This window comes from Molothrus aeneus, chromosome 7 (assembly GCF_037042795.1).
Source record: "Molothrus aeneus isolate 106 chromosome 7, BPBGC_Maene_1.0, whole genome shotgun sequence".
Taxonomy (NCBI): Eukaryota; Metazoa; Chordata; class Aves; order Passeriformes; family Icteridae; genus Molothrus; species Molothrus aeneus.
The window spans coordinates 3301686-4191047 of NC_089652.1; the positions used below are offsets into that span (position 1 = coordinate 3301686).

At 43.5% G+C, this 889362-nt stretch overlaps 6 protein-coding genes across 7 annotated transcripts; 3 read left to right on the forward strand and 3 right to left on the reverse strand.

Annotated features, from left to right (window-relative positions):
• The first annotated feature begins 151258 nt into the window (after nt 1-151258).
• On the forward strand, nt 151259-202978 carry FN1 (fibronectin 1). Its single transcript, XM_066553683.1, has 46 exons — nt 151259-151415; nt 151639-151767; nt 153236-153373; nt 155224-155355; nt 155474-155611; nt 157976-158134; nt 159542-159742; nt 160371-160550; nt 162013-162189; nt 163011-163163; nt 164969-165097; nt 166622-166765; nt 168545-168666; nt 169867-170044; nt 170171-170347; nt 171908-172036; nt 172154-172243; nt 172770-172964; nt 174293-174565; nt 177424-177690; nt 179252-179346; nt 179664-179832; nt 180087-180173; nt 180974-181165; nt 183457-183729; nt 184777-184959; nt 186224-186313; nt 186445-186714; nt 187086-187202; nt 187558-187722; nt 188306-188461; nt 189205-189318; nt 190970-191239; nt 193002-193189; nt 194251-194338; nt 194505-194681; nt 194908-194997; nt 195193-195372; nt 195912-196001; nt 196734-197182; nt 198297-198435; nt 199143-199307; nt 200363-200488; nt 201054-201160; nt 201661-201771; nt 202097-202978. Exons 1-46 carry the CDS (start codon nt 151259-151261, stop codon nt 202169-202171), a joined length of 7434 nt encoding a protein of 2477 aa, XP_066409780.1. The 3' UTR covers nt 202172-202978.
• A 3560-nt stretch (nt 202979-206538) lies between these two features.
• Nucleotides 206539-226870, reverse strand: ATIC (5-aminoimidazole-4-carboxamide ribonucleotide formyltransferase/IMP cyclohydrolase). The gene is made up of 16 exons (XM_066553855.1): nt 226766-226870; nt 226183-226309; nt 224964-225040; nt 223911-223977; nt 221526-221614; nt 220130-220281; nt 219851-220007; nt 218548-218673; nt 218346-218453; nt 217087-217172; nt 215894-215983; nt 214812-214940; nt 213454-213546; nt 208721-208903; nt 207315-207470; nt 206539-206828 (listed from the first exon to the last, which is right to left on the reverse strand). The coding sequence occupies exons 1-16, from the start codon at nt 226785-226787 to the stop codon at nt 206709-206711; spliced, it is 1782 nt and encodes a 593-aa protein (XP_066409952.1). The 5' UTR covers nt 226788-226870; the 3' UTR covers nt 206539-206708.
• A 24652-nt stretch (nt 226871-251522) lies between these two features.
• ABCA12 (ATP binding cassette subfamily A member 12) lies at nt 251523-331059 on the forward strand. Its single transcript, XM_066553296.1, has 54 exons — nt 251523-251591; nt 255451-255544; nt 267766-267913; nt 270164-270252; nt 271290-271399; nt 272118-272303; nt 273121-273299; nt 276187-276299; nt 277351-277447; nt 277576-281709; nt 282330-282445; nt 283069-283175; nt 284620-284873; nt 284984-285096; nt 285543-285667; nt 286491-286664; nt 287537-287701; nt 288724-288925; nt 289514-289653; nt 290194-290313; nt 291443-291533; nt 292871-293050; nt 293936-294242; nt 296424-296538; nt 297833-298162; nt 299005-299074; nt 299176-299310; nt 299960-300115; nt 300854-301031; nt 302505-302723; nt 303354-303550; nt 304163-304323; nt 305043-305267; nt 306052-306190; nt 307968-308220; nt 309821-309907; nt 310708-310801; nt 312269-312396; nt 313269-313356; nt 313817-313922; nt 317243-317297; nt 317977-318154; nt 320268-320383; nt 321118-321277; nt 322544-322812; nt 323836-324046; nt 325546-325655; nt 326201-326345; nt 326474-326608; nt 327396-327499; nt 327739-327831; nt 328279-328384; nt 329028-329165; nt 330339-331059. Exons 1-54 carry the CDS (start codon nt 251523-251525, stop codon nt 330456-330458), a joined length of 11934 nt encoding a protein of 3977 aa, XP_066409393.1. The 3' UTR covers nt 330459-331059.
• Nucleotides 331060-347005: 15946 nt separating this feature from the next.
• Nucleotides 347006-390141, forward strand: BARD1 (BRCA1 associated RING domain 1). Its single transcript, XM_066553721.1, has 11 exons — nt 347006-347160; nt 347263-347319; nt 351157-351302; nt 358213-359210; nt 367323-367403; nt 369645-369817; nt 376697-376805; nt 378311-378446; nt 379415-379507; nt 388592-388689; nt 389368-390141. The coding sequence occupies exons 1-11, from the start codon at nt 347006-347008 to the stop codon at nt 389695-389697; spliced, it is 2376 nt and encodes a 791-aa protein (XP_066409818.1). The 3' UTR covers nt 389698-390141.
• A 19122-nt stretch (nt 390142-409263) lies between these two features.
• Nucleotides 409264-455130, reverse strand: VWC2L (von Willebrand factor C domain containing 2 like). Of its 2 annotated transcripts, XR_010783969.1 has the most exons (5): nt 454670-455130; nt 452140-452606; nt 436013-436142; nt 429263-430342; nt 411153-411237 (listed from the first exon to the last, which is right to left on the reverse strand). XR_010783969.1 is itself a non-coding variant. In XM_066554036.1 (4 exons), the coding sequence occupies exons 2-4, from the start codon at nt 452548-452550 to the stop codon at nt 411089-411091; spliced, it is 690 nt and encodes a 229-aa protein (XP_066410133.1). In that variant the 5' UTR covers nt 452551-452606; nt 454670-455126; the 3' UTR covers nt 409264-411088. The 2 variants fall into 2 exon arrangements, 1 of the variants encoding a protein (XP_066410133.1); XM_066554036.1 differs by lacking the exon at nt 429263-430342 and having other exon boundaries at nt 409264-411237; nt 454670-455126.
• An 849-nt stretch (nt 455131-455979) lies between these two features.
• On the reverse strand, nt 455980-840032 carry SPAG16 (sperm associated antigen 16). Its single transcript, XM_066554035.1, has 16 exons — nt 839969-840032; nt 836688-836734; nt 836153-836251; nt 831699-831826; nt 826992-827129; nt 820396-820503; nt 819050-819167; nt 817420-817489; nt 812458-812609; nt 785927-786057; nt 663374-663517; nt 641711-641896; nt 610829-610955; nt 580194-580259; nt 561101-561227; nt 455980-456323 (listed from the first exon to the last, which is right to left on the reverse strand). The coding sequence occupies exons 1-16, from the start codon at nt 840012-840014 to the stop codon at nt 456142-456144; spliced, it is 1869 nt and encodes a 622-aa protein (XP_066410132.1). The 5' UTR covers nt 840015-840032; the 3' UTR covers nt 455980-456141.
• Between the last annotated feature and the right edge of the window lie 49330 nt (nt 840033-889362).

Sequence of the window (889362 nt, forward strand, 5' to 3'; positions counted from 1 at the left end):
AACTTAATAGGACAGGCTGCCCAAAAGGGACAATAATCAGTATTTCTAAGTGGGTTTAGTTGCTGAAGTAAGGTCCCAATGCTGGGAAAGCGCTGAGTTTCTGAGTGCAGCCACAAGGAGGAGCTGGAATTTGTTGGATGAGAGCAGAGCCGCTCCTTTCCACACTCGGGGAGGAGTAACCGGCTCAGAACTTCTGTTTATGGACCCATCACAACAGCAACAGAGAAAAACCTGTCAGTCCCAGCACTCAGCTAAAACTGGTCATGGGGTATCCTGAAAATATTGCACAACAGCCTTTGGTGAAGTAGAAGGATGCAGAGCTTTGGAAAATCTGCAACTTGAAAACTGATAGGAACCAGCAGAAATTGTTTCCATATAGATCCAAGCTCAGCTTGTTCATTCTGTCCACCTCCATAGGAAATGTCCTTGCATTCACTCGGGACAGGAGACCAATAAATTGTATTTCAATAAGCAAAATGCAGAGAGCAATTTGCCCTTTCTAAATTCCATAGAAAATACCAGGGAGATGCACAATGGTCCTGGAATTCCTGCCCTGACAGAGTAATTCCCTTCTTCACTAGAAGCAATTTGGGATTTGATGCACCACCACCATCCAGGCCTCCAGCTGCCATTCAGATGGGCTTGAGCCCCCACCTGATATTTGGGGAGACGTTTTGAGCATCCTACATGTCCCAGGTGCCACTGGGGAGCCAGACTCTGTTGGATTAAGTTCTTTTCTGACTTAGAGATGGAGCAGCTGACAGGGGTTTTAGAAACTTTTATTCTATTTTCAGTCTCATGAGAAGGGTGAGACAATACAGATGTTATAATTCACACCATCACAATCAGAACCTAACTGTTTTTCAATTACAGTACATTATAAGTGTTTCTTGGCCTATCACTTTAGCCACACCATACTGTAGATGCCTTAAAGCCAATCATCTAAAACTACCCCTCATGGGTCCCACTACAATGCACCTTTCACAGTTCTATTTCTCCAAAGTATCCAGGCTTATTTGCAAGGCCATCCTTTGAAACTTGTTTTTAGTTCCATTTCTCTCTCAAGGTCTGTCCTATTGCATGGCGTTTCTAAGTCAGCATTTCTTATCTCAAAGTTTGCATACAGATATGTGAGCCTTCTGTCAGGCTTTGAGAATTCTCTACAAATCCATTTCCCACAGGCATCCTGCATGTCCCAGGTGCCCCTGGGGAAGCCAAACCCTGCCCATGCCCAGGGAATGTTCCAGCAGCTGCCTGGGAAGTGCTGGCTGTAGGAGAGCCCAGCGAACAGCAGATGCCACTGTTCCCTCAGCATGGGAAAAATCCTGTTTACCATGCAGGGGAAATATTCCCAAGCTTTTCTTGCATGCATCAAGTCTCTGGAGCCTGCAAGAACAGGATTTCTGTTAAAGGTTGGGGTTTAGACATTCAGTAATGACACAGGCACTTTCCAGGAGATGGTGCCCAGCCCATCTCTCTTCCAGGGCCTCTGCTCCTGCTTGGAAGTGCCACTTGGCCTGAGGCTGACTACTGCAGGAATTAGCATCTTCACAAAGAACATTTATTTTTCTAAGTAGAGAGTGGGTATGGTATCCCTTCCTTCAATCACGAAAGGAAAAAGACCAAGAATTCTTTCAAATGAGTGATGTGAGAGGGTTTAAAGTACATCTGGGTTTACTTGGCTTTCAGATATTTTTCCTCCTCAATTTGACATTGCATTTAGCTAATATTTCATCAGAAGAGAAAGAAAGAAAAAAGCTACCTTTTTTTTTTTTTTTCATTTAGAAGCCATGGATATGCTTCACTTGGATTTCTTCTCCTAGAACCACAGGATGGTTTGGTTTAGAAGAGACCTTAAAGATGTTCTACCCCCTGCCATGGGCAGGGACACCTTCCACCATCCCAGGTTGCTCCAAGCCCTGTTCAACTTGACCTGGAACACTTCCAGGGATGGGGCAACCACAGCTTCTCTGGGCAAAATATTTTAACATTTTTGGGTCATGGGGAGCAGCACTGGAGAGTTCCCTTCCTCCAAATTAAAGCTAGGAAGTCAGGATAGTGTAATTAATAGAGACCAGCTAGAAAAAACCACAAAAAACCCCAGTTAACAGATTGTGCATATGCATGTGTGGTTTCTTCTTTGTATTCCAAGTTCTCCTAGGACATATATCCTGAATTCAGCAGGATGAGCAAAAGAAATACTGAAGTGTGGTGGAAATTCAGCTGTGAGATGTAAGCTGGGCAGAAGGTGGCAGTGCAGGTGTTTGGTAAAGGTTGGAGCAGCAGCAGGCACAGGAGATGGGATGCAGTGGCCTGGAAGGGGTCTGGCTTATCCGTTTTACTTGTTAGGGATGTAAATCACAGCCTAAGTTCTGATAAATAATGAGAATGGACACGGGAAAGAAAACTGTCATCTTTTAAATTTCAGCTGTAGGAAAAATTACCATTTCAAACTGCTCAGTTTCAATCATTTCCAACGTTAGAGATTCCAACACTTACACACTCTTCCTGGAGGGAAAGCATGTACTTTTCTGGTCTAATGAGGATCACTAACGTTGAGTGACTGGCCACAAAGAAGCTCTCCAGAAGCATTCCTTTGAAGACAAGCAACCATTTTTGTGTGGGGAGTCCTTGTTCTGCAAGTTGTGGATTATCAAAACCATTTCTTTGCCTTACAAATTGCAGACCTTGAGGACACATCCATCAGGAAGCTGTCCTTGCACAGGGGAGACCATGGAGAAATCTCTTAATAAAACCCTCAGGAAAGACTGGCAGAGCAAAAGCTTGGCTGCTTTGCCTGTCTTGTTTGGTCTGATAAAATGTGCTACAATTCTCTCTGTAAGCCTTGTCCTTAGTCTTGGGGAGAACAGAGGTTTTTCAGGGTGATAATAAATTTAAATGAATATTTTGTTGGACTTAGATTAGGAAAGGGAGGCACCATGGAGGCTGTGGGTGCCCTCCATAGGATCTCAGCAGCATTAGAATAAACAGATTTAGGCAGCCAGAGATATAAATAGATGAGACAGAGATGGAGATGATAGAGATAGATAGAGATGATAGAGAGAGATAGAGATAGAGATAGAGATAGAGATAGAGATAGAGATAGATATATAGAGATAGAGATGATAGAGATATAGAGATGACAGAGATGATATAGAGATGAGGAGATAGAGATAGAGATAGAGATAGAGATAGATAGAGATAGAGATAGAGATAGAGATAGATAGAGATATAGAGATAGAGATAGAGACAGAGATAGAGAGATAGAGATGACAGAGATGATATAGAGATAGAGATGAGGAGATGATAGAGATAGAGATAGAGATATAGAGATGAGGGGATAGAGATAGAGATAGAGATAGAGATAGAGATAGAGATAGAGATAGAGTAGAGATAGAGATAGAGATAGAGATAGAGATAGAGATGAGGTAGAGAGAGAGAGATAGAAATGATAGAGCCACATGGCTGGATGGGGCTTGGGGCAACCTGGGCCAGTGGGAGGTGTCCCTGCCCCATGGAAGGAGGTGGGCTTAGAGGCCCCTTCCCCCCAAACCATTCTGTGATCTCAAAGCAAAGGCAAGAGGGCAGCAAATGGAGGCCCAAGAGGCCCAGGCATGGCCCAAGGGAAGGGCAGAGCATTTATTTGGGGTGTGCAGAGGGTACAGCACTGGTGCCAGGATCTGTTGTGACGGTGCAGCATCATCTGGGTAGCAGCAGCAGGAGGAAATGTGTTTGTGCATGCCCCAACAGCCACCAGCAAAACTCCTGCCTGAGGAGAGTCACCAGCACGTCAGAAAGAAGAGAGATTTATGAAAGGATGTGTTACCAAAAGCTTCTCCTTCCCAGAGTGGCAGCTTTATATCTGCTAAACTGCTGGGATTCTTTCCACTGGCTTGAGCTGGGTTTGAGTCAGACTTTAGAGACACAAACACCAGAGCAAGTCCAGACACCACTGGAGTCATAAACAAACCTCCTGCCAGCTGCCCATCTACTCTTCTTCTGCATCAAAGTCACAAAAATAACAAATATGGTTCCTGAGAGGACTTTTTACAAGGGATGAGAGGATCTACCTGTACTTCCCTAAAGAACAAAAATAAAGCCCAACCCATTTCTCCCAGCCAAGGGATCATAAGGAAAATTCAGGCTGGAGGAGACCTCAGGAGGTTCTCTCAGGCAACCTCCTCCTTGCTTGAAACCATCTTCTCTCCCCTTTTGAAAATGGCATGAGAAACTTGTATGGAAAACATTGTTGGCATTCACAGTGTTTCATCTCTCCAAAGCAGTACTGGCTGGTACAAAGAGAATAAATTTCTTTTTTTGTTTGAATTAAGAGAAATAGAAGATCTGTGCAACCCATCTGGAGGGCAGGTTTGGAACGGATTAATCCCCCCATGAAACTGCTTTGATACCTGTTACTCAAGTGACCACAGGTAGCTTTAAATGTGCATTTTCCCATTCCTCCTTAGGTGAAGGAGCTGGAGGGAGGAGTGTTGGGAGCCTGGAGCCACCCAGGGCAGTTCAGCCAGCCTGGGACATGGCCAGAGGGGTGATGTGGTCAGCAGGGAGCCAGCAGCACCCACAGGGTCAGGGTGAGCCTGCTGGGGATGAAGGGGGAGGAAGGGAAGGGCTGGGTGTTATCTCAGTGATTGGGAGCTGGCCCAGGATTTGGAAACTCAGCTGCCATTCCCAGACATGCCCCATCTGCCTCTGCCCCCCAGATCACCTAAAAGCAGAATGGGGAGGTTGTGCCTCCTAGAACTGGTGGCAAAATGCTTTTCCTGTGTTGGAGGTATTGTCAAGGTCTTGATATTTCTGCATCTGTCTTCAAGTAAAGCTTTGTATCTCTAAAATGTTCACAATGCTATTATCCAAAAGACTCTGCTATAATACTTTCAAGATGTTTTGCTTCAATTTTGACTTTTCTTTCTTTTTTTTTTTCTTTATAATGCTCTCCAGCTTTTTAATATAAGCCAAATCAAGCATTGTTTCTATCCAGAAAATAGCATTTCAAATTTAGATCACAGCAGTGCTGAACCCATTGGGTTCTTTCTAAATTCAGGGGAATACCTATTCCCCCTAATAGTTTCAATTCTGATAAATCAGAATTTCCAGACAGAATAGCAGTCAGTTTAGTTTTAACTCCTAACCCTGCCCAATACCTAATTCTTTTTGTGATCTGCTTGGGGATGCACTAACACAGTGTGCTGCACAGCTGTCAGGAACATCCCAATCATTTTTCGAGGGAAAATTACATTTCAAAACAAAAGGGAAGGGCATGTTTTAATCATTTTGACTATGTTTAAATGAGATCACCAAGAGAGACTATAGCTCTGCATAGACATGTGCAGGCATGCCTGCAGGAATTTGGCTTGCCTGCAGTTTATCTGTCCCAATTAAAGGCAGATGCAGCTTTTTGCTTCCATGGACATTTATGAACTGGTAGATGTGCTAACAGGGAGAGAGCTCACACACAGCAACTGGCCCTGATCTAATCACACACATTCTTACAGTGCTGTTTGGCTCCAACTTGCCCAACTGCGGGAATATTTTCAGTTCTCCTTCCTACCTCCTTGGACAGGAATCACCCAAGTTTGATTAATCAGGCAGTTTGCAGTTTATGTCACTTCTCCCCAGACTGTGGCTAAAGAGGGGAATTACAGGATGGGCAAAGTGGGTTAGGCTCCAATTCTGCTTTGCAGATGAGAAGGAGCTTCCTTGGAGTACCTGCAAACTTACTGGGAATGCTGGTGAGTGGCTCAGAAAGCTTGGCAGGTACTGAAATCTGCCTCGTGCTCAGGTATCCAAGGAGTTCACTGGAGCTGAGCACCACCATTGCCACGCTGTAGGGCTGGGGATGCCCTGCTGAGGAGCACTTCAGGTACCTGCTGAAGCTGCCAGGCTGCAGCTCTGATGGAGTGGGGACAGCAGGAGACAGGGAGACCTGACCAGCTCCCCTCTTGGAACCCTGGTTGCTGAGAATTTTAGATTTTCTGTGCTGCCAGGCACTGACCCACAAGAGAACACTGCATTTGACCTGAGACCATGGAGAAGGCTTCCAAAATTGAATGATAGAACTGGGATTGTGGGTATGGAGTTTGAATAGAAGTGTGAAATATCACATGGTGGAAAACTTTGAGTTTAAGGTTTTAGAATATATATAAAGCTAGATGGAGGTTTTAGGGCAGTGGCTGATCCTTCTTCTTCTTCACCTTCTTCTCCTTCTTCTCCATGGGTGGTTTTGTGTAATTGGATAGAAAAGTCCACATTGTGGGGCATAGGTGGTTGGTTATTGGGTTAAAAGTAAAAATAATTTAGTTGTCATTTCCTAATTGGACAGCTTATCTTTAAAAGGCCTTGTAGAGAGAGAGATGGGGCTCCATTTTTCCTTTGTTAGAGAAGTACTATAGAAGTCACACTTTGTGAGACTGTAACATAGATAAGAACTAATAAACATCTGAGTCCCATCAAGAAATACCATCTCAAGCATTTAATCCCAACCCTGACAAAAAAGAAGCCAAGACTCTGCACTCCCCTGCAGCCCTGGTGTCACCCATGAGCCCAATCTGACCCAGACACTCAGAAGTCACTGTCAGCTCCTCTCAGCAGTTCTTGCTCTCAAGAAGAAGGACTAGCCTCTGCTTTAAAACTTCTGTCTTGCTCTCTACATATTACTATATCATAAAACCCCAAACTCTAAGTGTTCTACCTTGTAGTATTACACACTTCTAATCAAACTATACACTCGTAATCTCAGTGCTATTAATCAGTGTTGGAAATTTTCTCTATGGTTTCAGGTTAAATGTAGTGCTCTCCTGGGGGTCAGAGTCTGTGAGTACAGAAAGTCTAAAATTCCCAGCACACAGAACTCCAACACTTGAACAGCAGCAGTGTACAGAAAGCTCAGTTTCCAGAGGCAAACACCCAGCTCATGGATCCAGCCCCCTGGATGGGAGCCAGCACAAACCCCTCAGGCAGGCCTGGCAGACAAGCAGGATGTCTCAAGGTAAGCTCAGTGCAGTTTTTGTTCCTGTGCTCATAAATACTCCTTGCTAAAGCTGATTTCTCTATGAGCTATATTATCAAGAGTTTCAAGAAGTCTCACAGCAATGGCCATGCTTCACACCACTGCAGAGCATATGCAGGACCAGAGGGCCCTTTTCCACCCTCCCCAGCCCTTATTTTTCTTAACAATGACAATTTACATCACTACCCACCACCTCTTTTCAGATTCTTTCCTTACCTTTATTATTCTTATTTCATGTTATGTTTATATGTACTTTTTTTTTTACCTTTGAGCCTTCCCTTCCCCACCTCCCCACTTCCTAGTTTGCAATATTGTAAATTTGTATATTGTAAATCTGCAAGGTTTAAAAGCTGATGAGGTGGTAGGGGCTAACTGGGAACAGGACCTCCTGATGGCAGTGATTACCAGGCTTTTCCTCTATTTAGGAAAAGATGTAACCATGGAACTATGTGAGGTGACAGTCAGCAAACCTACAGCTCTGCTGTGAAATATGTGCACAGACGCAAGCACCAGCCTGTGACTGAGTCTCCCACACATCACCCTGTGCAGGAGAACTTGCTGGAAACAGCAAAGCTCTTCCCTTTTTTAATGATTCATGCAAATACAGCCACTGAATTGAGGGGAGAGAGCTTGAGGTTTGAATCTGGGGAGGCTGGTAGTCACTGTGCAGTTTCTAGATAAAAATAAACACATTTCCCAACACTGAAAAAGGATCATCCAGAAGAGATGAGTGGCCACTCCACCCAGCTTTTCATTCCTGTGTTTGCAGCTACTTTTAGAGATGCTATTCTCAATTTTTAAAATTTCTTTTAGATTAGAGACCAGTTGAACTTGCTGAACTGGATATAAAGGTAGGGGGAAAATGAAGATGAGTAAGGAGAGAGAGGGATGGCTGTGAAGTCCTGAGCATTTTGACATTGGGTTTTCCCTTGCTAAGCTAAAACTTGGAGAACCAGCACTGCAGAGTAATCCCTCCAAAGACACAAAAGGCCATAATGCCCCCATTTATTCTTACAGCCTTGCACAAAAGGGGTTTTATGTGCAGGGAGGATAATTGTGGGTAAGGAAGAGGTCAGCATGGATGATGGGACTAAGCTGTAAACACACCTCATTGAGGTAGTTTATCTTCCTGCTTTAAGTGCACCAAACACTATTTTTCACTTGGATTCCTTTATCCAACACCTCCCTGGTTCAGCAGGATGTGAGCCCACATGCCCCAGGCCAACAGAGCACCATCACTCATGGCAAGTCCACTCTTGAGACGCTTCTGCAGCTCCAAAGGTGGGTGAGCAGCAGCAGGTGGAAGGATGCCCAAACCTCCATGTGCCAGGGCTCCCAGGGTGCCATCCCATCCAGCTCCTTCCTGTCCTGCAGTGAGGATGAATAAGGTTAGGACACAGCCCTCAGTGGCTTGGGGAAGCTTTCCTGGTGACATCAACTCGCAGAGCAGAGCAGAGCAGAGGGTCCATGCCCTGGAGCTCCTCACATAAATCACCACAGCTCTGCTGAGTCCAGGTGTCCTGGGGCCTGGCCCCAAACACTGGGTTTGTACAACTCCTTCTGGCTGTCTTGGGATGATTTGTGCCATTTGAAGGTGCAGAAGTGACTCCATCCTGAGCCAGGGCCAGTGACCTGTTACTGGGGTTGGTATGTGATAAATGACAGCGAGGAGCGAAGGGCAGCTGCTCTGACTTTCACATATGTCTGCAGTAAACAAGGGGTGGAGGCAAACACACATTCTGCTATTTAACCTGCTATTAACTTTTCAGTTTGAATTTTCAGCACTCGTTACAGCCTTTTTTTAGAGTGATTTCCCACCCCAGGAAGAAGCAGATGTGATGTTTTCACAGGCTGCAAGTGCTTTGTGCTTGCTTTCCCCTGCATGGGTCGTTCAACTTGCCTTGGTTTGAAAAGCCAGGTGCCTGCTAAGGAGGGCAGGAACCTCTCTTGAAATGGAAAATGTAAACCCCCTCCCTCCAAACTGTTACAATTTTGAAATTAAGGGCAATTTTGAAATTAAGGGGCAAAGATATGGGAGTAGGAATAACTGTTCTTTGTTAGGAAAAATAAATAAAAATGCAGTAATACAAAACAACACTGCCAGAGTCAGAACAGGAGCTGACCCCCTGTGTGTCAGGGTGGTGGCACAGTCCCATTCCATGGGGGCTCAGCCCTCCTGCAGTGCCAGCTGTGGTTCTGCTGGAGCAGGGATCCTGCACAAGGGGGGAGTTTTCCTCTGAAGCTCCAGGGCTGCTGGAGATGGGCCTGGTGTCCCTCTGGGAATGCAGGGGAGAAGAAAGCTGCTCCTCTGGGAATGCAGGGGAGAAGAAAGCTGCTCCTCTGGGAATGCAGGGGAGAAGAAAGCTGCTCCTCTGGGAATGCAGGGGAGAAGAAAGCTGCTCCTCTGGGAATGCAGTGGGCAAAGGCTGCTGTGGTGTTCCCAGGGTCAGATTGTATCCAGGTAGGAATGCTTGGCTCCTCCCCTGGGCGGAGCATCTCCCAATGGGATGATGGAATTTGATCAGCCATGCAGGGACACTCAGTGGCCATGAACAGAAGAGATCTCCTGGAGGGAGGCTGGGTTGTGGAAGAGATAAAGAAAACTGCCCCACCTGGTTTTAACAGGTGGCCCAATTAAGGGAAGAGAACTGCCCCACCTCTAACAGATGGCAATAGAATACACAGCCCATTTGCAACCTAAAACACAGCTGGAGACCATCAATGGGTACAACCAGAGCAACTATTCCAGGTGAGGATTTTATTTAGTTTTAGTCTTCTTTAGGGCTTTCTTTAGTTTTAGGAGTGAAGGATGCCTTGCCAGGCAGAGGTGGGCATTCAGGCAACACAGTTTGATGGGGGAGCTGAAAAAAAAGTGTGACCCTGCATTTGCCCACTTTGGAGCACAGAAACCTCTCCAAAAATGACTCTGGGAGGAGGAGGGGGTAGCAGGCAGCTGTCTCCTTCTACCCTTACCAGAGGCACTAACCCCTCCTGAGCTGATATTATTCTCTATGAAATAGCCTATAAAAGATTAAATTCAAGCTATCTGTTTCTATTTGTATTCCTCCTGTGTACTCCTTTGAAGCATATTTTAATTCTCCCTTTTCCCCAGCCTCATATCAGCTGGTGGTGGTGGAAGGCATTTAAAGTTACAACCATAATCCCATGGGCCACCATGAAAGAAATTAGAAAAAAAAGAAGTAGGAAGAAACCCAAAAAGAAACCCCAGGTCTGCCTGATGCACGGCAATGCTTATATTTCAACTACAGAGAGCGAGGGGCCAGACTCAACAGAGTCTGAGACAGGGAAAGGAAGAATTATGTTGGAAAACCAGCCAGGGAATCCATAAAAGAGCAAGTGGTTGTAAATGGCTAACCCAGGTAAGGCAGTGGGCAGGTGGTGACTGTGCTTCCCATCAGAACTGAGCACCCAGCCTGACTTGTGAGAAACAACTGCTCACTTTGAAAATTCAAAAAGGCTTATTGAACCTCAACAAAAATACAACAAAAGGACTATAAAAGGAAAAATTCACAGTGCTGGGGACTGCCCCTCATGCACACCATGTGACTGGTTCATCTTCAAGATGGATGCTGTCTTTTATACCCCTGGGGTTGCATCAGCCAGTCCTGGCCCTCCCAAAGTCTGTCAGTCAGCTCTTCTTTGCCATTTATCAGTGGAAACTGCTTTCTTGTAACTGGATTGGAGGTCAGGTGTTGCCATGCCTCACCCCCAAGCACCAAGCTTTTCCATTCCCACCTGCCCCATGCAAGGGGCACATGTGCAGCCTTCTTTGTACCTGTCCTAGACAGCCCAGGCTGTCTGATGGCAACAATACAGGGGGGAAAGGGAACTATGGGGAGAACAGAGGACATCTAAACTACAATAACATCACTAAAGCTTTTCTTAATATTCACACAATAGTTATCTTTTAATTGTGAGAGCCAATCATCTCATTATCCATCTATAACAGGGTGACACTGCCTGAGGGTCTGACTCCTGCAGGGCCCTGGGTGATGGCATCCAAAAACCAGCACCGCTCTGGAAATGCAACTGCACAGAGCTGATGTAGGACAGGCAGCTTCCCAACACCATTTCCTTGCTCCAGACATGGGCAGTGGAGGATTTCTGTCCTAGCACCGCTGTTTGCCTCCTGCTGCTGCCAAGCCCCGCACCTGGGGGAGGCACAGGCTGCTCAGGCCGGGCAGGGAAGGATGAGGGAGGGATGAAGGAGGGATGAGAGAGCTCTCTGTGCTGCCCCCCCGGACACAGCCTCTCTGATAAGCAAACCTGTCTGAGTCCCAGGCTGACCTGGGCACGGCTCTCCATACAAATACACAAATCCAGGCTCCTGTGGGAGTTCTGGATGGGGCTGGGCAGGGATTTGTGCCATGGCCGAGGTGACATGGTCCAGCTGCCTTCCCCGGGGAGGCTGGGGGCAGATAAACAGCCCGACTGGCTCCTCGATTCTCTGATTAGCCAATGTTTTCCTGCGGGCTCTGTTCTCCACGTCTCATAAATCCCCTCGCTGCTTGGCCCCTGGGCAGCCCTGGGGGCTGTGAACACCCATGCCAGCGCTGCATCCTGTTCCCGGGCTAACAAGGGAGTGTTTCAAAAAGCTCTGAGCAGGGCGATGCCAAACCAGAAACCTCGCAGAGGATGTTGCAAGTCGGGCTTTGAAGGCTGGGTTTGTTTAGGGACATCAGGTTTCAGCTGGATCCACTGATACCGGACGTGCCAACGAGAAATCCCAAGTACCGGGCAAAACTGAGTAAGATTTTCAGGATTTGGGTACCTTTGGCTGAGCAGCACATAAACATCCTGGCCTCTCCTCAGCAGGGAGGGGAGGAGAAACCACTCTGCCCTGGGGGCTCTGTCTGGGTTAAATCAGAGCTCTCAGACTTCCCCAAGAAGCACAACCATCAGCACCTCTCCCTTCCCCGTGTGCCCAGCAATCACAAAGCAGCAGGGGCTCAGGATGGGCTGTGTGTGTTTGGAGAGTGCAGAGCAGAGCCTAGAGCTGAGCTGGGTCAGGTTCCACCGTGTTCCTACAGAGATGTCACTCAGGCTTACAGGAGTCACCAGGAGGGCTGTAAACACACAGTGCTGCTTCGTCTTTATAAAGGAATTAAATAGTGAGAAATCCTGCTTGAGAGCAAGGACAATGAGAGAATGGGATATAGCCTCCTGAATTTCCAAACTCTGCCTTGGATCTGATCGTATTAACAAGAGGGTTTCAAAAGGGGTTTAATTCTCTCTGTTCCTACCTGCCTCTGGCCATACTTTTCCAACAGAGATGGGACCAGAAGCCACTCCAAGTGGGAGATGCTTTCTTTCTGGTGTGCTGCTCTCAGTCAGGTCACATCACAAATCCTGGAAGCTGGATTGAACAACTTGATGCTTTTAGGAGATGCAGCAGATGCAGGCAGGCTTTTATCTTCCAGAGCCTCCAAATGGCTGGATGTGTATTTTATTTCAATGATCTCTCAATTGCTGGTGATTACATAGAGCAGGAGAACAGTCCCATTTGGACAACTCCTGCTTGGTCAAAGCCTATATTTAACCTCAATTCCTGTCTCCCTTTCCAGCACTCCATGATAAGGCTTATTTTCCAGCCAGTACCTGAACACCCAAAAGTCCTCAAGAAACGAACATTAGAGCTGGAAAGGATTCAACTCCCTGTGCCTGCCAGGAGCTGAGGGCAGCACTTGTAATTGCTGTGAGCTCCCTTTAGCCAGTGAATCACCATCTCTAGGAGTGGAAGCAGAGCACCAGCTCTGCCTGTGAAGGGTATCAGCTGCTAGTGGGCTCTGCAAACAGCTCCATTTAATCCCATCACCATCCATCTGCAGCTGTATTCCCCAAGTCACTCTTTGGGAGCTTGATGACCTTATAAAGCATGACTGGGTTTTGTTTAAAGAAACAAAACCAGCTGCCTGCAGGGTACTTTGATCCTAAACAGTATTTTTAAGTACTGAGGCTGGGTGAAGCTATGAAATAATCTGCTGGTGGGTCAAATCTCTTTTTGCAGGGACTCTCTCTGTCAAACAGCACACCTGATTTTCCTGCTCAGTGTCAAATATTTGCTGTCTGTCTGAGTAGAAAGGCTATTTCCCAGCAAGCCCAAATATCTGTCTTTGCAGTGGTGCATCCTTTCACTGCTCTCTATTCTCCCTCACACATGTGTACACACACTCAGCTGTCCAGAGGAGCCAGACACAGAGCCAAGGTGAAAAAGCAGTAATCAAAGTTGCACACAAAGCACAAAATGCCCCCAAATGCCATTACCTTCCAGGAAACAGTAAACCTTGAGATTCCAAATGACCCTTGGTGAGAGCGAGCCCAGCTCCATTAGGTTCAACAGGCTCTGTTACACTTCACTGAAGTAGGTCTTTTGGGGTTTATTTGAGGTTAACTGCCCAAATCCCTGGCTTGCAGAGCTCTTTATGTCCAAGATAACAAATGCAAAGGCAAATAGGAGCTAAGAAAGAAGCTGTGCCAGTGCCTGGTTCCCTGCTCTGGCTGCCTGTGTTTGCTGACAGCACAACTATGCAAAGCATTTGGCTCCACACACAGCGTGGCCGTCCTGCTTTTATTGCAGCAGTCCCAAAAATGGCCCATTTCTCTTCTGTTTGCTCTTGGGGGCTTTGCAGAGCAGCCAGGTAGGGATACCCACAGAGCAAACACGTCTCATCAGCACTTTTCCTTGACAAGGAGAGTGAATTATAAACAGGACCTTGCCACCCTAGGCACAAAAGCTGGGCTTTGTCTGCACCTGGAGGATGCTGCAGGGGGAAAAGCCAGGCACTGGTCAAACTGGGACAAAGCCTAATGCTGCAAGAGGCCAGAGCTGCTGCTACTGCCATAGAGCTGCCCCACAGGATGCTCCCAGAGCAAGGACAGTGGCAGAAGTGGCCATGTCACTGCTGCACCATGTGTAGTTTTACACCAGTGCCCAGCTCCAGGCACAGTAAATCCAGAAACAGATCAGCATCAGGCAAATGTCTCAGTGCCTGGCACCCCACACCACCTCTGTATCCTGCTGTTTTCTCATGCATGAGCAAGTCTGGTCTCTATTTGCAAGTGCAGCAATTAAGCTCATGTTCAAGTGTCTGTGTGACCCAGGACACAGAGCCATGAACCTCCCATGAAACATCAAACCTCTCTCTTTAACACATACTTATCTCATAGATAAAAATGCCAGATGAAGTGGGGGGAGGAAGAAGGAACTTGCCCTAAGGACTAGGAACTGGGAAGAAAGGATTTTATTAGTCATGTCCTCAGGGTTCAGCAGTGAAGCAGCTCTGATCTCAGAAGAATACACATGTTGGGGAAGCAGGAAGGAGGAGTTTGTTGGAGAGGGATGTCAGCACTCAGGGGATCTGATCGGTTTGTTTTGCTATGGGACAGCTTCTCCTGGGCTGGCACTCAGGCATCCCCTCCCTCCTGGGAGCTCTGCTCCCATATCAGCCACCAGCACAGGAATAACACAGGAGCAGCTGCTCACACACCCTGTCCTTTACTTCCATTTTCCAAGAGGCAAATTTCCATCCCACCCTGCGTAACCCCAGCCCTTCACTTTCACCCAGCAGTTCCACACCACAGGCTGTCATTTCACATCAAAGAGGAAGCTGGGACCGTGGTGACTGCTCCCAGGAAGCAGGATGGGAATTAACTGGATAAAGTCCAACAGGGATCAGTGAGAAGAGTAAGAAGACACGATTTATGTGGAAAGAGTGAAAGAATGAGGATTGTTTAGTCTAGAAGATGGATGATCATGACCTTAAGATTCACTCAGGACAGAGGAATGGATTAATCCTTTCCCAGAGGTTGTGGTGGATAGTAGAAGTAGTAAGAGAGAGGCTTAAACTGCATCAAGGAGGACTTTGGTTATATATTAAGGAATACTTTCATGCTTTCCCATGCTTGCTCTCCAGACTTACCTGTCTGGAGACAGAAGTCTTCCTCCCTGGATTTTTAAGAATGGGATTCATTGGTTATATAACACACACACACACACATATATATATAAAATAAATTTATTATATGATATTTAAAATTATAATATATAATAATAGATAAAATAATATACAATATTATTTATATAAAATTATATTATATATAATTTATATATTTTTATATATAATGGTTATATATAACACACACACATATATAAATATATAACCAATAAATTACTTATAACTATTATTGGTTATAAATATTGGTTTATTAACCAATAAAATTATTTATAACCATTTATTGGTTGATTTCCCCCAGTAGGGCCTAAGTCTCAGCCCCTCCCACCCCTTTTTTTAATTAATAGCACCAGTGCAACCCTCACTTGGAAGGAATCTCCTTGCTATGGAAGGAGTCTCCATGTGTGAAGGGGTTTGGTGATCACAGCCCATTATTATCTTGGGGCAAAACAGGGTCCTTTATGAGAAGAAAACACTCCCAATTCCCAGTTGTCTCAGGGGAGATGCTGTGGTGCCTCTCTAAAGAGAGAGCACAAAGCCTCAGCTAGATAAGGGCTCAAGCACCTGACACTTGAGGAACATCAACATCTCCCTGGAGAGCTCTGGGGAGGATCTAAACAGTGCTGCTGGTACCTGGGATTCCCAGCATTTTCCTTCTTTCTCTCTGTTTTGGGATCACCTGCCTTCACTGTCCTTGAGGCCTCTTCCAGCTATTACACTTCCAAGAGAAGCAGCTGCTCAGTGAGGATGAGGCAGGGAGCACCATCCCATTTACTCACTCCAAACAAACTCTCCTTCCCTGTAACCCCCAGAACCATGGGGAATGCAGAGCCACACTTGCTGGTCCTGCCCCTGCCAAAATTGCCTGAGTGATTACAGATAGCCAAGGGCCCTACTGGATTTTTCATATCAATTTATGATCACATCTACACCCCCCATGCCATACTAGCATTCCTAGGACTCTGAGGACCCTGCCACCTCTTGTTCTTCACCTAGCAGGCAAGGTCCAGTGGTTTGGGATAGCTTTTTCTTTGGCAAAGAGATTTTCCACCCCCCAGCACACCAGACACCCTCATTTCCTGCTCCTCCTGTTTTAACCACAGGTCACAAGCTGATGAACACAAATTCTGCCCAAGTCCCTGAGGCCTGGGAAGAGATGTGTTCTAGCAGGGACTCTATAAAATGAGCTCCTGATGGGAAACCCTGAAAAGATAAAGCTTTTGCAGGGTAAGCTCATGGGATCCTATTTAAAACAGAGGAGTTCACCATCCATTATTCCCCAGGGCACCCAGATCTAACTCAGGCTGCATTGGTTACTCATGGGCTGCAGAAGTTCTGGAAGCCACAAACCAACATTTTTCTGATTTGGGGCTGGTTCCTGGAGCCATGCACACAGAGGGAAAGACATAATGAGTGCTGCCCTTGTGCCTCAGCAGGAGATGTGCTATCTGAGGACTGCACAGGGACAGAGGAGCCTCTGTCCTCATCTGGGACAGAGGAGTTCCCAAGGGATGCTCTCATGGAGGGAAGGCAGCTGGGGAGAGATGGTGGGAAGGGAAGGAGGCAGAGGGGAGGGCAGAACAATAGTTATTTATCTTGATTTGAAAACCCAAAATTTCTAGTTTGTTTATCCTGCACTCTGTGGAGGGAGCACAGATTCCCAGAAAAAGTGTCTGGGAAAAAGAGGCTCCCATGTCCTTCAGCTGTTCAAAGAATAGGACTACAGTGTTTATTTGAATTAAAAACAAAAAAACCCCAAAAAAACTCAAACCAAAACAAAAAACTTAAAAAAGACCCCAACAACAACAAAACCCCCAAACAAACAAACAAAAAACCAAAAAAAACCAAAACCTCACCAACCAAAAAAAAAGCCCAACAAAAACCCCAAAAACAAAAAACAAAAACCAAAGCCAAGCAGCAGCCCCAGTCCTCATCCACACATTGATACTGGCACCACTTGTTTGGATCAGAGAATCACAGATGGTTTTGGGTTGGAAGGACCTTAAAGCCCATCCCATTCCACCCCCTGCCATGGGCAGGGACACCTTCCACCACCCCAGGGTGCACCAAGCCCTGTCCAACCTGGCCTTGGACACTCCCAGGGATGCAGGGGCAGCCACAGCTGCTCTGGGTCTCATCACCCTCACCACCCTTCAAGTCTCCCCTGGTCCCAGGGCAGGTCTGGGTCCCCCCATCTTTTACTCTCCACCATAAGATTTTGGAGGGAGGATGGCAAACCAATGAACAAGTACTTTAAGTGACAATCTCAGTGGTTCAATTCACATAAATCCACAATCTCAGTGTTAAAGGGGGAATCTCTCCTCAGCCACTCAATCACTTGCATGAATCTTTTCCCTTTTCAGAGCAGCTCACCCTGGTCCCCAGCCTGTCTCAGGAGCTGCCCACACTCTGAAGGTGAGACACACCAGGTGGTGAAAGCAAGGTGAAGGTGGTGAAAGGGAGAAGTCTATTAACATAAATCATACAAATGTTAGAATAAGATGTACAAAAAGGCACTGCATGTGTTTGTACTCATTACCAGTAATTCAGAACATAGAGCAGCCACCAGTCTGGATGAACAGCCCAACACCTCCTGCCATTAGACCCATCACAGAAGTCCAGAGGTAGCAGAATTAAATTTATTGCATTTTTCCTGGATAGGTTTTAGCCAAAGTAACAGCTTAACTCTTTGGTGTCCTGTAGCAGGCACTATGGAATATTGTACATCATTCTGATGTGGGAGCTAAATGAAAAAGAGCCTTTTTTTGGCTTAGACCTCAGACTGGAGAGGTTTGATCTGGCACTGCTTTTCAGTAGGACAGAGCTCACACTTGGCAGGAAAACACCTTTGAAATCAGACATATTGCAAGTGGAGCAGGAACCTTGCCTGCCATTCTTCATGAGCAGTTGTCTGGTACACCCAGCTCTCCTGGGGACAGCAGTATTTGGTCAAATTTTGGTTCTCAGCAGGGGCTAAGGGAAGGTTGGGAAATCACACACACCAAGAGGTACCAAAGGCTATTTTTACCCTGTCTGGGTTTACACCCATCCGTGTGGGTTTGTTGGTTTGGTGCATGAGCCAGTTCTCAGCTGGTTTGCTGACAAAAGCAAGGAACAACTCATTCTGAACGGAAACACCCTGATTTAAGACCATTAGTGATCGGTTTCTGAGATCTATTGCAAGAATAAAAATTGGCATTTCTTGTTTTGTGGAGAAAATACATTGACAATAAACTTATTTCAGTGTCATTAATGTCTTTATATACTTAGCCTCATAAATGAAGCTACTGAGAGAATTTCTGGAATGGAAAATGTTGTCAAGAAGAAAAGGAACATACTAAAATTTATCTGGTAGCCATCTCAAAGGAGACTAAAGTGGCCCAAAGATGCAGACACAGCCTTTGGGGCATTGGAGGCTCCCAGGCTGGGCTGGGGAATGTTGGTGGGTCAAGCCTTGGGTGCTTCCCCTCTGCAGCCAACACTGGTCACTTGAAGAGGAAGGATGCTGGGCAAAACAAACCTTTGCTCTGGACCACTTAGAGATGTGCCTACATTTGGTAAACAATGATGATTAGGCTGAACTTTTATTCCTTTCCTCTAAATTTTCCTGTTTCCCTTCTAATAAAGTAACCATTACAGAAATAGCCTTAGGATATAAACCACAAGGAGCAGCTTTGTCTTGTTTTCCAACAGCAAAACATGGAACAAAGCTTAAGAAAATTCTCTTGCTTTGCAATTCTGTGCATCTTTCAAAATGTTTCTCCCACTGCAAGCAGTCCTGAGGATTGACCACCAGTGCTTCCCAGCCCATGGAAGGGCTGCAACAAGCAGGATTTACCCCGTGACCTTCCCTTTCTTCCTACCTGCTCTCCCTGAGACCTACCACTGATTATCTACCTCCAGAAGATCCTGAGGAAGTGGAAGCTAAAAGCTTCTCCTTTGGGGAATTTTGGGCTTGTTGGACGTCTAAATGCTGAATATCTCACCCTCCTCTATCAGAGGCAGTTCACATCCTGCTGACTCGACCCTTCACACAGCAGTTCAAGCCAGAGACAGCCCTGACCACATCTAACAATGACAGCACAAATTCAAGATTGTGTACATACCCCCCCCCCCCCAGTTTCCATCCAGTGTGATTGATCAAATATTTGCTTTTCTCAAAGCAGATAACGTTTGTGAACTTACAATCTTCAGCCACAAAGCCTTATCCCCCTATGCTATTTATCTCCAGAGTACAAAGGCCAATTGATTTCTTCCATGACAGCCAGACCCAGGCTCTCAGCTTTCACCCCTGCTGCAGTTCCTGGTTTGAGGCTTTGTTTTGAACTCATTTGGAGAACAAGGGAGGATAATGGGGAGAAGAGGGTCAGTAAAGAATGGAAGTGTTTAGAGTTAACCAGTCATCCGAGTACAAAGAAATCATTCAGCCCCTCTCTGCACTGAGGGGCTCATTTAGCCCATGGCTCTTTAAGGCTCTCACACCAATTTCTGCTGCTCTGAGTGGAGCTTGGCACCTGCAAAGGGCAACTCCAGCCTTTAAATGAGTTAGAGAAACTACCCAGTGGCTAAACTACCCAGCCAAGGAGTGAAGGGATCCTGCCAGGTGCTCCACAGACCCTGAGACACAAATACAGTCATGGTGTCTCAGGATTAACTTCTGAACCTTGAACCACGAGGTCAAATTTCCATTTTCAATTGGGAATCAGAAGTGACGTGCTGGTCTGTGAGCCCCAAAGCACAGGAGGGGATAGCTGCAGATACTGGCAATAATAAGAAAAGCACAGCTTGGCACAGGGACAAGCTATCACTGCTTCTTAGCTTCCATCCCAAATCTCAGATGCAGGCCCACGGGGCCAGGGAGGCTGCTGGAAGTGATACCACAAGGATCTGCAGCCTTAGGATGACCCCGAGGAATGGAATCGCTTCAGGAAATGGAGCTATGAGAAAGAGATCCATTAAAAAATACAGTGGAAAAAATGCATCACTTGGCTTAGTTTTAGTTTTGAAAGTAGAGGAAAAGGCTTAAGTTTGAAAAGCCTCAAGTTTCTCACTCTTGCATTTTGTTCTTCTTAAGCCTTTGCTACAGAGGAAAGATCCTTTCTGCCCATGAACTTGTGGCTGTTGCCTGAACACATGGAAAGCTGATCCACTGCTGGTGGAGGTCTTGCTTGTTCTTCCAAAGGGCTTGAGGGCCAGGACTTAAACTCTGTGTTATATCTGGCTTTAAAATGCCAGGGAACTACTGCACGGGTTTCCTTGCTGCCCTTGTAACCCTTTCCACTCTTCAGCTGAGCTGCCTAGAAGGACAGTTGGACGTGTGGATTATGACAATCTCTTCTCCCTTTTAGCCTGTTTGAAATTGTCCTTTCTTGGGCACCATTGCTGGGAACAGAAGGAAAGAAATAAGGATTAATCCTTCCCAGGAGTGCCATGAGCAGGGGAGTTGTCAGAGGCAGGGTTGGACATGCAGAGGGCTGATTATAAAATCGGGTGGGCTGGAGGAGTTGGTAGAAGTTAGAAGGGAGAGAAGCAGCCTCCATATTCATTGACAGATGGGGAAACTCCTCTGGGAAAAGCAGCCTCTCATGACATTAAATTGGGCACTCTGAAGCTTTGGCTTCCCTCTTCAGGTTCAGCATACCCAGAACCTTCCTTTCCTCTCCCACATGCCCCTCTGCCTTTCCACCAAGCTTTGGAAGAGACTCCTTTAAATCACAGATCAAATCCAGGTTTCTCTTGCTTCAGAGAAAGCTGCCAGGGGAGAGGATACACAACTGGAGAGATGCTTTTTGTGTTTAGGACACACTGATGAGTCCTGTACCCACAGGAGATGTTCCTGAGCAGGTTTGCAGCTGATTTTCCCCACGACATCCATTTCTAGAGTTACTCACCATTGGAATAACAGCAAGAGTGAGCATTGTTGGAAGCTTCAGCCTTGGAGGATCATGGACTAACAAGATCCAAAAGCTCATTAAGACCTGCCTGGCACTGAGGGGCAGACACACCATTTCCTACTCAGCCCACTCAGTTTTTCCTTCTGTTCTCTCATTTAATCACAATAACCTCATCTGCATAGCAAAGATACAGGAGAAAACACCAAGCAAGAGCTACGTGCTGGAAGGAGAATATGAGAATCAGCTAAGAACAATAGCTTATGATAAAACTCTTCACTTTTCAGATGTCTTACCCAATTGTTTGAAAAGCATGGTGGAAAAGGAGACCTTTCATTGCTTCCCTCCCAAAAAATCCCTTTGTTTTGCAAAGGACACTGAAAATTCTGACTGTAGTTACTTGCTTAAATCAACATATAGCCAGAGAAAGGAAAAATCCCATTAATTTCAGTTTGCATCAGTTCAGAATGTGCCCCTCAAAGTTTTAGGGTCACTTAACCCTGCTTTAAGGAGCTCTGTACTTTGGGATCCCATTCACGTTATCACCATGAAATAACATATCTGGAATCTGGGTTGTTTACACATGACCTCAATAGCAAAGATAAATGAAGTGGGAACTGCCCACACCTCTTGCATATGGAAATCTGTGTTTAAAAACAAGAACACCCACACAGCTCATCGCCAGGAGATGAGTTTCTTGTTGTTTTGTGGTTGCATTCACAATAGAAACACTGTTCTGTGATAGAGCACTTTCAGCCTCAGGTCTTGTGATCCTCAGGAAACTTTTTATTTGCATGTCCAATCCCACTGAAGCCCAACAAGCCATGATCCAATGGATACTCACAGCTTATTGATTCACACTGAAGTTCTTGGTGACTCCCCTATCAGAACTATGCATCAAAGGTGGGGAATAGGAAGAACCTTGGCTTTAGAGGATATAAGAACCACCCTGTGTTGGATCCACATTGAATCAGTGACAGAAATAAGTGATGGTTTTCAATCAAACCCCCCTCACCCAGTTTTTCCATTTCACCTCCTCATTTGAAGAACTTTGTAGGAGCTGTCAAGCCCAGTCCTTGCATGAATTTTGTCAGCTGCACTCACACCAAGTCTAGAGGCCTCACACACAGGGCAGCCAGCCATGTCCTGCTGCCCAGGCCAGTGCCATTTCTGCTTCCACTTGGTCCAGGGTGGGACAAGCTGCTTTGTTTAGGGACCTGTCAGCACACAGAGCTGGTTGTCACAGCCTCCCACTGCCAGTAGCATCTGCTGGTGTGGGCCCTTACAGTCTCTGTAGGAACAGAAAGCATTTATCCTTCCTCATATTTTATAGGGGAAGCAAAATTGAGCAGGTTTACCCAGGAAATCTGTGATAATGAAGAAAAACTCAGGGCAACATGCCCTAAGTTTCTGCTATTCCTAAACCCTGGGTAAAGCCTACAAATCCCACATTAAAACAAGATTTTAAGAAGGATTTCATAAGTTATTTCTTCATTTGTGCTTGCAGTAGCACATGAGGAAACAAAAGGTCCAAGAGCCTCTTGGAAGCAGATGCTCACGTGCTTTCAGCTGTGCTCAGGCCAAGGTGCTCCGTGGAGCCCCAGGGGATAGATGCATTTCTCTGGAAGTTGGGCTGAAATTAATAATGTTTGACAACTGGGGTGGATAAAGGGAGTGCAGCCACGTCTCCTCCCCAGCCACTCAGAGAACACGAGGAGAAGGCCCATCCTCATTTCTGTGTCCAGACTCAGCCCTGCCCACAGCCACGTCCCTCCACAGGAGGAGGAAGGCAGTAAAATCACTGCTCACACTTGTCAACAGCCCTTCACACCCAGCTTTCCCCAGAGAGCAGCAAAGTGTTGCTTTCAGGAAGAAAAGCACATATTTTCCACAGTGATAAACAGGAGAGGTTCTCCCCTGGCAGAGGCTGGAACATTCCCCAGCACACACACACAGCTTTAGGGGGCCATGGCTGGTTGGGACAGCAGATCTGGGGCAGTGTCAGGCAGTGACCATCACTGGGAGTCCCTGTAAAACTCCTCACATCCCACACAAGCTACTGGAAAGCTTTCATTAGACACGAGGGGATGGGGGTGATGCCCTGTGAAGGCTGACCTAGAACAGAGGCTGGACAGAGTTAAAGAATAAAGCAGGGATTTATTAAAAGGCCTCAATGGATCCACCTTGGGCAGCACAAGAGCCCAGCCAGGGCTGCACCCCAGATGAACCAAAATGGTCACAAAATGGACAACCTCACTATAAAGTGAGGTCTCTCACTTTCATAAGTTCTGGGCTATTTGCATATTGGAGTTGTCCAATTGTAACTTTAGGTTATTCTTCTTGTTTTTCTCTCTTTATTCTGTCATTTGAGAAGCTGATACTTTTGATACTTTTTGGGCCTGAAATTTGGATCATTTGTCCTTGGTCCCCAGCTAGAGAAGGAATTGTTTTGTCTCCCTAGTCTGCAAAGAGAGCTCACCATCCCCTAATACAAAGCTCAGAACTACACACTAGAGCAGCACAGAGTCTGAAAAACAGAGAAGCTAAAACCTGAGGCATCAGGAGGGTGTGATTTTCACACTCTCCTGGCTGGGGAATAAGGATCTGCTCTCACCAGATGAGCCACCCAGCAGCCAATACAGCCCTGAGCAGTGTTTCTTTCCCCTGAGCCAAAGCACTGCCACCAGGGCCTGGGGCACAGCAGGAACACACACCGTGCTGCTGGTGTTAATATTCACTGCTGCCTCATGGCCTCAGGCCATTCCTCCAGAGCCAAGAGGGGGTGAGGGGGAGCAGGAAGAAGCTGCAGCTGAGAACAGGTATTGGGATCTGCTGTGCAGCTCCCAGGACTTGTACATCCAAGGCTCTCAGTCAAAGGTCGAGTCCACATTGACTCCTGGCAGCACAGACACCTCTGAGAGAGGACAGAGAGGTCACAACCTCTGCTCGAGTGGCTCAGTACATCTTCCAAGAGATCAGGGAGACAGCAGCAGGAAAACCAGCCCAAACAGACAGCTCAACTGCCCCAAATGCTCTTCCATCCCACACTCAGAGGTGAGTCAGTGGCCTTTGGACCTCTGGGGCTGTGGAGGCTCTCCAGAATGCTTTCAATTGCTTTGACCCTTCTGGCTTCCCTGATCCCAAACTCAGGCAGCAAAGCCAGCATTAGCATTTCATAGGGTGAGTTTAAAGCCAGGGTGAAGATGAAGAGATGCTGATATGGCTTGAGCTGCAAGTCAAGCAAACTGTAAGAAACTAAACAGAGTAGAGGAGTCTTTTTGTTTTGCAAATCATGGCAATCACCAGCTCTCCCTTACCTGCAAAACACATCTCAAGCTTGTGGAAAAGTATTAGGGAATGATCTCGTGTCACCAGCTGATGCTGGAGTAATCTCCTCACCTCTTGGGCCAAGCTGCAATCAGCTCTCCTGGGAGCAGTGTGCTTGGGGCCAGGAGCAGGAAGGAGGACTCACTCCTGCAGGAAGCTGACCCGGGCAGGATGGGCTGATAGCCACCTATCAGCAAGCTTTCCATTGCTAGCAGCTGGCAGAGTTTCAAATTTGCTTGGATTGCTGCTCTGCTGCCTCCTCACTATCCCAGACCTCCTCTGGAGCACCCTGTCAGTGCTGCCCTGCCAGGCACTGTCCCAGGGACAGCCCCCTCTCCAGTCCCACCCAAGCCCCTCTGGAGGGCTGCACACCCTGGAGCAGGGCTGCATCTGTCACTGGGAAGGAGGACCTCGCTCCTTGAGCTCCCTGTGGTCCCACCAAGGCCCACACGAATCACACACGGTGACAGGCAGCCACGTTTCACTCCTTCCAGCCTGACAATTCTTAGAGTGGATATGAAAAAAACCTCAAACCTTCAGGAAGAAAGGCCCAGTGGACATCTGTGCAAGCTCTGTCCAGATGTTTGTCAGAGCTGGCTGCTGGGGTGGGGTGTATTTGACATTTACATTTAACAAAATATCCAAAGAGCTGTGATTACAAAGGGCCAGGGGAGACACACTAGAAATGGGAAGGAAGGAGTTTTTCCTGTTTGCAGTGGATGGATTTGTCTGACACTTGGGCATAACAAATCCTTCAGAGACTGGCAGCAAGGGAGAAGGGAGCTCTGGTTTAGTCCATCACTCACAGCATTACAATCAGATCACACTTGGCCAGAGAGAAAAGAAAAAAAAAAACCCAAACTAAAACACACCTCCCAAACATACATCACAAAACTAAACATTTTGTCATTTTGTAAAAATAGAAGCTAAGGCCAGGAAAGAACTCCAAATAGTTCCACTTCAGAGACAGCAGGAGAAAGAAAGAGGAGAGGTTAATTTGGAGAATGGAAAGAGAAATTTTAATATCTACTTATCAGCCTGGACTTAAGGTAAATAGTTATCCTTGTATCATAATGAAGTTGACAAAGGCTGAAACAAAACCACAAACAAAGCCCAAGGCATCAGCCTGGAATAGCAGAAATCCCTGTGCTCAAGACCATGAGCTGCAGTCAGGCACTCCTGAGATCCCAGCTGCACCCAGAAGGGGCAGGGACATGGTGACAGACCTGATGGAAAGCTGATAAAGTCACATTTTTAAAAATAAACATCTGGACTGTCCTAGGCTGCCCAGCTCCCTGGTCAGAGTGCACACAGGTCAAATGCCCAACAACAGCCCGGACCAGCCAAGGATCAGTCCCTAAAACACCCAGAGCAATCTGCAATCACCAAGGCAGTTTTACCACTTCAGTACAGGAAACAACAGATTCATTTTCCCATTTGGATTTATGAGATTTCTATTCAGCTCAGGTGGGGGGAAGCATTTTTAATGTGCTGTGATAAAGGAATAAAGATGAGGCACTAAGAGATGCTGTGACACGTGGAATTGCTTCTCTATTCACTCAGCACTGGTCTTCTCTAGCCCAGGTTTGGTGAAGGGATGTGGTAGAGGGATTTATTCCTGCAAGTTTGCTTGGCTGTGCTGCACATCTCACCTACTGCTACTCCCAGGTAACAGAAATCTCATTCCAAGGCCAAACCATGGCACCTGATTGGGGCCATGTGCAGAGAGGACAGAGGCAAGAGCCCAGCATCCCAAGCTAAGCATTAAATTGTCTTCCCAGAAGGAGGACAGGCACTTCCAGGCAGGCTTGGCTTTTGTTTCTTCCCTGCTTGTCTACCAGGAGAATCTCCATCAAAAAAGTAGTTCTTTTTTATCTGAGGACATTTGAAGTGTCCTCTTTTAGCAGTTTGAAACATGCACATAAACTTTTCACCATGAACCTTGCACGGCCCCATCAGCAAGATCCCAGTAATTAATTAGACAAACCATTGATTTAGCCACCAAATCCGACCAAGCAATTGTCAAAAGTTTCAGGCAATGCACTGCAATTCCCAGCCCAGGATAACAGCGTGGCTCCTGGTGAGCAGGGCAGGCAGGGATCCAACCTTCCAGAGAAACAAGGCATCCTTTTGTGAACACAGCCCTCAGGGCTTCTCTTTGTCATCCAAGAGTAATTATTTTGCATATCTCAGCCTGGGTGAGCTTGAGGATTGCATTTCATTACATCCCAGGCACAGGTGTTATACCAGACTTTAAGGAGGATTTTTGATCCTGAAGGGGACAAGGAAAACTGGATATTGAGAGACTGTTAATAAAAATGCACCACTAGAAAGAACATTGTAGATAAAACAAATATCACCCCTTTAATTATTCATAGGCAGTAACTAATTCATGTTATTAACTAATTAATGACTCACTTCAAGGACAAGGGAAAATGGTCTGTTTATAGCTTAAAATGATGTTATTGCTGCTTAGAAAACAAAAACAAAACATCAGCTGAAGATCAAACAGCTCTGTCAAGTCCTGAATTTGGTTCCAGGAAATCCTGTGTTCTTCTCCCCAAGGAGCAGTGATTCACAGTTGTGTCTTGCTAAAGAGACTGAAGCTGGGTGCTCTCATTTGCTCCACTTTGACAAGTTTTTACATTTTTTTGGTCCAAATTTGCAGATTCCCAGAGCCAAAATAAGCTGCGGAGTGCGAGACAATAACAAAAATTTGAGATTTATTACAAGGTTAGTAATATTTTAGCACTTTGGAGACCTGGTAAAGAGCCAAGACGGCCTTCTCTTTGCTCTTTGCCAAGTATTGTAAGAAACAGAACAAAACAATATGGTGCCTGCCCTAGAACACTCACAGCCCAGCAAGCAGAGAGATGAAAAGTGCTCTAGGTCGTGGAAAAATTGTGACTTTCCCAGGAGACTGTGACAGTTCACAGAGTCCCACACATGGGCTTGGTGCAGCCAAGTTTGGGAGAAATGGAGGAAGATCTTGCAGACCTGCTGCACTTCTGTCTCCAGTAAAGACCCAAAAAGGTTTAGAAGTGTTTCAGCAGTCTCTTAGTGTGCCATAAATTGAAATGGTTGTGAAGAGCCACGTGTTTGGGTGCAGAGGGAGCCCAAGTTCAGGCTGCTCCTTGGCTGGAGCAGCAACACCGCAAACAAAATGAGCGTGTCATTTCCCAGGAAAGGCAGTGCTGAAAGAACTGCTTGCTGCTGCTCCAGGGGGAGGTGTGGGGGCAGAATTCCCAGCTGTCCAAACCTCTATGAGCTGGAAGAACTCTGCTGATCAGTTTGTGGGTGCTCAGGTTGTAAACCACAGTTCTGGCCCACTTTGGTTTTCTCCCAGTTTCTCACAAGAAGCCTTTCTGAGACAAGGCAGGAAATGCAGCTTCAATCAATCTTGTTGCCAATCCTCCTCCTTTCTGTCAGGATGTGAATTTTGTCACCAAGCTAAGCACAACCAGATGGGGACAACAGCCAAATAGGTCTATATAACATCACAAATCTCAACTACCACAGAAAAGAAAAAAATACCAAAAACCTCCTGACAAGCCTTCCCAAACTCCTCTAAACTCACTCACCCTCATTACTTCATTTGCACTAAGAGACAAATTGGTCTGTACTGAGCATCCTACAAGAAATACAACCCCTACCTTGAGATCCTGTGATTTCCAGGTCCTAATTAAGGGAAAATTCCAGGAAATGGAATTATAGTCCCAAAGAGCACATGTGAACACTTGCAACAGGGGTGTCAGTAGCTATGCTAGCACTTGACTCCCCAAAATGCTGTGGAGAGCATCACTTTCCTCTTTCCAGCTGAATTCATGGACTCACCACAATTCTAAGAGAACAAACCCACAACAGCCAAGTGGGCAAGCAACAGAATTAACAGCCTCCAACCATTATTAGAAAAAAATACATGAGGGATTTTTATTGGCAACAGCAGTCTTTAAAGACATTGATTATTCAGCCTTATCACACAACTGAGTATGACTAATTAGTATTTTTCATTACTTTCTCTGCATCACTTTGGATACAGCTTTTCTGTTAAGAGAAAAGCCCCTCAGCAGGGGGGTGTCTCACTTGAGCAGGGTAGAGAGGCAGAATCCCTCCTTTACCCTGCTGCCCACATTTCTTAAAATAGTATATTAAGTATTATTGTGTTTTTTCTCATGTTCTCTAGATGTTTTCAAAAAAAAAACCTCCCTAGCATTATTAATATTTGGTGGGATTAAGAATCCTCTGTCCCTTCCCACCATTTATCCACCCTGCTTCTTCCCAGCAGAGGTGCCTAAGGCCACCAAGTCAGCCCAGGAATTCCTGACCACCAAGGGGTTTGTTGTTCTGGAAACAGCAGTCAATGACTACAACAGACATGGAAGACCAGCCTGAAAGTAATGATGGATGCGAGGACACTGGACACACAACTTGGTTCTGAAAGTCTTTTCTCCTCTGAGCAAACCACATTCCAAAGATGCTCAGAGCACTTTCCACATTAGCTTGCACCACTGAGAACACAGAAAAAGGGGGGGGGGGGGGGGGGGGGAAAGAATCTTCCAAAGGGAAAAAATATCAGAGGCCTTGATTTGGCAACTCTTAGAACAGATTAGCCTTCATCTTGCAAACAAATCCCAAGTAAAAACATCAGTTCAACAGGAAAAAAAACCATTCCAAAATAGTATTGTTTAGGAAAAATAGCAATTGGATGTTTTAAGTTGTATTGTTTTCCACCAAGCTTTGAAATAGAAGTAGCTTTGAAACATTCACAATTCTCACCCAAACTCTTTTCAAGTCCTTTACAAGGGTAATTAGGGAGAATAACATTCAGGTCTGCCTTGCACATGGTTAGATATGTGTGCACTACAACACAACGTGGGCAGCTACAGATATTGGAGGGGTTTTTTCCAGGCATGATTTTTCTCTAGTCTTCCATCTATTCCCAATAGGATTAGAGGAGACCAAGCACCGCCTTCCACAAGCTATACCCTTTTGGATGTAGTTTCATTTAAAAAAAGAAAAAAATAAAAATTGGGAAATGACTGTCAAGGGAAATAATGCCAGGGGTGGAGGGTGGAGAAGAAGGGAATTGCCAAGAGGGCTGCAGTTTCCAGAGAGCAGAGCATGAGTCAGCAGAGTAATTTTTTTTTTTAAATATATATATTGCAAAGCACAGTGATGCCCTGAAGACCACAACAGATGAAACCTCTTTACTGTGTGTGTTTTATCAATCAGGCAGCAAGATCTCATTACTTCCTGACAGAGGAACTCCCTGCAAAAACAGCTGGGATGCTTTTTAAAAATCCACAAAAAAACCCCCACAACTTATTTATATTTTAAGAAGAGCTTGGGCAATCTTTGCCCTTGAAGGGCTTGCCAGTATGAGCAGCTTCTTGCACCTCCCTATATCTGATTTATCACCACAATATAAAGAACTTGCTTTTCTCTCTCCCTGACCTTGAGCTCTGTAGGAGTCCTCAAGGGCTCCTTTTATTTGCTCTTAAATCCTGCTGAAAACTTTCCCTTTTGGAAAACATGGCCATCTCCCAGTGGCTGGCTTTGGTTCCCACCTCCCACAGCAGCCAGCCCCTTTTACTGGTGTTTACTCCACTTCCTTGGCACTCACACCCCACTCCATGCCTATGGAGGAGCTGGGCCAGCTGCACCATCCCCAGCCACACAGCAGCTCTGCCTCCCTGGAGGCTGAAAGAGGCACTCAGAGCCCCAAAAGTGGTGGGAACACCTCAATCTCACCACTCAGACCCTCTGGGGGGTCAGGCCCAGGTGCTCCAAGACCCCTTAGCCCAGCAAACACCTCTGAGATCTCACACAACCTACCAAAAAGGCTTTTTGTTTTTTTTTTTTTCCCTTCTTAGAATAAAATTATAATTTCCAGTCCTTCATCCTTAGCAGCCTCATTGCACCACCCAAATGTCCAAGTAGGACATTGGCCGCTTGGTTACCAACAATTCAATGTGAGATCAAAGACTGGCAGACCCCTACAAGAAGGGTGGCAGGAAAAGCAAAACACCTGCTTATCACCAGAAGGAAAATCAAAACTGCAAAATGATGAGTACCTGCTATAAATGGAAGCTCCTAGAACATGTCAGTAATCCTCACGCTGTTGCTCATAGCTGTGCCACTGGGGACAGGCAGGATCCAGGGATTAGAGGGTGGCTCTCATCCCCTGAGAAGAGCTGCCTAAGTGCTGGTGGAGCAGAGGTGTTGGGGAATGCTGGTCCCAACACAGCTGAATCAATTCCCCAGTTAGCAGCCAGGGCAGGTGTCCTCAAACACATTCCTGCTCCTCCAGAGCACCTCAGACAGCATCTCAGGTGGGTTGTGTTTGGCCATTTACCTCCCCAGGACTGTCTCCAGCCCCTCCCTGCCTTCAGGGCTGGGTCAAGGCAATCACAGACACATGGTCCATAGCGATGGACAATTTTTGGGCAGTCAGGGCTGCTCCTTCACATCACAGGGATAGTTAGAGCTCTTCAGATACAACTGGACTTTCATCAAAGTGACCCCCAACTGTGACACTCTACAAAGGTGGCCATGTCTAGTCTGCAATTTCTGTAATTTCTCTGGAGCACCAAGAGAAGCTGCCACTCTACCCCTGCCAGGAGCCTTGGAGGAGCTGCTTTGTCCCAGGTTTTGCTCCTCAGTGTTGCCAACAAGAGGGTTATTGTTAGAAACAATAGAACTTTTAAATAATTTTAGTTAATGCCTTTAATGAACTTGTAAAGTATTTGTTTTAATTATTAATAATCAGTCTATATTAATTAAAATAGTGTGTTAGTCTTAAATTACTCTTAGCCAGCATTTAGCAAAGTTGTCATAAGCTACTTTTGGAGCTTGGGGAAAACTACTGAAACTGTGAGTTTTGATAAACTAACTCTTATGAGCTTCAGTGAACAAAGCCTGGGAGAAGAGAGGTGTATAAATTCAACAATCCAATTGTTGAAATTGGATACAAGGAGTCCAGAATTATGGACCACAAGGACATGTTGCAGAAACCAGAAGATAAAGAAAATACTAATAAAGAGTCACTATATGTGTGCTGGAAAGTCCCTGCTGGAGGAAAAAATACTAAAAATATGGAGTAATTAGCATGAGCAGTGAAAAATCAATAACCAATAGAGGACAGAATACTAATTAATGAATGATGTAATTTTGAACCAATGAACATAAATTTCTTTGTTTGCCAAAAATGTATAAATAAGTGGAAAAGTTTTGTATCAGTGTTTGTGTGGAGGCCAGAATTTTGTTGACCGCACACACAAACCTTGGCCAAGAATAAAGTAATGCCTGACTCACTAACACCACAAAGTCAGTGTTAGAAGGTTTTATTTATCCTGATTTCAGAGGATTGGGTGACATTATTGTGAGTGATAACCCAGGCAGGCTTTAGGATAAAGGGCTTGTTTTCCTGTCCCATCTGCATGAACACATGGAATTCTCAGGCAAGCATTTATTCTGAGGCAGGAGCTGGAGCAGCTCACCCAGCTTGGGCTGTGCCTTGCACGTCTCTGAGGATTCCTCCCCACGTCTGTGAAACATCAGAGCTTTCTGTTCAAGCACATGTGGGCTCCTGCCCAGCTCATCCTCTCTTCTCCTTCCTCTCTGAGTAGGGCCAAAGAATTTTCTGCTCTATTTCTACTGACTGAAATGGGTTTTGACCCCAGTGCTTTCAGACCTGGGGCCCTGAACGTGTGACTTCAGCACCTATTTGTGTGAAAGCAGGTTGTGGTGTCACAGTGAGGAGTGAAGAAGTCCAGCCTTGACCCAAAACCTATAGGGGCCAGTGGGAAGGCATTTGGGGGATGGTATTGGGCTGTGGGTGCCCAGTTCAGAGGTGAAAGCAGTGGGCTCAAAAGAAAGCAGTAGAGTGGTTCTGCTCTTGCCATTTGGCTGCTGGGTCCCTCTGTATTTCATCATTCTGCTTTCTTAAACATCTCCATCATGGTACAGGACCCTTTGAAACCTTTGGGTGGAGGGAATTAAGTGTCATTAAGTAAACCAGCTCAGAAATGGAGCCTTCTCAAATGAGCTGTGCCACCAAAATCAGTCACCAAGTAGCTGTGAGCTCTGAAAGGATTGGAAGTCAGGGTCAATTTGCAAACAGAGGGAACATCTCTTCCCTTAAACATCTCCATCGTGGTACAGGACCCTCTGAAACCTTTGGGTGGAGGGAGTTAAGAGCCATTAAATAAACCAGCTCAGAAATGGAGCCTTCTCAAAGGAGCTGTGCCACCAAAATCAGTCACCAAGTAGCTGTGAGCTCTGAAAGGATTGGGGAAAGTCGGGGTCGATTTGCAAACGGAGGGAACGGGAGGAAATCCGATGCATAAATAATCTGTCATGAACTCTTCACCCTCTGCTCTCCCTGCTGAAGCCTCCATGAGCTAATCAGCAGCTCTGCTCCTCAGTCAAGGCTGACAGTGTGTGTGCCTTCTGCGGTGTGATGTGATCGCCCCTAATTGATTTTGGCCACGGACTGGCTGTGCGTGCTGCATTGCTGGGAAGAGCAATAACTTGGACATGCAATCATCCTGGGCAGTGACCAAGACAAGTTGTTCTCCAACAATCACTGGATACCTTTCTCCCTGCAGCCTCAGTGCTCCAGCTTAGCTCATCCTTTGGGAGACTTTCCTCTGCTGCCTTAAAGCACCTGCTGACTGGAAATGAGGTTTCCTGGCCATTTAACCTTGGAGTTCAGGGCTTTGGATATTCGTGGTGAAATTTTGTATGAATTTTTCTTTGGAAAAGGTAAAAGGCTCTTTTAAAAGGACTAGAAAAATCTGTGTAAAATAGGGTGATATGTGGCAGATTTTGGAGGTCTGTAAGGACACAGCTGAGAACACTGTTCTGTGATGCTGTGATGCTGTGAACACTGATGTGGGTGACACACTACAAAAATAGCTGGAATCCTTGGAGAAAGACAGTTCTCTCCTCTGGTACTGTGTTTCATTAGTATTGCCACCCCATAACAGCCCCAAACATCTCCCTCATCATCAAATACTCTTCCATGTGGCCAGATCTTCTTTCAAGTTCTACTGCTTGCCTTGTTGGACATTCACAGTGAGACTGGTCACAAAAGACATTTCACTCACTGCTCTACAAACTACCATCCTCAGCTCATGGCATATGTTCACCCATCACCAGATTTTAGGATTTCTTAGGAAGAGTTCCCCACTAGGATCTCTGATGGGAGTTTAAACTGCTGGCCTGAGAACAAGGGTAGACAACCTTACCCAGTTTTTGTTTTGTAAATCAAAACTACTGGCTGGGCCCAGATTGAAATGAACCCAAAACTCATAGACCAGAAAAGGTGATTCCAACCAAGATGTGGATTGATTTATAAACCAGTCCACATTCTATACCTGCTCTGGGGGGTCTCATCCTGTAGCTGTGCCCTTAGCTTCTCACCACCTGCCTTTTAGCACAGGTTGCTTGCTGATTCCCAAAGGCTTTTCCATGCAAAATGCCCCTTTGGCTTAAAGTGACTTCACTAATGCACAAAAGGCTTTGGCTAAGAAGGACCAAGGGCAATTTGTGCTGAAAAAAGGGAGGATCAGCTTTAGGAGGGGCTGCTGTAGCAGGCCAAGCCACTCAGGTCTTCAGCTAGAAAAAAGATTTGAATGGACCCAATGGCAGCTAAAAATAGGGCAGAGGACAGGAAGTATCATGGGAACAGGTCCTTTGGAGGTCAGATTGAAGGTCCACCAAAGCCAGTGACCATAGGTAGGAAGAGGGGAGCCTGCAGGGATCCCTCCCTCCCTCCCTGTCCTACTCCTTGCAGCCACCTTGCAGCAGGTCAGGGACTGCCAGCAGCATGGATGAATGACTCTTCCCAAGCCTGAATCCTCTTCCATTTTCAGTGTCTGACAAGGGGTTTTGGTGTTATCTCCTCCATGCTGTGTGTGACTGAAAGCCCTCTCTCATCTCCCCTCAGGGCAGTCATTCCTTTACTTGTTTTCCTCTTCCATAGCTTTCTCTAGCTTCTTGAGGAAGATGAATAGGACTGCACACAGAATCCCAACCCCAGGGATTTATTTAATCACATAGAGTGTTTTCTGTGCTGTTCACTATTTGTCTGTGATAAGTCCTGCCTTTTGGTCTCTGGTGAGCACTAAGCTGATGTTTGTACAGGCTGATCCACAGTAAATTCTCTGGAGCAGTGATAACTGGGTGTGCTTGTGCCTGGGCTCCCTTTCTGCTGTGTGCTTTACCTTGCACTTGACAAAATCCAATCCCACCTGCCATTTTCCCAAATACCCCCCAACACCAGGACATCCTTCTACATCTCTTTGCAGTCAGCTTTAGCTCTAGATAATCCTCCTGAATGTTTGGAAAACACTTTTCTGTAAAACCTAAATATTTCCTCCTGTCCTTTGTTTGCTCATTATTATACATTTGTAATTGAGGTAAAATCTTTCCCTCCTGGGGAGGGGGCTTGTTAAAGCCTACTGACTCTGTCAGCCTTAGCTCAGGGTTGTTTGACACTTCAAATAGCTGTTATAGATTTGTGAAGTGTGATTTCTCCCTACAAATGCCAGACTAGCTCCTCCCCAGTCTATCAGTTTCAACCAAATGCCTACTAATTCCAACATTCCTGCCAGCCTGTCTGACAGACAGATCAGGATTCCTGGTCTGTGGGTCCCAGGAGGTGTTTTAAGAACTGGTGACATATTTACCACACTCCAAACTTCCAGCACAGAGATTGGTTTAAGCAAGAGGCTTCACACCACAGAGGTGGAGCAGTAGTTTCCTATCTAAGCAGCAGCAGAGCTTCTGGGAGAGCAGCAACTCTTTTAGCAAGTTATTGCTGTTGGTTCTCTTGGCTTGGTCTGGCCAAGGTTTCATGGGTTAATGAGCCATCAGACAGCAGGCAAGCTGGCTGCAGTCACATCTCAAAATGGGAGTTTAAGCTAGTGAGTTTTACTTCACAACAGAATTGGATGAAGAAGACACATTTATTCCAGCTTTCTGACAGGCAATAAACAATTCTGTTGCTCTAGTTGTAAATCACTGCCCTTGGCTCATGTGCTGTTCATATTCAGAGTAGCTGAAATTGCCCCAAAATATTATGGAATCACAGAATGGTTTGGGTTGGAAGGAAAAGCCCATCCCATTCCACCCCCTTCCATGGCAGGGACAACTCCCACTAGCCCAGGTTGCTCCCAGCCCTGTCCAGCCTGGCCTTGAACACTTCCAGGGATCCAGGGGCAGCCACAGCTGCTCTGGGCACCCTGTGCCAGGGCCTCAGCACCCTCACAGGGAAGGATGTGGGGGGGAAGGATATTCCTCCCCAATATCCCATCTAACCCTGCCCTCTGGCAGTGAGAAGATATTCCCCTTGTCCTGTCACTTCAGCCACTTGTCAAAAATCCCTCTACAGCTCCTTTAGGCACTGGAAGGGCTCTAAGGTGTCCCCAGAGCCTTCTCTTCTCCAGGTGAACACCCCCAGCTCTCCAGCCACCAAAGAACTTTCAGCCAAGGACAGGACAGGATGGGCAGAGGGTACAGGTGTTTTCCAAGGATGGGGGACCTGTGCACAAATCCTTGTCTTTGATGCAGGGCCTGGATTTCAGACTTACAACCTCAGTCACTCAGAGAAAATTGTGCTGTGGTAGGATAAGCTGGGTCTGAGGCTGTGGGGGTGAGAGGTTATAAAACTCTTGAACTGGACACGAGCTGAAAGAACTGCTGCCAGGTTAACTCCTAGAAAATCAGCCTCAGTCCAGAGGGCTGAACATGAATTGGTGTATAAGTTAAACCAAGTGCTGATGCAGCCTTTGCTGGAGCAGCACAGCCAGCCCTGCTGTACCACAGGCCAGGCTGACATTCCACCATCACTGACACTGCCATCACATCATTTGTTACCAACCCCTCTTGTCCTCCCTTCCTCTGCTTGTCACTTCAAGGGACAGGAGCTGCAGCAGCACAGCCTGCAGAGCCCTGCTTCCATCTGTCTGTCTCCCATTTCAGCATCCTCCTCTGAGGGCTGGCTCCTGCTCCCAGACACAAAGCACTGCCTCTTTGGGCTCTTACAGGGAAAAAGCATGAGAGAATTATCTAGTGCAGACTTTTTGGCAGGCTTTCTAAACCCTGCATTATAGTGTATATTTCTAGACAATGGCTTTGCCCTTTTGTGGTCATTTCAGAACAAACTGAGCTGCCTCCTTCAATATTTTGCTACCTCTGCAAACTTGCCTTAGACCAAACAGAGGTTTGGAGTGAATCAAAATTTGGTGGAATTATTTTAACATATGTGCAATAAACACTCCCCTTCTCTTTCTGCTTTGCTACTAACTCACATCACAGTTACTCCAGGATTTTGCTACAGAAAAACAGCATCAGACACAACAAATGGGAGGCACAAGTGGAGTCATGGCTGCTGCCTGTGTTTATGGGAGCTCTGCATCTATCCCACGCTTGGGTCTTTAAAACTCGAGCTGTACAAAAATGTCTGTAGTGAAACATGAAACCAAATGAGACTGACCCAGACTGGGATTTGGTTTTACATGGGAAAGTCAGGCAAAGTTCACCTAGAGAGTCGTGAAGGTTCATGAACCTTGGGAGTGAGCAAAGGTCCAGTTCTGAACAAGCCTAGACAAACCTTTTCCGGAAATTTTAAACAACTGGGCATTTGGGAACAGAGATCCTTTAAAATAAATACTTTTGATAGGAAATCCATTGGAGTGAAACCTGGTGGCTTCAACAGTGCTTAGCATTAATATGTTGAATGAACTGCAAGTTCAAACTCACACAGAGCCTGAGAAGTGTTAAATGAGTGGGAATGAACCTCCATGTTCCTGGGGCTCCAATTAAAAATGTGTCATTTGCAGCTCTAGATTGAAGGAGAAGCGTATTTTGCTTTATTGGATACATGCACTGTATCTGAAATATGGGTCTCTCTGGGTGGGACCTTCACAGAATCAAAGCATCTCCTCATTTTCTCCTGAAAAGCCTCTCAGAAATAATTTTTACTGTAAAATACCAGTCTGACCTTTCTGGACCTTCTTTTGGCCAGGCTCAGCAAAATACTTCAGAAACACCAATGCAATGTAACTGAGGGTTCCCTAATCACTACTGTTAACAGCTGAAAATCTGAAATATTTTTGGGGAACACATCCTTAGAGACAGGTTCTCTGACTATCAGTATTATGATACCATGAAATAAAACCCGGGAACTCACCAACATAACAGAGTTTCCCTGAGGTAAAGAAATATTCCAGCAACTTGACAGCAGTTAAGGATTTTGCTTTGGGTCACGACTCCAGCCTTTTTTTTCCAGATTTGGCCAGGAGAAATGGAAAAAGATTTACAGTACAGCTAAAGGCCAGACACCAAACCTCTTGACTTATCGTCTGGTATCTAATCTTTAAATTAGAAAGGAACTGAAGGCACGGCTTCAGAAGTTACTACTACTGGGTTCCTAAAGCTGGGGGAGGAAACACAATAATGGAGTTTTCAGAAGCCAGATGGATAATCCATAGTGTTATTAACATGTGGAACACAAGCTGGTCTGCAAGAGGCTCTGCTGTTCCTTTCCCTGGGGTCTGGGCAGCAGTGCTGGTGTTGCACAGATCTGAGCTCCAAACACGAGGCATGATGGTGGTCCTGGCCTCATGTCTGGCAGCAGCAGAGGGAAGAGGGTGCCAGGGGTTGGAGCTCTTTTGGTGATGAACCTGCTCTTGATACCCCTGGCTCCTGCCCTGCCTGCCATGCTCACTCCAGAGATGAATGGAGATGGGCAGGGCAGAGCAGGGAGCTCATCTGGCAGCTTAAAAACAGGCAGGAGGAAAACTTCCCAGCCAGCTTTTTCTTTGTTCAGCAGTAAGGAATAACCCTCATTCTCCCTAATAAAACTCCTCAGCCATCCTGTGATGGGCAAAGGAATAAGGATTAAGAGATGGAATGGTGGTGCACGTGCCATAAGCATCACTTCCATGTGAACTCGGCTGCCAGAGCACACATAATAAAGCTTCATTTCCTGGTGCTGTGCCCTGACTGGAGCACACTGCCCAGATCTTCCTCTTGCTCTCAGCTGAGAGCCAAGTCATTCTATAGGATTATTTTGTTAAGAGCAAAGCTACTTGATCTGAAGAGATTTAGCACCAGATTATGGCTACAGCTTTTTCCGGATCAGCGGCAGCAGGGGAAGAGGGCAGGAGCTGTCTGGTGATTTGAGTTGGATCCTGGAGCTTGGGAGACCCAGATTCAGTCCTTTCAGCAAGCTTCCCACACATCTGGAGATAAGATACCTCCTTCTGTTTGCACACTGAACCTCACACCTCTGCCATTGGGGAAAGCAGCTTTGGATAGAGCTGCTGACCTGGGGAGAATTCCTGGTTTTGATAGAGCTGCTGACTTGGGAAGAATTCCTGGTTTTCATTTCTCACAGAATCACAGAATGGTTTGTGTTGGAAGGGACCTTAAATCTCATCTCATTCCAAGCCCTGCCATGGACAAGGACACCTTCCACTATCCCAGGTTGCTCCTAGCCCTGTCCAAATTAGCCTTGAACACTTCCAGGGATGGGGCAAATTGCTGTCCTTTGTTTCATGAATTATTTAATGATAATGATTCTCCCCTGGACTCCTTAAATGTAATCTCTTTTTTTGCACATAAATATTCCCTTTAGATACAGACAGCTTTAACTTGCATAGGGAATGGGAATAGTCTTACAAATTTCATAGTGCCAGCTTCCCAAACGAGCCAGTTCCAGCCAGGATTATTACAACATCCTTTGGACTCTCACACTGTTGGAAAGTGTTACCTGAGTATTTCTAGCAAAACACATGAATGGACACGTGTCTAAAAGAGATTTGTATAGATGGGTGCACACACAGACAGGCTCTGCTCCTGAAAGCACTCTGTGACAACTTCTTCCTTGTAAAAAATGATTGTTGTTACCACACAACCGCTCTTGTGCCACACCTGCAGCTCTACAGGGAGAATGTTTATCTCAGGGCTCTCAGTTGGGTCAGCACCCACAAAATCATCACTGGTCCCACCATAAAGGCTTTCTGTAGAAAGTACAAGTCATTTTATAGAGAGAAAATCTTCCCAGAATTTTTGATTAGCTCTAAGGTAAGGGAAATCAGAGGTATGACACATCCCTTCCACCTCATAGGCTGGAATTGCACCTGGAGTCCCCATCCCATCCCATCCCATCCCATCCCATCCCATCCCATCCCATCCCATCCCATCCCATCCCATCTCATCCCATCCCATCCTATCCCATCCCATCCCATCCCATCTTCCCCAGTCTGTCTCTATTTCACACACCAAAGCCACATTTGGAATGTTACGCACCTGGAGCCAGCTGCAACTCCAAAAACAGAAGAGAAACCATAATCCTAAGTTCCACAGCCCAAAGCAGCCATCATGGGATGCTCTGAGTCTCTTCCAACTTCATAAAACAATGGCCAAACCTCCTTTGATTGCTCTGGGAGCAGGTTTTAGCTCTTTCTGAACCAATTAAATACTTCTTTCTCCAGGGCCATGCCTTAGTGTTAATTCTTTGGAAAACACTGGCAAAGCTATATCCCTCTGAGGACAAGAATGCACTGGGTAAGCTGTTGCCAAATCTGTTTCAATTTTTGTGTGTGTGGAACTATTAAGCAGTAACAGGGCTCATCACATGCTGGGGTACACATCTAACATGCCAAGCCTTGTGGCAGAGGGACAGAAAACATTTCAGCTCATGGGGGGCTCTCTGAATCTGCAGCCTGGTGCAACCCATGGACCAGCTCTGGGTCAGTCACCCTGCAGGGTTCTGTGGGCCTCGGTTTAGAAACCACAGGGCTACATCAGAAAAGTAACATAGTAATTTCACTCAGACTGGAAAAGAAAAAGTTAATTTAAATAAAACATAATGGAATATAAATGTAATTATAATTTTACCAACTGTGTCTCCTCTTACACAGCCCTAGCAGTTACTGGAAATACTGATTAACTTGAAAATGCAAAACAACTGCTCTTAGAATTGGATATTTTAGTGAATCTTCCTTCCCAGCTCCATGACGAATTCTTGGATGGCTAAGCAAGAAATCAGTACTGGGCACTGTTCACATTATGGGCAGAAACAAAGTCATGGTAACATGGAGTTGATTGTAAGCCTTGATTGATTAAAGGCACTGTATTAATTCCACAGATTCGCTAAGAGCTTGGGCCAAATGTTTACATTTGTACTGCTATTTATGGATCAGATGTTTATATTTCACTTACAGGTCAACTTCAGTGATGTAACGATGACCCCAGGCCTCTGGTGAAGGGCTGGCCAGGGAGAACCTCACAGGGTTTGACAACTTGAGAAACCTGGCACAAACATGGGCTCCTGAGATATGTGAGGAGGCAGAGGCTGGTGGTCCTGAGCCTCCACTGGCCCTTGGGAAAAGATGGGGCTGAAAAGGGGGTGCAGAGGCCACCACAGCAGCGCTCCCTGTCCCCTCTGTTGCACAAGTCATGACCTCTCTAGACTACAGGCAACACTGTGGAGATTGTGGGTATCATGTTGCTTAAAACTGGATGCTGAGGCAATTTATTGCTTTTCACAGAGGAAATGAGTACAAATTTGGCTGGGGACATAAATAAATATGAGATCATTTACTTGGTGCTGACTTACGTGATGAATGGTTTCTATTTAACCGTTTCCATCGCACGTTGTCCAAATCCTGGAAGCAGCGTCCTTCTTCTGGGATCAACAGGAGCTGTAGGTGCTCTGCTCCTCAAAACACCCACATTTCTCAGTGCCAAAACAAGCAGCATAAGCACCAGGCACTTCTCAACTCTCTCTTTCAGGATTTTGTCTTTGCAGCATTTGTTACAATTTTTTTTACTAAAAAATCAACCTGATCATTGCTAAAGCCCTGAGACATCATGACTTGTCCTTTCCAAACTTCCATTTTTCATACTTGGACTGAAATGGTCACAAGGTCTACATGTTTTGCACCAGATCTTTCTTTGTGCATCTATGTACTGAAAAAACCTTTAAAAGTAACATTTGGTACAACACATGGTAATGTGATTTTCAGTGTTTGAGATTCTGATTATTCAAAATTTCATCACAATGCCCAGATCCCAATATCCAGCCTTACATATGGAGTTCTGTTGGAATGGATCTGATTTTGGGGGCATGATAACAAAATATAGAATAGAGCTATAAATCAGAGTTTGCAGCACTGCAAGCACCAAGTTTGGCTTCTGCCATCAAAGCACTCCGAGAACAATAGAAGTCTGCATTGAAGTAGTTTGTGCTGTCAGATGGAGGGAAGATGTGGATGGTCCAGGGGAAGGAGGGAAGCTTGGAGCTGCCAGAGATTTTCTTTAACATAAATATGAACATAAATCTGTCCTTCCTGCCCCTGAAGACACATAGCCAACAACCTTTTGAGCAAGACACAACATCACAGGCCACAAAGGGAAAATTTCCAGCCCAAAGGACTATGCCCCAGGAGCAGCTGCAGCAATGATGTAAGCTGGAGGAAACGTGGTGGTTTAAAAGCTGTGGGCTTCTATGTTCTTAAGGTGAGATACATCATGGAATCAACCCCTGCAAGAGCATCTTGGGCTTAAGAGTGCTTCACTTGAAGCTTCAGTTCATCAAGCCATGTATCAAAGACCTGTGGAAGGCAGACTGGGGCTCAGTGGAGTGTTTTAAAGCTCCTTTGTAAAATCAGAGAATGGTTTGTGTTGGAAGAGACCTTAAAGGTCATTTAGTTCCAATCCCCTGCTCCAGACAATTCCTGTGGCCCTGGACAGGGAAGCTTTCATGTGAATGCCACCTGCCTCAGGTCCTGTGCACCCGGAACTTAAAACAGAACACCTTCCACTCTTGATCCAGGTCTTGGTGAACCTGCTTCCCATTCCAGTCCTGAATTTCTAAGAATAATTTCCACATTCTCTGACAGCAGCCAAGGGAATCACAGGCTATTCTTGCATTCCTCTGCAGGGTTTGTTCCACCAGCCTTTGAGAACTGATGTCCCCAGAGAAAACTCAGGTAAACCAGGCCAAGCAGAACATCCTACCTTGTTATCCTGTGGGGCTCTCCTGAGATCATCCTGTTCTGCACTGTGTTTTTTTGGCCCTGACTGCAGCCAACTTGATTTAGCCACCAAGAGCTGTGAGCTGTCTCCCCTGGGCTTGTAGGGCCATTGGGCTCTGGAGCACAATGTGTTCCTTGCAAGTGGATCTCCATGCAGACAGGCCTGAGAAGAAAAACAGACCAAGCCAGGGTTACTTCCCTCCTCCTAATGCCTGTCCATAGTTAGGTCTTTAAAAAAAATAAATGTTGTTGTTACAAGCACCTTGCTGACAACAAATCCTTTCTCATACATCCTTTTAGTGCTGGTGCCCAACCTCCAGCAATGTCAAATGGAAAGAGTAAGGTTTCAGGCTCTGTACCAAGAAATTCCTGTTTTCAAAAGGCCAGACACAACAGCTGGGAAATTTTTGGTTGTTGCTGCCTTGTGTCAGTTCTTGCCCATTCCTGGAGTGGGGTGTAATTTCTGAAGCCTAGCAGCATTTGAAGCAGGCTGAGCAATCTTTGAATAATATCTTGGCTGACATTTCCCAGAGGCAGGAGTGTGTACTAACACAGAGCTATAAGTGTGTTTTATGGCTGTCTATACACACACAGGCCTGCGAGGAGGAAAGGGGGGTAACTCAGCACGTCTGGCTTTCAAAGTGCTGATTCAGGAGACTGGAAACTACCCCCAAGTTGCTGTTCTAGCCAACCTTGCCCTGTTTTCATCCAAGATGAGTCTAGGGGAGCTGAGATGTCTGCTTAGGATGAGGGTCCAGCCCCAAAAGCAATGACTGCCAGCAGCACTGCCGGGCTGTAATTATGAACAGATTTGTTTTTGTGATATTCACATTCCCAATGCTCCCCCTGCCTTTCCCCCTCTCAGGGAGCTGTCTCCTCCTCCTCCTCACATACATGCTGAGCCCCTGTGGGGACATACATTTCCATGGGCAGCAGCAGTGGAAACCCATGTCAGCCCAGTCATCTCCCTACTCTCTTCAGCACCACATTTCCATTACAGCAGCAAGGGGTTTTTGTCCTCTCATGGGTGACTTCCCCCTTGGATCCTGTCAGGGGTGACAAAAAGGTGTCATTTTGTCTGGTTTCTCCAGTGTGGCTGCCCACACACATTCCCACAATCGTTTCTTCCCCCAGACTCTTTGGAGACACACATGTGCACAGAGGAGGAGGGAATCCCCTCCTTTCCAGGAAAGGCAAGGGAAGCTGGCTGAGCATTTAGCCCCAGAAATTTCAGCAAAGGAGGTGTGATCTGAACTGAGGACTTGAGACTAATCACACCAAGCTCTGAGTGTTTGATCAGTCCTTCTCTGCCCTCCAGTTTAGGTGAGCTGTTAGGGGGCTTTGTCCTGGGGTTTTCATCCCAAGCATGCTCTGTCCCAGCTGCACAAGCAGCATCAAGATGTGGAGTAGGAGAACACTTCAGAATCACCTCCTGATAAAATATCTGAGGCATTTTGAATCCACATCCATCTTTCCTGGCAAAGTCTTTGCATCTCAGATATTTTGCTTTCAGAAGTTCTTTGGGCCTGAGCCCAAGAAGGAACATCTTCTCCTCTTCCTCCCACCCACCTGAGCTGACAGATGCAGCTGGTGGGGACATTCCTTGCCCGTGGAATCTGGAAGGAGATCTGCAGCAAGTCACCAGTGCTGGATCTGCCTCTGTCCTGTGGGGATCAGGACTGTGCTGAGGAAAAGCAGATAGGGTTTCACACAATCCAAAGCACATGGACAGGAACTAAAGCTGCGTAAGCGCTTTTCTTTCCTGGGGAAATTTTCCAAATGTATGTTTCAAAGGAATGTGAAAATATCCCCCCTCCTTTCTTGCTTGCTTCCTAGAAGTCCAGCCTGATGTGGACAATCCCCTCAGACTCTGCTCCAAAAAGGATTTAAGGGCTGGGGAGGGGTAGGGATGACAAGGCTGGGAATTCATGGCCTGAGCAGCCAGTGCAGAGCAGGACCCTAGGAAAGGACTTAACAGTCATGGAAACCACTTAAGGTTAATCATACAGTGCTGCTGTGAGAAAACACACTCAGGCACTCAAATCCAGTGAAAATGGATGTGTTTGGGGTCATTTCCCTCTGATGTTTGTATCCTCCACAGACAATTCAGCTTTTTGGCCATCCCCTCCTCCTCCAGGAATGTCCATGCAAAAGGAAATTTCTCCATGGGAAGTAGTTTATTTAAAAGCCAATTTCCATGGGGGAGGGAAAAGCAAAGCCTTGATCAAACATTCTGACCAGCTGCTTTGTGCACATATTGGCTGCAGTGGCTGAGGGCTGCACAGGGCTGCTAAAGACAGAGCTCCAGGGGCATGAGGCATGGTCTGGGGTCCCCAGCACAGGAGAGATATGGACATGTTGGAGTGAGTCCAGACAAGGGCCATGAAGATCATCAGAAGGATAGAGCTGCTTTGCTTTGAGGAAAGGTTGGGAGAATTGGGATTGTTCACCCTGGACAAGAGAAGGATTTGGGGTGACCCAATTGTGGCCTTCCAGTGCCTGAAGGAGCTGACAAGAAATGTGAAGAGAGACAAATTGCAAGGGCCTGCAGTGACAGCACAAGGGGGAATGGCTTCCCACTGCCAGAGGGCAGGGTTAGATGGGATATTGGGAAAAAAATTCTTCCCTGTGAGGGTGGTGATGCCCTGGCACAGGGAGCCCAGAGAAGCTGTGGCTGCCCCTGGATCCCTGGAAGTGTCCAAGGCCAGGCTGGACAGGGTTTGGAGCACCCTGGGATAGTGGCAGGTGTCCCTGCCCATGAGAGATGACCTTTATGTCCCTTCCAACCCAGAGCACTGTGGGACTCCGTGAGAATGTTTGATGAGCAATGCCCAACCCTTCTGCAGGAGCTGAGCAGGGGAATCAGTCCAGAGCAGCTGTGGCTGCCCCTGGATCCCTGGAAGTGTCCAAGGCCAGGCTGGATAGGGTTTGGAGCACCCTGGAATAGTGGAAGGTGTCCCTGCCCATGGCAGATGAGTTTTAATGTCCCTTCCAACCCAGAGCACTGTGGGACTCTGTGAGAATGTTTGATGGGCAATGCCCAACCCTTCTGCAGGAGCTGAGCAGGGGAATCAGCTCTCCATGGGGATGGTGCCTCATGAACATGGAGCCATCCTGCCCTGCTGATGCCATGATGGCTGCTCCCACATCTTGCACCCTTCCCTTGCTCTGTGAGACACAGACCTGCTGTGCTGAAGTGGGTATGTCCATGTGCACTGACACGTGAGTGTGTACATGGATTAGCAGATTCCAGTGTCTCCCACTTGTCCCCAGGGGCTGAGCATGGCCCTTGTCCAGGGTGAGGGATGGGAAGCAGTCATCCCTTGGGAAATGACTGAAAACCCCATCTTTATCCCTGGCTTTGCACTACATATCCCCAACACTGAGCTGAGTCATTCCAGACAGGCTTATCAAAGATGATTTCCCCTTTAACTCCAAAAGCATTTGCTGGTTATAATTACTCTTCTCTTAAAAAAACCCCAAAAACCAAAACCAAAACCAAACAAAAACCCCAAGAAAAACTCCAACCCACTGAGAAAAAGTATCTTCCTCCAAGCACTGTACACATAAATTCCTGGAGAAGGAATGACAAACTCCAGGTGGGAGTTTCTGGTGGGTCACCACATTAGTTTGGAGACTTTTGTATTCTTGCAAATTGTCATGTAAAATGACATTGAATTTCTGCACAAAGTTCCAATTGTGGCCATTTTATTTCATATCTAGATTTAACCAGTAAACCTACAGATCAGCTTCCACAGAAGAAGAAGAGCTGTAGGTTTTTGCAGGAGGTTAAATTCCAAAATCCTTCCCAGTGTCCCAGTCTGTGTGTGACCGAAACAAGCACCAGAGGTGAAGAGAAGGAATTAAATGTTTGAGCTTTATTCCCAGGGAATGTCACTCAGCAGAGCTGCTTTGTGTATTTGTGTCTATTTACACCCACTGAGGATCTAAAATTACAGTTTAAGCAGGAAGCTAAACCTGGAGTTTTTAACTAGCAGCCTAAGCAGTTGAATGTAATGCCCAGGAGCAGGGGGGACTGTTCTGGTGCTAACTGGGAGGAGAGCTAGACTTGAGAAATTATAATAAAAGGCAATTTTCACCTTATTATCCACCTCAGGAAAACCAAGCCTTTTAAATATGCCTCAGGATAGAAGCCACAAAATGTTATTTAACATTGGAAAAGCCTTTCTGGGACTTACAGCAGCTTTTAGTCATTGAAAGGCAAAAATACATCCAGATCCTCTTTTTTTTTTTTTTTTTTCAGACAACTCCAGATTAGAAACTCCTGACACCAAACCTGCCAAAATTGTCCAGACTTGCTCAAAATCATGAACAGAAATGAACAGCAGTCCCAGAAATGGGAAAGGCCAGAAGCCACTAAGCAGGAATCTAATTTTGTAACCAGGAGCTTTCTTTGATCTCTTTTACAGGTAATGGGCAGACCTCAGGTTCAGCATCCCTTTGGGAGGGGTGAGAGAGGCATGAGCTGAGTGATCCTGCAGAATTCCTGGCGTGGGGGAACTGAGGTGGGCAGCTGTGCAACGACTTACTGATGTGCTGAGGGCCAGCAGAGCTCTGCAAAGGAAATCTGCCTCTCCCAGGGGCACACAAGTGCAGGAGCTGAGCTCCACATGGCCTGCAGGAAGGAACCTGAGCAGGAGCCAGGTGAAAGGGCTGACCTGTCATCAGCTCCCCCTCCCAGGGCAGAGCCAAAGGAGATGACAGGAGAGCTCCCAGCCCTCCCCATCCCTGCTGGCTGTGCCTGGGGCTGTGTCCCCTCTCAGCTCTGGAACCCATGGCCCAGCTATGCTGGCCACTGCTCCAAAGCTCAGGTGCAGGGGGAGCAGGTGAACACAGGATTCCTACAATCCCAGGGAAGGGAGCAGCTTCAGTTTGGAGGGAAAACAGCATGGAGTGAGCTGCAAGGTCCTGTCTCCAGCAACAGAGCTGCTTCCCACTCTAGCATCCAGGTTTTTAGCTGGAAACAGCCTTCCCTCTGCTACAGCTGTGCCCCTCCAAGCTCGTTCCAGAGGGATCTGGTAAGGATTTGTCTGTATCTGAGCTTAACACACAACCCTCTGGCACAGAGGGAAAAAGCTTCCTTCAGTAGCTCACAACCAGATTTCAGTGTCAGCTTAGTTATTATTCACAACAGCTCTGCCTGAAAATCTCTACAAACACAAGCAAAAGGTACCAGACTGTGGGGATGACCATGTCAACTTCCAGGATGAAGTTTCTGTCTGTCTCACCCTTTCTGGGAGAGGCTGAAACACCCCAGGACCCCTTTTCTCCCTGTGCTCCAACAGTGTGATCCTAAACCAGCCATGACCTGGTGCAATTCCCAGGAATGAGATTTCCTTTAATTCACAGGCTCTTGTCTTTGCCCTCTCAGCAGTGTCTGCAGCAGCTGAGTGCACTTCACAGCACAGCCTGATTCCTGAGGGATGCACAGAGTTCATAAATGCTCAATAGAGCTCCTTGAGCATGTTACAGACAGGAAAATTATACTGCTGCTGGGTGCTACCCATTGATTACTCATTTATTAAAACATTCCCCCCGCTTCCAACCACTTGTAAATAAAAGCCTTGCTATTAAAACTCAGCTCTCTTGAAAGCACAGAAGTGCACGGAGATGAAATCCCTTCCCAGACGTGGAGGTGACCTCTATTTACTATAAACATTATCCCACATTTAAATTTGGAAATGAAACAAGGGTGAGGCAAGGAGTCCTGATTCTGGTCAGAGCTTCCCTGCAGTCAGAGGTGAGCTCTGGTGCCAGGGCTTGCTCCAGCCCTCCTGCCTGCCTGCTTCCACAGGATCTTTGGATCACTCTGTACATGTTTCAGACTGGGTGGGGGAAAGGTTCCTTTGCACAGACATCTGATGAGGCTTACTCACAAGTGTTACTCACCAGCCACTTGCTTGTGGGCAAAGAGAAGTTCAAGCCCCATTCTTTGCTCAGACCCAAGAAACAGCCACAAATCACCTTAAAGCAAAAGGGTTGGGCTCAACTCAAGACCATGTACCCTGTGGTTTGTATGAAAAAACAACATCAGTTGGAAGGAATTTCTCTCAGCTGAAAGTCAGGAAAAACATTTATGCCACACAACCCCTCTGCAGCAGCACAAGGCTAAGCCAGGCCTCAGTGAAGTAAGATCCTGCATCCCAATCCCTTCATGTGTGTGCTTGCAATTCCCAGTCAGGCTCTTGCATCCCACACTGACAAAAGTGAACAAAAGCTGATGCTACCAACTTGATGTCTGAAGTGTTGGACCCCCCATTCCACAAGGGGGTCAAGAGGAAACTCAGCTTGCTGCAGTCTGAAGGTCCTTTCATGTGAAGAAATTTCATGTGCAGGTCCTGCTGGCTTTGGAAAACACCTGGTTCTAGACCCAGCTCAAAGCCCTGTCTATAAACGACCCCTGTGAATCCAAATCTGAAGCCTGATGGCACTGGTGTGGCATCAGCCTGTTCTCCTGAGCTGAGAGAAATGGAGTGAGGATCCATGGCACTGCTGTGGCATCAGCCTGTTCTCCTGAGCTGAGAGAAATGGAGTGAGGATCCATGGCACTGCTGTGGCATCAGCCTGTTCTCCTGAGCTGAGAGAAATGGAGTGAGGATCCATGGCACTGCTGTGGCATCAGCCTGTTCTCCTGAGCTGAGAGAAATGGAGTGAGGATCCAGGCAGCCTGCAGACTACAGGCTGTCCTTGTGACTGCCATGCCTCATCTTGCACAGCTTTTCCTTGAATCCAGCAGTATAAAGGGTTCAAAAACCCTTTATCAAATCAAAATATAGCTAAAATCACTAGTAATTAAAAAAATTAAAAGAAAGGGGAATATTATTTCACATATTCTTCCACCACTGCATAGACTCTGTTTCCTATTAAAGGCAACTGTGTGTAGTGTTTCCTTAAGATTCTGCTTCCTATTGTGTAATATGGAATGTTAAAAATCTCAATATCGCTTCAGAAGGTATTACAAACTCCAGAGAGTTTTCTATTCCCAAGAAATCTGTCCCAGTGGGAAGCTGGAATAGTTCCTGCAGAATTTACAGCAAATGCCTCAGACCCTATGTAATATTTATGGTGTCCTTCTCATCTTATCCAGGCTGGTTTGCTGCTCTGCTGCTGTGAAAGGAAAGCCTGTTTCAATGGTTCAGGGCTGTGACATTCACTTTGAAGGATATTGAAGTGGATACGACAGCCACAGGAAATGTTCCAGTCTCACTGAGGTACCTCTGAGAGGTATTCAGTCAAATGAGAATTCACTAATCTGATTCCCAGGAAAAAAAAATTTAAAAAAATCACTGTAACTTAATGAAGAAAGAGAAAGAAACGCGGCAGATGTGCATTCATGGCTTGCCAGATCTGGATTCTGTGGAAGCCAAGAGAAAAATTCCCATTCACTTTCATGGGAATAGGATTTTGACCCCAAAGGTCTTCCATTCAAACAGAATTATGATGCATTTTGAAACCTTGTGAGAATTAGGTGAGAATTGCATTAGAAAGAAACCACTGTGTGCTAGGATATATCTGCAAGGCCACAGCCCACAGATCCCACAGCCCTTCCTATAGAAACATAAATTGGGGCAGCAGAACAAGCCAGGTGGGGTCATCACTGCTTCAGTTACTGACAAAAGGGCAGAGGTGCCACCTCCAAACTGCTGCTCCACATCTCAAAGTGCCTGGGCTCTATCCACTGCAGAATAAATGTTTGCTCCAGAGCTGTTCCCACTTTGCTGCCTGTGGGAGAAATGAATGTACAGTGGCAATAGCTGTGTGTTCTAACCTGCCAGAAGAAGAGGAGATAAAGAAAGATGCTCCTTTGGGTTGAGCTTGGCACAAAATATAAATGACAAACAGATGATCAAACTGACAGAGAGGAGGTTTAGATGAGAGATTAGCAAGATATTGTTCCCTGTGAGGGTGGGGAGGCCCTGGCACACAGAAGCTGTGTGCAAGTGTCCAAGGCCAAGTTGGATGGGGCTTGGAGCACCCTGGGATAGTGGAAGGTGTCCCTGCCCATGGCCGGGGACGAGACTGGATAAGCTTTAAGGTCCTTTCCAACCCAAACCACTCTGTGATTCTCTGATTCCATGAGTGCATGCTGACAGCTCCTTTAGTGAATCCTTTTGCAGCCCTGCATCCCAACCTAAACTTTCAGAACTGGAGGTCAGAGCTCAAAGTCCATATTGAAGTCCCCAGACCAGACCATGATTCCCCTGTGCAAGGCACTCAGCAGCTTTCATTCATCCAGAGGGAAGATGATGGGTGCAGAGTACTTGTTAAATACAGGTATTTTCTGAGCAGTTGTTAAGCCTGTCACTGCAGACAGCTCGTCCCAGACTCCCAGACCTGCTGGAGGCATCAGTCAAGTTGAAAGTTAGGGAAATGGGATGTGACACCTGGATGAAAGGGATGACATGAACAAAGAAGGAGCCAGGGGCTAGAGCTGAGTCCTGGCTGTGCAATCTGCTGGATGGGACATCAGCTCTCCAAGGAGCCTGAGTCATTGCAAGGTGGTCTGAGCAAAGTCCTGGGAAACACTGCCAAGATCAACCTGTCCTGCTCTCTGTGGATGAGAGACACAACCCTACAGGGCAGCCCATGTCTCTTGCTGTCTCCACAAACAGAGAGGAGATTATGTGGGAAGGAGGAACCTGCATTAGCTGTGTCCTTGAGGGCAGATTATAGTTCAGGAGACAAACAGTCCTAGGAGTGAGGAACAGCAGGAGTGCTAAGCCTGCATGGTCATTTTTAGCCTCCTTTGCATATTCACACATACACAGGAAGAGAATTCATCGCACCAAATAAACCACAGCCCTGGCTTGGACGTGGACAAACAGTTCTGGATGACTGGAGGGTGATGTTGCAGTGAAAGGAATCAAAATTTTAGCATGATGTCTCAAGAGACATTTAGAGTGGAGAAGATGGGAAGCCCTTCACCCAGAGAGCACACTGATGGGAGATCCATGGGACAAGAAGAAATAGTAGCTGCTCCATATTGAAAAGCAGAGATGCTGAGGGGAGCAGTAAAAAGATTAAAGTCGGTGTCTGGTTTTATTTAACAACATCATTAATTCCTTGAGAATCAAGAGGAGTGAGTACATTCACATCTGAAATGACTTTGAGACACGCAGCCAACATCCCTGTTGCACTGAGCACTCAGAAATGTGAGGAGGAAACAGTGAAACAAGATTCAGTTCAGGATAGGGAATGCCAGGGAGGGAGAGTGATCCAAACTGCAGATATTCAGTGGAAGAAATACAATTTGAGAGCAGGGATTGGGGTGAAGGTTGTCCTCTGAGACATGGATTTATAAAACAGTAAGGCAAGACAGCTATAATAAATTGGATGTAGTCTCTGTGTGCATCAGAGAAGGAGCATCTCTGGCAAAGGGATCACTAGTGAGATTACAGGGCTATTACTGATGAAACCAAACTTAAATGGAAAAGAAGAAGAAAAGGCAGGCAAGAATAATAGGAATGATTAAGGGATGTGTGCATATAATTTTAAGGCTCATTGAAATAAATTTAGAAAACTCTTAAGAGAAGAAAAAAAATCACCTTTTACTTTAAAAACATTGATAAGCTCTCATTAGCAACTAAATATTGAGAAAAATGTGTTCAAAGCTCAGGATTTCATAAACCTAGTACAAGATGCAGATGAGGGAGAAGTCAACTAGTCTTCCTGTGAAATGGCAACAACCACAGTGCAGAGACACCACTCACCAAGGTACTGAAGACAAATATCAAATTCTGGTATCCAAAACGAGTCCCTAGCCAGGATAAATTCCTGTTTTCCTATCCCCTGGTTTGTAAGAGGGAATATGTGAATTTACTATTTGGGAGATATGGGAAAAAGCTGAATTTAAGGAGAAATGGCCTCTCTCTGCCTATGAGAGCTATTCCAGGCTTGTTTATATTTTCCTTTCCTTGGATGATTTCAAGTGAGTTTGCTGCTCATGGCTGTCGGCTGCAGTTGGAGCATGCAGTGAGAAGGAATTGATAAAAATGCCACTTGGGATTTCCATGCTAAATATCAGAGCACTCCCCTTGTGTTCAGCAGCCTGATTAGACCAGACAAAGCACTTGAAGAACAGAAGTCTAATGCAGGAAGCAAGTCTGTGTGGAAGGAGGCAAAGACAGGCCTGGTTCACATCACCAGCAAATCCTGCACCCCCAGGAATCCTGCATTTCTCCATGGAAGTGATACCTTAGGTTTTAAGCTTTGCTGTTCTGTTTTGGTGTGCAGCTTTTAGTTTTATATTAAGTGTTACTAGGATCTTTCCACAGGGTGGTGAAGACAAAACAATCCTATTCTAGCTGGAGACTCAAGGACAATCTCTCCAAACTTCAGGCCCAAAAGTGAGAAGAGGAGGGTGGGCAAGCAAGCAAGGAGGATGCAACTTCATAATTTGAAGCTATTAATCGGACAGTTAACCCCTGCATGCAAATGGACTAAAACTTATAAAAATGGGAGATCTCATGACCAAGCCTTCTTTTGCTTCCATCCTGGAGCCATCCAGGCAGAGGTGGGAGCTGGGCTGGGGTCTGGGCTCTCTGCAGGCAGCACGTGGTTGAGGCTGCTTGGACAACGCGGTGTATCCTATCTTTCCTGCACGATGGTAGGGGATTTCTTGTGGGACTAATGGCCTGATTGTTGGCCAGAGAGGGGCTGAATTGAGCACGCATTCCTCTCACACCTCATTACCGCCCCGCCACCCCGGCTGCCTCTGTTTGTTTAAGTGCAGCTCCTCAAGTCGGAGGATGCTCGTTAGGAGCCGGCTCTGATAAACACAGCACTTGTGCACTTGCCTAATTTGGTACCTCTGATGAGCCAGAACTTAATAAATGCAAACTGCTACCCAAATTACTTAGATTTGTTCCGTCATTTTCTGTCTTCCTCAGCATATTCTCTGGGCTGATCTCATGACATTCTCCTTCATGCCAGGTTTTTTTTTGTCTATCTGAACTTTCTTTTTCCACTAGAAGCCTCCAAGCTGGGCTCCTCTCAGGCACTTTGCATATATTATTTCACTGCTCCAGTGGAATGGTTCAAATTATAATTTTCCAGCTGAGATACAAAGACTAATTCATTCAAGACCACCTTTTTTTGTTTGTGTGTGTGACAGTGTGGATTTCTCTGTGGTCCTTGAGGAGATAAAATGCACCCAAAGTGCTCTGGGAAAACTGGGAGCAAGATAGAGAAAGCAAATCGTGGAGCAAAGTCATGTGCTATCAAGTGTATCCCATGCACTCTTTGGGGATGAGCTGATGGTGGGAGAGAGGACAAAGAAACCAGACACAGAAAATGCTGGTTGACAGATAAATCTGGGCTGAAACCCTCTGCTGATACTGATCAAATCAAATCCACAGCAGGAGTCCATACCAAGAAATTGGCTGCTAATTTTTATGGCTCAGCATCCAGCAGTGAGCTCCAGTGTTATATTAGGGAGCCCAGGAAGGGATGTGCATCCTTCTCCTTGCTCCTGCTCTGAGGAAGGCAGGAGATCCATCAGGAGCACTGCATGCACTTCTGGGCTCCCCAGCAGAGTCCAGAGGAGGTCACAGAAATGATCACAGGGATGGAGCACCTCTGCTATGAGGAAAGGCTGAGACAATTGGGAATAGTCAGCCTGGAAAAGGAAAAAGAGACCTCATTGTGGCCTTTCAACTCCTAAAGGGGGCCTGTAAGAGAAATGGACTTTTTAGCAGGGCCTCTTGCTCTGGGACAAAGGGGGTGGTTCTAAACTGAAGGAAGGTCGGTTTAGATTAGATGTAAGGAAAAAGTTTGTAACAATGTGGGTGCTGAGGCCCTGGCACAGGTTGCCCAGAGAAGCTGTGGCTGCCCCATCCCTGCAAGTGTCCAAGGTCAGGCTGGACAGAGCTCTCAGCAACCTGATTGAGTGTAAAATGTGCCTGCTCACTGCAGGGGGTGGGACTGAATGACCTTTGAAGGTCCCTTTCTACCCAAACTATTCTGGGATTTTGTGATCTCTGCTCTGGTGCTTGTGCCAGGGGCGATCTCACCTCCAGCTCTTGGGAACCAGGCTTAGGTGCCTCTGATGTTTCCTGGGATGGACAAATTGGGCAGGGAGGGCTGGTGACATGCCATGAGGCCTCTGGATGCAGCAGAGTGCGTCACCAGCTGAGTGTCAGCACGCAGGGTTTGCGGCTCCAGGGACTGCTCCATGGCTGTAATCCCAGAAAAGTCATTCAGGGCAACTGAGAAACGTGCCAGGTAGATGCCTAAAATGAAGATGGAAGTGTCTCTGATTGCCTTGGCCCCACATTGCTGCCCAGCCTGGGAGGACACCAGGGGGATCATCCATGAGAGCAGGATTGGCAAACAGAGGATCAGTGTGGGCAGTGGGATGTCACAAATGGGAAAGGCTGAATCCAGCTTTATTTCTACCATTCCATGGCCATAATCCTGATATTTGACAAGTAGCTCAAATTCACTTACAGTAATCTTATAAAGTAAATAGCTTTGATCCAATGTGTTTAATTTAAAGCACTTATGTTTTATTCTTTTGCTGTGAAGAACAGACTGTGCTTTCTTTAATAATGTCTAAGAAACAAAGGTTTCCAATCCCCACACAGAGCAAAATTCATACCAGCAATACAACTGTGAAAAGTGATTTCCTTGAGCCTGTTTTCATGCAGAAAAAACAATTCCTGTGCCTCAGGAATCAGTGTGGCCATGTATTGAAATGTAGTGCATCAAATAACTGTGTGAAAATTTGGAAAATTAACTCATGAATGATTTGTGAAGTTGAGAAATTGATAAGTGCTCAGTCACAGCAACAGTAAAGAGTTGATAAGATGATAAAAATCATGGATAATATATTAAGGGCCTCAGGGAAAAAAAAAAGAAAAAAGGAGAAAAAGAAGGAATTAGTTTGCAAAATATGATTGTTTTTGAAAATGTTTGCCTAGCAACAGCCCAACAAATGCTCCAAGTATGGCTGTATTTCATATTCTCACAGCAATACCACATCATGTTTCAACACAAGCCAGCCCTGAAATCCACCCTGGTGACCTCAGCTGCCCTGCTCTGGTGCTGGGGCATCTGGCAGCTCCCCCCCTTCCCGAGCCGTGGCCGACTGCAGCCCTGCTGGCCATGGCCGGGCACAGAGCACATCTGTTTCCTCCATCCTACGTTGCAACAACCTATTCCCTGCTTTCTGTCGCCTGGCACCATGGAAGAAACAACTTGATGTGTCAATTTCCCTGTCTGTGCCCCGCTGGCAGCGGGTGGTGCCCACCTCTGCCCACTCAGCTCTGCCTGACCTCACGTTCCCCACGCGCCTGAGCTGGAGGAGTCAAAGTCGGGTCAAGTTCTTGTGTTCCAAGCCCAGGCAAAATCTCTTCCTCACAGAGTTCTGTTCACTTTTCCATCATCTCACTCATGGCTTTGCTTTTCAGAGCAGACTTGAAAACTGAGTGTAACAGCAGAAACAAATCAGGGAGTTTCAACAAAGTCCAGTGAACTGCTAGGAAAGGAAAGGGGATGTTAAAGGAAAGGGAAAGGAGGAAAGGAAAGGGGAAAGGAAGGAAAGGAAGGGGGAAAGAAGGAAAGGAAGGGGGAAAAGAAGGAAAGGAAGGGGAAAGGAAGGAAAGGAAGAGGGGGAAGAAGGAAAGGAGAGGGAAGAGAAAGGAGAGGGGAAAGAAGGAAAGGGAAGGGGAAAGAAGGAAAGGAAGGGGAAAGAAGGAAAGGAAAGGGGGAAGAAGGAAAGGAAAGGGGAAGAAGGAAAGGAAAGGGGGAAGAAGGAAAGGAAAGGGGAAGAAGGAAAGGAAAGGGGGAAGAAGGAAAGGAAAGGGGGAAGAAGGAAAGGAAAGGGGAAAAGGAAAGGAAAGGGGGAAAGGAAGGAAAGGGGAAAGGAAAGGAAAGGGGAAAGGAAAGGAAAGGGAAAGAAAGGAAAGGGGAAAGGAAAGGGAAAAGGAAAGGAAAGGAAGAGGGGAAAGAAGGAAAGGAGAGGGGAAAGAAGGAAAGGAGAGGGAAAGAAGGAAAGGAGAGGGGAAAGAAGGAAAGGAGAGGGGAAGAAGGAAAGGAGAGGGGAAAGAAGGAAAGGAGAGGGGAAAGAAGGAAAGGAGAGGAAAGAAGGAAAGGAAAGGGGAAGAAGAAGGAAAGGAAAGGGGGAAGAAGGAAGGAAAGGGGGAAGAAGGAAAGGAAAGGGGGAAGAAGGAAAGGAAAGGGAAAGGAAGGGGAAGGAAGAAAGAGGAAAGGGAAAGGAAAGGAAAGGAAAGGGGAAAGGAAAGGAAAGGAAAGGAAAGGAAAGGAAAGGAAAGGAAAGAAAGGAAAGAAAGGAAAGGAAAGGAAAGGAAGGAAGGAAAGGAAAGGAAAGGAAAGGAAAGGAAAGGAAAGGAAAGGAAAGGAAAGGAAAGGAAAGGAAAGGAAAGGAAAGGAAAGGAAAGGAAAGGAAAGGAAAGGAAAGGAAAGGAAAGGGTGCCAACCTGTCAGAAATTCAGCCTGTCAAAATAAGGTTCAGATCCATTTGTGTCCCTGCTATCCCACAGAGCTCAGATGTGAGAACAGTTTTCAGCATAAATAGTGGCCATGCTGTGAGAAGCAGAAGTTGTGTACATGGAGGAAGGCTTGAGCTGGCACACGGCTCTCCTGAGTTCTGAGCCTGCTGTTGCCAGAGTTATACCACTATTTTCAAAAAGGAGGTGGATTTAGGTGCTCCTGTCTCTCAGCAATGGTATCTGTCCCTGAAGATGAGCTCAGGCTCCTGGATTGCCTGGTAAGCCCTGTCCTCAGAGGCAGCTGGGAGACCCTGGTGCAGTGGAGGCATTATCTGAGGAGAACAGAGCTCCTGCTGCACTCTGAGCTCCAAGTCAGCTGTGATCCAGAAGCCTCCATCCAAACACACCTCTCCTGTCTACTCTCTTGTCTCCTTGGCCAGCAGAGCAGCAGGTCTCATGGCAGGCAGCAGGGACAGCACAGCCTCACCACCCTAGAAAGGGACACGAGCACATTCTGTCTCCTGCCAACGTGGCTCTGGAGAGGAGACCTCTGCCAGAGGGATGAGGCAAACAGCCAGGCAGGTACAGCTTTAATCAGGTCTCCTTTTGAGGCAAAAAGCCTTCATTTCATCACTTGTGTCACTTTGCAGTTTGGGCAGGCTTTGAGCACAGGGTGGGCAGCAAACACAAGGCAGCTGCAGGTACCTGCTGAGCCTGGCAGCTCTCTGTACTCAGAGGTGCACCTGAAGGTGTGCTCCAGCTGGAGATCCTTTGCCAGTATAAATTTTGTCCCCAGCAGGAGGGCCAGGCAGAGCAATAAGATCAGCTAACCCTTAAAACACAGACAAAGCCCAGCCCAAGGCCACCCAGGAGCAATTTTGAAGTGAGAGCAGTTCAGCAGCTGTCCTTGGGTGGCTGCAAACTGCTTTTATGAGCCCACTTGCAGGAAGCAGGGACTGCACATCATCACCTCTGTTTTCCAGGTCCAGGTCCTGCAGGCCTGGGTTTCATGGTAACTGGAACCAGATCTTTGTTGTTGCATTTGTGTTGATTTAACACAATGACTTTTCTGTTAAAATTACCTATACTATATGAGGTAGAATTTATCCTGACATCCTGCTTTTATGTATGTCAGAACCCAGACAATTCCTATCACACCATAACATTTACCAACATGGAGTTCACCCAGCAGCATTTTTAGAACATTTCTGAGATAGAAAAATAACTTTACAGGGGATGACCTTGTTCTGCATCACACTGCCATCAGATTTTACCTACTGCTGGGAACCTCAGAACTGGAATCACAATTTTCACATCTCTGTCACAAATTGGATGCAGAGGGATCAGTGCACCAATGGCTCATCAGCTGCTGCCTGCAAAGCACACTGAGGCCCACAGAGGAAAGCATGGCAGTGACAAGTGTTATTTATTAGTCTCTGAGTTAATAACCCTTTATTTTGCAGCACATCTTTGACTTTGGTCATCACACCCTTCCCACCTCCTCATTCCAAACCACAGAGAGTTGCAATACAGAATACATCTGTTTCCTGTTTCAGAAATTGCAATTACACATTTACAACCAGCACCCTCAGCTGAGATTCAGAGGCAAGCAGTTGTATTTACAAGTAATGTGTGCTCCTGAACCTATCAGGCTCCTTTGTACTGCCTGCTGAAAATGCAGAATAGACAAATAGAGGAGAAAGAACATTGCTGTTATTTGGAGAGGTTCGCACCATCCTCTTTTTCTCTTACTGCTATTAAAATTAAATAGGTGTCGGGGATAATCTGCTATATTTAACAGAAATAAGTAATTGTAATGACACACAGGGAGAAAAGACAATTATTTAAATTGGTAATAAATGTTCCTTACTATCGAATCAGGATGACCCCCGTGGCAGGGAAGAATGATGAGGAGGACTCCATCTTATCAGAAGACTAATAACTACTTTATTAATTAGAATAATATAGTATTATTATACAATAGCATTATTATTATAATTTATTAACTATAATAATATAGTATAATAAAGTAATTATTATTAGTATAATAATTACATTATTATACTATATTATTCTATATTATATTACCCTATATTACATTACATCTAAACTGAATCTGCCAAGCACTCAACTCAACTGCCCAGAATCTCATGGCTGTCACCCACAGTCCTGACACACACACACACCTGGCCCTGGCAGGCCAAGGAAACAAAACACCATCACTTTGGGTAAACAATGTCCATATTGCATTCTACTTTTGCACAAATACAGGCACAACAAATGAGATAAGAATTGTGTTTTCTTTCTCTGAGGTTCGGAGAAGGTGAAACCCAGAAATATTCTTGGGAAGAATTGTGCCTTGCTTTTGTCTGTGAAGAGAAATGTGGTGACACTTTACTAAGATATTATTATTATTATTATTATTATTATTATTATTATTATTATTATTATTATTATTATTATTATTATTATTATTATTATTATTATTATTACTAGTCATGAGAACCTCCAGGCCAAGTAAGGGTATGTGCTGCCTTCACTACTTCACTGAAGCAAGGCCAGTGGGTAAAACCCAAAAGAAATCAGTGGTTAGAAGGCCCCTGTGCCTTGGCTACAGGCTCTATCACACAAGGACAGGTTCTGTGCCATGCAGCTCCTCAGGCCCCTCTGATGCTCTGGGACAAAGCCTGGCCAGACCACAATTTAGGCTTTCCATCACCTGCTGACATGTTGGATGCAGACTGGAAGCTCAGCCTCCTGCCATTCTGGTAGGCAGTGAGGCTGAGGGAATTGCATCCCTTTGACCACTCCTCTCTCTCTGCCTCCTCAAGTTAAACAGCTTGAGACTGATGGGCCCAGCCCTGTGCTCAGGGATAAACATTGGTGAAAGTATTTGCAGACACAGGACCATAATCTAGAGGCCAATGTTGATCCCAGATATCATTTTGTTTATGAGTGTCAGTCCTGGGGAATGACTGAAATCCCAAGGGAAAAGCCTGTGTTTCAAGATGCTTGCAACATCTTATCCCCCAGCCTGACTCAAGCCTGACTTGCCAGAGCAATCAGCATCTACAACAGAGCTAAAATCACATGCTGGTGTAGGATGGATACGTTTTGCGAGCAGAGTTGGGAGGTGGAAACATGCAGACCTGCAATAATGCTGGCACTTTGCAGGATGAGAATTTGCAAATGCTTTGGCCAGCTCTAGGTTCAGCCACACTGAAAGCTTGTGTGGACTGGCTGTGTAAGGAAAGAGAAAACAGCAAGACTCCTGCACAGGCCTGCTGCTGCTTGAACAAGGGAATCACCTGTCTCCTTGGCTCATTACTTGGCATATTCCCTTCTCCTTGCTAGTGAACCAAATGTAAATATCTTGATTGCTCATGAGCTCCGTGGTGTGTCAATCAGCTCTCTGCTACCAGCTCTTCCCTCTCCAGCTCTTTCCTTGAGCTCCTAAGTGCAAAATAACTTCCAAAATTCTCGTCCAAAAGAGTTGCTGCTGCCCAAATGTGGAATAGGAACCAAACCTCTGAACCTCAGGTGCACACAGTATATAAACCCTGCTTTTCGTACAGTGATACTATTTATAAACAATATAAGCTCTGACACCTTTTAGCTTGGAAAACAATGGCCTGGATTTTCAGGTTGGCTTAAACCTCAGCACACACATCAACACAAATGGCCAGCACACACAGCTTCCTGCCTGGGTCTGATCTCTTTAATTAGAGGGAATTTTAGGAGGCTCTTCCCAACCTCAGAGTCACAGTGCTGCAACACTGACAAGCCCATCAAGAGAACGGGCAGCTGGAGGGATTCCTCAGTTGCAGGAGCTCACCTGTTTTCTCTGGGCCAGCAGCAGAGTTTGGGAGCTCCAAAGCTGGCTTGGTGTGTTTACAGGGAGATCTGCTGCTCACACAATTTGCTGATGTTTCCCAGGCAGCTTTGCAGATATGACAGGGCTAAGGAGAGGCCCCTGGAGACCCAACTCCCCTACAAACAACACTGGTATCTGCAGTGTTGGTTAGTCTGAACCAGGCTGGGCAGGAGTGTTGATATGCTGGAGGGTAGGAGCTTGGACTACTCTGATTTTAAGTTCATTGCAAGAGGCCATAGCAGATTAGGGGGAAGAAAAGAGAAAGCATTGTTTTAGATCAGCATTAATTCCAAGAGAAGGAAGGGGGGAATCCTGATGTGCATTTTGTCTCCCACAATCAGGAAATGCTGCAGACATCTCCTCAGCATCATCTGCTGTCCTTATTTCTTCTCCGGGGTTGAGGCACACTGGAGACAAAAGATTTTGCAGCCCCAGCAGAAATGTTTGTGGAATGTTTATCTGATCAGCTAAAGCCTTTGAAGGCTTGCTTTGGTAAAGAGTTGTAACACTTCATCATTCAGATGCAACTGAAACACTTGGTGTCTCCTTTTTGCAAGAGAGGCTTTTTTTAGGGCAGCAAATTGGTGTTTTGTACCAACAGCAAGAGCTGGGATGAGGTCAGGGTACCACAGTTCATGGAATTATTTATTTTTCTGGACAAAGCTAGAGATGGGGTGACATGCTGTTTCATGTTTGTCAGACAAACTGCACTGCCCACCAAACAAGCAGTCCCTGAAAGGGAAAAGAGTCCCCAAAGCCCAGTTTTGATGCTAACTGTGCAGTGAGATGTAAGCTCCCTCCCTGTGCTCTGCAGGGAAGGAAAACCTGATGCTTGTTACTCCTTTCTGCATCACGAAGGAGACTGCACAAAAGGGAAAAAGCATCTCTGCTAAGAGTAAGACTACTGGCTTTTCAGCATGGAAAAAGTGATGGCAGACACACAGAAGCAGTTTGGGAAGAGCCAGATTATTGGCCTGCTCCACAGTTTGGGAGTAACCCCTGGGCAGTAACCCCTGGGCAGCCAGGCTCTGCTTTCTGCCCTATCCCATGTGATGGGGTGAAATTAAAGCAAACCTCATTATCATCTTTCAACACCACTTAGCACATCCCAATTTCGAGGCTACCAGAGAGAAATATGGAAGGGTTTTGGGGTCTCCAAGCTGGACAGTTACAGCTCACATGGAGCAGGGCTGTGTGGGTCTACACAGTCACGTTCTGTGGTCAGGGTAACATTTGCAACTGTGCTTCCTGGTGCTTTCTCCGCCTGGATTCCAGGTGTTTGTACAAACTTGGCTGCTTGATGCATTGCAAGGGACAAACACGGCTGATTTTCCATATGATGCCCAGCAGGGACACTCCTAAATGGCAGCTGCACTGAGCTCACCTTTCTGACCACTGCTCCAGCTGCTTTCAGCTCTCTCCCCAAGCTAAGTCGTTGATCACAACATTTCTGTGTGCCTGCAGGTGCTACATATTCATTCATGTCAGCTCAAAGACCACGAGCTCAGACGTATGTCAGGCTGAATTTCCAGCTTCAAGGGGAAAAACAAACCTCAGGGAGACTATAATGTGCCTGCTCCTACTTCTAACCACTTGGAAAATACCATTTTGTCACAGGACATCAGCTCACCATTCTGAGCTACAGCAAATTTGCTTTTAAAGCCCTCCAGTCCATTTTTATCCAGGACATGTGCCCTGTTCTGAGCTCAGCCTGGCAGTGGTGGGGCCATAGCAATACTTCAGCTTGAAGCCAGCCCCTTTTAAAGCTCAGTTCTGCAGAACAGGCTTAATCTAGGCTGGGTCCAGCCTAGTAGTTCCTGAACTGTCAGCAGAAAAATGCACACCATGCACATATAAGACTGATGGTGGGAAAGTCTCCCAAAAACAACTGATGATCCCTGTAACTTCCACTAGCAATAACTTGCTTCAGTGCAATTAATTCCTGTAAATCTCCTGATGATACCAGATATGTCCTACAGACGCTGCTGTAGTCTCCTCTAATCTTCAACTGCAGATAGAATTTTCTTTATAACTTTGTTATCTCTATGGGGAACATTGTCATTTCTGCTTTCTGACTTTCAGTGTCACAGAGTTGCTCTGAACCTTCTCCCAAGACTCTTTCCCCTCACTTTGCTTCTTTTCCCCTTCTTTTTAAAACATTTTAGGGTTTTAGTTGCATTGTTCCTGGCATTGCTTCATCTGTGCAACTTCTGTTACTGAAGCAAATGGGGCTGGAGCTTGAGCAATGCAAGTTCAGAGCAAGAAATGAGATAACTGAGGCAGGAATGAGACAAGGCAATGCCCTGCTCTTGCGAAAGAGAAATAGAAAATATAAATTTCTGAGGTTGCAAACAAGCCCTTTCTGCTGGATCAAACCACAGCATTACAGGCTGCAGCAAAGGATGGTTTCAACATTTTCAGGGCTGTGGTGTTTAGGATTAATTTAGGATATTTTGCTTTTGCCATGATTTGAAATCTTTCATACCCTCACAAGGCAAAGAGCAACAACTGTGTATTTTAATCTTTGCAGTTCCTCAAAGATATTGAAATGTTTGAAATCCACTCCACTCCACGGGATGCTTGAAAGTATTCCTTTAAAAGGAAATTATGGTTGAGATATCAATGTCAATACAGTGATAGCTCTGCTAAAATTCCACTAGCTACAAAGAAAATGTTTATTTATGTACCCTTCCACGATTCCTTGCATGTACTGAGCATTATAAATGTTTCCAGGAAAAATCACTGTTTATTTACAAGTTTTATTAGCACAGCACCACGTGACCTGATGTTAATGGGCTGGGGGGACTATAAAGAGGCAAAACCATTTTGCTTGGAGGAGAATAAAATATAAAGGGACAAAATAAGATTGAAATGATGAGCTGCAGCCCAGAGAAATGGAGGAATCTGCCCAAAGTCCCACAGACCCAGAAGATCCTACATTTGCACATTCTTGCTCTGACCTATGTCTGGGGTGAGCACCACAGATATTTCCTACGGAGAACTTTGGCCCCATTAGTTTAGATTTTAGAAAATCTCAGGCTATGCTAATTAATTTATTTATTTATTGCCTCTGTGCTATATACAGGATGAGGAGCCATTAAAATGAGCACAGCCTGCTCTAGGGTTATGTGTCTGCAGGGCCCATCAGATGTGCTGCATCGTTTTTCCTTGCAGCCATGATGCAGGAATTAATATTGGACTATGAACTTTCCAAATTCACTCACAGTCTGATCTCTGCTAAGCAGATCCCTACAGATAACTCTTTCTTCTTAAAAACCACATTCCAAGTTCCCTAATAAAAAAATGTACCAAGGTAAACCACAACCAATAATAATTTTTCTCTAACTTCTACCCAGTTTTATTTTGAATTTCTATATTGAATTTTAGACATCAGTTAATGCCACAAGTATGCTGACAGCTATCAGTATGATTCGCCATTTGACTTGAACTTTGAGTAAAAATTCTTTCTGTCCCATATCCGTGTGTTTTGATTATCTACAACATGGAGGAAAATTAAATGTTTCTACCCCTTTTCCACTGCTGTTTAGGTGAACATCCTAATATGTAACACAACTATGGAGAACCACAAGCAGTACTTGTGAGTGGGTGATTTTAACTCGAGTGAAACATCCTTTTCTTATCCATACCCCCTGCTGAATTCATTTTGGCTCAAACCATCCCCACGAGGCTTTGCTGTGTGGGGAGGCTGAAGTCAATCTCAGGCTAAAAGTGCAGTGGAAACTCACTCTGTGTTAAGGAACAGTTCAAAAAACTTTGGATTTTTGGCACCCACATTTCTAAGATCTCATGAGCTATCCCAGTCATGCTGGGGGAAAAAAAAAAGGAAGAAAAAAGAAGAAAGGAAAAAGTGTTTCTGATATTGCCAGTACTGCAGACCAAGCAGAAAATATTTTTTTTCTCGTATTTTTTTTCTTGGATGCTTTTTTTTTGAGAGAAAAGGCTGTTCTCTGTTGTTAGGAGCAGCAGAATATTTTTTCCCACTGTAGCACTACTCTGCTTTCCACAAAGCATCCTGATACAGCTACAGGTAGGATGAACCTCATCTTCCTCTGCAGGCATCTCTGCACTGGGAACATCCCCCACAGGATTAATGAACTTCTCCCAGCTTCCCTTGAGCACAAAAGATATTAATTTCTGGCAGTTAATGCCCATTTCTGGGGGAAACTGCCCATTTTCCCCTGCAGGGCACAGCCAGCCCCTGCCACTGAGGAACATGAGCCTGACAGCTTAGCAGGATATAAGGAAATTATGGATGACAATTATATCCAGAGTTATCTAAATCAAGCAGAGGCACTCAGGAAAGTTATAATGCATAATTCAGGTTGAAGCTGACCTTTAACTACTGCAGGCTGAAATCTTTTCCTGAAGCAGAATATCTTGAGAACTGGTTCATAAAGGGCTTTCTACACATTTCTCTGATGCCCTGAGCAACAACACACTCTGGTAAACAAGAAACCAGCTCCAGGAACTGTTGGCCTAATCTGGACTTGCAAGCCCTGATTGTTAAAAGTTTCAGGTGAATATTTGTGTGTAGTTTAGGAGAGAAAATGAAGGACAGATGCTGCTGAAGACTTAAAGGCAATCAGGATATCATTACCAGAGTTGTAGTCAAGTTAAGCTGTTACTATTCTCAGTTTTATTTGGATTTTACTTTAATCCCACAGAACCCAATAAAATATACCTTCTTGGAAAATATAATATGAAAGAATCCTATTGAAGCACCTGCTGTCCTTGCCAATAAGCTGTAAAAAAGGGAAAGACATTTGGAAACTAGTGTTCAGAGACTGGGCAGGAGGACTGGAAACTTTGCAGAGATGCTGCTGTTTTGTCCTGTTTATCTTCTTTCCCTCTTCTTGCTCATCTGGCCAGCAGTTAAGGAGAAGTATTTTGCCTCTTGTGAGTCACACTTACCAGAAACATTTTGCTTTGGGCATCTCCTTGTTGCCACAATCCTGGTCCCCCTTCTTTCTGTATTTCCCATTTGAATGGAAAGACACCGATTACTCTTTGGAAATATTACATGCTCTTGTATGAACAGCACTGCATTGGGCATGTCCAAATCTTTCCATTACAGCAATCCAGGAACAACTGCAAATAACATTTGTAATCAGAGTAGGACCCATAAGATGAGTCACTGATGTCTGAGAAGTTCCTGACTATGGCAATTCATGGGGAGGGGGTGGTTAAAGAGAGGGAGAAAAGGAAGTTTGGCTCTGATCCAGACTCATATCTGTGCTGGAAGAGCAGGAGAAATAATAAAACCTTTCCAAAAACACCACATGGGAAAACACCCATTGTTTGCTCCAATCTTTACTATCCTGTGGGGCAGAGCAGTAGACTCAGGAGAGGAACTCTCACCACGTACAATCAGCTGTTCAAGAGGTTTCTAAGAGGGTCAAAGATTATGCTTCCAGTGGAATGGGGTGGAAAAGGAAGTGAGTGGCCACATTGCCCTGTCTCTGCCCTGTCTCTGCCCTGCAGGACCCCCTTGAGCAGGGTGTGCCCTGCCTCCTGCTTTGGGTGCTGAAAACAGTGGAAAGTCCTTCAGCACTTCAAGATCCAGTGAATGACGTTCCCTTTGCAATTTGCAATCAGGGGAAAGGAGTTATCCACAGGCTTGGCCTGCACAGGAGGCTGTGAGAGCCCCAGTCCCACCTGATGGATGCCACAGGCCTTCACCAACCACCAGAGAAGAGGCACCAGCTTAGAGCTGGTGACAGCCACTGCCAAAATAGCCTTGTAAGCTTCCAAGCCTACTTCTGGCCTCTCCTGGATGCACGATGGACCGTGACATCCCTCTAGGCTGGCAACTCTTTCATTTCCAGGTTTTGGTTCTCAATAGGCAAAGTTCTCTGGTTTCTGGCTTTCCATGTCAAGAATTGCATTACAGTTGATGGGGACCCACCAAACAGCCATGTTGAGAATGGCCCCAAGCTACTTCTGATCCACCAGAACTGGTATGTTGTGAGGTATCCTGACTCTCTGAGAAGTTCTGAAATTCAGAGTGATTTCCTAGCTCAGGCATGGGTGAACCCTCAGCAGATAGCCCCAAAGTTTCTACAGTGTTCCTCACCATCCTTCCCAGTACTGCAAACTTAACTGAAGGCAAGCACATCCTCCTTGCTGTCTGCTCTTTGCCAGTGCTACTGCTGAGTGGATCCCAAAGTTTCCTGAGCAAGGAGCTCTTCCCTGTACTCAGCATGGCTCATTTTTTAACATGTGCAGGTGAAGGATGGTGTCCTGAGGGTCACCCACTCAGGGCTAGCAGAATATCTGGAACCACTGTGCATGGGGAAAGTATTAATAAGGGTCTCATGAATCCACATGACTCCACCCAACAACTCAGTGGGGTTATCCTTCCTTTCTTCAACTGCTGCCTCTGAGCTATGGTAACTGTTGGAAAGAGCTGGAGGTTTGGATCATAACCACTGCTTTTTGCAGCAGGGCATGTTGGAGGTTACAATAACATGGTACAAAACCAATCTTTTCCAGGATTTCTGATTCCAGTAGTAACTTGTCTCTCACCCTGACACGGGTCTTGCTGTTGTGCTGCCAGTGCTTCCACTGCTCAGATTGCTCAGCTGCTCCAGTCAGTTCCTAGAGCTTTCTGCCCCTCAGAAGCTTATCATAGTCCAGAGCCCAGCAGAAGATCCCTGCCCCAGAAGTTTTTCCTTTTTTTCTCTGTCTCATGCTGAATATCCATCCTCTGCCCCATGAAATTACTAAAGAAGGCATTCCTGTGTTATTCCTTTCCTGTCAGTGATCAGTTGAAGCCATGCAGATCTGTTCTCACCCTCATTTTAGTTTGTCTGTACCAGGACCTGAAGTTCAGACTTCTATTTAGACCTGACTCTGATATGTTTAACTTCATATTATATTTAACCCTCTGGGTTTCCTGAAGGAGTACAGATGAGAATTTTCAATTATGCATCTTTCCCAGCTGAGGTCAGGGGACCAATTCCTGCCCCTTTAAACACTGAGATAACCTTTCCAAGACAAACTCAGCACCCTGTACTGTGACACCCAGCTGAGGCCAGCCTTGGTTGGAGGGACAATAATTCTCACCCAGGCAGCATGGACACGTTTCTCTGCTAGAATAGGAAAAGTTTCTGTAACTCTTGTGGCCTCACACCTGGTTTGAGTGTAGGAGTCTGGCTTAAGTCCTGGAGTCAGGCCCTGGCCATCTTTGGTACAAATTTAAACCCAGCCTCTGGCTGCTGTAATTTATGCTAACAGTCAGGATGAATGCCAAGCCAACTCACGATGCAGGGATTCAAAAAGTGACTGAGAGTCACATTCTGTCCATTATTCTTCTAATGATGAGCCCATTGCTCAGATCTGAGCTGGGGAATGAATACCACCGGAAGGCAGCAGAAAGTGAAATCATCCGGAGTGCCTCATTGCTTACCTGTGGTTTCTGCAACAGCCCCACTGAGCATTCAGACCTTGGGGCAGAAATCTGTAAATTTGGCTGCTTCAGCTCCAACTGAAATCACTGCATGTAGGGAAATGTCTGCATCTACCCCAAGAAAAGACATGATGGGAAGGCATCCAGGGAATGTACTTGGTGCTAGAAGGCAAGTGTGTTAGAGTTCCCATGAATTAGCACAGCATTGTTTCCAGATAAAAAAAAAAACTAAAGTGGTTTGGGTTGCAAACCACAAGCACTTCTAGATTTCTTCAGTGCTCATCTTAAAGGTAAAAGTTTTCCATGGTTATTTGTCCATAGTTCACAATCTTTTGGTTAAACAAGCAACATTTACTTTTTTAGAAGTCTGGTTGTTTGGCCAAAGAGCTGGTAGGCCAGAGCACTTCTGATCAACTACACACGGTGCAAAGTTATCTGAATTATCACTGAAGGATCCTCAGCACAGGATGAAAACCAATATTCCACCTTAGCTCAGCAGATGATGGTTTGGGGAGGTGCAAGGAATATTGTAAGGCAAAAGGGAAATGGAGGGCATGAATTGCTGGGCTGTGGGCTGTTTATCAGCTCTTGTCTCACTTTTCTCATGCAGCTCTGTGGGAGGCATTTCTGTGGGACATGATAATAAAAGCTGGGATGTTTTTCCACCCTATTTTTTTCATGTTTTCTTTGATTTTGCTGTAGATCCCAGAGACCAGATGTCTCGTATTAAAGGAAGAGTCACTCTGCTTCTCTTTGGGGACATATTTGGGGAAGGAAGGGAGGAAGAGTTATTTCTTTTTGAAATGAGAGTTAAATTGACACACAGTGGATAAATGGCAGAGGCTAAGCATGCTGTTGATAGAAAAGATAACCCTGAACAGTGAGCCTGATCACCACAGAACCTGAAGATATTTTATTAAAATAACTTACAGAAGCTTCTTGGGCCATCTATAACTAGGAGTGACCTGACATTGTGAGTACCTTTGTCTCTCAGGGGATCCTCCCCATGTCCCCAGTGGGATAAGGATGTCAGGGATGACATAACTCCCTCCTTTGTGCAGCTGCCTCAGCTCTGACAGGAACAAATGATGGCAGCCTGCTGATGGCAGACACGTTAGTCATGCTCCCACTGTTAATTGGGCTTCTGCATCTGGCTGGCTTCATCTGCTACCCCTTGTAACACACTGACAGCATAAACCATCTCCTTGCCTAAGGAATTGCTATGCTTCACAAATTGAGACCCCAATCCTGCATTTGAGCTTCTCACCAATACTTTGTGTAAACGTCATCATTCTTGTAGGAGGCTGCACTCAATAAATCACTCCCTTGATGTTGCTTTGAGAATGGGATGTGGATGTCATTTATCTCCCCTGGACTGGAGAGCAGCTGGGCCACTGAGATCACTCCCCACAAATCCCAGAGAAGCCCAGCAGAGGTGCTTAGCCCAGTTAAAATCTGCAGCACATCCTTTCCACACTCACCACAACCTTAAGGCAGACCTAACAAAACAAGGCAGTGAGCCTGAAATGCCAAATCCCTCCCAAACTAGAATGTGTTACTGGAAGGGAGTGAGGGACCACAGGCATTTTGGTGTCCTGAGGTCCTGTGGTCCTTCAGAAGGAAACTCCAGCTCATTCCTGCCAACGCAAACTCAAGGGAGCAGGCGGCGGCGCCGCAGGGAAAGCAAGCAGAGAGCACTGCAGTGCTTCCAGCTCCAGATGTGCCCAACAGCTGGAGCACCACCAGGGTCCCTCAGCTCTGCCCAGCTCCCTGCAGTGTCCTCCATGCACCAGGAGTCCCAAGGGAGCTCATTTCTTCCATCTTTCCTAGAGGCATCCAGAGGCAGCTCCTCCGCTAGGATTTCTGGAGCTCCCTCTGGGAACATGGATTCACATGAGTCATTAAGCCCTGCCAGCAGGATGAGCATGAAAATGGATATTTTTAAAGGGTTTTTGTTGGCACTGCTTACCCAGTTAAATGCTTAGAACATAATTACTAAGGGGTAAAAAAAAGGATGTTTTCAGGGAAAAAAAAAGTACAACCCAAACAAAAAATACTTCACAGAACCCAAACAAACTACACACATTTCTGTAAATTATTTATGGTGGAATTGGCTGTTGGGCTCAAGTGAGTTACAAGGATCAGGTTGTCTATGCCCACAAAAGCAGGATCCTGCCCAGATGTTTAATTTTTAACTTAAGGGAAAGCAACAGAAAGAGCTGCTGTAGAGGACATTAAAACAGAAATGAAAATAGACCTGGTCAGGTATTATTCTCACAATATCTTTGTCATTAAAGGACAAAGTCAAAAGAATGCTTGATTTTTGCAGGTCTAATTTTTGCAAGTCGGATTTTTGCTTTCAGTCAATGCTAGAAAATCTGAACCATCTGGCCAAAAATTGTTCATTCATCCCATGCAAATATTTGAATTTTTTCTTTTTTTTCTTATGTTTTGACTAGATTGAATAAAAATATATCATAATTATAAGCAATAATTACCAAAAGTCACCACCAGCAAGTTAAAACTCTCATCCTCTCTCTTCCACTGAATTTTTCCCTCCTGCAATTTCAGTATGACCAGAATAAGTAGCCCAGCTTCCCAAAAGACTCGGATTATCCAGCTGCCTCTGCACTGACTCACAGGGAAGCTGTGGACAGCAGCTTGCAGACAATGCTTTCCATCTGTCCATAAAATCCCCCTCAGTGAGCATGGCAGAACTGTGCTGGTGCAGCACAGACACCTCACATGCTGTTCCTGCAAGGTGAGCTGCTCTCCCTGCATTTGGGAGTGCCCTTATCCCTCTGCCTGCTCCTCCAGCAGGGATCCTTCTCCCTCTGCATTACTGCATTACTCAGTCCCTTCCCTAGAGTGAGGAGACAGGAAAGATGGAGAGACACCATTTGCAAGGGCCTGGAGTCACAGGACAAGGAGGGAAAGGCTTCCCACTGCCAAAGAGCAGGTTTAGATGAGATATTGGGAGGGAATTCTTCCCTGTAAGGATGCTGAGGCCCTGGCACAGGGTGCCCAGAGAAGCTGTGGCTGTCCCTGGATCCCTGGCAGTGCCCAAGGCCAGGTTGGACAGGGCTTGGAGCCACCTGGGATAGTGGAAGGTGTCTCTGCCCATGGCAGGAGGTGGCACTGGATGATCTTTAATGTCCCTTCCAATCCAAACCATTCTGTGATTCTCTGATTCTGACCAGCTTAGCAAAGGTGATGACACAGTGATGGGCACTAAGGAAGGAGTTTGAGCCCCAGGTCCCACTGCTACTGTCCAGCTGGGAACCATCACTGCTTCATAACATAGAGAGAAATGCAGGTTCCTTGGATTTTGGCTCAGCCAGAGCCATTGGCTCCAGCTGACCACCTGAGTGATCCCACCAGAGCAACAGAAGGAATTGATTGGATTGAGAAAACAGCTATAATTAGAAATGGGTTAAAACAGATGAACAGACCTCATCACTTGTTTTTTGTTTGCTTTAGCAAAACCAATACCAAGAATGGTTTGGCTGCAGGCCTCATTTCTGAGCTCATAATATTCACGGGTGGATCTGGGAATAAGAGAAATGGTTTCTGTCAAAAGCTGTCAGCAGAGAAAGAGCAAACTATTCTCCATTTCAGCATGCTCCCACTTGTGTATAGCTGAACCCGCTCTGACCATCACCACATCTGTCACTGTGGCTTTGCAAATTCAGTGGCTGGATGAGCCTGTGAAGCTGCTTCTCTTCACTTCAGCAGCGGAGAATTCACTCTGAATTCAGCCTGGGACTCTACAGAAGGGGTCCTGCTCCTCAGCCAAAGATCATCAGCTCTGGAAAGTGTTTACAGAGTAGCCCAGTGCAAACTAGCACTGCAGACTGCTCAGGTGTCACCAAGGGGCTTTGGCCGTGCAGGAGGAAGTAATTTATAATCCAAAGGCAGTATTAATTCCCCCTCTGCCTCCCTCTCCTTCCTTCCCCTCATTTCTATGCAAATCCACATGTACATGAGTATCTGACTGAGTCAAGTGCCACCCAAAGGTAATGCTACCAAGTTCAAGGGTTTTATTTAAGCTGCAGCTAGGCAAGCCAACAATTGCATAAGCCCCTTTATTGTAGGAGCTCTGGCTGACATGGAATAAGACAGGTTTAAGTGCTATTACAGCTCCAGAATTTCTTATGGGTTCTACAGTCTGAAACTAATCCAGGAAAACACTTAACCAAAATTTATCTTCCACACCACAGACATCCATTGAGCTACATCTCCATCAACCCACTGCTTGACAAAGCATTAATTAGCAGAACCAGCCCTGATATTTTTGGTGTATTCACTTATATGGAAAAAACCTCCTCAGCTGTTTGCCATTTTACCATTCCAGCATCAAGGAAGGATGGAATGTTGTTATTAAATGTGCTTCCCTAGGCGCTATCACTCTCACACATTCCCACATCAGCTGCTTTTTAAAGTTCTTCATCTGAAAGGAAACATTAAAGCCTTACTGCAGGAACCAACCCTCATTTGTTGGTCCTGGAAGTACCAGGGTGTTGGAATTCAGGACATCCCTCTGGCTGTCCTGGATTGCCTGAGCCCCTGCCAGGGGGCTCAGAGACCTTGGCACAGAGCCCAAGATGCCTGTGACTTTGATTATGACCCATGGAAAAAATTACCAACCTTATATGAGGATCTGCAAGCCACGAAAGTCTAAGCAGAATAATAGTTTGTCATGGGGTGAAAAATAGATTTTTGGGGTTTTTAGAATGGGGGTTCAGGAGGCAAGATGGAGGAATCTGAGCGTGTCCAGTCTTTCTCCTTCTTCTTCTTGGCCTCCATCTTCTGCTGTGATGGTGGCACTTTTGGATTGGTTTAAGGTAGAAGCTCACTGTCTAACACAGGTGATAGGCATTGGGAAGTTATGGTAAATAATGTACACGTAGTTTTTAGTATAAAAAGATACCACCACACCAAGGGTGCCAGTGTGCCTCTGTCTGACCTGCTGAATGGACCTTGGCAGGCCAGAGAAGGAATTTTATAGATAAGAAACAATAAACAACCTTGAGATCAAGACCAGAATAGTTCTGACTCCTTCTTCAACAGCCAGGCTGGAAAAGAGACTTTCTGACACATCTCGGGGTCACTCTGAGCAGCAGAAGTCCCGAGACCAGGGACCTTTTTTGCAGCTATTGGAAGTACCAGCTCTGCTCCTCTGTCCCATTCACTCAGCAGAGCTGGGCCATTGATGTTTGCAGCTGCAATCCAGCCAGAGCCACGCTGAGTTTTACTAACAGAGCATCTGATCTAATACGTCTGAACTCCTCTGCTTGCTCAAGCAAAGCTACAAAGCCTTTGCTGTGATTCTGCCAGCTTTCATCAGCTACCTTGGTCAGGGCTGAACTCTTCCTGGATGGGAGTTTTCCAAGAAAAATGCAGGCAGCAGCCAGCCCTGCAGCACAGCGCCGGTGGGCACGGCGCTGCCGGAGCAGCCGGATTTCAGATGTGGTCATCGGCAGGCGTGGGCTCAGCACTGACTCAAAGGGAAGGATACCACCCCCTGAATCACCAGCACAGCTTCCTCCAAACCTGGAGCTCTCCTGGCCCTACATCACAAGAGGTTTCTGTCCCTTCTGACATTTTTTGTTTACTCTCTGTAATTTTCCACTATGCTAGACATCCATGGATTTTTCTCACTGGAGCAAGACAGACAGTGGCCCAGTCAGTTCACCTGGATTCTGATATGCCCAAGGCCTGGCATCCCACCACCAACCTCTTATGCCAGAACCCGGGGCTTTGCAGCCTGTTAAGGTGCAAATATTATTATTGAATATATTCAATATTCACTGAAAGTCTCATAAGGGAGATTGGTCCTACTGCCTCACCTTCTCTAGACCTCCAAGGTTAAGGAGAGAAAAAAAAAGAAGGAAAACAGGGAAAATGCAGAGGGAAAGGAACAAACCCACCATTCCTGCTACTGCTCTCCTCAGAAGCTGTGGCTGTCCAAGCAGCACTCACTACAGGCCCTGGTGCAGCAGGAGCTGTGCATCCAACACTGCACAAGACCAAAAGCAAGACCCCTTCCACCTGCACCCTCACAGGGATCTCAGACACAAATCAGTGCTTTCTCTGGGATTACTCCAAGCTCAGTGCCAAGGCTTTGCAGCTCTGCACTTGTGGGTGGCATGAGATGGCATCCATAGTTCATGATCATGGATAATGGATCTCCTGCTGCTCCCTGAGCTACAGAAACAACTTTCTAACTAAGAAATTTTTCTTCATCTCCAACCTGAACCTCCCCTGGCACAACTTGAAGCCATTCCCTCTCCTGCTGTCCCTGTTCCCTGGGAGCAGAGCCCGACCACCCCCCCCACCCCAGCTGTCCCCTCCTGTCAGGGAGTTGTGCCAGAGCCAGAAGGTTCCACCTGAGCCTCCTTTTCTCCAGGCTGAGCCCCTTTCCCAGCTCCCTCAGATGCTCCTGGGGCTCCAGACCCCTCCCTGGTTCCATTCCCTTCCCTGGACACACTCCAGCCCCTAAATGTCTTTCTTGTCATGAGAGGCCCAAAACTGGACAGAGGAATTGAGTGCCCAGCACAGGGGACAGGCACAGGGGATGGGCACTCCCTGGGCCTGTGGCCACACTGCGACCTTCCCCATGAACCAATTGACACTCAGTGACCAAGAGAAAGAGGAATATGAGACCTCTCTCTCATCATATTTCATCCTGAAAATGAAGGTACATGGGTAAAGGCTGCTTTTCCCTGTCCTGGGAAGAGACCTGCTATCTCTTTTGAGGTTGTGAGCTTTTTGTGGGCTGTTGTCAGGGAACCTGGGAGATGGGGAGGTCCTTATAATAAGGGAAAAATGTGCAAGATTCTATAAATCCAGAGTGAATCTGCATTCATTCATTGCACTCCCTGTGTTCTTTTCCATTAAATGCATGGATGCAATGGCCCAAGGGCCCCAAAAGCTGAGCAGCATTCAGAGAAGGTCCTGAAGGGGAATAAAATTCGTGCAGAATTTTATGAAGCTGGGATCAAAAAGCCCACACATCTTTCTGTACATGCCCTGAACCTCATCCTAATGTTCAAAGGAACAAACCCATCTCTTTTATCAATCTTATTTATCTGAGACTGATGCTTTCCCTGCTCTTACATTTAGAATAGAGGATCCAGTCTTTATTCCAGGACATGGTTTTGAGCTCAGAGTTGGTGGGCTTCTGGTGTCTGGGTATGTACTCAAGGCTGTGCAAATCCCTCCCACTCAGAGACCTCTTTAGCCAGACTGGTGCTGCTGTTCATGACTCAAGGCTGATTCACTGAGCCTCCTGCTCTGCTGATGCTGCAAGACCCTTTATGTGTGCCTTGATTCCCTCTTTGCTGCAAGAGAGGGGATGGAGTGGCACCAGGAAATGGCCAGTGTGGCATTCTCACTTGTGAACAAAGAGGAATAAATCAGGGAAGCATTTACAAAGGGAAAGGAACAATTAAATATGAAGGCACCTTAATAGAAAAGTTCCCAGCCTTGATAAGGACTCAAAAGAAAAGCAAACACAATGATTTTGAATCTGTTGATCTACCCTGTTATTACTGTTGGAAAACACTGTATCAGTAAAGGAAAAAGCAACAGTGCCAGCAGAGGCAAAGGAATGACAAAAACCAGTTGTCTAGAGGTAGGAAAAGGAGGAGAATTTCTTGTTGTGGAAATCTAGACTTCCCAAGAGAATTCCTCTGCTGAATTTAGTAGATCCTGTCACTAAATACCTTGTAAAGGAAAGCCTGCCTTTGCATATGTCTTTAGTTAGCTTAAAAGAACCCATGCTAGCAAACCTATTGTTTAGAACCCAATAGCAAACCTGTTGTTTCTCAAGCTGAGTCAAAATACTTTCTGGGAGGGAGTAGAAGCTCACTATAATGGTTTTAAGTAAAGGATCACCTGGTTAGGGAGGCAGCTGAACTATTCCCCTGCTGGAGAGCTCTCTACACCGAGGTCATATTTGATCAGCAACCATTTCCCTTTCATGCTGCTCTTACTAAATCTACTTACTGCAAGATGTGCTGCAGCCAACTTCTGTGTGCTCCAGCTCTTCCTCAGTTCAGCAAGAGCTTTGCTCAGGCCAGGGGAAATTTGTGGATTCAAATATTTTCCAAAGGTCAGAAAGGACCCATTTGCTTGTACACCTTCACCTCTTCCATCATCAAGACAGTGAACCTCTGTTATAACTGCTCTGTGGGTGGAAATAACTTTCTTTTCTACCTAAGCCACCACCCAGGCTCAATAGTTTGTGACTGACCTGGGACATGATTTTCAAGAACAAATACTTGAACTTAGGGATGAATGTGACCTGTGATTTTGCCAGAATGGGCAATATTGGAAGGCAGGTAATCTAGTCCAAACTCCCTGCTCAGGCAGGGAATGTTACTCAAGACTGTGTCCAGACAGCTTTTGAGTATCTCCTAAGAAGGAGACTACAATGTCTCCTTCAAACACATATTTAATCTCATGAGTGCAGAAAGAATGTGATAACATAATTCCTTTTCCCTGTTGTCACTCTGCAAAACCCACAGGTCATTCAGACTCAAATTCTTGCTTAAATTGGTAAGAAACTTTACTGATTTCACCTGGATTTTTTGAAGAGGAAGACTTCTGTATACAAGTATCAGCCTTATGGTCTTGTCCTTATACTCCATGCCTGCTCAGGTGGCATCAACCTGACAGGAAGAAAAATGCCCTCATTTTTCTCCACCAATGTCTTTTATTTGCTCCACCCAGTGAAAAGTGACCCAAGACATTTATTAGGCTAAGGCACTTGTTTGGTTTTCCTTGGTCATAAACTCCTGGGAATGGTCAGAAGCATTTCCTGTTATTTCACCAGGCTCCACACAGGTCTCCACAGAAATCCTGGAGAGAGGGAAGAAGAGAAGAGCCCAACTCCTGAAGTTCTTGGTGAGCCCTGGGGTGGACACACACACACACAAGCTCAGCCCCATGGAGATGGGAAGAGGAGCTCTGTGCTGGAGGAAGGAGCCTTGGCAGCTCCAGATTCTTCTGTGGCTCACATGGCCCTGCCAGCAGAGCTAAACCCTCTCAGAGAGATGGTGGGATAGGGAGCAATCTGGTGGCTAGTGGGAATATTGGCCTCCATGGCAAAGGAGCCCTCCCCTCCCTTTATTCCTTGTGTAAAACACAAAGATGTAGAAGCCAAGCAAGTATAAAGTTACTCATGGAAACACAAAATCACTGCTGGAAATGAGTAACACAGGTGAGGGGAACACTCAGACAGTCACAGCTGCACCCACAGATGCTCACAGTGCAAGAGAAGTGTGTCCAAATAACAGAGGCAGCTGCCTATAATCCCTGTGTGTTTCTTGCCTCCCTGAGGGCAGTACCATCCCTGTGCCAGGCATGGCAGAATCACATCCCATGGAAGGACTCCTGGGCTGGCAGCAGTCCCAAAACCACTTCCCTGGTGCTGATGGCATCTGGGCATCTTTCAAACTGTGTCGATTTATTCTCCTTGCAACCCTTTGAGGTGAGAAAACACTGGTGCCTGCACTTTGCGCAGGAAAATTCAGGCATTAAAAGGTCACCAAGTAGCTTTGTACATCCCAGACAAGCCACTGATGCAGGAGAGCTTCCTTCCTCTTTCACTGGGAACATTCTGCTCCAGCTGACCCAGGGGAAAAGGCTCCAGCCCTCTGCCACCCATCCAAGGGCTCTCTCCAGCATTAGAACGGTTATTTCCCAACAGCTCCAGACAAAATGACCCTGGCTTGGCTTTAGTGAATTCTTCTCTTCCCCACCCTGCCCCAGGTCATTCTGAGAATGGACTTCATGAGAAAAAGGAACTGAAACACCAAGATGTGGCTCTGGCTTTTGAACATGGTTTGGGGAATTTCTTAAGAATGCCTAAAGAATTAAAGGCATGCTGAAGCCAAGAGAGCTGCTCCAGTCATCCTTGGGAAGCACCAGGTCAGGCAGCCAAGCCCTGCTTCCACATCGTTTGTGCTCACAGATTTTGCATCAAAAAAATCTCAAAGACAACACAACTACAATACAAATTCACTTTCCTCCCCCTTCTCTGCTTCCCCTAGCAGGGCCTCCTGTTTCTTTTGCAGTTCTGATGGGACTTTGACTGGAGGCTCTGGTGCAGGCATTAGTAATCCTAGAGCCTCTGTATCCTACAGCAGGCAGGAGCTGGCAGGTAGGGAGAAGTTGTAAGGAAACTTTGCTAAAAGCCAGAGCACTGTTCTTGTGCAGAGCCCCAGCTTTTCAGACCTCCCCTCCTCTCCCTGCTGACACTGTCTGTACACAGCCATCTGTGTCAGGACAGCTGGGAGAACAGGCATTCATGTACACACAGGGAGACACTGCCAAAAAACTTCTGCAGAGTCACCAGATCAGCCTTGTGGCCAGATAGTCCATGAAGGAATAAATTCTGCATGTATTTCCCACCAGAGCATGACGCTAAATTCACCCCTTCCTAATTTTTTTTTTTTTTTGGTGTTTCAGCACCTTCTGCATCTGTTAAACAAAGTATCTTATAAGGACGCAGAAGTAAGAAGACTCATCAGTGTCCCTATAGCATAACTAGCTGCTGCTTAAAGAATTATATAATAACATGCAGGAAAACAAACCCTCACTTAAAATGAAAATTTTTCATAAAGCCCCTTTACTTTTGTTCAGTGGAAACTCATTTAAACTTGATTTATTGCACCTTGGAATTTAAAGCTTCAGATGAGATTAATGGGCTGTTTTTTGGTTACATCATCTTCATGGATTGTCAAGACAAGCCTACAGTGAATTCACAAAGGAAAGTTTGGTTACAGTACCCTGTTAAAACACTGGAGCAATTGCTGTTTCTAAGTAACTCAATTGGATAACATAACAGATAGGCTTCATGAGAATAAATATGGAATTTCCACTGTATTAGAACAGCGAGCTGTGGCCATGTTTTACATTACAGGAATAGGTCATATATTTTTAAATACATCAGACGTGACTCATTCTTCAGCCCACACTCTGATTGGCTGACAGAAAATATTTTTCCCCTTTTGGACTGTGTTTTTGGGGGATTTTGAGCTCTGTACTTACACTTTCTAGTGTGGTTAGGTTGGAAGTTGACAGTGATAGCAGAAAGGCTGGAAAAGGAGGATTTTCAAAGGCAGGAAAGACCATCCTGTACCCTGCTGCCATGATCTAAAGAAAGGCTGTAGGGACAAGCAGCACTCATAGAGCAAAGGGTTTATCTGTAATAGAGTAGCACCCTCAGGCTCCTTGGAATTCAGATCTAATGGGTTCAAATCCAGCAGCAAACCCGTCCTCCCACCCTGCAAGTGAAACAGCATTTTTCATTATTGCTGCTGGAAAAAAAGAAGGTTCATCTACAACCATGTCCAGCAACTCCAAATTTGACACATTTTCTGAGTATTCCTTAGGGAGAGAGTGTGATTTCCATCAGATAGAGTGACTTCCATCAGAGAGAGTATGATTTCCATCAGCGGATTTTCAAAGGCAAGAAAGACCATCCTGTACCCTGCTGCCATGATCTAAAGAAAGGCTGTAGGGACAAGCCACACTCATAGAGCAAAGGGTTTATCTATAATAGAGTAGCACCCTCAGACTCCTTGGAATTCAGATCTAATGGGTTCAAATCCAGCAGCAAACCTGTCCTCCCACCCTGCAAGTGAAACAGCATTTTTCATTGCTGCTGAAAACAAAAAGAAGGTTCATCCACAACCATGTCCAGCAACTCCAAATTTGACACGTTTTCTGAGGTTTCCTTGGGGAAAGAGTGTGATTTCCATCAGATATCCACATAAAGAAGAATGAAAACAACTCCAAATACCAGCTTCAGCCAGCAAAGCCTTAGGAGCAGATCACAAGTGGTACGTGGGGGCTCAAGCCCCCACCCAGAAGGGCTGGACAGAATTCCCCCTGCAAAGAGAAATTCCCAAGGAGCTACAGGACACCTTTAAGGTGGGAGCCTCCCCCCAGCTCTCCAGCAGGCTCCACGTGTTCTAACAGCTTGACAGGCTTCCAGGAATGCAGCCTGGAGCCAGTAAATAAAGGGCTTAGGCAATAGGAGATGCAAAGAGTGATACTGTTTGCTAACTTACATCCAACCCATAGAGATAGCCAAGCAATTGGATTTGGCTTCGTTTCCACACAATCTCCATCCCTGGGGGTATCTAGTTTAGAAAGCAAATTTCTTTACAATGAAATGGATTTGGCAGCCCTGCTGCAAATGAAGTTCATCTTGAGGGCAAAGAAAAAAAACCCACCACCACCCTCCCAACACGGCTAAGCAGTTACTGTGTAATTTATGTCAAATTATTGGTTGCTAGGAGGAATAGATCCAGATTTGCCTACATTTGCTATAGGAAAGGATTATAGATCTTTCATTCAGCCCATCAGAAGCATTATCAGAGCTGCTACTTAGTCTGCCAAATGTCTGATAAATGACCTTTTGGGGATTTGTCCTTAGAGGTTTCGTTTCTTTAACAGCCTTGTTTAAACCATGGTGAAGGACATGAACAGGCTGTAAGGCTGAGCCATACATGGAGCCTTTGGAAGACCAATAAAATCAGAATATTTGAGCTTATAAATATCTCAGATTCTCAAATCTCCAGAGGGGAAGTTGTGAGAAAGTGCAATAAAACCAGAAAAGTTGGTATTTCTCAAAGATACAAACTAAAGAGGGAAAAAAAAAAAAAAAAGAAAAAAGGAAATTAAACCAGACTTCAAAATACACAGTTTAATAGGAAAAAAAAAAGGTTTTAGATTTCTTTTGGGATTAATGGTGAACCAGCTTTACTACCTACCCTGCTATAAAGATCTTGTATTTAAGGAGGAGTTGGATTTAATCAAAAATTAGCAGCACTGCAATTTTGTTTACAATTTCACATCTACAGAAGTGCTCACACTTTGCTTGGTGTCAGGTTTGATCTGAAAGAATTGTAGGATCCTACCAAGTAAATGAAAGCCAGCTATCAACACAGGCTAGACTGTTCAAAATTATTAAATGTATATCCTTTCCCAAAAGGATGAATCTTTGTAGCACATGAGCAGCTGTTATATCCAGCTCTGATGTATTTTCTTTGCACACTGGAAGCACCCAGCAAAGCAGCACAGGGTAATTAAATAATTAAGCCTGAGACTAAAAGCCAGCACATTTATGGGCCTTAGTAGACATTTCTCAGGAGTTCACAGGGCTCACCATAAATTTACATGTTTGTTTAACTTAACTGGGACTATATGCTGGAGGAGGTTTTTCTTCTGCTTTTATAGATAATTTTTCTAATATAAGAAATTATAACTCATGCAAAAACAGCATGGTGCAGCACAGGTATCTGCAGCTGTGCTCTGGCACACGTGCTGGGACAGACAGAGATGAAACTGAGCTCCCCAGTGCCATTGGCCAAAGACATTTAGATTGTGGCCCATGCCTTGACCTGTGGTTTGCACAGCAGGAGCCCATGAGCCATGAGCACCAGGGCACGGGGGAGCCACAACAGGGTCCTTTTTCATGTCCTTGGTGGCCACCTGCTCCCTCCCACTAACTTGGGGCCAAGCTGTGCTCAGCCCAGAGGTGTTTATTGGTGCTTGCAATGGTCAGACTGAAGGTTGTGGCTCCAGCAGCTGAACAGACCCCATCAAATCACCAGTGGGAGGGGAGCTGGTCTTGACCCTGTGAATTTACCTTGGGGCCATGTATGACTGAGGATGAAACCTGTTTTAAAGCCAGGATAGAACAGTTAGAAGAGTTTGAAAAGTTGATATTCTATAACTTCAGCTCCCACAATCACCTGGTTCACCCTGCACTGGCCAACTCAGTTCCTCTTTAGAGCAAGTTACCCTCACCACTCCATGGTGCAAAGCGCAGTGGCATTGCTTTTGAATTAAAGCAAATGCATCCATCCACATACTCCATAAGAGTGGAAAATCAGTTTTATGGAGTGGAAATTCCCTTAGTCTTAGGGCCTTCTCAATGATCCAACCAACAGAGTAGGAGCTGAGAAATTCCAAAAGGGTTTGCATGTGCATTTTTCTGTCCAGCAGCTGAGGCAACTCCACCAGCCAGGTATAAAAGGTCACCTGCCCTCCCCTACAGGTGGGCTGCAGGACAATGTCCCATTGAGCAGCTGTAAGTTTGCTTTCAGGTAACCATTAACAGGAGCTCAATGCACAGACAAACAGCTCCTCTTGCCACCCACCCCTCCAGGTGCCACAGGGATGGACCCCAGCAATTTCTGCAATTACAGACCTGTGTGGAGCTGGAGAGTCCTTTACAATCCTTCCTTTGAACTTCCTTTTGCCCCGGTCCAGCCTTGCTCAGGAATTACTTAATACCCCCTAACCCCAGCCCTGTTTTCTTGTGGGAAGACAAAGTTGCACTTTGCATAATTCCTGAGCAGATTTTCCTTTGAGCTGGAAAAGCCCATGTATTTGAGTAAAAGATAATGGATGTATGGATGAAAGATGTACTTAGGACCAACAAATCTGGTGAACACATTGAATCAAGACCTTAACTGCCCTGTTCTGGGTGCTGATAATTTCTTTATGTGACTTTGGTGGTGTTCTTTGACAATAAACCCTGAAATTGTTTGTAAGTGCTTTGGTTTCCTGGAGCCTTCTGTCACATAATCTACTGATAGTGGAGGGTGTGTAAATAGAGTTGGGTAAAACTGGAGAATTTTTGACCAATTAGTTTGGTCAAGAAGAATGCAGCTAAGGCTGTAAATGGTTTAAACCCAAATCAGTGTCAAAATGAACAGGATGACACTGATTTGTCAGAATTTCTGGTCTTTGTGTGGTTAAAATAGATACTGTTAGCAGCAGTGAAAGAACCAGGTACTTTCATTGTACCTGTTCACAGCACCTGGGTGAAAGGCATTTTAAAAGTCCCTCAGAAAAATAATCTCTTTTCTATTCTATATGTTCTTCATGCTTCCCTGCTCATTTCATTGCAGGGAGGTTGGACTGGATGACCTTTGAATGTCCCTTTGAACCCAAACCATTCTATCATTCTTCAATGGCACCATGAATCACTGCCCAAAACACACTTTCTGTAACTTGCAAATGTTTATCCTCTAAATTACTGCAAATTAACTAATGGGAATGAAAACACAAGTAAAAAACCTTCATGGTAGCCCGTGACCGAGTCCTTGACAGCCTTCTCAGTGCACACACACGTGATTTGGTTATGTCATGTGTCCTGCTGTTTGCAAATATTCCATAGAAACCCAGACAACTGGGGGGCATGCATCACCTCAATACAAGTTCTGTTACAGGTCGGCAAAGGAAGAGGAGGGAATAGCCAACCTAAACAGCACAGGTAATTGATCTCACATTCTTCTGTTTATACACCCACTGCCCTGAAGGCACATTGTGAGTCCCTCCAGATTGCTCCAAACGTCATTTCTTTCCCGTGTTTCCTTAGAGACAGAGGTGAATCAGCCTGGAGAAAAGCAGCTGGAGTCAATAAAAATTCCAGAGGGATAACCTGGCCCCTCCACCTCTTTGCCTAAGACTTTCAGACAGGACTCTGCTTTCTCCTGTTACTTCAGTCTCAGGGGCTTCTGTTTTGAGGGAGGAATGCAACACCCTCTCATTAAACTGGAAGGATCTCTGGGGGGTTGCTCTACCCCTTTCAGCTGTTTCCCTGTTTTCTCATGCTGTGTTTACCCTCTGCTATCTGCTGGTAAGTGAATGGCTCAGGCACTCCTGTCTGCCTGGTCCTGCACCTCTGTCAATGCAGTCTGAACACCAGATAATTCATCTCCTCTGTCCCTCTGACACGGAGTTCTCAATCTCTTGGTGAGGCACTTAGGGACCAACGATTCCAGGTGTCATTTGCAGCCCACTGGATTGGAGGGAATCTCTCCCTGGGCTGGATCAGGACCAGGTGCAGCAGAGCTGAAGCATTATTCCACCTCCCAGCCTCCTCACCTTCAGCACATGTCCCCTCCAGCTGTACCTTGGAGGTTACTCAGGTGATAAAAGACAGTCCTGTTAAATCCTCTCCCTTCCAAGCTCATCACCTCTGCAGAGATGCTGTGCTTGGTGGAAATTGCCCCAAATCAGCAATGAAGTACATGAGATGCGGCCACCCTTGAAAGGCTTCATAAAACATTCATCTGGAAGCTGCATAGCTCCTGAACCTGTGGGGCTTTTTGTTAAATGCCACTCAAATTACTTAACTGCTTCATTTCATTCAAAAAGATGAGGAATAATCACAGAGGGGTCAAGACATGTAAATACAGTTAAAACAAAAAGAAACAGAACCCTGTAAAAGAAATGGTGTGTTTGTTATCATTTACTTCTGGGGTTAGAGTTAATAGAGAAATACTTTCAAATTGTCTCAGACAATTCTTTTAAATTGATTTCTTCCAGGCTTAAATCTGCATTTTACCTTTATCTCTTTTATGAACTTAAACACAATCTACAGCCCCACTTTTTTTGTTCTAAATTCTGTGCTTTGAAGCTGCTACCACACAGCTCCAGCCGTTGTGGGTGTATATTTTTAGCGTGTTAATGTGTAACAGGTTTCATTCATACGGCTCAATATATTCTGTAGCCTAACACTGCCAGAGTCAGATCTGCTGTGATCAGCAGAGGCTCCATTCAGGAAGAAGGAAACTCAGCCTCCTTGCCTCTCTCTTTCTGGGGAAAGTCTTTGAAATTCACAGCAGAGCAGAAAAAATGAGAAGTTCCCTCCTACTCCTTCCAATTTCAACAAGTTGCCCTTTTTTTTTTTTTTTTGTTTTTTCATTCATGAGCATAGAAGCTATTAATAAAATCCCTGAATGAGAGTGGTTACCCCCCAAAAGTGACACATACCTTAGGCTTTGCAAGCCAACATGACAACAGTCAAAACAGAAATCAGCCTCTCAATATCTCAACACATAACTCTGTCTGCACTTTAAAAAAATCCATCAGACTGCATCGTATCAGCTGCAGACAGATGAGTCACTAGAAAGCTTGAGACAAGCAGACCTAGAGTCACCTCCAGCCTGGAAAACACTTCCTGTCTTTAATGAAGAAGTGGAGGGCTCTGTCAGTGAAGCAGAACTCCTGGCAGGCAGATGCCCTGTGCCCCCCATCCCCTCCTGGGGAAAGAGGAACAGAGGGCAAAGAGGAGCAGTGGGGAAAGGGAGAATGAAGCTCTCTGCAGCTGGGACAGCAACAAGGTTTGCATGAGCAAAGGAACAGGAGAACAGCCCTCAAAGGGAAAATATGGCATGAGGCAGAGATGTTTTGGGTTGCAGAGCAGCAAAAGTTTTGGCTGGTTGGATTTCTTATTCCTGTCTCATCCGGCAAAGCTGGCATTTTGCTTTTCCTCTCCTGAAAGCACCTCTCCGTGGCAAGGTTTAGTGCCAGCAAGGAGTAGCATCTATCCAAGTGACCATGTGTGTCCCAGCAGGCAGTGCTGGAGGGATTGCAGCAAGACAGGCCATCTGTGTGGGGGCTCTCTGCCCTTAGCAGCTCCATCTGTGGCTGTAACGCCTTCTCTCTCCCCAGGCACTCTGGTAACAAACCAGCAAAAGCCCCAATTACCAGGTCATTCCCCTTTCCTGGGGCTGGAGACCTCCCAGGTGGGATTCACATCCCAGCTTTCCTAAGGCAGTGTGGGGCTGCCCTCAGCACAAATGGCTTGGGTTAAAACCTACTTCTCTCTTGACTCATCAGCTTTATTTACATGGTTCCTCTGTTGACAGACAAAATCTCCACCAGTCCTACCCTTCCAGATTTTTCAGGAGAAATGCAAACAAAATCTCTTCAGTCAAACTGCCCTTAGTTCTTATTAAAAGAAATCAGAAAAACAACTCCTGTCACTACCTCTGCTTGCACTTCTCAGACCCCTCTTGCAAGTTTTAAAGAGAAAAGGGGCTGCACAAGCTCAGACCTGTCCTTTGAGACTGTCAGACCCCAGAGCCAGTCAAGTTACCCCCTTTCCCTTTGGCAGCTGTGCCCTGCAGCACCGAGCCTGCCATGAGCAGCTTTCAGGGTGGAGCAGGTAGGGCACAGCTCCCAGCCCCTGGAAAAACATCCCTGAAAGTTTGGCTTGCTCCATGTCCAATAAATCCACACCCAGCAGGGAGCAGCAATCCAGGGAAACGAGTGCTCAGCCCAGGAGGGAGCAGGAGAGGGGTGGCTGGGCTGAGCCAGGGCAGTGTGGTGGGCATGGAGGAAATCAAGCACCTTTCTGCAGCCTGCTGAGCCCCTGGGACACGAGCTGTTTTGATAAACAACACAGCCAAGGCTGGTGCACACAGAGGCCTTGATCTGACCCTGTCCAAGTCTTTAGATGGCATCTGAAAAGTAAAGAATGAAAGGTTCCTGATCACCCAGAAATGAAGGGACAAGAGGAATAAAGTGCAAATGAGTAACAGTGAGGGATGGAGAAGAGAAATACTTGGAAATACTTCCTACTTGGAAAGAGTAGTACAGCATCCATTCCTCTCAATGGGATAAATTAAACACCTCAGCTCTGAGCAACCATAATGCTTGAAACCCAAATATTTATGAGCTCTGGCTTGCTCTTTCCTGCCCCTTTTATTTTCTTCTGATTAATGCCTTACCAAGAGTCAGCTGTGCTGGGCACAGTACAGGTCTACATCAGGATAAAGCTCCTGAACACTGCAGAGCTCAAAACAAGCCAAGAGGAGAGGAACATGCACCAATAAACTACAGAACATTTACAAGTTTTCCAGCCCTATGAAACTGGAAAGCATTTGTCTGGGAAAATACCTGCTCAGGTACTTTATGGTCAATGTGGCATTTTCTCAAACCTGATTGTTGGACCACAAACTATCCCCTAACAAAACAATTTCTAATAGGAAAAACCACAGCTTCCTCACCCTGTTTAGCTCCATGGGATAAAGCAGCCCAGATCCGTTTTCTTTATGGACATCTGTGATGTGTTTCACTTTTGAGGACAGGGTAAGTGGCCTGTTGCCATCATTTGAGTGGAGCTGGGGAGACTTCTCATTCCCAGAGAGGCTTCCCAACCACTGGCTAACTATTTTCCTGCCATATTCCAGCTGCTTGGGCTCTCAGCAGAGCTAGAAACAAAATTTCATGTGCATTCAAAGCACTCCACAGATAGCAGTTGAATTTCTAAGCATGTAAAGTAGAGTTATTAGTGTTTTGCCCTTGGCTGGAGGGATTTCCCCACAAAACCCTGAATGAGGAAGGAGGGGGGTATCCAGTGCTGTTCCCTTGGGGACACCTGGCCATGCAGCAGCACAACAGCTCTGGGTTACACTCTGCAAAAGATGGGGGAAAAGTTAATGCACATTATCTCCTATATGCACCACTGATTCTAAGGATCTCACTCTCCAACTGCTGAGTTCCAAAGAAAACAACATCCTTTTTATCCTGTGAAAAACATTACCTCAACAAATTGTGTTTAGCCATAATCTCCAAGTTTCTGGCAAAGAAGAAGAAGCAGGTGCTGATTTTTTTAATCCCTAGGTGAAAAAGAGAAAAGATTACCTGCCTTAACTCCATCCTTTGCTGCCCTTTGGAATTAAGACAGGGAATTATTTCTGCACAGCAAAGGACCAGCCCATCCAAAACAAGAGCAGGCACACACACACACCACCCAACACCTCATTTTACTAACACAAGTGCCTTGAGTGCTGTAATGGTCATCTCTCTGTAACTCCAACAGCCTCTGAAGAAAAACAATAGGCAGGAAGAGAGGCAGGGAACACAAATGGTGTAAAGTTTTAAGTGTGGATACAAGTGCTTTATTAAATATTGTCTGCCAAATGCTCTAATGCTGGAGGAACTTTGCCAAGCAGGAATTTGGCTCTCTGTGCTTCTTTGTCCATTTATTTGGTTTCTTTAAGCTTTATCCCAGCTCTCAATTTAAGGTATTCTGGATGCACAAGTAGGTCTAAGACCGTGATGCCCTTCTTAAATATTTATCAAGAAACTAACAGACTGGTCCTTTCTCAGGGAAACCCTTGAGCAGAATTTAACTTTTCAGTAAAGATACCAGTGCTCCACGTGATGGTTGCACTTATACCTGTGCTGAAGATTTTACAGATACTCTGCAAGTCCCAGCTTTGCTTTCTGACAATCATGAATATAAAGAACATTCCTTCATCCATTGACTGGTATTTACAGCAGCTGATTCTTTCCTTTCTTCAACTCAATCCACAACATCTCTTTGTTTGACTAGATAATAAGCTAGCAGCAAGTCCTGTTTGCTTAAAGCATCTTCAAAGAGTCTCAGAGCACACAGGCCCCAAACAAAGCTACTCTACACAATCCACTTGCCAGTTTACAAAACTGCAAAGCAAACCAGTGTTTTCTTGTTTTATTTGAGATAAAACTCATGTTGGGTACTTTGAACAGTGTATACAACAATACCTGATACCTTGGTTAAAACAAAACCACAGGTCAGAGTTGTCAGTGTGAGTAAAAGGAAGCTTTTAGTCTTTCTGCTCATCAGCTGCCCCATTTTGCCACTGGAGCTAAGGAGGATACTGAATGTATGAAGTCCTTAGAGTCCTTTTTATCCCTTCCATGCCAAAGCCTTTGGAATCCCCTCTCATTTTTCCTCCAAAGACATAAGAAGCAAGGCCACCACTCTGCTACAAGCCAGGCATGATTCTCATAAAGTGGTTTTCAACAGCAAATTTCAAGAAGCTGTAAAAATGCTCCAAGGTCACAAAGACCTTTCTAGAGCAGGAGGATCAATCACACACAGGTCAACAACACTGAGCATAACTGAAGGCTGGTATTTCCTATAATTAATAGCAAGTATTTAAGAATATAATTACCCCTCACCAACCAAGAGTGCAGAGTTGCACTTTTACATACTAAAGTTCAAGCAGCCAAGTCAGATGGACTGCTCCATCCCACCACCATCAAAATTTTAGCTACTAGCTTGTAAAACAAAAAGCAAAAACCATCAGGAGGTGGATGGGGATGATGTGCTGGGTTTGATTCACCCTGAGAAGACCTGACCAGCTCAATCATCCTGTGAGTGTGCCACCACCATAAATTCTAGGGTAGAGGCAGTGCCAGTGGTGCCCTGTGAGGTGTGGGAAGGTGCCCTAGTTTGAACCCTGTGCTTAAGGCAAACCAAAGCTAATTTATGGATGGGGGATGAAGCAAATGCTGCAATGCCTGGCTGCCCAGCCCACAGGCATGCCTCATTGCCAGCAGGATTTTGGGTGGCTGCTGAAGTCAGCCCAGGCTGGTCTCAGCAGCTACACCAGCTTAAACAGCTCCCACCTTTGCCTGTGTGCCATCAATCGTTCCCTCTGCTCTGACAGCCCACTTGACACCAGGGCTTGCCAGGACACAGCACTAGGGAACACATCAGGTTAGATTCACTTCTAGGATTATTTTATAGCCTGGAGCAGTTCACTCATCCAATTTACCTGCTGCCTTACCAAATGCATGCTAGGCACTGGGTCACAACAAGCAGGTGAAGGGAGGGGACACAAGGGATGCTTTAGGCTGCTATTGCTCCTGGGGAAGGAACAGTGGATCTACCCCTGGGATTTAGGAGCAGCTGCTGAGGATGTGGGAATCCTTTCTGGATTCAGGTGCCTTCAGCCTCTTCTGGGGCAATCTTCTTTGAACCAAGAAGAATCATAATTTGAACTGAGAAGAATCATACTTTGAACCAAAAAGAATCATACTTTGAACCAAAAAGAATCATACTTTGAACCAAAAAGAATCATACTTTGAACTAAGCAGTCACTAGCAGACAGACGCTCTTTCGTGCTGCTCAGTTAAGTTGTTCATAATTAAAATTTCAACCTTCCCTGTGCTAATGCCACTGTGCCAGCCTTCTAGATGCTCTTTTCCCTAAAATCCCACTAATTTGCCAGTATCATGCTGTTGATGAGTTGCTCAAAACAGAACACATGTTGCTAAGGGCCATAAACACAGGGCTGTTAGCTCCTTGTCTCAGAAGCTAGTGCTTGAGGGCACTGAGCCTACCATTTAATTAACAGCCAAAGGAGCTGGGAATTGCACGTGGCACAGGAGCAGCCAGTGTAGAAACACCATCTGTGCAGAGGAGTCAGAGAAGGGGATCTCTCATCCCTGCAGCCTGGGGAGCACAGAGGTGTCTGGATTAGATCTCCATGGCTGCCTTAGCACCACACTTGTAAATGCAAGGCTCGTGCCAGCACACAAACTGTTTGTGGTTTAAGGCTCCGAGGCAGCTCTAGGTAAGCCACAAATGTTTGTGTCCCAGAGCAGGCATTTCCAGGGTGCCCAGACAATCCAGAAGAATGCCTGTGATTGAGCTGTCAAGCAGATGCACAGACTCCTGTCTAGACACACAGAGCACACGTCAGGCCAGGGCAGGTGGATGGACAGGATGGGAACGTGGGTGGCAGCAGGAGGCTGAAGGGAGCAATGTTCCACAGCACAGCAGATGTCCCAGCTTTCCATCTGTCTAACCAGGGCCAGATGCCCTTGCAGGGATTACCTGGCACATGTCCTCCTTGGTCTTCCTTCAGGCCACATCCTGCCACAAGCCCGTGTGAGATTTGGTGTTTGCTGTCACGTTCAAGAGTGCAGCATCATAACCATCGGTGTCACATTCATATTTTCTGAAAAATCCCTTCGCCCAGGATTTTTCTCCTGGGAAGCTGAGAAGTCTCAGAGAAAAAGGAAAACAATAATTATCTCATTTCCTTCTCCTGTGTTTTGCTGCTTTGGAATGTGTTTGGAGATCATGTGTTTATCCAACAGGTGATTGTTTCATTGGATTCTGCTGTGAATTATTTTGACTCAATGGCCAATCAGGGCCAAAATATGTTGGTGTTCTGGAAGGAGTCAAGAGTTTTCATTATTATCTTTTTAGCCTTCTATAAGTATCCTTTCTGTATTCTTTAGTATACTATTCTTTAATATAATATAGTATCATAAAATAATAAATTAGCCTTCTGAGAACATGGAGCCAGATTCATCATTCCTTCCTGCCATGGGGCACCCCGCAAATGCAATACATGGGCACATCAGGACAAAAGTATTTGAACAGAGAAAGTAATTTGAGGGTAAATTCAGCTTTTGAACATTTGCTTGCAAATGATAACTCATTTTCTTGAAGGGAAGCAAGCCTATGTACACAATTCTCAAAAACTGGAGCCTCAGCCCTTTGTTGGAGATTCACCTCTTTGGGAACTCAAGTGGAATTAGCAATTGGACTGCAATGCACCTTTTCCTCTTGCCCCAGATTTAAGTGGGACAGATGATCCCAATCAATTCTAAAAGCTCAGACTGGGCAGATTTCAAACCACTGCTGAGCAGGATTCACCAGTCAAGATATAACTTAGCAACAAAACTTTCCTTCCAGCAAAGTATCCATACATCCAGCTGGACATGTGCCCAGACCACAGGGCTGTTCAAACAGCCTTGCTGGAGAATTCAGTGCCCCAGCAGTCAGTCTCCAAGCCAGAGTCTCCCAATAACTTGAACAATAAAATCTCTGCACCCAGTCACTAAAAGGAGGCAATGCTGTCAGTGACTGAAGGAAATGTCAAGTCCCTTGCTAGTTCAACAAGTAATTACATACCCTGTTTGTGAAAATGTTCCCTGCCAATGGAAACATCATTTTTAATAATTTTTAAGAGGCTGTTTTTTTAATAGCCACTCTATAAAGCAAGCTGGGAATAAATACCCATTAAAATCAGATCTAGACCTCAGTACTAAAGCAAAAAGCAAATGCAGTGGGTTTCACTTGGTAAACTTTCTCTCCCATGGTCCCAGGCCCCACAGAGCTGCCTCACTGTGCTGTGCTCTCTGCAATCCTTCCAGCAATTTCCCCATCTCCACTAAAACCCAAGCTGGACAGGCCAAGCTCTCCAGTGACATCAAATCACATGGCTTTGTACAAATTATCTGGATGCTTAGCCCTCAGTCCCCTTTCTTAATTTTTCCCCAGTCCCCTCCTGTCTCATTTCCCTCTGGAAGGAACACAAACCAGTCCTGAGACACAAACTGGATCAAACAGGTGTCACCCATCACAGCACTTTGGACACAACAGGCTGTGACAGAACCACAAAGAAGAAAAATGGTTGGGTTTTTTTTTTAAGGCACGTTTTTGCACTCATATCAAGCAAATCCCTAAGCATGAGCATTAAAATACAGCCTGCCCATGGGAATTCTATTTTAAATAAGGCTGATCATGTCCAGACAGAGCAGCAGAAACTTCTACCTTGCCACATGAGCTCTCCTGAGGTTGCTGCTGCCCACTTCCCTTGGGACACTGGCTCAAACTGGAAGCCAAAGGGACAAGCTAGTTAGATTATATAAACTTATTTTGCTAGTATAAAAATAAACAGAACTTGATTTTTTTTTCTGAAAGCACTTAAAGCAGACGTTGTTTTTTCAAGCCTTCCCAAGGTTTTTAAGGATGTTCCTCAAATTTTTAATGCAAATACCAGGAGTACATTTTGACTACCAGAAATGAAAAATATTTTGAAAAACAATTTTGCTGGAAGTTTTATAACTTAAAAAAAAAGTTGTCATATAAAAATACTTCACAGAAAAACTTTTCTGTGGAAAATTTTGTTTTTAAAAAGCCCATTGATTTTCACATAATTTTTTGGACTGCTGCTAAGAGGAGAAAAGCTGCTCCCATTCATAAAGAGGAATTTGGAGGCAGAAGTTTTGGGGGTCTGTGCAGGTAAGTGCATCTTCACCTTGGCTTTCAGTTCCACACAGCCTCATCTGCATTTCCTGACAAAGTAGTGAAGCCATAGCTGGAGTTTCCTCCTGTAAGCTACAACCTGTTGGTCAGGATGCTCCAGCCATCAGCTGAGCAGCAGGGCAGTGGCCAGTCCTGCATTTCCAGGGGTGCAGAGCTCCTGAAGGCTGGAAGGTCCTCTCCATGCACCTGGGACCCCAGGAAGAGTCATGGCTCTTTTGAAGTGTGATTACAGCTGTGCAAATAATTACATTTTGGTTCTCTGGCTGGACTTGAAAACATACTATTCTGTTTCAGATTTCAAAATTTTGAGTGCACCAAGAGATAGAAATCATCCGGCTCCCACCTGGGTCAAACAAAACATTGCATTTCCAGAAGGAAAGAGAGAAAATATCATATTAAATATGAATTGTTGGTCAGCAATGCTTCCCTCTGCCCACAGCAGCAATGAAACAGTTTTGAGGGGCTGGCAAATCAACACTGCAAATATAGAGCCCCTCCAGAAGGCACAAAGATTGTCACAGCATGGGTGAGACAGGCAGGAGGCACCACAGAGTGGCTGCAGGGCTCGTGCCAGCCTGGCACCTTGGCTTGTCCTTTTGTCCCAGCCCATGCAGAACTGGGCTCAGGGTGCAGAGGATCATGCCCAGGGCTCTGCCTCCTCTGGGATTGCTCTGTACTGCCCAAACTCCATCCACACACCGACTCCTCACAGCAGGCCCAAGCTGCAAAGTTGGTTCTTGACTGGATTTGCATTTGGCTCCTCTTCTCCTTTGCAGAAGGGGCTTGCAGAGGGGATTACTATCAAGTCCCCGAAGTTTGTGGAAAGGGAAAGGCCATGTAAATGCTAAACAGCAAAATATTAGATGCTAGAAGTCCAATGTCAGCAAGTCCAACAGTATTATGCCAAGGTGAGTGCTGATCCCAACCACACAGTATTCCCAAACACATTTGGAAAACAAAATTTGCTATTTATGCTTTTCCTGCTAGTATCATCTTAAAATAATCTAGAAACTAATTCTGACTTATTAAAATTAGTTTTCTATTAGCTCTTGTCTGCTCCCCAAAGGCTGAGGAAGCCACCAAGAGCACTGCCATCACTCACTGTGTGACCCCATATGAGACACCAGCTGGGACACACATGGAGCAGAGCAGCCAGTGCCCTGTGAGGCCTCAGGGCATGGATCTCCTTTTGGAGGAACCCCTCGTGCCAGAAGAGCCCCACAGGAGTCATCAGGAATCCATAGGACTGAGATTTTGTGGCCTGATCTGGGCTTACATAGGTGGGGTGGATGAAAGATGACAAATGACATTTCCTGCCCCAGCAAATGCCAGTTCTCATCCCTTGGGATTGTCACCTGAGCCTGGCTGGAGCAGCACAGCTCCTGCTGTTATCCTGAATATAAATCTGCTCTGAGCTCTCCTTCAAGTAGTTTGCATATAAAGTGAAACTGGCATACTTTGGCACATGAGAATGGATTTAATGAAGGCCTGGTTTAAAACTGCTTGGTGCTTGCCAAGAATATTTCACCAAATCTGAGCAGGCTCTGGGCCAGGCTCTTGCTGTTCCAGATGCATCAGGCTCTCTATTCTGAGAGCAGGGATGAGTCACCCAGACAAACTCCAGGCTCGGTGTGCAGGGTAGAGGAAACAGCCTGCTCCAGCATAAAGACACCGAGTCAGGGGGAGCCTGGGCATTGCTTCAGCAGCCTTGCATCTGCACCTGGGAGTGTTTGTATTCCCAGCATGCATTTCCCTAAAAATATCCCAGCTCTGCGATACCTTCTCCAATTCTCCCTCTGCCATCTCCTCTGGTTTTAGTTTGATGGTCAGAAGTCAAACTTCTCCTGTATTTTTCCACATTTCATAGCAGAGAATAATGCCAAAATCCCATCCAATGTTCTTCAGTCCCTGCAGACTCAAGTCCAACAGTGAGAATGAGATAGTTTAATTTGCTTTTTATTGGAATTAAAGCTGCCATATTATATTGAAAAGAACATTCCCTCTGTTAATTGTTAAATCAGATTCCTAACATAACATCGATTATGATTAACTGATAGTTACCTACAACAGAAGGAAAAAGTGACAACATAAAATCCCATAATAAAAATCTCCAGGCACCACTGTTTGGAGATTTGTGATTTAAGGTTTAAATTTGCCTTCCAACTCCTGGCTGCAGCAGAGGATTGAACAGAAATGATCTTGTATTCAACAGCTTTAACAAGGTGTGGGAAAAGGGCCTGAGATGAAGATGCTGGACTGGAGAAGACACAGGGTGGAGGATCAGTCACAGCAGAAAGGGAACCTGAGTTTGAAGATTGCTCGCACCCAGCCTAGCTCAGTCTGGAACTGAGGATAGAGAACCATGAAGACAATGTGCATGGAATGGGTCAGCTCCTCAGTTAATGCATGATGGTGCAGCAGTAAATCCTTTCAGAAAACAACTCAATCCTCCTTTGGGCAGCACTTGCCCTGATTTCCAAGGGCAGCAGCCCCCCGAGCCCCACTCCTGCACTGCAAGGCTCCTTTGCACTCTGTGGATTTCCAGCCTTACAAACTGAATGTGCCATAATCACAGCTTGCTACTGCAGCCTCTCCTTCACTCCTTGTGCTGATGCTCCAGGCAAAGTTTCACTGCAATGCACATATCCCCAAAAATGTGCCGTGGTTCTTGGAAGCCTAAATTTGAACTTCTAAACAGCATAACAAAAACAACTGAGAAGTAACTCAGTGCATCATCCATGGCATTTATTAATCTTAGATCACCCATGCTCACTGGCTGCTTTTCTGAGTAGCCATCAGCAGAGATTTATTTCCTTCCAAATGATTTCTCCCTTCTTGAGTCAGAAGGGACCTATGTGAAAAAGTCATCCTTTGGAAAAATACAGTAAAAGAAAAATCCTGTCCTAAATTGCTCCTTTTCAACACAGTCTACATTACAGTAGCTTGTAGCAGAATAACTCAAGAGACAAAGCTGCCTTTCTGCCACAGAAGAGGCTGAGAGAGACAGTTAACACTTAATGTTTACATCCTTCTCTAGACAGATGGTTGTTTTTCTTGCCCAACCAAATATGTATACCTGGCCTGTCTCCAGTGCCCCGGTGGTGCTGCTGTCATGATTTACCCTGTCTTCTGAAAAAAAAAGAGAAATGCCTGATGCTTTTCCTAACAAACCAGGCTAGACACTATTTCCCAAGTTCACCACTTGAGCAGTCACTGCTTACTCTCTGAAAATCCTGGAAATGCAATGACAGCAGCTGAGTACTCATTACCAGCCCTGTTGCTTCTTCTCATGGCTCAAATGCCTTCAGCATCAAAACTACTGCAGATTAATTTTCTGCAGCTCCTTTTGCTAAACAGGGTAAAGGTGTCAAGTGCCCATTTTTACAGCTTTCTCCATAAATCTGGTTTTTTCTGAGGGCTGAGAACTTTGCTAATGAAGAACTCCAGCAAGAGTTGGATCAGGCCTAGAGCAGCTATAAACATGAGACTTCCCTGCCTCTAACAAAACTTGTGAGCTCCTGGGCTTGGAATTTTACACTTTTCAATCCAAGCTCGTCAGAATCTATTTCTGGAAGCTTTCAAAAACATCCCAGGGAGCCTTTCTTGGACTTGCAATCGTACAATGTATCTTTACATCCAGCCACTGAGGAAGTGAAGGCAATAAATAAATCCATGAATTCTCCTTTTCTTCAGCCTGTCATTCATTTTTAAGTGCCTCAGACAGCAGAAGGTTATAACCACAATTAAGCTGGACTTCCCTGAACCAAGAGGTTGCAGCTCTGATTTTTATTATGGGTTGACTGAGCCATTTGTAAGGGATTTCACCTGCAAGCAGAAAACCTGCCAGCACCACAGCATGGCTGGGCTCATGTTCAGTCAAAGCACCAGGTCCATGAGTTTCCCTGGGCCCTGGGAGCACATCCTAAGCCCAGTCAAGTATAAAAAGGAGCCTTTCCAAACTCTTCATGGACTGAGTTAGGCAAAAATACTACCATTAAGGTTGCTCTTGCAACATCTCTTTTCCTTCACATTACTCACAGAGTTACTTGGCCTAAGCCATCTGTTCTTCTTCAGCTGAGGTTCATCACTGCCTTCCCAACAGCTTCCTTCCAAACTAGCAGTGATTACATGAACATAATTAAGACGCTATAATCCTCTTAAGTTTAATTAACACCTCTTAAAGTAATGGTTCCCCACCACAGATCCCAAATCAAGGGGAACTTCATTCAAGTACCCAAATGAGTTTGGGCTGGTCTCCAAAAAGCTGATCCATGCACAATATTATGTATTTGCACTGGAGAAAAATAAACTAAAGCTATGGCTAATGCAGGATTTTCCTAGGGAATCCCCTATGTCCTTTCTCCACCAGCACAAAGGATGAATCATCCGTAAAATGAGACAATATAGTACAGACACAGGAAGATTTTTTGAAGATGAATGGAGGGATGATATAAAAACTGCACAGATGAAATGAGTGTGTATTAGTCAGATATATTTACTTTTCACAGGCAGCCAATTTCACCTTACTGTCACATAAAAGCCTGGCAAGCTTTATGTGAAGAGTGGGGATGTGTAGCAAAGGAAAAATTGGCAGAACGTGCTCCTAAATTTAGTATTTATATTAAGTGGATCTATTTCAAAGAGTGATTTCTTTTTCAATTTTAAATTATTAATAAACACCACCAAAAGATCAAAAATCAGAACTTCAAATACTCTGAAATCAGGACTCCCACCTTCATTGCAAGAATGATCATGCAAGTGTTAGCAAGCAGTGGGATAAAAGGGGAGCTATATAATTGGGCCCGTTGGTTATATATAGAAAAAAAATGGTACATCAGTTCAGCCCTAAGACTGGACACTGAATTCCCAGAGAAATAAAAAACCAGTTGATATTTTTAGTGAAGAACACAGAAGATACTAAGAAGCATTCTCAGCTCCCCGCTGACAAAAGAACTAAAAGGAAACCTAAAATCTTTGAGTTTGGCTGCCTGGTTGTGCTTCTAGACCTAAAGAACAGACACTGAACATTTCAAAAGGCAGCATCTGTCTGGAACTCACACTGAACATTAGGAACAGGAATGCAGAATGGAAACAAAGATAAAGAAAGACATTCATTTGTACTGCCAGCAGAACACCAGAGTGTAACATATAACCTAGCAGGAGTGTACACCACAGCCAACAAGTGCTCTAAGTCCCTTTCCAGAGCCTTCATCCCTCCTTCTCCTTTTCCTCACAGCCCACAGAGGGATGGGAATACAGCAAAACTGGGAAGAATTCTGCAGGGATTAAGTCAAGCCACCTCTGCATTCACAGGAAGGAGACAATTTCAGGTGCCTCCAGCAAATCTTAGAGCGTGCAAGCTCTGGAGAGTGAGGGGATGAGATCCTTCAGGCTCTGCCACGGGAAGGATGTAGCACAGAGTGGCACCAGCCCTAGATAATGAAGCTGTGTTATGATGTGGTGCCTCTTGAAACAGTCCTCTGCTTTCTCACTGTGCATCAGCACATCCACTCCTTTCAGGTGTTTACACAACTATACCTATGTTGTTTGGCAGTTTCATGAAGATACCTTCATACTGTTAGTAAAACAGCAGAAAATTCCAGTCTTTCTGGATCTGAGCCATGGTTTTCTGCTGTCCCAGGAACCTCTGTGGACTTTTACCATTAAGCTTTAAACAGGAAGTGATAGGAAGTGGATGTAAATCCTTGGAGGTGAAGCTAAACCATTCCCATTAACCAGATATTGTCTTTTCCCCTCATCAAGACCTCTGGGGCCAACCCTTCCCCAATTTTCATAACAGCAGGAGTTTGGATTCATAGTTCATAACTCCCATTTATCCCTGAAACAGATTACAGAACTCAGGATTCAGGATCCCTGTGCACTGTGGGAACTCAGCACATCACTCCGGATGTCCGGAGTTACCGAGAGAACCCTTGGGGGGCTCGGAAATCCTGGAATGTTGCCAGGAGCCTCTGGTGGCTTGATTTTGATCCCTCTAGGGATGTGCCACCTCTTTGAGGACATGAGAGTCACTTGGGAGTGAATGGTGCAAGAATGATATATTTACAGGGTGAAATATAGATTTTAGGTTTTGGTACAGGGGGGTTATGGAGACAAGATGGAGGGATCAGGGCGTGTCTCATGCTTCTTCTTGTCATCCATTTTCTGTGGTGACGTTGGCACTTGGGGATTGGTCCATGGTGGAGGTGCACTTGCTAATATGGGTGAAAGGTATTGGGAAATAAAGGTAAATACGATGTACGTAGTTTTTAGTATAAAAAGATACGACTGCCCTGTGGGTGGTCAGAGTGCCCTTGGCTGCCTTGCTGGGCAGAAAGAAAATTCTGTAGATAAGAAATAATAAACAATCTGAAGACTGAACAACTGAAGAGTCCAGACTCGTCCTTTGAAGCGCGGGCCACCCCAGAAGCGCCCTACGCGTGTCTGGGCACAGACAGACAGCCGACCGGACGGTGCACATATTTAGGTTAAAGACTGTTAACTTCCAAGCACCAGCTGAGTTAAATAACCTCAGGCAGCTACTAGATGGGGACAAAGCGTGCACTGATGTACACACACCCTCTGTTAATCAGGATATCCCGAATGAGCTGCTGCTGCCTTGGTGACTGAGAGGGAGGAACTCAAGACCTCTTTTCCATCCCTGCTTCCATAGGAGGCATATCTCAGAAGTGTTGCACATCAGGATATCCTGATAGGCAGGAGGGAATATTTTTGGGCAAGAATCATAATTCTTTCCTGACTGCTAACATCTGTTTGCTAAAGCCTACAGAACTTCCCTGGAGTTTTGAGGTTTAAAAACATTGCTTGAAGATGACGTACTAAATATTATTAAAATGTGCCTCATAATCCACACCCAAAACCCCCCAAAGAACATTTCATATTTTCAGTCTTTGGTCAACAAAACTTTTTTGGACTGTTTTTAGCTCCTTAAATGATGGCTATTTAATTAAAAACCAGCCCATATACCAGTATGGAGAGGGAGCTAGACAGCCATAAACCCACAAGACCAACTTTGAACTAGGCTAGGATTGGAAAATAGTGGTTACATCCAACATCATCAGCTTCCTAGGAACTGGGATAACTTGCAAACACACTCACTGAGCCACTGGGTATGGTTAAACAAATGGCAGATGGATATTTCCCAATCTCAGACATCCTTGGAAGGCCTGCAATGGTGCAGCATTACTCCAGGAAACTGAAGTCACCATTCAGGAGCCTCATTCCTCTCTGGGCATGGCACAGCTGGGACTTGGAGCACTCTGCTGACCTTCTGCAGCCACCACTCCTCCTCCTCCTGGATGATATGCATTGACACTAATCTCCCACAGTTTTGGGCTGCATTGAGATTGCTGGGCTTTTTCTCACTCTTCCCTTTCCTCTAAAATCAATTCCATTCACATTTGTGATTTATGAAGCTTCTCCTTCACCATCCTTCATTTGCTTTGTGTCACTGAGTGACTGGCTCAGGTAGATGGATGAGACATTTTTAAGATCCCAGGGCAGAAACTCCCATGTCTGTAACCCCAGGAATTGGCAGAATGTGGTGAAGAGAGACCTTCACCAAGCAGCTAGAGAAAGGCACTCCTTTCTGCTGATAATACAGAGCATAAAATAAATAGATGTACACCACTATTTAAACATAGGTGACTTGGTTTTGGAAATTTTTTTGAAGATTCTACCTAGAAATTCAGCCTTTGATTTTTAAGTCATGAGTGACTACACCTGTCCTGTTGATCTCCTCCCTGCAGGTCATGCAGATAGAGTTCTCTCTTGTACCTCTCTCCAAGCTAAAACAATCAACACTTTCAGTCACCTCTTGCACAAAAGACATTCTGCACCCTTGATCTATTTTTGTCCTTCTCTCTATACTTTATTCTCTTTTTGAGTATCAAACAGCACACAAAGTCCTTCAGGTAATGATGTGCTGAGGATCTATACATGGCCACAAGTTTAGTTGATTGGGTTTTCTGTTTTGGTAGTTCTTAAAATCATTTGATCTGCTTCTCACCTCAGCTGAGTGGCTATTTTCATACAATCACCTATTGCACCTTTTACTGAGAAAGCTGGATTTCAAAACATTACTACTCACTAGGAGTTAGAGTTGCACATGGATGGTGAACTCCTAGGCTGGTCACATAGGGGGCACAGCCATATTGACCAAGGGGATATGGCAGTGTAAAGTGGCAGCTCTCTGAGCTCAGGAACCAACAGAGCATCCCAGCCTGACCTGTCACCTCAACACCTGCATATGCACACAGCTCTTACAATCTGACACCACCTCCACCAGCAAAAGACAGGGCAGGACTTCACCCTTTGGGCAGGCAACAGGCAAACATCAGCCTGGCCATAATGTGTTTATGTATGTATAAATACATATGTTTTTATAGGTACACGTACAGGGAGATTTTAATAAAGTCACTTTGAACTTTATTTTTAGCCCAGCTGAAAGCCACAGATGAAGAGGCCTGCTTTTTGGCAGGGATCCAGCTGTGCACATTTTCAGCATCTGGAATGCTAATGAGGCCAGCTCTATTTAAATGAGCTCCTTAGCACTGCTCGTGCCAGCTTCCCAAAACAGCAGCCAAAGAGCACTTAGCACAACGTGCTTCATAAAAGATGAAAGGGTGGCTCAAATACCTGTTTAAGCCTCGAGTGAAACCCCTTTCTCCAACAAAATCCAGGTTTTTTGACAAGCTATTTCTCATATTTGTTTCCCTTGGACCTATTGTGATCAAAACACATTGGATTGGATCAAATCAGCTCTGATGCTCCACGTGCAACTGACTGCACTGAAAAACTTCTCCCTTTAAAGGCTGCCCAGCCACCTCTGGGGTTCCTGTCCCCACTTTTCCACATCAGCAAGGAGAAATCACTTCCAACCAGAGCAGGAGGAGGAATTTGCCTTGCCTGGGCATGCACTGAGTGTTTGGAAGCTTCATCAGTGTAAAGCCTAGGGCCCAGCTTGCACAGGTCACCTTCTGTCTTTAGAGTTCTGAACAAGCCATGCTATCCCCAAGATATAAAAGTCTTCCAGGTACAAATTCATCTACTTCCCTCCTCCATATATCTGATACCTTTGACAACTTTGCTTTGGTTCAGGTTTATGCCAAGACCTGGCACTGGGCAATATTTCTTATTTATAGACAAATGAGGTAAGATTTTCTCAAATATGGCAGCCTGTGATAGGCTGAGTGCATTTGCTGTAATTGAACTCCAAAAAAGAGGCAGGAAAAGGTTCTCTCTTTTCTACCCAAAGTCAAGGCCATTTTACTAATGCCTTCCCCCCTCCATTTCCAATCAAGCTGACAGTAATTCATGGAGCTTCATGCCAGCACCAAGACAGCCATCAAACATGATAAGTATTAACTTTTTTAATGAAATCTACAAACTAGCTCTGTCTAGACAGGAAAGGATGAGTAATCAAGCTTGCCAATCAATCCAGCTGCATAGGTTTGTAAGGATATTTGTTTTAGTCAGCATTTCACTTCTCCCTGGCAAGTTCCACCTTCTGCTGATACTCCTAATATGCTCCAGTTTAATTTTCTCACCCCAGTCTCATAAGGCCTCTAACAAGAGGTGTCCCTTTACTTCCAACTGGCCATGCCTTCCAGCTTTGCACAGCTCCTGTTTCTCCTGGCCTAGAGAACAGAGAAAACTTTTTCATAAATGGTTAAAATCCAACCTGGTGACTTACCCTAATACAGGGGTCATCTCAGTCAAGTCAGCAGGGATCCCATGGGAGCATATTCTGCACATATGAGATCAGCCACTCCACCCAGTGCCACTAGTTGCTGTTCTTTTTAGTGTCACCTGATTTTTCAAAACTCAGCAGAAAGTATTAATATTCTCTGGAGGAGAGGGGAACCTCAGCCTTCAAAATCTTTATGAGAATATCCTGAGTTTGTTTAATCATGAGATTTTGATCTTTCCTTTGCTTTCCAATAGAAAAGTCAAAAGTTTTCGAGGCTGTTGAAGCCTTGAGATAATTGGTAACTTTAGGAATTTTAGGAGAGCTTAGGACTAACCACTGCTCTCAAGACACAGTGCAGAAGAGGTTTCAACCCATGGGGCCCTGTTTGTCATCAGCTGTTGTCACCTTATTGCAAAGCTCCCATACCTTCTCAGTGATTTCTCATGGGCATCTCCTCACAGCACTGACTCCTCCTTCTTCACAGCACAGCCAACAACTCCATCTCCCTCCTCACCCAGCTAACCCACTCTTTTATAGCACTCATCCTCATTGGACACAGCTGTGGCATGTTAAGGGCAGGCCTGTTCCTAATCTCTGGTGATTAGTACACCTGCAACTCCTCAGGTGTGAGATGACCTTCTGCACTATCTTTATTTTCTTACATTCTATCCCCCCATAATCAGCTGCTTACAGTCTCACCCATCTATTACCCTGAACCTGGGAGGTGACCCCATTTGTGGCCATTCCAGCTGGCTCCCTGCAGACACTTCCAGAGACATTGCTCTGAAAGGAGAAGGTCATGTTTCCAAGACTGCTAAAAAGAGTTCCCCAGATGAAAACACAACTTCCAACAGTTTTGGTTCCCCTAAGGGCACTGACTTGGAGTGAGTGGCCAGTTGGAAGAGCTGCTCAAAAAAACCATTGGGATTTTTTTCCCATATGTGTATAATGTAGAAGAGTACCTATGTAACATGGTAATATGGATAATGTGGTAAATTCTGAAGTGCTTCAGAATTTTTCTTCTATTATTTGTGGAACATGAGTATTCACTATCTTCAGATACTGGACAACAGCCCAAATTCCCAAAGTTTCACTACAACAGAGCCTTTGTCTGAGATCTCATCCCAAAGTTTATTATTGAGTGCTTGGTGCTGTCACTCAGAGGTGTCAGTCACTCAGCCAGGACATGAACACAACTCCTGATGGCAGAGGGAACTGTTTACAGCTCCTTCCCCTCTCACCACCAACCTGCCTCAGCAGAACCAAGAACAGCCACAAGCAAATTCTCACTTGCCAACCCACCTGTGGGTGGGCTTCAGCACAACATGTGATATTTCATTTTCCCGTGTCAGTGGTGGAACACTACATGTTTGTGTAGAAAGCAAGCAGCCAATAATCCATATTCTCCTTTTAGTTACTTTTGGATGAGTTGAACTTGTTAGAAGAGGGCTTTTGGCTCTGATAAGCAGAGGAAACAGAAAAGCCCAGCTTGGCCTTTACCTGAGATTTGCTTGTCTCAGTTGCAGTAGGTTTGAAACTCGTGAGTTTTTGGATAGCACAGGGGTTGGCTCCTGCAGCCATGGCAGGTTTAGGCTCAGCCCAAGTGGGATTCAAGATGAGAAGAGCTGGTAGAAATGAATGGCCAGATAAAAAGCTTTCTTTGGAGAGTTTCCAATACTGCCACCTATGCAAACTGAACTCTGGCACAAAATCTGGAAAAATAGTTGGCTTGGATTTGTCATGTTTCCCTTGTACTGTGGGAAGCCTGTAACCATAGGTGGTATTATTATCACCTCTGCTTTAAATATAATACCTAGCTCAGCTTAGTTTTGTCTACAGGGATAAATGCCAGCTTAAAATGTACATTTATACACCAAATTTCATCATAGGATCATGGAATGGTTTGGGTTGGAAGAAACCTTAAAGCCCATCCAGTTCCACCCCCTGCCATGAGCAGGAACACCTTCCACTATCCCTGGTGGCTCCAAACCCTGTCCAGCCTGGCCTTGGACACTTCCAGGGATCCAGGGACAGCCACAGCTGCTCTGGGCACCCTGTGCCAGTGCAAGGAGAAAATTGGATGTGAAGGATCCTATGCCATTTGTTACTTTGGGACACGAGCTGTATTAAGACAAGAGGGAAATTTCCAAGGTAACTTAAAAGGGCTTAAAGGACTTTGGGAATGGGACATGTGGCTCTCCAGGTTGTTGAACACATCAGGCATCTTCTTTTCCCATGGAAACAACAGAACAGGCAGTCATATGGAAAAGTACGTGAATGACTTCTGTCTGCATGACAGCATGGATAAACATGAAATTTAAAAAAACCCAAAGCGTTCAAACACAGCATTGGACAGCAAAGTCACTGTGCTGCCACTGCTGGCCCACCACTGTGGTATGAGAATGGGCCAGGGAGAGAAGAACACAAAGCCATCCTCCCCTCAACACTGCACATAAATACAATCAGCACTGTTAAGACAATAGCATGAGAACTCTGGAGAATGAAAGATGCCTTGAAGAGAGGCACAATTTCCAGCCCTTAAACAGCACATTTCAAAAGTGTATTTAAAATAGGCATTTCCTATTTCCACACAAGTCTAGCTCTGGAGTTTGATGAGTCTGGGACATGGGAAGTTGGAGGCTTTCAGTTCAGGCATATATTTAAATGCATTTTGAAGCTGTTGAAGAATCCTCTATTTCAGGTATTAATATAAATCAGATACTATTTATATAAAGAGGTCTGGTTCAAACACTCCCTCCCCAAGTTTAAATGTGAAAAACTGAACTCCAGCTTACACTACCAGCTCTTTGCATGGCACTGGCAGCATAAAAGGGATCTTCTCTGCAATCTTCCCCAAAATCATGCAGCAAGATCATTACATCATTAACCCTCAAAAGGGTTCATTACATCATTAAGCCTCAAAAGGTTCTTGGTTTCAACACATGCATGACAGTAATATACTGATAGGTTTTTACCAGGAATCTCAATTCCCCACAAAAAGACACCATAGACATCATGAAAGATCATTAAATATTCCCATCACCTTTCCAACAGCACAGTCATAGCCAACATTTTCATCCACACTGGGTTTGCATGTGCAGAACAAGACTCACTAGGTAGATTCTGGTGACTTGTGCAGATTTGTTAACACAGCATCCCTTGGTAAGTGGAGAAAGCAGCCAAAACACACCAGTAAATTATTTGCTAGGATTATATTAAAAAATACCAAGCCTTGCTGAATAATAAAAGAATACTAATGATTAATAGAAAAAGCAACCACAAATTAATGATTAGACAGGCAATCAAATCAACCACAAAATGGATCTGGTTCTAGATAAATCAAGTTATTTATCCATGATAGAAAAGACCCAGTGGATAAGCTTCTGGAGGTCAGCAGTTGGACCACCATGATTTCTTTTACACCAGCTGGCTAAAAGGTTATATATGAGAAAGCACCATTGGATTTCAGAGTAGGTGTCATTTTCTTTTAGACTGAATCAGGTCAGTAGCAGATATCTAAACACCCTAAAGGCTCTTGGGCACATGACCAAGTTAGGAGCTGCTCTAGGCACATTAAGATGCAGACTGACACTGATTAAAACTTTTGGGTTTTTTTTAAACTCTTAGTGAAAGTATGGTCAAATTTTTAAAGCATCTCAGAGACTTGGAGGATTAAGTGATTTGTATTACCTTCAATGTATTTTAGTCTCTCTCAGAAGATGCATAAAGAACAGAACACTTAGTTTAGCTCACTCATTTTCACTTTTCTTCCAAGCATGATTATTTTAGGATTGCCCATCTGGGCTAGCTTAAACTTCAGGGAATATTAGGCACAATTGTAGCTAAAAAAACTAAAACTTTGAATAAGTATGGTGTTGCATCTTTCTCTTGATCAGGACAAACACAGGATAAGAAAATGAGCAATTCCTGGCTAATGAGATCTGGTCACAACCCATACCTCAGAGCATTCCTAGTACATTATAGCTGATACACACAATTACTGAAAATATTTGCAAAAAAAGAAAGGAAACCAAGACTATTTCCATTTCCTGGCTCCTGTTTCACTCTCCAGGAGGAGCTGGTTATTTATCTGAGTTGCTGGTCATCAGGATTCATAGACATTTTACAGCTCCTTAGTGTGTAAAAAAACTTAACGAGATGTGAAACAGGTCAAGGATTTATCAACTGCTTATAGGGTAACCTTTCATCAGCCTCTCAACTTCACACCTTTTTTATATATATTATATATATTTATATTTGGCTTGCAGCAAAATAGGTCATGTTTAGTAAAGAGCACATTCTGAGTTCTGCCAAGTCAGTCATTGCACAGATTTCCACCCAAGCTGTTTCACTTGGGACAGGAGCTCAGTGAGGGGACAACTGTGCTGCTTGATGTAGATGGTGACTCCCTGTATGTCACTTATCTGATTTGCTTCTCCTGTGTTTTGCTCCTTTGGGATGTGTTTGGCGATTGTTTACCTACAGGTGATTGTTTCATTGGTTTCGGCTGTGAATTATTTTGACTCATTGGCCAATCAGGGCCAAGCTGTGTCCAGACTATGGAAGGAGTCACAAGTTTTCATTATTATCTTTTTAGCCTTCTGTAAGTATCCTTTCTGTATTCTTTAGTATAGTTTTGTATAGCCTTCTTTTACATAATATCATAAATTAGCCTTCTGAGAACATGGAGTCAGATTCATCATTCCTTCCTATGTCTGGAGGCAACCCAAATACAATACCTGTGTTCACTCCCTGAGGTTTCAGAATGTTCAGCTGGATGGGGGAAGAGAAGCAGCCCCACACTGCTGGCACTTTCCAGGCAGAGACATCAGAGGTTCAAAACCTACCGTGAAACTTCTTCAGCTCTATTAAAGTCGTTGTTGGATGATATTGAAGGGCAAGACTGACTCCAGCCCTATGCACCACCAGAAAAATAACGTGTTGGAACCTCCCAAGGTGCTTTGACATCCTCTGCAGGTTTCAGTGTCCCTTGTCTCTCAAGGCTGAGACTCTGGCTGTGCCCTACAGCATCACTCAGGCAGGGAGTGGTGGCAAAGGTTGTCCCTTTGGGCCCACACAAACAGAGCCACATCACTGCAGCACAGGGAGGAAATGTCTGGAGCTGGGAGGCTCCAGACACTGAGAGATGGGGCATTTCAGCACTGCCACTGCAGACAAGGCGTTCACAGCAGTCAACTACCGAGCGTGTGTATTTAAGGACTCAGTAAATAACTACTCAGGGGTTGGTTTTTTCAAACATACCAATGGTATTTTCATCAAAAGACCCTTTCTACAGAAATAGACGAAGGAGAAAATAAATATTTATTCGGAGTGTGTTTCAGGGAAGCGTCACTGGCTGGTGTTTTATGGTAAATGACTACGGTGTTCTGGGACAAACAGACCTGGCAGGCCAGACATACTGCTGTCCTTGAACTGGGACAGGTGCAGGAGGAATAGCCCGGGCCTTGTGTGCTCAGGCCCTGCTGAAAGAGAAGGGATTTTTCCATCCAGTCTGAGAATAGCACTTGAATGCCCAGAGTCACTAGAGCACATTGTCCCCCATCATTGTGACTCTCCCTTTGCCATCTCTTACTGAACCTTCCCAAAGAGGTATTGGAAGTGATGGGTTCGCCCTCACCTCCTCCAGAACTTCTGAGCTGCAGGGTCACACAAATATCCGGCTCTTCTTTTGAAATAAAAGCTGCAGACACATCTGTGCCTGCTACTCAGTTACATGTTCTAGGCCCCAACAGAATGACCTCTTAACAATATAGTCCAGAAAAGTTTCTGAAGAAGGAGAGTAAAGTTGTTCTGAGTAGGCCATAATCTTTTCATCTACAGAAGGTTCTTCCCTAGTTACTATTCCTATCTTCAGGCAGGAATTTAGGTGGTCTCTCTTTTAGGAACTTAGGAAATATCCTTCTAGCTCTGCAGTCAGCTGCTCTTAAGTCTGCCTGCAACATCAGATGCTGGGAAATGGCAGGAAAGGATGGATCCAGTTGAAGTAACACTCTGAAAGCTGTTCCTACCAGGACCTTTATCACAATTGCTCACACAGCCTGGAACAGTATTACTCTGAAGTGACTCATGTGATAGCATCTAGTCAGTAAGGCTGGGGCCTTTTGTACAGGGACACAAGGCCATGCTGTGCCTCTCCTGACAGCAGGGAGACACGCCACAACTGCTCCACATCCAGTGAGCAAGCAGAGACTCACTGCCAATGGTGCCAAAAGGGGCACTTGAACCAGCCAGCAACTCACTCTGTCTCAGGAAGGCACACAGCCAGCCAGCCTGGCACTTGCAGCAAGCTCTGGAGGCTGCAGTAATGCAAGGAACCCTCCACATACATATTTTTGGTTGATCACAACAGCCAAATTTTGAGTTGTGTGTTAGGACTGGAGACCAGACTCCTGCATTGTAACCCCCTGTATAAAACAGGGGCTCCAAGGAGGTCAGATACCTGTAGGAATGTGTATGCTCTGGAGCTCAACATGCTGTTTGTGACCCATCCATTTTGGAGGTCTAACCCTTTGCAGCTCCCTCTGGCACCCCAAGGACAGAGGCACTCTCTGTGTGGCTCAGCCCAAGCAGGTCACCTCATCCAGTGACAAGCACCTCATCCTGGTGGTGCCTCAGGTTTTGGATTTTATATTTTTCAGATTCTGTTCTGCTTTAGTCTGGGCTTCATATTAAGGGATGGAGAGCTCTCTTCACAGAGCAGGGAGACAGAACAATTCCTTCCCTAGCTGGGGACCAAGGACAACCGATTCAGATCTCAAGCCCAAGAACACAAACAATGGTGGACTGAAGAGAGAAAAACAGGAAGGATGGGACTTCATGGACTGGAGCTGTAATTGGACAATTAACTCCAATATGCAAATGGACCAGAACTTATAAAAGTGTGAGACCCTGTGACCTGTCGTCCATTTTTGTGGCCATTTTGGGCTGTGCTGCCCAAGGTGGATCTATTAAAGCCTCTTAATAAATCCCTACTTTATTTTTTAGCTCTGTCTAGTCTCTGTTCTAGGTCAGCCTTCACAAAGCATCACTGGAACAAGGCTCACAAGTTCCACTGGGGACTAATAAAAAACACTGATCCAAGGAAAACACACTAAGATGGGCCTGGCCTCCCAGTTTGGCTCATCTCACTTAACAGAGTGCTTGGTGAGTTACACAACTTCACTATGAAGGATCACAAATGTTTATATCCAACAGATTTCCCAGCACTGGCAGTTAAAAGATGGCAGGACTCCTTTGCTCTCTAAGTGTCCAGCAAATAATCATGCAAGCCTCTGCCAGCTGACCTTTTAAGGCAGATTTGGACAAAATTCCTCCAAACTGTCCATAATAGATTGTTATTTTACCAAGAAGCATCCTGAAATCACTTACATCAGTAAGAAAAAACCCCACAAGGCAGTGGGCATCAGATGTCAGCCTACTCATTCCATGATGGGATCTTTATAATGTATGCACAAGTCTCTCATAGCTGAGCTGAAGTCAGCTACTGCACAGTAGCATCTGCCCACAAGCCAGGTTTAAATCTAAACTAAATCTAAGTGGGAAACCAACTTGATTTGATCCTGGGATAGGTAAGAAGCTGGGTTATGCACTCAAGAGTAGCAGGGGCAAAAGAGATGTTCAGGTGGCAAACAAGACCAGCAGATCCTAATACCAGATTTTCTGAGGATAGAAGGTCACTACTGACTGTTTCATGTGCTGTACAACACAAAGCCTTCATCCCATGTTACACTTTGCCATGTGGTTCTTGCATTTACAAACTGCCCTGAATTAATGCACAAAATGGAGTTCGGGTTTCCCTGGGAAACAGAGCAAATCTGCTCAGAAGAGCATTTCTGGGAAATGTGGACAAACACTGGGCCAAAGCCTCTGCTGGCCCAACTCCACTGAAATCAGAGCAACAGCAGATAATTCAGCCATACATTCTTAGAGCGTCACTGCTCAAAAATCTCTCCCAGATGGGAACAAAGAAACAAACAAGAGATATTCTCATTAAGAAGAAATTAGAGAAATTTATTTAATCAGAGATAGAAACATTCAACTCCTACCTCTCACTATATCAAGAGTTTCCCAAATGACCATCCATTGACACTACAGAACCTCTGAACTTCAGAGGAACCACAAAAGAGAAACAAACAGAAATGAAAGGGAGGTGCTGTTAAGGGGAAAACAATAAATTGTTTTTCTCAAAGCTAATATTCCTTTTTAGGAGACCAAATTGATCATTGTTTCACTCAACACAGCAAACATAAGATCTATAAAAAAAGATTTTGAAAGCAAGTAGAAATTGCTTAATATTCTCAAACTGGCATAACTGAAAGAAACAAAACACTTTAAAATTAGTGCTGCCATTTAGAACACCACAATCCTTCAGTCAAAGGGCAACAAATAACCACATTAGTCCTGCTAATCTTTCTGATACCATCAAAAAGGAGGGCTTCAATTCATCTTCCCTGCCCCAGCAGCTCCCCTCCTTCCAGAGAAGGTGCTGTCATTCACAGGAAGGGAAGCAGGACATTCCTGCCACCACCATGGGTGTTTGCAAGAGTTGGCTCATGCCTCAAATGAGTGGTACCACAACTTTGTGGCTGATTTACACTTCTGTAATTAAATCACAATTCACCTCAGCGAGAAAGTGCATAATATTCAACCAGGTAAAATTTCCCCAAGACCTGTAAACTCTTCACACACCTGCCAAGTCCTGGAGTAAATGCTCACAGCATTTAGCGGAAACCAACCTGTCCCTTACCTCATGAAAATGGAGGAAGGAGAACAGAAAACATTCCAGCATCCACAAACCAGTGGACAGAGAAGTTTGTCTTCCCAAACCAGTGTCCACAAAACCTCCAGCACTCTGACAACATCCTCATTAAAGGAAGCTAATTCCCTGCCACTGGTACATGCTAAGGCAGGCCAGTAGCAACAAGAATTAGGATGCTTTAGCAGGTTTGAAATGGCCAAAAGATATGCTGAAGTGTTAATTTTTATGTTTGCTATATCACCAACACCCAGAATATTCTCTCCTGCAGAGCAATGCACCAGATGTGCTCAAACTGTGCATTGCTCCCATTAAAGAGCATCATCCCTGCATTTTGAGAGACATTAAACAGATCTGAGTGGATCTGAGGCTGGAGATGTCCTGAGGTATCTCAGATTCCAGGCTGCACAATGGCTTCTGGCTGCAGCCATCAGGTTTTGCTGGAAGACCCATGGATTATGACACCTCATCCTTCAAATGAGGGTGATCTTTCAAAGGAAAGGGCTCCAGACACACATGCAACTGGAAACAGAATGTCATCACAGGGAAGAGATGTAGGCTGAGAATATCCAGCCAAAAGATTTGAGCTCATTTCACCCTAAGTTCTGAATCCTTTGGTGCCTTTCAAAGCTTTTACAATACCAATGTTTTTGGTACTGATTGGGTTCTGGTTTTACTTTGTTTTTTCAGTGCCTGAATTCAGTTCCAGTTCGAGTATTACAGCTTTAAAAATTCCCCTTCAAGATACCACTAAATGTTGTCTCAAAAAAAAAGCTGACCTCTCAAAAAAATACAATAATAATAATAATAATAATAATAATAATAATAATAATAATAATAATAATAATGGTTCTATTAGCTATGTGGTACCTTAGCACTGCAACAGAGAGGAGCATTTGCCTTTCTGTAGTTCCAAGCAACACTTCCTTCCCCCTCTGTACTTGGTGGGACAGATTTCCCTTTCCTCCCTTTTGGGCACAGAATTGCTGCCATAGGAATTAATCACCAGAGTCTCATAGTGGTTATCAAGTTTATATATAAGTGATGATGGACCATGAACAGTTTCTAACACCTGCTATTCATTGTGTATTATTCTCCACCTTCTGATTTAATGAGCATTTGTGACAGCTCAGTCAGCTCCTGCTGAGACACTTGCACTGTCCCTCACTTTATCCATCAGCTCCTGTGAGGCAGCAAAGCAGCTGGACACAGAAAAATACCCACTTGTCAGTCCTTGCATTTCTCAAGTGTTATGTGAGGCTTCTTTATAAACCTTGGAGGTAATTAGAATTAGAGATTTGATTAATCTTTCAAATATGAGCTACATAAGCAGTTCACACTCTCTCTCTTGAAAATTAACCTTAAGTTCTTATTTTTCTATCAAGAAATATTTGGGAAGGAAAAGTAGGGCAATCTATTCTGCTGGAATTATGAGATTAAAAAAGTTTTATTTGTCCCTAAGATAGAAGAAAGAGCTATTAAAATAAAGCAAATATTCTTCAGGGCTAAGATTTTTACTGCTAAGTACATTTGTTCTTATCCCAGTTGTGGAAAACAACAACTTGCCTCTTCTAGCAAGCAGTGAAATTCCAGCAATAGAAGCCAAAAGAAGTGAATGAATTCAGCTAAGCCTGGCTCCCCAAAGCTGGTTTTGTTCCACATCTGTCTGGATTTCTCAAGGAAGCCTCTGACCCCACAGTACATCCAATACCATGCAATAGCTTCCTTCCCATTTGAAATTGGGAGCACTCATATTTGGACATAGGGTAACCAAGGTGAGATTGAATTCCTCACTTCAGAGTTAAGCTACCTGATGGCACCATTATGTATTTTTTTCAGTTTCAAAATACTACCTGCATCATCTACCACATAAGAAAATCACTTTCACCTGCTACAGAAGTTTTTACCCCTGAGAAGCAGCCTTCTATTTACAATACAGCTAGAACTGAGCACTAAATAAATTTATTTTCGTACTGTTCTCTTGGATAACTGGGATTTTTTTTAGAAATTTGTTTGTTTGTTTTGTTGTTACACGAAGTACACCTGCTCTGGAGAGATGTGTCAGGAAGTTTCACCCTGCTGAAGTCCTTTATTCTGACATTTGAACTGGAGATATCAAGATCTCCCAAGTAAGTTTTATTCCAAATCCATCTTACCTAGCAATCAAAGTCTGGAGGTTTTAGCTGTTTGTCTGCTTTTTCTGAAAGAGTAGAATTCAGCCCAAAACCAGAAAAATAAGAAGAGCTAAAATCCCAAGCTCATCTTTAGGCTGGTACTGCAGTCTGAGACATCTGACATTACTAAGAACAGTCAAGCTGAACTCCAACCTCTCAGCCACATCTTACCAAAACTGAAATCAAAAGTATTGAGAGGTGATGCCACTCTGGAAACTTCTCCCAAAAAAATGATCTGGTTTCAGAGACTCTAGCTCTGTCTTTAAAGTATTTTATTAATTTTTTTTCCTATTGATTGCTTTGACATATATGCTCCCAATACACATCTTGGGCACTCTGCAGTTGAGTTTTTTGGGGTTTTTTTGATAATTCTTAACCCAAGGGCTTTGCAAGCAGATGGGTAGAAAGAAACATGTTCCTGACAGCCAGATGAGATCATCCTGTGTCATGTGTGATCTCTCACCCTCCCAGATTCAGACAATACCCTATAGACTTTGAATGTATCCATGTGATGCAAGTGTGTATCACAACAGTTCTCAGAAATGGGGGAATCTGGAACATCTCCTCTTTTCTTGCACTCAAACTGTTCATATCTTGTTGAAAAAGGACATTGTGAGGAGAGACACGCTGCTCTGCAAGACAAGGGGGTAGGCAACAGCTGCATGGTATCCCTGCAAATCCAAACATTTAGGAACAGCTTAACCCAGAGAAAGTCATGGCTGTCAGTGCATTTTGAGATGCCAGACAGGAGCAAAGTCTCTGCCATCCTTCCTCAGCCTGTTTTATCAACACCTGGTGCAATCTGCTGTCAAAGATGAAGCTGCCAGTGCCAGGATGGTGTGGGACAGGTACAACCCAGCACTGCTCCTTTTCCATGCCCCAGGGCTGTTCAGCCCACCCTTGCACTGCCACAGCTTTCTCTGCATGAAGCACAGCTCAGCAGCCACTCTGCCAGCATCCACTGAAAAGGAATGCTAATTTCCTCTTTAATTCAGAGCTAAGCATCACCCAGGGATTTATTGGTACAGAAGTGCTGTAAATAAAGACTACATGCTCCAAATATGGCATAATTTTTCTACCATGAGTGCTGCAGAAAAAGGAGTCTTGCCTGTAATATATTGGTTAAATACATATAAACACCACAAATATTAATACAAGAAGTGTAGTGCAGAAGAGGACTTAGAGCCAGCTCAGGAGCACAGGGAGAGAACCCAGGGGTGTAGAGCCACCAAGCCACCCTCTTGAAGTTTGATTATTTAGTTATTAGTTAGGTGGACACTGCTTTGGACATGGCCCCAGGATGGAACTGAACTTCATATTTAGGAGAAGTCAAGTGTTTTTAAGAGCATTCAAAAAAATAATAAAAGCAGATGAGCATCCAGCACGAAACATTTCAACTATCCCCAGGTATGCACAGAAGCATCTTCACGTCTGATTAGCCTGGAAATCTAAAAATCTGATCTTCAGCTTCAACTGCAGCTTTTCCTCAGCTTGGACCATTTACAAAAACTCTCCCTAGTGGGGAATTCCCAGGTATCCTTCAAGCAGAAGATTACAGTTCACAGCTAAGTTGCTCCACATATGTTGAGTAATATTCAAAACTCACATTTAAAGAGTGATCAGATATCAGCAATTTGATTATTTGATAATTATACAGAGTTCTAGAACAGAGCTTGCTTCTGGGATTTAAGCACCTGATAAAAGAGACAGTGTATCATATCTAAAGAGAAACATTTGGAGATTGGGGAAGAAAAACAACAAGTTTAGGAATGGGACAAGGATGGCTTTCTGCAGAAAATCCAAGTGCTCAAGAGAAACACTGGCAGGCAGAAAGCAAGCAGAAATGTGTGGAACAGATGAAACTACGTGTGGATTTACCAGTCTCCTAAGATCATCCCTACTGGAAATTCACTGCTCATCTGCAAGAACAAGGGATTATTTGACCATAGCTGGATAGAAATCAAAACCCTCAGGAACATGGTCTAAAAAGCAGGACAACATCACTCTTGATATTTTTCTATTTTGCTCCTTACATAACAACAGTAGGAAGACTGGACCCACTGCGTCTTTGGATTTCTTATGGAATACACAGATTATTGTGCAAGTGTTTGGAGCTGGAGAAAAGCCTGTAACAGCTGGAATCCTATTGAATGACATTGGAAGGAACAGCCTGATCTATGAAATAAAGATGAGAAACAGCACAAGGTCTCAGAGAAGGGCACTGAAAGCTTGTGAGACACCACAAAAGCGATCTCAGGAGAGGTGCCCAGGTGAAGGTGCAGCCCTGGAAGCAGCAGGGTGGCAGGAGCTGGCTGGGTTTGAACAGGCAGCTCTAGGAGAGGCTGCCAGTGGTGTGGGCTTTGCCTTCCACCAGCAACTTTCTCACAGCTGCACGGGAAAATAAGAAAAACCCCAAATTTCACTTAAAATGTCTCTAGCTCTTTATGAGGATCATGCTTTTTTCCTAACAAAGACAAGCAGAATTTATGTACTTTTCTTCATAGCAAAGCAATAGCACAAGGCTTTACATAAGTGTTTAGATAAATGTTTGTTAGTCTTACAGTCATAAGTGATGACTAAACCCAGATGAGAAGTCTTGGCAGAGAGCAGCAGCCAGGATTGAAGGACTGTTTTACCAAAAAGACAATAATAAGCATTTTATGTATGCTTTAGTTCAGTGGATAAGGTATTCAGGGACATTTGAAATCTTAGTTCAGATCCCTGCTCTACTTTGCTGTGCCCAACACATTGGGCTCATCTGGAGGATTGTCAATTCTGATATTGATCTTGTTATAAGCTTCTAAAGCAGGACCGTAACTGAGGTGGTTTGGGATAAGCTTTTCATCAAAATATAGATGTTTGTGGTGAAGTTTTGTGCTGGGGAGGCTTTGCTCCAAAAATATAGTTTATCCCTCAGAAAAGAAAAAGAGTTGCCACATTGATCACCCAGGGGCTAGAAAATAAATCTGTGTAAAGGGTAAATTATCCATGAAATCAAATTATCTTCTAGATCATACAAATAGATCCCCTTTTCTATTTAAATCATTGCTTAAAAGTAGAAAATTATAGATATTTGACACACAGAGAAGTAACAAGAATAGCTGAGACCTGCATGGTTATGGATGCTGTGCCATAGTGCAGCAAGTCAGGACAGTTATTTTGATTTCTACTTTTCCAAAGTGTTCTTTTCAGGCAGGAAATCAATGATTTTCATAAGTGAAAAGCTGAAAAAAAGTTCTTCAAATGCTTCATTTTAGTTGCAAAACTGCATCCTACCTGATCTGAACAAAAACCAGGTGAATCCAGATTTCTGATTTGGAATGAATATTGTCATAAATCCATAGTGTCCATCACAGCATGTTTGGGGAAACAATTTACTGCTCTTACACATAATTTTGACAATGATTTCACAGCATTTTCTTGAAGATGCCCTCTCAGACCAAGTTTTCAGGGTTTTGTGTTTTTAAGGCTTTTGTTTTTTAAAATTCTAGGAATTTCAAAGCAGCAGGTATTTCCACATGAAAAATCCTCACTGTTGACTGCCAAAATCAAACACTGAATCCCACAAATGCCAGATAAAACCATGGATGCCACAACATTCCCTCCAAGCCTTTCCCACTGTCTAGTTGAAAAACCACAGCTTGCAGAGAAACTAAACACAGTGAGGCGGGTGTCTTATTTGAAGCCTGAAATGCACAGTAAAAAAAACCCTTTTACTTATGTTTATTTATAATGACATTGATCAGACCAGCATTGGGGATATGTATAAATTCCACATTATCATAGGTAAAATAGCATCCAAGATCAAATAATAAAACCTGGGATATGGTTTTGAACAAAGAGTTGATTTAAAGCTGCACAACTCCACAGCCACACCATTTTCTGAGGCACATATTAAATTCTACAAACCCAATTTGTCATTGTCTTAAAGTGCATGCTCTTAATTATGCTTCCGTTCAAAAAAAAACTCATTAGTGCTTTGTGAAATGTGTGCGTTGCAAATGGAAAAATTAGGGGAAAGAGACATTAAATGTAAGACCAAATAAAAGGTTTTCTCATGAATAGTTAAACTGACTGCATTTAGTTTGCTTTTCTGTTTGTGTGTTTTTCACTTAGCAACAAGGGGAAAAACAGCCTTTTAACCATAAGAAACCATAACTGTAAGAGCATAAAAATTGACATAGAAAATAGGTTACCTGAAACTACCTACAACAAATCACTTACACTGTTTAAGCTATAATTGAAGATATTCCTCTAACTTTGAAAGAACTCAGATTTGTGTAATGACAAACAAACATTTAGAATTGTATTTTAAAGACATTCTTCCCAGAAAGCTTTACATGTGGAACCCATTCAAATCCTAGGAAAACCCTGAGGACTTTTATTCAGTCTATTTCCAACTCAGTGAGATTATTCATTTATTTAAAATTAGTCACCAGTTTATGTATTTGCAGAAGTGAGTGTGCATGACAGATTTCTTACATCCCACTGAAATGCAGACATCTCTGCAGCAAGACAAAGCTGTTCACAAGCTCTACACCACAGAAGAAATAAAGCCATCAGCTTCGAGGAAGGCAGAACACAACAGCCTAAATTAAAACTTCACCAGGACTAGACTTTACATCATTTCCCTGGGCAAAAAGCACAACACAAGCTATTCAGCAATATGTTCACAAGTCAAAACTTTGCCTCTGCATCTCAGATGTGGTTTATCTTAATTTAGCAAACCCCAGAGGAGAGTGCCACTGATTTGAGTGCTATTAGCATCACCTGTATGGGATGAGATAGTGCACTGCAAAGCTGGGAACGTGCTCAAACATTTCCCAACCCAGGGGCTGCAGAATTTCTGAGCAGCTGGAGGAGGTAAGTTTTACTAAAGTACTAGCATACAGGGGACAGAAAAAAATACCGCTCTGAACCTGCTATCATGCTGTAAATCTCAGGCTGGGAATGATTGCCATGGCCTGTTAGGCAGGTCTCACACAGCCCTAAAGTCTCCCAACACCTCATCACAGACTGGTGTGATGAAAAGCTCCAAGGCAGTCCTGGGCTCTGCTTTCCACAAACATATTCCAAACAAATATTTGTTGGCAGTAAACCACCATGGAAAACATGCACACCTTTGCACCTTCCAGCATGGCCTGGAAATTAATGACCCATGAGTTGGCAGCGCACCTTCTTCCTTGAGGTTGGAAGAACTCAAGTAAACCACGATAGCAAAGTGCAAAACAGGGTTTTAACAAGAGACTTCCCAGAGCATGGAGATCTCCAGCAAATCCCTTTTTCTTAATCTCCTTTACTGTGTAACCAGCTGCTGTTTGGGAGCTTTCTGAAGAAGCTCTTATCAGGTGTGGGAAATCAAGGGTCAGAAAAAGAGCTGGGCCCTGCTTAAGCCTCTCCCAGGTTTTCTTTCCTCCATCACCGTGCTAATCTCAGCCTGAACATTGCCCACAGGTAAGAGCCAAGCCCCCCTGCAGTTAGGAGAACAAAAAGGCAAAGAAGATTATGATCTTGAAGCAAGGTGGAATTTGCTGCAGTGGCTTGAGGAGTCAGTATGGCTTTACAGGACCAGCCATATGATTTAGCTGACAGCAGGGATGGGGTTGTCCCTGCCCTTTTTGCTGTACAAACTTCAGCAGCTCTGGGAACCTTGCAGCATCACCAGGACTTCGGCTGCTCTTAAAAACCTTGACTGAGCAACACCTCAGGCTGCAAGCAAGTTGTGTACACCCAGCATTAAGCAGGTTCTCCAGCATTAAAGACATACCTGCAGGAACTGTTTGTAGAGCCAGAAGAGACCAGCAGGTGCAGCTGTACTGTCCCTGCTCCTGGGCAGCATCTTATCAACAAAGCACCTTTTTTGCAGGATTTGTGGAACAATAATTTCCTCCCACAGCCTATGGCAGCTTTGTGTAAGCAGTTCTGCATGCTGAGCTACACTATCAGTCTTGGAGGAGATGCATTACCACAGAAATATGTTTCCTTTTAGCAAACTCAGTGTCTCTTGTCCAATTTCAGAGTGGAAATAGCTGCTTTCATTCTGTATTTTCAGTTTGACTCCAGCCCACAATTAAACTGTGTGTAGATTTGAGCTGTACATGTTTATTGGAAGTGGCAGGCTCTGAAGGACTGGTGTGCCTCCAAATTTGGGAAATAACCACACCCACTGCATCCTGCCACATCCAGGGGACCTTGGAATCAAGTGTCACCAGCCCCTCTAACCTCAAGCAGCCTCACACTGTTTGGGCAAGCCCAGAACCATCAGTGGTACCTGTGAGGATCAAGGGGACATCAGCAGACAGGATCAACTGATCCAGAATGCTGGAGTTCACATTTCCTGGAGGGTTCTTGCTCAAAAAGCTGACTGCATCTTTGGCTTAGGTCAAACAACAGCCTGACACTGAGGATCCCTGCTGATGTCCTGCTGCCTGTGGTACACACACAGAGCACTGCTTTCAGTCCTTTTGGAAGCTACATCCATCTCATTCCCTCTACTGCACACTGGAAACAATCCCATCAGGGAGGAATTCAGGACAGGGAGGTAAAGAGGTAACAGCACGAGCACAGGGTCTGCAGGCTTCAGCCACAGTCTCTTTGGGGTTAATTTGTGACCTAGGGAATAGAAGGAATGGGATGAGTTGCAGACATCTTTTATGAAAAATCCTTTCTTTAGGATTTTTCCTCTTGAGAAGCTGAGGGGCCTCAAGAACAAAATATAAACATTGATTATTTGCTGCTGTGGAATGCAACAGGAACATTTTTGATTGGCCCATCTTGGATGTTTGTAATTAATAGCCAATCACAGTCCAGCTGGCTCGGACAGAGAGCCAAGCCACAAACTTTTGTTATCATTCTATTTTTAGCCAGCTTTCTGATGAAACCTTTTCTTCTATTCTTTTAGTATAATTTTAATGTAATATATATCATAAAATAATAAATCAGCCTTCTGAAACATGGAGTCAGATCTTCATCTCTTCCCTCATCCTAAGACCCCTGTGAAGGTCACAGGGATGTAAATCCTGGATGCCCTATGAAGGCATCAGCACTTGATGCAATGGAAAATGATACAAGGCTGCTTCATGAGTGCTGGGGCTTCCAGCACTCAGAGGTAGAAGAAAGCCTCAGATGCATTTAAATAAAGCCTTTTATGTTCTAAGTTTTAGAACAGATAAGTTTAGAACATTTACTTCTTAAATGTTCTAAATCCTGTGTTTAATTCTAAGCTTTGGTTTACAGGCCCAAATGTCTGAGAATTCCTTGCATTTTGAATTCCAACATCTCCCCCTTCTTTTTGCACCAAGAACACTCCTTTGGTGGCTTTGTCAATCATCTTTTTATGCATTGGAGCAAGCAAGGCACAGCCATAAGTACAACTACGATGACAAAGCTTTGCCTGCAGTAGGACTGAACAATTTATTTCAATGGGAATATAACTAAATTCATCCGTAAATTAGCTATAGTCTGAGGTTCTCACATAGCAAAGCCACAAGCAGTTTAAGAAAAAGGCCTGAGCAGAAAGTATTTTGTTTGGACAGACAGAGCACCAATATGACCCTACTGCTGCTGACTAAACCTTTTCATTACAAAACACAAGCTCAAGTACATGCAGGAGCAGGTTTTTAGCATGAAACATGGAACTCAAAAATCGACTGTGCACATGTATAGGAGATATTGGAGAGAGAACTGGCAGGATGACTCAGAGGTGGTTTGAAAAACACTTCCAGGACTTGCTTTTAACAAGGCTGACAACCTTCTGGTTTCTTAAATGATTGCATAGAGAGCTTTGAAGAAACAAAGAACACTGTAAAAACACATCACAGAGCTAAGTAAACACTCCACCCTAATAGGAAGTCTCTCCCCCCGCTCTGATCAGACATTTTTGTGTGTTTTCAAGGCTGAATTTCAGATCCAACCTCAGAAGTTCCATTCTAATGGCTATTGGACAAATCCCCAGTACCATGCAGTGAGGAACCTTATTCCAAGCAGTGTCGTCACAACAAAAATAAATTCAGTTCTCTGGCTTTATGTTGGGTTTCCTGAGTGACATATCTTGGTTGTAAGGTACACAGGAAAATTCAACTCAAGCTAGTTACAAACAACAACTTAAAAGCCATTAAAAACTCCAAACTGAAAACAAAGCTTCAAAAGTCAGCATCAGACTTACACTGATTTTAATCCTCAGGGGTTTGTGACAAACTCACACCAATACCATACATGAGAAGCTGCTTCTAAAGTCTGGTGCAAAATACATCAGTCTTAGAACAACTAGAGCATCCAACTCCCTCTTTATTTTGTATTAAAAGAAACATATGCATGATGTGCCATGCTTTTCTTCACTGAGATCCTCCTGGAATGCCAGTGAAGATTTTGGCCTTCATACTGTTGAACATTTCTTAGTGCTGCTCAAGCCCTTCTGCACATTTCTGCCTGGGATTGTGCCTACCACTCAATTCCACTGCCAGGCTTGCACCAGGTCTCAGGGCTCAATTCATGTCCAACCCCAGAGTTAACTGCTCTAAAGTGAGAGGGGAGGATCCACTTACAACTACAATAGCCAGAGATAGTTTTTCCCCAAAAAAGTGGTTAAGAAAAGATACTTTAGTACAATTAAGGGAAGATATTTTGGTACAATTACTACAGGGACAAAGAGCCATAGTCCCATAGCAGTCCTCAGATAACTTCCTCACCTCAAATATTTAGCCATGTCCAGAGCAGAATGTGAACCAAAACATTTGGACATCAAAAGAGTGCTGGATTGGAATGTTTTCTCCATTTGTGCATTTGGAATAGGCAAGATTACTTTTGGCTTGTTGAGTGTGAGAAAGTTCCTTTTCAACACTTTTCCAAGAGAAAATAGGAGCAAAACACACCTTCACGCAAGAAATATTTGCTTCCAGAACATTACGGCAGTTGTTGGTAGAGGCTGTGAAAAACTGGATGAGCATTAGTTCTCCTAAAAGCAAGATCAAACTTCAAATTTTCTGAAAAGGTCCATCCTCAATAATTGGTGCAATTGTTTTTTGTTCAATTGTTTTTCAGTTATTGTATGATCTCAGTACACATGCTTGAAAGTACAACCCTGAAGGCTTCAAAGACTGAAAAATTAGGAAGTGACTTTCCACTGGTTTAGCCACTGGGCCAGTATGAGCTGTCTGAACATTACCATAACAAACCACCATTACACCACTTAAAAATAATATTTGCCTACTGAAGTTGTCTGTTACAAAGTCATCAACTTTGAGCAGTTTAAAAAAGGCACTAAATTATAGGGTGGAAGTGCTTAAACAGAGTTTTATTTGCAGGGAATTTGCAGGACAGCTTTGCCTTTTTATCAGGAGCTGGCAGACAAGGATTTCACATGTTTTTAAGATCCTGGCCTGATCCAAACACTACCAAACTTTGCCATTTACTGACATTCAGTGCACTCAGACATTTACCTCTAATCTTGCAGGAGTAGTCCCATCAGCCCTGGTCCCAGTGGGACTGGTTTGTTTTGGTGACCCAAACACTCAGAGCCAGCCAAGTGCCATTAGTCTGGATGTGGGGAAACATCTTATTGCAGGACTGGCATCAGCACCTACTCCACCCTCCTGACAGCACCCAGAGCCAGGGCAAAATGAGGTAGGAAATGCTGTTTCTAGGCAAGTATCACTAGGAATGCATCCAATCTTATTTTCTCAGCCCAAACCCAAAGCTTTAGGGATGATTGGATGGACACTGACTTACAAAGCAAGATTTCTCAAGCGTGTTCCTGGGCCACCACATACCTTGTGATCTAGGACAAATTATCTTTGCTCCCTCTGCCTCAGAAGATTTCTTATCTACTTCGAGCTCCTTTGGAGAAGCCAAGGACAGGGAAGGAAGGATACAGCTCCTGGTTTATTCATAATGACCCAGAGGTACAGGATTCTTCTCACATTGTGACTAACACCAGTAAGATGTATAAATATTTCCCCCCCATTAAATCTGCAAAGCCCAACATCATCAAGAAAGCTTTAAGTGAAAAATGTAAAGTAAATTTCACTCCTCTCAGCATGTGCCAATCCCTGTGCATCACAGAACTCTCACATTAACTTGCCCAAAGAGGAAGAAGCCTTTCAGTGAAGGGAAGCAGAGAGCAGAGCTGGCCAAGGAGACAGACACATAGTACAGAATATTTTAAGTCAGGGAATTAACTCCTCAGTGCTGACTGCGGTATTTTGAGGGCAGCAGGAGGCTGGTTTGCAAGGCCAGGCTCTCACCTCTCCTGCCATGCTCCAGTGATGTGTCAGCAGGCTGATTTTTAGTCAACACAGCTGAAATGTTTCTTTTTTGCTGTCCCCACTCATGATGCTCTGGAGCAGAGTCACAGTCAGCTGCTCTGGGATGAGGCAACAGCCTCCAGCTCATCCTACAGCTGGAGAAGGGAGCAGTCACAGCTTCCCCTGGGGCATTCCCAACAGGTTGGAGAGCACAGCTCCTGGGACACAAATGGCACATGAGGAGAGGATGTGCTCAGCAATCATGGACAGCAACACCTGCTCAGCCTGGAGGTTTCTCTTCAAGTGCCTTCCCTTTCTGCTCACCTTTGTGGCTTCCCTCACAGGCAGACTTGGCTAAAAAAGCCCCCATGGGACCTCCTCCCTCCATAACCCCACTGGAGCAGCAACTTAAATCAATTCCTTCTATAGATGTGTTCTTGACCCAACTCTTAAATACACCCTCCCAGCTTCAGACACACAGGAGCTCAGCTGATTCCTGACCCTAGCATTGACACTTGGAATTGGCACACAGTCATTGATCCAGGAATTAATTCCTGGAAGTCACATTCTTGGAAGCAGATGTTTAACACAGGCTCGGCATTTCCCCTACCCTGCCATTCAAAGTTTCCTTCTGTGTGTTGAGCATGGTCAAAACTCCTAATTGGAGATTTCAATTTTACTGGAAACCTCCAAGTTAATTTTCATCCCAAATTAGAGAAGTTTTCTGTTTCAACAATTAAATGACCAACTCAGGAAAATGTCTACTGGAGAAAAAAAAATCATTCTATTTCAATAAAATCGAGGAGGTTTGTTCAAACAATGATGTTTTGAAGCTTGATAATACAGTAACTCAACATATTCCCAGTGAAAGCATTATTGTGAAAGGAAATCCTTCATCTTTGTTTGCTTACATGACAGAGCTACACCGATGCCAGCATTTTACCATCAAAGTTTTGGATTTGTTAAAATAAATTTGTTTTGTGTGGAAGCTTTCTGTCAGAAGGCTTCCTACCACGTGTGCTCTCCAGAGCTGTCAGCACAAGGCTCTGTGGGGCAGTGGGCTCTGGGAAGGGGAGTCAGGAGGTTTGCAGACAGGACTCCCAAAAATCAGCACCTCCCCACTGCTGAGAGACCATTGTTTGTGTGTCAATAAATGTTCAGCAGCACAAGCTTTGTATTCCTCACACTGACCCCAGCTCCCCACTTAGTACTTCAGCTCTGTTTTTGCATGGTTTCCTCACCTCGGTGATTTCTGATCAATAAACCAAGCAGAAAAAAATAACTCAAAGTTTATAAATACATCATTTATAAAGCTTCTCATCTCAAGTTTCTCCTAGCCCTGCCTCAGGGTGGTAATTATCCAGGCAACATCTCTACTGAAGACACCAACTTGCTGCCCTGCAGGCTTCAGCCAGGTAAGAAGAATGCTCTATGTATCCATAAATCATATTTCTATCCAGGCTTTTGAGAGAGATACATCACATTTAATAAATTGTTGCCTTTTGGTAACTTAGGACTAGAACGTTAAAATATTTATGTTCAAAGTGATGGCAGATACTGCTCTTCTACTCTTGTATTTATCATTAAATGCTTCAAAGAGGTAGATCTCAGATATATGCAAAGGAATTAACTGCACTGATAACTTTCCAATGAGTGGAAATTGTGTTTGTTCAAAAGTAGCCTTCATATTCCAGCTGCAGAATCAGCAAGTAAGCCAGAAAAAAAATATCAAAGCAAAAAACTAAAGAGATGGCCAAGAAAGAAGAAATAGATATAAGAGCAGTAATATTAAGATTGGGAGGATTCAACTAGTGGAAGGAAAACGAGGAGTATTGGGTCACAGTCTGCAGCTTTTCTGCCTCTGCCATGGGTGTGGTGCAAGGACAATGCATTTCAGCCACAGTTTGGAAAATGAGAAATCTTCTGCCTGGTTGTAAAGCCAGAGGCAGCTGTAGGGAGCAGGGATAATGTGTGGATGACCATGGCCCAATCTCCCAATGATCTCCTGATAGGGAGATTTTAGTTTGCCATCACTGCAGAAACAGCACAAGCTCCAATTCTGTTGTTCCAGCTACTGCCTGCACTCACAGCACTCCAAAACTGACTCTCAACACAGACTGGGCTCCCAGCTAGTTAAAAAAAGGAATAATACTGAATTCTACCAAGCTTGTAACCTCCCCAAGGTTCTGAACACCCCAAGGTGAGCTGAACACTGCTTTCAAAAGCTTGAAGCTGATAACCCACCCCACCACCTGGCAGCAGGTCAAAGAATACATTTCACCATGGGTGAAGCCCAAAGACACTGATGGCTGCAGCTGAGCACTGCACAAGCATCCAGAATTGCCTGGGCTGGAATAAAAGTACCAATATGGCATTTCAGCTTAAATGGGTGAAACTCAACATGACAATGGCTCACACTTCACTTCCTGCTGAGCCTTTAAGATCCAGCCTTGCCAGAGCTGTAGAAGTCAGGATCAAGGCAGGGTGAGGCCATAAATCTCCAGGAGGGATCCTAGAACTTCACAATACATAGAAGGTATTAGAATTGGTGATTTGGTTTATTTCTTGCCCAAAATCTATCAGTCTTGGGATAAATTTCCCACCAGCTTATATGACAACAACCACAGGCAAACACAACATCATAAACAGTCAGGAACTTGGACAAGACTGCAGCACAGCTCCTTGCTCACAGATAACCCAGATGGGAATAACCCAGCTCATCTCTAAGAAATTATTTACAAATACTGCCCATCATCTATTTAATTTTACCAGATATAGCTCCCCAAAATGCAATGAACAACAAGAATGAGAAGAAAGAGTGGTTTGCACTGGGACTTCACTCTGCCTGTTCCTCAGGCACCAAAAGCATACAAGATAGGTGGGCCTGTGAGTGGAAGACAGAAGAAATAGAGGATTCCTCAAAGCCTTAACTGCTCCAGCTGCTCTCTGTGCCACCCTCCACAAACAAGCCAGTCTTTGTCCCAGCCTGGACTTCTGTGCTTTGCTCAAAAAGGGAAGTATCACTCTGTCTAGACCTCATAACAAAAGCACTTTCAGTGGTTTCTGCTGAAATATTAACACTTCTCCATATAAGAAAACCAGACTTTCACCATTTGCTTATGAGAACAAAGGACGGAGCTTAATTTTTTTTTTAACCACTAGAATTGGGATAGTTGACAAAATATGGTAAACTCCTATTTATACTCCACACTTGTGTTTCAAATAAACTTATTTCATTGTCATGAAGGCCACAAACTGAAAATTTTTTTTCATGACAAAGAAATAAACTTCATTTTTCTTATTTAATAACAACAAGTTTTCAAGCACCATGAGAAATAACTCCATTACCTTGGCTAGGGAAAAGGCAAGGAAAAACCCCCCAATATTTATAAAGCTCTTTGTCAAGAACATCATGGGCAATGCTTCTGGTGAATCAGTATCTCCATGGTCAATCATTGACCATCCATTTGCTCATTTCCCACACACAAGGACATGCTGTCTTCAAGCTTCTGTACTATGAATGGGCTCAGCTTCTCCAAATGAAAACATGGAGAGATGATTCTGAATTCCTGTATTTATACAGCCTTTTTGGCTCTTTTGCACATCAGCACCAAGAATAGCTGTCTTACCTCCAGAACTCATGGAACGACACTGAAAAAGCCCATAAAGACTACCCAAAACTTGATGAAAGGCATTACCTGCTAAAAGCTTTGAGGCTGCTCTCTCTGCTCAGTCACAGAACTGTAGCTGAGCACTTGCTGGTATCAAATGTAAGTTCATGCACAGGAAGGCACTAAAAGAGAGCACAGGAAAAAAACCACCATTAAAGCACTTTCATAATTAGCCTTCACAGGGGTTTTTAGCCAGTCTCACACTTCAGAGGTACTCAAAGCAAGCAGGGCAAAAGGAGTCCAAGGGTTTATCCCAGTCCCCCCGGTTAGTACCGGCAGAAAACACAGGCAGCACTAAAGGCACCAAGAAATTCAATATTCTCTATTTAAAACATCCTCCTGGGCATAAAGGAGATTTAAACAGTGAGCTCAGCTCTCTTCAATACTTCTGAGTTTTTAAAGAGAGTGGTGCATAGCCAGAACAAAACAAAATAGACAGCATCTAAAAAAACCCCTTTCACACACAGACACAGCAGATTCTACAACACAAGTTGTTCTCCAGAAAAAGCTCACTGTGGGAAGTTTTTACACTTTTGAGCCTGGAGGAAGCTTCCTGAGAGTTTGATGAAGCAATAGAGAGCCTGGGAAAAGGGACACCATAGCCTATTTCAGGAATACCTTTTCCAAACCAGGACCCACAAAGAATTTTGCACCAACAAGGAGAGCACCTAGAGGAGATTCTCCCTTATAAAACAGCAGCTATATGGCTTCTCCTCCATTTAAAGGTTGTGAACAACAGCTACGTGGTGTTTACCGTGGAATCCACCTGGCGTCCTCCTCTCATCCCGTCCGGTTCCCACCCCAGTAATGAGCTCGCTAATGAGCTCGCTAATGAGCTAACTAGCGTCGGCTTTCTGCCGCAGCTGGGCACGAGCGCCGGGCTCCAGGCTTGACAGGAGCTGAGGTTAATTCATTTCTCCCTTCCTTTTCAAACAACGGAAATGGCCTAGTAAATTCAAAGCTTAATTTGGTTCAAATTTTGTTCAGTACACGCTAAAATTTTGTATTTCAGAGGCAAAGATTTAGTGCCTCTTGCACTGCTTTCCCTTTGGCTCTGCTAAGCTTCCTATTATGCACAGGGGTTTGTCCACCTAAGCCATGCCATGACAAAGATCAACATTTTCCATCAAAACTCTGCTTTGACCACATATTTCCAACCAGTTTTCCTTTACCCCAAACATATTAGAGGCAGCAGGAAGGGACTCACTGTTTCAAATCACACTCCTCACCCAATTTATTTTATCCTATTTAGCCATTTATTTCTAATTACACCCTTTAGAACCAGCAGTGTTCCTCTTATTAATATTACATTTGATTTTAATTATCCCTTATTTACAGGAAGGGCGTGGCCAAATAGAATTGTAATTTGTGAACTGACAACTCTCATTTGCAAAAGAAAACAGCTGTACAGCCAGATTTTTCACCATCCCCCTCACTAAGAAAAGCTGGAAAAGACAAATCCAGCAAGGAAAATGTACGACAAGGAGCTTTATTAGTTCTCCTGGACACTGCTATCACCCTTTGAGCAGCATCTCCAGCTCCCAGAGGGATGAACAGCAAAACTCTCCCTGTTTCAGTGGCACCAAGGTTGATTGGAAGGGAGCCACAGATGATATTTCCAGGTCAGTGCTCCAGGAGCATCCCACATCATCTGCTACACAGATGTGTCCAGATGTGGGGGTGGCAGCCTCCTGGAATGAGGCAGGCACATGTCAGAGGAAGGCAGCTCCCAGGCAGGGCAGGGTAGGATATGGCAGCAGACCCTCTGAGCTTGGGAATGCCAAGGAGCACCCTCACCTCCATCAGCAGCTTTATCATGAACCTTTTACATGTAGAGCATGTGTAAATTTTCTAGAATGTAAATTTATTAGGGTCAATAGATCATGGGAGATATAGAAAGGGATTTTTGTTAATCTGCAGACAAAAATACCAAAATGTGCCAAAGGAAGGCTGCACAGGGGCCCATCCCATGGCTGCACAGACAAAAGGGCTTTGAGAGGAAAATGTATCCACAGAGCTGCAGGAATGATTGCTTCCAGAAGAACGTAGGAAATCCTCACCCGAGGGAGGTCTGAGGCCACTGACTCATCTGGTGCAGGGCAAAATTAGTACTTCACAGTCATAAACCATTTAGGTTGGAAAAGACCTTGAAGATCATCAAGTCCAACCACTAACCCAGCAGCACTACACATCAGTGAAATTATGCTGATTTGCAGAAGCAGATAGTCTGTGTCTACTGAAGTTGCACAGACAACAGCATTTTCCCCCACAGTCTCCAAGAACTTGTGTGTCCCCCCTCAGACTGGTTGGTGGGTTTATTATTTTAGTAACACTCCCCACCACTCCATGGAGGAGAGTTGAAAGTTATCTTGGAAATATGCATTTACTCTCAGTTAGAATCAAAACATCAGAGGCTCTGCATCAGACCAACAGACACTCTGGAACCAAATTTGTCACAATTCTCACAGACAGTCCTTGCCAGTAATGCTATCAAAAATGTTACCATTTCTTGCTATTTTAATGGTTCTTTCAACATCTGGTTATTTTCCTAAACACCCTAATTTCTGCATAACATGGTAAAAGACTGGTCCTGTTGTTAAATTCCTGTTTCTATTTTAAAGATACATAATAAAGCTGGAATCTAATCTAACATCTTTAAAGATATCAGTTGGTAGGGAGGAAGAACAGGATTTTCTGAGCAAGCAATGTCCCAAGAGCAGGAGCATCAGGCTCAGAGGAGCATCAGGCTCAGGCTGATGTGGATCAGAGGGGATTTCTGGAAGTCAACCTGCCTCCCCTTCCATGGAGGGACAGCTTTGCTCAGGTTCTTAGAGGCCTCTTCTAGGCAGGGTTTAACATCTCTAAAGCCATTTCAGCTGTTGGAGGAAGCACAGAGACACCTCAGAGTAAATGCAGGGAGGCAGGAGAATAAGTCCATTGATGGGAAGGTATAGGGAAATGGATGGAATTATATCTAAAAAGCATTATGTTTTTCTATCAATCCTACCTAGAATAATGACCATGAAATTGTTTTCTGAGAGTTCACAGATTCATGGAGCTCCTGTGGCACGTCACCTCTGGATCTCCATACCATTATAACCCAGGATTCTCCAAAGACCTCTTCTGTGCCGTCAACACCTTTAATTTTACCATTCATCTCAATTTATTTGGCATTTTTCTTAACAGCTCAACTTCTAAAGAAACAGAGTGCTAGAACAATGTCGACTTTCATGGTGAAAAACCCCTGCTAGATTGTGGAGGAAAGCAGAACAGAGAACTTTACAGATTCCAAGGCCACAAGTCAAAAGCAGCCCCAATTAATTTTATTAGTTCAACACGCAGTGAAAGCTGGTTTGCTACCGAGCCACGTCGGATATGGGGATTCTCAATCATTTCCACATTAGTGCAGCTTTCATAACTTCTCTCTTGGGCACATTCAGGCTTACTCACACCTGAGCTCACACTTCAATCTTTCCTTTCAGTCACAAGATCTCTCTCCTACTCAACAATTTATTGCTGACTCTTACAGTGACAGAATTATCCTTGACATTTCTGCCCTTCTGGTGCAATGGGTTGGCTTTAGTCAGCGGGTTCAGAAGTTGAGGGAGAGGAAGATGATGATCACCTAAGGAAACAAAGTGTGGGTGACAGCTAAAAAGATCTCACAATCTGTAATCCAACCTCATCTTTTCTAGGGATGTGACTCCCTCTTGAAATGACTGCTTGCAAATAGCAAGACTCAAAGCAAGGCTGAGGCTGAGAGCAGAATTTATCACAAGGAGGCTCAAATGGGAAATTTGAGAGTTATTTTTTAGCATTATTGTATGGGTGCATAGACAGATAATGTTTCATCTTAGGAAGTGGGAGGCATGGGAAACATCTGCTGAGAGCAGACCACTTCTTTAATGTGTTAAATACAGGAATGCTATAAAGGCAGATCACCCCATGTACTATTGAATTAAAAAATAAATATTGCAAAGCTTTATATCCTGGTTTCCTGTTGCTCAAGAGACATTTGTGATGAGGTTTCCAAGGAAGCAGTGTTTCACAAGCAGCTATCTAATTCTAGCTGCTGTGTCATGTTATAGAACAAGACTTTCTTCAGAGTGTTGGACTCACCACCCATTTGTCTCAATGAAATTTCCTACAAATCTTCCTCTTTTTTATTCTCTCTGCTACCAATTCTGCACTTCATGTCTGGGTGAAGTTCCTCTACAAAGAATGAGGGGCCCTGTCTTTTTTATGATCACTTCTCTCTTTTTCTAATAAACACCTACTGCTATTAATCACTAGCTACCTAATTAAGCACTCTGCCTAATGTCCTATGGTTGGAAAGCAAAATGTTATTGCCTGGGTTTCTTTCCCTTCCAATGTGGAAAGTGTTTCACCTTTTGCAATTATTTTTGCCATATGAAAGGCAAATTCCCAAATCCTCATTCTCGGAAACTTCTAAGGGTCCAAAGCCATGAACAGAACATCTTGCTGCAGGAATTGGGGTAAATCTCCCCCATTTCAGACATATTGACTGGTTTTATACTTCTATCAATTCATCCATCATTTAATCCAATTAGGAGTCACTCCCTGGAGTTTTAAGATCTCCACTGTACTCATCTCCTCCTACCTCTCTGATCTTATGTTATCTTGATCCACCAGAGACTCAGTGTATTGCTTTCACTTGTAATTCTGCTCTGCCTAATTCACCCCAGTGGAGAATTGTTATTTCATTTGTGTGGGTCCATCTCTTCAGGATCCTTCCTCCTGAATCACTTCCTCTACAACAAACTCTTTTTTTTAAAATCAGGCTATGTAAGAGCTGATGGTAAAGCATTTTCCAACATGCTCTTAGAAAGACCCAAACAGCTGGGGGGAAAACAGTTGTAGGACAGTATTTCTGAGTGCAAGTTGCTTGTCAACAAGGACTCCACTTAAAAATCATGTTAATGGACCCACCCAACTTCATAAAGCCAGCTTTGGAGGCATTAAGGAGACCTTTGGTGGTCAAGACCAGCTGAATGTATTCCAGCCCCAGAGCACTGAGTAGGCTGTGTAAATGGCCTCTGAACTGCTAAATTACATGGCATTGTTTTTACTGAATGATTAAAACACTCCAACACCCACAAAGAACTTCCAAAACAGCTGAGCAAATGCTTTCAGAGGGTGTCACACTTTTTCCTTTCCATCTTTTAGACATGCTCTTTTCCACTTTTGTAACTGTTGTAGATAAAAAGTGGTCGGACAGATGTTTGGAGAAAGCAAAGAAAAGGGGTCACAGGCTGATTTTGCTTTAATTTTGCCAATTAAAGCAAAATCAGCCTGTTTGGAGCTGAAGATATGCTCCCAGTTTCTCTTCAAAAATAAATACAGATTCACGTGTCTTTATTTCAGTGAGCACAACCCAATCTCATTTTATAATGTCTTCTGAGCAGAATGAAGAGAAACGAGGCATCACCCAGAGAAGGAAAAGCAGAGAGGAAAGAATAATAGTGGAGTAGAAAGGCCAGAAATCCTTCTAAAAACAAAGCACATCATTAAAGGAGAAAAAAGCTCCATTAAACATAGTATCTGAGACAGTAGTGGTTTTTTACATCTTACGCTAGCGCCACGAGGCGTAAAATGATGATCGAGAATTCTAAAGCATGATGTTTTGTAAAACAAACTACAAGACAGTCCTTGCCTTGAAGTATTTACTGCTTCAGCATGGAAGGCAGGAGGCAGAGGAAAAGAAAATCCGTGCCTCAAAGAGTTGTAGGAGAGGGAATGGGAACAGCACACTTATTCCCCTGACACCAGTTAAATGTTCAGTGCAACAACTCCCTAGTCTGTTATTTTCCTTCAGGAAGAATAGATCTCAGCCACTTAAGAAGTGTTTTTAATTTAAAACTATTTTTACTTCAAAGCCTGAAGTGATATTTTGTAAACCCATCAGGCTGGTCTCTCACCAGTGACATTTTCCTATCAATAAGGAAAATAAGAAAGGCAGCAGGAAGGAATTCACAAGAGGCTACCCCAGGACACAGGGGTGGCCCAAGAAAGCTGCACTCCTGTGGTCACAGAGAGCAAGGTTTTCCAAAACCAGGAGGTGCACAGACAGGATTGCCAGCTGGGCTATCCTGAGGTGGGAATCAGTGTCATGGTGACACGACCTTGGTCACGCCACAACACAGTCACAGTTCTCAGCTGTCTTTCATCACCATTTACAAGCAGCCATCAGAGCAGGGTTTTCCATACTGGCATGTTCCTGGAAACCCTTGGCATTCCCACAGCACTGAAAACAGGGCTATGGAGGACACAGAGGACATTTTGGGAAAAAAACCTTCTGGTCTTCATCAGCTCCAACTGGTGCCCACCAGGACAGAGCTGAAAGTGCACTGGCACCAGCTGAACCTCTTGACACTGAATAGCAGACTTTGAAGAAATAGAAGTGAAGAGAATTTTGGTATCCACATGGCAAGCATAAAAATAACCCCTCTTTGTACCTAAAAGCAGCAACAATGCCCCGCTCTAACAACTGGGACCAACACTGAGTTGTGTCAACATATGACTCAGAAGAGGAGGAGGAGGAGGAGAAGATGGAAAAACAGGCCAAAGGAAGGCAAGGCTGCTGGAAGAAAAGCAAACAAAAAGCAGCAGAGAAAGCAGCTGTGTTCTGAAGGGAGCGTGTCTGACTGGGAAATCAGTTAAATTATGGGGAAATTCGCCTTCCATACTTCCTAATGCTCCCAACAAGCCTGCCTCACATTCTCAGAGGGGGCAGGGGAATGAAAAACATACTTGGGGTAATTAAGCAAACATGGGATGATTAAGAAGGTAAAGCTGCTCTCCCTTCGATCCAAGCCACCATTCCCAGCACCCCAGCTCAGAGCACATTCCATCCTTATTTTTCAAATCAGCCCACTCCTGAACTGCCAGCAGCTTCCCTAAGCAGGGAATACAGCAGGTTGTGCAAGCAAGAAGAACAGAAGCCCAACCATGCAGGAAATCAATCAGGAGCTGATAAACCCCATACAGGTATGGGATTTCAAGGGAAGCAGGCCCATTCCTACATGTTACAACTCCTGTTTAATAGAGCAGGGCAACAAATGCCAGAGATCTCACGTTTCCACCATTTGAAAGACCCTGAAAAAATAGGGACTGTTGCTTTTTTATGGTGGCCTTCCCAGAAGCAGCATTTAACAGATTCAGGGACATACCTGTGCAGAAAGTTAGCCCCAAGACATTGGAATTTCTTACGTGTCACCGAGGCTCAGTACAGACCTGTGTTTGAGGTAATAAACCAGCAATCTGACTTTCCAATCAGAGCAGACTCACATCCAAGGCATTTCAAAAGCCCGGCAATTTCAGCATTTATTTTCATTCCAAATCAAATGGGAATATTGCTTTTCAAGATTCTGATCAAAACAGAAGCGATCTGATTTTCATACCAGGTTTTAAAAGAAAATTTTCTTTAAAATTTTTTAATTAGCATAAATTTTTAAATCAGATTTTCTGCCTTTTTAGGGGTATTTGATATTATTAAAATGCTGGATCTGATTGTCTGGGGATTTTGTGGACATTTTGCTTACATTTCCAAAGTTCTGACTTTGAGGATACAGTACCTTCCAACAGCAAAATATTTCATAATGGCATTTGAGTCCCACAGATTCTCACCCAGGAGTGCACTCAACACCTTGGGTCATGAAAGAATTAGAAGTAATAGCTAATAAGTTAAGCAAAAAGAATACAGATTCCTAAGAGACACACAGGGCATTGCCCAGCACTTTTGATGTCACCTAATGACAAAGGCATAGGATAAAATCCACTAAGGAGGCAGGAAAAGTCAGTTTAAGGGGATCTTCCTGCTTCTCCCAGGAGGCACCACTCTACATCAACAGTATCTCATCATTAAAAACCCCATCCCATTTGCCACAATCGTAGGAGTGAAAGCCCACAGCCCTGGCTTAGTTTCAAATGGGATTTCTCCTGCTTCTAATTTCACTTGTGGTTTCAACCAGAAAAAGTTGCTGTTCCCCTCTTGTTCCTGTAAATGTTGCTCCACAGAGATGGATATGGTGGATATGCTGCTTCATTCTTCCTGATCCTACTTTCTCCTGAGTGATTATTTCCTTTGAATAAGTGTTTCCACTAAATAATTATTCTAGTGAATAATCAACCTCATGAATACATAAAGCACTTCAGGACCTTACAGGGGGGGACTGTGGAGCACTTTTCCCATCCCAACTGTGGAACAGCTGGAAGAGCTGTACCCTTGGCCTCTCTGCTGACCCCTTCATTTCCAGCCTCCTTCAGAGTTGCTTATGATAAGAACAAAGCTCTGTAAGAGACTTCTCATGAACAGTGAGGTCCTTGGTGCAAGCCTTTCTGAAGATTTCCACCCACTCTGTTTCAGGGAGAGTGGCTCCTCTGGAATCAATTAAATGACTCCCAACTGCACCAGCTAAAGACCTGCTCAGGTTATTCTCATTCCTGCCTCTTGCCCCAGCTCTGCAGCAGAGGAGCTCATGCCTCCACAAACACCCTTGATCATTGTCTCTGTGAAATCTGTCTCTGGCTGGTTTGCCCTGCTTTGTCTACACAACACGCTGGCTGCTGAAACATCAAGGTATTTGCATTACCAGGAAAGTCTTGGGTGTGAAAGGAAATTTTAATTTCCTCCTTAGCTGAGCACTTTACAATATGTGTTTTAATAAAACAGAGAGAGTCAAATTATTGCTTGTAAATGCCAATGTGCGGGAGAATTAATTAGGGCAGCAGCAGTCTGGCTGTGGAGCCTCTCTTGAGGGGTTCAGGACAGCCAGAGCATGGATTCCCTGAATAAATATCTCCTAAAATAAAATTGCAAGCTTATGCATTTAATCTTGATGCAAAAAATCACTGCTTTTGAAATCACACTCATGGTACACCAAGGGCCAAGTTTATCTCTGTTCCTGCAGTATCATCCATCAGCCCTGAAGGAAATGGTGATCCTGATATGAGGGAGGTGTGTCTGCCAATGTGTCTGTAACCTGGAGGAGATTACAAAATATTTTTTTATAGCTTCCAGTGAGAATAAATCTTGAGAGGTATTAGGCAAGATGGCATAATAGTCCTGCTAATCTTCTCCTCCAGAGATTGGGTTTCGGCCAGTACATAATGGTTTAGTCAAAATAACCCCCAAAAATGTAGAGGATAATCATCTGCTATGAGCTTAGATCCAATAAATACCCAGGGTGTTTAATTGTGCATCGTTTTACATGCTGTAATCCCTCCACCAACACCTCAGTGCAGCTCAAAATGCTGTCAGTCATCTTAAGCTTTTGCAAATCCTTCAGCTGACTGTAGGAGTGAGATACACTTTTTCTGTCTCTCAGAGGTCTGTAGAAATTCTGGCCCACCTGCCATAATTAAAAGTCGGGATACAAAATTAGGTGGAAGTGCAGGACGGTGTGACAGGCAGGATGAGTGCGGCTCCAGAGAAGGGAGTAGGAGTGAGCAGGATCTCATGCCCAAAGGTGGCTGGGGTGGGTCAGAGGATTGAGGATGCACCCCTGGAGGCATTTTGGGTGCATGAGAAGAGGCTGAGAGTGCCCAACAGGAGAAGGATCACCATATGGGACTCTAAAGTGAAGGGAAAACAACCCCCTCCTGATTCCTGCAAGTGAGTAAACAATTGCTGTCCCTACCTGCCTGCAGGCAAGGGGTTTTGGTGTGAGTCTGCTGTTCCAGGGACACAGCCTGTGAAGCTGTTCCAATGTGATTCAGCCCAGTTTGTTTTGAAAAGCCCCACAAATACACAGACACATGTACGGGAGGCACGTAAACTGCAGCTTGTGTTGGGAGCACAGTCGCTGGGTTTATACACTTCAGCCAGGAAGAAAGGAATTCTTGTTGAAACTTGTTCTGTCTGTTGCTCTGGATGTAAACTTCACATATTTTGTGGGATGCTACATCCACAGAGAGTAATCAGAATGCATGGGGGGAAAAAGGGAAACATTTGCACATAGTCCAATTTCCATTTCTGCTTTGCTGCTGCACATTATTAGCACGTTGAACAGAACTGCTAGTGCTCACTTACAAAGACTGTGAATTATTCACTCCTTTGATCTCTTTCAAAAATCAGGAGAAAGAAGAGATAGGGTAGGATAAGGATTGCATTAAGTATGATAGTGTTCAGAATTTCTTCACTCTTGAACGGTCTTTTTTCAGGGACAGACATATTAAAAATTTAAATTATTCCCATTAAAACATGGTTCCCTGGTACAGCTGTCAAGAATAAATAGAACATAACTAGGACATTTGTGCCTGGCCAAGAGTCACCAAAATTTCCAAGAATTCTCACGGAGAACTCTCAAGGAGAGTGTCAGAATCCCAAATGACCTTGACATCACCTCTGAATCAATAACTTGACATCTGATAGAGACAAGTGCAGAGTGCTCAGTGATAGAGGGAGCTTATGTGCTTCAGCAGCAGAACTCAGGCAAAGAATTAAGGGATAAGGAAAAGTTCAGACTATAGAAATCATTGAGATGCTGTTGCCAAAAATTAGAATTCTCACTGTAGGAAGGGAGAAAAGTGATAGAACAGTGTAGGCAAGACTCAGAGGCTGATTCCCATTCTCTGCCTGGGATGCCACTCCTGTTATTCTGAAGCCTTTCAACAAGATGTCTAGGGACAAATTGTAGAGTCTACAAGGGAGCAGTAGGAAAGGAATAAAAGATGATCAGATCTGAACATGAGTTTTATCTGGGGAAAGAAGGAAGGAAAGAAGGAAATAAAGGGAAGGGAAGACAATAAAAGAGAAAACAGGAAGAGAAAGAGAAAGAGAGAAAAAGAGAGAGAAAGAGAGCGAGAAAGAGAGAGAGAGGAAGGAAGGAAGGAAGGAAGGAAGGAAGGAAGGAAGGAAGGAAGGAAGGAAGGAAGGAAGGAAGGAAGGAAGGAAGGAAGGAAGGAAGGAAGGAAGGAAGGAAGGAAGGAAGGAAGGAAGGAAGGAAGGAAGGAAGGAAGGAAAGAAATCAAGATCTGTCACTCTGAGGCTGTGGGGGAACATCCACAAGGAGGATAATTTAGCACAATTTTTATCTTTAGTGGTTTAGGAAGAACTTTCTGCGGTTCCAAAGTGCAGCCCTGATTACAGAAGCAATCTCCTCCACAGGAGGTGCTCAAGTCCAGGTTAGAACAACATCTTCTGGACAACTTTACACCTCTGGTGTGTTCAAACCCCAGACTGGAGCATGGGAGTTTTTGGATGGTCTAACCTTACTTTCCAAGGAGCACAAGTACCTGCAGTAACCAGGTCTATGTGCAATTCCTTTCTGCAGTCCAGATTAATAGCTGAAGTCTTGAACTTTTAAGAAGTGAAGGAATTCTGCACCAGGCTTGAAAGTAGTCCAGATCTCAAACTTTGAGTCCCAACATGTTTGCTGTGAAAGTGAAGGTCAAAACACAGTGAAATTCGTGGGTTCAAGTTTTGTCTGTTGCAAAGGACTCACATCCATCCTTTCACCAGTGAAGCTGAACATATATAAAACTGGAGACAGAAATGATCGTTCTTGGAAAATAGTATGTTGTTTTTTGAAATGCAGAGGGGTTATTTTGGAGACTCATTTTTTCTTCTGTATTTGTTCCCAAGGGTGAGTTTTTATAAATCTAAATACACCCGAGACACTGAATGTTCTTTCTACCTTGAAAACAAACCAGTGTGAATTTTCATATACACAGACCCATCAGCAGAGCAGAGATCTGCATCTTTTCTTTCATTTGTTGTACATTATGTTACTTCCACTTACAACATCCAAAATAGGTGTATTTATAGTCCTTTGCAGAAAACAATCCTTGCATTGACATCTTTCCTCCCTGAGTCCCCTCAGTATTGTTTTCCAAGTGAGTATCAGGATACCTAGAAATTTTAATAGATATCAAACTGTTATAATATTTTTCATTTATTGCTAAAATTAGCTATCACTGAAGTTGAAGCATTTCTCTATTTTCTTCACATAAATGATACATTTAGTTTGTTCAACAGTAAGACTTTTTCCCTACAAAGATGGACCTGAAAACTGGTTTTCTCCCAGTTAACTTTCAGTTTTTCAAAGCAGAGAGCTGCCGAATTTTGCTGACTTGAAAAGGACTTAAAATTGAATTTGAAAAGAATTTCAAAACTTGAAAGGAGCATAGTTAGCATCATGTTATTCCATGTAGCACCTGACCCTAGAGGAAAGTGACCTGTGATTTTCAGAGATGCATTTACTTCAGAAAGGGCAGAGGCTTCTAGAAGTATCTGGCCACAAGTGAATTCCCGTGGAACACAGGGGGAACAGTTCTTGCAATCCAAGTACTTCAGTTCTTTAAAAAAAGGAACCATATTTCTTAATGCTGCAAGCTGGATAAGGGAATATCTGCACAATAATGGAGGTGTGCTCAAGGGAGGATTCCTGCAAGAATTGGACAGGGATGGCTGAAAATACAAAACACACAAGGAGTCAAGGTATTTCACCGTGGTGGTAGGAGAGATAATTAAGACAGAGGTGTGTAAGCCAAGGTTTGCCCATAAAAGCATTTGGTCTTTTAAACAAAATGAAAACAGGCTGTCACACCAGCATAAAAGATGGTTATTACTGTAGACATAATAGACCCTCTATAAATTCACTTTTTGTCTGGCTTGGCCCTCTGCCACAAACGTGTTGCAAACCACTAGAAGGATGCCTCATAGCCTTCATTGACACAGCATCCTAAATTTCTTTCTTAGAAAGTGTGCCTCCAAATTTCCATGTGCATGCTGCTGCTTTAATTCCTCTGGCCATTGAGACAGAAAACAATATTTTTCAGATGTTGTGTAGGTGCAGAGAGGTAAGTATACACTAGATTAGGAGAAATCCCACTTGTTCTCAGCAAAGTTTCTCCAAGATCTTGGATATTAGATCCAGGCCATATTAGAACCTGTCCACCAAAGCACCACAGAGCAATAACACCACAGTTGGCTGATAAAATTAACACCTTCTGCCTGTGTTACTGCCTCCTGCTCTGAGCCCACTGCAGCAAAAGGGAACATTTACTAAAAACGTCACAACCTTAATTTTAAAAGAGGTTTTGTGGTCCAATGTAGCAACAGTTTTATTTCAAGAAGCATCTGGACTTTATTAGATGCAAACACAGTTGGTAGACGTTGAGGAGGGGGAGAGATAAAAAATGTTCTCCCTGGAATATTTGAAACCAGAAGCATTCATCATGCACAGCATACCCTTATAATCTAACACAGGGCTTTAGGGTGATGGTGCAGTTCACTGCAAAGCTCTCGCTACTGCAGTGAGTTATTGTATTTATACTTCCATTGCCTCTGGCAACTTGCAAATGGTGACAGGTGAAAAGTTTCCTTTCTTCTTTGCAGGATTCAGCAGTTGCATGCAGCCTCATTCAGATTCCTTTGCAGCAGGAAAGACTGAAGAATGATTTCTGGTCCTTTCCAAACAGTTATGGACATTTGCTAAGCCTTTTCCCTACAAAAAACCCCTTTATACTTGGAAAGGCATCACTCACAGATGATGTTCGTGATGCTCTCCCTGGTTGTGGCTCCTCTGGCACCAGTTAAACAAGGCCATGTCTTCTAGGTCCCACTCAATAAACATTGTGTAATTTGTTCATTTAGACTGAATTTATATTTAGTAGACACATCAATACAAATTTGAGTATGAATCTAAATTTAAAATCCCCAGGTCACAACACCCCGAAGTTATACTTGGACTTAAAATCAATATCAAAAATCAGTTTTGTAAAGGAAGTTTCTTCTTTCAATAAGGCAAAACAAATCAGTGACTGATACCTAGTGTGGCATATGAACACCAGAAAGTGTTACCTTCCATGGAGGTGAATCTGGTTCAGTTTATTTATATTCTACCATTTAGGAGAGAATTTCACCTGCAAGGAGTTAAAGATATAAGGAGTCACCCTTCGCTGAGGCATGTCTGCAGTGTTCCTGTGCACTCATAGAAACAAATGGTGTGCACAGCACTGAACACACTATGGGGCATAGTTTTAAAATGAATTTTATCTCTGTATGACCCCTGATTTAAAGTGCTGTGACTTGCAAAATTTTTCCAAGTGTGCACCCCACCAGCAAGGCATTAAGTGTGCCTGGGATGCTGTGGCATATTCTGCCATCCCTAAAAAAAGGCAGTAATGTATGCAGCACCAATAAATAAACAGATCTCTGGAACAACTCAGTAGCACTGAAACCTGCTGTGTGGCACTCAGGACAGCCACAAATTAATCACTTTAAGATTGTCCTGAGGATGGATTAAGCTCAGGCCATTTCCTCTTTCCTCCTGCAGCTTGGCTGGAACCAGCAGTGTTGGAAGGCACATTTTGTGTATCTGAGAACCGGATCTAAAAAGCCATTTAGCACCACTCATGAAAGCTAACTAAGAGCATAAGTACACAAATATTAACTCATGAGGTCTCACTGATTCATGGGATCAACCTACACAGCTCTCCAGGGAGGGGCTTTGGCCAATATGCTTAAATCATGGGAGGGATTTCTAGATGCCAAAAGGATTAGGATGCTCCATTTTCATTAATAACTAGGCACTGTGCAAGGACCCACAATGTCTTTGAAAATTCTTCTCTATGTGTTTGTTCAGTATGAAATCATCTGGTGGGCTGCATCCTCCAGTGGGTGCATATCTGTTTGTTTCTTTTAAACAGCTTGACTGCTTCCAAGAGCAGGAATAAACTCTTAGAAATACCTAATCAGAGTATTCAGATCATAACCCATACAGCATTATGGGGTTTTATTTCCTGTTCTGTGTTGATTTTTAATTAACGTTGACATTTATATATAAAATACTTGGTTTTCAAAAGGCCAACTGGAAACCCTCTTGTGGATTACCTCATCCAAGCACAGATTTTTTTGGTGTGCATATTTGTAATTGTTTGAAGGTTTTCCAAGCATATCTTAAAGTCACACCACAGTTTTCCAACACACTTATGAGAACATTATAAGTGTATGAAACTTCAAAGAAAAAAAATTAATTTTACACAGTAATGGTGCTTAGAGTTTGTGATGGACACTGGATGTGGCAGGAATATTTAGGCCCACATCCTATGAAGGCTGACACACAAATTTAGGGATATAGCTGCAGTCCATGGATTTGGAGATGGGCATGGACAGTATGTATTGAGAGCAGTTTTGTGAGATTGCTCTGACCTGCTTCAAAATCAGATCCACTTTATGGTTTTGAGTTTGGCTTTTCTATAAAGAAGGAAGAATTTCTAATGGTCTTAAAGCATCAATCCTTCCCTGAGAGTTGAAACAAAAAGAAAAACATTAAACAGAAATTAGGAGACTGAGCCTGCTCCCAAAGAAACCAAGTTAAGAAAAGGTCTCATTTCAGTGGAACAAAGTCTAGTAGTAAAATTTCTGCCTTCCTCTTAAATATTAGTCTTCCTTTGCTTCTCTCCTCATGTGTCTGCCACAGCTCTCATCTCTCCAGTAGCTGTGATCTGCTGCCAAGATTTGCTCTACTCTCCCTGTAATTTATGACCCTGTCATGCAGTTTATTCATGCACACTTTCCCAGTGGCAAGGCTGAGGATACCAATGTACCTAAATGCTGCTCACAGAATGCAGGCAGCAGACAGACAAAGCACATGCCTGCCTTTATTCAGGTGAGGTAAATCAAATAGTGGAATAACTGCAGCAGGTAAAGCTCCACACTTTAATAGGTCTTAGCATGGTCAGAATGTGAGTCTTTCAGCTGCAAACCCTCGCAGATCTCCAAGCTGAGAGCCAACAACAGCAAGGAATTCAGTGCCTTGAGCTGCTCCTGGCCTGACAGTGCTCCCCCCAGCTGATCTGCCTCCCACTGGCAAAGTTTCCACCAGACGCTGTTTCTGCAGGAGCCAGGGGCATAAAGGACATGGCTGTATGGACTCAGGCACTGGGCCACCAAAATTTACTGTCTTTCAGTGAGATTCAGGCTCACAAGTCTCTGGGAGCTGGCCTGTCAGACAACCCTAGGTCATAAACACACGGGAGGTAGATGTCCTTAGGCTGGCCTGAGCCCCCTGCATTTCAGAGGGGCTTAAACAGCAGCATCCAGAGCCCAAAGCTCTGCCACAGAGCCATCTTACAGCAATGTTGGTAAAACACTACTGCTTTTTCTGTGATCCTTAGGATTCTGTTGTCTTAAAGATCTCTTTCCCATGCATGGATACTCCATCTTGCATAAAAAATGCTATCAAAGGTACGTGTTTCTCTTCCCCACTTTGACTTCCCTAAAAGAAATGTCTCAGTCTGTTTTATTTGATAGAGGAAAAAGAGTAATTTTTCAAATTTATATTTCAGGAGAATTTTTTTTTAACGAGTGAGACTTATACAGGCCCTTTGCAGCCTTCCGTTTCTATGTCCCTGTGCACCACTGAAACAAATTTTTAAAAAAAGGGAGAAGGAAGAGTTCATCGGGAGATAAATTCTTTGTGTAGCACTAATTTTCAATACTACAGATGACATTTTTAACTGTAAATTAATTGAAGAGACCTTCTGTCAAAACTTTCCCTTCATTTTCTGAGCACCTAATCTTCACTTTATACTAATGCACTCTGTGGAAAATGTGAATGTTGTTCCTGGAAAGTGAGCTACGACCTCTTTCCACATTGTATATAAATCTGGAGACTATAATCAGCTGCAGAAGCAATGTATATCTCCAGACTCTAAAGCTTCTACCTTCCCCTATAAATTTTTCAGACGTGGAATGGACAGCAAGTGGGTTTACACTAATCCTGCCAGATTAATACCCCAATCTGATGATACGTATTTAGGTAATGTTTACTTCAATTTCTGCATGACCTGGCTAAGCAAAAATGTGCCTCCAATAAATATAGCTGGCCTGGGACATATTCAATCAGTACAAACACCAGATGCATCCATCATCAAAAGCTTTGGGATATTTGTTTTTAGCATATGACCGAGATATGATGCATCTTTGAAACACTTCCACTTCACTTAATAATAATGTTCAGCTTTTTTGGTCTTGCCAGAAGCTATCCTGGACAACATAAAGAGAAAATTTCCTCTTCAGACAGTGTCAAACTTTTCAGGCTTTTTTTTTCCCTTTTAAAACAACATTTTTGCCCCCTCTGTTTCCATACCTATGGAAATGATAATGATTATTTTAGATCATCCTGCTAACAGGCTGAAATTCTGCACCTTTTGAGAAAAAGGTGAATTTTTTTGCTCAGTTCAAGGGGCTGGACTGGCAACTACCTTATTATAAGATAAGAGCTTTAGTTTTCCATCCATTACATGCCTAACTACCTGCCTGGGCCACTGTTCCCATGCCATTACAGGAAAAGCGTAGCCAAGAAAGTGTAGGCCAAACTATGAAGCCATCCCTCTGCCCAGCACTCAGAGGTGCTGGCTGGGCTTGAGAGGAGAATTCTGCAAGAGAAGAGATGTGTCTGAATCACCAGCTTTCCTGCAAAACACTTTGAAGCTTTAAATCAGTGTGTAAGTGTTTGGAAGTAGTAAAACAGATTCCTGGAATATGGGCATGGCTCCTTGTTCCAGGCAAACTGACTTGTTTTCACTTGTGATGTCCCAGTGGAAAACCTCTTGCAGCATCTCTAGCTGAGCCAATCCCTCACAAGGCAAGGCTGAATCCTATCAGTGATAAAGCTTCCATTTCCACACAAACTCCTTTAGTGGGGCTGTATCAGGGTAGATGGCAAAAAGAATCATGTAAAATGGCCCATGAAAACCATGTATATTTATTATTACTACAGTCATTCATCATCTCAAGAGTGAGGACACTGCAAGCTCTATAAATGCTGTCAGAAAGGCAAATGAAGTGAGTGACAGCTGTTGAAAAGCTCCAAATCTGCATGATTTCATGGATAGGGGGCTCACTACAGACTGAAAATACGAGCTCCAAGCCAGTCCAAGATGCAAAGAAGCCCCAAAACCAGAATCAAAAAACCTGGCCAGAATCAAAAAACATATGCAGACTATTGAGTGCCAGAAAAAAAATGTCTAACTCACTATAATCAGCAGTTGAAAGTAAAGAAGGAAGTCAAGGGATTAATGACAGAGCAGAAATTTTCTGAATCAGTATAGGAAGTCCTTTGCCATGAGGCCCAGCTTTCAACCAAAATAAATCCAAGCACAGCTGGAAGGTGACAGGAAGCCAGCCCAGAAGCAGTTAGGCAACGAGACATTAGGACTAAGGTAGTTCCTTTTCCCAGCTTGAGTCCCATTTAGAGGTTTCCAATGGAAGTGATGGGAGGAAAAAATCATTTAAATACTGATGTCTATAAAGAACCAAAACTGTCCCTTGGCAAAGCTCCCCAGAGAAGAATCATACCTGTAAGAAGCCCTGGCTTCAGACTAATTGTGAGTTAACAGATTGACACAGAATGAAACTCTAGCCTGCTTTATTACAATTTCTTGCTAGAAGCTCAGCCTCCACAGAGGGTTTGAATAAGTCAGAAGCAGCTATTCTGCCTTACTCTGGGCCTCTCTGGGCTGGATTCCCATCCACAGAAGAGAAAGAGTTGTGAAAGTCCCACAGGAGAAGTGACACTATTGCTGGGCCATAGAAACAGCCAAGTTAAAATAAATACATCAGAAACCAAGGAACATCTTGCTGGCCTGGACTACCGGAAGGCAGAGGGTGGAAAAGCAAGAAGAAGAAAGTGAGAATGAAGACAGGGAGAAGACTCAAGTTCTACCCCAGAAGCTGGAAAGTATAGAGTAGGAGGCCAATGAGAACTTCTGGGCAGGGCTGAAAAACAAGTGAAAGTGAGAGCTTCTCTCATCTCTGAGAATGCAGCCAAAAAATTAGATTATTTACAGTAAAAGAAGAAGAAGGAAACAAAAAAAATTAAAGAAAAACCCCTCAAAACTGGCAGCAAAGAACTAGCCACACTCTTGGCTCCATATAATGCTGGGTGGAAGGGGTAAGAAAGAGACAGGGGACAAACTGCAGCTTGGAGCCAAAACATTTCCCTTCTGCATGCTCCTGGCTTGGTTCAGCCCTTTGTGACTCTCAATTTCAACCCCTTATGCACTCCCCTATCATCATCATAATATGTGGCTGTTTGCTTGCTCAGTGTATTCAACTTCCTCAGAGCAAGCCAAGCTCAACCCAGCACTAGCATTTATTTCTGGATTTTAACCAGGCCTGCCTAAAACCAAACAAGACTCAGTGTGGTTTGCCATATTCACTGGGAGAGAATAAAAGGAATTGCACTCAAACACCAGGGTTTCTGGCCAAGTTCACCTCATGCTGCTGGTGGTGATATCACCGTTATTTCACTTTGCTTTAGTATTTTTAAAAGTGCTGTGGAAAAAGGGAGGGTTTCAGCTCTGTTTCAGCTTTGAGGGAGATGCAAGTGATCCTAACAAAATGGACATAACTGACTGTTGCCCTTTCATTAAAAGAAAAAAACCCTTTATTAGTCAAAAGTCAAATTATTGTTAGAAACCCGTAATGACTAAATAAAAACAGCCAACAGAATGTGAGCAGGGCAGACATCAGGGAGATGGAACAGCCCCTGAGACAAAATAGTTCCAACTCTGCCTAAAATAACATTTTTCAAGAGCTGGCCCCACTGTGCTTGGTGTGGGACATCAAGCCAGGTCCCACAGTCCCAATCAGCGATGCTCGTGACGCATCCTGAAACAGCAACTCAGAGTTCCAGAGCTGTCCTGAGGGTTCCCAGAGCTGCTGCAGAACTCCTGAAACAGCAACTCAGAGTTCCAGAGCTGTCCTGAGGGTTCCCAAAGGTGCTGCAAAACTCCTGAAACAGCAACTCAGAGTTCCAGAGCTGTCCTGAGGGTTCCCAAAGGTGCTGCAGAACTCCCTGTAGGGGCATCAGGATGGGGTATCCAAAGTATTTAGGGCAGCACAGGTAGGATTCAGGCATCTGAGAAAGTCTCTGCCAAACATTTCAAATGTGATGAAGAACAGGTTTTCAGCTTTTTGTAGCTGGTGCTGCCCATCTGGAAACTTCACCAGGGAATGAGGGACTGTCCCATGCCACTTGCCTGCAAATTCCCATTGTCGTGGGTCTAACGAGAGTTCTGATTTTTGTTGATGTTTTGGCAACAGGAAGCATGTCAGGATCTCAGGTTCTGTTCTTAAATCTCTAGTATGTGATGTAAACACCTGATTGAAAGTTGGGAAAACAAACAAACAACCTGAAAGCCCCAGGAGAACTCCTCCACCAGGGAAAGAATGGAAATCTCTTCCCCCTTGCCCTCCAAAGCTGCTCCCCTGATTTTGCAGGGAGTGGCTTACAAGGGTTAAAAGTCTGGGGCTGACAGTGCTGCAGACTCTAATGCAAAACAAGAGCTGTGGCTGCAAACTTCTCATCACTGGCAAACTACAACAATTTGGGTAGACCAAACTATATCTCCTAATCCACGGACAGCTAGAGAAAGGAAATGCATTTTTCTGTGTTGATGACACCAAACAATTCGTTGGGAAGGACTAGGGAGGAGGGAGAAGAGAAGGAATTTCCATTGATAGTGCCAGAGATGCAGTTAATGTCCTGTCAGAGAGCATTTATACGCGATGAAATTCATTCCTGTGCTGAGTCCCTGAAGCTGCAGCTAATGGGCAGAAGGAATGGATTTCATTTCAAGAGCCCTGTTCCGGATTCCTGGACGAGACACTCAGCAGTGAATGAAGCACTGTGCAGCACAGCCTCAGCAGCCTTGAAGTGAATTTTGCTGTGACCTAACGAAAACCACAGACTTGAAATTGTGATGATTCAGAAATTTTCAGCTCGCAACAGGGGTTCTTGCAAAATATTTGGGAACTGCAGGAAGCGTTTAATGGTCTCCCTGTGTCAAGGAGAGGAATCCTGACCTTTTCTCTTCATGGTTCCTGTTCCTTATAAGCAATAATTTTAGAAGGATATAATTAAGCCCAAGTGGCCTTTTTTTCTAAGGTTGCTTATACAATAACAAATGACTTGGATTGGTCCTTTATGTACTGATTCATCCTCTCTTTGCTGTTGGAATGTGCTGAAGAATGGCTACAGGGACAGACCATGCTCCCAGTCACACGTGTGGCTCCCCACACACAAGTGTGTGCAGTAAAGGAAATCAAGTGGAGAGGTTTATCTGCAGAGCAATTCAATGGAGCAACAAAAGTCAGGAGAACCTTATAAGGGTATGTGCCTTTCCTAGCCAAGAGTCAAAAAGGTAGGATTTCAGTAGGGAAAAAAAATTTGCATAGACCAAGAACATGAATCAGAATACCAATGGCTAAAGCAGAGGTTTGGGACATTCCTAATCCTTATTTGGATGCAGAACCCATGAACGGTTGGTTTATAAATTCAAACTGATGTCATCTGAAGGAAGACTTCAGGTGAATTTTCCTTTCATTTCCTGTTAGCTTGAGGGACAAACTGACAGAGGGACGGACAAAGGAGCTACATCCCTTTCCTGAAATAAATAAGAGACATCTCACAAAGTTTAACAGCATGCAGTATAATAATTAGTACATGCTTGTATTGTAATTACTGTCAGAGATTCCTTTAAAAAAGAAACCAAGCTGTTCCAAGCAATTTTGAAATACTACTTGTAAGACTATTTCTGCTGGCTTGTAAATGATGGCTATGCAAGAAACTAATTTGAGCATCACTGGAAATTATAATTTTGTTTTATGTGCTTCCAGTAATGTTTTCTCAAACAAGGATCTTATATTTGTCCCTGTATTTGTGTAACTAATTCTGTGGAAAGCATTAGCACAGTCACACGCTTGCTGACACTGTCTTTTCTCATTCAAATTTCAGACAAACAATTTTCAGTTTGTGTAAGTACTTATACTGCCCTTGAAGACCTAAGTGCAGTGCAAAATTACATGAACTGGACTTAAAGTAGACAGAAATGAAGTCAATGTCAATAATTCAACCTTCATGGGAACTATACCTGATACATGAACCTTTTATTGCCACTTGCAAATTGCTAAAAGCAGATATTTCTTCCTCATGTTTGCTTATTCCACTACATCCTGTTCCTTAGGTAGTTAGCTCTTACATTTAGCAGATTTCCCTGAGCAAATTTTATATATCATAATCCTGCTGTCCTTGAAGGCTTCTCATAACCCTTTCCTTTTCCATGCCAATTGAGCTCAATTAGCAGCTTGTATCAGCAGCAGGGTCTGTTCACACATTCATTGGCTCTATACTCAGTAAGTGGAAAAATGATCTCAAATTGCCTCCTTATTGCATGTATGGATGGAAACTCCTCTTTTCCACTGATTTCTACTCAGTAATTCTTCCTTAGGAGCAAGCTAGGTAAAGTACATCCAATGCTCAAACAGCAGCAATTTCTGACTATGTGCTTTTCACCTGGCTTTGATCAGAGAATTCCAGATATAAGGTGGAATGTGAGATGGAATTTGAGGATGACACATCATATCTTAGGTCTGGGAAAAGCAGGAACACTTTCTGAGAGCGGGTTCTCATTTCAAGAAACTGGATATTTGCTGGTTTATCATGCTGTGTCCCGCTTCAAAAGCTAATACTCTCCCTTGCTGTGGCCACCTTAGTTCTGTGAATATTATGTGGGATAATGTGTGTCTGGTGACTCAAAAAAAATAGATAAATTTAAAAAAGGCAGTGCAGTGGATCTAAAAATAAAAATTAGGAAAGGTGGGAATTAGCTCACCACAGCTCACCTCAATTGCCAGGTCAGATTTCAATTTCCAGTAAGTTTTCAGCAGAGTAGCTTGTGTAAAGGTATCTGTGGGCAATCCTCACACAGGGGAAAGGAAATTTCCTTGAAAACAGATACCTGACATCACAAGTATGTGTTTTCCTGGAAGGGGGCATGCACTGGATCAGTACTCTGCCTGCTGCCATAGCCTTCATCCCAGCAGTGATGTTACTGCTGGCATGTCAGTAAAGAGAACACAGTGGGCTTGCAGGAAGTGGAACCAGAGTGTGGGGCTCAACATGCTGAAGAACTCTTATGGAAAACTGTGGATGTGCACCTTAGAGATGTCTGGAAACACTGCAGGCTTCTTCACACTCAGCTTTGTCTGAAGAGTTGCTTTTATACATTGGGAACTGCAGCAGACTTTTTAGATTAACAATCCCTTTGCCAAGACAAAATAAGTGTGAGAAGCATGAAACACAACCTTCCTGTATGGTCTGAGCTTGGGTGCTGGTCCAGGCACTGTACCAGAATGGGGCATGCACTGTGCTTTGTTCACTGGCAGCCTGAGAGCCACACTTACTGTACACACTCTCTGCTTTGCAGTGTTCCTTCAAACCAGGGAAAAGAACCCCTCCCCAGAGCAGCAGAGATGCCCATGGGAAGAAGACAGATGGAAGAGGTTGACAAAATTCATGTACATCAAGGTTACATTAGGGCATCACATTGAAGAACCCTTCTATTTAATAAAGGCTCAACACCTAGTATTTCTTTCTTTTTTTTTTTTTCTTTTTTTCTCAGAGTTGATTTTGGACAGCAAGAAATAAAGTCAGACAAAGAGGGTGTTAAATTTATTTTGAATGGCATGCAATGACACAGATTTTTCCAAGCGAGGTGTGAAAGCTTTTAACCTTGAGTTCCCAGCAGTAGATAAAACATCACTAAGAGTTGCTATTTCCAACCCATATGTTACACCTCACCTTCTCCCCTGTGCAGAACATTACTCCTCCTGAACGGAGCAGTATCCGCTTACAGGCAGCGCTGCTCCACGGGAAAAAAAAAAAGAAAAGTTTGCCTCTCCCTTCAAAAAAAGCCATTTTGTTCAGCCAGATGTTCTACAAAATGGCACGGCCGCTGTGCTTGAGGGGGGCCGGGCCTCCCACCCCGGCGGGGCTCGGCGGGGCGGTGGCGGCCCCCGCCCGGCCCCCGGCGGCGCCGAGGCCAATGGGCGCTGGGGCGGCGGCGGCCGCCTCCTCCCGCCCAGCCCGCCCTATATAGCGCCCGGCAGCGGCGCCGTGCCGTCCGTCGGGCTGTCCGTGCCGAGCCGTGCCGAGCCCAGCCGTGCCAGGATGCCGGGCCGCACCGTGTGGCGGCTGGCGCTGCTCGCCCTCTGCCTGGGGGCCGCGGCGGCGGGGGGACATCGCCGCGGGGCCGGCGGCAAGAGCCGGCGGCAGGCGCAGACCCAAACCACCTCGCTGCCGCAGGGCACCGCCGCGCAGGGAAAGCGTGAGTACCGCCCGCGGGCAGGGCAGGGGCAGGGCACGGCAGCGCCGGTGGCCCCGGGGCGCTTTGTCTGATCCCCCAGCTCGCCCGTAGCCGTCCCTCGGCTCGGCGGACCCGCACACGTGTGCGCCCCGCGCCCTTTCCCTCCCGGCTGCTGCCCTCGGTAACGCCGAACTTTGCTTTCTCTACCCCCTCTGCGTCCCCGTTCCTCCTCCTCTCCCCCCAGAGACCTGCTATGACAATGGACGGTACTATCAGATAAACCAGCAGTGGGAGCGCACTTACCTGGGGAACACTCTGGTCTGTACCTGCTACGGTGGGAGCCGAGGGTTCAACTGCGAGAGCAAGCCCGAACGTAAGTTTGGTGGCCCCTTTTGTCTGCGTCGAGACCCCAGCGCGGCTTTTGGTGCCGAGTAAGCCAAGCCTTGTACGAGTTAGGGCTGGCAGCCCAGGCTTTCCACTGAAGTTTGGTACTTAGGGTCAGTAATGGGATCTACACTCAATTACACTGAAGATCTGGCTTGGGATTTTTAAGAAATGCTTTTCATTAGCGATGGGCCTGCCACCAGAACCCTGAGCCAAACATCACTCATCTCTCTGGAGGATTGGATCTAAACATTAATTTTGGAGCCAACCTCTTCTTTATAATGAACTGAACTGACTCCTGGACTCGCATTGGGAAGTTCAAATCTGGAGTCACTTTGCAGCTCTGGCTCTGCTCTGTTTGATTGCTTCACCCCAACTTTTCATAGCTGTGCAGTGTCGTCAGCTTGTTTAAAAATATTTCAACTTACAACTTTCCACAGCCTCCCGGCCGTGCTGTGAGCTTTCTATAATTGAGTGTAAAATGAGATTGTTTAGTCTGTGCAGAAAAAGTTTAGGGAACAGAAAGAAGTTTAAATGTGAGGTCTGCTGGAGGATGAGTCTCTCCAGGATTCGGTGTAGTTCAGTTTATCAGATGCAATCTATCTGTATTTATTGGTCTGAAGCCACTGGTTAGCCATAATTCCTTTATGTTGCTCTGGAGATAGAAGAGATGAAAAGCTGGTTCCTGGCTGATAGTGTTCATGTAAGACAGATGTGAGCATCTCAGCCATCTGTTCTGCATGGTTTGTGTGCTGCCTGCCTCACGACTGGAGTATTTTGAGGAATACTCTGTCCCCTTACTCCATAAAAGAGGCTTCAATCTACTTTTTTTTCCCCTGCAGAGATTCCCAAGTTTTAAGTTTAGAAGTCCAGTAGGAAGTTTTCCTTATGCCACAATGAACTTTATCTGCCCAGCAGTGTAGAAAGTTGTTCTGCTTCACATCTTGAGTCTGGTGGCAGCACTGATGTTCTGTAATCACTCACCTGTGCATCAGTGTGAGCAATACAAAATTAGTGAACTTTGCTGTTGACTTTGGTGGGACTGCTGCAGAATTTGGGATTAATCTACTCAGTTTTTGCTAAGTCAGATCGAGGAGGATTAGCATGACAAAGCACACAGTTTCCAGGGGTTGTTTGCTCCCTCCTGTTGGCTTCAAACAGCTGGGATTGATGCTTTCAGGCATGCCTGCCATGTGCAACTTTTAGTTCCCTGAGGGAGGGAAAAAGAGGTTATTGAGGTTGTTGAGCATCATGGGGGCCTTGAGGGGGCAAATTTCACCCAACTTCCTCTCTGCTCTTTCATCCCATGAGGAAAGAGGAGACTGATAGGTATTCTTCCCCAGGATAAAAGGAGTATCTGTGTGAGGAGGCAAGGAATGTGTTTCTGTTGACTGTGCATGTTACTGGTGTGGTTACATGAAGCTGATTATTTTATTATATTTTTTTCTCCCTCATAGCTGAAGAGACCTGCTTTGACAAATACACTGGATCCACTTACCGGGTTGGGGAGACCTATGAGCGCCCCAAGGACTCCATGATCTGGGACTGTACTTGCATTGGAGCTGGACGTGGGAGAATCAGCTGCACCATTGCCAGTATGTAACTAAGAGCCTCTTCCTAGAGCTATTGTTCCTTAGAGTCATATTTTCCAGAGCAATTTACACACTATTCCCAGTGCCTGTTAGCTACAGTTGCATGGGGTTTAATCCAAAGCCCACTAAAGCTTTAAAATTAAAAGTCCTTGTCCTGTGTACATTTGCACAACCAAACTCCTCTTTTATTTAAGAGGTCAAGTGCTATGTGAGAAAGCATCGGCCAAAAATTACTGTTAGTGTCCAGCCATACAGGCTAGTAACTTATTATGTACTAGAGTGTGTTACATCTTCAGAGGTGCAAGTATAAAAGTAGTTTTTTGACTGGAGAAAAAGTCTGCTTTGCAGCTGGTGGGTCAAAATAACACAGTCAGCATTAATGGGACTACTCAGAATAAATGATAATAAATGAATGCTACCTGAGAGCCAGTCCTTCATCCTCCAAAAATGTCATCAACACTTGTCTCTAAGGGAGCTGGGATTTGATATCCAGACAGCAGCTTAACATGTTTCTGCAACTCCTTTTTCACTAGCCTGACCCATACTTTCCTCTTGCTCTTCCCTCTCTTCCCTTGGTCCTTTCTCCCCAGCTCCTGTTTCACATCTCTGTCTGGAAATCCTTTCCTTATTGAGTCACTGAATTGTTCACAATTTCCCCTTAGTTCATAATTGGACTTTCTGTGAGCCCAGAGGAAGATTGCTGTGTGTCAGGATTTTTAGACTGAGGTTTCAAAGTCTCTGAGGTACCTTTTGAGAAAAGTCTTGCTGTTAAAAGTATCCAGTTTCTTGTTTAAGACAAACATGCAGACCCTAGTAGTGTTGCCACAGAGGACTCGGAAACCAGCCATCATTGTAGCATGGGAAAAAAATAACGCATTAAACCTAACAAGTAAAGCTGGAACCCTTCTGAATTTAATGGCACTTTATTGGGCAGGGATGATAAGTGTTGTAAGAAAAAGAGTCAGTAAGGAAATTGCGAGTGTAAGAGCAGCCTTGTTTCCTCATCATCAGCCTGGTTTAGAGCTCACTGGAGAGTCTCACTGACTGCAACTGGCTTTGAATCAATCTTCAGAGCTCTGAGATTCCTTGCTTTCACAAATGAGCCCACAAAACATTTTACTGGCTCTTAATGGGATGTGGGTGTTTTTTTTTCTTTTTTTTCTTTTTTCTTGGATTCTTCCAAAGAAACAAACCCAGTGTTTGCAAACTGCCCTGCACCGTGCTGCCCTCCCTCAGCCTGGGCTGCCTCAGAGCTGTGGGGCACTGCTGGGCAGGAATCTGCCTTTCCAGGGCAGGCTTTCCAAACCTCAAAAGGGGTTTGATTTCCCACTAGGCTGTCACAAAAGAGGTCTGATTTCCCACTCGGCTGTCACACCAAGCACCACATGCTGTCCTGGCTACCATGTCCCTCATGAATGGCCACAGAGAAGCCCAAGTGGCGCTGCCTCAAACAAGATGGAGGCAAACCCTCTCTTGCCAGCCCTCAGCCTGAGGGCAGTGTCTGAGGGAGAAACAGGGCCTGAGGGAGAAACAGGGCCTCATCATTCCCTGGCATTCCCTTTTCACCAGCCAGGCTTTGCCTGGGGTTTGGAACATGGAGAAGTTACCTGAGGGAAGAGGACAGGGCATGGGAAGTGCAGAAAATAGTGGGCTCCCTCAGAAAATGGCGGGAAATGTGGAGCGCCATTTTACAGGCCGATGTCCCCCCTCATTCTCCTCAGTGTCCCTCCTCCTTCTTGCTGCCCCTTACCCCAGCTGACCCCCTTTGCCCCTTGCCAGATGGCCCTTACCTTGTCACCACCATGCCGTCCCTGGTGTGTCCCTCACCTCATCTTCCCCGTGTGCCACCACAGATCGCTGCCATGAGGGCGGCCAGTCCTACAAGATCGGCGATACATGGCGCCGGCCCCACGAAACGGGCGGCTACATGCTGGAGTGTGTGTGCCTGGGCAACGGCAAGGGCGAGTGGACCTGCAAGCCTGTGGGTGAGTGGCTGCTCCTTCCTTCTCCCTCAGAGTGTGTGGGCCCTTTCTCCTTGTCCTCCCTGAGGTGTCCCCGTGTGGGAATGCCCTGGGCGGGCTCTGATCCGCTTTCCCCTCACAGCCGAGCGATGCTACGACAACACAGCCGGGACCTCCTATGTGGTGGGAGAGACCTGGGAGAAGCCTTACCAGGGCTGGATGATGGTGGACTGCACCTGCCTCGGTGAGGGCAGCGGCCGCATCACCTGCACCTCCAGAAGTAAGTGCCAGCCTACGCTTTATTTAGCTTACTTATTTTTTTATTTTCCTGCTTATTTTCCTGGGAAAGGAAAGTTATTCCTTTGCCTGCCCTGTGCAAGTACCAGTAGTTTGAGAGGGACGGGCGTCCCCTGAGGAATGGCGGGAAGTAGATGAGGGGAGAGAGGCCTGTGGTGGTGCCTTGGTCACCATTTGCAGTCTGGGAACACTCCCCAGAGCTGGTCATCGGTGCTGGGACAAGGCTGCCTGCATTATTTGGGGATTTAATCTCATGGAGAGAGAAAGGTGTAAGGAATCTTTATGTCAGCTGAGCCACAGCCAGGCATCTCCCAGGAAATCAGGGAAATGGCTTGGCCTGCAAAATGGCAGAGCATTTAGCCCAGGATGTCCATTTCTGGGCTTTCAAGGAGCCTTCTGAGGGACAATTGAGTAGTTTTTAAGTAAAATACCCTTTCCAACAGCAGGATCTGCAAGATTAAAATATTTTCTTACTTCTTTCTCTCTATTACTATTTAATTTATTTGTTAGCTAAACCAGGGTTTGTTTTGCCTTCTCTGTCATCTCACCTATCACTTTTCCCACCCCATTTCTCGCTCCAGCAGCACAGGTGATTTTTTAGAAAAAGTTTTTGCATCATTGTGGGAGATTACCGTAAAGACTCTATTTTATTTGTATTTGCAGAGCAAACAGGACTTTTAAAACCCAAAATCTTGCTTGTTTATTGACCTTCTGTTCCAGTCCTGTTAGCTCTACCAAAGACATTACTTCTGTCTCGGGTTTACACCAGTTGCCTCAAGAAAATGTAACTTTGTACCTTACACCTTGGTTATGCAAGGTTTGAGAAACTCTTCTGTAGCCTTTCAATTGCCTCATATTCAGTTGCCTTGGGGCACACAAATAATGGATTTTTGCTGATATAAACAGCAGCCTTGATGATATAAGCAGCAGTAAAGAATAAGACATTAAGGAGGGTTGAGATGAAAATGGAAGATCTGGAGAGAGCTGGTCAAGAAATAAGCTATAAAAATCAACCCAGCCTTGACAATATTAAGTCTGTTAAAGACATGTGGGGAAAAATCATTAGCTGTCAAATGGGAATGAATAAAACAGAATGTGTTGTTTGTGAATTTTGGAGGACTTATTACTACTAATAAAATGCATTTGGCAGTAGCTTTCTTTCCATCACTCAGGTCTGTGCAGTTGTATGATGGGGGAAATTGCAGTATAAGGAGCTGTTCATTTTTCATTTTGTTTTCCAATTACATTTGAATAGAGAAATTCAAATTTATGTCTATAAAATGATACCTCTAGCCCACATAATGGCATTACTCTTCAAGTGTGTGCTGCTGTTATATATCTTTTATGGCCAGCATTTTCCAGAATCACAGCTGGTTGCTTCAGTGACATTTCAGCTTTTCATTGAGAAGTGTGTCCATTAGACACATTTTTTTCACATTTGCAAAACTGCATGAAGAATACCTCACCAATTTACCATACTTCTGGCAAATGCCCAATTTCTGGTCATTCTAGCAGTGTGAATCAGTAACGTTTTCTACATTCACATTCTGTCCCATGTGCTCTCTCAGTGGCAATCTGGCTTAATGCGTCTGTCCTTCCACAGTTCTTCATAAATCCGTGTTCATTGATCTGTGATTATATTTGAGCCACTGTATCAAGTTTCCCTTGAATAGGAAGGTAAAATGTTGTAATGGTAGACAAACTAGTTAATCCATGTGGATCTGGCATCCAGACAAAAGTAGTTTGTTGTGCTGTCCTTTGAACCCATTTGCTCAATTCACTGGGGGCTGTGGGTTATTAAAGAGATTTAGAAAGTCTGGTACTCCTGGTATTACTTGAGCAGCTTGTATTAACTCCTCTGCAGCTTCATGAAGGCTTCTTTTGAAAGAAATGGGATTTTACATGTTGACCTCAAACAGGTTTTAGTCCCTTCCAGATGAGAGAGAACCCTGAACTTGAAATGTGCCCTGTGTATAGTATGAAATGACCAAGCTGTAAAGACTCCTGTTTTTTTCTAAAAAGACAAAAAAGGGTCATTAAAACAAGATAAGCTTTAAAGGTGTGTGCTGGACAGGATGGGTTTAGAATGGCTTTAAAAAGTAGCTCATTTTGACAATGGCTGCAATGTGAAAGCACAGTTCTGGAAGTGAATGGAAATCTTTCAGGATTTTGGGATGCTCTCAGCCTGTGCAGTTTAGTGCATGTAGGAATTGCAGTAGTGGGCTCTAGAAAGTGATGTGGACCTTTAATTCAGGCTTTAGTGGATGAGCTTGTTTGGTAGAGTTGGTGGTGGAGTGGTGGAAGCTGCCCAGTGCAGGCCCAGCTGAGAGTCCTGTTCCTCACACAGATCGCTGCAATGACCACGACACCAAGACTTCCTACAGAATTGGAGACACCTGGAGCAAGAAGGACAACCGTGGCAACTTGCTGCAGTGTGTCTGCACTGGGAATGGCAGGGGAGAATGGAAGTGTGAGAGGCACACGGCCCTGCACACCACCAGCACTGGTAAGTGGCACATCATGTCATGGAGCATAGGGAAGGGGAAGAGGAATGGCTTGTTTTGACATGTCAGGGCTTGGAGTTGAGTTGTTCCATCCTCATTCAAGTATTTTGTAGTCTTGTCTGTTAAAGATCAGCAGCAAAGAGGGCCAGAGTTCAGAAGATGCTCCTTGTTAGTGCGTGTGAAGATAAGATTAATTGGTACCTTGTTTCCATGCAGAAGTGGGGCTGGCACATACAGATGGGATTGCCTGCACAATCACAGGGCAGTAAATCACATCCAGGGCCCTGCATCCACAGGAACTCTTTTTCTTGGGAGCATGGCACTCCAAGTTAATGTTTGAACTTTATGTATTCCCCTCAGGGTAACTTTTTAAAAATGTCCTTTATTTAAACCTCACTGAGACCATCTGGTTTCTTTGACATGATAAATACACCTACTAATGGCTGAGCTTTAAAAACCTAAAAATGTCAAGGAATGTATACAATGCTGTTTAGTATCTGTACATGAGATAGCTTGTAATTTTGGTATGAAATATTGCCTAGTTTACGGGTAGCATATTTTTTCTGCCCAAGGTTTACCTCTTCAGCTCCTAAATTCTTTTTTCTGTCATTTTAAGGATCTAGGTTTCTTATCAGTGAGTGCAATGTAGAACTTCTGTTTTCCTGCAGTGCCTGCACTAAATTTTTCTTGGTAAATGACCTTTAACAGTTTGGTACCATCAGGTTAACTTAAAACTCTCAGAAGGTCTAAACTTCAAAATGAGTAACACTTCAAGGATGACAGTATTTTCAAGGGTTTCCATTATTACTTCCCCTACTTCAGCAGAGCTGGGGGTTCCTGTGGGAATCATTAGGAAAAATTCATATGATGTAGACAAAAATAAGCCTCTTTGTCTCTCTGTATTATTTCAAATGGTAATGTGCTAAAAACTTTGATTCAAAGTTTAAAAATTGCTGAGTAAAAGAACACATTTTGAATTTATTCTTCTTGTTTCTCAATGAAAAATTCAAAATTAATCTTTTTTGCCTTACCTCCCTACTCCCTTGGTAATTTTTATTCTCTTGTCACTGATCTTGATTTTTCTATTCTACATTTCCTTCAACTAATTTTTTTTCCCTAAAAAAATTGTTTTCTAAACAATTGTATGAAAAAAGACTTTCTAAATGCTTTCTAAAGCCACTCTACAGGGTTGGCAGCCAGAGGCTGTCATTAGCAGAGAGGGGGAGTTGTTCTTCTAATTTTGAAATTTGCAAAGTGGAATAATTAAGCCGCGTCTCGGGAAGCTTAAGAGTGTCGTGCCTTCCATCTGCTGGAGTGCCTGAGGTTTTATTATCTCAGCACTTAATGGCAGCCTTCTGTTGCTGAGCTTTGAGTGCCACATGTCCCTTCTGTGCCCCGTTGTGCTGCAGGCTCTGGCTCCCCCAGCATCACGAACGTGCAGACGGCGCTGTACCAGCCCCAGCCGCAGCAGCCCCAGCCCCAGCCCTACGGGCAGTGCATCACCGACAACGGCGTCGTCTACTCCGTGGGCATGCAGTGGCTCAAGACACAGGGCAGCCAGCAGATGCTGTGCACCTGCCTGGGCAATGGAGTCAGCTGCCAGGAGATAGGTATGAGCTGATGTGAGGTCTCTAAGACTGTCCTGTGGCTTAATTTCCAAGTAGAACCCTTGGTGTGCATGTCAGAAGTATCCTCTGACAAAGATGTACTGGAGAAAGGTGCAAGGTGGCAAAGAAATCGTTTGGTTGTTTGAAGCCTGGTTGTTTAGGGCAGGAATGTTTCCCAGTGAGCTGTATATAACCTTCTGAGGAGGAAACAGAGCCCTTGGGGAGCAGCATTGTTCATGTGTGTGTCAGAAGTATCCTCTCAAGAAAACATACTGGAGAAAGGTGCAAGGTGGGGATGAAATGTTTTGGTTATTTGAAGCCTTGTTGTTTAGGGCAGGAATGTTTCCCAGTGAGCTATTTATAACTTGGTGTGGGGAAACAGCGCCCTTGGGGAGCAGCATTAATAACTTCATTCAAATGGAGCTGCAATAATATATGTTTGGAAAAGAATGTGGAGGAATGCCACAGCTATGGAGCTGTCTCTTGGTGTGTATTGGCTCGGCTCCTTGGCAGTCAGTGTGGGTTCCCAGCAGCCAACAGCTTGGCCTGGAGGGACTGTTGCTGTTTTAGAGCCCTGAAATTTGTGAATTGCTTTACACTGCAGTCTAATGCTGTGATTGTCTTTCTGAAGCCGTGACCCAAACGTACGGTGGCAATTCTGATGGAGAGCCCTGTGTGCTGCCCTTCACCTATGATGGAAGGACCTTCTATTCCTGCACCACCGAAGGGCGCACGGACGGGCACTTCTGGTGCAGCACCACTTCCAACTTCGAGCAGGACAGGAGATACTCCTTCTGTACCGAGCAGAACGGTGAGCTCCAATCACAGGGCCTGCACATGCATGTCACTCTGGTGGAGGGATGGAGGAGGGAGCAGAGGACACAGGAACAGGCTGCCTGACCAATTCCAGCAGTCTGGAAGGACTCAAGGCAGCAAGGCAGTGCTGTGAATCGAGGGTTGCCCGCTGACAGAGCGCTTGTATGCTCTTGGTGTTTTTGGAGGGTGCTGCAGATGCCCCTTGGAGTCCTGTTCTCTGAGCTGACCTTAGAATGGGAGTACCTGGTCATGGAGCTTTGGCCCAAAGGATGCTTATGTTTGGCTTTGCTTGGGTTAATTGCTTCAAGCAATGTCCATATTAGGCTGCAAAGAGGAGGATGTCCATGGAATACAGTTTGTGCAGTCCTGTCACTCCCTCCATCCTGGCTGTCTAGCCAGGCTGCCATATATAGCAGTGCTCTTCATGTGATTTGTGGTCGCCGATCAGGAGCTGGGGCATGACTAAGGCAGCAGCATTGCCTCTTGTCTGTGGATGGTGAGTGTTCACAGCACAGATCTGTCTACCTATGTGGTTGCACTTCCTGGAGTGCCTGTCAGACACTGCCATGGAGTAGTGTCCAGGCAGCTTCTTGGGATCTGACCTTGTGTGGAAAGAATATTTCTTTTTCCCACATGAAAATACTGCTTCTTACACTGCATAGACACTTTCTTTAAAATTCTGTTCTACTTTGGTTGTTTTTTCCTGATAAAAGTCAAGCCTTTTTCTGCAGCACTTATGATACTTTATTTTTGCAAAAAGAAACTGACACCCAAAGAAACCACCCAAACACTGTCCCTGTTCATGTACCTGTTCATGTTTTAGAGAGGCTTCTTGTGGTACACTGTGGAAAAGAAATGTGATATAGAAAAATCTCAGTAAATGTCTTGTTGTTCTCTAATATTTGTAAAGCAGAGTTGCTCAAGAGGTGATTAGTTCAGGTAGATTATTACAGCCCTCTTTCCACTGCTGCTTGCAAAACATGAAGCTTCCAGCCTGCAGAGAGGTTTTGACTTGTCCTGTTGTACATAACTGAGCTGTAACCCTTTCCTGAGGGTGAAGGCTTCCTTAGAGCTGAGGGGCACCATTGGGAAATGGCTTCAGAGATAATGCAGGTATGCTGGGAGCTGTGAGTTTATTTCATTCCCTAGGCCTTGGGAGAAGGCTTTGCAAAGCTACTTCCCAAGCACAGTAAGCTTTGGTTTTCCCTGTTTCCTGGGAATTCCCATGGCTGGCTCTGCAGCTCATTCCAGAGCAAAGCTTGAACTGAGCTGACCTCATGCAAAGCTTATGTTTCCACATCTGAATTAATTAAAGCCAAGAAAAGAGGCCTGTGGACTATATACAGGGCACACATGGGAAAAAGTAGTGCGAGTGCTTTGTTTTCCAAGCTCTTCCATGCATGCTAAGAGAGAGTGCAGGCTGAATTTGCATCTGTTCCCTTCATTTTTTTGTACAGTTTTGGTCCAGACACGGGGTGGCAATTCCAATGGTGCTCTGTGCCACTTCCCCTTCCTGTACAACAACCGCAACTACACCGACTGCACTTCCGAGGGACGGAGGGACAACATGAAGTGGTGTGGAACCACAGAGAACTACGATGCTGACCAGAAGTTTGGCTTCTGCCCCATGGCTGGTAAGGCTGAGAGCCATAAAGGGCTCATGGAGCACCTGGTTCTTTGAGCTGGAAAGTGAAGATCTCTGTTGTTGGTCAGATATTGATGACTTCTAATGAGTCTCAGCCCAAAGCCCTTTAAGGCATTTCTGAAGTTTTCTTTTGTCCTTTTTTTCCCCACTGACCACCTCTAGCAGAGATTTAGCAGTGCCAGGAGAAGTCAATTTTCATGACTTCTTTGCTACAAGCCAGTGGTAGGCATGCTCTTCAGCTGGTGTGAGTCCCTGATACTCCATGATACTAGTTAGTTTATTTTTCTTTTTTTTAATTAAACTATTTCTTTACTCCTCCATACTCTGTCACAAGTAATAGTTGTCAGTAGAGGTTATTTTTGTCAAATCTTCTGGTGAATTTAACTTACTTTTTTGTTGTGAGACTTGCTGGAGTTTACTGTTAATTTTTTTCTTGTCTTTCATCCACTTCTTCAGATAATGTTGGGTGCTTGGAGTTTTTCCTATAAGTTTCTCTGATACTCCCTGTAATTCTGATTTTGAGTCCTTCTACAAAGTTAAGAATAGAACCAGTTCATAAACTAATCCTTAATTTTGCACAGGATTTTGCAACAGTAGGTACTTCTACAGCTGAAAACTTCAGAAGTTTATACCATCAGATCTGCTGGTGTAGATCTGCTGGAGAACCTAAATTTGAGTGTGTGCCTAAAATTTCCTTGTTGAGATGCAGAAACCACTACCTGGTATGAAGGGGCATTGCAAATGGTCTCAGTCCTCAAAATCTTGTAAATTCTGGCCTCATAAATATCCTCTTGCTTTCTTCTCACCCAGCCCATGAAGAAATCTGCACAACCAACGATGGTGTCATGTACCGTGTTGGGGACCAGTGGGATAAGCAGCATGACATGGGCCACATGATGAGATGTACTTGTGTAGGAAATGGCCGTGGAGAATGGACCTGCATTGCCTATTCACAGCTCAGAGGTACTGAATTTCATGTTGGCATCACCACCTCACTCAAAGTGGGAGGTGGGAGAAGTTGGTATTCTTTTCTGTCATTGTGGGCTCGAGCCCACACTCAAGAACTGTTGTTTACTCCTTGGAGTAGTAAGGGGATTAGAGGAGCTGTGAAGTTCTTGTCTTGTTTATGTGCTGGAAAAGTATATTCCAGCCTTTACAGGCTCTGAAGCAGAAGCAAACCTTAATTGTCTTGATTGTGGTATCCCTCCCTCCTTTTGTCTAGTTTTAGGAATTGGCAGCACTGTGATTTTACATGGAGCTCCGTATAGGCACCTCCCCACCTCAAGAACAGACAAAACTCCAGACTACTCTGAAGTTTGAAAGCAGAGCTGTTGTGTTTTATTGTTCTGCAGTGAAATTTTCAATTCCTTTGTGCTGGATTAGCCTTTTGCTGGCTAATCTATATGAAAGGCTGGCAGGAAAGCATGGAGATTACTCTTATTTATTTACTCATTTGTGTGAGCGGTCCAAGTGGAGAAGTACTTAAGCAATACCAAAAAAAGAAGACTTAAAAGGACAGACATTTGATCATCCTACAGCTAGCTCACAGCATTGGCTTCATGTCTGGAAAAGGCAGGGGGGTTGCTGTCAAGAGGCCAAGAAAGGACTCTTTTAACACCACTGCTGAAGTGGGATATAATTTATAGGGAAAGGCTTGCTCAAGGGCCTTGGAAGGGGTTTTTTAAATGTGTTCCCTTCAGCCTGAAAGGCACTGCTCAAAATTCTGGGCTGTGCATGTCCTGTTTCCACTTACACAGCTAGTTCTCTGCAGTTCCATTCTGGAGTTGAAGTGGTCTTTCTTGCTGAGGAGAGGGTAGAGATACTTTGCTTTTTCAAAAGGCAAAGGTTATCTGAGTAGAGCTGTTTAAACACAGCAGCCAGACCTTGGCGCCTGCAGGAGAGTTTGAGCACTCCTTGGTTTATCCAGATGCTGTGCCCATGGTGTGGGAAAATATCATGGGGAATAAAATCATGGGAATCATGGACTCACTTCCCCAAGGACAGCTGGTCCAGGATTGACTCCAGACCTGAACTTGGGTCTCTTGGGTCCCACTTAACAAAACAACTTGCTTCTGGGCTTGTTTTCATGTTTATTTTGTCTTTCTGCTCCTTGCTGTGATTAGACTGGCTTTAGGAATTCTGGGCCAGATCCCAGATGGACATTGGACCTAACAGTGATACCATGGTACTACAGCATGGGGTCTGGTTACTGTGTTATGAGGGAAGAGTAGGCACCAGCAGCATCTTCTGTGTGTAAAATATCAGCCTCTACCTTCAAATTACTACAGAGGGTAGCAGAGATACCCAGCAGAATAACATCATGAGGATGGCTGTACTTCTTCATTGTATCTTAAATTTGGAACAGCCCTTTTCTCCTTGTGTAGTTGCAGTGGTTTGAGGCTGAGGAGTTTCAGCTGAGATGTTCCTCAGAGGAGATGGTCGGAGTGTGGTGGTTTAGAGTTTTGTTCACACGTGGAATATGTCTAAATGAACAAAGAGGCAGTTCTGTAGCTGGATTGTGTCCTACAGACCTCTTTTCTGCAACTGTTTCTTATTTGTACAGTGCTGATAGATGAACTCAGGAGCAGGGCTGTGTGTGCAGCACTGTGAAGGTCACAGAGTACAGAAAGGAAAGCTCCTCTCTGCCTTGGGTGGAGCTGGTCATGGTCAGTCTGTGTGCTGATCCAGCAAGGGAATGATGTTCCAGGCAGAAGGGTTCTGTCTCAATGCTTAGACCCATTGCTGATGATCTCTACTCTCTTCCCCAGACCAGTGCATTGTGGATGGCATCACCTACGACGTGAACCAGACCTTCCACAAGCGCCACGATGAGGGGCACATGCTGAACTGCACCTGCTTTGGCCAGGGCCGGGGCAGATGGAAGTGTGATCCTGTTGGTGAGTCACTGGCTGTCCCCCCTTGCCAGACACACTTTGTGCCTCTGTACAAACTGGCTGTGGTATGGACAAACTGGTGTGGGAGTTTGGGCCCAGTCTTTGTCCACTTTCTGTCCTGAATTGTACAAAAGCAAAACTAGAAGCAACACTGCATTTGCTGGAGGGTAAGTGAGAGGACATTGGTTAATTTAAGGACATATGCCTGGGTTATCACACCTGCCACAGGAGAACCACGACTGTGGCAAGCATATGGTGTAAAATGTAGCAGCTGGTGGTAGCAGGGCAGTTAGCCTCAGGCTGTGGTCATTTGGCTGGATTCTGGTACCTCAGCTGTCAGCTTAGCAGGGCTCTCAGCCTGAACACTGATAAAACATGCAGCTGGGCCCTGATGCTAGGATCAGTTTTCTTGCCTTTCTCTATCCTAAAATCTTTCAAAGTTTTCTCCCTGAACTGAGGAAGGGGCACCAGATATATATTAACTTACCTTGGACTGAATTGATTTTTTGGCTGCCCTTTGTTCTAGCAAAGAGAGAAAGCTCAGGATGAGAACACATGTTAATAGTGCTCTGGAGGTTACCTAAAACCATCATGGTTCTCTGCAGGAAGGAGATTTCATGTCTTCTTCCTCCCTCCCCTTCTCTAGCAAACCTTGATTGGAAGATAAGACCTGGCTGTTTGATTTGCAGTTGCTAAGTCCAAGAGAGCTTCAAACTATTGCCAAGAAAATCTATTGACAATTGCTAGTTGTGAAGCTCTGCTTTATTAAGAGTAGTATCTGTACGTGTTTACTCAAGGAACATAGATTGTAAAGCTCCTGAAAATTACTAGTTTGAAGAAGGGGGTGGGGGGATGATTTCAGCTATCTGTATAAGTGCAATTAAAGTTTTAATTTTGTTGGCTCTCTCTAAACAAAGCTCTTATTTATCCAAGCAAACATAATGCTGGTTCTCACTGAAAATTTCTGTGGAGCCAGGCATACATGCAGTTGTTAGGGTAGAAAGTGTACTGAAGTGCTGTACTGTGCTGTATTTACCCTAATTCAGCTGATTTAAGGATCTGATCTGTTCCCCTTTGGTTTATACAATGGTAAATCTGGAAAGATTCTACTGAAAATAAAAACATTCTGGGGACTAGTAAAGCGTAAATGAATTCTGAAGGCAGGAGGAATTTTTGGCTTAGATCTCCTTGAGAGCAGCATGGTTTAGCTTTGGATGAGAGATGAAGTCAATTGGCCAGGGCAGAATTGAGGTCCAGAGTGGATGAAATTCTTTCTAGAAGGAACACCCCACTGAAATGCATCACAGCTGAATTAGCCCCCTAATACCCAACTTAAGACATGCAGTGCTATATTAAGAACCTTGATTTGAGACTCTAATTCTATTGCCACTTTATGTGCCTATATTTTCAGTGCTGCATTTCTTTGTGCAAAAAGGGGGGACTTTCTTTGCTTTTGGGACTTTTTTGTAGATAACCCACTGTGGTTTCAGTAACACCCAGTGTGAACTGTCCCTCTTGTGCCTCCAGACCAATGCCAGGACTCAGAAACGCGCACGTTCTACCAGATTGGAGACTCCTGGGAGAAGTATGTGCATGGGGTCAGATACCAGTGCTACTGCTATGGGCGTGGGATTGGAGAGTGGCATTGCCAACCTCTGCAGACCTACCCAGGTAAGAAACACAACAGAAAATGATCTCACCTGCTGAGTGAGACCTGAGGAAGAGCAGCTTCGCACCCCTCACCTGGTCAGGTTTCTGTACCTAATGCATTTTGGTTTCCTTTTAAAGCAGAACAGGTTCTCCCTATCCCTTGGCAGACACAAGCAGTGGTCAGGGGGTGATAAAGAGGGGCTCAGGCTGTTTGCAGCTATTCCTAAGGCCAGGGTTAGTTCAGAGAATGACTCTCAGTGCACACAACAGCTTGGGTTTATATTGCCTCCTGGTATTTAGTGATATCACACGTGTGATCTTCAGCTTATATTTCCTGAAACTCACATGTGTGATTCTTCCTTTTCCACTCATTGCAGAAGCAAAATCCATCATGGAACAAAATGTTTTTCCCGTTCAGTGCCCCAAAGACCTTAAATATTTGAACTCTTGTTTGTCCAGGCAATTCCAGGAACTCTATAGGAATGGGCAATGCCTGTTTGTTGGTTGTTCAGCTTCAGTTCCCTGAACAGAACATGAGGGGAACTTCTCTACTTTCCTGTTCAAGGTTGCAACTGCCACTGTCTTAATCTGAATAAGATGAAGTATTAAGGCTTGCTGAGCTTCATTTACTCCTGTTGGACTGCTTAAACAAACATCTCCCTGAGCTATGTGAAATATGCATGCCTCCAGCCTGGAGACCAGGCTTGGGGCTGCTTTAGACACAAGAGTGACTGAAAATGTGTAAATAAACCAAATCTAATGTTTCTGAATGTAGGTTTGGGGTTAGGTGAGCTTTGAAATTTTCTGCCTGTGGGCACAAATTTGTTTTTCTAGAAATCCTGTTAAATGGGGAACAGTTATATGTTACATGGTTGTCCAAATAAATTATTATTAGAAATGTTGGGAATGGGGTGAGGGTGCAGCTATTTAATGGCTTAAACACTTTTTTGCAGATTCCAGGGATCTCTTTGCTGAGATTTTCTGAGAACTAACATGAGGACAGTGCTGCTGAGTGTTCAGTGACACCTCCCCAGTGAGCCCAGGTTCTCTGAAAAGAGAACCATAGGATCATAAAACCTGTCCTTCTCAATTGGAGAGCTTGTTGGAGGAAATAGGCCTGAGCTGACCTAGCTGCATGCAATCAATAGTCCTAAGCATTAGAGCACTGCAGAACTTGTCATTTTCATTGGTTCATGGGCCTCTTTTGTCTCAAGACTTCCACCTACCCTTCTGGTGGGGTTTGTGTGCAGAAGAAAAGTCTCACTTATCTGTGGAGTCCTCTGCAGAGTCAGGAAAATTCAGTGTTTCAAATGAACTGATTAAGAAATTTAGTACAATAGTAGAAGATTAGTGTCTATTTTCATGGTATATTCAGTGTCAGACCAGAAATTTTCCCTCACCATGCTGCATGATTAGACCTGGATTTGGCAGATGGTTTTTATCAGCTTCCCTGCTCCATTTCAGAAGATATTAGTGAAGAAAACAGTTATTTGCTGAGAAGTTCCCCCTGTCTCTTTGAACAGCAAGGCTTTGCTTTGCAGACTTTTTCTGTACTAGACCTCTCCCATTTTCCATTTGATTGGTAGCTTACAGGAAATGGACCTAGAGGAGTGCACATTAGCTTCCCCACAGTATTTATTCTTACTCACTGGTTTTCTAGGTAGCAGTGAAGGATAGAAAGACAATAGAACTGATTTCCCATGTATAGAAATACCATGCCAGCCATGCAGCTTTCTTGCTTTTTGATGACTCCATAACATCCTCAGCAAGTTAAAACCAGCAACTCTTTTTTTTTTTCAGGCTCAACTGGACCTGTTCAGGTGATCATCACAGAGAGTACCAATCAGCCAAACTCCCACCCCATCCAGTGGAATGCTCCTGAACGATCTCACATCACCCAGTACATCCTGCGCTGGAGACCTGTGAGTGCCACATCTGTCATAATTTGTTCCTCAAGAGAACTTTATTTGGCTTTTTCTGGTGTCTGAAAGAAGTGGCTGACACAACTTCAGCAAACTTGAGTTGCTTATTCAGTGTCTTTGGCCTCTTGAGGTCAACAGCTACTCTTGAGCATCAAGGAGAGCCAATGCTATATAAACACTTAATGTTTTCTTGCCCAAATTTCACTGGTTGCTGTGTTTATAAAGTATTTTATTAAACAAAGCACTAGTACAGCAAGCAGACAAGTTTATATCCTTAGGAATGTAAATCCTTGTGGAAGCTTCTTCATCCAAAGAAACGCTGTTTTAGTAATATGTGCATATCCAGAGACTACCAGGATACATTTTATTCTGTTAATGTGGAGGCAAAAATGACTAAGATATGAAGTCATAAACAGCTTGTGTAGGATTAAATAAACACTCACTCCCATCTTCTCCAACATCTAAACCCAAACTGGTTAACCACAGCTCATTGGCTGGTTCCTCTGTGAGGAATGATTTGGTTTAACCAATGCAGATGAGCTGTCTTCCAGCTCCCCTGAGTACAGCTTCACAAAAGACCACTTAATGATTAAGAGCATTAGTACCTCAATGCTGCCTGTTATTAAGAGAACAATAAAGGCCCTGATCCAAAGGCACTCAAGTCTTTTTACTGATTTCAGTGTATCTTGGATGAAGGCCTGAATGAAATGGACTTTAAAGCACTGGAGTACAAACCTCAGAGGATGGAGCATTATTTTAAAGCTTCCCATAGAGTTCAAACACAGGGTAGAAGGAAAGAACCTCTCTGTATATTGTTTTCAGATGATGGCTTAGAGTGTTATTATGAACAGGCTTCAAAAGTATCTTTTCCAGCCACTACTTCATGCTTTGCTGTGCTTTTGGTGAAGGAATGAGTTGAATTTATAACAAATAATGCTCCTTTTAAAGGGTAAAGTTCACAGCTAGGTTGTTTTTAGTTTACCCCTGTAAAACCTAATAACTCAATGCCATTGGTCCTGCTTCTTGGCATACTTTTCTCATCTCCTTTGACTTGATTCTGTCTGTGCACTAAAGGCATTCAAGTCACACCTGTGTTTGAATATCACAGTGAGTAGTAACCACACAGTAGGTTAGGACAGTAGATTGCCCTGCCTGCAGCCTAGGGAGTCTCTCACTATCTGAGTGTCCTTTTTCTTGCAGAAAAACTCAGGCAGGCAGTGGAAGGAAGCCACCATCCCTGGCCACAGGAACTCGTACACCATCTCAGGCCTGAAGCCTGGTGTGATTTATGAGGGACAGCTCATCAGTGTCCAGCAGTACGGCCACAAAGAAGTCACCCGCTTTGATTTCACCACAACTAGCACCACAGCAGTGACAAGTGAGCTGAGCAGGGGGGCATCCAGGAAAACCTGATCTCCTTCACCCACATCCTTGCTTTGTGCATCCCACTTAACACAAAAGTGTAGTGATGTTTAATGCAACCTCTCTCTCCTCTCTCTGGTAGGCAACACTGTTTCAGGAGAGACAACTCTTCTTCCTCCCGTGGTTGCTACTTCAGAATCCGTCACTGAAATCACATCCAACAGCTTTGTTGTCTCCTGGGTTTCTGCTTCTGACACCGTTTCTGGATTCCGTGTTGAGTACGAGCTGAGCGAGGAGGGTGATGAGCCCCAGTACCTTGGTGAGACAATGCTGTGTGTGCCAGGGCAAAGCACTGCTCACAGTCAGGGCACCACTGCTCTGTGGCACTCAGTAGAGCTGGTGTGAACATCACAGTGAGCACCTCCCTGTCTTTCAGTAGGATTCAGTTAGGATGTGAGAGTGGCAAGAGCAGCTTGGATTAAAAACTCAGTTCCTTGTCTTTTCTCCATTAATAGCTGTAAGAGAACAAGGCAAGCAAATAGTAATATCCCCTCAGAATACTGTCCCAGAATTCTGCAGAGGAAAACTGCCTGAGCCAGGAGTGGTGGATGAGTAATAACTCTGAGTAGATATAATTATTCTTTTCATCCCCATGAATCTTTGCTCCATTTCTTTTGCTCAGTTTTTTTTTTTTTTTCATTTTGCAATCATGTAAAGTTACTGGCTTCCACAGCATCCTAAAATGAGCAGCAGTTCAGATGAGAAGAGAACCAAATCCGTTTTTTTGAACCTGCCTCCTGGCTAATTTCCTTTGGCATACCTTTGTCCTTCCATCAGAATGGACAGAGAGAACTCCTTCCCAAATGCCCTCTCTTGGCTGCTTGTTACCTCATGGATATCTCATGTTCCAGTCTGCTCTGTCAGTTATTTTGTTTGGATCAGATCTTCCTCATCTTTGATAATGTGGCAATTTAGCTGAGCTGGGAAGCTGGTTTAAAGGCACTGGACTCAGACACAGGAATTGAAACTGGTTTTCTAACATTTACTGTAGAGCCCATGGCACCACTACATGTAATTTCATTTTAATTTTTTTCCTGTCTAAACAGTGGTAATAGCAATACCTCACCCTCAAGCGTTTGAAGTTATAATAGTTATTGGACATGAGTATGGTAGAAGAACATGACAAAAAGAACAGCAATCTCCTGACCTAATAATTCTCCCTGGACTGTTGCTCCCCTGAACTCACAGGCTTGGACACTGAGCAGAAGTGGCTCTTGTGGAGACTGCCAGGACTGTCACCACCTTTCTTTCTGCCCAGACAGCTGAGCTGAGCTGTGAAGCAGCTCCTGAGCTTGTCTGTCAGACAAGAGGTTTACAGGCAGATTGAAAGGCAATTCCTAGTTTCCCCTAAGATGCTTGGCTTCAGTCTGGTCAGCAAGGAGCTGCTTCTTGGGGAGTTTTCTACATCTGGCACGTAGGTGGACATCTGGGAGAAGGGAAAAAGAAGTTCACCAGCCCTCATAATGTCATTCTTCTCACTCATGAGTCAGTGTTTCCACATAACCTACTCATGTGAAAGTTTTTCCATATATTTCTGTACTGAAAGTTCAACAGTCAGGGTATGAAATGAGTGTTCAGCTGAGATGGTTGTGCAGGGGGCTGCTGCTCAAGGTGCCCTGCAATATCCCTTGGTTGCTGGTCCCAACTCTCCACACAACTCTTCTGAGGTGAGCCAAACACAGTGCAGAGAAACTGCTGTTTTATTGCTGGAAGACTGTGCTTCAGCCCAGATTAGAACAGGCTTCTCAATTATTGAATTTGGAGAGAAAGCAAGAAGATGGAATTGTTAAACCAAACTTTTCTCTCCTGCCTTCCTCAGATCTTCCAAGCACAGCCACTTCTGTCAACATCCCTGACTTGCTTCCTGGTCGCAAGTACATTGTTAATGTCTACCAGATTTCTGAAGAGGGAGAGCAGAATCTCATCCTGTCTACTTCACAGACTACAGGTATGTGTGCTTGGCTGTTGCTGCACTTTGAAAGCTGTTGCTGCTGTTTGCTCAAGATTTTTTTGTTACCTCTGACCCTCACACTTGCTGTCCTCCTGTATTTATTGTCTTAAACAGCTCCTGATGCACCACCTGACCACACAGTGGAAAGTGTGGATGACACATCCATTGTCATCAGCTGGAGCAGACCACAGGCTCCAATCACAGGTTTGTCCTGCTGCAGTGCCCTTATTCTGCATTATTGGTAGAACCTAAAATATAGGTGAAAAGGAAAATATAACTCTGGGACAAAGGTAGTGGAAGATTCTGCCTGATCAGAGAGAGACCAGCTGGAAAGCACATGGGTAGTTCAGCATTTCCTTGGCTTCAGTGGCTGAACCAAGCGATGCAGAAGGCTGGATGTAAAACAATTCCTTCTGGATTTATGTTAAATAAAAACAAGCCCTTATATTTGTATCTGTCATCCAGACCCATCCCATAGTGAGCATGAGAACAGTTCAGGCCTAAATCCACATGTCAGACCTCAGAGAGCTCCTAACCCAGGTCAGACTGTGCTTTGGAAGGTGGTGTGAGTGTGTGGTCTGTAGGTGAGACGTGAGCACAGGCCACAGGTCCTGCTGAAGTTCAGGACTATTTTTATCAAAGCTCAGCAGGGAGATCAGCTCAGCCCTCATTTCTAGCATTCTTTGTGCTTGCTGCTTGTGCTGAGGATTCCATATTTCTCTTGCTTCAGGCTACAGGATTGTCTACGTTCCCTCTGTGGAAGGCAGCAGTACAGAGCTCAACCTGCCCGACACTGCCACCTCTGTGACACTCAGTGACCTGATGCCGGGGGTTCAGTACAACATCAGCATCTATGCTGTGGAAGAAAACCAGGAGAGCACTCCTGTCTTCATCCAGCAGGAAACCACTGGGGTCCCACGCACAGGTAATGCTCATCTTCTGGGGTTCAGTCACTGAGGTTTCTGCTGCTAGCTAAGGGAGTGCTTAAATGAACTCAGTTATGCTTTTGTGGGCTCGAATTGTAAGTTTCACTGGTATTGAAGTTCTGGAGTAAAATCATACTTACTGACACAGTCAAAACACCACTCTGCATCAACAGGGTTGTAATTCCCAGAGATTGGGCTGCAGGCAGGTCTTGCATTGTCTGCAGAAGAGACCTCAGTTTCCCAAGTTATCTTAGGGGAATTCTGCTAAGAAATCCTCTGAAGTGCCTGGTGTATCATTTTGACCGAACACTTGGCTTGTGATGTTCAGGGTTATGTATCAGACACCACAACACAATGTTCAAACTGTTCACCTGACTTTTCCCTCTGCCTTCCAGTCCTACCCATTATTTTCCTTTGCAATCAGTGGGGATGGGAGATTGCTCAGCATTGACTGATGTGCCAAAACACCATAAGATCTAAATTTGAGGCACTCAGTATTTAAAAAACTTCTGGTTTCGGGGTTCTTTAAGTATCCAGTTGGACTGAATAACCAAATCAAAAGAAGGGATAGTGAAAGAATTGGGATTTGATGTGGTAAGCAGTGGAATTTCATGGTCCTGCAAGTTGCAAGCATGTGTTTGCAAATGGGAATTTACCAGGAATGAACTCAGCTCAATGACTTTATGGTTTGGCTTCTTCATCTTCCAAAAATGTGCACTGGTTAACCTTAGGACAGTATCAGTCCTAGTCTCAAGAAACTTAATTTAAACACAGGAATTCAAGGGTGCAGTACTGTGGCCCAGCACTGAGGGAACTGCATTTTGCATTTGACTGCAGTAAGGCCAGATCAGCCCCTGTACTTGTTTAATTATAAAAGATGGATTTCAAGTTAATCACAGACACTCAGAACATGCTGTGGGTTTTGAAAACCCTCCTTTTAATTTTAGAAGGAGGTTACTGTTTCCAACCCCCAGAGTACTTTGTTTCCCCTCAGGCTTTGTTTCTGCATATACTTGAAGTTCTGTAGCATATTGCATCTGGTCTTTCAGTTCTTTCTGTCACAGCAAAGGTACCTTCTGAAGACATAATATACTTTAAAGTAGATAATGATGTTTAGAATTGTAGTCTGCTTGAATATTGTCTGGGAATGTGTATAGGCATGTTTACAGTGAGGTTACCTTGACTTTTTAATTTGGTAAATATTCTTGGCCTAGGTAATATTCATCGTTCAAGGAAAATTCACTTTTACTTTCCTTCCATGGAAACCAATAACTTCTCCTCCTGCTAAAGACTCCCTCTGACAACTATTGTACCCCTGTGCTTTCAGATGAAGTGCCTTCTCCCAGAGACCTGCAGTTTGTGGAGGTTTCTGACATCAAGATCACCATCATGTGGACCCCTCCCCAGAGCCAAGTGTCCGGCTATCGGGTGGAGGTGATCCCTGTCAACCGGCCCGGCCAGCACGGCCAGAGGCTGCCCATCACCAGGAGCTCCTTTGCTGAAGTCATTGACCTGATCCCAGGAACAACCTATCTCTTCAAGATCTTTGCTGTAAACCAGGGCAGGGAGAGCAAACCTTTGACTGGAGAGCAAACCACCAGTAAGTGTCTTTTCTCTCTGCTTTTTTTCAGCCTTTTGAAGCGTGGATTTTTCTGTCACTTGGAGAAATGTATAAACAGAGCACTTGAAGTGCAACAGTTCTAGCCCAGGAGGTATCCCATCAGTAGGATGACAGGGCTGGGAATTCATTCATTCTAACAATGATCTCTTCAGCAGATTTATCCTCCTCCAGGGCTTTCCAATGGGAGTTCAAGTCTCATGGCACTTTAAAACAATTTTGTATGGCTGGAATTCAACTTTTTTATTACTGACTGAGAATTGATGGACCCTGCAGTTCTTTTACAGCACAGATCACAGCCTGTGACTTTTATAATTTTTTTTTTCTTTTGCTGGTACCTTAGGGCAGATTTCAGTATGACTTAGAAGGCTTGCTGAGGTTCCTCTGAAAATCCCCATCTCCCTTCTGACAGCTCCATACCTACCTGGCTCCCCTGGCAGCAGTAGCAGTTGTGCCTGCTCATGCAGAATCCCTCAGAACCTGATTGCTAATGATCTAGTGGCAGTGCAGCACCTCACCAGTGTGAGGGGAAATGCACTGTCAGGCACTTTTTTTGCTTTGCAGCAGTGCAGAGAAGAGAGAGAGGAGCAATGGCTGGGTAAGATGTAGGTTTTCAGATGGAAGAGTAAGAGTTTTATCTGGGTGGTTATCTCTGTTTTTGACCCAAGAGGAGGAGATCAGATGGAACATGGGAGATAGTTGGTTTGATCAGGTCCTGTTTATTGGGCAATAGAAGGGTGAGTGGGTATTTGTGTGCATCTGCTGCTCTTCTAATACTTTTCAGTAAATAAGAGCAATTTCTGAGAACCCAGCCTGACTCTTAGTAATATGAGAGGGAAGGAAAGGAAATGGGATAATCTGTGAATATAACCATGCTCTTTGAGGAATATCCTTACTTCCATCCATAAAGTTATGAGCAATGAATAGTGCCTGTCCCTTGACTGTGCAGGGAGAATGGGATCCTTATGTCCATCCTTTGCCATAGGTGTCTAATTTGAGCCCAGCACAGATGGTGTGAGCACCCTCCCTCCTCTTTCAAGTGAGGCTTTCAAAAGCAAGGATGCGACTTAGGAATCTGAGCCCTTTTGGAAGCATTTAGAACAAGAAGGGCTCAGTTCCCAGCCAGATCTGTAATTTTCTGTGGTTGTTTTGAGGAGCCTAGGCTAGGTGTAGGGTTCCTCTGAAACTGCACAGAGAGGTGTGTACATAGGAGTATAGACATTTAATTCAGACAGCACAGTCACAAATGTCTGGAATCATTTTCCATAAGCTGTGATCATCTGCTTAACTGCTTGGCCTAAACCACATTGCAGAAACTATTCACATAAATTGCATCCTGTAATCGAAAGTCCTGGGAAACAGAAATCATTCAGGGTTCCCAAGGAAAACCCTGCAGCAAAAGTCTCTTCCCACGGTGTAAATGTGATTCTCTTTTTGGCCTTCCGTTAAAAAGCAGTCTACAAATAAACTCTGAGTGTGTGTGTGGCTTTTTAATCTTTCCCTTTTTCCTCTGCTATGGGGAGAGGAAGTGATAGAAGCCTAATAGAGCTGGCAAATTAAATTGTGCAGAAAGGAACTGACTTTAGGCTACACATTTTAGGAAGATAGAGTCTTTATCAGATGAGACTTGGCCCAGATCTAAGTAGCAGCAAGGGATAAAGTTGACTTTCAGCCTGTGGGTTGGAGATGGGCTTAAGCCAGGTTACACTCATCCTTTTTGAGTTCTCCCCAGTTGTTTCCAGTGGTGGAAGAAGGAAGACCTCACTTCCTTTTTCCTCCCTCCTCAAAAATGGAGAAAACAACTGGGGAGAAAACAAAAAGGCGAAAAGCATCTTCCTGCTGAATCACTGGGAGAGTGATGAAAACATTAAATTTTTTTGCCAAAATATTACTTCTCCAGGAGGAGAAAAAAACGTTTGCCAGCAAAAAAGAGCATTGATGAAACCTCACTGCTATTAAGTTCAATATATGGTTAGAATATAGAAAAAGTGGGGAGACTTGCCATGTGAACATTGTGAACTCTTTGCTGCAGCCAGTGCTACCCTGCCTGCTCTGGGGGCAAATTCCCCTGCAGAGCCTCACCTTGCCTCAGCTCAAGGCAGTGACATCTCTACCAGTCACTGTGGCTCCAGTGAAGGAGCTGTGCTGCCTCAGCCTCTTGTTTATGGAGTTATCTGGGTTATCAGCTTCAGCAGATTCCCAGGGGCACTGATAAAAAGGGGAGGAAGCCTGGTAAGAGCTGTTCCCTGAGTCCCAGGGGAGAGATGAGCATGCTTGGAATTGTTGGATGGTCGGTTCCATGGTGTGAATATTTTTAAGTAGATCTAGGAACTGGTTTTCTGCAGAAAGTCGCTGACTACTACTTATTTTGACATTCAAATGACAAAGTAGAGGTGGTTTATTTTGGGAAGGGATTTTGAGAGGACTGGGCAAGGATTTCAAAGAATAAATCTTTTTCATGGAAAAGGACTAAAATTAGGTTTCCGTGCTTACACTGACAAGTCTAAACCAAGCTGGTTTTTAAAAAATGCTCAGTGCTCATGAGAAACTGTTGAAATTCCTGAGTGTGTTGGGGTCAGCCTTTAGGCTGCCTTCCCCATGGGATGCAGAGATGGCAGCGACCCAAATCAGTGCAGCCTGGAGCGCTCAGGTCTGCCTGTCTCGGTGTATTAATGGATGGCGCTGGGGCGTGGATGCAGAAGTGAAATAACTTCCCACCTTCTCTCCTCCCTTCTGTTGCCCTCCCACAATACATCAGGAATACAGGCCATGGTTTGGAAGTGGGGGTGAGGTGGAGATTCAGCTGGGAAGCTGATGGGTGTTCTGCTTTACCTCCCCAGAGCTCGACGCCCCCACCAACCTGCGGTTCGTCAACACCACGGAGCACTCGGTGCTGGTGATGTGGACGCGGCCCCGCGCCATCATCACGGGCTACAGGCTGACAGCAGGGCCCACCAGGGGAGGGCAGCCCCGCACCTACAACGTGGGACCCTCTGCCACCAAGTACCTCCTGAGGAACCTGCAGCCTGGCACCGAGTACACCGTGTACCTGGTGGCCGTGAAAGGCGACCAGCAGAGCAACAGAGAGACTGGCGTCTTCACCACTTGTGAGTGAGACACACACATGTGTCACATACTCCTCTTGTACCTTGCCCTTCTTCAAAACTTGTGCTGAAAGTGCCTATTGTGAGTTGATCTACAGGGGCAGCCTTTTGAAGTAGCATTCCAGCAGAACAGCTTGGGAAAAATGCTCCTTGTTGTTCTTTCTGAACTCATTGGCAGGAAAAAGCTATTTGCATCAAAAAGCTTTTAGTAAAATATATTTCAGCTTTTCCTGATGATTAAAAACGAGAGGGAGAACTTTACTATTGCTACCTTACTTTTTGCTTAGCTGGATGTCAGAGAAATTAAATTTTACTTGATCTTCCTAATTGCTTGGTTTTGGCATGACAAATGAAGGAAAGAATACAAACCCCTTTAAAATGGGCAAGGAATAATTAGTCTGGTACTTACATAAAGCTGAAAGCAGTCATTTCTCAAGCTCAGCCATACCATCTGAGGCAGCTCAACTGCAGTTACCCAAACTGACACAAACATTGTATTCTGTGGGGTTTTTTTTTTGCATTTCAGTCATCTCTCTTTGTGATGCTGGTTTGGAAGAAATACTAAGCAGATTTTGGAAGGAAAGGAAGTTCTGTAACAACCCCCACACACTTCTAAAAAGAGCAAATAGATCCAGTATTTAAATAATGATGATGCCATCATATAAACTAGCAAAAGTCAAAGCCACCCAAGCCCAGAACCACATCCTCTTTTCAGAAGAGAATGTGGTTTCTTTTAGAACAATGTGAAACTAAAATAAGGGCTCAAACTTTCAATCAGAGTACCATTGTTGACATTGGCAAGGTGCTTTTTGCTGACAGTCTTATCTATAAATATTCCTCAAGTAGAATGTGATTTGATATCTTAGATTTAATATTGCCTTCAAGTTCTGGCTTGTCTGAATGTAACCAGTCCAGTTTGAGACTGTAGATTTGATTAACCAAGCCTCTTCATTAATGACATTACTAACAAGGCCATTTCAGATTAAACTCAGTGTTGTTATTTAGGCTGATCTGGCATGCAAAAAGGCTTTGGCTTCTGTGTGATGCTTCTGACAGATGTCAGTGAGACCACAGATGCCTCAGACTGACGTTGGCTCCTTTCTGCTGACTTCACAAGATGTTGGTGAGGGATGAGATGGTCCTTGCTGGGACAGCTGGATGACAGACAGGGGTGTGGTATTCTGCTGGTTGGAAGGCATTTAGTGGGTGAATTAAAAAAAACAGCTGAGTTTTGAGGAACACTTTAAATATCATGCCAAAAAACAGGATTCCCAGATTCCTGAAGGTGGATGCATAGAGGATCATGCATCCACTTGAGTATTTGTTTGCCTCAGGAATAAAAGCTCTGGCTGTGATTAGACCACTTGCATACTGTGTCTGTCAAGCCCAGCAGCAGACAAAAATCATCTGTCAGATCCCTCCCAAATAACTGGATTTTTAGAAGTGATCTAGTTCAGCACTCATTTCATACCTCTGACTATTTGTGCTGCTGTAGGTCAGGTTTTCAAACTCTTTGGAGCCATCACAGCAGGTAGACTTGAACTCTGGTCAATTCACTCCACAGATCAGCCTGCTGGCTCTGTTCCTCCTTTTAACACAGAAGTGACTGAGACCTCTATTGTCATCACCTGGACACCTGCCCCAAGGATTGGTTTCAAGGTAGGAGGAGCAAAGTCCTGTGTTGGATTTTCTTCTTGCTTCACTGTGGTGGGGAGGGCAGATGGAAGCCATTTCCTATGGTGGTGAAGATGGCAGCACAAAGGGGAGAGGTGCAAAGGGCCTATTGCTCACAGGGAGCAGGTTTAGGTGACAGAGGTCAGTGCAGACATGGCGTTTCGTGTCAAGTGGGACATCTAGACCACAAGTTACAGGAGTAACATCTGGAGTTCAGCATGAGGGCCCCTAGTGCTGCTGTTGGATGGTCAGTCAGGGTACTGACAGCTTGTGACTGAAAAGCAAACCCCTGTGCCCTGCAGCTGGGAGTGCGCCCGAGCCAGGGCGGGGAGGCTCCCCGCGAGGTGATCTCCGACTCCGGCAGCATCGTCATCTCCGGGCTCACCCCCGGCGTGGAGTACACCTACAGCCTGACAGTGCTGATGGATGGCCAGGAGAGAGAGACCCCCATCATCAGGAGAGTCACTACACGTATGGCACCTGCTCCTCCTCCTTCTTCCACTCCTTTCTGGGAGGCAGTTCTGGTCTTTCCTCCCTGTCGTGAGCTGGTTTTTCTTTTTGGTGCATAGGTGACAGCAGCACTGGCTCATGCAATGCAGGGTCACAGCTTTAAGGGAGTATTTCTGGCTAATTCAAAGGTTGAGGATATTGTGGGGAGAGGGGTGCTGAGGCAGCCAGCATGATTCTCAGTGCCATCAGTGACCCATTTGTCTGAACACTTGCAGCACTGGCCCCACCGACCAGACTGCGCCTGAGGTCCAATCCTGACACTGGCATCCTGATAGTCTCTTGGGAGAGAAGCACATCTCCAGGTAACCATGTGAACTCACTCTGTGCTCAAACCTCCCCTTGGAGCAGAATGCTAACTAACACTTCTTCTGTGGTGCCCTGCAGTTTGGTGGGAAATTAGCTGTTGATGAATTTAAAGGAAAATGTACGCGTTTCTAGATATATTTAAAGATATACTTCACAGCTGTGAATTATTGCCGTAGGACTCTTAATGATTTACATTCTATATAAAATGCTGTTTTGGAGCATGAATGTGTTAGAATATTTCAGCTGTTTTAAGGATTTGAAGGGTTTCTTTAAGTAATCTCCAGTGGTTGAAAAATGGTCTGAGGGAAGGAAAGCAGAATGGACCACGAAGATTTGTGGAAGTGACAAATGGAAAGTGAAAGTTCTGACCATGTTCAGGATGAACTCTTCTCCCACAATAGCTGATGGGAGCTGCACAATTGACTCCCATAAAAAGTGGATTGAAAGTTTACAAAAACCTGTATTGGTAGCTGAATCTTTTTCTGACAGAGTCCTGAGAGAAGTTCCTCTCAAAACTCCTCTGAGATTTTCAAGAGTTTGGTGAGGTCTCAAAGAGAGAGACCTCAGTTTGGTGAGGTCTCAAAGGGAGCAGAAATGCCATGAGGGTGGCATGGCTAGCTCCTGGGAAGCTCAATTAGGGGTGCTTGACAAAGCAGCTTCTTTCTTTCCTGCTGGGCCCAGGGTGGCAAAATCACTTATAAAATGTCACATGTTTGCTTCAGCTGTCACACTGAGGACTGATGTAAGCAATCCAGAATCCATGAGGAGACTCCTGACACTGGCCTCTGTATTTCAGGCATCACTGGGTACCGTGTGACCACTGCTCCCACAGATGGGCAGCAGGGCTCTACCCTGGAGGAGGTGGTGGGTGCAGATCAGACCACCTGCACCTTTGAGAACCTCAACCCTGGTGTGGAGTACAACGTCAGTGTCTACTCTGTCAAGGATGACCAGGAGAGTGTGCCCATCTCAGAAACCATCACACCAGGTAACCAGAGCATGAGCAGCAATTTCAGCTGCCCAAGCTCAAATGGCTGAGCCTGAGAGCTCTATAGTGCAGAACTTGTATTAGTCTGCTAGTAGAGGGCTTAGACTTCACATTTAGTCTCAAGAAGCAGAACAGCCACGTTCCAGCCTGTGACAGAGCTTCTTACACCCATGTACTTCTCTGCATGGGGGAGCCTGTGTTGTGCTTCACAGGCTGGTGGTCAGCCCATGGATCTGCTGTGTCAGTACTGAGCTGGGCAGCAGCAGCAGCAGGAATTTAATTTAGCCCTGAAGTGCTGGTGGCAACAGGAAGTAGGTGAGCAGAGGTATGAGTGGAAAGCAAGCACAGGAGAAATTCTGGCAGCACTGGTGGCAGAAGATCACTTGAGCACAATGGAGAGGAAAGCCAAGATGGAATGGTCCATCACTGTAGCACTTGAGGCACAGTGTGGAGTGTGCCACCTCACATGACATCTGTGGGGACTGCAGAAACTGCCTTTGTAGCCACAGTAGCAAAATTTATATGCATTTCCCCAAATGGTTGCATTTAGTTTTCCTTTGTGAAGGCTTTGTTTGTTTTTGTTTCTGCTCTGAGATGATGCCAGCTACTGTGTTTGCTTGCTCTTGTAACACTGCTTTAAAATTTCTGTGCTTCACTGAAGTGCTGTGTGCTCCCTGGGGTGAACTAATACTGTGATGCTGCATAGTCATGCAGGAATAGCTTTAGCCCTTCACCATCTTCTGGTGAGGGAAAGCTAAGAATGTATGTGTCTGGCTTTTACAACTCTTTAAAGGTGATATGGTACATGCATTCCATGTGGGTAAACAATTATTTTACAGAAAACTAGCCCCTTTTTTGGCACCTATTCTGTAAAATAAGTGTCTTCCAAGAAGGAGATCAAAATAGAACAAAACCACTATTATTAAAACAATATCTCTGTCCCTTAATTTCTTTTCAAACTAACTTGTAATGAACAGAATGGACACAGAGTCTTGAATCTTTGACTCACTGATGTCTGATCCTGAGTGAGGAAGAGCATCCATTAGTTCCCACTGGTTTCAGGATCACCCTGATAAAGTTACACAGCCAAATCTTGTGGCTTAAGTCAATACCAGTTTATTGACTTGAACAACTGAAGGTTTGGCCACTGTCAATTAAACATGGCATCTAAAGTTCCCCATTCCCTGCCCAATTCTGCTGGTCCTAACATGCAGGAAATGAGCTCCTTTGCTAATGGAATAATATCAGTAGGGAAAACAGTCACAGCTGGGCTTATTTTCCCTACAAAAATTTAGGCAGCATCTTAAAGGTCATTAAAGGGCATTCTCATGCAGGGGCTAAAACTTGAGATTTTGAACCAGTTTAGCCACATATGTCAGGCTCTTGGGCACATCATATGCTGGGCATAACCTCTGGATTCGGGGATGTTGTCACTCTGACAAAATTAGTACCATCTAAAGGTCATTTTTAACCATTTCCATGTTTCCAAGGGAGTGTTCTGTTACTTGCTGTTTCACATCATCTGTTTTTAGCACATATATTGCAGCAGTTAGTTGGTAAGTAGAACTTGAGGAATTCTGGGCCAGGTCCTCAAGCCATTGCAGGGATTTGAGGCTTTTTTCCCAAGTGCAGTGTAAATAGTTCAGACAGTGGATGATCTACCCTGGAAGTTTGTGGAGGTTCTCAGCAGCTTGAGGGTCTGATTTAACCTCTTCAAGTGAGTTGATATTTTTATGATCCCAGTGATAAAAGATCCACCATTTGAACAAAGCAAGAATTGTAGAGGGTCAATCAACAGAGTAGTTGTTTTATTTAAACTTTGCTCTCTTGTCATTTACCTGTAGAAAGAAAAAAGGGCTGTGTTTTTTCTGCTTCTGTTTTTGTCAGAAAATGATGGGTCTTTGTGGCTCATCATTGCTCAGAGTAAATTTGTTGCAAGTTAAGTGCCTCTTGTTGAGCTCTTTGAAAATTTTATGTCTAAAGAGAACTGGGGTTTCAGCTTCTGAGGGAATTGGGGTTTCAGCTTCTGTCTGCCCAGGGAAGCAGCTGGAGACTGCACTGAAGGGTAAATCTAAGAAAACAAAAGGAAAACAACAATAGCAAAAACACAACAAAAACCACCCCACCAAAATCCATCCTTTTCCCCCGAACCTCAACAGAAATTGTGCATATCACCGCAATTGCTTCAAGTTCTGTCAATGTTAATAGTGATGAACACTGCTTTTTTCTCCCTTGTCTTTCTTTTGCCTCCGTGTGTCTCTGCCTCTCCCATTTGCTCTTTACCTCATTAGAGGTGCCCCAGCTCACTGACCTAAGCTTTGTTGACATAACTGACTCGAGCATCGGCCTGAGGTGGACCCCGTTAAATGCCTCCACCATTATTGGGTACCGCATCACAGTAGTTGCAGCAGGAGAAAGTGTCCCTATTTTTGAAGATTTTGTGGACTCCTCAGTAGGATACTACACAGTGACAGGCTTGGAGCCGGGCATTGATTACGACATCAGTGTAATCACACTCATTAATGGCGGAGAGAGCGCCCCTACCACTCTGACACAGCAAACGGGTGAATTTTGAAAACTTCTGTGTTTCGTGACGTGGACGGTGTCACCGGCTGTCACTGGCTGTCGGGGTGCTGGGGCTTTGTCCAAAGAGGAATTGAGCCCCTTGCTGCAGGGAAGCCAGGCAGACCGAGCTGGCTCCTTTCCCCATGTGGCAGCTGGGGATGGATATGGTGCTGCTCCTTTTTGAATTGGAGGCATTTTAATACCATGAATGACTGCAGACTTGCCAGGCTCATTCACCTTCTGCTGTTCAGATTTCCAGGATCCAGTTGGAATCAAGAGCCTGAAACATGAGCTGTGTGTTTGCCAGACTTTAAAACTGTGATTCCTCAAAATAGGAGTGCTGGAGGGTGGAGCAGATCACTAGACACCCTCCAGCCTTGACAGCTGTTTGAGCTTCCAGCAGCCCATTTCCATGGTGGCCCTACTCTTTCCACAATGCCCCAAAGGATGCAGATGGACACCACTCCCTGAGTACATGCCAGTGACAGCCATGCCACACCGTCAGGGGTTTCTATAGTGCATGAGCTGAAGGAGAGCTGGAAACTGGTTCTTGCATGAAATCCTGTTGGGTTTGAAAGTCCTGAGGCTGTAAATCCTTCGACATGAGTAGAAGTAGAGTCATAGGAAATTAGTGATATACCCTCTCCTTTCCTGTGTGTGCATGTATGGATTCTAGATGAGATTACTTTTCCATCTGTAGCTGCTGTATGGCAACTTTAAACCTCTCTTGGCACCACATCTGTAATACAAAATCCAGCTGCTAAAAGCACATTGGTGAAACTTGCTACCTTGTTTTTAAATTAGCCCCACGGGGTACATTTAACATATCAGGAATTGCCAAGAGGTTAAAGCAGCCTGACAGCAGTGCAGACACATTTTTCTCTTAACTGTAGTAGAACCAAATGTAGTTTAGAAGTCTGTTTGCATGAGTCTGATGCCGTAGTCAGTTGTGCATGAGATACTTTCTCTGGTGGTTGATTCCCTGAACAGACCCCTTGATCAGTATGAGTCTGAGAGCTGAGGTGGGTTTGTTCTTTGCTGTGTAGCTGTGCCTCCTCCCACTGACCTGCGCTTCACTAACGTGGGGCCTGACACCATGAGGGTGACTTGGACTGCCCCGACCTCCATCGTGCTGAGCGGATTCCTGGTGCGCTACTCCCCTGCCAAGAAGGAGGAAGATGTTGCAGAGGTGACAGTCTCACCCTCAGACAACATGGTCATCCTAACAAGTAAGTGGGTTACCTGCATAAATCAAACAAACATGAGAAGCCCTCCTCATAAAATCATAAGGTTACTAAGAGAAAAGACCTCCAAGGTCTTTGAGTCATCAACCCTGCACCACCATGTTCATCACCAAGTGCCAATCCACACACACCACCTGAACCACTTCCAGAGATGGTGACTCCACTCCTGACCAACATTTCAGGGAAGAATTTTTTCCTGATATCCAACTTCAGTCTCCCCTAGTGCAGCTTGAGGTCTTGTTTTTTCTTGTTACCTGGGAGAAAAGACTGACCCCCACCTTGCTACAGGTTGTAGAGGATGAGAAGGTCCATGTAGCACAAGATGAGGCAAAAAAAATGTTTGAGTGTGGCTGGCCAAGTTCTCAGTTGATGTAAAGTGATGTTGCAAGCAGCCTCATAGAAACTCACACCAAATGGGATTTGGCCTCTAGCTTTACCCAAGTTAAAGCCAAACCACAGGCAAGTTTTTTCCTATCAATCCAAGGACAGTGATGAATCAGGCTGTGAGGCAATTGCATTGATTTGCAGCCTGGTTAGGTATTAACAGTAAATACGTGTTGTTCGCCTGGTTTGCCAGTAATGTCAAGGACTTGCAGGGCAGAGGTTCAGGAGAGGATCAGAATATGCAAAAAGGCCATTGCTCCTTTGATACTTTGTATGCTCAGACCAGAAGGCACATCCTGTTTTGGAACCTTACAGGACATGGCAGCAAAATTTGGGCATTTTCCAAAAGCTGACATTAATTTTTGGGGCAAAAGCTGTGTTATATTTATAGTTGGGGTTGTGTTTTTTTTTTTTAATCTAAGAATCCAGTTGGTTGAGAGACAAGACCTGTTTTCAGAATAAAAAACTGAATCTAGAGCTTGTCTGACTTAGAGCAGCTGTGTTGGAAATCTTTGGCCCTATTTCAGCTTATATCAGCTAAAGCTTTGGCCTGGTGCATAGATAAACTAGTAGATGACTAGAATGGACCCTGTAAAAAGGTAATTGCTTCTAGTCAATCTCCACAAACTGATGAAGCAATGAGATAGGATATCATGCTCGTTGTGGCTAAAGCACTGCAAGGAACCATGATGCCACAAAAATAACTGATTTAAACTTTTGATTGTCCTGGAGGCCCAGATTTTCCATCAAGCAAAACTTGATTGTCTCCTAAGAAACACAGTTAAAATTGTGTAGTGTAGGTTGATTAACTTCTTGATGTTAGCAAAGAAACATTAGCCCAAATTGCTGTTCTTCAACTCCACAGACCTGCTCCCTGGCACTGAATATCTGGTGAGAGTCTACAGCGTTTCTGAGCAGCACGAGAGCGCACCTTTGTACGGCGTCCAGAAAACAGGTACTTGGATGCACATGTGGTTAATGCCAGCCTTTAAGAATTCATTAGTGGGACTTAATTACTTTTTTTTTTCCTGTGATGATGCCAAGCAGTTTGATTGAGCTCACCCTTGTGTCTCTTGAAACACCCAGGCCTGGATTCCCCCACTGGCCTGGACTTCTCGGATATAACGGCGAACTCCTTCACGGTGCACTGGATCGCTCCCCGTGCCACCATCACGGGCTACAGGATCCGCTACCAGCCCGAGCAGGGCGGGGGCCGGCCCAAGGAGGAGAGGGTGCCCCCCTCCAGGAACTCCATCACCCTCACCAACCTGCTGCCAGGCACCGAGTACGTGGTCAGCATCATCGCTGTCAACGGCAGGGAGGAGAGCCTGCCCTTGGTTGGCCAGCAGACAACAGGTGAGGCTTCAGGGAGTGCTGCATTTGGGGTGTCTTCTAGCAAAGTCATTGCTGTTCATCCACATCTCCCCTGCCAGCTTCACTCATGAGGAAATGCCTGTGTTCTGAGGTAGGGCTTGATTTAGGACAAGGTGGGAGGACCCATGCTGCTTTCAGATGTTTCTAGGGCCAGCAGAATTGTTTTCATTAAATCCAGTCCAATGCCATATGGTTTTAACCAGATACATCTCTTTGGAGAGGAGTGTGCCCTGAGCCAAAGGACAGACAGCTGAGTAGCAGAGGAGCATGGTATAAGTAGAGTATGTAGCTGATGTACAACTGTGTTTAAATTCCTTCTCTTTAAATTCCTTCTCAATTCCCTGTTTTTCTAGTGTCTGATGTTCCAAGGGACCTGGAAGTCACCCCTACCAGCCCAACCAGCCTCAAGATTTCCTGGGATGCTCCTGCAGTGACAGTCAGATACTACAGGATCACTTATGGTGAAACAGGTGAGGGCAGGCTGCTACAGCTGGTCACAGCCCAGAAACTCTGTTCTGAGGCCATTAGAAAGCAAACAGCAAAGGCACCTTGGGCTGTAGCAGACACATAGGTGCCTTTTTAAAAAAAAAAAAACCAAATCATATTTTGTCTGCCTAAAAAGAGTATCAGAGTATTCCAGTAATTTTAGAAATGGTTCTATGTATGTGTTTCGTTCTTTTCCTCAAAACAATTCTGACCCAACAACCACTGAAATCAACAGGGTCCTGTCTTCAGCTTGATGCATGTAGGACTGTCCTGGTTTTTGTAGAGATTTTAAATGTATGCTTTACAGGTTAATCACATTTCTTAACCTACTCTTGCTAGGTGGAAGCAGCCCAGTACAGGAGTTCACAGTGCCTGGCACAGTGTCCACTGCCACCATCACTGGCATCAAGCCTGGCGTTGAATACACCATCACTGTGTATGCTGTGACTGGCCGTGGAGACAGCCCTGCCAGCAGCAAGCCAGTCACTGTCACCTACAGGACAGGTGAGACATGATTAAACCAAACAAGGCAAAAACCCCACAGCTTTGCGTTGGCTTTTCCCCATAAATGTGTATTGCTGATTCCTGGGGTTTTTTTAGAAGCCATGAGCTGTAGGGCCATCAGTTTGTGGAGCTGTGTAGCTTGGTGGTACAGAAGGGGTCTGTGGCCCTGGAGAAGGATAACCCTATGAAGTCCAGAGGGGGATAAAAGCAGTGCTCAACTGCTCACTGCAGAGTGGAAATCCTGTTGGGCTCTCATAATGTGGGGTCACTGCTGGCTTAACTCCAGTGCTTCACTGTCAGATTGTGATCCTGAGGAGTCTTGCCATTTTTTTTCTAATGCCAAGACTGTTGTCTCACTCCTGATTTGGATATAGCTGAATCCTACTCCTGCTGTAGCTACAGATAAAGGCATTAAGTAGCCTTTAAAACAACAAAAATCCTCAGCTAACATTGATATGAAATATACTCACCCACACATCATGGTTCAGGTTTTTTTGCTCTGGATAAAATTCAGCCAGGACACAAAAGTGGAGGGAGGGTTTCCTCTACCAACATACTGAGAAAAATTATTTTTGTTGCCCAGAAATAGACACACCATCCCAGATGCAAGTCACTGATGTCCAGGACAACAGTATCAGCATCAGATGGCTCCCTTCAACATCCCCAGTCACAGGGTATCGGGTGACTGCTAATCCCAAGAATGGACATGGGCCCTCAAAAACAAAAAATGTCCCTGCAGGTAAGAGTCATGTCATCCTTCCCTGGATCTGTAAGGAGTGCAAGATGTGACCACTAAAATCCTGCTGCTGGTTGTACCTTTTTTTTTTTCCTTTTTTTATCTTGCTGATTTTCAGCTCTGTCTCATCCAGGACAGATGACCTCAGGCAGGTTTTTGTCCCAAAAGCTTCGTATTTCTTTGACACTCTTGTACTGCAGAAGTTTGTTCTTGGCAGTGTGCATAAAAAGCACCTGCATTTCAAAGAAATACCATTGGATTTTCTAGCATCCAGCAAAACTTGCTCTGAAATCCTTCTGGAAGTCACATAACATGACCCTTGGCCACAGCATGGGTTCAGTCACGTACACTACAGGTTTGTAGTGTAGTACCCATGGAACCTGCCAGGTCAGCTCTCAGGAAAACTGCATGTTGTGGGATCAGCAGAGCACTTGGGGATGTTGTGATGCAGCTGAGCTGGTGGTCAGTCTTATCCTAAAAAATGATGAAAGCTGGTCTCCCTGTACCTTGTTCTACCCACTGTGCTAACCTGTCCTTTCAGCTGTGGAGCCTTGGAGCAGGTACAAATGGCAGTTGTGCTCTGCCAGAGAAGCATGATGCAATTTAAAGGCAAATTTCATTTGTCAGTCCCACCTTGTTTTAATAACATGTATTCATGGTATGGCTTAGACAGGCCATTCATTCAAGGCTACTTTGAGGCCAGCTTTGTGCTGTTCTTTCTGACTGACAGTGTTCTTTCCTGCCAGATCAAACTCAAGTCACTATTGAAGGTCTGCAGCCCACAGTGGAGTACTTGGTCAGTGTCTATGCTCAGAATCAGAACGGGGAGAGCCAGCCCTTGGTTCAGACAGCTGTCACCAGTACGTATTTCACTTCATGGCAACAAACACGTGTTTTCTATTGATCTCTGAACCTACCACCACATTCCCAGGGGAAACAAAAGCCAGGGGCCTGGTCTCCAGGAGAGAGTGAGGTGGTCTGCCCTGTGAGAAGTACCATGCACCTAAGCTGCAGATGCTGGCAAAAATGCAGTCCCTCTGCCTCAAACACTGCCAAAATGCAATTTCCCACTCCCTCAAAGTGCTGCGCTTCTTATTTTCTTTCACTAAAGCTACAAAAGCCTTTTGGGGTTTCCATCAACCAATTGGGTTTGCCATCAACCAATCAGTGGATAAAATGTGCCAAGATCTCCCTTGTGTGGAGCTAGGTGGCAAAGGTGATTGCTGTTAAGGGATTGGACTGGGCTTGGGAGCACTTGCCCTGTATAAGGGAGTAAGGGAAACCACATGGGTTATACTTGGGATGAAGCACTGCAAAAAAAATAAAATTCCAGGACTGAGGTGCTGTGTAGAAAGCAGCAGTCCTGCTCAGGTCACAGGGGGGACAGAAGACCTTGTAACTCAGGGCTATGTTTGAGCTAAAGTGCTCCATATCCCTCTGGGGTAGGGATTTGTGTGATTCTTACTTCCCTCCTCAAACTTGTATTCAAAACCATGACTCAACCCCAAACACTGCAGACAGCAGGAGCTTCTCCAGAGTTTTGCAGAGATGAGTGAAGAATCCACATTCAAACCAACAAAATCCTGGACAAAAATCACCTTTGCCAACTAGAAAATGCAGAAAAATGAGGACTAATACAACATGGCAAATTAAAAAGATGGAGCTTTCTAGAAAAGCATGGGTTTGATCCAATATAAAAATCACATGCTAGATCCTCCCATTTTGTGTAGCACGTGGGTGTATTCCTGTGATAGCCACTCCAGGAGGAGCAAGGCTCACTTCCCCTGCTCTGAGCTCCCACCTTGCCAGGAAATCCTGTGAATTGGTTTAACTGGGAGGTGTGCATATCATCCAGTTTCACCTGTGGACATTCCCTGTGCACTCAATACAAAGCTGAAAAGTTTGTTTCTAACTGATTCTACAATATGCTGAGTAATTTTGCTTTCTTGATGAGTATGTTAATTGGATATTAATTTATGAAAGAAAATAGTGGGATGGATTCTCCTTGGACTGGCACTTAGCACAGCAGCTCCCAGTAGTGAACAGCAAGTGCAGCATGAACCCAAACTTACAGAGCCAGGTGGGTTCTCTGGCTGCCTTTGGCACCAGCAACCATTTACATGGCAGAAATGGGTCTTAGCACTCCCATTTCTTTTTTTTCCTTGTCCCCTTTTAAGGTAGCTTAATGCTACCGGAGTTGTGTGAAAGGGGTTTTGGTGTCAAGGGGACTCAAAAATAGGGGAGAACTGGTGTCCTGGCTGCTTTGAAGGTGGCAATGCAGGTCCTTTTGGTTTCAGCAAAGCCAAGATCGCTTTCCTGCTGCCTGGCACCTGCAAACTTGGGCTTAGGGATGTAAGCATGTGTGCAAGGTGCAGCACAGAGGAGAATCCAGTGCCCCCCTTGCCACACCAGACTGAAAACCGCTTTGCATGTAATCGAAATGCTTTTTATTTTCCTCACCCACAACCTGCTTTTTATCACTTAACCTCTTACCGTTAATTTGCCTAACAGACATTGACCGCCCTAAAGGACTAACATTCACTGAGGTGGATGTTGATTCCATCAAAATTGCTTGGGAAAGCCCTCAGGGGCAAGTCACCAGGTACAGGGTGACCTACTCAAGCCCTGAGGATGGAATCCATGAGCTATTGCCGGCCCCAGGGGGCGAAGAAGACACTGCTGAGCTGCATGGCCTCAGGCCAGGTTCTGAGTACACTATCAATATCGTTGCCATTTACGATGACATGGAGAGCCTGCCCCTCACTGGGACCCAGTCCACAGGTACAGCTCCCACCACCCCCAGCAGGCCATGGCAGCAGTGGGTTCTGCCCCGAGGGGTAAAGTGTGCTTCCATGTGCAACTGGTGCTCCAAGTGGGGCAGCCCAGGGGATGGGATTGCTCCTGAGGGATGGCTTAGCTGGGGCCAGAGAGCTGCCTGGAGCAGAGTCAGCCTGCATACACATCAGGGAAGGCAGGCAAGAGAGCAGGATTGCACAAGCAGACCCTAGAGAAAGGAGGGAGGGGTGTCAAGTGGTTTTGTGTCTCTGGTCACAGAGCCTGATCCATGGTGAGTGCTCTCACAATGCTCTTGTCTTGCCTTCAAGGTATGTGACACCTCAAAGCACAGGTAGTGACCAATAAGAGAGATGAGGGCAGCTTTCATGGCTCAGGGACTTTGCTGTTGGAGCCAAAGATCAGCAGGAAGGGCTGGCAGATTGCTGAACCCTCAGGTGTCATAGAGCCTGCAGATCCCTCACTGGCACTGCCCTAGGAACCGCAGCCCACTGCATGCCCACACCCTGCACCTCATCACCTCCACAGGAGAGTCCCTTCTGTGCCAGGCTGATCCAGCTGCAGTTCCATGCATTGAAAATTCCTTGATGGGAAAGGAAAATTACTGCAAGGAATTAGCTTAACGTTGCTTCCAGCAATATGGAATCCATTGCAAGCTTCCAGCACTACCAGATGTGACTTTATTACAAAGACAGGTAGCACCTGTGTAATAAAGGTCTCCCATTCATTTGTGGCTGAAAAGTTGGCACTTTAATTCCAGAGGTAGAATGAATTCTGTGGGTCCTAGTGTATGGATTTGCTGTGCTAAACTGAGGCAAAGTGATGTAATGATGGAACAGCTGGCTGACTACCTGCCAGAAATGCAAATATAATACTTTTTCAAACCCACCCTCCGTGGTTTACCTTTTGAGAGCTGTTCAAAAGTGGATCTGAAGTCATTCAAGACTTTCCATTGACTCTCATGGCATTTAGATTGAGCTCTGAGCTAAGCCAGAAGGAAGAATTATCCTGTATTTCCACTTTGTAAAACTGGAAAGCATTGATAGCAATGTGCCATAGTGGGCACTATGCTAAGGTGTATCTTTGCTCTGTTTACAGCCCCAGGCTTACCAACAGTAAGGCAAGAGACTGTTTCAATGGACATTCCTTTTTTTAGGCAGGAATTTGTTTGTAAGGATAGTGGATGTGTTTGCTCCTGAACAGGCTCTTGTGTGATGAGCCTCATGGCCACCACAGCTCTGCTTTTCCATTGCCTTGCTCGCTGTGTAAGTGGCTGTAAAATGCTTCCCCTCTCCATTTGCAGTATTTTTATATCTTCTCTGCAATTCCTGAGCCTGCTTCCTACTTACTTTTGTAAATCATCCATGGTATTTTGGAAATGAACAGACTGGGGCAAGTGGAGCAGGACGAAACCGTGAGCTGTGTGATGAAAAGCAGAGACTGGTAGAATAATTAAAACAGGCTGGCCTGCTAGAGATTTAATCACCTTCCCAAGCCTTTACCTTACATCACAGCAAGTGTCATTGCTCACTTAACTCCAGGATTGAAGCATTGATATCTCCTTATTTCTGCTGAAAAGTGTTTCTGTAGATTTGAACAACACATCCTCTCCCACGGTGTTTTATTGCCTGTGTTTGCACAAGGCTTTCCACTTTTCTGGCCTAAACCTGGCTCATGTTCAGGAGACAATACTGTCTTACCCAACTGTCTTTTTTTTAAAGTAACCACGTGCCTGTCTGGATTTTTGCAGCAATTCCACCTCCAACAAACCTGAGGTTTACTCAGGTAACTCCCACCAGTCTCACCATCAACTGGAATGCGCCCAATGTTCGCCTCACTGGCTACAGAGTCAGAGTGAACCCCAAAGAAAAGACTGGTCCTATGAAAGAAATCAACCTTTCTCCAGACAGCACATCTGCAGTTGTGTCTGGCTTGATGGTAACTTTTTTCTTTGTGTTGTGGGAAGGAGATTTTTTGAAGAAATTTCAGATTCCTGTGTCAGGAGCTTCAGGTGGAGTAGATCATTTCAGCTCCTGAGGGTCTGGCTCTGAAGCTCATGGCAAGTCAGCCTGCAGCTACTCAGCACTGTAGTTTTTTTAAAAGGCAATTAATTGGCTTGCTGAAGCTGCATTCTACCCCCTTCCTCATCTAGCACAGAGAGACTGGATGCCTAATCAAATGCAAATTACCAGGTTCACAATCAAAAGTAACCCAGCAAAATGCTTTTACTCATCTTTCACAAAAGAGGTCAGAAAGTGATCTGATGCAGAGATTTCAAGCTGTGATATAGGAGCTCTGGCAGTCTATTGCCTATTTTTAAGACATCTGCAAAATATACATTAAAAATACAAGTCTTTTGTGACTTAGGCTTAAATTTGCTTTATAGCCATCTTCTCCACTGGAAGCATTTCAGGAGTTCCTGAACTGGAGAAGGCTGAAAATAACTGCTTTTATGGTTCCTGTGATCTTAAAAAGCTACTGATCTGTTTTTAAGGAGTTTTATGAATAATTTTCAAAAATGAGCCTTAAAAAACATTCTAATCTAAGTGGACCCATAGTCTGATGCAGCCAAGGACAAACCCCCCCCCATGCTGTTACATTCACAGTTATCTTTTATTCACATTAATTTATTCTTTATCATAGCAAATGGCATCCATTAACCCTGGGAAAAATAGGAGGGAAATTAGAGTTCCTCTGAAGAATCAGCTTTAAAGCACAGATTCTAAAATGAGGGGTGATAAATAAGCTTCTTGCAGGATTTCTTGTGCTCCTGAGTGTGCACATGTGCACAGTGTGTCAGGGTCCATGCCTACTCTTTTATTCCAGCTGGGAATAATAAGAATTATCCCATCAGTCCTTCCCCAGTTTATTTTAAGGTTTCATATTTCAGTGAGTGGTGACTGTGAAATGTGGCTCCACCAAACACTGACTGAGGGCTGGAACATTTCCCCCCCTGTGCTGGGTCCTTCTCTTAACATGCACAACTCTGTCCATTCTAGGTAGCAACCAAGTATGAAGTGAGTGTGTATGCCCTGAAGGACTCCCTGACCAGCAGACCAGCCCAGGGGGTGGTCACAACCCTTGAAAGTAAGTGATGACCCTCTCCAGATGACCACTTAGAGCTGTGTGGGTGCAGAGGAGCTGTGCCCAAAGTTGGGGCTCTGTCCAAAGTTCCATCCCAGGCTGCACCAACCCTTGCCTGGTAAGATTGCCAGTCCCCCCTGTACTGACAGGACCCTTGCCTTGTGTGCAGATGTGAGTCCCCCTCGCAGGCCCCGGGTGACAGATGTCACTGAGACCACCATCACCATTACCTGGAGGACCAAGACCGAGACCATCACTGGCTTCCTGGTGGAAGCTGTCCCTGCAGGTGGCCAGAACCCCATTCAGAGGACCATCAGCCCTGAGCTCAGGAGTTACACCATCACTGGTAAGTAAGGGCTTCTGCAGCTCCTGGCTAGTATCAGAAAGTACACTGGGTTCTTGTTTTGGAATTGAATATCCTCGTTGAGAAATACTACAGGAACAAAAGGTGGGAAAAAGTATCTGAAGCATCAAGACTAGGCTCCAAGAAGAGGTTATTGAAAGACCTTCTGATGGCCATCTTAGGTGGCTTCCTCTCCTTAGCTAACATTTGTGTTTTATCTTCATTTTAGGCTTGCAGCCTGGCACTGACTACAAGATCTACCTGTACACTCTGAACGAGAACGCACGCAGCTCCCCGGTGGTACTGGATGCCTCCACTGGTAATGACCTTTCTGCTCATCTTAGCACACAGCAATCACATATGGCCAATTAGGAGTTGTCTGTATCTGATCTTGTCTAAAATACCATTTAATATTCCCTGGCAATGGGTTTGAGAAGGGTGTCAAGCAGCTCAGGTGAAGAATATGCTGGTCTTTTCTGTATTTGATGATTTAAACCCTTTTGTTTCCACCCAGCTATCGATGCTCCTTCTAACCTGCGCTTCCTCACAACCACGAGCACCTCCCTGCTGGCCACCTGGCAGCCCCCCCGAGCCAAGATCACGGGCTACATCATCAAATATGAGAAACCTGGCTCACCTGTCAAGGAGGTGCTGCCTCAGCCCCGGCCCGGCACCACTGAGGCGACCATTACTGGTAACTCTGTTCTGTCTGGGAGCTCTTCACCTGAAACACTTGAATTTTGAGAGAGGGAGGGGGAAGGCCTAATTATAAAATGCAATTATGATTGGTGATTAGCTAATAGGTAGAAAATTGTGTTCCTTTATTGTGGTTTCCGGTACTAGAGAGTGGTCCTGTAAGCACACCTGTCCTACAAACACATTGCACCTCACTGATCAGAACAACCACACATTTGAACAGTCTGGTGCTTGTTTCCACTGTCAGCACAATTGTTGTCCTTCCAAGGAAGAAAAGCCCCTGATTCTGGCACCCACCAGTCACATGTGCTAAAGATTCCTTCTGTTTGGGTCCATGATCCCAGCTGATGTGGTCAGACTGCAAACTTGCTCTGAGGAACAGGAGGCTGAACTCTGCACTGTCCTGAAAACCTCAGGAGTGAAATGCACATACCCAATACTGTAGCCATCCCCACCTCCCATCCTGCCTTAGTTCTCACACATAATCATAAAGAAAAGCAACTCCGAAGTCTAAAATTGTCCTTCCTTCCTCCCTAGGTTTGGAACCTGGCACTGAATACATCATCTACATCATTGCTGTGAAGAACAGTCAGAAGAGTGAACCACTGGTTGGCAGAAAAAGGACAGGTAAAACAAAGCTCTGGATTGTTGTGTGCCAACAGGAGAGAGCTTTCACAGTGTGAAAGACATTGAAAGACACTTGTGGAGGACTGAAATAATGATGTTTTTAAAAACATCCTGTTCACACACACCTTTTCTTTGAGTCACATAGGCTTTGTAAGGAGGTTTTCCTTTCTAAGGATACAGGAGGTACACTTCTAAATTTATATTAATAACACTTACCTGTGTTTGAACACTAGCAACAGAACAGTGTGCTTGATGCTGAATTCTTGCTTGGGTACCTAATGGATAATTAAATCAGTGTCTAACACTTGATTGCTTCAAATGCAGAATCCACTCAATTTGTTCCTTGTTGCATTCCTCTTACTTTGCAACTTTCACAGTACAAGACTGACCTATAGCAAGCAAAATACCAGCTGGACCTCCAAATACGATCAAGGAGCCAGTTTCTTCCTGCTCACCAGTGATTCCTCTTAAAATGATAACCTGGAACTATCTCTTGCAATCATTCCTTCTCAGGTTGAGCAGTGGTGGTGGGTTGCAGTGTTCAGAAGTGTCGCTCAGCTGTATGAAAATTTCACACCAACACACTTAGGTGTGAAAGATGCAGAGAGGGAAATTACCTTTACTATCAGGGCAGAGTCATAAAAAGTGTAATGGCTAATATTTGATGCTTGGAGTGGTGTAATGCAGCTTTTTTGTTGCTTTGCTTGACGGCCTCCAACCTTTCTTTGCCAGATGAGCTCCCCACACTGATCAGCAGACCACACCCCAACCAGCCCGACATCCTGGACGTGCCTTCCATTGACGAGGGGACCCCTTACCTCACCAACAACAGGTACGACAATGGCAATGGGATCCAACTTCCAGGCTCCTCTGGGCACCCTCAGACGGTGGGACACCAGGGCCAGCAAATCTTCTTTGAGGAGCACGGCTACCGGCGGCCCGGGCCCACCACAGCCACTCCCCTCAGGCCGGGCTCCAGGCTGCCCAGCGTGGATGAGGCCATCGAGGTGCCCGGCTACCAGGTGCCCATCGTGGTGGAGCCCTCGTACCCGCACAGGCCCCGGCGCAACGACAGCCAGGAGGCCCTGTCCCACACCACCATCTCCTGGAGGCCCCTGCTGGAGAGCTCCGAGTACATCATCTCCTGCCAGCCCGTCAGCCAGGATGAGGACACGCTGCAGGTAACGGGCTGTCTCAGAGCAGAGGTGGTGACACTTTACCTGGGGCTCTTGGGGCAACAGTGCCTTTGCTGTGCTAAGGGGTGTCAGAACCCAAGAAATTCCTCTGACTGCCCTGGAGGACTTAAGACCCTGCCAGGAGACCTTGGCCCAAGACCCCTGTGCCTTTGATCTTGACCCAAAAAATTACTGACCTTATATGAGGATTTACAAGCCACGGAAGTTTAAGTAGAATGATAGTGAATTTATCACAGGGTGAAAAATAGATTTTTTTGGGGTTTTTAGAATGGGGGTTCAGGAGGCAAGATAGACTGGACATGCCCAGATTCCTCCTTCTCCTTCTTCTTGGCCTCCATTTTCTCCTGTGATGGCGGCACTTCTGGATTGGTTTAAGGTAGAAGCTCACTGTCTGACATAGGTGATAGGCATTGGGAAGTTACGGTAAATAATGTACACGTAGTTTTTAGTATAAAAAGATAACACCAGCGTGCCTCAACCTGACCTGCCAGACAGACCTGGAGAAAAGAATTTTATAGATAAGAAACAATAAACAACCTTAAGAAGGAGAACAGAAGAATTCTGACTCCTCCTTTGACTGCCAGGCTGGGAAATGAGGCTTGTACAGATCTCAGAGTCACTGACCAGCAGAGATTCTGAGAAAGGGAGTGGCAGGAATTAGCCTAAAGAATCTGTCTAACATGTAGCTGAGACCAGAGTGGATGAAAGCCTCCTCATCTCCTTTATAGAAAAGGCTACAGGATAAAACTGCGAAACCAGAAAACTTGGAAATGCTGACAGCAGTGATGTTTCACCAGGGAAGGGGGCAGCAAGCTGAGTGGGAGTTTCAGAGATTGAGGTGCTGCTTCTCCAAGCTACAGCACTTTTCCTAGAAGTCTCCCTTGGTTTCCTCGAAATGGCAAAAGTAACCCCTCATGATCCATAGTCCAGAGTAGCTCTGCCTAACTTGATATTATCTGAAGTTCTCAGAGTATCTAAGGGCTCCATCATGGTACAGAGCATAGGGGTCATCCTAAACACCCTGCCTTTCCTGTGAGAGAGGTAACACCTACAGGGTGTTACCATCTTTCTGGTGACCTGGCATTGTCTCTTGTTGCAGTTCAGGGTTCCTGGCACTTCCTCTAGTGCCACGCTCAAGGGTCTCACAAGAGGGGCCACCTACAACATCATAGTGGAAGCTCTAAAGGACCACCGGAGACAGAAGGTGCTGGAGGAGATGGTCACAGTTGGCAATACTGGTAAGGAACAGCCTTAGGGAGCCTGGCTGGACCTGTGCAGCCCCTGCCTCATTCCCCTTACTCAAGGTCACCTGCCTGGTGCCCAAGCTTGACAACAGTTCAGAAAGGAAACTTCTGACAAGGACAGTTCATAGCAGGACACTGGGACAAGTGATTTGTGAGGTTCTGGACCATCAGCTCCTGACCCTGATCATCACCCCCTGAACTGGTGGCTGTAAAGCACCCACCAGCCAAGGCACACTCCTAAGGTGACCACTCTGCCCAGCTACAGGGTCTGCTCTTCTTCTCCCACCCCCTGCCATGACACAGAACCTGCAGCACCCCAAAAAGGTGCACATGCAGCTACCAACCCCCTGCTGTTCCTCAGCATCTTACAGCACATTTTCTCCTGAAGACAGGCAAGAATCAAGTTGTTCCTCACCAGCAGCAAATGCAGAAACTCACACTTGCTTGAAACTTGGGAAATCAAAATGAAAATAGCCTTCATGTCAGGTTTTTTATCATTCAACTGCTCTGACACATGCAAATGGAAAATAAATCACAGGGAGCTGGGCTGCTGACAACCATCAAGTATATGTCCATGGGGTAACTCCATTACTGCCAGGATATTACAAGAAGAAAAACGTGTGTGTTCACTGAAAATCAGTCTGTCTGTCAGCAGCTCCCATTGCTGTGTGTGATGCCTGTTTCTCCTCTTTCTGTTGCAGTGTCTGAAGGATTAAACCAGCCAGCTGAGGACACCTGCTTTGATACTTACACTGGCTCCTTCTATTCCATTGGCGAGGAATGGGAGCGCTTATCTGAAACTGGCTTTAAGCTCTGGTGCCAGTGTTTGGGCTTTGGCAGTGGCCATTTCAGATGTGACTCTTCTAGTGAGTAGCTTGCTGTTAACCATCCCCATCCCCACTCTCCCCCAGCAGCAGTGCCATGTTTGACAGACTCAGCCTGGTCCAAACATGATGCAAATGAAGGCAGGATCTTAAACCAAAGCGATGTTTTGCATCGTGAGAAGTGATGGAAAACTTTGGTTACCTCTGAGCTTTGCAGCTAATCTAGAATTGCCGTCAGCAACAATCAGTATTGTATTGATAAGAGATACTTTACCTTGCCAGACATGTCTAGCTAATATGGGAAAGTGTGGATTTCAGTGAGTGTTACAGCCAGTGCTGGTATTACAATAAATCTGGTTTGCGTTGCAGGCAGCCTTTGCAAAGCAGCTTGCAAAACCAGTTTTCTAACTAATTTTTCTAACACTTCTGCCCAGGGCATTAAGTTTTATTCTTTGCAGAACTGTGTGGTTTACATGGAAAAAAAAAATCCATCTTGACACAAGGGAATGGAACAAAAGTCTGTCATTGAGCAGTTTAACACAACACATACCCAGCTAATTGAAATTAGACTTTTAAATTGTGGAATAAGCTCAGCAGAGAGAGTATTTCTGCAATTTGCATAGATTCAGAGGAGTCTATGTAGAGACACTTAATTTTACAGGAAAAGATGCTTATTTTACAGGATTAATATTTATATTTCAGTATTTGATACACATGGCTTGTCCATGGTGTCTTGTAAGATTGTGGTAAATTTTATGCTGGGTATTTGCACAAAAAAGAGCATTTAAATATTTTTCTCTCCTTTCCTACCCCACATCTATTAAATTCCTTTTCATTTCTTTTCATCTCCTGTGAACCAAACCTCCTCTCTCCACTCTTTGTCACATCCTACTTTTTCCCCAAGAGCCTCTACACATTTTCCAGAGCTGAAACAGCCTTCAGCAGTTAAAAACTGCAGGAGCTGAACCCATTTCCTCCTTGGGACTTAGATGAGCTGAGAAGATTCTTTCTCCTGCCTTTCCTGAGACAATGCCACGCTCTTTTCCTCCTGCTGCCTGTGGGATAACTCCTGATTCTTGTTCCCCTGCCTTCTCCAGAGTGGTGCCATGACAATGGAGTTAACTACAAGATTGGGGAGAAGTGGGACAGGCAAGGGGAGAATGGCCAGATGATGAGCTGCACCTGCCTTGGGAATGGAAAAGGAGAATTCAAGTGTGAACCTCGTAAGTGTCTTTGCTGTTAGTCTGAGCTCTCCTTCAGCAGGTCTCAGCATCCCAGCTCTGTCCTGCCAGGGGGACAAGCAGACTGTCAGTGTGCCTGGTTCAGGCTGAACTGGTGACAGCTTCAGTCTGTTCTCACAGGAGATGGAGGCATAAATCTCACATTCCTGGGCTTGAAAAGAAGAAAACCTTTAGTTAGCTCAGGTCACAGCACACTGAGCACCTGTGTGCCTCTGGCCCTGGAGCTGCACACCAGGGACGTGTCTCTGTCTCAGAGGGGTGGATTGCCCCAGCTGGACATTCCTGCTGGGCCTGCTGCCTCAGGCTCCTCTGGCCTTCACACTGTCACTCAAACTGCATTGCTCATGTCAGGAGAATACCCCCTGCTGTAGGTTAAGTGTCTGGAGAGCTGTGAACATGTCTGATGTTCCCCTGCCAGGTAGGGAGCCTCTGCTCAGACAAGGGGAGCACACTTCCCCAGGGGCTCCCTGCTGATCACCAGGCTGCTTTGGGAATGCTTAAAGCCCAGCCCAGGCCCTGCAGCTGAGCTCTGCCTGTGCCCTCACAGATGAGACCACGTGCTATGACGATGGGAAGATGTACCACGTTGGGGAGCAGTGGCAGAAGGAATACTTTGGGGCCATCTGCTCCTGCACTTGCTATGGAGGACAGCAGGTAAGCAGCAGGGAGGTGTGATGTTGGACACAGGGGAGGCTGTGCTGGGCTGCACTTACCAGACTGCTGGGTTTCAGGCCATGCAAGGGCCCAAACAAGGAGAAAAGTAATTAGGAGAGCTGCAGTACTTGCATTGGTGCCTGTCTGGTGTAACACAGGAGCAGCCTCACTGGTGCTGGTGGCTCTAGCCTCATGTATGAATGATCATGGATTAATGGCTTTAAGCTGAAGGAGAGTAGATGTAGATTGGATATCAGGAAGAAATTCTTCCCTCTGGGGGTGCTGGGGCCCTGGCACAGGGTGCCCAGAGCAGCTGTGGCTGTCCCTGAATCCCTGGAAGTGTCCAGGGCCAGGTTGGATGGGGCTTGGAGCAGCCTGGGCTAGTGGAAGGTGTCTCTGCTCTCAGCAGGGGAGTGGAATGGGATGAGCTTTAGGGACTGGATTCTGAGCCCTGGCAGCTCCTTGGCCAGGCCACTGACAGTCTCGTTGTGTCCCCACAGGGCTGGCGCTGTGACAACTGCCGCAGGCCCAGCGTGGAGGTGGCTCCCGAGGGCTCTGCTGGCCACACCTACACCCAGTTCACACAGAGGTACCACCAGGCCACCAACACTGTGAGTACAGCTTTCCTTCTCTGCCCCTTCATGCTGCTGTGAGGCTGGCACAGGTGGCGGGGTGGCTGCAGGGCTGCAGCAGCTGCGGGTTGGTGCTCCCTTGGTAGTGCATGGCAGCCCCCAGGACACACACACCTGCTTGAGCTCATCCCCACACACACATGGGCAGTGCCACAGTCCCACAGGGCCTCGATGCATGCTCTGAGGCAGTAGTGCATGGAGTGGTTTCCAGCTGTGTGCTTTGTGCTGGGGAATGGCCCCAGCAGCTCCCAGCACAAAGCACACCCAGGACAGAGCTCTAACTGATTTCCTTCCCTCCCGACAGAACGTCAACTGCCCCATTGAGTGTTTCATGCCCCTAGATGTACAGGCAGACACACAACATCCACGGGGAAAGTAACATCCAGCGAGACTGCTTGCGGCCATGGCAACAGACAAACCAAAGTGTAAACCCCTATGTGCCACGAGTACCATCCAAACTGGAGTGATGCTAGCAAAAAAGTGCATCTAGTGACAATGGCTCCCTGCTCTGGAGCCATTTTCCCAGCTTAAGCTCAACTCACAGCTTCTCCAAGCGCCACTCTTGGAGTGTTTCAGACTTTTCTCATGATTGATAGCGATTGTCTTGGTTTTGCTCAAAGGGTTGAATTCCAGTCAATATTTTCAAATTTAAAGAGGGCAAGGAAAAAAGAAAAGGAGGGGAGGAGGGGGAGAGGTTCTAAATCACAAATTTGGTGGGGGATCAAAATACTGATGGGGAGGGTGGGTGCAGAAATTCAAGGATCCCGTGCTATGCAAGAACATTTGAGTACAGCAATACTGAGGTTTAGGGATAGGAAAGTCCACCAAACACTTCTGCTTTCACATAAGCGTGCAGCCAGCAATAAGATAGGAACAGCAAATCCAATCACTGTGATATTTAAAATATGCACAGTCCTAATTCTTTCTTGATGATCCTAGTATTTTTCTAGCTGTATCTTTGTATCTCATACTGTTATTTATCAGTTTTGTTCCCCTGACCTTCCAAGTGTTTTTATATGGGAATAAAATGTATGGAAGACACTTAGTATGCAGATGACAAAAGAGGAATTTGGTGTAATTATGATCAGTGATTATTTTTATACTGTAAGTGCCAAAGCTTTACTACTGTGGAAGAGGAAAAAAAAAAACCAACTCTTTTAATAAAAAGATTTACAAACCAGACAAATAGTTTAAGTGATTCTCTTTGCTGCCGTGGAATTTAGGATGAAGATGATTATTCTCTGCTGGATTATTCTGAGGTGGATAATTCTGAGCGGGATGATTCAGAGCTGGAGTAACACAAGATGGAGCAAACATCCCCAAGAAGAGTGGAGTAAACCTGGAGAGAATATTGCTAGAGCAGTTTGTTAAAGAAAGGCTTCCAGCTGCACCCCTGCCCCCGTAGAGCACAGACAGTGGTAGGTATGGCACGGGCAGGAGGCACAGGCTTGCTTTGGGGCAACAGGGGAAGGGAGGGAAAGGCAAACAGCCCCTGCTTTGCACATGAACTGAGCTAGAGCTGGTTCCATAGCTAGCATTCAATAAGCTTCCCGTGGCTGAGGTGCCAGAATTAGTGAGACGGTCCAAACCTGTGAATTTCAATGTGTCCAAAGCTTCAAAACCCAGCAGGAGACAGGTACCAGCTGTGGGTCTAAGCCTGGCTGTTACAGGCACAGGCCCCTTTCTTGTCTCCTGTGCTTCTACCTCATGGCGGGGAGGGAGGTAACAAAATGCTCCTCACAACCCTTTGGATGAGAGTGAGCCAAGCCAGCAGTGAGTCCCTTTGCTTGCTCTGCCAGGACCTGTCCAGCCTTTGCAAATGCCAGGCCAGGTCCTGTCAGGATTGCTGAGCCCCCTCCCCTGGGCTGCACACGCACTGTACTGCTCCAGGCACCGGCATTCTCTGCACCCAATAAAGCATCACATGAAAACTCCATTTGGCTTCTTGGCATGTGGCAGCTGCCAGCAGGGATTGCTACCTACAGAGCTCCCCAAACCTCTGTAAAGAGCAGGATGATTGCAGCAGCAGTCAATTCTACCTCACCAGTGCTCCAAAGCCAAACACGTCCCTAAAAATCCTGAGAACTAAAACTGGCCTAGACAGAGACACAGAGGAGTCATTTCCTATTAAACCAGATTGGTTTTCCCAAGGGAGGGCTACAGCTTTTGGACCAGAGAACAACTCTGCAATGATCCTTTCACTTTGTCACCAAATAATTCACCAACACACTGAAGGGAGTCAGAGCCCACCTCCTCTTTTCTGCCACATCTCTTGTAGCAGCAGCAAACACCTCCCCTGCCCACAGGGAGCATTTCAAGATAAAATCATTTAAACAGCACTTTCCCCCAAGCTCCCTGTAGAGGTTTGTCTGTGCCTTAAAGCACATGGTGCTCACAGCTATGCCAAGCCCTGCAGAATTTAAGCTCTTGGCAGTTCATTTCCAGAACAGGAGTCACATCTCCACAGGGCTTGTCTGCTCAGCTTTGGGTAGAGCCCAGGAACAACCAGAGTCAGGGCTCTCTACTCCAGGGCAAAGTGCCTTGGTGGTTGCAGAAGAAAATAAAACCCCTGTTACTGGCTGCCAGGGCCCAGAATGATTCCTCTCTGCTCACATCCACATTTTGGGAGCCACTGTCACCTGTGGCACCTTGTCCTGCCAGGGGTAAGGTGCCAGAGGTGACAGTGCAAATCCCAGCCTGGCAGCAGCTGCTCCTCAGGACACAGCAGCTGAAGGGACATTCCCTACATTCCCTTCCCTCCGGGAAATGACACCAAGCAGAGCTCACAGTGTGCTGTTAATCCCTGCCAACATCCAAGGCAGAAGCAGATCAGGAGGCTTCAGGAGGGACACCTTGAGACCACCACAGCCCTTTCCTACAACCACTCCCACAGCTTCAGGGGAAGCTTCCTTCAGGGGGAAGGTGCCAGGCTGGTTGGAGTTGTCACTGCAGCCCAGGGGAGCAGCCATCCCCAGAGACATTCCTGTGAAGTCACCTCACACCTGGAACCAGACCAGAGATTTTTATCAACCTGTATCCACTCACCTGAGGCAGCATCGTCAAGAGCTCTGGTTTGGGACATTAAACAATCCAATTTTCCCCCTCTGACAACTCCTGCCTGTCCTTTAACCTTACCACAGGCGCAGCAGGAGGCAAAACCATCCCTCTGCAGGTGCTGAGATGTTGTGTACAAGTCATGCAAGAGAAGGGAGCAGGCAGGTCCTACAGAGCTATCAGCTGAGGCAGACATTTCCTATCTCCTGCAGATCTCAGCTGAAGATCAGTACCTATTAACTGCCCTCAGTAAAACAAACAGTGCCCCAAGGACAGCAAACAAGGATCAGGGGAATCCACAGAACAGGAGCTGCCAGGTTCTCACTGCCAGCCTCTGTTTCAGCCACTGCTGCAGAAGATGCAGGTAAAGAATGGATAGAGGAATTCCCAGGAGAACCTCACAGCAGGGTCTGTGCCAGCTGCAGCCACAACAGCAGGACACAGAAGACATGTAAGGAACATTGTGGACTCACCTCTGTGGAAGAGTCCCCAACCCCAACTTTTAAAGTAAAACTCCAAGCAATGATAATTTACTGGAAGCAACAGCACAGAGAACAGTCAGAGGCCAGGGTTGGGGTTAGCACAGCAAAGGGGCCAGCCAGGAAGAAATGGACATTTTTTAGTTTGGATTGCAGTCTTAATCTGTGCCAAAAAAGTAGAATGCTCTCTACCCTGTCCTGTCTCATCCAGTCACTTGGCAATGATCCATTGTAGAGATCAGAAATGACAAAATGATCCATTGCAGAGATCAGAAAAGAGAGGACTCTGCTCCCTTTCAGGCTGGAGCAAGGGCAGATGGAGTAACAGTGTTAAACAGTGTGTGGATTATGGTACCTTAAATAACTCACCTGGGAAGTGTCTCTGCTCTGCTCCATTTGAACCAGTCTGGTTCAGACAATCAGGTAAAACAAAAGCCATGGCCACAGTCACAGCCAGTGAGCAGCACATCCTCAGATTTCCCCTGTCCCAGGTCCATCTCCCACCTGGACAGCCCTGCTTGAGCCAAGGGCACACGTGCATACTCCCTGCTCTGCACCAGCTGAGAGCTGAGCCCACAGAAGTGTTCATTGAAAATCTCTGGGCTGCTCCTGGGCAAAACTGAACAGATTTTATGGAATGGAACCAAAAAAGAGAAAATCCCTTTGGAACAGGTGCAGTGATTGCCAGCAAAAATGTGTCTGGGCTCATCCTGCACTTCTCTCACTGTGCTCCACATTTTCACTCTGCTTTTTCCCAGAGTTAAATTCAAATCTGCTTAATGCAAACTGCAGGCAGCAGAGAAAGGAAGTGTCTCCAGACACTTCACCGCTTCCAGCCTGTGAACTCTGCTTCCAGTATGGGGACTATGGGGACAGGCCTGTCAATGGGTCTGCCTTGGAGAAAGCACTGCCAAAGCACAGAGTGCAGGGCAGGATTCAGAGCACCAAACCCCAGAGTGCCTCGTGCAAAGGAGCTGCTCCCTCTCCTCCCAGGGAAGAGCATAATGGATTAGAAGTACCTGCTGATCCAAAAAAACCCCACCAACCCAACTTAGGTCAGTTCCATGAGAAGCTGAGCAGAAGCCAGGCTTTCACATAATTCCCCAGGCCAGCTGTTGAATTCGTAGAGTCTAGACCATAAAACCTACCTCAAAAATAAACCTTTTTCCTGAGGACACAGAACTTGGGTGACAGGGACCACACAGACAGCAGGTAGCTAACAACTGTATGTTTATTTGCAAAAGATACGGATTTTCTACACTGGAAGCCAACTTGTACCTCTTCCTTCTCCCTGAACATGGGGAAAGGCTTCTTGCCAGGCTGCAGGAGCCTCCCAGTGACAGCAGTGCCACGTGGCTGCTGGTGAGGCTGTGCCCAGAGGGCTCAGTGGTGGAACAGACGGAGATTGGTGTGGATGAGGGTGATCCCCAGCTCGTTGCAGGCCTCGATCACGACGTCGTCGGCAGCCGAGCCCGACGGGGCGGCAATGAACTGCACTCCACTCTGCACACACAGGGAGCAGGGCAAAGATCAGAGGGTGGAAACACAAAATCCCCCTCAGGAGGAGCTGGCAGTCCCAATCCTTCATCCACATCCCACTGAACAAAGCCTTCCAGTCCCAGAGATGCTCCTTAAGGGAGCAGGAAGTTCCCTCTGCTGCTCAGAGAGAACCTAAAATGGTTCCTCTGGAAGCGACAGGTCTTGGCTTGATATTCCTAAACAGTTTAATAAACTTTAATCCTCTATTCATCCCAATCAACAAACTGAGCAATGACTGGATAATTACTGTCCATGTGAGAGCTGTGAGCACCAGGAACATCCTTCCCAGGATCTGCTATCCTAGTGCAGGGATTTTGCTCAGCAGTGCACACAGAATGAAAAGGACAAGCTTGGGCTGCACAGCCATTCCCCTGGAGCCAACCCCAGCTTCCTAGAGCCACCCCAGCCCCCTGGAGCCAACCCAGCCCCCTGGCCCTGGCACAGCCTTACCCGCTTGGCTCTGTCGACGTTATCCCTAAAAGGGAAGAAGGCATCGGAGCTGAGGGACACAGCAGAGAGCTTGGCAATCCACTGCTTCTTCTCTGCTTCTGTCAGCTGCTTGGGCACCTCTTCAAACAGGGCCTGCCACTTCACCAGGTCCTCATCCTGCAGGCACGAGAAGCCAGCTCAGCCCCAGAGCACACAGCTCCCCCCCTGTTCCCTGCCAGGGGGATGAGTGATGGCCTCCCTCTGATCCCAGGATTTCTGCTCCATGACTCTGCTGCTGGGAACTTCATATCACAGGGTTTAAACACATTACCACCATCAGTTATTTCTGCATCCTTTTAACTCCTTCCCTCTCCTCACCACAGGACCTGAGGGATTCCTTCTCTCCCTCCTGAATTCCAAGATGCTCTGCCTGCAGTGTGCTGCTCCATGAATGCCAGCAGGCATCTGGTAGATGACTTAACAGCAGCTCAGTTTATGATTCACCTTCTGAAACAGCAACTGATCCAGTTCTTACCCCTTTAAACAAGCAACTGCTCACAAGGTGATTCACAAGGTCCCTAATCCAGCTCTTGGCTTTTGATACTTAAAAAGGACATAGTATTTTGTGGTATCACTATGGCCCGTAACGGGAAGGTCAGAATCTGGATTCTGAGAATCCAAAGTGCCACACAAACAAACAGCTCTGTGTGAGGAGGAGCCACGGACAGGCCAGGGAGAACTGGAACATCAGCTGGAGCTTTAACCCATCCTCACTGCTGGGAAGAAGCAGGAGGTGAAGCCAAGGTGCTCAGTGAGGCACAGGGCAGGCTGTGGGTGCAGTAAATGACCTTGGGGGATGGGTCACCACCCTGTGCCCAGGATGCAGTAAATGACCTTGGGGGATGGATCACCACATGGGCCCGGGATGCAGTAAATGACCTTGGGGGATGGATCACCACCCTGGGCCTGGGATGCAGTAAATGACCTTGGGGGATGGATCACCACCCTGTGCCTGGGATGCAGTAAATGACCTTGGGGGATGGATCACCACCCTGGGCCCGGGATGCAGTAAATGACCTTGGGGGATGGATCACCACCCTGGGCCTGGGATGCAGTAAATGACCTTGGGGGATGGATCACCACCCTGGGCCCGGGATGCAGTAAATGACCTTGGGGGATGGATCACCACCCTGGGCCCAGGATGCAGTAAATGACCTTGGGGGATGGATCACCACCCTGGGCCTGGGATGCAGTAAATGACCTTGGGGGATGGATCACCACCCTGGGCCCAGGATGCAGTAAATGACCTTGGGGGATGGGTCACCACCCTGGGCCCAGGATGCCCCAGCCCTGGAGTCACCCATTCCAACCCACAGCAGGTACAACCCGCACAAGGGCTGGCGTGGCAGGAGCTGTGCTGCCCTCACCTCTCCGATGGTGTCGGTGACGTACTGGTCGATGGCGTTGGAGATCTCGGCCCTCTTGACGCCGGCCTTGAACCTCATGGCCAGCACGCGCGGGTGGTGCCGCAGCCACCAGTTGTTGGCCTTGTCCCCGGCCAGGCGCGTGCAGTGGATGCGGGACTGCTGCCCCGCGCCGATCCCGATCACCTGCAGCACAGCACGCACAGGTCAGAGCCACAGCTGCAGCTGCCCCGAGCGGGGAAGGTGTAGGTGATGAGTGGGGGAATGCCTGCGTTCCTGATCCTGTGAGTTGGTTACAGGGCCAGCTGTCGGCACCGCTAACTTCTCCAGCTCTTTGGAGCTGACAGTCACGCTCATGTTCAAATATCACAAACACTGATGTGCTTTCACCCTTCTAAATAACACAGCCCCAGCCATCAGAGTCAAAGCTTTAACCTCAGGAGAGTGACACAATTATGGCTTCCTGCCTCTTCTGGTCAGAATGTTAATGCCTGAGCCCAGGTCACACAAACACCATCATCTCTCTGCTGAGTTAGGCACACACAGCTTAACCACATCAGCTGAGAGGTGCAGTTTGTGTGGCAAGGCTGCTAAGGAAGTAAACCCACTGCTCACTCAGGAATGCTGGTCAGTGGCACTATTACATCCATGGATTCTCAAGGCCCTGGAGGTACCACACTTCTCCTGTGCTGCCATCTGCCAGAATCCAGGCTTTTTGAAATGGCTGCTGCTAACCCTATTTAACAGCACTTGTGCTTGATCTCTGACAGATAAGCAAAATCTACACAGTGGTTTTATCTCAAGGAAGCTGCTATGAAAATACAGCACTGGCTCAACTCCTGCAGCCAGACATCCTCACCAGGGATGTCAGACCTTCTGTCCATCCTGTGGGTCCTGCTTCCTATGGAGAACTCCTGCCATTCCACTCTGGAGATCTGACAGGAAACAAGTCTCTCCCATCATTTCCTGCTCAGCCACAGCTGAGCTGTTCCCCAGACTGTTCTCCAGGGACAGTGCTGAGGCTTGAGGTGCTGGCCAGTGCCTCAGAGTTCCCAGCTCAGCCTGGGACAGATGGTAAAGCCATAAGCTGCAGGCTGCCCTCAAAGGAATGACTCATTTGTCTTCCCATTCATCAAGACACTGACTTCACCTCTTACCAGAACCATAAAACATTCTGCTGGATCCTGTTCCCCCAAGGAGCAAATGAAAGGCTTGGGAGGCTTGGGCTGCTATCAGATATATCTGCTCAGCCATAACTGAAGTCACCAGTGTGTAATAAACCCACAGGGACATTGGTGGTACCACAAACACTGAACAGACACAAAGTTCCTTACAGTTCAGTGGCACCTTGCCCCTGACAAATGCTGCTGATGTCCAACCTCTGCTCTCAACCCACCCACTTCCACTTCCAAGGGACCCTGGAGCCAAAGGAGCTCGAGAGCAGCTGCACACAGGTGTGTTCTCACTTCCACAGAGGTTCATCCTCCCTCCCTGCACCAAGGAGAGAGCTGGCCCTGTCCCACAGCCCACCAGGAACTGCTGCTCAGCCCTGCAGAGTGGGACCAGCAAGGCCAGCCTAAGGCAGGCGTTTTTAGTTGGGCTGCAGATGCTGGAGCGTAGCCCAGACTGACTGCTGCTAGCAGGGGCCAAAATACCATGAAACATCCCCAGGTGTCTAAGGCTTGGGATGTCCTGTGTCCTTTCCCAGCCAGAATTGTGTCTCAGTCTTCATCAGGTCCTTGTGAGCTGTGCCTGGCACTGCTGTGATGGAATGAGCAGGAATAACTGCTGCTACCTGTCAGCATCCCAGAACCTTTCTAAAAGAGCATTTTCCTTTCCTCTGTGAACCACTCAAAGTATCTCACTTTTTTTGTGACCTAAATTTTATCAAGAGATCAGTAACTAAATTTTGGCTTGTATTCAACAACTCCAAAATGGCAGAGACTTTGTACTTCAGTTGATCAAAGGGATGCAGCCTGTAAATTCCTCACAAGCATCCCCACATCTGCAGAGGTTTTTATCTGTAACACTGGTTCAAGCCATTGTTTTGCCTTTTTTAAAAGCACAGGTTTTGATGGAACACTGCTGGGGAAGATTTCCTCAATCCAGCCTGGAATTTCTGGTCTAAAGAAGAGAAATCAGTAGGTTTTAGCTTTTCTGCTTAATAACACAACCTCTATACTTGTACCTGCATCTCCCCTCACACTGGCCTGTACCTATTCCCTGCCTTTTTCACTTTATAAAATCCTTCTTCCTACACCTCATCACTCCCTGCCCCACATGGTGCCCTTCCCCCTCACAAAAGCACAGCCAAAACCTCAAAATCCTCCACTAAGGAGCCATTCCCCCCCTTTCCTACACAAAAATTAATTATGTTTCTTTCAGAGCCTAATCTCCTGGGAATCCAAAAGTGCTTAAGCAGAGCCTATTAAGTGTGAGCAGTGAAAGGAGACAGCAGCACAGGGTGAGTAGAAAAAAAAATAAATCTATCACTTAATAGAAAAAAGATTGGGTGAAAATTAAGAATTACTTGACTAGAAACACTTTGGTTCATAGGAGAATCAAACACACTCCACAGCTGGAATGCTGTGCAACAGCACAGAGTGGATGAGATGGATAATGCCCAAAGGATTCTTGCAAAATGATCCAGGCTGGTCTGGGTTTACTCAGACTTACCCTGGATAATGAATGAAAACAAAAACCCTAAAGACACTTGGAAATATAAAAATCTAATAAAGGACTTGACCATTGGGAAGACAAACAAAACAGGGAAGTCACTGGGAAAGCATAAGGTAAATTACCAGGTTTGTTTAATGCTAGTGTACAGAGAATAAAGGAAGAATAACTTTAAATTGCTAATTCAAAACATGATGGTGTCATCAAAGCAAGTGTAAATCAACGTGGTACAAGCTGAAAGGCAGCCAGAACAAGTGCAAGTGTTTATTGCAATTAGTGGCAGCTGGCTTCCTGCACATGAAGTGACACTCAGCTCCAGAAATGCTTCCCACTCCACACTTGGCTGCAATGTACTAACACAGCTACCTTGCTGGAGGGGCTGATGTCTCATACACCAGAGTTTTCCAAGGCATCCCCATTTCTTAGGGATGCTGTGAGGCTGAAATAGCTCCTGGAAAACCAAAAGCAATGGGACTGAAAGCAAGCTGGACCTCCCAGGCTTGGCTCATGTAGCCCAAACCAGGCCCTGGAGGAGCAGATGAAGAGCAGCAATGTGGAAGGTGCTTTCCACATGAAAATCTGCAAGCCCCCTCTGCAGCCCAGCCAGCTGAATCTCTGCCTGCCCAGGGATTCCCTGTCCCTGCTCCCTTCCATATGGTACATCCATTACCACACATCCTCTGGTGCAGCTGCAGCACCAGACTTGCAAAAGCACTGGGGAAATTGGAAATTGCTGCTGTGATGAGGGGAAATGAGCAAAGACAGGGACACCTTTGTTCTGGGGCTATGAGATCTAACACTGCTGAGTGCAGAGAATCATTTAAAAGTGAAAAAGAAGAAACCCAACATAAAGCAGAATAAAAGACAAATGCTGGATCTCCAGAGACATCTTCTGAGGAACCACAGAGCACAGGACCCCAGGAAGTCCTGTGAACCAGCACTGCAGCCTTTTCAGGCTGTACCAACAGCCTGACAAACACACATCAGTGCCAGTGCAGGGAGAGCACTGCAGCTCAGTCTCAGTCTCTACCTGTAGGCTTCACTCTTTCATCCATTTTGCTGATTTATGATGTACCAAAGCTCAAAAAGATTCTGTGTATTTTTCTTCTGTACTAATCCAGGCCTACTGAAAAACTTCCATGGAGAGCAAAGAGCCAGCTAAACAGCACCATTACAAGAATGATCTGCTGGGTAACAATACAACTTTCAATACCTTTACACCAATTTTTAGAGAAATTATTTAGGCTGAACACCTGGTGATGACTTGGAAAGAACTGACTTTTTTTTAAATTCAAGATTCAAACTGAAAGAGGAGAAGGTTAGGTTAGGTATTAGAAAGAAATTCTTCCCTGTGAGGGTGGGGAGGCTCTGGCACAGGCTGACCAGAGAAGCTGTGGCTGCCCCATTCCTATAAATGTTCCAGGCCAAGCTGGATAGGGCTTGGAGCAACCTGGGACAGTGGAAGGTGTCCATGCCTGTGGCAGGGGGTGGAATGGGATGAGCTTTAAGGTCCTTTCTAGCCCAAAACCACTGTGTGACCATATGATTCATAATCTCAATTACACATTTGATAATGCCCCTATAAATTCCAACATCCATCATCAGCTTTTTAAAAAAACACAATCAGGGAGAACAGAAGATTTTTATTACCCCAGAGGGATGAAAAGAAGAAAGCACATACCATCTTTCTAAGGAAAAAGTGAAAACAAAGAAGCATTTGGGCAGTCAGAACCCAGCTGAGAAACCTACTGGGAAACCTACTGTATGGCTCTACATAGGTTACAACACTCCCTGAGAAAAATGATGTGAAAGAAGAGAGTAGCCAGAAAGAAATGACTTAAAGCCACAGTGCAGAAGCCCAAAAGAGCTTTTCCAACCCCACCAACAAAAGAGCCAGCCCTGCCATGACCATGAAAAAACAGCAGCAAGGTTTTGAAGCAGCTTCTTGAGAAGCAACTGTTCTGCACAGGGCAGCTGCTCTGGCCCTGCTCAGCAGCTCCCCAGGTGCAGGAGGGTTTTCCTGTGGGCAGGGGGTGGGGAAGCCCTGCTGCAGCTCCTACCTGGCCATCCTTGGCGTAGCAGACCGAGTTGGACTGGGTGTACTTGACAGCGATGCTGGCCACGATCAGGTCCCGCACAGCGGCCTCGGGCAGCTGGAACAGAGCACCCCTGTCAGCAAGCCCTGACAGCCCAGCCAGCACAGCCACTGAACCACACCCAGGGAAAACAAGGCAGCTAGGAACACCCTGATTTGGTCAATTACCAGCTAATTTTGTTTGGATTAAAACTCAAATGTGATTGGTCTTCCAATTCTCAGGGTAAGACTCAATCTCAGTGGGTTCCATCACTTTCATGGACATATTTTATGAAAAATCTTTTCATTAAGATCTTTTCTCTTGAGAAGCTGAGAAGCTTCAGATTCTCCATGTTTTGCTGCTTTGGAATGTGATCTGGAGAATTGTTTACCCAGCATGTGAATTGTTTTTACTTGATGACCTATGACAGCCACCTGTGTTGAGGCTGTGAGCAGTCACAAGATTTTATTATCATTCTATTCTTTCTATTCTTTTCAAGCCTTCTGATGAAATTCTTTCTTCTATTTCTTTAGTACAGTTTTGATATATATTTTTCTTTTAATATAATATGTATCATAAAAAAATAATCAGCCATCTGAAACACGGAGTCAAGATTCTCATCTCTTCCCTTGTCCTGAGACCCCTGTGAACACCACCACACATCACTGGCCTTCAGCCTGAAAACTACTCTGCATTTATTGTCATCAGATGTGCTCACAGGCAGAAAACAGGACCACAACAATTAGAACAGCTCTCAAAATCTGTATTATTTTTAAGTTCCATTCCTAATTTAGGAAAGCGATTTTTATTACCTCAATATCTGAACTTGCTTCTGAGCCCATGACTAATTGTGTGCTCATTAATGTCTGATCTCATTCTCATTAAAAAAAACAGAGACAAAGAAATCACTGAGAACTTTCTGGTGATGTGGGCTCTAATTGCTGAGCAATTGCAGCCAGGCCAGAGTTTGGCACAAAAGGGTGAGGTAAACAATGAGTCAGGAGCTGTGACGGATCCTTAGCACATGGCTGTCTCACCATAAAAAATTGCACATGGTAGCTTCTTGTTTACAAAGAGTATTTACAAATATTGTGGTAGCCTGAGATAATGGGAAAAGTCCAGCTCCTCTTATTTATCCAAGGAATCAAAACAAAGGAAAGCTATCTTGATTTACTCAAGTATATTAGGTCCAGAAAGTCTGCCGCATTGTTTACTAAGAGCCAGTTAAACCTCATTAAAATAATTTAGGAGCTCTTGAAATTGCCCAGTGGTAAATTCCCTGATGAAGGCACAGCAGCTCATTCACTGCACGTGTCTTTAAGCTGATTTATCCCCTCACTCACGTTTTTGTTCTTGGTGACAATGTTCTTGAACAGCGAGCGGTCGATGACCGCGTTGTTCCTCTTCTGCATCAGGTTCAGGCCATAGAGGGTCCGGACCTCCAGGTCATCGGGCTCGTAGTGGGGATCCATCTGAAGGCCAAAGGCAGCCCAATAAAGCACTTTTACACCAAAACCTACACTCTCCCAGTCTTCACACCAAGGGGAAAAACATGCACATGCACACAGAGCCTTCCAGAGGAAGGCAGGAGTATTTGGAGCTGCTTCCTACATGCCTCAAGCTACAACTCCCAGCCCTCTGTGGCATCCAAGAACAGTGAATGTGATTCTTTCCAGAGCTGCACTCCTGGGGCACATCTCCATCCCAGCTGGAAGCACAATTATTAATTTACACCAGCCCAGGGATCAGGTTAACTGGAGCTGTGACACTGCACTCTGGTGCACCCATGCATGGCCTTACTCAGAATTTTGGGAGCCCTAGCTGAGGTTTCAGACAGGAAACAACCCAGACTAAGGTGACCAGCTCTAAATAGGAGGGTGCACATGCTTTATGTGGTTTTCCTAATCCACTGAAATGTTTCAGACCAACTTTCCTTAGCATTGCTCTGCCTTCAGCCCTGAAGATACAGGCTTCACCAATGACCTCATCCTTGAGAAGTTAATTGAATTCCAGGAGGTAATCAGTTGCCAAGACTGTCTGCAATTCCATTCCTTCTTGCCTGAAGCTCCTGAGCCATCTTCTCCAACTCCCCTGACAGCTATGCTACAATTGCAACCTCAGCTAAGGCTTGGATTTTGTTTTTGTGATGCTATAGTGAAGTTCTCTGCTCATTTGTCTCTCAGAGGCAGCAGAAATAGGACCTGACAGCAATCTGTGATCCATGAGTCATGTTCACCAAATGTGGGTGATTTTGGAGTCCCAACAATCACTGCAGGAACCAGGAAGGCAACCTGACACTGACTGGAGCACAGAATATTAATACTGCTTGACAAGCATGCTGGCTGCAGCATGTGAAGCTGCATCATCTAAGGCCCAAAGTGTCTGTGCTTCCAGCTTCATCCCTGGCTGGAGCAGGGGTACAAACCTGGAGGACACAGTAAGCACCATTCTTCTTTTTGGAAAGGATTTTGAGAGCTTCTTCCTCATAGCCAGGAGCCACCACGCCATCAGACACCTGCAACACAGAGATTTCAGCTTCCACAGGGGAAGAAATCAAACAGGGGCTAAGCTAAAGCTGCACCAGCCATTTCCTGTACTGAAGACACACCTCTCTTGGGGTCTGTGTGTATCCTACAACAGCAAAAGCACTGTTACAGTATGGGCTTAGGTGCTGGAAACACAAAGCAGCAGAGCACTGTGAGCTCTTGGCAAAGTTAGTAAAAAATACCTCACATCCCTCTAATCAGAATGGAGCTAATAATTAATATCCTTGACAGCTTGACCATGACATTCCACTTCTCAGCCCTAACAGTAAACGTGGCTTAAAATCCAATAAATCCTTATTTCAAGGGTGTCACTCCTGAGGAGGCAAAAACCCTGGAAAAAGAGCTGTTAAGAGCATGGAAACTGAGAGTTTACATTCATCAGTGCCATGAAGCAACACACAACTTGCACATTTGTGCCTTACAGTGTGGGTGAGGTTTTTTTCATTTTCAGCAGCACTGTACCAAAAGTTCCCCTCACAAACCAGCTGAATACGCTCTTTCATTTGTTTGGCATCATAAAATCACAGAATGGTTTGGTTTGGAAAAGGCCACCTCACTCCATCCTCCTGTTGTGGACAAGGACTAGGGCAGGCTGCTCCAAACCTAAAAGATTCTGTGATTCTAAGGAAAAAGCACAGCCTGGGAAGTGGCTGAGCTGCATGTAAGTGGCAGGTAGCAACCTATTTCCAAATTCCTGCCTTGGGCAAGGGGCTGGCCATCAGCATTCCAGCCCTTCTTTTCTGCCCTGACAGCTGCTCAGCCAGACATTTGTGACAGCTTAAGCAGGGCTTCTTTCCAGAGGTTTGCAATCATCTCCTGGAAAGCAGCATTGCCAGCTCTGCTGTTTCACAGGCTCCAGCACACAGCCAGGTGATAATTGGTAGGGAAAAAAACAAACATCAAAAGACTGGTGTAAATTCTGCACTCCAGCTCAGAGGATGACACAAATGGCCCAGTAAAATTCCTCCTGGTAAAATGGGTCAATTTCCAGCAAAAAGGCTGTCACAAAGCAATGGCTGCATCTGAAATGATTCTCCTGGATAGCCTGGAATGATGTGCTGCTGTCACTGACCTCTCTGGAGATGATCTTGGCAGTAGCCACATCACAGACATCAGACAGGGCAATGAAGTCACCAAAGGAGGACATCCGATCAGCACCTGAAAAATCCTCATTTTATTCATTTGTCAAACTTCAGCACCTGACAAAGAAAACTCTCCACTCCTACAGTCCAGTCAATTGCTGTGAGAACTAAGAATTTAATCCCACAGCAAAAATAACCAAAAAAAGAGGCCATAAAAGCAACAAGGATGAAAAATCCTACCTCAAACACATGGACCTTTATATATTCCCATAGTTCAGATATTCTTCCTTCTTCACTGCCTCTGTCAAAGCTCTAACTCTGTAATGACTACCTCCAGCTGTACCCTTGGTGGCAGGAGGACAAGGAGAGGCAAGGATCACACAGAAAGATTTTAGATGGGAGACAGTTGGAAAAAGAGGAAAGCTTTTAGATGGCTATGCTCCCACCTGGCTTTTCCTGCAAGAAAGCAGATCCAGAAATGTGGCAAATTTTTTCTTCTTCTGTTTTAAAATAAGTATTTTCTATTTAATGGCATAGCTAAGGTGAAATCAACTCCCATCACAAATGCTCCACTACTCAGCAAGGTCACTTCTTCTGTCCCTGCCATTCTAAGGGTTTATTTTTCTAGCAATCATGCAATGGTTTTGTGAGAGCAACATTCAAAGGTGGTCTGTGAAAAATGAACCCAAGCCAACGTGCTCCTTATCAAGTCTGCCTTGTTTTTTGTAATCTCTGCAGAGTTTCTAGGAATGCCATGGAAAATGAGAGACATAGCAAAGTATCTCAGCTAAACAAATGAAGCTGGTTTTGTTTACTTTTTTTAGCTTTTTATGGTGAGCTCTGCAGTACAAAAGCATTTTAAAAAACCCATCAAATACTAGACAGAAACATCTCTACTCAAGTTAAATATTCCTGAGCAGCCCAATGTTGAGTGTGCTACCAGCACTGCTGTTTATCCAGGTCCTTTAGCCAAAGCCCCATATATATACATACATATGTGTGTGTATGTACAAATTCAAATTTAAAAATACATCTTCTTACAGGTCTTTTATCTTTACCAAGGAACAGAATCTAAAGTGCTTTGAAACTGTATACAAGGGCTGCTCTCTTGGAAAGCAACTTCTGATAGGCAGTCAGGAAGACCCTTATGGAGAAAGCCCCTCTGGAGAAGGAGTGTGGTGCACAGGGAGGAGCAGGGCAAGAGCTGAGGATGCTGCTCAGGTTTGCTGTGCTTCTTTGGAACCCTCACCTCTGCTGCGGGCGTAGGCAGAGGCCAGGGGCGTCAGGCTCTTGTGCAAGTCGTGCACCATGCACACTTGGGCCTCCTCCTCGCTGAGCGGAACTCCAACAGCAGCACCTAGTGGGAAACACGAGCCAGGGCACTCGGGCTGCCCGTGCCTGCCCCAGGGCCTGCCCACACGGCCGGGGGCGGGGAGCGGGGCCCAGCCTACCTGCGGGGCTGACGTGCTTGAAGGAGGCGGCGGCCGGGATGCCCAGCGCCTGCTTGAGCTCCTTCACCAGCTGCCAGGCGTTGAGGGCATCGCAGAGGTTGATGAAGCCCGGGGAGCCATTCACCACTGCAAACACAGCACATGGACACGTGTTAGAGCAGGCAAAGGCCTCTCCCCAGAGCCTGGAGAGCCAGCACAAAGGGTTTCCCCAGAGAGCACTCAAATCACTACAATCTGTTCTTGTTCAATGACCCTGGCTCCTCAGCAACTGGTGGAGTGCCCAGAAATCCACACCAAGAGTAAAGGCCATTTAAAAGTCTGCTCTCAAAACGTTTTGCTCTGGCCCTGAGAGAAGAACTGCTTGTACTGACATGGCAGCACTGTGAGCATTTCAGGAGACTGGAGGACAAAAGATCATCTCAACAATAATCCAGATTCAGGAGGAGTGAGCATAGCATTGCTCTGCTGCCATACTAGGAGGCAGGCTTGCAAGCAAATCAACCTCTCCAGTGCAGGAATGGAAAAGCTTCCTAAGAGGTCTCAGAGCTGAAATGGGGAAAATGCTGCAACACAAATCTTCCCTGCTTTTTCAGCAGGACAATCCTGCACACATTGAAAGCAGTTTCAAGAACAAAAGTAGCCAGACTTTCCTTCCAAAACAGGGTTTTCCCTCACTACAACAATGCTGTGGCAAGTGGCACATCCTTGTAAAATGGCACAGAGATACACCAGACCTGTCCCAAATTTTCAAGTGGAACGAGTATTCTACAAACCCAAGGTAATAACCCCTCTGCTCAAATCCATCAAAGAAAGAAAGACCAAAAAAAGAACAAAACAAATTCAAACCAGAGAAAAACAGCTTGGTTTCTAGGCAGAGTAAATAGTGACACCAAAAAAAAATTGGGGAAGATAATAAACAAAGAAATTTGCAAGTAGAAAAGCATCTTAAAAGGATAATGAGGTAATGAGGTTTTCCTTTGCAAAATCTGGATCTAATGTCATGTAGAAAGTACACTACCATAAATCTGTTCAAAACATCTTGGACACACAATCCTACTGCAACAGAGAACAGGGAGCTACAATTGATCTTGTGGGGCTCAACAAAGCAGCTTTCCTGTCCCATACAGCTCAACTTTGAACTGCCAAGTTAGTGCCACTCAGTAATAAAGCAGCTGTGATGACACTGCTGGCCATCCCCTGGAATAAGGTACAAGATGGTGTTTCAGTTTCCAAGGCCTGTCCAAGCACCTCCACTCCCAGCTCTCCCAGAGCTCCCTCCAGGCCAGCAGAGGCCAGGCCTCACCTGTCAGGGGCAGTTTGGGGCTCGTGGTGTAGAGCTGTGCAGGACTCTGGTGAGGATTCATGCCGTACCTCAGGGGCAGCTGCGACACCCCCTTGCTGTACTCCTTCCTGAAGTAGTCAGAGATGGCTGCATCATACTGAGCAGTGTGGGTGAAGGCCTGGGGACACAAATGGGGACACCTGTCAACTCAGAAACATCGCCTTACAGAGGATTTGGTGTTTAAAGGGGTAAAGAATCTCTTTGTACATGAGCCCTTCAGGGCAGGAAAGCGTGACCAACCTTGAGTGCCAGCAGCCGCCGGGTTTCCATGGCAGTGTCTTTGTCCCTGGAGGCTGCCATCTCTTTAGCTACAGCAGCATAGTCTGCAGGGTCACACAGGACTGTCACACGGGCGTGGTTCTTGGCAGCTGCCCGAAGCAAGGCCACTCCCCCTGCAAGAGAGGGGCACGGCATGGAGCACTTCCCTCCTGGACACAGCACCATCAGCAGGTGAGGCCAGGCAGGGACAGGAAGGGACGTGCACCATGGCTCCTCTGTGCCAGATGAATGTGTCCCCTCCCTCCAGCACAGAGAGGGGTGAGAGTGCTCTTCAGAATGCTCAAAGCTGGTGGGTTTGACTCAACACTGACTGGGCTTGGCAGACCCAGAATGTGGGCTGTGATGAGCAACTGGGGCAAGAAAAAGAAGATGGCTGTCCCCACACATGGCTTAACCACCCTCCTCTGCACACTGGGTCTGCAGAAAGATTTGCTTCCACGCTGCCACACAACAGAGGCTCCCAAATGTCTCTGCAAATAATAATGAATCTTGCCCAGGTCCTCTGTGTGAGATAAAATGCCACGCTTCTCCCTGCGGTCTGAGTGCATTGCTATTGCAACTCTTTAAATCATACCAGATACTAGGCTGCTGCAAAGGAAAAGTAGAGGCTGGCATTGCTTCATGCAGAGCAAGTATTACTCCATAAAACATTTAATAGAGAGCTCTGCTGGGCATCATTTGGACTAAACTACTGCAAGAAAATCCAATCCCAACCCCAGCACAAGGCACAGAACTGTGCCTGTGCTGTTCACAGGCTGCCAAGCAGAGATGCTGCAGTGAAGGCACAGCAAGCCTTTGGGGTTCATAACTAGCAGCAGGAGAAAACATGCTAATGTCCAAAGCAGGTGTCCATGCTTCCCAGCTCAGGTCCTGAGCACTCTCCCACATACTCAGACCAACCCCTTCCCTTCTAATGGCTTCCTGCAGTGAAGTTCTCACTCATCCTCAGAGCACTTCCAGTGGCTCAGCTCTGCTCTCCAAAGCTCATGTTTTTTTAAATTTCTATTGCACTGTCAGGCTGTAAAAGAGGTTTAGTCTGCTCCCCATGTTTCAGCAGGAAGCATGGTCCACCTGGCCTTTCCTAGCACAGCCCTCAGGCTCCTCCTTTAGGGCAGTGCATGGCTTGCCCCCCATGCAGCATGCCTTGCCAGCCTGTTATGGACACTTTAACTGCTCAAAAGCAATGAGGCTTACCCAACTATGCCTTCAGCCTGCTCCTTGCAGCTCCTGAGCAGACTCCCTTTACAGGTATGCAAAAACACCAAACAAAAAGACAAGAGCTGAGACCACTCAGAGTTCAGAAGCATAGTCTGTCTGGAAAGCAGACTTTCCCTTCTTTACTGTCCCTTCAACTTACCAATATCAATCTTTTCCACTGCATCCTGTACAGTCACACCAGGAGAAGACACGGTCTTCACAAAGGGGTACAGGTTGCACACTACAACTCTGAGAATTGAGGGGGGAAAACTGGGTTACTCAGCAAGAAATACAAGTGCCAAACTGGGCTTGGCAAGCACAAGATATCACCAGTGATTACATGGTCTTGTCTCTCAGATCAGGGACCAGCATAAAATGCTGTGGCCAAGAGTGATGCTCAGCCCAAGGGCAAGTGATAGTACAGTGCATTGTAACATTCAACTGAACTCTGTGTATCAAACAATGTCAGAGCCACAGCTTGCAGCAACCAGATTGAAGGAGGAGCTTTTTTAAATACATGTGCCTGAATATAAACATTTAGTTATTCTGGTGCCCAACCTGAGCCATTTCAAAGGACTTCAAAATGAGCTCTCAGCAATACTGAAAATGGGCATCCACCAATTCTCCAAAGAGTGTAAGCACCCAAGAAAGATCCACTGCAAACAAAGTACAATCTAATTTTCCACAACATTTCCAAGAGCAGAAAATGACCTACATGTCACCTTCTGGACTTTTAAAATACCAACAATATATGAAACCTGAGTGTGCAGCCCAAATGCCATAAAGCTTCTGTAGCACATGAAAGTGGGGGAGAAAATCGACTTTTCCCTCTCAAGCTAAGACTGGACCTTACTGGAATTAGTTTTTCCATCTGATCTAGAAGCAGGTCTGTATTCCAGCAAGCATGATGTAATAACTTGCCTGTCCCATCCTACCAGAGCCACAGGAACTGCACTGAGACGAGGGATTTGTTCTGACCTTCACAAGCAGGGTTTTTAAGCCAAGAGAATTAATTTACTCTCTTGATCTGAGCACATGAAGGTACAGAACTCCAAGGCGTGCTCAGCATGGCACAGAACTGCTTTGATGAGCACCCTTGTGTCCAACTCATAATATTCCTTTGTTCCCACTCCCTGTGAACTCCAGCAGAAGGGATGATAAGCTTCCAGTATGGCGGGAACTCCCCGTGTCTCTAAATTTCCTACAATGTCTTTTATTGCCGCTTGTGTTTCTGATGCCCCCTTCCCCCTGTTCCATTCGTGCTCCTGACCTGTTGCAAACCATCAGGAACCTGTGGACTTGAACACTGCTAACGCTTTTATTTGTGCAAACCAAGACAATCAATATCAGGCTTTCCTTCACTGACTTGGATATGTAAATTTTATGCAACTATGCAAAGGCAGTCCTGCTGAGGATCAGCTACTTCTGCTTTTTGCAAGAGAACCTGAATCCAAATTACCAGTCTGGATGCAAGTGCACCATAAGTCACTGATGTAAGGGCACGTTATTCCCCCTGTAATTCAGCAGAGCCTGCTTTAATATGCAGCATGCTCTGAAGAGCCACCACTGCTGAGCCCTCTAAGAGGATTCCTGCCGTTTTAAATTTCAGGTTTTCAAATTCAGCCCAGAAATTCATCCATCAGTTTCTGAAAGTAATTTTAAAACTCCAGATGCATTCTGGCCCACAGTCGTACTGTACCTCCCACCCTGGCTACACCTACAATTTGCTATGTCCAACTCAGCCATTTGCTTCTGAACCAGGAGCTACTCCCTGATGTACAACTGGTTATTCACAAGCAGTAGTTGGATGTTAACGCCACTTAGTTACATACAGCCCCCAGCTGCTCTGCGTGACTGAACTAAGTAAACACATTCTAACAAAAACTGAAAAAAAACCCCTAAACTTTGCTACATTAGTGCACAAACTTTGTTACTTCAGCTTCTGGATGCAGTTCACTTGCTCCCAAGATGGCTCTCAAAGTTGAAGTTTTCTGTCTCTTATCTGTGTGTTTTCTGTCTGAACAAACGCAGTGTTCCTGACCCATTTTCCGTGTCTATTCTTTATTTATGTGTTGAAACTCAGTAAACATTATGCAAATATCAAAGGGTATATTTACTAAGCAAGCATTTCAAAATCAGGAATTGCCATCTGATCAGACACGTGGAACCAACCTGAGGGAAGATGAGCCAGCTTCAAAAGTACTGAACTCAACTCTGCAGCACGTGTAACATGGCCCTACACTGACTGAGTGTAACGTGTCAGATTTCCCAGGGAACCAGCAGGAATTCAGACCTCTGAGTTCCCTGTGGACCACAAGATAACTTTCTTGTTTCAGCTTTCTCTTACTACAAGTGGAGAAGATGATCCTGTAGAAAATTATGTTTTTAAATACACAGCACATCCTGCCAGGGTAAAGAAAGGAGACTGCAGATCTGCTGGTGTGCAGAGGTCACAATTCCTACTGCTCCCCTTCCTTGGTGTTGACTGGGCTCTGCTGTTGATTTTTGGTTACTGATGGATTGCATCACATCCCCCAACATTTACCTTACAAGGCTGAAATCCTGTTTCTTCATATCAGCATTATCTTCTGGAATATTGCGAGCCAAGATGCCTGGTTGCAAAAAACAATGCATCTTCATTAAAAAAATAACTAAATAATAACCACCAGGTTTTTAATGCAACATCTCCCTTCACACTGTGCTTTTGTCCTGAGCCTTTCTAGCTTAACTTTTTCATTTTAGTTCAGACAGCACCTTCAGCCCCTGCTCTTTTATTCCACTTTACAGTCTTTGGCTGTTCAAATTTCATGCTAACAGGTGGAATGATAAATCTTAGAGTACTCCAAATACTGAGCAGCAACCTCAACAATGTACTTTCTAAGCATTCAGTTGCTACCCTTCAAACACTGAAACCATCATGAATGACTTCAGGAGAGAGAAAAAGGGCATCTGCCCCATGAGGCAAGGGAAGCAAGAGAGGATGAGCAGTGCAGGTGGCTGATGGGGTCTAGAACTCAGAGAAACATGAGGGTGACAGGCTGGCACAGTGTGAGGAGCAGCAGTCCTGCGTTCAGGGTCACAGGAGATTGTCTCCAGCCCTCAGTACAATGGGCAACAGGTTCCACTTGAGGTACCTCAAGCACAGCAACAGGAGAGGGAAGAGCAGATGGATTAATGTGCAGGCAGAGCAGATATCAGAGATCCTCCCTGCTGAAGAGGAGTCAGAGAATATCAGAGCATGCAGGAATCACCCCTAAAGCTCACACTGCTGTGTTCCTTGTGCTGCACACCAGACTCACACACAGTTAAACTGTGTGCAGCTGACTCTGCAGAGGCATTTACAGAGAAGCTCTGTTACGTATAGCCCCAGGGAGAGAGCTCTGCTAACTGTAGAGATGCCAGCATTGCAACAAGGAGCTAATTCAGCCTCTCACCCTGCACCTCTCCACCCCGTGGCTTTTCACCTCTTCTGCTCCTGGAGCAAATCTGTTCCTGTTACTTGGTTCTTCCACACAACCCTTAAAAAGGCATCTGTCACCTCCCCTTCCCACCCTCCCTGCCCTCTTTTAGAGTGAAAGATGCATTAGCAGAAACTTACCAGCATGGACTGCAGGATGAAGGGTTTTCACACGCCCACCCAGCATCTCAGGGAAGCCTGTCAGGTCTGAGACATCTCTGCCCAAGAAGAAAACAGCACATGTGCCATTCTGACTTTATCTGGAGGCTGAATGACCCAAACCAAAGAAAATGTATAGATTTCACTACAAAAGCCCCCTATGGCAAAGGGTCAACAACTGCTTTTCCCATGGATGGAAATGGAGTTCATGGCTCACACCCAACTAAGCAGTACAGCTATTTCTTGAACACACTGGAATCACCAAGATAAGCAAACCCCAAATCAGAATGGTTTACAGAGAAAATGGAAGGCCATGTGGAGGTGCTCTTCCTTCCAGCTGAGTTTCACCACTCCTTGTGAATGTTTAGGGTGGTAATAACAATAATGAGGGAAGAGGAAATGTCAGCATGCTTTGCTCCAGGCGTCACTGACAGCACAGCCAAGGAAATAAGTTGGAGAGACACAACCAAGGGCTGGGTAACAGTGAGCTCTGGAGGTGATGTAGATTTGTGCTGATGTGTCCCAGATGCCAACCACTGTGTTCACAGGGAGCAAAAACAAGGGAACCAAATAATTGACTTTTTTTTCATCACTGCACTAAACCCCATTTTTATTTGGCCAGAACTGTTTTGTTTGGTTTTTTTTTTTAATCACAGCATGGAAGAAACCAGAACAAATTTCCCCAGAATCATGGGCTAAAACAGCCAGTGACCGTACATGACCTTTTTCCAAGGGTGGATGTGCAACACAGAGCCTTTAGGCTCTGTCTTCATTAAGTGAATTGTGCTGGGAAAATTATTTGTGACCAGTGAACTCCAGTGAGCTTCAACACATTCTTAACACATCAGTGCTGTCCCAGGACCAGCTTTCACCTGGCTGTGAGGAGCAGCACTCAGGGCAGATCATGAACATCAAGATAACTGATTGTCCCATGGAAATAAAGTTGGCTCAAGGCACACAAGGAATCCCAACAAAAAGCTCCTCACAGTTATCTGCCTCAGCCAACAGATACGTAGACACAAAGGTTCTGAAGCTTGCTTTGGGGCAGGGTTTTCTTTTTTTTTTGGTTGTTGTTGTTTTGGAAGGGAAGACTTCTTTCAAACCAGTTTTCACTCATCTTTGTTCACAGAGAAAACAATTTAAGCAGCCTCAGGGCCTAAAAGAGCATTTTTGGCGGTGATGTACAGGGGAGTGTGTGTACCTGACCGGCAAGCCAGCATCCCTCAGGGACTTGGCCGTTCCTCCGGAGGCAATTAAACCCAGGCCGAGCGCGTTCAGGCTCTTCGCAAACTCCACCAGGTTGGTCTTGTCAGAGACGCTGAGTAAAGCTGGCAGGCGGGAAGAGCACGAGTGGTTGAGTTTTAACGGAGGAACAGAGAAAACGGCAGGATTAAGCCAGTAAAGCTTTTACAAGTTAGGTAGTTTAATGTTTACACGGTGCCAGGTGCCTGGGGAGGGGAAGGGGAGCAGCACCAGAGCCTCGCGGTTCCCCTCAGGGGAAGAAGCCGCCCCTCAGGGAGGCCACGGCCGCAGAGTGCGGGCCCGATGGCCTCAGCGCCTTCCCTTCGCCGAGCCGTGCACCGGGAACGAGGGACGGCCGGCCCGGGGACACCAACAAACACCGCCTGCCCGCCCTCGGCACCCCGCGCGGGAAGCAGCGCTGAGGCGCCTTCCGGGGCCGCGCTGCCGAGCCCAGCCGAGCCGGCGGCCATTGCGGCGGCGGCAGGGCACCCCCCACACCCCTCAGGGACACCCTCCCGCGGCCATCGCCCGCCCCGCGTTACCGAGCTGCTGCCGCGCGGCCATGGCGCCGTCGGTGGGTGCAGGAGGGCGCGGAGGAAAGGAAAGGACGAGCGGCGGCGGCCCGGCGGGATTTGGGCTCACGGGGGCGGGAGGCGGAGGGGGCGGCCCGGGCGGGGCGGGGAATGGAGGGAGGCGGCGGTGGCGGGGTCGGGTGGCGGGCGTGTGTGTTTTGGGACACACGCGTGTCCTGGGGGTGAGGCGCCCTGGAGGGTGAGGATGTTCCGTGGTCTTGTGTGGGCCACGTGTGGGCAAGCGGGTGTTCCCGCTGCACATGTGCTCAGGGCGTGTGTGTGCACGACATGAGACACACAGACACTCGTATATCTGCGTGCATTGACACGGGTGCACCGCCCCCACACAGAGGTACTTGTATGTATGTGCACACACACACACACACATACAGAATGTTCGGTGCTGGGAAACCCAGCTTGGTACACAGGTGAGGCAATCCCTCTTCACAGTGGAAGGTGATGCAGTAAGGACCATTAATTTTCTCCAGGAGTGCTGACAGGAGTTTCATCTATGGAAAGTCCTCTCGCAGAGCTTCCACACGGGCAGAGGCAAAACACTCGTTTGCCAAGTCTGAGGTAAAAAATCATTTGCAAATAGCAAAATGATGCTTTTCTGTCTTTATTTCCTATTTGTCTCCCTAAGGGGAGCTTTTTTCCCCTCAGTGGGCCTCCAAGTTTCCTGATACTCCTTGCAAAGGAGCTTTGTTTGTTTTCCCTGTGGTTCACAGGTGACACTGACTGAACATGTTGGCTTTATCTGGTTAAAATCTCTGCTGTGCCCTGTACACTCCTGCAGGGTTTAGCTGCAGCACTGGGACAGCAGTGCTCTGCACATAGAGAGCTCTGCAGTTAATTTGCAGCACAAGCCCTGGCCCCACCTGGTAATATTGAGTGGGGAATTATGTCAGCACGGGCAGGCCCCCAAGGCATCCCTGCCTACTTCTGTCACATTTTCATCGGCCACAGAGGGGTTCACTGCACACCTACAGCTCCCAGAGCATTCAGGCTGCACTAGGCTCTCCACTCACATTACAAAAGAAGGGATAAATGGGAATTTTTAGCTCTTGCAGGCAAAAAGGTGGGAGGTACAAGGCAAAGTGCAGCTGGAAGGCCCAGACACTTGGCTGTTGTGATTTGTGAGTCTCTGGGCTTGGGCAGTATTGTCTGTGTGAGGAAGAGTCAAGACAGAAATACCAAATATACTGAGTAAACCCAGTGTGTGTATTACTCTCAGTAGCAGCTAGTGACAAGCAGCAATAAATTACTGCTCGGAGGGTGGCTGGGGCCAAATGAAAATATACTGTTAAGTAAAATATACTGTTAAGAGCACTATCATTATGAAAATACACACCTTGGAGAGAATAAAAGTTGTGCACAGAGTACAGCTGAGGCAGGCTTTGGTGATGATAAATGTATGGGCAAATGAACAATTTGACAGAGCACTGCATTTTTATCCAACATTGGAGAGTAACTGAATTCCAGCAGGGTGCCTGGTGGCCCTGTCAGCCTGTGCACGAGGACAGGGACACTGCTGCCTTCAGACAAACAGTGGGAGGGACATTATCAGGGTCAATAATGGCATTGGCTCCATTGCCTGTCCAGCAGTTCGTTGTCCCTTGGCACCTGAGATGAGGTTTCTGTTTGGGCAGGAGTGGCAGGGGGTGGTTTGGGCTTAATCCCTGTCCCAGCACAGGAAGGACACTTCAGAGCAGGTCACCAATATGATTGAGGGATGGAGCACCTCTGCTGTGAGGAAAGGCTGGGACAATTGGGATCCTTTGTTCTGGGGAAGAAGAGGATTGGGGATGACCTAATTGTGGCCTTCCAGTGCTAAGGAGCTGACAAGAAAGGTGGAGACTCTTTACAAGGGCCAGGAGTGACAGGACAATGGGAGATGGGGTCAAAGTGAAAGAGAGCAGGGTTAGATTGGACATTGGGAAAAAATTCTTCCCTGTGAGGGTGGTGATGCCCTGGCACAGGCTGCCCACGGAAGCTGTGGCTGCCCCTGGATCCCTGGAAGTGTCCAAGGCCAGGTTGGATGCAAGCTGGAATAGTGGAAGATGTCCCTGCCAATAGCAAGGGGTTAGAACTGGATGATCTTTAAGGTCCCTTCCAACCCAAACCATTCTGTGATTCTGCATCTAAGAAGGGTCATTCTGGCTGTGTGCTGAAGGGGTGTCTGGATTTGGATGTGATTGATATCTCCTGGTTTGGGGATGGCTTTGCAGGGAAATCAGACAGTCTGCCTCCCCAGAGGTTTAGTTTTGCTTTATAGAGCTTAATTTTAATTGGTTTTGGTGATGTTTAAAGGATATTCAAATATCCTGTGCTCTGCTCATGTCCCATCATTTATTCAATAGGAATGAGGTCTCATTGGAGCTTTTTCCTGGTGTTTTAAAGCATTACAGAAGCTCATCCTGAGCCAAGAATGCAGTAACATCATATTGGAAATAATGGCAAGAGGTAAATGCTAGAATTACAAATACCACATTAAGGTTATTTCTAAATCATACTAGGGCCTACATCCAAGAAAGAAAAATCAGCCTTAATAAGCACTGTGCTCTGCTGTGTTAGTAAGGAGAAGTAAAAAGAGGTTGAAGCTGAATAGAGGCATACAAAAGGAATGGTGTTGCTGGTGTTAGGACAATACCCTAGATTCCCTTCTCTTTAGGCTGTAGGGAGCAAGTGATGCTTTTTAGCTTGGCTCTGAGTCTCTGTTTTCTATTGTTGGGGTTTTTTTCATGTAGCAGACCAAGAAGGGTGTAGATAAACAGGTCAGTTTGGCTGTTGGTTAGTTTGTTAGGCAAGGAAGCAAACACAGCAGGGTTCTGCAGCTGCCTGCCGCTGCCTGTGGGCCAGCAGAGGGTGGGCTGGGCCTGCCAGTGGACAAGGAAAACCCAGCCAAAAAGGAGGATTCCATTCAAAGTGCATTTCTGTGGCTGGCCTGGCTTGGGGCTTCAGAGGTGAAGCGTCATGAGTGGTGAGCATTACACCAGTGGTCTGATCTGGATCTGTCCTAGCCCAGGGAAGGTCTCTCAACATCACAAGGCTGCTTTGGAAAAACATGTTATTGTGGGCATCTGTGCCTGTGTGAACACAGTCCTCAGCTTTGAAATTCCCCATCGTGCCAAGCTTAACTTCCTTAACCAGGCCCTGCTTTCATTTACATCCCTCCCCACGCCTTTCCTCAACAACTAGCCTGTGCTGTGCTCTGTGGTGCCCTCCAACAAAGGCTGTGCTATTCAGCATGATGTAAGACAAACACACCTCGGTGCTGCTCAAAATCCTCTTTTCTTCCCTTGCCACAAGGGGAAGCAAGGAATTGTTCTGATATCTGTTATCTCCCTTGAGGATGCTGTTTGCCAGGCACTGGGCCTCAGTTTCTCCCATCTCCCAGAGACCACAATCTTGCAAGCACTTATCTATGCCCCTTACTGAGTATTATGGGATTGCTTACTGCTAAAGTCTCCTGGAGGCTTCACTGTCCTGTGTCAGATGCTGCACAACAGTAGAGGTGAGAGTGGGATTGAATCCAGGCTGCTTCTCAAGGGTTACTGCTGCATGCAGACTTTTGGTTTGTCTGCCTTTTGCTCTCAGGGTTCATGAGAACTTCAGGGTAAAATCTTCTTGGTGTATTCCAGGAGAAGAAGAGCTGCTAAGTATTGCTCTGCTGAGCCTTGTTCAAGAGCTGCATCACACAGCCTGTGCCTCTCGCTGTGGGTTAACTCTGGGGTAGCTCCAGCACTGAGCTGATGAACAGGCTGGCCAGGAGTGTTCCACAATAACAGAGAGGCTCAAGAGCCCTGATGCATTTGGAGTTTCTTTTTCAGCCCTTATCAGCTCGGAGCAGCTTTTGTTTCACTGTGCTCCTCGGAGGTCCCGGTTAAATCACATCCGTGCCGTGCCGGCTGTCGGCTGTCGTTGTAAATCCCTGCTCAGGGTCCCATGGAGCTGCTGAGGTGACAGGAGCCTTTAGCTGAAGTTCAGACACACCAAAGAGCTCTGCACATTCAGTTTGACCTGGGCTGTGAAGGGTACATCCCCTCTTCACTCACCAACACCAGTGGTTGCTTTTCCCAAACCTGTGATATCAATGCCTGATGCTTTTCCTGCAAAAGAACCATTTCATTTTCCTTGTAATAGAATAAATATTGCAGATTTCAGCCTGAGTTATTCTCCTAATGCTGTGGGTTTATGAATGAGACCCAAAGGTGCATAAACTGAAGGACGATTTATTTTCTGAACACTTCCATTCCTTTCCTCCCAGAGGCTGGTTCCTATCCAAGCATAGAAGGAAAAATAATACCAAAAAAAAAAAAGAAAAAAGAAATAGTTTCTCTTGTTGGCAACTCAGTGCCTACTCTATGATCTGAACCCCACATACAGGCTGTCAGGCTGTGGGCGAACAGGTCTGTTTGCAATTGCAAATATGGGGTTTGCAGCATAAAAAAAATCCCATCCACTTTGAGGTTCCTTGCCTTGTCAGGCTGTTTGTCTGAAAGGAAGAATTCCCAGAGGAAAGGAAAGAAGAGGAAATATTTTATTTGGGTGCTTTTGCCGTAGGTGCAAAGAAATAACTTTATCCACAAATAACAGGCTGCTTTACCTTTTCACAGCACCATGGAATCCCAGAATGGTTTGGGTTGGAAGGGACCTCAAACTCATCTCATTCCACCCCCTGCCCTGGGCAGGGACACCTTCCATTATCCCAGGCTGCTCCAAGCCCTGTCCAGCCTGGCCTTGGACACTTCCAGGGATGCAGCCACAGCTTCTGTGGGAAATTGAAATCACTGATTCATCGGTGTCTCCCTTGCCCCCAGCTCTTTGGACACCAGTGTTTGTGTCCCTGGGTGAGAGGGCTGCTGCCGGGAGAGCTGTCCTGCCGCGAGATCTGTCCTGCCGGGAGATCTGTCCTGCTTGATCCTGCCGGGATGCTGCCAAATGTGCAGGGAACCGGCTCCCACTAGAGCGCGCTAGGACAGTTAAAATGGAGCTGGTTTTCCGCTGGCATCGAGGTGGAACCATCGAAGATCCTATGTAAGGAACGGCACTTCTGGTTTTCAGCAGGGATTTTGGCCGAGTTCCCCATCTTTTGAGTACATTTCCCTGGATGAGTGTGCAGCAAAGCCAGCTGTGTAGCTGCCTTAGAGCACTGAGGTATGGGCTGGGACAAGTGCTGGCAAAAACCTGTTGGAAAGCCCTGGCCTGGACAGAGGGCAGGGAGAAGCTTTGTCCTCAAGGCTGTCTCGTGCCACAGTCCCTTTGTTTGCTGCTCTGTAAGGCAGAGGAAGTGGAAATCTGTGCAGTACTTGGACATGGACAGGAGACCACCTCGAAGTCCCCTTGTTCTGCTGTTGTCATTTGTGCATTTTGAAGCTACCCCTAACAAACTTGCCCATCTTCACAGGAGAATTTCCTGCCTCCACCCAGGCCCTTGGACCCCTGTCTGCTACCCTGGTTTGCTTCATGTTTACTTAATTAGCCAGCTGGAGCATAATTCCTTTCATGATCCACGGTCTAATACATAAAGATGACAGTGACATGAATCTTGGCTTAGGTTTCAATTTGCATGTTAATTCACTGTGGTTCCCCAGATAGCTGGAATTTGCTCCAACAGGATCTGGGAGATGATGAAATGGGCGGGTGTGCTCTCCTGGGACAGCCTGGAGCGATAGGTGACATAGTTTTACTGTCCACCAGGCACCATCTCTGCTAGATCTCCAGCAAAAAACAAAGCAAAAATCCTAAATGAGGAACTTTCTTAGTACAGAATCAAACAGAGTCATGGCTCTGGTAGTTGAGAAGCATCTGGAAAGCAGTGAAGCTGGATTAGGAAGGAACAGAGTGATTTTACGTAGCAACCCAGCCCCAGTCATCACTTATCTAGAGAAGAGGGAGACTCCAGGCAGGGAGAAAACAGTGATTTCCCTGAGTGGCAGACAAGCCTGTGTTGGCTGTGAAGGGTTTAGGCACAAACCCCATCACTCCATGGGACTCATCTTTCTGTGTGACATCCAGGAGCTGGCTTGCAGGGAAGGAAATGCTGCGAGCCTGTCCTCAGTTCCAGCACTCTGGGGCACCACAGGAGCCTGACAGCAAACACAGGCAGAGCTGCCATTTTCCTGAAATGCCTGAAAAAGCAGCACCTTGCCAAAAGTGGCACGAGCTCTCTGGGATAGACAGCCATAGGTGGTTATTTATCTGTTCCATTAGAGCTGACTGAGATCCAGGCCCTGGAGAGCCGGGATCCAGGATGAAAACAGGGCTTGCCGCAAGACCCTGTGAGCTGAATAGAAATCATGGCTAAACAGGAGGATGGGAAGAGAGACAGAGTTGTGGGAAGAGGCATGGGCAGCATCACACAGCAGGCAGTGCCACAGCCAGCGAGGCTTGGAGCAGTCTCTAGCTGGCAGATGGATTTAGTTGCAGCAAATCATCCATTTTCAGATTTTGCTGATTTTACACAGTCTAATTTTAATAACAGAAGCAAAGAGTGAGACATTTTTTCAGAAATCACTTGTTCCTTTCCTTTCCTTTGTTTTTCCTCCCAAGTAACTGCACCAGGTATTTGTATTTTGGCCTTAGAAACATGAATAACATTTTAATGAAGAATTGTGGGGACAAAAAATTGAAAAGAAATGTTGTCTCTTCTCTGTGTTCAAAACCCAATGGCTTTGGATTCTCCAGGAGTCTCTTGTGTTTTCTGAAAACTCTGTTATCTTGTATGTCCTGCATTCATAATCTGTTGTGCTTCCTTCTTTCTGTTCTGACCTTCCTAGCTCAGAGTCTCAAGTCACAACAGGACAAATTCTGGCTTTTCAAAATCATCTTCCTGATGCTTTATGGCTAGAAAAAGAAGCCTTAAATCAAGCCTTTTCATTTTTCACCTCAAACAAAGCCAAGTTTCTCAGCTTTTCATTAAAACCAAGTATCTGAAGTTGTTCAGGAGGCCTTAAAATGAACATTTCCACGTTCTAGAATAAACACTGTCATTTTCCAGATACTGCTTTTCAGGAAAGCAGGATTTAATCATGTAGCTTCTGTTCCATTAACTAGATTCCATTAATATTTTGAGCTAGCTTAGTACAGCTGTTTGGGAATTGGAAAATGCAAGGTTATGATAAGCCAGTGCAAATTCAGTGAGGGGTGTTGGTGTTTGCCTGCATGAAACAGTGTCTGGGGGAAAAGCCTGTTCACAGCTGAAATCTCTTGGTGCAAAGCCCTGGGCAGGACTGAGTTCCATCAATCCTGGGCACAGAGCACCCGTGTTCATGTGGCAAATCCACCTGGAAGCAGCAGGGAGCCTTCAGGATGGGGAGGACAAACACCACCCCTCATTAGGCAGAGCTGAGGCAGGTACTAATTATACTAATTAACCTGGAGCTGCAGTGGTGCTGCTCATGCCTCGTGTCCTGATGGTTCCTGACTCTCTTGGGGCAAGGGCAGGATCAGCCTTGTCTCTGCTTGTGGTGCAGCTTTTCTCCACCTTTTCCATGCATTTCAGGCATGGAAACTGTGTCCCTGTGCCCATCTGTGCTCAGTGGCTCTGGAGCCACTGGAGCTTTAATTGAGTGGAGCTGTTTTCCTGAGCTAAATTAGCAGACACATGGGGGTGACAATTTGGGTCCTGTATGAGTTTGGTGGTAAAAACTGAGCCTGGGACTCAGGCCAAGGCAGCAGGGCCAGAGGGAATTTAATGGGTCTTCCTGCAAAACACAGCTACACACTTTCAATTGACTTTCTTCAATTTGTCTAACTAATGTCTTCTCCAGCCCTGCTTTTTAATTTGTGATACTATCATCAATCACATAATTATGACCTCATCTCATTCTCTGTTAAGACTTGGGTGACAAATAAGGACAGGGTCACACTTCAGTTTGTGTTGCTGTGTTTTATTGCCTAGATGAAAAGAAGCAAACATGCTGGGGACAGAATTCCCAAAACATAAAATTCTGCTGACAATATGCAACATTTAGCTATTTCTGGAGAGCTGGAAAGCAGGACTTTTTGGTTGGTTGGTTGGTTTTATTTACCCTGTTTTCCACATAAATACACACCTTGCCAGAGCTGGGAACAGACTCCTTTTAACTCATCTCAGGAGCACACATCAGCATCATAACAAACACATGGGGAGAAGAACTATTTCTCCAGGAAAGAGGCAGCTTAATCCAGTGGGTCAGATAAAAATCCTTCAAATAGAATATGGGAAGTTCTTTTATAGATTGACCACTGCAAGGGACTGAAACCCCAGTGTTAGGCAGCCTCAAATTCCACTGATGCCATAAGCCATGGCAAGCAGCACACTGAGAGTAGGAATTAATTAATTAATCACATGATTGAATCATGTAAAAGGGTTTTTACTCCTGAATTAATGTTAGAGATTTGGGTTTAAAGTTATGGTTAATTCTTCACATCCTGTATTTTTGTTCAGCTTTGACATTTCCTTGCCAAAACCTCCCTTTGCTGACCCACTGTTCATAATTTTACTTGGTTATCAGCATCATCCCATCTGGAAAGAGGCTGGTTCTGTTCTTCACAGACATTTTAGCCTAAAGAGATCCTCTTCTAAGCATCTTGGGAAGACCCTGAATGCTGAATTCCATGGGGTTCCTTGGATTCCCAAGGGGGGATAAACCACAAGGCTGTGGGAAGTCTGGTGTTTGAAATCTGATCTGTGGCTCTGTTGCAGACACTTGGAGCAGACTCTACCCTTGCACAACAGAAGTAAACCATGAAGGTTGAAAACTAGAAGAGAAACATTTACAATGTATGGAGTGTTTTTATAAACCCATCCATTTTCAAGCCACCTTCACAGTTTCCTGAGCCTAACTTGTAAATTAGGAATGTTTGGGGTAGGCAGTACCACACAAACAATATCCACTTCCAACCCATGTGCATTCACAAGCTTCTCACTGTTTCTCCTGCAGATGATGCCATGCAATACTCTTCGTAATGGTTTGATGGCGTAATGCTCAGCCAGTTTGAGCTGTGCCATGCCATGCAGCAGTTTTACTGCTCACCTCTTGTATTCACACTTGGTAGCTGAAATACTGCAGCCCTCTGAACTTGCTTTCCTGTTTCCCCCTGATTTTCACTCATGCTCAGATTAGCACTTAGTCATCTTTACAGTCCTTGCCTTTGCTTGTGTTCTCTACAGCATGACCAAAATTTCTTAGCACAGGATTTTTATGAGCTCCTGCCCTCACTAAAAAAGGGCCAACTTGTCTTGGGAAGTTTCCCCCATCAGTTTTGACGTCTCCTGCAGCTTGCCATTCCTTAGCATTAATTTCTATCGCTTCCCCCGATTTCCCTGGAAGAAATTCTGATTAGGCAATAAGTGCTGGGCTATCCATCATCTCCTGCCAGTCACAAGTCACAGGGTTCTTCTCAGCCCCATCGTTCTTAATCAAGCCGAGAGTGCCACGGGTAACAGAGCTAAAGACCCGATTTCCGTGGCCATCCCCTGGGATCCTGTGTGAGCATGGCTGTAAGGCAGAGCCATTGTCAGAGCCCTGTAACACAGCCCTGCAGCACAGCCGATTAAACCCCTGCAGAGCTCGGAGGGCTTCACAAAAGTCCTGTCAGTCAGCTTGCATTTGATTTCAGGTCTGATTTTCATTTGTTTACAGGATCGCCCATTATGTGTAGAGTGTTTGCTAAACACTGAAGAATAATGGTCCTGTCCCAGGTAGCTGACAGCAGAAGGGCTGACAAAGGGAAGGAAGGCAGTAAAAGAGGTAATTTATGTATGAATCATGCTTCGCAGCCAGCTGTGCTGATAAAAAATGGCCACTTTTATGGGAAGGCTGGAAAAGAGCAACGAAATTACCTTTCTGAAAGAAAACCAACCCAAACCAAACAAAATATTTGGACCGGCAGTTTGATTAAAGGTGACTTATTGCCAACAGCAAGGGGAATGGAGTCTTGGGGAGGCATTTGGGTTTATCAGGGAAAGATGTTTCTGGCACAGACACCTGCACCTAAAACAATATGGAGACAGCAGCAGGAGGTCCTGCCTAGGACACAGAAAAACCTGATTAGGAGGCAGGAAAACAGAGGATACCAAGTGTGAGAGATGAGAATTGAGTGGAGTGGAGTCGGGAGGGGGGAGCAGTCGCTGAGACAGGGGAGGAAATCATTGGATGTGGTGTTTGTGAGGTCCCCAGGACGAGGTGAGAGATGAGAATTTGACTCCATGTTCTCTGAAGGCTGATTTTTTATTTTATGATATTATATTAAAATAAATGCTATACTAAAACTATACTAAAGAAAAAGAAAGGAGACATCAGAAGGCCAAACAAGAATGATAATGAAAACTTGTGACTGACTCCTCAGTCTGACCCAGCTGATGGTGATTCGTCATTAATTAATAACAGTTCACATGGAACCAATCAAAGATGCACCTGTTGGTAAATGATCTCCAGACCACATTCCCAAGCAATCAGATAATTATTGCTTTCATTCTTTTCTGAGGCTTCCCAGGAGAAAAAATCCTGGCAAAGGGATTTTTCATAAAATATCATGGTGACAATTGGAGGCACTTTTTCAGCAAATTGCTGAACTGTCCTGTATCCACCTAATGCACAGAGCTCTGCAGGAAGATTTGTGTTGTCATCCAGCCATGTGACTGGGGGCCTGACTTTGCTCCACTTAGAGGCAATGACAGACTCCTATTGATTCATGGGAACCATAGAGATCAAAGCAAACTTGCTGTGGCAACTGGCTAATTCAATAAAAGCATTGATTTTTCCAACTGGACAATTAGAGAGCATGAATGCAGTGTAGCTGATTTCTATCTCTGAATTAATGTAACAAATGATCATTGATTCAAGTGAGAGGAAACTGTACCCCAAAGGAAAGGAGCTTCCATAGTAAAAATCCCCCAGCCTATGTGGGCTGGTCTTTAATGTGCCAGAGACAGAGCTGGTTATGATTCTGTGTCTCTCTTGGTTAGCACACTTAGGAGTGAGTTGACTGTCACCTCACAGAGCAGCCAAGGTAAAGGCAGACACACAGGGCCAGGGAGAGCCCTGGAAAGGTGATGCAGGAGACCATGGAGTTCCAAACAGGTAGTGGGAGCACCTCATAGCATCACTTCAGATGAATGGCTCTAGTTTTGCCCTGGGTTTGAGATGGAATCATGACATGGTTTGAGTTGGAAGGGACCTTAAAGATCATCCAGTTGCACCCCCTGCCATGGGCAGGGACATCTTCCAGTCTCCCAGGCTGCTCCAAGCCCTGTCCAACCTGGCCTTGGACAGGGATGAGGCAGCCACAGCTTCTCTGGGCAACCCTCACCACCCTCACAGGGGAGAATTTCTTCCTAACATCTGATCTAAGCCTACTCTCTGTCAGTGGGAAGCCATTCCTCCTTGTCCAGTCACTCCAGGCCCTTGTAAATAATCTCTTCATTTTTGTTGTCAGCTCCTTCAGGCACTGGAAGGCTCCAATTAAGTCACCCCAAAGCCTTCTCCTGTCCAGGATGAACAATCCCAATTCTCCCAGCCTTTCCCCACAGCAGAGGTTCTCCATCCCTCAGTCATGTTGGTGCTTCCTCTGGACTGGCTCAAATATCTCCACATCCTTCCTGTGCTGGGCCCCCAGGGGCTGGAGGCAGCTCTAGAGGTGAGGTCTCACCACATTGGAGCACACAGCTCTCCACAGTGGGGAAGATACTTTGAGCACCCCCTCAAAGCCTTAAAAGAGGAACTTTACTTAAACCACATGCAGTAGCTGTGAACTGGCCCCAAGATTTTCGGGGCTGCTGGGTATTTGCAAACCTAAATTATGGCTCATAGGTTATGGTTACTTTAGCTTATGGCTTAAGATATTGCTGCCCTGGCTCAGGAGTCAGTGTTCCAGGCAGTGTGAGGGTTTCTGTAGGAAACTGGTGTGTGCCACGTGTCCATTGTCAGAACCCAGGACATTCCTCTGGCTGCCCTGGAGGACTCGAGACCCTGGCAGAGGGTTCAGAGACTTTGGCATGGAGTGAAAGACACCTGTGCCTTCAATTTTAACCCACAGAAACAATTACCTGCTTTGTGTGAGGATTTACAAGCCACAAGAGTTTGAGTAAAATATTAGTAAATTGATCACAGGGTGAAAATGTAGAATTTTGAAGATTTAGAATGAAAGTTCAAAAGGCAAAATAGAAAAATCTAAGCACGTCCTGTCTTTCTTCTTCTTCTTCTTCTTCTTCTTCTTCTTCTTCTTCTTCTTCTTCTTCTTCTTCTTCTCCTCCATCCTCTGCTTTGATGGTGACACTTCTAAATTGGTTTAAGGTGGAGACAAACTGTCTAACATAAGTGATAGGTATTGGAAAATTATTGTAAATAAAGTACATGTAGCTTTTAGTAGAAAAAGGTAACACCTCTCCGAGGGCGGTCAGTATGCCTGGACAGACCTCAGCAGGTCCGAAAAAGAATATATTAAATAAGAGAAAATAAACAACCCTGAGAACCAAAGCCAAAGAATCCCAACTTCTTCTTCCAGTGCAGGGCTGGGAAAAAAACTTTTTAATACCTCAAAAGGCATTTCAGCAACAACAAACCCAAGAGTCCATTTGCAAACCCCCTTTGCTGTTGAGATTCGTTCTAATGGTGTTGAAGCATCTTGAACTCGCTGCACCATGGAAACCCCCCAGCCTAGGCTGAGCAGCCCCAGCTGCTGCCCAGGCCTCCCCCAGGGCTGACCCTGATGCAGCAGGGCACACACCCCAGTGTGCCCAGCCCCTGGCTGCTGGCTGTGTGCGAGGTGCCACGGGTGTGCTGCAGTGCTGGCACGGGGCTGTTCCCTGCCGGGTGTCACCGGGGCAGGACAGGCAGTGACATTTTAACAGCTGCCGTGTTTGCGTCAGTGCCTGTGAGGCAGGGCCCTGACCTGGGGGATGTTTCACCTTGGTCCCTGGGCTTTGACGTGGATGGGCCATCCCAGCAGCCCTGACCTGCCAGAGACACCTCCTCTGTGGTGGTGTTTGTAGGGGTTTTAGGATGAGGGAAGGGATGAGGATCTGACTCTATGTTTCAGAAGGCTGATTTATTGTTTTATGATATATGTTACATTAAAACTATACTAAAAGAATAGAAGGAAGGATTTCATCAGAAGGCTGGCTAAGAATAGAAAAGAATGATAACAAAGGCTTGTGACTGACTGAGACAGTCCGGACAGCTGGACTGTGATTGGCCATTAATTAGAAACAACCACATGAGACCAATCACAGATCCACCTGTTGCATTCCACAGCAGCAGATAACCATTGGTTACATTTTGTTCCTGAGGCCTCTCAGCTTCTCAGGAGAAAAAATCCCAAGGAAAGGATTTTTCATAAAACCTGTCTGTGACACTGACCTGCCAGAGACAACACCTCCTCTCCTCTCCCCACTGCTTCTGCTCTGGGTGCTTTTTTTGTTCCATTTCTAATGGCCTGTACCTGCAATAGAGATGTTCTGAGAGGGCCCAGCAGACACAGTGCACCTCCTGCCCTTCCTCACAGCAGCAGCAGTGAGGAGGTGTGATAAGAGTTGTGGAGCATTAATGGAGCAGGATGTTCAGGGCTGGAGGGGAGGAGGGATATTTCCATCAAAGCTAAGCTGCTTTACAGCACAGCCTGCTAGGAAGTGCTGGTTAGAAAAACGTGTCTATTAAAAGGTCAGGTGTGGTCCTGAGTTCTGGGCTGACACTTGCACAAGCTGGTAAATGATACATAATGAATGCCTTATTAGATTAATTTTGTCTATTTGGGGTCGCTGTGAACAGCCCAGTAGAAAATAGTAGGTTTCTCAGAGGCTGCCAAATGCTGGTTGTTATTATTTCTGCAGATAATACTGAATCTGTAACTTGTTTGAGAGCAGCTTATGCAATATTTGGTGATCAGATTTGGAGCATTAACTGGATAGCTCAACTACTTCGTGTGCTTCTCTTCACTAACCACGGGAGTGTAACTCTTAGAATCAGATTTCCCATGTGCAACAATCAGAGGGACAGCCACAATTAAAGTTTCACTACCCCAAACCACTCAAAAATTGAGGTGGCCTCTCTGATTACCATGTCTTTTTACAGTCTATGGTTTTCAGCTTTTCTTTTCAGTTGTGAGAGCTGAAAATTAATCTTTTGCTTCAAGTAAGGGAGTACTCTCACTTATATCCCAGATGCCAGCACCAGAAACACCAGGGAGAAAAATGAAATATCTGAGAGCATAAAACTGCAAATGTACTTTCAGAATACAGCACAGGATTTGCTCCCAGTAAACTGTCAGAGCTCCTGCTGGTAGTGGAGAGTGCTTGCTGAAAAACAACGTGAAAGGTGCCAGACTTATTTAAAAATTCACAGACACATTTTCATACTCAGAATTCTCTCCCAGTGTAGTAAGAGAGCTGCACTCCTGGAATGGCTGGTAGCTGTCATGGAAGCTTTTTTTTCCTAGCAAAAGGTACAGAGGCAACAGTAGCACAGGCAAGAGAGCTTTGATGCAGAATGTTCAAAAGCCTGATTTCTATTTCCTCTCCAAAGAGAAGCCCTCCAGAAACCTTCCTTAACCTCTTCCAGGTATGAAATAGCCCAGGATGGGCTTTGGTGCTCTTCTATGTAAGATTCTTCCATGTCCTCCCTACAGGCATCTTGCCAAACAGCCAAGGAAGAGCTGCTAGCACTGCTTTCTTCTGTGGATGGATTTTGATTATTAATAACTTGGTGAGGATGAATGGAACTAGTTCACATCTTGTCAAAGCAGCACAAGCAGGATGCTGCTTTTATGAGACTTGCCACTGCCACTGCCCCTTCCTCCTCCGGATCATCCCTTTCGTGTGCCTGAGCAGCACTGAGGTGACTGCCTGCTTCATTAAGAGCTGCTGCAGCACAGGAACCAGCTCAGGAAGTGGTTTACAAACAGCAAAGAGGAAACTCAGAGGCAGAGTGAAAAACAGGGGAAGAAAGAGCCAAATGCAGTTTTAAGTTGAATTTCCATGACCTTCCAAGCAGGCATTCCAGTATGAGTACATTAAATTCATGTATTTCTCAACAGCAAGGGCTGTTTAGCAATAAAGACCTTTAGCACTGAAAGAGGCTCAAAACAAATCTTTGCAGCCAGCAATAAAACACAAGGAGTGCCATGCTGAACATCACTGGGTCGCATAGCTTGTTAAGGCAAGAGGCTGGAGGCTTATTTGTGCAATCCCTGCAAGAAATGTTGTCCTGTGACACACTCACTGTCAGAGATAACTGCCTTGGAGATTAAAAAAGAAAAAAATTTAATGTAGCCCTTCCAATGCAGTGCTGTAGCCACACTAAAGGAAAATGTGCACACCCACAGACAGAACATGAAAGCTTTTTGAAACTTGAACCAAACTGCATTTGGAATTGGGTTCAGAGCTGTTGATTGTTGTCTGTGGAAAAAAAAAAAAATAACTGCAAGAGATGCTTGCTGTGCATCCTCTGAACAACCTGATCTAGGGAAGTGGGGAAGTGGTCCCCACCCTTGGCAGGGACTTAGACTGAAGGATCTTTAAGATTCCTTCCAACCCAGGCCATCCTATGATTCTGTGATTCTAGAAATTGAGAAAAAAAACGTCTCAAAGCCAATGCATAATACAGGGTCTTGTCTGGAAGTTCCAAGCATATAGTCCAGGCAAAAGGCAGTGTGGGATTTTCACATTTTCTCCTGTAAAAAAGGAGATGTTTGACTCCCCAGCTTTCCTGAGACCTGAATAATGAAATAGTTCTAAGCAGTGTTTATAGGAAGGTTTGACTTTGGTGGTGCTTTGGATTGCACCTGCAGCATGCCAAGAGCCTTCCTGCCATCCAGGAGAGGCCTCTGGCTCCCACAGCCTGGTGCCCCATCCTGCAGGGATTTTTTCCACAGGCTTTTCTTCCTGTTTGTGGGGAGCTGTTCCACTTTTCAGTTGTCTTGTGGAGATAAGCATGTGTATAAATGATTGTACAAGTGGGTTATTTAAACTTTGGGTTATGTAAGGGCTATACATTTTAAGATGGTTTCTACCAGGTATTTTGCAGGCAGATTTGAGTTTGCTCTGCTCATACTCCAAGGAAAACTGAGGAAATGTGGAAATTTGTCTGTGGTTAGCTGACACACCATTCCAGCTCAGCTCATAGTGAACTCCAAGCATTGCAGCCCCAGCTCTGTATGCCTTTAAGAATCAAAGCAAATATAGAAATTCTTCAAGATTCAAGGCAAGGTGATGCTGAAACCCTCTGTGCTCTCACACCACAGTGTGTAGATATGTGTGTGTGTATGGGAGTTAATCCATCTTCTTATGTGCAGGAGAGTTTTTTTCCCCAAATCTCTTTTTTTCCCAAAGTCTCTCTCCCTTCCCAAACCCACTGTTTAACCAATGCTTGATAAGGATGTTTTAAATTATTGTTTTCATCAGCTTTCCCATGGAATTTAAGATAACTTCACTGTCACAAAATAACCAGTTGTATCCAAGTGGTATTAACATAGGGGACTGGGGGAGAGTCCATAAGTACCAGTGGTGTAGGAGCCCAGTGTTTTACATTTACATTTACATCCTGCCTGTCTCCAAGTGATGAGCTCCTGGGCAGCCTTTGTGCCCAAAATAATCTGAAAATAGTCCTGCAGCACAGAATTGCTTGCAGTATTTTGTCCCATTGCTAGCCCACCCTTGTTTCAAATTAATCTGTGTCTAATTTTCCTCATGTAAATGCAGGAGATAAATTGTTGATTCTACAATAGCTGGATTAGTCAAATGAAGATCGTGTCTGGGTGTCATGGAGTCCCCAATTTTCTGTTCATGGGCTGAGAGGAAAAATGTTTCCAAAAGGAGACAATCATCTGTTTGCTGATTTCTGCTATTACTTGTTATGTTATTTGTGCACCTCAGGTCTCTTCACCCAAGTCAAACAGCCTGAACTGGTGAGGAGGTTCATGCCTTGCTGTGTCATCTCCCTGGTGTGAATATTACATCCACATTTATCCTTTGGTTTAGCTTCTAGGAAGAAGTTATATCCCAGATAAATACACAATCCCATCAGCAGTTCTTAATATTGTCTTTCAGCTGTCAGGATGGCAGAACTGAGCCTTGCTCAGCCACTTCTAGTGAGATACAGGCATACAACTATCACAGTCTGTCCTGGAATTAGTTTTGGAAAGGCAGGCATCAGTTAGCTCCTTCCCAGGGGTTTACATGGATTAGTGTCTACAGAGGGCACCCTCTTCCATGGCATTTTTTCCTCAAGCACACATCTGATGCTGCTTCTGTTTTCTTGGAGGCAATGAATGTTGCTTCCAGTGCATCATCAAGTGTCTCATTATTAAATAATTAGAAAAGGTTTTTTAGAAGCATTTTGACTGTAAAGAGCACCAATTACTGCTGTTACCACTACCTTCTGGCAATGCAGAGGAAGACACTGGTGAATCTTCCTTTGATCTTTGTTGAAACAAGCTGGAGAAAATGGGCAGACCTTTGGACTCTAAATAATGATGCTATCCATAAATAATAAAGCTCTTTGAGGCCCTTTGAAAACAGACTGTAACTTCCTGCCCAAAGGTGCTCATCTTCACCCACAGGCACAGTGTCTGTCCTGTGCTGTCTTATCACTGGTCCTGCTGCTTACCTTTCTGATTGTGGTAGTTGTAATGGCATCCAAAAGGACACTCATCCTTTGGCACGGGTTTGAGGAGTAATTTATAAGGGGTTTTTATAAAGTAAAAGCTTTTCTGGACAGAAAATTTTGGGGGGCAAGGAAAAGAAACCAAAAGGTTACAAAAAATGTCACTTTTTGGAGATTTTCAGACATCCAGATTGGCCATGAGGGGAACTCTGGCCAGAAGCTGCAAAACCCAGGAAGATATTTGGGATATCTTGGACTGCAGACCAAGGAATCCAGAATACAGTGACCAAAGAACCTTGCTAATAATCAGAGGGATCTGCCAGGCCTGCCAGACAGGCAGAGGTCCTGGAGTTGTGGCTGTAGACAACTTGCCTTTCAGCTTTCCAGTGCCCATGGAGTGGGACCAGCACAAAGAGGACCTGTCTGACCTGCTGAGGAGGTCCTGCATGGTGCATCACTCTGTGCCCACCAAGCATGGCTTGGTTTGGGTGTGATTGACCATCTGTGGCTATCCAGAAGCTGCTGGACTGGCTGTGTAAATCCATCCAGCAGCACTGGAGTTTAATTTCTCCTCTTTCTCTGTTCCATGCCCAGGATAACTTCCATGTGACAGCAAAGTCCCAGTATCAACTCAAGATTTCATTTCTCTTTGAAAAAATGAAACTACAGCATGAATCAACTCTCTGAGGTGTAAATCTAGATGCTTGGGCATCCAGGGATGTGCATCTCCCAGGACACCTCCCAAGGTAAGGACACATCATGGAAGCCCCAGTGAGGGCGTGCAGGTGGCAGGGTGTGCAAGTGAGGCCCGGGTGGGTGGCAGCACATCTTCCAGCCCATCCTCCAGCCCCTCCCAAGGTGCTGCCTCTCCCAGCACGAGTCCCACACCTGCTCCCCAGCTCTCCAGGGATCAGCCTGTGTGCCCTGTGCTCAGGCACACATGGGCTTTGACATGCAGGCCACAAGCTCAGGGCATGCCTTATAATGAGCCCTTCTCTGTGCACTGCACTTCCTGAAGGACCTGGCTGATTCCTCCCAGGAAAGGTGCCTGCTGCTACAGTCATTAGGGAAAGGAGGGGTGAGCACTCTCTTCCAGGCTGATTGCAGAGCCACCTTCCTTCCTTGCCCATCCAGTGAAGATTGCCCATCTCCACCCTGGGAGTGAGAGAATCAAACCCTCTTTTGGGACAGCTGCCTTTTATCAATGACCTAAGAGATCTTTAACCTTTCCTTTGCTGGGAGTGAAGGAGCTCTCAGAAATATTCTGTAGGTAAGCAGCCCTTCTGTGCTCCTCCATCACTGTGGTGCTTGTGAGGGATTATTACAACACCTATTTTTCTCTACAGCAAGCAAGTTCCCAGCTCCAGGAGGCTGACAGGCCTTGTGTAACTTGTCATTACTCATCAGCACTCCCTATGCTCGTTTAGATCCCAGGGTGTGGTTTTAATTAGCTGATTTTGTAATAACACCCAGGTGACTTGGTGATGGATAGTCACCCTAGAAACCTATTAAGCAGGAGTGTGGTGGCTGCATATCCTTAGAGTATGCTCTCAGATTGCTGTTTGCTTCTAGATTTTGAGCTTGTGGGGTTGCCTGTCAGCCCTTCCCCATAGCTTCCAAGGCTGTTGGTGGATAAATCCCACAGAAATGATCTGTAGGTTCTTCACTACAAAATGTGCAGCCTTCACTGAAGTGTGCAACCAGGTAGTAGAGAAAGAATATGGTAAGTGCCTGGGCAGGAAGTCCTGTGCTTGTTTTAGAGAGCCCATGTGAGAAGGAACATGTGTGAATGCACTCCAGCTATGGGGGGAATAAATACTGCTCACAACTCAGTTGCTAAATCTGAGCAAGCCTTTAAGTAGGTGTTTTATTATCCCATAATATAATAAAAAATAATGTTTTTTCCTGTATTTTGCATGATTATGTATATATTGGGTCAAATAACTGCATTATGGAATGTAGAAAAAAGCCTTTACTAAATCCACATGGCTGAGGATTTAGCTTCCTTTGATGTGCAAATATTGTTAATTTTTAATTTGATACTATTTTAATCTTTCAGGAAATATGGTTCCCTTGCATACAGAACAGCCCACCCATGATACAGCTGTTGTCCCAAGCACATCCTGCCTCTGTTTCCTTATCCTTACAGTCTGTTCCTAGGCCTCTTAACTTGGAAGCTGTTTTGTTGGTGTTTTTTTGGGCAGCTTTGCTGACACTTTGGCTTGGAAAGCACAAGTTGTGCCCAGCCTTGGAAATACCAATTGTTCTTCACAAAGTCAAATCTATTTTTCACTGTGACCTTGCTTTGGCCTTGTTATCAGCCTTGCCATGAATAGTGTGATGCCTAATTAGTCCATCTGTCAGCTGTCCAGGCCCACGTGATGGGACAGGAGCATTGCTGGCAGATTGGAAACCAGCTGAAAGCACAAAGAATGATAAATGAGAAATGTCAGGATTTGGGCACTGGCATCAGATCTGGGTTTAACATTGTTAAAGATCTGAAGGAAGGGTTAAAGGACATCCTAAGAAAACTCCCATATCACCCACTTGCTCCAGCCTTGGGATTCTGTGGGTTTGTGCAGACTGGGAGTTGGGCCCTGGCCCCAAGAATAAGGCTTTTGAGAAAGAGTTTGAATGAATCAGGCCCACCCATAACTGTGTGAGCACAACAAACCCCAAGTTAGTGGCTTCACTGCATACTCTGGAGAGCTGTACATTGCTGAGCAGGAATAGAGTGGGGGTGGCTCTGTTGCTGTACCAGGGAGAGACTAAACTGGGGTTGTTGGTGCCTGCCAGGATCTCCCAGCAGCTGCTGCCTTTCACTGCTCATGTTGTGCCCACAAGTCTTTGCTGACTAACTTCTGATCCTGATCCAGGCTTGCGTGTCGATGGGATCACAGGAGTTTGTAACCACTGGAAAAGGGGCAGTGTGGAGCCTGCAAGCAGCCCTGTGGCAAGGTAGGGGTGTGTGTGTGTGTGTGTGTGTGTGGGAGCCTCACAAATCCAGCCCTCAGTGCTGGGTGTGGTGGGAAATGATTCATGCACCTGTAGGTTTGCTAGGACCAGATGTGGCTGAAGGTGACCTTGGGAGCAAAGGAGTAGGGTGAAAGACTGGCTGGGAACAGGGCACCGTGGCTTTAAAACCAAAAGTTGCATTTTCCTGCCTTTTCCTAAATCTGCTCCAGCAGAACATTGTTGACCTAAGAGGAAAAACCCCAATGGTGAGCTCTTCTGCAAATCCTGTCCCAAATGTTTCAGCTTGTCATGCCTCTAATTCATTTGCAGGAAGCTTGGACTTAGGCTAAAATAAAATTTATTTTTGTGCTTATCTGCTCTGCTATCAGAATATCTCAAAGCTCTACTTGGTCTGGGGGCTTGTTCCTGGAAACAAGGCTGCCTTGCAGGAATAAGGAGCTAATATCCAAGAACTTTGAGCCAAAAATCAGCTGCACAGTTCTCCTTGACCTCTTTAGAGCAGGCCCTGTGTGATACAATCCTTGTATTGATGACAGTGACAGACCATCTGAGGGAAAAGTGCTTCCAGGAGGGGCTGCTTTGCAAATACATTTTAATAGGGGGGGGGAAAAAATCACCAATAAATAGTGGGAATGTGTTTGGTGGCAGAGTGGGACCATAGTGGTGCCATATCACCTGCAGTTTCATAGGGACTGAAAACAGTGCTGCCCATTGAATTTTTTGGAGTTTTCTGAATGTTTTTTAAAAATGCTGAGTGAGCATCTCTCTCAAAACCATGTCTTGTGCCTGAACTGAGGTATCCAGGAAATGTGTTGGAATTTGCATTTCCAGGCTCCTGCCATGCCATTGGAAGGAATTAAGAGCAATTCCCAGAGAGTGTGTGCAGCCTGTCCTGGGGAATGCCATGGGCTGCTCAACAAAATCCTTTTTTTACCATTTCTCAAGGGATGTTCCAGTTTTGTCTTACACCACTGCAGCATCATCCAGTGCTGTGCACTGTGTTGCCTAATCCTGGCAAATCCTCAGGCAACTGCTGCTCCACCTGTGAGGGAGGCAGGGCTTTAAATTGGTTATAGACTTTTAAATGTTACCTTCCTTGGTGTGCTGCAAGGGCATGTGATGTTAGAATCGTGGAATTGGTGAGGTTGCAAAAGATTTCAAAATCCAAACATCCATGCAGCCACCACTGTGTTCACCTCAGAACCACATCCCAGGGATAGAGGCTGGCACTGACTTCAAGGGGCACTGTCAGGTTTGATCCCCTTGTATTTCACAGCCAAGCCAGGAGTGTTCATGAGCACACTGCTGCATTTTGTGGTGCTGCCGTGTGGACCTGTCATTTTGGCCAAGAAACCAGTGAAATATGAATGATAAGTGTGGCCATTTTTCTCATTCCCCTGCTGTGTTAGGGCTGGAGAGAGCCCCCAGCACCCTCTGAGTGACCCTGTGCAGCAGCTCCTCCACAGCACTTTGCTCTCTGTTCATGGATCCCTGCCTTGCTGCTGCCTCTCAGCAGCCAGCCCTGGCACGTTGCACCTGTAAAGACATGTCCTGCAAGAATGTTTCCAGCATCTGGCAGATCACTCACTCGTGGGCTTTATTCTGTCTTGCATCACTTGCAAGATTTCATTTCTCATAGAAGTAACTGGGAACACTTGGGAAGCACAAATGCGTTCATTGCTGCTGAAATAAAAACTCCTCTATTTGACAAAGCATCCCAAGGAAAGATCTGGCTCTGTGGGGTGATTCTTCCTGCCCTGGAAGCTGCAGCCCCTGCAGGGTGATGTGAGCTGCAGTACAGGGGATGAATCATGGCTCTAATCATTTGCATTGGATAAAAATCACAGTTCAGAGCTCCCCTGAGAGCTTCCACAGCTCCATGGGCACAGAAACAGATGCTGCTTTTCTTCTCAGTGATCTGAACCACCCCTCAGTGGGTTTGCCCTTCAGCCCAGAAGAGTCCTGGTTGTTCAACCAGAGGAATAAACCAACTGAGGATGTATTAGGAGAGGGAAGAATTTGGCTTTTCCCTCCTTTCCCCCTCTGGCTGTTTGCACATTGGCACACTGGGACATGTTCCTGCTCTGGTCACTTTGTCCACAGCTTCCTGTGCCATCTGCAGGAATTATTAAGTACAGGAATTAAAAAGCAGAAGAGTATAATGGTTTAATAAAGTCCTCATCCTGTCTTCTGGAATGGGAATGCTGTGGTGTTTGGGGAGATGAATGCAGGTGCTCTGAGAGCCAACTGACATTGAGTTATTCTGATTTTACAGTGATGATCTTGAACAAATTATCCTTTGGGTACTTCCCAAGGGGAATGTTTGTTGACTCAATTCACAAAGGAAGTAAGGATGTGCATTTGCTTGGGAAAATTATTATCCAAATCATAGTGCTCTTTTGAAACAGTTGTTTGACTGAATACCAAAAAGAAGCAATCAGACACTTGCCTTAGAAGACCTTGGCAAGGCAGTGAATGGTGAAATTATAAATTTCTTCTCTCTTACCCCTCAGAGCCGAATTATCTATATTTGGATTTCTTTTTTCAGCCCCAGAGAGGAAGTGAATGAAGTTTGCAATGTGTTTGGACCAAATGCAGTGAATCCAGCTGTGCTTCCTATGTGGAGTTGAACTAAAACAGTGCCCCAAGGAGCAGTGATTGTTCTCAGCTCCCAGACCCAAATGAGATCCCTCTCCCTCCTAAGGATATTTGGTAGAGAAATAAAAAGGAAATGTAGAGCTGGAAGGTTAGACATTTAGGTTTCTTCCCATTGCTATTAAAACTATATCAGGGAAGCCTTTTAGGTTAATTTTAGCTCCAGCTTCACTCCCACTGCTGGAATGTCCAATCTATTTAGGCTGAAGGTATGTGGGGCAGGGACTGTTCTGGATCTGTTGCCATTCCCACCTTTGCAGTGCTTCCTCACCAATCCAGAGAAGCTATTTCCTTTCACTAACTACCACATCTCTCTCATCCTCTTGGTGCTTTCAGCAACCCTTGGATCAAAATTCCTCTGCTGCCACTTCCACTCCGGTCCCTGGGTGGAGTTTGGCAAGGACTCCAAGATGGTTTTCATTTTTGAGGCCTGAAGTTAGTTTGTGGCTGAGAGAAATGCCATGGACAGGAATGTTTATGGATGTCTTTTGTGGAATATGCTGAGAACAGTGGTATGTGGATATGTGATTTTGTGGATATGTTGAGAACATTGTTTACAAGCTCTTCAAGGATGGTCTCAGTGTTAGCACACACCCAAGGGGGACCACAGCTCTTCCAGTTGACCAGAGCCCATCAGACAAATCCATATTTCAGATTTATGCTGCTCCTTTTGTGCAATGAGCAGATCCCTGTGCTGTCATTGCTTTCCACTGTACCTGCCTCTTTCCTCTCATCTTTGGCTGTTCTTTTTAGGTACCACTACCTTGGGAAATTCAATTATTAGTTGAATAATGAGTATTAAAGCCACACTAATGCTCTGAAATCTTGTGAAATCTGACCCATTCTCAGGGGACTTGGTGTGTTTCATGGAAACCAGTCAGTGAGAACCCTAGCACTTGGTTTCCTGGAGGAAAGGGAAGATGCAGGAAGCCAAGCAGTTGGATCAGTCCCTGAGATGCAGGCTGTGGCTGTGGATGCTTTCTCCCCAGGCATTCCCTGTGAACTCAGGGAAGTCAGACTGGCCTGGCAAGTGGCCTAAGTCTGCTGCTGCTGATGACACCTCTCCAGCAGAAGCGGTGTGTGGGCAGACAGGGAGTTTCATCATGGGGAGGAGGAGGAGGCATGCATCACCTTTTGTTTAAGCAGAAGCATCTTTTTGGAATGCTATCCATTTTATCTGTGAGGGCTTGGACAGGGAGCATCCAGGAGAGGCTGGATATTGTAATTAACACAAGTGGAGGCAGGCTGCTGCATCTGCCCGCCCGCCCAGAGAGGAAGAACCTGTTGAATTTGCTAGGAGCTATTGCTGTGAGGACAAGAGCCACAGTTCCTGGGAGTACAGCAGCCACAAGTGGATGGAGTAGCTGCTTCAGAGCTATGCTGTGGGGAAGAGGCAGAGGCCTGGATTTTGGACACTGGTTGCCCTTTTGGGTTAGAGCCTCCACTTTTGCCTCCTAAGCGTGGGGAGGAGGAACCCGCAGCCCCCTCGCTCTCGACTGGGTGAGCCAAGCATGGCTGCACTCTCCCAGCACCTCAGGATCCTGCTCTGGAAGAACTGGCTGAGTGTCAAGAGGCAGCTGGTGAGTGTGGGAACAGAGGAGTGCAGGAGGGAGAACCTGGAAACACCAGGAGCTGAGGAGCAAGGGGGACCCTGCAGAGAGGGAGGTTGGGCTGGTAGAATGGGAAGGTGGTGGTAGAAGCAGAAGGAAGGGAATGGCACAGAAGTGAAGATGTCTTGTGTGAAGTCAGGAAGTGAAGATGGGTCTTGTGTAAAGCTCAGGAGTCCAGACTGAGTACCATGGATGCCTCTCTTGTTCTCTCATGACAATGTCTGTGCAAGCAAAACCATGCACAGACTTGTGGGCAGACCTGAGTTAGGGCTGCAGTTCTGTACCTGCTGCCATGTGAGCAGACCCTGTGCCTGGTGCACAGCCTCTGAGGAACCCCTGGGATTTGGGGGTGATGGGGCTGCCCTTACACAGAGCCATTTGTAAAGGATGGATAACAAAAAAGTAGCTCAGATGATACTTTTGTTATCCAAGAGAGATGCTGGTAGGACAGGTTTCCAGTGCAGTCCAGTGTGCTGCAAACCAAACAGCCCAATGATGTTTCTGTCTGAAAGATAAACCACTGCCAGCAATATCCAGAGAGGGATCTGAGCTGCAGCAGCATCAGGGAGCACACATTCCTTTGGGAGGTATTGTGTGGCCAGGCAGAGTAGTTGTGTCCCAGTCCAGTTTTGGTCCAGCTGTGTGTGGCATTTTCAGCAGAAGCCTGGGCAGTTCAGGGGGCTGCACCATAACCTGTGCTCCAGAAACCCAAATGTGGTGGGGTTTAAACTTGCCCTGGTGGAATGGAGACCTTGGCAGGCACAGGAAGCGCTGGCCAAAGAGAAATGTCCATGGAGGGTGTGATATGAGGGTGAAGTGAAAGGCCTTGTATGACTGTGTGCTTCTGCAAGGTCTGTTCCAGCCTACCCTGCCCTATCTCCTGGTTGTGGAGCCTGATTCAGAGAGGTGCTGGGTGCCTCTGACTCCTGTGTGAATATGCTGTGTGCCTCAGAGCCTTCTTCACTGCTGCAAAAGAGACCTTTCCTGAGATGCAGAAGAATCCCCATAAATTACCTCTAATTTCTCAAGAGAAATTGTAACAGCCTCGTTAAAAGCAGAAGGCTTGGGTCCCTTTTAGCTCTTGTGTACCCTGAGTAAATGCCACCTAAGCCCTACCTGTGCTTCTGACCACTGTCTGACTTACTGTAATTCTGGTTTCCTGTGGAGTTGAAATATCAACTCTGTAGAACTGAAATGTCAATTAAAATAAAAATCTGGCCGCTGCTGACTATTTTAAGGCAGGCATGCCTTGCAACCCTCCTTCATTTCCCTCTCTTGCTCCAAATTAGGGAGCTTGCTCGGGCTGAGGAGGGTGTGAGGAGGTAAACTCAGATCTTTTTGGGAGCAAAGTTAGGCCTGAGTGCCAAAGGGAACTGGAGATATTGGTGCCTCTTGTGTCTTGCCCTTCATTAGTTAAACAGAGGCAGAAGGGGAGAGAAAATGTGCACTCAACCAGAGATCCTAAGTAAGCTCTGAGAGATTAAATCAACTTTTAGCAGTGAAATAATCCAGCAACTAAGAGATTATGCAACCTACATCACAGTTCTTCATGTCCCAAGAGCCAGATTGAGGTTGGTTGTGGTTCCATTGGAGTCAACATGTTCCACCTGCAAACAGTTTGGCCAGGGTGGTTGTCTTGTTTTTGTTTATTAGAAATGCCTGGGACAGTGGGAATGCTGTGATGTTGCAACTGATGTGCCCAGCTACTATTAAATCCAATTAAGTCACAGGACAGAGATACTGAGAGAAGACATGTCTGGAAAGTGGGGAGTGTAAGCTCAGAATGGGGAGGGACAATGATTTTCCTGAGTAGGAGCAATCAGTATTCATTTATTGTCCCAAGAATGTGACAGATGTCCAGCCCTCCCTTTAGGCAGCTTCTGACTAATATCAGTTTCTGTGCTGTTACCCCATAATTTTACTTTAGCCTGTGTGGTGCTAAACAAGGAGGACACATTAATAATACCATTTGCATGAGAATTAATCACAGTTAAACTGCATGTTTGGGGACTGATTATAGGGAAGGCATCTGATATAAAAAAATTACTAAAATATGTCAGTGCCACTGATGGATCTTGTTACAGGTTGGCAGTGTATACATAAAAAGCAGGAAGGGTATTGTCTTTCTAAGCTAAAATGTGGCTGAATGCTAAAATTATAGGAGCACCCTCTGAAGGGGTGTGTGGGGAGGTGCCTTGTGGTTTGATATCTGTCACTTACCTATTTTGGGGCATGAATTTGCTGCTGCTTTCAAGCCTGAGTCACCTCATCAGGGACGATAGGGATGGAGTTGCTGTAGAGCAACCACCTTTAAGCTGAATTGCTCTCCAGGATTTGTTTGTCTGTCTGTTTGGCTTTATGTTCCAGTGAATGTTACAGGAAATGAAAACATGGTTATGGGCTTGGAATTACTTTGGAAAAACAGCTTTGGGTAGGATGTACTGATCTGAAAAAAAAATAGCAACGCAACGATGAAAAATGGGATTATTTTGAAGAAAGACATCTTTGCAGTTCCAAAAATGGACATGAAGGTAGAACAGCAATTTTGTAGCACAGAGTAGTTTCAATTTAACTGCTGATGGATGGAAAACTCTTAATCTAGTAAACATGGGAGCCAGCTCTCTGCTAGTGCAAAAGCAAGGGATTATTTGAATAATTACAATTTCCTAGCTCACAGAACTCCAAGGTTTGTATTTTAAGATTTTGGGCATCCTCCCTAGATTGGTTTACTAGACTAGATGATTAATTCTAGAATTCTAAATGATTAATTTACTAGACTAGATGATTAATTCTAGTGTTTTCTTAATTCTTGTCCATTGAAAGGTGCAACCCTCATGTCAGAGGCAAGAGTTCTATACATATTGATGTACATTAGGGCAATATTACATTATTTCTCTTCCACCTTAAGTTAGATATGTGGAAGAAATTCTTCCCTGTGAGGGTGGGGAGGCCCTGGCACAGATTGCCCAGAGAAGCTGTGGCTGCCCCATCCCTGGCAGTGTCCAGTGCCAGGTTGGATGGGTTTGGGGCACCCTGGGAGAGTGGAAGGTGTCCCTGCCCATGGCAGGGAGTGGGACTGTGTCAGCTTTAAGGTTCCTTTAGCCAAAACCATTCTGGGAATCATCTTAGCTCATGTGTATGGACTGCTACAGTCTGGAGATGGAAAGGTACCAGGGATTTGGGATGCTGGGGTCAGAAGTTCTTATAAGAGGTTTGTTTTTTTTTTTGATGATGGATGTTCAGATGTGTGTTCTGTAGGCTGGTTGCACAACTCCATAAATCCCTTCCTCTACCATGCTTGAGCTCCACATCTTGTGAATGACCACTGTGCAAATCCTTTCTTCCAGCTCTACCATGAGGATCCACTACTTGTGAAAAACAGCTAAATTTTTGGGGGAAAACTGCTGTAGGCTTGTCAAACACTAATTTTGGGGTGTAGGTCAGTTGAAGTCCTATTTGTCCATCATTTCACTGAAAGTGAAACCAAGCTTTCACACTGCAGCTCCTTTATCTTCTGGTTGGTGCTTCCCAGCATGCCTTTACTGTGACATAGCAGTGTCTCAAAGCTGGGTAAACACAGTCCCCCATAATTATCAGCCAAACTGAAACCTTGTGCTGCTCTCAGCCTTGTTATTTGCTCTTAAAATCTTCGCTAGTTTTTCTTCCTGAATAGATAATGCTTGGATTTTAATTGTATGCATGCCAAGACAGGTGTGATTTACAATGCACCTCATAACTCACTTAGGGCACTGCTTGTACATTCCAGACAGGCTCTGGGTGACATCAATGCCACAAACATAACCGATTTCTTTTCATTGCTCTTTTATAGGTATGGTCGTTTGTTTTAATTTCCTGGCCCGTGGTTGTTTTCATAATCTTGGCCATTATCCGTCTCAAATTCCCTCCAGAGCCACAGCAAAACTGTAAGTAACTGGTTTGTTTTTATGTCTGTGGGGTTTAGTTCTCATTTCAGTGACTGATGTGTTCATTTGATGTGTTTTGTTACTTTTACAAATTTGGCTCCATGTAGTTTCCAGTGGAGATTTCCTGGGATGCATCATGCTGTAAATAAAATGTGTGTGCTCCTCTGAGGTTGTTTTTGCTCATGTGTTTTGTTTTTTTTTTTCCAAATTAGCTTTATAATTAGAAAACAACCTTAAAGAACTGTCTCATCAAGAGTTATTTGGATACTGCAATATAATTTTCCAGGATAAACTGAAGGAGAAGAGGCAAACTGGGGGAGGGCTTACTCAGTTAAATGAGTGAGGGCAGAGGCTGCAAGTGTGATTATGCAGGTGAGGTGGCAAACACAAGAGGTTTTACCTTGTGCATGCCACAGGCAAAATGTGCACTTTAAAGTATCTCACTGCTAAGGCTCAGCTGAAGAGTGATAACTTGCTTGGCTCCTGGGACCTGATGGTGCATGTGAGCCCCTTGTGATGAAAACAGCAGCTCCCTGGGTGGCTCAGGAATTGTTGGGGGTCAAATGGGTGACAGTTTGCACAAGCTGGTTTTGCTTGCAAGCCTTGCTCCTTGGGTCAGGAAGTGTCCACCTCAGAGCAGGGATGCACTTGGGTCTGCTCTAAAGCACTTCTGCTGATCAGTGAGTCCTCACCACCATCCAGAAGCATGTCCCAGCCCTGAGCACATTTGTTCATGAAGTAGAGTAAACCAGGAAGGAGTTCATCCAGCTGGGAGCTTTATCTTTGAATTGAATCAAATGATAAAGCCTTAGAATGGTTTGGCTTGGAAGGGACCTTAAAGCACCTGGTTGATAGCAGAGACACCATCCTGGGTGACCCATGTGGGGCTGCCATGGGCCTGCAGGAGCAGAGCCCTGACATGGGCAAGGCTGGGGGTTTGTATTTGGGGCAGGAGGACAGGAGACAGCAGAGGAGACAAGCCCTGGCAGCAGAGGAGACAAGCAGTTGGCTCCCAGTGTTTGTAGCTGTCCCATGTGTGAGATGTGGCTGGGAGGGATCTGCCTCTGAACACTGGAATGTTCACCCTGGTGTGATTCTCTGGTTAGAAACTCCATGTTCCTCTGTGAGGTGTAAGACAGGAGCACACTGTGACAAGTATCAGACATGCAATTAGGATAGTCCTCTTGCAGAGAGCTTACAGCCTAATCCCATTGAAGCATTGTGTACCTCCTTCCGTAGGCAGGGATGTAGGCAAGTTCTTCCTGAAAGTATTCTTCAATGGGAAAGGACATTCTTGAAGTGTTGGGATCATTTTTGAACCCCAAGTGCATCTGCTGTCAGCAGAAGACCTCTTTAGGCGTGTTATATATTCCAAATTCTCCCAGATTCCCTGGAACAAGCTGGAGCAGGCAAGACAGGACACGTTGTACTTTGTGAAAACCCTGGATTTTGCCAAGTGTGGAAATGGCAGACCTCCCATGCTGCCCCACCAGTTGTACTTCCTGTCCCCAATAAATCAGATAAGTTGGATGTCAAAGGAGCCATCTGGATGGGGAAGTATTTATTCTTTTATTTGACATGGTTATTAGTTTGAATCTATATTTATTTGGAGCATTTTTGCTCTGGATGATCACATCTCTGCCTTAATGAATTAACAGCAATAATCTTATGAACTGCAAGTAGCACCAGCAGTTGTGCTTTGCAGGAAAGGGGAAAGTTGGGCAGTGTCTTTGGATGAGATTAATTGTGGAGATTAATTTTATTTTAGTACAAGTCTCAGTAAGTGTGTGAGTAGGCATCTGTCTCTCTTAGAAGTGGATGATAGGAACTCTCAATTGCAAGAGAGGTTTTTTGCTGGAAAATAATGGTTTTGGTGTATTCTTGTGATCCAGATGTTCAGACACCATCTAAGAATCCTGAGGGAATAGAGAAGGATGCTAACCAGAGCCAGTTTCTGCTGCTATTATAGTTAAATAAGAACAGTTGCTTGACAATTACACTTTTTTTTTTTTTGACAACTGGAAAAAATGCATCAAACTTTTTGCTTGAAAAGCAAAAGATAAATCACTTGGGAACTTTCCTTTTTGATAGAAAAGCAGGCGTGGGTGGACACATGTAGGAAAACTATTATAGGAGGGGATTTTATTCATTTTATTCATAAAATTCACCTTATGCTGAGTTCCAGTGCCTGCCTTAAGACAGAATCGTTAAGTAGTGACAAGAAATTGTTTCCAGTTCTGCTGTCAAGAGATTATTGCAGGTAGACAAAAGTCAGGAAGCACAGAATCAATGGCACAGAGATGGAATAAGCTACTCAGATGCTGAGGTTTGGAGCCTTAGAGATAACCCCACAGAAAATCCCGCTCTGTGCTTATCTTGTGTATTCAGGGCCACAGAAATATCATGAAATCTATTAATTTTATTTCAATTAAAACAGTTCAAATTGAAGACAGTAATTTCTTCTGAAGGGCAGCTAATACACATTGAATAGATGGAGGATTATGTAGAGAAATTACCTGGCAAATATCAGTGAAGGGTGAACAAATGGCAAGGGTTTCCTGCAGGAGCAAGTTGCTTGTGCTGAATTATATTGTGTAGCACTTAATGCAAAGGGAGCTTGTGCCAGGCTGAGCTTCAGAGGGAAATGACATGCCAAATAAATGTCATCACTCAAGAGCAGCTCACAGGAGAACTAAGAACTGAGGAAAACAAGGAGCTGAGGTCTGATAAATAATTTTCTTCACAACTAAAGTATCTTGTACCTAGGAGGTAAAAAAACCCCTATCTCTCGTCTTTATTCAGGGATTCTGTTTGATGATGTGTTTCCAGGTCAGCAGAGATTGTTGTCAGGAGAAGTGAAAAAGAGATTTCACTGTCTGCATACCCAGTTTCTGTGATGATCCCAGAGTCTTACAAACAAAATCCCCATCCAATTTACTACTCACATTGCAGTTGTGACTTCTGATCCTTTTATTCCAGCCTTTGTCTTTGCTAGGAGACGTTGGGATGTGTCTGTGTAGAATAGGAAACTCTGGACTGGAAGCCTGCAGGTGAAAGCCACCGGGTTTGATGGTATCACCCAGACTTTTGTGCCTGTATCACCTGTTTTCTAGAGCAGGGACACAAATGCCTTCCCATCCTCCAGGTTTTAGCAAGGTATGGGAATTGTGTACGAGATACAATCTGTCCCTCAGGGCTCAGCCCACTCAGTCTGCAGAGGAGCCCAATTACGCTCCTTGCTTTAACAAGCTGTCGCACCCTGTCACACCCTCCCCGCCCGATTCCTTCCTTTCCTGCTGGCCTCCTCTCCCCTGCTGTCAGTAGTTGAAGCTCGTCAGTATTCCCGGTAGGAGCTCTCTTGGGTGTGGTTACAGAACTCTGCTCAGAACCTTGGGCTGTGGGGAGGATGTGGGACAAACCTCACCCTTGTTAGACCCTGGGTCAGCTCCTATGGCACTCCCAGGGCTGTCAAACCCGTGCCTCATTCACAGACAGTTCTTCTTCATGGAAGGTAGCTGTGCTCTTGGCTCTGCTCTTAAATCCACCAAATTCTGCCAGGGAATTCCTTGGCAGAACTTTTCCCAGTGAAGCACTTTCTACCCTTCACCTCTGCCCAGAATTTCCCCCCAGATTTCCCCAGCGTTGTGGAGATGGCTGCGAGGGTGCATTGCATTCACTCAGAGATGTTTGTCAGAGACTCAGCAGCAGAGTCCTCCACGAGGCTGCTCTTTGCAGCCAATATTCTGGGGGAATATCATCAGAATTGGTCAGTACCAGCACCAGCTTAGAGCCAGAGCTGTGTGGCACAGCACTGTGGAGGAACAGACTCTGCTCTCATTCTTGTCTTCAGTGCTCCTGAGAAGGAGAGAAGGAAGGGAGGATAGGGAGAAGGGAGAAGGAAGGCCCAGGATAGGCTCTGCCTCTGAGCTGCATCCCATTCAGTCTTGCTGTGATGGTTAGCTAGGATTTGAACAGGTCCAGAACCAGCTGGAAAAGTCAGAACAGGCCCCTGAGCAGAGCTCTCTGATGCCTTAGAAGGTATCTCACTTGGAGGTGAGAAAACTCAGAAAATATGCTGTACTTGATAGGAATTTTCCTCTTAGTTGGAGGCACCTGTATTCATCTCTTTTCCCAATAATGTGGAAAAATTAATAGGTTCCCATGCTAATTACAGGGAGTTGGGATGATGGCTCAGCTGCACAGGCCACTCCATTCATTTGGATAAGTCATGGATATTTATGCAAGTCATAATCCACCCCCAGGGTTCAGCCTATTCTGCACACAGACAAGCACACAGCAGACTGCAGGCTCTCCTTCACCACTTGCCTGTGGTGGAGCAGCCCCACTCCTTGTGTTCCTTTACACTGCTTCATTTTCCTCCCCTTCTTTTCTGTCACTTTCCCCCCTTTTCTGCACATCAGATTTTTTTTATCTGATGGAGTCTGCACTGATTAGGAAAATACCTCACCAAGTGCCTGGTTATGGCATGAATGTTTTGTTTCATTCTGTTGTGCTAGGGAGCAGCCTGCCATATAACCCTCTGTTTCATTAAACCAGAGCTGAAGGGGGTATGAATTATATTAATTAACCCCACATTTGCTGGAATAGACATCTGCACTGATCTCCTTGCATGCAGAAGCAGTGCCCAGCCACACAGTTCTTTGTCTTCCCCTTGGCTTGGGGATCAACTGCATAAAGACAGCGCTGTGATGTTTGTAATGCCTCCCTTGTCATAAATCTCCACACTTCCTTTTCTTTCCACAGACTCTTCTGCCTTCTGGGGTGTGACTGAAGGATGTTCAGGGTTGGAGCTGAGAACTCCTGACTGTGATTTTTCCTTCCTCATTGAAGCAGGGCCTTGGGGTGATCATTTAATTCTAATTGACTTCTTGAAACATCTCAGTTCAGGTGCTGGGATCTAAAAGGGCAGAGGTATTTTTCCAAAGGTGCTGAGCAGCTTGGCTTAGACTGAAATTAGCAGCTGTTGATGCCTGTGTTTCTGGAAAAGAGGTCGCTTTTGGTTAAAGAACCCAAACCTGGGCTCTGGAGGCACTCAGCATTGAAAGATGTTGGTTGGGTAAACATAGTTTTTGTGCAGGTCTTTTTGCAAGAGTCTAGATATGGATTTAAGCTTTTAGGTTCCAATTTCTTGCTGGGAGATGTCCTCTCTTCTTAGGTCCTGTTTGGGTAGGACTCATACAGACAAGATCAGCCTGGCTGTGTTACAAGACCAGGTTAGCCTTGTCTGCATTAAATATTGCTTTACAAGAGCCCTCTAGGAAAAGGGCTTGTGTGCACCTACTGCTTTCTCCTGGTGTGTTTGTGATTCAGGCAGTGCAGCATCCCTTCCTAGCACTGTGAGCCTCCTCAGCTCTGCCCCGTGGTGCAGACAGCAGCTCTGTCATTTCCCCACCTTGCCCTGAGTTTGCAATACCTCTTTGAAGGCTTCCAGGTTCCTCCTCCTCTCCTTTGCTCCTGCCTTTGGTGTGGAGGCTCTTTCTCCTCCCTTTACACCTGCTGCTCTTTGGCTCCTTTGTGATTTTTATGCTCTCTGCTCTTTATGATCAGTCCATGAACCCGATGTGATCAGATTGCAGTGCAGATTTTTAATTTATTAAATAAGGAGGTGGAAGTGGAAGGTCTGTGGTTGAGCAAAACCAGCTTGCCCAGTCTTAATAAGCATGGCAGTGGATTCTGTCTGCTCTGGGCTGGTCTTATTGCAGAGCCTGAGGTGCTTGGGGGAAGAATTGGGCAACAAAATGAAATATTTCTTCTGTGGAGGCCACAGAGGGAGGGAGGAGCGTGGCTGTGAGGTGTCTGCTGCTTTGATTGCAGTGTCCTAGGCAGGCAGCTGAGGACATCATGAAAAAACAAGGGTCCTGTTGCTGTAAAGATAAAAAAATGCAAGGCTTTAAATCTCACCCAGCCACACTGGGTGTCCAGGGGGCTTGGATGGATTTATCTGGGGTCCTGCTGTGCTTTCATTTCAAAAATCAGGAGATGCAAAAGGAGGCTGTAGTGAAGTGGGGATCAGTCTGTTCTGCCATGTCTCAAGTGAAAAGATGAGAGGAAATGGCCTTAAATTGTGCCAGGAGAGGGTCAGATTAGATATTAGAAAAAAAATTGCACTGAAATGTCACAGCAATAGAAGTGCCAGGACAATTAAATATTCTGTTTTAATAGGTAAGGCATAAGCCAACTGGGTATTCATGTATAAAAAGTGTCCTGCTTAAAAGTTAATCTCATCCCATAGATTTGATGATTTGGTTTAGTTTTTGGAGAGAGATTCAAAGTCCTAGCATTAGCATAAAGCTTTGTACAATAAAAAAATAAAAATAGGCAGCTTCAGTTGTTACTGATAAATAGATGTGAACAAAGCTGGAAATGGAAAGTTGCATGTGGTTGAGGGGAACAGGATCTTTGTCGTATCATGAAACAGGCACTTTTGTCTTTTTGGCTGTTGAAAAAAGCAGAAATTAAAATTTAAAGTGAAGCTGTGTGACAATGAGAAAGACTAGAAGGAAAGGCAGGAGGTTGTGTGTGCACAAACACAGCAAAACATTTGGCATAGAAAGTTGGGAGGAGGTGACCAGAGCAGGGCATATTCTCACTGGGAGTTGTTGTGACTCTTGAGATAAATATGGATCCCAGCTGATAAACAGTTTGGGGTCTTTTTACTGCTCAGGGGGGAGGTTTAAGAGAGTGTGTAGGAACACAGCACAGAGTGTTCCCTCCACTACAAAAATCCTGAAAGTTTTAAGCTTGCTTCAGCCAGGAGCTGAAGGGGTTTGATCCTTGTGATCATTTTAGTAGCTGCTGACAATTCTATTTTTGTGAATTTGTCTAATTCTTTTGAAATCAATGTCTTACCATGGCAGTAAGTTCTAGAACATTTTGATATTTGTTACAAAAAATGTGTTTTCAGTCCTGTTTGCTGGTTATGTCCTGATCTATGTTTTGAGGGGTGACCATTTTTCACCCTTTTACTCACTGATTCCTAACTTTATTCATTTCTTTATCAAACCACTTTTTGGCTACCTTTTCCCTAGCTGAAAAGTCCCAGTTATGATGTTGCCTTGTATGATTTGGCAATGATTGAATGCATTTCCAATTAAACACAATACTTTCTAATGAAACCATTGGCTCATTAGTGCCTCCAATTCACCAGAGCTGAGATTTGTATGGATTTTTTATGAACTATGGGAGGAATCTGGAAGGACTTAGAGCATAGGTAGTGTCAGTGTGTGTGAATTTTGCTAAGGCAAGAGAAGCTTTTTATGCCCAAGTAGTGGTGATACAACCCTAAACTAGAGGTGGGTAGAAACCAGAAAAACTCAGCTGGGGGCTGCTGTGGTCATGGTGCTGTGCCTCTGATTTGCTGAATTCCTGGCTGGATCAGCAAATGGCTGGACTCAGCTATAATGCAAATACCACAAACCTCAGTGCAGTGGAAGCAGCAAAATCAATGTGGCAACGTGAAACATGGTCCATTTAGGTTGAAACATTTGGGTCAGTTTCAATTAATCTTCTAGACCATAGTGAAATAGTCATTTTCATCCCTCTTGTATGACATTTAGAACCACCCTGACATTTCTCATTGGTATTATACCAAGCACCTTTACCTGAAGAAAACAAAATGTTTTGCTCGTGTTGAAGGGAAGTGTGCTGGAATTTACAACATTCAGAAAAATGGGAGAAATTAATTTTCTTTTTTTGTTCTGAATGAGAGCAAATGGGGAAAATCCAGAATTACCAGTGGCATGCATGCATTAATTGGTATCTTATGTTTGTTGTTACTGCTCTGCATGCCTTGTTTCTTTCCAGCTCTTGGAGATGTGGCTGGCCTGGTTAGATGCTACTGAACAGGGAGAACCAGCCCATGCAGCTCTGAGCCCTTGGCCTCCTCTGCCCCTTGGGATGCTTCTTTCCTTCAGTTTCTGAGCAATTCTTTCAGTGGGGTTAGGAAATCAAAACTCTCTGTCTGAACACACAGTAAAAGCCTCAGCACTTGGGATTCTGCTGCTGGCAGACCCAAAGTCAGCCTTTGCTAACAGGATACAGATCTGGGCTTGGATTTTGGTTGCAGAGGTGTCAATTTGGCCAGAAATATGAGAGGGTGATCTCTCAGCTCAGACATGTGGCAGCAGGGGGTGCAGTGATCTCTCCCCCTTGGCTCATGGGCACTGCTAGTGGGACCCTTCAAGGGAAATTGGAGTTTTAGCAAATTAGGAGGTTTAAAGCTAAAGGTAGTGGGGAGATTGAAAAAAAAAATTTGTTATGTGTTGTGGATCTGCTCTAGTGTATGATGTGGGATCATAAAGCTGAGGCTTGGATATGGCATTGCCATAGGTTTGAGTGGGAGAAGGAGCTGCCTGTGGAAAACAAAGGAATTCCCAACAGTAGAAATACTGCAAAAGTCTCTAGTGGGGGTGTTACACTTCAGACTGGGAAACTATCACTGTGGAAAGACTGTCCATTAAAATTTACAGAGCAGGTACAACTCTCCTTGTGTCACATTTGCTAGCTGGTGCTTATGTTGAGCACTGGTGTCACTGGTGTGCTGGATAAACCTCAGCCAAGGCAGGGACAGGTCAGCATGGAGATCTCCTGGAGCAGCTTCCTCCCTGGCCAATCATGCAGGGGTTACAGGGCCAGCAGGGAATTCATCTGGCCCTGGGAATTTGGCTCTGCAATAAGACCAGCCCAGAGCAGACAGAATCCACTTCCATGCTTATTAAGACTGGGCAAGCTGGTTTTGCTCAACCACAGACCTTCCACTTCCACTTCCACCTCCTTATTTAATAAATTAAAAATCAGCACTGCAATGTGATCACATCGGGTTCATGGACTGATCAGGGAGAACAGAAAGAGCAGAGAGCATAAAAATCACAAAGGAGCCAAAGAGCAGCAGGTGTAGAGGGAGGAGAAAGAACCTCCACACCAAAGACTGGAGCAAAGGAGAGGAGGAGGAACCTGGAAGCCTTCAAAGAGGTATTGCAAACTCGGGGCAAGATTGGGGATTCATCTGGGTGGGCAGGACAGCCCCTGTGGCTCTGTGGGGTCACATCTCCTCACCACCAGCAAGGGGATGGAGGGCAGGAGCATGGAGAGCAATAATCTCACGGCTCATCTTGGCATCAGTGAATTCCTTCTTTGCAGGATGCAGGGCTGGAAACCAGCTTGGGTCCAGCTCACATCACATGGGAATCTGGCCCAGACATTTTTGATTTTTCTGTGTCATGGTCTTTCTCAAAAATCTTCCTTATTTCTCTAACTGCTGTCAGAGCCCAGGCCTCTTCCAGAGGAGTCCTCCCTGACATTGCCACTGCTCCTGTGCCAAGAGCATAGTGGGGTGACACTGGTTTGTGACTCAGGGATGGATCAGGTCCCATGGCTGCATCCAGCTGCCAGCAAATGCTCAGCATCTGCTGAGCGTTGGCAGAGCCTCACCGAGTGCCTCAACCTCATGAGCCAACAATGTCCTCACAGGTATTGTGCCACCACCACCAGTGGCAGCACTTCCAAACTTCAGGTCACAAATTCCTGGCTCTTTATATCTGGGGCTGCTGTTTCAAAAGAGAAGAAAGAATCTTTTGTATGATACCATTGCTGTGTTCTGATGCTGAACACTTCACTGTGATAGAGCAGCTGATTGTTTAATTGCCCACTTAGTTCAAAGTGTGCCACCTTTCAGTCCAATTCTTTGAGTCCAATTAGGGTTGTATCACCACTACTTGGGCATGAAAAAAATTCTCTTGCCTTCAAAATCCACACACTGACACTGCCTATGCTCTAAGTCCTTCCAAATTCCTCCCATAGTTCATAATTCTAGAATTTGTTATTGCTATACTTGTACCTCAAGGAAGAGTCTTCCTCTGATCTGGATACATCATGATCTCTTGCTTTATCACCTCTGTAAACATCTGGCATGTCTCTGGAGAAGACCAGTGCTCCCCAGACCCATCCTTGTGTTCTCCTTTCAGCCTTCCCCTGAGGAGTTACACAGCTTTGGCTGCTCCTGGTCTGCTAAGAGACATGAGCTGTGTGGGTGTTGGTAGGTGTGGAGGGCAGTGAAGGGTGCAGCTCCTACACATCCTTGTGGCTGTGCCCTCCATCCCAGTCCCCATGGCTTCCAGCGTCTTTGAAGCTTCATCTTGGTAGGGACAGTGATCCAGTGAGGTCTGTGGTGTGCATTTTTGGATTGGTGTGCAAGTCAATGTCCTGCATGGCAATGAGGGTGTGGGAGATGAGAAGGAAGATGAGAGGAAAGTGCCCATGTGTGCAGAACGCCAGGCAGGGTTGTAATTGGTGATCCCAAAGGGCAAACACTGCAGACACAGCAGGGATATTCACACAAGGATGCTTCCAGATTAAAGTGCCCTGCTCTAAGGTTTCCCACATGGGCAGCAGATTAATTACCCTGCAACACCTTTAGAGTGGTGGATGCTTGGTCCTGCGGCCCCAACACCAGAAGTTCTGCCTGGAGGGATAAGGGAGCTCTTTTGCTGCCCTTGGTGCTCTGAGGTTCCTGGGAGATGGTTCAGCCTAACTCCTGAGGGAGGGAGGGGTGTAATTCCTCAGGTGGCTTGAGGGATGCAAGGGAGTGTTGGGGGAAGCTTCCCAGAGCAGGGAGCCTTCTCCTCTGGCAGCTATCCATGTCCTTTAATTTTCTCTTGTACTCCTAACTCTCCACTGAGGTGTACACCACCATCAAAGGGGTGCCTGTATCTCTGCAGGTCTCAGGGGCCTCTGTGCTGGTTGCTGTTTTGGCCAAAGCAAGAGGATCTCCTGTGCTAAACCATGAACTCTTGTGTTCTGACCCAAAAATGCAGTGACCAACTGTGCTGAGGAAAGCTCAGGAAAATCCAGTTTCCATCAAGGAGACCAACAGCCCTGGAATCCACCTACTCCTGCTAAGCCCTCTGGGAGCATCTGGGGTTTGACCACTGCTATAATGAGTAGATGTTGTACCAATGCAGTGCTGTGTCCTTGTTGGAGGGGTGAGAGATAAAGCCGTGCCTGAGTGAGAGTCTCAGGTCATCTTTGAAGACTAAAGAGCAAGGTAATCAATTACCACAAGCCTGCCCGCAGGCCTTCAGCAAATCTGGCTCCCTTCCATAGCAGAAATAATAGCAATGTCCTTTGCCAGGTAATTTTCCAAATGATTATTTTAAATAATATGTTGCTGTGATCCAGCAAAAGAGTGTGGAGATTTATGAGAGCGTTTGTCTGCGAGAGGAAGAGCAGCCGTGAACTCTGCGGGCTGGCAGCGAGCAGCACGGGGCAAGAGGCACATCAAACACTCCCCGAGTGTCTCATTGCTCAGGTCCACTCTGTGTCTGGAAAAATGGAGACAGGGACACACATCTCATCCCTCAGCACTGGCTGCCAGCATCCCAGGTCACCAGGCAGATGGTGCTGGAGCTGCTCTGAGCTGGGAGGACACACTGGGGATGGTGGTGATGGATTGCTCCTCTGCCTTCCCAGGACAGCTCTGCTCAAAAGGCAAAGGATGCTTGTTGGTCCTGGATCCATTGCCCCTTCCTGTGGTAAAAGCTGAGACAAAGGCTTGTTTTAACAGCAGCAGTGGGTGCAGTGTTTGGCAATACATTTTATTTCCTGGCTTGGAAATGAAGATTGTGGTGTTGTGTAGAAAGCAATCCAACAAGTCTTGGAGAGCATGTTCTCATGGGTGCTTCAGGTTACTCTGGCCACGTGCCTGCTTTCACTTTATTTTATTTTTTAAAGGCAGAATTAGGATACCTTAATCTAAGGGGGTTTTTTGTCATTTCTTGCCTGTTGTTGGATTTGGGAGAGAAGGGAGGACATGTGCAGTTGTTTCAGGATCAACAGGTATCCTGTGAACAAATAGTTTGGCTCTTCTTCCTATTAACTGGGACCCTGAGCAACTGGGTCTAGTGGGACATGTCCCTGCCCATGGCAGGCATGTTGGAACTGGACAACCTTCAAGATTTCTTCCAAGCCAAACCATGCTATGATTAAATAGCCTGTGATGACTTTGTCAGTGTTGAGGAGGTGCTTGTAGTGGGATTTGGCAGATGATACTGCCAGGGTGGAGTCAGTGAAAGGAGCCTCAGTGAAACTGAGACTCTGTCCTGTTGTTTAGGAAGGGAAAACAGCACATCCTGACAGAAACATATGGCCAAAAAATGCATGTCCTCATCATCATAATGGCATTTTCTCTCTCTTTTTCCCTCCAGGTTACCTTGCACCCCGAAACCTTCCCAGTGCAGGCTTCTTCCCGTTCCTGCAGACGGTGCTGTGTGATTCTGATGCCAGGTGTAAGGGCACACCATACACACCAGAAGATCTGCTGCCAAGACTTAATGACATCTCACCCCTCAGACTGTAAGGGAATCTGGATATTTCCTGGTGTTAGGAGGTGTAAAACAAAGCCTGTCTTGAGGGGGAGGGAGCATCCATGCATGTCTGCGTGTATGTACAAATTCATCCACAACAGATGTACCTCAGCTACCTGTTCTAACAGATGTCTGGCACTTAGAAAAGAGAATATCAGCTGCAACTGGACACTTCAGAAAAAAATCACATTAGACATAGATCTTAGGAATGTGTCCACTGATTCAGGCTGGAATCTTCTGCTGAAGGGAATTTTACTCCCTGAGAAAAACTCTTCAGCTCACCCAGACCAAAGCAAAGGAACATGTTTTTGCATGGCTGTGGGTCAGATCTGTGATAAGACTTGCCCCCAGAGCAGCCCAGAATGTTGATCTGCCACTGAGAGGGATCAGCTCAGGATGCTTTGGCTGGAAGTTTGGATGTTAGTTCTGGAGCAACTGCTCTTTGAGCATGTCCTCCAGGTGCCAGCCAGAACAGGTGTCCTCTCTGCAGGCCATCAAACATGTTAGGAAACACATGAAAATGCAGAAACAATTTTTGCCCGCAAAAGCACAGAGATTTGCAGCATGGAGCTGGCTGGGCATGTTTTGTTGGAATGTCCATTTGCTGAAATGGAAATGTTCAGTGGGATCATTTCAACTTCTTGATGTTCCAGTTGAAGTGAAGTAGGATTTGCCTTGAGGCTTGCCAGCCAGGGTGGTTTCTACATCCTGGCTGCCCAGTTCTGACAGACCCCTGGGGAACATGCCATGCTGAGGCCTGGCTGGTTCATGGAGAGCTAAAAATCTGGGCATCTCACAATGGCCCTGGTTACTCATCTTTGCTTTTAGGTGAGAGGCTGCTCCATAGTCAGAGTCTCAAAATCCCCCTTGGCCAGAGGTTGGGATTCTGAAGAACTAAAATGGGCCCCACCATCAGGCAGTCCTGGGGTTGGTGGCTCCTTAAGGATCCTCCTTAGTGCAGAGGGAGTAATTTCCTAGGCCAATTCAGTGGTCAGAATCTTTCCATGGGTGGGAAGGATGACTAAGGATGTGGGCAACTGAAGTTGCACAAGGTGAATCCTAATTAATTTCAAGGTCATGCAGCAGAAGAGAGGAGGGAAGGCAAAGCCACATGGAGACTGGATGCCTGGATTCACAGCTCTGTTCCTCAGTGTCATTGTTTTTCCCTGAGCATGTTAAACAATGGCTCATTTGGGGTATTGAAATGAAGAAATGGGAGCTTCTAGTGCCAAAGCTGGAGGTCTTCCATGGGTTTGAATAGCTACAAATCCTCCTTGCTTTCTGCTTTTGGCTTCTGAAAAGCTGTTTAGGAAATAAGTGTTTTTTCCTGCCAAATGAAAACCAAAGGATTTGGCCAGATTTTATATCAAGAGCATGAGTTATTACCAAGCATCTTGACCACTCTTGATCCTTGAGATTGTGTGTGGGGAGTATCATTATAGATACGTGGCCATACCTCCCATGCATGGTCAGGTCAGCCTTGCTGTGTTCTACAAAGAAAAATGCCAACTATGAAGTAGCCACAGCAAAACTAGCAGGATGCAGCAGAGTCTAAAACCTCAGGAAAAGATTCCTTGGGAAGGGGGAGGCTCCAGATGAATAGGTGGAGCTCTGCCTCAGGGGTGCTGGATCCCCATTGGGGAGTTTTTCACAAAGTGTTTGAGCTGTGGCCCTTCACTACCCGGATCTATTGTTTTGTAATATTCAGCTAATCCAGGCTGTTTTTCTCCTCTCCCATTGTGCAACTCACTGAAGCTCTTGTTAAGCTGTTTTATAACTTGCCCTAAAACTATGTATAACCAGAGGTCAGCAGAGAAAATGGGCAAGGTTCTCCCCTTTGATTCTGTTTCTTAGAGGCATTTACCAAGGTGTGCATGGTAAGGTTGCTTGAAATTTCCCTTAATAAAAGGAAACCAAGTCCAAAAACCAAGCTCAGCAATCTTTTCTCCTGTAGTGGAATGTTTGGGAAGGAGTGGAATGTTAAGGTCTTGTTGTCTGGAAGGATTTCTTGGTAAGGCCATACACTTTATAGCCATGGAGTTCTGGACTTTTGCTTGCCCAAGATACGTGCCAGGCCTTCAGAAGGAACCAGGCTTTTGCATAATCCAGATTTCAACACACCTGCCATGAAATCCAGTTAAAGCAGTAAGTTAATTATAAGAAATTCTGGCAGTTGTTACAGTTGTCTCTTCTTCTTTTTTTTTTTTTTCCTTTTTTCTTCTTTTCTTTTTCCCCCCAGCAAGCACAGGAGCTCATCCAGTGTAGCCAAGGACAGGCCGCCATCACCATGGAGTGCAGAGGTTCCTGAAAGCAGGAATGCTTCACTGGGTAGGTCACTCACTGCTCCAGGAAGAAGTTCTGCTCTTTGAAGGCTGATCTTTTGAAGATCTCTGGACAGAGCTGCAGTTCTTAGAGCGCTGCTGAAATGATTTATGTGTTTCATAGAGGCACGTGACAATGGCCCTGACATTAGTGTAAATTCTTGGGGACAAGTACAAGTAGCTGTAGAGAAGACTTTGAAATTTGGCCAAGAAACCAGGATTAAATGGTTGTGTTTCCCAGGAGCAATGCAAGATCACAGACTGATTGGACATTAATTAGAGACCTGGCTATTTATGGAATATTGCCCTTTTACTACCCACAAATTCTCCATAAACAGCTTATGATTTTTTTTTCAAATGGGTTTTTATCCACAGTTATCCAGCAAATAAGTTGTCTTCTGTGCCAGAGTGGATATTTATTGTTGGTGATGTTCTCCTCTGATGTGATTCTCTTTCCTGAAGGAACTTTCACTCTGAAAGTTTCCATAAAATCATTACAATTATTATTTGTTGATGGTAATGGCTGGTGCAATCTGCAAGCCATCATGATGGATAGTCCTTTCTGCAGGGAGCTCACGATGAAATGAATGATTACAGATTTGCATTTGCCTGTTCTGCTCCAGCCGTTCACTGTTCCAATTAGCATTCCTGCCAGCACCCTCTGTGGTGCACAGACAGAAAAAGGCAGAATGCAAAAGGGACCAAGTGCAGAGGCGTGGGGAGGGGAAAAGCAAATCAATGAACAGTTATGGGAACTATTGACTCATGCTGATGGTCAGGGAGGAACTCAGTTCTACATTTTATTTAAAAATAAAATTTAAAATGATAGGTCGTGGCCCCATATAACAAGTTACAGTGTCATCCAGAATTTCATTATATCAGAAAAAGCCCTAAAATACTTACAGGTTGCCATTGGCTGTACCTTTGGAGACAGTTTGATAATGCACCCAAAGCTGTAGGTAGCTGTCCTGTGTCCTGATTTTATGTAGCAAAGAGGTTTGAAAAGCCATAAGTAAAATACAGTGTTTCAAACTGTTATTGCAGCATTTGGGGATTTGGTATCTCATGGAGAGAAAAACCTTCAGAATGTTTCATCACCATCCAACTTGACTTCCAGCAACCACACGCTCAACAAGATCTTCAATTTTGGGAAGGTAAGTCTGTATTTGCATAATAGCTGAGTATGAACATTTATGTATTCTCATATTTAAGGAATTAGAAGCTCAAAGTACCAAGACACAGCTTTTATTGCTTTAGGATTTCCCCTATTATGTGAATGAGCTTTATTTTAGAAACACAGTGATTGTGGGTGGATTTTTAAGCTTTGTGGTGAGTTTTTTGTCCTCTAGGCAGAAACCAGGGAAACCTTGAGACATAATATCATGAAATACAAAATATATATAAATACTCTGAGATACTTTGTTCAGAACTTGTGTGAGTTAAGATGTTTGCAGTATATTTTCTCTCTTATGAAATTAAAGATACAATGTCACAAGCTTTGACATTCAAATATTTATTTACTCGTGCTAGTCCTGCAGTGGTATCAGAGGCACTGTGTGTTTATTGTATAGGTATTTAATATTTATAGAATCTATTGCTTTGTAATAGAAATTTGTTACAATGCAGTGGACACTGCTTTTGTGGTTTGGTGTCCAGGCCTACAAACACTTAAGCACACATTCCTCTTTGTAATAGATGAGGAATTTGAAGGGTTTTAGTGAAACCATTCAGCTGTTAGAATTCTGTCTACGCTGTAACCACAATGCTTTTCATTTACTGCTATCCCTTAGAAAAAGTCTCATCACTGTGTTTAGCACCATCCCAAACACGATATTGCTTTACAGCCACCCTGAATGTTTGCTGTTCTTTCAGAGGCAGCCCCAACACTCCACTGCAGGGAACCTCAGGGCCCTGCTGTGCCAGCTCCTGTCGCGGTACCTGGCACATCCCGGTGCCTCGGGAGGGAGCATGGCAGCCAACATCCACCACACCTTCTGCTTCACCAACTCCTCGCTTCTGGAGTCCTTTGCCCAGGAGTTCAGGACCCAGCTCTCCCAGGTGAGTGCCTGGGACCTTCCCTGGGGGCTGCAGCTGGGAGCTGTGGCAGTTCAGACAGGTCAGGCAGGGTTTGGAGCCACAACACAGCCCCTCGTGGGCAGGAGTTGCTCATCTCTGTACTCAAGTGCAAGTTGGGCACAGTGAGGATGAGTGAATTCTTGTGCATAGGGTTAGCCCAGAGACCTTGGAAAGCCAAGGGTCATCCACTATCAGCTCATGGCTACTAAGGGTTCTCACCACATCTGGGCCTTGCTTCTCTTTGTTTGCCCCACTGTAGTGGCAGGTCAATAGAACAGCATGAGGATGTGGTGTAAATAAGAATGTTTAAACCTTGGGACGGCAATAAATTTGTGTATTACCTCAGCAGTATAACTTCATCCAGTTACCCCTGCATCTGATCCAACAATTCATGATTGAAGCAGTACATGTCTTTGGGAAAGCAATATAATTAAAGCAAATGAATCCTTTAAAGATAAAGCCTTCTTTTTTTTTTTTTCTTTGCCAAGGTTAGAATTGATATTAATTTTCTTCTATTCCTAGTCTTTGGACTCTTTAGGATATTGTGAATCGTAGGGCTTGTCTGAACAGAGAATTTATTGTACAACCTGGGGTGTGAAGGTAAAACACAGTCACACTCTCAGTTATTACCTGTCCTTTGAATGTATTGTTTTGCAGACTTGCATGCAAGTGCAGTGCCAGCTGAAAAACATAGAAGTACCCCCCAGCAGCAAGGCTTCTGGTTATTGAATAATTTCTTGTGATTATTAAATAATTTCTTCTGGTTCTTAAATAATTTCTTACATTTTTGTTTGTTAAGGTGCAGCACAACCCAGAGTACCAGGAGACTTTTGTCAATGAAATGGTCTCATTTCTGACACTCATCTCCCAAGTGCAGAATGACACCTCCCTGTGGCACCTGCTTTTGCTGGCCCCAGATGTGTTTCAGGACAACATGCAGCTGCAAGACATCATTGATTTCCTTCAGAATCCAAGCAGGTAAAACAGAGAAAATGGCAGGAGAAGCATTGAAAGCTGCTGGGTTTGTGTGCTGACCTCTAAGGGCATCACCTCTCCTCTTGAAAGAAAGGTGTTACCTTAAAAGCATGATTTGTTTGGGGGATGATGCAGCTCCATGCTAATGCATCTCTAAAGGTGTCTGTGCACTGTGAGCAGTGTGTTGTTTTTCAGTGACTCTTGTGTCATTCTTTTAATGGGAACTTGATATAAACTCTTGAGTTTTCTCCCAGCCTGCTTAGAGGCACTGTCATGCCCTTGTGCAGATAGAAAAGCTGGTGAGTTACAGGCACTGCCTTTGGTGGAAGAAAAACCCTCCTGGCTGGATAAAGAAAGCAGCCAGCTGCTTCTTTGCAGAAAAGCACAGAGCCAAGTTCAGCTTGCTTTGGAACACCTCAAGCACTTGTAGGGGAGCCATAATGTTTTTTAAAACTGATTTCCTAATCTACTGCTGGGTTAATCTTTCAAGGCTGGTCCCAAGAAAGCAGAGAAGAGAGGGAGCCTGGTTTTCTACCATATGGGCTTTAACACATCTGACTTGAAGGAAGTACCAGTTATGTACTTGCTCAGTGGTTATATGAAAAACAGAGCTGGCTTAACTGCATTATTTAACTGTACTGAAATATTTGATGCAGTTTGCACCTAGGGCAAGACAAATTTCTAAAATGGGCTTAGCCTTGAAATCCTTTTCCTGGGCTGTAGTTTGGCTAAACCCTCCCTGATCTCCAGAAGACACAAGTTACTCAAGATTAAGGGACTGTGTTCCAAGTCATCTTCTGGATGTGTGACTGACCCTGCTATAAAATATTCTGGATGGTCCAGTTGTTACAGTACATGGAGGACACCAAGAAACTGAGTGTCTTCAGACTGACTGCTTTTTGTTTTTATCTTGCATACCTGAGCAATTGGGTTAAGATGCCAAAAGAAGTTGTAGAAGCTTTGGCACTTTGATTGCACCCAGGCTTAGAGGGACTCACTTTTGATCACTGGTGTGTTGCTGAGGCACTTAGAAACCTGTACATTTCATATCAAGGTGATTTTCCATGCTGCATTGTGAGACCCATGTGTAAGCTGTAATGTACTTATCCTTAAAGGAGTCAGCAGCAGTGTGGCAAGAATTGTAATTTTATTCAGAAGCATTTTGTTCATGCTGCTGTTTCAGTCACAGAATTATTACATTTGGTTGCATTTACTGGCTTGCAGAACCCAACCTGAGAACCAGCCCTGTTGGAGTGCCCAGGGAGAATTAATATTTACTGTGCTGCTCTGCTTTGCTCTCCAGCTGCAGAGCTGGGGGAGGTTATCATAGGCACAACAAAGAGGCACATAGAATTTCATCACCAGAACTGTGCAGTGCTTTTATGCCTGGCATCTGGCACTGTAAATGCATGAGTAAAGAGTTATTGCAAAGAGATTGCACAAATAGTACTTTTAATGATGCTTACAAAAGCACATCTTAGCGAGCCTGCCCACGTCTCTTACTCAGGCAGGACTGAACTCCTAAAAAAGTGCTGTACAGAGAGGTTTTTTTGGTGGTTGAAATATGAAGGTATAGAAGAAAAGAACTTTTGCTCATTGTTACATCTGTATGAACCGAGTGATAAACACCACCAGTGTGAAACAGTAACTTCCAAGTCATGAATCCTATAGAAAGTTTAGCAGCAAATTTTATTACCCACAAAAACCTGGTTTGCAGACTGATTTCACAAAAGTTCCTGTTTCTTGCTGTAAGATAGTTTTTCAGCTAAGCATATAAGCTGAGCTTTTTCTCCACAGCCAAAGTCTGCAGAAACCCTGCAAGACTGAAATAAAAGGGCAGCAACAACACTTGTTTCCATGTTTGCTGCCTTCTGATCTGTGTGATGTGCATCCATTTTTGGCAAGTCTGTGCCTGCCTCTTCCTTAGCTCTGCCATTGCTCAGCTAAATATGTCATTTATAACTGGGTTTCTTCCCCTCTAAGACTCTTACAAGCACATCTGCAGAATGAAAATGATGAGCACCAAGCCCAGGAAGCCTGCATGGAGACATTATGTTAAATTAGGACAGAAGAGATCCCTGGTGCTCTGCTCTCAGTAGCAGCCTGTTCCCACAGATCAGTATGCATTTATTCATGCCACTGAGATCTTTGTGTATCACCTGCAGAACTTGAGGCAGGTGAGAGAGAGACAGAGATGGTGCATTTCAGTGACCCCACAGCTACAGTAAAGGCTGCTCTTTATACAGGAGAAGAAGGGACTAATAATCACAGTGAAGTTTTCAGTAACCTGCACACCTGAGCAGGCAGTCCTTTAAATTAGTTCCTCTGTGGTACAATATGCCTGATTATCAGCTTGTTCCTTCCTATGACTGGAAAACATTCCTTGCTTCCCTGGCAGCCTGGCTATTACAGCATGAAAGAGGAAAGAAGGAGAATTGGAAATGGCAGCAGTTATTTGTGATCACTTCTTCCTTCCACAGATGTTTTCCCCCCTGGGATCCCTGCTCTCCCTGGTGCCTTGTCTCCTTGGTTCTTGGGTTTTTTTAGGAGAAAATTCCCCTGCAGCAGTGAATCACATGGCTGGTGTGTTACCTGGGTGTTTCCTGAGACCTGCTGGCTGGATTTTAGTGGCCTGTAGATTTTACATAACTCTGAAAAAGTGCACCTAATGGGTGCCACACGTGTGTTTGTGCTAATACACCACCATGGCTTTCCCACCAAAGCCCCTGGTGTTTGTATCTTGTGCATGATCAAACAAATCATTAAAAATAGGGGTGATGTCTTGTCTGTCAGACATTTCAAGAATGATAGATTGTATTCCAGCTGTTTCCTATTAGAGCATATAAACCTGTAACCACAATTTATTTTCTTTTTTTCCCCCCTCCTTCAGTGTTGTGCTGGGAGCTCAGAATGTCTCTGCATCTCTGGTGAGCGATGATAGATTCAAAACTGTTCAGAATGAGGTTACAGATTCTCCACTTTCCCTGAACTGCTTGGAGCAAGGTAAGACTCCTCCTCTGAGTCATATCTCTGCTGAAAACCTGTGGTGCTGAGGAGAAGCAAACTACAGGCTAATAAGTAACCATACAGATTGCACACTGTTCAGGGCTCAGCATAATGGGTTCTTCCTTCAGCTTTTTACAAATGTGAATAAAATGCCTCATTTCAAATGGAAAAGTAAAAAAGGCTTGGGTTTGTCAGTAGACAATGAATTAACATGAGTTTGCAGGCTCAGTGGAAATGGGGAGCAGTAATGTTTCACTTTGATTTGCTTTTTTTGGGGGGTGATGTCAAAATCTGCCTCTGGTTGTAGACTCTAACTCAGCTTGGTGCAGCAAGGCAGGGGCTGCACAATGAGCTGTTTACATCCACACGAGCCATTCCTTCAAATCCCTGTCCCTTCCAGCAGAGATATCCCCCTCTAACTGGGGATCTGGGAACAGGCAAGGGAAAGGAACTAAATGCTACAAGGGACAGATGGGGATTGCTGTCCCTTCTCTACTTGTTTTGTGGAGATTGTGGGAGTTAAGGTGGGTAACAAGAAAGATGAGGTGTGCAAGAAGGGAAGACATGCAAAGTGGCTGATGAGAGGATTGGACACATGGGGATATCAAGATGAGTGTAAATGGCTGTGGGAGACATGAATGATGCTGCAGACAGAGCTTATGTGTGAGCTGTAAAAAAGCAACCCTAAATGAAGGGAAAGAAACCATAATAAATACTTGGCCACCTTACTCTGCATTACTGACAGCAAAGTGCTCCTGAAGCAGGAGGAGACCTCTGTTAGCATCCAGATCACAGCAGCATTGAATTGTTCCTGCATGATTTCAGCACAGAAAGTCACTTCTAGGATGCCATCCTCACTTCCCTTGAAAGGCCAGGAAGAGTTACACCCCAAAAGAACACTCAGATTTGTAACCAGGATATTGTGGCTTGTGGTAGGAGCCTGACTTCATATGTGCATGTTATCCTGAATAGATTTGCCATTATAGCACCTCTCAGATTCCAGAATTACATGATCTTTACTAATATTCCCTTCACATTTTTGTTGTAGATAAAGAAAGAAATTGGGTGACCAGATCTATTTGTAATTCCTTTGTTCACTGGAAAGACAATCACACTTCAGTATCTGAATTGGAGGAAGTTCTAAGGTGAGACATTAGCTAAAGGGATATTACTAACAGTGTAATTCAAATCTATGATCTTTGCTCTAAATCACCTTACATTTCCACTTGCATTGATTTCATATTCACTAAAACACTTTTTTGTTCCCCTCCAGAAAAATAAAGTCACCAGAGATTGGTGGAAAGCATTCCAAGAGGTCCATTAATTCAGATGATTTAGAAGCCATACAAAAGCATCTACATCGTTTAAAAGGCTTTGAGGAAAAAATGAATAGAAGTGAATTAAAAAGCTTAAATCTATTCAGAAATTTGAAGAATGAAACATTACAGAAATTGTATGCATTTCTTGAACTGGGAATGAATCCACACCATGATTATAAATTAAAGGAACCATATAATAAGGAAATAATTGATGAAATCTATAACTTCACATCACTGCAATTACAGAGTGACTTTAATGGGACTTCCATTTTCAATACAATGACCCAGTGGAAAGAAATTCAGAGGGCTTTAAAATTAGCTACAATGCTTTGGAATCCAGCTCTCCTAAGTAATTCCAATTTTAGTACATTGAAAACTAAGGATGCTCTCAAAATGTTGCTCTCCACAAGCATGCCATCACTTCTGGAAGGTCTCAGAGACCGTTTGAGTGGATTGCAAGAAATCCCATCTGTGTTTTCTGATGATCTGCTCGAGCCTGAGTCCTACAGAAACTTCCCAGAGCAGCTCCTAGCTCTTGAGGAGATGTTTTTTAGAATGATGGGCACAAATGTAGGTTATCAGTACCTCCTGCTGCCTGTGTTCGAGCTGATGAGGGCTGTAGAGAAGTCCATGGGGGAGGCCTGGTGGGATGAGTTGAACGTCTACTGGCGCATTGGGGAGAAGCTGAGATCCATGAGGTGGAATAACACAGCCATCGTCGCCTATGGGCAGTTGTTGGAGGTGTTAAACAGCCATTTGCAAAAGCTGAATAATAAATCAAGTGGTGTCTTCAGTGAGGAGTTGGATCAGCTGTCAGAGTTCATAACAGCTGTGTTTAAAGAGTTTGGGGAAAGCTCTGGAGTAGCCAATATCTCACAAGTCACTCAAGCCATCCAGAAGACGTTGAACATCTTAAAAGACTTACAGCTGAATTATAATGTCAGTGCATTAAAATCTATAGATCTTTTCTTTAATTTTAACAATAAAACCTTGGAGAGCTTGTCTGAACTTCTGAGAACAGGAATGAAAATCCTTCATTATTCAAGTGCCAGTGAAGGTTCCAGTGAAGACATAATTAACCCCATCTATAATTTAACACATCTTCTACTGCAGGAGTTCAGCCAGTCTCCCTCACAGCACAATTCCTCACTACAGGCAAAAGTTTGGAAGTTCTTGCGATCAGCCTTGGATCCTTTCCTTGAGCCCAGCAGCAATGGCCATAGGACACTCCAGAACTGCTCCTTTGAGGATCTGCTTGACATAGGCCTTGAGGTGCTGTTTGAAAATGCCACTCTAAGGGACTCCTCAGCCAGGAGCCCCTGCAAGCCCCTCCTGGATTCCTTGGGCATGGAGGGTGGGACAGGCAGCAATGAGACCTTTCCCAGGCTGTTCCAGCTGGCCATAAGCAACCTGCAGCTGTCCCCAGAGTTTGCTGCTGCCTACAACAACAGCAGGGAGAGCTTTGCCAAGGAGCTGTCGTGCCTCACCCGAGCTCTGCGTTTGTCCCTGAGTTTCCTGTCCAAGTTAAACCTTGTCTCTGGGCTGGGAAACTCGTGGCTCCAGGAGAAGGTGAGAGCTCTGAGTGCAGCCACAGAGGGGCTGGTGCAGGGTGATGCCTCGTGCCCCATCCCAGCCCAGGATGTGGGTGATGCGTCCCCATCCCAGCTTCTGAACGTGCTCCTTCCTGGCCTGCTGAATGAAACAGTGCTGAGGTCCCTGAATTCCTCTGGCAGCTCAGCAGCCTGGGATGGGCTGCCTGTGTTTTCCCTCCTGTCAGCAGCTGCTTCCATGAAGAACAGCAGTCTCGATGAGCTGCTGCAGGTGGGCAGAGCTGCCTCCAGCCAGCCCGAGTGGGGACACTTCTCCCGGCTGTGGCACGCCACTGGCAGCCTGCTGACCTCCAAATGGAGCCTGACAAAAGTGGGTGAATATGTGGAGCTCCTGCAAATGATGAAGAAAGCTCTAATCCTTGTGGACTTTGGGGTAGCTCCTGGAAAAGCATTGGTGCATCAGATCTTTCAGAATTCTACTGAAGCAATGGAATCCTCAGATCTGAGTGATTTGTATAGTGCATTAAAACTCCTTTTCAGTTCAACTTCTGCCACAGACAACACACTGGACTTGGAAAGAATATTTCAAGAAATACTTCCTCTGTATGAAGGGGGTGGTGAAGGACTGTTCTACTCTAATCCCTATGGAAAAGAAAATCAAGATGTTCTGACTATGGCTGCAGTGATTTGGAATGAGATAATTTTAAACAGGACTCATTTTAATGCAGAGAATGCATGGGAGCTTGTCAAAATGCTTGCACTCGATGCAATCTCGCACGAAGACATTGAAAATTATCTCAGCACAAATGAAAAAGTGTCATCATTATTTTCTGACTTCTTGTTGACCCCTGAAATTTCTGAAAATTTTGCAGAACACCTTCTGTCCCTTGAGAAACTTCTTGGCGCCATGGCAAAGGTGAATACCAGTGATCATTATCTGCTGATCTCTTCTTTGTCTAAGCTAATGGAGAAGCTCCCTCCTGGAGGGCAGGAAAATGAACTTGATGCTTTCTGGCACATTGCTGAAGGTCTCCAGTCCTTGAACTGGAGTAATACAGACAATTTCACTACCCAGTTACTTCTAGACATGCTGCAAAATCTGCTAAATACACTGGAAAATTACTCCAGTCTTCCTTTCGGTGAGGAACTGAAGCAGCTGCTAAACTTTGCATCCTCCATCTTTGAGCTGTACGATGAAGAAGACTCCAGGGGAAACAACATCTCCATGTACTTGCAGGCCATGCAGAGAGGTATCTTAACTTTGAAAGGCTTGCAGAAGAGGTATAACATCAGTGAGCTTGAATCCCTCAGCCTGTTACTTGATTCTTACAGTAACTATACCCAGAGACTGATGGAAATGTGGGGAGCAGGAATGAAAGTTCTTCATGACACCAACTTAAACAAAACATTGGAGGAGAAAATGGACACTGTCTATAATTTCTCACGTTTGCTGCTGCAGGAGTTCAGCCAGTCTCCCTCACAGCACAATTCCTCACTACAGGCAAAAGTTTGGGAGTTCTTGCGATCAGCCTTGGATCCTTTCCTTGAGCCCAGCAGCAATGGCCATAGGACACTCCAGAACTGCTCCTTTGAGGATCTGCTTGACATAGGCCTTGAGGTGCTGTTTGAAAATGCCACTCTAAGGGACTCCTCAGCCAGGAGCCCCTGCAAGCCCCTCCTGGATTCCTTGGGCATGGAGGGTGGGACAGGCAGCAATGAGACCTTTCCCAGGCTGTTCCAGCTGGCCATAAGCAACCTGCAGCTGTCCCCAGAGTTTGCTGCTGCCTACAACAACAGCAGGGAGAGCTTTGCCAAGGAGCTGTCGTGCCTCACCCGAGCTCTGCGTTTGTCCCTGAGTTTCCTGTCCAAGTTAAACCTTGTCTCTGGGCTGGGAAACTCGTGGCTCCAGGAGAAGGTGAGAGCTCTGAGTGCAGCCACAGAGGGGCTGGTGCAGGGTGATGCCTCGTGCCCCATCCCAGCCCAGGATGTGGGTGATGTGTCCCCATCCCAGCTTCTGAACGTGCTCCTTCCTGGCCTGCTGAATGAAACAGTGCTGAGGTCCCTGAATTCCTCTGGCAGTGCCACAGGCTGGAATAACCTGACCACGCTCTCCAGTGTGGCACAGGATGAGCTCCACAACCTGCTGCAGAGGCTCCAGCAGAGCCCCACCATAGGCAGCTACTACACAAGTGTCTGGGGTGTGTTTGACAGCTTCCTCAGCACCAACAGGAACCCAGCTGCAGGAGCTCCCCTTGCAAGGCTGTTGGAAGCAGTGGCAAGTGACTCTGCCAGTGACCTGTCAGCTCTAGAAATCACAGAAGCCACCCTCTACATTCTCAACGGGCTGAACATCCCTGGCCTGCTAAATGAATTCAATATAAGTTCCAGCTCAGCTTCTCTCTCCAACAAAACCAGTTTTGACACTGTGATTGATATTGTTGCTCATCACTTCACTGTCGTGGCAGAAACCCTTTACAACAAGACTGTGCCTTGGACTCTGAGTGACCACACTCTGTCCCCAACCAGCTTGATCACACAGTGAGTTTGGGCTTTGGGTATTGTAATTCCATGCATGGGTTGTGACCACCATTCTCATTCCAGCATGAGAAGTATGGAATTTTCTTCCAGTGGAACAACCTAAGCCTGCAATCACTGTAATTCAGGACACAATGTATAATGTGGGTTAAATTGAAGCAGAGGAAACTTCTCCTTGAGCTGAAAGTACAGCTGAAAGTCAGACATACAAAAAATTTTGTGTGTTGGCACACGTATCAATGCACAGGAACAGAGTCCTGAAGGAGTCTCACCACCAGTGGTAGGCTCTTGGGAAAACCTTCCTTTTGTGGGATGACTCTCTAATTTTTGATCCTCAGTCTCCCTTAGGTGTGCCTTTCCATCTATGTAATGCATCCATCACATAGATGTGAACTTTTCAAGTGTGTTTTCTTATTTGGAGAGTAAATGACAGCTTTGGGAAATAACAGCAGAAAGAATTGATGGAATAAAACTGGGGGGGTACCCACTTAGGAGAGATGGCTTTCATCTGGAATTCTTATTTACTCTGCTGAGGAGCAGCATCCACAGATGACAGGTCGCTCACTAATACATACCTTGTTTTTGAAAGAGAAGCTGATTTAAATTCCTATCTTATTTTTCAGATTTCTGTTTTTAGAATTTCAAAACACCATCTTGCAGATGACAGCGAACAACAGCTATAACCCTTACCTGATGTGTTTAATAAATTCTGCAGAAGCTGAGGATGGGGAATTGACAGGTGATCATGATTTCATTAATGCTCAGGGGCCTCAGCTGCAATGTGTTTTGTCTAATGGTGGGAAGGAATGGTGCTGCATGGTTTTATCTGCTGGCAATTAACTGGAGCTGTGAGACCTGGGGAAGCCAGACTGGGATTTTATTTATGTCACATTGGGATTATGAGTTTCCATCCCAGTCTCTCCAGAAGGCACCTCTCTTCTTCTCAGTGTGATGACAGGTTGCTGACACTCAGACAAAGCAATCTTACAAATAGAAACCTCTTTCCCTTCACAGCTTTATGCAGCTGTAATATGACAGCAGTTATTTCTGAGAGCTAACATGGTGTTTCACATAGATACTCATCTTGTGTGCTTATTGTAACACCCAAGAGGTTTCACCTGTGTACTTATTACCAGGATGGGCTGGATTTCACTAGGAACAGAGCACCTACTTGAACTCAATCCCTTATAACCCAGATTACAATTTAGGCCTTGCTCTGTGATTTCAGAGGTCCTCAGCCATGGGAGTTTGGTGGAAAATAGCAATGCTCAGTTGGCCCCAGAATAAAAGTGCTGATATTCCCATCTGTGAAGTTTCTGGCATTTTTGTCTGGAGTAACTATTGTTTTTTTCCCCTGCACAGAAAACATCGCACTGCTTTTGAAGCGAATTCATCTGAAAAAGAACTCTTTTATGCAAAATAATACCTCTGAGAAACATTCATCCATACCAGAGCTCCTGAAGCTAAAAGTGAGTCTGCTTAAAATGCTGACTTGAAGGACATCCTGCAGTGATACATGAATGTGCAATGGTGGTTTTGAAAAACAGAATATGGAAAAAAGTTTTCTTAAGAGAACAGCTGATAAAAACTAGGACTAAAACTCTGTGTTCTGCATGCATGCTGCCTATATTTGAAGGTCAACTGTAAACTGGGTTGAGGAAGTTGTTCTTTTATCTGTCCCTACCAAGTGTACACCCATTTTTCAGAGAAGGTAGAGGTGTTCCTGTCCTCCCATGTGCTGGATAGGATGGCTCTGTTTTCCACCAGCTTTCCCAGGAGGATGAGCACTGCAGAGATGGCCAGTGGCAGCATATTCCTCAGTGCACCACTAGTTTTAAAATTCAGTATATTGAGACTTCCTGAAGCACCTTGCAGAGCTGCAATCATTCTAGGATGCCTCAGCTTCACTTGAGGAGGAGGTAGGGAGGAGTTCTGAAAGGCACAGATATAGGGATTAGATACCTCTGCCCTGCTGAAAATCCATGGAATTGTGCACTCCTAATTGGCAGTTAGCAGCATGACTAACTGGGTTACTGCATGAGGAGCTGTACCAACAGCAGTGTGGCTGGAGTCAAGTCCCCACATGCTCCTCTGGCCCCAGATGTCACACAACACCAGAATGGCTTCTGAGATGAAGCACCAGCATTGATTCATGGAGTTCCCTCACCAGCTTTGGGTTTGGCAGTGCCTCATTTGAATAAAATGCTTCTTCATGACTGCACTAATAGCATGCATGCACTTCAGTCTATTACTCCATATGAGAAACAGCATTTAAAAGTCCTTTTAAAAAAATACAGCAGTGTGCAATGTTGTTGCTGTGTAATATATCTGTAACAATAATATGATGAGCTTCAGTGTGACAGGTACTTAAGAGCATAAAGCTGGAAATAATTCTTCCCATAAGAGCCTGATAATGTAAATAATGATGTCAGACAAGAGGGAAGCCCATAATAGCAAAGGACTATAATTTTACACGGGTTGGCAGATGAGGAAGCTCTGACTTGTGGCCAAGTCCCTTTCCTGTGCTGCAGTAGATGACCAGGTGGTGTCTGAAAGGCTAAACCTGTTGTGCAAGGTAGATTTATTTGGTCTCTGAGAAGATTAATTAGTAAACAGGTAAGTCCAATGGAGTACTGCTGTCTTAAGTGTGTTGGCCAGGGGAAATGACATGTTAAGGTTTGCAAGGTTTCTTAGATCCAGCCAGGTCTGCCAGAAGCTCACACAATGATTGTCACAAGCTGTTCTATTGGAGACCTTTTGAATGAACTAAATCTATATATATATTTCAAAATCCTAGTCCTGAGGAGAGACAGAAAGGGACAGCTAGACTCTTTAAAGCTTGCCTTTTATAATTCTGTCATCTAACTGGTGTTTGTGCATTTTTCTTCCTTTTTTTCAAAATGTCCTTTGAAGATCTCTCGCCTCCGGGATCTGACAGCACTTCTGTGTGACTATGAGAGCTTTCAGTCCATCCAGCAGCTCTGCCACCTCCCTGAGGCTCCCTTTGGGGAGCTGTGTGAGCAGGGCCAGTCTCAGGAGCAGCTCCTTCGTGCTGCTGAGCTGAGCAGCCAGCTGGTGACCAGCGTGCTGAGTCACAGGAGGATCTCCCAGGAGCTCCAGAATGTCCTCATTGGGGATGCCACAGACATCCAGGCACAGATCAAGTGGTGAGGCTCTCTCTCTGAGCTAGACTGTTTTACTATTCTGTTTATGAAATGAGTTCTTGCCTTCTCTTTATATTCTCAGTTTTGTTTGTTGTTTTGTTTTTCCAATTCAGGCTCCAAGAAAACGTACCAGAAATTGCATTCTTTCAAGAGATTCCTCAGTATGTGGCTACTTTGAATTCCATGTTGAATGTCACTGAGAGTTTAACAGACTCCAGCAAGCAAGGTACTCTTCTGTATTTTTTACTGCACTGTATTTTCTTTACAGTGTTGGTAAACATCACCACTGTTACCACACTTGCTGCTGGGAATCCCAGAACTGCCCAGCTGCCAGGAAGAACTGGTATTAAAGAACTAACCATACACCATGACCTTGGGATCCTTTATCTGGGGTATTTCTAGAGCCTGCTCAAGACCACACAAGAAAGCACCAAGTCTTTCCATCTAAGCAAATTTTGCTGTCCTGAGATGTGATAACTTCAGCCCACAAACCAGACTGTAAAATGTAGGAAGTAATGACTGTCTGTCACAAGTTTTTTTTTTTTTTATTTTTTTCATATCAGCAGTGAGGTACCACACTCCCATACTCCACATAAAGTCTTCTCCATGTGCTTGAGATTTGCTGTGTGTCTGGAGAAAGCTGTAATACCAATTGTTCTTTGTTCATTCCAGAAAAGTTAAGAGACGTGTTTAAAAATGTGGACCAGCTCAAAGAGGACCTCAGAAACACAACAGGAATGTCCACAGCCAGCATTGATGCTCTTCTGGAAGCATGTTTCCCAGAAAACAGCAGTCAGGTAAGTTTGCTGTTATCCTTTAGGGAGGTCTTGCTGCTTTCTACTGCTCAGACCATTAAAACTTAGAATTTGTTAGTGAATGCAGCTGAGCAGGTCAGTGGGTGTGTGACAGCACAGATGACCCCACAGAGACAGACAGAGGATAGCAGAGCATGTTATGGGCTGGGATAGCCACCAGAAATGCAGCAGGAGCATCACTGTTGTCAGCCCAGCCACTGGAGACTGGGAGCCACATGGTCCCTTGGGCTGTGACCAGGAGCTGGGCAGCAGCCAGGCACTGCCTGGAGAGGGATGGCTCTGATCTGGAGCAGGGCACAACTCTCTGGGACACACTAATGGGGGCTGAGCAGGGTCTTCAGTCAGTCCTGGTCACTGAGAAGTTGTCCCAGTCCAGGTGGAAAAGTACATTTATAACCACAACGTGTGAGAGCGCTCAGGGTCCAAAAATACCCTCCCAGAATGAGAGATGAGCTCCCTTCCTCAGCCTCCTGCTCCTGCAAGCAGAGCTCCAGATGCTTTTCCCCTTCCCAGCCATCTTGTCTGGACTGGGCCCCAAAGAGTGTGCTCTCTTCCAAACTTCACATGCATCAGTCAATGAGAAATTGAAGCCACAAAAGCTTTTACTACTGTGCAAGCTGGGGAGTAAAACACAGTCCTTAGGATTTGTCCCTGGGAGCAGGAGTAATGGGCAGGCATTTTCTGGTTCTTGGGTGGTTGAAATATGGCTCTGTGGAAAGAACACCAGGCAGGCAAGATTAACTCAGGCATGGTGGAGTGTGCAGTGCACCCCTAACAATTCTCCTTTTCCTTTGTGCTCACCCAGCTCCTCTCTCAGGTGCTGCAGCTGGAGTCCTGCAGTGCCCATGCCACTGACCCACAGCTGCAAGTGGTGCTGCAGGAGCTGTGCAGCCTCCCTGTGCCAGAGAGGACTCGCAGGACCTACCTCCTTGGGGTCACCCTGCTCAGACACTTGGACATTTACAATTTCTTATACAAGGTTAGTGCTGGATTTTTGGAGTGCTTTCTGCACGCCCTGGCTGAAAGGTTATAAAATATCATTGCAGTGGCCAGAAGCTACACTGATTTACACAAGCCAAAGATCAGGCTTTGCTCATGCAGCAAGTTTTATTGCATATCCATGCTGTGACAGAGTGGATATAAATGAGAATCCCAGCTGGTGTAAAGCAGCAAACCTCATTTAAAGGCACTGGACCTACTCTAAATGCCTCCCTATCTGCTAGTATCCTTTATGTGCTGTCACAACCTCTTGAACACTCCCAGCTGACCCAAAAATGAGCTAAATTTTGATTCCTTGAAAAGGGAAGCCCTGGAAAAAGTCCTGTAAAATATCTTTTCCCTTTCTGTTTGGAACGACAAAGTTATTAAATGGTTCAAATTTCTCCTACCCCAGCTATAGGAACAGCATCTAAGAAAACATTCACAAAGAAGTGAATAGTGAGCGTGTATTTAAAAATGCAGGAGTGATCCTGGGCAAAAAAAAGTTGTTAAGTGACAATGCCAATGAATTTGGGCTCAGGTCAAAAGTCACTTGTAGTGTTTGACACGTGTACGTGAAATGAGAGATCTGATCATATCCCAGCCAGTACATGACACATGTTTCCCAACTGTAGGTGTTTGGAAACACACTGTTAGATTATGTAATGTTCAGGTGAATGGTTTGCAAAAGTGCTTGGGGATTTAGGAATACTAATCCCATTCATTTCCCATGGGACACCCACTCTGTAAAGCCTCCTTGCAGTTTTGAAAATCCACAGTGCTCATGTTTGAGTTAACACAATATGGGTGTGTGCATGCCTGTGCACGCAGATTCCTGCTCATCATAATTGATTTCCTTCCTGCCTCCTGCAGATGTTTTTCCCCAAGGAACTTCAGAAACCCATGGACAAGATGTTAGGCCTTCTGACAAAAATGAAATATTTCAGACACCAGGTTGAATCTGGCATTGATCCATTGCTACAAGCTATTCATTCCCTGAAAAAGCTCCGACAGTCCAGGAAAATGCCACTGACTAAGGTATGTGTAGTCTGCATGTGCTTTTGAGGCAAAATACCACTGAAATGGTTTCCACAGTAACTTCCTACCCTAGAAGCCACAGGTGCATTAAACCATAGGTTCTGTTCAAAGCAACAGTGTTCTGAGGAAAAGCTCTGTCAAACTTATCTCTGGAAGTGCTCAAGGCCAGGCTGGATGGGGCTTCTGGCAGGTGTCCCTGCCCATGGCAGGAGGTTGGAATGAGATGAGCTTTGTGCTCTCTTCCAACCCAATCCTTTCTGTGAGTCTCCATTGCCTTCCTGGGGGAGTTTTGATTTGGAGCCGTGGGACCATCAAGTGCTCATGAGTGGGGAGGAACACTTGGAGCAAGAATGTCTTAAAGGAGAGAGGATTTCCAGCAAAATACTGGAAGGATCAGCTGGTGAAAACAGCTGGAGGACTGCCCACTAAAGGCAAACCCACCAAAGTCAGCAGCAAAATCTGCCTTAGCTTTAGTGTGCATTAGATCACACCCAAAGCCTCAGACTGCCCAAAACATTCAGTACAGACCCATTACTGCTCTGACAGCTGCAGTAACTCCAGGGTGCTCTGCCTTCATCCAGTACAGTGCCCAATCCATCTCTGATCCGTAGTCCAGGAGAGCACAAGTGACAGGAATTGTTCCTGGTCATCATTCTGCCTGCACATTGCAGAGCCATGTGCAGCCATGGGCTGGATGGGGACAGTGCTGTGCACATCCATGTGACAAATGTGTGTTGTAACCCAGGTGTGTGAATGTCACCAGGCACACGTTATAGGGGATTTCTCTGCACACATTGTAGGCACTTCCCACATTGGCTGACATACCTGGAAATGTATGTGCCACATCTGTCATAACAAAAAAATGGATGATTTCCATGGGAAGTTCCTATTTTTGTAAATGCAAACCTCTCATAAGAAAGCAGTATAAAAATGTTCAGTCCTTTCCTTCTCATTCTGTTATTTCTCTCCAAGTGGGGTGCTTTCAGTGTGCAGGATTTATTTGTGTTTTGTCTTTTCTGCAGGCGTTATTTAAACCAAACAACTCTGGGATAACACATGGCACTTTTAAATCCATGTCAAAAGTCCTCTGCAACCAGGAAATCACACCCCTGTTTTTTGAGTCTTTGCTTCCAGACTTTGGAGACCCTGTAAGCAACAGTTCTCATGCAGAGGATGTCTATGTCCAAAAGCTGATGAGGAAATATGGAATTCCTCAGGATTCCAGTAAGTCTGGCTTTTCCCTAGGGCACAAACGTTTCAAAGCTGAACTCTGCTATTTCCAGACAGATCTAGTGCTGAGCTATTCTCCATATGTCTCTGAGGGCTGTAAGTGCTCATTATTTATGGTAGCTGAAGATCTGCACTGCCCTAATTATTGGTGGTTTATTGCCATAAATGTTCAAAGGGAAAACTGCCTGTGCAGCAGAGCAGTGCTTGACACTGCACTGTCTCCCATTTGTGGATGATCTGGTCCTAGGGCTCGACAGGTCACTGCTTTTTCTTGATGTGTAGTTTTTCTGACTGTACTGACATTATTAGCTCCTCTGAGTTCACAAAACTGCATTTAACCTTCAAGCAGATAATGTTGGCTCCAACAGAGAGACTCTTGTTGTCTTGAGTTCAGCAACAGGAGATCTTGGGGGTGGATTGCTTTTGTCAAGATGCATTAGATCACTCAGTGAAGAGGGCCCTGAAGTCATTCACTGGCCACAGCAATAAACTGGGCAGATGGGAGAAAAAACACACTGGCAGCTTTCTTGTGTCTGGTCTGTTTGTTCTCTGTGCAATTTGTTTGCTTTTCTCCCCTTGCAGCCCCCTTTTGCTTATCCTTTTACCTGGACCTGGTCAAGACCCCCACCGGAGCTTTGATTTGGTCCTTCTTAAAACCAATGGTGCTTGGGAAGATCCTTTTCACCCCAGATACCCCAGAAACTCGAGCAATCATGGGAAAGGTATGGCTCTGCTCCAGGACATCAGGATACACCCACTGCACAGGGCTGTAATTTATCTAGCACAGGCGTGTTTCCCTGGGAAGCAGAAGGCTTCTTTCTCACTGTTTGGAGTATTCATCAAATTATCTTTTCCTACTTGCCTTGCTGGCCATATGAGTCATCTTTTGTCTTTGGTTGAATCTTCCTTCCAGAAGCTGCTGTTGGTCTAATATTTATAGGACAATTGTTTAAGGCCTTCAGCTTATCAAGTTTCACCCCCATATTTGCAGCCAGTAGGAGAGATGTGTCTCCCAGGACAAATGCTGTAACCAGTGCTTGTTCACAGGCAGACCAGAGGCAGAAGGAAAGCAGACATTCAAGACATGCTCTAATGCATAAATACAGTGTGTTAAGGGGTATTTTGCCAAACAATGAGAGGATGCTAGGAAAATCCTAAGGAAAACAAATTTGGTCTCAGCTGTTTTATTGTTTTATTTAGTGGTTAAAATCTGTAAGGTAATGAATAAATTAATCCTTTTATGCTGTGGGCTTCTTTTGTAGTCAAATGCAACCCTGGAGCAGATGGCTGAGTTAGCCCTGAAGTCCCAGGAGTGGCTGGACCAGTCTCCTGTCATCCTGAATTCACTGACCAAGTTAAACCAGACAGTTCCAATGATCAAGGTATGACTTCCTACCTCCCCTCTGCCTCTTGCCAGGAGGGACCTGAGAGGATGGATTTGTCCACTGAAGTAAACTGGGGTTCCAGGGACATCTTGGGTCAGCTGGGGAGACCCCTCTCAGGGTGTTCTGGAGTTCACAGTTTCTGCCTGTTCCTTAACAGAGATGCTCCTGACTCACCTTTCCCTGCAAATTCTCTTTCTCAAATGAACTGTTTGTAATATGCTCCCTGACCCTGGCTGTGCTGGGGCCTGCTGGAGGGCTAAGATGAGCAGGGAATACTCTTCGGTTTGTAAATTAACTTTCTGCTTGATGGACTGATCCAGCCAGCCAAGACCAGGCAAGAAATGAATTTTTCAGAAAATGAAACAGTATCTATAATAAGCATGTGGTTCTGGGTACACACATAAGAGCTAGAAGATGTTTTGTACCTCAGTGAATGTAAATAAAATTTCTTTTTCCCCCTCCTAAGAAGCCTAGCCTTGCTTGGATACAGAAAGCAGTAGACTGTAATGTTACACACACTTGTTTCCCATTCTCTGTAGTAAAAATTGTCTCCTTTTCTTACAAAAATGAGATCCCTGGAAGCCAAAAGCATTAGCAGTTAATTTTAGGGGTTGGAATTCATTCTAATTTCCGTGGCAGCAAGAGAAAATCCAGAGTGGAATATGCAAAAGTGAAATGAAATGTTCTCTGCTGATTGCAGTCATTGGTGGAATATTGAAATACTCAGCCAAACAAAAACCTGTGCTGATCTCCAAGTGAAGTTTTGGTTGCCTATGCATTGTGCACTGGCTGTGTTCACAGGACTTAAAACAGACACAAGGGAAATTTACTTCTAGAATAACTAAAATCATCCATGATTTTTTTGATGGGACTCTAGTGCCTGGTGGAGACTCAGTGGGCATCTTTTCTTGACTCAAAGAAGCACTGACTTGGATTTAGGGAGCTTTCTATGCCATTCCCATTGCTGGCATTTCCCCATCGTGATGCAGAGTGAAGGGATTAGGGAGGGGGCAGTGCAAATACCCAGTGAAGGCAGCTGCTCTGTGGTAGTTTGGAATTACACAGTGAGTGAGCTCAAGAAGCTTCTGGTCAAACTGATGCTTTGTCTTTGTCTGCTTGTTGATAGAACGCCCTGCAGAATCCCTTTGTGCAGGTTTTTATCAAGCTGATGGTGGATTTGGACGCAGCTGAGCTCCTGAGTCAGATAAATGAGCTGGGTAAGTGTGTCCATGATGTGCTGCCCTCTTCCTTACTTGTACTTTAGATCTGGGAGCTCCAGGTTCAGCCAGCTGCAGCCATCCCATAGTCTGCTCTTCTCTGGCCCGCGTTGGAAGCTCCAGGGCAAGGCAATCCCAGCTGTGATGCAGAAATCTTCCAGGGAAAAGGCTCTTAGAGAGCAAAGTGCTGGTGTGGAGAGGTGTTTCTCCTGGGTGTTCGGGGGTGCAGGGACGGGAGCTTTGCCGCTGCGTGTGGCCACTGGAGGACACTGTTTAGCCGTAATTATGGCTTCAAATGAGCTACCTGGGACTGGGCTGGAAAATGTTGTGGAGAGCTCCCTTGCATCGCAGCGAGGTTCAGATCAGAACTTCTCCAGAGCAGAAGAGCCAGGGATCAGATAAATGTACCCAGGCTGATGGAGCCAGAGGCTTCAATGCAGGAGATGCTCTGCTGCAGTTTGGTGGGTCTGCAGTGCCCTCCAAGGTGACATTTGGTGCTGTGCACTGTGAGAATCACCAGTAACAGTGGTGGTGGTACATCCCCTGTGAGTGCACAGCATGGGGATCACAGTCCCTTCCTGCCAGCCTTGCTGTCCCTACCTGCTTTGGCAGTGAGTGGCCAGGCATGTCACCATAAATCTGAACTGTGCCAGCAAACCCAGCAGCAGCCCAGAGTGATTATGCTCTGTTGGAGTCATTTAAATGCAGTTGGTGATGACCCCTGTGTTATTCATGAGCAACAACTCCTGCCTTAACTCCCCATAAAGCCACGGAGCCTGCAGCAGCTGTTCCATATTAGTTACCTTGCATTATGCAGCCACCTTTGAAACCTGCCAGCAAACAGCAGCATCTTTATTAACTGCAGCATCAGGTTCAGTCCACACATCAGCACAGCACTCACAGCTCTGCCTTGATGTGCCTGGATAAAGCATGTCCTCCCCTGAGACACAGCAGCTCAAAAGGAGAGTTGATTACCTCCTAAACCAGAGGGTGTGGAAGGACTGGGGAGCACCACGTGCATGTCTAAAGCCCCAGCAGGTCAGTGGGGACTTCTGATTTGGGATGGCTGTCACATCCCATTGCTGGCATCCTCCCAAAGGCAAGCTCACGAGCATATTACAAATGATTAACATAAAAACTGGGTCAACAGCATGCCTCCATTGCATTGCTGAGTGCAGAAATGTATTTCACGCTGCATATTTAGCAGGATGGGTTCTGGTTTGTTTTCTTTCCTCCTTTCTGGTGTCATCAGCAGCGTGAAGGAGTGGAAAGATGGAGTGGGGTTTTTGCTGGGTGTAGTGATGCTGGAGGGATTGGTTGTGGGGGTTTTTTCCTAGATGATATCCGGCTGGAACTGCAGAACAACGCTGATGTTGTTGAGCAGCTGAACACTTTGGCTGTCCTGGCTGTGAACGTCTCCTCCTGCGTCTCCTTCAACCGCATCCGGCCAGTGCAGAACCTGGACGAGCTAGAAGCGGTGGCTAAGGAGCTCTTCCTGAAGAACGAGCTGTTTGCAAGTATGTGACAGTCCCAAATCCCCCTGACAGTTAAATTCTGCCTGACAGAGTGTGGGAATGCAGCATAAAATATTTGGTTTTTCACCAGCAACTGTTGTGGTCACAGCTCCCACCACGCTGCAGTTGATTTGGAGCAAGTGTGTGTGGGACCTGCACATTGAAACCTCCTTTTCATACCTCCTCTTCCCTTACACCTCCCCTGTCTCTGGTCAGCTGGTGATTTCTCTTGGTTAATTCTCAATTTGAATAAAATCCCACTGCCCCAAGGTGATCTTTGTGCAGCCATTTCCTTTCAAGCTGCTCTGGGAAAAGGTGCTTTTAATCAAGAAATGTATCACAGAATCATTCAGGTTGGAAAAGACCTTTAAGATCCTCGAGTCCAAATATGAGACAATTCAATTTATTAGAAGGTCATAAATCACTTGAGGTATTCCAGCCAAGCACCACAATGGTGTACTGGGTCTTCTAAGTCACACTTTTCACATTTGTGGGATTGGATTGTGGGATCAGACTGCAGAGAGGTGTGGAGGGAGCAGGAAATAGGAACTTATATTTGTATCATTAATACATCATAATATTTAAAGATTAGATCCACTCATAAATCCTGTGACCTGTTTGGTTTGATACTTCATAATTGAGGTGCAGATAGAAACTTCTGCTTCTCTTGGAACTTCAAACCCTGGTAATATTTGTCCTTTCCCATAGTAGCAGTTTTCTTCTCTGTTTATCCTCATTTCTATCACATGTTTTATATATGGAATAATCAGGAAAAATGTTCTGGCTAGAAAAATTTCTGTGAAGAAGCCCTGGTAAAAAAGAGGAGCTCCTACATATCTCTGTGTGCTGTCAACTCCAAAGGAAATCCTTTTCCCTTTCTTTTCCCAGGTATCATTTTCAAGCTGCCTTCAAGGCCTGGCCACTCAGTTGCTGGGGGCCTGTCCCTCCCTCCTGTGCTCAACTACACCATCAGGATGAGCAGCAGGATCACCCAAACCACCAACAGGATCCGCGAGCGCATCTGGACCGTGGGCCCGCACAACTCCACCTCCCAGAGCCAGATTTACAGCAGGGCCTTCATCTACATCCAGGACAGCATTGAAAGGGCCATCATTGAACTGCAGACTGGCAAGAAACCAGAGGAAATAGCTGTTCAGGTCCAGGCCATGCCCTACCCCTGCTACAACAAGGATATGTAAGTTTGGGTGGCTTTTGCCTTCATGTTTTGTGTCAACTCATCTTGTGTGAGTTTACCATTCCTTAATATCATACTCACATGGCATAAAAATAATTTATTTCTGTTCAGTTGGGTTTTTTTCTCAAGAAAATTCCCAAAAGAGGGAATTTTTGACTCTAAGATTGTCTGTTTAGTTTGCCTAATCTTTAGTTTTTGGTGCTCTTTTTATACCTGGATTGTGGTGGTAACTGTAGGTTTTCCAGCAGGTAAAACTCCCTGTCCCTGTTTTACTACACATAGTAGGGTTGAGAGTTGGCAGAACTTGGTTAAACATGAGTCTTGGCTTGTTCTGCAGGTGTTCACATGCAGACAATGCAGCAGAACTTAGAAAATAGATTTTTTTGGGGGGGGAAAAAAAGGGTGCCTAGGTTTATGAGCTTTACAGTGGCCAAACTGAGTGGAAAACCCACAGGGAAGGGATTTCAGTGTCCATCAGGGATCACTGGAGGATGTTCAGCAGAAGTATTGATAGATGTGAGGATCTCTGTGCCCTGACTGAGGGTCTCCCTTGGAGCAAAGGGATAGGCTGGACCTAGGAGCTTTTCCTACTGAAAAACCTCCTTGCCAACTGCGTGAACCAAAAGATTTTTTGGGAGCTATAAAATATCATTTAGGAGCCACAGCAGAGCTGTTCATCTCCTGTGTCAGCTGGCACTGAAGAGAGCTGGGCACCTATAACCCCTCCTCAGGACATGTGAGGTGCCCAGGAAGCAGGAAGGAAGCATCCAAACCCAATTCTGCAGCAAATCCTGGGTTATTGCTGAGAGAGAGTTTTGTGCAGGTGATTAACTTCCTGCTGGAAGCACTGACTCCAGTGTTCTCTGCTCCTTTTTGTTCTTGGCCTGCTGGGAAAACCACTTGCCTTTGGGTTTCCCTCTCCCCAGCCCAGGTTCAGAGGGATGTGTTTGCTCAATTATTAAAATACCTCAAGGCTTTGGATTTGCATCCAGCAGAAGTCATCACAAAATGCCTACTTATTGATTGTTATTGCACAGTTATCATCCTGGAGAGAAAAGGGGGGAGAATATGAATATATGTGTATATATATATATATATATATATATATATATATATATATATAAAGTGTGTGTGTGTATATATATATATATATATAATGTGTGTATATATATATATATAATATATATATATATTATATATATATAAATGTGTATATATATATATATAAAATGTGTGTATATATATATATATAAAATGCATATATATGTGTATATATATATATACACACACATATGCACACACATAGAGGTGTTGTGCTATGCTGAATTTTTAGGAGAGCCTTTCCTGGTTCTTTATAAATAAGACTTCATTTGCATGGAAGCATTTCTTAAAATGCTGGTTTATAGGAAATTTTCAGCTTTACAGGAAAAAAAAAGTTTGAAAACAAATGTAATGTTCATTTCTCACTGTTATTGTACAATTTTCCAGGAATAGCACTTGTTGTGGGTTTCAAACCAGGTTTAGAAATTAAGGAGGAAAACATAAGCCCTGCAGGTACAATGAAGGGGATCCCCTGCTATAAAAACTTGCTTTCCATGGCAAAAGGAGAAATTTATTTTTGGCCATTGTATTTGGGGATTTTTTTCCTTCACACATTTGGCACTGGAAGAAGGTTTTAACTAAAATGAGGAGCCAAGAAATGTGCCCTGGGTCTGCCAGTCCTGTGGGATGGTAGCACAGGCAACCTATAGGAAAGCACCCACATCCAAACTCCCAACACCAGCAAAAATATGACCTGATCATGGAATTTGGCCATGATATCTGGGAACAGAGCTGGGAATTATGTGATGTTTCCAAATGGAATGCAGCCCATCAGAGAGCCAGGAGATGCCACTGCCCATGGTGCTTCCTGCTCCTGCCAGTGGTGCTGCTGAGCAAGGAAATCCCTCTGCAACATTAAAAAAAAAATATTCTGAGCAGTCAGAAGTTTGATGAATAGAAAATCTAATGCAATGGCAAAGGAGTCTTTTTTTGGGTAATTATTAATTTTACTCCACATTTTGAAATATAAGCATGTCTTTTCCTGTGCCAGAGTATTGTTCTGAAAAATATATTCTTGTATAAAGCCTTAATCCCCAGAACATTTTGTATTCAGCTAAAGCTTGCTTTTGCCTTTTACAGGTTCTTAACCAGCGTGACCTACTCTCTTCCATTTGCTCTGATGGCTGCCTGGGTGCTGTTTATAGCTGATTTTGTTAAAACACTTGTTCAAGAGAAAGATCTGAGGCTTTATGAGGTATGGGGAAACTTTCTGGGGCGTGCAGAATTACAAACAGATTTTCCTTATTCGCAGTTAGTGTGTCTGATGTTCAATATTAAATGGAGCAAAACAAGCATTAAGGAAAATATTCCAGATACCTATTGTTTGACCTGCAGTGTGTGAATTCTGACATTATAACCAAGCTCAAAGCCATGGAAGTGCAGGGTGTTTGCCCTTCAAGTGGAGGGAATATTGCTTTGCAGTGCTGAACACAGGAAACATGGGCACCTCACAAAATTACAGGGTTTCTGAAGATTTAAAGCTCTCTAAAAATTGACTTTGAGTCATACCTACTGGGGACAAAGACATGAAAAGTGACTTATTTCCTATCCTTGAAGTTATTATACTTAATATTTCAGAAGGTGCTACATATTACATCAGCTCCTCTGAAATGAAGTTCTTCATTCAGGTTGCCTGTTGGAAAAGAAATGACATTGAGACATTGGGAATTTAGGAAATTAACTCAGGTTTTCAGTGTGATCACTGTCAACAGAGATGAATAGCAAAGAACTTTTGTCAAACTGAGCTTCAGCAAGCAACAAAAGCTTTGAGCAGATTTGTTTTTTATCCAACACCATGGAAACAAATACTGATTCACCAAAAACACTTCCAAGAAAGGACACTCTGACCTGTGATGAGATGGAAAATGAATGAACCCCGGTGTGTGCTCCCTGGCAGCCCCCTACTCTCATTTAGGCAACCATTTTCACTGTCTCTAAGGACCAGGGCATCACTAATCTTTTTAGCTGTGTAATAATCCACAAGAAAACACCAGCACATGTAGTTTCTTCTGGGTTTATCAATACAAATTTGCAGTTTTATGCAAGGGGAATTAATTATCAGCTAATATAAATGAATATTTTTTCCTTCTGACCATAGTAATTTAGCTGTTATTTTTTTGTCTTGAGGTTCTGTGAGAAAGGTCTGGTTTCAAAGATGTTTGAGAGCTTTTAGGCTTAAGCTACTGGATCAATTATTATTTTAAAAAACAACCAAAAGGCTTTAGAAAACTTACAAATCTAAGGCCAGAAGCTGCTTTGGAGCTTTTGGGCTAAGACATTTGGTCCTGGCAGGTCATGTCTGGGCTGTTCTTTTCCAACAGAGTGCTTTGCAAACCTTGGGCATTCCTGAAATGGGAGTGCATGGTTTGTCCCTGGATAGAACAAGCATGCTCTGGTTGCAGGCCCTGTCTAGAAGCTGGAAAAAGAAATAATTCTTCATTTCTCTGAAATGCCACTTGTGGTTGTTATTTTAACCTTCCTCTGTGCAGTACATGAAGATGATGGGTGTCAATGCCAGCAGCCATTTCATCGCCTGGTTCATCGAGTGCGCCATCTTCCTCCTGATTACCGTCACCTTCCTCATTGTTGTTCTGAAAGTGGGTGAGATCCTTCCCAAAACAGACACAGCACTCCTGTTCCTGTACCTGATGGACTACAGCCTGTCCATCATAGCCATGAGCTACTTCATCAGTGTTTTCTTCAACAACACCAACATCGCTGCCTTGGTGGGCAGCCTGGTCTACATCCTCACCTTCTTCCCCTTCATCGTGCTGCTCGTCATCGAGAACCACCTGAGCTTCTCTATCAAGAGCCTCCTGGTGAGTTCTGCTTCTCCATATTCCCAGACATTGTGTGGAGGCAGGGACCTCACAACATTCCAGCTCTTATTGTACCTTGTGCCTTTCTGAATTCCATCAGCGGGTGGTGACAGGCACGCTAGGAGAGTTGGCCATGGACCTTTTGAGGGACACCTGGAATTAGCTGTGTCCCTGACTGAAGGCACTCCTTGTGGAATTTTAGTGAGTTCCCACCTGCCAGCTGAATCACAGTTTGAGCTATGTATTTTCATTGCAAAGGAAAATGGGCTACTTCCACCCACTCTGAAAAACCAGGCTGTCTCAGTGAGGGGTTTGGGTAGCAGGGCTGGCTCTGCTCATTGCTGCCTCAGATCATCCTCTGGCTTCCTGTGTCTCAAATTCCTACACATGGGAGTAGATGTAAAGCCTTGTTTCTTACCAAGGGGCAGAATAGGTAGGTGTTAGGTTCCAGAAGCCAGACTCATCACCAGATTCAGGAAATGACATCTATTAATGCAAGTGGTAAAAGAATTAACCACATGGCTCCATGAGGTAATTCTCAAGCACTGCTGTATTTCAAAAGCCTAAAATAAAGCCCTTTATGAGGGAGGAAGCTGTGTCCAGGGTGTGGAAGCAAAAGAAAGTCAAGCTCCAAGGAGACATTTCAGCCTGTCACCAGGTAGCACTTCCCATCACAGGCCTGGTCCAGTGCTCCTTGTGACTGTTGGGGGAAAAAACAAACCCAACTCTCATTTTTCTGGCTATTGGAATAACCCAGTGAGGTACCTGATTGCTTGACTGACCTGACTTCTCGTTGAGACTAATTCAAATGTTTCTTGTTTTCAATTTTGTTTTTTCCCCAGAGTCTGTTGTCTCCAACTGCCTTCAGTTATGCAAGTCAATACATTGCTCGCTACGAGGCACAGGGCATAGGTGAGTTTGTGGCTGACAAAGCCAGGCTTTGAGCTCTCCTGGGGGTGGTATTTCACTGGCTGGGAGGGGTTCTGATTGTATTTCTCAATTCCTCTCTGCAGGACTGCAGTGGGACAACATGTACAAGTCCCCAATGATTGGAGACAACACTTCCTTTGGCTGGATGTGCTGGCTCATTCTGATAGACTCCTTCATTTACTTCATCCTGGGGTGGTACATAAGGAATGTTTTCCCAGGTAAGGGTGCAAAGCATTCTCTCTTTTGGAGAACAGTGAGCACAGAGCTGGCTGAGGCAGTGAGACAGTGCACACACACTGTCCCAGACCAAAGGGAGCACAACTTTGTGGATGTCTGAGCCTGTTAATGGCACTGACAGAGAGCTCAGCAAGGGAGAATTAGGGTTTCTCAGCCTGTCACTTGGCTAGGTGGGTCTCCTGAAGAAGCTGAAGCCAAGGACACAGGGAGGGTGGGACTGCAGTCTGGTGGGTGAGAGTGGAGCATGTTAGACTGCATTTGTCAGCTGAGTGATTTTGAGCTGTGTTACTTACATCATTTGGTTTCAAAAAGTAATTCCTGCCTTGGGCAAGAGCCAGTACATTTGTCTTTTGCTTTTCTTCCCCACCTAATGAAGCAGTCCACTAGCATATGGAAATCTACCCAGTGGAAAATATAAAGTTCTCCTGCCCTCCAGCTATGGAGTTACTCAGAATAACAAATTACTGAGTGCTTCCTATTGTGCCAATCAGAAAAAGTCTCTACAAAGTCCTGGTGGTGCATGAACATATCAAGAAATCTCTGTGAAGTTAATTTTTGCTATTTTGAGTGCACCCCAACAGTGGCACTCCCTGAGGAGCAGATAGCTGAATGAGACTCCTGTTCCTGCAGGTAGATATGGCATGGCTGCTCCCTGGTACTTCCCACTGCTTCCATCTTACTGGATTGAGTACAACAGCTACCTGCCCTTCTGGAATGAGAAACAAAGATGCCTGCTCTTCTCCAAGCTGATGTTAAGGAAAGAAGTCACCCTCCCCAACAAGATATGTATGTGGATACTAGAAGGGGTAGCAATAATAACTTATAGTTTGGGTAAACAAAGCCAAATTTGTAAAGGGGCACCATACTCAGAAAACAGCATTGATTGTTATTTTGAAGCACAGAAAATATTGAAAGCTGGTACTCACATGAATGGAGATCTGGCCAGCCCTTAAATTATATTTGTTCTTTCTGTTTGTTGTGAAGAGTCAAGTAGTGATTTTCACACTCATACTCACGTGTGTTGTAGTTGGGCAGTTATCTTCCATGCCTGTCTCTCTGTAGAAATACACTTTTGTCTGGGCAAGCAAATACAGGTTTCCACTTGGCAAAGGGCACGTGTTCTTTGCTTATCTCTTTAAATATTTAGCCTGTAGAATATTGAGATCACATATAAAAGCTTGCTGGTTCCACCTAACTGAAAATAACTCCATAGTTTTGCTTCATGTCCTCTAATTTTCTGTGCTTGTTTAGTATAAATAAAGTTAGGTGCTCTGAAACACCTAAATATGAGACCTTTTCAGAAGTGATTAATGCCTGTTGTCAGGAGTTATTAGAAACTTCAGAAATAAAAAGGAAAAATCCCAGAGAGTTCAAAATGATACACATCTGGTGGCATGTTCTCAATGCTCCTGGCTGAAAGGCGCCTGCCTCTGCTGTATTTTGGTTTGCTCTGAGATGAGAAAAGTAGCACAACACCTGCTGCACTGCAGTAGCTGTCCCTGACCCTTCTCTTTGTTGTCAAAGGTGCCCCCCACCCTCACGTGGAACCAGAGCCCACCGACCTCCCCTTGGGAGTCTCCCTCCATGGCATAACAAAGGTTTATGGATCCAAAGCTGCAGTGGACAACCTCAGCCTCAACTTCTATGAAGGGAATATCACTTCCCTGCTGGGACACAATGGAGCTGGGAAAACTACAACCATGTGTGTATCCTTTAAAGCAGCTCTTTTTTAGCCTGTGGGGTGTGGTTGGGTGAGCAAGAGGGCAAGTTGGGCTGTGCAGCAGTGGGAGACTAAGGAAGGTGCTTCACTAGGCCAAATCCCTCCTGTAGTTTCATCTTGGTCATGGATGACCTCAGGAGTGCCTTCATCTGTTAGAATTCTTTAGGTTCTAAAAGGTCCTTTTCTGCTTAGGAACATGCTTTTTAATCTGCTGAGATACCTGGGATACACAGCACAGCAGCTGTTCAGGTGTTTTGTTCCATGGCCTGGGGTTAGGTTGTTCTGGAACCCGTGGGGAGCTCATGCACACACCAAAGCTGAAGTGATGCTAGCAAGAAAACTTAATAAAGATACACTTCAGCTGTACAGAGTCACGTGTTGGCTGGGCTGGAATGGCAGGGGATTAATGCATTGGCCTTTCAGCCTTGCTGTTTATAAATTATTATTTGACTTGTTAGATAACAGTACTAAAACAGACCTGTAGAACTTGATTTCTCCACTGATATATATGTCCATATCTCTGAAAGGACCATGAAGCTGATAAATAGAAGCCTCAGAAGAGCCAAAATCAGTAAGACAGATGTGTGCTTCACCTCAGCTTATTATCAATTCACCTCATATTCTGTTTGCAAAATGTAGCAAAGGTGATGTGCAGAAAAGTATAAAACCTTCCTGAAACTTAGCAGAGGCTTCAAATCCTGAATAAGGTCACAAATTTCTGCCTTTAAATGATGGTTTAAAGTCCCAGGAGAGAAGAAAAACTCGGTGAAGGGTGGTCTGAGATGCATCTTCTCCCTTTAGTCCCTGCAGGACAGCACCAAAAATGAGCTGTAATGTGCAGGTAGTTATTCTGAGCAGAGGGAGTTTGACTCAGCTCCTGCTTGGTGGTGATTATTTGCTTGAAGTAGATGAAAGTGCTGCCACTGTGAGGTGTCTCATTGAGAAGTCCTCTCCCATTTCTCATGAATAATGGCAGTGAAATCAGGTCTGCATGCTCTGCTGGGATTAGTCAGATGAAAAGGTGGTTTTCAGTCTCAGCTGTGGTTACAATATGAGGGCCTGTGGGCACTCCAGGCAAACCTCAGAGAATAAGGAGTAACTGCATTCTGGGAATTCCCAGTAATTAAACTGGAAGTCAAGGGCATTCCTGAGTGTGTGGCATATGGGTCTGACCTAGGGAGAGGGAGGCTGCAGCAGGTAAAAGCCAAGGGGAGGAGTAGCCAGGGTGAGCTTGGAGCTTGGCCCTGCAATCCCACAGAGGGGAACAAGGGTGTTAATTTGCCTCTGCTCTGCCAGAGCATGGCACACAGTGGGCAGTGGTGTCTGGCTGGAAGGAGTGGGAGGGGGATACAAGAAAACCTTGGAAGTGGTGACAGCTCCAAAGCCACATGAAAAAAATTACCCATGGCTTCCTCCTTTTTCTAACTTCCCCTTTCTGTTTTTTTTTTCCTTCAGATCTATTTTGACTGGGTTGTTCCCTACATCATCAGGCACAATCTTTGTGTATGGCAAAGACATCAGGACTGACCAGGAGGTGATCAGGAAGAACATGGGGGTGTGCATGCAGCACAACGTGCTCTTCAACTACCTCACCACCAAGGAGCACCTGCTGCTCTATGGCTACATCAAAGTCCCTCACTGCAGCAAACAAGAGCTCTACCAAGAAGTGAAGAGGTATAAAAGTAGCAGGGGGTGGGAGAAGGGAGAGAGGACTGTCAAAATAGTTGTGTGGTGGTGCCACTGCCCCTGCAAAGCTCAAAATCATGGATTGGAGGTCGTGCTGCAGCTCCAGCTTAGGGTTCAAATGGTGCCTTGCTCTGACTAGAGGAATATATTGATACCTGTGCTGTAAGAAAACCATATCTCTTCTCAGGGGATTTACAGGCTGCTGCGGCAATTATTTGGAGATGAATTTATAGGCCTAAGGGGCTACTCCTTGCTGCTTTACAGTTTGCCCTGGGAAGAGATTTAATCAACCAGTCAGAAAGATGATGTTGGCTTTATTGGTTCTGCAGAGAAATGAAGCAGCCAGAACATCCCAGGGAGTTTGGATCTTGGTGTCTCAGTTGATGGGGTTGAGCCTTTAACCTTGACTTGTCAGATGAAAACTTTGAAAACATCTTCAGAAATGTTTTAAATGAAAATCCCAATGACTGAGCTGTGGGGTGACTCTACAATGTGACCACTCAGCAGAGCGGTCCATACTTGAGCAGGTTTTCATTTCCAGTTACAGTTTTTTCAGGTATTTTCAGATTCCCTGCTTGAAGGACAACTTTTGGGGGTTGTTTTCCCTCTGTTTTGCAGGACTTTGAAGGAGACTGGGCTGTACAGCCATCGTCACAAGCTGGCTGGCACCTTGTCAGGGGGGATGAAGAGGAAGTTATCCATAGCCATTGCTCTCCTGGGGGGATCCAGGGTGGTGATTCTGGATGAACCAACCACGGGCGTGGATCCGTGCTCCCGGAGGAGCATTTGGGAAATCATCTCCAAGAATAAGAAAGGTACTGTGATGAGAGGAGATGTTGCCCTCCAAAGAGGGACAAAGGTGATGTGTGTCACTTTACAAAGATGGTACCAGTGGATTTGAATTGTGGGTTTTGGAGGCCAGAGAGAGAAAAAAATTTGGGAGACTGGAATTTTGCAGTTCTGGAGGGTGCATCCTGGTTGGTTTCTGTAAATTCAGTGTCATTTAAAAAATAACTTCCCCATAGAACACAGCTTATGATACTGTAAAATTTGTCTCTCTTGTTTCCTTTCATCCAATTTCACTAATAATTACCCAAAAAATGCAGTTGATTTTCACCTGATACTCCGTGTTCCCTCATCCAGTGAGGCTTTCAGCTGTCTCACTGTTGAGATAAGGGCAGATCTGATCAGAATGTGATAAAATTGCTATAAACATTCATTGTGTTGGTTCAACAATGTGGACTTACTTGCCATGGGCTGATCCAGAGCAAGGGGAGGCTCTGGAACCCCTGCCACTATATTGATGATACCATTGTGTAGGGAAACACAGAAATTTTTGAGGAAGAAAAGAAAATAACCCAAATCCTTCTAAAATCCAGCTTTGCCATAAAACCAGGTGTCCATTCTGTGGTGACTGTGTTTTCCAGGCAGAACCATCATTCTCTCCACACATCACCTGGATGAAGCAGAAGTGCTGAGCGATCGGATCGCCTTCCTAGAGCATGGAGGGCTCAAATGTTGTGGCTCACCTTTCTACCTGAAGGAAACCTTTGGGGATGGCTACCACCTGACCCTCACCAAAAAGAAGGTTTGTGTCTGAGCTGGTCCTAGAGCTCCTGGCAGCTCTGTCTCCAAGGGAGTCATCAGGGATGCATGGGCAGGAGCTGAGTGATCTCCATGGCCTTGGGAAAACAGCAATGTCAGTGCTCTGCTTTGGTGAAAAAGAACAGGGTCTCCTTGAAGGTTAAAGGCAAGGGTGCAGAATGTGAGGAATAAAGCAGATGGAAAGAGCCCATCCATAGTCTCTGGCCTGGGGCAAAGTGTTCTGCTTGCAAGGAGCGGGGAATTCTGCTCTTGCTAGCATTTATTACAGTGCTGTTGGTAGCCCCAGCACACACAGGTACCATGAGAGACCAGCCCCTCTTCCAGACTGCTGGCACTGGAGACAGAGCAAATCAAAAAAGACCCTTGAGCAAGCCCCATTTTTCATGGGAAAAAGAGTGAGTTTGGGCTGGCAGCCATGTTCAGCTCTGTTGTACTACAAACTCTAGCACTGCAAAGTAGTTGATTCAGCCCAACCTGGTGAGGTTATGGATGGACCAAGATGTGAGACTGTCACACATCCCTTTTTCAAAGGCCAGAAACCCACTTTCATCTGCTTTTGATATTTATTCTGACATGTTGGATAGCTGGACTGAGATCACTGACCAGTTATGCTGTGGGACAGGATTTGGGCTACATCCTGCAGGAGGAAGGTTGACCTTGCAGCCTTCTCAGTGACCCCAGAGTGTTTTCCTCCTTTTTCAGAACATGATAGAGGAATGTGACACCGCAGCAGTGACCTCCTTGATCCAGTCCTATCTCCCAGAGGCTTATCTCAAGGAGGATATTGGTGGAGAGCTGGTGTATGTGCTTCCCCCCTTCAAGTCCACAGTGTCAGGGGCCTACCAGGCCCTTCTCAGAGCCCTGGACACCAGCTTGAATGATCTCCACCTGGGCTGCTATGGGATTTCCAACACAACTGTGGAAGAGGTATGAGCTCAGGAGCTGCTGGATTTGCTGGAATGTCATGGAGATTCATTTCACAGCACTGTGTGGCTCTGCTCTCTGGGCATGTTGGGAATTCCATGAGGGTTTCAGGCAGGGAGGAAGGGGTTACACTGAGGTACACATGAGTGTGTAGGTGCATCTATAAATCTATACATATACTAATACACTGTCTCACCTGGCTGTGACAGCCTTTTGATGTTTTCCCCAAAAAATGAGGCACTGGAGTTTGACTGAGGAGAGAGTAACACAGGCACCTTTCTGCCCATGGGAAATCTCTGGTCAAATAAACACATTTAATTGCATCAGAAATAAAAAGTAAATGATGAGCAGTGATGACCCATGTCTTGCAGAAGGGAAGGAGGGAGATTGTTATCTTCCTGCTCAGAATTCCTTGCTTTCTTTTAAGATGTTTTCCTAAGGCAGCAAGAATCAGTTGTACATCATGTCCCATGTGCCATGACTGCACACTGCCAGCATGGAGGCAGTGGGATTGTCAGGAGCTAGAGGGTGAATAATCCAGGGAAACCACTTTGAGTTTCCACTGCTGCAGCAGAACAGAGCCAGGAACTGACAAGGAGTTGTCAACAATTTTCTATGGAAAAAAAAGTTAATTTCTCTCACTGAGCACAAAGGGAATAGAAAGAGGATTATTGTACATAACTGCTGCACCAACTACAGCTACAAAGCAGGAGAGTGGATTCTGGTAATTGTTTTGGTAAATGGAGTCATTTGGACAAATTTTCCTTCATATTTTCTTGCTCTATAGGTGTTCCTCAATCTGACAAAAGAGCTGGTGAAGGACCAGCAAGAAGATGCTGTGCTGCCCCATCAGCTGCCTGGAGTCAGTGGTCACACTGGTGGTGACGAAATGTCTGTGAGCACAGACACCTTCACAGAAAGAGATGGTACTCAATCACCTACAGGGTTTATTCCAGATTTACTGCAGATGCAAACACTGACAGATGGACTGATTTGAGCTCCCTGTCCTCTTTCTTTGTTGAAAACCACATTTCACTCAGCCAGGAATCACAAAACTTATAAATCACTGGAAATACAGCACTCATCAGTCCTTTAGATCCCCTGCTTTGGAATAGTCTGAATCACAGAGTAAATTACTAAAGGGGTTTTGTTTGCATCTGCCTTCCTTTAAATTGATCCAGGTTTTAATCTAATCAATACAGCATGTGGGTGAAAGAGTAAATGTGTACCTCTGAAAGTAATTGTTGTAATAGATGCAGAGGATTATTTCCTTATAACTAGTAGAATTGGAAAGAAACTTAGTGGAAATCCTTTAGTCTGTTGGAAAAGCAGCACAGCTCTGAGCTGGGTCCTCCTTGCTGCTTTTTGCTGGGACCCACACATTGCAGTTTGGTAAAGGAGCCCACGGGAGCAGACAGTGGGGTAAATTCAGAAGAGACCCAAACTACAGCACTATCCCTGGGTGTCTGAGACCTCCTAAAGGTGGCCCAACCCAAAAATGAGACATACCCGGCTGCAAGGCTTTCTTGGGTTAGAAACACTGTTTTGTACTTATAAATACACTATTTATAGTCAGGAAGGCATCCAAGGGACAACACAGAGGTATTTTTGTCCTTCTCAAAGCTGACCTGCACTGCAAATGTTACTGTAAACAGTCACTCATGTAGAAAAGTGTTTTGTTTCACCCTTAAAAAAGGCTAAGAAGGATTTGCTTCATGGTGTATTATACAGGTTAATATTTCATAAAGAAGAATAGCTGGCACAGGATTTGGCTCTGCTTTTAGTATGCCACAAAACCTGTCCATAAAAGAGGCCCAGTGGCTTGTCCTTGTTTTCTTATTTCAGGTCTAATTCTATTACTTATTTTTCTGAGGACCTGCTTTTTAAACGATGAAAAATTTCAACTTGCAAATCTAAAAGAAAAATATGTTTCCTCTGTAAGCTGCAGCTGGGTAGGTAGGATGTAGATAACCTATCTCACCTGGAACCCTGTGTTCCTCTTGCAAGGTCTCACACTGAAGGTCACTACATGTACACATTTCACATTTAACAAAATACTGGTGTTACATGAGTTTATGACTGGAATCCTGTCCCACACCTGATCCTGTGTTTGCTCCACCTTGGTAGTTTGGATTTGCCATCTGTAAAACTGTGCAAGAAGCTAAATACCCTCCCAGAGTGCCCTACCCAATCACTTCCCTGCATTGCACAAATGCAGAGCCATGACCCAGTGCCATCCTTTGTGCCCAGACCAGCTCCTGATCAGGTCCCACCTACCCATCACTTCCCTGCATTTCACAAATGCAGAGCCATGACCCAGTGCCATCCTTTGTGCCCAGACCAGCTCCTGATCAGGTCCCATCTACCCATCACTTCCTTCCCTGCGTTTCACAAATGCAGAGCCATGACCCAGTGCCATCCTTTGTGCCCAGACCAGCTCCTGATCAGGTCCCACCTACCCATCACTTCCCTGCATTTCACAAATGCAGAGCCATGACCCAGTGCCATCCTTTGTGCCCAGACCAGCTGCTGATCAGGTCCCATCTACCCATCACTTCCTTCCCTGCATTGCACAAATGCAGAGCCATGACCCAGTGCCATCCTTTGTGCCCAGACCAGCTGCTGATCAGGTCCCACCTACCCATCACTTCCCTGCATTTCACAAATGCAGAGCCGTGACCCAGTGCCATCCTTTGTGCCCAGACCAGCTGCTGATCAGGTCCAAGAGCCTGCGGGGTTTGCCGCTGCTGCTGAAGAGAACCTCAGCGCTGTTCATCAAGAGGTTCCACCACACCCGGCGGGACGTGCGCGGCTTCATCGCCCAGGTCATCCTCCCCGTGCTCTTTGTGATGGCTGCCATGGGCCTGGGGACACTGAGGACCAAGGAGACCGAGTACCCTGAGCTGCCTCTGTCCCCCTCCCTGTATGGCACAGCTGACCAGGCGGACTTCTTTGGGTGAGTGCTGCTCCTTGGGGCCCAGTGATGCCTTGTGAAGGCTGACCTGGAACAGAGGCCAGACAGAGTTAAAGAATAAAGGAGGGATTTATTAAAAGGCCTCAATGGATCCACCTTGGGCAGCACAAGAGCCCAGCCAGGGCTGTACCCAAGATGGATCCCAAATGGTCACAAAATAGATGACCAGTCACGGGGTCTCTCACTTTTATAAGTTCTGGTCCATTTGCATATTGGAGTCAAATTACAGCTCCAGCCCATGAAGGCCCATCCTTCTGGTTTTTCTCTCTTTATTCCATATCGTTTATGCTCTTGGGCCTGAGATTTGGATCATTTGTCCTTGGTCCCCAGCTAGGAAAGGAATTGTTTTGTCTCCCTACTCTGTGAAGAGAGCTTACTATCCCTTAATATAAAGCTCAGTACTACACACTAAAGCAGCACAGAATCTGAAAAATATAAAAGCTAAAACCAGAGGCATCAGTTCAGAATGAGCTCTTCAGGGTTAGTTCTGAGCACAGCCAGTGTCCAGCACATAGGACACGTGGTTATGTTGTGCAGACAACACAGAGAAACCCTGTTCCCAAGGGATCTCTGAGGACATGGCTTGGCTCAGACCAGAAAGCTTCAGAAAAACAACCTGTCAATTGGATTTAACTATGAAATGTCTGAGGAATGTTCTTGGTGTTTCCCATTGGAGTCTTTCAGCCCCATAGCAGCCACAGAGTTTTTCTTAATGTATCCATATATGCTCCTCCTCCAGTGTGAAATGAGGTACCCACATCAGTTGCCTCCAACATTGCAATTCTGGGATCAAATTCTATCCCTCTTGTGAGCATTCCCCTCCTCTCTATTAGCACAGGATGTTCTTTCCTGGTCAGGCCCTGCTGGTCCAAGGCCCACAGACAATTGGAAGAGCATGTGCTTTTCCAGGGTTGTTGGGATGCCACCACTGAATGATTTCATTCTCCTTAAAAATCCTGTTACCAAAACAACTATAATTGGTATCATTTGGTTTTCATGCTGTGAACCTCCTTCCTTCTCAGCTCTAAGTCAGAATTACAGAATTTAGCTCTAAAGCCATCTGCTCTAGGTGTTCTTCCCAGGATTCCTCACACCTTTCCACTTCAGTCCTGCTAGATGGGGGAATGAGTCAGAATTGCATGTCTGAAACCTCTGTTCCTAATTTCTCTGCTTCTCCTTTTGGATTGTTGCTGGAGAGCTGGGGCAGAACCAAGGACAATCTTCTTGAATGGTCTGAACCAAGTGGATGTCACAGATGAGAGACCTGATTGATCCAGGGCTGCAAGCAGTGCCTGGAAATTGCAGTAGATTTTTTTTTTTTCCCATAAAGAGAAATTTGATTGTCCAAAAGTATCTTGCTTGGATCTAGAGGCAGCAAATCCCTGGAGTGGCTGAGGTGATGAGGGCTCCTTTTAAACCTGTGTGACTGTCCTCACGTACCGCATGTCCTTCAGCTCTACTTCCACAAATACTCAATTATTCAACATCTTAAATCCTGTTTCATTCAAACACACTTTTTACTCTGGTAGTGGAAATTCTTTGAACCTTCTCCTGTTTTCTGTTTTTCTTTGTTAATTCTTAGGAATTTTAACGAAACCACAGCTGCCTTAGTTTCTTCGATGCTGGCTTTCCCTGGGACGGATAACACGTGCATGAACGAAAGCAATTCGTAAGTACTTCTTGGGGTTTTTTTCCACTTAAACTCCAAACCTGCAAGAGAATTGGCATGACACTATTAGCCATTAGACCTTAATAACCATCTTTGATCATGGGCAGAATTCTCATGCATCGGACTCCTGCATTATTAGGAGTGATAGGGAAGCAGCTTTGGTGGTGGCAGGATGCCAGGAGGAAAATGAGCAATTCTCCTCTCTGGGAAGTGGTCCTTGCCGCCCCAATAATTCCAATTATAACATGAGCCCACACAGCAAGTCCTCAGCACAGTGTTTGGTACCTCTATCTAGAAGCTGTGCCATGAGGGCTGGTTTGTTTCGGGCTTTGCAGATAAATTCTCAGGATGGTAAAGTCCTGAGCAGATTTGAATGCTCGTGTAGGCAAATATTTACCCTGAGTGTTTGCAGTGACTGCCCAGGCAATACAGCCCATCACAGGAGTGCCCAGGGATTGCCACAACAATAGCCCTTATTTCTGGGCAGGTTTCAGATGCTTTTGGCCTCTGAGTGCCAATTCCTTGCACTGTCTACTGTAGGAATGAAGTGGTGCCTGGATTCCATCTGATAGCTGAGCGAATCCAGGCACAGGGAGCAGCAGGGAGGGCTCTCTGCCAAGGGGCACAGGAGGCAGCAGCAGGCTGGGGATTCCCTGAACCACCCAGAGCTGACAAGAAGCTCTGCTTTTCTGCTGGAGCTGCCCAACTGCCAGCCTTGGTGTCATTAAACATGACAGCAATTAGCTTCGTTTGCACACCTGAGCCCAGAGAGCCTCAGAGGAAAATGTGTTCCTTTTCAGGCAGTGTTTAACAGAGGACATGCTTGGCCAGTGGATTACCAGTGGAAACCAGAGAACTAAATATTCTGCCTGCAACTGTACAGATGGCATCCAGGTAACTTGGATAAACCCAAAAGTGAGGGGGCTTGGGGGATAATTGGGGGCCTTGTTTGCTGGGAGTGGTTTTTTGGGCTGGCGTGATGCTAAGGGAGACTCAGCCTTCCGAGTCCTCCTGTCTCTCTTTGGCCTTGTTGAACTTGCCAAAAAACCACTGTTTGCACCAGTAAGAGACAGCATCCTCAGAATATTCACATCCTAACATCCCTGCTTTGCTCCTCGTGGTGGGAAAAGGTTTAATGGTGGTTTTGAGTGTTGTGTGATTGTCCCTTTTGACAGAGGGGAGCATGTGTTCAAGAGGAAGACTTCATCTTATACAAACACTCTCAGTATATAAAATCACAGCTATTTTTGCTGCTTGCTCTTCAGAATTTAACTTTATGCAAAGTCTAGATCTGCTCCTTGTTCTAAAAATTAATTATTAATAATAATAATTTGCATTACAGTGGTACCTACAGAGCCAGATATGGGCACTGCTGGGATTTGCCTGCACATGGGGAAAAAAGCAGATCCTAGCCCAAGGATGTTACAATTTTACAGTTTAGTTTGGGGTTGAGCTCTCCTCCTTCCAGTGCTGCTCACCAGTCCTCAGCTTTTTGCCATAGCAAATAAACTCATGGCACCATGTGACGCCTTTTAACATAAAGGATGTACTTAGCTGAATGTTTCTAGTCATTCTTTAAAATGCAGCTATTTGGTGCAGTTTTCTGGACATACACCTAATTTCACATCATTAAAAGTATTGGCATAATTTCTCCAGCAAGTTGGGAAAATGTTCAAAGCTGATTCTCACCTCTAGCAGGCACAGGCAGGTGTTCCTCAGCATGGAGGAAGCTATTTTGTGTATTCAGATGAACAGATGCACAATGGGGGAGTCCAGGGCTTTTGTTATGGATGAGCTGAAGGAAGAAGCCAACATGCTGTCTGGGAGGGCACTTCAACCTCATGAAACACTGATGTGACTTTGGCCCTCAGCATGTTAAATTATATATTCAGGACTAATTCAAGGTTTCTCTGAAGCCCAGGAAAACATTTCCAGTGACTGACAGTAAAGCAGAAATGTAGAATGTAGCTGCTGAGAAATGGAAGTTGAGAGTTTGAGGCCACCACAGAGTTTTCTGCTCTGTGAGTTGTTTTGCCCTCTGCAGTTGTCTGTGCAGTCACTCTGCTAAGTGGGATCAGCCTTAATTCAGCCAAAATCTTCCTCCATAGCATGAAGCACATTTCAAGGTCTCACTGATGCCAGGAGAACTGAAGGGTAGATTGAAGCAGAGGTTGTTTTTCAGCACCTCCCTGAATGTGTTGGGGACAGTGTGCAGGGATATGTGCTGTGTGTTCCTGCACCCTGGCTTGGGAAGGAGCAGCCTCTGCAGGAATGCTGCCATGGCAGGCTCTCAGTCTTGTCCTAATGTGGTGATTTTTAGTTAAAACACAAACACTAAAGTTTTTCTTTGTCTCCCCTCAGACTTGTCCACAGACAAACTACACTCCCCCTCACAGGAGGACCTTCTCCACAAGGACCCTTTACAACGTGACAGGGCACAATGTGGAGAGCTACATCCTGGCAACCACCAAAGATTTCCTGCAGAAAAGGTACAAACCCCTCCCTCTGTGCTGAAAGGCACTGGGAGCAAGGCAGGACATCCCACATCCCCTCTGCATGAAGTGGTGGCAGGGCAGTGGGGGTTTAGAGTCTGCTGAAAGGAGCTGAAGTGTCCTGCAATCATGGATAAAATAAAAAAAAAAAGAAAAAAAAGAAAAAAAAAGAAAAAATAAAATAAAAAAGATAAAAAATAAAATAAAAAAGCTAAAGGCTCGTGCAAGTGCTGTGCTTGACACAGCAGATCATAGCCTGGGGATAACGTGTCAATCAGCTGGCATGTTGGGGCTGCATCTGCAGACAAGCCTTTGTATGAATCAAATCTTTAAAAAGAGGAAAATCTGACACAGTCTGTCATGAAGTAAACCCTGGGGAGAGATTTTCCTCCAGATTTGACTCTCTGAAGAGTCTCATTGAGAGCTTCACTTGGAGGAGTGCATCCATTCCAGTGAGAGCAGAGTCTGAGCATTTCCTTGTGCTGTGGGGTGTGTCTGAGCTCTCTGCCAGGCAGCTGCACAGCAGGGCTTGGGGCAGAGGTCACCTGCCACTAAAGCTGGCAAGAAATGTGTCCATCTGCCACTGATAAACTGAGCTGCTCATCTCCTGGGTCAGAAGCAGCATCTCAGCCCAGAGTGGCAGGCACACAGCTCAGGAGTCCACTGGGCTCCAGGATCTGCCTCAAAGGGAGCCTTTCAGCAGCTTTGTGACAAGGTTGCCAAGCTTCTGGGGGCGCTTTCCCCCAAAGAAAGGCTCCCAGGGGAGAGCTGGCTTGGCTCCACACTGGGATAAGTTGGCATGGCCCATCCAAGGCAATCAGAGCTTTGGGATGAGGGCAGCAATGCATTTCCCTCTGGTTTTCTTTCAGGTATGGTGGCTGGAGCTTTGGGCTGCCTTTGACACCAGATCTGCAGTTTGACATCAAGCCAGTGCCCCCCAACAGAACACTGACTAAGGTAACCAACCTCCACCTGCTCATCCTGGCATGGGAAGTGTGGGACTCAGGAGAAGGAACGTCAAGTTCATGGATATTCCAAAAAAAAAAGGCAAAACCCTCTGAAATCTGCAGCTTGACATGACAAAGATGACTTGCAGTTCATTTTCTTTCCTCTCCCCATTCTTCTAGATTGGTCTCACTTCTCTTGCTAGCAGAGGCAATTTTTCTACTGTCATAATTTTATTATACAGAGGTGAAAAGCTCAATTAGTAACACTTTTATCTCATGAGGGGATGTATGTACCATAACAAGGGCTGGCTGGTACATTCTGATATGCCCATTTCTCTGGTTCAGCTCAGTGAAAATGTTGTAAAGCACCAGGGCTAAAATATGAGGTGGTTTGCACAAGTGAAACAGGACAAACCAACATGTTGTCAGTAATAACTCCCAAACTGTTTCAATTTCTCAATTGTGTGCAGGTGTGGTACAATCCTGAGGGTTATCACAGCCTCCCAGCCTATCTCAACAGCTTGAACAACTTCATTCTTCGAGCCAACTTGCCAAAAAATGAGACTTCCAGATATGGTAAGTGTCCCTTTACAGGAGCAGATAACTTCTCCCCTTTGGAGGGATATCCTGCTTCTGCTGAAATCAATGATAACACTTACCTTGACTTCAGTGAGGCCTTTTCTTTATTCACTGTTCTGCAATTCCTTCCAAAACAGAATTCAAGAGCATGAATAAATCACAAAGTTCATTTGTCTTAGAGGCTCAGGGGAGCTGGACAGGGAGCCCCAGCTCCTACATAAAACACTTCATCTGAGACATGGCAGTGGTTGCTGATTGATTTATTGCCTCTCATGTGCCACTGCAAGGGCTCTCTCTGATAGGTGCCCATCAGTTATGCAGAGAAAAGCTCCTCTAGGTCATCTCCAGGGATGGGTTAGACAGGGAAATTTGAATATGTCACCCTTGTGTTGAGAGCAGCCCAGGGTGTGTGGGCATCTGAGGGAGAGATTAAAGGAGAAACAGAATTTTCAGCTGTGTTGTTCCTATGACACCTGACATACACAGATCCATTTGGGGTCCTTGTAGCTTCTCCTCCACACCACACTGCAGCCACCCAAATTCCTGCTGGTAAACCAGGGCACCTTGCCTTTCCCTTTGCAATTTAGCCCCTTTCAATGTGCAGTGTGGGCACAAACCTGTCTGCAGGTGTGTCTGCCTCCACAGGGTGCAGAGACAAGAGAGAGATTTATCTTGAAAAATCTTGCCCAGAGGTGTTTGGGCTCTGCTCTGCCAAGAGCAGCAATTGTGTGCAGAAACACCCTCCTGACTGACTTTCTTGGAGCAGCAGTGCCCTTCCAGCCACGTCCTGGCCAGGCCTAGCCCTGCTCACCTCAGAGGGCTGCTGTCCCTGCTGACACAGGGACAGGTGGCAGTGTCTCTTGGCTCACAGGACATGTCTGAATTGAGCTGTAATGGATCCAGGCACCTGGCCTGAAGCTTTGAGTGTGACACCCTAAATTCCAGCAGCAGCAGATGCTGATCACAAGTGGCCCCCAGTGCTTCCCAGTGAGACTGGGACTCCCTCCCAGCCAGGCTCAGCTCACAGGGAGTGACACCAGAGCCTTGTCCTGGCTGTCCCCTGTGGGGTTTGCAGTGTGCCCTCAGCTCACACATGACAGAGCTGCCAGAGAGGAGACCCCAGCCAGGCACTTCCAGCAGCAGCAACATCCCAGAGCAGCTGAATTATTGAGCAGTGAAGCTCCTTGTTCAGCCTCTCTATTCCCAACACATGCTGTGTTGGGAAAGAGCAAAGAGCAAAGGCAGGAAGCTCTTGTGAACAGCCAGAAAGTTTCACAGGGAAAGTTTTCTACCAGCAAAATAGCAATTCTCAGTTCTTTCAGGGGGAAAGAATAGCAGCAGGTATTTTTTTTTCCATCTATCCTGCTGCTTAGGTGTTTTTGGAAAGAAATGCTTAGTAGTAAATGACCAGACAGACAATTCTGTGCTTCCCACTCATCACCCAAGCCAGAGAAGGGGAGAAATAAAATGAGTGGATGAGGCTGGTTCCCCTGAGGTGGAGTAAATCCAGTCTGAGACACAGCTGAAGGCACGTTCTGTGGGGTATGCTCCTGGCAGCTCAATGGAGTTGTTGTTGTGACAAATAAATGATGGTTTAAGAGCCATTGAAATGGCCAGATAAAAGTGTGTTGTCACTTCAGCAGTCAGGAAGAGGTGCCAGTCCTGCTTTAGAGGTTTGACTTAGACTGGGTATATTTAAAAAAAATACATAAAAAGCTTTTTACCCTGTCACTAAGCAAGTCATAATAGCTTTTGACTTCTGTATATTGTGCTTTCTCTTCTCTCAATCCCAGCTAACAAAAAAGGAGGAAGCATTGAAATGGAAATTTTGACTTCTAGCCTAAGCTGCAGTAAAGGAAAATGGCTTTATAGTGAAGTATTAACAGATTAGACAGACAATATCTTTCTTTCTCTCTCTCCCTTTTGGAGAAGGGAAACATTTCCTGGCTGTTTGTATGGCTTTATCAGCAGTCCAGGATTTTAATCCCATTTCTCTCATTGATGACAAGACTGAGGTTTGGGCAGGATTTTTTATTTTTTCCTCCAAAATTAATTTCTAATTAAATCCTCCCTTTCAAATTCATTTGCTCAGTATGGCATTTGGTCAGCTAAACCCTCAGGCTCCTCCCTTCTGGTCCCCCCTGTCAGTGTGCCCATTCTTAGGGAAAATGACCAAGGATAATTCTTCATCACATCATTCCTAAGGTCTGCCACCTGGCTGTGAGGAGTTTAAATTCCACAGGTGGCGTGGTATAGAAAATCTCTGAATTTTAGAGCAGCTGGAAGTCCCCCAGCACTCCCTGAGGCATTTTCTTAGGTGTCAAAATATGAGTTGAGAGCCTCATTTTTAGGCACATAAACATGGGAGCCTTTCTTAGGCTCTGGAGTCTTAGGGACTGGGCTGCCATCCTGGTGGGGCCAAGGCAGAGACCTGCACTGGAGGCTGGGACTGGCCCACCAGAGCCCCTCCATGCTCTGCCTTTTGCTTTTGTAGGCACAAAATGCCTCCAGACATGGCAGAAGCACTGTGATGAACAATGCTAGTGGCTTCTGGGCTAGGAGAAGGAGTGCTGAAACCTCATCTGAAGATACCTGCACATAAGCAGAAAATTTCTCAGTTGAAGTTTGGGCCTGATACAAACCCATTTTAAAACATCATAGGGACTTATCAGTGTGATAATTAAATTTTTGCTAGTGACTTTGATCAAAACACTCTTTATTTTATTCTTTTTCCTAGCTTTTTAAGACAGAACAGTTCAGAATTAACTCAGTGCCACACTGGGGGCAAAAGTAGCTTACCTGGGTTTCTGCTCTCACCTCCAGAGATCCCATATGGAGAAACACATCTATCACAGGCAGGTAGCAGTTGTAGAGGAGGGCAGCAGGGAAGGACTTGTTGCTGGTGATAAAAGAACAAATGGAACAAGGTGGGATCAGCAGACAGCAGCTCTGAAGCAGAACACATCCATCAGTTTGGAAGGTGGCAGTGCTGAGGGGTCTGAGCTGGAATGCACAGCCCCACAGTGCCTGATTTGAGTGTGGGGAGGGAATGGGGCTGGCAGCCACACAGCTGGAGGAACAGGCCCAGGGTTTGAATTTCAGATCTGCTCTGCAGCCAAGTGAAATCCTAGGAAAAAGGAGGAGGCTCAAAATCCTGCCCAAGATCACACAGAGATGACAGAGCAGAAACACTTTTGATCTGCTTTTCTTCTCTTTTCTCTCAGTTTTCTATATTGTTATCAATAGCAGGAGCTGGTGAAGGAAGCTTTAATTTGGACACATTTTCAATTTCTTTTTTTCTTTTTTTCCTCCCATAGGTATTTTCCTATCAGCTCACCCATATCCTGGAGGACAGAGTCAAGAACAAGTAATGTAAGAAGATTCATTTGGCTGCTGCCTGAAATTTTTTAGCTTTAAAAGGAGCAAACCAGCTTATTGCAAACCATAAACCAGCCTAAATTACTGGATATCCTTCTCTAAGTGATGAAACTGTTCTCACTTGTGTTCATTCCCCCTATTCATGAATAGTGTCCTACTTGCCACCAGAGCTGGGGATTCCTGTGGGGGTTTTTTTGCAGGATCTCATGGAGATCTGGAAGTCACAGCTACAGCCTCACACTTTTGTGTGTTTGGGCATATAAATTAATAATAATAATAATAATAATAATGGCATTATTTTCCTTCTGGCCCTTCCACTCCAGCACTCCAGTTCAGTCCTGTGAGTCCCTTTTGCTGGAAATCATTGCCATCAGCACAGGGAGCAAAGAAAGGAGGAAATTCTCCTCTGTGAGGGTGGTGAGTGAGGCCATCCCTGGAAGTCTCCAAGGCCAAGTTGGACAGGCTTAGAGCAGCCTGGGGTAGTGGAACGTGTCCCTGCCCATGGCAGGGGGTGGAATGGGATAAGCTTTGAGGTCCCTTCCAGCCCCAAACCATTCCAGGATTATAAAAGATCTGTCCCAGAATCAGGACCTTATTCCTTCTGAGCCTCAACAGTGAGGGGAATCTGCCACTTTCACTCACCAAATTCATCTTTCTCTCCTTTTTTTCCTAGGCTCAACAGCTTACTGGACATCATAGTGTCCATGTCTGTTTTGGTGGGCTACTCCATCACCACAGCAAGCTTTGTGCTCTACATGGTCAAGGAGCACCAAACCAAAGCCAAGCAGCTGCAGCACATTTCAGGCATTGGGATGACAACCTACTGGGTGACCAACTTGGTTTATGATCTGGTAAATAATTCACATTCCTAAATGCACCAGGGGGAGCATTACACACCATGGGGGGAAAAAAAGTTCTTTATTTAAAGTTCTTCTTATTGCTACCAAGAGTGTTGTGTAGTAATTGTTCTCCAAGGCACCGGGGAGGATTAAATGTGAGCTGCAGCACTGGAGTCTGCCAAGCAAGACCTGCTCTCTGGAGTGTGTGTAAAACACCCAGCACATTTATATGGGAGCAGCAGGGAGCAGGCTGCAGCCTGATTTCCATCCCAGCACCCAGCTGCTGCTCTGACAGCTTGCAGGGCTGGATCTGCTGTCACTCAGGCTCCACACATCTGGGGTGAGGCTTTGGGGCTCGAGGCTACAGCCACTGCAGCCACTCTGGGATCCTACAGCAGCAGGCATCCCTCAGCTGACACAGCCCTGCTGGGCAAAACCCCACCTCTGGCTGGAATCCTGTCTGTGTTATAAAGTTTTTAAGCCAGGAAAAGCTACAAATGCAGCCTTGCAGGACCTGAGCAGTTCTTTTTCACAGTGCTGCGTGGATGTGCCTTGCTGAGCTCCCAGCACTATTCCCTGGCATAGGTGTGCCCTTGTTCCTCCTGAAGTTGTTTCCTCCTGGTGCAGAGGGTTCATGGCACTGTTGGAAAACATTGCTGGGCCAAGGGGAAAAATGTTTGGAGTGTCTGTAGGCTGAAGTGCTTTGTGTGTTCTGCATTCCCTGTGGTGCAGGTGTCAGACCCTCACACAGGGAATGGGCAGTGCAGCCAAGCTCAGCTGCTGAGCCTGGGCACTGCCAGCTGGGCTGCAGTGGTGACCAGCTCCACTTATCCAACACATTGCTGCTGCTGCAGATCTGCAAGTGCCAAAAATCCCAGTGATTCCATTGCTGCCCAAAACAGGAAATCCTCAAGGGCATTTGGGTGATTGACCCTCTTTGGTGCAGGGAGAACCAACAGCTGGAATCCCAAGGGGAATGTGAGCCACAAGTGCCTGCCTGGAGGGGCTGATGAGTGCAGGCAGCAGCACAGGATGCCCTGCCCTGCAGGAGGAATGGAAGGGATCCCAAAGCAGCAGCACAGGATGCCCTGCCCTGCAGGAGGAATGGAAGGGATCCCAAAGCAGCAGCACAGGATGCCCTGCCCTGCAGGAGGAATGGAAGGGATCCCAAAGCAGCAGCACAGGATGCCCTGCCCTGCAGGAGGAATGGGAGGGATCCCAAAGCAGCAGCACAGGATGCCCTGCCCTGCAGGAGGAATGGATGGGGTCCCAAAGCAGCAGCACAGGATCCCCTGCCCTTGCCCTGCAGGAGGAATGGAAGGGGTCCCAAAGCAGCAGCACAGGATGCCCTGCCCTGCAGGAGGAATGGAAGGGGTCCCAAAGCAGCAGCACAAGGATGCCCTGCCCTGCAGGAGGAATGGATGGGGTCCCAAAGCAGCAGCACAAGGATGCCCTGCCCTGCAGGAGGAATGGATGGGGTCCCAGGGCAGCGTGGCCCCAGCCTGGCTCGGCAGTGCACTGCAGGGAGGGTGGAGCCGCTCTGTGCCTGCCTGCCCGCTCCGGGCCCTCCCTCCAGCCCTGCATATTTGTAAATCAGCCTGTGGCAAAATCCCCGGAGCCCTTGCACAGTCGGTATTCAGCGGGCTGAAACTAATCCAGAGCTCTCGGCAACTTGATATTTCTCAGTGAATCCCTGCCAGTAAATTCTGCTAAATCCCAGAGCTGGGGAGGGGAGGGAGCTCTCCAGGCAGACTTTGGTAACTCTCTGGCTTGACTCAACCCTATAAAGACTAGATTTACAGGGCACAGTGAAGTGGTCTGACTGCAAGGCTAACAGAAAACCCAGAGGGGTATTTTTCATTCACAACCTTTTTTTTTTAAGGTACTTTCTGCCCACTCTCCTCAGTGCTGAGGCTTTGCCTATTCAAAGAGGCTTTGTGGGAATTCATCTGCAGTTCATCTTGGGGGAATTGAGAGCCCACCTGTGTTTGGTTTCCCTAGAAAAACCAAACCAAGCTGCATTTGTGGGACCAGATTCAGTCCTGGCATTGTTTCTGCTGTATGGTTGTAGGAAGGTGTTTCAGAACTGTTGTCCTAGTAACACTTTTTAAATATCATTTTGCAGGTACTTTTTATGGTCCCTACTGGACTCTCAGTAGGAGTTATTTCAGCCTTCCAGATCCCAGCTTTTTGCAACAACAGTAATTTAGTGGCAGTATTTCTTCTGCTGTTGCTCTTTGGGTAAGTGTGGAGCTTAGTTATTTAAATATCACTGCACAGGGTAAGGAACTGGCTCTTGCAGGCTGCTGCAGTTTGAGATCCAAGGGGGAATATGTGGGCTTTTCTCTTCAACTTGCCCTTCCCAAACAGTGACTGAGTTGCTCCTTCCAGGAGCAGGGATGTGAAGCATTGTTGTCATGCCTGCCTTATTCAAAGCAATCCCTATGTGAGGATATAGAAATCTCCAAGGTCCCAGAAACAGCCCAAGCTATATGCAAATGCTTGCTGACCTCTTGCAAAGTTCAAGAGCATTCTAATAGCAGAGAGCAAAATAAACAGCAGTAGCACAATTCTGGAAAACTTAGACTGGAATCCTCCAGGCCCAGTATCTCTGTTTTCAGGTGGGGTTCCATGTTCAAAGTACATCTCATAAACCTTTTCTCCAAATTCTAACAGACACAAAGGTGTTTTTCCTTTCTTTAAGCTCTATCATGTGGAAATGTAATTACATGCCAAAACAGAACTGTTGTGTTCCAACTCTGGGAGTGTTCAAAGCCAGGTTGGACAGGGCTTGGAGCAACCTGATCTAGTGGCAGGTGTCCCTGCCCATGGCAGGGGGTGGAACTGGATGGGCTTTAAGCTCTCTTCCAACTCAAACCATCCAATGATTCTGTGTTGTCTGATGTCTTCAGTGGTTTGTTTTCAAAGTAGCCTTTGAGTTGCCATGGTTTTCTCTGCTCTGTTGGTATTTATAGATATGCATCATTTTCCTGGATGTACCTGCTGGCTGGGCTTTTCAAGGAAACAGGGATGGCCTTCATTGTTTATGTCTGTGTCAACCTGTTCTTTGGCATCAACACCATTATCACGCACTCTGTTGTGTTCCTGCTCTCCCAGGAAAAGGCCACAGACCAGGTAGGTACTGACCCTGTGGTGACCCAGCAGGAGGCTTCCTTTGGGCTTGGTGGCTTTGATCAGGTCTGTAGCAGCTGGACACAGCCACAGGATTTCATGGGGCTCCCTACAGACAGGACACGAGTCACAAATGGATCTTGCTGGTCTGTAAATCTGCACCCCCAGCAGAGAAGGAAATGATGGTGACAGAGGGGAGAACATGAAAAGAGAGGGAGAAAACTGAGGACAGTTTATAACCACCCTGGTGATGGAAGATGGGGAGGGCAGGAGGTGGTGGAGATGCTTGATAAGAAGTTGTTGATGGACACTTCAAACCATTGCTGAGTTCTTGAGCGTGAGCTGTGGGGAGTGACAGCTGAATGTCACTGCTCTGAGTCTGACATGTGCTGCAGTTAACCCAGCACCAGCTGTCTGTCATTCCAGTCTGTAATGCAGTCATCTTCTCCCTGCAAGGATGAAAAACAACCCAGAGACAGTGATGATTCCCTAAAGTAAAGCCCTCTCTTAAAGTGAGATCTGCCTGAGAATGGCTGGGATAAAATGCACACCTTACACTTAGATTTCTTTTTTTCTGGAGAGCCATTACAATAGCTGGGTTGGATTTTTCTCTCTGTCTGGGCAGAGTTTGTTCAGCAACCCCTTGGATTTTAGGAATATGCAATTATGATCACCTTTCATCCTTCTGTGCCCTAGTGGCAGGGAGTCAGTTCTCTTCCATGCTAATTTAGTGCCTCTCCAGTTTGCTTTGTGCACTAATCCTTTCTTCTGCTAGAAATGTACCAGAGTTCTTTACTGTGAGACTGCACTGGGCTGTTCTGCTGTGAATTAGCTGGAAAAGCCCTTCTATGTCTAGAAAAGCCAAATCTTTTGTTTTATGGAGATGTTTGTCCAAGGAAAACAGCCAGGGCAGTGCTCCAGGGGAGCAGGCTGTGCTGGACAGATTAGGGGGGCACAGTGGCAGGACTCAGCTCTGGCTCCTGAGTGGGTTCAGGGTGCTGGAGCAGCAGCAGGGACCATGCTGGGAACTGGCTGCTGTTTACTATGGGTGATCACAACCTCAGAGCTGCCTGTTGACTTTTATGACCTTGTGCCTGTGAAACGAGCTGTCTGCAGAGCTCTTTGCTCTCAATTTATCTCTGCTGAGACACAGGCAAATCCCAATGTAATTGTTACACTTCAGTCCCACAGTAAAACCTATGAATTTATTCCATGAATAAAAGCTGTGACTGACTGTGCTGCTCTTTGTTTTTGTTTTTTTTTTTCCAGGGCTTGCATGATCTTGCTGAAAATTTAAGGCATGTGTTCCTCCTGTTCCCACAATTTTGCTTTGGCTATGGCTTGATTGAACTGTCTCAGGATCAGGCACTGCTGGGCTTCTTAAGAGCCTATGGAGTGGACTACCCTGACAAAACCTTTGAGCTGGACAAGACCACATCCAAGCTGCTGGCCATGTTCATCCAGGGCACTGTGTTCTTTGCTATTCGACTCACAGTGCATGACAGGATGGTCCAGAGAGTCTGGAACAAGGTCCTGGAGTAAGTAACATTTGGAGCCTAAGTCCTAAGTAACATCTGGAGCCTAAGTCCTAAGTTGTGACCGTGTTCACAGGGGTCCGAGGATGAGGGAAGAGACGAGGATCTGACTCCATGTTTCAGAAGGCTGATTTATTATTTTATGATATATATTATATTAAAACTATACTAAAAGAATAGAAGAAAGGATTTCATCAGAAGGCTAGCTAAGAATAGAAAAAGAAAAAATGATAACAAAGGCTTGTGGCTCAGACTCTCTGTCCGAGCCAGCTGGGCTGTGATTGGCCATTAATTAGAAACAACCCACATGGGCCAATCACAGACCCACCTGTTCCATTCCACAGCAGCAGATAATCATTGCTTACATTTTGTTCCTGAGGCCTCTCTGCTTCTCAGGAGAAAAAATCCTAAGGAAAGGATTTTCCATAAGAGATGTCTGTGACACTAAGTAACATCTGGAGCCTCACTGGGAACAGCCCCAGGCACAGCTCCATGGTCTCATTCTGGGCTCATGCACCATCCCTGGCAATTATGCAGCACATAATTTCCAGGACAATTTGTGAATGTGGAGTGAGTTTTCTCTCAGTTAATATTAGAATATTAACAAGCAGAGGTGTAGTTTACAGAGTGCCCTGGTAGTTGGTGCTGGCTGGCACTGCAGCCCTGGATTTGGGGCTTGGTGGGTGGATGCTCAGCTGTTGATGAGGGCAGTCATTCTACTGACAGCCTCCTGTTTGGCTCTCCCCATCTCCTCTGCCCTGGGTGCACATAGAGAGGAGTGAGAACATCCCTGTCACCTGCATTAGGAGCTGTCCACAAGGCAGGACCTGCTCCAGCCCAGAATATCTACTGAAAAAGAGGGGAAAAAACCAGGCAGGAAGAGAACACTGGGTGGAGCAAATACCAGGAGAGAATAGAAACTGTATATCTGAGTATTGTGTGCATGCCCTGGGGTCTCACAGGGAGGCTCCCTGGGATCTATCCCGGCTGGTACCGGAGGCTGAGTCCCTCTCTGCCCTGCCCCAGGTTCCTGTTTGACAGAGTCCATGGCAAAGCCTCCCTTCTGCCCCCTGTGGCCGTGGAGGATGGGGATGTCCAGGCAGAGAGGAGCCGGGTGGAGTCTGGCAAAGCTGATTTCGACGTGGTGCAGCTCCAGAACCTCACCAAGATCTACCACCTCCCTCACAAACGCATCACAGCAGTGAAGAACATCAGCCTTGGCATCCCTGCTGGGGAGGTGAGTGAGGGGAAAAGGCTGCAGGCACCTTCCCCTGTCACTGCCACCTTCTGTAATTGTTTGTTCTGCTCTGGTCTTTTCCTTTCTTTGCCTCATTTATTGATTCTTGGGGTTACAGCAGTGACAAAAGTCTCCTGGTGCATTTGGGACATCAAGTGACAGTTTAAAGGCCCTAGAAGGAGGGAAAGTGGATGGGGATTGATGGAGCTCTACATTCAGAGCAAAATGTCTGCATGCTCTGTTTGTACAGTACAGTCTTGGGGGGGGGGGTCACTGGGGATCACCAGGTGGTAAATGAAGACAGCAGAACATGTCCAGCTGGAATTATTCACCTGAACTGCATGGGAGGTGGTGAGTCAGGCTTATCTGCTTGTGTTTTCCCATCAGGGGAAGACAAATCACTCCAGCTGAACACACATTTTCATGAATCAGGACCTAAAATTAGCTCCAAAGAAAACAACATTCTTTGGTCATGTCAGTGCAGTTGCCTCCCTGAGAAATGAAAAGACAGGAGTACACAGAGCACCTCTGATATCCAGAGGAAACTGGAGACCAGATTGTACCTCACGCTGTGCACCTTGTGGGGAAGCTTGGAATTGATCCTTGGCACCTGGTTTATTTTAATTGCCTGGGTCCCACGGAGATGAAAGGACAGCATCCTCACATGGACATTGTGCTAGTCTTTATGGCTGAGGATGTTTTATAAGCCAGGACTGCCACTGAGGTCTCTGACTTCTAGCAAAATTCACCCTGATGCTGGTGGGATTCAGGGCACCATTCCCCACCTGTAAGCAGGAGCTGTGGCCCTGCACTGCAGACTGTGCACAGATCCTGTTCCTGTATGGACCAAGGTGGGGAAGAGCCATGGATTGCTGTGCATCCCCAGCACAGGAGGGCTTTCCCATCAGCTGGTCTGTACTAATGATGGCAAAATAACAGTAATTATCAGCACAAGGGAGATGGCTGATGCAACACACAACTGCCTATCTCCAACCTTAGCTATAAAATGTGGATTTTACCGTGACATGCTGGAACTACACTACAGGGAGACAATTCTTCATCTTATTAAGGTAGTGCTTTGGTGATACAATGTGACAAAACCATTGTGTTGATCAAGGTTTTAACCAGTGCCAAACCTCACTCACCCCATTCCCAGGAGCAGCTCTGTCCCTGTCAAGGGGAGGCTTGGCACAGATGAGCTGATGGGGATTTGGGCCTGAGCTCCTGCAGAAATGCAGCTCACAGTAAAAGGATTGACTCTACTGGAGACACATCCTTGGTTCTTCACCACATTAAACAAATGATGCTAATATAAGCTGGAGTATATTGCACCATAAACAACCTCCATTATAACACTGGCATGCTCTGAGTTCCTCTGGCAGTTCATCTTGCTCAAGGGGCTGGAAAAAGAAGGGCCAAGGTGCACTGAGCACCCATCTCAGAGCAATGTTTCTGCATTCCAAATACAGCATGTTTACATTTTGACTTTTCTTTCCCAGTGCTTTGGCTTGCTTGGTGTGAATGGAGCTGGAAAGACAACAATCTTTAAGATGCTGACAGGGGATATTGGAGCATCCAGCGGAAGGCTGCGGGTCCAGGATCACTCTGGGTACGGAAGATATGATTTCTGGGGAAGCAAATCAACCTGAGAGCAGTTTTTAAGGCTGGGTGGGAAAGGAAAAGAAATGTAAAAGCCTGAAATAAAACACTCAAACCAGAGCAAAAGTAAATAAACCAGGGAAATCATCCTTTGAATGTCACATCGTTGCTTCCTAGGGGTTTGCAATTTGCTGCTTAGAGGTGTTTGTTCCACTTCAGCCCATTGCAGATGGGATCAGGCTCAGATCCTCAGCAGTGTGATCCCACTTCTAAGCCAGACCTGGAGCCCAGCAGGGCTCACCTCAAAGCTTTCCTTACCAGGTGTAGGCTTGGTGGCAGCTGTGCTGGCAGTAACTGGAGAGCTACATACTGGACATGCAGCCTCTGCAGAACTGGGGGGCTGAAAGCTGGAGCTCTGCAGATCCACTGCATTTTCCTTCAAGGGTTGGGGAGGTGGGTAGGGAGTAGGAGAAAGGGATTTTCTCCCTCCTGTTTGATTCCAGAGCGCACTGGCAATTCAGTGAGGTTCCAGTGATGTGCCACCTCCTTCCACAGGTCCTTGAATGACATCAGTGAGGCCCACTGGTCACTCTTTGGCTACTGTCCTCAGGAGGATGCCTTGGATGACCTGCTGACCGTGGAGGAGCACATGTACTACTACGCTCGGCTGCACGGCATCCCAGAGGGGGACATCAAGGGAGTGAGTAACAAAGGCTTTGACTTGCAGCATTTCTGTCATTTGGAGCCTTTAAATCAGTCCTTCAGTAGATCCATGTGTGGTAATCCATGGGCTGGGCATGTTGTGGAAGCAGAACTCTTGTTCCCTAGGTTGTACTGCAGCTCCTGCACCGGCTGAACCTGATGGCCTACAAGGACAGAGTCACCTCTATGTGCAGCTATGGCACCAACAGGAAACTGTCAACTGCTCTGGCTCTCATTGGCAACCCATCCATTCTGCTGCTGGTGAGAAATGGGGTCTTGTTGAGAGGGAAGAGGAGCAGGTCCTTGGGCAGGCAGGAGAGCTTGGACAGTCTCACAAAACCTCCTCAGGCACAGCTTAAGGGACACTCCCCATGTGCCCATACTTGGCCTGACAACAGAAACCATCACAGGAAAGTTCAGATTCCAGCAAACAGTCATCTTTTCTTTGAGGGCATAAGAGAGTGGCAAGTCTTTCAGTTTCTCTGGCAGCATCTTCCAGAAGTCAAAATTAGACCAAAGTCAAAATTGCCAATTAAACTCTGCTCTGTCTTGTCTTTTATTTCTATCAACTTACCTGCACAGCCTTGCAAGAAAAGCAGCAGCCAAGGCTCCAAAACTGTAGGAGAGCAAAAGGGGCACTTTCCTCAGGATTAGAACATGACTGCTTTTCTAGGTTTGGCTTCCTGTCTTGTCTTTCACTCTGAATTTCTAGTTCTTCCATGGGCTTACCCCATTGGTAAAACCTACCTTTTTGTGCAGTTTTCCCACTTGCTGTGCACTCAATGTGTGCAGACCTCTGTGAGCAGGATTTCCAATATTAAGTTGGATACCTAGTGGAAATAATTATCCCTTATCCCAACTTCTATTGAGCCCAGCAGTGCTGCCTTTACTTCTGACCACCTGCCAGTTCTCCTGCTGCTTTGGGAGATAAAAAAAATCTCAATACAAATAGGAGGGGGGAATTCTCTCTATACTAAACTGCTGCCTGAGCCCAGGCTTGTTTACTTTTTGAGTGCAAATTTCCATCCAGTCCTGTCTTTCCCAACAGGATGAGCCAAGCTCTGGAATGGACCCAAACGCCAAACGCCACCTTTGGAAAATCATCAGTGAGGAAGTGCAGAACAAATGCTCAGTGATACTCACATCCCACAGGTAGGGCTGGGCTGCTCTGCCTCCCTTTTTGGGGTCAGCAGAAGTGTGGAGAGACCCATCCCTCCCTGGTCCTTGCACAGTTTCAGGGCACCAAGCTGTGACAGGTTTGGGGGTTTGTTGTGGCTGAATGTGGTGTCCACAGAGACCCACTTTAGGGAAGATCCATGGTGTTCTCCAGGTATTAACCATATTTTTATACTTTCTCAATGACTAACTAGAGTTTCTTTTTGGTTTGGCAGCATGGAGGAGTGTGAAGCCCTGTGTACCAGGCTGGCCATCATGGTGAATGGGAGTTTCCAGTGCATTGGCTCTTTGCAGCACATCAAGAGCAGGTCAGTAAAGTGAACCTATTTCACTTTCACTGAACAGCCTCTGGAGTTACTGACCTACAGCTCTGAGTGCTCCGAACATGAGACCTGTGTTATCAAAGCAATGACTTTTCCTGGTTCATGTCCCTCATACACTGCTGAAATTCTGTGTTAACTAATGCACTTTCTACTCCCTCACAGCCTGTCTTCCTAGAATGCGTCCCCCAAAGCATTTTGTTCACTGCTACAAATGAGAAATGTGTATTAGGGCTGAGCTTTGGTTTTATTAGTTATAACAATAGCTCAGCTTCTTACTAAGTTTCACTCCAGGTTAACAACCCTGACCCCATTCAAGCTGCACCATGCCTGGATTAGATTTCCCTAAAGAGGCTGTGCAGCACTCTCAAAGGAGTTTCTTCATCTGTTTTTCTCTTTTCTGCAGCGTTAATTGTGATTTTCTTTTCCCCCTAGATTTGGAAGAGGATTCACTGTGAAGATGCACTTAAACAGCAGCACAGTTTGCACTGAGAAGCTGACAGAGTTCATGAAGTCACACTTCCCAAATACATGCCTGAAGGTAAGCCAGGCAAATGCTTTCAGGAGAGGCTTTCAAAATCCCTTCAAAGTGACCAAGAAGATCCTTGCAAGGTGGACATCTTGTGTCATACTGTGCACATAGATCTGAGCTCTCAGAGCCACACTTGTCACTGCTTTCAGCTACATTTTCTGAGGGCTGGAGCACTCCAGTTCCTGGTGGCTGAAGTAACATCAGCCAAACAGCTGCAGTGACCCTGGAAGGCAGCTGTTAGGTGACCCTCTGCCTTGGGAATGCCCTTCCCACTGAAGCCTGGAATGGATGGAAAGCCCCTTTAGGTTCAGTGGGTAGAGATGCTTCCAGTACTTCCAGTAACTGAGTCATCGTAAAACCAGAGTAACTGAGTCACAAATCCCATCCATTGTCTGTAACCCAATCTCTGCATGGATCAAAACTGCACACCTGGAACTGCAAAATGCCATGGGCACCCTGCAGCTTCCAGCCTTGCAGTTTAGTTGTGCTCCCCCAGTCACAAACCCCACAAGAACTCCCAGTGGGGAAACACTGGTCACTCCTAGACAATAACATTCAGGAGACACCACAGCCCCTGCCCCTTCATCCTGCCATGGTCCAGCTGTTGGATCTGTTGGCTCTGGGCTTTGCCCCACCACTCCTGTCCCCACAGGATCAGCATTTCAAGATGGTGGAGTACCATGTCCCAGTCTCTGCAGGAGGGGTAGCGAATATATTTGATCTCCTGGAAGGCAACAAAGCAGCCTTCAACATCAGGCACTTCTCTGTGAGTCAGACAACGTTGGAGGAGGTAAGGAATTAAAATGTGAGGCCATCCATTTAAAACTGCTAACAGGGGAGCAGAATGATGGTTACACATAATGGACTGCTGCACACAATAGACTACAGTTTGAAAGGGATTTCCATCTATATTCCTCCTGGGGGTACTTTGTCAGCATTGCTGCCTCCAGGTACCTCTGCTGGTGCTAGGGAAACACACACAGGAAGCTGCCTGGAGCATAAAGGATCTATTCTTGCCTCTGTCACTGCTGATTTCAGGAGCCTCATGGGTGTGGGTGAAGGGCAGGACTATGAATCACCCCCAAGTCCAGAGCTAGGCTTTCCACCAGTACTGAAAATATGCTTAATTTCACTTTTCAAGTTGTAAGTTCACTTAGCATTACTCCAAACTTTAGGGTTCATTCCATTTTCCCTGGGAAGAACATTTCCAATGGCAACAAAATCTCATAGGGAGCACATCAGCTGAAGGGATTGCCAGAAGGACTATCCAGCAGAAATCACCCTGTTGAGCATCAGCACCTGGAATATTAGGTTTGTCCCAGACAGAGGAGCAGAGCTGCAGCCCTGCAGTGGCATGGACTGTGACACAGCAGTCTGGGAGGGGATTTCCTCAGTGCTGCTCCAGTAAGGGGTGGTGGCTATGAGAGAAACAGGCAGGCAAAGCACAGGAAGCCCCAGCTCAAATTTTGTGGGAGGACAGCTTGACTCTGTGAACGTGCAAATGTGATTGCAGGGAGTGTTCTGGTGAGAGTCCTTTCTGTATTCATTAGCTGCTGTTGAAAGGAAGGCTGTTACCTGTGATTTCACACACCTCTCTGTACACTCTGCAGTTGTGTGTGCACAGATGTCAATTACACAGGGACAGATGGGTTTATGAAGTAATCATGGGACTGTATTACAGTGTGATTGAAAGGAGCACTGCATGGGCAGTGCCTTGCTGGCTCCTGAGGAGCCTGAGCTGCAGGACAATGAGGTTCCATGCAGGAACATTTATGCACATCTATTTATTTACATGAGTCCACAGAAGCCCAACAATTTGCAATTCTCAAATTCAGCGTGAATCCATCCCTGAGTGAGCTCTCCAGGCTCACAGTCAAATGAACAGCCATGCCTTTTTTATATTCATTCATGTCATAAATTATTTATGCTGTCACACACTGACTGTTTTCCTTTAAACTTGCAGGTTTTCATCAACTTTGCTAAAGATCAAGCAGATCCTGATGGAGCGGACGTGGGTCCTGATGTGACGCTGGACAGCTCTGACACAAGTAGCCAGGCTAGCACCATAAGCTCCATTTATTGAAGGGATCCACCCACACGGGATCATAGAAGCTGGGAAAAAGACCTGACAGCCCCTCCAACCCTGTTTTAAGTGATTTTAGGGTGATGGGGATAAGCAGTCCCACTTTCTTAAAGTACTTTGTTTTATTGATACGCGCTTAATTAATGTCACTAGGAACGTGGTAGGTGTTTGAGACTGGCACTTGGTTACAAATCAAATTGGGCTTTCCACAGGTTCTTTCCCCTCCACCCCCAATTCTTGTTTTATGATCACTGTAATGGCTGTGAGGATTTAAACACCACCTGCTGCTTGTGGCTGTGATGGAGCAGAGGAGCTGTGGGCTGTGCAGGGTGTCTGACCACAAAGCAGCCCCAGAGCCACAGAGAAAAGCCCACCTCCTCTCCCTGCTCAGCAGCAGACTTCCTGGGTGAAAGTGGCTCAGTTTTGACAGGCTCCCCCTGGGGAAATGGGGCTCATGGCCTTGCCCCTGCTCACAGGGGGGTTGTGAGGATGCAGGTGTTAAATACTGACAGTGGCAAAGGCCACTGGTGGGGGCCACCTTTGGTAATGACACAGAGCTTCTCTGGTTATGTCAGCACAAATATAACTATTTTATAAGTTAGTGCTTCCAGTGGTTTTGGTTTGTTCCTGTAGCTTATTCCTGCTCTGTGTAACTCCTCGAGTGAGTCCTTGGGTCCCAGGCAGTTCTGGCTCTTGGTACCCAGTGGAAGATGATTCCCCAGGAGCCCCTTTCTCCTTCTGGCTGGAGTTCAGGGCTGCTCTGGAACAGCCAAGGAGTGGAACAGGGCAAGTCTGTTGGCTGAATTCTCTGACAAGAAGAAACTCTTTGCTTCATAAGATTGTATTTCCCTGAGCACAGCAGAAGCAAGGAGCACCCCCCTTGCTGATAAAGCCTCCATCTCCAGCAGCTTTGCCTCTCTGTGTCCTCTCCAGTGACCTTCCTCCTCAGCCCCACATGCTGGCTGCCCCCTGACTCTGGAGCTGTGTTTTCCCACATAATAAGGCATCATTAGCTCCTGCTTCAAAGACTCTGCCTGCTGGCTTGGAGGGAGTGCTCTGCCCACTTCTGAGAGCAGCCCCCAGCAGCTGAGTTCAGCACACCACCACACACACCCTGCTCTCTTCCCCCAGAATGATTAATAGATAGGGTAGTTTAATATGATTCTTTATTAGATGTATCAGCATAAGGCCCCAGAGACTCGGGTTTGGGTCAGGGCATTGATGTACCTTCAAGCACAAAATGAACTTCAACTCTGAGCTCAATAAACTTGCTGTTGCTGGTAAAACAGATTGCAGATAAAGCCTTACCTTGTGAGACCTGGGGTGGCCCATACAACTTACCTGGGTTCACCCACACAGTTCCAGCCAGGTGGTTTCTTTTTCCTTTTTTTTTTTCCCTTCCTCCAAACTAACTTGAGTCAAAGGAACCTTTGATGAAAGCTGCAATGACACATCCTTGTTACCCTGACCATGAGTTTGACTAGTTCAGCTCCTCTGTGATGCCAGGGTTTGCTGTGAGAATTGTGCAAGGAGTAGGCACTTTGTAAAACCCCAAACACCCTTGGTATTCAGTGGGATGCTGAAGTTCAAGGTTTAGCTGCTACAAGGAGGTCACGTCCTCTCCTTGGTCTTGGTGTAAACTTCTTACTGATAGTAGGAGGAGTTTTATTATGGATTGAAATTATTATAGAGCTTTGAATTATGCCTCAACCTGCTGACTGTAATTAAAACTGGGATTCAGCTTCTTTCCAGAATGCATTTGACACCTGCAGTTTATAAGTGACTGAAAAAGCTGCCCAGACATCCATTGTAGCTTCTATTATTATGTCTCCAGCTCTGCAAAAGCTCTTTTTTCTCATTTTCATTGCACATCTTACACAGATCACAGTATAAAATTAAGCTTTTCTCTAATGGAGGGCTTGTGCTCCCTGCAAAGGACTCAGAGCATGAATGCCAATGATTTAAATGCAGCCTTGTAATACCAATCAGAGTATTATTTTATTATGTCGATGTCTTTGCAACTGCCAGTGAAAGATGGATCTTCAGACTCTGTCCAGATGTATTTTACATGTAATTGAGGGAGACTGATACAAAACTATTCTTTTGTCCCTTTAGAGCCCACTAATCAAACAGGGAGAAAAAAAAAAAAAAAAAAGGAAGTGATTCATTGGAATACTTCAGCAAGTTGCAATTTAATTGTGTAAAATAGAGTTTTGAGGAGAAAAAAAGCCAAAAGCATCCTTTGAATTCCCACCCAATTCTGGCATTAATAGAAACATCTGCTCCGTGTGAAATGTGTCACGGCCATGATCTACAATCCCCGCTCTCACTCGCAGGTAAAAATAAACCATCTGCTCTTGCAATCAAGGCTGTGGGTATTGGTCCAAGCAAGGCAGAGTTTATATACTGGGGGAATTGAACTGAGGCCCGTGGAGAAGCAGCTACATCCGTTTGGGGGCTGGAAGCATCTGGCAGGGAGCTTGTATATAACGTCACCAGGGGCTGAATTACCATTCCTGCCGCTTTCCAAACATCCCCGTTCCCTGCAGAGCCTCAGATCCATCCTGTCCCTTTTGGAAGAAGGACATGTTCCAAGCTCAATTCGAGGCAAAGCTCTTGGAAGCCAGCACTCCTGCCTCTGACCATCAGCTCCATGCCTCCCATCACCTCCTTGTCTCCCTGAGAAGGTCCCAGGGGTGGCCAGGAATGTGGAGCACTGACTGAGAAACCATTGATGAGAATCTGAAAGGTTTTGAGCAGGGTCTACAGGACAGGGGTGTCATACTGGGTGCCCCCCACTGGCAGCCCTCTCTGAATCCCCTCAGACATTTTGGCTTTACATGACTCTGCTTCCCAAATGAGCCACCAAGCTGCCTCCTTCCTCTGGCCTGAGCAGGGAGCTGGGATTGCTTCGTACCACGGCACATCACCTCTCCAGGAGCCAGAGATGAGTGTGTCTTCCAGGGGAAACAAGCTTTTCATCTTCCTCCTTTAAAGCAGCGTCACCTCAGTCACCCCAATATCCCCCGAGGGGGCAGCAGTGCCAGGGCGAGCCCGCCCAGCGCGGTCACACAGCCCCGGGGCCTTAATTGGCACCGGCCTCATTTAAAATGCGTTTAACAGCAGGGACAGGCAGTGCAGTCGCTGAGCAGGGCCAGGGAGTCAAGGAGGAATTGCAGAATTGGTTGTGTGCATTGGCAGGCTGATTGAAGTCAGGTTTGTAATTGGAGTTGTGGACTTGGAGACAGTGATTCCAATCTCCATCGTGGCTCTCCTGCGTTTATCACTTTGTGCTGCCGATGGGAGCACGGTGCTCCTCCCTTAGCTCTGCTCTCGGGGCAAATGGCACTGAGGGCTGGTTTGGCAGGGTCAGAAAGGGTCTGGCAGGGCTGGGGAAAACTCTTCAGAGGAGCCAGTGTTAAGTAAAATATTGTAAATATAAATTCAAGGTCTCTAATAGGATCTTTTGGTCCTTTCATGAGAGCTGCAGGAGTGGTTTTGTTACTGGGTCAGTTCAGTAAACATGTTTACAGCTCAAACACATCCAGGTAAACAAAATTCAGTGACTGCTGGAGCTTAGGGGCTGGTGGTGCCCAAAGACCTGCAGCCTGTGAGGAGGCACTCCTGGGATCCAGAATCTGAGGGATCCATCCTCATAAAGGCTCATGATGGGGCTTAGCCTGTTGGAGGAACTTCAGCTTTCTTCCATTGCTACAGCTTCACTGAAGTTGCTGTGAGGCTTTTTGGCTTTTTACAAGCCAAAAAAATATCTGTCTCTTCAGTTAATAGTGGAAGGGTTATTTTGTGAGCTGGTGGAGAAAGAAAAATGGGTTTTGGATGGCAACAGCACATAGCATGATTTTACTCTTTTTTTTTTTTTTTTGTGGACAACAGCTGTGATCTTGCATAGCTCTAACAAAGTATCAACAGCATATTAAAAGTGAGCACAACAGAAAAGCAGCAGTGGGAAATGACAAAAAAATTGAATTCACCAGAATTATTATTCCATGGCAGTATTTAAAGAAAAAAATCACTCTAATTAATTTAGTTGTTCAGGGAGAGGATGGAAAGAAGGAAGATGGCACTGAAATAATAAGAAGAACATTAGTAAGGGGCACAGCCAGCTCTTGCTGTTGGCTCTGCTCCTCATGCTGCTCACATACACAGCACTGGGAAGGAGGAAGCACAATGGGGAGCAGAATGGTGAGTGCAGCCCATTTTGGGCTAGACCTGACTCCTCAAAATATCTGTAGAATGCACGAGATCACCCCAGGGAGTATCAGAGTTTTGGGGCTGGGGGCTGCCCCATGTCACAGTGCAATCCTGCAGCAGCTGGATGGTGGCACGTGCCAGAATGGAAGAGTCCCACTGGGATGAAGGACACAGATCCTTGTGCCTGCAACCCATGGAGCAACACTTGGAACCAGTTCTGTCTCCCAGGTGCTCATCCTGGGAGGTGCAGCCCCCACTCCACTGCTCATTGCTGCTGGAAGGCCCTTCTGGAAACAAGGAATCCACCAGGGAGAGCACTGAGAACACTGAGGGCCCTGTGCTGGGGGCGAGACAAGGACATGGCAGCGCTCCCATGTAAGGCTCAAAGCAGCAACCCCACCATCTCCCCAGCCTCAAGAGTCATGGAGGTGCTTTGTTTTAAGCAATGAGGCTTTCACTAGACCTGCAAGGTGGGTAGAAATGAAGCTTCTTTTGGAAAGAGTTCAGGTCTTCACTGGCAAAGAAAAAAAACAAAGGACAGCCACGGCAATTTATGGTAACGCACATGAGATGAAATCCAGGTGAAGACAGGGTCATGTTTGAGGCTCTTATCTCCATGAGCAGGTCAAGGGGAGCTCTCAGCCCTCTACTCTCCATGTCCTGGTTGTTAGGGGAAGGGTTTTTGCCCAGCCCTCTGCTTGAGTGTGCACTGCCTCTTTCCCAGCCAGACACAAACAAAGTGAAGCACATCCAGCCTGTGACAGGGAGGAGGAAGCAGGATGATCTGCCTCTCCATAACCAGACCCAGCTGGGTTATTCCTGCACAAGACAGCAATGAATCTAAGTTAAAATGATACCAACCAGATTGAAATGCAATTAAAGGAGTCCCCTTAGGGTTGTGCATCCAATTAGTGGCGTACCTTTAATTACACCAGTGCAGTTCCAAGCAGACACGTGCTGAGAGGGCCAGCAGCCCAGAGCTGAAGCCTGTCTGGTGACCCATATCCATGAGGTCCCAGGGGAAGTACATGAGGGTTTGCATTGCCAACAGTGGCCTGCTTCTCCCCTGGGAAAGGGCTCCCAGAGGAGAAACACAGGAACCTTTTCCAGCTTTGTAAAAGCAATTTTCTCCAACAGACAGTTGCTGGATAACAATTAAGATCCAGGTGCTTCTAAAAGGTAAGAGCTTTTCACACTTTTTTGTACATGACATTTCCCTCTTGCAGTGCCAGAATGTACCCTGCCTCCAGGAACTGTGAAAGTTAAAGCAACAGAGTTGACTTTATTAAGAAAACTCATTAAAAATTAGCAATGCAAACATCAGGAATTGCTAGAAACACTAGAGCACTTCTAGGTGTCCCTCAGCCATCTCTGTGGAGTTACATGAGGTAAAAGAAGTTTAACCTTGAGCATAATGCCATCCCCAAAGCAGCCAGCTGTGAGTCTGGAGTATGGTCCTTGCTCTGGAGCCTTAGCTGAAGTCCCTGTCAAAGCCTGCAGTCAGGCTGCTCTGGACAGCAGCAGGCTGTGCAACCACACCTTGCTCCCCCAGATTCTTATTTAAAATCCTGTCAAAGAGAGAAAATAAAGCTGAAGGAGACTCTCCTTTGCCCATTGTACCATGAAGCCTGAGGGCTGGCATGTGTTGATAACCCAGGTACCCCGTTTTAATGCAAACTCACATCACCTTGCACCACATGGAGCCCTGGGATCAATTCTGAGGGGTGCACGGAAGCAAATGCTTCATCCATCTTCACATACTCCTCCCCAGGTGTTTCTTTAAGTACCTTCAATGTCAGTAAAACAAGCAAAAGTTGAGAGCATAGCCTTAATCAGATTAACAATTATAACCATTCTCATCCATCACTGCAAAGCAGGTGCGGTGCTGCTGAATCTGTTCTGCTCCAGGGACCTGGGCAATCAGAGCCATACCTGATCAGCCAGGCAAGGGCAGCTCCAGGCTTGCCATAAAGAGGAGAGAGCTGTCAGGGCCTCTAGCTGCTCAGAGTGACCCTGAGAATGTTCAAAGTCTCTTTTCCCAGTCTGGCACTTGAAGAAGGAGTCAGGGCTCTTCATTTCTCTCTCTCAAGGTTGTTTATTGTATTTTATCTATAAAATTCTTTCTCCTGCCCTGCAGAGGCCTGCTCAGCAGGACAGTTCCAGGCACTCTGCCTGCCCCCAGGGCAGTTATGTCTTTATACTAAAAACTACATATACAATGTTTACAATTACTTTCCAATACCTATCACCTATGTTAGACAGTGAGCTTCTACTCTAAACCAATCTAAAAGTGCCAACATCACAGCAGAAGATGGAGGGCAAGAAGAAGAAGAAGGAGAAAGGCTGGACACGCCCAGATCCCTCCATCTTCCCCCTGAACCTCCATTCTAAAAAACCCCAAAATCTACTTTTTCACCTCATGATAAGTTCACTATCATTCTACTTAATTTGTCATGGCTTGCAGATCTTCATCTAAGGCTGGTAACTTGCTCCACGGGTCATAATGAAAACCACAGGCATTTTGGGCTCTGTGCCAGGGTCTCTGAGACCCCTGGCAGGGGTCTTGGCTGCTCAGGACAGCCAGAGGGATGTCCTGGGTCCTGACAGAGAGCCATTGCTCAGCCTGACTCCTTTATTCATTTTTTATGAGCCTCCAGAGGCTCCCCAGAAGTTACCAAAGCCTCTCTGAGGAGCACAGCAGCGCAAAGGGAGCAATCCCTCCTGGGCTGGTGCTCACTCTGCAATAACACCCTGTAAGAACATTCCAGAGCATGGGCAGTGAGGCCTCTCCTCCCGTCTGCCTTCTGCCATTCAGCATTTGACCATCCTCATCACAGACTCAGCAAGGGCCTTTCTCCCCCACAATCAGCTCTTTGCCACACATGGGTGGATGGCAGCAAAGGCAAAGCTGGGGTGTTGGTTATAAACCACCCTGGCTGCCTGTTTGAGGGACCCTCCTGCTCCTCAGGGCTGGGTTAGAAACTGGGTTGGGTGAAATCAGGCAGGATTAGGGAACACCATGCCATTGCAGCAGTGGGGACTTTCGCTGGGAGGATTTGGGCTGAAGACCAGGCAGTGTACAAGCATGTGCAAGCTTTAAAGGTCCTACAGCTAGGGCTGGGCCCCCAGATGCCTGCAGGGGATGGAGATGCTCCAGGAGGAATGGGATGGTTTGCTCCATGCCTGCTGCCCTGCCTTTCCTGACAGTGGAGGCAGCACAGCAGGGGGATGCAGCTTCAGACCGAGTTAATATTTCAACCATTCTGGGAATCCCATGTGCCAGAACCACATAATTCTGTCAGCCTGCAGGAAAATGTCATTCCTGGGTGAATGTCAGTGACCTGTGGGAGCAAGAAACCTTCACAGCTCCCGTGGAGAGTCTTGATGTTGTAAGGGGTCATTTTTCCACTGTGAATTTTTCCACCCCTGCATGGGGTGATTTCAGGCTTGAAATCAGCTCATATGTGATGCTAATAGAGTGCCCCTGTGAATAGTAGAGCACCACTTCTCCCAGCAAGTGAAATGGTAAAGGAAAGTGTCCCCTTCTGGACTGCTAAATTCCTGTATTATCTCACCAGCCTCATCCTGATAAATCAAAGCTGCTGTGTCCCACTTCCCTCCCAGCCCCTTTGGCATTCCTGGCTTGGGCTGTGTAAGGGAGCACTCCAGCCTGGGAGGTTATAAAGTCCTTGAAATCACCTTAGGATGTGGGAAGCTGTTTTCCCAGCCACCCAGGCTGTGACATGCAGAGGTGCTCAGCACCCACCTAGTGCAAACAGGAGGGTCTGTGCCAGAGCTTTCCCATCCCCATGGGCCTGCTTGCAGAGTGGGGCAGGAAAAAGGAGCCTGTGCAAAGGGTTTGGATGGTTCGGGGCTGGGGAATCCCAGCATGGGCCACTGTGGGCACAGGGTTGGGGATGTGCACTGGCTCTGGGAGGGCAGAGGAGCTCACAAACCATTCTGCTTCCCTCAGGTGGATCAAGAGGAGGGATTGCAGCAAAACTAGAGCACAGAAATAGGGGTTGTACTTGCAGCATGGTACATTTGAGTGGCAGACCCTGATAACCCAGAGGGGAGGGTGTGATGGTGTCATCCACTGTCACAGTTTGGCTCTCTTCCCTGCAGAGGCTGGAGAAGCCAGACCTGCTCCCAGGGGTTCCCAGAGGGAAACAGCCCCCGTGGCTCACAGGTCAGACCACTGTTTCTTCTGGAAGTTTATGGCAATCCTATTTGTGGATTAAAATGCAGCTGCCGAGGCTGCTGGCACAGGATTTACAACACGGCCTCAAAATACAGGAGAGAAGGAAAGCTGAACTCTCCTTTGATGTTTGCAAGTGTAAACTGCAGACCTGGGCTGAACGCACTGTAAATAAGGATCATTAATCATCAGCTAAGTGCCGTGCAGTCGCTGTTATTTACTATAACAACATAAATCACCAGGAGCCACTATCATGTTAATTTGGATTTAGTATGGATTAGTATGGAAAAAATAATATCCTCACCTATTTGCAGAATACATAACTTTACTTGTAAACACATACAGATGTGGCTTTTGTTCCTTGGTTGCCTCCAGGCAGGATGCAAGTCAGGAAAACGCTCTGGGAGCTCTCCACGTGAGGGATTGCCAACAGTTCAGGCCAAGCTGCAGCCCAACAAAATCTCTCTTGTGCTGACACAGTAAATCAGCACCGAGGGCAAAGCAAGACCAGGGCGTCTTGGACCTGTTCTGCCACCCCCAGCCCTCCCTCCAGCCCCAGTGCAGGGCACAGTGCTGGCACTTGCCAGCTGCTGCATTGCACCCATGGACCTCTGCAGTAACTCCACAGGTTTCCTTATTTTTTTATCTGCAGCTCAGCTCTGGCTTTCACATTTAAAAAGCACCAGGCATGGGTTTTGTGGGATGCTGGAGCCTGCTGCTCCTCCCTTTGGAAGGAAGGCTTAGCAGGGAAGGAGCATGTCATTTTAAATTAAGGGAGCATTACCCCCATACTTCATCTTCTCCAGAAATGCCATCTGCACTCCTTGCTGATTTATTATTTTTTCCCCCTGATTTGACTTCATTCAAGCTAAAAGGTGGGGCTGAGACACTCATGCACCAGAGCAAGGCTGGCAGGGCACCAACATGACAATACTTGGTGTTTTGGGTGTGGAGCTCATGCCAGATTGGCTCCATCCCTCTCCACAGATCATTTCTAAATGTGGTGGTGACACAGCTTCACTGCCCAGGGATCCTCAATCTTGGTGCTTGGGCACAGCATCTGTCTTTGCCCTCAAGCACTCAGGCAAAGTGGGGATGTCTTCTCTACCCCCCAAAATAACTTGAATTTTTTAAAGTGAGGCAGGTTCGTTGTTAAGAAACCACAGCACGTTTCTTCCCAAAGTCAGTCCAGCACTCACAGTCCTGGTTTCTGCTTTATCCTGGTGGAACTGGAGGTGCTGAGCCCTGACTGAAGGTGTGGAGATCCCTGACCAACCTCATGGAGGTCACCAGTGCTGCTTTAGCTGCAGGTTAGTCCTGATTAAGAAATAGGCCTTGATATCTGGGAAACAATTATGGTTTGCATTTTTAAAATGTAACTGGAAGGGAAATAAAACAAATTTTATTTTTTAGGGGGTGTCACAAAGATCTCCCTTAGGCTTGAAGCTGCAATGCTACTTTTAAAAACAGTCACAGGTGAAAAGAACAAAAGCAGTGTTGCACCTGCACTTTGACTCCACTGGGTCTAAAAATGCAAGTAATTGCCTTTAATGGTCTCTGTCATTTTTAACCTGTGTTCTGTGTGTGCCAGATGAACAGACATCAAACCAGGGTGAATCTCTCCAAGCGTTGAGCCAGAGCTGAGGTTTGCATAAATTAAAACGGGGTTAATTATAATAATTCTACTGCAATAGGGATAGTATAATAAGATTAATTAGAGGGGGACTAATAAGGGGGTTCAAGCCACAGCAGTACAAAAACTGCACCCAGGTTCTTCAGTGGTTTCCTTGGACTTGTGTCCCACTCAGCTCAAGGGCAATCCAACATCTAAAAGCTGCAGCAGAGCCTTGCCTGTGCTTTCCTCAGCATCCAGGCTCGCCTCGCTCCGACCATATGTCTGTCTCTGTCTGCTAGCAGCTTGCACCAAATATTTTCCTTTTTCATGGTGGCTGAGCAAACAAACACCATCTGTGGGGCTCACTGAGGGAAATCCTGGCCCCCTGGTGCCAAAGGGAAGGCAGCCACACGTGTCCATGGGGCTGACATTTCTGACGTCCACAGCCCCAGACAAGAACTTCTCTCTGCTCCTCAGCTCTGCCCATCCGCCCAGCTGAGTCAGGACCTGGCATCTCCCAGATTTAAATTCAGATTTTATTGAAGAAAGGCTGGGTCCCACCAAAGCAGACTGCCTAGCCTGACCCAGGTTAGTGGGACTGCCTTGGGGTGGTGGTAGGTGGAAGAGGACAAGAAGGCTGTTTTTGGGGTAACTCTGTCTTGGATGTACCCACCCTGCTGGGGGCTTTGGGCATTTTCCAGCCATGCTGAAGTCCCTCATATCCCAGCACTGATGGGGATTTTTGGTCTTGCTTGACCTGCTTAGAACCAGAGTTCTTGGAGGGCAGCTGATGTGGGATGCAAATTATTCCCTGTTCAGACTTTTTTCCTTTAGAAGTTAAAACTCTGGGGGGCACCACCGGGTAGGGAGGGTCTGTGCCATCTCTCCATGCACCCCAGCACTGGAGCAGGGGAGCATCAGCAATTATGCAGCAAAAGTGTGAACGTGGTCCCCAGCTGGGCACAGGGTTTTCTCATGCTTTGCTGCTCTCTGTTACTTGCCTTTCTGCAGGAAATCCCTTTTCTGGTCAAATCAGAAGGGTAATTTAAATTTTGTAAAACCCCCCACAGCTTTTGACCCACGTAAGCATTGACAGAGATCTCCTGCCAGGCAATGGGCAGGTGGAAATTACCTGTCACCTCTGGTGCTTTTCTGCAGTGCTGGGCCCAGAGCTTGTGCTCTGACCAAATCTTTTGTACAAGTGCCCTTTGGATTTAGCAATTCACATGGTGAAAGCAGAACCAATGAACCACAGGCTTCTCTGCTGCTGCCTTTAATTAAAAATGCCATGTCTAACACCAGCAGATGTTCCTGCTATCGAGACTTGAGGAATAATTTAATGCCGTGCAACGCAATGCTGACTGTGCTGCTTAGTCTGAAAGTGTAATAGACTTTATTATTATTATTATTATTATTATTATTATTATTATTATTATTATTATTATTATTTTGTTGGGGGATCAAATCCCTCAGTATTTGAAATCTTAAAACTTGGTGTCCCAATCAATTCCTGCACTGAACGATCTCAGCATGTCTGTCAAATGAGCACTGCAGCCCAGGATGCTTCTGCGACCACAGTGAGCTCACAGGGCTTTGGCCCCAGAGGGGTGGCCTGAGGAGCAAAGTAAGCCTGTTAAAGCCTGTGATTCAGATATTTGGGAAGAGAGGGAATTCAAAGATGAGGCTGCAGCTCCTCCAGTTTTTTCAGCAGTCTTCTGATGAAGAGGATCCATCCTGTTGCTTGCTGTGGGTGTGCAGCACGTCGAGCTGAGCACCCTTTCCTGGCAGGGTGCAGAGGTTTCAGGATGTGCTCTGTAATCAGGTGGATGAGAGCAGAGGGATCCCCTCTTCAGGGAGCTTTGGCTCTTTTAACCCCTAGGAAAACAACAGATTTACAAAACTCAATGGAACTGCTTCCCTCTGCTCCTTCCCGTTACACGATGCATCACATAATAATTGTATATTTGTTGAGAAACAGCTGGGAAGCTCCATAAATAAATAAAATATCAGGTAGCAGTGTATTTCCATAAAAAGGTCTTTACCAGATGGGCAATGCTTTGAAATGAAGCACGAGGTAGGTGAGGATTTTTTCCCTCCCTTGTCAGCCAGGGAGCTGAGCCATCCTTCAGCATGGCTTTGGCTCTGGAGCTCAGCATCGTTTGGAAATCCCATTTCCATTCCAGCACGGTGAGGATGAGCACTGCCTCAGCAGGGTGATGAGGATGCCTCAGCAGGGTGCAGAGCTGCTGATTCATGCATGCACCAAACGCTGCTGCCTCGCTATATCACACCACTGCTGAAACCCCTTCACTGGCTTTCTGTCATGCAACAAATTTATTTGAAAGTGTGTGGGCCCTTTACTGCCTGGAATGGCTTGACTTGTACTTTAAATACTGCATAAACCAAATTTAGAGATATATTTCTTGCTTCCCTCTGTTCCCCCCCATCACATTTTTTTGCTTCTGACTGTCCAATTGGTTGCAGTAATTCACTGCTGAAGAAGACATTTCTTAGATTTCCAAGAGCGCCAGCTCCTTAACCTTTATAAAATTAAGGAGAATGAATCATTCGTGACTTTTACATCTTTCTGGAACGCAAGTATTTGTTAGATGCAGGCTGCCCAGGGCAGTGCTTTGCCTCAGTTTAACTTAGTTGTAAATGTTTGTAAATTCCCACATAATGTCTCAGCACAATGGAAACTATTGCATCTGTGGATTTATTGAGAGAGGCACTAAACATATTTCAGCTGGAGGAAAGGAAGAGGAGGCACTTATCTGCTTTACTGTGCTATACAGTATATATAGGCATCTCATATTTTGTGAACATAAATGCCAGGTTGACTCAAGAGATCTGTGGATCAAGTGTTGTTTGTAACCTGCTCCAAATGCTTCAAACTGCCTTGAAGTTTCATCTCAGCTGTGAGGCCTTTTGCCATCTTTCAGGATCCCTGGTGCACAGGGAGATGCTGGGAGCTGAGATTTTGGAGCACAGGATGAACCAAGTAACAGGGAGTAGGTTAAGGTTAAGGTTTAGGTTGCACTTGGCAATTCTTCATTCTTAAGGGAAAAATGACAGGTTTATCTTATTTTCTTAAGCCTTATTCTTATTTTCTTAAGCCTTTTTCTTCTTATTATTTTCTTGAGCCTTATTCTTATTTTCTTACCTTATTTTCTTAAGGGACTTAAGTCCCCTGGCTTGCAGGGCTTGGGGACAAACTCCTCTTTGAGCAGCACACCCAGGGCACCTCTGCCTGCCCCTTTCCCTCTGCCAAGACAGGAAAGGAGGATGCTGTGCCCTGCAGCAGCTCACTGCACCCAGATGACAGCAGGAAACGTTCTCCAAAGTGCTGAGAGATTTCACAATTCCACATCCTGTGTGGAGCCTACTTCCCTGCACCTCTGGCTCATCTTAGTAAAAAAGATAAATATTTAGCCTTCTCTAAAGAAAGAAAAAAAAATAGGAAATTCACAATTTCAAGCCACAAAAGCAGAGGAGCGTGACTCTTGAAAACTGTAGAACCTCCCTCTTGGAAGACATTAATAACTTATTAAGAAATACTTTCAGCCCTGATTTAACACCCATTTAAGTAGAACTCCTTCTGTCTAGATAGGGTAAGGCTGGGACACCCCTCTGACGGCTGTTTTCTACGATTGTCACAAACCAAATTTTGCAGCCATGTCCTTTTATGATGAAGTTCCCTCAAAGAATAACTTGCTCGCTTTAATCACGTTTTCTCCGAGATTTATGGCTTGATGCTTATTCACTGGTGGAGCTTCTCCACGTGAAATGTCAGTAAGCCCGTTATAAATTGCTCCTGGCATTCCTGCTCTATCTTTTACTTGGCCAGGAGTATTTCTACCTGAAAGTGATAAATTCCTGCTATAACTACTTCATGTGCTCCAGTAATTACGCTGTAGAGGGATGGTGGGGGCTGCGTCTCTGTGCAGGTACCACCTAAAAAACATCAAGCTGCAAAAGTGGGAGATTGGGCTGTGGCTGGGGTGCTGCAAGACCCACAGACTGAGGGAAAAACCACCCTGGAAATCTGAAATAACTGACTGGTGAGGTATCTCTGCCTGATATTTATATTTATGCTGTGTTAGACATGTGAAAAACGCCAATCACTTGTTTTTAAAATTTTAAAAGTTTAATAGTAATAAAATGGTTATAAAAATAGTAATATAATTAGAGTAATAATAAGTTGGACAATTTGAATTAGGACAATATGAGACAATAGAAACAAAGATTTACAGTTAAGAGACAGTCCGGGTACCTTTTTCTGGGCAGCATAAGCCCGAAAAAGGACCCACGTTAACAGAGGATTAACCCTTAAAAGCAATAACCTGTTGCATATTCATACACCTTGTACATGATGCATAAATTCCATTCAAACACAGGACTCTCTCTGTGCAGTGTCAACTTCCTCCTCTTAATTCTGATGGTGTCTTCATACATGAGCGAGGCAGGAAGAAGTTTGTTTCTCCTGATAATGGGGCAATAAATTGTTTTTCTCTGAAAGATTTAGGTGTCCTGTGGCTGCTATCTCGCTGCAAGTCCTGTCTTTAAAAAAAGTATCCTACATAGCATAGTTTCTATTTTAACATTTTGTTATCACCTAAAACTATATTTAACACAATACTTAAGAAAATTAATACAGCATAACTTTCTAACAAAACACATATAATATCCATTTTAATATTTGCAGAAAGCCAATCATAAAATACACATTTTTCACAGACATATTTGTTATAGATACAGAGACACTGGGAAGACGTACATAGGAGCATCAGGTTTGGGTAGGAGCTCAATTTGGATGCTGTTGTGGTATCTAGATGGGCTGAGACCAACAGCATGAGGTTCAAGAAGGCCAAGTGTGTCCTGCACTTTGGCCAGGATAACCCCCTGCAGCTCCAGGCTGGGGCAGAGGGGCTGGAAAGCTGGGAAAGTGCCAGAGTCAGTGACTGAACATGAGCCCAGGTAGGCAAGAAGGCCAATGGCACCCGGGCTGTATCAGGAATAGTGCAGCCACGGGAGCAAGGAGATGATTCTTCCCCCGTGCTGGGCACTGGTGAGGCCACACCTCGGGTGTTGTGTCCAGCTCTGGGCACTTCAGGACACCACGGATGTCGAGGGGCTGGAGCAGGTCAGAAGGGCAGCGGAGCTGGGGAAGGGACTGGAGCACCGGGAGCAGCTGAGGGAGCTGGGAAGGGGCTCAGTCTGAGGCAAAGGAGGCTCAGGGGGGCCCTTGTGGCTCTGCACAGGTCCCGACAGGAGGGGACAGCCGGGGAGTCAGGCTGTGCCCCCAGGTGTGAAAAATGTGTATTTTATGATTGGCTTTTCGCAAATATTAAAATGAATATTATATGTGTTGTGTTAGAAAGTGATGCTGTATTAATTATCTTAGTAGCGTGTTAAATATAGTTTTAGGTTATAACAAAATGTTGAAATAGAAACTATGCTATGTAGGATACTTTTTTTTGAAAGAAAGGACTCGCACTGAGATAGCAGCCACAGGACATCTGAATCTTTCAGAGAAAGAGAATTTATTGCCCCATTATCAGAAGAAACGAACTTCTTCCCGCCTCGCTCAGCCATGAAGACTCTGTTAGACTTAAGAGGCAGAAGTTGACACTGCCCAGACAGAATCCTGTGTTTGAATGGAATTTATGCATCATGTACAAGGTGTATGCATATGCAACAGGCTGTTGCTTTTAAGGGTTAATCCTCTGTTAACGTGGGTCCTTTTTCGGGCTTATGCTGCCCAGAAAAAAGTACCCGGACATCTGCAACTCTTTGTTTTTATTGTCTCCTATTGTCCTAATTCAAATTGTTCAAATTATTATTACTCTAATTGTATTACTATTTTTATAACCACTTTATTACTATTAAACTTTTAAAATTTTAAAAACAAGTGATTGGCATTTTTCACACAGGGAACGGGGATGGGACATGAGGAAATGGCTTCGAGCTGCTTGAACTTGTATCGTCATTTGCCACTAAAGTTCGGAAGTTCAGACGCTCTGGGTTCTGCAATAGACTTAGAGACTTGTGCGGAGGCATTTCTGCCATTACCCTAAAGTTCAGAACTTTAAACTGTAACAAGCTCCCGCAGTTTGATGATCGTAGAGACAAAAAGACTGTCATGACTGTCGAGCTATTCTTTCAGACCTAGTCGTTCCTGAAGACATTAACAGCCTATTTTCTCTAATTACTGCAGACTCCCACCCATGGGGTCGCAGGTGAAAACATTAACACCCAATTTTCCTGCCACACCCTGACTGACCCCGTGCTCCTGGCTCTCCACCCCGAGTTTCGCCCTGCCCGCCATTTCCCCGGCGCTCCCCTCACGGGCGGCCCCGCCTCGCTCCCGGCGCGCGGGAAACGCTGAGGGCGGGCAGCGCGCGCGCGGCCCCCGCGCCTGCGCAGAAGGGGCGGGCGGGGGATTCGGAGCGGCGGCGGGAAACGCTGAGGGAAGGAAGGGCTCAGGTCGGAGCTGATGAGGGAACCGCTGTGAGGGAAGCGATGAGGGAGGCGCTGCGCGGACGCTCGGGCAACCAGCCGGCCCCAGGCAGCCCCCTCCGCCCTGCTGCCCCCTCCATGGCGCCGCCCGGGCACACCTGGTCCCACACCCGCGCCGCGCTGGGGCGGCTGGAGAAGTTACTGAGCTGCTCCCGCTGGTAATGGATGCCCTTCTTCCCCCTTCCCCCCCACCCTGTCTTCCTCCACGGCCCCTGCCGTGTGTGTTAAAAGTGCCGCGTTTCTCCTTGCTTTGCCCACAGCGCCGGTGTCCTGCGGGAGCCCGTGTCCCTGGGGCAGTGCGAACACGTCTTCTGCCTGTAAGTACCGGGGCCCGCCGCCGTGCTGTGGAGAAAGGACGGGGAGCGGGCGCCGCTGGGGCCTGCTGCTGCTCCCGGGGAGCTGAGGGGGAGAGGAGAGCGGCAGCTGCTGTTCCCCTGCGGGTCCCATGCCGGAGTGCTGGTTTAGGCTTCAGGATGCTGGCCAGGTGTGAAGGGAGTTTTCAGTGTGGTGGAGGGAATTGTCCCCTTGTAGTGAGGTAAAAATCCAAAACAACCTGCAGTTCGCATCACCCTCAACTCCTATCTCTTTCTCCTCACATTAAGAAAAAGAGCAGCTTGGGAAGGTGTTTCCTGTTTCCGAGGGGTTTTCCTCTGCCCCTGAGGGCTGGGTGGTGCTTGTTGTTGGTTTGGCCTTCTACCAAGACTTTGCTCCTTCAGTTCTGCCGCTGTTCTCACACGCATCCAAACGCGGTGGCATAGGCAGGCTTACCTCTGCTTAGAGTTGGTCAAATAATCTGAGTGCTTCAAAAAACTGAACTTAACTTAAAGTTAACTTTTAACTTAAACTGACTTTAATTAGAAGCGTTCTGCGAGCAAAGCGCTTCTGAGGTGGTGGTGGTTGCGTCGCCCGTCGTGGGACAACTCACTGCATTGTCAATACAGGCAGAGGCTGAAATGTTTGTGTCCCACAGCCGCCTTTGGGTGAGGTGGGGGAACCTTCTGGCCATCTTTGGGTGAGGTTGGAGAACCTTTTTGTGTGTCACTGCTCTTCATGGCATGCACGTGCAAGCACCGGGAGTTAAAAGGTCTGCTGTGTATCTTAATGAGTCTCTCTGCACAGCGCAGGTGTAAGCAGTCTGATAAAACCCTACCTTTGTTAGGGTGAAGAAGAAAGATACTGTCTAACCTCTACTTGTAAACCTGCTGATACTCAGCTTTATATCCTGTTATAGTCAGTATGTCAGTAAAAGCTGAAGAAACCCTCTCTCCCTCATGGATGTGTGTCCACTCTCTATCTTCAGCTCCACTTTTGTAATAGGAGTTTTCAGTGTTGAAGGCCTGAAAGGTAAAATACATGTAAAATATTTACTGGCTTTTTAAGGAGTAACTGATTATGGGACAGGTGCCCTCAGCATCTCTTCCCCCAGTATGCATGTACTAAAAGGCACACAGGTGATTTATTTCTCTCCACACACGTGTTCTTTCCCAGCTGATAGTGGCCACTAATTGCTGTAGAAGGTTCTTGAAGAGGGAGGGACCTTTTACAAGGGCACATAGGGACAGGATTAAGGGAATGGCTGCACGCTGAAAGAGAGCAGGTTTAGTTTGGATATTGGGAAGAAATTCTTCCCTTTGAGGGCAGAGAGGCACAGGGTGCCCAGAGAAGCTGTGGCTGCCCCCGGATCCCTGGGAAGTGTCCAAGGCCAGGCTGGACAGGGCTTGGAGCAGCCTGGGATAGTGGAAAGTCCCTGCCCATGGCAGGAGGTGGAATGAGATGGGCTTTAAGGTCCCTCCCAGCTGGAACCATTCTATGATTCTGCTGTTTGAAGGAATTATTTAAATTATTTATTTCATTGATATGATCTGCCTGCAGATCATTTTGTAAAATAACCCCCAGAAACTTGTAAAAAATTTTTATAAACATGAACATGTGGTTCAATAAATGTAATTGTTCAGCTGTTGGGCATCTAAGGCCTTGTGGTTTTATTTTGGATAACCCATGTGTATTCTAGGTGATAGATTTAAATCACCCACTGTTCATTAAAGTTTTGTGGGGTTTTTCAAGAAGAATTTTCCAAACATCAGGAGAACAATGCAGTTTGTATTGATGAGGCTGGAAAAATCAGCTAACGGGAGTTTTAAGCATTCATTAGCAGCTATTTCTTGCTCCAGAAAAAGGAGTTTATTTACTATTATCTGAGTTATTGTTGTGCCTGATCTTTTTGCTCTTGTATGCCTGACCTTTTAGCAGCAATTCCATCTGTCCTTTGATGACTGAGTCTTGGGCAGTGGCTGTTTTTTAAAATAAACCTAAGGAAATTCAGATTAATTTCTTTAGAAGCAAACTAGGTATTTTCAATAATAGTTACAGCTACTATGAACTATTCTCAAAACTAAATTACATAAAACCACAACATGTGTATTTGCCACACCTTTATAATCCCTCCAGTATGTCCAGGTTGCTGCTATTTCAGTTACAACTCAGCTGTTTGCCTGCATATTGTCCATTGATGTTTGACTATTGAAAGACAAATTTCCATTTGTAACCCTGGAGTAAAAATGAGTTAAATTCTATTGTAGCTGCAACTTTTAAAGAAGCACTCTCAAGTCTGCCTTTAGTTTTGTGACATTTACGCGATGTTAGGTTTACGTTCTGTTAAATGGAGGTTCTGTTACATTGAAGTTCTGCCGGGTTTAGGTTCTGTTAAGATTAATTTCTGTCAAGTTTGAGTCTTGAGAGCTGATTCTGGTTCACTGCTGAGGACAGGCTCTTTTTGTTTATTAACACACCTGGGGAGGATTGGGATGAATGGTTGGAGCTGGCTCCTGGAATCTGGAGTGGAAGATCTGAAAGGAACGTGCTGCAGTACTCAGGTCACACCTAAAACACCCGGTTCTCCCTCACCATGGGTTTGTCATGGACAGGGGAGTTTATCAAGAGCAGTTTCTGCAGTTTTGGTGGGGTAGCTGTGCTAGGTTCCCTGCAGTCATTACCAGCTGACTACAAAACCCCAACCAAACAGGTGATTAAGAGATGTTGTGGTATGAAGGTCATTCTGCATTTCCTTTGCAGTGCCATTTACAGGGGTGGGAAGCCTGAGGCCAGCTTCCCTAGAGAAGGACACCTGTTTGGCCCTTCCCTTTGCTCCCAAGGCATTTGTCAGATATCACCTAGGATATGTTGGAGCCAAGAGCTGTGCTTCAGTCTGCCAAACACAGCAGTGCCTCAGCCACAAGGGCCTCTCCCTGTTTAAAGCACAAAACACACCTAACAGCAATTTTTCCATGAGTAATGGTCAGGTAACTTACACCATTCAAATTGATTCAGTTTTGGTTGTGTGGAACTGTAACCTCTATTTAATAGGATAGATGGGAGGTGAGATGTAAGTGGCCCTTGAATGTTGCAGTTCAGGTGACAAATCATAAGGTCTTCTCACTGGCCTAATCAAAGAATAAAAGATTTTAGGCTGATTTGGGGAGAGTAGTATTAGTGAGTAAATCTGTGTCCCCACCTATCCCACCGTGATCATCTGATATAAATGCTGTGAAAGAGAGCAGTGATAAGATACTCTGAGCACCTGGAGATCCTCGTGGGACTTCATACAGAGAAATGTTCACACAGGTGAAAGTTCTTCACAGCAAGCAAGTCCCTCACCTCCCATCGATGCTATTTACATTAAGTTCTGCCTTGAACTTAACGTATGGAAAGAGAAACATGTTTGGGTTTGGAGAAATTGCTTCACCAAGAAGAATTTGCTTCACCAAGCAAATTTTAACTAGGAGAAAGTGGAAATTTTAGTTTACTATGGGTTGGCTTTTTGGCACTTGTTTAAAAATGGAAGGCTGCAGAATAGCAGGTGTAAAAGAATTTGTAGTTTTAACAGTGAAGCCTAAATGTTACCTGGAGTCAAACAGCAGTGGAGCATTTGAAAATTTGGGTCAGCTTGTGAGGCACTGTGTTTTTCATGATTGTCCTGACAAGGCTTGGGAAGTGGGTTGCTTAATTTTCTGTTTAGCTTGTCACTTGCCATGATAAATATGTGCTGTGTTTGTGACTACAGTGCCAAATAAGAGGTTGTGGCTGGGCTGTGAAACGGTTGATGGTGCTGCAGTGGATAACTTCCTCTGGATGATGGTGTTCCCTCTGCCTTGCAGGTCCTGTGTGGGTGACTGTGTTGGCACCGAGTGCCCCGTGTGCCACATGCCAGCCTGGGTGCAGGACGCACAGATCAACCGGCAGCTGGATAACATGATCCAGCTCTGCAGCAAGCTGCGGCAGCTCCTGAGCACCGACACCTCCGGTGAGACTCGCCCCCTGGCGGCTGCAGAGTCCAGGCCACCCCGTTTCACTTCCCGGCAAATGAGCCTTGCAGCCTTGCTTCAAATTCCAAGAGGCTGTTCCAAATCATGTTTGGAAAATGTGATTTGAAGAGAGCTGTCGGTGTGGATTGCTCGCTCTTTGAATCTGTTTTACTGAGCAATCCGCGTGAGCGGGTTAGTCCATAATTCATTAGAATCCGTTTGCCAGAATTAGACAAAAGTGGGAGAGGTTGCTGAGTCACGTGGCACAAAGCAGGGGCACAGGTTGTCATATCCTAGGGGAGCCCCAGAGTGTAAAGTTCCCCTATGAAAGAATTAATGCATGTCTTCTCCTGCCTCTGGCTTTCTGTGCACTGACTGAGTCGTGCCTGCTGTCCCAGTCATTTTCAGTTCAGGTTTTTGCACGTGGGAAAAATGATCGATGTTCTTTGCCTAAAAAGGGGGAAGAAGCAAGTCTTAACTCATTTGTTTTCTGGTCCCTAACAATCAGCTAATCTGCTGCAGTGAAGTTTTGTCCTTGCTGACTGCTAGGAGATTGCAGAGAACGTACTCTGGGGATGAATCTCTATGAAATTTTAGGTTGTTTGTCAAAGTGGGAAAAAGTGTAGTGAAATCAACATAGGTGATTGTGTGTTTCTTCTGCAAGCTCACAGAGGAGCATTTATGTAATACCAAGTTTTAGAAAACATTAATTTAGTTGTCAGATACAGAATAGGTAATTCTTCCTTCATTGTTGCTTCCTAATATGTTTGTCTAAGTTAAAGATTCCTTTTCTACGTGCAATCCCATCAGCACCTTCACTCATTTATGGAATATCTCTTTATTGACACCAAAATGGATTTTAAGTGATGAGGCTGGAAGCCTGTGTCCAGGTGTAAAGGAATACATTTTATATAGGTATAAAATCCTATGGTGATTAAATCTTCTGGAGCATAGAAAACAGATGATGGCTTAAATAGGATTTCAGGGAAACATTTTAAGTGATGAAGGCTTTTAAAAGCACACTTGGAAGAGAATCATTCTGTGAGGAACTGTTTGTGATGCTATAAATAAAGCATTTAAAATACAACATGGTAGCATTATTGATACTGTTTAGATGTTTTAGAGAGCTCTTAGAGATGGATTAACTCTTAAAAATTGGTCTGTTTAACTGTACTAAAAATTGAATAGTACATTTAATCCTATAGATCTTCTAAAATGAAGTGTGTGTGGTGTGGCTAGGCCACAGAACAAAATGAGGTTCTTTTTATCATCATCCCTTGTTCTGACTTAAAAGCAGACACAAAATAGAAGTTTACAAGAGTGTCTTATATGACATGATATGGGAGATGCCTTTCTGTCACTTGTAATCTTTGCAGTGTGCTAAGGATCAGCACAGTGGCCTTTTGGATGTGTGATACTGAGCTTAGGAGCAAATCCTCCCCAGCTGGTAATAGTTCACTGTCAGGAATGGCTTCAATTCCTAAGTAAATCAGCACACCTCTAAGAACAACCAATTACATACTGGAGAAAAAAAAAATATATATGGTTGAAAATCAGAGGATATTGTAGCTTTAGAGATTTTTGAGAGCAAATTCTTCAGGATGTTTTGTCCCTCTTCTCCAGCAAGTCCCTCACCTCCCATTGATGCTGGGAGTTACATTAAGTTCTGCCTTGAACTTAATGTATGGAAAGAGAAACATGTTTGGGTTTGGAGAATCATGGGTTCTCTTCTCTTGTTAAGGACTTGCTTTCATGTCCTTACAGCACTGCACTTCTGTCAACAATATTTCTTCTCTTTTGTGTTAGAAGGTCAGAAATTGTACTTCATGTTCCAGTAAAGGAAGTACACCGAAAAATCAATCTTGCAGTGCAGGAAAGGAAGAGAAGCAGTTGAAAAGAAGAATATTTCCATACATTTGTTTTATGTCCCTTTTGCATATTTGCTTGTTTTGAGACAGTTGTGGCTTCTCTTGAATCTTGTTGGAGATCCTTGTTGACACTGAAATTTCTAAGTGCATCCTACTAGTAATTTTTTTTGTCTCTGACAGAGCTAGTGCATGCAGTAAGTTGTGTGTTTTTCTTTTAAAAAATGCCATGGAACTGCTGTGACTGAAAAAGATAGGGTTAAGCTCACACTGAATATTTCAAATACAAAAATCTCTACCCTGAGGTTCCACAGTAGACGTGAGAGGGATCTTACTTTGTATTCCATTGGGACAAAAATAGCTTCTGCCAAGCAGCATGTGCTTTGTAAGGAGCAGCAGCAAATAATTCAGGAAGGACTGCACAAAACAGCTAATACTTCCCTTTTAAATTAGAGGGAAACACAGCCAATGACACTCCTGGGGTGACTGAAGATGAATTGACAAACAAACCTGAAACTGGCTGCAAAATGCAAATTATAAGTGGAAAATTCAAGCTATAGGTAGGAAATGCTGAGCCTCCAAATTAATTCACTTGTTGGAGGTTTTCTATGCTTAGTCCATGGAGAGGTGCCTGACGTTCTGGCTGCCCTGTGCTGTACCTTCCCAAGGGTAAAGGGAAGCTGCCTGGCAGGCCCCACAGGGAGGATGTCTGCACTCTAACCCTTTAGCTCTGGTGGTGCAGAGCCCAAGGCATCTTGGGAACAGTTGACATTGCTGGGATGAGGGGCTTCGTGGGTGGGTAATTCCTGAGCACCTGTGGAACCATGGGCATAGTGCACATAAAGCACTTGATTTGTTGATTTACAGTAATGATTTTGAAAGAGAAATTCTAAAGAATTTTCTGTGTAATGTTCTTTAAAAAGAAGGGATTGTTTTAAATTTTCTGAACCATCACCAAGCATTTATAGTTGATTTTACCTTGTTCTTTGTAGCAATCAGCTTCACTCTTATACATCAAACAGAAAGCCTTCCCCCCTCTTTTCCTGCAGAGCTACACCTTGCAGGAGTTGGTGCAAGCTTCCCAAGCTGGTGCTGCTGCTGGTGGACAGTCAGTGAGATCAAGCAGCCTTTATAGTATCATGAGTCTGTTTCACATTTACTGGGTGTGGAACTCCTGTTGTAACAGATTACATTGCATTTCATGGCTGCTGTGACATTTTTCATGACATCTAAAGATTAAGTTTTGAATTGCTGGAATTTCTCCCTTTCCCCTTTGGTGTTGAATACTTAACTTGTAAAATAATCACTCTTCAGTGAAGGCACTAATGTTGCACAGATGGTACCAAAGCTCTTCCCTTTGATTTTTAATAAGGGACTAGTTTGTCAAAGAGATTTCTCAACTTCTCTTCTGAAACCCATAATAGAGAATAATTTGAAAGGCACACAATGTGCATCATTATATTCCTTTGATGCAGATTAATGATAGCTAAACCACATTTTTCTAATTGCTCTTTTTTCCCCCCTGCACCAGCCTGCTATTGCACTGCAGCAGAACTTGGAGCTCTAGTTGCAAGGCACTGACCATCTCCTGGTATTTTTGTGTACTCTCAACCCTTTTAACACTTAAGAAATACAACTCTATTAAATGTCAGCATCGAGAATCTTGTGCTTATTATGTGCAAATAACTCTAAATTAGAAATAATTCTGTTGCCACATTGTGTATCTGAATGTTACATTTAATAGGTAATGGAGACTAAATTTACTGCATTTATTATAGGCTGATTCTAATACTGGTATTGTGGATGCTCTTTATGCTATTGCAGATGCTTAAAATCTAGAATTAGTAAGGAATGCTCTACTGATTGACCTTGTCTAAATGCCTCTCTGAAAATTTTTTTAGGACACTTATGTATTAAAAAGACAATTAAATCAAAATCATAATAGTAATTTTTTTCAGTACTGTTGAGATCCAAGCTCTGGCTTCAAACTCTGAGACAGCAGAGAATTCATTGGGATTGATTTTATTGTGAGCAATTTTCTCTGAAGGTACTTTAACTGACTGAACTTAGCTACCAGATAATACCCTCTTTATATAAATTAACATTTACTTATTAAATCATAACAACTTCCTTTCAGCTTCTTGGCTCTGCATCTCCCCTCTTTATTTCTCTCTCTCACAGCTCTGGGTCCATCAGAAGATTCTATTTTCAGGGAAGTAGATTGGCCATTTGTCCAAGTTGCTTGGGCTCCCTACCCTGTACACTTTGGAAATGGAGGAAGGGGTAGCAGAAAATGCAGTTTCCTGCCCTGGGTGTGCAAGGCTGGCCTCTGGATGCAGTGGATCTCCTTGTCAGGATATGGGCATCTTTTAATCATGTCCCCTGAGTGCCTCCCTGGTCTAGAACATGCAGCATACTCCATTACACCTCAGGTCATTGCAGGTGAGGAAGAGCACTCCTTGGGAAGTATTTATTTAGCATATTATTACATTTCCAGCAGGTTTTTAGTAACCTGCCTAGTAAATCCCTGCTGAGCACCCAGCAATGAGCAGATCAGTTCAGGAAGCCTCGTGGTGGATTTTCCACAGGCTTTCCTGCTACCAGAAGTGGTACAGCCAGTGTAAATGCTTCATTGTGTTCTGCTGCTTTAGATCATACTTCTGAAGGACAGTGCCTTTGATTGAATTTGTCACTTGGACTTTAAAGTCTTGCTGTGCTATACACATCAAAAAGAATTCTGGCCATCATAAAATTGTTGCACAAATTACTTCTGCAAGCTGATTTTATTATTTCTCTTTACTTGGGGATGACTGATACTTTGAGCAAGATAAATATTTGACAAGGGGATCTGCTAGTTTGTGTAAACACTGGCAAGATGAGAAAATAGTAACTTGTGGTTTATATTTTGCATCTGTTTGCAATCAAGCTCTTCCTTTTTTTAGATGTTATTGTAGGAATGAGATGGGATATGTTCTCAAGGCTAGCTAGTTCTGAGATTTCAGTCTCAATTTCAGTGCACCAAGCCCAGCCTCAGAGGAAAACCAAATAGCTGCAGTTCTGTACTTGATGATTATCTTTAGGTGCCTAAATGATTGATTAACTAGCCTCCAGCTGTATTCTTAATGACACTTTTGGTCTGATGCCTTACAAATTCCTCTAGCTGAATCTAACATGTAACAGATTTAATTCCAGGGGTAAGTAAGGTAATTGATATCAAGATGAAAGAAACATTGAACTTTGCAATATTGCTTTAAAAGACAACTGGGAATGCCTGTTTTAGTGTTGAATTACTAGCTGCACAGTTCTCTTTTAAGTGGAGTTTCTAAAGCACTTTTTTTGTGACTAAGGGATTGGAACCAGTGTGTTTGTTGCTGTGAGTTTATCCCAGCTTGCTCTGAAAAACTGGCTGTAGTTACTAACACCAAAAATAGAAGGTGTGGAGATAATAAATTAGCCAGAGAAACTTAATGCACTGAAGTGAAAGTGATAGATGGTTGCAGTGAGTGTCTGTCACTTCTAATAATTGAAACTTTATATGGCTTTTTTTAAGAATACTTAAAGCCCTCCCCTCCCTTCTAATCCTGGTCTTAGTGCTGCTTTAAAACAAAATTCATATTGGTTTTGTGTTTGATTGTTATAAATCACCGAGACTTTTGTGAGTGGTAGTCCCTGAAGTTTGAGGCAACAGGAAGAATGAGTTGTGCATTCACTTCGGAGGACTTGTCCAAATAACCTAAAATAACTCCAGTTCAGAATGAAGGAATTGGTAAAAAATCTGCTGTGGTTCTTTAGTGTCAAAAAACCTGTGAAATTAAATTAGTGTCTAACTTTGAGGTGACTTTATAGTCCTTAATTTATTCTTAGGCCATTGAAGACAGTATTTATGTGCTCAGTCCTTGTTCTCAGCTGTTATTTCATGTGCTGGGAGTACAGGATATTCCTGCATCATCCTGGCCATTGATTTGTAATGTGCTGTACAGTGTGATTTATAAAATTGCTCCACTGCATGTTTTTAAAGAAGTGTTTGAGATCATCAAAATGCTTAGCTTCCTTGAAGTTATTTACTTCCCAGGGGTAAAGGATCAAATGACAGGACACAATTGCTTACAGATTTTCTATATATATTCCTCTGGTTCATCTGCTATATCTGTGGAATCAGTCAAAATTTTTCAGGAATGTTTGACATTTTTATAAGGATATTGTTTTTGCTTGCTTACAGCTATTTTTCCTTTCCATCTTCAGATGAACTGTAATACCTGTTTAGAAAATTGTTTCTTTGCACTTTTGTGTATGCACATGCCTCTTTGTTAACCCTATTTCCAAGGAAAACTCAGTGAGAAAACCAACTTCTGTCCTTCTCTGACCTGGTCAGAACTCTGCTGTGCTGTGAACCCAGACTACTGAAGGAACTTCTCTGCCAGGATGCTCACTTGCCTGATGGATAGCTGTCACTGCTCTGGGATTGCTGAGCTCCAGAGTGCCATGTGGCTGGCCAGGGCTTTTAAAGTCACTCTATGTGCCTTCTCAGAGGGGTCACCTTGCCAGGGCTTTTAAAGTCACTCTATGTGTCTTAGAAGGGTGACCTTGCCAGGGCTTTTAAAGTCACTCTATGTGTCCTAAAAGGGTGACCTTGCCAGGGCTTTTAAAGTCACTGTATGTGTCCTAAAAGGATGACCTTGCCAGGGCTTTTAAAGTCACTCTATGTGCCTTCTCAGAAGGGTCACCTTGCCAAGGTTTTTAAAGTCACCACCTCTGCCTTCTCAGAAGGGTCACCTTGCCAGGGCTTTTGAAGTCACCACCTGTGCCTTCTCAGAAGGGCCACCTTGCCAGGGCTTTTAAAGTCACTCTATGTGTCCTAAAAGGGTGACCTTGCCAGGGCTTTTAAAGTCACCACCTGTGCCTTCTCAGAAGAAATGAAGGTGCTCATAGATTGTATTTAGTAACACTTCATCGATTCCTGCAGTTGTTGTTTATGATTTTTTTTGCTTTGTGAGGTTCTGAAGAGTACTCCATAATTATTTTTCCCCTTTCCTCATGCACTTAGATTCAGCAGAGGATACATCCACACCACCTGAGTCAGAGTTGGAAAAGAAGAGCAAGAAGGAGCAGATAAAAATGTGGTTCAGCCCAAGAAGCAGGAAGATTCGATGTGTTGTGAGCAGGAATCAGGCTGACACTAAAAGCAATGACCTTGGTCAAGACACATCTTCAGTTTATGATTTCTTCCCTTCCCCTCCTCATGAAAAGCCCTCTAAGCCAACAAAAAGACCAACTCGGAGACAGATTAAGAAGATGAAGAAGAAACATCTAGCAGACATTAACAAAGTGTGGAGCTTAGAGAAACCTGAGCAGCAAAAAGCTGAGAAGGCTCCCAAGGACAAGTGTGTGACCATCTGCAGTCAGCCAGTAGTGCTGTGCACTCAGGAAGCAGAGAGTCCTGAGGACAGACCTCAGCAGGAGTCTGTCAAGGAAGTTGACTCCAGCAGTAATAATAATACAGAGGATATGGAAGTTCTGCCCCAGGTAGAATCTCCAGAGAAGAAGGGTAACAGTGAGGCTGTGTGCTCTGCACGGGACAGCAAGGAAAACAACGGTGCTGCAGAGGCATTGCTGTCAATAGCCAGTGAAGTTACACCCTTGAAACGTGCAAGGGGGCACTCCAGACTTCAGGGGACTCCTCAGTCTAAAAGAGCAAGGAGAGGTGAGAGGGGCATTCCTGGGAAGGCAGGCAGGCAGGCTGATGGCTTAGAGGAGTCTCTGCAGGGCTCCCCCATCTCCCCAGCCACTGAACTGACACCAGTCCAGATTTCTTCCTCTGCACCCAAACTCACTGCCACTGGAATGAAGACAAGAAGATCTGCAGCCCTTCAAGCCATTAACAGTCCTTCACTTTCAGAATCTCCCTCTACCCCATCCACTTCCAAGAGTTGCAGCCAAGTAGCAACACCACTCAGTCCTTCTGTGGTGAAATCCCCTGGTGTCAACTCAATTGCCAGAAGAAATTACAAGGGAGAGACTTTGCTCCATGTTGCTTCCATCAAGGTAGGACCATTCATCTTCTAGTTCAGCTTTAGGCAGAGGTTTAAAAAGACAAGGTTGATTTAAAAATATTCTGGGAACCAGTTACTTCAGAACATCCTGTTTCAGGGAGGGAAATCTCATTCTAGGTTTATTGGGAAGTTTCCAACCTGATTCTCTGATTTCATAAAAAAATGACTCTTTGAATGATCAAAGATGGTTGTACTTGGAAACTCAAAGCATTACAGTGTCAGTTATACCTGTGATAGTTAGCTCAGCTTTAAGCAGAGGTTTAAAAATACAAGGTTGTTTTAAAAATATTCTGGGAACCAGTAACTTCAGAACATCCTATTTCAGGGAGGGAAATCTCATTTTGTGATCTTTTTCTTCTGGGTTTATTGGGAAATTTCTGACCTGATTCTCTGATTTCATGAAGAAATGACTGTTTGAATGATCAAAGATGGTTGTACTTGGAAACTCAAAGCATTACAGTGTCAGTTATACCTGTGATAGTTAGCTCAGCTTTAAGCAGAGGTTTAAAAAGACAAGATTGTTTTAAAAATATTCTGGAAACCAGTAACTTCAGAACATCCTATTTCAGGGAGGGAAATCTCATTTTGTGATCTTTTTCTTCTGCGTTTATTGGGAAGTTTCCGACCTGATTCTCTGATTGCATAAAGAAATGACTCTTTGAATGATCAAAGATGGTTGTACTTGGAAACTCAAAGCATTACAGTGTCAGTTATACCTGTGAGTTTTAGGAAGTGATAAGCATTTAAATGTTTTGGCCTTGCGTGGCAGGCAGCTGTCTCTGATTTGTCCCAAGGAGTTCAGGAAGTATTTCAGATCTCACTGAGTGACCTTGATCAGTTCAGTCTGAGCTGGTAGCTCAGCCAGGACAAGATCTGAGTTATGTACATGAAGATAACTCTGTGAAACATTGGTTAACATTATATAAGTGTTGAGATCCACCACCTGATGCAAGTGTGATTCCCTGTACTCTGAAGGGAAGGGACAGAGTTGGAGTGTTCTCAGTTTTATGTAAGCTCAATACTGTTCTTGGAATGACAGCTCTCACTCCTTCTGCTGCTCATATCTGAAGCAGTTCCTGGTGTGGTAGAACTTCATGGCTTTGCTCTCTGCAGGGGCTGTCCTTGCCCATTACTTTGTACAAGCTGGGTAAAACGTGTCCCACTCATCAGATGCTCTCATGGCAGCTCCCTCCCTTCTGAGAGGTCATTTCAAAGAGTTTGTGCTCTGGCAATTTAAATGTGCTTTGTGCTAAATCATATAATACAAGTGCTGTGTGATTAATAAACTGCATACACTGGAAGAATTGATTCCTCTATAAGCACCTGACATTTATACAGCACTTCTGTCTGGTGAGACAGGGGCTGTTCTTGATGAATAACTCTGTCCTCTTCCAAAGGTGTTCTAATAAGCCACTCCTGCTGCATGAGACCTTTTTAAATGGAAGTGTCAGCTGAGCTGAGTTCAAGCCTCATATTTGATGTCATTAATATGGAATTAGGGGGGGGAAAAAATGAAATGCTGTCCTCACAGGACTCAAGAGCTTTGAAGGAGAGGTCTCTTGTTACCTCTTGTCAAAGTCCTGCATATTCCTCTTTATTAAAACACTGTTTACAAATTAGCCTTCCCTGATTTTCTGGGAATTTGTAATGAATGCAGTCATGACTGACTGGTTCTGAAAAAAATGGATGTGCCCTGACAAGTTTTCACACAGGTATGGTTTCCAGCAATATGCCTGATGCTTCTTTAGAAAACACAGGTATTTCATCTAAGGAAACAGCATCCCTGCAGCTTGTTGAGGCTTGGAGTCCTGGCATATTTGTGACATGCCAGTAAGGTTTCATTGTAAAGCATTCTGATGCTAAATGAAAAATTAAGCAGTTCATGCTGTAGACAAAAAGGATGATAAACATGTTTTGATTATTGAAGTTCAGTGGTGTTGCTGGCACTCCTTACTGGCACTGGTACAGCCACAAAAAAGCTGACTTCCAGCTGGAGTGTGGGCAGTGGGATGGGCTTCTTCAGTCCTGTGTGTGAGTTCCTGTCACTGTTGTCTTTTGATGTTTGTAATTATTGAGCTAAAGTGGGAAATGGCTTCTGTTCCTCATTAGTTCTGCTGTGGTTTTTATCCAGAGCTCCATACTCATTGAGGTGCTCATTAGCAAAGGCTTGTGTAGCTAGGTAGGGCTGCAGGGTGATCCCAACGTTTGCTTTGAAAAGGAACTAAAAGAACACAAGGCAAGTGATCCCTTGGTTATGAGCTTTTAACTTGCAGGAGCCCTCTGTGAACTGATAAAAGTATTTTGTCAAACTGGTCTTGAAAATACCAGGCTTTATCCTCTCTGTGTATTTTCAGTGTGGGGTTTAGATTTGTTGGTTTGGGTTTGGTTGGTGTTTGGGGTTTTTTTCCCTTCTAGCTAGTTCTGAATTTTTTTTTCCTGAAAGAAGCATTTTTCTTCCAGTTTCATTTTATGGGCAATTTTTTTTTTCTTGTTGTTTTCACAGCCAGTAATGTTTTTCCATGTGCATAAAAGGAAACTGACTTGTAGCTACACCCTACCCCAAAGTAAAATTAAGTCGAATTCTCTGGGACTTCATTAGTTATAAAAACAAATCTGTATAATTTTCATTAGCTGTTAGGGTCTAATACCCAGAATTTAATTAAAGCTAATTGAATTATCCCTTTTTTTCTTATTTAAAAGAGATCATAAACAAGGTTAGCAGGCATGAAAACGAAGAGTGTTGTACTGTTTATAATGATTCTGAAGGATTGTCCCCATTTACTACTAGTAGTTATTTTTTTCACTGAAATCAAAATGGTTCTCAAAAAAGGTTCTAGTGTGGATGAACTTAATGTTGAGTTAAACTAATAAATGAAAATAAAAATGAAAATAAATGTGACTCTTCTTGTAGCAACCAGCAGTCACGTTTATCTTCATAGTCATTAAAGAGGCAAATCCAATTAGTTAAAATACAAAATGTGACCTATTCAACTCTGAATATTCTAAACTAATGGGAAATTGCCCCAGCACAACAGCCCTTCCACATGGGACTGTTTTTTACAGTAAGAGCAAATTGTTCCAGGACCAGCTCTTCCATGGCAATTAAATCACAGCATCACTCAAGGAGTCAGTGCTGCAGAGTCCTAAATCTGCTGTGGAGAGAGGAACCCCCTGTAGGGGGGTAGAATATAAGAAAAGAAAGGTAGTGTAGAAAATAATCTTACCCCTAAGGAGCTGCAGCTGGGTTAATGATCAGAAATTAGGAGCAGGCCTGACTTTTCCAGGCCACAGCTGTAAGCAGTGAGCAGAAGAGGGCTGTAAAAGAGTGGGGTGGCTGGGTGAGAAGGGAACTGGAGCCAGTGGCTGCTTTGTGAAGAAGAGAGAGTCAGTGCTCTGAGGAGCAGCTCAGGACAAAACACCAAGGGGGTATGGAACTTTAGTGATCAGGAGACAGCAGCGTGGAACCCCTGTGATGAGATAACAACAACCCCCCAGTGCCTGGGCTGCTCCTGCTTTGCTGAGGGAAGGGATGGGGCACATTGTGCCACTCAGGGACAGGGACAGTGAACTGCCACACAAGAGGGTGACAGGGGACCTTGGCAGCTGCCACACTGTTGCAAGGGCTGGATGGGAAATAGCTGGGAGAAGGCTTGTGGTGCTTCAAGTGAGGAGGAAATAAGGAGTTGTCCCTCCTCTGAGGAAAGAAGAATTTGCCTCTATGCAGAGCATCTGCTGAGTTTGCAGAGAGAGGTGGTGAGTTTGGACCAGTTTTAGTTATCTCCTGTTCCAGAAGCCCTTTAGTTTTCTCAGCTCATGACAGCTTTCCCTCCTTGCACTCTCAGGAGGGCTCCCAGAAAGCCTTCACCCATGGCTAGCCTGCTGTGCTGGACTCTTCATGGTGATTATAATTAACACAGTAAAATAACGAAGATAATTCCTTCTGAGCCTGGGAGAGTGCTCCTTTTATTGCTTTGTTACCAGTTAATGACACATCAGGAAGGAGAGCAGAGAAGATGGTGTGGTTGTGTGAGCTTGTGATGGCAAACATCAGGATGGCTTTTCAATCTTATTTTCAGGTGTCTGACCTAGTCAGCTGTGCACTTCCTTGCTTTTGGGGCTGAATCTGTGTGCCATGGTTGAGAGATGGATCACAGATGAGCATCTCCCTTCCTTTAAGGGAGGAGATCAAGGCAAATATAAAATAATGCCAAGGTTTCAAATGCAGGACTGGAGAATGTGGAAACTGGCCACAAGTCAAAGCAATCCATCTTCCCAAGTGCTGATTTGGAAACCTGGAAACAAATTACCATTTCTTTTTCAATAATGCTTGGTTGTCACTTGTCTTCTTTCTGAGGCTGGGTAACTTCCTGCATGTTTTCTCTTTATTAAAGGTTAAGCACAGCTTCTTGTATGTTTGTTATTAGGGAATGGTCTGCTGTGCAGGGAATCCATTTGGAGGATTTTGAGGTGAGAAACTTGCAGGTTCCTGGAAAGAGTTCACAATTCATAGAAGCTCTTTCATGCATATTTGTCCTCCTTGACCATTTATGAGTTGTAGATCATCTAGTTCCAGTTATGATAATCCATAGTTCCATTTATTATAACCATTTAACCATTTTATTATAACCATGATAATCTAGTTCTATTTATGATAATCCAGTTCCCTCCCAGCTCAAACAAGAAAATGGCATTGTGTTTAAAAGGGTGTCTTTTTGGTTCACTTGTTTGACCTAAAGATTGAAGTTGCTTGATTAAATTTGAAAGTAAAAGAAGAAATATTTGGTTGAAGGAGTGCAGCTTTTTAGCTTCACCTTCATGTACTGTCCAATTTGTTGGATCTCTCATTAACTGGTAGAATATATGTATGTTTTCATTTATTTAGTAATTTTACTTTTTGGTGACAAATACCTTGGTTAATGGCAGTTGTAAAGGGCAAAATGGGGAAAAACCCCAGTAAAATAGGACAAAAAGGACACTTGCAGTTCTTAACCATACGTATTAAATTCAGGACTTGAGGCAAAAGGAAAAAACGCCTCCAACAACCTTGTGTAAGCCAAGTAGAGATGGTTTTCTGCTCTTAGGGCAGCCGTGGCCGCAGGAAGTAAATTCCCCTTGGGAGGAGGAAGTGCTAAAGGCTGTCAAGGCTCCTGTGTCGGATGTGCTGCGGGCTCCGGCTCTGCCGACAGATGGCCCCAGTGCCTTTCGTGCTTCCCCGGCAGCTGCGGCGCCGAGGAGGAGCCAGGCCGTGCCTCTGCTGCCTTGGCACTACCGCCGAGCCTTGCTGTGAGCGTGAAACGTCCCGAGCCTTGTTTGTTCCGAATGGATAATTCTGCATGCTGCACTAGCTCCTGCCTTTTCAAGAGCTGGATGTAATCCTTCATTGAGAGTTAGATTTCAAAATAAACACATGCCTGTGAATTCTTAATGCTAGGAGCATTTTTCTACCTGCTGTTTGCCTTGTTCTCCTTTTCTCAACAAGAAGTGTCTCCACTTAACATTTCCCCTCTGCTAAGAGGGTCTCTCCTTGTGTCCCCTGGTTCTGGCTTCTTGCTGCAGCCTGGTGATTTTCCTGCTGCATCAAATATACTCAAGGAACTAAATGTGCCAAATTAATTTCAGCATTAGTCAAAGCACATCTTTATGCAGCATGTTGGAATTAGTCATTCCATACTAATAGGTGTAATTTCTTCTGCTCTCTTGTGGAGGGAAGACCTGGAATGGACAGATTTGTGTCTGGGATTTGCTCCTCTGCGCTCCTTACTCTTGTTTAAGAGTTTAGCAAAGCATTTATTAGCTTAGTGATGTTAGTAATTCCATCAATTTGGATAGAATTGTATTATTGTAAAAAATGCCAAGCTGCTTTTTTTAACTCTTTGATCACAGTTATTTGGCTTGACTTGTCATCTCAACCTGGTGTCAGCCTCTGGAAGATCCAGGCAAATGTCAGAGGCACCTGTGGTTGGATTTGATGATCTTGTAGGTCTTTTCCAACCAAAATGATTCTGTGCTTGTGGTTCTGCTTGCAGGAGGGACTTGATAACATGTCTGTTAATGATCTGCCACTTGAAATTTCCTCTTCTGCTTTTTTAAGCTAAGTGTTCACCTGATGGTGGCTGCCTGAAGAGCCTCTGAGGACACAAAAGGCACATTCTCCTGGCTCTGTTTGGTTAACATCTCTCTTGTAATCCTGACTGGCAGCCCCCATCCAGTCACTGCACAGCTCATGACAGCTTTCCCTCCTTGCTGTCACTCTCAGTGCTCCGTGCTGGTTGGAGGGAGCAGGTTCCATTTACAGATGACATGATGACAATATTTATCTTCTGGAAGCAGCAAAACAGCAATTTTCTAATTTTGACATGGGCCTGGATTTAAGTCAGGGTATGTTGTCAGTCCTGGTGTCCACACCAGCAGCATTTCCTTTGATGTTTTACAAATCAATGCTCACATAACTGATGTGAAAAGCTGTGATAGTATCTGATGCCCACACAAATTATTAGCTGTGCTTCCTGCTTTCAAGCAGTACTCCTGAAATGTCAAACCCTTTGCAGTACATGTTTGCAAACTGAACTTTAAATGATAAGCTCAGCTCTCGCTCATTATAGATAATTGTGTGTTCTCTGTGTCGGGAGGGATCTTAATGCTGAGCTGCCTCTGAATAACTGCTCAGGTTTGATCTATGTCTGTTACCTTGCAACCATAAAGAATATGCTGCTGCTACAATCCTTTAATTGCTTTGAAAGGTAACATTTTGCTGGGACATCCAGATTGTGAATATAATGCATGAAATTTATCTCTGATGTGTTAATTTGCTTGATGGTTGTAAAGCCAGCGAGTCTCAGCATTTATATTTCGGTGAGTTTTGAGTTTACAGTTGTTGCTTGCTGGATTTATTTTTGCAGAGCAGTCTGTCTTAATGTTTTTTCTAACTTGAAGAGTAAAGATTAAAGCTGTTTTGTTTTTTCAAAGAGTTTCTTGGTAACAGAATTGGATTAAGTTTGTTTTTATTGTATTTAAAGCTTAATATAATATTCTCTCAGCTTTTCCAAGGCTTGCTGTGAGTAGCACCTTGAAATTCCTTGACTTTCCACTACTTAAAGGCACTGAACTTGGTGTATATCATGGATTAAATTTCTGTCTTTCAGATCTTTTTTTATATTGTATATTGGGCCCTGGCAAGAGCTCCATACCAGTTTGTATATTAATAGTATCTTCATCTGGAATCTCAGTACCCCAGTCTAGGCAAAGTGTCTGCAGTTCTCTTGAAATGCTTTATTTTGCCTAAAATAATAAGAAGTTAGGCCTGCACTGCAGAGATCTCCTTGCCTCAGCTTCCACAGGCACCTTCTCCTCACCTATTTATAGCTGCATCTGGATATGCTCCAATCTTATTACCAGCTTTGCTTTTCAGGGTGTCAAAACCTCTGATTCTCTAATTCTGCCCTTTTGCTTGCTTTGCCTCATCTCTATTCAGCCTCTTTTCCTGAGGCTCTGCATCAGTTTCCACCCTTTCCACACCTCCTTGCTTACAGTGAAAGCTGAGTGTAGCATTTTTCCAAAAAGCAAATTAAAACTATTTTGGTAGATCACTGTCAGGGAAAGTGTCAATGAGATTCAACATAAAGTAGTAATTGCAGTGTTAAATAAAACTCTTTTCCTTTTGTGGAAAACCAATTTCTAGAAGCTTGTCAGGCTTATTAATTTATTTCACCTGTGTTTTCAGACAGTAACTTTGATTAACTTGAAAAAAAATGCATTCTGAAGGACGAGGAATTTCTCAATAAACGTTCCTGACTTTAATCCTTGCAGTTTGACTGTAGTGGACAGATTGCAATTTGTGCAAACTTTTCCATTTATTTTGAATTAACTCTGTTACATGCATAGTTTTTATCTAGAACTATGTATTTGTGTAAAATGTGTGGGTGGTTCTAAATGAACAGCAATGATTAACTGTGATCTCCAGGTCAGTTGAGCTTTTGTTATCCTGACAATATCTACATGGAAGGCTTATAATATAACATTTTTATTGCAGCTGAATTTATAATTGTGTTGTATCTCTGTATTTTCTTCATTACTTTTTCAGAACTCTGTTTTCTTTCCTGTGTAGGGTGACTTAGCAGCTGTGGAGGAGCTGCTGAAAAATGGGGCAGATCCCAATGTCAAAGATAATGCTGGCTGGACACCACTGGTGAGTGTTGAAGGCTTCTTTCTGTCAGCAGTCTTCTGATCACATTTCACTTCATCCCTCCTTTCCTCTCTGATATTTTAGTTCCCTTCACACACACTTAGGTGACAGAGAATTATGCAAAGTGAAGAAGTGATGATAAACAAGGTTAAAAGAATTCATCAGCAGCCACTGACCTGCCCAAGTGTCATTCTCCTTTGCTTGGGGTGTAGGGCAGGCCACGAAGTTGATCAGCTGGTGACTCTGCAAATGCAGACAGTACAGCTGGGCTAACTCAAAAATTATCAATTCAAAACAATGCTTGCATTTAATGGGTTCCTAATGTCCTCAGTGGTTTGGAAATATATCAAGTAGTGGAGTGAAAAAATTGCTCGATTGAATTACAGAAAATAAACAAAAGCTTCTCATCAACCATGACTTCTTCCTCTCCTGCAGAATACTCTTGGTAGCCTGGAATCTGGAGGGGTTTGTTCCCTGTGGTCTGACTTGCACACAGTTGGCCTTTGTTCAGTTCTTCTGGGGGCTTTTTGGCAGTGTTGGGCTGTCACAGACACATTTGATGAAAAATCTTTTTGCTAAGATCTTTTCTCTTATGAAGCTGAGAGGCCTCAGAAGAAACATGTAAACAATAATCTGCTGCTGTAGAATGCAACAGGTGCATCTTGGATTGCTCTCAGGTAGTTGTTTTTAATTAATGGCCAATCACAGTCCAGCTGGCTCGGATTGTCTGGTCAGTCACAAGATTTTATTTCCTCTTCCCCTTTCCTCTTCCCCTTTCCTCTTCCCCTTTCCTCTTCCCCTTTCCTCTTCCCCTTTCCTCTTCCCCTTTCCTCTTCCCCTTTCCTCTTCCCCTTTCCTCTTCCCCTTTCCTCTTCCCCTTTCCTCTTCCCCTTTCCTCTTCCCCTTTCCTCTTCCCCTTTCCTCTTCCCCTTTCCTCTTCCCCTTTCCTCTTCCCCTTTCCTCTTCCCCTTTCCTCTTCCCCTTTCCTCTTCCCCTTTCCTCTTCCCCTTTCCTCTTCTTTTGATGAAATCCTTTTCTTCTATTCTTTAGTATAGTTTTAGTATATAGTTTTCTTTTAATATAATATATATCATAAAATAATAAATCAGCCTTCTGAAACATGGAATCAAGATTCTCATCTCTTCCCTCATCCTAAGACCCCTGCAAACACCACCACATTTGGTGACCCCTAGGGAAGAACATTCCCCCATTGGGTTTCCCGGTCAATTCCCATGAGGAATCTGACACAGCACCTTTGTATCATCTTCCCTGCCCATCTGTGGAGTGCTGCCATGAGAGGAGTCCCCCTGTGGGTTCTGCTTCACCTGAGTCCCTGTCACAATCCGTCCTTACGAATGGGGTTCGTGATGGTTCGTTTGTTTGATCTCAGGGTGCCAAAACAACCGACATGGCACAGAGGATTTGCAGTAACAATCAAAACAAATGCACCTTTATTGAGTGACCACAGCAAAATGTGATAGAGGGATTAAGGGAGACAGAGAGAGAGAGAGAAAGGGGGATATAGCTACCAAACATAGAGATGGAGTTCTTTGGTCCAGTCCAGTCGAGGATCCGCCTGTTACATCAGGGAGATCTCAAAATCTCTAACTCAGAGGTTTTTATTATATAACTCTATTGGAAATGGTAGGGGGGGAAAACAGATACAATAAAGAATAGTTATAACAGGTAGTCAGTGTTCTCAGCAGAGCCATTGTCTTCTTGGTCCAGTGGTCACACCTGCAGGCAAACATCTGGCTTTGGTCAGCTTGCCTCCCCCACACACCTCCCTCGGGTTAGGGGTTTCAGTCCCAGTCCTTGGAAGGAGGAGAGGGGCCTTTTCACCTGGGGGTTCCATGTCTTGGTCTTTGATGGAGAGGCATCTTACATCTCAGTCTGTCTGTCACGGTGTTGTAAAACAGGTGAGGGTCTTCTGTGGGAGACCCCCTGAAACTCAGGAGAAGCCCAGCCAGGCTGAGAGGTAGGACAGCTTCCAAGGCTGTTGTTACAAAAAGCACACAGTGCCCTCTTCTTCTCATTGGTCTCAGTGCAGCATCCAGCAAACACACCTGTGAACAACAGCTTAGCACTGTGCTCAGGTCTCGAGCCCCGTGGCATGTGTAACTTTCTCCTACAGAGGAGACAGGAGGGGGCTTCTCTTCAGTGGTCCTCAAACGAGTATGGTGAGGCAGATGAGGGAAACTTGGGCCAGACTCTCACAGTCCCCCCTGTGGCTTTCCCCCGCAGCACGAGGCGTGTAACCACGGGCACACGGAGGTGGTGGAGCTGCTGCTGCAGCACCGGGCGCTGGTGAACACCACGGGCTACCAGAACGACTCGCCGCTGCACGACGCCGCCAGGAACGGCCACCTGGCCGTGGTGGAGCTGCTGCTGCTGCACGGCGCCTCCCGGCACGCCGTGTGAGTACAGCCAGAGCACTCCTGCCTTTAACCACGGCGGCAGCGCCCGCAGGGGATGGGAGTGAATGGGAAGCGCTGCTAGCGATAAATGTGCTTTGTGTGAAGTGAGGGGGTGGGTGTTAAGTGTGTGCTCTGCTCTGCGTACCAGGTGGGTGTTTCCTTTCCCTTTGGTTTTGTCCTAAGCTTTTCTGAGGATGCCTGAGTCATAGATAGCTGGAGTACTGGAGAGGAAAGTAACAACATATGCTCACCCTAATCTTACACTTTTCTGTTGGCATCTTGTTATAGCTGCTGTCAGCTCTGAGATGCTGAGCTAGATGAGTTTTGAACTGCTACAGCTGGTTTTTGTCTCTTTACTTTTACTACACTACTTGCTAGCAGAAGGCATTTTGCTCCAGTTTCTTCTGTTTTCACAAATGACACAGACACAGGCTGAGATTTGGGAATTTTCATTTTTGCCTTTCTGGATCAAAGCACTAATCCTTGGCACACCTTTTAATTAAAAAAAAAAAGCTAAGTAATATTTTCAGTTGACTCTTCTATACAGTTGTCTCCTGAAGATTTTGGCATTTGTGTATAGGAGGTGCTAAAGAATCTTTCAGTCTATGAGTAACACTGTTAGCATTCCAGTCACTAATATAATTTTAGGGGTTGTACTGTTGTGCCAGGGCCTGTGTGTATAAATTTGAGTCCAGTACAAGTTATCAATAGGGGGGTGTGTGTGTATAGAAACACAACAGGATGAAGTTTCTGTGGCAGCCACGTGAAGAAGCATAAACAAGTTCAGCTTAATCACTTCAGCTCTCAGCATTCACAGTCTTGAAGCTTACAGAATTAAGGTGCTTTGTGGAAGAGCAGAGGGGTTCTCATAAAGTCCTAATCTTGAATATATTAGAGTTTAGAAAACAAGACAAAGCCAAAACAAAGCAACAAGACTTTTGACTCAAGACTTCAGCATGAAAGAGTAGAACAAGGATCAGTTGTTCATCTTCACTTTGTTCTTGAGCAGCAAGGACTGGTGCACCTGGAGAAGCTTCAGAGATTTTCAAGCCCCTTGAATATGAGGAGCTGGTTTTGTGCCACACCACGTGTTTGTCTGGTGTTTGAAAGCACAGCCAGCAGCTTTGCTTTGAGATTGTGGCAGGGTTTCAGCTCTGCTGGCTTTGCACAGCCCAGGTTCCAAATGCCAGCCATGGACTCTGCAGGGCTCCTGTTAGCCTTGGTCTCTGCTGCATGTGCTCACACAAACAGAGGTCAAGCTGAACCTCTTTCAGCTCACCCTACATGAGCAAACATGACTCTGTTGAAGCAGCAGCTTTTTAATCAGGGAAGGGGAGATTTATGTAAACCTTAAGCCCTGCTTTAACTTTTCACTGAATGTAAATAACATTCAGTTAAAATCTCTTGAGAACAAATGTAGCTGCCATTAATCTTTGTGTGATTTGTCTGGCACAAATTCAGTTCTGTCCATCCTTCCTGGAATAACTGAGGCTTCCAGATCTTCTATAGGCTCTCTGGCTGAAATGCCACTGTGTGTGTTGCATGGAAGGGGCTTGGGGTTTCCCCTCCCCTATTTTTACACCCAGCATTAGAGCCACAGAGAAACAGATGTACAAGCCAAGTGTTCAGGCTTGCTCTGCTGACCTCCTCCAAACACTGTCAAGAAACAACAGAAACAAGAGCAGTGTGTCTGAGGCTCCTGAGAATGCCTCCTCCTCCCTTCCCTCCTGTGCCCCCATAGCTTCCAGCAGTGAATGGTGCTGTGATCTTCCCCTGGACCATGACTTTGCAAATCTCACAGGGTGTTTTGCAGTCTCTGCCAGTTGTGGTCCTAATTAAGCAGTGGCTGGATTTGGCTAGGTAAGTGGAACCTTCTTGCATCTAGAAGGTTCAGTTAATTCTTTTTTCCTAGTGGATGCAGGTATCCTTATAATGGAGTCACATCTGACAAGAAGCTTGTTTTTCTTCAGTGACTTTTTTTCCTAGATCTCTCAAAGCAGCTGGCCACAGTTCTGAAAACAGGAGATGAGAACAGGCTGATCACCTAAAATGGTGCAATTACAGTTCATTTCATTATGGCTAGTTATAATTGGTCTCTTTGTACTTAATGCTCACCTTCACATTATTATTTTAGGTTCTTTACAGTAGAAATCGAAGCAGTGATGAGTAGAGCTTGCATCTCCAAGGCTGATTTTCTTGAGGAGTGCCTTAACTTGAGAGGTGTGCAGTGTGTGAGCTAAGGCTACACCAAACCAATTTTGTCAAACGGATAAATTGGTCTAATTTTAGTTCACTTTGTTTTTCTCTTTGGTGTATAAAACCCTTTCTAGTCCTTCTGTAGGCTCTTCAGGCTCACAATGAATTAACTTTCAGCCAAGGAGAGGACTCTCCTTAATGTGGTGGGATAAAGTGATCCTTTATCTCACAGGAGCAGGGAGGAAAGTTTGATTAGTTCACTGTGGTTACGTAAGTGTTTTACTTTAGCTGAACTAAGTAAAATGTGAACATGACAAATGCATTCAAATGTTACTTGGGACACCATGAAATATATAGCATGAAACCTCACAGGAGTGACTGATGTCTTGCTGCTGTCTTAACAGTAGAATTAACTCAGTTTGGTGTCTTAATGTCCCTTGTGTGTTGAAGAGTTAATCTACTGGAACAAAAACAGAGCTTGCATCCAACAGCCTGCTTAGAGCAGTAGTTTGGAAATTTAGCATGCTACTCAGTTGTGCCAGGTGAAATTGATTTTAAAGGTGTGCAGTGATGACTGACAGCAGGTCCAAAGGCAGGTAAGACTCACTGGAGGGATGTAGGATTTATCTGAGAAACCTCAGTGGCTGAGGTACAGCCCTATCCAGAGAGCTGAGACTTTGCCATTTCAGATTTACATGTCAGATATTCACAAACCCATCCAGTGGGCACGTTCCAAGTGCCTTTCAGGCTGGGTTTTTCTCCTTTCATGTTAACTTGTAGTGCATTAAGAAATAGCTCTGTATAACAGGAAGCAGCCACATATCTTTTGGACCAAGCAAGAGCAGATGAGGGCTTCCTTTTTTGCCAGAAATTAATCCTGGGATTTCCTTATTCCTTGGCAAAATTTCTTTTTGGAAATCTCTGAGATTTAATAGTTGTGGCACTTCACTTGTCCACAACTTCACTGAAGTTTTCACTGACTGGGAGAGACACAAACTGCAAATGAAAAATATTATATGGACCAGTGGACCTATTAATTGTCCTACTGGTCCTGTTAATTTTTTTACGTTAATCTCCTACACATAACTAATTTTTATTTTTAGGGCTTTTTTCAACATGCTTGAATTCTTCTTTCTTTACTTCACAGCAAGCCAAGTGATTTGAAAAATTAGATCTGTGCATTTGCAATTTCACAGTACTTCCTAAATGCTTTCACTCAAATGGGCTGTCTTTGCAGTTCTTCATGCACAGTAAGTTTAGCATTAGCAGAAACTGTCATCCTGCTCTGCTTTTTTAGGTGTAGTGGTTGTGAGCCTGACTCTGAACAAACCTGTGGGAATGCTAAGGGGAAGATCATGGTCCTCAATTAGGAATGGCACAGGGACAAAAATGATTATAACCTGCAGTCATTCCAGGAGGCATTAGACCCATGGCACTGATACCATTTTGTCTCCTTATTCTGAGTCAAGAGAGTGCAGGTCTTTGCTGCCCAAGTGCAAGACAGTGTGTTGAAGTTCCTGCTGACAGTAGGTTAATTAAAATCCTGGCTCTGTTTGGATATCTCAGATCTTTCTGGTCTTTCTGGCTACACAGATGAAATTTTCTTCCCTCTGTCAGGTTCAGGAAAGGTTTCTATTTAGCACATTCTCAAAATCCAGGTGCTGCCTGGAGAGCCGGTCAGATTTCCACCTGGGAGTTACTGGGTAATGCACGGAGACCTGGCTGCAGGATTTCCATTCACTGCTGAGCTCTTCTGTGCTGCTGGGGCAAAACTTGGTTTGTGGAGCTGCTTAAAAGTCCTGATTACAAAGAATTACAGAGTATTATGTCATTTCATGGAAAGTCATACTCAGATTTGGGTGAGTTGCTCCTCACTGGGCTCCTCTTTGTTCTCAGCACAGCCATCCTACTCTTGGACTGGATTTGTTCCAGCTGTAACAGCCCCCTACTGATTATTCAGTACCTGGATGACTGGCTAACAGGAGGCTGCTTGCACCCAAGGGTACATCTGACACTGGGATGTTTAAAAACAACTTCCAGACAGGCCACCTGTCTTCTGGTAGAAAGAGGGATGCCTTGGGGACCTTGTATTCCAGCTTAGGCACCTCACTAATTTCTCTCCAGCAGAAGCCATTGTGTCTTCCTGCTGAATGTGGAACTCATCACGTGCACTGGACCCATTCCCAACAATCCCAGATTTGTAGGAGGAGCACACAGAGTTATTGGTATTTCTGAAAACACTGTTTGTGTGTTAGGGTGGCTGTAATTTGCATGTCTAGTTTGGTTTTGAATATTGGATAACAATTCATCTTAGAACAAGGTGGATGATATCCTTTGTTCAGGTGGGTTGGATAAAGATGGATGTGAGCACCATTTCCCTAAAGCTTCTGCTCCCCATTGCCCTGCCTTACTAAAAAAGTGCAAATGTACTTTTCATCCTTTCTCTTTGAAAAGTAAAATACAACACTATCCTACTTGAAAATCTGTTTTTAGGATGTGTTCCTTGTATTGGTTTTTATTATGTAAACCCTCTTTTCTCCTGTTTCAGCTACATTTTCACACTCTCTTCAAGCTCAACAATCTGTTTAGTTGCAAATATTATAAACTCTTAAACCATTTCTTGTGCTGGTGTTCCTTTTTCAGACCTCAGCTCCAAAGTTTGTCACAATTTAACTATGCCACCTTAACATGCAATAAATAGCCTTTAATTCTTCAATGCTGAATAATGATGGGACAGCATGTCACAATATTCTAGTAAGAAGCAACTAAAACAAGCTTAAAACTGTAGGAGAAAATTGTAAATGAATACAGAAGGAGGAGCAGGAGCTTGTATTTGTACAGTTCAATTGGCAAAAAATGTTCTGTATTTAAGTGGGGTGGTCTGTGTCTTTTTCTATGGTGAACATTGCTGAGGGGTTTTTTTCTGTGGTAAACATTGATGAGTTTTTTCCAACAGTCAAGAGCCTTACTGTGCCTTTGGAGGGAAAAGCACTCCCAAATCTGTGCTACTGGCATGCAGGGATTTCCTCCCTCTGCTTAGCTCACAGTGCAGGGTCAGCCAGCTAGTCTAAAGGTGATTTTTGGGGTGTTTGATATATATGTATATATTTCCCCCCTCTCTGGATGCATTGTTCAAAGGAGCTTTATCTTGCAGCAGTTTGAGTTGAATATTGGCCTTATTTAAGGAAAGGGCAAGAGCTACCCTGATGATGCATGACAAAGCAGGAACAGCATGACAATATTTAATGGGCTGCAACTCCCAGGCCTGGGCAGAGATTTAACCAATTATCTTTCAGTCTGCAGAGTTTGTATTATGCCTGCCCTGTGCTCATTAGTAGCACACAAGAGCTTGGGGTTGGTAATAGTGTAAAATACCATCCTGGACTCTTCTGTGGGGGATTTTTGTGGATTGTTGTTTTCCCCAGGGGCTGTGTTAGTGAGCAGGGCTACAGAAGGGTGCTAAGGTCAGACTTATCTTTCAGCTTAGCACTGGCCAAAGCCTCCTAGTTAAGTCAGAGTGGAGACTTAATAATTTGAGCTGCTCTTTGGGCTGGATTGGGTTATGGCCTTAGGTGGAATTCCCTGTAAAGCTTCCTGGATTCCTACTGCACAGAAATGTGTGGCCAAGAGAGAGCTCTTCAAAGCTGCAGTGGTCCTGTGACCTCTTCAAATGTTTCATTGTTTGATGACTAAGCTTGCCAGGTTTCAGACACTGAGTCAGGGCTTTGTTCTCATTACAAGCTTCCCCTCCATAACGAGCTCTTACCTTGCCTTTGGAGAGCCAGAGCTGTGTGAGGTGGGCAGAAGAGGATCAGCTGCAGCAGCCATTATTCTCACAAAGGGCAAAGCAAGCAGAATATTTCCCCAGAGTGCTGGCACAGGCTCCTGTTTGCTAATGGCAATGATACCTGTTCTGCAATTTCAGGCTTTCCTCCCCTCACTACTGTCCTGCAGCAGCAAAGTTGTATGAAGAAGAAATTGAAGCCATGGCTGAGTTTGATGTGTTTATAGCAATCACCTCTGTCTGAGGAGTGCTGAAAGAGGAAATCAGTCTGGAAGCACAACTGATAACTATGAGGTGCCACCTGCAATCAATAGCTTTGAACAAAATTGGCAAACCGACTAAAATCTGACTGAATTGGCTCTAATGTGTTCTGTGGAACAGCACACTGAGGGAAAATGAGATGCACGCTCAGATTTTGGAAGTGCAAGGGAGCTGTGGCTTCCAAGTAGGAAGCAGATAGCTTTTCCCATAAAAGCACTACCACATCAAGCTCCCATGTTTAATACACTATGGAGAGTCTTCTGACATGTCTTTTATGGCAAATGGATGAGCCAAAAATACATTTCTTGGTTCTATGACTGCAATGAAAGATTAAAGCTGAAATTTCTGGGTCTTGCAAATGATATCAAAGTGCATCTTGAGACAGTTTAACAGGGACTGTGGTTTATTTAACTGAACATTCTGCTCTGAGCATCCCTTACTCCTCAGCCGAATGCAACAGCTTGTAATTCAGTATCCATCTGTCTGGGATGCAATTCTTACTTGAAGCTTTGTGCTTTTAGCTGGAATTACATATTAATAAGAAAGTGGGAGGGAAAGCTACCCAGCTAATACGCCTGGTTAGTTAAGAATCAAGTCACATTTTATTTACTTAAACCCATCTGTGCTTGTTTTGCCAGTAATATATTTGGTCTGCGGCCTGTGGACTACGCAGAAAGCAAAAAGATGAAATCTCTGCTAATGTTACCAGTGAAGAATGAATCATTTTCACTTACCCAGCCCTCTGAGGTAAATGGCTGTGTGGGTTTGTTTTTGTGTTTTGCTTTTTAACAGAACAAGAAGCCATGAGTTCTTCCTTTAAATATTGAAGGCTCAGATGTAAGTACAGTACATCACCTCCTTTACAAGGAGATTTAAAATAGGCTGGGAAGCTGTCTTGGACAGTGTTTCTAGGATGTACGTGGAACACTGACAAGCTCTGAAGTTCTGTGTTATAGCTTTATGTGGGAAGACAAAAGATGTTTCTTGTCATGTGGTTCTATTACAGGAAAACGAGCCTGTGGTATTCCTCAAGTATCAGCGCTTGAACTTTGCTGTTGATGTTGTTTTTCTGCATATCTAAATTTGTTCTGCTTTCCAAACTGTCTGCAAACAGCAGCAGTCTTTGTTCCAGGTGCTTTTTGTGTGCCTTTAAAAGGCTGTTGCACTGTCATCCTTTGTCCAGCAGTGGAAATATCAACTCAGCAGCAGGAAATAGCTTTTGGGAGATTGTGCTGGGGTTTTTGTTTTTCTCCTCCTTTGGACAAAGACTTCCCAGGACTTGTAACCAGAATCAGGTACTCAGACCTAACAAATGGCTGCATTATGAAATGCTTTGTGCCTCCCAGTGGAGGAGAATGAAGCTGACCTGGCTGATATAAGCAGCCCATATCTACTCCAGCCTTTAGAGCCTGCAAAGATCCCTCCTCATTGAGGACACAGGGTGTACCCAGTGGCCAAAAGTAAACTGTTGCAGCTAAACCAGGACTAATGTGGCTGCTCCTTCCACCTGCAGCAGATGTAAGATGCAGCTCTTCTGTGCCAAACAAACCATTTTGGTATTTGCATTTGCTTTGGGGTGAGTGTGTGCCATGGGATAGCTGCTGGCTCACATGGATGCCTTGATGCAGAGCCTGAGTCTGTGGGCTAACTGGATCTCAAAGGTCTGTCTGTGCCATGGAATCTGGAGTATTTAGGAAAATCCAGGAGCTGAAGTATCCTACTGTATCAGCATAAAGCTCCTCTTACTTTGCATTAACACTACCCACATCTAAAATCCCACTGAAGCATTGGCTGCTTACAGGGTAAACTATTAGGGGCTTATACTAAAAGGAAATGCAGATATTAATTATATAGGTTACTCAATAATACTCTGTTAATACTTTGCTAAAAGTAGGAGGTTTTACTACTTAATTGGGATTTTTATTCTCTTTCAACACTGCCAGGCTGTTTACACAGTGTTCAACCAGCTCTATGTGTGCACCCCAGTGTCTTTAAAAAGCACCAAAGAGGGCAAGGGAGGAAAAACTGATCCATGTTTTGGTACCTTGCATAAGCTAAATGAAATATCTTTAATGTGAAGCTTTTTGCTGTGGAGCTGATTTGTTACATGGACATTTATTCTAGACCCTGTCCACTAAGCTTGCCATGAATTGTTTCAAAATGCTTATTCTTGAAAAAGAAAACTGTCCAGTAAGTTGCTTTCTTTATGTTCCCAAATATTGAGCTTATTGCAGAATTTCGTGTTCACATAGGTGCTGAGCTCCAGCCAGCCAAGAAATGGACCCCTTGGTATACTGGGGAGCAATCTTAGTGTGGAGCAGCAGAAATTGCTGAACAAATTAGCAGCAGTCCTGAAGGCCCAGAGGTGCACTGAATTTAACAGCAGAGGTATGGAGTCTTGTTGAAGTGTCTCTGTCCAAATAGAAGTAACTGCAGTCCTGCACTTTATGCTTTAAGGTACTACCTGCAAGAGGCTTTTTATCACTGCTGGGAAGGGCAGTTTCTGAAATCCCTGAGCTGTAGCTGCAGTGCAGTGATGGTTTGTTTTGCATGTAAACACATAGAAAGCTTGTCTGGCTATCAGGGCAGGAAGTTTCTGGGGGAGCCACAGTTTGGCAGTTTATTTTCTGTGTAAAATCCCAAAGTCTCCTCAGAGGCCTCTTCTCTTTACACCCCTTTTACCAACTTTAAGGTCTCTGCTTGTGAGACATCCTGTAAAGTTTTTACTCTCCAGAAGTGAGCCTTGAGTAAAGAGCATGGCATTGACTGAAAGTTCTCACATGCTGCCTGCCTTCAGATCTTGTTCTTCATTAAGATTGGTGAACCCAAATTATGGGGTTTGGTGGAGTTCTTTTTCCCCTCATTGAGGACAGGAATATTATCTTAATCCCTCCTGTGCTTGTGAGCAAAATGCTAAGGTAATTTCCCCCTTCCATCTTTCACTTCTGGATTACTATTCCAGAATGTTGAATGGAGTTCTGTTAGCTTTGTATTAAAGCAGTGAGATCCCTTAGTAAGATTCCTGTCAGAGTTAAATATAACTCTAAAAGGATTGGAAATAAAAAATGCTGTCCTATAAACTGGAGCCTCATCTGAAGATTTAAGTGTTAGTGTAGAACTATAAAACCATGAGTTCCCTTTTTCACAGCAAGTGTATGTTGAAACCCAGAAAATTTCTAATAGCTCTCCTACTAACTCAGATTATAGTCTCAAAAATCACCTCCTTGTGCTGGAAAGAGTGGCTGATAAATTATTATAGTCTGCTTATTCTTTAAATAATGATTGATTGCTTTTCAGCCAGGCATGGTTCTGATTTTTCTGTGCTTTTAGTTTTACTGATGTAATCTTTCTCCTAGTAACTCACCTTGTTATCCCTGATGTTCCAATGCCAACCACTGTCAAATGCATGATGGCTGTTCTGACTGGATGTTGGGTCCTCAAGTTTGAATGTAAGTATTAAATATGTGGCACTCCTTGGGGTTTTTAAGCAGAAATTGTAGATGGGATTCCAGAGAAACTTTCTTTTTTAACAAGTGTCCTAATATCAATGCCATCTTGACACAAAGTGCAAGGGATTGTTTTCAGTTCTCAGGAGAGACTAGCAATTTAATTGAGTATATTTGATTGAATATAACTACTACTTCCTAGGTAAGAGTGCATTTCATTGCTAGGTGTGTTGGATAGATCATAGCTAAGTATCAGTAGGGAGTGAATTTTTTCATTGCTACATTAAGACTGATTTGGAACATTATGCAAGATACCCTGGGAGAGAAGGAAGGGTTTTATTGAATTCCAGGATTTGTTATGAGCAGTTTGCATTGAAGTTGAGAGGAGACTTTGGTTTGTTTGGGATATGTGCTCAAGGCCTGTGGGAAGTGAGCTGATGTTTACATACAAGCTCAGATCTATTGGAGGTTGGAACTTCTATGCCAAGTTAGCATGCAAGTCATGTTTCAAGCAGTCTGTCATTTGTGTTTATACAGTGCATGCTTTTTCTTATAGCTGTTCTGTGGACTTAAACCCTAAATTTTGAGTTTAGTTATTTATTCTGATGTATTTCTTAGTATCTGCCTTCACAGTAGTTGCAAAACCCATCTTCTTCCCCTTGACCTTTATGACTAAGTCCCTTTAGCTAATAAGTACATTACAAATGAGTTAATTACCCATGGAAAACTTACAGATTTCATTCCAGTTTTCTACTGTGTGACTAAATGCCAGAACATAAGGATTCTTTAATGGCCTGGACACTAATGTTTATGAAAACACTGTGCAAAGCCTCAGAAGCTGCAAACTAAAGCACAGCATCAGGTTGGACACTGGACTCAGGGTGTTCATTTGGCTTCCAGACAGTTTGTTCCATGCTTTTTTTTTCCCCCCAAGACAGAAGACCCTATTTCTGTGTGAATCCCTTGGCAGGTTCTTGGCTTCACTCAGCCCAGAAGGTTTGCATACATTCTATCCTCTGTGCATCCTTTACTTCATTTCATCTTCCTGCTAGTCAGATGCTTAGAAAACTTCTGAATGGTAGGGAGATGTCATTAGTGAGACCTGAATTTAAATCTTTATGGAAGAACTTTCATATTTAGAAGTGATTGGGAAAAAAAAAAAAAAAGAAATAGTCCAGGGGTTATTCAGGGAATATTTTTATGGGTTTTTTTCACAGTTGAGTTTTATTTTATGCTGTTGGTACTGATTAATACAATCCTGCCTGCTAATGCTCCCAGCTTAGTAAGCAACATCCTACTTAAAAGCAAGTGATTCTCCTCCCTAGTGGGAAATGTTAGCAATAACTCATGGGGTCTGATGCAGCTAAGTGCCTATAATTAACAGCACCACTCCATCTGTTCCCACCAGTCTGTTATCAGTCTTCTTCAGAGTCATTACAAGTTAAAGATTGTTATAACAAATAATGGGACTCCTGCTGGTGGAACATTTGTCTAGGAAAAAGAGGTCCTTGCTTTTCCTTTTCATTTCCATTTATCGTGGCTTTTTGACTTCTATTTGGATAAGTTTCCTTAAATGTGATGCAAATAAACTTCCAAAAGTATGTGCATTTCCTGGTTATATAATAAATATAAGCTGTTGTTTATGGTTCACTGTTCTAAACTATTCACTTAAAGTGAATTCATGTTGAAAAAATTCACTAAAATATTTGAAAAAACAAAGCTCAGTGAAGCACTTAATGAAATGCTGACTATGCATAAGGGAATGTTTGAATTTTTTTTTACTACAAGGTAAGCTGCATTTGACTGCTATCCCTAAAATTATATTTATAGCCTACACATTATACCTCTTCTTAAAAAACATCAGAAGCTTGCAAAAACAGTATTTTATTTGAGAATCTCTTATGTTAACTCTTCTGTTACAGCAGGCTGTGAATCTTTGTCTCATAAACAGCAGTTTCCTTCTCTTGGTGACTCTGTGATACTCCTGTTTCCATGTGTCCATGCACACAGGTCCAGCATCCATTCATATTGGCAGAGAGGTAATGTGGAATTTTCCAGCAGAGTTTGAGCTGTTGGAGAGCCAAGTTTGAAGTATGTATCCCTAGTTTTGGGGTTACCTTTTGTCTTCAGGGAGGAGATTAGGAGGAAAGGATGTCACCACTGAGCATGATTAGATCTTCACAGAAGAACAATTTCATGTTACCAGTTGCTTTCCCACCTTTTCTGTATGTAGCACACTGTCAGCAGTGCATCCACTTGCAAGGCAGCACAGAACTGAATTGAGGCAGTGTTGCCACAGTGCTCCTTGGCCATAACTTTCACTGGTTTCATTATTTCATTGCCTTTATTATTTCTGGGATGGTAATAGGGCACAAAGTGGCCAGTCATTATCCTTCTGCAAGTGGGCTGAGACAAAGATTCAAGTAGCACTGGATTTCCTCTAAGCTTTATGTGGAGCACAGAACAGTGTAATTAAAACCAGCAGAAGTCTTTAATAGCTTTTCAGCTTGTTTTTTTTTTTTTCTTTAAGTTATTGTCATCTGTTAAAGCAGGGAATGAAAAATGATCTCAGTAATGATATGCATTGAAACAAGCTCGTGTCAGTCCTGGCAGTGAAGTGTCTGGCAGAATTCTAAGCATCTGATTGCTCATTCCTTCCCCTGCTTTGCTTACCTGAAAGCAGCAGCAATGATTTAGTTCTGATCATTAGAAGGAGGCAGAAAAAACTGCTTTTCCTGTAAGGACTCACAACAACAGGGAGTTGACTGGAAGAGCTAGAGGACTGCATGACTGACATTTCAAGGTGAAAACATCTTTCTGAATTTTCTATGCCCATCCTTGTTTAGGCTGGTAGAGCAGAGGAGTGCAAAGCTGCTTGAGCTGACTGCTCTTCAGGCTGGACTGTCTCTCTTTCATGCAAAAACATTTTTAGGTAACTGACTGATTCTCAGCAAAGCCCTCCCTCCTTGAAACACCCAAAACTTTTGATCACTGGAGCTTCATGCTCTTTTTGTACTTGGAAACTTCCTTCAGCAACCTCCTACAAAAGGACTCCTAGCTCTGAGAGGCTTTAGAACTCTCCCAAGTGCAGGTTCTGGTTGTATGGGGTGTGCAGCTGAGGGCAGTGCTTCAAACCAGCAGGGGCTGAACTTGTGCACTCCCTCAGTGCCTGCACCTGCTGGGAAGGAGCTCACAGTTTTACCCTGTGAAGCTGCTGGGGTTTGCAGAGGAGAAAATGGGAGTGAGAATATCTTCAGTGTGATGTCTGCAGAGATTGGAGGTGGGTTGGTTTGAAATAAAGTCTAGAAGAAAAGGAAACTTCGGTGTTTCCAAAGCTCCCTCTGTTCTGTGTCATCCAGGTACTGTTCTGTGTGATCCAGGTACTGTTCTGTGTCATCCAGGTACTCAGTTTGCCATATTTGTGGGGTCCTTTGTTCTAGCTGCCTTCTGGTTTGAAGAAAACATGGCATTAAGGAAGATGGTGATAGGAAATACAACCTCATTCATTAAAAAGCCTGTGATGGGATCCAGAGGAGGAACACCCCTGGGGGAATTTAAATTTAACCTGACCTGAGGAAGGGCTACCTCCATTCACTTTGATCACTCTAGAAAGCAGCTGTGACCAGCAGTGTTTCTTTCCAAAGAAGACAGGACACCTGGGGCTCCAAGTGAAGGAATAATTTTTAAATCACATGCTCCCAGCTGCTGGGAATGTTTCAGGACTTGCTAAGCACCTGTTCCATTGTGTTCAATCAATACCACCTGGATTCACTTGTAAGCTCCCATTCTTAAGCAGATGCACTTCAGTCTCTGCAGATCTTGTGTCGTTTGCATGTGATGAGAAAACAGGCTGCTCTTGTTTCACCGGTGAGATCTCTACCTCACTCCATGGAAATCTGCCTGTCTGAAGTCACTTTATGAGCATATAAGAGACTGTGTAAAAGTTCTTTGCTGTAGCAGAGGCCAATAATGGCTGTTTATGAAAACAAATTGAAGCCAGCCATGCCAAATTCCCCTAAAGCTTTCTCTCAGTCCAGATTTCTTCCTTTTCTTCTTCCTTTCTTCCTTTTCAATGCATATCATTACTGAGATCACCAGGCTTTACTCAATCTGCATGTAAGTTGTAAAACCTATTGCAGACTGAGCTAAGGAAGTATCAGGTGCACTCTCTATTAGATCTTGGATGTGTAGTATTTCATCTTCTTTGTTGCTATCATGTATTCCTAAATTACCTTTAGCTACTCTAAGAGATTTTTGGGACTAACCCCTGCTCTTTGCCTTATTAATGCAAATCCAACAAAACTCCAGTAAGGCTAATTGAGTTACTGAGAGATACCCTTGGGTATCTGTGGGTGATTACAACTTGTTCTTGGCAACCAGGTTTTTTTTGTACTTCATTCTCTTCAAATTGTTTTTGCTGATGCAGTTAGTTTCATTGCAAACCAATAAGACTTACATGAATAAGGATTAGAGGGCTCTGATCTTAAATTTTGCAAATAATGACTTCTTTTATTTCCAGTGCTAGCAGCTGCACTTGTATCAAAGGTCAATTAGAGTGGGCACCCTGTTAACCTGATTGCTCCTTAGATCTCAAAGGTGAGAAGGCAGGGGCAGCTGCTCAGTGAGGTAATCAGGATCAGTGTAAGTAGTGATGCTTTACTGATCTTGTTAGTCAGGGGAGAAAATGAGCAGTGCTCTGTGTGCCAAATGTGGTGGCACCAAGCTCAATGTGGATGCATTAAGCTAAAACTTCTTCCTGCCATGTTTTCTAGGGACTGTAGTGCAGGCTTGGGTTTTGCTAAAATTTGGTGCAAATGACCTTGTTTATACTAAAACTTGCAGCTGTGAAATCAGCTCTTTAAGAGGCTCTGGAGCTTGGGATGTTCTGTATTTCCAGGGCAGAGCTCTGCAGGACCCCTGTGCCCATGGGAGCTGTCCCCACAGTGGTGTTGGGTCAGGCCAGCTTTATCCACCAGGGCTTGCACACTGACCTTGGCACTGCAGGGCAGCTCTGCTCCATGAGGATTGAAATCCCACTTGCATTCACACAAGTCTTGCCCTTCCATGGGTGATGGATCCAGCTGCTGAGGTTAAACCTAAAGGGCCACTAACACCTTGCTGCAATCATCACCCTCTTCTCTCCAAGAACAGGGATAAACCTGAACAAACTCAAACTTAGATGGTCCACAGCTCCTACTGGCACTAGTGTTAGGGAATAAATCAAGAGTGGCTGAGACCCTGTGCAAGTTGAACGGTCTTATGTTAGACCAGAACAGATTAGATTTTTAGTCAGGCTTGCTGGTCAAGAGTGCACAGACTGTCAGTGTGTGGAGGAAAACAGCACAACCCTGATCTCTGCTTCCTCCTAAAATGACAGGTGTCTTCTCAAAGTCTAAGGTTCTCTTCCATTTTCAGAAACCTTCTTCAGGGCTGTCCTTTCCTTCTGAGATTCAGTCCTATTTTGAACGTTTTTTGCATAAGTATTCAAGGTGTCCATCTCAGTTTCAGAAGGGAGATGGCATCCTGGTCACTTTTGAAATTAGGATAATAGCAATTCTTTTTTTCAGTCCATTCATGTAACCAGTGCCCTGGCATCAGGTTCTCACTGGTGGCTTTTCAGTGTAGTGCTAAAGAAATGAGAGTCTGATCTCAGGAGTTTTGGGGAGTCAATTTAACCATGGTTTCTGTTTGAAATCAAAGGGACATTTTGACTTAAGTGATGTAAGGTCAAAAGAGCTTCTGGAAAAGTAGCAGACTGATCTACCTGTGAGTAAAGTATGGAGTTTTATCTCCTTTTATATGTCCTGATCAGGATGATACTGAATTGGACCATTAAAAGGGAACTGTCTTGTTATCCAGCCATTTATATATGTTAGCAGTATTAAAATTAATGCCTACTGAAAGAAAAGACCTGGCCTATACTGAATGGACTCAACTTAGCACTCAATTTTCACAGAAAATAAAATCTCTAGCAGTAAAAAAAAAACCCAGAAAACCAAACAAAAAACAACTGACTGGAAAGGTCTGCAATGTGCTGGAACCTTCTGTTTGCATCCCTACTCTCAAGTGTGAAATTGAGATATTATTGTTTTTAGCACAAGATCATCTTGTGGTTGGTCCAGCTGTCTCCTGGAAGAATGGTAAAACTTGTACATTGCTGCTGCTTCCAAGTGACACCATAACGCAGCCAGAGCTGCTTATTCTGTCTTTGAGAACCTCACTTGGACTACTGCATCCAACAGGGTTCACTGCTCCTGAAAATGATAATGGAGATTTAGAGATCTAGAAGCAAGTTTTGTGGGAGAGGGGGTAAAAAAGAACAGGAGAATCAATAACCTTTTGTTTAGACAAATTAATATGGAATTAGTTATAAAAACAGCTTGAGCCCTCTGTCATTTTATCTCAAATATGAGAACCAGGGCATGTTTCCCTTTTGTTTCTTTTTTTTTTTTTGTTCTGATATTTGACTTCCTTAGTTCTTTAATACAAACTCTGTAGCATGCAGGAGTCATTGAGGAGAAAGGAGCCACTTGGCAACAAATCAGTCTGAACAAACTCTGAGGTTTAAGGCCATACTGGTCTCCATCACTTGAGATTATTTTGATTTCCTTCTTCTAGTCAGGAATTCTTCCTCCATGGATAAATAATCCTTGACTGTTCCCCTCAGCGTTGTAAGCACCTTTCTCAAAACCTGTGACATCCATATGTCAGAGCAAGTTATCCTTCTAGATCTTGTATGAAAAAGATGTTCACTAATTGAAAATGTACTGTTTTTCCATCACCAAAAAAGAAAAACCCTGAGAGTTTTTTTTGCTCCATGAAAGGTGTGTGTGTGTAGATCTAGCTGTTGCCTCTTGAAATATTTATATCAAAGGAAAATACCTGGGCACTGAGAATTTATGCTCTTGGCTCTTTATGCTATGTGGAAAACACATCCTTTGTGTCACAACTATGTTAAGACACAGATCTGGCCTGTTTCTAGCTGGGAAAGGAAAGTTGCAATGAATGAGAATGCTGCTCATGCAGACACTTGGCTCTCTGCATGTCTCCGGTTTGTCCAGGTAACAGGTGTGTGCCTGGTGGCTCTTGTGGGCACAGGGAGAACAGGATGCAGGTGGATGAGTCTCTTGTGGCCCTCTTGGAGGATTGTAATTAGGTGTGACAAGGAACTCGGAGGCTTTCAGCTCCTCACAGGAGCTGGCAGTGTGAAATGGATGATGTGTGTAGGCAAGACAGACCTCACTGATTTTGCTTTCTGTGACCTCAGCTCTCCACTGACATTAGTCACTTCCCTGACTTCATTTGTTTTTTTTTTCCAGGCAAGCAGCAGTTCAAAAAGACATTGTAGTCTTTTGTATTCATTCAATCTTTTATTACTTTTGTATCCCATTTGCTTCATTTACTGATGCTGGCACTGGATGCTCAATTTGCGATGCACTTATTGTATAAAAACCTCATTTCTGTAGTGAAAGTCCTTGAAATTGAGCTTTTGATGGTGGATTGAAATAAAACATGCTCTTAATGAATGGACAGTTCCATTCTTAAGATTAGATGAGAGTTCTTCCTTTATGGTAAGTGGCACCCATTAGTATCTGTCTTTCCTTGGAGGGAAAGAACAGCAGTGTAAGTTAGAGGCACATTGACACAGGAAGTCTTGTTGAATTGTGGTGATTTAAAATAAATAAATAAAATGTGAAATAGCTTTTAGATTTATTTCTGAGTTATGAGTACTGAAATTAAGTTATCAGTATTCATTGCTGTTATCAATAATGAATATGTAAGTTGCCTTTCTGGAAAATCCATGACTAGGTTTGCCCTTCTAGTTCACGTTAATTTTCCTTGAAGGAATGAACAAGTGCAAATAATCAATCTGATACTTGTACAGGGAGGCAGATATTTGCTGCAATGTTCAGCCAGTTGTAATTTTCTGTAGGGGTTTATCTTTTTTGATGTAAGCACATTGAAGAACTTCTCCCTAAAATGTGAATTCCCGTTTCATTTTGTGAATTTGTATGAACTGACTGCAAATTACTGTGAGTTTCTTTCAAGATCTCTCCAGATTAGATATTCCTGTCCATTGGCTACTTACTGCCATGGCATCCAAGTGCCTTTGTCAGTGATATTTCTCTTCATAGCCTTGGGCTTTCTTCCTTTTTAGGGTCAACCCTCCACAGTTCTCTTTTGATTTGGTTCAGTTTATAGTTTTTATATACTGTGGCTTTCCTGTTTTCCCGGTGCAAAGAAGTTGCCTGAATTAGAAACACGGTGGAAGGAGTGAGGTGCTATAAAAGTTACAGCCTCAGCCACATTGTAAATCCTCGTGGAACCCTTTGCAAAATCAGCTTTGCAAACTTTTTCCTGGGTAATTCTTATTAGTGGCTGCAATGTACATGCAGGCAAAATGTTCCATCCTTGAATGGGTGACCACAGCAATTCCTCTCCCCGGAGTGAGGTCAGGCAGTACATTTTATGGACGTTAGCAATGCATTACCATCAGTGCTTTCTCCATTGGAAAAAATAACTGCTCTTAAAACAAGGTAAAAACATGTTGACTCTAAAAGACAATCTCATTATGCAGCAGTGCTAACAGAAACAAATGCCACTGTTAAACCCCAGATAAATCTCCAGTTTGTGCTGATCCTGGAGACCTTGAAATCCCATCTGATTTGTTATTTGAGGCCGTGGCTGCTCAGAAGCAGCTTTGTGCTTGCCTTGTAATTGCTCTTTATCAGGCAATTGTGTCCATTCCGTAACTGCGTGCTGGCTCCAGGCACTGCCTTCGAGCTCCCAGTGATCAGCAGTTTGACATTTGACATTAAGTGCTTGACCTTTAGAGGGTAAGAGGAAGAGCTAATAATTCCTGGTGTTTATAGCACTGATTTTAGTGTGATATTACTTCTCACCATCTCACTTGCATCTTTCAGGCGCTGTTGTAAATTTTTTCAGGTTTTAAAAGCAAATTGCTAAAGCAAACCAAATGTAATGTCTTGCATTGTAATAATTTTAGCTTAGTCCCTAAAATGACATGCAAGCCTCTCTTAAAGCCTGGGTTGTCTAATTTCTGCCTCCCTTATGTGGTTTTTGTAGGGGTACAGGCCTGTCTGCAGAGCTCAGCTCGAGAACAAGAGGAGGAGTACGAAGTGCAAGGTGGCCCCCGGCGCGGGCGGCTCAACCGGGAGCAGCTGGTGGGTTTTAGTGCTCCACACAGCCTGGATTAATGACCTGGGGCTGGGCAGCTCTGCCCTTTGCCACACACAGAGGTGCAGGAGATGTAAAATTTTAATGTGCTCTTGGACAGAAGATTTGATTATGTGCAAGGTGATCCAAAGAGCCGTGAACACCCATAAAGCTGTCATTTTTCTCCATTAGTGGAGATGTTGCTGTAACCTTGTCAGGGGAACACTGTGTTGCACTCTCTGTAGTATCACACCTGATGGGACAAGAAGTGATGTGCTCTGGTCTTCTCTGCTCAGCTTTAGAGCATAGTTCTGAAAAAAAAATGGTTTTATTACTATTTATTTCCATTTAAGGCCTTTTTTATATTTAACTGGGTTCACTCCTGGTTATTTGCTGGATTACACTGGAGGATTTACTAACTGCATTGTAACAGTAGCTGTAAACACTCCTAACTCACAGTTCAAACCCTGTTGTGCTGGAAAGTATTTAAACAGAAGCAAGAATTTACCACATAAACAAGCTTTTCTTGGTTGCATACTTACCCTGAGAACCTTGCATGTTAAGTTACTGTTCTGCTTATAAATTGTAGGGGTTTAGTATGCTCTGCTTTTTCCTTTCCACTTTTTTCCTCTCTGTTCAGTTGTCAAGTCCTGTATTCATGCTGGTTTCTTTTTTCTTCCACGCAGCTGCCTAAGTTATTTGATGGATGCTACTTCTATTTTTTGGGACCTTTCAAACAGCACAAGAAGAGTGACCTGCTGGAGCTGGTGAAGGCAGCAGGTGGCCAGGTGCTGGTTAGGCAGCCCAAACCAGACAGTGACGTGACACAGGCCATCAACACGGTGTCCTACCACGCAGAGCCCACCTCTGACCAGAGGCTCTGCACTCACTATGTCATCTATGACGTGGCTTCCAAGTTCCAGCCGGAGAAAATCCGGCAGGGCAAGGTGTGGATGGCCCCCTCCAGCTGGCTCATAGACTGTGTGATGTCATTTCAGCTCCTGCCTGTCAAGTGAATATCAAACAGCAGCAGCAAGGCTTTCAAATGGGCTGAGTCTTGGGCAGCTGGGATGCTCTGACAAGCTGCTGTGAAGCTGGGATTTCTGGTTTGGATTCAGGAGAGCTTTGAGCATTTAAGTGAGTTACTAAGGTGACTGATATGCTGAAATAAATGAACATACAATGGAGGAAAGGATTGAAAAATGTGCCTTGGCTTATTTAATATGCTTTATTTTTACGTTGAACTTAATAAATGCTTAATAAATAATCACTGACATTTCGTAACTGGGATTTTGCAAAATGAAACCTTTTGCTTTCTTGATTTGTACCAGCCCTTTGTAGGCAATTGAGCTTCACTCCATTTATGTTGTGTTTAACATCCATTGATAAGGATCTGCTGTAATTATCAAGATTTCCCAGGCCAGAAATTGTATTTTTTTAAAAAAAAAGACTCAATGCATTTGAACCCGTGCAGACATGTCAGGTGACATTTATTAATAAAACTTCTTAAAACTGAATTTTGCTGGAAATTCTTGGCATGGGATAAGTCTTGTGGAAATCAGAGTTAAATAAATGACCTGAATTCATCTGGAAGCAGACACTTTTGAGAACACTGTATTTAAATATCTTGGTCTAAAATTTACTTCTTTGTAAAAAGACTCATGCTTTACTCACTTCTGTCCTCATTCATGCTTGTAAACATGTAACTAGAATTCAGTTCTATTTTCTGAAAGCTTTTAAGCATTGAGATCCTTATTTAATTATTATAGTAAATATTTTTGTAAATTTAGATGGTTGCTCTCATGGCTACTTTAAAGAAAAAAAACAGTGATCACAAAAGAATTGCTTCACTTTGCACTGTTGTACCTAAACAGCTGGCTACACTGGATCAATCTTGGATTATTTCATATTTGTTACAGTATTTCTCATAATGGCTCCTAAGTTATTGTCAGAATCTTGTGCCCTCACTCTGTGCTCCCATGTAATGTTTTGTATCTTAGTCTGTGAATTTGTAATTGAGAAATGGTGTCTTGCAATAATACACAAGAAGAATGATGGTTGTGGGCTAGTACACGAGTTTTCTGTGTTTGTTTTTGTATTGTTTGTAATAATCAAACTTTTTTGTGTGCAGTAAGTTTGGAGCATGTGTTGCATGAGCTTGGCTGCAGAATAAGTGCATATCCCATACATATCTCAACAGGTAAATGAAAACACTTTTCTGTGAGCTCAGTACAGCTGTGAAGATGGTGTGTGATGCCAACAGCTGCTTTTGCAGAGGAGGAGAGCTGTTCTCTGTTTCCATTGCTGCTGGAGGCCCTGTGCCCTGTAGAACCATTAGAACTGTTCACTGCAGGTAGAACAGGTACAGTTTTCAATAGCATCTGCTAGATTTGAGTAGCTGCAGTATCTTATCACTGATGTTAGACTGAGTCATTGCTGTTCACTAAAAGCAGGGCTCATGAATAAGTGGAACAGCCCATGGGATTAATGGGGTTTGGGGTTTTGTGCAGATGAACACTGACAGAGAATGAGGTACCCAGTCAATACTGTGTGGGCTTGGGCATTTGTCTTAACAGTTATAGCACATTTTAATTTGGCATTTCATAGCACATCAATATACCTAATGCAGTGTTCTTTGCAAAAGTAGCAGTGAGTCTCTGCAAAATTCTTTAGAATGGAGCTTTTCTGCCCTATATCAGGAAGAAATTTGACTCATCAGTAATCCTGCTCTATGTTCTAAAGTGGAGGCAGCACTTTTACAGATTTCAAGAGCTGTTCCTTGGCAGATGCAAAGAAACTCAGTTGGGAAGTTGCCATGGATGTTTTGGGTTTTTTTAAGCCATGCTCTGAACCTCAGCCTTGTTCCCTTGAATACAGTTGTGTTACCAAGCAGTGTTTCTCTCCAGTTACATTAAGAATCACCCCATGTCACACTGAGGAGAGCCCCTTACCCCAGATTAACTCTGGCCCATCTGCTTCAGGTCTCTGCAGGAATTCAGAGTGTGATCAGCTTATGTACAGGTAGCCTTGAAGAGCCTCACAGTAGATTTGATGCCAGAGCTACAGCAGGTGCCAAACACTGCTGAATGGAGCACTGCAAGTACACAGAATTTAAGGTCAGTGACACAGTAATTACACAGTAATTTGCTCTTTCTCATTGTTGGAAACAAAGGGATAGCACTTGATAGAAGAGCCCTGTAGTAAGCATAGATCAAGTCCCTTCATCCATTGGGTGCAGTTTGGCTCCTGAAAGCAAGGCTCTGAACTCCTGAAGCAGGGTAAGGAGTGTGTAGGGATCATTTCTCACTGTCTCTTCTAGTCTAAAACCCAGGGTGCACTAAAGGACAGGACTAGGAAGCAGGCTGTAAATGGAAAAGGGATTTCAGGAAGTGGGAGAGACTTGTGGTCCTGATGGCCATAGTAGCTTGGCTTAGAAGCATTGAGTAAATGAGTTTATCAAAGAAAATCTGTATTAGAGGTTAATGAAGAACTTAAGCTGTAACATGAATTTATGTTGGTGTTCTGCTAACCTGCATATACTTAATGTGCACTCATGATTGGGGCATTTCACAGAAGCAGAGAATAGGTTGGAAGTGACCATAAAGATCATCTAGTGATCATTACCTCACCTGAACAGATGGAAGTTCAAGGCTTGCATTCAGGATTGTAGATATTTTTATTGATCTTGATCAAAACCACTGTGCATCACAGGATGGCTTGGGCTGGAGGGGACCCCAAAGCTCATCTCATCCCACCCCCTGCCATGGGCAGGGACACCTTCCACTGTGCCAGGCTGCTCCAAGCCCCAGTGTCCAATCTGGCCTTGGACACTTCCAGGGATCCAGGGGCAGCCACAGCTTCTCTGGGCAATCTGTGCCAGGTCCTGCCCACCCTCACAGGCAAGAAGTTCTTCCTCAGTTAATGATTTTCAAGCATCTTTTCTTGAAAATTATCTGCTCCTCTTAATTAATTAGTTGATCTGGCACATGTGATAACACCTTCAATAGCAGTGTCTGGGGTTCAGTGGCAACATCAGTTTAACACCCCTAATAGTTAACAGAAGATAACATTTTTAGTAAATACTATGAAATCTTTTTGAGAGTTGTTTCAATATTTCTGCAAATGGTTCAGGGAAACAACAGGCAACCAAGCAGAACCAAACAGCAGTAGCTGCTTTTGCTCTCAAATCAGAAATGGCTCACCTGGGAGGTGCTGTTCCTCTGTTTCTCACAGCCCTCTTGAAATGATAACAAGCATGGGAGTGTCCAAAGATACAGCTCTGGTAAAAAAGATGTCAGCAAGTGCTTCACCCAGCTGGCACCTACACAGCCTTTAGGGGGATAAAGCCCCTTTCTTGTGCTCTGTGCCAAGCTGTGAGCTGAGGTTGAACCTGACCCAGCATGGTTAGCCCTGATCAGCCTGGGCGAGGCTCACTGCAGGGAATTAATTCAAGGAAGGGAGTAATTCTAGGCAGGAGGTTGAAGCTGGTTCTATTTCCTCCACAGCTCTAGTGTCTAAAGACCAGACTTACTCTGGAGCAGTTATTTTGTGTGGCAGTCTTCCAGGAGGACTGCATCTTGGCTGCTGCAGTCTCTGCATTCTGCTCAGGACAAAGCTCATGGAAGCTGTGGCCTGGTGTAAAACTGCATGTTGGTGTGGGTTCTTTGGGGGAAGTGTATACACACAGGGATCCTCTGGTGCCCCTGCCTGTGCTTGCTGTGCTGCCTGCAGCTCCTGAAGGCTGGCTTGGCTGCCAGGGTGGCACAGGGAAGGCAAGCACCAGCTCCTCAGTGCCAGCCCTGCAGTGCTGACAGAGCTGCTGGGCAGGAGCACTTCTGGCCTGGCCTGTCCTTTGGCTGAGCTGCCAGCAAAGCCTGGGCAGCAGCATCTTGGCATCTTGTTGAGGACAAGTCTGTGAAACACAGCAGAACAAAGCTTTTCCTTTTTCCTCTTTAGGCTATTCTGTCCTTCAGTGCTGGAAGATCACCTGGAAATGGGGCAGATGTGATGTCACATTAATTGCTATTAATCAGTTTGGCCCCATGTCCTTTTTCTGCCTTGACTTTGATAGAAAGGTTTGAATCTTTGAATCTAAGGGGACTGCTTTGTGTTTAAAGAGCCAACAAAGCAGGCTTAAATGCCAGCTTAAAAACAACAGCAAGGGGTCTTTGGACAGCTGGATAGTACTGGCTTGGAAATGGGCAGCAGTGTCTCAGTGGAACAAATGAAGATTCAGTTGTTTTTAATAGCAGTGCAGCATGTTCTGTCTTTTCAGACTTGTTTGATTTAAATTAATGGTAGTTTAACTAGTGTTAAATTGCCCTTAAAAGCAGAAGAACATTTTGTGTGTAATCAGATGGAAGAAGGGGAGGAAGCCTCCCCACCTTTATTTATTTTTTTTTTTTCCCTTTTTTCCTACGGAGAAGATGCACTTTGTGTGCTTCAATTTAATTCCCGGCAGGAGGGCCGGGCTGATGAAGGAGCAGAGAGCCGTCAGCTCCCGCTGCGCGTGTGTAAGACCCCGCTGTCATTCCCTGCTCCGAGATGCCCAGGGCCGCGGGGAGGCGGCTCCCCAGGGCCCGTGGTGCAGCAGGGGTCGGCACTCGTGCCTCCAGCGGGGTGGGGACAGCTCTGCTGCGCGCCTGGGAGGAGCTACGGGGCAGCTCCGCCCTCGGCTGCCTTACAGAGCCTGCCCTGGATGTGCAGGGGTGTTCCGAGGCGGGAGGCTCCTTCCCTGAGAGGGGTGAGCTGCTCTCGGGGCTGTGCCTGCCCAGTGCCGCTCACTGCAGCAGGAGGGGCTCTGCCGGCAGGGCAGGGCTCCCCTTCTCAAGGCCTGCAGCAAAGCAGGTGCGCAGTGACAACAGGGTTAAAATAGGGATTAAAAACCAGAATGTGAAGCAGCAGCTAAGCTGGCTGTCTTGCTCAGCTTGCTGAACTGATAAAAATGTACTTATTTCTTCAGCTGGTGTGGGGCTGGGTTAATTTCCTGCTAGTTTAGCGAACTGCTAATTCTCAGACTCTTTGGTGGGGGAGCAGGTGGGAGGCTGCTGCTTCTGGGGGCTCAGTTGCAACAGAAGGCCTCTGAACTGAGGGTTTTACATTGCCATACACAGCTGTGTGCTTCCCAATCCCCTGACGGGGGTCCCAGTCTCTCTGCAGAGTTTGTGCTGGGTGCTGCTGGCAGCCTGACCAGGGAGATGGTTCTTCCTGCTCTGCTGCAAGTGTCAGCTTTCAACAGCTGGTGCCAGGAGAAACCCAGATCAGCTACAGTTTGGGTCTAGCTGAATTCATGGTCTAGCAAAACTTAATTCTGCAGCATAAAGGAGCTGAAGGAACATTTAAAAAAATTGTGAGCCTTTTAATTGAATTAAATATTAATATGGATAATGCAATCAATGCTTTATTGATTGCATTAGCCACAATAATGTTTAATTCAATAAGTCTGCAGTGCTGGATCTTTTTCTTCCTTTGTGCAGCAAGGGAAGGCCATATGCTCTGCCTGGCTGTGTCCCCCAGGCTTGTTTCAGGAGAGCAGGAGGTGATAGGATTGGGAGAGGGCAAAGGGGCCAGGCTGTGCTCTGGGTTGAACTCCTTCATGTGCCCTCAGGTTGGCTGTGTAAAGCCAGGGTCACTGGCATGGCTGGATTCAAACCAGCTACTCTTAGCAGCATGCATCTTTCCTAAAGCCCTCTTACAAACAATATTGTTATTAATGCCATTCTGCCCCTGACCCCCGTGTGCTTTGCTTCTGGAGCCCCTGCCCCGTGCAGTGCTTCATTCCTGCCCTCAGCAGTTGAGCACCAGCAGCTGTGTCTGTCAGAATGGGAAGATTTTCTACCCTAAGCTCACTAACGTGCTTCTGAAGAGGTGCCAGGTTCTGGTTTTAAACCCAGCCAAGCTTGAACAATTTTATCTGTGGTGGTAGGCAGAAGGCTTTTATTAAATTAAAGTCACAGTTTTGTTTAACTGCAAAATCAGAGGCAGATGTTCTCCCCAGCTCAGTCACTCACACTACAAGGTCTCTGGCCTCTGGTTCTCTGCTTGCTGTGTACCTGTTGCACAAGGTGTGGCAAAACCATCTGGGAAGAGCCTGGAATAAACATTGGGTGTTTTCCAGTGATGTCTTTCAGTGGCCTCTTTGAGTGCTTGATGAAAGCAGCCTTGACTCAGTAAGCAGGATGGAGGAACTGCCCATACAGAATTGGCAGCTGCTGCTGCAGTGTCTGGGGCTCAGAGTAGCCTGTCCCTCCCTAGGCTTGGGTCCTGGAAGCTGCACATGTGGTGTCCCAGCCATCAGCAGGACAGCAGGCTTGCCAAGGAGCTGGCTGGGTGTCTGTGCCACCCTGCACCCTGGGCCAGCCTGGGACACTCAGGCTTTTGCCAGTCTCTGGGGCCCCTGAGGAGATTCTCACCAACAGGCAGAGAAAGTTGGGGGGAGAAAAGGGTCAGGATTTGATTGGGTCTTGTTGCATTCCATTTATATTTATCAAATCCAAGGAAAAGCCCATAACCTTGCTTTGATTTCCTCCTTATAGGGCCCATGTGTTTCAGCAGGAAGCCTTATTAGTGTGCAGGGAATCTGGGTGCACAAAGGATGGGCACAGTGAGCTCAGCTGCTGTCAGCTATCCATCAGGACCAGGTTTGGACACAGTCTCATGTTTTCCCTTCATTTTGGGAGCATGCAGTCAGGTACTTTAGGCAGGATTTGGACTGAAAGACAGGCTGTGAATGCAAAATGCAGTAGAAGCTCCCAAATTCACACATAAATGAGTGAGTGAGTGATCAGGTGCAGCAACTCCTGCTGTGGTTGTTGCACACTATGATCCACAAGTTGGAAGGAGCCAGGAAAGGCTTTGGATCAGTGTCTGGATGGCACCACAGTGAGCTGTTAAGTTGGGGGTGGCACTTGCACTGCAGGCATGAGCAGTAATATTTGACCATGGTAGGTAAACACACCTGAGTGCAGCAGGGAGAGAGGCTCTAACCTGGCCTGGAGATGTGCTGCATAGTTCCACACTTCATTAGTGCCCATTAATCTAAGTGTTTCAACTCTCTTTGTGTATTATATATTCACTTCTGGTCTCATTCTCTCCCCTTTCTCTTCACATCACTGAAAGAAAAGCACTTAAGTCTTACCATTTCGAAGCAGAGCACACAGCAAGTGAAAAACCCCTCAAATAAAGGCATTAGAGGCTGTTCTGTCTCTTCATTGCCGTGGTCACTTTCACCTCTTCTGTTCCTTCTTCACTCTGTGTCCAGGCTGCTCCTGGTATTTCTTTCATCTTCAAAGAGATGATATTAAAGATAATTTTGTACCTGCTGGAGGAGGGAAATCACTGTTTTGGTGCTGCCCAGCCCAGCACAAGAACTTGGGAAGGAGCTTGTGTTGCACTGCCCATCAGCATTCGTGTGGCAATGGAAGAGGTTTTATACAGGGGCTTCAAGGCTCTGTTCTTGGCATGAGCAACAAAATTCCCCTGCTAAAGGGGCACTGCAAAGCTCACCTTGTGAATCCTCACCTCCCCAGAGCCTGTTTTGCAAAGTTTCTCTGCCCAAAGCAGATGGGAGAGCTCTCTTTGATCATCTTGCACTTGTAACCACCTTTGCATGGGTCCCTGCTGTGCCCACTCCAGAATTTTAGCCTCATTCCCTGCATCAGAGCAGTTCCACACTCTGCTTCCCAGGTGTTTCCCTCTAATGCATTTTGCATTAGCAGCTAGTATCAGGAAATCTAGTACCAAAAGGTTAATGTACATCCATTAGTCCTCTTCCCCCCTTCTTCTTTAGGTGCTAGTAGAAGACAACCAGTTTCATTAAATACATTAGGTCTGGAAAGGCTCTGGAAGCACTTGAAATTCTGTATGTGCAGAGCTCTGGGGCTGTTAATATTGTCCTGTCCAAGCACTGCAGGTAAAGTGGGATTTGTGGATGTTGAATGAAACCTTTCAGGTGTTTTCCAGTCTCCACAACCTTTCTCTTCCTCTTAAAAAGAGTTGGGGGTTTTGGAGACCTGCTCAGGATTACTTGCTTGGCATCTCCTCCTTCTGTGTGGTCTCTCAGCTATGGGCAGGGTAAAGGAGGAGGGATTTTAGGGAAGTTGGGATGGTTGTGTGGGCAGCTGAGCTGGCTTTGACAGCCAGACTATTCCTCCAGCTGCAGCAAGTGGTTTTCTCCTTCCTCTCCCTGAAGCTAGCATGACAATTTCTGTCCCACTAATTAGAGAAAAGCTGAACCCTGTGAGTATCTCATTGCATTCTCTGACCTGCATTTTAGACAAGGTCAAGCTATTTCAGTGAAAAAAAATCTATTACTCTAACAGTCCCAAGTGGCAAGTGGGAAGGCTGGAGGGGGGCTGTTTGTTTTGCCTCCTGATGTGTTTATGATTTGAGGAGTGTGCCACATGCTCTAACTGAAACCTTGTGTTTTAGCACAGCCGACCTTGGAAAGTCAGGAATTTGGGTGGTGCTGGTGCTGTAAGGCCTCCTGTCTCTGTGTGTGTTGGCTTTGCACAGCAAGGTTTTGGCAGCAGGAGAAGCTGCTGGAAGCCCCCACAGGAAGGAGTGGCAGGGACAGCCCAGCCTGTGATGCTCTGACCCTAACCCTGTCTCCCTTTGCCACTGGGGTAGAGGAGGTAGACCAAAAAAAAAAAAATCTGTATTTTTAGGTGAAATGGGGACATACAAAGCAGGGTGCATGAGCAGCAAGTTCAAACGCAGCAGAATTGTGGCCAAAAGAAAAGAAAAAAGTTCCCACGGGCTTTAATTTCACTTAATGAGAAACCATTCACAGTGTTCCATTTCTGATCCATATCTTTCCATTCCTATTCTAATGGTAATTATTGTAGCAGTTTATTAACAAAGAAATCATTTGATAGCTTTCACATGATCCCATACTTCAAGTATCTAACAACCTATTGATTCGATAGCTTGGCAGCCTTCCTGATTGAGGAGCTGGAGTTTGATTTTTTTAATCACTTTGATCGTCTCACATGCAAAGGATAATTATTTTTCTGGTTGAAACATGGGCTGGATTGCAGAATGATGGAATCTAAGCACGTCCTTGTGTAGGATCCCTGCTGCACCCACAGTCAGAGTGAGCAGTGTCTGTGCTTTTACAGAGGGCTGAGTTACTGCAACACACCTGCTCAGAGGTGATTGCAATATTTGTCACTACTGGGTGTAATGGTGCTGCCCAGAGAGCTGTGGATTCCCCATCCCTGGGAGTGTCCAAGGCCAGCTTGCATGAGGCTTGGAGCAACCTGGGGTAGGAGAAGGTGTCCCTGCCAATGGCAGGGGGTGGAACAAGACAGTCTTTAAGGTCTCTTTCAACCCAAACAATTCTGTGGTAATTCTTGAATGTCTTCATGGAGGGTTTTGTGTTTGCACCTGTGTGCCCTGCTCTGCTGAGCCCCATGTGCTGCATGGAACAGGTTTTGCAGTGGCATTTTGGCAGCCCTCCCTCGTGCTGCAGACTCATGGCACTGCTGGTTGATTCTCCTCCCCTGCTCTCACTTTCTCAAGGGGATTGGGGAAGTTTCCCTGGGCAGCAGTTCCCACTGGGACAGAAGACCAGGACCCTGCAGGAGCTCTTGGGGGCTGTGCAGTTTGTGAGGGGGGACTCTGCCAGAGCCCACAAGCCCAGAATTGTGGAGACAACCAGCAGGCAGTCTGCACTGTCCTGAGATGGCAGTTTGTGTTTCCACTGGGAGCAGTGTGTGGCATAGGCTGCTTGTGCACGTTGCTTTCATACTTTTTGAGAACTTCTATGAGATTGTTCTCAGTTTTATTGGAGGCCAGTGTGGGAACTGAGTTTCTGCTGTTTGATTGGGAAGCTTGCCTAGAATTGAGCAGTTAGACTTGGACCAAACAGCTTTTGTCACATCATGAGCCCTTCTGAAAGGAATGACGGGAACAAAATGGATGGAAGCAATTTGCTGGAAGTTTTCTCATGCAGGTTTGGAAAGAGCAGAAACATCTGAACCTTCATGAGGAAAACCTGCCACCTGTGTCCTCTCAGGGCATTCTATGCACAGGCCCCAGATGGGTCCCTGAACTGGTTGGTTAACAATTCATACACTTCTGGAACAGCCTGGATTGATCATGCATTGCCCAGGTGACCCTACACCCTGTTGGGAATAAGGTGCTGGGAGAACTTGAATTACATGTTGGTCATTTTCTCATCTCATATATCACAGACTGAAAGCTTTATGACTTCAGAGCTTACTGTATTAATTTTATGCATGAGTGCTTTATTTTTTGCCATATGAGATATATCACTGGCTTACTAGAGCAAAATATCATTAGACCTGGAGAAGGATTTGGTCACTTAAACTTTGTCACCAAGGATCATTGCCCACAGATTATGGAGGGCTGCACTGTGCCATTTCTCATGTGTTTATTAAGTGATTATAAATATCGAACTGCCTGCCTTCAGGGGACACTAGAGATCCGGGGCTGCAGCAACATTTCATTTAAAAGGTGGCACACACACAGTGATTTGTGCCTCAGCAGGGCCCATCCCAGGGTTTGCCTGCTGGGAAGGCAGAGGTCTGTTCCACCTGAAGGAGCTCTCCACTGTTTTTAGGGATTGCTCTCAGAGGTCCTTTCCAGCCAAAATGGTTCTGTGGTTGTGTTACTGTGCATTTTCTGACATCCTGCTGGCTGCCATTGAGGTCAGGATCCTGTGGCACCCAGGCTCCAGCCCATGCCTGAGCCCTCGAGTGAATCAAAGCACCCTTCAGCTGCTTTGGTTTCCTCCATCTCAGTTCAGGATGTCAGTCTTGGAAACACCACAAACCTTTCAGAAGTGCTGAGCCTACAGTGTTTATTGTTTCAATAATAACAAATGGAATTTTTATATGAACCCATAAAATGCAGCTGTTCACCCTGAACATTCCAACTCCTTCTGCACAAGCCATTTCCTGGCATCAGGTGATAGGACAAGGGGTGATGGCTTCAAACTGACCGAGGGCAGGTTTCGATTAGAGTCAGGAATAAATTCTTTTCTGGTGAGGGCCTGGCCACCTCCAGGTTGCCCACAGAAGCTGTGGCTGCCCCTGGATCCCTGGAAGTGTTCCTGGCCAGGCTGGCCAGGGCTTGGAGCAGCCTGGGATAGTGGAAGGTGTCCCTGCCCATGGCAGGGGGTGGGATGAGATGGGCTTTAAGGTCCAAGCTAAGCCATTCCATTTCCCAGAGTCTGAAGCTGTGCAGGACCATGGCTGCTCACCCCAGAGCTCTTCCACTCCTCAATCACCAAGACCAAAGAGCAGCTCCCATCTCCAGATTTTCCTTTCCATTTGCTGCCAAGACTGCCAGCAACCTGATCCCTTCAGTCAGGTTTTCCAAAGCACTGTGTTCCTCTTCAGTCACTGCAGTAGGTTTTATTTTCCACAGAAAATTAGCTTGTAAAGCATCTGCAAGAGAGCTGGTAAAGGCTGGGCCTGTTCTGGAAATGGATGCTTCTTTAGGTCCCTTCTTTTCATGTAAAATTTTATATTAAAATCCTTCCTGCTGGATAAAGCACAAGCTGGAATTGTAGCTGTTCTCCATTTTTGGATTTCCACTTATAACTGAACAACTCAGGCCCACCTTTGATTCAGTGATCCACAGAAGAAAAAACAAACCTACTGTCTGCCTCTTAAAAGTTAATTAATGCTTCTGTGATTCACTAATGAAAAAGACCAAGATGAGAAATAGGTGAGCAGTAAAGAGCTGCATAAATTCACCCACAAAGCTGACAGAAGCCTGCAGTTGTGTTCTGAGCCTGAGAACACCAAGAAACGGGGTTAAAATGATTTGTGACCAGGAGAAGGAAGAATTTCCTTCTGTTACATGACTGCATGTAACTTTTATTAGTTTGATGATGTACACAGGGACTATTTGTCTTGGAAATGGCTTTTTGGTTAACATTTCATTTTCCTCCCCAAAGTTAGCTCTCTTGCAGTGATAGGAAACACAGCTCCCTGCAATTTCCTAGCCCCCAACTTTATTAATGGCACTTGTTGTCATTGCAAATGATCTATTTCAGGCCAGGCCACAAAGCTCTTGTTTTGCAGGTGAGTGAGCCCTCTGCCCTTTATTGCACAGCATCTCCACAGCAGGGCAAGGCTGAAAAATTCCTTAATAAAAAATAGCAAGAATAAAACTCTTTATGGGTTGCATTGATAGTTTTGTATCAGCTGCTGCTCTTTAGGAATTGGAGTCTGTGCACTAATCTGATGTCACTAAATTGTCCTGGGATTTGGTGTGACCCATCCCAATATTGCCTTTCCAGCCTTTGGTATTGCCCAGTGCATCCAAATAACACCTGCAAAAGTACCAAGGTCACTCCTGCCTGCAAAAGGCACAGGTTTCCAGGGCTTGAGAGGTAATGCAGATGACCTGGCAGTGGATTAGATGCATTTATCACCAAATAGATATGAGAAAATCAGATGGAGAGATGGAGTGGCCTCTTGCCATGGGAATAGCTTCCTGTGAGGGATGGAGCTTTTAAGATCATGTCTTGGGAGTGGGGAGAGATTCCTGCTCCTGATGGTGCTGGATGTAGCATCTTCTCATGAGGCCAGTTTTTACCCCTGCATCTTCTCCAGGAACAAGTTCTGGTCCAAATTTCTGTTTGTTTGGAGGGAATGTGGCTCAGTTGTTTTCATGTTTCTTTTTTTTCACATTTTCTAACCTGTTTGGTTTCTCTTTTCTCTTCATAGGTAACAGAAAGGCTTTGGCTTCAAGGCTTCCCTCCAGCACTGGTGGCCCCTGCAAATGGAGGTAGCAGAATCTCTGCTGTGTGTTATGTTCTGTAGGTGTTTCTATTCTCAAAAGAGTGGTTTTAGTCTCAAATTTAAGGTCAAATGCCATGGTTGGGTAACACTACCGGGAGAGTGTGCCTGACAGAATGACAGAACAAGTCTGTGGTGGATGTGGGTGGATTTCTCAAAGCCTCTCTGTGCCCTGCTCGAGATTAGAGGTGCAACAGGCCAGCCCTGGGTAGAGACACTTCCCTTGCTGGGGTAACTCCTTCAGAGGATGCTTCAGTGGTCAGCAATTCAGGTGTGCATCCACCTAAACTTCTGTTTCTATGCTGACCTAACCTGCAGGATCTTGTCTCCTATCTGGGAATTTCTTATTTCTGCTCTTAACATGATTTCATAGAAACAAATTCCTGTATTTCTGCCAGAAGGCATCACACTCCTGGGTAGCATACAAACATGGGCAGTTTTGGCCTAGAAAATGATGGCTTTGGTTTGGGATCCACCTTCTCAAATCCAGAAGTATAGGGGGATAGAATATAAGAAAATAAAGGTAGTGTAGAAAGTAATCTTACCCCTAAGGAGCTGCAGCTGGGCCAATTATCAAAGATTAGGAGCAGGCCTGACTTTGCCAGGCCACAGCTGTAAGCAGTGAGCAGAAGAGGGCTGTAAAAGAGTGGGGTGGCTGGGTGAGAGGGGAACTGGAGTCAGTGCTCTGAGGAGCAGCTCAGGAGAAAACACCAAGAAGGGGAGGGTGAAACTTTAGTGATAAGGAGACAGCAGCATGGAACCCCTGTGATAAGATGATAACACAGAAGGATGCAGAGAGGTGGGACTGCAGATGGTGATTTGGTCCCCATGCTCCAGCTGGATGGAGACCAGCCTTGGATCTTCTCAGAAGCAGGCAGGGAACCCCCATGGTCTCATGGCACTTGTGCTGTGGTTTTAGGGATTGTCTTTCCCTGAGTGTCTCCTGCTCCCTTGCCTGAGGCACCTGCACCTCCTTCCATTTAATGTTTTTCAGCTGCTGACAAAAGCAGTGGGATTTAGGATGTCTTTTAGGAGAGCTTAAACATCCCCTGGAGCGTCCCTGCAGGATAACAACCACACTTTATTATCCAGGCACAGCTCCAATTGCTTTCCCTTCCTGCTGGGGGGCAGGGAGGGGCAGTGCTGTTTGTTTGGAAATGCAATTAGCCCAAGTGCTCGGGCCCCTGGCCAGCCAGGAGGATAACCTTGAATCCAGGGAAGTTAGGGGAAATTTAAAGCCATCTGCAGCTCCAATGGGTCCCCACACACCCCTTTGGCTCTCAGCTTCTATTCCTGACAATAAAGTGCCAGAAGATTCGCACTACAATGGGAAATTGCTTCTTTGGGTATCACAGTATCTTGACTTAGCAGTGCTTTAACCTTGGCCTCATGCTTCCTGTGGGGCCTGTTTGCTGGGCTGCACAAGTGCCCACAGCAGCCAGCAATGTATAGGATTTTTCATCTGAGGAAAATTAAACCCCAGAACCTTTACCATCCTCTCGATGCCAGACATGCTCTACCTGCATTAACTTGAGCTTAATGGACTGCAAAACGAGCCTTTCAGCCTGTATGGGAGTGGATTATTTGCAGCAGAGCAAGTTCCTCACATTTTTATCTCTTCCCTTTCCCGAAGCTTTTGTCCTTTGGAAAAAAAAAAAAAAACAGAGAGAGAAAAGGCAAACACAGCCAAATTGTAGGAAGAAAGTGGGGCCCTAGGAAGTCCAGAGAATTGTTTGGGCAAGGCAGAGGGTGCATCCACCAAGCCAGGTAAGTAATGAGAAGAGCAGTGACCATTGCTCCCTGTCTCTGAAACCAAACTGATGTTTGTTAGCCAAGATCTTGGTGGCAGTGTTGGGGATGGTGCAAACTCCCCAGGCCACACTTTTCAGCACACCAGCTGAACTCCTCACCCTGGCTTTATTGCAGCCTTTGCCAAAGTCCTCCAGGTAGGACCTGAGGCTGCAAAAGACAGAGCCTGCTGCTGGTGGGCTGCTCCTCTCTGCGGTGTGCACTCATCACCTCCCCTGTGGCACAAGGGGTGATGGTTTTACAGTTTATTCTGGATAGAAGGAAGATGGTTTTTGTGCTGAGGGTGGTCAGGCCCTGGCATGGGCTCTCCAGAGGTGGTGGCTGCTCCATCCCTGGACACATTCAAGGCCAGGTTGGATGGAGCTGTGAGCAACTTGGGCTAATGGGAGGTGTCCCTGCTCATTGCAGGGGGTTGGATTAGATGGACTTTAAAGGTCCCTTTCAAGCCAAACTATTCTGTGAGTCTGTGCTCATCACACATTGTTTGGAAAGGCAATTTAAAGCCTGGTGAGCTGCCTTTTTCACCTGCTTCCTTGGAGTTCTGCCTTCCAGATTCACAAGATTTTTTTTCCTGAACTCCATAGGCTTGGATTTGGCTGTTCCTCCAAACACAGAGCCAAGGCAGCACTGGAATCCCTGAAGAGACAATCCATGTGGGTAACAGGATATTCCCTGTGCAGACTGGGAGGGAGAATGGGCTGGTGGTTTCTCTTCAAGCTCTCATGGGTTATCACTGTCAAGACAAGCAGCATGGAACATTGTGTGTGTTTAATGACCAAAAGTACCTTCACTGTGTCCTTCCCAGTGCCAGATGCCTTACAGTCTAAATGAGGATCTTTAATAGAGGCATTAATTATTACTGAAACCCTGCTTTGTCCCACTGAAACAAGTCTAATAGCTCACACTTGCTCTGCCTCTCTCCTCCTTTCCCCAGATCCCCATCTCCTGTATCTGATGCCAGCATCAGGAAGGCTCCTTTCACCTGGCTGCTTGGGTCACCAGCATGGGGTGCTGTCCAGAAAAGGTCAGGCACAGCTCCAGGGCTGCTCCATGAGCTGAGGATTGGGAAGGATGCCCTGAAACTGTCAGAGAGAATCACTTGGGGCTGCTGTACCCACACCATTGCCTTCTGTTGTGGGAAGCCCAGTACCAAGAAAATATCAACTCCCAGCTCACAGGGATGCGGATAACTAATTGAAATAATTAATTAATTAAATGCAGATATCTCTTCCCTGTGAGGGTGCTGAGGCCCTGGCACAGGGTGCCCAGAGAAGCTGTGGCTGCCCCTGGATCCCTGGAAGTGCCCAAGGCCAGGCTGGACAGGGCTTGGAGCAGCTTGGGATAGTGGAAGGTGTCCCTGCCCATGGCAGGGGGTGGGATGGGATGATTTCTGAGGCCCCTTCCAACCCACAGCATTCCCTGATTCTATGAAATAGTGGCTCCAGGGGAGCCAGCACAGTCAGATGACATGAACTCCTGAGAAAGGAGAGGCTTTGTCTGTCTGGAGCAGCCATGGATAAGACCCAGCTGTCTGTCTGTCCAAAAGATGAGGGCATCTCTGCCCCCAGGGATGAGACCAGGCAGTGCTGGCTGGTGTGGAGGGATAAAGTGGAAGAGAATAGTGCAGAAGGTCATCTCACACCTGAGGAGTTGCAGGTGTACTAATCACCAGAGATTAGGAACAGGCCTGCCCTTAACATGCCACAGCTGTGTCCAATGAGGATGAGTGCTATAAAAGAGTGGGTAAGGAATAGGAACAGGCCTGCCCTTAACTGGGCACAGCTGTATCCAATGAGGATGAGTGCCATAAAAGAGTGGGTAAGGAATAGGAACAGGCCTGCCCTTAACTGGGCACAGCTGTATCCAATGAGGATGAGTGCCATAAAAGAGTGGGTAAGGAATAGGAACAGGCCTGCCCTTAACTGGGCACAGCTGTATCCAATGAGGATGAGTGCCATAAAAGAGTGGGTAAGGAATAGGAACAGGCCTGCCCTTAACTGGGCACAGCTGTGTCCAATGAGGATGAGTGCTATAAAAGAGCAGGTTGGCTGGGCAAGGAGGGAGATGGAGTTTGTTGGCTGTGCTGTGAGGAGCTGCCCACGAGAAATCACCAAGAAGGTATAGGAGCTTTGCAATAAGATGGCAACAGGCAGAGGCACCTTCTTGTTCTGTGCCACCCTAAAGGAGCCTGGCTTAGCTTTTGTGTTGGGGTCTGTCTTTCTTTCCAATTTCCTAGTGCTTTATTATCCCTTTGTCTGTGCCCAGAGAGGGCTGAGTGGGGGCATGAGCTGGCATCTTCTGAGAGCAGAGCTTTTTTAGGTACTGGGCTTAGTCATTGTAAAAAGATACTTTCTCTTAAAAAAAAAGGAAAAGTAATCTATCTGCAAGTAGAAATGGTATATTATGGTATATAATTTACCATATGGTATATTAGATGGCCCTTGAAAGGTTCCAACCCAAACCATTCTATGATCCTAAATATATAAATACAGGCAATTCCTTTCCATGCCTTCCATCCCCTGTGTTTTAAAAGCTAAGCTTCCACACCACAAGGAAGCTGGATTCTTGATAAATTTTTCATTTTCTCTATTGACTTGCTGTTGCAACCCCATGTCCTTTTGCTGTGTAAAGGGCATTCATTTGCTCTGTATCCACATGGGCCCTCTTTCCCCTTTAACAACCACCAAAGAGAAACACTTTATTGCTCTTGCTGTGCTGGAATCCTGGGATTTGCTCTTTGCTTTTACCTCTAGCAGAGCTGTGGCTGCACAGGGGTTGCTGCAGTGGTTCTGTTCTCCAGGGCATGGTCACCAGGGCACTCAGCTCAGTGTGTTCCACTGAAGCCACCGTGTGCTGCTGTCTCAGGAGCCCTGGCAGGATGGAGAGGACCCAAAGGTGGGGATTTTCCCAGCCTCAGCCTGGTTTGGAGTGTGCTTTGCAGCTTCCTGGGGGAGAAAGACATTGCCCTGCTGTGCTCCGGAGCTGAGTCATTCCCCCTGGGGTGTGCAGGAAATAATTCTGTAATTATAAAACAATCTTGACTAATGGCATATTAATGAGGACAGGGAAAGGTGATGCTCCTGGGATGGGCTTTTCCACTGCTAGGAGGAGGAGGAGGGAACTGTACACAGCTGCTGCATTTGGGGGGCAAAAATGGTATCACATCAGCAGGGTTTGGCTGTGAGAACCCTAAGGAAGGACTTTTCCTGACTCTGGGTCTGTTTCTTCTGCAAAATTCACTGTTGCTCCTGCTGAAGGTGTTGCCTCTGAGCTGTCCACTCTCTGACCTGCTCCTTTGCTCCAGTTGGAGTCTTGGCTCCCTGTTCCAGCCACATCTGCTAGGCTTTGTACCATTTCTATCTCCCCTCATTTTTCCAACCCATCAACTCTACCTTCCCCTACTTTCTGCCCTACCAAGCCCTCTGCTCTTCTTCACCCCTCAGCATCTTCCCTCACCTTTATCCACCTTCTCTCCTCCATCTGCCACAAATAAATACCTGATGTATTTTCAGGAGTGTCAGCCTGGGGGCACAGGGAGGATGGTGCCCCTGAGGGGGTTGTGCTCTCCCATCTGATAACATATGTACCAGGCACCTTTCCCTTCAGCTGGCAGCCCAAGATGAACCTTTCAACAAGATTAAAGAGATGGTATTAATTGCTATCGATCACGGGTCAGCAAATTAAATTGCATCTGCAACTGCATCTCTGAAAGGTCTAAATGAGAAGAGTAGTTAATGGCTCTGGCTGGCCCAGAGCTGTGATTAATTAAAGAAAGAAATGAACTACAACATAGAAAAAAAAAAAGAAAAAGGAAGAAGGTTGGGATGAGGATGACATTCTGTGGTGTATTTGGAGAGTGGCTGTTGGGAATTCAGTTCTTGTTCCACCCTGGCAATGGTTTTTGGGGCTCCTGGCACCCCAGTGCTGTGGGGACACTGCCCACCTGTGACTGGCAACTCTTCCACATTAACATTGGAAGGTTTCCTAGAAAATGATCAGTGCCCTTCCCTTCTCCCTGTGGTCCCAGAGCTGTGGGATCCCTCAGTGGGACTGTGTCTAACACTGCTGGATTTGGGGGAATCAGTTTCCCTTCTACAGCCTGAGCCATGGAGACCTTGCAGACACATCCACCATGGGACCTGCAGGGCTTTCCCTCCTGTGACCCAGAGCATGCTCCTGCTCCCTGTGTGGTGTCCTTGGGGTCAAGGGGTCCCCCTCCATCTGCTGCCTCTTCCCGTTTTTTTTTCCACAGTGCTGTGCAAGAGTGAAGGGAAAATCCTGAGCATTGCCCTGTTCCTTAGCAATGCCCCTGCTCTTGCCATGCCAATCAGCACTGCAGCATTCCCCTGGCAGCTGGGACAAAAGTACTCCTGGGTGTGGGAGTAAGGGTGCTACTGTGACTCCTTGGGAAATAATGAAGTAGCACAGCATGGAATGGAGATGGTGCCTAATTAATAATGAAGAAAATAATAATATGTGGCACGTATAGTGCTGTACTTGTTCCAAGCACTGTACAAACATTAACTACAGTAATTAAGCTGTAATTAATTAGAGTAACTACTAATCAGTGTAAATAATGATGCATCTGGAGGTACCAAAAGGAGTTTGTGAACTGAAAGCAAATTTCCATGTTCCGGAAATGGCATCAAATATAAAATGGCAGTAAAAGTAATAAAAAAGCAGATAGAGGTTGAAGTGAGAGCTGGGGATCTGTGTTGGTCCATGGCAGCTCCACAAATGGGAATCCTGGTTTGGCAAAGCAAAACTGGTTTAGTGGGTTACTGCTGAGACACTCCCTGAGCAACCCATCCCAGCCATGGCTGCTTCCAGGCTCCCCACCTGCTCTTCCCACCCCAGCTGCACTCACCAATATTGTGAAGAGGCAGGAACTGGAGCAAGGAGTGAGATGGGGAATTGGGAGCTTGAGGGGCTGATGAGCAGCAGAGTAAAATACACCACGAATATATAATTCTGGGGGTTTTTTGCTGGTTCACACACTTTATATTTAACAAAATAATTTTTTAATAATATAGTCTTTTACACATCAAATATTGTTTCTAGGACCCCTCCCTCCCATTTGTACAGATTTTTTTTTCTCACTAGTTTCAGGCACACTATTGTTTGTAAGTTTTGAGACTGGATAGTCATTGACAGGCAACAGCTTACAAAGAGATGTGGTGGTGATGATGTCTGGAATGGTACCAGCTTGGCCTGCAGGGAGCCAGTGCTCAGCCACAGGACAGCACTACTGTGCTAAGAGCTCCTCCCACCCCTGCCCTCCAGGAAAACACCAAAATGGGGAAGAAATGAAAGTATAAAGGCATTAGTGTGTATCAACTGAACCTGATGTGCTGATCTGCTTCGGTGAGGAGGCTGTGGGGAGGATTTGCTGCCATCACTGAGAGCAGCTGCTGGACTGGAGCCTGAACTGTGAACAAAAGGAGCAGCACCACCCCCATGGATGGCACTGAGCAAAAAGCAGGGAACCAAGCATGGACAGAGATGGGAAAGGCCCCTGTGCTCGCCTGGCCAGGCAGGCAGGGAGGTGACGTTGGTGGCTTTTCTTTCACAGTATCACCTGGGAGCTGCAGCCTGAGAAAGGAGGAGGTACCAGTGCTGGGGAGCCTGTGGGGACCCTTGGCTGCTGGGGACTCTGCTCCTGGCAGGCAGGCAGGCACAGAAAGCAGCTGCTTTCGAGGGACAGCCCTCACAGGAGCCCAGCCCTGCTGCTCCATGGCTTTGTCCCCAGCTGTGTGGATGCTCCCAGGGAGAGCCAGGGCAGCTCCCTCCCACTGCAGGAAAGGGTCTCACCTGCCAGCTGAGCCCGTTTAGTGCTGCCACAGCCATGGGACATTCCTGGAAACCTCCAGAGCGGGGTGATCCCATGTTTTAATTGTCACCTGCTGTCACTGAAGGCAATGAAACTCTGCCCTTGGCTCTGGTGAGAGCAGCCTGGGGATGGGACAAGGCAGGTGAGCAAGTGCTCAGGCCAGGAACCGGGGACAGACTGGGCCCTCTTCCCTCTACTCCACCACTGATGCCCCAGCCAGGCATCACACACAAACGAGCCAGGTACGATGTTGCTTTCATGGAGCACCTGGATGGCTCCCCCAGCCTGCCCGTGCAGCTGCTGTGGGCTCTGCTCCCATCAAGGTCACATTGACTGTGTAGGTGTCTTCAACTTTATTGTCCCCACTCAGTGGAGAAAGTGTAACACAGATACAGCTTTGTGTCATGGCTGTCCAGTCTATACCTGTGCATCTACCTCAGTCCTGCTGCAGGTTACATTCCAGTTGGGATTTTTTTAACCCCCCCATCCCTTGTAATTTCTACCACCCTCCTGTCCTTAGTGCCACCTGCACTTACAGACACAATCCAAATGCTCCACCTATTGCTCCACTCGTAGCTGTATTGTCCCGATGATCCCAGCTTAGGAAGAGACTTAAAAAAAAATAAATCACAATAGCAAAAAGCCTTCAATTAAATAACTGTGAAAAACCCCAGGATCCACACTGCAGAAAGTGAGAGCAGTGACTCCATCGGTGCCTCGGGCGTCTCCAGGCCAGGAAGGTGCATGGGCCGTTTTCCTGCTGTCCTGCCCTGCCAGCTCCAGTGACTCCCACAGCAGAGCAGGAACAGAGTGTGTACAGCAGGACAGGAGCTGCAGGGGCACGGGGACACCCTGCCCCACAGGGACCGAGCTCTGCTCACGTGCCACCCACACAGGGCTGGCAGGAGGCCGGACACGTGGGCAGCATCGAGGCCGTTCCTTCATCATCACCATCATCACCATCACTGTGAGCGGGCTGCTGGCCAGGGGCTGCTACAGAGCCTGCTTGCCCTGGCACTCGCGCTTGGAGCACTGTGCTGGCTTCCACCAGTCCCCGTTGTGGCAGTGGCAGATGTTGCAGTCGTCCACCTTCACCTCGATGCCTGCAGGAATGATGGTGGTGCCTGCAAAGCAGTTGGGACCTGTGGAAACACACGGGGAACAGGATAAATACTCTGTGTTTGGATGGAGCAGCGCTCTGCCCTAGGCCTGGGACAGGCAGGGACCCAAGGGGTTAATAGGATAAATACTCTGTGTTTGGATGGAGCAGTGCTCTGCCCTAGGCCTGGGACAGGCAGGGATCCATGGGGTTAACAGGATAAATTCTCTGTGTTTGGATGGAGCAGCGCTCTGCCCTAGGCCTGGGACAGGCAGGGACCCAAGGGGTTAATAGGATAAATACTCTGTGTTTGGATGGAGCAGTGCTCTGCCCTAGGCCTGGGACAGGCAGGGATCCATGGGGTTAACAGGATAAATACTCTGTGTTTGGATGGAGCAGTGCTCTGCCCTAGGCCTGGGACAGGCAGGGATCCATGGGGTTAACAGGATAAATTCTCTGTGTTTGGATGGAGCAGTGCTCTGCCCCAAGCCTGGGACAGGCAGGGATCCATGGGGTTAACAGGATAAATACTCTGTGTTTGGATGGAGCAGTGCTCTGCCCCAAGCCTGGGACAGGCAGGGATCCATGGGGTTAACAGGATAAATTCTCTGTGTTTGGATGGAGCAGTGCTCTGCCCCAAGCCTGGGACAGGCAGGGAGCCAGTGCCAGCCCCTTGCTGTGCTCTGGCCATGCCACCAGCACTGCTGATATCTGCAGCAGTGCTCCCACCTTGCTCAGTGCTCAGCCCTGGACCCACAGCAATCCCTTCTCATTTTTTGGTTGCACTCAGGCACTAAAAGGGAAGCTAAAGGCCTTGAAACTTTCCTCTCTGTTTCTGCACCCAGCCCCTAGAACAAATGGCATTGGCAGTCAGCTTTTTCTACTTGGCTTACCACTAATTTAGTACCTCTTTCTCCTTAAATTTTGGCTGCAGGATGGACAAGCATGAGGACACAGCCCAGCCTTCACTGCCCCAGTCTGGAAAGGCTGCAGGGACGAGAGCCAGTCCATCCCCTAGGGCCATTGGCAGCCATGCTCCAACACCAGGTAACCCCAAGGACCTCCACCAGCTTGGAGCTATTAACCAAAAATTATTTCTTGCATCACCTCTCAGATTAGCTTTCTGATAAAATCTTGGTTATTCTCCTCAAGGGTAATTCCTTTAATCTGCTTATTATTGCTTTGGATATTTTTTTTTTTATTCCTTATTATACAATATCAAAGCTGAGCAGCAAGTCAGCAAGGATCTTATTTCCCAGTCACAGAATGGCTGGGTTGGAAGGAATCTTAATGCCCTTTCCTCCTCCTCATAAAAGCCCCACAAATATCCACTGCCCATCTCTCCCTCTGCAAGATCTCTCCTCTTCCCCTCTTACTCCTCCACTGCTTAGTGCCAGGAATTAATGTCAGAGCCACACAAAAAATTCAAGGCAGTCACACTGGTGGCATGGGAGGAGCATAAACACATTTGAAAAGTGTTTTGTGGCTCGAGTGCTGCTCTGAAATGTCACCCCCTGACTGGCCACCAGTTTTAATCCATGCCTCCAGTGCATGAGGTGCATTCCAAAGGTGAGAGTGTGTACAGACATGGAATTACAGGCAAGTTGTTCCTTAAGACTTGGGCTTAAGGCTGGGAAAGGGAAATGGGGTCCCTTATGAGGCTGTAGCCAGCCCAGTGCCAGGGTGCCAGAGAGCTGTTTATGAGTGCCCTGGGTCAGGAAGGTGCTCCTCAGGACCCTTTGTTGAGGGTCCATGAGTCTGGCAGGGCTGGGCTTAACCAGACAATTCAGGGTGCCTGAGTGTTACTTGTGTTTCAACAGCCTCCTGCCTTCATTAGAGCCCCTTCAAACATGGCCTGCTCTGCACTCCCACTGAAAAACCCCTCCTTTTCATTGTAATGGAAACAAAACAGCTTCCTCTGGAGATTAGGGTGGCAAGGAAAGGGGAAGATCATCTTCCCTCTTGTTGCCCTGCCTGCTAAGCAACTCATTTGAGAGGCCAGTGCTGCCTCCACACTCACACATGTCCCCAGACACAGCTTTGTCTGGATTTCCAGCGCTGCCAGCCCGTTCTGGGGGCTGGGAGCAGATGGGAGGCTGGCACTGAGGGAGCCAGCAGGGTTTGCTCACTCACAGGTGAGTCAGCCTTGCCTCCCAGACAGGCTTTGGGGGCCCAACACCTCTCTCATGGGACTTTGGCACCTCAGTGGTACAGGGATCATGGTCAGCCAAGGGTGATGGCATTAGGACTGGCTGATGGGGTGCAGCCAACTGGGAAAAGGTTATTTTTCCTTCATCCTGCTTATCTGTCCATTCTTTGGCTGCTCTTCATCCTCCCAGCAGCCCCAGGTCTCCTCTCCCTCCTGAGCTTCTGCAGCAGCTCATACAGAAATAAAATAATTAATAAATACCATTCATTAATGCCCAAGGACAGGGAGGAGCAGAAAGCAGACACTGAAGAAAAGAGGAGATGGATGAGGGGGACCTGCACCTCTGAGGTCCCCACTGGAGAGGGATCCCTTACTCTGGGGACAGCAGCACAGCAACATCCCTCTCCCAGCCAGGGACATGGGGCAGCTCTGCAAATCTGTAATGAAACACTAATGATCTGCCCCTCTGTAATGAAACACTAATGATCTGCCCCTCTGTAATTAAACACTAATGATCTGCCCCTCTGATCTCTGTTGAGCCAGGAAGGACGTGGCAAACATCTCTGTGTCTAACAGAAGATCCTTGGGATACTGCCCCCATCCCAAAGGGGCTGGGTAGGGCACAGGGGGAAAAGGACAGCTCTGGTGGGTAAATCCCAGGGACTGCCAAAGCAGCCCCCACTTCAGCAGCACTGAGCATCCCTGGAGCTGCAGCCAGAGGCTGAACTGAGGGAAAAATCACAGCAATTTGGTTTGTTTTCTTTCTTCTTGGCTTTTAGCAAAATGGAGGAAAACATGACCCAGGGCTCTGCTGACATCTGTCCTCCTGTGGGACGTTCTGCCTCACTCCAGACAGACTTTAGTACTTTAATTTGGGCCAGCACTGCCACTGCTCTGGGCCTTTTCTTTCCCAGCACTCTCAAAATAGCCCCTTCTGCATTGCCTGAGTGAAATGGTTTCTTTTGCTCACCACAGTGAGCTGGACAGAGCTTTACTGCATTCTCCCTCTCCCACTGCTATCCCACATCCCTACAGCAACATGGATTTCTAACAGAAGGCAAAATTTCCACACTGCATGTGTGATAATTCAACTTAAATTCCCACTGCCTGAAATCCAGTTTTCCAGCACAATCACTACCAGCCAGCCTCTCCCCCTCTGCTTTTCTTTTCTCCCCCATTTAAACTTCTCCCACCTTCCCATGGAAAACTGGATCCTGTTTGTCCAAACTGGGATGCAGCGAGCATTGCACCCGCGGTGAAGGTGTGAGGATGAGGCACTCAGAGAGGGAGCCTGCACTGCTGGAATTCAGGTGCAAATGTGCCATGGCACAGAAAATGCTGCTTGGCAGGGGCATACGTCACCGGGGAATTTTCCAGAAACTTTGAGATTTACAGAGCTGGCAGCTACTGGTGGAGATAACCTCCAGCACCTGGGGATCTGCAAGGCTGTCCCGTGTGCCCTGGAGGGGCTGCAGCCCTTAAAGCCACAGCCAGAGCCCACAGCAAGAAATCAAGTCCTGTTTGTTTTCTTTTTTCCCTGTGCAGTAGAGCTCAACAGACTGTTTAAAATTCTCTAATATTTTTCCCTCCCAACATTTCAAAAGCTCATAGCCCCAACCCAGCACTGCTGAGCACTGGCCTGAGCTTTTCCCACTGTGACTGCTTGAAGGAACTGGATGAGACCAAGATCTGCCAAATCAATGCCAAAACAAACCCCCAAGGAATGACACAGAACAGCAGCATGGGTTTTTTTAATTATCATTCAAAGGAGGACACTGCTCAGAAATATTTGATGACATGTCAAGCACATCAGGTTACTTAGGATAATAGCAGCAGGAACAAGAAGCTGCTTTGGGCAAGGGCTCTTGTCCTGCTCTCAATAAAAGCATCTTAAACCACGACTGTGATGATAACAGGACACTAATCACCCTTTTCCTTGCTCAGGGAGACTGATGGGAGAAGTTTGCTGCTCCCACAGACAGTGTAATAGTGAGATTTGCTTTGCTTAACATAGTTAATACTCATAAAAGCCAGCAGCACTCCAGGCTGTTTGCTAGAACAGCTGTGAAGATTTTTATGGAGATGTATTAGGGACATTCAGATGCTGGTTTGATGGGAGAGATGTAAAAGAAAATCGTATTTGGTTTGTGGTTTGGGGGGAATGATGGAAAATTCTGCAACCATCTGCTGAAGATCAGGTACTTGGGTGATGACCCTGCTCCACTCCCTGTTCCAGAGGGGATTCAGGGTTCAGGCTCTCTCCAACACCATGAGCTGATGCCTTGGAGCCACTCAGTGCAGATCAGCAGGGTCCCCCCAGCTCCCTGGGACTCCTCAGATGGGTTTTACTGAACTCAGCAGCTCTGCCCGTGGCTCTCAGCAGCTCTGAATTTAGCTTTGTGTGTGCAGAGAAGCAATAAAAGGAAATCAAATGTTAATCAAACAGCAAGCACGGATCACTTCAGGCCAACTGTGATATTCAGATGTGCCCTGAATAGCATCTTGCCCCAGACAAAGCTCACAATCTCCACCAGAACTTCTCATTGTGCAACCTCCGATTCCAGCAAGAGCAGAAGCTTCCCCTCAGTAAAACATGTCTCCTGCCACTTTGAGAGCCTCCCCATCCCTTTAGGAAATATTAAAGCTGACTCCAGGAGAATGCAGCTGATTCAGTCAATGGATTCCATCAAGGAGAGAGAGGTGCTGATGGCTATGCTTATCTGCCCAGTTAAGACAGCTGCTAAACAGCAGCTCAATTCAGCAGCCATCCCTCAGGCTCCCAAGTGGTGTGCCCCACAAGTGAAGCTGCAAGGGGTAAGTGCAAAACTGTGGTGTTTCCTGACAGTGTTTAGGAATGGATACATCCTGGAACATCCCCCTGGACGCTCACTCAGCAGAATGAGGCTTAATGATTTTGCTTTTTGAGCTCAACCATGAACACAACTGGGCATGGGGCTTTGCTGCTGGCAGTGTGTTCTGCCTGGGGGAGGTGTTTCTACTGAGCATGGCCAAGTGTCCTCCCAGTGGGAAGGCAGATGTTCCTCTGCATGTCTCCACAAAACAGGCCTCTCCCAGCCTTCACCATGACCATCCCACATCACAAGCCATGCAGTCTCCAGCAGTGGTGTCTGGTGCTGAAACAACCCCTTGCAAAACAGGGACCAAGTGAGGATGACACTTGGAATCCACACAAGGATGCTCATGGATCTCTAACAGAAAGAGGAAAAACACAGCAGAATCCCCAGGCTCTGTCACAGAGGCAAGAAATTGCCTGTGCCTGCATCTTGGGGCCTTTTCCATGTCTGGGCTGAACTCTGTGCTCAGAAGGGAAGGAACATCATCTTGTTTTTAATGATGGCTGCCATTTCTGGAGGTGAACACTGCTCCTCTCTGCTGATCCTGCAGGATCTTTTCAAGTGTTCATTTAGCTCTGGCAATGCTATTTATGTGATCAGATTGCAAGAAAAGAGCTCAATTTGTGGCTTTAATTAAGGAGTTGGGGAGGGAAGAAGTCCTGTTTTCACTCTGTTATGGAGAGTGCCAGTCCCCCTCTCCCTGGGGAAAGGAGGAGGCAGCAGGAGAAGCAGGAGTGAGACATAAAGAAATCAGCTGGTGATGCTGAGCTCTGCCCTGCTGAAAATTAAATTTGGTGACACTCTGCAGGGGCAGCTGAGAACCCCACCCAAAGAAAACAACCCTTGACTTTCTTGTGTTAGAAGGAGGCCAGAGCTGGAGATCTGGCTCAGAGCATGGCTGAAGCCTGAGGGTGCGTTGGGAATGGGGCTGCCATGATCCCAGGATGTGGGGCAGTGAGTTCTCACCCCAGGAACCCCTGGCTCTGACCCACGTCTGCCCCTCCTCAGTGGTGGCAGGAGGGACAGCACTGTGCTGTGGCTCTGCCTGCTCCCTGCTCCTGCAGGTGATGGCCATGTCCTCCAGGCTGCAGAGGACACAGCTCCTCCCAGTACAAACACCAGGAGAAAAGAACCCCCTGGACTCCAAGTCCATCATCACCCAACCAGCCAACCTCCACAGAGACTCCTGCAGGGCTGCAGATGGGACTGCTTCAGGTCAGTGTCCCCATCCCCATCAGGTCTGGAAGCTGCTTCTCAGCCTGCTCACACTCTCAGGCAGCAGTGAGCTCTCCTGTGATGCACAGACTGCATCAATGCATCAGCTGCCCCCTCAATAAAATCTGTATGCTGCTCCATTTGCAGGAGGCACTAAGAACTGAATCTACCAACCCATGCCAGCCTGAGTGCCACAAATTAAACCTCCCTCCCTCCAGTGGGCCACTGGTGGCTCCAGCACCCTTCCAACCCCCTGCCATTTGAAAGCTCAGGAATTGCTCTGTTCCCCTTTTTTGGCTTGCTGTTGACATTTTAAAATACCGAAAGAAAGTCCTGGCCTCTGTCAGTTTAACCCCATTCCCCCTTGTCCTGTCACTCTGTGGCTCCCATCTCTGGTAACAAGTGTCTCTTCCTTGAGGTGACCCCAGGATGGAAAGTTCACTCTTCCCCTGCCACCCTGTCCAGCCACCCAGGGAGAGCTGGCTCTGGCTAACAGCTCCTGGAGTCATCTGGTGGTGCTTCCTAGATGTCCAGGAGCTTTCAGTCGTGTGCACCACTGCCCCAAAGAATTCCTCTCCTCTGAAGCTGATCTGCAGCTCTTTTCCATCCTTCCTGCATTTTCACTGCTCAGAAGTCAATATTAACAGCCCTTTGCAAGTACTGCCTATTTACAGGAGAGATTTTTCCAGCCACAATTCACATTACTGGGTGCCTGAAGATGCCTAAAAGTTATGTAATCTCTGCATTAAAAAATATATATATATCTGCAGTATGTTTGTCCAAATTAAATCCAAGTTGCTCACTCCAAGCCAGCCCTCCATCATTAGAAGGAATGCATTAAGAAGGCGAGGGGGAGGTGAAAAGCTCAGTTCAGGTCAATGAGAGCTGTTCCACTGACTTTTGCCAGCTATGCAGCCACACAATAAAGAAAATATAACACAGCAGCAGCTCCCAGCCAGCCCAGGGGGACAGGGACCTCCTGGAGGCCCCACATCCCCTCCTGGCTCTCTGCACACCGAGAGGGTCACATCATCCAGCTTTGCTCAGACAATCCCAAGTCTCTGCTGCCTTGGAGTTTAATGAATGCAGGGCCCCACTCGAGTTCCCTAAATTGTGAGCTGGCACCAGTGACAGAGACTGATTTAGGCCTTTGCACTGCAGTTAGAGAAATACTGATGGCTCCTTATCTGTCTTAATCAGCAGCAGCAAACAAATGAGGGACAGGGAGACATCCAGAAGGGAACACACGGCATTACTCCTCCTTATTGATAGCACAGTTACTTAATTTGATGTGGAGACATAACTTCAGGCATCACTAAGTAGTGGAGCAGGGCTGTTTTGGTGCAGGGAAGATCTATGGGTGCAATTTAAAATCCGTCCGTTTGGCAGCGGTGACGTCCATGGGCGCCCACACTGATCCCAGCTCTGCGGACAGCTGGACACCATCCCTCACCAAGACAAACGGGGACACTGTCCCTTCCACAGATAAAATGCAGCAGCTGGAAAGGGTGGAGCCCCACCCCACTCTTCACCTTCTGTGCTTGTGGGATGAGCTGGATAACAGGGAACCAAGCCAAGACTGAGCACAGAATCCCAGAATGGTCTGGGTAGGAAAGGACCTTAAAGCTCATCCACCTCCACCCTCTGCCATGGGCAGGGGTAACTTCTGCTGGACCAGGCTGCTCCAAGCCCCATCCAGCCTGTCCTTAGACACTTCCAGGGATGGAGCAGCCACAGCTTCCAGTGTCTGATGCCTTCTGGTCATGCCCATGCTGGGGCAGCAGAGCTCTGGGTCAGACCTTTGGCACAGCTCACTCTGGGAAGGCGGCGTGGAGATGGTGGAGCAAAGCTCATATCTGGGCACACCAAAGAAAATAATGCAAGCAGTACACTGCCCACTGCTTTAGATGATGGTATCTGCCTCCCTCCCCATATGGACATTTCCCCCAGTCCTGTGCACCCAGCCCCTCTGTTTCTGACCCCAAGGGCACCAAAATCAGAGCACGGAGGATATCCAAGTGCACTTTGAGCTCCCTGCAAAACCTGCAGCCCCAGTCTGCCCATTTGACTGGGTTTCTAACCCAGCTGTGGGTTAGGGACTGCTGGCCAGCAGGGTTAGGCATTACTGCAGTGGGAATAAACAGGTATCAAACTCATGACCCTTTATTCACTCTGCTGACTCATTCACCTGAACGGGGCAGCCTTGAAGTGACCTGGCTGGAGGAGCCAGCACGTGGATCAGCTCCCAGACAGCACAAGAGCAACTCCCAGTGCTTCAGACTCATCTGTAAATCCAGGGCTTTTCCCCCTCCTTTTAGTGTAAAATGCAGGTTGGTATTTTCAAAGTCACCTATGGGATTTACATACCAAATTCCTCTTCATTTTAAAAGGATCTGTGTCTGCAAATACCTTGATCAGCACTGAAAAATGGTAAAAAACCTGCAAAGGCAAAAGGCCCAGCATTGCATAGGCATGAACTGTGCATCCAAAGCAGATTTTCTGAACCACGTATTACTGTGCCCACTCTGGGTTGGAGGAGGGAAACTGTAACACCTCAAAGCCAGCAGTAACCACCTATTAAAGGAGAAATCTGTATTTATTTAATTTTGCTCAAATTTACTTGAGCAAACAAACAGGATTAGCTCTTAAAAATCTTTTTGTAGACAGCATAAAGTTTTGGGAAAATAGCATAGATTTCTTTTTTAAATACAGGTAGATTGTAATTGTGGGCAATGAAAGCTATTCTGAGGTAATTGTAACCTTTCAGGTAAGTAGCAGGCTTTCAAAAATTTATCTAAATGGGTACTTCCCAAAATGAATTCAAACAGCACTGAAGGTACATTCATTCTTTTAATGCTTCGAACATTAAAAGGTGAGGTGGGGTTTTTTTGAGCTGGTATCAAATAGATTAATTTAAAAGAAATTAATTAATAGAACTACCATTAAACTACTGCATCAGCTAACACTGTTACCCGTAAAATCAACAACCAAAGGGAGGAAAAGTTGGACCTTCCAGAGACTAAAGTTTTAAGTGAAGGAAGAAAATATATAAATGCATGCATAATGTGCTGTAGTGTTTGTGCTGCCTTCACCTCAGTGGCTCAGGTGCCAGGAGCATCCATGGAACAGGCTCAGGCCCAGGGACTGTGCCCTTGCAGCCAGTATTGCCCAAGACAGGAAGTGGGATGCAGAGAAGCAAACTCATCCAAGGATGCATGCTCACCCTGCAGTGCTCTGGGACACCAGGACACTGTCAGGGAGTAGCAGCAGCTCCCACAGGCAGCTGCAGCTTTTGGTCCCTGCAGGCGTGGGAGGACACCCTGATGTAGGGAGATAAGGGCCCAGATAGCCCCTGATGCCAAAGCACCAGGCCTGTGGAAGCCTGCCCAGGGATCTCCACTCAAAGACAAAGGTTAACAACAAAAGAATAACAAGCAGGACTTTTTCCCTGGGTCTTGTGAGATTTTAGCCAACTTATTCGCCTCTTGGTTGCGCTTTGTGTGAAAATATAATGATTTTTATGGGCCACTTTAACATTTTTATGTCTTTTTTTCTTCAGAAAAAAAAATCCACATTTGGTGTAAGAATTAAAACAGTATTTCATGCTTAACTGCAATCACAGATGATGTATGGAAGAGAGCTGGCTTCATGTCAACTCAATATAAAGCCAGAATTGAATCTAACTTGGTCACTACAGCTGTGCAATGTTTTATGGGGTGAAGGGAGATTTTCAGATCAGTCATAAATGAAATGGAAACTTTGGGCTCATTTTGTATCAAATAGGAGCAAAAAAATGTAGGGAAGAACCAGGATTGCTACACATTTGTCTGAGTTGTTCCTTTAGAGGTGGAGCGTGCTGCAAAGCCAGCCCAGCACCAGGCCATGCTGCAGTGGCCATCGGTGCCTGTTGGCACAAAGGCCCTGCCAGGACAGCGGGGCTTTCCTGAGCTGTGGGGACCACATGTGGGGAACACATGGCATCAGCCTCCAGCTCCTGTCTGGAAAACAGCAGCACTGCAGCCCAGATCCCTGTGGGATGGGGTCAACTGATGGAAAAATGCCCTCAGGCCTTTCTGCCATCATGGCATGAGTGTGATGCTTTGAGGGCACCAGCACAGTCCCACTTGTGTTTCTCACCTGGTGACAGATTTTTCTGATGGTGGTTTTAAATGTGGGGTTGTGTTACAGCCATTTCTTCCTGCTCTTGGCTTGTGTTTGAGTTGTTGGGTTTTCTGCTGCTGACTTTGAGCAGAACCCATCTCCTGCTGCCTTCACCACCATTCCCATCTCCCTGACCTCCACAGTCTCCACCACTATTCCCAGCTTTCTGGCCTCTGCGATGATGGACACAGAAATGATGGTCATGGGCAGGTAAGACCCATGTGAAAGGGGAATTTAATGGTAAAAATTAAAAGTCAGTCAGCAAAGGTTCCCCTTCCAGTCAAAGGATCAATCTTCTGGGGGGTGTTTAACAGTATCAGCCTTTGGATCTGCCTGTTTTCATCCCTATAAATTTAGGATGGGCTGCAGTGGCAAAGCTCCCATTTCTATGCAAATCCATACAAATGATTGATTACTTGTAGAAACAGAATAACCACAATGGCAGAAATAGCATTTCTTCGTTTATGTGGGGAAGTTAATTACTTGCCTGTGGCACAGGAAAGGAAAATCAGGAGAACATCTTCCCTGACCCCAACCATTAAGCCTGGTGGTAGAGAGACAGGACATGGCACTGCTGTGCCAAAATCTGCATCCTCTGAGGAAACAGGAGGGAATGGAAGGGGCGGGGCAGGATAGGTGGATGGTCTTGAGGACACACATGGGGAGACCAAAGCACTGCAAGGATGGGCACACCTTGGTCTGATGGACAGAAGAGACAAGCAGAGGTTGGTGCTTCTGGAATAAACAGGCCCCTCAACACTTCTGCTGGCACCTGCCCTGGTTTCTCCAGCAGCTGCAGAAGCTGCTGTAATCCATGTTTTGTCCCAGGTTTTGCCCTTCCTGTGCTGTTCCACTCCCTGAATTTAACGGTGTCCATGGCATTTCCAGGATGCTTTCAGATGGTTTAGAAAGAGTCCAGCTGGTGAGAGAAATAAAATGAGCAGTGCTGGTTTTGCATGGGAACAGCTGCATTTAATGAAATCACCCAGTGAAAAAAGGAAGGTCCTTTCCTTTGCTCATAACCCTGGGTGTCACCACAGATGGCATAACCACAGTGCACGAGGGCCTTTGCACTCTGCAGGGTGGTGTTGTGCTGATGTGCTGGGACAGGACAGCTGTTCTGTGAGGTAACAGCTGGCAATGATGAAAGGCTGTGAAAAAATGATGGTGCATACACGTGGTTCTGCATCCCTCCTGCCCAAAGCTCCCAAATGCTTTGTTACCCTCCTCTGCAGTCTGTTTTTATTAATTCCCAGATGAAATTCTTGCTCACACTCTGGTCTCAGTGGCACCACAGCATCTGAAACGCTCACAACCTGCTGTTCTCCCACCTTCCCCTGGGACAGGGAAGTGCACTGGGCAAACTGAGGCACAGAGGCAGTGGGGGCTCATGAGGGGATGCAGGTTATTCAAACTAAACCCAGCAGGAAAATGGATTTGACTTGCAGCAACAGGAAGCTTTGAGGCTGCCTTCTCAAGTGTGATGGGAATTGGTTCACCTTATTGGCAGAGGGAAGGAACTGTGGGACAGGCTGGCAAAGTGAGGGACAATGACATCCAGAAATTCCCCATTTCTGAGTGTTCCCACACTCTTCAGCTAGTATTCCTTGCCTTGTTTTTCCTGCATTTATTTTGTGCCTTAGGATTTTTTTTTAAAGCCAGAAGAGGGATTTAGACATTAGAACAGCTACTGACCTGATATGAGTTAATGATTTTATAAAACCCCTGAAAAATGCTTTACTTTAAAAGATTGATGTTTCCTATTGTATTTTTTCAATGCCAATTAATTACTTAATTCATTAGCAATGTAACACAGGAATAGTCTTTGAAAATCTGCTGCTTTGTGTAGATGCCTTTAATTATGGATAATTAAATACTGTGGAAGGACCTGATTATACCTCTGAGCATTTTCTAATCTGGAAAATGAAACACACTCCTGTACTCCTGAACACATAAAACAAAAGCTGAGCTCAACAGCCACAGGAAGTAAAAAAAGATGGGAAAACAAACACCCCAAAAGCCACAACCATTCCAAACCCTGCACCTAAGAGGGGGGGGATTCCTAGGGAGGCTTGAAGGCTTGGTGATGCCCTGACACAGGCTTGGACCCACACCCTGCCTTGTTGGGGTACAAGGGGGAGCCCAAGCGTGCTCAAGGTGGAGCTGCTGCAAACATGGGCCCAGTGAACACAACTGGAATCATACAAACTGGTCCCTGTTAGCACTTGCTAAAGCTGGGAACAGATTTCCAAATGGTCCCTTGTAACATATGGCAGCAGTAGCCAAAACTGCCACAAAGAGCAAAGCACTCTCCAAACATAACCACAGGTGACCTTGGAAGAGGAGAACCTGCAGAAGTTACTCTCTTGGTTTCTTTCTGTCTCAGAGTTTTAGCCCCAGAAGAAAGCCAGGGAAATGCTTGTTTTCAAGACAGCATTGCCCCAGAGCCTCCAAGACAGATCCCATCCCTGACTCTTCTTTGCATCCTTCCTCCCTGGGCCATGAAGTGATTGCCAAACCCAGAGAACAAACTCTCTTGTCTTTATTTGTTTCTCAGCTGGCAAATTTTTGGAGAAAACTTAGGACAGGTCTTGTGAAACGTTATAGGGGCAGGGTGACATGAGGGGCACAAATACATGTCTGGCACAGACTGAGCTGGAGACACTAAAAGAAGGAAAATGTCACCCCTAACATGGGGGCTGCCTGCCTGCCTGCCCTAAGTCAAAGCAGCAATGTGGCACACTGCTACTGCAGGGGATGGAACTGGATGATCTTTAAGGCCCTTTCCTGCCCAAACTCTTCTGTGATGATTTCTGGGTGCTGATGTGTGTGGGATGTTGCCCTGCCCCAGAGATCCCCTCCTGGGTGCACTGCCAAAATCCTTGACAGAGCAGCTGATTTCAGCTGAGAGATGCAGAAACTCAGCCACCATGGGGTGAAATGCACAAGGAGACACTGCAGCACATGGGACACATTGCTGGGCTGCAGTGCCCATGGCACCTGTCAGGATTCCTACTGGATGCTGCCAGGTGCCAGGCCTGCCAGCAGTGCCAGCCCCACTGCTGCTCCCACCTCAGCTGCTGGTGAAGTTTTGACATGATGAGCTTATGTGGGGGATTTTATGTAATTATTTTTGCCCAACAGATCAGTGGAAAACAGAAAGTCAATGATGTTTTGCTGACCCTCACAGCTGTGCCCTATTAATGCACACAGTGATGAGAACCATCGGGTTGGCCCCACCTTGGAGCCAACATTGAACAAGCCCATGCAGTCCCTGGCTTCCCACAGATTCCCTGTGCCAGCACCTCCTGTGCCAGGGCACGTTGTGTCTAGAAAGCCCAGACCTCAGTCAGGAGAACAAAAGGCACACATTTTCTTGATGCATCTTGAGCCTCACCTTCATGTCTGGCAATCCAGCAAGGTGAAGCTTTCACACAACCTCACTCTTCAACTGAGCCTTAGCAACAAGATAGTTTAATGTGCACATTTTGCCTGTGGCATGCACAACTTTTCATATTGACCAGGCTCATGTTTGCTTTGGAAGGCTGGTGCATCCATAGATGCATCCAGCCTGTTGGGCACAGCTTCTCCTGGCAGACTGATGGTACCTGTCAGCATCCCACAAGAACCTGTCAAGCACTGCTCTTAATTAGCTGATCCTCTCCCTCTCCCTCTCCTCTGTGGCTACTTTAACCCTTGGTTAGAAGAGGAGCTTGGGCACATGAAGCCAAGAGGAAGAGCACAGGCAGCACTCCCCTGAGAGGGAGAAAACAAGCACAGGAGAAGGGGCAGTGCACGCTACAAAAATGCTGTGCACACAACAGAGGAGTGAGGAAAGTCCTGGGTGTTCTTTGCTGGGGGCTTGTAATGCCTTCTGTGGAGGCCACTCCTGTCTCAGCAGCTCCCCTCTAGCCTTTGGATCCATAGATATGAGTTAGGCTAAATCTGTGAAGAAAAGTAGGTACCTGTATTTCAGGGGTTAACCCAGCTAGGAAACCCAAATAACCATTTGGGCAGGGCTGTCTCTCACGTCTGGGTGAAGCTGTCCAAGGAGGGGCTTATGCAGGCCCAGGAACTGGCCCTGATTAACTTTTTTGCATGTGAAACCTTCACTGTCCAGCTGTTAGGATGAATGAGAGAAGAGGAAGATCTCTAGCTGCACACAAAACCTGGATGTTTCCCTTGGAGAAAGGCAGCCAGGCTGGTTTACACCAGCCTCAGGGACTGGATCACAGCATATTTACTCTCTGGGGGGGCTTGATGTAGCCAAGACAAAAAGTGGTTTCTGTACAAAACCAGCAAATGTATCTAATTGTTACTGTCATGGGCAGGTTTTCATTCTTTAACACAGTTTCCAATTTAATTTCCAATTTAATAATTACAGTTTGATGCTGCCTGTAATAATACATTTCTTTTTTGTTTGGCACAGCTTAAAAAGTAACCGGAAATTCCCTCTTGCTGCTTTCCTTGTAGCACAGGCAGTTGTTGGAGGGGAGCAGTCACTGCCTGGGTGTTGTAGCCCTTTCTGTATGTGGTGAGAGCTTCCAGGGATCCAGAGGCAGCCACAGCTTCTCTGGGCACTCTGTGCCAGGCCTCACCACCCTCACAGGGAAGAATTTCTCCCAAAGGCCTAAACTCTGTCAGTGGGAAGCCATCCCCCCTTGTCCTGTCACTCCAGCCTTTTGTAAATAGTCCCTTTCCATTTTCCTTGTCAGCTTCCATCAATCCTGGACCTGGTTACTTACCCAGGTGAGAGGGAGAGCCAAGCAGGAAGGACATTTCCCATCAGACAGAGCTATTTCTCCTATTCTCTCCCACTCACCTGGGGAGGGAAAGTCAAAGGTGCCAACACTTTCAGCTTTCAGTAAAAACCAGAGCAGGCTGTCTGAAATAATAGGACAAAAAGCCCCTTTGTTTCTGTCTTTTCCATTGAAATATTCCAAAGTATAAAACAAAGATCTACATCTAAAACTACATCACCCCTTTTATCCTCCCAGATTTGAGGGAGTTTGTTCTGAAAGCATTAAATGGGGCATCTCATCACTTCCAGTTTTTCTCCCAAACCTTTCTAAGGTACAAACAGCGAGTTTGCTGTAATTGGCCCTTTTCCCAGGGAGGTTTCAGTGAGTCAGCATTTTCTGACCAACATATTCCCATCTTCTTCAAATACTTTCAGGCAGCTGCAGTGAAAAAAGTCAGAACTTTGACAGCCTGGGGAGAACTTTGTGTGCTCTTCTTCACACAGATCCACTGCTCCCAACAGATCCTTGGCCAGGACACCAGCACTCCTCTTTTTGGAGCATCAGCTCCTGCTCCATTTATTCTAACAGACTGCTTCCCTGCCAGCACTACCTGGGCACAAAACATTTGTAACTGGGACAGATTGTGCTTAGCTGATGTAAAATGAGTTACACCAGTTTGCATCAGTGGTGGTACTGGTCTGTAATGACTCCTTTTTCTTTGAACTCCTCAGTGAATTCCTTGAGGGAATTATGATTCCAGAAGTGGGCACAAGTGGAATATGGACATCCTGGAGTCCACCTCCCATTACAAAATGCTGATAGGGTCCCATGGCTGACTCCTCTATCCTTGAGCTGCATCAACACAGGCAGAGCTGCATAGAACTGACCCAGGCCAACCCCGCCAGCCCCAGCAAAGAAAGCAACATCCTCTCCTTGTTCCCACCAGGATTTTATTTGCTCATCACCAAGCCTAAGCTCTTCAGTCTTGGGCAGCAATTCAGATCAACACTGCAGAAAACACGACCAAGGAGAGCAAGAAAGGAAGCCCTGCACCAGCCAAGCTGTTTTGCAGCCTGTGCTGCAGGGCTGGAGCCAAGGGAGGCCTGGTGCTGCAGGAGCAGTGGTGCTGGGCCTGGTGCCCTGCGTTGACACTGAAGGCACCTGTGCAAAGGCAGAGCACGAAGCAAGGCAGCGGGGAGTGAGGGCTGCGGGAAGGAAATGGATGCTGACGCTGGTGGGCAGCAGAGCACCTCGCCCACCAGGGCGTTACGTGAGAGCTGGCACTGTCCCAGCCCCTCCCTGTCCTACAGGAACCTCCCACAGGCAGCACAGCTCCACCCACCCCTGTCACACAGCAGCAGCACCGCTGCCACCCACACACGGTGTCCTTGCACCCTCACCTGGCTGTGCTGCAAATTGAGGGTCCCTCTGGCAAACAGCTCCACCAAAACTGCACTTATTTTTGTTCTGCCCAGGTGAGGCTCTTCACCAGCAAATCAGGGAGAGAGATGAAGAGAAACACACCTTCAACCCAATTTTTAGTCTCTCCCGCCAAAGTGATGGGTGAGTTGGCAAGTGACAGGCTTGTGTATGGCCACACAGTAACAGCCAGGTTGAAATTACTGCCCTGCTGTCCTTCACCCAGCTGTGCCCTGTGGGATGGACAGAGGGCTGCCCTGGAATGCAGCACCCTGCCAAAGGAGAGGGGATGGAGATGTAGGAAAAGTGGAGAGAAGGAAAGGAAGCAGGAGGAGAAAACTTGTAAGCACCTTTCTTAATTCTAAGTGTTCTCAGACTTGCTTAGCTCTAATCTTTAATTCATATTTTCATTACAGTCTCTTTGCTCTGTAAAGTCTGCATTTCATGTAAAAGGAGCAGCTCAGACATAAATTATTTGAAATAAGTCAGCCCCTTCTTAAAGACCTCTACTCTACATATGTGTAGGCTCCAATAAAGAAGCATTAAACATTCATCAAATTAGAAATACATGAAGACAGTATCTGCCACTGTTCTCACACAGACATGCTTCACAATCCCAGCCTTCTAGAGCAGCCAAAGCAAACCCTCTCTAATCCTTTCAGAACCCTGACCATGCAAAACACCCCAGCCTCCTGCAGTGTGCCTCTGAGCCACCCAGAGGTATCAGCAGGTCAGATCCTCAGCTGGAGGAAATCAGAGTAAAAAATGCTGTGTTTTACACCAAGTGACACCGACACAGGATTTGGCTTTCAGCTTCTCTTGCAGCAAAATGGTTTACAGCAGTGTAATTGGGTCATAAAGAAAGTCACTTCTGGTATTTTAAAGTCACACCAAGAACCAGGTGGGCAACAGCAACACAATGCCTGCTTTAATTTCAGTACTGCCCAGGCTCCTTGTTGAGGTTCTGCAAAGGAACCTGGCTTCCCAACAGGAATCTAGGAACTCTTCCCTCCAAAAAACCCCTAACCCAGCCCTTCTCTACAAGACACAATCATGATGAGAGTGAACCTTCAACTACCACTCTCACAGCCCAGTGCACACAAACTTCAGCAACATCTCCCCAAGGGGGAACAATCATGATGAGCAAAAGCTTCTTCATAAATATTTCTGAGTTTGAAGAGTAATGCAGAGCAGGTAACGTGTTTCCCGCATCTGTGAGAGCTGAAAGAGAGCTTTGGAGCTGCTCCTGTCCCACAAATGGCTCCTCATGATCCTCCCTGACCCTTCTCTTCAGGGTGCCTGTAACATTCATCTGAACTCTGCTGTGGTGGAGGCACAGAGGCATGGTTAGGACCTGGGGTACCAATTCAGGCTAGCAGCTTTCAGCTCCTGCCTGGCCTTCAGCAGTCAGGCAGAGCCTTTTCCTGCCGTGTTTAATTTGTGAATTATCCCTTTCTTGCTTGCAGGGCAGAGGCAGAGAGCACAGAGGCTTGGGAAGCAGCAGGTGACCCGTGCAGGTGAACACACCAGGTTCAGGGGCTGCTGTCCTGCTGGCTCCAGGCTGCAGCTCCCTGGGAATGGAGCTCTTCCAGCAGCATCCCTGTCACTGCACAGCCCAGCAGCCCGGCTTTGTGTGAGCACTGAGCTGTGGGATGGACTTAATCACATTAAATGCTGCTCAGTTCAGGGCTTTTTTGTTCTCTAAAGGCTTTTCCTCTCCCTCGTCGCTCTCAGTCTCACTTCCTCTGAACCTTCACAAGGTGGCAGATTCAACTCAGCCCTCCCTGATGCTGTCTAACTAACATCAGGATGGCTAATTTTGGAGGTTTCAACTTTTCCAAAGCTTTTCACTGTTATAGAGGCCTCTTCCAACAACTGTGACCCATCTTGAGTCAGCTGGGCATTTGAGCATCTGGAGAATCCAAGTGCTGGAGATTTCCAAAGCAATGGAGGATCTAGGTCTTGACAGATGCTTTTGTGCCTAATTCTCATCAGCAAGTTCAGCACCTACATGCCTTTAACCCCTTGGCCTGAAGTGATCAGATGGATGAGCTCCACTGAAAATCAGTTTCAGGGAAATGACTTCTCAAGGAACAGTAAAGCAAGCACAGGAGTATTTTGTTAGGTTGGTGTCTGCCTGCCCAAATACACCTCTTCATTTTTCAGTTTTGATCTTCTACCAGCTTTCAAAACAATCCTTTATTTCCTCTGTTGGCAATCGAATCACTGCTGCAGCTGAGCTAAGAGGGCTCCACAGTTCACACTCCTGCTGGTCATCACCAAGAGCATCATCCAGTCCTTCCTGTGGTCCCTTGGGCTGACACCTGAAGGGGGTGGTGGCTGTGGGGGTGACCAAGTGCCCCAAAAGTTGGCTGCCATCAGTAATTCCCAACCATGCAGGGTGATGAGGCTATGCTATGCTACTGCCTTCAGCTGCCAGGACCTGGGGAGAGGACGGTGGAGTCCAGCAAAATCCGGCGTGGGGAGCACTTCTTCTCCTTGGCTGGGCACATTGCCTCGCATCTGCACAACCAACCAGCACATTGCATAGACTGGGACTGAAGGGGGTTTAAGTGCAATCTTAAAATCTGGCCATTTCAGGAATTCCTGAAATAAATTAGAAGAGGAATTTTATTTAGTTGTTGTTGGTTTTTTTTTCTCTAAAGGGATCTCCCCATGGCTCCAAATCACTGTTTTCCACAAAGTAAATGAACATGAAGTCTTCTCTCATCCTCTTGCCACAATTTCTGTGTCGCCTTTATCCTCTAACAGTTGTATTTAATCAAATGGCAGACAAAACATCCTGTGCCCAAATCCTTCCCTCTTTTTTCCTCAAATTTTAGTAATTTTTTTCCATGCTTCCTTGATTTTTTTTTTTTTTGTCACTGATCAAGTTGGAAGCAGAAGCTTTCCAAAACAATGACCTGGAGCTTCAGCGATCCACATCTTGCAGATAAATAACAAGCTACATTTATGCAGTGGATTATTCCATATTAAAACCTTGGCACTTTTCAAGCAGTGATAATTTGGAACAACAGAGGCCATGTGGGGAAGGGTTTTTGTCAGTCCTGGTTACCAACATGCACTGTTAATCCATCACCTACAAGAATTAACATTGAGATGGAGCCTTTTGTCCTACAAAATCCCAAAGGGTTTTGCAAAGTGAACAGCTGCCATTGCCCTGCCAGGGCAATCCCTGGGCAGGGGTTTGGCTGTCCCTGGTTGGGAAGGAAGAGCCCTGCTCCCTGCCTCTTCCTGTGGCATCCAGGCATTCCTGCCCTGCTTACTATGGGAATGGAAATGAAGTTCATGAACCACCTCTGAACTGGCTGGGCAGGACAGGAACAGCCTGGCCCATCCACAAAGTGCCCCAGTGCCCACAGCTCAGCTTTTCCAAAGGGACACCCCCTGGGCACTCCCAAACATCTCCCACTGAGAAAAAATGCATTTCTTCATAGCACTTGCTAAGAAAAGGCAGCATCAAAGGTCTGGCCCCAGGTGTTATTCCACACAGAGACATGCAAAGCTCACCCAGGGACACGTGGAACATGGATTTGTTTGCTAAAGGAGAGGCTTCAACAGGCCTGGGAAAATCTCTGGGGGTGTTCCTGAGCAAGACACACTGTGTTACAGCAGGATCAGGCTGGGGTGCAGAATGCTTATTTCAAATTAACTCCAACAGAGAAATAATGAGCACTGAGTTTATATTTCAGTAAATTAAGAGAGAAGCTTAGGTAAAATGTGGGTTTATATGCACGGAAATAAATTGTTATTTACTCACGTTTGTGCTCATGCCCTCAAATATGAAGGTATTTGTAGGGATTTATTAATATTTATACCACATTATAATAAATTCCCACAAGAGCTTTGCATGAAGACATGCTATTTTACCAATGTAAAATCTGTTGAAGGTCAAAGGGATCTTTTGCTTGTGTGTGGATGGCAGGATCAGCCTCTTTACTTGGAAATCTGTATCAAGTGTGATAATTTAAAACTTTAATTAAAGACTCAGTGACACATTATCTACAAAATGTCTTCCTGCTGCCCAGTATTCCATCACAAATGTCTTCAGAAGCCCAGGCTGAGTAAGCACACTTGCCAGGAAATATTTCACTGTGGACATGTTAGCTTTTATCTGGCTTGTTGGGCAACAAATTCTTTTGTTGAGGATTGGTGACAACAAAACTTAAATTAGAGACAAAACCAGACCCCGACCCAAAAATGTGTAATATTTGTTTTGTTCATCCCTCAAGAAAATGAAGCACAGGGAATTTCTCCTTTTGTGCACTGCAGTAGGTGAGAGTTGCTTGGAGCTGGCAAAGCAAAGGAACCCATTTAATCTGGATCACAGATTAAAGCAGATGAAGGGATGTGAGGGATGATACAGTAGGGATTCCCCCCATCCCCTGCTCCCAGACCACATCCAAAGGGTTGAAGGAAATGGGAAGAGCAACCTCCAAGTGATGCACAGAAAGGGAGTTAAAACACACACACCCCAATACCAGGGCTCACCCCAGAGCAGTGGATGGGTTTATGGGGAGGGACAAGCAGAGGTCTGGGAATCAAGAGCACAGGGTGAGGAGAGAAGGGCCCAGGAGCACCACACAGGCACCTGTGCAGCCCTGGCCATGCAGACCTCGCTGGGAATTTTGGCTCTGGCACAGGCGGAGTGGGGGGATGTTCTCACAGAACTGCAGCAGAAGCTGGGGCAGGAGGGACAGAGGTGGTGGCACCACGAGCTGGACTCTCACAGTGCCAGAGAGAGAGAGATCCCACACAGGAGAGAGTTAACAGCAGTGACACACTTTTGTCTGGAGGAGTCACAGGGACTGGAAAGAACAACTCGAGGCCATAATTCTGCGGTCTGTCACTACCAGGAAACGTGAAATCCAGTGACCTTTCATCTCTGTGACAGAAATGCTGCACAGCACCTGGAGCCATCGCCCTTAAAATCCACTCTGACAAATTGGATGATAGGACATGAAGGAGAAAACGTTCTCTGCCTCCTTCACCCCCAAACTGGAGCCTCCCAGTGAATCTGCATGCTCGGTGTGGAATGTGGGATCCCTTGCCAGGAACAGCCAGCCTTGAATGAGCTGCTGTGATTAGTGAGGCACAAGATAACAATTTCATTTCTTTGGCCAAGAAGGAACAAATCTTCAAAGCCATTTGTTCAGACTGCTCTTAAATGATGGGAGAGAAATTGGTATTGGCTTTCTATGAATTTTCAGGCCAGGAATGTTAGAATCAACAGATTTTTGCATTATCACAGAATCACAGAATTCCAGACTGGTTTGGGTTGGAAGGCATCTTAAAGATCATCCCCTTCCACCCCCTGCCATGGGCAGGACACCTTCCACTATCCCAGCTTGCTCCAAGTCCCGTCCAACCTGGCCTTGGGCATTTCCTGGGATGGGGCAGCCACAGCTTCTGTGGGCAGCCTGTGCCAGTGCTCACTGAATCACAGCACTTCTGCCCTTGGCAGAACATAATGAATAAGGTTATGAAAATGTGACTGTATGAAAAGAGAATTATTCTCTCATTAATAGCAGCAACAGCTAAACAAGCAGGCAAGCCATGCTCCCAGGGTTGTGGTTAACCTAAAATGAGGATTTTCCTTACCAAAATTTTAAGGGGTAGGTTTTGAATTGAGGATTTGCACCACAGAGATTACTCCCCCCCCCCCCCCCAACAACTGTACCCCTTGAGCTCTTCTGTTTGTCAGTCTGAAATTACAACCACAGGGACTAAAATCTTTTCATCACACCAGAACATGGCACTGTGTCTTCACCACTTTGGCAGAAGACAAAAGCTACTGGATGGAAGGAAAAAAATAAATTTAAAAGGGGATGTTTCAGTCATTTAAGTGGGTCTGTCAGCTTGTGTTATCTTCATGCATTTGTGAAACTGAGCTTTAATTGACTGGCTGAAGTGGAGAGCTGAAAGACAAAATTTTGGTCTCAAGATGAACACAGAGCTGAAAACACTGTGCTCCTCATTCATTAGGATGTGTCAGAGGGATTCAGATGGGAAGGGACACAGAAATGGCTGCTACTTCCATTTTAATCTCCCAGACTGTAAGAGAAAGGTGAATGGTGTGTGCCACGCTCAGCCACGTCCAGGAGCAGTAACAAACTCTGATCATCAGATTCCCCACGACACAGGAACTGCCCTGGTGCCTACCAATTTCTGTCACTGTGGGAATCACTGCATTACACTGGGAAGGACACAGCCAAAACTGCCAGCTTGGGCCAACTCTAAGCCAGTCAGCCCCAGCAGCAGCAGGAGGAGCAGGAAGCCCTTCCAGCTGAGGGGTCTCCATCCCTACAGCCAGGCTGGGCCACCAGGAGGGGTGCAGCTCCCCCCACAGCACTGCCATGCAGACATGCTCCTCCATCCCAAGGAGCAGCCACGACCCTCCCCTGGCTGAGCTGTGCTGCAAGCCCCAGAGACCAGGATTCCCAAGGCATCCAGGCTGCCCTGAAGGGGATGGTGGGAAATACATCCCTGCCTAAAACAGGTCTCAGATGTAGAGCTTTATGTGTATCCCCAAGAGATGAGCAAAGAAAGGAGTGGGGAGATTTAGTAAAACCATGGATGAAGCCTCCTGGTTTCCCTGTGAGGGTTCCAATCACTTCCCTGTGTCCCACAGTCCCTTCAGCACACAGCTGATCTTCCTCCTGTCCTTGTCCTACCAGCAGGAGCTGCTCTTTCCCTTTCCCCCTGGCTGTTTTGGGAAGAAAGATGTGTCTCACCCCTGCTCACCATCACAGAAAGCCACCAACCCCCAAAGGGGCCACGTGGTCCGGGGGGAAATGGCCATGGTGGGGAAATGCAGCAGCCCCTGGAGCTGTGAAAGCCCCTCTGAGCCTGCACTCCTGGGAAGCTCAGGGATGCTCACAGGTGGGACTGATGTGACACAGACTGGGTGGGATGTGCTGCCACTGGAAATGAGGGGATTTGGGATGGTGAGAGAGGAACACAGAGGCCACACAAGCTCCAGAGGTGTTTGTTGGGGTGTCAGTGGGTCTGAGCTCGGTGACAGGCCTGGGGACAGCCAGGGGTACCCCCGAGTCACCAACCCAGGACACCAATGTTGGTGAGTGTGATGAGAAACCTCACACCCAAACACAGCTGTACGCAAAGGTGGTGCACAGAGCTGGGTAACAAACCTCTCCTCTGCACTTCAGCAATAAAAACAAACCAATGAGATTTCCTACAAACATTTTCTGCTTTCCAACAAAAACACAAAACTCAATGAAAATCTGACAAAATATTTTTGAACAAAACTACAGATACAAACCTCAGGATTTCAAGTAATATTTATGGCGTAATTTTCCAAACATTTTTTAATTTTTCAAGTTCCTTCAGTAAAAGTATTTTATATTTCCAACTCCTTGCCTTTACTCTGTCTTACAGAGCAGAAAATGTGTTGAAAATGTTATTTCTTTACCAACATTTTCATTTAGGTACAAAAGCAACCATTGCTCTTATCCAGCAGCAGTGATGTATGTAAGAGCAAATATATACAGATAGTGAATTCTAAACACAAGGAGATGAATCCAAGTAGCCATTTCTTACATGTTTAGAAAGCTGTGAAAAGGTTTATGTGCAGCTGCCTTACCTTTTAATCTGTCTTCATATCTACTTTAGGAGAAAGGTGCTGTTTCAGAGATGTATGTGATTACAGGCTGTGGTACAAGACCCGGGAGACCTTTTTGGAAACAGATTTCTTTTCCAAAGAGGTACTTTCAGTCATTCCAAAACATTCCTTGAAAGTATTGATGAATCTAATCCATGAAATCACTTCAGCAGGACAATGAGGGCCAGTGCTACACAGAGACTCCAGCACACAACTAACAACGGGGTTCTTCTGGGGTTGGGGGGTGTCTTACTGGCCACAGGAAAAGTTCTGCCACTGATTTTGGTGAGTCTTCCCTTGGCCTTAGGCAATAACCATTGGTTTGTTAATGCAGGGACAAAGGCCCTCTCTTTTCTCATGTATTTGGTTCTCCATTAGACTAATTTTGAGACAATAAAAAAGAAATGAAACAATAATCACTGACATCAGGACTCAATCCCATCTTTGCCAAGCCAGCCATTCCATCTGCTTCAAGGAGAAGACACAGGCCAGGAAGGGCAGCTTAAATGTTGACCCCACAACCCAAGCACCAGGAGAAGGACCAGCCCATGCCAAAGGAAGCAAACCTCAGTAACAGCATTTCAATCAAAAGTTTCCTTTGTATCTCCGTTGAAGCCAACACGGTTCTTTCTTACCATTTTTGCAGACAGGACAGCACTGCTCTGGCTCATAGACCGGGTTGACACACTCGGGGACTGCGCAGTCTGCTACAACACAGTGAACTTCATTGCTGGGCTCGCAGCGACACCATTCGCATGGCGAGGGCTAGGAACAAATCTCAAATTAGCCCGTGGCCTCCCGCAGCTCACAAGTTTGCAACATTCCCATCTTGGCACAAGATAAACACATCAGCGTTCAATACCCCTTGACTGAGCCATTCATCATGGCTGATACAAGTTAACCTCTGGAACAAAAGAGCAACAGCTGAAATAGGAAACCACCCCATCAGAAAAACCAGCCAGCCTTGTTTTCCCGTGCAGAGTGCCAGGTCTTTTAGGATTTTGGGTCCCTTTGCCAAAAAACCTGAGCTGCAGCCTCTAGGTTGTACCTTGCTGTACCCATCTGTGTTACCTTACACGTGTGGCCAGAAGAAGAGCAGGATTTGTGGCAGGTCCTGAGTGGTGGTGTGTTCCAGGAAGGGAGGACAGGATTTTCCAGGCCATGCCCATCTCTCACATAGACCACCCGTGCCAGGCACCCCCAAGCTGCTGGAAGGGTGCTGCTGGGACAGCCTGTCCATCCCCCAGCCTCCTGGGCTGTTTTCATTCCCACTTTTCAGAGCAGAGGTGAACAGAGTTGCTCTTGGAGGGACAAACTCATTTTATTCTGTGTTTGTGCAGCACCTGCCTCAGGGGTCTGTGAGCACTCCTGTAACACAACCATGAGATCTCAGCCTGGCTCCTCTCCTGCTTGCTTCAACAAGGTTTGTGAGCAACTGGCTCACGTAAAACACAAAAATAATTAAGAGACTGAGTAATTCTGCTGAGTCAGGGAATTCAGGATTAAAGCACCCAGCTAAATGGTTTTGTTTCAGCACCATCAATTTGGCCAGGAAACTCTACCCACCTCCAAATTGCACAGAGTTGTTACTGTCTCGATCTTTAAAAAGCTGTGAAACTCTGCTGAAAACATAGAAAGGTCAGTGTTTTAAGGCTCCCAGTGACTTATGTGTGTGCTAGTGTCATGAAAGCATGGCAGCAGAGCTAAGGAAGGAGAATAAGAGGAGAATTGAAAGGAAAATAACTTCCTTTCAGTGCCAGTAGGTTTGATATGTAACTCCCAGTTTCTCAGCATCCATCACTAACATTTCAGTGAGTAAATGTGGGTATTGGGAAAAATTCTGCTTTATGTGAATCTGCAACTGTGGGAATTCCTCAATATTAAAAAATATTACTCAATGTTAGAAAATAAAGTGGGATGCAAAGAAAGAAGGATTCATCCTGATGTATTTCAGACCTCAGTGCTGGGTCACTCATTTCAACAGATAGATATAACCTGTGAGCCCTGTTTGTGGCTTGTAAGAAGCTCTTCAGTTCACCTCTAAGAAGCTCCATGTGTCTTGAGTCGAATAATTTATTCCCAGGAAATTTATTTCTACCTTAAAATGCACTAATTAAAGCTTCCCTTGCTTTGTCTCAGCATCTGCAGTCTATAATTCGCATCACCTCTCATTTGCTCATGGCTTTGGCAATTTAGATAAAATCAGCACTCCTTGAGCAAGGGAAGAAGTGTGTGGAGGTGGAATTCCTCTCTCTAATTATCGTTCCTCTTTCAATCCTGCTTTGATTTCTGTCTGAAGCACCAGGAATCTAAATTCATTTGACTGACATTTCTTATTCAAGGCTATTTAATAGGAAGAAACAATACAGAAGAAAACAGACAGAGCTATTTGCTGAGGGATCAATAAGAAAATTGCTGCTTTGTTTTTACTCATTTTAATCACTAATTATAAGGAGCAGTAGAACTGGATCTTGTGATTTGTGGAAGCTTTCACTGACGTCTCCTCCAGGGCTTGTACCCATCCTCACCACTCCAGTGGCTGCAATGCTGAGGAATAAGTGATGCTTTTCCAGGGCTGCAGCCCAATCCACGGCTCAAAGAGGATCAGCACAAGCAGAAGCTGCCCCTGAACGACTCTGCAGCTGAGCAGATGAGACATGACACACACATCTCCTGCCTCAGCCTTGGTGGTGCAGCCTGAAAATGACACTGTGACAAAGCAGGATGTTGCCTGATGCTCAGAGTCGCTTTCCAAGCAGCAAGAGCTGCACACAATTAGAGAAGGAAAGCACACCCTGGCAGAACACAGTGAACTGATGCTTTGAGAAGGCTGACCTAGAACAGAGTTAAAGAATAAAGTAGGGATTTATTAAAAGGCCTCAATGGATCCACCTTGGGCAGTGCAAGAGCCCAGCCAGGGCTGCACCCAAGATGAACCAAAATGGTCACAAAATGGACAACTGGTCATGAGGTCTCTCACTTTTTTAAGTTCTGGTCCATTTGCATATTGGAGTTAATTGTCCAATTACAGCTTTAGGCTATAAAGTCCCATCCTCCTTGTTTTTCTCTCTTCAGTCCAGTGTTGTTTGTACTTTTTGCGCCTGGAGCTTGTAACAGCTGTCCTTGGACAAACTGGAAAAGGATTGTTGTTCACCTACCCTGTGAAGAGAACTTGCTAACACTTAATATGAAGCTCAGAGTTACACACTAAAGCAGCACAGAATCTGAAAAATATAAAAACTCAAACTTAAGGCATCATTCTCCCCTTTAGAGGCTTGACCTAAGCTACCAGATGAAAAGGCTGCTTTGGCATGAACCAGACCTTTCCCTGCCACCTCCTCCTCCTCCTCACTGTATTGAGGTCAAGCCACTTGGTCTTGTCACCAGGATCTTCCATTATCTGAGTGCTTTGGTCACTTGTCAGTGCCACTCACCATGGGAGACTCCTGCCCTCCTGTCCACTTGGTTTATCAGAGCCGTGGCACTTTCTTCCATGGGATGTGCTTTGGGATCTGATCTGCAAATCCCTGCCCGTTCAGAAAGGACTTTGCCCCAGGCCCACTGACTGAGCATTTTGAAACTGTTGTCTGCAGGCTCTGCATCCAAGCTATTACTTTCCCTGGTCCTACCCTTCTTGTGGAGCAATTCTGGGACACTGGCCAAAAAGTCCTCTGTCTACTGGTACAGGCAGCAGGAAGCCTAAGCAGCAAAAGGACAAACTGGGAGCCAGTGAAGAACAGGGAACCAGCAGAAGATGTCCTTAAGTTTTGTTTCCTAATTTAAAGATTATCCCCTGTGAAAGAGGGGTGGTTTACACTTTTGTAGCCACTGAAGTTCAAAGAACAATTCCAGAAAAGGAACTCTCATCCCTGCTGAAGAAGGACACTGAAGAAACACAGGGGGTTTTCTGGAGTAGGAAGGAGAGAGGACGCTGTCCCACATGAACAGTGCAAATGCTTTATTTGCATCCCTTAAAATGATATTCTGGAAAGAATGTTAAGACTAAAGGATCACGAAAAGGTGGTAATTTACTCACTCCTGTGTCCAAGGCAGAATAATCTCTTAGAAAACGCTCTAGGGAAGGATTTATTAGGCAGCATTTCAAGAGCTGTTGGTGAAGAAACGTTCTGACCCCTGCCCAAAGGGAAAGAGCGCTCCCGATGTCCAGCCACAGCATGGATACAACATCCACACCATTCCATGGTCCTGCACTGCTCAATATGATTTCAGCAATGGCCCTATCAGGAACAAGCTGGGCCCTTCTGTAGAAGGTATCAGTCAGTAGAGCAGCTTGACTTGGCCAAACCAGTGCAGCACTGAAATTCTTTTTAGCCCATCTCCACTCCTCATGGGGGTGAGAGCAGTGACCCTCAGAGCCAGTGGGGTGATACATTCTCGGATGCTGTTGTCAGGGTAGGGGCCAAGTCAAGCCAAGCTGGTGGGAAGCAGACATGGCCAACATCTATCCAATATTCAGGGCCTTTTAACAGCAGCTGAAATGGGGCACACAGGGCACAAGGGACCTTCTCAGTTCTGCACTGACCCTAATCTCTCCTTCAGCCAGTCACTCAAAAAGACTGGAGCAGCAGAACCCATTCATAATCACCCCTAAGATCACAGCCCAATTTCTAGTTCTCTTCTGTTCTACTGATCTCAAGGAGGACTGTGAGCCCAGGTTTGGCTGGGAGGGCAGGTTCAGTCCCTGGACAATCCTCTGTGGGATGGCCCCATCACACACCTCAGGATGGCCGGAGGAAGGAGCCAGCACTCCCTCTGTTGTGTGTCTGGAAAACCTGAGTCTCAGGTGCTGTCAAATGGGAAACATCTGCAATCAGCAGAGTTTGTTAACAATGCAAGAAGGAAGGGAAATTAGAACAGAGAATAGAAAATACACACGGCTAATAAAGATTTTATGTGCACGGGCACATAATGATAAACTTGATAGAGGATATAAACAAACACATGAAAAAGGCAGCAAAGCCAACAGAATGAAAAGCAAGATACACCCTGAGCAGGGGAAATTGGGAAACCAACCAGGATTGGGTGCCCCACCTCCTGACCTTCACTCTTGCACCCATAGACACCAGCTCCCCACTGCTTTCACCCTCTTTTTGGAAGCAAATGCCAGCACAGGTAGGAATTATGACTGCTAACATCCTCCAGCTACTCCTCTCTTACAGGGTTGGGCACCACCTGGGTCCTTCTTCAGTCAGCTACAAGGTTTCAAAAACCCATAGAAATTTCACATTTCAGACCTCTGATAGGTCTATTTTGTGAGCAGGCCCTCTAAAAGTCTAAAAGTCCTCTAAAAGGTGGGCATCCAGAGAGATCACATGATCAAACGATTCTTTAAGCAATAGCCTACAAAACTGATTATTTCCAAATATAAGAAGAACATGGAAATCTGAATTCAGAACTCAGAATGTTTAAATCTACTCCTTTGTGTTTTTCTACAGCTGAAGAGATCTGAATCAAACTTTTTTTTAGACCACAGCAGCTGGTATAATCACTGGTACAATAACTGACACACAAAACTTCAAGATTTTAGGCAAGACCTTGCAAGAAGCACTTCAGTCATGCCATTTAGTCATAGGAATTCTCTTGTTGCAAGTACTTACTGAACCTCATCTCTGTATTTCTCCCTTACCTCATTTCTTGGCCATAGCCACAGCACCTAAGCCCACCCCTCTGCTGCCCCAAACATGGGAAAGGCTTTTCTATGTCCTCACTTTTCTATATCTTCACCAAGTAGGGAATACTATCCCCTGAGTGAATGAAGGAAGCATATGTGTATTTGTGAAACATCATTTTGCAGCCCTCCTCCTGCCTGCCTGCAATCAGGATTTCTCTGTCTGTCTGCCTGTCCATCACTCTTAGCTGCTTCTACAGCAACAGCTCTGGAGAGGTGGAGAGGGAGTGATTTACCTAAGACAAACTAAAAACCCTGAAGATGACATCTGACTGATACTTTTTGTTCACCTGTTGGTTCTGTCAGTCAATAAGAAGCCATTTCCCTCACTTTTTGCTCTGCTGCCACATTCACCAGGCTAACTGGTTTCCAAGTCACCCAGCTCAGGAGATGTCTCAGACCAAGTTTTAAGGCTGCAGTTCCCTGTGATCAGTTGGGAGTCTCCCAGCTGGTTTTGCTCAGACTTGGGGTTTGAGGCTCATACCCCTCCAGGAGCTGGGAAAATGCTGCTCATTTTCCAAGCAGCCTTCCAAGAGTAAAATGCTATTTGGCACCTGAGGATTTCAAGAGCCAGTAGATCTTGTGTCATTAAAACTGTTACTGCTGGAGACCTTCCACTCCATGAACTTAGACACCAGCTCCTCCAGGCAGGTTTAGCACAGCCATTTCCTGACACTTAGGACCTCTCCTCACTTTTCCAAGAAATGGCCTTGAACATGGTGGCATTTTCTCTGTACCTGGGTTTTCAGCCTCATGGAAGAAGATTTACATCTTTGCTGGAGCCAGGCTGCTCAAAGCCTGTGATGCAGTAATCAGGATTTGTTGTGCTGCTCTCTTCCCCTCCTTCCTACAGCTAAGCCTGAAGAGTTTTTGTACAAGGATGTGCCCTAATCCCATCCTGGAAGGCTTTATCTCATTGCCAAGGTCCCATGAAGTGGTGCATAAGGACCAGGCTCTCGTGCTGCCTGACACACAGCAGCCCTTCACCAAGCAGACTGTGCAGAGCAACACAGACTCCACAGCCATTGTATCAGGAATACTTCACTTTTCTTTTGGGGAACAAAATAAGTGTTCACAACCATCTAATCATGTTACAATGCACCTACTGATCATCGTGCAGGGGCTGCATTGGAAGACAATCCAAGTATTTTCACTGAATACTGTTATTGAGGCCTGTGGTGTTCTTCAGAGTCAAACAGGTGAATTTACAACATGGCCTGAACGACTGGAGCAATCTGCTTGGTTGACTGGAACACAAAAAGGGGTATAAACACAAAACTAAGCCAGTGGGCTTGACTCTGAGCTCTGGGGAAACCCAAGGAGTCATCACATCAGAGCAAAGGCAGAGGAGATACCAGGACTCTCAGTACCACGGCAAACCAAAATCATTTCAGCTCCCAGTTCCTTCAAACACCAAAAAGGACATCGTGTGTAAGGATGTTCCTCTTCTAGGTGATATTGCAAAGGGAAAAAATGCTTTTCTTGCCAGTTTTACTGATTATGGAGTTGAAATGCTTTCTCCCCCTTTGAGAACACTTTAGAAGAAGAAGTGCCATCCTCTGCATTTCTGCTGATGCCAAGGTGGTTTGGGATGCAATGGATCTCAGCTGGCAGCTCTGCACACTTAAGGCATCACTGCCATAGATTCAGATCCATGAGCTGTACCCACACTCACCTCCTGCCCACACTCCGGATGTGTCCCACCCCCTGCAAGTGCTGGGCTCCAAGAAAAGGAAGACTGAAAACCAGGGCTGCTGACAATCCCTCCCTCTTTAGGTTTTCAAGACACTCCCAGAGAGAATCTCTCAGACAGGCTGGACTGAAGGCATCCTGCTCCATGCAGACAAAACAGCAGGAAAAGCAGAGTGATGCAGAGTGACGTCTGTCAAATTGGGCACTTACATCTTAAGAGGAGCTGTAACTTTTAATGACACTAAGGACAATGGCAATCCTGATGGAAATGATCTCTGTAGCTACAGTTTCAGGTGGGGAATTTATTGGCAGGAAGCAAGAAAGGCAAGAAAGTTTGAAAGGACCTGATGAATAAATTTGGAGGCAAAAATGGCTTCCATATTATGGCTGAGGTAGGAAGTCATAAACCAGGGGAGAGGAATAAAAGAGGAACTGGGATAGCATTCATCAGAGATACTTCTGGAGGAGAAATTAGAATCATTTTCATTGTTATTGAAATTGCCTGTGATCTCAGACAGATTAGCAGAAGATTGCAGGAAAATTCAGAGAGCTTTCAGCTGAGAAATTTTGCAGGTGCCAAACTTGTGGAGAAGGAGCTGGTGAACAAGTTCCACCTGAAGGTGGGACTGAAACCTGCCCACTTCTCTTTTGAGCTGCTCACTTGGCTTTTACTATAAGCAGTGCACAAATAACCATCTAATTTATGTTTAAAATTGGTAAATGGCTCTTTTGTATGTGCCAATACAAAAACCCTCAAAGTGCAAAAAATTCTCTCATTTTTGTCACTTACTTAATAAAATAAAAATCATCCAGCCAGCTAGTAGAGATACAATATCAATTATACTAAAAAAACTGTAACCACCTGGATTTTCCATAGGTGGAAAGTTGCTCAAATCAACAATATGTTGAGTAATTATAGACAAGCACACTCAGTGAAAACACCATCAGGTTGCAAATGACTTTGCAACAGGAAAAAACTATTAAGTCATTAGATAATTTATCTGCAGTGAAAAAATTGGAGCTCTATCCTACTTATGTGGAGGCCTAGCAATACAAATCAACTTTGCCATCCAAAAATTGAAAAATGCTTGCACCACACTGCAGATTGGCTAAACCAAGCACCTGGCTTCCAAGAAGCAGCAGAAGCAGATGCTGAGATCCTGCTTTTAAGGGAGCCCTCAAATCACACACAAACATTGTGAACACAAGAGTCTTTCCAGTGTGCTGGTGGACCAGGCTTGGATTCTGGAGCTGGAAAAGCACAAGGATGCTCTAATCCCTCCAGGTTGTGTATTCCTCTCCTCCCCTCATTCCTCATTCCCATGCCTGTCCATGATCACAAACAACATTATCCTTCCATTCTTTTGTGAACATTCCTGGGGAGCCCTACAGATGAGTAAAGGGAGATGAGGGGCACAGAAGATGCACCTCATCCTGAGCATCCTGGGCCCACATCTGATGAGTCAGGCTTCTGATGGCTTTAGGAGCTTTGTGCTCATGGATTTGCTCTGTGCCACACAATTTGATGAGTTTAAAAGGCTCCTGGAAGCCTGTCTGGATCTGAAGAGTGACTCCTCCATTAGCTGATGAGAGAGACAACCTTGAGCCGAGTCCTGGCCCCTTTTCCACCAGAGCTGTGTGTCTGCAGTCTCGTGTTTGCTTCTCCCTCCCGAGAGCAGTAGCAAAGCTTTCTGTAAAAACATGACTTTGCACTTCTTCCGTGAGAACGCTCTCTTTGCTCTGATATATGTCTCCTTTTATTCCTTACAATAGTTGCACCTCACCTACCCTGGGGCTCTGTCACTTTGCTGATAATTTTTATGACTGGATTACAATGGTTTTTTAGTTCAGACATGCCCGGTGCCCAGGGAAGGGAACTCCATCTGAAAGGTTACAGATATGACAGATGGCTCCAACATGTGAAGCACAGCCCCATTTGGACACAGACAAAATGTCTGTATGTGCTTCACCTTTGTTAAGCTCCTTTTAATGTCAGCAAGGAAAGTGAGCCCAGCTGGCAGCTTTCTGCTCTCCATTCCCTCCTGGTTGGCTTTTGCAATGAAGGAGCCCTATCTAGGAGAAAGCCTCCTGGAGCAGGGAGACAGGAACAGAGGTCCTGGTCAGAAAGGTGATCCCTTTTACCCGTGTTTTCCCTATAGCCAAGTCTGTTGTTTCCTTCTCTGTCCACACTGAGAGATGGGAGCAGGTGGTGAGATCAGCTCCATGTACTGATAAAACACTATTTCTATATTCTAGTTTCTATTATGGAGGAAGGTATAATACAACCAGACAATCACTGGGGAGGAGATGTGGACCTTGGTCCTGCTCCTTCTGCAGCTGCCAGGGAGGTTCCTGCCCCTCAGGGGATGTCATCATTTGGTTATGAGCACAGGCTGGGAAGGATGTGAACTGAGAACAGGTTTGAATGGGTTATCTGTGATGAGAGAATACACTGGGCTCTGCTTACACAGGGAGCACACTGGGCTAACTCTCAGTCAGAAAGTTTTGCTGACTGGGATGACCACAGTCAACAGATGGAGAGATTCCCTGCTTTCAGGAGCTCTTTCAAACTCTACTGCTTCTCCAAGTACAGTGATTTTACTGTAATTCCCAAAGAATTACCTCTGCTATTACCACAGGACAGTAAGGAAGCCTCACATATCCTTATTTTGCAACTAGGCTGAGCATTGTCACCACATAATTTATCTAATTACAGCTTTTAAAACAGTAACTAGAACAATTGGCTGATTGAGCATTTTTTTAATGAATGCAATTCTGCATAGAGCACATTCCAGTGGCAACAAACACATACCTGCACTTCCCCTCCCTCTAGCAGGAAACAGTTTCCTAAAAAACCTTCTCACCAATGAGCTGTGAATGTTTCTAAGGATGACATCCTTCTTCCTAAGCTGATGACCCCAGGACCTCCTGCTCAGCAGCCCCACAGAAACAGCCTGGGTGACAGAGACAAGCAGCTTGGGAGAGCCAAGGGATGAGCAGGTCTCTCCTTGGCCCCACTGAGCATTGTCTGCCACAACAATAAAGCCTCAGACTTGATTTTACCACTCTTGGAAGGAGCTGGTAACACCTGCAGGTACTACATATTCCATTTGCTTAACAGTAAGGCTCCAGCAGCCATGGAGGGAGGGCAGGGCAGTGCCAGAGCTTCTCCACTGGCTGTGCAGAGATATCCCCTCTCCTTCAGCAGCTCCCTGGACAGCCCCCATTCTGGAAGCCAGCAGAGCTGATGGGCTATTTGCTGGAGTGGATCACTGGAAGCCCAGCCTCAGCTCTGGCAGTACCAATGCTGGGCACACATTAATTCCTGTGTCATATTTACTGGGGAAATACCAATCCCTTGGGATTGCATGTACAGGCTGAGCTCTGCACTGGGACTAAAACCAGGGGCCTGTGCTCAGTTCCTGCTGATTCTGAATTGTGGGGATTCAGGTTTTAGGTCTCATCCATTTCAGTGGGGAGCTCTGAGACAGTTTGTGTGTGGCACAGCCAGCACCACTGAGCTCTGAGCTTTTGAGGCCTCCCATGTATTACTGTGCTGTAGGGAAGAAAATTCCATGGATTTTTTTAGCCAAATTCTGAATAAAGCCCACCTTCTTTCACCTATTGTAACAATATATTTGTGCATAATGTGATATATATGTTACAGAACCAGTAGCTAAATTCATAGCATAATTTTAAAAATAGGTTTCACAATAGATCAATATGTGACAGGCCTATCTATTTTAGTATGTTTTCTTGGTACAAATTATGACAGAAATACAGTAAGTCAGTAATTTTAGATTCCTTTGCATAGACATTGTCACTGTAATTTTGCCAGGAGGGAGATAATAAATCATACTTTTCCATCTGACTGATGTTCTGTTTCCCCTGTCTGATTTCAATGGCTGTATGCTATCTTCAGAGCTGGCATTGTTCATGAAAGCACAGGCACGTTATTGAAATTTCTTTTGTATTATGATTTTCTAGCCATATGTGAAATTGCAGAACACACAAGAAGGGAAAAAAAAAGCCCCACTTGTTTGAGTCATAGTAGAAAAAAAAAGCCTGCTGCACACATCTTGGAGAGAAAAATGCCAATATTAAAATGGGGGCCCTCTCCACCCAGGGCTGGCGCACTCTTGTTTCTCAGAGAAATGCTCTCTAAGAGCACCACCCCACCAGTAACACTCTGCACCATCCCAAGTGCTCCATTCATATTTCATAAACTTGCACTCCAAGGCTGGATACCTGGTAGCCTGAGCCAGGCTGTTGTTTACACCACTTAATTTCTATTTCTGTTCAGAAATTTCTATTTCTGGCACACTTCTGGGGGGTGGGGAATCCCTTTTTGGTTTCACTGCCTCCTTTTCTCCAGCATCAGGATGGACACACTGTGTTTCAGGGGCTGAGAGCTGCAAACCTGCCTGCATGTGCCTTTTGATGAGAGGCCTTGCTTTGCTCAGTTAAATTCAGGTAATTGCATTAATAAAACATTTTAAAGAGCATTACCAAAGGAGAAGGAGGTGCCACTTTTCGGAAGTAAAGTTTTCCATAATGAGCTGAGGATCAGTGCATGATAATGCTATGCTTACACAGTCCCTCATATATTTTGGGCTCTGATTACACCCTGAAGAACCCTGCTAGAGCTGTGTCCCTACTGTGCAAAGCACTGTTCAAGAAGACATAAAGTCAGCAAGATACAAAAACCTTCACTGAAGGATTACAGGTGATTTGTGGACAAAACAAAGCAATGAACTGAAGATATAGTGGCAGGGAACAGGGGAGAGAAAAATAAAGTAGAATTTTAGCAATGAAATCCTGGCTCTTTTCAAGTCAGCAAAAACTTTGCCCTGGAAGGAAAAATTTCACCTTTCCTGCTTTTTTTTTATTTTTTTTTATTTTTTTTTTAACAGTGTGGAGGAAAAGGGCAAGAGCAAGGTTTGTTTTCCCACCTCTCCACACTTGTGCTGATGCAGGAGACAAATACTTGGGCATCACCTAGGGACTATTTCAGTGAGGATAGGTCTGGGAGGAGCCAAGGTGGAAGGGGAGAGGACAAGGAAGTGGAGAAGTCATTGGGAAGGGCAGGCAAATCAAGGTAGCAGCAGAGGATAAGCACTGGCAGAGCCAATGGCTAGAAGAAAATGCAGCTCTGTGCTTGGAAGAAAGAAGACAGCCACTGAAGAGCACCCCAAAAATGTCCAGATTGAATTTTCCAAATTCAAGTTCACAACTGCAGGTTGGAGCTGCCCTTCTCACTTGAACATCATCAGGGAGGCCCAAACCTCTGGTGTTCCCACCCAAAGGATACCTCACCCAGCGTTCTGCCAGGCTAACACAGATATTTCAATGTCTGTGCTTAGGAAATTGCTGCCACTGCCTGGAGGAGGATGGCACCGTGCCCACCCTCCTGCAGGGACAGGGAGCAGTCCCTGCCTGTCAGTCTGAAATGGAGAGAATATTTCAAGATGTCAGCTTGACAATCTCTTGTGAACTGACCATTTATCTCCCAGCAATGGCATTTTGCTACACATCCAGAGGTCTGCAGGAGGTTATTCTGGATGTGCCTCTGCTGGGTGATGAGAAACCCAGGAAGTTCAGAGCTGATAATGGACTTTCCAACCTGACAACCCAATCCTCTTCCAGTGGCTACAAATACACTGCATCCACGCCATAATTCCATTTCTCAAAGGTGTGTGCTTTTCTGCCAGTAAGTCATGCAAGAGAGCAAAAGCCAATCAGCACTTAGGGACACTGCAGCCTCGGTGACATTTGCAGAGCTCTCCATCAGCTGCCAAGGACCATCGGTCACGCTGCAGAACGCTGTCTGCTTAGCTTCCCATCAGCTGCTGCCTGGGGACACTCATTGCAAACACAGCCATGGGGACTTGCAATAACCAACACCAATCCCCATTTGCTTCTTTTCTGTCTCTCAAAGATCTCTGCTCCTACAGGTGAGTGCAGAGCACTTGGGCTCAGACCTTAACCTCCAGGACTGAAATCAAAGCAAGGATGATGTGTGAGAGAAAAGGCAGCTGCCAAGTGACCCTGAGAGTCCCAACCAGATCCCTCTAGAGAAAACAGCCTGAGATTTCCAGCATCCCTCACACCTTCCCTGCAGCCACCACAGCTGCCTTCACCCCTGCTCTGAGAGGGGGCATTGAGGACCTGAGATACCACACTCCAGTGCACCAAAGAGAAAAGCAGAAAACAAGATGGGAAAGAGAGAGATGGATCCCAGTAAAACCCACCAGACCTGCCCTCTCTCCTGCTCCACAGGTATCACAATCATGACCACCAGGCATCAATCTGTATTTCTGTCACATTTGAATCAGATCATGGTTAGCATTACAGAGACTGTGCTGGCCTTCTCTGCAGGGGTTTCAGCTGGAACCCCAGCCTCAGCCAAATCCCCCTGAAACCAGGGAATGAGGCAGGCTCTGTATGGGCAGCTGGGGCCCCAAACCCACCAACATCTCCCAAGACCCATAAGAGATGAAGATGCTATGAAGATGCTGCCTGGGGTTAACTAAACCATCTGTCAAAGACACAAAATTTTACAGAAGGATACAAGAAAAATTCTCAATGGGTTTGGATTTGTAATTGAACTTTAGTTCAGCATTTCAGTTGTACATGTTAATGATTGAGGGGCACAAGCATAAATATTTGGACAGCTGTCTAAGCTACATGGCTTGTTGGCATGTTTGTATTTTGTGCTTATGGCTGTTATGACTCAAAAAATCAGATGTACAAGATCTGTTCACTAGAAGAAAGCTAAATATTCAAGAAATGGGCCTTTGTAACTACTCCTTTACTCTGACAGCATCACAGTTACTGCCAGTGGTAAGAAAAAAAGATTGAATCATATTTGGATTTCTCACCCCAAACCTGAGAAAAAAAATGTAGAAACAATACAGGAAAATTCACCCAACTGGAAACCTCTCATATATATTGATATCCTAGGAAAAAAAAAAAAATCTGGGAGAAAAAAAATTAATCCCAATTTGTGAAAGATCAGGCAGCTGAAATTTCTACAAGATGAGTCAGTCCTGGCACACACACACAGACACACACTTGCAAAAGATTTTTAAATAGAGGCTAATTTCAGCTGAAACTCAGCAGCGACAAGCACTTCTATAGATGACGATTTGGAATCTACATACCAGCAAAAGTAAATCAAGTGGGTGAAAGGGTTCTGAGACCACATAAAACAGTGCCTCTGTTTCCACTGAAAGCAGCCTGGGCTCGAGTCAGAACAGCCTCTCGTCTTTGACTTCAGTGTGTGTGCAATGGATGGGAGAAAGTTTGCAATCATTATCAATTCAACAGGATGAGGGAAGAGCAGAGCTCAGAGCCTGTAAAACCTATGAACTGTTCAAGATTTCATCTGCAGAGATAGCAGGTATAATCTTTATTCTGCTGAAATAAACAACAAAATGCTTGGATGCCTCATAAAGTCAAGACTTCAGAGCAGCAGCTTCCTGAATCTCAAAGTTCTGCCTTTCCTATAGAATTTATAAAGTCATAGTTCACAGGTGCTTCTTTTTTCCCCACAAAACAGTGATCTTCCATTGTCTGACTCTCCTACAGAACTTTGAGGAAAAAAGCAATCCACTGTTTATTCTAGGTAAACACAGAGACTTTCAAAACATTGGTTTCTGCCCTGTCCCACAACATATTGAGCTTTCAGCAAAACACAAGTCCAGGTCAAGAGTTTGACTGTCAGCTAAATTAAGTGTGAAGGATCTCCCATTAGTTCTGGACAGAGGGTTACTGTGTGTCACAGTGGTGTGACACTGTCTACTTTGTGCTTCTCAGAGGGTGCTGCAACTTTGCTTTCCACACAACACCCCAAGTGTTTGAATACAGCAAGCAGGGAACCAGATGGCTCCTAACTCTCTCCAACAGCTTTTCTCTCCTGTATTCTGTTTCCCTAGAGTTTAAGCTGTTATCAGGATGAAATTATTTCTTTCATGAAAAGAGATCACTACTTTTCCACTTAATTCATGCACAAAAGATACTTTAATGACAAGATCTATCTCTCCCACTGAAATCTCTTCAGAGTCCTTACAAATTTCTGCTTCCTGAAAATGAGACCTGATAGCTCTAACATGTAAACCTGATCACCTGGGTGGGATATCTCACCACTTGATAACACAGATGTCAAAATGCAACCACTGAAGTGTGATCATGGGATGAACTTGGGCCTTCCCAGGGCAAGAAGAAACTGTTATCTGAGCAGTTATATCAAGATCAGCATCTTCACATCCTTCAGCAAAGCACAGTAGGTTGATCAGGGTGGCCCTCAAGGAGATGCTCCTCATACATTTGCTTTATCTTGTGCTTGTGACATTAAACTTGGGCAGACTCAGTGACTGCAGTTCCAGATGGACAGAGAAAGAGAAACACACACCACACATGATAGAAGAAAGGAACTACTAACTGCTACCTTCCCTGAAAATGCCCATTTCTGTGAAAAAGAGAACTGCCATCTATGTTACTGAGAACTGGTGAAGTACTCAGACCTATATGCAATTATTTTCCTTGCAGGAAAGACAATGAACTGGCCAAGGGTATGATAAGATCTGGCACTCGGCCAGGAAGAGTTACAGGCTGTTGTTAATTATGGAGGTTCAACTCTTAAAGCCACATGACCTGGAAGAACAAACTTGTGCACGTACAGCTTTTACAGCCCCTGTTCTTCACTGTGAAATGCTCTTTTCAGAATTGAATAGCACAATTGAAAGCTCGTGATCAGACTCATTAGAATGAGAATTGCAGGTTGTGGAGTGGTTTTGGAAAACAAGACTTGTTTTTAAGATGTATTTCAGGATTTCTTTATGACATTCCTTACAATAACTCAACCATTACAATGAAACCCCACGCTTCTCATTGCTTGAGATGCTCATCTGCCTAGGCTTTCATCTTCTCCATTCTGGACAGCCTTATCACAGTTGAAATGAAAAAATTAAATAGAGTTTACCATCTACTTATTTGCATGCTCATACAGTTATGAGTAACAACTCTCAGCACCATCCCATCAATTTTTTGCTATCCAAATTGCAAAAGGGGTTCTTAAAAAGCACTCAGTACTGGGTTACACAGCCTTGGTAGTCCAGCATGAGCCATGCTATGAGCAAAGGAGGCAGATGCAGAGGGCTGGCAATTCCCACAGGGGCTTTTCACTGACCCCTGGCCCTAAGGGGTGCACAGAAGGGGGAGGTGACAGTTTTTACATGAGTCAGACCTGATCACAGCTAAAAATGACTTCAGCATTCATCAATGGCAGTAAGCAAATACTGAGTGCCTTTGAGAGCTCCCAACAAAAAATACAATTCCTAAAGCATACTAGTAGGAAATACTGAAAAAAGGATTCCATACCTTAAATTCTTCCAAGATCTTGTAATTTTTCCCATGATATTCACAAAAGTTTTTTACTTCTTTGCATTCTGGACAGCATCCATTGTGTTCCACTTTTGTGCACTTTGGGTGGATTTTAGGGCATTCTGGTTGATCACAAACAGGTCCATCCTCAGTACAGACACAGGGACAGTTGGAATGTCCTGGGAAAAAACGTTCTCCCAGTTTGTACACAAAGCCACTGTCATCCACACAGCCCTTCCCCCGGTAGTCATCAAAGATCAGATTGTCATTACTGGAGGTCTGGTCCCCTTCATCAGCAGGGTAATCTTCATGATTGATGGCAGCTGGAGTGACCAAACCAGGGAGCACAAACAGAAGTATCCAGGCTTCATGGACGTGAAGAGCCATCCCCCTCCTCAGCTTCTCCATGGGACCTCAAAGCCAGATACAAACAGTTGCTTCCATAGGGAGACCAGTGTTGTGGTCTGAAAACAAACAGTTTCAAGTGAGAAAAAAACCTCAAAATTCAAGGAATACTGACTTATAAAAGTCATTGTTTCAACCAGTACCGAAGAATAAATCAAAGTTTTTAACTATCACTGTTTCATTTGAATTAAACCTCTTTTTAACTATTGGCAAAAAGAACAAAGCATGTGAAATACCTAAAATTAGACACACATGCCTGGAAGCATATGACCATAAAATATCTCTGAAGGAATGGTGGTTCACAGAATCATCTAATTTTTACCTTCCTCATTTTTGCAGTTGAGTTTTTGGATGCACCAGAAATTAAACCAGCTGCCTGAAATCTCATGGTGATGGGCAGCTCAAAGGCTTTTGAAGCCAAGTTTAAGAATGGTCTAAACCTCCTGTGGGGGCCATGTCCCTTGGTGCTATGTATGGAGCACAGCCCACTTCATTCAACCGAGGTGGGAAACCTGAGCTGAAAAAGGAGTTAAACATAGTCTGCTGTCAGATCTGTGTCTGAGCTGAAAGATGGTGCTGGGTTAAATTTGGGGTGCGAGAGGTGGAATAGTACAGAACCTTATTTACAGCATTTCTGAAGAGGGACTTCCTGGGCTACCAACACAGCCCAGCCCGCAGCAGGTACGTTTAACCCTGCCAAAGATGCAATTCACCATCTCCGTTATTCAGCATTTCAGTGATTCCCAGCAAAGACCGCGGAGTGCAGGACGTTAAATGCCTGCATAATGCATGGAGCCGCTGAAACGTGTCGGCCTGATTAAGCTGGAGCCTTTCTAAAACTTCGGGAGCGACGCAGCACGGCCCGACCTGCGGTGAGCTCAAGTGGTGGAGCGAGCACGGAGCCCGGCAGGGACAGGGGCTTTCAGCGACCCCCGGAGAAGGCTCCGCGCCGGTGCCTTGGGAACACTTCTGGCTGCCCACGGTGCCACATCACTGCCACCAACCTGCCCACGCACCAGCCTGCAGCCAGAGCAACCCTGGCAGCAAATTGGTTTCTAACCCCTCTTTAAAAAGCTGGGCAAAGTATTACAGGAAACTTTTAAATGAGATGAAATATCAGCATTACATGGACTGCAGAACTACGGAGGCAGATGCTGGCACAAACCAAAACAAGAAGGGCTGTTGGGGTGTGTGTGTCATCATCCCTTCTTTTCCTCCATTCCCAGAGCATGCACACACAGGCACACGGAGTCTACACAAACATGCATTAACCTACACACACGGGCAAACACGTACTCCCCCCACCCCTCGGGGTGACATTTTTATATACTGGCTTTTTTGGTGGACTGCAGATGTTCGGCAATTAATTCTCCCTTAATTGAAGCAAAAAAGGAGCAGCAGGAGGAGAAAGCTTTAATCCCAGAGAAGCAGCTAAAGCATCCTGTTGACCAAGCAGTTTTTCCGAAGCCACAACAGAGGGAGACACCGGATATTACACAAGATTTATCAAATTCGAAAAGATATCTTCTTAATTAAAGTACTAGCTGTGTTTCCATCACAAGGACTATGCACCCTCTTGTTACTCCTATCAGCAGTATCTACTGTAACATGCTGCTTGGAAATCCAGCGATTCATGCAGATACGGCTGCTTTACATATCTACAGAGCAGAGCATCTCCCCACCTAACGCTACAGGTAGGTTGCAACACTGCAGATTTGTGGGCATTTAGGGGAAAAAAAAGAGCAGCAAACAGAGTCATTCATATCTGAGGAAATGTGAAACACTTGTGAGAATTTGTGGGAGTTTTATGAGGAAGCTCTCAAAACAAATGTGTGCGTATACATATATGTATATAAAAGTTCTCCCCAGATATTTTGCTACAGCAGCTGAGATGTCCCACAGCAACTCACAGGCACTCGGCTCGATCCTGGAAATCAGACAGACTGCAGACGTCTTGCACGGACACATTTCAACAAGTAAACAAATGCTGCTTGGCTCAGAATTAGTTTACAGTTTGAACTTTCTCATCATTTCTCATCCTGAGAGAGGCCAGGATCGTAGGTAAGTCTCTGAAACGTTTCCATCCGCCTTCCCTCACCCCAAGTAAATAATTCACACCTACCTGATCAGGATGGATGTGAAAGCTGAGAGGGGTCACAGGCCAACATGGACTGAAAGGTTAGAAACAGATAAGTGAAAGCAGTTCATCCTAATCACGTTTTCGGTGTTGACTCACGGACAATCCCTTTTCCTCCACCTCCCATCGCAAAACGGGAGCGCGGCAGCCCAGCAACCACAACATGAGAACTGAGCTTTAACCCGGCGCCGACGATTCAGAGGGAGCAGGATTCAGGCGGTCCGGAGGCTGCGATGCCGCGGAGAAACCCCGGTGCCAGCAGCAGAGTCATCGCGGCGAACTTGGGCTGCATCTCCTCAGGTCTCGGGGCGGGCGGGGGAGAGAAAACAACCCATCCCTGTCCCCTCCCTGTGCCCGGCGGATCTCCTGCGGCTCCGGCTTCGCCTCGGCGGGGGAAGGGGGGGAGCGATCGCGGGTTAGGCGGGAGGCAGGCGGGGGAGGGCGGGCGCAGGAGCCCCGCGCCCGGCGGGCGGGCGGCCCCCGCGCCCCTCCGGGGACTCCCCGGCCCGGACGCCGGCCATGCCCGCGCCGCGCAGCTCCGCGCTCCCTGCCTGCCCTTATTAGGATTAATTCTGCTTTTAGGAGGGTGGTGGTAAAAAAAAAAAAAAAAAAAAAAAAAAAAAAAAAAAAAAGAAAGAAAAAAAGAAAAAGAAAAAAAGAAGAAGAAGAGAGAAGAGCCGGGGGGGTAAAACCCAAAAAATAATGCAGGGGCGGGGCGCCTCCGCCCCGGCCGCTGCTCCGCCTGCCGCCGGCTGGGGCGACAGCTCTGCCCAGACCTGCCGGTCCCCCTCAGATCCACCGGCTCCCGTCAGATCCGCCGGCTGGAGCTCCCCTCAGCCCGGTTCCCCTCAGCTGCACCGGCTGGAGCTCCCCTCAGCCCAGCTCCTCTCGGCCCCACAGCCCTCTCAGCTGCACCGGCTGGAGCTCCCCTCAGCCCGGTTCCCCTCAGAACCACCGGCTGGGGCTCCCCTCAGCCCGGCTGCCCTCGGATCCGCGGGTTGGGGGTTCTCTCAGCCCCTCCGCTCTCTCCAGCTCCGGCTCAGCGCCGCTGCCCCGGCGGTGTCCGGGAAAACATCCCCCACGGCCGCATTGTGGAAACTTCGCCTCATCTTCCCACAGGCGGCTGCGCCGGGGAAGGGGCGCCCCGGCTCCTGTGGCTCGTGCTGCGCTACATTAAAAATCAATCTCCTTGCAATTCGGCTGCGCCGGCATTAGGCGTCATTGTAAAGCTGTTTCTCCAGAAACCACCAAAAGAGAGATTCTTGGCATTGGGGAAAACGCGGTGACAGCAGGAAGAGGGAGAACTAGAGGGGTTTATTTGGATAAAACGCTAAATAATGCTCCGTTTGGGCGAACATTCCCCGAATAGCGCAAAGACGAGCTAGGAAGCTATAAGCGCGCAGTGCTGCTGTCAGACCGCTCTCGTGGAAGGCGATGTCACTGTGTGTCACTGTGTGTCACTGTGCCCAGCTCCAGAGGCAAACCCTGCCATCGGCACCCGCGGACAGCAGGGAATCCTGGCTGTGGAAGCGCACGCAGCGCACCTCGACCCCGGGGCCGCGCAGGATGGAGAGCTGGCCCACGGCCAGGGACAGCACCTTCACGGAGCCCTCGCTGCTGGCCAGAGCCACCAGGTCACCTGAAACACACGGCAAAGGCATCATCGAGGTTGGCAAAGGCTGCACAAGAGAGCGGCACAGGAAGTTTTGAGATGTTGGCTTTAAAGAGACTCACATGTACTCCTGTTTTCTGAGATAAATTAACAGAAAGTTGGACGGATCAATAACAATGAGATTGGATTTTGCAGCAATTAGGTCAGTCTGGAGACCTCATGTTCTCCTCACAAGGAGCCTGGCTACTTAGACAGAATGACAGAATCTGCTGAGTTGGAAGGGACTCACATGGATCATGGAGTCCAACTCCTGGCCCTGCACAGGACACTGCAAGGGTCACACCATGTGCCCAAGAGCGTTGTCCAAACCTTTTTTGAACTCTGTCAGGTTTGGAGCTGTGACCATCCCTGGGGAGCCTGTGCCAGTGCCCCACCACCCTCTGAAGGAAGAACCTTTCCCTAATATCCAACTAACCCTCTCCTGATACAGCTGCAGGCCATTCCTTTGGGTCCTGTCACTGGTCCCCCCAGAGCAGAGATCAGTGTCTGCCCCTCCACTCCCCCTCACAAACCCTGGTGAGTCCCCCCTCAGTCTTCTCCAGCTGATCAGACCAAGTGCCCTCAGTCATTCCTCACACAGCTTCCCCTCAAGGCCCTTCACCATCTTTGCTGCCCTTTGGATGCTCTCTGATAGCTTAATAATTTTTTTTTGTTACAGTGATGAGAACTGCACACAATACTCAAGGTGGAGCAGACCAGAGCAGGACAATCACTTATATTTGAATACAGTTATTCAGGGACAGATTTTGAAACACAGACTGAGCACCAGAGGAGTAGATGCTCTCCTAATACCTGGAGGCATCAATATCAGACCATGCTTTTGACACTCCTTTTCTTGTACCACTCTTAAGATATGAGGATATGAGTTTTCAGCTGAATTTCCAGAAGGTCAGGCATCTAACTGCACTGAGTGTTTGCTCCTTTATATCCTTATGGAAAAAATGATAATTAAATCCTTAGTATAGAACAGGGTTTAACAGTAGAAAAAATAAAAGAAAACCTAAAAAAGGTTCTAAGGAGTTCTCAGTTTCCATGTGCTTTTTTGCAAATCAAATGGACTCAGTTTTGAACACTTTTAAGGAAGCAGAATGTGTTTATTATCTTCCTGCTTAAATAAAAGCAGAGGTAATAGCTGGTAAGTGATATGTTGGAAGTGCCTCTTATCCAGCCTCCAGATAAAGATTCTGCTTTAGAAATTAACTATAATAATAATGAGTTTCACGTACAAAAAAAACCCAGAAATCAATACATTCATTTCAAATCTGATGTGGCCCTAACAACAATGGGATCACTGTACTGCCAGTCATGATCTTGGTCAAACACTTTTTTCTATTTAGAGCGAGTTCAATACACCCTGCGAGTGATTACAGCTCTTCTTATGTATTGAGATTTTCTCTCTGAAAGCAAAGACATCACCAGCAGAAGAATAATTGAAATTGACATAGACCAAGTCCATCTGGCACCAAGGTCATAATTTTTGGGAAGATTATGAAAAACAGGAGATATTTTTCTATTTTTAGTAACTCAGGTTATTCACCAAATAGCCAATAGGAACATACTGTCCAACAGACGTGAGCATGGAGGAATTTATCCCAGTTTTAACACTTTAGGGGCCTGGGTGTGCCTATGTGATGTACAGTTTATGCAGGGAATATATTGTCCCTCTAAGTCATAACAATGATGCTGTCTGTTCTGCTCATGAAGATCTGATGGCTTCATTTCACCATTTATCAAAAGAAACACATGGCCTCAAACAGCTTACAAATGCACTGAGAATATTTAGCCACAACTTATGCTTAGTGTGGTCATGGATATTTGTGCAAGAAAGGGAACTAGCAAGTAGAGCTAACCATGATAAATATGCCCTATTTGCAAACCTTTACAACTACCCGGCTTCTTCATCTAGAACAAAGCCTGACACAGCAAAGATCTGTAGGATGGATTAGAGTGTCCAAAGCAGCAGATGTGAATATTTATTATAAACTCTCCTCCAGCAAGTCTTTGCTGACAGAAGCATTGCATATGGATCACACTTGCAGCGAGACTCTCCAGGCAATCGCTGGATGACTTCTCCAGGAGCCAAACAAATGCCATTTTGCCTGCAGCCCTGACACCACAACAGCTGGGCAGGGGGTTAATGTCACTTCCAGCTTCTCAAAACCACTAATGAACCCAGTTGTTACAGAGAGGGACAGGCAGGAGAAAAGATCTGGACAGCTGCAGTCCACTTCCAGAAAGCAAGGGCAGGACAGAGTGACAACTGATACAAAGCTTCAGCTCATTCACACCTTGGGTTGAGCAGGGCAGGGGCAGGCCCCAACCCTGCATTTTTCTGCATGCTTGGCTAGGTAAGCCACATGCCTGAAGCAAAACCATAGCACTCGTCCTGTCAGTCCATGCTGCATTCTGACAGTCCTGGGAAAAGACAAAGCCAAGAGGAAAATAGAGAGGGTCAGTCAAACGCAGCCAGCTCAGAGGTGCAGTAGTACCCTGCACTGCCTCCATCGCTGCCACTCACTGGGGGAAGGATGGAGCTGCACCTGGCAGCCCTGGTGAAGGATTATTCATTCCACAGGAGTTTCTCCCTGAGCTAGGATGTGTTACTATCACTGACCATGACACAGCCACCTCCTGGCTCAGCAGCAGCAGGATGCACAGGCAGATGCATGTGAGGGGAAATGCACAAAATGACAACATCTCATTTCCCTCACCCTTTATGTCACCACTGATCTACAGGCTCATAACAATTTGCTCATTATAATGTAAATTTACTCCCTCCTTCCTTCCGAAAGGAGATGTTTCATTTTGGGAAGAGGGAACAAATTGTGTTTTATTGCTCTTTCAAAATTTTTTCCAATTAGGAAAGCAAACAAAAACTACCACATAATTGTGATGCAAAGCTGTATTTTAATGAAGGATACTTACTTGTCACTAACAAAGGCACTTTGATATAACACTGGAGGAAGGAAGATGAAAGCCTGAAGAGAGGTAGTTCTTCATACCTTTGACCCAGCTGTCAGGTGGGGCTGGTCTGTGCAAACTCACTGAACTGAGCAGTTAGGCTGATTTGCATTGAAATGAATAGATTCTGCTTAGAAGATGCAAAGTCTCCAAGACTCTGACCTCTGGATCTCACAGCCTCTAGATCTCCAGCTCACAAGGCTTCCAGAACCTGCTCTGGATCTGTTGATGCACTTGGCAACATGGGGAGATAAAGTGAAGCTTTGCTCTGGCTGGCCCCACGCCAATCCTGAGCTCACCTTCTTCCTCAACCTGGCACACAAGGAGTGATGACAAAGCACATTGCCAGCACAAAGAGACCCTACAGCAGCAGCCTTTGTGCCAGTCACAGCTGATTTGCTGTTGCCCATTGCTAAACACAAGTTCTAATTTTTCTGATGTACCCCTATTATGTCCTTAGAATAACATAAGCTCTGACCATCTGGACACTTGCTTCAAGAGGGATGCAGTGAGTTGGAAAAGGTAAAGAAAGGTAGCAAAGCCAATTAAAGGTACAAATAATTTCTGTGCAAGAGATCCTTGAGGGGATGACAGCTTAGCCAAGAAAATGGCTAAGCTGTGCATTAAAATGTACTTGGCTGATGGTGCTTACTCCACGGGTAAACCTCAGGCTTCAGGCCTTTCTTGGGGATCCACAGAGAAATGTGGAGCCAAGCCAGACCCAGATCACCCCCAGGGATGGTGAAACACAGGATTTCCATGAAAAATGTCTGTATCCCTCCTCACCTGGGAGCTGCAGGGCAGCCAGGATCTGGAATCTCTGGACAGTCACCTTTCTGCTTGGACCAGACTGAGTTTTCTCTGGGGAATCAAGGCAATTTCAGCTCTCATTTTCCCCCCAGCACTGGAGTTAAGTACTGCTGTAGGTTTCCAGTCCCAGTGTCCAACAGAGAAAAGCTCTGTTCTTGTCTCTGGACTGGCAATGCTCTTTGTTTTAGGCATTGATTAATTACCATGCAGTGCTGTTGTTTGGGCTGGAAATACATTTGTACTTAAAACAATAAAAATCATCCATGCCCTTCTAGAAGAACTATTTCTGCTACTAAAACTGTATATCTACATTGTTTTGAGACAAGAGCTGAACCCTAAAATCATTTAGTACTTCAGAGACAGTAATATTTTAGTAATTTTTTTTTTTTTACTTTTAGGATCATAGCCCACTCTGGAAAAGGGGCTAGTTAAGATTAATTCTGTTGTATGCAAATCTGTTCTTGTACATTTTCCAAATGTACATAAAGTTATGGGTTTGATAAAGACCTTAGCCATAAAGTGCCAAAAGCAGGAATCTGGCAAAAATCCCACCAAATTTACTGGAGTGTCCATATTGACCTAAACATATGAACTTAAAAGCAAAGTTACTGCATTCAGTGAGGCTCAGTTGTGTTAGATATAAGTAGGCAACCTGCTTTTTCTCATCTGCAAGGAACTTTGCATACCTAAGGAAAGGAATCCTAAGGAACTAAAGCCCCTCCTGAGAAATCAGTATGAAATCCATCTCCTAATTTGAAGTGGTGGATAAATTTAAAATAGGGCAGGCGTGTTGAAGCAATCTAATTTGTTACTGCATTTCTTCAGAAGACAGAACTAGACAAGATTAATTTGCTGGGTTGATGGTTCCAAATTACTTGGGGTAAAAGGAACAAAACCTGTACCTGTCAAAAGATAGTTTGACAATTTATATTTCATAAGAGCCTAACAGAAATCACAGCCATGATTACTGTCTTCCTCGTACAATGATTTTGAGTGAAACCTTGCCAGGACCACACTACATACTGCTTTACATGTCCAAAAAGCTGCAAACTGGGACAGGTTTGGAGCAAACCATCACCACTGCTCACTGGTGAGCCTTTTTATATGCCCATTAGACATTGAACTTTTCTTTGGGCAAATTCATTTACTAATTCTGTAACATCTCATTATCAAATACTCTAAAAAGTTCTGTTTTAGCCCACCAGTACTTCATGTTTCTGGAGCAGCCTAGCAGCTTCAATGCTAATAAAATAGTGTTGTAACAAAAGTCACAAAGTCCACAGCTCCCCAGGCACACCAGGCTGCGACATTCCTCGTGATGACTGGCACTGTTTGCTCACTCCCAGTGATGTTTTCCATAGATCAGCAGCTCAGGTGAAGTCTTCTGCTCAAAAATGGGGCAGAACAAGGACAGTGACAGATCCAACCCTCTCCTCTCTGCTCCAGCAGAACCTCTCCTCTTCTCAGAGACAACAGAGCAGTCGAGAGCAGGATTTGGGCAGTTGTTTCTAGTCAAAGTACAGCAGTTACTTTAGACTTCCTTGCAAATAATTCTGATGTGATAACTTCCCCAATTTAAAAATTACTTGCACTGCCTAACTATAAGCAAAACATCCACCTTCAAAGACAAACCCAGCTATTTCTGGGTTTAAATTAAAAATAAAAAATCTTGCATGGATTGAAGAAATTCTGTTTATCATAACTGCATACAGAAGCCTGAGACCATTCCTGATGGCATAGATGAAATAACATATCAAAGAAAGAAAGCAAGAAAAGCTTTGATCAATAGGGAAATGGTTTTTATACACATCAGAACCAATTTAAAGAATTCTCTAGGATCAATTTAGATAGACAGAAATGCTTCTCAGCATTTATTACCTGTGGAGGGAATATTGATCCCATCCATTGATTTCTCCTGTGCATGTAGAGCAGCATCTGATTTTGTTGTGTGGGTTTTTTCCCAAAGAAAGATGACCCAAAGTGGAAGGTATCAAGAAACTACTTATATTTTAAGGATTTACATTAATGGTTCAACCAATGTCATTACTCAGAACTTTTAAACTCTGTTCAAGAATAGTCAGAATGGAATTTTGCTTAATTTTGGCACATGATTGTTAGTCAATGGAATATATTTTAAGATAAGTGGGGTTTTTTGAACCTTACTTACCAAAGGCTACCACTTCTTACATTACACATTGCATCAAACATATTTTCTTTCCTGTTCCCTTTTTAAAAGGAATGTCTCTTCATGATAATGTTACAAATTGCACAGCCCTAATGGATTATATTCCCTCTGAATTTAGGTATTTTGTCATTATTGGAGCTGCAACCATTTGCATCTTCATCAGGATCCCTCAGCCTGGAGTCTCCTAGGAACTGGGCACCTCTCAAGTGAGGTGTGAAAGGTAGAAATGCCCAGTCCCTCCCTTTAGTCATCTGGCTAACAGTTAATGTGCCTGCCTACATAAAAGTAAATGGAATATTTACAAGGGCTGCAAACTATGATTGCAGTGGCTGTAGATAAAATTCTTCATTACTGTCACACTAAGCAGAATGTTATTTACCAGGCAACTGATTTCAACATATGATAGATGGTGGACAATTTTTTTTGTTCTATAAACAGCTTTCAACAAATTTAACAACTATTTCTTGTACGCTTTGTTTTGCTTAGGAATGCAGTTTTTAGACATTATAATAAAGTCCTCCATTCTCAAATGTGAGTAAAACCTCATAAATATTCTTGTGGAAATAATCATGACTTCCTTCCTCCCTTTGTATTCACACTCTGTTTAGAGCTTTCAAGGGTCAGGGCGTAGAAGAATAATCTTGAGCAGTTTGTAATTCACTTGCAGAAATTAAACATTCTCAGTAATGAAGACCAAAAGGAAAACTGGGAAAGAGAGAAGACATCCAAGAATCTGCTGATACAGGTGTTTAATACACTGGTACCAAAATAAAATCCTTTTGTCATTCTCTCCAGAAACATTTTTCTCCCCCTTTCTCAGAAGTATTTAAATAGACATAGATTTGGCAAAGCATATTAGGGAAAATCAGCTCATCTCAGAGTGCACTTAAGCTCGTGACTCACCGTGTGCATGTGAAGTCACTCAAGTCAGTGCAATCACGTTCCCAAATGAGGCAGGATCAGGACACCACAAACAGAGCCAGCACTGCAACAAGGATTAACAGCACTCTAAGGTCTTAGAGTGACTAAAATCACTCCTTGTCTGGCTTTCAGCAGGACAGCAACAGTCAGGCCTCCTAAACAGAAACTCAGAACTCAGCTTTTTATGCTGAGAAGGGCCATATGGTGCAGGTGTCCTAGACCCAAGGATCATATAAAGGTAATAACAGGGAAGTCAGCACAGAGGAGTTTCTCAGACAAATTATTCAGTAGAAATTTACAAAGGTGGAAAAGGATTCCCCTGGAACACAGAAAGACCTCAAATTACCCAAGCAGTGTGTTAGCAAAAATTCAATTCACATCTTTAAAAATCTGCATGTGAAGATTGGCTGATAAATGAGTGTGGAGTGGGATGATGTGGCCTGATCCATTTTCCTCCAAAGAGTAAAGGCATGGAGTGATGTTTGGCTGGTGGAAAAAGGGGACTTCTCTTAACTTCTTACTCTGTGGAACTGTGACCTAGATGAAGGAGCATTATTTCTGGAGCTTAAACAGATCTCAGAACTTGACAAATCTTTTTCAAGCAAGAAATCACTAGAAAGTTACTCAGAGCAAAGAAAGCATTTATCTGATAGAAGAAAATCCTTTATATAAAAGAACTTAAAGCCTTTTTATAAGGATTTCTAGACCCAGACCATTACTGTAAAGCTCCCTTTCAGCTGGACTTGAGCTTGTTTATATTACATTTTAGTTGGCCTTTTTGGTAGCAGTTAGGATTTTTAAAGTAGCTTCAAAACTAAGCAAAAAGTATTAAAGCAGAAACTTTGAAGCAGAGTCTTCAAGATGTCAAAACCTTTCTGGATGTGTTAATGAGGCATGTTGAATATATTAAAAAATAATATCTTGGGAATAAAAGGAAAATACCTTCTTGTCTAGGACTGGGTTTTTTAAATGAAAATCCCTGTCAGAGCAGAATATTTTTATGCATATAATAGAAAGGCACTTGTCTAGCTTTCAGTTACCTAGAATACCTGTATGTGGGCACATGTGTAGGTCTGTGTTTCCAGGGGAATCTACCTTGAGGGGAAAAAACCAATGAGGAAGGACCAAGCTATCCTGGCAAAAATCCTTGGATCACTACCAAGTGCAGGACCTCAGGCTCACCAAGCTGCTGTGAAATCAAAAATTCCAAAAGGCAGCATCTGGTTTTTTAGTCACCACTAAAGGGGAGGTGTTGAGTGACACTGCATCCACAGGGAGCTGCAGTAACAGGTTGGCTGAGAAACTCCTGAGAAGGTGACATCAGTCCTGGTGCTGCTGCAGTTGTGCTTGTGCTGCTCAGGGCAACAACATGACAAAAATGTCACATTTTAAGAGAGCAACAGAGGAAAAGAGGAAAGATCAGTATCATTTGATGCTCTTCAAAAAGGAATAAATCACCATAAAATTATCTGCAGGAGTTGCCAAGCTGAACCTCTGCTTGCAAAGAAACTTTTTATGTGATAGCAAATGCTGCAGAGCATGGTTACAGTTCACATTCTGATCTTGTTCTGAAGAACAAGCTTTTCTCTTCTGTTAAACTTATGTATTGGAAGCAGCATGCCAAGTACTGTACTGCAAGTAACACTATCTCCAGAACACATTAGCTCTTTTCTTGGTGTTTCAAGAGTTGCACTTATATTAACTAAAAACTTTCATTAAGAAAAATAATACTTACTGATGAGCTAACTGAGAAAAATTAGGTCACAGCAAAATTTCTGTTACCACAAACTGAAAATTATTCTAGTTTCTGCTACAAGTGAGGTCCCTGAATACAGATTTGGATGCACAAAACCAAACTTCTTACTTGGCTGCAGCTGTATGTGTTTTAGGCACTGGTATGTCTCACTTTTAAGAATTCAGTGAAGTTGAGTGGTGTATAAAGAGATAAAAAATTCCAGGTGTGTAGGAACATAGCTCTGCCTAATGGAAACACTGCTTTAAAAGCATTCAGAGAATGGAAGATAACCTTTGTATTAATCCTCTGCTCCTTCTCCTTCCCCTACTTTGAGATGCCTGCAGTCATTCAGGTAAAGCCTCCCTGATCCTCCTTCCCTTCTCAAGTGATAAGATGGATATGCTTGTGTTACAGAAAATGAGACTGGTATATGAACACTGATTTATTATTCCCTTGGACAGCATATGCATCATCCTTTCCATTAACTCCAAGGGAATGACCAGATGTGTAATCTCTTTCTGGATTCATCTCATCTGACCTTGCCATCCCACAGTGAGTTCAGTTCATCCAGGCTCCCTCTGCAGCTACCAGGGAGGAAAACTCCCTTTTCCCAGGAGCTCCCTGCCTCTCTGGGACAGCAGGTGGCTGCCTCTGTGTGCTGACTACAGAAGGACCTCCACAGCTCCTCCTCAGACAGCTCAGGCAGGGTGACACTAAATCCCATGCAGGAGTTCCAAACAGGCACCTCAAAGGCATTTTAAAAGAGAATTCCCTAACTTGCACTGCTGGCAGATGTGTAAACCAGAGCATCTGCAAATGTACCTAGGCACCTGCATCCATCCAGGGGTTTAAATACCATCGAAAGCCAGACTTCCAGAGGCAATGACCTCAATTAAACACAAGTCTTAATCATTTGGTGCAACTCCCATGCTTGGCAACAATCCATAATTTCAGTAGCATTTGATAGCAAAGCAGATCATGTGCATTGTCAACATTTTGTAACCCTATTAACTCTGAGACAATGGACTTGTCTCTGCTATATTTCTAAGCTTATTGGAGTGGACTGTAATTAGCACTTCCTTTTTTTTACACAAATCTCTTGACCCCCAGAGCCAGTTCTTACACCACAGCTAATAACCACTGCAGGTGATCAAAGCCTGAGGTGGAGGTGGGACACAGACCTAGAAGCCAAACTTCAGTTTACTTCCAGAGTCTAAGCAAGAGTCATGAAAACTACTGCTTCAGAGAAAAAGCACTTTTAAGGGATGGTAATATTTATTTTGCTTTGCCTCAAAATTTTCTGCTTAAATGTTTTACCTCTGAATACGCCCCTTAAAGAGAGGTTCAGTGTCCTTAGGAGCCCAGACCAGAGCAGCTCTGGATAAACACTGTGGATTCCTAATGCTTTTTGCACTTATCAGTCTTTCCTAGCAAATAAACAGGAAACACTTCTGTTTTGTCCTTAGAGCTACTTTCTTGTTATCATTATTATTTCAAGCTTAGAGGATGATCTAATGTATGTGGACTCTGGTTTCTGTCAAGCCAAGTCCTTTGTTACACGATGCTCCTGGGACATGGAGGCTCATGTGGGGAAGGTTAAAGCCCTGCTGAGGTGGCTGGGAAAGCCAGGCTTGGCTTCTGCCTCCAGCTTAGCCTGAGGTTCCCCTCCTAACTGTTCAGTGTCCCATCTGTAGTAGCTGTCTGGGCACCTTCTCTGGTGACTGGAGAGAGATGAGTGGCATGAAATGTGCTCTGCACATCCGCACTCTCCATTCACCCCATGGCTAGGTTGAGCAAATGATCTCATTTTTAGGTGGTCAGATAGATGGGGCTCAATGCCACCCTTCATCTCAAACTTCAGCTCTCCCAAATCAAGTTGGGTTTTTTTTGTCTGTTTGTAAAACTTGCAGGAGAAAAAAAATTGGAGATTTTAAATCTTAATCAGTGCAGCCTTCAGATGTTGCCTACACTATGGCAATGATACAGGTGAAGCAGCATTGCAGAGTGGCTTTTATCTTTCTTCCACATTACAACTAAATAGTATTTCACCATGGTAGTAAAACCAGACAGACAAACACACAGGAAGACTCTGAAAACAAAACAAAAACACCGAAGTAGAAAACTGGGCTTAATAATATCCTCTCCAAGTACAAGCTCCAAGAGTCTCCCTTTAACTTAAGCATGTTATTGTCAACAGTGGCATCTTTGTTCAGCTGTTCCCTTAAAAACATTCCTATTACTGTCATTCCTCAGGTTGTCACATTCACTGCCTTGACAGCACAAACACTGTGCTGTAAAATCTGTCAGAGAGGCCACTTGATTTCCTACATCTTCTGACACTTGCAGGTCTTTAATATCAGGCTGTCAGAACACCTGAGAGAAAGGCGGGTGCTCCCCTGTTCAGGCTGTTCCTGTGACTACCATCACACACACTTTAATCATTAGTCTCACACTACTGGGAGATCCTGACTTTTATGCCCTCAGAGTCCCATGCCAGAAAATGCTGCTGGCATAAATCTATTGCAGAGGTTAGCTGGCTCACTAACCCATGGAGTTCTACACCAAGTAAAATGAAGCCTTTATGTCTTTATGTTTTACACAGCTTATACAGTGTTTTCTTAAACTTTCTTCTGTGACTTCTTTTTTTTCCCCAGAGGGGAGCTGGAGTAGGTGTGACAATTACTCAGTGACAGGCGTAGGTGAAAGTCATCTGCTTAAAATAAACCCCTCTGTGCCAGGACCCTTTTGTCTTTGGGTGTACTCATGGAGCAGATGAGCTTGGTGGGCAGTGAGTTTTCTGTAATGCAAAACTCCTTTAATTCAATATTAAAATGAAACTGAGAGAAGCAGAACAAGAGTAAATCAGACCAGAACAGTCCCTGGTCTTTAACTGTTTATGGCACTCCCTTTACAGAGATGAGAGCACCTGTAATCCTGCTCCTGCTCAGCTGTTGTCCCCCAAGTGACAGTGAACTAAGTGTTCCTGGGCAAATAATTGTCCTGGGATACTTGGATACAGAGAAAAAGAAATGAAGAGCTGTTAAAAAAGATTTTATAGCCCCCAGATCTGAGTGCTTCTGCTACCAACAGCCCAGTTGATCTCACGGTGTGACACAGTGCCACAGGGGCCACGGATTTAGGAAATCCCATTCCAAGAACAAAGAGTTTGATAAGCAAAGCATGTACTTCCAGGTGGTATGAGTCAGATAAGCCACCAGGAATGATGGATGAATGTTGTGTAGCTTTAAGTGACTGTATTGATGCTCCAAGAGTTTCTGCTCACAGAGAGGAGAACAAAAATTTAGATCTTTAGTGCTTTAATTGCTAAAGAACATGTGATGCAGAACCTAATAACCTTTTTTTTGTGTGAATCCACGAACACCCCACAAGAGCATTACTGGAGAATCAACAGAGCTGTGGCTGAGGCAGAGGTAGAACAAGTTTGGAGATCAGTTCCAATAAATGCCTTGCCCAACAGCACAGTTCATTTAATTTCCCTGGGCCTCAGCTCTCCATCTGCATCAGAAACCTGAATCACCACTTTGTTCAGCTCATCTCTTTAGGCTGACTGGGGTAGGAACTCCTACAGCTTGTCCAGTGGAACCTCTGGGAATTCTTGAAAAACATCATAAATAATCACAGAATGGGTTGGAAGGGACTTGAGAAGTGGTGTAGCAGATCCCCTGGCTGTGTGAACACAAGGCATTGAGTGAACCTTGGGGGATAACACACAATATTACCCCTTGGGCTGCCAAATGCCCCTGACCTCTCCTCAGGGCATGGCCAAGGCTGGGCAGGGAGTGTGGGCTGGCTGCTCCTGCCTGGAATGATGTTGCTGTGGGGGTAACAAACACTGTCTGTCACCACGGCATTCATGACACTAATGCTGAACTGCTGGACAGCATCCAACAGAAACCTGTGGTGAGGTAATGGGACACAGCTAGAGAGTGCTGAAAAGGAATCCCCAGCTAACATAGCTCTGATGGTTTTGAGTGTACACAGAATATCTTGTAATACTACAGCTAAGTGATAGTTAAATAAACAACAAAGGTACTTGTAGGGTACTTCAGTCCCTTTGCAGATTTATGGTGCTCTGAAGGCAGCTCCCTGCCAAGGTTTTCAGCAGGGTTAACGCTTTTGACTCCTATGCTTTAAGTGTCTCAAAGATATGAATTGTGTTTCACTCGCTGGCCTGGACTGACTGGGACATTGCTACTTCTATTCACAGCGAAAAAATATTTTTAATTCTTTATGGATTATTCATCCCTTGACTGAAAGGCAGCATAGGTCAAGTCTGAATGAGTTTGTCTCAGACCCTGCAGACCAGCTGCTCTTTCAAGCCTAAGTCCATGATGTGCAATGGTTTCCAAAATTCAAATGTCCTGCTAGACCCAAGTAGTTTCTGATATATCCGCTTAAGCTATAAAATCTAACTGTGAACCCCTTGAACTGTGTTCCTTTTCCTTGAACTTGCCATTTGCAATCCTACTGATTGCTTAGAGATGTTAGTTGCTCTTTCCTGTGCTCACAGAGCCAGTTACACACAAAAATTGTGGTGGTAGGGCTTTGTAAGTCCAATCCATCCCCTTCCTAGGACTGCATAAGCATGAGTAGTTTAAATTATTTTCATTGAAATCCAGGTTACCAAAGCAACCCTGTCAGATAGAGGCATTCACCTTTCTCATATGCTGGATGACTCTGGCTAATACTTAGGCTGTCATGGTCTCCTAAAGAAGGAAGACTGCAATTCTGCTCCACCACCATATTATCTTTTCTCATTGCTTTTATATTTTGGCAAACCTGCAATGATAGGAGGTAATTCTAGCTTGTAAGATCTGAGGAGAATTGAATGCAAATCCCAATGCATAGCTTTCATATCTAAATATGCAATCTTCTGCAAAACCTCCCTGTCTCCTCCTGATTTACCCAAAAAGCTGGTGAATACTTTGCTATTTTCCCTTTCTTTTGAAACACAGGCTTTGCTCTAATAGCTCTTTTCCTTTTCCAGCAATAATTTTCCTTCCTCTTGTACTGAAGCTCAGCACCTACCTGCAGATGTTGTTCTCAGTCTAGCCTGGTTCTTCTATATTCTCTTCTACACCTGTCCAGTTCTTTACTCCACACTCCTTATTCTTCCACACTTGTGCCTCAGGTGGTTCCATGGCCATCCATCCATCCATCCATCCATCCATCCATGGCCATCCATGGCCATCCATCCATGGCCATCCATGCATCCATGCATCCATGCATCCATGCATCCATCCATGCATCCATCCATGCATCCATCCATCCATCCATCCATCCATCCCCACTTCCAACTCTGCACTAAATCTGCTCTTCTCCTGACACATTTCCAACTTGAAGCACTGGTTTGAATTTTGTTTTGGCGACTTACATCTTCTTTTGATGATTTCCAAATAAAATCTTTGCAATTTAGCTTTCTAACCAGCATATCAACACAGCCAGGCTCCTGGAACTCCTGGATTATTAAATCATCTACGTGACTATCCTGATGAGTCAAAAAAGGATGGTATGGAAAATCACTTAGAAATTCCATCCTCCACAAAATTTTAAATACCTTCTGAATTATTCTTAATTAGTAAGTTGCTTAATAATACTGTCCTGACACAGTCCTGTGAGGAATTATAGGAATTAACCTGAGCTGTTACTAGGCACAATTTTCCTTGTCAGACCATGAGTCTTACTCTCACAGTGCCACGTGTTTTGGGCCAGCAGGGACCCAGGCCCTGGCCAAGAAAAGCTTTGGCCCAGTGGTGGGACAGAATTATCAGCCACATCTCACCAAAGAAACTTCAGCTTTGTCTTTCTTCTTCATTTATACACAAAGAATTCAAACAATAATGTTAGGGCAGAATCCCAGATCTTATTTTGTGTACAGGGAAAGCTGGGGTTATGTTGTGTTCCTCCACATTGGGAGAGTTTTTGCTTTAAGTATGACCTTGTCCTCCTGTGATTCTATCCCCATGGATACAGATCTCTTTCATCTGTACACTCAGGTGAATGGATGATTCCCTAATATTGTTAATGTTATTAACTTTTAATAACCTCCATGATTCAATTAATTTGAAATTTCCATTAGACAATTGTGTCTGTTCTTTCTTTCCACTCTGAGTCCAGATCTTTGAGTTAAAGCTGCAAATAGATGCAGCTTCAATAAATGACATTTGTTTTAAAATGGGGCTCCTGTCTGGTCCTAGAATTTCTCAAAAGCTGGAAATGCTCAACTGAATTTCCAATTGCAGCAGCTACTGAAGGGAAAAGCCAGGCTCCAGTTTCATATCCAAGCTCTCTCTGAGTCTCATTATCCATCTATCTGTCTGTCTGTCCATGTATATGTATCTCCACAGGTTTGATTCAGACTCAGTCCCTGATTTCTTTATGTAATACATTTGCCAGGGAGTTGGTCTGGTTTCACAAGAGCTTTAGCCACAAAACCAAAACAACCATGCCAGACTGCATAAATGGAATTTCAGCAAGTACTTCTGAACAGAACCTCTTCACCAAATTGTTTTTCTGTAATTGAAAAATGTCTTTCAAATGGAACCACTTAGCATAGCTCCGAACTCCATCCAGAATGGTCATAAACTGCTGCTCACTGGCTAAGGCCCAAGATTTTAACATCAGATACAAATGCAGTAGCAGATGCCCATACTGCCAACACCAAAAGCTGGCCTGATGAGCTCCATTTAAAGGGTTTGTTTCTTTGTTCTCATTTCTGCTTGTAAAATCAAGGAATGCATGACAGCAGAGCTCAAATGAAATATTCTTTGGGAAAACCCAGCATGAAAACTCTCTCCAAAGCCAGGCTTCTGGTCTGCCTCAGTCTTATTCCAAATAACCCAAATAGCTTGTGATGGAGCCTTCTCCAGAATTCCATATTCTTTATGAGCAATAAAAGAAATATATACTGAGGTCAAAATACTGAGGTGAAGAACCGTACCAGCTTCAATTATTTTCACCAAAGCATCCCAGATAAACATAATTTCAGCACTTCTTCCCTGATGTCTGTAGAGAATCACCTTTAGCTTCTCACTGCACCCCTTTCAGTGGTTTCCATTTCCCAGTTACACCAATTCAAACTTCTTTCTCTCAAGACATCTTACTCTTTCAGGTATTTCATCCTCTCCACTCTACCTGTTTAGCTTTCAATGTCTCATTTCCTGATTTACCCAGCAGTTTTTGCACCCAAAAGCTCTACAACCCAAATATTGATGCTTTCTGCAAAACACAGAAGACTCGAATGAGACCAATTGAAACCACTGATGTCAAATATAATGTTCAATGTTCTTCATGCTCTTGGTAACGGCTGTTGAGAGAACAGCCTTTCATGGGACTTACTGCAAATTCAGACATTTGAACAGCACAGACACTGCAGTGGATTCACAGATAGAGATGTGTCAGCAATGAATTAAGAAGGCAAGAGAGAGGGGAAAAATTCCTCTTGTATCAAACTGATTCTTCTTGGTTTAGCCCAACACCTCTGCAGGCAGCTGCTGTGCCACCACCTTTACCTTCAGTCCATGCTCATTCCTGGAGTACAACTCAGGCTTTCAGAATTACTTGGGGCACCCAAGTCTGAGCTTCTGCTGAAAGCTCTTTCCATTTGGCATCCAACCCTCAATTATATTTCTAGTTAATACCCCTGGGGCACTAAGAACTGCCCCAGTCCCATTCCATGAGCAATGCTGCCTTGGAAAGATGAACCACTGGCCTGTCCTAGACAACAAACAATCAAACAAAGAACTTTGATGCCTTGAAGCTGGTAACCAAGTAGGAAAGAAATGGAAATTCCAAAAAGGGATCCAGCCTAAGGAAAATCCTAGTTCCTGTATTTACTGCAGCTGTTCCTGAGCTAATATGTCTGGGATAACAAGGATGAGAATTCCAAGAGACAGATGATAATGACTAGAAATAATTTGATATTATCTGTTTCTCTGTCCCTACTGTTGGAGTAGTCTGTTTCTTACAATTTTGATTTTTCACCACAATAGATCACTGGAAAATTACTGATTAAATCTGAGGTCTTACAGACATGAAGTATTTGTAATATCTAGTATGAGAAAATAATTTAACTCTTAGAATCTACTGATTAACATATAATTTATGTGATTCCTTTTATTGTTAGAAGTACAGTTTAATTTAAAGATAATCTTCTAATCCACTGTATTAAAAAGCAATTATGGCAAGAGTGCATTAACTAAGAATCAGTTGCCAGAGACAAAACAGCTCCAGGACTTTATTAAAACACACTCATGTGGAGGTGACTCAACAACTGGGGAGGGCATCACTTAATCCACTTAATTATTTAATGCAACAGGATTTAATTTGCTAATGAAATTAATGAAATTGTTGGATACTGAAAACAGGCTGGTTTATGCACACCCACTATGGCATCACAGATACTCCTCCCTCTGTTTGCAGGCACTGGGGGTGAGGGGGTTGTGAGCAGCATCAACACTGGGAAAGGCTTCCCAGAAACCTTTGAATGGAATTTAGAAACTGAGATGCAGGAGAAAGAAGCATTTGTAATCAACCCATCCTGTGCACAACACCACAGAGCTTCTGCACACGCCTCTGGCCTGTATGGGATGCATTCATACATTTAAGGAAAGGTGGAATCCTAAAGTGTAAAGGAAACCAGGGGGAAAAAAACAAGAGAAGCCCACACAGACTGAACTCCATTGTTTTGGATGCTAAAGAGAGATTCTACTTAAAAATTAAAATCACATTTTCCCTTAGTACCAAATATCAATAATTCAAATACTTAAGTCAGCAAAAATGGTAGAGTATTGGATCTGCATGAACAGAAGAAGTCAATGGCACATTCAGGATTGAACTTGAATCTGTTTCTCAGAACATCTCCTTTTGAAATTCTCTTTGTGCTACATGGATCAGTTCCCATCACTCCAGCTGCCTCAATAGGATGTGTAGAGTAAGACTTTAATTCCCCTGAAAGACCCAGGCATATTACAAATTATTAGCATCCTCCACTGCCTGTATATGAAATTCATATACCTATTTGTCTTCTGCACAATTGGATTTCAATCTTGATTTCATTGGAAACTTGTTCTGTATTTGGATTAATTATTTAGTGAAAATGAACATCACTATTTGTGGCAAAGATGAAAAGCTTACCAATGGAGAAGTAGAATTCCCTTTTAGAGGGAATTGTACTCACTGCCTTTCTGAGTGTATTATGAATGCACACATGATTAACTGAAGTGCCTCACCTCCATCTGAAGGAAACCAATGTCCCCTTTTTGCTGCCCTCAAGTTGCAAACTTTAGGTGCTCTGAAAACAGATTGTGGCCCCTGCAGCTTTATATTATTTATTGATATTACCTGCATCTTGCTAATCTGCCCCACACAAAGAGAGAAGCTTCCTTGTTTTAAAGTCACATTTATCTGGAGAACTGATTCCATATTGTTTAAAAGTCTTGCTAACTTTGAAATTTGATTATTTCTATAATTAACAGAAATGCAGCCTGAGTAGAGATTTGTTCATCTACAGCAATGATTGTTTCTTAAACTTCAGCTCACTGAGGTTTTATAGCAAAGGCAAGCACAGAAACCTGAAACCATCTCATATGAACCTGGTTTTAATTGGGCTTGCTCTTTCACTAGTGAAAAAAAATGCAGGCAATATTAAAAAAATAAACCATGATTAAGTGAGTTGAGGCTGCATGGGGGCTGAGCAGGACACAGCAACAAGAGAGGCAGGACTGCAATAGGAAAAATCCCTTACTGGATGAAACCAGCTATTTTTTTTTCTTGGTGGACGCCCCACAACATTGTGGCTGTGAGCACCTAACACCTAAGGATGTCAAAAAAATTTAAGCAATTAAACAAGCAAAAAGAGAAAGAGTAGTTGATGATAAGTGCTTGTAGGAGGAGGAACTGATTGGTTCAAAATAACCAGGTGGGAAGTGGAGGGGGAACAGGGCAAGCTCTGTGTAGGTGGACCCAAAATGGACCCCAAATTCTTGGTACAGTCTCTTTTGCTGCCTGTGGGACTCACTGGGCAGGGAGCACAGTCAGTGAAAATAGGAATGTCATTGCTCACTGGTTTTGTATTTTTTATGGTGTAGCTGCTGTCCATGGTGTGATCACCTATCCTATCTCTTCCCCCCTTTCTCCCTCTGTCTGCTGTGTGAAAATCACCAGCATGGAAGAAGATTTGGAGTGAGCAGCAGCAGCAGAGGAATTATGGAATGTCTGAGCTATTGGGGTGGTGTCAGACTGAAAGGTTACAGGTTCAAGGCTCACACAATCAGCCACTTGCAGAAGCAGAGAGTGCTTTGCTGACCATGTGCCTGGGAACAGCCCAGGGAATGTGCCACAGGGAAAGGGAGAAGAAAGAACCAAATCACAGTCCCTGGAATCACCCATGGATGACAGAGCACTGGGAATCCTCCAGAGACAATGGGTAATTCCCACTGCCTTGCATTTCTGGAGTGGAATTAGAAAGTGCTTTTCTGCTGACAGGTACTAAGCATTAGAAAAGCAGCTAAGCAGAATTTCCAGAGTTGGGCAAAGCAGCTTCCCAAGTAAGCACAATGATACCCTGAGATGAACTGTGGATGGGTTTGCCATATGTTCTTGCCATCACTTCACGTGTCAGCATTCCATTTCCCTCCCATCTCTTCTGTGATTTCAAGGCAAAACAAAAGCCAAGGCAATGTTGTGAACACATCCAACTAGCTTAACGAATAGTGAATAGTGATTTTATCATCCTTTTTGTGTGTGACTGAATTTGAGCTGCATTTCTGTTGCCGGCTTTGCAGTCTGGGGCCAGCCTGGGAAGTTACCAACACTTCCAAGGAAGAGTTACTCGTTTAGCAGAACAGGTAATTCACCGCCAAGCTGAACTGGTCAGGCAAATTCCCTGCACTAGCCAAGCTTTTGCTTCTCATATACTTATGCAGCTTATCTGTTACTCTCTGAAATCCACACATGAATCTTTCCCTGCATTCTCACCTAGGGCTGCATTCCAAAATTTTGACATCAGAGGCAAATACCAAAATCAAGTCCTCCAAGTCAGCTCTCTCTGTTCCCACTACTGTTGAACTCCAGATTTCTGATCTTAGAACCTGAAGGAGAATAAATATATGGCTCGTATTTGATTTATTTCTATGTTATAAAATCTTGCTTGAGCTTCACCCAGGTACAAGCAACAGTGGGAACTTATTTCATGCCACAATGGATCATGTCATCAAAAGTCATCATTCCCACTGGAAATACTGCAGTTGCTTGCAGCCTTGGGAGCATATGATACTCCTGACTCCAGATTCTGTGATGGGAATGAAATTCATTGTAAGCTGGTAATTACATCTGGTCCTATCTGTGAAGATACAGGTGCTCAGAGACAAGCATGCCAATACTCTGTGTTTATATTTTTGCAAGATAGGAGAAATTCAATTTTATTCAGCTGGTTCCCAGTTTCTGCAACTATGTATCAGCAGAACTTTTTTCACTTTTTATTTTAAAGATAAATTGCTTGGTGCACTATCAAGGATACTTATAATTTAAGAATAGAACCTATTAGGCTGTCACTCTTCCAGAGACACAGACCTTCAAGAGTCTGAAGGAGCAGTCTTTATATGACAGTATAATAAGGATGTCAGGCCCCCTCCCTCCTCCCCCAGTCTTCCTGAATGACACTTTCCCCAGCAGGGAAAATTAAAACACTTCAAAAAGTTACAGCAGGCCAGGAAACACACATCAGCCATCAGCATGATTTTCTAAAATGAAGCAGTATAGAAACCACATTCTTAATCAACTTTCATAAACCAGCTCTCTTCCTTCTGCTAAAAAAAAAAGTTAAATAAAAAAAAATTGCTTCATAATGCTTTCAGTGTGTAGCATTAGATTTGCTAGTGAAGTGTGGAATATTTTTCTTCTTATGTTATTAAATTTCCAAGCCACGCTCCTTAGGGCTTGTCTTAAGTCTGTCATCTGTGCTGCAAGTTAAGACTCTTAACAGCTGGACAGCCCCATCCTCCCCTTGGATCCCAGCAGCAAATCCATCCAAATGGCAGCCCCTGTCCTGGATGCAGGCTTTCAGCAGCCTGCCAGGACTGCTCCCATTTCATCGCACTCAGCTGGCCCCTGTCACCCCTGGGAGGTGTCACTGTCACACGGGGGTCCCTCCGTGGGGCTGGGTCACAGCCAGGAGTGGCTGGTGCCTCACAGAGGGAGGAAAACAGAAGAAAAGTCAGGGAATTGAACTATGGCAAAATAATCAGAGGAAGGGAACGAGAACAAATACAGAGAAAAGGGAGATGAATATAAATAAGAGGAAGATGACAAAGGATTAAGGAATATGAATCAAGAAAATATTATGTCAACTGGAAAAGCAAACATGCTAGGAAAATAAATTCAGATAAGAGGAAACAATATGAAACAAACCCAGCAGATTCAACTATAAAATAAGAAGTGAGGTATCATCATTGATGTTCTCTTCCCTGCCAGAACCTTTTGTACCTTTTTTCTAAGGCTGTGCAGAGAGCTGTATATGCAGTGCTGCCCATCAGGAGGGAACAAGACAAACATGAGTTCAGGGACAAAAGGGTATGACTTTGTGAAGGTGAGCAGCTTCACCTTCTGGTACTTCCTACAACCTCAATAGAAGTTCAAGGTACAGAGCAAGCTGAAAACATTGGCAAGTCCTTGCCAATGATTCATGGCAACAAAAAGGGAACACATGCAAAGCCCCCTGAAGTTCATCTCACCGACCTGCCTGTGATCAGGGAAATATTAAAGCTTTACCTGGCAAACCATTTCCCCCATTAGCATCAGGCACGTGATGGAGAATAAAAAATGAGTCAGGAAATCCATGACCAATCCAAGGGTCCAGAACTATATCCAGGACATGCCATGAAAGAGCTGAATGCATGCTGTGAGTCTGGCAAGTGAAATGGGAAGGTCTGTCACCATCATATTTTCTGAAAAATTCCTTTGCCAGGATTTCTCTCCTGGGAAGCTGAGAAGCCTCAGAGAAAAATGAAAACAATAATTATCTGATTGCTTCTCCTGTGTTTTGCTGCTTTGGAATGTGGTTTGGAGATTGTTTATCCAATATGTGAAGTGTTTTTATTTAATGACCAATCACAGCCAGCTGTGTCAGGACTCTGGAAGAGGTCATGAATTTTTCATTATTATCTTGTTAAGCCTTCTGTATCTTTTCTCTATTCTTTAGTATAGTTTAGTATACCATTCTGTAATATAATATCATAAAATAATAAATTAGCTTTCTAAGAACATGGAGGCAGATTCACCATTTCTTTCCTGCCATGGGGAACCCCGAAAATACCACAGGTCTAGAATAGTGCTCAAATAAATAAACCTGAGTTACAACATCCCAGAGCCAACCCAGTGGAACAAGACAGCTGCAGCATCCTCTAAGGGCTTTAAAACCCCTCTGACTGAAGCAAGGCTGTCACTTGCAGACATTTCAGAGGAACTGATCAGTCACAGGGAAAACAAACACTGGCTCTGCACCGTGTTTGCCACTGAGGAGGCAACTGGTGGTCGGTGGCAGTTTACAGCACTGCCAGTTTCCTGATTAGCTCCCTTAGAAACAAAACAAGCAGAGATGACAGATGATGATGTCCCTATCACTGAGCAATAGTTTTTGCTATACAAATCATGTTATTTTCTGTTTAGAGGAGGCAGTGTGGTTATATCATTAAAGGAATTGCTGACAGCTTCTGCTATTAATGGTCCCAAATGTGCCTCCTGCCATCTGTGATGGGCAAACCACAGAAGCAGGCAATGATTGGCTTCCTGAACTACACTTAATGAAAGAGCAGGTTTGTTTTGAAGCACAGATCTGTTTCTTAGTGGCCCTTAAGAAAGCTCTTGATCTGAGTCATCTGCTTTGTAAAATGCGGTAATTTCACAGGGAAGAACCACGAATTTAAGGAGTACCTAAGTTTGCACTTAATGAATGTACTTTCATTATAAGAAAGTTTGGTGGGAACTGCCTTTGCTGGCAGGACAGTAAACCAGGAGCAGGGGGGTTTGGCAACCTGACTCTGAGGCAATGCTGTGTCATTTTGTGATGGGGACAGTCTCTTTTCATTTTGCTATAACTGCAGCTATGGGGGTTAAACACTGCTGGGGTTAAACATTTTGCTGCACTGCTGGAGTTAAACGTTTTGAATAATTTTCTTTTCTTTTGCAACTTCAGTGTGCTATTTTTTTTCCTAGAAGGGTATGTTAGTCAACCAAGCTGGGGCTACAATGGCAGTCCTATATTTCTCGCCTCAGCTGTTCAAAAACTTCAAAGAATCATCTTGAAAAACAGAGCAAGCTGAAAAATGGCTGGGCTGGTTTGTGGGTTTTTTAATAAATCAACAGAAACCAACTGACTTAGTGCTTGATGATTGCTCTGAGGATTTCTGCAAGCACAATGGAAGGAAAAAAACCACACAAGACTGAATTTCACCAACTGGTCAAGTGCCAGCAAAGGTGGCTTTGCTGGCAGGCAAGTTAGATCTCCAATTTATCCAACATAATGAACACATTTTCCCTTTTATTTTAAAGTGAAATTATAATCTATTTCTGAATAGAAACGTTTCTCAGCCCTCTAATATACAGTCCACTAAATACACAGACCTTATAAAGCTGTAAAAGGGCTGTAATGAGGTTCTAGTCATGCTAAAAATTGTCTTTATTGAAATTTTCAGGTGCAGCATTGCAAGATGGATTTGCATCTGCTTTGACTGTCCTCAGAACAAGCATTAAAGAAACTTGCTCTGGAATAGAAACAGGTGAATGCCAAACTTTTCTTAAATAAGAAGAAAGGGAGTCCTTGAAAGTTAAAATGAAGAAAGCTGTCCATTGTCGCAGACATCTTTTCACTAAAAATCCTTTCTTTAGGATTTTTCCTCCTGAGAAGCTGAGAGGCCTCAGAGACAGAATGTAAACAATGGTTACCTGCTGCTGTGGAATGCAACAGGTGGATCTGTGATTGGCCCATGTTGGTTTTGTATAATTTATGGCCAATCAAGGACTGGGTTATCTCGGACAGAGTCCGAGAGAGCTGCCTTTGTTATCATTCTTTTCTTTTCTATTCTTAGCTTAGCCAGCTTCTGAAGAAACCTTTTCCTTTCCTATTTCTTTTTAGTATAGTTATAATGTAATATAGATACATCATAAAATAATAAATCAAGCCTTCTGATCATGGAGTCAACATTCTTGTCTCTTCCTTCACCTGAAAACCCCTGTGACCACTGTCACAGTCCATTTTTCCCCTTCTCAAGCAAACAAGACAAATAGAAATATTTTTCTCTGCTTATGATGGAAAGATAAAAACATCCCTTTAGGGTCAGGTACAGGACACAAAAGTGAAGTGCTGATGTTGCAGGAAGTCCTGCCATCAGTTGGAGCAGCCAGCACACGAAAGACAGACCTTTTCTTGAATTACATTATGCTATTCAGTTTTCAAAGAAAAGTTAGGGGGGGCAAGACTTGCTATGAAAAAAACCCCATAAACTGTAAACAGTTTTTGTTGACCCAGGAAAGAGCAGCAAACAAGGTGGGTGAGGGACAGGAAGGGCAGCATAGCTGGAAATGTTGCCTGAAAGAAGCTCAAGCTACTCTTCTACCACAGCATTTGCATACCATGTTATTTCCATCGTGAGTAATTAGCGAGAAACAAAAGCTACTCATGGCAGGATAAGAACTGTCATAAAGAAATCAGTGAAAGCATCAGGTGATGTCTATTAAGACCAGATTTAAGAGGGTCATTATTTTAATTTTAATATTGCCAGCATAAAACATAATTTAATGCAACAGAACCCAGTTTTTATTTAGGCAGTTACCCCACTGGATTAGTATCATAATAAAAAAAAAAAGCAGGTCAATATCTGTATTAAACATTTCTAGTGCTGTATTAATTTAAAAGTGCTCATGCTTAGTCCATCCTGGGAGAGGAGAGGAATCTTTGGGGTGGATCTTTGATTTGAGGATTGAGTCATAGGGTCCCAGAAAGGTTTGGGTTGGAAAGGACCTTAAAGCTCATCTCATTCTGCCTGCTGCCATTGCCAGGGACACCTCACCCTGGTACCAGGTTGCTCCAAACCCTGTCCAAGCTGGCAGCAGATAAAATGTCTTGTCTCTGAAGGATCCCTGGGCTTGGAACCTCATCCCAGAGACTCAGCGATGAGCAGATGTGATCCCATCCCATGTCCATGTGCAGGGACTCAGTTCTCCATCAGCACACTGATCTTCAGCAGGGTACAGCAGGGGAACGAAGAGGAGAATGCAACCCTGATCCCTCTCTTGTGTGTCTCAGCTCTCATCTGGAGCCTCACAGACACGGATCAGAAAGCCAAGGCTTTCCTGCCAAGGGGAAAAGGCCAAGTGCTGCTGCACAGCCAGTGCTTTGCCATGAGACCCTCCTTACAAGCACCACAAGGGGCAGAGTACCACTACATGTTGGATTTTGGCTGCTTTTTTTTTACTTCTGTTAAGATTAGGATTGAAGGTACTCGACATGCTATTTTGCATTTAGGCTTAGATGTTTATTTTCTCTTAGCTATCTTATAGTCTTACAGTAGTGAGTTCTGCAGTATTTCACTAATAAGGTACAAAATGGTTACTACCCTTTGCTACAAGGTTTTTTAAGGTTAAACTATCTAATTAAAGAAATTACACTTAAATTATTTTTACTTTTAATCTATAACTAATCACTCAAAGTCCACAATGTGGACTTGTCTGTCTAATTACAAAATACCACCCATACCCATGAAGGAGGAAGAAGGTGAAGAAGAAGGACTAGCTTCTGTCTTAAAACTTCTATCTTGTTTTATATATAACTATATTCTACAAGTTTAAATTTTCTACCTTGTGATATTATACACTTCTAATCAACGATATACTTGTAATCTTAGAGCTATCAATCAATTTTGGAAGCCTATTCTATGGCTTCAGGTCAAATGTAGTGGTTTTTTTGGGGTCAGAGTCTGTCAGCACAGAAAGTCTAGAATTTTTAGCACCTAGAATTCTAACAGCAGAGGAGATAAGGGAGAGATCAAGTTTGTGCATTTTCTCCTTCATTTACATAAAGTAACTTCAGATCTGAGCAGAAAGCTGGCTGCAGAATACTTCGGGAAGAAAAATCACTGAAAGGCAGATTTGCTCACAGTTCTCATCTTGGTGTCCTTTTGCAAACAAAATTCTCACTAATTTGTGTATTTGAAACAGGATTCTACACAAATTTGCTCAGCATCCTCAATGTATATTTATTTAGCTACCAGAATAAAAGCCAGTCAGTCACTGCATTACCACTCTGTGAAGACATCTCAAAAGCAGAACCCAAATTGTCTTTTGATATTTGAAATTTTTTGTCCACACTGGGACAGTGGGAGGTTTCACAGGGAATTGTGAACTATTACTACTTCCAGGTAGATAGGGGGTGAGTCTATGTGAAAAATGAGTATTTTATGATTGGCTTTTCACAAATATTAAAATGAATATTATATGTGTTGTGTTAGAAAGTGATGCTGTATTAATTCTCTTAAGTATTGTGTCACATATACTTTTAGGTTGTAAAAAAATATTAAAATAGGAACTATGCTACGTAGGATACTTTTTTTAAAGATAGCAGCCACAGGACACCTGAATCTTTCAGAGAAAGAGAATTTATTGCTCCATTATTAGGAGAAACCAACTTCTTCCCACCTTGAAGGTGCTGTCAGGATTCAGAGGCAGAAGTTGACACTGCCCAGACAGAATCCTGTGTTTGAATGGAATTTATGCATCATTTATGAGCTGTATGAATATGCAACAGGTTATTGCTTTTAAGGGTTAATCCTCTGTTAACATGGGTCGTTTTTCAGGCTTGTGCTGCCCAGAAAAAGGTACCTGGACGTCTGTAACTCTTTGTCTCTATTGTCTCATATTGTCCTAATTCAGAATGTCCAAATTATTATTACTCTAATTGTATTACTATTTTTATAACCATTTTATTACTATTAAACTTTTAAAATTTTAAAACCAAGTGATTGGCGTTTTTCACAGTCTAGATGATGTTTAAGGTCCCTTCCAACACAAAGCATTCTGTGATCCAGCCATCCATCCAAATATGACAGGGAGAGCTGGGTCTGGGATAGCTGGAGATCACAGAGGCTGTGCAAGAGCTGTCATTTCCAAGGGATTTGTGTCCTGTAGTGTCCTGGCAGCAGCTGCTGTGGTTGCTGACAGGATCTTCTGGGGAGGGATGTGAGTGCCTTTCCCTTCTGGGGCACTGCAGAGCCTTGTCAGGTGCTCCAAAGCCTCTGCAGGAAGCTGCCAGACAGGAGATTCTTATTCAAATGGGCAGGAACCCCACGTGGAGACAGAGAGAAAAACAAGGCCAGGGAAGACATGTGTGGGGTAAATAACTAAGAAAGCACAATGCTGAGAAAATGAGGGATCAGAGAAAGCAGCAGAAATCTGTGTGCTCATTGGAATGAGAAGTGTGGCATTTAAATGACCCAGGAAGTTTGTAGGAGCAGTCAATCAGGCGTGCTGTTACAGCATTTAAGGGATTTCAGGCCATAAGGCAGTGGCACCTGCCTGAGGTTGGCCAGAACCATGCTCCCCCCCTGCCACATTATTGCTGAATTGTCCATTATAGGGGTTTTAAACCATTTTCTGAAGCATCTGCTCTTGGCTCCTGTCAGAGACAAGGCACCTTTGCAGCTCCAGATGAACCATTGCTCTGATGTGTTATGACAATTCCTCTGTTCCTACAAATGTCTAGATTAAACTCCATTTTCATTCCAGCTAAATGGTCCACTTTACAAAAATAGCTCCTGGAAATACTTGGTGGAAAAAAGAGAGGACAGTAAGCTGAATATCTTGCCACTACAATAATTAAAATATCATATCAAGGGCTTTGCCTAGAAATGATTTTAATTGGAATTGTATTATGCTGCACAGTGTAATGGCAGGCCATAGGCATTCCCAGTCAATTGACAACCCACCACACCAGATGCAGGAGATTAGTTCGATGCCTGTTTAGTTACTCTGGTGGCCTGCTGTGACAAACCCTCTGAAAGGTGAACCTGGATTGCAGCAGTCCTTGAAAGTAAAGAAAACATTAACTCAGAAGCTGGGACAAATTTAGCAAGGCTGACAGTGCCAAAAGAGCTCCTTGCAAGAACAATGAAAAATTATCCCTGGGGTTTAAGCTAAAAAAGGGCACTGAATGATTTTAGAGAAAGTGGAAACTCTTTTGATTTTAAATCCTTGTAAAGCAAAGTCAAGTTGAAGCTGTCACCGTAATCTGAATGGAAGTTTCATTTCAAATCCCTCACAGCCTATAATGTTCTGATTTTAAAGGTTAAACAAGCAGCCAAAGCACAAGTTTATTAACCCTTGGATTCTTTTTCCCAAACCCCAAACCATCTAAACATAAACCAGCTAAACTAGCTGGAGGCCAAATATAACTTGGTAGCTGACAGCTGGTGGAAACAGTGATGGAGGAGAAGGAAGAGCAAGAAAACAGGAGCTCTACCAAAGTAAAAAATGATGTCTTAGAAGATTTTGTTCATCTTAAACTCCTGGCATCAGCGGCTTCACAAAGGAGAGTGAAGGAGAAGGAAAAGTTCTCCTTGGAGCACTTTAACAGACACAAACATAAGGAAAATGTCTTGCTCCTCTTTGCCAGTCTGATCTGTCAGAATGAACAATTCCCAGTCCAAATCAATCTCCTCCTCCTACTTTATCAAATTTCTTTGTTTTACATCATGCTGGCCAAGATCCTTTACAGCTCTCCTGAGTCCTTTTTTTTCCCCCCTGCAAAACCTGGGAGATACAGCTCTCTTCCCTCCAGAAGAGGGAGGACTTATGCTAATTAAATTGATTTCCCTTTAGGAAGGGGGAATGTTCTTCTCTTCTGGTGTTTTCATTACAGTATTACAAGCTCTCCTCTTCTACAGAAAGCAAGAAACACAAATGACCTTTTCCAGGTACGAAAGAATTGCCAGGCAGCAGGAATAAAGATCCACAGGGTTGGAAAGACACACACAACATACAGAGAGGGAGGAGGAGATATTTCACTATAAATAAGAGTATAAAAATTCTCAGAGCATGGATGTTTTTATGGACTCCCAGTGAAGGAATGGCTTCCAAGAAGCTATCCATAAGTGAAAAATCAAGCATCACCACATTGAGATAGACCTGTTATTGCTCTGGGTTTATTATTTACTTCCCTGACAGCTGCCACTCTCTCTTTTATCAAGGCAGCCACTTACTGGCATGCAGCCTCTCTCTTGATTTACATCTCTAAATCTGTCACAAGAAGCTGAATGACTGTGTGGCAAAGTCTTGGAGATCTGATGGCTTCACATCTCTTATCAACCTGGCCCATTTCCCTCTTCTGCAGAGGAACACCACAAACCCACTGCTCTTCAGCCCTGAGAAAGGAATGAAGCTTTTCTCAGAGAGCTGAGGGTTAACATGGCATCCATCCCAAATCTCCTGCTCAGGGAGATTCATGGGTTTGCCATCAATAAAGAAAGACAAATTGACTTGCTCTGGTCACAGTCTTTCCTCCAGGTGCTCTCCCTAAGGAATGCACCAGGAATCACTACATGAAGAGGAATGGACTCTGCAAGATACCTCAGTTTTGGGTAAGAAAATGCTGGGTGGTTCTGCATGACCCAGTTTGCTCAAGTTGCTTATCTAAAGCTCTGAGCACCTTCAGCATCCCAGTCTAAATAACCAGAAACCACAGCCACAACAGAAGGGCCAACAGCACAGAAATACTTCCCAGAAGACTTCAACACCCTTCATTCCAGCAGAGAATTCTGAGAAATATGCTGGTTTAAGCTGGCTAACATCAGCAAATCAAATCCTAAGGATTAAATGTTGATATATGATGTCTCAGGAAGGTTTCAGGTGGAAAACTGAACTTTTGAGTGCATTTGTGCTGGGCCAGGAAACAGGGTGATACATGGGAGTGTCTGCACTCTTGTTGCAGATATGTAGCAAGAGGCAGAATACAGAATTATCAACACTACCTTGCAAGTAAGACTATGTTGGAAATCTGATCACAGCCTTTAAGATCCTCTAATATATCCATAGTTAAGCTCCATGTTTGCACTGGGGAAGCACAGCTCCAGCACTGAGGGTTTCTGTGTCTGTAACCATTTGTAATTAGGGAGCTTTTGTACAGAACAGAGATTTTCTGGATTTTGTGACCAAGCTGACCAGAACAGCAGCGGGCGTAAGAGAAGGGAGTACAACTTCCATGAAGTGATGCCAACAGTCATAACCTGACCTAAAGGAACAATCACAGGGCCCTGGAGGCAAGAGAGAAGCCTCAGGATGTGTCAGGAGGTCTGGAACCAACTGCTCTGGGAGCAGGGTGCCCTGGCATCTGTCCAATGCATTCCCCTCATGTGAATCTGCTCCACAATGTCCTCCAGCTGCAGTAACTTATCTGTCACTGAGGACACCCTTTCACTCTCACTGCTGAAAAAACCATTTCCATCAGAAATGCAAAGCCAAGAATCAAATGTCAGAAAAGGATTATTTACATCACAAGAAGCAGTTCCACATCATTGGAAATTTTCTGTCTGCATTTCGTCTTATGTTCTGGAACTGGAGCTGTTAAATTAGGTTCAAATCCTGTCCATTGACTGCAGAACTACTCATAATTTCATCTCCCTAATAACATTAAGAGTGCAGTAGGATCCTTCCAAACTAAGGGTAGGACGATCTATTAGCATTTCAAGTGTATTTTCATGCAGGATGACTGATACTAATATAAACAAATTCTGTAGAATATGAGTAGTTTCAATACATTATTTACTGAAACCTGAAAATAGAACCACTGCTTCACCAAAGGTACAATTTAGGCTTTTTAGGAGACTCCTACAGGATTTATTAGAGATGAAATTAAAAATATTATATAAGGAAATATAAACTCTTGGGAACACACTCTTCTGAAATAGAAGGATACAATTCTTCCAAAGGATGTCTGAAGTGCCTTTTTTTTTTGGGTACACTGTTTGTAAGGTTCTTGCATAAGTAATAAAAACAGAAGAACTTTTTCTGCCTTTTAAGATGTTTCTATGTCAGACTAAGCCCACAGGTGAAGTCATGTGCATTTAAAAGGCAGCTGTGTGTTGGAATCAATGTGCACAAGTAAATATTAAAGAACAGTGAAAATGAGTCAGGAGTTAGCATGAGATACAGGTAGAAGGTTTTAAATTAGTTGGTTCCAGGAAATGGCCCATCAAGAAAAAAATAAGCAGAAGAGTTAGATTAGTTAGATATAATTAGATTTAGGATGAGGACTAAAGCACAGGTTTTACTTTACATGTGGTTTCAAACAGTGATATTTGAAGTACATGAAAAAAATCTGTCCAGAAAACAAAATCCACAGCTCTGCTTCATGATGGAAATTACCTAAGTGAAAATGTATTTTTCCATAAATGAGTCCTGAAATGTTTGAAACTATAAATGATCTCCCTTTTTCAGCTATTTCCACCTCCTTTTAATGCCTTAGTTGGTTATCTTCACAATAGCTGGGTTTTTCTAGCCCAGGATTGATGGATTTCAGAAGTGTTTGTGGCTCTGCTGGCAGCCCTCAGGCCCCACTGAGGGCAGAAGGGGATGAGCAGGCAGTCAGGAGTGATAGCCCTTCTCCTATGACCTCCAGTTTTCCTGACAGGCAAAACACCTCACAGAGCTGTAAGATAAAGGTCTGGGATGATTTTTGAGGCCACAAAGACTCTGAAAGTCATTTTTATATTCTTTATAATGGTATAAAAAAGGGACAGTAGCAATACTAGTGCTATAAAATGACTTTGTGAAGAATCTCCCCTGATCTTCACACTCCAGACTCTCTGTCACAAGCACAAGTCTAATGTTTTCATTCATCATCTCAGCCTAGATAAAAATGATCCATTTTTTGAGGAGCTTATTGTCTTTGGATTACTTCTTCTAAACACAGAGCCTTATCTATTCAAGGTGGATGCCTGGTTCAACCATGACCTTGTCAATCTCATTAAGTCTTGAATGAATTTTCTCAAATTTTCTTATCAATCAAGGTAATTGCTTTTTGCAGGAAATCCAATCTTCTGTTAACCACATCATTACCTGGTGATCGAAGTCCTCAAACTCTGTGTAAACTGGAATCACTCAAATTACCCAAGAGAACAGAGAAGCCTAAATTCATAAAAATCCCCACAGGTAATTTCCATTTCAGCAACTATTCCACAGTTTGTTAAGTACCTTGAAATATTTCTCAGAATTAAAAATACTTTCACATCACAGTTCTACATCAGGCTTTGCAGTCATAAAAGATGACACTATCCTTGCAAAGGCTGTGTAAGATGAGAAAGGAAAAGAAGGAATGACAAAAACCTCTAGAAGAAAGGGGATTTTTAGCAGGGATCTGAAAACTATAGTAGATAAGAGCATAAGAATATAAGAGAAGTCACACAGATGGGGCAAAAGGTCCTTTCAAACTAAAGCCTCCCCAGCTGGGAGTATGAAACAGGAGTGCAGTGATCCCTGCTCAGAGCAGCTCCCTGACCAGCAGCTGCTTTCCTGGGCCAGGGCAGCCCTGTTGTGTTTAACAGCCCACACTGGATTTCCCTGTTTTGATCCCACCCAGCTGATTTGAACCTACAGAAGCTTTCAGCACATGCAATATCTCCCTATTTTAGCCACAAGTGGCTTGGATGCCATGCTAATTCAGGCCACAGATAATGTGGAAATTAATTAATTAATTACAGGAATGTAATTAAGAAGAAGGGTTTGGGGAGGGCTGGAAGCAAGTAAGGAAACTTGCTCTTCTGTTAATATAGACCACAGACAGAGTTACCAAGAGGTGCCCTACTTTCAGAGAGACTGCATGAGTTTTTCTCCCACCAACACAACAGCAAGTGCTAGGGAGACTGGCGCTGTGTGCTAATAGTTCTAAGCTTTTATAAATCAAAAATATTTATTTCACGGGCAAAAATGAATTAGTGCTTCTAGTACCAATTAATATTTTATTTCCAGCTCTGATCTTTATTTTCAGTATTTGAGAAGAGAATATATTAATGTAGAGATTTGTCTCATCCTCTCTCCTCAGGCTCTAGGCAGGCATCCTTGTCCTGTTAAGTTGGTGGGAATGCCATCATTGCCTTCAGTGCAGCCAAGGTATCTGCTCATGGTGTGTGAATCTGTTTCAGGTGCCTGAACAAAATCAGTAAATTCCTCCTCATGTAAAAATCTCAAGTGATTAAGCACACAACCAAATGTATGGTTTAAGTAAATCCCATGACTGTGGAGCTTTATATATATACAGACTTTGTACAAATTTTAATGGAAGAAAGTATGGAATCCAGGCAGGCTCCTGAATGGCTCCCAGTTCACCCAGTAAACACTGACACAAATGCTTGGGGCACTGATTTTCCCTGTGATGCCCTGTGATGGCTTCACAGAGGCCAGAACAGAGTTAAAGAACAGAGGCCAGACTGAGTTAAAGAATAAAGCTGGGATTTATTAAAAGGCCTCAATGGATGCACCTTGGGCAGCACAAGAGCCCAGCCAGGGCTGCACCCAAGATGGACCCAAAATGGTCACAAAATGGACAACTGGTCATGGGGTCTCTCACTTTTATAAGCTCTGGTCCATTTGCATATTGGAGCTAATTGTCCAATTTTAGCTTTAGATTATGAAGTCCCATCCTTCTTGTTTTTGTCTCTTCAGTCCATGTTGTTTGTGCTCTTGGGCCTGAGATTTGGATCATTTGTCCTTGGTCCCCAGCTAGGAACTGTTTTGTCTCCCTGCTCTGTGCAGAGAGCTCACCATCCCCTAATATGAAGCCCAGACCCACACACTAAAGCAGCTCAGAATCTGAAAACAATAAAAGCTAAAATGTGAGGCATCACAGTGGAGGAACAATTCACACTCATTCATAAAACTGGCTGGGCAATACTGAGTTACAACCCAGAGCTGCCACACGACCAGAGGGACGTGCGTGAAGCCACTCCTGGAGCCATCTGGGTGTCCAGAAGGACCAGACATGCACATGCTGAGCAGAGGTGCCCACAGCCTGGACACAATGTGGGATTGCACTGCTTTGGGACAATTACAGCTCAAGGCTTCCGGAAAAGCTCAGAAAAGACCTGAGGCAGACCTGGGAGCTGGGGCAGACCCTGCTTGGTGTAAAGGGGGAAGGTATTTTCCCCCTTGTGATGCCCATCTGGACCTGCACTTGTCCAGTGCCCAGAGCCACTCCAGATCACCAGTGGGATCCAAACCCAGAGCCCAGCTCTGCTCTGGAAAGCTGCTGCACTGTGATTACAGTCTGAGTTGTGCTATTTCCTCCCCCTACCCCCAGCAGTAACCCCAGGTTGTGGCTACAACAGAATAATGACTTTTAGGAAGGCTTCTGCAGACAGATCACTGAGGGGAACAGGAGCTCTGCTATCACCAGAGAATTGCAGCTCTGTTCTTGAGGAGGCAGCAACAAGAAAATGACTGTGATTGTACATTACAGTTCACCTCAGACAAACACAAGGAGCACAAGGGACCCAAGGACACAGCAGGAGACATAGAAGTGAGTGACACAAAGTCACCAGCCACTTGATTTTCCCTTTCACTTGACTTAAATCTTTCCCTTTTATATCTCTTGCTCTGGTCTCATAAGGAAAATAAATGCTGGATTTCCAGATAGCCTGCACTTGCACAATGACTATATTTAAGCCTGAAAAACATTTTGGTCTGACTGAAAAATTTCAAGACATGTATTGCATTAAAAATAAGACAAAGGCAACCATGAGGTTTTCAGCTTTTCAGAGGCAGAATTCAGTGCCTGTCTAAGGTAGGAAGGGAAGCCTTTCCACTTGCAAACTCCAGGGCAGCTCTGCAGAACCTGAGGAGTCCTTACAGGATTCATTTGAATTCTATTAACTATGAGGAACCAATCATTGGCAATAAACTAAACCTGAGATAAACAGCAAATGGAAAAATCCCAATAAAGATCCCAAAACGTAACCAAGCAGCAGCTTCTCTTGTAAGTGAAAGGAAAAGATGATGTGGGTGCATAAGTGCTCTGAAGAAAGCTGCAGAAATGAGCATGCCCAGACTTAAAGCTGTGTGTTCAGAGAAAGATTCCCAAATTCCTGTTACATGGAAGACACTCACAGAAGAAGCTTCATCTTTCTCTGTCCCCCCTGGCTCTCACTGAGGTGAGGACAGGGCCTCTCCTGAGCACACAGGTCTGAGCTTGGGGCTTGGGATGGCATCCAGCAAAACCCATCACCCTCCACCAGCCTGAAAGGGATTGAAGAGAGCCTGGCCTCCCAAACCCAGCTAAGCTCATGGAGTGGAAGCCTATAAAAGCTCCTTCTGGGGATGCTTAATCCAGTCTGAAAGGCATCTCACACGCCTGCAATAATGACAGGATCTCAAGAAATTACATTATTATACAGTGAGAGCTTTATTTTATCAGTTTTTATTAGCCCAGACTAAGAGCTGGTATCCCCCCCCACGGACTCCAATCAATGATCAGGTTCTATCCTGCACCAAAGTGATTTTTACATGGCTGAGAGTAGGATCTCAATAACCTGTCACACCATTTCTATGTGCTAAGAACATACTGCTGACATTTAAGATTGGTTTATTAATATCTTAATTTTTTAAAACTCCTATAGCAGTGTGTTTACAGATGCAGAAGTCAACCTTTGCTTTAATTATTGATGAATGTTCTTGCTACTTTTGTCTCTTATATTTTTGGATTATAGACAGAAGTCAAGCATTAAAAATATTCACTTAAAATTTCATTTTTCTAATGCTTAATGTTCTTTGTTGGTAGGTATGGAATTACCTGTAAAGCCAATTTCAAAGTAAAACTAATTATAAAATTATTGCTAAATAAATGATTGCTTCTTTGCTGCTCATGCATCATATAATTAATACCATGATGTGATCTAACATATTAAGGAAATAAGAATTTGCCATCAGCAGGCTGAAAGAAATTTGTTTATTAGTTTACTGTGATTCAATTTATGAGAATGTGCTTCAGTGATCTTTGCAAAAGAACTTTAATTGGAAATGAATATCACAATCTATTTACCACACCACTAAACCCAGTCTGCTACAGTTCATTTAAACTACACCTGCTACTTAATTTTCCAGTAAGAGAAAAACTTTGAATTAATACAATAAGGAGCAGTTAGAAAGCAGGCCTAGCACACTGCTGTTGCAAACAGGCTGTTTCTTGCATGCCCTATGAAATTCTGTGAGGAGCTCTGTGTGCAGAGTTTATCTCCACCTGCATTCAGCCACTCTGCACTTTGCTGCTTTCAACATGCAAAGTCTTGGCCTGCAAGAGCTAAAATCCACACCCAGCGTGCACATTCAGGAAAAACATATCCATACTTGGGACCAGGGATGCTCCTAAAGCAAGGGCAAACACCCCAAACCAGTCTTTCCATCTCTGTGCTCTCTGGAGAGTTAAACTGGGGAGAAGCCTCACGTGCTCCTGGAGAGGAGAATCAAGGAAGGAAACAGAGTGCAACACCCTCATGGCCTAATCCCTGCATTTAAACAACAGAACAGTCCTGAAGGTCCTGGAGTCACTGGAAACTGTTAGTTGGAATCTTTTCCCAAGGACAGACAGCATCTGTGCCACCTTTGGTGGGCAAGGGGTCCCTTTTATGAGTCTGCCAGGGATGAAGAAGGACCTGGGTCTGTCTATTGTGATAACACTGCCAAGAATTCAGGACAGCAGCCCCTCCTACCAACAGATGGGGGGAAAATACCTTGCCAGATTCACCAGAATTTACCAAATCACAAAATGACCAGGTTGGAAGTGACCATAGAGATCATCCAGTCCAGTCCAACCCAGCCCCAACACCTCAACCAAAGCCTGGCACCCAGTGCCCATCCAGGCTTTGTTAAACACACCCAGGGATGGTGACTCCACCATCTCCCTGGGCAGCCATTCCAGAACTTTATCACTCTTGCTGTAAAAAACTTTTTCCTGATATGCAACCTGTATTTCCCTTGGTGCAGCTTGAGACTGTGACCTCTGGCTCAAGGCAGGTGTGAGCCACAGCACAAACCCCCCCACCTGGGCTAAGACCAGGAGATTTTCCCCCCAAATAATCATCACACAAGCAGCCCCCCATCCCCCTTTTCCCACTTGTCAGTCATTTCTGTGCAGCACTCTTATTTACTCTTGATTTAGTGAAGTTCCTCAACAGTGAGCATGCAAAAAACACAAATATATCCTGATGTAATATGTTTATCTTAATTAAAGAACAGGACTGCAGTGCAACACTCATCTCCTTCATAAAGCCTTTTCCAGTTTAACACAACTAATTAATAGGGTTCTTTTAACATGATTACTCTTTGTGTAATACTTTAAGAGATACTGAAAAATTAATTCTTTCACAGGTTACACTCATATCATTATAATTTTTTATTAAAGATGCTTTGTGGGGTCAGCTTCTGACCCTGCCTTTTGGAAAAATGGAAAGCATTAACCACTGCAGAGTTATTACAGATTTATCACATCTAAAAAAGCTGGTATTGCACAGCCTCAGTGGGAGCTTTGCCCTCTGGCTAGTCACACTGCCTCTGACACAATTATTTTTTTCCTCTAGAAACAATGATTTGTCAAAATTGAAACTGCTCTCCCAAAGGAAGAAATTTCAGGTGATTTTTCCACACCTGGAAAAATACTGGAAAAAATTTAGAAATAACCAGAATATTCCCTCTGATTTCTTTGGGAGGAAAAATCTTAAAGGGAGGTTTGCATAAAACTGTTTTTCATTTTGAAATTTAATTACAGGTCTCTTTCCCAAAAAGTGAACTATAAAATAAAAAAGAGTAAAGATTGTAAGGAGATGTTGCAGTTGAGATTGCCACAATGCCCAGAGCATCACCACACAATTTTAGAAAGCTCCAACCCATGCACAGGAACACCTCACCTCTCCAGAAAGCTTCAGGCACCTGCCCACACACAGTAACACCAGGGCACCTCCGCAGGCTGCAAGCATCTGCCCTTCTTGTTCTTCAGCCCAGCCTTTTATCCCCTCCTGTTGATGCCCTGCACCTGTGTGCCCTCTGTTCCCTTTGGTGGTTGCTCAGTGCCCCTGGGCACTCCATGGCTCGTTCCCTTCAATAGCATTCACCTGTCCTGCACAGCTGCAGCCCATTAAGGATGAGGCTGGGCCCAGCCCCACTCCCAATCACCACAAACTGGGTGCCTACAAACAATGGGACATCCCACTCAATGTCTTTGGTTCAAAGCCACCCCCTCTTCCCCACAAACTTGCATGGTCTGCATGTCCAACATTATGGTCAGGGAAATGTGCCCTGTGCAACCCCTTGAACCCCAGTGACAGCAAAGCTCACAGGAACTTCTGTTTTCTGGCTGCTGGTTCTTTAGTTTAGCCTTTGGTTGTGCTTCAGAAGGAACCTCATGTTCCTTCAGACCTTGGATATGATGCTCTGCATCATCTTTCCTCATGCTGGTATGGTGCAATTGAGACAACCACAATACACAGAGCATCACCACACAATTTCAGAAAGCTCCAACCCACACACAGGAACACCTCACCTCTTCAGAAGGCTTCAGGCACCTGCCCACACACAGTAGCACCAGGGCACCTCAGCAGGCTGCAAGCATCTGCCCTTCTTGTTCTTCAGCCCAGCCTTTTATCCCCTCCTGTTGATGCCCTGCACCTGTGTGCCCTCTGTTCCCTTTGGTGGTTGCTCAGTGCCCCTGGGCACTCCATGCCTCATTGCTGTCAATGCTGCTCACCTGCTTCTCACAGCTGTAGCCCATTAAGGATGAGGCTCAGCCACTCTCAATCACCACAAACTGTGTCCCTATAAGGAGATACTCTGAAAATATCAAAAAGCAAATATTTTCACTGTCCACATGATTTTTTCCCCTGCTCTCTGAATGTATGAAGACTGTCAGATCACCTTTTATCTCAAGTGAGGATACCCTGGAAGTGTCCAAGGCCAGGCTGGATGGGGTTTGGAGCAGCCTGGGATAGTGGAAGGTGTCCCTGCCCACAGCAGGGGTGGCACTGGATGGGCTTTAAGGTCCCTCCCAACCCCAACGATCCTGTGACTCTGTGCTATTTTCACAGGAAGGGATGCTTGGTTTGCACTGCATCTCACCTCCAACCTGGGGCTTTCAGGGAGTGCAGGAAAGGCAGGAGTGCTGCCAGCAGAGCCAGGCACTGGGGAGGGCTGGGATGTGCTCCATGATGAGTGGTGCTGATGCTCCCCCACATCAGAGATGAAGGAAAACCCTTTGCCAAGGCCCATTTCTCCCTGACTTCCTGCATGGGCCTAGGAGTTGGACCATTACATTACTTTTCCTGCTCCTAAATTGTTCCCTGCTGCCTTGTGGAAGTATGATTAATATTCTTCAGGACTCTGTTATTAATTCTTCATTACAGTGTAGTCACACAAAAGGCAAGGGGAATATTATGTCTGGCTTGTTGCACCTCACCAACCATTTCAATAAATATCTTAAAGAACAGAGGGTGTGCAGAGAATGAAGAGTACCAGGGACTGCTTACATTTTGCACTGCAGAATAGATCACTAATCTGTCTGATTTAATAAAAAAATTGTACAGAGCAGAGTTAAATCATAGAGCTGCATGTTGGAAATAGAGTTTTGTGAATGTGCCTTAATATATTCAGCAATGAGATGGATATGTATTATATATGTTATTTATTTTAGCTGCACAAAGGCAAAAAGGTGGCTTTTATATGCTATACTGTTCTAATAAATATGGTGGTTCCAAAACTAAATTATGAATGGCATTAAAAATGAAGTGCTTCCCAAACATACAACCTGTACATAAAGAATATCCTATGGGGAGAAAAAGAGCTAAAAGAATTCACCAGTGAATAAATACAGCACAGCATAATTACAGGCTCCTGTGTTTTTCAGCCAGGGTACAATCATACAGTTTACTCAAAAGTCTTCTAATAGCCTCTGGGTACATACTGCATTTAGGAGAAAGCTTTCTATTGTGAGCTCTCTCCCCTCCCTGCCTGGCCCTCCACACTCTTTAAATGTAGTTTTGGGAAAAGGTCTGCGCTTGAAAGGGGATGGAGCAGATTCTGGGAGAAATAATTGGCTTTTTTTGAAGTTCTAATTCTGACCATTCTCCCTTTCTCAGATCCTCCCCAAGTCTAAATTCTGCTGATGCTCACAGCTATTTTTCACTTGACTCTGGCTGACCTTGGACCACATATGTTTTTCCTAGGTCCAAAATTTATTTATTCATTATCCTTCCCTGGCTATTAAAAAGAGGAGGATATTAATAATTAATTAATTCTAAGCTGTCACCCGACCATGTTTAGTTAAGGCAATTGAGCAAATCAGTCACTTTACAGAGACTGCACTACCATGGTAATCCAGCACGTGTGATCACACATATTCAGTGCCACGTGTGCCCCCTTTCCCCCATTTTCTATCTCCTGGCAACATGGGAAGAGCAAGAATATAAAGGATCAATTCTGCAAAGTTCTAATTGTTGTTCCAAACTTTTAGGGAGGAGTAATTCTGAAGTAATGTGACATTGTGAGTGCAGCTCCATCTGTTAGTGCCAATTAATTAGGGTTTCAGCTATTCCACCACCAAGCCCAATGAGAGCTGGTTCTGTTAGTATTTCCCCTGCAGGTCACAGATACTCACAAAAACACTGTCAGTTTTGGGAGATTTATAAACATTTATATACAGTACTTTGACTCTTTATTTTGAGACTTCCACAACACAGGAAAAATCATATTGGAAATCCAGTCAGAAAGATCTTTCATAGAGATTATTGACTTTAAAAGGACCCAAATAGAGTATCTTAAATCCATTTGTCATTGATACAAATGGATTTACCTTTTTCTTGCTTTGATCAATGGGAATTTGGTAGTTTGTGAGGGAGTTAAGCTTTCCAAAGCTCTCCAAAGGAAAAAAAAAATAAAATGCTGCTACAGGTTGTGTTTGTGGAAGCACCAACTGGCAAGAATGATAAAATGTGACTGATTTCCTAAAGCACGAAATCAAAGCTTGCTTTGTTCAGAGCATTAGCACATTTTCTTTTGACTGTGTATTTATTACAGAAGGTGCACTCTAAAAAAGGAGAGCTAGAATAAAGCTATTAGGATTGAGATCATGGGGATATTGAATCAAACCCAAGTTCACCCAGTTAACCACTAACAGAGGGTTGTATTAAAATACATTTTAAAGCAGTCCTGGGATCCAAAAATAAACTGCCTAGATAAGAATCTGAATGGGCTCAAGAATCCAGGTATTTTTATGAATGCAGGCAGAGAGGCTAATTCCAAGTGCAGGACAGGCCATGGATAAAGGCAGTTTGGTCCCCCAACAGAAGTGGCTTACAGAGCACACACATTCTAATGAGAAGTGCTGCAGATGAACACTCCTGAGGTGACAATGAGACAAGAGCTTCCTCTCCAAACCCCACTCTTCCTACCAACCCCTCTCCCTCCCTGTGCCTTGGCACTCCTAAGAGTTCTCAACCACTCCTTTCTGTGAAGTACTTGCTGTCTCATTTCCCTCCTGCTCATCCTTCCCCTGCCTCAGCTCCTCTTTGTTCCCCTAGCAGGGGATTAAACATTATTCCCTCTCCCTCAATAACCAACCTCATCTCCAAACATCCCTGCAGCCTCTGCCATCCCTGCCTCATCTCCAAACATCCCTGCCTCATCTCCAAACATCCCTGCAGCCTCTGCCATCCCTGCCTCATCTCCAAACATCCCTGCCTCATCTCCAAACATCCCTGCAGCCTCTGCCATCCCTGCCTCATCTCCAAACATCCCTGCAGCCTCTGCCATCCCTGCAGCCTCTGCCATCCCTGCCTCATCTCCAAACATCCCTGCAGCCTCTGCCATCCCTGCCTCATCTCCAAACATCCCTGCAGCCTCTGCCATCCCTGCTGTGGCATTCTGGCAGCTCTGAGTGCTGCCCCTGAAGGAGGAGCATGCCATGTTTATGGATGCACAATTCCCAGTGCCCAGGGAAGCAGCATGGCCAGGCTGAACCAGGACAAGGTAAAAGAGTCTTTCCAGAAGGAGCAAAACCTCTTGACTTCTCCTTCCAGGCTCTTGCCATCATATCCATCTGCCATGGAAGGTAAGAGTTCAGGATTAAACTGTGCAAACATGAATGATGACCATGGACTACTCCAGAACAGGCAAGTATGTGTATTATATTTCATCTTAAACAAACCTTTACTCTTCATGAGAACATGTGATAACTCCAGTCCCACATCTCAAAGGTGAGGTACAGCTCACCTCACATGACCTACAGGTTTTACTTGTTTTTTTAAAACAATTTTGGGATGAGATGAATCATTATTCAGAAAATAGCTCTTGATATCTCCAGAGACCACATGGGGAGGAACTTCCAGATGATTAGAGTCAGCTGAGATGGAATCTTTCACAGATAGATGAACAAAGTGTACAAAGCAGAAAGATTTAATGGAATATTTTGCCTGATTCTCAACTGAAATGTTAATTGGCTATTATTTGCAAACTACAGAATTGTTTAAATGTAGTTAAACAATAGAATGTAGTTAGAGAAGCAACTTGTATTTTACTTTGTAGCACTGATGTTCATTTGGTAAATTTTGGAAGTCAGACATAAGTTGGAATTGCCTCTTAACATAAAGACACATCTTTAATACTATTCTTTCTTACAAGATGCATAATTCACAGGAAAAATTTCTTTTGTAAGCAATAACCAGTTTCAGTCTTAAATGACTGATCTTCATACCCCAAAATAATCTCTTCACATTCAATGTAACAGCCAAACCTGGCAGAGAAAAATACTGAGGAAATGTAGTTACAGCTGACATGAAAATATAAAAGAGATCCAACAATAAAAAGTAAGCAATAGAGCTTTGATAAAGGAGTGTAGGGAACGCAATTCAGAAATATTCATTCATCAGATAGGTGTGGAGAAGTCTGCAGTGACATTCTGAATTTGGATTAACTGCACAGGTTTTGATCTGTCTCTTGCTACTTCACCCAGGATATGTAGCAGAGAAGGTTTTCATAGAACTCAAATGAGCAACCAGGACAGAGAAAGAGTAAGGAAATGCTGTTCCAAAAATCAAATGTGAACAGATACACAGACTATGAAAGTTTGGATTCATATTGCATATCCTGAAGAGATGTAACTTAGAGATTCAAAGCAACTCCAGTTACAGCTCATCTGCAGGAATGTGCTAAACCTGTTACTTTACTCATACTGAGTTAGCAATCCCAGAAAGGTTCCTCTTAAATCAATGAGCCTGCTCTTGAGGTGACAGCATCACACCCAGGGCTCCTCCTGAGGGACACAAACACAGCACAGATGGCTGGGACAGATCATCCCCAATATCTGCAGTGCACAGTGGGGAGCACTGGTCATCCTAATATTGACTCTTGGTTAGATGACAGATGCATGACAATGACAGATTCCCAGAACATGCCAAAGTGGAATTAGCATTCTCATGGAGTCAAAGTAGCTAAAAGAGAAAACGTTTTTTGCTTGGATTAAACCTTAATATGCCTTGACATCTTAAAGGTTTACTGCACATTTTTTGCAATCAAACTCCTCATACAAAGAGAGATAAGTTCTGGATGAGGGAACAACCTCTCCTCCAGCAGGCCAGGCAGAAACACTTCACCTTTAGGAGTATGAGAACACTACTGCAGAGTATTTCCTGAACTCTGAACTCATTCATTCTGAACTGACCATTGGAATTCCCCACTCAGGAACACGTTGGAAAGGATCAGCTCTTGTCCTTATGTTTTGGGGACAACCTTAAACACTGAAGAAATTCTCTGTAGAATGGCTCATCAGGGATTTCAGAGCAACCCACTGCACTGATCACAGACCACAGGGTGTCCTGATTATGATCTTCCTCTCCTGCTTCCAACATGTCAGGCCTGAGGGAGATGCCTTCGATCACAGAATGGTTTGGCTAGGAAGAGTCTCCAAAGCCCACCTTGTTCCACCCTTTGCCATGGTTCCCACTATCCCAGATTTCTCCAAGCCCTGCCCAACCTGGCTTTGAACACTTCCAGGGATAGAGAATCCACAGCTTTTCTGGGCAAACTGTGCCAGGGCCTCACCAACCTCAAATGGGGATACACACACAAGTGAAGAAGTACCAGTGCTCTTTTCAAAGTTCCTCATGCAACTTCATCTGGAATACTGTAAACTCTAGTTTAACAGCTTAGTCTAAGTGGAAAAGCTGGCAAATCCAACAGGAAGATATAGGAAATGAGGAGCCTGGAAGATGTAATGTAGCAGATCCAAACTAGGGTCTGAGTGAGGATGTCTGATGTGATAATGAAAGCTGCAAGAGAAAAGGTGATGTTTAAGGGAAAGAATTTAAGTGAAAGTATGAATTGAAAAGCATTAGACTCATGAAGGCTTCAAACAGCCTTCCAGTAGAAATAGTGGGGAGCAAAAAGAAAAAAAAAACAAATGCTATTTTTATTTAAACAGAGCTTGAAACTACTCTTGAGGAATAAAACCCTCTGTGATTGCTACCTTAAGAATGACACCACAATATCTGTGGTTTAGGACATCAATTGATTTTCAGTGGGAGTCAAGGTAAAACCAGTGCACTAAACAAACCTCTGAAGAGTAGAGAATGATGGAGCACAGGAAAGGTCAGTCCGTTCCAAGAGGGTGGGAAGCATTCCAGCCTCTGTCACAGGCTAGCTGAACCCAATGGTTTTGCAGTCCTTTCAGTGGAATATGAAACTCTCACTATGGCATTCAGCTTTTCACTCACATACATGTTCAGGCAGTTTTCAGTGACTGAGAATTGCCAGGCACACCAGTAGTCACTTGCCACCCAACCTTTCTAAAGGTCGCTGAGTTAATGGATCTAACATTTAGAGACGTGTTTTACCCTTTGTACATTCCTGTTAACTTCCACAGAGTAGCAAGGGGCAAGATTGCTGCAAACTTCCCTCCTTTGGTTAATTTGTCTGTAGAAAGACCTAGAAAAACTTGCAATACAAAAAGCATTTCATTTGAGAGGGAGAGCAATGGACACAGACATTATATGCAGAGAAGATGGAAGGGCAAATAGGAAGGGAAAGACATGAAATAGAAATGTTTTGGTAATAAATGCCAGCCTACCTGAATTTGAAGGCAATGAAAAGAAAAATCAGATTAAAAAAAGATGCAAATAACAATATTTTGAATTGCTAAAGATATTGTTTTCTCTTTGGAATAACTGTTTTATCATACACGTTAAAATGTGTGATTTGCTTCATTAATCACACTCATTTCCCACCCAGAGGTAGGCATATGATCACAACCTGTTTCACAGGACTGAGATAAAAAGGTTGTGCTTTTATTTTCTTTCATTTGAATGTTCAGTCTGATTACTGTGAAAAACATTTCCACCCCAAAAAGTTTAAATGCTTTGTATCTGAATGCACAGGCTGCAATAGCCAGCAGCATCTTTTGCCTATCTGTAGTTGCAATTCCAAATTCCTTTTCTGACTTGGGAAAGAGAGATCAGTGATTTATTACTCTATAGGTTACCAAGAATAAAGGCTCTGATTCTAGATTTTTCAGCTTGGAGAGAGCAAAACCAGCTGCAGCATGAGTTGAAAGGGGAAGAAGAGGAGATAAACCCAAGCCACAGAAATGCTTTGACTTTAAACAACATTTAATAATGGAGGGAATAATGAGGACTTAAAAAACCCCATTCTGGACAAACTGAATGGAGCCCAACATTAAGGGTTAGAAATCACAGGGAAATTACTTACTGAATGATCAAAAGAAAGGAAAGGCTGGTCATTCTAACAAAGCAACTTAGAAAGGTAAAGTTCAGCAATTCTACAGCATAAATGCTTCTCCCTAAGATGCATTAAGTTAAATTCATTTAATATGAAGAAAGCTTCTGAATTTACAGGCAGAATTTGTCTTTGTGCTGGTCCCAAGGAGAACAGGCAGGCGAGATCGCATTGAATAACAATCACGAGGAGAAGGGGAACATTTTCAAAGACAAAAGAAGCCAGTGCAGGACTGCCTGGAAAAGGGCATTATTCTCTCTGCAAAAAAGAACCCTGGATGAACAACAGGCAGAGCTTCAAAGTATTTTTCAGTCAATATGTTAGTCAACCCAGCCAGAACTGCTTTTACAAAGGCAAACGAGTTCCCTGGTATTTATCACTGAAAGTATTGCTTGGGTATGAAATTACAGAGGATTCATTAAAACTGTGCTCTTGGGCAGGTGGTTTTCCTGGAAACTAAAAGTAGAAAAGATAAATCTTTAATAAAAAAAAAAAAAAGAAGAAAAATAAATTATACTAAAGTAGGAAACAGAAGTCAGATTCACAGCTGGTATAACCTGGAAGGGATTCTTTGCCTTCCCATTGAGGACACACTTGTGTGAAGCAGCTGCCCAATGAAAGCAGTGTCCTTCTTTTTCTCACCTATTCATCATTTTTACTTTCCTCCAGTCCTTGTTTCATTTCACTGCAACAATGAGCAGAAGAGATAGGGAGAAAAAGGTACTTGTTTCTCTTGGGTTTTCCCACCGCTCCCTGCCCCTCATCCACAAAGCCAATACTAATGGTTTTTTCTTGGGTTTTACTTTTTCCACAAATGATATCCCAGTAGCAAATGCCCTGCTTTCCACAAGAAGAATGTTTGTGACAAGCCCCTGGCAGAGCTGGACCATGGCTCCTGGCTCAGCACAGGAATTACCTTGACACAGCAGCCATGGGTCACAGCCCAGCTCTGCACTGAGCAGGAGCTGCCTGCTGAGGCAAGGGCTCTGTCTTGGTGTGCTCAAAAAATCCTGGCCTGCATCTTCAGCCCTTGTACTACAGCAGCCATGCTTTGGAGTTACACAAATGTCAACTCTCCAGGGAGGAAAACAGCACAGAAAAACAGGACACAGCTTTTCAGCATGAGAAAACTTAAATTCACATCTCCAAGTTAAGTGACCTCAGCTGATGTTCTTGTTTCTTGCTTTAAATGTATTCTTTTGAAAGGTCAAGCCTGCATCTACCTGATTTCTTCAGTATCAGCCACAGCATCCCTAGAGTTGTGTGTCTTTAGTACTGCAAAGCAGAGGTGACACCCTCTTTGCCACTTGTTTCCAGAAGTTAGATGAGCTCCAAGCTCAAAGGGTGAGTTCTAGAACTCCTAAACCAAGAGGAAATGTTCTTATCAACACTGGGTCTCATCAACCTGCACTTTAGTAAATTCCAGCTAAGCCTAATAGTCATTTTACCTTACTAAATTTGTTCTCTTCCCTCTGATAATTTGTGTGTGTGCCTGCTTCTCTAAAAGCTCCAGGTATAACAATTTTATTTATGTTAAAATAAATTGCTGCTTCAAGGAACAGGATAGGATTGGAATGTTCACAAATGGTAACAGATTTCTCAAATCTTCTCAATCTCAAACCCTTGTGTGCCAGAAGGGATTGTGTGCACTTAGAGCATTTTCCTCATTAAACACCAAGTGTTGGGGCAATACAAAATTGCTGACATTTTTCTAATGTACCGTTGCTTTGGAATACAGCTTTTTATTCCATTGGAGTTCAAGTGGCTGGGTTGCATGTAAATAATTTAAAAAAGTACCAGCAAAACAAATTTACCTATGTTTTCTGGGGGAAAAAAGAATCAATTTAGCTGGCCAAGAGTGAAGAGAAACATGGCTACCCAAACTCAAGGAAACTCCAAAGCAGTAATTGGATCACAACAACAACAACAACATCAGATCATATTTGATTACATATCAAATGGTTTGGGAGAGCTCCATCTGCATTTATAAACATGTAGTGGCACTGGCCTTCTGATGTAATCCTTTCTTCTATTCTTTTAGTATAGTTTTAGTATATAATTTTCTTTTAATATAATATATATCATAAAATAATAAATCAGCCTTCTGAAACATGGAGTCAAGATTCTCATCTCTTCCCTCATCCTGGGACCCCTGTGAACACCACCACATTTGGTGACCTCGAGGGAGGACCAGCCACAAGGGAGAGCTCACTCCCTCTTTCACTCCACTCAGGAGAGCTCACTCCACTCTCTTACAGAGAGTGTTTCTCTGCCCAGTTGCTGTTACATGATAGATCAAGATGAAAAGCAGAAAACCAGCCTCGGTACTTCACCTCCCTCTCAAAAGCTGCCATGTCCTCTCTACCTTTCTCTGGAACTAAATTTAAGTTCTTAAAATAGCCCAGGAATGTCTCCTGTGTAACAGCAGAAAACTTTTAAGTCCTTATGCAATATGAACAATACCCAGTAATCCAGAGCAGAGCAAATAATCCAAGACTTTTAATGTAATAATCTGAAGAGCTTTCCAGAATTCATTTTGGTGAAAAAAATGCTGTTTGTTATCTAGGAATGGCCACATTATTCTAGTTCTTATGATCAGCACACATCAAAAGCAGTGCAAAGTGCACAGGAACCAGCCATTCAGGGCCATTCCTGCCAGAAACAGCTGCTTGTGTTGATCCAGCTGTATTCCCTGAGCACTGGGATCAGTCACACTCCGTGCAAACCCACCCCTTCCCAAGTTTCTCTTTCCTGAGGCACACGTGGTAGAGGAGAAATGAAGCTCTGAGCCCAGAAGGAGAGTGTGGAAGATGATAGATATTCTCAGAGCAGGCAGCCTCACTAAATGCAGATGATATGCACTATATGATCCCATTTACGGGCTGTGCCTGCTCGGAGGCACGCTGCATTTGCTCCTCTCAACGGTCAGACACGGATTATCCTCATTGCCGCTTCTTTTACGGCCCACAAATGGTGAGCTAAGCCCTTCAGAGGAGTGCAAAGATACAGGCCCCTTATCCCAGGAGCTGTGTTAATTCATGCAATAAAACCTGGGGCTTAGGAACTCGCCTTACTCTCCTGCACATTGACCGAGTTCAGCTCTCGCTGTTTCTAAACTGGAGAACTGAAGGGGAATATGAGAGAATAATTCAGATTGTTACAGCCTGAAGGCCTAAGGCAATTAATGCTTCAATCGACAAAGTACTGCGTGCATTTCCCTAACAACCAGAAATATGCTAATTTAGGGAAGGGAAAAAAAGCCCCACAAACACAATGACTTCTAAAATTTGAACCTGAGAAGTTCAGACACAAAAAATATTAAAACTTTTAAACGGCACATTTATATGCAGGCATGGCGAGATGTTTGTCTCCTTCATTTGCATGCACACGTCTGGCAGAGACAGGCACGGCCTCCCCACCGAGCCTGGCTCGAGGACACAGCTCAGCCTCCCTGAATCTGGTTCCTCCCCACAGAAGCAGAGGTGCACAATAATTTCCTGCAGCACCTTGGAGGCCAAATCCTCACTCTGACAAGTGGCATCTTGCATGTGTGCATCTTGTCTGAGCCTTGGGAAGGGGTAAAACAGGAAGGGCAGGTGGAGAAAAAGCAAAGCATGAAGTTCCCTCAGGAAGGCTTTATCTCAGAGGAGAACTCTACCAGCCCCACAGAGCCCTGCAGGCATCTGTACCCAGCAAACAAAGAGCACCTCTGCAACCACCACTGCCCTGGCAGCAGGATGCAGAAAACTCTCAGCTTTTATCCATGTTTGAGTCTCAAAGATGAGCTGTGACTTCTAGAAAAGGAGATCTCTCTTCCTGAGGCAAGCATTTTACCCAAAATGCTAATAAAAATTAAAAACAATGTTCCCAGATTTATAATGCCTCATTCTGAGGAAACTCACTTGCTGTAAGAGCCTCTCCCTTTCTTTAGTGATTGTGTAAATACATATATATCTTCCTTTCACCCAAAAGATAATTAACCATTTTCCATGCTGTTTTTGATTATAAATGAGAATGGGCTAAATTGTAAACCCCCACAACACTCTTCAAACGATCTTTTTTCCATTATAATTAATCTTTTAGATCATTTTATAACCACCTCAGCTATAAATTCATCCCCATTATTTGTAGTAAGTGCTGGCCTCATGTAAGCTCTTGATTCCAGCAAGAATGGTACATAGCTGTAGACTGTTTCTCCCTTTCCACCAATAATTTACCATCATGATCAGGAGATCTTCCTGGAGAATTGCAGAAAGCATCTGGGATAACTCACATTCACCTGCCCCTGTTACTGGCTTTAAGTACCAACCTACCCAGCTCGTAGGTCAGCAAGTATGTCTGAGTAAACATCATTTGGGTTTTTGCCAGGAAATAAATGTAGTTATTGTGTGTCTAGTTATTCAGGAAGAACTTCCCACACCTGCAACTGGTTGGCAGCCAAACTGTAGCTACACATTAAAAATTCCCTCCAGGAAAGAATACATTGGGAGAGCACTAAGTTAACTGGTGTCTGTACTTACCTGGGAACACTCAATGCCAGTTCCTGCTCTCAGCAGCTCTGAAGCTGCACAGAGCACCAGGCTCCCGTGCACAGTGGCCCCAAGCACAGGCTGTCAGTGCTGGCAGAACAACAGCTAGTGCAGATATTCATATTTCCAGATTGACTGTGCATCACACACATACCTGCAAGGCTGCAACACGGGAACAGCACCCAGACAGCACAAGGCTGCCAGTATTACCTTGACAGAGAGGCTTTTTTCATTTGTTCAGCAGACACAGCCTTTGTACTGCCAAGGGGGAGTTCTGAGGGACTCTACAATGCTACCCCACAAATGTGCTGTCCCTTCACTGCTCAGTGTCACCGATGGGGCAAATGTCCAGGGAAACACAGCAATGAGCAGAACACCACACGGATATTCAGTGCACGTCAGGGAATGCAGACAATGTGACAGGGCTGAGGGGGGTTTGCTGCTGCAGACAGCTTGTACTACTACATTATTATTCTCTTTAGCTGTCACAGAGCAGACAGAGGGCTGCCTTGACTGGCCTGAATTTCCCAGTGTCCTCTGTAACATCATGGGAGCTCATCAGCTCCCCACACAAACATCTTTGATCCTCCTCCCTTGCAGTCTGCACACGTGGCACAGCCATCCTCAATTACTTTGTGAAACACTACGTTGTCTTTTTCATCCTTCTCCTAGACCTACCTCTTCCAAAATTACTGCAAGAAAATTATTAATAATAACATTTGCAATATCAGGGAAAAAACTTGATATATTTGCATGATTTTTTTTTCATATAGACAGACATTAAACAGCTGCTTTTCTGAAGAAACAGCAGGAACACAACAGGATTTAATTCACTTGCAGTGTAGAGCTGCCTGCAATAATCACAAAATAAAGACCTGCCAATGGAGAAATCATTTAAGGCATCTTGAAGAAACATAAAATATAAGACACTAACAACAATATCCTGCACATATGGTTTTCTTGAGTTTTATTCCTGTGCACAGGTTATAGATGGCTTTTCAAAATTAAAAGCAATAACAGAGCTTCTCAATAAATCACAATCCAGAAGTCACTGGTGAACACATTATGGCAAAATCTGCCTTGATTCCAGCAAATAACTTCTCCTAGGAGTTCTTGCACTGAGCCTCTCTCTTCTGGATATATATATATACTTTCTATACTATATCCCAGTGGTATATATTAGATTGTACTTCTTCCACTCCCATACTTCACAATCTCCTGTTTATGCTTATATAAATCCTGGGGCTTACATAAGTTCTTGGGAAGAAAGAAGAGGCCTGTGTGGATCCCAGCAGCACAATTCTAAATCCAACTGCAGCCTGTGATACAGACACCACCTGGCCGTTCCTGGGGCAGGGATGCAGCAATTTGCTGCTCTTCAGAAGATGTTTCAGGTCTTACACTGGACTTTGTTTTGCATTAACCTGCAGGATATTAAAACTTCAGCTCTTTCTGGTCAGATCCCCTTTGAGTCAATATGAATTCAAGGTTCGGATTTCTTAAACTGTGTCATTCCTCCTGAAAAACTGCTTGACACTGACCCTAGGAAGAAAAATGTATTTTCCACCATGAAGTGCCACATTTCTCTTTTTATTAATCACTTCTTGATCTTAATAATACAAGAAGTAGTGTCAGAAGAGCTGACAACTTCCACAGCTTTGGCACTGATGGTACTCAGATGATGAAAGGCCTGTCCACTGGCAACACCTGAAATGTTCAATATATTGTATTTCCACAAATCCTGCAGACTTTGTGAAAAACCCACTGTCCACAGTGTAACCAGAACTCCTGCTAAACCTCTCAGATTCTTCTGATTCCTCTCTTTCAGGAACTGCAATTTTCAGAAGCTGTCACATGTGTTTCAAAGTTTGAGACAGAATAAACTGGCCTGAATGCTTCTTTTTCTATTTTAATTAAAGTCAAACTTCTACCTTCTTACTAACTATTTCTTTAAAAATGTATTAAACTATGAACTAAATATATACATTATTACTCATCAAACTGTTTATTCCTGTACTGATTTTATATATATACACACAGGTTAAATATTTATGTGTTCCTTCTCCCTTTCAGACTAGAATAACTCTCAGTTCCCTATTCTCCTGCACTGGTGTTTCAACGTGCACTGTAGAAGTTGAAGATCATTTAGGTAAAAGCATCCTTAGGGACCTCTGTCTAAAAATTCCAAATTAAGTGGTTTTTTTTCCTATATTAGTAGTGGAGAGCTGTCCATATGCTTATGTTAAGCCTGACAGATCTTTGATTACCCCTTAGCTTGTAGTTATGCAGCTCTAATGCAGTTTAGATACATTCCATAGTTGTTAATGGCTCAACACACTGAGACCTTGAAGAATAACAACCAAGGTTATTTAGTAATGTAACACAGTAAAATAAAATAGACTTCACCATGTGTGCAAAAGTTGTAAATGCTTTGCTGATTTTAAGGCATATGTTTCTTTAAAGTTCTCAGAACATAAATGATTTAACTGCTACAAACACAAAATCACAAGCCAAATTCACTGCAAACCTCACAAGCTGCAACAAATAGGTGAAGGCATAAATTGCTGGCAATTAGGAGTTTGCTGAAGAGGGCATTTAGGGGAATTGCGCTGATTCAGAGAGATGAAATGCAAATCTCAGGCGCTCCATGCCCAGGGCACTGCACCTGAGCCTGGGCTGAAGCACAGCATCAGCAAGTCCTGCCCAGCACAGGGACCTGAGGGGCTGGAGCACAGCAGGGAGCCTGGATGTGAGCAGGAGCTGGGCCCCTGTGCCACTCTGAGGTCCTCCCACACTGCAGTCAGAAAGCAAAACTGCACAAGCCAGCGCTGGTTGCACCAGTCCTGCTTCACCTGCAGACCTGAGGCACTGGCAAAGTGGGAATGGCAGCTGCCATCAGAGAGTGTCCCACTGCCTCCAGGTGTCCTGTGTCTTTGTGGCACTGCAGGATGACAGTGGTTACCCTAAGGAATGCCCAGGCCACAGCTGCATGAGCACTGGCAGGAGCATCATTTCAGCTCCTGGAGATGAACACAGCCTAGTGAGGATGTTCAGGGATGGGCATGGACCAAAAGGTCCTGTGAGTCAGGAAACCTCCATCTACTGAGTTCCTTCTCGACCCATGTATTCAGGTTTTAACAAATCCTTGTGGAGCAGTCTAAGCTGTGGCCAAGGGCTGGGGGCTTTGGTGAGGTACCTCTTCCAGGATCACAGTGCCACTTCTGTAGGGGCAGGCTGGAACTGAAGGGTGATGACACACAAGCCAAAGGGAATCCCAGAATCCCAGAATTGTTAGGGTTGGAAGGGACTCCTGGAAACCATCTAGTCCTATCCCAAGTACAATACAGGAGGAAAGGAGCACGGTTGAAGGTCTACAATGCACCACACACAGGAATCCTACACAGACTCAGTGGAGCCAACACACAAATGGAACACAGTAGCTGTCCCAGCTTTGGCAGGCAGGAATGCCAACTCCTTACCCTGCCAGCCCTGCTAGCAATCCTGGTCTCAGGACAGGCACACATCAAATCCCAAACTGCTGTGCAAGTGGCAGATGAACTTCCTTACAGAGTCACACAACCTCCTGGGTTGGGAGGGACACACAAGGATGAGTCCAGTTCCTGGCCCTGCTCAGACACTCCAGGAGTCACACCCTGTGTCTGAGACCGTTATCCAAATGCCCTTGCAGCTCTGGCAGCCTTAGGGCTCTGACCATTCCCTATTCAGTGCCCAATGACCCTCTGAGGGAAGAACCTTTCCCTAATATCCAACTTAAACATCCCCTAACACAGCTTCAGGCCAGTCCCTCAGGTCCTGTCACTGGTCCACAGAGTGAAGAGATCAGTGTCTGTCCTCCTCTATCCCTCATTAGGAAGCTGTAACTGTAACGAGTTTCCCCTCAGTCTCCTCTTCTCCAGCTGAACAGACCACGTGCCCTCAGCTATTCCTCACATGGCTTCCCCTCAAAGCCCTTCACCATCCTCATGGCCTCCTTTGGATGCTCTCTGATAACTTAATAATCTTTCTTATGTAGCACAATACTCAAGGTGAGGCAAGCCCAGAGCAGAGCAGGACATTGCCCTTCCTCACCTGACCATGCTGATACATCCTAGAAGTTGCCTTTAGCAAGACTTAAGCCATGAGAAGTCTTTTTCTTTCCACTCCAAGGACGTGGTTGATAAGCCAGGACTGCACTTAGCATCCAGTTGTTGGTGTTCATGACTGCTTGTACCTTTGTGCTGTGCATGCAACGTCCCCTGCCCTCAGATCAAGGGGGTTCACTGGCCACTGGCAGGAGGAATAATTTTGTTGGGATTCAGTCTATAGCTAAAATAAGCTGTAACACAAGCCAGGCTCAAGGGAAATCCATTCAATGAGCAGCTTGAGCAAATCTGTGTTCAATTAATGTAGCTTTTCAAACACTGTGACAGTGTTTGTGCTCTGAGAAGATGGTTAAGACATTGCTGCCACCAATCATTACGGCTGTTCTCCTTCCTCTCGGGAAGCAGTGTCAGTCCAGGAAGGGAGCACAATTAGCAGTAACAAGAGAGTATGTGGGGGAGTGCAGGATGAAAGGCAAAACTGAAATTGCTGTTGAGGCATTCTTTTGGAGAAAAGGAACTTATGAAGAGAAGATGTGGACACAGAGGTGAAAGATGGAAAAAAGAGGAAAAGATGAAACCTTCTGAAAGGAGAGAAGGTAGAGAAGGGAAACATATGGAGGGAAATCAAACAGAACCTGGAACTTGAAGAAGGAAAAACATTATTCTGCAATCCACGGTACTCAGGTTGCCTCCTTTTAGGTAAACTATCTCCTGTTTTCTTGCCCTGCCCTCCTTGCCACAACTGCCCACTTATTCCATTCAGTTGGCACAGATGAGAAATAGCACCAAGGCACAGAATGAATATTACTGAACAGCCTTTTTCTGCCAGATATAATGTCCAGGGCTGAACTCTGCCCCATTTTCTTTGATTCATTACTCACACTCTCTGTCCTGTCCCCAGACACTTGTTTTCACAAAACCTTAGGGAGTTTGCCCTCTCAAAATGTGCTGCCCCTCCCTCTGCTTTAGCTGCAATTAGCAAACAGGTTCCAGGTTATTAAAGGAGGATTGACAAACACACAGAGGGCCTGACAGATGGACTAATTATATAAACCTTATTTCCTCAGGCATCCAGGCTGAAAAGAGGACAAACCATGAGCAACATGAATCATGCTGGGAATAAAGAGAAAGTGTGTAGGTAGGTGGCTGAAGGGATATGGGAGCAAGGGAATACAAGAGGAAAGAAATTGCTGTAAGGGAGTTGAAAGGGAGAAGAATGAGCAATAGAAAGTGGTGATGTTACTGGAAGGGGTCTGGAGTTATGTGTCAGGAAAGGCAGCTGGTTTTGAAGGGAGAGCATGTTAGCTGGGGTTGTAAAGATGCTCTGTAACACCAGGAGAGCCCTGGGAGAAAGAGTTTGCTGGGAACGTGATCCAGGAAGTAATAAAGGGAGCACAAGAAGTTGGAGGATGAGGTAAAGGACAGAGAAGCTGTAAATAACTGTTGAAGTCTTCAAGGGATGAAGAAAAAATGAGGAATAGAATAGATCTCTCCTTTGTGCAAAGTGAGATTCACCGAATTCAATGTTGCTATGGTGATTTAGACCACCTGAGGACCCAGGTTGAACTGTTTAAGGCAATGCATATAATTATTCTTTTTATTTTCACAAATAGTTATTTCAGCCTCTTACTTACATATAATGTGTTTTATAATTCAGAATTCTGCCACAGTTCAGCAGCTGGCTGAAGTACTTGCAATACCAAAAGTAGTAGCAGCCTTGACTGGAAAGGTGCAAATAAGAAGTGTGTTATGAAACAAAGGCACTTTACAACTTAAATGGTATCTGAAAAAAATATGGTTAATTTAACAGGTAAGTATAAAAGAGGAGAGAAGTAAAATCCAGTCTTTAAAAGATTGGTTTCATTTAAAAATTAAAGAAAGGACAGTAACAAAGGATAGAGAGCTATGTTATCCAGCATAGACAGCAGGGATCCAAGAATCCAGCATTACTAGAAACTTCTACAACTTCTGATATGTTATTTAAACCCCGATGCTTCTGTTTCACAACTTGCATAATTGCTGGAACTAAACTTACCCGAAGGATGCATTTTGAGACTTCAGTAATAATTCCTAAGTGCTTTGAAAAGCACTACATCATGTAAGTGAAGAATGTCATTATTAAAATTGTGCTTCAGAAATCATCACTAACAAGGGTTTGTTCTACAGCTAGAACTGCACCAAAGACTTTATTAGCTTGCAAATCACAAAGCTCCCATTGACTCAGGAGAGCAGCAGTGGCAGAGCAGTGCTGCAAGGGGAGGGTAGGGACACCCAGCATGAGAGCAGAGGAGCCATTGCTGGGCTGGGCAGGGGCAGCGTGGCCATGCTGATGTGCCACGGGCTTGGTGCCCCTTCTGGGACCTCACAGTCACAGTTATTCTCTTCTCAGGTGGTATTTTTAGAAGAGGAATTTGTATGAGTTTAGAGTTCTGGGACACCTTTCTTCACATGGATGTTGGTTTGGTACAGTCAGTGGCTTCATGTGATTGAAAAAATATGATGTGATGTTCACATGATTGAGAAAACCTGTCAAGATGCATTTCAGAAGAGAGCCAGGGACAATATAGAGAGGGAACTTTATTTAGGAACAACGAGGAGTGTATATAAAATTTAGCAGAAACATTATGTGAAAAGCAAGCCTGCCTCCATCCCACTTTGCAGAGAAAGGAATTAAGCTAAGGCTGTTAGAAAAGGGGTATTCTCTTAGAGAACACAGTTTGTTTCCTGTAAACTCTAATACTCTGAAATCCTAGCAAAGCTGCTTGGGAGTTGGAACAGCTCTACACAAGTTGTTTCCTCTCTCTAACATTTGTCCCACATGCAGGACAAATATTCCTGTAACCTGCTGCCAGCTTTATGTAAACACTGAGGTGAGTGATTGTGTAATTCGAGGTTACTGGATGCCATGAGTGCCTGCTAATGTGAAAAGCTTGTTAGATGTCTAGTTGTCTGGCAATGCTTAACCAGCTTTGTCTACCAACTGAGACAGAAAAATCATCACCTTCCCCAGAACAATCTGAGAAGAGGCATTGTCTTCTGCAACAGATATGTAATGATTGTCTTCCAAGATTTTATTTAAAAAACCCAGTATTTCGAAGCATCCAAAGTATGTTATGCAAAGATTAAGCTTTGTACTTGGTTCAGTCTTTTTTAAACTTCTTTCATAGCCAAGTAGGGCAAAAAGAGTAATTTGGAAAATAATAATGAAAAGATTTAAAATCCTTCCTCTGGTCTGCAAGTTTCATCAACAAGGACAGATGCAACTAAGCCTGAGTTGTATTGTAGGGCACATATTACATATGCATGAACTGAAAAGCTCACCAAGACACACAACAGTGCTGAGCCAGCTGAAGGGTAAAAGTTGATTTTGAATCCAGACACAGTTAAAAATCTAAGTGTTCCCACCTTCCATGAAAGGTGTTAGGAGCATCCTTCAACTCAAAAGCTGAAGTTGTTGGTTCAGCACTCTGTCTGCAGTGCAGGTACGTGCCAAACCTTCACAGCCAGCATGGCTCCTGAGGGAGATGCATCACCCTGCCTAAGAACCACATATTCCTGCAGACAGGATGGTTATATCCTTGATTTACCTCTTCCAGGACAGCTTTTTGGAGCAAATGACAAATGCTTGCCCTGTGCTCATAAATCTTATCTAAGTTTACTCCAATTGGTCACAATGGAAGTACATAAACTGCTTCATTTAACCCTGATGCATCGAACGCAGCCAGGATCCAAAGCCAGTTTTGGTGTTCTTTTATAAACTACTTATTTACCTGTGATAGAGATAAAAATGGGACACTCCACAGGGACTCACTGCTGTTGTTGGGGCACTTTATCCCCTTCAAGAAAAAACCTACTGGTGAAGGTGAAACATAAGCTACAGAGGAGATACCAAAGGGACTGTAAACAGAATGACTGGAATTAGGTTGAAGTTTTACTTTCATACAATCATAGAGCATCTTGAGTTGGAAGAAACCTACAAGGATCATGGAGTCCAACCCCTGGTCCTGCACAGGCACTCCAGCAATCCCACCCTGTGCCTGAGAGCATTGTCCAAACACTCCTGGAGCTCTGACAGCTTTGGGACCATGATCATTCCCTGTAATTCAAGATCTGGAATACTTCCTGTCTCAAACAAGCCAGCACCCACTCCTCATATCACTGCTTGTTTTTGGCAGTCATGTCCCTTACAAAGCCATAAAGATCCATAGAGCCATAGAGAATCCTCTATTTGTCTGAGCAGAGACAAGTCTTGAGGGTAACTCAGAAGAAACAAAGGCTGTTTTCAGGGTGTATTTCAGATAAAATACATCAGTGTTTAGCTTAGAACAGCTCCTCTTGCCTCAGCCTGGGCCACAGAGTCACTGATGAGGCTGTGCCCTGGTCTAATGGTGGCTGGGCTCTGTGCCTCCCTTTGAACCTCGCCCACCTCCCTGTCCCTTCCCTCCTGCCCCAGCTGCTGCCCCTCAGCCCTGCCAGGCACTGCACAGTACCCCAGGCCATCAGCACTGCTTGAGCATCAGAGCATTGCTGCTCTAATATTTCATAATGCCAGAACACTTCTAAGGAAGCTGCATAAATACTGGGTGGGTTTGGCCAAATGCTCTCCCATGGTGCTCCCCTTCACACAATCTTTCAGGGTTTGGTAAGAGACCTCTAAAGCTAGAAAGTGAAGTTTAAAATAAAAAGTGTTCATTGTGTTCTGGAGAAAACAAGGCACACGAAAGTCACTGCAATCAATCCGAACTTCTTCCTGTTAAAATCTAACCCCATCTTACAGCTTTGTTTTGTTATTTTTCTCAGATCTCCAGATTCATCTTGCAATAATGTGCTCTCTCCCCAGAGAGCGAGCCAGTGCCTTTCATCAGCAACAGCCCTCCAGAAGTTCCACTTAGCTCACAAAGCAAACACAATGTTTGGCATAATATTTCAGAAAGGTCATACTGTGCTTCCTAACTTAATGGCCATTTATATTGCTTTACAACATTCAGATTCACACTCTGCTATCAAGTGGAGCCATGCCATCTAAAAATAAATGCTTAAAAGCTAAATAAAAAAAAAATGCCCTAGATACCTGGGCTTGGGAATGTTTTCTGCTTATCTGAATGCAAGTTCTAACGCCCTTCTTGAGTCCTTTAACTTCAGGGCAGGTCCACTGAAAATAGGAGTGTTGATGCTGAGGCTGTTACTCACAGATAGTGCCACAGGTCCCAAAATACCCATAGTCACCCTCACATGATTCCCAGCAGAGAATCTAGGTACACATCTTGAATGGAGTTTTTATTTTCTCAACTCCCCATTGGAAGAAGGAAAGGGTATCAATGGCACAGGACAGTGGAGCACAGAGAAATCCAAAGCACACCTATGCCATGTGCCACATCCCAGACAGGAATTGGTGCCATTCCATGGATCTGGAGACCACACCACTTCCATAGAGGCTCTAAAGCTGGCACGGGTACCTGGGCACAAACACCTAAAACACTGACACTTCCCACCTGAATTTACCTTACCTGCAGTATTTGCAGTGACTCCCTGTCCTTTGGGAGGGAATCTCTCCAAATGCCACTGACCCAGTGTTGGCTTCCTAATTTGCATTGCTTGTACATATTTCACTTTACTGCCTTTCAAGCGCTGCCAAATCTTTGAAAACTGCAGTGTGCCAAAGCTGTAGGCAATCCACACTGACAATTTCACAGGTCTGGGAATCCTCCCTTCTTCATTTGTTTCCACTTATTCAAACTACAGGTTTTCACTCACTTGCATATGAAGATAAAGCAATCCAATTATTTTCAAATATGCACATTCACCATTAGGCTTTCCAGGGGATGTTAGAAACCCCCTCTATTTTATGAAGAAGTATGATATAAAGCTGGGAATTGGCACATCAATACCACAGTAGATCAGAAAAGGGTACCCAAAATGAAAAAGCACAATTTTCCTCTTTTTATATTACTTTTACATAGCTTTGCTATGTAATTGTGTTATTTTAAAAATCTCCATTTCCTACCAAAAGATGATAAAGGTTAGATTAATGCAAAAGTGTTATTGGGAGTCCATATTTTAATTAGCAAGGCTCAAATTTACTCTGCCACACAGTTACTTCTGTATTTCTTATCCTATGAAGCCCGAATTTTGATTTTGCTTATATCACAATGGATTCTGTATGAAATCCGTCTTAAATTTAACACGTTTTACACTGATTTCAAGTCTCCATTTTTCCGTTTCCATAATAATGGAATGGTGATTAGGAATGCATACAAAAGGCTATGAGAACATTTATCCCAAATCCAGAAGCAGTAGAGGCCATGTGGAATTCTGCTGGAGTTGCACTCGTGACCATGAGACAAATCTTGGGCAGCTCCACTCAGCATTTTTCACTCTGCACCACTGTTCATACTTCTAAAATTCTGACTCTTTGATCTTGCCTAAAATAGTGACAGCCAAATATGCCAGGGGACTTTTCACTGCCTTCCAAGGGCTTTTTCAGGTGGTGGCTCCTTCCTCACACTACATCTAGAGTCATTCCATTACCTTGGTCTGCACAGCACTGGGGGTGGAAGATGAAACTGGAACTATTTCTCCTCTTTCCTCTAAACAGCAGAAGTAAAAAACCACAACAAATTTCTCCAAGGGTTGTCCTTCCAGAGAGAAAAGTGACAGCAGCTGCCCCACCACTGGCTGTGCAGTGACTGGGTGATGTTCTACTCAAAACAGTCTGCCCTGACACAGAAAAAAATTCAAATAAAATTACCTTTTCCCTGCTATGAATAAGAGAAAAACACTGCAACATTCCCAAGTTAGCTGCACAAATCAAGGAAGTAACAGTTGTGCTAAATTATTTCATCCCATAAATTCTCTTCCTTTGGGCATAAACTACTTTCAGTATTTACAGTTTAAATAACTACATCATATTCTTCCATGAACGGTGAGAATAAACCAGAAATCAGATGCATGGCCATTCCCTGTCACATTTTTGTGGATCCATAATGAAACATTTGAGAAGCTGTATTTGCTGTCTGATCACAGTTGTTATGTTCATTAGTAGACACGTTCCCAAATAAACTCTCAGCCACACTGCCAGTTAAATCTACTTACTTGTGTTTGGGAGCTCATTAATAGTAAATTAATGTTCTGAATTCCATGCATATTTCTCATCCATACATTAAATTTATCTCATGGATAGCATTTCAGAGGAATTTTTTGTGAAATTATTTTCATCTAACAAAAGAAGCTAATAAAATGGCCTTTGTGCTTTGTTTTGCGGTGGCACTGAAAGGCATCTTTCAGGATATTTTACCAAATATTTTCAAAGAACACTTTTTGCCTCCCCATAGTTGTAATAGCTGTCTACACTGCACTAGCATTAATAGAAGTGTTGTCAAAAATTGGAAAAATAACCCCTTCAAGATCCTAATTCATTTCACCCTTGCCTGTTGCCACTCCTGGGCTGGTGTTTCTCCTTTCTACCCTCCCAGGCCACCAGATGTGATAAAAGGAAGCCAAATGAAATCATATATGCATCAGATAAATAGCTGTACCTAAGAGAGATTTTTTTGTTTGCCCTATTAAAACATTTACGTGGTAAAAATGAATTAAAACAATTACTTCTGACATGCAGAAGTAAAAAAGAAGTTGAAGAACAGCTCCAGAAAAACAGAAAAGAGTCATAATTGTGTGTCAGGCATTCATGCTAATTTATTGATAGACCCTTTGTTTCCTAAGCTTTCTACTGGCCAGTATTTTTCCATATTTTTCACAGATTTAGCCAGTTCTTCCATCAGTTTATTTCTCTATTTGCTGTGGGACATGTAATATTTCCAGGTCCAGACTGAGTCCAGGTCCTAGGTGGCTGTGGGTCCCTGAGACATCTCATGAAGGAGCACGTGGCGAATAACTTTTGTGAGAGGAAATTCTGCAGCAGGGCCAAGTTAAATGTGCTGTTTTCTTTGCCCAAGAAAAGCAAGGATCAGGCAGGAGTTGGCTGCTGGAAACAGACAGAATCCAAATTTGGGGCCTGGTAAAACGACAGTGGTGAAAGGTACTTTCTGGGTGCTGAATTGCACATGGGTGCAGTGATTGGGCTACAGACTGTCTTGGGCTGAAAGATGTGCCTGGGGCTGTGCATTCCATTCCCATCTGTCAGAGGTGGGGCAGGTCTCTTCTGTTCATGGGGCAGTTCTCTTTATCTCTTCCACAACCCAATCCTCCCTCCAGGAGATCTCTTCTGTTCATGGCCAATGAGTGTCCCTGCATGGCTGATCAAATTCCATCATCCCACTGGGAGATGCTCTGCCCAGGGGAGGAGCCAAGCATTCCTGCCTGGATACAATCTGACCCTGGGAACACCACAGCAGCCTTTGCCCACTGCATTCCCAGAGGAGCAGCTTTCTTCTCCACTGCATTCCCAGAGGAGCAGCTTTCTTCTCCCCTGCATTCCCAGAGGAGCAGCTTTCTTCTCCCCTGCATTCCCAGAGGAGCAGCTTTCTTCTCCCCTGCATTCCCAGAGGGACACCAGGCCCACCTCCACCACCCTGGAGCTTCAGAGGAAAACTCCCCCCTTGTGCAGGATCCCTGCTCCAGCAGAACCACAGCTGGCACTGCAGGAGGGCTGAGCCACCATGGAATGGCACTGTGCCACCACCCTGACACACGGGGGTCAGCTCCCGTTCTGACTCTGGCAGTGGTGTTTTTTTCTTTTTGGGGTTTTTTGTTTGTTTTTGTTTTGTTTTTATTTATTGCAATCATAGTTATTTTCCTAGTAAAAACTGCTATTCCTATTCCCATCTTCCTATCTTTGCCAGAGAGCCTCTTAATTTCAAAATCATAATAATTCAGAGAGAGGGATTTACATTTTGCTTTTAAGGGGAGGCTCCTGCCTTCCTTAACAGACACCTGTCTTTTCAAACCAAGACACAGACCCAAAGCATAATGATGGCAGAGCAGCCTAATTAGGTTGATGAGTGCTGGGACTTCCTCAGGGACAGAGCCAAAGTTCACACAGTCACTTCTGTGGCAGCAGCACACAAGGAAGGACTGCCATCCTCCAGATCAAACCAGTGCAGCTGCAGGGCTCTGGGTGCATTCCCCTCCTTTTGCATCTCAACCAGATCAGGAGTCAACAGCCCAAACCTGTCTCACTGAACCTCCAGGGCCATGGACTTCAGAGGAACTGGAGGAGACATGAGACCTCCAGTGACCACAATATCAGATTCAAGATTGCAAATTGCTTGTTCAGGAGCCCATCATGATTTCAGAAGTCAGCCACTAGAAATGGAACATAATCAATCCTTTTTGATAACAGCTATTTTAAAGAATGGTTGAGGTCAGCTGTAAAATATAACTGCAATTGTACAGCTGAGCCTGTAAAATTACCCTTTGCTAATACAGATGTGGCAGCTTACACTGAGCAGTCTGTGCCACAGAGCTTATGGAAACATTGCATTTGCTTAAAATTCCACTCTGTTTCCAGAGGATGACACTCAGAAGGATGTCTGGAGGGAGTGTCTATATGTACGGCACGGTTCTGAGTCACCAGGCAGCTCTGTGATATAATTGTCTATGGAACTCTAATGGTGACCTCCTGAATAGAGGCTAAAATCAGACATGAACCATTGAATTACTGGCAATTCTGAAATAAAACCTGTTTGAAGTGGGTTTTTGGTGACCAGATCCTTTAGGAATGCTCCCCTGCATGTTAGCATGTCAGAAGACATGACAAATAAAGAGATCACAAATCTGTGAAAAAAAAAAAAATCTCTGTAGTTTCTTCCACTATCACTTTAAAATAATGCTTCATCTGATCTTCCAACTATATTTAAATTAATTAAAACCCATTTATCACCACAAGTTCTCTGAAGTACTTGTGGATTGGAAGTCAGTTTTTCTTGCTCTATCAAATATCCTAGTTTTCTAAGTGGGTAGGATGTGACCTATAAATTACCATGATGAATAACTTCGTGAGCAAGAACGTGGGTCAGTTTTTCATTAAAATTAAAAGGTCCTCATTCTCTGTTGTCAGATTCTCAAGTGCTGCAGCAAAGGGAAACAAAGAGCTGTCAAACAGAGTGATTCTATTTTACACCCAGTTTGCCCTGCTGTAAGGAACACGTCATGTTACAGGACACTGCGTAGGCACAACCATTACACTCTGATTTCAAGGACAGCAAGTAAATTCAGATTTATTCATGGAGAAGAAATTTCTTGCTGGTTGAAACTTGCTTCCACGAACACACAGGGTCAATGTACCACTTAATTCCTATATAAATCTTCTGAAGATGAACAAATTTCAAGTAGCACAATATTGTATCATTTCTGCCAGTCTGAAGGAAAACCAGCATTACTGAAAAATCCTTCTCCTCATCCAAGGGTTTTGAAAGTCAGAAGAATGTGAGCAGGCTGTCAAGTTATGGAGACTGCAGGTGAAAGACAGATTTTAGGGTATTCTTTAAAATGCAGCAATGAAGCCTCCTGGCATTACTGTGCATTTTACACAGACAGAAAATACCAAGAGTAAAAGATGCAGCTGAGAATCCTTAAAAAAATTTTTGAAGGTACCCTGAAAAGAAGCCCAAAAGCAGCTTGAGTACTCTCAGGTCACAAGTTCACAACTTCAAATGGTTACTTTTCAGGGTGGGGACAGCTGTTCCCAAGAGAAGTGCTGGTGGATGCCATGTAAGGAGAAAGTGCTTACAAAGCAAAAATCAAGTGCCCTAAGGAACCTGCATAGGAACAGAAATACATTTCTCTAAAATAGGGTAATGGGCATTTGTGAGAACCACGAAGGAGTGAAGCTCAGCTGGAGATGTGGTATTTTCCCATTTGTAGTGGCACCTCTCTGGTTTGCACATGCCCTGACTCCTGGAGAGCAGGAGGCACTGGAGGGAACTCTCTGTCCTGCCAAGGGGGTGCTTTAATGCTCAGAGACTGAAAGGTGCTGCCAGGGACAGCAGGGCTCTTCTCTTCTGTCCCTGTCACAGACAGGAGGCACCTCTGCATCTCCAGCCAAGCTGCCTCTTCTCCAAAGCAGTCAGCTCCCACATGAGAGGGGAATGGATCTGACAGGGCTGACATTTTCCATCTAAGCCAGTTTTCTGATGAGAAAGGAAGGGGGGGATCAGCAGAGAAACAGCAAACTCTTGTCCTAGAAAGAGTTGTCACCTACACAGTGTCTCCCAAACTCTTGTGAGGCCAGGAGAGAACCACAGGTGAGGCTCTGCAGCTCAGCTCTGCAGTTGGCTCTGTCAGCAGATGCTTTTTGAATTTGGTGGTTTATTTACTGATTTATAGCAGTGCCCTTCACAGAGATTTTCAGAATTGTATAAAGCAGAACAAAGAAATGCTCCAAGTGTCTCATCTCAAGTGAGTAGATAGAAGGAATATTTAATGTTTGACCTTAAACGTATTGAAAGTATAATATGGTTTCATCTGTTTTCTCAAATGAGCAAAACATCTATACCAAGAAACTGCAGAGAACATAAACAGAAGATGAAGTGAATTACCTGACCTGAAAAATAAGGCTTTGGGCAAAGAAGTGAACATTAATAAGCACACAAAGATAAGGAATGAGCCAGCAAATGAGGGGTTTTCACTAGAAATAATGAAAATTTGCCTTCTAATCCTGCTTTTGTGTAAAAAGGAGCTAAGGAAGTTTCTTGAATAAAGATGTGAGAAAGATGGATGGCAGAGAATTATAATAGATACACTGAACTCTGAACAGGTCAATATAGGTAATGAACAACACAGAAACATAATGCAAACATACTGTAAATAATAAAAATTTTCACACCTACAATCATATAGAATGATTAATGGGAAGTTATATATTAACTTACATAAAGCACACTGTGACAAAAATCATAATCAGATATGTGAAGACAAAAAAAGTGATCCAGTTCATTGTGAGTTGAACTCACACAGGTTTGAAGAGTAAATTACTTAGAAGCACCTTGTAATGATTTTATGTTCTCCATGAAAACACAGGTTAGTTCAGCCCCACACCAGCCAGAAGAGTGAAGCAGGATGTTCAGTGTCAGAACCTAGGAAATTCCTCTGGCTGTCCTGGATGGCTCAAGCCCCTGCCAGGGGGCTCAGAGACCCTGGCAAAGAGCCCAAGACCCCTGTGACTTTGATTATGACCCATGGAAAAAATTACCAAGCTTATATGAGGATCTGCAAGCCACAAAAGTCTAAGTAGAATAATAGTGAATTTATCACAGGGTGAAAATGCAGAATTTTGGGGTTTGTAGAATGGGGGTTCAGGAGGCAAGATGGAGGAATCTGGGCGTGTCCAGTCTTTCTCCTTCTTCTTCTTGGCCTCCATCTTCTGCTGTGATGGTGGCACTTTTGGATTGGTTTAAGGTAGAAGCTCACTGTCTAACACAGGTGATAGGCATTGGGAAGTTATGGTAAATAATGTACACGTAGTTTTTAGTATAAAAAGATAACACCACCCCAAGGGTGGTCAGTGTGCCTCTGTCTGACCTGCTGAATGGACCTTGGCAGGCCAGAGAAGGAATTTGATAGATAAGAAACAATAAAGAACCTTGGGAACGAGAACTGCAGAGTTCTGACTCCTCCTTTGACAGCGGGGCTGGGAAAAGAGACTTTCTGACACATCTCGGGGTCACTCTGAGCAGCAGAAGTTCCACGAGTTCAGAACAGCTTTGGCACTCCACAGGATTTACACATTTACACATTTACAGGTGTATTCCCTGTGCAAAGGTAAGATCCAATTGCCGCAGCCACACCCTCTTTTCTCTGCAAACCCACACGAGGTCCAAGGTCCAGCATCCCTGTCCCCCTAGGGAGAGGAACTCTGAGTGTACCTGGTGGGAGCTTTGGAGAGGCTGTAGAGAAGGGGAGCTGTGTGCAGACTCTGATTTGGTGAAGATGGCTGAGGTGTCCCTGTAGATGGGCTTGAAGGTCTCTCCCAAGGGCAGCCCAGGACCCCAGCCTGATGTGTTGGAAGTCACAGCTTGGAAAACAAACACAAGTGAACAAGATGCTGTCTCTTTTATCCTTTAAAGAAAAAGGGGAACAGCCTCCCTCCTCAAGGACAGGCACCAGCCCTCCAAGCACATGAATTTCAGCTGTGGATTTCAGCCACCTGAAATACAAGTTCTCAGAGACACAATGTGACTCTTTTGACCCTACATGCTCCATCTTACTACAAAGATACATTTTTAAAGAGAGGATTTTATAGTGAGCAGCAAAGCATAATAATGATTAATCCCCTGATTGCCAGCAAGTGCCCTGAACAACTCTTACTCCACAGACAGTGACATTCTCTTGCTAAAGTGAAAACACAGTGGCATTTCGAGTTATAAAAAACCAATGTTCATTGAAATAGAAAAAGCATTAGCTGGCACTGAGAGTAACAAATGAGAAGGTCAGCTGAACAGACACAAACAGTACAGAACATAGATGCAACATACCCTGTGCAGGATTCCTTCCAGCAGCATTGATAAAGCTAACATTAGTTCAACAAAAAGAAAAATGTATTACACTGCATTATGTTACCCTTTTTGATTAAATGCAAATAACTCCTAATCAGCACCTTCTAGCAGGGTTGCTAATGGAAATGCATTAATTAATGCTGGACACCTATTATTTTATTCTGGTTTGAAGAGTCACTGTTATTTGCAGCTCTGTTATCCAGAAGAACACCTGTAATTTTCAGAAAACCCAATCAAAGCTTCACAATAGAGTTTTAAACTGTGATTCAGCAAAGGCTCATATGCTTAAAGTCCTATCAGAATAAAATCCAAAGTAAGCACCTATCAAATCTTTTTGTGAGGCTGAAACAGAAAGAAAGTACTCCTCCTTTTCCTTTATCTGATGTATCTGCCTGAAATCAAGGAGAGGCACTGCTCCCTCTGTGCAGTTCCAGAGGGTTTATGGCACTCCTGACAGGCTGGATTTAAGGCAGCTCTCGAGCTTTGCTCAGCCTGCATTTACTGCTTTGTGCCTGGAGGTTTGGAGATAAGGCAACACTGGCCCTAAAGGCCAAATTCAGGTCAAAATGGATAACCAACATCTGCAGCAAAAAGGCTGTGGAGGAGCAAAAACTACACCTATGCAAAATCTGTGTACACAGAGTGTGCAGGAGTCTTAAGTGATCAAAATGAGAGAAAGAAGGTACAAATTAAAGATTTTCTTTAGTCTGAGGTAGTAACCCACAGCTACAATTATATTTCTGTTTATTATCAGAAAACAAGTTAAAATTTATATCAAAACAGTAGCTACCTGAAGGGAACTGGAATGTATCTAGATTAAACAGGTGAAATCAACTGGTTAAACACCTTTGAAAGTGTATTTGGAACAGAAAGAGTTTGTTATAAAAGGTCAGTGTTATCACACAACAAGGGGCTCTGCTGTCCTGCTGTAGGAACCACAACAAACAAAATATTTTCCATTAGGGATTTGTGTTTTGTTTTTAAAAGCACAGACCTTATAAATAACATTTTCACCCATACACTTGACATTACCTGATATAAAAATGGAACAGGAGTGAATCAGCCCCTATCACACACTGATGAGTTAAAAAAAGCCCTGAAAACCTGGGGTGCAGGGAAAACTGAACACAACAAGAGAGACTTTTAAAACTTTTTTTTGACCAAAAGAAAACTTTGACTGAAGATAAACTTTATTTCTATTCCTGTAGGATACCAAATTAACTGCTACAGGGGAAATTATTAACCTCAAAAGTATTGGAATTAGCACCAAAACATACTTAAAAAAACCCAAACCAAACAAACTGGCTGATGGAGATGAAATAAGATGTGGTGAAAGAGAAATGATCAAATGGGGAGGAGCTTATTAATGCAAAGCCTCCAGTACTGGTCCCAAGACTCATTTTATTTAGCATTTTCATCAGTTATCTTGGCACGAAATAGAAGAACCAAACTAATTAAACATTAATGGCACAAAGTTAGAAGGCAGTGACCATCCTAATGAGGATCCCAATCAAATACAAGAATAGCTAGATGGCATTAAAGACTGGGGAAACAAAAATTACATAAATCATGACAGTAACAAGTGCAAGGTCTTGCCCTGGAGATGAATACACATTTTTCTATAATCTGAGGGCAGGAGAGCTGTGCTGGACATGGCAGTGTGATGGAACCCAAGGAAATACTGCAGGAAGATGGGTTCTTTAGCATGGGGAGCATCAGAGAACTGGAGAGATGATTTTATGACAGGGATTTCAACACCCTCCTTATCCATCCCCACAGAGCAAGGCTGGCAGAGGGCACCACTGCTCAGTGAAATTCTGCTGAACTTTCCATACCAATGAGGAGACAAAGGCCATACACACGGGAGAACAGGTGCTTCAGGGTTGCAACTCAGAATAAAGTTTTCAGCTTCTCAGAGAGTAAAGTTCCAAACCAGTCTTTTGAAAGTTAACAATTTTTAAGGCCAGTTTTATAAAAAAGGATTAGCTGCTGCCATGTTTGCCTGCAGTTACAGAGCAGTAAACATGGTCACCCAGGAGAGCTGTCTTTTGCTTCTACATTCCCTGTTCCTAATGGCCAAAAGCAGCTCAGTAACACAGATGGAGCTTCAGTTCTCCTGCCAAGCCTTGATCTGAACTTCCAGATCTCAGAGATCTCAGTCAGGGACAAAGGCAATGCAGCCCAGACCCTGCCCCACTGTGCCCTGTTTCATCTCCAGTAGCACTGTGGGTTGTAACTCTCTCAGGAGACCTCTGTGACCCCTCAGAAACTGGTAAAAATAAGGCAAGTATTTCCTAGTTTTCTATTTTCTGAGTATTTTGGCAGTTGCTTTCATGTGATTTCCCACAATATTTGAGTGAAGCTTTTTTTGAAGCCTTCATAAAATCCAAGCATGCATTACAAGAACTGACTTAAGTTTACGACCTGACATTATGTCATGTAATTACGTATTAATGTAATTTTTGAAAAGACAATTTTTCTTCTGATTGCAGCAGAAATGCTGCCACACATATAAATCCAGCAAAGCTGTGTCCTGCCCTGGAATATATTAGTGTACAAGAGTAGATTTTTTGGTCTGACTTTGAGAAGTGAGCCCTTGCTGCTCTCACAGAGGCTGCTGTGCATTCTGGGCAGGGGAGAGGGTTACCCATGTCACCAGAAAATGTTCCACAGCAGCCTCTGAGACATTCCCAGCTCCACAGGTTCACTGATGGTTTAGTGACTGGAATCCAACTGCACTTTTGTTGTATGGCATGGAAAGAAAGTCACCCAAGCATGGAGCTTTTCAAAAAAGATTTCAGATGCAGTGTTTCAAATAAACATTTTGGTGATCTAACCATGAATTTTAAGTGGTCTAGTTTTAGCCTCTCTCTACAAGAAACTCTTAAGGAAAGCTTAGCTTTCATCATTCATTCTTGTCAATTGTTGGTGCTCATAATCAAAATGAAAGACATGGATAGTGTTTAATAACAACAATTAAACATTTTTATTTTAACTTTTCCATTGATTTATCAAGAATTTTTGCCTTATTTGCCACTAAGCACCAAGTGTTCACTGATCTGTTACAGCGACAGAATTATTAAAACTGTACTGACCTTATTTTCCTACTTATGAATGAATATGCCTTAAAATAACAGTAAAATACTCCAAACTTGGCTTTCATATATCAGAAGCCTTAGAGAGCAAGACAAATCTTCAAAATGCTGAGTAATGCCTTTACTCCATCAATCTTTTACTCTGTCAAAATATTAACTTTTTACTCCACCCCGTTTCCATACCATGTGCAGTAATTATCAGGTGACAGAGGGAACCTGGCAGGTTGGGATCCTGTGCAGGCTCCAGATTTTAATGGGGCTGATGAGCCTCAAGGACTCCTTTGCTGCAATGGGGGTGTTGTTTTGCAAGTATTTCCACATATTGTTTAAAAAAAGGAAAGCAGCAGCAAGGGGAAAAGGCAGAAAGCTGTAGAGAGGTTAAAAGCAGGGTATAAATCTCACTGGATATTTGCCAAACAGTGTTTATTTGAACTGGCACATGCAGAATTGTCTAGTCCTTTCTTATCTATGCAAGGAAACAAATCTAAACTCTCTGGCCACTGCAGGTAAAGAAGGGGCTGGCAGTGGTACAGGCCCAGCATTGTCAGTGACACAGAGCTGTTTGAGCCCTGGCTCACTGCAGGATGCCCCAGTTCACCTCTTGCTGGAGTTCCTACCGTGACTCTGTTATCTCACTGAGGAAAATGGACTGCAAAAGGATCAGACAAAAGCACTGTTACAGCTACTCATTGATGGGGATGTGGCAGGCATCCCCACTGACTGCTGCTGTCATCTCCTTATTTTCAATCTTGCCATTCTCCTTCCTCTCCACAAGTGCTGCAGCTGCAGAACCCACAGAGACCTGGGTGTATCCTGTGGTGCCTGGTGGCACAGTTCAGAGAGCAGCAGCTCTGAATGCCCCTGCAGCACCTCTTTCAGTGCTCAGCTTTCAGAAAGTGCTGGCCTGGGAGGGCTGGGCTCCCAGTCCTCTCCTGGGTAAACAGCATCACCCTGCAGTGCAGCCACGACTCACCCTGAGCATTTTGCTTTTCTGTACTTTCAGGGAAGATGATGTGAACATGAACCCCTCATCTCATTGGCCTCCTTTGTCATTTCTTTTGCAGAAAGAGAACTAACACAGCATGTTCCATCTGCTGCCATGAATCACGAGCTTCCACTGGCTGCAGATCAGTCTGGGGCCAGGCTGCATTAACACAAGGCAGCAGCCTTCCAGCCAGAGCTCTGGGAGCTGAAGTGATCTAGCCACTCAAGATGTCTTTTCAACAGCTCCTGGAAAGCCAGCAGGCATGGCAGATCCCCAGAATGCTGGAGGAATGCTTTAGAGGTCATCTCTCTTTCTGCCATCTCAAGGCAAGATCAACTTTACTGCAACTCTTCATGACAGATCTTGGTTCTTGGAACTGTAAAAAGCTGGAGCTCCATCTCACAGCTCTTCTCAGCATTGTTTTTCAGCAATAGTTAAGAAACTCATTGAAATTCACTTACATGAAGAACTTTGCACCTCTGAAAACTTAGGAAAAGACACAGGTATTTAATTCACAACACAAATGCTGCAGACAAAGCTGATGAGGGGAAGTTGAGCTTGAGATGTCTGAGGGCCATTACTATTCTAACCCTTACAGCTGTTATTCCTACTCTTTCTGATGGTAAAAAGCCCCAGGTGAATTTTTCTTCCATGGCCTTCCTCCTTCTTAAACTGTTAAAAAGAGAGATCTTTTGTCACATACATATTTTATGAAAAATTCTTTCATTAGGATATTTTCTCCTGGGAAGCTTCAGCTTCTCCATGTTTTGCTGCTTTGAATGTGATTTGGAGAATTATTTACCCAGCATGTGAAATTGTTTTTACTTGATGACCAATGACAACCACCTGTGTTGAGGCTGTGAGCAGTCACAAGATTTTAATTATCATTCTTTCCTTCTAGCCTTCTGATGAAATCCTTTTTTCTATTCTTTTAGTATAGTTCTAATATATAATTTTCTTTTAATATAATATATATCATAAAATAATAAATCAGCCTTCTGAAACATGGAGTCAAGATTCTCATCACTTCCCTCATCCTGGGACCCCTGAGAACACCACCACAATCTTCCTCTGATAAAGTCAGATCAATACCTAACAGAAGAATGGCTGGAAACATATTGTTTGTGTCAAGGAGGGTTACAAAGCAGACTGGAATCATTTCCATGACAGTTACCTGCCCTGTTGCTGTAGAGAAGAGCTGCAGAAAGCACAATGCAGGGAAACATCAGAGTCCCCTGGCTGAGTGGGAGCAATCAGTAAGGAGTTACCCGGGGAGGGCTGGGAGTGCCCAGCTGCTGCAGCTTTGGGATGGGGGAAGGAGCAACACAGCACCCAAAACTCATGTCCACATTTGTCCTTTTTCTGTCTTAGCCAAAAAGGTAACCTGCACAAACAATCAGGAAGATGTGATCTCAGGCCCTGCCAGCCCAGGAGGAACACCCAGCTGGTGCTGCTGCATAACCTTGGCCAGGTCACCTCCACCTGTTTCTCTGACCACTGTTCCTTTGCATTCTTTACTTAGATGATGCAGTTTAGGTTCCTAAAGGCACTTGGGCACCTCATGCCTCTGTGGACACATTTCAAAGCCCACCAGGTCAGGTACTGTCTCTCACACTGTGCACAGCCCAGCCTTGATCTCACCTGCCACACACCTCATTATTGATCCCAAAATTATCAACACAGCTCAGCTCTGAGCTCTTCTGTTCTACATATGAATATCAACCACAGGGCCCTGCAGGAGTCAACAAGTGAATTCACTTTTTATATAGTCACAAACATCAGGATGAGGATTCAGACAGAAGGAAGAGCAGACTGAGGATCCATGTCACAAAACCACCCTATGAAATCCTACCACAACAATGACAGCTTGACTTTAACTGTACATTTCATACAGAAGAAAATGTATGGAAACATCAGTTATTCTGAGACCAGAAACCTCCCCCAGTATTTGCTGCTCAGCAGAGTGGGCTCAGGACACCTTGACTTTGCTGAGCTTTAGCAGCCTCATGTGGCCACATCCAGAGCAAGGGGACCACAGAAAAATTCTGGACAGTTGAAAGGATGCTCCAACTTGGCCCAGGAGCTGGGCAGCTGCAAACAGAGTCACAAAATGTAATTCTTCCTTAAGAAAACAAAGGCTGAAATGTGACCTTAGTGCCCATGTGAGCTTACAGCAGCCAAGGGAGCTGCTCAGCCTTATTAGATAAAGGTATCACCAACCCCATCCTCTGGTAGCTGGAGAAACTCAGTTCTGTAAAAGCTGCAGTCTCATGGTGGTGTGTCCTTAAATGCTGCTGGTGCACCACCTGAATTTTTTAGATGTTTTGCAGAAGAACTACTGGGAAAAACCCTTGCATCTGTAATACACTGATCCGGTCACAGGCTGGCTACAGGATAATCTATCTCCTGATACCTCAAGACCTCTTTAAAAATGTTAGTACTTTTTATTATTTCTATGTTTCTATAGGGGCTCTTCTGGCCTCAGAAGATGGAATCTGCCCTAGCTAAGCACTGCCTCGGTGCCCTTATCCCATCCCTGAATAGAGGCCAATGAATAACATGCCCCATTTGGCAAGTGCTTTCTCAAGTGTAAACAAGTGCATTTTTAAAATGCCCCTCCCCACTCCTTCTTACAAAAATAAACCCAACTCACCATATTAACTGATAAACTGTGTACTAAAGTACTGACAAAACCCAGCAATAAATAATAAAAGCACAGCCCTGCATTTCAAAAGAAGCCTTGGAACAGAAGGAGAGGTTATCTCTTTAGCTCCCAGGAAGAACAAGGATAAAACAGCAGTAACATTGTGCACTATGGTTTAAAACTTTGCTGAGATCAAGAGGAGAGGCACTGTAAGATTTCAAATTATTACATTGTATAGTATAAATTCTATAGGGATTGAAATGCTCATGTCTTTTTAAGCACTTATATCCTTCAGGTAATTTTTCTATTACATGTAGTAAAGAAAAAAACTACCCAGACACATTTTCATTGCTCACCTGAAGGATTTTCAGGAAAAAATTCAAAGCCTGCATTTTAGTTTTTTTTTAATACATGTTCTACATTTAGGAAAAGAGACCAAATCAAAATGAGCAGTAAATGCAGCAATTAAAAGCTGATATTTGAAATAAAATCTATTGATAATCTGCAATGAGTTCAGTGGAGGGTCACCATGTTGGTCCAGGGATTGGGGTTGCTTTGGGAGGTGCTGGATGGGAGACAGAAGAATAACAGGCATAAACTGAAACTAAAGAGGTTTACACTGGATAACAGGAAACTTTTGCACAATGAGGAGAGCTGAGCACTGGAAGTGGCTGTCCAGAGAAGCTGCATTCTCCCCATGCTGGAGATTTTCAGGAGCAAGCTGGATAAAGCCCCCAGTGATCTGATGTCACATCTGCCCTGCTTTGGGCAGGAGGGTGACTAGAGTGGCAGTTCCTCCCAACCTAATTTGCTTTGTTTTCCCCACAATGCTCAAGGCAAGGGAATTCTGAGGAAAATGGGAAAGCAACCAGGTATATGAGCTAGCAGAGAAGAAGAAAGTGATGAGAAATCTTTCCCTGTCATTCTTCAAGATGACCCTTATGCTGTTTCATATGTAAGATTCTGGACATTGTCTATTATGAAAGCAGAATGATTTACAGTGTAATCAGGGGCAAAAAGGATGTGGTGAAATTGCTTTCCCAAAGCAAACACCTCATTCACATAGAAACAGGTGCTATAGTTGAAAGGGACATAGGAAGAGGTGGATATGAAACTTCAGATCACTGAGAATCAGGTAAAAGAGCAAACATTCTCTGGTTGTTGGTCTTGGAGTGTTACATTCTCTAAACAAGAAGCTCCAAAACCTCAGGCACTGGATCCCAAGAGCTGTTCCAGTGAGACACTAATCCTTGCCTGAACAGGATGAAATAAGGAAACTTGAAGGATTTTAAAGTGTGCTTATAGTCAGTCACTGCTCAGTCAGATGTGTGCCCTTCCAATGGTGAAGGTACTGTTCCAAAAACTTACTTGAGACTACCTCAGGGAGCTAAATTTTAGGAGGAGTTAATTCATGTTTATTTCAGGGAACTAAGAGGCGCATAGAAACTTGGCCAATACATAAAGGATTTTTTTAAAGTTCTCTGTATTCCCTGATGTAGAGACAATTTATGATTCTGTTAGGGCTGTCTTTGAGAGCAGGAAAAACATTGGATTGAAATAAAACTTCAGATTAATGGAAAAAAAACAAACCAAACATTTGGAGAGATCACTTCAAATGAAGGCATCTCCAGTGTTATGGCAGATTCCCATCTTGTACAAACCCACAGCAGTAACAAGCTCAGAAACCCTGACATCAAACAGGCACAGCAACAGATCCAATTGATGGAACTAGTCCTGCAGCCTTGAAATGATGCTGTGGCTGGATCCTCTAATCATTGCAAGCTGATTGATGCAATCCTCAGAGCAAAACTTCAGTTTCCTTCTCACTTCAGAAGTTTCCAGAATCCACGGGAGCTTATGCAGTGTCCTACTATAGAAAGGGTCTTCACCAGGAGGAAGTCTCAGTTTCACAGGCACAGAGATTTCAAAGTAAATGGAAGTTTAAGGGATCTGTGTGCCCATCCCTGCAGGCCCACAGGCTGTTTGGAGAAATAGTTTTTTAGGGGATACATCAAGTTGCAGGAAGGGTACATCACTCTGGGAAGATGGAGAGCAAAGGGCTGTGATTAAGTCAGGTCTTAGGAGAACAAACAGAATTTAAAACAGTGGAAAGACAGAACCTTCAGTGTCACAACTGGGGAGTTTCCATCCCTGATGTGTCCCATAATCTGTGTCTGCACAATGTCTCTAAGAAATCTAACCTAGAAAAGTGCTAGCATAGAGGAAAAAATTCTTAACATATAAACCCCCCCTACCCCCGTCCTCTGCACTCAGTACAGAGATATTTAATACTAGTGAGTGTGGAAAGGGGAAGTCAGCTGGCAGAACAAAATCTATCTGTATTAGTAAATACCTGAATAGAAATCTGCCTTCAGGCTTGTTATACAAATTTGAGGATGAAAAGTCTTATTCACAGTTCTTGAGATAATTTTCCACTTTTCCTTCTATTAAGGTACACGTTTGCAGTGTACAAAATTATGGTTATGAAAGAATATTGGGGGAATTCAAAATACATTCTAGTTTAAATATGGAAAAATTGTTAATGGAGCATTTAAGAACCAGACTTGTATCATATTGCACAGATTAGGATTCACCAATATCTCCAGACAAATTACAGAAAGAACCAGCATTTCTGTCAGAAAGAAGTTCCAGAAACTATTTGCCTTTGGAGACTGATTCTGGTGTTTTTCTTATCTTAAAGTCAGGTTCCTATTAAGTCTTTGGATTTACTGTGAATGTGTTCTAAATCTTGGAAAATGCCAATATTTTCCTCCCTTTCTTTCTCATTTATTGCAGCATACTTCTGCTTTCTGTCAGCCTCCATAATTGGTGGAAGGTAAGAGAAAAGCCTGGCACGGTGCTGAATCAATCTAACAGCGAATTACGACTGCTGGATGATCCAAACTCTGCAAGGCCCAGGGTGGATTTTCCCAAAAGGGAGGAATCTCTTATTTTGCCTTCAGGGGCTTGGGAGGAGCCTGTGGGCCAAGGGAAGGGATGACAGTAAGCACAGCTCAGTGCAGGACACCAGGTGTCTGGGGCACACAAGGCAAGCAGGTGGTTTGGAGGGATTCTAATTGGACCTTCTAATTCCGTGCTTTTAGCCAGCTAACTTCCATCTTTCCTGACTAAGGAATTACAGGGAGGTAACCTGCCCAGGATAAGCTTCTGCTGTGTACTATTAATAGAGCAGAAGAACCACTTAAAGCTGCAAGTTCAGAGCCCAAATCCACTCTGACCCCACAATGGCTCAGAGAATATGTAAAATTTTCAGGGCACAGTCATGCATTAACACCAGGGCTAACAAAAAAGAAGCCACCTGAAAGGTTTCCACTTGGAAGTTACTATTCACTTACTGATAAGTGCAAGTTCCTTTCTTGCTGCTCTTTTTCACACTTTTTAAATAGCATTTCTCTGGTTTGCTACCTTTTGTCATCCATCCCTATTGCAGAGGAAAAACTAAGCAAATCAGACTGAAGCAAAAAAAACCCCAAAAAACAGCTTGAGATTTCTAGCAAGGAAGGATGTAATTCCATCTAGTAAGATGCACTTAAAATTTAAAAGCAAACTAAACAAATGCATAGCTGTACAGATACACATCACCTAAATAAAACATAGCAGTTCAGTTATTCTTGCTGAAATTCAATCACCCTAAGACTGCGCTCATTTTAAAAATAGCATGAAACAATGCTTATTAAGCCATCTGAAATATCTCTTTGGACGTGTATTTAAACTTTTGAAGCAATTTATATAAAATTCAGATTTTGGCTCCTTTAGGAAAAATGAGCATAAAATTCGTTAATGTATTAAGACAGAGATTCTTCCTGATAGATTCAGGTGCTAAACAGAAAACTGTTTAAATTATTTCAAGCATTATTGCTCTCTAATATTCATGCAGCAGCAAATGAATAAAATGAAGTAAATTCTTCCTATGGAATTTACTTAAAAAGCAATATTCTGAAGTTATCCCAAATTCTACTTAAAAAGCAGGGTGGACTTTTTAATTTCTTGTAGAAGCAAAGCAAAAGCTGCTTATCAAAATGATGCAAATCAATCAGGAAGCTCTGCCTATGTCTCTGTTTATTTCATGAGCTGCTGCATTAATACATAGAATCACAGAATCCTTTAGGTTGTAAAAGCCCTCTCAAGATCTTCGAATCCAGCCCTTTACCTAACACTGCCCACCCCTTCACTAAGTCACTTCCTTCAGCACCTGTCCCGGGCTGAAAGATGTGCCTGGGGCTGTGTATTCTATTCTCTATCTGTCAGAGGTGGGGCAGGTCTCTTCTGTTCATGGGGCAGTTCTCTTTATCTCTTCCACAACCCAGCCTCCCTCCAGGAGATCTCTTCTGTTCATGGCCACTGAGTGTCCTTGCATGGCTGATCAAATTCCATCATCCCATGGGGAGATGCTCCGCCCAGGGGAGGAGCCAAGCATTCCTACCTGGATACAATCTGACCCTGGGAACACCACAGCAGCCTTTGCCCACTGCATTCCCAGAGGAGCAGCTTTCTTCTCCCCTGCATTCCCAGAGGAGCAGCTTTCTTCTCCCCTGCATTCCCAGAGGAGCAGCTTTCTTCTCCCCTGCATTCCCAGAGGGAGACCAGCCCCATCTCCACCACCACAGCACCACATGTACACATTTTTTCAACACTTCCAGGACTTCCCTGGGCAGCCTGTCCAGTTGCTTGACCACCTTTTCAGTGAAGGAATTTTTCCTGATATCCAATCCTATCACAGCAGAGTTGTTCCTCATGCTGACAGGCCAGCCTTTGTTTGGATTCCACACCGTCTCAGTGTTTGTCAAAGCAAAGGGAGGCTGGAGCCCCAGTCCATGAGGGAATGCACATGAGGGTTCCCTCCCATGAGGGAATGCACATGAGGATTCCACACCGTCTCAGTGTTTGTCAAAGCAAAGGGAGGCTGGAGCCCCAGTCCATGAGGGAATGCACAGAATGCCATGCCACAGGACGTAGGGAGCCAGCAGCTCCCCAGGCACCCTATTCACTGAGCCTCCAGTGATCCAATGTGGCCACCCCAGCCTAAATAACACCAGGCTTTCCTTTTTCTAAGCATAACTGTGTATTTTGCTCTAGTCACTCCTACTCCCCAGACTTGGACAACCCAATGAAAGTGTATCACATCTGAAGACCCTTTGTCAGTTCATATATAACTGTCCCTTTCAACAGAGAACTGTGAATATAAACAGCCATTAATGCAAAAGTTTTCCATTCGACCCAACACACAAACCCATACAAGCTCATTACTTTTAGCATAAAATAAATCTATTCTCTCCACCTGGAACTGGAGAGCCTCCCACTCATGCTTTGAGAACGAAATATGACAGGGAGGGAAGAAAAGAGCTGATGTATTACACTTTGCTCAGTCCAAACTGAAAGCCTACATGCCCTAATGGCATTTTGGTTTCCCAATGAGTTCTTTGAATAATATTCCCTTCCTCACCTTCTGTTAGAATATCCAGAAATTAATAATTTAATCTAGTTATACTGTAGGCCACATGAGTGGTAGCTCCTGAATAAAACAATAACCATTCATACCCACACTTAAATTACTGGAAGGCTTTTGAGACTCAGTGCCAAATAACTCACCCACCTCGAGTATTTGGAGTATCTGGGACTTTGGAAAAGCGGCTGAAGCCCAGTCAGCATTAACTTCAGTTTAGGAGTTTGGGTTTAATTTGTTACATTGACTTGTGGGAGACTTTATATGCACAGGGAAAGGGATGACCAGAGAAAGAACACAGCCATGGCTTGTACAGCTTCGTGGAGCTGCCCTGGGACTTCTCCTACTGCCAGGTCACACAAAGTCTCTGGGCTCTGCCTCTCTGTCAGCCTGTTTGGAAGATCTACGATCACAATACTCCTGTCAGCAACACAGTATCCAGACAGAATCACCATGTCTGGGAATTCTGCATTGAAGAGATTCATCCAAGTCTGTGCCAGGATCCAACATTTACAGGGGTCACCACTATGTCTTGTAAGTGCAATCAGAAAATAAAGTAGATGAAAGGAAAAAAAAAAAAGAAAGACAAAATGTTTCTGTAGGGCACATCAGTGTAGAAAACACAAGCTCTATATTGGCGATCCATATATTGCCAGGTCAATTCCCTATGAGCTGCAGCTCAAAGGTTGCAAACTGCTGTGTTTTATTACACAGCGGCACAAGGACAATTGTGGAGGCTCAACCCATGCACCAGAGGGTTTAACCCTCTGTGGTGAAGGTTTAACACCTCAGGAGCCAGGGAAATCTGCTTAGCCCTGATGGCCTCACCCCTGCCAGCAGCTTCCCTCTGCTGTTGCCTCTGGCTTGACGTTAATTAAATTCTCCACTTTTGCACGCTGGTTGGAATACAGGCAGGGTTTAGTGACTGTAATTCCAGACTCCAGCTGTGACATTAGTACTGAGACATGCACAGAGCACATCCAGAATTAAAAAAGCAGCTTCCCCCTCGTTTACATGATGAGATGAGAAGGATTCAGCCACCTCAGACATTAGTGTACCAGAAGCAGGGGCTTACGGCACTGAGGAGGAAGATGTTACATGCCTGTTTTATGCTTCCAGCTTCTCAAAAGCATTACTTCAGTTTTGCCACTTATTTCCATTATTCTCTTCCTACTTATTCCCAAAGCCAATTAAAATGCAAACAGGAGATTTTAAGGGCTTCAGTTTGATAACAGGCAGCAAGACAAGCGAGGCATGGGACAGCACTGAAATATGGCTTTTTAATGCAAGCATATTAAGAGAAATAATTGGATTCCTAAAGGCTCACAATTGAAAGTGTTACCTCTTATTGTCCATTAAGCCAATTGACATCCTGCATTTGTTATTGCAAAAGTGTGATTCTGATTTCATGAAGAGTGCTAAACACTCAGTTTGCTCTAATGAAAGCTGTGGAGTTTTCTTCTGAAATACATCTGAACCTCATAGCATGCAAGAGAGCCAATGGATTCCTCAAAGCCAGCATGGTAAACGCCACCCTTGGAGAAGTTAAACTCTCAGTTTTGCCTTTAGGAAGGCCAGGGTTTCAAGCCAAACACAATATTAAGCTTTTAGAAGTTATAATAAAAGAGTTAAAGAACTTAATCTCAACTTTTCAAAAGAGCCTATGTGAAGAAGATGCTGGAGCTCATCAGAAGCTTCACTGATGAGAAATTAGAATTATGGGCCAGTCGTGTATGGTTATAGATCCAATTCCAAATTTTAAAACATAAATTAATATTAAAAAGATAGAAAATTAATAAGTATAAAAATGTGTATTAATAATATAATAATGTATATTTTCTAATTATTATACTTACTAGTTTTCTATTTCTTATTCCAACATGAATATTTCCATATCTATAGCCTGATAAATTATCATCTTTTTAAGTCTTCCTACAAGCAAGATATCAGTTTTATTTTCAGCTCCTTCAGATAGTGCCTTCTAGTGCCATGTTTTTATTACCACTAAATGCAGAATAAGTCATTCTTCCAGTTGACATTATGTTAACTACTTCACAAAGAGAAGTAAGAGCAAACACGTGTCTATGTTATTTCTTTAATGGTTAAAAAAAAAATACCACTTTTGTTGCATTTCCTGGAATAACTGTCTGGAAGGGTTTAAGAGCACTTAACATACACCTCATAGTCTTGAGCACTAATAACTTCAACAAAGGGTTGATAGTGAAATTGCTTTTCACCTTAAGGTAAAAACACAAACAGCTATGTAGGGGATTGAGGATTTACCCAACAGAAAACTAAATATCCCAATAGAAAATTTGAATTACTTTTTTTTTTAAGCAAATGAAGGGAGAAAAGAATGACAGAGTTCAACTCTAGTTCTATATCTCTTAAGTCATATACTTAAACCAATTGCATCGAGTATTTTACACTCAAACATGGAGAAAGTAATGAAATGTAAAGGTTAAGAGATAGAAACCAGAGTATAAATGATCAGCACTCAAATAGTGAGCAATGAAAAAAATGCAGAGACCAAGTTCAGCATTGTAATCCCTCTGTGCTCTGGACCACTCCTGTCAAGTTCTGAATGCAGCCTGAGCACCTCACTTCCTTCACTGAAGTAGCATCACATAGAGGAAAAAAATAATCTTTAAAAATTCCACTAATTTGAGGCTACAAACAGGAAAATGCCTTAATTGTAATTTTACAGCAGAATTTTATGCCAGTACATATTTTTTTAGATGCCTTAAACTGCTAATTTCCACAACTTAACATGCCTGGGTCTCTTTTAATAGTAAACATAACTTTGCATTTCCTGCTTGTAATGATTGGCTTTAGCATAATTACAGTATGTTCCTTGTTTTCAGCCCCATAAGGATCCCTCTCACTGCTCTCTCCCCAGCCACACTCTGCTCACCAGAGTTTTGTATCAGCAGAGGCACAAAATAAACCTGCAAATTTACTCAGAGATTTGCTGCATGCAGAACACTTGCAAGTGTATATGCAAACTCACATTTGCATACTCCAAATGCCTGCTGTTGCCTGCAAACATGGGATATTTTGGCATGCTATGGCTGTACATGCAAATTCCCTTCTTCTGGCAGCAATTACCTACTCCCCCACAATCAATACATGCCCTTTCCTGAAACAACTCATTTCAGACCCTACGTTACTTTGCTTTCCTCTAAGTCAATAAATACTGCCATGTCCCCCTACAGAAATGTCGTTGCCCAATTGTTTTTATGGATTCTGTTGATTCTGTGCTGCTTCCTGTTTTCTTTCCTAAATCTTCTGCTCCCTCTCCCTTTGCCCAGACCCTGCTTTCGCTCTCACCATGAAGAGAAAGAGCAGCAGCTCTGCCTCTTCTGCTCCCTCTGACACAGAGGCACCTACTGCTCCCTTTGCTAAAGAAACAGCATCCCCAAAAGGTTTCAAAAGGATTCAGTAGGATCCAGGTAAGGGACTATGACTAGGGCTTGACAGGCTAAATTTACTTTTAATTTTCCCCCATGTATAAAGCCTATTTGCCTAATTTAATGTTTTACAGCTATCTTTAACGTGCAAATACTTTCCACAGTGCATGTGCAATATATAAAAAACAATCAGAAACTCTCACTCTGAAGTTGGGCTATTTATTTCCTTCCCAAAAACTCAGCTGAGTGAAGTCAGGTTAATTGCCTTTAAGTCACTATGAATAATGCTGCAGAGCCTTGCACTGACAGTCACACCATTCTTCTGCTGGTTGTGTATCCCAGAGCTATTTCAGTGGATAACTGTAATTCATTTTGACGCTAGATCTGCATGTAAAGATAAAAGCTGGGAGCAAAATTCCTCAACTTTCTACCCAATAGGGGTAATTCTGGACATCTTACATGCTCCAGAATAAAGGAAGTCTTTGCTGCCCTTACAGTATTCCCATCATATTGCCGTCATTCACAGTGGCAGCAGCTCTCCCTTGGCTCAGCACGTGGAGCTGATCTTGCTACCTGATATTCTTTCCACCAATCAATCTGTTGATTACAGCCAGTTTAAATTGTAGCCATAAACAGAATTCTGAGATCTTTCAAAAGACAATGGAATCTGAATTAATTAGCATGCAGCAGAGGAAAACCAAAATCCTCCTACAAATAGAACCGAGAAACCTCAGAGCCCACAAGGACACTGTTTATGGAGCAGTGGATGAGCTCTCACACAATTGTAGAGCAGGAGAGCGTGGCATCCTCGGCTCCCAGACACCTCTTAGGCTATGGAGCAGCTAATTCCCACACAGGAATTTATTAATTACACCTTGAAACTCTACCAAGTTAGCTTGCATTGACGCCAGCGCTCTGACTGTGCTCATGCATAACTCATCTTTACAACCTGTAAGCATGAAGATTTGAAGCTTCTGTCAGAAGTAATTCCAGGTTACACTTCCCAGGCTATCACACACACCTCACCGAGCCAAAAGCTCTCCCAGCCTGACATTTACATGGATAACTGTCACAGCACATGTCACAGCTGAGAGAGCCACAATGCACAGAGCATCACCACACAATTCCAGAAGGCTTTAAGCATTTGCCCATGCACAGCAACACCTCACCTCTTCAGAAGGCTTCAGGCACCTACCCATACAGAGTAGTATCATAGCACCTCAGCAGGCTGCAAGCATCTGCCCTTCTTGTTCTTCAGCCCAGCCTTTTATCCCCTCCTGTTGATGCACTGCACCTGTGTGCCCTCTGTTCCCTTTGGTGGTTGCTCAGTGCCCCTGGGCACTCCATGGCTCGTTCCCTTCAATAGCATTCACCTGTCCTGCACAGCTGTGCCCACTGGGGATGAGGCTGGGCCAGTCCCACTCCCAATCACCACAAACTCTGTGCCTACAGAAAACCAGGGGAGAAAAAATATACCTGTTTTCTTCAAACTCTCTTTGCAGTATGTTCCATACTTGACAACATAGTAGGAGAGGAGGTATAGATTGGATATTGGGAAGGAATCCTCTGTGAGGGTGGTGAGGCCCTGGCACAGGGTGCCCAGAGAAGCTGTGGCTGCCCCATCCCTGGAAGTGTCCGAGGCCAGGACACTTGGACAGGGCTTGGAGCAACCTGGGATAGTGGAAGGTGGCCCTGCCCATGGCAGAGTGTGGACCTGGGTGATCTTTAAGGTCACTTCCAATCCAAACCCTTCTGTGTTTCTATGATTAAGCAGTTCTCACAAAAGGAATGCTTTTCAAAGAACATTAATATACATTGCCTTTGAAAAAGAGTTAAAAACCCCAAAAGACATTATTTACATGGCTGACATTTATAGAAATAACAATAATAATTCTCACTTTTATGGACAACAGTAACATTTGCAGTCCAAGAAACCATTAATGTCCTGTAACAGATGATGATCACCTTGCTGACATGATAAATAAGAGGCATTTAGTTTTTAATGGCCTTCGTAATTTCTTTTTTCCTTATGAGAGCACCACTCGGTGTAAATGTAAGGCTAAAATGTATTTTAGTCTTCAGTACTTGGAAGCAAATTCACACATTATTATTCTACATTAGCTTCATTTGTCAATTTGGTGACTAAAGACCTACTGGCCAGATGCAAATGCTGCTTCCTAATCTGGATCCATCACGCACAGCAGCCGTGGGATGTCATTCCCCACGACGGAGGATGAATCAGGAGAGCTGTTCCATAAGGAAGGTGCAGAGACAAACCAGATGCATTCATTACCTGGAGGAAGTTCTGGTTTCCTTCTGAGAACATTTAGTTACAATGAAAAACCCCAATCAAAGTGGCCCAGGTGTAAGATAAGCCCTGTCAAAAGTGCAGGGTTTCCCAGTCAGGAGGTGCTGGCCTTGGCTCTTTGCCCTTCACCAGCCACATGTGAATTGTCTGGAGAAGTCAACATGAATTTTGATGCTTTACTGGATCCAGGCCAGGAAATCTAATGTACTTTATTATTTCTCATTTCCATCATGTGTGCATAAGGTGATATCCTCGAATTCAAGCATACATAAAATAATTAACTTCTTTTTTTTCAAGTAAGCATCAGGAGAAAATAGTAAGATGTGTTAAGGGTTTGCTAATTGATGATATATTGCCCTAAATTAATTTTCTACTATTAATGTTACTTAATGGAATTTCATATTTCTTATTTGAAAAATGAGGGTCAAAAGAAGCAATGATGAGAGACAATTACAATTACCACTTAGGACCATTAATATGTAAATATATGTGTAAGTTAAGATTGTTAATTAAAGTTTCATAATTGCTGGGTATTTTTGAAGTCAGAGCCTAATAGGTTCTGCCATTATTCGTGCCTGCTTTATGCATACAATGTCAATGATTCTTACTCTTAACATACCATGAATAACAGCATGGCATTTATTTTATTAACTGATACGGCCATTAATGTCTCATTATGCCATTAAAACATTTTATTCCTTTCTAAAAATACAACTGGTTAAAAAATTATATCTCTTATACACCTGCATGCATCAGTCAACCCCAAGAATATCCAGTGGGAAGATCTCTCCATAACCATCCAGTGAGCTTTTTCCTACCTTCCTTTGCAGCACTGATGTTACCAATTTTAAAGCACAGATATTTTTAAAAGGTCAAGATAGAGAATGGACTAATGCAAGGATACCCAACTATAGGAATCCAAAAGTCAAGAGAACTCCATCAAATGTCAAGAGAAACTGAGAAAGACTTTGAGAAATCATTTCTGCAATACTTCTCATTTATTCCATGTGTGCATAAGAGAAATACTTTAATCAGTTCAAATTCAATAATATTTCACAAATTTCATCTTATTTCAAACAAGTAAAGTATAAACAATGAGATTTCCTCAGTTATGGTATTATTTTTTCATGAATTTTACACTGTTACCTAAAACTTTTAAAGAAACACTGTCCTTCAAAAAATATAATCCTAAATTATGGCCTCTATTACACAGACCATGAAAATAAAATCAGAAATAAAACACTGCAGGACAGTTATAAACCCAGTGCATTATTCACTTTAATTTAAAATAAAGTATGTGTTCTCAGAAGAATGCTATGCATCCTTCTCAAAGAAATGTGTAAAAATAATGATGGCTAAAGGAATTTTTTTTAAAATATGATTTTAAGAAATCTTTGAAAATATGGGGTTTTTTTCCTAAGGTGTATATGTAGTGCAAATACTCAGTGTCTTATGGCAAAATAAAAGTTTTCAATTTCCAAAAGTTCAAATTTTCAGTTCTAAGCATATTTGCTAAGCTATAACCAAACTAAAATCATTCAGATCTTCCTTCTCCTTGCTTTGCATGATTTAAATTAATGCTTGGTTTAAATTAATGCTTGATAGTTCTAGGAAGGCATCAAATAAAATCAAACACTATCATCAGATCAAACAATTTTCTTTGGCATGTCCAAAGACATTTATGTAAACTCTCTTCAATCACACCTGAAACATAAATAACCGTGTTGATAAGTTGTTGCAACAATCTAAAAAAAAAATCTCTTTTTATTTCTGTATCTCTGTTCTGCTGCAAATGAAAGAAATGTTTTGGACCCATGAAGAAGCAACTCCCTCTCCAATATGCCCTTTAGTCTGTAATAAGTAGGATGTGGCCTTTCTGTAGACAATTCACTCATGTCACTACAGAAGATATAAAAAATAAATCAAGCCCAATATCTGAGCCATCTGTAATAAAGTTTTAACTACTGATCCCAGAGATATTTTCCCCATAAATTGACTCACTGTACAACTGGGATTGCTCCAAGCCTTTAAGGCTTTATCTGCTAACTGTTTGGAAATAGAGACGATAACTCCCCACAGCTGATAGAGCCAAGCAGTTAAAAAGTGTTTTAGACAGTATCTTCAAAGGTCTTGACAGAGAATCCCATAATACTCTGAATTTCTTTAGCTGTGATCTATTCTTAAATATAAACCTCTTCTTTAATCCATGCTTTGGACTGCTGGAATCACTGGATGGGTTGGGAAAGGTATTTTGTTACAGCAGAACAGCTGAAGACTACTATGCCCAAATGCCTACAGAGATATGGAGAAATCTGTGTAAAATCCCAGAATCCCAGAATCATTAAGGTTGGAAAAGCCCTTCCAAAGTCCAACCTGTGACTGATCCCCACCTGGTCACCCAGCCCAGAGCACTGAGTGCCACATCCAGGAGACCCTTGAGCACCACCAGGGATGGGGACTCCAACACTTCCTTGGCAGCCCCTTCCAACGCCTGACAACCCAATCTGGGAAGAAATTCTTACCTAAAACACAGCTAGCCACTGTTTCCAGCAAAGAGAATAAAAATTGGGTAAAAAGTTCACCCTTACAAGTGACACAAAAATTCTAATTTTACCTTGGCAATGAAGGCTGGAAGTTCATGGAAAGTCTCCACTAGGAAATGCCGTGGTGGGAAGCCCAAAGAGTAAGGAAAGTTTTGGTGGTCAGAATGGAATTACCCACCTGGGAAGAGAGCAGCACTCTTCCAAGCACCTGAACCACTAAAGCTGATTGGGAGGTCACTGCTGGAAATGAGATGAATTCACAAATTTCACTTCCAAAGAAGCTGACAATGAGAAAACCCATCCTCATTATAAATCTGTAATTCAAAAATTGCAATCAAGTCCAGATTTCTTTGAAGGGGCTAATTTAATTTGCTCCTTTTTTGACTTGACCTAATTTTATTTTTTATTTGCCGTGTCACTATAGTTTATGTAAAGAATTTACACTTTGATAATTAAATCAGAAGTTAGAACTCTTTAGAGGTTTTTTTTGTTCTAAGAATTCTAAAGCAATTTTACCAAAGTTCAATAGAGTAGGAAGAAGATTAGGCCACCAAATGAAAGAAATGCAAATGATCTTCAAAAGCTGGCATCCTTCCATCTTATCTTTGAGAGTGGATAAATCCACTTTGATACCAGGATTTAATAAAAAGATCAAAAAAGTCCACATGCTTATATCTGATGTTATTCAGGCAATATTGTTGTTGAAGTAGTTCTAAGGATGGAACCTCAGCCAGGGAATGTACAGCATTAGCTCTACATTTGCAGAACTCCTGGGACTGGGGGACACAGGGAAACAAAAAGTTTGGAGCTCCTCAATTCCTCTTTTAAAAAGAAGTTTTACAATAAAAGAAGTTTACACCCCACAAGGAGACTTTCCACATGACTAATTAGATATAAAATAATCTATACCTTAGGTTTGACAAGAGATGGTCTGAAGGTCTCCAGATGAAAATAAAGAAGTGGAAGGGGAAAGAGAAACAGGAGACAAGACTTAGAGCCACTGTAGGTATGAGCACATGGCTTGCAACCGTTTGTATTCATTATGAAACCAGAAGAGAACAAACTCTTTTAATTTTAATGCTAAGTCCATAATTTGTCTTGCAAATGTTCTACGAGACCACAGTAAAAACATTAATTCTATAGTTCCTTATAAAGGAGAGAGAGAACAAACAGGAAGAGCATTCTTGAATGATAAAATGTCTGAGGGATCTGGTGAGAATTCTTTACATAAGATGTATTCTTCTTTAGGAAACAGCTGTAGATCTAAACAGATGGGCTCATATAAGTAGAATTGGCAGCTCCACAGATAGCTGCTTTCTTTTCTGTATGATCTTTCAGACTTGCCAGGGTATTCAGGACCACTCTGCTTAATTATTGTTAACATTTTGCCCATTTCATATGCCCACAATATAATGGGCAAATATAAAAATAATTTAAGCAAACTGCAGTTTAAATCTCAATAAAAACAATCCATTTTATTCCAACAAAACCCTTAAAGAGGGAACTGCCTATTTTATTAATGTTAGTCCCTCTGTTTGCAATAGCTCCTTTGGAAGTATTTGTTTTGCTTAGAAATACCCAAACTGATTATGTATGTGGCAGTAGATGGGCTGAGCTGTGTTCAGTGCTTTTAAATCACTGAACATATGAAGGTGTTTTTACTTTAGTTGGGCCAGAACTACAGAAGGCATCAAATGCTTGAATCCCAGACTAGAGCATCTCCTCTGTGAAATCAGGATGAGAAATCTGGGACTATTCAGAAGAGAAGGTTGTGTGGAGACCTCAGAACCCCTTTCAGTATCTAAAAGGGCAAAGGGAAGCTGGAGAAGGGCTCTGTCAGGAACTGGAGTCACAGTACAAAGAGGGAAGGGCTCAAATTGACAGAGAGTAGGTTTAGATTTTATATTAGCAATAAATTCTTCCCTGTGAGGGTCGGGAGGCCCTGGCACAGGCTGCCCACAGAAGCTGTGGCTGTTCCATCCCTGGAAATGTCCAAGGCCAGGCTGGATGGGCTTGGAGCAACCTGGGATAGTGGAAGGTTCCATGGCAGGTGATGGAATGAGATGACCCTTAAGGTCCCAACCCAAACCAGTCTGTGATTTGGTGATTCTGTGTTCCTCTTCTGGGGAAGCTGTACCCACCAGCATGTTTCCATGGTGATGGCCACGCTGTACTGGGGTTCAGTTCTCCTCTTCTCCACCAATGGCAGGAGAGACAAATCAGATCACACAAGAGAGGAGTCCAGTGCAGGACACTGAATTAATGCACACCTGGTACAACAGCGCCCACAGCACAGGTGACAGAATCACACAATTAATTCAGTCAGGAGCATGGGATCTACCATTTCCTAATGGCCACTCTGTCAAATCCTTACATAAAGACCAGCCCCACATACCCATGAACTAATTTCTGAAAATAAAATTTCTGGAAATAAAACCTCCTCATCCAGCCTTTAGTACATCATTCCAAAGAGCCCAAACAGACTGCGAAGGTGGATGTTAAGAGCAAAACTGTGCAGAGCCACAGGACCATAATCCACATGTACTTGTACACAAGGTGGATGTCAGCTCTGTGTTATGGGCGTGATTGTGCTCTCAGCTATGGAGCAACCCAGTCTGTGTCATTTTGGATCTGCTGAATTATTCATTCACCTCAGTACTACTCCAACTTATAATTGCAGAGAACATCAGGACAAATCACAGAAGTGAACATCAAATGTAAGAACAGAAGAGCTTTTGTAGCAGCAAAAGAGAAGTAACAACAGAAAACAAATGAGCAAGGAATGAAAAGGAATTATCATAAAATATGTACCAGAGCCCTGGTTAGTGTAAGAGTTTGAAGCAGGCAGCCCCAGGAGCCCTCGGGCCAGCAGCAGGCATGTGTAGAGATTTAAGCTCTCAAGGCTCTCAGTGAAGCTGTGTTTGGAAAACTTCTCAGAGCTGGGATGAGTGAGCTAACCAGCCACTACAGAGACAGGCAGAGCAGCCTGCTGCAGGTTCAGACTGCACCTTGCCAGCTGGGTGCCCTGCAGTGTGGGGGATGCCCTACACACACAGCACGGCACCTGCTGGCAGGGGCTGGCTTGGCTGATTACAGAGCAGCCACCCAGAGCATGCTGCAGTTTCACAGAAGTCAAGAAGGGGAGGTCACAGGCTCAGACTTCTCTTCCCTTCAAAGCAGCAACACTGAGACTCAAGACATCCTCCACCTTGGCCCAGCAAGCCCAAGGCTGCCACAGAGAACCTGCTGTACAAGGTACACAACGCCATGAGGATGCTTAGCACTTCCCAGCAAACACTGTTGGCCTCCTCTCCAAACATCATGTGCATCTACCAGATTAGGCTGTGGGCAATATTTCAGGAGAGCAGCTTTTTTCATTAGCTGAGGGGTTCTGAAGGAGGTGATGCTTAATAATTTCTATGGGCTTGGTTCTTCTTATTGATTTCCTTTCCCATTTCCTTTCCCTATGATTTGCTCTGATGCCAGAGAAGAAGTGTTCATTATACTCAATAACCTTGTGTTTACAATGCCTGCAATATCCCATCAGGCATCAGAGTTGTCTACTAATTTACTCAAATGAATGTGTTAATTAATGAAAAAAATCAGCAGAACATTACATCACTGACAATACCTGCATCATAAGGCTCAGCAGTCCCAGATTCAAGCACTCCACATCAGATGCAGGAGCTGGAACAGGAAGGCTGTGAGTTTCTCAAGCCAGGTTGTTCACTCATTCCTGGCACTTGGGGCTGCCCAGGCAAGAAGGTGGAGGAGCCCCTTCAGCCACAGTGCTGAGCGAGGCCAGCACTGGCACAGATCTGCCCTGCTTGGGGTCTGACTCAGAGGCTTCATCTGCTTAAATGAAGCCCATTATTCTGCTGGTCCATCAGCCAATGACTCCTAATTGTGCCAGTGCCTAAACTGAGCCTGCAAGCACAGCTAAAATACTAATCATTAATTTCAGTCACTAATAAATGCCTGTTATGCTATCAGGTACATTCCAAGTGCCACTCAGGATGACTGGCTAGGGCATGGAATTCAAGGAAAAAGAATACACAATAGAAAATAAAACCCCTCAATACTGGGCCCAAAATGGAGATGTTAATAATGCCACTGATGCAAGGAAAGACCTGTTTGGCCAAATACACATAACTGCCTACCAGAGTTTTAAGGAGTCAGCTGGGACTGCAGTCTGGAACACAGGGATGATCCTCAATAAAAGGCTGTTATCAACTACTACTATTACAGCTCTAGCAGGCAGTAGAAGGCAATGGATTTAACAGACAGTGTTTTAAGTTCCTCTTTTTTTTTCATGGACTGCAGTGTAAAACTCTCAAATTCAGTGAACCTTGCACTCCCAGGACAGCGTTAACAATTTAACTCTTAATTTTAACACCCAACTTCAGATGCACATCAGGTGAGCAACCAAAACACTTTCTGTTATATAGATAGATGTCTTTGTTTGAAGGAATTGCTGACTCATTCCTTTAGTGGGAATAGTCATCCATTCCTTTGAAGATGAGGTCATGCAAAGGAAGCCAGTTGACCCATATAGCAATAGCTTAAACCCCTCTCCTGTGATGGATTCCAAAGGCACCTGTGCATTATTCCAGCCATCCCCAAGCAGCTGCAATCCCACCAAGCAGAGCAGTGCAGAAAGCTGACTGCTTTTCTAACTCCTCAGACAGGCTGGCTTGGCTACTTAACAGGAAACACAAGTCCAAAATCTTAGAATGAGGTGATTAAATATTTGCCAGAAGCAGAAAGTATTCAAACAGGAACATTAAATATGAAATTAACTGAAATTGCTCCTGAAGCAACTTCTTGGCCTGGTCCAAGGAGCAGAGGAATGGAAGGCGGCAAATGTGACAGCAACTTCTGAAAAGAGCCTGAGAAAATGCCAGCTGGTACCTGGGATTTATTTACAGGTTCAATAAACTCAGTTGTATAATAAGGAACAGATTGAGCTGATGCATGAGGAAATACAATACCACAGTGAGGAGTTATCATAGCTTTTATAGCAAAAAAATGGATCAGAAATTGGCCAAGAAGCAGGAATAAGGGTGACCAGGCTGACATTAGATACTTAATTTCCCAACAGTTTTGATGACCAAAGTTGGGAGGGGGAAAAGTGGAATCTTTCCAATAGGACAGACAAGTGAGAAAAATACAGATTACCAGAAGAATGTGACATTTATTCTGGGACCTGTGCTAGTCAGCACATCAAAAATTTCTTTTTCTTAAAGGATGTGAAGGTGAACACCGAGAATATAAAATTATTCATGTTTTTCAAGACAACAGCACATTCACAGAATGATTGAAGAATCCCAAAATGCTGGATTAAATAATAGAAAAGCAGAAGGAACTGAAATAAAAGATGGAACTGAATTCTGAGAAACATTAAATGATTCAAATAAACAAAAGTATTCTTAATTATACAAATGCAGTGACAGGCAGTAAACTAGCCTTTGTCATTCAGGAGAGAGATCTCCCAGACACCATGGATACTTCTTTGAAAACATTACCTTGTTATAATATCAAGATTTAAGACTGGGGGGAAGAACCCAAAAGCTAGTGAAGAAACTAAAAAACCTTATTAGACCTCTATTTAAAACCCTGATTTCAGCACATCTTGAAAAAATCATGCCAGACTCATCCCTCTTCTCCATTTTTAAAAGAAGTATCCTATAGTAGAGAAAACATATTGTGCTTGAATATCTGTATATAGGCTTTGCCCCAGGAGGTCCCGGTTGTCCTTGATGGGCTGCAGCTGTGATCAATGAAGATAACTGGGATAAAAGGGGGCAGGTTAGCTAGTCAGGGAGAGCCTTGAACTGACAAAGAATAACATGCAGAAGAAGGAGTCTGTGCTGTGAAGATCTGCAGCCATAAGAACACACCAAGGAGGTATGGGCCTTTAGAACTCTGATAACAACAGTATATGACTCTAGAAATAGAATAGCAACAATTGGTGACCCTGACGTGATAGTTGGTAGAAGATAAGACAGCCAAGAGCTGCGTGACAATGTAGCCTTTGGGTCAAGGAGCTGTGAAAGAGTATGGCCTTTGAGCAAGGAGCTGTGTGCGCTGTACGTGGCCTTTGAGTCATGGGGGAAATGTGTGTGTTGTACGTGGCCTTTGAGTCATGGGGGAAATGTGTGTGTTGTACTTGAAGTATTGTATGTAAAACCTGGTTCTGTAAGTAAGAGAAAAGGGGGAAATATAGTAGAGGAAATGGATTGTACTTGAATATTTGTAAATAGGCTTTGCCCCAGGAGGTCCTGGTTGTCCTTAATTGGGCTGCAGCTGTGACTAATGAAGATAACTGGGATAAAAGGGGGCAGGTTAGCCAGTCAGGGAGAGCCTTGAAGGAGCCCTGAACTGAGAAAGAACAACATGCAGAAGAAGGAGTCTGTGTTGGGAAGATCTGCAGCTGTGAGAACACACGAAGGAGGTATGGACTTTAGAAATCTGATAACAACAGTATGGGACTCTAGAAATAGAACCACAATAGTACCCAAAATAAGATTTACAGAAAGGCAACAAATGAACAAAGAGGAGGAATGGCTGATGTATTTAGGAGATTAAATAGACACAGACTCCTCAGCCCCACAAAGAGAGCAGGGAAGATGTGCCAGCAGGAAGAGGTTGAACAAGGAACAATTATTCAATGATTCCCACAGTATGAGAATCAGAATGTATCATTAAGAGATTTAGAGCACAGGCAGGAGGTGCTTCTACATGGCTGAGGGATCTGCTGGAAATACAAAGTGCCAAACCAGAAGTTTCACAGAGGAGCGATCCATGAACATGGAAGTGCATGAGGAGCCAGATCTGGGAGCCCTGATCCACAGGAGAGATCCATGAACATGGAAGTGCATGAGGAGCCAGATCTGGGAGCCCTGATCCACAGGAGAGATCCATGAACATGGAAGTGCATGAGGAGCCAGATCTGGGAGCCCTGATCCACAGGAGAGATCCATGAACATGGAAGTGCATGAGGAGCCAGATCTGGGAGCCCTGATCCACAGGAGAGGGCCAGGGAAACCACAGCACTTCCTGAGTTTATCTGTTTGCCCTCTGCATCTCCTCCTGCCCAGAGCTGGACACTGCCACCACAGACCAGAAATGCTTTGCTTTTCTTTCTCTTCTATGTTTTCAGGCAAGTCATCAAGGTATTGCACACATATTCACTTGCAATATAAAATGTCAAAGGAGGAAATGATGCTTGACATAAAGCCAACATCATGACCTCTTTGGTGTTCTAGAAGGGGGGAAAAAAGGATTAAGATATTTCCTTTTTTCACTCAATTTAGTTTAGGAAGATTGAAAGTAAGTAGATTTTGCCCTGCTCCCCAGGAGCATGTGATACTCAGAGAAATAACAGCTCTACATAAAAGGTATTTTCATGAGTTGAAAAACAGGCAAAGAAATAAAGGAAGTTCATTCCAGAGGGAAAAAAAACCCAAACAAACAGCTCAAATATTCAAGTCAGGCGTTGGAGGCTGTTTATAGAACTTCTTTCCTTGCTCATTTTCCCATTCATCATTATGTATAATATTTTGCCACAGAAAAAGAAAGGGAAATAAAATACTTTATTTAGTTGCCCAAAAGTTTCAATGCAAAACCTCTTTCTGCCCAGGAAATGACCATGGGCTTGCTGGTGGGAGCCTTTACAAAAGGACAGGCAATATTTATGAGCAGTTTGAAGGTTTCCTAGTGAATATCCATCTGGACAAAGTGGATATGCAAGCTTTGCACTCTCTCTCCCTCTCTCTCTCATTCCTAGGTCAGTTACCTAATCCTAAAATTACATCCAATTTTCTCTGAGGAATAGCTCTGCATAAGTCTAAGTTAAATGCCTCAAAGGCATCTAAATCAGGATTTTCTTAGTAGTGGAACAGCCTTAAAAACAAATTAAAATCATGCTTTCATGACAAAGAGGATTTTGTCTCAGGCTTTGAATTCCTTTCAAGGAAATGGGTTTACTTTGTACCCATACAGGCTTGACAAAAGGAGGCTGCACATCCTGTGGTGGGAGCAACTGGTGGCATTTTTCCTTTTTCACCAAAGATGCTGCCAGGCAACTGCAGAGATGCCCTGAACTTGGTCTCACTCACCTCCCTCCACCTGCCCCTTGAAATGCAAGCAGGACTCCCAGATTGGCCCATAAAAAATAACAAGCATTGCTAGGACAGCTGTATGGAGATTATATTGTTAATCAATATATTTTGCATAGCCCCATGGATCACTTGTTATTGATGATTATGCACTTTAGCTCCTGGGACAATTTGTCAATAAAATAAAAATAAAAAAAGGCTAAGGACAGCATACTTTTAATTCAAAGATGATCTCTTTCTTGAAAAGAAGTGCCACTTTCCAAGCTCTGAAAAGATCTAGCTCACTAATATATTCCATTTACCAAGTGGAGGAACTGTTCAAGGAATCAAAATTTTCTTGGTCATCACAATACAGGTATCTGAAAGTGAATAATTTTCTTTTGGACTTTAGTTACTTTAAAAAAGGAATATTGAAAAAAGAGGACATTTGCTGAAAAGGTAAGTTTTGAGTTACTGAAAGTGTGTTATTCAAACTCAGCACATACTGGTATAGTTTTTACCCCCACAATGGAGAAAGAAAAATGCTGGTTATGGACAGTTTTAAGTGTTTATCTTTTATTTTTTTATGAAACTGACATTTCATCTCCAAGTTTTAATCTAAAATATGAAATACTTTGCTTTCTAGGAGGGAAAAGAACAGTGGGTGAACAGACCAAATTCCCTAAATTATCCTCATGTTTGAAACAGCATACTTGAGTTACTTAGGCAGTCACAAGGATTACTTTTTTCTCCAAAGCATCCCAGCCCCTCTGGACTCTTTCTCCTCTCTCAGGGTTTGCTTCCCTTAAACAAAACTACCAGGTGCTCTGTTTTCCTAAATGTGTTTTCTCCACTCCCAACACAAGCTGCAGTCAGCCCACAAAGCTCCCAGCTAACTAATGGCTCTCGATTACTGATGAATTTATGTTTCATTTTGGCAGTGACAAAGATGCAAATGGCTGTCCCCTTGCAGATTGCCTGACCTATCCAGTCCTTGGCAGAGAATGCCATGGCCATTCCACCTTCCATATTTAACACACAGAAAGGACCCACAAATGCTAACCCAATATTTCAGAAATCCCTTTCCTTTATTACGGCATATGAATGATGAATACACTATTGATCCTCTCTTTACATACAGATGCTGTACTCAAAACACAGGACCTGGAGAGCTGTCGATATTTAAGAGGAGCTTTCATGCAAGAAAGGCTGTGATGACTTTCAGAGGTCCTTCATCCCTGACTGTCTGCAGGAGTAAGTTAATCAGGAGATGAAGCTCTTGTATCTAAGCCAGGCTTGGGATGGAGCTGTGCAGTCTAAGTGAAAGTAAGGAGTTCTCTTTTATCACTGTAAATACATTCAAAGGGGGAATGGGCTAATTGCAGCACTCTGTGAGCTGGAATTAATATAAACAATAATATAAAATAGGATCCATGAACCTGTTAAAGTTACAAAAGCAGTAAATGTTAGAGATGAGAGGTTGAATACATTATTATTTTAAGACTTGTGCTGAGTTAAAATGAGATTAGAAAAAAAGCCAACTTCTTGCAAGCCATTTTAATTCAGTTTGTAGATAGCTGCTGGAGAATCAAAATTTTGATCAGTTATGCCCCACTTGGGATGGATAAAGCTCCAATTTTCAGCTTCTGTTAGTTTAATACAAGGATGGCAAAATTCATGTGGACATTCCCTTCATTTACTCTTGGAACAAACAATTTGCTCATCCCCATGTTTTGGCTGTCTGCCTGAACTGCTGGAACTGTTGCTTCTCCTTGAAGAATAACATTTAACCAGACAGATGATAACCCAGTCAACCTGAGGTCCTCCAAACCCCCCCCATCAGGTCAATATATTGCTCTAATGAGGAACAACCCTGGCTTCCAGAACATTGTTTTTCTGTGGGAAATCTGCAGGCAAGGGAGATGGGGATATTCAGGAGTACAGCCTGTACTTGAAAAAGGCTGGCTCTATTAAATAGCTGTCCATCTCCTGGCACTCCAGGGAAGGAAGCATGCCCCTCTAACAAAGATGAAGGGAATATCAATGGGGCTAATCTCTTCAAAGTGCTCAGTGCTCAAAGCAATCGCCTGCACTAGCGCACTCCCCACCCTCATTAGCTCAGCAAACACAGCCAGAGACAAAACACTATCTGCAATCAGGGCAAAAAATGTAAAATACAGGAGTTCCAAGCCACCTCCCTTTGCTTTCCAAAGGACAAATATTTCATACATTTTAAATTATGTCTATACTGAAAATAAAGTCGTATATTTTAAGAATCCCTTTTCTTTCCCTTCCAGCATATTTAAATATTGTGGCATTTGCTTGTATTGAAAAATGGCCATGACACAACAGAAATACTGCACAGCACAACTCTCCCCCTGATTCAACAAAGGGGGAAAATTCATTGCCAGCTTTTTCCCTTTGGCAAACTGCAACAGCCAGAAATAAGGAGAGTGATAGTTTCCTACCCCATGAAACAAGGAGACAAAACGATCTGTCAGTCAGCTCTTATTTGTGTAAGTCCAATCTGCCCATTGCCTCCAAATTAAAGAATTTTTATGATCAGGAAAACAGATGTTGTGAATGAGAAAAATGGCATACAGCAGCAGAGAGGGAAGGAGTGAGAATTATGAGACAAGGAATTATTGTTGAATAATTCAGTCCTGCAGCACATCCTTTTATTCCCATGCTGACCATAGGAGTAATTAAGGATGGTCAACAGACGCTGTAAGCGCTCCTCAGGGAAAGGGGCTGACAGGGACGTGTTGTTGATCTGACCTCCGAGGGAAAGCAGCATGATCAGGGCTGGAAAATAGGTCATGGCTTGTATAAACCAACTCACACCATGCTGGAATCTCCCCAGGGAGCCCACTAATGGATTCACCACTGCAAACACGTGGGCTGGGAGGGCTACCTAGGGACAAAACATCAATATTGGGGCACTGACAAACAGCACACAGTTGGGGCAACAGCATCTGCTCTGCCAAAGCAGGGATTTCACCTGGAGGCACAAAGGACTAAACCTTCTTACCAGTGTGGCTGAGGTGAACCAGCCCACCAGTACTCCTTCTATCCAAGGAATCACTTTGGAAAATCTTTGGCTTGTATAAAAATAGCTTGGTCAATACATGGACCTGAAATTTTATCTCCCACCCATGAGTTTAAAGTTGGGCTCCACATTCAAACATGGACCAAACATGTATCACAGGCTTTAAAGGGGAGTTTTATAAAGGGATACTCAAGTTTAGACTGAACAGAAATAGAACCAGAGAGGGAAGGACAAGACAAAGGAGAAATGGAGAGCCATCACTGCTTGAAACTTGCCAGTATAAAGCAAAAGGCCTGGCTTTGTTGTTCAGCCCTATCCCCTTCTGGAAGGAAAGAAAGTGAGGTTTCCCTGACTACTACTTGGCCAGAGGAAGCAGACACAGATCAGACACACAGCCCTGACACAGCACTTGCATGTGAGCTGAAGCCAAGAGGAAAGTGAAGATGACCTAAAAGTGCTGATTATCAAATAATAAATAGCAAACTAAGATATGCAGGTGGCTGCATTTGTGCTCATTAAGCAAAATCTGTGAGCATGTGGATCAATTATATTCAAAAGAAACAGACCATACGAATTCTTAGTACAGAATGGGTGTATAGGGATACAGGGAAAACCCACAGATCTTGGAATGCTGACCATAGGGAAACAAATGGTTCTGAAGGGACAGACATGAAGCAATTCCTGATGGAAACAAGGAGAGGAACAAATGATGTACAATTACAAATGGACTTGAAAAAGGGTAACAATCTGTGTGCTCAGAACAGAACTAGCAGATGTAGTCCTTGCAAATCAGGCAGCAAAATAAGAAGAAGCAAAGCAGGCAGCAAAATAAGTCTCAATTCTCTATGTAAAGAGCAAACCTTTCAAAGACTTAAAAGATGTGCTCCAGAACCACAGCTTGGTCACCTTGCTGCCCTGTCAGGAGAGTTACAGCACTGTAGCAAGTCTGAACTGAGTAGTAAACAGAACTGGGAGTTGTCTGAGTCAAAGGGCAAGTGCCAGTACAAATCCAAAGAATGACACTCCTCCTGCATCCCCTGTTGCTGCACCAAAGGAATTGGGCTGATGGAGCACAGCCCACAGCAAAAACAAAGCAAGAAGAAAGCAGGAAGGGGGAAGGAGAGATGTTTGGCTCATGGTGAGACTGGGGAAGGGGGAGAAAAAGCACTTACTTTTAACAATTGTTTAATCCTTCATGGTTTGTTTTTTCTCAATACCCAGAATCAATGATCAGAAGGTTGTGTTAATTGTCAAGAACTTCAATGAAGTAAAAATTACCCAAGTTGAGGCTGTATTGCCTGTGACAGCATATACATAGTCAGAATTGAGGCAGGAACTCAGGCATTGAACCACAAGGGGAAAAGCACCCTAAGGAATCAATTGATGTTATCAAGTAATCTGCCTTGGAGATTAAAGAACACAGAGCAATAAAGTGTGGTAATGAAAAAAGCTTTTGAGTCAGAAATGGGAGGCATAGGGAAAAACACACATTAATGTCAGCACATAATTGCTCTATGTGGACAAAATCAGATGCCTCTAAAGAGATTACTGCTAAATTCTGGGCTAGAGGATTCTTCTCCCATCAAGTGTGACTTTAACTGGAATCAAAAGGAGACAAATACAGAAAGTAAGTTCCAGAAACTGCAAAACAAGCCAAGGGTAAAGATCTTGTCCTGCTCCAGTTCTCTTTATATATGGACATAATGGCCACAGTCACCTCCTGAGATCGGCAAGTTACAGGTGCAGCCACTGCTGATTCAGCCTCTAACTCCAAAATCCACTGTAGGTTTCCCAGCAAAGGAGAGCTTCTTCCATCCTAGAAAACTCTCAACCCTACCAAGATGAAGCTTTATCTCCTCAGTGCCACTTAAGGGGTATCAATTAATCAAAAGCATGAAGGAAAAGTGGAAAGAAGGAGCAAAGAAAAACACCTGGCTGTCACCTTAACACCAGCTTGTCTTTGCAGTCAATACACCAACCAAAATTGAGGAAATCTAAGAGAAAATTGAGAGGGCACCTCACTGCAAGATTGATCTGCAAGGACTACATCTGCTAGTTCTGTTCTGAGCACACAGATTGTTACCAGATTAGGGATACAGTGAAAACTGTAATTTTGGAACTTCACCTGATGTCTCAGTATCAGTGGAAACCATCCGAGCTCTAACCTCCATGCCCCCCTCCATGTGGGAATTGTTTGTAGCTTTAACATTATCAATAATAGCCCAAATAATATCAAGTGCAAATATTGAAAATGCTCCATCAATAACATCCCAGAAATCCTGTCAATAATTCTGTGTTCAGTAAAAGGGTGGTAATATAGAGATGAAAATTTGTCTCTGCTATTTGACACCAAGAACAACTGCAGGGGAACAGCAAACAATTGCCAGCCATTGCACCAATGTTTGTCTTGTAGTTATGGTGCTGGGTGATTTCATGTGATGTGTAATTAGGCAAATGAAGCTTCCTTTCAGAGAGCAACACTGAGCAGTTGCCCTGACCCCACCATGGCTGACAGTGGTACCATCTGTTCACTGTCAACGTGTCTCCTGCATCCCTAGAAATGTTGTCTCCTAAAATAAAAGATTTGCATCACAAGATAATGTTGATCCTGCCATTTCTCAACTTTCACATTCATTTACAGCTTTTACCTTCTTTTGATTTACTTTTTCTCAGGATAAGACACACACCTATAGCCCTTGGGAATGGTCAGAAGCATGGAGAGGTTATTTGTTCATGCTGAGAGCAGCACAGCCCAGCCTGGATGGAGGCAGGTTAAATGTTAACACCTCACTCTATCTCCAGAGCTCAAAATAAAACAGTGCATTTCTCCAAATATTATTTGCTTGCCCTCAGCCTTACTGTAACTGCTCTTGATTTTGGATTGTTGCTGTGAAGTGGGGCTTGTTTGGTTTGTTTGTTTTAATGTGCTGTGATAATTAATAAATACCTCATAGCACACAAGCTGGAACCTCCTGCACCTTCTCTTACATATGCAATGCTGGGTTGTGATTAATCTCATTTACATTTTCTAAACTGCAACTGCAAACACTAAAGGTAGTGATGAGAGGGTGCTCCAGGGATGCATGAATGCTACACAAGAATATGTGCATGTGGAGATGCTGTTGACTTGATATAAAAAAGTAAAAGTGAACTTAGTTTAAAAATCAGTTATTCTGCTGTCCATCTTGCTCAGTAACTCTGGTCAGCCATTCACAGCATGCAGAATTCAAAGGACATGTTAATTGTGTATGACATCAGAAAAATTTCAGATATTAAACACAGTATTGAAGAGCATTACCACCAGTAGGCTGAGTCCCAGGCAGCTCCATCACCACCTCTCACTGAAAGACCATGAGCTTGTTGCAGAAAGCACAGGACAAAGCAGAAAATCCCCATGAAGTGCAGTGGTAATTACTAATGTAATTATTTTCTGTTTATTCACAAGTATGGAAAAGTCCACCTTTAAGCTGAGCTAAAGAAAAGCTGAGGCAGAGCGCAGCTGAAGCAGAAAGATTTATACACAACTGTTGTCAGTAATTTATCTAAGATCTGAGTGTGACTCTGATCAAGCAGGATATGGCTTTAGGCTGCTATTTAACTAACAGTGCTGCTCAGGCATTTAGGCCCAGAACAGCCATGGATCACTGGAGCCAGCAAGGCTCATCCCCAAAAATGCCAATGGGAGAACCCCGGTAAGTCACAACTCCTCCCACCTGGTGCATGTCAAACCCACAAAGGTAACACCACTTAAAAACAAAAGCTAAGATGTGCTTGTCTACACTGCATTTGCAAAGATAATTACTTGAAAACAATACAAAGGAAAACAAAGCAAATTCTTCCATTAGCTGGGACCCTCCTATCTCCAACCTCAATCTTGTTTGCTGATGCCGCCAAACTTTTCATAAACCTCTTCTATCATTATTAACTTTCATTTAAATAATTATTGGGCAGAAGAAAAAAACCTGCTCAACCATGGCTCTCTAATCTACTAATTAAATCCACCTGTAAGAGCTGAACAATTTGTGCCTCTGACTATTAATGCAGTCAAGTATTTTACACTGGGTGGTATAACATCAGCCAGAGAGACTGAGGGACACAGCTGGAAACTGAGCCATGTTTTGATAAGGAAAATCAACACAAGCTGCTCCACAGGCAGAGGTCCTGACTGAGGCAGATGTCCCATTCCCAACAGGCTGTTAAACACAGGATGTATTTTATCTACTCTGTCCCTCTTGCAGCAGGTACAGAGTGTCTCAGCCAGGTATTTGCCTATCTTCAGCCAGCTGGAATTCCATCCTTTTGCATTCTGCCTCTCTGTGACCATCCACCCCAATTTGATATCTCTGTTGTGTGGTTACTCCTGCAGAGAAAATTTGGGATTTTGTCCAAATGATGGGAAAATGTGCCCGTTTAGATTACCTGAAGCTGATAACCTTTCTAATGGAAAGTTCCCATCTGGCAGAAATATTACAACTGCATTTTTCAGGGGTGTGGTTCCGCTGCAAATGACCCAACATTATACACCATAAACAAAGATACAAAACTTCTTCAAATCCTCCTGAACAAAAAATGGGCTCTTATTCCAAATTACACACATAAATACAATAGTGGTTAAACGTGTCTTTGGGAAACTGCCCAAAACTGGACACCGCCAATACATTTTTTCTCCCCTGGAAAATGCAAGCACCTTATTCAATGATACAGCAGAGAGATCCATGAAATCACTACACAGATAATATGGAATTTGATGTCAAAGTTTCCTGCCAAGGGACTCAATATATTGATAATATGCATTCTACAGTATGTGGGTCATTATGACAAAACACCATCCCATTATTTTTCTTTAATGATTCTTTATCATCCCGCAAATTCTATCAAAGCTTTATGAACACATAATACAAATGTATACTTATTTTTCAATGTGCCTATATATATTATGTTATATATTGTTGTATTATATCATGTTGCACTGGCTTTGAGTAAAACCATTTCCTAAGCTAGGATCTAATTCTGTGTTGCAACAGGAATGCTCTGTCTGTGCTTTGGAACTGAAGATTGTTTTAAAACAAAAATGTTTTAGAATGGCCCTTCTTCAAATGAAAATGCAATGTGCACTCACAGTACTGCTGACATGGTAATACATGGTTGATGATGAAAAAATAACTGCTTAATTCAATTCCTGTGCCTAGTAAGCAGCCCTGTCAGCACGATGAAGTTCTGAGGCACTTGTAAGAGGACTTTGTAAGAGTGTTATGAAATGCAACTCCAGAATTAGCAACTAAAAGAACAAACAGTAATGGGGAATAAACACCACTGGAACATAGGTAATCTCACAAAGCTTTTTACCCCCATTGATCAGTTCTGTATTTTATGTAATACTGTTGCAATTAATTGTACTCTTTGTTATCGTGCATTATTCATTTTATATAAATGGAGCAGCAGTCCAATTTGGCAGTTTAGCCCATAGAAAACAAACATATTGATCATTGCCACAATCAGGCATTTCTTCTTCAAAATTACCACATCTGTGCTGCTTCACACATGTTATCTGCCTCCAGAACTAGAGAGAGATTAGAGAGATTGCAAAACAAACCGTGTTTTATGGGGGAAAAGCTGTTTTAGACTCCTACCAGAGCGATGAAAGGCCACCTGGTTGGCAGGATGGGGACCCGCGTCGATGGAGAGAACAGGGAGCAGCATTCGCATGTCCCAGATCTTCAGCACGCCCGAGGAGTCACAGGAAGCAATGCTGTCCCCCTGCCAGAGATGGAAACAAAGTCAAGGCATTGCTTCTGTCCTCTGCCAGCAGCAAAGCCTCTGGCACAGGGCAGCCACACCCAGCAACTGAATCTAAATAAAGAAATAAATCAGCTATTATATGAGGTTATCACAGTCTCTTATCAGCTCTGCTGGCTTGAATAGCAACGGAGACAACGTGACTTCTAAAGAGACCAATTCAGGAGAAACTGGAAGTACAAAGGAGAAAAATGTCATCTTGAATTCTGACACCAGTGTCCACTAAGAACTGGCCTTGTGGTTATTTTCTTCCCACACAGCCACAGGATTGGCCTTGTAGCCCTGATTTTCACATGTTTTCCATGTGAAGAGTGAGATGAGAGCAGAACAGACACTCCTTCCCTGCTGTGTATTCCACAGACAGCTAAGGGACAACTCCCCAGTCACTTCAGGGCTGCATTGGATGATCCTTCTGGGTCCCTGCCAGCTCAGAATATTCTGTGATTCTGTGAGAAACTCCCTCCTTTCAATGAGCCAGAAGCACGCAGGGACTATGCAAGGAAAGAGAGCAGGACCATGTCTCCCATGTCTCTGTTCAATATTAACTAAAACCAAAACAGAGGAACAAACAAGACCCCCACAAACAAACAAAAAACCAAAACTAAAAACCCCAAACAAAATACACCCTATCCCACCCAAAAAAACCCAAAACAACCCAACCTCCCCCCTCAAAAAACAAACCTCTACCCTAAAAAGAATTTTTTATTATGTAGCATATAAATAAATGCAAAAATCAAAGAAGTAAGGGTAAAGGATGCCCAAACATAACTTTGTTTAGCTAATTCTTCCCACTAGAACAGAAAGAGCTGCCCAGCTACCCATGTAGAAACGTTTACTTTTCATTTGAACCCCCTAAATAAAGATTCAAATCTCTAAGGCAGCTCAGCTGGTGTGCACTCACAATGTCTTTTACAATCTATGTAAACACAAGAGTATATTAAAGAATATTGTTTGGAAGGGGAATCACAATGGTATGGGACTAAAAATCAGCTGAAACATGGGTCAGATACTGCATCCATGATTTAAAAAAAATATTTTTTACATCTTCCACATGAATAGTACCTGCAATAAAATGTGTGGTGTTTTCTAGCAAATAGAGGATTTAAGATCTTAAAATATCCATCAGCTTCTCAACTAGAAACTAATGGCTTGCAAAACACTACCCTGGTGTAAGTAAAATGAAATCTTCAGGTTCATTTGGAGGAGATCTAAATGTCAAAACTCCATTCTGGCTTGTTACAGGGACTAATACAGACTTAACACCAAGAAGCAAAATAATTATTGCTTAGAGAATTCAGCAGCCAGGCTCTCAGCACCTGCTGTTTTGCAAAAAAAATATCAGGAACCACAACTATACCGCACTCAACACAGTGCCATGAACATCATGGCTCTTTGAACTGTCTCACCAGCTATGCCCACTGAATTCCCCTTCATTTCATCTGGATCTTTCCAGCAACTTCAGCCTGTACAAAGGATGAGGGCAAGCAGGCTGGTCAGGAAACAAACAATAAAAAACTCCAAAATATAACACCTACACTCCAAACTGTTGTATGGCTAGAACTGGATCTCAGGAAAGCAAATTCTTAATGTGGAGGAAAAAAACCCCATCATTGTGGATATGAGACTTGGAGAGTCATCAAATCCAGTCCCTTCCTCTTACAAGCAATGTTTTCATGCATTTGCTGTGTTACAAGTGCTAAATTCCACATCAGCAGCAATTCCCCCATCCACCTCATGCTGCTGATCCAAAGCAGACCATGAGTATAATAGGAGTATAAAAGTGCTTGTTCACAAGCAACCTGTGTCCTTTAGGTTAAAGAAAAGTGGGGTTTTGCAGCAAAACTCCCTTCTTGCCTGTCCCTGATGCATTTCAATTACTGTGCAATCCACATCCCACTTGGACACTGTTTTCTTGGACTATAAATAATTAGCACTTCCTTCTCTCTTTCTCATCCTTTTCAGATAGCATTGAGCCTGGATTAATTATGCATGCACCCACTGCTGATGTTTATAAAGCAACTCCTGCCAAAGTGACACCAATTTTGGAATGATCTCACATTCAGAGGGGCTAGAGATGCACATCTCAGCTGAGCAGAGGTGTTGATGGAGCTGGCACACAGGAGTAACTACAGAGTGGGATGTCTCCTTCCCGTAGGTCATCGCCCATCACTCCAGTAAAGGGAAGAGGAAATGATTATGTGTGTACAAAGATCCCTCCATTCCCCAGCATAAATTCTTGGCCTCTGGACCAGCTCTTCACACTTCACCAGCCTCTCTTTTCCAGCTCCTTCTGTAAAGCTTATATCCATCTCTAGCAATGGCCCACTTTGGAAATCACCAGTATCCTTTACACCTGCTATTTCATATTCTTTAATATGATTTTGACATAGATTGCATTTTACTCTGGATATTTTTCTATCCAGAGAGACATTTCAACAAAAAATTATTTTGGGGCGTGTATGTGAGTGGTAGATTTGGTTTGGTTTAGAAATGCGTGCCTTCCCACTTGTTTTGTATGTGTCCAATAAATGAGTTCAATAAATGCTGCTTAATTACAGCTTTGGTAGCTCAGCAGTTCTGACCCAGATCAATGGCCAGCCAGCCCACCTGGGTGAGACTGCACCTAATCCACTCAGGGTAGTTACAGGAGACACTCCAGGGGCTGCTCTGTGACTGCTCCTTGTGTCAGCCACAGTTGCACCCATGGATTTTCAATGACATTTCTCCTGTAAGTAACAGCACTGCCCAGCTGATGGATCATAACAGCACTGAGGATGTGTCCCTGGAACAGATATTATGCAAACATTGATCAGAGACAGTCCCTGCTGCAAAGTGAATGAGAATGGAGAGCTGACTTTGACCTTCTCACTGGCCCTGATGTGAGCATTGTTACTAGTGGCATAATTATGAGGAAAACACTCTAGTTTACTTGTATTACAGGTTTTCCCTTCTATTCATTAATTTTGCTACAGTAGCTGGCATATCACAAGAGAAGATCCATTCCTCCCTTCCTCACAATGCTGCCATCTCATTCTCTGCCATGTTTACTTTCCCCCATTGCTACTACAGACCCCTTAGGTGAACAAAGCTCCTCTCTGGCAGGAATTTACACAGTCCAACTGTTTGTAGGTGCCAGATGCATGGCACTACCCTCACTCATTCTGGGCTCACTTGGTCAGGGCCTGCTGTTAATAGGACCGAGGCTGTGGGTTCAGTCCCTGCATGGGCTACTCACTGAAGAGTTGGACTCGATGATCCTTGGGCATCCCTTCCAGCTCAGACTATTCTGTGATTCTGGGATCTGTGGCCACACTAGAAAGGATGAACCCTCTGATCCTTGAATAGCAGCAGTGCTGGAGAAAGCTATCCTGGGATAATCCTGTTGTGCTGTGTGCCGGGTGGCCTAGACAAGATGGTTCTGCTCCAAAGGGTTCACACACTGTCTCACTGGCAAAGATAACTAATTCTTGCTGTCACAAGCCTGCAGAACTTTTAACAATTTCCTCCCAGAGGCCTGGTATAAACAAAGTGTGTGTAAAATGTAACAGCCAGCAGTGTATTTGGCCTGATTTCTGTGATTAGACAGCACACCTCATCAGGAAACAGAAGTAAGAAAACAGACTTCTGGTGGCAACATATCAATGTACACAAACAGGTATTTGATCAGCCTTGACACACTCTGCCCACAGACTTATTACTAAATGCATTAATTATCACCGATCCCGAGGCAGCTGTTCACTGAGAACATCACATAATGATTTTGTTACTGAGCTGGCTATTGCACTTCAGCACTCCTTCGCTCTATTCCACACCTTATCCAAATCAACTGAGCTGGAGATGGGGGATAACAACTTTTCAATAGCAAGAAATAAACCAGGGCTGTAACCAAGCTGAAAAATTATTTGGAGTTATACACCATTCAAAGAAAAAGAAAAGGATAAGTCATATGTTAAATGAACTCATTTCCATCTGGCCATGGGCCATTTTCAGAAGCTTTTAAGGCAGAATCACTTTAAATTCTCCTGCGAGCTTTTGGCTTTTTCATCCCTGCTACAGTTATTATTTTAGCCATTCATGGAAGAACCCCCTGCTTTGCTCATGGTTTTCTTCTTGTTGTTTCTTGCCACACTAAAGTCTTTTTTATGATGTATTTTGGATGCTGTATTTTACTGAACAGCATGGTGGACCATCAGGGCTTGACTGATTTCCTACATGTAAAAGGAGGAGACAATGAGTTCCAAGGAGAAGAGGTGCAAGAGCAGATTCCCCTTGTTCTGATTTCCATTCACACTACATTTGCTGCTGCTCAGCCCAGTTGCATTAGCTCCTTTAATCAGAGGGCATGTAGAATGATTCTATAAAACTGGTCAGACTTGCTGCCTAGTCTATAGAATCAAGCCGGTACTGTTTCGTGAGTGCACGCTGGAGTAATTAAAGAATTTATACAAGGATTCAATTAGTTTGCATTCAAAGACTGGCTCTGTTCCAGGCTCTACTTAAAGGACTTTGCAAGTCCTTTAATTGCCTTCACAGTTACATCCTCCACTCTTTACCTTCCTGCCAACTCAATGAACATCTCTGTATTCCAGAATACCTCCCATTAAAATGGACATGCTCAGCTCCATATACATCACAATCCCAATCTCAACTGACACTTGCAACAAACCAAATAATTGTTACATCAGGAATGAAAAGATTTATTTAGCTTCCACAAAGTTTTTAAAAATCTATTTCCTTCTTCCCTTTTCTTAAAAAATGCATTTTTCCCTTCTGAATATTAATGATTAGCAATGGGACTAATCACCAGGTACACTTAAGGTAAATATTCCCTGAAAACTGCTGTTTCACACCCATGAGAAGGATAAAAATCTGCATAATTATGTCTCTTGCTTATAAAGACACCTCTGGATTTATTGCAGAAAGATCTATAATACATGAACCACATCAGGCTGCTTTATCTCATTTAGACTGCAGTGGACTCCTCCCAGGAGCATCCTCTTTACAGCTGAAGGCAGGTCAGTAGTTGTTCCATCACCTTTTGCACATATTTTTAAAAAAGCAAAACAGTGACTGAACAGCAACTCATTTCACTATGACAAGTCCACTGCTTTGCAATCCTTTGTTTCCAGGACAGATGCACTGGATGAGCGGTGTTTTAAGGGACTCCTGTGATAACTTTGACATTTTCATCACCCCCAGTGGCAACAGACCCATGGTAGGCCCCTTCCAAGCCAGAGAGAAGCTTGCTAATTACTGCCCCTTTCCATTACTCCTGGGAATCTCTTGAGCTCGGCCATGACAAAGGGCTGATGAGTTTCTTACGGTCCTGCCAGCCTGGTTCCCAGTCTCTGAACCCAGCAAAAGGAATTTAGTTCTGTGTGCACAAAGCTGGTGGGGACTCCTCGCCCTGAAGTGCCAGTAGGCAAGGTGGCCACACGAGGAACAGCTGCCTCAAATGGAGAGGCTCCAATAATCTGCATTTCTAAGGCTCCCTGTGGGACATGTCCTAAATCACTTAACTGTACCCCCATTTCATATACCTTCAAGGGAATGTTTTTAAGAGGAGTCATTACCTCCCACATTTACAGCATGAAGCATATCAGAAACCTGAGGAGAGTTATTACCTTGTTGCAATGCATAAATACTCTCCATAAAAATAATGAGAAAAACAGGCAAGACATCCAGAGCCCTCTCCCTGTGCCACCCCATCCCACTGTGGAGCAGAAGTGAGCCAGGGCAGAGGGATCCCAAGAGAATCCAGGCAGAGGTGGGTGAATCTGCTGTAGTGGTTACAAGGAAAAAGATTTTAATGTCCAATTAATCCAAATGAATTATGTAAAATATTATAAAGATGGAGGAAAAATGTAGATGCAGTCCATTATTAGACTAATGACTAATCAATCACCACCCATTTTTGAAATATCATGCTTAAAACATCACAGTTTCAAATGAAAGTAGCACCTTTTTAGAAAGCCACAGAATTACTTAGCCTGGCAAAAGTACAGAGCTACACTGATTACACTTTCTAAGTGCAGTGGTGCATTTTTAACAATTATGTGCATCCACAGTGGGGGAAAGCAGTGATCAAGGGTTATTAACAGGCACTGCCAGGGTTTTCCCATCTGCTTTTTTCCTACCTTTGTCCTTCCATAGTTTTGAGTTCTGCATTGTGATCCAAGTTGCAGAGTTATATTTCAGTTATATTTTAAAGCAACTGAAAACCCACACCTCATGAAACTGCGGTCTGGTCCTCACTCCCAGTGACTTTTTCTACAGCTTTGAATAGCCAGGAACTGGTGAGACACCAGCACTTGTGGGGGTGAGGAGAATCCAAGGTACTGATGCAAAAACAATAATCTCAAAGCTCCACAGTTGGTTCCTACAGAAGAATCCTCCAACTTTCCTGACAGCAGCTGTCAATGAACAACTCCTGATTTTGCACTGATTTTAGTAGAAGTTGACTCAAGAAGGTAGCCATTGTTGCTTTCAGAGCATATGTGATGCCTCAGGTTTTAGCTTTTATAGTTTTCACATTCTGTGCTGCTTTAGTGTGTAACTCTGAGCTTCATATAAGGGCATGGTGAGCTCTCTTCACAGAGTAAGGAGACAAAACAATTCCTTCTCTAGCTGGGGACCAAGGACAAATGATCCAAATTTTAGAGCATAAACAATGGTGAAATGAAGAGAGAAAAACAAGCAGGATGGGATTTCACCAGCTAAAGCTGTAATTGGACAATTAACTCCAATATGCAAATGGAGCAGAACTTCTAAAAGTGAGAGACCCTGTGACCAGGTGTCCATTTTGTGACCATTTTGGTCCATCTTGGGTGCAGCCCTGGCTGGGCTCTTGTGCTGCCCAAGGTGGATCCATTGAGGCCTTTTAATAAATCCCTGCTTTATTCTTTAACTCTGTCCAGCCTCTGTTCCAGGTCAGCCTTCACAAGGCATCATATGGAGACTCAGGACACCCCTTGTGTCCTCTAAAGGAGGAGCTCCACTAAAAGTAATCCATGGCAATGGCAGAACTTTGTTCCAGCAGAGTTTTCCAATTCTACTGACTTTCAAAAACAACCACAGATCATGGGTCTCTAGTTTGTGTACATGCACTCTGCAGGCTTTTTCCCTGCTATGTGAAAGCTAGGGAATCTCTCTTCCCTTTGTCACATCAAGTAGCAGGAAGTGCCTGGTGGTGTGTTTGAGGAGCACAACACATGCTAGGATTGCAGAAACCCTTTGCATAAATTTACATAAGAAACCACTGCACTCCCTGCAGAGTTACTGCTCACAGTAGTTGACATTGCACTTGAAACAGTGCTGCAAAGGGAGCAATAGCTTTTGCAGGGAGGTTTAAAATAATCAGTTTTGGTTTTCCCTTTCTAACCATCAAAGAAGGGTCTGAATTCTGGGAGCTGTGCAGTGAGAGGAGATGAATGATAATTGCCATTACTGGCTTTTCTCTGCATTTTTGAGAGATACCATGACTAAAGTTAGGTGCCATCATTACCTGATTAGCCACTCCTGAGAGCAACAAGCATAAAAATTCCTGAGCTACACAATGTTTGTGCACAGGGATTTTTTTGGCATTCAGTTCCAAATGTGAAAAACTGGGTACTATTCACTGCAATAATGTTAAAACACAGATATAATACATACTTTATAAAATTCATAAATTAGAGGCAAGAGATCTACTGCTGAAATGCAAAATTGTTCATTTTAAAATGCAGAACATCTAAGTCACTGAAAAAAATGAATGTCAGTAAAGTACATGTGATTTTTTTAAAGAGAAACCACCAAAGAACACATAAAATCATGGAATCACTTAGATTGAAATAGACCTCTAAGATCATCGAGTCCAACATAATATTTGGCTCCTTATCTTGTCTTTGGGTTTTTAGTAAGGGAAACTAATTGCATAAAGAAGAAATACCAACAGTATTAGAAATGTATTCACAGAAGATTACCCAATTCTGAATTCCAGTAAATGTATGAATCTCTCTCACAGTTTTAATGTATTTCAGGTAAAAGAATGATCAGTTCAACAAATCTCATCCCATTATTTTGAGAACTACTTCACAAAAAAACAGATAAATATCTATGGTGGGCTGACACTGCTGGGTCCCAGGTGTGTCCCAAACCCACTCTATGATTCCTTACCTCAGCTAGGCAGGACAGAGAGAAATAGAACAAAAGTTCTGTGGGTTGGATTAAAGACAGGGTGATATCACTCACCAAGAATTGCCATGAACAAAGCAGACTTGACTGGGGGGAAAAAAAATTAATTTATGTAGGAGAATGGAGGAATGGTTAACAGGCTCAAAACAACCAGGTGGGAAGTGAGGTGGAAACAGGATGTTTCCCTTTTTTCTGTCCCTTTTTTCTCCTTCTTAAGATGTATTGTAAGCCTGACTGAAAAATTCCAGTCAATGCCTTCTTACCTGCCTTGTTGTGTCTGGGTAAGTTGAAGTTCCTGAAGTGCCTTAGTCTGGATGTTGTTTTACATTTTGCCAAATACCTTATTCTACCTTAATGTTCTAAAGTTTGCAAGTCAAAGTTTGTTATTGAACCACCTGAGAATTTAGTTGTTTCTCCCATTCACTGCCCAGATTAAATCAAACCACCCTCTCCTGAGCCCACTGAGTGGGACAGGACATTCCACCCTCATGGACCTCACTGTCCCCATGGCCCTCAAAGCCTTCACAGTCCCCATTGCTCTAACAGCTCCCACTGCCCCCACAGCCCTCACAGTCCCCATTGCTCTAACAGCCCCCACAGTCCCCATTGCTCTAACAGCCCCCACAGCCCTCACAGTCCCCATTGCTCTAACAGCCCCCACAGCCTTCACTGCCCCCACAGACCCCAAAGCCCTCATGGTCCCCATTGCTCTAGCAGCACCCACAGCCTTCACTGCCCCCAGAGACCCCACAGCCCCCATTGCTCTCACTGCCCCCACAGCCTTCAGTGCTCCCCCAGGCCCCACAGCCCCCACAGCCTTCACTGCTCTCACCCCATTGCTCTCACAGCCCCCATGGCCTTCATGGTCCCCATTGCTCTCACTGCCCCCACAGCAGGAACCCTTTAGGGTCCTAAAGCCCTCACAGTCCCCATTGCTCTAATAGCTCCCACAGCCTTCACTGCCCTCATAGACCCCACAGCCCCCAAAGCCCTCATGATCCCCATTGCTCTAACAACCCCCACAGCCTTCACTGCCCCCACAGACCTCACATGCCTTCACTGCCCCCTTCATGGTCCCCATTGCTCTAACAGCCCCCACAGCCTTCACTGCCCCCACAGCCCCCGTGGCCTTCACAGTCCCCATTGCTCTCACTGCCCCCACAGCCTTCATAGCCCCCACAGACCCCACATGTCTCACAGCCCTCACACCCACGACAGCCCTCAGAGCCCTCACAGAGCCCACAGCCCTTACAGCTCTCAAAGCCTTCCCAGCCCTCGGAGACCCCACACCCACCACAGCCCTCACAGCCCCCATGGCCCTCACAGCCCCCACGGCCCTCACTAACCTGAGAGTTCTCACAGATCCCACAGATGTCTGTAGCAGACCAGAGAAATGGTTGACTGGCTCAAAACCACCAGGATGGCCACTGCTCCTTCTCCCTGTCCGCTTGAGTCTTAGTCAACCTCTGGGTCACACTGAAATGGTGGTGGCTGAACTATGGCCTGTCCCAAATGGCAGTGACTGAGCCATGGCCTGCCCCGAAATGGCGGCAGCTGATCCAGAGCCTGCTGAGGGCTCTGACATGGCCATGACTGAGCCACGGCCTGCCCTGAAATGGCGGCAGCTGATCCAGAGCCTGCTGAGGGCTCTGACAGGGCCATGACTGAGCCACGGCCTGCCCTGAAATGGCGGCAGCTGATCCAGAGCCTGCTGAGGGCTCTGACATGGCCATGACTGAGCCACGGCCTGCCCTGAAATGGCGGCAGCTGATCCAGAGCCTGCTGAGGGCTCTGACAGGGCCATGACTGAGCCACGGCCTGCCCTGAAATGGCGGCAGCTGATCCAGAGCCTGCTGAGGGCTCTGACATGGCCATGACTGAGCCACGGCCTGCCCTGAAATGGCGGCAGCTGATCCAGAGCCTGCTGAGGGCTCTGACATGGCCATGACTGAGCCACGGCCTGCCCTGAAATGGCGGCAGCTGATCCAGAGCCTGCTGAGGGCTCTGACAGGGCCATGACTGAGCCACGGCCTGCCCTGAAATGGCAGCAGCTGATCCAGAGCCTGCTGAGGGCTCTGACATGGCCATGACTGAGCCATGGCCTGCCCTGAAATGGCAGCAGCTGATCCAGAGCCTGCTGAGGGCTCTGACATGGCCATGACTGAGCCATGGCCTGCCCTGAAATGGCAGCAGCTGATCCTGAGCCTGCTGAGGGCTCTGACATGGCCATGACTGAGCCACGGCCTGCCCTGAAATGGCGGCAGCTGATCCAGAGCCTGCTGAGGGCTCTGACAGGGCCATGACTGAGCCACGGCCTGCCCTGAAATGGCGGCAGCTGATCCAGAGCCTGCTGAGGGCTCTGACATGGCCATGACTGAGCCACGGCCTGCCCTGAAATGGCAGCAGCTGATCCAGAGCCTGCTGAGGGCTCTGACAGGGCCATGACTGAGCCACGGCCTGCCCTGAAATGGCAGCAGCTGATCCAGAGCCTGCTGAGGGCTCTGACAGGGCCATGACTGAGCCACGGCCTGCCCTGAAATGGCGGCAGCTGATCCAGAGCCTGCTGAGGGCTCTGACATGGCCATGACTGAGCCACGGCCTGCCCTGAAATGGCAGCAGCTGATCCAGAGCCTGCTGAGGGCTCTGACAGGGCCATGACTGAGCCACGGCCTGCTCTGAAATGGCAGCAGCTGATCCAGAGCCTGCTGAGGGCTCTGACATGGCCATGACTGAGCCATGGCCTGCCCTGAAATGGCAGCAGCTGATCCAGAGCCTGCTGAGGGCTCTGACATGGCCATGACTGAGCCATGGCCTGCCCTGAAATGGCAGCAGCTGATCCTGAGCCTGCTGAGGGCTCTGACATGGCCATGACTGAGCCACAGCCTGCCCTGAAATGGCGGCAGCTGATCCAGAGCCTGCTGAGGGCTCTGACAGGGCCATGACTGAGCCACGGCCTGCCCTGAAATGGCGGCAGCTGATCCAGAGCCTGCTGAGGGCTCTGACAGGGCCATGACTGAGCCACGGCCTGCCCTGAAATGGCGGCAGCTGATCCAGAGCCTGCTGAGGGCTCTGACATGGCCATGACTGAGCCATGGCCGGCCCTGAAATGGCACCATCTGTCCACATGGCAAACCTTGCCCTGCAAACCCAACACAGCACCAAAACAATATGCATTCCTACCCCTGATGGACTTCAGCTGTGCGTTCTCAATTATTTCAGATTAAATCAATCTGATATTCAAGTACTTTCTAACAGTGATATTTATTCAACCACAGATTAATTGCATTATCATAACAGAGAAGCTTTTCCAAAGTAGGTCCTACTTTCATGCTTGCATAAATTCCTTTTAAATCCAGCTTGATATTCTACAAAGCCACAATCTTTGCACCACAGATTCAGCACTGTTCTAGGCACCCTGCTTCCCTTTGGCCATGATTTGATAAGTGCTAAATGTATTCTTACCAAATACAAACCTCTGGTGTAAATTAATCCCATTTCTCTACCCCATGCTTAGTTTAAGCCCATTTGAAGACAGCTTTGCACAAACATTGTTGGAAGAGCTGTTCCTTGTCCATAACCAATGCAAATCCAATAGCACCTATTTCAAGAGGTGGCTCTGCCTCACAACTCAGTGGTTCCCAGTCCAGGCATTGACAGCAACAGCAGAGCAGGTAAAAGTTCCACAATTTGTCAAAAACGTGACTGTCACATGACAGAGTCACAGGGCAGAAGGTGGGGATGCTGTGCTGCCTTCTCATGTGTTTTAGAACATAATCTCCCATGAAATGCCACAGAGAGGCAGGTTGGACCATACTGCATATGGGAAGTTCAATTTTGAAGAATCCAGGTGGATCTTTGCATTCTGATTTTGTTTGTTTTGCAAAAGATGAGTTTAAGAAACAGCTGGGAAAAAATGAATTATGCAGGGGTCTGGACCCACGGTGTACATCTGCCACAGAAAAGGCTAGCGTGCTGGGCCAGGAGATGCAATTTAGAAAAAATCCTTATTCCTTAAGATACACAAATTAATTCTTCTCCTCTAAGAAAGAAGGGCAAAGTTTTCCACAGTGCTTGTGGTTCTGCATGCTAAACAGTACTTGCTTCATGTACTGTATACACAGAGGGTCACATTCACTGCAGAACACAGAAACAAGCAAACAAAATCACATTAAAAGAGATAATCTCTCTTTCATTTAGTTAGCAGCAAACAGACATAACAGTATGTTTATATTTGTAAATAGAAAGTCTGAAAACATAAAAGAAAATACTGTATAGTCAATTATTATCGGTTTCTGCTGAGGATCTTTCAAGGGCCAATCTGACCTAGAATATACAATTCTTTACAGTATTGTAAAAAGACTTTAAAGTTACTCAAACCCAAGTTATGTCAAAGCCATCTAAAAATGATGCCACTTTTTTTCTTCACAGGCTTTACAGAGCTGTCTGAATCCAAATGTCAGTGCATTACCCCAAATTTTTATCATGAAGTGTTGAGACGAAGCTTCATCATGTGCAAATAATTACATGAGAGCAAAATCTGATTAAAAGCTTCAATTAGAAAAGTTCAATATTTAAGTATTTCATTTACTGCTGGTTCAAAACAAATGAATGAGACAGCATGATGACAGACACCTGCATTACTTTCTATCCCACATTCCTCATCTACACCATCATCATGTGGATTTCTTCCCTGTATCCAGTCTAACCCTACTCTCTGTCAGTTTGAAGCCATTCCCCCTTGTCCTGTCACTCCAAGCCTTTGTCTCTCTCCATCTTTCCTGTAGGCTCCCTTCAGGCACTGAATTTCTCGATGGGTAATGAATTAATTTCTTGATTGGTTTGAAGTACTCTCCTAGAGACAGCCATGAGTAAGAGCAAAAGAAGGTCTTCTAAAATCTAAGCTTCCCCATGTTTGTTTGGGTGAATTTTACAAGATAGTGTGGGCTTTACTGTGAGTCCACCACTGCATGGTGACAACAAAGAGCACCAGAAGGGATTGTAAAAACAGAACTAAAAAATCAACCCTGTGGTAAATCATAGAATCACAGAATATCCTGGCTTGGAAGGGACCCACAAGGCAAATCAAAGTGCAACCCCTGTCCTGCACAGGGCATCCCCAAATCCTACCCTGTACCTGAGAGCATTGTCCAAACAAAACAGAGATGCAAACCCTGAGCATGGAGGAGAGAGGTCCTGTGGCAGAATGAGCTCATCTCAAATCTCATAATGCAAAGGCTTGAAACAAAAGAAGGCAGATTTCCTTGAGCTGTGATTATTTTTAGAGTTTGTAAACTTGACTGGATTGAGTTTAGAATCTTCAAACAGGTTTATGTTTATTTATATAGAATGTATTTATATATGTTAGAGAGAATAGAAAAAACAGGTAATGCCATGTTTTCGAAGTCAACTTGTGCCTTGATGAAGCAAGCTGCTAGGCTAAGATATTTTTAATGATTTTTTTTTTCCCCCAGAAAAAATTATAATGGGGATTTTGATCCAAAAATAACCCAGGAAGACAAAACAAGCAGAGAGTGAAGGAACTGCTTTTTGTGTGATTTAGGAGTGCAGAGGCAAACTCCAGCAGCAGCCAGTGCATTTACTGACACTGAAGGTTTCTCAGTGCCCATCAGCTGCTGCACGTGGCTTTTGTCCGCCCTTGGCTTATTGAGGTGTGTGACACCTATTACTGAGTTTTTCTTTGCAAATCATCTCTGATGAGAAACCTGAAATGGTGATGGGAAACTGAATGACACAAACAAGATGTGACATTTCAAAATCAGTCCTGGATTTGTGGGTTTTCTAATCCCACTGAAGGGCCTTGGCTGTGAGACTGTCTCTTTTCTCAAGGACACAGGGATAGAGTAACTCAGGAGAGCCACTCCCTTCCAAACCAATGCATCCTGAATTTCCTTGGCCTTTAACAGTTAAATAAGTCCCTCCAGTTTCCTCACAGTAAGATCCAGAGGAATATTTTTACTTCTAGGCTATCTGCTGGACATATTTATCCAGACTTCTACATTGAGTATCAGAGTTGGAGAGCAAAAATATACAAACTGATCAAAAGAAAGATGGACACTCCTATTCTATTCTATTCTATTCTATTCTATTCTATTCTATTCTATTCTATTCTATTCTATTCTATTCTATTCTATTCTATTCCATTCCATTCCATTCCATTCCATTCTAAATTTTTCTACCCCATTCTACTTGAGTGGCCTCAGAACATGTAATCAGGTCTGCACAAAATGTGTAAAGCAGGCCCAGTGCTAACTGCAGGGTCTGTGGGTAACACAGGGAGGATGGCCAAGGGAAAGGAGCACTCCAGGAAACTTACACCCAAAATTAGAGAATAACATGACTTTGTCAGATAATGGATGTAGATGTGAATTCCAGAACAATTTTCAGGGTGATTCCCTAACATCAGAAAGAGCTGTTTGCCACCAAATGAAATGGGGGTGTTTTGACACAGATTTTTGTTCCTTGCTGTGACAGAGAAATGGAATAGATTTTTTTTTCACTTCTAACAGTGTTTGATGGCCTGAAAATTGTTAACTAATGATAATAAAAATCTGTACTTAAAATGTAATTCAGTCCTGTAATTATATTTCTTATGCATGGAGACAGAAATAAACTAGAGGAAGAACCTATTAGCCCTTTTGCATGTATAATTGAACATGTTTGATATTACTGGGTAACCTTTGTAAGCAACTGGCTTTGAGTTTATGCAAAGAGGTGAACACTTTGAATACATAAATAACAATAGGACCAGATAGGTTTTTGATTTTGTATTCTGTTCTTTTCTTGTTTGTGTCTGTTAGATGCAGTCAGACATCCCTGGCTTTATCTGGCTATCCATAGAAACATCTGAGAGATCTGACTTTTGCATCATTTGGGTGCAGTAATGAATAAGAACTGACATCAAATATCAATATTATTGGCCCAGCTAAATGGTAGCTGACATCCAACTGGACTGCTGAGGAGGTAAACAAAATTGAAATTTTTTTTTTTTTGTTTAAAAACTGTCTGACATTATTTGCCCTTCAGTAAATCAATGGAGGAATGACCTAGATGCTGTTTGCATTTTGGCCTGGGGAGGTAAAATTGGACAGTTGTTCTCAAGCATATTTTTTATAGTCTTTTGGGTTTTCCTAATATAACCAGTAATTCTAAATATATATATATATTTTTTTTTAGGGAAACTTGGTAAGCACTGTAATGATTCCTGAACCTGCAGATATGACACAAACACAGCATGGCATACTTCTATTTGGACACAAACACATATATACAAACACATTAGGGAGCAAGCCTTGTTCTACTTTAAATTCATGACTCAATCAAGCATCTATAGTCTTTATACTTCATTAGCAGAGGTGATTTACCATTGTAAAGAAGGAACAGAGCTTACCTGAAATGCTGCTTGGGCCATATCCTAGTGAAAAATAAGTATCTGAAACATTTTTCTCTACAAAGTTACTATGTTATGGAAACATGAGACTAAAAGGGATGGTAACAGTAACTTTTAGGAGGAAAGGTGCAGTTTTCTATGTCCTCAATTCAAAAGCAGCTATGTGAATTTTGCTCAGATTTTATCAAACATTCCACAGGCAGAGAACCAACTTGGAAAAGTGCAGGATTTAAATGCTGCTGGAAGTGTTAAGTGCTGACATAACCACGAGAGCAGAGGTTTCTCCAGGGCACGGTGACTCCTGTGTCCCAACAAGGCAGGACCCAAAAAATGAGCACATTCCAGGTGCCAAGCTGACAGTTCTGTTCCATAGAGAGCAGTCTAATTAGGGAATCAGCACTAATAAGAGTTCTGGCTGCAAACCTTGTCCACTTAACTAAAAAACTATTAACTACAGTTTCAGAAGCATGGTGTAGTAAATAACTCTGATTTAATCAGTTTCACAGAGGTTAATGAGGATTTATTTAATTTGTATAAATGCATTATTCTCTTTTATCTTCTTCTTCACACAATACTCTTCCCCTTAATATTTGGACATACTGCCTGGATGCCTTTCTGATCTAACTAGAAAATGTATTCCTTGCTCTTGTGCAATTAGAATTTCATATTTTTTTTAAACTTCTTTTGGCATCAAGCAGCCTGAGACAGGATTACCACAAGTCCACTGGAGTGATGTAGGAGCCCACTCAAACTGACCTATGTCCAAGCAGAAAAAGGAGTGAATCCCTTGGGATCTCTCTCCATTACAGCTCCGCACCCAAAGAGTGTGACCATGTAGGCAACACTTCTGGCAAAGCATGGGATGTGCAGACCTGTGACATTGGGATATAAGAAAATATAACAAAAAAAAAATCTAAGTAGGGATTTTTCAGCAATCAGCCTTCAGGTTTATAATTTTAGACTTCCTGGGCCAGGTACAAGCATTAGGTTGGACACTCTGGAAGTAATGTTGCACTTTGTCCAAACAGTTCATGATCAATTTCCAAAATATTTTCCATGAAAGTATTGTTGAAAATATGATTGTTTTTACAAAAACATTTTTCCTCATAAAATATACATTTTAAAACAAAAATATTGACACTCAAACCACCATAATCAGCTTGCTTAGGGTGGAGTATTTTAATCTTTTGATGAGCAAGCACTAGAGGGTAAGAAAATAGTTTTCAAATGCTATATTTGGCTGAAATGTAGCACTTGCTTTGCCAGCCAGCTGTGAGACAACTGTTATTTGTACAACTCAAGGCCACTACTTAATTTTTCAGTAGCAGAATTAACTTTTACAATTGCAATCACAGCTTCTGGAGTTATATTCTTCACTCTGACCAGTGCTGCACCAAATGTTTCCATTTTTACTAATTCAGTCACTGAGAATGTCAACCATTGATTTTAGTCTAGAGTTAATGCCAACTGTAATATTCCTTACCATAACTAAATGCTTATCTGAAAGGTTATCAACACATGGGCTTCCAGCTTCCTGTTAATCATTACAGGTCTCATGAGGCCCTTTGTGAATTAATACCCACATTAAGGACAGTGCTGTGGTATCTCTATAGGATTTCCCTCATCATGCTTGCTCCTGTGTCCTGGGTTGTAAGATGTGTGCATTCCATCCCCATCTGTCAGAGGTGGGGCAGCTCTCTTCTGTTCATGGGGCAGTTCTCTTTATCTCTCTCACAACCAATCCTCCCTCCAGGAGATCTCTTCTGTTCATGGCCACTGAGTGTCCCTGCATGGCTGATCAAATTCCATCATCCCACTGGGAGATGCTCTGCCCAGGGGAGGAGCCAAGCATTCCTACCTGGATACAATCTGACCCTGGGAACACCACAGCAGCCTTTGCCCACTGCATTCCCAGAGGAGCAGCTTTCTTCTCCACTGCATTTCCAGAGGAGCAGCTTTCTTCTCCCCTGCATTCCCAGAGGAGCAGCTTTCTTCTCCCCTGCATTCCCAGAGGAGCAGCTTTCTTCTCCCCTGCATTCCCAGAGGGAGATCAGGCCCATCTCTACCACCGTGGGGCTTCAGAGGAAAACTCCCCCCTTGTGCAGGATCCCTGCTCCAGCAGAACCACAGCTGGCACTGCAGGAGGGCTGAGCCACCATGGAATGGGACTGTGCCACCACCCTGACACACAGCGGGTCAGGTTGTATCCTGACTCTGGCAGTGGTGTTCTGTATTACTGCATTGTTTATTTTATTTTTATTTTCTTCCCTAATAAAGAACTGTTATTCCTACTCCCTTATCTTTGCCTGAGAGCCTCTTAATTTCAAAATCATAATAATTTGGAGGGAGAGCGTTTACATTCTCTATTTCAGGGGAGGTTCCTGCCTTCCTTAGCAGACACCTGTCTTTTCAAACTGAGACATCCTGTTCAACAATCTCTGTTCCCCACCTCTCAGTGTCTCAGGGCACTGAGAGGCAGGTTGTGCCTGTCAAATACAGATAGATGCACACAGCCAAGAAAGAATTAAGATGCCTTGGGAATTCCTATTCCCCTCCCTGACATCAGTTTATCCCATACCTTCTGCTGTGCCAGCCCCTGGGGTTTGCCCTACAAAGGGCTGGCAGAGCAGTTGGCAAAGCAGCAGCTGATACTCAGCAAGAGGAGAATATTCAGGATCTCCAGCAGGAAAAATTAGTACCTTGCTCTGCCTGTAATGAAGGTGCCAGTGGGAGCACAGGAAGCAGGAACACCACAAAGTTCTTTTTCAGGAAAGATGGTCTCTGAGAGAAAAGGCTGCTCGTGGTAGCAGATACCAACACATGCCTCAGCACTTCCACACCAGCTTTAAAGAGCAGTGTGGCCAGGAGAGCTGCAGGAATCATATATCACAAATGTTTAGGTCAGAGTATTTCATATGGCCTCTTAGAGCCATTTGGGAGAAATTCCTTCCCTTCCAAAGTTATCAGTCATTCAGACAGCAGTCTGTCACCAAACCCAGTCAAAAAGGTTCATTTCAGACAACAGCTATAAATAACCACCCAGGGGAAAAAACCCAACAAAAAAATTCATTTAAATGAAGTAATCAATGATCCCAAGAGAGGAGACTGGCTTAAGCATCATGCACTGATCCAAGGAGGAAGGAGGGAGCAGCAAGGAGAGGGCAGCTCTATTGTAACAGGCACTGGGGCTCTGCTCTAGCTGGCAGGTGGGACCACTCTGAGCCACCAGATTCTGAATCCAGCCCCAGAGGTCTGTGTGTCACCAAGGAGCAGGACATGATGGGCCAGAGCAAGGAACATGATGGTTAAAGGGAAAAAACAAAAGGAAATCTGCATGCAGAACTTACCTTCCTGTTGAATGTAGCATGATTACAGGAATGCACGTGACCCTGGAATGTGTAAACACGGAGACCCTAGGAAAGAAACAAACAAAGAGCATTTAAACGAGTTACTGCAATGTAAGTAATGCTAGAGCCTAGGTGTAAACAGAAAGACCTTGATTTTATGGCTGTGTGAAAATCAAGACACACTGTGTGATACAAAGCCAGCTCCTGGTTGCTGGAACAGGACCATTTTGCACCATTACTAAGGATGTATCTCCTCACTTTCAATGGCAGCCAGCAGAAAAGGTGCATTCAAATATCCCCAGGTAAAGCCATGCCCTGGCTGGAGGGCTGCAGTTAGAGCGTGGAATTGCTCCTTCCAAAACACTCAGGCACTGAGTCAGTACATGCCTCTTGGTACTCCACACACACCAACTGAGGCTTCCTTAAGGAATCACAGGCATGAAATCAAAATTAATTCTCTTTTGTCATCTTCCACATTAGGCCATAGGTGACCTACATAGTGCAGTAACATATGTCAGATGTCATCATTGATATCTGGCTTGTTCTCCCAGTACAGGAGCCATCCAACCACAGTATCTCCTGCTAAAAACCCTGAAATCTTCAGGATGGCAAGGCACAGGTATTGAAAAGAGATGCCCTTCTCTGTTTTCATAGAAACCAGTGGCTTCATGGGTTAAAAAATACTTCCTGTTAAAAGTGAAGCCCAGCTTAGAGCAGTGCAATCGTATACTGAAGAACAGATTTTCCCTCTAAGAAAGCATTTTATTAACCAGCAATTGAAAAACAGTTTGTTGCATTTTCAAAAAACCCAAACACAAGATCTGAAATTCCACTACTCATCCTGGTCTTGAATAAATCTCACAGGAGCAGGGGTAACATAGGTTAATCATATGTCTGTCATGCTTTTGGAGTTTATATAATCAGCCTAATCCGATTTTATTTCCCTGATTAAAAAAAAAAAATCACTCCTACTCTGACATAAGAAATTTGAATTCTCTTTTTCACTGATAAAACCTCCTACATTTTATCATCAGCATGTCTAGCAGCATATTCTCACTGTTTGCAACAAGCCCTTTCAGAAAGCAGTTAATGAGCTTTGACCACAAAGTAATTCTGGAGGGACACTCCCCAATAATGCTCTGTGGTTCATATTATATCTCTGAACCACTTAGGAGAACTCAGCCCAACAAAGCAGCAGTTCAAGGGGATTACATTGTTGTTGTAAATATCTCAGGGGTTAAGAGCAAAGAGGGGAAGGAGCTATTGAGGCTGAAGAGCACTGTTGATGAAGGAACATATGGGGATTCATTATCTGCAGATAAATTCCAGTGGAAAACTAGAAGACAGTTCTTGAACAGAGAGATGCAAAAACTTTCTCCACTCCAAGTAGTGGGGATAAAAAAAAATCTCATTACTGTAAGAAGCTGCTTGAAAAGCCTGGAAATAAATGACCTTCTCCTGTATGTGATCTTTTGCCTGGACTTGAAAACCAAGGAGGCTCTTTCCAGTCTTGCTCATATGGCATTAGAATACAAATCTCTGATAAAGCCCAGCATTTAATGCTGCACAGAATTCCTTTAGTTTAAAAAAAATGTCACCCAAAGGAGGGAGCAGGCTACTTTGGCAAGTGCCATTTTGTATCTCATTGTATTTTTCATTTACCTCTCTGTGTTGAAGTAGTTCCTGTCCAAGGCCACATGGCTATTGTGATCATACTAGGAAATTGGTATTATTCCCATAAAAGTATTGCAAGGCAACAAGAGAAAAAGGCTCTGAACTATTAAAAGCTCTGTATTTAAAGAGCACACCATCCACCTTGAGCATAACAAGGTTACCAGAGCACAGTTCTTGAGTCCTCCATGGTTTTCAACAGAGTTACAAGGGGAAAGAGTGCTAAAAAACCCACTCCAAAAGCCCTGCATATTTATAAGATAGATATTAGATATAGGCTGGATATCAGGAAAAAGTTCTTCCCCCAGAGGGTGCGGGGCACTGAACAGGCTCCCCAGAGAATGGGCACAGCCCCACGGTTGCCAACAGACAGGGTGGGATTGTTGGGGTGTCTGTGCAGGACCAGGAGCTGGATTGATGATCCCAGGGGATCCCTTCCAGCCCAACAGATTCTGTGATTCTGTGATTTCTAAATAATAAAACATGAACCAATAAATGCTGATACAAGGAAAATGTTAATAATTATAAATTCACTGCTGGAATAGAAATGTGATTACACAAAATTCCCTAAGATTGACAGGCAACTTAATTTGATAATGGTAAATGGATAGGAGACAAAGATAACCAAACACACATAAGCAGTCTAGTGAGAAAAAATGTCAAGGATATGAGATGTACCTTGTGGCCCAGCAGCAATATCGATTGCACCCAGCCCATGGTAACAAACCAAGTGTTGGTGCATGTTTTGCATGTAAAAAGTAGCCTTTGTAAAATAACTGCTGCTGCTCAGCAGGGTGTAGTATTTACCCTCAGACACTCTCAAATACCAGTACACACACAGCAACCTTTCCACAAATACACAAAAAGCATGCTGTCACAAACCAGTGGGAAAAAAGAAAACCACACAGATGCTGCACAAAATGGATGTGAACTTTCAGCTTTCCCTCCTTAAGTCGATTCAGTATAAGCCCTCTGAAAAGGATTTTAATAAAAGTAATAATAATGATAATAAAAGTGAGACAAAGGCAATGGTTCTGCAAAGTGTTTCTCAATACTATCAAAACTTAATTTCCAAAGTACCACTTTATTTTTATTCAGTGCACAGCTCAGGTTTTCTTTACCAACACTGGGAAATCTGAGTTTTGCAAACATAAAAACAGATCTGGAAAGCTACTACTTGGCTGTAATACCAAATAGTAATAGATATTCTGTGGACCAGAATTCAAGTTAACACTGAGCTTTCAGCACCAAGAGCTCAGCAGCAGGTTAATGAAATCCCTTTTGCACATGCATTCTGCTTTTCAGGCTTTAATTATAAAATAATCCACTATAGCACCACCAGTGCTTCATGCAGTGTGGAACTGAACAGGGTTCAGTTGCAACCTGGCTGCATCTGCCATTTCAATGAGTTTCTTTACGGTTCAAGTTTCTTTGAGGTTCAAGAACAAACATTTGGGACTTCACAAGGAGAAGAGCAGGGAAAAAGAAGGAGATTGACATTAGGACAGTTTTTAGTTAGGGGAAAATTATGGTCCTTTGCTGTAGCCTCAAGGTCTCACTGACCATCACCCCTTACAGAAGGAACAATCCCAAACTGAGAGCAGGAGCAGCAATGAAACAGCAGAGCAGAACTCTGAAATTGGAAAAAGGCCCATTTCCCCCACCTTTAACCCATGGGGTCTAGCCAGTCTCATTGCATTGGACATGCCAGCAGTATAAATCATGGAAAATACATTATTATCGTCAACTGAGTCTTGACTGAAACATTAATGGAGGAAGTGTGAGTTCCATTCCCTCCTTGAGCTATTGTCAATTACATTAATCACCATCCAGTCTTCCTCTGCAGGAAATACATTGATAACAGCAATATTCAAAGAAAACAAAATATGAAGTGATCTTCATTGTTGAGATTTTGGCGGTTTTTACTTATTATTCCCACATGCACACGCACATATAATTTTCCAGTCTGAAATCCAGAAATTAACATTAGAATCAGTGGTTAGAAACACTCTGGCATTATGTTGTGGAGCCTATCAACCCTTCAGCTTCCACTGAATGCAGGCATTAATTGCCTGCCTTGGACTGGAGCTACCTAAAAGATTCCTGAGAGAGAAAACATTCCTTTGTCAGAATGAAATCTGGTATTGTGGAAAAGCAGCCTGATCTTTGGAGCTAGGGATCTGTGAGCAGTAATCCTGCTGCGAAAGTAGTTAAACAAGGTTTCTAAATTCAAATTATTTTTTTGTTCCTACTTTCAAAGGATAAAAGCCCAAGATTTGGGAATCAATAGTAAAATTCTGCTGTAAATCCTTCCTATTGTGTATCCACATAGATATAGGAATACCAGGGTAAGACAAGACAGGCTGAAGACAATCGTAATTAATTTGCTTCTTTGCATTGCAATAATTAAGTTCCACCTTTAACTATGTAACACAGCAGCTGAATCTTCCTGTACTTGTTTTAATTACCATTTCAACAGCAACAAACTAAAATTCCCAGACTTAACAAACCATACTTCATGCACCTCTGGAGAAAACAGTCAAAACCAGTAGGGTGTCATTTGAAAGCTATTAATGTTTCTGAAACTCTGCTCTTTTGGTTTTCTTTCTGGATTTTGAATGCTTTGCTGTATATGAACATCTGACACGAACAAACTCACTTTGCAGGTCCAGAATCAAATGCATTAGATCAAGCTGGGTGTAATATCCTAGTCACAATAGGTAATTATCTTTATGAGTTTGATATGAGCTTTTAGATAACAACATTTGAGTATGAGATTTATCTAAACAGTGTTCAGATAGGAGATTTATTTGTAATTTCTTGGTTCATTTAGAAATTAACTCAAAGAAATAATGTTCATTCAGAAGGACTAAACTGAGAAAAGTGTTCAAACCATGAAGCAATCAGCTGTGGAAATGTTCACCTCATTCTCTTTATTAAAAACAAACAAAACCTCCCAACAGTTCTTCATGAAAGGTTTAATTGTGTTTGGGGGAAAATGAAAGTTCTGAGCTTACATAGGTAGAATTTTCCCAGCAAATCAAATATTGTAATGCTTTGGAAGCTCCCTTGGCTGGACCTGAACTTTTCCTAAAGCAGGGAATGTTCAGTGTCCTGTGATTTCTGGCTACCAACTCACTTGGAAGCTCTAACTCTCCTCCTTCCTTGTTGGATCTGGACAAGAGTTTCCATTTTCATAGCTAAGTGCAAAATTAAAACTGGGCATATTTCTCATTCCCATGCCTTATTCACAATATGGCCTGGCTGCCTCAGCCAGCACTGGGGAGCTCCACAGGGAATGAGGCAGATCCAGCAGAACTGTGGCTCCACCATCCCTCCTTGCCATGAAGCGGGAGACATCAAAAAGGACTTGGATCTCTTCACGAGAGCAAGAGGTCATTTTTAGGAGAGAGAAAACTCATTTTCATGGGAATGATGGGTAAGCACAAAAACTGGAAGAAAGAGCCAAAGAATGTCTGCCTTTTCTAGCACTTTCTTCCCCAGCCCATCCCAACCATACAAGGTTCAACAAGGGAAAGTGTACCTGGGATGAGGCAACCCTGGGTGTATGGACACACTGGGAAATGAGATGCTGGAAAGAAGCACCCCAGAAAGGGACCTGGGGATCCTGGTGAGTTGGATCTGAGTCAGCAGTGCCCTGGAGCCAGGAGGGACATCCCTGTCCTGGGGGATCAGGCCCAGCACAGCCAGCCAGGCTGAAGAGGGGACTGTCCTGCTCTGCTCTGGCCTGGGGGGAGGCAGTTTTGGGTTCCTCAATGTAAGATATTAAGCCATCAGAGAGCATCCAAAGGGCAACAAAGATGGTGAAGGGCCTTGAGGGGAAGGTGAATAAGGAATATCTGAGGGCAATTGGTCTGTTCAGCTCAAAGAGACTGAGGGGAGACTCACTGGAGCCTGAAACTCCCCTGTGAGGGGAAGAGGAGGGGCAGACACTGATCTCTGCTCTGTGGGGACCAGTGACAGGACCCAAAGGAATGGCCTGAAGCTGTGTCAGGGGAGATTAGGGCTGGATATCTGAGGAAGGTCCTTTCCTCAGAGGGTGCTGCTGAGGCTCCCCAGGGAATGGGCACAGCCCTGAGGCTGCCAGAGCTCCAGAAGCATCTGGACAATGCTCCCAAGGATGCACAGGGTGGGATTGTTGCAGTGTCCTGTGCAGGGCCAGGGGTTGGATTGATAATCCTTGTGAGCCCCTTCCAGATCAGGCTATTCTGTGTTAATAACTCATTCCAGCAGCCCCCTGCACACCCCAGGCTCTGTGTGTGTCCCCTCAAGGCCAGTCCTGCTGGCAGCCAGCGCCACTGTCCATCTGCCCCATCCTGTCCCACTCCCAGCAGGCAGAACCCCATCCATCTCCCAGTCAGACCAGAGGCCTCACAGGCACATCAGTGCAGTGCCTGAGCAATGAGCACTGAGCAGATCTGGAGAACAGTTCTGCCATCTGTCACCACAGAGTTTGCTCCATAAACTCGAGAACAGAACCCTCAGTGCAAAGTTTGCTTCTATTCTCATCATTTGGAATAGACCTTGGGGGGAAAAGAATCACACAGAGAAGGTTTCTGGATGTTAGAGCAGGGGTAAGGCCAGGACATTACTCTGATGTTTTGTAATCCCTTCTTTGGGGAGTAAAATTAACTTGCCACCATTTGTGTGCTCTGTTACATGAGGATTCACAGAGGCAGGTGTGTGCACCAAAACCGAAGTACATCAGCTGACAGGGGCTTTTTTAAAAAAAAAATTGTTATTCAATTCATCTTCCCAAAGAAATGGAAAAGAATTTTGAATCTCTTTAAAATGCATGAACTTCTATAACAACTTTCATACAGTGAAACATTAAAAACTTGAGAAGTAGCATTTTTCTAAATCTGGTAGGTAATAAAAACTAGAAAGAGAGCTCTGCCTGCCAGCTAAGCCAAACACCATGCTCTTCATCACAGAGCAGCCTTCCTTTCACTGCACAGTTAGTAACACCTGTTATTAAATAAATCAAAAAACTTAATTAACCTTGCTCTGGAATACCTCTGAATTACCTCATTTGTGGAGGTCTGAACTTTCACCTGAATGTAGTATTAATATACCTTTTACACTGATGATGCAGGCATATTAATCTTTCATAATTAGGATGAGAAGTATGTTTCTAGGCCAAGACCTTGTATGCTAAATCTGTTCAAAGTGAACCTCTAAGGCTCTCCTAAAAAACCTTAAAAACAGGAGTTTATAGTAGAAATGCTGACAGATTATATTCTTGCCAGCATAATACAACCTGACTCAAAGATAAATGTTTCATGAATTAAAAAAGTTGAAAAAAGCTCCTCTGTTCAGCTTTGTTCTCAAGATGAAAGTGAATTATCTTTTTGTCTTCTACTGACACTTGGATTTTTGTACTGCAGTGTGCAGAAAACTGTAACCACAGGCAATATTTAAACAGACATGACCGTGTGGGATTCTCTGCACACTCAACTCCTGTAAGAGACATCAAACTTCCAGCTGCATAAGGAGGAACAAAGGTTTGATGGGAAGCAGATCCTTTCTTGTCCCTGCTTCTGTGAAGAGAGGGAAATGTCACCTCCAGTTGAAGAGATCACACAGGAGCACAGTCCCACCTGCAGGGCCCGACAGGACAGGCAGGGAGGGCAGGGAGAAATGCCTTTGCTGGACCCATCATTCCTCTACAGAAAATAAACAGTATAAAGGAATCCCTCCAAGATATTGGAATTCTGTCAGTGTATTATTGCCCTGCTTGGTGCTGGGGTCATTAGCAGAAGCTGCTGCATCTTCCTAAGGATCCATAAGGCAGCTGAACAGAAATCACCCTGCCAGCAGCAGGAGAGCCAAATTCCAGAAGTGCATTCCTCCTGCCCAGTGTGACTCTGGGAGTTTCAAGGCTCCAGGGAGGGAAGGATCAGCAGTTCAGGGCCAGGGATGGCCAGGGAAATCCTGCTGTGGTAACGTGAGCTGCAGATTAACCCAGAAACTTTGCAGCACTTTCAATTAACTTGGCATTCCATTGCTTTGCAAAACAGAGCAGCCATTTCCAGGAGAGCAATACCTGAATGACAGGAACCTGCTAGGGCTGCCTGAAATTAAACACCACGAGCTCTATTACTTTAATGTAAAAAAGATCAAAAAGATGAATTATAAATGAGCAGAAGCTTCTGGTGGAATAGAACTGGAAAAGTTACAAGTGTAGTGCAAGCATAGAAAAAATACAAAATCATTTCTGTTGGCCTTGAAAATTAAATTATATGAAGGCAGAATAAAACAATGAATACACTATTTAATTATATATAAGAAAAAGTGAGAGCAATCCATGTGGGAAATAATTTCCTCCTTACCTGACTATGAGAAGTTGCATATGAGCCTGAAGGGCTTTAGCGCTCTTAAAAACTGAAACTAAATTTTGGCCAAAATGCCAAATTGTTGCCTTCTGTGAATTCCTATCAGAACAATGATCATTTGTTTGTAGCAGGAGAAAGGAAAAACTAAGTGGCTTTAACTGCAAAAGTCAGTACAGAGATAAAAGCAGGTGGATACACAGCCATGTTTATTAGAGTAAGACAAGGGAGGTGGCCCAAACATTAAAAAAAAAAAGAAAGAAAAAAGAAAAAGCTCAAAAATTTCTTCCCTTCAGAGTCAGCATAAATCAAGAGTAAGCCAGTAAGATCAAAGTTCTTACTTGTCTGACAGCCATTGGGAGAGGGTTTACTTCTATTGGAATAAAGAAATTTGTAAGCCTGCCGCATTCACAGTGTGAATTTTGTTCTGGCAGTCTCCATGCATCGAATGCATCTCAGTCAGGTTTCAAATGGCAGATGCACAGCAAAAAATACCAAGAAAAGAACAACAAAACAGGGCAAACCTAACAGAACATGGCTGCAGTTCTCTTCCACCAAACAGCACTGCTGAACAGCTTTGCAAAGGCAGACTCTTCTTTGATTTCTCCATTAACCAAGAGGAAGGGAATTGACTTCCCAAAGAAGAGGGCTTGGCAAAGGAACCAGGATCTGAATGGAAGGGGAAAGCACACCTCCTGCTCACCATGATCTGCTTTTCCCAACTACTGCTGCTTTGGGAATAACAGCATTGCTGACCTGAGTGACCAGGATCAGAGAATAATCCAGACTATTTGGCTACCAGCAATGAAGAAGTTACTAATTGGAAAAAGAAGCCCCTGCAAGAAAAAATCAAAATAAGGAAAAAAAGCAACTGTGTAGTTTAAGAAAAGTCTTTAGATATCAAAATTAAAATGAAAAAAACACCAGTAGAAGAGGAGAAAACATTGCAATTTGCTCTTACAAACACACTGTCCACAGATTGTCTACACCAGATCCTGCTTACATCATCCACAGATTCTGACTGAAAGGAAAAAAAAAGTTTGTAAAAGCCGATCGAAAATATTCCTAACCTTCTCCAATTTCAAATTCTGAATTCTGTAAGTATTTGAAACCAAATTCACACCAACATTTTCAGCAGTCAAATTTTCTAGAGAAAAAAGAAAGTATTACAAGAAGATCTGGGTAGTGATGGAAGTAGCTCTCTTTTTAGTAAGTCTGCTGGATATTTAAGCTTTATTTTTTCTCATAGCACTGCTGCTGCAAAATAAAAACCTGCATTCAGTCCTGATACAAATGGAATTAGGCAAAACACCAATTTTGAAATTCCTACTGCTTTAAAAAGTTTATTGATCACTCCACAGCATAATTATTTTAATAATTAAAAATATACTCTAGTGGCTTAGCTTTGTTAAGTTTATGAATGTTCCCCAATAAACTTAATGACTGAAAAGACATATGAATAAATATAGGTTTTAATCCATCAATACTGGCACCAGAACTGGTGACTGAACTTTTGGGATCAGAGCATGCAGCTATTTATGTCACCCTCAAAGGAACAAGAGTAGAGAGCTAAACTAGAAAATCCTCACCCCACAACAAACCAGATGTCATTAAAAAGTCATACATATGTACATAAATACATAAATCCTTCCTGTGCAAGGAGCTGTCAAATAATAAAAAAATACTGAAAAAAAATGATTCCAAAGCAACATGAGATTTTCCTAGAATGTGTTTGTCAGGCGTGATAACAACGTTTAGCAACTGAGAGCAAGAGCTCTTCACCTGTTTTAGCACTGTTTTCCCAGGATTTTCTCATCCTGGCAAAAGACTGCAGTGACACTGAAGAGAAACAAAACTCCTGGCAGCCTTTTCAGAGGCCTCTAGTAAAATTACAGCATGATTGCATTACCTCTTAAATTAAAAAAAGTTTCTCACAAAGTTCAGCCTGTCAGAGTTGCCAGGATTAGATATGGGACCAAATGTATTATGACAGAGCTCAATGCTGTATAAATATTAGATCCATTATTCAAACAGCTCACAGGACACCACCAGCTTGATTTTACAGTCACAAAATCTCCCTGTGAAATCTCTGCCCTGGGATTTTTCCCCAGGAAAGGAAAGGAAGGCTGTGGCATGGGCCCTTGTCTGAGCAGCAAGGAGATGTAAACAGCAGGGTCCCACTAAAGCAGCCTCAGACAAAAGAATTGCAGCCTTGGGCTTGGTGAGTTATTAGCAGCAGCCGGCTCTGTAATTGTCAGTGAAATAATCTCATTGACACATACAAGTTAGGAAATGGAGGGCTCATTAACAAAGCCTCCAGCCTTTATTAGATCATATAAATAACCAAGAGCGCCTGCAAAAGATCGATTACGGCCTTTAAACGTTTACTGAATCAGTGTTTAATTAAGCCAATTTTAATATGCAAATCAAGCCTAATTATCATCATTTGTCAATGTTAGTCTGCCTGAGCTCTAAACAACTACAGCTGCAAATATGGTAACACCATCATATTTCTCTTGCTTTTCTCCCCCTGCAAAGAACTGCAGAGAACACGACTGAGGTGCACTCTCCATGTGTATGAATGCTTTCAACACCACATTTCCATCCACTGTTTGAAGGTCAAAAAAGTGCTCAGCCTAGCATAAAATGGAGTGGAAATGTTATGCATTTTTTCACCCACTATTTTGCACAGTGCTTTAATTAATGTATTTCCTACCCCAACCCCTCTGGGAGCTTCTTTTCATGAATATCTATCCTTCTTCCATGCAGTGATTAAATAGGTGGGTTTCTAACACAGACTTTTGTCACTCAGAAGCTGATATTGGGACTTTTTTCTCTTCCTATTTCCTCTGCCCTGGGAATGGTAACCTTCTCATGCTGAGAAGCCACAGCACTATGGCAAATGAAATGAAAGTGGGATGCAACCAAGAGAACAGTGCAGCCTTCAGCATTGTCATGGGAGGAGCAGCTGGGGAGAAAACAAATGTCTGTGTTCTGATTCTAGGAGTAAAATTAAAGCCTCAAAACCTCCAGGAATTTGTTTTGGGAAAGAGGGTGGGGCAGCTGCAATACAATCCTGGTAGAAATCATTCCCTTTTTCTAGCACGGCTGCTCTCCTGATGCCACAATGAGCTGCACAGATTAAAAAGAAGGAAGGGAAGCACTGCCTGCTGATCACAATTGCTTTGTTGCTGGTGCTTACACTGACAGTGAGGGAAATATGAAATGCTCCTGTTTGCAACGTTCCACAATATAGAAAGTCACTTCTTTGTTTTTCTTTGCCATTATGTTTTCTTTGCTCACATTCCCACCACTTTAGAGCCTGTAGCTGCCAAGCCCTCAGCTGGCTGAGGGCAAAACAAGAGCTTTCTACTTTTACTTTCTGTAATACATTTGGTATTTCTAAGCAAAACAAGTCCTCATGGAAGGAATAAAAGGAACATGCGGTTACAAAAGGCCATGAGTATCTCAAGACAGAATGAATAAAAAATGTAACAATCAGAGGAGAAATGAAACACAAGAGACAACTTGAAAAGCCCCCAGTTCAAATGGTAGCAGAGTGGCTTTCACTGGCATCTGGACTGGCTGGTGGATGAAAGGGCTCCCTGCAGGAACCACATTTGGGTTCATCTGGGTGGAGATCTGTCAGGAAGTCACTTCCCAACTTCTTTTTGAAAGGTCTTCTCTGCAGACAGCCTTGCAGAACAGGGCATGTTCAATAAAATCTGGCCATGTTATTGTCCACACAGCAAGTTCACACTGAAGCTGGGTCAGAATAAAGCAGAAATTTGGGATGGGGGACAAACCCTTAGGTAGGAGGAGCCCCTGGCCTGTGTGAACTGCAGGCAGTGAAGAGCCAGTGCTGGAGAAGGGGCTCCAGCACAGGCAGGTACCAATTCCCTGCATTCCCCATATGTTCTCAGGGAACTGTACAGGGGCACAGGACTCCCACAGGGACTAACAACAGCTTTGGGAGCTGTGGGTGCTTCTGGTGAATACCTGGACCTGAGGAAAGCACAGGAGTTTGAACTGAATCATGTGAGGGAGAGCCTGCAAAGTTTATTTTCTAAAGTCCTCCAGTAGCTGTCATGAAAAATGTTGACACTCTCTTACTTATCCTTCATTAGAGAAAATGGCCAGGATTTTCAGAGCTGGAATTCCAGTGGAACTGTGTGTACTGAGTGAAATAAGTTCACTTTCAGGAAATATCTACAAATCCAAGAGCAGGGAAGAAAGACTGGAAATGGAATGCAAGCTCAGGCACATGTAGTAGGCTTAGTGTAGAAATTCCATGCTCAGACATGGGAAACAAACACTTAAACCTTGGAGCTATTCCACCAGGACTTGGGCAGGGAAGGCAAAACCAGAGGAGCACTTCCCAAGTTCAGTTCATCCAGCCCTTCCCTCAGCACCACAATGCTGCCTTGGCTGGTTTTGCACAGGGGATGTTTCCCTAAGAGTCACCAGCCCTGAGGTGCTTCAAACACACAGGAATTGATGGGAAATTCATGGCTGGGAGTTCTCATTTTCCTGGTCACCTTCAGGCTACTCAAATAACACTGGACAAGAAGCCTTCTGTTCTGTTCCAGCAGCAACTTCCCACCATGGATAGGGCTGTGCCCTGCTACATCTGCTCCAGTTTTCCCATCCAGTTACATACAAAACCAGCTACAAGTGAGCAAAGTTCTGTTACTCTGCTGTCCTCACTATTATTTCACATTCCACACTGATATCAAAAGTACCTGGAATGCATTTTGACATCTTCAATGGTCCCATTATATGCAGTCAGATGCCCATTCACTTTGTATCCTGCTAAAGGTGATGGAAAATTACCAACTTGCCCAAACGCCCTCCTATCTCAGCGAGATGAAGCAGTTCCTGAGTTAGACAGGGATCTGACAACTCCCTAAGATACACAGACATATCTAAAAGCAGATATTACTGTCAAAACCCAAAGGGTTTTAAAAATTAATGCAGAAAAGAAATGATCTGCATAAGACACGCACATCAACAACTCTGCTCGCTCCATAGCAATGTTCAGCAATCTTCCAAATTCAATGGTACTTCTCATGCAGAGATCTTCTCTGGGCTCAGCCATCTGAACACCAAAGTTCAAGAACATTGTTAAAAGAACTTTGCAGGTGAACATTTTCAACACATGATTTTGATTAGCAAAGAATGAAGTGCAAGCTAAGCTTTGTCTTTTCAGAAGGCAAAGGCAAAATATTATGTATCTTTTTTAAATGAGAAGTGCCTCCTTTGATAAAATGCTTTCACTTGGGTTTGATTACAACCCCCAACCTACTATTTTCATTTTTGCTCATTCTCCTTTCCTGTCTCCCTCATCACTAGGGTCAGCACACACAGACATCTCTTGATCTGAGAAGTAAAGCTCTTTCATTAGTTTTATTGGTTTTGAACTTTTCAATTTAAGCCAGAGCTTTACCGATTACTCAAAGACAGACAAGCATTTTTTCTTAAATAAGAAAAAGTTTAACATAAAAAAATATTTCAAAAACAAAAGCTCAAAAGGAAATCACATAAAGCCCTTTAAAATGCACATGCATTTTAACTTGCATTCCAGTTCTGCAGATTTTCAAACAAAATTCTAAAATCTCACGAACAAGACAAGATGGCACAAGAAGCTTTCCACTACAAGACACCACATTCTGTTTATTTTCTCTCCAGTGAACTGAACTGCAGATAAATGACCCAGAAACCAGCAGGAAATGAGGACATATCACCAACAGGGGTTTATGAATATTATTTGTTAGAAGACGTAACTCTCTTAACAATACCTGACCCGTGACTAATTTCAGGGGGTCAGGGTGATCTTTGCCCTCCCCTGTGTAGGGCATTATTCTTCTCTAGAGAAGTTCAGAGGTTAATGAATAAAGTGCCAGCAAAGAAGAAATGAGACTGAGCAAGAAAATGCTCCTTCTTGGTCTCTGCTATAAATAATGCTCTCATTAAAATTCTGCCTTGGAAGAAAGGCAAGTCCATTAGTCTAGGAGCTAATTTTTACTGGCTCCTTAGATGTATGCATATTAAAAATTCAGCATTTATAATTGCCAGCCATCAACCACCTAGTCAGTGCTGTTCTTGGAGTTTTTAATTATTTACTTCATTTGCATAGACACTCCAATTTATGATCAACCATTTGGTTATCAAGGGACAGTTTTAGCAATTCCTCTTTTGTGTTTTTATTTATTCTTTCTATATCCCCAGCAGGAGGGCTGAGAGGACTTTTGCCAAGGTAGGTGGCAGTGGGATGGGCTCATCCCCAGCCTCCCACCCTGCCTCATGGCCAGGTTCCATGGACACCTGCTGAACACCACCTTGGAGCATCACAATGGGGTACAAAACCAGCCCTCCTACCCAATGCCTTTGCCTCCTCTTGCTGAAGGCCCTTGCCTGGTTCCTTGGCCCCAGAAGAGGAGGGAGGAGCTCACACCTGGCAGTGTGCTCCCTCTTTTGCTGCAGGTGTTCCAGCACGTTGTCCCAAAGCTGTTCTCCTTAGGGACTTCAGTCTGGGGCTGTGTTCTTGTCCTCCCACTGCTCCCTGAGGATACAAATACTGTGAAACCACCCCTAGTCCCGTCCTCCCTAGGGACCAGCAGCCTCTGCTGTTCCTGCTCCTAGGCAGACACTCCATTTTCTCCTCACAGTGCTGTCTGCTTGGGCACATGAGAAGGAGAGAAAACCTTGGGAGCGCTGCAGTGGCACAGGAGCCTGCCCCATGATGTGCCCTGGGCAGCCTGAGGGCAACTCCTGCTGCCAGCACATCCTCCAGGTGGACATCATCCCCCCAGGGAGCACCAGCCCAGGGGGACACTGACTCCTGAAAAGCCACCCAGTCTTTGGTTCATCCTGAAAAACAACCAAATTACCAAACTCAAGGCATGCTGCCTGTCCTCAGTGTTCCCAGTTGGGCCCAGCATGATTGATTTGCCACCCTGGTATCCCTGTGTCCTCCCTGGGCACCATGGCTGGTGACTTTTTGCAGACAGGACATCAGGCAGCAAAGGGGATGGGAGGGAGCAGCCCTGCCTGGCAGGAAGGGAGTTGATTACCAGTCCCTCTTTTTGCCAGGAACCATTTCTTTGCTGCAATTCATACTTTTCAACAGCCAGTCTCCAGAAGGCTTTGGGGGAAATGAGGGCAATGACACCAGAGATTACAAATCAATCACTACTAGAGAGCCTTTCATTTGGTAGAAGCTTCTAAGCAGAAAACGGATACCAAAAATATATAATATATCCTGATTTTTTGTTAGCAGTTTCCTTTCCTTAAGCTCTTTTATGCCCTGTTTTTCTCTTGACACCACTGCTTACTTTGCTTTCACATCGATCTCTCTTACTACTTATTTTTCACTTATCCTTGATTTTATCTTTCTATCATCTTTCTCCCTCTTAACCTACACCATCCACAGTTATCTGGGAGGGAAGTATACTGTGGTATATCTACTCTACACTGTCATCCTCCTCTTGTTCCATCCTCAAAAATGGGACAGTAACACTGACAGAGGATGGAGCAAGGTCTACCTAATTTAGATTGTCCTGAAGTCATCACTTTGATCACTCTGCCTGCTTTTGGTCATGGCATTACGTGGGGTTTGGCAGAGTAGGACCCATGCAACAAGGAAAAATTCCAGGCATGGAATGGGACATTCCTCACATATGGGACACTTCTCATCAGGGCAGGAATTGTTTAAGGACCACCCCGGGTGCAGCCAGAAGGAATCAGAGCTGGGAACAGTGCTGAGCAGCCAGCTCTGATAGTACTCACATTTATGCTTTCTCTCATCATCTAATTTGCATCCTGTTATTAACAGAAGTGCTGTCAACAGGAATTGACAAAGTGGGAAATAGACCTCTTCTAACAACAATAAACCTGGTCAAGGAACAGGTCAGTTTAAATAAGTCAGCTGACACAAATTTGGTAAAATAGTATCAGCACTGCTGAAAATTTTATAAAGTTTAGGCTTACTGAATGAAAGCAACTTTCTGTTCTAAAATATTACTAACTTAAGATTTAAGTATATTGTTAGAAACTAAAAAATAGATCAAAATTGTCAAAGGGAAATAACCAAAATTCTGTAGACACTACAGTCTGCTTTTGCAGAACAGAGGTTACCTCCATGAATTGATACACAGAAAGTTTTCAACCTCTTGACTTTTCCTGCTAATCCAAATCATCCCAATCTTGCAGACAGCAGGCCACAGCTCATGGGGGGTACAGGAGCCTGAGTGACCCATTTCACACATCCTGATGCAAGATATGGGATCCAAGTGCTATTTCTCCATCCATTCTAGGATGAAACTGTTGACAGAGCTAGCTCCAGGCAGACATCCCTGGGCTGCCCAGGCCCTTGGCAGCAGAGCAGCTCCTTTGCCAGACACTGCACACCCTGAGCTCTGCCCACCTCAGGAATCCTTCCTGGGCATCTGCACTGAGCCCTCCCTGCTCCCCCCAGGGGATGGAGAAAATTCCCACCGGGATGCTACCCAGCACATGTGAGAAGCCTGCAAAGTGAAGATGTTTCCACAGAAATAATTGGATCAATCCGGTCTTATGATTAAATTCTCTTCCATCAGATAATATTCTAACCATGCTAAGAGTGATTTTGTGTTTAGGTCTCTAACATATGCTTAGCCTCTCTAATTATTTGGAAAACTATACTGTGTTTACTGTATTGATTCAACTATTGGAAATCTTGAGATTGCCATGAAATATTTCTTTTTATTATGCCATTTCTGAAGTTAAATATTGCTGAAAATAAATAGCAGGCAATTATTTTAATACCCTCTTACTGCACATTACTTATGAAGATTGTTCTAAATTGCTAAAGACAGAACCAATTTATCTAAACAGAGTTATTTAACACCAGTGTGGACTAACTTTATATAGTCAGGTAAGCAGAAACTATGGAAGTCTTTCCTTTCCTGGTCTTAAATTAAGGAAAAGAGTGCTGCTTCAGAACAAGTCAAAGCATTGACTTTTATACCAGAAAGACAAGATGTGCTCTATCAAAATCTCTGCTACTTTGGTGATGCTCATAGAGCAATTTGGTGCTATTGAGGAAGTTTGTATTTTATATATACATATATATAAGCACCATTTGCAATCCATGTTACCTGTACCTAATGAATTGATAAATTCCTCTAAGCTCATATACACAAGGGAAGAAGATTTACAGTAATGGAAAACAATTTTTGTTTTGGCTGTGAAGGCTGGCAGAAAGCCACTGTTTTTCTGAATCTGTAATTTTATGCCCCTGTGTTCAGCAGATGTTTATCTAAATCATTTAAATCTGTCTTTTCTGTTTCAGACACATTTAGTATTAAGGAATGATCCCTGAGTAACAGCATACATTAAAAGTTAATTAAGAGGAAGTTAAAGAAGAAAGAATTACTTTTTTCATACCCCCAGCAGACATTTATTTCATTTTGGCAGGTTAAAAAATGAGAAAATTTGGAATAAGGTGTGAGAACTGGCAATGCGTATTTTTTGGGAAAAGCTTTATTATCCATTTCCTTACATGCTAATTAGGGAATGCAATCCACTTGCTAATGCTGAGTGAGTAAGAAATGTAAATTGCTCCATTAATTTGTTTAATAACCAAACTCTCAAAAGTGGTAAGTCAGACAGCAGATGGGGGCTGTCACCACAAACCCAGCCCAATTTTGAACATTACACCAGTACACACAATTTACTGCCTTCTCAGTTATCATCAGTGCCAAGTAATGCCTTCATTGTTTTAGATTTAATACAAAAATTTACTTTTGACTACTCATAAGTGTTTCTGGGGTAGAAAATAGATCTAGAAAAGGTGTGCAGCCCCATCCTCATAGACACACACTTTTACAGGTGTGTGGCAGCTGTTTAACTCTCCTGTACAGCAAGTCATACTCCACTGGAAACACCAGGGTCTAAATTAAAAGCAATATATGCATTTTCCTCCAGAAAAAGAGTATTTTCTGGATTAAAAAAAAATACTCTGCAAGTTCACAGCAGTTCTTGCAATCTCCAATTTCTAAATTAGGAAAAGAAAGGTTTTAGAGGGACCCAATTTCACCAGAAAAATCAGCCCCTAAACCAAAATTATTCAAATATGTTACACATTTTCTCCCAGAATAAAACTGCTTAACTTTTTTCCCCCCTCACAGTGTCTTGCATTGCCAATCCCATTTCCTATGAACCTTTTTATAAACTCCAATTGCACTCTTACAAATACCACTGACACTTATTTGCACTTTAACTGTGTCAAATAAATTCCACCTGCATTTCCAAATGCAATGAGTTTTAAACTCAGCTTTCCATCTCAATCAGTAAAACCAGCTGCATGGCACCACTGGATGGAGCTGGGGAGTGGGAGAGCTTTGGCACACAAAATTTGGTCCAAATTTTGTCCATTTGGACAGGAATGGTCCTGGCCATTCCTGCACTTCCATAACATTTGCTAAAGCAACTCTTTGTTGCTTTTGCATAAATGTCATACAAACCAGGTAAGATTTAAATCAAAAGTAGGCCTTGGCACAGTTGTTTCAATATCCAGCACTGAGTAACCTCCTTTCCTGTGTTTGTTCAAAGTGCAGAATTGGCCCATTGATGCTGGACCATTGTCACCAGCACGGGAAGATCACAAAGGTTTGTCACTGAATGTCACTGAATTGCTGAATTCTGCTTCTTGCCTACCAGCTTTGTCCCAGTGCTTCCAATCTGAGTGTGATGTCTCATTTCTGAAAGATTATTGCTTCTCTATAAAACGTTTTCTGAGGGGAAAGAAACAATCAGCTGAGTAAGGGACTGGCATGTAAAATACTATCATTTGCAAAACACTGGCCTGAAACTCCCTTGGAGGCAGAGAAGCTGGGCTTGAGCCACAGAAGAGGGAAAACAGGAAAGCCATAATCACATATTTATTTTTAGAGAAAATGAGAAGCTAAATAAACTGTAAAGCCAGTCTTTACTGCTAAATCCTTTCTATCCTGACAACCACACTGAGCAGAGTGGGAACAGCCAGTTCCCAGGGGATCAACTGGTTCTACCTTTTCGGCAGTGCCTCATTCCTCCTGTGCTGGTGCCAGGATGCTTTGAGTCCTGAAACAATTAATTTTAGTAGTGCCACTGCCAGAAATCTGAACTTGAGAGACAATGATGCTGCTGCTGAAGATGGTTTTTCTGCTCCAGGTCTGAAATCACCCCGTAATCAAGAGGGGCTTTGGGACTGCTCTCCTGAAAAGAAGCTCCCAGACCTCAGCCTGCCAGGAAAGCGGGACACAAAACATCCAAACATAACATTTATGAGGGGATTAATGCACTCACAGTTGGATTTGTCAAGGGATGGTGTGGGACACTGGGATTTATGGCAGGGATGAGCAATTGCATGCTGACTGCCTTGATAAATGTGTGCCTTTGAGGTATGTCTAATTATTCCAAGGAAATAAAGGAGATGCCGGTATATACAGGAGAAGAAAACAGGCAGAGGAAATTCTGTGAGCAATCCCAGGGCACTCAGAGGACAAGCCTGTTGTCAGCTGAAGAGCCTGGCAAATGTCACAGTGCAAGAAAACCTGGCTGTCAACTGCAATGACACAGCAAGTCACACCTCTGACTGGAACACTGTCTCCTTGATGGGAAATTCCAGATGGGCCCAGTGATGGAGACAGATGTCTTTCCACTGCCTCACATAAATTTCACATGCAATTAGCAGTGGATTCTTTGCTGCTGAGTGAGGGACACTCGGGGTGCTCAGGCTACCAGAAAGGACAGCTCTCCACAGAGTCACTTCTGGTTCTGACAAGGTCACAATTCCAGTGCCATGACACCACCTCATCTGCAAGGCAGCAAATGGACATGTGCTCCCATTTCTATAGGAAATGTGAAATCCCACCAGGATTGTTCTCCTGGAGCACTTTATGCTCCTTGTTGGGTCTCCTCTCCAGCAGCTCATGCCAATGTCTCCCAATCCACACTGACACTGTTCAACACCTGAAGCTCCCTCTCAGGATGTCTGTCATATTCTTCATCCTACCTCCACCATTTTAGCAATCAGCTCTGTCTCTCATCTGCATCAAATCAATCCTTTCTACAGAACAACCTAAAAACACGAGTGGAGAAAAAGATCTCAGCAAGAGAGAACTGAATATGTTGTATTTTAGAATATCAGTTGAAACATCTCAATGCTCCTTGGAGGTCCCTTCCAACTCAGCATATTCTATGATCTGCAGGTTGTTAGTACAGTGTAGTGGGATAAATATAAGATACTGTAGAAAGTAATCTTACCCCTTAGGAGTTGCAGCTGGGCCAATTATCAAAGATTAGGAGCAGGCCTGACTTTACCAAGCCACAGATGAGCAGAAGAGGGCTGTAAAAGAGTGGGGTGGCCCCTTGAGAAGGGAACTGGAGTCAGTTGGCTGCTTTGTGAAGAAGAGAGAGTCAGTGCTCTGAGAGCTGCCCACAAGAAACACCAAGGGGTTTGAAACTTTTGTGATAGGGAGACAGCAGTATGGAACCCCTGCAATAAGATGACAACAGTACAGCACACTGACAGGGCAAGACTCTCATGTTTTGATGTGCTTTTCTCATGCCTTATTGTAAACAGCAGGGCAACCCCGATGTCTAGGAGGAATGATGCATCTGACTCCATGATATCAGCGGGATAATTTATTACTTTATTGTACTACATCTAAATTTTATTATACTACATCTAAACTGAAACTGCACAAGCACTCAACCCAACTCAACCCCCAGAATCTCGGGACTGTCAGCCGGCAGTCCCGACACACACGCATGGATTCAATTGGCCAATGAATCCAAACACTCACACCAGAATCCAATCCCCAACTGCCTTCAGGTAAACAATCTTCCACAATGCATTCCACTTGTTCCAAAACACAGGAGCAGTAAATGAGATAAGAGTTGTTTTTTCATTTCTCTGAGGTTCAGAGAATGTGAACTCCAGAAAATCCTTGGGAAGTTGTGCCTTGCTTTTCTCTGTGAAGAGAAATGTGGCCACGATGCCCAACCCTGCAGCCCAGGGGTGCAAGGGGAGATGGAAGAGAGGTGAAGGGATATGGTGATGTGATGTGCTTAACACTCACATGCAAATCCCTGGGGCTGTGAAGAAGCCAAGAACCACCTCCTAAATTCCATATCTGTATTGCAATGGACCAACCCCACTGCCTCTTAACACAAAACATCCTCAACTACTAATCATGCTTCTAAATGTGGCAGAGGAATTCAGCTGTAATCAGAGGGCTGCATTTTGGCCTTGGACTACAGCATGAGAACAGCACCTCCCTGTGCTGCTGCCTTTAGGGTGTCAGAGCACAGAACTGATTCACACCTCTGAGTGCCTGGCAGCTCCCATACATGAAATATGCACCACCAAAATTCCATCCTTTGGGCAACGTTTGAAGTGTGAATTCCCACTGCAAACCTTCACCATCCATCAGTGCTCCATGGGGTGTTCTACCCAAAACCAATTTGGCAGCCTACAGCTTTTCCTGCAAAACCAGGGCCCTCAGCTATTCTGCACATGATAAAATTGACCACTTAAGCTTTCTTGAACCAACAAGAAAATATTTTTATGTAAATACCCCTTACAAGGTCTGAAATAGCTGAAGTCATCCCAAAGGTCTGCCTGCTTCTCAGTTCAAGCCATTTCTCAGGCAGTATCTGGTTGCTCTTATGAAAAGAACTTGAAGCCCAAGGCAGCCATCCCCTGAGGCTGTGGGGAGCCAGAGTGGGAATAAATGTATCCACAAGCACTTAAAAGGGAGTAATCTATATAAACACATCAAGTCATCACCAATATTTTGATTCAGTTTTTACCAAACTGAAAACCTAATAATTGAAAATGTATTACTTGATGTTATTGATAGAAGAAGGGAAATTGATTTGTAAGGTTTGGAGTTTGTTTGGATTTTAATAGATCTTTTTGAGAATGTGTAGCCACAGTCATCATGGTGTTTAACTTCACAGACCAGCAGATTTATCTAGTTCTCTCCCAACCTGAGCTGCATAGGAATTCCCTCCCTCTCCCCCTCCACGACTGCCTCATCCAGAAGAGGATTTGGTTTGGAGCAGGTCCATTGAAGCAGAATCCAGCTGCAGCCAGCACAACAATCACTATCCAACAGTGTTAAGTGATCTTTTGGAAATTTTTCTGGCAAACACCTTCGTGCTCCCCTCCCTGCCACCTTCCCCACCTGTAAAAATCCATGGACCAATCTGACTGGCATTTAAACCCTTACTTCTCACACCTATAAATAATAATAATAATAAAAATAAATGCTCAGTGTAGTACAAAGCATTGTTTATGACATTAAACAATAACATAATAGCTCCAGTGAAATTTTGTGCTCTTTGGCTGAAGTTTCTGGCTTCTGCCCTGGGCTCTCAGCTGTCCACAGCAGAAACATGCTACAGTTCCCTATCTCCTACTGCACTTCACACACCAGAGGCCTGGTCTAGAAGAGACGTGTTAATAAAATATCAACTAAGTAAATTTAGCCATTATTTTAAATTAATTTAGGTACTGTGTGGTCAGTGGTCATCTGGTAGACACATTATTACACACATGCACACACCAAATTGCTTTTTTGCTAATGACTCATTTGTTCTATTCCTGCCTGTTTCAAAAAAGCAATTAAGTTGGAAATGACCTTTTGAAGATTGTACTTGTGGACCAATCTTTTCATTTTTAATTACTTACTTTGGTTTAATTGTTACATTAGGAACTATTAAGAAAGCAGCCAGCTTCATAATCAATAATTTAATTAGAGTTTTAGGACCAAGAAGTCAATGCAAATGTTATTCTGCAGCCAGGCCTTTCCCAAAGCCTTTGAAAGAACTTTACTCCCATTTTGTTTCAAAGTGACATTGGCCACATAGAAATCAAACTCATTCTTACTGCAATATTTCCTGCCCACACATTATGGGTGGACACAGGCAGCTGCTAAGAAGTTCACATTCAGGTCAATCTTCACTCTGCTCAGGCAGGAGCACAACCTGCTTCCCTCACTCCATTTCCCTCATTTTTATTTCACCCATGCTCCCCAGACCCCTTGCCAGGAGCCACACAGTGCTTACTGGAACCCATGGCCAGACTTCCAATATGTTACATTAATCTATTTATAGCTCTCTAATTACTACTAACATTCAAAGACAAGCAGCAAGTGACAACAGATGAAATCTGCCTCAATGGGTGGTGAATTAATGCCCCCCTTCCCTCCAGTGCTTCTCTCTGCCTGCCCTTGCAAGTTCACAACCCAGCAGTGCAGGGAGCTGCCAGGGCAGTGGGAATTGCAGGGCCTGAGGTGTCCCTTGCTTGGGATGACAGAGCTGTGGATCACATGGCTCCATCACTGCACACTGCCTTGCTCAGCAGCAGCTCCCACCACCCATCACCCCACCACCCATTGTCACAGACATATATTTTGAAAAATCAGTAGGATCTTTTCTCCTGAGAAGCTGAGAGGCCTCAGGAACAAAATGTACACAATGATTATCTGCTGCTGTGGAATGCAACAGGTGCATCTTTGATTGGTCTCATGTGGTTGTTTCTAATTAATGGCCAATCACAGTCCAGCTGGCTCAGACTCTCTGGTCAGTCACAAGATTTTATTATTCATTCAATTTTTTTCTATTCCTTGCTAGCCTTCTGATGAAATCCTTTCTTCTATTCTTTTAGTATAGTTTTACTATAATAGATATCATAAAATAATAAATCAGCCTTCTGAAACATGGAATCAAGATTCTCGTCTCTTCCCTTGTCCTGAGACCCCTGTGAACACCACCACAACCCACCACCCACCATCCATCACCATCCATCAGCCATCCTGGGCAGAGGAAAGCAGCACAGGGATGAGAGGGAACCTTGAGCCACAGCAGAAGCTTTGCTAGAAGGCCCTGAGCCCTGCAGGGCGGCAGCAATGGAGGCAATCCACGTGCTGGGAGCTTTGGGAGCAGGGCAGCAAACAGGGATTGCAGGACAGGCACTGCTATACCTTGCTAGGGATGGATCACAGGGCTGCTCCCACCCTGGCAAAGGCAGGGATGTGAGAAGGAGCCAACACTTGCTCCAAGACACCCAGTCTTGACACTAAGTGAAAGCCAGGCTGGGCTGCACTGCAAGAAGCTCTGGAGGGTGCAAACTTTGGAGGAAACTCCTGCAGAGCCCCTGGGGAAACCATGACTGCACAGGAAGGAAAGTATCCAGCTGCAGAGGATCCTGGTGCTCTTGGAACTGGCTCAGCAGAGAATGGTCAAGGCCTCAGGACTGCCAGAGCTCAAGGAACATTTGGATAATGCTTCAGGGACAGGGTGGGATTGCTGGGGATGGTGCTGTGCAGGGCCAGGAGCTGGACTGGATGGTCCTTGTGGGTCCCCTTCCAGCTCAGCAGATCCTGTGATTCTCCAGCAGGAGCTTAAATGACTGTGAATATCATGATGGAAAGTGTTACTTTAATCTAACCTCACTGCCATTTATACATTTCACATGAATTGCAAGCCAAGCTGGAGATTTAAGCTTTAACACACAGAACTGTCTTGTCCTCTCCAAGACTTCCCTTTGAAATTAAAAATGTAGCTTTTCTGTGTTTTGGCAAAAAGGCAGAGGAAGACAACTCATTAATGGGCTGAATTCCCACTGGCAACAGGACTCAGACATCCACTGGACAGAACTGGGCATATCAGTGAACAGGAACAGCTTAATAAAACAATTCTAACCTTTTAAGGGTCACTAATTCACATGGAGCTTTAGAATCATGGAATCACTTTGCTTGGAAAAGACTTTTAAGATCATCAAGTCCAGCTGTTGAGCTCTGCAGAACAACCTGTCTGATTCTAAAAGGTTTAGTCTGGTTTAAACCTAGTTTAACAGGGGGAAAAGCCTGTGGGATCAGCTGATTATACAGTCTGGTAAACTGCTGATTTAATGGGTTGATTTGGAAGAACAGATAAAGAAGGAACAGGTCCAAGGGAAGGACATAGTTCCAGTGTGAGGGTGATCCTGGGGACAGCAGCCACACACAGTTTGAAGGGCAGTGGTTTTCCTGCCTCTCAGGAAGAGAAAAAAACCACAGCAAAACCAGAACATTGGATATTTTCTTGCTTGTATCTGGGTCAACTGATCCAACTGGCACTTATATGTTCATTATTTGAAATATTTTATTGCAATCTGCCTTTTTCACTGAAGTTGTTTTGATATAAAGTCAGAATGTAGCATTTTTAAGAACTACATTGACCAAATCAAACTTTTTTTTTTCCCAATTGTTTTTCATTATTAGAAAGAAATTTTGACTTTTTCCCTCAACCATACTTCTGGTTTTTAAAAAACTGGCACTAAGTTTCTAGGAAAGCATCCCAAACAGATTTAACATAAACCTTTTCAAGTTGTACTTTTGTCTTTGTGATACTACTTCTGGGAGCAAACATAATCCGTATTCATAACTATTTGTTCTTGATTTCATATTTCACTGTGACTCAAATTCCTTTTCATGTGAAGACAGGGAGTTTTAAAATATGAACCCATTATTTACAAATGCACAGAATGAGGAACACAGAATTTGTTACACTTCATGCCAGGAACTGGACTTACCCTTGCACATCCCTTATTTACAGCAGCATAATTCAATTGCACTGGGAGATTTGGAGTTTGCATGGAAGAGCTCTTTGTCTCCAACACTGACAACTTCAATCTTTGACCTACTTTTGAAGAGGATTGATTTGGACCTTAAACTGCCTGTCAAAGGTTTTTTAAATGACCCAGCCTGTCTATCCACTCAGCTCATGAATTCATTCCTTGGGAGTTCAAAAGGGTTCAAATAAAACTGACAAATCCAATACTCTGAGGAGATTCTGACTGATAATTTTGTGTCTAAGGTGTTTACTTGGGGATAAATCAACTGAAATAGGCTAAAAATTATAAAGACAACCAGATTGCTTTTCAAAATCACTCCCTTTTGCCTGCTTAATGCTTCTCTCTTGATCCTTAAATTCATTTTTTCCTGAATTTGCCTCGTGAATGACCATTTCAAAGGGACACAGGCAAAGAACCCCCCACCACAGGCAGAATCCCTGAAAAGATCTGGGTGTTCCCATGTGCTTTAAGTCTACTGACAAAAATGTTCTGACAAAATATTGAAAAGCAAAACGTCTACAAACTAATTTATATTTCACTGGAAGAAAAAAAAAAAACTAAAAGAGGATATGTAAGGGAATTACTAATTTAGAAATTACTAAATAGTGATAAAATAAACACTGGAAAGTAAGTGGTCTAAAAGATAATTTAATTTGAAGAAAATAGATTTAAAAGGTTATCTAAGGAAATTATCAGTTTGGAACAATTTCCCAGTTTAACCAAAAGTTAACCAGCTTTGAGCTGCAACAGGAACCCCAGCAAGGCTGTCCCAGGCCAAAGACATCCCAGGGTGGGATGGGCAGTATTGTGAAGGAGAAAATTGCAAGGCTGCAGCTTAGATCAGCATCCTTGTAATTATTCTACATCCATATGAAACACACAGGCAGCCAAGTGCTCATCATTAAAATGCTGCAGCACAGCTGGAAACCTCAGCCAACAGCTCAGAAACTGCCCTGTGCATGGATTTATTTATTCTCTGGTAGGACACAGAGCAAAAAGCCCTTAGAAATGGCCACTGTCCTCAAACGACCCATGTGCCTTCAGCCAGAGCCCTTTTACAAAGGAAAAAATGCAAACGACCACCCCCAGATTCTTGGGGTTCACTCTGCCCTTTCTCTGGATGAACAGATGGATCATTTTGGGACCTCTGGGGGGCAAAATGCAAAGGCAAGGATGAACAGAGCAGGGCCTGGACTGTGACACTCCTCAGAACCTGCTGCTGGGGTTGCTGAGTGCTGCTGCCCTGCCAGGTGGGACATTCATTTGGGTTTCTCTGCTGTCTCCCACAGACCTAATTGTGTGAGAACTCCATCAAACTCAGCCAATGCTCAAGAGCCATTAGCACACCATGATAGGCAGGCACTGGAGCACAGAAGCTGCAATTTATTAACTACTGCTCTAAAAAGGGCTGTGCCTAAGAAGCTCTTCTATCCAAGGCCACATTTGAAGACAGAATATTACCCTAGAGAAGCCCCCAGCAGCCTCTTGCTCTTTGCCCTGACTATTCCTTCCCAATGAATTCCTGTGGATGTGGTGCAGCCCCAGAGCCCCAGGCTGCCCTGCTGGATGAAGTGTGGTGCACCAACTCAGGAACCATTCCCAGGGGCTCAGAGATGCAGTTTCTCCACAGCCATGCACAGATATCCCTGCAGGAGCCCATAGGAGCCTCTGCCTGCATTCCCAGAAGGGGAAACTGCAGGAGCCTCTGAGGAGGAAAATGGCCAGAGCTGGGTTTTTACTGGGAGCTTCTTGCTGCTGTTCAGGCGTGATTTTGGGCAATTTAATTCTGGTTTGTTTTTTTTTTTTTCTTTTTCCTATGAGATTGGTGCCTGCATTATTCATCAAGGACCACACTACCTTGCAACTTCTAACTTTTGGTTCTGCTGTTCAGCCCACAAATTACTGACAAGGACACAATTTGATGTGCAGAGCCAGAACTGGCATCTGGTCACTGTGCTGCCTTCGTCATCTTTGACCCAAATAGAAAAAAGTTGACATCCTTGATGTCTTCCTCCCTGAATATCAGAGGTATTAGTCTGACAGTGGAATGGGATCCTTTTATTGGTGTTATGCAGCAGTCTTTCTGCAAACAGAATGCAGAAAAACCAGGTCTCATCTTAAATCACTCAGCTGCACTGCATAAAGAAATAGATCCTGGATAACTAAAATATTAAACTTGAGTACCAATGAGCAGTAGAGACCAAAATGGACACGAATTATCAAACAAGATCTCAAATGCTTGTTATTTCAACAAATGGAATAGAAATAGAGCATTGTATGAGTGTGACTTTTTACAGAGCTCTGTGTGTGCTGAACTTTGTTCACAAGAACAGTGTCACTGATGTAAATGGGCCTCTCCTGCTAAGGACACACAGTATTCTTCCCAAATCCTCACTGAACACGTTCCTCAGGGCATTACTACCAAAAGCTGCCTTTTAAATGACAGCCTCTCCGCAATGTTTTCAAAAATGAAATATCCAGTTATAAAATCTGACATTTCAAAAATCAGAACACATGAGATAGTTACTAAATCAATAAGTTTCAAACATGTAGAATGAAAAATGAGTATTTTTTTTTCCTCCCTTCTATTAAATTATTTAAGCGTATAAATATTTGCTATCTCATCTGTGTGAAAAAAGAGCAGAGGTTCAAGCTTGGTTCAAATGGTGTCGAGACAAATGTGAGCAGTCCCAAGAAATGGCTCCTGAGGCTGTGGGAGATGCAGAGGAGTGGCAGGTCCCTCATCATGGCAGGAATTAACCCAGGCAGGGGAACTTGGACTCAGCGGGTCAGGGGCTCTTCTGCATCTCTCCCATTCATCACTGGACACACTTAGCAATTCATGAGTGGAGATGCTTTCCCTGATGTGTCAGTGAGGAACTGTTCTGGTGAAAAGCCAGAACACGCTTGTCTTTCTATGAAACTGGCACAAGGAGGAATAAATTCTGCAGCTTATCTTGGCACCAGAGCCATCAGCTTCTCTGGCAAGAAATTCCCACCAGAGAACTGCAGCCTGGGTTTCCACATCTGATCTACTGCCTGTCTGGCACAGCACAAGCATGGTTCCTGCCCAAATCCAACACCAAAGCTGTAATTCTCCCTCAGTGTTTGGAAAGAGCCACAAGTGCAATTCATCTTTCTCTGTTCTCACTTTCCTATAGACAACATAGCCCTTAGGTTTAAAATTAGAGTCAATGTGATGAAGATTTCTTTAAACCACTGGATGGATCTTTGTAATCCAGGGAAACAAAAAAAAAAGAGGAAAAGTAACACCCTGCATTTCCAAAGTCTGCAGGCTACATTAGAGTTCTACCTTAGTAATTACAAAGATTTATGTTCCATCCTGCCCCAAATCCAGAGCTCATTGTCCATTCAACTTACACTGCTCTGACTTAGAGTTCTCTGTATCCATTATCTTTAATAATAAAGAGCTGACTGCACTTAATGATGGAAGAGCAAGATGTGATTAGCAATAGGAATCTGATTTATGAGAAAACAAACCCGAGTGTGGTTTTCATGTTTCATTAGAAGTATCTTAAATGTACTCCTTAATGCTAATTGATCTCACAGAGATGAGCAAATACTCTATTCCTAATTAATGGGATAAAATAATTCATCTTCTTTCTGGAGGGAACATTTAATATCATTCAGCATTTAGAGGGAGGTGGCATCTTGACAGGGATTTCACCACCTCAAGTAAAGTTTCACTGTGAGCATTTATTCCAAACCTGCAAGATTTCCCACTGGACATGGAAAAAACTCAACAGCATGCATACACAACAAAATGCCATATACAACGTTTTCTTTTCACAAAAGTCTTTCCTATCTTAGCTAAATTACCCAAAGCTGAAAAACAATATTGGTGAGCAAATATAGAGGCTTTTTCCTTATGTTTGTCAAAGGAAAACTCCTTGATGACTCTGTTAATTTGCTATAAGCAGGAGATTACTGAGATATTTGCAAGCTAAAGTTCCTTGCAGGATTTATTGAAAACAAAACAAAGCAGAAATCTATTTTTCCATTAAGCATTTCACTTTTGTTTGTATTGCAATAATTTTTTTCCTCTTTTTGAATTATTCATATTTGGATATCAAATATTCCTACAAACCAATGCATTTAGGAATAATGAGTCCTGACTAGTTTCATTTTAACTCATTGTGCTTTCTGACCAGGATTATTATTATTATTATTATTATTAAATGACCTTCTATTCAGTCTGTTTCCATAATCCATAAATAGAAATTGCCTAATGAGCATTTCAAGTATTCCAGTGTCATTTCCATGGCAGTTTTTCCTATCCTGTGTTTGTATAGCTCTGATGACAACACCATTTAATCCACAGCAACAGCTCTGCCTGCTTCCTCTCAAATCCCTTCCTGAATACAACCTTCTGCATTTGAGGCTGGAATCTTGTACCTTTGCACTGAGTGGCTATAACATCAACTGAGGAATTATTTTGAGAACTTCAAAAGTTACTCCATACCACAGAAACAGCTATAATTATTAGATTTTCTGATGAAAGAGGAAAAAAAATTCCTTTTGCCTTGTTCTCATGTTCTACTTGAACAGGATTTGCATATTTGGTTTGCAAAGCAGCAGGGACAAATACACTCTCCAGTATATTCAATCCATTTTTACCCATTCCAAAGAAAGAAGCTAGAGAAGAACAAAGGAGGAGATGCAGAGTTTCTCTCACCACCTGCAGTGATATGATATGGAGAAAATAATGCATGTTCCATGAGGAATCAGCAGAGTTCTGGAGGAGGGGAGGCAGATTCCTTCGAGAGGAAGTGTTACATGGTGACATTTTTGGTCAGAAGATAACAAGTGTATTAGTGAATCTTTTACTGGCACATCACCCTCACTTTCTATTTTGATTTCACACTGGGTTTTATTTTTCTCATGTCACACATATCACTAAATCCTGAATTCAGGAAAGACCAAGGCAAAGCCTTGCCTACCTTTCTGACATCCCAGAGAGACAAGGTCTTGTCAGCAGAGCTGGTGACAACGGTGCTGGACAAGGGCAGGAACTCGATGCTGTTGACTGAGTCCTTGTGGCCACGCAGGGTGTACCTGCACCTCTCACTGCAAGAGAAGAAAACAGGAATGCAGCACCCTCCACTCAGGGTAATATGATCCACAGACAGCTTTAGGTGAATGCAGAACACATTTTGTGCATCTCTGGAAAAATGAACACTGACAATGATTCCTCACCCAAACACTGCACCATGGAGACAGCTACAAACCCCAACCCATTGGTGTTCACTTCCCAGTAAGGAAGGCTGGAGCAGGAAGGCATAAAGAAATGAAAAGTGGCTTTTAAAAGATTGAATCCTAAGGAGGAACAATGAAAGCACCACTTTGTGTTCCCTGGGTGGATCCTCAAAAAACCTTGTTGATGCAGAACTGAAAGGGAATGTGAATGAAAAGGTAGGATAGAGACAGCACAGTTTCCTTTTTATAGACATGAAATTCCTTTTTGTCAAAAGGCCTGAGAGATCTATTGGACTGTGCCCACATGCCCTCTGAAGAAAGCCAGTGAGTGCTGGCAACCTGGTTTTCCTCTCTGCACAAAAGCTTAGAGAAAGCAAGTGGTGCCTGGGAGCTCTTTACTGAGGGTAAAGTCTTGTTCCTGTGGACACCCCAAACCCCTTTTCCCTGAAGGAGAGGTCTCTGGCTATGGATGAACCACTCCAGAGGCCATTGTGAGCTCCAATTTCTTAAAGCAGAGGTGAGGGAACAGAGGTGCACCCCTAGAAATGAGGTGTTCATCATGAACTGACAGCTCAGATGAAGTGTCAGTGTGCCACCTGTGAAGTGATTCTGAAAGTTCTTTCAAGGCTGAAGACACCCAGCCACTGCACCTCCTCCCAGCTGAGCAGCTGAGCAGTAACACCCTACAGCTTTTGGGCTGCCTTTCTCACCTCTTTGCTTTGTTTTCTTTGAATGAGTTAATTTCTGGGACAACTCTGTTGGTCTTTCTCAGCTGAGGGGATGGACCTGATACAGATGGAACCCCAGACAGGACGCTTTTCCCATTGTAGGAAAGTGGACACAACCATGATGACACTGCTGTGGAGAATCAGTTCTCTCACCAACAGCCTGACCTTGGCTGTACAGCTGTAATCCCAGGAAAGCTTTTTGGGTTTTGCTTTGCCTTCTGTGTAGAGACCAGAGCAGAACGTTCCTTAAACTTGAGGCGAAGAGAAGGAAGAGCCCAAGGATGCCCCATCCAGACAGCACAGAAAGTGACAGAAAAATCTTAAACTTAAATCTGAGTTTAAGTAATTTAAGATTACTTAAACTCAGCAGACTGGCAAAGGCTTAACTCCTTCAGGAGTGTGTCAAGAGGGGGGAAGATTGAAATAATCCAGGATCCATCACTCATTATTAAACAAGGGCATCACTCCATGATTTCTTCAGATATATGTAAAACTTAAATGTGCAGTATTTGTATTGTTATATCCTGTGAAAACACACAGGTAGGGGAGCATACTGTAGAAAAAACTAATCAATGTAAACTCAGTAGCAGCTCTATCCTCTTTGTTCAGCTGAGTCAAAAATAGTATGAAAAAATAAAAGCCAACAACTCATCATAAATTACTGCAGCTTTCAGCAAGAGCTCAGAATTTTATTCCCTGCTCATGTGATTCTGACAGTAGAAACACACCTCCCTAGAGCTGGCTGCTGAATATATCACTGGGGCTTGCAAATTAGATTACTGGGTGGCTCCTAACAGAGAAATTTCTTACAATATTTATTAAGGAAGCTGTCAGCAGAGGGGAACTAAAGATGTGATTTTTCTGCCTTTTTTTTTCCCCTGCCTGTATGTCCCCAGAAGGCTTTCAGAGCTCTTGCCAGTTCTGTACCACCAGCACAGGAGCTCAGTGTCTGCAGTGAGGGGCAGGCCAGGAGAGCTGCACGGTTGGGATGGACACTGCCCTGAGCACAGATCTAACCCAGAGACTCCTCAGATCTGTGCTTTTCCATTTGCCACTCTGCAATGATATCCTGTGCTCAACACCAAGCCTGTCCCCACAAAGGCAGAGCAGAAGGGAAATAAGTAGCTTCTGAGGAGAAAGATTATCCAGGAAATAGATTTCAAGGAAATATTAGATTCCACTGGTATCATTTTACAGAATCTATGTTTTTCTATTATAGATAATACATTATACCACCCAGTGTTATCTGTTATATAGACTACATGTATTATTTTGTCACAAGGACTCATTTTAAACTAGACATAAAGTGCTTGGCTGTTAGAACTTGGTGTACAAGGTATCTGATATTCATGATCACTTGATATATGACAGTAAAATAGCTTCAGTAAAATAATTCTTTTGTCTCACAGTCTCATTGCAATGTTTTACACCACAAATATGCCTTTTCCATCTCAGATCTTACACCTTATTTGTGCCTAGGAATGCCATTTTTTAAAGGTGCCCAATCATTTCCAGCTTGCATGTTCCAGTGTAAAGGCTCTGAGCTGCTGAACAGTTTCTGACAAGGAAAATCCTGCTGCATTTTTTTTGTGGGCACTTTGCATTTTTGAAAACATAGACAGCTTTCCTTACCACAGTGTGAGAGTGGTTCCATTGGAAGAAAGAGGAAAAGAACAATATCTTCAACCTGCTTGACTGGGCTTGGGGTGAAAGAACACAGGAAAAGGGAGGCAGTTAAAGGAAAAGAAGATATTTTGTTTGTCAGGCACTGATGTAAGATCTGGACCGTCCCTGGCACACAGGCTGCAAGAACAGGCTTGTGAGAGATTAATTAGGTGCCAAAGCAGCAAGGCCCATTCAGAATCCCTTAGCAAGGTGAAAATGGACTGATGATGTGATGGACCATGACAGCAGCAGAAGGGAAGGAAATGATTTGCACTTTTCCATCAGCAACACAAACACCCAGCCCTGATGCAGCCTCTCTCCTTCCCACTTCCCTATCACTGCACTCTGATGAGCTCTGGCTCTCAAGATCTCATTTACCACTATGATAACTGACTGACTGAATATTTCTGAGAACCTTTCCCCAATGCTACATAAAATAAATTCATCTTTCCTTCCAGCTGAGACATAATTTCAGCAAGATTGTCTTGTACCAGCTATCTTCTGGTGAGAAAGGGCAGCAATTTATCTAGATGTTCTTTTTCCATGAAAAAAGAAGTTGATGTGAAGGGTAGAGTATCACCCTGCTTTTTCATGGAAGCTCATGTTTCTATCCAATGGAACAAGTTTATCTACATTAGAATAAACCTGTAGTGTTTTTTTCATGGAAGCTCATGTTTCTATCCAATGGAACAAGTTTATCTACATTAGAATAAATCTGTAGTGTTTTTTCATGGAAGCTCATGTTTCTATCCAATGGCACAAGTTTATCTACATTAGAATAAATCTGTAGTGTTTTTTCATGGAAGCTCATGTTTCTATCCAATGGCACAAGTTTATCTACATTAGAATAAATCTATAGCTACGTGCACTGGGTATTTTTCTCATTGTGAACACAGAGCCTCATGGATATAAAACCTCTGAACATCCTCATTCAGAAGACAGAGGGATCATGTATGAACAGCAGGTTAGACACTTCCACAAATCTTGATGCCTCAAGAGGTTCTCAATAAATGATGTCACGAGAGAAATGCTGCTCAGTAGTTTAGTATTTTGCAGATTGCATGCTAAAACATCACTCAGGCACCACTTCAACCTTCATCCTTTCCCTCTGTTAGTAGAGGACTAATTGTGCTCAATGTTTTCTTTTTCTCTGCAGTCAATTCCTCTTCCTGAAATTCAGGTGAGGTAATGATGTCCATCAATAAATCAGCCTTCATTCTACCTCACCAGGTTTGGACATTTCCTAAGAGTTTCAAACAAACATGGACAGATACTAATCCAGAAGCACATCTATGCCAGGAATGCTGGCTTCAATTAACCATACCGATATTGATGTCATTAGCTCAACAGATTGGGAAGATTTAATTTCTAGAGACTTCTCTTTTGAAAATCACATTTCACAATGGTTCATTCAAATTCCAAAGGGCTTTCAGTAAAACTGCATTGAAAAGAGAAGATATGAAAGATTTCCACTTACATAAGACTTCAGTGAATATTCCTAGGCTCTGCACAAATGTAAAACAGCAGCCAAAAAATGCACCAGTCAGATATTCCAGAGACTGTGCAGTAATTGAAAGAGAATGCAGGCATTGGGTAGACTCCTCTTGCCCTGCATCCTTCCCCAGAAAAACTCAGGAAGAACGAAGCAGTGCCCAGCCTGCCTGGACTGCCAGCCATGCAGCAAACCACAGCCACGAGGCACACAGCATGTGGCCAATTCTTCTGCTACTTTAGTGTTCCAAAAAAACACTCCACACATGTAATCCTATGCAATCAGGAGCTTTTTGTCCCCTTTTTTGTCTTTTTTTTTTTTTAAAGCATGTAGTTTCTGTGTTCAGCTGTATTTGAAAAAAATTGGGGGAGTGGAGTGGGATACCATTTCAGTGAGTAGTTAGGGAGCCATCATTACTTATTTTATTTCTGTGCCATATTGAACCTCAGTTCAAGCATGGTAATTAAAACTACCTATACAGCCAATGAAAATTAATGAGATTTTGAGCTTGTTCTTTGGAGTCAGTGCCTCTCCCACACACCTTTTTCCATGCCTTCAGAGGAATTCATTAAATTGAATTAAATGAATTCCTAAACAGGAACTCCCAAACTGTACTATCTTTCCCCAAACCTCCTGTCTCAAATGGAGCAAACACTAAGCTCAACTCCCTCTCATGTCTATTGAGAAACATTCTTCTGTGTGAGCTGCAATCACAATTTTCAGGGCAAGTTACACCAGAAAGTCACCTGCTGTGAAGGTGGACACAGCATTTCTGAGGAAGATCTGTAAAGACACACCACAACCAGCCTTCAGTGCTCCTACTGGGCTGTAATTGGAACAGTCAAAAGGAGAATATTTTTAACAAAACTTAACCCTATCACTTTCTCATGGTATGGCTCTATCTCCAAAATTTGTTTACATTCGGCATAGAACTTTCCCAGCCAAGATCAATGGCCAAGGATAGCAAATAGGCTGGCCTAAGACATTAAAATGCCAGCTTGGTTTATGCTGTTATAAATGCATCCTATCATGTCTTTACATTTTATGACCTCTATTTTATTTCTAGGTAGCTTCACATATGACACATCCAATTATTCATGTCAAGAATGTAAAACTACCAGTATTTCAGTAAAAAGTGCCTGCCATCATTTATGACAGTGATTTTTTTTTTTTTGGACCCATTATTTCACTAAATGTAACACATTTTCTGAGACACTGACATGTGAGGACACCTACTCTAGAAAGTACATTTGTCTCTGAAAAGATACATGAAAGTATGATGCTGTCAATATGAAACATTTTGCTCGATTATTACTTATACTGAACAAATTGAACTCTCTTCCAATTGTGAACATTCATTTGTGCTCTCTCTCAAGCCAGCGTTTGACACTTGGAAAATGCAGTGCTAAAGGAGATTTTACTGCAGCTTCTGTGACAATGCAAACATTTCTCCTCCAGTATTTAGAAACATTTAGAAAGAATATACAAATTTAATCCTTCTCTGTGTAATTTATTTTCATATTTAGCACTTGTGGAATGTTTTAATCTCTGCAATCTGAGTGCTCTGCAAAACAGGGAGCAATCCCCTGATTTAAACAAAGCTCCAAGTCAGGCTTTCCCTGGCAGGGATCAGTTTGCAGAGCTACTCACGAGTTTCTCAATCTGGTGAAATCTGTTATCAGATAATTTTAATTTTTGCAATTTCTAAGTTCACACTGAGCAGAAGCAGGATTCAGTATTAAACCCTGCTGTCATCACTCCCATCAGGGGCTGAACCACACAGGCACCATGAGCACGTCCCAGTCCTGCTGCAAGCAGCACAAGCTCTGCCATTGATGGCAGGAGGAGCAGGATGAGATCCAGCTCTGTTACCACGGGAGCCTGACAGCTCACACTTTGCTCTGGTGCACAGGAAATTGAGCATGTGAAAGGAAACTGATCTCTGAACAGGGATGGATCTGGTAAGCGCAAGGGTGTGATTTTCCCCCTTCCTCTGCCCTTGTCTTCCTCCTTCTGCCAAAAGCAAAGCAAAATTTTCCCAGCTAGGAAGGCTTAGCCAAGGAAGAAAGAACCCCAGACATGATCCATATGTTTCATTAGTGTCTCCTAGGCATATAAACAAACATTGCTCATCTGACTCAGCACGTTTCTAAGTCTGCTGTAAAATCCTGTAACATCCTTTTCTCAGACCTCCTTGTGAACAGTCGTACTGCTAAAACACAGAGCCTCTGAACTGGATCAAATTGTGTCCTTCCACTGACAGGACATGAGTCTATGTCAACAGTTAGATTTTTGACTTGCTTGGTAAGTTTTGAAAGGCTGCAGCAGTTTATTTTTGAGAGTTCAGGTTTCCTCTCTGAGATCAAGCAAGGCTCTTTTCCCCTCCCTTTTCAGGAGCTGAACTGAGCACGGCAGCTTTCCTTTAACACCAATTTGTAAAGACTCAACTCTCACCAGCTCTGCTGCAACTCCTGCTGAAAACTGCAATAAAAGCACCAGGATTTAGTAGCTGAAGAGATTCTACCTGCAAGAGTTAACTGCAGTCCCGACCCTCCTCTGGCCCAGCTGGGGGAAGGAACACCCTGGGCTTTGTGCTCACACAGGATGCACCTACACCTCCAGGTACCCTCCAGTCTGCTCCAAATTTGTCTCACACTTATTGGGAGCCCCCACTTTTAGCAAAAGTCCAAGAGAAGGCTGAAGGGCAGTGCCTGAACATGATGGTCCTTAAATGTGGGTCTTGTTAGATGAGATGTGAGAACACCTTGTGCTCTCAAGCCCAGTCCCAAGCACTTTGGGGCTCACTCTTGCAAGCACCTCCAGAGGGTTAAAGCCTTCCCACAGCAGGGAGATGGCCAAAAGCTTCTCTAATCCTTCCCTTTCCACTCTGTGGTGCTCCCTCCACAGCCCCCCACCCCTGAGGCATTGGTGTGCTCTTAACAAGATACTCTGTCAACGGCAACACCCAAACAGGACAGGAAAGCTATTTTATTGTGTTGGAAATTCATTTCATCTCCAGGGACCTTGCCTCCTTACATATTTTGCTGTTCTAAAAATGACTTCGTCCCATTTCTATAACTTGAAAGAGTCTCTTTGGCAAATAATACACAGAAAGGGAAAATTGAATGTACCTGAGAACAAAAAAATACAAAAAACCACATGCAGAACAGAAAAAGAGGGCAATGCATTACGTTAAATGAAGTCTGATAGCTTGAACTTCAGGTTCAGTGAGGTCTAACAGTGAGGGACATTTGGCAAAATTCCCCTAATAAATTTATAATTAACCAGCAGAAAGCAAGGCTCCAGTCAGATTTCTATTCTGCAGTGAAATTAGATAACAGCCAAATAATCACAGTCCTTGAAAGAGAGTGCTGTGAATGCAGGAGAAAAAGGTTGCAAAACTTCATGCCTTACCTTTGGGATTGAAGTGCTTATTTGCCTCAAATCCTGGTAATTTATGTAACACAATATGTATTACTGGAAAAGTAGCCAATTATAACACTGTATTTATTTTTCTGGCAGAGCTCTACTGTGTGTATTTAAGTAGAAGCTGTGTGTTTATTGAGCGTGTGGAAACTTCCTCTAGCAGGCAGACACCAAGATGCAGCACTGAGTTAAAAAATACTCTCAGACAAAAAAGCACAAAGTTTTGAGGCCACCCCTGCTGGCTGTGGTGTTGGACACAGGCCTGGCCGCCTGATGCCAGCCTGGGAAATATTAAAAACCTTATTTTTTACCATGTTTCTGTATCAAGTGCACATAGATAGTAGTAGGGTGGGCTTTACAGAACGAAGACTCTCCCTGTGCCATGGTGGGTTAGAACTCTCTGGCACAAATAGGCAGAAAAGAAATATAATCAATTACCTTTTGGTGCTTGATTGATTCCAATACTACCCAAACTCAGGATCTATTTTGATAAAAACTGAGAATACTAAATATGATTGACAATAGCTTTATACGTTTTTGTGAGTGAAAAGCCCAAGTTATTGAATTAATAATATTCTACTTAGGCTTTCATTAGAAGGCATGAAAACTTTGCCAATAATCTATCTCCTTTTTTTATTGGCTTGAAACATGAATAATGAATCTGCTCATTATTACACTGAAGATTTAGTCTCTTAATGTCTTGCATTTCTTTGAACAAATGAAGTGTTCTATGAGAAGTATTATTATTTGTATTTTCTGATTCTAGATGAAGGGGTTTTTGGTGTGAAGCTTTAATTTTTTTAAAGGAAAGATAAAACAGTAGGACTGAAGGACTTAAAATCTCTATTAAGAATAGTCTGTGGTCTTTTTGCAAGATTGTAATATATTCTTCAGTCCCTTTTACTATGTAGGCTTGGCTGTAGCTCATCAAGGTATCTTTAAAATTCCACTGCTCAACACCTGATTGTCGGCAGCACAGGGCACATTTCAGCTCATGGCAACAGCTGTTGCAAAAGCTCACTTTCTATTGAAATTGGGCTCCAAATAAATTATGGTAACTTATTTCAGCAATTTTAGTTCAAACAGAAGCCTGTTATTTACAATCCAATTTTTTCAGAAGTGAGACATGTTTTTATATGTTTCAAATTTGGATTACGTTTCATTTGACAAGGATTGTACTTCCCCAAGGTTAGAGTTAGGTCAACAAAAATGACTTTGAAAGTCATGGGACAGAAGAAGATTTAGGCTTTTATATCCCAAATGTAGATTTTAAGTGCCCTTTACATCAGCTGGGTCAAAACAGACCAAGTCAATTACAAGGTTGAAAATGTGCCTAACAAGAGTGACACCAGGGAATGATCTAAAGTAATCCTGACTTAATTAGTAATTCTCACCCCAGCTGCCAGTCAGAAATGACACATTTGTTAACACTACTCTAATGGGAATGTTCTGGCCATTCCCAGAACATCTGTAACACAGCAGTGGGATTTGGTCCCACTCTGAGCACCATGCAGGAGCACACACCCTGCATTCCATATTTCAAAATCCAGGTTTAGTTCTTTCCTCTGCCTCTGGAAAATCAACACCCACGTATCAAACCATCCATTTGTGGCTATGGCTTCTAACTTTTCCATCAAGTCTGTCTGCATGCAGAAAATAAATTCCATCAGCCAAAGGAAAAGCTTTGTGCAGCTCAGTGCTCCCAGCACCGACACGATCTGCAGCAGTTCCCCTCCAGGGTCAGCTCTTGTATTTCATAGTGATGGAATAAAATGCTCCTTCAGTCCTTCAGCCAGGAACTAGAACACAAACTCCTCCTTGGAAATGCCTGTGTCTCCCTTGCAACATACAAAAAACAAGCCACCAGAGTCCCAAACCTCAGTCCAGGAGCAAGGTACACTCAGGTTCAAAAAGGTACATGGTAATTCTTAATTATTTTTTGACTCTGACCCTTGCTCAGGACTTTTTGCAAATCAAGTTTCCTCAGGGGATTATTTTTGTTGGACAGGTGAAGACAGGAGCATCAGAAATCACTTATTGAAACCCAGAGCCTTGTTTCATGAAACAATTATCTCCTCCTCCCTCCAGGCTCAGGGGTCTGAGCTAATCAGATCCACACAGGCTCAGTAATAATGAAATAGCTGTAACCCATTTAAGCAGGGCAGGACAAGCAGTGTGTTTGCTGCTCAGCAATTCTGCCACTGAATAAGCAAAACCTCTCCCCTGTGACAGTGGGCTCTCCTCAATTACCACATCAGCTGACATCAGTGCTGAGCTCATGGCCTGCTCCACACTCCATATCAAGCTGTCATGATCTTATTATTTGTGTCTTCTTTTTTCTTTTATTACAAGGACTTAAAAACTACTGCCTTTTCAGGCTAACCCTGAACAAGTAAATGCAGATGTCTCAATCCCTCCTTGCTTTTGAAAGACAACAGCACACAAGTTTTTGATGGATCACTGCCAAGTGATTTCATTTCTTGTGTCCTTATATTAAAGCTTATGTGAGAGCTATTTGAACAGGTTATTTTGAAGTTTTAGACTTTTGCTGTTCAAATAAAATATTGTGGAGAAGATGAGCCATCTGCACTCCACATTCAGATCCCCTTTATGGTGCATTCCAACCACCCTGAAGAATTTGTTATTTCTTTCATTCTCTTCCTTGTCATCATTTATTTCATTCTTCTACACGATCACATTAATAAATAAAGAATATGGCATTATATGCACAACTATTGACTGGTGAGACATAACACAGAAAATAACAAATGTAACAAGAAAAAACAAAATTTGAAATATATTTTCACCAGAAGACCAGATAAACTTACTACATTATGCTGGAACACACATTTTCTTTGTGAGGCTAATCTGATCTATTGCTTCTGAAAACTCCCAGACAAGTCAGGAAAGAATTGTTTTTAACAAGAGTTTAAGTCTGTTACAGTGGATAACAGCACACTTTTAAAAAATGTCACTCCTGTAGCACTAAAGCCTAAAATACCTTGTCAAAGCCTACTATGTTCATCCCACTAAGCTCCAGCATATCATGTTCTCTATAAACTTACATATTTAGGATGAGATTTCCAAGCTGCCTGGATAGTGCACAGTCTGAGATTCCTGCAGCTGTTGGGTGCCCAAATAATGGGATTTTCCCACGTGACAATGTGGCCACACCAACATATTTTCAATCAACCCCTCGGGCTCTTTGAAAGCTCCAACTCTGGGGGTTTTAAATGAAGGGTTGGGGTGGAGCAGCTGCTGAGGGAGAACTTTTTCTGTGAACTTGTTCAGAACTTGTTCTGTGCTATCAACCAGAATTGGGGAGCAGCTGATGAGGAGAACAAGAAGTGGCTCTTGGGCTTCTGTTTGCCAGGAGCTGCATTAAATTGCACGATGGATAACCCAGGTCTGCACTAGCACAAAATTCTTTCCTTTCTTCAAAGAAAACACCAGCATTGGAAAATTACCAACAAAAGGGAAAGACTGAAACAAGAATTATACAGGAGGCCAGCAGAATAAATCTAGAGAACTCAACTAGATCCACACAGTTGCCATAAAACTGACTCAAACCAGCTTGTAGCTCTCAAAAAACCAACCAAACCTGAGTCCAGCAAAACCCCTGCACCTCCAAAAACCCCTAAAACAAACCAAAACTCCACCATTATTTTACCTCAAGATCCATTTCTGGTCTAGGTTAAGTGGTGAAATTCTATATAGGACAGAGAAAGCAGTACTGGCATGTCATAATTTAATTTCACTACTTTTAAAATTTTTTGTGTGTGTGTATTAAGTTAGTATTTTTAAATTTATTTTTAATATATTTCTTTTATGTCTTTAATCCCAACCCATGTACATAAAAAGCACTGTGACTCTTGTCGGATGTCATTTTCCTCCACATTTTAAATTTACTGAAACTTCTTTAGACCTATTAAACAAGCAAATTCTTTTTGAAAACAGTACAACAAGGCTGAGATGCAATAAATATAAGCACTTCAATATTTAAGTGAGGAAAATGCATTTCAGTGTGCTTTCAAATTGGTTTTCTTCAGTGTAGAGTTTCTTTATTTGTCCAAATAAAATGGATTTGAGTGGGTGGCAGCCTTAAGGAGTTATATGCAGCACTATTCAATGCCTTTGTGAACTTGGGAAGGGATTATGAATAATGGATTTGCTGTGCTCTTAGACATGGAGCCACAACAAAACCAGTGCCAATTGGAAGTTCTCTAATGGGCATCTGCTGGAGTGAAGAATAAAGAGCCTGGTCCACCCTCTGAAGCTACAGGTGCGGGAATGTTTGTTTAGTTCCTGAACAGAATGGGAAGAGCTGAATTCCCAGGGATACCTCCTACCACTCCCCAAAAAGGGACAAAAGGGCTGGATTTCCCTTTGCCAACAGCTGGAGGAAGGAAAAGATTAACTTGAAACACAAGCACAAAATATAAGAGTGATTTTGTCTCCTCCTTACCTAAATGTGCACAGTTTGGTGTACTTTCCTTTTTGTTCCAACTTTACCTGTTAACAGCATGATTTTCCATCAATATATTTATATTACAATATATATATTACACCTGTCTAATCCCAGTGGGAACCCAAAATAAATGTCACTGGATGAGAAGAGTCTCCACTGCTCTCCAGGGAAAGAGAGGCCTTTGCAAGTCCCTACTGAAATCTTCAGCTGCACATAGCAAAGCTCAGTCTACAACTGAATATGTAATGAAAGTACTGTCAAGCCATGAGCAATAACCTGATATGGATCACTTAGAAGGCTGACACACTTAGAATTAGGTTTTCATCAACCCCCAGTGCCAGTGCTAACTTCACACCTTGTATCTCAGTGTTCCCAAACCCTCATTTCAATCTTAGCCTTCCAAAGTCAGCTAAGATCTGTATAACTATGAAACAAACCCTGATATTATATATAAAAAAAAAAATCTAAAAGGGGCTTTTAAAGGAGCAGAAGATCACACACAGCATTTTTAGTTTTTTCTCTGAATTTCAGAGCAGGGATATGAGTGTGACTACAGCTGTGTTCCCAGTGTGTGGTGTTCTGTTTTTGGTTCATCCCAGTTTTCCCCTGCCCTGAGCGGCGGTGGTTTGCCCCTGCCTTGGGCAGTTTCCTGTCAATCCATTTGCTCCACCTAGGTTGCCATAGTCCCGCAATGTATCCAAGTTCTCCCCACCCCAGGCCCTTGTCTGTCACCCAGCGGCCCATCCCTTTCTTCTAGATTCTTCTCTCCTGGGCGTTGGGTGATTGGGCAGGAGCTGGGGCCCCTCCTCAATTTTTCTTTGATTCGTTGGTTCAACCTGTCACTTGTATTATGTATCTAAGTATTGATGTTCCTATTCGTTGCTGTAAGTGTACACCCCTACCCGCCCCCTGTCTTTATAAGTTGTTGCACTCCAGTTTTTGTGGCTCGGGTAGCTCAGGCACTCCCAGGTTATCCCTCCCCGTCCTGCACCCGCCTTGTCAGACGAATAAATCTGACTTCCCTCGGCTACCTGAGTCCTCCCTTTCTTCTCGCGCGCATTCGTGGCTTTCGCCCTCCCGTGGACTGCGGACCCACAGGTGCGGACCTGACCCAGAGTCGGGCAAGCACCTGGACTGCGAGCTGGGCTGTGGAGTGCCGGGACTCCAGCCATCCGCGCAGCCGCAGGCTTGGCGCCCAACGTGGGGCAGCCATAGGACGCCGCCGTTCCAGCACAGCTTCGAGGAGTCACCCGGGGAGTCCCCCTGGAGAGCTGTCGGCTGGGACCGGAGCCTGCTGCCTTGCGAATTTGGATTATAAATTTCCTGCTGGGCGACAAGCCGCCCCTTAGTGCAGCACGCCCTCGTTTTAGAGGAGCGGTGCTCCTGGGGGATAAGGACAGCACCTCCTTGCAGCACCTCAAGGAACTGTCCTGCGCGTGAGACCTCCCCTGTACTGCAGCTTTCGTTGGACCCACCGGCAGGGTGAGTTTCTTGGGGCCGTTTGCGGCATCACCACCTTGCTCCTTTCTTCGTCTCTTCTTTCCTTCGCTTCCTAGAGCAAGGGCCGGGTTGGGTTCCCCTTTTTCTCTTTTCATTTCGGTTTCTTTGACTTTCCCTGCAGTATTTGGGTTGAGTTGAGTTGCGGAATTCCCCAATTTCTATCTCCGCGGGATGGGTGCTAAACTGTCCGCAACTCAGAAGGGGATTTATTACCAAGTTGTGGGATCCCTGGGGGGAGGGAAGTCTAAAGTTAATAAGAAAGAAATAAAATGCTTAGTTCGGTGGCTGACCTCCAGTTTTCCAGACGTTTCTCCAGCCTCGGTTCTGGACCCCAGTTTTCTAAAGAGAGTCCAATCCAAATTGCTAAGGGGTATCCAGACCGGGGAGCGTTCGTTGGAGAGACACTTATATTGGATTTCTCTTTTAATGTCTGCTCAAAAATCGAAATTTGATTCTAAAAGGCAGCCACCGGATCCCCAGTTCTGCCCCAGTTCTCCCTGTCCCTCTGCCCCTGTCCCTCGTTCCCGCAACCCTCTTTCCCGCTCCGAGTCCCGGGGGAGAGCAGCCCGCGTCAGCCCCGCGCCAGGTGTCCACCATTCCCTGGGCTCCCCCCCAGCTCGGACCCCTCGCCCCAGAGGACCTGGCCAGTCTCCTGGGGAGCCTAACCCAGTACCCTCTGCTCCTACCCCCACTACCCCTGTTAAGTCCAAAGTTCGTTTTCAGTCTCCCCATCAAAATGGCTCCTCTAAGCCACAAGATGGCGGAGACCGCATGGTTGTGGCGGGAAACCCCCTTTCTTCTTCCCATAAATCTCCCTTCCCTGCTCCCGCCCTTCCCTCTTCTTCCCCTCCCCTTCCTCCGCCTCCGTCTCCTCCCTCAACTCCTCCCCCTTCTCCTCTCCTCCCCCCGCCTCCTGCTTTCCTTTTGGAGTCGGCGAGCTCCTCCCATGAGGGCGTGCAGTCTGTTGTAGATCCTCCCACCCAGTTCCCACGCCACGCCTCCTCCTCTCCCACTTCCGGTTCCCACGCCTCCCCTTCCGCTTCCCACGGTTCGGTGGGGGGGGGCGGAGGAGGCGTGGGATGCCGGAGAACGGAGCCGGCTGTTGTCCCGTCAGCCGCCCCGGTCGCTTTCCATCCGTTGGGAGAGGGTGCGACGCTGGCGCAGTGGGTCCCCTTCTCCCACTCCTCTATGAAGGAGCTGTGCAAGGCCCAGAAAGAGTTCGGGCGGGACTCTGAATATTTTCGGGGACTCCTTCAGGCAGCTCTGTCGGAGTCGGCAGTAACACCGGCCGATCTTCGCAGAGTTTTCTCCTGCCTCCTCAACCCCACCGAGCAGGTGCTTTGGGAGGGGGCATGGAGAAAAGAAGTCCTGAAGGTGCTCCCGTCCCTATGGGACAGCCCGAGCTCTGGCCTTAGCACGTCGGGAGAAGTGCTCTCAGTAGACCATCTTCTAGGGACCGGGAACTGGGCTGATGGCTACTCCCAAGCGAGAGCCATCCCCTTAGAGGCACTGCAACAGACTGCTCGAGCAGCAGAGAAAGCGTTCCTGGGGTTGCGGGCGGCAGCGCCTCAGATCCCATACTCTCAAGTGTTTCAGGGCGCGGAAGAACCATTCTTAGAATTTGTTGAGCGACTCCGGAAATCGATCAACAGCCAAGTAGAAGGCGAGAGTGTGCGGGCCGAACTATTAAAGCAAGTAGCGTTTCTAAACGCGAACCCGGCCTGCCGCGAGGCCATCAACAGCCTTCCCCTGGAGCCGTCTCCCACGCTACGTGAAATGCTGGAAGTGTGTGGGAAAAAGGTTTTAGTTCCATCACCCGCTGGAGCGCCTCCCGCCGTCATCCACCGCCAAAAGACGCCTCCCCGTCACGTCGCTGCTGCCGCTGAAGAGACCACTCCACCTGCCGACTGTTGTCCTGCCCTCAAGGGGCCAACTCCACCATCAGCCTCTGCTCCCAACCAAACAGCTGCACCTTGCCATCTGTGCGGCAAAGTTGGGCACTGGATGCCTCAGTGTCCACTGAGGAAACAGTTTTACGAATTCAAGAAGGCACAGCAGGGGGCCCCAGAAAGGCCGCCTCAAAAAAACTAATTTTGCAGCGCAGTGCCCCCCTGCGCCAGGACAAAAATAAGGAGGCAGACCCTGGCACCATAACACCTAGGGGAGAAGGGGGGAATGAAGGGAGTCAGCCTCCACCATCACCGGACTTGACTTTTCACCCAACTCAGACAGAATTAACTACCTTGTCTTGTGTTTCCTCCTGCAGGCTGCAGCTCGCGGAGCCACTCCATCTTCGTTCCGCCGATTTTCATCAGGTTGCTGTACTTCCGGAGTGCCCGGAGGATTGGGAGCGGGTGCGCTGCAAGTATATCGTACTCGGGGACACAAAGACGACTCCACCGGGAGTGGAAATTGTTCCGGGTCTGTTATCGGCAGGCTCGGAGCAGTTTTCACTCCTGCTGCACTGTGTCAGCCCTCCTCTTTTCATGCCCAAGGGGCAAGTCATTGCACAGGCCATCCGAGTGTCAGAGCTGAGCCCGAGTACAGCATCTCCATCAAGCGCTCAGCCTGAGTCATCACAGCAGTACTCGGTGGCCTGGGCTCAAGCCCTCGGGCGAGAGAAGCCGAAAATAATGTGTCAACTTTCTAAAGGAGGAGAGAGAGTCGCGATGTGCGGCCTGCTGGACACCGGAGCAGATGTCACGGTCATTCCCTCTCGGGAGTGGCCGTCACATTGGGATCTGCAAAACGCTCCTGGGCAGATCCGAGGTGTAGGGGGTCTTCAATTAGCGAAACAATCAAAGAGCATTGTACAAATTACGGGGCCTGACGGACAATTGGCCTCAGTCCGTCCATTTGTCTTAGATTACACAGAGCCCCTGTGGGGAAGAGACCTTTTAGCCCAGTGGGGAGCCAGAATTGACCTACCAGTAGCTCCCCAGGTTTTTCGGGCGGCGGCCACTGGTGAGCGCCCCACCTGGAAACTGAATTGGCTTTCTGATACACCAGTTCAGGTGGCGCAGTGGCCGCTCAATAAACAAAAATTAGCGGCGCTCAATGAGCTCGTGCAAGAACAAGTGCGTAAAGGCCATTTGGTGGAGTCCATGTCGCCATGGAACTCCCCCGTTTTCGTGATTAAAAAGCCGAACAAAGATAAGTGGCGACTCTTGCACGACCTCCGGCAAATAAATGCCGTCATAAAAGACATGGGGTCTCTTCAACCAGGGATGCCCTCCCCAACAATGCTCCCCCAAAATTGGAATCTGGCCATCGTTGATATTAAAGACTGTTTCTTTCAAATTCCCCTACACCCGGAAGACGCGCCACGTTTTGCCTTCACGGTTCCCTCCATCAACCGTGAAGCCCCAGGCAAGCGCTACCACTGGACAGTTCTTCCGCAGGGCATGAAATGCAGCCCTGTGATCTGCCAGTGGTATGTCGCTTCCCTGCTGTCCCCGATCCGTGCAGCGGTGGAAAACGTCGTCATTCATCATTATATGGATGACATTTTGATTTGTGCGCCGACCGATGACTTGCTAGCCCATGCTCTTGACCTGACAACCAATGCGTTGGTTGCTGCAGGGTTTGAATTGGCGCAAGACAAAATTCAACAGATGCCGCCTTGGAAGTACCTTGGCCTTGAGATCACAAAGAGGACCATTGTTCCTCAAAAATTGGCAATTAAGACAAATATCAAGAGTTTGGCTGATGTCCATCAGCTGTGCGGGTCATTAAATTGGGTAAGGCCTTGGCTAGGCATCCCCACCGAAGACCTAGCCCCCCTTTTCAATTTATTGAAAGGGGGAGAGGAGCTCTGTTCTCCCAGGACCCTTACCCCGGAGGCCCAGGCAGCGCTGGAAAAGATTCAAAGTTCAATTGCGGCCAGGCAGGCCCACCGTTACCAACCGGGCCTGCCCTTTCGTTTCATAGTGTTGGGGAAATTGCCACACCTCCATGGGCTGCTCTTTCAATGGGACAGTAACATCAAAAAGAGCAAGGACCAGGGCTCGGGGGACCCCCTCCTGATAATAGAGTGGGTGTTCCTCAGCCATCACAGGTCCAAAAGAATGACACAGCCACTTGAGCTGGTGGCGGACCTGATCCGGAAAGCAAGATCACGGATCAGGGAGCTGGCAGGTGTGGACTTGGAATGCATTCACGTCCCTATTAAATTTGATTCGGGCCACCTTAAAATGAGGATGTTTGAGAATGTTTTGGAAACTAATGAAATGCTTCAATTAGCCCTGGATAGTTACACCGGCCAAATTTCAGTTAATCGGCCGGCCCACAAATTGTTCAATCAAGAATTTACATTAACAATTAAGTCAGTTCAAAGCAGGGTTCCCCTTGACGCCTTGACAGTTTTTACAGACGCATCCGGAGCATCCCACAAGTCAGTGATGACTTGGCGGGATCCTCAAACTCAGCGGTGGGAGGCAGACATTACAGTGGTTGAAGGTTCACCACAGGTAGCTGAGTTGGATGCAGTCGTCAGGGCGTTTGAGAGGTTCTCCGAGCCTTTCAATCTGGTCACAGATTCGGCGTATGTTGCTGGTGTAGTATCCAGAGCAGAAGGTGCCATCCTCCAAGATGTCTCAAACATCCGACTTTTCGAGTTGCTCTCGAAACTTGTCACTCTAGTCTCCCACCGAGAGCAACCCTTTTACGTGATGCATGTCCGGTCCCACACAGATTTGCCGGGGTACATTGCGGAGGGCAATAGGCGTGCAGACGCTCTTGCCTCTCCTGTTCAAGTAGCCCCGCTCCCTGATCTTTTCGGGCAGGCCAAACTTAGCCACCAGCGGTTCCACCAAAACGCTCCTGGCCTGGTTCGCCAGTTCCACCTCACCCGCGAACAGGCCAGAGCGATTGTGGCAACATGTCCCCAGTGTCAGTCCCACCAGATGCCATCTATGGGCCTGGGGACAAACCCTCGTGGTCTGTCGAGTTGTGAAGTGTGGCAAATGGATGTCACACACATCCCCGCCTTCGGCCGGTTGAGCTTTGTGCATGTTTCGATTGATACCTTTTCCGGTGCTATCTACGCCTCCGCCCACACAGGTGAGAGGGCGGCGGATTGTGAGAAGCACTTGCTTCAAGCATTCGCCGTCCTAGGCATCCCCAAACTCATTAAAACTGACAATGGGCCAGCGTACACGTCCAAGGAATTGCGCCAGTTCCTGCAGCAATGGGGAATAGAGCATAAGACCGGCATCCCCTATTCCCCGACAGGCCAAGCCATGGTGGAGAGGGCCCACCAGAGCCTGAAAAAGGTTCTCGAACATCAGAAAGCGGCAATGAAGGTTGAGCCCCCCCACATCCGTCTCGCACGAGCAATGTTCACCCTCAACTTCCTGAACTGCTCGTTCGAGAACCTAAATCCTCCGATGGTAAGGCACTTTGGAAAACACAACCAGCTGCAGCCTGAATCCAGGCCTCCGGTCCTTGTCAAGGATCCGGAGACCTGGAAGACAGAGGGACCCTTCAACCTTGTGACCTGGGGGAGAGGATACGCCTGTGTTTCTACTCCCTCGGGCCCCAAGTGGGTCCCCTCCAAATGGGTACGGCCTTACGTACCAAAGGGGGTGAAACACAAGACAACAGTCGAGCAAGTCCAAGTGGCGCATTGGAGGCGGAAGAAGAGACCCCCTGACCCCCTTGTCATCCTTCCTGAGATACGTTACCTGTTTGGCCCAGAATCCTCTTGCTTTTAACCTCTTGTTGTGCCTGACTTCCTGTGTTTTTAGTTCTTTTGCAGACATGAGCCGGACCCGAAATCACCTCCTCCTGTTCGCAACCATCCTGTGGTCCGCGCAGTTCGTCATCCACGCGTGGATCGTCCCCCAGCCCAAAGCAAATGTCTGGCGCACTCTTGCGGAGGCCCTAGGGCAAGATCACATCTGCCTAGACACCGGCGCAGCAAAGGACCCGATGTCGTCCTGCCTTGTGGGGATCCCTCTCCCCCCTTCAGAGTTACCCCCTCCCTTTAATTACGCCTTTTCGTTGTCCACCACTCGCGATGCAATCGCAACCTTTTGGAGTGCCTGGAGAGACGGAGTCCGAGGTCTTGTTCCTTTAGACTCCGAACCCCAGGAGCTCCATTTGCTCGGTTCCGCAGTTGCTCCCGTCTGTATCCAGTTTCGGTTTACCCCCCGTCCCGGGGAGAAAGGGTACACGGTCCTGAACCCATCTGACCCCAGGTATCAGGCCGCCCGGTGGTGCAAAAGACCCATTAAGGTCCCACTCTCCTCCACCCCGGGCGGGAAGCCGTTGGCCCTCCCCAGGGGCATTTTTTTCATTTGCGGAGACCGAGCTTGGGCAGGCATCCCCTCTCACCACATAGGAGGCCCTTGCGCATTTGGTCGGCTGTCGCTGTTGACCCCCAACATCACCCAAATTTATGATTGGAGAAACAAGAGTCACAGCCTGAATTCGACCTCTGATTCGGCCCGCGCGAAAAGAGACCTAAAAGATCTTGATCCTGACTGTGACTCAGTCATTGAACATTGGGCTAAGCCAAAAATCGTAGCACTCACCATCTTTTTGCCGTGGGTGTCTATCGCAAAATCTCTAGGAGAATTGGCCCGCCTAGAGTGTTGGGTGGAGAAGCAAGCCAATTTTACCTCAGCCGCCCTTTCAGACCTCCTATATGATGAGAAAATGACTCGGCAGGCGACTTTGCAAAATAGGGCAGCAATAGATTTTCTGTTGCTGCTCCACAACCATAGGTGCGAAGAATTTGAGGGCCTTTGCTGCATGAACTTGTCCTCTCGAGCCGAAGATGCGAGAGTCGCCATCGACAAGATGCATGGACTAATTTCAAACATCAAACAACAAACTGCAGACTGGCTGGGGGACCTGTTTTCAGGGTGGGGATTGTCGGGCTGGGTCGCGTCTGTTTTGAAATCCGTTGTGTATGTGTGTTTCACTTTAATCGTTATTTTAATTTCGGGAGCAATCCTTTGGGGCTGCGTCCAGAGACTCATCTTCAAGTTAGCCCACTCACCGGAAGTCCTCCATCTTCAGTCCACCAATTTCCCTGAAGAGAACTCGTGGGAAGACACGTCTTTTCGATCAGATGCAAATTCTGATCCTGAAGACCCTGACGCCTCCGGAGAAATTGATCCCGAAGCCGTTTCTCTAAGAGACTAAGTTTGTTGCCCAAAGGTTTTGTTGTCCCACCCCTCTCCTCTTCTTTTTAAACAAAAAAGGGGGAGATGTGGTGTTCTGTTTTTGGTTCATCCCAGTTTTCCCCTGCCCTGAGCGGCGGTGGTTTGCCCCTGCCTTGGGCAGTTTCCTGTCAATCCATTTGCTCCACCTAGGTTGCCATAGTCCCGCAATGTATCCAAGTTCTCCCCACCCCAGGCCCTTGTCTGTCACCCAGCGGCCCATCCCTTTCTTCTAGATTCTTCTCTCCTGGGCGTTGGGTGATTGGGCAGGAGCTGGGTCCCCTCCTCAATTTTTCTTTGATTCGTTGGTTCAACCTGTCACTTGTATTATGTATCTAAGTATTGATGTTCCTATTCGTTGCTGTAAGTGTACACCCCTACCCGCCCCCTGTCTTTATAAGTTGTTGCACTCCAGTTTTTGTGGCTCGGGTAGCTCAGGCACTCCCAGGTTATCCCTCCCCGTCCTGCACCCGCCTTGTCAGACGAATAAATCTGACTTCCCTCGGCTACCTGAGTCCTCCCTTTCTTCTCGCGCGCATTCGTGGCTTTCGCCCTCCCGTGGACTGCGGACCCACAGGTGCGGACCTGACCCAGAGTCGGGCAAGCACCTGGACTGCGAGCTGGGCTGTGGAGTGCCGGGACTCCAGCCATCCACGCAGCCGCACCAGTGTGCAGCAAACTCCTGTGCCCTTTATGCCACACAAACACTCTGTGACCGTCTGCTCTGTATTAAATAATTCACAAATTTTGTTGACATTTTACTGCAGTCTCCATATTAAGATTCCATTATCTAGAATGTTTGTGTTGGTGACAGAAATATGCTTGAAAGAGACACTAAAATATAAAGAAATTCTTTGGGTTTGCATCAAGTGGATAATTCCAATACATATTTAATAGGTTTCCCACAGACACATGCCTTTGCAGGCTCTGAGTTCAGTAAATAGATGCATAACAATTGTCTTGCAGATGGTGAATTGATTCCTAGCTGGGAAAGATATTGGTCAGCCTAGAACAAGATTTTTGTGTGATGATGTGTCTCAATTCACATCAGAAAACCTACCAATATTGAAGTGCAGAAGGGAAATTGCCAACATTTTTATTTGCTTCATCCTGATCTTCATCACCTCCACCAAGGCAAAATCCCCCTTATTTTCCTGGGAAGTGTCAGAGGGGTTGTGTCTGCTGAATTCACAGGCTTAACCACTTGGACCATATGGGAACAGACCTTACAGCTCTCAGCCTGCTTGAGGATTTGGAGATCTGTCTCAAAGAATAACCCACACCAAAGAAGCTGTGTTACTTGTATGAGGTCCAACAACTTAGGGAAGTGTAAGGAGTGACGACAGAAATGAGCCCCAAGTTTTTAGAAACTGCCCCAGAGAAAAGAAATCACTATTGGGTTGGGAACAGTATTCACATTTTAAGGAAGTACAAACACAATTCAGTGTCTTCCAACATCACTTAAAGACCCAGGGCACTTTCTTTTGTATGCAAGAATTAATTGTTAAAGGACTAAGATGCGACTTGTGTTCATTTTCCAGCGGAGGCTAATCAAAGATGAATAGAGTTTGCTCTAACAGGATACACAACTAGAGTTCCACCACTTGGGAGAGAAAATAATCCTGTGTAACATCTGAACCCTTAAAACAAAACAATAAAAAGGAAGAAAAATAAAACCCAAAAGCATCACACACAGACATGTCTGAAGACTGCCTGGAGCCAGAGGACAAGAACTTGAAAAATTACAAGAGGAATTTACATGCATTAAGGCACCCACTACAGCAAACTTTTACTTTGAAATCAAATGACCAATGCATCTGATTTCAAACCAGGAGACATCAGCAGCTCAAAATAGCTCACATTCAGGTGGATATGTAGATATTCCTGTCAGAGTATTGTTGCTTATGAATAGTAAGATGTATTCCTGCTCTTTTTAGTTCATTGGGAGACAAGAAGAGAAATAACCTACAATTACCTGTGCTGCAGACACGGGGATTTTGGGTGACAGTGCTCCACTTGATTGTGGAGCACAGACTGTGTGTGTATTATTTGCACTAACTGGTACTGACAGGATGTGGGAGTGATGATGGAGATACATAATTTTAATGAGCTGTTGTCTTCCCTGAGTTCTGTAATAATATCTGACACTTTTCACTGCTCTGTGAATTATTCTGTTGGTACAATTAATTTCTGGTTTGGTGGAGATACTGTAAGTCAGTATTTCTAGGAAAACAGCTTAGGTAAAAAAAAGCCTGCCAGTAATGAGTGACTGTAACTGTGAGGGAGAAAGAAAAAATCTGGATAATGAGCCTGGATATGGAGTGGAAAACTATAATCTGACTTCAATTGTGCTGAGTGCCTGCAGTGCTGATCCTTTGCAGTTGAGTTCTGAATCTAGGACAGTGGAAACACTCTGTCAAGATCTGACTAACATTTTGCAGGTTATAATACCTGCACACTTGCAAATGGGACAAAGAGAGAAAAAACCAGTGCCTGAGCTTCCTCCAGTGCAAACAATCCCAACAGACTCAGCTTTTTGGGACCTGCCAGCTGCTCTGATTAGGATTTAGTGGAAGGAAGCCTCAGTTTTACCTCCCTCATTCCTCCTGCTCCTGAAGTAGCTTCCAGGAAACTGAGGAGGTATTTGGACAAATGAGGGACACCAAGCAAAAGGTGTTCAACTTCCAGAGGAGCACATTTTCTCACCAGCTCAAATAAAGCTTCCTGCTGTCCAACAGGAGCCTCTCAGCCACCTACACATAATTTAGGAAATCTGGCCTAACGGAGGAGAACTAGAACATTAAAAACCCCTAACAGTTGCATCTAGTTGGTTTTTTCCAAGCCATACTGAAGGCTGAAACAATGGAAACAAGGAAACTTCTGAGATCAGGAAATTATACATCCTTTAATGTAAATCAAGTGCAACTTTCTAAAATATCTTTTCATAAAAGAAATACTATGTAGCTAACTATGGCAGAGTTCAGGTAGGCCTACTCAGAAATCTCTGCAGAACTCAGACATTTTAGAAACCAGCTCTATTTTCAGCTTCAGCTTAAAAAAAATAAAGTAGTAACTTGATTTTTCCCCCCTCCATTAATCAAAAACTGTGATGTGTAGCTCAAGACCAGTAGCAGAAATCAGAAAGCAAAGCACTTACGTTTCTGTGTATTTAATGCTTTAGGAAAAAAGGTCAAGATATTCTGAATTAAAAAGAAAAATTATCACTTTAACTAGTAAGATCTTCAAATATGCTTCTTGTGCACAGGCTAAATTTCCACAGATGGTTCCAGTAAAAGCCAGAGAGAAAATGGATTTATCTAGACCAGTAGCCAACTGTCACCGCTACAAATATTTCAGCACAAGTTACACAACTCCTGCCATGTTTTACAGAGTAATTAATATTCACATAAACATCTATTTCTCATGGAACTATATTGTTACTGAAAATCCAATACTGATTTTCTTTCTTCTCACCCAGTAGGAAGATTTGAAAACAACTAATCTTGACATATTTTTATCATCCCCAAGCAACAGAAAGGCAGGTTTTTAATGATGGCTTCAGTTGTTGGCCTTGAGTAAAGCCCTTCACCTCTTTGTTTATTTTCACCAGATGTAAATAATGGTATTGCCCAGCTTAGGCATTCCATGGGCATCAGCTAAGATTTTTCTGGCCTTTGGGACCTGCAAATATGTGGCCATAATAAACATTTCTCATTGCTGATGCATGTTGCCTCATACTAAATCCACCATGTCATTTAAGTTTACAACATTGAGTTCAAGCTACATTTCCTGTAAAGTTTTGTGCTTCAAGCTTCATCTTATCCAGTATTATGAAGATTTAGCCATATCTTCCCCTTAACTGAATAGCTCTGCTTTGAATATAATCTTTTCCTTGATAATTCGCATTTTCAAATTGATTTTTTACAATTGGCTCTCTGGGAATTATATCAACGAGATTTTAGACATTCCTGATCCTGAAAAATGTGTTATGGAATTGTAGCATAATTATAAATTTGGAGACTTGGGCATAGGCCTGGATTTGATTTGAAGGATTAATAGCAGCTTGTCTCTCCAGTGTTCCTTGGAGGATTCCAAAGGGAATTCTCCTTTATCAAAATGGCAAGCACTTCCTGCACTGCTGTCAGGAGAGACATTACAAACTACCCAAAAATGGTCCTTCCACATTTCCTCTGAGTTCTTCTACCTGCCTTCTAATTTCCTGGAGGACATTTGTCTTCTCTGAAAATAGATTAGCTCCACTCTTACTGGAATCAATTAAATGTGGGATCTGACCAGAAGAGCCTGTGGCTTGTGTCCCACTGAGCAGCCAGTCAGACACCTCAGATGGGGTATCTGGATAAGGACTGGCTACACACACTCACTCTGATTCAAAAAGTGAAAATACAGCTCCATTTTGAAACTAGAAAATCTTTAGGTTACGTCTGAGGTGATTTTTCAGGATCCTGATATGGATGCATTTGGTGTGGTGAAAAAAACCTACAAATCTGTGAGTAAATAATGCATTTCAAAGCTCTCCATTGCTTAAGGGTAAAGGAAGAAAAAGAAACAGAGTATGAATGTCAAGGATGGCAGGAGAAAACAGGCTAAACCCTGGGCTCTGATGGTACAAAGCAAAGAGTGTGACCAGTCCATTCGGCTACATTAAATCATTAGTGAAACTAGAGAAAAAAACCCACCCCAAAGCATAACAGCAGTTTAAAATCAACTCAACCCTGTCATGCACTGCACACACTCAAGGTGTGTATTAATAAAACACAGGCAGTGCCATCATTGCATGATAGCATTCCACGGTATCATTCCAAGGAAAGCTGTAGCTGACAAGGGCTTCTAATTAAACAAAATCCATCCCTGTTGGATTTCTTTAAATACTAACCCTAAATTTTCCAAAATTAAGTACTTCTTATGAGAAGAAACAAAAGTATAAACAGCAGTTACCAAGTGGAGAGAAGTCACAACAGGAGATAATTTTAATAGGGGCTTTGGAGCAAAAGAAGGGATTATTTATATAAACTAGTAATTAAGGTCAGATACATCTGACACTTGGGCAAAGAAGTGAAAGTGTCCGGTCTTGTTGCAGAGAAGCAAAAAGTGTCACCAATTTTTTTTTGTATATCTGGAAATAAGTAAAAGAATATATGAACACCTCAGTAATAGGACACTACCCTGGAGGTTGTACAGGAGAACTAACAATAACCACTATTAGTCACTTCTAACATTTGCACCTGAATAAATGCACCAATGGATAGAAATGACTGAAGACTCAGGTAAACACACATTTTAAAATTTTTAAATAAAATTTGATTATGCGAGAAATTTCCATGAGTAGAGAAAAATTGCCATGTTAATGGAAAAAGAAAACAAATGAGTGATGGATTAAGGAACCAGAAATGGCTCCAATTCACAAACACTTCCTCACCCTGGGCTCTGCTGCAGGACAGCACAATTGCATTTCTTGCTGGCCTAATTCCACATAGTTTGTACTACTGAAAGGAAGTAGAGAAAAATGGAGAACTGGTCTAATGAGTGTAGAATGGATCAACTGGAGAAAACCAATTCTGGCTGTTCTGCCTGCTGCAAACAATTTCTCAAACTCAAAGCATAAATAACAATGTTTGCATTTAACATTCGCTGTAGAGCATATGTCTGCAAAGCTAAACAACTGCCTGTGTTTACATCAGATATATGATGCTCAGCTTGATTTGCATATCAGAGATCAGGCTGTAAATCTCTGATGATATTTACCACTGGATAATTGAAATTAATCCTGCCAAAATGACTTTGACAGTACTGAATTTATGGTCTGAGAAAACACCCCTGGAACTGGCTGCTGTGCTAGAACATAGCTGGCTGCATATTTCCAACCTGAGCTATGCTGCTGCATTAAATCCTGGCCACAAATGATGAACCTCTCCCTTTCTTCTCCAACTTCCTATTTCCATAATCATTAAGAAGTGGGGATAATTTTGAAGGTAGCAGATATGTCCCTGTTTTGCTGTTTTGTTTTGGTTTAATTTTTTCTAGCCGTGGCAGGCACAGGAGTTACCTTTCTTCCCTGCACTCCCTGTCCCAATGTTACACCACTTTCTTTTTAATTTCTTTTTAAAGAAACCAATTATCCCAGCAGAAAGCATCAAGAAGTTCCAACAGCAGAACTCAGACTCCCCTGAGTCCTTCAGTAACTCACATCATGGCTGTGTCTCCAGCTTGTGTCTATGTTTCCAGGGAAAAAGGAAGGGGCTTGGATTTTTGTTTCTTTGCTTCCTGTTTTATTTCTTAAACTCAGCTTGTATCTTTAAATAGAAGGCACCTAAGCTGTCTAGAAGAACACAGTTTACTACAAAGCTACCTTACATTATCCTCCTGGTAGGAATGTCATTTGTGGCCTGATACATGATTGAAACTTTCATTATACACAGAAGAACACTTGTGAATAAACAAAAACAAACAAAAACTCCAGCAGTAATTTCACATTCTAAGAAAATAAAATTCAAATATTTAGTAGGCAGAACTTTCTCATCATTGGCAAAGAATTATAATTTATTAAATTGTAATTTATTAAAACTGCTGGCAACCTTTTCCTATTCAAGAGATGTTGCATCATGAATTCTTTGGACTCCAATAAGGGCTTTGATGATTGTGCAAGTTGCACCTTGGATTTTGGTGCTAAAAGATAGCAAATAGCCTCCCCAGTTCCTTACACCAAGTTTGCAACTACAGAGAATGCTGTATATTTTCCAAAAGCAACACTTATAGAAAAGTACGTACCTAATGTATAAAAGTGGCTTTTTTGACTCTCAGGAATAAAAAACCAACTGTCACCCACTACAGAAATGGATGGATTTTTATGTGTAGCATTTTTTAAAAACAAACCCCTTTCAGAAAGGTGGCAGTGATCACTCTGACATCCTTCTTGCTTTTCTCCCCCTACAATCTGCTGCTTTCCAGGCCTATTCAATTTGAAAGCAGGCATCCATCCAAATATGTAATATTAAGGAAGAAAGACAGCTCTCATTTATAAAATCTTAATTCCTTGTTAGTGGAAAGAATAAAACCACCAGATTAACTGTGATCACTAATTATTATCCTCCCACAAGAATGTTATCTTGGGCTCTGTCCCTGCTCAGAGCTTGTGGCACCTGTGATGCCTTGTCAAGGCTGACCTAGAAGAGAGGCTAGATGGAGTTAAAGAAGGGATTTATTAAAAAATTATAAAGTAGGGATTTATTAAAAGGATTCCTCAATGGATCCACCTTGGGCAGCACAAGAGCCCAGCCAGGGCTGCACCCAAGATGAACCAAAATGGTCACAAAATGGACACCTGGTCATGGGGTCTCTCACTTTTATAAGTTTTGGTCCATTTGCATATTGGAGTTAATTGTCCAATTACAGCTTTAGATGATGAAGTCCCATCCCTCTTGTTTTTCTCTCTTCCTTCCACCATTGTTTATGCTCCTGGGCTGAGATTTGGATCACTTGTCCTTGGTCCCCAGCTAGAGAAGGAATCGTATTCATTCTCTGTGAAGAATTTGTCTCCCTGCTCTGTGAAGAGAGCTCACCATCCCTTAATATGAAGCTCAGAACTACACACTAAAGCAGCACAGAATCTGAAAAATATAAAAGCTAAAACCTGAGGCATCACTTGGACAGGGAGAATGCTGATGATGGCATTTAGATGAGCACCTGTTCTGTGGGGATGGGGAGACAAGTAACTTTCCAAGCATCTTAAACCATGGAAGGCCTGCTCCTTGTCCCTGCTGTCAACACAGCCCCAGGCTGCCAGGGAGGCTGAAGGAGGGCACACATTGCTGTGGTGGCCAGCCCAGCTGGCTGTGATCACACCAGAGAGCTCCAGGCTCGTGGCACATTCCAGGGGACACCCTGGGACAGTTGGGATTAGTGCTGCACACTTGGCCAGGTACTTCAGCAAGCAGCACTGCCAAGCCCAAACTCACTGCAGGCTCTTCTGTAGAGCAGCTCCAAATCTAACAGCAGCAACTTAACAATCCAATGGAAACCATCAGCTCATTTATCTGTCCAGAGCCTTCCCTAATTTCCAAATCTTGCTATACATCCTGCACAGGCTGATTTTTCACTTAAATGAGCCAACATGGGCCTAAGGCTCAACTGCAGCTGAGTGTTCTGCAGAACCCAGATGGCTTAAGCTTGAACCAGCCACATCTTGTCATCAAACCTCTTGTAGAGAAGCTTTTCCAAAATGTGTCATTTTTGCACAGCCCTCACTTCATATCAATTGCCTACCCCACATACAGCTCTACAAACTCACCTGAGCCAACCACAGCAGAACTCACCTGGTTTTGCACTGAGGCAATGCAACAGCACCCAGCACAAGGCTTTTACTGGGAACACACCAAAAACCCAGCAGTGAGGATTCCCACAGGGGCTTTGTTTTTTCATACTCTGAATGCACCTTATTTTAATCGGACTATGTCACATTTTTATATCACTTCCTGCTGCCTCTAGCCACTGAGATTTTGCATAATTTTTGGTGTTTCAGTGATTCTGCACCGATAGTCAGCCTTTCACACCATGGCTGGGATGTTACTCTCTTATTTTCACAGGCAAAGCACAGCTCAGATAGACTGGAGGCAGAAATGGGAGGTGGTGATGAGTGTGAGTGGGAGGCACCATGGGTTGGTGGTGAAGGTTTGCTTTGATTCCTCTGACTAGAAAAGCTTCCTCAGTAGAGAAAGCATTTTCAACTGCCTAAACAAAACCTTTGCCTATGCAAATTCAAACCCATTCTGACATAAAATTAAAGCTATTGTTAATAATATTTTTTAAAGGTCATGAATATGCCATAAAGGATGATCAAAGCATTAGAAATATACAACAAGTTAAGAAAAGAGTTGACAACACATTAGATTTTTGCTGTTTCCATTTCTAAGGAAAACACTGACCATTAATGCTTATTACTGATAGTAGTGGTGGAAGCATCACCTGTTCTCAGGACTGGCTGACCATTTCTATTATAAAAGCCACCTCTCAGCTGGCTTCAACTTTGCCAAACCTTAACTAGTTGTTTGGGGTTTTTTCCAAAATAATTTGGAATAATTCATGAAAGGATGGGTTAGTTATCCCATTTTGGAAACAACAATTTTAATATTATTTAATGCTTCCTCAATTCATGGTTTGAAAGCAAGACTGGAAATCCAATACTGACAGAGTTTTAATTAACTCTCAATGGAATCTAGATGAATTGCAACAGTTTGAAAAGTCTCCAATAAGAGCTCATTGCAGCTGCAGAAGACTGGGAGGGATTTAGGGAAAAGGAACAGAAGAAGAAATTTTCTCTTGCTTTTTCTTCCCCTGCAGTGGCCAACAATCATGGAGGGGTATTTTACCCCATTCAAATGCAAAGGAAGCAAAAGACCAATAGGAAATGGAAAAATCCATTAGGATTGGATAATAAAGAACCAGGGAAAAGGCCTGTAGGATTGGAAACTTCTCTGTGGACTGATGGCATTCAGCTGTTAATGATCAGACCTAGTACAGTACAGTAATTCAGGAGCCTAGTTTATAGAGAGATAGTTTGGAAAGAGATAAATCCATCCCATTTCTTTAAGGGGTAAGTTAATCAAAACTGAAGACAACTGGAGAGAGTTAAGGAACTAATAATTACTTGGTAAGCACAAATACACTGATATTTTAAAAGCACCTTCATAAAAATGCATTTGCCTGGATAATAAAGAAGGTATATGTTGATTTATTAATCAAGAGTCACCTTGCTGAAACATAGATAATGACTAAAATAAATTTCCACTTGGCTAACCTTAGAGTGTGTTGTATACTTATGAGGTTGAAACAGCAAATAGAAAACTTACTAAGAGTTTTATTCAGTTACTTATTCAAATTACACATTGAAGTCCCACTAAGCTCTTCCCTTAAAACCCCCAGCAGTGAAGAATAATGGATGCCAAGTGAAAGCCTGTAAAAGCAAACACTTCCTTTTTGGCACTATGTTAATTTAAGTCCTTGCTAGCTCCCTTTATCTAGTAAATCCCACCAGAGGCTGACTTTTCCAGCACTGCCTTTGATTCCCTCTGCTCTCCGAGTGAACTCCACCAATCGATGGGGAGCTAAACCACACCCCTGGTTATTAACGAAGGTACGAATTAGCGAGCACAGAGCCTCTGTACCTGCTGACATCCCAGATTTTGCTGGTGCAGTCGGCGGAGGCAGAGGCCACGAAGTCCCCGCAGGAGTGCCAGGAGCAGCCCCGCACGGCGCGGGAATGGCCCCGCAGGGTCAGGATGCAGCCGCTCCTCGACAGGTCCCAGAGCCGCACTGTGGTGTCACCGCTCGATGTCACCAGCTGGGTGCCACTGCTCAAGGGAAAAAACACGTCTGAGCCAGGAGACAGATGAGAAATGTTCAAGCAAAATAATTTAGCTCTGTTTGGAAAGACAGGTTTAAGTTGCATTTGTTGATTTTACCTTAAATACATATGAACAAAAATGATCTTTGAAATGTTTGTATTTTTACTGTGCACAGTTTTCTGACACGCTATAGATGAAGTGGCCACATATGGGAACCCAGGACATCCCTCTGGCTGTCCAGAATGGCCAGGACCCCTGCCAGGGGGCTCAGAAGCCCTGGCACAGAGCCCAGAGAACACCTGTGGTTTTGATTATGACCCATGGAGCAAATTACCAACCTTAGAAGAAGATCAGCAAGCCACAACAGTTTAGGTAGAGTAACAGTGAAGTTCTGACAGGCTGGAAAAGTAGATTTTGGGGTTTTTGGTTTGGGGTTCAGGAGGCAAGATGGAGGGATCTGGGTGTGTCCAGCCTTTCTCCTTCTTCTTCTTGGCCTCCATCTTCTGCTGTGATGTTGGCACTTTTAGATTGGTTTAGAGTAGAAGTTCACTGTCTAACATAGGTGATAGGTATTGGGAAGTAATTGTAAACATTGTATACACAATTTTTAGTATAAAGACATAACACCGCCCCAGAGGCAGGCACTGTGCCTTGGACTGTCTTGCTGAGTGGACCTCAGCAGGGCAGGAGAAAATTTTTTATAGATAAGATACAATAAACAACCTTGAGACCGAGAAATTAAGAGCTCCAACTCATTCTTCAAGTGCCCGGGCTGGGAAAAGAGACTTTGAACATTGTCGGGGTCACAGTGACCCAGAAAGACCCTGAGAGCCACATATTAATAAATACACTATCCAAAGAAAGGTAGATAGGAAGCAGATATCCCCCACAGGAAAGTAAATATGGCTTTCAAATAAATTCCTACTTTTTGCAGTTGATTTTGAGTTAACCAGAGCTTTCAAAATACAGTATTATAGATTCAGGGAAGAATATTTGGTTATTTTCCAAATTCATACCATTTTCAACATATTTTTATTTCTAAAAGCATCCTAATTTTGTTTTTTCTAACTTTGTATAAACACTTCAACATATTCACCATCTCTTGGGGTCATTGATACATTACATAAATTAAAAACACAGAGTTCATCTCAGATTATTTTTTTGCCAAATCTCAGATATAAACTAGTATAATTCTGTTTCCTTAAAGTATGGGCATATGGCTTCAGACTAAGAGTCCATCTGTAACATTTTATATAACTAGTAGGGGATTCTTAATAAAAAAATTAGAAAAAAGTATGTGAAGTGATTCTCTTATTAAACCCTCCCAGACCTACCCTGTGGCTCAGGATTTCTTTGTGCTTAAGAAGAATCCATGGATTTTTTTTTCCCTATGAGTAATTGATTTTTGAACATATGCAAACCTTTGGCAACTGCAATCTCTTATGTCAATGAATTCCAAAATTTAATTATGCCTTGTGTAAAAAGCTCTTGTGGGGTCTTAGACACCTTACTTCATTTTGTTTCATGCTTCTAATTCTACTGCTTTGATTAAAAGCAAACAGAGTGCACCTTCACCATGACTAAGTGTGCCACCAGCCTTGGTGGGACAGGCCCTGTCCTGTTCCTTGCCAGGATGGAGACTCTGACTCATTCCTTGTGCAGATGTGATTCCAGCCCTTGGAGCACATTTCCCATCCCTCTCAGCACCCTGCCAGCTGAAAGGAAAGGAACAGGTACCCAAGGAAGGTACACAAAGGCACTGTTTCCTGCTTTATTCTGTGTTCTTTCCATTTAGTTACTATTTTTGGCACTACTGAACAGAAATTTTCAGCAAACTGACCACAGTGGCTCTGAGATCTCCTTCCTGAGTACTGATAATTAGACACAATCTCACCTATAATCTATTCTTATTTTAGGACTGTTTCTTCCTGTGTGTATGCCTCTGTTATCACCTGTACTGAATTTCAGCTGCTGCTTCACCATCAACTCAACTCTTGAGACAGGAATCTTTTCTTCAAATGCTCCTTTTCACTGCCCTGGCTAATGAGCAAACTCATCCTCACTCCCTTCCCCAGTTTCCAAGATCAGGTCCCAGTACAGATCCCTGTGGGACTCAGAAATTAATTTCTCCATTCTGAAAGTGACATTTGATTCCTATCCTTTCACCAGTTTTTCAACTTGTGAAATAAATTTCCTTTTTATTCAGGACAGTTCTGCTTCCATGAGAGTTTCTGTGAAATGACCTCAAGAAGAATTTGCTGAAAATCCAAGTACAGGAAATTCATGAACCTCCCTTGATCAAGTGCTCAATAAGCCCTTCAGAGAATTCCCAACTGATTTCTGAGACTTAATTTCCAAAGCCATGCTCACAGCTCCCAGGGCTTCACTGCCATAAATGTATCCATGGATCCTGTAATTTGCCTCTTTAATATAATTCCTATCAAGATATGAAAATTAGATCAATCCATCTAGAATGCCTTCATCCCAAAATCATATAAAATACTGAAAAAAGTTATCACAGCCCTCCGAGGAATAACGGAGGTTTTCACTTTCTAAGCAAAAATCTGTTTAAATTGTTTTCATATTAGACAAAAACAAGAAACAGGAAAAATATTTGGGGATAATACACAAAAGTACAGCTTAGAAATAGTTAAGCTGTAGGTTTTCAGACCAATTTCTGCCGTTATCTGAGCAACATCAATAAGATGACCTTGCCCTTAGGATCCAATAAAGTCTTTTATTTAAATAATGGCAAAGGTCCTAACTCAGGCAGTAGAAATCCTTCTTCCACATCTCTGGATATAAAATTGTGGGAACTGAAAAGAGCTCAAGGGTTGATCCTAAGCACTATTGTAAAACTCTGAGTAAGAATACACTCAGAGATATTTAATTCAGTACTGCAGTTTATTTAAAAAAAAAGGTGTGGGACCTGTGGTGTCAACCCTTTTATGTTATATTCTCCCTTTCCTCCTTTTCCAATAGATGTCCACTGAACCACTTGGTAAAAGTAGCTGCTACGACAGCTTGAAATATGTGCATCATTTACCTGATAGATCTTGAGGGAGAACTTGCCATCATGAAAGATCACCCAGCCAAGATTTTGACTATTTTTAACACTTGCAGTTTAGGTTGCTATTTTTTGTGAAAATATCATTATAATATTCATTAATGCAGTTACACCCCCATGCCTCAGACAAAGCTCTGAGAGATTAATCTCTCAACATTTTTTATAACATTGCACAGGAATAGTCCTGAAGCTTTTGTCACACATACCAGAACATAAAGGCATGAAGTCTGAGTAGGGGTTTGGAGGAGACCCTAATTTTGTTGAGCTGTCAGGAATAAATGTGCTTTTGTTAACGAAACACGTTCAGTTTTAATAAGCCAGATCTCAGTTCTGGAGATAGATAAAATTAGAGAAATGACAAACCATCATAGCCTTTATACATTTATAAAATAGGAGCTTAAAACAAATTCAGAGTCAGGTATAAAGTGGGACTGATGAAATCTGCAACTGATTTAGAGGGAAACATGCACTGCCACTGTTGTGAATCACAAAAAGAGATATATGGCTTATGCATTTTTTAATATATAATCCCCAAAATGCTACACAAAGAACTGGTTCCTTGGGCTGAATTTCAAAAATACACCATCCAGGCAGTGATGAAAATCTTTCAGAAAACAGATGTGAGCAGGAAGGTAGTTCAAATGGATTCAATTTGGCAATCTGCAGCAGGGGAAGGAGTTACAAGTGAGGTTTAGCACTCCTTACAGATCAAAGGAGAAAAAAATTGTGGAGATGGGAAATAAAAGTGCAGCAGGAAGCAGATTTGAGGGACAAACTGACAGTGGAAGTAAGAGCAAAAATACTCAGGAACACAGGAATTCAGTGACCCAGCCCCCTGAAACACAAGTTCCCAAATATTCCCTGTGTATAAAAAAAGCATCACGTCATTAAAGGATGGGGATCTGAGATTATCCATGCAGGAACTTAACACCAGCATTTTGGGGAAGCACATGGTGGCTGTCAGGACTGCTTCACACAGAGGCTGCACTCCCTGCTCAGGAAATCCTCCTGGTCAGGATTCACACCAGACACACACATAATGAACAGGAAAGTGCTGTGTCAAGCCAAGTCAGACATCTAAATCAAGATGCTGCTATTAGGAAAAAGCCCTATCTACTTAATAGCTGATCAATAATGACACACTTTCTCTGATTTGCAGCATTTTTCAGTCCTGGGAGATAAAAAGAAATGCTCCAAAATCTGAGGTAATGTTTGTTACCCATGGCTGCAACGTTTTTGTACAGTGCTATTTTTCCTTCTAAGAGCATGTGTGGGGAAGAAACAAATGTATCAGGGAAAGCAGCTGTTTTTAATATTTAGTTTGTGAGTTTACCCAGGTATGGTAGTCACACAGCCCTTTATCAGATGACTGATTTTCAAAAAAAAAAAGTATGCTGATTTTGATATTAAAACATATGAAAATATGACCTCAGCCTTAATTCTCAGCACAATACATAAACTCCATTTGAATTTCAGACTGATCACTAACAGGGAAAGCTCAAAACAATCCTGTGCACTGTGCATATATCTAACTCAGAGGAGAATAAAACACTTTGTTTTTTAACAAATACATCAAAGAACTAGGCAAGATATTAGGAGACAAGAAAAAGGTAAATCCTATCTTGTTCTGTCACTTCAAACACATTCACATTTATGCAAATAACATTGCCAGCTGTCAGAAATGTGGTGTTTTTGTAAAGAAGCAGCACCTTTGTGCATGGTGCTCTGTGGATCCCAAACAGTTAGGTTTGTATGGTATTGTGTGGCTTGGTTTTGGGGGTTTTCTCTTTGTACTTTCTAGCAGACCAAAGGACTATATGGATGAAACATGCCTGTATTGAATAAAGTATTTGTGTAGAAGAATCTTTCCAAAATTCTAGGCAATGGAGAGCCCATGGCACCCATAACCCCTGTCTTGCCTCCATGGATTGACCATTTTTAAAAACATGAAATGTACATAAAGTTCTACCTTTCAGCTAATTTCTGGCATTCCTAACTGGTACTGTAAACTTGCTCTTCCAGAAACAATTAGAGTGGAAAAAACTTTGGAAACATTAATTCCACCTTCCACAAAAAGGGATGGAACATTAACTTCTCAAGCCTTAAATCTTTCCTCCCCATATATTCTAAACACACACACACACATTCCCTTTCATTACACATTCCTGCTCCTTCCAGATTCACTGTTCTCACTACAAAGACACCTTTCCATTAACACTTCCCAAGTTGTAGACACATTAATAATTAAGACTCATATTCAGCAACAACATGAGCCTTTGGCACAGAGTCACTTTGCAGCATTTCATGAGGCTGAGTGCCTCTGTGGAATGCCACTCAGGTGACAACAGCTACACCAACAGCACTCCCCTGTAAATGTGTCACTCCTAACATCAACAGCCAAAGTGCAAATACTGCTCCTGCTTCAAATATTTCTGGACAAGGGACATAGCTCTGGCCTTGGACTGCTCCAGGATATTACTCATGTTTCCTCTCAAGACCCTGTGGCCAACAACAGTTCTCAAAGCAAAACCAAGTCAAACCTAACCTGGGTTCAAGTTTTTTGTCTTAAAAAAGCTGCAGCAAGAGGCAGCATCTGACTGGAGCTTAAACAATGCAAGTGATGCCTCAGGTTCTGGTTTTTATATTTTTCAGATTCTGTGCTGCTTTAGTGTGTAACTCTGAGCTTCGTATTAGGGCATGGTGAGCTCTCTTCACAGAGTAGGGAGACAAAACAATTCCTTCTCTAGCTGGGGACCAAGGACAAATGATTCAAATCTCAGGCCCAAGAGCACAAACAACATGGACTGAAGAGAGAAAAACAAGAGGATGGGACTTCATGGGCTGGAGCTATAATAGGACAATTAACTCCAATACGCAAATGGACCAGAACTTATAAAGTGAGAGACCCCGTGACCAGGTGTCCATTTTGTGACCATTTTGGTTCATCTGGGGTGCAGCCCTGGCTGGGCTCTTGTGCTGCCCAAGGTGGATCCATTGAGGCCTTTTAATAAATCCCTGCTTTATTCTTTAACTCTGCCTAGCCTCTGTTCCAGGTCAGCCTTCACAGGGCATCACAAGCATCAGCAACACAACAGCAAATCTTAAACATATAGTCCAAAATGTTACAGGGGTAAGGGTCTTTCACCATGACATTGAAAAACACTTCAAAATCAATATCCAACCAGTTAATTGGAAAAAATACATCTCTTATTTACCTCTGTTCATGCAATTATTCAAAAGCAAAATTCTAAAAGCCCCTATGTTATTTGCAATATCAGCAAGGTTGACAGTAGGCACAGTAAAGTACAAGGGAAGAACTGCAAATACTGCTAAAGTTTACTTGAATTTTGGTGACATTTTTTGCTAGGTCAAAGAGGAAATATAAAGAAAGAAAATGCCTAGGGAAAAAAGTTATTCCATGAAGAACAGAACTAATCAACACTGAGTGCCTATGGAAGCATCTTTTGCCCACTTCCTTCATCATCGTAGCTGTGGATTAAATAAATCTATCAAGAATTGATTGATCCTTTAGAGTTCTCTTTTCCAATTTTGGCCAGACTTACCCTGCGAGTTAAAAGTTACCAGAGAGAGTGGAAGAGAGCCTAAGGAACATGTTCAAGGGGGCTGGGGGAAAATATATCCTTGTAAACCTAATTTACTTGGAAACAAGGTTAAAACCAGGAATCCAGACAACTACACTTAGCAAAGTAGACATCTACTAATGGAGTCCCACCTTTGGTTACAACAGCTGTATTTAAAAACTCCATTTTCCTGTTGGTGCTGAAAACAATGTAAGGGATGGAAATGCCAAACATCAGTTCAGCTCTGCAGCCATTGCAACTCTTCTTTATTCTCCTACTTTGTCACTGCCCTGCATTTTCTTCTCACCAGAGAAGGTGGAAATTGGGCTGAATTTAAAAAATGTTGGAGTCAATTTACAATTTAAGAAGTTCCCATTAAAATGATTGAAAAGACAATGGGTGATTTTCTGCCTCACCAAGCAGGATGCTTGCACAGTTCCTCTGAAAAGGATGATGTGGATCCAACTCTCTGCGGGTCCAAAGGAAGATGGGACAAAGACTTGGAAGAGGAATTCACCAGGGATTACATGGAAACAGCATCTGGCTCAAAGTACTTTGAAATAAGAAGTGGAGTCCAGGGGAGTACTAAGACCAAACCTCACCAATGCCTTTCCTATTCTTAGCCATTCTGAGGCATGCCCTGGTACTCACTGCTGGGAACTGGATGATGGTCCAGAAAATTCTGGCATGGAGAGCCATCCTTATGTTCTTAGTCTGTGTTTGAACAAAACACTCAGCAGCAAAGATTTTGTTTCTAAGATTTTGTGACCTTGAAACAGACTTCAGATATAGTTCACTTTTTTTGTTGCTGGAGTTCTGAGACTCATTAATTATTTACAGTGACACTTCTTATTAAGAACCCCTTGGGATTTTTTGGATCTGTAGTTCATTTTGGGTGTTGCTTTAATTATCCTGGTGGTCTATGTGTCTAAGAAACATTTTATGTAGTAATTGTAATATGTTTCATCCTTCAGAATAATCTCAAGCCAGATTTTCCCCACTTTATAAATAGATATGAAATGTTGTTTTTACAGAAGGTGAAAGCTAGAATACTCAGCAGCAGAAATACAACAATACCTTTTCTCATTTATCATTGCAGGTGAGGAGGAAAAAAAATTAATTTCAAAAATACAAAATCAATTATAGACTGACATTTTACAAGCCGAGGAAAGCCTTCCAAAGGCTTTTAGGGCAGTAACCAGCAGATGGTGGATGGCACATGGACACATGGTTTTTTGTAGGGGAAGGAAAACACAACCATTCTGCAAAATCCTTTGCCATAAGGCTATTGGCTGGAAATCCTCAGAATCCTGTCAATGTGTAGCACGCCAAGTGCAAAACTTGAGGCAATTTTTCACTCCACATTACCTAACTGGGAGATCTTTCTGGGCTATTTCCTGCTCATACACTGACCTGTGCCAGGAGAAGTGTTTCCCCTCGTGCTCTCTGGCTGGCAGCTGGCTGTGACAGCAAGGGCAAACAGGAAAGCAAGGTATTGGCACCAAACTGCTTCTGGATAGACTGACACCAGGACTAGGCATCACACAAGCAGCAAACTTCTGTTTTAATGAAGCTCACCTTCTCCATGAAAACTTCCTTGAGGCTACTTCCACTTCAAGAGTGACAGGTTCCCATCTGCAAACATTCAAATACAACGTGCTCCTAACTACCAGAAAGAGTCCTGGTATGGGATGGGTGAACTCCAAGGTAAAAAATTGAAGCTATTTATTAACAACTTTCAACTTAGCAAGTCCTCCATACTTAAAACTATCTTTCCTTTCTGACCTGAGTACTGGTACCAGAAGCTGCTGTGTGAGCAATCCTGTTTCACCTGAGGCCTTTCCCACTGCTCTTACCTGCACATCTTCCCGTGCCCAAGTACCCCTTTTTTCCCAAGTGCTGGCCCACTCTAAACACAGCCTATAGTTCTACATTCAGGATAATTATAATGTTTTTTAATAATTTTTTTAACATGACTTTTTGTTACAATAATTTGGTAATTCCAGATTGCTCCAATGCAGGTTACAAACAACACAGACACCACTCAGGTCTGCCCCATTCAAATCCAGTAGCTGAGCTTGGTATTGCCCAAAACATATTTACCATTTACTGCAGGCTAGACTCTTTGATGTATGAAAATGGCTTATCTGCCATGCAATATGATGGAATTAGAGGTGGTTATAAAATAAATTAGGTGCCTTGTAGAAGGCAGCTTTTAGTATGTGGAAAAATGGCTTTTAGGAGGCTTGGGAGGCACACCAGGTAAGGAATAAAAATAAAAAGAGGAAAGATAAACTAGTTACAATACTTGGAGATTAGATGTAGCAAAATATGTGTCAGCAAGACAGCAGGCACTACACAATGCAGGGCTCTGGGGAAAAATTAGACAGCAATGAGTTCCCTTTTTACAATTATTTAGCATTAAAAAAAGATGCTTTTTTAAAAAGCTTCCTGCCAATGCACATCTAGCAGCCCACAGCAAAATCAGACACCTATTTAACAAGGGGTAGGAGAATCCTGGCCTCCAGCTGGAAGCAGGGAGCTCGTGGGAGCCTGGCCAGTGGTATCTGCAACAAATATGAGGCCCTCTTATGCTGAAAGCAAACAGTGTTCCTGGGTCCAGTTGTGCCACTTTGCTGTAGCCTACTGCCAAGTAAATTTTCCTCCATTAACTTCACGAGAAACAACTATTTTACCTGAAATCAAATCTAATGAGTAAACATTGCAAAACTACCACATTTTCCAGAAATGAGATCTATTCTGTACCATTCCAACACTTTCTCTCAAACAATCCAGTGTAAGTTAAAGTCTTTCTGTACACTGTTAAATTTTTAAAATAATGTATTTAGTCCACATAAAATCATGCATAGTACCAATCAATATCCATGACATACATTAAACAGTGAGCCATTACAGTGTGATACTTCATCTCAACACCCATCCCATCCAGTTTGGTCATTTTTCCTCCACTGGAATGACTCCAAATCCTCAAATTGTAATGAAGCGCTGTTGAAGTAGGGAAAAATGTAGTTTGGAAGGAGTTCAGATACATGAATTCCATGTACAGAACAGATTTATGACCTATATTAACAGCGATAATCCTGTGTCTCAGTTCCTCTGAAATGCAAAGTTGTGGCTCAGTCATTTTAAATCCATTATCATCCCCCAGTGGTGGTCCAGGGATGTCTAATCACAATCAATAGCCAGTAATGAACGATAGTCATTAATCCCATTTGCATGTTTGTATAAAGCATCATTTTTAAGCTGCATATTCATATGCAGAGAGAGTTCAGTGAGTGCACAGAGATTTTGCAGCTGGTGGAAAGCTCTGCACTGGGATTTGAACATTCCCAGGCCCCTGGAAGGATATGTAACTCACTCTGTGTAATGATCCTGACAGTGAAGGCCAAGAAAACACACAGGACAGTGCATGAGCCCAGTGTTTGTACTTGGGGCAGGTGATGATCTCACTGAGCCATGCCCTGGGGATACAGGGACACAGCTTGAGGATGGAGAGTGAGTTAATGGAGACAGTAATCAATAAAAATCTAACTGCAAGAGTGGAGGAGGAATGGAAATGTTGAACATGAGCAGAATGAATGCTGGGCTGATACACGAGAAAGCAGAATAGCAAAGTGAATATAAATGTCCACCCTTCCTCTGAAAGGCTTTGCATGAAAACTGAGCTTTCATCCACGAGGCCATGCAGCCTAAACACTGACTGCTCAAGAGAGGGACAGCAGAAATCCCTTCAAACACAACTCTCACAGGTAATCTGAACCATAGACAGTGTTTGCACTGTGGCCCTCCCCCTCTGATCCCCAATTGTTTTATATAGACACTACTCAGACACAAAAGCAGTAATTATCACAAAATAAGAATGTGGTTCCACATCCATATCCCTCAGCAGTCAAACAAGTCCTGATGCTTTGCATGAAAACTGAGCTTTCATCCACAAGGCCATGCAGCCTAAACACTGACTGCTCAAGAGAGGGACAGCAGAAATCTCTTCAAACACAACTCTCACAGGTAATCTGAACCATAGACACAAACACTGTGGTCTTCTCCCTCTGATCCCCATTTGTTTTATATACACACTACCCAGACAAAAAGGCAGTAATTACAACAAAATAAGAACTTGGTTCCACATCCAAGTTCCTCAGCAGTCAAACAAGTCCTGATGCTCATTCCCAGCTGGGCAACTTCTCGTGCTTCCTGTGCTAGTGCAACTGTTTTGTACCTGGAATTCCCCAAATTACTGCAGCCACACAGCTTGAGGGGAAGCACAGAAACACAATAAATGACTGTGCAATTCATACCTGGAGTTTGTGCTCCAGACAAAATCTTGTAAACACTCTAAATATTTGGGGGTTATTTCCAATTCAAATATCTTAGATATTGCCTCAATTGAATTGCCATTCTCTAGTCAACTCTAACACTAATGTTTGTTATTTTAACAGTTGCACTTTAGGAAAGGCTCATTTTAACAATATAACAAACACAGATATCTCCTTAGCCACTCCACTAGAACCCTTGCAGCAGACCTGAGGGAAAATACAATTGCCTTTATTGCACAGAAGAAAGCAATAATGAAGCGAGGATGTTAAAGGCATCAAGATTATAATTGCACTCAGAGAAACATAACACAAGAGATTCTATTAAGAGAGATGTTTTGACGTGTATAACAACTGAACAGAGTCAGAGCAACATGTCCAGGATCAGAGCAGTGAACTGAGACTCCCCAGCCCCAGTGAGATGGCAGCTCCCTCTGCAGCTCCAGCTCCCCAGCACAAAATGCTGATGAAGCCAGAAGAAAACCTGAACTACTCAAAATCGGAGCCACCAAAGTGAACAACAGTTTTTTCCTCACAGCCTAAATAAAACATCAGCAAAACTGAACTGCTTCTGGTGACTCACAGGCAGCAAGAGCTGCAGGAACTGAAAATCAGACAGATGTACAGAAAAAGAAACCAAGAGCTCCTTGAAAAGCAGGCAAATTTCTGCAAAACTTTCAGAGAACACACTCGTGGCTCAAATGAAGCTGAACTAATAGGTTTAGAAATATCCCATTTTATTGATACTCTATAAAGAGATGTCAACTGCCTATTCCTCCACCCTTTATCTATCAGAGTGGTTATCATATAGAAATTACTTTCTTTCTTTCAAGTAAACACCAAATCTAATTACCTCACAGCTGATCAGAAAGTTTCCTTGCAATTTCTAAGTCAAAACAATTACATCAAAATGGTGATTCTTAATAACTAAATAAAGTTTTTCTGAAAGAGAAATATTAAACTTGACACCTGTTTTGTAAAATCCATAATCACAGTATCTTTTCAACCTAATATCAGATTGTTTTAAAGCCCCCCAAATTAAATATGTCTGTTTTCAGGTCCAAAATTCAGATAATGGCAGAATGTAGCACATGAGGTCATCACTAAAGCAAAATAACACAATTTCTGTGTAAAGTAAGCATTCAGAACATTTGAAAACTATTACCTTATGGGCAAGCATAACATCTAAGTGATAGATGATGAAGGTAATTAAATAAGAAATTAAATAATACTACACAAAGACTAGCTAACTTTCTATCCCCATGAGGATTTCTAATGCATCCAAGGTCACACATTGTGGGTATGAAGACTGAGGCTTTGCTAAAGAGCCTTTACAGAGATGTTCTGCATCTGTGATGGAGGGGCTGCAAATTCATCAGCAGAAATACCATTAGTTTATCAAGAGGATTCAATCACTGGTGTTGAAGTTCAGTGTGTTTGAAACCACCTGTGAAAGCAACTGCAGAGTGCTTTCAGCAAAGGGCAGCATTTATGACAACGGGTTATCTTCCTGTAGTTATTTCAAATATACATCTGAATTGCTCAGTGGGAGGAGTGCTGCTTCTGCCAAACCTTTCCTCCTTCTCCTGTCTCCAGCTGTCCTCAGCACTTCTCTCTCCTGCCACTCACTGAATTATTGTAATGGAGATATTATTAGTGAATCACTACCTTGGAGTGGTCAGTATTTCCATTCCTTGTATAAGAAATACAAGCCAAAGGTAGTTTTTCATGGATGAAAAAGTGAAGCCTATTCAGTAACCACATTATGGAACTGCACACTGTTTGCTTTCTAAAATCAATATAATGAAAGACTCTCCAGGTTCCATGCAATAGGGATATTCTTTGGTCTTTTTATTGATGGGGAAAACTACTTCTGTAAAGCAGAAGTAACATCCTTGGAGAACATCAATGGCCTAATCATGAATGCTTCTGAAGGCAAACCTTGCAGAGGGCTCGTGGGCTGCCACTACAACCACCTCAGAGACACAAGATGAGAGGCACTGGGGCAAAGCAGGCAACTGAGCATTTGGCAACAAAGAAAATCTCCAGAAGTCTGGACATCTCCTGGGAACCCCAGCTTGTGTGAGGAAATTCTCCTCAGAAAAAAGCCAACTACTGAACAACAAATCAGGATCTAAATCTGTAGCAAAGTTACAATTGTTATCAGTCTGTGTTTTCCAAAAGTGCATTGCAGAACTGAGCTCTCTAAAGAAAATAAAAATGAGATACAAATGAGATTCAGTTTTTTCTTGAAATAGATACTCACCAATAGTTAACAGAGCTCTTTGAAATGAAAACATACTTTATGTATATATTTACATCTCAAAACCCCACAGAGAATAACCAACAGTGCCACGTGCCAGAAGAGATTAGTATGGGTAGAAATATTTGGCTTTTGGGAGTGGGTGGAAGGGGAAAAAATTTAATCAAATCCATTACCTGGTTATTGATTTCTCTTTGCCAGACTGATCCTGTAGAATACTTATAAAGCCTTTGACATTGAGATGTTTGGCCAAAAATATTGGATTAGACTAAGCAAAAGCTGAGCTTCTCATGTAATCTCTCATATTTCATTTATATGTGATTTATTCCTTTGTCCAGCAGAGGCTTTTTATTGATAAAAATAATGAGATTGAGAATCCCAAAGGAAATCTAATGCCCACCCACACATGTTTGTGACGTAAAAATAGCAGGCTTTGTAAGCTTGAGAGAGAATGATGTTATGTTGAAACTGTTTCCTTGTACAAAAAGTATGAAGCTTATCAAAGATTTTGAAATAAATAAAGCTACTTTTGAAATTAAAATTTTGCTATACTTGAAAACACCAAGCACACAGTGAATACTGTACTCTGGGGAACTGAATAAAAGACTTCTGAAATAGTTTTTTTTCCTTGCAGAATAAATGAATACAACTTTTTTTCTTTTGACTCCTGTATTAGCTCAGTTTGATAAAGCACTTTAACAGATGTCTCGACTGCTAAATATGATGTGTTACATAAAGCCAGTTAGATGACTGAAAATTAATCGTGCCACTCAAAAGAAGTTTCTTACCACTGGCAAGTTTAATATGTAATCTGGTAACTAAAGGCTTTATTGAACTATGCAGGAATTCAACATCCTCTAAAAAATTATATCATTATGCCTTTTCAATAAATAAATGTTCAAAAGTCCTAAGTAGAACATGCAGACTATCTCATGTTTCTTTCATAGCTATCAGTAGTAGTAAAAGGATAAATAAAACCCATCTGTTTCTGCAGTGAGACCTGAATGAGGTTTTAAAGACTATTTCAAAGCACAAATCAAAATAATTCTATTCCACTGATAGCCAACAGAGACCTTTGTGATTAACCTGAGTCTTACAATTCTTTTTTAACTTAATGCTTAGAGGGGAGTTGGTGGCTTTCAAGTCTCAGCCTTGTTTAATGTATAGTGTGAAACTCAGCATTTACAACTCCAAAGCCAGCAGAGAAAGAGTTCTGCAGCTCACTGTCCATGGACCTTTTATTACCAGTAATCTCCAAATCTCTTCCCTGGGAGGACTGTTGCTCTGGCTGGCTCAGTGGCCAGGCAGGAGGGTGAAGGTGACACCCTTCCTCCTCCTCTTCCTCCTCCCTGGCTCCCAGGTGTGCGCAGCAGCTCCTGAGCAGCCTTCTCCCACCAGGGCCAGTTCTGCCTTGCTTCAGTTCCTCGCTCTCGAGCTAAAAGGTGCAATTAATGGAACCCTTGAATCTGAACTCTGCTCATGAAACCACTTGCAAGGTTTCTGTGCTGTCCATAACGAATCCAGCAGTTCCCTGAGAGTGCAGACAGAACCTATCCCTGGGATGTGCTGCACATCTCCTGCCCACTTGGGCAGCTTGTGCTCAGAACTCAACCCCTCTAGAAGGACCTGAGCAGCTGGAAGTGCATTGCAGAGCCACACAGTGCCTGCCCAGGGAATTATCTGTGAGGTCCAGGGATTGTGGAAATGTTGTGGGATTGGGCAGTAATCCCACAGAAGCACACACAACTCTTAACACCACTGGAAAAGCAATGTGGAGCACGACAAACAGGAGGGTGCCTGAGCACATCACTACTGAAACTATTCCATAATAGGGCTTGAAATGGTCCCTGATGAAGCTGAATTTCCAGCCTGTTCCTGTTTAAATATCTCCAGGAGCTCCTTTTTGTTCTGCTGGCTTACATGTCATCTTGGTGTGACTGCTGACCCAGCCTGGGCAGTGCCTCTGAAGGAAGGGTGATAAAAATGAACACTTGAAAATCACTGCCTCCAAACCTCTCTTAATTTCTTCCTGGGGATAGATTTTTTGCAGACCCCAAAAGAATATGTAAAGGTCTCTTCTAAGAGAGAGCCTGCAATAGCATAGTCAAATCCCACTGCTTAATACTAAATCACAGTTTCCATGCAGACAAATGCCGCTGCATTTCACTAAAACAAACAGACATTAGATTGTAGCAACATCCTCTAGATCATGGAATCATAACTTCAGCAGTGACTGTCTGTTCTGTAAGTCCCCCTAGTTCCACCAAATAACTACACCATCAAATCTTGGAAGCCAGAACATTAAACAAAATGGCATAAGACATAATTCCTGCTTCTTTTCGTAGAAATAAAAATGAATCGAAGAATGGCATTAGGAATTATTCAAGTACAAGGAGAAATATATTTGATGTTGGTGGAATGTTTTAAATTATCTTGCTACTGTGACTTAAGAAGCTACTCTTCCCTGTATGTCACCAAGTGCTTTTCATTTGCTGAGCCTTTGTGGGCCCTGTACCATCTTAGCTATTTAAAAGACATTATTTGCAATTTGTAACTAAGAAAGCAGTCATTTCTTTTTAGTACCAGATTTTGTGTGACTCTCTTCATACCCTGCAGATGTTTCTCAGCACACACTGATAGCTGAGGATATTATGATTGTCAAGAAGATTGGTGTGGATTGATGCATCAGCAGCTCCCAGGACTGGGACACTCCTGAGCAGCACAGGTGGGGGATGAATAAAGCAGCACACCTTGTAATTCACCTTGATAATCAAAGCACTTGGGGCTCCCAAACTACAAAGATATGTCCACTGAGAAATTCACAAGTGGTGCCTGGACCTGCCGAGCTGTCAAGTCTGATTTTTGCTCCTCAGTGCTTCCCTCCAAGCACAGAGTCCTGTGAGATGCAGTGAGCAAGGAGCAGTGTCAGCCTGTGCCTGCTGCCTCAGAACATCTGAGCCTGGCTGGATCAAACCCAGCTGCCTCTCCTTTCTGGACTGCCCTCCCTCCCATCACTCCTCAGAGGTTTCTCCACACCCTCCCTCCCTTCCTCCATTACTGTTCTGCTGGGCTTTTCAGTCTCTCCTTTTCCCACACAAAGTCATCTCTGGAGAGCTTCTTCACAAATGATAAGATAAAAAAAGAAATTAAAATAATGTAAAGAAAACAAAATTAGGGGCTTAGCTAAGTAAGAATTAATTTCACTTTCAAAGTCTATTCTGACTTCAATTCTGCTCAGGAATTTGCTTTTTAAGAGGATTTTATACAAAAATTTCAGAGAATTTTTGTACGATGAGAAAATAACTTTCACTATGATAGAGTCTTACATACATAATTTTGTATTTATCAGACATTGCTTTTGGAAACTTTGAGCAACTATCACTATCCTGGTTCTTTTTCCCCACCCTGGATTGTCAGCAACATTTTGGACTTGGTCTTGAGGCCATGACAGTGCTCAGTTACCCAGAGCCTGCTACAGAATTTCCCTAAAAGCTTCTTGAGTGAATTCAAGCCCACCTGGAGTTGCATTCCCTCCACAGCTCATTCAATCTCTCTCCAATCCCTCACATCCATCCTCCACAGGTTCTGCTAATTCTCTCTCTACAGGGTTGTGTTTCTCCTCTATCCATGCACAGGTTTCCATCTGACTAACATCAGCTCCTCCAGCTTTGAGAAATACCACCCAGATATATATCAATACTTCTGCTCTGGAGAACATGGATTTTTATCTCATCGTTCTCTTGCTTCCCCTCATTGGCACCTTCTTCTAGGGTATCAAACATTACATGCTTTTATTTGCATGTCTGATGCATGACCATACTTATTTTACCTTTTCTTTAGTTTCTTTTTTATTAATTAATAACTGCCTCCAGGTTTCCAACAGCAATAGAACTTACAGAAAATCCACACAGGTAAAAGTAAGTGCAGTGACAATTTTTATATAATAATAATAAATTGATAATGGCTTTGATTTCTTTCCTCAGGAACCAAGGAACACCAGAAACTCTGCTTCTTTCTTAGGAGAACAGGACATTACAAAGGAGTTGACAATCTGACAACTTTCAATGCAAGTTTTAAATAGCTTCCAGAACCTACAGGTTGTACTTCAATTCAGAAATTCATTGTATTCCACAGAACCAGACAATATTTGCATTAAAAGGGCTACAAACATTTTAGAAGAGTTGACTTGATTAATATTTATGAATATATTAAGGACATTACATATTATACCAGCCCACATGCAGGGCAAGAATATAATATTATACTGTTCACTGGGATTTTATCAGACATTAACACACACTTCTGCTATCCTGCAGAGCTTGATTCTTTAGCCAGCCAGGAAGGTTAGTAACAAAGATAAATAAATCTAGTACATGCCATGAAATATCTTTGTGTAATTAGAGTATAGTCCTTAGAGGTACAGCATTAACATCCTCAACGTATCCTGGAAATTGGCAGAAGATGGAGATTTTTGTTTGCTATTTCAAATATCTGAATCGCCTGGCACACACAGGCGCACGACACAGCTCTTCCCCAGCTCTCCAGATTCCTAGCACAAAACCTCTGTGTGTGACTGTGACAGGAGTCATTCTCATTCCCTCATTCCTTCACATCTAGAAATGGCCAAACTGACAAACATTAAATTTTTCAACAGCAACAGGAGCTTGAAACAGCTAATTCATCTGCAAAGCAGTGTTCAGCCAGACCAGAGTAAAAACACTGGTTTTTTTTGAAGTTTGACCAGGTGTCACCTGAGTTTCAAAGAAGGAAGCACTGTTCTCCTTCCTCCTCCCAGATGCTGCACACTGCAGATGACAGGAGCTGTTTGAAGTTTTACTTTTATTTTAAAAGCTTAAGGCAATGCTTTACTCTCAGATCTGCAGGGAGCTGCTCTGCTCTCCTCACATGCACAAAGCCAGGCTGCTGCCCTTCATCCCCTGTCCTGGGAGCCACTGCAGGGAGAACACATGGGGCACCCAGACCCTTTGTGCCGACCCAGGAGCGACACAGCAGCAGCCTTGGAGCCTCAGCACAGTATCACCTCACCCTGCTTTGAGCACAAGTGAAACAGAGGTGGTTTTCAGCATAAAATCACTGTGGAATGAAGCACACTGCCAGTGGGGGCATGATGGGGGAGACTCCTCCATCCAACAGCTCTTTGCCCCCAAGGCTCTGTGATGATGCTTAAGGACACTGTGGTACATCAGTCCTGGGAAAGCTCCTAAGGACAATCCTCATCTCTCTAATCCAGAGCCCAAAACACACTTTTACCTTGCTATTGCTACTTCCTAGAGAAAGTTCTCTCAAGGCTCTTGGAGACACTGAGGAGATAAAAACCCAACAGCACTTTAGCTTCAAGTCTCTAGATCTTCCCAACCACCTGGCAGCTTTACCCCTGTTTATACAGCAGTGGCACAGAGACAACCATGAGAAAGCCCCTTGCTCAAGTAATACTCTGTGAGCACATAAACCCCCAGATTTCTGGGATTTTAAGTCACTTGTACGTGCAAAAGCAGCAGTGAAATGCCCATCACAGCTCTCATCAAATCATTAGATTTTGGGTTATTAGTGCAGGATGCTGTAACAGGTGATCTGCCAGCAGACTCGTGTGCCTGCACACAGAACACTTCCCACAACCTCCAGAGGTGGAGGATGTACTAAACCTGATTTTACAGAGAGAGAAGAAACCACAGAGATTTTACAGAGAGAGAAGAACTTCTCCACTTCACAGAGGAGAAGTGATCTCACAGAGGACAAACAGGAAAGACTATAGAACTATGGAAGTTCTACACAGGTCACCATTTAATAGCCCAGTGGCACAAAATTTTTTTTTTTTTTCACTTCTGGGGTGAACATCATTGCAAATCTTTAAACTGGGAACAAAACTAGAAGATATCTACATTTGATTCCAGAAAAAGAAAAAAAATCTATTAGAACTGTTCATTTTTACTTAATTGGTTTTACTTCTGAGAAAAACAAATATATAAAAGTCTTCTATCTAAAAAAAAAATTAAAAAATATTAAAATATGATTAAATGTATTCAGCCACATTATGTATTTTATGCAGTAACAGAAGACAATATTTTAACAGCACTGCTTTTGAATCACTCCAGAGCATTCAGCAGGAGTCAATTTATACTGCAAGAGAATAATGATGTACCTCAACTCATTTTAATTTCAATAATTGAATGAGAAATAGGAAAGCCTATTGAAAGGACTGTATTCTGGTCAAAGACTAATGAGAAAATAGTTCTGAGTCTCTGAGTCAGCGGGTGTCATGGTAACAATGCATTATCGAAATCTGATTAGTATGGCCAGCAGCTTTATAAATGATAACATGCTCTTCTAATTGTATTTCCCTTTCTTCCCCTGTGCCAAGTTTTATATTCACAACAGGTAAGAGGAAAAGGCAGCATTCTGTTTATCTGCAAGTTTAAACCATGTCCAGCACTCACAAACTCTGAAATTTGTCATGCAGCAATAGATAAATTTTCCTACCACCTTAAAACAAGAAGCTGAGCCTTCCATTTCCCTCCTCCTGTATTATATGCAATTATTTAAGTTAAATATTATCCTGTTCTTTTAAATGTAATTATTTCTAAGGATATACACATGAGAAAGAGAACATGGTGAAAACACAAGCATCTTAAGAAAAAGCCTGTTTTTCTTAGGAGAAAGTGATGCAAGAGAAGAGTAAGTGCATGTTTAATTCATCCCAGAAAGTGTGACTCCTGCTTCTTGAGGTTTTGAAAAGAAGGAGGGGATTTTCTTGTGTTCAGAGGACTATGTCTGCCTTTGGTAGCTCATTACAAACTCAGAAATCAGGAGGAACCATGAAATTAAATAGGATACATTTCCTCCTCATGAAGAAGAGAGCTAATATTGCTCAATAAAATAAACACAATGAAAATACAAGGTTGAAGGCTTAATAATGCTCCTTTTATAACCAAGCCTCAGGTGAATAGCCTGGCAGACCTTTATTATTCTAACAGTAAAGAACTCTATTTAAAATGCTGCCTCACAAATCTGATGCAAAGTAATTTCAACATATAGAAGCTCAGCCTTATCAAATGCATTTTAGTTTGAGAGTAAAATGGTGTCCTATTTTTCAACAGAAAGATGAAAAAATCTACTTCGTGTTTGCCCTATTTCCATGACCCTTGTATCTTAAATATTTAATTTGTATTTTCCATGTTCACCTTCATTTATTAATTCAGCTTCAAATCCATAAGATGAAAGGGCAGGAAAGCTCATATTCTCTAGGTAAACCCAAATATTCTTACTCATATGACAAATAATGCATAATACAAGAAGTCAACTTTTCAGTATTATTAATAATGGGACTGTGTTTGCCATAGTGCATGAACAGGGAGAAAATGAATACAGCAAGACCTGAAAAGCTTATTACTCCATGTTACATGCACTGCTATAGGGACAGAGTTTAAGATGTACAAAATACTAAAAGCAATCAGTCTTAAGTCAACACTGTGAACGGCAGAGGGACATTCTATCTACATGTTTGGGAATTCAGCAGCGTGCAGGGGGAGAACAGAGAGGCAGCAAAGCAGGGCAGTGGATGGAGGAGCTCCAGGAGAGAGCAGGGCCTGTTCAGGGACAGGAACCCAGGACATCCCTCTGGCTGTCCAGAATGGCCAGGACCCCTGCCAGGGGGCTCAGAAGCCCTGGCATGGAGCCCAAAACACCTGTGGTTTTGATTATGACCCATGGAGCAAATTACCAACCTTAGATGAAGACCAACAAGCCACAACAGTTTAGGTAGAGTAATAGTGAAGCTATCACGGGGTGAAAAAGTAGATTTTGAGGTTTCTAGAATGGGGGTTCAGGAGGCAAGATGGAGAGATCTGGGTGTGTCCAGCCTTTCTCCTTCTTCTTGGCCTTCATCTTCTGCTGTGATGTTGGCACTTTTAGATTGGTTTAGAGTAGAAGCTCACTGTCTAACATAGGTGATAGGCATTGGAAAGTAATTGTAAACATTGTAGATGTAGTTTTTAGTATAAATACATAACACTGCCCTGGGGGCAGGCAGAGTGCCTGGAACTGTCCTGCTGGATGGACAGGGCAGGAGAAAGAATTTTTATAGATAAGATACAATAAACAACCTTGAGAGCGAGAAATGAAGAGCCCTGACTCATTCTTCAAGTGCTCGGGCTGGGAAAAGAGACTTTGAACATTTCTCAGGGTCATGGCTACCAGCAAAAGATCCTGAGAGGCACTGACCTGGGCCTGAAGCAGCAGCCTGAGAGCCAATCCGTGTGTCCCTCCCCTGTCAGGAGGATGTTCCCATCAGGAAAGCCCCACGTCTTCCAGAGGTGGTCATCGCCGCCCGTCAGCACGATGTTCTTCCGGGGGTGTAAAGCCAAGCTGCAGGAGAAGAGAAAGGCAGGTTATGTTCTGTACCACTCCCATTTCATGGGAAACACATGAGATCCATTTAACTCAGGGCAACAGCCCCAGGAGTCTGATTCTGGATGGACTGAGCAAACAGCGATGCTTTCTAAGCTCATGAGAATTCAAAATACATGCTGTGGAGATGAGCTGCTGCTGCTGCTGCTGAAGAAAAAAGAACAGGACTGATTTCTGTGAAACCAGAATTGTTTTCACACTCTCTTGAAGTTCCACTTAACATTCAAACAATGCTTTAAAATACTTTGTTTGGTTATGTTTTAACAAACATGCAAGAGGGTAACAAGCTGCACTGACATCATTAACATTCCCACTTATCCAAAATAATTCCAAAAAGCATCGATGTCAGCCTGTCCCCACTTGTGCCCACAGGTGTAAAGTCTCCTACCACTGTGAAATAACTCAAATGATAATTACAGTCCAGGAGCTTACAGGCATTGCCAGCACTTTAGAGCCCGTTCACTGGGACTAGGTCAGAAAATTCATTTCAATTCTGTACTCAAAATGTGTTCCATGTTTTCATTTTTAATATGTGGCACGCTGTGATGTAATGGAAATCACACACTTAACATGCCCGTAGACTGAAAACTCAGTTTATTTTTGATTTAGCAACTGCAGTGCAGCTTAAAATGGATCCAGGGAAGAAAATCAATCTGTTGGACAGATAACAAGAAGTGTATTTCATATGGATTTGGTTATTTGATTTAAATCATTGTAATGCCTTGCTATTTGTTGAACATCAAAAAGTTCTAGTAGTTGATTTTACTCCCAGGAGTGGCTTATTTAGGCAGATTAAATCTGGAGTTCAGACTCAAACTGCAGTAATGGGGAGAAGAATCACAACCTGTGTGTGCACCTATTTCAGCTGTGCATCGGGGCCGACAGGTCGGAGAGAAAAAAGCATATTAGAGCAGAATGAGAGGAGAGAGACAATGCTAAGAACCCAAATGGGGAGAAAAGACAGGACTTAGAAGGCACAATGTCGTAAAAACCTCTTTTTTATTTGCGCCTTTCTTCTGCACTCAAATTATTTCATAAAATTCCTAAACCAGAACCACAGCATCTACTATAGTGGGAAAAATAATTCCCTCTATCAAATCCCTGCTAAAAATATATTTATGTCAACTAGAATTTCATCAGAAAACATCTTTTCTTGCAGTTTAATGCCCAGCCTAGGAAGATTCCTACAGACTCATCAGTTGAATCCATCTGCTTGAGCGAGGAGCCTGGGATTTACTCATTCTCTAGTTTCTTTGAAAAAAATGCTTTCTATCTTCTCCTAAAGAGGATAAACTTCCTCTGCATTTATAGGAAAAAAGAGAAGGAGGCAATGATGCTATTTAAATTCTCCAGAGATGCACAGAGAGCAGTTGTATCATTCAGATTGGCCACAGCAGATATCTAGAAGAGCAAGGGGGGAACAGAGATAAAAGGAGAGAATTAAAGGCTGAGAGAAGACACCAGTGGCCTGCAAATTACAGGACAAGAAGAGCTGTCCCAGAATCCCTCTACTACAGAGACCTGTGAAGCACCAACAACCCCACTGCTGCTATCTGCATGTGCACACAGCTGACATTTTTCTCTTAACCTGCTTCAGACACTTCAGATCCCCTCCAGTTTTTCCCTCCAGATATTTCTGCTCTTAGTGGGGGCTGTTGTGAAGCCTTTCCATCAGCTCTCTTACATTCCTTCTAAAGATCTTCCTTCTCAGTTTCCAAGCTGCATTACACAGCCTTAGATCACCTTCAGGTCACCTTCCACGCAGAGAAAATTTTACCTGGTGTCTTCCTCTAGACCCTGACTCCTCCTGAACAACCCTTACACCCTGGCCAGGCTGCAGCTGTGCTCTCATCCATCCTGCCTCAGCTGCCAGGAACATTCTGCCTACCCTCAACCCTCCCAACACACTTCCAAGTCCAGCTTCTGAAATGCCCAAATTTCTGCAATGACCAGACATTCCTGTGGAGCTTTGGGAAAACCCATAAAGTAAATTTCATACAGAAGGAAATATCTTGCTGTCTGTACGAAGGCTGCAAATTTGTTTTTCACAGTCTTCCCTCTAAACTGCAGAGCTTTTGCAAAATGCTGCTGCTGTCCAATGTTTTTCTTCCTCCATGCCATTTTTACAGGCACACAGTGAACACCATTTAATTAACAGCAAATTTGTGACACAACTGCTGTTGAGCTGCTTCTGAGAAAGGGAAGCCCATTCATCCAAAAGGCATTCTATATGCAGCATTAATTAGGCACCCTTGTCTTCATTTCTGGCAATCCAGCATTGTATAGATTTTTGCTTCATCTCTGTTCACAGGGTCTAATTATTTCCAGCACAGAAGACTTAGGGTGGATTGCAATGGAAATCAATAATGGAACATGTGTGATAGGAACATTAGTTTTCTCCTCCTCCTCCTTGGGGATAAAGTGGGATCAGTGGAGACTCAGCCAAGAAAAAAAAAACAAACCCAACAAAAAACCCTCTGGGAGATTTGCTGCTGTTGAGTATATAAATACCCTTGTTTACACAACTCACTCTGGCATTATAAGACATTCTCATCTCTTCAGCACTTGCCATGGTAGATGTATAGTACTCCCAGTAATTTGCTTTCAAAACAATCATCGATTATTTTAATTTATTTTGACGGAGCCATAAATAAAAATACAGTTTCTTCAGATGCAAAATACTTGCAGTCTCAGGGCGTTCCACACTTGACCACATCACACAAAAATCAACCTTCAGGTCAAAAAGTGCTGCACCCAGAGCTGCCTGGGGCACATCAGCTGGGTGTTTAATACAGCCACTAACTTGAGCGAGGGCAGAGCTCACATCCACGTGGAGGAAAAATTCCTGGCACCAGGGTTTCTGAAACACTGGAACCAATGTGCCATGAGCAGCCTGTTCTCCCAGCACACCCTCATGTATTACCCAGGTAGATGGGTTCCATCATGGTTAGGAGAGGGACTGGGCATTCCACACACAAAACTGACTCTGCTTGGATGTGAAATAGAAACCTAACCTAAATTGTCTCAAAATTAGGCACTGAGAAAACGAAAAATGCAAAATTAATGACCAGCTTAGTGCTCCTAAGTGACTTATCCAGCCTCACCCAGTTTTTTTATGGCAGAAACAAGAACAAAATCCAGTTTTCTATAGTTTCACACCCAGGATTTATACAGAAAAATATGTTCTCAATATAGACAGCATTCAGCTGCCAAATTCTGATACAGCATTGTACTGAATGCTGCTTGTGATACGTAATTTTTAGAACTTCATGACTTGATCAAATTTATTTGCATTCCCGGGTACTGGCAAAGAGGTTTCTTGTTAATGCCAGTAGCTGCTTTCAGACCAGAAAGCTCTTCTGCTGCATTTCTTGCTCCAAAATATGAGAGCAGCAGAGTTCCTGCAAGATTAAAAAAAACCTCCCAAATGCATTTTTCCTAGTGACAGAAAGATTGCAGCCAACATTTTCTTACATTAAAAAATCAGCCTTGCTCACCATACCTAGCACAGGAAATTTTGGGCTGAGCAGTTATATTTGGGTGAAGTTACAAGTGGCTGAAAAGCTTGGTTTTATAGTGGAACCTGTTGGGAAATTGCTAATATTTCTTTCTCCAACATCAAGGTGGGTTTTGGAGGCGAGGACATGACATTCACTGAATTCCAGAGGATGGATACTGGTTACAGCCTCACACAAGACCAAATATATCTAAATAAGAGGGCATCAACAGCCCTACTGAAATCAGTGATATTGTTCACATGCACATACTTGGTATATTGCTAGACTGTGCCCTAAAAATCGACAGAGTTTGTAAAAGCCCAAATTTTATTCCAGGCCTGATTTTGTTGGACATGAGCCAGTTGTGCTGAGACAAAGGACACATTAACCAGAGCATTAGGAACAGTTCCTGTGGCAATGGATGTGTGAAATGCACAAGCTAACCACGTTTTCCCACCTCTGAGATGCCACCAAGGTGCTCCCACTCACTTTTGAGGTGCCACCCAGCTTGGGCCCAGGAAAGCTGCTGTGGGATTGATGCTCCAAGTTTTAGCTTTCATATTTTTCAGATTTTGTACTGCATTAGTGTATAATTCTGAAATTTATCTGAAGTGTTAGCAAGTTCTCCTCACAGTTTAGTCAGAAAAAACAATCCTTTTCCAGCCTGAGAACCAAGGACACCACTGCAGCTTCAGGCCCAAAAAGTAAAAAAAACCCAACAAATTGAGGAGAGCAAACTGAGAGGATGGGACTGCATAACCTGAAGCTGTAACTGGACAATTAACCCCATTATGGAAATGGACCAAAATTTATAAAAGTGTAAAAACTCATGACCCATTGTCCATCTTGGGCAGAGCCACGGCCGGGCTCTTATACTGCCCAAGGTGCATCCATTGAAGGCTTTTTTAATAAATACCTGCTTTATTTTTTAACTCTGTCTAGCCTCTGTTCCAGGCAGCCTCTTCAGGCATCAGGATGGCCACTGCTCCCTCACACCACGCTCCAAGGATCTCACTACAAACACATTTAGCCCACACGGCACAGAGCAGATCCAGGCAAGGCCCATTTTCCCCTCATGGCGGGCTGAGGGGCGCCAGCAGCGGCCATGGAAATTCCCTCACTTCCAGAGGGGAAAGGGAGTGCCAGAAAACACAGAGATCACCCTTTTGCTGCAGCACATGCCTTGATTCCCTCCTTACCTACCTGATGGTGGCTGGGGATGAGGAAAAGCAAGGTGAAAACCAAGGTGAGCAGCAGCACTTTGAGAGGCAGCTCCGCCCCCACAGAGCCACGGAGCCCCTCAGGGCAAACGGGCAAAGGAAAGGGGACAAACTACCAGAGAAATACTCTCAGCTGAGATTAACCTACCAAAAAATTCAAACTAAACACTGCACAACAGCATAATCAATCATTTTGCCTGTTGCAACTCATCCTCTCTCTAATATAGTCATTTCTGCCACCTTTTTTATCTTGGCTTGAGTTACCCAATCTCACCTGACAGCGTCCTTCAGTAATAATTATAACACTGACATTTAATTCAGCATTTTATTATGCAGCTGTAGCATAACTGAATAGCTTGCATTCTTGTTTGAGGTCTTAGAATTTATCTAAGAAAAATGCTTTCAATAGAGAAAATAAGAGCTAAAACAGACAAAAAAAAAGGATAAAGAAAAAAAACCCCATCAAACCATTAAAGAGCATAAGAAGAGGGAAATACTCAGAGCGCAAAGCTCCTATCTTTTGTTTCATTTATGTAAATGCCCATCTGGAAGTCAGTGATAGATCTCAGTCACAGCAATGCTTGAAAAACCCTGTCCTGTCTGGTGAAATTCCTGGCTGCTTCCCAAGCTCCTGTGATTAAGGGTTTGGGAGGGAAACAACTTGCTAGAATCTTGACATACCTGAAGTTAACCTTCTAGACTGGCCAGCAGACCTTGGTACACCCTAGAATATAATGAGGAAACAGTCTTCCAGAGACTTGAACTTGTATCTCTAGAGGCCAAGCAATCTCCTAACTCACAGTCGCGTTTGTGTGCTTGTTCTAGTCCCCATGCACACAGAATCTTCACTCCCAGCTGTACAGCAGCAGCAAACATATTTATTCCTGTGAAATGGAATAAATGCACACACTTGCTCTCAAAAAGAAACAACTTCAGGAAGTGGACTCTCCCTACAATATAAAGTGCCTCCAAAAAGAATTGTATTAAACATATCACTCTAAATCCCTGATAGAGACACAGTTGTGATAAATTCAAAACATCTATTTTGTGGTGTTCTCTGATCACTTTCTGTTTTCCACTCCATGTGCAATTATCAAAATGCATCAATTTAACTGAGTGTTGTAACCTACCCAGGTTTTACTGCATTAGATCTGACCATGTACATGCTGTACCAATACAAAATCATCATCTTATTAACAACAAAGTTTGGTCCTGGATCCAATCTGAGAAAAAGTCAAAACTATGCTGTTGATCCACATGTGTTTCCAGATCCATAATCTTGTTTAAGATTGTCTCCTTAATCACATCAGGGCAAAAGGATTTTTCTAGAAGCTTTGTAATAACCTACAAAGTGTTTATGTCATTATAGTCTTGTGTATTGCAAACCTCTGTACCCTAACATTAAGCTTTTTGTCTAGAATGTCTGTAAATAACAACAGGCATGAATCTAAATTACTTCTTCGAGAATCTTTACTTATTAATTCCTTTGATTGTGCTTACCAGGTTGTTGATAATTACTGCAGGCTACAGGAGGAAAGAAAGAATAAAAATCACTTAGTCTACAGCATCAGCTGTTACACATTTCAGAAACAACTCCCTTCTAACCTGCTTTAAACCAGAGCAGCAGGCAAGGAACAAATCACTTTTCTCCACACAGAGAACCACTGTTTATTTTCAGCGCAAAACCTAGAGGTGGGGCTTGGCTTGATTTTTAAATTTATTCAAATTGTCATAAAGTTTAGATGCTGACAAAGCTGTGAACAGAAAAAGAGATCAAGTGGTTAGGGTATTTTTGGTAAGACCGAGGGCGCTATTAAAGAAACCAACTAACTGAGGAGCTGCTTGCTGTAAAGTAGCTCACAAGCTCTTATTTAATATGTATTTGAATCAATTTTTCAAGCTTAGTCAACTTATTAGGTAAGCAGCATACTTTAGGGAGAAATAATTAAGCCAAAAGCAAAAAGAATGAGAGTAGGAACAAACAAGTAGATGCAATTAAAAAGTTAAAACATTGACATCCTTTCCTAATAGCTTTCCTCTGGAGTGAAAGCTGCACGTCCGTGCCTGAAATGATTTATGCCATGATTCACACTGCCCATCACTCACCTTTTACTATCCCTTCATGAAAAATGCTACATCACTCTTTTAGGGAAATGCAGCCCCCTAGGAGTGTTAAATCTCAGCATCCAAAACAGCACTGTAATGAGATGAGCTGGGATCGGCAGCCTCTGGAAGGGATCGCAGCTCTCAGGGCAACTCCAGAGCAGAGGGGAGAGACACAGAAAACAGACAAAGCCTGGCAAAGGAAGTGCCCCTGTGGGTTTCCACACTGCACCTCTGCTTGTGAACCACTTCAGAAAAGCAAAGGGCAGAGCAATGTTGGCAAACTTGGCAAAAACTTTCCCTACCCAATACGTCCCTGTTGCCTCCTTTTTTGCCCTTCTCGTTGGGTAGAGAGATAATGGCTGGGCTTCCTTTGGAATGAAAGAGACTGCTTTTTTAAAAGGCTATTCTAGCTTGACCAGCTTGAAAAGATGCAGATTGCTTTCCCAAAAGCTTCTACCTGTGGCCTGGTTTGAATTAGTTTCCATCATTACTGTTAGCAATTCCCAGCCTTCTGTTGCATGGCAGCTTTCTCACAGATGATTAGGAGCACTGCTGTGGTATAAAAGAGTTTGGAAGAAAAAGTACTTGAGCCTTGCCAGTTGGTAAATTCTGTTAAATTATCAAGGTTGATAAAGGAAAATATATAAAAATTATAATTTGCAATTAGAGCATCAAACTAATTCAGAATTCTAAATTAATAAGAAACCAAAGCATTACCTTTTCAAGATCAGTTTCCTGCCAGTGTTTCTTTCTCACTTTTGGAGGCAGAGAAGAATTTAATGCTCTGTGCTTTATTTCACTATTGTAATGCTGAAAAATGCTGCCATCAACAGAATTAATGGAAACTCTTGTGGGAAGAAAGTTACATAAATAAATAGTTTCTTCACAGTTAGGACTAAGAGGCAAAGTCAGTAGCTGTGAATCGTGTTCTTCCTCTGGTGATCTCTGTAACCAGGTGTATGTGTAGGAGAGAGAAATGGATTTTGGCTTAGAAATTCCCTAGTCCCACAATCCCAAGCAGCTGCAGCCCCACAAGGGTGTGCTGAGTCTGCCCCACAGGGTAGGAAGCTTTCTCCACTAAAAGCAGCCATTCCACTTTTCCAGAACATCTCAAGAGAAGAATTTTTCAAGCTGTTAATTCTACTCTCATCTTCTGTACAGAGTTACAGACACATGTGCTGAAAGCATCACCTTGTCCACCTTGGGCTGAGGAAGGTACACAGCCAGCACAGATTTGTATAATTTCTCCTTGAAAAGTAGCTTCTACAACAGCTCTAGGTGGCTTTTTCTGGGGCTGAGGCTTCAAAAAGCATTTTGTAAAACACAACCCTCATCACTGTGAGTGCAAATAGCAAAAAAATTTCCCTTAATTTTTCACTCAGGAATATGGAGAAAGTTTCCCTCTCCCTTTTGTCTTAAGATCTTTATATATCAGATGGTTGTTACTAATATTGTCTTAACTTAGGCAGTTTTCCAGAGGCTTTTTAGAAGTCATAACCAGGCATGGATACAGCAAGTCAACTCAGACCTCACCAGCCCTAATTTGGAGTAATTACCCAACATTACAGACAGCATCCCTCTTCACACATTCCAGAATTCATTTCCTTAGTTTGCAACAGCAGTGTACTGTAGACCTTGTTACCTGTTTTTCCTCTTAACGGTATTGCCTACCTTGAATTTGTGTATCTAAATTCTTTTCCCTAAATATATCATGTGGCACTTCACTTAATTCAAGTTCATCTTGCTGATTTCAATCCATCTCTGCAATTTGCCAAGTTTATTTTGAATTCTGATCTGATACAGAAAAGCATTTTCAGATCCTCACAGCTTGGTGTCATCTGCATACTTTATAAGCTACTCTGTATTCCATCCTCCTCACTGCTAATGAAAACACTGAACAGAACTGATTTCCTAAGCAAATTCCCAAACTGAAATGCAGCCTGTGGAGTTCAACCAAGAAGTTTCTGGCCCAAGCCACTACACTGGTTTGTATTAAAACCCACCCTTTAGAAAGGAACACAATACATTTTAAAACCCTAAATATAGGAAAAGCCACCATTTCCTCTGTTAAATTGTTGTGATAGTTAATTATCCTGGTTTATTTTTGTAGAATTTTACTTTAAAATCAGGCCAGCTGCATATTAAACTCTAATTACTACACCAGAGAAAATATCCATAGAAAACACTGACTTAAGAGAATTATAGCCTGACTCTTCCATATTCTGCCATGTCATTCCTCAGAATTCCTGGAAGAAATCCTGTGAAGATTAATCCATGGATTAATCTTGACAAGCAGTATGAGTTAAGGATTTCTGAATATTTGGTGAGAGAATCAAGTCATACTCCTGTTTGTTTCTGGCTCTGCTATGGAATTATGTACAATCACTCACAGAAAATTATTACCCTCTTGGGCAAAGCCAAGCCCTTAGAGACCATGGAATTTCTACAATGTTTGCTACACAATATTTGGTGTATTTGGCAAACTCTCTTCCCATCTTTCCTCCCCATTCGCTGTCCATAGGCATTACAGGGAAGAAAGTAGAAAGCAAAGCTCTTCAAAACTGGAAAACCAGATCCACATAACTTTACGAAAACTACAAAAAGGTCTCAGAATTTCCTTCAGCTTCCAGCATGCACAGAGAAAAAGAAGTTGGAACAGAAGAAACAGGGACACTATTTTGGGGGAACACTTCCAGAGGGGGAAAAAAGCTGAAGATATATTCCAAGTGTTGTTACTTAGAGATTTACATTTTGACAAAGCCCTGAAAATGTTCCTTGTAATGCACATTGGCCACAAAGAACAATCTTCATGGTTCACTCTGCCAGCTGCTACATATTTCTTTACCTCTTCCGAGACCCAAAAATTATAACATGGAAATACTTAAGTAAGGTAGTTCTAGCCTTTATAAAGGTGCATTAAAGAGCCCTGACAGAAGAGTCTGGAATAATAAAAACACTTACATAGTAAAATGACTGCTGGTACTCATGAGTTTCTCTGACACATATGGGAGCCTTATAGGCAAGTTGCAGTAGTTTTCTGAAAGGAATTATCTGAAAGGTGTCTTCATTCTGTTTAAATTGTAATGTTTTTCATGACTTAGTGATATCTACAAAACAAACCCCTGAAGACTCAAAGTCATGCAAGCTACAAAGTTTCAATTCAAAGCATATTTGGAATAAAACACCTTTTCCAGAGTCATATCCAAATTAAAACGATGGGATTCCAGATTTCAGTTTTTACCCTTTGTTCACCCTCTGCTGCCATTTACAGACCTCAGATTCATGTTCCAAAGTCATTCTAAATCTCAGGATTGTCCCAACAAACTCAATGTTCTGCTGTGCCATGGATTTAGCCTATTAAGCAGCTGGCTGCTGTCAGTCAAGAATCAGAGAGCATGCAGAGCTGGAACCCACCAGGACCATGGAGTGAACCCCTGGCCATGCCCAGGACACCCCAACAATCCCAGCCTGTTCCTGATATCGTGGTCCAGATGCTCCTGGAGCTCTGGCAGCTGTGGGGCTGTGATCATTCCCTGGGGAGCCTGTCCAGTGCCTGACCACCCATCCCTTCCCAACATGCAGCCTAAACCTTCCCTGGCAGAACTTCCTAAACCTCCTGGGACACACCACCACACTGTACCAAGACTTTCTAACCCTCCAGGACCCTTTTGCTTGGTGATGTTGTCTCTGCTGAACATCTGAACTTCTGCAATGGTGTTTATGAAAACCACAGAACTGTGCCCCCAACTGAGAAGCTACAGCAGCATTAACATCAAGGGCTGGCATTTATCTTGCTTCCAAAAATAAGTTTTCATTCCCTTCACATTGGGCTATAGTGAGGGATAAAGATCAGTCTCAACAAATACAGACTTTTAGAGCAAAATACAGTCCTGCTTCCAGAGCAGGAAAGAGAGGGACAAAATGGCTGAGAGACTTCAAGTCATCATTCCCATGGAAAGAAATGTAGAGTACATTTATAAACAGATTTGTGGTTTTCTCATATTCTGTGTGAGACTCAAAAAAGCTGAGAACACCTCAGTTTCATTTTGCCATGACAACTTTGTTTCCCACTGTGTGTGCATCACATGCCTGTTTATAAAAGAGAAAAAGCCCATATTCCTACACTGTGGCCTGGAGACAAATGCTAGTCCACAGAAAGTGAAGGACCTTTGAGAATCTGACCAAATACTACCAAAGCCAAGCCCTTAGAGACCATGGAGTTTCTAGAATGCTTGCTACACAATATTTGGTGTATTTGGCAAACTCTCTTCCCATCTTTGCTCCCCACTCACTGTCCATAGGCATTACAGGGAAGAAAGTAGAAAGCAAAGCTCTTCAAAACTGGAAAACAACCTTAGAGAGGCCCAGATCCACATAACTTTATGAAAACTACAGACAGGTCTCAGAATTTCCTTCAACTTCCAGCATGCACAGAGAAAAAGAAGTTGGAATAGAAGAAATAGAGACGGTTAGTTGGAATAGAAGAGACTACCAAAATCTCAGAGATTAACATGTCTAAAGTAATTTTTCTACACATTTAACATTATTGCTTCAATTCAAATGCCAGAGAGCTATGAATGAGGAGAGGGGTGCCTGCCTACTTTTGACATGAGAGAGAGCAAACTCACAGGAAATGTTGTTATCATGCCATCTATTTTGTAAAAAGCTGATGGTGTCTGAGAGGAAGTGGTGGATGAACTGGGGCACTGCAGCTTGTACCAATCACCCAGCAAAGCCTCACAGACAGACCTGCAAGATTTGGTTCTGATGAGGCACGGGCATGAAGCACAACTCAAATCAGAGTTTCCCTGTGAGAGTAAGCACATCTGCATTGCTGCATTGTCTCTGCCAAGGCAGTGGCTATTTAGTGACCAGGATCTGGCATGCTGGGGATGGAAGGGTGCCAACAGCTGCTGCAGAGATGCAATCTCTGTATGAAATGTTGGGATACTCACAGAGTACCTGCACAGGGGATGACTAAGCTGTGAACTGTCCAGCAGTACCTCTGTGTGTGACACCAGCTTAATTTCACCAAAAAGACCATTCAAGTTGTTTGTTGGGGTTTTTCTTCTCTTTAAGTACAAGCTCAAGTTCCTCTAAACTCAAAACATCAGAATATTTTGTACAACTAAAAATAACCCTTTTGTACTAACTAAAACCCAGCAACCTGAAAGCCAATCCTTAATCAGCTTTACCAAAACAGCTGATCAAGTGTAGCTGCACATGGCTCTCTCACACATTCTGATTTTAACATCTGTATAATACCATTTACATTTGACAAATATACACTGCAGACCAACCCCCCATCATGCGTCACAGAGCTCACTATTGCTGCAAATTTAAGAACCACTAGGAAGTCAAGAGTGCAACAGAACTCCATAGTCTATTTGTCATAGGAAAAACAATCATCAATATGGTAATTGCAGAAGTGCAAAATGCACTTTAAAGACCAATGCTGGTAATTTTTTATTCCATGGAGTAGAAAAACTAATGAGGCACATCTTAAATTAGTTTAGGGTAATCCTAAAAGCAGTAAATAATGCTTACTATGTAAGTAGTTTAAAGCAGATTGCTTAAAGAGAAAAACTGACAAGATTCCACTCTAATGTTACAGATGCAGAAACAGAGGAATTTAAATCACCATTAAATGGACTATTTTTATTATCATCAATTACTCAAATTTGGCAAAATAATTCACATCACATTAACTCCTATTTTAATATGATCCATTTCCTATTTTTTTTTTAAACCTATGGCCTTGGGTTTGTTTTTTTTAAAGTCACAAATAACAAGGTCTACTTCAGAGTTTTAGGGAGCCACTCCATAAAGCTGTAGTCATCTAAAAGGAGCCTTGTCTGCTCCCCTGCCATGTGGAGTTAAAAAGGCAGCAATCTCAGCATGAACAGCTTAAGCTCTGTATCCTGAAGAGGCAACAGCACAGATAAAAATCTCCAGAGAGCTGAAGCAGAGTCTGGGGCAGTCCTTGGAGCACCAGAGTTCTCCTGCTGAGCTCCCAAAGTGCAGGGAGACGCACCTGAGCTCTCCCTGGAATTCATAACACCACAAAGGACACCTTGAACTCCTTCTTCCACAGGCCACATGTCACAGACATGTTTTATGAAAAATCCTTTTGCTAGGATTGTTTCTCCTGAGAAGCTGACAGGCCTCAGAAATGAAATGTAAACAATGGTTATCTGCTGCTTTGATTGGAATGGAATGCAGCTTTGATTGGTCTCATGTGGTTGTTTTTAATTAATGGCCAATCACAGTCCAGCTGGCTCAGACTCTCTGGTCAGTCACAAGATTTTATTATCATTCTATTCCTTTCCTTGCTAGCCTTCTGATATAATCCTTTCTTCTATTCTTTTAGTATAGTTTTAGTATATCACTTTCTTTTAATATAATACATATCATAAAATAATAAATCAGCCTTCTGAAACATGGAGGCAACATTCTCATCTCTTCCCTTGTCCTGGGACCCCTGTGAACACCACCACAGCCACACCAAAACATAAAAAGGAACATCCAGAGCAACTCCAGGGTTCAGTTCTGCAAAATTACATGTCTTGGACAAAGAACCAATTCCTGTGGTGCTGTGCTGCCACACAGCCACGCCTTTAACGTGCAGCACCTGCCCCAGAACTGGCTCCTCTCCAGGTCTGCTCCAACACTCATTTTTATCCACCACAATCATTTACTAATGATCTTTAAGGTCTCCTCCAACCCTAACCTTTCTCTGACTCTCTGATTCCAGCTCCAAAGTGGCCAGCAAGAGGCACATTTTCAAAGGGCTGTTTGAGATTTCTCCACATCCCAACATATTATTTTCCTTTGCATGTAACCAGGATAGAGTTTAGCAGTGCTCACACTTGAATCCTCCCAGCCAGGTGTTAAAGTTAACGTAATCAATAGAAATCCTTTCCTCATTTAATGAGGCTTGTACAGAGAATTGCTTAGAAGAAAAAAAAATACCATTAAAGTTCATGGGAATTTGGACTGACTTAGTATTTCAGCATATAGCTCTGTGCAAACAGTTGCTTAATGTGCTTGGTTCTCCCTCTGTAAATGCCACTGATCAGCTCTGTGTGTCCTCCAGCAGGGAAAAAGGAAACAATACCCCATGTCCTATCTCATGAAATAGCTGCACTTCCAGTAATAAAATAGGGATTTATAGAAACATCTACTTTAAACTGTTTTTAAGGCTTCTGAAATACATCTGGTCTGGTTTATTCTACTCCTGCAAACCTGTACAAATAAATGCACTCTGGATGTTAAGGCTTTACAAGTAAGAAAATGCAGAAGGCAGCTGTACCAAAATATGTCAGTCTGTTAAACCACACCAAAAATCTCTCTTAAAAATCATAAATAAAGCAGATATTATGTTTGTACATGTGTATAAAACAGCAGAGCTTTATAATGCTCGATTTAATACTTAATCCTGCACATATAACAAGCAGAATAGAGGTATTTGGGCTCTTTCTACAAATGCCAGTGTTCCAAATAAGAGCAAATATGGAATAACATGGATAATTGAGGGGGATACAGAAATGGAGCATCACTATGCTGCTTTAAAACATGCTCCTGAATTGTGCTTTAAGTTCTGGCTGTGAAGAAGTCAAAAGCTCAAATTACATGCCTAACTTCATGCACACAATTAGCCCCACAATGCAGAGCTGGACATCAAACTACCCCAATTTATTTTGGTGTCAGCAGGATTAATTACATCCTTCCGCTTTACTACTGCCACTTGTGCAGAGAGCAGCTGATACCAACCCCAACCCCCAAGAGCCCCCATTCCCAGCTCCCTCCTATCCACTGAGGATATTCCAGGTGTTGTCCAAGTTGTACACGGTGAAGAAAAAAAAAAAGAGACATTTTATGAACCTGGAAAATCATTCCTCTTGCCCTTGTTATTGTGTGTGTTTATATATTAGCAGAGCTTGCTATTGCAGCTGGCCTTCATATTTCTATATAATAAAGTAGAATATTGAGAACAAGTATCTGTGTAATTAGCACATCAATCATGTCACTCTTTAATATAAACCAAGTATTAATTCACATCTCCACAGATCCCCTCACCATAACTAACACAAATTATTAATTACCTAACCACAAGCCAAGGGAAAAAAAAAAAAGAAAAAAAAAAAGAAAAAAGCAGGAAACCACTGGAGGTACAGAAATTCCAGCAGTTCCAGCTCAGGGAGCACCCACAGGAGTCCCCCACCAACCCAGGTGGGGCAGGCAATTTGCCTAGCATTTCTCAGACTTAAAAACTGAAATCTCTTTCTTCATATCCACACTGCACACAAACTGTATTTTCATTTTTCATAATACTTATAGCCAGAGACAGCAAGAGAAGATCACCCTTCCAGTTTTTCCCTTATACTATGTAGTGACCTTGTTAAGAGGCCACAAGAACCTCAAGAGATTATTACAGAACTGAAAAGTGGATCCCATGCTGAGACATATCCCTCTGAACAATACAGCACAGATATCTCTCCCCTAAGGGACATTACAATTTTAAATGTCATTTTCTTACTTTTGTTTCTGAAAAGAACTATCTTCCTTTTTCTGTACCCATTACAGCAAATCAAAATTTGATTTTCAAGGAAATTGAGGAGCCAGCTCATGAGGAACCATGCAACTTTTCCCCCCAGATGAAAGTATGATCAACTCAGCCAATGTCTCTGTCACATGGTAGTGACATAGCTCATCTAGAGGATTCCAAAAAGTTTATTGACCATTTTTTTCTGTGTTTTTGCAATAGCTTTCTATTCCATTCAACTTTTAACTCTAAATAAAACCCTTCCTAAAATTTTCCCCAGGTTTTCAGCTCTTGGAAAATTTTATGCCTACATCTAACTCAAAGGCCACACTGGACATGTGTCTTTTTTTTTTTTATACCTGCTACCATCCCCTGGTAACTAAGTAATGGAAGCACATTTTTTTTTTCTTCACAAAATACATTGTAAACCAGACCAAAAATCCAGAATCATGAAGTCAGCTATAGAGAAAAATAAATGGAACAATTCTAACAACAGCAACAGCATAAACACATCTTTGAGGGAAGGAAGGTGCAATCATTTCTATTGATTTAGCCAGCATGATTTAGCCTAATATTCTTCCAAAACCTATTGATACTAGGAAGATGGCAAGTGGTAAAACTCTTCCCTTTGAAGCATTTATCTGCAATGGCCATTAAAGCTCAGTGGCTCTGAGTCCACAGGCACAGAATCCTTCCCTTCCCTTCCATGTGCCATGGCAGAAGCCTAGGACTGGCTGTGGCCCTGGCATGTGCAGGTGAATTTGGGACTCCAGGACTCCTCCAAGGTTTGGTTCACTCCACAGGGGAAAGCCAGGACCATTTTTACCATTTTGTTCCATCACCCTTGATGTTTAATTAAGCAGTCACTTCTCTGCTTGAGAGATGCTGAGGCCATCCTGGAGTTCAAGGCAAGTGATTCCAGCTTGTCTGAGCTTCCTGCTCCTTGTGCCATTTCCCAAACCCAAACAGAACAAATGAGTGCAGCTGAGCACACTGAGCACTTCCAGGGGCTCTGCAGACATCAGCCATTCCTGCTGGCTCTCTGGGCTTAACTCAGCCTTCCACAGCCCTACCTGGCACACACAAGGAGGAGCAGGAATACAGGTGCAGAAACAGTGGGAAAAGGATTGGCTTAAAGGATCCTTATCTGCCATTGTACAGGGAAAAATAGTATTGATTAGCATTCATCAGGAATGTGCCCTGGATCAAACATCCCTGCCAGTCAGAAGCAGCTGCAGGGCAGCTCCCAAGCCAGTGAAATCCAAGGGAGCTGCCTGAGGATAAGCAGAGGTGCCCACAGCAGGAGGGGCACCAGGAGAACAGGTGGCATTTGTGAGGGCACAGGAGAGAGAAACTGTGATTGTGTGGAGAGAGAAAAAGGAACCAGGGAGGGAAAGGATGAGGTGGAGCAGCAAGTTGTCACTGTAATGAGACCCCAAGGCTGTGAGCCCAGGGGCTGCAGCTCACAGACACCACAAATTCTCACTGGGCACAAAGGATGGGCTGTAAGGACCTGGCAGGGCTCATCCCTGTCTTTGCAGGTGTTGAGGCTGCCAGAAGTGCCTTCACCAGCCTCCTGAAGGAAGTGTCCAAACCCAAATCAGTAATGCAGGATGATGCACAAAGAAGGCCCCGCCACAGAAAAAAGGAGCACAGGTAAAGCAGCAGTAGGAAATTTCCTTTGAAAGGGCCAAATTCCACCCAAGCAACAACCCCCCAGGTGCATGAGGCATCACCAGAGGGCAGGATTTGCCTACTAAACTCAGAACTAGACCTACACCTCCCAAAAGCAGAGATGGGTAACACCCAGCTTGCTCACCTACCCCACAGTGAATAGGCAGGGACAGAGGAGAGGCCAGAAGGGAGTGAACCCGAGATGAGCCTGTGCTACCATTGCTGTTGTTAACACACCTCTAGCTCAGTAACTTCTGTCTATTGCTCTTCATTTCTCTCCTCCCTGAGGGCTTCTAGATCAGGCTTCCCCAGAAAGAGTGAAGCAGAAATACATAACTTACATAACACATATCAATTTCCAAAATATTTGTACTTTTTATCCTTTTCAGATGTGCAAAGAAATCAGTAGTGAAATATTTTATACTTTTACCTCAGTTTGGTTGTTAGGGATTCTAAAAAGCCTCCTAATGCAATTTTGCAAGCCAAGTCTTTTCTGCTGTTTGCCTTCAAATTATCAAATGATAAACGATCAAATGATGAAGGGGTTGGTTGGTTTACAATTCCCTTTGAAGTGAAAAAGCCCAGCATAAAGAACCCTATGAATAACAAATGTTGCTGTTTCCCTCTGCCATTTTAGGGCGTGGATAGCACATTTTTCACATTTTCCCATGTCCCAATGGCTAAGCCTGGAAGAAACACTGGAGAGCAAGGGTTTTCTGCACCATAGCACAAAGGGTGAGAGAATAAGAGTGGTAAAACATTCTTTTTGCAATGACTCCATGATGCAGAAGTGGCAGCTACAACACACACACCGGGGCAGAGAAGACAAAGCACATTTCAAATCCAGAATGAAATCTGTGTGCAATCAATGCAGAAAGAACACACTGACAGATGCCCAAGCACAGAGTCTCTGTAAGATAAGGAATGTGAATAGGGCATTTTTTCAAATAAACAAAACCAGGACAGCTTTTTTTTTCTTTTTTTTTTAATAAAGAAGTGAGGAAAAGGCAGGCCTAACAGAAAAACATAGGAAAGATAGAATTGTGTTTCACAGCAATTGACACAGGTGAAAAATGAGCCCAGGAGGGAAAGACCTCAGAATGAGAGATGCAACAGGGCTCTGTCTGCTCTGCTCTGACACTGCTCTAGCAGCTCTAAACTCTGATTAAATTACCAGGTACGTATATGCATACATACACACCATACACACACAGGAACAATCTATATTCTAGCAAGCCTTGCCTGAATTCAGGCAAAACACAGCACCACTGCTCAGTTCAGCCATCAACAACAACCTCAGCAATCCCAGAGAGCTGCCCTCCTCTTGTCTCAGCTCTACACTTGTTCTGACATGTCCTTCAGGGAAAAGAAGTAAAAAATGTTAGTTGTGCCCATAGTGCAGGTTGTTAGAATCTCATTCTAAACACATGGACACTCTTGAAACTGACACGCTTCTGCCAGAGAAAAAGAGATAGAAATGTGAAGTTTTGCATTCTGCAAGGAATTCTTTTTTTTTAGCTAGGTGCATACACATATTTGGGTCATTTCCAGTCCCTGAAAGGCTTCCTGGGCATTTTTCCTCATTATTTATTGATTCCTGACACCTGATCACTGACACACTTAAGGCAGAGCTTGACAAAGATGTCACAGAGATCCTGACACACAAACTCCCTCAATACTACCTTAGAGGAAGCATTTGACTGCACATGAGATGCTGGGAGAGCATTCCCTGCAGGCTGGGGATGAGGAAGAGGAGGCAGGTTTTATAATCACACAGAACAGTGGCACAGAACTCTGCAGGGCAAGAAATCTGCTGTGTAAAGAAGTAAAAAATGTTAGTTGTGCCCATAGTGCAGGTTGTTAGAATCTCATTCTAAACACATGGACACTCTTGAAACTGACACGCTTCTGCCAGAGAAAAAGAGATAGAAATGTGAAGTTTTGGATTCTGCAAGGAATTCTTTTTTTTTTAGCTAGGTGCATACACATATTTGGGTCATTTCCAGTCCCTGAAAGGCTTCCTGGGCATTTTTCCTCATTATTTATTGATTCCTGACACCTGATCACTGACACACTTAAGGCAGAGCTTGACAAAAGTGCCACAAAGATCCTGGCACACAAACCCCCTCAATGCTGCTTAGAGGAACACAGAACAGTGGCACAGAAATCTGCAGGGCAAGAACCCTGCTGTGTCCCTGACTGGAGAACATCCTTGTATCTCACACCAGTTAGACCCAGTTCCTTCCTCACAATGCTTGGAGATTTCCAGTGCCAGGCTTCTTGCAACTGGCTATGGCAGAAGAGAACAGACACTCCCAACAGCACTTCCAATTTCTTGTTCATCTGTAAACTTTTAAAAAAATTCAATGGCAAGTAGGACAAGAAACATTTAACATAGAGAAATTGGTGTTTTCAAACCATTCCCCAGTGCCTACAGCTATGGGCTGGTGTCCTAAATATTCAATAAATATATAAAAAACCTCAAATGCTTAATTTCCAATAAACTTATTTCTCAGTTTAACACAGTAAATTTTCATTAATTTCTTCCCCTAGGTTAATAGGAAACAAATTACATATCTGAAAATGTTAATGGAATTTCTCTACACTTTCTCTCTTATGTACTTACACCTGAAAATATTTAAATATTATAAAAATATAGAAGTAGGGCAAGACAATGGACAATTTATTCTATTGTAAGCACAGTACTGCACTGGATGGATTGAAAACATGAGAGGGAAAAAAAAAATTCTCTATCTGAAAGACCTGGCTGCAACAGTTTGTTCTGTCCTTAAAAGAATCCTCAGAGTAATGAAAGCATCAGATGGTGTCCTGCAGCACCAGGGAACAAATGGGTGGGGATGCAAGGTTCAGTGGAGAGGAACAAGTGGTATCAGGCAGAGAGATCAGGTCAGGAAGACAAGAGAAATGAAGTCTGGGGTGATTCATCTATAGCAAGGTAGGCAGAGAATGTCACTGACAGCAAATCAAGAAGCCCAGCTGACATCCACTGCCATAGAGGGGTAACAATAAAGGACTTCTTCCCATTACACAGGATCTGCTGCTGTTCTCCCAAATTTCAGGATAAACACTACTGAGTCATGGCACCAGCCTTCCAAATCAGCTCTGTGTGTTGGGAGCACACTGTGATGCATTTGGAAATGTTTCTGTTTTGACATATCCACCCACAAGGCCCATTTCTAATAGACAGTTTAAATGAAATACTAACACAACTTTTCCAAATGCACATTGTATTCCTTCCTGACACTGCTCCCAACAGGTAAAAGCTTCCATGGTGATTCCCACAGGGCTGTCAGCAGCAGAACTGCCTCAGCCATTCCCCCAGTCCACCTCTCAAGTGCAAAGTTGAAAATCAAACTCACACTGGTGTCAGGCTTCCAGGAGCATTCTGCTGCCCTGCATACATCAGTGGCAGAGGATCCAGCAGCACTGCACGTGGCCAGGATGTGGAGTCTCCTGCATGTGGAATTCCCAAGGGAACATCTGGAATTCTGTTGGTGATGGCACCTGCTTTCCCTGGTGTTCCAAGAGGCAGAATTTCCTGTAAGCATCCCTAAGGGGCAGCACAGCTCCACAAAAGTGCAACCCATGTTTTACAGGGATCACACACACCTTTCACTCTGAACCTTCAAGTGTTAGGCAGTTCCTAGAAAGCTGCTGCTGTGGTTCCCATAGATAAAGGAAGGTTTGAGAACCTCCACATGTGTCCACACTCAGAGAGGGAAGAGTTTGTAAGTTCAGTGTCAGCCTAGGCTTTCACTGTAAGTGACAATCACTTCATCCATCTGAGCCTCTGTAGGTCAGAGCAAACCTCCTGTATTTGTACAGCCAGAAGTCAGAGATATGGTCAATAAAGCAGGATGAAAAATTACATGGTCCAAGGGATCTCCTGAGTTCCAGGGGTGGGATCAGCAGGATCAATCCAACTGGCACTGAGTTAGAAGGGCTCTCACAGGCTCAGTCCTGGGGCTGAGGCTGTTCACCATCTTTTAGGAAAGATAATCATATGATTAATATCTAATCTGGAAAAACAGTACTAAGACTAAACTAGAACATGGCTGTAAGTTTTCTCCTAATTAAAATGAGAGTTCTGAAAATCCAGTTCTCACTGCATTGCAAAGCAGAAGCCACTTCACTGGTTTTAGAAGTATCCTGATGCCAGTACTCATAGAAGAACAGCTCCATCAACTCAAGAACTGTTACCTTCCAGAAACACAGAGCTTCTAATAACTTTCTCAGGGTGTACAGGGTGAGGATGACTCCAGTGCTTTCCTGATGGCCCAACTGCGGTCTCCCTTAGGAAACACTTGAGACCATTTCCTCAAACTCACTTACAGCAACATTTAGAGCAGGACATGGTTATCCCAGCTCCTCACCTTCCGTGGCACCCCATATCCCCTCCTGCTGGTGTACTGTTCATGACTTGCAGCCATTCCCTGTGCAAAAATGGCATTTCTAGCTCACTTAGAAACCACTCCATTGCTCTAAAACATGGGTTTCTTCTTGGCTAATCGTTGCTTGATAGGTGGTTTGTCTTAAATAAAACCTATGTCCCTCCTGCTCCCAGTTTTACTCAGGGTACAAAGTTCTTGGTCCCCCAGACCTCACTGAGGGAGGGTTTCTCCCTGCAAAGTGATGCACAAAGTGCAGAACTGCCCAGCGCTGTTGCTGGATCTGTTCTCTGATGTTTGCACACACAGCCACATTCACTGCTTTCAAAACCAGGACTGGTCCTGTCCAACAACAAAACCAAACCAGACTCAGAAAGCAGAATTCTCCCTGGAGCTTTATTTTCAGTTCTGATACTCTGGTTCCCCCTACAAGCACCCACACTTCAATAGTGAATGAAATGCAGGCAGAACACATTTTACACTTCAAAGAGGTGGGCCTAGAACCTGTTTCCATTTCAAAGAAAAAAGGCACAAGTCAATTGATTGTCACCCCAAATCATTTTTGCTGCTGTAGAAAACAATACTTGAATTTCTATTTCCTTTATGTATGGTCTGTAAAGAGAATCCATAGAAGAGAAAGGTATTTTAAGAAAGAATGAATTAGCATAGTTTACAAAAGCCGATTAAACTATTGAAAAAACACTCAGCATGCTACATTTTAAAGAAAGTGTATTGATTAATTAAGAGAAAACTACTGGCTTATTTATAGTTAAATTCCCTTTCCCTTATACTGGGATATTTTCTGTCTTTCTTAATAGTGACACATAAATGACACGAGGTTTTTTTCAGATCTAAAATAATATAATTCAAGTAGAACACTGCACTTTTGTGTGGCAGAAAAGCAAAGCATGCATATTCAGAAATTTCACTCATGAAAATGTTAACACTTCTTACTCCAACTTCTTCAAACAAAATTATGGATTAGAGATGCTACAGTCTGTTCCATTAATATTAAAGCTCAGCTAAATTCATCAGACTTTCTGAGCTATCTCAAAATGGTAAATAAAAATTATATTCCATCCTAATGGATATAACCTGCAAGATAGATTTATACAGGACAAACTGCAGGAAAAGAAGGGATGGCATATGGAAACACACCATGCCAGAGGCAGGGATGCCACTCAGTGATTAGGATTAGGAAGACTTTGTGCTGCTTTCAACCACCACCCTCACAAGGTGGCTAAATCTAAATAAAAAAAATCTTTGGACGTAATTTTGTGAATCTTCTCAAATGACTATAAAGAAACACAGGGTGTGAAATTGTGCCCCAGCTCCCACTGACCCCACTGCAATCAGAATTTCCCTCCAATGCATCTGGTTAGGGACTGGGTAGTTCTGATTTTTTAAAACTTTGAATTAAAGCCTAATCCTTTAAGAACCTGATCCATACAGGTGATGATTTTGTTCTTACAAATATTTATTAGCACAAATCTTCCTGCTCACACAGATAATCCCCTCAGGTCCAAAACCAGAAACAAATATGCTGTACTAAGGGGAAAAGAGGGGAAAAGTCTGCAAAAAGGAAGAACAGAGGATGGTCAAAAATACTGACAGAGGTAATGGGAACAGAGCAGAGCCTGGAGAAAACAAAAGAGCAGAACACTCAAGTGCTGAGGGAAGAGATGAAGGCCTGGAATCCCTGAAGGACACCTCTGACAGCAGTGAATTCCTGAGACAGCAAACTGTGAGGGGGTGAGTGACATGAAGGGAAGCCAGGAAAGGCAGTGGTTTAAATCTGGGCAAGTCTGAGCACTGGAGATCCCTAAACATGGAAAACCATCAGCAGCCCTTTGTCAATAAAGAGCAAAGAGGACAGAGTAAAATGATCAGAATATAAAGCACAAGATATCAAGGCCAGAAGTAAAAGTGGAAGAATAATGTAAGATTAACTAAAATAAAAAGAAAATCAAGCTTATATTTAATATAATGAAAAAACCTGAACAGTTTCTGGTATTTTCTACAGGCTCTTTATCTGAGTCTGTGAAAGCTGAACCAATTCACATCAGAATGGCAGTACCACAAGGAGCAATCTTGCTGGGATGAGCAAAGCCATCCACTGTCATTTCCACCTCTAATTTCTCTGTTTTCCAACACAGTTATATGCTGGAAACTTAGATAATTTTTTTATACCCCTGAGACACTACTTAGGTTCTGGCCATGTGCATGACAAAGCACAAAATAGATATGAATCCTGTTCTGAGGTGCTGCTTTCCACCAGGCAGGTATCAAACAGACAGACATGGAAGAATGGAGATGTTTTAAGTTAAATATGTCCTATGGATGGTATTTCAGAAGAAATCTCAATAACAAAAACACATAAGAAATAAATTTTAAAAAGGGATGGGCTTGGTAAGACTTGGAATTTTTGGTTACCAAGAGAAATGCAAAGTTATGTGTTACAGTTCAACACACTTCAAGGAAAACATGAAAATTACCAAAAGGCAACCAAATGCTACAGTATAGGCTACCTATATTTAAATCCTTCTCCAATACAGATTGAAGACAACAAGAAAATTAAGACTTTCCAGTCAATGTTTAAGTGTCTCAGTCAATCAGGGCAAAATTGGAGTCTTGTTTTTTCTCCCCTGTGACTCCTAAGCATCTTGTTAGATACCATTACCAGCTGGTTAACAGCAGCAGCCTAAGTGGACAACAGAATTAATTCTTGGTAGAATGAAACACGGCAGCTATTTCATTATAAAATGCACAAGCAGTGTCACAGCCAAGTATGAGCTCTCTGGATGATCAGGATGTTCAGATCCTGACCCACCTCTGGGTGGCTGGATCAGTTAATAATGATAATTATTATATCAGATAATGATCCCTGCCCTGCCAGCAGCACAACACACAGGGGACAAATCAGTGCCTGGGGGTACACAAGGTGAGCAGCCACTGAACCAAATGTTCTGTAACAAAACAGGGTGGTCACTGTGCTGTGTTCAGCACATCCAGCTGTGCGTTCAGCACATCCAGCTGTGTGTTCAGCACACCCAGCTGTGTGTTCAGCACATCCAGCTGAGTCCTGCCCTGTTCCACACCATTCCTGCTATTCCCAGTCAAACATCTCCCAGTGAGTGCCCTATGAACAGGTGCAAACCATCTAAATATGTTTTTATTTTGAGGAGCATGCCAGAAATGTAAACATTTCTGTTCAAACCTGTCTTCTAGAAGTGCCAAGGCAAAGAGAAATGGAAGTATATCATAGCCATTGTGGAGGGCACCTTGCTGAGGTGGGTACAGACCTCATAAAGAGAAAAGGGTGATAATGAGGAACAGTGAGATGGGGAGCAGAAATGGGAACTGGTTGCTTAAAAAACACAAAGTATGAGCTGCCCATGTCCCTGTGACACCCAAGGTTAATTAAAACAGGGGCACAGAGTTAGTAGTGGGACATGCAGCTTCTCTAGTGTGACTGCTGAGCTGTCAGCTCCAGCTTGATTGCACAGAATTTGATTTCACAGCTTAGTCTGAGCTGGAAGGGACCCACAGGGATCATCAAATTCCCATCCAGGGATGGACCCATGGCCCATCCAGGGACTGCAGCCACAGCCCTGGTGTTATTAGCAGCAGGAGCCAACCTCAGTTTGTCCACCTGCAAAATAGTCATCAGAACTGCATCTAGTTTATTAAAGTCTCATGAGCTCCATGCTGGGGGCTAAGAAAGTTCAGTGAGATGTGGGTCTCATTCAAATTATTCTGAAAAATATATATATTCATATATTAAATCTCACAGTGGTTGTATCTCTTCCTTCAGAGTGCAAAGTTATTGTTGAAATCTTGTTATTCCAAACTGACTTAGCAAGTACAAAATTTGACAATTCTTCCTTGTATATCCATGGGGCACAAGAGATAATCTCAAAGCAAAACCTTTGAAGGAGGTTTATCAAGATTGTACTTATTCCACTTGCTAATGAGCTAATGAGAAAAAAAAAATCAAAAATATTTTTTCTATAGCAGAAATTAGTGATAAAAATGCCCAAAGGAACATCATCACATTCATCACCATGCAACAACAGCCACACACTGAGATGAATAAGGCTTGGAGGCTCAAGTGTTTCTAGAGCTGCGTGTGGATTAAGGAAGGGCTCCTGAATGCAATCTCCTTCCCACAACACAGGCAGAGTTATAGCTTTGCTCAGAGCCAAAGTGTCATAAAATAGCTCATCCTAACTCACAACCATTTGGCAACAGAATTACAGCTTGTTCCAGACCACAGCATAACAAAAGAGCATCAACTTCTCACCGGGACACTGCTGAATCAATCTCACATTTTACACCTGAGCTGTCTGGGTTTAATTAGAGCCTTGCAGTATCTCAACATTGCTCCTAATAGCAGGATCACGAGAAAACAGATATTGATATTACAGGGCCTGCAGAAACCCCACTATTTACTCTTTCTAACTCATCCTGATGCAGGACATACACACGTGGTTTAATCAGCGTGGAAGAGACAATTTTCACTGAGAAGCAGCAATCAGTTACTGCTCACTCAGACACAGAATGCCACAGGCCTGAGGTTGTTCCCAACTTTTTATTCTTCCCTGAAGAGCTGGAAGAGGTTACAGCTTTTCAAAGCAATGATCATCATTTCCTTATAAAATAATTCCAAACAACTCCCTATAGTTTAATTACCATCTCAGTTGTCTCCTCAGTGCTTTCAGCAATACTTATTTTCTGAAATGCACATTCTAAAGGTGACTGGTGTTGAGGGGTGACATTTCTGAGGGGCCCATTCTCAAATACCTTCAACGGTTTAATTTGCAAAATCATAGCTTTGAAATCCTCTCCGAGCTGTCACGACCTCAAACCTGATATTAATCACCAGCTTTAAAAAGAAAAACATGTCATTCATCTAAATAAAGCAGCGTTTTGTACATAATTAATAAGGAAATAGCAGAGTGCTAACAGTAGCAGAGAACTTCCTGATTTATTTTCCTTCAAACCCATCCACCTTTCAAGCAACACCTAAGTAACAATGCCATGCTATTAGCTTAAGAATACTTAGGTTAATATTTGCACCAGGCCTCAGAATCTGCCACTATAAACATGGCTTTGTCTAAATCTGCAACAAGTTCATCATCTCCTCTTGATAAACATGGCTTTGTCTAAATCTGCAACAAGTTCACCATCTCCTCTTGATAAACCTGACTCCTATATACTATAGATATATATATAGTATATTTACTATATTTGAAGTATAATATAGTATATTTACTACATATAAAGTATATTTATTTATAGTATATATAAATATACATACTATATATAAAAATATATACTGTGTAGTATATTTACTATATATATTTATAGTATTATATATAAATATATATTTATAAATATATTTATTAATGTGTATTTATACATTTACTACATGTAAAGTATATTTATAACATATATAAACATATCCTATAAATATATACTATAAATATATAAATATACTATATATACTATATTTGCGATATATAAAGTATATTTATAGTATATATAAATACTATAACATAATAACTCTAATAACATCTTTCATATATTATTAGTTATTATATATTAATATATATTACATATAATATATTAATATATATTATTACTATATATATGTTATATAACACTGTATATAGTATTATAGAACACTATAACATAAGAACTCTATAAAATATTTGATTACTGTGCCTACTCAAAAAAATCCAGCTACAATCTCCCCTTTCTCCAAGTATTTTTTGTGTAAGTGGTTAATGTAAAGCAACTCTTTAAACCCAGCATCATTTACTGATATTTCTGAACAGGGCCTGATTAACTTTACCACAGCTGACACCATTCATCTGTCAATAACAGAATATTAACAAGGGTGGAAGCTGTGTAATTAAAAGGAAAGGAAGCACACCTGCTGTAACACCCAAATATTGCTGGCTACACATTAGAATTCCAATGTACTCATACTCCAAGTCTGTAAGGTCAATTTTATACAAAATGGGCTTCAAGTTCCTTTGCCACTCATGACAACCCCAATTAAATATTCACACCAAACAGTCCTCAAGTTTCTCTAGGCTTAGGGTCAAAGCAGGTCAATCACATCCCTGTTTTGTGGAAAAGTTCTTCTCCTGAATAACCATTAATTTTTTAATATTAAAAATGAGGTTTTCTTGGGTTTTATGTTTTTCTGCCATAAGAGAACCAAAGCCAGAAGCCTCAATCACACACCTGGATGCCATTCTGCTTTTTTTATACAAAAATGCTGCTGTAAATATGGTTCCACTGCTGCTGGCTTTGGGCTGAGCCACAGCAAAGCCCTTCTTGTCTGGATAAGCTGCTTTTTGTCTGCTTCCACAGTGACAAAACAGCACGAGGAAGTCTTGTCTCAAGCAGGAATGATGACAGAACAGAAAGAAAAATATTTTTCTTTTTTAAGGAAAAACCTGGGGAGATGGTAGAGGAAAGTTCCTTGGGCTTTCACAGAGGTGTAAGGAAAAAATACATTTTTCTGGTGGAAACTGAACACAGTCTATCCATCTTGACAGCTCATTCCAGCCCACATCTACAACAGCATCAGACTGCAGGAAGCAAGCACTCAGGGAAATGAAAATTTAAATGAGTGGGATCCAGGAAAGGGCTAAAGACAAAGTAGTGAAATAATGTTGTTGTTCTTTAGCATAAAACCCTCGCTGTTTTTCCAGACTCAAAGCATGCACTCCTGCAGGAAAGAGATACATAAACAGTGAGACAATGTGGAAATATTCTGAATTAATGTTCCAGTTGGCTCTCACTCTTACTTGCCAGTTTTTTAAAGAATATCTAATTTTAAAAGTCAATGGTAAAAATCATTCCCCTCATATTTCAATATACTGGGAGAAATTGAGACTTTTTGTTGTTTAGAGAATATTCTGGATTTCTCAGGGATAATGGCTAATTAACTGACTAATTTTAGTTAGGCAACATGCAGTAAACTTTCAGAAGGAACTGCAATTTGCACAGGAGAAAAAAAAACCAAAACCAACCAAACAAAAACCCTAAACCAACAATCTAAATTTTGTTCCTTTAGGTTTTAAGCAATAATAATTATGATTTATTGCTGAATATGAAACCTTTGTACCTCTTGTGCTGCAACATATACTTTAATTAATATGAAACCTACCTTTACCTTCCCCCCTACTTCCGCCCTTCTCACTAAAAAGCAAAGCTAGTGCTGGGAATCCATCCTAATAATGACTTTAATTATTTTGGCCCCAGTATCACTGATTTTGTACAGATCACAAATTAACACTCCCGAATTGCAATTTCTCACCTACCAGCCTGTTCCTGTGTGTTGATCATTTTAAATCAAGACCAAATTCCACTATGTAACTTTTGCCACAAAGGAATATAGAAACTGAAGGAGATGGAAACAACTGACAGTCACTTAGCAGCCAACAATTCACCAGCTCAATAGTCTGGTTTGCAAAGGAGCAAACAACAGCACATAAAAACCAGAGGAAGCTTTTGGGTTGAGAGACAGTTGCCTTCATCCTTTCTGATACAAATGAAGGGAATCATGGAATGGTTTGGACTGAAAGGGAACTTAAAGCCCATCCAGCGCCACCCCCTGCCATGGCAGGGGCACCTTCCACTATCCCAGGTTGCTCCAAGCCCTGTCCAACCTGGTCTGCCACACTTCCAGGGATCCAGGGGCAGCCACAGTTGCTCTGGGAAACCTGTGCCAGGGCATCACCATCCTCACAGGGAAGAATCCCATCTTTATATCCCATCCAGCCCTGCCCTCTGGCAGTGAGACGCCATTCCCTGTGTCCTGTCCCTCCATCCCTTGTCCCCGGTCCCTCTCCAGCTCTCCTGGAGCCCCTTTAGTCACTGGCAGGGGCTCTGAGGTGTCCCTGGAGCCTCCTCCAGGTGAGCACCCCCAGCTGTCCCAGCCTGGCTCCAGAGCAGAGGCTGCAGCCCACTGATCAATTCTGCATCCTAATGCTGGGAGCCCCAGGGCTGGGGCAGCTCTGCAGGTGGGGTCTCACCTGAGGGCACAGAGGGACAGAATCCCCCCTCCCCTGCTGCCCAGGCTGGGGCATGAGCCCAGGACAGGTTTGGTGTCTGGGCTGTGAGTGCACATGTCCAGCTCATGGCCAGCCTCTCACCCTCCACACCCCAAAGGCCTTCTCAGATACAAACACTATTTATGGGACAGGCCAAAGTCAGTCCTCAATCAAATCAACCAATAATGTGCTTATATTCTACAACTTGTATCTACAACATTAATAGAATATGATAGTAATACTACTATTATACTAACTAATATATATAATATATAACTAATAGACATATGCTAACTAAACTAATATATATATTAACTAATACTGTTATTATACCAATATTCTCACATGTGAGAAAATATTTGGAATATAATACTATAATAATAATAATAATAATAATAATAATAATAATAATAATAATAATAATAATAATAATAATAATAATAAAATATATACTAATATTCTGAATTTCTAGTTACAAGTAATAACAAGTAACTCCATTCTTGGAGTAAGTCCTTGGCTTGTGTACAGCCCAAAGCTGGCTCTCCTTGGTTGAATTATATAAACACCAACAGCACTTCACAGGTACAAACACTATTTATGGGACAGGCCAAAGTCAGTCCTCAAACAAATAAACTAATAATTTGCTTATATTCTACAAGTTATATTTACCACTATTAATAGTATATGGTAGTAATACTACTATTATACTAATACTAGTATATATACTAACTAATATATATATATATAAAAATTATATAATATATATATAACATATATACACTAACTAATACTATTATTATACTAATATTCTCACACATGAGAAAATATTTGGAGTATAATACTACTAAATATAATAATAATACTATTATTATACCAATATTCTGAATTACCAGTTGCAAGTAATAACAAAATTATTCCAGGAGGAGCAACTCCATTCTTGGAGTAAGTCCTTGGCTTGTGTACAGCCCAAAGCTGGCTCTCCTTGACTGAATTATAAGAACAGCAGCAGCAGCACTGTGCAGCTCTGAGAGGTGCTTGCCTGCTCTGCTGCTGCTGAGGGAATGCTCCATCAGATGCTTTGAGGCATACAAATTGCTACAGGCTGCAGCAAATGGACCTTGCTCAAAATCTGCTCCTGAAAGAATCACTCCAGAGCAGAATGGGGAAATTTAGCTTTGATCAAAGCCTTTAACAGACATCACCTGTAATGTGGTCACTCAGGTGAGCAGAGCTTGCCCTGCTGCTCATCCTATGATGTGTTTGTGCACACCCTGCACACACCTGTGACCCCTGGCTATTTGACACTTCTCTCTTCCTCCCCTTGCCATTTTAGTCTTAACTTGCTCATCCCCCTCTTTTTTCAAGAGCACACTAACTGCTTCTCAATTATGTCTTTCCCTTTATTAGAGGAGTATGATTCTTTCATTATTTTTAGAGGCATTATTATTATTATTATTATTCTCTCCAGAGAGGATCACAGACATTACCTAGTGTGGATCTCTCCCCAGTGTACAGCCTACAACAGTACTACAAGTGTAACTAGAAATATTTGACTTCTCACACTGAGAGGAGCCAGCAATCTTCTGGTTTGTCCTGTTTTATTTGAAAAGGAAAACATTATTACTTAGAAGTCCAGCTCATTGCTTACTGTAATGGCTCTCAGTTCCTACCTGTGCTGGATCCCATCACACCAGGAACTCTCCTGGGCATAGATACCTTTTACACATCTTTATTTCTTCTTCTTTTCTAAGTCTCTATAGCATTGTGCCTTTTTCATTAAATTTCAGAAAAATCATTTCTATTCTGATGTTTTTAGGGGAACAATACAAATGTAAGCAACACATATTCTTAATGACACCAAAAGTAATCTAAAACCCTCAGTGAAAATCTTTCTAGTCAGGACTAGAAGAAGCCTGTTATGTGCTGACCTTCACTGATATCCTTTTGAAATCTCCAAATGGCTGCAGCTGCCATGGTTCCTTTTATGAGACAACAACCTTGTCTGATTAAGTGTTAAAAGAACCCTTCTCATTACTGTTGCAAGGCAGAATTTCTCCAAGAGTTGTTAATTTAAATGAACATTCGAGTTTCTGTCTTTTAAAGGCTGTTATTTGCTACATCCATTTTCTGAACTCAGAACAGAAGATCCCTTTAACTCCTTTAATCTCCTTGTTAGCCATACCCATCTGTCCTTGCAAGAATCTCACAGGGCAGCAAGGTACACAGTTGGCAATTGGAAACCAACGTGTCATCATTAGTTTCCAAGTCACATTTTAGCATCCTCAGCTTGAGAGAAAACGCAGCTTATCACTGGTGACTTCTGAAACTTTAAGTCTGACAACACTGGAAACTGTGATTATACTAAAAAGCATCTAAAAACTTGAAATTAATTTTCAGGTACGTATTAACAGGGGTGAGAATCCCCAAATAGAAGTGAGTTTTGAAATTAATTTTCAGGTGTGTAATACCAGGGGTGCTAGCCCAAAGAAAATCCCCAATTAGAAGTGGGTTTTGAAATTAATTTTCAAGTGTGTATTTACAAGGGTGCTAGCCCAAAGAGAATCCCCAAATAAAAGTGATTTTCTGAAGGGAACTCAGCCCTGGATGGACAACATGAGGCAGGAGCCTCACGTTACACAGGCAAACTCAAAACAAGCAGCAGTTTTCCTGGTATTCATCTTACTGCAAAGAACAAAAAAAGAACATGACACAACACCTACTACTTAATTTAGCAATACCAACATTTTCAGATTCATTCCTACTGACCCACAAAACTTGCTAATATAGACACAGGCACCAAAACTGAGCTGACTTTGCTTGCTTGCAGTTCAGAGTATCCTCATCTGCACTAGAGCTTATCTTTTTAAAACAGAAAATTGTTTGTCTCATCAGGCCACATCAGTCACCAGGAGTGAGCAAGCTCCATGCTGGTAAAAAGCAGCAGAAATGACAGAGCAGCACAGAACCCTTTGCATTTGTGACACTCAGTGCTCTGACAGTGCTCAGCCACCAAGGGACAGGGCTTTATCAGGCAGCAGAGGAGTTAAACAGGAAAGAGACTTTTCCATCAAAAATATGTGATTCAGGAGGCTGAACTGAGTGAAGGACTCTGCATAATCCAGGGAATGGGAGAGAATGGTATAAATGGGAATTTGCTAATCAGGGAGCTGCTGATGCAGTCAGACCCACAGAGAGCCACCCTGGTGGCCAGGGCTGGCCAAGGACCCGACACAGCATGAGGAGGCTCTGGATCCTGCTGTCCTCTGAGAGGGTAACACAGGCAGCCAATGGGAGAAAACAGGAATGCACCTGTGAGAAAACAGGACTAACATGTGAGAAAATGGAATTACACCTGTGAGAAAACGGGAATAACGTGTGACAAAAGAGGAATGCACCTGTGAGGAAACAGAAATGCAAAGGTGAGAAAAACAGGAATATCATGCAGGCAGGTGCAACACAAGTCCATGAACCACACGCTTGAGTTTGTATTTGTGGCAGGTTTGGGTCTAAGAATCTGCACCTTAAGGATTTTTATACTAAAACAATGAGCTTGTGATGCTTTGTCTTGATGTTTTGTTAATAAACTCATAACTAGGTGAAGCACCCCACTGTTCCAACACAGCAGCAACTTGCCTGTAAACTGATGAATCCCCAATAAGGAGAGAAGTTTGCCTCCACTTTCTCTCCACTGCCTCACAAAAATCAAGCTGTCAAACAAAGACCAAACCTCCTCAAGATGTGCAGCTTCCAAGTCAGTCAGGCAGCCAGTTGTATTTTGGCTTAGCACAAGCCAGCACAAACTCTGGGATGGTTTACAAAAACACACAATATATGAACATGTGTGAAAAACTATTTGACATGATGCTTATCTAGCAATTAGTTCTTTTCCAACCTTGAAAGTGATAGTAAAACTAAAATATCTTCAATGATCCTTTTCCTTCTCCAGGATAACTCAAAAAGATGTGGAGTACATTTTATGAACTCTACAGAATTTAATTTGACTAAACAATAAAATAAAACAAGCTGTGAAGTAAAAAACAGGCACAGAGATACAAAAGAAGAAGTAGTAATGTACATAGGTGAAGAAAATACACCAGAAAGTGCTATGGGCTTGCTAGTGGGACACTTGGCTTGCACTAGAACATCCCAAATGTGATGGTGCAGACACTGAAAGATCTGAATGATGCTGGTGCTACTTCAAACCCACCTACAGAGAAATCATTCTGAAAGCAGAAATACTGATAGCACTTGTACTTGGAGAAACTCACTGAAGCCAAACAGCTGTGCTCCTTGAAAAAGATTCTCCCTTCACAGATACACACTGAAATATTCAGAACTGAACAAATTAAATTACAAAATTAATTGAAGTACAAATGCAAATGAAGGAATCATATGCTGATACAGTTACCAGCAATTTGCAAAGCCTCAGCTGTGAGCTGTATATGTAGAGGAGAGATGTTCTTTGCCTTGTTTTTCTGCTGATGCTCTTAATGAGATTTGTCCTTATATACACATTGTTAAATTTGATCAGCTGCTAAGTAATAAAATTAATTCCTCCTTTTTTTTTTTTCTTCTTAGCATCACAGAGAGGTTTTAGAAACATAACTTGTAACAGCACCACTGTGGCCAGCAGGAGCAGGGCAGTGCCCATGCTCCCATGGTGTGTCCAGCTCAGGGGGAAGGACATTGAGGGGCTGAAGTGTGTCCAGGGAAGGAGCTGTGCAAGGGGCTGGAGCACCAGGAGCAGCTGGGAGGGCTCAGAAAAGGAGGCTCAGAGGGGACCTTGTCACTCTCTACAGCTCCCTGACAGGAGGGTGCAGCCAGCTGGGGTCTGCTCCCAGATAACAAGCAACAGGATGAGAGGAAATGACCTCTTTGCTACAGTAGGGAAAAATTCTTCAAAAAAAATTCTGAAAGGTGCCAGGCAAGGGGTGGAATTGCCATTCCAGGAAGTCCTTAAAAGATGAGCAGATGTGTCTTGGGTTTCTGTGGTTGAGATGGCCCCCAAGGTATTACAAAGTCTTTTTTTTTCCCCAGCCTTGCAGCTGAAGAAGTCGAGATTTGTCAGTTCTGCTTTTCAAGGTTGTTTATTTTCTCTTATCTATTCTTCCTCTGACCTGCTGAGATCTGTCCTGCAGGTCAAGTTGTGGCACCACGACTGCCCTTGAGGTGATGTTAGCTTTTTATACTAAAAACTACATGTACTTTATTTACAGTAATTTTCCAATGCCTATCACCTATGTTAGACAGTCTGTCTCTACTCTAAACCAATCCAAAAGTGCCACCATCACAGCACAAGATGGAGGCCAAGAAAAAGAAGAAGGACAGGTCACACCCAGATTCCTCCATCTTGCCTCTTGAACCCCATTCTAAAACTCAAAAATTCTACTTTTTCACCCTGTGACAAATTAACAATCATTCTACTCAAACACTTGTGGCTTGTAAATCCTCACACAAAGTTGGTAACTTTTTCCATGGACTAAAATCGAAGGCACAGAGTCAAAACCACTTGTTTTTGACTCTGTGCCAAGGTCTCTGAGCCCCTTGCCAGGGTCTCAGATCACCCAGGGCAGCCAGAGGAATGTCCTGGATCATAGTGCAGCTCCCCTGCCCCATGCCATTCCATCCCAAGTTATTTTCAACAGCCTCAACGGCAAATTCACAGCTGAGCAAGTCTGTACACCCAGAAAGATGGAAATGCATTGAGCCAGGAGAGGAATTCGTTTGTAGCTTCAAGTGTCTCTGAATACTGGAATTCCTGACTCCATAAAAGTGAGAGTTGGTGTGCATTCATCATACAAGTTACCTAGAAACTGTCACTGATCACTTCAGGAGCTTGTTCCACCTGCCCAAGCCAGCACTGAAACACTGACTGATGGGTCAGTGAATGCTTTTTATTGACTACTGCTATTGTACATTCTTCCCGTGATCCTGAGCTCTACACTAACTCTATGGAATATAAAAGAGTGTATTTTGTCACTATTTCAATTTATTAAAAACATGCCTTCATGAAAACTAGAAAAAAAAAAAAAGAAAAAAACCAGCCAAAAACCTAAAACAGATAGCTAGAAGGATATTTAGGATAACAAGGCAAAAATCTAAAGATAAGATATTAAAAAAAAAAAAAAAGGAAAAAAAAGAGTTCCATATTTCTTATTCCACCAGTTTTTGGACTTTCCATCTCAGGATCCAAAATCAATAGTCCAATAAACACCACAAAACCTCTGAGACCAAAGTCATCATTCTATGGCCTGAGCATAGATTTTGTTTTGTAATTTCATAGATGCTTTGTGACTTGCTAAGAGGTTCATGTTCTTATCATGGAAGAAATAAATTCATCCAGCTAGCTGAATTTCCATCCCAGTATCTGGATGAAGTAGTGTTAAATCTGAGCTCAAGAGAAAGGTAATGATTATTTCTAAGACACTAGGCCAGTGATCACCTTCAATAAGCAAAACAGTTATGTCCTGAAATATGGGGGGGGGGGGGGAAGAAACAGACCTTGTATCCAAGCTGCAATTCACCTTCAGCACAGACTCCTCACTTGGAGATAATGCACTGGAGCTCTGTGATGCTGAGCAGGTTCCAGTATCCAGGTGCCTTCACTGATGGCCTTTATGGCTGTCCATCACTGGAGCTGTCTGGAGCAGTGCAGTTCAGCAGCAGCAAACAGGCTGGGACCCACCCTGGTGCATCCATGATCCCAAGGGACCTGGGTGACGCCTGCTGACCTTGCAGAGTTTTAGGATTTCAAAGAGCTGCTGATGCCCACAGAAACCCCTGCAAGGGCAGCATGATTTATATGGAGAACACTGGAGGGTGAGGGGTACAAGAGAAACTGCTGCTGCACCTGGGGTGGCATCCATTGATGAGCTTTTGCAAGACTAATTATTCCTCACTGGTATTTCCATGTTGGAAGTTTTGTTGATTTCATTTCCCCAGTTTCTTTTGATGTCTTCTGAAGGCTGACCTAGAGCAGAGGCCAGAGAGAGTTAAAGAATAAAGTAGGGATTTATTAAAAGGCCTCAATGGATGCATCTTGGGCAGCACAAGAGCCCAGCCAGGGCTGCACCCAAGATGGACCAAAATGGTCACAAAATGGACAACTGGTCACAGGGTCTCTCACTTTTATAAGTTTTGGTCCATTTGCATATTGGAGTTTATTGTCCATGAAGTCATCAAGTCCCATCGTTTTTTTTCTCTCTTCAGTCCATGTTGTTTGTGCTCTTGGGCTTGAAATTTGGATCATTTGTCCTTGGTCCCCAGCTAGAGAAGGAATTGTTTTGTCTCCCTGCTCTGTGCAGAGAGCTCACCATCCCCTAATATGAAGCTCAGAGTTACACACTAAAGCAGCACAGAATCTAAAAAATATAAAAGCTCAAACCTGAGGCATCACTTTAGTGCTTCTGCTTCCTTCATTTTTAGGAAATGTATCCTCCTTTCTCCCCCAGACTACAGAGACAACATTTCTCCCAGAATTATAGAACGGGTGAGGCTGGAAGAGACCACAGGGGCTCCTCTGGCCCCAACTCCCTGCTCAGGCAGGGCCATTCCAGAGCACAGGGCACAGGATTGTGTCCAGACAGGTCTGGAATGTGCCCAGGGAGGACTCCACAGCCTGTGTTCACTGCTCAGTCCCTGCACAGAAAGCAGCTGTGTCTCATGTTCAGCTGCAACTCCAGGGCATCAATTCTCACATGGCACCGACAAGAGCAGAGCTGAGAAAGTGCTTCCCCAAGAGGAAAGGGTTCTGAAGGAAAGGCATCAAAGGCTCTTATCATGCCCCCTGCATGGGAAGACTCACTGGGATAAATGATGCTGCTTTATAGCACAAAATAGAAATCTGGAGAAAGCACAACTAACCAAAATACCCAGAAAGTCTAGAAATCTCATTTAACTACGATACCTCAGTTTATTGTACAACTATTTTAAGCATCACTGGGAAAATTTAATAACATCTTAGAGTAAACCAACAGAAACCCAGACATTTTGAACATTAAACTGTCTGCAACATTCACTCTATGATCTTGACTTTACAATTAAGAAGGAAAATTCTCCAGTTTTTGTTTAGCACTTTGGAGGGTGAGAACACAAACACTACAAAAGGAAGATCTAGTGAGAATTCAATTTCCATGCACAATTTGCTGCAGTGAGATCACCAAAGTCCAACAATTCCATTAAAAACTGAAAGCTATTCCTGCCTAACCAAAGACTTCACCATGGGAATCACCTGGAACATCTGCAAGGTTTTGAAGCAGGACACCACACAGACAAGAGCCACAATTTGCATTTACAAGGAAAAAAAGCTCTTTCCCTTACTTTGATGTGCTAAGTGAGAAGTTAACAAGGCAGTCACTTCAAAGATCCCTGATTTCACTGAAGGACCTTCAATTATCCTCTCACTGGCCAAGGATTTCCTCATCCCAGCATTCTCAAGTTCTTGGGTGGCACAACTTGAAAGCCATCTGTGCTCAAAAAAACCCACAGAGAACAAAAAAACCCCAACCCAACTATGGAAAGCATGTTGCCCATGGAATATATCCTATAATACATATTCTTCCTCCTCTATTTAATGAATTCTTCTGGATCTGGAGGGTTCTGTAGAGAATAGGGCACTTCTTTTCCTACTGCTGCTGCAGTTTATTTCATGCTTATTTAAAAGTGGTGGATGTGGCACATGGGGATAAGGTTTGGTGGGGGTCCTGGCAGTGCTGTGGTAAGGGTTGGAGTGATGATCTTTAAGACCTTTTGGAACCTAAAATATTAGATGATTCTATTTAAAACTTCTAAGATACAGTTAATTTTACCCGTGCAGACTGAGTAGAGCATAGAAACCATGTGCTACATGTTTTACATCATTTTTTTCTCTCCTGTGGTCAGGGAAGCCAAGGGAACCCATGGTCCGGTTCTAAGGAGTCACAAGAAAAGTCTGAAAATTACAGTTTTGGGAAAGGGAAAGTTATAGAACTGCACCCTGTGGCATAAACACTAAGAAGAGACATAAATTTCATTTCTTAATTTGTAAAGAAGACAAAATGCAAAAAGACCTCTGAAAGTTCTTTACAAAAAATAAAACAACAAAAAACCTGCCCAAATGTCAGGTTTGCCATGGTGAATTCTGTTACACACTGCACCCATAATTCACGTATCTCACAAGTAAACATTCTGGCTATTCACCTAAAAACCCCTATTTTTCACCCAAGTGGAAGTTCTGAAATCATTCATTCAGACTGAAGTGTAGGTTTTCAGAGGGAATTTTTTTTTTTGAGAAAGCAGTAAGAGTATTTTAGATACAATCACAGAATCATTAAGGTTGGAACTATATCAAAATATCTGATTTCATATATTATATTTAGTATTATCAAGCCTAACCAGCAAGCCAGCACCACCACTAAATGGTTCATCACTAAACCATGTCCCCAGGTGCCACATCCATTTGTTTTTGACCACTTCCAGGTATTGTGACTCCACCACAGCCCTGGCAGCCCCTTCCAACTCTTTACAAACCTTTCGATGAAAATTCTTTTCCCTAATATCAACTCTGAATCAGCTTACAGCTCATCTAATACTTATTTACAGAGTTAACAGAGGAAAAAAGATTTCAGCAAATTTTAAATAAAATGACTGTATTTTGATTGAAAAAGGCTGTATAATTAATTACTGCTTTGGCTTTTACTCACACAAGTAAGTAAATGCAAGAACAGGAGATAATTTTTTTTTCTGAAACAAAAGGGGATTTGTTATCATCTTCTCAGGATTCTTTTACATTCCAGACTTCCTTAAAAATAAAACCCAAGAGACTAAGCCTGATCTTTACAGTAGCACATTTTTCCTGGAAGCAATTTCTATATTATTAGATACTATAATGGGAAAGGTAAGGAATGTTCTCTGTCTTTTTTTAAAACCTCCCATCTTTCACTCAGCATTTCTTTTACTCCAAAAAGGGAGGGAAACTTGTAACCAAGTTGGTAAGAAAACCAGCTGTAAAAATAAAACAAATCTCACCTGCTCTGCAATGGGCTATTTTTCATTTTCAGCAATATGTACTAATGTAAGTCTACATGCTGTAATTTAACTAGCAACAAGTTTTACATCAATCTGACAGTCTTATTGGCCTCTGTGGAAAAGGGAAACAAAGAGGAGGTAGCTAATATGATGTATTCAGGCTTTCTGCATCTCTCTCCTGTCATTTCAAACTTCATATTGAAAGGCCCTTGGGACTTGTAAAGAGAACTAGTTAACTCTTTATAGCTTATCACTCATTTATTGTGTCCATTCAAAAGGCATTTTTAAAATTAGTCAAGTTCTTAATTAAATGCTCTGGTTTTTAAAAACTAATAGAATAATCAGGTTAACAGGTTCTGCTCCTCATGTAATCTCATTTTGCTCTGTTCTGTTAGCAATAAAAAAAGGACAAACCTGATAAAAGAAAAAGGACAAGGGAACATTCTGATCATTCTTTGAATGAACTTTCTTTGTTCATTTGCATAAAACAGACAGCAGCTGCTTCATTGACTATGACAGGCCAGCTCAGATTTAATGCTGCAGGTTGTTTTCTGCTGGAGCTCAATAACTAAGAAAAGGCATTTCAGTTGCCAAGAAAAAGAACCTCAGCACTGGGTCACTGTAAAGTGCAAACCTAAAAGTGAACACCTGTATGAATTCGGAGTCTTGGGATTAGCTACCAGGAAAAAAGGTAGGTTGATTTAGCACCTCCAGTCTTGAAATAGCAACAGTTTCCCCAGAACTGCTAAAGCAAGGAGTTTTAAATATGAAAAACTACAAAGATAACAATTTTCAATATTCTAAGCAGATTGTTTCCCTAGTTTTGGCTCTCAATTCAATCAACCTGCCAAGTCTCTGGGATGTATTACAACTCTCAGGGATACTATGGCAGACACTGGGATAGCACAGAGCAGCCAAGGCCAGATTAAATTCCCAGCCCACCTCTGGAATGATGAGGATCTCCACAGTTCTTCATCACCAGATACATTTTCATGGCCTCAGCTCATTCAGGAGTTATAACACTTATTTTTATTTTACTTCCAAAGAAACAGACCACATTACTTACACATTCAGGAGGAGGAAAACTATGTCTAAAATATGACAATGCCAGAAATGAAAACAAAAAGCTATTTTCAGGCTAATAGTAATAGATGCTCTGAAATCACGTTCACAAAAGCTAAAGATGAGAGACAAAATACAACCTTAATTCCTTTAACTGAGAGCTGCAGGAAAACAAACTATAAACACAAATATAAGAGCTGTTGTGAATTGTCATAGCTCCATTAATTTTCACTTTCCATCTGGGATTGTTCTTATCCTGATGCTTAGATATGAGTATCTGCTTTGTCTCTCTTCTACTGAATTTCAAGTAGCTGTGCTGCTAGTTCAGGCATTAATGTAAATTTACTTATTCTCATTTGATCTGTGAAAAATGAGTGTAAGCTTCTATACTACAATGCCAATCTGTTTGGGGCTTGTTTGCTTTTTAAAAAATGTAACTATAATGCAACACTGCAAATTCCTGAGCTCTCCTTTCTTTTCACAAATAGAAGAGGCACCACCTGAATTAAATACTCCACTGGAAAACCCTAATGTCTGTTACAACACAGGGAATATACAGCTTTCAATTGGTGGGTTATGGAGATAATAAGGCAAAAATGGTGAACCTTCAACCTTCAAGTTCATCATTAAGAAAGCCTCATATTACTTACTAAGGCAGAATATGTCAGACAAAGTCTCAACATTAATTTGATTTTAGAAAAAATGTGAAAGAGACACAAAACCTGTAAACTGATTGATGAAAAATACAAAGAGCTGAGTGTTACTGCTTTAAAGAAAACCTGTTAGAGTGAGAAATGACCCCACCACTCTACTCTCAGAGAGGAACATAAAATACATCTTTTCCCCTTCTTCACCACAGTGCAAATGAAAACGTGCCACCCAGGAAGTGTCCAAACAATAAAAAAGAGATTTTAAAAAATTAAAACTCATTGCTGATACTAACCAAGTGTCCAAGTTCCCAAAGCCATGGACACAGTCTGCTTACAAAAGCAAGGTTTGCACTTGCTTCCCATTCACAGATCTCTGTGCAATTTAATTGCAGCAGGTGTATTTTATGTCTAGTATATTATCATCTTCATTTTAACAATTACACCTAAAACCCATTAAAGTGTATTTGAGAAGAGAAAAGAAAACCTATGAGGTATTACTGATAATGGTTTAAATATCTACAGTGCCTTAATAGCCTTAAAAATCCCAATAAAAGAGGACAGTAAAAAGTAAGTTCTTGGCCTTATCTTATTAAAAAGATTAGACAAATGCTGCACAGATGGAAAACTAAAGAGATATTTATCCAAGGATATGTGGAAAAAGTCTCACAGCCACAAGATTAAGAAATTAAATTTGAAGGGAGAGAGTAGGGGGGTTTGAGAAAGCATGAAAGTGTAAAGAAAAATACTGGGAACAGAACAGTTAGGGAAACCTGCTAGAGAACTAGAGGAAATTAAGGTTGTAAGAGGGGTCTCAACAGCTTTATAGATGAAAAGAGCATGAAACCAGGCACTGATCACTGGAAGCAAACAAAAATTCTACTCCAGGGAGCCCAAGAGAGCCAGATAAAGCTGATCCCACCAGGAGTGGAGCGGCTTCCTCCTGGTGATGGCAAGGAAGGCAATGAAATAATCCAAGAGCAACATGGAAAATGCAGGATGCCTTTCTGTGCCCTGCTGAAGGCAGTGAGAGCTAGAAAGAACTCACAGATTTCACTTCTAAGTGGAAGGCAGGGAAAAAATGATACAGGGGACAACCACTGTAGATGATGGGAGAGATAATGGTGACACTACAGCTGGAGCAAGAGAATTCATAACTGAACATGTCCAGATAACAAACACCACTGACTGGGGATGTAATATGCTGCAGGTGGGATAAAAAGTGAGGGACACCAGAGAGTTTTCCAGGGCAGATACAGAGCTCAGCTTTGCCTTTGTTATCACAAGCTGTCAGGCCACAAGTGCTGGAGATGGGAGATGAAATACACATCTGAACAGAGGCAAACAAACCCCGGGCTGACAAACTGATTTGCAACTCATCTGCATAAAAATAGCACCTGAGCATGTCTGAGGAGAGGAGGTCACTCAGTGATCTGATTCACAGAGAGAAGGCAGTCCAAAGCAACAGAACATGCCTACAAACTACAGGAAGGAGCAAGGAAAACATCCACAAAAACGCTGATGCAAGGAGCTGGGATGGGAACTGCAGAGACAGGGGATTGCAACAACAAGGGAATACAAAATATGACAGAAGGGTGAAGGACTGATCAGTGTTACTATGAGAAAGCATGGGGCAAAGACTGCAATTTTTGATCAAAAATCATATTTTAGGCTTGCTGAGGCAGTTTTCTCTTGTTAAAAACAGAAGGAAACCAGACTGTGGTGCACTTTGGAGTAAATTTGATGAACAAAACATATTTTTAGGCCATATTAACATGGAGGGGAAATCAACAAAAAAGGATAAATGTGGAGTAAGTGTAAGTCACAGTGAGAAAAGAAAGTGGCTGGACAGGATGAGGAGATAGATCTGTGCAGTGAGTGGCTAAACCTTAAAGAAAAGTAGCAGAAAGAAAACTGTTCCTGAGAAGAGACAGGAGAAAGAAATCTCCTCCAGTGAGCTGTAAAAGAAAATAGATGCAGAGGGAGACCCTGGCACTCAGCTGGGCTTGGCAGGCTGATGGAAACACATAAAGCATAAATGAAGTACTTGACTGTGAAGGAAGAATAACAAAAACTGAAATGAAGGCATTAGGGAGTCTGTATGGCAGGAATACAAACTCACCTGTACAAGGAAAACAGTGCTGCTGGAATAACAGTGCCAGTATGGAGGAAAATGCAGGGGGAAAAAGCAAGGGGAACCAGAGTTAACAGGATTAAATACAGAATCACAAAAGGTACTGGGCAAGGTGAGGCAGAAGGAACTATGGGACACCCTGAAATTAAAAAAAGATTACTGAGTCACTTAAAGATATTCCATACATTATAAATAAGAGAGAGGAATAATGCTGAAAAAATATGAATCATGAAGAGAAATAAAAGTCTCTCAGTACAAGCAGGTGAAACCACAAAAGAATCTGCTGCATGTAAAAAATCCAAACTGTAATGTGAAACAAGGAAGGTTGGAGCAAAGGGCTAAATAGTCAAGGAACCAAGATGAGGGACTAAGGACTCAGACTGAATCCAAGCACTGGGTGGGGTCCTCAGATCATGTCCCAGGTGCCCTCTGGAGATGTGCATCAAGATCTGTACATCAGATAGTGAGGAGAGCCCAAGAACAGCCCCAAGTCAGAGTGGCTCTCACTTCATCAGCCTACAAGAGGCAAGATCACCAAAGAGTCTTGTTTGTCTTTAGGAACATGCAAGAAGTGGTGTGTTACTCCTGCTGTGTTACACTGGTGTGTTACTTGTAGCATGGCTCATGAAATTAGGGAAGCTGTGCAGTTGACATGAGGCAATGTCCAGTTCTTTGTCCCCAAACTCACCACCCCATTGTTCAGTCATCTACCTTCCACTGAACCTGGAACTTTATAGGTATTTTCCAATCCCAGAATGGTTTGGATTGGAAGGGATCTTAAAGCCCACTCCACCCCACATCCTGATAGAGGCAAGGACAGCTTCCACTATCCCAGGTTGGTCCAAGCCCTTTCCAACCTGGCCTTGGACACTTCCAGTGATCCAGGGGCAGCCACAGCTTCCACAGGCAACCTGTGCCAGGGCCTCTCCACCCTCACAGGCAAGAATTCCTTCCAATATCCCATCAAACCCTGCCCTCTGTCAGTTGGAAGCTGTTACCCCTTGTTCTGACACTACAGTCCCTGCAGTGAATGTATTTCCTCATTACCAAGGCAAGATTTATTACAACAGCACTTCAAGTCTTAGAAAAGAAATGCAGCATTGCAGAGCAGAAAACACCAAGCTCAAGATCCTTCAGGATTCCCTTAAATGTCTTTTGTGACTTCTTGGTCCAAATTCCCAAACAACATCAGGCCACACCACATCCTTACTGAGTTACCTACAAATTTTCTTGAGGAATAGCCCCATAAAAACCAATAATCCCTAGGAAGCAAGATCCTACTCAGCCTGAAAAGGAGCCAAATAATATTGCAATACCTGAATGAGTGTCCTACTGCAATCCCCTCACAGCAATGGAATACCAAATAAAGTTTAAGAACAAGCATGGTTTTAAACACCTGGCTGCTTGTAATTCCAACCTGAAACCCATCAGGTTAGTGACAGCTCTTGTGGAGCAGTTCAGGGAAAAATTTCTAGTACTGGTTCTAAAATGAATCCAAATTCACATTGGTATTGAAAGAGAACTTCTCTATCACACTTTGATAAGAGTTACTCTCTATCACACTCTTATCATTATCTTCTTAATTTTTTTTAATTAGCCTCTTGGAAGATTTGCTGTAAGCTGATACACTATTTTTACTTGCTCCAAGAATAAAATCTAATAAATTTTTTCAGCTTTTTCTCCCATTTCACTAAATGGATAAAGATAATCCCTGAGTTCCACAAACAGCAGCATTTAAAAGAAGTGATGAATAGCTTGATACATAAAAATTTAATCAGAAAACAGAAGCTGCAGATTTCCACTGGTGTAAAGGAGCCTCATCAGTTGCTCCCAGAATTGTTGTTTAAATCACTTAGCTATAGAGCAAGACCACACTAATCTACATGAACAAGTAGGAGAATAATTAAGGTCTTGGTGGCTGTTTAAACTGTATTTACAGCTGTTCTGCATGACTAGAGGAGTACAAAACAACTGGTGCATGCCAGCTAATCTGCCTCATTCATTCCTTCTGTATTTTGAGCAGTGTAATTTGTTTCCCAACATTTGTCCTTTAACATAATTCTGTAGAGAAGGGGACAGAGAAGGGGACAGAGAATTGGCTCACTCCATTGAGCCAATGAAGTCATCAGGAATCTGAGCCCTTAGATCTGAGGTTAGAGCAGCCTGCTGGAGAGCAGTGGTTGGGGGGCACATTTCCTCCATGGAGTTTTGTGTCATTACAGCACACAAAGATTAGTGAGGGACAGACACTCAGAGATCAGCAGCTCCTGGAGGTTTCTTCCAACTTCTCAAGGTTTCACTTCCTCTAAGTCAAGCTGCTTTCCCTCCAGCATCCTGGTTTCTACACTGCTTGTAGTCTGCTCACTTAGAATAAAAACTGCTGTGAATCCACCAGACATTCTGGTTTTCTTCCCTTTTTTTCCTCTGTTAAAAATCAGTTAAATGTTGCCTGCCTTCTGTTCACCAGCAGGGTTTTTCCTCTGAGACTACTATTAAATTCACTCAGAAAAGTGGTTGGCTCCAAGAACATATGGGGCAGCTGGGGGGGGAGGGTCCAGCCTGGAAAAGAGAAAGCTCTGGGGAGACCTCAGAGCCCTTCTAGTCCCTAAAGGGGCTCCAGGAGAGCTAGAGAGGGACTTGGGACAAGGGATGGACAGACAGGACACAGGGAATGGCTTCCCACTGCCAGAGGGCAGGGTTAGATGGGATATTGGGAAGGAATTCTTCCCTGTGGGGATGCTGAGCCCTGGCACAGGGTGCCCAGAGAAGCTGTGGCTGCCCCTGGATCCCTGGCAGTGCCCAAGGCCAGGCTGGATGGGGCTTGGAGCAACCTGGGGTAGTGCAAGGTGTCCCTGCCCAGGGCAGGTCCCTCTAAGGTCCCTTCCATGACTTCACCACTGTTTTCTGCTCAGTATCAACTGCCCTGCAAGGACCTTCTCATTGCAGTACCAGAGCAAGGAAGGACATGATTGTTACACCTAACTATGCACCAAGGCTTTCTTCTCATTCCTATAAGAGCAAAAGTTGTAAGACTTACCTGGATATTGTTTTCTTGCAGACTCAGATCCCCTCTTAGAGGTGGCAAAGAAATTCCCATCACATTTAAACTCTTGGAGGTAAAAAATGGAAATGTATCACTATGAAAAAGGAATCCTTCCATAATGCTTTGGGTATTAAGTGATCAAGCACGTTCAGATCAAATTATTTCCATCTCTCACAAAAAATTGTATAGACAACTGATCCTTTCCCTCCCCTGCCCAAATGCACACTACAGCTCTGTAAGAAAAGAGGGAAATCAGAGGGAAGCTGCAAAATTAAATAAACCAAATGACAAACAAAATGACATACTACAATTAACCTTGTGGAAAGTTATCACACACCTTGTCAAAAAATCCTTCTGGTTTTAATTTCAAAGATTTGCAAATTGTGTTGTTGAAATACCAATGCTCCATTTAACAATAAATTACTGACTTATTTGGGAAGCAGCTAGAGATTTTTTCAAAGCAGGCTTTATTATTGATTAATGGAAAGTTCTGCTCACAATAATACAGTCCTGAGACTCAGCCACTGGCAAACTGCTGTGTGAGGACAAACACTGCATCCTAATGGCTTCAAAAAGGACTGCTCTCCTAGATGTGATTACAGAATTAGGGCCCACAACATCACCAGTTGCTTTCAGTGAAATTCTACAGCACTCTCATGGCTGCATGGCATTCTACATTTATATTGTAATAAAGTTGTATGTTAATTAATCATTCATTGTGCATTTTTTCCTTCCTTTTTCCCTCTACCTCTTTTTTTAAAAAATTCATAGCTTTATTCTTCATATATTCTAAGCAGCTCTGCAGTTAAAGTTTCATAATTATTACCAAACAGTTATGAGGGATATCTTCTGGTTTAAGCACAGCATAAAGCCAGCAATTTCAGATACTATCTTATGGCAAACAGTATGGAAAAAAAAAAAAACCACCAAAAAAAAAAAAAAACCCACAAAAAAAACTAAACAAAAAAAACCAACCAAAAAACAAAAAACACCAAAAAAACCCCAAAAAAGACTTTTAAATACACACTGATATATATATATATATATATATGGAAATTCTGGGGAGTTCAAAGCTCCTGGGTCAGTGACCTGCACAAGTAGCACACTCTGTATCACAGATGCAAATCCTGTGCAACAGCTGTGCTACTCTGGGTGGTTTGCAATAGCAACTCCATAGCAGAAATTAAACCCCAAAGGTATTTAGAGGGGCACCTATGGGCAGAGTGGCAGTGCCCACATGGCTCCCCCCATGGATCTGGCAGTATCAGCTTCTCCCACACTGACACCTCCCATCCCCAGCTCTGCACCAAACAAGGATTACAAAACCCTTGACTCACCCTCATCCAAAAGTCCCTGGGGTTTTTCACACTCCCCTCTTGTGCCAAGCAGTGGAGGGAGCAGAGTGAGCCCAGCTTAGCCCTGACCACTTGAAACACCAAGTGTAATTTGTTTTGGTGCCTGCTGGAAAAGAAGTGATTTCTCATCTTCTTTTGTTCCAGAGACCTTTACAGCAGGCCAGTAATTTCTTCCAACTTTAGTTTAATTGTAACTGGAGCTAAAGGTAATTGAGAACCTAATCCACAGGCTTTAATAAAACTGGGGTCTTTGAGGTTCTGCTGCTGGTAAAGCACTACCTAACCAATTTAAAAAACAAGTCCCACACGGAGGTGATAAATCAGAATTTTGTGGGCTAGACTATCACTTGACAGCTGCAAAGATTTCACTTTTAAGATATAATAATTTAGGTGTAACACCATGTAACATATGTTTCCTGGTAACTAAGCAAGAATTATGAGGAGATGAGTCAAAACTGCTGCACAATTGAATAACTCACCTCCCTAACAGAAGAGACAGGGAGGTGGAAAGAGAAAAACCCATTATTAATAGTTTTTGTAGGTACATTGGAATAGCAAGCAGAAATTGCTGAGCCATTTTAAGTCTGCAAATAAAAGAAACTAAATTGAAAAATCAACATTACTCTCAAGTTATCATTTTGCCAACTCTCCAGCAGGTTGCTGAAGACCAGCAATAAGCCACTACCAATTCAGCAAAGTTTAAAGTCTAAACTGTAATAGCCATGCTGAACATTCATGTGGACATAATTAACTAAGGATGCCTTTTGTCCCCCCTTCACTTTCAGTCCATTGAGATCTCCAAGTTCTGGCAGACACTTCAGATATATCCCATTAATGTTCAGACCATGACATATTGCAATCATAATTATCCATCCTCTCCCCAACATCCCTGCTGCCATTTCAGTGAGTTGCTCTGAAAAATGCACTAGTCTTTTCTTCTCTCTTTTCTAATTGCTTTTAGAATTCTGAAGTGGTTTAATTTTAAGCATACACACAACAGAAAACATTATTGAGATGCCAAGGTGAAACCACAGCTTTCCAGAGAGGAATAATGGAGAAATATCATACAATATCATTTCAGACTGGAACAGATGAGTCCATTCTTCCTGGAACCCTGAGCTCCATTTAACCATTGGTTGTTTCCATAAGAACAACTTTCCAGCAAAGAAACTGCACAGTTTCCTGGCACTTTGGACATTTCCTGCCTATTTTCTCCAGCCTGGAATTGCTGACCACTGTGCCCATGGAGAGCATCCATGGTGACTGTTGTGTTAGGAAAATCAGCATGGAGTCACAAACAGGGCTTCTACTGCCTCAAACAAAGAAAAAAGGGAAAATAGCCCACAGAGTTACAGTGCCTTGACCTGTAACTTGTTACATCTTTACTCTAACTACTCAAGACTTAATCCAGTTGGGTATTGGAAACTTGGAAGGATAGAGACTGACAGGTTCTCCAGACATTCTGTCCTAGTGCTTGGCTGCCCTAGAGGGTGGAAAAGGTTTCTCCTTGTAACCAGCCCTTGATTTCATGGCCTGCATTATGGACTCCTTTCACACAAAAATATGAATGTTTTTTTCCTCAGTTCACTAGCTAAAACATACTTTGTTGGCTGGGACCTCAAGACCTAGGTTCCAGTTACTTTCATACAGGTTTCAAAAGGAAAAAATTCATGCTCAAGAGCAGAATATACCAGGAAATTGCTAACTCCATTTGACATTAACATCACAATTACAGTTCATGCACTGGAGCTAGTCAATTCTCTCAACTAAATTACTTCATCTTATTTACTAATCATCTGGAGTAGGATTCAGGATTTTATGATGATGGCAAAATGGAGCTACAAGTGCGTCATTAACTCTGCCTCCATTTCCACATGCCTTTGATGAAGCGTGCTCGAACATGGAGGAAAAAAAAATGAACTTGGCAACAGACTTGATTAAAAGAAAAAAACCTAGGCATTAAATTACTAAGTGACTAACACAAAAAAAGGGGGATTTTAGATGAAACACTTTCAAGGTTCATAATGTTACCCTTTTGTGGATGTGTTATTTTCTGTACTTCACAGAAAAGTTTGAACATTTCACATTAAACACACGTAGTGCAGACAACAGCTAAGAAAGAAGCCCAAAAGAGGAAAGGGTGGTACTGCCTGAATTGGAAAAAAAGTCAAGGGTGTGCTGACATGCATTTCTTTAAGATGGCCTCTCCCAGAATGTCTCACTGCTCCCTGTAAGCACCACCCATTGTCTGGCACACCTGGGCTCTCCCCACTGAGCACAAGCTCTGCCCTTTTCATTTCCCTGTGATACATCTCCACCACCCTGCCTTTGTATTGCTCCCAGTTCCAACTGTGTCAGGCTTTCACCCACTTTGAAAAAATACAAAGAAAACGAGTTGAGAACATCAATACAAATTTATGGAGGAGGCACTGCAATGTCAAATCAAGAATATGGTATCAAGATGAAATACAGCAGTGTCAGGATAAATGTACCAAGCTGACAGCACAAAGTCACAATGGAGCAGTGTCGCTGCAGATCTACTGAAACAACGTTCATCTGTCAAAACAAAATCATGTCATTAAACATTAAAGAATAGATTAAATATACTGAAATGCCTAACTACTTGTTCAGATTAGCAAATTCCACCCACACTATCTTCCCAGCAGGGAAAAAAATACAAGTGTTTGGCAGATGTGGGCAAATATGTGTGATGGAATGTAATACTACAAACCCAGTTAGACAAGGAGCAGAAAAGCCTGAGAGTGCAAGGAAACTTCCAAGTGAATGTGGTGGTGTTTGCAGGGGTCCCAGGATGAGGGAAGAGACAAGAATCTTGATTCCATGTTTCAGAAGGCTGATTTAATATAATATATATCATAAAATAATAAAAGAAAATGGTATGTTAAAACTATACTAAAAGAATAGAAGAAAGGATTTCATCAGAAGGCTAGCAAGGAGTAGAAAAAAAACTGAATGAATAATAAAATCTTGTGACTGACCAGAGAGTCTGAGACAGCTGGACTGTGATTGGCCACTAATTAGAAACAACCACATGAGACCAATCACAGATCTACCTGTTGCATTCCACAGCAGCAGGTAACCATTGGTTACATTTCATTTCTGAAGCCCCTCAGCTTCTCAGGAGAAAAAAAATGCTAACAAAAGGATTTTTCATAAAATATGTCTGTGACAAGTGAGGACCAACAACCAGAGGTGAAAGAGTTAAAGTGACCACCAAGGAATGATCTCAGCAGGAGCAGGGACTACTCCTACAGGAGCAAGTTCAGCCACCAACTCATTTTCAGCTCCTCACTTTCATACAACTGAGGCACAGAAAGGCTGGGAGAATTGGGATTGTTCAGCCTGGAAAAGAGGAGCTTTGGGGTGACCTAATTGTGGCCTTCCAGCACCTCAAGGGAGCCTGCAGGAAGGGGGAGGAGAGACTTTGGAAAGGGCCTGGAGTCACAGGACAAGGGAGAATGGCTTCAAACTGACAGAGGACAGGGATAGATGGGATATTATGAAGGAATTCTTCCCTGTGAGGGTGCTGAGGCCCTGGCACAGGCTGCCCAGAGCAGCTGTGGCTGCCCCTGGATCCCTGGCAGCGTCCAAGGCCAGGCTGGATGGGGCTTGGGGCACCCTGGGCTAGTGGAAGGTGTCCCTGCCCATGGCAGTGGGTGAAACACGGCAAGTTTTAAGGTCCCTTCCAACCCAGGCCATTCCATGGCTATATGTTTCCATGGCCATATATAATTTCCTGACCTGTTACAGTCCAGTCCCAAACATGCCATATCTTTCCTTCTTTTCATGAACAGCATTACCTCTCATCTTCACTCACTATCAAGTGAGCACCATGTAGCCCCCAATAAAATGCTTTAAGCAAGTACTCAGAGCTGCAGACTGGCACTAATCCTACTCCTGGGAATAAGGTCATCATTAAACAAAATGTCAATCACTACTTTGAAGCTGTCTCTTGAACTCAGGACTGCTAATTTTGAACTGCACACAGCTAAATACACAGCTGTTTCTGGGAATTAATAGATTATCTGATGCCACAAGAACAGATAGAAAAAAAACCCACTTCTGAAGTTGTTTTCCCAGTGCTAACAGCTGTATCCATCAACACATCTTCACATCTTCCAAAGTGGAGATGAAATTATTGACATTAGGAGTATATGTTCAGAAACAAATGCATTAATCAAATTCTTTGAAAGATATGATTTTCTGTCTGGGTGTCTCTGTTTCTAGTGAATTAGAAAAGAAATTAATGCAAATATGAAAAATGCATTCTCTCTGCCCTTCCACAGCTTTAGTATGGAAGGGAACTATGGATCAGTGGAAAACTGTAAATAAAATAATCACACTTAAGGAAAATATTTCTTATTATTAAGGGGAGAAAAACAGATAAAGAAAATATCAAACATCACTAAAGAATGCCTAACACTGGTGCTTGTGCCAGTCTTCAGGAAACCAGTGCAAATCCCCATGTATGTTTCTAGCCAGGAAGAGCTTGTACTGCAAAGCATTCTCTCTCATGTATCCCTTTCCTGAAATAACTTTTTGGCAAACTTAGTTTTTAAACAGAAAATAAAAATCTAAACAGAAAGAGAGGAAAATAACCCAAATGAGGAGAACAAAAAGTCGATCGGCTTGTCCCTGAGGCAGCCCCATGCACAGAAGTCACTGACTGCCACATTCCACGAGATGTTGGCTGGTGTATTCAATGTAGGAACACCTTGGTGAAGGCCACACAGCCACAAATTGAGAGATAAATGTGTGCTGTGTAGTTTTGCTGCAGAGCACACCAGTTAACCAAGCACACCCCTGTGTTCAGACTGCAGATGTTGAGGGCTCACACAAACACCAGCACCACTCAGCTGCCTCCAGTGGAAGCATTACTGATTTTGTTCTGGTCAATATTTCACTGGATCCTCAACCTGAGACCATGAATACACAGTAGAAATTGCATTGATATCCTCACACAAGCTTTCAGAGTAGTGAATGGTAATTTAAGAGCATGTATGGAGTGAATAAGCTGAAGTCTGCTGTGCCCTCACTGAGGCAGGACAAGCCAAGATTCTCCATAGCACTAGAGATTACACTCATTCTACTTCCTTTCCCCAAAACTTCAGAGATTTGAAGTGGAATCCAAGTCTGATTTGGATTCTCTCTTTGGAGGGGTTGTTTTCTCAAGCAGCATTGATATGAATCATGCTACATTTCTTTAATAATTATTCTTTCCTCCCTCCATTCAAAAGGATTAGGTTAATAGAAAATTCATTAGCATATTCTAACAGGGAATAGTTAAAACTTCCTAGTCAGGTAAGAAAAGGCATACAAATGGAATACTTTGCAAGCAAAAATCCATACATCCTCTGTCAACTGAACCACGAACACAAAAGCAAACAAGAAGGCTCTTTTGAGGCTGACTGTTCCTTAGATTATTTTGATGATGAAACACCACAGGGGATAATTTATTATATGAATTCCTTCAGACAATAATTGACCGACTGCTACACATAACCAAAGGCAAGGTAGCTATTTCATAAAACATGGGGATTTTTCTTCTTCCTGTACAACCCTTTCTTTTCAAGTAACAATATTCACCTCTCACCCAAATTGCTACCTGATGTTGAGACCAACAGGAACCAGCAGGAGAGCTTGTTAAATAGAGACAAGGTTTTCACCACAAAAGCACTGAAAACACTTCCCTGATACAAAAATAGGAAAAATTCATATACACAACCAGAAATCCTGTTTTCACATGCCCTTTCTGACAGAGAGAAGAGCAAAGCCACAAGCTTGGCTCCAAATACATTCATTTGCTTTGACTGAAGTCAGGGTTATTATCCAGCTTGTCCCTCCTATAAATCCCAATTTAGCTCCCAGGGCATGCCATGTCCTAGGCCTGCTCACTGTGCTGGATCTCCAGAGTCCAGGGAAATCTTCCAACCACCCCTTGGAGCAGAGCATGACTAGAGTTCAGTGACTCCATAAGACACAGGCCCAAAAGCTTCTCCCAGCTGGTACCAATCCTCAAATTTTTTTCCTGGGAGGAAAGTGCAGTTCCTCCCACCATGGCCTGCATCTTCTAGGGCTGCATTTTGGTGCACAGCATTCTTGGTAGCTCTTATGAAGAATGGTAATAATAAGTTTTCAGAATTGTTGGCTCTCAAAGCTAAAACCGCCCATAAATTTTAGTGCTGCACCAGATGCTAATACATACATTCACTTTATCTAAACCACTACTTATTAAATACTCTGGCTGGAAAGACTTCTCTGGTTTTGCCAGTTCAAGGATACAGTATGTCAGACTAATCAAGCAGCTCTGATTCATGCAGAGCCTTTGCAGTTTGCCTTGATATGACACTGTGAAACAGCAATTTAATACCTTAAAGTTAGGTATTACTTAAATATTTCCCACATGGAGCAAGCACAAAAGGAAAGAGGCTACTACTTAGACTCAGGAAGATATTTGTAATTAGGTTCTACTTAAAGATTAATTAAAACTCAAAGTGCCGCTTTTTTATTTCTCTGTGTCAGGCTGTGGATGGCCCAGTTATAACATGTAGCCCAGTTTACAAGGGGCTGTGGAAATAGGTAAGAAAGAGCCCTCATCTTCAGGTTCTGGAAAGACACAGAAGAGTTTGTGCAGAGAGAAGGAAGAGGCAGCAGCAAAACGAACATTGTGTGCACAATAAGCAATTCCCCCAGTGCTACCAAACACAGCCACTGAGAAGAATTGTGATGAGCTCTTCCACACATGCCAAGAGCTAAGCACTGAAAGAAAAGAAAATGCCTCTCCTTCAAAAAGGAATGCTCACATTTGCTGAGAAAAAAAAAGGTATTTTTTTTCATTTTATCCCAGTATCTCCAAGTCTAAACACACCATGGAAGCAATATCAGTTCAGCAGAGTGCTGATGAAAGACAGGAAAAACCCTTCATGGATTGTCAGCTGTTTCTCCCTACCTTGCCCACGGGGTTCCTCAGTGCCCTGCCTACCTGCTGAATCACTCTGGAGTCAGCCTGCACTCCCACAGCCACTCAGGCAGCTTTTACTTCACAGTGAATTCCATAAACTTGGCTTCCTTCTCAGAGAAAGTTTGTCTCAAATCCTGAAATACTGACATCTTCACAGATCATAATTTCATTTTATTTCTTTACTCCAAACTGCATGTTAATGGTGTCACCACACAAATCATAACTACAACAACTCCACTTGAGAAACAGGGAAGAGCACTGAATTTCAATTCCTGGATTGCAAATCATTCCAACAGTTTAACTCCAGATCCAAGACTGGTAGGCTCTCTTTTCCAGTGGTAAAGAAAAAGGTGTGATTATAAAATTTAAAGATAATTTTTCTAAGATAGTGGCCACTCTAAGATTTATAACTTTGTACAATACATATTTGATCATATGAATGTCTCCACTGACCCAAGTCAAACTGTCAACTTCCCAAATTCATTTACCAATGTGCCCAACCCAAATTCACAACATTTACCTGACTTTGAATGTAGATGTTTGTACATAACCTCCCTCTTGAGGCAGATGTGCTGTTGAAACAAGCCTGAGCTTCTGGAATACCACGTGGACTGGCAAGGAAGGAGGAAAGCACCCTGCAGGGAGGGCCTCAGTCATGCCTGGACCTGCCCCAGTGATGGAAAGTGCTGGAAGGACTCCCAGGCCATGGAGATGGCCAGTGGGGTGGCACCAAGTGAGGAGGAAAGAAAAGGCTTGTGTGCTGTTGTCAGTTGATAAACCAACTGCAAATACAGTACTCCAAAGGAGGCACACAGCTATTCAATAGATCACTACACCAAAACTACAGTGCAAGAACCATATATTCATACTGGATAGTGAAAAAATGCTGCTTCATCTGCCTCACTGCAATGCTTTGGGTTGGAAGGGACCTTAAAGCTCATCCCATCCCACCCCCTGCCATGGGCAGGGACACCTTCCACTAGTCCAGGTTGCTCCAAGCCCTGTCCAACCTGGCCTGGGACATCAAGCATTATGTATTTAAATCCTGGGATTTCTCCTGAACAATTAATACAGGGGCAATAGAGGACTGGTCAGCCACAAGGTCTCCTGCATAGCTCACAAACAAGTCAAAAATATCTTTAGGGAGGTTTATATCACAATAAGCCACCTGCTAAATAGCCCATACAACAAAATAACTGACTTCAGCTATTGATAACGTGGTATTAAAAAGGCTTAACCTACAGCAGGTTTTTTCCCTTTTTTTTTTCTTGATACAAGAAAAACAATTCAATTACTCTGCTCTTAATAAAGAACATCTGCACATTTTGTTATCATGACTGATAGGAGCCTTTCATTTTAAGTGTTACTGCTTCTCCTCTCATTAAGATCAAGTTCAGACTCTGCAGAACTGCCAGCTCTGTAAAATGCTTCACACAAGGGAGGGAACATAACATGAGAGGCCAACTGTTCATAAGATAATGTCTTCACATTGTGCTTTAGCTGTCTACAATAATTAGAAGAGCTTTGCTATGTATCTCACATTTGGGTGACTTGCTTTCAGTTCTGCAGTGCTGTGAACAACTCCATAAATATGAAAAGAGCAAGTCAGTTATGATCATTCAAAAATGTGTTAACTGCTGTAAAAAAAGTAGCCTGTGGTTTATTTCTCACATGAAGTGTTGGGGTGTTGATGTTTAAAATTACAGCCTGAGGTTATCAGAAGTCCAGCTGAAACCACTTCCTTGATTGGGAGATTTATCCTGGATATGTAGAAATGATTCTGGACTAAGCATTAGTGACCCTAGGCTAACACACAGTTTTAAAACTGCAATGCAATACAGTGAGTTATCATCATGTCAACCACATAATCTGTATTTAAATGGCTTCTTCAGCAAACCATAGAAAGGTTCCTGAGAAATGCCTCAAGTCCCTGCAAACAGGCAAGGGTTACTCTCTCCTGGGTGTGCAAGAAGAGTGGAAGTTGGAATCACTACTGGTTGGGTTCCAGTCTCACCTGAGCCCAAGCACCACTTAAGAGATTAAGTCAGATATCCAGGAGCACTGGTAGGAAGCCATGCACTCCATTATCTGCCATGTCTGGTTATCACAGAGCAACTCTGGCCAAAATCTGACACAGCAACACAAAACACACAGTCTGACAGCAGCTGTACCCCATTTATATTTGTTCTCCACATTTCAATGGCACACTCAACCCAGAAGAGCAAACTAAGACTGTCCATGCTCAAAGGGGTTAACAGACACTCAGCAATTCAGCTGAAATGCCAATATTTGAGAGGAAGAATTGAAACAATGGAAATAAGATGGTTGGGTGGGAATTGGAGCAACCTGGTCTAATGGAAGGTGTCCCTGCCCTTGTTGAAACAAGGTGGCATTTGAGGTCCCTTCCAACCCAAACTGGTTGGAAGGGACATATTTTATGAAAAATCCTTGTGTTAGGATCTTTTCTTCTGAGAAGCTGAGAGGCCTCAGAGACGAAATGTAACCAATGATTATCTGCTGCTGTGGAATGCAACAGGTGCATCTGTGACTGGTCTCATGTGGTTGTTTTTAATTAATGGACAATCACAGAACAGTTGTCTTGGACTCTCTGGTCAGACATAAGATTTTATTATCACTCCTTTCCTTTCCTTGCTAGCCTTCTGATTAAATCCTTTCTTCTATTCTTTTAGTATAGTTTTAATATATCATTTTCTTTTAATATAATATATATCATAAAATAATAAAACAGCCTTCTGAAACATAGAGTCAAGAGTCTCATCCCTTCCCTCGCCCTGGGACCCCTGCAAACACCACCACACCAGTCTGTGATACTACACACTGGAAGTAGGTACAGTTTTGAAAGAAATGAAATGACAAATACATTTTAAAGCAAACATCCTAGTGTTAAAGGAGATTATTTTATTTTATTACTTGCACTGAAGAAATAGGACCCAAGTGAGTAAAGCACAGTGGATCTGGGAGATGCTGCTCCAAAGAGCTCAGAGCTTTAGGCACTGAATTCTCTGTGCCTGCTAGAAACCCTGGCAAGCATTAAATGATGTTTACATATTCCACTGGAAGATAAGGTAATGTCAATACAGAACTGAGACACCTTTCAGAGATCATGCAAATGATCATGAAACTCAGTAATAATATCTTAAAATCTATTCAAAGTCTCTATATTTTAAGTGATTAAAAAATGAGCAAGAACTTGGTTTTGCAACACCTCAGAAATCAACTCTCAAGGAGATTATGTCAATGATGAATATTGTTAATATATTTAATTCAGCCTACAGGTGATCTCTGTGTATTCCTATGTAAAAATGACCACAAAAAGGAACCAAAACACTGTGAGAAATGTACCCACATGTAGCAGACATGATTCTGGACATTGAAACCAGCAAACCTGGACCTGAAGTAGCACAGTGGCAGAGGCAGAGTTATGTCAAAGTAAATTATGCCCTTGGAGTGAAGGCACTGAGAGGTCACAGGACTGACAGACAGCATGTTGGCAGCAGAGCCATGAATCCTTGCTGTGGACATCAACCCCTGGAACACTATCACTGCACAACACTGAACAAGAGCTTTTTAAGTAACAATTTTACACTGAATTAGCAGAGTAATTGGAAGCAAAAATCTATGAAAATTTAACATTTTGAATTTATGTTTTCAAGTTGTCCTTCATGGCTGCACTACCTGTTGCTACTCTCTGCTCTCCTTGGCTGTACTTTGCCAGCTCTTTTTGGTTTAAGCAATAAGTAAAACAGGGAGAGGCTGAAGAACTAAGACAGCGATATCCTAAGAACAGCCAGGAGAGCTTACAAATCAAGAGGCAGAGCTAGAAACAAACCATTGAAGGAAAACCTAAACCCCCTGTGCTGGTAGTAAACAATGCTCAGACAGAGCTTCTACAAACATTTGTGGGTCTCAGCATCCCAGTTGGCTTGAAATACTCAGATTATTAATTCTCTTGTAAGCTAAGTCTCTGTGTGCACACAGGGACAACCACATGGGCTTAATGAGCTCAACAAGCCTGGCTTATAGGAAAGCTCCAGGCCAGCACTGGTTTAGGGCTCCCCCTGTCAGGTTTGCAAAGGGAACTTGTCTTCCTGCTTTACTACCTGCTTTAATGGGGCAATAGTACCACCAGGGTCTTGTCAGGCTTCATAACACAAAGATTATTCCCTTACTAAATCAGTGCTGTCATGGCAATTGTGTCCTGGTTACACCACTGAAGAGCACCTTCATCCTTTCAACTCAGAGAAACAACCCATCAACACCCCCATTATGTGTTAGATACTGCACACAGGCTAGATACCAACAGACACACTTTCATGAGCTGTTAAATAGGAAATAAAATGAAAATAAAAGAGTAACAGTGCCTGAGACAGACTATGGCACATAGCAAAAGATCCTTTCTGTTATTTTACAACTTGAACCCACTGAACCCACATTCTTGCTCTTGCAAACCTGCTCCTCTCCTGTCCTGCTCTCTGCCCAAGCACAACCAACAGCTCAGCCTTGAGAGACTCCTTTTTCCTCAGCTGATCATTAGGTCAGGCTGGATGGGACTTGGAGCAACCTGGTTGAGTGGACTCAGACTATTCTGAGTATTCCAAACCCCAGAGTGCAGCTGGTGAAAACACTTTATAAAGAGGCACTCTCTTTGACACATTAAAACAGGTGGGAAAACAGCAAACCCCCCAGAGGTATATACAGATACACAGCTGATGGATCCATGGCTTCAGCATAACTCAGGGCTTTCAGCAAAATTCAGGGCTTTCCAGCATGTTCTCCCACGTGTTTCTAGATACACCTTATGCCAGAATCAGCCACTGCTTTGTGGGAACACTGCAGCCCCATTTCTGCTTTTCCACCCCAACTCCTCCTTGTGTATAAACTGTGTTTGGTGTAAGATCTGTACAGGAAACCAGGGTCAGAGCACTCTGCTGTGTTAAAACAAATGAACTGCATTGGACTGGGCTAATTTTCATTGCCATCAGCCTTCAGACCCAGTTCACAGCACAGCCATACGAAACAAGTGCAAGGGCAGTAAACAGGCTGGAAAAAGGGACTGAGAAAGAAGGAAAAGGGTTGTTCCTTTTGGCAGCAACACCAGTTAATGCCTCCTTCAGATGCCCCCATGCATTGGGATCCTTGTATTTTGCACAAGGTTTTTGCTTGTTTGTATTTTATGTTTTTAACTGAAGTTAACTACCTTGGATTTTTGAAAGATGATTGGCTTAGTTTTTTTTTCCACACAAAGCTTTTCCTTTTGTCATTCTGCCTTTGAACAATGAAATAGGCAGAGAAAAAGAGAGAAAGAAGGGACAGAGAGAAGAAAGAAGGGACAGAGAGAAGAAAGAAGGGACAGAGAGAAGAAAGAAGGGACAGAGAGAAGAAAGAAGGGACAGAGAGAAGAAAGACTGAAAAGAAAGAAATCTCTTCAAGAAAGGAAATATGTGCAGTCCAACATTACAACAATGAGGTTAAGGCCATTTAATTCACCCCACCTGCTTTCCTTGAGATGTTCATTTTTGCAAGGAGAATTTGGGCAGATAACAGGCTTTCAGAAGATGTCTTGCTACACTAATAATTCCAAAATTTCCTCAAAGAGAAAATTTGATGTACATGTTTCATAGGACATAACAGAGATGCTCTTCAGATGCTGTCTTCCAGAAAAAAAAAAATAAAAGCACTGAGAAAATAGCTGTGAGACCTGAGAGTGAGAGACAAAAAACCACCCAGACACTGAAGACTCAATCTAACATCAAACCACTGTATCTGATGTTGTCCTATCACAACAACACAGAAGGGTAAATAGATTATTGGTGTTCAATCTGTTGTCTGAAAATTGCTTGCCTCCACAGCTTTTGTACTATCTTTTAGCAGCACAGTTTTTAGGGGTCTGCTGTCACAAGAAAACTCTGTCTTCTAAAGTTTCTTGGTTTTTTACAGCAAAGCATTTCAGAAACAGAAAGTTGGAACGTGTGGAGAGCTTTTTGGATAATTGGTTAGCTGAGAAAGGCCACTTCGATGTGATACCAATGGATAAGGATAGGGGAAACAAGCTGGGGATTAAGTAACCAGTGCCCAATCACTGACAGAGGTCATGGTGACCTTCTCTGAAATGGGAAGATGGGGGAGAAAATCGCTTGCCAGAAAATGAAGATAGCCTAGGTAGAGTAGCTATAAGAATGTAAACATAGAAACAAAATAATCACTAGAGCATAGAAGTAGGTGTGGTTGATCTAAGTGTGCTTTAACCAATAATGAGCTCAGCTTTTGCAATATGTATAAGCTTCATTAACACCAATATAAATATGTGTGAGCTTTCAATAAACTTTGGGATTTGCTGTTCACGCATATTGTGTGAGGCATTTCTTCCGCCGTTCACGACAGGAACGGGCACCTGGATCTGCAGATGTCCTGGCCTCACCCACCACCTCCAAAGAATCATCTCTGGGACAGAAATCACTCATTTCACATGAGAGGTGGACATGACTTGGTCCTGCTAAAAAGCAGATTCTGTACAACCAGCACTATGCTGCCAAATTATTACGAGTAAATCAACTGCAAATCAATGTCTTTGCAGTCCTTCCAGGTGAAGTTTGCACCAAACCACGTTACAGTATCAAAATGTAAGTTAAATTCACCAGTACAGGGAAAGAAATAAAACACTTTCTATTCTCAAGTGTGATCCTGCAGAAAGCCTCTGCTTGGAAAGCGACTTTTCAGTAAATCAACCTGTCAAAATTCAGAGCTGAAGTGAATTTATTGTTTTCAGAGAATAGTTCTGCACCAAGACACTCACAGTTCCCTTCCAGTATAAAGATATTTTCTGCAATATTCCATGAATGCAAGATGCCAGGAATAATGGAGCACAGTAAAGCTGATTGATAAACTCTTACCTTAGGTGCGGTTTGGACTTGGATGGCTCAGGGAAAATCCATTATACCAAAAATGAAAACAAACCCCATGATTTCTACCACAGGATGCTTTTAGCAGCTACAGACTGAACTCAGCCAAGTGCTCACATGTGGACAGCAAAAATAACAAGTCACCTAGAGCACCTCAGCCTGCCAGCAGCATTCCAGTCCCCTCTCCCCACATGTAAAGGTCCTGAGCAGGGAGTTGAAGAACAAGCACCCCTCCAGCGCAGCAGGCTTGGCTCTGATTCAGCTTTTGCTCATTTTCCTTCTCTGCAGGAGGATAGTAGCTAATTGCTGTCAAACCCATCTTTCCTGTTCTTCACCAGCGCAGAGAAGGAGCCAGTGGCAGCCCAAAGGGGACAACTCCTGGGACAGCCACAGCAGGTGACACTTTAGTTATTGGTGGCACCAAGGAGGATGAAATCCCTGACAGGCTGGATTATTCCTCTCCTTCCCATACCTTTCTCAGCCCACCCTAACCCAGTTGGTTCTTTGCATGGATCCTGTTTGGAAATACTTCCCTATATCCCAGCCCTGGCCACAACAGGGGTTGCACAAAACCTATTTCTACTCACTTATTGAGCTTTGTTCTTGCAGCCCTGTCTCATTTCTCCAGAATTCTCCTCCTAGCAACCAACCCCAGCACAAGGACTGTACCTGCACCCCTTTTGGAGCTCTCATGAATTTCTATTTCATATTTCAGTTAAACAATTGCCCTCTCACACCCTTCCTGCCAGTCCCTGATATACAGACTGCATGTCTCACATATGTAACTGGGGAAGTGGGGTTTGGGGCATTATATACAAATAAACACTTTGCATCAAAGTCCTTCCTGTAACTGCAGAGCTGCTTTATGGATATAAAAGACAACATGACAGACTCCAAAAATTCTGGCTGTGTGATGTCTCATCATCATGTAGCCACAGCTCCTGATAAATATAATATTTTCCCTAGGAGATTTTAAGTTATTATAATATTTGGCACTTACATACTACTTTACATCTTGAACGCACCGTCCAAACACGTAACTAATTAGTCTTCCCAATTTCTCCATGAAAAAAGTCTACAAGGAATTAAGATTATCAATAATTATCACCTTATTTATCTGTTAAATCCTGATGGTCTACTTGGCCCTGAGCGTGAAGAAAACTATTTCTGCCTTAAGGACTTCACAATCCAATCTGTGAAGAACTTGCTGAAGAACTACCAAAGGCACACATTATTCTGACAGCAGAATTCAGCCCCCCCAAATTCAGATGAAATCAAAACCCAAAGTCAATTTTCTGATGGAAAAATCAAGTTGTTTCCACACTACACCAAAAAAAAAAGAGTAACCCCCAAACCTTAAGTTTTTAGTGGAAACAAGAAAAGCAGCACCACTGGGTGCTTTATTTCACATCCATACATAACATACAGGCGTTCAGGGAACAGAGTAAATGCATAAATTCAATTTTAAAAAAATCTAACTAAGAAGAAAAGCCCTATCCAAGGTCCTGAACTATCAGGCATTAAAATAACCAAGGCTCTCTGATAGTTTTATTTACAAATTTGGTGATTGTTTTTATTTTATTTTTCTAACAACTGCTGATGCAACCTGGAGGGTGTTTTATTAGTACTATCACAGGACCTTCTCCTGGGGTTGGATGAGAAACAAATACTGCACCTCTCAGCAGCCTTTAATGCAGCTGCTGCATGCTCACTAAATTAGACGCCACAGTTTCAGGAACCCATTCAAAACCAGGTAAATAATTCTCAAACTTGCAGGCATCATCTGAAACATTTATGTGTCAGTTAAAATTCATACTCTGTGTTTTGTTTGCTAAACCTTATAAATTAAACATATTTTTGCTGTTCACATAAGCAGCATGACATGTCAGACCTCCCCTCTGTATGAGGATTGTAACACCAGAGGAAAAAGAATGGGATATCCTTCCTGGAAAAGTCAATATTCCAGCCTCGGGTGGGAACAGGAGGAGAAATATCATTTACAGGCAGATGAGATGCAGAGCTGCACTGCAGGGTGGGATTCTCCCACTCCATGGAGTCGGCAAATGATCTCTTTGGGGCACATCCCTGCAGCTGTTCAGCTGAACATTTCAGAACAAGTTCCCAGAGCTCAGATAAACAAAATTTCCAGGAGCTAACTCCTAAAAAAAAAACCAAATCCAGATTTATTACTGTTTGTTATCTTCTCCCTTCTGCTGATATTTGAATCTCAGTGATTTCAAGTGAAAGCAAATCTGAAGATACAAAGTCATCTGAATGGCACACAGCTGAGTATCCCACACCCTTCCTGGGAGGATTTGCCAGTGACAACAAAATGAGATATTAATTTATGAATTGCAGCCTGTGCTGCTCTAATTCCTATCCCTATCACTGGGCAAATGCATTCCAACATATCACTTTAATATCTAGTGTGAACACAGCCTTGGGAGAGTAAGAAAACTGAGAAAGGATTATGTGTACTAAGGAGGTCAACCAGGAGCACAGTAAATACCAGAAGTGGGTATTTTGAGTCACCTGTTTTTAGGTGACCATCCTAGGGATAGTCACCTCCTATCCCTGGGAGGGATTTTGAAGGTTTACAGACACAGCACTCAGAGATGTGGTTTAGTGCTGGGCTTGGCAGCACTGGGTTAACAGACTTGATCTTAAGGGTCTTTTCCAACCCAAATGAGGCTACAACTCAATGATTCTGTATTTCTTGAAAATAAAAAAAAACCCAGAGTCATCAGAAAAAACTGCAAAATAATGGAAACTTCCAAATGAGATAGAGTAGCCTCCTAGAGCACAGAGTGCTCAGGCACAGAGGTTTTATCCAAAGGCAAATTTCCTAACAGCTATCATAACTCACCATCTCTTGGAAACACCTTGGTACATTTTTCTCCTATGTTAAAAATGTTGAGAGATGTAACAGATTGAAATAGCTTCAGCTAATATTTAAAGACTGATTATTAAATATTTCTTAATGAAATCACCGAGCTTTTAAATTTGTTCTGCTCTGCTTCTTCCAAAACACACTGAAAACAAAACAGCACCATCTAAAACAGCCAGCTAGCTTAAAACAGCAATTGTCACTTTGCTTCATATGACAGATTCACTTATGCAAAAACAACTGATGTGTTCTCAAAGTAAAACAGCACTTAAGAAAATAGCAGCATTACCCTTGTACACAAAAAGTAATTTGAGCTAAGCACAGGCAACTCTTGAGAAGAAAATGGTAACTGTTTAATAAATAATGCTTTCAGATTAATGGTTTCCTACTTCTTTTCATTTTGTAGCTTGAATATGGTGATTCAATACTAAAAATTTTAATTTAAACATTACTACTGGATTCATTCAAAAGAACCAACCCTAGAATTACTTGTGAAGAGAGTTAATACAAAAGTTCAAGGGATACCAATTCTTTTGTTGTGTATGAATCATCACACAAGCTGAGCTAAATTGAAAATACTACTTCAAGTCGTTTGACTTTGATCTCAGTTAAACCAGCTTGGGCTCAGACATGGAATTTCATTGAGAAAAAACTTCCACTTGCAGTACCAAGTTCAATGGACCTCTGGGATGTAGGGGGTTGATCCCATTATGTCCTTATGGGATCTGCAGAGAGGGTTTTGCAGGCACTATTTTAATTACTGAAACATAGAAGTCATAGAGAATTTCCTGTGGAAGCCAATGAAGAGGAAAAATTCCCCTTTCTGAAAGCCTAGGAAAGGGATTGTAGGAGACAAAGAGGCCTCCCATCCACAGGAGAGATTTAGGAAGAAATTAAACAGAGAACTGGCCTAGCTTCAGGTTTATCACCTGATCAGTGACCTTCCAAAGGACACAGCAGGGAGGGTGGTTGGCAGTTCTTTCCTGCTCCTGCCATTCCCTTTCCCACACTGCTTGGCTGCAGTTCCATAATGCCAGTGCAACATCTTGACAGCCATAAGGAACTTCAGTAAATGAGCAGCTTTCATCTGGAGACACATATCTCTAATCTCTCTAATCCACAGTATTGATCCCAAGATGATGCCATGGGTGGAACTTTATACAAAGGGTAAAATAAAATAATTTTGCCTTCAGAAAAGGGTACTAAGTCTGTGGTGGTGTTTGCAGGGGTCCCAAGATGAGGTGAGAGATGAGAATCTTGACTCCATGTTTCAGAAGGCTGATTTATTATTTTGTTATAGATATTACATTAAAAGAAAATTATATACTAAAATTATACTAAAGAATAGAAGAAAGGATTTCATCAGAAGGCTAGCAAGGAAAGAAAAAGAATGATAACAAGATCTTGTGACTGCTCACAGCTTCAACACAGGTGGCTGTCATTGGTCATCAAGTAAAGACAATTTCCCACGCTGGGTAAACAAATCTCCAAATCACATTGCAAAGCAGCAAAACATGGAGAAGCTGAAGCCTCCCAGCTTCTCAGGAGAAAAGATCTAGCAAAAGGATTTCTCATAAAATATGTCTGTGCCAGTAAGTCCACCCCCTCTTTCCTCCACTGGTGAAAAGCCAGTATTTTCCACCCCATGGAGCATATCAACCTTCCAGTTTTGGGTGCAAGGCAGCAGCAGAGGATTCTCACCCTCCTAATGACCCCAAGCCCTTCTGTTCCCTACATCTTAACACAGCACTGCATGGCAGGTGTCTGGAACTCTTTATTGTGTTTTTAATCCAGGCCACCACAACAGACCTCGATTTAGAAGCCTTCCTGAGTCTCATACTACCCTGTCTGATAACTGAACAGGAAACCTCAGGCACCACAGACTAAGCCAGCACTGAAAACCAGAGTTTGGTACTAAAGTGAGCCAGAGACCTCTCTCTTCCACTTAGTAACTCTCCCTTCCAACTACACATTGTCGAGCAGTAACTGGTACTTCAAACTTGGCCACTTTCTGCACTGCAGCTTTTAACATCACTAATGCCTCCTCCCTCTCAACATGGTGCAGGGAATGACAGAGAGGTGGAGAGGTTTGGGGTTTGAGAAGGAAAAAAAAATTTGGAAGTGGCATCCCAAAGCCCTTGGGGGGTTTGTGACCCTTGTAAGGTCATGTCCCCACTGACAGCCAGCTCCATAGGAAAACCCCAAATCATGTCAGCTGGACAACCACTCCTCTTCAAAAGGATCCACTGGCCTTGAGATTTCCTCAAGACATGACTCAGGCAGGTCCACACAGCTGTGGAAACCAGACCTTCTGCTGGAAGGGTGAATTCTGCCTTCAGTAGAAGTGTGTTGATTTACATCAGTTTCACACCGGCAGCCTCAGTTAAGGGCTGTTTTTCCTCTTTGTTAGAAAAAATAAAAAACACAGAGAGACAGAAAATCAGATCCTGCTTCTTAAAATTCAGTATGCAATCTATCTGCTTGGACACAGACTCAGGCTTTTATTTCCCCAAACAATAATAGTTTAAAACATCCCAGCTACATCAAGCAGATACATTGGCACATACTGCTCATAACTTGCAGTTCTTCCTCAGTATGTTCTTTTGGTTTGTTTCTCCTAACTCATTATTTCAGATCTGAAATAATGTTGGAAACCCTTCTGAACATAGCAAGCACCCTTTGCTGCATCTATAGAGCACAAGATATTTTAAATAATGATAACACACACTTTTGTTAGACACAAATAAATCCTCAGTTCAGAAGAGGAGGTGAATCAAGTGATTGAGGAGGCAGAGGAGTAAGCAAAGCCAGCTGGGTCTAAAAGGAATTTAATTGGATTTCTTTAGTCCTACCATTTCCTGTATATAGACTATGCAGACTACACAGGAACATTTAGGCTTAAGGCTGGTGTGGACATATGGCTGTGGGAATCTAAAATGCAGGCTGGCACCTCAGCTTCATCCCAGGGAGGGATGTTCCATGCACAAACTGGTTTTTCAAGGCAGTTCTGAGAAGGGAAGCAGAGGATATTTCTGGTGCTGCTATACTTGGAACCGCTACCACATTCAGAGAAATAGCAAAGGACATGGCATTCCCATTTCCTGGGCAGCAGCCTACCTCTCCTAGACATTTTCCAAGAGTTAATACATGCCCTTGGGAGTGTGGGTACAGGCACATAAAAATGTAACTCCTATGACATTAAGAAATAAACTGAAAAATGCTCCCAGCTTTTATTTTGTGCATAACACACATTACTTGAGGGTATGTCTGGGAGACAGAGCTAAGAAAATAGCTCATTCATTATTTAAATTGAGGAATGGACTCAGAAAGGTTTTATTAATGTTCAAAGAAGTAAAAAGCCAGAATCTTCTTATGCAGACTATATCTGTCTAAATCCTGTTTACAGCATAGACATTTGACAACACTTTTGAAGTTCTAAATTATTTTCATAGTGTAGCAGTACTTTGGGTAATTTTTTTTCCCCTTATGTATTAAAAACAATCATGGAAATATCCTTCCAAGGTCACTTTACCCAATTCCTCACATAAGATAAAATGACAAGTCCATTAATCATTGTAACAGTGAAGTATTGTAAAGTATATCTTGAGTTCAGTACCACAACTTGCAGTGAATCATCTTCAATCAATTAACAGATTACCTTAATTCAACAAAATCCAATACCTGCATTTTCCTGATTAATGCCTTTTATACATCTAGAGTCCTGGTGATTATATATAGAAATTAAAGATGGATTGTACATTTGTGGATACAGAATGTGAGGGCCTGTGAGACTGGCAGAAATCTCCCTTAAAGTGAGAATTTTCACAGCCTGAGCTGTGCATATTATTAAAATTAGGGTTCCTGATTTACCTGGATTCATTGTGGCCTAAATGCTGTCAGAATAAAAGGCTTGGCATCAAGATTTCTAAAATGCACACATGTTGAGGCATTTATTAGCATGTCCTATTATTAGCATGGGTTCTGCCAAAAAAACTGAGCACTCACAAACATCTTGGGGTAAGAAAGAGCTGCAGTGAGTGCTGCCCTATCCAGACCCTTCCAAGGGCTGAGGATGAACCTGACTGCTGCCTGGGAAACAAGAACTGTCAATTCCCCAAGGAAATGCTGATTAGCCCAGTCTGGAGAAGGCATGATGAGAGCTGAAAGCATTCAGGGCAGGAGAGCCAGAAGCAAGATGAACACATGGAAATGCAAACTCCAGGCAGCAGGAGGGGAGCACCCAGAGCTGTCCATGCCAGAGGATGGAGCCATGCACAGATGAGCCTGCAGCAACAGAGCCCTGACTCCAATTGAGAGGATTTTCGTCTGTGGATTGTGATTAAATCCCACTACAGTCAAATTCAGGGGAATTCAGCACTCAGAGAATGACCCAGCAGACTGGAAATGATAGTTCTGCCTGACACTGACCCTTGCAGTGCTGGGCAGCAGCAGCAGCAGCTGGGACACTGGGAAAACACAGCCATGATGGCAGTGCTAAGTGTCAAGGCTGGGACCAGTTTTAAACTTGATTGTACAGTCAGGGACTCTGCTTTGGCAGTTCAGAGCCCACAACAGCTGCAGAGTAAAGGGTACACAGCAGGCTGCCCAAGAAAATGGGCACAAATCAAACAATAATCCTGATTTAAAGTTCACACTGCTGGCATCCAAACCACCCTCTTCCTCACAGGCTTCCTTCAGTGTACCCAATTCAACAATCCCTGCAGGCAAGGCAGACATATTTCTAGTTCTCTCTGACTTGTAGCCAGACATTTAACTGGTGAAAGCATGGTTGTTTGAAACTACACACCAAAATACACAAGACTTGCTACAAAGAGAACACATGGAGGGCTAAACAGACCTGGGCAAACTCCAGCCTGTGCACCTCAGGTATTTCACTGTAAAATACCTCCAGTGTTACTGAGATTCAGAACAGAAGCCAGCCTCAAGATAATGTTAACATGGACAGCAGTTTGAATTTACCGAAAAAAAATGAAGTAGAGATTCAGACAACAAACTTCAGTGAAATTCTGAAGGTAACAAGAAGGACAAAACCAAGGTTGTACAAGGTATTACAGAAACAATTTTCTTCACTCTCATGCATGCAAATGTTTTTCTTGGTCAAGTAACTGACTTCCAAGTAAACACAGTCTACCAAAATAAACAGAATTTTTCTAATCGATTAGACTTTGGGATTTTCCACATTTTTCTACCCCAACAAAACTCACATTAACAAGGCAATGTACTATCAAAAGAGCCATATCAATATTAAGAACATGAAAATGGAAAGGAAATTTCTAAACTCTTAAAATTATCTAATCAGTAAGTAAAATTCTATTATCCTGCTTTAATGAAGATATTATACACTCATTTTCCTTGGATGCTCACAATCCTAATTACTGCATGCGTGGGTGAGCCCTGGAATTATTTTTAATAGACATTAGTATATGTATTGGTTCTCCACAGGCAATAGCATATTAATAAAAAAGCCACCTCCCATCAGCAAAAAAAGAAAAAAGTAGAGGTAGAAGTTATTGCAACAAAACAAAGCAACTCTGAATACAGAATTTACCAGAACTTAAATCTAATTTTTTTTTTCTGAGCCCCTTGGGACTATTGCTATCACAGACCTCTTCTAATTTAGCTACCAAAGTCTCTAAAGACAGGCTCAAGTCTTTTGAGCCATTTTCTCATGCTTGGAAATACATCATTCTTTACATACTTACAAAGCCAGACAACTGCAAGGCAGTTGGTAAAATATGACATCAATTTCTTTAACACCTGCAAAGCAACTCTGACAGGATCTTACAGGAACACTTCATGCCTTTAAGTCTTCTGCTGAAGCAGTTGCCAAGAGGAGTAGGTGATTAAAGAGCCATTATTCACATTATTAGTATTTAAAGGAAAGCCAGCAGGAATTACAGCAGTAACCCCTCAGCAGTGTATATTTAATAGACTGCTATCATTACATACATGGGATGTGGCAGTAAGGCAATTGCATATTGAGCAGTATACAGAATATACATTCACACACATATGGAAGCACAGAGGTGCAAACAGTGCCAGCAAAAGTCTCCCAGCTCTGCCACAGGTGAGGAATTCTGCTGGCTTTAAAGGCACAGGAGCAGCAGGAATTATCAACCTCATACCAGAGCTGAAAGGGGATGCAAGAACAAAAAAAAAAAACAAACAAAAAAAAACCCAAAAAAACAAAGAAACAAAACCACCAAAGCAAGTGCCAGGCTGTCTTTGCTTCCCGTGTTCCCTCTGGTTTCCAAAGGAACTCTCCACACAGATCTGAGAGGGGATGTGTTTTCAAAGGCAGCCAGCAATGTGGAGTGTCAGCTATGCAGGCAGGCTCACAGATCAAAGCCATCAAAGGTTTCAGTCCCAGCGACATCTGCACAGCTCTTCCACCTCTTCTGCCCTGAGTTGTGTCAGCTCACACTGTGTGTGCTGAGCTGGGTGTTCCAGTGCCTTGCTGGTCTCCAAAACCAGCTGTAACACTTATCCATCACACTTTTAACATCCTCTAGAACTTCTTTAAGGAGCTCAGATACTTAACTCTCTGCATCCCAATTTTCAAGTCATGAAGTACAGCTCAGACCTAATTTATTCTCACATTAAAGCAAAACCAACCTGTATTAAAGAAACTTAATTATTCCAGCATAGAAAGACTTAAAGAATAAACAACCTTGACTTTAAATATTGCACTTGTACAACATCTGATATGGGACACAGGAGCTCTGGAACACATTCAGTGTCCCCAGTCCACAGGAGGCCACCAAGCTGACCAAGGGGATGGAGCACCTCTCCTGGTGACAGAATTGGGACTGTCCTGACTAAGGCACAAAAGGCTTTGGGATGAACTAACTGGGGCCTCCCAGGGCCTAAAGGGAGACCACAGGAAAAAAGGAGAGAGGTTATCTGCAAAGGCCTGGAGTGACATGACAAGGGGGAATAGTGGGAAGGAATTCTTCCCTATGAGGATGCTGAGGCCCTGGCACAGGGTGCCCAGAGAAGCTGTGGCTGCCCCTGGATCCCTGGAAGTGTCCAAGGCCAGGTTAGAGAGGGCTTGGAGTAACCTGGGACAGTGGAATGTGTCCTTGTGAGATTTAAAGTCCCCTCTAACCCAAACCATTCCAGGATTCTATATCCTTGTAATTATATAACAGTTAGATAATAAGATGAAAATTATTTTTGAAAGCCTGTAAGTCAAGCATAATTTTTGATATGAACAGCAAATCTAGCTGAGAAATAAACATAGCAGAACCAAATCTCAAAATCTCCCTGCTCCTCACTTTCCAAGTAAGCTGCACCCCACATTTTGCACTGTGCTTGTGAGTTAGAACTCTTTTAACATCAGCCCCCACTTAACTTGTCTGGCACCACATTACAAGAGCCTTGAAATTCTCGGGACTGTTTTGTTAGATGCAGATTAGTTTACATGTGGGTAATTTATCATTTAATTACTCAGTAATAATTGGAAAAAGATCAAATGATCTCTCCTTTTATAGATCAGATAATTAATGGTTATTTCTATGGTAATTTGTCAATGCACAGCTGGAAAAATTAGACAACTATTCAGCTAAAGTGCACATAATCATTTTAGCATTAACATAATCTGAGTGATACAAGTATTTCTGCAATTATACACAGCTCCAAGAGCTCTCACCCCTCATCTGCAAGGACCTGAGTGAGTACACAGTTTTTTCAAGCTCTCCCAGTGGGCACCTGCAGGGAGGGGAGGGGTTAACAGTTTAACAAAATAGAAAATAAGTAAAACTAATCCTGTAACAGTGATATATGATTGCATTTGAAAATTGAAACTGCAGTTGTGCAGAAAGGGAAGAAGGTCAGATGGCAGAACTGGGGAGCTGTGGGGGCTCAAGGGCACCTCAGGCTCCAACACGGGATCAGTAGATCCTGCCCAGTGGGAGTATTTTTCTTCTTCCACACCTAAATCTTGATAGGAAAGCTTTCTGACTATTCATGTTTGTGACAAATGGATTTGGCAGAAAGATAAATTCTATGAGCTCCTCCCTTGATTCATTTTATCTTCAAATTTTTCTTGTTTTTAACTGCACTGTCTACTTAGCAGAATGGATTTTTTAAAAGGTGCATTTGTTTTCTCTGCTGTGCCAAAACCAAATATTTTCAGACAACGAGAAGTTACCTTCAGATAAATAAAAAAAAAAAAAGAGAACACCCAAATCATGAAAACTATAAATACAAAGTGCATGCAAGATTCCAACCTAGTCACATAAACCCTGTAAAGTCAGTTCTGCCCAGGCCACAAACACATAGGTCAAAAACCATAAAAACCATCCTGTCAAATCTACTGTCACACTTCTCCATACATCCATGAATAATACATGGCTTTTACAGTAATAGGTTTGATTCATTTTGAAACTACTTTCTAGGAAGCTGAAGATTATTATTCGTTGTGTTTCTTATGCAACAAGAATCACAGTATTCCATTAAGAACAGAGGAGCTGCATCTTCAATTTCAGTTTTACAGGAGTGAACTTACAGCACCAAACCTGGGACTTTGCACTTGCAGAGGATTCACTAAAGTCCTGCAAAAGTCAGGCTTTGGACTCTTAAGTCTGTCCTGGACTGCAAGATGCATTAAAACTCCACCTAAAAACATTATTTACAGCCTTTTACTACTGTAAGCAGTGAGATGCAGAATTGACCAGGAATATCATCATCTGTGAAGTGCACTTCAGTAATGAACCTCTACCTTTCTTGCTTTATTATCAGTCAGCTCTCTTTTTTGAAAAGCTTGCAATAGATGTGATTAACAGTTTGTGTGTAAACCAGACAATGTGCAAGAAAAAGCTGAGTAAAACAATAGGTTGCCTTTTTACTTTTACAGAGACCCACATAAATGGCTGTAATTTGATCTTCAAAATGAGCAACTTGTTTTTAAAAAGGGAAGAGTTATAATAATTTAATTTCTTCAGCATGGACAGCAATTCATATTGGCACCATATTAGTACAAACTGGGCATCAATACCTTTAATCTATACATGTTCCTATACTGGTATCCATTTATAAAAATAATTTAGAATAATAATTCTGAATAATAATAATAATTCTAAATTATTCTAATAATTTAGAATACAGCAGGCCACTTGAATTTTTGAAGTGTGTAACAAAAAACCTGTCAAGCAAAAAAGACCAAGTTAAAAAACAAAGCCATGAACATTATGCCAATCCTTAAGCCCTTCACAAGTAATGGCATTTTCTCAAAGCAACAGTGATCACTACACTGCTCTTCCACACACATTTGCAGCACAACTAGACAGGAAAGCCCTCCTGAGTGCTGAATGCCAGCTGCTGGATTTGGGGGAATCCAGGGGCCACTTGGACACCAGAGCTGTCCTGAGGTCCCCATCCCATTCTCATTTCACTGAGATTAGAAGCATTAAGTGAGTACAATTAAATAGACATGGAAAGATTTTATGAAACAACTGTAGGATGAGCTTGAATGCCACACTACATAAAAAACTTAAACCAGCACCTGCAAGTCAGAGAAATTTCAAAGGAACTCAATGAGAGAAGACAGACACTGGGTTGTACACATCATTCATCTCATAAATGGAAAATATTACCCTAAGAATAATTTTTCCTGCTCTCCCAGAGCCCCAACTCTATAAATTCCCATTTAGACTGAGGAAATGTGCCACAGAATCACAGACCACTGGAGGCTGGACAGGAACTACTGGAGGTCACCAACCCCTCCTGCTCAAGCAGGGCCAGCTGCCCAGGACCACCTCCAGATGGCTTTTGAGAAATCCCTAAGGATGGCAACTATTTTTAAATTGTGAGTGTGACCAGTGCTTGGTTGCCCACCATCTCTGTGGGCAACCAAGCACTGGTCACACTCACAATTTAAAAATATTGCCTTAGGTGTTTATCCCTTGTCCTGGGTTAGCCTGTTGAACAACCCCCAAAAACAGGATCAGTGGGAGGTAACCAGAAGACAAGTAGGACCTTCCTCTGTCACCAGTAGAGGTGCTAAATTGCCTCTTACCCTCTGTGAAAATAAAGCCTGGAAATGCATCAAATAGAGGGGAAAGTGTCACTTATGTAGCACTAAAATCTCTCAAAATGTATATAAAATACCAGTTAAAGAAATCTGAGGAGGAGCCCAAATTCAACAGGGTAGAAAGGAAAAAAAAATGGTAAAATGCCCTATGTAATGGGTAGCTAAAGTCACAAAAGGAGACTGACTTATTTAGCTAGATAAACCAAATGAAGGAGATATGAATGCTGGCAGTGCCACGTGGATTAAATTAAAAAAGCAAGACAACATCACTGCAAAAATAATCATGGCTATCTCTCATGATTAAACCTGAAATCTGAAGACTAACAAATAATGGACATGAAAGGTTTTACAAATTAGATCAAAATTGAAGAAACAAACCTCTGTGTTTTGAAGGACATGAATTGCTCAGGTGCAACAGAGAAGTATAAACTCTGTGGGTGCCTGAGCTGATACAGAGCCCAACATGAACACCTCCCCTGCATTCCTGAGCCTGGCAGCATCACTGTGCTAGAAAACAAGTGTAAGGTTGGATAAAAGTACCAACAGAACATGAGCTAACTCACACATCTCTGCACAAGACACTTTCCAGGGACTGCTATAAACTTGCAGGATTTACTGTAAGAGTTCCTGCTATCTACTGAAGCAGCTGTTTGCTCTCTATAGACAAAGATCTGGGTGATCTGTTCATGACCTCAGCAGTTTGGGGATGTTTTCCCCCACTCTGCTTTTGCTGCTTTCTCTCCCTCTGCTGTTGCTCACTATAAAACAGCATTTTGAATGTGATTACCATTCCACAGCAAGGCTGCTCACTCAATGTTTCACTTAGGGGTTTCAGGGATTCAGTCCTGAATTCCTGAAACCCCTAAGTGAAACAAAGGGCAGTGGATCTTACTCATTCTCTCCTTACTGAATAATGTGTTCTCTGTGCACTCTGGGCAGGTAAGATCAGATACTCCTTCCACAGAACTCAGCACCCAATTACCAAAAAGAACAAGGACTGGAGCCCAGGCTTCTCTCCAACATATTAATCTCTTGAGATAAGAGCAGCTGTAGGAACAAGGGGAAACGTGGGGCTCTGAGCAGCTTCTGTTCACACAGGAGAGAGCTGGAATTTCTTTGAGGTTGTCAACTTCAAGGCTCAGTGTATCTTTGCTAAATGGGTGGAACTGCAGACCTGATGCACTGTAAAGCATGCTAAGGTCTTTGGGGAACAGAGCTATACAAATAGGAAACTTTTCCACTGGCAAGGCAGGCCTGGATATTGTTGGCATGTTTGGTTGAAGCCATCAGATTGCTGAAGGGTTAATGGGTATAGTTAAAGGTGATACAGAGACTTTACCATCAGAAGGCATGAAAAGACACTTTAATATTAGAAATCTAAAGTTCTTATAGAAACAGTCCCGGACCTAAGGCTTGATTGGCCTTCAGGAATCTTCTCTCACACTACTGGTGAACTATTAACAGCACACTCTGGAGAACCATGTTTATAAACAATGGTTACAGAAAGAGAGATAATAATTGTTTTGAGTTCTGACCTCTAAGATTCCCACATCTTCTACACAGCTTCCCAGGATTTTCCTGGGAGAACCATGTCTCCCTCTGTTCAGAAGATGTGCAATTACTACACCATCAGATTTAGGAGATGGGAACATGGACATAGAATCGTGAAGGTTCACCAACATCATCTCCTAAAAAAGCTCAACTAGCAGACACAGAAGTAACTCCATAGCATTCCTGCATATTTCCTAAATAAAAAATACACAACTGACACCAAATCCAAGTTCATTTTATCTATTATCACTGAAAACAAAGAAATTTATTCCTTTTGAAAGCCAAGCCTCCAGCAACTGCTGAGCAATTCTAGAGAGCTTAATCTTACAAGTGTGTACATAATTATTTAGACAATATTTAAGCATTATATGACACACAATTAATGAGATTATTTTTCCATTGAAAACTCATCAAATTTCATTTAGCTTGCAAATCCCCCTTTTTTTTTTAAATAAAAGAAGGTGCCAACAAATCAAGAAATGGAGCACTCACTTGAAAACCTTTTGTGGTTCCTTTCATTGTAAAAGGAGAGTGAATTCCTAGTATTTAGATACCAGCATCACATTAATTTTGTGGGGGTGAGAGATTTGTACCAAACTTCCACAAATCCTCCACAAGACACTTGATCAACACAAGGCAGGTGCCCAGAAGAACTCTCTCATCAAGCACACTGGTGAGATAATGGACCTGGTCAAGCAGAACTGATGCATCTTGAGAGCCTTATTTAACCCTAGCTCTACCAGAGTTAGACATTCAACAGCTCAAATGGCTCCTGGCTGAGGCTGCAGTTTTGCACTTCTGGCTTTCACCTCCTTGCCTCAATCCTTCAGATGAAATATGAAGTCCTGCCACATGAGAATGGTGAGAAAACCTGACTCCAGCCTGGCTGAGAGAAGTCAGGTTGAACACATCAGTATGTGGATTTGCCTGCTGAAACACAACTGGAATACTTTTAGAAGGTAAAAGTGGATCTATCACAGAATTTATGCATGATGTGATAATCCAATCAGCACAGAATTCTGATCTCAGTCACCTCGTCCTCCCAAAGTTAAAAAATAATAATGATTACACATAATTCAAGTGGAATGTTTCCTGAACTGTGGTGACTTGACAGGAAATGAGCATTTCCCATTCAACAAGGAAAGGCTGGATGCCTCACTCCTAGCTAGAGAAAACATGCCTTCACAGAAATATTAAGCAGTTCTTTGGATCCATTTAAGCCCCTAATTGATTTTCCTTGCTCGGTGAGAGCTGTAAAAGAGATTCTGTTCATCCATGCCTGAACTTGCTGAGAGTGTCACACACAGAGTAGTTCTTGCCTTGGCAGTGAGACCTCCAGAGTTCAGCAATCCTTCTCAAAGCCAGCCTTAGGCAGGAGGGACTAATTCTGTGGGACTTCACCTGATCTCAGCTCAGCCCTGAACTGCAGAACACCTCATTTTTTCTGTATCCAAAGCAAAACCATCCCCTGGGAGCTCCACGTGTGTAGCCAGTTAGCTGACAAAAACCGCTTTTTCATTATAATAATCCATCATTGAATGTGAGATGGAATATTTCATGCAGTACTTTATATCCAAAATGCAGAGCTAACCAGATGTCCCCTCACCCTAAGTTAAATGTCCATTTTCCTCCACACTAAATGACAGCAACAAACTCAAAGATTGACAAAGGTTTGCCTTTTTCATGCTAAACAAGGCGAAAGAATCGGAGATTGAATCCTAATAAAATATTTGTTCACTAAACTCCACTTGCAGGATAACTTGTACTTAACTTCAAATAAAGCTGCTACTGCAGATACACCAATGACTTCATCTGCACAGTACTTAGAATGCAAAAAAATAAAATTTCCTCCCTCATTTTCAGCTCTTGCAGTTTGGGTATTTTAGGGTGAATGCTTCCCCCATGAAGTATTTTGTGAATCCTGTTTCCTGACATGGAAAGATTTCTTAGCTTTATTTACAGGCTAACTGTGAGGAAGATTACCAAGTTCGTTAAGCTCGCACACTTTCTGGCTGTTAATTAGGTTTTCCGCTTGGCTTGAGGATTTCAAACACGAGCATGTTCCACAGCAAAAACACAGTGTCAAATTAGTGTGTTTAAGACTTGCAGTCAGTTTCAATTATAGGATATGAGAATTAACAACATCTTTATTAATATATTAATGTACTCTGATGCATTAATGTATTTTGATGGAAAACTATCAAAGGCCTGAACTGACTCATGCAGCTTTCAAATACAGCCTCGAGCTCACTTCCAAATTTGAATAAAGATCTTGTAGGTAGGCTTCCTGAACTGATGAATGGTAATTTTTTATTTTTGTGGTCAAGTTCAGGGGGACCTGTTATTCCCAGACTGACTGGATAACTGACAATAACAACTGAAGTTGGAAGGGGACCCTGGAGAACAGCCTCTGCTCACAGCAGGGTCACCCAGAACAGGATGCTCAGGACACTTTCAGTCACATATTGAGTATCCCTTAAGTCCATGGGGGCTCTGCAGCCACTCTGGGCCACCACCTCAACATGAAAAGATTTTTTCTGATGTTTCAATTGATTGCCCTGTACTTCCATTTGCAGCCAGGTTCCCAAGTAATTCAATTCACCTGCCTTTTTTAGCAGTTTCTGCCACAACTCCTTTCACATCCTCTTGCTGATTTTCAGTGCAATAAGGTAAATCTGGTCAAAATTTCTTCTGCAGTGCTTGTGAAACTACAGTATTTTGGGGTCCTATTGATAACTCTTAGATATGTGTTCAGCCTCAGAACCATGGTATTTATCATCAGTTATAGCCTAGAAACTCCCACAACTTGGAAACAGCAGTTAATACTCCACACAGTAACCCCAAGCACTGTCAGAGCCCACATTTCAGTAAGGCCATGAACCAAACAAAGGTTTTAAAGGCCTGCTGACCCTCAGAGATGCCATTTTCCCCTTCTCCATGTTAAAAACCCTGATGATAGAAATCTCTTTCTTTGCACCTACACAATTGAGCAATAATACATGAACTTACACAAATAAAACCAGTATACATTCCTATCAATGCAATCTCAAAGCCCCAGTCAGTTAAAATTTTTATGGCTCTTCAAAGGAATTTAGGTTTTTGGCCCTTCTCCAGATCTGCAGGTCAGAAACCAAGCCAAAAGTTTAAAAATCCCTATTTTCCATCATCTTGAAAAATTAAAGCATCTGGAGACTTTTCTGTACCTATTACCAGCATCTGGATCCTACTCAAGTCCTCCTTCAGCTTCTGAACTGCAAAGCATTCAATGAAATCTCTTGGTTCACTAGTAAATGCTCTTACAAGTTTCCCTTGGGGACATCAAGTTCTGCAGTTCACACAGAATATTTTGATAGTCTTTGTGAAGCATAAGGAATTGGACAAGTAGCTCTAATTTTCATAAAAATCTAGATAACTTTGTCAAAACAGTTCCAAGGCAGTAACTAATAAAGAAGTTGAAAGCCTAATTTGTAATATGCTTTCATTGCACATTAAAAAGCCAGTCTGTCAAACAAAACACTTTTTCTTATAAATCATACTTTCAAACATTCAGAATGTTTTATATAGCAGTGCAAACATCCCATGGTAATATTGCATTCCTGTAGAAAGCTAAGTATTTTATCAATAAAAATCACAGAACTTTATCTCAAATTTCATTACACTTAAACATCTCAACATATTGAATTTGTCTACAGAAATATTCCTCCAATCTCCACTCCTTGCATTTAACTAGAAGCACTGTCCTTCAAGTGCTGACTTTCCTGCAATAAAAAGAGATTTTATTTCTCCATTACTTTGTTTCCTTGCAGTACATCAGAGCAGGAGACAATAGGTATGCTGCTATAATTTGATTTTTGTTTGATTCACAGCATACTTTGGTCAGATGTTGAAAGCTGGAAAGTAAGGACACATTAGAAAGTTGACAATCCTATTTTTAAACATCTCCTGTGAGCCATGTATTTCTCCCTAGACATACTGCAGTCTGCATTAAAAATAAATGTATTTGGACTACAAAGACAACAAACCCAGCTTGGCAGAAAACTCCCTGGTATGAGTCTTTCCTTCCTGACAGGTAAATGCCTTCAAACTTTCATTAGCAAATGAGGCAAGAGTGATGCAAAGCCTCCCCTTTGTGCAGAGAACAGTTCAGCCTCTCCAGTCTGTTTGCTCACATGTTCTGTAAAGACATCTCTATTATATCTCTATAATAAACAGAATTTGTTACTCTGTCTGGGGAGAACTGCTTTTATTACACAGCCACATGCTAGGGGAAAAAAAGGCATTGCATTCCAGCTGCAATTAAGAATGCTTTGGGCAGGAAGAAGGGCAGGAAGGAAAAGGGAGAGGAAATCTGAGTACCAAAAAAACCCCAAGCCAAAACACCTAAACCCCAACCACCCTCTACCACCTCCAGATAGAAAGATGACAGCCAGACAGAAGGCAGGATGATGAATTTTATCTGCAAGCAGGTAAATAAAACAGCTCAAAAATCAAAATTATTTTTATCCAACTGTTCTGCAAAGCTTCATATGGCCACACACCAACACACATCAGCTACTCTGGGGGACAGATTATTCAATATTGGACACTGAGCAGTATTTGATCATAATACACAGTTTAATTACACAGAACCCTGAAGAACTCAATCACACCAGCCACAGATGTACAAACCACACCTGGACTTCAAGAAAAAGACAAATCAATGTTTCTCATGAGACACAAGCCACTATTTTGCTCTTCTTTAAAAGAAGTAGTAATTTGGAATTAAACACAGACTTAAGCATGAACCTTCCCACCTCAAGACAGTGATGACAATATTTAGGTTAAGATAATATTTTTGAACAGTATGCCTCAATTAATCAAGCAGAAACCTCAGACCTTTATGCAGAACAGAAAAAACCCAACCACCTTTTTTCAGGGACCACAATGGACCACATCTCTCAGAACAGATTCTCCAAATACCAAAAAGAAAAGCAGTCACATTTCAGAGATCCTGATTTGAGTTGTAGCAAATACTTTGCATTAAAGCAAAGCAGTCCAAGCACTTTCTGAACTCTCACTCCTAATTCTCAACAAAAGTGCTGCTGTAAAGCTACAAATGAAGAAAAGTAAAATATTAAGACAAGAGGGAATGGAAGAAGTTTCCTGTTCTGCATTCTTTCCTATCCAGCAGACTTTAGGAATTACACAAAGGAGAAGAGCAAATGAAGCAAGTAATGCAATAAAAAGCGCAAAGTCCTGTGGCAATTCACAGAAAATTCTTCTGGTTGTACCATCTAAAAGTTATTTTATCGACTCCTTCAGCATTTTGTGTTAAATGTAAAGGAAATCTCAAATCACTAAGACCATTGAGGCTCTAAAAAAGCACAACAAAATCACAACAAAACGACTGAGGAGTGATCAGGGCAGCTGCCTGCAACCTTGTACACCCAATAGATGAACACAGGCAACAATGACAATCTCTCCTTGCCTGGAGGATTTCCAGCCTAACACCTCACTTATTGTCTAAGTTGTACTGGGAAATGAGACCCCTCTGTGACAATTATTCCCTGCAGAGAGTTATTGAAACAGAACACTGTTGAGAAGCTCAGTTATCAAGCAACAGCAGTTATATTTATATTGCACACATTGATTACTTTGCAAACTGATGAACTTGGAGTGCTGAGAAGCACCACCACTGAAGCCATACAAAACAACACAACAAAGCCTAAAATACTGTACATTCTTCATTCTTACTACACAGAAGGACAAAACACAGATATAAAATTAAAAGCAGGAAGTGATCCTGTTTTTAAATCACTGACACAACACTAACATCAGACATACACAGCAACTGTATCCCGATTAGCCAAGATACTCAGATACAGGTGAGGAAATAATACCCAATTACTTAAAAAACCTCCAAACTCGAGGGGGTGAGAGGATTTAATCAGGTGAAGCACAAAGCAGCACTATAAACCATGGATAAAAATGAGCCTCAATGGTCAGAGGCACTTAATGAAAACATCTCTTCCCTGGCATGCCCTAAGTGGATCAGAGCAAAGGGGACAGTGCCTGTCTGAACACAGCCTGCAAAAAGGCCAGAGGATCAAACAGCTCCCAATGATCCTGAGAAATGCAGCTCACTTCTGAAGGCACAGCTATGCAACTGAACTTGAAAGAATATTGTTCTCATCACTGAGCCTTTTGGGCTGGGTTTGTTTCCCCCTTTGCTCTCCATAGCCAAAGGAAGAGCTGTATTTTGTTGCAGGTGAAAGTGGCATTGAAGTTTATGATCTAAAATAGACAGAGAACAAGGCTAAAAAAGCAAAAGGGTGAAACATGTTCTTTAGGCTACCATTTTAAAGAGATCCTACTCCTACTGTAAGCACTCTGGCATTTTCCTTCTTATTTAAAGAAATAACCACTGCTAATTTAGTACTTCTTCATTTCAGAACCAGCCAATTAAAATAATACAAGTTTATTACTTAAAGTTTACATTACACTGAGCAGCTGTATGCACTTAAGAGTTCTTAAAAACACTCCACACAGGTATTAATAGCAGAAGTTTCCATTAGGTTAATCTCAGACCCACCAGCCATACAGAGAACTACTAAATGCACCAGGAAATTCCTAACCACTTGTATTTTGCAGACATAAATAGCATACCAAGTGACATTTTATCTTGTACCACCTTAACACTCTCAGGACTCTCAGCAGAAAGTTCATTTCAATCAAAAGCACTGAGATATAAATTCTGAAATACTAAGTACAGGAATTTTGTATTTTAAACCCCATTCCAGCCATGCAGAAGGACTGGAATATTTGCTGCAGAACAGTTACAGCACTATGGCTACTCCACTTTGTCCAATGTGTTCCAAAAACAAAGGGACCCCAGCCCTTCGATACTGATATTGGTTAAGTGCTCAATTCTAAACATGAACCAATATGAGTATTTACAAGTAAAAAGTGACTAAGGAATTAACTACAGTGATCAGTTTTGGATAAGAGGTTGGCAAAAAATATTGGATTAACAGAGTATATTATTCAAATTACAAAAAAAAAAACCCTAAAAAACCCCACCAAATTAATTAAGGTTGTTAAAAATAAGTGACTAAACACCACATACAGCTCTATATATGTATTAAGTAATGCATCTAAATAAAGATATTCAAAGTTGGAGAAAAGAAAAAGCTTTTTGGCAATGTTTTGGGGTCTAGGACGTCAGAGGTACTTTTCTGGGGAAGGTGGGTGGACACAGTAAAACAAAATCCATTTTATTCCCAATGCATATACAAACTTTAAAATGGATCTTTCTAATTGGGAATATTTTCTCTTGAAAAAAAATTTGGAGACCCATTCTGAAGATCTATGAAAGAAATCATGACAAGGTTACCAGATGGTTGCAAAAATATACATGTATACATTATGATGGATTTCTATATCTAGGTCCAAACTAGACAATCATTTTGTATCCTGAAAATGAAACACTGGCACCTTAGCTTGTTAAATGCAAAAAAGCTGTTGTATTCACTATATTTCTTCTAGCAAAGCCTGTCACATTTCATTAAACAATATCATACCGTGATAAGCTTAGTAATAAAAAAGCAATAAAACTTCATAGCTTAATTTCTTCTGGGGAAGACACTCCTGATTTATGTAGCCTTCCCTATAAAAAGTGCCACCTAATGGAGCACACAATTGATGTACATCGAGATGGCCAAATTGTTTGGTTTTAAGAAGAGTTTATTTGTGTAAGGCTGTATCTTAAAATCAGCAGTTTGCTTAGGACCAAGAGCTCCAGAAGGTCAAAAAGCAATTTTTTATTTTTGTGCATACAAATTCTATCATGCATCTTAAACATAAATCTCATGGTGGGATTTTGCTAGTGGTTCAAGCTTTTCTTTTTAATAACAGTCCATTGAACAACTTAATGGACATGTGAAAAGTTGAATCCACAAATATGTTCTGACTGTTTTTACATACAGCCAAAATAGAAATGCACAAGGTCCACAACAAACCCTACTGACCAGCAACACCTCAATTATGTCTTTCATACTTCTCTGCATATGAATTAGAATTTTATTACCATTTTTGAAACACTGGATTTCTCAACTATAATCCGAAATATGGAGCTAAGTCTAAAAAAAACTTGCATAGAAAATCCTTTTTAAAAGGTCAAAGTGGACTTAAAATCCACCTAATTAAATACAGGCTGAGTAATTTCAGAATGAAAATCTGCTACTGGTTTTCCTTTTCTTTTGTTATTACAAGCATTTCTCTTTTTTTGTTGTTGAAAAAAACAGAAAAATCCAACACAAAGAAAACCAGGTAAATTCATCCCTTTTTTCCTTGACGAAGAATCATGAAATGTCTTGGGCTGGAAGGAGCCTTAAAACTCATCCCATTCCACCCCCTGCCATGGGCAGGGACACCTTCCACTATCTCAGGTTGCTCCAAGCCTCATCCAAGCTGGCCTTGGGCACTTCCAGGGATCCAGGGGCAGCCACAGCTGCTCTGGGCACCCTGTGCCAGGGCCCCAGCACCCTCCAAGGAAGGATCTCTTCCCAATATCCAATATTCCACTAATGTCTAATCTTGTAGTGCCTAATCTTGTCCCCTTATCATGTCCAGTCCCATCAGGATTTGTGGGACACAGCAGACAAGCAGACCATGGATTTCTGGAACCTGACAGCCTGTGAGGTCAGGAGAGAAACTTTTTGGTGTGTTGTTCATGGGGTCAATCACTTTTTCTGAACAAAATTTCAGTGTGCCTTTCAAATCCAGCTGGAAACTGCCAAATTCAGTGGTTGTGGGAAAAGGAGAACAGACAGCATGGATAAGGCACAACATCCCCTAAGCCTTGTTCCTAAAGGCTGCAGATCTGTCATCTTAGATGTGATTTTTCTTAATCATCTGGAAAAGAAGGAAACTGGGACTTAATATTTACACTAAAGGTCTGATTCTACTTTAAGTGGAAAACAATACTGTGCAACTTTAGAAGAGAAAGATCTGCTGCAATTCCATAAAAGTGCAAGAAAGCCTAATGCAGCACTTCGTGTTCTCTCCCCAGCTATTTCAAAAAGCCTACACCCCAATCAAGCCTTTTTGCTTTAAAATGTGATGAAAACATTGAGGATTTCACCAAAAATGGAAAATATCCAAAGCATCAAAAAAATTGCTATTAAGTAACTTGCACGTATTTTAGACTTTATTGCTGTTATAATCTCACTATCCCAGCTTTCTGGATAGCTCTTTGAGCACATTAAGCACCTGATTACAGGAGACAGAGATGCTTTCTATTTCAAAGGTCTTTCAGGGAAGGTAATAACAACATTTAGAAATCTTTTTGAAAGAGTTTTTTTTTTTTTCCCCATGTGTCCCCCCTCAATTTGAGAAGAGTAAAATGTTAACAAAGGGCATTGGAGAAAGAAAGAACTGCACTTGTGATAAACCTGCTTTATTCTTAACACAGATCTGGTATTTCAGTCTGTGTTGATTGTAACGAAATTCTCAGTCTTTAAGGTGTCAGAAACAATAATGTGAAACACTGATGAGTTCAGATTATAGATTATCAATACAAGGCAATGTTCATCTTCCTTGAATGTTTCTTAATCTGTGTAGGAAAATTCTAGCAGTATTTTACTTATTACCACAGAGGTTGTATAGAGATATAGTTAAAACCTACATAACTACAAAGCACATTGCAAAAATAAAGTGTTTAATCAAAAGTGAAACATCAAAGTTCCTTCTACTTTTGCTGTAGAAATTCTTTTTTTCCCAGCTCTCCCACCAATAAAAGCCAATCACAGTTAGTGAAAAGCTCTCAATTCAGATAGTTAATGCATCACCCAGAGTCATTGATACAAGATAATCTGAAAATACACCAATAAATGCCATAGACCAAAAGCTACAATTACAAAAACTACTTGAAGCAGCTCACTGCACCCTCTGGACCACTGACTATACTCTTTAAATAATTTGCAAATGTGTCAGGAACGTTTAGAACTAAATCAGTTTGGCCATGCATGGAATATGTGGGTATTTTTGCTTAGAAGGGTGTTCTGGTATCACTACAAGCACAGATTGATACCCATCACACTTGTCCTGCAGCTCTAAGATCCTGCTGTCTGGATACTACACTTCACAAGGGAATTTTGGAAATAAATACCTCAGGCACAGTGAGTGCCAGAGAATGAAAGCATGACTGCACCAATACTTTTTAACTTCATTTTCTAACATCTTCTCATTGTGTGGTGAACGGAGTAGAATGAGTTTCATATTCCACAGTGCAAAGAAAAGAAAAACTGAACTCAAAACAACCCTGAACTGAAATTACTGAAGTGACAAAATTGAGCATCAAAAGCTAAATGTGCCCACAAGTCCCTTTCAAGTTTCAGGCATATAACAACAATTTTCAAGAACAGAACCACTTGGTTCTTCCAGGTGGACTCTGCTGAATCATCAAGTGATTAATCAGTATTTAATCTGCATACTGAAAGGAATACAAGCTACTCCTATTATTATTATTAGTTATATTAATATACTCCAGCAAAGACAAAATTAATGCCCTCAGTTATGGGTCTTTTGGGGTGTTCTCACAGCACTTTTACTGACAGCATTTAAATCTTCCAAAACCACTAAGTAATTCTCTCAGCCCCAAAACCTTGTGAGCAAAACAATGAACATTTTAAAGCAGTCATAAGAAGAGTCAAGAGTACAAAATGAGGAGCTGTAGGAGCCAACCTGGCCAAATCCTCTCTGTCACAGATATTCACACCCAGCTCTAGGGGCACCCACTCCCACCAAGGGCTCACCCTACAAGCGGGCATCTTCTAAACCCAAATTGTACAGTTTGGAGCAAGGGAAATATCTGCATTGCATCACAACTGCCATGAGCAAATTCCTGCAGAAATCACACACATGGACCATCTCTGCTCCTGTTTCCAATACTCCTAACAGAGCAATCACAAATATTTTCATTTCTGTGCATTCATGTGTGGTATTTGCTGGGGTCCCCAGGACAAAGGAGGAATTGAGAATCTGACTCCATGATTCAGAAGGCTAATTTATTGTTTTATGATATTATACTAAAGAATGCTATACTAAAACTATACTAAAGAATAGAGAAAGGATACTTACAGATGGCTTAACAAGATACTAATTAAAAACTCGTGACTGACTCCTCAGAGTCCTGACACAGCTGGACAGTGATTGGTCATTAAGTAAAAACAACCCACATATTGGATAAACAATCTCCAACTACATTCCAAAGCAGCAAAACAGGAGAAGGAAATGAGATAATATTCTTTTCCTTTTTCTCTGAGGCTTCCCAGCTTCCCAGGAGAAGAAATCCTAGCAAAGGGATTTTTCCAGAAAATATGACAGTGACATTCATGCAACGCTTCTGTAAGCAATATCAAAGGAAAACTTGGACTGAGGCATTCTTAAAATTATTAAGAACATTATCATCATTGTGACTTTGTTTTCAAATATTATTTTCACTGTTTTTCTCAGGAGCCATACTAGTTAACAAGGATAAATGTCCATATTGCAAAATGTAATGTTTGCTTGTTATTTGCCTATTCAGATAAAAAAGAGCATTTTCCAACATTCTGGATAGTACACAACTGTCAGAACTCACTATATACTCCTTACCTTTAGCAAAACACAGAGTATAGCTATTTTGTTTCACAAAACTTGGTCACTGTCATGTTATTTTTCAAAGCAAATTTCTGCTTATCCTAGGCAAGATAGCATATGAAAAACTCAAATTGATGCCAAGCCAAAGGCACATCTACCCCTGTGTTCTCCTGCAGCTGAGACATCCTTCCCTTAGTGCAACCCTGAAGATAAATAATGTTAAAAAAAAAACAAAACCCATATCAAGAGGGACATGAGTTTCAGCAGTTCTTGCAGATTTTCTCTCTGCTGTACACCTGGGCTGGGTCAAACACAGCCACTTGTTTGAATTTCCTCCCACTGCAAATTAATCCAAGACAGGCAGCAGCTCATACTCCAGTGAAGTCAACATCTCACAGTCCCTACTGCTTCCCATCCTAGTCAGTGCCATTTCCCCTGACAAGCTATTAATAAACATTAATTTCATTACTACAAAGCATCTGAGTACTATTCAGTGAACAAGAAAAAAAAATGTTGTCAGCTTTACTGTGCCCTTTTGGAAAGTGCAATTTGATGGTGATTATTTGCATATTTTGAACTGAGAATTACCTCCTCTTGGGGATAACAGAGGGACAGTTCTCACAGCTCCACACAGACAAGGATCTGTGGGGGTTTTTACTCTAAACACACTCAATCCCACACACTCAAACCAAGTAAATTATAGGGCAAAGAAAAGCTCCTGAGGACAAAACTTAGAAGCAGTAGAAGCATAATGGCATTCAAGAAGGAGTAGCCACAAATTCAGGCTGATTCCTAAGAAAAAAGGAAACTTGGCCAGTTCCTTAACTGCACAGAACACCTGCCCATGAGGCAAGTGACAGGCAAGCTGCATGATTCCTGGCTGCTCTGTATCCTGCACACTCAGGAACAACTTGAAATCATCCCAGGTTGGATGGGGTTTGGAGCAACCTGGGACAGTGGAAGGTGTCCCTGTCCATGGCAGGGGCTGGAACTGGATGGGCTTTAACGTCCCTTCCAACCCAAACTATTCTGTGGTTCTGTGATTTTAGTTCATGGTTCCCTTTGTGGTGTTTGTGAGGTCCCCAGGACGAGGTGAGAGATGAGAATCTGACTCCAAGTTCTCAGAAGGCTGATTTATTATTTTATGTTATTATATTAAAGAAGGCTATACTAAAACTATATTAAAGAAAGAGAAAGGATACACAGAAGGCTTAGCAAGAATGATAAAGAAAAGCCTGTGATGACTCAGAGCCTCGACACAGCTGGACCATAATTGGTCATAAAATTAAAACAATTCAAATGCTGGATAAACAATCTCCAAATCACATTCCAAAGCAACAAAACAGGGAGAAGCTGAAGCTCCCCAGGAGAAGAAATCCTGGCAAAGGGATATTTTAGAAAATATCATGCTGACAACCCTTGATTGTCATTCCACTGCTTTACCACAAAATAATTTCATTCCAGCAGTGTGTGGATCTCCATCACTGTTGAAAACATGAGCATTAATTCTCACCATACACCATTATGATTACTCAGATCATTGGGATCTGCCTCCCCTTCATGCCCATGACTGCTGCTGAGGAACTGCACCAAACAAGCTCATGCTTTGTAAATTAAACCCTCTTTCAAAAGGCTGCTTTCAAGAACCTTCTGTCCCTTTGAAGAGCTAAAATTGCCACCACCACCACCCAAGATGTGTTACCTGCCTAACACACAAAATGCTGAGCATCAGGGAACAGAACTGCAGCCACCACACACGGCATTCACATTCTCTGAAAAAATCCCTGCGCCCAGGACTTTTCTCCTGGGAAGCTGAGAAGCCTCAGAGAAAAGGAAAACAATTCTTATCTCATTTGCTACTCCTGCGTTGTGCTCATGTGGAATTTGTTTGGAGATTGTTTCATTGGATTCTGCTGTGAATTGTTTTGGTTCATTGGCCAACCAGGGCCAAGCTGTAGTGGGACTCTGGGGAGAGTCAGGAGTTTTCATTGTTATCTTTTTAGCATTCAGTAAGTATCCTTTCTGTATTCTTTAATATAGTATAGCATTCTTTAATATAATAGAGTATTATAAAGTCACAAATTAGCCTTCTGAGAACATGGAGTCAGATGCATCATTCCTGCAAATACAATAACCACACTGGAGCACCCAGCAAAGCAATCCCTCCCTTGCTCCCTTCCAGATTGTAACTAAACACTGCTATTAAAGAGCTGTCATTTCACTTAATCAGAACACTGTGAGCCAAAAGAATGAGGAAGCAATGAAAATAATTTCCAATCACTTCCTAATCTGGCAGTGAAGAGCAAACTGATGCATCTTTGTGGGGACTGACACCTGATGATCATTTGCTTCCAGGCAATTACTATTTAATGAAGCACAAAACCACAATGATGGAACACACCCGGGTGATTGCAAAGTACCTTCTCAATATCATTACTGAATAATTAACGCTAAGATGACTTAGAGAACAATTTCAGCCTGGGGAAACAAAGGGAACCAAGACTTCCAATAACACAATGCCTGCTTGGGGCATAATAATGATGGATTGGCTTTGCTCCAGTGATCAGCATTTAACCAGCACTCCTCATCCCCCAGTAACTCTCCAACACACTTCCCCGGGAAGCTCTGATTGCCAAGGGATGCACTGACATGCATGCTGACATTATTTATCACTTCACAGTTAGGAAATGAAAATTATACTAACACCCTAATTAACAGCATGGCGTTCAAAGTCCTGTTGTAGATATAAATTTTACAGAACCATTAATCCAAGAAAAGAATACAATGCTTGCTTAAACTTTTTGCCAAATATTTAATGTGATCTCAATTTTTCCCTTCCAATTCTCTCTCTCTCAGGTTGCCAAGATATTGATCTTTACAGCAAGATAAAACCCCAAACCAGTAGCTCCCATTAAGTGACATCTGTGGTCCTCCAGAACTACCTTTTCATTCCATTAGCCAAACTTCTGACAGCAGGCACATACAGAATTTGAAAAGTGAACCCAAAAAGTGAATAAAATGTCAGGTTTGATATATTTTAAAAAGCAAACCTGCATTTCTTTTTGAAGTCAATTGACAGTACACAGACTTGCCTGTCTATCTGTCTTTGTCTAAGTTTTTCCAGCTGGATAAACCCAGTTGCTATTAAAGTTGACAAAAGACAATGATATTATTAATGAAAGCAGCTACATGATGTTAGACTTTTCATTACAGGCTCCTAGTGAACTCCAATTAATTGCATGGCTGCTATGCCTAAAAAGGCTGCTGAGGGAAAGGAGGTTTGGGGGGAAGGAGAAGGGAGGTATTTTTAACTTCTTGCTCTGAGGTGCTCAATCCATCATTTTCCTCCTCAATCCTAAATAAAATACTGCTCCAGAAAAGCCCTCTTTAGATTAGCTCTATGGCTTTTTTCCTCTAAGCACAGCCTATATTAAACTCCACATCTGTATTTACCTTTGTAGACAGCTTCTGATAGAATACAGCTTTATATGGTGTCTCCAGCAGTGTGGTGTTTGGCTAACAGGTTTCATTTTAGCTGAACAGAACACAGAAATAGCACTGCCAGCACGGCCCTGGACTGGCACCCTTTGTCCTGCCCTGCTGCCCCCACCCTCCCTCCATCCAAATGCAGCTGAGAGAAATGTCTCCAAGGACTCCCAAGGATTCCACTCCCTCCCTGCCTTCCTGACCACTTAGGCTTGATCTGAAACTACAAATACCTCATTAGCAGTAGAGGTGCAAATGAGAGCTGTGCTTGACTGAGCTGTTCATAAGCTATTAATAATTCACACTCTAAGTCCTCTCTCTCACCCAGGGAGGCAGCAGGGATACCTCCCTGTGAATGCTTTCCAAACTCTGAGCTCCTATGAACTCTACATACAGGCATGTAAATATAATTAACTGCTACTTCATCAGAGACTTCATTACTGCCACACCCAAACCCAGCTGTAACTTATGTTTTCTGGAAAAATCCCTTTGCTAGGATCTTCTCCTGGGAAGCTGAGAAGCCTCAGCTTCTCCTGTGCTGCTCTAGAATGTGGTCTAGAGATTGTTTATCTAACATGTGAATTGTTTTAACTTAATGGCCAATCACAGCCAGCTGCGTTGGACTCTGAAGAGTCACGAGTTTTTATTATTCATTCTTGCTAAACCTTCTGTCTGTAGCCTTTCTGTAGTCTTTAATATAGTTTCAGTACAGCATTCTTTAATATAATATAAGTACATAAAATAATAAATCAGCCTTCTAAGAACACAGAGTCAGATTCTCTCATCTCGTCCTGGGGACCCCTCAGAAACCCAACAGCCAGCTGCCCTTCTGTCCCAGCTTTGAGAAGACCCCAGGACAAACCCCAGCTTTGCCCATCACTGGGCCTTTATCAGCAGTTGAGTTCCTGACATGCCCAGGGCTTGCTCTCTATCAGCAGAAATTTAAGTATAGGCTGAAGAAACTCAAGTTGTTTTTTTGCTCATCCTTTCTAAAAAGTGCTTCAGTTATTCTACACTATTCCTAAGAGGTTTAACTCCAATTGTCTCTTAATTACAAAAAAACCAGGGAAGCTTCAGTCACTTCCAAAAGCACAATTTCCTCCTTCACTACCTCATGGGTAGGTTTTGCTAATTCAGAAAACTTTGGGTGAATTTTGTTTTTTCTGCCACTATGTTCTCATCCCTCATGATCCTGTCATCTCCATTCCTTCTTTTCCATCCCTCTACACCATCTTCTCTGTTGTACTATTAGATAGTTTTTAAATTAGTATTATACTTGATTGTTTCAGGCCCTGACCAATTTATTGATAGAAATACAAGTTCTGTCCCAAAGCAAGTAATTAACTCTGGCTTTCTTTTTCTATCCCTTTTAATATGCATTCATATTCAATCACTTTTCTCCCTCACACTATTTTCATGATGGTCCTGCTGAAAGGAATGTGAAAAGATATTACAACTATCTTCAAATGCCAAATTCTGCTGTCTCTTGGGCTCCCTGCTTGACTTGTTGATGCTCTCTCCTCTACACCCTTCATTTTAATTGATTTCTCTATTTTTAGGAGCAGGTAAGAAGCAGCAGTTCAGAGTTCTGTTTAAGTCTTTTGCCATCATATACATTCATGCAGCTGTATTAGTTTCTGTGCCTGGGCTATACATCTCTAATTAGCTTTAGTTATTCTTGCAAAAAAGCCCCAAAACATCAACTAAACATTGCAGTGCATAATCCTCAAACTGGCAACTCAAACAGCAGCAGGTTGGTCCTGCATTGAAGTCAAGACATTTCAGACTGAAGCTTCCAAGAGCTCATAAGAAAATATTTTTAAAAATGCCTTAGAAATGCATTGAAATATTTAAACTGTGGATGAAGTCTAGAAAAAGAAAGGTCTCTCTGCATGTTTGACAGCCAACAGCTTCCAAATTTTCATTTATCTCTGCTTTCAGGAGCACTCACAGCACACAGTGACACAAGAAGCTCTTTTTTCTTTTTTAAATACAGTGTTTTCCTAATTTCCTCTTGACTCTCCCATTTATGCCAGAAATGCTGTTCCAGTCAGACAGAAGACACAAAACCCAAGGCACCTAACAAGGACAGCTCTCCTCTGTTATTGATTTTATTATTCACTGCAAACCCAGCTGGAAATAGCAAAGTTACTGACATATTCCAGGAGGAGCTTCTGCACATACTCCCCCAACATCAGAATTCCCACTTCTGCTTATATTTTTCATTTAAAAGTCACTAATAAATTGCAGTGCTGTCATGGCAAGCAGGAAATATTTAGCAAAAATGCCAAGAAAAAAACACTGGTTTTCATAATTTTAAGTAGTATTTTGAACTTCTGGTTCCATGCAGGTTTCCTCATTTAATTTTGCAATCTTGGGACTTGACAGAGAAAGACCACTCTAATTTTGGACAGTTTGAGCCAACAGACTTCATCCTGAGCATCCTAAAGTTGAAAAAGCCAATACTGGAAATGGAACAAGCAGTTGATTTGACTGGCTTTTAATAATGACTCACATTAAATACTCCCATATTTACACTTCCTATCACAAATCCATTTCCAGCCCATCCTACAGAATACCCAACAAGGTGCATCACCATAGCTAGAGGAGGCATCAGAAATTCAATCTGGATTCCACAGGCCATGGAATATAAAACTTCCAGTAATCTGTAGTCAGGACAGTTGGCAGCCTCCCCACTGGATGTGACTTTGATATTTCAGAGCCAATTTTTAAGGGCATTTTTATACTTCTTTTGAACAAGGAGCCTGAGCAACATGATTTAACTTCAAAACTGCATCTTGTAGAACAGCTTGGACTGAACAACCTCTTTGGTCCTTTCTAGTCTCATTTATTCTGTCATTCAATAACAGCATCATGGCCACAGCACAGGGCCTTTGGATAGCAATAACCACATCTGTTACATAAACTGGATGAAACAGAACATTATAAACATGGTTATTTTCCTACACAGGTAACCTTTATTAATTTTATTGCATGCACAGCTGCTCTTTATTATTTCTCTGTGCTTTCTTAAAACAGGCTATCTACTTAATGGACTAAAAACAACATTAAAAGCACCTGAAATAAAGTATTTCATTCTACTAATTGAGAAAAACAAAATCTTTCCAAGCCACAATTTGCAGTTATTACACCTTAAAATTCATACACACATTAAATGATGAACTTCACCCTCTTCTTAACAAAGCTGCAATACACAGAACACTTAAATAGGGTATCACATTTGATCCTCCAATTTCATTAGCTTTAGGAAATGTGACTTGTACAAACTATCTATCACATATCTCACCACCAGCACCCCTTGCACAGTAAAAGTAGCTTTGTGATGAGTGATTCTGTAGGCTGAGCTGTCCCAGTGGAAAGCTGGGAGAACAGAAAGCATCACCACAAAGTCATCTTTGTGAACTTCTGCATTTGATCACAGAAAGTCTGCATGACTGTTGGATGAGGACAGCACACCACTGCAGAAATATCATGGAAAGTTTTGAAACTGTCCAGAGTTAATAAATGTTATCAAGGGTCTACGTTTGGGTGGGCTACATTCAATTTCTTGTTAGACAAGCATTAAATTACAGTGAGGAAGCCATCCCCTTGATAATAAGTAGTGCAAGACACATCAACTGTCTATTAAAGGATAAAAAGAGGAAATGAATAACTGAAGGTCTTTTAAATCACTTGTGTGCCATTTTGATGCATTCAGTGTGGTACTTACTTTAAATTCTTCATTTCATAAAATATATGAAGTTCATGATTTAAAACAAATTTCCCAAGAGACTGCTTTGCTCCTTTCCCTCTGACCCATTTCATGATTAAAAGCAGCCAAGCTGTAGGATCATAAAAGGATGTGTTATTTGAGAGTTGGTACCTTTGCATATCCTCTACATTAAATGAATTCATTAGTGACATTTCTATTCACAATCACAAATATACTTTGCTTAACAGTTGTAATGATTGCAGGACTGAACGAATGGATTTTAAAAATTGGCACTTAATAAAAATTCCAAGTGATCCCTAAGGTCCACAACATTACTGAACACAGATTGACTCAGAAAAAACTTATTAAGAAATATTGTACATTCTACAGAAAATTTGGTAACCCACTAACACTTGCACACATATGTAGGTATCAGTTTGCCAAAAATCCCTCTTTCCACCTTGCTTTGGGGAGTTTGATTTTCAGAAAAGACAGAAATAGGCATTTCTTTCCTGCCAGTGTAGCACTTGAACTAACTATTAGTGGAAATCAAACTTATTCAAGAATACTTTAAAAACTAATTTATTGAGCTGTAAAAGAGTTTTACCTATCTCAGACTGCCATTTCATTATTTCAGATTTCATAAAATTACAATCAGAACACCATCCTTCTCAAAGGTGGCCACAGTGATGTCTAACAATAAACTCCTGCATTAACCCTCCATAAAACTTTGAAATATACTTTTAATGAAAGGGCAGAAACTTTTTTATTTGATTCAGTTATTGAAGCAGTTACTAACACAGACTGAAAATGTGTTAAACTCCAACAGCCTATTCAGAGGTAATTCCAAGGGGAACCTAGAGAAGCAGCCTTACTTCCCCCCTCTTTAGCCACACACCTTGAAATGAGCTGGAATTTAAAATATAAACACAGCACCACACTGGCATTGCATCAGTCAACTTTGATATTCCATTCATCAGGAACCCCCCCCCCCCCAGTTTGTTGGAGTTTTTTTAATGTTTAAAAATTAAAAAAAAAAAAAAATAGAATATCCATCAGCATCTATGGGGAGAAACAGATGAAAAACTAAGCTTCAGGAGCTACAGTAGGGAAAAACCTCACTCTTTGACCCAGCAAAGAATTCTGATCATTCACCTCCTCAACAGTATTTTCTGCTTTTTTATTACCCTCAAATTCATATAAGCAGTATGAATTATTGCTGCCATTCCTCTGTTTCCATTAGGTTTTCCTTAATTGCTTTTTTTGGACAGATATAAAATCCACTTGAAAAAAAGAACAAATGTATTTTTACCATGTATACCTTTATGCTCTCAAAATTTACTGTACATCTTAATTTATTGTACTTTCTATAGAAAATCTGGGGGGTTTCAAAGAAATACTGAAGTTGGCCATTACAAAACAGGAGAAAACACTGAATTCTGGAGTGTAAATTAAATTTAGAGCCTCCAACAGGTTCAAGTCTAGTAGAAAACCAGCTCCAATGTTGAAAGCAGAATTCCAACTCCAACTTGTGCTCCAAAGGCCAAACCATTGCAGAGGAATGTTTGCTGCCTTTGTCTACCCCTCACTACTGCTGAAATGTTCATAATATCATCATAAAATGATTGCCAAATAACCAATGCTGACTTGGTGCTAATAACTCCAGCTTACTGACAGCTACCCATTAATTACCTAAAGGTAAATGTATTTCATTTTCATTTTTTTTTTCATTTGAAAGTCTTGAAAGTGTTCCTACAATTAAATCCAAATACCTTCTCGCACAGTAAAAAAAAATTACTAAGTGTGACTAATAAAAGTCAGATACACAACCCTAGCATTCATTTTAATGTAAAAAGTATTTCAAGAGGGTGAAGTTAGTTATGCATTCTTACATCAAAATACATCAAATCCTGTGCTCCTGCATAGGAGCAAATGGTTGCTATTTAGCTGAAAACATGACAGATTTGGATTTAAACAAAATTAAAACAAAAATATGCACATCAAAGCAAAGACTGATTAACTTTTCAGCACTGACTGAAGTGACATTTCTCAGCTCATTTATCCATAGCCTGCCAAATTAAACCCATAAGTTGTGGTCACTGCAAACACCTGTTATACAACTACAGCATTTCTCAGCCTTTTAAGCTTTTTTCTGTTCTCAACTCAGACACTTGTGCAGAGGCTAATAGGAAATAATTTTATTTTACAGTTGCAGTTACTCCACTCTAATGATACCTAAGTGCAGGTGCATTGAAAACTACCAAGCTTCTGAACTGAGAGCATTGATCCTGACAACTGGGGAACAGGTAGACCTTCACAAAAATGTTTGCTTGGGACACCACAGCAAACCCACAAGTTCCCTTCAAATATGGTAAAAACTGCATCTTGTACAACCAAATTAAGTCTGCCTTGCCTTGCCTCCCTCCCCAGCCTTACATCACCTGCTACCCTTAGAGCTGAACTCCTGACTTGAAAGGTGAAAAAAGGAAAATATTGAAACCTCACTGTGACCAGGAAAATTTTGCCAGCATGGATAAAAATTTATTTAAAAAAAAGCCAAAACCAGACAGATATTGCTAGAAGTGAAACCAGAGGTGGAAAACAAACTGTTTTCATAGCATGTAAGTATTATAAACTCACCTGCCACGGGGTCAGGATGCAGAGTTTGTCAATAAACAATTCAGATTTTGCAAGCCAGCTTGTGAGCAGGCACTGCTTTTCCACAGGTGCAAGCTTTGCTGGTTAGAGCACTCTACTTGGGAATCAAGAACTACACCTGCTGTAATTTGCTTATCAGATAGAAGAGCAATGAAAATTAAAAAGGAATTAGTCTGATGGAATAAAACACAAGAAAATTGAAAACACAATACCACTCTTGCAGAATTCAAGAGAATTCCACTCACATAGGGCCATTCCACCCTGAAAAAAGGAGCTACACATAGAGGATAGAGTAGATATAGACAGCAATTAAAGCAGGACAAAGATGCCATTTTTAAGTCTGTGGGACACTATGACCAGTGACAGCACAGACATTTGAAATGAGCTTTGCCATTTTCAAAAATTACCCCCCTGGGCCCAGTTCTGAGGTAAGAAAAACACCAGTGGTGAAGAAACACAAGAAAAGGTGCAGCTATACTACTGTAAACAAAAAAACCTATCCTTGAGAGCCTAGTTCCTAAGGAGAAACACTGCTTTATACCCCAATTCTTCTCTCATGAGAAAGCAATGGAAGCCCCATGAGAATAATAAGCAAAAAGAAAAAAAAATAATATTAAAATCTTACACAATTTCCATAAACCAGATGTGGAAACTGCAGGAGCAGATTTGTGTGGTGCTACTAGTTGGTTGTTTCAGAACAGATAAAACCAAGACATGAGTTTCTCCAACTCTTTTACCATTGCCATGAAGGTATCACTGTACTACAGGACCCAGCAACACACCCAGTTTTATTCACACATCATCATTCAGAAGCTGCACAAAATAATTAAAGACTCTAATGGATTTTCTGTCAATAGAGAACAGCCTAAATGTTCTGTACTGAGTTAAGGCCATCATTCTTTTGTCAAAAATTACTCTGAAGAATAGTGATTTGCTCATAATTATTACACACATGGAGTTATGGAAAACTGAATTTAGAGTACTGGCACATTCAATACACAGTTCAACTCTCATCATGCTTTTTTTTTTTCTTAAAACAAGTGCTTTCTAATCAAATAGGCCTTTAAAGCACACTCCACGTGAACTAAGCAAGGCTACTTTATGATTCCAGGAATGGCTACACAGATCTACACATAAAACTTCCAGACAACGTTTTAATGTACACACATCAGCATAAAAAAAAGAAAACACTTTCACTCTGGGACACAAAGTTACATTCCTCAAGCCATGTTCCTCAAGATCATTGTTTAAGCTGGCATTGCACACCTTGTGGTAATTTTGCAGTACCCAGGCTTTTTTAATTATAACCAAGCCAGCTCAGCAAAACCACCCCTCACTTTCACTACAAATAGAAATTATCTGTCTGGGGTTCAGAACTTGGGCTCTGGATCACCAGCAACTCCCAAGGTACCTCAGTTAGGCTGCACTGCAGGAATGCCACATTTCACCTCCCTGGTTCTCATCTCTAAAGGAGCAACAGAAAAAAACAACTTTGGGTTGAAATTAAATTGTTGACACCTTGTGCAAAAGGATTTCTGTTGCAGCATAAGTCATAGTCAAGACAGCCATAATATGCAGACCATCACCACACAATTCCAGAAGGCTTTAAGCATTTGCCCATACACAGGAACACCTCACCTCTTCAGAAGGCTTCAGGCACCTGCCCATACAGACTAATATCATACCACCTCAGCAGGCTGCAAGCATCTGCCCTTCTCGTTCTTCAGCCCAGCCTTTTATCCCCTCCTGTTGATGCCCTGCACCTGTGTGCCCTCTGTTCCCTTTGGTGGTTGCTCAGTGCCCCTGGGCACTCCATGGCTCGTTCCCTTCAATAGCATTCACCTGTCCTGCACAGCTGCAGCCCATTAAGGATGAGGCTGGGCCAGCCCCACTCCCCACAAACTGGGTGCCTACAAACAATGGGACATCCCACTCAATGTCTTTGGTTCAAAGCCACCCCCTCTCCCCCACAAACTTGCATGGTCTGCATGTCCAACATTATGGTCAGGGAAATGTGCCCTGTGCAACCCCTTGAACCCCAGTGACAGCAAAGCTCACAGGAACTTCTGTTTTCTGGCTGCTGGCTCTTTAGTTGCCTTTGGTTGTGCTTCAGAAGGAACTTCATGTTCCTTCAGACTTTGGACATGATATTCTCCATCATCTTTCCTCATGCTGGTATGTCACAGCTGAGACAACCACAGTACAGAATATCACCACACAATTTTAGAAAGCTCCAACCCATGCACAGTAACACCTCACCTCTTCAGAAGGCTTCAGGCACCTGCCCATACAGACTAATTCATAGCACCTCAGCAGGCTGCAAGCATCTGCCCTTCTCGTTCTTCAGCCCAGCCTTTTATCCCCTCCTGTTGATGCCCTGCACCTGTGTGCCCTCTGTTCCCTTTGGTGGTTGCTCAGTGCCCCTGGGCACTCCATGGCTCGTTCCCTTCAATAGCATTCACCTGTCCTGCACAGCTGTGCCCACTGGGGATGAGGCTGGGCCCAGCCCCACTCCCAATCACCACAAACTGTGGACTTACAAAAAGTAGCACAAGAATATCTGTTTGTCTTCAGTTTCAGAAGCCCCACACCCTGCATTGTCCTACAAGGGTGCCATTAACCCAAGCCAAACCTATATAATCACTAATGACTTAATGATCAGTCTGAGCACATCTATTCCAGGCCCAAGACCTGGAAGATGTTTTTCAGTGGACTGTGGCTTCAATCACAGGCACAGCCTAACAAAACCACTCCAAAATCCATGGAACATTAAGGACTTTCAATCCTTGGGGACGAGGCTCAGCTGCAGCCCCACTCCCAATTATCACAAACTGTGTGCCTACAGATTTCCACTGCTTTGCTGAATCCTGATGAGTGGATTCACTTCAAAAGTGGTACCTGGAAAACTGCTTCAAGTCAAACATTTAAGAAACATTAAAACATAAATGCATGTTTTGCTACATTTAGTAAAGATCACTTTTCCAAAAGTTGGCCTTGAGTCTGGAAGGAACATTTGAACACAATGCCACGTTCACAAGAGTCCTTGTGTCTGATCTACAGAACTGTAACACAGCCAAACATTTGGATCTAATTCAGCCAGATCTCACAGATACAAGAAGAGCAACACTAAAATTTTCATATCTGAAAGATTAGACAGTCTAGACATATTATTATAACCAAGAAAAAAAGGCTGCCTTAAAGATACAAAGAAAACAACCTGAAATACAGCAGGAAATACAACACCCCACCCTTCTGAACCTTAGCAGCCATACAAAAAGTGAAAAGTGAGAGGAAGGATAAAAACTTGTTCCCCCAACTCCTTGGAAAACGAAGTTTCAGTCTGAGAACAAAATCAGCTTAAAAGTGCTTTTTTTAACCAGCTTTCACCCAGTTTTTTATTATTCTACAGCACACACCAGATTTTGCCACCTTTATTCCTCAGAGACACTGAAATGCCTCAGACACAGAACTGGGGCTGGAGTAAGAGCAGTGACTTTTGTGGAGTTACTAGTGATTAATATGCCTACTTCTAAGGAATGTTCATATTCCCTTCCCTTTTTAATTGGTGTCTTTTTGGTCAGAACATTTAATCTCTGGCCCTTCAGAGTGGCTGTACATGGCTTTATCATTCACTGTTAAGTAATTCCATTCCACGCACCTTCCACTGTCTGGATTGTTCAAAACCAGAAATTTCATCTTTTATGTCACATTAGCAGATGTTCTTTGGTCATTATTCCCTTAAGCCTTTGAATGTAAAGCACACTCAGGCTCATTTTCATCACTCATCTTTGCAGCAGCTGAAGTGACAAGCTGCTCTTTTAATCCCACAAAAGGCCTTTTTCATGTTTTTTATAGACAAAGTCCATGGCACTGAACAGGAAACAAGACAGAAGGAAGAAGCAGGGTTGTAGATGCCCCTGATGGGGTTTCTGTGCTCTGCTCTGGTGGTTGGGGTTCCTAGCAGGAAATCCCTGCAGTTCTGAATGATATTTCATTGATATTTCATGCCACAGGCCTCCTGTACCCTCAGTTTTAGTGTACAAATTTTTTTCCCCTGGCTCACTGCTGCCAAAAGATTGTTAAAGGCTAACAGCTTCAGGCATGACTCAGCTTAACTTTTTTTTTTAATTTAAAACAAAATCGAGTAGTTTAAGCCACCTCAAGGCAGGTGAAAATAATTACATTTAGCAGCTGATAAAACCCACATGGTAATTGAATCCAATTTTGAAGAAAATATTAGTGCCACAGATGCTGTATTTATATTGCAACACCAAAACCTTCAAATAAATTTTTCAAAGTTTCAGTTTATAGAGTTCCTGCAGTTTTTACTTACTGCATAAAATTTAAAGAATATTACATGATGTGAAGGCATGGAAAGGAAACAACATCACTTCTGCAAGTGAATGCCCATAAATTCAAAATACCCATTTCAACAGTCAGGAGATGTCAAATGCAAACCTCGAAAATTCCAGCTCCAGTTCCTGAAGTAACTGGAAATTAGATGCACTGGTACTGAAATGCAGAGTTTCTCAAGAGTTTTTCCTTGTTTGCACGTTTTTTGAAAAACCATCATCATGTCTTCATGTAAGCTCTCAAGACATCCAACATACAGCTACACACGCTGCAGATTTTGAGCCTACAACTCTGATTAGTTCTCAATCCTAGACACAAGACAGCAAAGGTAACCATAAGGAAATTATTTTCAAAACTAAACTTCCACAAGCTATCACCTGACTTCACTAGAACAGCAACACAATTTTTACTACAGCACAAGAAACAGAAATACCTGATTTTTTAAAAAAAATAACCCAGAGTGGGTCAACTTGGCACGTTCTGCCAAAAATCTAAAAAGCCAACATGACATGCTTTTCATCAAAATGCATCAATAGAAGCATTCACAGGCACAGGGCAGACATTGCTCAAGTTCCTGAAGGTAGGTCACCTTTACTTGCTGTATTTTAGTAAATTGTTTCCTTTCTTTTATGTTACAGTTCTGCCTTAGAAAGAAAGCTTATAAAAATTCCAGTATTGGAAAAATAAAGATACCATTACTGATATACTTGAATAAGAATTTGGTACATGAGAAAACAAAAGCAATTCCAGGAGCAGAGGAATACACAAAGCCCCATTCCCTACACATACCCATCCCATCGTGTCACTGACTGTAAAAACTGACTCCAGTTCCTTCCCGTGTTCCTGACAGCAGTAAAAATCACTTCATCCCATGGATCCTCCAGCATCAATAAATGTGGGATTCACAGACCAACTGCTCCCTATTTGTGCACTTTACATCATCTCTCTTTTCTCACTACTCTCATTTTTATGTGGCCATTGACTTAACAAGTGAGTGCAGTAAATGCATAAATATCACACACGTCAAATAATTTCCTAAGTCTCTATTTCTCCAGGACATAAAAGTATTAAGTTTGAATATTGCCAACAGAATCCTATTACTCATCATGAACAAGTTTCTTTCACCTTCCCTCCCAATTTCCTTCCTTCACTGTTTGCTTGAGGGGGGAGGAAGCTCTTCCTGAGGTAAGGACACACTGCAGAGCAGTGGAAGATCTATTCAAGATTTCCATTCCCCAAGAGTAAGAGAAACACAGAAGGCCCCACTTCAGCTGTAAGAAATGTATTGTGAATTAAGACAGGACTGTGACTTTAATTTAATGCAATTACTTGTTAATTTAATATCCCTCAATCATTATTGCTCTGGGACCTTTGCCTGTGACTCCATTAATTCTTCTCATCCCACTCCACTTGCAGCAAACTGAGCAAGGCCATGCTAATGGAGAAGCTGCAATTATTTATTTTGTGCATTTCCTGCTGACTGAGGTTATTGCACCATGCAAGAAATGTCAGTGGGTTTGAATAAAATACTGATAATGGCATGACATAAAGCAAGAGGAGACAGCAGTGCCATCATTTGTTATTGAGTTTTTGCCTTTTGGGTGAGCAGAAAGGCATTCAGTTGTTAAGTGAAAGCTTGGCATTACTCAAACCTGTATTTTTACAAATTTTCAATAAGAACTGCATGATTTTTCCATTAGTGAAGTATTCCAAATTCCATTTAATTTACCTAACTATGAAATGTTTCCAGTCAAGTTCCTACTGTTAAATCCAGCAACAGCTGTTGAAAAAGGTTATTATAAACATGTTATAAAACTTGAATGCATACAGGTTTACATGAGAAATGAAAAATTAGGTGATTTCTCTATAAAAAACCTAAATTACATTGTATTATTTTGTATGACTGCATTACTTAAACATCAGCACCACAAAGAATAATTAAGGATGGAAAGGGTCACACTGCCAAGCTCTACAGGACCTTTATCCACGGTCTATGTAACAGTATGAATGAAAACAGATTAAAAACAGGAGTTAAAGGAGTTCACATATCCACTTCCTAGCATATGAAATTCATCACCTGCAGCCTAAGGTAACAGTGCTGCAATGGAGTCACGGGACTGGGTCACCCTCTGGGAAGTCACGGGGTTTACAGCACACCAATGTCCTGGCAGTCTGCTCCAAAGTGCAATTACACTGATTTCTGAGTGCCAGGGAACACTGCTGGGCTTTATTCAGCAGCCTTTATGAAACACATCAATACACCAACACAACCTTCTAAAACTCAAAAGCCTCTAACCCAGAAAAGGTATAAAAACCACCCCAACACCTGCACAGATTAAAATACAACATGAATTCATAAGAAAGTAAACAATGTTTACACACATGGAGGGAAAAGAAGGAAAAAAAATACATCAAGTGCTTAAAGGAATCAATAGAACAAAAAAGCAAAAGCCAGAGGAGATGTCATCTGAACATAAAAGACTGCTAAAGTGACAAATGCAGGTCTGAATATCAAACACTGTGAAGAGTCCTTAGCTAAAGTGAATTGCTGGCAGAAGTGCTGTCTGGTTCTACAAACATAAAGTCACTATTAAAATAATAGATTTTAAAAGCAAACAGGGGAAATAAAAACCCCACACATTCTCCTGGTTTTGAATGGCTCTCCACATAGCTTTCTTTTATTAGCTGCATTTGCTGTTGATTTTTTACCAAAGAAAAGGATTCTCCTGTGTTTGGTCACATATTCAGTCACACAAAGTAAGACTTAAACCAGCAAAAGGGGGAAGAACCCAAGCTAACCCCTGAAGCTTGTCACAGCATTATAAGAATCACCAACACTGGAATTGGCTTACTGCAAATAATCTCTGATATTTAAAGAGTTTATAGGTTATAAGTGGGAAGCAATTCCTCGGGGATTGAATCTTCTCTGCTCCTGCTGATTGACAGAACTAACTATTCTGCTTCCTAAAGCTGCTGTCACCATCTCAAAAGTAACAGGCACCTGCAAGAGGTCTCCAGGTGCAAAACTTGGGGTTACTTACCTTTTAATGTACTTACATATCAGTAAGTATTAAAATGCCTTTATCATTATTTTTCCCCTCCAAACAAACACTCCCATTATACAGGCAAGAGATTCCTTGCAGAAAGTCTGTATAAATCTTCAGAAAGCAAGAACTAATGTCTGTACAGCCTAAGCCATCTTGTTAACAGGTATTTTGTCACCTGAATTTTGTAAGCTTTTCCATTTTCTCAGGACAAGAAGCTGAGATTTCTCATGTACCTTTCGTGCCATTTAATTCACAGAAGCTCCTAAATGCCTTGAACACCCAATTTTTACAATGAAAGAGCTTTCATTTACCATCCAATCACATCCACTAACACTATTCTATTACTTTCAAATGCAATAAGAAGTATAAGACACTCCGTGGGGCTTGTAACAGCATAGAATGAGAACTGTATTAAAGCTGCTGCCTTTTGACCCAGAAAAAAGTACCCCTTGATTGTCCCTTTCACTGAGGGTAAGAACTGTCAGTCAGCCACTCAGCAAAAGAACACATCACTCAGGAAGCAGTAGGTATTTAAGACTTGTAAAAGGGTTGGAAACATGTGAATTTCACAGCAAATTAACATCCTAAATCAAGCTTAAGACTGGGGTCATTATTTTGAAATCCTTCACTCGGCTGAGAGGTTCTGCTGATGGTATGAGTGGGTCACAAAATCAAAGTTAACATACAAATTAAATTCTAAATTTGGTGATAAAAGCTAGACCACAGTTCTAAATTAAAGGAGTAATGAGTGTTACTGACAGCACCCGAGAGGAGCCTCATGTGACTTCATTCCCACAAATGCAGCCTTGGCTGAGCTGGGCTATCTTTTATCTAGAAAGAATAACTTTCAAACTGAAAAGCATCTATCAACATGTGCTCTAAAGCATAGCAAAAAACTTAATTTCAAAGGCAGAAAGGGTACAGCAAAGAGCAGCTCCCAGTGTAAAATTAATGCTGAGGTGCTCAAAATCCCCTCAAACCTCCCTCTGATTTCAATAAGGTGCTTACACTTGTTACAGGCACCTACAGCCCTGCTCCTTGTCCTTCTCTGAGGAACAGCACCATGCTGTCTCAGAGCTGGTCTGACCTCAGCAACAGAAGAGAAGCACTTGATCACAAAGGGAGGATGAGTAAATGAAACTTTTCAAGTTCCTTTATCTGTTCAATGTGGCTCCCCCCAAATAGGACAGACCAACAAAAAAAAACCAAACCAACCAACCTCATAAAACCCTTAAGCAAACAGAAAAGGCCACAGAAATAGGTTTTACCCAACAGAAAAGTTATAAGCAGGTAGAAAGACAAAAAAAAAGAGGGGTGAGTATCTTCAAACTTCAATGGGAGTTAGACTAGAATGGACTGGAGGGTGTGACACAAATTCCATACAAACACTGGCATCATCAAGAATGAAAACCAAACCACCTCTGTGGATTACAAACAGCAAGACTCAGCCAAAAAACTTCCAAATGATACACAAAGTAGAAGACCAGGAGAATTAATATATCAAATTGACAATACACAGCAGAAGTAACGAATATAAGCTTGGAAAGACGTAAGATGTGTAAGATCTGTTGTAAGATGTGCCTCGCAGCATTGCTCAGATATTATCTGTGTGTCAACAAATCCCAGCTTACACTCCACAACAGATTGCTCCAAAGACAACAGAGAGGAACAACTGGAAGTGATGAGAGCACAGATCAAGGCACAATTACAGTAATGGGAATCATCATAAAGATCAGATCAACAATTCACCATCTATTTAATCACACAACCCCAGGATGGGTCAGGCTGGAAGGGACCACAGTGGCTCCTCTGGTCCCACCTCCTGCTCCAGCAGGGTCATCCCAGAGCACAGGATTGAGTCCAGATGGGTCTGGAATATCCCCAGTGAGGGAGACTCCATGCCTCTCTGGTCTCTGTTTGAAAAGTTCTTCCTCCTGTCTGGGTGGAACTTCCTGAGCATCAGTCCCTGCCCACTCCTGGAGTGCCACTGCTGGGCCCTGCTCTGAGCCCTCCCTGCACACAGGGACACCCAGGGCTGAGGTTCCTCTCAGCTGGGGCTCCTCTCCAGGCTGGACAGCCCCAGCTCCCTCAGCCTTTCCTCAGCTGGGGGATGCTCCAGGTCCTTCATCTCTGCAGCCTCCACTGGCCCTGCTCCAGCAGGGTTATCCCAGAGCACAGGGCACAGGATTGTGTCCAGATGGGTCTTCCAGTGAGGAAGCACCACACCCTCTCTGGTCTCCTCTCCAGGCTGGGCAGCCCCAGCTCCCTCAGCCTTTCCTCAGCTGGGAGATGCTCCAGGCCCTTCCTCATCTGTGCAGCCTCTGCTGGCCCTGCTCCAGAAGCTCCATGTCCCTCCTGTCCTGATGATCCCAGAGCTGGGCACAGCAGTGCTGAGGTGCCTCAGAGGTGCCTCCCAGGGCTGAGCAGAGGGGCAGCATCACTCCCTGACCTGCTGGCACTGCTCCTCTTCACAAACCCAGGACTGCTGAGTTGATGGCTGGTAAAGAAAGCTAATTCATGCTATGGTTCAAAACAGGCACCTTCCTGCTGATACTGATTCCAGACAGAGGTCAAAGAAGCCTAGACCATTACATTTCCTAAACATGAGGGGGAAAAACCCCAGTTCTCCCAGGCTAACACAGGCTCAGTTTCTTGGTCAAAACACCTCCAGTATCAGCCTGCTTAAAACCAGTGCAGATCCAATTCCTGGGTCTAAGGCATGAAGACTGCCAGATGTATAGGGAGGGGGAGAACAGCCCCTAAAGTGATTCATGGAGTGCTTCTCTTCTTGGGAATATTGTCCCTCTTTAATTTTTAAATGTTACCCTCCCACTTATTTATTTCTTCATCTTCATATTATAAAAAATTCTTTAATTAATATATTTTGCATAGATAAGGAAGAAAAAAAAAAGGTGGTTTATATTTAGCATGCCTCTTGTGAATTTCTGTCCTTCTCACATCAACAGATAATGTTTAATCTAGTAAACTCTGGCATAATTTAAAATAGCACTCGTCTCCAAAGTCTTGTAGATCTCCAGCATTTGGAATGTTATTCTTCAGGGAACCCATTAATTTTCACAAAAAGGTCTCAAAGGGCTGTATTAATTAACAGATCCAAGTAATCTACAAAAACTGAAATACTGCCAAAACACTCTGCACATACTCCCAGCTCATTAAAAACACCAAAATCCTCAGTTTAACATTAAATAATTCCCACAGGACTTACAAAAAAGCTTACACAAGTATGGTATTTAAAAATCATTTTAAATGCTAGGGAAATTTACAATGATTTATTATCACAATTACACATAATAAACCTTTCAGAGCTAGAGCTCTAACCTAAGTTATAACTGTTACTGTGTGATAAACTGCTCCATCAATATGTCCTTTCCATATGGACTTTGTGCTCCCATTCTCTCACTCCTGCTTTTTAGAAAGCATTTTGTTCAATCTGTCTAAACTGCTACAGAAACAGAGTCAATCTTACACCACCATTGATCTAAAGAGGATGAAGAGCTCAAGAAGCGATACTGAAGGATGATAATATCCAACCCTAAAGAGATGAGGAAGCAAACAAGGGCAACTACTGCATTGTTTAAACATAAAACCAGGCTGAGGATGCTCATGGATTAGAAATTGTTTGTAAAGGCTTGGCACCTACTGTTTAACTCATCAAAAAACACCCTCAGAAAGTTTCAATGACTATCCAAGCTATGATCTAGTCCCATCTTTGTTCTACTCAAACTGTACGAACTGACATATTTTATTCTGTCTTCCCCTCCTTCATCCTTCTCCCCACACTCCTCCAAGCATGACTGTGCACAACCCACCTCCACTTGTGTCCAAAGTTCCCAACTGCAAGGTCACACAATTCTAAACTCAGGGCAAAAATCAGGCCTAAAACCAAGCAGCTTTATTTCCCAATGTGTCACAGATAAAACATGTCTTCTTTTCAAGAAAAAAAAAAAACATCCAACCTAACAAAAACAAACCTGAAGACTTTAAAATCCTTGAATACTCCCACAATGTTACATTCCATTTTCTACTCTTTGGAGACCCTCTTGTGACTTCACTGTTCTATGAAGTATTTTCAGTACTTCTTTACCTACATTTGAATAAAAACTCTTTGTGTTGGTCCTTTCCCCAAAGATACACTTCATCTTGCATAATGGAACTATGACTGCAGTATTGCAGACCTTGACAGACATGCTCACATGAAAAGCACATTGAAGCACTTCATTGTCCAGGAAGCTTAAAGTCCACAAAGTATCACATCTGTTGGAGTGCTCCATTATGTCAGGAATGGCACACACTGGAATATCTTTAATGCCTGAACCATCCACCAGAGTGGTTTTTGCTATATAACCACATGCAACACAAAATGGGGTTGAAGGACATTTCAGTATCAAGGGCACCAATTTTCATCGAAGCCATGCTAGGCCATATGTCATTATTAGTTAGTGAATTAAATTCAGATCCCAAAAACTATTAAACCACACATTACTGCTTCATTTTTTAAGGCACACTGAGTTTCATGGATGTTTCCTTGCCACTAGATCAGGTTACAGCATTAAAACAACATATTTTCTTTCTATTTTTGCCCTGAATGCTCAGAAGTGCAAGGGAGTCAGTTTTAGACAGAAAACTCTCCAAGTGGCCATCAATCTTCCTTCATTTGCTGTTGTCTCATTTGTCCTTCCCCTGCCACTGTCTCTCTCCTGAGAGGTAGCTGATCCATTTAAAGACTGTTCACAGCACAGAAACAATTTTCTGGCCTCCCTGCCTACCCCAAACACCAGCCAGGAACAACAGAGTTAGTACTGTGGAGTATCTAAAGGATGCACCATCCACAGGATCTGAAATTACCATCTAATTCCCAGCCCAAGGCCAGGTTGGATGGGGCTTGGAACAATCTGGGACAGTGAAAAGCTCCCTGCCTGTGGCAGGAGTTGGAACAACATGAGCTTTAAGGTCCCTTCCAACCCAAACCATCCTGGGATTCTATGATATGAATCTAGCTTGAAAAGCTACACAAAACTGCACCAGAAAAATTTCCCATCATGTGAACACATAGTGCTGCTCATTTCTGGCTGCTGGTACTTTTGCTTTTGAAAGCAGTGATATAAATATGCACATATTTTACTAAAACAGACATTTGTATAAGAAAGCTATGTTAAAATAGCAGTGCTTGGAGAAGCACTAGAGCATTTGGCAGCATCAATTCCTGTAAAGTTTTACTGAACATCTTAAAGTTGTCTTAGAGTTTGATTTGTAGTTGGTTAGCAGAATTATGAGGCTTGATTTCCCAGCAGTTTCAATCCATAACTCAAACATATGAAAAAGCAAACAAATACCAAACAGAAGCATGGGGACTTCATTGATTTTAAGTTTAAAAACCCAAACATATTTCAATTGAAAGAAACTCAAAAACAAACTGTAACTACTCTACAAAAGAGATCAATAAATAAATCAGAATGGGTTCACTGCTGTGGTTCCATGAGGGATAGCACACACCATTTAATAGCAATTTCATTTTATCAAAATGCAGCAATGCCACAATGAGCAGGAAAACAAGAGAAGCAACACAATGACCCTAACCCATGTTACCCAAACACCAAGAATGAAGGACAAAATTTCAATTACTGATGAGAAGAAATTAAAAAATAATCAGCATTCATACACGCATGAAATTATTTGAATTATGGAATCATTAAGGTTGGAAAAGACTTCTAAGATCGAGTCCAACATCAAGACAGCACTGCCAAGGCCACCATGTGTCCAAGTGCCACATCCACACATCTTTTAAAGGGAGATAGGGATAGTGTGGGATGGTGACTCCACCAGTCTCTGTCCAGGGCATGACAACATTTCAATTAAGGAAGTTGCCTTCATAGCAAAGCACAATCTTGCTCATTTTAATACAAGAAATTAATGGAGAATATTCAAAATAACCTCTATTTCTAAATGAATTTTAAAATCAAAGTACAAAAACAGAGCAAGATAAAAAACACTGTCTGCAGCTATATGGAAAACTATAACCCATAAATTTTAATAAAACAAATTTGTTTTGTTTTGGACACTCTGTGCCTAAAACATGCCATTTCACACACAGATGGCTTTATATTTAAGGGAAAAAACAAACCCAAACAAATAAATATCAGCAGAAGTTCAGTCTGGAAATAGCCCTGATAAATGTAGAAACAGTTTCCAGTGTTGCAGTCCATTAACTTCCATGATTATGAGCTCTCACAAGGAAACAAGGATGATCACAGCCTTAGACAAACATTCACCTGGGTGACATTTTTATTTCAAATGCCAGCATTTACATCCCAGGGCCCAGAAACTGAAATCTCCATCAGTTCTGTTTTGATTATAAGTTAACAGTTATAAATCTAATTGGTTTGAAACAAGGAAAGAAAGAGATCCAAGAAAAGCTGACAAGTACTATTCTACCATTTAGTATCAATTAGTGAAAAATCAAAATCAAGACAGTCTTTTGTCTCGTTTGACAGAAGCAAATTGTTACTCACCTCACCTGTCCTACTTTGATGATAGAAAAATGTTAATAGGAATTTAATGATTTAGCTTAAGACTGAACTAAAAACTCCACAGATTTTCAAGTCTTAGCAATATCTACAATTGGAATGAAGTTTTCAGAATATGCTGAGCATCCCCAAGGAAATGTAGTCATTTTGTCTGAGTCCCCACAGGAGAACTGGTCTCTTCTGCAATATGGATGTTTGTTTATAGACCTGCAGAGTAGCTGCTGAAAGCTGGAGCTGAATTAGAATTTGGGCACTTACATGATACAGAAAGTTTGTCCCTGAAGTCAAGCACAGCCCCTAAAAATTTGAGCATTAGTGAAAATATTCAAGTAAGATTATTACATCTGCTCCCTTCCACAGCTCCCAAATCCCTAACTAGGGATCTCTTACTCCTTACCTGATCTGCACAGAACAAAAAACCACAAACCAGTGTGATCCAGTGATGGTGCTCACCAATCCTACCTAATTAGAACAGCAGCAATTAAAGTCTATCCAGCAAATAAACCCAGAACCACAACTCATCACTGCCTTACATTTTCCAGCAGCTCCTAAGGACTTGTTCCAGCACGAGGACACACCCTCCTCTTGGCACCCAGGGGGAATAGAACAGAAGCACCATTGCAGGCAATGCCCAGCCCCTGGATTTTATGGCATCTCCATCAAAACCAAACTTTAAAAGTCTATCACTGAATTCCTGGTACTTCTAGGCTATTCCAAGTTCTGCTGACTATGGCAAGAAATAGGCATCCTGGCCTAAAATACTGCAAGAAAAATGGGCATCAGCTACAGAAGTGAAGCTGCTGAAAAGTGTTTTAAAGAAAGGCAGACATTGGCCAAGCACTCAGAATATACAGGTTTCTTTACTGCTTGATTTCTTGCCCAATTCTATTTGGAAGATTTTTTGTGCTGGAAATTCTCCAGGGAGATCCTTCTGAAAGATTAGGAACTGAAATCACAAGTAGAGGAACATGGAGGGAATTGTGGTGTGAACAGGCCAACAAACCTCTAAAATTCAGCTTCAGCATTTCAAGGGAAACCCACAGGAATTCACTCTCTCCCATGAGACTTGAACATATTTTGAAGCATTTTGAAAACTTCACCTTTCAGACTGAGTTCAAGTTTTACTTTTTCTGTCAGTCTTACCGGGTGCATAGCTCCAAGTGTGTCAACAGTGATGTTTGCAGAATTTACCATGAAGGAAATTTTGAAATCAGAATGGAATAAACAGGAAATCATCACTAGGAGGGTTGGTATCATTCTTGTTGTTTTCACGGGTATTTCCCTTTATTGCTCTTTTGTAATTAGGAACTTTTATTCAACAATGCAGCAAGTCTGCCCAAAATCTAGTAATTCTTTCCCTTCTGGCCAGCTATGTAGTTACTCACTCAAACAAGAGTAAATACACCTACTTTCTTCTTTAAATTTCTTACATTTATCTTGCTTTCCTTCAGAGACACTGCAGCTACTATAGTTCAAGTACTATGCTCATTTTAATTATTGAAACTCTCACTTAAAAATATTTATATACCAAAAAATCTACAGAAGATTTTTAAAAAAAAACTACAGCTATTAACACCCCGTAAAATAATGCACTGATATGAGATTTCCCAAGCCACAGGGATTAGGAAATAGAGCTACACAAATGGAAACTGCCACCTTCATGCATCTCTGTGTTAGTGCTGTATCTCTACATCTCTGCAACCATAAATACCCTAAAGCCTCAGTGATTTTGCATTTGGCTTGTGGAACTGGTCTACAAATGAGTGGCAGTGATTTCAGTTTCTATTACCCCAGCCAGTACAGGTTTGTAATACATACACAACTTTTCATAGGTCAGACTGAGAGAAGACCACAAGCATTAATAAATCAGTTTACAATTGTTACAGGATAGTATCAAAGAATGAAAAGTGCTTAATGGTATTAATTGCAATGTATTAAATGCTTTGGCAAGTAAAATTCCTCATTAAAGCACAGCAAGAGCAACCCTACATATTTCCTCTGATGACTTTTGAACATTATGCATTATTCTTGCATTTATGTAAGTTACTTCTATTTAGAATATATTTTCAATTTGGTCTTATCTTCTATTTTTTATTATATTCCTCTTCCTTTCTTTCTACCACAATAAATTATTCCTGAATGCTCTGATTCTCAGGAAAACCAGTCCACAATGGACTTTCCCAGAAAACAAATCACTCATCTTTGGGGCTAATTGTACACATATCTTGCTGTGACTGCCTACAAACTCTACTTTTAATTTTTTTTTTTCCCTCAAAGATATGTATTTCTTTCCATGGAAAAATTCATTGCCAAGTACCAGGAAATGTAAAAAGTGGTACATGAAATCAAAACAAAACTTCTAACCATTCTAAAGAAAGTACTTGTTTCTTGACAAATAGTAGTTCTGAATGGGTGTTAAATATATAATAAAAATGTAAATGACTTTTAAGTTTACAGGAAAAATTCAGTATTGCAACTTCAATGAGGATTTTCTTGTGAATAATTTTTAGAATTGTATCAAACTGAAAGAAGTGTTATGACACATATTAGTCACCTTTTAGAAATCCTAAAGTTTAGCATTTTTCTTTTAAAAAATCCCATTCTATGAATTCCCTCATGCTAATTAATATCTTTTTCAAGCTCAAAAATATACTCCATTTCAAGAAAATCTCAACATCTTGTTCACACCTCATGACATATATTTGTAAGATGACTTATTTTTAAACAGTCTTTGGTTAGTGTATCAGCCCATGTAACAAGTGTCAAAACCATTTCTCTTATTATTAATATATTACATCTGTTCCATATAGCATTACAGAATTATAGAATATCCTGACTTGGAAGAGACCCACCAGGACTCTGCAGTTCAGCTCCTGGGCGTGCCCAGGACACCCCAACAATCCCACAACCCTGTGCCAGAGAGCATTTCTCACGTCCATTAAATATTGAGGTTTTAGTGCATTTTGAGTCCAGAATAGTCAGATCACCACAAGATAATTGCTTTCAGTTAAATTCTTATCAGAAAATTTCTATCCCAGGCTATTCAGCCCTTTTCAGTCCACAAACTATTGGGAAGAACAAGCAAAAGCCAAGCAATTTAGCAGAGTGACAGTCGCCTGGCATCACACTTTGGGCTCTATGGAGAATACACAAGAGCCTCAATGAAGTTACAACCATATGTTTTTACAATCTTTTCTTTTGCAAACAAGCACTTCTTCTGCAAAATCTGCTCAATAACTATAAAGATAGCTAATAAAAAGAAAATATATTATATTCTTTCCCTCTGTTGACCTTGCCTAAAAACTGTCCCTTTTTTTCTGGTAAAGATGCTTGTTCCCTAATAAAATTACAGAGATACCCAGCTCTTCTCATGTGTGCACCGTAAATACACAATTTGCTTTGAGATTATCCTTAAGATTATTGCTGCTATGGTTTCAAAGTGCCTGTTCCAGCCAAGGCCTTCCTCAGGAGCCATCCCTGGTGGCCAGAGCTGCAGACAGAGCTAATGAGAAACAAAAAGGCTTCTCAAGACTCTGATAGCCCAAAGCTTTAGAGATGAACAGGAAGGAATGTCACAGACATGTTTTATGAAAAATCCTTTTGTTAGGATTTTTTGCTCCTGAGAAGCTGAGAGGCCTCAGAAACAAAATGTAACCAATGGTTATCTGCTGCTGTGGAATACAACAGGTGGATCTGTGATTGGTCTCATGTGGTTGTTTCTAATTAATGGCCAATCACAGCCCAGCTGTCTGGACTGTCTGGTCAGTCACAAGATTTTGTCATCATTCCACTTCATTCCTTGCTAGTCTTCTGATGAAATCCTTTCTTCTATTCTTTTAGTATAGTTTTAATATATCATAAAATAATAAATCAGCCTTCTGAAACATGGAGTCAACATTCTCATCTCTTCCCTCGTCCTGAGACCCCTGTGAACACCACCACAAAGGAACATTTAGGAAAGGTAGAGCCAAGGGAACCATTCGTTTTTCTTCTGATTGCTGTATTAGATGGGAAAAGCTCCAAAGGAGGGTGAGAGGGTTGGAGCCAAGAGTTCTGCATTCCTCCTGCCAGGGCAGCAAGGCCTCCCAGAGCTTATCCAAGTGTGAGCCACACAGTTCTCACTGATTATTCACGGAGAGCTCACTTTTCCTCTCTATTAAACTGCATTACAGGGAGCTAAACTGCTTCTGACATTTTCCTCTTGAGTGCTCCCTCCACATAAACTGTGTCCAAGCTGTTGCAGAGCTGTACAATAAGTCTGTGGAACAATCCTTCCATTACAACATGGGCCTTAATGCAGACAGAAATTAACTTAATTTGTATAGAAAACAGTGCTACTCTGCCATGGAGGGTTAAAGCACTCAAGTGTGACTTGGAAGACATTAATTTAATTTCTGGATCTTCCACTTGGGCAATCTAGCAGGAATGATTTCACAAGAGGATAATGCTGTCTCACAGGACTGTTGGGCACATAAGGACATGCATGAGGCTGGCAGGGCACACACAAATTGTCACCGTGCTATTTTATGAAAAATCCCTTTGCCAGGATTTCTTCTCCTGGGAAGCTGAGAAGCCTCAGAAAAGAATGAAAACAGTAATTATCTGATTGCTTGGGAATGGGGTCTGAAGATTGTTTACCAACAGATGCATCTTTGATTGGTTCCATGTGAATTGTTTTTAATTAATGACCAATCACCATCAGCTGTGTTGGACTCTGAAGAATCAGTCACGAGCTTTCATTCTCATTCTTTTCTAGCCTTCTGATGTACCCTTTCTCTAGAGTTTAGGATAGTTTTAGTATATCATTTCTATAATAGAATAGAATTATTAATATAATAGAATATAACATAATTATTAATATAATATAGCCTTCTGAGAACTTGGAATCAGATTCTCATCTCTCACCTCATCCTGGGGAACCCTCACAATCACCACACACAAATATTCTTCCCAACCTCTGTAAGTGATGTGGAGTGTACCCACTCTTGCAGGCTTTAGGGTTATTTATCACTTGTTCTTTGCACAAGGGTAAGAACTTCATGTGCAGTTTAAATACACATTCATACTACTCATAAAGGCCAGTCATGGGGGAAAAAAGCATTAATTGCAAGAATTTTTCAAAGGAAAGTACTTGAATTTGCTATATGGCAAAGAGAGAGAGATATATAAAATTTATTAACAACATTAATTTGATGCTAAAAGACTTGACAGGTTTATCTGGGAAAGTTTAATGTTTAAAACATCACGAAAAACCCTTACTGCAAGTGTACAGACTGATCTGTCAGAGTGATCCAAGCTGAGCTGCTGGGTTTTGTCCCTTGTGCCATGGAAAATGCACTAAGTGACTTGTTAATTTTACATTTAACCAGCTCTAACACTACTCTCTTCAACTATATTCAAAGGCTGATCAAATGGAGAGATGAAAATAAAACATGAGAATAAGGAATTTCTTGTCATATATACAAGGAGATAAAGATTAACCCAGGCTTCCACTCATATTGCTTTTGTTTTTGAAAATACACACAATTTGAATAGCTCAAAAGAGGCTAAATTGAGTCTTTGAATATTTCAGCACACATAAAAATCTAATTCTGCAACTCTACCCTTCTCCAGCAGATATGAAAATTAAACATAAATATACTTGTGAGTATTATTAGACTTAATTTAATTTATACACACTAATGTGTGTGTTTATGGGCACCTTTTAGCACCCTCCCTTCAATATTTGTGCACGCTGATGGATGAGATCTGCCCCTGAGCCCTCTTTTCTCCTGGCTGAGCAGCCCCAGCTCTCTCTGACTTTCCTCATATGAGAGATGCCTGTATGTAATATTCCTTTAAAAGCAGGTATAATTTCTGTAGGAAAATTAAGCAGCAGCTCATGTTGCTAATTCAAATCTCCAATTCACTCTGGCTACTCATGCAAGAAATCAGCATATGATGGCACAATTAAAAAAGTTTTACTGTTAATGGAAAAATGTAATTTAATTTTAAAAAATCTTTTCTAATGCCCTAGGAGGCAAGAAGAGAGTTTAAATAATTAGAAAGGATTTTTTTTTACCTCAGTAAACTCTTCAACAGGAAATTTCCTCATGAATTTTGGACTTTCAACCCTCTTTCCTACCTTGTGTTACACAAGGACACAAAGATCCATATCACTGATCACCTCTTGGTAGACAGGCCCTATTTTGCCTGGCATTGTTCAGAGAGAGAATAAAATGACATTACTTCCCCAGCTCTAAGGCAACAGAGAGATGGAAACAAATGGGCAGAACACAGGGAAAAAGGGAGCCAACATTTGTCAGCCTGACAGGCAGCAGTCTCAGCAAACCATCAGGCTGGCTGTTGTCAGAACTCCACAGGCATCACAGAAAAGGAAATCAAGGGTAGTGACAAGACAGACCATGGCAAAGCTGCTCTGAGATGTTCATGCAGAGCTCTTGGCAAAGAGGAGCAGCAACAAAAAGAACCACCGAGATGTTTGCTTAAAAATCATCTGTGCTACTTCTGCTACTTTGTTTACATACAACACAATTTCAAGGTCCTGCTCTTCCCACAAGTATATCTTACTTAACTCTATAACTCTAAGAAAGCTAAAGTCTGAGAATGAAAAAGAAAGGACCAAAACATAGTCCAGATCAAGTGTCAAATCTCACCAACAGAATAAAACACCTTGTTCTTCACACACTGCCAAACTCCCTGTGCCTCCCCATCTTACCAAGTAAATGGAAAACTTCACTTGTATCTAGTGCATGTGGAACTCTGAAAGAAAGTGCACACCAACACCTCCCATTCTGCAGCAGAACTTCAGGCTATATAATAATTCCAAAGAATTTCCTCATGCCAACATTCAAAAGATTCTTTGCCCTGCATAGCTGGTTTCTCTGTGTGATGTGGATGTGCATCTGTGTGCATATATGTGCTCAGCTGGTAAGGAGAAAAAGTGGGAAATGTGAACTCTTTTGCTCTGAAAAGAATCCAGGGTTCTGCAGTGCTTTCCTACCTTCATCTCTTGGCACAAGGCTCTACAAGACTGTACCTTTAATTTCAGTTACACAGTTTTATGCCACAAGTCAATTTGCATGGTTCCCAAGGAGATAAGTTTTAAAAATCTTCTCTGGAATCTACTGATAAAAATAGGGGAAACCAGTCTAGTAAGATATAATGATGAATTAGACCCAATTGAAAAGTTATCTTTATTTCCTGGGCCAATCAGGAAATGTGAGATAATCACTAAACATTCTGTATTTGCTTTTCTTTATTATTATCTCCACATTCTTATTTTTACTGTGCCTAGGCAGAGCATTAGAGCATTGCTCTGGTAAGCATTGTCCTTACTAGAACAATTTTCTGTCTTTTTATTTTACAAAATGTCAAATAAGGATAAAGGATTTGAGAACATCAGGTTACACGTAAATAAGAATAATATACATTTCTTATTTATGCCTGTACACTAGTAGGTAAAACACCCATTTAAAACATGGAATCACAGAATCTCTAAGGGAAAAGGGAAAGGGGGAATGGGAAAGGGGGAATGGGAAAGGGGGAATGGGAAAGGAAGCCATGACATCTTAAAAATTCCCAAAACAGCCTAGATGATTAGTGCTTATTTCTCAGCTTCCTCTTGGGTAGTCATCTCTCCATCATAATTCCTGGCATTTTCCTGGTTTCCAACTGTGCTAAACACTAAAAATGCCCTGAATACTGTTTGTGTGGGCACCTTTCTTTTCCCAAGCGAAGACAAGATAAACCACGACAGATGTAGCTTTGCATGTGGTGATTGCAGAGGTAATTTTTGTGGGAAACAATGCAAAAGCTTAAAGCAAAGATGCAGAAAGCCAGTGAGGAGAAAGTGGACAAGTAAGATTAAGGAAGCTCCTTTAGTCACTGTAGATCTTAGTACAGTCCTTGTAGGCACAGTAAGATTCACCACGATATTTCAAAGGACACTGGAGCAATGTGAATTTAATGCAGAAAAGGAATGCCTGTGAGATGATTTGAGAAGTGGGAATCATTCAGCTTAGCAGCAAATAAACATGCTTTCCCAAGGGATTTCTCCTCTCCCTTCACTAAGATGCATTTTAATGAATACTGATGAAGGTCTGAAGAACCTGTGAATTTGGATTTGCAGGTGCTCCAGTTTCTATGGAAATGTAGAAGAACCCAGTAACACCCATACACAAACCAGATTCTGTTGTTCCCTTTTGATATACTGGTTCTGGTGAGAAAAATCTGGTCTCATAAGTCAACAGAATGTTTTCCATCTATCCTATGAACTACAAGAAAAACTTAATTTTCATCTAGTGCATATGGATTTTCCCTTGTGTCTATAAAATCAGATATACAATTATAATTACTAGAAAAACATTTAGTGAATGTCTGGAATTTCTTTAGATGGGCTATTTTTATTTAATTCCCTACACAAATAATTTAATCTAAGTCATTCTTCTCTGAAAAATATTGATTTATGCATTTAATAACCTCTAGGAAAACTAGATTCAGAACTGAATAGCTGCTGTGCCAAACTAAAAACCCAAGCTCTGTGTGCATTACCTGTGTGCCATGGGATTGGATCCTATAGCATTTAATAAGGTATGAGCCCCATTTGCAGCTCTTACCCCAAAAATTTGCAACTTCTTTTTTCTCTGAGTTCTCAGTCACCTGCAGCCAACAGGATCCTAAAAGTGATCCCTTCTTCAACAGAGATCTGTTCTCTTGGAACAGTCCTGGGAGCCTCAGGACTTCCTGAGTCTGTTATTCCTCTGTCAAATTTGCTTCGAAACTGAGGAGGGTGTTCAAAAAATTACTGTAGGAAACGTTGTCAAAAAAAGGCAAAGCAGGCTGCCATAGAGCCTTTAGCACTACCAAGAAAAACAAGACAGTCTCTCTATTCCAGCACTTGCAAACGCTGATTTTAAGTAGCAGTATTCATATAGGAAAAATTTTTTTGTTAATTTAAATATGTTTAAAGTGTTTTTTTCAGATATAAATACATGTGTAGTAGCTACACCCTCCCCCAATGTACACAGAGACTTTTTTAAGCAAATGGAAATAGTTCAGTTGCTTGGTTTACATTTTTTTCAAGCACACCTTAAAATTCTTTTGTTCTTTACATGACTTTATATTATCACATTTTTTTAAAAAAGCATTTCCGTTAATTTCAGAGTATTATCCCAGACTCTCACTTTCTTTAAAGGAGCATTATTTACATGAAAGTCAACATCATATTTGCAGTACATAAAATTAAACACACATCCTCTCTGGCAGGTTTCTTTCTTTCTTTCTTGTTTCTCCAAGCAAGTTCTAAAGTGTTTCCAAGTAAGTTTAAGGACATCCAATTTATTTTTATTTTAGAAAATTGCTTGCTGAAGTGGCACTGTATCCTTAAGGTGATATCCTGTTATCAATTTCAAAGAATACTTACAATTTCTCAGCACATTAAGTATATCTAGCAATAACAAGAAACACTGGATAGAAGGATCTACAGAAATGATATAAAAATATAATTCAAGAAAGAGAAAGAAAACAAGGAATAGTCTTACATGACCATATTTATCTGCTGCTGTTCAGCGACAAAATAATGGAAAAACTTTGTTAGACCAGAGCTTCTAAGACTTTTAATCACATATAAAATACTTCTAGATTCACAAGTAGTTGGTAACAACATCCAGAAGTACTTTGCAACTGAAACCTGGCTTCTTCTACAGGTAAAGGCAGACTTTTAACAAAGAAATGATGACTTGAGCCTGTGATACACCAACAGCTTGTGCTGCTGCAGCCTGGAAGGGTCACAGCTGGATGCTTACCCACCCTGATCCGCTGAAAATCTTGTCCAGTGTGGAAGAAGTGTCTTCCTTCTCCAGACTGCTTTTCTTTCTGGTTTGTATTTTTTTAAACAGACACTATTCTTGCACCTGGTGTCCTTCAGATAAGCCAAAGAACACACTGATATTTGGGTGGATTTGCTACAGGCTCCTCTGAGCAGCAGCACAGAGACACCAGCTGCAAGCTCTCCTTCATGCTTAGACCAATATGACAATGTCATTTGGGAGAAACTTATGCAAACCAGACAGAAACCCAAAACTGAGCATCTGGGAGCCCAAGCAGAATCCAGTTGATGGAGGCCAAAGCTCAGAGCACTGTGGTGGTTATTTACTGCAAGATGTGGGCAGTTACCAAAGCAACTGTAAGTGACCTTTGCATTGTAAGTATTAAATGCATAAATATTTTTTTAAATTTAATTTAAAATTATATTCAAACCCAGTCAATGGATCAGAATTGTCATAACTTTACTATGAACTTTTACTTTTTTTTTTTTAATATTTTTAGGTTCGTTATTCCTCAGCTGCAGCTAGCAAGCCCTGAAATGTCATTGCTTACAAGCCAATCTAAATTTAAACTCTTCTGATTTTTGACCCAGAGGAATAAACTACAATCAAATACAAATTGCAAAAATATTCAGCACTATAATTCAGTTTTGTGGAAAGAGAGTTTATAGTCATTTCTGGTTTCTGTTTTTTTACCTACTAACCAAATCCCACTCTTCCTACATAAAAGATAAATCTCAATCTGTAAAGTTCTGCCCAGGTGTTTTACTGTACTTACACTCCCACTGCATTTCATGATCAGTTTTTCCACTGTGATATCCTTCAGAGAGGAAGTCCCCTGAGTGCTGCCAGTAATTTTTCTGATATTTACTTACACTAAACACTTCTCAATGACTTGTTGAAAAATAAAACTCCACATGTACATAATAAAATTAATGTACTGCTCATGGTTCCTACCAGCTCACTGCGAGGTCGTGCACCTTCAAAATGCTGCTCAGCTGATAATGTCCAGGTTTCAGGGGCTGAGTGTGTTCTTTAGCATGCTGAAAGGACAGGGTCCCTTCAGGATCAACAGGGAACTCTGAATCCTGCAGAAAAACAAAATTATTAATTCTCAGAAATGTTGAATAACTTCACACAATGTATCTATCTCTATTACTATTTTGAAAAACCAAATTCATCGTATTTTCCACTCTTTTTTCTCTTCTATTCAATTTTCATAATTTTTTACATCACTATTGTCCTGATTTTATTAATTTTGGTACATACTGTTAAAGCTGACTGCAGGCAGAACAAATGAATACTAATAATTAGTTCATTTCAAATTATATTCCTACTATGTAAGATAACTGGCCTGATATAAAACACAGGACAAGAACTGGGAAGGAAGGTTTATATCAAACCCCTCAGTAAGATTACTAGCATGGGTTATTTTCCATTTTTCCATGGCCTATTTGTTTTCTCTCCCTGTTTTCCATGGGTTAGCTTCATGAGTTGCATCCAGAGGCAAAGCTGCTGTATTCTTCAAAAGACCTTTCTTATAAGAATAACGCCAATAAAAAGTCAAAATATGTGTAGCTAATTTACAGCCTCATTTTCCATTGGTGTGGTTTAAGGTATTTCCTAAGATTAATCAGCAGACTGGGAGATTTACTACTAGCTCTAATTAACCAAGCTAAATAGCTTTATTAAAAATAGATTGTCATTAAAGAATGTAACGAGGCTAACTGTGCACAATATATTTTAAGGACTGCATCAGCCATTACAAAACCACTTTCCAAGACACCACAGTTTGCTGAAGACCTGGCTGATGGCTTCTGTTTGCAACATTTTAGGACATCCTGCTGTGAGAAGCTTTAAAGGAGACTGAAATCACTGTACTCTTTAAAATGCCCATCAAACACTAAGATTAAGGAGGGAATAAAATCACTGTGTTTTAATCTGAAAGCACACACACACAGCAGGGATAACCACTAAGTCTTTTTAGTATTTGTTTGGACTAAACTCGATAGCAGCCATCCTGTTTGCTGGTAATTTGCAGCAGTTACCATAAAGCAGATTTCACAACTACAAAGTAGCAAAAGCATATCTGTTTGTCTTCAGTTTCAGAAGCTCCACACCCTGCATTGTCCTACAAGGGTGTTATTAACCCAAGCCAAACTTAAGAAATCACTAAACTAATGACTTAATGATCAGTCGGAGCACATCTATTCCAGATCCCAAGACCTGGAAGATATTTTTCAGTGGACTGTGGATTCAATCACAGGTACAGCCTAACAAAACTACTCCAAAATCCGTGGAGCAGTAGGCACTTGCAATATGGACTAATATCATACAACTGTCAATTCTCTGACTGGGGAGAAAGACAGAATCTGGAAATCATGGTGAAGCCCTGTGAAGGCTGACCTAGAGCAGAGGCTCAGTGGATCCACCTTGGGCAGCACAATAGCCCAGCCAGGACTACACCCAAGATGAACCAAAATGGTCACAAAATGGACAACTGGTCAGGAGGTCACTCACTTTTATAAGTTTTGGTCCATTTGCATATTGGAGTTAATTGTCCAATTAGAGCTTTAGGTTATGAAGTCCCATCCTCCTTGGTTTTCTCTCTTCTGCCCATGTTTGTGCTCTGGGGCCTGAGATCTGTATTGGCTGTCCTTGGTCCCCAGCTAGAGAAGGAATTGTTTTGTCTCCCTGCTCTGTGCAGAGAGCTCACCATGCCCTAATATGAAGCCCAGACCCACACACTAAAGCAGCACAGAATCTGAAAGCTAAAACCTGAGGCATCAATGGAGAAGCAAATGAGCAAAGTCATCCTTTGCTTAACACAGATACTAGCAAGCTACCTACTTTTGGAAAAAAACAGAAGTAATTAATCTGGAATATTCAGAACTAGGAAATAAATATGTCAAGTATAAATACATAAAGAAAAGAGATTTATCTGGCATTGTTAATCCAACAAGGAATGTGTTTGTGGCTAAAGTTCCACATTTTTATACAACTGACTGTATCTCAGCCATAATATTCTTGAAGATCTCTGAATCCAGTTCAAGAAAAATCCACAGATTTTCCAAATTTAGGAACAATTACAATAAGTCTGCAGTACTTATTATACACACATACTAAACTGAGTAAAGATATTACCTAAAGGTAAGTATAGTCCCAACATGTGTCAGTACCTCTGTGCAACTCTTGCAAGCTTTCTGTATTCCTCGTCTTACAAAGTTCTACCTTTCAAGGTTTACAAATTTGAACAGCTCTGATTATACCATAACAAAGGCATAAAATCAGCATGCTTTTTGCAATTTGTTTTCATTCACTTTCTGGAATACAACCAATTAGTAAATGCTACCAGACTTCCACATTTCAGAGTGAAACAAGCCTAGGAAAGGCAAGGCTCTCTGAATAGAAGTGACAGAAAGTCTTGCATTTTTCAGTAGAAGAAAATCCCCAGATACTGCTTCAGGAGATAGTGCTGTAAATGATTGCTGTAACATTAAAAAGTACAGTAAAAAGAGAATAATATAAAAATATTAGGGTTTTTGTAACTCCATTGTAAGGATCTGAAATATTTCTGAAACTGGAGCCTTTGCACCCTTTGCAGTGGTAATCCTGCATTCTACTAGAGCAGGAGACTTGCCCTGTGCTAATTCATACCTATGGTTCCCACTGGCATGAACAGTGGGATCACTTGTCATGGCCAGATGAAATGCTGATTTCAGTAGCTCCCCAGCAGGAAGAAGTCACAGTGTGACTTTTTTCCCCAGACACAAATATTTCTCACCATGGAATAAATGAGGTATTTTTATCCTAAAAACTTGCTACAATAGAACTGTTCAATAATGCTTGCATGAAGAGATCTCCTCTCCCCTGACAAATTCTGGCAATCAAGTTTGATTATTTAATCCTTATTCTATTATTTCCAATTGCTAAGTCCTAAGGGTAAGAGAGACTCCATTACACAAGTTGAGACCATGCATAGCAAGGCTTGTGAAACTTTTACAGGCAGTGACTGTAAAGTCTGATGTTCCTTCAGCATGGGCAAGCCCATGTGCAAGCCAAAATTCAGGAGAACATCCTGAGTGCTAAGGAGCCAAAGCAATATACTGTGGTTTTGTTCACTCCTTTATCTGCTAGGTACAAGACATTTGTACTGTGACAAAAATAAAAACCTAGCAAGCTTCTCTCTCACATCCATACAAAATAGGAATTAATGCACTTCCCGCCTGTGACAATAAATACCATTTTACTCTATCACCAAAGGCAAGGAATAGAACATTCAAAAGAGTGTCCTAGGAAGAATCTCTATGAAGCAAAACCCTCCTGAATGTCTGTCCTCAGTCACTAACAAGGGTAAATGGTACCTGTCCCTTTCACAGTACACTCCCTCTGTTACCTAAAATCACAGGTGCAACAATCAGAAACACACCAGAAGAGCAGACCTTGCCCTTCTTTTGTTTGTTTGGGATTTTTTTAGTTGCTTTTTTTCCCCTTTTAGTTTAAGAGCCTGAACTATAAGAGGATTCAGTGATTTACCCCAGATCAAGCTGAAATTCTCTAGGACAGCTTGTAAACTGAACTCATTTCTTCTGAGTCTCAAACCATTCCTTAATTTCCCCTTATAAAATAAAAAGCCTTGTCTTGATGCAAACAGTCATGCAATTAAGAAAATTTACCCTTAAAGCTATTAGAAATATCTCTTTTCTGTCCTGAATTTTTCCAGTAAGACTGCCTTTACTCTTCCAACAGTAGGGCTCTTCAGAGAAAGTCTACAGCTTCCTTTTTCCTCCAGAAAGACACAAGAGACTCATTTGTCAAAACATACAGAAGGCAATGAATAGATAAGTGGAACTGATCTAAATCATCTCAGAGCTGAGAAAAATGTAGCAGAGTTTAATAGAAAACATCCAAATCAGTTTGTCTAAATCAAAGCTTGGCCTTGTCTATATCATTATTACAGGTAGTGTTGAGTTTTTCCTTACTCAGATGTTAAAAGTTGAAGTCAATTGAGGAAGCACCTCTACTCTGTAATCAGGAACAAGCTCAAACCTTGCTACTTGAATTCTGAAAGAGAGTCATCTTAAGTGAGGCAAAGCCCATCAGACAGCAAATTAGTGATCACTGTCTTTCAGTGAGGGAGGAGAAGGAGCAACCTTTTCTTTTTGCAAAAATTAATGACTATCATCAGCAGCAGTTCCAATCTGAAAGCTGTCAAGGTCATTCTAAGACTGCAGTTCAGACATGCACAAGGACCACAGTAGTCACAGGTGCTGGTATATGCATACATTCAATTTAAAAAGCAAATACTAGATATTTTTTCAGAAATGTGAAGTAATGAAAATTAAGTTCTTCCTAGGGCACAGCTACTGTCTGTCACCATGATATTGCCTAAAAAATCCCTTTGCCAGGATTTCTTCTCCTGGCAAGATGAGAAGCCTCAGCTTCTCCAGGTTTTGCTGCTCTGGAGTAGTCTGGAGATTGTTCATCCAAACATGTGAACTGGTTTTAATTAATGACCAATCACCACCAGCTGTGTTGGACTCTGAGGAGTCAGTCATGGGTTTTTCTTTATCATTCTTGTTTAGCCTTCTGATGTATCATAACAAAACCTAATATAATATGCCTTCTGAGAACATGGAGTCAAATTCTCATCTCTCACCTCATACTGGGGACCTCACAACACCACAACTGTCTATGTCCAAGACTCAGCAAGACAGTCTAACTTTAGTTAACACTAAATATTTTCAAGGAAATAGTCTAATCTCAATTCTCACCCAAGAATTAGCATTGTCTCTGGTTTTCTGTACTTAAAATGAGTCCTGAACTAATCACTGATAGCTATACTGACATACCATTGAAATTCTCTTTTTATTCAGTTACAGAGAATTTTAATAACTGTTCACTTATTTTTCCTGATAAATCTGATACACTTACATTATGGAGAACATATTTTGTCTATTTTCATTTTAGACCTGTTTCAATATATTGACATTTCTATATTTTAGTTTTTAAATATCAAAGCAGTCTCATGGAAACCAGTAGGTATACTCAGAAGCTAATTATTACATGTATAGTTTTCACAACAGGGCTTGAGTTTTGCAGTCATTTTTTGTCCCAACTTTCAGAACAACTTAAGGATTACTAAGAATCCAAATTTTCAAAATGTGCAAATAACAAAACATTCTTAAAACACAAATATATAAATAAGAGCGAAAATACTCATGGCTGCAATTGCTGACAATGAATGAATCTTGCTTCCCAGACCATCAAAAATAAAATACATCAAATAAGCAAAAACACTTAACCAGCAAACTGGAGTATGAGATTTTCAAACCCCATTTTACTTCTTGTTGGCTACACTTAAAATTGGTTAAAGTTTCAAAGTAAATGAAGAAAGATTCAAATCTGTTCCTGTTTCCCTCCTTCCCATGAAGAAAACCCTGACAGTCTGTTCTCTGAGCAGCTCAGCTTTGCAGCACTACAGGTAGGCAGATTAAGAAGGAACCAAATGTTAAGCAGGAAAGTATTAAACTAATATTAAAAAGCTTTGCTGCAAGAGTGACAGAAAAATTGACATCTAATATAGTAGCTGAGCATGATTATACTTTGCATTCATATTTCCTGTAATTGACGGGACAGGGTATCCTTTTCTAGTAGTGTATAAAGAAATGAAGGTATGTAGTGCACCCACTGAGCATAATGCAACAGTGAAATAGTCACTAGGCACTGTTCTACAATTAATACAACTCAATTTCAAAATGCTCCAGTGTCTATAGGAACCACAACACAACACATTTGCACATTATTTTAATATGCTAATCATGACCACAATTATTTTATAAACACCTGAAATGTAAGGAAAGGAGGTTGAAAGCAATAGCAGGAGAGTGTAGTAAAACTTTTACTGCCTGCTCCATCTTGCTTGGCTTGCTAATAAAAACCATAAAACTCAGCTACAAAGGTTGTGGCCACATAACTCCTCCTTATTCAGTTTATAATGCTGACATTTTTTCCTTTTTAAATAAAATAAACATGAAGATACTCTGTAATAGGCAGTAAAAGCCAGATTAATTAAAAAAGCAATGGTAAAACTGGTTCAGTCTTCAAATTCAGGGCTAGTGTAGCTCTTCAGACAGTTTGTGAACTGGGGCTAACAGTAAATTTGCACTTGAAAGTGCTCCTGACAATGTCAGTTTTAAGGCTCTGCCACATCAAGTCAAGCTGTTGCCTCTGCAATAAAAAACTAGAAAGCTCCACTGCTCAATGTCTAACCATGCCACAGACACTCAATCACTTTTGGACTAGAGCTCTCATTAGCACTCATTGATAAATATACTGCAATTATTTTCTACTATCAAAAGGATAAACTTCAAGCTCCTGCACTTCACTGGTTTTGTTTCTTTTACTGCAGCCATTAAAACCAGATTTGATTAGCCAGATATGATTAATAATCAGAGAGGTTTGAAAAAGTAAGAAGATAGCAATTATAGAAAGATCCATCACTAAAATGCAACAGCTTTCTTCCAGCCTTCAGCACCAGGGCTTGTTTAACTTTATCACCACTATTTCAGAAAGTAATAGTATAAAATGCAAAATTACTCTTTGCCAAGCATACTGGCCAACACTAGAGAAATAAAACTACTGTTTTAGCTTCTGCTAAACTTCCTCTCCAATGCCCAAGTAAATCACATTTCTCAGTTGAAAGCTACACAGCTGTGGCTGATGCTGTTAAGGATGAGCAGGACACCCCAGTGTGGAGACTGGAACGTGGTCTGGGCACTGGAGGCAGCTGCCCAGTGAGTTGCACAGCTCCTGAGAGCTGGGAGCCACAGGACAAGGCTGGAAGTGTCCAAGGCCAGCCTGGATGGGACTTGGAGCAACCTGGTCTAGCGGAAGGTGTTCCTGACCATGGCAGGGCATGGAATGAGATGAGCTTTAAGGTCCCTTCCAACTCAAACCATTCTGAGACTCTCACCAGAGAAATACAAAACAGCTCCTTGAGCCTTGCTCAAGACTGACCATAGAACAAGGAGTAGGCTTAAGATGCTCTGCACCCACACTGAGTGGAAGACAAAGGCTTAAGCTATATAAAGATCAACAGAAAATTTCTCCAGAAAAGGAGCAATCCTTAAAAAACCTCTAACATTCCTTGAGTATTGTATTTGTGGGGTGTCCTGATGAAGAAAGGAATGATGAATATGACTCATATTCTCAGAAAGCTAATTCATTACTTTATTATACTATATTATATTAAAGAATGCTATACTATACTAAAGAATACAGAAAGGATACTTACTGAATGCTAAAAAGATAATAATGAAAACTCGTGATTCCTTTTAGAGTCCTCACACAGCTTGGCCCTGATTGGCCAATGAGCCAAAACAACTGACAGCAGAATCCAATGGAACAATGACCTGTGGGCAAACAATCTCCAAACACATTCCACATGAGCACAACACAGGAGAAGCAAATGAGAGAAGAATTGTTTCCCTTTTCTCTGAGGCTTCTCAGCTTTCCAGGAAAAAAGTCCTGGGCAAAGGGATTTTTCAGAGAATGTGAATGCCACACTTGAGGACCTGTTCTGTGTTCAAAAGGAAATCTATGCTGGACAGAAATACCCCATGCAGTCACTTTCCAACACCTCTACCACCCCAGCTACACCATCAAATGTATTTTAACCCCTTCTTTCGATTACTCTTCTCTGTCACAGCAAATTGCATGACCAACAGTCTCTGCAGAGTCAATAAGGTGAGTGAAGAGCCACAATATATTATTCCAGAACAGAAATGTGCAGTAATTCTGAGTGCTGGGTTAAGTTACAGTCTCAAGAAAGTGTTTTAATGATCCTCCAGCTTTTCATTTACTATTCCCTCATGGTGGAATTGAGTTTAATACATGCAATTGAAATTAATTTCTTAGTTAAAAATTATTACAACTCTAAGATACAAAGTCTATACCAGTACTGATATGCCCAGATTTTAAATATCTACTTCTGGTTACCATTAACAGCAGTTATGAATACAAGTTCATCACATGTGAAAGAATAAATCCAGTTCTATTTTACTGGTAGTAATTTTCAGTTTGTCACCCTGACTCTCATCATCATCATCTCATCACCACATTGCAACAACAGAACGTGCTCCTGTTTGTTTTTCAGAACACCATAACATGTCTCACAGCTAATTAACCAATATGTTCATACAATAGAGATGTACACACAGATATTTATATAACTTAATCTACCATAAACAACTGCAAACACTGCTACAAAACTCAGCTTGATCTTTTTGCGAGAAGTAAAGGAACATCTATGAAAACACTGCAATAAATTATCATGATATGAGGCATGCAATCCATTTTCATGGCAGCTTTCTAAGGCACAAATAACCATGTGCTATTCCCAAACATGTTCTCTATCCCTTCCTTTAAATGACCTATGTCTGAAAATCAACTACATTTATGATCAATGTAAAAATAAACAACAGTACAATAAAGTAAAGTAAATAAAGAGGCAATGCTGAGTAAATGATAGATATCAAGTTACTTCTGTTTTCTGACATACTCCAAAATATGTTGCAATATTGTATTTTTTTATATATATACATATATATTTAATTTTCTTCGTGATTAATGTGTATTTTCTCTACCACAGAAGTATCCTACTGTAGAATCAACTAGAAAATCTAGATGCTTTCTTGATTTTCTCCAAGAAAACATCAGTACAAACAATGCAAGACTATCCATTCATTTATGGAGGACAGCTGAGGACAGCTCATCTGAATTCATTTTGATTATTCCTAAAACATGTACTGTGAAAGCCTGTGGAACAACTCTTTTATTTAATGATTTCTTTTAACATGATCTCACCTGCACTTTTAACAAGAAAAAAATACCTGTTCCCAAAGGCTCTCCTACCACTAGTAATATCCAAACATAAATGCTAGAGGTGCAAATAAGTTCTAAATTTTGCCATTCTTTGATTAATTTTCCAAATATTAACAACCAAATTTTATTTTTCCTCAAATTACCATTGTGCTTCTCAGGAACTGTTGGGAAGCTCAGAAACTGTTTATATTCTCAGTATCCTGGATACACTAATTTCTGCCAGGGCCAAAGTACCCACTGTAATCATCTCAATAACTGTTATAAGGCACCCAGGGTTTGCAGAGGTCCATACATCACTACAATGCACTGGTAAACACATTCAGGGGCCATTAGTTATTGATTTATTTGCAATTATGCCTTACAGATGCCGTCCATGTTCCCCCCTTTGGCACTTCATCATCCTGACTCCATTTCAGGACAGCCAGTAACCATTATCCCAAGGTCCACATAATGAGAAATAATGAAAACAAAGCTGTAAGAGTACTGTGACATGCAGGTACAAAGCTATCAGCTTGTCAATACTGCAGAGAAATGGATTCTTTATTATAAAGAGCTAATTAATTGATTACTGTACTTGTAAGCAATAAGTACTTCATCAAACAGTGATAAAGCTGGTTATCTATCACTGTTAACCACCAGAAATATTTGCAGCACTGCAGGAAGTGGATACAGCAGAATATGAAAGAGGTTCTGCCAGGCTGACTGCACAAACATGCCAGTAGTGAAACTGAAACTGCTAAAAGTGCCTGAAGGTGGGATGAAGTCAGTCTGCTCCAGATTCAGCAAGGCAGAATATGAAAACAGCCCCAAAATCTCTGCAGTCTGTCAGTGATTTTGGACCACATAAAACCCAGGCCTCTGCACTTCCCTGAACTAAATTTCTACTTGAGCTAGACACAGCTTTAAAAATCCCCATTATTTAGAAATTGTCCATTTGTTCAAGGCTGAAGGATTGACTGTAGCTGCCAGTACATTTGTGAAATGCCTAACTACATTCTCTATTAAAAAGCAACTCTATTTCTAACCCAGAACGTCTTTAGATTCAATTTTCATCTACTAAATTCTATTCTACTTCTGTCTGCTAAGTAAACACTGCTATTAAGAGTACATTTTGTCCCCTTAGTCACAGTCAATGATGAAGAACACCCTAATTAAGCCTCTTCTAGTTGAAGATTACCCTGCTCATTGTAGGGGGAGTTGGACTAAATAGCCTTTAAAGGTCCCTTCAAAGCCAAACTCTTCTATGATTCTGTGAACTTTAAAAGCATAGTAAAAAAGTATATTTTTATTTCTCTTTCATTTATCAAGTGATCCAGACTTCCCCTCCTCCTGGAAAAAGACCTCACCAGTGTGTCATTTGATAAACTTATCAGTAACTCAAACACAAATCAGATTTTTGAGATTCTTTTGTTCCCCCAAGTCACATAAAAATGCTAAATAGTTTATAAGAAAAAAAAAATCTCTGAATACATGTGATTATTCTCCATTGAAGGCTTCATGTCAGACTTGGACATCCTAGCGACATTATTTACGTTGATTTTGTACAATTCCACAAGAGTATCTTCTACAATCATGGGATAATTTGCATTGATTGTAGCTGATTATTTATAGTTTTCAGTTCTATTATTTTGTTTCTCCATTTCTTGAAGCACTTTTTTACATTTTAAATATAGTTTTGAAAATAACCACAGATTGCTGGTACAATCTCCCTGCGATAATTTCTTACAAGAGAAGGAGATGAAAAAACAGAATAAGTTTATCACCACCTGACTCCCAAGCTACAAAATTGAAACACTGAGCTTTCAAGTGGGATAGCAGAAACTACAAAATTTTATTCAATTCTTGAAACCTAGCCCACGTACTCTCAATAGAAAGGCAATTTGTTCATGTGGGCTAGGACAGATGGCATGGGGACCTAAAATGAATTTTACTCTGACAAACAACAATTGTTTACCCAATGGATCTGTTCTTTTTCTGTATTCAGAATCATCTATCCTTAGAAAGAATGTAAGTAACAGTTTTTATTGCTTTTTATTACCATTAGCCCCTCAAACCCACACAAGTTTGAGATAGAACTAGGGGCTATTTTTTTTTGGTATCTCTCCAAACCTGTTTATATACAGAAGTTCTCTGTTCCATCCGCTCTAGCCAAGTCAGAGGGAATATCTGAAACCAATTCTTCCCAACTGTTCATTCATGGTGAGATTCAAGACAACTTGCAATTTCATTCTGAATTTAGGCACTTGGGCACTGCCATATCTGCAAAGCTTTTATTGGAGTTGTCAAATTTCACTCACCAGCAGCTACAGCAAAGGATGAGTGTGAAGAATGTGCATTATTAACTATATATCAATATTTCTATGTGGACTACAGCCAGGATTGAGACACAAGTGGGTAAAACCCCAGAGAATTCACTGACCTCAGTTTGCAGCCTGATGCTTGCAGAGACACCACCAGAAATCTATAACAGAAAAGGATACAGCCCAACAATACCCAGAAAAATGGACAATTTGTCTGATCACAGGCTGCACCCCCCATTCTAATTCATGGGCCATTACTAGAGATAACTCTGAATAAAAATAAACCAAAGACAATCTGGAGATAAGAGGAGTGAGATGCTAGTGGGAAAAAGCAGCCTTAGAACCAAACACTCCAAGGAATTCTGCAGTAGAGCACACAAGGCCCAGCAGCATGCAAAATCAGTTTGAAGAAAAATCAAATAAGTAAATGGTGCAAACAGGGCATATCTCCCAGCTTTTTAGGAAAGTACCCTTTCAATTTATTTTAACTATCCTTATGTATTAAATTATTACTTTTGTCCATCCACTCCTCTAGCAAATGCTTTTTCTTCTAACTTTCCCAATTCTTGAGGATGTACAGGGGTTCAAACCCTCCCTTGATCCCTGATACCCTGCCCACAGATTTATGCCTGATTGCCCTTTGAATGTGCCTGGGCAGGGAGGACTCTCCCTTATCCCCTGCAATAACACACAGAAATGTAATTAATTCTAAATCTGAATTTCACTCTGACTTGTACTGTATGAAATAACCTTTTTTCAGTAAATGCCCAGTTCCTACCTCATCTTCTTAGCACCCTTCTCTGTGACTTTAGTAAAAGCCTTAGGATAACAACCCGCCTTAATCCATTCCTCTTTAGAGCAAACCCAAGTGGAAAGGAGTAGGAAAATTACACTTCCCTTGCAATGTTCTCCCTGCATCAGAAATTCTATCATTCTTTGTTGATTTCACAACACACAAATTCCACTACCCCTTTCCACTCACAAATTAACTTGCTTTTTCCCCCGCTACTTTCTGTCCTCTAAAACTCTAAACCATAATCTTCTGTACCCTTATTTATGCTCTAGAATCTGTATCAATACCTCATTCTTTCTTGACTTGCAGTTTACAGCCATCTTCCTGAACTTTCACTATTATTTCCTCTCCAGCTTCCATGCATTCCTGGGTTCTTCCATGCTACATGGAAAATTTTGTGGAACATAATTATGCACAAAGAGAGAACCTGCACTGCCACCTTTCCCAAGTGTCCTGCCTCACCTGTCAGTTCCTTCATTTATCTTTCATTTCTACCCTCAGTTGTCACATCAACACCTCATTTCTTGTTCTTGTGCTTCTGCCTCCCCTGTGCAGGTATTAAAGGCAATATCTGCCAAGAGTAAATCTGGAAAACCACCATCACATTTCCTACTCCAAAGAACTGCAGTTACTAAAAGCATTTAAAGTTGTTTTTAAACAACTTTCCTATGTGATCACAGCTATTACTGCACATCAGATACAAGGCCTGTAATGTTTAAACCATAAACTGCCCCACTGGACTGCCTTAGTACATGCCCTGAAGGAAATCCCAATAAAGTCTCCAGCTTCCAGCTCCTAACTGATGAAAAATTCAGTAATACTCTGCCTCCAGACCAGATGGAGAATTTGACTGGAATCACACTGGCAATTTCTTAGATATTAAAGAGCCTCTTTTTTTTGGTTGTGGTATGAAGAAAATACAGGGCCCACTCAGCACTGCAATTCAACTACATAAAGTAATGCTCACAAACACATCAGACCTCAATCCTCTCCATTTCTATCATTCCTACAACTAAAGGCACACATCCTTACTTTGGAGTGGAAAAAAACTTACACTTAACATATACTGGTAATGAAAAAAGGAATTATGGCATCTCTGATCATTCTCTCAGGATTATACTCTGACCCAGTAGTTTCTTAAAACTATTTTATTTATTCAGAACAAAAAACATTTAAAAGAAAACCCATTTTAAAATTAAGAAGTCTCTAATAAAAACACCTATTCGCCATTCAATTACTAACAAACTAACCAAAAAGTCTATCAAGACTAAAAAACTTCTAGTTCTTTCCCTCATGCCAAGTCTTGAACTGCAAGTCAGCCATGTCACTGCATTGAGGGGACCCTATAGTGAAATTCAAGTGGTTTGATGCCTCTTTTAAGTCAGAAATCATTAAAAAAAGAAAAAGATAATGTTACAAGTGCATAATTAATAGAGGTTAACTAATCATGTTTGAGAAGTGGGGTCCTAACTCCCTATTTCTATGCTTAAATGAAGCTACATTGGATTTTTTCACCCAAACAATACAAACACACTATTTGTGTGTGCCTGTAACCTCAAGAGGGCTTAGACACATTTTTGGAGGCTTCTATCAAACTGATGGGTACAGCCTCTCCAAAAATTTCCTTTTCTAACTCAGAATCTAAAGTAAGTGTAATGAACAAAGCAGAAGATGCATTGCTACAATTACAGAAAAATCAAAATCACTTGAAAATTTCAGAGTTTTTTCTTCTTAATTAAAGGATTAAAACTTTTCAGTCAGAACAATGCACAAAGCACATGGGAATGAAACAGCACAGATTTACCTGGATATTTCCTCAGAGGGCTGGGGGGAAAAAACAACCACAAAGAGCAAACTTCAAAGTAACATCTTAGAGCAGCACTTCAAATTTCTAAAGAAAAACCACTGCATGGAAGGTGCAGATATATAACCAACTATTTCTGCACTGACATCTAATATATAGATATATGTATATATATATATATATATATATGTATGTACTTGTAGCTTGCATGCACACTTGAGCAGAAAGGTAAAATGCAGTAATTCATAGAGCAATGTCTTTATCACAGCAACAGAAGTGCAGCTTTCTCAAACCCAAACTCCCCAAACACTGCCTTACCTGAGCAGGACTGGAGAAAACCCTTCAGCACAATGTTCAAAGGATAACTATAGAAGAATGGATAGTATCAAAGTCCTCTGTAAAGGCAGACAAATTTTGACCATTGTTCAATAAGCCTACACTTACTGGACTTTCTGAATTCCTCTACAGTTCCAGCAGCATTCTGTCTCAGATGTAGAAAGGCTGTGAGGATTGTGTAAGAATCATCACAAACTTGAAATTCCCCCCAGAAATTGTCATCTACTGTGGAGTGAATGGGAAAAGATGTCCTGGAACATCCTGATCTAAGCCCAGCAGATCCTGTGTCTCACACATGCTAAAGCACATCCTGCTTCCCTGGCACTGAAGAGCATGGCTCTGAACCCACAGCCATCCTATGCACCTCATCATTCCAGGAGAAAACAAGTACCACCAGGAAAATGGATTCTTTTCTGCAAAGAATGGAAGAAGAAGGAAGAAAATAGTGGCAGGAAATTGGAACCTTGTCATTGGCAACATTAGATCTGTTTAACTGATTATTATGATACTAATTACCAGAGAAAAATAATTTACAGTGCAACACTGATAGCTGACTCTAAACAGAAGCTGGCTATTTAAGCTTAGAAAATTTATTAGACAGTATTATCCAGTCTTAAGCCCTAAATTCTCAAAAGCATTTAGGCATCTGATGTACCTCCCAGCTTAATCCACTCAATCACTCCATGACCTATTCCTACTAATTTCCATGGCAGGGAACCTGGACACCTTTGCAGAGCTTTAAATACTAATACCTGCTAAATGTATGGACACTATTTTGAGGAAAAAAGTACCTGAAAGGTTAAAATCCCTTGGTAAATGGCATTCAATGATTGGGTGGGCAGCTATAAGACAGTGCAGACTACATCAACCTCTCACAGGCACATACTTGTGTAGCTAAAAACAACAGCCAAATTAGTGTTGGTACAGACTCAGCAAAAAGAGAGGACTAATAAAGTCAAATCTCAGCTGTACCGTGGCTGGAACAATCCAATGACATACTGAAGTGATGCTCAAATACATTTGGCTGCAAAGAGGGGCAAAATGTTACCCTTTCCTTGTTCCCTCTCATTACCTTTGTTACAGTAACTTACTTCTGACAGGAAATTCACAATTAATTAATTCAATTAGGAAGAAGATCTTCAAAAGTATTGGGAAGGATGAAAGTTTGACAAGCAAGTCTCACAGATATGTGTGTGCTTAGCAGAAAGATTTTTGAATGTAAAGTCTGATGAAGGAATAGAGGTGGAAGCAAGTTTTGATATAGAAGAAAAGAATTGCTGAGCCAGTCTTACTGGCTAACCAAGGAGGCAAAGGCTGTGTTAGTTAGAAGGGGTTTTTATGCCTTAGAGCAAAGGACAAACCCACCTCAAACAAGAAGATGTTTTTACCAAGCAGAAAGAGAGCACAAGCAAACAAGGCAGCAGATGCTGCATGCAGAAAAAAGGTCTCATAATTTTCCACTGCAAGAAAACTGAAAACCAGCTTCTGGCTGAAACTGTAATGTACTGACTTTTAGTGATTGGAGAACAGTAACATGAATATGGTAATGACAGTAGTTATGATAGGCTGTAGATAAGAGTTAAGGTATAGATTGGTTCTACTGTATTAAGATGCTCAGCAAAGAAAAGTAGCTGGAACTGACAGCTGTAGGCACAGGCTCTGTCACCCACGACCCTGGACTGCTGTAATGATTTGGATGGAATAAACTGCATTTGGAAGAGCCACCTGGAGTCCCACATCCCTCATTTCAGTTCTTACATAAAAGTAATAAACTCAGGATTTTAACGTCAGGAACAACACTGACACCTCCAAATCTCTTATTTAAAAGCTTCCCTGATGTTCATAAATTATTTAAAAACCCAAACTTTTCAATTCAAAGAAATAGAAAAGGACTACTTCAAAAGGTATAAAATGTGAGCCAGTCTGGAGCCTTGCAGAGTAGCTGACACAGCTACTCTGTGATAAGAATAGTCCCCTGCACAGGTGTTGGCATGTTCTGACTAAGCTCCCAGCCACAGCCTTGGCACAGCCAGCCTCTTCTTCTGCCACTGAGGCTCTCCACTCACACATCACCAGATGGTGGTGGAAGCTTACTCGGTGTGTATCCTGACAAAAATGGAAATAAAGTACAAAAACTGGAAAGAGCTCCTTGCTATGACTCCCAAACCAAAAATCAGTTAACTTAGCACCCAGGCTAACAAAATATGTGAGTGTATTAGCTTGTGTGGTTATGTTCTTAAAAACAACACAAGAGTTATCAAATTCAACACAAGACCTCTACAATTATCCTTAAATGTGCTCCAAATACTGACAGCCTTCTCCCTCTCATTCTTTTTATAAACTCTGTAGTAAAACACTTAATTAGTACATAATAGGATGTCTTGCATTAAAATGGAACGAAACTCTATACATAAACAATTATTCCAACAAAGCCCTGTCAGCTTCTCTTCATTGTTATTTCCCAGATTATTTTAGCCTGGGTGGATTTTTGAGATCAAGCCTGCACACCCTGCTCTTCACAGCTTTGGTGGCAGGCAGGAATCGGTCATGAACCATGAGTTTGGAGGGGCAGGATCAGAGCAAGGGAAGTGTAGCCAACAAGAGAACAGGAGCAGCAGAATAACCAGCTGCCAAAGCCTTCTAGCCTGGAACTCAAGAGAACATCTCTTTCCAATCACTATTGTTTGGATAAAACCAATTGCTCAACAGCTGACTGTACATCAAAAAAATCCAGGTAAAATATACTCAAAATGAGAATTCCTCTCTCAAAAGATACTTCCTAAAAGTAAAGCTATCTCCTATTTAATCTCTATCTTGATTACTATTTTTCTCACTTTCCATATTGAAAAACAAAAGGACAGTATCTTCACATTAACCAACCCTGTGATCTATATCAAAATACAATTGGGGCATTCTTAAGTATTACATTACCATGACTCTTTGATTATTTGTCTGCTGGGTTCAGGCCAGGGTATTTACATTTTGTAGCACAGAACAATTTCTACACCAAGTGTGAAGGAGGCCTGTGAATTCCTCTACTATTGCTAACATCCTTTCCAGACTGAGACATGTCACAACTATATGCACTGTTCCCAAATTAGCTAACAGAGTTAAGTAATCTAAATAGAATTTTTAAAAAATTGTAATTATTACACACCAGAAGTGTGGAAATTCAGTGTAGACATTTTCACATTAACAAGTACCACTGTTAAACAAAATATTTTTAATGAGTACAGATTTTTAAAATACTATGAACTGTGATTTTGCATAGTAATTTTTTTCTTGTTTATCTCTTTTTTTTTGTGGGAATGAACTCTTGAGAGATTCCCATCACAGTAAATCTCAGTTTTTGCTGTACTGCTTCAAGAGAACAAATTCTTTGCAGGTGCTACAGAATCATGAGGGAGATCTGCTTTGTACAGAGAGTGAAGGATTCCTGCAAAAATAGAAACAGCTTCAGATTTCTAGTAAATTATAAATGTCTGACTGCCTGATCTGCTTCGGTTAATTTGCAGTATATAGCACATTATCTGAACTATATATACACAAGGTAAAAACTTGGGAACAATAAATACAGAGCTATGGTGTAAAACATACAAAAGAAATGCAAACTGAAACTGTGCACTGAGGATCTGGTGTTCTGCTGTCACATCAGCATGGTGTGGCCTTGGTTTTGAGTTACAGAATTCTGTAACCAAGCTGTCAAACTTGTGTGTTCTAACTTTGTCATTCAGCACCTTAACTGAAAGGATTTAGAGAATTTATAAAGGGCAAAGGTAGGAAAGAGAAAGGGAGCTGCTAGGGAGGAGAGAGTGTTGTGGTGTTGTGAGGATCCCCAGGATGAGGTGAGAGATGAGAATTTGACTCCAAGTTCTCAGAAGGCTGATTTATTATTTTATGATATTATATTATATTATATTAAAAGAAATGCTATACTAAAACTATACTAAAGAAAGAGAAAGGAGACATCAGAAGGCTTAGCAAGAATGATAACGAAAAACCGTGACTCCTCAGAGGCTGGACAGCTGGACCATGATTGGTCATTAAATTAAAGCAATTCACATGCTGGATAAACAATTCTCCAAATCACATTCCAAAGCAGCAAAAGGTGGAGAAGCTGAAGCTTCCCAGCTTCCCAGGAGAAGAAATCCTGGCAAAGAGATTTTTCATAAAATATCACAGTGACACAGAGAGGACTTCAGAAAGGTAACAGGAGAAAAAGCATTCTTCTGAATGAGCTGTGAAACCACTTGACTCATTTTGCTTTTTAGCCCTCAAGCTCAGAGATCATGGACAAACTCCACAGTGAGATCTTAAACTACACTTCTGAAAAAACAAATTTGAATATGAGAATATCCCTAAGGTGTCCACAAAATTGTTTAGCAGTTGTGCGTTACAAAGTGGTTCCATGTAGTGGAAACAAATCTGAATTACCTTTGTTGTCTGAGCATCACATGAATTATTTGTGCTCCTCTGGTGTAAAAGCCCACCTGTACAGACATCATTCCAGGCTGGGTTCCAGCACAAACCTGCCCAGCCTCAGCCTCCCTGCTCATAGAGGTTGCCCTTTGCTTCCTGCATGTAAGAGCAGGTAAGACCAACTGATCCATGATTATACAACAACCAGTTTTAATCATGATCAAACCTGTCAAGCCTGGATTCAAACTGGAAATCCAATTACAAAGAGGCCTATGACCCATTAACATTATCCTCATAGTATGTGACACTCCAGTGAAACAGTGTCACATTTTCTGGAGGAAATGCTCTGATTATTAATTCATAAACTGTTTGGACTAAAGACTTAGTATTTTATTTCATTTCATTATATTCAAACAGAAACAATTAAGATTTTACTTTCCACTCCCAGAAGTGCTGTTTGAATATACAAGACAAACAACCCTGAACACTGTGAGCAGTGCCAGAGGTCTTAGGGTATGTTAGAGATTTGTTACCATGAAAACTAAATGCTAATGTTGAATTTCATTTTCCTTAAAGTGATGTTGACATATGCAAAAGCTTTGTTTAAATATTGGAAAAAAAGATTGAAACACCAAAATCCATAATTTACTGCAGAATAGTTAATTTAAAATACAAATACCACAGTCAGCACCTGAGCCTTCCCCTCTAGATTTTGGGGGTCTGAGCACTTACTTCATATTTCAATCACATATCACTAATTTGAAAGCGATCTAGTTTTATCCATTAATAACTTTAGCTGAACTACATTAAAATGGAAAAAAAAAACCAAAAAAACCCCTAATTAGTAATAAGTTTGGCCTCATTTAATCTCCTTTTTTTGTTAAGTATATCAAGCAGTAGTTCATATATTGCCTTTTTAGCCACATCCCTGAGTACCAAGCTACAGTTAACCGCTGAACAACAGACTGCAAATACTTCTGGAAGAATACTCCTTTAAAAATAGTGGTGATTATTTACCCAGTTCAAATACAATTACCATTTTGAACATTTTGACTTGCAGTTGTGTATCAATTACAATTAATACTTTTATGTGTTTTATCAATAACCAAAAACAGCAAGCAAATCACTGTTTTAAAAATTAAAACTTAGTATAAAGAGTTTCCAAACTCTTCCCAACTAACACAGATTTCCCAACTCCAAACTCTTCCCAACTAACACAACTCTTCCCAACTCCTACATCACCGACTTTTCATTATGAAACAGACCTTGGGAAAAAAAATAGAGGAATTATAATTGGAAATAGACCTTTGTGGAATTTAGATATTTTTTTTTTTTGTCTCACACAAGAAAAATCACTTCCTAAAACTATGGACATTTTTCAAGTGAAATGAAATTTGCACCAACATTGTAACTGAGGTACCCAACACTATTTATATCTTGTGTAGTGCATTCTACACATTCTGCTAGTTAGTGCCTCTGCTTCCTTGAAAGAAATGGGGATCTTGGCAGCAGCTGAACATTCCAAAGAGCTCTGGAATTGCACAGTTAGAGACGTTGTACTGCCAGAATTCCCTTCAGGGCTGTAAGCACTGAACACCTGTCAGTGAACAAACAAGCACAACTAAACCATTCTCCTCCTCTTCCCCCCACAACTCCCACCTGGTTTCCAAGAGAAATTTTAAGGTCTTGACACTTTAATTAAAGGGAAAACAAAGTGTTGGTCCTGAGTTAATGAAATTGCTCAATTATGGTCTCAAAGGCCAACGGAGCAGACGTGAGCAGCAGCTGTGCAAGCACCATCCCACCTCCTGCTCCGGGGGTTCTGTAGGGAGCTTCTGGTGCCTCTGCAAAGTTCTCTCTGAACTCAGGCAGAGTCAAATCCCATCCTATAGCCCAGCCTGAATGAGGGCAAGTGCTGCAGAAACTCTGAGGGATAAAGGAAACCCTCCTGCACCTCACAATTCCTAACTCTCTCCATCTGTCCGTCCTGAAGAAGACAGCAGCAGCTATTTGTAAAAGCAAAGAAAACCAAACATTTGAAAATCTTTATGGCTTTTTTTATATCTGCTCCATCTTCTCTGCAAAGAGAACTCAAAGGGTTTTTCTTCAATTAAATACACTTTTAGTACATCCCTCTTTTAGGAGATCTGCATACAAAAACCAGTAATTTTACTATTTATCAGCAGTTTTTGCAAGTGATTATAGCAAGAGTGAGATTCACAGTCTCAGTTCTAAAATCTGTCATTATTGACACTAAATACAGAAAGAAATATATGAATATACAAAACCTATGTGCAATTAGAATTAGAAACAAATACTGCTTACATCCCAACAACTTTCTATGTTGGTTCTCCATCTTGGGACCTGTTACTTGGCAGCATGCAGTGACTCAAAACAAGTCTTGTTTTTCAGCACAAAGAAAACCCTTTGGATGCTCTGTGAGGTATTTTTATCAAGTACCAATGCCTTAAAGAATCAGTTTTACTACTAAAAATGCAAGGCATTGGATGTCTCCATTTAACAAAGCTGCAAAGGTGGATGAAAAATTCTATAATAAGTTGTCTTTATAATTTGGTCTTGCAACTGAATGACTATTTCCTCTATAGCTTTATTTGTAGCTAACATTCTGAAGCATTTTCTCATTTTCTCCATGTAGCTCCAACATCTTCAAAGACATTTGAGCAAGTCCTAAAACTAAAGCCATCATTACATTATCTATTACATTACAGAATACAATAGACAACTCTTTTTAAAAGCATGAATGTCACCTAAAAAGCAGCTTTCTTTTCACCATTTTCAAGTCCATAGCAAAAGTATTTTTTTAAAAAATACAGACTTTGAAACTAAATTCCATCAAAACCAACTAAAGGACACATTTTAGATTACACCCAGTTAATCCTGGATCATACTCTATACATTTGAGTCACAGAACATTAATTCTGTAAGTAGAAGGAAAGAGGCATCATATTCTAAGGATATACATTTTCTTTGCTGCTTAACACCCACTGTACTCTGAATGACTCTTATTGAATTTCTACTTTATTACTACTTGTTCTAACAAGTTGGTTTGTAATTTTGGATTGGCTTTTGGCTTTATTTCTGATTTATTTAAACAGAATTCTTTTCTGTTTCAAGGATGCATCCTGTTTCCCCTTAGGGTTCTTTTCTGTAGACTACCCAATTTCACTTTTTACCCTTTCCTTGACAGTTTCATAAACCTCTAATCATTCTTACTGCTCTGGTATAGATGCTCCACTTGTCTCCTGAAGAGCTGTGATGAGACTGCACAGAAAACTGCAGCCAAAGCCACATGCCATGTGAAATTAGCAGGAGGAATACTCCACATGCTCCAGGCCATATTCCTGGTTTACACTGCAGCACAGTGTTCAGCTATTCCAAAATATTATGCGGTTTTCAACTCATGCTAAGCCTGTTTTACACATCATACCCTAGAGCCTACTCTAATGAAAAGCCAATGATCAACTCTTTCTAATCTTCTTGATCTCTATTTGTACATTGGATCATTTTTAAAGGCAGAGCTTTGTACCTCTTCTTACACTGTCTGTTATTTCTTTGGATCAGCTCTCCAAGAGGTCAGCTTTGGAATTTCACTCCTGTCCTCAGCTTTGTACCTCTTCTTACACTGTCTGTTATTTCTTTGGATCAGTTCTCCAAGAGGTCAGCTTTGGAATTTCACTCCTGTCCTCAGCTGCACTTGCTGTTCCAGCCCCACCAAACCCAGGCCACTTGGTCTTGGAGCAAATTCTGTCAGCTTATTTTCTGTTCCATTTTCCAGACCATTAAGGACAATATATCCCTGCAAAAAAGCCTCTTCAGTATATCTGCATGTTCCTAATCTATTTTCCATTAATTAAAAAAAAAAATTGTAAAAATTGTCAGGCCAAATTTCCACAGTTGTTCACAGGAATTAATCTGTGAGACAGTATCCAAAGCCTTTTTAAAACCTAAGTGCTCTTGTATGTTATCCATGGTACCTCTTATCCTTTCATGGATGCAATATAGACTGGATTTAAACATTTTTTTCTTGCATACCCATTTCCCCAGTTAATTCTTTCCCTGTTTTCTTGAAGATATTGAGTAAAATTTCAGTTATACACTGCCAGCTTCCTTAGGAATGTAAGTAATAGTGTCCAGTCTATGATTTCTTAGCTTTTAATTTTATCTCATTTGAGATACAGACATTATATTTTCTTTTGCTTTCTCTAGGCTGCAGTCTTATATTTGGGTAACTTGTATCAATTTTCTTAGCTCCATATCTGCAGTTTTATTATCCCAGGGAAGGGCTGTAGAAATAAGCATTCCCACTATTATCTGTCAGTCACCTCCTCTCTTCTGAATATCAAATCAGTGCTTTCTTAGCCACATTATTACAAACACAAAGTGATTGTCTGTTTCATTTATGATGCTTCCTAACTACTGCAGGACCATCTTTCCAATTCTGTCCCCAATACACCTGTGCTAATTTATATTCAAACTCAATAATCTGATTAAGTAGTCACTTGGTTTCATCTCCCCTTCTACTTGAGGGCACAGGAACAGCAGTTCTTGTCAATGTTATATTCTTTTTTCCATAGAACTGTGGAGAAACTTCAATGTAATACATGTACCCGTTTGATATTTTAACCCAAAGTCTCATTAATTACAAAAGCCGTATCTGTATGATCCCTGGATTTTACTTCTCTATTGTTAATATACACAATGGCCATAATTGCAAAATCTGTTCTACAGAAACAGATAATTCCTCAACTCCAGAAATGTCCAACACACCTTTAGATAAAGTTTTACAGCAAGTAAAACTTGAGAAAATTAAATTGGGTTGTAATACATGTAGAAATATAATTTAATGAACATAAAGAATTTGCAATTGTCCTGCTAAGATTACTTTTAAAAGCAATCAAACATAGAATGTACTCTGAAAGGAACCTGAGAGAATAAAAATAGGAAAGTTTTCAAGACCTTAATGAAATTCACATTATCAAAGGTTCTCTACAATTTTAATGACCTGTGAGTGCATTTTAATTAATTTAAATGTTTAAAGGAGTACTCCATGCACATTCTTAATCTACAACTACTTCTACTATTGATACTGGCTTATTAAGGGCCAGATATGTAAACAGTTTAGACTAATTGTCTGTTACTACAATTTATTTCAGTCTCATAACAAAGATTGTAAAATCAGGATAATGCATTCTCTTAGAAAAAAAAATCCTGTAGCTTTTCCACTTACTGTTTCAGTGATAAACTTCACATCAAAGGGACTCTGTGTTTTAAATGACATGCCAGCTTTTACAGGATATTGCAGTAACACAATATATGTCTGTCCTTGAAGTAAATGTTCTAGCCCAGCTATGACTCATATTTGCATCTACTTAAAAGCACAGGCATTTGTTAGATCACTATTTAGCTACCAGACACAGAAGAGATGTTAAATCATTTCCATCACCATAGTTCACTGCAATGTAACAGTACAGGTAATACAAACATTTATAATTTTGTCTCAAGGATACAATCTCATGACAATATAGTGGCTTTTTACTGAATGGGATATAATCCAAGTGCCTGAACTTAAAAATTGGCTAACATGTTCACTCTAAAGTTTTGTAAGCTTTAAAAGCTCACTCACATTTACTGAAGCAGGTTTGACAATACTATACAGTGAATTTTACCTAGACTTTCTACATCTTCTGTTCTCTTTTTCTCTGGTTTTTTTTTTTTTGTAAATGCATATGCAAATGCAGGATTTCAATTGCATTTATTTCTTCTGTATATTCCTCACCAACCTCCATGGAACTGACCAAATTAATGCTCTGACTCTTAGTTCCTTTATGGTATAAAGAGAATTTAAATGAATCATAATCTCAATAAGTATAAATCAATTTCACCCTTCCTAATAAAACATTTAAATGACTTATGGAACACTTTTCATGTTCATTCACGTTGAATCATTTTAAGACAGAATCTAAGTTACATGACACACAGCGGAACTTAAAAGATTTTTTGATATAGGTCAGAGGAGATGAGACACCACACAAGCTTGATTCCAAGTATCATAGAAATTCACCTAAGGAAGGGAAGGCTCTCCTTTATACCTCATCCTTTTGATGGGAACAAATACTTAAGACACCTAAACACTTGAATAAGAACACACTGTTTTAATTCAATACATTGGATTAGAACTGTAGTTCAATAAAGGTGCACTACAGGACAGAGTTCTGTCTCTTCTGTTTTAAACGCAATTTTAACTCACCTCTTTGCACTCTAGACATTCATCATTCCCTGTGTCATTTATTTCTTACATCCTAAGCAGTTATCCACATGCACTATCCAAGATGAAATCCTTTATTAGGGGAAAGGAAATATTTAGAAATAATAAATCCAGGAAATGTGAAGTGAAAAAGAACTATTGTTCCATTTGGAAGAGATGCTAATCTCACACCTAAAGTTTTAGACTATTGCTTAGCCATTGAAAATTCAAACATACCCATATTTTCTGATGCCTTAATTCTGGAACTAGCCCAGTTTTCCAATCCATTGATTAAATAAAGACATCAGGGCCTCTGGTGGGACTCCTTTGGGAAACATAAGATCTGTAAAAACACAGATGCTTGCCAGAACCAGTCAACTAACTGTGCTCATGAATTTCAAAGAACAGGAGTCAGACAGGCACACTACCTGTGCAGAGTTTTTATTTTGGGAAAAATATTTTATTATATTTATACGTTTATTTTATAAACATAACTCCGCTGAAGTTTTCCATAAAAATCCTGATGACTTCAGCAGAAACAGAAACACACAAATGATTTCTTCTTGGATTATGAAATTGTACCTGTTCACAAGTCAGAATGAAGACAGGAGGTACCTCTAAGAGTCTAGCACAGAAATTTTCCACCACTGCATGAAAACCAGGGAAAGTGGAGATGGACTGACTGACACATGCCTCAGATGCTAACAGGGACAGTATGGAGAAATATTTGTTAGACATGGTGAAAAATGTTTCAGTAAGCAACAGAAGAGGTACAGACAGACAAAGATTTTTTTTATTTGAGGGCTCAGGAGCAGAAAAAAGAATGAAAACAGAACTAAAATGGTATGTTTGTTTGTGGAGAGATGCACTGCCAAAGTGAAACAGATGAAATGCTCTTGCAAAGCCAGACAGAAACCTGCAAAAATTAATTACCATGGACATATTTGTGTGGAGACAGGGAAAAACTGAGGTTGCTTCTGACTATATCATCATCAACTAAAACTCTTTTCCTCACAGTTTAAACTCTAATAGTAGTTCTCAAACAAAAATAGAGCAGTGTAACGGTTTTGAGAGCTTCTGAAATTTTAGATATTACAATGTTTACCCTAATTTGGAAAAATAAAAAGCATTTTTATGTAGTCCCAAAATGCAACCTCAATTAAAAAAACCAATTCTTTTCCATAATAAAATAATTATTCAATCAGGAATTAGCTTTGATTTTGCACAATTTCCAAACTGAAGCAGTAACCTACCTCTGGCATACTCAGATTTAGAAGCTCTGACTATTAGGAAATTATCAGATTTTTGCCCTTAGTCTTGCAGATATTGTCCCCTTTAGTCCCAGCTGGAACATTCTGAAATGCTGGAACACTTTGCAAGCATTATGGAACACATCAGGATTTCTCAAGTTACAAAAGAAATATAACAGAGCAAGAAGCAATTACAGCCAGTGCTCCTCCTCTGTTAGGATTGAATTCTCAAAATGTAGACTGCTAGCTTCAATTAATCAGTTCCTGTAATTCCCTGAAAATTTAATTGTGATAGAAACTTGTATTAAAAAAAACCCTAAACTTGTTACCTACCTGTCCTATTTACTTCAGCTAAGCAGGATTTCTTTTAATCACATTGGACAGGTGTCTTTCACCTGTATAAAGAGAACTGATACAGCTGGAAAGAGCACAGTACCTTTAGATCTCTCCTGCCCATCTTCTTCTCTCCCTCTTCATCTGGATCACCAGAAGAGCTTGCAACAACCAGGAATTTTTTCTGCCTGGTTTCCCGAAGAGCTTTCTGGGTGGGACCTTCAAACTCTTTCTTTTTTGTACATTCACAGCCTTCTATAAAATAAAACCAACAAGAATATCATCAGAATGCTTTTTATTTACTCTGCTGGAAGCTATCTCCTTGCTTTATATTAGCAAGAAAGGTGAAATTCTCAAAGAAACACCACTTGAAACATGCAGATATTTCAGGCTACTGTGCCATCCATATAAAGTATTCCAGGGCTATGTGTATCCCTGCTCCACAAATAATTTCATCTTATCTAAAGAGTAGCCTAGACTTGGTCCCAAAAAGGCAATAATCTTGCAGTACACAGAGAAGCACAGGGAAATGGATGCATTCTTTCACATCCCTCAGAGCCACAGAAAACATCAGCTCACTGCATCCTATCCACTATCCACCACCAATGCAATATTCTGATTTACAGCCCACAATTCCTTTTGTTTCCCTGCACTTTTTGCCAACCCACCTTTCAAACAAGGAATACCTGATGAATAGGTAACTCAGCAAAGAAATCCTAAGCAGGTAACACAGCTTTAAATCATCAGAGTTTGGAAGGGATAGCATGAAGAGTACAGCACAAGGCATCTGCCATGACCTGGCAGAGAGGACACTGCTCTCTGACAGCCTTTGCATTGACAACTCACACAAATCCAATCACAGCCCTTTGGGATACCTGTACCTTGTTGCAGTGCTCTGTTGGATGTACATGCATACATGAAAAAGGATGAAATAGAGATTTCCAACAGGATTTGGGCACTTACATCCCTCCAGTTCTTTGGAAAAAAATCTGATTGAAAGAACACTTTATAAAGCTAAAATCCAGATTGAAATAAATGTACTTCACATTACACATTTCTAAATGATTGCCCTTGTAAAATGGTTTTATTAAGACCTTTACACCAAAATGCAAATCTGATGGCTTAAAGCAGAGGAAAAAACCCCAAACACTCCCTCCACTCCTGAGGCAAAAAAAGCAGATCAAGCAACACTAAACTTTCCTGTATATCCAACCTGAGTACAACTGGAACTGGTGGAAAGAACTATTCCTGGATTAAAAAAACTTTAGTATTTATGTACTCTCAGTGTTTTAAAAGTTGAAGCTTCTGTCACAGATACCCTGAATAATAACTTTCTCTGAGGAAAAGTAAACAGCAACATTGGTTTGTATGTCTAACACCTTCTACTCACTTCGTAACTGCTATCCACTAGCATGCTGCTCACAGAGTATGTGGTTTGTTGGTCCTTTTGAGATACACATATCTATAAAGCAACAGTGTTCTGACAGTTCTGGAGCTTTAAAAGTCAGTAACCATGAAAAAAAGAAAGAATGAGTTCCAAAGAACCGTTGCACTTAGGTTCAAAGATTTCCTATTCTAATTGCATTGCACATGGAATGGGCACAACCAGGCTAATTTTAAATGTCTTTTTGCATGACCTTCTAACTGCAATTGCATCAGATCAAGGAAAGGAAAAGCACAGTTAACAGTCTTAGCAATGAGTTAATTCAACCGTGAGTAAAGAAACTCATTGAGTTCAACTTCTGAATATAACTGGGTAATAAATAAGCAGCTGTTGTTTTTAGAAAATACAAGAAGAGTACTGAGCAAGGAGCAGTTTTAGAACATGTTTAGAACCAGCTGCCATAGCAGTGTTCACTTAGGTTTATAAGCAAGCCACAGTCAACACTGCTCAACTCCTGCAGGCAAAAGGGGTTTTTTTTCCAGAGCATCACTTAACACTGTATTTTGATCTGTAAGGAAGAGTGCAAGCACTGTAAGTATACACCAATACCCTGAATAAAATACCAGCTCTCTCACTTTGATAATTAGATTCCTCTATGTATGATCTTTCTACCATATCAGGAAGGGCCAGATTTAAAACACAACCAGTTTTTAATGCAAACTCACTACTTTTTAAAAAGTAATCTGAACTCAAAGCACATTTTTTTTTCAGAGCTGATTTCTGAGTGGGCATCAGAGAGAGAGAATCAGCCCATGGGATGACAAAGTCCTAAAAACAATTGCTAACTAGTTCCTCTCCAACTACTACATGTCCTTCATATCAATTTGAAACAAGCAAGGCAAGAATTAGGTTTCTTTAGGTGTCTTAAAAATTATTAGATGTTCTTCTCTTGAAGGATTTCTGTACAAAGCTGAACAGCAGCCTGACAGTGAGACAGCAAAAACTGCTGGTAAATAAATTACATGCTGTGTATTGTGGATGCTATCCTCAATTGCTTGAAATGCAGCAGGATGAAAGCTCCCACATCAAATGCCTGAGTAATAAAGTCAAGAATAGTTGCCCTAAAATTAAGTACTGTTAATTTTTTCTACCTACCTGCCAGATACAAATTTACAATGCAAACTCACTGTGAATACTAAGAAGTTCCCCTTGTTCTTTATTCTGCCCTATATGACTCAGAGAGAAAAAAAGCAGCCCTAAACTAAAACCAAACCCACAATCACTGAATGGTTTGGGTTGGGAGGTGCCTTCAAGCTCATCCACTTCCACCCCTCTGCCATGGACTGGGACACCTTCCACCATCCCAGCTTCCTCCAAGCCCTACCCAGCCTGGCCCTGGACACTTCCAGGGATGGGGCAGCCACAGCTGCTCTGGGCACCCTGTGCTTCACCACCCTCACAGGGAAGAATTTCTTCCTAATATCTCATTTAAACCTATTATCTCTCAGCATGAAGCCATTCCCCCTTGTCCTGCCACTACATGCCCTTGTAAAAAGTTCCTCTCCTGCTTTCTTGGAGCAGATGTGCAGAACCTCTCATTCAGCAAATCCAAAACTAATTCAATGGCACTCAGTGCCCTCTAGCCAAGCCAGCATTCCAGGTGTTCCCCAGCCAAGTCAGGCTGTGGGACAAATGCAGCCTGAGGAGCAGTGAAGGGCAATCCCCTGCTGCTGGGCAGAGCCCTCCTCCTTCCTTCAGTCTCTGCACTGCAGTGAAAGCAGAAAGCACCTGCCAAGAGGGGCAGCTCAGCTGGGCCAAGGATCTTCTGCCACTCTGGGTGTGCACTGTCCTCTAAATCAAACATCCCAATGCACAGAAGACTGAAAAGTGCAGCTGGAAGTCTCCTTACAGCCCAGATTTCCAACTCCAACAGCAATCTGAATTTTGAGAAAAATTAAGCAAACATTTCTCCAGTACCCACAAGAAATCCATGTTTCTCAGGGTTATACTCTCTCACAAGTAAGAATATGATTACCTTTCAAGAGGCAGCAGAAAGTATTTTAAAGAGATAATATTACCCACTGAGATATGAGTATGACCTACAGAGGGCAATAAAATTATGTAGTATTAGAGGACAAGGCACTGAAACAAAATGAATTGAAATAGTGATTAATTTATGATACCCAAGGTATGAAGCAAATTAAGACTTGTAGAAGCATGTGGGTGGCTGATGAGCTTAATTTGTGTTGGAGACTGACAAGGGATTTTTTTATATAATTATTTATCAAATGGCTCCCTTGCTTGTCACTTCTTGGTATTACAAAGTGCTCTCAAGATTTCCAGAGAATAAACAAGACTGAACAGCCAGAGAGTGGTTTTTAGAATCTAACAACAAATGAAATTATGTTTAATATGAAAAGGAGAAAGGAGACAGATCCATCCATGGTGTAAAAGCAAGCACAGGGAAGATCCCACACTATAAATCCTCTATAAAGGACAGATCCTTTATTTATCCTATAAAGGATATACTCTGACTAGAAAGCCAGAATGTATCTTAATAGGAAATGAGGGCAAAGCTTCCTAGCCTCTTCACTCAACTACAAACAAAAACAAACAAACAAACAAAAACCAAAAAAAAACCCCAAAAAAACCAAACAAAAAAAAATGAAGCTTGATTGTCAAAGGCTGGGGTGACTCAATAGCTTTTCACCTGGGGTGCATCACAAGTACCAAAGGAAGTTGAGGCTTCAACACACAAGGGGAAAAAAACCACCAACAAAAACCCCCCAAAACCACAAAACAAACAGATACTGAATTTGTCATAATTGGAACATATTCTTCACCTGGAAGTTGTATAGTATTTGTAGGTTCTAATTTCAAATAAACAGTTGTCTCTGATGGGAGTTCTGCTCATGACTAAGGCAGGTGCCAAATCCCCTTCACATGTGAATACTCTGTTGTCAGAGGACAGAGCTCACCACTTCCCTTTGGCACCATCCCACTTATTTTAAGGAGAATTTCAGCAACCTGGTTTCTTTGAAACTTATCTTACTATCCAGTGTAGCTGCAATTGAAAAATAGGTTCAATATTATTAGTGGGATTGATGCTGTCAGATCATGTGATAGCATGAGCTTCATTTACTTAGGAAAGCAGAGGTGCCAGGGTTTTCCTGATGGAGTTAAAAAAAATAATGCAAAAATTTCACAGGGAAGTAGTGTGGTATCATACAGATACTATTCCAGCAGGTATCATCTTAGCAATCTTCTGTAAAAATGAGAGTCTGGATTTCATAATACCAGCATTTTCAATATGTTTCCAGACCACAGTGTATGCTTTCTGAAGGGTGAACTGGGAAAGAACACATGCACACACACAAAAAGGGAATATCAGCAGATACAGTAACAAAATCAGTCACAAAATAGATTTCTAGGACAAAGTCCTTCCAAGTTACTCATATATTCCATATTGCCTTCAGCAGTCTCACTCTCCTTAGTGAACACACTTCAGAATAAAATATTCAAATGATAAAACTGCTGCTCAAACACCAGGTCAGCTGATAAAACGTAGTGCAAGTATCTTTGATTTACTGTGACACTGTATTTTGAGATGCTTCACATCAACAAAAAAAAACCAAACAACCAAACATAACCAGTCTGAGCCTGGTGATGGAAATATTTTACCTTTTGTCGCAGAGATCTGCTTAGCATATCCAGACTCTAAACTGCGTAACGCAGCCTGCAAACCTGTAACCTAATTTTAAAAAGAGATAAGAACAAGAGGAAGAAATATGAAAACATTACTTTTGAAGTGTCTGCTCACAACACACAGAATTCATGCTGGTGTACTTCATTAATTCCATCTATAATTTTTAAAGCTTGATTGCTGTCTCTAAGTTATAAACATAACTCCTAATTCAAGATTTGGAAAGACCCAGAGCAACAATGCAATAGAACACAAGCCACCCAGAATCTGTCAAAACACTTTTACAACTCTATTAAAACAATGCAGACATACAGAATACCAGGGTTCTGACTACACCAGCAACTTTCAGAACTGCTGTCACTGCACTGAGCTCAAATTTAATGGCACAATAGACTTACAGCTTCATCACAACAAAATGTCACAAAATATGGTGTTATGCATTACAAAAAACTCATTGCTCTGGAATGAATGCAGTTCATAACTGCAGAGGTCCTACACACACACACATATATGTGTGTGTGTGTATATATATATATAAACATATATATATATATATGTATATATGCATATATGTATATATGTGTATATATATATATGTATATATGCATATATGTATATATGCGTGTATATATATATATATATGTATATATGCATATATGTATATATGTGTATATATATATGTATATATATGCCCCCAAAATTTCATGGCATTGGAACTGTTCCATGTTTTGTACTCCCGATTCAACAGAACTCCATATAGGCATACACTTCCTTTTTCTATAGGGCATTTTCTTTTCCTTATTGAAATTTCAAACATCTCATCCTCACTGTTTTATAAGTAAGCCCTGAGGTGACCAGAGAAAAACTGGAGGCAGAGAAAAGGAGGAAATGAGAGATGAAGACTCTCAGAAGCAGATGTGAGCATGGTAAATTTATTTCATTTTACACACATATAATTGATGCTACTGCTGAAACAATTGCAGGAATATAATTGTATAAAATATATCCATATAAAATATAATTGGGTAGGGTTTTTTATTCTTTTTTCCCTACTTCTTTCCTTAAACACATGCACTGTAATTTTCTCTTATCCCTCCTACCTGTGCTCATACTGCTTTCTGTCAAAGGGGCAGAATACCTTGTATACATCGGGTAAGATTGGAGAAGAAAAAATAATGTTTAAATATTCCACTCAAGACAGAAAAAATGTCTCTGATCTCTTCATGTATTTTTTTTTCTAAACTAGCAGGTTACTCCTGGGTATATTTAGGAAAATAATAAAATAATTAACAACAATAAAGGAAGTTAAAATAAGCTACTTCCAAAGGCATAGATGGAAGCATGTGTGAATATCACAGGAATATCACACCTGCTGCACACTGCTGGCTCATGTAGAGCTGCACTGAGCAAGCACACACAGACATCTATGACTCTGTGGCACCATGCTTCACATACTTGCACTGCTAATATTTCACCAAATCACGAAACTCACAAAATATTCTGTTCAGAATACTGCATAAGCTTTACCAGAAATATCCTGTGTATTTTACCAAAGTAAAAACCAGAAGCTCCTTATGGCTGTGCAAGTGGCATTCACTACATTTTTACCTGCCCCATTGCTTTGTCTCTCTCCAAACTGGTTAGCATTTTCTGTGTCAGTGAATTCTGGTATTTTTCTGACATCTGCTTCAGCATTGGTTCATAGGATGCATAATGTGCCTTCAGCCTGTGAGCAAGACAAGGAAAAATTATTCCTCACAGATGAGTTAAATCAGAGATTTATATCTGCATAACTTTTCCCCTCCCCAAACAAATGAGTAAAATTACCAAAAGATCAACACAGAGGAGACAGCAAAGCTGTTTAGTATGTAACTAACCAACTACAATACCACAACAAAGGAGAAAAAAAAAGCAGATGAATGAATTAGAGGATTCACAGCTTGTTTGGTCACATCTTCAAACAACCCATCCAATTTTGTCCTTTTATTAATCCTTCATACACACACTGCACACTAATTTTGGCTAATTTGTTTTCTTACAGATGGATTGTATTTCAGTGGAAGAAAGAGAACTACAGCTGTTATCTGACTACCCAATAAAATCCTCATCTGGACAAACCAGTCATAATATAATTCTTTCTTCACTATACATTACACAGTGAATATTTATGCAGTTTAATTCTCCAGACAAACTAAGATTCAGACAAGAAATACGTGACACCACCAGCTCCAGAACCACTGCATCCTGCAAAATGCTGAGTCACAGAGGAGAAATCAGTGCAGAGTGCTCCCTTGCATCAGCATGCATGCATTCCAAAGGTGGGGATGTAGAAAACAACTGCTATTGCATGCACTGATGGATAACAATCCCAGTAAAACTCAGGGAACTGACTGGAGTTGCAGATGTAAGCCTCTCCCCAGTGTTATTTTCAAACACATGCAAAGAAAAGATTCTAACCCAGCTCCTATTTAGAAATTAAATCATTATAACTCAGTAGCAATGGACTGGTTTGGGCTTATTTGCAACCAAAGCAACATAGCAAGTTTATTACTCAAAGTTCAAGATGACAGAAAATGCCAACTATGAGAATCAGGAATGCAAAGGTTCTGAATTTGGTGTGATACCAGTTACCCTTAAAATGGGCAAAAGTTCTGAACAGAAATCATCACCTATTTATGACAAAAAAAACAACTAAATTTTATTTCCAACTATTAGAAATACTATGTATTCATTAATGCATATTGCATCAGAGAAAATCCACCAAAAATAAATAATTGGAAATTCTTCGATCTGTGTGGCATGATGGTCACAGTCACATGGAGCTGCTGTTTACCAGAACATCCCAAAATGCAGCTAGACTCACCTCAGATTCCTTGGTGTTATCTCATTATCAGGCAACAATTCAAGACATAATATTTAATGCTACATGTATAGCAACTAAAATGATTTTGTACCTTTTCAAGTCACAAGCCAGCCTGTTTTTCTCCTGGAGCACTCGCTTATGATGCATTCGATGGAAGTCTCGTTCTTTCTCCATTTTTAGGAGAGCCTCTTCTACTTTACTGTGTGTAAAAACAGAAAATGCAGGGCAGCAGTGTTAGTCTCCTCCTCTGAAGTGCATCAAGGTATGCTGACTACATATGGAATTAATTTTCACATCTGCACATGTCTACTCTGTCTAAGCTGGAAGATCTTGGTAGTACAACCTGTGCTGGAGAATATGTACTTCTGAGGTCTTTTTGCTGCCAGCTGAGGCTCAAATCCATAGGTACTCTCCCATTTCCCTCAGATCCTTCACACAGAATCCATAAGGATTCTGGCATTATAAATCTCAGAGTTGAGGTCAGCTTTATGTTAAGCACAAGGAGTCTCCTGGAGGTACTAAAAACAATCCTCTTGTTTAAAATTCTGTGTAAAAGTGTATCAATAATACTGATAATAGACTGAAAATACTGATTTTTAAAAAATATTTCCATCACATTTGTATTGTTGCCTTGCATATTAATTTGGAGAGCCTTCTGGAAAAAGTTAGGCAAAAAATGTTTTAGGCTCTCTTCAATCATGTTTGTAACCTGTCCCCAGGTGTTCCCTGGATGTGAGAGCAGGCAGCAATAGGATTCTGTTTTAAAATTAATTGTAAATATACTGATAACCTGTTATTCTCTAAGCACATTCTACACACAGCCATGGGACACCCTGAGATGCTCTGCTCCATAAACTTCAAAAGAAAATACCCTGCATATATTCAGTACATTTTCTCCTTGCCTTTGCTGATATGGGTTTGGCAGGAAAGATTAGTAGATGAATTGTTTAATTGCAAAGGAAGCTTGAAATTAACTTGCACTGAAATTATATATTTGCTTCTTGCAGAAATAAAGCTCATTTCCTCTGCAAGCAGAGCTGAAAAAATAGGTAAAACCAAAATAAAAACTGAGTATGCCAAAATCAGAGGTCCAGGATGAAGATCCATAACTGTCAGCGCATTGTATTTAATAATTTAAAATATAAATTATTTAATAATACAAATAATTGATATTTGCTGTATATTCAAGCACTCTGTATGTTACCTATACAAACTACCACAGTGACACATGTACATTTCTGTGTGAATTGGTGCTTGTAGCACAGGCTGAAGGAAAGCCCATAGTTATCCTGAGTAACCATAAATTTACTGAATCTTTTTCTTGATATTTACAGGATTCCTCTTTGATATTTCCATATTTCCCCATTCTGCCTCTAGAGGACTGACTGCAAGGAGTAAATAAGCTTTGGGCCTTGGTCTCACACAGCCAGCCCAGAACGCAAAGCCAGGACCACAGACACCCCAGTCTGTAACCTCCAGGACATCTATAATCACCTGGATAGGGAAGTATTGCTATATTTTTAAAGAAAGTAACAAGTTACAGCATAGCCAAATTTGACATAGGAAAGTCTTTCAAACCTCTGGCTGTAAGGAAACTGCTTTGCTCAGATGTCAGGTTTTTAAAGTATTTCTATTTCACAGATCAATACAACTGTGTGGTGAAATAGCAAGTCTCTTCTTCCTCTTCTCCTTTCATGTGTACATTCTTTCTGTTTTCAGAATATCTTCTCTTCAACTTGCCAAGTTAAGTGACCATATTTTGTCCTTCCTTCCTTTCATGGCAGCAGGGAATTCATGGCAGCAGCTCTGGGTGAAAGCTGCCCTGGCACTGGAGGGCACACACATCTTGCTGTGTGCATACACCCCACGAGCTGCAAACACAGCAGCTCCAGCCCACATTAATGATTCTGTTCAGTCTTCTACCAACATTTGAGAGGTAAATGAATCAGTGGTCTCAGGATAGTTCTGGGAAACGACTCCCTCGTGACACCACGCTCAAAATCTGACTTGCCTTAAAGACCTGAAATGCAAACCCTGCCCCTTCAGAGCTCAGCAGATGGTTTGTTCTGAGCATAAAAGATGCTGCTACAGTCATAGAAAAGCCAATATCCATTTTTTTAGGGAAGATATATGTCAAAGTCTGCAGGTCTCTCAATTTAAACTTCTCTCAAGCAAGTACTTCTGTTAAAATAGCAAAAGAGGACAGGGTGCAACAAACCCAAGTAGGGATTTTCAGAGGCAAGTTACAAGCCCTGATTCCACTGAATTTAGATGGGACTACATTCCCCAAGATGCTGCAAGTTGTAGCTCTAAGATTTTAACTGAAATAAAGACAGTTTTAGAAAACATATACTTTCAGGCTTTTACTCTATCTAGCTTACATGGCACTTAGCAGCAAAGGTGCACCATATTGCATATGTTATGCACCATATTTAAATGCACCATGTAATTAAACAGCTGCATTTAAATGTCACAGACAGGTTTTATGAAAAATCCTTTCCTTAGGATCTTTTCTCCTGAGAAGCTGAGAGGCCTCAGAAACAAAATGTAACCAATGGTTATCTGCTGCTGTGGAATGCAACAGGTGGATCTGTGATTGGTCTCATGTGGTTGTTTCTAATTAATGGCCAATCACAGCCCAGCTGTCTGGACTGTCTCAGTCAGTCACAAGCCTTTGTTATCATTCTTTTCTATTCTTAGCTAGCCTTCTGATGAAATCCTTTCTTTTATTCTTTTAGTATAGTTTTAGTATAATATATATAATAAAATAATAAATCAGCCTTCTGAAACATGGAGTCAACATTCTCTTCTCTTCCCTCATCCTAAAACCCCTGCGAACACCACCACATTTAAATATGGTGCACAACACAAAAAGTGTGCACTTTTATTTTTTCCATGGTGTAAGTAGCAAAATGTGTGCAGGAATAGTTACATTTTGGTACAGAAACATGAGCTGAACTGGGAATTTTGTTGCTAATGTCACTAACCAAAATAATAAATATGACTTCCAGGATTACTTTATATTTTGACCATTACTTTGGCTGTAAGCTGGGTGTGCATTTGTGAGCATGCTTACAAAAAGGAAAGAAAGGTACCTGCAAATGTTTACACTTCCTACCTGATGCTGTGAACTCAACCACATAGCTCAGGCAAAAGCTTGATACAACTTTGATTCCATCTACATAAGGAATTCCTAAACATTTAAAGAGCTTTTAAATATCAAAGCTCACAGTCCCCATGACCAACACAACCTTACCTGACACAACATTTTTCTGACTGCACATGTTTAAATAAACAGGCAACAGACAGGGTCTGGCCATAGGAAAACACAAAAATATCTGGTATTCAAAAGATTTTATATCATCAGATAGGCAGAATTTAACATGGCTATGAAATTGCAATCTATTTTCAGTTCAGAAAAATGTTACCAGAATATTACGTGACCAGACACCACCTGATGAATTAGAATTAACTAGTCTCAATTTTAACAGTCAACAATTTTCAGTGTTATTTACAAATTTTTCCTGCATATTGGGAGGAAAGCCCATGCTTCCATTAGGGAAGCATTCAGCAGATAACAAAACCCCTTAGCAATCAACTGGGGCTCAAATGCAGCCCTCAAGATAAAAGAAAGGGAGCACATCTGAGGTACCCTTTAACTCGTGTCACATGGCAAACCAGTGTAAATTTAGTTTTGCTTCCTGTCACCACAGAATGGTCATTTTTAGAAATCATTTTTAAATAAAGATTAGAAGTGTATCTAAACCTTAAGGTAATAACTATACTTAGTTTTGGAGTAAAAGGATTATGCTGATATTTATTTCTTTTAATGTACGCAGAGAGATCAAGATGCCTTCAGACATTGCACAAGCTATAAAAAATACATGCTCACCATACAGAGGAAATGAAGCTAACTGTAATTTTCTCTTTAAATAATGAAACACCACAGTGAAATCTAACCAACAGCCTGCAATCTACTCAATTTGCCCCCCTGCTTGCAAGCAATCATGTAAATACTGTATTAAAATACCCAAAATACAATTACAGTTAGCTTCTAGACACTAAATGTCTTCCACCAATTGCTAACCAACATTAAAGCAGGAGGTAATTGGTTTACAGTCATTTATCCTGGGCCCCCATACTGCCTAAGTCCCAAGTAACATCTCTTTTCTGCAACATGGCCATCAAGAGTACCAAGCTCAGAAATACCAAATGTAATTAAAAGCTTTCCTCAAATACATTTCACAGCACTGTAACTCTCAATCAGTGTTTTCTGAGTAATTCAGAGAGTAAAATACAGGACTTTCCTTGCTCACAAATCCTTGGTTTCTAACCAGTCAAATCAGCATTTCTCCCATGCACTCAGGCATTCTGCTTTCTGAGTCATTCTCTCTGAAAACCTGAAAACCCACGTTGTCCTCCAGGTAATTTTGGCTCCTGCTGGTATATTTACCACAGCAAAGGCTGTGATTTAAGTTACTGAATGTATGAACAAGAAAAAATGCTGTTAGCAGTCACTACACTAAATGGATTTAGTATAGAGTATTATGACCAGGTTTATCCAAAAGGCATAAAAGAACACTGTAGCAAAAATGCTCAATTTCACCCATTTCAATTATTTCAGAAGCAGTACTGGTTAAATTCATCGATTATTCAAAACAATGTATATGAAATGAATGTCCCAAATACTGAACTTTTAACATTAGTATCAGTGAGATCTTTGAAAGCTATTTGAAATAAAAAGGCTGGAAAGTGAAGGAGTGACAGAGTACTGCTGGCACAAACCAAGTTTTACACCTGTGTCTTGGTTTGGAAATGACAATCCAGGACAACCTGCCTATACTGCATCCCAGTAACAGCTGACAGACTATGGAAATAAAGCTGTCTTTGCAAGTGGACAAAGGGGGGGTCTGGTTTCAGCAGTGTTTTCACAAAGCACATGCAGAATACCTGCAGGGTGTAACAGGAAACACCAGTGAACAGCTGTGCTCACACAGAATCTGTGTCTCACAGAACTGCCCTGAATCTCAGAGCCCTCTCTGCAACACCCAGTCAGTGATGTGACCCATTTGTTTGCCACCAGAGTGTTGCTACTATAGGTTCCAACAAACACCAGAAGGTGAAAAAACAGGACCCAGTTTCAGTTTGTGGATTGAACTTGAGTGTTGGGATTTTATCTAACAGGGAGCCTGGAGCAACCCACAATACCAGCACTCCTTTCCCTCTCCTGTTGCTCCTGGTTGCACATTATCCTGTCATCTTTAAGCCTTTTAACCAGACAGCTGCTGCAAAAACTTTTCTGGCACCCTATGGAGTAACAAGATATTCTAGTGGAAAAAAACACCAGTTCATTCAGACCGTGGTGAAATGAGTTTGAGCTTTAGATTGTTAAATAATCATGCAGCAATACAACAAACCCAGGAAAACTCTTATCATGTCATAATCCACTCAGGTTATGTTGTTACAGCACGTTCTGCTACATAGGAGGGGTGAAGACGGGGAGGAAAAGAGAAAAAAAGGTGGGAAACAAAAAGAAAACAAAGCTCTGAATTTACTACTGTCAAGGATAAGTTTCATGAGGGCCACGTTTTGTCCTTCCTTCTTTTACTCTGCATGACTGCTTCTTACTCTCCCCCACTCATATGAGACACAATCTTTGAGTATCCATCATCCAAAGAAGCTGCAGATCAAAAAAGGAAATGTTTTCTCCATGGTCTGTCTCCTCATGCATTATTATATTTAGACTACACAGATCTGACTTGATTGTTGCCACTGTTTATTAAACTACTTGACTGTAGCCAATTAATTCATTAATTTAAAATGTAATAAATCATTACAATCAGAAAATAATTTAATTACCATTATCAGCAGCAATGATTATTTAACATCTGAATAATTTTGGTTTTTTTCATAGAAAGGAACAACCTAAATGAAAATTAGCAACTTGAGCAATCCTGAGGAAAATCAAAGAGATGGAATTCAACTTTACAGTTCCATGTTTTGAAACCACACACTGGCAAATCTGAAGTGAGTGCATCATTAGGCCTCAGAGTGCATCCTCAATGAAGACACACAAGTGCAAACACACCATTCCCCAGAAAAGGCCATGTGGCATAGGGCTCATTACTACATCTCTCCATTTTATAGGCTAAGTGTTTTAATTCTCTTGACTGAAGTACTGCAGACTTGTAGAATAAACTACTACAATGTACACACCAGTATAATCAATGATGGTAATTTACACTGACACACCATTACCACTAGGCCCAGAGTGATAGATTTTTTGTAATTAAAAAAATGAAGAATAAATGTATAGTGATTTTTCCCCTATGCTGAAGGTTCGTGGTAGCTGTAATTTATAGTACTGTAAAACAAAATGCACATAACAATTTATTTTTTAGTTCTACCTATTAGGCTCTCATGATTCTCTGTAGTAATTTGTTATGATTACTGGATACTGAAAATTATTTTTGGCCTAGGAAATACAAATAAAAGAAATTAAGATTTACGTTTCCAACAGAACTCAGAAAAACTTGAACTTTAATTATAAATGTCACCTAGAAGCAAAAGTCTGTGTAGCCAGCATAACAAACAGGAACTTAACTACTTTTCACTAAGTACTTGGGTTTACTTTACCTGGCCATCTACTACCATATGGAAAAGTTGCAATCAAATCAAATAACATACTTGACAGTTTGTCTGTAGTTTTCCAGATCTTTCTTCAGGCTCAGATTCTCAGTCTCGAGCTGCTCGTTGCGAGTGTACACGTCTGGAACCAGCCCAGCCTCATCAGCTCTTAACTCACCTCTCTCTATCAGCTCATACCTGGTAGAAAACAAACAGATTTCTTTCATTTATTTTATTGCATGTTTCCATTTCCTCACTTCACTCATGTTTTCCTTCTCGTGCTACCGTTTACCTAAACTATAATCACAGCAATACTGACCACCTTAAAGCATTTAGAAATGCTTTTTGTTTCAGCAGCATGATTATTGATGAATGATATTGGTGATTACTGTCTTCAGTTTTCACATCTGCTGCTTACATCCAGGTGTAGGAGATAGTGTTCAGTATGATTTTTATTTCTATTTACTTCTTTTCATACTTTCTTATTACTTGGAAACAAAAATATGCACAGATTCAATACATTTTTCACCTGAAAAGGCAAATAATGTTCCTATTGCTCCTTCTAGTGATCTCCCACCCAGAACATTTTCCCAGCAGGGAACATGCTTGTGAGGTTATGGTGTTTATCTGATTTAAGTTGGTTACAACTCCATGCAGCCTCTGGTGAGCTGATGTCATGGCTGAGGTCTCACTCTTCTGTCTGTACTGCATTCTTAGCTTTTACTGACATATCACCAAAAGATGGATAGTCCTAAAATAGGATCCTGAATGAGCAGATGTTATTGCTGGAGCTGGAGAAATTCCTGGGGTGCTACCCAGCATCCCAGGCTGCTTCAGGTACTCTTACTTCATAATGATCATGATCCTTAAGAATTCACAGCAGTGAATTCACTACCCCACCACACTGCTAAATTCTACTGCTTTTCATTCTAAAATGTGTGTTGTTCATAACAGTCAGGACACATAACACAGTACTTCACATTAAACAATTCTTTTTTTCTTTTCTTCTAAATAGCTTAAATAAAAGGCAGAAACAAATATTCTTGTTCAAATAGCATTTGTACATACAGTCCTTTTTATCTCACATGCTCAAATACATGTAAGATAAATACATTGTTGTTTTGGGGTTTTTTCTTGAGGACTCTAGCTGCAGATAATAAGGATGAATGATTCTGAGCCATCTTCAACATGGAACCAAGAGCTCACCTAGGGAAATGTCTTCATTCCTTCCTGTTTATTTTCCCTCTCCTTATTTAATTATATTTACCAATATTTACCTATGTTACCAGCCCCTGAGAACACTTGATTCCATGATGTAGAAGGCTGAAGGTTGCTTTAGTTCAATATTTGCACAGACTGACTTGGATTGAAGAATTAAGAGTACCTGAAGCAGCCTGGGATGCTGGGTAGCACCCCAGGAATTTCTCCAGCTCCAGCAATAACATCTGCTCATTCAGGATCCTACTTTAGGACTATCCATCTTTTGGTGATATGTCAGTAAAACTTAAGAATGCAGTACAGACAGAAGAGTGAGACCTCAGCCATGACATCAGCTCACCAGAGGCTGCATGGAGCTGTAACCAACTTAAATCAGATAAACACCATAACCTCACAAGCATGTTCCCTGCTGGGAAGATGTTCTGGGTGGGAGATCACTAGAAGGAGCAATAGGAACATTATTTGCCTTTTCAGGTGAAAAATGTATTGAATATGTGCTTTTTTTTTGTTTCCAAGTAATAAGGAAGTATGAAAAGAACAGAAATAAAAATCATACTGAACACTATCTCCTACACCTGGATGTAAGCAGCAGATGTGAAAACTGAAGACAGTAATCACCAATATCATTCATCAATAATCATGCTGCTGAAACAAAAAGCATTTCTAAAAAAAGGCAACCTTTACTTAACATGCTCCAAAAAAATTGAGGTGAATGTTCGTATCTCTGTCCAAATGACTTCCTACAGTGAGCTACATTTTTGCATTCTGAGGATGCTTCTTGGAATGCTCATCCCTCTGAATTAAGCTGTCACATTCACCACCAGTTTTTGAAAAATTCATCTGAATATGTCCACAGTAAAATTCATTCTATCATCACTTTATTTTCTTAAGTAAATTACTGTAGGAACAGGCTTTAACATTAAGAAAGAAGCTTGAGGGTTTTTTTTCTTTCCTTCAAACAGTGACTGATGCACAGGTACAATTCCTATCAGAAATACTGCAAATAAGAGCAGCCTCATGGCAGAAATTCACAACTCTACCTTCACTTGCTGGAAGTATTTCTCCACTGAATGCCCCAACTACACTTGATGCAAACTACCAAGCACAAAGACTCATCAAACATGGATAATTGATGCACCTCAACTCCAGCAGAGGTAAAAATTCTGACAGACAATTTACATGAAAAACAATTAATACCAATAAATTCACTCCACCCTTGTGCAAGAACAGGACTGAAAGTGAATGTTTTTGTGCAGGTAGCAGAAATGGAAAACCACCCACCAAATAGCACTGAGAAATCTCATTATCTTTCATCAGCCTGGTCCTGTAAATCTCACAGACCTCCTCCATACTGAGCTGCCTGCCAAACAGCTGCTCTTCTCACTTCTTTCACTGCACATGGAAATTAAATTAGTTCCATGCACACACAGGTATTTTACTAAGCTTTTCAGAACTGCTGAGTTATAATTCTTAAATCGCTATTAAAAATTAACCAAGAATCTGGAAACCTGAGCAACAGATGGTTAACTGTGATTTTGTCATCAAAGCTCAGTGGAGACTGACTGAAAATAATACATTATTACTGTATACTTTACATCATAATTCCTAGAAACTGGATTTGAAAGGAATCAAGCTGCACAGAGGCTCTGCAATAAACCGATAGCTCAGGATGACCTGGGCTCTCAGGATTAGGAGAGACTGGCAGATGCAGGAATTCACAGCTGATCAGCCTCTGCACTTCATACTTAAAAGCTGTCAATCCAGTATCTTCAATAAACAACACAAGTCCTATCAAGTCTTGTATAACAAATGAATGGAAAATTTAATGGAAAATTCAATATTCAAAAAATAATTGAACTATAAAGTTCCTTAAAGTACAATGGGAATAAAAAGTTTGCATGCAAAATAGCCTATATAATTTAAAAAGAAAAATCACTACAACTGTTATAAAATAATTCATTACTTCATTGAAAAATAAGAGTGTTGGCATAAAATAAACCATAATCAAATCATGGCATTTTATATGGCTGGGTAGAGTAATGCTGTTTTCCCAGCCTCCAAAATAAACACAGACAATTTGGTCCAATTTAAGTGACCTTTAGATCTCAGAGAGACAATAATTTCAAAGGCAGCCTTTTGATAAATTTTCTCTACGTTAATTAATTTCTCATTTTCAATTCCATTAGTACTTGATCACCACAGCATGAGAGCAAGAGTGTCGTCCCAATACATAATGAGAAACCCGAGTACACTAATCTGCTCTCACTTTCATTAATATTGTAAATTATCCATTTCAAACCAACATGAAACATTTTGAAATAAGGTATTAATGCAGCAAGTCTCTATACAGTAAGATTAGATACTGACATGCTGAGCTCATTTGTAAAGCTACTGATATTAAAAGTATTACTTATAGAGAAAAAATATATGTACAGCTAAGAATTTACAAGATAGTGCAGGATTTAACAGGCCCTTTCTGTTGAAAAGCTATTTGAATTTTGCCATTGATATAAATTCAGACTCTAAGTGCTTCAAAGAAAGCCGTAAGCTTCATAAAAGGGTCACTATTTATATCTGCCTAGTATTAATTATCTTTTAGCATAAAAACTATTAGACTTCAAACTTGATATCAGTACTCATATCAGTTCTTTTGTTGAGAAAGAAAACAGGAGTGTCACGTTCCTTCTCCAAGGAATCATTTAAGTCCATCCTTATGCTATCAAAAAGCAGATCATTATTAATTCCAAAGGCAAGGTCTGATTGATGAGTAAGACCAGAGCCTTGCAAATTCCAGAGCACAGATTCCACACCTGAGAATATTTCTAAGAAAATGTAAAAGCTTCAATGCTTTTGTATGAAAAAAATAAGATGTTTCGAACTTTTTTCTAGTTTTCAAATTACACAATTTCAAGAGACTTTACTAAAAAATAACCCTCTGAACTTCTCATGTTTGAAACTGAGAACAAGGTTAATCAAAGAGAGGTGTTTCCAGAGGTGTTTCCAGAACATAACCTGCTGGCTCAAAGCAAGTCTGTAACTTCATGTAATCTTTTGCTCCAAAGTAATTCAGCTCTCTTTCAAAACTCTGCAGCATTCCTAACATGTAATTTTTAATCAACAGTAAAAAAAGTATACATCCTGTAGGATGTATGAAGGGAGTGGTGTATTTAAACAAAGTTGCACCTTTAAACTTGTGCATGAAGTATGGACAAAATCCCTGCAATCTACAAAAGCTTGGAACAAGAGAATAGCAACAGCTCGAGCTTATTATTCTACTGATCAGGTATAAAATAAACCTGAAAAAATAAAAAACATTCATATTTGTTAATTGCTGTACCAAAAATTACCAATTAATAAATATTATGATTATTCTACTTAAACCAGGGTTCTTCATTCTCACCAGGAATACATTTATTTGTTAAAACACTACAAATTTAAGAATGACTTGTACTCAGGAAATTTTTCTGAAAAAATGTCTTGAAATACCAAAAATATTTGAATCCTGACCATCTAATTCCCAAAGCAACATGGACATTTAAAGTATTTTACCATTCAGTCTGGAAGCAGTCAAGGGTTCTAGACATTCCCAATCTGACCAGGAAATTGCAGAAGAAGTCATCCATTGCTTGAGGTAAGTCTGATATCAATTTCTCAGAATTCAGAACCGACAGAAATTCCTGAAATTAAATTTTGATAACTGTTAAACTTAAAAGAGAAGTGTCCTGATCATACTTTCTATTTCTGAAGTCATCTAAAGTCACAGATTTACTGGAGTACAACTGAATGCTCTCCTTGTCTTTACAGATCAGAACTGTAATTAGTGATCCTTCTAATGGCAAGGGTTGGGAAAGGTTATGAAGAAATAACTCAAACCCCCTTATTTAAGCAGGTGTTCCAAACCTGACATCATCTGGCAGAGCCTTTAAAGTATTAAATCTGATGGATGATCTTTTGTCACTGACCAGAATAAAAGTCAGTCCTTATCTAATGAAGAATGTAGCTGTCCAAGGTGCCACAGAATGGCTTGTATGCTTTTTATAATGGTGCATGCAATGGAGGGACAGACAGAACTTCATTTCCATCCCCTGATCCCTTAGGAATAACCACAAAGATATGGGGATTTTCCTCTCAGCATGCACTGCAGGCAGCTGCCAGACAGCACTGCTACAAGTGTTAGCAGAAGGTGCACCAGGGTTTCATGTGCAGCTCCCCCAGTGCCAGACAGACAGACAGACAGCTCTGCAGACAGGGTCAGCTCGTGGGGCAAGCACATTGCCAAAAGCAGAACCAACACAGAGCAGAGCAGTCCTGCTACAGAGAAAAATTTAAAAACCACCTTTCACAGCTTTCTGATGTGATGCAAATCTCTTCCCTTCAGCCAGCCCCACTCAGCACACAGCCTAGGAGAATTCAACATGCAAGGAGGTATGGAAAAAAAGGAAAATGTGACCCATTTGAGACTACTCCCCCACAAAAAGCATTTAAAGACAATGAGAGGAGAGAGACTGCCACAACTCAGCAGCCAAAGAGATGGCCTTATTTCACTCAGATATCAAATGGATTGCAGTGACTTAACATACCTAAATATGAGGGTCTTGGCTTTATACCTAAATATGAGGGTCTTGGCTTTTGGGAACTCCACAGAGCCAAAATGGAGCTGCTCCACAATGCATGACAAGCTAGTGCACTGCACATGCATCTTGGTGAGTGATTATAAAAAATACCACAAAACTGAGAAAAACCCACTGAGAGATTTATCAAGAGATGCTAAAGGCCATGACTGCAAATCATTTCCTCCACCATTTATAAAAGAATCTGTGAGGCCAGGGATTTCTGATAACTCCATTCATTTATGGCTTATTCATGCCCTTAGTGGCAGCCCTGTCACCACGAGTGCATAAATTACCTGGAGATAAAGGCATTTCTCTTGATAAAATAAAAACACTGGGAAAATCTCTTGGCCATTTTGTATAACACAGAAAATGTTGTCTTAAATCTAACCAACCTACCTAACATAACCAGAAGAGATTGTACATGTCTGATGTAGGCCATGTAACACTGCCTCGTGACTAGTACAATATGCCAAGTGCAATGTAATATTTAGCATATTTCCATTACTAGAGCTCCAGTACATCAGGCAGGTCTATTTTCTAATTGTGCTAATACAAGAACCAAAGAGTACATGGGCAGACATGCAGCTGCATCCCTTGGCTTGCTTCTTTCTTTACTCCAAGTGAAGCAAATGTGTAATATTGTTGCTTGCAGCTTTCCAAACACATCTATAAAGCCAGGCTTTGGAAGAAGTGACACAGCTTGATTCCCTTAATAAATGGAAATTTGATAGGAATTCATTTCATCCATGCAGAAGAGAGTTTATTAGTGAGATCCCAGCACTGACCACCATTTCAGGAAGCAAAGCTCAAGCAGGGAACAATACAGGGAGAAATTAATTCAGTCTAACAGGCACAGAATCACAGCAGGAGCTCAGGAAACAAGAACTGAATCCCAGCTCCTTCCCAGACTTTGGGAGTGATATTAGGCCAACCACTTGCTTCAGTTTCATGGTAATCTGTTGGCTGACTACCAGCAGGAGAGCACAATGTAAAGATTGTAAATATGACCAGTAAAACAAAATAATTTCTAAGAGCTTAACTTTAGGAACTTTCACAGCACTTCTAAGAATTTCTGTCCACTGAAGAAATATGAACACCAAATAAATTTATAAATTCTCTGGAAAACAAGGTAAGATGTTCTCAAAAACTTACTGAATGTAAGAAGAATACGATAAGGGAATTCAAAGATTTTAGCACGTTCAAACAAACTGAAAATCAAGCATACATAAATTGCGACATTAATGAATGCCACTGTTACTTCACATTATCATTGTAGGTATTAGGACAAAAAACTTGGAAGGGAAGTCCAACAACTGTAACTACTGAAGCAAGTTTTTCAGCCAGCTTTCATTTCTGTGTGGCTTTCCAGAAGTTTGGCATCCTTTTCCAACAGTCCCTATCAGCTAGATATTTTCTTTTATATGCAGAATATTTTTTGCTTGTGTTGAAAAATAATTTAAATTACTTTAAAATGTCTCAAAAAAAAAAAAAGAAAAATAAAAAAGAAGCAGAGATGTGCTTAAGGACAAATAATGTTACTCAACTCAGAAACTCTGGATACTTTTAGTAGCTGCAATTGGAAAATATTAAAATTTTAATATTTTTGGATAATCACTCATCTGTGCACCTAGCACTACACAGAATTACATATACAACTAAAAAGCAAGTTAAGCAGTAAATACACACAATCACTTAGACCTATCATCCAGGTTATGGTTATTACACAATTTATTTTAGCCAAGATTACAAGTTATTAAAAAAAATAGGCCAATTGCTTATCATGTGAAGAAAACAGCCTTCTACTTTGCTTCCTAGCTCAGAGTTTGGATGTTGAATCAATATTAATTCACAGGAAACAGTGCTTCTAACTTAGGTCACCAGAAGCACTTGGCTTTTCCAGGGAATTAATATCAAACCATCGAGTCAGTGAGCCTCACAAAATGTACAGTAAATCATTATGAAAGCTGTCAGGGAACTAGCAAGTGTATTAGAACATTTCTCTACTCATGTCTTTCTGTCCAAAGGCTGAAAACATTACTTCAGTTTCAAAATGATAGAAAAAATGAAGCCTCCAAATAAAAAAACAAGCAGGAAGAAGGCAGACAGCTCTTAGCATAAGCTTAAAATCAAAGAGAATTTAAGTTTCAGCACAAATTATCTGCTGGTTTTAAGGAAAAGTAAGAGTTTCTTCAGTTTGATTAACAGGGATAGACATTAGCATACTGTTCCTACTACTTCAAGTTCAACAAATCAATGAAGAGGTAAAAGATTATTTAAATACAGCACTGTCAAAAGATCAAGAGGTTAAAAATGTTCTCTCTTTTTTCACTTCCTATGTTAACATAACTCACACAGTAAAACAATCATAACCTCAGCTATTCCTAAGGAACATGAAGAATTTCCAATACTTCCTTAGCATTAAGCATTTGCCATTGCAAACACTTCTTCAATCCTTGCCTTCATTTTCAGGCAAATTCAGTTTTAATACACATGAAACTGTTATTGTCAGGTTGCACTCAGAGTTTTATCTAAAGTACAAAACTGATCTGTTGATAAGCACAAGTGCTAAAGAAAACACACATTTTCCCTCCATTCTGAGTTTAGGTATCATTCACTTAATTTCATCTTCTCACTATTAATCATTTACTTTTGCAAAACAAAGACTCTGACTGTACCCTTCTGATGAGGCTACAAGATAGTGGTGATGTTGGAAACACAGCAGGGAAAACCACTTTTCCATTAGATTGTTAAAAACAAGTAAATTCAGGTAGATCTTGTTTGGAAAAATACAATACAACAATCCTATTGTGTAACTCTGAACTATTACACAACTGCTTTGAAATCAAACTATAAATGTAAGGAATGTCAAAACTAATGGTGTGGAATAATGGATAATTTCATTAATATTTTGATTCAACATAATGTAACAGCCCATTCTTTATTTTTAACATATGAACAATCTCTTTTAGCAAGTATTAAAGTATAACCTTTTGTTTCTTCCCTCTGCCAGGGATCACACTCTCATTTAATCTGCGCAGATAAACAACAAACTTTAAAATACTGATGCATTACAATAATATTAATACATTTTAAATAGCTAAAGATTTGGCTACACGTACTTGAAATGTCAGGTTGTTTACAGAACACAAAATGAACACAAATTAAAGATGAAACCCAGGAAATATAAATTGTCTTTTCCACCATAGCATATGTTTACTCCTGTAAACCTGTAAGAAAATAAGAGACAATCTTTCCCACACAAATATTTCATGATTAGTAGAAACTAGCTGTGTGCAAATTTCATGATTACTATAAACTATCTGTGTATAAATTTCAAGCCACTAATGTTAACTGAATTAGAGACTCTTAGATTGTTTAGGAAGCTCTTACCATAAGTTTGGCATCTTCAGCCTGCTCTTCAATAGTCTGCAAAGCTTTGGACAGATCCTCATCATCTTCAGGAAGACTGAAGTCATCATCTGCTGAAACCTAAATGAAATTAGGTAGAGTTTGGTATCAACACATTTTATACACCTTTCTTTCACAATAAAACTGTTCCCACTCCCATTACAACTGCTGAAAATAATCCCCTCCTTGTTAAAATACCATTCTGCCATATGGAAACAGAAATCCTATTACTGAAATATTTTTTATAAATAAACAGAAATATCTAAAGAGATGTTTTATCTAAATAGAAATTCTTACACCTTTAAAAAAGAATTTATTGTTCAAATAAAGGTAATACACAACAATAGAACTAACACTGAATCTTCTCTTGAAAAATAGATATGCTTTCTTTCATCACTTTATAAAAGGAGATTTGTGTAATTTCTCCCAGGATGTCTATATGACTGATGAAATAAAAAGAACAAAATATGAACACTCTACCAGAATATATCAGAAGATTATCAATTTAGTAAGTTACCTCTTCATACTGATAATCATCTTTGGAGTCATCTGTTATGGTAATCTCTGCAGGTATAGTTAAGTCTAGAACAGCTGGTGCATGTGAGGAGTTCCAACTTAAATTAAAAAAAAAATCATAAAATAACCATCTATAAATCTGCTATCACCATCCCCTTCCTTTTCTTCTCAACACAAGACTTCCCACTTCCAAGGTTTCCCTCAGCCCCAAGGTGAGCAAGCCCAGTTCTGGGCACAGAGAGAGAATTTAGATTTAAGTTTTTACAGCAGGTTTGAACACCATTAAACATTGACTCATCAGGTCTCAGAAGCCAAGCACTATTCCAATATAAAACAGCAACTCAATTGTGCTCTCAGCCAAACATCAGTTTGGAGAGGGGACTTTTTGCACAGGAATTTCCACAGCCTTCTAAGCAGAAATAGCTTCATGCTCTCAGAAAATACCATTTTTTAGCAAATTCAGATGTGTGAGTTCAAACAGCAACACCTGAGGTCAAACCCTGAACACCACAGGGCCACTTAAAAGAGCTGATGCAAATGCCTTAATAATTACAAGACTGTTACAATAAAAAGATGAGGAACTTCCAAAACTCAAAAATTCATTTGGAAATTATCTACAGGTCCTTGAAAGGCTTTAGAATCAAACTTTTGATTAAACATAACTACAAATAGTCTAAAATAAAAGCCAAATAAACATCTTTTCATCCACTAGCCTCACAGCCCATGAAAGAATAATGAAATGTTTTTAGCAGATGCTGCTGAGAGCTTCCCTAGGAAATCAGTTAGCCTACAAGTGACCCATGTAAATAAACCAGGAATTAACTTCCAAAGAAAAGAAAAGCTGGCAATTCAGTACTTCAAACACAGAAAACAAGGAAAAAAACCCCATGATTTTCCAGCTTTGCACTGTGTTGCTCAAATCTGATTTATTCTCCTTAAAACAGGCCTTTTGCCAATTTTCACAGTATATGTAAAAGCACAAGACAAAGGTAAAAGTATCATCTGCATTCAAGAATAGCATCACAGCACCAGGAAAACTCAGATAAATTGTATCCATATGGAAGGCTAACAGCTGAACACCATAACCCCCTGATAAGTAATAAACTTTCAAAAACTGGGGATTTTTTTCTTCAATTTTCTATTGACCTGACTGTCCTTGTGATCCACTGTGATCTAAAGTAATGTGTCATTGCAAACAATTTGCCCAGACTAAAATATTACTTGAAAATCCTGGTGTTTTCCTCCTTTTTTTTTTTTCCTTACAAAAAATCAGAGCTAGGTGCACTATCAAACAGAGAAATTAATTTTAAAAATGACTGTATTTCTCCACAGTGTTAAATCTGCTGAGGCAGTGCTTTTTTAAGCACACCACACTGAAAACAGCTGTGCAGATTCAGTAAGGTAGAAATTGAGGCACGAGCTGCAAAAGGACACTCTTCCACTTTTTAGAATTGGCTTTATATTGGCTTACAACTTAATTCTAGCAAGGAAAAACTAAGGTATGGTAGGGTCTAAGGTATGATTGTTTAGCCTCTAAAAGCATTAGAGCTTCTTGATTCCAGCTCACACACAGCTAGAAAAGAGAACAGGTGCAGCACATCTGGCCTAGTGACAAAAGCAGAATTTGGGTCATGTGATCAGAAAATTATACATTTAAAAGCCATAAGCTTCCAAAATAACTTCCTAAAATTTGGAAAGAATTGGGTGGGGTTTTTTGCTCTAAAAGCCACAGCCAAGTTATGTCTAGGTTATGTATGACAATCCTCATACTCAGTACAAACCACGAATCATGAATATCCCAGCAGTTATTCCGCAGTAGGAAATTAAAGGAGCACCTTTTCCAGCAGCACATTGGGACTGGGAGTCTTAGTAACAAACCTTGCCCTCCCTCCATAAGTATTTTGCATTTAGTGCTCAATAGGTAACACGGGAGAGGTGACAAGAGCTTTTCATGCTGGTGAGAGGAGTAGCAGATTTGTCTTTACAAACAAGCCGTGGGTCTGCTGGTAGATAAAAATAGCACTGGGAGATAAAAGAAACAATGGGAAGGATTCCACTGATTGATGAATGGAAAAAGATATCTGCTTTTGCAAATAAACTTTAGGTTTGCTGATAAATGCAATTAGACATTGAAAGATGAAAGAAACTATGGGGAAGAAAAACCCCTAAATTCTGTAAGAATTAAAAATTAAAAGAGAGGGTTATACATTAGAGAGAAATCTTTGAGAAATCTTCAGTATCAGGAGTATCAGGGAGTCTGTACCTCTCAAGTACCTCAGCCAATGGAGAAAGAGAGAAGGGAAACACAGCTGAGAAATTAAGATAAAACTGAGGCTGCATCCTCCAAAAATTGGAGACATCCCAGGGGAATGCCCCATGGCCTCTCCCTTTATTCGAATAAAGCCAGAAAGGACTCCTCTGTCTCCTTTTTAAGACATAAACCTCTGGTGTTTGTAGATTAATTTTCCTAACACCAAGATTGTAACTCCTGCTCAGGCTGCCCCACCAGCACTGGAGGATTCAATTCCCCCACTTTTCCAAGGGGCATTCAGGAACCCCAACCTTCAGCCAGGAAAGCAAACACCACCTTACAGTGAGAGCAAGCCCCCACTGCCTCTGCAGGGCCAAAACCCCACGTATTCATAGAATTGCTTAGGTTGAAAAAGACCTCTGAGACCAAACTGTTAACACAGCACCACGCTCACCGCTAAACCACGTCCCCAAGTGCTATATCCACACACGGCTGTTTAACCCTTCCAGGGATGCTGTGGCCACCGCTTCCCCGGCCATCCGTGAAAGAAGAAATTTTTTCCTGGTACCTAAACACTCTCTGGCATGGACTGAGGCCGCTTCTCCCCTTGTCCCATCCCTGTTCCCGGGAGCACAGCCGGACCCCCGGCTGTCCCCTCCTGTCAGGGAACTGTGCAGAGCCACAAGGGCCCCCATGGCTCCTTTCCCAGCTCCCTCAGCCGCTCCCGGTGCTCCAGCCCCTTCCCCAGCTCCAACGCCCTTCTCTGGACAGGCTTCAGCCGCTTTTCAGCCTGCAGGAACAACAACCCACAAAAATAACCAACAATCCGGGGAAATTTTTAACTTTTCCCCCATACTCTCAAACGCTGCCCTCGCCCCACCCAATCCCCCCCTCCCCAGCAGGTGCGGGGCCGGCCCGGCTGAGGCGGGAGGAGCGCTAAGGAGACGGAGCCCTGAGGCGGGGAACCGGCACCCGCAGCGGAGCAGGAGGATGAGGATGGAGGGGCCAAGGCTGGGGAGGAAGAAGGATACTCTGCAGGCTGTAGGCCGCCTCGGAGACCTTCGCCTCCTCCGCCATGGCTGCGGCGTTGCCGGGAGCGACCTCTCGCGAGGAGAGGCGCCCGCGCCGCGGCGGGAAGAGACCCGGGTTTAATTGAATTTAAATGAATTTCGTTTAATTTAATTCACTTTAATGTAATTCAGCGCTTGTAACTCCAGGCGAAGCTCCTCGCCCGTGTGGGAGCGGCGCTGAGAGGAGCGGGGTGTGAGGGAGACGAGTCTCCCGAGGCTTCCCCTCAGGGCGGCCCCTACAGCAGACAGGCACCGACTTTGCTCAAGTAGAAGGAAAAACGACAGAAAATGACGGGGGGAAACCGCTTCAAACTCCTAAGAGAGGACTATTTTCTTCTGCAGATGGAACATTTTTATAGCTGGAAGCTCAGCTAAGTCCTGTGGGACCGACTGCTTAAGTCCCTTCAGGACCCAATCAGGGCGTCCCCTCAGGGCGGCCCCTCCGGCAAACACACACCGTCCTTCCTCACGTGGAAGGAAAAAAACAGCAGAAAGTGACGAGGGAAACCGCTTCAAACTCCTAAATGAGGACTAATTTCTTCTGCAGATGGAACATTTTTATAGCTGGAGGCTGAGCTAAGTCCTGTGGGACCGATTGCTTAAGTCCCTTCAGAACCCAAACTCTCCTGTGATTCTAGATTCACGATTAAAAGCAGGTGTTTTCCCAGGAAAAAGTTTGGGATAGCAGCATATATTTGTGGAGAACACATGTCACGGCTCCTAGGAGTTTGAAATAAAGTTGCAGGATTCAACAGAAAAATTTCTGTTGCTTTTTCTTTTTTTAATGTAAGCTTAGAGGTACCAGTCCTAAGTTTCCATTGAGTTAAGGGGCTTTACATGCAACAGGAACTCAGAATCAGTGCTTGAATTAATGTAAAGTAATGGAAATAAGTGCCCAAAGTGTCTGGGGAGAAAAGAGTAATTGCAAAAAATTGCTAGTTGTTGGGTTGAAAGGAGAGGCACCAGTTTTCCTTGCAGGGTTAAAAAAACCAACCAAACAAACAAAAAACCCACAAAAATCCCCCAACCAAAATATAAACAAACAAAAAAAGGTAAGCATTGACACACTGACATACAGCCTGAAGATCAGAGCAGATGTAAGTGGAGGAAACCGAATTATATAATTCAGCTCAAATTTTATCCTGAAGAGATACAATCCTGCAAGAGGACCTGCTGCCTGTGAAACTATTGTTTTGGCACTATGCAGAGATTGTCACACAGGATTGCCATTCCTCTCCCATGGCAGACACATTCTTGAGAAATGACAAGTACTTTGGCACTGTCAAAGTCTCCAAATTTTAATAAAAGAACAGTGTTTTGGCACAAGATTGTCACAACACTGCAAAGATGACAAGAACTGTTGTATTCCCTCAAATTCTCTCAAACACAGTTGTTGAGTTTGATACATGTCAGAGCTTGAACTCAGCTGGTTTCAAGAGGTAGAGGGCAAATGCTGATATACCTTTCTTGATCTTTGATGGTTGGGATTTTCCACCCCTTCAGATTAAACTGATGTGACCAGAACAATGTTCTTTCATCATATCCAACCCACCAGAGGCATCCTGAACTCCAGCAGAGCATCTCAAAAAAAGAATAAGCAGAAGTGGCATCACAAAGCACAACATTCATCAGTCAGTACTCCTAAACTGCAGATTAAAAAGGTGATAACGCTTTTTAACAAAAGTTGAATAGGCTACAACTGAAGGCATCATTCTCTTAGGGATGTTTCCCATTCCACCACAAATCACAAAGTGTAATTTTATGTCATACAGGCTAGCACAGCTGTTTAAGTTAATGCCACTCAATTCTCTCATCAAGGTTCGCTGTTAGCCTTCACACAAAGAGTTGAACAAACAGAATGCCAAGCAATACCCTTCTCTGAGTTCTCTCTCTCTGCAGGTCTAACTTCTCCCTACAAATTATTCATGGGACATCTCTGTCTCACTAAAACATGGAAATGTGTGGTATCCACAACTGAAGAGTGATGAAAGTTTAAAAAGGGCTCAGAAAGGTGCTTCAGGGAAGATTATGATTAGAAAACAATTAATAGTGGCTGACAAAGGGATCTCAGTCTTCTTGGTTTATTTAAGGAATCATTAAAGATCAGTGTCAATGGGTAATGGATTTGCTAAGAAAGGCTATGCAAAGATAGAACCATATCAAGATGGTAGATCTAGGTTAGATATTAGGAATAAATTGTTCCCTGTGAGGGGGTGAGGCCCTGGCACAGGGAGCCCAGAGAAGCTGTGGCTGCCCCATCCCTGAAAGTGTCCAAGGCCAGGCTGGACAGGGCTTGGACCAACATGGGATAGTGAAAGGCATCCCTGCCCTGGGAAGGGGTGGGATTGGATGAGCTTTAAGGTCTCTTCCAACCTAAACCATTTTGGGATTCTATAATACCCATTAATACAGAGAATTTGCTAAAAATAAGTCATAACTAAAAGCAAAGAGTAAATTTTTTAGCAAATCCAACTGATTTTCAAGTATCCAGAAGGATTTTAAGAACTACAGCGTTCTTTTTTAAAAGTTATAGTCTCCATTCAGACACCAGCTAATTCAGGACATCCTATGGCTCCCATTTTCAGAAGTCAGATCTATAGTCAGAGTGCTTGCTATGAAAAAAACTTGAAGCGAAAAAATAACCAATTCCATCATACATGGACGTTTGCCAGTACTGTGAGGGACCCATAGAGTTTATTTGATTACTTTTAAATAAAAGTCAGTTGGTCAAAGATTGTTATTTTCCAAAGATTTAAAGCTTTGTTTGGAAACAGTTTTTGTTTGGCAACTCCCAAACTCTTTATGTCACCCCACTGTGACTGTATAAATGGCCTCATCGTACTGACATTTTCCTTCAAAAGGCATAACAAGCCAACTAGTTTCTCTCTACCTCGTTCAGAGCCACCTGCCATAAATACTTTGTATTTGATTATTGCTAAGCTGAATTCCAAGCACCCAATTCACCCCAGTTTATAGCCTCATAACAGTCTGGGTTATAAATGATTATCATCTCCCAAATGGCAGCAACCAGTGCTGTTACTGTATCCCATAACTTCTCGTGAGAAAGACATGGAAGCAGCATCTGAGCATTTCATTAGGCAGGCTGTTTGCTTTTCTCACAGAGTGAGGCGTGTATCTCCACCAGATCTGCCTGATAGATCAGCCAGACAAGATAGAGGATTTAAAAGAGATCATTTATGAGAACTGGACAAACTGGAATGCTCCAGAAGCATTGCCTGTGCTCCCAATCCCTAAGGGCCAGGTACTCTTAGCTTTATAGCACACCTGAAAGACTGAGAGACTCTCCTTGCATTCAGAGCAAAATATCCCCTCCTGCTGAATTCAACAATCAAACTGGCTACAATTTTGACAAATTCTGTTTAAAAACCAGAACAACCACGTGAGCTACTTTCAGTGACTTTCCCTCCCCTGCAGGAACACATCCAAAAGTTTCGGTATATGCACTTCATCACAGCAGACAAGCAGCCAACAAAGAATTATCTGCCCCACTGACTTTCACACACCCATTTCTAATTGTTCTTCAGCGCAGCTTTCGGGGAGAAAGGATGAGGCAATGTCAGCAATTCGGCTTTCTGAACGAGCACAAAGCGTGGCTCTAACAGCACCATCACGATGACAGTCAAGGGGCCATTGTCCACACGGTCATGGTGGAGCACGGGACCACAGCTGGGAGCCAGAATGAGTTGGCAAACATCTTGTTCCAACTTCTGCTGTGCCATCTGGCTTCCAGAGAGGTGACTGACGTTAAATGTATTTTCTCTGTATTGCCATCTGGCAGCTGCTTGTACAACAACAGAGTAACATGCAGAATTTGGCTAAGGCTTATCCCAAGAATCACATCAAGGATACTTGTAACACAGACTCTGAAATGGAAAAAAAGCTTACAAGGAGAGTTTTGTCAGCTGCAGGCATTACAGGCACAGAGTATTGCAGGTAGGTAAGAGGCAGTGGGAAATTATATATCCCTATGTTTCGTGTTTATTTTACAGAGTTCCCATAAAAGTTTCTACACGGAAGGAAGAGACACGCAGGTTTCCAAAGGACACAAATACTGTATCCAGTGAAATGTCTGTTCTTAAGAAGCATCAGCACGTCGGCAGTGCTGTGGAAGCACGATCACTTTGCCAACTTTAGAAAAGCAGGGCTTTCTTTTCCTACTGTAATGTTGAATGCCAAAGGTACTTCCGATAAAGGAAGGAGATTGAAGGAATTGATTAGTACAAACACAGTCTCAAAAAGAGAGAAACTGCTGCTTTAACAGAAATTTCATCTAAAAATATCAGGATTGCCAAAAGCAGTGTAACTACAGTGTAATAATCCCTGTAATGCCAGGTCATTTCTATAAAGGTCACATTTGCAAAGCCATAGTAAACCTTGCCGAGCTTTAAATGTAACAGAATAGGGTGCTTCCAAAAACAGAGTAGGATTTCTAATAAATATGAGCCCATGACAGCTTGAATCAATCAACTTTGTACTCTACCTCCTGCTGGGCACTCCTGCTTTTTTCCTTGCTCCTGTGTTGGTGCTCATATGATTCACAAATAATTTAAACCTAAAAAACCTAATCCAGATGATTTCTTTTGTGAAAGGAGGTGAGGGTGGGGGTGTTAGTTTTCTTCTTTTTTTTTTCTGTTTGGTTACTTTTTTTTTAATGAGGAAAAGTAACACTTAAATGCTAGAGGTTTGGCATTCAGAGTTATGTTGAAATTACTCAATATATTTTATCTCTACTCTGTAAGAAGAACATTAAATAAGGCTCTGCTTCATTTCCAGGTATTTCTATAAATTAGATGTAGGATACACTAAATCTCTTAAAAAAGGGTTTGAGTGAAGATCATATGAAAACAAAAATGTCTGTTTTCCAACACATTAGCAGTTCTGCTGATGGTCATTCTCCAAAACACTTCATTGAAGCACAATGAGAATTAGGTGAAATACTAGTTACACTACTTAATCACCAAATACAAAACATTGCTTTCTTTAGTAAATTCCTAAAATTCAATCTGATTTCTGCCTTTGGTGTTGCAGAGCTCTTTCACAGGAAAGAAAGATACAATAATCTGCTCCAAACCCAACAATATAAGTGAAAACAGAAGTATGAAGAGTTTTGACTGCACCTAGAAAAAAAAAAATTGGGAGTCAACAGCCAAGCATTTTGTCAATAATACAGCAAAGACCTCAGCACAGCATGAACCCAGGGCATGGCTCTGTGGAGTGCAGGTGTCCCACTGCAGACCTGGAATGGTAATGTATGCAGGCCTGAAATTTCAGTCCAGTCTGTACACTGCAATGTAGAATAGAAGAGTCATTCCATCCACACTGGTGCTGCTCTTGCCAAGAACTGCAGCCTCCACACCTCTGGCTGGTCCTACCTTGAAGTTCAGCAGGAGCATTAGGTTGGCTCTGCCTGTTCTAAATTTGGGAGCATTTCTGCATCACAGAGAGAATAAATAGTGCTAAAAGATAACAGAGGTGCTACATAGTAACTTTTTATTTTACAAGTGGGTGGAGTGAACCGTGTTCTCTGTAAATTCCAGTTTCGTGAACTCGAGTATTTATGCAGCTTATAGGGACTAATGATCATTGGTTCCTGATAATTAGAGGCTTTCCACTTCATATGTTCTTCTCCCCTTTGAAATAAGGTTTAGTTGATATGCTTTTCAAGGCAGCTGTGACCACAAAGCAGCTAATACACTCCTACTAAAAGCTTAAAAAAAAAATAACAACATGTGGCTGTAGTAAAAAGGAAAACCACCAGCCTTGGCACAAAAGACCAGAAAAACAAAGTGCTGTATTTTTTCCTAGTCTGTTCTTAGCAAGAGAGGCAAGAATTGAGGCACCACCACAGCAGAAAACATGAGCTAAAGGACAAGCAACACAAAAGCTTGCAGAATCTGTTCCTTTTTCTTATTTTACCATGCTTCCAGGGGCTTCACTGCTTGTTACCCAGGTGATGCATCTTCCCATTGGAAGCCTCAAGTCTCATGCCTAAATCATTTTAGGTGGTTTCCTGCTGTTTTGGTTTGGGGTTTTTTTGGTTTTTGGAGGTCATGTATGTACATGCTCGCATTAAAACCAGACATGACAAAGTTTTCTCTGTCAAAATCAGATTTAAAAATTTACGTAAAGGAATACATCTACCAAAACCATAAATTATTCAAAATTATTGGGTGCTTCAACAACAGTTTCTCCCTTCACCCAATCCCGTCTTTTATCTTTATTAAGATAGTGCAGTCTCCTTAACTTTCTTCCTTCTTGTTGCCCCAAAAACACTTGCCTGCTCTTTGATGCTTTCCTTGCTTGGGCTCACTCCTACCTTTTTTTTTGCTCTAGCTTTCCCTATTCTGACCAACCATTTACATTTCTGTTTTTAGCAACTTTCATCATCCTCTACTATTTCGTCAACCTGTGTTTTCAGATATAGACCTAGAATAAATGGTTTATTCTTGTTCTAAAAAAACCTAGGAAATTATACCCAAAAAATGGTCCAAGAGGTCACAGAATTTGATGCAAAATGGGCAAAGAGTAGCAGGGGATTTGTAGCCAAAAGCAACATTTGCTAGCAGAGCTTTCAGCCAAGCATTTCCTAACCTGCTTAAAGCTTGTTGCCTTGATGGAGACCAAGCATGGAATTTTAAGTTCCTCAAGCATTTCCTTTGGGTTTTTTGCAGTGTCATTTTTTTCACATACAGAATATGAAAATATAAATAATTTCAAAATGTCCACCTCTAATCTGTCTTAGCTGAGCTGAGGGTGGCAGTGCATACTGGTTTCTCTAGATTAACACAAAATGAGGACTGCACTGGCTTTATGTTCATCCCTTTGCTTTGTTAGTATGAACAGAAACATAGAACTCTGGGCAACAATTCTATAAAAATGCACCATTTTGAAAAGTTTTTTTAGAAAAACCAAAACTCTTCTGTGTCCAATACTGATTGTCATTTCTGATGTGAATGAAGCATTTAACGGCTTTCATTTTCACATGCCTCTGTTGAAAATAGTAGTACAATATTGGCACCCTGTACCTAAATGTCAAAGCATTGCTTTGTGGGGCTTTTAATATTTTGTTTAAATATTGAAGTGCCACAAAATTGAAACCTGGAAATGCTATGTTTAAGTTCTTTCCTTTTACTTTCATACTACTTATAGCACAGCCATAACTTCTGCTGTCAAGCCATTTGCTCATTTTTGTATAGAACAGAGTGAGCAAATGTTGGTAATTCAGCTTCTCAAACTGGACCTAAATCTTGGGCACCCTATATTGCATTTGAAGATGCCCAAAGGGGTTTGAAATGGACTAGCTCACACACTGGAAGCTTACCTAAATATAAATTCTTCTCATAATTATACTTCAGATATGTTCCCAGTAACTTAGAGCCAAATATTTAACATAAAGTGAAAATCTAAAGAGGCCCTATAGGGACACAGGAACCTGAACCCAAGAGGCTTTCACTGACCCCAAATCCTTAAAATTGGCTCTGCCAACTTGTCCCGTTTCTGGAAATGGCAGTTGCAGTGCCTGTGTCCAAGAGAGACTTGCTGCATCTGGGCCCCCAGTGATGTCCAGTCCACCTCCTGGATCCCAGCCCCCAAGCAGAATGTCCTTTCAAATAAGCTCCTTCCAGTGCTGCTTTGACCAGAGAAAGCATCTCCTTGCTCTGTGTTGATTCCCATCCTCCCCTCCCGAGGCTGTGAGCTGTCCAAAACAGTCATTTACAAGGCAGTCTGATGGCTGCTGGTTCCTCTCCACTGGCCAGGCACAGAGAGAAATATAGCTTTACTTTTAACAGCAGCTTACTCCACTGGAAGTTGGATATGAAGATGGAAGGTGATATAGCTATTTAAGGAATACAAAAATTATCTGTTTAAATTAACTCCACTTTAAAACAAACACCTCCCTGTAAACGTGTTTCTGACCCTTCAAAATATACAGCTGAGTTCAGAGGAGAAAATTCAGAATTTGCTCACATAAATTCACCTTTAAACTTCTGAACACATATTCAAACTTTACTGGGACATAATGTGAGTATCTTGACAGACCAGCATGGCCATCTTTTGCTTCACACAACAACCTCAGCTCACCTTGCTGGGCTTTGTAGGGTTGATGACTCTAGAAATGGTTCTGTTCAATGCCAGCTGGGTAAGGTGTGGTTCTCTAGGTGTTGCCCTTCCCCAATTCAAACCCCACATCAAAGTGTGCTTCCTTATACTCCATTCTTTTGGCAGTGAGAAATCTAAACAAAGCCGGCAAAGAAAAGCAAAGTATGTGGAGTAACCCATCCATATTCCTTTTGACATTTCCATCAGAGATGTGCAATTTTCACTTCACATCTTTCACCAAGTTTTTTTAAAGCACAGCCAACATTAAACCTTTACAAGCTAGGGACTACAAATCAGTTATGTCTGAACATATGACAAGCGGCTACAGTTGCAATTCCCACCCTTGCAGAAGGCAAGATCTGTTGCTTGAAAAAAAAAAAAACCAAAACAAACAGCAACAAGAAAAAAATCCCAGTAACAAAAAACCAAGACAACCTTGTGGACAAAAGCATCTTTACACATGAAGCTGGGGTTCTGAGTGAGCCAGAATTTTTGAAGGAGTACCTATGTGTCCAGACCCCAATTCCTTCTCCCACTCTCCTGTCCAGGAGGGAGCATGCCTGTATGGCACAATGCAAAGTACCTATGTGTCTTCAGCTGTCCTGGGAGACTTCACACAATGTCAAACCCTTGGTGGGCCATCAGCTGGAGCACTTCTGAGCCTGGACAGCCTTTCTTTTGCACTTCAGCTGGCAAGGCAAAGCATCTTGCCAAGTCTTCACCCTCCTTAGCCCATGCCGGGTGATTTCACAGTAAGCCAGCAATTAGTCAGACAGGCATGTTGTCAGGTCATGTGTCAGATACATTTATCTCATTTACAAGCAGAAGATTCTCCAATGAATAATTCAGAAAGAAATAATCACCTTCATGGTCCATTTTCCCAACCCCAGGCTCTGTCTCTAACAAGCACCCACTGAACCTGGCGAGACATGTTGCCTACAGAAGGAGCAATTTAAAAATCAGTGTGTGGACACGCAGACATCCCCCCCCATGATTTTACTTACTGCTAAAGGCAAACAGCAATCTGTTGGCCCAACCCTCAGTCAAATCATGTGAGGCTTTCCTATCAACTGAAAATGGAGCTGGACTGAATTTAATAATCTGAACCCATAAAGTTCATCATTCACAGGCTCTCATCATCTCACGTAAAATGATCTGCCTTTTGGAAGCTACTTGTTATTTTCTACTCACTAGCTTCAGGGAACACGGGTTTCCACAAAGCATATAAAAATAGCAATAGCTACACTAAGATACTGCCCAGCAAATCTAGGGCTAAAGGAGGTAAAGTTGCATCAGCAATGTTTCCTTGAGCCTTCCTTTTTTTAAATTATAATTGCCATACTTTGTAAATCCATGGCTAAGTCTGTTTTCTCTTCATTGGTGCACAAATCTCAATTGTAAAACCAATAAGATGGTGCAGAGAACCTATTTCTTCATCTGTATACTACCTCATGGATTACCTTACTTTGTGCAAACATAGCAGCAGAAATTTTGGTAATTAGATTACATGGGATAATTTGTGCTAAATAGCAACTCTGATGAAAGTGTTAAAACATAACCCATTCCCCCAGCCTGTATTTTCATGCCGAGAATGGCTGGTGAGATCTGCGTAATTGTGACATCCAGCCCAAATCCCAGTATCTAAAGGAATATGTGGAAGAGCAAACACCAGTCCATTTTTCCTAACTATATCAGCTAGTCCAATTCAAAAATATTATGATTCCTCCCAAACTATGCTTGAAGAACAGCAATTTTAATCACAGGAGGAATGCAGGAATAACCCCTAAACTTCACACACAAAATTAAGTCAGAGACAGAACAGACCTATAGATTTTGCCTTTATGGCAAGAGGCACAACAGAGGACTGGTTTTTTGTTTGACTCTAAGCTGGACATTTTCAGACTTGACATCTCACTTGCTTCAATTTCCAGAATCCACCATGAGACTTCCTGAAGGAAATTGGGCTCAGAGCAGGTTGGCACCTGAACTGGACAAAATCTGCTGGCATCTCCAGCTGCATCCCTGCCCATACTCTCGTTCACCTGTGAGATGAAGGTGAGTGCCCTCCAGCCAAGTGGAGCTGTTCCCAGTAAGCCCAACTGAGGAGTTCAGTCTGTATATGAAAATCTTGTGACCATTTAACACCTTGCCTGTCCCATCATTACACAGAACACAATGCTTAATTAGCTTTTGATTATTATTCCCATTACTGTAAATTAATATTAACAAGTAGCAATGATTCTCAGCATTGATGAAATGGGTCCCCTTTTCTGGGTTTGATAACTGTACCCAGACACACAGATCAAAAGCCACACTGAAAATCCAGAGTGCACTGACACTGGGAGCTGGAGACCAGCTGTGGCTCCAGGTTCATAGGTGGACTTTTCTGAGTGCTTATTCTTGCACATGTATGTAAATGTAGATCTCAGTTCTGCAGTGTTAGTCCACCATGGAGTTACTAAGCACGATGGCATTTCATTGCCAATATAATTTTATAGAGGCACTGGTTGTTAGGATGCATCTTTGTTCACCACAGTTAACCATACTGTCTCAATCCATCATGCACCCACCAGACCATAAATCTGCTAATTAAAGAGAGACACATCTCCAGCTACAGTATTTGGACAGTGCCTTCCTCCCAGGCATGGACTCAGTGATGTTTCTCTCACAGCACTGTGTCAGCTTGATGCTTTCACTGGTCACAGCTAATTAGGACTGAGTGAGCTATTGTAGCTCTAAAATGCTGGTGTTATAAGCAGCTCATACCCAACACAGGAGGCTGAGAGGAGCCTCCTGAAGGCACAGCAGTCTCCATAGCAGCCTCCCTGCTTCCCTGACCATAGTCACCACTTTATACATTTTTTATTATGGTCAGAGATGCTGTTATGGAGACTTCTGTGCCTTGGAGCTGTCCAGGAGCAAAGACAAAGCACAACTTGGAGCAGGCTCAGTTGGTTTCAATTCTAAGACTCATACCCTTCTGCTGCAAAGTGCAGTGGATCAGGTATGAAAGTTTGGTAGGACAGGGGGTCTCTATCTGAACCTTACAGAAGGGACCATTCAACTGGGTCACCATTAAGCCACGTGCCATTATCAATGCTGAAAGCCTGTGTGAGCACTGCCAGCTTTGCCCATAAAAGTTCCCTGCTTTTCTGTAATTATATCAGGGATAATAAGAGTCCTTAATGGGGTTATTTATAATCTTTGTCTGATCCATCCTCTTTACTCCTTAGCCATTACCACATAAAGATCCCTACTTCTGCACAGGGAATTAATATTCCAACCATGTCAACAGTACATTGTCTGATCCTTTCTTAGAGGGAAGTTTCCAGCTCTGTTAAAATCAAGGAAAAGATCCTATGGGTGTCAATGGTCTTTGTATTAGGACCCCATGAAAACTTTTTCCTCCTGGCAAAGCAGAGTAAATTTTCCATAGACCAAGTGTTGTTGAGGCAACCTGTTAATACTGAAAAATCAAACATTTAAAATTCCTTCCCTTCCCATCTTCTCAGGTGTTGCCACATCTACTTGTCCCCTGTGGCAGTGATAAACCCTGGCACTCAGAGCACATGCATGTTGTCCACAGCCAAAGGAGAGACAGTGATCCTCTTACAAAACTCAGGTCATTTCAAAACTCCAGGCATCCCAGAATGTCCTCTTAGTGAGCAATTAAAATTATTCTTTTTTTAATATTTGAAAACTTTTAAACTAAAAAGCACTTTTAAATTATCAGGTATTTCGGCCTTAAGGGTGAGCACACCCCTTGCATTCATTGTGGTGTTTCCCCAAGGATGTGTGGTGCTACCCAGTTTCTCTCTCAGCTACCAAGTTCACAAATTGACAAACTATAAGAAGGGCTTTTTTTATAGAATGAAGAATCAATAGCTGTCTACTTGGATAGCCTCAAAAAGTGCTTAACTTTTAATTGAATGCTGGGAAAGAAAATGCAAAGTACAAGAGCTCAAAACAGCATGAAGCCTGCATAATTATCTTTCTCCTTGCAGTTCCTCATGTGGGCTGGAGACTAATTAAACACATGTGCAGGCTACAAAATGATTTGCAAGGATATATCTTTTGTCAGTTTGCAAGGGGACCTAAGCAGAAGGAAAGTACCAGCAAGGAACAGGAGCCACAGCCAGCTGTCTGATACTGTCATTTTCACTGCTACCTTTGCTTTAACTTCAGCCATCTAGAGCAAAGACAAATTAGATTTTGCATCTGCTTTGCAATAAGCCAAAGTTCAAGACAACGGTGAACTCGGGCTTCTAGAGTGGTATAAACACACATACAGGAGTTCTGAAGCACTTTGATGCTGACTTCATGGACTATACAGATATATTTTTCATTATAGAGCTACCTAGCCTAACATGAGGGATTACATAACAGAAATAAATTAAAATTAGCATTTTTCTTTCTTCTGGTGCAGAAACACAAAGCCAAGTAAAGCTTTTAATCTTAAAATCCCTTTTTTACCATATATGTTAACAAACATGATAAAACAGCCATTAAAAACCTATCTGTTTTTAAATGTAATACTTTTGTAAAGTATTTCTCCAGCATACAAGCCCTACCTCCCTCTTCTCCCTCCTTTCCAGAAGAAAAAAATATTTCAGCCTGTTCACCAGGGCCTTAAATCATGTCTCTTTTCACATCCAAAGTGAAAGCACCTGCCCAGTCTGGCAGGATTGAATTAGAGCCCAGCAACCGTTGCCCTAATAGGAGGAAATATTATTAACTTTAATTCATTCACATCAGCATTGATCAGAAGCATTACTGAGTACCAGGAAGATACTGGGATGTCAGTACATGGCACTCAAGGCCAGTGCAATTACCACAGAAATGAAGGATGCTGTGATCTGTCCAAACAATTGTGTGCAATTATAATGGAAAGTTCTGATCTGTGGATTTCACCCTGCATGCACTGTATGAAGGCTCTCACATCCCAAGGCTTCTGTGAGTCTGCAGTCCCCAAAAAATTGTCAGCTACTCCATAAACTGTACCTTTTTTTAAAAAGTACATTTTAAGGTGATGATGAAAATCTTCAAGTGATATTTCCCACCAGTGAAACACTGCTCATAGCATGGTGCCGCTCCAGGGTGTGCAAATTAAAATGAAACTTTCAGATGTGGCGGAGTGTGGCTCTGGCAGAGTAGTTCAATGCCACTCTAGAATCCCAAGAGCTCTGGTGGAGCAAGACTGGAAGAGTTTGGATGTGTTGTCAATCTCTCAAAAAGCTGTTAAACTTTTAGATAACCAAAATCCAGAAATCCCCTAACCTGAGGGGTGCCTTCCTGAAAACATTTGCTATGAGAGGGGCTGTGGTAGAAGTTGGGATGGGTGAAATCTTCCAAGATAAATAATCCTCTCTCATCTTTACCAACATTTGCACCCCATTTTAAAGCCTCCAATGTGAATAAACACACCACTGAATCTTCTCCATTTCACAACTCTTCTTCTGCCCAGCATTCCCATTCTCTCTCCATGCCTGGGGAAGCCCAGGAGGGGTTGTGGGGACACAGCACAGGTGGATGACTGCTGTCTTTTGGTCTCACTCAAGTGTTCTCTGCTTGAGGATCCTTTCATCACCATCATTGCCCCACACTCCAGCAGGAACTTTCAGTTGCCAAACTCCCTCTCTCCCTTTTCCAAACCACTGAAAGCAGGAGGGGACAGCGGTGACAACAGGGCTGGCTGCTCACATGCATCCCCACCTTGGCAAGCACCACGCTCAGGTTCAGCCCAGTGAATACCAGCTGAATCCGTGTGAGCTGCCTGGGGCCACTTCAGGCCATCAGCTATCCCAGAGCTGTCCGGGAGTAGCTCTGATTTCAGGGGTCCCCAAGCTGCCCCCGAGCAGTCCCCCGCTTGCCCAGCCCGTATAGCTCGGCTCCCATGGGATGCACAGCTCCTGGCCGCCGCCAGTCCCCATAGCGCGGCCAATGCTGCCACCCTAATGCGAAGCAAAGAATTATCTGCACCCGGCAGGAGGAGAGAGCCTCTGTCACTGTCCCTGTCCTGAGTGCCCTCAGGGAACCAAGCTGAGGGCGCGGCTGGAGGGGATTTTGTCCGCTCGTTTGCAGAGATTTAAGAGTAGGCATCAGCAGCCTCTTGCAAGGCAGGGGAGTTTCTAGGAAAGGTATGCCAGGCTGGGGAAAGGGATGAAAAGTGTTCGAAGTACGGCCCTGGCTGATGGGGAGCGGGAAGAAGAGAGGCCACTCACCCTTCATAGCCCCTGAGTGGTCAAACAAAGAATTATTAGCTTCTTATATGCTCTTTCTCACAGTCATATGGTGTTGAGCTCTTCAGCTTGTCAGAGTGACCTCGAGAAAAGTTGGAAAGTCTCTTTTCCCAGTCTGGCACTTGAAGAAGGAGTCAGGGTTCTTCAGTTCTCACTCTCAAGGTTGTTTATTGTATCTTATCTATAAAAAAAAAATTCTTTCTCCTGCCCTGCTGAGGTCCGTCCGGCAGGGCAGTTCCAGGCACTCTGCCTGCCCCCAGGGCAGTGTTGTGTCTTTATACTAAAAACTACATATACAATGTTTACAATTACTTCCCAATACCTATCACCGATGTTAGACAGAGAGCTTCTACTCTAAACCAATCTAAAAGTGCCAACATCACAGCAGAAGATGGAGGCCAAGAAAAAGAAGGAGAAAGGCTGGACAAGCTCAGATCCTTCCATCTTGCCCCCCTGAATCCCTGTTCTAAAAACCCCAAAATCTACTTTTTCACCTTGTGATAACTTCACTATCATTCTACTTAATTTGTCATGGCTTGCAGATCTTCATCTAAGGCTGGTAACTTGCTCCACGGGTCATAATGAAAACCACAGGCATTTTGGGCTCTGTGCCAGGGTCTCTGAGACCCCTGGCAGGGGTCTTGGCTGCTCAGGACAGCCAGAGGGATGTCCTGGGTCCTGACAATACGATGTGAAAAATCGTTGAAGAGAAACCTTCAAAGCATATCTGGCAGAGCATTACACTGATGGGAAAAGACCACTGTCACTTTTATCCATCCTAAATCATTAGGTAACATGATTTAAAAAAAAAAAAAAAACACCTAGAAATATTCAGAATAGCTAAAACAATTGCTGATGCCTATTAGTTGAATATTTTGTCTCTGTGAACGTCTCGGCAGCTGGTGCCCGGAGCAGCGGGGAGGCACAAGGCAATGCTGACATCTACTGTCGGCAGCCCCGAACCGCCCGCACCTCCCAGCGCCCGGGAATCCCGGCTCCAGCTGGGGCCGGGCACACGCATCAATAAACCGAGGAAATGTAACCCCGGCCATGATGTTACAGCCCCAGAGAACGAGTGAGCCGAAGCGCAAATATTTATGGAAGGGTCTATTGCACTGCTCTCAATTTTGTTGCTGGGCTAAGGCACCTTCAAAGTACATATTCTCAGAGCAGGTAAACATTTGCTTTCTTTAGGACACCCACAGGACTTTGGTTCATTAATTTCTTCCCCTTCTGGATTTAATTTCTCTATTAAATTTTACACTGTTCCTTTCATCCAATTAGTACTAAAATCTTCCCCCTTTTTTTTCATCAGATAGAAAACATGTTTTATTCCCTGCAGCAAGAAAGCATAAACGGCCAAAAAAAAAAAAAAAGCCCTGAAGATTACAAATGAAACTTATAAAGGTGTTTGTACTTCTGCTACAGTGTTTGAACGCTGTGTCTGTAATAACAGCAAGTGACATCCAGGAATGCCTTGTATTGCACCTTACAGGAGCCACCAATGGGGGGAGGAATAAACCTTGGAGCTGCAAACCAACTGCAATACTGAGAGGCACTGGGAGTTATTAGAAGCAGAGAAATTGTGTATGGCTGTGCATCTGTTAGGGAGAATAAGCAGCACCCACCCCTTCCATGCACAGCAAAGCAGGCAAAGTGGCTTTCAGGTGTGTGTGAGAAAAGGTTGTAAAAGTTTATTGCAAGATGAGCAACACTGCAAGATGAGCTATTCCTGCTTAGTAGAAGAGTCTAATTAGAAGCAATTAATTTACTTACAAAGTGGTATTACAACCATTCCTGCTGGCATCTCCTTGGCTCACTGTGCACAACAAGCAGCTATTGTTGCAAAGTAGGACAGACATTAGAAAAGATCCTGCTATTTCTGACATATCTCATCAAAAGTCACTTGAAAATAAAAGAGGCTTTGGGCTTGTCTTTCCTCTCCCATCCTTATCTATATTCTGTGCTGGTATGCACAAGGCCCAGCTGGGGAGCACTGGCACAAAACTCTGTAAGATCAACACCCCACAAGCACTTTAACTCAAATCCAAGGTGTATTTGGACAGGGGTGGTGGCTTTGCTGTGACTGGGGACGAGAGCAGAAGTTGAGCTAGTCAGAATTTTTCTGATGGAAGAGTTCATCAAGAGAAACTCCTCAGACAGGCTGATAAAGGTGATGGGGCTCTCCAGTGTTGTTGTTCTATTTCTAGAGACCCATACTGTTGTTATCAGATTTCTAAAGTCCATACCTCCTTGGTGTGTTCTCACGGCTGCAGATCATCCCAACACAGACAACTTCTTCTGCATGATGTTCTTTCTCAGTTCAAAGCTCCTCCAAGGCTCTCCCTGACTTGCTAACCTGCCCCCTTTTATCCCAGTTATCTTCATTGGTCACAGCTGCAGCCCATCAAGGACAACTGGGACCTCCTGGGGCAAAGTCTCTATACAGATATTCAAATACAATAGATGCATTTTGCTAGGACTCAAAGGCCACCTCTACTATACTCCAGTATGCTGGAAAGCTTGAGCTAATCCCCTTCTATTGCTCAATTTGGGCTCAAATCTCTTTCCTGCTTCCTCTTGTTTTGGTTAATTTAGAGGAGGAGCAGGGAGCATTTTTTCCCTGCTTTAACAATGTTGTGTTCCCTCAAATAAGAGAGGGGGCAACCTTGGGAAAAAGCTCCCCTTTTTCAAGCTAGAAAAGTGGTATCTAGCCAGACTCTTCTCCTTCCTCGTGTTTATATTCTAACACCATCTGCCTCTCGCCATGTGTTTACTGTACACACGTACCATAAAGAGTTGTTTGTTTGTTGGATGAGCAGGGTCATGGTGCTCTCAGTATCCCAGCTGTATCCTCCTGGTTGGTTCTGACTGTCTCCTTGCAGGAGCTCACAGGTTCTCTCTGCACAGGAGGTAAAATGGCCTCTGTGTTGATGCTTGTTTTTATTAAGAGAACATTTGTAGAGCCGCAGTAGGGCGGAGAGCTTTGTTTTGTGGGTACTGAGCATAAATAATTTCCATGTGGGTGGGAAGGAGGAGGAGGAAGGACTGCATGACACAGCAAGGTGGGGGACAGGAGTCTGTGGGATCCTGGTGGCCACAGGCCACCCTCTGTCACCCCTCAGCAATGGGGACCTGAGCTGACACCTTGTCATCTTGGCTAGAAGCACTTTGGGGAATAAAATGGGTCTGGATGGTCCCCAGGAAGCTCCAGCCCTTTTCCTGCAGCACAGGAGGTCCCACCTGCAGCCCCTGAGTTGGGGGAGGCTATGGCCTGTCTGGAAAAGCTGTTTTGAGGGAGATGCTGTGCTTTCTAACACAGTAACAAAATAAAACATCTCTGTGTCTAAAGGGAAAGAAGAAAGTACTGTTCTTGTGCCCTGGCTCAGATTATTCAGCCCTACCTGCATGCCAGGGCACTAAAACCAGCAGAGCAGACCAGGGCTGGCTGCTCTGGGGCAAGGATTCCCTTGGGGTTTGGGGGGTGCCCACAGCTGGCACCTTCCAGCTTAAGGAGAGTTGAAGGGAGCTATTTTGAAGCAACAATATAATCCCACTCTATTTTTTTTCAGTGTATGAGGTAATGAACATCTTTAGTGCTTAAAGGTGCTGTGAGAAGCTGCAGGGCATGTGTGAATGCCAACATTTTATAGAAGGGGTAGTTTTACTGCCAGCAGACTTTAAAAAAAAATCCCTGCAGTTTATATTAATAAGAGTGGATGTTATTGCATGTCAGGAGTTATTGTGATTTATAAAGTACTTCTTAGGTGGTGTGTAATGAAAACCCTTGGCTTTCAGTCCCAGTCACTAACGGGAGATGATAGCAGCTTTATCTGCAATAGCCAACTTGACCTGGAACCCTCTGTCACTTTTAATGATGCTTCAGTGCTGCCTTCTGCTTTCACCTGAGTTTGGGGTAGAGTCAACTTTCATGAAGTGAAAAAATAACAGAATCCTTTTAGGGAAAAAAAACCAAAACCCAAACCTGTTAAGGGGGAGGACTGCCCTGCTTGCTATTAATGTCCCAAACAGCCCTGCTCTGGAAGTGCAGTGCTGCAGAGTTTGTCCTTAATAACAAGCTCTGTCTGCTCTTCCCAAGCCTCTCATTCAGGTCTATTACTCTTCTCTTGAGAATTTCACATCTTAGAGTTGACAAAAACATAATGGGGGAAAAGGTGTGGAGATGAGTGTAAGTACATGGATGGGTCCACAGCTAGGAAATTGTTTCTAAGTGTGCTTCTTGAAAAGAACTTTTAAAAACCAAACTGTATTAAGACCCTCACAAACCTATATTTAACACCAAAAGTGTATTGCTGTGAGTGCAGAAGAGACTCTTTCAGAAGGGGATTCCATGCTGTATTATTCCTTGTCCCAAAAGCATGTGTGTGTGTATATAAATTTTCAAAAGCAACAGGCACAGGGCTCCTTTGTTACTTCTCTGTTGAGCTGTCCTTTAAAGGATTAGGTAAGGTGTGGGTACAGGTTGATAACTGGGCATCACCATCCTGCCAGAACACAGCCCAGCACAGAACTTCTGCCCTGTGCATCAGCTTTGCAACATGAGCTGTTTATTTATAGTCCTATGGCATCCCCAGTCCTGGAGCAAGTGGGAATTCCTGGAAAGGCAAAGAGCTTGGTAAACTCCCTGGGTCAGGAAAGGTGTCTCAGAAATGGCTCCAGCCTGAACAAAGCCCAGGACACACTCACACTGCTCTGGCTCCATAGGGCAACAGGAGGAGGTTTCATTAATAATTTAATTAATCCAAAGCAATTAATATATCCTGTTGGGCTAAATGCAACGGAGTTGCTGGGAATCTCCCTGCAGAGCTACATTTTTTCTCTCTGCATACTGCATGTGGCTGTAGGGCTGCAGGCACAGCAAAATCCCCACCCTGGCCTCTCCCAAGTCCCCTGGGGCAGCCTGAGAGCCAGCTGCTGGAAACACATGCAATAACACTGCTTTCCAGAGGTAAGGAAAAGAGCTTCCCACCTAGGGGGCTGAAAAAAATTCTCACAAATACCCAGAAATGGGGTCATTTTTGGCAGTGAAGATGGGTGATGTCACTTGATCTGGGTTGGACCTTTTGTCACTGAGCAGGGCTGGCCCCATCCTGCCTCACTGGAGACAGTAAAAGCTCCTCTCAGGCTCCTGCAGGATTTTCACACCTGTAAAACCCCATGAGCTATTTTACTGGCAGCTGGGACATGTGGGAAGGCTGGAAAAACCTGTCTGAATGGAATTGCTACTGGATAAATTGTAATTGTACTTGGCAATCCAGTCTTTTAGGTTGTGCTTTCTTTATTACTAAACACAAGACTAGTTCAAGGCAGAAATATGATGTAAAAGGAAAATAAAAATAAAATACACTTAACTTTGGGTGATGACTGCCATCCTCCTTTGAGATGCAAAGGCACATCAGGAAAATGGCAAGGAACTCTATAGAATCAGCATAGCAGGCACCAGAGCCAAGTACAAGGGAGGGTACAATTGCCTTAGAAAATGGCAAATACTTTACAGAGAGCCTCCCTCTGAAATGCAGGTGGAGAATGACCACAGATGCTTCCAGGAGACTTAATTGTCCTTGCCAGCAAGGCTCATTATCCATACATAAACATATGTGCTGCCTCTCAACAGCAAAATGCAGTTTTTTCAAGAGAGTATTTTAAATCTGAGCTGCTTGAGTGTCAAATTGGTTCAGTCTGGCTTCATTTTAATTACAGCATCCATTGGATCATGCTGGTGGGTGAGGGAAGATATGCTGCTACTTCTGTAGGCAAAGAAAGGTGTGTTTGCAAAATTACTGCCTATAAAACACTGCTCTGTCTTCCAGCATCACCACAAGAGTGAGAATGGAGGTCAGCAATGAGCCTTAGTGCCTGTTCCCCTGGGGTTTACATCTGGGCTTCAGCCAGGGTTACCTTCTTAAGAGAATGCTGCCTTTTGTTGTTGGAAACTATGAAAAGTGAGAGCTGCAGCTTGGGTTTGTTGCCCCACAGCACCTGCAGCCCCTTTTACCAGAGCAGGCACATGGAAAACACAGCCAGGTTAGACCAATAATGGTGTTTAATCCTCATTCTGCATTCGTGTGAGGCACTGGAGAGCAGAGCCCTAGGGAAGCAGGCAATTTCCTGCAGGTATTTAACAAGGTGTGGCAGGAAAATGAGGAGAGGGCAGCACCTCTGCAGGCAGGATTAGCAATGAAGGGGCTTTCTCCCCTCAGGCCCCATTTGTAACCACCTCACTGGTGATGAAGGTGAGGCCCAGGTACTTCAAAGTAAAGTGTAATGTTGGGAGTGGGCTCAGAAAGAGCTGCCTTTGAAGTGTGACTTGAGAATAGTGGGTTGGGCATGGGACGAGAGGGGTGTCTGGACAAGTGGAACAATTTGGGTGGAAGGAGGGAGAGGATTTTTTTTTCCCTAAGCTATTGTATCAATGCTAACCCAGAGACCAGTTCCCATCTCCTCAGCTTGGCCAGACTTCTCAAATAATAGTTACCTGTGGTAGCAATCAAACTGCTGGATATTCTGGTTGGTGAAGTAGAATTGAAAGGTGCCAGGATGCAGCTGCTGTCAGGATTATAATAGGGTGGTGGTCACTATCCTGGGAATGAACCAAACCCAGTTCAGCAAGCTGGGCTTGGCTGGGGTACAACACCCTCAGCTTTCAGAGCTCAGCAATCCTGCTCTTCACAGAAAATGGAATAAAACTACTGTGGTTGCTTTTTGTGTACCCCAGCCCTTGGTGGAGGACCCAGGGGGCCCCACCACTGCAGCTCAGCAGCATGAAGGGACACTGCTGACATACCACCTTTTCCCCAAAGCCTGAGCACAGTCTGTGAGTTTTATTTACTTTTATTTCCTAGGTCTGAAGAGTATGAGATGCATATGTGCGTGATCTTCTCCCACAAGCAGGATTGCGAACTTTGCAAGCATTATTGTTGGGGTGTCTTCCTTCTTCAAATAGCCAAGTCACTACACTTAAATGTGAGCTTTCAGGGATGCTGAAAGCCTTTTAGTTCATTTGTCCTTGTACTGTAAACTTAGCAGCAAAACCTTTGAGAATGCAGGAATGGAAACTTGATGCCTGCAGCAATTTTCTCTAAGCTCATACCATTTGTGAATAAAGGTTAATAATGTTTGAAACTCTTAAAACTCAGTTCCATTTACCATCCTTAGGCAAAGCAAAACAAACCACTACCAAAAAAAAAACCAACCCACCCTGTAAATATTAATTCAGGAAAACAAGTAGCAGGTTTTGTCCCATCCACTATCAAGAACAGCAACCCAAAGTGTACAATCCAGCCCAGGCACTAAAACCATCACCAATAAAGCCAAATGATAACTGACCTAACAGTAATAAGTTAAAAACAAGAAGACCTGACAGTCCATCATCATCTCCAACTCTGTTCTTGTCAGTGTTTAGGGCTCTGATTCTTGCTGTTCCCAGCTAAAGGTGGCTCAGCTTCCACTGTTCTATACCTCCTTGCTGCCATGAGCTTTTACTCACAAGACAGGAGTTTTCCAACTCCAATGACACATTTAGAAAACAAGGTGTTTTTCCCAGATGGAGGCTGAAGTCCCTAACACCAGCAGTGATAATACATTGAACCCACTGGGGATAAACAATCACAAAAACACCCAACAGGTTTCTAGCTCACTCCTCATTAGTAAAACCTGAAAAAGTGTCACAAACCCACAAAAAGTGTCCTCTACACAAGGCCAGGAATATCTGAGCCCTGCTGGCCAATTCCTGCTCCTATGGAGGAGTGGTGACTGCAGCCTCACAGCACAGCTGTAGCTGAACAGAGTTTGAGGGGGACAAGAGGGGATGTGGAGCTAGAGAAGTACCTGAGGCTGAGGGGTGCTGCCAATGTCTTGCCCTTGTTTGGATTCCAAAACTCCCAGTACACAGGCTTCTTCTGCCCTGTATTCAAAATTTATGAGCCAAATCCTGCAGAAACAAAGACAGTGATTTTAAAGAAAAATCACCCTGAACTGGAACTTCTTATTGATTTGTTTGTTTCCCCTCTGGGTCTTTCAGCCTGCTGAGTGTTGCTGAACCAGGGTTTTCCATAACCATGAGAGGTACACATTTTCCTCTAAAAAACCCTCTGAAAGCACTTGGGGTGCTGACAAAATGCCTGGCGTTGGAGAGGCTTTGGGATTTGGCTGCAGCTGAAGGTGGTTGCATTATCAGCTTTCATCAGCTGCAGCCTGGGGTGTGGGGCTTGTTAGGAGTGCAGTGGCTTTGGTATAAAAGTCTGCTGCACCCCACTTTGGTGTGTCCTGAGTGAAAAGTTTGAGTTCTTGTCTGTGGAGGTGTTTGATGGAGTCTGGTGTATTTTTCATTTGGGGAATTTGGGGTTTTGTTCTTCTGTGCTGGTTTGCAAGCCTGGCCCTGAGTGTAACTGGGGACTGCTCTCCACAGCAGGTGGGGTCTGGCTTTTGTCACCTGAGTCCTAACTTCATCCTCTAGGAGTCCATAGTGTGCAAAGAAGTACAATAATATTCATTTTCTGTGATAGTTTGGCTTTTCCTCCTGCCTTGTTTGTTTCTAAAGAAACAGCACCACAGTTATGACTCCACAAACTTGCCCCCTGTTCTGCAGCAGAATGCTTGCAGAGCCCAATCTCAGAGCAGTCCCAGTCCTGCTAGGAAAGCCTGGCTTGTGTTAATAAGGTCATTGAAGATCCTAAACCTTCCCCAGCCTTCTGCTGGGGTGATTGACCTTCTGAGGAGTTCACTTGGAGCCTCTGAAATGACTCAAGTCTCCCACTGTGTCCATCAAAGGAAGCAGCTCTCTGTGATGAGGTAGGGCCTATCAGGATGTCAAAAAATAAATTGGACTGCTGGCCAAGCTGTCAGAGCCTGTGTCAGAACTCAGGTGGGTGACAGCCAGGCACTGTTATTATTATGGAAATCACCATTTCTGAGATTATATCCCCCTTGCCCTGTTCCCCAGGTGCTGTATCTACTTGGATACAGGGCTCCATGGGCAGGAAGGGAATTGCTCTGGGTTAGGTGAGAGCCAGGACAGAGCTGAGGCTGGACATGGGCTATTCCAGCTGTCCCAGCAGGGCTTGTGTCTAGCTCCCACAACAGGAGCAGCTGTAACAATCATCTACAGCTTCTTTTTTCATCTCTTCTTGGTCACTTTTTGGTTTCCCAGGGGACTTAGGTTGCCCAGAGAAGCTGTGGCTGCCCCATCCCTGGAAGTGTCCCAGGCCAGGCTGGGCAGGGCGTGGAGCAGCCTGGGACAGTGGAAGATGTCCCTGCCCATGGCAGGAGGTGGAGCTGGATGAGCTTTAGGGTCCCTCCCAACCCAAACCATTCTGGGATTCTCTGACATCCCCTGAAAACACCAATTCTCCAGTGGGGCAAGCTGGCTCCAACATTTGTTCCCATCCCTCCAAAGCCATCCTGAGTGCCAGCTGCTTCCCTGCTCTCCTCCCACACACCTTCCTGGGGAGCACAGCCTGCAGCCCCCTCCAGGTGTGCTGCCCAAAAGGCCTTTGCCCGTGTCTTGCATACAAATTGCTGCCATTGAGGTGGGGTTTTTTTTCCCCTTACCTGAACTACTGTGAGAATTTCAATTTACTAAGAGAATGGCCTTTCAGGTGTTAGCTTCTGTGTCCAGGGAGATTGTGCTTTTAAGGTTTTCCTGAAAAAAGTGCGGGTGGCAGAAGGGAAGCCCATGCCCCCGAGGCCAGCAGCTGGCACAGCAGCCTCCTGCTCGGCTCCTCTCTGCCATTTTTGGGATACTCAGGTGCTGTTTCAGGGCACACCAACAAATTTTTCACTGCCATCCAGCCTGCAAGGAAAGGCTGCTCTGCATGGGCGATTATTTTATTTTCTTGCATTTTTTTTTTCCTTTCCCATCCCAGGAAGAGCCTTGGCAGAACTTGTGGCTCTCCTCCGTTGCCATCTGACGGCAGCACACGCCTTGTGTGGCGCTTGGCATCTGCAGGGCACCTCGGGCACAGCTTTGGCTGAGGAATGGTGGAGCCTCTGCCCTGCCTTAGGGCTGTAAGAGCCCTGGATTCATCTGTGATATCCCACCTGGGGCTCCTTCCCCCTGGGAATCAGGAGCTCCTCTCTGCAGAGGAGAGAGCAGGAAAAGGAAAACCAAAATTCAGGTTTCTGCAAGATGCACCATGCATGCACCAGCTTGCTTTCAGTGGCTGCAGGGGGATACCAGCATTGTTTTGCCTCTTTTTTTGAGACCAGGCAGAGCTCACTCCTTTCTTATCATTGCAAATGCATAACATCCAGCTCTTCCCCTCTTCTCTTAAAGAAATTGCTTTGAAAATAATCTACTTTTTTTTTTTTCCCTTTTAACTGAAGGAGGTTCATTTGTCACTCAAACATACTTGTTGGTTAGCTGCATGCATGTGTACTTCTCAATTTGCTTAGAGGGCTGTGATAATCCTTAAATCTGCTTTTAAGCCGGCCTGGTCTCCCCATCCTGTCTGCTGTGGGCAGCTTGTGGCAGCCTGAAGTTTAAATAGCTGGGGGCACCCAGGGATGGGCCATTACCACATTTAAATGTTCCTCCTAAATGCTAGGAAAGGCCTCAGCAGGGAGAAAAAAAAAATATTTGCATGCTTAATTAACTGACCAAGCTAATTAATACGTGCCCAGCTCCAGGCCTGAAGGGAAGGTACCAGAGTCAATGGATCCAGCTGTTATTTAACAGAGCAAAAGCTTTCCTGCCTCAGTGAGGTTAGGCATGCAGTGGGCTAATGCCCCTTATAGCTGAAATATTTGGAAAAAGCCAGCCCAACTCTGCTAGAGCATCAGCAATCAGTGGATTTTTTTACTCCTGGCCATAGGAGGCTGCCTGCACTGGGCAGGGCTTGTTCCTGCTTGGCCCCACACGCCTGGGGCAGTGGATGGGGATGCTGAGCTTCTCCAGGTGCCTTTAGGAAAGTGCTGCTGGCTCAGGATCTGCCAAGCCTTCCCTGTGGGTAGACTGGAGGTGAAAAACAAGCAGGTTTGTTCCATGCTGAACATGCCCACGTCTTGTCACACAAATGTGCAGCACGGATGAAAACAAAAAACAAGCTACAGATGGACACTGGCAACCTGTCGCTAAGCACAAGCCTCAAAATTCAAAATAAACATAATGCAGCAGCTCAGTGTGGTCTCAATGGGATCCATGAATTTCCACAGTGGATATTGTAATGTCCTCATCCTTGTTTGCACCTGAGGCTTGATTTCAGATTTCATCAGTGTGTAAAATAAATTCCTGAATGGGTCATAAAGTCTTGGATTGGCTATTGGCTACATAGGGGAGTGTCCAAGTGCCAGTGAGGTAGAAGGCCCTTGGGAATCCCTGGAAGCTTGGCCAGAAGTGGCTCCTGAAGGTGCCCTGATCTGTCCTGGGGCTTGCAGATGCTGCCTGGGTCACTTGAGGGAAGTTTCTTCAATCTCAGTAGACACAACAAAGACATCACAACTTCAAGGGCCTTCAAAAGGATTTTTCCTTTTGAAAGCATTATTCCCATGCCTGTGTCCCTCAGCTGTTCAGCAGTTTTTCCTTAACAGAGGCCTCTCCTTGGCCTCTGTTGCTGCAGGAGGCACCTCCTGTCCCCCCGGCAAGCCCAGAGAGGAGGCAGCTCTGCCCAGGAGGTCTGACAGCTGCACACAACAGAAACAGCCAAAGGCAGCCATGCAAATGTTGTTTTCCTTATTTCTGGAGGGCAGGAGCTGCAGCAGCAAAGGCATTTCTCTAGAGCTGCAGCTCCTCTGGGCTGCCTCCCATGCAAAACTTTTTTTCTGGAGGCACTTAAGATTTAATTCCGGATTCCAAGGATTTCTTCTCCTACCCAAGGAGATAAGAGCAGCTGCACTTGGCCAGGCCCAAGCTCCCTCTTGTCTGGTATTTCATCTTTGGCTGATGAGAGATCAGAGGTAGCTGAGGAGGCAAAAGCAGACACTTTCCTCGGCTGACCTCCCCACCAGCCAGACATCTCCTTCCTGTGGCTGCCAGAGCCCCAAAAACCCCAGTGCCTGCCCCCTGGAAAGGGCTCCCAAATGTGCACATGAAAATCAAGAACCAAATGGCTCTGGTGGAGGGCCTGTGAAGCTCACAGAGTTCTGAGTAATTAATTGTGTGGCACACAGATCTCTCTGTGTGTGCCAGAGTAATTAATTGAAGTGAAACACATGCTCTTCCAGTCTTACACGCTGTGGTTAAGACAGAAATGAAGAAATGAAGATGACCATCAAAATGAATTATTTCTCTATTAGCCAGGCTCATGGACATCTCTCAGCTATGTAATTAATTTTAATTGTGAGTGAGTGACTCCTGTCAGGGTTTCAAGTGAGATAGAGCATCTCTCTCCCACGAGGCAGACCATAACTATTCCTGTATACGAGGGTCTATGGAGAGTGGAGATTTTTTCATATTTGAAAACGTTCCAGCTGATGGAAATAGAGAAGCTCCTGCTGAGAATGTCCCTCTTCACCAAGGGACTGAAGGGGTCTCTGCACATCAGCAAGGAGCACAATGCCTTGTACTTGGGTTTGCACAGCCAGAGACAGAAACAAATTAATACTCTGGTCCTACAAAACATTTTTTTCCTCAAAGGCCATGACTGACACCAACCATCCCCTGGTGAGGTGAGAGGACCTTGTAGATGCTCAAACTTCTTCACATGCACCTCAGTTGGATCAGCTGGGTTTATTACCCTGTCTCTGCTCCTTTAGGTGGTGTGCAGCCTCCAGCTGTGCCTGGGACTCCTGAGTACAGGAATTCATGCACAGAGGACAAGTTACAGCAGAGGGAGGAGCAGAGGCCACAGCAGGACTTCACTCTGCTCTTCTCTCTGCCATGAAGTTGCTGAAATTCCTGGACAATAAAGGGTGCCTTGTTTCTGCTCCCCAGGGATGCTCTGAGGTCCTCACCAGATGGTGAGCCTGGTGAAGGAGATGCTCAGGTGCACATGGGGTCAGGGAATGCCTGGATGGGAAACTTTGAGCAAGGCAGGTTCTGCACTCTTTGTTGTCAAGCAGGTACAACTCCATGTGACACACACGATTTTTAGCTATTTGCATAGTAATTTAACTTAAAATGCATTTAAAAGGTCAAAGTGCTAGAGCACAAAGACTTATAAAGTATAACCTTTATAATTACCCTTATGAAGAAAATACTTATGCTGTCTTAGCTTTCATTTGCTGCTGAAATACCTTCTAGTGGCATGGAAAAAAAACCCCAAAAACCAAACCCAAACTATGCTATGTTTTAATTGCAGCCTGGCTTTTGATCAGATGTGTATTTTGAAGGCAAAAAAAGGAAAAAAAAAAAAAAGAGGAGGAGAGAGAAAAATGTGGCTTTGTGTGTATTCTGTGTTACATCATTATTCAGTAAGCCTTAAACCATAAAAGCTCCTACGGGAAGATTCATTATCGCAATAAGTACGAGATAGGGAGGGGATGCCTTGCTGGCAGCCACAGACAATATGTTGCTGTTTTACTTTGTTTGGGTTGATCCCCCCGCTCCCCTCCCCTCTGGGGGCTGTTTAAGACACAGTTGGATGGGGGGGCATAAAGAAAAAAAGAAAAAAAAAAGAATGAGGAAGGCAGGAAGGCAGACGGAGGCAAGTGACCGCAGTGCAAAGCGCTGGAGGTTTCTAAGGGCTCCCTCCGACTTCAAACACCTCCCCAGGCTGCAGAGAGCCCTCAAACTGCGGCTTCACGGGGCCCGGCATCCCCCCGTGGAGCCCGGCATCCCCGTTTAGTGCAATACAACACTGCAGAGCCCGGCATCCCCCTGCAGAGCCCGGCATCCCCCCATGGAGCCCGGCATCCCCCTATGGAGCCCGGCATCCCCCCATGGAGCGCGGCATCCCCCTGCAGAGCCCGGCATCCCCCTATGGAGCCCGGCATCCCCCTGCAGAGCCCGGCATCCCCCTTTAGTGCAATACAACACTGCATAGCCCGGCATCCCCCTGCAGAGCCCGGCATCCCCCTGCAGAGCCCGGCATCCCCCATGGAGCCCAGCATCCCCCCATGGAGCCCAGCATCCCCCCATGGAGCCCGGCATGCCCCCATGGAGCCCAGCATCCCCCTATGGAGCCCGGCATCCCCCTGCAGAGCCCGGCACTCCTCCATGGGCATCCCCCGTTCCCCCAGGCTGGGCTTTCCAGCCCTGCACGGGTCATCCCCGCCCTCTCTACTCTTTTGCAATGTTGTTTTCTCTCCCCTGGCGCTTTCCCCTCCTGCCCTGTGAAAGGTTCTCTTTCTATCCCCGGGGTGGTGGGATCGGCAGTGGTCCAGGTCTGCCAGGGAAAAGAATTTCTGGAAACAACCAAAAATATTTGCAGAGCACCCAGATGTCCTAGCTGCAAGAAATGGGGAAATAAGTGTTTTCCTCCCTTAATCACTGATTTACAAGGGCTCAGCTTGTGGGTGACTGATCTGAGCCAGCAGTGGGGGAAAACACAGAGCGGAGATTTTGGAAAAGGCTCAACACCTGTCTTCTGACAGGAGGCAGGTTTCAGGCATCTCTTATGGGATGCTCACTAATGAACAGCCTAGCAAGCAGGGTTTCGTTTTAAATAACAGTGTAGGCCGTCTTCTCATACTGATGATACACTTAAAAAAGAAGATATTAAAGCCCATTTATTCTGCTTTGAAAACAAAAATCCTTGCGACAGAGGCCTGGCTTGGATTGTTCTTTTGGTTAGAAACCTCATTCTTCCTGCAAGGGAATTCTGCAGTTTCAAGACTGACTGGTTCCCTAATTTGTGTCTTAAAAAAAAAAAACAAAACCAAAGATACATCACTTGCACATTATATTTTATTGATGTTACTGTAAAATACATATTTGCTTGCATTCCTAATTGGGGAAGCACAGATGGCAGTGGCTTCTGCTGGAGTGATACGCTCTTTAAAATATCTGGTAACATTACAACAAAGTGTAGTCATTAAAATAAGTGTCTGTGTGTGCTGCAGGATTTTCGTTCTTAGGAGAAAAGCTCTCCCCTGTTTTAAGGAGGGAAGGCTTGGTTTAACCCATGCCTGGGCTGGTACCTGGCATGGAGGAATAAATCCAGCACAGTGGGATAAATCCGGCATGGTTCACCTGACCGTGGTGCTGCCAAAACCGCTCGTTTGAGGGCAGGTTTATTCTTTCTGCATGAAGGTGTTCACAAGGGGGTGATGTGTCCACAGGGTCTGGAGTTGGTAGAAGTCATGGATGAATTTATTTTGGTGTTGTGTTTGTAAGAGAAGGGTAGCTGAGGAGCAGCCACTGCCTCCTGGAAAATGCATTGGTGCTTAGGGTGTCCTGAGGGCTTGGCCCTTGGAAGGATACTGCTGTTCTGGAAGGGGAAAAATAAGAAGAATTAAGAGAAAAACAAGAAAATGAGGTTGCATGGGATAAAGACTGTTCATCTCCAGAAGACTATTTTAATTATCTCATCCAAATCAAACTGTCATGAGCAACCACAGAGCAAGTGAGCAGCACTTTACAGAACACTTGCCATGTGTTGGCAGCAAGCAGTGAGCACGGGTGGAGAAGGAGGGAGAAGCTCTTTCAGTAGTTTCATTTTAAAAGCAGCTTTGTGGTGAAGCCATCAGGTGCCCTCTGCACTCTGACCTGCTCTTCTCCCCTGCTGCAGCTTTGCCATGGACACCTCAGGCCCTACAGCTTGAGTACAGTTCTGCAGCATCACTTGTGGGCCACACCAGTGCCCTGATGCCTTGCCTTGTGTTAGGAGGGTTAAAATGCCAGCACCTCATGGAAAACTGGAGTTTTAATAGCTCTGTTTTCAAAGGCTGCACCCCAGCCATGCACTCCCTGGTGTTCCTGGTGAGTTTGGCAGCCTGTGCAGAGGCTCATCCTGTGCCTGGATTCCCACTGCAGCAGCATTCCTCATCCTGCTTGGCCACACACTCGGAGCCATCAGCTCCTTTGTTTTTAATTAGCAGCCTTAACGACCCAGCTCACAGAGCCCTGTGGTTACCAGGGCCTCCCTGTTGTGGTTTGCTATGGAAATGAAAATAAAATCTGTTGGCTGTAAAAATCCAGGCCTTTGGCACAAGAGGGAGTGAGCAACGTGAGAGCAAGGTATGGAAACCATCTATCACTCACGTCCCCTGCCTGCTCTGCTCCTGCTGGAGGGGAAGGTGCTGCCATGGCACGGGATAGGATGGCATGGTAGGGTCTTTGTGTGCTTTCTCATGGCAAGCTTGCCCTTTGTTCAGGTTTAGCAGGATTGAAAAACCGTAGGGAATGCCATGGATGTAAATATGGCTCGTTTTTTGACACAAGGTGTGATTTGCTGATGAGGTTTTTTGGTTTTTTCCCCCCTACTATTTGTGTGTTGAAATTACCAGGTGTGTGAGGATGTGGGGGAGAGGGGCAGGCAGGTGAAGCCTTGGGGAAGGGTTTCCCTCATGGCAGCACAGCTTCCTGATAAATGGATCAAGAGCACCTTGGGGGTGTGGAGGGTGAGAGGCTGGACATGAGCTGGACATGTGCACTCACAGCCCAGACACCAAACCTGTCCTGGGCTCATCCCCCAGCCTGGGCAGCAGGGGAGGGGGGATTCTGTTCCTCTGTCCCCTCAGGTGAGACCCCACCTGCAGAGCTGCCCCAGCCCAGCACAGGAAGAACATGGCCCTGTTGAAACCAGTCCAGAGGAGGCCACTGAGATGATCAGAGAGATGGAGCAGCTCTGCTGTGAGGGAAGGCTGGGAGAATTGGGATTGTTCAGCCTGGGAAAGAGAAATTTCCAGATTATGTAATTTTAGCCTTCTAGTGCCTGAAGGAAACCTGCAAGAAAGATTGAGAGATTATTTACACAGGCCTGGAGGGCCTGACAGGACAAGGGGGAATGGCTTCAAACTGACAGAGAGTAGGTTTACACTGGATGTTAGGAAAAATTCTTCTCTGTGATGATGGTGAGGCCCTGGTACAACTTGCCCTGAGAAGCTGCTGCTGGAAGTGTTCAAGGCCAAGTTAGACAGGGCTTGGAACAGCCTGGGATAGTGGAAGGTGTCTCTGCCCATGGCAGGGGGTGCAACTGGATGGGCCTTAAGGTCCCTTCCAGCCCAGGCCATTCTAGTCTGTGTTCACATTTTGGAATGAGAGGAGTTTCCAGTGCCTGGGCATGGGAAAGATGGGAGAGCTGACTCGCTCTAAGCTTGGAGCAAGCTGTCAGTGCACTGCTAAGAAAGAGTCAGCCAGGGAAGAAGACTCCTCTGGCTCTCCATTCCCCCAGGCAGCATTCCCCAGGGGCACCAGGGAAGGATAGGGTGGTTTTGGGGAGTGCTCCAAATGGAGCAGGTCAGCAGTGCTGGCTCTAAGGTATCAGTGTGTGCCTCCAGCCAGAGCAGGTGCTGGGGGAGGAGGCTGGGAAGGAGGGGGGTGAGGTACCAGCTGCGTTATTAAGCCTGATCCCAAAACCTTTGAAGTCAATAGAAAAATTATCCTCGACTTTGATACACTTTGGATTGCGCCTTTTAAGTCATGAGAAAGACATCCTCGTTATTAAACCGGCAGCAGAACGCTACTGTTGGCTACATATGCTTTTATTTTTTAATGGCAGTGGTAGGCTTAGCCTTGGGCACTATCTGAGACTCATAAATAACCCATGTCAAGTGTAACACACCTACTGAACAGCCGGAGAAGACAGAGGACTTGGCTGTTTATCTCCCTGCATTTTTCAGTAACGAGCCACTTGTACCTGAGGAGGGGTAGATGTCCTCTAGCATTCATTAATAAAGCATCCCTAAACAGCCAGCCTTCTCCTTGATCATGCAGGGCTAATGTGATAAATATCTTCTTTCCACACTCTCCTGACAACTGAAAGGCAGGAATGCAGTCCAACTCCCCATGGCAGTCGGGCAGGAATAGGACAGGGCTGATTTCTCCCTCCCCTCTGTCATGTGGAGCTCCGGCACCCGCTCGCTGCCGGGACAGCGAAAGCAGAGCAGGGAAACCTTCTGGGAAAGCATTCCCAGCACTGCACTGGGGTCACCTCCTGTGGCTGTGGGACAGCTGAAACCCCATGGGAAAAGCTATCAAAGTCACACTGGGTGGGACTTGGAACAACCTGGTCTGCGGGACACTGCCCCTTCCCATGGCAGGGGGTGGAACGAGAGGAGCTTTAAGGTCCCTTCCAAACCAGTTCTAAGATTCTTTGATAAATTCAGAATAATTTCAAAATTTTATTTAATAGGCACCCACAGGGATGTGTATGCAAGTCCCAGCCTGTTTGGTCAGCAAGGGGAAATTGTTGAAGGTCAGATGCCACCATCAAAATAGTTTGGGGACCACCAATTGCTCTCAGGAGCCAAAACAGGCCTAGAAAGCATCTGAATTTGTTCATCACTGCTTTTCTACAGTGTTTTGGTATTTTCCCCCAGTGGCTCATTCCAGCTGGAAGGCTTTATGTGAATTTACATCACTGAGATATATAGATATAGATATACACACATATATATACATACATACACATATATATTTATACATATATATCTACACACATATATATACATACATACACATATATATTTATACATATATATATATGTATGTGTGCAAATTTAAATTACATATATATATATTTATGTAAATATACATTACATATATATGTAAACATATGCTGATAAATTGTAGATATCAGACATGCAGCCATCAACCTGTCCCACAGCAGCCACAGAGAGACATTGGTTTAATTCAGGCAGCAGAGAATTGCACCAGGGACTTAAGTTAGACCCTTACATCACTTGCAGCACAGCAGTCCTTGAAAGCCCCTGTCTGTCAGCTTGTATTTGGGTTTTTTGCTCAACTAATGCATCCCACCTCTTTCCCAGCATGCAGATATCTCACCTGAGCCCTCCTGTTTTTGGATGGGGCAGGACAGACTCCCCTGCTGGGACTGCTGTGTACAGGTACTTTTTTCTCTCCCCCAGCCCCGTGTTGTTACTCTCCCTTCTCACCTTTTCCCTCCCTTCCCTGCTAATGACCAAGGAAGGCTGAATTCCTGCATGGCCTGGCTGCTCTGAGGCTGACACAGATGGGTTAGCTCAGCTCTCTGCCCCCATTTTATCGTGCTGATTTAACTGCACAGCAAAGCCAGGGCTTCCTGCTCAGGAGGTTTGAGATGGCTGGTGGGGAGCAGCTCTGTGATGGGCTGGGTTTGCACAGCAGGATTACTGGGGATGCCTGCTCTAGAGCAGCCTCAAACACTGAGCCAAAGCCGGTTTGCTTCTAAGCCATTTAACCCTTTCAAAGGAGAAAAAAAAATAAAGGAGGTCAACCATGAAAGAGAATTTAATAATTGCAGCTCATACATAAATATTTGCTGCTTCTCCCAAGTGCATGATTCCTCTAGTTAAAGAGGACTACTCATGAGACTCTTGGTTTAAAAATATTTCTGTTTCCAAAGCCTTTTAAGGACCTTATGTAGTCCATATTGCTGTGGGGGAGGGACAGGGAGAGGGGCCAGAAGGGGCCTGGATATGCAGAAGCAGCTCTTTGTCATGTCCTCTATTCCCTGGCTCAGGGTGCAGAGGAGACCCCCTCCCTCCAAAAAGCTGTTCACTGTTTCCTTCCCCTCCCTGCCCCCTGGCCTGGCAGGAACCAGAGCAACAAGCCAAGGTCTGTAGATTTTTATTTTTATTTTTCCCCCTTCCCAAGCAGCTTTCTCCTGGCACAGCAGCCCTGTGCCATCCTCAGGACAGCAGAATCCACAGAGGAGCACAGTGAAACAGCATCCTGGTAACTGGGAGTGTATTTCCAGGCAGCCCTGCTGCAGCAAGGGCAGGCTGAAGGACAGAGCTCAGTTCTTGCCTTGTGTCTGAGCTGGGCTATGGGAGCCAAAACAGGAGGGAGCAGACAGGCCTTCAGGCAGGAAGCTGCTTTAGGGGAATGTGGATTAATCCCCCTCCTTAGCCCCTCTTTAAATGATCACAGGCTGGGAGGGTATTTTAAAAGAGGCTAAAAGGAAGACACTTCACTGCTTTATCCCCATGGCTTTGGATTTTCAAAGGAATTTGAGTATCCAGAAAGATTTTTTTACTCTGCACAGGCCATGCATTCTCAGCAGTCTCCTTTTCTTGTGCCATCTTTTCATCTCCCTGATCCCTTTCTCCTCATTGCTGAGCCACATCTGGCTTTCCTGAAAGTAAAGCCTCAAAAAAAACCCCAAAAAAACCCAAATAACTCATACATGGTGTTCCAGCACTCATTTTCCCTCTGAGAGGCTGGGACGTGCAAGGACAGTCCTCTGCAGCAGAAACCTTGGACTAGAAGTGTTAATTGCTGAAGGTTTGGGGTTTGGTTTTGCTAACCACAAGTGCAAGTGGAAACAGCCTCGTAGGATACAGTTGCTCTGAGAGCTGGCAGGTGTTAAATAGCACACCCAGGGCTCCAGCATCCTCCTCCTGCTGGCCTTTGTGGTGGTTTCTGACTAATAGGCGTCAGCTTCACTTCTACCTTTGAGGAGCCTTGGCAGATGCTCACTGAGCCACCCCCGGGGCTCCAGGCAAGCTAAGTTAAAACCTTGTTCCAACCCCGGGAGGCACAGTCCATCCCACAAACTGATGTATCAAATGGGGCTTCTCCGAGGGCTTAAAAGCAGCTTTCCACTCTCTTGCATGTGGGCAGAAACCCCAAATCCTTATGACATCTATGTGAAACTGCCTCTTTCATGTTGAGCAGTTTCCATCCAAGACACTGAACTGAAATTTTATTTTGATGTAGCAAGTGTGCCTGAGGTTAGTTTCTTACAGGGCAGGACATGGTTATACAAAGAAGCAAAACTGACTTTTGGGGGTTGTTTCCCCCTTCAGAAAACAGGTCTTTCCCAAGGACTCTTTAAACATCTCCCTTCTCCCCTCAGCCTCCTCTTTCCACCTCCTGATCTTTTTCAGGGGTAAGACCAAAAGTCTTTGTGAAATGCAGCCTTGCTATTTTTCTAGCACCAGGAACCCCAGTGGGAAAATTCTGTGTGGTTGGGAGAGCCAAAGCCTGGCCCTGCTCTGGTTTTATATCCATGATCTGTGTGTGCAAAAGGGCTTTGTTAACACAAGAAGTTCAAGATCAGGAACGTTCCAAGCTTCTCTTTTAACTTCTAAAAAAAAAAAAAGGAAAAAGGAACAGCTGGGGAGTTCCTGGTTTTCCCAAATATCAAGCATTGTGCTTATATGAAGAGGATTTGGAATGAGAGTTTTTTTCTAAAGCCCTTGTGCTTCCAGCTGGAAGGCCAAGTGTGGTGTGTGCCAAGAGCCCAGACTGGAAGGGTAGCCAGGACCAGGGCCATAAGTTAAAGATGGATTTTCAGGTGGGTTCAGGGAGAAGCAGCCGTGGTGCTGGCAGCACTACTCCAAACACAATCAAACCAGCATTCCATCTAGGACAGCTCTCAGGCAGGGATCCCCCATTCCCCTGGCACCTGCAGAGGAGATGAGGCTGAGGCTCTCCCCGTGAGGCACACAGACCATGGTGCCATGGGCAAGGAAGTGGCTCTGTGCTCCTCCTGCCTGTCTTGGATACAAACCCAATTCCTTCACTGCATCTTTTCCATCTTTTCCCACCCAGCCCCTCGTGCTGCCCTGAGTATCTCCTCTCCTGCACACCTGCCTCTCTCTGTTGTGGCTTGGCTTCCTTGCTCTGCTCACAGGAAGGGCCCAGGGGACACCCCAGCTGTGTGGCATCTCCATTTCCCTCTCTTCCCCAGCTCTCACCTACCTGGGTGCCCTGGCAGCCTTTTGGCCACGTTTGACAGAGGAGTGACTGTCACCGTGATATTTTCTGAAAAATCCCTTCGCCAGGATTTCTTCTCCTGGGAAGCTGGCAAGGTGGGAAGCTTCAGCTTCTCCCTGTTTTGGTGCTTTGAATGTGATTTAGAGAATTGTTTACCCAGCATGTGAATTGTTTTAACTTAATGACCAATCCCAGTCCAGCTGTGTCAGGACTCCGGTCAGTCACGTGTTTTTATTATTCATTCTTTTCTAGCCTTCAGTCTGTATCCTTTCTCTATAGTTTAGTATAATTTTAGTGTATCATTTTCTTATCATATCATATCATATCATATCATATCATATATCATAAAATAATAAATCAGCCTTCTGAGAACTTGGAGTCAAATTTTCATCTCTCACCTGGTCCTGGGGACCTCACAACACCACAGAGTAACCACGGTCAGAACAAGCAGCACCCTCGGTTTTCACCACTGGGAGCAGGGGAAGCACCTGCAGGTGGGGTCTGCTCTTCACCAGCACATCTGGAGCCACAGCTGCCAGTGGAGTTGGCTCAAATAGAAGGAGGAGGCCTTTCCTTGCAGAGAAAGATTTTTTGGGAGGACAGGGTGAGAAACGAAGGAAGCGCAAGAAATGCACAGAGGCTCGCAGAGGGTGACGGGGAGTTGGTGCAGCTGGAGCAGGGCAGGAGGTGCAGCCAACACCTCCTGTTCCTGTGCAGTCCCTGCAGCCAGCCTGGCTGGCCCTGAGCTCTGGGTAGCTCACCCAGCCCTCTGCTATCAAAGAACCCTCTGAGATCTGCTTTTCATGCCCAATATGCTCCTCCAGACTGGTGCGGTGCAAACGTTCTGCAGGATGTGACCCAGCCAGTTCTCCTGCAGGAACCCTTCCCAAACCCTGGCAGCACAACCCCCTCCTCCCTCTGCCTGTCCTTGGCTGTGCCCCTTTGATGCTGCAGCACTCTTCCTTGGGGTGCTGCAGCCTGAATCCCATGGGAATTCCAGGCTCATGGCCTTGCCCAGACAATGGGGATGTGCAGTACATCCCATGGGGTGCTCTGGTCCAGCAGTAGGTGGTTCAGCATCAGTGCTGCATGGCCCAGTCAAACTCATCTTCCAAACAAAAGGGGACTCTTAAAATGCCATGGGAGGTGTAGAAGGGAGTCTTTTCCAGAAGCTGTTAATACAGCATTTTTGCATTGGTTTATTTTATTATTTTTTACATAAAACTATAATTTGAGGACTGAGTTTTATCAGAATGTCCCTTATTGCACACCTGGCAAGAGGGAGGAAAAGAGATTTATTTATTTTTTTAACCTGTGGAACATAAAGGAGCTAAAACATCCCTGCAGATCCTTAAATCCTTGATACTTCTGCATTCCCTCAGAAGCTGAAAATGAGCAGAGTTTAATTTTAAAGCCCTCATTCTGTGCCTTTGAAACAAACGTTCTCTCCCTTCTGATAAATGATTAAAGTACCAGCAATTTAGTTTTTAAAGGAAAAGACCACAGGAATTTCTGAGCTCCACACCCCAGCTCAGGTATAAATTTGTCCTTGCTGAGATGATGTTCCTGTACTTCACTCCCCACACACTTCCCACCTTAATAACACAGGGAACAAAAAGGGGTTGCCCCAAAATAATAAATGCTATGATAAAAAATGGTGGCTTTAGTAAACTTATGCTTAATATGGCACTTTCCAGTGGTGATATTCTGACGCTGAATTCAGTAACAGTGAATTTGGTTTTTCAGGGTTTTTTTTGTGTGTGTGTACACTTTGGCTTTTAACAAGGTTATTGCAACCAATGTTATGGACAAACTTGAAGGTGCAAGATTTTATTCTTTCTCTGCCACCACGGATAATGAAGTTTTATCAACTCTCTTTTATTATAGTAATCTAAAACTGTATCCTGTAATAGGGTCATAAACATTTACTGAAACAGAATGCTGAGTGAATTAGAAAAAGAGAGAAAAGCAGGCTTTAGGGTGGGCAAATGGAGAACAAAAGGGAACCCAAGTAGCTCAGGTGTCTCTAGTCCAGAGCCTCAGTGAGCAGCGCTTCTCCACCCTCATCACAGGGCCAATGTGTAGCCTGGGCATCTCTTGCTTCATTCCCATCACTGGGATTTCCCCTGGGTTTAAACTTTACCATGCCCAAAGCAAGGTGCTGAAACGCTGCCCTGATATCTCTACTTGATCTCTATTTTTTTGATATCTCTATCTTTTTCTCCCTACAATTTAAACCCTTTCTGGTGTGCTCTGTGGTGACTTCTGAAGTATTGTTTCACTGTGTAAGTGAAGCAGGGGGCTGTTAATTCCTGAGCCCCCACGAGCAGCACAAATGGTGCCCAACTGCCACCCCCGGTGCTTTCAAAGAGCAGCTGTGCAGTGCTGTGCCATGGCAGTTGCAATCACTCTGCAATGACAAGAGGAAAAACTGATAATCAACATCAAACTCCTCTGCTGCCTTTTACCACAGAGAAAGTTCAAGTGTGGTGGAAAGTTTTGGGGGTTGCTGTGTGAATTACCCCTCGCTTGCTGGCTCTGTAACCTTTAGTGGGGAAAGTTTGCAGGCTGGGGAGGAGGGCAGGCATCCCACGCCTCCCCAGATGTGGGAGAGGAGCTTGGGACCCTGCTCGGGGGTTTTGAGGATGGTGAAGAGCTTGGGAAGGATGGATGCCATAGACAGGGGGATCTGGAGAGCCCTGGGAGCTCAGGTAGTGGGAAAATGTGGAGTGTGTTTCGCTCTAGGAGAGTTCAAAGTGATCCCCTACAAACACATGCAACTGGATGGGCAACTTTGTCATCTGCTCTTGGTCCTTCAAAAAAGCACACCTAAAAATATCCATCATTAGTTTTGGGAAAATGTGGAGTGTGTTTTGTACTAAGAGGGTTCCAGGAGATCCCCTGCAAACACATGCAACTGCACAGGAAACTTCATCATCTGCTCTTGGTTCTTAAAAAAAGCACACCTAAAAATATCCATCATTAGTTTTGGGAAAATGTGGAGTGTGTTTTGTACTAAGAGGGTTCCAGGAGATCCCCTGCAAACACATGCAACTGCACAGGAAACTTCATCATCTGCTCTTGGTTCTTAAAAAAAGCACACCTAAAAATATCCATCACTAACTTTGGGAAAATGTGGAGTGTGTTTTGTCCTAGGAGGGTTCCAGGAGATCCCCTGCAAACACATGCAACTACACAGGAAACTTCATCATCTGCTCTTGGTTCTTAAAAAAACCACACCTAAAAATATCCATCATTAATTTAGGGTAGCCAGCCTCCCCAAGGTGTAAATGTGTAAATGTTAAGGTGTATTCCCTTGCTGAGAAATAGCTGATATCACATAAAATAATAACCTGGCCTGTTATCAAAACATGATAAGGTGGCCTTTGCCATGCCAAAATTGGCTTACAGCACCCTAAAACAAATAGGCATGGGTAGGCAAACAAAAAAATGGCCAGAAATGTGATAATTCCTTGTGTGCAAAGGCCACTTGGTGGGAAGTGCTCATGCTCAGCCATGTGGACTTGAGTTAGTGTGGGGGGTAAAAATGATCTGGAACACGCTGGTGTTTGTGTGTAGCCTTGATTTCACTTGGTAAATACTGTGGTTAAAAAATCACTGATTGTTGGAAACTTGATCAGAGTGAGCAAATAATATTATTCCTTAGTTATCTCCACGTGTTCTCCTTTCACAGAGCTTGAGCTGGGTACTGCTTGTTTCTGTCCTCTCTTCCCTCTGTTGCCATGCCTGCAGCTATGGATTAACAGCAAACATAAAGATTATAACTAGCTGAAAATTTTTAGTGATTTCATAATATAAAATTCAAATATAAAAAAGAAATTGCCAGTTCATTAATTGCCATTCACCAACCTGTTTGTTTTTTGGGTTTTTTTTTCTTGAGAACACTGAGGATCATGAATCATGAAATATGTTTCCAAAATTTAGTTCAGGTAGACATTTTTCAAGTTTGACTGGCAGAAATATAAATGGAGGGAAAAAACCCCAACAATTCAGAGTTTTGATGGAAAAGATTCTACCAAATTGCACATTTTTCTATGTGTCAAGGTATATTGGAAAGAACATGCCTTCACTACAGTAAACTTGCAGAGCTGCTTGGTTTTCTTCTGTTTCTCCTACTCTGGACTAATGACTGTGACAAATTTATAGTAGTTTGTACTAAACCCTAACTTTTCCCTTTTTTTTGTCTTAGTGGAATAAGTTGTGGCCCAAAAGTATTAATGTGATATAGGGAGTGATGTGGTTGAAATTTTTTTCTACAACTACACAGGTTTTCCTTTAGGTCTGTTGCAGGTGGGGTTTTTTTCCCCCCTGCTTTTTTTTAGTGAAAATCATTGTGGAACATCATTGTGGAAAGAGAAGCTTTAAAAATAACACAGGATCTGGAAGCTGCCTAACACAAAGTACATAAATTATCAGAGCCAGCTTTCAAAATGTGCCTGTGCAAGTGTTACACTCAGACACGTTTCCAAAAGTGAACTGGAGTGGTTGTAAGATAAATGGTGCCCCAGAGAAAAGCAATAAATAGCCCGGCCACGTGCTCGCTGTGCCTCGGCTCTGTGCTCCCATTATTTATGAAAAGATGGAACTGCAGCTCCAGAGAACCCTTTGATCAGTGTATTTATTTTTCTAATAACCTTTAAAGACAATATTAAACCATCCAAAACACAAGAAGCACTGCAAGACTGGAAATTTGAAATGGATTTTAAATATGCATTAAGGGCAAAAAAATTGGGATGAGTGCAGTTTCCCTTGAAGTCTCTTGCTGATAACTGTGATACTACAAAAAAATTCTTAGTCCACTGGAAACCAGCTCTTTTCTGCACTTTATATTGCTCTTTGTGCTCTGTCTTTGCTTCTTGCATATGTGGATTATAAGACCTTTCAGCCCTTCTGTCCTGTGATGGTCAAGGGAGTCTCTTGCAGAAATATAAGTACTGTAGCTGTTAATATGCATGGGAAGGTTAATTTAAACTGGAAGAGGCACTTATGGAGCTCACTCAATTTCTGGATGGCAAAAAAAAAGGGCTAAATTAAAATGAAGATATTGGTTTAAGTACTCTGTTGAATTGAGACCTAAACATGAAAATTGAAAGGAGAAAGTCTATGTATTTAATGCCACTGAAAGAACAAGACAAAAAAACCCCAGCCACATCTGCAGTACTTAGTTATCAAAGTAAAAGACAAGCCTTTGTCTCACAACAGAGAAAAAGCTGGTAAAATGACAGAAATTCTGCTTGTGAGTCTATAAACAAGATTGCATTAAAAACACTGTTAAAACTGGCTCCTGGGATTTTCCATCTGAATTCATATCACTTATATATATAAAGTATCTAGATTGTACTGGATGGCTGGATCTCTGTGTAGATTTTGAGTTATCCCAGCAAAGGTATGAGAAGTCAGCAAGGCTGAACACTCAGCCAGCAGGTGAGTGTATATAAACACACAGTAACCCATGGGATATGGAATATAGAATATGGGATATGGGATTTACCCAGCAGCACTGACTGGCTGGGGACTGCTTCCATGCAGGTGTGATCCCAGTGAAATACATTTATAGGTGACTTTGGATGGTCTCCATGTTGTCCCTCTCTGAGGGACTTCTCAGCATCCAAACCTTCAGATGTGTTGATGCCAGTTTGCTGAGGGATCTCGTGTGCAGTTCCCAAATTATCCCTCTTTGTGGACTTTGAATAAGCAAATACTCTTAGGTGATGGGGTGGGTTCTTTTGCAGAAATTGCTTTGAGAAGTGAAATTTGAAAGCTAAACAGCACAAGGCTCATCAATATAAACAATTCTCTCCCTTAGAGTCTCACTATATAAAGATAAATCTAGTCTGAATAAGGAAAAAGAATTTTCAAACAGAAATCAGCAGAGAAACGCATCATTTGTGTGGGCATGAATCAGGATGGGGACTTACCTGCAGTCTCACAACCCCATGATTACCTTAAGGCATAGCCTGAAAATTCCAGGACTCTTTATTGAACATTTTTTCCCCTTCTCTGTATAACATAAAGAACAAATTGTTCTGATGTTATGCAATTTTGCATGCCTGAAATCATGGCTAAGCTTTAAGCAGGGAAAATCAATAAATGATGTGTTGCCATCAGCCATTTCGATGGCAGCTTGGTGTTATTTTAATGTGTTCCTGCTGCAAGGGGAAGGCAGGGGAGCTGTACCTGCTGCTGCAGTTTGGTGTTAAATGTTACCCCCTCTCTGGGTGGGGCACAGGGAGCCCAGTTCCTCCCAGTGAGGCTGCAAGGTGTCCCCTCTGTCCCACCAGTGGCTGCCACCCCTGGGCAATGGTGACATCGAGGGATGAACAGGCTCCTTGTTCTCCAAGGAACCAGCTCAAGTTGGTGTTCTCCTCAACCACTTCTGGCCATGAGGCTGCATGTTGTAATTTGGGAGAAATGGTAATTCAGGCAAGAGCAGAAACTGGAGTAAGATGCAATAATGACTATTTGTACTGTGAGGGACAGGTTGGCACTTCGTGTAATAATTCAGCTGGAACCTGCAACCCTTCCTGCTGTGCCTGTGCTCGGATGGGACTGTCCCTCCCACTCCTTCCTCACTGCTCCTGAATGCTGGGGCAGGCAGGGCACCTCTGCCTGCTCACAGATATGGATGGGACTGTCCCTCCCACTCCTTCCTCACTGCTCCCAACTGCTGGGGCAGGCAGGGCACCTCTGCCTGCTCACAGATATGGATGGGACTGTCCCTCCCACTCCTTCCTCACTGCTCCCAACTGCTGGGGCAGGCAGGGCACCTCTGCCTGCTCACAGATATGGATGGGACTGTCCCTCCCACTCCTTCCTCACTGCTCCTGAATGCTGGGGCAGGCAGGGCACCTCTGCCTGCTCACAAAGAACACCACACAGCCCTGGGCCGAGGAGTTTTGACTTCCTTGCCCCTCAGGGACCTCTGTGAAAGGTTAATGCTTCAGACCCAGGACTTGGGAAGTCAGGGTGGGATCTTTGTCCCTTGCAATAGTGGTGGATGTGTGGCAATGAGTGCCCCTAAAGTCTTTGGGCAGCTCCCCCTGATGGCACTGTCCGGGGATGTTTGTGCTCTCCCTAAGGACTCCCAGCCTCCATGCAGCCTGTCCTGAAGTCAGGAATTTGTTGAAGCTAAAGTGGATAACTATAGCACCAGGAAATACAGAGCAACACTGTGCCCCTTCCTTAGAGAGGTAACTGTCACTTGTTGCCTTCAACTTATTCATTAACTCACCATGAAACATCACCAAATAATCTGTCAGCAATAATGTGACATCAAATAAACTTTAACTTCATTGAGCTCCTCTAAGACAATGGATGGGGTTGTTTTGCTTGCCTGGAGAATTTAAAAGCTAAAAGGAGAACTGTAAAATCAAATCAGAGTATTAATTTCTGAGTGGAATTTGAAAAAAAACAAAATTAGAGTAGCTTGGGATGATCTGAAAGTGTTCAGAAAGAGAGAGCACAGTCTACCCCAGTTTCCTTTTTCCCCTGAGGTTGATCCAACTCCAGCCCTGGCAGGAAGATTGTGCATGGATGAAGCTGCTCAGTGTTAAAAAACCTCTTCCCTGTCTAATGCTGTAAGTTACCCTACACTGTCTGCAAGCTGTGATAAGAAACAGGACAGTGCAGTCAAGATACCATGCTTTAAATTTTGGATAATGTACTAGTGGGGTGTTTAAAACAGCTAAAGTGTGAACTGATCATGCAGGCATAAAAGCTGCACTGGTTACATAAAATATAATAATGTTTCCTTCAGCTCAGTGACATGTTCCATGTAGGATATAATGTACTATATGAAATCAGGAACATATTAGAGAGCAGAGTTTCAAAGTCCAGACAGGAGTAAGGAGTAATAGCAGAGAGTAGAACATGATGATATATGACATGAGGAGGAAATAAGAATTAGATTGAATCTCAGGGAAAATTGAAGTTCTCCATGAGAAGATAAATATAATCTAAAACAAAGCTATTTGGTAGGAAGGAGCTACTTAAAAGGCAATCCCATTGGAAGTGCCTAAGTGGAAAAAATCAGATATGAACATGGGATGTGACTGAAAAATAGATGTGTAAATGGCAGTGCAATTCTGGCCTGTTCTGTGACAGGAAGGCAGGAGGAGACATTTCCTCACACAACACACAGGTGACATCACTTGGTAGGAAACATTACCTTTGGGAGCCTTGATAATAACACCAGTGACTGCAGGAGAGAGGATTCTGCAGAGAAGTTTGGGATGCATTAGAGACACAGCTGTGCCAGAGCACAGCTGAGCAAGTCTGGCTGAGTGGCCACCAGCACATGGATGGGTGCTTGCAAAGAGCTGATGCAGGGAAGTGTGGTGGACCGTGGGCACAGCAAGTCTGGGACTGATCAAATGAAACATCTGCTCATATTTCTGGGGAAAAAATGGTCAGTTAAGCTGGTCCAGCTTCAAACAGAAAGGGATGGGAGCCCTGACATTTGTCATGTAAAAGGAGTTTTCACCACTGAGTTTTTACCTTTGCTCAGGAGCCAAAAGGAGTGTAACACCATGTGTCTCCCCACTTTGTGGCAGGGCGGTTTTGGGGCTACCACTGACAAAGCCGAGGCCATGGCCTGTAAGGAAGAAGGGCTGAGATGAGCTGGGAGGTTGATCCACCTCTCATTTGTCCTGCTCTGCCCTGAAGCCAGGACTGCTCGAGAGCTCAAAGTGTTTCAAATACTGGGGGTGGCCAGTGGGTGTCAGTTTTGCTCTATGAAGCAGCTGATGGAGCTTCCCTTATCTCGAGTGAGAAACCACCTTTTAAAGGAGGCAGTGGAAAAAACCATTCCCATGGAGAAATCTGAGGTCAGCCCCACAGCTCGGTATTCTGGTTTTTCATAGCTCTGTCATACTTTAAGAGCACTCACAGACAGTAATTCTTAGACAAGTCAGTTTTCCTCTTTCGGTATCTCTGATTTTAGGGCAATGACAACTAAATGAGGGTTTTCAACAGAGCTCTTTTGTCTTACAAAAGAGGAAGCCACCACCTACATCCAGACAAATGCTTTATTTTAAAGGGTCATATGTGTAAATGTGCAAAAGTCTCGCATGAGCCTTCCTGGATAACCTCATTGAGGGTTGTGATTATGTTGCCAGCCAATTAAGCTAACTCAGTATAGTGCAGAAATCACTTAAAGATCAAGTCAACATTAAGGACCTATAGTTAGTTTGGATAAAATTTCCATAGAAAACACTGTCTGATTTTAAGGATCTTTTTCAACAGCTATTTTTAATGAAACTTCAGAGCTGAATGTAAAATTATACCCTTGTTGAATTAAAAACCAGCCCAACAAACCAGCAGCAAGCCACTAGGAAAAGCATTTGCCTTTAAAATGCAAGGATTAAGCTGAGACCTCGGGCTTCCATAGGACTTCTTAATCCACTCTGTGAGTGTTTGGCATGAAGAAATCTTGTTCTGAGAGTGTTATTCTCAGAACTAGTGTATGGATGCAATAAACCAGCAAAAGCAACAAGGAGAGTAATTTTGAAAACAAAGATAATATCTGAAAAAGTTCTTCTATTCATGCCCTCATTCATAATGCTGTAAAATTTGAATCTTTTATTTTTCACTTTTGTAGATTTTAGACAGAGTCTTTTTAGATGAGGTCAGTAGGAGGAATCTGTTCATGTTAGTGGTATAAGCTCAGGCCTGTTTATTAAAGAAAAGATACCTGATAAAATAATGTCTTCTTTAGCCATCATTCCACCACCCAGAATTTTATTTGGAAGAATCCCTTGAAGTTACTAATAAATAGAAAGAAACACACATCTCAGAGGAAAATGACCACATATGTAGCCAGGAGGCAAAATATTGCCTCTTTTAATATAGAGACCAAATGATGTGTTCATTGATTTACATCCCCAAAGGAGAACTAAAAAGTAGAAACGCCTCCCTCTTAAAAACAACAACAACAAAAAAAAAACAGGAAAAAGGAGGCATTTTCAAACCACAAGAATGAAGTTATGTTTTCTTTGCTTCCACAGTTATGTGTGGGTAATGTCTGGATGTAGAGAAATGTTATTCCTTTCCTCAAGTCAAATAAGAATAATAAATAAAACTTTGGAAAATTAAGAAGTCTTATACCCACTAAAAGAATCAGTCTCCTAAAAAGGGCTGTGGAGCACTCTGTCAGCTCTGCTGCTGGAGCGAGGCAGAGCAAAGCTTTGCAATAAAAGTTAACATGCAGCTTTAAAAGGCTGTGGTCACGTGTTGTTTCATGCAGTGCTAAGAGGAGCATAAAAAGATGCTAATGTTTTATTTTTATGATCTAAATTGTTATTTGCGGTTAATCAAAGTTAACCTAGCTCTGCTTAAAGTTGATTATGTGGCCAGTTAATTTCAGGTGTCTCTTTTCACAATCAAGCCCCAGGACACTTCTAGGATGACACTTTGCTTACAGGCACAAAGGAGGCATAAAAACCCCTTTTTAAAATGTCCCTTTGCCCACTGGCATTCCCAGCTGTGTCCAAGTCCCTGCCCCAGGGGTGTTGCTGATTCTAACACAGTTGACAGAGGAGAAGCAGTACCATCAGCTTTATTTCCTCAGTGAAGAACAGAAGTATGGACAGGGATATTCACCCACTCTGAGGAACTGATTTAGCCAGCTGGTATATGCAGCCTCCCTCTGTAGTCACTGGAGAAAGAAATGCTCCTCTGGAGAGTGACTACAATCAGGAATCTAATCTTGGTGCTTGGAGCTGCAAAATGGACACATGAGTCATTTCCATGGACTCTAGAAGAAGATGAGGAATAGGAGGTGAAGCAAGGTGCTTATGGCAGAAGAGCCCTTGTAAATGGAGGGGAAATAAATAAACTCCTGCAAAGCAAGCATTGTAAGCTAGTCACCCACAGTCCAGACTTGGGCCTAGGCCCCAGGCTGTCCTTCATCTCTGAGATGACAGTGTCAGCCTTTGTTCAGCTGTGCCTCTTCTGGAGGTGAAAGGCTGGGCCTTTTTGTTTTCTCAGATTATTTTGTGTTCTGACTTCATGACCCATGAGACCCACAACACCCCGTTTCTGCAAGGACCTAAGGACTGGTTTGTATGACAGCTTTTCAGTGCTCAGCGCAGTTGTGATCCCTCACACTGCACTGCTCCCTCTGAGTCCATGCCTTGTGCTGAACAGCTCAGAGGGGACTGATTCATCCCTGACCTGGGACTGCTGCACTCACCCCTGAATCAGGTCTGACTGCAGAGCCACACACCTGCAGCAGTTGTTGTCAGGCTGAAAGACCTGCTCAGTCCCTGACATCCACAGGAACCACTTTTACCAACCTAGCCTTTTCCTGGCCCTCTACAAGCACTGGCTTGATACAGGAAAAGCAGAGAAGGAAGAGGAACAAGAACTAATGAGGGTAAAGTGTGTTCCTGTAGATTCATGCTGACTTTTCTGTAGCTATGCTCACTGAACAGGGGTGGTGTTGTTTTGGGAAATGTGGTGAGTGAAGACTGAAATGATTTAACAGGACATCCTTCAGGTGCTTTGAAGAAAGGCCCTGCAACCACCCAAGTAGAATAAGGGAAAACAGCCTGTTTAACTTGCAGGGAGATCTGCAAGCTCCTGCAAAGTCAGGTGTGATGTGAGCTCAACTCACCAGTTACACCCCTCATGCACAGCACTGCTCTGCCAGCAAAGGAGAGGGGGACACATAACCAATGGAGATGTGGCACTTGGGGACATGGGTTGGTGGCAGGCCTGGCAGTGCTGGAGCAACAGCTGGAATCCATCTCAGAGGTCTCTTGCAAAACCTAAATTATTCAATGATTTTGTATCAGCTCCTGCCAAGTGAGAGTGTGCAGAGTCAGTGAGACAACCTCACTCCATGAGGTCATGACTCACTCAGGTCAACTCTTACTTTCCTCCTTGTTCTGTACTTTTCAGAGTTCAAGCTGGGTTGGCACGAACAGACCTAAATGACCTGGATCAGCCTCAGCATAGCTTTCACCCATGCTCCTAGCACAGGTCAGGAGCTCATTTAAGCTCAGCCCTGGAGTCTGGCTTTGTTTGAGGAGGTCTGGTCTCCTGCAAGCCATGGACCCTGATGTTCCTGACCTGCAGGCTGACTCCTTGGCTTTACCTCTAAGTTGCCTCATCGCCACAGCTTTCCTGAAGATCAGGGTTCTTGGTTAGACTGACCATCATCTCTGGCCTGGGTGCTGTGGGATGGACCCTGGGCTGCTGAGGCTCCTGCCAGGCTGGCCTGGGGCACCCCTGTGGCTCCTGGGCTTGGCCAGTGCTGTACACTTACAGGCTGGATTCAGTGAGAAAATGTCCCTATTCCTCAATTCTTTGCCAAGCTTTAAAGAGCTGTAGTAGAAACTCTTTTCAAGTACAGAAATGCATGCATTGAGTGGCTGTATCTATTCTGTATTTCACCCAGCATGACAAGAGCAGGCTGAACCCAGCAGGTCAGTGTTGGAAGCCCTACAAGAGCTGCTCCCACAATGTTCATAGCTGAATTTGGTAGAAGTCTTCTGTGTTGTAGAAGCCCTTTCAAACCCAAATGGCAACTGTGACATTTTGACATTCAACATTCATGGTAATCCTGTCATAGAGAAGTGGAAGAACTCCATTTCCCCCAAATTTTCAGCTGTTGCAAAGCTGTGAACCTGGTCATTTTTCACTGAATGTTCCCTGGTACTTTGCAATACTCAACATAATTCATACCCGTCATTTTGCCGAATTTTGAGTAACAACTGTCTCTCTGCCTAAATGCCTCCAGCAGCTCCAGTAATTTAAACAGATCCAGCACACTTCTGTATTGCCTGCTTCACAAGCTTCATAATTCTGTGATGTTCTCTGTGCAGTACAGGATGTATATAATTCTGTTGGTACTGTGTTTTCCAGCCATAAGCAGAGCAAGAGTTAATTCTTATTTTTGTTGAAGTACTAAGTGGGAAGCTAGGTCATGCATAAATCCTCATTGTGCTAGGTGCTGTACAAGCAACGAATAAAAATGATCCCAGGCTCAAGGATTCTCTGTTAGTAGCTTGTGTCATAATTAAATTTTGTTAGGACACTTTAGAATTTCCCTTCCTCATAAATGAAATATCCATATACATTTATATCTCTATAATAAAAGACAAAATCTGTACACTTTTATTGTGGATGATAAAAAAGAAAATATAATACTATTTTCCAAGTAACTTGGATATAGCAATTGGAATGTGTGAGGGTGAGGGAAAAGATCTGTTTCTTGTATACTTCTGGGTTTTATACACCTAAAGTTGTCC

What these genes read in the sequence shown, in the direction of transcription:
- VWC2L (XM_066554036.1), bottom strand. Translation starts at nt 452,550, where the DNA reads ATGGAGAAGCTGAGGAGGGGGATGGCTCTTCACGTCCATGAAGCCTGG. An exon ending in AGATCTTGGAAGAATTTAAG is followed by an intron (nt 436,143 to 452,139) that starts GTATGGAATCCT and finishes ATTTGTTCCTAG; the next exon opens with CCCTCGCCATGCGAATGGTG. An exon ending in CTGTCCTGTCTGCAAAAATG is followed by an intron (nt 411,238 to 436,012) that starts GTAAGAAAGAAC and finishes GTGTTTCCACAG; the next exon opens with GTCCCAACTGCTTTGCAGGC.
- ATIC (XM_066553855.1), bottom strand. Translation starts at nt 226,787, where the DNA reads ATGGCCGCGCGGCAGCAGCTCG. An exon ending in GGCCGCGCGGCAGCAGCTCG is followed by an intron (nt 226,310 to 226,765) that starts GTAACGCGGGGC and finishes CCCGCCTGCCAG; the next exon opens with CTTTACTCAGCGTCTCTGAC. An exon ending in GTGCTTACTGTGTCCTCCAG is followed by an intron (nt 214,941 to 215,893) that starts GTTTGTACCCCT and finishes TTTGGCCTTCAG; the next exon opens with ATGGATCCCCACTACGAGCC.
- BARD1 (XM_066553721.1), top strand. Translation starts at nt 347,006, where the DNA reads ATGAGGGAGGCGCTGCGCGGACGCTCGGGCAACCAGCCGGCCCCAGGC. An exon ending in ATGCTGGCTGGACACCACTG is followed by an intron (nt 367,404 to 369,644) that starts GTGAGTGTTGAA and finishes TTTCCCCCGCAG; the next exon opens with CACGAGGCGTGTAACCACGG. An exon ending in CACTGAATTTAACAGCAGAG is followed by an intron (nt 378,447 to 379,414) that starts GTATGGAGTCTT and finishes TCTTTCTCCTAG; the next exon opens with TAACTCACCTTGTTATCCCT.
- ABCA12 (XM_066553296.1), top strand. Translation starts at nt 251,523, where the DNA reads ATGGCTGCACTCTCCCAGCACCTCAGGATCCTGCTCTGGAAGAACTGG. An exon ending in TGGAATTCCTCAGGATTCCA is followed by an intron (nt 288,926 to 289,513) that starts GTAAGTCTGGCT and finishes CTCCCCTTGCAG; the next exon opens with CCCCCTTTTGCTTATCCTTT. An exon ending in CTCGAGCAATCATGGGAAAG is followed by an intron (nt 289,654 to 290,193) that starts GTATGGCTCTGC and finishes CTTCTTTTGTAG; the next exon opens with TCAAATGCAACCCTGGAGCA.
- FN1 (XM_066553683.1), top strand. Translation starts at nt 151,259, where the DNA reads ATGCCGGGCCGCACCGTGTGGCGGCTGGCGCTGCTCGCCCTCTGCCTG. An exon ending in ACATCCTGCGCTGGAGACCT is followed by an intron (nt 168,667 to 169,866) that starts GTGAGTGCCACA and finishes TTTTTCTTGCAG; the next exon opens with AAAAACTCAGGCAGGCAGTG. An exon ending in CTTGCTATGGAGGACAGCAG is followed by an intron (nt 201,161 to 201,660) that starts GTAAGCAGCAGG and finishes GTGTCCCCACAG; the next exon opens with GGCTGGCGCTGTGACAACTG.
- SPAG16 (XM_066554035.1), bottom strand. Translation starts at nt 840,014, where the DNA reads ATGGCGGAGGAGGCGAAGGTCTCCGAGGCGGCCTACAGCCTGCAGA. An exon ending in AACTACAGACAAACTGTCAA is followed by an intron (nt 820,504 to 826,991) that starts GTATGTTATTTG and finishes TTTTACACACAG; the next exon opens with TAAAGTAGAAGAGGCTCTCC. An exon ending in GGTGGCCTTTCATCGCTCTG is followed by an intron (nt 456,324 to 561,100) that starts GTAGGAGTCTAA and finishes CGTGTGTTTCAG; the next exon opens with GTGACCTGGTGGCTCTGGCC.